The sequence below is a fragment of the Acomys russatus genome, chromosome 1 (genome assembly GCF_903995435.1).
Source record: "Acomys russatus chromosome 1, mAcoRus1.1, whole genome shotgun sequence".
NCBI lineage: Eukaryota > Metazoa > Chordata > Mammalia > Rodentia > Muridae > Acomys > Acomys russatus.
The window spans coordinates 42,555,813-43,565,487 of record NC_067137.1 but is presented as its reverse complement, the minus strand read 5'-3'; the positions used below and the strand labels follow the sequence as shown (position 1 = coordinate 43,565,487).

The window sequence follows — 1,009,675 nt, the reverse complement described above, 5'->3', positions numbered from 1 at the left end:
CTATTATATTTTCCTCACATGATTCTTAATGACATCAATTAATACAATTAAAACATAATTAGTGCTTTGTCACATAAAATGGTTACACATGTTGTACTTTACTATAATTTATATTAGTGATGCTTTGATCTCAGTCATCATCATCTCTTCCCTGGACCAGCTTAATCCTGTCTCCAAGCTTCTCCCAAGCTTCCACACAAAGGCCAAAAATGTCATGAGATATCATGGGAAACCTCTGGTAGGGAATTCTCTATTTTTTTGTAACTTGCTTCCCTGGTGCTTCACCCAGTGTTTTCTACAGAAGTCTTTGTGGTGTTCTTCTTCTGTGACTGTTAAACTTCATGAAATGTACTACTTCGAAACAAGGAGTAACTTGAGTCTGTCCCCAGCTATGGTCACTCAAATATGACTTCAGAATAAACTCTCTTGTTCTCTTTCAAGTAAGAACAGTGCTTTGGTGCTGATAGCCAGATCCTTAGAGACAGTCCTCCAAAACCACATGAGCCCTAGAGCAATGTGAGTCCCAGCTGAGAGGGACCCACGGAAGCCTAAATACATACCTGCCATGTGAGATGTGCCAGCACTGGAATATTGGTCACTCAGGCACAAGTTACCAGTTCTGAGAGTATCCATTGACCTTGTAAGGTAGTTGCAGTATCTGTTACCATGGAAACAAACTCATCTGTACTAGGGATGATACAGTGTTACCAGCCACTCCATCCACAGAGTACAGGGAAGGTTGTCCTCTAAACAGAGAAACACTGCCTGAATGCCTTCTAGGTCAAAGGAGTATGAACACTGTACTTGAGGCCAGTGATAGACCCGCATGTGGGCCACAGGACACAAGCAAAACTCTGCAAAATAACTATGAAAAATACATTTGCATTTCATCAGTTAATTATGTACAATTTAAAAATAATGAAGGCCATGTGGTTAATGGATTAATTGAATAATTAAAGTACTACTTAAGAATAAATCATAGAATACTAATTGGACATTCTTGTACTGCCTAAAACAGCATCACACTTGTTCAGGGCATGTTTGCATAGAAGGTAGTTTTTGAATGAGACTTAATCTTTTCCAGACTCAAAGCTGATCATTACTGATTGTGTTCTCTCATATGAAAAAGAGAAATAAGGTAGATGTGACCAGGACTCGAAATAGACGCATGTTAATGTGTCTCTGCTCTCTACTGATAATTTCAGTTACCAGCATATGGTTGATGCTACAGTGTTAGTCTGTAAATTGTCTGCCCTTTGGAAAGTACTCTTCCCAAATCCAGTTACCTATGTATATTGTAAGTAAACATAAGAAAGCAGATACCTGATGTGCAGCCCAGAGCATGGGGCTGTTTTAGTGCCTGGATACTAATGCTCTGCTCAGGCTGTCACTGATGAAAATACAAATCACTGTCCTGTGTCCTCCTGTGGACTTCACTCAAAAGGAGGCTAGCATGTTCTTCCTCACACTCTCCCAAGTGCGCCCCCAAAAGCATTGGCAGAGCCTTGCTTAAATTCCAGCATCTTCCCTTGTTCATTCCAGGCTCTCCACACGTTTGTGATTCAGATTGGCAGGTACAGCCCACCCACACTGCAACACTATAGCTAGAAACAAAGGGACCTCTCTCCCAGTCTGTGCAGGAGGCTGAGCTGCATACTCTTCTCCAAAGATACCCACTGCCTTCTGGTGCCTTTTGGTCATAATTGCCCCCCTTTTCCCCACAGCTCTCCTGTAAACTGCAGTATCTGTTGCCCTGGAAACACGTACCTGTCCTGGCCCCTTGCCACCTATTAGGATCTTCCTCATTCTTTTAGGTAACTTCCTTTGCTCTCTCCTCCCAATATGTCTCAGCATAACAGTTTTATAACCTACCTTATATTTCAGAAACTCATTTTCCAACTCCCCCCTGGGAATCCAAATATGCAGACATGCAAAAAAATTTCTACAAAGGACAGGAAAAAATATTGTTTGAATATTTTGGGGGCATTTATAACTTTACCCATATACTAGGTTCTCATAACACTTGGTGAGAAAAAAATGAGTCGGGTCACTCCAAAGAAACCCTGGTATCCAAGAAATTTTCTCAGTGGCGACCACAATACTGGGCAGAACTATTGCAGAGGTCTGTCCACTCCTTATTCTCTGCTGGTAGGTTTGTGCCTGATGACATCCAATGACATCATCATTGTGTCCTGGGAGTCATCAGGCCCAAGCGGGATATCTGTCGCTTCACATCCTTCACAGCTCAACATGTCCAATCTCTTTTCCAGGCCCATTACAACCTGGACTCGGGGTCTACTAGAAATTGATGGATTTAACTCAGAGCCTCTCCCCAGAGTTCCCTATGCCAAGTCCCTGCTAATATGCACACTGCAGAGATACAAGGCTCTCGTTCAAATGGCTTCTCTAAGCTTCTTCTCTGAAGCAATGGCAACCTATATGTGTTCAGATTCCAGCCCACAAGAGGTCCTGGCATGCACTACAACTTCCATGCTCAAGCTGCTTAGAGACATAAACATACAGTGAGCCATTTAAATACAAAGTATTTCCAGATATTAAGTTGGTTTTTTACAGTGCTTGATACCTACCTGATTCCCATGGAGAGGTGGGTCCTCTCATCTGCCTTGCCAGGGTTCCTTCAAAATCACTTTTCAGGTCTTCTATCAAGATGCATTTGCAAGATATAGGTGGCCATACCCTTTGTCTGTCAATCTCTCATCCTACAAGTCTACAAAATGTTTGGGATGCTTATTGGGGACCTTGCACGAGTCGCCTGGTCTCCCCATGCTCTTGCGCATATTATCATTAGATTGCATTGTAAGCATTGCCATCATGGCAACTGAACAGCTTTCAAATCCCTCTTGCTGTTGTGAAATCTCCCCCAAGGTCCCTTCTGGCTTTGGCCAGCCCCATATGGCTTAAACTCTTATGTTCTAACATCTTACACAGGCTCCCCATCACACTACACAGTCTTATTATTTTCAGTGCTGGTTTTTATCAGAACACCACCATGTCATTCACACACATCCACTGGTCCGGGGAATGCCAGGTTTCCATCACAGCTATCACACACTGAGAGCCCACCTGTCCATTGGTTGCATTTGCAATCAATTGATTGACAGTGGTCACAGCTATGTGAATTCCACTATGAGTAAGCTTCTTGTGGTCATGGTAGCCTTCCAAGCCTGGACTTCCCAGGAGGCCTTTAGCATTCCTCTGCCAGAAGTTCATCTCTTTTCTTCTTTGGGCATTCTCAGCCTTCATCTGTATTCTTCTAAGACATTGTGGTGATCTTGCCATGACAAAACATAGATTTACTTCTGTGTCTTTCCATAATGTAACAGTTTATTTAGTAACAACAGATTCATGTCAGTTTTGCAAAATAGTCCTGTATATGGAGCTGTTAACACATAGAGGTCCTTTCTTCCTCCTGATCTTGATTATGTTAAGTCTCAAAAACAACACACCATATAATAACTGTGTGTGTGTGAGAGAGAGAGAGAGAGAGAGAGAGAGAGAGAGAGAGAGAGAGAGAGAGAGAGAGAGAATATGGCTGAAAGAAGGTTAAGGAAGCTGCAGCAGGATCCAGAGAGCTACATGGTTAAGGAGATGAACTGCAAGACCGACTGGTGTCTCAGAGTTAAGGGGATTTGTAGCTGAGTCAAGCTACAACAGTGAGGCATTGTGGAGGCCACAGCGGCAGGTGCAGTACTATAGAGCTTGTGGGGGCCACAGCGGCAGGTGCAATGCTATAGAGCTTTAGAGAAGAGGTACACAGTCAGGTGCAGAAGGACAAACAGGCGGATCTGCTGCTGGCAATTTGAGTCGCTGTGTCAGCTGAAGAGAACAAACTGAGCTGGAGCCCAAGTGAGACTCAGGAGTTATCTGCCAGTTGGTTCTGTGATATGCAGACTGGGTGGTTCAGTGACAGTTCTGTGGGTGCCAGCCCCATCCCAGCATCCTAACATCTATGTTCCCTTCTCTATGATGTACAGAGGAGTTTGCAACCTTCCTTGGTCTGGTGTGTTTAACAACTTCTCAAGTCTTGTTTCTGATAGAGTTTTAATGTGTCCCTGAGCTTAGGTCATGCCAATTGACTCTGTTAAATTTATAAAGTGGCAGTTTTTATTATTAGGAGTAAGTTGTTTACTAGTCAGTGCCTAGTGAGTGATGCTGGACCAGTGGTAGTGCTAACATGAACTACTAGAAGCAGAGTCATTCCACTTTTACATTTGTACTCAAAATTAAGCCAAAAACTGTGGGCGATATCACCAAGGGCAACACAGGGCCTGAAAGCTGCTGTTTCACGCAATAGGGAGCCACTTAGAGCAAGAGACAGCCTGCTCTGGACAGGCACTTCCCCCCTCTGCCTTCTGTAGTACCTCTTACCTGTAGAAAACTTATTTTTAAAGTGTTGTTATGGAAAAACAGTGGGAGTTACAGAAAATACAGGAAATTGCAAACAGCCATTACTGTTAAAACAAGCTATTTGTGGCTGGCTCCATGTTTATCTAAGAATAAAATCCTTGCTGTCATGATGGGTGAAGCTTCCTAGGCAGGGAAGGTGGATGTGTGAATTTCCTGGGTGTCCATGCAGCCCGTGCCTGCTTTTAGAGCAAAAGTGAGTAGATTGAAGAGAGACCACTAACTTTACTACAAGATCCCCTTCTGTTCTGGAAAGTCAGCCAAAGATCTATCTAGAGAAGGTTTTCTTTAAAAATCCCTTTATCATTTACAGAGAGAGAGAGAGAGAGAGAGAGAGAGAGAGAGAGAGAGAGAGATTGCTTTCCAATCCTGTGTCCAAAATTTAAACAATCTAAATAAAAATAAAATGCTTTCTAAAATGTCATAAACTTTATAAACTTATAAAATCTTTATAAACTTATAAAATGCTTTCTAAAATGTCATAAACTTTATAAACTTATTTTTAAAGTAATTTCTTTAGCCTTAAAAGAGTAATTTTATGCCATGTATCACTTGCTCGCTCACTAAAAAGTATCCTTATAATGACCCAGACGCTTCCTAAAATGCAGCTATCATTCATTCATTCATTTGCTCATTTTACCCATCTTATACCCATTCACCCCCAATCTGCCCATATTATTCCTGTGTCTATCAATGTATTCATTCGTCAATTCATCTATCTATTCACATATCGATCCAGGTAACCACGCAATGTTTATCCATCCACTCATCAACCCACGCATTATGTCTATCTCATACATTCAATATCCATATATCCATTCATTTGTCCACTACCATATTCATACCTTCATCCATCCAACTATTCACATGTCCATCAATCCATCCATTTATCCTTCTACTCACATTCCATCCATCTATGCATAGCCAGAATTGTCTTTCCTCCTTGGCATTTAGTCCTCCTTTCTGTTATTTCTCATTATGTCAAATAGTCAGATAACCCCTCTCTGTTCCCATAGATTTGCCTCCCAGAATTCCAAGTGGAACATATCTCTCTGTCTCTGTCTCTGTCTCTGTCTCTGTCTCTGTCTCTGTCTCTGTCTCTGTCTCTCTCTCTGTCTCTCTCTTCCTTTCTCTCTCTCTCTCTCTCTCTCTCTCTCTCTCTCTCTCTCTCTCTCTCTCACACACACACACACACACACACACACACACACACACACACAGAGAGAGACAGAGACAGAGACAGAGACAGAGATTACTTGCTTACTTGTCTTCTTGATCGAAATATAACTTCTACAAAGATGTGGGCATACCTTATACACTTCTCAAACACAAGTCTAAGCCCTAAAGTGATGTGTAGGAATTTGTTGAATTCAAGAAGAAATGCATGTCATTTATTTTGATGAGTCAACATAAAAAATTTCAACTGAGTTGAAAAGCAGGGTTTACTCACATACCCTTGTGTTCTTCTTTCTTTTTACTGCCATAATAGTATATCCAGGCCTACTTAGAAAGAGATCAGTTATCCTTTCAAACTGTAATTTTGTCTAGACAACATGCACTATCTCATTTAGGGGAGAGGAGTCTATGCTACTTGATGACGTCAACCTCCTGCAAATTACTCTTCTAATTCAACAGAACCAAATGCTTCTTTGCTTCCTTCAGAGAAAGGATATGCCTACAAGTCGGGGGATGTTTGATGATAGCCAGCCCTGGCCTTAGTTAGGGTTTCATTGCTTGGAAGAGACACCACGACCACAGAAACTCTAATAAAGGAAAGCTTTTAATTGGGGCTGGCTTACAGTTTAGTCCATTATCGTCGTGGTGAGAAGCATGGCAGCGTGCAGGCAGACATGGTGCTGGAGAAGGAGCTGAGAGCTCTACATCTGCCAGCCCCAGGAGGAGACAATGAGACACTGAGCCTGGCTTGAGCTTGTGAGACTTCAAAGCCTACCCCCTATGAAAAGCATTCCTCCAACAAAGCCACACCTACTAACAAGGCCACACCGCCCAATCAGCGCCACTCCCTATGGGCCTGTGGGTGCCATTTTTATTCAAACCACTGCAGCCCTCCACTACAAATTATTCAAGTTCACTTATTTAGATTAGAGAGGTATTCTTGGTGAGAAGCTCTGTATTCTGGTGTGTGGTTCCAGAACTTTTAACAACTAATAATTCTGAGTCTGACTGAAGAGAGGAACGTAGGAATGCAACACGTCTTTTAAGACCCCAAAATATTCCTATTTTTTTTTCCTCTTATAGCAACTGCATTGTGGTTGTCTTTCCATGACTATTATCTTGAAGTGTGAAAAATCTAACTGAGCAATCATTATCACACTCACTGATGGGCACTGATCATGGCCTTCCTGGCTTGTGAGAATCTGGGTTGAAATCACCACACCTGGCTCACAGTCTTCATCACTTCAAAAGAACAGCAAAGTGGACCTCTGACCACCATCACAGTCCTGCCTGCATTTTGTACAGGTCAAGGACCTGGAAATATTCTATTCCCTCTGTCTCACACCAGGGGATCAGCTTCCCACCGTGTTGAGAAATGAGGATATATTATTATCCTTAACACTTCAAGCCCTGGCAACCTCTTACGGCACAGACAGAGGTCACTTTCCAGGAGTGAAAGCCTGTGCTACCTCTCTGTCATCACCAAAGGCTACCAGGACCTGCACAAAGGAAGCAGACCATGTTAAGCAAGTCTGCCATTTGGAAGCTCACAGACCCGGAAGGAGCGTGAGTGTGAATTTGTTGTCACACCGTTCAATAAGAACATTACCCCAGGGGCTGCAGCAAGTTCACTTTCCTACCTATGAATGCTGGAAGTCATGGGCTGATGCTGAGGGAGACACAGAAAGGAGTGAGAGAGGAGAGTGGTGTATAGGGGAAAGGCAAAAGCTCATGAGCAGTCTTCAGGACCCTCATGAGGAATGGTCGTCTCTGCATGTCCCTGTGTTAACACTGGTGAGCGCTATGGGCACCATTCATTCCCCATGTCCTTAGAAAGGCAATAGTGGCAGCAAAGCACTTTGGCATCCATGGTGACCCTCACTGGCAGCCCAAGGCATCTGAGGTGCAGGTCTGGGGCACTGGTAGTGATTTTATCCAGACATTAAGAAGAAGTGCTATTCTAGGGCTCTCAGACACAAGAAAATTAACTGAGTACTGTGTGAAAATGCAACTCCATTAGCTTTTACAACCAACTGAGCAGGTCCCTGAGATTACTTGTCACCGTAAGAAAAGCCACTGTCTTATTTCCTTTCTATTTAAGATTGGCACATTTATTTTTTTTATAAATCTCCCAAAGCACTCTAGTTCTTAGGTTGTTTTTAAACCGATATGGATTCTACCTTTTAGAACAACCAAGCAGTTGTTTTTCTCCAAGCCATCCATTATCAATGTGGTAATGCCTAATATAAAATTCAGCTTAAAGCAGTCAAAAAGAGGTGGCACAATGCCTGCGGTCCCCAAACTCAAAAGGCGCTCAGAACATGAGAACTGCCAGTTCGAGGCCAGTCTAGGCTACCTAGTGAAAACTTGTCTTTAAAAATGGGGCTGAGTTTATCAGAAACATTAGCAAACCAGATGAGGACATACCATCTTAGGTTCATGGACGTAGCAATCTTCCCTTTTCTGTTACAGCAACCTTGGGTCACTAAAGTAAAAACAAGGATGCAATCTCCTCTGTCTCTTAGGTCAAGGATACGATCGTCATGTTTGGAATCTCTTCTGCAGTACCCTGTAAAGGTGAATTGTACGAGGCCTTCAAGTATCAGGTGCAAAGAATTCAGACTACAGCTCATTTATCCTAGCAGCTGCTGTGCCTGATGAGGCTCCAGCTCCATCTATGGGAGTATAGTATGGCGGGACACATGAATTTAGAGCTACTTGGAAACTCTTGACAGAAACAAAGGACCCTTCAGCATTCCCACTCCACAGAGTAACTGTGGAAGACGCGCACGGTCCTTGAGCATATGACGTCAAACCAGCGCAGTCAGGTAAGACTGGGATCAGCTGTACCTCCCCAGAAACAGGAACATACTGTGTGTCCTTAGTTGGGCAGTCAGTGCCACCTGGCTTCCCATGTTTCAGCTGGGGAGGGTATCCTCAGCCTGCCCAGGAGGCGGTGTCTCCTAGCTGATTCTGCGAGAGCTACACATAGCCCCTGGCAAGAGATTATCTGGTTTCCTGGCTTGGCAGATGGCGCACCCAGCTAGAACTGGGGGCATGGTAGGTATTTCATAAATAAACTAAAGCTCCCACTACAGTGTAGTTGAAGCTACATGCTCTTAGAAACTGGGGTGGGAGGGGGGTGCCCCTCACTCGGCTCACTCTGCCTTCAGTAGCACCAGTTAACAGTTCAGAAAACAATCCCTTCTCAGTCTTAGTGCTCAGGAAAGCGCCCACTGTCAGTGCAGTCTCTCAAAGGCACAGTGGGTCCAAAGCAGAGGATGCCATTAGTAATCTATAGATTCTTATTTCCAACACTATTTCATTCTATCTCTATATTAGTAGGAGAGACCAATGATAATGAAAACCTACAAAATGACCTCTTCAGAGACATGCGATTTTGATGTTAAGCTCCTTCTTTTGTCTCTGTGAAGACTTTATGCCCTCTAAAGCAATGTGGCTAGAATGTCTAAACATCAGCAGAAAAGAACACCATGCTAAGATGACTTTGGATGGGTATGGAATATCCCAGACATGAAATATTCTGAATTCCTTGATGAGGCCCACTGTACAGATTTAGCTCACAGAAAGGAACTTGCGTACAGTGTGCACCTTTAGACATTAGAAGGGATGTGCGGCCATAGCACAGACACTAGAAAAACAGGCATGTAAAAGACCATGGGCCTGACACGGCATCAAATTATGGCTAAGTCTCACTAATTGAATTGGGCTGAGTGTGGTTAGAGGCCACATGAGTGAAAAGTGAAAAATCATAAACACGGCCTCTATCCTGAACGGATATGGTGTTCATGGGCTGAGATAAATGAGCCAATACAGTCTGAGGCTCCCACTTCACATCTGGACTATGGAAACTGTCATCACTAGATGTGGAGGTTTTAAAGTGTGTGGGAGAACTTTTGTCTATATATCTAATTTCTGTCAACTACTATCTTTTCTGTACATATTTTTTTTGCTTTATTCTGATTTATGTAAATTAGCAAATTGTCTGCTGACCTAAGTTTAAGTTTGAACAAAACCAAATGATTCTTTGAATTCTACCAGGTAAGTTAATTTTGAATGCAATACATTATTCATTTTTAAAGCCTAGGAAACTTTAAGATGATTCCCAAGTGAGCTGGAAGACTGCAGCGACCTTCACCACCTCCCCCACCAGGAACATTGGATGTAGCTACAGTACTGTCTTTAACCAGGAATGAAACACCAAGACAATCTTTCTAAAAAGCTACTTTGTTCTGGTTTCCCTAGTTGTCCAGTTTATTTCTGTTTTCTATCCAGGGATGCAATGCAGGTGTTGGGGTCAAATACCCTTAGTTTCCAGTTCACATTAAAACAATCATAACCACGTTTATAAATGAACACACACACACACACACACACACACACACACACACACACACATACACACACAGGACCCAGGCATAGAAGTAAAATACTTCACCATATTTCTTTTATGTAGACACAAAAAATGTCAAGATTATGGAAAGAGTAGCAGACACTGGTGCCAGGGCAGGAGTATGGACTAAGGGGTTAGGGTCTAAGAGTACAAAGGCTCATGTTCGCATGCCTGTAATCCCAGCATTCGAGATGCAGAGACAGGTGGATCTCTGTTCAAGGCCAGCCTGGTCTACAAAGAAAGTTCCAGGACAGTCAAGGCTATTATACAGAGAAACTCTGTCTCAAAAACAAAACAAAACAAAACAAAAAGTAAGTTCTGAAGCCCTAAGGTGCAGCACAGTGACCACATTGTGTTGCATTTCCTCCTGGAAGTTGATTAAACTAGATCTTAGGAGATCTCATCACAAAATCCCAAAATTTGAGTAGAATTTATGAGAACAGACTATGAGGAGACAATGTGTCCCAGATAGTTTTATGTCAACTTGACACTTGCTAAAGTTATCTGAGAGGCGGGAACCCCAGTTAAGAAAGTGCCTCTGTAATACTGCGCTGTAGACAACCCTCCAGCAGCACCCCTCCAGCAGCACCCCTCCAGCAGCACCCCTCCAGCAGCACCCCTCCAGCAGCGCCCCTCCAGCAGCGCCCCTCCAGCAGCGCCCCTCCAGCAGCACCCCTCCAGCAGCACCCCTCCAGCAGCACCCCTCCAGCAGCACCCCTCCGGACTTCTGCATCAGCAGCTCCTGCCTCCAAGTTCCAGCCTTGCTTCAGTTCTGATCCTGACTTCCTTCCCTGATGAACTAGGATACCTAAGTGTAAGCCAAATTAACTCTTTCCTTCCCTAGTTGCTTTTAGTCATGATGTGTCATCACAGCAGTACCAACAGAAGCAGGTACCAGGATAATGAGGTATTGTTGTGACAGACCTGGCCATGCTTGGGGGACGATTGTGGAAGAATTTCGGAACTTTGGGCTAAAAGAGCCATTGAATGTTGAGTTCAACGAGCTGTTTTGCTGGAGTTTTGAAGAATGTTGAGAGCCGTGCAGATGGTGAGCACCTGGCTTGCGAAGTTTCTGAAGCACAGCACAGGCTCTACTAAGCCATTTATGGAAAGAATCTATGGTTGTCAGCTGGCGCTGAAGAATCAGCTGTGATTAACAAGGGACCAGAACCTCTGAAGCAAAACCTTTCTTTGACTGAGACAATTGATGCTGGTCAGCTAAAGCTTAGAAATTAGCAGTGATTAAGAAGAGACCAGCATCAGTGAGCTGAAATCTGAAAAGAATTTCCTAAGAGTCAGCACACAGAAGCTGAGTTCCAGAGGCAGCCAACGTTGCACCTTGGCAGTCGAACCTGGTAGCGTAGAGTCACACAGGTGGTGCCTGTTTTGAAAACATGAAGGGAACGGGGAGAGCAGCTGAGGTTCTGTACTGTGAGAGGCCAGAAAAGGCCGCTGGTGAAGGTGCAGCCTCAGTAGCAGTTGAAGGCCTAGGATTGAAGGGACCATGCAGACACACTGAGGCTTGGCACCATGGAGAGCCTAGGAGAGGGTACTGGTGAAAGTGCTACCCAGTTGCAGCAGTGGACTCCAGCGTTTTGGAGATGCCAGTGTCCTGGGACAACCACCAAGAATAACAGCAACAGTGGAGTGGACTCTGCCCAAGATTAAAAGACAAGCTATGTGTGCCACAAAGGGCAGAGCTGGAGAAGTGACCCAAGCCCTTTGAAAGAGTACGGAAAACTGTGAGTCAATCCCAGATATTGGATATTTTGTTATTTACACTGTTGGGGTTTGGGTTTGCTTTGATCTGATTGTAACTGTGCCCTGGTTTTTCTCAAAGTAAGAAAGTGTTTAACTTAATTTTGATTTTTATAGGAGCCCACAGTTGAGAGACTCTGAAGTTTTAAAGGAGATTTTGAATTTTTAAAGAGACTGGATACTTTAAAGGGACTGAAATTTTAACGTGTTTGAATTTGTAAAGACTGTAGGACTTTTAAGGCTATTTATGTCTTGGGAATGAATAAGAAAGGAAATTTTGCAGCTTAATAGTGATATGTCTGTGTGCTAAGTTGACAAGGGATCAATTGTCCTGGATAGTTTTATGCCAACTGACACAAGCTAACTTTATCTGAGAAAAGGTAATCTTAATTAAGAAAATGCTTCCATAGGAACTAGGCATGGAGGCCGATGCCTTTAATCCCAGCACTCAGAGAAGCAGAGGGAGGTAGATCTCTGTGAGTTTGAAGCCAGCTTGGTCTACAAAGTGAGTCCAGGACAGCCAGGGTGACACAGAGAAACCTTGCTTCAAATAAAAAACAAAACAAAACAAGGCAAAGCAAAGCAAGAAAAAACTGGGCTCTAGGAGAGCCTGTAGGCCATTTTCTTAGGGATTGATGGGTGAGAGCCCAGACCATTGTTGGTAATACCATCCTCAGGCAGGTTATCCTGGGTTCTATAACAAAGTAGGAAGAGCAAGCCATAGGGAAGAAGCCAGTAAGCAACACTCCTTCATGGCCTCTGCCCCTCCATCAGCCCCTCCCTCCAGGTTCCCACCATGTTTGAATTCCTATCCTGGCTTCCTTCAGTGATGGACTACAATATGGAAGTGAAAGCCAATAAACCCTTGCCTCCCCAAGCTGCTTTTGGTCATGCTATTTCATCATAGAAATAGAAACCTTAACTAAGACACATTGTGAATTGTAGTATGGTTATCCTGTAATATATGGCTATCTGCTTATAGGGGAATCATGAGGAAGATACATGTGTCTTTCTGGGTCTGGGTTACCCTACTCAGAGTGATCCTTTCTAGTTTCATCCATTTGTGTGTAAATTTTATGATTTCCTTGTTTTTAATAGCTGAGTAGTATTCCTTTGTGTAAATGTACCATATTTTGTTTATCCATTCTTCAGTTGAGGGACATCTAGGTTGTTTCCAGTTTCTGGCTGTTATGAATAAAACTGTTATGAACATAGTTGAACATAGTTGAGACATGGTCCTCGTGGTATGATGGAACATCTTTTGAGTATACGCCCAGAAGTGGTATAGCTGGGTCTTGAGGTAGTATTATTTCCAATTTTCTGAGAAAATACCAGATTGATTTCCAAAGTGGTTATACAAGCTTGCACTCCCACCAGCAATAGATGAGCATTCAACTTTCTCCACATCTGTGCCAGCATGTTCTGTCACTTGAGTTTTCAATCTTAGCCATTCTGATAGGTATAAGATGGAATCTCAGAGTCATTTTGATCTGTATTTTCCTGATGACTAAGGATGCTGTTGAGCATTTCTTTAAATGCTTCTCAATCATTAGCAATTCCTCTAGTGAGAATTCTTGGTTTAGCTCTGTACCCCATTTTTTAATTGTATTATTTGGTTTGTTGATGTTTATTTACTTAAGTTCTTTATGTATTTTGGATATTATCCCTCTGTTAGATATAGGGTTGGTGAAGATACTTCCCCGGTCTATAGGCTGTTATTTTGTTCTGTTAACAGTGTCGTTTGACTTACAGAAGCTTTTCAGATTCATGAGGTCCCATTTATTAATTGTTGATCTTAGAACCTAAGCTTTGATGTTATGTTCAGGAAATTGTCTCCTGTGCCAATGAGTTAAAAATGGTTTCAACTTTTTCTTCTAATAGATTTCGTGTATCTGGTTTTATGTTGAGGTCTTTGATCCATTTGAGTTTTGTACAAGGTGATAAATATGACTCTGTTTGCATTTTCTACATGTAGACATCCAGTTAGACCAGCACCATTTGTTGGAGTCTAAGAAAGAAGCTAAGTAGCAAGGAGGGGCTGAGGGAGGCCCTCCTTGAATCTCACTCAGATGGAGAATTAAATAGACATTAGAGGTGGATGAAGAGAGGGAACTTAACAGGAGTGGGTATGGGGAGGGAAACAAGCAAAAAGGATCAGATGTGGGGAGAGTGGGGAGGGAAGAGGAGAGGGCTTGGAGAGAAAAGGGAAACCGAGGAAGGGGGATCTCTGAGAAAAGCTTGAGACCTGCAACAGGGTATAGGCTCCAGGGAAGATATGGAGATGACTCTGGCTGTGACTGAGGAGGATACCTTCTAGCCAGGCAGAACTTACAGTGCGGGGAGGGGAACACCAATCCACATATAAAACCTTTGACCCAAAATTTCCTCTGCCTACAAGATATGCAGAGATAAAAATAGAACAAAGACTAGGGAGTGTCCAACCAATACCTGGCCCAACCTGAGACCCACCCCATGGGAGAGACCCAACAGCCAACACCATAATGATACTCTGCTGTATTTGTAGACAGGAGCCTCGCATAACAATCTTCTGAAAGGCCCCACCCAGAAGCTGATCAAATCAAATGTTGAGACTCACAGCCAAACTTTGGTGAAACTTAGGGAGTCCTGTGGAAGATGGGTGGGGGGAAGATAGAAGGACCTGGAGAGGACAAGAAGACCACATGAAGACCAACAGAGTCAAGTAATTTAGGTCCATGGGGGCTTACTGGGACAGAAGCACCAACCAAAGAGCATGCATGGACTGGACCTAGGGCCCCTACACATATGTAACTGATTGGCAGCTTGATCTTCATGTGGGTTCCCTAGTAAGTTGATTGGGTGCTGTCTATGACATGGACTCTGTTCCCTGCTTTCCAATCACTTCCCCCTCCTGGGGCTGCATTGCCTGGCCTCAAGTGGATGAGGATGAGCTCAGTCCTGATGCCACTTGATGTACTGGAGTGGTGGGTTGGTGACGGGGTGCGGGGGTTCCCTTTTCTGAGTAGAAGGGGAGGGGGAAGAGGGGAAGAGGGTGGAAGGGTAGGACTGGGATGGGAGGAGGCTATGATAGGGATGTAAAGTGAATATATAAATTAAAAATCAAATTGAATGTGAGGAGGGAATTAGGAAAAGGTACAGGGAGAAGATGAGAAGTAAGGCTCAAGAGAGATGATGAGAAAGGGATACGAGGAGCTGGTGAGAAAAGATGGAAAGAGAGTTTGTGAAGAGAGGGCGCATGGAAAGAATGTGAGGGGGAGAATGTGAGAAACCGTACAGAGGCAATGTGGGGAGAGGACAGGGAACGGGTGTGAGAAGAGATCATGAGGAGATAGAAAGAGATGAGAGGAGTAGCTATAAGGGGAACAAATTCAGGAGACGATGGATGTTTTAAGTAGATTCAGTCGTTCCTTGCTTTTGTACACTAGAGTGGTGTCCGCAGATGGATGTAATTTTTACTCATCACTATAGTTTGATAAAGATGAGAGGAAACAAAACAAAAAAAAAGTGCATCCTAGAGTTCAGAGGAGAAGTAGTTTTCTAGCATTCACTCTGCTGCCTTCATAGGCATGGTTTGCTCTAAGGAAAATCCCAGTGTTCTTCAGCACTTTGTTTTGGTTGCAGGTGACATTGAAACAGGGAGAGATGACAAACATGTCAGCTCACCCAGATAGGAAACTGATGACAGACCAAAGTATGATACCACCCAAATCCAACTTAGTGAACCAGTGATTTTATTGGAGTTACTTAGAGCATTGTGGGTGAGGGGTCACTTACAGGAGCAGGAATGACTCAAAGACAGCTGTGTCACCAAAGCCCACCTCAGCACGAGCTACAGCTCACAAAGCTGGGAACCTGGAGCACACTGTACAGCAGGTTTGAGGGTGTCGCTTCCAGGTGCCTCTCTTGGTCTCAGAGTTTCCTTTGCACCATGGCTTCTCTGAAAATGACTCAGTTTCTGCTGTTCACTCTGACAGGGAAGAACCTAGTGAATACGCTCAGTTTCAGGGATGGTGGAGTAAGAGATGTTGCTGGGGGGGCGGGGCTTCGAGTACATCCTGAATGAGTCTCTTTATTCCACCCTTACAAACGGAGATGTAGATCTCAGGGATACACAGAAGATCCAGGTTGCCACTGCCACTGGGGACCAGCAGAGCACAAAATCCAGTTGATGTTGGGTGAATCATATCTTTGTTTTCATGTGGTACATTTTAAAATTCTATTTATTCTTTTACAGTTTCTCAAATGTACTCTGTGTATGTGTGTGTGTGTGTGTGTGTGTGTGTGTGTGTAGTATGTGTGTGTGTCCATGTCTCATTGGTTTCATCATCTCAGAAAAGTGCAAGAGTAAAAATGGTTGGTTTTAAATAAGTTTCTTCTTTGTCTGAATATCACAATTCTTTCTGTCTTGGTTAAGCAGACAGTGTGTCTTCTATGAGCGTCACCTTTCTGACCAGCCAGTATGAACAAGCTCTTGGCAGAAACACAATGCTAAAGAAACAGAGAGTGGAGCCACTCCCATCAGAAACTTGAGTGGGTATCAGTGCAGAGAGCCCATTTATATGGTGGGTGAGCAGGTCTCAGAAAGTAATCAAGATCCACATTTCAGAAGCTAAGGCCGCAAAGAACGCGCCCAGCTGTGCACATCCTGCTTCCTCAGCTGAGAAAAGGGAAATGGTCAGGTTGTAAAACTTTTTATTTTCCCATTTTCTAAGAGAAATCCATCATGAAAGTGTAAAGTTGTCTATGGGAGGCCATTTTGGGGCTGTGGCAAATAGATGCTTTTCCGAGCAAAGTCTGGTGGTGCCCATGACTTCAGTTCAGGTGTGCTACCCATATTCACTAGGATGTGTTCCCCTCAGGTTGTTCTGATTAGCAAGGTCAAGGATTCAAAAATATCTATGTCTGAGACTAAGAAAGCGAAGACTTAGTGAGTGGACGTGATCAATTTCAGATCTTCTGTTTCATCCAAAATCTCTTCATTAGAATCCTCATGCCATAAGAAATGTGGCAGGTGCCAGAGAATTATTTATCTGTATAAGGCTAAATGCCTAACCTTGGCTATTTGCTTCACATATATGTTTGAAGAGATAAAGTTTCCATTCTCTACCCCACCTTTCTGATGAAGAGAGGACCAGATCTGAGGATGGTTCGATGTCGTAGGGAGGGGCAGCCTTGGACTTGGGAGGACCCACCTGAGGAGAGGCCTGGGTATCTGTGTGCTGCTGACTATATGGTTATCTCTTTTCCCACATCAGCTCCAGAATGAGAGCACTTAGAGCCATGGTGGTCACACTGGTGGTGTTGGGAACTGGAATTTTCCTCCCTTTTATCCTGAGAGGCAGAGAAGTCTTCTGGGGTAAGTAACAAATAATATATGATCTTTTAATCTTGTAAAGCTGTTTATCACACTCAACAAACCCAACATGTCATGCCAGTTGCTGAGAACCAGTTAAGATCTTGATGTGCTTTTCAAAGAAAGTGCTGTAATTCTTCAGTTTAGAAGGATAAGATGTATTTCCTCCTTTAAAATAACTGATTTTTCCACGATTGTAGAATAAATCATTTCCAATTTTACACACATACACATATGTATGTGTGTGTTTGTGTGTGTGTGTGTTTTGAGTATTTTTGTTTTTTGCTATGAAATCGTTTTTCATTAAATGTCTCTGGTATAGTTTGTGAAGTTAGGCAGATGTATGGGAAATTGTGGAAGAAAGCTTCTGAGATGTTATAAAGGGGGAAAAAGGAAGAAAAGACGGAAAAAAGAAAGAAGGGAGGAAGGACCGAGAGAGAAAACGAAGGAAAGGAGGGGACAAAGATGGGTGAGGGAAGGGAAGGGAAGGGAAGGGAAGAAAAGAAGAAAGGGTCATAGGGGAAGAAGGGGATTAAGGACAAATGGTCACACAGAAGCGAGCTTTCTGGTGACTGGATGCTGGGGGCGGGACACTTGGTGTGCCCTAGTCTCTCAAACTCAGCCCAGCCCTTGGGTCTTAACATTCTCATCTATACTCAGATCTGGTTCCTGCTAGGAGCTACATTCTGCCTATCTTTTCTGACTGTCTGAACATCATGACTGTATTGAAATCACTCTGCTGCCTTCTCCTAAAGAAAACCTCCTTCCTCTCTTCCTCCTGGGTATCCACACCGGTTACTCTGCGCCCTGCAAAGCATTCTTTCTGAGGAGCTTGCCACTCCTCTTCCAAGTCTGGGTCTTCAAGTGACCACCACCAGCATTCCTGGTGAGCTTTAACTTTGGAAGTGTGTTGCCATGACAACTAAGGAAACCAAGTGGGGTGCTCATTTTAAGCCTTCGAGAGAAACTAAGTATACCCCTTCACCCCAGTCCTTCTAACATCTGGAACATGACAAGTGTTCAGCACACATGGGGGGGGGGGAGTGAGGGGGGAGCAAACCACTTTGTCCTTTGTTCAATAGCTATTAAGACCCTAAAGGGAGAAAACAAGACTGAAAAGCTAGAGGTCACGTGGTTAAAGCTATTGCACCTGCGAGCTGTTCATAAAAACGTCTGCACAGTGTGGCTTTGAATTTTGAAATTATATGATTTTCAAAACTCAGGAGATGAGGTATCTATAACTCTACCTACAGATTATTTGTTTTGTTTCTTGAGACAGGGTGCTAGTATGTATCCCGTGTACTCACCATGTAGAACACACAGAGATCTGCCTGCCTCTTCCTCTGCCTCCAGAGTGCTGGTATGAAAGCATGGTTTATAAGTCTGTAATATATTCAACTCTTCTCCTTTTAATAGTATATAATAACGTGCAGCATAGCTTGTATAATGATAATGCACCTTGGAGTGTACTTTACAATTCATTAGGATATTTTAAAGCCGGCTTGTTATCCATCCATCTACCCTATACATTTCTTATTTAGAAAATATACTAGCAGTACTGCGACACATTGGTAGGGAAACATTAAAGAGGATGGAACAAGAGAAGCTCAAAGTCAAGGCCTGCTTTGGGTGTTGCTGGGATTGCAAGGTGCAGCTATGCGATGGATACACAAGTCACGCCACAGGCACATGAGAGGTTTTATTGGGGGAAGAAGTTAGAGAGAATGACTCTAGGGAGACAGAAGGAGAAAAGAGAGTTGGTGGCGAGGAGTGTCCCCGTATAAGGTGACCCCAGCGAATGAAAGAGTGTTTAGGGAACCATGGCATCTGGGCAGCTGCTGAGGATGTGTTGCACTGTCACTGAGGCTCTGAGGTGGCCTCAGAGATGCCTGTTGTCCCATTCTAAGTCCTCTGCAGCAGGCCACAGAGATACCTGACTGCTAACAGCTATAGCTTTGGTCTGGTATAGGTCAGTGGAGGGGCACTGGCTTGCCACGTCTGAGGCCCTGGGTTTGATACTAAGTTTTTAAAAAATCACTAAAACCACTGCTAATGCACTTTAAATGCTGATTGGTATGTTAACACACCTATAATCCCACCAGAGGCAAGGAGAATCAAGCGTTCATGGCTAGCATCAGATATGTAGCCACTTTGAGTGAACTCTGGCTGGACTTCATAAGACCCTGTCACAGAAAAACAAAAACAAGCAAAAAGTATTTGTTTTAGTGGTTCGATTTTATGTTCTTTAGTGTAAGAACTTTTTTCCAACAGTGACTTTGAAACTAAATATTCCCTGGTAAAATGTACTTGAAACATAGTTTTTATCCGGTCTATTTCACTACAGCCCAAATTAAATGCATTTGGAAAATGGCAATGCAGATGACTTTGTGCATTTGGGGGACATCAATGACACCTTGAGGAGCAAAACTATAGGGGACACAACACACACACACACACACACACACACACACACACACACACACACACACACACACACACACACACACACACACACACACACACACACACATTATTGTGCAGAGCCAGATGGCTCAAAGCACAGAAGAAACCCCAGTACCTGGGAATTCGGTAATAAAGTACTGAAAATGAAAAAAAGGTTTCATTTTCTCTTAAAGTATACCCACAGCCATTATAAATCTAGGAAAACCTTGCTCATTGTGCCTCTTGACAGCCTTCAGTAGCACGTGCTTTGTGAAAACCTGTGTATTCCTCTCGACAGACTGAGATGGGCTTCCGGTGTTTTTACAACACTAAGATCCATGCGAAATTATCTGTATGGCGAACCCGGCAGCTAGTTGTAGCTGTGAAAAGAGAATAAGATGCAAATGAGCAGCAGGAGCAGGAGAGCTGCCTGCAAATCCTGAGACTGGGAAGCCAGCCTCGTGGGGGAGTTTGTTTAAAAGGAAAGCTGGCCAGCTCAGTTCACCAGACTTCTGAAAACAGCGATCATCAAAACGGCTCTGAGCAAGAGCCAACTGATCTGAGTTAGCCAAGGGCAGCTCTTGGGAGCCTGGGGCCTTGGAGGCTTTGGAGAGGAAGACTTTGGCTTTCCTTGCTGTCTCTTTGCAGTGGTGAATATATTTGGAACAATGTACCTGTTTCTTTGCCCTGACATATAGCACCTTCTTGTATAATGGCCTCTTGCGTTCCAGTTATGGATATGCAAGAGGTGGGAGTCTAGAGGCCAGTGTGCCTCCTATAGCAGATGGCACTTTCAGGACATACATGTGGAAAGCCAGATGACAGACACTATCTCCAGGACAGGGAATGAGTCCAGTTGCACTCTAGATTGTGGATTTCTGTTCTAGACAAGCAGAAGAGACCAAGTTGAAATTCTTGGGGCTATTGACCTACCCTCAACCACAACCAGAGGTAGTCTGTGCCCCTGCTTGGTGGCTTTTGAGATGCAAAGCATGCCAAGGGTTTTAGAGAAGCACTCTATCTCCCCCTGCTGGTCAGAAAGTGCATTTGTAAAGTGTCTCACCACTCCCTACTGGGGAGAAAAAAAAAGAGACTACTCCAGGTCTCTTGGAAGGCACAGACACTCAGGAAGCCACGTTGCAAAGCCACCTGCCAACTGCCTGGGGGGCAATCCCCATTTATCTGCCTCTTCACAGCGTGCTCCCTAGTAATTAACAACCTGTTTCTGCTTCCCTCCCTCCCTCCCTCCCTTTTTCTTTTCTTTCTTTCCTTCCTTCCTTTCTAGCTGAATTCTCTTCTGCTCTGTCAGTTGCCTCTGGCAGCTCCCATGGGATGTCAGCACACAGACTGAGGCTTGCTGGCTGCCATGGGATGGCAGCGCACAGACTAAGGCTTGCTGGCTGCCAGTTTTCCTCGTGTTTATCCTTCTTTTGTCGGTCTTATTTATTTGGCCCCAGGAAGTTCATCTAAGATGGGCACAAGGGAAGACTCTCTCCTGTGCTCTGAATGAATGAGACACCAATGATGTTTATGCAAAACATCATTAATTTAAAATCTACCCAGTTCCACAAAGACTTTTTTAAGTGTTCTTATCACAGATAAGTGTTTCTGCAGGAAATGTTTCAATAGGAAAATCTTGGGGTTCAAAGACAAAACTTAAAATAGTAAACTTTTCTTTGAAATTTGGTAAAAATATTTTATAATATAGCAAATTAAAATATATGATTATTTTAATTTAAATATCAACTAAGCATTGGTCAATAACAAATTCTTTCATGGCAGCTACTACTCAACAAATAGTAAATGCACACACACACACACACACACACACACACACACACACACACAATTTTTTTATTAAATTATTTAACTCTTACATAATGAATGGAAAGTGTCTACTAAGTCCAGTTTCCAACTGGGTACCAAAGAGGTAGAGACCATGTGGGCTAGCCCTCTTAAGATTCATAGTGCACAGGGCACCGAGTGAAGAACTGATTATTTTCTTCCGCTGCATCCCACTCAGAGGGCCATTATTTTGTTAAGGAAGAAAGAATGAGTTGGATATTTTAAGTAGATACTTTGGGAGGGGGTGTAGGAGGTGTACACAGGTGTGTAGGGGTGTTTGTGCCCATGTTTACGTTACAGAGGCCAGAAGAGGGCATCAGGGCTGCTATTCCATCACTCGGCCAGAAGAGGGCATCGGGGCTGCTATTCCATCACTCGCCATATGTTTACTCTAAGACAAGTCTTCTCACTGAACCTGAAACTTGACTGGCAGCCAATGAGTACCAGTGGCCCTCCTGTCCCTGTTTTGTGTAGCTTTGCAGCGAAAGGTTCAAGCAGCCATGCAAAACTTTGTCATGGCTACTGGGATCCGACCTGTGGTTCTAATGCTTCTGTAGCAAATGTTCTTTTGTTCACCAATCCATTTCTTTAGTGCCAGAGGATGATACATTTTATGGTAAGGGGGAATCAAGTTATTACACCCAGAGCTTTGAAAATTAAACCCGGTCCTCTTAGATTGTAAGGGTCTTGGATTCCATGGAAAGGAACGTGGATGTCACTCTGGGGCATCACGGTCTTTGTGTTGTGAGGGAAGGCATAGCCCCACAGGTCTGTATTTAGATGGCTCAGAGGTTAAGAGTACCACCTGCTCTTCCAAAGGTCCTGAGTTCAAATCCCACAACCACATGGTGGCTCACAACCATCTGTAATGTGATCTGATGCCCTCTTCTGGCATGCAGGTGTACATGCAGGCAGAGCACTATATACATAATAATAAATAAATAAATCTTAAAAAAAAAAGGGGGGGGGGAAGAAAACTACCTGACTGACAACAGGAGCAAAAGAAAGGTGAGATGTGTCAGCCATCATTTTTCCCACTTAGTGATGGGGTATACAGCACTTCCCAAATGGCACTGAAAGAGTGAGAGGAAAATAAACACATCTTCAAGTGTCTCCAGTGGCACTTGACTCCAGACAAACTATCAGAAGCTGTCTCGGTCACTGTTCTATTGCTGTGAAGAGACACAGTGACCAAGGCAACACTTACAAAAGAAAGCATTTCACAGTTTTAGGGGATTAGTCTAAGATCATCATGGTGGGCAGACAGGCATGGCGCTGGAGCAGCAGCTGAGAGCTTTACATCCTGATCCATGGGCAGCAAGAAGAGAGAGAGAGACAGAGACAGAGAAACAAAGACAGAAGGAAGACATCAGGGAGACTGGACCTATCATGAGCTTTTGAAACATCCACATCCAGCCCCAGTGACACATCACTTCCACAAGGCCACATCTCCTAATCCTTCCAAATAGTTCCACTAGCTGGGGGGCCAAACATTCAAACATATGAGCCTGTAGGGACCGTTCTTATTCAAACCACTGCAAAGGCCATGAACTCTCATAGACACGGAGGAAGTTTAAGCTGAAGATGAATATTTGGGGGAGAATAAAAGACAAATAAAATCCAGAGGATTGAAAGATGTCACAGAAGAGGGGAAGGATCAGCAAGGAAGAGAACTTGGTGACATAGACAGAAAACAAAAATCCATTATTCTATGGACCCTCTGGGCTCAACAGGTCCTCCACAGAGAGCCAAACAATTTGTGTATAAACAGATCCAAGAAATGACCATGCTCAAGTGACAGCCCTGAGCAGAGTGCAATGTTCCAATACCACTCAGCCATCATATCTTAACCCAAGTGTAGTATCCTGATGCTAGAGCCCACACGTACAGCCTCCCTGCTGGCAGGCCAGCAATGCCCTCCCAGTCTAGGAAATGAGTGCTTTTCCCCATCCGGTCAATTCAGGAATGCAAATGAGAACTAGATGTAGCAAGGTACATTTAGAAGGAAAACGAGAAGACACACTCTGCCCAAAGACGGGGAATGGTGTCGTCTTGGGAACTCGTGGTCTCAAGCATCTCAGACTCTACATCTTATTGCTTCTTCTTGCATCAGATATCAAAGGTAGATGCTGTCAGGGCCTGAATGCTGCAAAGTTCTCTCACTGATACAGTGTCTGGAATATGCGGTGACTTGGCTTACCTTTATGCAATTTGTTTCATTCTTGTTTAGAAGTTAATGCTCAAAGGCATCCCAATACTCTGTCCATTTCTAGAGACTACATGGCGGTCACCGTGGCCATCTTCCCTTAAGAAGAAAGCTAAAGCTGGCCGAGGTGCTGCACTAGGGGGAGGGGATCTGTTCTGATGATGCGGTGTTTTATATTCTAGGGAAGACCATGAAGTCCCATGTTATCAGTGTTGTGGAAGCGAGCCAGCTCATGGTGGATAATGCAGTCTACAGCACCATGAAAAGGTGAGTGATGGTGTTCACCGTTACCCACTTCTACAATCGAGGCATTGAAGCTCACGTGAGGTGATTCATGGTTCCATTGTTGTTGGCAGCAGGGGAAAACAATGCTTAGTCTTAAAATTCTGTGCAGAGAAACAAAAATCAAAAGCCCGTGGTCTAACCATAGTTCAAAGTGCAATAATAACAGAGTCTGAGGCTTGGACAGGAATAACATTAGGACACATTAAGGAGAAAGGGATGCTGTGTACTTAGGCTTGGTGCCTATCCACTGTAATGGCACCACAACACTACCTCAAGCATAGAAACAGTCTCAATCTGATCATCACTTTTTCTCAAAATAATTGACCTCATACACTCTTTTTTATTTTTATTTATTAATTTTTTTGTTTTGTTTTTCAAGACACAGTTTCTCTGTGTAGCCTTGGCTGTCTTAGACTCACGCTGTAGACCAGGCTGGCCTCAAACTCACAAAACTCTGCCTGCCTCTGCCTCCCTGAGTGCCGGGATTACAACCATTGCACCATCATTCCCAGCTCATTTTAAATTTTTTAATAAAATGTTTTATAATCTTATTGTATGTGTGTACATGTTTTACTCAATGCATGTCTAAGCATCATGTGCTTGTTTTGTGCCTGCAGTGGGCATAAGATCCCCTGGAACTAGATTTATAGACAGTTATGAACCCCTGTGTGGGTGCTGAGAGTCTAGTTTGTGTCCTCTAGAAAAGAAATCAGTGCTCTGAACTCAGCCACATCTCCAGCTCCTGACATTACACCGTTAAATATGTGACAGACACCAATTCTAATGGCATCATGGTGTCTCGTTAGATGTTCAGAAAACATCACATGTGTTAAATATGAAAAATAAGAGGCAAGGCAAAAGATATGATATGGAGAAGGTTATTTGTAGAAGTGTGGGAGAGCAGGAAAGGAAGAGGGGAGAGAGAGAGAGAATAAGAGTGAGGAAGAGAAAGAGGGGGACAGAGGAAGAAAGGGAGATGAGGTGTTTGCCCTTTTTATACCCTGTGTAGCTGGTGGGTAGGTGATGATGTCATGGGTTGCTAGGCAGACTGGTGGCAGGTATGCTAACAACAAACATACAAGGTTTTGTCTTCACAAGCTTATCATTTTATTGGAAGTTGGTGAAAAGTTACAACATCTCTCAGGATACAAGTAGAAAATTGTTTCATTATTCCACATTTGCTACAAATTGTTACCTGACTTTTTTTTTTTTAATTGAAGGTGAAAGAATGAGGAAACAATATTCCCTGAGCAGATGAACTGATGGAATCATCAGAGTTTTCAGTAGTGTGGGATGCTCTGGCATTCTTAGAGCCAGAGAAGTTACCCACTGGAGGTGGGAGAGATGGCAGAAAACGTCATAAACCTGAGAGTCTCAGGGTGCCAACCTCAGTGTAGGACCTACACCTGATGACATGGGGCCCCGTGACTGCACCAGTAGGAGAAGAAGAGGCGTGAGGCTGTGCTTCGCCTGTGGTCAGCAGCCTGTGTTGCTACAGTAGAAACTAGAGCCAAGTCTAAAAGCTGGCAAGTGTGGATAGAACCTGCTGTCAGTCATGGCTGGGCCATCTAGGTCAGATGTGCTGGTAGGAAGTAGCTCCACAGACCCCTGTATGGGGGACAACTTACACTCAGTCCTTTCTAGACCTGTTGGAATGAAGCCACCAACTCCTTGGCTCTCTTGAATCAAGAGTCATCAGCAGATCAAGATAAGATTTTTTTTTATTCAAAATTTCACTTGTGCATCTACAGAACAAAACCTAAAACCTATATCTATATATTTTATTAAGTGGCCCTTTCTCTCCCTCTATTTCTTTCTCCCTTTCTCCTCCTCTCCTTTATATCCCTCCAAGAATGCAGAAAGACTACTTTCCCTACTTTTTCTCTGCTGAGAGGCAGTGGGTCTGGGGAAACAGGAAGCTCTAGACAGCACAAAGTACCAGAACCACACACATCCTTATCACTTCCTGGAGGGACAAATTCGTTCCCTTTCAGCATTCAAAGTCAATTTCTGATTCACGGTTGCCCATGGGCTCCAGGCTATACTCATCTGGATTATCTGTGCTCAGATAGCTGACATCATCCCGGGCTGCTGACACTAAGGATATTCTAGGTTCTGCGCGGCAGCAGAATGAGAAGCGAAGGGCACGAGATGACGTGATGAGGCCGACACTGTTGCACTGTGTCCTCCACTTCTCAAACCCTCTGGGGGACTAAAGAGAGCATAAATCTGACACTGGCTCTCCTCCTTGGCTTTTCACGTGAGGAATGCTGAGCCAGCTAAACACAGAGTCCCCGAAATGCAAGTGTGAAATCAATATCCTTCTGCAAATATAAAGACACACACCTCTCATTAAACACACTCCCATGGTCTGCAGCTGGACTCTTAATGAGCCCTGCAAGATGGCTGGAGACCTTCACTGTGATTGGAGGATTAACACACAGAGCCGCCTGCTCTGCATTTCCCTAGAGGCGGCAGCAGATGGACAGCTAGCTGGCTGGGCATTGATAAAACACCCCACGAAGCCCCTAAGATCAGAGCACAGGGCAGGCTGAGTATGAGGGGAGGTACCCACCATGGAGGGCCAGTCCTGTTGAAGAGCTGTGTGATAGCTAAGGGGACAACCAGAGGAAGATAAAGGCATTGATCCAATGATAACGACCACTATCATCAGCAAGCTGTGAGGACTAGAATGTCCAGCCTAGAGGTCAAGGCACAAAGACAGCCTGTCTCTAGTGGCTGTTCACCTCTAAACAGGGCAAGGTACTGGTATCACCAATCAGCCAGCCAAGGGTTCTTTTGCTCTATCCACATAGGAATTCTGGGCAGGCAAGGAGAAGCTCTTCAAATTCCCATCTCTAGAAGCTTTCATTTTCCCTTTTGGCAGCAGTGAGCAAGTGTATTGGGCTTGTAGAAGCAGCCGTGAGTGGCGCCCTCTAGTGCCAGAGTCCCTGTGAGTCTCAGGAATCAGGACCTACAAATGTACCTTTCAGGGCTGGAGTTTTAAACACTTAGCCCGTGGCAGGAACCAGTGCTGTAGCTCTCAGCCTAGAGTCTGAGGTCCTTGACTCTTTAGGAATTGATGACTTCCTGAGAATATTCTAGCAACCAGGGTCTACAGGTTCTCTTCTCTGGCTTCTTATAAGCCTGTCCTTCCTCTGTCTCAGCAATCCATTCGCTCAACATCTTTTCATCTTTCCTTCTTGCTGCCCTAGCTGCTCTCAAGCTGTTCGGCTGTTTCCTCAACAGTCAGGTAACTGGCTACTCAAGCCCTCCTCAGTACTAGCACCACGCAGAGCCATCAAGGCTTGTGTTTTGGACCCGCTGTGGCCTTTGCCCCAGTCATAACAGTTCTGCTAGAACACCAAGAGAAGTGCCCCTCTAATGAGGTAGAAAATGCTCATCAGGGCTCACGGCAACAAAAGGCCTGGAATAGAGCGCCTTCAGGAGCTGGGGCGAGAAGCAGAGTTGCAGTATTTGTTACAGCATCTGTGGCGTATTCGGTGGCTGGCTGTGACATAATGACACGGAGCAGGCTGTTACACTGACAGTCTTTCTCCGCAAGGCAGCTCGAGCAGCAAGGGAGAGTTCATTGACCACTAAATAGGAAGACAAATAACCCTGTTTACAAAGATGAACATCAGAAGCGGTGCTCACAGTACAAACATCAATACACCACATTTTCCCCTTAGCAACATCCTCTGCTCAAATAAATTTTAGAGAAATATCTCTCTATCTGTAGGGGCCATGCTTCTGTCTACCACTGGCACCTCAGGAAGATGTAGCCCCTCTGGTGGTGAGTGTCAATGGCCTCTACTTCTGAACTGGGGTCTCCTGCTCTCAACCCCACAAAGCTTTGATCAGTTCCTGTCATAGTGCCCAAGTGGGAAAACCTGTCTCCTCAGGGCTCAGGATTTCACTGGATCTTTTACAAATATGTGGGCATGTAAAAAAAATATATGAGTATTTCATGTCACATTTTATATCCTGGACATTGGTAAATAGAGTCACTCATTTCCAATGTGTGTGAGCTCAGTGTACCTGTATTTCAACATTGTTGCTGTCACATCTACCTTATAAAAACTGCTCAGGTTGCGTGAATTAAGTGTTAAATTCCTTGCCTATATAATTGTCATATTATGGAATTTATTTTCTGAGGTTTTCAAGGGTTTTTTTGGTACTGTATATTTTGAGATATCATGCATGCTGTTTGGATATACACATAAATATAGAAATGGCTACAACAGACACTGGCCTGAACACGACACTGAAGTAACTGGTTTTGTTCTGTGGTAAGAGCAGGAGGCCCCTCTTGTCACGTTTTCAGACCAAAGTATGATGTCACTGCACTGGAGCATCTGAAACATGACTTTTGCTCAGAGATCAGTGTGTATTTTAGGCTATTACTAATACATGGAAAATGTAGACATTCCACTTAGTCACAGTATGATAACACTGAAAAGAGGACTGTTTTCCCAAAGTACACAGTAATATAGACCTCAGTCCATCTGGCAGTTGGCAGCAGGAAAGGATACTTGTGCCAGCTTCAGGGTTCTGCCTGGCGTCAGACCCTCAGACTCTGGAGCATTTGGTGAGCCTCCCTTTCCAGCTGAGACTGCCCTGCATAGGTTTTGATGAAAACCAAAGAACTGCTAAAGAGAATCAATTCAGATATCGATTATTTTATAAAGAGAAAACAATGACCATTTTTTCCCAGCATCCAATAATTGATACTCTGTAGCTGTGTTCTATCCCTTTTACCTGACCCCAACAATTCTGTGGCTCAGAACCATGTAGGCTTTTTCTTTGTATAGTCCACATTTCATCATATGCACAGTCCCTTACTGAATGTTTTGTTTATTTATTTGTTGGGTGTGTATGCATATGTGGTAGATGTGTTGGTGATAGGGAGAAGAAAGATGGGGAAATGCATGTTTGCATGTTCATATGTACATGCATGAGGAGTCCAAAAGTTAGCCTCAAGAGTCATATACCTTGTATTTTGAAATTTGATCTTTCATTGAAACCCTGAGCTTACCAGTTAGGTTAGGCTAGAAGGTATCCAAGAGATCTACCTGCCTCTACCTCCCAACACTGGAAATACAGGAACATGACACCATGCCCAGATTTTTCCACAGGTTCTGGAGATCAAATCTGAGTGCTTACATGCTTGTTCATCAAGTACCACTGCGAACCGAGTGCCCCTCAAGCCACGTCTAACCTAAGTCTCCTTGTCCTCTAGAAACCTCAAGAAAAGGGAAGTCCTTTCCCCATCCCAGCTTCTGTCTTTATCCAAGCTGCCAGAGTCCACCAGTGGGGCTGTTTCCCGAGCAGCAGAAATCATGGAAACATCGATACAAGCCATGAAACGTGGAAGGTCACAGTTCCCCACGGGTAAGCAGCCCACAGGCCTCCACCTCTGCTTAAACCCGCTCACAGTTTCTTATTTCTGTTATTCTGGGAAATCAGCTTCTCCCCCACTCAAATCCTATTTGGTGAAACATCTAAACACGCCTTTTATGGTCTAAAATATATTGGGAAATTTCCTGTAGCTTTCCCACCTCACGAAACTTGCGGAGTACATTCAGCTGTAGGGGCTCTCTAAGGAGACATTCATTCAGGTTGTGCCTTGTCACAGCAAGCAGAGCCTCAACTTCCCAGTTTGCAGCCAGGGCCTTCTGACAATCTGTTACCCAAGGAATGTGACAGCCGCCTGGGCTTTTCAAAAAATGAGACAAGCCTGGAGTCGGCTGTGGACCTGAGATACGGAAGCCAGAGATGCAACGTAATTTTTGTGGTGCCGCACTGAAAAATAAGCTTTCGTTTTAGCAAACTTGGTGAGATTTATTTTCAGTGCCGTGTGGCGAGCCACTTGATCTGTAAGTTAATCTAATGCTGCTCTGCCTGATGAGATAAACTCATTTTAAACCAGTATTAAGTACAGTGCTCAGATCCTACGTTGAGTAGTTGAGTTTGATTTTTATAGCAACTGTAAAGTCATTCTGCAAACGGGTTTGTTTCAGACCACATAGAAAGACCTTTCTACAGACACTGCTCCCTGTCCAGTAGTGACATCATCTCAGACAGTGGTAGAAGTGATGGTGGGATGACGTGTCTCCAGGATGGGAGCCTACTGGCTCCTGCTTCCTGTTCTAAGGCTCTCAGGCCAGGTAAGAGTGAGAGCACATTGGGAAGTCAGGCCATAATGTGAAACTGATATATGTGAAATATCCTAAAGGATATTTTGACATAAATAATATAGATTTAGCCACTCCAGAACATTTAAGATATAAGGAAAGTGAGCCAATCCAGATACACTTCCTGTCACGCATCCATAAGCAAACAGTAAGTGCACTGGGTAGAAGCACTAGGTTGTTCCCTGAGCATCGGGTTGTTGACCAACAAAAGCTCAGTCATCTGAGTCTTTTTACAGGATTTTGTTTGCTGTGCTCCAGCAAACAAGGACCACACAGCCCTCATACAGGTATAAACAAACCCTCCTGAGGTTGCTCACTGTGGCCTGAAATGAAATACTCACCGTTGAGATGCTTGCTCCATTTCTCTTCTATTTGAAAATAGCATGCATTCCTGTTGGATTTTCTTTCCCTAGGAAGTATCTCAGTTTCATCAATATGTATTCATCACAGTTTTATAGGTGATCTTGGAGCTTCCTTACCTTGATTTGTTGAATAACATAAACAGTGACAAAATTCTCAAGAAAAACAGTAAACATCAACAAATAAGACTGTTTTCAGAGGCGCTAATCTAGAGGAATTTTTGAGAGAAAAGAATCAATAGGAGAACAAAAAATAAAGGCTTTTATAGTAGAAGGAATGAGCAGTATTAGCAAGCTTAACCAAGGTGGGTCTCTACAGGAGGATGCTCATCCTCTCTTAGTGCTCTCCTGGGTAATTGTGAGATGGGAATGTCTTGTTGTACAGATATAACAAGTTGGCCCCAGGCATGTGTCCCATGAGAAGGTGGACAACTCTGAGAAGTAGCCTACTGCCTTGTCTTCCTGGAGCAGCATGGCACCTAGCTTGCTTTTCTGAATCATCACAAAGCAAAAAGTAAACAAAACCCCATTCTCCTAGCATCGAAGATGTTTGAGGAGACTGAACGAAGGAATGAAGGGATGTATGACTGAGTGGGGGATGATAGGTTTTCTCAGAACAGTGACGAGGCTGAACAGGAAGTGCAGACTTGGATGTTGAGACGATGGCGGACACTATATTGGAAAGGAAGTTTATCTGGTGTAGATGTCATACACAGTCTCCTCTGTCCTGTTCTGCAGATGCCCTATCAGCAGACCTTCTGGGCACAATTGCCAACCTGTCAGGATGCTTGCCTTTCATGCTGCCACCAAGATGTCCTGACACCTGCCTGGCGAATAAGTACCGACCCATCACAGGGGCTTGCAACAACAGGTACGGTGTGAAGACCCTCTACCATCATGGGCCCCTCATGAGCTTGATCATGACTACAAGACATCATGTTGTAGGCCATTAGATCTTTGAATTGTGACCATCCACCCAACTCCAACTACCTGGCATCACTACCCTCATGCTGCCCTGCACTACAGACAGAGATGGCGAAGGAGAGCTTCTTTGCTCTGCCTCACTCTCATATTCTAAATCACAGAATGGATTACCATCACTTGATGTCTCAAGCCAGATACCTAGAAAGCATCTTTGATCTCTCCAAATCTCCTGCCTGTCTCTAGTGTATTACCAGTCTGTCTGCTTCCTCCCACCAACCTTGACCAAAGGAAGAATTTGACCCTTTGCCACAAGGTATCAGCCCTTGTGTCATGTAGCGCTTGCTTCCCTCCATGTATGTGCCCTATGTTAGACACAAATCATCATGATGCCTGACACACACCCTCTCCCCCTGCCATCACTTAGCTTCAGAGCAAGATCCTAGCTCAGTATAGTTTTCTGGAGGCATCCCACCTAGTCTAGCCAGCCAGCTACATCAGTGCTTTGACCACTTTCTTCATGTTTCTCCATTTTAATCCTTTCCTTTACCTTCTCCCTATCCTACACCCATATATAGTGGGGAGTGCATAGTCCTGCCTTGGCTCTACACAGTGCTGCGTATCAGGGCTGGGTAGAGAGCTAGATGAACACCCAAGAAGTGTGTGAAGTGAGTGTGGGTGAGGGCCACTGTCTGCAGGCAGCAAGCCTCTTGAGGGGGACATTGCATACACTCTATCAAATCTCCTCCTAGGTTGTTTCTGCTCAGCTGCCAGTAGATGTCAGCTGTTTCTTGGGTTCTTCCAGCCTTCCGATGGACTGCTGTTAGATAGTTTCCATGTGCCCTGGCTGGCCTTGCTTTCCAGGCTTGATTCTCTATGTCCAAGGTACTAGTGTGGCCACACTCACATTATTGCTAACCCTTTCAGCTGGGCAGGTTCCTCTTCCCAGGACTCTGGCTGCCTCTGTCAGAGTCCGCTTCTGCAGTTAGCAGGTAGCTTCAGATCAAGCCACTTCTCGTCTTGTCTTTTGACACATCTCCCCTGTGTTCGGGAGTGTGCCTCCCAGCTCTTCGGTCACCACTTACCCAGGCAGTAGCAGGGTGTTTCCTTCTTAGGCCATTCCCTCCCGATTCCCAATGAGGCTCGGCTTCCCGCACACTTCAGCCTCTGTCTACAGAGCCCATGCTGGTCTTCTGTCTCTGCTGTATATACAGCCCCTGGTCACATTTGTACAGCCTTCTCTGTCTTTCTCCAGCCCAGAGTTCCTACCGTGTATGTAGCTGGGGGATCTCTCTGGAATTCCTACTAGCCTTGGCAGGAACTTCATGGTCTTGCCTACGGAGAGTTCACCTGGTACATCCCCTCGTTTCCCAGCTCTTGTTAAGATAGAGACTATTGCTTATTGTCCTATTTTCTCTCAGTGGGTTACACTGAGGTTTTCTTAGTTTCTTTTCCCATTGTGATGATAAGATTCCATGAAAAACCAATGCAAGGGGGAGAGGATCTATTCTGGGCTATATCATTGTGGGGCAATCAGTGCGGTAGGATCACGAAGCAGAAGCTCACATTGTACCCACCGTCCTGAATGAAGAAAACACTGAACGCTGGTTACTGCTTGGCTGGCTTTCTCCACTTTATATAGTCTAGGATCCCCTGCCTGAGGGACAGTCTGAAACACAATCAAGATGGGTCTTCCCACATCAGTCTTCCCCCAACAGGCATGCACAGGCATCTACCAGATGATGCTAAATCGTTTCAGGTTGATGATCAACACTAATCGTCATCGGAGGGAGCTTCTGCTCCATCGTCTCACCTGTGGGTCCCTCATTTGTAGTGGGCACCGAGGAGGAGAGCTTTGTGCATGTCTACATAGATGATGCTTAATGTATTTCAACAGCTAGTACTTTATCCTGAGCCAAGGATCCCCATGTATGTGAGAGCTCACTGCTGAACTCTGGCAATTAGGGGAAGAGGTACGTCTAATCACAGAGGTCTTAACCCTACTAGAAAAGCAGAATCCAACAGAAACAAAGACTTTGGTCATAGTCTGAAAGCCAGTGTGGATCTCACCAGCAAAGCATAACCACCTGGACACTGGCTTTTTCCACTCAAGGAGCTACAGTCAGGTAGCTGTGAGGAATGGGACAAAGCAGAGCTCCTGCCCCAGTCACCATCACCTGTAAACATGACTTTGTAGGCAATCTAATTTTAATTGACGGTAAGTTCTTGCTGATTTGATTGCCGCTGGTCCCAGGGAAACTCCGGTGGCTGCCCCACTGTTGTTGCTTCCTCTTCCTCGCAGCTGAAGCTAACACTGAGCACCGATAACTTCCATGGCAGAAGTGGTTAGAGCTACAGTAGCATTCTCCCTCCCTGGCCACTGTTTCCTTCCCCGAAAATACAGAGAGCTTATACCACAAACCTGCATGCTAAGAAACTGAAAACTGTGCCCTGGGTGCAGGAATTCTTAAGGCACAGAGAAAGGCTGGGCCCACCCTCTAGCAACTTCCCTGTGGGTAGACTTTAGATGTCTAGAACTGCCTACCTAGATGGATCCTGAGTCTAAGAAAATGGATAAATTCTCAGCCCTTCCATCCAGTGGTTGTCTTTCAGAATTGTTCATCACACCTGAGTGTGTTCTGCCCACCCATGGAGGCTTTTTCTCTAACCCTTGCTGTCATTTTACTACTGAGCCTTTCCCTCTGAGGGTTCATTACCAGAAGCCTTCAGCTTTACCCATGAAGCCCTAAGGAAGTGATGGCTGTTTTTGACACTCAGGGTTTATAGAACCATATCTGCTTCCTACCCCCAACCCCACATAGCTCAGAACCTACCAGTGGGAAGCATGGATGTCCTTTCATCTTTTAAAACCAGTCTTTAAGAAATATTCTAGAAAGAGGAAAGCAAGCTACCTAAAATCCAGCCAAATACAGAAGCCTTTGATGTGTTTCAATAGGCATTGGACTCACACTGAAAGGTGGAAAAAAGGAAGTGCTTTTCCAGGCAGTAGCTGGAGAGGTAAAGATACTGAGTGGGATGGACAAACATCCTCTTCATCCATGCTTGGCATTGTGGAGGGATCCCAAGCATGAGATGCTTCAGGGTCATGCCTCTCTCATAAAGACTTAAACATATGGTTGGAATGGAACAGACACCATGTTACAAGCACTGTGTTAAACACATGCCTCCACAGACACAGAGGAGGGATGTGAGCCCCAGATAGTTGAGGGGAAGCCAGCTCTTCTAACAAAAATAGATTACCCAACAAGCCATGTGCACAAGGGGCTGCTGCTGTTTGGCTGGCTTTCTCGGCTTTACATAGACCATGATCCCCTGGCTAGGGAATGGTCCACTCGGTAGTTCCTTCTAAGTAGTTCCTAGGAGTAGAGATGTTCACCTACCTTGGAGAGTGGTTTTCTACTTAAGAAACTAAATAGAAAAGAAGGGACACGTGGAGCCCTAAGCACGTGAAGAAACAACAGCAAGGGTGGATGCAGATATGTGTGGTACTTCTTAGAGCTCAGCCTGGGATCCAAAGCTTGGCCCTTGAGAAGGAAGTATGACCCTTCCAACAAGCATGGGAACAGATAAGATCAGGGCAGGGCAGAGCATGCATCCCAACCCTGTGATATCATGCTCAGATTCTGCTAAAGGACATGGATGAGAATGTGACCAACCATATATGTCCTCTGGAGCCCAGTAATAGCTACTATGACTGTCACCATGAAGCGACTCTTCAGCATCTGACTCCCTTGTTCTTGTCCCCAGTCTTGGAGGGTTCCCACAGTAAGTAGGTGACCTGACTAGCTCAGGGTACTACCGCATCTCAGAATTAGAACAGTCCTTTCAGCTTCTGGAAAGTGTGTGATGAGCCTGATGACCTAGCCTCTCATGGTCTTATTATCCCCTCACCAGGGTTGACTTGAGAGAGTCTAACCTTTGCTTAGCCAACTGTACCTCCCACTCAACAACAGACAGGTGCTGTGATCTATAGAAGGCGAACTTTGCTAAGGCCAACATGTCAGCTTCCCTACAGGCTGACCTGTACTTGTTCCTCATTTGGAGGGACATTTCTCTTCAATAGAGTCTAAAGGCACAGAGTTTTTTTGTTTTTTGTTTTTTTTTTTTTTTCCCCTTAGGGGAAATGACAAACTCTGAAAAGAAAATTTGATGGATGTGTTTCTGTTTCCAGAAGAACTCCCAACTCCATCTGCACATCAAATGTAATTTGTTGTGCAGGTGTCTATAATCATTCCATAATAGTTAAACTTTGAGTTTGCCTTCCAAACACATTGTGAGATAATCCAGTCCTGATAACTGACAGCTTCAATTAGGACCATTCCAGCAGGATTAGCTAGCAGCAGGTGTGATGCTCTGAGGTAGCCTGCTGACTTCTGTGTGTCTACATGCACAGCAAGCCCTTTCCAAAGACGTGTGTCTTCTGGGCACATACTTACCCGGTCCTTTACTCACTATTTTTTTATTTGCATCTTAACATAATTTGTGAAATTGCAATACTTTTCAAAGCATCCCTGGGAGAAATTAACACATTCATCTCCTTTGGGGAAAATCTATAAATTGATAATTAAGTTGCTTTAAACAATAGTTGTTACAGACATGGGCCTGTTTAGAATCTAAATCGCATTTCAATATTCAAAAAGGGAGATATCACTTAACAATGTAGAAACTAGACATTAGACATCAAAACAAATCCTCTCATTTTGGTGTGAGATCAATGCACCCCAAACAATCTGATTAACCTTAAAGGAAAAGGAGCCATTGATGCTGGTGTCCTGTACAACCCTCAGACATGGGCACTAGTGGCTCCAGAAGAGAGATTTTTCAAAACTCTTGAAGAAGCTCACATTTATACCAGGTAAAGAAAAGCACTTTTCTTGTCTGAGAGACCCCGACATGCTCACTGCCCAGAGCAATGAGAAGCCCACCTCTAGGATGCTTGAATTGTGCCCAGTGAAGCAGCTCCCACCAGAGATTTCCCCAAAATCAAGAACCAAGCTTTTCTTGCTCTTCCAGGCCACCTTTTGGGAAGGTAGTGAACTTCTTGGACCACTCCAGGATGTGTGTGTGCCTGCTAAGATGTGCTGAGCTGCTGTGTGTACCTGCCCATGCAAAGCAGCCACCACCCTCATTCCACGTCATTCTACCTTACTGCTGGAAAGTAAGGTAGAAGTAAAAAGAAAGACTAATCTCATATATGACCCAGGGATATTCTGCTGCTTTTTCCTGTGGGTTGGGGCTGGGTAGATGGGCAGAAAAACAAACAGAATGACATCTCCTTGCATAGTAGCCTCATGGTCCCTTTTGAGATGGAAGTACAGGGCTTTTTCCTCGTTAGAATGTGGAATACTGAGATGACAACAATATCTGGCACCTGTGCCTAAGTCCTGCTCACTGGATCTATGAATGAAGAACAGGCACCACACCCTGAAAGGACTTGCAGAGACATTTCTGTTCATTGCTGCTGTCAGCATGTTTGCATTACTGCCATTAACCAAAGCCTAATGAAGATAAATGCAGTGTGATGCATCGACTCCAGGGATGCACGTGCTGATAGGCGTTCCCATGTGGTCCAGAACAGCAAGAGGCATTCAGTAATGTCCATCTAGGCTCTTGTTAATCAGCTGACCCTAGCTGTACAGGTCCGGTGACACACTGTGTGTCCACAGCAGCAACCTGGTGTTCTTGAGTACCTAAGGCCTCCTAGTGAATTTTTGAAATGGGGAAGAAAGAAAGAAAGAAATCACAGCAAAGCCGTGTAAACATATTAGTTTTGCCTGGGTGAAATAAGGCCTCCCGAGAGCTGTACTTTATGGAGGGAGCTACAGGAAGGAACAGCTGATTGTAACAAATCTGTGCAAAAGGCTGGCTGCCTTCGTGTTGCTAATTAAAAGCACTACTCTAAATTGAGCCCACTGGTGGGCTAGATGTCAATGAAGTATTAATAATAGAGTTGTTTTCTACTTACTGTCTCTCCAGACATACAAAAGACATCCTGGTCTGTTACTAACTAGTCCTTCTTCTGGAATGTTCCTAGGTGAAGCATCAGACATGCAAACAATGAGGACTTCCCCCTCCAAGGTCATTTTAAGCAGTTCTTTGTAATGCATAACTGCCTCAGCAACCCCTCCGCCCCTGCACCCCACTGTCTGCAGACATCTCCATGACAAAAAGGAAGGGTTACAATCTCTATCCACAAGAGTATGGACAAGGAAAAACAGTGTTGAAACAGTCCAAAAGAGATTAAAACTCATTTACCGGGCTAGGGAAATGGCTCAGCTTGTAAAGTGCTTGCCATACAGGGTGACCACTGCGTCCGCAGAGTCCATGTAAATGCCGGGTGAGTGTGGCAGCCCATCTATAACCCCAAAGCTCAGCTGGCAGGGACCAGGGATTTCTGGAGCAAAAGATGGCAAGATGATAGTTTGCCCAACTTATCCAAAGGAGTGGAGCACTGGTTCAACAAGATACCCTGCTTAACATAGAAGATAAAGAGGAATAGAAGAGGGTACCTGACATAAACCTCTAGACACACGCATGAACACACACACACACACACACACACCACATATGAACATACACACACATGCAAAGAAATAATCACTTTTCTCATTTCAGTTCTGTATTCTAAGGGCATATATATCCATTTTAAAATATATATTTTAAGATAGATATTAAAATACAACTATTTTCTTTTTCCCATTATTGAAAATAGGTCTTTTCTCATACAATGTATCCTAATTATAGTTTCCCCCCTCTTTCTGCTCTTCCCAGTTCTTCCACAACTTTCCTCCCACCTGGTTCTACTCCCTTGATGTCTCTCATTAGAAAAGAGAAGGCTTCTAAGAGATAACAGCAAAACTTAAAATAAAATGTAATAAAATAAAACCATCACATCAAAGTTAGACAAATCAAAAAAAAGTAAAAAAAAAAAAAAAAAAAAGCCAAGAGAAAGCCAGAGGCCTACATGCTCACACACTCAGAAGTCCCATAAAATCACTAAACTGAGAGCTATAGCATATATGCAGGGGACCTGAAGCACATCTATGCAGGCCCCATGCTTGCTGCTCAGCCTGAGTTCATATCAGCTTTGCTCAATTAATTTAGTTAATTGTTCCCCTGGTGTCCTCCAGCCCCTCTGGCTCTTACTCTCTTTCCATCTCCTCTTCTGCAGGGTTCCCTGAGCTCTGAGGAGAGGGATTTGATTGAGACATTCCATTTAAAGATGGGTGTTCCAAGGTCTTTCTCTCTTTCTTCTCTCCCTCTCTCTCTCTCTCTCTCTCTCCCTCTCTCTCTCTCTCTCTCTCCCTCTCTCTCTCTCTCTCTCTCTCTCTCTCTCTCTCTCTCTCTCTCTCTCTCTCTCTCTCTCTCTCTCTCTCTCTCTCCCTCTCCCCCCTCTCCCTCTCTCGCTCTCTCTCTCCCTCCCTCTTTCTCTGTGTGTGTGATGTCTGGCTGTGGGTCTCAGTGTTTGCTCCCATCTATGAGCAAGAGGAAGCCTCTCTGATGATGGCTGAATAAAGCACTGATCTCAGTCTAGTGGAATGTCACTGGGAGTAGTACCACTTGAAATCAGGAATAGTGAGACCTCCATCAGTTCTTTTATTATTCGTGATGGTTTAAGCTAGCCTAGGTTTTCTTCTTTCTTTGTTTCCATATAAAGCTGAAAATAATCCTTTCAAGACAGGTAATAAATTATCTTGGAATTCTGGTGGCAATTGCAATGAATCTGTGGATTACTTTCAGCAGGATGACCATTTTTACATTAATCCTACCAATCCATGAGCGTAGGAGGTCTTTCCATCTTCTGATATCTTCTTAATTTCTTTCTGCAAAGACTTGAAGTTTTATTGTATAAGTCATTCTCTCTTGGAAAGTCTGGTAAAAATCTGTGCTAAAACCATCTGGCCCTGAGCTTTGTGGGGGTGCTTCTAATGATTACTTCAATTTCACTAAGGGTTAAAGGTCTGTTTAAATTGTTTATCTGAACCTGATTTAACTTTGGCAAGTGGTACCTATTGAGAAAATGACCCATTTTTGTTAGATTTTCCAATTTGGTGGAGCATATGATTTTCAATTACATCCTTATAATTCTCTGGATTTCTTTAGTATCCATTGTTATGTCCTTTTCATTAATGATTTTTTTTTTTTTATCTTAATGTGTTCTCTCTGCCTGTTAGTTAACTTGGATAAGGATTTGTTAATCTTCTTAATTTTTTCAAAGAACCAGTTCTTTGTTTCATGGATTCTTTGTATTATTCCCTTTGTTTCTATTTTGTTGATTTCGATCCTGAGTTTGATTATCTCTTAGCATCTACTCTTTTTGGATATGCTTTTTTTCTTTGCTTGTTCTAGTGCTTTCAGGTGTATTGTTAAGTTTCTAGTATGAGATTGCTCCATTTTTTAAATTGTAGTAACTTAGAATTTGCTTCTTAGAACTATTTCAGTCTGTCCTATAAATTTGGGTGTGTTATATATCTATTTTCACTCAATTCCAGAAAGTCTGAATTTTTTTTCTCTGTCTTCAGCTGTTTCTTATTCAGTAGAGTTATTCATTTTCCATGAATTTGTAACCTTTCTGTTGTTGAAATCCAGCTTTAATCCATGGTAGTCTGATAGGATGCAGGGAGTTATTTCAATTTTCTTCTACCTGTTGAAACTTGCTTTGTGTTCCAAAAGATATAGAGAAGAGGGTATATTCTTTTGTATTTGGGTGAAATGTTTTGTAAGTATCTGTTAGGTCCATTTAGCTTATAACATCTGTTACTTCCAGCATTTCTCTGTTTAATTTTTGTCCAGATGACCTATCTATTGGTAAGAACGAGGAATTAAAGTTTCCTAGTATCAGTGTGCGAGTGTCAGTATGTAATTTAAGCTGTAGTGGTGTTTCTTTTGCAAACTTTGGTGACCCTGTGTTTAGGCATAGATGTTAAGATTTGAAATATTATCTCGGTGGATTTTTCTTTTGATGAGTACAAAAGTATCCTTTCCTATCTCTTTTGATATTTTTGACTTGAAGTCTAATTTGTTAGATATTAAAATAGCTGTACCAGCTTCTTTCTTAGGTCCATTTGTTTGGAATATCTTTTTCTAACCCTTTACCCTAAGGTAATGCCCATCGTTAATGATGAGGTGTGTTTCCTGGATGCAGCACAATGTTGGATCCTGTCTTCACACCCATTCTGTTAATGTTTTAATAATTCTTTTTATTGGAAAATGAGTCCATTGATATTGAAAGATGCCTATTATTTTGTTGGTGGTGGTAGTGGTCTTGGTGTGTGCTTCCCTTCTTTTGATTTTACAGTTATGAGGTTATTTATTTTCTGTATTTTCATAGTTATAGGTAACTTTTCTATAGATAACCTTCCTATATTGGAGTTTTTCTTGTAGCACTGTCTGTAGGACTGGATTTGTAGCTAAATATTGCTTAAAGTTGGTTTTACCATAGAATGTCTTATCTTCTCCATTTGTGGTAATTGAAAGTTTTGCTGAGTATATTAGTCTGGGCTGGTATCTGTTGTATCTTAGAGTCTGTAGCATATCGTCACAGGCCCTTGTGGTGTTTAGAGTCTCCATTGAGAAGACAGGTATAATTCTTTTTTTTTTAATTAATTTATTCGGATTACATCTCAATTACTATCCCCTCACATGTATCTTCCCATTTCTCCCTTCCTCCCTCTTTCACCCTATTCCCCTCCCTTAGGTCTGTGACAGAAGGGGACCTCTTCCCCACTTGATAGGTCACAGCCTATCAAGTCTCATTCTGGTAGCCTGATTATCCTATCTCTGAGTGCCACCAGGCCTCCCTACCAAGGGGCAGTGGTCAAATATAATATAGAATCAGAGTTCATGTCACAGTCAATCCCCACTCTCCAAAGAACTGTGGAGAATGTGCTGTCCATTGGCTAGATCTGAATAGGTGTTCTAGGTTTACTATATACATTGTCCTTGGTTGGTACAGTAGTTTGAGCAGACCCCCTGGATCCACATCCACCAGTGTTGATGGTCTTCTTGTAGGTTTCTAGGACCCTCTTGATCCTTCTATTTCCCCATTCTCCCATATTTCTCCTACCCAGAGTCCCAATAGGAAGTCCCTGCATCTATCCCATTCTCCTGTTAAGTGAAGACTTTCATGACATCCATTTAGGGCTAGTGTCCAATTATAAGTGAGTATATATCATGTGAGTCTTTCTGGGTCTGGGTTAACTCACTCAGGATGATCATTTCCAGTTCCATTTGCCCACAAATTTCAGGATTTCCTTGTTTTTAGTAGCTGAGTAGTATTCCATAATGTAAATGTACCACAGTTTCTTTATCCATTCTTTGACTGAGGGACATCTAGGTTATTTCCAGGTTCTGGCTATTACAAGTAAGGCTGCTATGAATATGGTTAAGCAAATGTCCTTGTTGTGTGGTGGAGCATCTTTTGAGTATATTCCAAGGAGTGGAATAGCTGGGTCTTGAGATAGCCCTATTCCCAGTTTTCTAATAAAGCACCAGATTGATTTCGAAAGTGTTTCTATGAGTTTGCACTCACACCAGCAAAGAAGGAATGATCCCCTTTCTCCACATCTTCCCCAGCATGTGCTGTCACTTGAGTTTTTGATCTTAGCCATTCTGATGGGTGTAAGATGGTTTTAATTTCTCTGATGACTAAGGACATTGAGCATTTCTTTAAGTGTTTCTCAGCCATTTGATATTCCTTTATTGAGAATTCTCTGTTTAATTCTGAGCCCTATTTCTTAATTGGGTTATTTGGTTTAGTGGTGTTTAATTTCTTGTGTTCTTTATATATTTTCCTGGTCTAACTGGATGTCTACATGTAGAAAAATGCAAGTACATCCATATTTATCACCATGCACAAAACTCAAGTCAAAGTACATTAAAGACATCAATATAAAACCAGAGACACTAAATCTGTTAGAAGAAAAAGTAGGGAAGAGCCTGGAACTCATTGGCACAGGAGACAACTTGGTGAACAGAACAGAACTCCAACAGCCCCGGCCTTAAGGTCAACAATTAATAAATGGGACTTCATGAAGCTGAGAAGCTTCTGTAAGGCAGAAGACACTGTCAACAGAACAAAGAGACAGCCTAAAGACTGGGAAAAGATCTTCACCAACCCTACATCTGACAAAGGACAGGTATAATTCTAATAGGTCTCCCTTTATATGTTACTTGGCCTTTTTTTCCCTTGCAGCTTTTACTATTCTTTCTTTGTTCTGTATTTTTAGTGTCTTGATTATTATGTGCTGAAGGGACTTTCTTTTCTGGTTCAATCTATTTGGTGTTCTGTATGCTTATTACACCTTCATAGACATTTCCTTCTTTAGGTTAGATATTGTTTCTTGGATGATTTTGTTGAAAATATTTTCTGGGCCTTTGACCTGGTTTTCTTTTTTCCTTCCTCTATTCCTATTATTCTTAGATTTGGTCTATTCATGGTGTCCCAGACTTCCTGAATGCTTTGTGTCAGGGGTTTTTTATTGTTAACATTTTCTTTGACTGATGTATCCATTTCTTCTCTCAATACCTGCAAGTCTCCCTCCCATTTTTTGAATTCTGTTGGTAAAAGTTGACTCTGTAGGTCCTATTCAAATTCCTCATTTCTTTATTTCCAAAATTCTCTCCATTTGGGAAATTTACAGTTTTCTTTATTGATTCTTTTATTTTATTTTTTTAAACAGGTCTAGAATAGTTTCATTCATTTCCTTCCATTGTTGTTGTTTTCCTGTATTTCTTTAAGGGATTTTTTTATTTCCTCTTTTTAAAAGCTCTATCATCTTTTAAGGGCTTTTTAAGGGGGCCTTTTCTTTCTTTTTGTTAAGGGTCCTTTCCTTGTTCATCAGCTGTGTTAGAATACTCAGGGGCTGCTGTGGTGGGGATGATGGGCTCTAGTGGAGACACATAGTGTCTTGTCTGTTACCGATTGTGTTTTTACGCTGGCGTCTAGGCATCTGGGGTTGGGAAAATTATAGTTCTAGGTGCTGATATCTGGTCTTGTCTTGGTTGGGTGGGTGTTTGGTTCCTTGGTTTTTGTTTCCTCTCTGGATTTTAGGAGAGTGTGTTAACTGTGTGTTGTCTGGCGGGAAATTTTCTGGTAGGTGTGGCCACCTGGGGCTCCAGGTAAAATGTGCTTCTGGGTATTGGGAGCTAACACTTAGGGATGAGGATAAGCCAGGGGCCTGAAAGGGCTCACAGCAGGAGGAAAGCAGAGTGTCCCACCAGGACCTGCTTATGTAGGCTCCTTGGAATGGGGCAGAGGGTGAAGAGAGGTCACCTCAGAAGATCTGCCATGGAGCTGGGGATGGAACCAGATAATTGGATCTGAAGGAGGAAGGAGAAGGGAAGAGCTGCAGTCAGCCTGCCTGCTTCTCCGGCAGGAGTGGCCTGTGGGTTAGCAAGGAGAGCCAGCTGAAGTAGGAGGCTGGGATAGCGGGATAAGTTGGAAGGGAGGTTAGGAAGAGAAGATCTTCCTGATCTGTAGGAGATGGGGTCAGAGAGGAAAGGGAGTCTACAGCAAGTGGTCTGCTGGAGAGCTGGGTGTGTGACTGAGGATTGGATCTGGAGGAGCAGAAGCAGAGGTGACATTCTGCAGGTAGCTTCCCTGCTTCCCTGGCAAGACTGCAGATCAAAAGTTTCAAAATCAAATTCTCAGGTACTTCTTTCAGATTCCTCTCTCTGTGACCACTCAGGCTATGAACAATAGTTACCCACCCACCTCTAACTCTTCCACACTTTCTAATCACTTCCTCCCTCTCTCGTGACTCAGACTGAGTCACTGATCTCAGTTCCCTCTGATGAGGCACAAAATGGACAGACAGTGACCAACTTTCCCCTCTTCATAAAGGAACCTGGAGAACCTTGTACATGTGAACTTGTAGCCAACAACGGAAGTTTTATTACAAAATATGAATTGGGTTTCAAAATTCTTTCTGAGATACACAAGAAAATGAACATACTAATGAACTTTCATTAAAATTGCCTATTGGGTCTGAGGAGGCAGCACAGTTTGCAGAGTGCTTGCCTAGCGTGCACAAAGCTCTGGGTCCAAGTGTCAACACCACGTACACTGCACATGGACATAATAATACATGCTTGTAATCCTAGGAGGTGGAGGCAAAAGGATCAGAAGTTCAAGGTCATCTGTAATGAATTCAAAGTATGTCTGGGCTACATGAGGCCATCTCAAAACAAAACACGTGTTGATTTATCACAAAACAACAAAAGCCAGGTGGTTGTTCTACTGAAACAAAACTTGGAACGTATCTGCTTTTCACTGGGATTAGTAGCCAGTCATTAACATTGCAGTTTCTCAGCTTCTGCAGAAGGTGCTAGAAGGTATCAAACAACATCTAACTATCCCTTTTTGCCTTTGGTTTAGAGGCTCTGTCCCTCACATCCTCAGAAGCAGCTTGGGAAATCAGTAAAAATCCATCAATACAGCTTTGCCTTAACATGGGCCTTAAATATATTTCTGCCAACTATGCTTTGACTAAAGAATAAAATCACAGATCAATTTGGGTGTAGAAGACATCCCCCTTTAGCTTTGGTGATGGGGTTCATTCTTAAGTCAAAGCAATTAACACAGGAAAAGGCCTAATTGTATTTTTAATTCAAGTATACCTATTAATATGTGTTCCCTTGGTGGTCCTCTCACTTCTGCTAATTTCCTAAGCACCTTATTTCTAGTATAAATACCATCATCATGATAAGCACAGGGGCCCTGGTGTGTCTTGATTAAAGGTGCTTGTATATTACACTATTTCAAATAGTCCCTTTGAATGTCCCAAATATCTGTCCCCATAGGACATTCTAGAAAGATGAGTACCCTACTTTGAAGAGATGTCTGACAGTGTGATGAGGCTACCAGCAGACTGATCCTCAAGGTAGGAGTCCCACTCAGAAAGGTTACAGCCAGAGGTCCTAGGAGTCAGTTCCCTCCACAAGCCCAGGGAAATTCATCAGGAGGATCAGCCAATAGGAGCTACCTAGAGACTTGGAGATGCCATCTTGGTGCATCATCTTGAGTGAGGTATACTGTATTTAGACCCCAACATTTCTTTATCCTCTTCTATCTCAAGCACATCCCTTCATCTGTCTCCACAGAGATCACCCCAGATGGGGAGCCTCCAACACAGCCCTAGCAAGATGGCTGCCTCCTGTCTATGAAGACGGCTTCAGTCAGCCCAGAGGCTGGAACCCTAATTTCTTATACCATGGCTTCCCCCTTCCCTCGGTTGGTACTCATTTAGAATCTACTTCAAGACAGGAACGGGTTTTGTATACTGTTAACATACTCCCCACACCTTGAAGGGTAATAGGCGACTACTGGGATTCAAACACCCCCCTCTGTTCCCAGACTCCTTAAGAAGTTGGAGACGTAGGGTATATCACCTATGGATGAGGTTCTGAAAGTTAGCCACACTTAGTGAGTGAGGAGAACAACTGTCATCTAATTTTACATCTCTCCTCTTGATAAGCACTTTAATATTCTCAATTAAATTCTCCTGTTCATCTGGTGGAAGACGAGGTTGAGCAATGGCAGGACTTCACTGATGAATTCACTCACACACACTATGTATGTACAGGTGCTGGGTCCTGTTTTACTACCAGAGACACATTTCTCAGGAAATGTATTCATTTCCTATATGTCCTTTGGTCCAACACGTGCCATTGGGTCCACTGAACTACTTCATCAAAACATGGTCCATTCTGGCCCAAGTTTGGCTCTTCACATCAAAGGATAACCCAGTGTTTGTTTTCATGCTACATTCCACAAGAGAGTTCTCAAAACTCATGAGAGCGGGTCCTCAGCACAGCATAGAGAAAATCAGAGCCTGAAGAGAGGAGCTAATACAGTCTACTGTGACTGACGCCTTTACTCTCACAGAGCTCTCCAAGCGAGACTTACTCCTGACGTAGGCAGTTTTTCAGGTGTCTTTTTAGTGAGAGAGCCAAGTGTTTCTAGCAGTTGGAGAGGACCAGTGGGTGGAGTTGGGTGCCAAGGTTCACTGAGAAAGCATGGTACTCCTGTCCATCCTTAACATGCCTCAGATGTTTCTCTTGCCTCTTGTATGTTTGACATTGGACCAGTTCAAATCCTGAGGTCTTCTGATCTGAGCTCTATAATGATACTAAGAATCTACAATTTTGTGTTTGTTTATACATTCTTACTATTTACAAGAATCCGCACTCACCTATGTTTACATGTAGCCTTTTCATTTCTTGATTTTTTTCTAACATTAATACAATGTTAGTGGCTCATACTAATATGAATATTTAACACTTCATTTCTGCAGCCCAAAAAGTCTAAAGTGTCTAAAGTCAAGGTGTCTCAGGACTGTGTCCTTTTAGAGGTCCTTGGAGGCAAATCTATCTCCTTGACTTTTCCGCATCTGTGTATGGATGGGGTGCTAAGGTTCAGGCCCAATGGTGTGCACATGCAATACAAGACAGGCACTTTTACCACTGACTATCTCCTGAGCATCACATGTTTTTCTAACTTCAAAAGGCTACACAAACTCTTACTCTATGGCTCCTCTACAAAGTCTACAATGTGGTATCTCTCCATATCTTCCACCCCAAGTCACAACTCTCTGACAATAGTCAAGAAGGCTCTCAAAATTTAAAGACCCATGTGACCAGAGTGCATATACCTGGAAATCTGGAATAATCTCTGTCTCCCATGGTCTTTGATCTAACCACATATTCAGATTATATATTATAAAGCATACATATTCAGGGTGTTATTCTGTGTATCATAATCTACTTTATGGTACACACACACACACACACACACACACACACACACACACACATGTTCACTCACACCATATGTCCCCACTTCTATCACAGTATTCAAGGCCTAATGTCCAATCTACATCTTACCATTGTAAGTCACCAAAGTCATATAGGGAGATGTTATAAGCGTGACCCACCTGGGAACAAATTCTCCTCCATGTTAACGTGTGGCTGGTGAAATGGTAAAGGTACTTGCCATGCAAGCTAATGTTTATGCCCTGGAATCTATCATGGAAGAAGATAATCAACCTTTGATAAGGAAACCTGCTTCCTGTTATCCAAATACACCTTCCTAACAGCCATAGTGGCAGCTTCTGCTGTCCTAGGGAAAAAGAGGAAGAAAAGGAACAAAGAGGGAATGGCTGTTCCCAAACTGTGGGGAGATCAGTCAGACAACTCTGTTAGTACCAAATCCTGCAAGTCAGGGCTGTATCACATCAATGGTTCTATGTTCTTTACATACTTTCCACAATGACCTGGGAAGTGACAGCTTTCCGTCCACTTACAGATTTTATATGCACTTCCTAAGGCTCTGAGAAGTGCCCTAAAAGACCCCTAATCTTTTCCAAACCCCAATGTGTCTGTCTTCCATCTTGGCTCCTCCCATCACGTCCGCAGTGACAGACAGGTCTTCTCCTCTCTGCCTAGAGCCTCCCCATGAATTTAAGACCCCAAGGAGGTCTCCGTTATTGGCCAGGGTGCAGCCTAACTACAGTGTTGCAAGCGGTTCTCTTTACCCAGGTACGGGAGGTGACAAGGCACCTCATTCAAGTTCCCAATGAGGCTGTGACAGAAGATGACCAGTACTCTGATTTCCTGTCGGTGTGGGGACAGTACATCGACCATGACATTGCTCTCACACCACAGAGCACCAGCACGACAGCCTTCTGGGGAGGTCTTGACTGCCAGCTGACCTGTGAGAACCAAAATCCCTGCTTCCCCATTCAGGTAACTTCCAAACCTCTTCATTGAGTATTAAACAACATATGCCTTTTAAAATTTAAACAGAAAGACATGAAATAAATTCATACATCTCCTTTCCATGTCCTGTCCCCAGGAGCTTCCTGCATATGCTCCTTGGATACCCAATGCACTCTTGGGTAGAACACCATTTTGCCATGTGCGTGCTCTAAACCAGGGGTGGTCACTCAGCAATAATTATTACCCTTTATTCTATATTATTTAATCAATACAAATTTATTTTATGATTTAACATTCTAAAAAGGCCCAAGAGCCCGAAGTGACATCCAGTCTCCCCTTTGCCGTAGCTTCCCTCAAACTCCTCAGGAACCACTGCTTGCTTGCCTTTCTACCGCTCCTCAGCGGCCTGTGGCACTGGAGACCAGGGAGCGCTCTTTGGCAACCTGTCTGCAGCCAATCCGAGGCAGCAAATGAATGGCTTGACGTCCTTCCTTGATGCATCCACTGTGTATGGCAGCTCGCCAGGCATTGAGAAGCAGTTGCGCAACTGGAGCAGCTCCGAGGGCCTGCTGCGCGTCAACACTCGCCACTTAGACAGTGGCCGTGCCTACCTGCCCTTCGCATCCGCTGCCTGTGCTCCAGAGCCTAGTGCCCCACGCGCCACCCGTGCACCCTGCTTCCTGGCCGGCGATGGCCGCGCCAGCGAGGTCCCTGCCCTGGCAGCACTGCACACCTTGTGGCTGCGTGAGCACAACCGCCTGGCTGCCGCTTTCAAGGCCATCAACGCACACTGGAGCGCCGACACTGCCTACCAGGAGGCTCGAAAGGTGGTGGGAGCATTACACCAGGTGTGTGCCTCTGTGGACAGGTGGGAAATGGGGGATGGGCAGTACAGACAGGAGCAACTGGGTGCCCCTACGTTATGTCCACACGGCCAGTGTGAGCACCCCAGGGGTGTATTGGGCAGGGACACCGGAGGCTTAGCAGTGGCTTCCAGTAGGACGACCATTGGCTTTCTGAGTTTCTGACAGCATCTCTTTGGGATATTCAAGTACGGACTTCCAAAGCACAAGCATGTGTGAGCAAAGCAGTCCTAGTACCAGGAGGCTCTCTGTGGTTCTATTGTCCAAGCACTGGATCACCTAGAGTAACCATAAAACCACAGACCTCCTGCATCCACAACTGTGTCCAGCAGAAATGGGTCCCTTCATTGGCTGCTACCTGTTACTTGCAAGTCACAGAGCCAAACAGACTGTAGCTCCCGATACTCTTAGCAGCAGCCCTGTGAGGAGGGCACGCAGCTGGATTCTGGCTTGTTTGTGTTTTCGTAATGATGGAGACCCTCATCATTCTGTCAAACTAAACTAAGAGTCAGATTATAGATCTTTAGTGGAGATTCCTGTTGGTCACTTATCAGTTGTGTGACAGGGAAAAATCATACTAGGAAAAAGAAAACAAAACAAAACAAAACAAAACAAAATGCAGAGCTGACTCCACATTCTCCCTGGGCTGTTATGGAGGATTGCATTGCTTTGCTCTGTACTAACCCTCTTCCAGTGGCCAGTTAGAAGCTCTGTGCTGGGCACTTGGCATCACCCTTGTGTCCTCACAGACACCATATTGGAAGATGCCTTCAATCTTGCCTAACAGAATAGGAAGAGAGTGCTGTCCTCCAGCGCATAGTTGAAGGGGCAGCCTGGAGGACCTGACCTACCAGGGTCTCAAGTACTTGAGGAGCAGGCATTAGCCTGGGAATCACAGGGATAGGAGGATATGCTCATCTAGACGACATGAAGACAGGAGGCATTAGGGGCTAGGACCTCTTTACCAACCGCACAGCAGTGGTCAAACACTCCAGGACCTGTGTGTACACAGAGGTGCACATTGGCTGTCTGTTGGCTCTGGCTAAGGAGTCATGTGCACTATTTATGTATACTGCATCTGTGCTCGGTGTTTGTCTCTGTGAGTTTGAATTGTGCTGCACATCTATTCTATTTGTATGATTCTCTACTGGACTGTATTTGTGACTGTCCATTTATAGTCACATGTCTGTGTGTGTCTATGTTGTGCTGGGTTAAATAAGAAATTAGAAATGATATATATGGACTTTGAAACTGAGGCTTATAATAAAATCTGAGTGCAAAGTGCTTCATGGAGCGGCTATAACCTTGCTTGGCAGGCATATATAAACAGATACACTGTGGGTATCCCTAACAGAACCTCACATCAGTATCTATGAGGGCAGAAGCAAAACAAATATAGTTGCTTTTTAACATGACCATGAGCCTCACAGCCCTGCCATTTTCAAGGAGCTGGCCAGATATTTATTTCTTTGTGTAGAGTGGGGGTATCAGTCCATGGCGACTGGAACCCCCAACCCCAAAGCTGGCCTGGGAATCTGTGATGATTCTTTCCCTGGTCATGCCTTCCAGGCCTGGCCAAAGGTGGATTTCAGACTGGTTTTTGTTGTTTGTTTGTTTGTTGTATTTCCCCTTCTCTGAACATAAGCTTCACAGGGACAAGCATTTAGACCAGGTTGCTTCCTCCTTTTCCTAGCAGCTAGAATGTGCTGGCAAGTGTAGGTGCCTCATGAATATGCATGAAGTTTCTACAAAGGGAGAAGTCTCAGGAATCATCCCAGGAGTCAGTCTCTCCCTGCCACCTCCTTTAGAGTTCACACAGTGTAAGTGAGGGTTGGCCACTCAACCAGGGAAGGCCCAAGGGGCCACTGCACACAGGTCCACAACTGACCTGTATGAAAGTGCGGTGATGGGTGAGGCCCCTTGTTCCATGTTTCTCCTTAGTAAAGTTCCATAATATTTTAGGTGTGCGTCATTTGGTATGTCCTAAACAAGCCCAGAAGATGTAAAATAGAAGGTTTAATTCTGCATATCTGAAGATCATAGCTGACCCGGACATTAACCATCCAGAGGCTTATTCTCAATAGGGGAGTAACAGCCTCAATGAACGGGAAAGATTCTCTCAGATTTCTGTGTTGTCCTCCTCAATCTAGTGTGTCTTCTCTACTTGTATTTTTTTTTTCTTTTTTTACGTTCTTGTGGGTTGTGCTCTTACCTGATGGTCATGTCCTCTCCCACACCTCTCCCTGTGTCCATGGGCTGTGTTTTCCTTTGGGAGGCTCACCAATCCTATGATGTTCTATCATAGGATGCCTAGGCAGAATTCCCCCCTATTGCTTAATCACTAACCTTCTGCTGGCCTGCAGGCATCCCTTTGCTGAGAACTTTCCCTGCTCAGAGAACACCTGCCTCCCTCTCTATAGATCATCACCATGAGGGATTATATCCCCAAGATCCTGGGTCCTGATGCCTTCGGACAGTATGTGGGCCCCTACGAAGGCTATGACCCCACTGTGAACCCTACTGTGTCCAACATCTTCTCTACTGCTGCCTTCCGCTTTGGCCATGCCACAGTCCATCCACTGGTGAGAAGGCTAAACACTGATTTCCAGGACCACACAGACCTCCCCAGGCTGCAGCTGCATGATGTCTTCTTCAGGCCCTGGAGGCTTATCCAGGAAGGTATGTCCCTCCTCCTCATCTAAGGCTGTAGCTAAGCACAAGCCAGGGGGGCCCAGCATGAGTCTTCACCGTCCATGCTGGCTGCTTAGGTGAATGCTATCTAATCTGTTAGTATTTAGAGGGGATAAGTGAATTCAAAGCCTTTCCCCCATATGTATGTATGTATGTATGATTATGTGTGTTTGAGTGCATGTGTGTACAGAGGCTAAAGGACAACCTTGGATGTCATCCTTGGGGAAGCAATCTACTTCCTTTGAGAAAAGGTCTTGCATTGGCCTGAAGTTCACCAATTAAGCTAGACTGGCTGAACAGCAAGCCACAGGATTCCTGTCTTTGCCTCCCCAACAGCAAAAATATGAGCAGGCACCGTCACATCCGACACATTATTCCCTTGGGTCCTAAAGAGCAAACTTGGGTTCGTGTATTTGCCTTGCACCACGTGTTACTGACTGAGCCACCCCAACAGTCCAATGTTCAAAGTTTTTAAAAGGTGAAATGTTGGTGAGAAAAGCCTTGACTCCTATCTGGAGCACTTCGGTGCTCAGGATAGATTATCCAGGGGCAGTGAGCTCTCTTTGTGTTGGTGGACAGAGGTAAATGTAGCCTGGTGGTCATGCTGTACGGGCGGTGCTGTCATTTCTTAAGCACCAAGCACTAGACCTGCTCCCTGTGAGCTGCAGGATGCTGGAAGCTGAAAAACAAACAAAACAAACTATAGTTCTCTGTTCTCCTGTGGAGGATTGCTTTCATGTGTTCCCGCCCAATTTCCCTTTCTGTTTCTTTCCCCCAGGTTCTTCCTGTCCCTCTGATAATGTCTATGCTGTGTAGAAAGGGGTTGCCGGGAGAGGATGGATGGTAGAGATGAATGATGGTGGCTAACAGTATGCTCCCTCATTACTGATAATCAAGTTGCTTTCATGCAAATCATGAAAGGAGAGGTTTGAGGTCTTCCTATTATGCATTTGCCATTGGAGAGTAGGGGAAACCTAAGGCAACTGGCTTCTCAGTAGATGCTGTTCCATGTAATTCTGGATTCATGCAGCTATGGTGGGTAAGACCTTAGAAAAGGCTGGTTTGCTTCCTTTGGGGCCTTCTGTGACGATGTCCCAGGCTTCACTGGGTGACAGAGCAAGGTCCTTGAGAAACTGAGAGTTTGCCAGACCAGGCCATATCTTCCTGCTCCAGACACTGAAGGCCAGTGAAGATTTCATTCGACTCTCAACATTCTGCTGCTGGACAAAAAATAATGATAAATCTGAGTAATGTGACCCTGCTTATGTCTAGTCCCTGACGGGCTGAAGGTGCATCCTCGGCACACAGTTGCCAATAATGGCGGTGTCCTAAGGAACCTAGAAAGCTTTGGGATTGCATAAGGTAATTTGGTGGAGATACACAGATGTTTAAGAATAAACACATACTACAACTGAGAATCTGTCCCTTGTCCCCAGAACTCATCAGGGACCTAAGAGCCCCACTAACTCATGTGTGATGTTTTCAGGTGGTTTGGATCCAATAGTGAGAGGCCTCCTGGCAAGGCCAGCCAAGCTGCAAGTCCAGGAGCAGCTGATGAACGAGGAGCTGACGGAGAGGCTGTTTGTATTGTCGAACGCCGGCACCTTGGATCTAGCATCACTGAACTTGCAGAGGGGCCGGGACCATGGCTTACCAGGTTTGCCGGGTCTCTAGATGGGATATCTCAGTATGTGCAGAAGGAAGGGATATGCGGTCAGTGTCTGGTGTGAAGTGAAATGCACCCACAAATCTATTGCACTGCCAACTTCAAAGGAATGGATTTGTGTGTTTCATTTGTTGGATTAGTTGGCTGGTTTCTGTGTCTTTAGATGAGGTTTTGCTATGTAGCTCAGACTAACTTCAAACTCATGATCCCTCTGCTACAGCTGGGATTGAAGATACGTACCAGGCCTGTAACTAACTACATACCTGTGTGTAGTAGACTAACGCCCTCTGACCCATGCAAGGTCACCAGAAGAGTCTGTGTCTCTGTCTGTGATTTGGGCTTGCAATGTCTTTTCGGATACGTTTCCCTGTACTCCCTGGGGACACACCACAGTCTGTGAAGGACATCCAACTACATAACTGCAGAGTCTCCCCCAGGACCCTGATGGAGTCCCCCCACCACACACATCTGCAACACTAGGGTTCCCCAGGAAGTACCACATCGATGCCTTGTCTAACCCAGTGGCCCACTCATAGGGCCGGCGGCCAGTGTCCTCTGCATCAGAGAAGGCTGTAGGTGCAGCTGCTTTTACCCTGGCTGCTGTTCTGAAGCTCTGACTACAGGGCGCAGCTAGTGCCATTCTTCTGTGTCATTCATCCCTTACTGCAGCCTTCATAGGGACTGTAGCGACTTGGATTTGAGAGCAAGTGTATCCTGGGAAGTTATAGAAAGGATCCCTTCTGCATGTATTAGGAGGCCACGCATGTGCTGGCTTCCTAACTGCTGACCTCTAGGCGCTCTTGCTTTTTGGGGCTGTGGAAGCATATATCTGAAGCTTAGGGTCCCTGGGAAATATCTCTCCCAAATTCTGAGTGTAATTCATTTACTCTTTGTGCTTCAGCTATCCTGAAAGTACATGATCATTTAAGTGAATATTTAATGAAGTAACTGCTATATTCCCCAACCTCTGTGGGACTATATGTTTTTATACAAATCAGATGCACTGACTTTATGTTGCTTGTCATGAGATTACAGGACCTGTGAGGGTCTATCCTAAAGTAGTCTGGGATGCAGTCAAAATACTATGGGACTTGTCAGGACTGGGGAGACAGGAGAGGAGGAAGTTGTCATCTTGCTAGATGGCTCCTGAGAGAGATGACTGAGATATGACCCATCTGGAATTATAGAACAAATGGGGGACTTCTCAGTGAGTTACTGCTCACCAGGTCCAGTCGTAAACAGCACACACTGAGTTGAGGCAGGGCAGTCTTGTTGGTCAGGAAGCTCAGGAGCCATAGCTCTGGAAAAGGGTGGTATGATGCTTGGCTGCATCAAATATAAATACACACACACACACACACACACACACACACACACACACACACACACACACACACACACACACACACACACCCCTCAAGCACACAGCTGCATAAAACAGACTCTGGCTTCTCCTGCCTCTAAGTGGAGGAAGCCGCCATCACCAAGCCACCATCAATACCATCAGATGGCAGCACTCCAAACCACAGGTTTTCAATCTCACCAGTGATTCTTCTTCATTTTGGCTTCTGTTTAAGGTAACCTGCTGCCTCTGTGTTGTTCCCGGGAGCTAGATGTGCCCAACCCCCATTCAATGGCTCAGCAAGGCTTTTAGCACTCCAGTGGCCCTTCTGAGACCACCCAGGAGATGCATGATCATTTCTTTAGATGCTATGCTATCCACACATGGGGTTCACCATGAGCCTCCAAAGTTTTTATCCCATTAGTACCTTGTCAGCTCTGTGGAGACCTGGCCTGGTCCTCAGTCCATCTCTCTGTGTATTGCTAAGCGTCTACATGCAGAAGGCAGTGGAAATAGCACCAGGCAGACTCTGATGGAATAGAGATGGCAGAATGGGCAGGTGAAGGGAGTGACAAAGAACTGTGCAGCCTGCTGAATGCCTCATAATGGAGTCTATGGCAGGCTGTGAATAAGGAGGGTACTATAAAATCATATCATATATCAAGTGAAGAAAGCAGCCCAGCAAAGCCAGAGTACTGCATGTAGGCACACTGAGGAATGTGAGACGCTGGGGCTGTGACACCAGGGCTGAAATCACTCTCAAATAGGCAGATGATCTACAGTATTAGAGACAATCAGACAAGGGAAGATAGGCATGTACATATGTGTATTCCCTGTTTGTGTGTCTGTGTGTGTGAGTGTGTGTATGTGTGTGTATAATATACACTGTGTATATATGAGTGTGTGCCTATGTAAGAGAGAGTGTGTTTGTGAGTCAGTATGTATAATAAAAGAATGTTACAGTAAAGTATGTATCTGTGAGTATGTATGTGTGTGTGTTGTGTATATATATATATATATGTGTGTGTGTGTGTAAAAGAGAGTGTGTTTATATTTGTGTGTAAGACAAAGTATGTGTCTGTGAGTGTATCTGTATAAAAGAGTATGTGTTTATGTCTGTGTCTAAGAGTGTGTATGTGTATAAGAGAGTATCTTGAGTGAGTATGTGTGTGTAAGAGAATGTGTCTATGAGTGTGTCTATAAGAGAATGTATCTGTGGGAGTGTGTGTGTATAAATGAGTGTCTATGTTTCTGAGTGTGTTTATGTGTATGAGAGAGGTGAGAGTGAATAAGTAATTGTGTGCTTGCATGCATGTGTGTGTGTGTGTGTGTGTGTGTGTGTGCATGTGTCCTGGTATGCGCTTATTCTCCATGAGTTTCCAGTGTCCTTCTGGAGCATCAACAGCTCTGAAGAGGGTGTGACCCATTGTCATAGTTCTAATTCCAATTCATCCCAAAATATACTCTTTGTAAGTATATACCCTCAAGCCTGTGCTACGTGGTCTATCCTGTTGACCTCCGTAAAGCTGAATGTCATGCTGCAATGACATGGTCACTGTGCAGCCAGAATTAACAGACAGGACTATGTCTCTGCAACCCTGGCTTGCAGGGGTCAGCAGAATCCATGGGTTGACTAGTGAAACTTAAGTCCTTGTAAAAACAGACCTGCCCCCTCTCTCTCTCTTGTGTAGGCTACAATGAATGGAGAGAGTTCTGTGGCTTGTCACGCCTGGAGACACCAGCTGAGCTGAACAAGGTCATTACTAATAGAAGCATGGTCAACAAGATAGTGGACTTGTACAAGCATGCAGACAACATAGACGTCTGGTTGGGAGGCCTGGCTGAAAAGTTCTTGCTGGGGGCCCGCACTGGTCCTCTGTTTGCATGTATCATTGGGAAGCAGATGAAGGCCCTGAGGGATGGGGACAGGTAAGAGCCTGTGGCAAAGCACTCTGTGCATAACACAGTGTTCCACATTAGTCTTGTATGAAACAGCTAGATCTGGGCTCTAGGGCTTACATGACCCTGGCCAGGTTTGCTCTCAAACATATCTTTGACTATAAAACAATGTTGTCACCAAACAGAAGGACCACAATACATATAGAATATTCTGTTCACCTAGAAACATGACTATTGTTTTCCCACATTTCTAGCCATGTAGATGAGAAAGCATGAAAAAAAGGTCAAACAGTGACAATCTTCAGCTTCCATCTTTGGCCACTTGCTGACACTGTTGACACTGGACAAATGGACCTGCCTTAATGCAAATGTGTACCCCTGCTGGTGCCGAGGAGCAGTGTTCAGCTGAACAGACTCACTCCCACCTCCCCACCATGCCTCCACCTCCAGCCCCACACAGTTGATTGAGGCTCATGCCTGCCCTTGCACTTGCTCCTTCCTCCATTTCAGCCTAGAATTTTGAACTTTATGCACGCAGAGGACGATTGACAAGTAGGGCCTTAATATGTCACACCTCAGGGTCTGATACCAGATGGTGGCTAGGGGACGGAAAAGCATTCACCCAGCTAAGACGCGTGAAAGAAATCCTAGAAGTTTTTAACCTCCCTTGAAACTGTGTTTTTAGAAAAATCATGTGCCTTGACATAATTAGGACACTAGAAGACACAAACTTGGGAGGCAGCTCATTTCCTGGACTCCCTTGAGTATGACATGACCCTTGGGTCAGGTTCAATGGCAAAGTCCAAGAGCCTCTACCAGACGCTTGGAGTGATGCTGTGATTTTTCACTCTAGTGTTTATGACTGGACGTCTCCAAAAAGCAAGACGTCAATCAACCAACTGATAGAGACTCCTTCTCGTGCTTTCTAAGTTCACCTGTGGTACTTTTGCAGATTTCATCTCCTTCTCACGTTCTAACGGAATGTGTTCCCAAGTAGGAATGGAGACATTCTTTGTTTTTGTTTTTTTGTTTTGCTTTTTCGAGACAAAGTTTCTCTGTTAGCTTTGGTTGTCTTGGACTCACTTTGTAGACCAGGCTGGCTTCGAACTCACTGAGATCTGCCTTCTTCTGCCTCCTGAGTGTTGGGATTAAAGGTGTGTGCCACCATTCCCTGCTGGAGACATTCTTTCTTTTTTTCACTTTAAATTTATTTTTAAATTTTTATTCACTTTACATCCCAATCATAGCCCCCTCCCTCATCTCCTCTTGGTCCCACCCTCCCTTCCTCTTCCCCCTTATTCTCATCCCCTTAGTCCTCAGAGAGGGGGAGCCCTTCTCCCTTAACAACTGACTCCAGCCTATCAAGTCTCCTCAGGACTGCCTGAGTCCTCTTCCTCTGTGGCATGGTAAGGCGCCTCACCAGGAGGAAGTGATCAAAGAGCAAGCAACAGAGTCCATGGCAGGGGCAGTCCTGCTCCCTTTAACAGGGGACCCATATGGAGACTGAGTTGCCTATCAGGTATATCTGAGTGGGGGTGGGGGCTAGGTCCTCTCCATACATGGTCCATGTTTGATGCATCAGTCTCTGCTGGTCCCCCTGGGCCCAGATTTGTTGGCTCTGTTGGTCTTCTTGTGGAGTTCCTGTCCCCTCCAGTGGAGACATTCTTTATAGGGTAAAGGGATGTGGAAAATGGGAGCTTTGTCCATGATAAGGATATTCTGAGAAGAACTACCATTTTCTTTCTCTCTGATGGCCCTGGTCCTCAGGTAGGGACAAGAACAACACTTGGTTGTTGGGCTGAATAACACTTCTTCTTGTGGCTGACTTTGCTGTTGCCTCACTTGTTTCTGAGGCAGGGGTGTACCCATACACACTCACTGTAGCCATTCTTCTACAAGTAGGCCAGCTCACACTGTCCTGCAGATGGCCCATCCCACAGACAGCCTCATGCCTTCCTTTTCTCTTCCATGTCCACAATGTCTGGTTCTCACAGACCCTAGGTGCTGTGGCTACCCTCTGATAGGCTGTCCTATAGGGGTACTGAGCGCATGAGGGAACAGAAGTAATGCACCATCCCACCCCCACTCAAATGTCTTCTCCTGTGCAGGTTTTGGTGGGAGAACAGTCATGTCTTCACAGATGCCCAGAGGCAAGAACTGGAAAAGCACTCATTACCTCGAGTCATCTGTGACAACACTGGCCTCACCAGGGTACCTGTGGATGCCTTCCGTATTGGAAAATTCCCCCAGGACTTTGAGTCCTGTGAAGACATTCCTAGCATGGACCTCGAAGTATGGAGGGAGACCTTTCCACAAGGTGACTCTGAGCCTCTTGTTATTTTATCATGACGCTGAAGCTGGTGTAACCTCTCAAAGAGGCTGATTTTAAAGCCGTGCTGCTGAGAAAGTACTGGTGAGACCAAGCCTTGTCTTCTCCTGAAGAATGGTAGTACATTGAGGTAGTGCAGTGAGAGCTAAGTCTGTAACAGTTGACAGACCTGAGCCCCGTCCAAGTTCACACTCGGTGCTTGGTAGCTGCTGGGCCTTGGCACTGGCAACCTCCAGGTTCTCCTCCTCTGTCGTGGGCTCTGTGCTCATGAAGAGTCGAACAGTACTATGGAGTGCTGGCCCCCATGAGTACAGAGCCTCCTGGGATCCTACTGGCTCAGTCCTCCTGGGTGAGAAGCAGCAGATGAGCTCTCATTTAAGAGCATGCAGTGCCTGGCATTTGGCTAAATAGAGCAGATGTGAGGCTGAGCAGGGCCCTATAAATCCTGAGGTTTAATTAGCAAACTAACTGTTCTCACCTTGGTTTTAGTTCCACACATGCTTAGTAGAGACTAAATTCTATCTCATGTATTACCACTGACACAAGACATTTATTATTTTTGCCTGTACATATATGTATATGTGTGGCATATGTATGTTGTGTGGATTCATGTTTTCATGTGTTTGGGTACACACCTATGTGCACATGCATCTGGATGCCTGAGTTGACATTGAGTGTTCTTGATCTATCTTCATCTTACTTTATTGATGCAGGCTCTCCCACTGATGCTAGAACTCGCTGGTCTGGCTAGCCAGGTGGCTCTGAGAATCCTTTGTCTTTGCCTCCTGTCCTAGGATTGTGGACATGGCAATATCCAGCCAGCATTTGGGTGGGCTTTGGTTATCCTAATTCTGACCTTCACACTGAGAAATGTTCTCAACTCCAAAAAGTGTTTACTCTTTAACTATGACATCAGTTTTGTGCCATGTTAAGACTTGGCTGCAAGTGGGAGCTGAAGAATTAGCGACATGGCAGGCATTTCTCCAGGGCCTGGGACCCACTTGCCAAAAGAAACAGAGGGATGCATGCTGTACATGCCCATAGAGAGAGACACGCATACAGACGTATGGATCACTTTCATCCCAGACCAAGAAATGACCAAGGAAACCTCTCTGCAGTCTCTATCTCCAAATGTAGTGCTACACACACACACACGCACACACACACACACTGTGGCATGAAGTTTTGATTGAGGGGTGCAGGGGTGCTGGTCTAGACTCTTTCTTGTGGCTTCCCTCTTGTGGCTTCACTGCGTTGTGACCTTCAACATTCCACAGATGACAAGTGTGTCTTCCCAGACAAGGTGGACAATGGGAACTTTGTGCACTGTGAAGAGTCTGGGAAGCTGGTACTGGTGTATTCCTGTCTCCATGGATACAAGCTGCAAGGCCAGGAGCAGGTCACATGCACCGAGGATGGATGGGACTCAGAGCCTCCTGTCTGTAAAGGTCAGTGGTATCACATGGTGTGGTGGTTAACAGCAACCACAAAACAACCTGTGTTTCCCAGTGGAGAGTATCAGAGCCTTCACCAAAACACTATTCTGAGCACAGGTCCTGGCAGAGAAAGAAAAGAATCTCCCTCTGTTAGCTACACTTCATTTATTTCCCCAGATGGCAAAACATGGAGATAGTCACATCAAATCTGGACTCATGGTGATTTAGGCAAGAAGAAGAAAAGGAGCCAATTAGTTCTAGACAGGTTGTGGAAAGAACTTACGGAGCCCATTCCACACAGGAAGTAACAGAAGGCGCTCACTCCACACACCCGTAGAAAGACCCACAACTATCACCCCCACACCTTGTGCATTCCCTTCCCAGCTATGTTCTTGGCTTCTGCAGGATCAGGGACTCACTTCTCAATCCTTCTCATGGCCACTAATAGGAAAGCAGAAGGAAACGGGCACTCTCAGGTCCTGTTGTAAGGAATCCCCTGGCTTCCTACACCTGCCTCTCTCTGTGACTGTGCTGAGTAGGGATCGCCCAAGATGCTTGGGAAGTTGGCAAGGTTGTCAGCCTCTGGTGGAAGAGCTTGAGTCCTGGGTTTTGTCTGCAGAGATAAGTCTGTGAGAAAGGCTGCACCTGGCCTCTAGTTCCTTGCCAATGAGCCTATTGTTCCAGTAGCTAGGGTCTTCTGTTTTCCTTAACATCTGCCTCCTGTGAGCAGTGCTTCTGCTAGAGGCAGGGAGCAGGGAGAGAAGACATGGGGAGGCCTGCTGTTAGACCGCATGTCTTTTCTCAGTGTTCATGAGTCACATGAATGAGAGCCTCCTAAATAGAAGTCCCTGCGTACCAGGGGGTCCCATGGAAGGAGTGCATTGCCAGAGTCAGCCTTCCACGGCCTGCTGGCTGTGGGATATAGTTAGCAAAGTCTTTGAATACAGAGGTGATGTCATGAAAAAACTTGACTGGTTTGAAGAGATAAAATGCAAATATTTTTGTCTTTTTTAAGAGCTATGGAAAGGTGGTACGACTCTGCAGAGCACTGTGAACATGCCAGACACCTCTGAGCATGTGGGAAACATCCAGTGTCTGAGGGTGAGCATTAGTTTACATATCCTTTGCCACAAGGATGAACAGTTCATTTCAATTGTGAAAGCCACAATGCTTTGTTCTTGAAGGGTTGCAATGCTCATCACTTCTAAACCCTCATTAGGAAAGAGGCAGAGAGTTAAGTCTCAGCCTTGGCCATGGCTGACTCCTGTGTTCTGCACACCATGGCAGATAGTCATGTTGGGTTCCCCCAGTGCATAACTGTAGTCTAAGAAAACAGGACAAGGAAGAGAGGAAGCACGGTTAGGAAAATGGGTGAGCTGCCCAGGAATCAATGGATCTGAAGCCCACCAGGTAAGAGATGGAAGCTACCACAAGAAAACTCCAACCTAGCCTGGAAACCTGAATGTAAACCAACACTTCCACTCTCCCAGATTTGTGCCAGTGGAATGTGGGTTGTGAAGCCCCAGAGCTGACAGACTGCCAACTCTGTTTTGGGTCTAATCATAAGCAATAGTAAGGCAGGGAACAAGACAAAGGATTTTTATCACTGAGAACATCATCAGAGATTCTCTGCCAGAAGACAGAATGCCTATGAAAGAGCGACAGAAACCCAGATGTTCTATGAAGTGGCAACATCTGTGTGCATATGTTGCTTCTGACAACTGGTCCTTTGATCACTCTGAATCATCACATTCTGTAGTTAATCTTCAGTAACATTATGACAAACCTGGAACCTTAAGAAATGCTCACTTGACTAGGATTGCTGGTCCTCTTTACTGGCAGTGTCTCACTAGGGTGTGACCCTCGGGATTTGGCACAGTGATGTTCTTTGGCTGATCAGCCCTTGGTACGGTGTGCTCTGAGCTTGTATACCTTACTTCATTTTGTCTAAAAACCTGAACTTTGACATACTCATTCAGGCTCTTTGTTTTAGGACTTATGACTTTAAAGGAAAGCTTAGCGAAGGGAAATTCTGCATGTCCTCAGTATCCTTGGGTGGACCACTGACCTTACTCAATATGAGCTGACATAATGGTTCACAGGGCTCCTCTCTGATGAACTCTTAAGAGCAGCACACCCTTCCTGCTTCCACTCAACAATTTTATGTCATGGAAATTACTTTTTGTCCCCAGTCCACACCCTTCAGCTGTTTTTATCCTGACTTTTCACTTCACCAGTTCCTGGATTTCTAAAGTTAAGGATGTAGCCACAATAGTCAGTAGGTATGAAGGACTTAGTGAACATTGAATTAATTTCTGAGCTGCCCAGGTGCTCCTGGTGGTAGGAGCATCAGGTGGCATGGCCTATATGCAACAAGTGATTTTATAGTGTAGACTCTGTGACCAGAAGATAGATTAAATTGGCATTGGCATTGTTGTTGAGACACTGCAAAGCCAAGTGTGGTAAGGGCGAGGCTCCCATTGAGCAGCACTAACCATGATCTCTCTTCCCAGGGCAGTACAGCTCTCCCAGCAGCTAACTACTCTGCTGCTTGAAGTCACTCAGCTCACTTCTGCCTTCAAGTGTTTAAATGTGCAGTGAGAATGGTCACTCAGTCGAGCCCATTGGTTGTCTATTTAAATTCATTAGCAAGTGTACAACATCAAGAACAAGGCCTAGTGCCCTTCCAACAGTGAATGTATGCACACCGTGAAATACAATGCTAGATACATTGAGGAAAGTCTGCTAGTACTGTAGAACCATGTTCACCTAAGCTACACCACTGAACAAAAGCGCAAGTGACCCACTGATGAGAATTCTTCTTATTCTTTGGAAGAAATGGCATCTATTTGTATGTGATACATAGATAAAGTCTTCATGAGCTTGCAAAGAGCATGGCAGGACTAAAAGCTTAAAACTGCAGTTGTCTCTGCAGAACAAGATGAGAGAAGGGAAGGAAGAGAGAGTATTAGTTTTATTAATGCAAATCCATGTTTTCTGCCTTACTGGTTGTATAACATTCTCAAAACGTGCAAATAATGGAGGTGAATTGAGGAAACACTCTAGGTGCAGATGTGTTTATACATACAGGTTTCTTCACTAAATCTTACCTCTGACTACGTCTATCCAAAGAAGGAACTACAAGGAAACAAAGCAAGCCTTTAAAGAATGGTAAACACTAAATATTTTTGTGGTGAATTGGCATGAATATGTGACTAACAGATCTCCAACCAGTGTGCTAATCCAGGTGACTGGCTATAGAAGGAAGTGCTACCAGCTATAAATTCTTCGACATTTTTAAAAAGTCCAAAGAGATCATTTTACTTTTCTCTGCTTAAATCCCATTTAGGCACTAAAATCCACCTCTGATGGTTTGAATGAAACCTATAGTCTCAGGCATTTGAATACTTGGTCCCCAGGAGATAATATGTGGAGAGGCTTAGGAGAAGTGGGTTTGGTGGAGGAAGTATGTCACTAGGGACAGACTTGGAGTTTTCAAAATCATGTGCCATTCCAATTTTTTTCTTTGTCTGATGCTTGTGTTCAAGATGTTTTCTCCTTGTAGGAAACATAAATCTCTACTCAGGGTAGACTTGTAGCATACACCTCAGGGTTACTCCTGTAAAAAAGCCCAGGATGAGTATGGTCCCAAATTCAGTAGCTCCTAGAGTGACTTCTGTTTAGAGTAAACAGAAGTGTTGAGTCTAAGGTTGACTTGTCCCCAAGAAAGATATATCCAAGTCCTAAGCCTCAGTGTCTCAGGATGTGGTCCTATTTAAAAACAGAATCTCTGCAGATGCTTCCAGGTGGCCTTCACCCGGGGTCCAGGGTCCTTACAAGATACCAAGGCAGGACAGTTGGAATGGCCTGAGAAATACAGCAATGAGTCTACAAGGTGGGACATATCCAGAGTTGTTCTGGGAAAGGAAAAATACGAGCCTTTGGGGGGACACTGGACCCTGGCACCTTCATTAAGCTTCTGGCCTCCAGAACCAAAAAAGGAAACAGATGCTAAGGTTCTCAGCTTGTGGTGACTCCTTGTGGCAGACACACACACACACACACACACACAAATGCCTACAGGAAAATTAAGAATAAGACCCCAGGATACACTGGGAGGAGAGAAATGTGTAGTATCTGTCTGTCATCCATCACCTTCCACAAGCACAGTGTGTACCATACTGTGGCAGGGCTGACTCTGCTTAACTGAGTCTTCACACAGTGAGGCAGAAAACGCAAGTTTGGTCCTTATGGTCAGTGACTTATGCGTATGTGGAAAAGGCAGTGGGGGCTAGGTAGATGTATGAATGACAGCCTAAGCAGGGACAGGGACATAGGTAGACCATGAGCCACAGGAGCTGGTGAGATAGGCCTGGCCACAAAACCGGGACTGAGGTGCTCTGCACAGGGAGTGTGCAGTGGCCAAACACATGGGAAAGTGGCCAGGCTGTGACACTGATGTTCCTGATAGCAAGGGTGGGCCTAGGTGGTAGCTGGCCCAGGAAAGGTCTGCTCTAAGGCGCTGAGGACACAGGTCTTTTTCCCCTACTACTGACTGTGCACTGTCCTGCAGATGTTAATGAGTGTGTAGACCTGACACACCCACCTTGCCATCCCTCTGCAAAGTGCAAGAACACCAAGGGAAGCTTCCGATGTGTGTGCACAGACCCCTACGTGCTAGGTGAGGATGAGAAGACCTGTATAGGTGAGTATCTTCCTTGCCTTGTCTGTTGACCAGTTTCTTTGAAATTAAAAAAATATATATCTTGTTTGAGTCCTTAGACTTTAGGGATGTTCTTTGAGGATGTGCCAAACTGAGGCTTCCCCTGCCTAGTGGCAGGAGAACTCATGGAATGGCACCCTGACTACTTTCAATAGCATACCCTAGACGAGACGCCTTTTAGATGTAAATCTTGCTTCAGAATGTGTAGAGCAGAATGTGAGGCCACTTCTGCCCACATTTACAGTTGTAAATTCAGGAAAGCTAATTCAAACGGAAACCTACCAAGGTGAGCCAGAGGCACCAAAGTCAGTATGCTAATTCCCTGTAGGCCTAGAAACATTGCAAAGCTCCTGTCACCCCATGAGACAGATCCAAGGGCCCAGAAGAAAGCTCTGGATGCTGTCACTCAGCTAAAGGGCACCTGTCTGCAATTCTAATGCTTGGCCCAGGTCATCTTCAGAATTCCTCTCTGAATGCTTAGCTCTGAAGCCAGAGAAGTGTTGAGGACAGAATTTCTTCATTTGATGTGTTAGCACCACATAGCACACGCTCCAGAAACAAGCAAGAAGAGCAATGGCCCTTGAAAGTGTGGAGCTGAAGGTCTTAACCAGGCCTGAAATTAATCTTCAAATCATTCCAGAGTGACAAATGTGTGGAGGTTTTGCACCCTGCACAAAGGTCTCAGAGTAGAGCTTGGAGCTGAGCAGGATGCACAAGCCAAGTTTTGAGAGTCTACAGTCACATGCAGGCAGAGGCATAGTAGGTGGCTTAATGGAATGCTAAATTTGTACTGGGCAAGGACAGAGAGGGCTTAGTAAGGCAGTGGCTAGGAAAGAAACTAGGTAGGATGTGGAATCCCTCTAAATTGTTTTTAATTGGAACACTGCCAAATTTAAACCTCAGGGGTCAACATTAAGAAACTTTAAGAAATGCTAGTGTCCTCAGCTTCCAAGAGGGTCAAACTCTGAGAGCTTTTAGATTCTAGAAGAGAGAACAGCTGGGGTGCTGGTCCCAGTTGCAAATCCAGTCTAAGCTAGCAGGCCTCCACTGTCTCCTCTCTCACTCCAGATCTTCCCTAGCCAGCATTGACCCAGCTCCCGCAGCCTCCTGCTGGGACTGTTCTCATTGCTTTACTGGTGTGGCACCTTTCCCAGTGATGGACACAGTATGTGACATTTAAAAACCAGCATTCTGATGGGTGATTTCTAACAATGCCAGGGAGCCAGTGGTAGACAACTGACAGGAGAGTCCAGATGTTGCAGGCCCCTGGCTAGACTGGTCCAAGGGTTCTGCCCTTTGCTCTCTAATTTACAATGAATGGTTGGATTCATCTCCATGTAGGGAATGTCACTGGGAAACTTGCCATCTGTCCCCAGATCCTCCCAAAAGCTCTAACTGTACAGAGCTACAGTCTGCCTTCCTGGACCCCAGCTGCATCTCACAATCTTTGCAAATCCCAAAATGCATATGAAAACAGTGCCGTGTGTCATGTTCTTCAGGTGCAAGGCTGTGTGTCCACAGTCCTGTCCCATCTGAGTCCTTTAGGGGCCTTAAGAAGTTCATTTAGGAAGATCACTGTCCTAGTTGAGAAAGGAAGAACATCCCTGTCCCAGCTCTACAACTGTGGTGGTCACTAGACCCGAGCCTCTCTCCCAGTTAAAGGGCCAGTTCCTGCCAGCTCTCCCTACCTACAATTCACTGGAGGAAAGGCATATTATCTGAAAAGTTTGCATCTGTTCTGCATCTGGGGGCAGGGAGGTTCGGAGGGCCTGGGTCCCATTTCTGGGGGGCTGGTCCAGGGACTGCTTGCCCCCAGACAAGAGCATTTCTCACTTAGGGGCAGCTAGATCAGTGCTTTAGGATGAGGCTCATAGCCTAGGCACTAGGGCAGGTTAGAGGTGGAAAATGAGTTTTGTACAGGGTATCACAGCTTAGCTCATTTTTTAATGAGACTGCAGGTCTCAAAAGACCATAGAGACTTGGGAGTTCTACAAGCCCATGACGATACCAGGTGTTACAGCTCCTTGTTTGAGCAGCTATGCCAAGTGCAGAAGCAGGCAGATGTCTGAAACCTGCTGGCAGGCAGGTCTGGTGGGACACAGGTCTGGTGGTGCATCATGTGGGGTCAGCACCAAGGCAGGGTCAGTGATGGAGCAAGCCCCAGTGGCTGCAAAAGCAATTCCACCATTGCTGCCTGACCACTGGGAGTCTACTGGCAGTCCCCCCACCCCACCCCTGCTCCCCCTATCCCTCTCCCGGAATAAACGAAGTCTCAGATGGTCATGGTGGAGGAATGACAAGCAAGAAAGCAAGTGAGCACCCTAGCCAGCCAGCTTTTATTTATAAACTTTGGGCAGTGCGGAGGGGTTTTGAGGGTGAATGTGTCTGATTCCATAGGCCTAAGGGTGCCAGGATATTTAATATACATACAGTGGTAAAGGATCTCATTTATATATAGTAACCCTAGCTCAACTGGGGGTGGGGGACTGGGAGGGTTGGGGAGTGTTAGGGGTGGGGAGGTCCTATCACAAGAAGGAAAAAAGAGTACTTAATTATCATAGGTGTGAGGGATGACTTCTAGGTACAATTAAAGGTCATTTGCTCTAGGCTAGGATCTGCTCAGCATAGGGTGTGGTATTTTCAAGAATTCCCTGTGTCTGCTTGTCAAGTTCCTTATCAGGAAATGGTGGGGCTTTTAATGTCTCCTGCGGGCTATGTGATACTTCTTTCAAAATCTGGGTTTACCAGATCAGGTGGGGTGAGAAGCCCACTAAGAAAAGGGAGTCCACCTTCATAGATCAAGCATGAATGGCTGTCAGGGAAGTCAGACTTCACCCTTATCCAACAGAGTCCCACAGAGTTGTGCTAGGAGCCAGCCAGGTAGGGATGTGGCCATGCTTGGTCAGATCTGCTGACCTGTGTCCTCCTGTACAGATTCTGGCAGGCTACCCCAAGCATCCTGGGTATCCATCACACTGGGCGCACTCCTCATTGGTGGTTTGGCCAGTCTCACCTGGACTGTAATTTGCAGGTGGTAAGTTCCTCCTGCTTATTTCCTACCCAGGGTGTTTCCACTCTTCTGGGTGTGGCTCTTCCCAAGCTCCCTTATTAGGAAGGAAGTTGAAGCCTCAATCTTACTTATCACAGGCCCTGTACAGCAGACTAGACTATTGGGTGTGATTTAGGTAATAAGGGTGGATCAGGTGATGTGGGGGCAGAAGAGAGCTGGTCTTATTCAGTGGGAAGGACCCAGGTCATGCACATAACTGGTTGTGTGGCCAGAGCAGTGGCCAGATGAGGCAGTTACTACCCACCAACCACTGTGGCAGGGCTCTATAAACTGTCCTGAGAACCAGTCAGGATGCAGCTATGGTGTCCCAGTAAGCTGGATTATCCTCTAAGATAACAGGATAAACTGGAGGATGGGCATGCATTCATACTGTGTAGAGCAGTATGTTTTCCCAGGAAACTGGGGCACTATGACAGATCTTCCACTAAGCAGTTCACAAGGACCCAAGTCTGTGCCCATGGTGCCCACCAGCCTGAATTAAGCCAACTGTCAGGTTTTCTCCCACCCACCACCCACACCATCTTTCGTTCTTCCTGCTCTCCCTACCCCACATTCATCATTCACCTTTCCCTTCTTCTTTTTTCTCTCCCCATCTTGCCTCTGGAAGACAGGTTTCCCTTTATATCCACAGCATTCTTTCCCAAGCACACACACACACAAGTCAACCATGGCCGACACATCTTGCATCCCTCGGGCAAAGATATTTACACACTACATGGTGCTTGGTAGCCTGTTTTAGGGCTCCAGAATCCAGGACTGGTTCCTACTTTATTTTCTTGGAAAGGCATTTCTTTAAACCATCTTCAGCAATCTTAAAAAAACAAAACAAAACAACCAAAACGTATTTTGTTGTAAGAGGGCTAGGATTGTGCCCATGACAAAACTCGTACTTCAGAGAAATGTGCAGACAGAGGCAGCCATGGTTCAAGGATGGGAGAGAGCACGACTCATCTTCAAGAGTCACACAGCCACATGCCTGCACATGGGAGTGGGGGGCCATGGAGTGCGCGGGCTCTGTGATGTGACAGTAACATGACCTTACACATCTGCAGGGCAGCGTGTAAACCTACAGCTGCTGCGAATGTGACAGGGCATTAAAAAGAATGCCAGCAGTCAGTTGCAAACTTCTGCCTTACAATTTTGTTTCTCCTTATGGGTACTGCACATTTCTTTAATAATTAAAAGCATGATAAGTTAAATGAGGCAGGGTGAGGCTTGGATGCAGCTTACTCCAGCTACACTGAATGACTTTTCTAGCTACTGTGCCCTGGGACTCCTGCTGACACTGCCAAAAACCTACAGGCCCCACTCTCCATGGCCCCTATGGAGTCAGGTTACCAGTTAACAACCTGCGTGAGGCCATAGAGAAAGCCGTTCTCTGTGGTCCCCTGAGTGACTTCCCTGACTTTATGTCTAGAGAGGTGGCTGCTGTTTTCATGTCTGTGTCCGGCTGCTGTGAAGCATTTTGGTCACCAGCCCTGGAGTGGTCTTCTAAGTTCTGACGACAATGACTAGATGTGTGTTTATTCACAGGACACGTTCTGACAGGAAATCCACTTTGCCGATCACAGAGAGAGAGGCAAGAGTGACCGCCCGGTCAGGATTCATAAAGAGTGAGGACAGGGGGATTTCACCACCCGAGGCTATAGCTCAAGACACTGGACAGGTAGGTACACACTGCTGTATCTCTCTCTCCCCAATCCCGGGGATGTCAGCTGGTCTACAGGGTCGCACAGGTGCCTCCATGCAGCTGTTTAAAGCAAACACCTGTTCTTCCCTCCTTCTGCTTAGTCTCAACACTAATTATATTTATAAGAGACTGATAATTTGTCAGAAGCTGAACCTACTATTTAAGAAGTACCAGTGAGTTAGACTTAGTAACTGTTGGGTCCAGTAGAAATGCGGGACAAATGACGAACCGTGGTGCCTATAGCACATATCAAAGCACATGCTGGCCTCCAGGCCCTCAGCATAGCAAGTACTTGTTACAGAGGCCATCCTGGCATACTACCTCTTCTCAGCTCTTCTCAGTCTGCCCCCTCCCCTAAACTTCTCCAGTTCGTGGGCCTCTCCTCTCATTCCTATGTAATTTTGGCCATGTACTCTCTTGAATCTTCGTCTTCTCTCTCTCTCTCTCTCTCTCTCTCTCTCTCTCTCTCTCTCTCTCTCTCTCTCAGTTCTCTCACCCCCACCCCTTTTGGTTCTCCTCTCTCACTCTCTGCAACTCTGTTTCCCCTTTTCTCCTTTCATGGCCTGGTTCAGTCTACTGGCCATGTTTAGTGTACTACTTTCTTTCTTTCCCTGTGCAGGACTCTTCCAGATGCCTCTGGCTGTACTTTCCCTCAGATCTACAATAAAAAACTTGGATCAATCATGTCTTCACTTTATACATCTGGTGCTGAAACCCAGAAGAGGGACATATGAGCGCCCTTCCAAGTGGCTCAGCCACTCCTAAGCCAACCAATCTACTCATTTGACTCCCCTAAGTATGTTTGAATCATTTGATTCTGCTGACTTCTAGAAGCCACCCGCCACATTGGACTCCAACTTCTCGGGTCTGCCTCTTCACCTTTCTCCTCCCTCCACCTGCTCTAACTATTCTTCTTCCCTTGCTCATGAATAATTGTCCCGTTAGTCTCTCTGGCTCCAGGCGCCATCACATGGACACCTCTCAGCTAAGACAACTTCCCCTCTTCCTCCATTGGAATCCTCCCTTTTCCTAAAAGCGTCTCCAGTCCACCTCTTCAGCTGCTTTCCCATCTACCTGCTCTAACCGCTCATTTCTCCTTTACTAGGTAAATATCACTGCAGAGCTGCCTGTCTCGTCTATAGTTATAGTGACTATAAAAGCCTGATGTATCAACATGCTCCTCTTGCCCCCTTGGCTCCCCATCAACATGGAAAGGGGTGCCTCTTCTCTGTGATTTGGGACATTTCTCTCTACACTTGAGGATGACCAGATTAAAATTCTTGTCACCAAGACACTTACCCCTCTTTCTCCAACCCTTTCTCCCTCCTCACGTGTTTCCTCACCTCACCCTAGGGCCTGTTCTCTAAGTCCTGCACCTTCTTTATGCCCCCCTGGGCCCCTACCATCCTCACTCTCACAATGCTCCAGCTTGCAACTCTTGTCTCTCATGGCCACCCTTTTCTCAGGCACCTTTGGGATTTATTGGAGCTTATTGGAACTTCCATCTAGTAGAATTCTGGTCTGTGAGCCTTTCTTCTTCCCTTCTTGGGCTTAGAGATTTCACCGAAACCTTACTGTCTTACTGCAAACAGGTTGGCTTCATGGTAGCTCAATGGTCAAAAATGGCACACTTGCTTTCCAGATTCTCTTGTATGGTAACAACTTCTGCCACTGCACAAATAATAATCCCCAAATTATCTTCTGTATAAACTTTCTTTGCTCTACACTCTCAAAAGCCTCTTATTTTTCTACTTTCCACTCTTAGAAATCATTTCTCTCTACAATTTCTTTGTTCTACTTAAAAAAAAAAATCTCTTAAAACTATTGTATAAACTATCTCAGGATTTGTAAATTCACTGATATGGTTTAAAAGAATCTGTAAAATCTGCAACAAAAGGATTAAGTCTTATAACAAATGGCTGATAATGTTTAAAGCTATACATAGGTAATCTTAAGCTGCTATAGCATCCTATATATGTGATTCGACTCTTGTTTAAACAAATAGATCTATGACAGCATACTGTCTATGTAACTTAGAATTTAACTCTTGTTTAGGAAAATAGATGTTTTAAAATAGCACTCTTGTTGCTCACCTGCGTCCTGGCTGATGACCTCAACAGGATGGAAGCAATCGTGTGTCCAGCAGTCATCTTTACTAAGGTTATAAAAAGTATATGTAACTTCACTACCATTTCTTTCTCATGGGAAATGATGGAATGAAAAGAAAAGGTTTGGAGCTTATGTAAGTTGTGAGGGTCTAGGAGAGTAATTTAAGATACATAGAATGCAAGTTGTAAAGGTCTGAGTATGGGAAAGCTTAAATACCTTGAGTCTATCAAAGCGATTTAAGATGCATAAATGCAAATTATAAAGGTCTAAGAAAGTGATTTAAGATATGTGAAAAATGAGAAATGTTTCAGATTTCTTTCTCTCTAAGTATGCTATTGTTATATCTTCTTTCCCTCTGAGTATGCTATTGTTATATCAAGACTTCAAAAGTCCAGAGTCTTAACATCAATCAATGGAGCTCTAGTGAAGTACAGACTACTATTATCATAGTCACAGGCTCAAATTTTTAAATTTTCTTTGGTTGAATAGACTTAAAAGTACTTCCCATTGTGCTGAAAACATCTCTGTCCAGTCTCTGTATCCAGCCCTTAGACAGAGGAGTGTTCATGATTTAAAACCAAAACCCACAGCTTATTCTATGACTCAAATGTGTGATCCCACTCCAGCTGTTTCCAGACACATACAATGAGGCTTTCAGTGCAGATTACAAACAATGGTCATGCTAATATATCTAAAACTTTAAATTCCTGTGAGCTTCAGAGTTGAGCCTGGGATCCACTTACAGGTCAATCAATAGCCTAAGCTCCCAACTGCCCATTCATGAGGATGGGCTGGCGCTCTCTCTCTCTCTCTCTCTCTCTCTCTCTCTCTCTCTCTCTCTCTCTCTCTTTTTCTCTCTGTGTCTCTGTCTGTCTCTCTCTCTCTGTGTGTAGAGTGTATTGGGGAAATAACAGAGTTGGAAAACAAGGACTATGAGCGGATTTGTCTATACACTGCTAAAGCTTGAGTTGTCACCAGGAAGAGTTTCCTGAAATTGAGATGTTAGTATGTGAGGGTGAAGGGCAGGACTGACTGAGAGAGTGGTTATTGAACAGTCACCTGGTATCTCCAGACACTAAAGAGGCACCAGAGGTAATGGGGTGGGAGCTGAGGTTACAGAAAGTAGAGTTTAGGATTACATGGGTAAGAGGGATAGCTGCCCCTAAGGATTGCTGTAACGGAACACATTAGGCCCCCACTGTTAATGCTATAGGTATGGAGAAGACTCAGATTCATTTAGAATAGACTTTCAAAGGGCTGGGTTAAGAGAGGTCTTGGGCAGCTTGGGCTTGCAGGGTGATTTCAGATTGTTGAATAACCTCCACCTTATCACCAAAAAGGATGATGGGCATTTCCTTAAGGGATATAAATATTACCACTCCCCTTTTGCCAGATGAGCTAGCCCCTCTCCTATAGATTTAAATCTGCCCCACAATCCTTTGGACCCATCCTCTAACCCAGGGGCCCCGGATTGTGAAGGTGACCAAAGCTGGCATGAGGCCACTGAACATCTGTTGAGGCTGTATGCTCCACCCTGGCTTAGAATAATGGTACTTACAGCTCCAATGTGGGCTCTCTTCCCAGGAGGGATAGTCAATGCAGGCCAGGTTTGGTCTTGGAGAAGACAAAGGTACTTGGGATTGTCACAAAAATTGGAGCTGGTCTGCTTCTTGCTGCAGTTGTGGAAACAGGCTGCTTATGTGTTGAAAGTTAGATCTCTGAGTGGCAGCCAGAGACTAGACAGAAGGCGAAACCAAGGAGTCTATTATTTTGAGTGGCATATATCTGTATTCCTGGCTTGTCATGGTCCTGATGTCTGGGAGGCCAAGAGAACAAAGAGAGCCCTGATCAGGAGGGTGAGAAATGAGGCCTTTCTCAGGGATATGTGGTAGGTGGGAAAGCTTAAGCTCTAGAGGTCCGGTACACTGGCAGCTGTACTTACCAGATAAGCAGTCTAGGCCCATTTGAGCTGTGACAGGTTGATCCAGGCTTTAATTCCTTGAAGTTTACTTGCCATTGGTGTGGTAAAGACGACTGGATGTGGGCCCATCCAGCACAGGGTGTGGGAGAGAGACTTTCAAATAAGCCCAATCTCCTGGCAATATGATTGGGGTGACAGGATCAAAAGAGGGCTGCAGAAGGACAAGATCAGTGTGTTCCTGGACAAGGTGTTTCAAGAAAGCAAGAGAGGGTACATAGAACAGTCGCAAAGTGGGGCTGGTTCCAGATAAGGAGGGCTGAAGAAGGAGGGATGTGGCCCAAATTCCAGAAAATAGTTTTGATAGATGAATCCTAATAGCTCCATTAGCCCTTTCTACCTTTCCCAAGGACTGGGGTTGGTAGGGAATTGGAGGTGCCACTGTACCTCTAAGTCCCTCAAGACTGAATGACTTTAGAAATGAATATAGTCTTATTATCTGATTATGTGGATCTGGGAAGTCCAGATCTGGGTGGACTGTCACTCATATGGGAACAGATCATCACTTCTGTAGCCTCAGCTCTGGTAGAAAAAGTTTCTACACAGCCTGAGAAATTGTCTACCACAGTAAAAAGATATATTTGTGTTTTTGTTAGGAGACATTTGTATGAAATAGATCTGCCAGTCCGTCCCAGAATACCCCCAAATTGCTGTGGGTTGAAAGAAGGGGGGGGGGTCACAAGGCCCCCTGATGGGAGGTTTGAGTACAGGTAGAACATTCCTGGGTGATGAAAGTCTGGTAGAGCAGGAGTTAGAGAAGTCAATAGAAATGTTGAGCTCCAGTGTGAAAATATTTGTAAATAAGGCTCTGCTTGGGGGTCAGGAAGACAGTACCTGTACCGTAGAAGGACCTGTGGCCTTTCCCATAACTTGGAGGGCCTGGCATTGGGACTTGGAGTACACAGGTATTAAGGTTGGAGGAGACTAGAGGAAGGATGGTAGGATGCTAAAGCTTGCCTCTTTAGCAGTAATGTCAGCAAAAGCACTTCCCAAGGCTGCACCATTGGTAGGTGGCTGGTACCCCCAACAATGAATAACTGCTGCCTCTTTGGAACGTAAGAGGCTTCTAGCATCTTTAGAATTAGAGGCCCCACTGGTAATAGATGGGCCTCTAGTGGTGAGAACACCTCTCTCCTGCCAAATCAAAGCACAGTAACATGGAATGTGGAAAGTATATTTAGATTCTCTGTATATGCTGATAGTTCTGTCTAGTGCTAAGGTGAGGGCTATAAGCTCTTCCTTCTGAGAAGTAGTGTGTAGGGGTAGAGGGATGGATTCTACAACCAGGTCACAGGAGACTATGGCATCACCTGCTTGGCCAGGAGCCCATGGAGCTGAGATGAGCACCCATCTATAAACCAACTAAAGTCATGATGTGACAGAGGGGAAACAGAAAGTTGTGGGTCTCTGCAGGTAAGGGTTTCAAGTGGCTCTCGGCAGGAATGGTGAGGATACTGGTCTTGGGAAGGCGAGTAGCAGGGGTTACGAGCAGAGCAGCAACCACATGAGATATCAGGGTTTCTAGGAAGGTGATGTGAAAAAGATGAAGCTTAAAATGGGAGATCTTTGAGGCGGTGTGCTGAGAGAACAGAGAAAGCTACCAAAAGTGAGCTTAGAAGCCTCCCGGGAGGCTGTTGGTAGTGGCCATAAGCAAGGTTTCCACCCTCTGACTGTTGTGTCTAGCTGTTTGAAAAGGTAGGCAACCGGAGCAAAGGTGAATCCTCTCAATTGTCCCAGAGCCATCTACCATTTTTCAGTAATATATAGGCTAAAGGGTTGGTCAACATCTGGGAAAGCCAGGGCCGGGTCCTGTGAGGATGCATCTCAAAGGAGAGGGAAAACAGGCACAACAGGCTTAGTAGGATCCAGAAGCTCAGTTAGGGAACCCTTAGCTGTAAGCAAGAAGAGCAATATTAGGGATGCTGGTTCTAAGGTACTCACCAGGCCAAGGAAGGAGAGAATCCTTTCCCTGATGGGTGGGAGGTATGCAGCGTCATAGGTACTGCTTGTGATCAAGAGAGTTCACAGCTGTTAGGGGATAGCAGAAAGCCTAGATACTTGACCTAAGAGAAAGGCAAGCTTTCAAAAGGGAGACTGTATCCTTTGTTTCTTTTGACAGTTCAGAGGCTGAGCAGTATGTTGTTGTGACAGTGGGACTGAGGGAGAGCATAGTGGAAGGCTGTCCACATCTTGAATTAAGTGGCTGTGGGACAGCTCTAGGGAGAGGAGGTCAGTGGCAAGAGCCTGACTTTTAAGAAAAATGTGAGTTATCTTGGAACCCCTGCAGGATGACTGTCACAGTAAGCTGGAATGCTGTCCAGGTGTCCAGATCCTCCCAGGTAAAAGCAAAGAGATTGTGTGAATTTGATGAAAAGGAATGGTACAGAAAGTCCTTAACGTCTAGGACAATAAAATGAGAGGTAAAGGAGGGAATTTGTGAGAATAGGGTATAGGGTTAGGGACTACCTGGTGTAGAGGAATGGCACCCACGTTAATAATCCTGGGGATTGGAGAGATGGCTCAGAGGTTAAGAGCACTGACCGCTCTTGCAGAGGTTCTGAGTTCAATTCCCAGCAACCACATGGTGGCTCATAGTCATCTATAATGAGATCTGGTGCCCTCTTCTGGCCTGCAGGCGTACATGCAGACAAAGCACTATATATATAATAAATAAATAAATCTTTTTAAAAAATAATAATCCTGAGGTCAGGACTAGACAGTAAGAACCATCAGGTTTTAGTACAGGCAAGATAGAAGTGTAGTGGGGTGAGTAAGTGCATGTGAGAATGCCTTTATCAAGAAAGCACCATATACCGGGCCAGAGAGATGGCTCAGAGGTTTAGAGCACTGACTGCTCTTCCAGAGGTCCTGAGTTCAATTCCCAGCAACCACATGGTGGCTCACAATCATCTGTAATGTGATCTGATGCCTTCTTCTGGCCTGCAGGTGTACATGCAGACAGAGCACTGTATACATAATAATAAATAAATGTTTTTTAAAAAGCACCATATGATAGGTTTTTAACTCTATGTTTTAGACAAATTTGGTATTGGGAGCAACAGGGTTAGGAAATAGAGTCCTGGAGTAGGATCTTAATATAGGGATGATGTGAGGCCACTGTGGGAGAGGAAGTGTCCCATACCTGTGGGCCAATGAGGGGATAGGGTGAAACATTGTTAGTCAGTGAATAAGGGGACTCTTCAGAGGCTAGAAGGGGAAGAATTTTCAGAGGGAGTTGGTTGGAAAGGAAAAGTGTAACTTAGCCATGATATCTCTGCCCGATAATGTAATGAGGAAGGAGTGAGCTATCAGGTGACCTCAGAGGGAATAGAGGAGAGGACCTGTAGCCCCAGAATAGTGGGCTGACCATCAACAGCCACCAACACTCACCACAGAGATCTGAGAAGGATAAGTTTTATAACAGTAAGCAAGAAATATAGGCCAAATAGCTTCTAAATATGTTAAGAATGGCAGAGACTTACCCACTACCTGGAAAGTTATCCTAGGCTCCTCTGTGATAATCTTGATGGGTTCTGGGGCAGGGGAGATGGAGATCCCAGGGTAATTTCAGTCTTTGGCCACCAGGCCCAGAAGATCCAAGAGACTTTCCTGTGTAAGAGAAACTTAGAGCACTGACCTACCTTGGCGGCACAGTCAAGTCTCCAGTGTCCTGCTTGTCCATAGTTCAGGCAGGGTCCTGGAGGTGGGCAAAGTGAAGGGCAATTTTCCCCCAGTGGCCAGCTTTGCCACTTTAAAGCAATCCCTGTGTGGAGTTTGTTTGTGTCCCCTCATTGTCTTTGGAGGCCACTGTAGGCCACTGCCAGGAGCTGGTACTTCTGCCTGTCATGGGAGGCCTTGTCTATCTTTTCCTACCCTCTCTTCCATTAAACGCCTTAAATGCCATAGTCAGCCAACCTCTCTGGGGAGTTTGAGGACTGTCATCCAGCCTATTAAGGTTTTTTTTTTTTTTCACCTAATATGGAGCTAACTGGGCAAGGAAGTGAGAGAGAACACACATGCCCTCTTGAGAATTCAGATCTAGCTTTGTGTGCTGGAGACACCTCTGTAAGTAGGGTAGGGAACTCTGCAGGATTTTCATCTGGCCTCTGAGTGACCTCCCTCCGTTTCTTAAAATTAATTTCCTGACGGGAGGCCTGTTAGGGGCTGGTCAGGAGGCACATAATCATTTTGTCTCAGGCTACCCTGCCCAGGGGACTGATTCTTAGCATTAACCTGCTAAATCTAGTGGGGATCCATCCAGGACACTGCCTCTTTCCCCCACCAGATAGGAATTGTCTGTATGGTGGACATCACCATAGAGAAGCAAGAGGAAGAAGAAATCTCCAGGGCTTTAAGGGAATGGACACCTGGGAGAAAGGGAGCAATGGGCTGGGTGGGAGGCTTTGAAGTATTTAAGCAAGAACTAGGAAGTAGAGGCTGAGGGACCCTGGAGGTTAGCATGGAAGGACCATATGTCCCTTTTGCCAGAGATGAGGAGAATGACTCATTCTAGCAAGTAGGAACTAGCTTTTCAAGTCTCCGAGAGAGTGCTGGCTTTTGTCTAATCCTAGACTTTGGAGAGAGAAATTTCTTGGGAGCTGACACTTTCACACCCCCAACTACCAAGACGAAAGGTCTGGAAGTTTCTTGGGCTCTGATAATGACAACAGTGCCCTAATTTCAGCAAAGAAGCAGTTACAGAAGAAAGGCTGGAATATTAAGTCCAAAAGAAAGCCCAGGACAAATGGCTTGAGCTTCTAGACACAGGTTATAAGTGGTGGGACCCAGCATCTGAGGTGGGTCTCAGAAAATGCAGGATGGAGGGTGAAACTTCAGTCAGATAGGAGGGCTGCTCCCCAGAACATGGCCACAGCACTGTGTTGTATGTCTCAGAGCTGTTGAGACTGATGTATAAAAAGTTCTCCCTACAAGAAAAACTAAGTGTGTGAGGTGCCAGGTTGGTTAGTTAGCTCAATATACCGGTACTTATTCCACAATTCCAGCACAAAAGGTAAGGGCTTAGACACAATTATATTGGATTATCCTATAATTAAAAATAAGATTTAGGGCCAGGGACAAGGCTCAACAGGTAAAGGTCATGCCGTCATGCCGTCATGCCTGAGGACCCAGGTTTAGCACCTCCACCTCCAGAACCAACATGGTAGAGAGAACCAATTCCCACAAGTTTTCTTCCTCTGACCTCCGTGTGTATGCCATGGCATGTACGTGTCAATAAAATACATATACTAATATTTTTAATAAATTAATTCAAAGTCACCTATCCCATTAGGGGCCTTTCTGGAATGACCATCTTCACCCTAATATTGATTGCTGGGAGGAGCCCTAACACTCCATCCCTTAAAGTGAGCAGAGGCCCTGGGCTTACTGCAAAGTTAAATGTGGCTGAGCCTGCCTCTTGGGGCTTACCCTGCTGGAAGTGATCAGTTAAATGTAAATGGTACCTTTGAGTTTAAATTCATGCTTAGATAACTTGAGTAGCACCTAGAATGTCATGGGCATTAGTAGAAGGGACAATGCTTACCATGCCTTCTCTCCAGCAGGAACCTGCTTATGGATCCCGGGTCCTCCTGTGTGAGTAGAAGTCCTCACTGCTTTCGAACCAGGCATTGGCAAATGAGGGTGTCAAGCTGCCTGGGTAAAGACATGCTAGAGTCAGAGGCTTGAGGAAGCAGGATGGCTAATCTCAGCAGTAGTCCTAGGCTGCAGTTGCTCTCATCTCACGTTTTCCCACGGAAGCCATCCAGGCCACATCTTGCGAATGTTTCTTCTATACATCAAGGCTGATGGGTGAGTGAGTGGAAGGCTGAAAGAATCACACAAGCCTGAAAGGCCAGATTGAGAGAAGCTGGCCCAGGTCCTTCAAGACAATTCCATGTTCATTCAGAGTCACCAAGACTCTCTTCCAAATGCATGCAGTTCTCTCATTACATTCCAGTCACCACAAAGCACAGATGAATAAATGCCACAGCCCTATTCTCCTCCGGTTCCGATGTCCTCCTTCCCTGGGCTTGCATTAAAAGCACATTTACATATTATGTATCTTTGTCAGCAGTGGAAATGTTATTTCTCCATAGCCATCTTAGCTTTTTCATTAACACTCATGGCCCATCTTTAATCCTCCCTTGTCCTCCCAGTCTGTGTTAGTCAGCTTTGCAATTACTGTAACTGACACTTGGCATGATAAAATTATAGGAAGAAAGTTTTATTTTTGCTGATGATTCTGGGATGGTTGAGTCCTTTAGCTGATAGACCATATAGCTTTGGGCCTCAGGTAAGACAGAACACTATGGTGGGTCACATAGTACACCAAAGCTGCTCAACTCCTGCCTGAAACACAAAACACAAGGAAGGGCAGGAGTCCTACTTTATGGGCCTGTGTCCAATGATCCTGCCATTAGGCCTAGTTCTTGAGAGTTCTAGCACCTAATTGTAAAGTGGGTGCAGCCACTATTGATGTCACCTTGGCGGGTTTCCCCAAAATTAAAACTAGTTACTGTTACTGTATGATCTGGCCATGCCACTCCTGAGCATGGGCCTGATGGGCTCTAAGTCAGCACACAGGGCCACAGACATTCCTGTGCAGCCATGCTTATTGCTGCCCTACTCATAAGAGCTCAGAAATGGAACCAGCCTAGGTATCCATTGGCAGGTTAATAGATAAAGAAAATGTGGTATATATACTCAATAAAATGTTATCCAGCCTTAAGGAAAAACTGAAAACCTGACGTCTGTGTGAAAAATAGATGAGTTAGAAATTATTCATTTAATAAAAACAAGCCAGATTCTGAGAAACAGACATGTTTTCTCTCACATGAAGATTGTAGATTTAATTTTTATAACTGTATATGTATGTGGGAAGGGCATACGTCATAAAACTAGAAAGGGGACCATGGTGGGGGGAGAGATATCTAGAAAAAGAAAAAAGGGGGAGGAAGGAGACAACCAGGAAGAGAGGGTACAGGACAGGATGGGGATAAGCAGGAAGACAGGAGGATATTGGAGGGGGAGGATAGGGCCAGCAAGAGGACAGGAGGGTATGAGAAGGGGATGATGGAGACCAGCAGGAGCATAGGAAGATATAGGAGAGGGCAGCATAGGGTCAGCAGGAGAATATGGGGTTATAGGAGAGGGGACAATGAGGACCAGGAGGAGAATACATAAGAAAAGAGGATGAGGGCCAGTTTGAAGACAGAAGGGTATAGGAGAAGGAAGTATAGGGACCAGCAGGAAGGCAGGAATGTATAGGAGGTAGGAGGACTGGGTCAGCTGGAGGACAGGAGAGTATGAGACTGGGAGGATGGGAACCAGTAGGAACATAGTGGGGGATGGGAGGAGAAGAATGGGGACAAGTGGGGGCATAGGAGGATAAGGAGAGAGGGGATGGGGACCAGCAGGAGGATGAGGAGAGAGGGGATGGGGACCAGCAGGAGGATAAGGAGAGAGGGGGATGGGGACCAGCAGGAGGATAAGGAGAGAGGGGGATGGGGACCAGCAGGAGGATAAGGAGAGAGGGGGATGGGGACCAGCAGGAGGATAAGGAGAGAGGGGGATGGGGACCAGCAGGAGGATAAGGAGAGAGGGGGATGGGGACCAGCAGGAAGACAGGAGGGTATGGGAGAGTGGAGGATGAAGTCAGAAGGAGAATATAAGGATATAAGAGAGGGAAGAATGGGGACCAAAAGGATAAAAGGAGATGGAGACAGGTGGGTGGGGAGAGAATAACAAAAACAAAGAATAATTCACAAACCTAAGAAGCAATCTGGTAAAGACATTTTAATATAGCAAAATAGACTTCAAACCAAAACTAATCAGAAGAAATAGAGAAGGAAACTACATACTCAATGGAAAAATCCAAGATGACATTTCAATTCTTAACGACTATGCCCTAAATACAAGGACTCCCAAGTTTATAAAAGAGACACTACTATGATTTAAATCTCATATTGAGGCTCACACACTGATAACTCGGGTGCTTAAATACCCCACTTATATCAATAGACAGCTTATCTAGTAAAAATCTAAATAGAGAAATGCTAGACCTAATTCTCATTATAAAATAAATGGACTTAACATATTTACAAAACATTTCACCCAAACTCAAAAGACTATACCTTCTACTCTGCACCTTATGGACCTTTCTCCAAAGTTGACTACATATTCATCCACAAAGCAAGTTCCAACACTCACGAGAAAATAGAAATGAATCCCTGCACCCTATCAGACCACCATAGATTAAACCCAGATATCAGCAATAGAAACCTTACAAATTCATGGAAACTAAACAACTTTCTGATGAATAAAAAATAGGTCATTCAGAAACAAACTGAAGACTTTCTTGAATTGAATGAAAATGAATACATAATATACCAAATGCATGGGACACACTGTAAACAGTTCTAAGAGATGAGTTCATAGCACTGAATGCCTACATTAGAAAACAAACAAACAAAATGAATAGATCTCATAGTAGCAACTCAACAGCACACCTGAAAGCTCTAGAACAAAAGGAAGGGGTTGTACTCAAAAGGAGCAGATGGCAATAAATAATCAAACTAGGGGCTGAAATCAATAAAATGAAAACAAAGATAACAATACAAAGAGTCAATGAAGCAGAGAGCTAGCTTTTTGAGAAAAATCAATAAAATCAACAAACTCTCATGCAAATTAATTAAAAGGCAGCACAGGTTAATAAAAATCAGAAATGAAAAGAGGGACATAATAACAAACACCAAAGAAATCCAGAGAATCATAAAGACATACTTTAAAAACATGTACTCTGCCAAATAGGAAATCTAAAAGAAATAGATAATTTTCTCCATAGGTACCACTTTGCAAAGTTAAATCAATATCAGATAAGCAATTTAAACAAACCTCTATCCCCTAGTAAAATAGAAATAGTTATTAAAAGCTCCCAATCAAAAAAAAAAAAAAAAAAGCCAGGGCCAGATGATTTTAATGTTGAATTCTACCAGACTTTCAAAGAAGAGTCAATACCAATACTTCTCAAATTATCCCAGAAACTAGACAGAGAGGGAACATTGCCCAATTCATTTTATGAGACCACAGTTACATTGATACCCAAACCATATAAAGATCCAATAAAGAGTATTATAGACAAATTTCCCTTAAGGTGATAAATTTAAATACACTCAATAAAATATTTGTAAACTGAATTCAAGAGCACATCAAAAAGATTATCTACCATAATCAAGGCTTCATCCCAGAGAAGCAGAGATGGTTTAATAAACAAAAATAAATGTCAACCACTATATAAACAAACTGAAAGAAAAAAAACCACATGATCATCTCATTAGATGTAGAAAGCACTTTTAATAAACTCCAGTATCCCTTCATGATAAAAGTCCTGGAGAGATTAGAGACACAAAGGACATACTTCAACATAATAAAGGCAGTAGATGACAAGCCCATAGCCAACATCAATTTAATGGAGAAACTCAAAACAATTCTACTAAAATCAAGAACAAGACAAGGTTGTTCACTCTCTCCATAGTTATTCAATATAGTACTTGAAGTCTAGTTAGGACAATAAGATAACTGAAAGAGATCGAGGGGATACTAATTGGAAAGAAAGAAGTCAAAGCATCATTACTTTCAGATGATTTTATACACATAAATGATCCTAAACATTCAACTGGGGACCTCCTACAGCTAATAGACACATTCAGCAAGGTGGCTGGATACAAGGTTAACTCACAAAAATCTATAACCCTCCTGTATGCAAATGACAAATGGACTGCAAAACAAACCAGGGAAACAACACCTTTCACAATAGCCTCCTCGAATAATATAAAATATCTTAGGGTTACTCTAACCAAGATAAAGACTGGTATGATTAAAAGCATCAAATCTTCAAAGAAAGAAATGGAGATATCTGAAGATGGAAAGATCTCACATGTTCATGGATCACTAGGATTAACATAGTAAAGATGACCACCCTACTAAAAGCAATCCACAGATTCAGTGCAATCCCCATCAAAATTCCAATAGAATTTTTTTTACAGATCTTGAAAGGAGAATTCTCAGCTTCATATGGAAAAACAAAAAAACCCCAGCATATCTAAAACAATACTGTACAATAAAAGAATTTCCAGAGGTATCACCACCCCCAATTTCAAGCTAATATTTTTCAAGCATTTTGATGGGACTCCTGAGTGTGTAGATGAGAATCTCTATCATTCTTGTGCCTGCTCTTGGTCTTTTTTCCTTCTATTGGTTTGCCTTGTCTAACTCCAGTGTGGGGGGTTTTGTTTATCTTTTACTTCACCTTATTTGTTCTCTCTTAGAAGGCTGTTCTTTTCTAATGACAGACAGAAAGGAAGTGAATCTGGGTGGCAGAGGGAGTGGGGAGAAACTGAGAGGACACAGGGAGGGGTACTATTGTGTGAGAAAATCTATTTTTAAGAAGAAGAAAAAAAGAATAATTTTAATTTTACTTATTTTAATTTTAATAATACTTAATTTTATAAGCTAATTAAAAAAAAAAAAAAAAAAAAAAACAAGATGAAAGTTCCAGACTCCTCTAGTGCTGCCTCCCTGGGTACAAACCTTTGACCTGGCCTTTGGGGACACCTACATTTCCAACTGTAATGCATTCCTTACCCACTGAGATTCTCCCAGTAAATAGTCCCCTGCGACAGGTAGCTCTTAATTTCGTCCCTTCCTACCAATGGCACACCTTGGTACCATGGATGCTCCTGTCCCCTGACAGGGGAAATAGAACTCCCAGCTTCCTGCAGGACCAAAAGGTGAAGGGCTGTGATTCTAGGGAAAGGGAACAAAGTGGATATAAGTGGACCCCCATCATCCAGGATTTTAGTGAGGTGGCGTTTGTTCTGTCTATTGTCCCACAGCGCCATCTGTTGTCACATAGAGAGGAATCTCACAGCTGCTGGATTTTCTTGCCATTGTATTAGCTCTGCCAGAAACATTTACTTTGTTAAATTCCAAAGCATTGTTTGAGGCTTGCACAGAGAAGCCTTTTCATTTCATCTGTTTTGGTTCACTTTGTGTTTTTAGAGTTATACATACGTGGCTAGTTTCTTATTTGCCTTTGAAACTGAAGCCTATGGTTTACAGCAGACTCGTGAGTGTGTTACGTGCCGAGGGCTTGATGTAGCATCCTCTTAGCTGTACTGATGGCATCCCCAGAGCCATATAGCTACATGTTGAGAGCACATACCTGTTCATTCTCTCCTGCTACATCACCAGCCATGCATCTGCAGGGCAGATGGGCTCGAATCTCCAAAGATACCTTCAAGTGTTTCAAGCCTGATGCTCACAACTCTGGGATTCCTTCCCTTGAATCCAGCACTAGTTTCCTGGCACTTGGCCGGCTCATTGTCCAAATCACAGGATGTGCTGCTTTGCTGCTCTTCAGCAGTGGCCTCGTGGGTCCAGACAGGCCTGGTGCCCTAGAATAGTAGAAGGTTTAGATAAGTGCTTGGGCCTCCTGGGCCTGATAGAAGCTCAGGAGCACTGGATGGGTTTCTACTGTCTAATCAGATGAACGGGAAACAAACTATCAAGAACTACAGGAAGGAAACCCATCATGGAGTCAGGCAGCAGTGGACTCTTAGACAGTTAGCGTGGGCGGTGTGTCAGCTTGTTCACAAAAACGCAAGGAAATTACACAATAGCAGGAAGCACCTCGTTTAGAGCCCCCTAGACTTTGTGGCCAAGAGGAAAGGAGGGAGTAAAATAAAAGGTGGCCAAGGACCTAACACTAAAATCATCCAAGTGCCTGTTCTGTGAAACCGCCACCCTATGAACAATGTCACCTGTAGCAGCATTACCACCTGTTCCTTTGGACAAAGAATAGGCTTCTAGTGTGTCCCCCTTGACCTGTGAGTGTTGTGAGCTGCAGCGGGTGGGGAGCACAGTGTAGGACCTTTCCTTTTGTCCATTTCTCTCTCGGTCAGTAACAGAAACTTGAATCCCTAGCCCAGCCATCCATCCATCCTAGGAAGGCTGCCCCTAACCTCCTCCTCCCTCAAGACTGTCCTGTGATAAGTTTGTCCTCCCTATGTCCAAGCCACCAGCCTGGCCCCTGTGGGTTCAGCAGCAGCAGTGTGGACCAGGCCTTTGTGCTTCTGCACAATAATTCATTTCTTTCTTCAGACTCAACATGAAAGCACAGCACTCCTGAATCTTCTGTGCTCATTTTTAAGGTTCTCATCTCTCCTGTCCCCCTGGGTAGATGACTGAGCTATGCTTTTCTTTTACTAAAGTGTCTCCAAGTATAAAAGTGGCAACCACAAGCCTGGCACCAAGGGAGTGAGGGGGAATGATGTTTCTTCTTCTGCTCCTCACATGGCCAAACCTGATGCCGAGGAAGTTTCATCTCCCAGAGTGGGAATCCTTCAGCTCTTTGTCTTTACCCTCATCCACACAGAAGTAGTTCAGGACTCAAAGGGGCTGAACTGAAGATGACCCCACACACCCAGTGCCAACACCGACAGCCAGCTCTGCCTTTGCTCTAGAACTAGAGTCCAGAGTGCCAATAGACTCAGCCCAGTTAGGCCAGCTGGAGTAAGCCTTCCCTCAGCAGCTAGAGGGCATCCCATACTGGAGCATAAAGGAGCTAAAAAAGAGGTCTAGTCTGATCCAAGGAGTGAGCTGTCTCTCCTGGAAAACACAGGCCCGTGGGCAGCAGAGAGGCTGTCAACAAACCTGAGCAGAGTGGGATCTTCAAGAAGGGCCAGGGATGCCTGACTCCCAGAGCCACTTGCTTTCCTAAACAGCAATTCCAGTCAGGGCAGGGCTAGCCCATTCATCTTGGGGTAGATGATGATGGGAGGACAAGAAGGTGGGGCACCTTCCTTGTGATGACTCTCTTAGGGTTTCCATCGGTGTAAAGAGACACCATGACCAAAGCAACTCTTATAAAGGACAACACTTAATTGGGCCTGGCTTACAGTTTCAGAGGTTTAGTCCATTTTCATGGTAGGAAGCATGGCAGCGTCCAGGTAGACATGGTGCTAGAGGAACTGAGAAGTCTACCTCTTGATCCAAAGGCAGTGAGGAGGAAACGGATTCCATAAAGAGCCAGGAGGAGGCTCTCATCCCACATTGGGCAGAGCCTGGGCATAGGAAACACCATACCCCACCCCCACAGTGACACAATTCCTCCCACAAGGCCACTCCAACTAGTCCATAGCTCCTAATAGTGCCACTCCTTGTGGGCCAAGCATTCAAACACATAAGTCTGGGGGGGGGGCATACCTGTTCAAACCACGACAATGAAGCAGCAGAGTGGGGATTTGACTCCTGTAAGTTAACAGCAGCAGCAAAGGAAAACCATAGATTTATAGGGCGGAAAGGAAGCTCAGCTCCCTGGTTGGTGAGACAGCTTAGGAGCCAATGGCTGCCATTGTCTCGGGACATTGCAGAAGGCTCATCCTGTGGCACCTGATGACTTCCCTTCCTAGATGGGAAACTGAGGCCAAGAGCAAGGAACATTTCCACTGGGCAAGCTAAGAGCAGCCTCAAAATAGGCAGCAGTCCCTCGCCTAGAAAAAACGAAGCTTGGCATGTCGTTGAGCTGGCTGGGGCTGAGCAGCCATCCATGAGGAAGGTTCACCCTGCCTGCACAGGCAGCTCCAATCAACAAAACATTTTAGACATTAGGAAAACAAAAAGGTCTCTGCTGAGACTTAGCTTTAGAAAATTACTCCCATATCTAGCATGCTCATGATTTTTTATTGAAATGCCACTTAGAGCCTAGCTGTGAGGTGTTATTGTGAGACAGTATTCTTTAAATATTTTTGGTTTTAATTTAGAGAAAGAACATTCTGTATCTGTCCTCACAGTGACAAAAATATGAAAAATAAAGACTCTATTAAAATAATTGTATAATCTAATTTATTGCAACTGAATATATCTGATAGCATTTCTGTACAGCTTCACTTTGTGAAAAGTTGAAAGGGGAAAAGTCACACTACTTCTGAGATAAGGAGAATTCTTTGTGCATTCTGTGCCTCTATAGGTAAATGTTTCAAGTGATGGTGTTGGAATTGTGCAAATTTCAGGGAAAGCACTTTTGATGGACCTTGTGTCCACTTAGGTGCCACTTGAGCAAAGCAGACAGCATTTGAGACAATAGATAATGAGTGGACAAGAAGTCAGGTGTGAGGGACCTCACACAGTGATGGCCACAAAGACTCTCTGGTTCTGAGCTTAAGCCCAGCCTAGGAGAGAGTCCACTTTGTGGGAGATGTGTACAGCTATGAGTTCAAAGGTGGACCTGAAGTGTCACGGAAAAGGGGTCAACAGTGGTCACATGACAGGGCACACATTATGCTAGTTTGATTTTTCTTCTCTAGGGGAGTCCTCTCAGAACTGGCTGAAGCCATTTCAATTTGTTCCTCATGGGCCATTGAAAACAATGAAGACACTGTAGGCTTAATAGACATCCCCACCATAACTACATCTACATGTCCACAAAGAGCTCAGGTGACTGCAGGTGTCTTCTGTAAAGCCACTCACTTCTACACCTAAGTGGGGCTTGTTCTCCAGTGAGTTGTACTTCAGAAATTCACAGACTGGTGGCTAGGAAGGATGTGGCCTTCCAGCTATTTTCTGGAACAAAAGTCTATGAACATTCTACTAGGAGAACAAATCTCAGGGTGTGGCTAGTCTGTGTCTGCCACTGTGATAAGGAGCCTTCGGGTCAGGAAGAGGTAATGGGCCAGATAGGGGCCAAGGCATGTGACTGAATAAAGAGCACAAAACAGCTAGAGACTTGTATAGCAGGAAGTGGTGAAAATCAAGACTCAGTTCTCACCTGTCTGATTGATGTCAGTGGGAGAAAGTAAACACTGAGGCTGATGACAAGGTGTTTAGCTGGGAAGCATTTATCAGCTTGCAAGTAGTGATTGTGTGCAAGCTCATCTTTCTAATTATAGTTTTTTTTCTAATTATAGGTTTTATATAAATTTTATTTTATTTTATATATTCTGTCTTATTTATTTAAACTAAAAATTTCCAAAAACAAAAGACATGCCAAAATATTATAGATCTATTTCTAAGAGTTCTGCAAAATTGGTATCTGCCAAGCCATGATGGCTGGAGTCACATGTCATTTGGGGGGGGCAGGGAGGACGGATTAGCCTCATGCCACAGCTATTCAAGGTCCTCAAAGCTGAGAGACATAGCAAACAGGTTTGGGCTCTAGGTTAAAGGATCAAAGAGCTATGGCCCCTTCTTATCAAAAAGCATCCCCCCCCCCAAGCCAAGCCATCTACCACTGCACTGAGACCCCTCAGTATTAGCTTGTGGGAACTTCAACATCTCTCTTGGATTCTCTATAGATTCATCTGTGTGCTGAAGGAGCAAAGGCCTCTGGGACATTCCATGTACACAGCCAGAACTCTGCGGTTCTATGGCAAGCCTGGGGGCTCTATGCTCTTTTGACATCTTCATTCTTACAACCTGTTGCATTCCTAGGAACTCCTTAAATAGTAACAACACCGAAAATAGTTGGGAGGGCTTTTTCTCTGCCACCTCGTCCATCTGCTCCCCTAGCTCTCACGGGAGCAGTAGAGACATCTGTTAAAGGCTCCTAAATGCTCATGGTTGGGCCTGAGGTCTTCCAACCAAGCAGCTGTCAGGCTCACTTGCCACCATCGGTGACGCTGTTAGCAGGCAGGGATGGGCACCTCTGTGGATTTCTGAGACACCAGCTTCTTAATAGAAGGAGTCTAGAAGTCATCACTGTAGAAGACACAGACTTTGGATATGGTTGTGGTGGTCTGGTCTGGCCTTGCAAAATAAACATATTTTACACTTGTGAATTGGGCTTTTTCTAAATCTTCAGTATTTAGAAATGTCTTTGTGTCATAATGGAGACATTTCCTGCCTGGTGTCTTCCCCCTGACCCTATTCAGCCTTTCTTCTCCTCTCCTAAATCATCTTCCTTTCCTCCCTGTCACACCCTTTTCTTTCATTACTGACACAGAATTTTCCACCTACTAAGTGACGGCTGAACATGGGCCTCTGAGCATGCCCTGTGGTGAGCTAAGCCACCCAGTCTTGGGCTGAGAGAGGCCTGACTATCTGGGCAGCCAGCCTACACCTGGAGCAGGGCCCTGAGGCATGGGGCACAGTGAAGTGGAGGAACTAAGGGATGGCAATGGCACTGGATGCTCTGGAAGCAGAGTATTCTTCAGTAGGGAAGAGGAGATGGGTTATCTGGAGGACAGGTGGTGATTCGTCAGCGCTGACCTGATCCCACTCCCCACCCCACCCACCCAATCCCGCTGCACATGACACCCCACTGAGCATCTTCCTTTATTTGGAACATTCAAGAAACACCTTGGATTGTAGACATTGTGCTGACTCTCCAGGTAGGACATGAATGCATACACACCATGCTCGCTCGGATAGTGATGAGCCAGTAAGGAGTGGAGAGGCTGGATGAACAAGAGGGATAATCCTGGGCCCATGAAGAGGAGGAAAAGGAAAGAAAGGAGAGGAAAGGAGGGAGAAGGGAAGAGATAAAAGGAGGAGGGAGAATGGCTGCAGGTTCAGGGGCTTTTCCCCAGACAAGACATGGAAGTCTGCTGGTTTGTGCTCCATGAACCCAACCATGCCTTGCAAATGGCAACCGCTGGGCTCTAGCCTGTGGACAAAGAGTCCTTGTTTCTTACAACTATAATGGATCATTCTAGTTTCTCACTTTTGTATGATCAATTATTTCTCCTAATATTCTGGGTTTTGTTTGTTTGTTTGTTTGTTTGTTTTGGTTTGGTTTGGTTTGGTTTTTTTAAGGAGGGACATGGTCTCAGTTATTCAAATCACCCTCTTCAGTGACTGATACAATCAGGTCCTCAGGGTCTGAGATCCAGCTGGGATTTGTTCAGCCGGGGTTGATAAACACCACTGTGCAATGCCACACCTCTTCTCAGGACCTTCAGCCTAGAACCACCTCCTACACAGCATGAGCTGTGGTTTAGCCTGGAGCAAGGCAAGGCTTCCATGACAGTGATGCTGCCCAAGCCCAGGACAGCCACAGGAAATGCTGCTGAGAGCTCCGGAAGTGGGGGGGTGGGGGTGGGGGGAACAAACACACAGGCACAGGCAAGTTTCACAGGACAAAGCAGGACTTATGGACAGATCCTGTTGTCTGTGGAAGCTTAAGCCATTCACTGTCAGGAATATTTCCTGGGACCTTCAGAACAAGGTGGAAAGTTGAGCCAGCACCCTGAATTGGATTCCTGACTACACCATAGGCCTCCTTGCTTGGCCTTCTCCAGGGCTTACAGGTCCTGCACCTCTCTGTGAGGCCTTTTCAGCCCTTTCCTCTAGATGAGGGGCCCAACCTTCCATTGTGGCCCTATGCTTCTGTAGGTGTGGGTAGAGGCAAGGTCACAGATGGACATTAGGTCTGGGTTTTCATAGACCCAGCCTTGGCTGGTGAGGTACTCAAAGAGCTGGGTCCATTTCTTAGTAGGTTCTTAATACCTTTATCTCATCCCCAAAGCAAACTGGGCACAAGAGACATTCAAATTCCACCTGAGGCAGGCAAGGAGCTGTTATGAACAAGTGCTTTGGGAAATCACTGTCCCTGCCTGAGAACTCCTCCAAGCACACCCAGACACCACAGGGAACCATCTCCCCTAGCACAAGCCAGGGGCTCACCCGGGGACTCTATCAGAAATCTACCTCCATGTTAGTCCTTTGTGCCTTCAGGCACACCTTTAGCCATCTTCTCCAACAGCAGCGCTTCCCTCTCCACTTTAAGCAAGCTTAGAGTAAGGCAGCCCCTCCCTCCCGTAAGCAGTCTTGCCCAGACACAGCATGATCAAGTCATTGAGCATATGGGTAGCTAATCACTGGGAAACCGATTGCTCGGGGGGGGGGGGGGGGGGGGGGGGGGGGCGCTTTGAAATCAAGAGAGAGTGCCTAAGTAAACACAGACGGCCGAAACAAAAACAAACAATAACAAAAGCAACAACAAGAGAACAAAATAGTTCAGATAAACTCAAGGGGGAAGCAATTTATAACTGTTACAGAACTGAGAAAAACAACCGATTAAAGGGTTTTATTGTATTCTCTGGCCAGAATCTATTTTAATATTTTTCTAAATGACCTTAGCCTTGTTTTATAGAATCATTAAGAGTCACTTAAATTCTTCAGCTTTGTTACTGAATTTTTTGAGGAAAACCCTAGACTGTGGAGTTCTGGACTACTTCCCTTGACAGCAACGCTCAATGAATGTTCTTTAATTAGCTGGGGCCCTGTGCTGCCCCCACAGGCTCAGACACTTGGTGGTCTGTGAGTGTCACAGGAGTGCCTGGGGTGTGTGGCCCTGCTAAACAGCCACTGGGGGTCTGATTGGCAATGGCACCAAAGGAAGAGACTCTGAGAACTCTAAGACACTCAGGGCTGCTGATGACTCAGTGGTAGCTCCAAGAGTGGGCTACAAAGGCATAGTATGTCAGGAGAGTACCTGTGGCTCTCTTGTCTAAATTTCCGGGTCCTTTTATTGATACCCTGCTCATACTGCCCAAGAGCCCATGGGTTCTGTCAGCACACCTATAAGCGAGGTTCCTCTCTGGTCCACTGTTGGCCCCAGCTGATTCCCCCTCAACAGCTCCCACAAGTTCCCCTCCCCTCATATCCCCAGATGCCACACCAGAGAATGTATGGAGGGAAGAATCTGTCAACGAATACACCAAGAAATACGCATCCCCCTGCCACCATCACCTACTGAGCAAGAGGCAGCTACAGGGACCCTCTGAGAGGCAGCACTTCCTGTGCCTGCCTCCCTTCCACGATTGTAGAGCTTTAGGACATCCTCAAACTCTTCAGGGTGACAGCTATAAGCCATGCTTTCCTTCTGGAATGTCTCAAGTTTTCTCTGCAGTTAAGTCATCCAACAAACAAGAACACTTTTATTGGGGGAGGAAGGGAGGAAAGGAAAGGAGGGAGGGAGGGAGGGAAGGAGGGAGGGAGGGAGGGAGGGAGAGAGAGAGAGAGGTGGCAGGGAGAAAGGCATAAAGCATAAAATTAAAACCAGCTCAAGTGTCCTCGGAATAACGAGCTTTGGCCCAGAGCATGGCCAGCTGTCCGCGGTGTCTGTGATGACTCTGTCTGTTTCCATCCCACTGTTCTGTTCTGCTCCTACTTGTTAGAGGGGAACAGTGACTGCCGATAGAAGCTTCAGCAAAGAGTATGCCTCCCAAGTGAAAAACAGGCTTGAAGGCCAAGCTTCAAGAACACAAAGCTGTGGCTCTGAGAACAGCCCTCCTGCCTCCAGGCTGGTCTGGGAGTTCTCATCATAAAGGAATGGGGAGGCTTTGGACAGAGCCTGTGTTTCTCAGCTTCCCAAACAGGAACGGTTTCCCTGCCACACCAGCCAGGCCTTGTCTCTATGCTGAGGCTCCTCCCTCCCTTACCCCCGCAAAGGGAAACTTGAACATCTCAGCCTGTGTGTAAGCTGACTTGGATGTCAACTTGAGGTGAACCCTTAGAGCGTGCCCAGTGTGAACACTCTTTCCATACTGCCCTCCTCTGGGCCTTAGTATTAAGGAGCAAATTCCAGCACAGTGTTGGTGGTCCCTTCTAAGGGCCATGTGTGGCTGGGCAGGAAGCCTGGTATTGTACCATCAGCTTACTTAGTACAGAAGAGTCTCTGCCCTGCAGGGACAGTCACATGTTTTTCCCCTGTCCCTTATGGCACTGCATCAGATGTTCTGCTTGCAAAGGGACCTTTGCTTTCAGCCAGCCACTTGTTCTACTCACTGTGTACCCAAGCATCTGACCTACAACAGACATCCACTTAGGGACTACGAACAACAAACCAGGTCCTCTTTCAGAGTTTATTAGCTCAGGCCCAAGAGACCAACATTACCAACCAGAGGGGAAGGGGGCCCCTGGCATCTAAAATGGAAACTGCAGACCCCTACTGCCCAGTAAAGCCCTGAGTTGAGCCATGAGCAACAACAGACAAGAAGACTTCCCCAAAATATTCCTCTTAAAATTGTCCTTTATTCTTTTTTTTTTTTTTTTTTTTTTAATGTATGGCTGTTTTGCCTGTATGTGTGTCTGTGCGCCATGTGCATGTCTGGTCAGACAAGGACTGAAGTGACAGATGGTTGTGGGTCCAACTCATTTAGGTGCCAAGAATAGAACGTGGGACCTATGGAAGAACAGGCAGTGTTCTTTGCCACTGAGTCATCTGTCCAGGTCCCCCAAATAAATGCAACTGGAGACAATCATATTAAATGAATTAAGTCAGCCTCAAAACGAAATAGTGTATGTTTTCTCTCGTTTGTGGGTCTTAGGCTTTATAAAGTCGTAAAATCATATATGTACAGATTACATGAAAAAAGAAGAAAAATAATATAGGGGAACAGAGGAATTATGGGAGAGGCTGAGAAAGGGGATATAGGAGGGTATGGAAGGAAGGGCTCAAAGTACATTATACATTTGCATGAAAATAACCTTGGGTAATTTAGAATCATAATAAAGATTCTAGAAACTATTACCTACTCTGGAGGGTACACTGAACATCTGACACGCCCTCACTCTTGCAGTGCCCTCCCCCAAAGCCAAGAGCTCAGAGTCATTTACAGCCTCCCTTCACAAGGAGTCAGTTAGCCTCCCAGCATAACACACTGGCACATCAAAGCCAAGCTCCACGATTAGGGCCACAAATGGGCTCCAGAGGCCCTCATGCTGTGTGTTGAATGTGTCTGTTGAGTAAATTGGGTTTGTCATGAAGAAAAGGCCCCTGACACACGAGAAGGACAATCTTCCACTTTACAGTAACTGCTCTGGGGAGGCCATGCCCTTCAAGGGCCCCACCTGCTAATGCCAACCAAGCTTGATGAGGTACTACAGAAGCCTCAAGTACAAATGAGAGGCAAATTGTAGCACAGATTGATCATATGTATCCAGGAGACTCCTTTCTTTCCTCTATAACCTCCTGAGAGGGGTAGAAGACTCCTCAGGAACCCTGTCAGGTGGTTTCACCTCGACGCGCTGTATGACACTCATTACTTGCCTTGCTTGTTTCTCGTTTGTTGACAAAGGGGGGAAAGGCAACTGTCTGGGTCCTTGTAGCACATTTCCAACCCTTAACTCTGACCGCAGTCACCTCCTACTGCGTGCTGAACATGTATTTGTTGGATGTCTTCTTCTTCAGACCCAGTGCGATTCCCTAGAAGGGTTCTGAGCCAGGTGTGAATTTAGATACATCAAGCACTTAGCAGCCAAAGACTTGTGCTTACCCTGACCTCTCCAAATGCCCAGCTTATATGAGTAGCTGCTTCTCAAACTCCATTTCTTTCCCTTTGTCCCCTCCACTTTCTATCTCTTTCTTAAACCAGTTCTCCCAAATCCCTCTGAGTGAACTTCCAGTTAGTGGGCTAGCACAGCCCCACCACTCCCCCAGCTTAGCCTCATACAATTCCTGTAAGCCAAGAGATCCACTTCCTTAGACAAAATGTTTTGCAGCTGAGAGACCAGTAATCCAACAAATGTGGCTCTTCTGTTAAATGGGACCAGGCCTGCTGCTACAGTTCAGTGGGTCCAGATTTTTCTAAAGAGTCAATGTATTCTGTCATGTATTTTCTTTCCACCTCTACAAGGCTGGGCAGGCCAGGATGCCTTCTGTCTCAGTGTGCTTAATTCTGGTGGACTTTCTCTCACTTTTAAGAGAACATTGGCCTGCACATCAAAAATTTCACACAGAGGAGAGCTTTTAGGATTCCTCAGCTCTCCAGACACAGGAAGCATCACATCATGGCCCAGTTTTCAGCTTGGTTTTCCCTCCCAGGCCTGGCTGCTGAAACACAGCTGTAAAAGATCAGGGTTAACCCCAGGATCCTCTGCGCCAATGGCCAGCCCTCCAGTCCCTCCTGCCTTAACAGTGCCTGCTCTTTGAGCACAGGAGTGCCACAGGTTTACCAGGTAGGACTCTGGGCATACTCTGCCACCTTGTGGAAGACCAAAGACAGAGCAACTCCACTCCCAGTGTCTGAGAGGCAAGGCTACCCTGCAATTTGTGTCCCTTGCTGTATGGAATGGAAAAGTTTGAATGTGTCAGCTGCCTCACACATGACTACAGCTAAGGTTTTCTCCAGCTGGGAATCAACCTGTTGTTGGATCCCCTATCCTGCATCCTGTCCCACTCTATCCTGAGAGATGGAGATGGTGCATTTGGGACTCTTGCGTCCTGCCAAGGGCTTGCTCACTCTTGGAGCAGCAGGGTCTGAAGTCAGAGAAAACGTCAGGATTTCTACCAATCCTGTTTCTGTGAGGGAAACAGCACCCAACTGCTCTAACTCCTGCTGCCATTCTTCTTCCAACACCTGCCATTTCTTTAGCTTTGCCCACAGCACTTCTTTCAGAGCCCAGGCAGCACACAGGTAATTCTGAGCAAGGAGGCCTCGCTCATCTGTGCCTGTGGTTCTGTCCTACTGTCCCTCCACCCCTGTAGCCATGGCTCACAGAAAAACTAGAAAGAAATCAGTAACTTCTTTCTGTCTCTTTTGAAAATGTCCTCTTTTCCCGTGTTCCCTGCCTTCGCTTCCACAGGGCTCTGAGGATATAACCACTGATTCAGGGGTCTGAGGATGTAACCACTGGTCCAGGGGTCTGAGGATGTAACCACTGGTCCAGGGGTCTGAGGATGTAACTTCTGGTCCAAGAGTCTGAGGATGTAACCTCTGGTCCAGGCAATGGAAAACAGATGACTACTCAGAGAGCATGGTCCACTTCCGGGCCTCTTCCCACACAAAGCCATTCTTAGGCCTGTTTCACACCCAGCAAGGAATACTTCAATAACCTCTAGGGAATAGTACTTCCTCCTGTACATCTCTGCCCCGTCTCTGCTCTTTTCCTTGCCAACCTCCCAAGATATACATCCTGGATACTGGATCCCAGGGGCTGTCCTAGCACCTGAGAGAGACCCAAGTAGCAAAGACACTGAGGAAACTGATGGCCAGGGCACTTCCTTTTGACAAACTGCAGGCCAGGCTGAAGAAAAATCATCTTTCTAACAGATTTCCATGTTAGCCAGCCTCTGTCTTACTGTCACTGTGATGAAACCCCATGACCAAAGCAACTTGAGAAAAAAAGGGTTTATTCAGTTTACACTTCTACATCACAGCTCATCATCAAAGGAAGTCAGGACAGGAACTCAAACAGGGCAGACCCTGGAGGCAGGAGCTGATGCAGAGACCATGGAGGAGTGATGCTTCCTGGCTTGCTCCTCATGGCTTGCTCAGTCTGTTTTCTTATAGAACCCAGGGCCACTAGCCCAGGGATGGCCCCACCCACATAGTCTGGACTCTCCATCAATCACTAATTAAGAAAATGTCTTATAGGCTTGCCTGCAAATTATAGAGACATTGTCTCAATTGAGGCTCTCTTCTCTTAGATGACTTTGGACTGTGTCTAGTAGACTTGAAACTATGCACCACAGACTTTTGACCTATAAAGTCTCTCTCTAGCTCATAGCTGGGGCTTGGACACGACCCCCCCAATGATATTCTAGCCCCACGTTCTATGTAATCCTGTGGGTTTAAATAAACAATGGAAGCAATGTTTCTATTCTGGAACTCTGGCCCTTGCTCTGCAGAGCTCCCAGGACCTCTGACTTCAGCAGGACTCTTGTTGTCTGGCCATGGCCACTCCCACTATTAGGAGTCTGAATATCAACAGAAAGGGTGCTAGGCTGGTTCAGCTGAGAAATAGTAAGTCTAGGAGAGAAAACCATAAGGTGGGTCATCCTGAGGGTTTCCACCCTTGGTAGGTGTACTCCACACAGCCAAACACTGTGGCTACGAAGCTAATTAGCATCCAGTTATGGCCATGGGAGCATTCCTCATGAACCTGGGTTCACTAAGACACCACTGGGAACCACATTTCAAACCTTGAGGTAAATACACACCTCACACCTCACATTTGAGTCAATGTGAAAATGATTTTTCAAGTATCTCCTGCCAACCACAGATGGGGCAGCACCCCTCCCAGGACTAAGCTTTCCACTGAGGTATTTCTGGAGAGGCCAAGTAGCCAAGGAGCTGGTGGGAAGACGTTGCATCTAAGGAGCAGTAGGAAAGACAGCTCACCATGGCATTTCTTCTCTCTCTACCGTGCTTAGCTCTATAGGAAAGCTGTGCTGTGGGGAAAAGCAGAGAGGTCCCCGGACATCAAATCATGCAGGTCATGAACCTAAATAAACTGCCATGGTGAGAAACACTCTCCTCTAGGCACCTCAGCACCGTCTTCAAGGTTTGAAAGAGAATTCAACCCACAGCTGTTCACTTCAGCTGGACCTAAGCTTTTGATGCAAGAGGTTTTTTGTTTTGTTTTGTTTTGTTTTTTTAGCAAGGAACCATCTCAGGTCTTGTCACTACAGAGATATAAATTAAGGCCATCACTCCCTGGCCTCAGACCCTGCTTACTGGGCAGATAAAGTGCCAGGTGCTACTGCTTGAGTAACTCCAGCTACCATAAAAAGCCAAGCATACAGACTTCCCTGGAAAGTAAAGGCAGGCCACTGACATCTGTAAGAGGCCTGTTTTCACCTGCCTGCTTTCAACTGAGGCTGGCGTTCTACTAAGCACCTCACTTAACTTCACCAGAAAAGTTTGGAAGGATGCTAGGTCCTTCCAAATTAGCTTGGAGACTCATTAATATCCACTACCCCCTCTCCCATGCTTACCACCCCACTATTCATGGGCACCCACTTCATCTGTGGGACAGCTGTGACCTATGGCTCACAGCGGCTTGGAGAAGAAAACAAGAGCCTTTTGTTGGAAGAAGCTTTGGGAGAGCAGGGGACTCCCTGGCTCTGTGTTCTGGCTGCCCTGCCAGGCCACCCTGAGCTGCCTAGCCACACACTTCCCACGCTTCATGGCCTCTGTGGACACTGTACGGAGAAGGAGGGTGTTGAGGTTATCCCAAATCACTGAGTCATTCTCTAAAGATGCATTTTCTGTCCAAAGGGTGATGCCCCCCACTGTATACAGGCACAAAGAGACACATACTGATGTTCATGAGTGCATGTTCTCACACACACACACACACACACACACACACACACACACAGGACTAATGAAGACTGCATTTCTCTGCCCTCTGGCTATCAAGGCTAGGTCACTGTGCCAAGGATTTTCTCACAGAAATGTCCATTTCTACACAGCAGAAGAATCAAGTCCAACTCTGGGTCTAAGCAAGATCTCATCTCCCAAGAGACAATTTGGTGTCTTCCCAAGCCTTAGAGGTTCCAGCTGGTCCCGGGGTGAATCGGGGGGAGGGTTCCTGTTCTTCCTGGCATCCATGAGTCCCTGGGGAATGCATTCTCTCACCAACATGGCAGATAGTGACTCATTAAAGTCCCTGGCCTGTGCCTTTTGTGCCCAGAATTACTTGAGTACACCTGCGTGACCATTTAAAATATAAGTGAGGAAACTGAGGAAAGCAAAGTCTACCGGCTTTGTCTAACATCTTCTGTGAAGCAGCAGAGGAAGCCTGCAAACCCCGCGCAGAGCTGGTGCCAGCATGGAGAGCAGCTGGGTAAGAAAGAAGCCAAGCCAGGGAGAGACCAGGCCGAGGGGAGGCTAAGTCAAGGAAGCATTGACCATAGGGGGTAGCTGGGATGAGGGGGATAGCTGAGGTGGGGGGAGTAGCTGGGGTAAGGGGGTATCTGAGGTGAGGGGGGTAGCTGGGATGAGGGGGTAGCTGGGGTGAGGGAGTAGCTGGGGTGAGGAGAGTAGCTGGGGTGAGGAGGTAGCTGAGGTGGGGGGGGTAGCTGGAGTGAGGGGGGAGCTGAGGTGACGGGGGAGCTGAGGTGAGGGGGGAACTGAGGTGAGGGTGGTAGCTGGGATGAAGGGGTAGCTGGGGTGAGGAGGGTAGCTGAAGTGAGGGGGGTATCTGGAGTGGAGGGAAGCTGGGCTGGTGAGTAGCTGGGCTAAAGGTGGGCTAACAATACTGCCAGAACTCAGCTCCAGGTGGAGCATTCTTCTCTCGCTGCAGGTGCAGATAAGCACACCTGGTCTATGACTGGCACCCTCAACTCCAGCCTTGTCCCGTGTTAAGGTCTTTATTGTGTCCCAAATGCATAAATTGGGATCTCAGACCTAGCACCCAAGAGTGTAACTGTCCTTGGAAATAGGAGGTTACTGAGGTGGCTGTGTTGAAATGACATCACTATGGCATCCAGGACCTGTGTAACTGGGGTTCTTACTAAAAGATCAGGGCACAGACACACACAGAGGGACAACCATGTGAGAACATGGGAAAATGTGGCCTGCACAGGCCAGTGAGGGAACCTCAGGAGACAGCAAGCTGCCAACATCTTCATCTCTAACTTTGGCCTCCAATAGTGAGAAAACATCTGTGTTGTTTGCACTGCCTGTCTTTGTTGCCTGGTTATGGCAGCTTGACTTGAGTTGGATGGAGTTTGTGTGGGTCTCTCAAGTCTTCCTGTGTTGAAATTAATCCCTCGGTGAGATATGATGAGGAAAGAAATGAACTCAACTATGGGATTTAACAATTGGGCCAGTGGGAAGTGTTTGTGGTTTGATAAGGTCCCCAGGATAGAGGTGTGGTTGAGTCATGATAGCTTTATAGGAAGAAGAGGGGAGCCCAGGGGACACACACACACACACACACACACACACACACACACACACACACACACACACACACTTGTGCACCACCCCCAGCACATGATGCACTGTGACTTCTCACAACTGCCAGAAAGACATCATTACCAGATGCAACCCCTCATCCTTGAGCCTCCAGGACCATGGGACAAAATACGACTTTTTTCTTTATAACTCACCCATCTGTGGTATTGTGTGGTCGGAAATGGAAATCAGACTAGCGCTCAGCCTACGTGTATGAACACACATGTGTCTTAAGATTTTATTCTGTGAGGCCTGGGCAGAACCATACTTTGGTCTGAGAAGTCTGGACTGTGAAGCTATCCCCTGGGAACCCTCAGTGGCTGGCTGCTCTCCACCTAGACTGGAGGAAATCACTTCCCTCCACCTTCATGCACCAATACCCAGTAAGTCCCCAGCACCCAGAGAACAAAGGGGTCATTGCTGTGTCCCCAGATGGTGCTGCAATATGAATAACTGGAACTCGGTGCCCCTTGTCTGCCCTGTGCACAGAAGACATAGAGGGCAGAGCTGCAACTTGACTGAGGAAAAGCACAAAGGTGGACCAGAAATGAGACTCTAACAACGGTTTGCTGAAACTCTATACTCTGGAAACTGGGCTCAGGGCCAAAGTGCAGAACAGAACTACCTCAGATTTTCTTCTTAGAGCTCCACTCCGACAAAAACACGGATTTCTGGCAGCTTTCCCTTTACTTTCCAACACAAACTTGATCTTCAGCCTCAAGTGCAGCGTCTGCACACTTGTCTGTCTCAGATGTTCTACAAACAGAGCAGAGCTGTGCCTCCGATCTGGACAGAGGTGAGTAGAAGACATTAGGGATAGGGTTTTGTATGGAAACTGGTCCCCCGAAATAACTCCATCTTGTAACAAGCCACCATTTAACTGTCCTAGCTTCCAGCCTGCAGAAAGACACACTGCTCTTCCATGATGGCTGATCTTATCAACTAGTCTAAACCTGGAATCACCCAAATCCCACATAGCTAACACACACGTGTGTGTGTGTGTGTGTGTATGTGTGTGTGGGGGGCATGGTTCTCGATTGGATTGAGGTGTGAAGAGCCACCTTAAAACTGGGCAACATGTTATAATGGGGGTCTATGTAAAACAATATAAAAGAAGGAAGCTTGTGGTTTTTGACTGCTTGCTCTCACACTTGCTGGCAAGCTCATCTATCCTGATGCTGAGGTATGCCCTCAATGGCATTAGAGCCTACTCCTTTGGGATTCCAATACATACTGAAGACCAGCTGTGACATCCAGTCTCAGAGACTGAACAGCTACTGGATTCAGTGTTGGACTAGCCAAACTACTACAGCCTGTAAGGCTGTTCTTCTAGAGAATCTTGACTAATACACCTTCCCAGGGCCAGTGTTTCCAAGATAGCAGAATCCCAGAGAAGAACAAGGAGTCTGGTTTTGTGTGTGGCTGGCTATCTGAGATTATGGTTACATGGCTGCCTTAATTCTAGGTATCTGTAAGGCTAGGTTTGCATCACTTATGCTCTTACTGGGAACCATAATCCCAGGCCACCCCAAGTACAGTAGAGGCTCTGTGCCTTAGATCCACGCAGGGGTGAAACAGGAGCTACATAGGTGTGCTGTGGCCACATGGAGTGAAGGCAGTCATCCGTAGTCCTCCACCGCTTGCAAGTAATGATGCCCTAATAGACTGCATTTATGGCATCAAGCTGGATGGCTCTGTGCCTTTCTCTAGACTGTTAACGTCTTACCACTTCAGAAGCAGATGGTTCATTCTTGAGTCCCCAGGAAAGTTACCTACTAGGTGTCTACAGATATCCCAAGTAGAAGACAAACCCAATAACCTCTTCCTGCTGTCTGAAACAAATAAATAATGGCAGGAGCCTCTGTAGCTGCCATGAGAACACGAGCAAGGGCCCACCATTATGGTGGTAGATCAGCTGCCGTGCTATGTCTAAAGCCCTGCTACACATGCCCAGGTTTTTTAGAGAAAAGTGCATTGCTGTCTTACTACTCAGCTAAAACATTCCAGCCTTGGGTGGGAATTTGGCAAGTAAATGAAGTAAATCAACCAAAGGCAAAGGATTTCAGCACAGAGTCAATGTTGTAAACTCCTGAGACCAGGCGACACACTGGGAGGAGGGCATTCTTCATGTGGCCTGTGAGGTCTTTGCAGGAAGCCAAGGCACGATATACTGCAGCCATGGATGTGATGTGTAAATTTTAACATGCACTCTAAGAAACTAAATGAAGCCCCCCCCCCACAGCCCCTCTCAGTAAGAGAAGTGAACCCACAGTTGTGTATCTATTCAGAGAATGGGCCTCCCTTCCGGGAGACAGGGTTATGAGACAAGGTTTTGAGTGGCAGAGCCACATGACATGTAGACCCTGTCAAATAGCTGATGTTGTCCTCTAAGCAAAGGCGTATCAAAGGGCCTCAGGAAGGCCATCTGCTTTTGAGCTCTCTACACCTGGCACGCTGTGCAGTAGGGTGCACAGCTGTATCTCTGGTCTCCACCACTCACCCTGATGGTGGTAATCACTACAATTGTTCCCTGGCATTTTCAGGATTCCCTGGTTAGCAAGATCAGCTCCAGGTGAGAAGCTGCACTGACCATTATGAAGGAAGAAACAGTGAGGAGCCTGGCCAGTGAGCCAGTGAACAGCACTGTGATGGGCTAGTGAGAGGAAGAGGCAGCTACCTGGAAACAGGAAATACCATAAGTGGATCCCTGTGATATATTCTGAGTAACCTTCCAGAACTGAATGGCCTATGAACTGTGGAGGATAGAGAAGAGCAAGGAGACAGGAGCTGGGGTATAGGCTCTACTGCTACATGTTCCCTGTGTGAGGGATGCTCCTGTGCATGAAATCCAAAAGTGACATCCAGGTCCCCTAGCACTGTGTGAAGGACAGTTTCCACAAGAGCTGTCAGAGTGACTCCGAGGAAGGCAGGGTAAGAACTCTGGGAGCCACAGAGCTGACGGTGGCCAGCAAGGGCTTACTGTAGTAATAGAAAGTCTCTGCTCTACCAGTCACAGTGAAATACAGTTCACCTGCCTCCAACTCCCTGTGAGTTGGGTAAATATGACCTCTTCTACAGCCAGAGCTCTCATCAAGGAGATCCATGGCACTAGTATGGCCGGAGGAGCACAGGACCACAGGATGGGCAGAAGTCAGTCGTCCTGATGCATGTATTTTGTGACGTGCTACTCCAGGGTGGGAAATAGTGCCTAGTTGGGTCTCTGGTTCTGAGGTAAACATTCCTAGTGACTTGAGGAACTGTCATATCAACCACAAACTTGCCAGGGTAGAAGAAACGCCTCTAGTTAAGAAGCAGAAGTGTTTGGAGGAAATGGGCCTAAGCAATGTGTCTGGTGGTTCAGGCTAAGAACTCAGGTGCCAGAGTATGAAGGGCCCTTTGAGAGAACAGTGGGATGTCCACAGCTCCATTTTCATTCCTGTTTGAATTGTACTCTTGATAGACCCCAGACCCTCACCCATGCTAGGCAAGATCACCACTGCTGTGCTACATTCACTGCTACCCTTTTCCCCACTTTATATTTTGATACAAGGCCTTTCTAGGTTGCTCAGCAGGGCCTTACACTTGTGATCCTTCTGCCTCAGCATTTTTTTTTTTAATAGCTGGAATGACAAGCCAAAATCACCAGGCTCAGTTTTCATTCTTATTTAAAGGGAGCAATCACCAGCAGATGCGTTTACTGCCTCTCAAGCCTCCCTGGGCATCGAGTCATACCTGTTACACACATATCCATGGCCCCATGCCCGGAGTTTCTGTCCAGAGGTCAGAGCACCCTGAACTCCACATTTCTCAACATTTCCCAGCTAGCCTGGGAATCAGCCTTAAGAAGCCCAAGCCTAAACAGAGGCCTGTCTCAACTACTAATACACATTTCTAATGGGGACAATTAGCAGCATGTGTTGGTTAAACAATTGGGGGAAGAAAATCCTTCTGAATAGACTGCATTCTCCCCAGATGTGCAGCATGGTGTCAGAGCATTCATGTTCCAGAAACCAGGCAGCATTAATCACATCAAACCTCAAACTGTAGCTGATTCAATATGCTTCTTCTTTGCCATTCTTGGGGAGGCAACGTGACCCCATACAAGCGCCAGTGGTGCAAGAGACAGGCTCAGGCATTTGTTTACCAGGATCTAAACACAGCCCTGGGAAGACGAGGCAGGAATACAAGTACACTGACCTCCCACTCACCACCCTTCCTTCCTGACCAACCATGCATTCAAATGTTCTTCAAGAATCCTGGGACACTGCACATAACACAGCCCCACTCAGGGATCTTCATTATCAGTGGCGTGTACCCACTTACCTCTTTACCTGGTTCAGCTTTGCTGGGGTTTGCTCATGAGACATGGACAAAACAAACAAAACACACACACACACACACACACACACACACATACACACAAATCGACAAGAACAGAGGTGACTATGGTGCTTGAACAAGCACCTGTAAATACACACTCCACACTGCTAGGACTTATCACATCACAACCAGTTCCTTTGCTAGAACCACAGTCGCGTCAGCAATAGTGTTGACAGGAGGAGTCTTTAAGAGAATCTGTCCTCACTGATGGATAAAGTCTTATGAAGGAATGGATCTGTTTTTTCAAGAGGAGATTTGTCAGATAAGGGAAGTAGACTCCCTCTTGCTTTCTCATTCTTTTTCTCTCCTACCCTCTGGGGAGATGGTGCAGTGGGAAGGCCCTTCCCAGCTGAAGCTGTGGACTTTCCAGGCTCTAGAACTATTAGAAACAAATCTTTATTTAAAAAAAAAATAGATATTTGTAAACGTACCCCCATCTCAGTCCCTCTGTTATAGCAAACAAAGCAAAACAAAACAAGCCGTGATGTAAACTAATGTGTAAAATAAGTACCTATGTGGGTGTTTCTAGGCAAAGTTTCACAAATGAGCTGCCTGCATGGCACATAAACATATCCACCCTCCACATCTGGTGAGGTCTGTGTTCACCTCACAGAGCATGTCCTTACCACACTGGGGAGCTAGGGGCATTAGAACTGGGATCTGACGAAGACCAAGGTTTTGCTAAGTCTTTGTGATAATCATGCCTTGGTATTTTTTCCTCTCACGTGACAAAGCAGTTTGTCTACTTGATTAGTGGTTGTCAGACTCCCTGTGTGTCCTGTCCCCCTTGGCAGCCCCCAGGGAGTGAAACAAAACAGTGACCTGTGATATGAAGTCTGATCAGGAGCAATTGCTGTCCTTCCAAAGTTCCCAAGTCTGAGGCTGGAAGGAAAATGCAGGGTTATGTGCTGACACCACAGGCTCAAAGCTACAGTGCCAACAAAGAGACCAGAACCTCAAAAAGCGGGTGTCAAAGTAAACCAGTCTCTTTTTGTAAGCTGAGTACCTCAAGTGACAGAAAACCGACTGACACACTCTGGTTTCCTTGCACTTCTCACTTGACTTTTTTCTTCTTCTGACATTTGTCTCCTCCTAAACTAGTCTTAATACTTACACAGCTCTTGGGAGAGTTCTTGTGAAATCAAAAACCAAACCAGCCACCACCAACACCAAAGCCACAATCTTGTGCATTATTTGGTGAAGCTTTTGCTATGCATGCATGAAGACCTGAGTTTGGATCCCAGATTCTATACAGAAAAAAAGGAGCATGGTGGTGGTGGTGCAAGTTTGTAATTCAAGCACTGGGTGGGGGGGGTGGGGCAGACACAGGAGAGGAGTCCTGGGGCTTGCTGGCTAAGCAGCTTACCCTATTCAGCAATTTTCAGGGGGGGAAAAAAAGGTGAGACCCTGCCTCAAAAGAATATGGTTTTGCAATGCCTAAGGAATGACACACAATGTGCCTACACACACACACACCCTACATGTGCACCAATATACTCACGAACACATACACACATGTACAAAACCTAGAGACTTCTGCTTATGGCCACTGATATTAGGTAAGTTCAGTCCCCTGCGACACCAATGAACAAGACAGAGAAAAGTATGTACGTGATAAAATGGCAGGGGTGAAGCAATGAGTTACAGACACTGTGCTGCTAAAATGTCTATTCATTAAATCCTGAAAATGACGCCTGGTCTAGGGCTAGTTTTCATTGTTTTACAGATACACCAAGGCTCAGAGATGTTGAACAGCACATGAGTGTCACACAACAAGTTAAGAGGCAAGTATGGCATCCACAACACGGCTCTCCTGCCATCAGGAGCCACGTGGCTATGCAGCCTCAAGTGCCCTCCTCTCCTTGCCAGCCCCAGAGTCACTGGTGGGTTTGCCTTTCCAAGTTGCCTCACAATGAGCTCACTTCCACCTCGAGGTTCTTCCCGAGGGTAACACTGTTGTTGATACAAAAAAAAAAAAAAAAAAAAAAAATGTAAACAAAGGATTGTTTTCAAAATTAGAACCAGATCTAAAGGAAGAGAATGAGGCTCCAAAACCAAAGTCCAGGAGACTCCATCCACATCCTGGTGCAGTTGTTCTCATGAACTGCTGTGCTGGAGATACCGGGGTTCTCTGCAGAGGTCATGGACTGGGCTACGGGCCAGGCTGCACAGAAGCCACGGGCCCCAGATTTGGCGCAAACACTTCTTTCACCTAGTACTCATTGGGAAACGTTCACATGCCTAGGGTCCACTAAATAGTCAACCAAATCAAACATGTAGATCTTGGCCAAAGATGGCCTTGTGGTTCAAAGCCAGACTGGGCTACATTAGAGTTCCAAGCCTCCCGAAACTTCAAGCATGAAGCAATGTCTCAAACAAAATGTCATTTTAAAAAATGAGTCCACTCTAATGAAGATGCTGGCCCATTCTCTTTTCACCTTCCACATGGACCCAGCTCTCAAAGGTCCTAGGCACCTCTCTCTATGCATCGGTGACTAAGCCACTAAGATATGATCATTCAAGGAACAAACCACATATCCTTTATTTACGATGGATTTTGAATAAACTTGGAATAGGGGGCCATTTGGACAATCCAAAGTCTCCCCTGGAAGGACATGCATGTAAGTGAGGCAACCTCCGTAACTGTTCAACAACCCATTCTTTGGAGGAAAGTTCTGCGTTTACATGTACCTGTGTCATGTTTAAGTGTCCCCACCACAAGAAATCCATGCTACCATGATGTTCCAGGTCAGAGTCCTAGACAAACACAGGGGACTCTCTTGAACAGAAGCCCAGCTCAACACCCTCAGCACCAAAGCCATTAGCAGTAAGATATGGCTAGAATCCAGCCGGCCTGGTAGACAGAAAGTGAGGGGCTCCCAGGGAAATGTTAGTTGAGATTGTATCCCACAAGGCTCCCCCATACCTAACATGGAAGCTGAGAAGAGGGTCTGTGTCCTCGCCAAGCCCATCGGAACTAGCCACAGGCTCTAAGATTGCTGAGGTCAGATTCCTTGTTAGGAAGCTTTTCCAGTTGTAGACAAATGTTAAGACAATAGGTATGAAGCACCAAATTTCCCAGCAGATCCTTGAAGCCTAGGGAATATTAACTCCCACCATTCACTCATTCCCCCTTTTCTCCATGTACGGACAATCAGATATTTGGATCAAGTGTGCTTTTTAAGATCAAGATCTACAGATGGTTTCTAAGTTCAATAAAGCCTGAGAAGCTCTGATTTCAAATGTCTACCTGAGTCTGCTAGGCGATCGCCAGGATAAATAGTCAAACATCCGGATTGGTTCCTTCCCAACACAAGAGAGTTTTCATCTCAAGGATGTATCATAACCCCTGAGGGTAACACTCAGGGGTCTGTGCACTCACACACCTTCCTAGCGAGTGGGAACAGGAACCCCCACCCCCTTACCTGCCTCAGCCCTGGGAGATGTTCGATTTCATGGTACTCTTCAGCTGTGGGATGTAGGATCCGAGTTTTATGTCGTTGACACGGAGAGAAAAGAGCAGGCACACACGCAATGCCCCATCTGACCGTGTTCTGAGAAGGCAAAGCAACTCTTCTCTGCTTAATGGCCCAGCTCAATCTCAGCTGAATCTCTTTCAAGGAGAGAAGAGCTCATCACATTCTCCCCCAGCCCTCAGGAGGAATTACCAACACACCTGCTCAGCTCCCATCCTTACACGTGCCTCTTATTTCTCTTCCACTGGATGAGATACCAATCCTTGCCAAACGCCCATGTGCCCTTTAAGGCAATGCACACTGAGTAACTGTTGGGTTCAGTGCTCTGTAAGTAGCAATTAGACCATGAAAACAGCTAGTGTTTGGCAGCCTTTGTTTTCTTTTTTCTTTTCTTTCTTTCTTTCCTTTTAAAAAAATGTTCTAGTAACGATGACAGGTGGAGAGTGCTAAAATCCCCTGCTTTATGATAAGGTCTACGTTATATTCTCCATTGTCCGTTCTTATGCTACATGGTGAAAATTGTACTCAGTTAACTGTGATGACTTCCTGACACACTTTATATCATCATGGGATGCCTCTCCTGTCCCTGGCATTATTATTCTGCTAAATCTATTTTATCTGGCACTAAAACAGACAGCCCAGCTCTCTCTATTCAGTATATACCATATATCTTTATTCATCCATTTACTTTCTACACGTGTGGATTTTTAAAGTGTGGCTGTGTGAGACAGAATACAGTTGAAGGCTCTCCCTCTTCTATTCACCTGGTCTCCTTTCAATTGGTGAATTTAGATCATTAACATATAGTGTCACCACCAACTTAGTTGGGTTTGAAAAGACCATCATATTGTTTTTGTTTTTGTCCCTCTCTTCCCAAGGTCTCTTGTGACCAAGGGCACTTTCTGTGAACACACATACTGCTCCCTCCTAGCTCAGAAAAACTGAAACTGAGACCGAGACCCTCATACCCAGGCAGGTTGAACACTCATTACCCAACAGCTCATCATTTAACTATTATTAGCCTTTCACTACAAGACATGCATTAGCATTTTCTATACATGGTGGAGGTATTTTTCAGTTGCTACTCTAACGCTTACAATAGAATATGCAACCTTTCCTGGTCTGCTTTGAACCAACAGGGTTCGATTCTGTCCACACAAAGATTCTGTCCAGTGCCACTGGACACTGCGGGTGTGGATTTACATTGCATTCTCAACACAAATAGAGGTCCCTGGGAGGAGAAAAGCAGTGTTTGATACTTGCCCAAGTATTTGTCGATTCTACTTTGATTTCTACAACCATGAAGGTCCGAGTCACCACCAGAACTCTCTTCTTGTCCTCATGATTGTGGTGTGCTCACTCTTCTGATGACAAAGTCGCTATGCTTTCCTTTCACTCTGTCATCATCCCTGGTGGGCAGTTTTTGCTGAGTAGAGAATTCTTGGTTGTGTTCTTTTCTCTTATCACTTTAAAATGTGCTGTGTTCTGGAGGAGTTCTAGGGAAATGCCTAATCATTTTAATATCCACTGTTTTTCTCCAGCTTGTTTTCAGAACTAGTTTAAAGGATGACTTAAGAGCATGGAGTATTTTGATTATCACAGGACTGTCACATTTTATATTTCCAACCTCACCCTCCCTATCCTGTGAGAGTCAAACACTCCCAGCTTCCACACCATCTCCACCTCACAGCTGAGGACAAAGAAACCCAAGGAGACCGGGGCTGTTTGGAGCTCTGGCTTAAAAACTGCCTAGAGTAAATAAAAATCACATGTTATGCTGTGAGAAAGGAGAGTGATGAAGAGCAGCGTGACTCATCCCAATAGCAAGCTGAGCAAGACCTACACAGGGGAGCAGACGGTGAACCTCCAGCAGATCTCCGGAAATGGCAGAGTTTAGATTAAAGAAAGCTGGCTTTAAAAAGCAATTGTGGCGGGAAACAGCTCAACGAAACTGGCCTATGGACAGCAATCTAAGTTCTGTGACCAAGAGAAGCTTCTGTGAATACAGACGGCTCCTTTCCGCACACAAAGTCTGAACTTGAGACTGAGACCCTCAGACCCAAGCAGCTTGCATACTTGTCACCCAACAACTCATTTCAATGCAAATTGCCCAAGGAAATTTTGGCTACGTATCTCAAATGATTGTTTTAAAAGAAGCATTTGTCTTCCGTATATTTTTCTTTCTTTTTAGACTATAATTACACAATTTCTCCCTTCTTTTTCCTCCCTCAAAACCCTCCCATATACCCCTCCTTAGTGCTCTCTTTCAAACTCATGGCCTCTTTATCATTAATGATTGTTACATGCATATATGACTATATTTTGGTGTGCTCTTCCTTGGGGAAGACGACTTTCCAACTCTAAGCATTCCTTAGTTGCTTATGTTTTTCTTTTGTTTAAGGTTGAAGCCTCTTGCTCTTTCATTCATTCAGTATATTTTTTAAAATGTCAGTTTTTATGCCCAACTTAGAGCACAAGGCACAGATCTTTGAAAATGAGATTATTGGCCTCAGACAATTTTAATAAAAGAGACATTTTCTGAAACTTAGATAGTATAAAAATATTTTAAATTACTCTTGAGGGAACTGTAAACAAAATGAAGCAAAAGCCTAGTATGCCCCAATTACGGGTGACATTGGTGGAATGGAATTTGAACTTTGACACAAAGTGCCAAGGACTTCAGCCAAGGATTTTACCATGCCTTTCAGCTGTAATTAGTGTTGCCCTGCTGAGGACTGAGAAAAAGAAACAGGGAAGGAGGGAGGGAGGGAGAGAAGGAAGGAAGGAGGGAAGAAGTGGAAGAGAGATAGATAAATTTTAGGGATCAACTAGACATGGAAAATCCTACTATAGACTCTCCTTGTCTCCTGGGAGTGGGGAGATGGGGCCTTTAAAAAGCACACGCTTTAACTTCCTAAGAAACTGCTCTGTCTTCCATAAAGGCTGTTGGCTCTGCATTCCCTCCAGCGTGGATAAGGTTCTCACTCCTCTACAACACTCTTTGGCATCTAGTTTTCCTTCTGGCCATCAACTCCATTTCCCTTCCTGCTAGCTAACATGGCTATCCATCTGTTGATAGGGTTATTGCCTGCCTGCCTTCCAACCCCCACATGGGCTATAGATCTGAACAGAGAATCCTCAGAAGACAGCTAATCAACATTTCGAAATGTAAATAAGTACTCTGAGCCTCCCTCTCACCCTATTCAAGATAGTTGTCATCAGGAAATCAAGTGACAGCACATGCTGGCGAGGACGTGTGGAAAGAATCTCCACTGAGGTGGGAGTGCAAACAGACGCAGCAGCTACAGAATCCAGCATGGAGATGAAAGAGAAAAGCTACACCCCACCACCTAACTAGAAATGGAACTACGCACGACCTACCTTTCTTAAGTCCGCTTTGAAAAAGTGTCTGTTAAAATAGTTTGCCTGTTTTAGACTGGGTTGCCTATTTCCGGTTAAGTTTTAAGAGTTCTTGTTCTAGTTGAAGTCTCTGAATGTGATTTGCAGACATGCTGTAGCTTGTCTTTTTGTTTTCTTATGTGCTTTAAAAGCAATTTTATCTTTCTTTTGACATGGTCTCTCTATATAGCCTGTACCAACAAAAGGCAGCAGGGAGACAGATGGAAGGTATCTGCATACCTTTAGGAGGCAGTGCACACCAAAACGAACCCTAGACTTATGCATTTTATAGTAGTAATGGGAAGACATATTCTTGAAGTTGGGTAATTAACAGGAAGAATGTGGGGGTAACACAAGGAGGGGTTTCCAAGGTAGCCTGGATGAGTCCTCTCAGGCATCAACACAGTGAAGGCAGGAATAGCCACAGCAGCAACTGCTCCCAAGCATACGCACAGCCTGAAGACCGCACCTCTGAAATGTGCGTGTACCACCCAGACCCACGTCATGATGCTGTGATTTTCCAGTAAATAAACATGAGGCAGCCTGGTGGACTTGCAATGGCTGACCCACCACAGGGTCCTTACAGCAGCTGGCAGGGGCTGCTCACCTACTGCAGTGGCTTAGCTGTCCAGCTCCTTCCTGCATCCATCCCCATTTGTGCTCCACTTGCCCACACAGTGCTTCTCTCTATCCTCCTCCTGGGCTTCACCAGACACTCTCATGTTACCTGCTCTTCTTGCCACAGAGCTCCTGACCCCCCCCGCCCCCCGCCCGGTCTGTGGCAAGGGAGGTGAAAGGAGGCCCTCTGACTGTGCAATGGTAGAGGGACTGGCTCTCACTGTGGGCAGCATCACTTTACTTCCATGCTGCAAGCCTTCTGAGGTGTCTGCCAGGGACCCAGAGCAGTTTCCCAGTTAAGAAAACCTCACCCTGCCAATTTGTTGCCTCCCTTAAGCCTTGGGTGCCTTAGGCATATATAGCACCATGGGGCTGTTCAAGAAGCCTTGGTGCTCCCTGGGATAAAGAGACACTTCCCGCATGCCTGCCACAACCCTTCCTGCTGCCTTTCACTAGTAGGAAGTTCTCTGGCTCCCAAGGTAAGCTCCTGAAGGCTACCGCCCCTTGCCTCACAGCCCCATGGTGCTGAGAAGGTAAATCAGTCCAGTTTATATTATGTCCAAACCCAGACTGGCCTACATCTAGCCTATATCCAGTCTGTGTGTTTCATCTCTACCTAGTGTATGCCCAGTGTGTCTCTATGAAGCAATTGATAGCTAGTCTGTATTCTGTCTCTAAACTGTTTTTAGCCTGTTTAGTGTGTGTCTGGTAGTCTTTACTGGGACATGTCTAATCTCTGAATCTCTGCCTATTTTAGATATATCCAGTCTCATCTGGAGTCTAGAATGGACCTTTGGCTATGAGCCAGGTTCTGTCTGCTAAGTGAGCAACTGAAGGCTGCCTAGGTGGCCAGCCATTCCTAACATAAAACACACTTTGCAGTCCACTTCAATGGACACCATTCTGCTTCCTGCTCATGCTGACAGTTCAAGTCCAGGGGGAGCAGGCGCACAGACCCAGGCTTTGGTTCCCTCGACACAAGAGCAAGGACACTTTTATCTAGAGTCCACAGGATGGAGAATTCACAGATTTCCTCTAAAGGGCCAGATATCCAATTAATACTACAGACAACACCATTTGACCCCAACTTCAGAATCTCAAGAGCACTCAGGCCAAGATCTACCCCTGTTGGCGGGCCAGGCCCTGGTCAGCATACAGAGTATCACAAGGCTGTTCCAGAAGCCATCTCACAGTAAACATACCCACACTCCTTTCCTTCCCACTAGTTTTATCTTGCTTAATTAAAAAGGAATCTTACAAGTTAGATAATTATAGATGAAGAAGTGGAGGCTCCAGTGAATTTCATAGTGTGAGCTCCTGATGGCAATTAACAGAGATGGAACTTGGCCAAACCTCAAGTCTTTAGACATGTTTGCGAGGAAGAAAAAAAGGCCTCTGCTAAGATCAGCCCACAAGTGAGGGCACTGAGCTTTGGAGGTACAGCTACTGCAGTCAGCAGAGTCTTAAACAAGCTAAGGATCAAGGGAAAAGATAAGACAATGTATGTTTGTCTTTAAGAAGTCTGTGGTCTTTTATTTGACCACGACCCCTTGATGGGAGGTCTGGTGGCACTCAGAGATAGGATAGCAGGCTACCAAGAAGAGACTTGATACCCTATGAGCATATACAGGGGGAGGAGGTCTCCCTCACAGACATAGGGGAGGGGAGTAAGAGGAAAATGGGAGGGAGGGAGGAATGGGAGGATACAAGGGATGGCATAACAATTGAGATGTAATATGAATAAATTAATAAAATATGTTTAAAAAGTTCTATAATTTTAAGACTGCCATGTCTCATAACCACTCAGATTTCCCTATATTAATATAGAAATAATAAATATATACACTCAATAAAAACTACCTAGTATCAACTAAAAAAAAAAAAAAAAGAAGAAGTCTGTGGTCTGCCTGCACAAAGTGCTGTGTGGGGAAGGTAAGCCATGACTCATGGTAAGTAATGAGGTCAGCCAAGGGAGGCGTTCCAGGAGGAGTCATCACCATGGCCTGAGGAGGTGAAATGCAAGGGTACTTCAGATGACCAAAACGGCAGACATAACACAGGCACCAAAGTAGGAAAGCATTCTTTGTGGGGAGGGGGCTGTGGAAAGTGTCACCCAGGAAGGACGGGTTACAGGGGAAAGAGGCCTGAGCAAGTGAAAATGGCCTGGATTCAGGGTGTAGCTGCTTAGAAACAGTGCTGGCCCCTGTGGGACATGGGCTATCAGCCACTGGCCTGACCGCAAGATGTTCTGGGTAAGATAAGTTTCTTGTCTGACATCAAGGGAAGCAGGGAGCACCATTATTTCTCAAGATCACAGATTTGTCTTTTCACACCTCTGCATGCCTGGCAAGATCTATCCAGATCCACGGTTTGAATAGGCTACACGAAGAACCAGTCTTTCTGAAATATGATGTGCTATTTCTCTAAATCTGATGAAATGGAGGGTTGTTTTCAGGCCCAGTGAGGCAGGCCTGAGCCTCACGTCGGGTACTGCTGACTTAACAGGCGAGCTCGGCTGCCAAGGCAGAGTAGGAGGAGGCATAGCTAGACCTTTGACCAGCACTGGCACCCCGTGGAAGCCTACTGATCAGACTGTACAGTACCCTCGGAGACCACAGGCACCACATCCTGTTCCCTTCTTCCCTGGGGAGCTCTGAGTCACAGTTACGAGGAACGATGACCAGCAGCTTCATCTGAGATGACTCCTGATGTGGTCATTTTTGAGGAACACAAACATGGTGTTTTCCAAAGCCTCCTCTGAAGCAGCTGTAGGCCTCTCGGGTCCAATGCGTGCACCGGCCTGGTTTGGTTTAGCAAGCACAGGCAATAAAGCACCAGATGGAGATGGAGTAGAGGACATGGCACAATGAAGTCAGAGGTTCTTGTTTTGTTTTGTTTGTCTGGCTTTTAACTGTGGGTTATAAGAGTAAAGAGATTTGGCTTTAGGTAAAATATGCTGAAAAATAAAATTTGCCATAGTATTTCTGTTCAATATTAGAAAGAGTAACAAAATATGAAAATGACAGAGTTTCTGTCCCTTACCCTCTCCAGACCTCTACAACAGAAAAGTCGCATCAATTTATAGTTAGTATCTAAACAGTCACTACGTGGGATGAAGATGCTTGAAACCCACATCTCCCTTCAGCAGCACAGCTGCACCTGCCACACGGCTTTCTGCAGTCCCAGGGGATCACAGGGAGCTTTCAGAACCAAGGGGGGAAAGAGAGGCATCTCCAAGGTCTTTATCAACTCAGAGAGACTTATCGGATGTGGTGGGGAAGACAGTAGGGAAGGAGCTGGGGTTTTCAGCCTCGGCTTCCTTCTTCTGGAGTCACGCTTGTCTGAGTAAGGAAAGCCAGATAGAGACAGAGTTGCTTTTATCACGTTCCCCAAACATAAAACCAGCCATGACAGGGCTCTGCAAATGCTTGGAACTCACTCCTGCTGCCCACCGCGGAAGCCTCTGGTCTGGGATTAGAGAGGTAAAATGTTTTTAAAAAATAATAACAAATACATATATGTGTATGTAGGGGGGGTAGGAGGGAGGGCGGTCGGAGGACAACTTGTGGGAGTCAGTTCTCTCCTTCTCCCATGTAGTTCCAAAGGATCAATGATCAAGCTCAGGCTTGGAGACAGACACCTTTATCCCCTGAGTCATCTCGCTAGACTTGAAGAATATTCACCATGTGAATATAGATGATGGGATGGTTTTTAGCCAAAAGACAAAAACCACACCACATCTGAAAAGGTAAAAGTGCAATCATTGTTCAGGGCCCTTGTCAGTCGGCATGGGTGTTAGAGGAAAACCTGGGAACGTCTGGCCAACCCACCACACAGGACCTGGTCTTACTTTGTGCACAGACCCTGCTGACAATGGGCCAAGCTTCCCTTCTGAGGTCCATCTGCCTCATTTGCAGTTCATTACAGTATTGGCAAAAAGATTAAGCAGAACGGAGGTCTAGCTATGCTATACCTATCATTCTAGAAAAACAAAGAGCATCTGGAATTTTCATGGGATTCTTAGTGGCTGCAAAAGTTAGTTGTAAGCTCATGACCTCATGTGAACGGAGTTTGTCAGGGATGTGGTTGAGGTGTGGGAAAGCCGTCTCCCCAGGGTGGTGCAGCCGACAAGCCCACACATCCTCTCCCACAGCCAGGCACAGTCGTGGAAGTGCTCGAGTTTCTCGTTTGATTTCCGAAATGATCTACCAACTTTAAAAGCTCGAAGCGCATGCCATAAGCAGGTCCCCCAGCACCCGTATAAGAAGCTAGGAGCACTGGTATGTGCCTGTAATACCAGCTCTGCTGAGCTAGAGACGAGGATCCCTGGGGCTCCTCAGACAGCCTAGCTTATATAGTGAACTCCACGTTCCCTGAGAGATCCTGTCTCAACAATTAAGGTGGACCATGATCAAGGAAGGCTGCTTACTTTGACCTCTGGTCTACGTGTACACACACACACACACACACACCCCAATTAAGTTGGACAGTGATCAAGGAAGGCAGCTTACTTTAACCTCTGGTCTACACACACACACACACACGCACCACAGGTCTCTTTAGCATTGCATCTTCTTTTGCACAATAGTTGCATGAGCACCATGATCTTCTCCAGACTCCGTAAAAACGTCAATTTTCTGCTTTCCCCAGAGCAGCAACCCCTCCAGAACCTGTCACCTGGGTCACCTGCTGAGGCTGAAGTCCACACACAAGCACAAACACATGGGAATGCTCAGCCCTGATGGCATCATGAGACAGGCATGATCTGTATTCCTGTTCTGGGGAGAACACCCACCACCCTCTCCCCTCAGAGAGCCGAAATCACTATCCATTTCCTGAAAATGGAATATACTTGTCCACAAAGAAGTTCAGAAGGCTTGTGCCGGGGGCTGAGCCCCCTGAGAAAGAAGAGGCCCTCTTACCTAGCCTTCACCCTTTCTTTTCTTTTTCTTCCTCACAGTGGCTCACAGCGTAGCTCTGGATTTTTGCATAGGACTGAGTCCCTTTCTCTGACTTCCACATCATTCAGTGAACAAGTTATTGTTTATGTCGAAGTAGAAAGAACAGAGTCTTCACTTGACAACATGGCCCTTTTATTTAAACTGAAAGGCGTCATTACAAAGTGCGAACACCTCTTTGGTAATGTACTGAATACAAGGAACATAAAATGGCATTTGGCTGTTGGCAACAGTCATTAAAGTAAATAAATATGTACACTACTTTGTATTACAGAAGCCCAGTGCAGTGGCTAGTCAGAAGGGGCATCTGGGCACTCCCCACTGCCTGAGCAATGAGGCTATAACATCTAAAGGGAGATCTGCAGACATCTTGATTTGAAATATAGAAATTAATGTAAGTCACAGCCAGCTTCCCTCACAGGATCAGAGAACAAAAACCCTTGACACCTGTCTAAGCACCATGTGTACTTGTGCACCCCCAGGGCTCATGGGAAATGCCAGCTACCCGGACAGGCTCTTCTGCTATTTCTATGCCTGAGCAATTATGCAGCTGTCAGATTTCCGATGCAAGATTACATCTCATACTTCACAGAAGTCTTTTCTGAAATCTCATCACTAAGTTCAATTTGACATTTCACAAATGCCTGCTGCTGCTGCAGGACCACCAGAATATCGTTAGCAACACGAGGGCAGGACAAGGTGACCCATGTTTACGCATGCAATGTGGTGAATCCACTGTGTACATGCCCATGCTGGGATGTTCTTTCTTCTCAGCAGCCTTACTTACACATGTGACTTTGTGTCTACCCCTAGGAAGATAGTCATAATCATACCAGCTCAGGAATCACACATAGGCTGCCCCACAATGGCCTACCTGCCCAACATAAGCCAGATGCTGCAAAGAGCTGACCATTTCCCTGCCTGACCATGGTTCCCCTATAAAGATATTAGCTCGCCTTTCTCCAACTGGCACTGACTCATCTGTGTCCTTGAGGTCTTCCTCCCCATCCCTTGGGCAGATGACCCTCTTGATATACCTACAATGGCTGGCATACAGTGCTGGGCACATCAGTGTATATAGGGTAAGACTTGCTTGTTCAAGGAAGAGTCCTCAGAACCTTGTGAGAATAGAATGAAATATTTTGGTCAATTAAAAACAAGAGTTTATGAGGTATAATAGTTGCTTTTCACTGAATTAAAAAAAATCTTTTGCATAGTGGAAATAATTTTTCTAACATCTAAAAATGGGAAAATTTTTATAAAACTTCATGCAATAAAAAATATGAGGTACAGACATTATTTTTCCTTTAAAGCATTCACACAATATGATTTCCTGACATTCAGGCTCTGCCTGCCTGTCTCTTATTGAAAGGACCTGGAGAGCGAATGACCCTCCCTACACTATGGTCAGGAACCAAGGCAGGTGGTGGCTGCAGACCATCCTACCAACGCAAGGGGCTGTTCAGTCACTGGACATGGTATGGGACCAAAGGCTTTCACATTCAGGCTACAGCAAGGCAGTATTTACACACGTTCTAAGTGGAAACAAGATTATTTCTAATGTGGTTTCATAATGTGACAGCTGTGTATAGAAGGGGGGATGTGGCCTCAGGATGCAGGATGCATGGTTATTGTGATCAGATGCTGACGAGCCCTGGAGGTGGAGGTGAAGATGGCAGACACGAAGGAGTGGTGGGAGGAAGCCACCCTCCCTGTCCCCTAGTCTCCCTGTGGGGATTGTGGCCCAGGATGTTATTTTACAGGATCCTGCTCCGTTTGCCAGGTGCTTCTGCTTAAATGAAGCCTGTCAAAGGACTCCTGCCTCATTTAAACAGAAGTGGCTTCTTCAGGCAGAAGCAATTTAGAAACCCAAGTCTTAACTGTGTGATTGAATAGTAGCACCAATTTTTTCCATTAAAAAAATACTTAAATAAAAACCTGAGAAGTCTTACATGAAGTGAGGACCATAGCCTGCACCCACTCCTGCCTGCTCAATTTCCTTCTACAAACACAGGGTCGGAAGCTGCTTCTGCAGTGGCACAGGGAGGGTCCTGAAATGTCTGGGATCCCAGCTTGTGCTGTGGTCTGAAGCTCCCCACGCTGTCATCTAAGCTCACAAGGATTCCGTGGACCAGATTCGAGGAGCGCAGCCCAAGAACACTAAGGCTTTTCCTCTGCAGTGTTCCTTGAGCAGACGGGACAGCATACGCCATCGACTTTCACAGGCTCTGGGCAGGTTGCAGGCTGGCAAGCTTCCACAAAGCAGGTGACCTGGCCATTCTGAAAGGGTGAGGGGAGATACATTCTTGTCATTCTTGGATCCTCTACTAGGTATGATGCACACACCCCTTCATAGAGCACCACACCCCCTGGCTCTTGCCCCCATCCCCCACAATAAGTGTGCACCACCCTCCGTGCTTGGCTCACCTCTCTGGGCATTGTGACTGAAGACAATACTTAGACTGTTTCAGCTATAAATACATGACCTGGAGGATCCCACTGCCCACTCTCTTGTCCTTTCCCCATTCCCCAGGATCAAAGGACTGAGGTATCCCATACCCTCTGAATCCTGCCAGGAAGCAGAATGAGACCAGAGCGGAGTGGTCTTCTTCTCTGCAAATAATCCTCCTAGCTTAGTCTTCCCTAGCCAGGCAACCCAGGGACACTTGGGAGTATTCAGGAAAAGGGATAATCCCTGTCCCCTGCTAGACAAAAGGTGATCTGAGATGGCCCTCATGCCTGCTCATAACCAAGGCTTATCACTACTGGCCTACCTGTCACCTCTTCCCAAAGGTGAACCATGTCCCTTAGTACTCGCTGTAAATAATACCCCAGGCCAGACCTGGACAGAGACAACGGGGACAAGGGGGAGGAAGGGCCCTGAGCTGTTGTGTTTTCAGGTTCCCAGGCATGTGTCTGTTCCCTGTACATCATCAAAAGCTGTGGTGGTTCACACAAATGTCCCCACTTGCCCTCTCCAGCTTATTAGGGGAAACCAGGGCTGAGGATCAGGGCCAGCAGGGCCACACTCCAAAACCCGGACCACCTGCTCATCTGGGTGTGACGGGTATGAATGTAGACCCAACCCCATACTCACTTTGCACTCACAAACTGTGCACGCATCTTTTTTCCACTTGGTGTTGTTGCCGTGGGATTCGCCACTGTCATCCACACAGTCTGTGGTACTGAGCCGGGACTCCAGGCTGGTTATCTGCAGCAAGGCACACGGCAGGCCAAGTTGATAGAATAAACTTCAACAACCATGCTCAGCTGAGGAGAAGCTGCCCACATTACAACAAGTGATGGGATCCACAGTATTTTAAATCAGGCTACTTCCCATGTGGAGTGTAACACCAACCCCTATCCTACCTACTGACTACAGTGTAGTTTCCCCCACCCCAGCACACACTAAAGCAGAGCACACAGCCTCTCGCAACCCTATTGTCTTTGTATGAGGATGACTATACAGCCTAAATTCCAACTAGAATTTAGTTAGCCAAAGAGCTATTCACAGTAAAATATGCTTCAGCATTTGCAAACAAGGCAATGTAAACTTTTCCGTAGGAATAACTCACCAGCATAACTGATATCTAGTTATTAACTCACCCTCAGCATCTCTCCTTGAGGATCGACCAGGAAGCGGAGAGTAACCTAGGCTTCAACATCTGGCTCTGAGTTAACTCAAGACCCAGATGGCTAAGGACAAAGGCAGCTGCGATCTGGATGGCTATCAACACTGATGAGCCACAGGCAGCAGCACAGACAGGTCATGTAAGGGTAACAGGGAAGCACCAAAACTGCCTGTGCTGTCTGTGCAAAGGTTGTTCTGCATCATCAGATCTGCTTGCATCTTGAGCCAAGCAGTCCTGTCCCTGACTACAGGTAGAAGGTAAATAATGCTACTATGGTCACTAACTAAGTCCATGTTGTCTACCTGGACCAACACTGGGTCCAAAGGATATCTGCTCCCAACAGTATGCAGAGGCTTCCTTGGGTTGGTTGGTCTGGCCTTCTCCACCGGAACAGGAATCCCCAGCACCACCCACTCTGGCACTTTAGAGCAAACCAAGTTAAGTGCTGGAATGCACAGAGATGGAGCCCTGTGCCTTCAGGGCAAGAACTGAGTAGGAGCAGATGCCACAGGGATGGCTTTTGTATCCAGAAAGGGATTTGTGTTACGTGGGTCTCCCCTAATCCTATTACCTGAGTAGCCTTGGGATAGGGAAAGAGCCAGACACCAAATTCCTATAAACCAGACACCAACGTCAGTCTACCTCCAAGCACATGCTCCACATCACCCAGGACAACACTTCTCTGACACATAATCCAAGTACACACCCTCAATGCTCTTTATTGTTGCCTGAGACAGCCTGTGTCTAGCCTGAGATCTTAGCCTCCACTCTCTTTACAAACAAGGCCTTTAGTGATTGAACACAGAGCCTGGGGAGAACAGAGCAGAACAAAGGTCCTTAGACAGAAAGAGAGGAATGTATCTATAGACCCACAGCCAGGGCTTAGTGTGTAGCCCTGGTGCCCTGTAACACAGCCTTGGTCAGTCTACCATCGCTGACGAGGCTTCAGGAACAGTTACTTCCAAACTGTCCCTGGAGAAAAGCCTGACCGACAGGAATCCTGATGTGTCATCTCCACACCTCTTCATCTGACTGCCTGAGTTTTCTGGGATTTTGTGTCCATTCCAGCTGTGTCCCTTCAGCCATAGGCCTTGGCAGGGTACTGCCCACTGCCCAGTGTCCCAGTTGTGGTGGTTTGAAGGAGATGTCCCCTAATAGTCTTGGGCATTTGGGCAATTGTTTCCCAATTGTTTGGGGGGGGGGCGGTTAGAAGGTGTGGCCTTGCTGGAAGACGGTCGCCAGTGGAGGCAGATTTTGAAATTTCAAAGCCTTCCCCCATTGCTAGTTTCCTTTCTCTGCTCCATATTTTCCGTTCAAGATGTGAACTCTCAGCTTCCTCCTCCTGCTGCCATGCCTTTACCCACAGCCAGGGACTCTTAACTTTCTCAAACTGCAAGCCCAAAGAAACTCTTCTATAAGCTGTCTTGGCTATAGTGATTAATCACAGGGGGAAAAAAATAAAAGGACCTAACACCCTAGTTCACAGGGAAACATGAAGACAAAACTCCTATGGAGCCCAGCTAGACGCAAGCTAGAGAAAAGCAAGCTACATAAATGGCCATGCCCTGGCAGGTGAGGGCAAGGCAACACCGTCACAATTACCCAGAAATGCAAGGCCTCTGGGAACCCAGGGGGCAGAAGGTGTGCTGAGGAAAGGGCCAAAGAGGTGAAGATGGCGATGGCCCAGGCGTCCCTTACCTGTTTTCTGAGGTCTGTGATGATTTTTTGCATTTCCAGAACAAACTTCTTGAAATCATTAGTTGCCAGCCCTTCCAAGTGTTCATGGGTGGCCGATGTGGCGTTGCTAAGATGTTTGCTATGTTTCACACTGAGGAGTAAGGAAAAGATTCAAAGTATCAATGAGCAAGTCTAAGCTAACATTTGTAAGTGCATCCCTTCTGTAGAGTACCCAGTGCAGCATAGCACAGCACTGTCAGGCAGGACAAGGGCCTCATCTGCTCTGTGCTCTGGGACATTTCTGCCTTAGCCAACCTAGGCAACAACTGAGGTCAAAGCAACAGCAAGACCCCAGCCTGTGCCAGAGACCCACTATAGGCAGGACACCTCCCAGACCTCACCAACGTCACCTCAGAGCCTTCCGCCGCCGTGCTCTCTTTGTGGGCTTATCCTCCTTGTAGCTGAACTCTAGAGACCGTCTTCCCCGGAAATGATAGGAGAAGGCATTGAACTGTCCCCTGGTCCTACAGTCTGGCGAAAAACCAAAATGGAGTAATCAGTTACAGATGATGCTAATTTAGGGTAAATTTACATCTTGTCAAATAGTAGCTGTTTCTATGACATATCATCTCCCCTCCCTGCACTGTTAGGATGTATCTTATGCCAGGCAGTGCCTACAAGAACTCATGGAGCTAACAGTGGGTCTGTAAGTCTTTTATGGCTCCAGGTCCAGTATTTAAACCTGCTAAAAGCTGTAAGCAAGTCCCCTTGAGAACAAACTTCCCTGCACTGAGGCACCCCAGGTGACCCCAGACTCTCCTGCAGCCCACACATGGACACTTGAGCACTCTACCTTCATGATCTAAGTCTGCTCATGTCTAAGTCCTTCTGCCCTTGTCCCTCACCCCACCCAGACCTCATGATCAGCTCAAACCAACCAGCAACAAGTCCAGATAATTTCCACTTGCTTGCCCTGGTTGAGACCTGATCCCAAGCTTCAGATGTGGGGAGAAGCCCTTTTCTCTCTCAGCTAATCACACCTATGTTATCCATTAAAGCCATCCATGTTTATGCCTCCTTTTCCCCCTAAGAATGGCCTTGGCCCAGAAGAAAGCAAAGGCTGTCTTTTCTAAACTCTAGAGTCCTGTGACCACATTGAAGCAGAAATCGTGGCAAAGTCGTAAAAAGCTGAGGCCCTGTGGCTGCCTGCCTCTGCGGATGAGAGCATCTAGGACCTGCTGTCTGTGGCTAGGAATGAGAGGAAGGGTTCTAACTGAGTCAAGGCCTCACTTCTGACCACATAACAATCCCTACGTGGCACACAATTTGTTAACCCTGTCATTATCTGACCCGAGCTAAACTGGGAGGGTTCAATCTGCCCTGTCCACCAATCACAGTGGACAATGTGGCTTCTCAGATGGCTCTAACAGCCTCTTCCTCCAAGCTTTCCTGAATACTGAAGCCAGGCCAGGCCAGCCTGAATATTCTGGAAGATGACACAGATGGTCTCCATAATAAAGCCTTGCCCCAGATTATAGGACAACCGCAACAAGGCAGGGGTGTGTCCCATGTAAACGGGTGTGGCCAGGGGCCTTGACCCAAAAGCTACATATACATGGCTTCTGGGAATCCAGGGCCACGGATGCTCCCTCAGGCACAAAGTACACCCAGGCTGCACTGCTCTGCCTGGCCTGTGTCAGCTGCATGCAATCTGGTTCTAGTGCAACCCCACACCCAATGCTGCTGCTGTTGGGGAAGTGGCTGTGTTCACACAGCAGATGTACTAAACCATGAGAACACGGGGAGAGTTCTGTGTATGCAGGGGAGCTGAGCTCTAACCCTGAACCACACCTAGAACATCTGTCTAGCCAAGGAATGGTCCACTCCTCCACCCAAGGGCCTTGCACAGCAGGGGGAAGAGCTTGGTGCAAAGGAAGAGAATATTCAGATTCGAACTGAAGTTGCGTGCTTGCAACCCTACTCACGGTCAACAAAATGTCTAGCCAAATATTTTAAGCAAGTAACTTGAATCACTGTCACTAGTCACAGGACAAACTTTTACCCTGGGCCTCCTACTATGGTGCACAAAACACTGCAAACAAAACACAGCCCTGTACGCCACCATCCATGCCTCAGTGTCGCACTTAGCCTTCAGAAAAAGGTCAGACAGATGCACATGGAGAGAAATCTACAAAACAGAGCCAGATGATGACAGACTAAGTGAGGAGCTTGGTGGAACCTCTCATGAACAAGCATCACTGGGAAAATAGTAAAGTTCAAACAAGATCCAAAAAAAAAAAAAATAGGTAACAATTTTATTTATGTCAAACTTTCCAATTTTCATTATATTTAAGTTATTTAGGAGCATGGTAGCAGGAAATCTGCAACTTCCTTGGCCTGCTTAGAAAAAAGTTTGTGTTTCATTTATTTATAGACAATACATACTTGTGGATACAGAAAACATGTGTAAATAAAAGCATAAATAGAGAGGAATTAATACAGTTGGCGAATCTGGGTGAATTATTTGAATTCTCTGTGGTATTTCAATAGTTACTGCAAGATTTCAAATTGTGTCTGCCTGCGAATATTGGTATGCACCTGCCTATGAGTGCCTCTGTGTATACATATGTGGGGGTGTGTACATGTGTGTATGTATGCATGTGTATGTATGTATTGCAGCTCCCAGAAAGAGGCTGCAATTCCCACATTTAGTTAAAAGAAATGGACACTGTGCCACCCCAGAAGCAGCTGCTTTAGGTTCTGAGGTACATGGTATTGCTCTTGGGGCTGTGGCCCAGGTGCAGCTCCAGGAAGTGATCCCCTCAGGAGCCTCCTTCAAGGCTGAGTTAGAACAGGGTCTGGGGAGATGGCCCAGTAAGTAGAGCACTTGCTGAGCAAGCAGAGGGGGTGGAGTTTGAATCCCTAGAGCAAGTGGCTAGTCAGACAAGTGGAACTGTCAAGCTTTGGATTAACTGAAAGACCCCGAGAAGTAAATAAGGCAGAAGGGGATCAAAGAGACACTAGGTGTCAACCTCTGGCCTCTCTATGCCAACTGTGCCATACACATGTGCACCTACACACGTGCAAAAACACACAGTACACAAGTGCACCATACATCCACACATCTACACCCACACCCACCTACACCCACATCCACTGTCCCCCTCAAAATTAACAGCCACCAATATTTTTTTTTCCTACAGGAGTTCACTTTTTTGTTGTTTTCTATTATATTTTAGAAATGAGTTTAGGCTAAAACAGAAATCAGTCAATTTAGAATCTTGAAGTTCTTTGTGGATAAGACCAAGCTTCCTATTTTAAGAGGCACAGTATCTGGCAGAAGCTGTGTCAGCAAAAGCCTTGGGTGCTGAGCCTGTGCAGCAGCTGAGATGAGGAATGGAATAGGGGCACACGCTAAGGCCTGCCTCAGATGCAATGTCCTCTAGGAGGGGGGAAATTTTTGAGTAAAGGAGTGAAGCCTGGCTCTGCCTCTGTAGCAGAAGGGGTCCTAGTGATGTCATCAGAAAATAGAGGCTCTGTATCTGAAAGAAAGAAGAACTAGCCTTGCACACTATTTTCAGGACATTAATCTCCTACAGCAGAATGATGCCACCCTTGCAGGAAAGTATTTAAGCTGGCAAAACCTGGGCTTAAAACAAAAAGAAGTAAAAGCAGACAGGAGTTCCCACAGTGTGCTCTCAGTACAGAAGTAATTTAGGATTAGGTGCATAGTAATCACAATGTTCATTAGGTGAATTTTTGTAAGAGGGGGAGAGAGGGAAAGACGGAGAGGAAGAGGGAGGGAGAGGGAGGGAGGGAGGGAAAGAGAGAGGAGAATGAGAATATATAATACATATATACATACAAGCGTACGTACGTACATACATACATACATACAGGGAGAGGCAGACAAGAAATCAGACAGGACAAAGCACATGATCACACACATTCACATACAGGTGCACTTTCCCCACCCCCACCACACATCCTCTTAGGATGTTAAATGCAGCTTCAAAAGCTAACCTGATTTCAATATTTACTAAGTATCTTGAGTGACTACTTTAGCAGAAAAATAAGAGATAGACAGCACAGTTCTGGACTCTTTGTGCTTCTTCCATAGCCTTCCATGGCCCATCTTCTCAGGGCCTCCGAAGGGTGGGGCAGGGCTGTGTGGCTGGAGCAGCCATCCTCTTGAGCCCTCTTCTCACCACAAACACTAACTCACTTGGATTAGGTTGCAAATACCCCAGCCTTATTATCTATGGGGCTCTGATCATAGTTTGAAAAAAGCCAAAATTGCATTCAATTTAGAAACTGGAAACTGAGGTTAACCAAGAGAGGAACTTAAGAATGCAGAGTGGGAAAGAGACCGTAGGATAGTCACCACAGGAAGCCAGTGGCTTCTTGAGCTGTGATGGTGGCCCTGTGTGTGAGATGGACAGACACGGCACAGAGAAGGCCTCCCCAGGCTGACAGGACTGTACTGCACAGACCTCATTGTGGGGTGTCCAGCCCCAACATCAAGACCTCTCCCACCTGCAGGCTACTCCCTCTTCAGGAAAGTAGTCTAGAACTCCACCCATCCTCGGTCTGTAAGTTACAGGGTATTATCAGCATAACGTAGCGTGCTTGTTAGCTGAAGGAGCTGATTCTCACCCTTTGTGGACACGATTCACAGGGCTAACACACAAGCACTCGGATACAGCTGTACGTTAGGTTAGATGTGTAATACAAACACACTATAGTTTTGTTTTCTCTTACATAGTAATTTGGTTGTCAGGAGTTTAAGGTACAGCCTAAGATTATAATGAAGCGGCAAAGCTCTTCTAGTGACGTCCTAACACTAGGCATCTGTGGTGACACTGCCATCAGGAAATGTACTGCACTTGCAGTTGGATGAAATGGGACATTACGTGCATGGAATTTATGATCACGTACAGCTCGGGGGCTGGTGATGCATTTACTGTACTGCACTTTCCTCAGCATTTTAGTGTGCACCTATTTTAGGTGGTAAAGCAGCACTCTAGCCTCTGGTGCCTCCTACGTCCATCAGGAGGCACCTCTGTGATAAAACTCCTTGACACTCACCTCTCAGACCACATAACCACTTGCTAAGCAAAGCAACCACAAATAGTTCCCACACCAAGGGCCGTCCAAAGGCTGTTTTCCCGTTCTCACACAAAGCAGCAGCAATGGGGAGACTGTGAGGGCAGGGCGCTGGCCCCACATACCTTCACAGCAGTCCTGCCACACTCGCAGGTCCACTCTGGGGATGTCCTCGCAGCTGCCATAACCATGTGGGAACTCTGCCACCCTGAACACGTCCTGCTGCACACGGGTGATGTTGTCCGAGTTGTCACAAAGGATCCTCGCCAAAGATGTCTGCTTGAGCTGAGTCAGCTGGGCTGGGGAGAACACACCTGGGTTCTCATACCACAACCTGCACTCCAGAGACAACAGCAGGGTCAGTGGGGTCGGCGGCGGGCAGGGAGAATGCCAGCCCCACGGATCCGAGTAAAAATGTTCTTCCTACGTGGAAATAATTGATTCCACTAGCAGGAATTAAAAATGGCGCAGAGATTGCTGAAATTCCTACCCAATAAATGAGAGAAAAGCAAAAGGGCCCAGCATGTAAAACAAAACAAAACAAAACAGTATGTTAGCCTATCTGAAGAGCAAGAAGGAAGATGGGCCACTTTTCAAGGGAGGATGGCTAAACACCTGACTAACTTCCTCAACTGTATTTTGGCCAACTTTCCCATTTGCTAAAGTAAATAAAGTAACACTGTTAGAATGAAAAGAATCTTGCCATAAAGCCCCAAGTCTCAGTCAGGTTGTTATGGTGCACATCTGAGGCAGAAGGATGGTCATGAGTGTTAAGTCCAGTCTCAGCTATATACGCCCTATCTCAAAAATGTAAACAAAATAAACGACCATGTTCTGATCCTTCCCAGAGCTACTACGGGCAGTCAAAAGGCTCCTAAAAACAGTCACGTTCTCATTGGCTTCAGAGACCAACAGCACCTGGGACTCAGGTGTGACAGCCTGAAAGGACAAGGTGCTAGGCATCCTACAGGAGATGCAGAGGTGTTTAAAGGGCAGCAAGAGGGAGGGGTCCTCTCTGTCCGGAGTCCAGAACAATCATGTAAGCAAGGCAATGTTTTCAGCACCCACCTGTCTCCATCCCTCAGGCGTCGGAACTGTGTGCTGAGCAGGCACATGAGTGTGGGTCCCAAGCGGCTGCCAGGAACCAGGTCTTCTACCATGAGGGCTGGGAACAGATCGATGTTGAGGGTCGAGCCATACAGCCTGCAAGAGACAAGAAGGTCAGGTGTGCCCAGCATAGTTGCCTAGGATACGAAACACAGCAAATAGGAGAAAGGCCCCACACATTCTCCACACTTTTCCTGCACAAAGAGAGCTCACTTATATATATTTCTTTAAAGCATCTTTAGTCATATGTTAAAGAAATTATCTCTTTTCTCTTCCATGGGTATATAAAATATACATACACATTTACTTATGAATGATTTGAAAAGCCAGAAAAATAAGAAAATGAAGGCACAATTCTTTCTTGTGCTCAAGGGAAAGCTACCTAATTCCAAGAGGCATACTGGTCTATTTAACACTTATCTTGTTCCTTAAGTATATGAACAAAGAATAATCTATTTGAAAATAATAATATTAAACCCCACCTTATATTGAAACGTATTTGTCAACAAAAATGCTGGCTAACTAGATAGGGTAGACATCTAACCAAATGTTTAACTAGCCCTCCTTATGTTCTCCATGCCCTAGGAATACAGACGTTCACACAGAAAGAACCAGTGGTGTCCACAGAGCTTTCTTTTCTAGCCTTGTGCAATTTCCCAAGAGCTTACAAGGCAACAGGTGGTCTTGGTTCTAAAAGACTCTGCTAGACCCTGAAATAACATCTCCCCGGCCCCGACCCCACCCTCACCACATTCCCCAGGAGGCTTGGAGTGACAGCCTATGATCTAGCTTGAGAAGACATTCATCTTACAAGTAGATTAGACATACTCTCACTTAGGCTGGCATCTAGCCTTTCCAAGGGCAAAGTGCACTCACTGTCTGACGTTCAGGGACAAGCATGCCGGACTAAAGCTGCCAAGGCCTTTATGGGAAGGCATCCGCCATGGGAACATGAAGGGCTACTGGTCCTGCTACACAGGTACCAGATGCCAGGGCCACCTCAGCACACCTGCTCTTTGCCCTCCCACTTGTAAAGGGATGGCAGGAGGCTGAAGGATGTATGTGTCAGGCCTGCTGGCGATGCCCCCTATGGCACTACAGAACTTCCTCATCCAGAGGCCCAGGGATGCAGACTGTGTACTACACTGGACACACACTAGAGAGAGAAGCCAGATTCAGCCTAGCTTTTTATCCTCAGGCTGCCCTGAAATGCAAAACCTTCACTAGACTGCCAGGACAGTAGATGACAGCTGCATTCCCCAAGGCCTGCTGAAAATCCTCACAGCTCTGGCTTTCATTGCTATTCAACTCTCCTGTTTACGTCTCATTTTTCGTTTTGGTAATGGATTCACAGAAAAAAAAATAAATAAATGAGTAATTCTGGTGGCGTGGGGAGTGAGTGTGGTCTTTGCCAGGGGTCTCTCCCCTGCAGCCAGTTCAGGCCCATCATCTCTAGCAGCAGGGACAGGATTACCAGAAACTGAGAAGTTCTGAAAGTATCTTGGCAAGCAAAAAATGACTGTGAAAGTCATCTGTGTGGCCATCTGGATAGGAACACGGGTAGGGGGTAAGGGAGGGGTTACTGAAGCGCATGAAGCATAGTCAGTGAGGATAAATCCCAATTAAGCATACCGGTGACAAAAAATACACTGTCCCCGTGGAGAACTGTTTTTCCTCAGCAGTAATCAAATACCATTATGTAGACTAACACAGTGGGGGCAGAGCAGCACTCATTTGCAAACTGAAGTATCTCCCAAGTGAGAGACCTTCTGAGGGCTTTTAGGTCTGAACAGCCTCCTGGAGGCAGTGGGTGGAAAGGAGCCTGGCCCTGTCCTCTGAGTTGAGGGGTATCCATCTCCCGATGAAACTTTGTCATTTGTTATCCAGCTGGCAGGCCAGCTCTTCTCTTCTATCGGCAATAGTCGCTCATGCATAAGTAGGTCCTATAGGTGAGGGTCACAGGCTTGAGAAGGCAAAGGAGGCGACAGATGGAGCCAGGCCCAGGAGGCTGGCCAGTCTAAGGCCCATTGTCCACGTACCTCTTCTCTGCCCCAGCCAGGTAAGTACAACTTCTATCTCAACAGAACCCCCCACCCCCCTGGAATTTACAAAGTCCACCTCCTCAGCATAAAGAGGTTGGCCAACATGACTCTACGCAACACTGGGCTTACTCTGCAGCATCCCAGCCAGCAGGCCACCAGCTGTCCAGTCCAAGCATCTCCACATTTCTCTCACCTAACCTCGAGTCACCACATAAGCTCGAACTTAGAGATGGTGACTTCAAAGTCAAAGCCAAGGTCACTTGGCATCCACACACCTATCCAAGTGTCCCAGTTTACCTAGCACTCACCTCTGCAGTTTCTCCCGGATCACAGGGCTCTTGATCTCATTTTTCAGGTCCTCAAAGGTATAAGCAGCTGACAAGTTGCAGTAGACCCTGTAGTCATGGTATGGTGGAATGCCATGGTCCCGGCCTCGTTGGATATTGATGGCAGCCAGGTCAAGAGCCACTGTGTGAGCCATTGAGAACAGCCTCTCTGTGAGCTCTGTGTTCAGCAACTGGGAGGGAATACGCATCTTCCCCGCCACTCCAAACAGCCCGCGGAGAAGTGGGTCGATGCCCCCCTCATTGACAATTCGGAAGGGCGAGAAGAAGGCTTTGTGCAGGGGCACGTGGCCCTGTGGGATGGGCTCAAAGTTCTCATTCAGCCGGTAGAGCAGAGGGTTGATCAGAGTGTGGCCAAACCTGAAGGCTGCAGTGGCAAAGGCATTAAAGATGCCAGCATTGACACTGGGATCGTAGCCTCGGTACTCGCCCAGCATCTTCATGCCCACCTCCCCCAGGATCTTGGGTAGCCAGTGCCGGTAGGTGATGTGCTGTATCTCTGCCCCCACGATCTTGCGGGTCTCGTGGTAGACAGTGTCCCCATCCCAGTGCGGGTTCAGCTTCAGCAGCTCTGCTGCAATGCGGTTGTGCTCCCGGAACCACAAGGTATGCATGCTGGTCAGGCCCAGCTGCTCGTTGGCACGGTGGTCCCCAGCTAGAAAGCACGGTATTGGGCTCTCATTCTCGTCACGCATGCACTCAGTGGGTGGCCCTGTGGCGAAGGGAAGCAGGGGCTTGCCAGACCTCTGCACGATACCCTGACGCAGCAGGCCACGGTGGCTGGCCAGGTCCCGGATGCTGCGGGCTTCATGGTCTGTGCTGCCATACACATTGGAGGCATCAATGTAGGAGGTGAGCTGGTTGATCTGCTCTCGAGGGTACACAGAGTTCATGAGCAGGGATGTCATGCCGCTGCCACACACGGGGCTTGACCGCACAAAGAACATGCAGCGGGCCCCACTCCGTACCCGGGTATCGTTGGGGGGGATCATGACGGAGAAACAGGGAGGGTCATTGCTGCATACAGAGCTACAATGCTGCCCATCGGAGAAGCGGGCCTGGCTCAGGGCCACGACTGTAGAGTCGAGGTCGTGGTCAAGGAACTGGCCCCACTGCATCAGCATGTGTGTAAACTGCTCATCAGGGGTGATGACCTCTGTCCCGATCAGTGTGGTGGACACTAGACGGGGCATGGGAAGGACATGCCCATTGTACTGACGCTGGGGGTTGATGCCACGGGGTGTGTTGAACCCATTCTCATAGACAGCCTTCAGCAGGCGCTCGAAGGCAGTCAGCGAGGCCCCCCACATGGGGTGCTGCAGGTTGTTGCATGTGCCGTCATGTGTCCTATACTTCTGGTGGAAGCACATATCTGAGCAATTGTTCACGCGACGGTGTGCAGTGCAGCCTGACAGGTTGGCGATGAGGCTCAGGTACTGCGGGGACACCAGATCGTTGTAGTGGTAACCTGCAACACAGCAGGGTGGCACTGACTCCCACCAGCAATGGCATGGACCACCACTGCCTTCGGTGTCTCCTCAGCGGGTGCCTACAGATGCTCTGGCATCTGATTGTTAGGATGGACCCCCTTCCTGAACAACTCACTGTTTGCTGATGGACTTGACGCCTTACCCTCGGGCCTGTGGTTTATACCAATGGCTCTAATAAGGTGACTGTAAGAATCCCATCACTGGCAGAATTCCTCCCTCCCCACCCCCACCCCACCCCCCAAAAAAAGGGCTAGCGTGGAGGCAGGCAGAGTCGACAGCCAAACTCTGCCAAGGCAGGGTAAGCAAGTCCTCAATAGTTCTTGCCTCACAGATATGTCTGTCAGATATATTAGGCCGAAGTCTGAAGAAGATGCTCCAACGTTATAGAGGGTTTTGGGTGACTATTCAGGTAGAAAATTGTTTCTGTCATCTTTTCATTTGGAAAGCTACTAACCTGCACTCCCAGCATAGTCAGATAATCAAGTTTATTCCTTCTCAAGTCTCTGAGGGAGTTGAAGACCAGGTAGCCTTGTTTTACAATGAAGCTTAGTTGTTCAGGGGTTAAGGTGTTTTTAGGTCTAGATAGGTGTTCTAAATTGATAATGACAATATGTGATAGAGATTGATTTCTGATCAGAAATTTAAATGCACCACGATAGGAAAGATGTCTTCTTCAATGCTGTCAAATACAAATAGCCAAAACACTAAGAATGTAACATTTATATAATTCCTGATTGTGTCATGGTTCTTCTTGCCATTGGTAATCTATTGTATGTATGTGTAATAATATAAATGTGTATGTACAAAAATAAAATAATTTTTAAAAATTAAAAAAAAAGAATCCCATCACACTCAGAGGTCCTAAACTGAGGATCTTCAGCCTCACCTCATGCTGCTCTACGAAACCTGCCTTGGGTGGTCCTCTCCTATGGAACAGCTTCCCTATGGCCATCACTGTATATTGCAGAGACTACTTTACTGAGGCACCTTTTCTTCTGAGTTGATCCTATAGCCACCTGCATGAGGCCTTCTACAGGTTCCTCAGACCCCTACCATCCTCTCCATTCCTCTGCCATCACCCCAGGACACTGTTTATGACACGGGCCTATGATTTCACAAAATCCATCACAAATCACATCCACTAACCTGTCTATCGAGGGGCAGGCTCCCATTAGGTTTTCTTCCTGCTCAGGAGCCTTGGCTGCCCATCGGCTACAGGAGAACCCCAGGCCTTGTTGGTCAGCAGCATGCCTCTAACAGGTGCCCATGACCTTTCTAAGGTCATCAAAGCATAACTACATAATGACCCCAGCATCCCATACTCAGAGCTCAGTTTCATCAAATGCTGCCTGAAAGCACTGGCAGAGCCGAGGCCTTCGCCTTCTTCACTATCCCTCCTTTAAGAGTGTTCTAGTCTTCAGACAAGCCATCTATGGCTACACACAGCTGTGCACACATCTAATGACAAGCTCATACACTGACACTCACACGTACATTCACACGTGAACACTCATAAACATATACACATATACTCATAATCCTGCTTGCACACTCATGACATGCTCCTATGCAAGATATGCTCATAAAAGTATTTGCTCACACTTGGGCACAGTCATATTCACACATGTGCACATATTCAGGCACATAATACCAAAATGCATGTGTGTGTACTCATATTCTGCGTGTGTGTGCACGCGCGCGTGCGCACACATGCGTACACCTGCCTCTGAAGACTCAGTCTGCACATTTTAAGGATGTAAGAGAACTTGTTATACAGAATGATCTCTAAAATACTCATACACAAATCCAAGAGAGCAAGAGGACATGATAGCTTCCAGGCTGGGAGAAGCAACTAGAAACACCAGCTACCTCAAGACTGTCCTCCAACGCTTCCCTTTCAATCTCTGTCACACAAGAACTAGACTAGGGAGGACAACTCATAGGAAGAAGGACACACTGTGAGGCCAGAACAGACAGGAATAAAATCAGCTACAACCTAGCTAATCAGGTCCTACATTGGTCAAAGTCTCGGTGTACACAAAGATGTGTGTACCATTATGGGCATCCGCAGATAGCTTGTCTGAAGACTGGAACACTCTGTCAGGAAAGGATAGTGACGAAGGTGAAGGCCTTGGCTGTGTCAATGTCTTCAGGATGCATTTAATGAAACTGAGCTCTGAGCCTAGAATCCTGGGGTCATTGTGTAGCTATGTTTTGATGACTTTAGGAGGGTCATGGACACCTGGAAGAGGCATGCTGCTGACCAACAAGGCCTAGGGTTCTCTTGTAGCCAATGAGTAGCCAAGACTCTTGAGGGGGCACCAAAGAGAGACCAGGACCTATGTAAGCTCAGGAGGAAGTGGGCTTAGGAACTAGTGCAGGCATAGCCAGCCCTCTTACAGGGTACGCCTACAGCAGTGTGCACGTGCCACCTCATACTCAAGTGACAAGAAGTAAAAGGTACTGACTTGTCCCATTTAAGTCCACCATCAAGCCATGCCGGACATGCTCCTGGATCAGCTGCAGGGTCCGCTCGAATATCTCTCCTGCCCTGGCTTGTCCCACCGTGTATGGGTCCCGCGGGTACCGGAACAGGGCCAGGAGGTCATTTGGAGAACGAGGACGGCTGGCAGGAATGAGGGTGGGAGAGAACCGATGAGATAAGTCACTGAGGACAGAAGCCAGAAACTAAAAGTGTACTGATTATTACTAAAGTTCTACGGCTACTTTCGACAACGTGGTGCACTGTACCTGACTCATCCCAGGTGGAAGGCGACAGAGCAACAAACAGACAAACAAGAACCAAAGACACTGAAAACAAACCATTAATAAGTCAAGAGAGAGAGTCACAGGCATCACATTTCAGTTAAGGCGCAGAGAGTCCGCAGCAATTGCCAACATGGAGGGATCCACTGGCCACCTCAGTAACATTTTGTTTTTGCCAAATTGCCTCTAACAAGCCAAAAGAATGAGGTGGGTCTTCTAAAAAATGTTTTGATTGTGAATCAAAGCGCGGAGCCTACGAAGAAGGTACATTTCCTGCTAGCACGCTTAACCCCAGAGAAAGCACATTCTGCTGATGCTCCTTACGGCTTTCATATGAAAGGTCTCAGGACTTTTCTATTAAAGTTTGGGGGCTGAAATAGGTAAAAGACCCATGCACTAGGAAAGCATGCATTCCACCCCACACCACCCACTTCTCGCTCTATCAAGGCCAGCACCACAGCCCTGTGTACCATACCTGTCAAACAAGTGTGTCCGTGTCGAGTTAATGGCTCTGTCAACAGTCGCAATGGCTTCAACGATAGACGTAGCAACATAAGGATCCCCATTTCGACTTACATCAGGGACTAGGAAAACAAGAACTCACATTACGAGGGAAAAAGAGAACACTGCCTCCTTACTGATACAACCATGTCTAGACACGACATCATCTGGGCAGAAGTCATGCTTCCATCCAAAGGCTGTTTGTGCTTGCTGAACCAAGGCTCAAGTTAGTTCATCATCAACTCCACTAGAAGCTGTTTTTAAACAGTATGACATCCCACAAAAGTGGCAAAAGGTTTGTAACGTAAAACATGGATGTGCCTATACCTAGCATGACGCCTGTGGGGGCTGCTCCTGAGGCGCCTCAGGGCCATGTGGGGGGACAGTGACACCAGGGGAGGTGTCTTCATTCTAGGAGTCTCTGTTCTTCTACAAGGACAACCATCTCCAAGGCTGGACTCAGCTCCTTACTCTCCCCTCCACTGCCAGTCCCTTAGTCCTGTTTGCATAGTCACCATCATCACATCGTTATGAGGGCCTACACACACCCACACACACACACACACACACACACACACACACACACACACACACACACACACACGAGCGTGCGCACATATCAAAAACAAGCACAAAAACAATACCCGGACAGCTTGCACACACCACACTGTGCACCATCCACGCACCACAGCATACAAAATAACTATATGCCATATAGCCCACTATAGAAGCCCCATCACACCTACATATTACACTATCATAGCACAGAAAACACCGCCCTCAACAAGCCTACACCAAATACACAACACAGATACACACGCAACATACAGAAAATAACACAACCTGTCTCCATCAACGCTTCACACTTTCTTTCTTTCTTTCTTTTCTTGAGATGTCTTAGTATCTATATATTGATAAATATCATGTCTGTCTGTCTGTCTGTCGGTCCATGCATGCCAGACTCTGGCTGGACATGAGTTCACTACATAGACCAGATTGTCCTGGAACTCACAGAGCTCCATCTGCTTCTTCCAGGTGCCGGCAATAAAGCTGTACAGCACCAGCTCCAGTGTGATTCTCACTTCTTGTTCCTTTTTCGCCTCACATAAAGCACACAGTTGTGAGACTATGCTGAGCACAAATAACGATAACCAATCTTCTACCCTCAGCCAGTGAAGAGCTCTGGCCACACACATCATCTTAGCCAAATGGTCAGTACTCCTTCCTGCCCTCATGGGCCTAGACTCCGCTGAAGAGAACTTACTGAAATGCTCCTTCACCAGGTTGCTGGGGTGAGCTCCTTCCCCTGGGACAGACAAGGCCTGGTTGGGATATACTCCCATGCTCAGGCAGACCTCCACTCCTTGGGATATACTGGGACCGCCTGCTTCCTCCAGTCTCCGTTGCATTTGTTCATATCCCCTTCTATTTGCTCACATTCACCTTTCTCTCTTCCTCTTCTCCCCTACTCTGACTCTTTCTCTCCCCATGTTGACTGACAGGTCCAGAGTCTATTTCATACAATACTCGCCTCTGACTCCATCTCCTTACTAGCCAGTTAGAGATGATCTGTTTGTTGACTTCTCCTTCAGCCTGTTTGATACTTGGCCACCCCAGGGCAGAATGGCCAGCTGTGTTCTTAGACAAGCTCTTCTGGGTGACCTCACCTAGTCCCAGGGTGTTAATATTCTCAGGCCTGACTCCTTCTTCCCTTGTGCTCTGGACCCAATCAATCCTCCTTTATGAGCTGCTTCTTCCCCTGACTATGTCTGAGCAGGGCTTGTGTTTCTCTTCTTCTCCAAAGCTGAAGAAGACAGCCAGAGAACAGACTGCAGGCAGGGGAGAACGCAGAGATGGAATCTGGACACTCGGCTACTCGCTACCCAGGAACAGACATGCGCATGAGTAACATCCGAGTCTGCAGCCACCGTGGCTGACTGGGAAGCACAGGATGCCCAGAGGGATCACTACAAATTGTACTGTTGGGTATGAAAACAGCTGCTGAAGATTGTGGAAAACTAAAAGATGAGGAAGGTACTGGCCAAACATTTTGTTCTCTGAATCACTGTGACATCCTATTCTCATCTGATTTCTGGCACTGTAACAAATATTCTGGCAAAAAGCAGCTTCAGAGAAAAAAAGATATATCTGGTTTACAGGTCCAGGTTACAAAGCCTCAAATCCCATCAGAAGCAGAGAGAAAATAAACACATCCTTTCTCCTCTCTCATGTGGTTCATGACCCCTTGCCCAGGGAATGGTATTGCCCACAGTGGGCTTGGTCTTCTTTCATTAAGTAACAATTAAGACAACCCCCCACAGACACATCGACAAACCAACTCTATCGAGATAATTCCTAAATAAGCATTTCCTAAGTGACGCTAGATTGTGTGACACTAACAGTTACAACAACTAACCAGGACATACCCTAAATGGATGCCCTAGGATGAGGACAGAGGCCTGATAGTGCATCTCCCAAACCCCTCGTGACAATGCCTTGTGCTTGGCATGCACTTCTTACCGTTCACACTGAGTACCACGCTGACCGAGGCATATCCAATCGTGTTCCGAGCTACACACTCATAGCGACCTGCGTCAGCAGTGCCAACGTCGTTGATGGTCAAGAATCCTTCAGGGCTGATGTGGAACTTTCCACTTTCTGTTACCTGAACACCATCCTAGAGCAAAATAATAAAAAAGGTGACTATAGTAAGATTAGGAAAGAGAAGTTGCTTTTCTGGGAGACAGGAACATCCAGCCACTGTTAAAACTAGGGTGGAAAAAAAAATCTCTGAGGCGATGTTTGCATCTGCCCCAGCCTTCCCAGGGAAGAAGAATTATTACAGCTCTCCCAGCCCAAAGTCGGTGGGATACGCTCTTCTACACAGCTGTCCTTTGCTGAGAAGAGAGCTATGTGCAAAAGATGAGCTCCACTATACTTGGGGACACCTGTGCTAACTACTGAACGCCAAGAGCTATGGTGGAAAGGGCTCAGAGAAACAGGGCGAGTCAGAGACAGAACTGATAAGCCATGTGCAGATGGCTGCTGTGTCACTCTGGAGAAGATGGGTGGGCAGGGAGGGAGCTGGAGGGCCCTGAGAACTGGCCCTCTGCGAGGACTGTAGCGAAGTCACTATATCACACACTTCCTGTATCACACTTGCTGCACTAGAGGGAGCCTGGGTGAGTGAGGTGCCAGCTCTTACCTTGTTCCAGGTGATGGCTGGCTCCGGTTCCCCCTGGGAGCTACAGGGCAGCTGCACATTGGTGCCCACCTCTACAGTCATGTCACTGGGGATGCTGGCAAACACTGGGGTGACTAGAAGGCAAATGTAGAGAATGAGGCAGCACCTGATCTACCCCACAGAGCTTTCGCAAGTGCAGCGCTCACACTCAGGCCAACCTGGAGCCCTGCACGTCAACTGTACAAAAGGCTCCGGGGCTTACTTGACAAGCCTGGCTGCCTGCGCTCCCAAACCCACACCCACGGCCAGCAGCAACAGCTTGCAGTAGTAGTGTGGTGTGGCCCACCGACAAAACAATGATTCTGATGTCCAGACTCATTAGATAGGAGAGGGGCATTGGCAGGCACCATTGTGGGGTCCCACCATGGGGAACTGGACCTGAGCACACTGGGTTTGCCAGATAAGTCCACAAAACCAACAGTGGATATTATGGGTCTAAGAGACAAAATAAAGTTCATGATACCCTCAAGGGCCTCAGGCTACTTGCTCACTAACAAAGTCAGACTCACTGAGACCACTGTGAGATGAATGCTCTCATAAGGAAGGAAGCGATTTAAGTGTCTGTGTGAATCCTTCATGAACATAAGAGGCAGGGCTACCAGGGTTCTAAATGTAACGGAGACCAGAAGAGCTGGAACTACAGTGTGGATGCTGATATCAGCTCCTGGAAGTCTGTCAGTGGTGGTAGGCACTCACAGATCCACCAAGTCAATAGCACCTACCTCTGGGCTGTACCGTCAGGTGGGCCACGACCTTCTGGGAGCCGATGATGTTGACGGCCTGGCACTCATACTGGCCCTGGTCATGAAGGGCAACCCCAGAGATCCTGAGTGTTCCCGAGGACAGCACCAGGTGCCGCCTGTCCACTGAGAGCTGGCTCCCTGCAAAGTAGGGTGAGACATCAGTCAACCTGGACATAGAGGCTTTCGGGGTTAGTGTAGGAAACAGATGGGGGACAGAGAATGCTATCTCTAAAGATGGCTGCCTCAGCAGGAAGAACTTCCTGGATCAGGTACCAAACGGCCAATCCTGCTCCAGTAAGCAGATGCTTATTCAGCATCCACACATAGGCTGCTAGTGGCCGTCCATCCATCGAGGAGTGGTGAAATGACAGCTCAGAGGAATATCACAGAAAGGAACAGAGAACAGAGGCAAAAGGCAAAACTAGGAGAGCAATACAAGAACTCAGGGTACCTGGAGGGCTGACCCCAAGTTATGCCAGAGGAAACAGACAGGAAGGGGACCTGGGCCCAGGGTGCACAGAAGTCAAGTGCCCTTGGAGAGGGAGGATACTGGCACATGTTTTTATGAATAAGTGTTTCCACCAGGGTGCTTCCCTAGCCAACCAAGAGGAGGTGTGCAGCTGCCTCGACCTCAGAGGGAGGATGCAGCGGCCTTTTGGTTAAAGACAAAGTGGCAGGTCATCTGAGGGTCCCTGCCTGGGCTGCAGGGAAGAAACACTGGGGACATACAGAGGTTTCCTCAGTGAATTTAGCATCTGCCCTTGCCACAATCTCACCCAGCTTGAAGAGTTTCCATCAGGCCATAAAAGCCAGGAACTAACCAAGTGCTAAGCAATCACATAATAGGAGCAAAAATGGGGGGTTAGGTGGGGGAACAGTTCTGAGAGTCAGGAGATAACCCCTATTTTAGTGGGCTCTACAGGGAACTGGAAAGCTCTAGCCCCCATGCTGTGAGCCACTGCACAGTTGCTAAATAGGCACCCTGTGTCCTTCTGCAAAGACAGCTTCAGCCCATGCAGCCTACAGTGACCAGCCATGCTGTACTGCAAGGCAGGCCCTATAGATAGATACCTATAACCTCTTCCACAGCTCACCCCTTCGGGAAATAGACTGCTTTTGCCTGACCCAGGGACAATAGCTTATATCCTAGATGAATGAGAAGATGGAAGGCCCGGGACAACATCTTACCTCCCTTGGTCCAGGCGATAACTGGCTGAGGGTAGCCCTTAGCCTCACACTGGAAATCCACAGTCTGTCCTTCGATGACCACTCTGCTTTGAGGGGTCACAGTGAACTGAGGTAGGGCTGAAGAGGAAGAACATTTAAAATGTGACACTGGGAGACAACCCCCTGTAAAGTGACTGTGTGATATAGGCGCACAGCAAAAGGACTTTACCAAGGGTTCCATGTACTGTTTAGCAGTTCCTTCAAGATTAAAGCCTTCCATCTTGGAGGGAAACTTACCGCATAAGGTATGGAAAAGAAGGTGAGCAACAGGATGTTCTAAGGGAAATACTAGAGCTTCAGGAAGTCCCTGAAACTGACCAGACTCACTGGGCTTCCCCTTCCCCAAAAGTACATAAACAATAACACTGCTGAGAGAAGACTTTCAGACAGTCCCAAACACCTGGAAGAAGCAGACACCAGCCAAACAGTGTAGAAGCAACAGAGACCAGTCAAGCTGACTAGAAAAAACAAAAACAAGTCGAGATGCCTACAAGAGACTGAGACCAACTGTGCCAACTGGAAAGAACACACTCCCACCTGCTGAGCTGCCTGCAGCTGTGCAGTGTGCTCCCTTTGTGAGTGGTCACCCATGCTTGGGTGGGCATTGATGATGCAGCTGTCTTTTGAGTCATTTATGCTCACCCATATTCCTGTAAATAACCCCAATAAAACTCACTGGCTCACCAAGTTCGACTTTGGTAGAACCTATACTTTGGTCTGTTATCAGGTCCCTATCTGGAGTGAGAAGACATTGGTTCACATCTCTCCAGGAATAGTGTCCCATCACACCACGTCTCCAAGAAAGTGAGGAAGGGAAAAAGGCTCAGAGAGAAGGGTGAACACACATGGAGAACATCCAAGAACAGTGCTTCCTCAGGGCTATACAGAGTAGCACACAGACTACTCACACAGCATGCTGCAGGTTACAGAGCACTGGGTATCAATGGCATTGCATTCAGCCTGGGTGAAGCTGAAGGGAGAAGCCTTACCTCACTACTCATTACTATAAGCAAATGCTTGAACACATCATCTGGTACTTCTGTGCAATTGACTCAAGTAAAGGCTACTGAATAGTTAATAGCAAGTTACAGGGTGCTGTGTCCAGTAAGCGCCCAGTTTATATTAAAAAAAATACAAAGAGATAAAACTGCCTTCCATGACTGTACAGCTGTGTGTACAGAAACGGAAAAGATCAGCTCATAAGAAACTGCTAGTGAGGCATGAGACCACTGAAGACAGAGGCACATCTCTATGTTTGAGAGGTTCCCAACATGTGCCCCGCTTCATAACTTACCTGAAAATAAGTAAACTCACCTAAGGCCAGTTAAGGAATTAGAAATAAAAAGTAAGGTCTTAAAACTGCCATCTTTCCAGAGTCCTGTTTTAAGCCCTACCTCAGAAAATACGTACAGCTATCTGCCTGGTAAACACACCAACTTGATATCACTGTGACTTCAGGGTGCATTCGTAGCTGTGTGCAAAATGCTCACACCTGATCACCACCAATGGGACTTCAGGGACATCCACAGCACTTTGCATGGTATGCACACTGACTGAATATCACTCTGACTGAAGAGTGCATTCAGAGCTATGTGCAAGGTACATTTGCCATGGTAATCTAAGGAAAGTCACAGCTGTGTGCAAGGTGCTCATGCCGGCTCATTACCACTGTGCCCCTGGAAGTGTGTTCTGTGCATATATGATTGTGATGCCAGCACACATCCAAAGTTGTATGCGAGGTACACACGCTGACTCACTACCACTGTGACCTCATCTGTCTGCATCACATACACAGTGATTCACTTCCAATGTCCAGGTGTCCATGTCCACATTCACAGATGTAGGTACATGGGTGCTCTAACCAGCCAAATCAAGTGTGCTAGGTCAGATGGAGTGCCTCTTTTAGATTTTACAAAGCAAGGCAGAGTTGGAGAAATGCCTCAATCCCTAGAAACCACATAAAACAAAGCTGGGAACAGTGCTAGGGAGGCAGGCCCCTCAAGCTTCCTAGCCGGCCGGTCTAGCCTACTTGGTGAGTTCCAGGGCAGTGAGAAACTCAGTCTCAAACAAAACAACAATAAAACAAAAACAGAGCACGCCCAAACCCCCGGAAGTAGGGACCATATCTGAAATTGTTTTCTGGTTTATATATACACACCCATCCACACTGAAATGTACATATGCACGAACATGTTCACACAAGCATGCACACATATGCATATCAAAACAGCTGGGTATGGTGGTACACACCTCAATCCCAGCACCTGAGCAAAGGATCACAAGTTAAAGGCCAGGCTGGGCTGGCAAGAGCTTATCTCAAAAAAAGAAAGAAAAATGAAAGAGCCAAGTTAAGTGGCACACAGAGGGTGCGATGTGGTGTAGGCAGGGTAAAGCCAAAGGGGCTGCTGGAGCTGTGCAAAGCCAAGAGGCTGACGGCACACGAGGACGCTCACCTTGTACAATGATGAAGGCCGTGGCTTGGATGCTGTCCACACTGTTAGATGCAAAGCAGGTGTACTCCCCGCTGTCACTCTGGGCAACGTTCTGTATGTACAGTCCTCCAGAGGGAGTGATATTCACTCGAGGGTCAATTGGCAAGGGTGTCTGGTCACCTCTTGTCCAGGTGATCTGTGGCAGAGGATGGCCTGTGGCACTGCACTCCAGAGTGACACTCTCACCCACCAGTACCTCTGTGTTCTGCGGCTGGATTACAAATGTGGGCCGGGCTGTCACAAACAAAAATTCCCGATTAACTGTTTTACAGCTTCATAAGATGTCTGCACATTATTTTTGATGTCTATACTGTACATTAAGCCTAATGGCTTCCAAAGTAAGCAAGACCAGTAACATTTAAATTACATACTTTCTTATTGTCTTTTCTTTTCCAATAAATGTGCAGTCGATGCTGAGGAAATGGCTAAGGAGGCAATAAGACACTTGCATTTGAACACGGGGGCCTCGATGTGAATCCCCAGAGCACCCCAGCCCCAGATGTGACAGCAGCTAATGAAAGATCGGGGGGGGGGGGCAGAAGGAAGATTCTGAGATTCTAGTTGGAGCAGCTAGCTACTTCATTGTACAAGAGACCCTGTCTCAAACAAGATACAAGCTTTGAACCAACAGGCAAGACTGCCCTCTGATCTCCACACTGTGGCATGCATGTGTCTACATTTACACATGAACACGTGGATTTTTTTTTTTAAGTGCAGAAATAAAATGGTGTCCATACCCAGGTCAGCCAGATGCAGGCAACCTGTGGACAGCAACCACTGTGAGGAGAGCTGCATTTCTTCCTCCAGATGCACTCTGAACTCTCTGAAGAACCTTTACTTTTGCTTACTATAAATACACTGGCAACCTGATTAATGGTGACAGTTCCTATTGGCACATGAAATTGTTTGTGGAGTATATTTAAGCCATACAAAATATCATTTTCATCACAAAATGAAAAATGCAAATAACTAACTACAATGAAAGGATAGCTTCGACTCTAAATCTAGCTGGGGAATCCACACATTTGCTAATATGTATCACAGGAAGGTTTTTTAATACAATGAGGCCACAGTAGACCCATGGCCTAGGTAGTCAAGGTCCTAAGAATGGAAGCTGCACGCACCTTTGTGTTGGAACTCATCTTATACATGATCTCCTAAGTCTGTACCACGACATTTGTACAGTTATCTTTTTTTTTTCTTACCCCCTGTGCTGTTTCTGGCCCACAACTCTTATCCATAAATATGGAATCCAAAAAGCCTCCCAAACCAAGACTTTCTTAATTTGTTTCTAAATTTGACACAGGTAGTAGCATGGGCACGTCTAGTCTTTATCACAGCTTTCTGTGTGGACATTTGTACCTGGACTGTATGATCCCAGACTGTAAGTTGGAAATGGATTATGTTCTATGTTGCCTTCCTTAAGAAAACAAAAACAGAACAAAACAAACAAACAAACAAACCTGAATTTCTGGAACTCAAAGACCAGCTGGTCCAAAAGGTTTTGAATAAAGAACATGGGAACCCAGAACCTAATGGCTTGGAAAAACATCTGAAGCTATACCAAAACCTAGCTGGTTAAATAAAAGATGGATCCTTGAACCTGGCAAAGCCATGAAAAGAAAAAGAGCAAAGAAATCCCATGTATGAAAGTGAGAGAACAGAGGCTTCCAGTACACATGCCTTGCTAATGCTTACTCGGTCTAGAAGGAACAGGAACACACGAAGATGTTTTAGGCACAGGACAGGAACAGGCATGACATAAGTGAGAGAGAGGCAGGAGTGGGCTTTTCTGGATGGTTTTAGTATCTGGTTGGTGTTTAAGGTGTACTATCAAAATTCACTAGCAGCACGCTCGTCTGACTGGCAGACAGGAGACTGAAAATATTCCGAAGTCAAGTCTGCTTGAGGGCATCTGCAGCCCCAACCTGCACCCTGCCCCCACCATTAGACAAGATGGGACAAGATTAAGCTCCAGAGGAAAAAAGCAGAAAGCTACACGCTGGGACCACCAGTAGAAGAGAGAACTAGAGAGAAGAGCAATTTCCATCTACCTCTAGGATCTGACTGACAAGAGGAGAAAGAATTCTCATCCCATTGAGGCACATCCCTTATGCTAGCTGGTGGTATCTGGGGTTCAAGGCCCACTTTGCCCCTATACCGGGCAAAGGATGGTGATCCCCAAGGGAGTGAGGAAGAGGCTGGGAAATAGGAAGGACGGAGGGAAAGGCAAAGGAAGAGTGAACAATAGAGGTACATTGCAGATGAGAAGTACACAAAACAGCACATAGTTGAGATGGGTTATTTGAAAAGAAAGATAAACAAAAATAACAAGACAGTGGTAATTTAGGAATGCATTTAAAGGTCAGCAAAGTGGCTCAGCAGGTAAAGGCATCTGCTGGCAAGCCCGACAACCTGAGTTCAACTCCCAGGCCCCACATAGCAAAAAGAGAAAACTGCTCCAGACTCCCACAACCTGATCATCACATGTATGTGTGTTTGCTTGTGTACTTGCGCTCGCTCTCTGTCTCTCTGTCTCTGTCTCCCCCCCCCCCCAATAAAATGTAATAAAAGGTTGAAGAAAATTTCTAAAATAGGAACCAGAAAATTGGCTCAGTGAAAAGGGACTTGTGGCCAAGCCTAACAACATGAGTTCAATCTCTGGCACCCAGTTGGTGGAAGAAGAAAACTAACCAGCTCTACATAGATCTCCACACATGCTGTGGCAAGTGTGCGTGCATACATACATTGTATATTATATAAAAACTTCCAAAGTATTATTGGGAAGATGTAAAACAATTTTAGTAACTTAATATTCAGAAGTTTAATTCATCAGAAAAATAGTATATAACTTATATGCCCCTAATAACAGTCTCTCAAAAATACATAAAGCATATTTAGCTGTTTGTTATCCAGGAAATGCAGGCTTTGTTCCTCTTTCTTACTGCAGGCTAGTGCCACAGTCTGGGACAGGAGTTTACAAAGCTTTCTGCGCAGATCAATGATACAGCTTGCCAGTTTTGTGGTCCACAGACTGTGTTTCCCATCAACTCTCTGCTGTTACACGAAGGCAGCCCAACAGGACTCAGCTTACAGACACTGAAATGTGAACATTTCATAATTGTCAGGCATCACAGAAAAGTGTCCATCCCTTTAAAATGTTAACTGTTAAATTATGGACTTCAGATGAAGGAGAAGTGGCTAGGTTTGATGTGCAGGGTTTAGTTTGTAGACCTGTAGGCTGACCCCTTTCTGAGATGCCCAGGCTGAGCAGTATTCTGGAGGAGGCCCATTGTGTACATCTGAGCCAGCTATGCCAATGCATTCAGAGTAGTCTGTTAAATAAAGCCATTGGCTGGAAAAAGAAATGTAATCCATATTGAAAGGAGTTAAATTCAGAATACTCAGGGCACAGGGAGATGACCAGGATTCACTGAGCTGTGTTCACAGTGTCTCTCCTCAGTAAGCTTGCTACCCAAGTCTACCCTGTTCTCTGTGTCCTATTACACACTTCACTGTTGGATTACTATGGATCCAATTGAGGCCTCCTCTGCAGCTTATGAACAGTGTACACCACTGTCCATGACTACAAATCATGCTTGCTTCTCTTCAGAGACTGACAGCAGTATCTACTGCAAAGATGCTAACTGCCTGGGGCTAAACTTAGCAGAAAATTACTTGCCTAAGCGCTCTAATCTAGCTCCAATGCCCTATTTGATTTCTTCTGAATGAAACTAAGCAGCTAGGCACTGCAAATTATTAATATTTAATAATCCATGTTGGGATATAGCAGGACAGACAAAGAGGACAGCCATAAAGAGCAAAGAGTGTAAACAAACAACAAAAAGTTCAGAATCAGGCGCACTGCTATGATATTGGTTTTTCAAAGGTCTAAAAAATATGATGCTAAGCAAAAGCAGACGCTCAGCAATTTGTAGATAAGAAGGCTACATAGAACTCAGCCTGTCCCCAGTAGCGTGAAACTCTACTGCTTGCACATGTCACTGGTGTCCACAGCTTATGGTGGCCCACTGTTTGGATCACATAGGCCATTGACAGCATAGGATTCCCTCCATTTTGCACCTTAAATGTTGCATGCTAGCACCTTAGGCATAGATAATATTAAACAAAAATCAGTACTTTAAATTTTTCTTTGAAGGAATCAAAGCCCTTGGCAAACAGAAGCCTCAGTGACAAGAGGCATGAATCTGATGTGGTGGTGCAGGTACCTGAAGCAAGTCATAGCCAGTCTCTCCAGGTTCCCACGGCCACTTCTTGCCTGCAGTAGTAACTCAGAGCTTCTGTGTGTGCCCCTGCAGCAGGCGGGCAGCCATGGGCCTAGGGCAGGTTAGAATGACTTATGACCCTATGCTTCAGAAACCTTGTGCGCCACTTGGCACGGAAGCTTTGCCATGTCAGACTTCCCAGAGCTGGAGTTCGGAGACAGGAGAGAGTCGGTAGTTAGGGTAACCCTCGTGCAATGTCCTCTGCTTACCTGGAGACCCCAGGTACCTGAGGGTCACCTCATGAGTTTTTGCCTCTCCAGCCACATTTTTGGCCATGCACTGGTAGATGCCCTCGTCTGCCTCCTGTGTGTTCTGGATCATCAGTGTGCCGTCATCCAGCAGGTTTAAGCGAGAATCTGTCTTCATGCTCAGCTCGTTACTGCAGAGACAGAAGCCAGCGCACCCATAGCATAAGAGGACACCGCACCTGTCCTAGGGGTCAGTCCTATAGTGGCCTCTGATGCTCGGGGAATTCTGGTAGCACATGCTGGGCTCAGAGAACAAGAGCAACCGTGACTTAGCAGCCATGTCTAGGAAAGTACAAATATGTGTTCACTATTGCATGGCCAATGCTTTAATGTGGTCCTAATTCCAAAAAAGAAAAACATTACCCTAATGGAAAATGCAAATAAAACATTTCCCTTTATTTCTATAAATTACACACACACACACACACACACACACACACACACACACACACACACACATTTAAATGTAAAAAAAAAAAAAAACTAGTTTTATTTAATTAAAAGCAAGAAGCTCTGCATGGTCCCCACTATAATCTCATTACTTGAGAGGCAGAAGCAGAGATCAGAAGCTCAAGGTCATCCTTTAACTAAGCAAGTTGGAAACCAACCTGGGATGCATGACATCCTGTCTCAAGCAAAGAAACAAAATAACCTCTGGTCTGGTCCTCCTAGTCATTCATCTGGGCATGCATCTAACTCAGTCTCCTGAGAAGGTAGCAGCACTAGGGTACATGCGGACCAACAGCAAGAATGCCAGGGAACCTCGGTGAATAATAAGCAGAGCTGGCTCCAGAGGTCAGGCCTTGGGACTTTGACAGAGGGCCTGCCATATTTATTTTTGTAGTTTTAACCTAAGCATCAAGTCTTCCGTTTATGCACTGAAGGTATGAAGATCTTTAGCCACATTTATGCTCCTCTACTGTGTAATACAACCTTCTAACACTTTGGAATCCCTCCCACAGTCAGTCCTGGGTTTTAACTCTCATCTGCCCCAGAGTTACCCGTGACACAGGTTTTTTTTAAAGTGGCTGGATATATATCACATTTTCCCTGAACAGCTTGGATCCAAGATCAATGTGACCAACTCAAGACCTGGCACAATCCTAAGCTCTTCATGACTCTCATTCATCCTCCCACTGTGCCCCTGACCTCTCTTAAAGGCGGAGTGGTCAGCCTCCCATTTGTTTCGCCTATAAACAGAGCTTGACTTAAGAGAGGTTCGTGTTTGCTCTGGAATCTGAGTCTCAGTGAGAACAAGGATGACTTGACACTCAATGTGGGAACTTTTTGTTCCTAAACTCAACTAGTGATACTCTCTAGGAGGCCTCTCTGCTTCTGCAAGACTGAATACAGTCAGTGAGCTTGGCATGAACACACAGGGAGTCAGGGCATGAACACACACACAGGGAGTTGGGCCATGAGAGCAGTCCTCACCCTGGGCAGATGCCTCCTGGTATAAATGGATTTAAGAGGCATCCACACGATGGCTTTGTGCTCAGAATTTCCCTCTAAGGATTCCACCTTCACGATATAAGCTTTAAAATGCTTCACGTCACCATGGACTCTTAAGGATCCTATTCGCAGGCATCCTGTCCTCATCCCCACCTGGGTCTCTACCCCCACGTCATGGTTACCACTGCTTGCTCAACCCATACCCATTTGTGTCCCTCTCCAACCTGCTCTGTGTCTGCCCCTTTTCCACTCTAAACCCACTGGGCCATAGCGCTGGCAAGCAGACAGTGACCCCTTCTGCCATCCATGAGCAACTGCTGCCAGATGTGAGGCGGTCACAACCCTGTCTGCAGAATTAAAGAGAAGCTCCTCCATTCAGGACATGACTCCAGGAGCCAAGGGGGCCTGTGCAGACTCATCGTCATACACCCCACAGGCAGGTCTCAAACAAGATACGGACCCAATACGTCAGCTGCCTCCAACCCTGGGCAGTCCATCATCCTGACTCAGGAAGAAAACTTACAAACACCTTGCCAAACACCAGAGGCCCTGCCCAGAGAACAAGTGGGAAGGAATGGGCACATAATATTTTCTTGGCTTCCACTTAACAGAGCAAGAAAGTTCTAGAACGCTGCCAGTTCAGAGGCCAACCAGGGGAAAGAGAGACCTACAGCCTAACAGGAATAAATCCCAGCAGTGAGAAAACAGTTCTCCCTGGGACTCATCAGGTTCAAAAGTGTCTCCCAGGCAGCTGCTACATGGAACGGGAAGATGTGCAATCTTTTTCTCCTTTATGTCACCCTACATAGAAGGGAAGGTGTCTGTCAAGAGTGGGGAGCCCCATGGCAGTACATGCGGCTCCTGATGTGGCCCCCAGGACTTTGGTGACATTTCTGCTCACATACGACTCACTTGTTTCGAAGCCAGATGATCTCAGGTTTGGGGTTGCCCTCAGCCCTGCAGGTGAAGTACACAGTGTTCCCCGAAGTGACATCTGCATCCTGCGGCTCTGACGTGATCCGGGGCCTTTCTACATGCAAAGAACAAACAGCACAAAGAAGCATGAGGCTCACATGGGTGGGAAGCGAAACCGGGTTCCTCATGGCTTGGTGATACTGCAAGGCCTAAATACACATCTCAGCTTAGACATCCTACAAAAATGACAGGCTGCCTTTCTAGAGTTTCGGCTTTCCATGGTGGAAGACAAGCCTTCCTTTACAAGACTTCTGGGGTCACCCTGGTCCTTCAGCAGGGTCCCCAGGACCCACTCACCACAGTTGAGCTCTTCTGGGGTGATGGTAGCCACAGAGCGTCCTTGGATGCGTCTAGGATACTCGCAGGTGGCTGCTGCCTGCGCGTTCCCAGACTGGGCGTAGGTCTTCAGCAGATCTGCCAGCCACAGGATTTCGCAGTCACAGTGAAGTGCATTTGAGTCCAATCGCCTATGGGAAAAAGAAGCCACAAAGACACCCCGGAGTTAGGAGACACTGACCCATCCTGCATAGACCAAACTCCAGGTTCTGGGGCCTCAAGGCATCCCAAAGAGGATGAGCATCTGGGCATTAATCATGTAAGGAAGTACGGCAAACAAGATACAGCACACTATGCTCAGTTAAGAAATGGGCAATGCATTGGATAAGAGCTGTCACATGCTGGGGCACCCAGCCTACTATCCACTTCTGAATAGCAAGACCCTACAGCCAGAACAGGACCAAAGGGTCAGTGGGTGAGCATGGATGGGCAGTTCAGCATGACGCACTTGGTCCAGTCTACCCCAGCCAGCTGAGTGAGTTGGGAGAAGTCCACACACCATTTTGACTGCTCCTTGGGAGTGCGCATTTCAATGAGGCCATGGAGGGCAAGGCCAACACAGACTGGCTTAGCCCTTATCTCTAAATCTAGAATGCTCCTGTTTGAGCAATGCAAATCCAGCAAACGAAGGAATATACTGGCTTAGAAGGGCTGGCATTCCTCAAGAAATGACCATGTTTCTCTTCGAGCAGTAAATAGGGAAATCTATCTGCAGGGTGGTCTACTGGTAGCCCCACCCTTCACCTTGCGTCCTTCTGAGTTGCTTCCTGTGGCATTTTTATTTATCTGGCAATGTTTTCCTCCCTCTTCTCCACCAAAGGTATGAGTTTTCATCCTATCTTCCCTCCTCTAATGTGAATTCGCTTTGCCTGATCATTTCTTTGTTGAAGAAAGTCTTTATGTCATGGAAGGAAATGCCACAGATCCTGGGAGATGAAGCCAGCCCCTGTGAGCATTGGAGTCCATTGTAGACACCACACACTCCAGTAACATCTCAACTGGCCAAGTGCTCTTGAGACCACAGGTGAAACAATCGAGGCTGTTAACTAACTCTATTAATGCTAAAATATCTTAATTGTATTATAATAAGTATACAAATATTACTTCTGGAGGCCTTAAAAAACTGGGTCGGCATCAGTTTGTTTATTCAAGTAAGTAAATTTCAAGAAAAAGGACTGGAGGCGTACATATGAAGATGCTTCCAGACTGGCTTTCATTCTCACCAGTAAAATATGCACCTTGCAATTAAAACTTAATTGGGGGAATTTAAACATAATTTAAAAAACTGTCTCAAGAACCTTATTAAGGAGTCAGCCTGCTGCTGCACGTGAGTCATCTGCTTGCCTCCTCACATTGCAACAGCCCTGCCTTCCTGGCACACAGATGTCTCTGAAGGCTTTTCTGAAACTGGAGATGCTTGGCCAGTCCACAGAAAGGGCCAGACGAGAGAACTAGGACAGAGGGCCTCCCATGGACACTGCAGGCGTTCAGACACCCGAATGCATACTTACAGCCGTTTCATGGACTCCAAGTGGCTGAATGTCCCAGGAACTAGGTGTGTGATCCGGTTGTTATGTAAAAATCTATAGAAAGCGAAAACAGAACAAAATTGGTTTAAAAAAACAAAACAACAACTTCCTACACATGTGAAAATGAGCCCAAGAGGCCATATAGCTTATCAACTGTATTTATTGAATATGAGTGAGTCTAACATATAAGTGCTTTGGTTCAAGAAATAATTGGATTTCTTTCCTATTATACTACCATTCCCAGACATAAGACTACTGAGTCCCACGTCTGATCATTAGCCAAAAGATGGATTTTAAGCCAAAGCATCGTGGAAGTGTTAAGCAGATTGCTGACCATTCAGGCAGCATGAGCTGGGGCCTGGCTACAAATGAAAGAAGGAAGCAGCACTCACAGTCTCTCCAGCTTCGGCAGGTGCTGGAAGGATTCTGGGTCCAGAGTTTCTATATGATTAAAGTGCAGGTACCTGGGGGATTAAAAAAAAAAAAAAAAAAAAAAAAAGGCAGCACAATGTGAAAGACTTACTGACCTTCTCCAACCCGGATTTTTGGCTCCAAAGTTTTTCCACACTTCACATCCACATATCACTAGGTATTTCCCTGTGCTCTGCACAGAGTGTGGAGACAAGAAGGCACACGTGAGAGCAGGCAGACTATCCTGTAGTGGGTTGACCCACAGATGACACCTCAGGACTTAAGAAGCCCTGGGTCTCCATGAACCCAAGTGGCGTGATGGTGGCCTAGCCCCTTCACATTACTCTATAATATGCCCAGCGATAGATAAAAGGAAAAACCAAAAGCAGCCCGGCAGACAGGTCCCCCGTCTGTGTGTACGCAGGACCCCAGTACTCTAAACTGTCAAAGCCCCCATGTGACGCTAAGAACACCGTAGATACAGAACCAGGCACCCAGGAAGAGATAAGCAGCTCTAAGTCACATGTGATGATGGACTTCCCTGAGGTCCTCAGGTCACACTGAACACCCAGAGTCCACTTCTTCCTATTAGAGATGTCTCCGTAGTTCAAAGAATTTACAGTTTAGGATATAACTAATTTCATTCTCCTGAATACAAGTTTGCTCCTTTTGAAAGATGGTGGGACTTTTTTGTTCATCAAAACATCAATCAAGTTCTTACTCAGACTTCATTGACCTAGAGAGAAGCCTCCACTCAGGTCGCCATGGTAACAGATACTGCTGTTCAATAGAGGACCAAAGATAGAAACAAGCAGCAGAACTGACATACTGCCTTCTTCACCACAACTCCATAGAGGCCTTGCTCTCCAAAGCCACTTTCAATAACTGTGACATTAGTGCTTTTCCTGGCTCCCTACATGGGCTTCTTCTCCTGCCAATTGGCAGAACCAATCCAGAGCCTCCTAATCTCCGAGAGCCACAATCCACAGCTCACTTGTCCGTCCTCATGCACAGGGCACCCTGGCACAGTGTGCTTGCAAGGCAAGAAAGAAGAAGAAAGGACAGCGAGGTCAATGGTTGTCCCAGCACAGCATCTGATCCAAGAATACCAAAGGAGACAGGACTCAAGAGAAATCCTCACCTCATCATGTGTGCCTGGTATGCGCTAGGCAGTTGAGACTGATACGTATATTCTGTATGGTCCCCCAGCCCCTGCGGCTCACATGAACTATCAACACTGGGGAGCTGCTAGGGAGTCCTCAGCTAAGCTGGAAGAACAAGAGGGAAGAGGGATATACAAGACAGAGTCCCACAAGGGCAGCTCCCATGGTCTGCGTAAGCCCTTCAGCCTGCAGTGATGTTTGAACAAGTAGGCCTCAGAGATCCAACCCCAAGAAGCACCAAGGACAGTGGCTTTCAGATTCTGGACGCCATCACCGTTCTCTGGATCGCTGAGAAAATGGAGGGCAGGGAGGGACTCCTCATGCACACAGAACACCACTGTTGAGTCAGCTAACTCTGATCCAGTGTGTGGAGCTGAGAAGGATGGCAAGGGCCCCCTGAGGAGTGCTGCCCTGGGGTTCTCCATTCAGGCTTTCACGGCCTCAGTTCCCACAGTACCCGCTGAGTGAAAACAACATGCATCTTGTTCAGGAGAGGACAGAGAAGGTCTGAGGCAGGGTCAGCGGGAACTCTCTCTCTTCCTAGTCACAGACCCTGCAGAAACACCAGAGAGAGCTTGAGGCTCTAGATCCTACGCACGGAGCTTCACGTGTTTATCATGTCCCTTTCGACATGCTGACCTGATGCTCTGATCACACCAGTAAGGGCTTCTTTGACCCCGAGTCTCACTACAGCATTCAGTTTTCAGAAAGAAAAGTCATGCCCCTGCAGCAGCAGCAGGCTGTTGCCCCTAGCCAGGGGTTTGCTAAAATCCCTGCTGACCCAGGACACTGTGCCCCATCACCAATGAGCAGAAAGCCCCACTGGCTAACCAAAGCCACTCGGGTCCTTTTGCTCCTGACTCCTCCTGACTGGACTCACTGCCAGGTTAGCACCATGACATCTGCAGGAAAAGAGTGTCTCCCTTTGTAAACTCCTACATTCGCAGCCTCTAGATAGTTCCCAAGTTCCCAGAGCATCTGCGGTTTCATCTGCTTGAAGCCATTAATGCAGGCAGGGCCTTACACACAACTTCATCCTGAACAGGCTCGTGCCCCATGCCTAGGATCCAAGTCCTGCCTATTGGATGCTGACGTGGATACAGGTGTACCGTATGGGCTGCTGGGGCACATGGCCCTACCTGCTGCTGCCCAGACCCAGCTGTGCTGGTCTTCCAGCGTAACACAGGAACTGGAGTGCAAGGCCATGCCTACAGTACATCTAACAGCTGTTTTCCATCCATGGAATTGCAAAGCCAAGAGCGCCTGAAATCCCACAAGGATTGCCTCAGCTTACTGAGTGAAAGGTCACTCCATAAGGCACATAAACCAGAAAATCCTTCATAATTTTACTGGAAATTTTATGGTGTTGTTGTGGTGGTGGTGGTGGGGACGTGGGGGGAAGAGCACAGTGACTGACTTCATAACAAAGTCCAAGCTCAAAATGTAGCTAAAGAAAGAACATTTTGGCACACTCAACAGCCACTAACTACAACTATGGGGTGTGTATGTGTGTGTGTGTGTGTAACGATCCTGTTTTCCAAAAACGATGACACTATGACTGAAACTGCATGTGACCATGAACACAGCCCCAGGTCCGTGCCGGACACTATCACAATAGCCCATCTAACTTCTGTTGTTTGCACGTCTGCCTCCACCACCGTGTGAACACCCAAGATCTTACTGTTTGACAGGAAAGCAAGTCATGTCCCTGTTCCTGAAATGGTGAATGCAGGGACCGGGTCTGATGCATAGAAGAAACACAGCTATGTCTGCTCTTGGGTGGGCGCAGGGAAGCCAGGTGGGAGAGGTGGACAAAAAACGCCCACTGACGCTTCTCCTCGTCATGCACATCCTCCCTGCACCCCAGGAAGTACAGACATGCATCATGCAACCAGTCATCTCTCCCTAGGGAGGCAATAAGGCAGATGGCACGGAGGACACTTACAGTTGCTCTAGAGAGGCAAGTCCCTTAAATGCTTGCCTGTCAATTGACTGGATCTCATTCTTGTACAAATAGCTGAAACAAGAAACATGGAGGAGTGTTAGCGCGCACACACCCACACACACACACACACACACACACACACACACACACACACACACACGAGCTCTCAACTCCAGGCGGAAAGAACTGAGTCGACACATGGAGAACAGTTTAAAATCAATGGCTGCATGAGGGTACGAACAAACATTGCACTGTAGGTACAGGCCACTCTCAATGGTCACGCCTCTCGTACCTCAGGGACCAAAATCAAGCGGTCCACAGATTCTCCTACTGTGAGCACTGAAGTCCTGACGTGGGCTTCAAAGCCTAGGGGAGATAAAGTGATTTCGCTACATATGTGTAAACGGCATTGATTACAAGATCATAACCAGCACGTTCCACTAAACAGCAACACAAGCACAGCTTTGGAGAAACAGGGAGTCTAAAGATGTCCTGAACTTCTCTCCCACCCAGAGCCCCATTCTTATACACAGCAGATGCAATGCTTTCGGGAGTCATGTGTACTGCGGGGTTTGTCTTGGAATGGCCTACAATCTAAGAAAGGACTTTACATTTTTAAATGGTTGAAATTAAACCAAACAGTAATTGTATCTCATGACACGTGAGCGATACATGAAGTTCCTAACTCAGGGTCCTTCGTCAACATTCTGTTGGAATGGCACCTGTGCTGGAGCTACCTCAGTGTGACATGCCAACATGTGAACATGCCAGAACTGCACTGCCCCCTCATAACCCAGTCCTCGGCAGCTGCCCTGAATGAGAGATGTGCTGCCCTCTCTCTGGGATTGCTATGTCTGCCTTGTCCTTTATTTCAGTTTGTCTTTACCTCTTACACAGGCAGGACAACAGGTCAAACGCAAATTGCCCCCATGCTTCCCTGTCAGGCAAAACGTATACTTCAAGCCAATGGCTCAGCATCTAGTATTACTACCTGTTCCTATGAATACAGTGTGTGTGCGTGTGTGTGCGTGTGTGTGTGCGTGTGTGTGTGTGTTGTATGGTAAAACTATAAAGCTGTCATGAAGCACAGCACAACACCTTAAGGGAGGTGGGAGGTAGAAGGGGCAATGAATACAGGTAATTGCAAAGCCTAAGCTAAGGCTCAGGGAAGTAGGGAACCAGATGGAGAGAAGGCACCCTGAGGGCAATGGAATCTGGGAACAAACGAGAAAGTGTAATAACACATACATATGAAGATGTCATAATAAACCAAGCACTTTGTGTGCTAACATTAATAAACATAAAAATTTAAATAAGAAAGCTCATGGTGGTAAGTAACAAACAAATGTGTAAGAAAAAAAGAAATAAAAAACAGAGGACATTGTTTGCCTTAATTCTTGTGGTCTGACATGTCCAGCATGAGATCAGTACTGTATTCATTATTGTCTGTGCAAGACCCTACTTCATAGTACTGGACCTGCTCCCTTTTAATTGCTATAACCCTCCAAAGGGGGTCTCACCCCTTCTCTCTGTGCAAATAAGTGGTTCCCAAAGAACCGCACACTTGACATAAACCATCCAGGACATGCCTACCCCATCAATTACCCAGCACCTGCATCAAAAGCATGTCAGACATTGGTCCTCCAGGCTCATGGACTCATAGTAAGAATCCAACTTCTGTGCACCCTAGTTTCTTAAATGGACAGAATCACTGAGTTAAATAATTTTGTACAAGGCTTTTTAGTCAATGCCTGGAGCAGGCCAAGTTCCTAGGTCTGAGTTACCACTGTCCCCTGTGTCCATTTCTTTAAGCAAAATAAAAAAAGAACACTGCCTTTTACTAGTGCAGAAAGATGGAGTCCTTCTGAGGGCTGTAATTAAAGCCAACTAATACATATGAATGTGGGTTTATAAAGACATCGGTGGGCCTTGGAGTACAGCTTAAAGATGTAGGGGCAAATTTCTAGATTTCATGCCCAGTACCATAAAACCAGACAAAACATTTAAAGCCAAAATTTAAGACACTGAAACATAATGCATTTCCTTCAGGATAAAAAACAACTGCTATTGTAATTACTAATTATAATTTCTTTTTTCCCATGTTTGGTCCATGTACCATAAAGTTGGTCTCAACCAGCCATCACATCATCAGGAGACATGAAGTGGGTGGCCAGCGCCTCACTAAAGCAACAGAGGCCCAGCAAACAAGGACTCGCCTGAGTCCAAAAACATGTTTTGGCCAAAAATACACAAGGCTAAAATAATCAACAAATTTTAGATATATTCTTAGATACTTAAATGACTATTACTATAGTGATTATCAGAGTGCTCTCCCAATGAGATCCCAGGGAATTGGGGAAGGAATCCAGCCAGGACCTGCACAATGCTGCACGAGGCTCGAGGCTCTGCTCCTAGCAGCCTGTCCCCAGTGTGGCCCATCTCTGTTGAGACCAATTGTCCTGACCCCACTTTAAGCTGACTTGCTGTGGAGGGAGAGGAGAAGTCAGAACAAAGCTGCTGGGAAGGGCAGCAACCTCAGAGTAAGGCCAGAAGGTATGGTTTAAGAGACACTGTGGAAAACCGTCTCCTAAACATCCTGATACTGAGTGTATCCTCAGAAGTTAAAATAAAACAAAACATAAAAGAGTTAAAACACACACACACACACACACACACACACACACACACACACACACACACAGCTCTAATGCTGGCATCAGCGGATACCACCTACTTTCCAGGAAATCAAAGCTCCCTGGTGGAACTTGGGCAGCACCGGCAAGAAGATTAAGAAGAAAGCTTGAGAGCTGAAGCCGGACATCCTGGCTTCAAGAATCAGTGTTGAAAATCAGCACTTTAGGCTGAACAAGCGGGGAAAAGAGCTTGCACCACAACACTTTCACCGAGGAAAATATATTTCAATAAACAGAGCTGCAGGGAGGCCTGCTGACACCTAAAGCCAAAACAGATTTCCAGTACACATCCAGACTGGAAAAAAAAAATGATTTGGTTTTAACAATCAGCTCAAGGTAGAGGGGTCTACATGCAATGTGGCATGGATTTCTGATGTAAATAACTGACAAAATGGCTCACTTTGGGAAGTCATGGAAGTCCTAAAAGAATCATTCACTAACTGCAGGTGACAGGCATTCTAACCTGACGGATTCTGAGCACAAACCATAGGAACACTATGTTTTCCCCACTCCTTCTCATTTACAGTAAGTGCCCAGGCAAGACACTAAGCCATTGCAAGACAGGATATCCCTCTGTGACCCGAGGCTGCCCTTAAATTCAAGGCGGCCCTCTTACCTCTGCATCTCAAGTGCTAGACTCACAAATGCCTCTCCTGGCTTATTAACATTTTTTAAAGCGTGATGATTTTCTAAACTTCAGAGCTGACTTCCATAAGCAAGAGATGATTTAAATGATAGAAGTGAATGTTCAAATATAGAAACACTTAACTAGATTTAAAAAAAAAAAAAAAAAGGAGGCAAAATCAGGAAGATGAAAACATTAGCAGGAATTAGTGACATTCCAAAGAAATTAGCAGCTCACCGCCATAAGCCTCTTACAGGTGGAGAAGCAGCTGAGACCTCTTATCTACAAAATGTACTTTCTTGATGCATATACCTCAGGAGGCTGTGCCTGCCCAAGCAAGCTGTGTGCGCTGCTTCTCCCACCTGGAAAGCCCTACAGGCCAGACCACAGCTGCCATAGGCAGGACATATGGGAAGGCACTCACCACCTCACCCATCACTTTAGACTGATGGCATGTTTTAGAACTTCACTCACCTTCTAAAATTACAACCATTTGGGATGGTATCTTTGCAGTAACTCACAAAGAAGGCAAACTTTCCTTCTACATTACATACCCTAGGGACAGACAGCATGTGCTTGTGGGGTAGAGAGCTGCCCCTTAACTTACAGGTATTTTAAGTTCTCCAGGTCCTCAAATGCACCACTGGGAATCCTCTTGATCTGGTTATTGTTGAGAAGCCTATGAAAGAAAATGCCAACAGATGTAACACAAACAAACGATAACTTCCAACTTATTCTAAAGAGAACTATTTCTCTGGCCTTGGAAGAGTCAGAAAATGATGACGTACAGACCTTCCTGCCAGTAGTCATTAAAATCCCAGCTGGAGAGCCAGGCGTGGTGTCGCATGCCTTTAATCCCAGCACTCGGGAGGCAGAGGCAAGAAGATCACTGTGAGTTTGAGACCAGCCTGGTCTACAAAGCAAGTCCAGGACAGCCAAGGCTACACAGAGAAACCCGTCTTGAAAAACAAAACAAACAAACAAACAAACAAACAAACAACAACAACAAAAAAAAACAAACAAAAAAAAACAAAAGAAAGAAAGAAAGAGAAAGAAAAAGAAAAAAAAATCCCAGCTGAAGGATCAGCTTCAGTTACTATGGTTACCAGATAGCTCTCTTCCACTAACATATACATTAAAGAAGTAAATCCTCTCTCCTCAACACAGGAGCATGCACCTTTAGCCCACCACCTCTCAGATTGTCTCATCCAGCAGGACTGAGGACTAGATTAACACACAATCATGGAATCATGGACATATACAATGTATGTCTCTGGGGCTTGCCAGTCCTCCACAGGGTGAGGATTTGAGCAGAGCCACCTCCCATGCTGCCCTTCAGGACTTGAGTGATTGATTGCTTATCCCCAAGTCCCTAGGAGCAGCATCTTGCTGTGCTCAAGGTACTTCAAAGAGCCTGGAGCCTGCTGTGGCTTCATGTAAGCTGTGGGAGATCAAAGCTCCATTGCATAATTCAGTGCCTCTAAAGCCCTGCCTGCAGCCAGCCCCGGCTCAGTCATGCAGGGAGAGGTGAGGGCAGCCATCCACTGAGGCCAACTGAGGCAGCAATGGGAGGTATGAAGTGGGGTGAGTCCTACAGGAACCCCAGTGAACACAGAACACTTCTTCGGCATTCACCAACAAGAACATGGGCCGAAACACAGCTGAGGGCCCACAGTGTTCTGTGTGCTGGTCTATACACAAAGTCACCATCCTGGCTTCCCTCACCCATCCCCACCAGTTGTGGCACTCAGGGGATGGCCACAGCATTTGCCGTTTGCCCACAGGTACACAGTACAACCATCTGCTTTGTTCTCTTACTGGTGGCCAACTAAGCGCTGTAACTTACAGTGTGTTTAAGTTCCTCAGCCTCCGGAATGCCCCAGGTTGGATCTCTCTGATTCTGTTGAACCGAAGATCTCTGTGAAGAGATAGGACATGTATTTTAGTGACACAAAATGCACAGCTGTTCTCCTAAAACAAATGACTTCAAGATGAAGAGACATTAAAAAAACAAAAACCACACCACACAGACCACCATTCTGGGTGAACTCTCCCACTGTAGGAATATTCTTCTGAGTGAAGAACAGTATTACACTTAATCTGCTTAACCAGTGCAGGGAGATACAAAACAAAAAAACATAAAAAAATGACAGGAATGAATGCCCTACACAGTCCATCTTTGGCCAAGCCCACTGAACAGTCTACTTTCAGAAAGCCTCATGATAACACATACACATAGATCTGAATAGATAGATTCAAGGTATCACGTCTGCTATGAACACAGAAACACTTCTGTAATCACCAGCAAGAACACGGGCTGAAACACAGCCGAGGCCCACAGTGTGATCTCCATGGATTTAGCTGGCTGCCCCAAAGCATAAAGCACCTTGGCATGGGTAACAGGAACGAAGGCCACCCAGTACACAAACTGGATTGTTGTTTCCAAATAAGTATATGAGCAGTGTTCTGCTTAAAGTATTAAAACGGCTTCTCATTGTCCCTGGGCAGGGGCACGTATGTACGCAGCACACAGGGACCAGACAGCGAAAAGAACTGACTTCGGGATGCTCAAGTAAAAGATGGGCTCTGAGCTTGACAGAGCTGAGCTCAGAGCAAGTAGGGGAAAATTCTGACCACTTACATACAGTGTGACAAGCCCATAGCCAGTACAGAGTCAAGTCAAAGGTCACCTTTCAGCAGCTAGGCAGTGAAAGTATGCAGACATCTATCTGCCTTGCTCTTCTTAGGAAATCCATCTCTAGCTTGAGCTGGAAAATAAGTTTACAGGCTAATGAGATGGCTCAAGGGTAAACGTACTTGCCACCAATCCTGACAACCAGGACCCACACGGTGGAGAGAAGTGACTCCCACAAGTTGTCCTCTAACGTCCATAGGGACACAGTGGCCGCACATGCACGAGCGCGCGTGCGCGCACACACACACACACACAGAGTTAAATAACTGTAAAAGACGCCTAAGTTTGTGTGTGTGAATGTCACTGAATAATAAACAGAAGCCCTCATCTTTAATAGGTCGTCTTAGAACATTAAAATTCCCTCCAACTTTGGTAGGGGTTTTGTTGTAGCTTGTTCCCCCAGAATTCATACATACAAATCCTAACCTCAGTGTCTTGCGGTGTGGCTGTGTATGAAGGGGGTCTTTCCCTGGGAGTTCAATCAAGTTAAAAGGCGAGTCCCAGCCAAAGCGGTGCCCTCAAAGCGGTGCCCTCATAAGGAGGGAGACAGGGAGACAAATATACAAGGATGGGGGAGGGGCAGGTATCAAAGGTCACAAGTCTACCAGGAAGGAAGAAGAGGTCAAGTGAGGTGGGGGAGGGGGTGCTCCCTGATTAAGGGGTGCAAGCCTCCACCCACAGCTGTGCTCTTCTGGTTAAGCCACCCAGTATGGGGTACTCTTTTGTCAGCCCTGGAACAGGAATCCTGGGACAACACAAAACCAGAGCAATAAGAGTTCGTTTCTTCTAGAACATTCATCATCTGACCTGAAATGTTCACTGTTTCTTAAAGACTCTAATTACTTTGAGCAGATTCAATAGATTCCAGTGGCCTTCAGAATCAGTTCCAGTCTGATTCAAAATGAGACTGCGGTATGTACCTGGGCTACTAACTGTTTTCGCCAAGGAGCCAGCAAAGAGAGGTGGTCCTTCCCAGCGCTTCTTCCTTGCTATGGTCAAGTTCTCCCCGTGAAGAGGAAGTCAAGGTTGCTCACCTTTCCACTCCCAGAGTAGCAGAGCTTCATTACAGTTTCCAAATCACGTCCACCTCTTATTCACTTTCTCCTAAGACTTGACGGGGGGGCCCTGGTCTGCACCTGGCTGGCCCTCCTCTGTACTGACGTGGGTGTTTTCACTCAAGTGGGATATCACTTCACAGTGCATCCAGTGGGAGATGTGGAGAGTCAAGAGAGTGGGTGGGGCACAGTGAAAGATCTGTGGAGAGGATGGACCCGAATGGACCAACTGTTGATAAGAAGTGACATCTGCTTAGTCGGGCCTTAGCACGATCTCAGACATGAAGAAGAAGCTCTGGCTTGACACAAGTGTTGGGCAGACAATACATTCTGGAAGTTGTGCTGCACACCACTACTTATAGTCAAAAAACCATGCTCAATTTGGGAAACGAGAGAGAGACACACACACTATCTTAAACTCCAGCGCTCAACCAAACTCCATTTCAAAAGACAAAAGAACAGTGTGTATGAATCCCTTGGAAGCTAGAAAAAAACCTATGAAGGCCAAGAGATTGGTAAGTAAAATTATACCTAAGCAGCATAAAGAGAAAGCTATGAAAGACACCCTCCCTAGTCTAGAGTTGGGGCCACCAATCCTCCGGTGCTAGGGACAGAGCTTGCTCTGAGCACTTGGTCCATGGCCAGGACCGAGGCGGCTGTGATGTAAGTGCTCACCAGTCATCATATACTGAAACCTAAGTATGTACGACAAGCAGAGTTGGATAAGATGTTATCCGAGTTGTTTCTTGTTTTGTGTGACTGCATCACCACGCATTCCTGCTAGACAAAGCTGGTGCAAGTTCAGAGGGCGATTTCACAATCACCTTCTCCATACGCCCTCAAGGACTGTCAATCTCAGCCTGACGACGCTAAGAGGGTCAGAGGGTCCCCTCTGCAACAAATCAGGGTTCTTAACCAACAAACTGAAACCACAATGAACCAAAGGGAAACTCGAGGACTTGAAAAGGGTAGCAGAGATGAAAAGCTCACTCCACAGACCTTGCAACACACTTAATATTGCAGGAATGGGACCTTGATGGCCAAGCTGAACATTAGAGGGGACCCAACTGGAAGGACAGATCTGTATCTTTGTACCCTTGTATGTTTTTCTGTCTGATGACAGGAAAAGAGCTGAAATGGAAATGGTCAAAAGGATTCAGTCTACGCGTCCACATCTCATGGAGACACTGGGACAGCTTCAGACACTATCATCTTACAAAGGAAGGAGGAGGGCAGATGGAAGATGGTCCTATACTTCTACCCAGAGGCATGCCATGGCCTTGGGATATTACAAGAGGAACCAAATGTCCTTTCAAGGACGAGCCCCCAAGTTCAAGGACATGCAGGCACATAACAAGGCTCCATCACTCCTGAATGAAAGCTTACAAAGAAGGCTGTTCTTTATAAGATTCCTGCAGTGTCCCCAGCCAGTGGCAGAGGAAGTGGTGGAGGTGGCATCTGCGTACTTTCAGAAGGGAATTCTGGGTCATACCCAAGAGCACAAAATGGGAACTGTGGGACGGAGCAGAAGTATGTTTTAGCAAACTCTCCCGGGAAAGCAAGATGAAGCTCAAAAATCAATGCCCTTCAGTCTGCTAGGAAGATCACAGCACACATATGTATTTGTACATGTGTGCACATGCATGATATGGAAATGGCATTCACCCACGTATAATCACTTGTGTGTGTAAACAGCAGGAGCAGGAGCATTTCTTTCTTCTCTAGCCCTCGGTCCACTTATCACTACTGTGAGGTTTAAGTGTGAACAAACCAACCCTTCATTTGTTTTACAGAAACATCTGCACATGCCTCAGGAGACAGACCATAGAGAACTGGAGTGTGGGGTCCTCTGCCCCTTCTACACAGATTTAGTCCAATTCGGATGACACTGGAATTTAAAAAAAAAATCATAATAGTTCCACCAAAAACCCTCAACAAGAAAGAAAAGAAAGAAAGAAAGAAAGAAAGAAAGAAAGAAAAGGCCACTGACCTGAACATTACAAAAAAGTACTTCAAAGTATCTTCCTGGCTTTCAGTTCACACTCTCTTCCACTGGGCCAGGAGTGGAGAAAGTGTGCCAATATCCGTGGAGTCACTGCTCCCCACCCACTTGCTAACGCTCAGGCCATCTGGCGCCCACCCTCCTGGTTCGAGGAAAAAATACTTCCCCAGCAAATAATTAATGTCTCAAGCTTCCCTCGCGAAGTTGGCATCAAACAGGAAAGAAGGTGGATTCTACAAAGTTCTGGGAAGGCCATAAGCAGAATGATTACTTAAAAACACCTTGGACAGTGAACCTCAGAAAGAATGACTATGAGCAGTCTGTTGGGACCCAAACCCCAGCAAAGTCCTTACAGCAGCTCTTCATGATGAAGAACAGCAGACTCTAGATCATGAGCCCAGGGACTGTAGTGTCAGCACAGACCAGTGTCAATCTCTCAGTTAAGCAGCCTTGACATTTGGGTGGCCCCAGAATCAAAAGCAATCACTCAAAGGCTCCCTGCATGACAATTAGGGGGCAAGATCATGGCTTGCCTTACAGTCTTTATCTGGAAGTGTGCCTTACAGTCTCTTTCCACACTGGACAATGGTGGCACATGCCTTTAATCCCAGCACTCGGAGACAGAGGCAGGTGGGTTGTTGTAAGTTCGAGGCCAGCCTGGTCTACAAAGTAAGTCCAGGACAGCCAAGGCTACACAGAGAAACCCTGTCTCAAAAAACCAAAATAAATAAATTTTTAAAAAACTTTAAAAGAAGAATCTCCTTCCACAACAACTTAAGATGCACAGCCCACTCCATGATGTTTACCTTAACCAGAAGTAAGCAACTACAAACAAGTCATATTTAAGGCCTGCATAAAAAGCTCATTTATTGTAATCTTCCATAACCACTTCTAAAGCAATGTTGGGGGTGTTCCCCATTTTAAAAGTGCCATGTGTTTACATTTATTTTTTAATTTAAATATCAAGAATGCTTTGGTCCAAAAATTAAAAATAATAAGGATCTTCTGTTTGGTCCAAGAACTAAAACCACTTTGCTCACTGATGAAGAACTTAACCCTGTCAGCACATCAAACCACATACAGTTACTTTTCAGGTAAGAAGGCTATAAGCTTGCGCCTCGCTGGGGGTTTTGATTTGTATTTTAGTATTTAGTATTTGTTTCTACTAGCAAGAGCCTGTAAACCCCACAGACAAGGCATCATGGAGCTGGACCGAATGCATGCGTTCCTGGCATGACTTTATTACTATTCCCTCTTCAGCTGCAGCTTTTAGGGTTCATTTCAGGATCTTTACATGTTACAGAAAACTTCTGAGATCACTGGTGTCACAATGTCAAAAGTCACTGAGTACAAGGGCAGTTAACCTTGCTTTTCCACTCTCGGTGCACAGAATTTGGGTGTGGGTGCGCCACACTTGAAGACACTGAGGACACTGTTGACTTGAAAAGCACCACTCCAGGAATGCAGGCTCACACCACTCACCTGAAGGATTTAATGTGTCCTCTCCTTTGTAGAGGACATATTTTCAATACATAGTTTTAAAAAGCAGAACTATGACAGGACAGGTATAAGCCTTCTCTCCTAGAAAGAGCCTGAGCACACCATCACAGTTGCTCACCCACGCACGGCTAAGCTCCACTCCCTCCATCCCAGCCTGGTGTGCAGCAATCACGGTAGCATTGGTGGAAAGTTGTGTGTTAGGGCAACTGCGAACACCCCTTTCTTTCTTCAATTATTGGGAACTGCTGAGGCCTGATGAGGTTGGAGGTCCACAGCTTGAGATGTTAGTAGTAAAAGGAGCTTGAGGGGATCGAAGCATTGCCAAGCCACTGGGCCCATGTTTGCAGTGGAAAGGGAATTCCTGTAAATCAGCAAACTGTTTGCCCAGGGTTGGAATGACACTTGGGGAAATAGAGCAGAGATGGGAGGGGCGGAACAGGGCAGGGCTCAGTACGTGCTGGGCAAAAATATGCATGTTCAGAAGGAGAATCCAGAGTCTAAGGGAAAGTGTGCTCTTGAACTGCATGAACCACAGAGAAAAGGTGGGCACAAGCTCTGCGGGGTCTACTCAGAAGCTTCCTGGAAGTCTGCTACTGCCACCTGCCCACCTGTCCTGAGGGACGCACTTAAGCTTAAAGGCCATAGCCGTTCACAACCTCTCCACTATAGATCTGTGTGTATGCATATGCGATTGCTTGTGTGAATGTGTGTATGAGTGCATGCCTGTGTGTGTGCGTGTGTGCGCGCGCGTGTGTGTTTGGGGGGGGGGGCAGGCATACGGAAAGGTCACAGGACAACTTTGTGGGTAGAGTGGGTTCTTTCTTTCTACCTTTACTTGGGTGCCAGAGACCAAACTTGGATTTCCAAGGCTACATCTCCTGGCAGCTTTGAACCTGTAGCAGTCCACGTCCTTTCTGAGTTACTAAATTGTGTTTGAGGATGACTGGGGCATTTTCCAGCTGAAATGATTCGTCTTCGATGATCTATGGAGGCATGGCCCAGGGAGTACACAGTAGAGTTTGCAAGTGCTGTCTTCCTGCAGGCACCCCATCAGCAAAGCCCGGCAAGAAAAACAGACCTCTGAGTGCAAGAGGATAAATGGCCTCAGCCAGGATGCAGAACGGCCTCACTTCAGGACTGCGGGGTGAAGTCATGCATTGTGCTGAGACCTGTAGCATCCCATCCCAGCTTGCTTAAACACACCCCCCTCTTCTACTTGCTAAGAGCTCTTTCAGACACATGCACAGGGGCCCAGGTAGGGAGGAGGCTACGTGGCCCATACCCTCTGCATCTCCAGCATCCTCCTGTCTCAGAAAAATTGGAGGCAGAGGTGAACAGGTGTCCTGTGGGCCATCCTCTCTAGGCAGGAGCTGTTTACTCTTCAGCATCTTACCTTGAACACATAAACACACTTCTCTAGCTACATCTTCCCTTGAACACGTGAGTGCATTCTACTCCATGTCACCAGAGTGTTTAGAACAAAATCCTTTCAAATGATTTAAAGAGAAGAACGTTTGACACTGTGACTGACAAACTCCACCCCCACCCCACACAGAGGTACATTCTTTCCTGTTAGCGCAGCATGGGATTCTCGGAGGGGCATCTCAGATGCCCTGGCTTTCCCACGCCCAGTTACAGGAAGGTGTAACTAGACTTCACATCTACTTCACCTCCTGCATCACTTGCTCCCCCATCTCCAACTCCATCCATGCTCTCCTAGTCTCATCTCACTCCCTAGCTTGTAAAGAGGGTTCTTCCCCCTGGTACGGGGGCACACACCTATAATCCCAGCAGGATCTCTGTGGGCTTGGGGCCAGCCTGGTCTACAAAGAGAGTCTAGGACAGCCAAGGCTACACAGAGAAACCCTGTCTCGAAAAAACCAAAGAAAGAAAAAACAAAACAAAAACAAAAAAAAAGGGTTGTTCTACCAACTGGTGGGAGCCTCAGGAGGCCTACTCAAGTCAGTATCAGTGGTGGAATCAACCCATTCAATGACTGCCGTGACTGTTGCTAAGAAGGTAAAGCTCCACACCCAGCCCAAGCCCTTTCCACACCCCACATAGGTCTCCTCCATCCAACACAATTCTGGGTTCCGGGGCCTGGTCCATGATGTCAGAAGCATTCCTCACTATGCACTCTGAAAACTCCTTGTAACCATGTTAGTTTCAGAAAAGCTGGGTGCAGACTCAGAGGCTGTGACAAAAGCCATGTTAAGGCCTAGAATGACAGTGCATGCATTTAATCCGTGCACTGGGGAGGAGGCAGAGGCAGGCTGACTTCGCTAAGTTGGCAGCCATTAAGATGGTTTACATAGTGAGTTCCAGGCCAGCTAGGGCTATATAGTAAAACTCTATCTCAAATAATAAAACAAAAAGAAAGAAAGAAAATGAAGAATCATGTTAGGGTCCTGGATGGATCACACTGTGACTTTACTTACACTTTTGGGGTCTGTGGCCCTGTAACAGAGTGAGCCGGAGTTTGTGAACCCCCCACCACAAGCTTAACAGAACTTCCATGTGGAGCAAGCGCTGTGACGAAGCCCTGCCAGTGTGCTCAAGCATGTTGAGAAGTTAAGGCCACACAGCTCAGCTCTAATAGCTCACCGATGGACCTTCACGGATGAGCTTCTTGGGAAAGGCAAACCAATGCCTGGCCCAACTTGAGACCTACCCACTGGAGACAGCCAAACTCCTGATCCTATTAATGATGCTCTGCTGTGCTTGCAGACAGGAGCCTAGCACAACTGTCCTCTGAGAGACTTCATCCGGGAGCTGATGGAAACAGATGCAGAATCCTACAGCCAAACAATAGGCGAGCTCTGGGAGTTTTGTGGAAGAGTGGGAGGGACCTACAGAGTCAACTAACTAACCTGGGCTTATGGGGGCTCAGAGAGATTGAACCAGCAACCAAAGAAAATGCATGGGGCTGGACCTCGACCCCTTACACATATGTAACAGATGTGCAGCAAGGTCATCATGTGGGCCCCCTAATAGTGAGAATAGGGGCTGTCTCTGACTCTGTTCTCTCACTTTGGATCCCTTTTCCTTATCTAGGCTGCCTTGTCAGGCCTCAGTGGGAGAGTATGCACTTAGTCCTGCCGTGACTTGAGGTGCTAGCCCCTCAGGGGCTCCTCATTCTCTGAAAAGAAGTAGAGGGGGAGAAGGGCAAAGGGGCATGAAGGGGGGACTTGGTGGAGAGGGGGAAGAGGGCTGGTATCAAGCTGTAAAGTGATTTTAAAGACCTGCAAAACCAAACTGGGTGGTGGTGGCACACACCTTTGATCCCAGCACTCAGGATGCAGAGGCAGGTGGATCTTTGAGTTTGAGGTCAGCCTGGTCTACTGAGTGAGTTCAAGGACAGCCAAAGCCACACAGAGAAATCCGGTCTCAAAAACAAACAAACAAGCAAACAAACAAACCAAACAAAAAAATCCTACAAACCTAAGCTGATAAGAGCACTCAGATGGTAAAGGTGTTTGCTGCCAAGCCAGACTGCTTGTCAGTCCCTTATTCCACAGTGACACGTATGCAGACGCGACATGCATACACGTACAATACAATAAATATAATAAACAAACAATAGAATAATTCTTTTTCTTAAAAACACTCAGCAAAAATTTTAAAAGCTTAAAATCTGAACCCCACAAGCAAGAAAACAGCTTGTAGCGCGAACCCTGCCAACATGAGTCGTTTGTTTCAGGGTTTTGGTCTTGGTGATGGATTTTTGTCAATCAACATTACTAAAATCACATGCTCCACTGTAAGTGCTTTAGAAAACAATTTTAAACCATGAGCCACTCACTTTTAAAAGATACTTAGTCCCAGTGCCCACTCTCCCCAGGCAGCGCTTTCTCTTTTCAATTCCAGGTTATCAGAAGTCCAGCGGGGCTACTGGCCCAGCCTTCTTGTAGCAAGTAAGTTAAGGGAGAACTGTGCAAAACACAGCCCCTTAGGCACTCCTGAGTCACTCTTAACTTTTGTGATCCGTTAAGCAGATAAATCCAATTAAGGTATAATTTTCTTAATGAGAGTAAGGCATAAGAAAATTTACTTGAGCCAGGCGTGGTGGTGCACACCTTTGATTCCAGCACTCAGGAGGCATAGGCAGGCAGATCGCTGTGAATTAGAGGTCAGCCTGGTCTACAAAGTGACAGCCAGGGTGACACAGAGAAACACTGTCTCAGAAAAAAAAAATGTTTTACTAAAAAAAACTATTTGGCAAAAAAAAACCTAAAAACCAAACCAAACCAAAACAACAACAACAACAAAAAGCCGGATGTGGTGGTGCACACCTTTAATCCCAGCAGTTGGGAGGCAGAAGCAGGTGGATCACTGTGAGTTCAAGGCCAGCCTGGTCTACAAAGTGAGTCCAGGGCAGCTAAGGGGACACAGAGAAATCCTGTCTCAAAAACAAGCAAACAAAAAAAAAAAAAACAAACAAACAAAAAAACCAAAACAACAAAAAAGCTATTTGTCATATATACTTTTATCATTTATTAAAGACAAAAGACTGCATGCTAATGAGACAGATGTGTTTATTTTTAATTATACAGTTACATAAAGGCATTTATACGTGTGTATACAATGTGCTTGGATCTTATTTCTGATGTCCTCCTCTACAAGCTCCCTTCCCCCCGCTCCCTGGTCATTAGCCCCTTCTGTCAGGCTAAACAGATTACTTCTATTTTCATGCCACATGCTTATATTATTTTATGTATCTATGAAGTCTAGGGCCCATATATGAGAAAAACATGCGTTATTTGTTTTCCCAGGGCTGACTTAATTCACTCAATATGACTAACTCCAGTTGCATCCATTTTCCTGTAAAGGACAGAACTTCATTCCTTATGGCTGAAAATGTTTTCAAAGATGCAGTTTTAAGAAACCCAACCTGCATTAACCGAGTCTTTCAAAAAATAAGTTGCCAAATACAAGTGACTATAAGACAACCCTACTTTAACAGCAGGCCCCTCTGCCTTGTGTTTAGATAGCACACCACACAGCCAGCTCTGCAGATGTTGTCTCCTGCCGGTGTTGCCAGCCTTCTACAGCAGGACAAACAAGAGTGAGCCCCACACCCACAGAGGGACACCTCTGCATCAGACCAGGAGACCTGGGTATGGCGAGGGGAAGCCAAAGGTTTTGTATTCTTTCTCAAAATTCCAGGGAAAAGAAATTGTGTCCATGTGCCACCCAAAGCAGCCATCTGCTAGCTAGTCTATCCCCACAAAGATCACAAGCACTTGATAGAAGGAAGCTGAGGACTCAGGACTTAAGAATAACCACAACCCTGCCCATCTGTCTGGGAGACGACTCCTCGGACTGCTGAAGTTCGCACCAAGCCTGAAGATGGAAATGACCCCAGGCACTCCCATCAGCACCCTGCCCCAGCCAGAGCTACTAGCCTTGTCCTGAAACAAGGGGGCACGCCCAGCCTTGCGGGATGGGGAGAATAGCCCTTCTCAAGTCATCTTCCATCTCCACTGAGTGTAAACCAAGGAGCTAACATTTACTTTAGATTCCCCGTCCTGCTGAGAACTTCCAAGGCCTGGGCTGTTTCGGGAAAGGCTTATTCTCTTTCTCTTCACGGTTCTAATCAAAGGGCTCAGTGGGAGAAAACAGTGTGTCTTGCTTTCTTCCAGAGTGTGAGGCTCACAGAGCTAGGATGATAGGAGAGTTCCTCATCTTCCTTGCAGCTGTGCGGACCTCATCTTTTACTTGCCAGTCCACTGGAGGACTTCATCATCAAGCTCCAATGACCTCTGCCCTTGTCCAACCTCACCAGCTGCCATACCTCCCATCTATCTTCCGTCATGAACCCTTTTCTGACTGCAGCGATAAAGCCCTTTGGATCCCCCACCTTTGCAGGAGTCGGGTGGGACTTCACAAGGCTGCACTTCTCATCCGGGACGGAGCAGGGCAGGCATACTGAGGAGATCAGGCTGTTCCCTGATCTAAATCATTTCATATGGTATGGGGGACAGTGGCTCCAGGCTGTGGCCTGCCCTGGGTGACGACTTTACAAAGCAGCCATTGGCTCCAATTAGAATGGGAATGCACAGGCAAGATGAAGGCACCACCCAGCACCGTCCATGAGGCAAAGACTGAAACGTAACTTCAAGTAAAAAGTTACCCACTATTGGTAAACTTTGGTCAGAGGAGACCAAGAACACACAGGAAGATGGGCACAGCAAACGTCTACTGTCAGAAGCATGCCCCCAAACTACTAAACACAACAGATATAACCGCTCTCCCTTGGATGACTAGGAGAGGCACTAAGACTGAACAGCTGGTAGGATTAGCCACCGCCTGCCTGGTCAGCTGTCTCAAGACTTATTGTGAGAAACTGTCAAAGCACAGGCAAACCAACATCTGCCTCTGGTTTTCCTGCCAATGGTACTCAATTCGCTTCAAGCTAACTCTTGAACTAGCTATTACCATGACCTGAGTTTGACAACTGTGTTCCTGGCATGGCTCTAAGCCCTGCAGTTCCATTCATAAAAACTTCAACTTTGGTCCCTTACAGACTCTCTGTCTCTGTCTCTGTCTCCAATGCAGCCTTTAAACCTGATAATAGCCATTCTATAACTTTGATAAACTGTGTTAAGTGTAATGTGTTCAGAGTTAATGTTATGTTACCAATTAAGACTGAAATACGCGGGCGCATGGCGAATGCCTGTAACCCTAGTGCTCAGGGAGGCAGAGGCAGGCGGATCTCTGTGAGTTCGAGGACAGTTTGGTCTACAAAGTGAGTCCAGGACAGCCAAAGCTACACAGAAAAACCCTGTCTCGAAAAACAAAACCAAACTGGGATAAAAGAATCTGGACTCTGACTGAATGGCACTATTATCAAGTGAAATCAGAATACACATGCACACATCCTCAGCCTCCCACCCAGCATGAGCCCCATTTGGGATCAGGGAGGAAGAATCCCAGGGTTCTTCTATATACCATGGGAAGATACAGTGAGAAGAAGATGACTGTCTGCAAACAAGAAGAGCTCTGGACGACACTGGCATCTTGAGTTCATACTCCCAGCCCCAGAATCTATTGTGGTAATTAGGGCAGTACAGAGCTGGCCACACTGGGGCTGAGGGCAAAGTCTACCTCTGAGTGTCCCAGCAGGCAACACAGAAAGGAAACCTGCTCTAGTACAAAAGTCAATAGATCCGGAATAATACCGAACCAACTGTTTAGGGGAAATTAAGCTGCTGCTGAGCTGGAGGTAACAGCCAAACTTTTATGTGAATCTTAGCTCTCCCTCAGCAGCTGAGCTGGTCACCAGCTGGTTCCATGAGCTTCACTGAGCCCCTTGCAGCCCAGGGCACAACTTCAATGCACAGCCCAACAAGAGTGGTTAATGGACTTCCCCCCCACTTCCAGTAGCTCATGCTCCCGCCTCCAGAGGACGTGAGGGCCCTGCTCAGCATCAGCATCCACAGATCCTCTCAGGCACACATTCCCTACCGTATACTTATTTCTCTCTCTCTCTCTCTCTCTCTCTCTCTCTTTCTCTCTCCCTCTGATCAGAATCACTAAAATTAAAACTGGCTCAGATCAGCTAGAACAACGGACAAACTCAGGAGAAGCGTGATGCTGGGGTTCTGGCCTGTGTCTACACTGGTTCCCTGTTAGCAAGTTAGCACTGTATACAGAGTTATGGAACTCCCCCCCCCCCCACTTGTACCATCGGATGGCTTCTCTAAAGTCTTATTCACTAGATCCACGGGGCCCCAAACAGCGTTGTACCTGCAGATAAGGACACTGGCCAAGGATGACTGCACAAAGCCAAGAAGCAAGCCCCCAGTTTCCTCTGAGGTCAAGGTAGCCACACATCCTGAGTGCTCCAGCAACCTCAGACTCTACCTTCCTGACCACAAAACTCCCAGAAGCCACTTTGCCCTTTAAGTTAAGTGGTTACCCCAAATGCCCAACATGGATCTGTAGACATCTTGTCTGCACAAACACAACTCTCTAAGACTTTACCAAATGTCATACTTAGAAAGCCACGCCATTCATGAATGAATATTAGGCTCAGACAGCTAAAAGTTCTCCCCGTGACCATCAGGAAGCGGCCATGGCGGCGCTGAGCAGAGGCATGTACACAGTGAAGTGGTACACCCAGAAGAGTCACCCCAGTGTCAGCTTTCTTATTCACTGATGGTTTTCCAATATAAACTCTGATGCAGGGTATTTTTTTGGACTACACAGTCTAGGTCCCCGGAGACTTTGAAGAATGTAGTTTTGCTTTTCCATCACAGAACAAAGAGATCTCCTTTAAGTCCTCTGACCAATTCATTCCCAAAGCTCAGGTTGAGTCACTGCCACGTGGTAGCAGAGGAGAACGTGTTTGGGAAGTTATGATCCAGAGCCTAAGAAGGGAGGCCTCTGAGAGTCCCCACTGCTGTGTCTGTCTGTCTGTCTGTCTGTCCCTCTCTCTGTGTCTCTCTCTCTCTCTTTCCTGCACCTCCCCCCCCATCTGTCTCTGTCTGTCTGTGTCTCTCTCTCTGTCTGTGTCCCTTCGCCCCCTTCCCCACCTCTCATTCTCTTTGTGCTCTGTCTTGTCCATCACTTCCTCCTCACTTAAGAAACAAAGAAAGTGACAGACACAAGTGCAACTTGACTTAGAAAGATAGGGGTGAGAGACGGCTGAAGAAATAGAACAACTGTTTCAAAGCCCAGACTGTTTCCTGGGATAATAACCATGGCTTTTTAACAAGCCAAGTGCACCAAAGAGGGGGAGTGCCAGACATCCCCATGTCCTATCCAGTCTGCCCTTCCTGTGCAACCATGTGTGAACGCACTGAGTCAGCAGCTGAGCATTGGCTTCTTGTGGGACAGCCAGTGTGCTAGGCTTGCTCAGCTCTAGCCTGCCTGGATACCGACCCTTCTGTAAAGTAGAACACTGCCTAAACAACATGTGTGTCAAGGTGCTACGGATAACTTGTAAACACGTATGTGTTTACTTGTAGTTTTTTTTTTTTTTTTTTTTTTTTTTTTTTTTTTTTTTTACCACTACAAATGATACCCATGCAAGCCCACAGACAGAGGTTGCTTCTGGGGAAAGGTGACTGGGGTGCAAGATGAAGAGGTACCCAATAGGAGCTGTGCTCATCTGTGCTGCACTGATCATCAAAGAGGAAGAGAACATGGAAGCTACGAAACCCTGTGGTGAGGCTCTCACATGTCTGCTTAACTGGGCAACTCCCCCAAGAGATTGGTAGCTAGATGAACAAGGCTGGAGCCACTGTGACACCAGGCCTATGCAAGCCAAGGCTGGAAGCAGAGAGCTCTAGAGAGCGTGCTCTTCAGAGAGGGCTCCAGGTCCACATGTGCCCCATGGGCACAGGAGGCTGGGTTTTGGATGGTTAGAGTTAATTGTCCATCTGACACAACCTAAAATCACCTGGAAAGATGTGAGACTGCTGAGATGAGGTTGTTCTGTAGGCATCTCTGTATGTGTGTGTGTGTGTGTGTGTGTGTGGTGGGGGGTTGTTGTGATTACATCAACCGATACAAGACACCCCAGACCAAAAACTGGGTGGCATCATCCCTTGAGTTGAGAGTGGATAAAACAGAAAAAAATGAACAGAGCCATTGCCAAACACACATGCATCCCTCGTCTTTCTGCTCTTGACTTCCCTGCAGTTACTGACTGGAACATGGAGGAGCTAAAACAAACCCTTCCTCTCATAAGTTGCTTTTGTCAGCATACTTTTCATAGCAACAGGAAATGAAACATATATAGGGCCCATGAATGTGCCACAGGGAGAATGGTCCACTTGCTATGGAAGGGCTTCAGGCTGTTGAGTGTCCTGGGGCAGGGGGGGTCCCCACTGTGTCCTCTACCAGTACAACAATTCACAAAGAAATGGACATACACTCGCTACACTGGCTGTCAATTTCATGAAACTCTTGCATAGTTTTCAGCCACTTAAAAGTATAAAATGCTTCATTGGACAAAACCAGGCTGAAATCGTCCCTAGATCCCAGAGAGTCAAGACACAGAGGTCTGGCCAACTGCTGGGTCCGGAAGTGCAGCCCATTTCTAGCTTTTGTTTACTACAGCACTGTTTTCCAGGCCCTTGCAAACACAAACAATCACTGCAAAGCCTCCCACTATGCCTTATGAATAAATAATACAAATGTGTTCGTCCATGCATATTGTTTCCCTGGTAACAAGCCCAAATATCTCCCATGGATGCTGAAAAATGAAGTCAGTATTCCCCCTACTTCCAGAATAATTGGCCACGGCGCTGTACTTCTAGACTTCTGCAATGGTCATTTTATTCTGTCCTAGAAATTCCCCCACTAGGGGGTCAAGAGTGAGAACAGCAACCCAACCAAGAGGCAGAAGAGCTCAGCTCTCATTCTAAGCCAACAGGGAGGTCGGAAATGCATAACGACAGCACACCAGAGCACGGACACCATCATTTCCAAGGAACTCTGTCAGTGAGAACATAACCAGACCATCATCTTCCTAGTCAGAACCAGCCGAGCAAATAGCAGCAGAGAGGGTCCATTCCCAGCAGAGTCACACGGACGCAGTCGCAGCCCTGGGAAAGGGGAGCCTGAGCTAAGCTGGAGGAGGACTGCACAAGTCTTCCTGTTATGAAAACAGGACACAGGTGCTGAATGGCTGCATCTTCTAATTCAGAGACCAGCCTGTGGTGCAGAGCCGGTATTTTCCCCTCCCAGGACACAGGAGTGACTCACTATTTGCTGCTCCAGGAATGAGATTTCAGAGGCCCCTGGTTCTCCGGTATTCTGTGGGAAGGCAGCTCTCCAGCTCTGGTCTGCGTGGGGGCCAGCTTTAATTCTGTCCCTCACAGCCCTCTGTGTTCAAACGCCCTCCCACAATTTGCTTCTGAGGCTGGAGAGTAAGACTAAGATCAATGGTTCCCATAGTCTGGGATGGGGATTCTACCAGAAGGCTCCACAACGTAAGAGACAGCCTCAGGGGAGCAAAAAGGGACCTGCTACAAGCCACAAACAGCTCTCAGCTGTTCACTGAGTTCGCACAGAGGTACATGGAGGGAAATATACATGCAGAAACACTCGGACAAAAAGCAGTATAAACCCAGGCACACATAATGTACACACATACAATACACACACACACACACACACACACACACACACACACACACACACACACACACACACCCACCACCACCACCACCACCACCACCACCACCACCGAACCAGGCATGGCAAAACCCACACACTCACAGAGAAGGCATTGTAAAGGAAGACACAAGGGCACAGGCAGCAAAGGTTTCCCTTTAGAAAGAACTCGAAAAACAAACAAACAACAACAACAAAACGAGTTCACAGGCCTTGCGGATTACAGGCTATGATTAGCAAATTTTCTTAGTTACGGTAGTTTTTAAGCCTTTTATAAATTGTATCAATTTTATCACTTGTGTCTTAAGAGCCTTCCTTCCTTCCCTCTTCTGATCTTCCTTCGTTTTTTCTTTTTCTTTTTTTTTTTTTTTTAAGATTTATTTATTTATTATTATGTATACAGTGTTCTGCCTGCATGTACACCTGCAGGTCAGAAGAGGGAATCAGATCACATTACAGATGGTTGTGAGCCACCATGTGGTTGCTGGGGATTGAACTCAGGACCTTTGGAAGAGCAGGCAGTGCGCTTAACCTCTGAGCCATCTCTCCAGCCCCCCTTCTTGTTTTCAATCAAGCAACAGCCAAGAATTCAACTCTTTCCACAATTCCTGGTGCCGAACAGGGCAGAGCTGGCTGCCCATGGCCCCTGTCAGAAAGCTCCCAGGCTGGCTGCTCTTCTGGGGTCTCACCCTCCACTCCCAGGAGCATCTTAATGTTCTCTTACAGTTCCCACTGGACTCTACTGACCTTAACTTGGTCTTTGGCTCTTGCCGCAGACTGCCACTTTCTTTAAAAAAAAAAAAAAAAAAAAAAAAATTTAAATTACCATACAAAGTAATAGGGTTTTGCTATGGCACTTTTATAATCTATTTTTTGTTTTGTTTTGTTTTTGTTTTTGGTCCTCTCCCCTACCCCCTGTCCCCTTCTTCCTCCAACCTCCCTTCCTCTTCTGCTCTTATGATCCATGTTTTATTACCTCTTCTCCCCACCTCCTTAAGATTGATTCTTTCCCTCTATACTTCCTGGTTCAAGTTCTGAGGAGCCAGCAGAGTTTGTGCTAAGCTTGGCAGTAAGGGATCTTGCACAGGATGCTAGCTTAGGTCAAGTCCCAGACAGACCCAATCCCTATCATCTGGAAGGGTCAGAGTCAGACCACACAGACATCATTAGTCAGGGGGTCTCAAGAAGATGCTGTGGATCCAAAAGTCTGAACGTGGGCACACAGGCCAGCCCCCAAGGAAAGCTCTGCAAATCTGAACTGCGTTCGCAGGCTGTCGGCAGGCAGAATCCCTTCTTGCTCAGAAGACCTATTTCTGCTCCACTAAGGAACTGACTGCACAAAGCTCATAAAGTTTTGGGGGCAGGAAATCCTCCTTACTCACAGACTACTGATGTAATCTCAGTCTCATCTAAACACCCTAACAGAAACATCCAGAATATATGGGTGCTGGGCCTTAACTGCACTGATGCATGAAACCCATCGTCGTGGGCAGGTAGGCGTGCAGTGAGGTGAAGAGTCAGCCTTCCTCTTACGCAGTGGACATGGGAGATGCACCACAAACATCATGATCTAAACAACTGGGCGGGTTAAGCAAGGTTGTTCTGCACAGAGACCAGAACACTCCGGGTGCAGGCAAGCAGATGGATAAATCATGTTATCCCACTGGGAACTCATCCAGAAGCCAGTCAGCCGCCTAGCCCAGCGGAAAGTCACGGGCCAGTATACACCCTACCCAAGAAGAGCTGACCCCAGACTTCCTGACCCCAACTGATCTTTGCTGCTTTCCTAAGGCTCAAGCAGGCTGAGCTTGGAGGAAGCAATAGTGAAACGGAATCCACAAACGAATACCAAATAGAGATCCTGAAGAGGTTCTGCTTACCTGCATCCTCAGTAGTCGCTTGGCCACGGGGGTGGGGGGCGGCAGCCTGGGACTGGCACCCAGTGAGGCAGCATTTTAAACTACTTAGTAGGCACTTCTATCAACCCCCAAAACACCACAAGATGAATACAGTGTTCAAAGTATGTGGGTAACTAGTCACCCCAAAGAAACTCAGAGGATGGGTGGAAGGGAAGCAGCTGGCAGGGAGGCCTCTGGGGTTACCAATTGAAATGGACCCCTGTAAAGAGAGCAGGAGCAACTCTTAGCCAAGAAAGTCCTGCAGGGTATAAGGACCTCTTCAACTCCCTTCCTGAGGTCCCCTTGTCACCATCCCAACTGGCCCCTACCACCCGACCTTCGTGCCAGTCAGTGTCCTGCAGAACAGCCCTTCTCTGAGCACCTCGGAGGCACCGCAGGGCTCCCTTGGTGTGGGAGGAGTTCTTCCAGATGCTTGCCAGGGATAACCCTGGGAAACTGGGGACAATCAGGCTCTGTTGGGAACCTGATGAACCTGGATACAGAACTCAGGGGAGTCTCCAACCAAACACACGCTCTCAAAGGACAGGTAAGCACAGGGGGAAGAGCCTTCTCCTAGGCTCCTTCTCCAGCTAGCTCTTCTGTAACGGGCGTGTAGAGTCTCAGTCCTGTCCTTAAACCACGGTGGGGGGTTGGGGGGTAATAACTAGGAAACACTGCTGCCATCTCCAGATACCACTGGATGTGCCTCACGGCTTGAGCCCTTCCCCTGACAGCAAGTGTCTGGCCACAGGGCATGCACACACCAGCATCTGACATACAAGGATTCCGTCTGTGAGTCAGTAAGGGATGGTGAGCTGATGAATGTGTGGGCAGATGAACTGGTGGGCAGATGGGCGGGAGGGAGGATGGAGAAACTGGTGTTTCGCTAGGTAAATGGGCGAGTGGGTGGATGGGTGGGTGGGTGCCTAGATGGAGATGTGAACAGACATGTGGATGTGTGGGTAAATGGGGCTGGCTGGGTAGACGGCTGAGTGGCTGGATAGAGGTGGGTGGGTGGATAGGTAAGCGGATAAAGGGGGTGACACAGGCACTGATTTATGAAGGTTGAACAATGAAAAACAACACATACAAGAAAACAAACGTTTAAGGTTAATTCTCACCAACTTGTTGCCACGCCAACACAAACATCCCACATCTGAAAAAGTAACAGTGGCAGCCATTAATCTACTTTAATTGCTATTTTTAAAAGTTAAAAGCACAGCTCCTTTGGTTCTAGATCTTCAGAAACATTTGTTTCACTCCAGGAAGCAACCAGCCTAATCTTACTCCCCAAAGGAAGGCCAGTGGTGACTAGGAAGAGGAGGGCCATGGCTTTAATGACAAGGACTTCCGACACACTGCAGCCCTTGTTTTCCACTGGAGAAACACAAAACTGTCTCTCACACTATATCCAAAAGGCATGCTTCTTTCTGTGACATGTTTTGTTTTGTTGTTTGAGATAGGCTTTAGTGTAGCTCAGGATGGTCTCAGCTTTCAACATAGCCAAGAATCAGCCCGGCTGTCAGATCCCATGGAACTCTGGGATCACACTCATGGGGCACCGTGCGGAATCTATGCATCACCAGGGGGGATTAAGCTTGGGGCTTCCTGCAGTGAAGGCAGGTACTTTCCCAGCTGTGCTACATCTCAGCCCTCCTACGCGTCCACGGAAGAAAGCTTCCTGAGAGTGCTGATGGTCTTATTTTTCCCCCTAAAAAGAAACAATATTAGCCTGAGCTCAAATCACTGCTAAACCAAAACCTCCCACCTCTGCCGACAGCCTTCCTCACACTAAATCTCACTTTCCGCTCCTGTTGTCCTCTCTCCTGTGTAACTAACATTAGGTCTGCAGTGTCTCAGAAAAGGTAAGTTGTTTCTGAAATGAAAGGAGTGGGTTTGGGAACAGTTACCTACAATCCTGGGGGATTTCCATGTCCCATCATCAAAAGGGAAACTTAGATGTTCCTTAAACATCTGTTTTGGCTCTCTAGAAAAACCCACAGAGGCACACATGGAAAACTATACTCAGGCAATTTCCTGTTTGCATTACAGTGTCTCTGTGTCCACTAAAGTCAACATATGAAATAGAGAGGATTCAGCCATGCAAGGTCACAGCCTGCTGACCAACAGACTGCCAGCACACCTTAGCCGCCATACTCTGATGGGCCCTTTCTGAGCCTCTACCTTGCAAGCCTGGCTCCAGTGTCCAGCACCTCGCCTCTCACATTATCCAACGCTACCCCATCACATGAAGGCTCCAGGGAGTAAGTCTCCTGCCCCCTGCCAAACCACCACATCTTTATCACCAAGTCACCTAGCTTACACCAAGTCACCTAGCTTACTCCTCCCCCACTGCAGACAGCAGTTCTTCCATTGTACCTCCACCCTATGTGTTCTCTGTTAGAGTACGGAAACTGAACAACATTGAGACGGTTGTATCCTTAAAGGCTGAATTGGGGTCTCCCCGAAGAAACTGTTGAGCCTACTACTGCTTTACCTAGAGTTCCCCTGCCCCCCACTGGTGCAGATTACCAGGGTGTTCCCATGAGTGTGCAGGCCTGTGGGACTGCTGGGAGTGACTGCACGGAAGGCTACCTGCTGGGCCAGGAATCCCAGCTCCAGCAGCACCTCACTTTGGGCCAAGAGCCCCTTGATCTTGGAACATAATCTTATGTTAGGCCAGGACCCCTTGAGTTTGGGGCAGTGTCCCTGAAACTCAAGGAGACAGCAATTTTCAGATTCCATTCTCTGTGAAACGTGACCCCCAAAGCCAATATTGGAGTTCAGCCACTAGCTGTAGACAGGTGCAGAATGGTGGAAAATCTGAGGCACCTGACACATTAGTTTCCAATGAGGAGTGTGGACAGGTGGCCTTCTTGCTCCAGCCTTTAGGGGGCCCCTTCGTAGTACCATGGCACTGGTGGCTTTGTACTCAGTGTTGTTGATTTTGCTGTTAAAACATTCCCAGCTGAACACGACTCTGGTATGTGCCCTGATCTCTATAAACAGGCAACTGTGATGACCCTTGCAGACACTGCAGAGCGAGCCCTGCCGGTTCCATTCAGGAATGGGTTGCAGGGCTATTAACCATTAGTTCATTTTTAATAGATGAGTTTATATGCACACACTAGGAACTTTCAAATTGAAACACACACACACACACAAACAAAACAAACAAACAAACAAACAAAAAACAAATAAAAACCCATGCTATCTGTGGATCTTGGTGACAATGCTGTGACTAGAGACTGCAGGAACTTCACCCAGCATTCTACCATGGCAGCTCTCCTTTATACACCTCCCAAGTCAGTGAAGACCAGTCATTAACATGGCCTGAGGATCAGAGGACACAAGGCCGGGCTTCTTAAATGCAGATTCTCATTGCTAGCCCAACCTGGAAAACAGCTACAGAACAGGACATGTCAGAAGCCAGAATAAAGACAGCTGTCAAAAGAATTCTGACAGCCTAGGTATGGTGGCACATGTCTGTACTCTGGCACGCAGAAGCCTGAAACAGGAGGATTGCTGGGCTATTCTGAGCCACATACTGAGTTCCAGGCCCTCCTGGACTACACAGAAATAACCAGTCTTTTAAAAAGTATCAAGAAAGCCAACCACAGTGATCAAAACGTAGTCACCCCACAAAAATATAGGCTCCTATTCAGTCTTATTCCCACAGTTCTAGCATTAAAGTCCCCTCTGCACCTTGTTGTCACCCTGTTACAGGCTTACCTCAATGGGACTTGTGTAGCACAGCCCAACAGGAGACTAGTGATCAGTGCTAACAGGTTCTCAGCAAAGCTATGTCAGGAGAGAAGGCAGCAGGAATCTCATCAGATGTCAAGCAGAGCAAAGCCATACAGAAGATTACAGAACCATACCCTAAAAATAACCCAGACAGATACACACAGAAAATGCACAATGCGTATTTTAGAAATATTGTTTAGGTTAAAAAAAAAAGGAAAGGAAAACAAAGCAATAGTCTGTAATAAGAATTTGGTTAAATAAACTTGGCAAATTTCATAGAAATAAATACTGTGTTCATTAACAATGACAAGGCAAGACTGAGGGTGTGGTCTGGTAAGTGCAGCCTAAGGTCCTGGATTCAATCCTCATCACTGTGTGTACAGGTATGTATGGATGTGTGTGCATAATTCAGAGACCCTAGGGGAGATTATCAAGGGGTGAATTTCCAAAGACCTTGTGAGTTTCTATACAGTGTTAGTGCTTTAGGAGGTAAACAGGAAAGGCTCAGTGCCCTTCGGCCAGAGGGCAGGAACCTAAGCAGGCTGTAGCCTCACATATCCTCGGCAAAGAGTGGGCCAACATGTATGGTCATACCAAAACCCAAACTTGTTCAGAAATGCAGCTGACTCCTACTCCGCAGAAGCTAATGGTCTGAACCTGAGGATTATGTTTTCCCTTTGTTTCTCTGTTCTAGAACTTCACCGTATCACCCATCATTATAACATTCCCTGAAGCAGTCAAGGTGGTGACTACTGCTCTCATCCTTTGGAGAACTCCCATTATGCAAATGGCTGGTCGGGCATCATGTTGTAATGACTAGCACTGAGACCACTGACTCCTTAGCACAGGTAACCAAATGTCACTCATAACCAGGCCACTCTGAACCCCCAAGTGGTACACATCACACTGTTTCTCATGGGGAGAGGGTCTTAAGACCACCTTGATCTATGGTAGTATTTCCTACTCTCCTCTTAGGGGTGAGGGTAAAATTCACCCTTAATCACAGTATATGGAAACATGGAGATACATACACCATGCTGGTGAACGTCCCTGAGAAGAGGCCAATGTTCAGAACCTTTCCACATAGCTCTCTATGAAGAAGTACACAGAACAGAAAAACTAATCAGTGAAAGGCAATATAAAGAGTCCACACCTGGGGAAAAAGGGCTGTTTGAAGACACTTCTTTATAGTTACATGTCTGACTCACTGTCCTGAACTCCCTAACTACGGGGAAGCACATGACCAGGACCCACTTCAGAAGGCTCAGCATTATTAGCCATCCCTAACATCCTCCTCCTCTCTCCACTTCCATCACAGCCTGGAGGGCATAGGAGAGAGACAAGTTCAGGGTAGACAGAGGAGACATCCTTGAGTCTACACCCAACATGATGCAACGAAAGGAGACAGATTGTAAACACTCCAGTTGGTGATACCTCCTCCATTCCGCCTTTGTGGTTAGCAGGCAGCCACAGAGACAGTGTGAGCCCCCCTCCTGGCTTGTCCCAAACCTCAAGCTATAACAGGCAGGTTACCCACAGGCTGTTGTTGGGAACTCTGGCTTTAAGCAGAACTTCCAACAGAAAGCATCCAAGAGCATCTGCGTGGGTAACTCCCATGGCCTAATACGCTAGGCCCCTGCCACTGCTGCTCAGGATAAACAGTCCAAAGACAAATGGACATCACACAATTGAATTGCTTCAAAGTTTTCTCAAAAATATGAATTTGTGAATGTGAACTACACATTTTATTCTGGTCACCACATCTTTTCACCACACTGCAAAAGAATTTAAAGAAGGCAAAAACCGTTATTTTTTAAAGGCAAGTAAGGCTGTCCGTTCTTAAGTGAGATGGAGAGTAATGGGGGAAACTCTCATGATAAACAACCAAACATAGATAACGGATGGACAACTATCTCCACGGTATTGTACCTAAGTCAAAACAAGAGATGAACCTGGAGAGACAGAAAAAAACTGAGTTGAGCATGCAACTGGCCCCTCAGACTGCCAGAGAGGGAAAAAAATACCAAGAGTCTGGAGAGACTGTGGCAGACAAAATTCCCAGGAGAGATGCCAGGTACACTAGAACGGGAGAGAAGGGGAGAGAAAGAAGACCATACAGATCTGCAGAGTGGAGAAGAGCCCTACAGCTCACAGCCACCAACACGGACAAAAGCACCCAGGAGGCTCAAAGGCAGAACTCACACTGGACCACAGTGGAGAGTGCCCATCTGCATCCATCATATAGCAAAGAGTCACAGGCTGTGGTGAGTCCAAGAGTCTCGCCCTGAAGGGTTAATAGTAACTGTTCTAAGATAGGGTCCTACCTCCAGTCCTGCCTCACACATCTTTAATATTAAGACACAGGATTGAGGAGGAGGGTACAGGATGCCTTGACTTCCCGTGGGGCCTATCTAATCAGCAGAACCGAGCTGGGAAGTACAGGACACCATTTCCCACTCCTCAAAATGGTGGCGTTCATGATATCTGGGTCCTATTTAACAACCATACTATGGTGCTGGAGAGAAGCTCAGTTGATAAAGGGCTGGCCGAGCAAGCATGAGGACCTGAGTCAGATCCCTAGCACCCACATGAAAAGTCGGGGCATGGCAGTCCACGCCTGTAACCCCAGTGCTCAAGAAGAACCAACAGGAATATCCCTGGGGCTTTCTGGACAGCCAACCTAGCTCAATCAGTGAACTCTAGTAGCTTCAGTGAGAGAGTCTGCCTCAAACAATTAAGATCGATTGAGGAAGGCATTTGACATAGTCCTCCAGCATCCACAGATACATCCAGAACTCCATACACACAGGCCAGTCCGGTGGAGACATTTTCTCAGCCTAGGTTCCGAAATGACAGTACTTTCTGTCAAGTTAACACAAAAGTAGTGATCAGAGAAAGGCTGCCTGCCACCCAGCAATCAACAGCCTCTCTGCTTCCTGGTGTACTTCTTTGTCCATGAAGTGAGTTCCCTGCTCTGAGATAATCCTGTGTGGGAATGGCAAGGCAGCCTGCCTTCAAACTCCTGCCTAGAGTTTTTCTGCCTTCACTTTCCTCTAGCTATAAGCCTAATAAACCACTTCGCCATCTCAGGACCAGTGAGGAAACCGGAACACAAGTGATAAGGAGGCACGGGGTAGGACATGATGATACAGGGCTCCTGGTTTTCAAAACAAACACTAAGACAAGAAAACGCAAAGTACTGGAACTATCAGCTTTAGAAGATATTAAGCCATTGCCAGTATCATTTCAAGCAACAGGAAAGCATTACTGCCCAGATGGTGGTCGTGCATGTCTTTAATCCCAGGCAGAGGCAGGCATCTCTGTTGAGTTCAGGGCCAACCTGGTCTAGTGAATGAGTTCCAGGATAGCCAGAACTACACAATGAAACCTATCTCAAAAAAAAAAAAAAAAAAAAAAAAAAAAAAAAAAAAAAAAAAAAAAAAAAAAAGAAAAGAAAAGAAAAGAAAGGAAGGAAGGAAGGAAGGAAGGAAGAGCATTCCCATACACTGACAGAGTTCTGGTGTGTTAGGTACATATGGCATTCAGAGTTTAGTAAGGAAACAGTCCCACCCTGATCCTAAGGACTCTTGGCTCACAGAGAGGCACTGACCCAAGAAAGAGTCAGCATTGGTTTGAATAAGAATGTCCCCACTCAGAGGAAGGGGAAGCAGGCTACCCAGATGAGACCTGATAGGCTGTGATCATATGGTGGGGGAGGAGATCTCCTTCTGTCACAAGTTTAGGGGAGTGGAATAGGGTGAAAGAGGGAGGAAGGGAGGGGGGAACGGGAAGATACAAGTGAGGGCATAACAATTGGGATGTAATCTGAATAAATTATTAAAAAAAAAATACTGTCTCCTGTAGGCTCCAGTATTTGAATCTTTGGCCTCCTGTTGGGAGAACTATTTGGGGAGGTTTAAGAGGTGTGGCCTTGCAGGAAGTATGGTATTGAGTGTGGATAAGATCCTTGCTAATTCCAGTTTGCTCTCCTTGCTTTATGTTTGTGGTTAAGGGTGTGGGCTCCCAGCTTCTGCAGCCCTGTCTCCCTGCTATAATGGATCCTTATCCCTCTGGAACCCTGAGCCCAAATACACTGTTGTACAAATTGCTTTGGTTACATTGTTTTATCACAGCAACAGAAAAGTAAGGATTACAGTCCCAGCTACTTACATACCACATTAAAATGAATCTGTCCTTAAGTTGAATCCATTAAGATAATGCTATTTGTGATGAAAAAAAAAAAAAAAAAAAAAAAGATGTCACTTTGAAAACAAGTGAATGTTCTGGATATTGTGAAATTCAAGAGGCTTCCCTCATGCCTCCATAATTTCCTGGCTCCTAAGAAGTCTCTAGCTCTAGGCCTGGAGTACTGACCTCCTAGCTCCATAACAGTCTTAGCTTCCTTTATGCATTTGAATCTGTTTTCGTTTCTCCTTATCACCAAGTGCAAAGGAAAAGGCCAATTTCTCCAACAGGACAGGCAAAAGCTCATGATCTGTTAGTGAAAATCAGCCCAATGCATGGTGACTCTCTGACTCTGACAGATACACTTTAGGCCTAGCGCTTCACGGTGTGCCTCTGATCTGAGTGGGGAGCACCTCTTCTCCAGCCTGCTCAATACCCAACATGTCAGATAAAATCCCCTGGACTCCCCCTCAACTTCTGGACCACATGTTGGAGGACACAGACTACCGGCATGGAGTGAGTTGCTCAGCATGGCAAGCTGAGCACAAACAAGCTGGTCCAGGAAAGCTGCGCCACACTCAAGCTCCTTCAAGGGAACCCACAGCTCCCAGTTACCACCAATTGAGGCGACTAACAGGGAAGCCAAGTGGTACATGGGGAGAAAACAGGAGTAAGGTGGCTTCATTAGGATCAAGCCAAGCTTCCAGTGAGAGCTGCCTCGTCCAAGGTCCCAGTGGATGGACTCTCTTCACACCATTCCTTTGACCTTTGACCTTAAAACACACCGAAGAGCAGAGATAGAAGGACTAAGGAGCAGTGGAACCAACATGGCTCCCTTACAGGAGTATTTTCCACCCAGAGATACCCAAGAATAAGCATAAGGGTAGTGATGTCACAGCAGAATAAACCCCGGAAGAGCATCCCAATGGTGTCAAAGCGTACGACCTGGACATAGGCCCAACCGAGCCCTGGATGGACACTGATGGTTCTGCTCTTAGGCCAGCACCCCAAGAACCCAGAATGAACAGCCTCATGGAGCTTGGCTGAGCTGTGAGCAGTGGGACAAAGCATAGAGTTCACATATCTGAGCACACCTTAGACCCAAGACCAGGGCCATGTGAGCACCTGGTGTGACCATTTGAAGAGAGCACATCCTAAGAAACCAAAGCCAAGGGTGTCCCCAGGACATGGTCAGGAGCCAGGGAACTTCCTGTGAACTTAACACACTCCTGACAATGCTAGAAATGGAGATCCTGGCGGACAGCAGCAGCCCAGGTCCTTCTCTTCCAGCCTTCGGGCAAGGGTGAATGTGCTTCCTCAGGGAAGGTGACTGATTCTACAAGGCAAGTCTGTGGGAAGCTGCTCTCTCCTTAGTGCCTCATTTGGAGATGCTGTGCTGGTGAGTGACACACTGTGAGCCGCTGTGACAAACCGGACAAGCATGATAGACAACAGAATCCATCTCCATAGATATGGGCCCTCTTGGTGTCTCTTGGTGTCAGCATTACTGAGGAATTTTACCCTTGTGCACTAGCCAGCAAGCGTGTCTCCACTCTACCAGAGCTCAGCAGCATCCTCCATCCCACACAGGCCTGGCACACCGGGACATTATCAGGAAAGTTGGCATCCTACAGCGGCTGGTCTAGAATATCACAGGTCCAAACACAGAAGAAGCAATCAGAAAACTATGAATGGGCACCAGGTCTCTGACAGATCGTCGGAGGCCTAGGAGACCCAGCTCTGACCGCTCTGGGCCTAACGCATGGAACCCAGAGAAGCTGTCCCACACTCACAGTCTCCGTCCTTCCTGCACCGGACCTTCTGTCACAACTCCCTGGCACTGGAGTGGCCTGGAACGCCTAATGGATGTTATGTTTTTCAGGCTCAATTCCAGTGGCCTCAGCAGTGGAGGCTTCAAGGGACAAAACAGAATGTGAAAGGAGCAGGGTGCCAGGTGAGACACCCGGTGCCTACAGGATCCAGTGCTGCTCTTGAAAGGCCACTTCCCCGAGAAGACCAGGGTGGAGAGGCACACAACAAGGAGCAGCTGCTACTGAGTGCTTTATTCAGTGCACGATACAAAAACCAGGCAGCAGTGCTTGCTACCAGCCTTCCAAGCCACACTGAAATAGACACTTCCTAGAGGCAGCGTGCACAGAGTGGTGCAGGGCACCACTGAGGTTCCACCTTGGACTTGCGGGTGCGAAGAGAAAAAAGCCAGTTCCAACCTGAACCATAATGTGGCCTGGGACCATTTTGAAGCCCCAAACAATCAGGCATTCCCCCTGTTTAAGACAGACCCTTGAAACTGGGGGAGGGAAGAACCTGCTTTAGTCACTGGAGAGGTCGAGTGGGGGTGGGGCGTTAGGTAGCAAGCAATGTGACAATGGCATGGTTCCATTAACTTCGGGGATGGGGGTTTTGTAAACTCACGTCTTTTAGGTCCAATTTCCATGTAGCCGTTGTTCTTTTTTTTTTCTCGGCGGCTTTTGAAAGAGGGCTCTAATTCTAGGCCTCACATGCTAAGGCAAGCTCTCCACCACTGAGCTCTATCCCTCTGCCTCCAAAGTAGAAAAATACAGAGTATCGGCCTGTGCGTGACAGCAGGAAGTGGGCAGAGAAGCTGAAAGAAAGCAATGTTTTCATGTGTCACTGCCCTGTAGGGCCATCCCACTCACACCAGCCTGGACCTGGACACAGAATGGGGCAACTTTTGCCTGTGTTCTGTCAAATACTTGCCTGGTACACTGGAGTCAGTGATACCAAGTATTACTGTTACAAAACCTTTCAGGAAACTTCAGACATCCATAAAAGTACAATGTTTGAATTTCTGCAAACCAACCTCCTGGGAAATCTTTCAAACATCAGCTTAGGTGTTTGGCTGGAAACCTTACACACCCTCGGATACATTTAATTTGTTTAATTACATTTTATAAAGAAGTTTATTTCTGTTTATGAGGGAGGGAGGGAGGGAGGGGTCATATGGCATGCTCGTGGAAATCAGAGAACAACTTGCAGCAGTCAGTTCTCTCTTTCTAGGCTCTAGGAACTGAACGCAGGTTGTCAAACTTGGCTGCAACCATCTTTAAAGCACTGAGCTCAGGCCCCCAGCTACACTTTTATGTAGCATGGTAGCATACATAGCCGAGTGGGGGACTCCAGTTCTGTTCTCCAGCACTCATTTTCCAAATGCTGCTGCAGAGAGCAATTAAGATTTGGGAACACACAGTCTGAGAAGCTGACTTTGCCCAGATGTGAAAAATGGCTCCGGGGTCCAAGTTTTGGCCATTGACTCACTACAGAAATTCTCTGCATTTGGAGATGCTCCACGCTGGCCCATTGTAAGTTTATTGCTTTACAGCACACTGTCTATCCTCTCAGATGCAGCCTTGGCTGGCCATCCACACCCTCTGGAATGGAAGCCTTATTTAGCTCTTCAGAGAACTAGGCTAGGCACTCCCACCCCAGACTGGCCCCGGCCGAGCTGCCGGCACAATCTCCACCAGAGGAAGGACACCCATGCACTTTTAGAAGTGAGAACACTGACCGCCTACTCCTTGAATAGTTCCCTGAGATTTTTATAACTTTCGCAGGCTCCGCCGAGATGCCAAAGTCCTCCAGCCCAGCCACAAAAAGTGAAAACTCTTCTTGGAATGCACAAGTGCAGCTGCCGGACCCTGAATTACAGTTGGCCCCTAAACGCTTGCCTGCCTTCACAGAACCAAATCTCAGAGCACACAGAGGCCTGCAGCCAACTCTGCCCCCCACCCCCACCCCGCCCCGCCCCAGGGCAGGGATTCCTTCTGATTTGGGGGCTTTAGAGAATGGGGGAGAAGTGCACAATTCCAGATGAAATCCAAGAATCCAGGAAGTGAAGGACCTCTGAGAAACAGACCAGCTAAAGTAGAAACAGCAAGAGGGGACCCCAAGCTACCCAGAATTTGGTCACTGGCACAGTGGAGAGCCCTCCATGGCACCTGGGACGACAGGCTCCTTCCAGGGAAAAGAAAACCCCCAGACAAGGGCTGCACCCAATATAATCCCCAGGACACCCAGCAAACTTGAAGGCTCCAGGGCAGAAGTTGATGGGAGTACACTTGGCGCTGGTGGCGCCGCGGGACGCAGAATCTACGAAAGAGTTTCCTTGGCGCAGGGTGGTGTGGGGTGGGCCTCGCTCCAGACGGAGGGGGAAGGGGGGCAGGTACACTTGATGGAGGAAGAAGTGGGAGGAGGAAGGGGTCGGAGGAGGGACGACCCAACCCCAGGCCTGCGCTTCAAGAGAGACCATAGAAGAGGAAACCCGGGTAGAGAGAAAGATGAGAAGACATTGGAGGGGAGGCCTGGCGGGGAGGGCGCAGGAGACGCGCGGGGCTTTCCCTGGCGACTCCCTACCATTTCCCGGTCCAGCGGGAGATTCCGAGTTTGAACAAAGGCGGCTCCCAAGGCCGCGCGCTTAGCGCTCAGGTCCGCCCCCGGCGTCCCAGCCAGGACGGACAAAGGCCCAGCACACCCTGCACAGGACGCCGGGATACCCCACTTCGCCAAACCAGTACCCCCGTTCTCAAAGCTACCCACGCCCCTCGCTTCCCCCCTGAATCACCCCAGCGTCCCGGAGCCTCACTCACAGGATGGAGGTCTGTGGCGCCACGGCGGGCACGGCCTCCAGCAACAGATGCATGCAGCGCACGGTGGTACGGAAGCACAGGCAGCGGCTTGGGCAGCCTGCCCCAGGCTTCGAGGCGACCACCGCCATAGCCCCCCAGGCGAAGCATAGCAAGAGCGCCAGCAGGCAGCGGCGCGTTGGGCGCACGGCCATGGCAGACGACGCGGACAGACGTGGGCACTCGTGGACTGCAGCGGAGGAGGCCTCCGCGGGCGCGTCCACCGCCGGCTCCCAACTGAGCCCTCAGGTCCCCGGCCCACGTCCCAGCTGTGCGCGGGGGGCGGGGGTGGGGGCGCCAGCTGTGCACATGCGCGTGGCTCCGCCCCCTTTCGGCCTCGCAGAGGGCGGGGGCTGGAATAGCACCAGGGCCTTGGTGTGGGATCCTGACGACCCTTCCCAGAGGTTGCAGCCAGGCCGCCTAGGACAGCATTACCAGGACCCACAGACTCCACTGTGGGGGCGGCTAGACGTTCATAGGCTAGGGTTGGGAAGGGATTCCCGTTTCGGCTTTTAAAACTTCAGTGCCACAACTAAGTTACCCCACATCCCTTAATATCACTTGCATACCTGCTTTCTCCCTGCGTTCAAGGGTCTTGTTGGTTATGCCTTGTTTTGGACAAGGTGTTAGGTGTTCCTAGGAGGTGAACTTTCACTCTCTGCCTCGTTTTCCTCCATGCCGGACCCCACTCCCACACAAAAGCATCTATCTCTAATTTTGTTTTCCTCATTCCTATCTGAGAAACTGAGGCCCAGGCCCCTGGTGCAGAGCTTGTAGGAAAGTTGTGCTGCAGAATTAGAATTTCCCTAGGAATGGCTCCCTGAGGCCTCAGATAGACATTCACCGCCTATGAGGAGCCCTGCCCAACAGGTGCTTTCTCTTGTCATTAAGATGGAGAACACCTGTTGTTGTTTTTTGTGTTTTGGTTTGGTTTGGTTTGGTTTGGTTTGGTTTGGTGGTGGTGGTGGTGGGTTTTTTTGGTTGTGTGTGTGTGTGTGTGTGTGTGTGTGTGTTTGTGCAACAGCATAAGAGAAGGGAAGCTCCGAGGGCAACAGCAGTGTGTGCTATGAAAGAGCAAATGCTGACACTTTATACACCTCTTTGACTCTCCCTGGGGTTCCAGTCTCTCAGTTCTTCAGACCAGGAAGTCCAGGTTAGACAATATGACCAAAGAAACCAAGTTCTTACGTGGGAGAGTCGATCCCAGGTGTGACAGTCGATCTTGATTCTCAACTTGATTGAACTGAGCACCCCAGGAGACTGTAAAACACAACTCTGGATGTGTCGATGTGTCCAAGAGAAATTAAAAGTAGAAGACCTACTAGAAACCAAGGTGACACCTGTAGGTTGGCAGTATAATAGGATAGATGGACAGAAATGTCCGTCTGCCTAGGTGTTCTCTCTGTAATTTCTGGCTATGTGAAGGGTGGTGCCCAGCTCTGCCAGGCCCTTCTGGACAGAGAGACTGAAATTCCTGAAACTCTGAGCCAACGCAGTTCTTTCTCCCCTCAGTTGTTTTGCCGCTTTGTTGACAAAACAACACATAAGATGTGCCTCGACCTGCAAACTGCTATGCCTCCACTGTTACCAACATACACAGACTCCATTGGGGGAGGTGGGTGGGGGAGCAGCCTGGATGTTCACTGGCAAGAGTTGAGAAGGGACCCTGATTCTGGTTTTAAATTGCAGGGCCACAACTAAGTTACCCTCTGTCCCTTAACAGTGCTGATGGGAGGGGTGCCTCTGAGGTCTAGCATCAGGGGACTGCTAAGGGACGGGTCCCAGTCTGACAGTGTTCTGAGGATTCAGCTGCACTCTTGGCGGGCTGTACCACTGAGGAACTGTGGATCTGTTGAGCTGTTTGGATGAGGCTCCAGTCTCTAGTCACTGGGACCTCTCCAGGGCTGGCATCCTTCCAACCATCTGCAGCATGTATTCCAGAGAGAGAACAGAGCTAAGGCCTTCCCACTAAGCCTGGAGCATGCCATCCACTCTTCAGGACTCTCTTGAGTGGCTCCTGAGAGTGAGAATGGCTAAACTGCAGGCGCCTCACCTTCACTACCTTGAGCTCCTGCAGAAATGGAGGTAAGTTTCCGTGAGGGCAGAATTCCCAGGTATGTATTGCAATGTGATGAGCACAGGACAAGATGGGACAGTCTAGCCTGTGTACTGTGATAGAGACCAGACTTATCTCTTACAGTTAGCACAAGTCCTGGGCCTGATGGACGCCAGTACAGACAGCCTTGCCTTCAACAGCGGCTACAAATTTAGGGTCCCTAGGCCACTCACATGTCTCACCAAGTTGTTAAGAAACCTAGTCAGATGTATGATACCAGAGACCAAAACTACAGCAGTCCCACTCCTGACATCCTAAACACCCATAGCAAGAACCACATTCCCAGGTGTCACAAAGTACAAGCTTTGTTTTTCAGTACAGCTGCTGCTTCTTAAGTCATTTGTGATGTTTGGTTTTACGTATCCATTTGGCTGGATAAAAACATCCTGTGAGTTTTTAAGAATAGACGTTCCCCTAGAGATACTTTGTAGATGTGGTTAAAATTGGCCGGTGGGCTTGGATAAGGGAGATGACTCTCGCTCATATGTTTGATCTTATTAAATCATCTGAGATCTTGGGAATAAAAATAGTTTTCCCAGAGAAGAAATTGTGCTACAAGGTCCTGGGGAGATGGTTTGGTCAGGAAAGCACCTCCTGTCAAGCAGAAGGACCTGAGTCTGGCCCTCAAACATCCATGTAACATTCTGGTATAGTGGAAGAGGTCTATAACCCTAGCCTGTGGGCTTTGGTCAGAGTGGAGGGAGACAAGTGGCGCTCTGGACCTTGCTGGCCAGCTAGTCTAGCCAGCCTAACTCAGTCTAACTCTGTTTCAAAAAAACTAAGGTGGAGAATAGTGAAGATCAGACATCAACCTCGAGCCTCCACATGCATACATAAGTACAAACCCCACAAACACACACTATATACACAGAGACACAAACAATTAAGAAGAAGAAGAAGAAGAAGAAGAAGAAGAAGAAGAAGAAGAAGAAGAAGAAGAAGAAGAAGAAGAAATCCTGCTGAGCACTCGTTCCTGCCCCAGTTTCCAGCTTCTCACTCTTCCCTAGAGGCCACACCAACCATTGTCTTAAAACAGTTCCTCGCCCAGCCACCTATCTAGTGGCTCCTTCTTCCGGCTTTTGTTTTTCAAGACAAGTTTTCTTCAGCACAACCCTGCCTGTCCTGGACTCGATTTGTAGACTAGGCTGGCCTCTGCCTCCCTAGGGTCAGGAATAAAGGTGTGCAATACCACGTCTGGCTCCTTGTTCCTACTCTTTCAGCAATCCCCTTCTATCTGCTTAGTCACCCACTCCATCCATCCACCCACCTACCCATCCATCCACCCATTTCTTCAACTCCCCCATTTCCCCTTCCATTCCTCACATTCCATTCCATTCTATCCATCTCACTCATCCTCCTTTCCACTTATCCAACCTGTTGTTTCTGTGTCTCGGAGGATGCTTGATAGGCATATGGCCAACTGTACAGTTCTAAACAGTGAAGTGGTGGGGGGGGACTAGGAGCCAGGGCCATGTCTAAGGACTAAAGGAATGTGTGTTTTCCCAGTGAAGTTCTTACACTGGGCCCCTTCCCATGCTGTTTGTTCACCATCTCCTTCCTGTGCCCTCTAGAGGCTCTTGGGAGCCTCACACCTCCACACTGACCTCTGGGTGAGTTTTCTGACCCAGGGGAAGTCCGATTTCCCTCTTATAAGCAAGGTCCAAGTCTTTCCGTCTGCCCCACAGCCTCACAACCTGTTTCTTGTTCCACAGCACACATTTCTTTCAGGTACTGCTCCAGAATGCTAGGTTCTAATGCCTCCACACAGTGATGGTGCTGACTGAGACAATGTGGACAGTGGCTGTCCCACTGCCTGCTCCCCTCACAGCTATTCTTGGCTCCTGACATTCATTTATCTTGTGATCCTTCAACCATACACATACAGGTGTTTCCATCTTAGAGCCCCATGACAACCTCTGACTCAAATGTTGTCATCAGAGAGCTTGGCTCAAATCCTGAGCCCTGGCAACCCTAACAGAATCAGTCATGGGTCCTCAATATGCTAATTAAACAGATGAGGATTTACTAAATGTGGCCACATTGGGAAGAGAAAATAAAAATAAGTAGTTCCAGTTAACCTCCCTCCCCTCCACCAGTCCATCTCCAGGGTCCTGATGAGAGATCTGGGTTTCAACAGGGCACCAGAAGCAATGTATTACTAAGTGGTCCTAGCCAAGGTGTGGTCCCACCCACCCATCACTGATCCATCCTTCCCCTGTCTCTGGTTTTTGTTGCACCAGAGTCTGACAAATTGTCAGAATCCTGTGAGATCTCTGACCTAGAGACACGCACCCCTGCTGGCAGGCAACAGAGCTTCAGCCTTTCTCTCCCTCAGCATGAGATTGCTGGGGAAATTCCAACACCTAGGATCATTGTTTCAATAGTCTCGGAGCCAAAGGGAAGGGTGCTCATGCATCTCTCCCTCTGCAGACTACCGTCCTCCATGTTTCTACCTTTTGTGGATGAGAGGACCAATGCTTAGAGCACCCCCACCCCACCCAGGTCCTCACTGCCTACTGCACTGCTCTAGTCTTGCATGCACCTTACTTCCCCTTGAGATGCGGACCACATCTTCTGTTTCCAGCCTCAGTATGGTATCACAATCATAATCCTTTCTCTTGCTCCACTGAGCTGAGCTTGGGCTCACGGGGAGGCAGTCTTATTGCCACAGCTTCCAATGCTGTCACCCCCCTCCCCTTCCCAGGTTCTGACTTACTCTGGACTTCAGTTTCTCAATCTGTAAAGCAAGGACGACGGCTGCTCCCCACAGTCAGTGAGGGTTAGGTGGGCAAATGTGAGGTACCTGCCGACTTCATCCTGGATCAGTGTGGTCTGGGTTGAGTGTGAACACATTAGCCCTGGGAGCCTTCTGGCGGAGGAGGCTGGATCTTGGTGTGAGAATGCCTGAAGATCCTCAGTAAGTCAGCCCCACCCCACCTGCCACCCTGACTCCTCTGCCTGACTCCCAGGCAAAGTTAGTGACCATACACACATACAGCCTGCTGGGAGAGCGGGGGGGGGGGGGGGGGGGGGGGGGGGCAGGGGCTTAGGTGCCCATAGCTGAGAGGAGAGGCAGACAAAGGACAGACAACATAATTCAAACATCAGAAATGTTCCTTCCCATGGTCCCGAGCCAGAAGGAAGGTGGGCTGTCTTTCGAGACTCCCAGGGAAGATCTACTTTTGACCTCACCCCTAGGATCCTGTGTCTGAACATGGGTACACATGCCCTTGGTAAGGACAGTGAGGTCTTCAGGCTGTACTCCAGACCCAGCAGGAAGTGAGGTAGAACAGGGAATCAAGCCAAGGAAAGCTCCACAGAGTCCCCATTGTCAGCAGAGGCAGGAAGTATTCAAGTTCTCCATTTCATAACCCTACACCGGGGCTCATATTTAACCTCATCCTGGCTAGACTTACCTCTGATGAAGCCCAACAGGAGCATACCCATCAAATGGATGCTCTGCTCCTGCCCAATCCTGGCTCCAGGAAACAGGAAAGGGAGGGGATAGTGGATGGCATTGGACAGCAGACAGTTGATTGTGGGCTTTGGTGCTTCCCCATGTCAGGTCAGTCCCAAATACAGGATGGGCAAAGCAGGGCAGAAATTGGAACCAGTCAACAGGGATTCCTTTTCAGCTCCCTGGGATGTGAGCGGTCCGCTGTTCTGAGAGCAAAGTCCCAGCACTGGGAAACAACACAGCTGCTGGTCTCAGTGTGTGCCTATCTTTGCAGATACCCAGGAGGCTAAAGCAGAAAGACTACTTAAGACCAGGAGTTTGAGGCCAGCCTAGACAGTACGGCAGGGTCTACTTTTCAAAAGAAACAAAACACCGCTTGAGTGTAAGGTGACCAGCAAGTGGGTGGACAGGGCCCAACTGCTGGCTCAGGGCCCTTTGCAGTCACAATAAAGAGAACGTGGATGAGCCCCAGTGTTAGGGTCAACACACGGCCACTTGTAGGCAATGGCTTTGAAGAGCATCATTTATGCGTGCACAGGCATGGGGAAAAGCCCAGGGGCCTCAGCACTGAGCTTGCAGCTTTCTGTGAATTTATCATTATTTCAAAATGAAGTTTATTAGCCCTTAGAAATCTAAAGTGAATTATTAAGAATCATTGTTTCAATCTGAAACTGTAAAAAGAAACATTTTATGTAGGTGAGAACCATATAGCATTAGCAAAATGGTCACCGAGACCATAAAAATGGAATAATATGGAACTGAAGAAGGACAGAAAGAGAAGAAAGCATGAAGACATGCGGGGGGGGGGGGGGGGCCTCTCAGCCTGGACTCTAGGTGACACTCAAGGATCCCAACACAATTGATAACATTTGCTGTGTAGCTTGGCTACTTATTTCATACAACACTATTTAAAATAATGTTCAAACAGCTACAAACAACACGTAAGGGCTAAGTGTCTAAGGCCTTTTCCCTTTTCCATCTGTAAACCTGCAATTTTCTAGGAATCTCACCAGAAATACCATTCTCGGTAAAAAAGATATGCCTAATCCCCTTGGGTAGCCCAGGGCTGATGATTTTATCTTATCAGATTGTAATTGTATCCAAGGGACCCAGGGAGCCACCCAATAATCTCCCTTATCAAAAAAGAACGACAAAAAATTCTTAGCAACCTGTCAAGATGTAACTTGAGAGGTCCCAAAAGGATGTTATAGGTCAGATCTGAGTTTGGAGAAAAGGAAATAGTTTATTTAAAAAAAGAGAAACAGTTCCAAGCTTGAAAATGGGCCAGAACTGGAGCTAAATGCAGACTCCAAAGAGGCCTCCTGAGACCTTTCTTGGGTCATTTAGGTGCTAAGTAAATGCTCTGCAAACTGAGCCACATCCCCAGACCTCACAGAAGATGCTATTAGTTACAGAACAAAGAACTTTATTAATCAAAACATTTACCAAATCCATTATTGGGGACCACAAGCATGGGGATTACATCCATGTCAGGGAAACCCTGCTACAGGTTTTAGCTGCTCTCTGATGGGATCCTTAGCTTTTATATTGGTACAAGCTAGTAGGCCGCTAGGAATACACTTTACAGCTCTTGGAAGTCACAATGATGACAGGTGAGATACAGGAATGGGTAAAAAGTGGCTTTCCAGGAGACTAAAAATAAGATAAATTGCTTCTATCTATACCATAGTCATGAAGTTTAGTGTAGAATATGGCCTTTTAGAACATTTCAAACTGGTGCAGCTTTGTACGGAGGAGAGAGGTCTCTAGAAGACAACTTCGCAGGCTGCTAACACTGTTGGAGGGACTGTCTCCTGCTGTACCACCACAAACAAGTTCACAAGGTAAACTGAGGCTCTGGGAAACATAGAAAAGCCCCACACTTCTAGATTAATTATTTTTACAAAAGGAAAAATGGCCTGGGCCTTGAGCAGATAGCTGAGCTGGCAAGGAGTGTCGCTGTAACTCTGTAGTGAGGGGTAAACTAGAGTGACCCGCCTTCCACTCTCAGACAGACTGGCTCCCCAGCCAAAGTCCAAGGGTTGTCACTGACTGGAAGGCATCATCAGAGCCTGCCTAAAATGAACCTGGGTTCTGCTGACTGGCTAAATAAGTACTCTAGGAAGAGAGTGGACAGCCACCACTCCCAGCTGTTGCAAAGCCCTTGTTGATTTGGGAGTGCCACAGTGGCCCCTGGAGGCATGTTTCCTAACTTGTCAGGAGTTTTTGTCAGCATCTCAAGGTACCTGGCAGCTTATGTCCCCAGGCTCTTATCAAGCAGCCAAGGAATGCCAAGCACACCTCCTAAAATGTGGGATTCAGTTAGTGCTGTGTTTCCCAGCTAGAGAACTAATGAGATTATTTTATGAGAAAATTCTAGAACCCTTCTCTGGACATCAACAAAAATTCAGAGAGTGCTCTTGATGGCTCCACAGGACACAGCAACTTAGGAATTTTGAGTACTGGGCTCCAAATCTCTGCTCGGCCGGGAGTTAAAATCCAAGCTTCCTGCCCTGTGGCTGCCAAAAGTCATCTTGCGGTGATGGGTCAAAATGTGAGGTTCCCTTTTCTCTCTATCTGAGTTCATAACCCAAACAAGCTGTCACCAAAGCCAGCTCCAACAAGGCCAGCTTCCTAGCTTTGGACAAACTGACCATTCAGAACTTAAGAATCACTTATGAGAAGGGAAGAGTGTGCCTTGAGACTGATTGGAAACTGAAAGACAACTAGAAGCTGTCCCTGCTTGGAAACAGAGGACGAGTGAGGACCAGAGCAAGGGAGCCCCTGGAGCAGTCTGCACTTTTAACACACCAAACTGTCTTCATCAATGATAATGCAAGGGACATGGACTCTTTGGGAAAAAATTTATTTCCCTTCCTTTCCCTCCTCGCTCCCTCCCTCCCTCCGTCTGTCCCTCCCTCCCTCCCTTTTCTTCCCCCCCTCCCCTTTCCTTTGATATTCTTTGACAGGTCTCTAGGCCATACTGACCTCAAACTCATAGTGTAGCTAAGAATGGTCTTAACTTGTCATCCTCCTGCCTCCACTTCCTAAGTGCTTAGAATTACAGTCCTCACTACCATGCTCATTTATATAGTGTAGGGAATCTAACCCAGGGCCTCATGCATGCCAGAGCAGCACTGTACCAACCAAGATACCATTCTAGCTCTAACCCAGGGCCTCATGCATGCCAGAGCAGCACTGTACCAACCAAGATACCATCCTAGCTCTAATCTGGGGCCTCATGCATGCCAGAGCAGCACTGTACCAACCAAGATACCATCCTAGCTCTTACTTATTTCTCATGTGTACAAAACAAAGTTGACTTGGCATTTCTGAGCTCCTGGCTTATGAGTCATGTTGTTGACATCAACCAGTAGAAGTGCCCATTATGATTCCGAATGCCTGTGTTTCCTTGTTTCAAAACACTTCCCATTTAGAGTCTGCCTTAGACATGCTACAAGACAACAGTTATGCACAGGAGAGACTCAAATGCTGAGACTGGCACTGAGCCTCCTTCCTGTTGGTAAATTCCAAGGAGGTCACACATCATGCCATGGGTCTCAGCTTCCTCTCCAGTAGGATCTTTGGTGGGTGGGACTAGAGCTAGAACCTATACAGGGAATAAGAGATTCCAGGATCAGTCTCTGACCCTCACATTTTTGTAGATAAATGGCAGGTTCCTAGCAAGGTCTTGAGTATGAAGTTCCCTGTGTGAACTATGCCACCTTGTCATGGCCTCCATGTTTATCCTTTTGACTTTGGATCGCTGTGGTGGTAAGATTTGACTTTGACTGAATGTTTTTCATTGTTTGAAATAGTGCCTTGGGAAGTGGTGAGAAGGGAATATACACAGTTGTGTGGAGAGCTCTTTCCCAGTTTTCTGTGTACCACTCAGCTTCTAGCTCCATTGAGGAGATTTTAAACTACAGGAATAATTCATTTTATTATAGAGAACTCAGACAATGTTCACAGAGACAACATAGTGTCCCTGTATTCTTCGGCACAACATTTGGCTCTCCAGGCATTCACAATGAATATCAGGTATTCTAGCCTCCAGTCCTTTCTGTAACTAACACTTTCAGGCTCTTTAAACAACATATTCAACCACGCCTTTAATCCCAGCACTTTGGAGGCAGAGGGAGCTGGGTCTCTGTGAGTTCAAGGCCAGTCTGGTCTACATAGTAAGCTCCAGGACAGTCAGAACACACATATATACACACACACACACAACAAACAAACAAATAAACAAACAAACAAAAAACACCAGAAAAATTCCATAATGCTCTCTTAATGAAATGGACCCAAACCTGGACTATTTGTTAAACAAACAAAATGGAACCTGGACTGGGGATATAGCTCAGTAGATTTCTTTCTTATTCTTCTAGTCTCATTTCTTGTAGCTTTAGAGACAGTGGGCTTATGCCTTTACCTTCTTCTGGTATCAGCCAGTAACAGAGGGAGGCTGGGGACCAGCTGTGCCAAGCTGTTAGTTACCAAGTAAAGGAAGAACTTTATAGTAAATAATCTGTGCTTGCTTGTCCAAGAGTCCTGATGCAGCATGCTTGTCGCTTTCAGAGTTGTCCCACAACAGATAGATACTACATAGCTTCTTATTACCCCACAGATTGAAGATCAGAAGCATCATTCCCTACCACGGACTCAGGCCTGGTAAGGTGAGTTCAGTGTTTGCCTTCAGCCTTCCAGGGACACTGCTTTCTTAGCGGATGGAGATGTGCAGTGTCCAGCTACCCAGATATGGGGTGACTTCTATGCCTCAAGCAGTCATAGGAAGCAGAGGCTAATAGACTATAAAGCATTGGTTTGAATTTATTTAAAATTACAACCTCCCTTACACACACACACACACACACACACACACACACACACACACACACACCAAGCTTCCTTCCCTCTCTTCATTAGCAGCTAGCCTTAAGCCACCTCTGGCTTCTGCATTCACAGCACTTGGTGCCACCTACTTCTGAGCTCCAGCCACAGAATCTTCTGTCACAATTGAAGTATTTCCCTGCCTCTTTGCACTACCATAGGCTGGCTTGGTTGTGTGTCCTGAGAGCAGATCTGTATCTCTTTCCACTGGCTGCAGGTCTCTGCTTGCTCCCCACTAGCGGTGTGTCTACCACTCTGTTTATAACTACCACCATTTCCCCAACCCAGGCTCTACTCTCACTAGCTAGCTATGATCCCTGACTCAGGGCCCCCCATCCCTGCATCCTCTGCAGAATATTTCTCAAACACATACTGTAGCAAAAGGTGAGACTTACCTGATGTGCTGGTTAAACTCACTTCCTCTCTGAGAGTCAGTGGGTTTGGGGTAGACGAGAAAGGACACCCACTATCTCTCCTTTTCCAACGGCAGACCAGACTCACTACAACTCAGAGTCCCAGCCCTGCTGCCATCACTATCTGCCTTCTAGCTTTGTTCCCTAGCTGTCCCCATCCAGCACCCTGGGCAGGCAGCTGTCAGTTATGAGCTAGTATGCTTCAGCTCCTGGGCAGTGAGCCTGGGAGCTAGAGACAGCTCCATGCTGCCCCCTGGAGCAGCCCGAGGGCTTTTTTTCTGAAAGCCAGAACTTTTTTCTTTTCCATTTTTATGTGGTTTTTGCTTGTTTGTTTTGTTTTGTATTTTTTTTTTTTTTTTTTTTTAGAAAAAGTCAACGAAGAACTGCGATTTGTTAGGACAATATTTTAACATATATTTAGGCACAAGCATTACCAAAACGAGGGGTGCTTGGGGGAGAAGATGAGACACACCCAAGTGTGCTTGTAGCCTTCTGAAGAGAGTAGGCTTACTGTGAGTTTCTCAAGAGTCTTAGCAGTAGCCATATGTATGGTTTTGGTTTTTCTTCAGTTACACTGTAGACATTAAGGAACTGATTAACCTAACCTAACCTAAACATCTCTTCCCTTCCCTTCCCTCCTATTTCTCTGTACCCCCTTTTCTTTTTTTCCCATTCCCTTTCTCTTTCTGTGCTCTTCTACCACATCTCTAGCTCAAGCTGACCCTGAATGCACTATGTACCTACATATGACCTTTAACATATGATCATCCTGCCTCTAGGTCCTGAGTTCTGGGATTACAGGCATGCACCAACACATCTAGTTTATGCATTGCTGGGGATGAAACCCAGGGCCATTCCTATCTTCTGGAGGCTAGCAGCTGCCATCGGCTCAGCTGGAGCCTCCCCTTCCTGAAGGCACTTCCGCTGCTCACACGCTCCAGCCCTTCTGAAGCAGTGACAATGGCCAGACCCAGGCTCCAGTGCTTCCAAACATACAGCCTTTGTCTGTTCCCACCCTGGGTCTCTACTAGCTTCCACTCTGGAGCTTTTCCTCAAGTCACTTTGGGAAATGACCTTCCCTGTCTACCAAGGTTTTGAACCCTGAGAGCGGCATGGGCCCAGGATAGGGTTGGGAGCCAGAGAAGTGCAGACTCTCCTTTGGGTTCTGCTGGGAAGCCCAAGTTCAAGCAGTTGCTTTGAATCTTTCCTTAATGAATCCAGTGCCCTCTCAGACCACTGCTGGCTTTTTCCCAGCAAGGCTGTCCTTATCCTATCCTGACAGGTAGGGCCTCAGCCTGTGTTTAAATGCGTTTACTTCAGTTTCAGTATTTTGAGCTGTGTCTCTGTCATGGGTCATTTGAGTGGAGGAGGCAGCAAGGCTCTGCTTACTCCACTTCCGCAGCCTTACTCCACTATCTGCTCTGCTGTGGGAAAGTATAGAGGGAGGAACATGGTCCCCTGCTCAGGGTTCTCTCCTGGGATATTTTCTAAGAAGCAGGCCACTATCAGATGTGCCTCTGCAAACCTGACTTTGTGGGTGACTGTTGCTCTGGGGCCCAGAGGACTCTACTCTGAGGCGACTGTGGAAAATCCCAGTTTGTGTTGATGACTCTGGAACTTAGTAAGATCTTTTCCAAGCCCACTCCCCACATGGTTTTAGATGTGTTTTTGTGCCTCCCTCCAAATATTAGATGAAAAATTGTTTTAACATCTGTTGCCTGTACATACATGAACAGAATTTTTTAAAAATTACTCTGAGTCTTAGCCAAAACAATTGCTGAAGCTTCTGTTCACTTCCTAGCTGTGGCCAGCACCTACAAGCAGCCTTAGTTCTCCTGATTTCTGCTGACCACCATGCAGGGTGGACTGCCACCAGGGGACACAATGTTTGGGGCTCAACTGGGCAAACTGTAGGAACCTGAGGTCAGAGCAAACCCAGACCCTGCATTCATTACTTATCTGTTGCTGTGATAAAACACCACAACCAACAACACTTCATGAAAGATCAAACTGATTTAGACTTACTGCTTCCAGTAGCGGAGTCCGTCCTGGTCACAGAGGCACAGCAGCAGGCAGCAAAAGCAAGAAGCTGGGCGAACACATCTTCAACTGAAAACATGAGGCAGAGAGAACAAACTGGAAGTGGGGTGAGACTGTGAACTTTCAAAGCCCAAGCCCAGTGACACACTTCCTCTAGCAAGGATCTACCTGCCGAAGGTTTCACAGCCTCCTCGAATGGCTCCATTATCTGGGAGCATGCATTTAAATACAAGGGCCTATGGGGCACATCTCTCCTTCCCAGCATCACAGAGTCCTTAGCAGGACAAAGATAAGATGGCTGTGACTTACCTGAGACCATGCCATTTCCTAGGTCCTGGGAGGTGACTGATTTGCAATCCCATGCCCGTCTCTTCCCTTCTGTTTCCCTCTTTTAACAGATATTCTCCATCCATAAGCCTCCCCCAGGTAACATACTGATTTTGTTGATACTCACTTATTCTTTGTTTTCTTACCTTGCCATGCTGAAGAAAAATGACTTGAGGCAACATAAATGAGAGAAGCAATACTATAGAGTGGGAAATGGACCCCTCAGAGTTTGGAGACAAGAAGGAAGAGGACCTTTGAAGTGGGGATGGGTCAGAATTCAATGAGCCCAAAAGGGCGGTAGGTTTGTCTGCTGTGTCTACTGTGTACTGAATACACCTGATCTTTGTCCTGTCCTCAGTTTGCTCAGAGTTGCCTTGGTGACTCTGTGTGTGTGTGTGTGTGTGTGTGTGTGTGTGTGTGTGTGTGTGTGAGGGGGGGGCACGGGAGGGGGTGGGAGGGGCAAGGAGAGGGTACACTTGAGATAGATAAAATTGCATGTTGGTTAAGACCCTGGCTCCTCTGTATAATCTCACTGAGTTCAAGCACCACAGTGTCTGTCTGTCTATCTGGATATCAACTGGGAGGAGGCAGGCGAGAGGTGTGTCCTGCTGCCAGAGTATAAGGTCAGTGTGTATAGAAGAGAAGCTCAGTTCTGGCTGTGCTGTGGGCCTGGGAAAGGGTGCTGCCACATCCAGTGATGAGAGTGGCCAAGGAGGTGTGGCTAGGCACTCAGTAGGACCCCTTGTTGGTGAGGCCTATTGCCCATGGCCTAATGCCATGCCATGCCATGCCCTGCATCCTGTGGAGGAAGGGACACTACGATGCTATTCTTTGGCACTCCAGGCATCTGCTTTGGCCGCAGATCACTCCTTCTTCCCTCATCAGCCCCAATTCTTGTGCTGAGGTATTGTGCTTACAAAAATCGATTTTTTTCAAGCCAGGCAATGGTGGCACATGCCATTAATCCCAGCACTTGGGAGCCCCAAGGCAGGCAGATCTCTGTGAGTTTGAGGCCAGCCTGGTCTACAGAATGAGATACACAGAGACAAAAAAATTTAAAAAAAAAATCAAATTTTCCATTCATGGTGAGAAGTACATGATCAAACCCTTCTCCTTGAGACTGAGAAGTCTGGGAAAACTGGGAAGTCTCAGACAAAGAGCTCTGGGACACAAGTAAGGGGTAGCACTCCTCACTGTTCATCCTGGCTGTGCTGGCCTACATGGAGATACTGTCCTGGAAGCAATGATCCTCCAAAGAACCCTCTTCTTCTGATTTTCTTGGGGCAGTGGCCTGGGAGTATTTTCCTGCTCAAGCTGTGCTTTGCCTCTGGGCTCTCTATGTGTCCCCAGCCCACCCCAACCCTGGGCTCCGACTCTAGGTTATCTGCATGCCCTCAGCCTACCTGACTCTGCCCTCCTGGGTTCTGGTCACTTACCCTTGACTTCCTTCATCATAGCTGATGCTGTATCCCTGTTGTGATGCTCTGCAATGTGCATTTCTCAGAACTGTTCACTCATTTCTCTATCATAGGATTTTGGGATTATTATTTTTCTATTTTTTTATCTATATCTATTTTATCTATTATCTTCAAAATGGGCAAAGCAGGTGCCTGAACCAGTATGTGATCACAGACTGTATTCTAGGTAAGAAAATTCTGTGAAGGCCGCTGCAGTCCCACCTGGGCATTCTGGACATGGCCTGTGTCCACTGGCAGCAGGGCATTCCCAGGGTGAGAGCTGCAGAAGGATGGCAAGCTAAGGGACATCTGCACCTAAGCCACCTCAAGTGCTCAGGCTGGCTCTCAGCTGGGGCAGAGTGAGGGACAGGAGCAACAGTAAACAAGGCAAAATTGTCCTTCTGGGAAGCACAGCAAGCAGGATGCCTGAGGATTCATATCCATCATCTACGTAGGCCCCAAGTTCCAGCCCAAACCCTCAGTGCTGAGCCCAAAGCAAGAGACCTGGGGCGTGGGTTCCAGGAGCCAGGATGGCACTCCAGGCTCCAGTGAAGACTCAGACCCAATAGAGATCCTTCGTGCTACAAACGTGGCAACACCTTTTTATTCAGAGTAAGATGTGTTCACATCAGCATGACAAAGTTTGTACAAAGTTCACAATTTAAAAATGAAGTATCACAGCAACTTGTGATTCCACACATTTATAGCAAAATTAAAGTGTCAACAAACCCATGCCGTGTAGTACAAAAATAAATCAAACTTCAGTTCCACAGAGAGCACAATAAATAGTTTATACAAAATTCTGTCTTAATAAATGATTACTTAAATTAACTTAGAAATGAATATGAACAATAAGTTATAATAAATATGCTCTGATGACTCACAATAACCCGATGTGGAAGGTCAGCATTCTAACATGTGACACTGTGTGATCCCTATATATAGTCACAGATAACTTTTGATTTGATATTATGTACCAATGTTACATGAGCAGCAGGTTTGTGCTTAGAACCCCTCTCCATTGTACATAGGTGATAACAATAAGAATCCAAACTGATACTACCTATTACTCTACTAAAAGCATTACTACATTGGCCAAGAAGCTGCAGACAAGACGCGGTGGGGAAATGCATGTGCCGCTATGAACAGAGGCCCCCCCTGCCCCGGGTGAGGGCCTGGGACCATGTGTATGGCATCAGGTGACAGTAAGCACCTTGCTTCAGCTCTCAAAAAGGCAATTCTGAGCATGGCAGCTACAACTAATCGCACAACAGAAAGGGGGCGCTGGACAGAGAAGGTCCTGCAGAGCCCCAAGTAATTACATAATCTTTTCCCCAGCTAGGTATTAAAGTCCTTGTGGAAAACTGTAAGCTTTTGTACAGTGAACAGTATAAAGTGCCACTGGGATATTCTTATATTTATACATATATATATATACCGAGGTTGAGTATTGTATCAGAATATTTGTCGTGAGATCCCTGTAGTCTCCCTTAGTAACCGTATTGGGTCAGCCTTGAGGGCCTCCTCTATAACTCATCCACTTCAGTGTCACAAGGCGACTGACACAGGATTGCACACCTCCGTACGGATATATAGGACAAGGCGAGTGCAAAGAGCCGACTGGCACATTGTGGGGACAATGACCCTGTAAGTCCTGTTCTGCTAAAAATATTTTTTTTTTATTTTTACAAAACCCATCCTTTTTTTTTTTTTATTTCATAACAAAATTTTAAAGTACTTTTGTACTTCCTGCATAACATCAAGACATGGAAGAGAGAGATGCTACCAAAAGGAAATCAAGTCGACATCGGGGAACACAACACATTGTCAAAGACTACTCAGAAGGGGCACAGCAATCAAAAGTGGCCGTATGCATACATATAGTGCAGTCATTTGGGATGAAACCATCAAATTTCGAAGGTATCAACAAGTCTAAGATGATCTAGTTTAAAGCAAAAAGTGCCGAAGTATATTTAGTTACTTTAAAATCTGATTGCATTCTTTCTCAGGTTAGGTCACCATTAACCAAACAAGGCTGTGCAGATGCTGGAGTCGGCTGGACCCAGCGAGGGCAGAGTGTGAACGTCCTTGGCCTCGGTGTCCAGAGTGTTCTGGATAGGACCAAGGCTTATTCAAAGTCAGAGTTGGGGCAGGGAGGGGGAGGGAAGGATAGAGCTGCTTTCCCACCCGCCCAGCAGAGAATCCCATCCCGTAACCAGGGCAATCACAGCCGTTAGCCTTCATCCTCAGATGTGAAACAAGAATAACGAATGATGATGATTTTTGAAAGTGAAAAGGGGAGATAAATTCTTAAATTACCTTTCTGCTCAAATTGAAAAACAATCAGCTTCTGCTAGGTAAGCTATATTGTGGCAACAGTTCAGAGGGGCACGGGGCTCTAGGAGAAATAAGAGAAGGGTGCTCCGAACGTTACTGAAATGCAAAGGAAATCTTCATGTTGTCCACCTCTGACAAGCTCCTGTCTTAACGGAGTCTCCACAGTCCCACCATGTAATGTTTAGGAGTTAATTAAAAGTGCTGTTTAAGCTGCTTTGAATCTTCTGCCAAGTTTCCATGGCTTGATGTTGTCTTACAATAAATTACTTATTTCATTTCTTATAGTTAATCCATATGCCATTTCCTTGGAATGCAAAAAACCTCATTTATTGCCCCCACCATACACCATCCTCCTAAAACAAACAAACAAAAAAGTCACATAATATTTCCAAGCATTGTTCAAAAATAAAGCATTTTTTTTGCAACCAATTCTTGCTATGAAACAATATGCACACAAAATGTATTTCTTAAATTCCACAAAGTCCTCCAACCTGAGGCAAAATGATAATGTCTAAAAGTGGCCATGAGGCCACAAAGTGGTCATTCAAACCTGCTATTTTTCCTTTTTCTTTTTGTCCATTTCAGTTCAAAATACTAAAACATTTAATCACTAAAGCATTAAAAAGAATTTACACTCTATTTATTTTGATCAGCTTACCTCTTCAGAAATATAGAGACCCCCAATGCGCAGACAGCAGCAGCTATAAACATTACATGGCAAATCACACTATGTCAGCTTATATGAAAACGTACAAAATGTGAATGTATCCAAAACTAGTCTGCAGGTACTATCTCGGGAGCACACAAAACCATTATGAAGTCTTGTAGCATAACACTGTTCCGACAGAAATAAATATATAACACTTTCTGGTAAGTTACAGCAGCAAGAAACAAGAGGCATCCTTTTTAAGCATGAGTCACCACTACAGCAGCTGTTCAGACCTGAATTCCTCTCACAGCCTGCTTTATATTTTCCAGTAGGGCTTTATTTTCTGGACTCTGATAACGATCTTGATTTGTATACATTTCCGTCAAAGTAGTCACGTAAGCATCAAAATTTTGTTCATTGATTGGATCCTACGAGATATTAAATAGTAGTTCATATACAACTTTTATTTTCTGAATAGTATATTCACAAAAGCATAAAACAGTATCATAGCATAGAGCCACTGTTTCCAAAATACTAAACAGGCCTCCTCAGAGCACACTTAACGCTACATGATCAGCCCCACCAATGTTTCTAGCACTTAACGGTATGGTTTCAGGGTGGTGACCAAAAACAACCAAAAGCTGAAGGACCATGGACAATGGACACAGACATCTATTCAGTGAGGTGGACTGCGGAGGCTCCGTGGCGCTCACCTGCGCTCAGTCACTTACCATGTGAGGCAGCTGGATGTTGGCAAGGCTGTGGATCAGGGACTGGCTCAGGTTGGCCAGCTCATGCAGGAGGGACTCGTTCTGCTGCTCAATGACTTTGTTCTCCTCCTCAATCGTCTTCAGGTTGCTCTCCATTGTGGTGATCTGAAATCACACAGTTGGGTGACATGTAACATGAGGCAGGCTGCTGGGAGCATGCATGCTGCCTGTAGGGACAAGGGACAGATGCTTCCTGCTCAAGCACAGAGGCTGCATCTTGGGGACCTGAACTTGTGCCTTTGATTCTTTACACTTGAACACATGGTGCTCGCCACAGCCACCATGGAGGTGGCCTGAGTGACTGCTTGTTCTCCCTGTATTGAATGTTCTCAAGTCTGGATGCTTGGATACTCTCATCTGCCCCATCTGTCCCTGCTGTCCTGTGGGGAATCATGTTGGTTCTCTATAATTGGGGATGTTCACTTCCCTTTGTGGTGTTACAGTCTGCTGTGACAGGCACTCTGTGTCCGTGTTGTGGGTGTATGCAGGTGGTATACTCATTTCTTGGTTCATATTGCTTCTTCTAAGACACTGTCTCTCAACTTTGCTAATGCTGGGACCCTTTAGTACAGTTCCTCATGCTGTAGTGACCTCCAACCATGAAATTACTCTTGTTGCTACGTCATAACGCTAATTTACTACTGTTATGAATAATAATGTAAATATCTGTTCTCTGATGGTCTAGGCAACCTCTGTAAAAAGGGTCACTCGATCCCCAAAGAGGTTGTGACCCACAGGCTGAGAACTACTGTTTGAAGAAGTCTGGGAGAGCTGGAGACTTGCCATATGCCCCTACACTGAGTCCTCTCTCATGAGAGTCTTTAGCTTTCTTTCACATACTCTTTACTTTCCTTGTTTTCTTCTTGTCCTTTAACTGCTCTTGGTTTAAGTTCCAGGCTCTCACTTCTCAGCTATCGTCAGGGCCTATGGCATCCTGAGAGGTTTTCAGCAGAGCAGCAGTGTTAGTGGGACGTCTTCATGGAAGGAACATGTTCCTTTTGTCCTACTCGGGGGACCTCTTAAAGCCATACGCTTTCCTCCTCTGTATTCCCTGGCTACATTCTAGAATTTTTTAACTGTCAAATTAATGTTTTCATTCGTGGTGGTTTGAATAAGAATGGCCCCAAGTAGGCTCATATCGTAGTGAATGCTTAGTCTCTAGGGAGTGGCAATGCCTGAGAAGGATTGGGAGGCGTGGTCTTGTTGGAGTAGTATGGCCTTGTTAGAAGTTTGTCGCAGGGGTTTGAGGTTTCAAAAGCCTTTGCCAGGCCCTGTTTCTCCTCTCCTCTTCTCTCCTCTCCTCTCATCCTGTCCTTGCCCCCACTCCCCAGACTGTGGATCAAGACGTAGATCTCAACTAATCCTTTAGCACCATGCCTGCCATGCCTGATAGCATGCTCTTGGCATAATACAATGGACTGACCCTCTGAAACTCTAAGCAAGACCCCGATTAATGCTTTTCTTTATAAGAGTTGCCATGGTTGTGGTGTGTCTTGTCTTCACAGCAATAGAACACTGACTAAGACACTATACCTGTGACACTTCCCAGGCCCAGAAGTGGATGTGTGAGTTATCACTAGGAAGGAGGTCCCAGGGGCAGCTATCCTTGGACCCACGGCTGGAGATGAGTTTTTCCAGTCAGCTGGATTCTTAGAGCCAGTGTAGACTGATGGGTTATTAGAAGTAAAGGGAATATGGATCTGGGCAGGGTCCTTCCATCTCTCCCCACCCTTTTTTCTCTTTTGAGACAGGGTTTCATGTAGCCAAGCTAGCTTCAAACTTGTCATATAGCTGAAGAGAACTTTGAATTACTGATTTGCCTGCCTTTACCTCCCGAGTGCCAGTATTAGAACCAGGTGTGATTATATAAGATTAGTGTGGTGATAGGCATGTAACTAACTATATACGGTTAGTGGGGTGATAGGCATGGAACCCAAGGCTTCCTGCATTCCAGATAACTGTTCCTAAAAGCATGATTTCTGGGATTAAAATATAATTCAAGGAGGAGGCAGGTGGCCATAGCTGCCAAACATTTCAGGCAGGAGGCAGAGTAGAGGGAAAGAGAAGAGAAGGGGCAGAGAGTAACCCTGGTAGTGCCTTAAATGGATATTGTGGCTTCTCTGTTGGACAGGCAATTATTTTGACTACTGGCCCCATAGGTCCTCAGGATCCAGCCCCACACAGTTGTGCTTTGGTGGCCCTCCACCCCCAGGAAACTTCTGCAGGGCTCTAGCACCACTTCTCTGTGTGTTGGCTTTCTCTCTGCTGTCCAGTGAATTTACATCAGGCAGCCTGGCTTCATAGGAATGGTCAGAGCAACTTGAGTGGACCAAGCTTCTGTCTGTGCCTGACTATACCCACCAGCACGCACAGGGCTACTTCAGCCAAGTTTCCCCTCCAACATGCATTTCCCACTCACATGACTACCAGTGGCTAATGTATCTTTCCAGCCAAAGATACCCCATCACTTCCAGGAGCTGTCTGGAGCACAGCCCTGAGAAAAACCTATAGATACATGAGCCACACTGTACTCAAGATAAACACCTCTTATGTGAAAGTGGCACTAAGCAGTGCAAGAAACTATGGGGATTGTGGGTAGGTCTAGCACAGGTCCAATCAGAAAGGAGCTCAAACTGCACTCATGGCCTAAAAGTTTTGATTTCCAGGTGTGGACTAACCCAACCATTCCCAGGCCATTCAGATGCCCACTTGGGCCATTTAGAGGGGTACCCGGACTATTCAGAACAGTAAATGGGCATTTTAGGGCTGTCTGGACACACAGACATAGAATTGTGGGTACCTCTAAGTCTCACAAGTTGGCCTCCTTCCTCCTGACTTTTCAACTTCGAAGTAGGCCTTGAACTCAGTTTCTCCTGTGAACTCAGATCCACACACTTGAGGCCCATGTTAAGGTACTGTGACTCTGGGAGTACACTCAGACTATTAGCCTTCCCTCTTCTAGTTGTTTTCCTAATTTTTCAGGTTTCCTTGTTCTTTGGGTAAGCAGGAACCTCTATGTACACTGGCTGCAAGATATCTGTTTTCCTACGGTGCTTAATTCCACTGAAGGTGTCAAAGCTACTGAGCATGGTGTGGCCATTCTCAGAGTCATAGTGCTATGGAGAGAGTATATGGAGGGCATCTTGATCCCAACCCCAGGCTCAGGCATGTGGAGTGCCTGTACCACCTTCAGAGCCAGGCTGCAGGCTGAGGGCTGGGTCAGAACGGGCTTGGCTGGGACCTCAGGGAAGAACCCTGCCTCTTTCCTAAAGAGCATGGATCCGAGCTCTGGGACTCCTCCAGTCCTCTGTGATCATGACAGGAGGTCATGAGGATTGGGGCAGCTTTAAGCCAGGATGAAGGTCTTCAAAGGATGAGCATACACCCCAAATCTATTCCTCCTGAGCAAATCTCAAGTCTGCCTGCCTGGCTCCATCTGCCTCTGGGCTTAAATGTTTTCCATGATGGTCTCTGTCAGAAGGAGTTACAGAGATCAAAGACAGTTCAAGGCCCAGTTCTGAGAGACATGTGAGCCTCTTTTTCTTTTTCTTGTTTCAATGGTTACTGTAAACCCCAAAGGATGATATCATCTTGTGATGCATTCAGAGTGTTTAACTCACACATGGTACTGAATAGAGCTATATGGCTGCAGCCAGGAGTCTCATGCTGCTTTCACCTGGAATAGAACTGCTATGAGAAAGGCTGTGGGGTCCAGAAGCCAACTCATTTGTTCAAGGATTCCTGGCAGCTGAGGTACACGGCCAGTGAGACACACTTCACAGACATACGCAGAGGATGCACAGAACATGGCATGTACCCAGTATGGGGTCACTGAAGGAGAGAGACTTGAGAATGCTCCATAGCAAAGTGTTCCTCTGCTGTCTCCCACCACATGAGACTGGGGTGGGATTGAGAGAGGTGCTTGGGTTTTAGACTAAGAATGAGTTACGCAGAGAGTTTCAGGTCGCAGAGAGAATAAACCACACTCTGATGAGCAGCGCAGAAACACAGCAGCTGAAGACCAGCTGCAGGGCTGACCCCTGCCAGTTTAGCAGAGGCAATGGGGGAAAAGACAGGGCCAGATGCCAGGTAATTTCTCATCAGCAATCTGGTCTGAACACACGATTCCTTTCTCTCACATTCTAGCATCTCTTGCTCTTATCCATCTACAAGAAAACTGCTAAGCCCAACTGGTGGCCACAGGGGACTAGTTCTTTACAGGCTGTAATTTGAACTCTCTTCCTTCTGCTCCTGCATTTTCTGTGCTAAAATGTCCCCTTCCTATCACCCGTGACCTCCTCCCTTTCTCCTGGGCCATCTTACAACCACCTAGGGGTAGCTGACATCCACGTTACTTTCCTCCCGTGCCTTGTCCCATGAGTCTTAGTCTCTTCTTTCTGGTTCTTTGGGTATATATTCAATTTCTGTTTCCCTTAGTCTAAAGTGTACTCAACCCAATTTTATACATTTTTATTTATATAATCACTTTACAGCCTGATCCCAGCCCCCTCCCTTTTCTCCTCCCAGCCCCACCCTCATGCACCCCACTTTCCCCTCTCCTTCTTCTCAGATAAGGGAAAGACCCCAAGGGGTACCAACCCATCCTGGAACCTCAAGTCACAGCAGGACTAAGTGTATCTTCTCTCACTGAGGCCTGACAATACAGCCCAGCTAGGGGAAAGAGATCCAAAGGCAGGCAACAGAGTCAGAGATGGCTGTGACTCCCATTGTTAGGAGACCCACACGATGACCGTGCTTATAGGAGCCTAGCAGAACCGTCTTCTGAGAGGCTTCATGCAGCAGCTGATGGAAACAGATGAAGAATCCCACAGCCAAACAATAGGCTGAACTCAGAGAGTCTTGTGGAAGAGCAGGAGGGGGCATTGAGGGAGCCAGAGGGTTCAAGGACACCACAAGAAGACCTACAGAGTAAACTGAGCTGGGCCCATGGTGGCTCACAGACTGAACCACCAAGCAAAGAGCTTCCATGGGCTGGAACTAGACCCCCTACAGATATGTAGCAGATGTGCCCAGCTCATTTTTGTAGTGCTCTGTTTGAGTCACTGTATAAGCAGTTAAGACTTATGTACAGCAGGTGAGAACTGGGTTGAACTGGATGAGATGTGTTGACCTTTAACTTGTTAGATCGAGACTCAAGGTCTGAGACTCTTGCGCCCTAATACCTGTGCTGCATTAGGTACAACTGAACTGAGGCGAAGTACGTACTGGTTTTGGTCACTTTTCTAGCCAGAGAGGTGTCTGGGCACTCAGGATCTTTGACCCAAGTTTGAATAGGTTCAAAGGCTGGCGAACAGACCAGAAACCTGCTCAAGTATATTACCAAATGGTAGGCTCAAGTTGAATTTTTACAGTGGACAGTAAACTGAGCACATTGGATACTTAACAACAGTGGCCTCAGGTTAGAGGAGGTACTATGGTTTAGATGGGGTTTGAGTGTCCCGGGCTTCACATGGTGACATTTAAAAGCTACAGTGAAGCCGGGCAGTGGTGGTGCATGCCTTTAATCCTAGCACTTCAGAGGCAGAGGCAGGTGAATCCCTGTGAGTTTGAGGCCAGCCTGGTCTACAAAGTTAGTCCAGGACAGCCAAGGCTACACAGAGTAACCCTGTCTCAACAACAACAACAACAACAACAACAACAACAACAACCCAAAACAAAACAACAAAAACAAAACAACAATAACAAACAAACAAACAAACAAACAAACAAACACCCTACAGTTAGGAGTGAGGAGGGAGAAACTTAATCCAGATATTGACATTAGCAATGGAGCCTGTGTGGGTGACTAGTATGAGAAAAGGTCATTAGGGTGGGTGGACCCACAGTTGGATGAACACACATGAACACACATGAACACACACACACAACACACACACACACACACACACACACACACACACACACACACACACACACACACCTTTGTCCCTCACCATGTGACAGGCCATACCATCTGGGGACTCTTTCAGTAGATAGGCTGTCACCATGGATCTCCAGAACCATGAGTGAAGCTGGGCATGCTCTCTTTACACCATGCACTTCTTCAGCACTGCATGCATTAGCAACAGGAATGGACTACTGTGCACCTCCCTCAGAACAGCACAGAGAGTTTTCTGTCATTGAGCAAGTATCTGGGATACACAAATGCTCACACGTACCTACCCTTTACTTTTAGTTTTCTTTCCTTTCCTTTTTTGTTTGTTTGTTTGTTTTTCAAGACAGGGTTTCTCTTGTAGTCCTGGCTGCCCTGGAACTCCCTCTGTAGACCAGACTGGCCTTGAACTCACAGAGATCTGCTTGCCTCTGCCTCCCAAATGCTGGGATTAAAGGTGTGCACCACCACACCCAGCCCTCCCCTTTACTTTCTAGGCTTTACTCTCATTCTTTGCCAAAGTTAAGTCTGGCTTTTTCCTGAGCAGGACTCCAGTCACCTGGGTGGAACCCAGCCCTGAGTACTGGCTATGACTTTCTTTATTCCTGGTTCTGGTGTGACCCTGACAAAAAGTGATTTCAGCCTCAAGCCATCTCTAGTTTGCCTCAAATCCTCTGTTAATGTGTAGCTTAAGAGTATGAAGTAGCCACGGGGGTACAGTGCTTCACCCAGGATCTGAGTGGATATGGCGTATCCTGTGTGACATGTGTGTCCATGGTGACACTTGCCACAGAGAGTGCCACAGTGATTATCACAAAGGGAGGAGAAGCCTCCTCTGTACATAGATGCTCATCTGAGTGCTCCAAGAAGTTTTCCCTTCACCATCCTAGCTGGCCATGAAACCCTGGGAACTCACACAGAGATGCAAGCTCAGCTTCCATTAGGCCACATGCTTGGACACCCAAGCGATAGGCAGTGCTTCTCAGAAATCTTAGGAGCCTCCAGGATCACAGTAGATAACGCAAAACAATCAAATAACACTAGGGCCTAAAACACCTTGAGAGACAACTCACATCTTCCATCATTCACAGAACAGCTGATCCTCTGGGAACAGATAGTCACAAATGGATCTGGTTGAACACAGAAGCATACATAGGTAGGTGGACAACCCATGGCCTCGATTCTGCAGAAGACAAAGCCACCCAGAAGGGGAACAAAGCAGAATTGGGAAAACAAGGAAACCACAGCTCTTCCAGGAGCTGTTTTCGGCCCCTCTCTAAGCAACAACACACATTTCAACTGGAACAGAGGCTTCCTGTTATAACTAGTGTTGAGGCCCCGCGACAGGCCCGGAACTGAGGCTGAATGGATAACACTGGAATTGAGGCATTGTCACAGGACTAGAACTCTGGTTGGACATTGGTATAAGACTGCAGGGTGTGGCGGCACACGCCTTTAATCCCAGCACTCAGAGAGGCAGAGGCAGGAGCTGTGAGCTCGAGGTCAGCCTGTGAGTTCTACACAGCCAGGACTACACAGAGAAACTAAAAAACAAAAAACCCAAAAACAAACAAAACAAAAAACCCAAAAACAGCCAACGAAAAAAACAAACAAAAATTTTAAAAAATATAACAATAAAAGGACTGTGACTCTACGTGAGAGCAAGAATGAAAAGTTTCACACTAGAACTGGAGCTGGAGGCAGGCATGCTGCATATGCCTGTGAGCTCTGAAAGCTGAGACAGGAGGATCCCAGGAACTCCACCCCAGCTTAGGCACATGAGGACACTTTTTCAATAGTAGCAGAAGCAGCAGCCATTGAGGAACAAGAAGCAGGGAGCCACGTTGGAGCGAGAATTGCGGCTTCACAGACTGTTACCTGAGTTCTGAGTTTGATCATGTCAGCCTCCATCTGGGAATTGGACTCATTAAGCTCCTTGATCTCTTCATCTAACTGCTTGATTTCTTCATCGTTTTCTATACCTGTAATGGAAACATCATCATGTTAGGGCCATAGTGCCTGAAAACACTTCAGCAGAGAAAAGATGTTTTCTCTTCTTTTTCCATTTGGAGTTGAATTTTCTTGGGAGCTGTGTCACTATAATCATAGCTTGGATGTCTTTATCTCCGCACCCCTGCCTGCCTTACCACCCAGGCACCTAGAGAAAGTGAAGACCTAGTAGATAGAGCCCTGGTACTGATAGGTCAGAGTTCTAGGCTGAATGCTCAGAACCTCAGGATTTGGTCCTTTAACTCTGGGCCGAAGCCACTTTGCTGACCCTTGATTCGCCAAGTTATACTCCCCATCACTTCTTGCACTTAGCATCCTACCATGCTCATTTCTGGCTCTGTCATCCTGAGCACATCAGGCTTCCATAATGAGCCCTAAGAGAATCTGGCCCTAGACTTGTTCAGAAGCTGGGAAGGGTATGAACCTGACTATCTTGGGATGAGAAGTCCAGGCCAGCAACTGCCAATATGCAAGGGCCTAGGTGGCTCCCTAGGTCAGCCATGGCAAACCCAGGCACATGGCCAACTACCTGTGTTTACAAAGGGTATTTACAATATTTGATCTGCTGTGCTCTGCTGCTGACAATTTTGCATCATCAATATCAATATGACCAGAGTTCTCTTGATTGGGGTTATTTTGTTTTACATGGTTGGAGACACATGGAGCACAGAAACCACTATCCTCAAACATGTCAGTCTTGGGATTGTGGGTAGCATTGGTCACCTGCCCCAGTAAAGGATCCTCTGCAGACCAGTGGGGAAGTATGCAGTAGTCCAGGCCTTATAGAATCTGTTTTTAACCTTTGCAGATAGATGGGCCCAGAGGGAGGCCAGAGACACCCCAGATACTGTGATGCCTGGCTGAAGAGAGGTAGTATTTGGCCAAGAGTCCTAGACCAGAAGGGAAGGAGACATGTCTATAGTGGTAGAGCCTCTGCTTTTAGTGGGTGGAAAAAAAAACAGAACAAAAATGTTTTACTATAAAATAGAGCGGGGGCAAAAAAAAAAAAAAAAAAAAAAAAAAAAAAAAAAAAAAAAAAAAAAAAAAAAAAAACCCCAGGGCTGCTGATTGAGGAATGGAAGTTAGAAGCTGAGAGCTGGCTGCCCACTCTGTCTGGATAGGCTGTCCAGTGTGAGCTGTCCCTCCTCTAGGACATGCATGTTTGTCCCTGGAGCATCTTCAGTCTTTTCTCCTTCAAACTGACCTTTGTCCAATGGCTACTTCCTGCACTAATGAGTGTCCAGTGGGTGCAGACTGAGAGCCACCTACCATGAGACTCCTGTTTTAGCATCAGGGTTAGTCTGTCAGATGCAGTGCTAAGTGCCTTCTCAGTGCGTGCTGCCTGCATGGGGTTCAGTGCCTATCTTCTTTATGTCAAGGAACTTGGCTTCTTTGTGGGCAAGAGAGAGGGGGTATTGCCTGCAAGTGTCTCAAAGCAGGCTCTTTATGCTGACTGTTTGGGGCTCCAAGGAGAGAGCATGCAGATAGGCTTCAGGCCTTCTGGAGAGCAGACCCTACAGTTTATCGCCATTTCCCTGAGCTTGGTGTTAGGCAGAAGGGACACTGGCTCACAGTACCTCACGTCCCTAGGCTTGCAACACATATAGGGGTATGTCTCTGGAGAACAAAGGGGCAGACCTTAGTATTTACACCCAACACTGGCAGAGAAGAGGGTTCTGTAGGCAGACGCACTGTAATGGCAGACAGAAAGGGCATGGCTAGAGTTAATGTACCTGCACACTGCATTCAGCCTTCAGCTAGGGTTAGAGGAGATAGCCACTGGCCAGACCTATAGCCTAAGGTCTGGGGTCTGAACTGGGATGCCAGTGTGGATACACCACTTTGATGTGAGGATCTCTCAGTCATGGCCACTACATTTATAGTGCACCCAGAGCTCTCAGTTAGGATATGTTATGCAAAGGGAATCAGGGAGTCTACCTTTCTGGCTTCAGGGAGACTCTGGCTTTTGAGTGCCGAGAGTATAGGTAGAACTTCTTGGTGAGGATGCCCCTACCTCTTAGCTAATCTCACTCACAGGTTCTGCTTAGTGGTTCCTGGAATGAGCTTAGTGGGTGCTGAGCCATGGGTCTCTTACTGGAACCAGCTTAGTGAGTGCTGAACCATAAGTCTCTTATTGGAACCAGCTCCAGTGAGTACTGAGCCATAGGTCTCTTATTGGAACCAGCTCCAGTGAGTGCTGAGCCACAGGTCTCTTATTGGAACCAGCTCCAGTGAGTGCTGAGCCACAGGTCTCTTACTGGAATAATCTCTGGTGAGTGTTGATCCATAGGTCTCTTATTTGAACCAGCTCCAGTGAGCGCTGAGCCATAGGTCTCTTATTGGAACTAGCTCCGGTGAGTGCTGAGCCATGGGTCTTGGGGGAGATATATACAGTGTTTCCAGCCTCTGACATCCTGGTTTTGATCAGCTTCTCAACAGCTCACATGTTCTATATGTTCCTTCTTAATTAAACCCACAGATCCAGGGTTATAGGAGCATGCAGTACTACTGGCTTTTCTCTTGGGTTCTGGGGATCTAAATATGGGTTCTCATGCTTGAACAACAGGACTTGGCCCACTGAGCTATCTCCCTAACCCTGTTCTATATGTTCTTGAATAAACACTTCTTAGTCCATGGGTCAAAACCAAACCCATATCCTGAAGCACCTTAATGTTCCCTGAAGGAAGCATCCGCATACAATCCCTGCAAGGGACATATGGCTTCATGCTCTCAGGGACATTAGGCAGTGCTTCATCTCTATGCCTGGGGACCTGTTTCTACAAGAAAACCAGCAGCAGATAACAAGGAAAGCAAGTAGCTATATCCTGAGAAGAAACTCATTTACAGGTTGAGACCTAAGACAACAGGGCAGAGCACCATCCATTTTGTCTGGGACTGTCATTGGCACTTAGGTGCTGTTTCTCTCCACACTTAGCTCTAGATGACTTCAAAAGTGTCACAGCATTGACTCTGAGCTTGCAAGCTGAACAATGTATATGGAATCCAACAGTCACGAGGATAGACTGTGGGGGCGTGTCTCAGACCTACAGGTTAGTTGGGTTACAGAATCCTCCCAGGGCATCTGATTTTCCTTGCTAAACTTTGTATACACATACAGAGCAGTCAACAAGAACTCTTGAAGGGGATGGACTTTGCAGATGAATTCAAGACAATCCGGTATTGAAGATGCTGGGAGAGGAGAGGGCAGGAAGGGAGGCTGCCATCCTTGCCTTGTGTCTGTAGTGCTCTAGAGCTGCCCCTAGATTACAGGCTTAGGAATGGGGGCCCAAAGAAAGAGGAAAGAAAGGAGTGTCATGGTTTCTGGTGAACCAGATTGTTGGAGATCCTGGGACATGGGATGCGGGTGGGGCCTAATGATCTCTGTTTCTGTGGTCTCAGAACAGTGGGCTAAGTCGCTTGTGCTGAGCTGAGATGCAGTGACGTCCCACCTCTGTAACCAGCAGAAGGGCTGGGGACCCCAGGGTGTAGTTACCATTGCTGGCTCGCTGCTTGATAGTCAACATCTGTTCTCCAGACAGCTTTGCTTTCTTCATTGCTGACGTAGCTCTTGGACATCCTGACAAGCTGTTGATAAGACAAGAGATAATTGTTAGCCATGGGCTTCAGCAAAGCCCAAGCCCTGCAGTGACAGATGAGGTATCACAGAGTGTTTATCAGTTCAACTGCTATCACAGGGATACTGAGAAATACAGAGCAATGGTGCCATGTGCCAGCACATACATACAAGCATAACGTGGCCTGGATGTATATGAGCACATTGATGGGCTGCATGGTTAGTGTGGCCTCTGGTGTGGGGTCTCCAGAGCAGGGATGTAAAGCAAGGGGACACAATCTCCCCATGTAACTCACAGGACTGTTGCAGCCTTTATGGAGTGATTATATTCCTTTAAAACTTGCTTCTTATGAATAGCATCAAACTTACACAACAATTATTTTCAACCTGATTTCAAACACATAGAAACAAACAAAATAGTGTAAGAATGTTTACCCAGCTTTTTTTTTTTTTTAACCACTACCCATAGTAAGCCCCCTTTGTCTCATCCTCCCACAAACTATTTAGGATGAAAGCAGGTATAAAGTCAACTACAATATTGTCACCAATGTTTCTGAAATCAGACTTGTTACTCAGGCAGCTGTGCAGCCTGGTTTTCAGGTGGCCCCTGCTGTATGGCTCCTCTGCATTATCACCACTGTACATCTGGAATTGCCTAGAACTCACACTTCTAGTTGTGTCTTTGAGGGTACTTCCAGAGAGTTAACTGAGGAGGGAAGAGCCATTTCAAATGTAGGTAATACCCTTCCATTTACCAGGATTCTAGACTAAATAAAAGGGGTTTAAAAAGGAATAAATAAGCTGGGTGCTAGCATTCCCTTTCTCTGCACCCTGATGTTCCCATATGTGAACCAGCCCCACCTTGACAGCCTTCACAGCTGCCATCATGCCTTCCCTGCCACCATGGACTGCTTCCTCTGGATGGCGAGCCAAAGAAACCCTTGCTCCCAACAGTTGCTTTTGGTCACAGCAATAAACACATGCCTCTCATGTGAGTCTTCAATTACCATGCCTAGTCCAGTTCCATCCTAGCTCCTTATTGCATTTTAATGGACATGTCTGATGGGACCTTCCCATAGGGGCTCTCTGGCTACATGTCTGCTGGAGTCAGCATGTCCTTTATGCAGAGCTCTTTCCCATGGATGGAATAGGTGGGCTTCCTCTCACCCATCAAAGCACAGGCTCTTCCTCTGGCAGTACGACTGGGAAAAGAGAAGCCCATGAGGCAGTCACAGGCCACTACCTAGTCAGGATTCCTCTAGAGGCCCATGTCCTGCACTATGTATAGACCCCAATGCAGTTCTGAAGTCTGACAGCAGTAGAGCACTAGAAATGACGTTCCTAGAGTCTTGGTAAAAACCACATCTTCAGGCTTTTACTATAGAAAGGAGAGCAGTGGAAGACTTGTGAAGAGCCACCCCCTTAGAGTAAGGGTATGCCCTGAGGGCATGGCTATGGTAGCATGTTCCTATGATCCCAGCACTCGGGAGGTAGATGCAGAAGGATTAGGAATTCAAGAAGAGTTTCGGTTATAAGAGCTGAAGGCCAGCCAAGGCGATAAGAGACCTCGTCAGAAAACAAAGCACACTTCTCTCTTTCTGGAAATAAACAGACTAAGTCCACTGCCTAGAGCTTTTCCTCCTAGGAGCCTGCCTACAGCTACCAGGCTTGAAGGCGGGAGACTGCTTTGGGCCTGTTTTGCTCCTGAAAAGCCAGCCACACAGGGCTTTACCTGCTGCTTCCAGTTCATACAGAACAGACACAGTCCTATTCCCTTGGCCCCTTTGTGTGTTTTGATAAATACAACATAAGATGGTCTGTACAAGCAATGTGCTTGTGCGGACATGAGATGGTGAGGACATTGTCATGGGACACCACAATTGCTTTCCAGTCAGATTTTCTTTGTATGATTAGAAGGGCCTCACTCTGAAATAACAGAAGTCTCCTACAGGTAGCCTCTGCAGTAGTTGCTTGCTCACAGTTACATTATCAGCATTATTTCTATACATAATCATAAGTGCCGAGCTTAGTTAGATGTGACCAGCTTTGCCTGGGGTGAGATGCAGTCTACAGCTTTGACAACAACATGTATGTTAATGGCTAGAGTACGCCACTATGATAGGTGTAACATCCCAGGGATAGCAGGCCTCAGCCACAGTGTGATCTGTAGAATCTCCAATAGCTGTTGGCTAGGATGCATCAAAGGGCATGTGCTGTATAGGTCTGGACTGGCTTACTTGTGAGGAGATTAAGATAAGAGTAGAACTGGGCACACTGTCTAATGAGTGTAGTAACTTCTGCACATTGTTTCATTAGCCTGTGTTAGTCAGGTGGCTGAAATGCGAGCTTCTGTGCTGATGTTTTCCAAAAATGGGTAAACCTGAACCCATCACCAGTTCCATGGCAAGTTGGGCATGGGCATAAGGAACTAGCCAAGCCTCCTGCAGACATTCCCAGGACTGTGTTTCCCAGAATAGCACCTTGTTCCAGCCTCAGGCCTGGCCCAGCCCCATAGAGCATGAGTCTCCCAAATTATGGCACTCACTGTCTTCTCCCAGGCAAGCCTCTGGCCATTCTTGCAGCAGCTTTTCAGAGGCCAGGAATCTGGACAGAGGGCTCCAGAGTGTGGAGTCCTGGGTTCCAGAGGCCTGCCTCCCTTTCTTACTGTGGACTCATGCTGCAGCCTCAGGATGAATCCTAAACCTCCTGTTGTTTTTACAGTCACCATCCCTGGGGCCCATGTGCATCCCTTAATGGAACTGCAGGGCCTTTTCTTGGGCTGAGGCCAACATACCACATACATCCTATGCAATGGTCCTGGGACCTCGGATCATTGCTTCAGCTTCTTAAGACCAGTGTTTCCTAAGTATCCACATTGCCAGCTTAGGGTTCTGTACACTGGTGGCTCCCCTTTGCTTTTCCCCATATACTCATGATGTTCTCTGGTCTTGTTTTTCTGCCCCAGCAATGTGTATTGACTACTCAACTTAAAAAAAAAAAAACAAAAACAAAAACACCCAGTTATCTATTAAATAGGACCATGGGCTTCAGGAAGTCTCCACCTAGGTCAGGCTGGGATCATATTCCCAGACATCGCCATACCTGTGCATTTCAGGCTGTTCCTGAACCAAGAACACATCACACAAGGAATTTCATACATTAGAAAAATTGCACATAATCAATGATAGGGACAGATGACATTATCCCACTCAAGATTCAGCTTTCATGGGACCTGGTCTGGGTTCCATGTATGAGGATGTCTCTAGTTTCTTCTGTTTTCACTGAGGATACAGAACCCCTTTCCAGTGAGTTCCCAGGGCTGACCTGTATTGCTTTACCACAGCCAGTATTAAATGCTGCCCAGTAGCTCTGCTCTACCATCATCTGGGTCAAGGGCTCCTGAAGTAGAGCTCCAGATTTCCATTTTGTTTGTTTTTTGTTGTTGTTGTTTTGGTTTGGTTTTCAAGACAGGGTTTCTCTGTGTAGTTCTGGCTGTCCTGGACTCTCTTTGTAGACCAAGCTGACCTCGAAATCACAGACATCTGCCTGCCTCTGCCTCTCTGAGTGCTGGGATTACAGGTGTGTGCCACTGCACCAGGATACTCCAGACTTCTTAGCTCAAGGCAGTGCTCCTTGTTTTGGCATTGTCAGGAGGAAGCCAGGTGGACTCTGGGCCATCTGTTTCAGTCTCACTCTCAGGTATTTACTGCCCAGACTCTCAAACTTTTCCTTTTTACGTTTGTAAGGGAAAATGAAAGACAAATAAAAATGTCATCTCACATCGAACTGAACATAAAGCCTAGAAATAGCACTTTTATGTTGTTTCTTTGTCATCAGTGACTAAATTTGCCTGATGGGAGGGGCAAAAACAGTGCTACATAAGGACGGTGAGGCAGGCCGGGGTGGAAGGTTCGGAAGCTGAATCAGGAAACAAAGGCAGACCCCAAAGACTGCTGCCTCCTGCTCAACCAGCTCATTTGGTTCCTGCCATTCCGATGTCATGAGCACATCTCCTCACAGGTCAAATCTGGAGGTGAGCCCTGAGCTTCTCCGCTCAGCCCTCTGGGTAGTCTGATTCCTTGTGGGCATACTGCCATCTGCTGGCTACTCACGCAGTCTCCTCTGTCTGGCAGTGGGTCAGGCTAACCCTATGGTAGTGGGGGCCTCACGGAGAGTAAGTTCTGAGTGAAGGAGCTCAGTCTGCTGTAGAAGCTCACTCTAATAAAGATGGGTGCTTTTTGAGCCTCGATGTGCAGTTTCCATGCTGAGATTCTGGGCAACTCATAGTTAATGCCCATTTCCCACATTCCTCCTTGCCTGGGGTCCCAGACATCTGGCAATAGGCAACATTTCAGAATCCAGCAAGAGTTTTAGTGGCTGCACAATGAGGAGAGAAGGCCTCCAGTCTTTATCAGGACAATAGTCTCCTGGAGAGCTTTCAGCTGCATACAGGTAGAGAAACCAACCTATGTGCACACGGTCAAAGTGGGCAGGATGTGACCACAAGCAACAGAGGTGTGATCTGAAGGAAAGTCTAGATAGACTGTGTAACTCAGACTCAGGCTGCCTGACCATGCCCACTCTGCTCACTTTATAGATAGGAGGCAGCGATGGATGTGAGGGAGACAGGTTAGAGAGCAGATGTCCCCAGGAGGCGGGAGATGGCTTTGGAGTCCGTCTTCTAAACAGCCCAAGGTGCTCTGTTCACTGTTGTAACTTGACTCTTTGCTGAGTTGCCTTTGATTCTTCCTGAAGTAGCTCATGCTTTCCATAGCATACAATCTGCACCATGTATGGGGTACGCACCATGCCATGGTGTGCTGTGTCTCCACACCCCAGCTCCATCCCTATCCATAACAAGCTGAGAGAAGCACCGTGAGGAAGGACAAGAAGATGGAGAGTGCCACAGAGTTCCTGCCTCTCTCCATCTCAACCAGAAGGAGCCCTATGATCCCTATTAATCCATAATTTGAAAGATTTTTGTTTTCAGTTCTATGCCAAACAGGAAGACCCAGGGCTGTGGGGAGAGAGAAACCTCAGGTACCTCTGTGTCAGGCAGACAGCCAGGATACCTGGGAATAGAGGTTTCCCTCGGGCACTTTAGTAGGAGCTGTGCAGTGTCTGCAGAGACATCCTGGTATGGCCACTCCCATACACAGCTCTAGCCAGGGCCATGGCAAACATGAAAAGCCCGCAGCCCACTTTGCCTTCTGAGGACAGCTACCTAACACAGCCTTGAAAGGTAGCAGGGTTGCAGGAGAGTCAGATGCATGACTTTTCCTTATCCAGATGAAGTTTAGAGTCCAGTATGAGTGGAGACAGTAAGAGAAAGATGGGCTTAAGGGGATGGAATGGACTCTTTAAGAGCAGAAGTGAAATTCAACCAGTGACTCTGCCATAGATGATCATGAGATGAGATGTCGTCTGGAGAGTGACTCACTGGGAAGCATGGAATGAGAGTCCACTGGTGTCTGCTTGGCAAACCAGGTAGTTAGTCCTAGATTCAGACCTCCAGAGGCTTCCAGGATGGGGTGGGGCAGCATCCATTGTCTCTGTGTTGTCCAGCTCTCTTCCAGCAGCCTTTACTGTTTTGTATATTATGTACTTGGAATTTGCTGTGCAACCAACCACACAGAACCAAGTTCCTGCTACCTGTGCCTTCGCTGTTTCAGTTGGTGAAGTCCCTGCCAGCTTCCTCAGTCTCATGAACATATATTCCTTCGAAATCTTGGGGACACCAATGAGGCTGGTGCTTGCCTAAGAGATCACTGTTGCAGTTACTGAGCGGTAGTGATCACAGAAACACTATGAGAGTGTCAAGAACTTTGCTAGGAGTTGGATACAGTCACACATGAGGTAGGCAGATCTTCATCCAATTCCAGGTCAGCCTGGGCTACAGAGAGAGGCCCAGTCTTAAGAAAATAAGAAGCCCTGTATGGTCATTGGATTTCATACCCTCATCTAACATTCATCCAACAGTATTTCTGTAGCAGTCCCAAGTGCAGCAGCACTCACTAGACAAAAGGAGGTCCTAACAACAGCAGCAGCAATGGTTGACAGATCCCTCCAAGCTGCTGTGCTACAGCAGGTGACAAGCACCAGCTTGCATCCTCTGTCTTCTGTAGCTGTCTGTACTTTTTCTGAGTGACAGATGATTTTGGCAGGGTTCCTGGTAGGTCTGGAGTCCATACTGGGATGACCCCTGTGAACTGCAGTCTCCCTAACTTGGGATCTAACACCTTTGGCCAAACAGAGATGGAAAGTCTGGCAGATATTTACCTTTGAATGCTTGGTTGCTGGGTAAGAGCATCTGTAGATAAGGTGGAATTGGGCAGCCTTGAGTTCAGGTATGGTCAGTGTTAGTGACAGAGGTAGCTGTAGAGATGCAGAGGCTGATGGCTGGAGACCTGACTTATCTGCTGAGGGCACTGGATTTAAGGACAGTGTACTGAGGCTTGTGTTGCTGCCAGTATCATAGAGAGCACCCACAAAGAGCTATGGAAGACAGCTAGAGAGCAATAGAAGCTGATGTGGGAAAGCAGGTTGAGGGTTGGAGAGATGACAGGGCTGGGCTGGTTCAGTGGATACAGTAAAGAGTGCCACCCAGAATGCACGAAGAGGAGCGGACACTCCTCTCCTCTCTTCCCCTCCCCTTCCTTTCCTCCCCTCCCCACTTCTTTCCCTCCCTTCTCTCTCCTCTCTTCCCCATTTCTTTCTTCTCCTCCCTTCTTATTCTCTTTCCTCTCCTCTCTCTTCTCCTACTCCCTTTCCCACTCATCTCTTCTCCTTTCCTGTCCCTTCTTCCTCTCTCAACCCCTCCCCTCCTCTCCTTTTTCCTCCCCTCCCCTCCCCTCCCCTCTCCTCTCCTCTCCCCTCCCCTCCCCTCCCCTCCCCTCTCCTCTCCTCTCCTCTCTCTCCTTCCCTTTCCCTCTTCTTTCTCTTCTCTTCCCTGTCCTGGATTTTGTTTGTGACAGTTCTGTGTGTCTGTGTGGAAAGGCTGCAGTTTCCAGTGGTTTACTGTTTAACACAACACTGTGTGTTGTAAAGAATCTGTAGTGACCCAATACCCACATCAGTTGATTTCAGCAGAGGAGAAGGGCAAGTTCGATGTCAGACTTTGAGAAGAAACAAGTTCCCAGGGAGAGAACTGAGCTTGAGATTGTAGTGTCAGTGTAGCCTGGCTGGATGTACCAAGCTTCCCAGGCCAGGTGGAAGAAGCCCTTTCTTGCCAGGGTCCTATCCACGTCACCTATGGGAGCCATTTCTCTGGGAAAGCCTGACCGGGGGGGGGGGGTGTCTTTCCTCATTCCTGGTTCCTCATCAAGGTCTTTCCCCTGACAGGCTTAGGATCTTCACCCTGGGAACTTTTCTTGCTTTGTTTCTTTGGTAATATTCTTTCTTTCATTTCTCAGTTCTCTGTTTTTTGTTTTTCAGCACCCTCACCTCAGGCACTCTTTAGTAGTTGGCTACTAACCCTCCTGAACTACTCATTCAGTCTTCTGAAGTATATTTATGGCATTTTGTTATCTCTTTACAATTTATAGGAGACATCTTCAATTTTGCATCTTTGCAGGTAATCCTTTCTTTGCACTTATGTTTTAAAGATATACTTGTCCCCTCTCCGCTTGGGTTATAAATACAATATACTTTAATACTCCTTCTGTCTTTTTCTGCCTGATGACAAATGATAAACTTGAAATTTTTTCTTTTGTTTCCATGGTATTTCTGTTTTGTTTGTTTGTTTGTTTTGTTTTTCTGTTTCCCGTCTCCTTTTTGGGTTGGTTTGCTTCAGCTTTTGTCAAGAAACCCAGCACTGTCTTGAACTGGCAGTGCTTCTTGGCTCTTGTTCCTGCTCTAGTGCCAATGACCATGAGTATTACTTGTCTGGCTGCTGGCTCTACTGGGGAGCCAGGCCCTTTTCCAAAGAGCTGGACCTGGCAGAGACTGTGGATTCATAGGAGTGGTCAGTGGCCTCAGCTGGAATCTGAGGCCAGGAAGGAGGCAGGACCTCTCCACTGGACCTCAAATTTCTGTTTTCTGTGGAGATTTGGCCATTTCCAGCCTGCAGAGCACTTGTTTTGAAGGGTCTCTGCTCTTCCTTTCCTGGGGTGTCAGAGACACATGGCCCAGCATTCAAGAGCCCACCTGCTCTTGTAGAGTTTCAGCTGGCCTCTCCCTCAACACCCTAGAGGCATGTGGGTGTGGGAGTATGTCAGCATGTGTTCTTGTCTTTCTCTTCTCTGTTTTCCTTTCCCCTTCTGTTTCTTACTTCCACACCCCCAGTTCAGCTGCTCAACAGGAGGCTGACTGAGCCTTGAGCTTGTTTCACCTTTGCATGTACCAGTGTCTGTAGATGTGATGCATTCTCTTTCTTGGTATTAGGTTGTACTGTACTGTGTTTTGCATGGTCAGTATGAGAATTGCTCATGTGAGTATGTATCAGTCTTTGGAGTTTAAACCAGGATGCTCAATAGAGGTGACACAGAAAACTTTCTGATGGGCAATATGTTCCTGTAACTGAATACACTGGTTCAAGGGCTTGTGTATCTCTCTCCCCTCTTGAGGTGTCCATCTTAGAAGTAAGATTCAAGTACTTAGTGGGGGTACTGCTTGCACACCTTGAAATAAGTGTTGCTCTACATGCTAGTCAAGTGGGATTCAGTGATCTCAGAGAGACTCTTCATTCAAGTTGGGGTGGTTGTGGATCAAAGAGGAAGGGCTCAAAGTAGCAGAGGGCACAGCAGCAAGACCCAGAGGCCCCAAGGGCCGCTTCAAGGGTTTATGCTTGCAGAACAAGAACTTGTCTCTGGCTAAATCTCCATCTGAGTCCTCTCTAGGCTGCCTCTAACCCTGAGTCTCACAGACAGCAAGGCCAGCTCCCCTTTGTTCCTCTCTTTCTGTTCAGGGGGCTCAGACAAGGCTTAGTGCCTTTGGATTACTGGATCTCCAGATAGAAAAAACTGATACTCCAAGGTGTGAGTATTATTTGGGAATAGAGTCTTCATGGATTAGATCAAGATAGTATAGACCCTAATGAAACTTTACCCATATCCGACAACAATACATGGAGAAATGGCCCTGTAAGGACAGAGCAGAGCAGATCTTGGGGTGACAGAGCCCTTAGGACTGGAATGGGGTGCCTTCAAATTTTCTGATATTTCTACTCTAGCCAAGGAGGGACATTTCTATGACTTAAACTTCCCAGTGTACACTGGTACATGGGTGACCTTTGGAAATCAGTCCCATCTGGTGACACATTTGGTTTCTTGCAAAATGTTGCCATATTCTTCCTGACTAAACATACAATCTGCTTTTGCTCCAGTGGCATTGACACATGAGAAGAACAGTTAAGAGAGAGTAGTTCTGGTGTAGAGACTGCTCAGGTATGGGTGCAGATGGTGGCCCTCAGGTGGGATGGCTGCGGTGCTTGTGGGGATGGTGATGGTTTCTAACATGGTGGTAGTTATACTAGCAGTAATGATCACTGTGGTGTCCACCGCCGCCACCACCGCCACCATATCACAGCTACAACTGCTACTGCTATAAATATCACAACCACTATTACTGCAGCAACCATTCCCACCATCCTCACAATCACAAACACCACAACCAGTGTCCTTCATCCCTCATAACCACAACCACAGCCCCCACAATCACAACCACAGTTCCAGCAATCACAGTCACTATAACAACTCCTGTCATAGACCCTATAATAGCCACAATAAGGCAAGACCTATCATAACCATAACTTCTACAAGTACCACAGCCATAGCCAGAATAATCCATACACTGCAACAGCCACCACAACCATGATGGTTACCACTATAATAAGCACCACAACCACTACTACACACCACAACACTACAAATACCAAAACAACCAAACCCACTCCACCTTACCCACACCACAACCCTCTTTGTTGTGGATGAAACATCCCTTGGAAACAGTGTTGAAGACACATGAAACCTGCTCTCCTGTCCCCTTGTAGTCTGCCATTTAGAGAGAGAAATAAATGTCTCAGTGACAGCCTGCTTTGCCAAGGTTCTGGGGAAACCAAGCAAACACTCTAGAAAGGTTGCAGAGGACTAACTGTGCAGTCAAGGCCAGGAAGGGCTGAGCAACTCCTCCAAAGAAAACATAAGTCTTACCTATGAAAATACTTGGTTTTAGAGTGTGAATCTAAACTTTGATTTTTGAGTTTTTTTTTCTGAGTCTCCTTGTGGAATAGAATTGAGGTGGCAGTCAATAAAGATGCTTACTTTGCATGGACTTGTCCTTCAGTATTTGAGGAGATTGGTTTCAAAGCTCCAGTCAGATATCAATACTCACAAAAACTCACATTCCTTTTATGAAATGGTGCAGTATTCACATGTGATACCCCAACCTCCTTTTTCTATGGTACTGAGAACTGAACCTTGAGCCTTGAGGATATGACAAACAGTCTATCATAGCACTATGCCTTTTATTTTAAACCTCCCCTAGCTCATTTATATTACTCAGGACAATGTCACTGCTTCAGAGAGGGTGTGAGGGGCTGGAGAGACGGCTCAGTAGTTAAGCATTCATACTACTCTCGCAGGCAACCCGATTCCAGTTCCTCATCACCTGTACAGTGATGCTCACGACCACTTGTAACTCCAGCTCCAGAGAACCTGACATCTGGACTCCATGGCCACCTGCATTCATACATGCACAGAAATCTCCACCACCCCAACACACATAGACATACGCATAATAAAAAATAAAAACAAATCTTGAAGCATAAAACCGTATAACTGCTGGGGAAACAGGAATAAGGGTACACACATCAAACACACAGGTGACCTGCAGCTGGATGCCTCCTAGATTGGGGCACTGCCTGTACTCACATGCAGAAAGTAGGTTGCGGATGTTATGAAGCCTACCTGTCCCCCTCCTCTGCTTCTGCACCCCTCTCCTGCAGGTATAGACTGATGTGTGCTTATCTCTGGCTGTTCTTACTCCTGCCCAGTCTACTGAAACTTTCCCAGAAGATGGAGGCTCTCGAGCCAGCTCAGAGATGGCAGAGGTCTTCCCTGCATTTGTCTCCTCCCTCCCGTTCCCTTGCACATATCATGTGAAGCTCACCTGGCTACTATACATCCCAGGCCCTCAAATCTGCATGGTGATAGGGAACACAGGCTTTCATCTTATATAACACTTGAGCCCTCTCTTCATATATCTCTTCCCTGATGCGTCAAACTATTGTACATACCACGAGATGCTGATGGCAAGAGGAGATGGCAGTGATCCGGAATCTGCCAGAACACTAGGAACCTGATTGGAGCTGTATGTTCATCTTGAAGCCCTTCCTCTTATTCTTCCTGAAGAAAGTTCAAAACATCCTAGCTGCACCCCGCCCCCCATGTGCCCCTGTCCTCTAACTGTGGTTACCCTTGGGCTGCTCCCATAGATGTTCGCACCCTTCTCCTCTTCATTTTTGGCTTTCCAACATCCACTAAGACTAGGATTCATCTGATCACTGGATCATGTCCTCAGTTGTTCTCTCTCTTCTTTTCTGACAGCAAGTGTTGACCCCCTTCCCCCACCTCCTGTCACGCCTCTCCTCTCTTTGATCGGAACTTCAGAAATGCCCACCGTGACTACCTTGACACTACTAAGGACTGGACCTATCCTTGTCTGTTTTTGGCCTCCAGCCCCTGCCTGAGCCCTTCATAGGATGACAGGAGTACCCAGGTTGGAACATTTAAAACTCTACTCTGAAGCCCTCTCAGCCATGTGGTGTCTGTGATGTCAGTCTTTTCTGTGGTCCTTCCATGTCGTGGAGCTTGGTCTCAATGCTACCGTGACCTTGATATCTTGTTCTTGACCTTACCAGTCCACTAGCTGGGAGATGTTTCCAGAGGTGTCCTGAGTACCACTCTTCCCATGCTGCTTCTGCTCTTTATAACCACAGGATTCTGTGTGACCAGATACTGATCTTACTAGGAATCTCTCTCTTACTCTATTTCCAGTTGTCAGATGGACATTTCTGCTCTAATGTGACAGAAAATCTCAAGACAACACACTTAAGATGAAGGCACCATAGCTTTCCTCTGTCACAGTCTCAATGTTTGTGTGATTCAAAGTTCACACTCTAAACTAAGATTTAGTCTTATTCTTAACTGTGTGTGTGAGCGTGTGTATGCAAAGGAGTTCAGGTGTCTACAGAGCCCAGCCGAGGGTATTTGATCCCCTAGAGCTGGAGTAACAGGCAGTGGTTATGTCCCCTGATGGGGGTGCTGGGAACTGAACTCAGTTCTCTGAAGAGCACCATGTACTTTTAGTTGCTGATCCATCTCTGTACCCCAATTCACATCAGTTTGGTTGCTGTTTTTTGTTTTGTTTTGTTTTGTTTTGTTTTTGAGCTTGGTATACAGCTGAAGATAATCCTGAACTTCTGATCCTCTTTTTATTACCCCTCAAATACCCAAATTAAAGGACTGTACCACCACACCCAGTTTATGCAGTGAAAGAGGCACCAACTGAACTATATCCCCAAGTCTCTCCATCTTACAAAGTTTACATATCCATGAACCTACTCCATGTGGGCTATACTAGGATATAGAATCCTTAATGAGGCCATTAAGGCTAAATGAGGTGAGGTGGTGGGCCCTGACCTGATGAGATTAGTGTTATAAAGAGAGGATTTATATTTTCTTGCTACCCCATGAAGACAATGCAAGGCAGGAGATGGGTTCTCATCAGCACCCCCAAGGCAATGCCTCAATTTCAATTTCAGGCTTCAACTCCATTGCATAGAGAATGGTTTTAGTCTCTTAACATTTTGTTAAAATTGCCAGTGGTCATCAATATGCTCAACTTTAAAACTTAGTTCTTCCCTGGATCCTGTGCTCCATGATTTCCTAGAATGCTGTGGCTGGGACCTATGGGCCTCTTCCTCAACATCCTGTCTCTGATTCTTCCTTCTGCCTCTTAGCTCTTTTCTAGTCTTCTGTGCCTTTGGTGGAACTACAAAATCTAGGCTTCATCTAGAGCCCTCACTGTATTTTCTTCTTCCCTATTGCATGTATCCTGGCTCACTCACCACCTGGGGATGGTTCCTTTCTCTTTGGAGCCCGGGTAACCCTGTGGCTGCACAACTCCCCTCCTCTTGGTATAGCCCTCTCTTCTCTAGGAAACACAACTGGAGATCCAGCTTTGCAGGACACAGCTGAATTCCTTTGGCTCTTCTGTTGAAGCATCTCTACTTATGTCCCTGAGTAAGTGAGTGGCTGATGCAGCATTAGGCACCATTAGCTGTTCATGAGAGAGACAGCATAGCTGCAGGCCACATTTCCTTAGGGGGAATTCTCAAAATGCCTGGGGTTTCCAGGGAGCTTCCACAGTTTCCGCTGTGGCTCTCCACTTCAAGCTGTACTCTGCTCTGCCTTTTCTTTGCATGTGTCCCATTCTGTCTGCCCTGAGTCTGAGACCTTCAAAGGTGTCTCTGAGTTCAGTCCTTGAGTCCATGTCTTATTGCAGTGGCCTGCATGGGGCTTGGCCCTATTGAGCATCCAAACACTTGTTTGATGGAGCTTACTTTATATACGCACTGTATTGCACCCTTGCCTGGCTGGTTCTCCTGATATGGCTGGGCTTTAAGGTTGCCAGGGACAGTGAGAATCATTTTCCTGTCCCATGTTTCCTCTTATATAAAGCCATGATTTTCTTCATCAATATCTGACAACACTGTCATTACAGCACTATCTTCGAGCTTCCTTTTGGGAGCTTTCCTTTTCTCTAGGCATAGTCCTTAGTTTTGGAAGGAGCTGAGAGGCCCCTGTTAGTGGCTTTAAAAAATGACCATCATAATTTCCCACCTATTCAGAGGTCCCAGGAATCATGTGACCAGCAGCCTAGATTCGTTCTCAGGACACACGTGGACCCCTTGACCTAACCAGTGGCATTTAGCTGTAACAGTCAGATGGACCCACGAGGATAAGCCCCTTGTGAAAAAAGAGCAACAGTGAAAGTGAACATATCACGGAGAATGTGTTATGTACCATGCACGGTGTACACACCATGCCATGATGTGTTTCTTCTCACACCATAGCCCCATCTCTAACAATAACGAGCTGAGAGAAGCACTGTGAGGAAGGGGCAAGAAGATGGTGAGCCCCATGGACTTCCCAGTGACATGCACCTTTGAGTAGAAGATTCAGAGGAGGTGGTGAATGGGCGGGAGTTGGCCTCATAGCCATGTTGTACCTTTAGGGAGAAATGCGTGGGCAGGCTGAACCCCTGGATGCTTCTCTCTGTGGAGCCTGAGCTCCAGCATTCCTTCTTTCCTCAGAAGCCTTGAGAGCATGCTGTGAATAGCAGGAACCTTCTAGATTTTATTGTGCCAAGTGAACTGCAGCCTTAGAGAATGGAGTAGACTCCACCCACCATACCACAGATGTGCTACTGAGAGTAAAATGGATAGACCTAAGGTGGAAGCTCCTTTGGGGGCAGGGCTGCACAGAACGGCCACCTCTTCTTAAGCATGTCTGCAGCTTGGTTAGTCTGTAACCAAGGATGCTTAACTTCAGTCAAGGTATGAAGCTTCATCTTTGCCATGCTAGAAAACATAACCCGACTGATATAAGGGCTTTAAAACATTTTTTTTAAAATGTTACTATTAGCTCAAATTATAGGAAGAGGAACTTTGTGGAGGGCATTTTGGCACTATCTGTTCAAATTTTATAAACATACCACTGCTGGAGCATGGAGCCTGCTAATCCAGTGTTGCTGACACACCACTAGACACATGTACATGCAGGTGTTTGGAGAGGAAGTGTCCTCAGCCTTCTTTTCAGTATTTGAATCTAAGGGTAGCAGGTAGTGGTGCCTGGTGGGAGAGGCTTGCCCTGGAGAGGGGAGCAGCTGGGTACAGGCAGGGTTATTGCCGTGATATCTGCTGGCCGCAGGCATGCTGTGAACAGGTGGGTCTTCTTGAGTCTACACAAGGACTGTTTGGATGAACAGGAACTAACTGCCTAGGCCTGATTATAGGTACACTTTGTATATACTTACTGTTGTATAAGAGCAATTTCTGAGAGAAAACAAAATCCTCTAGCCTTGGAAGGTAGTTGGGAGACGATATTATGGGAAAGACCTTTTTTTTTTTTTTTTTTTTTTTTTACAAAGTATTTAAGTCATTGAACTTTTCTACCTGAGCAGGACTATCTTTTTTCTTTTCTACTTTCTCTCTCTCTCTCTCTCTCTCTCTCTCTCTCTCTCTCTCTCTCTCTCTCTCTGTCTCTCTTTCTGTCTCTCTGTCTCTCTCTGTGTCTCACATGCACATGCACATGCATGCACACACACACATGACCGAGCTTTCCTTGTTGCATGGCCTTTATGACTCAAAGTCAGGTGTTTATGCCTGCATAGCAAGTGCTTCTATCCACGGAGTCAACTCTCAAGCCCAGAAGTTTCTTCATGAACAAAAAAGGCTTCGAAACGTTCTGGCTCTGTGTCACATACTTCTTTGGCCCACATACCAATGCCTGCTTATTATTTGAGGCACTTTTATATAGACCCAAGTGTGTGCTCGTACTTGCACAGAAGAAGCTTCAGAGAGCATTAGTAAGGGAACCACTGTGACTCCTCCCCAACTCGCAGGCACTGACACTGTGCAATGTGAGTCCCTGACACTCAGACACCAAGTCTAGTGGGTCCTGCTGGCTTTCCTATAAGACTGGCTGCCACTGCGACCATTGCTTTCCCAAGGAGCCCAGGACACACCACAAAACAGGTCTCTTTCAAGATAATTGAATCATACTTCTATTTAAATTAAACAAATAAAAACAAATGGGGTTGAGTGAGTCTCCTGGGAGTTTTTTTCATGTGTCTGACAGGGGCCTACTACAAAGCCACTATGACAAGCACTACCCTCCTTTCCCAGGAGGGGGCTACTTTGGAATTCTAAGCAAGACATATTTCAGTCTACAGTATCTATGTGTGCTCCTGTGAGTTCATGTAAGATAAAGTCTGCTTCTTACTGTGAATCCTGATATTAAAAACAAACAAAAACAAAACAAAACCCTGAAAAGCCATGGCCCTAGTAGGTAAATGTAATTAAGGTGGTGTGTGCTTTTGAGATAAATTTGCAGCTTTGCATATCTTTTCCCCAATCTCCACTTTTTTTTCCCCCTAATTTGGTGGATGTTTTGGGTCTTGGCTTTCTTAGAATGGAGGATGAGAAAGAAGGTAAAACTTGCTCCCTCCAGAGTCACCACTGTGGAGTGCACCATGTGCAGAGGGACTCACCTGCGGTGTGTGAGGAAGCTGCCACTGACATGTCCCGACCCATCACACCCAGGTGTAGGGCAGGACATGCCTTCAGTCTTGACTGACTTCCAGGAGAACTGGGAGCCATTGAGGTATCCATCTTTCTGCCTTTTGGCCGCCAGGGGGCATCCTGAGGCGCTGCGGTGGGACGCATACTTCCCAGTGATGTGGCCCTGACCGTCACAGCCAGGGACTGGACACCTGGACAACAGACACAAAGCAAAACTTCATTGTCTTTACTGTCTTGGGCATCATGGACTCTGCAACACAGTGACCCACATGAAAGAAAACAAAAACACGTATCCTCTATTGCACAAGAAAAAGGGAAACAAGAAGGGAACAGGAAGAGCCAGATGTGGCACATGTCTGTAATCTTAGGTGGCAGTAGGAGAATCAGAGCAAAGAAGACCTAGAAAGACACCACCTAGTGGGGACATGTGGTATTTCACCCTTTTAGAAATGGACATTTAGAGACTGACAGACATGACAGGGAGTATGTCCTATGATTTGGGAGGTAGAGTGACTCTCACACAAAGAGCTCTGATGAGATGTAGGTGTCTGCAGAAAATGCTACTTTTGGCCAGAATTTCTGCTGGTGAAATGCAAAGCTGATGGGTCAATGTAGGAGTTCAATTAATATATGCTAACAAAGCGGCAATGTTATAACCAGCATTCTCAAGGGTTAGGAAGCACTCTGTGTGGTTGTGCTCTTGGGGGACACAGGTGTCCTTTCAGCTAGACGAGATGACACACCACAGGGGCAACATCTCCGCCTCTAGAGTGGAAGGCCCCACCTGGGGAGTGTACTGCTGATTGCTTGTGTGGGAGCCTCAGCCAAGAAAGTGCTGAGGCTTACTTTCCAACCTCTGCTGCTCAGGGTTGTGTGTTTGCTTGCACTTTCTTTTCATTTTCCACTTCTTCCTCTCCTTCCCTCCTTTCTGTTCTCCTAATTCTCCTTTCTCCTCTTCCTTTCCTTTCCCTTTCTTTCCTTTTTCCTTCCCTCTTTCCTTTCTTTCCCCCTCCCTCCCTCTCTCCCCTTCTATTTTTCTTTCTATCTTTCAACAGGGTCTCATGTATCATGGGCTGGCCTGAAGAACTAGCTATGTAGCTGAGGATGACCTTGAACTTATGACTCTCCAATCTTCATCTTATAGGTCTGTACCATACATGCTCATTTATGAGTGCTGAGTTTTGAACCTCACACATGCCAGGCAAGCCACTCTACCAACTGACGTTAACTCTAACTCCATATTTCTTTTTGAAGAGAAAAATGTGTATGTCCCAGATTCCATATTTTTGTTTATTTTTGATAAATATTGGTTTAGCTTAATGACCTATGTCTTCATTGATTTTTGTTTGGGTTAAAACTTATCTCTAAAAGTAGGTGTATTAGAATTCAATGCAGACGCACCAGATTTACCTTGTGAGGTTTGGGGCCCTTGGAGGGAGGAAATGTAGGGAGATATAGAAAATGAAAATGAAACTGGAGCATACCCACTAGCCCTTTCAGCTGCAGAGGAAGGTGCAATGTAGCTCCCTCCCAAGCACACCTTAGGAGAGGCAAGGCACTCTGGCTTTACCAAGCTGCATGCAGAGAATTTGCTTTCACTGTTATGTTTACAGTCCCCAGTGTATTCTGGGAAGGGAGCATTTCTTGAGATTTAGGTCACTGGACACATCACTTGGTGACACAGATTGTGGCTGGACATCTGAAACTTTGTAGCCAGTTAGCAGTTGTACTCTGGCTTAGATTCACCTGGCCTAGTTTCTTAGTGAAACCTCAGCAGATGCCTTCTAGAACATGCTGTCCCTTTTTCTCACAGATGTTCAATGGGCATGGCCCTTGCTGGCCCCCATACCTGATTGGCTCTTGGTCTTCCTTGTCTTCTTTGCTCTGTGCTATCCGAATGCCACTCTTCTTTGCTCTTGGGCACCCAGAAAGGCTGAAGGAGAGACAGATTTCAGATATACTGAACCAACGGAGGCACCAGGAAAACTTCCTCACCAGTGATCCAATTTCCCTCTACAGCCTGGGATTTGGGGATGAATTAAAACTCTAGAGGGGAAGGCCATTTTGGACACAGACGCCATGTCCTCTCAGTGCCTTTGTACTCTGTCAGTGCCCTCTCATGGAGGTTAAGAGCCTTGGGCGGACTAAGTGCTACAGACATGAGGAGTGGGCAGCTTAAGAAATGGCAACAGTGAAGACTAGTCAAAAAGATGCTGGAGAAGGTTCTGGGGGAAGGGAGGGAGGGAGAGAGGGATGGTGAAGTGACATGAAGGGTAGACAGGCCCATCTTGATGCTGTGGAGAGCCCTACAGCCCAGGTGTGTGCTAGGAGCTAGTCTACCTCAGCCAAGCAGAAGGGCTGTTGGAGTTTGTTTACTTTCTAGGTTTGGGACATAGAGGCCCTGGAGATTGCCTCAAGGAATCTTCATGTGCTAGGTCCCCTCTTGAGTGTCTCTCCCTACATGGCAGGCTGGGACACTCAGTGTGGACCTTGGCCCGTGAGGCTGTCCATTTCCTCACTGTCCCAACTCATTCCTCTGTCACTTCTAGTTCAGTGTCCCCTAATGGCTCTCTCCCTGGGTCTTCACCTTTTTAGCCTCATGTAGCCCTTGTCTGCCTCCTTTCTCATGATTTTGGCCTCCACATGATGGTCACATCTACAAAGGAGCCCTTAGCCTTCTCTTGCTGTCCCTCCTCCAAAGGCTGCTAAGAGGCTGGACCCAAACATGTGTAAGCCACCTTGTATTTATCTGGATGTTTCCTACTCAAGGCCTTGTGCAGAGCAGGTGACAGTTGAGTATTTGTCGAGTGCATCAGCATAATGGGGAAGGATGGACTCAGGAAGCAGGCTTCTCTCCCCACACTGTGAGGCCCAGTGTCCCTGCCAATTGTGCTCAGTGGCTTGCAAGCCCTGGCTTACAGGGTTTCATTCTCACAGACAGCACTTCAGTACTTGACTGGAAGCTTGAAAGAACCCATATTATTCTTCCTGTCTGATGGAAGCACATAGATGTCTACCTGCAGCTGAGCCCCAGAGCTCCCAGGGCCACTGTCAAGGGCTTTCTAGTGACTCTCTGTCTCTGGCTGTCTCTGTCTATCTCTATCTCTGTCTCTCTGTCTCTGTGTCTCTGTCTCTGTCTCTGTCTCTGTCTCTGTCTCTCTCTCTCTCTCTCTCTCTCTCTCACACACACACACACGCACACACACACACACACACACACACACACACACACACACACACACACGCACGCACACCCCTCAGCTCAGGCTGGCCCCAATTTGCTATATAGCCTATGACGATCTTGAATTTTTCATTCTCTTGTCTCCACCTTGTTAGTACCATGTTCCTAAGGTTTGGGCAGCATGCACTATTCCACCTGCTTTTATGTGCTGCTGGGAACTGAACATAGGGATCTGTGTATGCTAAGCAAACACACTGCCACCTGGCCTATGGCTCGACTCAAGACTCTCTATTTTTGATGTGAAGCATGGACATGAAGCTATTATTGTTCATAGACTCTGGAGACTCCCATGGTGACTTTACTATAGGTTGGTGTGGGAATGGCGCCAGGCTGCAGAAGTGTTCCTCCTAGTGCTGGTGGTACTTCACCATGTCTCTGATCATAGTTCTGGGACCAAGATTTTAGAGGATCCCCCATAGAAAGCACAGGAGAACAGGAGGCCAGGGAGGGTACAGAGATTCTGCAGTATGTTAGTCCTTCCTTAGGATCCAAATTGGCACCCACAGGAAGCCAGCTGCCTTCTGTTTCTAGCTGAGTGACAGACACACAATTGCAGGTGTCTGACCTTTGATAGTGGCCTAAGACTCTATGCACCACTACTCACAGGAAAGCTAACACCAATCTCTAGGCCCATCTTTCCTCTCTAAATATTGTATTTAAATATTTTTCTTTCCTGACTCCTTCAGTGAAGGCAGACTTCTCCTGCCTGGTGAGAGAAACCTTTGCATCTCCCTGTCATGTCTTCCTTGCTTAGGTGTCTTACTGTAAGAACCTCAGAGGCAACGTGTTTGAACGGAACCGGTCTTCATCCTCTCTGGCAGCTTTCACACTCAGACCATGATATAGCCACTCACTTTTGGCCACCGACACTCTCCTTCCTATACCCTTGAGTTTTCTCTGGACTGGATATAGTTGCATATAAGTTAAAGGGGTTGTATTGGGGAGATGACCAGTGTACCACCAGTCCCATCTTGGAGGATATAGGACTTAACTCATCCTCAAAGACCAGTCCTTATATCCAACTTGTGCATTGCTATCTCTTTCCTCTATAGATTAGTTGTCCCTGAGTTATCATTGTTCCCTGACCTCCAGAATGTGGTATGTGCTCAATAAACATATGTGGAATTCTAAGTTACTGGAATCTTGGGCTAACATTTGGAATCACGCTGAAAATTACTAAATATTTACTAAGCAGAAACTGTTTCCCATAATTCACTACCATTGACTCAGGGACTCATTAGGTGTTTATATTTTTACTTGAAACTGTATACATTTGAAACATGTGACAGTCACAGAAGGGTCTGGTGGTAGACCTCAGGATGCCATGCTCATATCTCTAAGCTGTTTGCCTGACTTTAAACCAGGGTTAGATGGAACTTCAGAAGCAGGCCAATGAACTTCCTCACTCAAATCCATCCCTAAAGAAAGCACCAGACACAGTTGTCCTTAGTAATTTGCTTACTGCTCTGTCTCCTGCCTTACTAGGAATGTGATTTTGAGCTGCGGGTTCTGCTTTCCCTGTGTACCAACAGCCTTCTTTGTCCGACTCATCAGAGCAGTTGATGCTTTGTGGAGTGACGTGTTGCATGGTCCTAGAACTGAAAATAGCCAATGTGGGCCCATTACTGAATTGTTGTAGGCCTTAAAAAAAAAAAAACCTGTAACATTGTAACACTTGATTTCTTAGGATCGAGAGACAGACTAGGGTGGGCCGTAGCCAGCTCAGGTAAGGGGAGAAGGCTAAAGGCCACCAGCTGGGAGCTGCCTGTTTGGATGAAAAGTGTCCCTTCCAGGCCAGAACATGGCTCGGCTAGCCTCCCCTGGTAAGGGAAGGACTTCCCTGTAGCATGTGAGCAGCTTGCTAGCAGGTCCAGGATGTAGTTTCCCTAGCTCCCTAGTGAAGGGTCCAAACTTCTGACTCTGTGGCCCTCAAAGAAGCCTTCCTCTTTGTGCTCCTGGATGCTTATGTTTCTGTCTTTATCCCTATCTTTGTGTTGGGTAATTTTTCTCCTAATGGCAGGGAAGGCCTCTATAATCACTATCTGGACTTCTCAGGGCACAGTGAAACAGGGTAGAAGTACCACCATCCTGTGGATGGAGTCTTGGGTCTTTCACCTCATAGAAAGACAACAGGAAAGGGCTCAAGAGAATACTGAGGTGACAACATGGCAAATTTGCACCCCAGCCTCAATTATTCATTTCGAGTAAGGTAAAAATAGTCCCACAGGCACTGAGACCATATACATATGAAGCTCAATGCAATACTTGTTACATAGAAAACCATGTCGTGGGTTTTGGGAGGTTATTAGTTGCTCCTTAAGATTCTGGGGTACTTAAATGGGAGGCACAGAAGTGGGAGACAAAGTAGAAGCTGAGGGGTCTTAGGTGTGCCTTGCTATTGTATGATCTGGTTGAAAAGGCTAGTAGGAAGGCTCAGACAGAGAACAAGGGAACCACAGTGGACCTGTGTGGTAGGAACATTCAGAAGCCACTGCACCACTGTGTCACAAAACAAAACAGAACTGCAGATGAAGAAGGCTCCCATGAAGGCTAGGAAAAAGGGCGCACACAAGATCTTTGAGAAGCTGAGGAAATGATTAAGAATTCCAAGACGAAATCAGCTGAAGACCGCAGATTGTGAAAGCTTCCCAGGCCACTAGAGGACGGCGGGACGGGGGTGGGGGGGGGGAGGATGGACGAAAGCTTCAGAAAACATCACAGTCCATAGATATTTGTTAAGATGAGTTCGGGGCGGGGGTGGGGTTCAGATACGACATTATGACTGGAAGCTCCCACAGTTCAAACCTAAACCAAGCAAGTCTCAATTGCATGCTGTCTGGCATGACTCTGGGTGCACTTTTTCCCTGTGGGTCACACCTCATGCTGTAGTCTTCTGGTATTCTTCTGGGCTCATGTGACACTTGAGGTAGACACCATGACTTGAATTCCAGCTCTTCTAGTTTGTCTTTTAGAGCCTCCCTTTCCTTAGACCCCTCCCCAAAACAGGTTCCCTGCTTCAGTGTGTAGAGAGAAGCAGGAGGAGGTATACAGCCTTGCAGTGCTTTGAATAAGAATGGTGGCCCCCGTAACTTCATACGTTTGAATCCTTACTCATCAGGAAGCAGCACTACTTGGAAAGGATTAGGAGGTGTGGCCTTATTGGAGTAGCATGGCCTTATTGGAGTAGCACAGCCTTGTTGGAAGAAGTGTGTCACTGGGGAATTGGGTGGGTTTTGAGGTTTCAAGGGCCCAAACCAGACCCAGTCTCTCCCCCCCCCCCTTCCTGCTGCCTGAGTATCCAGATAGAGAATGCTCAGCTAGTTCTTTAGCACCATGTCTGCCTGTGTGTCACCAAGCTCCATCCATGAACATGGACTGAGCCTCTGAAACTGCAAGCAAACCCCAATTAAATACTTTATTTTATAGAAGTTGCTGTGGTGTCTCTTCACAGCAATAGAACACAGACTAAGACAAGCCTCCACTGCATTTCCATTACAAAGGAGTCTGTGTATTCATCCAGGGTCTAGAGTCATAGAACAGGGGCCATCTTGTAACTCTAGACATGGTGATGGGTGCATTCATTCTATGGCCAGCAAGGGCAGACCCATGGGTACCAGAAGCTCTCCATTGTCTCTGACCCTTGGCCTGCTTGGAATCCTTGCTCTGAGACCTCACTTCTTACTGTGGCATGAAGATGCTCTGAACTCAAAACAGAGCTGACCTGTGGCATACATGGGGGGAAGTCCAGTGCATTCCTGTCTAGGCAAACTTTCCTCTATGGTCTCTGCACTGTGTATCTCATGGCCTGTGTTCCTGGGAAGGGATTCGGGTACATAAAAGAGAAGGAAGAGCCTAAGGACCCTGTGGCTAAGGACCAATGATCCTGAAGAAGGTCCTCATCTAGCTGTAGGCTTCTGTCTTTACTCAACTTATATAGACCTTTGTTTATTTAGCTGTGACCCTAGTCTTTCCTTAGTGGAAAATAAGAACCATGAACTGGATGCAATGTTCTTGCTTAATATGCATGACTCTATTCAACTTCTATGTAAAGGAACTCGTTACTACATAACATTTCAATACACTACACTTTCTGTTTGCTAAAACTGCCACAAGGCAGTATTTGCCCAAAGTTTTCTCCTCAAAATCAAATTTGCTTTGCAAATCTGTTGATAAAGCCTGAATTTACTTCACCACAGATCATAGCTTAACTATAAGCCTGACATACAAATACACACACACACACACACACACACACACACACATACACCATGCACACCCATACATATGAACATTACCACACATGAATACAAAGACACACAACACACACACATACTACACTACACATATAATTAAATCATACCATATACCCATATACATAAATATGCACACACACAATACACATACACGAAAATACACAACACACATACATATGAGTGCACATGTTCATACCTACCATACCACATACACACATCACACAGACACCTACATACCTACACATATATATTCATACAGTAATCCCACATTATTTTGAGACAAAATTTCTCTATATAACTTAACTTGGCCTTGAACTCTTAGTGATTCTCCTGCCTCAGCTTCCAAGTGCTGGGTACAGATGTCAACCATCATGACTAACTCTACATGACAATTTAAAGACATTTGTATTTTACTAATACCTATCATTCTAACTTAGAAGCCAAATGAGTAAAAATGCGTATACTCACTATGCTCAAAGGTAGGTACACCACTGTTTTTAAAGTAGAAAACAAGATATTGGGTACAGGGTGATCAGGAAACTACCAGATTTACAAAGTGATGAATGTTCTAGGGGCATTTGTTTTCTAAGATAAATTAATCTAAAGATTAGAATAGAATGTGCCTGACTTTATTCATTTAACTTTGCTGCTTTTGAACTCTTTTTTAATATAAACCAACCATCTATTCTGGTAAGCCTTTCAGAGAGATCTCACTCTATCTTGCATAGCTAGGAATACAAGTCAAAGGAGCAGACCTCTCCCGACCTGGTGGAGCTAAGTCTGGAGACATTTTGATTGGCACCCAAGGATGGAGGTCATGGTACATTCACAGCCTAAAGCTTGAAGGAGACCTCAGAGCAAAGGACTGCCAATTCACAAATGCCAGCATTGCTGCAGCTGGGAAAGCCAGATAGAGACCATGTGCTTCTTTGGACCATGACGGTGTGTGCATTTTGCTTCTACAGACAGGGATGGCTCCACAGACTGCCAAGTTCTCAGAATGTGAGAAAAACCATGCTCTGTGACCAAAGCCTGAGAAGTCCCACCTTCTTGCTGAGTGAAGTGTGAGCAAGAACCATGCCAAGCTAGCTTAGTTAACATCCTAGGTCCTTGATGCCTGCCTCATGGTTATCTTATACTCTGCCTGCCCTCAGCAGTAATGGTATTGGGTCAACAGGAGTCCTGAGTCCTGATAATGGTTTGTCATCTACTGATGCCCCTCTGGTTGTGGATGCCTACTTGTCCTTACAGGTGTCAGGTTTTGAGGTTTTGATGCAGGATTTCTGAGCCTGTACTCAGGCTCCTTAATGAGAGTCCACTTTGCCATCTTTACCAAGTATTCGACCTACCCTTATTCTGTGATGGTATTATCAAGATTGTCCTTTCAACATAACACCCATCAAAAAGTGTGCACTTCCACTATCCTGATGGAATGACAGGTAATGGAGGCCTTTTGTCAGCTCAGGTGCTGATTCTGTGTCATTTTGCAGCCTATCTGTTCTCATTGTGAGAAATAAAAATTTAAAATTAAGCCTCTTTGTGGCAATCAATTCTGCTTATAGAAACTTCACAGCTTTATGCTTCAAATCCTAATGTTAAGGGGGACCAGCAGCATTTGTGTATCTGAGAATATTTGTGCACATGGGGCATTCTCAGAGATAAAACACTTGGAGATGAGTCTTTTTCCTTTGTTCTAGAATGGAGGACTGGAGATGTTTTGGTGGCCTCCCTCTTGCCACTCTAGAGCAGTGTACAGACCGAGGAGAAATGAGGATTCTAGCACCCCAGGAAGACAGCGCTGAGACCCCAAGTTCAAATCCTTAGGTGAGGATAGCTATATGAGGTCTGTAGCCAGCCTGTACTCGTCCAAGAGTGCTGCCCGCCAGGATGGAGCTGCTGCTCTGAGGAGAGAGGATGGCTCTGATGAGTCCACATACCTTCGATGAGAAGCGTAATTGCCAGTGATGTGTCCAGAACCGTCACAGCCAGGGGTGGGGCACCTACAAGTACAAATGCAAATGGGGTAATTTACTTGAAGGAAATCAGCCCGCCTGGGTAATAGACTTTATTTATCCAAAAGGCCAACTCTTTACTGCACACCCTTACTACTAAAAGACGAAATTGATCTGGGAGTTCTTTAGTTCACTGCTGACCACTACTACCACATCCAAATCCATCTCTACATCCTTCCTTCCCAGCATAAGGGCATGACCAAAGGACCATGGAGTTTTGTAACCACTCAGGATGTCTCGGTCTCTGAAGTACCTAGTATCCTCTGTCACTAGGCTTGTGGCACCCCCACCGCTCATCATGGCCTTTCTGTACCCTTACTGTTCCTTTGACTTAGGCAAGGCCAGTTACTGCAGGGCTTGTGATCACAATTTACACATGACAAGATACAAGAGTGGAAAGATATGCATCATGGCTAAGGGCATGGCCTAGACTGAGCCAGGTTTGCACAAGGATTCCCTGCCATGTCCTCACAATGCTATCCAGAATGGGGGGTCCTAGAGGCCAGGAAAGGCAATAGCTGGAAGCTGTGCTGGGGGTGGTGAACAGGGAAGACCTGCAGCTCTCTAGTCACAGCCCCTTCTGCAGTCTGCTCTACCTCAGCCTGTTACTTTTCCTTTTGAGGGTATAATATAGACAGTGCATTTGCATATCAGGTGCCCTGATAGGGATCTCATGTAGCCACAGGCTCCTCTACAGAGTCTTTTTAAATCCAAATTATCTGGCATCTTAAGGCCAGCTTACATTATTGAGGGTTTTATCATTGTTTCCAAACGTGTGTGTGTGTGTGTGTGTGTGTGTGTGTGTGTGTGTGTGTGTGTGTGTGTATGTGTTTATACCTGTGTGTGTACAAGTTAGGGTATGTGTATGGGGAGGCCAGGGGATAGCATCAGTATTAGTAGTTCTCAGGCACTGTTGCCCCCCTCTCTGCCCCCCTGCACCCCCTCTCTCTGACAGAGCCCCTGAGTGTCCTGGAACATAGCAAGTAGATTAGGCTGGCTAGAAGCCCGAGGGATACACCTGTCCCTACGTCCCAGTGCTGGAAATATGGGCATGTGTCATCAGGTCTGGTATTAATTTTTTAATTTCAATTTTACAATGGTGTCTTGGGATGGCATTAAGGTCTGGATGCTTTCAAAGCAAGCACTTTTACTGTGGAGCTGTCTTCCAATCACCCATATAACTTCTTAAATACACAATCCCAAGAACAGGCAGATAGCAATAATTTTAAACATGGTTTTCAAAGCAACTGCATTGCTTTTGTACCACTATGAAGATAAAACTAAGGGACAGAAGAAAAAAATCCTTTCTATTAAATAACTCATATTCGGTGATCCAGTGAACAAGACACCATCTGTTTATGAAGAGAAGACTGTGCTCTGTGAGCTCATGCCTTCCCAGTGAGAGCCCGAACCCAGGTCAAGAACAAAGAGTCAGCAGATGTGCTCTGTTCCCAACGGCCTTGGTTTCCCTCTGCTCTTAGCAATGCTGAGGGTGGGCCAGCATGTTAGCCCAATATAGAGGTGAGACTGGAAGCCTACTAGTGCACAAAAATGAGGCTTGCCCACAAGCCTGGTACAGTGAGGCTGGCAGACTAGTCACCCACAGATGTGCCTACTCTAGACTGGATGGCGTGCCAAGGAGCAGGTGGGCACACAGGGACTGGACAAGTTTCAAGTATGTGAATGGCAGATTGCCACACTGGGATGCATAAACAATTTTCAGGGTTTAGAAAATGTCTAATTTCCCTCTAGTCCTATGAAAGAGAATGCGCATCTAGATCTCAGGACACAGACGTCAGTACCATATGTAAGGAGAGGGTTTAATTTATGGCCTGTGTTATGGAGGAGCAAAGCCGCTGAGTGGCAGGGCAGTGGGGATGTCTGTGGAGTGCTCCGGTCCATGCAGGGGGAGACGGAGCTTTGAAATAGCCATTGGCTACAGGGTGAGGCTGAGGTCGTTCTTCACGAACCCTGCTTGTCAACAGCAGCTCCAGCTCTGGCTGGGGACTTGGGTTTGAACAGATTAACTGTGTAAATCTTCATTTCCTGTGTGATGATAAGACCTGCCCTTCAGTGGCTAAGAGTATTTTCTGAGGAACAATTCAGTAGACTTGTTTAGTGGTTGATTTCCCCAATGCTGAGGCATTCACCTGAGAGAAAATCTTGGGAACAGTGAAATCATCCTGAGAGACACTGACATCATAACAGCTCTGTCTGGAGGTGTATCAAGAGACTTGGGGTTTCCTACCCACCAGTAACATAGATTTGGCCTTGTTTTCTACTCTAGGGAGATTTTAAAGCTCTTCCTAATTTAAAACCCAGAGACAGTTAATTTACAGTTTACTTATTTAGGACGAGTAAACGCAAAATCAAAGTGTGATGTAACAACCAAGAAAGCGATGGCTCAGATCTTACAACCTCTATCCACAAAACCCTAACAGCAAGTTTTCTGTGTTAGGCTGTCCTTTACAAAAGTGTAATTCATCACCTGGTAAGACAGAGGTTCAAAATGCACTCTCTCTACCTCAGAAAAACAAAACTCAGCCTTCGGAGTTTTCATTGTTTTGCAAAGAAAACACGATGCGAGCCAGGTTTTCTTTCTGGAACCTATGCAGGTTCCCATGTTAGCCATGATTCTGTGGGCCTGCTAAGCAGCCAGGCAGGTAGCTATGGGGCCTAGAGAGATACTGTCTGTGAGAAGCAATGAAGGCCAGGCCCAGGGGCTCTGCTCCCATCTCCACGCACTGCATGAGCTCAGCACGGCGGCGGAAGTGCTTGCTGCCACTCTCTACCTGCAGGTGGCGCTTTTGGGCCGAGAACGGGAGCCCAGGCTGCTTCATCTGCTGTCCCCTGCAGTGGCTCCAGGCTTTCATTCCTATCTGACTGTTCAAGACTTTAAGGCTTTCTTAAACTCATAGATTTACATACAAATTTTCCAGCCTTAAGAAATCTCAATATTCAAAACCACAATTTTCTGCAGCCTTGAGTGAAGGAATGATGATTCCTCTAAAAAAGGAACCTGCCTCTCAGGCCTGTCTGCTCTAGGCCTCGGTGGTAGGAGGTGTGTGAAATCCACTTTTCCCTGTCACGCTGGCAACCATCCCTCTAGGAGCACATCTTCCCAGGAAGGGAGGCCCACGTGGGACAATCAGAGGCAGCCTGTGCGCACAGCTTGGGTTTTGAAACCACAGAAGAGATGGGCTGGGTTTCCATGGAAACAGCCCTCAGCTCCCTTGGGGGAGGCAATGGCTTGGCTGTCAGCACTGAAGTGCTTCTGGCAGGCTAAGGGAGGTTTTAAAGGACGCTGCTCGATGGCCCTTCTTGCTTTCCTAATAGCTGCCACGGACAGCAGCACCGAGGATATTTTAGGCTTTTGTGGTAAAGGATGTGAAGTTTGTTAAACAAAATGCTTGGCTGTATTGGTATATTCTTTCTTTTCGATCACAATGGGACGATGAGTAAAACCACTCAGGGAAAGGACATGAATAAGTAATCTCACTCTATACCTGCTGCTTCTTAGACTGTGAGACAAAATACCCTGATCTTCTTGCTATCACTCGGTTTTGTGTTTGCTGTATTAAGGGGAAATAATTTTTGGTGGTACATATTGCTCTGTGGCTGAGAACACTGGTCTTGAAGAATAGTGACAGAAAAATATTTTTTAAAATGTCTTACATAGTGCTTAATTGGAGAGACATGCAGATTCAGGCAAAAATCTTTAAAATATTAACCCAGAAGTTCTCACGGACAATTCGTTCTGACGCCAGGGCACAGCTGTTTTCTGTCGGGGAAGCTGTTTACTACTTACTGGAGTCTGAACCCCATGGTTCCTTTGTCTCCTGCTTTACTACTTATTTACCACCAAGGAAACATCGGACCTACTTAAGCACAGCCATTGGCCACACCTACCCAGAGAGTATCAGATATATCCTCTAACAAAGGAATTGGGCATCAGAGAACTGAGATATATAATCTTAAAGATGGAGAACTTTGTATTAGCACTTGTCACAAAGATGGGACAAAAGGCAGCACATCTCAATTCTGACATGAATTTGTCCTCCATGGGACTCAAGCCCCATTACACAGCCCCATGTGGTACCCTTTTTCTAGAACCATAACCTGGAGAGACTGGAGACAGTTGCGTCTACTGACTGCCGTTGTCTTCCTCATTAATTATTTTTAAGTGTCTTGAAGTGCTTCCTCTATACTGTCCCCACATTCTTTAAAAAGGCATATTATGAGGGCAAAAGCAACATTTAGAATTATGCTAAGGGATATAAAGTATGATGTCATGATAGGCATGCCCTCTGATAAAGTGAGGATGACACTATAACAGGTGTGTCCCCTGGTGAAGTGAATATGTGGCATTATGATACATGTGACCTCTGTTTAAGTGATGATGTGGCATCATGGCAGGCATCCCCTCTGGTTAAGTGAGCATGACATCATGATAGGCATGCCCTCTGGTTAAGTGAGTGTGACGTCATGATAGGCATGCCCTCTGGTTAAGTGAGTGTGACATCATGATAGGCATGCCCTCTGGTTAAGTGAGTGTGACGTCATGATAGGCATGCCCTCTGGTTAAGTGAGTGTGACGTCATGATAGGCATGCCCTCTGGTTAAGTGAGTGTGACGTCATGATAGGCATGCCCTCTGGTTAAGTGAGTGTGACATCATGATAGGCATGCCCTCTGGTTAAGTCTGTGATGTTATGATAGGAATGCCTTTTGGTCAAGTGAGTATGTGATGTCATGACAGGTACACCCTCGGGCTAAGTGAGTACTCACGGAACAACACATTTGCTGATTGGTATGGGCTAAAGGGGGCCCCGTTTCATGCCAAGGCCATGTGGTATAAGCTAGCAACCCTCCAACTCATGTGCCATCCCATATCTCTTCTGCAGGAGTCACATAAGCCCACATGTTCTGGTTGGGTGTAACATGCTAACACCCTAGCGTCAGTTTCCTTCATGTACATGAAAAGGGGTCACAGTGTCAGACAGATGTTGAGTCATCCCAAGTGCAGGGTCCCAGAATGGTATTGACAGTTTGTGACTAGTACATAACCCAGCACCCTTGCTGGGTGAGACAGCTCCCCTAAACATGGAATGGGCTCCTAGATCAGAGCAGCAAAGTGTCTGCATGTGATTAATGAGTTCTCCTGGTAGAAGTAACTACTCATTTTAGAAATCTTTACACAATGGTGCCCAGCACTGCCACCCTGGTGCTGCCTGCCTGGACCCACTGTCCCCAGCACTGCCACCCTGGTGCTCTCTGCCTGGACCCACTGTCCCCAGCACTGCCACCCTGGTGCCCTGCCTGGACCTGCTGTCCCCAGCACTGCCACCCTGGTGCTCTCTGCCTGAACCCACTGTCCCCAGCACTGCCACCCTGGTGCCCTGCCTGGACCTGCTGTCCCCAGCACTGCCACCCTGGTGCTCTCTGCCTGAACCCACTGTCCCCAGCACTGCCACCCTGGTGCCCTGCCTGGACCTGCTGTCCCCAGCACTGCCACCCTGGTGCTGCCTGCCTGGATTCACTGTCCTTAAGCTGAGCTGACCCAAAAAGGTGACTTTTAGTAATGCTTGATTTCTGAGGCTGGTGCCAAACTGCAGAGAAGACGGAATGCTTAGAATGATCACATACAACATGGAACTGATGTACTTTGATGGTTCAAAGACTTTCAAGAGATCCCCTTTACAGTATCTCCTTTGTTCCTATTTCATAGCAGTTCTATTTTAGTAAAACACAAAACAATAAAAAAAAAACAAAAAACAAAAAACAAAAAACAAAAAACAAACCTCTTTCCTTAGTTCCTTTATTTTAAAAGAAATAAAAATGTAAAAGTAGGCCTTGTCTCTCGGTGCTAACTACAGTTATAACATACAGTGATTCTGGACACAGGTTTTGCCTGCTTACATTCCAGCTAAGAACACTTTCCATTCTAAATAAACATGGCTCTGAAAGTATAATTCTTTTCATCTTTTATGTCGTATATATGAAAACAATGAAGAAATGCAGAGAGAAACAATAAAGACATTTTAAATAGACAAATGTCATATGCTCACTCTTATGTTACAATCTTACATTTTTTTCCTCAGAAATGGAAAGAAATCAGGTGACTTATCAGGAATATACATGGCGCCTGACATTTCTTAAACACATTACCTCAACTTCAAAGGAGGACACATCTATAAGTAGCTTTACAATTTGTAAGGTATTTGATAGTTTTCTCTTTATCTGCAGTTCTACCCCAGTTGTGCAGATTTGGAATGCTGTCCAGCTATAACATAGCTCAGGGGTCTGGCATGAGGGCCGGGCAGGTAACCTCTTAATGACTTCTCCCTGGGTGGAGCACCTTCCTCCTCCTTCCAGAGCCCATTTTTCTCCAAGAAGTCCTTTTCTCTGCTGTCCGTACTGCCCTGCTCTGTCCTGCCTATTTCAGAGGTTCCAAGGGAGGGTGAGTGGAGGACTAGCGTGTTATTTGGAAATGCTGAGATCACAGAGTGCTGCCAGCAAGTGCAAGCCCTGGAACTGTGTCAGCCCAAGTCTATGCAGAGAAGCTCCAATGCGGGGTTTCCAACGTGTGATACTCAGGATGCAGCTATACTGAGAAAACCTGCACATTCCAAAATATTAGTAGCCATTGGGTTAGATTTGCTGACATAGGTAACGCACAAAAAATGAAATACTTCTTTGTGGGTCCTAAGCCTTTTCTTTTGTAATCACATTCAAAACCAAACCAATAAATAGGAAATCACTGTTTAAATGCCCTTCACTTAATTTTGAGCTAAAGTGTTGAAGAGGGTTAGGCCTCTGATGCATATGCGTCATCATGTAAAAGAGTCTGAGAGGCCTGGCAGTGACTCCTGGCTGACAGGTTCAGGGAGCCCTGCACCTCCAGGAGTGAAATGAATACCCATTTGATGGGTTGAGAAGCTTGTCAGTTCTATGAGGACCAATATGGTGGTCATCTAACCCTGGGGACATGCTCTGAGGTACATCAGCGGTGGTTTGTCACTGCACCAATGTCAGAGACGGACCTGGGTGGTGTAGCCTGCTAAATGCCATGGCTCTACCATTTATGCATGGTCTAGCTTCCTGCTCCATTGTTATAAGGCTGGATGGCCCGTTACTGCATTGAGTGCCACAGGCCATTGTAACACCATATTCTAAACATGCCAAAGTATAAAGTATGGTAAAAATATACCCAAGCTCCATGGTAGTCCTGTGGACCATTGTGGTGTATGCTGTCCATCACTGTCCTAGCCAGAATACAGAAGACATTCTGTATAGCGCATTTAGATCCCAGATTTATGGTACAACGCATTGGGAATAGGAACTTCTTGAAGTCAGTCTAATGCTGATGAGGAGATCGCAAGCTTGCTATCAGCATGGGTAACCTCTGACATGCACTGAGTAAATGCAACCTTTAGCCATGGACTCAACTCTGTTGGTCCCACAGTGTCCCTGGTGTTAGGGATAGAGGAACCATTTCAGACTTGACCAGAAGCCTGGCTGTGTTTGATTCATTTCTGTGGGCCACTGGAGCTCAGGCTTGGTCCAAGGGTGGCACCCAGGCTGCATGGCAGCTGGACTGGCATGCTGCATGCAGCTCTGTTCTTGTGTCTTGGTCATGCAGCTACAAGTCTTAACTCGCAAGTCATGTATATGGATCATGCTGCCCTCGGAGTCTGTGGGAAGACACCTAACGGACCCTTGGGTGCCAACACTGTGACCTACTGCATGGCTGGAAGATGTCCCAGGAACATCAGCAGTGGGCTCCTGTCAGGGCGGCAGAACGTACCTAGCACATCCTGACGTCCCATTCACTTAACAGGATGTGTCCATGGGAAACTGCTGCCAGAGCACATGCACGTCCAGCAGCAGGGGACCAGCTAAACAAGAGGTGGGGCAGCCGCAGTCAGAACCCATGCAAAAAAAAAAAAAAAAAAAATACAAAAGGTGACTAGTGCAGCGGGCTCAAGGCAACAGAAACCACCATTCCTAACCTCTCACCATCTATGGTGAGCAAAGATCATATCATACCGCTTAGCTCATGGTGGGTGCCGGGGCTCCACATCTGACATGCAAGGGACTTTCATCCAGTGCTGGAAGATGGGGGGGGGGAGGGCTGAGAAATACTCACCTTCAGTTGATAATACTGAGCCCTAAGTCAGTGCCCCAGTTAAAGAGTTTTATGAAGGCTTTGTAGGGGATTCTAGTGCCCCAGGTGCAAGGTGGAGGTGTGTAAACATAACTGCATCTAGTCTACTCCACACGTAATTACATAATCCGAAAGTGTTCTCACAAAGGAACGAAAAGGCACCAATGAACACACCCAATAATCTTTAAGCAGAGCTGTCAGATATCCATGATATCTTTCAGTTGATGTCACTAAGAGGGGACAGGGAAGGCAGGGGGTGGAGATCCATGTCCAGAGTTTCTCATGACAACAGTCAAGTTCTCCATACAAGACAGATTGACAGACAGTCCAAGGCATCCATAGTGCTCTTCCACCTCAACCACTACCAGCAGCTTGCACTTGCTCACACATAAGCTGAAGGTGGAGAACATACTAGACAAGTTTCCCAAGGCTGCTAAGGCTCAGAGTGTAGGAAAGGCCCATCCCATTGGCTCCCACCCAGATTTGGGGATAGATGAAAGAGGGCATGCTGTATGTCTGGCCACTGCTCAAGCCATAAGCACAAATGGAGGCACCGGAACTTAGCTGTGCTTCTCTGACCCCAGATGGTTCAATGCTCTATTTCAGCTGAAGGCAGAAGGAATGTGAATCATTTAGAATCAGGTCAGTTTCTGAGGGCTGCTGACCCCAGCCTGGGCTTTCTGGGACAGCAGAGGAATGACTGAGCCACCTGTTGGATGGTACACTTGGGTTTTCTGTGGCACTGAATGCTCACTTCTAGTATATAATGTCATACTTGTTTGCCATATTTTCTATGCTTGTATGCCATTTATTTACTCACTTGGGATGTTTACACAGGGTCTTCTATGGTGCTGAGACAAGCCTCAGTCCTCACATCCTCCTGGTTCAGTCTGAGTCCAGGAAGAGGCATGCACTACCACACCCAATCAGGACCCTTTTGTTTCTGAAGCTCCCAGTTGACCTCACATAAAGCCCCAGGGAATTAACCATTTCATACTGTCCTGGACTCTCCGACAACCGATGTCTTCTGCCTAGATCCTGTTGCTTTGTTTATTTTTTTATGTCTTCATTTAAATCTCATTTTTCAGTTCACTTTCTACCTTTTAGTACCTTAGCATGAAAAATTTCCATCCTTCTATCAAAACCACCTACATTTCTCCCTGATCTTAAGACAATTTGTTTGCTCAAGTCAATAAGAGTTTCCACAGACTTGGTTTTGTAATATATTTTAGAAATAAACTCATCAAATTCCTTATTTTACAGGGAAGAAAACAGATCCAAACTTAAGGATTCTATAACAGTGAGATAGGCTTTAGAAAAAGCTCTTTTCTACCTTCTCCTTTTCTGGAATTTTCTTTGATTAGAATCTTTTTGTTGTTTCTTTTGGTCATTCTTTTTTGAGACAAGGTTGTTCTTGTGCATCCTAGGCTGGCCTTGAACATGTGATCTTTTTGCCTCGGCTTTCCATGTTCTGGGATTGTAGCTGTACTCCCCACGCTAGGCCAGGAGCAGATTTTCTAAATGCCTGCATCTATCACTGCTTCATGCACCCAGTCCTTACTCCAGATGCTCATGTGACACTCTGCTTGTACTCTCCATGCTCATGGCATGAGGAGAGTGTGAGAGATTGTGGTCAAGTGGCCAAGAGCCATCAGCGACAACTAACAGTCAAGCATGGCCCACTTCCCATACCTTCCCTCTGAGTTCTAGGAGGGTTGGTCCTGGAGCTGGAGTCAGGGGTCAGTGTAACTGCCACAAGAACCCATGTCCTAAACTTGGACTGGGTGAGGTATGCTCCACTAATGGGTGTTCAATGGTAGGAGGAAGTCAAGAATTAGGGTGCAGTGAGTGTGGTGCAAGGAAAAGAGGAAGAGGAGGTGGAAGGCAGTGTTGAGAAGCTGTTGAGGGCTGAGAACACATAGGACTAAATGTTACTGCATGGTCTCCATGTCCAGAAGGCAGGGGCCCATTATGGCTCTGCTCACTCTAGGGTTCAGTCCTTTTTCTGACATCCTGGGGGGAAGGGCAAGTATCTTCCTGAAAGCTTCTAACCCCTGGAGGTGCTTTGACCAAAGGTTGCTAACTTAGGAGACCTGGGAGTGGAAGAAAAAGCGTCCTCTTCCTAAGGGCACCCAAGAAAGTGTTGTCCACTATAGGGCTTGCTAGAGAACACAGAGCATCTCTCATCCAGTGTCTGTTTGAAGAGAAGACTGGGAAGATAGGCTGCATGAAGAACAGATGAGCTTCCATGGACATAGTCAAAAGCAAGCCATGGCAGACAGTGGGAAGAAAGCTTTGCTGAGACCCAGGACCTCAAGATCATGGCTGTGCCTGACATCCTTTTCCATGACTAGATTGTAAAAGAGCAGTGGAGTCATAGCAACTTGGAGCAGCTGCCCCTCCTGTACCCTCCTAGAGAGAGCAACAGGTAGGACCATGTTCCAAAAAGATCAGAAGTACTGTTTGAATGGGAAGTAATGGGGGACATTTTGTTCAGAGAAAAAAGGACTCAGGCAAACAAACGTCCAGTCAGAAATATGTCTGGAAAGCACGTCTCAAAAGAATGGAGACCTCTTGCCTCTTGCTCACAAGAGTTAGACCCCTCATAAGAGTACTCTGACCTTGGCTGACTAACATACACATACACACACACACACACACACGCATGCAAGCATACACGCATACACACACCTCTTCTCGAGGTATGAGAGGGCACACTGGCAACTTCAAGAATGTGTGAGATCCCTTTGGGATGATTTAAAGCAACACCTACTGATGACATCAAAGACCTTCTGGGCTGAGAGTCCAAGTGTGTTAATAGCCCAGGACAGCTGACCACAACAAATACTCATCTCTATCTACGGCATGCTTTAGGAAGCCTGGGGCGTTCTGATATCTGAGGGTAGATGTGTATAGGATCCTTTTACAGACACCTGGAGGAACAGCCACTCTGAGGGGAAGGTCCCTAGAGTTAGTGACTCTGCCCCTTTGGTCTTCCCTAGTAAGCAATCTCCAATGGCCTCTAGGGAAGTGGTTCTCAACCTGTGGGTCATGTGGGTTGCATATCAGAAATCCAGAAATATCAGATATTTACTTTATGATTCATAACAGTAGCAAAATTATAGTAATGAAGTATCAAGGAGACAATTTTATGGTTGGGGGTCACCACACCATGAGGGACTGTATTAAAGGGTTGCAGAATTAGAGCTGAGAACAACTGGTCTAGGGTATCCCTCTGTGGCTTCCAGTTCCACACTTGTGTGGGAAGCTGTGTCTATGTGTCCTCTACTTTCCATGACGTAGATCCCTAGGCCAGGACCACTCCTTCCTCCCGCCACACTGTTACTCAGGGTCTCTAGAGCAAAGGGAGGTGGGAAGTCTAGTCAGTCCCTCCTCACCAGGACCTGCCAATTGCAGGACAGCCAGGCTCTTGTTTTCTGACTTGGAGACCTAACCTAAAGTGCAGGCAGTCTGTGGCTTTAAGGTATAACCTGTCTGAACGCCCTTCCTGCTGTCTACTGGACTGCAGGGAATTCAGATCATGGCACAGCTGTCCCTTCCATAACTAGACCGCATCTTGCTTCACCTTTGGCTCTCTTTCCAGAAAGAGCCTTCACTATGTATGTGTTGGAGGTCCTTGCTCTGTGGGCCCAGTGGATATCTTTCCGGGAGATGTGTACTGAAGGCCATTTCTCCACGGAGCCAGCTCACTATGCAGTGAGGCTATTTTGCTGAGTCCTGGCATGGCTCCTGGTATCTAGGTCAGGGGCTGTGCTATGCTGGAGGGCTCAGATCTTGCTCTGAGGAATGTCCAGGAAAGCAGAATCTAGTCACAGCTTGCCATGTGGCAGGTAGGCTTTAAGACATGTATGCAGTCCAGGGCCAGTTCACTGCAGAAACTCTAGTCTTTCAGGCTCATTGACCCCGTGGAGCTCACAGCACTGTGAAATACAGACATACCCAGACAGACCTACTTAGTGTTGAAGCTCCACATTCTCAAGGTGGAAGTTTTGTAAAGCTTTCCATCCATCCTTACATATATACCAGTATACAGGATTATAATTAGGGCCACAGAACAGGGGTATTCAAGTCCAGATCTTGTTTTGTTTTTAATTTTTAAGATCAGTTTTCAAGATCCCTACATTTCCTGTAGTGACTGCCCTTTGGTGATTTCCTAGAGACCAGCTAGTGCTCTCTGGGCAGAAGGACACCTGTGACCTCTGGAGGGACAGGGCTCGCCATGGTCTAGATACCCATCCAGACAACCATCCACTCAGAGCCCCAGTCACTGGGCTTGAAGCGAGTGTCCAGATGCTACCCAGATCCTCACTCTTCTTTTTCCTAGCGCAGAGCTGCTGCCATCTCTCAGGAAGGATGTAAAGAAGCATGAGAGATTTTTCCCAAGACGAGAGTGCCCACCTGTTCAGCTTCAGAGTCAAGGCATTACTCCCGGTGCACGTGTGTGTGCATGGGAGGGAGCGAGCAGCAAGAAAAGAGGCTTGGGGAGAGAGAACATGCACTGTAGGCAAATATAAGAATCAAAAGGAAATAGCTGTAGAAAACAGGAGGGTGGAAAGAGAGGAATCCAGGGGAGGAGAGGAGCAAGCCCAGGTAGAAGGCATATTGGAATGTAGATGCATGTCTAAGGACATTTATTTGTTACAGGTTCAGGAGAAAGAGAGCCAGGACAATGGGAGTTTTGACAGGACAAGGAGGGGGTAGTCGAAACATTTTCCTCATTGTAGATGATGATGACAATAAAAGATAGGATGCGGGCAAAGAGGGAGGCCTTCCGGGAAAAGCAGCTCAGGGAAAGAGGGTAGCCTGGACTATAGCCTGCTGAGTTGCAAGGAGACTCTCCAGACCCCAGATATAGTGTTGGGGAGGCATGAGCACCGGCAGGAGGGATGCTCAGGGCCCAGGTGAATGGCATCAGGACTCAGAGGCACTCTCCCTTGGCTCCAGGGCTCGCCATGTGTATTCTGATACACCCCCTTCTATTAGGACTCCACTATTGGGAGTTTGCCTCAAACATCTGCCAGGTTAACTCTGAATTGCCAACTACCCAGTCTTAACAAGCACTCTTGTCCTCAAGGGTGAAACAGCATGTTTGGGGAGAGGAAGCAAGTCTGTCAGAAGGATGATGGCAGGACGCCAGTCAAGAAGGGGCAGATGTCTACACAGGCTCAGGGGGAGATGTAAATCTAGGGAAGAGCAGGACCTGGGCAAGCCTAGGCTTCTGAGACATTGCAGGATCTATGTGCAATAAAAGTTAGGTGATTAAACATGAATACTCTCATTAATGCAAACATATAGGCTCAGGAAGTTGCTGTACATAGCCTTCACAGAACTCACTATATTCCATTAATACAAGAATCTCAGTTGTTCAGGATAAAATATATGCTGTGGACTGTCTGACTCACCCAGCACAAATATTAACAGCATCTTTACTTACTGACCCTTTAATGGGCTTTGGCCACTTATAAGATAATCATTTTCAAGATGTGTCTGCCCCAGAATGCATATTAACAGAAGTGTCGCCTGCTAATACCAAAATCATGTCTCTTAGGAACAGAATGATTTGTCTTATGTAAGCTATAAGGGAAGAATAGGTGTGAAAAGGAAGGGGGGGGGTGAAAAGGAGAAAAAAGGGAGAGAGGAAGGGGGAAGGGGAATCCTGCATGACTGGGTTTCTCTCAGACGATAAGGCTACAGTGATGACATGGTCAGTGCCTGTGTGGAGCAGCCTAAGGGCCTCCTTTCCACTCAGGATGCTAGCAGATGTGGCTCCGAAACCTCCTGCTGCAGTGGGGGCGGTCTACATCCTGTCTGTTTTGTGCATACTGTGCCAGGCTAGGCCTGCCCTGAGGCTGCAAAGGGAAGCAGGAAGAGGGAGTGAGTTGCTATGGCAACCTGGTTGCCAGGCTCCCAGTTTCCTCAGTCATCCCTGTGGTGCAGGCTGATTTTACAATGTGCAAGGTTTTTGTGTTTCCTTTTAAAGGCTAGATCATGCTCCTAGGTACTGAGCAGCCAGCACTGAAGAGATAGGGAGGTGCTCTGAGGGTAGGTGGCCTCATTTCCTAGGAAGGGTGGAGACTTTCCAATAAGTAGGCTTAGCTCACTATGTGTTATAAGGAGTGTGGAGAATAGGGAAGATGTACAAATACAAAATCCATTAACAGACTCCTGGGCTCTGGGCCCCCTAGACAGGGAGGCTGCTTTGTACACAGGGCAGTCTCTAGCACACGACTAGGCCTGGTTAGGATATGAAGCCCAGCTCTTTCCCTCACAGGCTTCCATAGAATCCTAGACTCTGGGGCCTCTAGACAGAGAGGTTCCCCCCTCCCCAGACAGACAGGACAGACTGTGTGTCACAGGCCACCAGGGAAGTGTCCCAGTCACCTTGATTCAGAAATCAGATGGCATTTTTATGTTGAGTGCAAGTCAAAATCATTTGTGGCACTTCTCTTTGCACGCGCCATTGTGCCTTCTTTAAAGCATGCACACTATAGTTTGGATGCTTAAGGACTGCCCTATGCTCACTTTAAAAGTGGTTCAAGGAGCCAGTGAACAGCCTTCTACAAAGTGCATTGGGAGGAGAGTCTCTTGAGACATGAGGCCTCATCCTCTCTTCAACCTGATGAATCGCTCTAGGCTTACCCTTCTGTGCTGGTTCTGTGTGTGTGTGTGTGTGTGTGTGTGTGTGTGTGTGTGTGTGTGTGTGTGTGTGTGTGCATGTGCGTGCATGAGAGAGCATTATCTATGTATTATATATTCATGATATGTGGGCATATTTGTCTATATGTGTGGTATATGTATATGTATATAGTGTGTACATGCATACTGCGTGTATACAAATGAGCATGTGTATATATTCATATGTAGTGTTTAATATGTCAATGTACATAAACAATGTATGCATGTATACACATATATATATACATGTTACATGCGCATGCATGTGCTCATACATGCAAGTGGGTGTGTGTGTGCATTGTGAGGGCAAGTGTGCATGTGTAAGTAAGCATGTGTGGCTTTTACCATAGAGATATGGTGATATGTCTTCCATGTTTCTACAAGTTCACTCTGAAGGGAGTGTTCTGCTCTGAAGATGGAGAGAAAACAGATATGAAGTTCATACTCAGCCAGCCTGTTCTCTGTCTCTTGTCTATCTGTAAGGAAATAAGATCTGGGTTGAGTACCATAATGCCTCCCCTGAGGGTAAGACCACACTGGGCCAGGCCCCTTGTAGAATTTGAATTGTTTTACTCTAGAAGGACCTATGTGTTTATATAGATCAGCAGTGCTTATTGTGGATAAAAAAGGAGGGCAGCAATATTTCTTCCTCTGGATATGAAAGACTGAGTTAACATCACATCTTTGTTGAAGGCAGCACCAAGCAAATTTATTAAAGTGCAATGTTTGGGTTGGAAAGTCATGCCTCAGAGAACTCGCTTTTCTGGGATAGTTAGCTGCTTGTGAAATAGTGTGCATGGTGTAAGAACCATTCACTCAGCCAGACATGTGCTTTTCTGGTTCTTTCCCCAGCTTTCCTGCCTTACCCACTCTGCCCTCTGCCACAGGCCATAGAATGACAAAAGGGACACACTGAAAACCAATTGTGTTATCTGGTATCCATGGAAGAGGAACTGGACATCTGACAGACTGACCCATGTGAGCCACATGGAGATAGGAATTTGTTTGCCCACCAAAAAGCCATAGATTTCTTGTTTCTGCATTGTGTTAATATGTGTGTCATGCATATAACAATTCTCTAAGAAAGGCCATAATTTGTACAAATAAAAAACCAGATGAGTCAGGCAGTGGTGCACACCTTTAATGCCAGTACTCAGGAGGCAGAGGCAGGTGGATCTCTATGAGCTCAAGGCCAGCCTGATCTATAGAGTGAATCAGGATAGCCAAGGCTACCCATAAAATTCCTGTCTCAAAAACAAAACAAAACAAAACAAAACAAAAACCAAAAAGAAAGAAAGAAAGAAGGAAGAAATAAAGGAAGAAATGAAGGAAGGAAGGAACCTGTTTAAGATTCATTTAAAAAGAAAATAAAATAAAAAGAAAACCAGATGATTTAAAATTTCAAACCAAAACTTCTGTTTTGCTTAGGCAACATCTTCACTAGCAAGATGACCCTCACGGTGTCAGAAGAACTTGGAACAACAGAGCAGGTTCTGGCTGACCACATTGGCTGAACTGAGTTCTCTGCGGCCATGGTTCCCTGCTGCTGCTGATCATGATACAACCTCTGGGTTCTGCAGAGGGACAGGCACATGCATATCTGTTTGGCCCCACAAGCACTTTGTGAAGCTGGGGGAAGATATTACTGTGTTTTCTAGATAAGAAACTGAAACTCAGAAAGCTTCAAGAATGTGCTGAAGCCCATGTATTCAGGGAGGACAAAATCTCATCTCAGGATCTCTGAGTCCCTTGTTCTTTATTATAAAACAGTGAGTCCCTGGGCCAGCTGAGCTGCTGGGCTAACATGCCCAGAAGACCATTCTCTCATCAGGTCCAGCACAAAGCAGACATGTGAGGAACTCCTGGTTGAACTAGGTGTGCAGATGAAGCGGTAAGGAACACTTTAAGAAGGATTAGCAAGTTTAAGATGCCTAGGCCATCTTCCCCAGAGAGCTCTGGGTCTGAGCCTGAGGCGTGAGTGCTCCACCCACTGCACAGCCGAATCACAGACAAATGAGAGTGGGATGTGCATGAGAATACCTATGCGTTACTGACAACCAACCAAGGTGGTACTGCGTTAGGCTCTGGAAGGTGCCAAAGGCAGGCTGAGAAACAAGTTAATCTGTTGTCTAGTTGAACAGCTCTAAAGCCAAGGCAGCTCTGGTTTGGAATCTGCAAAAGGTGGAAGGCAGAGACAGGGTTTCTCAATGACAATAGCACTGGGAATAGGGGTTCTAATCCACAGTGATCCACAGAAACATAAAGTGCCTCCATTTCCATTATGTTCTCATCCTAAAACACATGCTCTCCAAAAAAGGAAGAGAAATGAAGCAAGAATTCAAAGTAGTTAGAGAAGTAAAGATGTGACAGAGAATAAAGATGATCAAAATATGCCAGTTGGGAAATGTTTCTGAATTTGGGGTGGGGTGGTGGCAAATGAGGATTAGACTTGAAGTGGATTTGACGTGCTGATGGGCATTTTTATTTGATGATTTTAAACCTGATTTGCAAGTCTGATATAAGAGTTTTAAAATTGTACCATATTAGACAAGAGCGAGAAAAAGACATATTAGGAAATGGCATTCTTTTATCTTTGAAATATTTTGATCTTGGTTGTTGAAGTTTCAAATGTAGAAAGTTTTATTTCAGTCCTTGTTGGAAATGGGTTAAATTTTAGTGTGCTAATCATCTTGGTCCTTTTTTCCCTGATATACAGTCTCCTCCCTCCAAATGGTCTTAGGCTTCACATCCTATTACTCTGTTTCTCTGGGCTGGTTCTGTCCTTGCTCGGTAGCAACCTGAAGTTATTGAGCACAGCTCAATGTGCATAGCTCTTCTGAGCATCAGGTGATATTCCAAGTATTGTGCTGATCTTTATGACAGTCTTATATGATCCATATGATCTTTAGGACAATTTGCTGGCACTGCCCTCACTTTGTATATAGAAACAAGAAAGGGGGGTAGCTCATGAGGCTTACAGGGCTGAGATGACCAAGCCAAGGTCTGACTTTGGAAGTCTGTATTTTAGTCTGTGCCGACCTTGGCCCTGCTTGCTGCCCAACTATAGCCTTTAGCTGAGGGGCTCAGGCCACAAATGCTCTGTATGGGCTGTGTGTGGTAAGTGTGCAATTTCCCTAACATGGCTCACATTTAGATATACCTTTAGGCCTTTGAGAAGACCTTAATAATATAATTTAAACATCTGGACTAAAATTTTAAAGGAAACATTCGGAGAAAAAAACAGTAGTGAAAACTGCCTGTACTTGCTGTAGGTAGCTTTGATGCCCATGTGGTACTGCAGTAGTTTCCGTGGCAACAGCTCTGGTCATGAATAGAAGGAAAAAAAGAGACACAGTCCCCAAGGCCACCCAAAGACAGAAATCAGCTATTGTAGTGTATTGTATTGTAGTGCAATGAGATTTGGCAGAACCACAACTTTACCAGGAATGTGGCATCATCATTTGTGTAAAGAATTCTTGTGAGGAAGGCCAGAGTTAATAAACCAACTAGAAGTGACAATTTGGCCATCCACTAAAGTCCACACAGTGCGCACTGTGGTTAAGCACCATGTGGATTCTAGGTGTAGAGCACTGGACACCAGGCCCAGAGTCGGGAGTCCTACTTTTCACTGAGTCATCAGAAATACTGTCTCATATGTGTGAACTTAAACTAAAAACAATGCATGTGTAATCTAAAATAAGCAAACAGAACCAGATGCCCAACAGATACACTCTGTAGTGTTGGGTGACAGGCTCCGGGATGTAGTGTATACTCAAAGCTATTTGGTCTGTTGAGTTTTAAGCAGAAAAATCTCTTACCTGCCTGCTATTTTCAGTCTAGTAAATATCATGTGACTGCTGGTAGAGTATAGGCTTCTATTGCATAATCCTGCAGGAACATAAGCAAGCACCCAGGAACTCTCAACCAAGATGCAGGGCTTTGAGAGAGGATAGAGGGCAGAGCCAAGAGGTTATTCAACTCACCCCAAGGCAGAGGGAATGCTCAAAACCTGGATTTTCATCCCATTGCTCCCCACAAGTAACCCAGTTCTTGAGACTTGGCAAGTACATATGAGTTTCAATGCAAAAGTCCCAGTGGCTGATTCCAGGAAGTCTTGGCTTCCTGCTCTGCAGAGCTCGTGTCAGCTACTCACAGAGGAAGGGGTGTCGTGCTACATTGCTTCTTCACTATTTGAAGACTGATTTTATTTTGGTAGGGATGTCACTCTGCTGACTTCAGGTGACATTGGCTACCTTGTCTACACAGTAATAACTGTAGTCAAAGATCTGGGCATAATGCTAAAGGGCAAGTAGATTTTCTTGATGGCCAAGAACAGTTTCCATTCCAGTCTTTGGTCTAGTACTGGGCAATGTCTGTGCATCCTCCACTCTTGCTCAGTAGCTGCTGGTCCTGGCTCAGGGCTGAGATGTTGCTGTGGCAGCACAATGTGATGTAGAATCATTTTATGTGTGTCGTCCTTTAGTCACGTCTTTGTTACCCACCACCTGGGTTCCACTTGATTGCCCCTATGGTTATTGCTCTATTCTTTGTCCCTGTACAGAAGGCCATAATCTTAGCTCCATTTCCATCTAGGCAACAAGATCTTGGTGAACCTCCCAGACAATCCTTCCAAGTTTTTAAAATTATTATTATGTTGGGTTTATCAAGTACACATAGGGAAGAAGAAAGGGGGGAGAGGTACCCGAGAGAGTGAGAGAGAGAAAGAGAGAGAGAGAGAAACAGAGGAAAAGAGAAGAGAGAGGAATAGAGAAGGTTAAAAAAAAAAAAAAGACGAAGAGAGGGGACTTTCAAGGTTTATCACTTAGAAATGGTTATATATCCAGAGGCTGGCTGGTATGTACACCGACCCATCCATTGCACTCAAGAGTTCTTCAAAATTCTCTGGAGTCTCACAAAAATGAGTTCTACAATAAGAATCCTCTCATTTTGCTCACTAACTTATTAGTCCATGGACTTCTAACAATGGGTTGAACATATTGGAGAAAGATGGCCACATGTATAGCGCATACTTCCTAGTCTGGGTCGTAGGCCACAGATGGCTACAGAGCAAGAGAGCACATGCTGTCGACTGGAGGAAGCCAGAACTCTCAGGAGCACATGAGTGCAAGATGATAAGAGATGCTGCTGCGCTCTTGATGGCAGGTTAGATTATGATGAACAGGATGTATGCCGGCACAGTAAGTGAACAAAGTCCACCCACCGTTTCTCACGGATGCATACAGCTTAAATGGTTAGCCAAGGAAGTAGGGATGCTTGGAGCTCCTTACCATCCTTCAAGCCTAAAGGCTAAATACTCTGAAAACATGCACCTGCCTTTCTCTTTTGGAGGAACCTTCTTTACTTCCCCTTTCGTGTATCTACATTTACCAGGCGATACAGGCTTAACTCTAGATGGGCATTAGTCATGACAAAAGCCCAGGCTGCCAGTGTCTGATCTACTATTCCAGGAATCTCCACAAAGACATTCCTTTTCACTCCTTCTTTCCTATGATTTTGATGGTAGAATTTTAATCAGAAAGAATCCACAGGGCAGACTCAGCATACTACTGGTTCAACTTTCCTGTCCCATCTCATGACTCCCTAAAGTTGGGTACTTTCTTGTCCTTTATGAATTAAAGGAAAGGTAGGGTTCAATCACACTTACACAATCCCTAATAGTTTGGGGCTCTTAGAGAGCCAGAGATTTAGTTTTTATTTTTATTTTTATTTATGTATTTATTTTGGTACTCAGATCTACCCATGTCGGTGCTGATAGGGAGGCTGGTGCTCCATCAATGCCAGTCGTCTCCTGGGACCTTATTCATGGGGCATATTTGTCATATTCTGTTCCACTACCTGCTTTGTGTGTCCATGGAGATCCTCTGCTTTCCCACCACAAGAGGGATGTGAGAAAGCACACCAGGCAATGCTACCTTTTCCCTGAAAGCTCTCCTATAAAGACTTACAACCTTTTAGTAGATCCAACTACTGCTACGTTCAAGGACTTTCTCTAGCCCCCTGCGCTGGTTCTGACGCTATGCTGTGGGCACGCAGGCAGTATGCACATGTGGTCTCCCAGATGTCAGAAGGCAAGGCGGGGGGCTGGGTTATGCATTATGACAGGGAGTCTCCTAAAAACAGGTATGACTTGTGAATCCCAGGAGATGAGTCAGACTCCTGCTGCCATTTCTATAGCCCAGAGGAGTACATTTAGGCCTCTCTGCAGTACTTGCTGTCACAGATTTTGTCAATCTGACTCAAACTCAAGACACCAGAGAAGAGGGAATCTGAACTTGCTTTCATCAAATTTGCCAGAGGGCATGTTGGTGGGATCATCTTCTTAAAATGATAATTAACATCAGAGTGTTCATCCCTCTCTGGGCAGGAGGGCCTGGGCTGTATAAAAAATATAGCCAAGAAAGCCAAGGGAAAGTAAGCCAGTAACGAGCATTCCTCTGTGTCCTCTGATTCAGTTCCTGCCTCTGACATCCTGATTGAGATCCTGGCTTCCCAAGAAGATAGACCATAACTTGTAAGCCATTTTGTCCCCACGTTGCTGTTGGTCAGTTTTGGTACAGCAAAGGCAAAGCAAGCTAGGATGTATGTCCTTCCTTACAGCATACCCGCGATCAAGATCTATCCATGCGAGTCTTAGTCCCAGAGGAGACAAGATTACACATCGGGCATGCTGATGTAGCAGGAGCCCTCCCCAGTGACACCTACAAGAGCAACTCTGGGCACCACTGTTTATGTTTCTCACAATGCCTTCTTAGGACGAAAGCTTTGGAAACGTCACTCTATGTTATACAGCTACAAATATAAGAGCATGACATCTCTGTTAAGCAGAAAGTCACACTGCAAGATTGTGACTAATCAACACACCAACATTTGATTATTAATATTTTTCCTTTCCTTGATTTATCTGTTTAAATTTGTATTAGATTTATACTCAGAGTCATATAAAACTTCCTTGCTTAGTAAATAGTGTTTTTTCCCTCACATATGTCAGTAGTTAGTAGCTTATACACTCTCTTATTTAGTTTTCAATTGCTATACCAAAACACCATGACCAAGGCAACTTATAAAAGAAAATGTTTAATTTAAGGTTTACATTTCTAGAAGGTTAAAGACCATGGCCATTATAGTGGAGAGCACAGCAGCAGACAGGCAGGCACTGCACTGGAGCAGCAGCTTAGAGCTTATATCTTGATCCACAAGCACAAGGCACGCGCGCGCGCGTGCACACACACACACACACACACACACACACACACACACACACACACACGAGGGGGGTGGGTAATGGTATAGGGTTTTGAAACCTCAAAGTCTGACCTCACTTTCTCCAACAAAGCCACACCTCCTAATCCTTCCCAAATAGTTCTACCAACTGGGGACCATGCATTTAAATATATGAGGCTATAGTGTCCATTCTCATTCAAACCACCACATTCTACTCCCTGGCCCCGAGACTCATGGCCATACCATAATGCACAGTGCACTTAGTCCAACTTCAAAAGTCCCCATTGTCTTTCACATACACTGTGTTTTTTAATCCTAATGAAGTGAATAGTAAAGCATCATCCATACCTGACCACAGAAAGACAACATTAAGGATAGCAGTAGATGAAATGAGGAGCAGCCATTCTTCTCAATTACCTCAATACTGTAATGGTGCTGGGGTGGGGGTGGGATAGGATAGGAACGCCTAGCCGAGCATCTGCACAGGCTAGCTAATTCACATGCTCTCTACTGGTTATGATACTGAAAGTTACTCTAGATCTGAGGATTTGCTTCAGTGAGTATGAGCTTACTGTCTGATCCCTGGAACTCACAGTAGGAGAGAACTGATTCTTACTTCTGACATCTACACATATGCACTACACACACACACACACACACACACACACACACACACACACACACAAAATAATAAAGAGAAAGCTAGATTATATATGCTATGCATGTTTGTATTCTAAACTCCATAACTGCATTATAACTTAGATGTGAATGAAACATGGGCTGTGGGCAGCATTGTCCTTTTCATGTAGAATTGTCTTTACAGGAAGACATTACTGGATGAAGCAAGTTCCAAAGAAGATAATCCAGATCTGAGTGGAAGACTGGCTTCTAGCAAAGCCTCAGTGATTGTCAATGCATCTGCTAAGTGTGTCAGGCCTTTTCCCACTAGAAGGGTGTCTGAAGCCTCTTGCTATAACTGGTTAGCTCAGGTCAGACTTTTATCCATGCCTGAATACAATAAAGGTGAGTAACAAAACCAAAAATAAAGAACTAAGCTTTACACTCAGTTATGAGTTACTTTCTTATAGGTTCTAAGCAGTGAAGTTTCCATTTATTTCCCCATGTAACATGCAAGGATTCCTCTGAGAACAGTAATACCATGAAACTCATGTCATAGTCGGTTTCAATATGCCTGGAACAACATAAAAAAAAAAAAAACCCTTAATCTTTTTGCCATTCACTAATAGTATAACAAAAACATGGAGGGCTAAGATGTCAAACAAGGCATAATCTAGTAGCTGCAGAAATAAAATAGCCCTACATACTGATTAGAATGTAAAATGAATAAGGACAATGTAAAAGAAGCTGTGCCGACACGGATGGCATGGATCTTACTTGATCTGTGTGGGTATTTAGATTAATAAATTCATGCGACGTAGCTGAGGATGACCTTGAACTCCTGATCCCTCTGCTTCTACCCATTGAATGCTGGGATTACAAGCATGGCCTACCATCATCCTTTATGTATGCTGTGCTAAGGAATGAACCTGGGGCTTCATATATGCTAAGCAAGCACTCTACAAATGGAGTGAAATCTCAAGCCCCAGAGAGTAATAAAAATTAAGCACAACTAAGAACTCAGTCCTTGGGGCTGGAGAGATGGGTCAGCAGTTAAAAGCACTGACTGCTCTTGTAGAAGACTTAGGATCAATTCCCAGCATACAACCGTCTATAACTCCAAGATCTGACACCCTCACACTAATGTACATGCAGGCAAAACACCAATGGATTTTAAAAAACAAACAAAAAAGAACTCAGTCCTCAGGCAGAGTCTTAGAAGGAATCTCTTCTGTATTATATAGATGGAAGATCTGTCAATGGAAAAACCCATGGCCTATGGCTGAAGCAGGAAATAAGTAGGACATCTAACAAGCAGAAGGGATTCTGGGATAGAGCCTAGTGTATGAGATTTCAGCCAATAAGATGCGAACTGAATATGATGCCTGAGCTCAGGTAACCAGCCATGTGGCAGAATTTAAATTAGTATAATGGGTTATTTTAATTTTTCAGCTACAGCCTGTAATCCCAGCACTGGGTAAGGCAGAGACAAATGAATCTCTGAGTTTGAGGCCAGCCTAGTCTACAAAATGAGTCCAGGACAGCCAAGGCTACACAGACACCATGTCTAAAAAAATAGAAGTTATCAGCTAGTCAGAAAAGACTCTAGGCATACGGCTTAGGTATTTGTAAATAATTATCTTGAGTTTCATGAGTTGTTATTCTGGGAGCTTGAGAAGGAAAAATGCTACCTACTAAAAAGAGTAGCCTAATTTGGGTGGCTTGTGTTTACTGTGTGGGTCAGTGTATAATAAACCTTCTGTCATTACAGAAAGTTCTGTCAAATTATATTTTCCTCTTATCAGAGGTATTTGCACTGAATAATCCTCCTTAAGAGATCAGGCTGGAGTAGCAGAGCAAACCACTTGGTATGACTAAGGATGTTCTTCATCTCTTTTTTTGTAGGGAAACATGATGCTTACGCGTCTCAATTATAAATACAGAAAATGTATAAACTTGTAGGACTCAGGTATTTTCAGATGGAGCCTGGTGAAATCCAGTAGTTAGAAGAAAGATCTGCAAAAGTGCAGCAAAGGACTGGAGCACGTGATACGTGAGCATCCTCAGACTGTCACCTGGGGAGCGCACAGGCCATGGGGAATGGTAAGCGGTTTGGCATAGCAGACATGCAGACAAGTTCAATCCAGTGGCGCTGCCATGAGAGCCCTTCCTCCCGAGTCCTCTCATGCCTGTAAGCAGCCTCGGCCCTGTCTGTCAAAAATTTCCACTCCAGGAAAAGCTGGAAAAGAATCCTGGCTGCTCCTGAATGTGTCAGGAGAAAAAAATCCTACAAAATTATTGTCAGTAATTTCCCAAAGGGAAGGTCTACTTCATTTCCAATTTTGTTCATTTTGCTCTAGAGAACTGTAAATTAGTGAAGTCTTTACACTATGAAAACCTCGGATTTACAACTGAAGTCCAGCCTGACTTCCTATGAATGGCTAGGCTGTCTGTCCTCACTGTGCTTGGGGCTCAGGTATGGACTGGAAGCCCCCAGAAATCTAAAAGCTCTTGCTTCTCAGACTCACCGCAGAGGAGCCAAGGATGAGGTCAAATAGGCTCATTCCTAGTAAGTAGGAAAGGCCAGATTTAACAAGCAATGAAATATGAAGAGCACTCGGACAACTGTGTGTCATGAAAGGAAAGTGCCTAGCCCAACACTCACAAAGTGCCTGTGTGTATATAAACTTAAAGTATGCACTTACAACAATAAAAGTTGAAATATAATAGAAATATTTCTAAAAGTACATACTCAAAATTAAAAGGAATATGTCCTTTTCATTTGGACACTATGCATCAAATACACTATATAATTCCAATACTCTTTTCAAATAAGAAACAACTAATGCCATCTTTTCCTTTGGTTGAAACTTAGTATTATCATCAGTAGTTTTTGATATCTGAATTAAATGCTGTACAATGTCTATGCAAGGAGTGAAGTGTGCCTCATGGTCTTACTCAGAATTTAAAATATTCCCCAAGTCTGTCATGATAAAAACCTAACAACTACCAAGTTAGCTCTAAGTGAAAGATGGAGAGCAAGCTCTCGTCCCTGTGGAGGAAAGAAGCAAAGCTTCCTTCTCTAAGCCCAGGCTTAGCAGGTGAATTGCTGCAGTGCCAAGAGATTCACAGTGGGTCCCAGGAAATACAGCCAATTAAAGGTCAGCAGGATGCCAGTGTCTGCAAAGCCAGGCTCTCTTTCATGAACTTGTGGATATTTTAAGTGAGTCCCTGACCAGCCTGGGAAGTCATGTCCCCCACTGAGAATCCCAAGAATGGCTTAATTTTTGCCTGATTTTTTTTTCATTGCTGTGTAAGACATGGGGAGATCTTGCCTGTGTTATATTTAGTTTTTCTTTCTTTTTTTTTAATTTTACATTTAAAAATTTTATTATAATTTACTCAGATCACATCCCAATTGTTATCCCCTTGCTTGTATCTTCCTATTCCCACCCTCCCTCCCTGATGATAGAGCTGGAAAAATGGTTCAGCAGTTAAGAGCACTGGCTATTCTTCTATGGACCCAGGTTCAATTCTCACCACCCACATGGAGACTCATAAAGGTCTGTAACTCTATTTTCAGGGGATCTGATGTCCTCTTATGGTCTCCTCGGGCACCAGGCACACAAATGGTACATAAACATAACAGATGAAACACAACCATATATATACAAATTAATTTTTTAAAAGATCGTAAGATCTTAGTGAAAAATGTGAGGAATTCATTTTATGTGTGAAATGGAGACTAGAGTTTGAAGGAGGGCCTTCTCAGTCGGGCTAACTCTACTGCTCCTTCAGATGGTGCCAAAGCATCTCCCATGAGCACATGGACTACTTAACTCCCATCCTATCTTAAAAACCACCTTTCTGTCAAGGATAATTGTTGTTGGTTTCCTATGAGAAGTCATTGTTTCTACACTGGCCCACATTCTGATTCACAATGGCAACAGCTGCCCTGGACTTGTGGCTGTAGCCCCAGGCATGGTAGGAGCAGTGCTAGAAGGTAGGAGTTATTTTGGTAACACATGTTCCCTTTCCTTTCCCAGGCAGCTTCTGGATCTAAACTCTCAGGTTTTCCCAAGCCTGAGACTTCATCCTGCCCCCTCCAGGGGTCTCTTGTGGAGACACAACCTCCTCCATCCTTGTGCTATAGTTCAGTTTCTGAACTCTAACACTGCAGGGTACTGCTTGCATCCCTGCTAGCTAGTCCCTGTTGAGTCTCAGGACAACATCTAGTTCACCACCTCATCATGAGCTACATCTTTGTTGCCATCTCTAGCCAACTGCATCCTCTTTCCTACACTGAGTTATTTCTGGTATCATAGCATTGGTTCCATGATACCAACTTCTTGGTGTGAGTGTCTCCCAAGATTATTTGCTGGGTGGTCTTGACTGTCCCAACATATGTAGCCCAAGTTCACTTAATTCCCAGGCACCTTTTGGCCTGTCTTAATGATCTGATATCCCTTGTCTGGCTTGTCCTCTGAGGGTCTCTGGATTAGTGCAGCCTTTCCCTTTGGTCTGCTAGGAGTACATGAATATGGCTTCTTAAATGACTGAACAAATGTGTTGAATGCATGAATGCATACATACCTGAATAAATGAATGAATGAATGAAAGAATTTGACCCATACTGAGTAATCTCTGAAAATGTCTTTTCATGGTTTCTACTTCCATATAGAAAGCCTATGAGCTCAGGGGGTTCTAGAGTATCTTCCTTTCCAAAGGAACCCTGGGCTGTAATGACATGGATGCCAGGGGTCCAAGGTGGCTGGCTGAGATTTTCATATGAGAGTTAAATAAAGAACAGATGAGAACTGTGATGATTCATGCTGTAAAGAGCAAGCAACCACAATAGAAACGCATAATAATATAGGTCCATGGAACTGGGCGTGATGGTGCATGCCTGTAATCTTAGCAGTCAGGAGGCAGAGGCAGGCAGATCTTTTTGAGTTCAAGGCTAGCCTGGTCTACAAAGTGAGTCCAGGACAGCCAAGGCTACACAGAGAAACCCTGTCTCAAAAACAAAACAAAACAGGCCCATGAAACACACTGTGTAGACATGTTTAGAACATGCCATGTAAGGTTTTAGATTTCCTACTCCCCACACGAAGTATGTAAATAAGCAGTGTCCATCCTTTCTATAATCATCATCATCATCATCATCATCTTCCTCCCCCTTTTCTTCTTAATAGGCTCTTATTACGTAGCCCAGGCTAGCCTTGAATTTGCCATTTTCCTGCTTCAGTGGAGTGCTGAGATTATGGGTGTGTGCTGCTATATGCCTTCAAGAATATGATTTTAAGTTTTTTTCCCAAAGATCTGAGTGAATGAAGTTCTTATTTCAGTAACTTCCCAAAGAACAAGGGATGTTGTCATTTCAGAAACACCAATTACCTTGTTCATTTTCCTTCTTTGAGTCCAAGGTGGAGGATGCTTTCTGAAGGCCCAGGGATTGCTGGATCTTTACATTGCTGATTATAGTGACATCCACTGAACGCCCACTGAGCTACCCCAGGCTACAGATAAAGAAACTGAGGCACAGAAGAGATTACTTGCAGGTAGGCCAGAAGGCCTATGCTCTGAATTTCATGCAATAGCAAGTTTTTCTGAAAAGAGTAGGTCTTGGTCATGATGCCTGTTTTCCTTATAGTAGCTGAATCTGATTTTTTACTCTGTGAATTTTACTGTAATCTGCACTGGAGATGGTGAGGCACAAAAACACAGCAAAGCTAAGCTGTGTCTGTAAACTCTGAGGTTTGCACAACATAGGTCTCTGTTCACTGCTTATTTGTGTGTGTGTGTGTGTGTGTGTGTGTGTGTGTGTGTGTGTGTGTGTGTGTGTGTTTATAGGGGATTATGATGGATGCTCTCACTTATTCATTCCATCTATAGAGAGGAAATGAAAAGAAAAGTCAGGGTAAAGATACTTGTCATGGTCCAGCATTCTGGCTAGAATTTCCTCTAAATCTCTGCTGGCTTCTAGAAGTTTATCTTGGGTAGCGCTTCCCACGGGGCATAAACATGCATCAGAGGGGCAGGGAGAAAATGGGCCATTTTGCTTTATGCGTTTCATATGGACTCAGTGATCTATTCCCTGTGTAGGCCATTTCAGGTTATCACTTACTGAGCTGCATATTCCTTCATGTGTGCATGGTAAAAGCCAACTACCAACACTCTAATTTTAGAATTCCACAATAGTGCTCCTAACTATATTTCTTATATTGAACTCATGTTAGTTGACCTGAATCACTCTGATAAAATGATAGTCTAATCTTCTGAAGGCCATATCTTGCAGAGTACTTTTAAAATTCTACATTACAAGTATAATAAACCTTTTATAGATGTTGAATTATATGAAGTAGAACTAGGTTCTTCCTGAACCATAAACAAAATGCATTTAATAACTGTGAGAAGTTAACTACATTTAGATTTTTACCATGGACACTGGTATATGTGAACTGATGTATATGTTGTTGGTGTGTGTGTGTGTATGTGTTGCTATGTGTGTGTTGCTGTGTGTGCATGAAGGTGTTTGGCTATAGTCATAATTATGCAAAAATCATTATTTTATTTAGTGTATGTGTGTAATAGTGCATCTGTATATGTGTATGTGTATGTGTGTGTGTTTGTTCCATGGCACACAGGGGGAAGACAAAGGAAACTTTTATGGAGTCTGTTCTCTCCTTCCACCTTTACATGAGTTCTAGAGATGAAACTCAGGTTGCAATAATTGTGCAACAAACACATTTCCCACTGAGCCATCTTGCTAGACTAGACTCATAGCTTTGTGCTTCAAAGCCAGTACTGTATCAACTGAGCTATTCTCCAAGTCTCCATCATTCACCCTTCATGGGAAATCAGGCCGGCACAGGAATTCTGAGAAGGCAACATCACATGTGAAGACCTCATTCAGCTCAAGCTTTGTCAGTGCCGCTTATCTTCTGTGACCCTTGGCCAAATGGCCCACTTACCATTGCCTGTGTTCCTAGACTTGTAAAATGAAACCAAGCATATTTATGGCTTTTTTCCCACAAAGGTGACAAACTATGAAGAAGTACTGTTAACTGCCAAGACCCTGACAGGCATAAGTGTTGCACTGTGACAAGATATAGCTTGTCCTAAAACTTAGAGACAAAGAATGAGAGCAGGAGCTAAATCTCAGGGCCAGTAGGACCTAAGTCCCAACAGACTGTATACTGAGTGACAGATGGAAGGACAACTATACCGTATATCATAGACACAGTCCTCTCAAGAGGAGGTGTCCCAGGGACCCAGGGCCAAGCCAGCTGCTGAACAAATCCATTTTCCTAACGAGGCAGGGCAGTGAAATATGAACAGTTTGCTCTACCCTTGCCTTCAAGGGAGACCAGGCCTCACAACAACCTTTGGTCATAAAAGAAGCTAACTTTACACAGAGGTCAACACACCTTTCTGCTGAGGAATCATGGCTGTCTGTTAATAGGAGACCCAAATGGAGGGCAGATGTAACTGAAAGTTCTGTGGGTTTACTGTTGGAAGCAAGGCACTCTCCAAATGAGGATGATCTCCTGCAGGCCTAAAAATGGATGAGCCTCCCATTTCTTAGCCAGCACACCCTGGGCAAGAGATACTTGGTTAGACTGTGTGAATAATCTCCTGCCCCTGCCCAGGGCCTTAGCAATACATGAAGCCAAAAATGCTAAAAAAAAAAAAAAAGAGAGAGATTTAATATTTTGGCTCTGGTTTATTGTATTAATTCTTTGAATTATAGGTTATTTTTAAAACAAATACAACCTGATTTTTAACCATTGCATTTGGCTAAGATTCCTGTATGTCTATATCCCAAGAACCCAGGGTTCATGCTTATAGAGATTAGAATCTCTATGTGCAGATATCAAATTCAAGCAAGAAGTCAGACCCCATCCCCATCCCCACAGCGATAGAATCCCCAGTAAAGCAGCCTCAGTCCAAAGCTGCTCTCCCAGTGAGCACATTCACACTGGGGCCACTGTCAGAGTGCATGGCTCCTGTCTAAAGCTGCTTTGCTTGCTTTAGGGTGGTTACTAAGATGGCTCAAACCCCACACAGGCCAGCATCTGCCAGTGTCTGCCAGTGAACGTGACTCTCATATGGGTCCTTGTCCAAGAGGCTATGGCTCTTCAAAGAGGCCACTCTGGCTGTGGCTGCCTTTGGAGAATTTTTGACAATGACATTTCAAAAGGAGAAAAGTCTCTTTAGAACCAGATTTTGCATTAGTATGATTCCTCCTCAAGGGTCACTTTACTTCTCACCGTTCTGTCCTTGGCTGCTGTGGCCTCAGTCTCACAGGCAGGGTTGGTAGGGATGTACCTGGATGAACAGTCCTCCATCCTCTGGCCCTCATGTCTCCCTCACCCCTGCCCAGAACCTGTGATGTGTACAACAGATACAAGGGGCCCGGGAGCCATTGCACAGCGCTGATAAGATGCATGTAACATTTTAATGCATTTTTAGTTTACACATTGTACATAATTAGGCGCAAATTATTGATTTATTATTGATTTCTTCCTAAAACTACCTCACGGTGGTATGAATGAACAGAATGTTTCCTATAATGTCTAAAGGTTTTTGGTCAGTGGGTCATTGGCAACTTCTATCCTGTCCATGGCTAAGAATGTTCTTCTAATGGTCACCTATAAAAGTTCAGTGTTGGAAATGGTAAGAGAAAAATTTCTTTAGAAACCTCATGTGGTAGCTGAGGTCATTGAGACTCACTTTCTAACATAGTTACTGATAAGTAGACAGTGTTGCCTGAATAATATAGGAATTCAACTCAGTTTTTTATTCAGGTGAGATGCTACATAAAAGTGACCAAAGCTTATGGGAATACTAATACAACTGCAATAGGCACATCAAGATTTATTCTAAGCTGCTATGCATCTTTCAGAAGATGGCTTGTGCTGCTCTGTTTGGGAAAGCTCCCAGCAAACCTTCCTGACTTCTACAAGAAAGTAATGTACTGAAGTTATCAATGAAAAGGCTGAGAGAAAAGGCTATAATAATGGTGTATTTGTTTATTTATTTTGTGTGTAGAGGACATATTGTCAAGTAAAAATTGGCTGCTTTATGTTTCAGTCTCTTTAAGAAGACACCAAATCCTTAGTTTTGAAGTTCAATTAACAGAAACAGATCATTTTACGAAACGAGTCAAGTTTAGATTTCCCAGCAGGAATTAAGCAAAGATTTCCCAGCAGGGGTCAAGCAAAAAAGGACTTATTTGCAAAGAGAAGCATAGAAAATGTGTATAACTTTTAGATGAACCCAAACAAGGCAAAGTTGTCTGTTTTCAGGATCGTACAACCTTCTGGCAGGAGGAAAAAAAAGAAGGGCACTGGCTAAGACTATGCTCTCTGGAGGATGTCAGTGCAGCTCCTTCCTCTGAGGATGCTGGTGAGAGGACCAGCCATCTCCCAAGATGAACTGAGACAAGGAGAATTGTGGCTTGGAGAAATAGCAGGTCTGCCTGAAATTTTAGATGATCGAAAACGTCAAGCCCAGCACTAAAAGATGCAAGCCAACGTGAACTACGCCATCAGAAAAAGTTCTGGTCCCAGGTCTCAAGACACTAAGCAGTCAGAAGCAATGTGCAAGTAACGCAAAAGCTAGTTTCTTGTTTACAGGTGGCCTGTTGCAACTGGAGACATGCCAGGCTTTTGCAAAGAACTCCTCATCAAGAGATTCAAAAGAATGCTGCCATATCCTGATGTGCTGGCAAGATCCAAGCGCAGCTGGTCACATTTTGACCATGAGGGAAATGTGGGATGAAGCCACGACAAGAAGACGCCTGAGTAAAGTGTGTTGGATTGTTGCTCCTAAGGCTGCCGCTTTGAGGTGCTAAGGCTATTTGTCCATCAGGCACTGATTTAAATGCTGCTAGACTGTAAAGCGAGAGGAAGCCCTCCAGCTTCTTACAGTTTGCGAAGACAACGGCAAGGCAAGAGTCCTGCAATTGGCAGGAAGGCTAGTTCAGGAAGACAACGGCAAGGCAAGAGTCCTGTGTGCGACAGGAGGGCTAGTTCAGGAAGTCACTGAACATGAGCAGGTGGTCTATGGCACTAGGGCCCTGGACAGGGAGCCTGAAAAAGATGACATGGATGTCAAACAGAAGGCTATACTCAGGTCACCCCTGGACTATGGTCATGGGGCTGGGGGACAGGATGGTTAGGGGTGGGGTAGCATGTTTCTAAGCAAGCATAGGACACAATGGTAGGGAAGGTCATGGGAGCAAAGGTTATCATTTGAGGGACAATCGCTGTCATCACACTGTGCTGTTGAGTTTGGCCTTTTATCCTTATAAACACCTCAAAGTCTACACTGACTGGAGTGAGTAAGGCTTCAATGCTATTTTCAGACTTTCACTGGCTCCTTCTACAGCCTGCTTGAAACTGAGTGTGGTGCACTTCATCCCACAGGAGGACCTCCTCAGTCTGCGAGTCTGCGTGTGCTGGTACTGGGCTCATAGTTTCTGCCAGATTTGTGTTTAAAAGTTATAACAGAGAGAGTAGCAATAGCTTCTCTCTCTCTCTCTCTCTCTCTCTCTCTCTCTCTCTCTCTCTCTCTCTCTCTCTCTCTCTCTCTCTCTGTACTTCTGTGCCAATACCACAGAGATTCCTGAGTTGAACTGTCACTGGCCTGGGCAGTGTTCATAATGAACAACACAAGTTTAAGGAACTGTGTTATTGGGTAGATTTCTATCCCTGGCATCTGTTTTTGGTTGTTGTTGTTTTTTTTTTTGTTTTGTTTTGTTTTTTGTTTTTTGAGACAGGGTTTCTCTATGTAGCCTTGGCTGTCGTGGACTCGCTTTCTAAACCAGGCTGGCCTCGAATTCACAGCGATCCGCCTGCCTCTGCCTCCCGAGTGCTGGGATTAAAGGCGTGTGCCATCACGCCCGGCTCGTTTGTTTTAATACTATACCGTGATTTTTCTGAACGTTTGAGTGACACTGAGACATTTTTCCTTGGGAGTGCATACATATCTGAAGACAAGAAATTCCAGATAGGAAGGACGTGATAGGAAGGAACTAGAGTCCATCCAACTACATCAGGCACAGAGGTGACTGGGGACCCCTTCACAGACAATTCACTTTTAAACAGCACACTGATTTCTGTGAACTAACAGCAAAGAGATTTTTAAAAGAGAGTTAGTGTCATGAAATGCTTACTTGAGCTCTTGTGAACTGGTGGCCAGCATACTTCGAATGCTTTTGTCCGCCAGGGGGCAGCCAGACAGACTGTAAGACAGGCCAGGAGACACAGTGAGTGAACCCCTAGGTAGCAGCTGTGCCCGAACCACACAACACAAAGTTGAAATTAAAAGTTCAATGCAGAAGAGCAATGGGCAAGTGCTGTATACTGAATTTTTGTATTATTAACTCTGAATGTCATTAAGCATATGTTTAAGAAAGCACTCCTGTTAGTAACCAATTTTTTAAAATCAGACAAATACACATTCTCTTTGGCTTACTTTTTTTTTCTGAGAATTTTGTGAATTTAGGTGGTCTAAAGTAAAGAATCATAGTGTAACATGTAAATTAGCATGCTTTTGAAGGGCAGCATACAGCACTCAGAGGGTTGACACAGAATTCAACATTTGTACTTTGACAGCATTGTTGAGGTAAGCTGAAAACAATAAATTGGAAAGACAGAATCCACCATGAGAAAAATGAAGTCACACCTTCTGTGTGAGGCGTAATTACCAGTCACATGACCACTCCCATCACACCCTGGAGTTGGACATCTGCCACCAAACAAAAACAAAGACAGCCAGAATAGTAAGTATGTTTAAAAAAACTTTTAAAAGTTTCATTGTTTCCAGTTTAGCTGCAATGTCTGCAAGGGGAGTTAAGCACCCTGGAGAAAGCTGCAAAATGCACAGGGCTAAATGAAATGGCGCCTCCACACAGTCGAGCATCGCTGAGAACAAGCAGGTGCAAGGCAGCCTCGGACTCTGCTCAACTGCAGCGGGAGAGATTCCTGGGCCGCAAATGTGCATGCTCAAACGGCAAGGCATATACAAGTCTGTTCTTTAAAAGGAAGCCAGAGAAGGGAGAATTATGAAGAACCAGCATGTCACCTTATGATGTGCTTACGTTATTAAGTCCTTTTTGCTTTCCTTGCACTGAGGATACTTGGGTTTGGGGCTTGGGATGGTCACCTCCCCTGGATACCTTCTTTCTTCCAGGGCCTCCTGGAATGGGTCCAAGTCTTCTGGCTGCAGACAGAATCATGGCTTCATAACCACATACAGCAACATGACTCACCAGCTGTCAGTCCCCGGTTGTAGGGCTGCCCTGTCTGTTCTCTGCTTATCTTATATTTAAAGCCCAAATGCATCTTTATTGTGATAAGGGCCTTCCGAAAACACAAGGTGAACTGTCCATGGGCTGCTCAAACTTTACAAGGCTCTTGTTCAGGACCAGTGGACGTTCTAGAAGCCAGAGAAACTTCACCTGGCTTCTTTCGCATCTCGAGTCCAGCAAAGAGCTGCCTGTGCATGGATACTGCAAGAGACCCCTAACCCTTTGGAGTGGTCATTTGCCAGTCACTGGTTAGTATTTCACCTACATGTACTTTTCTATGTCAAGGCAATGGAAGACCAACTATGTTAATGCTGTAATTTAAATTGTTATTTTTTAAAAACGTAAAGTACCTATTTTTGGTGAGTCCACACAGTAATGTAGATTTTCCTAGAGAGGACAATGCTCAGTATACATGTTTCCTAAGTACATGCTACAAGCTAAAAGGCAAGTTTACTTCTGAATGCTCTATTATGAAGATGCTTTTGTCACTTAAGGGAGGCTCAATTTAATTAAAATAAATCCAGAAACTATCATTTCTTTCTTAATGGTCATGGTTTAACTGTGGGACAAAAGAACCCTTAAATTTAGCTTGACACTCAAATTTGATTCCATTTTTACAATGCCTACATATTTAATTCAATTTGAAGATTGAAGATAACAGCCTGTAGTGGTTTAAGTCAGAATGGCCCCATAGAATCATATGCTTGAATAATTGGGCACAAGTTGGTAGAACTGTTTGGAAAGAATTACTGTGGCCTTGCTGTTTTAGGAGATGTGTTAGTGGGGGTGGGCTTTGAGGTTTGAGATGTGAGCTCTTAACACTTCCTGATACCACACGTTTTCTCTGCCATCATGGACTCTAACTCTCTGAAATTGTAAGCCCAATTAAACACTTTCAATTGTAAGCTGCCTTGGTCATGTTATCACAACAATAGAAAAGGAATTAAGACAGAGCCCTAGCTGAGTGAGCTAGTGCTTTCATCTGTGTCTAGAATGGGGTGAGGATCAGGCAGAGAGGTCACCATGACTTGATGAGGTCAGCAAGAACCAAACAGCACAAAAAGCGAAAGGGCTCAAAAGCAGGCTTCTCCACCAGTTCCTTTCCCACACGAAGGCAGTGTTGGTTTGATAAGTGGGCTCCTACTTCTACTCTTCTTACATTGGACAAAGACTTCAGAACTTTCATATTTGAGCAGTGAAAAAAAGTGTCCAGTAAAGGATAGAGATTCTTGGGGCTTGGGAGATGGCCAAGTGGGTAAGAGTGCTTACTCTTCAAGCACAAGATCCTAAGTTTGAATTCCAGACACGCATGTAAAAAGTTGGGTATGGCTGTGGGTACTGTTAATTCCAGTCTTGGGAAAGGAGAAAGAACCCCCAGGGTTCATTGGCAAGCCAGCCCAGCCAAATGGTAAGCTCCCTGTTTAACGAGAGAACCCGCCTGAAGGCAATAAGTGCCCCCGGAAGACATCTACTTTCTGTTCTGAGTGCTGCATGCAGGTGCACCCATATATGTAACACCCATAGGCACAAGTGCACAAAAAAGAAAGACAATATCTTTTTAGTCCAAGTGGTATTATATTCCAGTAGTAAATTATTCTGAAAACCCAAACTACTTAAAAATACTCTAATATAGGCATTTAAAAAATAATTCCACAAGCAAGGAGTCAGATGACTGTACTAAGGTATGCTATGCAAGAAGTATAGTCTAAATGCTTGAGCTAATTGTAGTATATATTTAAAAAGCATTTATTTTATTTCATTTTTAATGAAATTGGGTCTCACTATATAGCTCAAGTTAGCCCAGAACTCTTGATCCCCTTGCTTATGTTGCCCCATGAAAATGCAGTATTGTTTCGTTTGAAAATAAAATATGATCTCTTCTGTATTTCCCCAGAGAAACTTGTAATGATGCACACTTATTAGAAAATAAAATCTGAAAGAGCCCACAGTCTGTTTCTCTCAAATCAATGTTAGTTACATATCTCCCCTGAGTCAACCAAAAATGCTGAGTTCTTGTCAGCTAAAGGTCAAATTTAGGGAGAAAATACATTTTCTCCGGAAGCGTGTGCCAATGACTCTTCTTCCACAAAGCCCCTCTGGGGTTCATAGCAAATCTAGACAAGGCCGAGGAGAAGGACTTACGGTGATCTCTTTGGGGTCATCCTCATCCACCCTCCGAGGCTTCATTTTGGTGTAGTCTACGGGCAAGTCCCAGCAATCCCCCTCACTCAGCTGGAAGCATCGGCTGCTCATCACTGCCTGCTGCTGGGGGGACATGGGCTCCAGGGGTGTCAGGACTGGGCAGCAGCTGTCTCGAGGCCTCTGCTTGTTCATGCTCAGGTCCAGGGTGCCATTCTCATCCACCTCCATGTCTGGGTTCTGTTGAAAGAAAGATGTATAACCCAGAGGGGCCGACTGCCTTTCTACCCTGTCTTCCATGACTAAGGACAACCCTTAGCTAAGACTGAGTTTATAACCTTCCATTGCTCCCTCATCAACTCCCAGGTGAACAGTCATGATCTGCAGGCATATCTGCTACCACAGGCTTACCTGAGAAATTGCTCAGAAGATTCACCCACCCGTTCATCTATTGTTTATCAATATATCCTTCTAGTTACCGCCCATCTATCTAGCCCATCGCCCTCGCTCCCTTCATCATCCATGTATTCATTTACCCTTCACCAATCTATCCATCCTCCGCATATCCACCCTCCATCCTCCCATACATCCATAATATAGTAGCTTAACTTTTCCTTTTCATTCCATTGATGACAATAATTCCATAATGGGTGAAAAGGAAAATATTTGAATGTCAAAGAAAGGATAGAGAATGTACTAGAATTTTCCTCTGACATGAAGTCCAGTGCCAAGAGATTTCCATTTCAAAACAGGTGTGTGCACTATAGTTCCCAAGGCTCTATTATGGGGATTCTGCTCTGAGCTGGTTTGGATGCCCTCATATCTGCTACTGCATCAAGTGGGTTAAAAAGAAAGAAAAAAAGAAAGAGAACACACACACACATACACACACACAGGTAAAAAATGAAAAGTGAGACAGTACACACTCACACACACCCACATAAGCACGTAAGCACATGTGTGCATGTGCACATGCACTGACATAGGCCTAGCCCTTCAAAGTCGCTTTGATGGCAGTGAACAAGCAAAGTCAAAATAAACTTCCATTTTCCTAGGACAGTTCATGAGCTCAAGGAGAAATGTGATTTCCAGCTGAAGCAACCCGTGGCCTCTGATGTCTGTCCCTTTGGTTGGGAAAGCAGAGGAAATGAGGGACAAGGGCCCTTTCCTCGGATCTGTGCTCTTCATATATTTCACATGTTGTTTTGCCAGAATCCTGTCAAAGCACCCCAGATTCCAAGCTTTGATACTATTTTAGATGACATCATATTGGGCCCATTATCCTAATATTAGTAGTATTTTTACAAAAGGAAAAACCAAACAACCCTGGTGGATGTTTTTGCTTTCTTTCTTGCCGGGAGGAGTGGCTTCTGTACTGGCCTTCAGTAGCCCAGACGTACATGATGAGTACATGTCCCCTCACGCTATCCCACTACTGTGCAGTAAATATCAAAGGAACGAAAGCATGTGCAAACCATAGAGTGGGTGTCCTTTCTCCATTCAGGGCAATCACAATGAGGTATGCCAAGTCCTGTCAGCACACAGAGCCCCCAGACACGCAGAGGGCAGGTGGCTGGCACACAGGCCCTACTTGCTGCCACTGCTTCCTGCCTAGAGCGCTGGAGAGACAGCTCGCTCTCTCCCTGCCTGTCCTAGTGGCTGTCTCCCCTCTTCTGAGTGTCAGCAGTGCTGCAGTGGGCAGAGTGCCGCATGGTGGAAGGAAAGAACCTCTGCTGATTAGCCTGACTTCCACACATGAACCACACTGTAAGCGCTTCTCCATACTCACACATAGACACCATTTAGCTCAAAATTAAAAGATAATAAAAAGCGATTTCACAAGAAATCAATTTATTTAACAGATGAGAAAAAGTAAACAATAGAAACCTTCCTTGGATGTTGCTGTCTCCTGTAGCACTGAAAGTGCCACTGAGTGAAACACCATTGGCTGAGACCACAGACTATCAAGAGTGCAATCAGATGTCACCTCTTTGCTTCTGTGTCCTGGATGACCCACTAGGCATGTAGGGGAAGGGACAGCCTCACAATTATCTAACAATGCTGCCACCAAACCATCTTTAAATGCCAAGCTGTAATTCCTTTTGGTTTTGTATACTCTGCCACTGAGATACCATAAAGGTCATGAGTGATGGCTGTGCTAATGTCTCAGACACAAGTTAGCATTGGAGGGACCAAGGTACCTGCCCACTGTTTTGAGGCACTGGACTGTAAGGCTGGCAGTGAGCAAACTCATAGCCAGCTCCCATGGGACATGGCTTGGGCCCTGGGCATACCCGGGCGGTACACAGGTCCTGCGGCTTGGTGGACAGGTTCTGCGGCATTTCACGGCAGCGTGTGGACAGGTTGAGAATGGCTGTGGCCGCCATGTGTGCGGCTTCCATGTCATGGGTGTAGTCAAAGCTGCTCTTGCTACACGTGCTACTGGCACTGCTGCCACCACCACAGCTGAGGTTGCTGCTGCTGCTGGGTGCATAGCTGCTCGTGGTGCTGCTGCTGGGGCTGGCATTCTTGCAGTACCGCTTGGCTGCAGAGACAGAGGACAGTGTGGTTAGGCCCTGTACCCAAGGAGGCTGGACACACAGCTGATCCCGACCCACCCGTCTTCACACACACAGAAATGGGGGTTATTTATGAGAAGCCCAGATTCTGTATCCTTCTACATTGTACATGTTTGAATGAACAGAGAATTGGGGTGACCTTGGGAGAGGAGCACTCGTTTAATAGGCTACTCATGACTGCTGTGGCATCTACCCACTTGGGTAGGACAGGCTACTGTGACTGGTTCCTTTGGTATATCTATCAAGAAGTTGACCACTCTTTCTAGCCATATATGGTTGAAAATACCAACTGGGTGGGGTTCAGTGTCCCCTATATAGTTGACCCAGATTCTCAGAATCCGTAAGAACCACTGAGGCTATGGGGACTATGGACTTCGTAAAGTAAGTTTCTGGTAGGGCATACATACCAGCTATTGTGAGGCAAACACCTCCATCCTGTAATTCTTACACAGGCTTCTGGAGGAAGAATAGCTTGGCATGTGCTCGAGGACAGAAATCTGTCCCTGATGAGTATGGGACACCAGAGGGGCCCCAGGTCAGCTCTTCATCTGCCTGAAGTGGATTTTTCCTTGCAGACACCTTGATTAACAGTTTTTCATGCCAGCACCCTCATAAAGAACCAACAGGTACTTGGGAGTAAGGGTTTATTGTCAAAGTTGCTTAAATGTCTCTCCTTCATGGTTCATTTATTAGGATGGGTCCTTCCCATGAACACAGAAGCGTTGCTAGTTGAGCTCACAGAATATTCCTTTTCACCAAGACTAGATATTTCATTGGAGATAGCCTGCCCAGCCCCCTCAGAGCCAGTAATTACCTAACCGGAATTGCTAAGGGAACAAGAATGGCACTGTGGGGAGAGGATGTGTTTCGCCTGAGGGCTGTTGTCACTCACAGGCAATGACTACTTTGGCCATTCTTGTGGAAAATATACCCTTGCCTGTGAGGAGCCTTACAGCTGGCCACTGCTTTCCTGGCTTGTGACCTCAGGGTCAATAGCTGCTCTGCACCTAGAGCTTGATCTTGGCAGTGGTCCTCCAAAGAGGAAGAAATACACAAAATGAACCATAAACCTTCTCACACAACTAACACAGGCTTTGCAATCCATTCTAGAAAATCATCTTCCAACACAGAAGAGTGAAATGACCCTAACTGGTAGCATAAGTTTGGGTTAAATGTTGCATGCTCAAGACTCAGACATTGAGAAAACATTTTAATAAAACTCAAGGTACTTCAGATAAGGCCATTATGACCAGATCCTGGGGCAAGCATGACCACCTCATTCTAATTTCAGCCACTACACTAGGAAACAAATCGCACAAGCAACTTCTTCCCATGGGGCCACAGGCACTTTCCAACAAAGATCATAGAGGACAAGCAACCACTCGGACACAGTTAAGTCTGTACTGTGACTTAACCATCAGCCTGAGCAGCCCAGGGCCAACTCCTGTTCTGGGTAGGATGAGGGGTCAGTGGCCACCTGTTCATGCTCTTCTCTCTCTTTTGCAAACCCCATTAGCAAGACTGTAGAACTGCATGTGTGAGCCCCTGAGTAACTGAGTAAGAACAGCATGGCGGGGCGGGGGGGGGGGGCACTAGGCAGAGGCCTGGACATGGGCGCAGAGGGTGACACTGAGTCACATCTGCAATGCTTTGAAATATTGTGGATATGGACTCAAGTTAATGACTCTGCATCATTCAATTTTTTTGATTAGAAAAAAAGAGCATGAAAATGGTATAAAAACCCAATATCACATCTGATGTTGTCTTTGAGACAGAGCTCACTATATAGTTGAGGCTGGTCTAGAACCAAAGAGCCTGTTGCATCTGCCTACCATATCAAATGCTACTGCTCCAGGCATTTACCTCCACATTACAACAGGGGTTTATTTTGTTTTCTTTTTAAATGAGGATGGGTAGCTACTGGTCCAGGAAAAAAATAATTTCATTTTTTTTCTTGTTTTGTTTCTGAGACAGGGTCTCACCCTGTAGGGCTGTGTCAGAGCAGGAGAATGGCATTTCCACTCAGTGCTGTGTAGTGGCCCCACTTTAGCTGTGTGGGTGCAGTGTTAGGGGAGAGCTGGTAGGTGTCTCTGGGATTTTAATTGTGTCTTGCAGCATCCTGTCTCATGGTAATTGCTTCTCAGGCCAAGTGTACCAGATTTTCTAGCTTCCCACCTCCCTGTGGATGCTGTTACATCCCTGCCTCACAGATGCAGACACTGGGGCTATTCAGGACAGGCAGCAGATACAGAGAAGCACCTGGGCTGCAGTCCAGGAGGACTACGTCCCATTCTGCCCCAGCATTAGATCTGCTCAAAAACCAGAGAAGCAACCGGGCTGCAGTGCAGGAGCAATGTCCTGCTCCACTATTTCATCTGCTCAAAAATCACTACATATTTGGGCAACAATTTGCTAAAATACATCTTTGAATCTCCATTTTAAATTTCATTTCTCTTATCGTACTTTGACCATTTTCCATTATCTTGAAGTTGTAAGTATAAATATGGTGGTGCATGTACTTTTCTAGTGGTTTAAGTTGTGGAAATGATGTCTCCACTCTGAAAAGTGGGCAGTGCAGAAGGTAAGCAGGTAAGTAAGTTGTCAGTAACTTCCATACACACCTGTCCATTTCCATCAATAATACAGCCAGAGTGATAGTCACATCTGTATTGCTCCTTTTACTGAGTCTAAAGAGTAACTTTCTGTTTTACGAAAAATTAAATTAATACTGCTTGTGTTTTAATTAATTCAAGAAAGCAATGTCTTTCATTCTGCTAACACTGGTGCATATCCACAGAACTGTTAGTCTGAGTCACTAAGGGCACCTCAGCATGGTGTTCATTCATGGTGCTAAGGCCAAAAGTACTGCACAGTGAGGGCATCTGCCTGGGATGACCGTGTCACCGTCTTCCCTCATGCCTACCAGAATAACAGTGGTATAGTACACTTTCTTTTTCTTAGCAAAAAAGGCCAATTTCAGATTAAAATATGTATCCTAGGTACCAGCAGATGATGGGAAATGGGAAGTGTAAAGGCTTCTCCCCCAGAAGCCACCAGTGTTTGCTAGCTAGAGACAGCCACATTGATTGTTACCTTCTGATTGCATTCTGACCTTGGCTGAAGAAGACACAATAACATCATAGATCCTCCAGGCTAACCATGGCTGCCTTCAAAGACTAAAGACCCAGTGTCCAAACCAACACAAAACCTGCAGCTAGAACCTCCTTAGCAGCCTACTCTGCTTGTGGAAATTCTCATGCCCCTTGGAGAATGTCTGCTTCTTTTACATTGTCAGTTTCCTTCAGGGAATATACACATGACCATACAATCATGAATTTCCATGAAAACCTGACAGGAGTGTAGTGGACACTGATGACTACAGTGGCTCCTTTCAGAAGGGGAGATAACTCTTAGCCCTTAACTTCTATGCTGTATACTACAAACAGGCAGAGATGAGGAGTCAGAATCCTCCACGGAAAACAGAATTCTCCTGTTGCATATGTTGGGGGACCAGCCCTGCAGAGGGCCTGATTTTCAACTCTGTCAGAGTCCCTTCTGCCTGGCCACTGCCCTCCTGGCTCACTCTCCGTGACAAGGTCTAGAGACTCTGAGGACCAGGCACTTTGTCCACTAGGAGCCAATATACTGGTGTGCTCATGGGTAAATAGACCAGCGATGGGACACAGAAGGCAGGTATTTTGTTTGCAAAGGACACAGGTAGCTGCTATAATAGGATGGAAGGCAGTAAGACACTGGGTGCTGCATAAAGAATCTGTCAGAAAAAGCCCAAGAGAAAGTTTTTTTTTTCAGGTAGCAGGAAGACTAGCAAGCAAGCCCCAGGCATGGCTTTGGTGGGCAGAGAAATCCATGACACAAGGAGTTAATGTGGAGGACCTCAGTTGATGGACCAGCTGCTGTATGCTGGTGTCTGGGATGTCCTGGAGTTTGGGCTAAAATAAGTGGGCTGGCCTAGAAAGTCTGCTGGCATTTGTGGGTGACAAGGCAAAGACTTATAGCTAATCAGAAGCTTGAACTTGAAGACTTTGGAAGGGGGAACAGCTGAAGGGAAAAAGCAAGAGTGGGAGCTGTGACAGCCCTGTGGCATAACCAGTGAACCTAAGGTGGTGAGCTGCATCCAAGATGCAACACCCAAGGCCAGCATCTGTCCTGCAAATGGCCTGGTGGCAATTATTTGAGGCTATGAGGTCCAAGCCAGCATCATTTTAAGTCCTAGGCAATTGACCTAGGCAACAACCTGGACCACAGGTGAGATGGACTGTGACCATGGGCTCATAACCACAGACATGGAATTTAAAATTTCATGTCACGAGACACCCTTCTTTTGATTTTCTTGTTAACATTTAAAGCCATGAGAGCCACTCTTAGTTCCCCCATGATGTAGGGGAGGCAGACGCCGACTTCACACCCATAGAATGAACTGCCCTTTCCATCTCATGTTATATACATCTTCTTCTTATGTGAGGTTGTCCAACTCCACATTGTGACAAACAACAGGGAGAGGCTGCTTTCTCCGCCCTTACAAATGACCTTTGCTCTTCCTTCTGGATTCCCCAGGTCACCTGTGCATTCTCAAACCCACAGGCGTCCCTGCACATCAGCCTACTCCAGCTCTACCACCAAGTGTATAGTCTGCCATCCGGTGTCACTCATCCAGTCCTTCGGACAGAATAGACCATGCTTCCCTATGCAGGAAGACACGTCACACACCTGTATTTTTCATCTGACCTCTAAACCCCTCTGCCAAAAAGGACAGACCAAGTAGCTGGAGATGGACAGATAGCAGCCACTGGTGAGGCATCTGGGAAAATCAGGTGCTTGACGGAAGGTCTGCTGGCTCCTGGGGGTGGGGGGCTAGGTATTGAAGAGCTGATAGGCAGGCTTAGATACACCGATCTGCATCTCTATTCAGTGTTCCCAGCCCTTAAGAATGATACATTCTATGTCAGACCAGATTCTCTTATTTCTCCAAGTGCAGGAGGTACATTCTTTGTGTGCCTGGAAAAAGTCTAGAGCAAACCGGGGATGCTGTCATAGTTAACTACATTGGGCTCTACCTTTGGTACCCAGGCATGAGGTGGCTTTGCTGGGTAGGGTCTGTAACAAAGCCTTATGACTTAGCAATTTTGTCTAGGGTAGGCCCTCTTTAGAAATAATTGTCTGCCAGTGGAGACAGCAGGAGACAATGAGAGCTTTGATTTGCTTCATCAGAAAGTTGTGGTAGAAGGCTGCTGTTCCTTTTTTTTTTTCTTGATTTCCTGAGAATCTAAGATAGTAGTCTGACTAAGTATGCCCAATAACTTGGTCTTTTCTGGTGGATCAGTGGAAAGCAGGACTCACCTCAAGTTCACAACCCACGTTATCAAGACAGTTATCTGTCTGGGCTTGAGAGAATCAGGACCAATAACTACACCTGCCTTTATGGTGGGAAAGAAGCATCGATGAACTACCTATCTCCACTGATCATCACAGCAGCCTCAAGCAGGAGCTCCTAGTCTCTCAGTTCTCCTCTATTCTCAAGGAAGCAAATATACTAGAAGGTTCTTTGGTCCGGGACACTGCAGCTCATAAAGTGCACAACGGAGGTAGCCCAAACAGATTCACTTACAGTTCAGGAAAAGGTATATGGCCCTAAGACATTGTGGTCAGCCATGACTCTCCAGGTGTGCCTGGGATAAAGTCAGTAAAATAAAAGGGGAAAGCCTTGCCAAGCTGCTTGACAAAGCACATTGACCTGGACCACAACCTTGGAGTAGGAGTGTGAAAATGAACATCTGATGAAAAGAGTAAGTGAATCACCATGTGATGCCAATGGATTGGAAAGTCTATCAGTTGAATTTACATCTGTGTGAAAATAATTTCCTTCATTTGCAACTGAGTGAATGAATTGTAAGACTTGAAACCAGCAAACAATTATTACCAAACAGACAAAAAAAAAAAAAAAAAAGAAAAAGAAAAAAAAGAAAAACCAAAATACTTATTTCCATGATACCCGTAGCTCTACTTTGATTCTATGTGTATCTATTTGTCTGGATATTAAAGAACGTATACACATGGATGACCAATATGTGATATCAAAGAAATAACAAATTTCATTCAGAAAACAAATGATTATATCTGTAAGAAAAACACAGCTTAGAAAGGTATGCAGCAGCTTACATTGAGCTATTTGAAGGTTTTAAAATACCCAGGCCTTTCTTTTAAATACTTTGTATGTGTGTATGAGTTTAAGTATCTTTTTTTCAGAGAGGGGCCCTAACTTCTTAAAATCCCCTCTTCCTCCATCTGCAAGGAAGTATCAAATGAGACTCTGACATCATCAGATGACTCATAGGTTATTTGTGCTATGAGTTCTAAGATGGCAGCGACCCCAAGGCTCAGGGTCAAGTGTCCCATACTGAAGCTGGCCTTCCTCCCTGGTACCCAGATAGGGAAGAAACTCAGGCCTGGTTTGCTCAGGATGCTGGCTGGGTGGAAGCCATCAGTTATGGCTGTATCAAGAGCCCTGTACAGCTTTTAAGAAATACTAGTACATGGAGGATCCCCAGGGATCCCACTTTAATTGGTCTAGGGTCAGCCTGTGCAGAGACCTTGAGCAAGGCCCTCTCCTCAGAGGCTTCTAATGTGTACCCTTGAAGAGCACTAGCAATGTGGAGCTTCTCAAAGGGTTCAACCTGTTCCTTCCAGTGAAACTTGTCTTGGGTGTTTGTCTTTAAAAAGAGTTTTTAGACAACGGTACCAGCTCAGCCACATCCCAAAATAGATCCCAGGGTCTCTTCACCCTGTAAGCAGCCAAAGGCCAATGCCTTGGAGTCATTGCAGAAAACTGTGCCCCTTCTACCCACCACAGGTGTGTCCACCTGCTCCTCCTGGGCCTGGGGCCTTGCAGCACAGGACTCTGCCATGTGTGCTGTGCCTCTGACACCCACTGGGTAAGCATGAACAGTGGCTGATCTGTAGGACATGGAAACACATAACAACAACATCATCAATGGCAACGTGTCTCTCATGTATAAGAGTGTGCACCTCCTACCATCGTCATATCCTTTGGGGGATATGTCCCTGGTTTGCACCTTGGGAGCTATGGCTCTTTTGCCATAAGTATGGTTGTCGTAACTGTTGTACTCAAACGAAGTCTTGGAATATTTCTCAAGCTCCTTGGCCAGGTTGGAGCGCGGCGTAGTTGTGGGGACATTGTTTCTGTAGCCATACTGTGGAATCTCAAGCTGCTTGACAAAGCACATTGGCCTGGAAATAAACAGACAATCAACATCAGCTTGCTTTTCCATGGCTGTGCGTGCACCATAATTCATGTACACATGATTTCTTTTACGTATCAAGGACTCAGAAACATTCATGGATTACTTTATGCCTCCCACTTAAGGAAACAAAATAAACAAACAAAAAAAGACAGTCTGATTTAATTATACCAAATAAAGTATCCGCCTAAACGTCAATATTGGAAATAAAAAGAATGGAATGATTAAAATGTATTTAATCATTTTCTCTCACCTTCAGGAACAATGGTGATGAAAATGTGACACAGGTTGAGGCAGAATAATATACAGGTATTGTGTTTGTAGATGTTACAAAGAGTAGAGGAATCACACAAAATGGCATGGACTCCTAAGAAATTTTCATTAAAAATAAGAGGAAAGAGATACACATAGGGACATAGAATGAGACAGAACTGGACCAGAATTTATCTAGTTTGGGCATGAAAATGAAATTGTACAAAAATCTTTGATCAAATATTCATGCTCCTTCAATTTTTTTTAAATTTAGTAGTCCTTTATCTTAGACTTTAGGATAAAATATTTAAATGGAGGAGGTTTTGATTCATTTTGATTCCTTTACTGATGGTCTGTACTGTGTCTATTTCATAAGTGAAAACCACTTAAGACATAAAAGAAGTTGTACATTGGTTCCCTTATACTTTTTAACCAATTTCTATTCTGTATAATAGATGTGGAAAGGTATTTACGAATCTCAATCTTGTTTTATCAACTATCGTTTTAAACTTTCTCTAAGGTAAAATATTGCTAAAAGGGCTCGCCGGCAGATATCTCCATTTCACCACCATTTTTGAACAGTACATGTATTTAAAAGCTTCCTTAATTTTAGGAGGATTTATTGATCATTCCATTTCTGATTTATGGCAAATTTTTTTAATGAGGCCCCAAGAAAAGTGGGAGTTATAGCAGGGGAAAAATACAGTAAATCCATGTATTAGTATTGGGTCATGACTATTTAAAAAGTCACGGGGGACAAGAAACTTTTTCTTGCTCAGTGGACCCACATCTGGAAATAATGCCCATACCTCACTGGAAAACGCTGCCGGTTCGTCATCTTTAAGCACTGCCACCGAAACCAACTAGGAAGCAGCCTGTACTTCTACCGGATAAACTGCTTGTTCCTCGGCCGGATATGCTGCCTGTCCTCAGCCGGAAACACTGCCTCCCCTTGGCTGGAATTACAACCTGTTTCTTGGCCGGATATATTACCTGTACCGCCACGGGATACACTTCCTGTTCCGACCGGAAACACCACCAGTATTCATCCAGCTGGAAACACGGCCCATCAACCAGAAACACGGCCTGTCCTCAGCCCGGAACACTTGGTGCACCTCACTGGGGATCACTTCCTGAATCTCAGGTGTGTAAAATGGCAGCTGTTGGGTAGGCTGGCGTGGCCACGTATGTGAGGGTTTCTGGGAGGCCAGAGAGCAAAGGGTGGTGATAGGATGCTCGACCAACACCACGTCCTTGTCTGTTTTCCGTGGTCTCCCCAGTTCATTGGAAACATGTTTAGAAAAATTTAAAACTGCTAAATATAATTTAAACCAGAAGTCTTTCAGATTTAAAACTGTTAAAAATTTGTTATAACTTTTAAGTACTTAAAGTTTGACATACTTCGTAATTAGACACAGCGTTTGCCATTTTTTTAATCGCTTACTTTTTTTGGTAGAGGATTTTTATTACAATATACTACAACAATTAGGTAGATACAAATTAAAAGTATCAAAAGATAAGATTATTAATAAGTATGTCATACATACTATATGTAACATACAAGTAACTTGCTATTTTTACAAAACATCTTTGGGAATTCAGTGTATTTGATATACATAGCTTCCTCTTCAAGAATTTTTTGTGCATCTAACAGCATTGATAAATATATACAATTTCCATTTTATAAAAATGTCTTCTTATTTCAATAATATTTAAAATAGCATATGGTTTACATTCGCTTGTGTTATAATGACAATTAAAAACAAAATGACCTATGAATAGTTGCTTAGAATTCAAATCAGTGAGCTACATTAATATAACAAATCTAGAACCATTGGCCATGATTTTTAAAGTATATAGAATGACTAACTTGGACAAACTTAATTTTCTTTTGAATTTTCTTCGTTCTTCATAATTTTTTTTCATTTTCCCTTTATCTAATCACTTTACAGCCTGATCTTATCCTCATGACCTCTCCCCTAATCCCCCTTTCCTTCTCAGGGAAGGGAGGCCCCCAAAGGGTACCAACCCATCCTGGCATCTCAAGTCGCAGAGGACTAAATGTATCCTCTCCCACTGAGGCCTGACAAGGCAGCCCAACCAGATGGATGTAATCTAAAGGCAAGTAACAACGTCAGAGACAGCCCCTACTCCCATTGTTTGGGGACTTACATGTGACCAAGCTACACATCTGCTACATATGTGTAGGGGGTCTAGGTCCAGCCCAAGCATGCTCTTTGATTGGTGGGTAAGTCTCTGTGAGCCCCCATGAGTCCATCTTTGTTTACTCTGTAGGTCTTCTTGTGGTATCTATGACCCCTCCAGCTCCCTCTATCCTTCCTCCTATTCTTCCACAAAACTTCCTGAGCTCAGCCTGTTGTTTGGCTGTGGGTCTCTGCATCTGTTTCCATCAGCTGGAATAAAGCCTCTCAGAAGACAGTTATGATAGGCTGCTGTCTGCAAGCATAGCAGAGTATCATTAATAGTGACAGGGGTTGGCTCTCTCCCATGGGGTGGGTCTCAAATTAGGCTAGTCATTAGTTTGCCATTCTCTCAATCTCTGCTCCATCTTTATTCCTACACTTCTTGTAGATAAGACAAATTTTGGGTTGAAGGTTTTATGGGTGGGTTAGTGTCCCCCTCCCTTCACTGGAAATCCCACCTTGCCACAGGAGGTGACAACTTCAGGCTCCTTAACCCCTGCTAATCACATAAGTTTTAAAGGCAGCTCTTACTGTGTGGTATTAGAATATGAATATTATATTACTGAACTATTTTCTTTCAGATTTTTTTTGCTATTACAACTTTTGACAACAGTCATTCATGTACATAAACTATTTTCACCAATTATTTATTAAATTTATGTTTAATTATAGTTACCAGAAAATAAGTCCTCTTTTATTTCATTGTTTGTTTATTTTATTTTTGTGATGCTAGCTAGAACTCAGAGTATTATGCATCCCAGGCAGTCACTAAACTAGAGTCATACCTTCAGTCCCTTACTGGTGAATTCTAGGCAGACAGTCTACCACAGGGCCATGCCTGTGGGTGACCTGGATTTTATATGTTACTCGGTGGCATATCTGTGCCACTTTGATGGTGGCACATAATGGTTAAAATACACATCCTCAAATTACCAGCTTACTTGTTTTGAGTTCACCAATTCAATCTATTTACTTCTTGTTGAAGCAGTAAAATAGCATACCAATTGATAAGCTATTGTTTGAGAGGCGGGGCAGTGTCTCACAAATGCATGAAGCACTAGGCTTTGCCTTGAAGGATCAGGTGGCATATGGGAGTATGTGGAGTAAAATTACTACAAGGTTCTACACTTGGCGGTAGAAGGCCACATTTGAGTAGGTACTGCAGAATTTGTAACACTTTCAGGTTAGACCTCAGGGTGAGATGAGAACACTCTAAGGAAACCTCTTCAGAGCCTGAGCAGGAGAAGCGGGAAAGCTGTGAGCATCTTTGGAAATGGGAACTTTTAGGACCTTAGGGCGTGTCAAGCTGCCCATTCACCTGATGGCAAGGCCAGAGAGTCACAGCCGGCAGAAATTGATCCTGAGCCTTGGAAAGGTTAGACCCAAATCAGAGGGATGAGCAGGGGAATGTAACCACCAGGGATGGCACTGAGGAATATGGTTCCAGCAGCAGATTAAAGGACTCTCCCTTAGTCAAAGAGCTTCTCAAGTGTCAAGTTCCAGCTGAACCATTTATTAAATGATTTTTTAAAACTCTTTTTTTAAAAAAGTCTTGGCCACTTATATTACTGCAGGCTTAAAGTTGAATCCTTTCTCTCTTATCCAATGAGACATGGAAAATACTGAGGTGCTTGGCTGACCCCTGTCCTATAGGGGTTCACACCTGTTACCCCAGTTTAGCTGACAGGTATGGAAAACATGTAGGGATCAGGGGAAGATGAGCACCCTCCTCCTAGAGGCTACGTGCTGTCTAGGAGGGCCTAAGGTGTGGTAGGTGGAGCTCCTAGGCTTTCTATGAGTAGCTGGAGAGGACTTGGTTCTATTTAGAGCCCTGCCCTGCACCCTCCCCTGTCCCCCTCCTGCGTACACCATCCAGAGGCACATAAGGAAGATTGCCTGCATGTGTGTAGTTACTGTCCTCTCTCCCAGTATTTGATACTGCACACATATTTCTACTGCGTCAAGCTAGAGGGACCCTGGGTCACAAAGCTACAGAAACAATAGGACAGGATGTACCTTAGTTCTGGACATCGGAATGGAGATGATATAACTTATTTGTCTCAATGGCCAAGGAGTATCTCAAGAACCCCAAGCTCAGCCCTTGCTATGAGGAGGTAGGCTCATTCTACCTGCACTCTAGCTGCTGCCTGCACTCACATCTTCGGAGTAGCCATCATGAAAGTACATGGGACACTGTGGACCTTTCAGGGCTGGCCAAAGCAGGCAGAAGGAAATGAGTGAATCTGTCCAGCTATAAAACCTGTTCAGAATTTCCCTCATTTCCTTTGGCTAAGGACTCTTTTTCTTTCTTTCTTTCTTTCTTTTTTTTTTTCTTTATTATGCAAATTTTATTGATTTAATTTCTTAAACCAAAACTTAAATAAAAGTGGTGTCTTATCTTACCTGATAACATACTTATTCTTTCTCTTTGGCTTATATCCCCTCAACTTTTTTTTTTTTCTTTTTCTTTTTATTAATTTATTCTTGTTACATCTCAATGTTTATCCCATCCCTTGTATTCTCCCATTCTCCTTGTATTATCCCATCCCTTGTATTCTCCCATTCCTCCCCCCCCTCATTTTCCCTTCCCAGATCTAGCCAATGGTCAGAATATTCTCCACAGTTGAGTGGAGAGTGTGATATGACTTTTTCACGTACTATGGTGCCTCACATTTGACCATGTCCCCTGGAGGGGGAGACCTGGTGGCACTCAGAGGAAGGACAGCAGGTAGCCAAGAAGAGACTTGATACCCTATGAGAATATATAGGACTCTTTTTCATTAAACAGCTTAGGTGGGTTGGGGGGGACCCTCGTTACCAATGATTAGTGAACTGGGAGGCGAGGAAGATGCTCTACAACTTGTTTTGTTTTATTCAGTCACGTCCGCAGTATGAGTGTGACAGTAAATAGGAACCCAAGAGGCAGACAGGAAGTTCTAGGTTCTCATCACAATACATAGAAATATCAAGAGTTAGAGAGGGATTATTTTGAAATAGAGGGCTTATTGCTATTTTTATTTTCTTATTTCTTTTAAAGATTTATTTATTTATTTATGTAAATCAGCACTCTATCTGCATGTTTGACAGCATGACAGAAGAGAGCATCAGACAGAAGGTGACATTAGATCTCATTATAGATGGTTGTGAGCCACCATGTAGGTGCTGGAAATTGAACTCAGGACTTCTGAATAAGCAGCCAGTACTCTTAACCACTGAGCCATCTCTCTACCTGTATTTTCTTATTTTTATTTAAGTATTTTAAATTTTCTCTAAATATTTTAACTTTTTACCAACGGAGAAAAGAAGTTTAATTAATTTTTTAAAAATCATGAAATACTGAGAATCAAGAACACATTTCTATCCCTTGCCTAGTGATTTTCTCCAAATAATGTATCCCAAAGAAATACCTTTAGTGGAAGCCACAGGCTGTATTTGTGGAACAGTATCCATCATTACTTTTTAGAGACAGCCTGTATATCTTAGTGCTGACACTGGGTTTTGGCTGGGGTGTGGCATCCACCTAACTGGCTATATTCAAATGCGAACATTAGCATGAAAGTTAGCATTTGTATGCAGAGACAAAGACCTTGTCTTGAGACTGAGTAAGAAAGCAGTTGTACATTTTCTGTCACAGGTTTCATGAGGTGCGTGTGGAATCTGTGAGGAATGTAGACGGCTTCCTCTACCAATAGTCATCTTTCCAACTTTGGAAAATGGGGCCTCAGTCCTGCTCCTCGGGTCTTTTCCACTTTAGCATGCAGTACTAAGTGACGTCAGTTAAGTCATGAGCCCTTGTACTCTGAGTGTCTTGCCTGTCATACGGCAGTGATGCCACTTACTTCTGCCCACATCTTAGGGTATATGAGGATAAAGGGTGATGGCAACCTTGGTGGCTTTTCATACATAAAACTTCAAGCATAGCTAATGGGGCATCATCATTCTTGCATTTTCACAAAGAACAGTGCCACCCATGAGCAGGTGTTGTACCTTGCTCCAAACTGGGATAAATTTATATTGGGTTACTAATATTAATAATAATTTTTAAAACTTCTCTTTTATTTAGCCTTCATATAATCATAAATTGTCAGGGCTACAAATCACATAGATGTATTTAGTTCTCTCACTGAGAGACTGGAGTCCTGGGAGTTACACTGACTTCCAGGCTGCCATATGACCTTTGATGACAGAGGTCACAAGCCTCACTTTCTAATGTGGCATGCCTTTCCTCTGCCTAGAGCAAGCACATCTACCCTGTGGAGTGTCCCCAAGACTCTCCCTGCTCAGTGTCAGGAACTCCATGAGTGACACGCTTCTGTTGAGTACCTGAGGACTCGGTCTGAGGCCTGGTTGGATTTGGACACGTCACAGCTCTGGTGTTTCTCTTGGGCCTTTGCCAGTTTTTCTGCAGCAGCGATAGGGCATCCCGATAGGCTACAATAACAGAGACAAGATTTAGTTGAATGGCCTCAAATTGCTTGGCACACGCTGATGCATCCACCATGTTCTGTTCTTCAGCCAGTCAAGAAGACCCTGAGGTGGATGGAGGGAGCTAGGGGATTTTCCCCAGCCTTCCTGGTGCTGTGCCTTTCCTGGGCTCTGGCACACACAGCTCTTATGGCTCCACCAGTCTTGTCCAGAGAGCGTGCCAAATTCCAGGAAGCAAATGTAACACACACTGGTTAAAATTTCAGACAGAAATTCTGGAGTGTTGGCCATCTCTGGAGTCGAGGCAGTAGCTACTAGGGAAGAAGTTTTTGACAAACTTAAGAGTGACAGTTAGATGGCTATACCAGAAGGTGGCACTCTGAGTTGATGCCAGAGAGGTTATCTACCTGCAAGGCTTCAGGGACTGACCTCAGCTCACCAAAGAAAGGAAAGAGAGAGAGGGAGGCACAACAGGAACACCTCGGGGGGGGGGGGGGGGCTGCAGTCAAATGCATTTAGTCACAAGTTCAGGTGGGTCGGGGTGGCAGAGGAAGCCATGAGGTGTCCTTGTGGGAGCTGCTTCCTCAAGAGGCCATGGGATCTGTATTCCTGCCTCTAGATGTGTGTGGGTATCCATCCATGTGCACACATGTACTGATGGCAGAAAAAGGAACTGACACCGTGGGCCCATTGCAGGGCACTCAGCAGGGATCTCCTGCACCTCAGCAGCTCCTGCAGAGGAGTACAGAGAACCCCCACAGGGCAGAGAGCTGGGATCTGCTTTATTGTAAACTTAACACCAGTAACCAAGCTTCTTGCTGTCTAAAGTTTCCTTCCTCCATTGAAAAAGAAACCCAAGCCACAGCAAGACAAACCTCAACAGGATCACATTCTGCTACTGCAAAACAAGTGATCTCATGTCCCCTGGCTTTTCAGAGGAATTTAGCGTCTCTTGTTCTGTCTGAAGAGGATTAGGAAGAAAACTGGAACACTATCAAGAGTTCTAACCTGAGAATGAATATTTTCATCAGTAGTCCAGTTCAAGCCATTGACCCGGAGTACTGTCACCACTGGTGTACCCCTACCAAATGCTTTTGGACATCTGCTCAAATTTCAGTGATGTCCGTGGGCCAGGGGATTCATCAAATTCAAGAGTAGCCAGGTTAGTTATCTGCATCAGCACTGCTGGGTTCTAGTTCAGTGTCCAGCATGGTAGGTAGAAGACAGCCTCTTCCATGTGGGAAGGTGATAGAACCTTGCTGTATCCCTTCTGGTCACTTTCGTTGTAAGTGGGTGTGGCTTCCATCCTAGATACTGTACCAAGAAGGCTACTTTGGGAGGGTACAGTGCTCTATTATACTAAGGAAGGCAACACAACTGAAGAAATTGAATCTTCAGAAAAGGACCACCAAGCCTTTGACATGCCTATACATGGTGTGACTGTGTCTTTAGGGGCAATGTGTGAGGTTTGCCAGTCTCCTTGGGAAAGGAGGGGAATGCTAGCAGCAAAGAGCTCCCATGGGGCAGGGTTGAGGATGGCTCCCTCTAGCGTAGACCCCAGCAGAGTGTGGCTTACCTTCTGTGCGAGTTCCTGTTGCTATTCACATGCCCTCGCCCTGTGCAGCCTGGAGTGGGACACTTGAGAACATTTTCATGCATGGCAAGAACTTGACAAAGGAGAGGCAAAGAAAATAGCCCAGCATTAAAAGAGAGAAATGATGAAAGTACGATATGCAATTGTTTTAACAGGCTAGATTAGTTTACAACAAACAGTCCTACAAATGTCTGTGATGTGCATGGCCAAGAAATACATGTGGGAAGAGAAAGAAGGTTGTATGACTGTCCTCAGGCATGCAAAGCAGGGTGCGCTGGCAGGGAGCCGTTGGGGTCAGAGAGCGCCATAACTGAATAGCCCCGTGAGGGACTGAAGCAAGGGCCACCCTAGTGTATTCCATAGATAAGCACGGGATGCTGATCAGCCATGTAACAGCACATAGCCTGGGCATTTTTAAAAACATGCCTGTGCTTTGGAAACACATGGGATTATGAAAGTCTGATGTGAGTGAGCAGAACTTTAAACCTTGTTTGTTTGTTTTTTTTAGATAAACCATGTTTACTTAGGAAACTAGTATCTTTTTATGCTTTCAGTAGAATGAGCAAGAATAGCAAGATCTCAGCATTTTTACCACATGAAGGTTAAAAAATAGGAAGATGAGAGAGATGGCCTCCAGAGTTCGAGGACACTGCCTACTGGCATTCAAGAAGTTGGTCCTTATTGACAGCTCCATCCTCTGTCAAGACAATGAACTCCAAAAGGTGCCTGCTGGCCATATGCTCTGTTTTTCTGAGCTAGATGTCTGCAAACCCCAGTCGTATATGCCTGCAAAGCCTGCGTGGGGTCAGGTGGTCCTATGAGGTTTGTTCAGAGGCACATCTGCCCACACCTGTCATTATTCCGCGTGACTTTCATCCTTCGGAGCAGTCAGTGTCTTGCTGGGCTCTGTGTGCAGTTTCCATGTGCCCTCACTGTCACACCTGTCCGTGTTTGGTGTGTGTGTGGTTTTTTTTTTTTTTTTTTTTTTTTTTTTAACCTATTGCTGAGTTCATGAAAACCATCCCATTGCAGTTTTAATTTGAGTTCTCATAGCTCCTGCCTCAGTTTAGATATGGCTAATGCTCAGTAAATATGAATTGGAGAGGAAATGTTAGCATTCATTTCAATTCTTGTGGGGGCATAGAGGGGGCCTAGGAGATCCTCTTTCTGAGGCATCCCTGTCTTGGAGAAGGATGTGCCCTTCTCTTTGAAATCTGAAAGTTTACCTGTCTTTCCACTAGCCTATTGCTCTGCTAGAAGGGCACACATTTCTCTTTACATTAACACAAGCCTTTCTTTCTTTTTTATACTAAACATTTCTATTATAACCTCTTTCCTGGAGAGAGCAAACACCTTTCAGGCTTGGCTGTGTGGCAGAGTTCAAGTGGCTATGTCTGTAGCCTGCTGAGTGGAGACTCAGACACTTTGTGCAGTCCATGCCTGTAGTAGCATCTTCAGCCTGCAGGTTGCCTCTATGGACTCTGTCTCAAACCAGTTCCCCACTTCATTTGTGGTGCCACCCCTCACTACTTTTCCCAGTCTTTCTCTGAAGCATCTACGGAAGGCTTTCAAAAAGGAGGCCCAGTGACCTCTAACCTTTCCTCCCAGGCTCCTTTCGAACCTCAGCCATGGCCTTCCTACCAGAATGCCATTTTAGCTGGCGTGCTGCCCCAGCATTTCCTCCATTTCCTCACCTTTCCACCTTAGCCTGTGCTTCATGCCTTTCTCCCTGGCAACTCACTCCTGTTTTCAAAACCCTCTTTCTGACACCTCCCATACTACCTAGCATGCTTTAAGTCTGTGTTGTGGGGTGGTGACAGAAACTCTGTCTGGCTCACTTGGGGTCTCCTTCTGAGCAGAAGTACCCTCTGCCATCCAGGTTGTGTGTCACAGTAGCAGCTTCACTGAATTCATCTGGGCAGAAATGAATGGGGAAGCCAGGCCAGAAAAACAAACTTTGCTACTATGAAGTATTTATTTATTTACTATTTACCTTTATAGTTTGCAGTTTTATAAAGAAGTACTCATGAGAAAGTAGTTAGAGTCCCTTTGTACCCCGATGCCAAATGTACCTTTTATGAGACAGGGTGCCATATAGACCAGGCTAGTGTCAAACTCAAGCCTCCTGCCTCTACTTCCCAAGTTCTGGGATTATGAGAATATACCATGCCTGTCTTTAGAAATGCTTTTCTGCACACAGAGAGTTTGTAAGACTAGGCGAGACCTGAGTCTCACTTCCTGCCTGCTAAGATAGGTCCACATGTGGTCAACCAGGGCAGGCCTATTCAGTTTCCAGCTCAACAGAGCCTAATCTATACTTGAAGCACATCTAGACATTGCCTGTGAAAATATAGAGTCAAGGAGAATTCTTATCCATCAAAAAGGATTGATCTTAAAGACAAAATCCTATGGCCTGGATTTAAAAAGTCCCATAAACTCTTCCTCCTAAAACATTAGCGCTCAGCCTTGGTGCCTTCTGTCCTGAGAACCTGCAACATGCCTGATGGCAAGAAGCAAGTTAGAACTGAAATGTCAACACCAGGCCTGGCATTCGGATTGATGGTGGGTTTGGGGATTGGCCTGGATGTACAGCTGAGCTCAGGTGTGTTTAACACCTGCTCAGATGAACTTTAAAGTACTGAGCCACCTATTGCCAGCCAGTGTGTTTCCCTGGAGAGAGAAAGAGGATGGAGTCAGAGTGCCATGGTCTTCATCTGGTAAACAGGGCAGTGCTCCCTGGGGCGGGGGGGGGGGGTATGGCATTGAATGGGTCAGTGCTTGCATTTGCCAGCCAAGCACCCACCATAGTGCTCACATGTGGAAGCCGCTGTCGTCAACCATGCGTCTCCCTGTCATGTAACACACGGGATTGTAGACACACCTGGATTTGTGTATTTTTTTTTTTTTACCACTTTTTATAATCATCCTCAAGTCAGTTACAGGAAACATAAGCATGCCATTTTATTTTAGTAGGCATTGAGAACCTGGAGCCACAATAGCATCTGGGCATATTTCACCAGAGAATGCTTAGCTTTCCCTGTTTCTACTGTTGCACTAATCCAAGAGCTGCCTGACTTCTGATAGGTTTGCTTCTCAAGGACTTCAAGGCTGCCCATGGCAACAGAACGCTCCTCAAAATGCCTTTGACCACTCAGCTGGTCAACTAGGCACACCATGAGTGAGCCACCATCCCCCTGGGAAGCTAGAGGTGGGCACCGCGTGCTGTAGGTTCATGGTGGGCATTTATCACCTCCCTCATCCCAGACACTGAGTCTGTCCCTTGGATGATTGATTCTCACTGATTGTGCACAGTTGGCAGACTTCTTGCCAAGAGAAAGGTAAACAAAGAAGGATATGTATCATTTTAGATCTAAAAGAGAAGCACTGTTTTCACAGATTCATTTCATAGCCTTGGAACCTGTCTACTAGAAAGAATATGTAAAAGAAAACCCCACCAGATCCAAACCTGTTCATTTGACATCTTTAGTGTGCAAATGCCAGGGCACCTATGAAACGCTGAGTGGACAATATGCAGTAGTTGAGAAATTTGGACAGGAATCCCAAGACCTCTTTGTCCTGAGATTTCTAGGCCAGTGTGGATGGGCTCTTTTACAGGCTAGCTAGTTCAGTTCTGTAATGTGTGAGAACAAGTAGAGAAATGACCTGCCTGGGACAACAGAACAAGGGAAGCCCAGGTGGGCCTGGGAGCCTATTCCAGGGAGACAGCTTCAGGGAGAGCCACACTTGGGAGCTGAGACCCGGAATATCCAGAGGGCGTACAGGAAACTTCCTGAGGTGCCCTCCAGGCTGAGGGAGAGTCTGGTCAGTGACAGCTGCACTGAGGTGCCATGAAGATGAAGTCGGGGAGGGGATGATTGACAGAGGCTGAGTGCTTGCACGCCCCGGGGAGCGGCGAGACACGACTTACTTTCTGGAGGGACCCTATCTTTGTGCGGGCATCCAGACAGACTGCGGTGATGCGGGTAAAGCCCAGTTACGTGGCCGGTTCCATCACACCCGGGGGTTGGACACTTGCTCTCTCTCTTTTCTGTTCTTGAGGGATCTAAAAGCGACAACAGGTGTCAAGAAAACGAACGTTTACCAACTGCAGACTCATGCGGTTATCCAGCAACCTGAAGAGACCTTTGCTAAACAAAGAAATTAAGCAGGTTTCAGGGACAGGCTGGGACATCAGGCTTTTGCTCCATAGCTTTTTGGGTATAGGTGATACTTTCAACGTTATACAATGTAATCAGGAATCATAAAAGATTTCATCTTTCATCCAAGAAAGGAAGTAAAGCACCTATCTCTAACCTTAACTCTTGATTAATTGGTTTCCCGTGTGTTACATGATAAGCTGTGTTGCTCAAAGAAATCGATGTAAATAGTGATGAGACAGTGACCTTCTTAGAGAACAAAACTCCATATTGTTTTCATTCAGCAATTTGTCCATACAGTTCAACCAGAGTGAGGTGCTGCTCACTTCACCTGATTCCCTCTTTGGAGTGCTCTGCTCTCATATGCCATAAACTGCAGCATTTTCCCCACAGACTTTTCTCTCTGCAGTTAAGCAACACTGTTTCTTAGCATAGCAATTCAGAACGGTTTTTGGAAAATCAACTGAACTCTCAGAAGGCACTGTAAGCAAATGACGGAAAGGGTGGCGATCCCACCTGGCAGGGTGATGGGCAATCAAAAAACGCTTCAGAAGCCGCTGGAGCAACCATTTGTTTTGATTTCTTCGTCTGTACTTGGAACCAGAGGAAGCCTTGTGTAATGCTGTGCATGCATACACAAAGTAGGAGGTCGGGCTGATCTAGAGCGCTGCCAGCTTCTCTGCAGCGCCAGCCAAGAGCCAATCAGAGCAGACGTTTGGTCCAGAATTGAATGCTGGATGCCAAAGATGTAACGATATCCTAATAGAGTCTTTCTACATCCAAATCAACCACAGTTCACCCTCATGCATTACAATGATTCTAGAAAGTATTTGAGGCCAGCTTCATCTGAATTCTAAATCATAGATTGTGACACACTGTTTTGGAACAAGTATTTGAAAATCAGTTGCTAGATCACCAATGGTAGCTTGATGCTTTGGTCCAGTGAACGCTAGAGTTAAGTTTTCTTTAGGAGTTTAGTTCTTTTATATGAATATTTCATTAATTAGGCCAGTCATACTTGTTAGAAAATGCATGCATTACTTTTGGTTAAGAGTTCTTTTATATCAAGAAAAAAAAAATCTTGAGTTTGAGTTTTATTCGTTTTGGTCTTTTAAGACAGACTGTCACCCTGTAATCCAAGTTGGCCTGGATCTCAACTATGTAACACAGATTGGCTTTAAACTCATGGCATACTCCTGTTGCAGTCTCCTGAATGCTGAGATTAGAAGTGTGAACCACGATACCTGGATTGATTTTTGGAATTTTTAAAAAATTCTTACACTTGTGTCACTTACAAGAATGTGAACTAGACAATCGACTCCCAGGATCTTACAGATGCTATTATGTCTATGTGAAGGACAGTCCCCTTTTCTTTTCTGCTAATACATCATCAACATGATGTTCCTGTCTGGTGCTAGAATCTTTACAGCCAGCACTGGTGTGGACCAAACATTTCTGGCTAGCAAGCTGCTGTCCTGCCCCTACGCTCGCCTCATGGCCTCAGCCAGCCTAAGAGCAGGTCCTGGCATTTCAGTTAAAAACCTTATAGATACAAAGTGAAGCCTATAATTCTGTTACTCTTTGAGTAATTTCATTATATTGATAAAGGTTAAAAAAGTAAAAAAAGAGTTTATGTCATTATAAAATAGTAAGCACACAGTAACAGTTTCAAAGGACAGCATTAATGATTTAAAATAATAAATTTAAGAGACTTTTAACTAGATACAAATGACTTGTACAGCATAAAAAACAACTTACAACTGTTATTAACTTTAATCATAAAGTAACTACTTTATCAGGACCCAGTTGTTTCTCACAAATAACATGATTTCACAGATTTTGAAAGTAAGTGATTTTCATATTTTTAAAAATGGCTCAAAACCTTTAGGGTCTGGGTAGTGGAAGAGAACAGTCTCTCTGTCTCTGTCTCTGTCTCTCTCTCTGTCTCTCTCTCTCTCTCTCTCTCTCAAAGCTGAGAACCAAGCCCAGGGATACATGCTTGCTATCACTGAGCTAAACCCCCAGTCCCTGCACCGTCTCCCTTTGATGCACTGAGGAGATGGAGTCTGCCATTACCTTCACCATCACTTTCCCTTGATTCCTTGTTCCTTGAAATCCCAATTTATTTTTTCAAACAAGAAGGAAAAAAATGAAGCAAACAAAAGGACAAGGCAACCTGATCAGAAACCTTGCAATAACAACATAAAAAAAAAAAAAAAAAAAAAGAGCGTACTGAATTCATCCTATATCCCTTCTGCCCTGTGGAGAGGGGCAGGGAGTTGTGTGGAACGCAAAGGAATTCCTTTTCTAGTAACTTAACATTCTGAGATGTTACATGTTAGCACCTTAATAAAGGTTTTTCAGTTAGGATGTGTGGAGTGAGAATAGGCACATGTGCTGTCTTCACAGAAGGAGCAGAAAAGCACAACACAGTATGTTGATGGACCAAGCATGTTGGTGAGATATGGTCCCATAACACTGGGTTTTTTAGGCCAGCTAAAATCTCTTTACTCCACACGTGTGTATGTGTGTGTGTGTGTGTGTGTGTGTGTGTGTGTGTGTGTGTGTGTGTGTTTGCTTGGCTCTGAATATAACTATAGATATAGCAAAGTAAACATGGGACATGTTGATGGATAACAATAATAACTTTGTTCAGAAGCAAACCTGGGAAACTAGAGAGGTGTTGACCAGTGACTTCTATCTCATGAGAAAGTTCAGATTCCCAAACTTCCCCTTCTCATGGCAAAAATGTACCTTAGCATTTACTGCCCCCTCCACACCTAGGGGAAGCCATCAGGACAAATTCCATGTTTTTGCATAAAAGTAAAGCAACATATAACAAGGCAAAAAGTGTCATATGTTTGGAGGACTAGAGGAACCAGAGAAGCCATAGGGATGTAGACTCTGATGCCTAATTTGCCTCCATCATCATAGTCACTTTCGTTCTCAAGGCCAGGGTTCTGATCTGAGAACTGTTACTTAGAATTCTAAAACATGAGCCTAAAATGTCTGAACAACAGCAGTCATATGGGAAGGCATGGATTTCTTTCTGAAATTGTTTGAATTTTATCATTTTCAAAACTCTAACTGAAAATTTCAGTTCATCATGTCTTATTCAAAGGCCAGCTCCATCATTTAATACATGTGTGCAGCATTTTATGGTGTTTCAAGGAAAGCCTGCAGCTCCAGGACACCAGAATTTATTGGCCGTCCTTGTATGCTCTCCTCTGGTTTTCTGTTGCTTGTCTTTGTCGTGAATGGGAAGCCCATATCCAGGCATTAGTCAACCGGTAATACTCAGAGCCCTGGCTAAGGCTGCTGCCAGCTTGCAATTGTCATAGCGATATCCAGCTGGCCATGGAGCTATGAACACATGCTCAGAGGAGGAGGGTATACACCAGTGCCACGATAGAGGCGATGCAGTTTTCCTGATTGTTCTAAGTTTGTTCAGCAACTGATTTTCAAACAAAATTCCTGAATCTCACAATCAGGTTCATAGTGAGGAAACTGAGTATTCATAATATACATAATAAAATGAAAAGCAGAAAACAGGAACATTTTGGGTGATAATACAGAAAGGATTTAAGGAACTACCAATTTCATTTTTTATCTAGGTTCTTTCTTAGTTCTGAATCTGAGGAATCAACCATACCAAAGTGAAGTTGAATCAAAGTGAAGTTGAATCAAGATCCGTCCCAATTGCAGGTGGATACAGATGCTACCAAGAGCATGAAGTCATCCCATCGGGTTGGCTAAGTTAAATATATAGATGCATGCAAATATCTCCTCACATATCTCATAAAGTAAATTTCAGTTAAATCAGCATACTGGATAGTTTTGATATTTTTAGAAACAATACACAGTACTTGAAAATAGAGACATAACTTTCCACAATGCGAAGGAGCTAGTAAGGGGAATGACTGTCCTAGAGAAGTTGCCATTGGTTTCAGCCGTGGCTACTCCGTGTCTTGCATGGCAAGTGGCTTCCTTAGCTAACTTTCATAGATAATTAATGTGCCGTCACTGTCCTTATCTCACACCATCGGTCATCTTGTTGCTGTTCAATTCCTTTCGGGTATTTTCTTTGGGGGCAGTTTCATCAATAACTGTCACTAGGTGATAATTTTATAAATCATGAAGCCATCTACTCAATCCAATTTATGAAGAAAGTGCCTCCTATCTGATTGACTGATTGTTACCTAAGCTCTTGCCAATATCCAGCACAATATCCTTTGTACTAGCACAGCTCAGCCCTAATGGTCTCTATCACAGGTGTGTCTGTGCACTAGCCCTGTCTTCTCCACTAATGTCTTTTCACACTTTCATCTCCTCCATCTACTCTAATGACAGCACATTTAGTTGTTTTATATATTTCTCAGACAAACATTTTATTTGTTCTATAGACAAATTATCATATGATATAGTTCTAGCATAAATTCTAAAAATGTGCATTAGACATTAGACAAAATGAGATATATCATGATTTATAGTCTAACAGACTGTTATCAGTATCGCTCACTTAGCTCACACTTGCCTGGAGCAACTTACGTTAGGTAGAAATATTACCTTTACCATAGTATGGCTTTTTGACATGGCTGTCACTGGATTTGGATTTTCTGTCGTCCCCAGCCAGCTGTCTTGGAGACTGGTCCTCATAGGATCTCAGGTTATCCCTTCTCCCAGCGTCCATGGCCATCTTCTCCCGCATGGCCTTGGCTCTCTCTGTCTCCAAGGCAATGGCTTTCTCTAGCAGAGTCAGGTTGCCCTTAGTCATGTCAAACACCTCCTCAGACCTGTCTGAGTTCACTGAGGTGGTGTCATCATCCCTTTCATGACACCCATCCTCCTTGGCACAGCTGGAGAACGTTCTAGACCTAGGGCTTAGCTGCTCCTCCAGCCGCATAAGGTTCATCATATCTGAGTAGCTCCTGTCTGGCGTCCTCCCAGGGAAGTCATCCTCTTGCCGGACATGTTGGCGCACACTCATGTTGGGTGGCTGACTCCTGTCCTGCGGGTTGGTCTCGCTGAGTTTCCTGGCCAGGTCAAAGCACTGGTTCCTCAGACACTCTAGACTGCTTAGACACACTTCCTCATCACTCTCCTCCACCATCTTCTCCATGAGTCCATTGTTCATGGGCTTCCCTAGCATGACATAGTTCATATTTCTACTGTCTTGCTGGGACATCCCCTCGGCATAACTTCTGTCACTGATGTTCTCTGATAGCACAACACCGTGTCCTTGTGCTAACAGCTTAAGGGAGTCCACTGTTTCTCTAACAACGTCACTGTCTAAATCTAGACTCAGTTCACTTTTCCGACCGAGGTTTTCATTTTTGTCACTGTCGTCCTCCAAACTATTGGAGGTATTACTGTTCATTTCTGACTCAGTCCTGGCCCGGTACGCTGCATCCTCAGCAATTTTGCCAAGATTTAATAGCGACTTGGCTACCAGCTCATCATAATTGTCATACTCATCATTGTTGTTATCATCCTTTTCTGTGTCCGGCATTATTCGAGTACAACTCATTTGATGGTCTTCTGTAAAGAAATAGAGAAGAAAAAGGAAAAGAGAAAAGCGGCTAGTCTGGGAAGTTTCTTGCTATAGCATGGACAGCAAGCTCACCCTGATTATCCTAGAAGAGACCCTTATAAGACATCTGCTGCTGGGTAGAAAATGTAGACATAAAGAAAATGAATCATGCTAAAGAACAGGAGGCCAACTTATGATATCCACAGAGAGCTATACACTCCTTTAGTTAACCTTGAGGTTAGCCACTAAATATGACAAATATAAAATTATGCATTTTTTGTATTTTAATACTCTGCTTTACCACCTGCATAGCTTTATTCACCCCTAACGCTTGGCCGACCAACTACATCCATACTATCACTGAACTTTCTAAAAGTTCTTGAACTTTCCTTTTTGCTAACTCTAGAGGTTCTCTGTAACCTCCTTTAAGTGGCTTGCTTCCAAATATACCTAGGCAGCATAGAAGACAATCCCAGGTTTCTGAAGTCACACAGAGGGGGACACTGTTAGGAAGTTCCCTGTCATAAGAACACTGAATTGAGAAGTTTGACTGTGATAGCTTCCAGTCAGTGTATCAAGGCCCACAGTGAAGTGACAGGAGCTATACAGTGACAGGAGGAAGGAAGGGGACAAAGGCTTCCTGTCCTCACCTGGACAAATTGTCATGCATAGTGACCACAGGTCAGTGGATCTGAGGGGGCTGGTTAACTGTGACACTCAGTCTATCATTTAATTTGACATATTGTAGTAATACATTCTCCCATCTCATCAGCTTGAAGAAACACGAATAAGATATACTCAACCTTAAGATACTTAGAGAAAGTCATTTTCAAAGTCCATGTTAGGCATGACGCAAACCCCTCTTATTTCATCAGAAACCTATTTGGCTTTCACTCACAGAGCAGTTGGGATCTGAATCTCTATTCACAACTCTACACAATTGCTGTCATCTGCATTGCGAAACATAGATAATAATAAATGAGTTTTCAAATGCATTCCCCTTTGGTTGGATGGTTAACGGATGCCATTTCACATCTGTCCTTTGTTTCCATGGTTCAAATGCCAGAGAACTTTCAGAGTTTGATAATGACTTAGAGGAATGAGGCATATCGACTAGCTGCAAACACCAGCTGACTAAAGCTGAGATACTGAACCTCTGGTGCTTTCGTTATGGATTTTATGTAGAAAAGGTTCATGTTAGCAAAAAGAGATTTGGAGCTCGATATAGCAATAACTGAAAATAACATCCCACCTGGAGTCAACAAATATTTAGGACCTGACCCACTCTCCAAACACCAGCATGTGTTACTTAGAGGGCACCTCTTGCTGTGTGAACCAGATTCTCTCTCTCTGGACACAAACCTCTTCATTTCACCACACTCTGCCTGTGCCATTTTCCTTATTATAAGGATAAAATTGTCATCAAAGAGCAGCAGAAAGAAAAAAAAAACAGAGCTAGCAAACATAATCACAAATGTGGCAAGGCTAATCGCAGATGCACACCTTGCTGCTGGCTGGCTGCTCAGCTTTTGGAAGCTAAGTGCATCTTGTTCTCATGAGTCTTTGGAAATGGGATTTTTATATTCTCCTTTTGATTTATACACTTTGTTATGTTCATGGGGGTATAACTGGATCATCCTTGGGAATGACAAAGCTGTTCTATCCATATACAGCAACTGTGATGCTTGGGTAATTGCCACCATTATCTGTAGATTATCAACCATGAGATGAATTTGTAAACCATGATTTGAAAGTGGACAGTGTGTACCAAGAGTTGGAATGTTAAAATACTTAAAGTATATCTTTGACTATGTGTAGGCACACGTGCCACAGTATCTGTCTGAAGGTCTGAAGGTAGTTTGGGGACGTCCTCTCTTTACCCCATGTGAAAATTGAGTTGGTAAAGTGCTTCCATGCAAGCCTAAGGATCTGAGTTTGATCTCCAGCAGCCGCAGAGAAGTCAAATGTGGTGGCACATGCCTGTCATCTGGGCACAGAGAAAGTGGAGTCAGGAGGCGTGCTGGCCAGCCAGCCTAGCCTGATTAGTGAGCCCCAGTTCAGCAAGAGACCCTGCATTTAAAAATAAGGTGGAATGTTATGGAAGAAGGTACCTTATATTGTTCTCTGGCTGCCATATGTACATGCAATGCATATGCATGCCGGCACAAACATGTGTGCCCACATGGACACACACAAGAAGGAGGAAGTCATTGAATGTAATAACTAAGCCAAAAACATATTCCTGTCTGATCTCTCTTGGTATATCTAAGCTCAAACTGAATTCTGCTTTGGAAAAGGACAAGGCTCTCATGAGCCTTTACCAGCAAATGTAGCAGTATAATGCTGTTGATTCTCCACTTACTCATCTCAGGATTGTTCTCAGATATTTTGCCTGTTCAGCTTTCTACATGACATGCCTAAGGAGTACATCTCACCCCATTTACTATCAATCTATGTCACTTTTCCCCAAGAAGATGAAAAAATGGTTAAGTATCCCATAATATCCCAGCCATGCTGACCGATGAAGCTGAGGAACTGCCAGGAAAGTGCCAGGCTTTCTCTAACACGTGTCGCAGGCCCACTTTTCACAGGAAAGTACACCGGGAGAACATTGCACATGTGCTGGTGGTCTTGTGAGGCAGAAATTGGAAGCTGTGTAACTGGACCCATCACTCTTTTGCTGCTTGTTGATTGTGAGAGGACAGTGGCCTTTCAGAGTCATAATGACCTCATCTGTAAGACAGGCATACGTATCTGCCTGGCCTCTCCTGGAATGTTTCTACAAGCTCAAGAGTGAGCCACACAGACTACACGAATTTTAAATGCCTGGCATGAGTGGTAGTTGTTTTCTGGTACTTTCTCTCCCAGAGCAGATGCCTGGAAAAGCCAGCCTATTCAAGGAGGGAATCTGGAAACAGGCAACAGGGAATGCATCTGAAGACGGAGCGTGCTGCACGATTTGGCCTTTCTTCAAGTTAGTAATGCTTGATGTCATCTGAGGCCTCGTGAGTGACAGCAGCAAATGTGGAAATGGCTGAGAATGTGACATTTAGGGCCAAATCCTTACAATTTAATAGAATTCCTCCACTTACCATTATTTAACTTTTTCAAAGCCTCCCCTAAAGTCAACACCTAGTTATGTGGCCTAATGGAGGGAAACGGGCTCCAGACCATCAGCAAACCAGCTTCTAAGCTAAGGCCCTGTGTCAGGCCTTGCCTAGAGTGTCGTGATGAGCATTTAGAATTCCATGTCTACTGTTCCATATTCACACCATTTACCACCGCATTGTCTTTCTGCTGAGGCTAACATTGAGAAGACTCCATCATAGCCATGAGTTTTGGCAAATAGTCTAGAATTTTCTGTACCAAACAGGGAATAGAAATGTAGTACAAATATTCCAGCTCACCAAACTTTCAGGAGTCAATATTTCCTGTTTCTCTCTAGTGATTAATGTTTTCTCAAAGATGGGGATGTATTTGTGATGAACAAAGCACTCTTCAGAAAATAAATGCACATGTTTATATTCTAAGTGGACAGTATGAATGTGAGTATCAAGGTGTGCAGAGAAGACAGACTGCTGTGTTCTCTCTGTAGTACTGTGCTTGGGATTTGCCATCTCACAGAGCCCCAGGGATAGGCTGAGACTGGGAACCACCTCCCAACCTGTCCAGTCCCAGGGGTTCCCTGGGCAAACCATAGAATTTTTATATGGAAATGGCAATTAGAGGAGCTTGGGTTGATCCACTTCCAAAGGATGGAACTGAGCCTAGAGGAAAAGGTGCTTTTGTGGCTGAGCCCAGATCTGCCTGTGTTATTACCAGCTGGCCGTCTGCCTCAGTGTTAACTGCTGCTACACAAGCGATCTTGATTCCTGTGTGGCCTTTATCAATGTGGTTCCACAACTCACCTCCTCTGAGCTTGAGTGCTAGGAAGATTTTTATACTACACAGACAAAAATCACACAGTTGAAATTTTTTCCTAGAATGGCTGGAATTTCATATGCTGGCTTTGCACTAGAGTTTGTCTCTAAAAGACACAACTTTTAAAATATTTGGTACTGATCAAGCCACGTACATACACATTACACAGACAGTGAAAAGCAGTGTGTGTGTGTGTGTGTGTGTGTGTGTGTGTGTGTGTGTGTTATCTAGCCAATGGAATTCAGAAGAACACAAGGCCAGTCTTATGGTAGTAGAGGTTCTGTTTGTATTTCTGACCTTTGTAGAGACCCCAAGAAAGATTCTCTGGTGGCCACTACTGAAAGGCAACCACAGAAATCTACAAGTCACGTGTGCTCAAGTGACAGAACTGAAAGACCATACTGGGATGCTGTGCATGATTACTTCACCAGTCTTCTGCACTGCCTGTTTCTATAGAAACCAGACTGCAGTCTTCTTGGAAGAGGAACACAGTGGGCTTAGTGCAGACTAGGAGCTAGACATACAGTTCTCTCTCCTCAAGTAAAGCAGATCTCTGCTGTACACCCCCTCGGGTGACTACTGCTATTCTCAGCATCTGTCTTCTGGCTTTCTTTCCCTTTGATACACCTCATTGGCCTTGCAGGAATTGAGGACATGTTTTAATCACAACTTTCTGAGACTTGCACTGGGGTTGCCAGCTCAGCTGGCCTGCTACCAACCAGTGTCTTGACTAATGCAATTTAGGTCCATTTGGGTTTGAGAAGGTGTATTAATTTTCTCATTGCTGTGACTAAATACTTGACAGACTTAAGGTAAGGGGAAAAGGACTTATTTTGACTCATAATTAAGATGATGGATGCATATGACAAAAGCATGTAGTCAGGACCCTTCACAAATTAGGAAGCACCTCACCTGGCTTCCCCCGCCCTTTTGTTAATTTAGTTGAGGACTAGCCTGTGAGATGTACCCAGCACCCAATTCAGGGCAAGTCTTCCCTCTTTCTTCAAACATCTCTGGACTCTCTCTCAAAGATAGACCCAGAGTCTGTCTTCTAGGAAATCCCACAACAAAAATGGAGAGTAACCATCACAGAAGGTTAGGAAATTAGATAAGGCTTGCACTCTGGATGGATATTCAAGACAGCCCTACGCTAACCAAATGAGATAGGAAAGCAGGCAAAAAGCACTTAAAGAAGCTAACAGAGGGTAGATCTTCATGGCCCATAATTCTGCAAAGTATAGCCCAGGAGCTCCTGTCACATCCCCTGCACTTGAGGCAGGCCACAACCAGCATGCATCTCCTCTCTCGTCTTCCTTCTACCACCCCAGGTGCATGGTGCAGCACATGTGACATCTTCCTGGATGGTAGGAGAGAAGTTGTCCTATAGCTCACTGCTTTTCAGTACAAAGGCTTCTGCGTTCAGAGCCTCCAGACTGTGACTTCATGGGGATGGGACCCCCACCCTCTTGGCATCCATCCCTGCTTTAGGGGGCAGGACAGTTTCTGGATATAGTTCCTTCCATAGCCCCAGGATCATAGTGCCCTGCTCTAAGTGGACCAACAGGAGTTCAGCTGAGCTAGACAACAACCCCGATGCAAGGAGGCTGGGAATGGGACAGAGTGGCATGGGCACATCAGACCTAGATGGTTCTAACTATGGCCACCACAGTTACAACTCTCCTGCGTTCTAATTGCACTTTACATAATGTTGCTGTTTGCTTTGTTGCTGGTCTTGTGAGAAGCATTTTGTATTCACATCTCATGGAGGGTTTTCTGTGTTCTTAAGGGTTCTAACTTGAAGTTACTAGAATCCTTCTCACTGCTGGAACGTGGGGGAAGTTCTCACATAGCATTTGGAGAAAGGCAGGCACCCTGTTTGCCATAAGCATGCCTTCCTTGGCAAAGTGTCTCTAGCTTCCACCTGATTTTTTCTCCACCATCTCCAGATGTTTTATCATACCCAGTACTCGTAGATATCCTGAGGATTGGAGAGCAGGGTTGTCTCAAATCCAACCCTTTCTCCCCATTCTCAGAGTCCCAATTGCTAGTTCCTGTCTGACCAGTATCCTTAGGGGGACAGATGTGTCTAGCAGGAGGTAGGAGGGGATACCTGGAGAGTGAGCCATGGAGGGGAATTTGTTTTCAGATAGTAATAAAATGCCTTCTCTCTTGAAAATGAATGGCTGATATTTGCCTCTAATTTCCCATAGTCAGTGAAATTTGTATGACTAAGAGGGACTTTTCAAAACAAATGTAAATAGGACCTTTTGGTAGTAATTCCTTCCTATAGAATAACTGTGCAGGTAGATGGCGGTAGGGGATGAAAAGTTCGCAGGCTCCCTTTTGGTTCCTTCCAAGGCTTTCAGAGGTTTATATCACAGTCCTTCCTGTATCTGACACTGTCACTGAAGGGGAAGATGCCACCTACTCCTGGGTCCCATCTTTGAAGCTTTTGCCTCTCAAGACTGAGGTCCTTAGAATACAGGCTGATTCCATTCCACAAGGATAACTTATTTTCCTTCAGGAGTCCCTCTGTCCCTACCTGAAGGAAAAGAGGAGCTGCTGACAGGGGGACAAGCAGGTGGTATCTAGGGAGGGCAGCACTGGAGCTGGCAGGAGGATTCTGAACACAGGTGCAATTCCAGTCTCCATAAATCCTGATTCTCATATCTGCCTATCTGCTACTCTCAAGCAGCTCATTCCCATGAGCCTTTGCTTTTGTTGCTGCTAACTACTGACATAATTTTGATGTGCCACACCCAATTGCTCCAAGTGAATTTCCAGCCTCTTTTCTGAAATCTATGTTGCTCTGACTTCATTCTCAATCCTAGCCAAGTACACTGAGAACTTGAGCTCCCTGTCTGAAGACAGACTCAGTAGTTGATTTTGTCTGCTCCATGCCTGGTTGCACTTTGCTGTCAATCTAACCTTGTAAATCAATCCAGCTTGTGGCATGGCCAATACCTCTGTCACTCCTGAACAAGCTCTGACATGGTCTTGCATTGCCTACCAAATCAGGACTGAGAGTACACAGACTGGCTCATAGCTGCCTACTTGTGACACCTTCTCCCGCTGAGTCACCTACTCAGAAATGATCCTGGTTCCTGACATTGTCTTAAAGTTTATACTCTGATGAAAGGGAACAAAGATGTAGATGTTCCTCCAAACTTCCCAAGATGCTAAGATGCCAGCTGCTTAGCTGATCATTGAAACGTACTTCCCACACAAACAGTCTGACCCAGAAAACTGAGGTACAGAGAGAGTAATGGCTATAGGATAAAGAGGTACCCGTGGAGTTCTAGCAACCATCCATTAATACCAACTAAATACTGGCATTTCTAGTATTCCTAATTAAACAGAAACAGGTAGAACCCTTGGAAAGGGTGTAAGATTGACCTTGTCACCAGGCTGAAGACAAATGCTATGGTTGTCACATTTTGCATGAGTCAATCCTGGAATACTGGGTGGGGTGACCCTTATTAACACTCATGTATCAAGTCACATTTAGAACTCAACAGTGAAACAAAAAGATGACATCCTGTAGTTACAGGCATTAAACAGACAGAAAATGAATGTACCCTGTGATATCAATATACTGCATGCTATGAAGAAGAAGGAAGCTGGATGGGCCTGTAGGGAGGACAGGAAGCCAGAGGGGAGGATGAAGCCAGTTCTCATAAGGAAGGAGACCTTTGCCAGGAGGCTAGAAGTGGTGAGAAACATAAGTGCCAGTTTTTCAAGGCTCCAGAAAAGCCAAGGTGCCATGGTCAATGTAGTATGTGAAGAAGTGGGCACACAGATGGGGACACAGACAGGGCCTGTCCACATTGGTGTCTTGACATAGTGTGGACAGGCCCTGTCTGTGTCCCCATCTGTGTGCCCACTTCTTTACTATGTCAAGACACCAGGAAGCTGGGCGTGGTGGCGCATGCCTTTAATCCCAGCACTCGGGAGGCAGAGGCAGGCGGATTGCTGTGAGTTCGAGGCCAGTCTGGTCTACAAAGTGAGTCCAGGATGGCCAAGGCTACACAGAGAAACCCTGTCTCGAAAAACCAAAAAAAAAAAAGACACCAGTCCTAGATGCCTTCTCCTGAAGCCTGGGAAGGTAGCTGCATCTCATGAGGACTGGGAACAGTGGGTCCAGCAACCTCAAGGTAATCCCACTAGCTAGCTTTGCTCCAGGAGGTGGCAATTTCCTAGGACGGTGGTTTCTGATACCTCTCTGCAGTCCACATGCCACTCTCTGCCTTGTAGATGAGGGAAGTCATCCAAAAAGGATTTCTGGTCCCTGAATTCAAGGTCATAAGGCTGGCCATGCTTCTTGTAGTAGGAGTCATAGTGGTTTGGGTCCCAACCTTGTTAAAGGCTGTTTCCTCTGACTTTCCCTGGCTGACAGAGCCTATAAACCATGCGAAGGAGGCAGGCAAGAGCCAGGCAGGGCCCTTGAAACTGCCAGATCCAGCCCTCAGCACCCTTGTTTCACACTTAGGCACACTGATTCTAGGGCTGTAGACCAGTGTGGAGGAATGGGGCTTCCTAGAGGAAACAACAACCCATAGGTTGCTTGACTTCATGCTCCTACTTCTCAAGTGTGGGAACTGCAGTCGTATACAAATCCTTCCGGGTCAGATAGTAGTAGTCATTGAACTCAGGGCTTCATAAATCCCAGGCAAGCTTCCTACCAACTATAGCCCCTGTACCTTGTCCATTTTGTAAGTAAAACGAAATCTCCTATACAATGAAATGAGGCAGATTGAAGGAGAAATCATTTCTACCAGGGAACCATGCTACTTTTAACTTAGAAACTGTGAGCTGTGTTTCTTTTTTAAAGTTTTCATTCATTAGGGAACTCAGTTAAAGGAATGTGAAGGAAATTTCATTTAGCCATAAGTTTTTTTTTTTTTTTTTTTTTTTTTTAATTTATTCTTGTTACATCTCAATGTTTATCCCTTCCCTTGTATCCTCCCATTCCTCCCCCTAGCCATAAGGTTTTGATGGGCTTCTTAATGACCCTTGGGCACTGGCTTCTCTAGATTTGAAGATTTAAAAATAATAGGATAGTCATCTTGTCCCATCCATGAGTTCTCTGAGATGACAATGACATGTTGACCAGTTCCTCCTGTCGCACTCTTGGTGACTGTCTGTTCCTCCCTCTGCCTGTTTCTGTCTTCCTGCCTCTGTGCCTACTTGTTTCTCTCAGTGTCACTCATTGTCTCTGCTTGTTCCCCACCGTCCGTCTGTTTCTTTCATCTCTAGGTCAGAGTGTTAGCCTTAACTGGCCAACCCTGAGGACTGCTTGCCCATAGAGCAAGTGTTAGTCTGGCTGTGTAGCCTAGTGAAGGGGTAGGTGGGACAATCCTGACCCTTCTGTCTCCAGAGCAGGGCTGCAGAAAGTGTGCCTCTTCCAGGAGAGTGCTGGCTTGGGAGGGGACCCTTCTTCATCCCTGGCAGAGGCTTACCAGTCCTCAGCATCCAAGTGTGTTCTTGTCTTCAGCTTGAATTCTCAAAGCTATCACTTCAGTGTGCATTGCTCAATTCTTCATTCTTCCAGGCCTGTGTATGTGCTCCTGCCTATTTTACTCGGTCGTTATTGAAACAAAAAAGAAAAGAAAACCCTAACATAAACATAAAAGCTTCAGCCAACCCAGTACCTTCTGAGTATACAGGAAGCATACAGCCTGCTAGAGACAATGTTTAGGTGTACAGTCTCAGAAAACACTCTTCCTTGTTGGCTCTCTTAGGCACTCCCCTCCCCCTTTGGAGCTAAGAAAATGGTTTTATGAATCCCGATCGTCCCCACGGCAGAGCAGGTGTGCCGAGGTCAGTGCTCCAAGTAGGCAAAGCCATTGGTCTAGGGGTTTTGCAGAACTGCATAAATGCAGGGGTGATTATCATATAGTCTCTTTTGATTATGACTGCAGCATTACATTTGCAAACAGTTCGGGCTCGTCTTTTATGTCTTGTGACTGCTTTAAGCTGCAGAGCAAAACAGGGAAAGAGTGAAGGGGCGAGTCTTATTTTATAAGGAGGCCTAAGAGGCCGGATGACCTTTTCGAGATGAGTGGCATGGGCACTCCCCCTGGGATCTCCCCCTGGTGCCATGCTTCACTGTGAGCATACAGTACTTGGGGTAAAAATGAAATGAACAAGATACACTAACTGTACAGCTAATTCTCTACAGTGGACTCTAACAAGCCACGTGATGTCCTGTTTTCAGTACTGTAGAAAAGGCTAGCTTCTAGCACGCTAGGAATGTGTTTGCATCTTAAGGGTATGAAGCACTATATGTTCATTTTCTGACTTGATAAAAATAAGCAAAAACATGACTGGAGCAGGATTTATTATTATTATTATTATTATTATGGACTAACACTTAGAAAGATCCTACCAGAGGCTTTCTCATTCTCAAGCTGCTGTGCCATCTACCTCAGCGCACCTGCGTTCCCAGTATCCCCACAAAAGACTTCTGTGTATGTCGAGAAGGTTAATTTTAAGAAGATAAAATCCACCATATTTTTTCTCCCAACTGTGACCACAGCCTTCCTCAGGTGAAGCCTTGCATACTAAACACATCATCTCTGTGCTGTGCTGGTCTCAGAACTCATTGCTTTTTCTGCTGACTACAGTAGAACACTGGCTGGCTAATTCTGATTTTCACAGTCTGTCTGCATTTCAGCTTGCTTCCCTCATCAGGGACCTGTCCCTGGGAAAGATACAGAAGGATAATTGGCTAATCAATATGGAGAGCAACGCCCTGAGGGGAGACTAGGGAGTTGTGGGGCCTCAGTGCAGACCGCTCAGCACCTTTATCCTCTTCCCTCATGACCACACCAGTCACTGCCTCACACGTGATCAGAACCTGAGTGCAGCTGGGGGCCCTACACATCACTGTTTGGAAGAAAACACACCCCCAGAAAAGCTTACAATTAGAAAGCTGTTTCTGTGAGGAGGAGTGCACACCGTGTGGTCTTTGAAATGGAGTTACTATAGAGTGAGATCACTCCAGTCAAGATGGCCTGATGGGCAACAGGGTCCCAAGTCAGAATCTGCAAGTGTGAACTGCCAGGCCCGCAGTTATTTCAGGAACAGCAGAGGAGGTCACATCGCTCTAACAAAAGCACTCCTCCCCCCACTTTGTCTCCACATCATGTGTTTTCTTTCCATCTGGCCTTGAGCAACTGTCTAGCATATTTGGGAAGGTTCTTAATATCAACATTCACAGCACTCCATGCCTCCAAATGAGCTTGCCGGGATGCCACACCCATGGCTGCTAACTGATGTGGGACGTGGAAGGCCAGGGCACCCTAACTGAAGGGGCACGTGCATTGACTCACCCAGTGCTTGTAGGGACAGTCTAGCAGTGTTCAGGGCAGTCCTGAGATGCCAGAGGCAGATGTCACATGGGGACCCCAGCATTTTATCAGTCCCAGCAGAGCATTTAAAGAAACAGTGTGAGATAAGGAGGGCAGTGGTTTTGTGTTGTTCAGTCTAGACCACACATTGCCTAGTTCGTCCTCAGAGAACTCACCTTCTTGTTTAAGGGGAGATGAAACATGGGATCCAAAGGACACGCAGAAATGCATATATAAAATATATGTATACCTACATATAATATTTTAAACAGTTGTACTTTTTGGTGGATGGAGTGTGAAAATAAACCATACCTTCTATGTGTTATCTATGCAGTGAATTTGTGTTTCTCATTATAGGGATCATGGTCATAGTATGTGCTCCAAATTTGCTAATAAAGACTCTATGGACACAGAGTGGTAACTCATTTTAGGATAGATAATTGTTATTTAGTAAACATGGAATTGGATAGTTCTTGTGCATTTTTCCATTGTGTGTTCTAAAAAGAAGACTCTGTGCAAGAAACTAGCCTGTGATTGTCCACTTTATAAAAATGCAGTGTTTATAAATACATGTCCTCTGAGGACACCACATGTCAAGGCTGTCCTGGTTATGTGTAGCTGCAATGCTCAAAGACCCTTGAAATGAGATCCTTAATTCTCATGTTATAAATAATGTTTCTTCTATAATTAGTGGACTCCTTTCATAATAATCTAATGATTTATATAATGTGTTTTACCTGAAATTAAAAAAAAAACATTTCAAATTATTGTGAAGGGAAATGATTTTGGGGTGATACAACAGTACCCAATCAGTACTGATAACGCAAGGCTTCATGTCTGATCCTCAGGCAAATGCCAGTTCAAGTTTTTACCCTTTGCCCATATCACTGCCTCAACCTCCTCATACTGCACACCATCTGCTCTGGTTTGGCATTTGTTCACATTGTGGTTTAAGCATGGTCTCTTTAAGTTCTCCTGAAGCTGTCTGTCCTCACTGCTTCTCATTTGAGATCACAGTCTACGCCTTTATGGCAGAAATGAGACACCGTCAGCCTTAGAGGAATCTGCTGCAGCCCCAGCCTGAGAAGGGGCTCTAGGGTCAACAAGGGACATGGAGACAAAAACCTCAGGATGGCGACTGGCACTAAAAAGTGGTGGCTTTTTCACAGTGCAGGAATCTTGCATTTGCTGTGTTTCAAATACATGCGGTAGGGCTATTCTATGACAAGTCTGCATACGCTCATAGAGATTTGGGCGCTGACTTCCACAGTATGGAAAAATAGCGTGCACACAGTAAGGATATGAAAATAGGAGCCTGGTAGATTTCTGCCTCTCAAAGCCTCTTTTTTTAACAATGTAGGCACAACTAAGAGTCTGATCATGAAGAATACCTGTTCTATCAACAGAGCTCCAGCGTTCCTTTGATAGAGATTCCCAACTCTGGTTATAAAATACCTGGAGGGTAAAGTACTGGGACATCACTGCATGATGCTAGTTAAACAGTGTCTTGGGACACCAGCTCACAGGCTCTTCAGTGGAGACTTCTCCCCACTGCAGAAGCTTTTGACAGATTCTCCAGGAGGCTTGTAGGGCAGTTCATTGATGGTCAAAGATTTGGGAAACCAAACAAGCCTTTGGTGTCCCCTCCAGAGCACCCACAACAGTCAGAACCACAGGGGATGACCCACCACAAGAGCAGCTCCTAGGTCTAGGAAGCGCATGAATGAGTGCTTGGAAGGGGCCAGAGGGCCTCACTTTCTGCCAAGGACATTGGTAAGGGCATATCTGCCTCACTGGGGTCAAACAACCTAATCTCCCAGCAGATCGTGCACTGAGCTCCTCCTCAGTAATTTAGTGTGGGTCTTTCAAGTCGCCTCACAGGGGAAAGTAGAGGGTGCTTATCTGGGAAGCAGATACTTTCAGTTCTAAAAGCAACACCCCAGTGGCTGACAACTTATCTAGGATTGCCCTGCTCTCTTCTGAGGGGCCTCTGCTTCCACACATGGGCATACTCAGCACATGCTGGATGCCTGAGTATAGGTGCCAGGGCAGGTGTGTTCGATGGTTAAAACTCTGGGGCCTGTGCAGTTATTTTGAGATTGCCTGTTTGATGATCCTGGCCTATGTATGCTGGCTATGTCCAGTTGATTGAGTCAGCCCAGCTAAAGTTTCTTGGTTCGGATTTGCTGTTTAGCTCATTATGCTATAGGTGTTAAACATCAAGAAAAACTTAAGCCTCTATAGTTACATTGTTATATATTTAAATAAGACTTCTGAGTACCTTTAAAAACATGTCCTTTTTCTGGTGCCCCATATTTGAGGCCCAGTGGCACTCAGGGGAAGGATAGCAGGCTACCAAGAAGAGATTTTATACCCTATGATCATATGCAGGGGGAGGAGGCCCCTCTCAGTCACAGTCATAGGGGAAGGGAATAGGGTGAAAGTGGGAGTGAGGGAGGAATAGGAGGATAGAAGGAATGGGATAACAATTGAGATGTAATATGAATGAATGAATAAATAAATAAATTTAAAAAACAAAAACAAAACAAAACAAAAACATGTCCTTTGTATACTTAAAAGGTGGATTATCTAAATTATGACCAAACAAAACTAAAACACTTAAGTTTAGAAAGTGGAGCAGATTCTAAATTTGGACAAGCCTCTTTGTGCATTCCAAATGTTCATAACCCTGAACATTAGTGCCTCTTACTTCCCAACATGATGAGAATACATATGGAAGGGAGTGTTTTATATGATTGCAATGATGCCGCACAGCCAAATACAAATCACTCATTAACTCCGACAACTAAAGATATCACTTAGAGTTGCACATGGCTGATAACGTGTCCCTAAATATTTGTGTCACTGGTCTCCATCTTTCCACACATTTCATTACATAGGGCTATGAGTTAATTCTCAGCAGATCATTAGTGACATCAGCACATTTGTCCACAGCACACTGGGTAGCACTGCAGTAATTATTGGCATAAGCCATGATGTAACTTGTTAAGCTTCTACTCACAGCATTCTGTAATAGCTTGTGAAAGAACAGAGGGAGAATGTGAGTAGCAAATTGTTATCATATCTTTAAGCCTCTGTAACCATGTAGGACTGTCCAATAAAGTTCATGCTTCCTAACACAAATGGCCATGCCTTTACAACAAGGCTCATTCATTTGTGTCTGCACATAGAAGTAGTGACACCTGGCTCACTTGTGTGATATGAACATCTTGGTGTGTTCTCTCCAATGGATGAGATCATGGATTTGTATCTGGAAGTTAGCCGTATTGGAATTCATGTTCTTGAACATGTTTTGAGCCCAAAGGACAAGGATGAGAAAAAATTATTCTCATCATTTTTGGCATTTCTATGAGGCAAACTCTAACCCAATGAAAGCTCTATCTAGGATCACAAGAAAACCACCACTTCTTTCTAGAAAAGAAGAGACCTTTAGGATAGGGTTCAAAAACATAAGTTTGAGTCGCGTTCTAATAAAAAACTGGACAAAAAAGTGAATCCTCTAGCATGCACTATGGAAGCATCCTATACCCTGTCCAGTAAGCAAAGCTTGTACTTTGCTTATACAACTCACAGTATTCTGCCTCAGACCAGAAACCTGGCTTTGAAATAGAGAATCACACGACCAATCTACTATTCATTTCCTTTAAGTAACATCTCTTTTTATCCCAGCCACATTATGGCTGTGAAAATCAACAGACAGAATCTACTTCTTCAGCTCACACATTGGAGGCACAGAGGCTAAGGCTGTGCCAACAGCCATGCTTGAGTCAGTCATGGTACCTCTCGGACAGAACAACTTAAACACCAGACATGCTAGACTAGTTTTCTTCCTACATTTGGCCATAAATAGCTCAGCAAATTGCCACAACAACCAATCTAAATAACAATTTGACAGAAATAGGAACTCCAGAAAATAACTTAAAGGAATAATTTGAGGTAAGCTTTAAGTTCACATAAGTATTTTATCCATTTGGTGTTGAGCAAACTTAGTCCTATAATTGTTAGAATGCCAAGGATATTAACACTAGAAAATTCATGCAAAACCCTGGCCCTAAAGGATGATCTAAACTTTGTTAACAGTTAAAGATTACCATTTTCTTCTTCCTCTTCCTCTTCTTCCTCATCTTCATCCTCCTCCTCCTCCTCTTCTACATCATCTCCATCTTCATCATCATCATCATCATCATCATCATCTTCCTCCTCGATCTCCTCCTCATCTTCCCGGTCCACTTCCTCATCTTCATCATCCTCATCCCCTTGCTCATCATTGTCTTCAGAGAACTCCTCTTCCTCGTCTTCCTCCTTATCATCCATGTCTTCAGTACCATCACTCTCATAGCATTCGTCTACTGAGGAACTATCTGCTTTCACTGCAAATGGCTTTCGCTTGGGAGCAGGTTCTTGGGGCTGTTTATCTTGCGTTTTTCTTTTTTTAGCCAAAGGACAACCATACACACTGATAAAAGACAGGAAAAGAGGACATAGAAAGAGATTTATGTTACTGCCTGAAAGTCAGTGCAATGGGATGCCTTGCAGATATTTGGGATTGGGCATAAATATCACCATGCAAATGCAGACAGGCAGGGCACTACTGTTCTCTCACACATAAGTCTCCTAATGAAAATGACATGACAACAAAATACAGTTTGCATTTGTCTAAGTACCATTAACATGTAACTGGAGTCCTCTAGCTCACCATTACTATGATTCCAAATGGCATGGAGACCTTAGTTCAGGAGGATGGCTAAGAAACTTTCTTCCAGATGCATCTCAGGTGGTTGAATGTCCAGATTCACTTTACTAAATATTTTACTAGATCTATATTACACATGATGTTTACATATGTGTGTATATTATGCACACCATATTAACATAAGCTGACTTATGTAAAATATAAGCTGTGTATCCTTTAAACGGACTTGGGTATACTTGGATCTGTATATTTTGAGGATACAATAATATCATCAGATGTGAAAACCTACTAGAAGCAGACAAACTACAGATGTTGATGACAGGAGCTGCCATATTTAAAGGCTGGCCAGTGTCAGTCTTGGATAATGTCAGTTCTATCCCAGCTCTTAGAGAATGACTTAGGGGTTATTGGCAGTTGCCATTAAATCAAGATGAATTTGGGCCAGATCCTCTCTCCAAGCTGGAGCTTATATTCTTTCCCTGAAGAAGGATGGGTTTTTCCAAACTATGTTGCCTGTTTAGTTTTTCTTTTTATTTCTTCAGAAAGCCTGTATGCGCTCTAAGAAATAAGGAGCAGACAGAGTGACAAAAATGCTGTTGGAAATAATGCTTGTGTCTAGAATGTCATGTGACCATCCCTTTCAACTGGACAGCGCCATAGAAGATTCCTTCAGACTTAGGTTGGTTCATTGTGGAACCTAAAAATAGTGACATGATCACGGATCTTGGCCAACCAGTGCCATCCTCTGGAAATGCCGTGTTATGCAGCAGTGTTGATGCAAAAGGACAGATCCTTGCTCCAAGGTTGTGAGGCTCAGTAGTAACTTTGACATGTCAGCGGTATTATTTCTAATTCCATACTGTTTTATACCATATACCCCAAACACCCAAACACCCAAACACCATGGCACTGAAACAGTTCAGTGAAATGAGTAAATTAGGTGTGGTGAATCATCTCATATACTATGTAGAGGGCATCATATCCAAGGGGCAGGCGGTCAGGTGCCGGGAGGGCCTCTAGGAAGAAGCGGTGCTGGGAAGAGCTTTCGAAGGGTAGAAAAGTGCCATCTGGCAGAGAAAAAGACACTTGAATATGTATCAGAATAATCTGCAAACAATATAAACATAAGAGAAAGCATAATACAGTTCAGCAAACTGAAACACAAGTCCTGGGGAACTGAGAAGTGAGGGAAAGAGGACACTAATGGGAGGGAGCATGTGCTATGTCAGGCTGGGGCAGACCCACTTAGTGGGATGATTATGGGACTCTTAGCTCTTGCAGGCAGTTGCTGATGCCATCAGTTGCTGATTTGTGTGTTGGGCAGGCCATGGTGAGCTGCCAGGATGATGAACTGAGGTGAGTGAGGCTGGAGATGGCCAGTAAAGGGATGCCTGTGTGGCATTCAGGCAGTGGAATGGGCTAAGTCCTGAGGAGGGTGGCCCAATGTCTGACTCCAGAGATACGGCACACCACAGCCCAAGGGAGCATCCCCTGCACTCTGAGACCCCATTGTAGTAAGAGGCACCAACCTCCATGAAAAGAGGCGAGGGTGTACACTGGAGTCAGGCTGGAGGCAATGCATGTCATACTCGAACATGGCAATGAGCTTGCCTATGGGTAGGGCTTATCAGTAATTTGGGACAGATGTTCAACTTTGTACCTCAGAATCACCAGCTAAAACTGTAAAACACGTTCATCTCATACTGGTACCTCAATCATGCAATGCAAACAATAAACATGAGGAGGTAGGTTCAGTGCCTGGCCCAAACTAGGTCCTCAGTCTGTAACAAAGTTTGTTACAAATGGTAACACAGTGGCCTCTGCTCCCATTGACATGTGGATGCATCTTGACAGCTGTGTCTCCCAGTGGTTAGAAGTCCTCTTATGGGTAAGCATCCTTGAAACACTATCAGTTTCTGTAAGGCTATGGAGGACTTTCCCAGTTGTTATATATGTGCACCAGTGAAAGGTCAGGAGCCTTGAAAGACTCAAAGAGTTCATTATAATACCATTTACTTGCTGCTTTCACATATATGTGGGCTTTGCAAGAGGACCATGGGAAGAAACAGCCTAAGAGGGAGATCTGTCTGGTTCACTATCAGTAGGGAAGGAAAAGGGGTCATCACACCTTCATAAATGTGATTAATGTATGTTTTCCTAAAAGTCTTGCAGAGGTAACAAATCCAAGCTCTCTTTCCTTGCACCCCTCCATGCTGTCTGGAGGGCACTACCTCTGCTTCTTCTTGTTAAATAAGCTGCTTAAGCTATCCACATTTCTTGGCTGAAGTCTTTCATTTGAGAAGACAGGAACTGAGGATAACTCCAGGCTGGTAATAGGACCCTCATATGGGTCTGAGTGCTAAGGACCTAGCTCCTCATAAACATGCCACTCAACACCCCGAAGCTCTACGGCAGGGTGTTAATCTAACCATCTCCACAATTGGGGCTACTAGAACTCCATGGTCCTAACATTTGAGGTCATTAAGACTGACAAGGATGATCATTCTCCTTGTTGGAACATACTATGTAAATTTAGGCTGTCTTCCAGCCTACTTATATTTTGAATTGCATTGTGGGAAATACGAATCCAGTGTGATAATAGTAGAATTCACTGGCGTCAAACACTAACGTTTCCTGCCAGCTCATTTTGTTTGTTGCTCTGGTGTTCCTCTATGTCCTTAAGGCACACTGATAGTCTCACTTCAGCTATATGCAAATTCTTTTACCTCTCTCACTGCCTGCTTGCTCCTGGTGTCTACTTTTAATGATACAACACAGTTTGAGTACAGATACATTTCAGCCTATTTTAGAAGCTGACTCAGGAGCCTGCTTAGGTCAACAGAGGTCTCGAAAACTCTGGAACTGCATATGCGTTGTAGATGCTGCCAAACTCATGTTTCTGTGGGTGTGCCATCTGCTGCTGGGTGGCAGCTTGGGAGGAGGAGGAGAGATGTTTCACCCTCACCTAGGCACCTGGAGTGCTGTGAACTACCACAGCTGGGCTCCCGTCCATCAACTCACTCATGGCTTTCTGAATGACAACAAAATCAGCGTTCTGGGATGTCCTCAGAGTAAGAAAACCAGGTAGAATCAGTAGCAGAGTGCTTGACGTAGCCATAAAGCCATCCAGGTCAGAGCTACAGTTAACATCTTTGGCTTCTCTCCTCATGCTCCCTCTGCAGAAAGTATCCAAGAGCAATTGCTATTTAGAATGCAATCCAGAGACTTATTTTTTTTTTAAAAAAATCCTTTTGCATCATGCGGCATAGCCTCACCAGGTGTGTGCCATCTCTGAGTGGCCAGTTGAACCTGTCTGGAGGCAGCTGCTCACTGCACATTCACAGGACAATCTACTATATCCTCACTGATGAAGGATGAGAGTAGACCATGTCCTAGTGGGCTTACACTTCATGTTCTGCCTTCATTGTTCTCCAAAGTGAGGTGACAGAAGGACCTATAGTTTTCTGACCTTTAGTTTTTGAGCTGTAGCATCTAACACAGTAGCCTCATAACATATGCAGGTATTGAGTTAAACATAATTGGAAGTCCAATTTCTGTTCTGTAATACCCACATTCCAAGTATCCAGGGCTACACGGGGCTGGTGGTTATCATATGGTCAGGGCTGAGGGATCTCATCATCACACAGAGCACCCCTGGACAATCATCTGAGAGCTCTGCAGCTTCTCTATGTTGCTCAGTGTGTAATGGGCAGGTGAAGAAATGATGGGTATCATGGAGACTAAGGTAAGGATGGACCATGGTAAAGAGGCCTGGACTTTGGGAGGCAGCATATATTCTTGAAGGAAAACTTAGAAGGCCCCATTAGTCCTGACAGCATAGGAAGAGTGTCCTGCAGGCCAGCCGCCTGCCCCTGAGGGGTGGAGCAGTGGTATGATGGTCTTAGGTATGTACTAAAAGTTTCTCTCTGGTCTCCAAGCACCGCACCTCTGAAGACTAAATGTGGCCTTGGAAACCAAACTCATGTGCTGTGTGCTGAATTGCTCTTCCTTTCCTCTAGCCCCATCAGTTCAAATAAAATACAACATGAACACTGCAATTCAACTATCTTTATATTTTTATACATAGTTGAGACATCAAGGAATTAGGAAGTACATTTACTGCTGACTTCCCTGTAGCTCAACAGTATTTCCCTGGCCAAAACAAGTTTATACTTTTTCCACAGTGGTTCCATAAAGTATAAAATATAAAATATAGGCACCAAGCACAATCATCGCTACAGCCTCACTGCAAAGATCCAGGCTCTAGAGTTGCCTCAAACTATGTGTACTGTCTCTGTCCGGAGATAGAAGAGAACATTGAAAACAGAGAGAGAAGGGAAATAATGCTTAACCGGAAATGGGCTGTCTGAGCTCTGTGTCTTAACCTCTTCCTGGCAATCTGAAGCCACCAGGGAGGCCCAGGCACGGTCACCCCACTCTCCTCCAGGTCAGCCTCTTGATCCTCCCAAGTAACTTAGCTTTTAAACACTTACACACCTTTGTCTTTGAGTTGTTTGAATAGTTTTGTGTGTTCTGTAGTGTGCTCTTCTCAGGGATGGGTTACTTGAATATGTAAAACCCCAGATTCTGCAAGGCTGGATCCTGGGTTGTCATTATTTTTTAATTTGTGCTCTCCTTATATGGTACTAAACAGGAACAGAATATGTGTAACGAAAAAGGAGCCTGGCAAGCTCTCCTTTGTTCATGGTCTCTGCCAGAGTCACTGAGAGGAGAGGATGGGGTGCGGTGTGCTAAGTAGGTGTTCAGTGCTGTTAAACCAGCTCAGATCTTTCCAGTGGCTCTTTATGGCCATGGGTGACCATTTCCTGTGTGAGATATAATATTTTCATTGTGCAATAAGTCACAATCCTGAAGTGCTGAGTTCTAGCTGCAGCTCTGCCTATGATGTCACTGGCAGAACATTTACTTCATCCATAGATGGTGTTTTTTGGTGGTCAGTCCAGGCTATCACTGATGGAACACTCACTGCATATGTGAATACTGCTTTCTTCATTTTCTATGCTCCCATAGGTAGAACTCAGAGCCTTATACATTAGTACAGCACTGAGACAATTTTTCGGTTCACTTTTTTCTTTTTTCCTTCCTTCCTTCCTTCCTTCCTTCCTTCCTTTTTTCCTTCCTTCCTTCTTGTCTGTCTTTTCCTCTCCCCTCTCTCCCTCCCTTCCTTCTTTCCTGTGTTTCTTTCACTTCTTTCTTTCTTTCCTTCTTTCTTTTTTATTGAGACACAGGGCTCACTAATAGGCTCAGGCTGACCTTAAACTCTCTACCTTAGTTTTTGTCTCCCAAGTAGCTGTTATATACCTCTATCACCATTAGGCCCTTACAATGGCCCTGAGAGGTAGGACTCTGAATTCCCTATTGAAAGGACAGAGGTTTTGATCACCTTGTTTAGGACCTTGGCTCTGAGCACTACTAGGCAGGGTCTATAACCCTCTTCTGTCCATGTCAGGATTTCTGATTTTTAACGTCTGCAAATCCCGCCCTGATTTCTTACTGGGTTATTATAAGGGCCATTAACAATGGTGCTTTCTCTATAAAGCCTTTTATGTAATAAGTAGGCGTTCAGGAAGCATCTGCTGCATGAAGATTGAGCGAGTTTGTCTGCTTATTTATGCAGGAAGCGTTTTCCTGAGCAGTGCACATGATCCTAATGTCATGAGACAGCAGAGATAGGTCCCTGGGATGGGGGTGGGGGAAAGAATACTTCACAGGGAAACATGGTGGGCAAGAGGAGACAGACAGACAGAGACAAAGGTAGACAAAGAGAGGTCAAGATAGGTACAGAGAGACAAAGACATATGAAGAGATAGGCAGACACACATATATACACACACACACACACACACACACACACACAGAGAGAGAGAGAGAGAGAGAGAGAGAGAGAGAGAGAGAGAGAGACAGGCAGATAGACAGACAAAGAGAAGCTGAGGCAGAGAGAGACAGAGAGAAACAGATGCAGAGAGGGGCAAAGACACAGACCGGGAAAGGGAAAGACAAATGAAGAAAGACTAAAAACAGAAAGGTGGACAGAGATTTAGACAGACAAAGTTACAGAGGTAGAGATAGTGAGAGAGGTAGACGCAAACAGAGAGAGGCAGTGATAGACACACCGAGACAGAAAGACAGAGGCAGAGGGACTGTGAGCAGCAGCATGAGTAATGAGATAGACAGCTGGGAAAGGTGCTAGCTTTCTGGTCCTCCTTGGTCAAGATGGGGTAGTGGAGTCAGGGCAGGCCCTGAGAGAGTAAAAAGTGACAAATGGCTGGTAGCAATGCCAACAGTTGATGGAGAGGACCCAGGAGGAAACTGATATCTACTAGCTTATTTGTGCTTAGGAAGAGCAGAAAAGCCAACTGAGGCTAGTGCACTAAACTTGCATTCCCTTGTAGATGTCAGTTGACAGGTGGTCTCAGAAAAGTCAGGCTGGAAATGAGGTTTGGGGTGGGCATCAGTGGATGGCATTCTGTCTAAGGCCCTCACTCTGTTGTTTCTAGAAAAATACCACTGCTAAACTATGTGTCACCACCCACTGCTGCCCATCCCAATAGCATTTCTAGACAGACTTACTGCCTACTATCCTCCAACTAGAATATACAGTACCATGAATGTTAATATGGGGGAGAAGCTGGAAAGCAGTTTCAATGGAGGCAGAGGGACAGCAAGGACTGCCAGGGCTTTCTGAGATGCCCCAGTTGCTGAGAAAAGGACATAGACATGCAGACATACAGACTCATAAAGATACAATTCACACAGCTCCCAAGCATCAATGGAGAGGAGAGCAAAGTAGCAGGGATAGAAGGGCTGAGCCTGTTACCCAGGAGCCCTGTTCCTCTTGCATCCCTGAGGGAAGGCTGGCCACAACACGCCTGAGACCTAAATAGCATCAAGATCCCTGTGACTAGGGGGAATCCAGGACTTAGGTTCTCTGGAGACTGCTAAAGGATTCAGCACTGGTTGCCCAGCTTTCTAACTCATCCAGGAGATGCCCAGCATTAGCCCCTGAGGGGTCCAACAGTGCTGAGGATTCCTGGTTGGTTTCAAGACTCTGTAGAGTACAAAAAAAAAAGCATTTAAAGATACTTTCAAAAGAATTTAAACCACTGCATTCTACAGTTAAAGAACTAGAACTTCAGATGTCTTCATAATATTCCTAACCAAACACTAGTAGAACTAATTCAGTTGTAACTGTGTACCAGTATATGTTCTTAATTTTGTTTGCTGTTTTCTGTAGAGGATGTTTAATAAATGTCTAGTTTATTTGAAAACTTCATAGCCATATTTAGTTAAATTGTCATAAATCATAAATATTCTAGGCATTAAAAATATTTAATAAAAATATTCAAAAATGTATATTTGATTCTTACTTAAAGATTTCAAAAAACATCAACTTCTAGAAGTCTCACTCCAATTCAGCTTTTAAAAAACACATTTATGCCGGGTGTGGTGGCCCATGCCTTTAACCCCAGCACTCAGGAGGCAGAGGCAGACAGATTGCTCTGAGTTTGAGCCCAGCCTGGTCTACAAAGCGAGTCCAGGACAGCCAAGGCTACACTGAGAGACCCTGTCTCGAAAAAAAAAAATTGCATTTACATGACATAGTCCTCCATTAAAACTATTGCCTTGAACACTATTCAAAGAGATAAATAAAGTTTAAAATAACCATAACCTTTGACTTTTTTTCACCCACCCGATTGATAACGTTTAATTCAAGAAAACCAGTAGAGGTAACTCTTGTGGTCACTGTAGGAACCCAGTTCAGAGCTTGAGCTGTTTTGCAAACCAGTTCTGGCAGATATTTGGTTCCTTAGGATTCTTATGTATATGTCTCCTCCAGTTGCTAAAGTCCTACTTGAAATCAAGTACAATTTCTCAAGTTGCAACTTTTCTCAGGCCTGTCAGATTTCTATAGCTTTTCCCCAGGCTATCCTATTTACACTGTAATGGCTGCTTTTTATAGTGGTTTTTATTAGCACATAATTTAAAGAGTCAGCTTGAAAACCAGTAATCCTCCACATGTCTTCTTTGCTTCTTCAACAGTCTCTGAGTAAGTGCTAGTTTAAGCATTGCCTATTGTGCTCCTTTGGGAGGTGGGAGCTCCACATGAACCTCCACAGATGGACAGGTGCATGCCCAGTGCAGAGGTAATCCCATGACCACCATCAAACCTGCCTCTGCCCCAGGTAGCAGTGCCAATTGTACTGTGATTGCATTTTCTTTCTTGCATATTACCATTGTAGTTCTGGATATTTTTACTTTTCTATGTGTGCTTTAATTGACTCTCCAACTCCCTGTCAGGTGTTAGACTCCCATGTATACATTTCTGCCCTGCTGACACACACAAGGTCAACCTCCTTTAAGCCATCTTTGCCTGTGCCTGTTCACGCCAGGCTCCATGGGTCCACTTCCTGGGGACTCTCCTGCTCCATGCTGTGCTGGTTCTGCTTTCTGACCATCAGCTGCCCTCACTGGAACCCATCTTCCAGGCCCTGGACTCAATGAATCAGGATGCATGAATGCACATGCTCTTAACCCTTGCCTGTCTGAAACGTGTTTGCTCTACCCTTGTGCAAAATTGTTGGAGTGACTCTAATTGCAGAGATTTCCCTCAAAACTTCATTTTTTTTTCTGTATACTGGTGTCTTGTGATGCTGTGCAGCTGGCAGTGCAGGTGGGATTTGACACCCTTTGCGATCTCATCCTCAGCTCTGAGGACTGAGATCTCTCAGTTTCCTGGTGGAAGGTAATGGGCACCTTTGTCCCGTGGGTCTGTGGAGTGAGATCTGGGTGGCTGGGGCAGCCTTATGCACTTCCCGCTGTTCCTTTCTGGTACAGCCACTATTTGGAGGGTATATATCTTTGACTAGTTCCCTGACTGCGCTTGTTCGGCTCTCCTAATTTTCTTTTTTTATAATTTCATCTTTCTAATGGGCTGTTTCTTCAAGTTGTTGTCAATCTTGTTAAGCTTTTATTTCTTACGCTTTCATATTTTTTTGTGATTTCTTAAAGTTAGTTATTTTCTAAATAAACTGTATTTCCATTTTTGAGAATATTATCATCTTTTGGAAATCCTCTTTACACCTAATTCTGGTTGTTATCGCGTTGTTCTCATGTCTGACCTCTGCCTGTCTATTCGAGCTCACAGGGAGACTGTTGGCTGTGAAGTTAGGTGCAACAACTTGAGAAGCTCCTCTGCCCGGCTGCTTGTTGTGGAAGGCTTCACTCTTTCCTTTTGGAACATTGGTTGACTCTGCAGGGGTGCGTTTTCAAACTCCTATTGGCAGGCCTTGTCTTGGTAGATGCAATGCCCAGATTCCAGAACATAGACTCCAGGCAGGCACTGTGGTCTGTCTGTCCTCTTGCCTGCTCTCTGTTTCAAGTGCTGCCTTGGTAAACCCAGTTGGTCTCACTGGATGGTGGGTTTAGGCTCATATGGAATGTACTAGTTCACTGGCCACATGGAGCCCAGAGGCTTTTTATAGAAATGGAGAGCCATCCCTGCTTTCTAGCCATTCCCACCCCTGTTTCAAGAAGTTCCTGCTACCAGGCACCCTCAAGCTTCAGAGGCTTCCTCTACGAGCTGCTCTTGGCTGCCCTCTATGCCTCTGTCAGCAGACAATCCAGCCCAGAGCAGGGGCAAAGACTAGGCTGGGTAAGACAGAACTTTCCATCACATTTGTAGCTCTGATAACTCTACTGTGGTAGTTTTCCCTCCTTGTCATTCTCCCCTGGAAGCTTCTGCTCTTAGAAGCCAGATTCCCAGTTAGCTTTCAAGTGAGACCTGCACAGCAGTGCAGTCTATCAGTGTACTTATCCGTCCCTTGAACTAGGGCAGGGCTACTGAGTTAAGAAATGTTAACTTGTCTGTATCTCCCCATTCCACTTTAGCTTCTGTTGCTGTCCTGTCTGGGCCTGCTGTCACAGCATCCTTTCTTCATCCTTCCCATTCTGTAGCTCTCTGTTCATCAGTGATTCCTGTTGCTGGGGCTTTCCACTTCTGCTCATCATTAAGGCTCACCTCAAGTTCCTGGTTCTCTGTCAAGTCAGCCCTGATCAGGCTAGAACTCAAGAACAGAAGTCTTCTAGTCTGCAAGGAGACATTTCCTATCTATTGCAAAGTACCTTGACTCCTTCACATGTGTTGGTGTTGTCTTATGGTAGTGATGTAATGGCTTTATTTCGTGTTAGGGATACTGCCACGAGGGGAGGGGGCATTCAAATCTTCTCTTTTGATATTGACTGCAGAGATGCTTGGCATTGGCCTATGAGCTTTTATACTTGGTTCTTCCAGCTCCTACCTTTCAGTAAAACCTGTGCAGCGTCTTTTCTGCCCATAAAATATATTGATTGCCCTTGACATTTGCAAGATTAGAATGCTGAGGATGTTGAAACTATTCCAACAGCCAAGCCACTCCTTGGCAGTAAGGCTGGCAGATTAATCTGGTCCATGAGTGCCTTTAGACTACTATGGGTATGCTTTAAGTGAAATTCTATTTTAACCAAAGGGCTCGGGTAGTTAAGGGATCTTCCGGAAGTCTTCATTTCAGTATGACTTAGTAGGCTATCACACCACTAACATGTACAGAGGAGGAACCTTAAAACCCATCCAATCCACCTTTGACCTAGAAAATGCAGTGGCACACCCAAGGTCAAGCATTAAAGCAGACCCTGTCAAGAACATTTTTTTCTACCCTGTCAAAATGAAAACTGACATGTATATTATTCAAAGGGAAAAATGTCTCCTAGGGACCTAGCCACACTCTGTATTTCTAGTTCACACTGTTAGACACTCTAGTTACATCAGCTTCAAGGAACATGTCCAGACAGACAACTGCTGGGAACAAAGTCCACTCACTTAGCTGGACTGTCATGTGGTATCATTTTCCATCTTCTCTTACTGAACAAAATGCGCACATTGAAACTGATATGCTTGATCAGAAAGGTGCCGGGCTTGTGGAACATGCACATGAAATACAGCTCTGCATCTTTTTAGCTCAGTGAAAAGACGTATCTTTGGGTTCTTCATGGACAATGTAGCTGTGTCCTTGGCAAAGGACTATTCTACTCCATATGCCATTGTACTCAAAGCTGCAGTGTCCCCGTGGCCCAGGAGCTCCTAGGATTTCACCAGTGCTAACGCATGACTTCTAGATGGAGCTACAGGCCTCACTATGCCAGTGCTTCTCTATCCTGGAGCGAATTCAGAAGATAACCAAGGAGCTGAAATCTATCCTTCCTGTGAGGGCAGGGCTTATGAGATGTATGTAAGAAAAGGCAGTGTGTGTGAGGACAGTGTGCATGTGTGAAGGCACAGAGGCATGAGGGCGGTATGTGTGTGTACACAGGCATATGTGTGTGAGAGCAGGGACCATGTCTCATTTGATTGTTGAGGGCCCTTCATTCTTCAGTTCCATGATGTCCCCTATAACAGCTTCTAGTGCCCTGGGCTCACCACATTCTCTTAAAGATAGATCAGCTCTATAGACTTAAGAATATGGAAGGATAGCAGGATCTAGGGAGAGGTGAGTAAGTATAGAGTGCCTAGAATTTTGCCTCCTTTAGGTACTTGCTTCTCAGGGTTTGATAGGTGCTGCAGAGACGAACGATGACATAAAAAATCTGTGGCATTGCACCAACAATAGAAAAATGCAAACAAACAAAACAACAAAGTCAGAACCTTGAATGAAATGGCAGAGGCTATGGTGAAGTGGACATCACTCTACCATCAGAGGTCATCACCCAGTGTGAGCTCTGCAAGTCCCTGGCCACACTCCTGAAGATGCATCCCAGAGCTGAGTTGTCTCAGGAAAGGGAGAAAGCTCAAATGGACAAATGCTTCCACTCTGCTCTCTGTATGTCTGCTTCTGAAGCTGGCTCTGGGTGGGAGTGCACAGGAGCTCTGCCTCTGCTGGGCCCAAAGCTAATAGGCTCTGTGGAAGGGGGACTTTGGCTCCCTGGGGATGCCAGGTCCTTCTTGTGCACTGACTGGCCATGCATTGGCTTTCATGCTTTCTTTAGGAAGGGTCACCCTAGGGTGAAGATGCTTAGCCCACTTTAAAGTTGTTTCTCCTCAAACGACTGTCATGTAAAACTGTGTCTCTGGGATGAACAGGAACAATAGTCTAAGTTCTCAGCTAGCTTTACTCAATCCTGGTAATGGGATGAACCTCTGAGTGGCAGCAGGTCATCTGTTCAGATGATTATGTAGAAATGGACCTAACCTAGTCTGTTGATCTGTGAAATATGCTCTTACATTTTATCTACCGCCCTTTCGTTTCCAAGGCTACAAAGTGTCCCAGAAATATTGAATGAAAGGCCTGCATCAGGCGAGACATTGAGCACACACAGAGTTCACCTATCTTTTTTGAAGTTGGAACAGTCTCCTGGGGAAGAAATTTTGCAAGTGGGCAGTGACCTTGCAGCAAGTGCCTCATCAGCGCCATAGACAACAGAGCATTGCATTGGGTTGTAATGAGGAAAGTTGTGATGATGCTCTGGGTAGGCGAGGAATCATAAGACACTTGAGTGATAGAGATAGGAGGAGCTGGATGTTGTTCTGTGTATAAAGACACTCAGGGAAGGCAGCTAACATGTCTTCAGGACTCCAGGCTTAAAGACTGGCCCTTAGTGTCCTTTGCATTTACACTCCCTGGACATTTGGTGACAGTCGTCTGCACTGCGGAAACTTTCTCTCTCAAGCGTCTCTGAGGTGTCAGAAGCAGGCTTCAACCCTGGAGGAGCTCTGACAGGCAAGGGACCCTGACTGGCCTGGGCCCACTGCCGGTCCTGAAGTGAGGTCATTCATCAGTACTGGCTGTGCCGAGAAAGCCAGCAGATACAGCCTCAAGAGGTAGCACAGCAGAAGGGCTCATTTTCCAGAAAACTTAACTAATGAGAATGCTATGTACCCACAAGCATTTCTTAGGCACAGGTAGAGTAGGGGCAGGCAAGCTCTAGACTGTGGCCTCTGGAAAACATTCCTCCAGGATTTGGAAAGACTTCAACTTTATCCCAAATATTGGTGTGATAGCAAAGTTCCCTCCAAATGGAAGGGCCTGCTGAGCCTGCAGAGGGGCAGGGAGGGGCTGGTAGTGGGGAGGTCTGCTCCTCTTATGTGAATCTTCAGAGAGTACCAAAAGATAGGGTGAGCACAGCCCCTGCTCTGCGGGGTCTTTTCCCCCTTATGCAAGAGTCTGCAAAAACTTGGATTGCTTCATTGTACCATCGAGAGACAAAAATGTTACCTTTTTTCTGTCATTAACCTGAAGGAGTCTGACATAATGCGAGAGGGGTCAGCATATATCACAGGCTCCGTTAGGTGTCTCAGCATGATACGTGGCCCCTAGTGAAAACCTTCAGGCCCTGTCCACGTATTTGGCCATGTTCCACCCAATGGCCAGAGCTTGGTGCGGGGGGATAAAGGGAGTTTTCTGCGTAGCTGACCCAGTGCCTGAAGGCTTCGTATGGCTGTGCTCCAGCCCAACACAACTGATATGAAATGCCCAGAGGGCATGCTGATGACTCATCAGCTATGGTTTGAGGTGGCTATGGACGGGGATCCCTCAGTACCTCCCTCGTATCCTGGGCCTAGAGCTGAAGCTGAGAGGATGACTGCTGAGTTCTGGATTGCATGCTTGCCTGTTACCCAGTAACCTGCTCTTTCCCTGCTCCTAGGTGTGAGAGATAATCACAGAGGCCAGAGCTGAGAGTAAGTACCCTGGGAGGCCAGCTCATTCTCAAAAGGGAAAAGGCATTGCTCCACATGTTTACCATTCTGTCTCCCAGAGTGCTCTTGTGCAGACATTCTAAGTACAGTGACTAGTCTTTTCAGAGGGCAGTTTTCTGGATAAGCAAGAAGCACTTTAGCCATGATTACACAGCATCCTGTCTCCAAGGAACAATAAGGGCTTCCTGCTCTTCCACACTAGGGACATGCTAGAGCTGATCCACCTGCTCTTCCACACTAGGGACATGCTACAGCCTGATCCACCTGCGCTTCCACACTAGGGACGTGCTACAGCCTGATCCACCTGCTCTTCCACACTAGGGATGTGCTACAGCCTGATCCACCTGCTCTTCCACACTAGGGACATGCTACAGCCTGATCCACCTGCGCTTCCACACTAGGGACGTGCTACAGCCTGATCCACCTGTGCTTCCACACTAGGGACGTGCTACAGCCTGATCCACCTGTTCTTCCACACTAGGGACGTGCTACAGCCTGATCCACCTGCGCTTCCACACTAGGGACGTGCTACAGCCTGATCCACCTGCGCTTCCACACTAGGGACGTGCTACAGCCTGATCCACCTGTGCTTCCACACTAGGGACGTGCTACAGCCTGATCCACCTGCGCTTCCACACTAGGGACATGCTAGAGCTGATCCACCTGCGCTTCCACACTAGGGACATGCTACAGCCTGATCCACCTGCTCTTCTACACTAGGGATGTGCTATAGCCTCACCTAGTTCTACAGGTAAGAAACTCTGGCACTGAGTCCCCATGTCCTTTACCCAGCCATATGAGGCTTTTCCACCACCAGGAGAAACCAAAGCCCTGAAGGTGTTGGCAAAAGGACCCCTCTAACCGTTAGGCATGTTCCACTGCAAGAGAATCACAGGAGCTACAGCTCAGAATCAGGATGAAGCCTAACACCATGAAAATATCTAATGACAAGAGGAAAGGCTCATATTATGTAAACATAAAAAATAAAAGTGAATTATAAAGTTGTAGCCATAGCATGAAGCCAACCTATGAAAGAAGAGCCATGGTATATTAGAAGCCACAAACAAGAAAATAAGTCTATTCTCACCCCTTAGCAGGTCAGCTGCTAGAAATTGAGTGCCCAGACTAGAATTCCAATGTGACAGCGATGCAAGCACCCATTCCTGTGATACTGCCGTAACTCACACTTGGCTTTATTTGAGAAGCATGCTCGGCCTTGATTTGAAATTCAAGTTTGAGCCAGTCTCAGTGTTTCTCTGGATTCTCCTGCCAGCTGCATCCCCGGGGCCACGAGGGGCACTTGCACACTCTATTCTTGTTCAGCCACCCAGATTCTCAAATATTCAAGAAGGGGGGAGGCCATGACCTTTCCTCTTCCCAGTGTCCTGTGGCTACCCTGTGGGTGCCCATGTATGCTTAGGGCAAAGACTGACTGTGCCCAAAGATAGCTGATGGACAGACTCACTTCCAGGGTGGTGAGGGAGTAGAAGACTCTCTGCTGGATCCCCTACCCTCACCTTTTCAAACTTGTTAGAAACAAGTTGGGTTAATGCAAGAAGTTTGTCATTGTCCCACTGGCAATGGGACAGCGGGGAAAACTGGGTTCCTTCCTCACTCATTATAGGTCCTGCCCTTGTTTTCCTGATCTGCTGCTCACCTTTGGAATAAATGGGTGTGAGGAGTGGGAAGATTGAGCAGGACTGAAGGAAGATAAGGTCATCTTCAGATTGGATAGGAAGAAACACAGGGAAAGAAGACTAGCTAAATGGACTCAGTCCCAGTAATAGGAGGGGGCACAGCACAGGGATCTGGAGGTGCTGAGATGTGTATGTCAGGAGGCCACTGCTCCTGTTCCTGGGACTGTTATTCCAGGGGATTCTAAGGACCTCAAGACCATAAAGGAAAAGGGGGGAAGAAACTTGCTACATCTTCTTGGTGGTTTGGTTATGTTCTAGGATCTGTCTGATAAGGAGCCTACCTCTGCTATATCAGCCTTGCTGACTCCCAGAAGCCCTTCTATGCCCACTGTCCCCTTCCTGCCCACACTGCCAAAATGTAGAGGAGAGGACAGGTGGGAGACGAGGCTCTTGTGGCCACTTATGGGTTCACTGTCCCTGAGTACCATGCTAGTTGTGGCTCTGGAGTGGTGGTAGCCATGGAGGTTTGGTGAAGGGTGCATCCCAGTCACACTTAGAAGGCATAGCCACAGGCCTGCCCCTAGGTATGGGAAGGCCCTTCCATATTGCTGCATGGCCCAGTTGTACCTCCTTTCCCAGTTCTTTTCCTTGGTGAGATTGGTGGGCACAGAACCCCTCTGCTTTTCTGAGGGAGAATATGACACTCAGGCTCCTCTGTTCCCCTGCTTCTCTTCTCATGCCAGCTGGGAGCTAAGGACTCATTCAGAGCTCAACAAGCTACCTGATTGGCTGTGATGAGAAGAAGTAGGCAAAAGTGCAGGAAGATGAATTATTAATGGAGAGAATTGCATCCAGGAGGTTTGTGTGTCCCTGCTCTGTCCTCCCTGGAGTCTCAGGAAATGAATCCTTTTGTATAGGCAGCATCCTTCTGTGTCATCACATATAGCCTTAGCTGCTGTGTACAGTCCTACAGAGTAACCACTGAAAGACAGGAGCTGGTTGCGGAGCTCAGAAATTACACAGAGGCACTGTGAGCTCTCCATAGGAGGGAGGGTAGCTTATCCCAGTGTGTTCAAACAGGAGAAACTCCAGAGGCAACACAGGTCCTGCTCAGTGGGGAAGAAGGGAATCCTGAAGGGTTTTCATGATCCCCAGCACACATCCTGATTAGCCTCCAGCCTTGATGCCTCTCCTTTGTTATCCACTGGCCTCTAAGAAGGCAGTGGAAGTAGCTACATAAAAGTGGGAGGGGGGGTGTCCACAATACCTTTTAGGCCACAGAGTATGGTGCTTGCCCTTCAGGACCTGCAGATAGCAAGAAGTGGCTGACCCTGGAAAAGTACTTGTTTCATGCCCTGTGTCTCCCTGAAAACGGCTGCCCTCTCCTCCCCAGGGAGAAGTCATGTTTTGTAGGCCGTCCTCAGTGCTCAGCTACAGAAATGCATCTGTGGTATAAATCAAAGTGAAATCTCAGTCAAAGTCACCATCCTGGTGTGTGTGTCTTTTTGGGAGGATAGTGTGTGTGTCCTTCTGGGGGGGGGTAGTGATACTTGGTGGGGATGCGGGGACAGAGTGAGACACTAGGTGGGCTGTACATTCTGTGGATCATGGAGGTGTGTCCATCCCATTTGTACAGGGCTGCTATTCATAGTTGGAATATGAGTTCCTGTTCTGTACACACTTCGTATCAGGGAATTAGGACTTGAATCCTCATTCACTGTGAAATCTCAGATGGAATCATGACTGATGAGGTAGGCTGGGTTGGCCTTCTTCAAGACATCCTGCTTGGTAGCTTTGGTATGGGTTGGTCCTCATTGAGAGCTTTATTAACTGCCTTCCCAGGTACCATATCCTTTTCTACAGAGATTGTATGGTCAACAATACTCTTTTGTTGTCATTGTCAAACTCAGAGCAACAGATGGGGCTCAGATGGCTGAGCCCCACCTACAGTTTCTGATCCAGCAGGTCTGGATAGGGGCTCAGGGTTGACTTTTCAGTTTCTAGCAATGTTGATGCCCTGTGCTCAAGGAAAATGACACCACCACCTAGCTTCCTAGCTAGGTTGGGTGGTTATGGGGACTCTGCCCATCAGAGATGGCTCAGAATGATCGTGAGATCCTGTGGAGGCCTAGAGAGATAAAAAACAGCTGTCAGTGTCCCAGAAGTATTTTTGAGTTTGGAACAGCCATAGCCTTCTTTCTACAGTGTGCATGAGGTGATTGCAGAAGAATGGAAGGAGAACTGGAGTAGTGGCCTCTAGGGTGGGTTCACCTCTGCATCTATGTCATCAGGGGTGTGTGTGTGTGTGTGTGTGTGTGTGTATCTTATTAGCTAATATGGGCACCTGGCGACATCAAAGCGGCACAGATATTGAAATCTCACTGCATGAAGGCAATGCCACAGTCAGAAAGGGTTGGTTACTTTCAAAGTTTTTTGGGGTTTGTTTTTTTACCTTGAAGTTTGTTTTAATTTTGGTTGTGAGCCTAGCCTTTAAATGCTGAGCCATCTCTTTAGCCTGAAGTTTTTTCTGTAACCATAATTTAGTACCAATTTGGAGCCACTGTTCTCTGTAAGGCAGGGGAGAGCACAGAGGACAAAATAACAGGTCTTTGAGAGTTAGAGTCTTGATGGCTCCTCCAATTATTTCTTAGTCTTTTCAATGTGAATATAAACGATGGCAACTGCATTACTAGTACACGGCTGTAAAGAACAAGAAGGCAGTACTGCTCCTAATCCCGGGGTCCATGGAAGTCTCTAGTGTGTGCCATGGCTTGGAAGTAGCTTTTCCTCCACTGGGGTGCACTGTGGCGGTACAATGTTGAAGCCTTTAAAATGATGAGCCTCATAGGAGAAGCATTAGTAAGAGGATCCAACCATTCAGGACATTGCCCTTTGGGCTCAGGATTGGAGAGCTTGGATTAGTGCCTGAGCTGCTGGGCCCCTCCAGCCTCCACTTTCCAGTGTGAGGTCTTCCTTTCAGGCTCACATATATAAGGCCAATCAGCAAACCCCTTTCTGTCAAAGATCCAGCCTGGGGCATTTTGTAACAGCAACATGAAATGGACTAAATACTGATTGGAGGTGCTGAATTGACCCTTAATGGAGCAGTCACCTAACTAGGAGCCTTCATTCTTTCACCTCCCTCCTCCCCATCTCTATCTCCTTACCTCTCTAATAAATAGGGGCACATGCCCCTAAGAAGATGTAGCCAGCAGCATCTCCTAGGTGTCTGAAGGATACTACTCTTTACTCTACAGCTGGGCCAGCTCTTCTGACACCTGCCTATAAGCAAGCCATGACTTCCTCAGCAATCATCTCTGGGCATGAGATCTAAGAAGTGGCTGCTTTTTTTTTTCTTTTTTTCTTTTTTTTTATGATTCCTGCACAACTGAATTTGAGTGAACCATGGACCTGCTGGCAGGTGAGCATCAGCCTCAGCCACACTATATATCCATTCTGTTGATGGTCCAAAGCTGTTAAGTTCACATATGTCTGATTATCAGGCAAGATGTCAGGATGAGGTAATTGCTGAATCCAGACATGACCTATCCAGATCATAGCCTTTAGTGCCACTGCCTGGACATAAGCTCCTTATCTGAAAGTATTTATGGTCATTCTCTTTGAATATAGAATTTCTAAAATATATATTCACTTTGTCAAACATCAAGAATATGTGTAAATATATAAATATATTATGAGTGTGTGTGTGTGTGTGTGTGTGTGTGTGTGTGTGTGTGTGTGTGTGTGTGTGTGTGTTTCTACTGAGTCACAAAGGAGGCAGGGGCCAGATGTGTGGCAGACAATAGCAGGCTGACTGCTTTCTTAGGAAAATGGCCAAGAGACTTTTTAAAATAAAGGATTTACTGTGATAATAAAGGTTAACGCCCAAATGTATCTCCACAGATACAGCTCATAGTAGGGCCCAGAGTAGCAGTGGTCAGGGCCAGCTACTTTACCCAAATAAATCCCTCAGTCTCAACCCTTCTTTCTCTGTGCTGCTGTGGTCTGATCTCAAATTAATGTTAAAATATGTATGCCCTAACTTGTGATTTACAGAATTGGTGACAAACAGTAAAAAGGACAGGCATGTCATAAAGCTTATGGATGAGGTGATGGCAGGCACAATGATGCCTCATAAAGAACGGAGGGGAGTAAACACAGATAGGCTGGCTAGGTGGCTGTGTGCACTGAATCCCTTATAAACATCCCACGGCGCGCCCTGCTGCAAGGCAGCCCCGTCGTTAATTAGAACATCCGGCAGACACTGCAATGTATCCATGCACCCAAGTGGATCTTCATTTTTCACATGCGGGGCCTTACTAATTAAAATCAGCTTTGCAATTAAACGTAGAAAATTGTGTTAAACTTTCAAGCGTGGTTGGGAAAAATGCAATTATTTTTAGGGTGTTTTATTTCAATGCAAATGAAATTTCTATCTACATGAAGCCAGGGAAAGCAAAGAGGATGGCATAGGGGCTCTCTCTGTTCCTTCTCCCTTTTCTTCCTTCTTTTTTTTTTTTTTGGATTATGGATGCTCCTCTCAGTTGCAAGCTGCAATGCTCCCCTATCTCTCAGCCAGTACCTGGCTGGGTTCCAAACCTTTTAGTGAGTGCTCTCTGTCAAGGCATGAATAATATCACCCCGAGGCTGTTGGCAGAATCCAAATGAGGCGTGCATACATCAGGAAGCCAGCCCTCCACTTTAGCTCCCAAGCAAGCTCCTGTGTAGACAGGCAATTATTCACCCACCGGCTGCCCTGGCAATCATGCTGGTGGGTGGAAAGGTGCGTGAAATGGAAGAGAATTTGAACAAGGAGTACGCACAACAAGCCAGAGAGGATCCAGTAATTTCCTAATAAAAAGAGAGAGAGAGAGAGAGAGAGAGAGAAAGCAAAGCTACCATTTGAAGGTTGTAAATTTAAAAATGTGAACCGAAAGATTTAGCTTAGTGTTTTCTAAATTGGAGAGGGCTAAAATATAGCTGCTCTCATCCCCTGACTTCAGGGTTCCTGTGAAGCGCTCACAGACTACAAGGCTAACTTATGCTTAACTCATTAGTTAAGCAGGAACCCATGCTTAACTAATAAGTAGTTTAAAATTTTTCATAAAGAGTTCAGTGTAAAGGACATCGGTTAATTGCCAAATTGGTCCAGAAGGCTCAGGAAACACACAGGGAGCAAATGTGTCCAGGCTCTGAGCCCCTTACTCTCTGCCCCTGGGAATATGGGGGGCTTGTATAGAGACCATTTATACAATAGAAAATCTAATTCATTTCAAGTGTACACACCTAGCTATTTTGTGAGTAAAGTTAAAATCCCAATTCTTACATAGTATTTAATATCACTCTGTAGTAAATACTAACAAAATATCATTATTGTTTCAAAATTTTGTTGGGAAAATTAAAAAGATATTAATAAAATAAAGTAACACATATTTAAAGGATGAAAAATAGATTTCTGTGGAAAATTTTTGAATCTGGCTTTAAAGCTCCTGTCTCAGGGTCATTCCAGATGAATGACAAAACTTCTTGATGAGGTATCTGGAGCACACTCACAACCACATTGACACAACCCAGTATCACACCCACACTCACACAACCCAGGACCATACATATACATCCACACACCCTAGGATCACACTCACACTCATACAACCCAGGACCATACACACACACACACACACACACACACACACACACTCACACACCCCAGGATCATACCCACACTCATACAACCCAGGACCACACACACACACACACACACACACACACACACACACACACACACACACTCACACACCCCAGGATCATACCCACACTCATACAACCCAGGATCATACCTATACACACACAACCCAGGATCACACCTACTCTCACACAACCTAGGATCACACCCACACTCACACAACCCAGGACCATACACACACACACACACACACACACACACACACACACACACACAAACACACCCCAGGATCACACCCACACTCACACACAACCCAGGCTGGCAGTGGTTTCTTTCACTTGTTTGCAACCCAGTCACAGATCACTATCTTTCAGTTTGCAGAGGTGCACCAGCAATGCACAGAAACAGGTCCCACCCTGTGCCTGCCCTGCTGGGGTCTTCAGAAGCCTATGCAGAGGCCTTCTGTGATTGCAGAGTTGCTCACGGTGAGCCACTTGCTGAGGTGCTAAAGAGTGGGTCCTCACCTGCTCAGTGAGGTCAGGAGGAAGCCATGTAGTAACTTGCTGAACATCCCCCGGTGAATTAGAGGTTATCATTTCCCTCACTACCTGTTCATCAAAACATAACTGCTGGCATATAAGAAAGCTCTGGTCTTTGGCACTTTAAATGCCCACAGGTCCCACCAGCCAGCTTGGGCATATGGGGCAGAGAGTGCAGTGGCAGCCAGGCTCTGGGACCTATGATTTCAGGAACCCAGAATGACTGAGGTTTGCTGTACATGTCTGAGAAGTGAGACTCCAACTGGACGATACAATTGGGATTCTTAAGTGTCCCTGGCTTCCTCTTAGCACAAGGTAGGAAGGTCTTATAGTAGAGGAGCAGGATAGCTGCACACACAGAGCCACATAGGGTGCAACAGTGTAGGTGACACAAGGAGGCCATCTTTACTGTGCGCAGAAGAGACTAGAGGTTTAGAATGTTAGAACTGCCTTCAATTCTCAGTGTACCCTTTGTCAGGTCTCATCCTTGCATGTGTGACTTTGTCATATTCATAGGTAGTGACATGAAACCACAGGTGGGACAAAGGGCAACTTGTGTCCACAGACTAGTGACAGTCCTGGTGGTTACCATGTGTTCTATGTTAGCATTCCGAGAATATAAGCCCACATTACCTGGCAGGGGCACTAAAATGTCAGCTGAGCCTGGATCCCTGTTGTCAGTAATTCAATATTTAGATAGCACTGTGCTCAGTGCCAAGAGGTGTCCCTCAGAGGGACCATGGCAACGCTGCTGTCAGACACGGGGGAGGGATTCAGCCGTCTTCCTCATTTTGCCCTGGCTGCCAGGAGACTCATACTGATTTTAGTTCCATATGAACCACGGCATGTCCTGCATTTCGGATAAACTATGCTTCTATTTCCTTTATATGTTGTATTAGCTTAACTTCCAATTTGCCAATTAATTGTTCAGTTGTACATAGATTTGCCAGGGACAATGACTTACTATGAACTACAAATGAAACACATCCCTATAAGTTTATCTTTTTGTTAAGACACAATCTAGAAATCTATGTAAAATATCTTCAAATGCATAGTATAACCCTACTCTGGCTCTAATGTTTAAATCCAAATATAAAATTGTGAATTACTTTCTCAACTTACTATCTCCTTCCCCAGGTTTTACCCAGTAGTTGATTCTTCTCTGTTGCCCATTTCTCTGAAATACACACCCTTGTCTCCATCACCCCAGGACACCTGTCCTTCCCATCTGCTTTGACAAACAGAGTCAGCACCCACAAGGAGACTGAACGATGCTCAGAGCCTCAGAGCCTCTGTGCTCAGAAAGCACAGAGACAGCAAGCTAAAAGAGTGAGAAAGCATTGCATTTCTTAGGAATTTTCTTAATTAAAATAAAGGACTGTATAAGTAGGCACCATTTCCCATGGATTATTATTTTCCCCAGATATTTATTTTTTTTTTAAAACATGGATTATCCCCATCTGCCTCAAATCATGTTGTGCATGTTCAAATAGATGTTTAAACATATGAGGGGCCATAATAGTGAAGTGAAATTGCAGCCTTCAGGAGAATGCATTTGACAAGAACTATACTGTGAAAAGGATAAAAGGGCAGGTAGTTTCACCCATACCAGGCTGTGGCTCCCACATCTCTCTACTCCAGACAAGTGTCATGTCTAAATCACATCAGATTTCCTCCCCGGGCACTAGCACCACCACTGTCCCGGGAGCCTGTATGCAGATGCAGCAAGAATGGACATGTCTCAGGAGAGGAAATATGGCAGCCAGAAGTTATTTTAAAACCAAAAAGTCAAAGCTAGACACAACCAAGCTCTTCTAAAACTGACAGGCCAGCAGCCCTAAGATGTTAAAATGCATCATCTCTTGGCTTTGCTGAGCACTCTCATCAATGGCCTGAGGACCCTGGAGGCCACAGCCACCCAGATCCCTGTCCTGAGGCCTCAGGTCATCAGTGGTACAGAGGAGACCAGCATCCAGGTGTCCAGACTGGAGCCATTTGTTTTCACCTCTAGGACATTACTTGTGTACCTTCTGGTGAGCATTTCTATTTCACAGTGAAGGGAATGAGTCAGGATAAAATGGTACCATCATTTTTATGTGAACAGGTTTATAGGGAACTTTTCTACCTGGCACTGTTCGTGTCTTTTCTCACAGTCCACCTGAGTGAGTTCATGCCAGGATCAACTTTAATGGAATATGAGGCCAAAACCGCCTCAGGTCTCCCTCAGAAACCATGTGTAAACAGAGAAATAGACCATGACAGCTGTGAGTACATATCACTCATGGCCACATCAATCTATACCTTCCAGGAAATCCCCTTGTGAAGATTCTGAATGCGTGATAGAGATGATAGGGGAAGAGAGAGCAACCACTCTGGCTCGATCAGTGCTCGCTGTGAGCATGCCTCAAAATAACACAATCCCATACATGGCGCAGTTATCTGTCCACAGAATAGAAAACGAGTATTTGCTGCCAGATCTTTATGATCGTTCTTTCTTTTTCTCTACAAAACTCCAGCTATGAAATGACATCTAGCACAATTCCAGTTAAAATTTGTTAACCAAATTAAATAATTTATTTTCATAACAGTGTGATAAACCCTAACTATCAGCTAATGAAGAGATGATTAGGAGAAAATAGGAGTCACTCACAGTTTGCCAATGATTTTTCTGTTGTGCACACAATGCAGTCTTTCAGCAACAGACTAAGACCTTTCATGCGTACTTCTCTACAAAGCGGCATTTATATTTTAGTTACCTGCTTCACTACCTGAACCAGCAACTTACAATTTGATATTGTCTAAATAATGATTTAGCACATCAAACTTAGAAATTTAAAACAAAAAAAAAATCCCTAAAGAAGAGTGGCCCATGCATGCCTCCTTCGGTATGGCCTGTGGGAAGGCAGACAGCCATCTCATGATAGATGCTCGTTAACCATTCCCTGTGTCCTTCTGCGCCCGCATGGGGATCTGGGGGAAAGACTCATGAATTTTCCAAAGTAACAATCAAAATAATGGCTTGATTTCACCCACAAATTAATGTTTCACTGGAGAGGAAATAGAGAATGAGGACAGAAGAGAGGTCACCCTGAGTTTCCCCAGCAGCGCCCAATCCAGATGATGACAGTCTGGCCATGCAAAGTTTGTAGAACAGGTTGACTGTAGTCTTTACAAGTGGACTTGTGAAAAGGAAGTGAGAACAGGATCATTCATTACAACTGTCAAGCTCTCCTCACCTATCATGTCTGTGACCTTCATTTAGCAGGACTCACCTGTGCTTCCTGTGGGAGCAGATGTGAAGACAGCATGGGGTGACTGCTGCCCACAGGAGTGTGTAAGGTGCTCTTGCCCTGGTGCAGTTTTAGCTACCTTCCTTCCAGATGGTCTCCACACACCTCAACATTAGGGAGGGATGTGGGAGTAACAGGACCATCTGTCCCCAGGACTATGGGTGTGGTCTGTCCGACCTTTAACCCCCTGTGTGAGTGTTCTGTGCAGTTGTCTGGGTTTCAGCTCAGTCTGTATGTCCCAGCAGATCTCGTAGATGGTGGAACCAAAGTTACTGCACAAAGCTCAGCAGGTCCTGGGTTATTTTTATCTCCTGAGGTTCACCATCCTCAGCTAGTGGAGGGAGAAATAAGGAGGGAAGGATCAGCCTTCCTCATGGATCAGAGGAAGCCTCTGTTTGCTGAGCATGGGCTCACAGGTGAGAATGTGAGGCTCAACATAATTGTGCCAATTTGTGTACTGACACTGTGATATAGACTATAGACACGGCTAATGCTTTGAGAACCATATAGGAGGCAGGACATGGAGAAGGAAGAGAAAAGGAGACTAGGATGGCATGCGTTAGGTCCCCAAACACCTACCCACATCTCTTTACTTGCATTGGGTCTCTAAACAAGCCATCTGAGAGCACATTGTGAAAAAGGCAGGCATTACCTTCTGTGTCGTGCATATTTGCCACTGACATGACCGCTGCCGTCGCAGCCTGGAGTGGGACAGCTGCAACAGGAAAGAGCTGATTACATAGCTGAATGGGCAGGCTTCTGTAGGCACTGGTGGTGATGGGCCTCTGAGAGAGAGAGTCAGAGACAGACAGATGGAGGGAGGGAGAGAAGGAGGGAGAGGAGAGAGGAGAAAGGAAAGAGAGGAGAGAGATCTGGCCAAGGGAGGAGATACAGGGAAGCTTTTTCTCAGCAGTTTCAGGGGAATTAGCTTTGTCACTATAGTGGGCTATGAGCAAGCTGCCCATTTGTAAGTGCAATGCACCCATTCAGAGGTGCATTTTCTAAACTGCTGCTGGGGATAGTTCCCACCCATAAAGCACTGACCTGAACAGCTCTTGTATGGCTGGTTCCACAGGAACTGCAGAAAGATGGAAAACAATAAAAATTCATTGTGTGTCACAGGTACTCTTCTTTCATGGAAAATTACCAAAAGGGTGATGGTGTTGGGAGGTCAGAGTGAACTGCCACAGCAGATCTGCAGGAGGAAGGCTCCCCAGCCAGCCTCAGGGACACGGGGAAATGCAGACTTACCTCGAACCCCTTTGGACCGTGTGCGATGGCGCTTCTCCTCAGCGTCCACGTCCATCTGGGAATAGATTTTCAGGTGGTCAGTGCCCTTGTCCTGTGAATGCAGACCAGCTATATGTGGCACTTCTGACTGTCCCTGGTACTGTAGTCATAGGCCCTTAATCCTGCGTACTCTATAAAGGAAGGCCTCCACTGGGCAGTGTGAGTGAGCAAGAGCTGAACAGTCATGTGTTCATGTAAGGATGACAAGTGACTCTGGAGCTTATCATAACTAGGTCTCTGCAATCTCCAGCCACAGATTTGGATGGATCTCCCAGGGTCCAACTCTCCTCTTGAGGGTTTGATTAGGACACCTTTGGGTGTTTGTGTTGTACTTGTACAAAGAACAAAGTAAACACCAATTATGTTTACAAAAAGGCAAAATGTATCTAGATTTTCCTTGTGAATGACTGGGTTAATAAGATAAGAGTTTAGAGGAAAGAGAAGTGAGAATCCTATCACTCCTACTATTGGGGGCTTCCTTTTCATGTTGTCCAATCTAAATTGCCCAGGTTCTTTTTGGGTACATAGATCTTTACCTGTGGCAGAGGACACACTGTGTATATGATATTTGACATGGAAGGGAAGACCCTGATGACGTGAGTGACATTCTGCTAGCCTCTTTTTAGTTGTATTAAATGTCCAAGTTTTACTTAATTAGAACCTTGTAGTAATCTTGTAAGGAGATTTACTTTATTGCATTTCTTTTATATGTGAAAAACTCTACAGTTCTGAACATGTAGATGGGAAAGTCAGAGATGCTATAAATGTCTCCTTTAAGCCACAGGGATGGATAACCATGAGGCGAATATTTACTTATATCTTATTCCTCAAATATTTCCACAACATATGAATGTCTTAGATACAAATATAAATTCACCAAATAGGGATGTATTGAATTATACTCAACCAACCAGAGGGGCTGCTAAAAGACAGTGAAGATAAGACACAAACAGTAAAAACATTTCTCAGATTACTAGATGATCATTTGTCAACCCCATCTGTGATTTCTTTGCCATCCCTGGTATGGACAAGCTGCATTCCTGGGCAGAAAATGGGGACAGCATGTCACTTTCCATGCCTTGTTTAATGTACAATGTATCAAAGCCACTTGCTCTATGGAAAGAGTTAGAAAGACATGTTAGAATAAAGCACCTAACAGATGCACATGGCCTTGCTAGAGGCATACCATGGTGGGTGGTCCTGCCATTTGCTTCAACTTGAAGTGTCTGCCTTACTCTATATGGATATAATGTGGGGTCACCAGGACACGTCATACAATAAGAAACATGAGCTCATTCGGTGAACTGAATATCTGTTCATGAGACCTATCTGCTTCAGATACAGTGCTGCACCCTATTTAGGAAACGGAGGATGGCTTCAGAAAAGGAAAGCTCGCAGAAGTACATGCTCATGGAATGCTGTGCTACTTGAGAATCGTATATCCACATATGGAAAGGGTCTACAGCTCATCCCTGCACAAAGGTACTTGAATCCCTGTTTATGGATGGATGGGTGGGTGGTTGGGTGGGTGGCTGAAGCCATTTTCTGAGAAACTGCAGGCCTAGAAGACAGAGGAAAGACAGTGTATTGAAAGGAACATTTCATGCATCTGTTAGGAAGAGTGGCTCTTGAAGGAACATAATGGGGCCAGGAGATGGCAAAGTGGGCACAACTGGACAGAGGCCATGGTGGCACGAGTGGGTGGTTCATAGAAATATGGAAGAGTGACTTAACTGCAGTCTGAGACAGTAGGTGAAAACTGGAATAAGAGACTGTTGAGGAGGTTGCAGGTGGTGAGGAGCTTCTTGGGAGTCTTTTGGGCTTAGTACTGCTATGGCCTCTGTTCAGTTGGACTCTTATTACCTAAGCATTAAAAGCCTGTGCATGCTGTCTCAGTGTGTGGGCTGTAGTTTAAACAACACCCAAGGGACAGAGGCTTTAAAACTGCTATTCAACATGAGACTTTTCAAAATACCCCAAGTTTTTGCAAAGCTGAATGGGACCAATGAGACAGTGAGTAAAGCCGCCAGTGAGGAAACATTTCATGTTCTGTAGAAACAGTGTAACTTCTAAGACTCTGTAAAGTTGTCCAGGAGATGGAGAGCCGGGGGAGGGGCTTTAAGGAGTTTAAAATTGAATAATAAGTGTGAGGGTAAATTGAGCTGAACAATACTCATCCAGGGATACTAAAATCTAGAGTGAAGGGTGGAAGGACTGATGTTTGAAGTTAATCAGATGCTTGAGGTTGAAGTAGGACAGGAGGAAAGTAATCCAGGCAAAGGACACAGGGCATGCCAAAACCTCCAGGCTATACTGTGGCGTTCATTCAGGGCTACCAGCGACAGGGTCTGTACCTGATTTCAGAGGAAAACAGCTACCACTTTGTCTGGCACATTAATTTACAATCTGGTGAGTAAACCTACATTTATGATGCCCTTGGCTGTAGTTCAGGAAACAGTGTCTAGCCTCAGCTATGGCAGTCCCTGTTTCTCTCCATGGCCATGGGATAGGAATGCTGGCTTCTTATCGAACAGCTCAGTGGCCAAATAAGAACTGCTTTATTTGTATTTAAACTTATGATCCTTTCTGAATATTATTATTATTATTATTATTATTATTATTATTATTATTATTATTGACAAGGCCATGTGATATAACACTGCCTGAGCTAGAACTCACTATGTAGATCAAGCTTCTACCATATGCTGGCATTAAAAGCATGTGCCACCATGCCTGGCCCTTTTGCACACATAGGTCAATTCTGCCTCTGGAAACGGACAGCTATTTTCCCTCTAATTGCGTATTATGAATTCACACTACTTTAGCTACACGGAAAGGCCTCACTTGCCCTGTGCTGAATCTCCATCATCACAGACTCTGTTTCCCCCTCTCTTCCTTGGTCCTGCTGGTTTATCCAGCACTAACGCTGTTGAGATGACAGTAGTTCTAGAGTGTGTTTTGTTTTCTATCAAATAACATTTGTTGCAATAATGATTAAGTGATAAATATGTTTCTTAACTGTCAAGCCCAGCATTCTACATACAGCAAACACTAAATAAATGCTGAGTCTCTTTCTTTCCTTTTGGCTGAGGAAATCTCAGGGTAAATCATTTCAAATTTGTTTGTATCCTTTGCTTACAGATGTTCAGTAAGTGCCAACAGTATGGTTCAGATTCAGCACAATGGATATACTATGCAATGGCATTTTCTAATGTCACACATAACAGTGCGCAGACACAGGCCAGGTACTCCTGCAGGCTCCTCATATGCTCTCTTCAGGTTCTATGCCCTGAACGCCCTGCCATCTTAGAAAGACGGCTGGTTTTCCTCTGTAACCCCTCCACTGGGCACCATCAGTGGCAACCAGAGTCTGGACTGTTCATGACTCAGGAGCTCTTAGCCCAAGCTGCAGGAACTTCCTTAGCCATGACAATGGCTCTGTGATCCCATACCCCAGCTGTGCTCTCTTTGTGACTGGATATGCTTACTCCACACCTTGATGGCTCTTCAGTGTCCCCTTGGGAATTTGAATTAGGAAATCCACACTGACAGGACTACTTTAGCATCCATCCTTTTTTTTCCCTTAAGCCAGTTTCTTTTCGAACTAATGATAGATTTTTTCCTAAAGAACTTTAAGGGCCTTTATTCTTCAAAAAGTCTTAGCCAAGTATGGTGATGTACACCTTTAATCTCAGCACTCAGGGAGGCAGATGCAGGGGGATAGGTGTGAGTTCTAGATCAGCCTGGTCTACAAATGGAGTCCAAGACAGCCAAGGCTACACAGAGAAAACCCTGTCTTGAAAAGAAAAAAGAAGATAAGAAGGAGGAGGAGGAGGAGGAGGAGGCAGCCGCTGCCCACAGAAGCTATCAGGAATGGAAATGATGTACTGAAGGAAGAGCATGTGATGTGTTTTCCAGCATGTAAATTTCACATTTGGAATCAGAATTTATCTTACTACTTTGATCTTAAAAGACATTTTCTTCAGGTTGGGCCTCAGTAAGAGATGGTGATATTTTACATGTATTCTATACTCATGGAGTCTGTGGAATCCATGGGAGCCTTTGGAGGCTGCTTTCTGTTCTACCTGCAGGTCACAACCATAACCCAAGAAGGAGCTGCATTGTGGGCACTGGGACTGTGGAGACCAAGCTATTCTGTATCTCCACATGTGGACCTTCTCTCCCCTCTATGGTCCTCCTTGTAGGACAGGACCACAGGAGGTCCTGAATTGTAAGGTGGGTTTGGGTGCCTTTGAGCTAGACCCCCCAAACCCAAGCTGTTTCTTAACCCTGCCTATCCCTTCTCAGTTATTCAGGAAGCAAGTCTCAATTTTGCCAATCCGCTGACCCTGTCTTCAGCTCTTGCTATTCAAATAAATTTATTTCACTGATGAGTAGCCACACTGAGAGGGCAGATTAGAGTAGGGGCAGAGGCTAAATTGCATGGAAGACATGCAGGAAGAAGCAGGAACTCTGGAGAGAAGAGGTTTGAGGATGCAACTGTGTGGCTTGGTGTGTCCCACTAGCACCTATTCTGTTTCCTAGGTAACAGACGCCCCATGCATGCATACTGCTCCACGACAGAACATGTGTCCATACTCTGCTCAGGCTCACACAAATTTGGATCATAAAAACCCATGTGGGAAGGTCAGCAAGAATGAGAAATCATAGACTCTGGTCCTTCCTGCCAAGTGTTGAGATAGATTGCTATGGCAATTGAAAGTGGCTTTCCAAAGCATGATCAAGCCTTTGTTGAGGGAATTTATGTGGTGCAAGCACATTGGTCTGGAGGACCTAGATCTGATATTCATGTGAAATGAGAGGGAGCATGGTTTTTCAAGAGGCTACAGAAAAGTCAGGAGAGATCAATGGGCTCTGGTTCACAGCACCAGTAAGTGTAGCATTACTCAACTTGTCTAATCTTCAATCTTATTGGGTGGAAATTGATATCAGGTGAATAAGACAGAGGAGTAAAACCCTCTGTATGTCTGTCTGTTTCCCCATCCCTCTTCTTCTTGTCATCAATAGGATGGAAACATGTAACCTAGCTGCCTTGCTCTGAGATGTGGCAGCTGTGCTCGTGTCTGGGAGGCTGCTGACTAAACCATGAACAAAGAGCATACTACAAGATTCCTAAATTTCTCTTGGTCACCTCTAGCCAGAGCTGAGCCATGGCATCCCCATAGGACAGTGTGCACTGTTCTGTACTGTCCCTTACTAATGATACCTGTTCACACACTATAGAATTCAACTTTCTTGCTCCCAATGTGGTCTGAGCTGGTTCACAGGACAGTCCAGCAACCAGGACTCCTGGGGAAGCCTAGAATGCTGTCATGGGCCTCCTTCAGCCCTGAGGACAACTGTTTTAAAGAACAGTAGCTGGATGACTCTCAGAGACTTTAAAGAACCATGGAGAAGCAAGACCTAAACCTATATGCAGGGCATGTGTGATTTTCACAGTAAGACATCCCTACCAGGTCTTAGCCAAGGATGCTGGAAGCCTGGAGACTGGCAAGGACTTTAAAGGCAGGATGGAGGCTCTTCTTGTAAAGGCTCAAAGCATGCCATCTTTTCCAGAAGCCACCCATGACTCCAGTGTCTAAGCTTTCTTTGTCCATGTTAATCATTCATTTGTCCTTTATCGATCTTCTTAGAATAAATTTTATCTCTTTATTTTTCTAGAAACTAACTCTAAACAAGTTTCCCAACATTGCATTGCCTCATGAGGTCATTCAAATATTCCCACTAGATCATCATATCTTCAAATCAGAGACAAGCCATTCTCTGCATCTGTCCCATCTCCAGGAGATGTACAAAGAACAGGGACCTGGCTGTCATTATGGGATAAAATCAACAGCTGCCTCGCCTTGCCTTGCCCCGAGAAGGCTCTTCACCTGGCCGACCCTGATGCTGGGCTCCAGAGCATGATGGACATGGCCCAGCCTTTCCTATGCATGCTTACTCTTTGTGAACAAACTTCCAGGCAACCACAGCCCCATTCATGCTATAGCAGAGGGCATCTCCTATGTGTAGACCTGCTGTTTTCATGTCTGTCCTTGTTGCTTAGAGGCATCTGATGTGCCCCTACTTTCTTCTGCTGATAGAGAGATCAGTTGTTTTATTTTGTAGGTTTGATTTCTTCCATTACAGAAAGTAAGTCACAATAAATATGTACATCTTTATGCAAGTGCTAAAGAATCTTCCAAAAAGATAATGTCAGTTTATCTTAAAATATGTAAAAAAAAAAAAAAAAAAAAAAAAACCCAAAACAAAAAAAGCCTACGTACTTTTTAGTCAAGTATGATCCCATTTCTAGAAAGACTCTCTACCACATGGCCTTGTCTATTCCTTTCCTTTAGTAAGACAAAGTCCTGGTACTGCTTGGGCCCACTTCAGCTACCAAGTGTCAGTGTGCTGGCCTTTGGGTTATCTGATCTTTGTTCCTTTGTCTTCCTTTAAAAACAAAGTTTGATACATTTGTAAAGTCTATGCACTTTTACACTCAGTTTCATAATCACATGATGACCCAGAGTTCTCAGAGGTGGGAGCTGTCTATACTTGCCATTTTCTACCTTGGATTCCCCTGAATTAATTTTAATTATCAGCATAAGAATATTACACTTTAAAATTCACATATGTTTTGACATAGAAAACTACTGATCCAACCTTTCATTACCCTAGTGACATTATCCTAGAAAACCTTTAGTTTACAATTTTCTTAGAGTCCACACCCAAAATTACTTATGTAGATTTTAGGAGAAAGAAAATACTAGCAGAATATAGGAAGCTGTAGAAGCTTGTGCCTATGAGTGATAGGACCTGTGACCTGTGACCAATGACCTGTGACCTGTGACATATATTAGCATTCAAGGGGAAGAAACACAAGACCCCTCAGATTGTCAGCACAGATAAATTGCTTCAGATTATAAAGTGAAGAGATGAGGGAGTCAGAAGAGGAGGCAGCTTAGAGCCTTTCCTACCCTGACCCTGTTGCCCCTTAGGCCTCAGTTTTAACATCGTCCAGTCTACTGAGTAAGAGCCACACTTTCCCATAAGCTGACGTGAGGGTCGGGTGGCTGTGAATGCTCACAAAAGTCGAGGACGGACTTGGAAGGACATTGCAAACAGTAAACTATTCAGCATATATTGAGCATGAGCTGTCATCTCTGTGGATCTCAGAGATGGTGCCCTACCATGGCTTGCCACCAGTTAATGGAACCTGGTTGTCCCTGTTGAAACCAGTTCCTATGTCAGGGGTGCCCTTCCCACAACAAAAGCACCTCTCCATCTGAGAACACCTCACTGCAGGGAGCTTTCAAGGATGGAGCTGCTACAAATGCATCAAAGAAGACTCCCCCAAGAACAGGAAAATAACCCAATGAAACATCCACAGAAGACAGGAAGGAATAACGTTCTAGAAATTGTGTAAGGAAAAGCAATGGACATTCAGTATGGCAGTAAGATTCTGTGTGGCGGGCTGATGGCATGTGTCAGAGGGACACTGGAATTACCTTGTGTGGGAGTAGAGAGCAGAGTTTCCAGCCAGGGAAACAAGAGTACAGCTAGTCCATGGCCTTTCCCTCGCCCTGCCTGACACAGCATGGTGTTCAGGATGTCAGGGTTAGGTTCCCAGTGAAGGGCCAGGAGGTAAAAGTTGCCTAGGTATTCCAAAGCCCTGAGCGCCAAAGGCTGCTAGAGGCACAGGGCGACTGCAACAGGAGCAACCAAGAGAAGAGCTCCTGACGGGTGGGGAAAGCACCTCCCACTCCTTTCTGAGTTCCAAGGATGTAGCACTCTTTGTTTGAGAGGACCAAGGTGAAGTCAGGAGTGAAGGCTTCACAGGGGAGAGCAGCACTGTGGTAGGGAAGGCATGATGGAGAGGTAGGAAACCCAGAATTACGGGGACCTATCAAGTGCCCAGGTGGAGGCACTTGAGGTCTTGTAAGGATGGTGGACACCCAACTCTGCCAGGATAGAGAGGGTCAGGTGCCCAGGCTGAACACCCACGGACCTCATTCCTCACTGACGTGGTCTGGGACAGTGTTCCTCACAGCACTGCACACTAACAGTCCCTACTCAGTGTGGAGGCAGGAAATGCACATGCTGGGGAGACAAGTGGCTCTTACCTTGTAGGAAGCCTTCTCTCCTGAGGACGGAGGCAGGTGACTCCGTGGGCAGGATGCAGGCCCAGAGCCAGCTCTCTCTAGGCTTTCCCTGGTCCTCCCCAGCTTGTGACTGTGGCCAAGTCACTTAATTTCTCTGTGCCTCCATTTCTCCATCTGTAAAAAAAAAAAGAAAAAAAGAAAAAAAAAAAAGAAAGAAAGAAAGAAAAAACATTAAGCACCCGAGGCTCTCACAAACATATCAGAAGATAATGTAAATGGGTATCCTCCATGACAGACATTTTGCCTCCTCCAGGGACCAGAATACTCATGGGCTAGTCATATGTCCTTGTATTTGAGCCATTCTTCCAGCTCTGAGGCTGTGCCTTCCCTGGCCCCTGTGTAGGCTGGCACATTCAGAAAACCATCCAAGCCCCTACTTCCTAAGTCTGGGATAGAATTCTACCCTCACAGAGGCCTTGTAGTCGAGTTCCATGCTAGGAGTCACTCTGTAAGCCTCATTTATTTGTGATTTCCTCAAGGACTTTGTAGGCTGCTGATCTGAGCCAGACTAGTGAGGTGGCTCAGATAGCACCTGCTGCTAAGATAGATAATCCAAGCCCGATCCCTGGGACCTACAAGGTAGAAGGGCAGAACTGATTCCTTCAAGTTGTCATCTGACTTACATGCGCATGTGTCATGTACACCCCCTAAAGAAGGAAGTATGGAAGGGAGGAACAAACAAACGGACGAATGAACGAACAAATGAACCGGACAGTCTCCTAGAGACACATACCTCCAGGGCTAGAACACTTTAAGGAATATTTTTGTATCCTTTGTCTCCTCTAAAGTTTATGCCAATTTCGTGAATAAAATAAAATAACCCTGACACTCAGAGAAGGTATCCCATCTCTGTCCAAATCTTGCTAGCTAGTGGGACAGTGGCCCCCGAACCCCAAGGCTCGCAGCATCAGCATGGTCAGCTTGTTCACATACTCCCAGAAGAGTATAGAATGGAGAGGGCCAGGGGAGGGGACAAAGTGTGATGTAACCCTAGGGGAGCCCTAGTGCATGGCACTGACACCCCCTGGATATTTCCGGATATTCACTGCTGCACTTGTCTCAAGCAGCTCAGTGCCACTGCTGTGCAGTTCCCTGCAGCTGCAACCTCTGGGTTATCTTAAACTGTAACCAATCACGTGTCAAAGGCTTTTCTCCTGAGGATGGCAAGCTGCCTCTATGGGTGGATGCCTACAAATTCTTTTGGAACTTAAAGATGTCTACATTTCAGTTCCTCAGCTTGATATAGTCTACCTGCCCCAACTACAAGCTCACCTTCATTGGAAACTCTCTTCTGAGGAGCAGCAAACTCAGTGGATGAGATAAGTAAGAAGGACTCAACATCTCTGTATTTGGCCTGGAAATCAGCATTCCTCCGATAATGTTGGACACTACGGTCTGGGCTGTAGAGCCTTCCATTATAAACCACATTCTCTAAGAGAGATAATTTCATCTACATAAACAGAAAGTGGGCGTCTATGCACAGATATTGCCCCAAGACCCTAATCACACTGGACACAAATTAGAAGCAGATTCGACCAGATGGTTTTTTTTTCTCTCTTTGACTTTTAAATTTAAAGCGGAATGCCCTATGTTATGCTTTTGTTCAAGTAGTTTCACTTGAATTTCTCAAGAGTCCTTCCTCCATGTCATAGCACAGTCCTCTGAACCTGGCAGGCACAGGAAGGGTTTCCCAGTTGATATGTCCCATGGTGCTAATGTGGACTTGTTGATTGTATGAGAAGGGAGGAAGGAAGGAAGGGTAGAGAAGAAGAGGATGAAAGGGAGATGGGGAGGAAGGAGAATGGGAAGGAGGGAAAGAGATGAGGCAGAAACCAAAGGTGGAACCAGAGGTGGAGATGGAGAGAGCAGAGAGAAAAAGGAAGTCAGAAAACCTCAATCCCATTGACTAGAGGAAAAGGAGTCTAGTTTCAATTGGGTTATAATGTGATGACTCAACCAACCAGTAAAATGTTGAATAGTCAAATGATTTAGTTCAGGCAGAATTTGGTTTTTATTCACCTTCACTTATTATTTCATAGCCTATGTATGTTGTTTCATAAGCATGAACTTCCTGGAATTTTCAATCTCTAAGTTAGATAATATACCAAAAGAATCCAGCCCATTACTGAGTGTTCAATGAAAGATTGAACCCCTGGGCACCACTTTTTTTTTTTTTTTTTTTTTTTTTTTTTTTTTTTTTTTTTTTTTTTTTTTTTTAGTGTGTAAGCATCTCTGATTCTTGGCTATTCATGTGCAAGTGTGACAATATGAAGAGGCAGAAAGCTCTTCCCACTAAACTTCTGTCTCTGGGTCTGGACAGGATGTGTCTAGTGATGGGGAAGAGAGAGCTCACTGGGACTGTGTCCTTCATCTTCCATGAGACCCTTAGCAGCTCAGTATAATGAGATACATGAAATATTGCTACACACTCCCATGGTCAAACTTAAAGAAATAATAGAGTTTAAGACTAACATAGTCATTCTTAAAATGTACAGAAAAATCATTTGGAGTATGAAGAAAAAATAGGATGTATGAAAGAAGAGAATGGGGAAATTCCAAGAGTATTCTTGAGTCTGTAGAAAAATCTATGGCCAACATTAAGGTTACAACTGAATAATCAATAAATGAGAAACAACATCAGTGAGATACGGAAGGAAACAAGTTAATACATTGGCAGTAGTTTAATTATAACCTAACACTGCCTTTTAGATTCTTCTGAAAAAAGAAGTGTCCTACAACCAACTAACACTCAACTGAATGTTAGAATACCAAGAAACACATGCTGATAGCTCATAATGTTTAAAATTAAACAATTAAATCATGTATTAATGAGTGACAAGCAAACCAATTGTGGTTCAGCTTGGTTTTTGGCAGAAATGAAATTAGATATGAGATTCCTACTTGTTACACTTGTCACATAAAGCATACTCATTTGTGGGTTTTTATTTTGTTAACAAGCTATGTGAGAGGATGCTTCAGAGGCACAGAAGAGTAGGCAATGACATTGAGATAGAGTGACTTCCTTCTTGCCAGCTACTAAGCTGGCTCAGAACAGCACACTGGTGAAGGCAGCCTATTGTCCCCCAGGCCAGGATCAGAGACAGCAGAACCCCTGTAGCCACAGAGGGGTGGGAGGAGTCCTGCCTTGTGTGGCCAGATCAGAGCCTCCGCTCTTTCTTGGTTCTTAGTTCATTTGTAAAAATAGTAAGTCAGTGGCAGGAATACCCTCTGGGAAATAAATTTCAGGAAAATGAGGTCTCACACCTAATTTATTTCTGTTTATTTGCTTTTGGGAGCCCTTGCTTCCATGCATGTCTGTACATTGCTCTTGGTTCCCTGGAGTCCTCTATCTGGAGGACTCACTAGTCACTGCTTGATCACCCTCCCAGGGCAGCTGGAGGTTCCCTAAGGCAGAGGATCATTCTTGGAGTAAATCCGAGGCTCTGTGTCCAGCTATCTCTTTCCTGGATTTTTTTTTTCTTTTTGAGGAGACAGCTCTGCATCTCTTCTGAATGAGAACCCTAGTGATTGTTTAAGGCCCTGATCTCAGTGTGACACTTATTTGTCCAAGAAGGTTAGGGTGTGACTTTGTTCTAGCAGTCCCTATTGAGGTCTGTTTTCTGGCTACTCAGAAGCCTAGGCTTTCTTGTAGCCTAAGGACCTGATCCTCACTCTCCTCTGGTACCCTGGAGTTAGATGTGACTCTCTCTCTCTCTCTCTGCATTAATGCTCAGCATTAGTATACTATGGAATCTGTAGGAACCCTCTCCCATGCAGAGTTTCAGTCCTGGTCACCTGGGAAGCACTGGCCTGTGACACTGGGGCCTGCCACCAGAGTGCATCCTACATGACCTTGTACTGGTCTCTGTCACCAAACGTGCCTCTTTCTAACCTCTTCACACTCATATCTTCCTCCATGCCCTTTATTTTTCTCGGTAATCAATCAGTATTGTGTGATGATGGCATGGCAGTTTGCTTACCTCTACATATTCTCTATGCCATTTTAGTCTTATTATTGGTTTCTTTGAGAGAGGCTGTCTCAGTATGTGCTGTCTAACCCAAGCTGGCCTTGACCTTTTGACGGTTCTCATGTTCTTTCCCCCTAAGCGTGGACATTATGGGTGTAACTACTGTGCTCGCTACCTTGGCCAGCATTGATCCCAAACCTGCTGCTTACCAAGGATGACCTTGCATTCTAAACCCTTCTGCCTCTGCTTCGCAAGTGCTGGGAATTCAGGTGATTGAGGATCAAAACCCAGGACCTCATACAGGCTAGGCAAAGATCCTACCAACTGAGTTACATTTTAAAGTTAATTTCGAAGCTGTTCCTAATCGGTCTGTCTTCATGTTTTGCTTATTTCAACCACAGAGTAAAGACTAGATCAACACGGTGTCAGAATGCAGGCTCTAACTGGTCTCCCCGAGCAGAAGGTGATACCTGGTGGGTACGGTGGGTGGGTGGATAAGACACAGCTCTGAGACAGTATTTAAGTTCAGGAGACAGTCAAAGGTGGTTGTGCTGCAGAGACACCCCAACAGTTAAGGAGCTGAAGGAAGTAGTTAAAAAGGAGGTTTACTGTGACTGTGAAAAGCCTTATGTATAGCTGGTGGCTGAGGGTAGAGAGGGAAAACTGTGGGTGTAGAGGCGAGCCTGTTGTCTAGATGTGGGAGCCGGTCTGCTGACTGGATAAGAGGTAAGGAAGCTGTCTGGGTGCAGGGAAGAGCCTCCAGTCTGGGTATAGAGGAGCGTCAGCTGTGCATACAGAGGAAGCCTTGTGCGGATATGAAAGTCTGCAGTCTGTGCAGATGAGGGGCTGTTATGTGGATACAGAGTCTTCTCTGTTCTCTGTGTATAGTGAGGGGGCTGCTGTGTGCATCCAGAAGGCCCTAGGCCTGGGTGTGGTCAAAGGGCCCTCCACTGTGTGAGTGTGTAGGAAGGTCTGCTGTTTTGCCCTCTCAAACATGGGAGGATCCCGTGGCTGAGAATAGAGAAGAGCCTGCTGTCTTGGCTTAGTGAAAGAGCTACTATGTAATGGGCCTGATGTCTGAGTGTAGAGCAGAGCTTGCTGTCTGCATATTGAGGAGGGCTTTCTCAGTGTGTCTGTAGAAGAGGGCCCATTCTTCCAACATAGAGAAGGTCTTGCTATCGGAGTGTTGATGAGGGCCCTCTGGCATGGAGTAGATGATGCTTTACTGTTTGGGTATAGAGGCTGGTGTACTTTCTTGTTGTTTTGGAGGTCTTCTGTTTGAGTGTAAAGGCCTGCTGTGTGACCGTAGAGACAGTTCTTCTGGGTCTGTGGGCCTGTTATGTATGTGTTGTGGAGTCTGGTCTCTGGGTGCAAGGGAGACTCTGCTGTCTAGATGTGGAGAAAGGGTTGCAGTCTGAGTATAGAAGAAGCACAAAAGGGGCAGAGAGGAGGATTTGTGTGGGTCTGGAGGAGGATCTGCCTTCTGGGCATATGGGAGGGTCTGAGTCCAGAGGGGGTTTGTTGTGTTGGTGCTGAGGGGGGCATGCTGCTCATTATGGTGGAGTATTAGGACAAGAGACACTCTAAATAGTTTTTTTCTCCCAGCATCTTGCCTACCTTGCCATCTGTAGATCTGTTTCTCTGAGTGGAGTCTTGTTACTGAAGGCTAGATCTCTCATCATTGCAACTGTGTAGTGATAGCCTCCTTTCTAATGCATGATGTTTTAGCATAGAAGCACAAGGTTTGAGCCCAGCTCTGCCCTTTTTGATTTTGTGGCATTTAATATTTGAAACCATATCCACAGCAGACAATATGAAGAGAAGCAGTAGGACTCACACCCTCCTCTTCAGAACGTTTAGCATGACAGAAACAAGAAGGGATGGCACCAAGTGAGAGATCAGGCCAAGGAGACAGAACAAAAGGTCAGAATACCTTCTTCCAGGTGTTTGCTATTAACAGCTTTGCCACCAAGGTGCCCAGGCTACTCAAAGGGGAATAAACTGTTAAAAAAATTGATACTGGGGACAGATGGTATTGCCACACAAAAAGAATGAATTTGAACCCTTATCTTATACCATATATGAAATGGATCTCAAATTGGCTTAAGGACCGAAGTGTAAAGGATGGAGAGATAGTTTAGCAATTATGAGCACCAGCTGCTCTTGCACAGGACCCGGGTTTGATTCCTAGCACCCACATGGCAGCTCACACCTGTCTGTAACTCCAGTCTCAGGGATCCAGTGCCCTCTTCTGGCTCCTACAGGCACTGCATGGACACTGTACACAGACCTACACCCACCCATACACATAAAATAAAATATTTATGTTAATGTACAAGAGGTAAAACCATTAAACAGAAGAAAACAAGTGGATCTTCTGATGCTGAGCCTTGACACCAAAAAATAAGAGCAGTTATTTTTTAAAAATTGGATTTTATCAAACTTAAAAAAATATGCTCAAGTGTACCATGTAGTCCCAGTGGTTAAAGATGCATCCCAAATACCAAACTGGACAGGAGACATCAGGGTTAAAGTATGTAAATTTTATGGTATGTAAATTATGGTTCCATTTTTTAAACATCCCTGAGTGCCTTCAAAAAGCATTCCTCATGGGGTCAGGCCCCTTGGGATCTAGTTTCTTTTCCTTCCTTGTATTTTACATTCTCCTTGAGTGACTGGTAAATTTTCATTGCCTGAGTCACAGCTTCTCAGAAAGGCAGGGGCATCCAATAGCTGGCTTACTAGTGCTGCCCCATACCTTGTATTCTGCCTCTGAATAGTCGTGCAGCATGGTGCAGCCAGCTGGTGTCCCTGGGGTGTAGAGATGACCTGCTTAGCTCTGGCTTCAGCTTATGCAGTGGACTGAGCCTGGGGCATGAATCCTTGGCCACCTCAAGGTTACAGGCTCTCATGCACTCATGCCTTCTCAGGCCCTGGTGACTACAACGTTGTTTGAAGGTCAAGTTGTTTCAGAGGAAGGAGCTAGTGTCATCTCTCATGAGGATTGTCCTGGGAGCAGGCTGCCCCCAGTCACTGACTTCTATCTCATGTTCAGGGGAAGACATGTACTCTAGTAGCCTAGGTATTTGAGGAGGGCAGGGGCTCTGTCAGGAGGGAGCATCCTGATGACTTCTGGGGTGCTCTTGTTCTCTGCTGCCATGCCCTGTGTGTCCCATACTTCTGTGTCAAGTAACAGGAATGTCCTTTCCACATAGGCCACTCAGGACTCAATGTGGCCTAGAGGCATTTGTTGGGCTCAGTGACATGCCTTTGATATGGCAGGTGGGCTATAGCTGCCCACCTCCTTCTTTTTATACCCAATTGCCCAGTAAATGGTCGCTCACTGTGAAGAGGCTCATATCGCCTCATTGCCCCTTGTAAATGAAAATGAACCTTTATGAGAGGGAGTGAAGGGCATCGTGTTTTGCATTTGTTTGGCTCTGGGGCAGGATGTGCAAGGATCCTGCCTCACTCCTGCCAGTCAGGAGGGTTAAGCCACTTCACTAACAGCAGATCTAATACTTTGATAATCAGCCTTGTCCTTCAGAGCTCCCTTTTAGGGGCCTTTGCCAGCTTCCTTCCCAACAGAGGTTTAATTAAAGCTCACAGCAGCCAGAGCTTTGAGTAAAAATGATAATCTGCCCTACTACCAAAAGGCTGTCATTGCAGAGGAAGTTAGGTGCTGTGGAAACCACTGACCAAGGCACAGAAGGGATGAAAAGACCTGAGGGGTAGCAGGCAACCTCACTGGGGGTACTGTCCTCCATGTGTCCTGGCCCAGAACAGGCACCGGACTTTCTCCTATCCATAGTCTGAGGGTCTGGTAGATAGCTGCGCAGCTTGCAACCCAGAGGTGGAGAGGAACTATGCCTACCCCTAGTACAGCCAGTGATGTAGGACCCTGCCAAAGAGAGAAGAAGGGAGCTAAGGAAAGTTAGAGCTGGGAGCCCAGGGTGAGAAACTGCAGTGGAAGAGAAAATAGGAGGAGGAACAGGAGGAAAAGAAGAAAACAAAATAGAAATAATTATATACATATATAACATATTGCTGTGTATATTATATATAATATGCACACCCATCTGTGTTTTTTTAGGTTACATGAAAAACAGGAGGTGATTGAGGACCAAGTACTTCGGGCTCTAAGGTACCTGGGCTCCCTACCATCCTCAGGTAAAGTGTCTTGGCATAGTGGGTCGCCATGGAGAGGCTAATTACAGCGGGTCTGGTTCTTTGCAAATGGATCTCGGTTCACAGAGGCAGAGTCCAAAATGGTGGTGGAAGCATGGCCACAGGTAGCTGAAGCAGGAGCCTGAGAGATTATGTCTTCAAACACAGGGAGAAAGCAGGGGGCGGGGTGATGGATCAAACATGAACTGGAGTAGGGGAAGGATAGAACAGCCCTTGAAAGCACACTCCCCTCAAAGATGGGCGGGTAGCTTGGGTCATCTGGGGCTTCATCTAGAGCTTGTGGTCCAGGGAGACACAGCCTAGGCTGTTGTTTATTCATGGACTCCTGGGACTTGGAGCTACTCAGCTCATCTGGAATAGGGTACATTCTTATCTGCAGCACCCTGACTTCTCAGCTTTTCAAAGAAATTCAAGAGATGGAAATTGAATACAGCCAAACACCAAATGTGAGGCAGGCTATGGGACACATGCCAAACCTGCGCCAGCATGAAGGCCCAGGACATTGACTTTGCTCAATGTCTTTGTTTTGAGATGGGGCTTGAGACCTACAGCCAATCCCTTGTCCTGGCTGCTCAGGCTCAGATCGCTCCTCTGTGGTCTATGGGAAAGAAACACCGTATTAGCTACTTCTTGTTGCTGTGATTAAAATACCATAACCACAAACAAAATATGGAAGAAAGAGTTTATTTGAGATTATGGTTCCAGGAGCATAGTCTATACTGGGGGGGGGGGGGGGGGGCGGGCAAGAATGGCCATAGGCAGCCAAAGCAGGAAGGTGAGAGACCACATCTTCAAACACACAGAGAAAAGAGTGTAAGGACAACTGGAAATGGGGTAAGAGTGAGACTATAAACTCTCACATGCCACTCCTGGTAGTATACTTTCTGCAGCAAGACTTCATATCCTAAAAGTGTCATAACCTCCCCAAACAGTTCACCAACTGGAGGCCAGTGTTCAAATATGTGAGCCTATGGTGGACATTCCTCTTAAGCCATTGCATCTCACTGAGCCCCATATACCCATGGTCATCTACTGAGGTAAAATGCAACTAGCCCAACCTCAAAAGTCTCCCATGCCTTTAACAGTCTCTTTGAGACTCAAGGTAATCTCTTAGCTGTGACCCTTTGTAAAATTAAGAAGCAAATCACATACTTCTAACACACAATGACAGAATATACATTTCCATTACAAAAGAAAGAAATGAAACCATAGTATGAAATACTAGACCTAAGCAAGACCAAAACCCACAGGACAAACATCCAATCCATGTCCAGGGACTGGATTTCATTTAAAAGGACATAGATGGCTTGCCTCCAGCTTCGTTTCACTCCTGCATTAGGCACTCCTTGGCAGAAGTCTTAAGGCTCTAGCATGTCAAATGTCTTGGAATATTGATTGTGACACAGGACTCACTACCACAGCCTCATGCAGTGCCTGCTCAGAGCCCTTTACAGTGACTGGCATGGCCTCTCATTGCCTGGCTTCAGCAGCTCTTTGAAACTGTAGAAGAAGAATCTATCCCTCAACCCACAAAAGCTAGCTTCACATGGATGACACTGCCAAGTTCAGCGGCCACCTCTGCATGAACCCTTGCCCTGGTTGACCAAATTAGCAACAGCTTTCATATGCTGAAGCAATTTCTTCCTAGAAGCATACAACCTTTTGGACGTTTAGCTGGGCAGAGTCTTTCTCTGAGGGCACCCTTCACTTGTTCCAAAGCAGGAGGCCTGTCCTCAGTGGTGCTTGTCTGCTAGCAGTAACATTTTCTCTTTCATTGTAGGTCTTGGCGGTAACATTATGCTTCCTAGTACTCCCCTCCCATTTATTTTGCCTCACTTGCTCCTGTTCATCATAGACCTGCATAATAATAATCAACAATGACTATTCCTCACATTCAATATTAAGCTGTCTTAAAATTTCCTTTGTTAAAGAAAGGAAGCCATTCATTTTAATTTAGCCCTAGGCAAGTTCTTAGGACATAGACAGAAAGTAGCAGGTTTTTTTTTTTTTTTTTTTTTTTTTTTTGGTTTTTGTTTTTTACCCAAATATCACATGAATAACCTCTATTCCATATGCTAATATATTCTTTGTTCCCTTCTGAAACCTCTCTCTCTTCCTGATATCTTGTTTGCTATGTAACTTGGCCAGCCTATTCACCTTGAAATTCACACTGCAGACCAGGGTGGCCTAGAGTTCATAATCCTCCTCCTCTACTTCCTGAATTCTTGGATTATGAATATGCACCAAAATGTTGGCCACATTTGTAAGAAAAGATTTCTTTTGGCTCATGGTCTCAGGGGGCTTAACCCATGGTGACATGACATGATGGTATTGTGAATATAAAAATGGGAACATGTGGAGGTGGGGAAGGCTACTGAGTGCATGGCCAACCAGAAATGAAGGAGAGGAGAGAAAAGACAGCGAGAGACACACAGACACTAGGAACTCAAGAGTGTGACCTTTAAACACACACACACACACACACACACTCATGACCTACTTCCTTTAGGTAAGCCTTGACTCTCAAGGATTCTAGAACCTCTCAATATAGTTCCAGTTACTGGCGGCCAAGTGTTCAAGACATAAGCCTAAGGGTGGTATTTCATATGCAAACCATAAGTTCTTTCCCCTGGCTCCCAAACACACATGGGCATCTCAAAATGTCAAATGCATTTAGCCTATCTCCAAGAATCCCCCAATCTTAACAGTTTCAGCATTGTTCACAAGTTTAAATTTCAAGTCCCTTTTGAGAATCAAGCTGAGAGCTCCTGTAATTTAAAAAAAAAAAAATTTCCAGTGTGCAATGGTATAAAATATTCACATTGCAAAATGTGTGTGGGGGGAGGGCAGGGGGATTCAGGATCATGTCGAGGGAGAGTGAAAACAATATGAGCTTGACACTCAGCAGCACAGACACCAGCTATTGTAACTTCATGGCTGGAATGTGGGACATATGGTATCATGATGTGAGTGTGGCAGGGTTGGACATGCTCGTCCCTATTGGCTTTCCCATTTGCAGACCATATGGCCCTTGTCTTGAGCTAGCTCCACTCAGTACCTGTGAATATTCTTGGCAGGCATTTTATGTTCCTTTGATATCCTGGGCTTTAACCTCACACATTCCTTTCTTATGCTCTGCCTGAAAGGTCTCTGACCCTGCTGTGCACAGCCTGACCCTTCAGGCCTTCCTTTGTGATATTGGTGGAAGCCTTCATGATGGTGTCTCCAAAATCAACATCATATGGATGATGCCAGTGCTTGTCACCAGCTCATATGATACTTGGGCTCCCTTGCAACAGCAGTGTGAAAGTGTGGGTAGCTAGAGCTGGGACAGTGTTTCTCTGAATGGCCTTGCGTGAGCAGAATGACCTGGAAAATCACTCTTCTCAGGCTTTTGCACCACCCCTTGTGTCCATCATGGGTGGCGTCTGGCCAGTTCCTGAGATGCCACTGAGGCAACTTTTCTACCATCCCTAAGCAAAGTGCTAGAACACCTTGAACGGATCTGCTAGTAGCTTTAATGATCGAACCTTCTTGGTCCACAGTTTTTTAACACCTTCTCTGGCTGGACTGAACACTTTCCAAATCCTTCTGTTATATATATATTTTTCATTTCCTGATTCTCACTATAAATATGGCTAAAAGCAGCTAGAAATAAGTCAACACAATCTAAACATTATGTTTTCTTGAAAATTTCTCCACCAAATTAACAAGCTGATTACCTTTAAATTCAGCTCTGCAGAAGATTTCAGGATGCAGGGAAAACCTTTTTGCCAGGCTGTCCCTTCCTCAGGGGCTAGCTAGATGCTCAACGTAATCTTTGTTCTCAGCTGAAGCATTCTCAGTGCGGTCCTCCCTGGGCCTGCCAGCATGCTTGTCTGCTGAATCCCGGGCACAACAGCACACCAACGTGCCGCCGGCATCCTTGTGCCTTTTCAGTTTGCATTTCCAGTTGTTTGAAATTCTTTCTGCACGCCAGTTCCAAAGGTTTAAGGACCATGTGGCCAGATGTTGTCTGGTATTGATTTCCTTAGTGTTCTTGTCAGAAACAACTTACAAGGGAAAGCATTTTCTTTGGGTCAGCATTCCAGAGGACTTAGTACATGGATGTTTGACCCACTGTGCTTTGGCAGATCACGGTGGCAGAAGCATGTGTGGAAACATCAGACAGTTCATTACATGCCAACCAGGAAGCAGAGAGCCACTGAGCATTTTTGTAAAATGTTGACATTCCTCTTTGAATGTGGCCACTTGCCCATCTGCTGCTAGTGTGGATTTAGTCTGTCCCTGAGAAGTTCCCAAAGTGAAGTTAGTGGAGGGTGCTGTAGGAAATACCTACTATTAGAATACGGATCTGGAATTTGGACACAGCTATAAGCCACTCCATATTCTGGGCAGGTATCGGCGGCTGTGTGTATGGCTGACTTCTCAGGGGCATATTATGTCTAAGTAGCTGAAATCAGAACTCCTGGGAGTGTCTGCTTGCATTTTTCACAATTGTTCTGCAGTACACTGGTATCACAGGATATTCTCAGGAAACTCAGTTTTACATTCAAATACAAACACAAAAGACTTCATATCACTCTCCCGGAAATGAACAGCACACAATAGTGTCTCTAAGACTGAAAAGTCCTCTGCTAAAATGAATAACATGTGTGCTGGCATTTGGAATAAGCTGCCGACTTCACTTTTTCTTTCAACACCACAATTTTAACACTCGAGATAAAGGTTCTACAGAAGCCATTTTGGAAGCTTGGGGTCTTACATAAATAAAAAGTGCCCAACATTTCCTTGTTAATTCTGGAACATTTTATTTCCTGTGGCTGTTTGAGAAAGGGGTCTCATTCAGAAGTACTGAGGGGGCCTGCTGAGCCCGTGAAGACCGTAATGACAAATATTCTTTTCTTTTTCTTTATTTGGTGGCAAGGCAGGCAGACCACGGGGTCAGGAGCTGCAGCTGACAGAAGATTGGTTCATATCATTTAAAGTCTCAGGTAAAGGCATTACAAATTCACATTCCTGCATGTCCTGGGCATCTGGGAGGACACACTGTTGTATTCACACTCCACCTGAGCTGATACAGCACTCCCGAGGAGCAATAGTTCTGGGTAGGAAGCCGAGAAGGACTATCCCCTAATGCTGACACCCCAGTGTCCTGCCCTGAGTCGAGATTGGACATTTTGTGAGGTTGAGAAGGTGTTGAGTGACGAAGGCCCATTCAGTGGGCCCCAGGGGAGCCACTGCATCCCTGTTCTTTCCTGTGTGAGTGCTGGGCTCCATGCTGAGGCTGTGCTTACACAGTCTTCAAAGTTTTGGACAGCTAAGATTTAATATGCTATTTTCTACAAGTGCCCATTTCCGAGAAAGTACTAAGAACCAGTTAACCCAATTTATAACAGAGGTGTGCTATTTGGTATGTGTTCCATTTTGCATACCATTCTCAAAGGTAGAATGATGCATGTCTCTATCATGTACACAAAGGCACATGCGAGGGTTTCTTTTCCATGTAGAAATCATGGGACAAGTCCCATTAAAGTTGATAACATAGACTCTATACATGGCAAACCCTCATGACATACAATACCTTTGAGTTAACAGAGATTTTGCTTTCATATATACCTTTGTCATCCATCCCTCAGATACCAATTAAATCTATGGCCGAACACACAGTTGATCATTTCTTGGGATTATAGGACATAGTGGGTCTCTTCACTACCCTGTGGATATCCAAGAAGGAGAATCAAACACAGAGGAAGATGCACAGTTGTGGAGAATAGAAGGACCTGAGTCAGTCTCTGGCATTAGCTGTGACAGAGGGCTGCCACAGCCCACAAAAACAAAACAAAACAAAACAAAAAACTTTTAGGCCTCAAGATTCTGAAAGGATTACACACTATGGCTTTAGTTCATGGGTAGAATAAAGCTTGTCTTTATTTGTAAAGAAGGTTGTTTACTTTAAACTTTAAAAAGATTTATTATATTATTTATACATACATGTATATGCGTGAGTGTGTGAGTTCATGTGCCTGCTTGTTCCTGCATGCCTCTGTGTGTGCGTGTGTGTGTGTGTGTGTGTGTGTGTGTGTGGGCACATGCGCGCATGGACATGTGTTCAGGTGTCTGTGGAGTTAGAATGACAGAGTACTGTCATTGGGTTAACTGGTTCTTAGTACTTTCCCGGAAATGGGCACTTGTAGAAAATAGCATATTAAATCTTAGCTGCCCAAAACTTTGAAGACTGTGTAAGCACACAGCATCAGATAACTGACGTCAGTGCTGGGAACTGAACTCTAGTCCTCTGTAAGAGCAAGTACTCTTAGCCATTGAGGCGCCTCTTCAGCTCTCACAGTCTTATTTTTAAATGTTAGGCTGTTGACATATATATATATACATGCGGTACAGGCGGTGTTTTGACCTGTGCATACTATGTAGGATAGCAAATCAAGCAGATGAAAACCTACCTAGCGTCTTGATAATTTATCGCTTTGGTTGCATGTGTGCTAAAGGTATTGGAAACCTCTTCTTTAAGTAATTTATAAATATACATGTTATTCTTAACTGCAGTCATTATGCATGGCAACCGATTGCTTGATTTCTGCCTTCAATCTTGGGAAGCTTTGGCCCCCATCATTATCTCTTCATTTCTCCATCCCACAGCCAGCCTCTAGTAACCAGATCTCTTCCTGCTATTCCCCTCAGACAAAAACTGTCACTGTGTTCTGAGGGAGGCCCATTCAAGCAGGAGTATGTGTGCAGCTAACAATCTCCTAGCTAACAGTCTGCCTGTGTCACATGGGCCCTGGTAGTATTTCTCACACTATTGTAGACTCCTTGGTCAGTGCTCCCCACAGAGAATGCTATCTAACAGAGGCTAGAAGACCCCACTCTTGGTGTTATCTGCCTTTGGTTTTCGAGGTCCCAAGATAGAAACTCCTCAGACACAGAATGCTTCAGGCCCTCCATTCCCCTCACCTCACCATCACTGGATAAGCAGCAGGGCGGCGGGGGGGGTCCCACTCAGAGTGGCTGCTGACTTCCATTTGAGACAACTATCATTTCTTTTTATGAAAAAAAATGAGTTCAGAGTGTTAGGCAAGTCAGTGTCATGCCCAGGAGAACAGATTTGGTATCCCCACTAATCTTAATGCAAGCCTGCTTAGATGACCCATGAACATACTGCTGGAGTTAAGTCAAACACCCAGAGGTCACTGCACAGTCCCCACTGACTGACACTGTTACTGATTTCTGTCCATGAAGGCTAATACTCCATAATTCATACTGGCACTTGCAGTTACCCTATATGAATAGACATATGTACAAACATGGCTTTAATCAGATGGAGGCACAACCTCCGCCTGACCCCATGATTCACGTTATCTTTTTAGAGGAAACTGTATGCTTTGTACTTCCTTCTGCTAACTCATACTTTCTTACTATAACAAGCTCACTACATTGTAACCAGCTCTACCTCTGTCCCATCATTAGCTGTGACTCAGTAATACAGCCACATGTAATTTATGAAACTATCAAATGACTGGCATAAATTTAGGCTCTTTCCTTGGGGCTGGAGCAGTGTCTCAGCAATTAAGAGAGGATTGGTTGCTCTTTTAGAGGACCCAGGTTTGACCCCAGAATCCACATGACTGTTCACAATACCTGCACCTCCACTGTCAGGGAATCTGCTGTTCTCTTTTGTCCTCTGGGATATGCATATGACATGCATGCAGGAAAAATACCCATGTACACAAAATAATATAATAATAAAAAAAAGTTTAAAGGAATTTGGGATTTTCCAACTAAGCACAAAATGTTCTCATAAAGTTCTCTCTTTCTCTTTCTCTCCCCCCGGCTCTGTGTACGTTTTGGTATGTATGAATACATATGTGGGCAGTACTACATGTGTACATGCAGGAACATATGTATGAAGTCCAGAGCTCAGCATCAGGTGGCTTCCCTCAGTTGCACTCGACTTTTCCTTTGTTGACACACAGTCTCTCACTGAATCTGACCCTCAGCATTTGGTTGAGTTAGCCAAGTTAATTTCAGGGCTTGGCCTGTCTCCATGCTCTTAGCACCTAGGTTATAGGTATGGGCCTTCATGTCCGGCTTTTTAATGTGGATTCTGAGATTAAAAAACAAAAACAAACAAAATCTCAGTCCATCACATTTACACTGCGGGCTCTTTCCCCACTGAGCCATCTCCTCAGTCCTCACCTCAAAAAAACCCTTTTTGTGGGTTTCTTTATGCACATGGCCTTAGGCATTACATTTACAACATTTAACAGATGCTGAATACATGGCCATCACATCCTGCAATCCACTCACCAAAAGCACATGCAGTCAAGCTTTCTGAGCCCCTTGCCACTACTTGGCTGTTCTAGACTGTGCTGCCATTTGGATGGCATGCTCACGACTCGGGTTGCTAATGTCTGCTGTACTGCATGGATTACATTTCTGTCTTCTTTTCTGCCCTACCCAAATGGATCCCTGCCTTTCTGTGTTGCTATACACCATTATAGATCTTTCTGTATAATTCATCAGGTCTTTCCTGCCATCTCCAACAGTCTGTGAGCGTTGTTTATAAGATTTTCTTGAACTTTGACCTAATTCCATTCACTACTGTCTTGTTTTCTGTTAAGTTCCATGTGTTATATTGCTGCATCGAAGAAGTTTTGCCTTATCTATGATAAAAGACGTACTATAGGATTTTTCTCCTAATCTTTGTGTAATATGTGAATTAAAAATGTACATCTTTAATTAGCCAAAGTTTATTTGGGGTGGATATAAACTAGGAACTATGCCAGTGGGAACAGTCCCAGTGAGCACAGCACCACTGTCCTGGGATGGCCCTTTCAGGGAAGGGAAGCTGTGAAATAGCAGACATTGGCTCAGACTCGAGCAGTCAGAAAACTGGGTCAATGCAGAGGCTGGATGGACAGCTCCCAGGATGGGCTACTTTGTCTGGCAAGGCCTCCTGGGTGACAAACATTCCTAAGGAAGGAAATTGTAACACTTGGGTAACCCTGGAAGGAAGAGACAGATAAGCTGAGTGAGAAACCAACAAAGAACCTTCCAGACTGAGGAAACCAAAAATATACAGTCCAAGAGGACAAGGTGCTGGGTATGGGGTCAGAAAGTTGAGGGGTGAGCTTGGAGTTGTCAGAGTACAGGGATGAAGAGCCTGACCTACATGAGGTTGGGGACAGGCAGGCTGCATCAGCCTGAATTCTGACACCCTAGGGCAGGCCTGGGGCTTATTCTGAGCATCGCAAGAGCCTGATATAGGACTTTAAGCAGGAGAGTGAGTGATACAATTTATTTTTAAGTAGACTCCCACTGCCTGATCTGGAACATTCTGGAAAACAGATGGTAAGTAGCAGAGTAGACTAGGACACAGTCCTTAGGAAACAGGTCATTTATTCTCTTCACTGAGACCCTGCTGATCTCAAGATGCCTAGAGAGGGGAAGGCAGCATGATTTGTACTCACATTCATTTACTGCATGTATAGGTATGCTGGGCCCCTGCTAGGACCAGGACACCGTGCCTGAGCAGGGCACGGACACTTAAATAAGCTGCAGTTCCAAAAATGGTTTCTAGTGTGAGCAGGCACAGAATGGGCCAAACCCTGTGGGGTGGAGCATTTGCTCATACGGCTTAAAAGGCAGATGTCTTCATATCACACGAGCACATTGGCACCCTCGTCAGCTGCAGACGGAATAGCCTCAGAATGTTGGTTAAATATGCCCTGACTTTGCCCTGGCAACCCCACAGACATGCATCTACTAAAAATGGGTAGGACTTATTCCAGAACGGGAGAGGATCTCTGCCAGAGAACACTCGAGATTCCTCTCTGCATACAGAGAAGAAACTGTATGCCAGTGAACCTGGGGACATCCTCCAAATGGCTTCACACAAACAGTTATATATTGGGTTGGTCAGCATCTCCCCCATAGGAGTAAATGCTCTTCAGTTTGCAGACTAGTCAATCTTCATTCGCTAACTCACAGTCTCCAGGCACTAACTTTGAAGTTCTTAGATAAAAGGAAACAGAAACTCAACCATTAAGTGATGTCAGAATAGCTTTTGGGGGTGATTTCAATCTTTCCCTTTCTGCCTGCCAGCCCACCAGACCTCTGGGGCCAGACAGGCATGCAGTATATTGCTGCATAATGTCAGTGCTTTGACCTGATTCTGTCCTTGTGCTTTGACCTGATTCTGTCCTTGGAAAATCACTAAATTCCAGGCTAGGAGCTGATATGGTCAGATGAGTCAAGTGTGGCAAAAGAAAGTCACCCGCTGACGTGTGCACCTCAAGCCAGTGGTGGCAATTTGTTCTTAGAGTATTGCTATGCCTGAGAGCTGTTTACAGGACCCAGAAAGCAGGTGTGTAAGGATCTAATAGGGGTCACTGATAAGACTTAGAACTAGGTATTCCCCCGCAACATCTAGAAGAGAAAAGTTGGTTCTGAGAGATGCTGGTCTAGCCCCCTGAACTGCAAAAGGAAGGCTGCCAACATCATACTGATAGTGATGGGGTCAGCTCTGTCCCTCAAAATCCACATGTGGAGGTCCTCACCCTGAATTTTCTGAACTAGCCTTATTTTGTGATTCAGTCTGCAATGGTTTGACTATTCACATTAGAACCTGTCATAGTTAATATTGTCAAATCACCTAAGAGACAAACCTCTGAACATGATGTCATGTGACCGGCTGTCCCACTCACCATGTCCCATCATGCCTTTCTAGCCATGATATATGGTACCCTCAAATTGTGAGCCAAAATCAACCATGCTTTCCTTCAGCTTCTCTTTGTCAGGTATTTGGTCCCAGCAATCAAATGATAACTAAAACAGAAGCCAGACATAAGGTAGAGAGCCTTTGGGTGGAAACTGGTTGTGAGAGTGAGATTGCATTTGTTGTTAATCTTCTGCTGCATGAGGCTCCAGTATGTCTTTTCCCATCAGATAACCAGCCTGCTGGGCCTCTGCATTTGGAATTCCCAGCTTCCAGAATGATGAGAAAGCACATTTTTCTATTCCTTATAAATTAGTCTGTCCTGAGCATGTTATTATGGCAGCACAGACTAAGTGACTTTAGATCTCATTAGTTAAGATGAGGCGTGAGAAGGTGGGGCAGCTCCTAATTCACTTTGGCAGGCACTCTTGCAAAAGGGATGTCCATACACATGCATAGGAAGAATGGCATGAGGATGCAGGGAGTGGTCAGGGTAATGTTTTCCCAGGCCAGAGGTGGACAAAGCTAGCTGGGTGCTTACTGTCAGCTGCCTGGTGTTTCCAGGGACAGACCGTCCCTCACAGGTGGAGCCAGCCCTGAAGATCTCTAGTATGGGTCCACCAAGCTGCATAGATACAGGAGAATTAAACTGCCTGCAGTTGGAGCCGTGGGGTGACTATAGGGGCTATGCTGAAGGCACTGAGTTCATCCTTTGTCCTCTGCCTCAAAGGGGCTGCACGGCTTGTGAGCCCCCTCTCTTTGTTCCAGGCTTGTTTTTAGTCTGATGTCAGGTGACATTGAAGATGGCTCTTTTGGGACATTCTGTTAAATGGAGATGCAGATCAAGTGGCCATGGCCACATGCTGCCCATGAGCCTGAGGATGTGGTGCTATGGCCCAGGCTGAAGGCTGAGGGGGAAGGGAAACTGTCTACTTCCCACTAAAGGTTTTTCATCATGAGGGGATCTTCAGAGACCAGGTGAACCTTTTCCTTGGCTTGAAGACTTAACACTCCTATAATAGCGTCCAAAATTAACCAAATCAGAATTGAGTTGTTTGGACCTTTCCATAAGCCCTTCTGAGTCAGAGGGAAGACAGAGGGAGAAGGTAGAGAATTGTCTGTGGCTATAAATGATAAGCTGGTAGGAACTGATGCCAGTCATGTGGCCTGGAGATACAGGACTGTGGACCTACCTGGATGGGGTCAGAAAAGAGCTAACAGAAGAATATAGAATAGAGTCGCTCATAGCTCCCGATACTTGTGGCCTTCTCACAAGAGCATGGGAGTGGACCTGCTACTTGTTCAGCTCAGCCTAGCACAGAACTATGGTGAAAAGAGAAGAACTTGGCCAACAGCCACCTGGATGCTGTGTAGGGGCCATACCTTCCTCTGGCTTGTCTGTGTTCTGAGACCTAGCTGAGTCCTGTCCACAGAGTAGGACCATCTATTTCTCTTGTCTTCAGTTCAGCATATGTCAGAGACTCTTTCTTACAGGAGAGGTCTTAGTAGCCAGAAGGTACTTTTTATGAAGCGGAGTTGAGGTTTTCTTAAAGATAAATATATAAATAGAGACTACAAGAGAAAGAGAGCTCAAAAACACAGCCAGAACCTGGTGTGGGCTTCCCAGAGTCAACATTTACTAAAAGACATAAAAAGCAAGAAAGATGCTTAGGGAAAAATAAAGACAGGTAGGTTTCTCAAGGAAGACTGGCCCAGAGAGTATTTAGGTGGAGTTCCTAGAATTGTCTTTCAGGTATAATATTCAAGGAGCCCATGTTCATCACACCCTGATTCCTGGAGTGCAGAGCTAGACCCAGACTCTTACCCCATCAATGAAGTACTTGGGAATTTTCAAAGCACAGTGCCAGGCAGATGTGTGTTAGGAATCTGGGTGAGGCTGTGGGAGAACCCTGTTCTTACACCAATGAGTTCCACCCTTTCCAAGAGTTGGCCTTGGGCTAAATGGTCCAGAGACAAGAGTGGAGACTACATCTCTGCTAATTGCCATTTCAGCTCTAGCATCATTGCAAAGCATTTGAAAGGTTAGGGTGCCCCTGGAAGCAATAGACAGTAAGGTAAGTGACACCCTGCTCATGCTACAAAGAACCTTTCTTAATGTACTAATTTTAAAGTCCCTTGATTAAGACAAAACTTGAGGGCAGAATTATTTTGTCAGCTCATTTTTTATATATATCTGAAAAGCTTGGATTCTCTTTTGAGAAGATATTTTACATGTGTTTTAAAATACTTCCCTCAAAACAAATGCCAATTTCAAATAATTCTGAATTTTTTATCATGACTGTAATCTAAAAATTATCATATTTTATCTACCTTCTGCCACTACTCTGCCTAGCAACGTTTTCTCAAAAGTCAGCCTTCCATGGTATCTGCTCAGCTGGGTTGCTCCCTGGCCTTATAGTCCCTTCCTGATCTGGCTGAAGTGGTGCCCTCTGACCATCTTCAAGCTGTTCTTCCTACTCTTGCCCACAGCTCAAAGTGGTCCCAAGATTCTGGTCTTGAGTCTGTACTTTCAATCTTGGCAGTTTCACTTAATTAATTTAACTTTTCTCCCTAATTAGACAACCCATAGGACTTTTTCTCTATGCCTGCTTTGCTCTCTATCAAAGCTTCTGCCATGTATTTTAAGGTTCAGTCCAGAGATTTTTACCTCTAGGCCAGGCCTCATGTCCCAATACCCACATGCTCTGTCCTGTAGGCCTTACACCCTTCCCCCAGGCCCTACCCTCAGTTGAATGGGCTCCTTTGCAGGGTCTCTCATATCTTGTCATCCAACCCACCAGCCAAATATCTTGTCATCCAACCCACCAGCCAAGTCTGTGTCATCCTTATTTCTTCAGTCATCTTTTCTTGAAGCTGAAACATTAGCCAAACTGTCTCCTCTGCTTTCTTGCTGAATCAGAAGGGTCTTTCTGTTTACCCTCATATCTTAGCAATCCTTCGGCCTCTGTGAAATCTATATTACCCAACACCTATTATTTGTTTCAGTGTGGGCACACTTGACTCTAAACTGAAGACAGAAACCCAACGTACAGGACAATTGGCAATTGTAGCCTCAGACAGGCAGGATGGGTCGAATAGTCTATGTAAGTTTTATTTGTTCCCTCAACTGGTTATGTCTCCTCGAAACCTGGACATAGTAGAACAGGATGAAATGAGGTCTGTGTCTCTGCCACAGATGCACCTACATATAGTGCCACAAGAGTCCCTAGTGCTGACAGCCAGCCAACATAGTTTTAGCCTGGCATGTGTGTTCCATTCATGGCATGAGTCTCATGCTCAGTGGCTTTCTGCCCTCAATGGAAGGGCTTCCTTGTATATTTGCCTAGCATGATATTCCCGTAGAACACCCAACAGTATTTGTTGAATGGAAGCTGGCTTCCAAATTAGTAAGCATAAAGTTATAAACTGACTTCCACATGGAATAGACACATGTTGGAAGACAGCCAGTGAGATCTTTGTCATCCCTAGGAATGATGTGGGAAGGTTAGAGAATAGCAATCATCAGGGAAGATACGCCTCAGTCATACTGAGCTCACAGTACTGCACAAGCTCCCTGGTGGACTGCCCTGTGACCGAGTGGCAGCCCTCACACTTACCAAAAGCCTATAGCAATAGTGCAGGTTCATTAGCATGCTCATTTGCATAAATTTACATGCAACATTCTTTAACACCTGGCTCTCAAACGCACATACCAGATAAAAAATTTAAAAAGGTTGTCTGACCCATTGCAATTATATTCAAATTCAATATTCAGAACATGACACACGAAGCAAAACAAAAATCTAAAACAGTCAATTATGTGCCTTATAGGATACCAGAAACAAGAGACAGACAACCAGACAGCCAGCACTGGGGTTTGCAGGATGGGTGCTATAAAGTGGCACCGTTAACACCTGTCCTTGGTCATAGACAAACGTTTATGGAGAGCTACTGTGTGTTGTGCTCCACACTAGGGACTGAAGGTTTCAGTTTTGTTTAACCACAGTAGTGAATTTGTGGCTTGGGCTTCACTATTCCCACTGCACAACGCTTTGTAAGTGTGTACATGTACTGCTGAGGTTCTGCTGTGCCCACATGCATGGCCAGATAAGCTCTGCTGTGGCTGTCTTGCACATGGCCTGCATGTGCAGAGAAGTATGGGGCTGTTTCAGTGGAGATTGTTTATGACTGTCCCACTGCCACCTCTTTACAGATGTGAAGACTGTGCCTATGACTGGGCAGAAACAGAAGATAAGGTATATGACAACACAGGGAAGTGGGAGCCTTGCCCAAGCTTCTGAGGATACCGAAAGAGGAATTGTGTGGGAGGGTGGTACAAAGGGATCCACAGGAAGAGAGTGGAGTGTGGACTAACCACCAGCAATAGCGGCGAACTGGTGGGATTTCTTCCCATTGGAAGCTCTTTGGTAAGAGCACAGCTGCCAGGCCTCAACAGTTTTCCTCAGAAAGGAGTGCTCAGCCCCATTCTGGGCTATTCTGAAGATCACAGCTGGGCTTCTTCATGGCTCCCTGGGCACATGGGGTCTGCACCTTGATGACCTTTCCTCCCATAGAGGCTGTCTCCACTTGAGTGACCTGAAGTTGGAGCTAGGTTTACATGTGTGTGCAGATGGATAAGCCTGTATGCACAGAAACCAGAAGGGGAGATCCAGTGTCTTGTTCTGCCATTCTCCACTTTGTCCATTGAGACAGCCTCTCTCACTGAATGAGAGTTGGCCATTTTGGCTGGCCTGGATGGCTAATGAGTTCTCTAGGTCTGCGTGGCTCTGTCTCTCAGAGCCTGAAGTTTCACCCTGTGCCGTTGACACAAACTCAGGCCTCGGTGCTTGTGCAGCAGGCAACCTTACTCCCTGAGCCTTCTGCCTAGACCCAGGAGTGACTTGTCTTCTGTCTGAGTACACTGGAGCAGCAACAGGGCGGTGCAGAGCGCCATGTGATTTTCAGGAGTGTTTGCCACGAAAGCTGTTACTCGTTCATTAGACCCTATGACTACACTCACTCTTGCCAGCTATTGTTTTATGTGCTAAATTTTACAAAAATATTAATGAGAAATTAGCCATCTTCACTATCATGTAAACAGAAGTAAATTGAAGGAATTTTAGCTTTATTTGTGAATGGAGTGTGGAGCCTTAGAAACAATGGAAGAGTGACTAACGTGCTTTTCTTCAGTGGAGTCTTGAGACTAAGTATGGTTTGGGAAAACCCCTGTAAGGATAATGTAGACAATAGGACTGTGCAACCCACAACAGACAGATATGATTCATAGCTGCTTCCTATCACAGCTTGAAGACCTGTGGGGATGCCTCTGCTGTGACTTCTAGCCAAGATGACTAAACCAGGTCTCCTGGATCTGTAGTCTCTTTGCTTTTCACTTTTCAAAGTTAAATCAGATCCATGAAGTCTGTACTAAATTATGTGAAATACATGTTTTTCTAGCATTATACATTTTAAAGACATAGTTATCACCAGGTCTGTGGGGATCTCTCTCTCTCTCTCTCTCTCTCTCTCTCTCTGTGTGTGTGTGTGTGTGTGTGTGTATGTGTGTGTGCGTGCGCGTGCATATGTACTACTATGCTTGGCTTTTTCCATGGATGATGGATATCGACGTCAAGCCCTTGTGCTTCCATGTCAAGCAACTTACCTCTCCAGTTTACATCGCAGTAATTGACACATACGAAACAGCGGCGTAGGAGACACCCAGACCAAATGCCAGGTCTACTTAACCACCATTTTCAAATTGCAGTTACAAGACGAGGAAGAGAAAAGCCATGTGACTTACTAATATAGGGAAGCAGTTGGAGGTGATTCTGATGAGCTCCGCCCCCTCCACTCCCCTGCCCAGCTGCCTACAAGACAGAGAGGCGTCAAGAGGAGACTGGCCATGTTCCACACTGTATGTACCATGGTATTTGCCAGTGAGAAGAAAAGCCTCATTTTTTTTTTCAGTATTTGAGAGAGACACCAGGAGTCAGCCTTTAAGTTCTAAGTCTCATCTTGTGCCTTTTTGTTCAAATACAGTCACCAGTAAGCAGTATCCATTTCCTGAACTCTCCAGGGAAGAGGGGTCCCAGTCTCTCCCTGGCTGTCCTGTCTCCACTAGAAATGGTGACAAGACACTATGATTGGTCCCAGCAGCCATGGGGGGATGGGATCGTGCCATGTTTGCTGGAGGTTATCTACTGGGGAATTCTCCTGGAAAGGGTGTCATCTCACTGCTAATGAACACCTACACTTGTACTTTCAGACTCTAACTAGGGAAAACAGAACAGGCAGAGTGTCAGGAGCCCTGAATTCTGGTCTAGATTTTTTGCTAAGTAGGCATCCTGAAAATATGTCCAGTTACTTTGCTGAGCCCTGAAAATTTTTTTCAGTGACTTGGTATCTCATATCCCAGAGATGTGCAATGTTGTAGATTTACTAGGAGAAAGCATGTCTTATCCCTTTAGCCAAGTTAGAGTTTGGAGATAGCTTGTAAACCCAAGATGAGTGCTTTCACCTGGACTCACATTCTTGCCTAGAATCCTTTCTTATTCAGCTACCTTGTTATCTCATCTTTCTTCCCACATTTGTGAAGGATGCCATCAGACCCAATGGCAAACAGAGAAGCTTGATTGTTCATTGACTTGCCTCTATGGCACCACCACCCTCCTTCCACTGTCTCCCAATGGTCTGTCAGTCAGGGTGCAATGTCTGGTATCTCTCATTTGGTCTATTTCTATCTGTTCTGCTGCCACCCCTTGCCAGGATATCCTGTTGGCCTGACTAGTGCCATGTCATCCCTGCCAGCAGCCTGTCTTCTCCAGTCACCATGTCACGATGAACCATCAATCCTGAGAGCCTGTTTATTTAGCATTATTCCTGTAGCCTTCAGAACATGATGTTACTTCCATGAGAGTCTTTGAGCCTGGTAACAGTGAAGCCCAACTTTATCTCTCTAGCTTATTCTCCTGCTGAGTCTCTTCACACTGCACTCCCATACACAGCCTGCAAGTGAACACTTCTACATCTTTTCTCTTGACTAAACCCCTCTTAGCTTAATGACTGTGTTCAGGAAAATTCCTCCCAGAGGCTTCCTTGACATCCTGGACCTTGTTTCTGTTAGACAGTCCTCTAAACATCAGTGGACACACTGGACCACAGTTGTTTAGTAACCTGCACACACTATCACAGTGATATTGTACTCTGTGGCCTCCGAGTTCCTGTTTAATGACTTTGCTCTCTGTTTACTTCCTGGACTTGAGACAACCACAGTACTCAGAAGACAGCCAGTAAGTCCTGCTGATGCATAGAGGCTCACTGCATGTCTACCCTGATGCTAGTGATAATTAAAACTACTTTGTGCTTCATAGTACTTTCTCCCATAAATTGTAGCATTTAAGCCTCAGCCTCACAAAGAAAGTGGCATGATAACTCTATGTATGATTTTATTGTGTTCTACAGTTGTATTATCAGCTCAATAAATTAGCCAACTAGCCAGAACATTGGCCTCCTTACTATTAGAACATGGAAAGCTTGTCATTTGATGGAATGTCCAAAGTTGGATTAAACATGGAAAAATGTGACTCATTCATAACTAATATGGTAGATGATAAAGAATGGATGTGATCTTGAATCTAGAGAAAGTCACAAGTTCTCTGCCCATTAAAACAGGAGAAAAAGTTAAGACTGGAGCACTTTGGTGGAGATAAGATGTGCCAATACCAGGGCCTAGAGAGATGGCTCAGAGGTTAAGAGCACTGCCTGCTCTTCCAGAGGTCCGGAGTTCAATTCCCAGCTACCACATGATGGCTCACAACCATCTTCAATGACATCTGGTGCTCTCTTCTGGCCTGCAGGTATTACATGCAGGCAGAACATTGTATACATAATAAATAAATAAATAAATTTAAAATAACTAAAAAGAAAAAAAAAAGATGTGTCAATACCAGACTACTGAGGCAGCCAGCTCACTCTGCATACATTTAGAGCTTGTGCAGTAGAGAACGGCCAGTGAGGAACAAGGAGGGCTGCTCCAGGTAGAATGGCTGCTATGTGTGCAGGGGTATGTAGGATGGAGCCAGGTGATCATGGATCATGTCTAGCTATCCAGAGAGGTGGCTATCTAGATGATGCAGATATAAGAAATACTAGGACTGCGTATTTGCTTTGTATGAGGACAGTCGTGGCCATACTCCTGTGGAATGTGATCTGTGCATGGAGAGAGCATGTTGGCTGTATGTTTGTGACTGTGTACATGTGTGTATTTGTGTGTGTGTGTGTGTGTGTGTATGTGTGTGTGTGTGTGTGTGTGTGTGTGTGTCTGGGGTGGGGGGAGCGTTTGCGCCATGTAGGGATAACCGTGGCTACATTCCTGTGGAGAAAGGAACCTAGCTGCAGTGCATAGGCTACAGCTGATGATAGGCATAGGAGGACACTGCTCGCTTCAGTTTAATTTCTCTTGCCCTGGTATCCTGATTAGTCACCTGTATGTTTAGGAACAAAGGGCTTATCCTATGCAGTGGACACTGGTCTGTGCGTATATGAATCAAGGGGTCTATCCTTAGCATTCCACAGTGGGATGTGTGTGTAGGAACCGGGGTGGAAGCCAGGTCTCTTCTCAATACTGGATACTGAGGATGTGCATTCTGGGTTCTTCGTAGGTACTAAAGTTTCACATGCATACAGTACTTGATGTGCACATATCAAGCACATACAACATGCCTGTAGCAGGCATTTCCCCAGAGTGTCCCCTGGCTCGACAGCAAGGGCCTGAACAGATATGGAGAAGAGTCTTGGCCTTCACCATGGGTGATCCAAGAATGGTCCCTCTCCCTTGGAATTGGTGTATGACCCTGCCTGGTGCAGATGGGAACATGCACACACTCAGGTGCCTTCCTGACCCACAGCTGACTTGGTATAGGGATATGTACTTACAGACATGCACCTGCATGTCATTCAGACAGAAAAACTAATTACAAGTATTTTTTTAAAATCTGCATTTCTTTCAAGTTGGGAATCTAACATTTTTCTGGAGAAGTGAAATATGGCTTCATTTAAAAATACAGTCATTTGGCCTCCTGTTAGATCAAATTATAAACATGATATTTTTGAAAAAGTATTATGATACTTCATAGTCAGTGAAATCTCGAGCTGTGAATCTTTGCTTCAGGCTGGTTACTTGGGGTCAATTACCTGAACATCTAAAGTGGAAGTATTTGTACTCAGGGACAGAGCCCTTTGTCTCACCAGTCATTATGTCAATGTGAAGCTAAAATCTATCAGTGAGTAACTGATTCCTATTACATTTATAAACTTTCTTCCAGTGACATCATCACCATAGTAACCAATGCACCTAGAAACGAAAAAGTAAGAACAGCAAAAAGAGGCAGAAAGTCTTGGTAAAGAACAGTGGAGTGTTTTAGGCTGGCTGTTCAGGAAAGTTCTGTTGGTTTATAAACTACATGCACACAACTGAACATATTTGAGGTTTGACCCTCCCACAGCCGCACAGAGTAGGTGAATAGAAATCATCTCTTGGTGAATGGTTGGATTTTTTTTTTCTGATTACATTGTATTTTGCATTTATTTGGGGTGCTTTGGCGAAAAGTAGGAACCAAACTGTGTGGCCTGCATATGCAATTGGAAGACGTGGAGACTGAAATTGCTGGTCTCAGGGTCTCCTGGAGCCAGCCTAAAATGCCTTGTCTCACCCTTAATATCTTCCCTCCGAGTTCATTTGCCAGAGGGGAGGAATAACAGGTCTGCTGACCTCAGTCAGAGTGTGCCTTAAGACGTTGCAGGGTACCTTGGACCTGGATATGAACTGAGTATTCTACTTAAAAAGAGATTCCCTGTTATTTATCAAATGAGCGAACATCAGAAAGACTCTGTGCCATTGCCCCACCTAAGCCTGGGCAGTGAGGGTTTGGATAGCTCATTGCCACAGAAGCACCCATTTGCCCAGCTGTTGACGGTGGTGTATCATGGCTCTGTTCCCTCTCCAGGTACCCTGGCTTCCTTGGGAGTTTTCCTCTTCCTTGTAGGCTAAGCAGATTTTCTCTGCTTTATAGAGTCATCTTATATTAACCAGCTCAAAGTGCAGTGTATTTCCTGCCTCAGCCTTGTGAGCTCTGGGATTATGCTCATGAATTACCACATCTGGCTTAGCAGATGGTTTGAAGTCAGACATCTGCAGTTGAGCTGTGTGTAGCCAAATCGTGCTTATTCACCCAGCACATACAGGTCTTTGAACTCACGGCGCAATGGCTCTGAAAGGCTCTTTGTTCAGATATCCTGCACTGAAGCCATTGTGAAGAAATTGTGTCGTTCAGCTCCTCTCAACGCCTCTAGCTTACGGAGCCAATGTCACTGGTAGAGTTTTGAGGCCATGGGTAGCTTTGCATCCTGATGCCACACTCGGTAAGAGCACTGAAAATGGGACACATCTGAAAAATAACCTGTCTAATTTAGGTCACATTTTGAGTATTATTTCGGTACTTCAACTGGCAATGCCACAAATTTTAAATTTAGTCACATGCATGTCTTCCAGAAACCCTGTTTTCATACATTATCCTTGATGAACGATAAATTACAACAGAAATCCCATGAAATCACTCATTATTTTCTTATGGAGACTTGGCACAAATGGAGGAAGGGCTCTGGCACTCAACTCAGCGCCTGACCCAGCCTCAGAACTCCAGCTCTTTCTCCAAACATTGTTCCTGGCTGATATCCTGTGCCTCTATCCTCAGCTCCCAACTGGCACTGTTGCATTGTTAGCTGCTGCCATGCTAGGCTCTGTATCCTCAGGCCAGCTGTTCCTGCCTTCTTATGCCTTCATCCCAACTTGCAGTTCTCACTCTTTCTTGAACTCTCACCTCTGGATCATTCTCAGGAGTCCTCTCCTTGGACCCAACATTCTTGGCCTCTTGATCTCTCTCCAGAACCTTCTGGCAGGCCGGACACCTGGGTGCAAGGTGGAAGGGAATGCTCGTACTAGATTCCAGCCCATTCTCTCTGCAGCTTTGACTCTCCGCTCACCTGAACCTCACAGATCTTCTCTGTGTGGCACTTGAAACCTCCCTTGGGGATTTCAGCTCCTAGTTCATAATGACTATTGCCAAGCCCCCTTCTGCAACAATGCACAGGATTTCTGTCCCACTCCAATGGCCCGTCCAAAGACTGGATCCCTTGGCTCCTTTGCCACTCATTACTGGCCACTGCAATACCACAGTTGTCACCATAGACTCAGGTTCCACCAAGGCTCTACTTTCTTAGTTTCTTTGTTTTCTTTCTCCCACACCTTGACATCAACAACCTTTTGAGCAGCCATGCAAGGTCCAATGTTTCATGCAATGAATCTGTTTTCTTGCTTGTGCTCGATTCCTCATCTTGGTCATGCTAGTTTTAGAGTCATTGTAATAGCCTGTGAACCGCCTGGCTTGTCTGTTAGCAGTTTTCTTCAAAGAATTACAACCCTCAGTCTTATTTCCTACTGTGCCTTCATTAGTGTGAAACTAGAAGATACCAAAAGACCACACCCAACTCACATGAGTCTCTGGTGCCTCCTGGCAGCCAGGTGCCTTCCTGAACCCCTTTGCTGGCCTCCTGCCTGGCTTTTCTCCCAGATACACTCAGCCTTGTCCCTTTTCTCATTGTCTGCATAGACTGTTCCTCCTGTTGCATCAGGAAAAGAGAACATGACAGCAAACTAGCATCTGCAGTTTGTATTGGCCCTCTGCTGCTGAAGAGCACTCCTGTCTGTTCCCTCCTCAGTTTCTCATCGCTCTGGCCCCTAGAGAGTCACACAGGGCAACAGTTAAGGTCATGCCTTTCAGAGCCCAAATTCCACCCTGAACTTAGCTCTGCTACCAACCTATGTCCTTGAGAAGGTGTCCAACTTCCCCTGGATGTGCAATCATCATGACTGCCATCACTCCAGGCACATAATAAGGGTCATGTGAGATAACACACAAGTGCCAAGCTCACAGTGTGGCAGCTTATATTCTATCTCCTGGTCATGCTGTGTGGCTGTTCAGGCCTTGCCCTCTTCTTTCCTCAAACAGCAGGGCTTCCGTTCAGTGGTGCCTGACCCAGCTCCAGTGATGTGCTCAGGCCATGGGTTATCCTCTATCCCAACCTAGAAGAAGGCTCTGTGCACTGTGCGCCCCCCCCCACATGCCCCATCTACAGCATCTATAGAGAGGCCTGAAGCAACTAAGTCAGTACCCTGAGCTGTTTGTGGGATGGGGAGATGAAGGTGTGGTTGTGAATATGTGTGCAAAAGTCTTACCATTTGAACATCTAGGGACAGTACTTGCATGTCATCTTTGTCAGAGATGAGGCCACAGTTTGGACCAAGAGGAATAAACCTCAAGACCAAAATCAATTTGGAGAGAAGAGGGTTTATTGGAATTATGGAGTTAAATCCCCTCATGGAGCCAAGGCAGAAACTCCAGGCAGGAATCCGCAGGCAGGAACTAAAGTAGACACCAGAGAGGAATGCTGTCTATGGACTTGCTTCTAGCCTCTTGTATCTCCCAGGCCTACAGTGTGCCTGACCCTCCCACATCAATCAACAATCAAGAAAATATTACACAGATACATGGCAACAGGCCCATCTGTCGGAGGCAATGGTCCTCTTGCCGGGTGACAAGGTCAAGGTGACAGCTGAAGATACTTACAACAGGGAGGACGACAGGCATCATCATTTTGTAGAACAAGCACTGATTCGTTTTTTAAAATCTGCTTTTATTCTTTCATTTTATTTCCTAGACAGGGTTTCTCTGTGTAGCCCTGGCTGTCCTGGACTCACTTTGTAGACCAGGCTGGCCTCAAACTCACAGAGATCCACCTACCTCTGCCTCCTTGAGTTTGGGGATTACAGGCGTGTGCCACTACATTATACTTTATATGTATTTCCCTTTGGGAAAATAGTGAATACTGGATAGCAGGAGCCAGGAACGTGTCAAGCCTCTTCCTCTTGAACCCAGAGAGGATAGAGACTGTGTGATGGATGTGTCTAGCCACTTCCTCCTGAGCTCACCCTGGCATCACAGGCTGGATCTCTCTTCAGAAAGGGCTGGTATCTGTAGTCACTTTAAAAATACTTCAGCTCTCACTAAGGGTTCTGTCTTCCTGGCCCTCTACCCCCTCCCTCTATTTTGGGACCAGGCCCCATTATCACTGAGCAGAGTGACATTCACAGCAGGTACAAGCGACACATGGGGATTCGTTGGATCAGTTGCACTAATTGGATATCTGCGCTTGCCAGGCGGATGGCACAAGTAGGAGGTGTGTGAACACATGAGCAGAGTGCTGCTTACAGTCCGTCTCCATGTAGTAAAGAGAGTTGGCAGTTCAAGTGCAAGGTACCTGATAACACACAGAAGCCAGCTCCAGACTAGAGGAATGAAGCCTGTGGTAAGAAAACCTGTGAGGAATGAAAGTGGCTTGCCTCCCACATTCCTGCCCTGTAAAATTTATGTAAGAAGCTGCCATTAGCACTAATGAGAGTTATGCATGTGGCTCTCCCATGAAACGATGGGAGATGAGCCTCATCCGTCACTCTGTGGAGAGCGTGGGCTCTGAAGCAGGCTTCCAGCAGGCTGGGCTGCCCCGTATGGGTGTAGCCTGCTCTACAAGTTAGTGAAGCAGCAGCAGGCCTTGGCCCGGTAGCCTGCTGGGATTGGGCCCGGGACAGGTACCCACAGAGCAGTTCAAGGAAAACAGGGTGTGTAAGAGCTGAGTAATCTACAGGTCATCCTCAGAACCACCCACTAGCGCACAAAACCCCGTGCTGAAAAGAGAATGAATAGACCCTATTCTGTGGACTGATTCCTTCTCTGTTTCTTCATGAGGCCCTGGGAGGCACATGCAGCATTTTTAAAAAAATAGGAATGAGCCTCACAGGGCTGCATCGTGCATGCATTGCCTCTTCCCAAGCCAGTGCTGTGATTCTCATGAAGGGCCTTTGCTCATTCCGAGGGAGCATCCTCTTTCCATGAGCCATCACATGTGTTTGCAATGAGGGGCTCTCTGTGAGAGCCCTGTTCTCTTAGAGGGCCAACTGTCTCTGCTTTGTGCTGACAACATCACTCTTCCGTGGCATTCTACCTCTGCGTTCTCACCTGGTGTGCCCCTGCCCACATGGCTAGGGAGCACATCATTGCCAGGGTGGGAGTCTTCACTCCACAGTAATACAATCAGTTTGTGTCTTTGGGGTGCTTTTATTATGCCAGTCTGAAGTTTCTCTGTGATCATGTGATGAATATTAACATGATTATTACTTCTAAGGAGGAACACAGGTGTACGTAGTGCCGTGGCCTGTAAACATCTGAAGGTAAGCTATGTGAAGAAATCTCCCCCCTCTGAAGGAGCCTCTCCAGTTCCCTTCCCCTGAGGCCCTGATTTCCCTGGCAAACCACTCACAGATAAGGGTGTTTTTAAAATACACACACAGTGACACTATATATAAAGCTCTGTATCCTGTTGTGTTTTGTGTAACATCGCATCTTAAGATGATTGGTTAGGTTCATATAATCATACTCATTAAAATCTCATAATGTCCCATGAGATAAATGCAGCACAATTTCTTAGCCAGTCTCCCATGGATGAATGTCTGTGTTATTTCCTAAAATTCTGCTCTTACCAGTAAAACTTCAATAAACGTCACAAACTTAGCCACACTCCTACTAGGCTTACCACGTGACAAGTGCCACTTAAACGCATTCAGCCCTTACTGAAGCCTTCTGGGGTATAAATGCAGGGATTATGACTGTCATACAGAAGAGGAAGTTGTTGAGTATATGCAGTGAACATAGACAGCGTTAAGACTGGCCTGCGTCCCCAGCATGCAGGCTCTGCACATGCGACAGCTGAGGCGCAGGGGAAGCAAGGCATGCTTCCCCTGAGTTTTGTAGTATGTCAAGTGGCTATGCCACATTTTTACAGTGCTGTCACCTATTTGATGGTTGTCAGTGAACAGGTCATCAAAGCTGGGTATCAAATCCCTCTGTAGTAGTATCAGCATCTTTTCTGACATGAAACCCAGAAGGTCTGCTAATCACCTGCTCCTTTCCAGTTACTCTTCCTTTCACATTTAATGTTTTATTTGTTCTGTTTTGTTTGAGATGATTGGGTCTTATGTAGCTCAGGCTAGCCTCTAACTTGCTGTGTAGTTAAGGATGACTTTAACCCCCTAATCTTTATGCCTCTACCTACGGTTGTGCTATGATTACTGCCACCACCCTCCATTCAGTCTCTCACATCGCCTGTGTCTGTGACAGGCCAGCCTTGGTGTTTTTTACTTGGTTTTTCACAGGTACAGAGTTAGAACCACATTAACCCAGGACTTAGGCCTTTTTTTACTTTAGCTTGAAAGTGTTTCTTATAAGAGAAGGTTCAGTCTTCTCTCTTCTATATTATTGATGCTCCAAAAATAATAGCCCTTTGGGCTTAACTGGTTGTTAATGAATAACAAGTAGGGTTTCATTCCTACCTAAGTGTTTTACATGGGTTCTTGAATCTATAAAGGCTTTGTATGGAATATGGCTAACGTGGTTTTTATCCTGTTCATTTTAGTATGTCCAAAAGAAAACTAAACTATGCACCTAGCCTCATCCCAACAAGGATGATTCTAGAAGCATCTGGACAATCTGGCTGTATGATAGAGTTCATAGGTGCAAAGAGAAAGACTATATTTCCCCAAACATTAGTACTCTTTGGCAGATGTGTTGTACAATGCTTCTTATACTGAACCAAGTTACATATTTCTATTTTTTAAAACTTTTTTTTATTAATTCTTTGTTAATTTCACATCATGCACCCCAATCCCACTCATCTCTTCATCCCTTAATATCCACCCTCTGCCCTTGCAACCTCCCCACAAAATAAAAGAAAATAAGATTTTAAAATCTTGTTGTGGAAGGTGTACTATGTGTTACAGTATCTTGCACAGTGTACCGTTTTGTCCACACATCTTTACTTGCAAATGTTCGTTGTAGTGTGTCATTGGTCTGTGTCCAGACCTCTGGCTTCTACAACACTATCTATACTGGATTCTCATAGGGACTCCTCTTGAATATCTGTTGTTGCCCTGTATCATGGAGATTCTGCAGCTTTGGATCTATAGGACTGGCCCTTTAATGCATTCCAGCAGATCATAGTTGGGATAGGTGTTGGGGGGTGCCAACTAAAAGCCATAAATCTGGCCCTGGAAGGTAGCTGAGTTGGTTAGCCCACATACTCTCTTGCACTCACATCTCCAGAGCAAGCTCTCCAGCACTGCTCTGGCTACCTTACCGAGTGCCACAGCTGACAAGGGGTAGGGCCAGCTCTCCTGCTCTCATGACTTCAGAGCCATTTCTCCCACTCCCATACCCTTAGGATCAGCTATCCCACCTGCCACAGGCAGTGAGGACTGAGGGGGAGAGGACATCTCTCCTTTACCAAAGTTACCCCAAGGCTGACTAGAGGCAAGGCCAACTCTCCCACCCTTTTACCCTTGGGGCCAGCTCCCTGACTTCCCCAGCTGTCAGAGTCAGCTCTAGTGTGCTAGCTCTCCCAAAGTGTGGTAGCCAGTAAAGGGTGAAGCCAGTTCAGCACAGTGTATCAGACAGCAGTTCAGACCAGGGACAATTGCATGGCCTTTGGTGGTAAATACAGGTCTAGGACATCAACAAAGACCCAAGCTGTCATAGGACCATGGGCATAGATATGGGCTCCAGTAGCAGCATGGGCCTGAATATCTACATGGCCACAGATGGCAGCCCAGGTCATTTAAATCAGCATGTCTCCTCAAGACAGCAGAGCCTTCAAGTATCCACATGGTCTCCTGTGGCAGCCCAGACCATGGACATCCACTTGGCCTTTGGTGGTAACTTGGGCCACAGACATTGGCATAGACCCCAGCTGCAGCAGGACCAGAGACCCAGACGTGGCCCTTGGCAGCATCCCGGGCCAGCACCTCACCATTGCCTTCTCATATCCACCTCTTCTGCACTGCTGTTGAGTTCCCAGTTTCAGCTTTCTCCACAGTTTAGAACCCTTGGCTTCACTTTCTCTTCTGTCTGTCCACTGAATACTCCATCTTTCCCATATCTCCATCACATATTCATCGATCATAGTGCTGTCTTTATTCCAACCTCCCTTGGCCAGTGTGGACAATTGGGTATCTTTCCTTGGGCTGCCATGGGCCTGCCAGCCCATGGTCACATGTTTCTATTTTCAGACAGAACTTAAAGTCTAATTTGGTTGATTCCATATAAAGGGAACCATTGACAATAGATAGGAAGGCTTAACTAAAGACCTTGAAATGGAATATGGTACTTGCTATTTCAGCAGGATATGCAGAAGTACTAATAATAGTTGATCCCTACTGGAAAGATGGTACCCAATCTTTCTGTCAAACAAAAATTAAGATCCAAAGGGAGGGTGTAAAGTGCTGTTAGGGAGAGAATACGAAAACAGTAAACAAGTCATCATTTAGCTTAACTACTAGAGCACAATTTCCCAGCAGGACAGGTTGTTTTTTTTTTCCCACCACAGATTTCAGCAGCAATGCACCCGCTCTTCTTCGATCTTTGTATTTTTGTTCCTCTTTACACATTCATCTAATTTTGCTTATGAATATTGTTCTTTATTAGGGAATCTTTTTTTTTCCAGGCTCACACAGGTTTCCTGAGGAGCTAGGTCATAGGCTGTGTACCACAGGACACTCGTGTGGCTGACCGCCACCCACTCAGCAAGCCCTCACTCTGCTTGGCACCTGCCTTTTGTCTTCCTTGTTACCTACATCCTCTGTAGTATGTTACTCTGAATTTCTCCTCCACCACCAAGGATGGATGGGCCCAAGTGACCTTACCTACATCTCAGCCTTGCTTCTTCCCTGCAGCTTCATTGCTCTCAAGGGGAAGAAAAGAATATCCCAGAGAGCCATTTCTGTCACATGCCAGGGAGGACAGGGATGTTTACCTAGTGTTCTACTCTCCAGAAACCTGGTGGCCTCTCATGTTGAAAATGCTAGTCCTAAGAAAGGCAAGTGCCTATAATTTTCTAATGTAAATTCCATGGAAATCAAACCAAAACAAGTTTATGAATTTTTAACTCTTTGTAATATTTATAACATCACATTGTAATAAAGTCACAAGGATTCCTATAAAGCATTGCTAGTGGATCACAATTAACAGTTGAAAAGGACGTAGTGATAATCCTGACAACATGATTCAAAATTATTAGGTTGTTTTCTGGGCAAAAAAAAAATCTATGAGAGTGGTGAAGCAGGCCTATCCATAATCTTTGTACTCTTGGAGGCTGAGGCTAGAGAATTGTCATGAGGGCAAGGCCAGCTTGGGCTACATAGCTAGTACCAGGGCACACTAATAAACTATAGTGTGAGACCCTGTTTTCAAAGAAATGATTATAAATCACAAACAAAAATAAACAGCCTTGAACCATAGAGTGAGGCATCTTGATTTAGTGGCATCCCAGCAGCTTTGCAAGCTCTTTGTGCATATACACAATTCATTCCACATGCACATATGCACATACAAACAACACAGGACACCTGGCTCGACATAGCTGGGTAGAGTGGTTCAGTAGTCAGAGACATGGGTTCAAAGGTAAAATACTTACCTATGTCTAATCCCACCTGGGTTATTTCCTCACCTGTAATCTTCAAGTTTCCATGACTGTGCACTACTGTGTACACTACGCTACTGTGCTCTAATATAAGCCATGATGATAAATGTGGGTGAGAAGCTCTAATTGCACATGTTACTAAGGATGAAGTAAGTTGGGCAGTACATTCAATACTGGTTGGCACAAGTGGGCATGAATACATGTTTAGCTATTGCTATCCCTTTTTGCAGTGTTCTCAATGGAACTCATCTCCTCTGATCTTGGTACAGCCCCTTACTACTCAACTAAGACCTTAAAGGGGTGTCTCTGAGTTAAAGTTTACTGGAAGTACAAAGACTAAAGCCAAGGACCATTGCTTAACCTCGTAAGCACTTCTTCTCAAAGGAGGGAAGCACGAATTTCTAAGTCTGGAGCTAAGTCAGAATCCTTCTGGATATGTGATCCCTGTTAAAATTGTCACCATTCAGAACGCAGTCAACATGTGCCTCTGGAAACATGGGAACAGGAAGCCCAGTGAGTTTTCTAGTTGGACTCTGTGCAGTGAATTGGATGTCTTCTGCACCAGTTTCAGGGCACCACAGCCATTTAGATTCCAGGAATCACAGTGGTAATTGGGACATGAGAGGACAGAAAAACATGCTCTTGGTCTACATGTCATTCCGTGGCACTTTTATGTCTCCTGTAAGAATAAGCCCAAGGTCCTTATGTGGAGATGCTTAAAGAAGTTTAGCTGCTGTTGTCAGACAAGGCTGGGCACTGGAGGACTACACAGTAAAAAGTGAGAGACCTTGAAAGCAGTAGGATTGGGTTGTAGATAACATTGCTGCGTGACAGGAAGCACTTATCCCTTTGTTGGCTGAGGTAAGGCTGGAAGAAATGCACCAGGGAAATCTACAATGGTGCGGACCCTAAAGGTAGATGAACTGACCAGCAGATGAGAGTATGGAGTTACCTGTCATATCTAGGATTGGTAGGATGCATACATTTTTGGAGAGACTGATCTGTTCTATGGTGCATCTAAGAGGAATGGACTGAAGCTATGTAACTCTTAAGCCATTGCTGTTCTAATTTGCCATGTACACAGACCTCTTGCTGACTTAATATGATGCAAATGAGCTCCCCATCTAACCAGGAAACAGATTGGGTCCCACACTCTCTCACATGCCTTTTCTGGGTTGCTCAGGAGCCCTTTGAAGAAATAGCCTCCTCTTATTTATTTTTATATTTCAAGAGACAAGAAAGCTTCCGGCACTGCTGAGAATATGAAAAACAGGTGCAGAGACCATGAGCACAGGTTTGTACCTCAGCACCTTTACAGAAGCTCCTAGAACCCAGCACAGCCTTCAGTTAACTTTGGTTTGTTGTTATTTAGATCTCATATAGCCTAGTTTGGCCCAGAAGTCACTATATAGCTGAGGTTGGCCTGAACTTGGTCTTTCTACCTCCACCTCCCGAGCCCTGAGACTGCAGGTGTGCACCAGCCTGCCCAGTTTAAGGTTAAGTTTGGATGTTTTTCTTAATGGACTTTGGAAATGGATTTGATTAATGTCTGAAATCTAAAAGCTACTTGGCATTGGTAATAGATGTTGAAACTGAATCTGCAACAACTTCCTTTCTTCTTCCATTCAGGCTGGTACATACATACCCAGGCTACTGCCAGAGACTACCCTAGGCACTTTGAGAATTAGTAGGTGCCTCCCCTCTGTGAAGTTGGTGGTTGTGCAGTGGGGGTAAATATGTGGAGGCTTATATAACTTCAGGCTATGGAAGCTGACAGGTGCACACAATTACTCCCTCGCTCAAGCCTCTGGTCATGGTTAGTGTTGACTGTGGTAATGGAAGATGCCCTATGACCTGGAAACACCTATGTTTGAGAGTCTCTTGTCCACTATGATGAACACTATTCATGCAGTGGTAAAACTCCTGGGGAATGTTCAGCCATCATCAGCATCCACCCAATTCCCACCAGCAAACAGAGTTCTTCAAGAGTGAAACAACATCTTTAGGCCAGAATTTGAAATGCTTATTGTTTACCAAGCCAGACTCAGAAAAAGTGTGTAAGAAAATATAAATGTTATTTTTTAGATTGAGAAAAATAATTAAAGTTATGATACATGTACAAACTGCATACCAAAACTCATTACTAGAAAGAGTGAAAACAGTGTTTGTATCCAATTAAGAATCATAGCCATGCAATTCACATATTCAATGCGATCCTTATCAAGACCTCAAGGGAATTTATCAAAAAAAAAATATTCCAAAATGCACATGGAATCCCAAAAGACTCTGAGTAGCCAATGAACTTACTGCCATGTTACTATAATTGAAACAGTGCAGTCTTGATTTGGGGGGGGGGGGAAGGAGATAAAGACTCATGAAAAACATTGGGGTTTGGTCCCCAATCTTGAATACAAAGCCAAATGATATTTGACAAAATACCAAAAGACTAAAACGACAGTCTTTTCAATGAGTGAATCCAGGAATATTGGAAATTCATGTGCAGAAAAATAAAGCTGTATACTCACCTTATATCTATAATAAAACCAACTTCTGATGGATCATGATATAAACATAAATGCTAAAATTGTAAAAACCCTTAGGATAATGTGGGATAGACAGTTCATGGCACCAAACCTGGCAATTTTTGAATATGAAGCCAGAAGATCAGGGAATAAAGAAAAAGTAAATTGTACTGTATCATTTTTTTAATCACAGAATTTTGATGCTTCAAAGGACAGTATCAACAGAGTGAACTCCACTCATGAAATGAGATAAAACTCTTGCAAATTCATTTTCTGATTAAAAAAAAAAAAGGTTAGTATTTACAGTATATAAAAAGATTTTACAACTCAACATCAAAAATACCTCAATTAAAGAAAAGTTTATATCTCTACAAAGAGAATATACAGTTTTCTCCTCCTTCTCCTCCTCCTCCTCCTCCTCCACCTCCTCCTCCTCCTCCTCCACCTCCTCCTCCTCCTCTTTTTCCTCCCTTCCTTCCTTCTCAGCTTTTGAAATACGCCCTTACTCTATAGCCTAGGTCTGCCTGGAAGTCACTGTGTAACTAAGGCTGTCATCAAACTCACGGTGGTCCTCCTGCCTCAGTCTCCCTAACTGCTAGATTACAGGTATGAACCACTGTACTTGGTTAAAAATAATGCAATTTCCTAAAAAAGTACATGAAAGTGCATTCATCACCATTAATCTTTATAGAAATTTTAATCAAAACTACAGTGATCCACCATTTTGCACTCATTAGGATGGCTGTGGTTGTAGGGAAGTTGAAAACCATGCAGTGTTCATGGGAGCCTAAAATAGCATACCCTCTACAAAAATCACGGCATTGCCTCCCAGATTTAAAAATACCATATGAATTTATGTGATACACATTTCCACTTACAGAAACATACCCAGAAGTGTTGAAAGCAGTGACCTGGACCTGTATCTCTGCACCCTGAGTTATGGCAGCATCTGTCTTGATAGAGGAAGGCCAGAGAAGCTCAGTGTGTTCAGTGGTAAGAATATACTAAAATAGCATTCAGCCTTAAAAAGGAAGGGAATTCTGACACATGCCACATAATATACCAAGAGGAGTACGTAAAGCAAAACAGGATTGTCACGGACGGACAGATGCATCATGGCCCTACACTTACAAAGGAACTGAGAGCCTCAGATCCTATGGTCAGGAGAGGCGTGGTGCTGCTTGGGAGGAAATGCTTCTTGGGTATCAAGCTGAGACTTGTAGATATGTGGAGCTCAGAAAATAGATGCTGGTGAAGGCCACACAAGTATGTGAGTGTTTTCAGGGCCCCTGAGCTGCGTGTCTCCACACAGCAAAGATGAACTTTTATGCTATGTTGTGTTATTCCACCATCATTCATTTTTCTGACAAAAGCAGCTCAGCCATAACCTGGCATTCCATAAAGGGGACAGTGTGGTACTTAGAAAGATGCATCACCAATGAAGACTGTGACATCCTTCCCATGCAGGGAGGTCCTAAATAAAAACACCCCTCCTTAAACATGAAAGCCCTGAACAGAACTAAGAATGGGAACAAATCCAACTTCTCAGGACTTAGCACCAAGGAGCTACTACTTATCTGTGAAGAGCGGACATGCCAGTTAACAGCAACCATGAGACAACACTATGGTTGGATCAGAGATTACTCCTGGGTCCTGCTTTAGCAACAGGAGGCACGCTCCAACTTCACACCGAGTTCTGTCGTTGCTAGTAAAGTGTACTTGGTTTAGTACATTAAAACCCCTCCATTCACAAACATACTGTTATGCTCATTCAAATGGACAACTTTTTTTTTTCAAATGAACAACTTTTAAGGCAAATGTACAAACCGTTTTTCTTTCAGGTGCAGAAAGGCAGGCAGGGCATTACCTTTACGTGGCTCCTGTAATATCCATATGCCTGGGGGCCAGCTGGAGCCTTTCTTTTGTTGACAACGTGAGAGACACAAACGCTGGACCGGACTCGGTTAACTACATCTTCCCTTCTTCTACCAGATTTGGTCAGTCTAGAGAAGAAGAGAAAGACAGGATAATGAGCTGATAGTCACAATAAAACAATAATCCTACATGCGGGATGTGATTACTAGCACAGACCACTGTTGCCATTGCATTTGTGATGAGCGAGGAGGTAATAAGAGGCTAAGCACACAGGCGTCCTGTGGGGCCATGACCCCATATCACAACAAATTTCTGATCAATCATTCCTTAAAGAATAAGGAATAGGCAAATAAGTTAAATTAATGTTGCAATGTGAAGATAGTATAAAATTATCACATTTCAATAAAACTAGCTAAAAGAGTTATTTGCAATTGGCTTAAAAAAACATTGAGAGAGTGTGAGGCTAATTAGAGCAGCATAGTCTATATTTTACTATCCTCACTTGAGAGGACAGTAAACCTATCTGTGGTCACATGCATTAACATATTTTGCAAGAGCTTGTTATTTGCTGCTTTAAAAGGAAGACAAAAAACAAGTGTCCCGGGTCAGTTTCAGATGTGGTGATAAAGTGCTTGGACCAAAGCAACTTAGGGACTGAACGTACTTTCGCTTACAGTACCAGGTTGTGGTCCTTCCTTTCATGCAGCTAGTCTCATCACGTCCCTGTGTTAGCTAGAGTTCAGGCCCAGTCCATGACGCAGGGCCACATTCAGGGTGAGCCTCGCATTAACAGTTAAGACAATACTCCTCAGACAACTCACAGGCCGGCCTGATCCAGATAATTCCTCACTAAGACCTTCTTCCCAAGGGACTCGAGGCTGTGGCTAGTGGACAGTTAAAATGAAGGTGCACAGTAACATCTTAAGGAATATTCTAAACCTTTTATTTGTTGCATTTAGCCTGAAATGTGCTTATTTGTAGCACCTGCTTAGTACTTACAAAATGGCCCCAATTACTAACGTATGGAACCTGAGCTATTACAAAATGGCTTGTAGGCACCCAGTGCTTCGTGAAAGGAGATATCGACTCTTTATACAACAAGCACTGAGTAACAGATTTAAATATATTTTAGAAGTAAACCAACAGAGGGCAAACAAGAAATTGAGTACACATTAGAGGGCTGAGTGATATGCTGTGATTAATATTATGGTTTTTAATATAAAATGTTATTAATATAAGCAGGTCTCACTTCTGGCAGTCCAAGGACTCCACCTCTACCATAATAAGCTTTTTGTTACAATTTGAAAATTGATAATTTTATAAATTGTGGCCTGTCACTACTTGGGAAGAGTCTGTTTTCCTATCCCTGCAGTCCTTGGGAGGTGGCAGGAACCCTGGATGTGACACACAGGGGAGCAGGTTGCGGCCCTCTGCAGGAAGTATTCTGAGTGTCGTCAGGACCAAGAATTTTCATTAACATGAATGTATCTGCAAAACCGAATTCTGTGGGTAAAAATGGAAAGCAGGAGGGGCTTGGCAGTGAATTCCAGCTCTTTGTTGGGGCTGCCATAGAGCATCCCAGACAGCTGCCTGCCATCCTCAGGTGATCCACAGCTCAGCCCTTTCATGGTCTCTGAGCACACTGGCACGGAGGCACACCTTTCTGCACAGGAGAGTCATGGAAAGGAGGAAGTGTGTGGTGGCCAGGAAAGCCATCTCTGCGGTTTCTCCTTTTTCCAACCCAAATCTTTGTCTGCCCAGTTCTGAGACGTAGAATGGAAAGCCACTGAGCAATACTATGAGAATTCCTTCCTTGGGGAGACATAAACAACTCCCAGCCCGTTCGCAGGAGGCCCCAGGGACAAACCAATGTACCCTTCCATCAAAGTTCTCCCTGGGAAAATGCCCTAGTTTGCTTTCTATTGCTGTGACAAACACAATGACCAAAAGCAACTTGGAAGGAGAGGGTTTATTTCATCTTACCCTTTACAGTCTGTAATCGAGGAGAGCCATGGCAGAAACTTGGAGTCAAGAACTAATGCAGAGACCATGGAAGACTGAGACTTACTGGCTTGCTCACTTTGCTTTTTTAAACAACCCAGGACCACCTGCCCAGGGGTGGTAGCATCCATAGTAATCTGGGCCCTATTGCATCTTCCCAGGTGACTCTAACTGTGGAAAGTTGACAAAAGCTAACCTGAATAAAAACCAGTGAATGTTTTGGGGTTTTCTCAGAGAGCATGCAGAAGATGGGTGACCAAAGTCTTCACCTAGCATTGGTAATGGCTTCCCCATTGCCACACAGATGACATCATCCCTTCAGATAAGCTTCTCTAGCAAACACCTCCTGAGGCCTGAGGCCAGGTTGGATTAGGGGAGAGTTGCATATAGATGGCTGGAAGGAGGGTTTAGAGAATTAAGTGAAGGCTCAATGACTTTCCCCAGCCCCTCGTCCTAACCCAGGAATGGCAACAGTTAGCAGGCAGATGCTCCTGAGTGCCTGTAAGTAGGCACAACTGCTCTGATGGAGAAGGAGGCTGCCTTGCTCAGAGGACAGTATTCTGTAGCAAATGGATTGTAGTCTACCTGCCCCTGCAGGGTGTGTGTGTGTGTGTGTGTGTGTGTGTGTGTGTGTACACATGCATAAATCTGTGCATATAAATCTGTAGATTAGCATACACATACCTACATACCATGCTTTGATTAATATCTTTCACTATGTAAAAATTCACAGGAAAGTTGACAGGATCATAAGACGCCACCTGTGCCCAGGTGCTTTATATTGGTGAAGAGAGTGTATGCGGGACCTGGTGCCCCATATGCTATGTGCTCACTTCTGTTAGATCCTGGGATGAGCTCTAAGTGGAGTGTTTAGCAGGCAGCAGAAACAAGCAATTTAGCAGACTGTCCCCACCATTTCCCTTGCTCCGTTCTCTCACTTCCCAGAAAAGAATCTGGGTACTTTTCTTTAAGGAATTTGGCTTTTTTTTGGTAACTATATTGTATATATTTGTGTTTTAAACCGAATTGTGGTTTGAGGATACAGGTGCAGTTAGGAGAGATGCTACAGAAATCTCACTTGCTCTTCCCTGTGCATGCCTGGCATCTGGCAAAACCCACAGAGTATCATCTACTCAGAGAAGCACTGGGTCATCATGCCCTTCTGCAGGCTTAAGTTTTATATGTGTATGTATGTGCCTCTTTATGTGTCATAGTTTGGCTGTTGAGAATCCGCCACTGCATGCGTGTGTGCATGTGTGTGTGTGCGTGCGTGTGTGCGTGCGTGTGTGTGTGTGTTGTTAAGTATTCTATTCAGTGTGGTACTGATGCTGTAGACTTTGGGAATTGGATCCTGGTCAGACATTCTTAGACCACAGTGACCTTGAAGGGAGTTAAGATGCGGAACACCAGCCATTCAAGGACAGTGGGTTACTTACTCTTTTATAGCAAGGCTTTGTTTCAGCTCCTATCATCTCTGGCCCCCAGACCCTGAAAAGATACTCATATTTCTCTATTTTGTTATGCCAAGAATGTTTCAAATGGAGTCTTCCACTACATGGCCTTAAAAGTAGCTTTTGGTTTTGGTTTTTGTTTGTTTGTTTGGGGTATTGTTGGTTTGTTTTTTCCAGACAGGGTTTCTCTGTGTAGCTTTTTGCTATCCTGAACTCACTTTGTAAACCAGGCTGGCCTAGAACTCACAGAGATGTCTGCCTCTGAGAAGTAGCTTTTCTTAACTAGCTTCCCCCAACCCCCACCCCTAGGAGTCCCGGGTTGCATTGTTCATTGGCAGAGTTTTCTTTTCCATGGCTGAACAACATTCCATGGCACATGGTCCAGTAGCTAGCCTCTGAAGGTAATTGGGTAATTCTAGTCTGGTGTTCTCCAAAACAAAGCTAATGCAAACATTTGCATGTAAGTTTCCATTTTCCTGGGAATATTCCAGGCTAATAACTGAGAGGCTGTAGTAGGCTACCTAGGAACTGTAAGTCTTGATTTTTTTAAAAAAAAAGGAACGACTAAAAGACTTTCCACTGATGCTGTGCCAAGTCACGCACCATTGGCACAGCATCAGTCTCTTTGCCTCTGGCCAAGTGTGGTGCTATGGCGAGTTATCTCATCAGTCATTCTGGTGGTGTGTGGGTACCTTTTTGGGTTAAACCTACCCTTCCCCTCCTAGATCCTGGGACTGAACAGTGCATGGTTTGTCATCTTAAGTGACATGTGAGTCCAGGCCTCTGCGCATTTCCTTACAGAGTTTTGTAAACTGTTGCATCTCAAAAGCCAGCTGTGTGTTACAAGATTCAGTGCTAGTGCATAACAAGATTTTCAAATATTGTACCAGTCTTTCGCTTCTCCTTTCCGTGTCGAAACAAGGCTCTTTGTTGATGAGAAGTTGCACTTTTGGTGAAAGCTAACTCATTAACTTCTCATCTGTGTTTTGTGGCTCCCAGTGGGTGCTCAGCCCACTCAGTCCTGGCTTGTCAGGAAGACTGAATACCTTCCCGCCTGGGCTGAGGAGGAAGCTCAGTTGGTACAGTGTTGCTTTACAAGCAAGAAGACTGAGTCTGACCCCCCAGAGCCCATATCATGACGCTTCACATCATGGCTCCTGCCTGGAATCCCAGTGCTCAGGAAGTGGAGACAGGAGGATTTCATCAGCTTGAAGTTCAGTCAGTCTAGACAATCATGGAGTCCTAGGCTGTCTCAACACACAGCGTGGACAGCATCCTGGAGAATGACACTTGAGGTGGATCTCTGGTCTGCCTTCACATGGACACAAAAACTCCCCCATACACTTAAAGTACACATATGAACATACACAATACAACTTCTATTCCTAACACTGGGGATTAGTAACAATAACAACAGTACTTTGCATTCTGTAAAATGACTTCAAATATGTTGTTACTCTGTGGCCTCACTGTCCTCTGTGAGGAGAGTAGGTAAAAACATTCCCTTTCTTTTCAGGTAAGGCCAAGTGGTCAAGAGAGTGGGGAACTTATATATTCACTGCTCTTTATGGATGCCCAAAGGTCCTTTAGCACATGACGATGACCAAGAATGAGTCAAAGTGTGGACACAGACAAGGGGCAAGGTCATAGAACTCACGATGAAATCAGCAAAAGCAACCATGGTTTATATGTGCTCAGGGAAGGAGGGGCCATGCTGAGGAATGCAGGGAGGATCCTGGGTATCTCAGGGAGGATGCTGGTGCTACAGGGAGGGTCCTGGAGTCGACAGGGGCATGTTGGGAGCTTCAGGGTGGGTTCTGGGAACTATAGGAGAATGGCAGCTACTCTGTCTTATAATTACAGTCATTGTTTTCTCCTTTGGACAATCTGTAGATCCACATATCAGACTTTGTTACCCTGAATCAAGACTTGCTTAGCACAGGAGGTACTGCTATGTCCCTGGCATCCCTGATTCTCATCTTGGGTAAAGGCATCAAAGTGGATGCTGCACAACTGTGATTTCCCTAATGAGACCTGTATAAGGTGGAGCCCATTAATATTCTGTGTGGAGGGGAAGGGGCTTATGGGTCTGTATTCTTCCTTGAGTATATATATATAGGCACTTAGCAATTAGTGGTTGGTGGTAGAAGAGATCTCAGAATGTAGCTCTACAAAATGGATTGTGAAGTGTGTCACAAAGTCACTCATCCCACAAATGATAAAACAGTAACCATAAGTAAAAGCCTAGCTTTAGGTTAGTGAGTTATTAATTAATATTATAGTTTTCAGTAATATTCATGAAATAATGAATAATTACTATCCCTTCTTTAAAAGGGTGTGTGATGTTTAATTTATTTGAAAGGTTATGTGGTCAATAACCTTTATTTGTCCCAACATACAGAAGTATTGATTACTGCATATTTTGTTCTTTAGGCTTGTTATATACTGAGATAGACAAACTTGGCAAAATAGTAAAAAAAAAAAAATAGTAGTAAAAAAAAAAAGACAACCAAGTCTAACATTTTTGCTTTGTGGGCTAATGAAAGCCAGGTTTGTTTATTTCTTTCCTCTTTCCTTTTTATTTTACTTCCCTTCTTCTTCTTTGTTCTTATAGTTCTTTGTTTTGCCACCTTTAAGACTAGTTTCCAAAGGATGAGGTAGAGGAGAACACACACCATCCCCACCCCCCCCCCCCCCCCCCCGTGCTGACGCTTACAAATCGTTTGCCGTGTATAATGTAACTGGGGTTTCCTTCTCAGTCTTTAAGCTCAGTACACAGCAAACAGTTGGTTTGCATTATATTTCACCCCACTGTTCTTTTTCATATAAAAACAATCAAAGGGACTATAGAGATGGTTCAGTGGTAAGGTGTTTGCTATGCAAGTGAGAACCAAGGAAAAAAAACACATGTTAAAAAAAATGCTGGAAGCTGGGCAAGGTTGTACACACCTATAATCCCACCACTTGGGGAGTCAGAGGCAGGTGGGTCTCTGTGAGATCGAGGCCAGCCTGTTCTACAAAGTGAGTCCAGGAGAGACAAGGCTACACAGAAAAAAACCCTGTCTCAACAAAGGAAAGAAAGCAAACTAACAAAAAATACTGGGAAACTGAGCATGGTGGGACACACTTGTAGTCCCACTGTTCAGGAGGCAGAGACAGGGTGATCACTGAAATTTGCTCATCACCCATGCTAGGAAAATCTGCACTTCTAGGTTAGTAGAAAGCCTGCCTCAAAAAGGCCAAGGTGGATGGTATCTGAGATGGTTCTCTGGCTTCATATGCATGCACAGGCAAGTGAATGTGCACTGAATACACACAAGTATGTGCACTCACATACACATGTACACACTCCATATCTGGAAACAACCACAGTGAGCATATGTCTGTAATGTAGAGAGATAGGGCAAATCATTTTGTGTCAAACTGGCTCCTGGATATTTGTATGTTTAAGCAGTGTGGTTCATAAGTCTATGACTTCAACAGTATCAAGTTATATAAAAAGGAAACAGCAGACCTTTAGACTGACTATGGAGTCCCCTAGCTGAAGAACAGCCCATTGAGTGGCTGCATGAGCACTGACTGTGGTGTGGCCTCCATTGGAGGGCACAGCCACAAGAGAGCCACACAACTCCAATAGAGCACCAAGTTAATGCTGTTTGAATGGGAGACATTTCTAGGCTATTCGGTTTTTAACTGTCTTTGAAACAGCTATTTTAGCACCTTTGTTAGCATGGCAACAGTCAGGAAACCACCTCTTGCAACAACCTAAGCCAGGAGGAACTCATCGCTCCTGCTGGTTCGCTCTGCTCCTGAGGAGCCAGCATGTATCAGCTGCCAAACACGACTATTCACAGATGGATGAGCCTGGAGGGAGGCTGCAGCCTTCCGCAGCTCCCGCCCAAGAGAGAAAGCATGAGCTGTCTGTATTCTCCTTCTTCCTCCTGCTCACATGATGGACTTACCCTGCCTGGGACCTGAGACACAACCTTATGTGTCCCAGAACTTAAGAGAGTCTGTCGCCAGCTGCACCAATTGTGGCTGCTATCAGCACATCACAATGAGTGACAGAGCACACTGATCTTAGACAATGTAATATGCATTCCCCTTATTTTCATGGCCCAGAGGGAAAGACTTCCAAGTGTGCTAGCCATTCCTTTTGCATTTTTATCTCCAAATTCCTGAACAAATGAATGCATCTCTGTGGGTCTCCAAGGATGGAATACCTAGTGTTAGCTTCCACTACTGAGAATGGAGGGTGCTTGTCAACCTCCTGAGCACATCTCTCAACCCATACCTTGCACAGCCCTGCTTGACAGCATGCAGATGCTAGGGAACACTCCACAGTCCTAACAGAGGGGACACCGCTGAGAGATGAGTCATGCTTACATTAGACCATACTTTTCACCCATATCTGTTTCCTTCCACAGTCTTACTGTCTTACTGTGTCCTCAGGGTGAATTCATGCATGAACTCTCTCAGAATTAAGTAACCACTTCATCTAACAAGCAGGCACTGCAAACCTCCATCTGGAAGTCCTCTCTGCCCCTTGATCCTTGGCCAGGGCTACACTAGGGACACGTTTGGCCAACACCCAGGATCCCTGCCCTAGGTCATACAGTCTGTGACTGCCACCTCCCAGTCTCCCACTGTCTGTTTTGCTGTCTTTTCTGTGGGGTATCGTCCCATAGCTTCCTAAGGAAGGGATCTTGGGGGATAACGTTTTTAAGTAATTTCTAAATATTAGAATATTTTGTTTTGCCCCCTAACCAATAGGAATGTAAGCAAAAAAGGCAGAACTGGCAAAACCCCTCAGCCATCTGAAGCTCCCACGCCTTTTCATTTTCTTCCCGAGGATGCTCAATTTGGAGCTTTCCTTACACCCTGTGTCCAGGACGATTAGAATCTTCTGTTTGCTTCTATCGTTTTTAGATTTCTTCCCCAAGCAGCAAAGCAGGGCGAGTCAATGGTCCTTCATCACTTGAGCAGCCTGCCATTGTGAAAGAATAAGTGCTCTTAAGGCCTGAGCCCAGAAACTTGTGTGATGTTGACAAGTCTCCCTGGCTTTCAGCCTTCCACCAATTCTCCACGTCTAAGTGCAACATCACTGCCCTTCTGTAGAGCAAGAACTGTGGGCTGTGCTTTTGCAAGACACAAATCCAACATTTCAAAAACTTAATGACCAAACCCAACTTAGTGATAAAGGGGTTTATTTCATTTTACAGTTTATAATCCATCATCCTGAGAAGTCAGGGCAGAAACCTGGAGGCAGGAGCTAATACAGAGACCATGGGGGAGTGCTGCTTACTGGCTTGCTCAGCTGCTTTCTTTTACACCACAGGACCACCTGCCCAGGGATGGTACCACCTACAATTGGCTGGGCCTTCTTATATCAATCACTAATTAGGAAAATGCCCTACAGAGTTGCTGATAGGCAAATCTAAAGGCATTTTTCTCAATTGAGAGTCCTTCTTCCCATATGACTCTAACTTGTGTCAACTTGACATAAAACTATCCAGGACAATTAATTCCTTGCCAGCATCACACACTGCTATGACACTATTAAAAATAACCCCTTCTTTTTTATTCACCTCAAGATCTCATATTAATATCAGAATATGAATGTAGTATAACTTTAAAAAAACTCAGTCTTTGCTTTAAAAGTTTAGTTTTTTTAAAAATTCTCCTTCAAAGTTCAAAATCTCTCTGAAGTATACAATCTCTCTCAAATTCCAAAGTCTCTGAACTGTGGGGGTCTGTAAGTTAGAAAACAAGTCAAATGCTGCCTTACTCCAAGAAGGAAGAATGAGGGTAGCAGACACAATCAAAATCAAGGCAGAACACAAATCCAACAGTGAAAATAGTTCAATATTTGACATCTGAGATGACTCACAATCTTTCAGGCTTCAAGGGACCTTGCCTGTGACACTTCTTAAGCTCTGCCATGCAGCTTGTCTTGGAGGAGGCTCAGGCCAGGTCCACTCTACACCTGATGCTTTGTGATTCTGCCATGTTACTAGCATTTCCAAAATGCTAGCTCTTTACCCTCACCCTCACCAGTAGCCACTTGTGGCCTCCTCTCAGTGAGTTTTCCTCCAAATTCATAAGCCAAGCTCCCATCATCTGCACTACTCTTAGAATTATATTCTAAGTTTCCAAAAAAGATCACTATGCTCTGAACACTCAGTGGCTTTTCTGGCCCAAAGTTCAAATGTTACCACAATCCCCCCCAAAATATGTGGTTAGGTTTGTCACATTAATACCCCACTTCTGGTACAAAATTTGATCTTAGGGTTTTTATTGCTGTGGCAAAACACCATTACTAAAATCAACTATGGGAAGGATTGAATTTATTTATCTCACAGCTTGTATTCTATTATCCAAGAAAATCAGGGCAGGAGCTCAAATGCAGAGACATGGAGGCCGAACCAAAGTAGAGACTTGGGAGGGATCTGCCTAGTGGCTTGCTCCTCATGGCTTGCTCATCTCCTCTCTTTTACACCCCAGGATCTGCCCAGTGATGGTACCATCCACAATTGTCTGGGCCTTCCCACTTCAATCACTAATTAAAGAAACACAGAATCTCTCTTTCCAATTGACTCTAGCAATGTTGACATAAAACTAGCTAGGACATCAGGTATTGACCTACCTCTCCCAAACCTAAAACAGTTATTACCAATTCATTAATGTGGAGATACATTTTTTTAAATTTTTTATTAATTTATTCTTGTTACATCTTAATGGTTATCCCGGAGATAAAATTTTTTAAAAAAGTAATAAATGTTCATTTGATTGTGGCAAACCAGCCACTGGGCAAAAGGTCCTCATTTCTACCACTGCCTAAAAAAAGGGCAAGCTTGGATGCAGGCAGAATTGACAGCCAACCACTGCCAAGACAGGGTAAGCAAATCCTCAATAGTTCCTGTCTCACAAATATGTCTGTCAGATATATTGGGCCAGAAAGCTGAAGAAGATGCTCCAATGTTATAGAGAGTTTTGGGTGACTATTCAGGTAGAAAATTGTTTCTGTCATCTTTTCATTTGGAAAGCTCCTAACCTGCACTCCCAGCATACTCAGATCATCAAGTTTACTCCTTCTTAAGTCTCTGAGGGAGTTGAAGACCAGGTAGGTTAGTTTTACAATGAAGCTTAGTTGTTCAGGGGTTAAGATGTTTGTAGGTCTAGATAGGTGTTCTAAGTTGATAATGACAATATGTGATGGAGATTGATTTACATTCAGAAATTTAGATGCACCAAGATAGGAAAGATGTCTTCTTTAAGGCTGTCAAATACAAATAGCCAAAACACTAAGAATGTAACATTTATATAATTCCTGATTGTGTCACGGTTCTTCTTGCCATAGGTAATCTATTGTATATATGTGTAATAATATAAATTTATATGTACAAAAATAAAATTTTAAAAAGTAATAATGTTCATTTGAACATAAAGCTAAAGGAACAGGGGCAGAGTAAGCACACGGTTCATTTCCCAAGTATCTATTTGGGTGTTCTTACAAAAGTCACTCCACGTCCATTTAAATACACAGGCACAATAAATGTCTCTGATTTGAATTCTTAATGAATTATTTTGAAGGCCAAATAAGACAAAAATGACAAAATTGCATTAGGAAGTATGAGTCAATGTTAATAGAATGTAGGAACGATCAAAATTTTTACTAGTAGTGTTAACAACACCAGACATAGGCGGGTTTTTTTTTTTTTTTTTTTTTTTAAGAGAGTATTCTGAGAGCTTTCTAACTTATGCCATGACAATAAAAATGTGAACATCTGTCCAAACCTCACAAATTCTAGTTGTGGAAAAGCTGATATGTATTTTTAAATAGTTTGAAAAGAAAAGTATTTCTGTTACTGTAAAATGCATACAGCTAAAATCCAGTTCTGTGACTTTAAGATGCATGCAGCTATGGAATGTAGCTCAATGGTAGCATGTTGGATGGACATGAATGATGCCCTGGGTTGGATATCCAATACTGCACCCCAAATGCATACAGTGATGTGAGCTCCTGGCTGGTAGAACTCTTGTGCAGACCTCCACTGTCAGTGGGGTTTTTCACTGATTTACTGAGTCAGACATATTGCCACAAGATTCATGATGATCTGAGCACTAGGGATAAGAGGTGGAGGGAGGTGTTACTGTTGGGTAATTACTGCCCTAAACCACAGGTCAATACTGTAGGGAAGCACAGAAGGCAGAGGGCTCACTAGAGAAAGAGAGAGATTCTTCTGTTTGGGAGTGACTAATAAAATGTAGACTTTACCCTGAGACCCAAGTAGAATCAGCCACGGCAACAACAACAAAAAGAGAGGTGGCTTGAACTTTGACCTCATAGTGACTTTGAAGTACAGGGCCTAGAAAATAGGCTTGAGGCCATCAATTTCTCTTTTGCAGGCTCATAGAGGAAGGATGGAGGAATAAGCCTGGAGGAATAAGCCTGGATAAGGCAGACACCCACAGCTAGGAGGGCATGAGGTGAAGGGACCCAACCAGCGTGCGTAGGATGAAGACAGAGGCCTACCATATTTGACCAAATGCCTTACAGAAGCAGCCAAATGGAGAGAAGACTTATTTTGGTTGCGGTTTGAGGGGATGCAGTCTGTAAAGTCAGAGAGCAGTGGCTTAGCATGTGGCAACTTGGGGTGGCTGGTCATACTGCCTGAGGAGCAGACATAGAGAGCTCCAAATAAGGCGACCAGGCTTCATCTCTCAAATGTACCCAGAGAGTGGTGTGTATTTCATCCAGGGCCCACATCCCAAAATGTCCCAACCTCCCCACATGCTGAAAATACCAAACACATGAGCCTGTGGGGACACTGTACTTCCAAAATACAGCACTTATCAAGATCTGGAACACTGGAGAGCAGCAGGTCACAACAGTAGGAAGTTTGAGGTTTTCACTCTGGCTTCCAGGTGATGCCTGCAGTGGGTTGGTAGACACACGGGTTTCAACACAGGGGCTGGGAAGTCATATTCCTTTCTCAAAACTTGCCAGGCATCCCTTGAGAAGTAGGGTAGTTATGCGAATGGAACAGTATTTCACTTATTGAGGGTGGCTCTCACATGAGGTCTTGATTATAACTCCCTGTATGTATCGTTGATGGGTTCTGCTTCTTATAATGTTTAGGTTCTATTGTCTTAGAATCTAATTGATTGCCTTCTCCAAAAGTAAAGCTATCATTTCCTGGGCCTTGTTCCCCCTCGGTCCTGGCGGTTTTTAGCTGTCTACCATTCATGTCAGTGGATTCTGTGTCTCTGAATCCAGGTGTCTCAGGTTGTTTGGAATAGGTGACAGATGTCCCCAGTGCTCTGTGTTCAAAGCTGCAATAATTCATTAATATTTGGATTCTGAAGAAACACAGAGTTTTACTTTGGTGGGTCAGACATTCTACTGCAAATGCCGTGATGCTCTTGATAATGGAAAACAGCACAAATATGCCGCATGCCTGGTACATGCATATTGAGCAGTACACCTGTGCACACAGTTCCAGCAGACTTAGCCACCCAGGGACTCCTCTTTCTTGGGGAGAGCCTCTTTACTCGTGGCTGCAGAACTAAGGAGTTCATGAGGTGGAAAGCAGGAATTAAGGTATGGTCCACCTTGGAGAAGGTAAACAGCTATAGTTCAGCATCTTGAGGGAAACAGGAGGCTACATGTTACATTGTATACCAAGCAATGAGGTTCAAATAGGAGGAATGCAGCATGAGGGAGGAGTAAGCCTTCACTAAGTAGGAGCATCACACGAGTGACCACATAAGCCTCAAAGGCAACTGGGACCATGTCATGAATTCCAACACAAAGCTATAAAAACCTGGAGAACTAAATAACCTATTGGTTTACAGAACAATAAAATCAACCATAAAAACAATGAAATAGAGAGTGACATCAGAACTGTGGTAATTGCACGGCCACAGAATGAATCGAGAATTATCAATTCAAGAGAAAGCACTGGAAGACTGGGTTTGGTAAGACAGTGACGACCATGAACTTTAACTTGTTGCTCCAGGCTCCCATTATCCCAGCAGAGTGACAGTAGCCAGGGCTGCATGGATGAGATTTGACAGAGAGATTTGGTGAGTTTTAGCTTCCTTCAGCATTTCTGGAAACCTGGGGTCGGTCCCATGGCAAATCTCCGTTTTCAAAACAGAGTGCTGAGGGACCTATCTTCAGGGCACTGCAAAAACAACAGTGAATGCAGCCAACTTCTCTCTGCCAAAGGCTGTGATTTCTATAGCATAAACAGAAGGCTGGAGATGGAGGGAAAGCCTGGGAGTCTTAAGGAACTTCAGGAAACCTAGGCCCAGAGATTTAAGAAGCTATGAGTGTGCTCAGGAAAGGCAAAGAAGGCAGAAGGAACAAACCTTGGAATGACCTTGGGGCTCACTAATCAGGGACTAAGGATTAAGAGGCTCCCTCTTTTCTCACATAGACACCCCTGGCAAAGAGCTGAAGACATTCATTCTATTTAAGAAGCTATGTCTATGGTTCTTAGAACACCAGTAGTTTATACTAACACAGAGGCCTCGCTCTGGAAAACAGCAATTGGTAAATCCTATGAACTTAGAAAATGAACTCATGGAGAACTCAGTATTCATACCATGCAGCTTATAAAAAATGATGTGCAGAAAAATAACCAATCAAATAAGTAGCAACAAGGAAAACAAAACAACAATCAAACAACATGTTGCAAAAACAACAATAACAACAACAAACAATAAAAGGCAAACCTAAGGGAGGGGAGAATTTGTAGCAGAGTGCTTATAAAATACTTTAAACAGCATCAGAGACAAAAGAAGCAAAAGTATGAAGATGCTGACACAAGAAAATAAAAAGCATCCAACAAAAAACTGTTCTAGGGAGGCTCACAGCTGGGATTTAGTAGTGTTAGGAATGACGTCAGGGTGGCAAAGAAAGAGACCACCATTCCAAATGAAGTGTCCTGACAAATCAAAACTTTACCCTTGACCAAGAGGGGTCTGCTCACCAAAGCGGAGGAGGAAGCACACAGAGCCGGGGAGCACACACACTTGGCTTTTATTCTAATGCAGGCATAACTGTGTCTTTTTCCTGCTGGCTGGGATCTGACCTCAGCCTTTCCTCATTGGCTAGTTATCCAAGAATGCAACAGGGCATTTGTACAAACAAAGTTTTTACCATGGTGTGTGTGTGTGTGTGTGTGTGTGTGTGTGTGTGTGCGTGTGTGTTAAAAAACATGTGCATAAAACTTTTATAATGTAGAGGGGATTAAAAGATTTTAATTACTTCTAATAAACAAATTTTATAGTATTTGAACAGACTCATTCAATATTTTTATAGTAGACAATAAATTTAAGTTGGTTATAAATATGATCAAAGAAATAAAAGAAAGTTTGAGGAAAAATTTCAAGAGAATGATAGAAATGACAAGTAATGAGGTCATTATAGAAACAAATTACATAGATGCATAAAAACCCCAAGTATAATTTCTGGAGTTAGAAAGCTATAGGGAAGGTCTGCATGGTTACACACGCCTTTAATCCCAGTACTCAAGTAGACAGAGGCAGGTGGATTCCTGTGAGTTCAAGGACAGCCTGGTCTACAAAGGGAGTCAAGGAGAGCCAAGGCTACACAGAGAAACCCTGTCTTGGGAAAACAAACAAACAAACAAACAAAACAAAAAGAAGCTACAGCAAAATGAAACAGTCCTTAGGAGGGTAAAGGGCAGACTGCATGGTCTGTGAAGCAGAAAGAAGAAAGGAAGGAAGGAGTGAGGGAAGGAAGGAAAGAAGGAAGAAACAGAAAGAAAAATAAAGGAACAAAAAGAGGGAGGGAGGGATAGTAAATGAGCCTTGAAGATGTCTATAGTTTCACTATGTCTGTCATGAGGTGTCCAGTGGGAACCAAGATGGGAAGAGAAAAGAAAGGGTTGGTAAAATACCAGAAGAAATAGTGGCTGAAAATTTTCTTAAGTGAGTTCTATGTTAAAGAATATTAAAAAAGCAATATCAGAATATACAGAAGTGGGTCCCATGGCCGGGCACATCAGGGCCAACCTGAGAGTCAAAGATGAAGAAAAGCAGAGAGGAAAATGACTCCCTAGAGGGCCGACCATGTGATTACAGCTGACTCTGTGGAGGCCATGTGAGCAAGGTCTTCAGAGTCAGCCTCAATTTCTCTATCTAGCCAAACTTTCCTTAAAAATAAAGGTTACGACTAGAGATTTCATCAGGGCTTAAAACTTTTTCCTTCAGACATCTTTCTTCCCCCAAAAGATTTGTATGTGTCTTTGGATATATAAAATGGGTATAAAAACCAAATCTTTACCGATAATAAACCATAAATAAATGTATTATAAAATGATTCTTTGGCACACATGTAATTCTACCATCTACTAAAAACTAAAGCAGTTTTGCATACTAGCAGGATGGATCTGCAAGAATTAAATCATAACTGAATATTTGATACCACAGAAGATGGGGCATCTTCAATATTTTCCAGAGTTCATGAATATTTTGAATTTATAATTAATTCTGAGAATACTATTTCACATGAATATGTAATAGAAATGGTAGACATATTTTAGGGTCATTTGAAAGCTTGTTGGAAATTCAGTCCTAATCCCAAGCCAAAATTCGTTTAGCAGATTTTGATAAAACACAAGTCAGAAATTTACAACGTTGATCACTTCAATACAATAGAATCCAAAGTTATCTTAATTTGCTACTTACAGGCTGAGGAATGACAGAAAACCATTAAACCCCTTTGTTTTCTATAATCAAGACATTGTTTCTGTGAGAGCAGAAAATACTGTGAGTGCAGTAGAAATGCTACTGTTCACAATACACAATGATCTCAAATCTGGGCCAGGTGTTGTAGGCCACATCTGTTGGCATTGTGTGGCATGATGGGGTACACAGTGCAGTGTGTCCACGCTGTCCACTGTGTGTTCAGAACCAAGCCTGTCGTGAAGTCATGGGACACAACATGGGCCGGTCCTGGCAAGACCATAGTCATCCTGCATCCATTAAACTTCAAATTTTTAAAATCATTGGTCATTGTGCATTCTGAAACTGTTACCAGTACTTTTGCGACTCCTATATTTAGCTATATGATCCCATGTGGAGTTGAGACCTACAGTTTAAGAAGCAGTGGTGTAGACCAGTATAGACTAGCATGTAGGAGTGACAGAGCAGATATATAGCACACAGAAGTGGCAGAGCAGTTACATAGCATGCTCAGGGCTTTGGATTTGATCCCTGACTACAACAAAATACGTTGGTATATCCCAAGTAAACAAACCTAGAGGATGGCTTCCTGGGAAACCTGCCCGGTGAGAAACAATGAAAGGGGTTCTTTATGCTTAATTGGAAGGACATAAAATCACATGGGTAAGATGACGGCACAGATATTATGAAAGACAGTATACAAATATATTGTTTATAATAATCTCACTGCTGTAAGAGTAGCAAAAATCAACACATTTTAAAATATGGGACTAGATCAATAACTCAGTGGTTAAAAGGACTGATTATATTTCCAGAGGACCTGGTTTCAAGTCCTAGCACCCACATGTCTGTTCACAACTCTCCCTAACCCCAGTCCCAGGGGATCCGACACCCTCTGCTGACATGCAGGCATCAAGCACTCACATGGTGCCCAAGCATACATTGAGTAACATAAAATTTAAAAATAATTTTAAATTGTGTGCATGTACAAAGCTGTAATTTGTTGGACAAAAACATTACAAAGTGGACAGAGTGAATATTAGTATTTAGAAGCAAAATTTTTAATCCTCTTTTGAAGTTGTTAGTATTAATATACATGATGTGCTTTTGCAGGACAGCTGAGAGAAAAATTTAACAAGGAAATAAATAATCTAAATTGAAAAGGAACAAAAAAGAAGGGCTAATGCAACAGACAAGGCAACAAGGGATCAGTTATAAGAAATGACACAGGATGTATGGAAAACCCCTAATATTTAAAATTTAAATATTAAATTATCAATAATTGTAATAAATCTAAGCAAATTAAATATCTCAATCAATAGAAATTGGAAAAACAGATTAAAAATAGGATCTCACTAATGCTATCTAAAAATATGCTTCTGGTTGAAAGAAAATAATCTGAAGGTTAAAGCCTAGAAATGGCATTCTTTTTGAGCAATAACCAACCAGAAGAGCCTTTTCTAGCAATAAAGAAGTAGATCGAAGAGGAAATATTCTACTGTAGAGAAAAAAGATATTTTGAAATTGTACATTATTGGCTGAGTCAGGATTGGCTCACAATCATAAATGCCATCAAACATGAAGCAAACAGCAGCATCCCAAATATGTAACACAAAACCAGACACAAGGGAAAGAAGACCAGAAACAATGGCTGGAGTCATCACCCTTGACAATGGACAAACAAAATGAGAAGATGGTTTACAAAGTCATAAGCCACACTGCAACACAACTAGGCACAGCCAACAAGAAACCTCGCTGAGTAATGGCAAACCACACATCCACAAGTGTGCATCAGGGATCTGCTGGACAGACAGTAACTCTAATCTCTGTGAGCTTCAAGGGTTAGAAGCACACAGGGTATGTTCTTTTAAGGAGATCAAATTAAAAAAGAAACTAGGAACTGGGAGAAAGAAAGAAAAGAAAATGTGTAAGTGCATGAAAGCAGAGTAAAGCTCTCTTAAATAAGCCAAGAAAAAAAAAAAGCACAGGACAAATTAGAAACTGTACAAAATGAAAGTGAAAATGTCACTGAGGTAAAGGCATCTGGGATGAAGTGGTGATTAGATGAACATTTGCAACAAGTTATGTAAAAATTCAACTGCTTCCCCTCTCAAAAACTAAAAAAATAAGAGCCAAACCCAACTATCCAAGAATGACAACAGTAACAAAAATAACACACACACACACACACACACACACACACACACACACACACACACACACACACACCACAGAGAGATGGGGGGGGCATTAAATAAATCCAATCATAAACGAAAGGAAAAAGGCACCTTGCAGTTTAAAAACAGTTTACCTTTAGCAACTTTTTCTTAGTAGTAACTAAAACATGGGAGAAACAACCGAACAGAGGGAGTATTTACGTTAGCTCCTGGTTTCAGGGCATTTCTGTCCCTCACAGGGAGCAGGTAATGCAGAGAGTCTTCATCTGTGCCGTGGAAGGTTGAAGCTGGGGATTCAGTGTTCTCCATCAGGAAGCAGAGAGCTGGGTGGGACCTGGAGTGCCATGCTACCTTCAGAGTCCTTGCGCTGGTGACTTACACTCCAAGACCAGCACCACATACTAAACTCTCCACAACTGCCCAGTAGTCCAGTCACTGGGACCAAGTGCTTAAAGCATGAGCCTGTGGGCATGCTCCAGACCAGACAAGAAACACCAAGAACAAAAGAGCAGGACACAGAGCAGTAGCAAGGCTAAGCTTCTGGAAATGATTAAAACTTTTCAGCTAGACAGCTCAGGAGAAAAAGGAAAGAAGCTGAAAATGGCCCAAACCAGGGAGGAAGGAAAAGGCATCTCTGCTTATTTACTGAAAGAAAAAGGACCGTAGGGGAAGAATGTGAGCCCCTGTATGTCAGTAAGATAGATGCCAGGGATGAGAAGCTACTAAAACTTCTCAAGAAAGAGATAACTTTAGTAACACTCAACACTCACCCAAAGCAGAGATATCTAAATTATATTTTAATACCTTCGAATGACAAAAAACCCAAAAGTTGGTCTATATGCAAAGCATGCATATGTGAAATAGCAAAAACATAAAAACCAGCAAAAACCAAAAACAAGCTAAAAGTGTTTATTTTCCTGGTGAACTTTTCCCCTTAAAATTTGAATAAGTAACAGTAATCCTACACAAAATCTTCTAAAATTTTAGAGAAGAGGGAATATATCTTAATTTATTCTATGGATCAGTATTGCCCTTCTACTAAAATATATGGACAGGACTAGAAAAGAACAAAGTACACACAAATAACTTTTATGAATAGTAAACTAACCCTCATGAATATTAAAATAACCCTTGCAATATAAGACAGCCCTTATAAATACTAAAAGACATTCAAACAAATACTAACAACCAAATCCAGCAATATAAAAAAGATGGTTATACATTTTGACCCAATGGGATTTTCCTCCAGAATGTAAGCTGAGTTCTCCATTTAAAAGTATAATTGCTGCCGTACATGCCAGCCGCAGTGTGAGGGCCATACAGACGCATGAGCAGCCCATTGAAAGAGGTTGAAAACTGTAGAAAGGAACCTCCTTAATAGGAGACGATGTGCACATGAAAACCCCACAGCTTACACCATTGTCAGTCATGAGTGGTTTTCCCAAGGCCAGGTACAAACAAGAGTGCCTGCTCTCTTCGCTTCTATTCAACCACTGTGCATGTAAACTAAGTAAAGTATATCTGACTGAAGAGAAGTAAAATACTTCTCTTATCAGATCATACATGCATATATGGAGAATTCTTAAGACTAGGACTCAAAAATTAGCAAATTAGGAGGGTAAAAAATAGAACAATAAAATAGAACAAACTATATTTCTACTCACGACTTTTATGGTCTGAATTTGTGAATCCTTCAAACAGCATTATGTTGCTATGCCGAGCTGTAAGGGTGGCATGCGGGATGGGCTTCAGCTAGGTCATGAAGGAGGGACCCTGTCAAATGGCTTGAGAAACCTTCCTTTAATTCCTTACTCCATGTGAAGATACGGGGAGAAGATAATTATTCACCATGACGAAATAGGCCCCAATCAATGCCTTGGTATTGAACTTCTCAGCTCCCAGAAGTATAACAAATAATTTATGTTATTTATAAGCCATTAATTTAATGATATTTTTATATGGTACCTAGAATAGGCTAAAAAAAATAGAACTAAAAATAAAAAAAAACTTGGGATAAAAAATTCTGTTCATATTACCAGTGTAGACAATAAGATAATTGAGAGTAAACTGAAAAAAGGAGGTACAAGTATTTACAATAAAACTATAAAATATTGGGGTTTGTTTTTGTTTTGTTTTGTTTTTGAGACAGGGTTTCATTATGTAGCCCTGGCTGTCCTGAACCTAGCTCTGTATATCAGGCTGGCCTTGAACTCAGAGATCTGCCTCTCTCGAATTTGGAGATCCCCCGGCCTCTGTCTCCCAAATGCTGGGATAAAAGGCATGTACTACCACTGCCCTGCATAAATACTATTTTAATAAATGAAAGACATAAATTAAATGGAAAGACATAATCATGTTTGTGGGTTAATATTAAGGCATTAATACCCCTTATTGATCAGAAGATTCTATCAAAAATAGTTGATATAATTATTAACTCAATTCTAAAACTCCCATGGTAATGCAAGGACCTGGGATAACCAAAACAACCTTGGAAACGAAAGGAGCTAGAATCAGTGTTTGGTATTTATAAGCCTACCAATAAACAAACAATTAATTAATTAATTAATTAAATCTACAGTGGCTGAATGGATGTGGTGCACACAGATACACACCAGTGGACTCAGCCACTAAGAGGAGTGAGCTTCTGATGCACACTGTATCAGGAAGAATGTAGGAAGCGCTAATGAGAGAAGCTGGTCACACAGACGAAACCCTCAGTTGGTTTTTCTTGCGTAAAAGGCCTAGAATAGACAAATCAACAGGGCAAAAGTCTCAGCAGTTTTTGGATTGTTGAAGAAACTGTAATGTAGATAAATATTCAACAATAGCTGAGCATCTCTGTGGCTATTCTCAAAGTCACTGAATTGTGCTCTTGTAATGACTGGATTTCAAAACATGTAGGCTAATTCTCAACAGAGATTTAACAATACATGTTTCCAGCCTGGTATGGTGGTGCATGCCTTTAATCCCAGCACTCAGGAAGCAGAGGCAGGTGGGTCTCTGAGTTCGAGTGTGTATGTGTGTGTGTGTGTGTGTGTGTGTGTGTGTGTTTCCACTATGTAAATGCAAATGGTCTCCTTTTCCTCTTGTAGCATCTTAGTTCTAGTTTCTGAGACTCACTCCTGGGTCCTCTTGCTGATCACCTCTCAGGAAACCTGGTCATGACATACATGGGATGTGTGTGAAGGTTAGTGCTAAATGACAACTGAACAGACTCTATGGTTACCTGGGTAATGAGCCTCTGGAAATGCCTTGGGAAGTCATCTTGATTATATTGAGGTGACAAGACTTGTCCACTATGGGTGGCAACATTCTCTGGCTGGGATCATATTTTGAGGAATGGTGTTGTCTCCTGTGGAAAGTCCTCTGGAGAAGACTCAGGATGTCAAAAGTCTAGTCCAAAAGACTTTCAGAAGTTTCTTGACCTTTTTATCCTTGAACTATCCAAAAGGACAATTGGGATGAGGTTCCTAGTTGCTAGTACTGCCCATTCGATGTGATGCCTGTGTCATTAGAAAGTTTAATCCCTCATCTCCCGCAACACTAGGCTAGTCATAAATGAAGAAGCAAGGCCTGTCCACCAGGTTCAAATGACTCTAGCTTTCACAGCAAAAGATGATGCTGGGCAGGAGCTAAGCACTATACAATGTTGCAGAGAACTCTAGTAACCCAAGAGCTCAGGGAAATTCATTGGTTAATATTTGTCAAAGTCATTTGATAGATATTCCCTTTTTTTCCTGTGTTACAGCAGCACACAGTAAGGCGCTGGGTAACAGGGACCACCATCACATGTAAATCAAGGCCATGTACCAGGATTCCTAACCAGTACCGCACAGTATTCCACTACTTAAATTTGTTTGTTCCTTTTACCCTCAAAAGCATCTTGCCCAAAATGTTACATAAAATTGTGCCAGAGGGCCCAGAGTGAGGGCCAGAGTTCTGCAAATAATGCCCAACGATTCTGTTTTAATACTGGATATAGCTAATAGCATCAGCTTGGAAGGATCTAGAATTACCTTGAAGACAAGCACATGGGCATACCTGTGAGGATTACTTATACTTGGTTAAGCGAGATAAGGAGAGCCACTTAAATGTGGACCTGCGTTGTTCCAGGGGCTGAGGTCCCAGACTGAGTCAAACGGAGAAAGGCCGAGCTGAAGAACTTTCTCCTCTCTGCTTCTTGACTGCAGCCACAGAATGACAAGCATCTCAGCTCCTGTTCCCATGGCTTGGTGTCTGTACCATCAAACTATGAGCCACAGTTAACCCTTAAGTTGCTTTTGTCAGATATTTATCTCGTCAGCGAGCAAGAGGTAACAAATGCAATGCTTTTCACAAAACATAAACTCATGATAGATTAGATTTTTCCCCTAATCTTCAAAAAACATTGGAGCCTCACCCAATTCCTCTGAAGGGAAAAATACCCATTTCCCAATTAGTAGTAAAGCCAGGTAAGAGTCTGACTGCTGCACAGAATCTGTACCGCGTAAGCCTAGGCAACCTCACTGCCCAGTACTGCCAGCCTGACAAGGGCAGAAGTACATCAGTAGGACGTTTGCTCATGATAGCAAAGAGTCCAGAATCATACTAGGAGCTGTGAGCTTACATGGCCAGAACAAGCCCAGTATTGCTGCAGGAATAGCACAGCACGTGCGTTCATATGCTTTCACACAACACCTCCAAGCCAGTTGGAATTCTGCTTTGAAGCAATATCTGCCCTATCTAAATGCTGCTGTTTTCTCAAACTGTCACTGTATATGCCAGCCCCTGCTTAGCTCTTCTCTGTATAACATCTGCCTGAAGGATGAGGTTTCAGCAATTCACACTTCCTGATGTTCAGAATCTTAGCAGCAGGGTGCCCCACAGTACAGGGAATCAACTGGTTAGGGAAATCTGACAAGCTGTTGCCAGCACTATCATCATTTTTCTCAGGGTAATTCCACCCCTATGTGCATAAACACAGAGGCCTTGGAAGAAGTGACTTAATGCCCCAAGCTGGACTAGCTCAAAATGTCACCTGCCACTGACAGGCACTCTTCCTCAAGGCTTGTTACTCTTTCGGAATGGCTTGGAGCAGAATGTGGTATCTCAGCCTTCTCAGAGTGGAGTGGCGAGACTCAGGGGAAATGGGACACATGAGAAGGGAACAGGATTGGACAGAAAAGAAGTCATGAGTGTCAGAGGCTGCAGCAGGACATTGGGATGCAGGATATAGGAAGCTGTTTCAACAGGCGGGCTAAGGTAATTCCCTAGCACTCTATGTGCTTGTGATAACCAGAGAGATGACAAGGGTGTAGAGAAGGGGCAAACAACCCCTGAAGAACCTGACAGTCCATTTTTCCTGTTTTTATATCATATAATTAGAGGATGTCACATGCTCATCAATATTAGAATGTGGCAAAAAACCAGTGAGCTGTCCTTTCACTATCACAAAAATGAAAATCAGTGGTATAGTAATCTACAATATACCTGAGGCAAATGCTACAGAAAGAAGCTTTGGATATCAGCAGCCACACATCCAACCCTCAGCTCTTCACACACCTGGGACGTGGGTCACCCTCCCTCATCACAGTGGGAAGATCTGCTGACTAAGTCTGTGGGCCCCGCCTAGCACTGCTCACACACTGACGTTTTTTCTTTCAGGTCCACAGCTTTATTCCTGCAGTGGTGGCACTCTTGGCATGCCTCTGTCCCTGTCCTCCTACATGCTACAACGTCTATGGATGAGTCTCACAGAAATGCTACAACCTAGTTCCTCTTCTCAGCACTTCTGTCAGTGGGTTGCCTGTGTAAGGGATCCAGCACAACATTCCCAAGTGGCACCAGCCTTTCTTTCTCACGCACGCTCACTGCTGACCTGCTCACAGCTTTAGATGGGCTGATGTTCCTCCATCTCATGAACACATGTTCACAGTAGAGTTTACCTCAAATGCAGCCTTCCCTATCCATGACCATCTCCTTGGAATTAGAATTTCTTAACAGTGGTTTCTACTTCTTTAAGACTGCCTGTTACGGCCTACCTTTGCGTTGAGTATATAGTTATCTTTAGTCCTACATTTCTCAAGGCTCCTGGCAGAATTGGTCTTATTCATTATAGAGTTCTCAGGCCTCGCCTGGGCTCAGAACAACACCAGTACACATTAGTGGAGTTGAGTCTGATCCAGGTGGCCCAGTTGCAATGTTTCTGGGAGCCCGCATTGTAGAACATCCAAGAAGCTCAGCACATGCCCCAGAGCACCGACTTAGCCCTACCTACAAGATGTTTGCTGTTTTTCCACCTCCTTGCCCTTCAGCTTCACACTCTGTGTGTCATCCTAGGAATGTGTTAGCATTTCCCAGCTTCCCCATTCCTACACTGGCATGCTTATCCAAGATAGAAGTAGATGTCATATTAACCTGTAGCTAGTATTTCTTTACTGGTTTTATTGGACCCTTGTGAAAGTTTCTTTAATATATGGAGGATTATGCCAGCCTAATTGTATTTCTTGGGGTCTTGACTGCTAATAAAAGACTGTTATGGGGATAATCAACTGCTCTATGAGGGGATTTGATTCCCTCCCTCACAGGAGAGACTCTATACCTGCTACTGTAAACTCTATCAAAAGCCTATGGTAGTGAGGTCATAGGTCCTAGAGAGGAATCTTAATTCTGTTGTTCAGTTGACTTGACATAGTGTTGAATTTTCTTCTAAATATATATTAAGTGTTCCCATAAACAATTACAACACTCAGCCTCAATCAGAGCTGAACACGCCCCTAGTGTTCAGTTTGTACTCAACTTGACATAAGCTAGATACATTGTTGGGGGAACCTCAACTGAGAAAATATATCCATCAGATTTGGCTTATATGGGCAAATCTGTGTGACATATTTTTTATTAATAATTGATGTATGAGGGCCCAGCTCACTGTAGGTGGTGCCACTGCTAGGCAGCGAGTTCTGGCTTGCTTAGGAAAACAGGCTGTGCGATCTATTGAGAGCAAGCCAGTAAACAGCATTCCTCCACAGCTCCTCCTTCAGTTGCTGCCTCCATGTTCCGGGCCTGGTTGATTCTGCCTTTGTTTCCCTCAACAGAACATAACTGCAGAGCTAAATAAACCATTTCCCCCTTTCTCTGGTTGCTTTTGGTCATGGTCTTTATCACAGCAATAGACACCTAAGCAAGACATCCCCCTTTGGCTGAGTGAACTGCAGGGAACCTGTGGCTAAACAAGATCCTGATAATAAATGACGACTGAGTGTTCAGCCCTAAACAAGGCAATCATAGCATCCCTCTCAAGGCTCACGAACTGTCAAGGAAGAAGCGGTTGAAAGAGTGTAAGAGATGGAAGAAGAAGCTGGGCTACAAAATGCCACCTTCTAAGCACTACACAGCCATTGTGAGCATGACCTTTCAGCTACTATGAATGACTTCACTGGGTCTGCCTAAGAAGAGGCCACCAGCAGTCAAGAAAGGCTGGGCGAGGGACTCAGAGGGCCCTAGCCCTCACTGCCCTGGAGAGGTTCAGGGGAGCCATTGCTTCCTGTTGTATACTCGCTGGTACCCCACCAGGCTCCAGTGGATGCTCCTAGTCTAATAATCACATGATTAAATGGCCCCCAGTTAAATTAGATGGGCATGAAACAAAAAGAAAAGTCACGAATCTGGGAAAGGAACAGGTAGCAATGAGATGAAGATAAAGATGGGAGGAATATAAGAGAAAATTGGGAGAGAGTACCCAGAATGTATTATATACATGTATGAAATTGTCAAAGAACCAACTTAATTAGTAAATTTTTTTATAAAAAGACTCCTCTGACTTGATAAGGGAGCAGACTGAAGTCAGGTAACAGTGTATATGGGGTGCTTAGCATCACCATGTGTTCAGCACTATAGCATGGCGGTGACAGGTGCAGGACAGTTTGCAGATGGTACATGTCAGCAGAGCGTTCAGCCACATCTGGTGAGTTCAAGCTATCTGCATACTTATATGTGCTGAGACTGAAAATAAAAACATATTTGTATTGGCCTGAGCATTGTTCTCTTCAATAACATACATTGTGTATTCATACATACAGTTAGAGTAGTGAGTAAAAGGCAAGAGACAAAAGCAGAGGAGCTCAGGCTGCCATGATTGTCCTATTTTCTTTGGGAAATTTTCCATGCCTGGTGAAGGGCTGTCTGTCAAGGTGAGCAGGTGAAGTGAAGCTGTCCTGCCAGGCTTTGAAGATGGAACTGCAAGGGACAGGGCAAAACAGCTTCTAAGTGGCCTGTAGTGACCAAGGGTATCAAACAGCTTTTGGCAAATTGGTGTCTCTATCAATTAGCAGAAAACCCATGTGGTTGAGGCAAGAGTGACTTTTCAAAGGTACATAGTAATGTGTGAAATGAGCACTTGATCCTAAGCAAGAGACGCTCTTGTTATGACCAACAACAATGTGTCATGTTAATGGCTGGTGGAGTCCTTATTATAGAAACATCTTCATCTCCACCAGGCTCATCAGAGGTGCTATAGCCCAATCAAATCAGAGAGGGAAAGGAAGACTACAAAGGTCACAGTGAATCTACAGCAGTTGTAAACAGGAATCATGTCCCTGAGCGCTTCTCACCCTGGAAACCACCATGGTATAGCATGCTGCTCTGTGACCACCACGGCAGTTATCCAAACTCCCTGAGCCTATTCCTTCTCCTACAATATGGAAAGCCAGCTATCACTTGCTGTTATGAAATGCAAAGAAGACAGGAGGTAATACACCCAAAAGCACCTAGCAGGGAGATTGGCCTGGGGTAAGCAGTGAATGGACACCATCTGTGCCAAGTACACAGCATGAGAACTGATAAGAGAAGCCCCTGCTCTGCAGGCCACATGTGCAGAAGGCTTGCTTACTTCAGCTTGGGCAACACAGAAGGTGACATAAGAGAACTGCGAAGTCATGAGACAGTGTTCCTCAAAAAGTGGCTGCATACAGTAGGCTAAGTCTGGGAGACCACCTTTTAGAAGATGCCGTCAATGAGTATCTGGTCTAAGCATGAGTGAGTGGTGAATATGCTCAGTGCAGGGTACTGACCTGGAGTCCTGAGTAGGATAATATGTTTACCCCTTACAGCATGTACTGGATATAAAGAAAGTCCCCATCATAGGTGAGGAGAGGGACCAGTATAGCAGCATGCCCAGTGTACATTTAAAGGGCTGATCTGAATTGGGCTGAGCTGCTGGAACAAAATGACGCTAGATTCTAAACTATTAATGACAATGTGCCTCTTCACTCTGTTGGTGTAGTGCAGTCACTGCAGCCCTGTGAGGCCACAGCACCCTCTAATGTAAAGAAACAGAGTTTCTCACAGCCAAACTTTGGGCAGAGCACTGGGAGTCTTATGGAAGAGTGGGGAATAGAAGGACCTGGAGGGAACAGGTGCTCTACAAGGAGACCAACAAAGCCAACTAATCTGAACCCAGGGGGCCTGCAGAGACTAATGCACCGACCAAGAATAATGCATGAGGACCTAGCTGATGGGCAGCTCAGTCTCCATGAGGGTCCCCTAATAAGGGGAGCAGGGGCTATCTCTGACATGGATTCTGGTGCCTGCCCTTTGATCACTCTCCCCCAATCCCAGGGCAGGGTAGCCTTTCAGGGCCACAGAGGAAGAGGATGCCGGCAGTCCTAATGAGACCTTATACACTGGGGTCAGGTGGTAGGGGAGGAAGCCTCCTCCTCTCAAAGGACTAGGGGAGGGGAAGGGGAAAGAGGGAGGGTAGAAAGGGGAAGAGACAAGAGAGGGGGTTACAGTTGGGGTGTAATATGAATACATTATAAAAATTTAAATTAAGATTAAAAAAAAAAAGAAATGGGAGTGTCAGTGTGAGCTTCACAATTAGGCTGGGTGGCCTGGGTTGGTATTTTATTAGAAGCAAAAGCACGAGGCCGCAGCGCCTGTGCTGTTTCTTGATCAAAGTCCAGGAAAACATTGCACTGCTTTACCAACACAGGTGGGATTGTACCTGGAAGCAGCTTTCTAGTTTCCTCATGAAATGCCAGAGAAACAGATCTGCTGCTTTTATGAAGCCTTAAGAGATGTGCTGAGTAATAAGGACGACGGACAGCTGGGTGCTTGTTCTGTGAGATGCAGCAGTGGAATCAGACCACCAAAAAAAAAAAAAAAAAAAAAAAAAAAAAAAAAAAAAAAAAAAAAAAAAAAACCAAAACAAAAACAAAAACAAAAAACCAAAAAACAAAACAAAACAAACAAACCAGTATCTGCAAAAGAGAGGATGCCCTCCACATCACGAATGGAGGCTTCTCACAAGGGTCATCTGTTGTCCCACAAACAAGAAGTAGTCCTGGGCCCCTGGGTACAAAGATTAGCTTTTCCAACAGCCCCAGATCAAGGAATCTGGCCTGGGAGTCCCAGCTCTTGTCACTGCACACACAGAATGTGCATCTGCCCAGGCTAGAGAGATGAGCAGCAAGCACAACCCTTCCATTGGGACCCTCTTCCCAATGCCTTGTGGCTGTTTGTCCATGCTGAGGGTATTCCATCATGCCCATGGCTTCCTTCCTTCCTTCCTCGTCTTCACTTCCCTGGATATGAAAGTGTATCAGTAAGTAGTGAGGTCCTTCCTCCAGCTTTGGGCTCTCAAGATGCCTCACTCACTGCCAAGATGTCTGCTTCTCCACACCCTGTCCCCATTTCCATGTCATTCCTCCTGTGGCTACTATGGGATGCACTCTCTGGAGAAAGGCCAGTGATCATGAGATGTTCTGAGGTAAAATCAAGGTCACTGTGGGGTTCACCCCAGGGACCTGGTCAATAAGAAGTTTGTTACTGGGAGCAGTAGCCATCTGTCTTTAACAATACATGGCTTAGTAGTGGAGCCCACTCAAGGATGACATTTTTAGCTATTAATACTGCCCATGTTTGCCAGCCAGAGCATCATGAACTATTCCTCCTAATAAGCAACATGTTAAGAGCAATGCTAGAAATCTCTCTGCAAAAGAAATGCAATCCTGTAGTGATGGAGGCTTATTCTAGGTGATGCACGGTAGAAGACATCCTGGCCAAAGTTGTCCCAATGGTAACCAAAACAAAACATGTCCGCCTCCCTCAGCACCTGCCTACCTAAGACCCTTATCAGCCTCCATCGGAAATGCTAGGCCACAAGTTGTGGTTGCCAAGCCCAAAGCACCAGAGATAGCGCCTCTGTGCACAGTCTTTCACACACGGCTAGACAAAACCGGTTTTTGAAGCTCCTATATTTAAATATATCCCCAAGTTACATTTGTGTGTGGCTCCCAGAGAGACTTCTGCACTCTGGAGGCTGTGTGCTTGCAGCTGAAGAGTTCTCCATGAATACTCCCATCTGTGCACGGCTTGTAGGCTGATCTAAGGCTACACTCACAGCGATGGGAGGGAGCAGAATCCCAGGCAGGCTTCCAATAGCTAAACATTGGACAAAGGTACATACAGGCCTCATTTTGTCCCTTTTGGAGACAGAATCTATCTTTTTTTTTTTTTTTACCATCACAAATAATCTTGTGCTTTTAAAATAATCTGGACATAAAAATAAATTTGTGCAAGCCAAGAGTTAGGTTACACAGTGTTGGTTCTGACGGTCACACAAACAACCAAGGTGGAATTCAAATGAATGGTTGCAGTAGATTATTCTGAACCACAAGTCTTGTCTCATTCTAGATAGTAGGCAGTTGTTCTCTCGGGGAGTATCTAGTGGTGTGTGGAAACACATTGGTGTTGCAAATATAGAGGAAAGAAAATTGCTTCTGGTACCCAGGACACAGAGGCTAGGGTCCTAGGACACTCTGGGAAGGACTGGCAGCTCATTTGGCTATCAGCTTATGCATAGGAGACCTTTGTAAAAAAAAAAAAAAATCATGATTTATCCTCTTGTTTGCTGTAATGGGGATGTGTGGCCATGCCAAGCCTCAGAGGGAGCAGGATCTCTAATTTTTTGCTTGCATCACTGCCTATCAGGACACAGAGAGATGCCAACAGCTGCTAAAGTTAGATGGCCAGGCCTGATGTGACCTCCTGGGAGCCAGGCAGCCTGCTGACAGCCCAGAGGTCTGTATCCTCCCACAGCAAGCCCAGCCCAGCAGGGACCTCAGAACTCCTCACAGCACCAGGAGGCGAAACAATAAAAGCATTGGTGACCTGGAAACAAAGGCAAGACTGCATAGAGCAGACCCAGTGGCTTCCCCAGAGGTGGAAAGCCCAGCTAGCTCCTTTGTTCACATTCACCCAGCTCTGCGACAGGATTTCTTTAGCTATGGCGACCGCTCCCTAGTGTAAGTTACTAAGCCATAGGTGCAGGTTTGGTTTGCTTGTCAGCTGTTGACCTTCTCACAGGGGTAGGTTCAGTCCAGCTTCTCAGCAGACCACCTCGGCTTTCAGGAAGATGAAAGATCTAGATTTAGCCCTACAGAGGCCGTGCGGCTTCCTTTTGACCTCTTTGTTTTTATTCGGTTTGAAAAGCATGAAAGGAAGTCTGGAAGACAGGACATTGGGAAACCATTCCGTAAACCCTAACAGCTTCTGAGAGGGCATGGTAAGTAGATCACAGAGGGACTCTCAGGAGACACTACCAGAAAGCAGGGGCTGTCACAGAAAATTCCCTGCATTCACCTTTGCAACCCTTGCCTGTTAAATGTCACACGGACTAACTTACAACCGGCCTCAGATCCTGTTCGTCATTCACTGTTGGGACGAGGTGGCTGAGCTGCCACCTGCTTATCCAGACTGATTTTGTTTCATTTAAACTCTGATGGAAATGCCATAACATAATGGCAGCAGTATGGCTATTATCTCTGAGCTGTTCTTAGTCTCTGCAGAACTGAGAGCCCATGATGCTAGGGAGAAGGCTTAAGAAAGTCTGAGGCTGAGTGGACGATGACTAGATGAATCTATGAAGGACCTGGGTGCCTTAGTCAGCCAAGATGCAGGGCCTCTGCTACCCAGGAGAATACACACATGGTTATTGCTCCAGGAAATGGAATGTGAGGATTGGGAGCTGGGAGGGAAATGGGAAACATTTCCTTCCACATCTTCACCTCCCCGCACCCTCATCTCTACCTCACTATCACCTTATCTCACCCCTTTGCCTCACCTCACTCTCACTTCTCCCTTACCTCAATCTCACCTTCCCCTCACTACCATGCTCCCATCAGCACACCTTCACCTCACCCTCATCTTCAGCTCCACCTCACCTCACCTTTACCACGCCCTCACACTCATCTTCACCCCACCTCACCCTTGCCTCATTCTCACCCTTAACTCACCTTCATTTACCCTCATCTCATCCTCATTTCCACCTTTGTCTTCAGCCTCGCCTCCTTTTACTTTACCTCATCTTCTTCTTCTCTTTCATCTTTACCTTCATTCTCACTCTCACATCACCCCACTCACACCTCACCCTCACTCCACCTCACCCTCACTCCACCTCACCCTCACCCTCACTCACACCTCACCCTCACCCCACCTCACCCTCACCCCACCTCACCCTCACCCCACCTCACCCTCACCCCACCTCACCCTCACTCCACCTCACCCTCACTCCACCTCACCCTCACTCCACCTCACCCTCACTCCACCTCACCTTCACTTTCACCCCACCTTCACTCCACCTAACTCTCACTTTTACCCCACCCTCACCTCACCCTAATTGTACTCGCAGCCCACCTGACTTTCACTTCATTTTGCTTTCACCTCAGCCTTTACTCACTGCACCTCATTCTTGCTTTTACCCCACCTTCATTTCACCTTAGTTCAGCCTTACCTCACCCCCCACCCTACCTCACCTCATCCCACTTTGACCTTACCCTTACCTTATACTCCACCTCACTCTTACCTCACCCTCCCCTTCACCCTCCCCTCCCATCCCCTCTCCTCTCCATCTCCCCTTCACCACCCCTGACAGTTGATATTGTGCTCCCAGCCCATCTATACGCAATGGTCTCTTCAGTGAGGTCCTGGTTGAAAACTCATGCCAGGGTCATGCACATAGTCTGTGGCCTCCCCTCAAATATGTGGATCCATTAAAGGTTGAGCTAATATTATCTGTTTGCCACATTTGATAACTAACAAGGAAACGAGCAATATAAGGATGCATTGGCTTAATGGAAGTCATCATCCAGAAGTCACATCCCCACTCACATCAGAAATGCTTGCTGATGTTTGTAAACCTGATGGGGTAAGGATTCCTGCAGCTGGCTGCCCAGCAAAGTTTGTCTATGGACCCTCAAAGGAATATAACATAGAATCATTGAAAAAAAAAAAAACAGGAGTAGTGTGATATTTTATATGATGTATATGTGTTTCTGGGTAGGTTGAGAGCAAGTGAGTTCCGCATTTTAGAACTCACACATTTGTAGTAATTATCCTTTCCCCCACTGGCAAGCTCAGTGTGCGGTTCCCAAGTGCCTGGCATGCTGGCTTCAGTGTCAAGGATCAGCCCCTCCACTCCTGTGTGATATTCCTGTGGCCACATGCTGGCTGTCTAAGCTCTCTAAGACCCATTTTTAACATATGTGGAATGAAACTTTAATACTACAAAAGCCATGAGCTCTGCTAGGCAATAAATCCATCCATTCATCCACTCCTCCACCCTTCCTTCCATCTACTCATTGATAGGGGTGTTTTAAAGATTAGCAGAGACAACGCCGCCACCGTTAGAGCCTTTCCTGTAATCTGTCCCCGTAAATCCTCCTGTGAAAGGATCACCAGCTACCACCTTCTTGAAAGGCAGGATCTATGATTAGTCTCTCCCGTTCTGAACACTTCAGTGGTTCTTGATTGCAGAGCAAATTAAGCACACGTTCGTCACCCTGCTGGCATGCCCTTTCTCGGCTCACATTATCTCAGAAGCCCTTCCTTATCCCCCAGAGCGGCTGTCATTTTCTTTCTGGAATCCCTTCAGCCCAGCCCTTTCACTGCTATGCAAATGCATTTCCTTGTTGTTATGCCTGCTGTATGAAGGCCTCCCCTTAAATGAAATGTATAATTTCGGGGGGGGGGGCAAAGATCTACGAGTCTAGTTGGTGCTCAATAGATGCTTGAATGATACCTTAGAACAGTAAGATTTATAGTTTACTCATGAACTTGAAGGCCATGGAGTAAATGTATGTTTTATTTTCTTTGGAAGTTACATTTTTATTGATTAGATGTCTTCATGGTCTAGGATTAGATGGTGTGCTGGGATTTATTATGAAAAGTCTTTTTCTTTGCTAATTGCTCATCTGCCTAATTCTCAGTCATTCTAAATATGTATACATCACTGGTTTCTTTGTAGATCCTTCTAGAGCCTTTGTGGCTATGTAACAAAAGAATACCCAAGCTCCCTTTTTATCATGTAAGAGGCAGTCTGTGTGTCCTTTTCATCTGCCAATGCATCCCAGGGATACACAGATGAAGTTAATTAGATCTCTATAGTATATAATGACCTCATAGAGATCTAATTAATTTAACCCCCAAATCACTGACTCCGGATAGGAAGTCACTTTTGCAAGGTCACCCCAGAGCCAGGACCTCATCCTTACTCTGCTCTAATGACAGCTGATACCTAGTTATAGTATGTACAGCCAGCCAATGGAAGGTGGTCTGAGGGTCTCAACGCCCTGTGCATCATAGATGCAAGCAGTTTAACAGTGATGTATTCCTATCATGCAGTGTCACAGCCCACCTTGGGCTCTGTGATGGTGACCACTCTGGCTAGGAACTCTGGCAAGCAATTCTCCTGTGTTTGGTGCTAATTGAGAATCCCTCTGCAGAACAGACTCTGTTGCTATGGACACCGTCCCCAAGAGGAGGTTTAGAAATTCTTCCACATGTCTGCATGTGCCAGAGAAAGCCTGCCTACTTCCTCTTTAATTCTCAAAGAAATCTCTGCGTGTGGGTAGAAAAGAAATCACCCAACACTGCAATAATCCAGCAACAAAACAAATATATTCACAATGGCCTTTCCAAGGACCCAAATTTGAAAAATTAATCCCACCCAGTCACTTAAAACAAGGCTATCCCTGCTTCTGCCAGGGCTGCTATGTGTGCTGGGTCGCAGTGCTTGTCCTGAGAGCTAGGTGACAGTATACACCCCTCCCTGTCTCATCCTTTAGAGATGCAGAAGTAGAGACACAGATGCAGGAACAGTAGCAGAATGGCTGCAGGGCAGAGGGGATGGTTCCTGAACAACTACTTGGCAACCATTAGCAAGAGGACAAGATGTCATCTGATGTGCTGAGTACTGCCATCTTAGATCGAACAGGACATTGAAACAGGCTCCTATCGTCCTTTGTGCATGCTCCCTTGCCCCTACTTTGCCAAGTGGTCCTTCAAGTTTGCCCAACAACACTGCACTATCTTGATGGCCCCACATCACTGGCTCATTTCCATGTGGCCCTTCCTTCCTCACAGAGGCTTCTGGGATGGCTAGTAAGCTCCTTTGATTAAAGGGAACATAAGCAGAGGCCCAAGTGAGTACTGGTAGGAAGGTATCGTCTTGGATTCAGGTGAGGAAATGGGGCCACTCAAGGAATACCTTCACATCACTGTTAGGCACACAGAGCTATGAGGATGGGAAAGTGTCCCTCCACAGCTCCATGCTTCTGGATTCCAGAAGAGCAGAGCCAAATCATCAGATATTGGGGTAACACCTGACACGTATTTTAAATGAGGAGATGTCAATACTTTGTGACAATTGTTTTAAGCAAGTGTGACTGTCACTAACATGGTATAACACTGTTGAATATATAACAAACCTTGCTGTTCAAGTTACATTATGGATATCTTACATCCTCACAGTGGGTACCCAGCAGTTGAGAAGCTCAGAATGCATGAAATAATAAGTAAACAGTGCTAACTAGACAACAAAAAAAGCTGAAGCATTTCCCATGGTATTAAGTCTTGGTCTGAAGTTGGAAACTGTTCTGCTCTGAATAATACCAAAGTACTAAACTACTATATTGAAGATAGAATCACCTAGTCAAAATTTATACTGAAGTAAAGTATTTCAACAACAACAACAACAACAAAAAACTAAAAGGAGAAACATGAAGAGTGGATGAGTCCAGCAATGGAGGTGGATGAGTATCCTAGAGAGTCCTGTGGTCCAGTGGCCATCATATGAATGCTGCCCAAGAGGCAGACGGCATGGCTAATGCTTGGCTTGTAGGACTTCCCTCTGCAGTGTGTCAATAAAAAATCTGAATAACATGAGACATTCCTCACTGTCTCATGCCCCTCCCTGAGAGCCCTGCAGACTCTGGGGGTACTCTGGAGCAGGAGGCCACAGGGACTGTCTAGAGCTGGGTCTGCCCTTTGCCACAGAGAGGTTCCTTGTTCCATCCACAGCAGTCATCCTCCTGAAGGAGAAATCTTCCCAACCCAGAGCGGGATCCCAGGTCACTCAGCCCATTATAAACACTTCAATGGGAGACATTACCATTATTATCCAAGATAATAGATTGGCTCTTAGCTGCAACCTTTTTTATTACTGGAAAATGAGGCTCTCATCTTCTCATCCTCTGTAATGACATCTACTTTTATTTATTGATGATTTTATTTTATACCTAAGACAAGAATGATCCAATCTTCAGAAAATGTAATTTAGCAGGGTAGTTTTTGCAAAAGCTCTCATGTGTGTGTGTGGTGCCATCTGAAGTGAATAAGTATTTTGACCTGGAACAGGAAAGCTCTATGGCTGCCATGGAAGCCAGAACCTCTGTGAGCTGTGACCACACAAGATGCACAGTACAGGACTGTAAACTAGGGTCAGAGATGTCCCAAAGAGCTGTCTCTTTCTATACGGGGCACAGCTTCTGCTGCCTTAGAGAAAAGTAAATGCCTACATAGGCAGTGTCAGGTCCTCGCTGTCCTGCCCCTAGGGACAACAAAACTATTTGCACCCTGCTTTCTCTCCTCTCTACAGCTACATCACAGAAACATTTGCTTTCTTTTGGGGTTCAATATACTCTTAGGTTTGAACTTTTTTAATATAGCAAAATGCTAATTTGAAAACCCCACAACTGTGTATAAGAGTGGACTGGGTTGATGGTAATAACAGACAACATTTTCCTGATAGAGTTCTCAGAGATGTTTAAATAAGAAGGAATGGCACACCGTAAGCCTTTCTTACACATCTCTTTTTGTATTTTTTCACATTTGTAAAATGAATAGGTGCTGAGGGAAGAGAGAACATTATGAGACCTTTGCTAGCTCTGAGCACCCCATCAAGTTGATGCTTGAAGTAGCATAGTATAAAAATAGAACCTGTGTGCATTCAGACTGGGGTTCGCACAGGAGACAGGAGCAGGGTTTATTCGGTAGAGGCAACACAGCAAACACCAGGGTAAGTGCACAATTCATCCTTATGCCCAAGGGATCATGACCCACATGATAATGAGGAACAATGACGGGTTAAACAAAGTTAAACATTTCCCAGCTAGGAGGCAACTCTAATAGGCAACAGATCTGACCAGATTATGGGGACCCAGCCTCCCAGGGAAGTATGCCACACGGCCTGGCTCATGGAGACAGGGGTTTTCACACTGAAATGACGGGAAGAGCCTAGAGTAGGGACAGCATATGTACCTGCCGCCTTGGATGCCTTTCAACTTCTAGAGAAAGTGCAAGGAGTGTTCATTGTCACTGGCTGTACTCTTTAAACTGGGCCATATGCTGAGTCTGCCTTCTATAAATAGGGCCCTGACTGCAACCAAATTCATCTCCAAGGCTGAAGCCTGCTGTGTCCATAACTGCATGATTTAAACAGCTCCTCCCACACACCAGGCAGCCCACTTGGTCTCTTGAAAAGCAAAGCCAACTACAAGCACTTGATGTGCAGGACACTTCAGAGCCATTTTGAATTCAATATGCCCAAGACTGGATTGTCGTTGTGCTCTCAAGGCTGTCCCTGTGTCCTCTCGCTAGTGGTACCCACGCTACTCTGTACCTGTCCTGGCATCTCAGTGCAGTGGCCAATAGGAAAGCACAGGGTAGACAAAACAAGGATGACTTTCAGTGTGTCTTGGTCCTTGGTGGATTTTTCAGGTTAGTGAATCACTCAGAAGCCAAAGAACATTGTCCATAGGGCAGAGATGGCTTCTACCTCTCAGAGCTGTTGCAAGAACTGCCTTATATCAAGAGGTGTGCATGGAAAGCAATTTGAGAGCCATGCATATGGCTCACACAAAAAATCAAGCAAGCTGTAAACACCCTAACAAAGTGTGAGGCTGAGTTCAAGGTTCCAGCATCAGTGGCAATCACCCCACAGGACATGTTACTGTAGTTGGGTTGTGACTCTGAACTTCAGTAACCTTTTTCATCCATATCAGGGTATTCTTGCTTTCTGTCTGAGAGCAGCCTGTCATCCTTGCCACCATGGTGGGGCGCCATGATAAGAACAGGATCCCAGGAGGAGAGTGTAAAGCAATCTAGTATCAATGCTAAGCCAAAATTTCTACCTCACTGCTGTCTAAACTGCTTCGTAGAAATGCACGTGAAAGCAACTCCAGTGTCATAGTGCTGATACTTGAGCCATCCCTGCAGAGGGAGGGTGTGAAGCCGATCCAGGAGCCACTAGTCCACACAGACTGCACACTTGCTGATATCCCTGTCTTGAGATGGCTGGCCCAACCCCTCTCATGTTACAGCCCCCAAAACTCAGGAAACCAATGAGCTTCTTCAGTGACAGCCAAGTTGGGATGGGGATGGTCCAGCACAGACTGGAAGCTGAGACAAGCTACCAATGTGTAGAATGTCTTAACTTCAGTTGGCCAAAGTAGATTTTAAGCATCAAAAGACAAAATGAACAGACTATAACATACCCTCTCTTTAACATTTTCCAAAAGACAAAACAAAAACTAGAAGAGAAAAAATATAAAGTAATTTTAAGTAAAGTGCCAATTACAAATTTCAAAAATTGAAATGTTCTAAGAGGATAGGGGCCCCAAAACATATATGAACCATCTAGAACAGGTATCTGGATTAATTTTTTTAATTAAAAATGTATTAGATGATGCCTGTGTAAATGAAAAATTGTTTTTCAATTTTGGCCTGCCTCTCTGTCTCATTTTCATGTTCACAGAAAAAGAAAATCAGTCATGCGTAGAAATATAATTTCAGGCAGGAAGAGTCACAAATATCACACACACACACACACACACACACACACACACACACAAACACACACACACACACACACACACACACACACACACCTCTTCCCGAATAAATTCATAGCTAAGAGATTCTAAATCAATTCTTTACAGTGCTATAGCCATGAAGGTCCACTGACAGGTGTCATTTAAATGTCCCTGATGATACTTAGATCAGTAAACCAAACCAATAGGAGCTCTGTTCTCTGGTGCCAAGCAACCAGGACCCTGGGCTGTGGGTTCCAGTCAATAGACACTACTGGCCAGAGGAGGTACATATTTTAATTAATGTCTTGTCTAAAGTGCATGCAAATATACTTTCTGATCCTTTACTGTACAAACAACAAAACCCCCAAGGAAATATTTCTTCGACCTTACTTATTTTTAGTTGTTTATAGTTCCTTAAAAATAAAGCCCATAGTTGCCTGATGACCACCTTTTAAGCTATTTCAATGTCTGTTTTTGTTTGCTGTTTGTTTTAAATCAGTTCATGGCAATTGGTTTTACCATTTACCAAGGATCTCCATGTTTCCAAAACCCAGTGACTGACTGTTCAGTCAGTCTGCTCAGCCCCAGAAGAGCCTCTCTTTTTCTCGTCTCTGTTTCGTCTTTCCTTTTTTTTTTTTTTTTTTTTCCTGTCTAGTCAATTTCCATCCTTTGCCAGACTCCTCCTGTAGGCTGTGTATCATGTCCCATGGCTTTCAAGGTCCTTCCTTTTATGCTGAGTACCCTGCAAACAGTGGGGCCAGGGAGCATAGAAGGCATCCTCGTATTACTGGTAGACCTCCTATTAGGAAGAAGATTAGCAATGCCTAGTCTTTGGAGCAAGGGTAAACCTTCAAAACTTCCCTTAGAGGATGCAAGGATGTGTCCAACAACTGTACACACTCAGTTAATGCTTGTGGGGTATCTTGGAAGGGCTGTAACTTCAAGGATGGCATTTCTCTTAGCTGTGGACTATTCTTCCAGATGGACCCAGCTATGAGCCATGGGCAGCTTATCCTCCTGATGGGTAGGAGATGGAGGTATCAGCACTATAGAGGCCTGTGGAGTACCTGGTGTTTGCCAATGTCATGAAGATGACTCCAACATTTTGTCACCAAAAACCTGTAAAAGAAGTTGTCTTGCCTATGGGTATTATCTTCTTCTCAGTAATTTATGATAATATATCTCCAAGTGTTCAGAACAAAAGGCCATGTTCAAATTTCCCTATAATAATCTAGCTTTGGAGCTCTAAGTCCTTACCCATGTTATCAGTGCACGTGCATGCACACACATTGGGTCCTACTGATGGAGTGGATGTGACCCTCTGGGAGCATGTCATTAACCCACAGTTGTCATGTCACTCATGAGTCACTAGGACAGAGGGGTTCTGTGTGTCCACATACAAGTGTGTTCTGGGTTGTTCTTTGTGTGAACATTGACCAGAGTTTTTTGACTTCCTCAGAAGGAAGCCTGTCATTGTCAAAGCACATCTAGTGAGCAAGTTGGAGAAGTGAATGATTGAGATCTATCAAATGGACATTTGGACTGACATGGGAATAGATCACAGGGAGAGCCAGAAAGGGCTAGAGGCCCAAGCAGATCCCTCCTGGACTCCCCTCCAAGTGATGTCCAATTCACATGGACGTTGTAGAACCATTTCATTGTAGTGGATGTATTGGAAAACAAACAGTAGCCAGCCAGGGTCCCCTTTGGATCTTGCTATATGCTGTACAAAGAAACAGGAAACTGCAGGGGAATTTTATTCTCCCCTAATGAATCCCTAAGTCAGTGGCTAAAAATGAACTAGTGCTCTGAGTGGCAGGAGTAAAAGCCAGCCATGGTTTCTCTGCTTTCGGGACGTAATGCTGAAGTATTCCTTCCCGAAGCCAAAACTGTCCCACCCTAGGACACTAGACCACCCTGCCCAAGACTGGGGCAGGCTCCCAAGGCTACTACTCTAAATGAAACAAGAAAGACCATTGCTTTATATACAAGTAAAACCCAGCAGGGTTAGAAGACAGACGGTGCTCAAATTTGCTTCCCACAGTTTATCAAAGAAAAGCATTGCACATTTCACTCATTTCCAAACTTACTCCATTTGCTATTTACCTAAAACTGACAATACTAACATAAAGAGCGAATCTGAATGGTTTTAAAGTTCCTTCTGCAAAGAGCTCACTCTGCATGGTACAAGATATTCAGGGAGTTAGAGGAAGCAGGGACACTTTCCATGGTTGAAAATGTCACATCTCTCTTAAAATGCAGATTCCTGATGACGTCTGAGTTCTGCATCCATCACTTTTAGGTCACACTGCTGCCTGGCAACCCTGGACCACACTGGGGTGTCTGCTGTGAAGCAAACTTCTTCTGGGAGGAGCCCCCTCAGAAGCATCTTCATTCTGTTGGCCACTGTTGACTCACAAAAGAGCTCCTTCGTACTTCACCTCATTTTGGCTTTGACAAGTGATTTCATCATAAAAATTAAGACTGTGGGTTCAAATAGAAGCCCGAACTACATGCCCCACAAGCAGGCCCCTGAACCTGGCTTAGATGAAGCTTCACCTTCTGTAAAGCACGGGCACTGACAATCAGCTTGATAGGGAAGGGGCAATATCAGGAAAAGGATGACAAGTGCCTTATGCAGCATCTGACTCCAGCACGTGATGCACAAAGTGTTCAGGGAATCCTGGCCTTGTTGCCTATTCTGTGGTTGCTAAGGTCACAACCTGGGATACTGATGCTCTGGAGACTGTGCCTGTTGCCCTGGCCCCTATTGTAGTAGCAACATTATCTCTTACCTCCTAAGCTTAGAACCAAATGAAAAACAAAAATGAAATGGACTGATGGACACCTACTATGGTTTCAAGTTGATACAGTAGAACCAGAGGGTGCGCTATACAACTCCCCCCCTCCCCCATTTAAAGTCTCAGTCTGTGCTGCTACCCATCACATTCCTCATCATCTGCTTTATTTTTCTGGAGGCCCTAAAACCAATCCAAGACAGAAGACAGAAAACCATAGCCAAGAAGAATTCTGGGGTGGAGTGACCCACCAGGTGTGAATCCCCAAGAAAAGATATTTGTCAACTATCCTTTATTATATTATTAGTACCTAAGACACAACACATAGTAGAAGTTAAAAATGTTTATTTTTAATAAGTGAATTCAAAGGATCTCCATGGCTAAACTTTCCCCATGGATGAAAAGCCTCCAATGTGTTGAGAAGTCCCTAAAACAGGGACATGGAGACATGTCCATGTATGTGACTGTAAGGCCATCTACAGGTTGCAAAGAGCAAGGGGGTAGTATAAAGAACACATTATTGTTAAACATTCAAGTGTTATGAATGTCGGACATTAATGTGCAGGTTACATACGATGTACCTACCAAGTGCCATGCTGTGATGATGGGCAGAACAGAAGGCAGCAAATGGGCCTACTGCCGTTTCCTGTCTGGAACCCACAGTATTGTGGCAAGAGAAGAAACCATGCGGCCAGGTGCCAAAAGTACAGGCTACCATGAGAGGAGTCACATGCAAACTGAGGCTTTCAGAGCTGGGTTGAATGTCTAGTCGCTCAGTCAGGAGGAGAGATTAAGTCTACACTGCTATGTGGAGATTGTTGGGCTTAGCACTGACTGGGTACTTCTGTTCTCCCAAACTCTGTAAGGCTGTGACAGACGCCACTGGAAGGACAGTCTGTCTAAGGACTTTTGTACCATGTTCACACCTCACACTCACTTTAAGTCAAAATCCTTGTCTCTCTTCCCTCCATCCTTTGCTCTTGACCCCTTGGGGAACTTAGCTATAGCAAGGCTTGAATTTTCAGGCTTATAATCCTTGAGATCACAGAACGCCAGACTCTTGCCATCATCTATGACAGCAAAGTGAATGTGGTATTTGCTTTTAATCCCAGAAAATTTTGGTTTCTGGTATAAAGACAAAATTCTCTCTCCTTCTGCCTCTCCCTCTTCCTCTTCCTCCCCTCCTGTGTCCCCCCTCGTGCGTTTGTGTGTATGTGTGTGTGTGTGTGTGTGTGTAAGCTTCTTGTCACATCCTTGCACAGACCTTCAGGTAAACCCGGGGGTCTCCCCTGAACCCAGACAGTGGCCACCTGACTCCTCTCTCTTCCTTAATATCTTCTCCTGTGATTCCAAGAGCGATTCAGCAATTATCCTCCACAAACACAAGTAAGATCGCCATACTGCATTTGATTTTTTTTTTTTTAATAAAATCTAGTGGTGAAGAATCAAGCAAAAACAAAGCAGGTAAAATTGGTTGTAGTAGAGAAAGTCTGTGGGGTGAATGAATTTGGGTCATAGAACACAGGCCTTTTGTACCCTTGCTCTGGCTCAAACAGAGAGTGGAATGCAGAATTAAGCATGTTGGGAGTTAAAGAGCCATATTCAGAGGTTGCCAGGCTGAGTCCCAGCCCTGCCCCTGGTTTGGGACAGAGTGACATTGCCGCTGGGTGTTACACACTGCTGTTTGTTCTCTCTCCTAAATCCTGCATTCCTAGGTGATTACACTGAATGAACTGAACAAGAAAGCTATGCCCAGAGGCACTGCACCAGGATAAACTGAGGCAACGAGGAATATAAGACAAGTTATGAGATAACAAGGAAGCGGATGATATGAAGAAAATGGTGACAATTCTGAGAATTGTTTGAGAACCTGTGTCTATTCCAACCACGACTTGAGGCGTTTGAAATGGTTCAGCAAGGAAATGCACTCGCTGTCAACTGCACCTGATGACATGAGCTCACTTCTGAGGATCTACATGGTGGGAGGAAAGAAATGACTCCTGTGAGGGCACTGTAGGACACACGCACACACATGCCGAATAAATAAGTAATAAACTAGTGATCACACGCTTCTTATGCTTCATGCATCCTGTAGTTCTTTTGCTTATGCTTGCAGTGTGCTCTTTGCTGTTATGTGCAGGCATGTGCACAGCATATAATCTCGTGTACACGGTAGGGTCAAGTAGTTATTTGTTGTCAGGAATTCCTTATGTGCTTGTATGTAACTAAACAAATCACATTAGTGACTCCCAACGTAATATAGAAAATTATAATAGAAGTCACTGGAAAAAAATTGTTCCCTTAAAATAGTTGGCCCCTCCATGAAAGTGAGAAACTTCTTGAGTGTGGTGGCGCACGCCTTTATTCCCAGTGCTGGGGAGGCAGAGGCAGGGGAATCTCTGTGACCTTCAGACCAGTCTGGTCTACAGGGTGAGCTCCAGGACAGCCAGTGCTAGGTAGTGAGACCCTGTCTTGAAAAAATGAAACCAACCCAAACAAACAAACAAACAAACAAACAACAAAAAAGAAGATGAGAAACTCAGACAAGATCCTGTGAGCAATGTACTTCAAACCAGCTCAAGATATTAACATGGAAAAAATTTAAAAATTCAAACATGTATTGCTATATACTAACTGGGAAATATATCAGGTAAGCATATCATACTGAAATCTTAACCGGAGATATGCAAATACTGAGATGACAATCACGAGGGTAGAGTCAGCTCTGGCAAAGACACCAGTGGCTCCAGAATCTCCTAGAGAAACTGCTTGGCTGCAAAGTCAACCACAGAGGTGCTCATTACAAACAAAGCGGGCTGTGGACATGCTCGCAGTGTGCGTTGGAGCTGATCAAAATTTAAAACCAGTAGTCACAGACAGTCCCCTCCTCGGTACCGACAACCAGTCACTAGAAATTGCTTCAGCCGTTTGCTCAGTTTATTTTTTCGAATAAAATAGGAATTTCTCTGATAATGAGTTAAAAATTAAACATAGCAATTCCTGCCCCTCCCCCTCCCTCCCCTCCCTCCTCTCTTCCCTCTCCCCTTCTCTCCTTCTCCCCTCTCCCACTTCCTCTATAGCAGCTTCACTGAGTTTGTCCCACCAAACGTCTGTGAGGAGTACTAGAGGAGAGAAACAGCCCCATCAGGAGAGCTGAAGGTGAGCAAGGTGCTTACGAGCAGGCAGGAGCTCCTGCCACGGTACACACTTCTCTCCCTGGTTACAGCCATCACCTCTGGAGAGCTGAGCACTGTCCTATGTGAGTGAGTGTCCTGTGGGGTGAGACTGAGCTACTGAACTATGAATGGGGAGTGTAGTTGTTTGTAATGGATACTGGTTTAGAACCAACGGGAGATTTTACCTGTGTATTCTTCAGTGGTATGAAACAGATATTGGCACGGGCATACTAAAGTGGTGTGGGGACAACTTGCTGGTCAGTTTGATAGTAGCAAATACTAATTGTAATAATATATTGCTTTAAAAATTACACGGTGCTTTTGATCTACATAACGAGGCCTTGGAAGCCCGTGTTTGCCATTCATAAGTAGCACTCCATGAGAACGTGGTGTGGGGTGGCAACTCATAAATATCTCATTGTATTTGGAAGTCATTACCACTGAGCAATTAAGGGAAACTAAAAAACCTCAGGTTTTGTGTAATGAATATATTAAAAATTTATCTCAACTTGGAGTACTGGATGGATTAAGTGCTTGAATTTCAAAATGTGTCTCAAGGATTAAAATGTCATTTCTCCATACTGCAATAGGAATGAAATGGTCATTTCTACCTTTAGGCCATGTCCTTAGCTCAAGGCCAGCTCGGGTATCATCACTGCTTGTCACTTATTTGTCCTTTGTTAGTGACAAGAGTCAGGATCCCATTTGGCACTGGCACAGGTGCGGCAACACCGATTTCACTTTCACAGTGTTAGCAATGATGCGGCTGTACTCGCATTCCTGCATACACAAGCCTGAGTCCAATGGTGAGTCATTACCTCGAGTGTCCGAGTGAAAACATGCTACTGTTTGCACACACTGACTCCACAGTGCACATGGAGCCTTTGCTTTCAATCCTAGGAAAATATGATTTCTGTAATAAAGATGAAAACATGCTCTATGAGTTCAAGGCCAGCCTGGTCTACAAAGTGAGGTCCAGGACAGCCAGGGCTACATAAAGAGATACCCTGTCTTGAAACAAACAAAAACTCAAAATGAGACAAAAAGAAAAAAGTCAAGCAACTCCCTCACCCCCATCCCCTGGTCGTGTGTGTGTGTGTATGTGTGTGTGTGTGTGTGTGTGTGTGTGTGTGTGTGTGTGTGTGTGTGTGTATGTGAGTAGTAAATATCTAATATTTAAGGAAAATAAAGTCCAATCCAGGAGATGGTCTGGCTCATTACAGACCCTCTGGGATGGGCTGGGGCTGTACATTCCCCTGGGCCAGAGGTGTTAGTCCAGATGGCTTACATTTCCCTCCGGAGCAGGACAAAATAGATTTTATTAATTGATTGTCATCTTGTCAGGGTCTAGAATCATCTGCAGGACAAATTTCTAGGCACGTGTATGGGGTTGGGGAGAATGGTTCTATAATAGGTGAACTGAGGGAGGAAGACCCACACTAAACCTCGGCAACACCAATCTCTAAATGGGGATGCTGGCTAAATAAAAAGGAGAAAATGTGCTGGGTACCACCCTTCATCCCTCTTTTCTAACTGCAGATGCAGTGTAACCATTTGCCTTATGCTACTGCTGCCCTACCTCCCCCATCACAACAGCCCTCCCCTCAAACTTGTGCCCCAACCCTTCCTGCCTTGGGTAGCCCTTTGCCTTATGGTTTATCATAGCAGTGAGAAAAGCAACTGATACATATTGTTTCTCAATATAAAATGAGCTAAATAATCTTTTCCATTAGGAATTCAGCCTAACTACAGGGCTCTCACCATCTCCCACAAGCCCGGAAATGGGCATTTCTCACTCCTACAGCCCCAACTGACCACCTGATCTCCTTCCGCTCCTCCTAATTCCATGTGTGGTTCATGTAATGCTAGTCACCATCTGCCTACAAGCTCTGAGACATGCAGGCTGCCGCTTATTTCAGAAAGCAAGCCTGTTCGCTCTTCTTCATACCGTGTTAGGCAGAAAAAAAAAAAAAAAAAATAGCCGTAAAGTCAATACGGGGTCTTTCTGAGTCTCAAACCTAAATTATCATGCCTAAAAGCAGGCTGTTCAGCATGAAGGAACAGGTGTGAGCTGAGAGGAGCCTTCCACCTTACAAAGCCAGAGTCATCAGAGGAAAACTAGTGACTCTGAAAAACTTCTACGTCCCTAGTTCTGACAATCAGCTGTGGATTTCAAAAGACTGCACCAGGCTAGGCAGTGCCCACTACAGATACAATGGGCATCATTTATGCACATGTACATGTGTGTTATCCTTTCCTAGGTACAATAGAGAACTATGGAATAGTAGGCACTACGTCGTCATAACAACTACCTTTGCCCAAGTGATTGCGATGTGACTTGAGCTTTAATCTCATAAACACAGCCACACAATTCAACCTGAAGTCAGTGATTCTGAGTGTTAACCCCATAGTCTCCAGGTGGCATTAGCTGTCACTGACAAGCCAGGTCACCTGACATGGTGACCTGTGGGATTTTTGTTTTCATAAAGGTCAAGGTACAGTCTCTGATCAAGACTGACTGATCTACCTGTGAAAATTTAGTAGTTTATAGTTCAACTATAAGACTTACATAATATCAGCTAGGCGTGGTGGTACACGCCTATAATCCCAGCACTCAGGGAAGCAGAGACAGGCAGACTGCAGTGAATTCAAGGCCAGCCTGGTCTACAAAAAAGCGAGTCCAGGGGAGCCAAGACTATACAGAAGCCCTGTCTTAAAAAAAAACAAAAAAACAAAAACAAAAACAAATAAAACAAAACAAAAAACAGGATGGCGGGGAAGAGAGTTACTTCACACCCACCCACCCATGTAATACTTAGAGACAAATAAAGTTTTCTTATTTGATTATGGCTTTTATACATTTTCCTACACTTCTTTTTTGTTAAGCTTTAGGCATTCTGAATCTCAGACAAGGTCCCTGTCTATCTACTGTTCTGAAGCAAGGTGGTGACATGCTATCCCAGCGCTACCATTTCCAAGTCCAGGATGCTTTCCTGGATCTGTAACTCAAAGTGAGCTGACAAATCTGCAGAGTCTGATACAGAGCTTGAAGATGCAGCATCTCTCCAGCATCCTTAATCCTCTAGTTAGGACCTTTCCAGCATCCTTCATCCTCTAGTTAGGACACAGTGATGTCTTGCTTGTCTTCTTCAGTGGTCTTCCTTTGAACTATTGTGGGTACCTTCTACCTTGCAGTGGTTCTGCCTGGATTTTCCCATGGTTCATCATTGTATCACCCAATGTCAGCCAGTGTTTCTTTCAGGCAGCCAGCACTGGCACCAGCCCCATACTGAAGAGGCTTATGTCTGGGCTCCAGCTCTTCCTATAGGTGCCATCTGGTCCTTTTCCTGCCTCAGTTTACTCATCTATAACATTTCATGGGGCTTGAAGGTCTAATGCATCAAGTGACAGGAAGTCTACCACAGGACCTGGCCACACATGCCCTGAGCAGGGAGGCTGTTGTTACTTCAGTATTCTGATATATGTCTGATATCTTGCTAAGGGCTGAGGAAGATGACCTGTTTCCTTCTGAATGGCTGGAGCACACACTAGCATCCATGAGACACATTGTATTTTAAAGAATAACTCATTCATAAGCTTTCACATGTGTAAAATATTCCAGTCCTTTAGATGAAATAGGAGAATGACAGGTGTACTGCCTGACTGCTGACCCTGACTGCTGAGCCTCAAGCAACTTTTTCCAATGTGCAAGACTTCACACCCTTGTTCCTCTGCTCTGCCATTGAGGAAGATTCTGGACTTACTGCAGAACTTGCTGTGCTTCTCTGCCACCTGAAGGTCCTGTCTGTGCCAGAGACCCTAGCCACTCTGATCCTCACAGCTTCCATTGTTTGGTTGACCCTCTATAAGTCTCCTCTTGGCTGAATTTCCACAGAATGGAAAATATAAGAGACAAACTGTCAGCATCAGTTGAGGTTTTCACATCAAGTTAAAGCCAGTAGAACTACAAAGAAAAGTCATCCCCAGTTTCCTGCCTAATGTTCTTCACACTAGCCAGAGACAGCCTGTGACTTTACCATCCCCCATCCCTCCCACTTGCCCTAATTTCCACCGCTATGAATGCCCACTTGGTTAGGTGTGGTTTGTGCCAGAGCTGTGTTTCTGTGTAACTAGCTTCAACTGCAAAGAATATCTCTTTGAAATTTTCTTCTATCCCAGCTTATCCTTTCAGTGATAATTTCTTGTGCTACTTTCTAAAAACTACGATGACGTCTGTTCATATCCTCCACTGAACTATGAGCTCCACAGAGCAGGTAATGTGAACATTTGGCTCTCTGGTAGCCTGGCGCAAGGATCTGTGCTCAAAAACCTGGAAGATGTTCGACCAATAATGGTCAGATGAGTACAAACAACAGTGGGAAGCCACTTTATGTGGTTTGAAATAAGTCATCAGGAATATTGTAAATAGCCTTTTTTCTAGCACATTTTTTTTCAGGTTGCAAATAATGGAAGGACAAAATGGGAGAACAGATAACATGGCTAATGTCATGATACAACCTAAACAATGCACACAGAATAAAGCATAAAGGGGAATACAGTTGTGTTTCTGTTGGCTTTTTACAAGGTATAAAGACATAGGCATTCCATTCTCAGTATCATAAATCTGGAGTCAGTAGTAAGACTAACTGGTTAGTGTATTCATTCTGAATTTATTGCTATATATTTCCGCTATCCACAATGGCCAAGCTGGGTCTGGAGAATAGGGACCTGGGGGTGAGCAGACTGTCCCTGTGCTCAGCTTCCCACTTGCTATGTATCCCTGATACATACACTGTTAGTCATCAGAGAAGAAAGTCACCTGCTGGACAGGTGATTTAGTTGCCCTAATTTCACAGCACTTATGACAGTAGAATATTTTAAGATTTATAGACATCTCAATAAACAAGGATGAATTTTATCCATAATGTTTCTTTGTGTGTGTATCCATGCAAAAAGGTTCAGGTGTGCACATATATGCACATGTATAGAGAACAGAGGACAACCTTGGGCACTGTTCACTTTGCTCTTTTTAAACAGGGGCAACCCAGGTAGTCTAGGTTGGCTGGTCAGTGAGCTCCAGAGATTGCTATTTCTTCCTCTCTGGTGGAAGATTACAAACACATGGGATTATGACATGCTGCTCAACCTAAAAAACAAGTACTGTATCATCTTCCCGACCCCCACAAAACACATTCAATGTTTGCTGTAGGTTTATTGTGATTGATGCCTTCCTATTGGTCCATTTGGGGAGACTATGACTGTTGCTAGAGTTTCTCTGGGCCCTCACTGCAAGTGTTGACTTCATCATTGTTCAGAAGCTATGAAGTCCTTGCGCTGATCAGATCCTGCATGTCAAGAAACCCCTTCCTACCCTTGGTGCCATAGGATTGGTCAGAGATAGTTGAGCCTAAGGAGACAGCACAGAGATAGTATTGGGATAAGAAGGATTGGGTAGGAAATAGGTTCCCAACCTCCTCTGAGCCCAGAGCTGTGTGTTCAGGCCTTCCTTCCTCTGGAGAGATCTACCTGCAAGGCATGGCTTATGCCTGCTACTGGGAAAGCATCCTAGGCTCAAGCCTAAGTGACACATTGGACCCACTACAGTACTTGTATGCTGATGGCTCTTGGAACATGGGACAGCCAGAGAAACAATGCTTATTGACCAGTGGAATTTCATCCCTTTGAGTTTCAGAGATTTACGGCCAGCACACACCACTGTGTCCATTTCATATAATCAAAGATGTTTCTGCGTATTTTAGACGAGCAATATTTTCCATAGTGAGAACCCCCAGGGCTTCTCTAGTCAGCATATTTTCTGGGTTTATATATGTCTAAAGAAATGAATTTCCATGTGCCAGTAGCCCAAACCAATAAATTCACCTTTAAGTTCTCTGTTAGGATTGAACTTGGCTGCTCATACATGAAAGCACATGAAGGGACACATGACGTGGACATCTCTTTTTCTGAGCCCAGTGGTGTAAGGCTATTAGCTCAGCTAGTCAGAAGTTTGAGGCAAATGGAGTCCAAGCCTTTTAGTCTCAAAGAGTTAGTTCACAGCCAGTCTCGCAAGTTTAGCAAGGCCCTTTCTCAGGGCACAATATAAGAACAAAGGGGTTGGTGATAAAGCTCAGTTGTAGAATGCTGGCCCAGCATTCTCAGTTCCTAGTGCCACAACACTCACACTTTGCCATCCTCTCTCCTGGACAGGGCACTTTATTATTAAAGACAATGCTCTTCATTTAAATGCAAAGGAAGTGCTATCTAAAAATAGTTTGCCTAAATGTAATATTATCAGGTAATAAAGGCCATAAGATGGCCTCATGTATACTCTAGAGCTCTGTGTAGTTGTATGCATGCATATGCACTGTCACCAGTTCACTCTCAAGAGCATTCCACCAAATGGGACATTCCCCAGGTTCAAGATGCCCTCCCTATAACTGCTGGTAGGAGCCACTATTCAGATGGTGATGGGAGCATCACTACCACTTAGGTCTTTTTCTTGAGCTTTATATACCTGGAATCATGTGACAATTTTTGTTTTTGATACAGAGTCACATGTAGCCTAGGATAGTCTTGAACTTTCTCTGTAACTAAAGCTGTCCTTGAACTCCAAATCTTGCTTCTACTTCCTGAGTCCTGGGTCACAGGTATGTGTCAGCACATTTGATTGTGCCTGGCTTCTTTCTGTCAATATAACTTTTAAGAGTCTGAGCTTTGCTGTTTCCCAAGTAAATTCTAATGACCCATTCAACCCCTAAGCAATGCACAAGGTAAAAGCAAATTTAGACACCCCAGATTTCTCATGTCTCTAACTAGAAGGTCCGTCACACAGGTGCATTTCCTGGCGCACACAAGAAAACTCACACTTGCTCAATGTTGTATGCAGAAACTTGAGACAATAGAGTCAATGATTAACTCCATGCAATTAAGCACATCACTAATTCCATCCAAGTCGCTCAAAAATGAATATATTAACAGCACTGCCTAGCACATTTGCTGTGATGACTGAATGAAATAGCCCATGTGAAATTATTTTTAACTGGAACATGCCCCCCACCCAAATCACATCCTTTCTGAAATAAAGAAGAGTGAAGCAAACCACAGACCTCCTAGATGATTCCATGGCAGTCACTATGCTATATCAATAAACGCTTTCATTTTTAAACCCTTAGTTCTACATCAGAATTATGGTATTCATGGCACCTAACTTGTTGGTACAAATAGTATGCTCTATTAATAGCCCAACGATGTATGTCCGTTTGTTTACTGCTGATGCAAATAAAATCCACAACATCAGTTATTATACCAAGAACCTAAAGAAAGTCTGTATAGGTGTTAGAAAAGCAACGGACAATTCTACTGCAGTTTTAAACAAAGGAGAGACACAAAAATGTACCTAATTCGGTAGCACAGGCTGTATTAAATGTAAAATATTAACAGCTCTGGAGCAGGAAGAGAGAGATGTCCTTATCTCAATTTTATTCAAGGGGCTCCAGTTAACACTAGGAGTTAATCGCCCAACATATTCACATGAATATTGAAAGAGAATATGCTTTGTTTGCATATGAAATTATCTCATACCAGGGAAACAGAAGGGACTCGTCCCGAGAATATTAAAAGGGGTAAGGAACTCCACAAGGTGGCCAGGCTGAAGAAACACACCAGGATTACTCACTGCTCATTCTTTTTGTCTTCACACTGACATAGAAATGGTACAAACCCCAACTTCACTTTGCTGACTGCCAGGAATACACAGACAGACTAAACAGAATCGTGAATGGAAAGACAGGATTCATCTGGAGGAGAGGGGTGAGGTGACTCAAGATGTTCAAGCTTCAAGTACAAGGTTACTTGTCTATAGTTGGCCTCTAAGTAGGTTAACTGGGGATTTGTGTATCTGATAATACATCTTCAAGTTTGCAACAAATAAGCTGTCATTGTTGTTAGGCAGAGGCTGTGTCGCTGCTGATATTAGGGCACAACTAAGAGGGTAAAGCCAGGGTTCAGTGTGGGATCGGCAGAAGCGAGGGAAAGAAGGATCATTTGGAAAGATGAATACTTCAAAATAGCCATCTCTATATGGAAAATATATGATACAGGTTCAGTGCATTGTGGACATAGAGGTGGCTTTTCTCAAGGAAGCATTCTATATGAGGATCTATAGAGGAAAAAATACTATCACACCAACCTGGAATGGCATATACGGGTATACCCTTTATATCTAGTGAAGAGCCAGTGTTTTAAGGAGCAGGAAGTGCATTGGGGAAGCAGTGGGTATGATTACTACTGAGGACAAGGAAGAATGCCATAAGGAAGAAGCAAGCCACAGAGTGGATGGTTTTGGCTACATTAAAAAGTAAGCATCCCTATGTGAGAAAAGCCCCAGATGCTAAGACGCTTTGTATGTAGAGTAAGTGGATGGGAAGGAAACGCTGGCACCATGAAAACCATCACCATTCCCAATATAGAAAGCCAGAAACTTGACAATAAAAACATCATCCAGTAGATCGGAGGTCAAGAAAAGGTCAGAGACATAGAAATAAAATAGAAAAATCTCATAAAGTATGTCCAAGCTTATCATCAGCCAGGTGACACACACACATTAAAAACAAGCTGACAATTTCACCAACAAAACCCACAAGACTTCAAAAGGTTGTTGGCAGTCAGCACAACTACTAAGCACTGGGCAGACAGGACACCAGACAGCAATGCCTCACACCCCTGAGTCTCTCTTGCAGAAGGAAGGAGGTGTCCAGGCACACAACCCCAGTGCTGTCTGCGACAGTGCTCAGAAATCCATCTACGGTGAACTAACAAGGGGACAGTTCCACAAATCAAATGTAAAACACACAATGTAATGTTCTGTGGCTCGTCACAAAAAGAAACAGATTACGGTATTGTGAGCTAGAGAGGCACCTGTGGTACATGACAGAGAAGAGGAGGTTTCCCAGAACAGCCTCACAGCTTAAGTCTATTGTTCAAGATACAAAAGTGTTTTGTGTCCACATAGGCACTTTGGTGGAAGCAAACTTGAACTTCTGGAAGGGGAGTGAGTGAGACAAGCTCTGGATATAGTTTTTTTTTTTTACCCTTATTCATTCTAATCCTGTTCTTGAAATCCCAGAAGGAAATTCAGACAAAAAGATACATTTTTTTAATGACTCCAGACAGAAATGTCAGTCTCAGAAACCGTTCATGTACACACACACACACACACACACACACACACACACACACACACACACATATATATGAACATATACACATATGTTTAAGGTTTCATTGTATGCTTTGGATATGCTACTGTGTTACATAGGATGTTCCATGCAAATACATGTTGTGTGTTGAACAGCCCCCACCCCCACCCCCACACACCTCCTTACTGTTTCCTTTCACCCCTCTCGCCCAAGTCTTTTTTGTTTCACTGGGAAGTTTGGTTTCTGCTTTCATGTAGTATGATACACTTGATTTTATCTATCTATAGAAAATAGGAACCACCAATGACAGGAACCATAACATTTGCGAAACTGAGGTTAACTTAATTGACTTAATATGATTATATCTAGTTACATCCAGTTGTCTACAAGTGATACGGTTTCTTTTTTTCTTTATATCTGAACATTTCCATTGCGCACATATATCACATATTTTTTATCCATTCCTCTGCTCTTAGACACCTAACCCAAGGGACAGTTGCGTTTTGAAAGGACATATATTATTGTCTCTAAATATTTTGTGAAGCTTTATTTTAATAGGTGTGATTTGTGTTGCAATGGCTTTGAGGAAGCTTTTGGTATAGCCCATGCCTGGAGCATCAATATTTGGGTTTTTCTCCTTCCTAACCAACATGAACTTGTGTAACCCCATATCGATGATGTACCATAGATGTACCATAGAGCCTGCAGTCTGTATGCAGCCTTGGGATGAAGATGCAGAGAGACCAGTCTATTAGCACCGTGACGCAGGCTACTTAGAGGACTCTATGAAAAGGCCATTGGGAGTCCAGAGGCACAGCAACAAAAGGAATACAACAGTCAGAGCTTTGCATATTCATAATCCCAGCAGACATTGCCTCATCTCTGTAAAATTGCTTTGTTATGAGAGATGGCTTTTACTGATGAAAGGTCCACGAGAGAGTTTACTCACGACGAGGTCTATAATGATGCTCACCATTAGCCTTTGCCTATGTAGATTTACCGATGGCAAATCGTACTGAGAACTAAATGAGAGCCTGGCAGTTTGGCTAATAGCACTGAGTTTAGCTTGTGATGTAGGGGTGAGGGGGGAATGGGTAGGATATCTTCCTGACAAATTGCCTGGCTGACACTGACGATTTGCGTGTAAACGATTTGTGAAAGCAGTGGCATGAGAATCCTTACTTCCTGACTGAAGACTCTTCTGACCCACTCTTTAGGAAAGAGACCCTGCCGTGTGCACCCAGGAGTCCCTCCCTGAGACCTACGTTTTATACACCATGCCTCCTGCAGTAAGCACGGGGCCTCCAGTTCTCCAGAGGCCCAGGTCTCTGTGCAGGTTACCTTACAGCTGCAGAGCCACGAGGACCTGAGTCCAGCTTTTCAGGGCACCTGCCGCGCTCCAAGTGCTCACCGCCCCCTGCTGGAGATTGCGAGTCTTTCTTGTAACTCGGACTTAAATGAACTCACTGTCCTTCCTATCTTAAGAAAACTCAGCCTCTCTCTTCTTCGCAGCAATTTTCCTTCCTCGTATTGACTGATAATTGATAATTATGGGAAAATGTGGGAACGAGGCGGAGACATTAGGTCTTCTGTTTAATGTGCTTTTGTGCAAACCCTCTGAGGCAGAGGATGCACACAGAAGGAGCACTTCTTAGGCTGACGGCCGTGGGCTAATGTCACCCACATGGCGCACATCTCCAAACGCGCTTATGAAAGGTCTGGCCGATCACAGCCCCGTGAAAAGAGGTGATGACTTGTGGGAGACCCCCAACACCGTGCTAACATCAGGCCTGACAGCTCCAGTTGTAGATCAGGGCAATATGGATCCAGGCGTCTGATAAAATAGTAAATTTAGCAAGACAAACTCGATCAAGGCAATGAAGTTACTCTTGCTCTTACTTACCTCATTTGTTTCTAAGTCTAAGTAGTTTTCCTTCCTGTGGGTTAAAACCTAAGGGAATTAACCTCTTCACGCTTGCCCAGTGTAACCTCGGGAACGCACGTGTCTTTTCCTGGTAAAGTGATGCAACAGCAAGTGTGTATGTGTGGATGGAGGTTGTGAAACTAGAAAATATACTATGAAAGGGGAGAAAGAAATCTTAAGAGAGAGCTGGAGATGGAGAAAAAGATAGTGATAGCCACATGAGTCAAGAAATTTAAGTATGGGGGAGGAAGCCACAAGAGAGGGCTGAGGTGGGAGAGGGAATTGGGGGGGGGGGAAGGAGATATCAAAACAAAGTATGCAGGAAAGGCCCACAGTAAAACCCATTATTTTGTGTATTAATTTAAAAAAGGAAACACTACAAAGCCCCCCCCCCCAAGTACTACAGTTCATAACTCTATGTGTGCTTGAGTTTAAAACAAAACAGACAAGTTTTCTGAGAGCCTGCAGGCCACAGCCGGTGGTTGGGTGGTTCTCTTGTATGTACAGGCCTAGTTCAGGGCGCCCTTGAGGAGTGGTTCTCGATGTGTGGGTCGTGACTCCTTTGGCAAACCCTTATCTTCAAACATATTTACATTACGATTCATAACACTAGCAAAACTACAACAAAGAAGTAGCAACAAAAATAATTGTATGGTCGGGGCGGTCCCCACGGCATGAGGAACCAAGGATGGCAACAGGAGGAAGGTTGACAACCACTGCCTTAGAGGGAAGACGTGGCCCACTCAGACAAGCCTGGAATAGAGGTCCAGCCTTGTGTTTTCCCAGATCTTGTGCTGGCTCTTTCCATTGTACAGGGCTCAGGAGAACGCATGTGTGCCATGCTTGTACAAACATAGGACAAACTATCCCGGAACAACACAATGAAAAGATAGAAGAATGATTTGGTAAACATCTGTAGCTCAATATTTAAAGTGAAATTTCCATTTTCCACAGTCACTGAACCTGCTCTCCTTACTGATTGTAGCCTTCTAATCCTTTGCAAATACCTGAGCTAAAAATATCTCTCACCTTCTCCTAAAAATTCCTCAGCCTTAAGCCAGGTGTGGCGATGCACATCTTTAACCACATACTTGGGAGGCAGAGGCAGGTGGATTTCTGACTTTGACTTTAGCTTGGTCTCCAGAACGAGCTCCAGAAAAGTCAGAACTACACAGAGAATTTCTGTCTCAAAAGAACAAAAACAAATCCCATATCTCCAGCCTCTCTCAGTCACTGTCCCTTCAGTCGCTATCAGCAGGATGGTCATTCTCTCTAATGGCTCAGTCCCGGGTGATTTGTCCTTCCCCGTTGTTTATACCTCACCTCAGGCCCTCCTCGTCTGTCCCCACTGCTGCATACCTGGGGACCTTGCCCTATATTTGGCCCCGTTGAGTCCACTTTCCCAGATGAGATAGAACAACATGAGTAGAAAACAAGTACGGGCTTGGGGTGTAGCTCAGTAGTATAGTGCTTGCCTTGTGGCTACAGGTCTTGTTAAATCCCCAGTATAAAACAAAACTCGGTTGGGTCTCATGGCACAGGCCTGTAATTCCAGCTGCTGAAGATGCTAATGCAGGAAGTTTGATATTTCAAGGCCAACTAACACTACATGAATGAATTGTACAAGTAACTCAGTGAGAACCTATCCTTTTTTAAAAAAGCATTTTAAAGAGCTGCCGTAGAGTGTGCTCCTAGCATGCAAAATATCTTGTGTTTAGTTCCAGACCATAAACTAAAACCAATCAACCACCAAACAAACAAACAAAAGCAAGTGAATGGAGCATGCTTCCCAGTACCCCACCAACTGAAGGCTCCTGTCCTTGCATAGGCTGTGGAAGAAACCCCAGCTTCTGAGGGGCATTCAAAGTGATACCTTTGGAAGGAAACTGGGCTTAGCTGAGGTCACGGGGATGAACATTTGAATGGGACTAACATCCTGCAGGAAAAGGAAGAGATAAGAGCTCTTTCTAGGGCTGGAGAGATGGCTCAGAGGTTAAGAGTACTGTCTGCTCTTCCAGAGGTCCTGAGGTCCTAGCAACCATATGGTGGCTCACAACCATCTGTAACGTGATCTGATGACCTCTTCTGGCCTGCAGGGGTACATGCAGGCAGAGCACTGTATACATAATAAATAAGTAAATATTTAAAGGTGGGGGAAAAAGAGCTCTTTCTACCACATCAAGAGGGCAAGAAGTCAGGAAATGGCCCTCGACAGACCCCAACTCTTGGGTTTCCACTATCCATGACTGAGAAATGAATACCTGCCTGAATTGTGATAGCAGTCTGGCGGGGCAAGAGACACAAGCTTCTTTGACCCACAGTGGAACTCCTTAGCACAAACTGCAGGTGCACCTCTCCCTCTTGTCTTTCTGCCTTCCCAGCCCAAGCCATGGCTGCTCAGGTGGACCTATGGCACCTCCTCAGAGCCGCCCTCATGCTCAGCTTCAGTCTTGGCTGCCTCAGCTCCTGGGCCACCCCTACACAGTGTGACCCTTCCCACCTCCTGACAGAATGTGGGCCCTCCTTGCAGTCCATAAGTGTTAAGTTCCCTCAGTAACTAAGTTGTTATAGTGTTATTGCAGGGAAAGAACAACCCACTTAGTAACCATGCCTGAGTATGGGCCACATATGTTGACTGAAGATAGGGATGATGGAAGAATCAACACACACAGGAAAGGGAAAGGTGATGGAGGGTAAATAGAAGGATGGGCAGTAGAGCATACTGGGAATTCTGTTCTCTGGACAAATCCTGATCATCATACAATGGTGATAACCCAGGATCACCAGAATATGGAGAGAGAGAGAGAGAGAGAGAGAGAGAGAGAGAGAGAGAGAGAGAGAGAGAGAGAGAGAGACCTGGAAAGGATGGGTACAAGGTGTCCAGTAAAAGGTTACTGTGTCCTTCCATTCCATTAGCTGTATATCTCCAGGGACCCTAACCATTATGTAGCTGCAGGTCCTGATCCTTCTCTTCCTTCAAGGCTCTTCAGCCATGGCTCTATTTGAAGAGATGACTGAGCAGAGATGGTGATGTGTTCATTTCAGAGCAGGGGAAGGGCGGTAGGCAGCCTCCATCTGTGGTTTCTAGGGGTTACAGTGCCACCAAAGAGCGAGGAATGTAAATTCATCTGCTCTTCACCGACAAGATTGTGTCTGATATCCGGAAACGGCTCAATTCTTCAAGCCAGCGTTGAGAGTCTTCCTGACAGGCAAACGCCTTCCCAGCCCACAGCAGAGGTTGCAGAGAGATGCAGAGGACTGCTCCCTCCTCCCCCCTCCACCCTCCAAGAGGATAGAGTAAGTCAATCACCACTGCCCAGCCTAACCCAATTTCTTTGTTGGTTTAAAATCAATATGTTCTCTTTCTCTATTCATTTTTGATTATGAAACCCTCAATTTCAGCAAATCTATATAATTTTTTTTTGCCGCCTAGATGTTCCTCAGCAGCCACAGAACTCAGCTTTGCCTCACCCACACCAAGGGTGGACTGTTAGACCTACAGGCCTCCTTACTGGTGTCTGGGTCAGCACAGGGGCAGCCTTGTTCTCACAGAGCTGTGTGCCTCTTTCTTTTGCTTTTGTGCTTAGGAGGAGCTTAGAGCCAGTGAGGACAGTGGCCTGCTGCATGGGAATAAGATCTGTGGTTGGCATGGCAGGGCAGAGCTGCTGGTTGGCGTGAACTGAGGGTCTCTGGGAAGAGCATCAGAGGATGCAAAGGCACCAGGGTAATGAGGGTCCACAACTCAGAACTGGAGACCCAGCTGTAGTTTCAGAATGCTTTCTTCATTAGCAGGTGTTTCTAACTTTTTGGCCTTACTGGACGATGCTAGCTATCTTTTACCGAGTTCACACTGAGTCACACACCTGTCAATCTTAAGTATGTTTACAGATGTTTCTTGGGCTAAATTCATAGCTGCCCCATGTAGCTATCCTCCAGGCTGCAGGCTGGGCATGTCTAGTTGCATGGTAGCCCCAATAGACCAAGAAGACTAAAAGAGATGAGCTACAAACATAGCTTGAATAGGGCCTGAGAGAGACAGCAACTTGCATAAGGGAGCTTTCCTAATGTGGCTGAAGAGCAAATGGGACAGAGAACACGAAAGAGATGCTCATCTTTCCATTTTGCTGGCTAATGGCATCATTTTGCAGGAATAAAACGAACTGTTCTCTGAGCTCAGGAACTAGCTCAGTGCAGGGCACTTGCTGAGGCTCTAAGGCCCGTTCCTGACACTCCCCATGCCCCTCCAGAAAGTCATTTTCTTGATTAAAACCACTTGTAGTCTCAGGAAAAAACATATTTGAATGTCCTCAGGTTGCTGGTTTATTTTTGTTTTGAGGAGTTTTATTATTTTAAATCTTATAAATCTTATTACAAAAAAAATCCCTGTAAATAAATAAACACACAATGCACCAAAGTTAACCAAGGTCTGTACAACTCAGTGAGCTTCTATACAGCATCGCATTACACTTTACATGTTTAGTCTTGACTATTTTACATACTCACCTACCACCAAAACCACAAAATCCATGGCAAATTAGAAGGAGGAAAACAATTAGCTGTATCTTTTCATGACTCATGCCTATTACCTGAGTTCAGTCCTTTCTTATCTCCTTACATGTGCCCTCTCTTGTTCTCTTTTCTTCATGCTATCATGTATCCATGGATGTTTATTTGTATATATGCTATTTTTTAAGGTATTATTATTATTAATTATTATATGTATTATTATTATTATTTCTGTACATGCATTCTGTGCATTCATGAGTACAGATGCCTGCAGAGTCCAGATGAGAGTGTTGTGTCTCCTTGGACTTATAGGTGATGGTGCACTGCAGCTGTGGTGCTGGGAACCAGCGTGGTGTTCTCTGCAAGAGCAGCATGCGCTCTTACTAGCTGAGCTCCTTTGGTTCTGTTTTCAAGGGTAGCATTTCAGAGCATAGATACAGGCTAGGTCAAAATGCATGCAGTACAAACTAAACCAGAAAAGGGTCACCCACAGTGGGAAAAAACAATGTGCTTATTCCTCAGTAGCATTTAATCAGCTCATCTGATATATGCATTCGAAGGCTGTAATTCACAGCTTAAGAGATAGAAAAGTTATTGGCATGTGTTCAAAAGTGTTACAGTTAGAGGTAAAATGTTCTCAGCCTAAACAAGATGTTTTAGCAGCATGCTGTCAGATAGCTGAATATTTAATAGAGGTTACAAACCAGGGAACTATGGGCTGGGAGACAGCCCAGTGTCTATAGTGCTTGGAACATGAGGACTGGAATTCCAGTACCTAGCACCCACATGAAAAGCTCAGCATGACAGTGTGCAGCTGGGGGCTCAGTGCTAAAGAGTGGCAGAGTCAGGAGGATTGCTGCTGTTTGCTGACCAGCAAGGCCAGCCAAGAGAATAGAAGCTCTAGGTTCTCTGGGGAACTCTGTGCATAGGGATATGCAGAGAGAGGGATTAAGTAGGACACAGGACAGCCTCCTCTGGCTTCCCCATGCACATGGCTGGGGAATACAACCTCACCCCACACACACCCATGACACACATACACAATCAGGGACTGTGAATTTGAAAAGCAGTTTAGTCCATTTCCAGAAGAACCTGTCAAGTAAAATATTTACCATATTTTGTGGACAGTTACTCCTTTTAAAATTAATTTTTTATTTCATCTATCTGTTATCTATATTTATCTATCATCTCTCTATTATCATTCATTTAGCTTAGTTTAAAGCAAAGTAGAGGATCAGTGTTTTTGACTGTTCTGTATTAAACAACCTTATGTTGCCATTAATTCATCTCCTAAAATTAAGCAATGTTTATGAACTTATACACAGAACTTTTGTTTCTTTTAAAATATCTCATGTCTCAGAAAAACGTGCTCGAATCCTAGTACCAGTTGCTGCATTGTGGCTGTCTGCTTGTTTGTGTAAGACTCCAGCATTGTGTAGTGTGGGGAAATGAGGAGCAGTGTAAATCTGTGGGATTTCACCTCAGGCAGGTAGCAGCCGCTAGTGTTACGACACTCTCCATTGCATTCCTTTCTACATAGCCCATGCATGTGTGCACATGCATGAAAACATGCAAATGCTATGTAACCGGGCGCACACACATGCTCAGCCTAGTCTTTCAGCTGATCACCATATGGAGAGTTTTGCTTGTCAACACATTTGCATTGACCTCAACCCTCAGTGTCTGGCTGTTCACTGTGGTCCCATTGACATCCCCAGGGTGCCTTGTCCCTACCTTCTAAAAGCAATATAGAGGATATATGGACATTTCCACCTTTACACAGAGCCCTTGTCATGTCCGACAAATATTAAGAGTTAAGAGTTCTGATTCTGAGTTCTTCTAGAATATTCTGTTACTTACTGCTAGCTATTTTTACTACAATTGCCCATTTGCTCCAGAGGCAGGGGGCAGGGAGCGAGGGAGGGACAGAGAAATAGCGCAGTCAAATTCCTAACATCAGGAGGAAAGATAGTTTACTTAAAATCTATTTAAAATATCTCCAGGACCAATAATATTTTTGGAAAATTACAAATATTCATTCTTTGAGGACGCATTTGAGTTGTTTAATCAGTATCAGTCTCAGAGGCTGTACATTTAAATAGAATGAATAACAGAACCAAGAGCAAGATTCTTAGCCAAACACCAAGACAGTGGTGGTCAGGGCAAACTAGAGCCCAGAAATATCTTCTTTAGGCCACAAGGAAACACTGCAGAGTTTTAGGCAAAGGGACTAAGTGAATTCTGAGAATTAAAAACTCACAGTTAAACAAACAAACAAACAAGCAAAATTAACCATGTCTTCATCTGTGATTCTGAAATTCTAAGAAGTTTAATAGTTTCTTTCTATTTCAATATAATAAAAATCTTGCCTTAAAAGTGACATTTTTACTTTCTTTTCTTTCAAGGTCAAAGTTAATATGTTATAATTTCTGTGTCCAAGGGACAGGACATTCTCCAAAGCCATGTGGAAAGTGAGGACTGATTCTGACATAAACTCTATTGTCCCATATTTGACCATTTCCCCTTGGTGGGGAGGCTTGGTAGCACTCAGAGAAAGAATAGGAAGGTTACCAAGATGAGACTTGATAGGCTGTGACCATATGGTGTGGAAGGAGGTCCCCTTTTGTCACAGACCTAGGGGAGGGGAATAGGGTGAAAGAAAGAGGAAGTGAGGGAGGAATGGGAGGAGACAAGCAAAGGGATAAAAATTTAGATATAATCTGAATAAATTAATAAAAAAAAGAATTTAAAAAGATAATATCATCACTGTGCCTTTTTCTTTCCCTCTTTTCTGAATGAGGAAGAGTCTCACCCTGTAACCCACAAGGCCCTGGAATTCACTATATAACCCAAGTCAGCATCCTACTTTGAGCAGTCCTCCAGCTTCAGCTTCTTGGATTACAGGAACAAACCATCATGCTCCGCGTGCACCTGGTTCCTACCAGTTGGCCTGTTGCTTTGGAATGCATCTGGTCTTTCCTACATCTAGACCCTTAGCTGTGGTTGTTACTGCTCATGGTCCCTCCTAAGATCACAAGGTGCTAAGCTTCTCAGGGGTCACTGGTACCAGGGAGGTGCTAGGCACTATTATGGGATTCTTCCTCCCACCACTCTCTTTTAATATGACTTCTTCCAAGTTTTCAATTCACCACACACCTTATGCACATTGCTAATATGGCAGATACTCTAACAGAGAAATTTTGCTCAGATAGTGCCCTCATTTTTATGATTCAGACAAAACACCAGCACAGCCCTGTGTAAAACTGAACAGGAGTTAGGGCTTGGGAAAGGGCCCCAGGGCAGAAACAAATCCCAGGTCTTTGCTATCCTGTGTCAATATATTCATGTGTGGAACACTCAATGCTATCTCTGTAACCATAGCATCACCCAGTGGATCCAAACAGACAGACCAAACAGCCCTCCTCCCCTTGGTGCTCCACAGAGCTATCCTCCAGGGTCCTGAGTCCTGCAGTCTGGCTCCTGCCATGCATGGGTTGGTGTTTCTCCTTAACATGCTCTTGGCAGACTGGGCAGTTTAGTGTTCGCACCTATGTGCTTCCCAGGGAGACACGGACTCCTCCTTGTATCTGGGGCTCATTAGGGTGACATGACACAGAAGAAAATCACTTGGGATATGGCGTGTCATTGGAAGAAGCGTGAGGGGTGAGTGTGAACAGCACGGGGGTGGTTGAAAGACCCGAGTAGGATACTGGACAGCAGAATCTAGCTATATTTGCTACCTACCGGAGAGACTACGAGAGTAAGGAAGGCAGAAATCCCAGTTAGGGAGCTGAAAACATCCCCCACTCTCCTCTCCCAACTGCGCACCCAGCAGCCTAAATACTATAGAGAGGGACACTCTTAGCACCCTTGTTGGCATCTCCCATCGCAGGCCCCTCTCAAGGGAAGGCAAAATGTTGATAAACCTTAATCAGTAGGCATCCCATTTTCCCCCTTTTCATCTGATAGCCAAAGCAAAACTTGCCAGTCTGTATGAAGGCTTGCCCCCACTCCATCTTTCTGAAACACTGACTTATTTACCACCAATTCATTGCTCCTGCATAAACTGCTCTGTTTACACAGCGAGGAGGAAGATGAGGAAAGGAAAGCTCAGACGTTGACCCCCTCCTTTAATACTGTGATCCTGGGTAAAGTGGGAAATGACTTCACAGGCTGGCGTGGGAGTCTGAAGACAGCTTCTGTGCTGCCTCTGAGCGGAAACTCGTTTTGATCCTCAAACACCTGACTTTCCAACCAACTTTTAGAATGCCACCTGCTCAGAAGTTGGAAATGGCCCATGTGCGTATGCTTACCTTTAGCGGAGAACTTTCTCTAGGGCCAAAGCAGCATGGCAGTTTCTGATGCACTTTTCAAAGTTAATTGTTCACGACTCTCTCAAGTTAGTATGCATCTTGCTGCTCTAGCTGGTTTAAGACCACATTCACAACCTCAGTGCCAGGCACTGCTTCTTTTGTTGTGCATACCAGCAGAACATTGCAATGAATGACACCTTTCATTAGATAATGATACCAATGATCCTTCCTTGGAGGAACAGGAAAACGGATTGGATAGAAAATGACTACTGATCATAAGGACTAGTTGTCTTCATGTGTCTGGGAGTGTGGGTGTCTATGTGTACAGTGTACATGTGTGTGTATAATGTGAGTGCATATGTGTATACACAGTGTGTGTGTGCCTGTGGGTATCTGTGTGCTTCCAGGCACAGAACCTGGAAGAAACCTTCTAAGGTATTGGATAGTACAACCCCATGACTAGAAAGTTCCTGGCTCACTTCTGAAAACCAGCATACAAGAGACTCCATGAATATGTATTCGTAGACAGTGTGTGTGCTTGGGGGGGGGGCGAATTATTATGCATAAATAAAACTACAGCTCCAGTGACCACATGGGGCCTAGAAAGTCTTGGGAACATATGACACAGAGGTAGCCGGCTGTCTAGAAGCAGCTCTTCCCTGTCTGAGATGGAGGCCTGAGGGGCACGGCAGATAAAAGATGTGTCATTAACACAGTGCTGTCTTCACAGCTTTCTGCCTGTTGTTTCTGAACCTGTCTGCCATGACACCCTGGTGGGATAAAAAGGGTCTCCGTGGGCAGGATGTGAATCACAGTTAGGAAGGGTGTAGCACATCTTAACCATGAAAAGGATAGGAAATGATACAGGAAACAAGGGAAAAATTCTTCATACTCTCCTAGGAAACAAGACAAACAAAACCACACAGGCATGCATGGACACACACACACACACACACACACACACACACACACACACACACACACACACTGCCAGATAAGCAGACATAATACCATGGCTTCAGGCAGATTTAAAACTAATTGTGCAATCTATGTACAGAATTTTATATGAAATTTTGGTAAATATGTAAATTACCTACTTTTTTTTTTTTTTTTTTTTTTTAAAGCACAAACTTAAAGCTATCAATCATTTAAGAGGGCCCAGGAAGGCAGAGGGTGGCACTGCAAGGTTCTTAGACAATAGTCACTTCAAAACAGGAAATCTGGATGGATTGTGTCCTCTCTGTTTGGGAAGTGAGGGTCCAAGGTGACATGCATTGACCCTGCATTTGCAGGTACTGGGATCTCTATAAGGACATGTTCAGAGATCTTAATGAGAAGGAAGCCTGGCTGCATCTGAGACTGGCTGCTGTGACACTGTACGGGTCAAACATTCTCCAGAGTCTGCCATAAGCAAGCAACTCAGGGCTATGCGTTATGGTTTTCAAATAGCCTTTATAAAGTGTTCTGTAATTGGTTTAGGAACATGCCCCTTTTGCCTATGAAGGTTACAGGAAAGAGGTATAGTTGGCCATAAGGACATCTGTTCTCTGCAAGAGACACAGCATTGCCACTGGGCAGAGGAGCGCTGAGAACAATAGACCTGGACTGGATAGAGCTCACTGTCCTCTGCCTAGCATTTGTATGTGCTTCCTAGCCACGTGGAGACAGATGGAGTAACATGGGGTTGTCTCCTGTGGCGGCAGGAAATCCAGCTTGCTGAGAAGCAGCTACTTTGGGGATTCAAACAGGGGGGAAAAATCATCCTGGAGTTAGCAGTACAGCTTCACAGTGAGGAGTTTTCTCATTGCTTTGTGCTTGCTCCTAATTCTCCTGCCGCAACGTTCCAGGCTCTTCCGTGAGCTGATGTCCCCATTTAAACAGGGAGCAGCTCCACATGTAATCACTCAGGAATGCCTTTCCCTTGCTGCCTCTCCAACAAAAACCGCTGTAGTGTCTGCTGTGACCTTGAGCATCCCCCACCAGCTCTGAATATAAGTCACTTTGTCAGTGGCTATGTGAAGAAAGGAAAAGGGCTTTCAGAGTGTGTGCTGCTTCTCATCTGAAATCATCTCCTAGCCTCATGATGGCTTCATATGGCTTTTTTTTTTTTTTTTTTTTTTTTTTTTTCAGCACTAAGGCTCAGTGACAACTGGGCTGCTGCAGTGATTAGCATTCAGAGCCACCCAGAGCTGCAGCTGAGCTCCAGCGGCTGGCAGGCTTGAAAAGACCGGGTGCCTTGCAACCTGCTCAGAGGCATTTTAGAGACCAGCATTCCATGACCAAATCCTTCCTAATGCAGAGCTAATTTGCAGCGATGATGAATGCCACAATCAGACGGCCTTTCAGCCTGATGCTCTCCAGTCGGCATCTGAGGAGAGCCTGAAGGGGCCGGGATGCATTCACAGAGAAGCCACTGTGAGCGACAGACTGTTCATGCTCAGAGTCAGCACCTACACAGTGCAGACCCAGGCCAGGCCATGGAGACCTGGGTCAGAGCCCCTTAGCCCTGGGAAGTGAAGACGGCTAGAGGACAGGTGTGTGGCCAGGGGTGGGTGGGGTGCTATCGCTATCAGAAGCCACCTCTATTGTGTCCCAAGCATGACTTGTTTTGTGGAAGGGTAACAGTATCACTGGGGGTTAGGGAGATGGCACAGTTATTAAAGTGCTTTGCATACAAACACAAAGAATAGAGTTCAGGCCCCAGGAGCTATGGGAAGAAAAGCTGGGGGTGGTCATGTGCACTTATAATCCCAGTTTTTAGGAGGTAAAGACAGGCAGACTCCTGGGCTTCCTGACCATACATACAGCCCAGGAAAACCAGGGATTCCCAGGGCAGTGAGTGCCCCTGCCTCAGACAGCAAGGGGCAGGGCTCATGAACAGTATCCAAGGTTAACAACAGCAGATCTCCACACATCCATACACACTTAGATGCGTACCCAAATACAACCCCCCAGCACACACAGATTGGCTCATCCTAACCTAAAGCGCGCTGTCAGGCTGGCCACATAGTCCGACGCTGGAATCTGATCATTTGACCTGCAAAGTGGTTCCAAAGGAGTTTTATGTCTCCCCACCTGCAGGCCCAGAGCAGCAAGGCTCTCCGAGCGTGTCAGAATGCCGACAAGCTGTCAACCTGCTTGTGATGGCTGAAACGGCAGCCAAAGGCACAGGAAGGCAGGGTGTCTGTGTCCCAGACGAGGACAGCTGGGGCCCATGGCACACAGTCCGTCCACCTGGGAGTCCCTGCACTAGACAGCAGCTCACTGTCACTCTGAGACACGGGTCCATCTGGTGCCGCGTCTCCCAGTTACCAGGATTTCCAAGTTTGCATTTTAATATGTGTTGCCTTTCATTTTCCTTGATTCTAACTCCAGCTGAGCCCGTGGCTTTGAAAGTTAGTCAAAGAAGTTTCTAGAGACAGGGAGCAGTGGCCTCTGGCTTGGGAAGACAGGAGTCATGCCTTGCCCTCCAGGGATCCCCTGTGCCATCTCACTTACACCTGAGCCTATTATTTGGACTTGTGAGGTGGGTTACGTGACAGCTATGGTTGAGAGCTAGTAGCACAGGTGGAAGAAGCTGGAAAATGCCAGGTGCCTCTCTAGGTCCTAGAGATGTGGGAGTTGGAGGTGGTGCTCATGGTTTAGAGAACCTGGTGGCTTCTAACTCATTATTTCACTTTCCAGCTTATGCAGAACACTAGGTGCCTATGGATACTATATAGGAGAGGGTTCTAGGTGAAGACAAGGGTGAAAACAGTGGCGTAGACAATGCTAAGCTACTTTTCCCATAACACAAGTCTCAATATATATGTGTGTATGTGTGTGTGTGTGTGTGTGTGTGTGTTTAGTGGTGTGTTGGTTGGGTACATGCTCATGAGTACATATGTGGACACAATTATGCATGGTATTCTTGTGGAGGTCAAAGGAAGACCTCCAGGGTCAGTCCTCTGGTACCTTTCATATTTTGTTTGAGTCGGGGTCTCTCTTTGGTCTGGAGCTTTGCCAAGCAGGCTAGCTGGCCAGTAGGTGTCCAGTGACTGCCCATCTCTTCCAATCTTGCCATTTCTGGGGTTCCAGGCACAAGCATCACACTCTGCTCTTTCACGTGGCTTCTGGTGACCTAAACCCACATCCCCACACTTGCAAGGCGAAACACTATCAACTGAGCTCTGTCTCTCTATCCTATATGTGTTGGATAGCTTCTTGTTTTTATTCTTATCAACTTAACAAACCAGGGTCATGTGGGAAGAAGGAACCTCAGTTAAGAAAATGCCTCCATAAAATTGGTCTGTAGGCAAATGTGTGGAGCATTTTCTTGATTAAGGGTTGATGAGAAAGGGCCCAGTATACTATGGATGGTGCTATGCCTAAACCCTAGTGTGTACAAGAAAAGCAGGCTGAGTAAATCACAGGAGCAAGCCAGTAAGCAGCAGTCCTTCATGGTCTCTGCTTTAGTTCCTGCCTTTAGATTCCTGTCTCAACTGTATTTATGGTGGCCTATAGTCTATAAACCAAATAAACTCTTCCTTTCTGGAGGAGTTGCTTCTAGTCAGAGTCTTTTTATCACAGCAACAGAAAGCAGACACTGACACTATCTTAATCCCCTTAATAAGGCACTGCAGTATGTGAGTCTCTAGAAGGTGACCTTTGCTTGTGGCACCCTAAACATGTCACCATGTCTCCTTAACATTGTCCTGCTGTCCCTTGATGTTGATTATCTTCTTGTTAAGGCCTGGATCGCTGAGGAGACACTGCTACTGGGTTCAGTGAGAGTTTGTTCAGGCTCTGAGAACCTCACTGAGGAAAGAGAATTAGCTGCCCAAGTTCCATTAGCCTGAGTGAATAAGACTTACTTCAACTGCAACTACCTCCTGTAGAAGTAGCTAGGTTCACCACTCCATTTACTTCTTCTCGGTCAGCTGATGAAAGAGGGACATAGGATGTCCTGCCTGCTGCTGTTGCTGGTCCTTAACTCTCCTCAGTGGCTGGGAGGGACAAACACAGGACTATGGGCAAACATGTGTTATTAGACTATAACTTTCTGGCCATTCTTAACAGAACTGAGAGCTAAGCACCAATTATCTGGACATCCCATGTAGCCCTGGTCACCATACCTTGATTTATTTCTTACTTCTTACCTCTGATTTTAAGCACTCAGATCAACTTGAGTCTGTATATCAACAATCAACACCAAACAGGAGTCCTTTTTATTTAAATAAGTCGAGACTCTGCCCTTAAGATTGTTACTCCAGTTACCAAGTAAGGACATAATGTAACATATAATCTCTTAATGAAAATTTTATAAATCAAGTTCCAAGTTAGAGACTTTTAGGGAATCAGAGCAGGTGTAAGATGTGAGAGCCAGAGGGAAGGCAGGGAAGCTTATTGCTAACATTTCATTAGCCAAGATATTTTCCATCCCTTTATTTATTCTCCATTCCTCCCTTCCTTTGTTACTATCACTCAACACCTGCACACCAACAAGTGTTAAGGGTTCAGAGTCACATCCCAAGATCTAACAAGAATGGGCCTCTCCTCTCACTTGTCTGACTTGTCATCTCTTGCTCCTTCATGCGGGTAGTAGGGTCATCTGAGAATAAGACCTGAGAGAACAGAGGGGAGCAAAGGTCCCACCACATAGTTGCTTTGGGAGGCAACCTGAAGGACCAGTTGGTAGGGCAGGCTGGGGTATCTGGAGCACTCTGGCCACTCTTCCAGAACTACCACCATCTTCATTGTGCTGAGGATATGCTCCATAGTAAGTTTCTGAGATAGGTTTGAGCTCAGAAAAGGAAGCTATTGCTAAAGTCAGGAAGAAAGATACATTTATATTTTAGCTTCCCAACTACTAAGAAAATTAGGAGATTTGGAAACCAGTACAGACCTTGCAAAGCTTGTCTTGGAGGCTCTGTTAGCCTCCCATCCAAAAGAGCCCAGACTACCATCAATTTGGATAAAATTAAAATAATCTTAGAACTTATCCCACAGATCATGATGTTACTAAGTATATTTTGAACACAAATCTAATGGCATGAAGACATCTCCTCACACCTTGGATCCCCTAATAGCACCATCTTATCACTCACTCTTCTAGTCTCTTTATTCTTCAAAGGGTCCAGACATACAGTTGGGTTTCTGATATGAAAGAGGGAAGATGGATGAAAGGAATGAGAAATGGAGGGAGGAGGGGAGGTTATGGGAGAAGGATAGAAAGAGTGATGAGGGAGGAGGTAGAAATGAGGGAGGGGAAGGTGGGAGAATTTATAATGTAAAGGAGGGAGGGGGAAGGAAGGAGGTAGAGAAGGAGGATTGGGGAGTGAGTCTGAAGAATGCAAGGCAGGGTGGTCATGCTACAGTAAGAACTTTCTTGAAAGAAGTGGAAAGGAGCAGCCATTACCCTGACAGAGCTAGTAGAAGATGCTACCTTCTTTTTTTTTAATTTAATTTTATTGATTTATTCATATTACATCTCAATGGTTAACCCATTCCTTGTATCCTCCACTTCCTCCCTCCCTCCCATTTTCCCCTTACTCCCCTCCCCTATGACTGTGACTGAGGGGGACCTCCTCCCCCTGTATATATGCTCATAGGGTATCAAGTCTCTTCTTGGTAGCCTGCTATCCTTCCTCTGAGTGCCATCAGGCCTCCCCATCCAGGGGACGTGGTCAAATATGGGGCACCAGAGTTCGTGTGAAAGTCAGACCCCACTCTGCACTCAACTATGGAGACTGTCCTGTCCATTGGCTGGATCTGGGTAGGGGTTTGAAGTTTACTGCCTGTATTGTCCACCTTCTTAGGAGATGCTACAAAGAAAGACTTCTAACTTGTCCAAATTTCACATCTTTCATTACACATGACACGTAGAGCATCATAGCTTAAAAAGTGAAGTTTTCTTCAGAGCTGTGAACCAATGAGAGGCAATGAGGCTTTTGTGACTAGTAGACTCTAAAAGGTCTCTATAAAGCAGGAAAGAAGGAGGAAACACACCAGCCATTTAGGTTGCAAACAGTTCCGAGACACACTGTTTCAGAAAGAATAGTGAAGTGAGATTTGAGAATTCAATATCAGGAACCAACAGTTTCTGCAGTGTCCTGCAGACTTCATGGGCAAAAGCTGAGAAAAGAATAAAAGGATTTATTCCATGCCCTACCACAGCCTTCAGTCCAGTATTTAAAAGAAGGAAGTATGTATAAGGAATATTATGTAATACTTGAAATAAGTGCAGAGCATATTAATCCCACAAGAGTCTGGCTGTGGAGGAGGTAGGTTTGCCTGGCCAGGAGGACTGTTTCTCAGATCACAAATGCAAGAAAAGCAAATGCAGAACTGTCGCCACAGGCAGAAGATGGTCAGCTTAGCAGAGGTCTGCACAAGGCACAGTGGTGTCTTTAGAAGCAAGTCCTAATGTTCAGAGCTGGAGTCAAGTTGTAGGTAGAGAGGTGGTGGGTCCCTGAGGGACTGGGGGACTTCAGAGAATGATAACAAGAATAGAAGAGGGTGGATGCATTCGTATTTTAGGTGACATACTAGGAAAGGATAGACTGGCGGGAATAAAAACTAGCACTCAAGAATGCTAAATGAACCCCGAGGAGTGTCCTCATGGGATAAAAAAATCTGAGCTGTGCCAGCAGCAGGGCTGGGAAAGATGCAGACAGAGATGGTCTGGGGCCGACGTCAGCTCTGCCCATCTACTGATGGAAGGCAAGCCTAGGAGTGCAGCCACAGAGGTGTCAGCCGCACAGACCTAGCACTGCAGGGATTCAGTCACTGGGGGGAAAGGCCGGACAAACTTCAAACTGACTTGGAGTGAATCTTTGTAGAGAACCACAGAGCCTGAAGCTAGGATGAGGTGGGTAGTGTAGTATGGTACAGAGTCCTCCCTAAAAGGCACACAGTAAGGACCAACACTCCGGTAAGAAGCAGCAACTGTAAAAGAAGCTAAAAAATGGGACGTGGAAAGGTAGGCTGCAGGTGCAGTGCTAGTGAGAGCCAGAGCCAGCCAACGTCAGAGCCTGGTGTGAAAGAGGGATTAGCAGCCTTCTGAGTGCCACCAATTGCAGGTAGCTTCCAGTGACAAGCTCTCAGTGGAGGCTCAGGAGCAATGTCTATGAGGAGGCTTTGATCCTGCCCTTGCTCAGGGTTTGTCCCAGGAAGGCCAGAGCTTCAGTGGACTCTGAGATGCAAGAGACCTTTTCAGTTCCTCAGCTTCTCAGCCCCAAGGTTTGAAACTCACCAGCCCTCTGTTGGATTAACTTCTTTGCCTGAGTAAAATGCAAACTAATATTTATTCACTCAATAACATCTTAACTATCAAAAGCAGCCCTCATGGGCACCTGGGATCATTGATTGCCGACCTGGAGAGCTAGCCCAGCTCAAATGTGGACAAAGATAGTTTTGCTCCCCTCAGTGTGTGGGCTGCAGAAGGTATGGACCCTGAACATTTCAAATGTCAGAGGGAGACAGCATCCCGCTCGAGGGAGTTCAGGCTCCACAGGACAAGAGAGGTCCCTACTTGGTATGTTTGGCTCACTGGCCATGAGAGAACCTCCCCGTCTTCAAAATTCTTAGTGTGGAACAGAGATCCTTTCAGAAGTTCTGTTTAAAATGTGGGCTATGTAAGACATAAGAACAGCTGTGTGCAAGGGCTTCCCCTTTCTCATGGGTCCTCCTGTGTTAGCTACTATAGCAGAGATGCTAAATATTGGCTTCATTTAACCCTAGGACAGCCCCTGAGTTAGTCATGAAGTCAAAATTACCCAAAGTAGTGTGTCTAGGAACCAGGGCTTAAAGCAGGCCTGGGAATTCTAAAACACCAGATTGTCCTCTGTGATATTAGATTTCTGAACTCTATTGCACATTAAATAGGATATGCTGGGCACAGTGTAGCCCTCTGTTCATAGCCTTATGCCCATGTTGTGCAGAGCCAGCCAGGGTGCATCCCAGAATGCTGGAGAGCTAGTGACATCAATTACTCTCAGTTCTGATTCCCCACAACACTGAGGGCGGTACTTTTCAATCCCATCAGAGTGTTGTTTTCAGGCACTGGGTGGCTCACAGCCTTGTCTGTGCAACCCAGTTCTGTGGTCTGCTCTCTATCCCTCACTTTGCTCATGGGTAGACAAGAGATGATACTCATGTCTTCCTAGTGACCAAAAGAGAAGATCGTTATTACCCAGCAGCATCTGTTCCAGGATGGACAGGCAGGTAGACAGACAAGTAACCCATAATAAACTATTATCACTCCAAATGAGATACTTTTAAGAGTAAAATCAATTTTTAAAGTGTACAACAAAACCACCTAATGTAAAAAAATAAAATAAAATTTGGGATCGCTGAGCTGGGATGTCCTCAGAAAACATGACTGCATTTTGGCTCAAGGGCCCAGGGACAGGCTTTCTGGAATGGGTTTGTATTTTAGGGGCCCACCCACATTCTCAGCTCCATCTGGAGGTTCCTGCTGAGAGCTTGTCCCCTCCTTCAGGAGCTGGATGGTGTGACAGGGTAACCTATTCTTCAAGGCAGGCAGAGGAGTCAGTGAGACATCAGTCATATCTTCAGAGAACAAGATAAGGGAAGGTGGGAGGCAGGAGCGACTGAATGTATTATGTATGTTTATGAGCTTACTAAAGAACAAATTTAATTAATAAAAAGGAGAGCGCTTTCTTCCTCCTGCAAGTGTAGAAAATAAACATCAAATTTAAAAACCAAATGTAGATTAGATGTTCATTGTGCTCCATTCATGAGAGCCATCAAAGCCTTTTCATTTGTCACAAAGGGACACAAAGCTGGTGCTTTCACAGTTCTCCTTGGGTTACCTGAGAAAGGAGAGGTAATATTTCCCACCCAGACATTAGAGCCTTCAGGCAGCACTTTCCCAGACCAGAGAAAGACTTAGGTTTTCAGAAGATTCTGGTCTAGAGCATCATGAGAGAAAACCCTGCTGAGGTGGCCAGGTCCTGGGGAGGTCATAGAGAGCACTGAGAAAGAAAAACAAACAAACTGCCCCCCCAAAACAACAAGAAACAAACAAACAAAACCCAACAACAACAACAAAGGTATTTTAATCGGACTTAGTCAAGGTTTTTATTTAAAAAAAAAATTAAAAACCTGTTTTGTGGATGGGGATTGACCAGTTGGTAAAGAGACCATAAGGACTTGAGTTCACATCTACAAAACCCAGGGTGCAATGACCCTGTCTGTGTGCCCAGGGATGGCAGGAGGGCAGATAGGGCTGATTTCTTGAAGTTCACAGGCTGACTAACATGACCTACTTGGCAAAGGTCCAGGCCAATGAGGGAGCCTGTCTCAAACAAAAGGAAGGCTCAGGTCAGGTCGTCCTCTGCCCTCTATGTTTGTACTCACACATGAAAATACATGTAACACACAGACAGATAGACACACACACAACACAGAGAGACACAGACCAATACACACACTAACACAGAGACAGACACACACACAGACACACACAGAGACACAGACACACAGACACACACACACACAGTTTTTGGTTTTTTTTTTTTTCTTTTTTGCTTCTGTTTTGTCTTTTGTTTTCAACAATTTGAGAGGAATTCCCAAGATTTCATTCAAGCTCATTTGGGCACAATAACATTTTGATCAAGTTACAATTAGCTTGGCAAAATACATATTCTGTGGGGGAAACTAGGATATGACAGTCAATTTACATAACTGTGGTGCTTTGCTTATTGGAGTCTGAGGCACCTCCACAGCACACAATACATGCAGGTCAGAACACCCTCCACCTGACAAAACAAGGAGAGCTCTCAGCCCTTAAAAGAATATCCTGGAAGTGGAAGACAAAAGCAAAAGCCCTTTCAAATGGAAGATGGTGGGTCCCTGTGCCAGGCTTAGTTCAGTGTGGCTTCATCAGTTTCACAGGAATCAAGTGAGCTTACACAATAAAATGTCTGTGGACTAGACTTTAGCCAAGCAACCATTTTGTAATGTCATCCTTACTTATTCTTAAGTTTTTCTGCCAAATTGGGGAGGGTGTGTCCGGAGGGAGGGGCCTGCAGCTTTTATGTGGGTGTTGCTGTTTTCCTTCCCTAAGGAAGAACAGCAGCAGGTTATCTTATCTCTGTGTTTCTGCCACTGCCACCAGTGGCCCACAAGAAGTTTGGGTGACATAAAAAGCACATGAGAAAAGACAGAGGATGAAAAGTAGAGAAATGGATGCTTTATGAAGATTTTGTGGAGCCAAACACTACTGTTTCTCTCCTGACACCGCTACCTACTTCATTACAAGGCGCGGACACTTTGCTTTTTATCTCCTTTAATTTAAAAGAAAATATATCTGTTGCCATAGAAATATGTTTTCATGCTGACATTGTTATCACAGCAGCTAGTCTGTAGGTTTCACAAGCAGCAGCTAGTGCCTTTCTAACGAAGAGACTGGGCTTGTCTCCCGAACCGCCTACAGACAGTAGATCCCCGGTGCTAGCCTCTCCAGGGCCCCAACATCACAGACAAGCAGAGAACCAAAGAACACATGCGACAGTAAGGACCCCACAGCCAACTTCTGTTGCCCTTGACTCTGTCCACTACAGTCTATCTCCTAAGGTCCAACTCTCTTCCTACAGGAGTTAGAGCTTAGCTTTCTCTTAACCCCACCCCCAATACACCATACACCCAGATCACACTGCCCACAGTCAGGGGCTTTTGAGGAGTGGGATCCTGGAGATAAACTCTTCAATGTGCCCTTGCCAGGCATGTTGAAAGAGAAAGAACCTTCTGATTCCCTGCCATTGTTTCCTGTCTGCAAGGAGAGGTTTGGCAGATTCATGGGGAGCTGTGAAACAGCGTGTTTGGCACAAAGTCACCTCGACAGTAATTTGCATGTTCCAGGCTGTCATTCCCCAGTCTGTGCCTGACAAGGCCTGCCGCGGGGCCTATTGGAAATGTGCACAGCCGCATCATGCCTTTCTTCCCAGTTCTTCATGTCCGAAAGCAGAAGGTGTGAGCTAGGGCTGCTCGGTGTTCTGAGTCAAACTGGAATTCCTGTCAGCCTCCCACTGTCTACTCACTGTGGCTGTGCTCTCGGCCCACTGTCTGCACACGTGTGTGTATATGTGCACATGTATGCATATGTGCACACACAGGTATACAAACATGCAGGAACACATGTAGACTTACTCACTTATTCACCCGGAACTAAGCACACGGGCTTTGCTGCTGGCATGCAGATTCGGGAGAATAATAAGTGGTAACACCCCGTCCTTTGTTAGCAGGTGACAAGCAGGTGGATCTGGGTCTCTGCACCCTGGAACGACCTGTGTTCATTGCTGAAGGACACCAGGGTATAAGGCCATCTGCACCTGCTTGGAGGGCATCCTCTAGGATATACTTCTGGGTACTGTGTTCTCAGGACCGCTGCATGATTTTTGAGACAAAGATAACACTAAACAGCGAGTCTCCAATTTTTTTTTCCAGACTGTTGCCATGCCGAGTGTGCGTGAAGGTGAGCTGGGGCTGCAATGTCCAGGTCAGCGACATCTAGAGGAGTGCTGATCCCCATTTATGCTGGCAGTGAGCAAACTACACTAATCAAGGAGAGGTCCTGCCTCACCATGCATCAGGGTTCCAAGAATGCAGGTCACGGTCCAAACAGTGCAAACCCATAGACCTCTCTCTCTACTGTGACCTGCCAGGAGAAACCCTGGGGAGAAGGTCCAGCACACAACCCTGGGTCTTCTGCAAAAGCACCTGCCTTAGTGAGTTCACAATCGCCTTACATCCTACAAGCTATGTATTCCTGACCCTTAGTGACCAGGTACACTGACCACACAATGCCGGGCTATGGTTGTAACAACTGCTCTCATAGAAACTAAATCACTGACTTAACAGATGAGCAATTGACAAATTGCTACAACAACCTACGGATTCCTCTTGGAATTTGCTAGTGCAGCTCAGGACTGTGGAGAACTCACGGAGCTTCCCACTGTAGCCACGGGGCTATTGGGAAGGTGGTCCTGGAGCAGAGAGAAGATATGTTGTGAGTTGAATTGTGAAATGTCCCTTACAGGCTCACGTGCTTAAACAATGCCTTTTCATATCTTGGTGCTATTTGGGGAGAGTTTGTAACCAAGGGATGGTGGCCTATCTAGCAGAATGATTCTGACCCAAGCTCTCTGCTTCCAGACTCACTAACACATACGGAGCTGGTACCTCTCGCTACCCCTATCACTGATGGAGCTGACTCAGCTACCATGCCTTCCACATAGCTGTTGCCATTAGTAGTGAGAAAATTAACCAATTAAAATACTGATACCGACAACTGGTGGTGTTGCTGTGATGAACCTGTGTGATTCTTAGGGTTTTGAAACAGTGTGTGGGAGGACTGGAGCAGCAGCCTCCAGGAGCCCTAGAGTGCTGTAATCAGAGCTTACCGGGCCATTCCAATGGGAGTACAGATCAGACTAGAAATGCAGGTGCTAAGCATGTTGCTCAGGTTTCAGATAGGAACAGGGAGGCTGCTGGGAACTAGGCTAGAGGCCATTTATGTGGTATTCTAGCTAAGAATTTGTCTACTCTCTGTCTGTGTCCTGAAATTTGGAGTGAGGCTGGAATAAAAAAGGATGGACTCAATTATTTGGAAGAGGAAATTTCCAGATAACATTGCACTTAGGCTGTGGCATGGTTGTTCCTTGTTTTTAGCTAGACTTATGGAGTTGAAAAGTGGAACAGAAGCCAGATGCTGTGGCACACACTTGTAATCTCAGCACTTGGGTAGGCAGAGGTAGGTGCATCTCTGTGAGTTCAAGGCCAGCCTGGTCTACAAAGCTAGTCCAAGACAGCCAAGGCTACACAGAAACCTTGTCTTGAAAAACAAAAACAAACAAACAAACAAAATAAACAAGGAACAGAATGATGTGAAAAATGTACTGAATTATTTCTAGTAAGTTACATGACAACTTGAATGTTTCAAGGTAATCTGCATTTTTGGAAGAATAGAAAATGGCAGGAAGGAGACAGAAAAGGCTGGCCACCAGGTCACTCTACCTAGTGTACTGGGTGCACCTCACTGTACCTTTCCATGGTACAACAGTAAAGAGTTTAAAAAAAAAAAAAAAGATCAAAAGGCTAGAAGGTTTGTGTAGGGTTTTTACATTTAAGAAACAATATCAAAAGAAATGAAAGTGGAGGATGAACCATATTTGTAGCCTCAGGTGATGAAACTGAACATACCATGGCTGTAAGGCTGGCTTGCTGGATGGATTCTTGGTAACCAGGTAAAATGGAGGTGGCACCCAGGAGCCTCAGAGAGGTGGAGCTCTGGGCAACTGCCTTTATATCTATACACCAGAATTTGCTACTACCCACGCCATCGTGCTGAGAATTGTGATGTTATGCGACAACTCTACTGCAGAGCAAAAACTACCCTCGGAGGTCCTCATGTCTGTGGCTGCAGAATCTCTCTGAAAGGGGCAAGCCTTGGGCTAGCAGCCCACATCTGTCTAGCAGAAGCAGCTGTCTCAGGTGCTTCACTGCCCCAGGACACAGGCACATGGGTGGAGCTCCAAGTGTACAGACTAAGACTCTAGGATAGAAGGTGACGGTTGCACCCAAAGCTTGAGCAGCAAGCTCTGAGGTGCTGCCTGGTGTCAGACCTACGGGCCACTAGATTATCTTAATGTCATTTGTTTGGCACAATAGTGTTGAATCAGTATAATGGGAGCAGGATGAGAACACTCATGCGATAGATGGACTGTGTGGTCACGCCCTTGTCAGTCTTTGATGGGACCGACAGCAGAGCCACGGCTCTGTGCCCCACCCACTCTCTCTGTCCTCTTCCTGAGCACATAGACATTTACAAACAGCCAGGTTCACTGTATGGCCTGTGGTCTGATGTCTGAGGAAAAGAGGGCTAAAGTTGAGCATCCTGTACCATCTCTGTGGCCCCCAAGAAGCATACACCATCCTTGCAGTGCCCCAACATGCTACATCCTTACCACAGCTCCCCATATAACCTACGCACCCTATACCATCTCACAGCATTCCGCCATACTGCACCATCTCCCATCATATGGTACCATCCCCACAATTCCCCCAAACATCCTGCACCATCCCTACAGTCTCTCAAACATCCTGCACCATCCCTACAGTCTCTCAAACATCCTGCATCATTCCCTTAGGCCCCAGACATACTGCACCATGCCCATCCTTCCCAGCCATCTTGCGCTATTCCCCATAGCAGCCCCCATACTTTCTACAAGGCCACAGACTCCAGATGGTGGAGCCACAAAGTGGGTGGCTTCTGGTTTGAAATATACAAGGAATAATTGTGCATTACGATGTTTATGGCTGCTTATGATGGGGTCACTTTTTTTTTTTATTAATTTATTCTTGTTACATCTCAATGTTTATCCCATCCCTTGTATCCTCCCATTCCCCCTCCCCCATTTTCCCATTATTCCCCTCCCCTATGACTGTTCCTGAGGGGGATTACATCCCCCTATATATTCTCAGTTGGGGTCACTTTTTAATGTGGTTAATTCAGATCCTTGTGAACTTTACAGATACTTGGGACACTTTCTCTCTGGATGCATGACTCATTTGTACCTTTGTAGATACTTGGGGGTCACCTCTCCAAGTTCTCAAGTAGAAACTACTGCCTGGTGTGTGTGTGTGTGTGTGTGTGTGTGTGTGTGTGTGTGTGTGTGTTCAGGTGAGTTATCCTTCCTTATCCTTCCTGCCTGAGTTGCATTGGTTTCTGTTCTTTTTTTAATAATAATTTTTAAAACACGTATTTATTTATTTATTTTATGCTCATTGGTTGGTGTTTTGTCTGCATGTGTATTTGTGTGAGGGTGTCAGATCCCCTGGAACTAAGGCTATTGGCAGTTGTAAGCTACCATGTAAGTGCTGGGAATTAAACCCAGGTCCTCTAGAAGAACAGCCAATGCTCTTAACCACTGAGCCATCCCTTCAGATTCAGTGTTTATTTTATGTAGTTACAAATCAGCCACAAATTTGGGAAAAAGTGTTGTAAAGATTTGTTTCATTAAATATTTACATTCATGTACTCATATGGTGTACACACACACACACACACACACATGTGCACATGTATGACTATGTACCATGGTGTACATCTGATAATCAGATGACAACTTGCAAGAGTTGGTATCTCCTTTTGTCTTGTGAGTTTCAGAGATTGAACTCAGGTCATCAGGTTTGGAGGCAAGAGTCCTTACCCATTGAGCCATCTTGCTGGGCTGAACTGTAAAGATTTATTGCTGAATAGATTTCATCTAAGCCCCATGCAGTAATAAATAAAGTTCAAGTGAAATAGCATAATGTGGCTTTCCCACGCTATGTTATCATGAGATTTGCCTCTACCATTGGCTCGGTCTATCAAGGGACCTTGGTGTTGCCACATAAAAAAGAAAATGCGGCCTGGGATAAATTTTGTGGAATTAACAAGAACAAAAGCCACCTGCTGCCTACCCTTGACATTGAAGGAAATAATGTTGTTTCCCTTATTCGTATAGGAAGGTATTTAATGCAGCCAATCCTGGTGGTTTGAATGAGAAATGTGCCCCACCGGTTCATGTATTTGAACACTTGGTCCTCAGTTTGTGACACTGGGGAGAGTATGAGACCCTGAGGAAGTGGAGTCTTGGAGGAAGTATTTTACTGGCAGTGGGCTTCAAGGGCTTTCTTGGTGTTTTAATTGGTTGTTCTGTTTCTGCTTCTTGTGTGCAGATAAACACCTGATCAGCCAACTTTCTGCCCTAACTGTTGCCATACCTCTCAAAATCTCTCTAGAACCATAAGCCAAAATAAACCCTTTCTTTCTTCACTTTGATCATTGTATTTTATCATTGTATTAGAAAGTAACGAATACAACAGTGTAACCACAGTGTCTGCTAGCACCAGAGATTTGCCCAGAATAGTGGACATGACCTTGCCCTGGGAAGGTGGCTTATCAGCATCCATGTCCTATGATTGTTTTGCCTTTGTGGCTTTTAAGAACTAACACGTTCAGGTCAACAGATGTTGAAGACAATGCTGTCACATGGCCATGTTCTCTGTGCTCCTTCTCCACCCGTCCCCCTTCCTTCTTCATGTGGTTGGTGTCTTTGCAGTGCTCTAACCCTTTGGCTGTCACTCGCAGTGCCTGCAGTTTCTCATGGTGACAGTCGAAGGCTGTACCTATCCTGCCAAGGAAGGTGGCTTGAGCACCATGAACAAGGAAGGCGTTAGGGGAAGCTGAGGTTTCAGTGCTGGCCTCAGTTTTTCTGGCTTTTCCAGGACAAAAGCTCTTGCCCAGGGTCTCTCACATAAGAGCCACACCCAGGCCCTGCTGAGTTATCATTGTGTTCTCTGTTTGAGAAGAGTCAGAAGAAATGGCGTTCTTAAGTTGGGGCATTTTGCATAGTACTTTTGTAGCTGGTGGAGGGAAGACGTGGAGAGGGTGTTTCCAGAAGAGTTATACACCACATTAAAGCAGAACTCTGTTCATGGGTAGCACATGCCTGTCCACAGTCCTCATACTAACATCACTCTGAGTAAAGTTTATCCCCATTTATCAGGCACCAGTATGGAAATGCAGCACTGTAGCTAGGGAAAGGCTGGTGCGGGCAACTCATTTGTGGCTCATCATCACTGCCAAATGTCATGGCCTCAAACATACATCCACCCTGCAAGCTGCTTTTGTCATCTGTTACTGAGCGGAAGGCAGTATGCTGGTGTTTTAACAAGGAGCCTCTGGGAGAAAGGTAGGCATCTCTCCAGGGAAATTAGGAGCAGCTTCTCAAGACTCTCCCCACAGGAAGACTCAGCTTGACATAGCAACAAAGGAAGGGTTCGATATTCTCTCCATCAGTGATATTTACATGAATGTTTTAGCAACACAATTTAAAAGAAAAATCTATGTATTAAGGTTAACTTGTGATCTTATGGCCTATATTATGATACTGTTAGTTTGGAGTACGTGAATTAAATTGTACCACATGTATGTCCACATATATAGAGGCAGAGATGTGCCTACTTATGGCTGCTCATACATGCAAGCTATAGATGGATCTCATACCACACACATGCACCCATTCACATATACATGACAACATATGTGCATACCTTACATGTATGCTCACATAATGTATGGAAAATACACAGCAATCATGCATGTGAATATCACACGCCCCATAAACATATAATACATATTATATATGCTTATACATACAGTACTCTCTGTATGCATGAAATCATTGTACACTCAAACACTAGTTTTTGACTTTTGAAAGCAGGATGCCCAAATCATAACAACTTATACCTAAATACTTCAATATTTGTCCTTTAAGGGAAATATCTATATTTTCCTACATAATATATACTTTAACAACAACAAATATATATATACACACACACATATATACATATAATAAAATTCATGACTGATGTTTGCACCTTCTCATCTGTCCATCTATCTTCCATGGCTTTTTAATATCTAAAATATAGCTAAGATACAAGCCACGGTCCCCTTTAGTCCTAAGGAACTTCTGCCATTACTGTTGCTATTCTTCCATTCCACAGCTGCAGTATATTGAGTGTTATATTTAAAGCCACATTATTTAAGTAAGTTGAGACACTGCCCTTAAGATTTCACTGAATTATCAAGTAAGGACATAACGTAATACATAATCTCTTATTGAAGATTCTGTAAATCAAGTTGCAGTTAGAGAGTTTTAGGGATCAGGGCACTAGTGAGATGTGAGAGCTGCTGAGAAGGCAACCATACAACCATATTGTTAGCCAAGATGATGTCTTCCATCCTATTACTTTCTCTCCTTTTCTTCCCTTCCTTCCTTCCTTCCTTCCACCCCGCCGTCTTCCTCCCTCCCTTCCCTCCCCTTCCCTCATCCCCCCTTCTTTCTCCCGCCCTCCTCTCTCCCTCTTTCCCACCTCTATGGCCTCCTCCCAGTCTCTTCCCTTCCCTTTCTTTTCCTCCTATCCCTCCCTTCTTTCTCCTCCTCTCCTCCCTCCCTTCTCACACCCCTCCATCCTTAACTATCCCATGTGGCCATCATCACCATACCTTGATTTTTAACTTATTTCTTAAGTTGGATTTTAACCATTCAGATCAACTAGAGTCTGTGCATTAACAACCAATGCCAAGCAGGATTCTGAAGACATCCTTGTGGCCTGATCATGAAGGAACGACTGTAGCCCCCTTTTCAGGGCCAGAGTTGAAGCTCAGATCTGCATTCAGGAGCTCTGCTGGTTTCCGTGGGTAAAGCTGAACTGCTCACATCTGTCAATTCAGAGGCCCTAAAGGGCACATTAGGGAACTTGCTTGAAAACACTTCTGGGTTTCTTATGAAGTTTGTTTTGACTAAGAAGAAACACATTTGCATGTTTCAGAGGTAAAAAAGCAACTGATGAATGAGTGGAGAAAAACAATGAGAGATTTCTCTCTGGATCCTGAATTATCTGCAGAAGCACATACAAATGTTTCTACTTGCTTCTTGTCATCCCTAGATGCTTTATGCAAATCTAAGCAAATACACACATGTGTGCAGCCATAGCCTTACTTCTCTTTTGCATCTTGCATTTTTCTTTGACAAAATGTCCTTGAAATCCTTCTGCAGTGGCTCACAGAGCACCGCTTCATTTCTGACACAGCTGCAAAGTAAGTGAAGGCACTTTGATTGGAAAAGCTGAGCACACGGCATGGATATAAATCAGGGTAGCTCTACCTCGGTCTTTTATGGTAAAGCCAGTGAGTCTTGGCTCTTCATGAATAGTAATGAGAGGGTCTGGGATGTGTGCAGCCATGGAGCTACATGGTTCAGGCACTGTTGTGTGGAATGCTAACAGCCCTGTGACATGGTGCTGTCCCACTCTGTCAAACACACCTGATATGAGAGGTGAGTGTGCAGGCTCCTCCCACCGTCCAGAGGGTGGGTGCTCTGAACACTTCTTTATCGTAGGTCTCCACAGGTCACATCTCCATCTTTATCACACATTTCCTGGCCTCACTGAAACCTTCAGCTGCTCCTGCTGGATTCTGTCCAGTGGGTACTCTCTCTCTCTCTCATCCCTATCTCTCAGCCTGTAGTTCAGCTATAAGCCATTGTGTTAGATAACTACATCTGAACTCACAGTGGCACCTCCGCGGGGCTCCCACAGGGTTGCTTCACATTCCTGATTCTCAGCATCTTACTGGAAGATGGGGAAGCCCCAGTACTTTGCAGAAGAGCATTCTATAGATCGGCTTTCAGAGATAGCCACATTTGTCTGCTTTGATACCACACTGCACCTGTCACTTTAAACACTCCATATTTCTTTCCATGGTGTGGTTAGTTTTTTAAATATATACATTAAAAAAAACCCATTCAATGGTTCAACACCACCTCCACCCCCATTCAATGGTTCATTACCAACAGCTCTCCAGTAGAATTCTAGTTCCGTTTTCCTGTCTAGTATCTGATATGCAGTGCTAGCTTAAAGACACCAAACAAATGCACAGCATACATTTGTATGTGCGAGAGACTTGGAATAATTTATCTAAAGATAGTTTATTATAAAAGAAGAGAAGCGTCTATATAATTTAGTTACAGGCAAACTTCTCTCTCTTTATGTACTACACCAAGAATCAATGAGTTAAGAAACACAAGAAATAGGGACCCTGCACTCAGTGGACCACCATGTGCGGATCTCAGGACCTGTGCTATGCAGGTGCTCAAAGTCAAGTTTAGAAAGCAGTGATGGTTCTAGGAGGCAGCAGATGAGGAGAGAGAGTCAAGCCCCATATGAAGGGATGCGTTGTGCTTCCTTGGAATTAAGAACTCAGGGGCAAGTGAAGAAAACACTGCAGAGAAGAGTGGGAGTAAGAGGCATGGCTCCTTTGACCTTTGATCCCTAGCTACAGACATTTGTTACAAAGACAATTAAGAGAATCTGCATCCAAATATAAACAGGGATAATATTCACCAGTGGTCATTCTGACAGCTCCTATGAGTGAGGAACTCGTAGTGGCAGCCGCTGCCTCACTGTAAAATCATCCATTCAGTGCAGAGATCAACCACCCACATGCCATACAGAGCAAGCTCCATATTAAAGGCTGGAGCAGAGAAGCCTTGTCCTGCTCTGCCCTGCCCTGCCCTGCCCTGCCTTGTAGGAGCTCCAGGCTCTGCACGGGTCTGCTTGGTCTGGGAATACTAGGATCACAAAGGCAAGATAAGAGTGTGAGGTCTGGTATAGACTACTCACTGTACAAGCAGTGAGCTGCTTCTTTGTAAAAAGCTGTGGTGAGCAGCTCCGCCTCCCTAACAGCCTTCCAAGAGATCTAGACACCACGTGGTCACTGACTCAGATGGTTTTCTCCGACCCACCTTCATCTCAAACATAGCAGCAAAGGCCAAGACCACACTGTTGCAGGAATCAACTTTGTCCTCTCTAGACTTTTTCTCACTTATAAGTGATAAGTTATTATTATCCTTTAGTGGATTGGGGAAACTGAGGCTCAGATTTTATGAGGCAAAAGCAACAGTACTTGTCTGACTTCTTGGGATATGCCACCCATATGCCACAGGGTGTTATGCTGCCCTGTGTCTGAAGGCCCTTCTTCCTGCAGCAGAGTTACAACAACACAGCCTGTAGGCTGTTTCCCCCACTCAGGTACTGCATGGAGTTGTTATGAAATAATCCAGGACGTGTTGCAAGCAGGCCCCCTCAACAGGGAAGTCAGCTGGTGATCTGTGTTTCCACTAAAATTTTATGCTCCAAAATCTTTTTGCGTTGGGGGTGGTGGTGGTAAGGGTTTCCCCATGTAACCTTGGCTGTCCTGGACTTGCTTTGTAGACTAGGCTGGCCTTGAACTCATGGTGATCTGCCTGCCTCTGCCTTCCTGAGTGCTGGGATTAAAGGTGTATACTACCATGCCTGGTTTGTGCTTCAAAATCTTATTCTCAATAAAACAGCCTTTGAAAACAGTCTACAGTAACATATAAAGTTTCCTGAAATTAATCTTTTTACAAAGCTTGTGATATATGAGCATTTGAAATAACTCTCTCTGTGTCTAGTGTTTTATTTTCTTTGTATCTTTCTCTTTGTTTTCCTACTACATAGTACTTGGGAAAACAGGCTGAGTGAATTGTGTTATATCGAGTCATGCTATGCTGCCCGGCTCCTGCACTGTCCCGGGGCCACTTGCACAGGTACTGCTAGCTTCTAGGCTTAGGCTCTTTTCCAGTGTTGTGTGTGGTTCCTGTAGCCCTTCTCTTCCCTGAGTACCTGAGTCACAGGGCCTAGCTTCTCTTAGTGTGAAGGTTAATCCCTGTTGCCACTTAAGAAGATTTGGCATCACCTCGGAGACACACCCCTGGGATGTGTCCAAAAAGGTTTAACTGTTGAAGGAGGCTATCCCGGGATCCCGGCTTGAATAACCAGGGAAAAAGGGACAGCCAGCAGAATGCCTTCATTCTTTTGCTGCCTGACTGCCGACGGAATGCGACTTCTGCCTCCATGCCTTCTCTCCACCCACAGCCTGGATTCCTCTGAACTGTCGTCAAAATAAATGGCTTTCTTGCTGTTTGTCGGTCATTTTCACAGCAGTGAGACATGCACCTGAGGGATTTCAAGGTGGTCAGCAGAATGGTGTTGCCATGGAAATACTAGAAACCCCTCTGTGAATTTTGAGGGCTTCCTGGAACCTACTTGGTCCCCACAGACTATGGGGTTTACAGCAGCCACTGGCTCCTGATGGGGCCTGACTTACATGCCTTTTCACAAGAGCTTGTGATGGACACAGCCCCAACATGCTTTAACTGTTGACTTTATCAGCACGAGGCTTCCACCTCAGAAACCATCAGAATCACTGGCGTTTCTGATGTTCCTTCTGGATGCACCTGTCATCATTTTGCAAATAGAGTTTTCTTGGGATCAGCCCTGCCTGGTAGTGTCTGTGGCTCATTTTTGTACAATGGCCTCACATTTTGATTCCTGGCCTCATGGACTCCTCAGGCACAGCTCCTAAAATCTTCAGTCTTTGCTTGAATTATGTTATTCTCCATCATTATAGCAAATGGTGGGAGTGTCGACTTGATTGAAAAGAAAGGTTTGTTTTGGCTCACAGCCTGGAGATGTCAGCCTGTGATGGACTGGCCCTTGACTTTAGCTCTATTGTGAGGTGGCGTGTCTTGAGGGAACCAAATGGAAGAGAACGTGCGTTTGCCACACAGCCAGAACATGGTGGTGGGAGAGGATGGGTTTAGGTTCCCCTCTCGCTGTAAGGGCACAAACCTGTTTGTATGTTCAGGTGGAGTACATGAATCACACATAAACACATGCAGGTAAATGCTGCCTGCTGACACACTTTTATAAAACTGGAAATGGCGCACACATGCAATCTCTGTGAGCTTCAACACACATGTGTAGTCATTGGACCTCTTTACCCTACTCTCCTAGTGCCCCAGCTCATGAGAGTTCTACTTTCCTGCTACACATGGGCTGGGGGGTTTCAACACATGGGCCTTTCGGAGACATTTAAGATGTGAGTCATAGTGCTGGTGTCTAAGCAACACAGTCTGTCACCCTGAGCTGTACCACAGTCACCCACAGACTGTGATCTTGTTAGTAATCAAGCGAACCCTGATATTTTGTTTCTGGATGAGTGGGAGGATTATCATAAATCTAAGGTCAGCCTAGACTACAGGAGGGAGAAGACCCTTCTCAAAAGACCAAGCCAACCGAACAACAACAAAACCCCCTCACGCCACAGTTCCTAAATTCACAGCCCAACTGGCAGTGTCTTCTGCCCTTTCTATAATTCCACACATGACCTTCACCTTCAGTCACTACCAATGCCACCATGAGAGGCAGCTCACAGGTACTAAGGACCGAATGGCACTCCCCATGTGAGATACAGGTGTCAGTTGTGCTTTTGACTACTACCGCTTTATGACTGGATATGGAAGCCAGGAGCCCTCACACTCAGGACTGTCTGCTAGCGCAGAGCCTGCCTGCTTAATGAATCACATGAAGTTATAGGGAAGGTCATGAGAGATTAGAGGCTTTAAGAAGCCCAAGGACATTTTCTCTTCTTGGAGCAAGTACAACTTGCTCTATCCATATATATATATATATATATATATATATATATACATATGCATGTATACACATACACATGTACAGAAAGACACATGTATAGATATACACATGTTTGTGTGTGTGTGTGTCACACACATACATGCAAGATATATCTTGCAGAATAAAAGGATGCCCTGGATGAGAGCCTATAGAAGGCCAAGTTCATCATCACCTACATGGATTGCTCTTTCAAAACTAGCTGCTACCTCTTTATTTTGGATTCTTTGTTTAACTTTCCAATGAGGTTTGTGTTGAGCACTTTTAATTAAACTACATTGATAGTCCTCATTTAAATGGGAACATTTATTCAATGTTAAAAATACCAATTTAATAAAGACTCATTGAAATATTACTTTGATAGAAAAACTAAACAGTCTCATCACTAAAGCTCAACAAAAACTGGAAGCTTGTAGGCATGAAACCTAAAATTCAGAAATGTAGCAGTTTTAAGAGCCAAGTATGAGTTAACACTCAACATGAATAGGGTTTAGTTGGTGTGTGTGTGTGTGTGTGTGTGTGTGTGTGTGTGTGTGTGTGTGTTGAGCTGCAAGGAAATGTACAATTAAACTTAATGTCTTTCCCAAGCTGAACCAATGAGCACACTGGGTTTCTTGAGGGGAAATGAGTGGGGTGTAGAAGGGAAAATAATGGGAATGACTGTGACCTATTACTGCAGTTCACGAAGCTCTTAAAGACAGCAGCCCCACCAGGCTGCAGCATATGGGAGTCAATAGAAGCCTCTCATTTCCACAGTGTGGGATGAAGTTCCATTACCAGACAGGCAAATGGGGTAGTTGGCACACAAACAAATTACTACTGCACTGTGAACCTGAACAGGCAGACCAGAGTTTTCCACACAGAGCATCCTGAACAGCTGACATTTTGCCATCATTTCTCTTTCTCCAGGAGTGTTTGCTGAGTTCAGGAGCACGGTCTCAGAGGCTTTGAAGCTCGGCCACTGCACATGCCCAGAGGCTGGTCTGGGTCACATTATGTTCACCCAGACCCCTGGCTCTGACACCTGCCAGTGATCTCTTGGCTGCATTCTCTCTGCCATCCCAACTGATCTGAGCCTGTAACCAGGATTTGTGAATTCAAAATATGACATCTTCAGCTTTGAATGTCAAGGCTGTTTGTGGAACAGGTTCTGATTTCAAAGGAAACACAGTCTCATTCTCTCACCGCTGTGTCCCACGGGCTCCCCACGGCACCAACAGGGTGCTACGTGCTCCCATCATGTCACCTGTGTGTAACTTTAATATCAAGAACAACAGAGCATCATCCCATTTAACAGCAAATGCTCTGTAAATATGAAATGGCTGTGTGTGAAAACATTAATTTCTGCTCTACAGCATCAAACGGGTAAGGACTTGGTACCTGAGTTCACACTCTGGGTCCTCTTTGGACCAGCACTGCTGGCTTCCACCACAGGACTTTGGAGATGCTAGCTGGATGTTTTCACCAGTTCGTCCTAGTGTTCATTTCCTAAGGAACAGAACAAGAAGGACACAGTTACTGACAGGAAACAAAGGCGGGACTGACCTGTGCACTGACACTTAAAACAGCTGTGTTTAAAGACAGACATCCATATGCTAAGAAGGTGTGTTGATGGTTTTGCCCAGAATCCTTGATTTGATGGCTCGGTGTGTAAAAGGGCACCTACCACCAAGCCTGATGTCCAGAGTTAGATGCCTAGGAGAGTGCTGACCTCTACAGATTGTTGTCTGCCCGCCTCATGTCCATACACAAATATATAAATAGAGAAATACATACATACATACATACATACATACATACATACATGTAAAAAACAATTTGGTTAATTCACTTTGAAATCTGAGTTATTTTTCAGTTTCAAATAAATGTCCTGTTTGAGGCTAAAACTAAGTGCACATAATAATGCTTAGGTTGGCCAACTCCAGGCAGGCTATGCAATTATTATCTCTGTCACTACTTTGATGAAATTAGGAAGCCATGCAGTAGGTGAGAAATATTTTATATGTTAATTTCTTAGAAACTAGATTTTTCTGCTCATACAAAACATAGTCTGCCAATGCCCAGGAGACTTCTACATGTCACCTGCTTCATCTTTAACACAACAACAAAAGAAAATTTCTTCATGAGTAGAAATTTAGAATATATTTTATTAACTTTCTGTAATGTTGTCGTAGTTATGATTTTTAAATACCTAGATTATTTAGAATGATACTGTCAGAGACAGAACACATTTTTTAAAAATGAGAGAATGCTAGAGAATCAGAGAGAGAGAGAGAGAGAGAGAGAGAGAGAGAGAGAGAGCCATGCTAGGGTAGGTGCTTGGCTGTTGAAGCCATTGTTTCTGATGCTAAGCTCCAATTCAGAGGCCTCATTAAATCCAGTCTACGGCAATAACAGCCGAGGTGTTAATGGGTGGCAGTGAAGTGTGTCAGGGAATGAAGAGACCCTCAGGGCTCTCCAGTTTACAGCAGCCACACACAGCAGCGTTACCATAAATCCTCTAAAAGACACTACGCTCCACTTCTCACAGGATACCTGGAGATAAGTCAGCATTCAGTGTGCTCAGCCACGGGGCTGGGAGGCCAACACCCATCTCCTACATAATACACAGGGTCTGCAAAGCACTCCTAGAGCGATTCTCTTGCTTACCCCAATGAGAGGACAGTAAACAAACAAGCAAAAGACAGATGAATCCGGAAATACCACGTGGAGCTCAGAAAGCTTCTGATTACCTACCACCATGCTTCTAAATCTAAAACCACTAGTCTGCCAGATTCTGTGACATGCTTAAACATATTAAAGGTTTAGTATTTTACTATGGTTTTCCCTTATCTACAGTACCCAGCATTCTCATGCATGCACACAGGCACTCATGTATCTATATCTACATATTCTCATATACACAGCTACATGCATGTTCTCACACATATAAATATAACACACTAACATCATCCCAGAGAGGCACATATAATCTCACATGCACATTCAAATACATATATGCTCGAATGTGCACACACGTGCACAATTCATACACATTCACACACATACTTAGTTGTACATGCATGCTCACAAAGCAAACATGTATACACATGTGCACACATGCACATTCCCATATATTCATGCACTCACTATGCATCACACAGGCATTCACATAGATATATACTCCTACATAGATGCACACACACATATTACAGGTGCACAAAATGCTTCTGTATCCTCAGCAGTGGCTGCTCCTTTATTCACAGCGCATTTGCACATGTACCTTTTACACAACGGTGGCAAATGTCCTAACTGTCATCAATTAGTAATCCATTTTAGGAGCCAGCTACTCAAGCATTCCTTCAGAATAATTGACACCTTCTCCATCCTTGGACACTGACCACTGCAGCTCAGAATCCAGAGCCTCAGTCTTGCAAGGCAAGAGGGTCCAGAGTGCAGCTCCTCCTGTTCATGCTGCTGGCTCACTCTCGGCAGCTAAGGGGTATCTCTGCATTCTGGCTTCTTAAACTTCTGTGCAACTGGTATCTGCTCTCAAGGTCAGATTATGGGGAGGCAATTAGCATGCAGAGTCCAGGCCCCTCCCTTTTAAATGGTATTACTGTTCTTTTCACAGATGGGGGTCACAGGACTTGGCTGCGTCAGCAGGGGTGCGAAGCCTTCTGAACAGCTGAACCACCAAAGTTCACCTTCTCTACCCAACCCATGTGATGCTGGGCTAAATTTAAGACTCATCCTTTAGCATGTCTTTGTTGGGGCTACTATTGCTGTGATGAAACATCATGAGCAAAGCAACTTGGGGAGGAAAGGGTTTGTTCGGTGTATGCTTCCACATTACTGCTCATCATTAAAGGAAGTCGAACAGAAACTCAAGCAAGGTAGGAACCTGGAGGCAGAGCTGATGCAGAGGCCATGGAGGGGTGCTTCTTACTGGCTTGCTTGTCATGGCTTGCTCAGCCTGTTTTCTTATAGAACCCAAGACCACCAGCCTGGGGATGGCAGCATCCACAATGGGCTGGGCCCTCACCAATCAATCATTAATTAAGAAAATTCGCTACAGGCTTGCCGATAGCTAGATCTTATGGAAGCATTTTCTCAACCAAGGTTCCCTTCTCTCCAGTGTTCTTGTTTGTATCATGTTGGCATAAAACTAGCCAGTACAGCACCCCAGACTTTTTCAAAGAATTCCCAATGCCCTGCTGTGTACTTGGCATGAATGGCTGGCCGAGAAGCTGTTTCCTGCAGGAAGCTATGTTTCTGGATCGAGGCATTTCTTCTATTTAGTTGGCTTGGGCACATTTGACGCTCTGAGCATTGATTGCAATGCTTTAGGAATGGCTCTAGAATGCCCCCTTCCTCACAGTGCTTCTTAAGGGCCCCACTAATGACACGAATGATGAAGTCCTCCCAGTCTCAGGCCTCAAAGATGTTTCCTGCACTGTGTCAGCTCCTGGGTCCCTTCAGCAAGTGCCAGCACCTGACTTTACAAACATTAAGCCCTACAGGCCTGGCTTGCCTGAGGTTTCTCACGGCACAGAAGCCTTTTGTATAGGGTGCTTCAGCTTTGATGAAATCTGTGTGGGCTACCATCATTGCACCACTTCTACTGGAGTGGAAATGATTTTAGCTTTTAAATTTTTCCTTCTTGATTGTAGGAGCCAGAAGGGTCAAGAGCACCATAAAAAACCCTCCACCGAATCAATACACCTGGACTCATAGGGGCTCATTGAGACTGAACCAACAACCAGGGAGCCTGCATGGGTCTAACCTAGGCCCTCTGCATATTTTACAGTCGGGTATAGTTTGGTGTTTTTGTGGGCCTCCTAACAGACAAAGTGGGACTTGTTTCTGGTGCTTTTGCCTGTTTCGGGGACCCTTGTCTTCCTACTGGGTTGCCTCATCCAGCCTTGGTATGCCTAGTATTATTGCAAATTGATGTCATGTTTGGTTGATATCCCTGAGAAGTTTGCCCTTTTCTGCAGGGTAGGTGGGGATGGGGGTGGAGTGGGGTGGGGGGGGGGGGGGATAGAGTGGTGGTGGTGGAGGAGGAGAGAGTGGGGAAGGAGGGGGAAGGGACTGGGAGGAGAGGAGGGAGGGGAGGCTGTGGTCAGGATGTAATATAAGAGAGAATAATTTAATAAGAAAAAAATAAAATTTTCATTCTTCAAAGTTCTGCATGAGCTAGGCTAAAACATGAGGGACATGTTTTGACAGTTCGTCTTCCTCAGCCTTGCAACACTGAACAATAAGAGCCAGACAACTGCCTGCCAGTCCTCATGCAGCAGAGGGAAGAGCAGGCTCCTCAGGAGACTGAGGCGGAGTTAATAATGAGACCTCCTGAGACACAGCCCAAGGACTCTGTCCTGAGCATGGTTTGCTTTCCTAGACCAGTGTCTCAGCACCATCTGGACCTGAAAGGCAATTTCCAAAGGACTTCCTTATGGTTTAGTGGTCACGTCTGGAGTCCAGATGGTGGAGAGAAAGCAGTGCGCCCCAGCTGCCTGTGGTGGGCAGTCCTGGCTGAGTGAACATCCTGAGGACTTGCATGCCCATCTCTGCCTCCTCTTCCTGTGTTTCTACTGACAGAAGAACCATACTCCAAGGCAGGATGAAGGACCTTTGCTGATAGTTTATATGAACTCTCTGGTTCACCATCTTCCCTGTAGGAACAGGGTTGTGTTTCCCTTCATGCCAAGTTAGCTGTATGTTAGGAGCCCCACCCCCATACTTATGTGCACTCTGTTTTAGAACAGCTTGTGAGAAGAGAATTCAATTTCTTATGTCTATGAAATTCAAACTATGTCCACTTCCACATTTCAAAGAGAAGAGAAGGAACCTTTGCAGGAAATAAAGACTATAATAAGCCAAGAAGGCACATCACAGCAGAAGTACTAGATGACAGCATCAGAGTAGAGCAATCGCAAAACATTTCTTACCATGTTTAAATGCCACACACCTTTTTGTACGTGATTAGACTCCAAATCAATCACAGACTGGTTCACAGGATCAAATATTTTGAGTGTTGCTGTGCATTTGGGAAGTTCAGAGAATCCAAGCCTCCTTGTCATGTGCAGATTTTTCTATCACATTGCCCCACTTTTGTCCTTGTTGCTGTTATAAAATATCCAACAAAAGCAACTCAGGAAAGGAAAAGGCTTAGTCTAGCTCACACTTCCGTGCCAGAGACTACCATAGCAGAGATTTCACAGTGGAAGGAGCTGCAAGCAGGGAGTCGTGTCTATGCCTGAGAGTAGAGAGAGGAGCAGCTCAAGCACCTTGTCTGTCCTAACTTCCTTTTCTATCTGTTCAGTTCAGGACTCAGTCCATTGTTAGAACACAGTCCAGGCATGGAGTTGTGTAAGGAGAATTCCCCAGGCTCGAGAGACCACTCAAAGAAACAAGCAATCAAGCAAACAAAACAAAACCCAAAAAACAACAAGAATCTTGTGACCTCAGTTTAATCATTATTGCTTGCTATTGTTATTCTATTAAGTGTTTAGACTATCCTTTATATGCCTCTAGGAAGGAAGGAAAAACAGGTCCTTGTGGTCGCATACAGTTTGAACTCATGAGAACCTATGTGATTGCTTTTAACCCTCAGAGTATAAATTGTCCGGAGCGCTGAATAAAGTTAACTGTTGCTTGAGACTTTAGTCTGTGCCTCCATTATAGGTGCCATTATCTCAGTTCTCCTGCCTCAGAGTGGTGACAATACATGAAAGGGTGCCACCCACATTCCAGGTAGGTCTTTCCAACTCAGTTAATCCAACTAAGAAAATTCCTCACAGACATACCCACAGGGCTAATCTAGAGGGTTCCCAAACCGGGCTTTCTTCGAAGGTGATTCTAGATTGTGTGTCAAGTTGACAGAACTTAGCACCTCACAACAGTCTCCCTAGACTCTGTGTAGGATTGGTGCTGATAATGAAACCCTGATTTAATGAGGGACCCTGGTTCTAAGCGATAACATAAAGGACACTGATGCTCAAAGTTTGCAGTGTTGAGATCTCCATAGATAAAGACATCCCATGCATAACCTGCCTTCTAGCTTAAGATGTATCCCTCCATTGAGACCTGTATGCACAATCTCCATCATGTGATAATCTCAGTACTGATGCATAAAAAGCCTTCTGAATGCACTGTGGTGTGGTCAGAGTCACCAGGACCCTTAGTGCCTAGGATGGGATATCAAGGGCTTTATCCTGTCTGCTGGGTATGATGGAGACAAAGAAAGTGAACTTTCAAGCAGGTTTAAGCAGGTCTACATGGAACACCCTTGTCAGGATTTTGGCAGCATGTATGATAATTTTGAATCTGAATATGCTGATTTAACAGTTTTAGCTCCTGGTGTCTACCAAATATGTTTTAGTCACATGTGTGCATAAATGCATGGTAAAAAATTGTCATTACAGTATTGCCTATAATAAAAAATCTTGAGTGCTGAACTGATTCAGTGATTCTAGCTTAAACGTGAATCTAGAATTGATCCTCGTGTATGACAAGCAAGGTAAGAAGACTAATGCAGCACAAGACACAGCCACTTGAGGCCCAGGACACAAACCAAGGCCCAGTGCCATACCTTGTGCTCCCATGATAAAACACACATGCACAGTATCTAAATGAGGGTGTATATAGAACCATTGGCCAACAGATGTCATCCACAGAAAGAAATGAGATTATAGGAATGGGGGAGCATGTCTACTTTTCCTGTAGACACTCTAATTGTTTACAAGTTTATTATGAAAGCAAATTCATATGCATTTATGTAACAGACCGAAATGATATCATATGTCATTACTAGTTTCAAAGATAGACATTTCAATTGCTAGAAACCTACAAGAAGAACATCATGATGGGTGGATCAGGGCCCAGGGGTGTCTGCTCCAAACTATTCCACTAACCAAGGACAATACATGTAGTAAAGATCAAACCCCTACTCTGATCTAGCCAATGATCAGGACATTCTCCACAGTTATGTGGAGAGCAAGGACCCACTCTGACATGAACTTAGGTGCCCCTTATTTGACCACCTCCTCTGGGTGGAGAGGTCTGGGGGCACTCAAAGAAAGAATAAGCAGGCTACCAAGATGAGACTTGATAGCCTATGACCATATAGAGGAGAAGGAGGGCCCCCTCAGTCATAGACCTAGGGGAGGGGTATAGGGTGAAAGCGGGAGGGAGGGAGGAATGGGAGGATACAAGTGATGGGATAACAATTGAGTTGTAATCTGAATAAATTAATATAATTTTAAAAAGAATGATTAATGAATTAGCTTAAAAACTTATATTCCTAAAACTATGATAATTACATGGCATTCAAACCATTCGCTGCCACAAGATGTAGTTTAAGGCTGGTCCTAAGCCCTTTGGTTAAGTATATACAAGGAAACATTACACCAAGGAAATCACAGTGAGGCTCTATTGGAGATTATGGTCTATTCTTCCAGACTAAACAAAATAATATCAGTGATTGCAAACAGATAAAGCTAATAATGATTAGTTCTGAAGACTCCATCCTCTACTCTAGGTGCTGCAGCAATGAGAAGACATTTGGCTCTTCATGTCCTCATCGATATCATCCATGGAGAGTAAAGACTCTGTGGTGACAACAGACACAGTCAAGAATATAGTAACTCTCCATGCAGAATGTGAAAGATAAAGATAATGATAGCCAAAGAGGACTATCTTGGGTTTTGCTCATCCCATCTTATGGATGGTGTCTAGTTGTGTAGGTGTACAGGGATGAATCTCCATACAAAGGCTGCTTACCACTGTGCCAGCATTTGACCCTGAAAGTGGTTCATCTATGTGTTAACCTTTTTCATTGCTAGTGCCCTTCGGCAATTGGTGGACCAAATGGTCATTTCTTTCCCTATATCTATAGGGAAAGAAACCAAACCAACCAAACAAACAAACATAAAACCCAAAACAACAACAACAACAATGACAAAAGCCAAGCCAGAAGACCGTGACATTGTTTGTCTTCCTTTTTTTTCCCCCTTGGAAGCCCTTTGGTTTACACCATGATGCCTCCTTTCACTGAGCGTCCATTATCTCCATACCTGTACTTTAACTGTCTCTTATTCTTCTGTACCCTTAGAAATATCTCCGTGCCATTGTTTGTATGATGCCACACACCTGCCATCAATACATGGTTACAATAATGACTATTATCACATTGCAGTTATTACACTTGTATCACCATTTAACACTTAAAGTGATTTTACACACAAGCTTGTGGATAGCATCTTGTCAATTGCACAGGCGAGGAAACTGACCCCATGAAATAGAAGACAGGCAAGACAGAAACAGAGCTAGAAAAGAAAGTATGTTCATCCTGGCCTTGAGGTATTCTAAAGCTTGGTTATATACTCAGTTCCTAGTTTACAATCTCCCTTCTTGGTTTCTCTTGAGAGCAGAATAAATGTTTATGTCTGGGCTTTCTCTCTCTCTCTCTCTCCCCCCACCCCCGTGTGTGTGTGTGTGTGTGTGTGTGTGTGTGTGTGTGTGTGTGTTATGTGCCACTGCTCTCTAAAGTTTGGGCACAGCCATCTTCTGGCCAGTCCCTCATGCAGATGAGTTCTAGTTGCTCTCTTACTCCCCTTTCTGCTGTTGCTATCAAAGATGCTGAGTTTCTGGGAGACAACGATCACCAGAAACCAGAGGAAAAAGATTTTGTTACAAATATGAGTTAGAAAGCAGTAAAATAGACTTTGTGACTCCTTTATAGGACACCAAGCATAGCACTTAGGACACACACACACACACACACACTTGTAAACATTTACAAATCAGCTGGAGAAAATACCAAAGACAAAGCTGGAGCCCAGGGTTATCTGATTCAGCTATGAGATCCTAGGAGTGACAGTGTGTGTCAGAAGACACTACAGTGGACTATGCATCAAGTATACAAAAAGGGAAGTGTGCATATGTGTGTGTACGTGCACAAGGGCATGGTTAGTGGTGATTTCTGAGACATAGCAAGATCCAGAATGGTGTTATTAATTGCTAACCAGATTCCAGCATATCTGCAAAGAGTTGCTGGACAGAAGAATAATTTACAATGGCAAAACTTCTTAAAAATCTAGTTAAATTACTGGATTTGGGGGTGTTTTGTTTGCAGAGCATGACTTATATATGCTATTACTTCAACTTAAACAACAGCTGCACATGAGTAGAAACAATGGGGGCAAGAGTTCATATATGACTCTTGCTGTAGACATGCCCCACTGGGTGGAAACAAGGCCTTGGGCCAGGTAGAGCTTACTAGTTATCTACAACTGCAACTATTGTTCTTACAGAGAAGTTGCATCAGGGTGTACCTGGGACAATGAGTCTCCTCTGCACAGCTGTACCTGCTCCTCCGGCTCATTGCTTTCCCTGCGATAAAGAACCTTCAAAGATAGGGTTTCCACACTAATTCCTTTATCTGATCCTCAAAATCATCCTGAGCACAGGGCAAGCAAATTTCAGTTAGCTTTGTGTGTAGAGAAGCTGATTTCCAGGAAGGTGACCCACGTGAGGTAACAGAGCTAGTGTGACCAAAAGCGCCCTAGCAGAGCATGGCCATGGTTCTATCCTACCATTGGCTCCAGGACTGGGGGCAACTCTACTTATCCCCTGGGAACCCCTACCAAAGAGAAGGGAGTTCCTGCCTTCAGGATCTGCCTTTAGGAACTTGGGGAGGAACAGATCTTCAGAATGTTAAACCAGTGTGTGTCAACTCCAAAACCACACACCAGAAGTACATTCCTTTCAGTGTTGCTTTAAAGAATTTAACTTCTTTTGGTTCTTAAAGTATAGCCTGTTCTGGGGTGGCTAGAATGTGGAGTCATCATAAGGAGGACAGTTAAATTATTGTGGGCTAGTTGTTGATTCATGTTCTCTCTCTGTCTCTGTCTGTCTCTCTCTCTGTCTCTGCCCCTCTGCCCCCCCTCTCTCTATCTCTCCCTCTCCCCCCTCAAATTATTCTCTCATGAGAAAGGGAACCAGAGATCATTCAGTGGATTCAGGGATACCTTAGTTGGGAGCAGTCAATAGAAGAGGCATTCTCTACTTTCCATTTGGCTATTACCATTTGGCTCTTTTGGTAAGTACTGGCTTCATAACAGAGCATAACGGAAGAGCAAGGGAGTCAAGTTTAGCTACCTGAGAGAATCACAGGATACAAAATAAGGAATGTACAGCCTAGCCCCCTGTAGGCTCACCTCTAACTGGGCCATCATATTCTGAGTTGGAAATACTGTGGCAGAGGCATGTTTAATGCCATGCTCACCCAGAGGTGAAAAGAGCCTCCCTGGATCTGCAAAAGCTTGCAAATAAGTAGGAGGTAGAACTCTGAGGGGTCGCACCATCAGCAAATATTTTAAGAGAGGAAGCTGTCAGTAGCATGGGGTACTGGACAGTAAGCCTGGGGGAAAGTACATTTCATACTGGGGGCATTTCACCCAGGGTAAGGAGGGCCAAGCAGATGCTTTAGGGAAGGAAAAGCCCTGAGTAATGTGAATAGTGGATCTACAGAGAGGGCTCAGTGGACAAGGTGCTGTGTCTACCTGAGGACCTGAGCTTGGTCCCTAGAAACCATGTGAAAATGGCAGGTTAGGGCAGCATGTACTTGTTGCCTCTGGGGGCTGGAGATGGAGTGACCCTGGCAGCTCACAGAATACTCAGCCTACCCTAAGAAGTAAGTTCTGGGCAAATAAGAAACTGTATCAAAATATAAGGCAGATCTGCCCGAGGGAAAAAACCCATGGTTAACTCCTGCCCTCCACATACATGAGCACACACATGCACATGCTCCTGCACGTACATGTGTCCCCACCTCTGTCCTTTAATATGAACAGCAAATAGCAACAGACTGAACATAAGTGGGGACTGGAGACCTTTTCCTTACATGCTGAGTTCATCAATCATTCTAGCCCCCAGCACATAGTACCTTTTATTAAAATAAAGCTTGCTTGCATTCTAGCAATGCTGTTCAACAAGGATGTGACTCAGATAAACTGCACTGTGTGAAGACAACTCAACTGTGAGCTGGATTGAGCCCACTCTTCATTTCTCATTGGTGAATACAGAGCTTGGTCACATTACTTATTATCTCTGCCTGCCAGGTCTGTCCGCATATCCATCCAAAGAGCCTGGACCCTGACAACCAGGATCTGCAGTTATGACCCAGTGAATCTCACCTTGTCAGCACAGGATTTTAGCACACTGGCCCATCATGGCCTCATGCAATCCTCTTCAGTCTAGGAAATAAAGATCCCTGGATTTTTCTGGCCTTCACAACCTGTTCTTTTTTTTTTTTTAACAGGATTTTGCAAAGCATCACAGAAGTTAAAAACAAAAAACAAAAAACCTTTTTTGTATACTTTCTGTGAAATGGTCTGATTTAAACTTTTAAATTTCAATTCTAAAATGTTGCCAGATTATAAATTATCATCAGTGTCAACAAGGGTCATTTTGTAACAAGACCTGATCTTCACTTTGACTTTATTAGCATTGATTAAAAGATATGTTACAATATGCAAAGCCAACCTATAGCAACACTGTTTCTACCAAACTGACTTACAAACAAAACAAAACAAAACAAAACAAAACAAAACTGGCCATTGCGTCTGTGGGTGTCCCGCTCTCTGAGTGGTTAGACTGTTTGGTTAAGATAATTAGAAACTGCTCTTGAGGGAGGTAGAAGAGGCAGGCACTTGGAAAAAAAAATTCCTTCATTGTTCAGTCAACTCAGGTAAATATAAGAGAAAATAAACAAGACACAGCCCACAAAAGTTACCAACCTCTCTAAGTTTATTGGACAAGCCTATAAACATGCATATCATCATGAGGCCTAGGGTCATCATGCTCTTCAGAGAGGTCAAAGTACATGTGAAGGTAAGGTATATGCATAGGAGGCCTTACATATATAAAGTGTATGTAAGATAAAGGTACCTGTGAGGAGGCCTTCCAGATATAAAGTATATGTATAGGAGGCTTGCTTGAGGCCTCCTATGGCCAGTAGACTTTGACGTCAGTCGATAGTGGTGGTAGAGTCCAAGTGACAAGTGATTCAATGTCTTAGGGACACAAAGATGGGAGGAATCAGTGTTGAGAAGTAGCTGAGTAAACACACTCCTCCAGGTCCTTCTAAGAGAAGTTTCTCTGAACAAAACCCGGGAATTGGCCTCCCAGCAACTCCCTCTACATGCGCATAGGTCCAGGATCACTGGGCTTGCCATGAAGATAGGTGCATGCCTAAAGTCATACTGACCTGTGAATGTTCTTGAGCTAGGCTGTCATATAATTATTATTATACTTTATGCAAATTTTAAAGCTCAACAAAAATGTAGATACTTGGAGAAACTTTACATACAAATATAAAGATAACAAAAAAAGAGGTAACAACTGCTGCTCTCCGTCATATACCTAAATTTTCTTTCCTCTGTTTTTGTTTCTGTTTCCTTGAGACATCCCAGGATAACCTCTAACTTACTACATAGCCATGGATGACACTGAACTCCTGATTATTCTACCCCCAGCTCCCTTCCAAGTGCTGAGATTGCAGGCATCTACCATAACAGATGGTTTAAATTGTCTTTTTACGGCAGAAATGTTAAGAATGGAAGTGGGTGAGGAACATGCCTACGGCCTCAGGATGGGCCAACCCCCAGATCTGCAGCACAGTCCTTCCACTGAGAATCCTGTCCAGCAGGTGAGTGAGCGGAGAGATAGCTAAACATGAAGTCAGCCTCCAAGAAAGGAGTTTTGGTTATTCTCCCCTGTGAGTGACAACTGCAATAGTGGGAGAGTGTGAATAGAGCTTCTACGAGCAAATATGATGCTCACGTGAGAGAGGCCTACCCTGAGATAATGCTAACAATGTGGGAGGGCCCGTGTGATAGCCTATAGAAGCTGGTCTAGTTTTGAATAGTCCATTTGACTTAGGCATATGCTCTAAGTATGGGCATCTCATGTCAAGTCCAAATACCAAGGGCCCATACAACACCTGAATTAGTCAGAATTCTCCAGAGAAGAACTCGTAGAATGAAGATGTGTGTGTGTGTGTGTGTGTGTGTGTACATATATACATATACAATGAATAATTAAATATATTTGAAGAGGATATATTAAGAATGGCTTACAGGTGTTGGGCTAGTCAAACAATGGCTGTTTCTCAACAGGAGGGTGAAGGAAGAATAAGTAGTTGGTCCCTCCATGAGGCAGGATGTCTTAGCTGGTCTTTGGTCTATGTTGGAGTCCCAATGAAGTAGGTTCTAATAGTAGTGAAGGAATAATTCAGCAGCCGACTAGAAGAGATTGCCAGTGAGAGTGAGGGCAAGCAGGCAACAAGAAGGAGCCTTCTTCTTTTATGCTATTTGATGTGGGCTTCCACTAGAAGGTGTGGCCCAGACTTAGAGCGGGTCTTCCGGACTCAAAGGCTCAGGATTTAGGGTGGGTCTTCTTATCTCAGATGATGTAATCAAGAAAAATTTCCCAGAGGTGTTCCCAGCTGCTTGAGTTTTAGTTGATTCCAGATGTGGTCAAGTTGTCAACCAGCTCTAGGAGGCTGGCAGGTTATGTACTCTGGACGTCTACAAATGTCTTCTCTGGCATTGCGGACTTTATGAGTACAGAGCGTCAGTAAACACCATCTCAAGCTGCATATATATTCTAGGAATGCACTTGACAGACGGAAGAAGGTGTACCATGACAGCTCTATGGAGTCTGGTTTTACCTATGTATTCTTTGTTTGTTTGTTTGTTTGTTTCTGATGCCCTTCTTGAGACATTGCCAGAGGAATTTGTGTATATATATATATGTGTTTGCATGTGGATGTGTTTCATGTGTGCATGAGCATTCATGTAGTCCAGAGATACATATCTGGTATCTTTCTCAATCATCTGCTTTTATTTATTTATTTATTTATTTATTTATTTATACAGTGCACATTAGATCACATTATATATGGTTGTGAGGCACCATGTGGTTGCTGGGAATTGAACTCAGGACCTCTGGAAGAGCAGTCAGTGCTTCTTAGCCACTGAGCCATCTCTCCAGCCCCAATCACCTTGTTTTTTGAGACAAGGTCTCCTATTGAACCTGATTCCTCTAGACCAGATGACCAGATACCCCATGGATTCTCTTGTTTCTGCTTCCTGAGTGCTGCTGTTACAGGTTCGAGCTGCCATACTGATGGTTTACATAAATACTAGGAATTTGAGCTGACACCTTAAACAGAGGGAGGCAACACCCTAGCCTCGGTCTATTTATTTTTATTTTGTATGCATAAGTGTTAAGTCTGCCTGTGTGTACCTGTGGGGGCCAGAAGAGGGTGTCAGATTGCCAGGAAATGGAGTAATAGTGATCTCCCATGTGGATGCTGGGAACAGAATCCAGATCCTATACAAGATCAACAATTACTCTTAACTGCTGAGCCATCTCTTCAGCCCTAAAGGACTTTCAAAGGTGTGATTCCCATGGCCTTACTGAACTTTAGCAACAGTGTTTGTGCTGGGCCTGTCTTTTGGAGCTGCAGGCAGATGGCGAGGCAGGCTGCAGCCATGCATCTCTGGGTAAAGCAAGCATCAGAGTAGTGCACTGGGGTTTGGTCACGCTTCACTTCCACGTAGGCACTTCCTAAGTCTAGCCTCGAAGGGCTTCACCAAGCCCAGCTCCATCAGCTCCCCCTGGAGCTGCACAACTGTACCTCCTGGAAATGTCATCTTCTGGGACTGCAATTATGGTCCTCCAGCAATCACAGGCACAAAGCAGAATGGGTGGAATTCAGGTGAGCGAGAGAACCCGCAATCAAGCCAGGGAAGAGAGAACAAAGCCATTTTCTTTCATTTGCCGTCAACACAACCATCAGGCCTTAATTACAAGGCAAGTGTGGGGCTGGCGCTGAAAGCCTTATTATTATACAGTTCAGCTTCAAATCAGTTCTGCATTGATGAGCGGCACCCAGAGGAAGGCAGTGCAGCCCCAGTGAAAGAGAGCAGGCCCCAAACGTGGTGATGAGTGGCAGGGAGCATGCTCTGGGGAATTAAAAATAAGTCTACAATAAGGGGGGGTGATGGTATACCTTAGAGCCAGCTAAAAATACACCACGAAAGTCCCACACCCTTGTTTGCAGCATTCATCATCAAACTCCACACAGACAGGCTCACTGTAGCCAGAGCTGCTGTTCACAAAATGGACAGCTCATCTTGAACCCAGCCTTCTGTTCTAGCACCCCAAAGATACTTCAAATTTGCACATGCAGACTATGTGCTTGCTTGCTGTTCCTAATGTGTGTGTGTGTGTGTGTGTGTGTGTGTGTGTGTGTGTGTGTGCGTGCATGTGCATGCACCTGTTCCTGTTATTATTTCTATGCGTGCAGGTGTGCATGACATGTATGCACATTTATGTCAGGGCTAGAGGTCAAACTGTGCTGCCGTTACTCAGACATAATTTACATTATTTTGAGACAAAGTTTCTCATTGGCCTGGGACTCACCGAAGAGGTTAGGCAGGGTGCCTGGCCATTGATATGTAGCGATCTACCTGTCTTTGCCTCTCCAGGATTGGGATTACAGGCATGTGCCCCATATGTGCTTGCTTGCTTACTTATTTATATTTTCATGCATCCTGAGGGATTGAACCCAAGTCCTCATACTTGCAAGGCAAGCATTTTATTCGCTGAGCTATCATCCCAATCCCATTTCTAATTCTTTATAAAACATCCAAGAGCATCCTTTAAAAAGCCCTCAGATCCTTCCTCATGTATATAGCAATACATATATATTAATTATTTATAATTTATTTATGCTAAATAAATATTATATACCACACCTTTGCTTATTCCCACATTAAACTATAAAACTTGAGATTAAAATATACTTTGGAGAACTAATCTGATAATGTGTACATGCATCTTTGAATATAGCCTGTTTGTTTAAGACGGCTGGGGTTGTCACTCAGAGGCAGAGAACATGCTCAAGACCGAGTTCATGCCTCAGTACTGCAAACAAACAAACAGACACACAAAATCTGTTTCCTGGTAGGAATCATGCATATAGATGCTTCTTTCATGTTAAAAAAAAAAAACCAAAAAACAAAAACAGAAACCTAAAACAACAACAACAACAAACCTGTATTCATGCCTGAACTAAGCCCCACAAATACTTAATCTTCATGTACTAACAGATCATGGTGGAAGCCAAGTTCATAACTATTTTGTTTACAGTTCTGGCTGTGAATGGTGCTGTGGCCCTGGAGGTGGAAATCGAGGCACTGCTGTGGGATGGGGATCGACACTGTTCCCCTCTGGGATTGTGGTGCAGGTTTGCCCTTAGGCACCTGGGAGTCAGTCATGCAGCGTTTACCTTGTTGAGACTCCACCCTGGCGTCACCAGGTCACATAACTGCTTTCCCTATTTAAGTGGCCTAGAAAATTAGCCCTGGTTGGCATGCCGGACCAGATATTCTGGGAGCCATACACTGTACTGACAACCAGGGGGCAGACCAGACCTCAGAGGAAGCCTGCGTTCTTTGTATTCACTCCCTGTCCTGCGTTTTCCTGGTCTTTTGTGGGCCCATAATGGGGATCTGTGTCACAGATGATAATGTTTTCTGAGCCTGGTGCCTATTTATGGATGAAAGGACTCAGAGACACTGAGAGAAGATGCTGCCTTCTTTCTGACAGACTGGCCAGATGCGTGGGTTGAACAGTGTGTGTTGTGAGTGTTCAATGGTCCGACCACATGTAAAAATCTGGAAACCTTGTGCCTGGGAAACCCTCGCTCCTCTGTTTTCCTTTCCTCCACTTCACCTCCTAAGTGCTAGACAGATTCTTCCATGCCTGACCTCTCTGGATTGTTTACACCTGACTGCAGCGTACTGCTCACAGCTAAGGCTCTGGCTCATTGTTCCCGAGCCTTCTAGAAAGCAGTTTCCGAGGTGCTTTTCCTAGGGCAGTCCTGCTCTTCTGCGCATGCTCCACTAGGCGGAAAGATGACCTTGGTGAAGCCAGATTGCGCATAGCTGCCTCTAATCCTCTAGTTAGAGTTTCAACACCTTCCCCTGACCTGAGGAGCTTCTGTGACCTTGCTCCTACCAAGACCGCAGATGGCTCTGAACGTTCCTCCCACTCCTGAGGCAAGAACAGAGTCTCCGCGAGAAGAAGCTCTCGGAGAGTGGCCTCAGGCCTTCAGACGGCCTTGCACCTTTGAGGGGTGGCCAAGGTCTTCCGTTGCCCAACACCATGATCTTCGGATGTGTCCTCTAAAACCACTTATGCAGCATGGCGAGGCAGAGCAGGAGAATGCAACATAAAGGGGATTTCTAAGTGTGAAACACTGGTCTTCTCTGGTAATTGTTGTAGAAAACATGGTTGTTTTTCATAAATATATATTGCTTCTATTAACATGTAATGGGTTTTAGATTATTTTTAATGAACAAATAAGCAAATAAATAATGTTTAATAATATCTCCATTTACATTTTTAAGTGGAGCTCCATCATCATAAACAAAGTCACTCTGAGGGCCTCAGCGTACGAAGACCATGAATGGGCGTGGTGTTTGCAGGCAGTTTCAAGTTCTCACATACAAGCATACAGTGAGCGCTCTTTTGTACATGCCTCAGGGCCCTTGCATAGGCTGCTGCTGCTGACAGTGACAGCTTATCTATGCCTAAAGAGTATTCCCTCTGCTCTTAGATTTGATGCTGTTCTCTGTAGCTGAGATTTTTTCTTCCTTTATTCATAGTATCAATTTTTAATTCTCAAATATTTCTTTAGCCCCTACCCCTATTTTTCTCTTCGCGAGAAAGCTCTTAGAGATTCAGAGCTCATCTACCTTATTCCCTGTGGCGTCTCCACGGGACCTGGCGCACAGGAAGCACTCATTGTCTGAGTAACTCAGGAGATGCACGGATGATTAAAAGACCATAGTATCTCAGAAACACGATGCTACCACGATGCTGCCATGATGCTTTCCACAAGCACTCGATGCTTCCTTTTCCATACCCACATGCAGGCCAGATCTCTTTGTCAGTGCTCTAAGGGCACTCCTATGTGGTGCCCAGACAATGAACATGGTCACCGTGGGCATTTTTGGAAACCATGGAGTGGACCAGGAGTTTGTAGGATGGTTCATGGGTACACGGTGGGGAGGGTGATATCAGAACTCTAAGGAGCCTTCTCATAGGATCCCACTCTGCCAGTGGGCTAGTATCCAGGTCATAGGACACAGTGATGCCAGCCTCTGAATTTGTGCCGCAAATGCCATCAAGGTTTCATCAGGAACAGAAACCCTGGAAAAATGTCAGCACCACATCTCCTATGCAGGTTGGAGAGCTTCCTGCCAGGCAGTTTTTAAATCTAATTAAGCAAACAGAGGAGCAAATGAAGCACCAGGGAGGGGCCAGGGGCCGTCTGAGGCTGCTCATCACTGCAGGGAAGTGCAGCATCTGCAAAAGGTGTGACTTCTACTTTCCCAGGAGAGGAGAACCCCTAGGGGAGGGGAAGTGTTGGTGATGGCAGTCTGGCTGGGGCCAGGGCAGAGAGAGGCAGACTATAGCTGCAAGGGGCACAGCATGGGTTTCCAGAATGAAAGCTGGCTGCTCGTCCACATGGGTGGGAACACCAAGGACAGACTATGCAGACACAAAGTGCAGAGTCAGACCCCCTTTCCAGCCCTTGTCCTTCAGCCGAAGACAGCAGGGAAAGAGCTGGAGTTTCATGGTTAGGGACAGCATGGTGACTGCCCTTCTGTAGCCATCTTGCTTAGTGAGAAGCCCCTATGTGGTACAGGGTAGACAGCAGTATGTATTCATGGAAACATCTTGGCTTTATGTTCTACCCTATCTTTCCCATAGGTGTCAAATCTCTAGAACCCAAAGGCTGACCTGAATTATCTTCTATTCAACTAAATATGAATGTAACTGTCATGTAGTCTAAGTTTCAGGGGAAACAGATGCAGTGTAGACATACTTAGGGTGTGGTCTAATTAGATAGCCTGAAGTAAATGCCCCATTCTGTACAAAAAAACAAACAAAACCCAAAAACAAACAAACAAAACCCAAAAGCCAAACAAACAAACAAAAAACCCAAACAAATAAACAAACAAACAAAGCACTGCAAGAATAGGAAAGTAACATCTCATGCATGGGACAAGCCTCCCAGATGCCCAGTTTTCCTCACCTTTGCATGGTAGTTAGGTATTTGCCACATACTACTGCTGTTTACTACCTTGCCCTCCAGAGAGAGCCTCAGCATTAGAGCAAGCCACAGAAGCCTGAACCGGAATCCTGAGTGCCCATGGTATAGGAAGCACCTGCTGGAAGTGGCATTGGGTAGCAGCTGTCACATGCTCAGTTTGCACTCAATAGCTTTGTGTGCAGTTCTTCTGGCTGTTTGTCTTCTGCCTTTCAGACTTTGAACTGACACTCTCGGGTGCAAGCCTGAGCAGACGCACGCAGAGCTCTCCTGTGAAGAGAAGCCCTTCCTGAGACCAGGATCTAGAACCCAGGCATCTTACCTTTGCTGCTAAGGGGGAAGTGAGTGCCACTGGCTGCGCAGTGTCATGGCAACAAGTCCTGTCCATCAAAGCTAGTGTGCTGGCAAAGCCTGCTTGTGATAATTAGAGCTTTCAGTGCTGTGGCACAGGCCGTCTACTCCTTGGACCTTCAGGCATTAAGTCCAGTTCTAGGTTAGAAAGTCATTTTGTCTCTGTGGACTTTGGAGTGGAAGGCATTACCTTAGCTAGATGGCATTGCTAACTATGAATCATGAAATGCTTGGCTATTTTGAGAGATCACAGCAAGGTCACAGGTTCTAGTGTTGGAAGTATCAGATGTGGCCTCCTGCAAATGCCATACAAGGCTAGCCATAGCTCCAATATTCTGGCATTTTAGTGCCATTACCCTACCCAAGGCACAGATGCACTTTGGTCTCTACATTGCCACCTGTATGATGTGGAACAAGCTATTGGGTTGGCGAATATTGGGCCAACCTCTTACTTTTGCCCTCCAGAGGGCCAAATGAACCAGATATAAGACATTCATAAGGTAGAAACTCCTAACCATTTCCTCCTCAATCCTTACAGGCCCTCCAACAGGCCAAGTGAACTAATTCTCCGACAGTTTGGGAGGTTGTGCCCTTGACCACGTCCATGAGTTCCAGCCTTGTGGCTATAGAGTATCCTGGATTAGAACCTAGGAAAGTCCCATACCCCTCCAGCAGCAAAAGTCTCCGGTGTCACCCTGTGGACCCACCACACCAAGCCAAAGGCTACAGAAGATAAAGACAGATGAGTCTTCATCGGGTTCTCCAATCCCTTAAAGGTAGATTAACTTGGGCTCTATAATTATGGTTTTCCTACTTTGTCTCCCCATGGAAAAGGCCCTAAGCCCCCATAAGCCAGAGCCTTGGGTATGGAAATTAAGAAAGACTGGAACCAGGGAACTCATAGTCAGTCTATCCACTGAGACCCAACCAACCTTCCAGGTAGATTTCTGTAAAATTTTGTATCCAGAGGCTACTGGAGATGATTCATTCATGTCTTGAGAGGAGTACATCTCTGGGGCTATGGGTCCACCAGTGAAGAGGAGTTCCAATCTAACCAGTACTATGCCTGCCCGGCTGATGACATCTCCCAAGGTGCTAAAAGCCAGGGGGATACTAATGTGCTCCATGGGGTAGCTAAACGGAGCCCTCCTAGGGGCACACTGATCTCATAGGCCTAAAAAGGAAACCATCACCACCCATCTGAGGTCACTGGCATTGCAATCTCATACCCATAAATGTTAGGGTCTGGCAGGAAGCTGAAGAGCATTATTGGGAACCTGGATAGTCAGGTTATACATAAACAGTCCAGATCCAGACAGTAAATTTACTATCCAAAAGAAACCCACGCCTAGGATCATCTGGCCCATTGGCCCAAACTGATTCATTTTGCTACCTCTGGAATATGAACCTCCCAAACTCCTATTTCTTCAGGAATTCCTTTGGTAACCTCCAAGATAAAGGTCTAAGAGAAAGCAGAAGCCAGTGTTCAAGATGTTAGAAAGAGTGTCTCAGTTCCTTGACCACTCTCAACCAGACATAGGTCAGGACTGCTGGCTATGCCTGGGCCCAAACCCCGTTATCATGTTGAAGTTAGAATTCATGAAACCTAAGCTCCAGTTCCAACACTAATATGTTGCAAATAGGACTGACCTAAGTTCACCCTGGAGTCACCAAGAAACCCCCTAGATAGCAGATTCCTGTGGCCATATGCAGCAGGTTAATTCCAGGAAGACAGTTGAATGTACTTCCAGCAACTCACAGACTGTCCGGCTTGCTCTCACTAATGCCTTAACCAAGAGTACAGCTTCTGAATTGTTTACATTGGAGGAGACTCTATGTCTTTGCATCCTGTGTATGTTATACCACAGGTGTTCATCCAAAATGGAGGAGAGGGCAGGGACCACCTAAATCTAGATTCTGGGCTTCCCTGTGCACTACAAGCTGTCCCTATTCTATTCTCGTTGCCCTGTTGGTGGGGCAGGCATTTTAGGCTCCACTGCAGTGTGAACTCCAGCCCTAGTTATTGGGGATAAAAACTTTAAGGAAATAAACAGTGTTCAAAAGACAGAGATCTGGGCCATCTGAAAATTCTGCCTTCTATCTGGATGTCCAGTTAGACTCCTTAGCCGAGGTTGTTCTTCAGAATCAAAGTGGAGACAAGGAGGTCTCTGTGTGACACTGGGAGAAACTGATTGCTTCTATGCCAGTCAGTCAGGGATATTTAGGAAAAGTTTAGCCATGGTCAGAAGTAACTTTCAAGAGAGAGAAAGATGTTGAGAACCTAAGAACAGGTACAAATCTTTGTTTTCCTGGTTCTCTTGCACACTGCACTTAGAGCCATGACTAGGCCATTAATCCCTTTGATCACAGATTACACTATAGGATCCTGCTTGTCCAACTTCTTGCTATGAGCTATGAAAAACAGGGAAATTCCGTTAAAATACTAATGCTAAGGAGACGATATAACCTCATGCTCCCAGATAAGTCAACATTTGACTCATGTTCATAGAGCCAAAGGGAGTTTAGCAGGCTCCCTTAGCACAATTGATGCCACAATGGAAGTACCAGTCAGACCATGGAAACCAGCATGTGGGCAGCAACACCTGCCAAAACAAGAACAAAGACCTAAGCTAACCCATCAAAATCACAGTTCTGGGGAAGTCCCTGAATGCACCAAATCTTGCCTTTTGCTTTCTGTGGTCCTGCTTCTGGATAACTGCTAACTGAGGTGTGTCAACCTATGATGTGGTTTTGTCCTTATGAGCCCACCCTGAGGAAGACTCAGGATTGCACTTGGGTCTTAACACCCAGTGTAGTCACTGGCCAGCTAATAAAGACTTTCTATTGGCTTGAACCCCTGTCTGAGTGATCTTTCCCGGTGGATGGCTCACACAGTCTAGGGTATAAACCTGGGTGTGCTGCTAGTAGCTGATAAATTCCAAAAAGAAGAAGAAGAAGAAGAAGAAGAAGAAGAAGAAGAAGAAGAAGAAGAAGAAGAAGAAGAAGAAGAAGAAGAACCGAAGAAGAAGAATTAGAATTCTCAGCATTCTGCTGCTCATTACTTAATTCTGCGATTTTTATCAGATTTGGAATGCTCCAAGGTTGAGTAGATCAATAGCAGGTTGGCATGCCTTGAACCCTGGGATGTATGGATGTGGTTTTAGAAATGTGAGGGAGAACAAGATCCCTCTGGATGCTATTTGAACTTACATAATTTCTCAGAATTAAAAAAAAAAATAGCTCAAGGCTGTATATCATAGTCAAGGCTTAAAATACCTGCTGTCCTCTCTATATGGAATGGGTCTAGTAAAAGTTATATTTTTCTTCTTTAAGTCAGCGAAATGATCTTAGATGTGATTATCCTGTTTTGTGAATTAACACTGTTCTCCGCAGTGATAAGATTATTCACCTAGTGCTTCTCATTAGAACATGTTGGAACCTTTTTGATGCCATAGTTCCACCACCCTGGAAGTGAGATTTGGGGGCATCTTCCTTGGAAGCACTGTGACAGGGGTGGGAGAAGAGGAACAATCTTTGCCCTGGAGCCCCATATGCTACACTCTGGAAGAACAGGATCACGTTTGAGAGGCCAGTGGACAGCATCCTCCCTTATGCTAGGGAGGCAGAGGGGGTAGTTGTCTACCAACCGTTGCAGGGGAACTGAGGTTACACAGCTACTCCAAATGTAGACATTCAGGAGGACCATCCAGCCCCATCAGACCCAAGTACTCTGAGAGCCAAGTCGATGGATACATGTGGTCACATGTCTACTGTAATATGGACCATCATCCCCGTCTAACATGTGATGCTAGCAAATTGGTGCTGAAAGAGTTTTTCCCAGTCTTCAGACCTGTCCCTGGCAGATTGCACAAGTAATGACATATGATCTTACTGGTGAGGAACCATTATACAAGAATAAAGGAAAAGATCACACTGCAGATGATGACCTCTGAATTTAACCATGGCTTGCACAGTCACAAGTCATGGCAGAGAGGAGCCTGGGGTAGTGGCTCTGTGCTTAGCACTGGTACCCTGCTTGAGAAATTTGTTGGAGACAGAGTTGTTGTTTTTTAAAATAGTTTATTAATTTATTCATATTACATCTCAATTGTTAGTCCATCAGTTGTTAGTATGATCTGAGAGTTGAAACAGAGAGTTACGCAAGGGTACCTGAACTGAGGGCCTTTAGCCAGATCTCAGGGACCACTGGAAAGGAACTGCAGGAAAATGTGAGAGGATTACAGTTAGGGCTGTACTCTGGTAGGAAGGCAACAGGAAATAGTGTGGTTCCCATGGTAACTGAACCACAGCTTTGATTTCAAGAGGAATGGAGGTGTATGGAGTGAGGCATCCTGTCCTTAACCCTGGCCTTCAAGAGAAGTGTGAAAGCAAACACACTGCTAGATAAGGTCACACAGCAACAATCTCAGAGTAAAGTGAAAATGTGCCCTTTATGGTGTCCCTAATTCAAGCAAAGAAAAACAAGACAGGCATATACCCAGGTACATTGGAGCAACACCTCTCAAATGACAGCCAATAAAACAGACACAGGGGGATGGCTGAAAGGAATCAAGTCATCATGGAAACATTTAATGGATCTAACCAAATGTTAAATTTTAGGAAAGAGACAAAATGGTGATTAATGTAATTCTAATACTTGTAAGATAGAGGTAGAAGGATGATAGATTGAGGCCAGCCTGGGCTACATAATATGTTTCAGGCCAGCCTGGGCTACATAGTCATATACTGTATTAAATAAATAAGTAAATAAATAAATACATTGTAATTTAAAACCACAGAAAGTTGGAACATAGCCGATAGGGTTAATAGCAATATGAACTAAAAGAAAAAATTAATGAATTGGAAATGGGTCAGAGAAAAACCAGCAATTGGTATATAGATGGGACCACTGAGATGGCTCAGTAGGTAAAAGCATTTCCACCAAATCTGAGGAGCTGGGTTCAATCTCCAGGATTGAGAAAGGAGAGAGCTGACTCCTGTAGTTCTCTCATGACCTCCACATACACCTGTGGCAAATGTGCACTCACACTCATACCATCCCACACACCCAAATGAACAAATCAGTGCAATTATAATACAGGCAGATAGAATGATATGAAACAAAAAAGAGTATAGGTAGCTATGAAGTAAATGCACGCAAGGACCCCAGAGAGCAGAATGAGCAAAGCAGTCTTTAGAAAGATCTGTGCTAAGAACTTTCCAAATGGGCTAAAAGACATCCATCCACAAGTTTAGTGGTCTAGAATCCCAAATGGGATAGCCACAAAGACAATAACTAATGGAAACCAAATGCCAAGAAGAAAGTGTTTGCAAACATCAGAATCACCATGGTTGATTTCTCAGCAAAACTGGAATACAGAAGACAAGGGTATTTTATATTAAAAATATTTATAGGGAGGTTAGATTTTAAAAGTTCTTCCAAAATGAAACCAAAGGAAAAGCATCTTCAGATGCAAGAATAATGAGGAAATGGCACCAGCAGATCAGAACTAAGGGAAATCATCAAAGATTTTTCTATTAAAAAGGAAAATTATGGATGTGACTCAGAGAAGCGTGAAGGAATAGAGTACCACCAAAATTGAACAGGAAGGTGATCATCTGACAAATAACATGAGCATCTCATGAGGTTTAATGTATGTGAGGGAAATAACCAGGTGTAACAAATGAACATCTGTGCTTTGGGAGGCATCCCATCCCTTAGTCACACACAGATGAGAGTAGCTGTAGGCAAAGTGGCTGATGCTGAGAGGTGGCTGAGCCACCTTTAATGTCAAGTGTTAATCAGTCTAGAGTGTAGGCTATAGTCTTAGCATAGCAGATAAACAGAGGCAAAGAATGTGTAGCTGGATGGAAACATATAGTATAATAAACAAGCAAGATAAAAGTCATAGAAAAGAGGAGTGACTGACAACCACAATTATCAACCAACAAAATGCTGACACCCAAGACCCACAGCCAAGGGCTGAGGGATGCTTCACCTTATAAGCCTGATGAATTGAGCTCGATTCTCAGAACCCATTTTTTTTTTAAATAAAGCTAGATATGGTAGCTCATTCTTATATTCTCAGCACTCCCAGCCTAGTCTACTTGGTGAGTTCTAGGCCAATGAGAGACTCTGTTTCAATAAAGCAAGGATGTTGGTACCTAAGAAATGGCAGTGGAAGTTGTCCTCTGGCTTCTACATGTGCCACCATATACACAAATGCATTTGTATATACATACGTATGGCTTCCACCTTAAACTTAGGAGTATAAAGGGGTGGGCAGTAAGTAAAAGATGAAAGAGTTAAACACAGTGTAAACTAAGCAAGCATTATGGGTAGAATTATTAGCCATACTTCTTCCTGGGCCTGGCCCCAGATAGAGATTGTGACCTGTAAGACTTGTTTAAGCCCACGTAGCAGGTCTTTAGAGCTGACCTGGCAATTTTAATAGGTACTCATGTGATCTAGGCTGACCTGCCCTTTAATGGATGAGAAAACTGAGGCCACTACATATTCAACACTTAAACGATAACTCCTACCAGCTAAGCAATGAGTGAAGTCATAAGTCAGAGTTGTGCCTGGGCAAAAGTACCTGCAATGAGAGACAAGAGTTGGGAAAGATCTCACAAGAATACAAGATAAAATGCTGTGGATCACCGGAGGGAAGGATTGGCTCAAAGAGAAGGGTAGTTTTGCTCTTCATAGCATCGCAGCCTAGTTAAATGGTTTGCTGAGGAAGATGTAGGCATAGAAAGGTTAAGCAGTGGGAGGGCAGCAGGACAATGAGATCTCAACAACACTGTCCCTGATCATAAGGTAATGTGTGTTGGCTTCATCATAACACGCTCATCTGTCCTTGCAAAAGCAAATGTGCTTCTTGATAGGAAATATTTGCAAATGTCCATTTCTACAGAGCCTAAAGAGAGACTGTGTCTATCACAAAATTGAGACAGGGACTTCCTCTTGCCCTTTCTAGCCTGTGAAGCTAAGCTCTGAAATCTCCCTTGCAGTAACAGCAGACTACTGACTGCAATTAGGTTATGGAAGAAGCAGATACCAAATACAAACAATCTGGGTAGCTCGGGAACAATGATGGTGCATGAGCTGTCACCACTATTCATTCATTGAGCCAGAGGAAATGTTAGAGCCTGTGGCAGAGGCTGCACAGGGCAGTGCGGTCTCCTCTTCTCCTACAACTCCTAGGATCTCAGGAGAGATGTGCTTTGCTTTAATGTGCTGAACAACAGATGCTCTTGGTTCAGCAGTTACATACTGTGAGTGGGTGGGGTGGGCTCCTGCTCATACCTTGGCCTTGTTTACTTATAATGTCTAATGTACTCTGCCTCACTGACCCTTCTCTCTCTAAAGCACCCCATTGTCTTCTCTTCCAGGAACTAGCTGACAGAGTCAGTCGCCTGCTTGTCACTTCCTTCCCTGTGTGCAGAAGGAGGGAACGGTGCAGACAAGCTTCTTGACTTCTTCCAGAGAGGGAGAAGCATGCCAAGGCCCACTATGAGGGGCTTCAGAAAGCTAAACAATGACAAAAGCTCAGCGTGGTTCTAATTTTTACTTATAACAAACATACCGCTTGGGGAGTTGAGAAAGGGAGGCGCCCAGCCAGGAAATCACATGGTTTCCTGGGTGTATGTCTTCATTTAGATAAAGCCAGCTGGGCAGTGGTGGCGCACGCCTTTAATCCCAGCACTCGGGAGGCAGAGGCAGGTGGATTGCTGTGAGTTCAAGGCCATCCTGGTCTACAAAGTGAGTCCAGGACAGCCAAAGCTACACAGAGAAACCTTGTCTCGAAAAACTAAAAAAAAAGAAAAAGATAAAGCCCTGACCTCTGCGTTGAACTTAACTATTGGCAGAGTATTTGTACACATGAGACATATGATCCCCACGGAGATATCATGAGCTATCTTTATTGCCAATTTAAATACATGCTGCAGATTGATCTGGAAAGTCCATGTCTTCCTAAGACCACCGAGTTCCTATATAAATTAGTTTGGTGGTTGAAACCAACATATGTTTATTATCTGACAACTCTGGAAGGCAAAAGTACAAAACCAAACAAAACCGGCAAGGCTGACTTCCTGTGAAGGCTCAGGAGAAAGTCTCCACCCTTGCCTTTCCACACTGTGGAAGCCACTAGCATCCTTGGCTCCTGAGCTGCTTGGCATACCACTTCAATTGGTTTCCATGACTACAGATCTCCTTCTTTGAAAATGTCCTTCCATCAGGCCTCCCCTACAATCTAAAACATCATTCCCATCACGGCATCCTTAGCTTTATCATATGCGCAAATCTCTCTTTCATATAGCTGGCACGTGGTCCGGCATGGACCAGATGACATTCACAACATTGTGGAAATGAATCATGGAGGAAGTAAGACATGCCAGGCTGGATCTTTCTACGATACAATGAGACTTCTTCTGAAGAGGGATTTCCCCCGAACTCCAAAATGTTTGGGAAAGTAAGGCAGCCCTCGGCACATATCTAGACAGTTCTGGTTTGAAGCATCCTGGATGATGTAGGAAATATTTACAAGCCCGTCAACATGGAGTCACAATTGTATGTGGCAGGCTAGACCAAAAGGACCTGCTCTATAGCAGTGACCTAAGGTTAAATGGTTTGCATGGTACCTGACCACGATCACACCAGCCACAAAAAGGACAAAATGAGCTGAAATCTAAGAAGCTTCTGACTTTGAAGCACAGTGGTGTTGGGGTGTATTTAACAGTTATGCGACGCCATTGCAATGAGACTCGCAGGTTCTGTGAGGGCTTGCCCTTCCCACAGCTCCCAGGAACCCAGGTAAAGTTGCCCTCCTCCTGTCGAGCTCTGTTTTTCTCTCTTTAGTATTACTCAAACTGTCATTTAACAACTTTCTAAATCCTATGGATTCTGTTTTGTAATTAGCAGCTGACTTATTTTTATTTCTTGTGGTGGCAAGAATTGGACCTATAGCTTATGTTAGGTAAGTGCTCTACCATTGAACTGATCCACAGCCTAGTTCTTAGACTTTTCAAGTCTCTATTTAGTGACATTTTAGGCTAAAATCTTTACACTAAAATTTATTATTAATGGCAACATGTTCCTAATCTTTTCTTCCAAGCCTTATATTTAATGGCACCTAGACATCACTGCGACAGCAGATACCACAATTTTTCATTGAAAGTAATAGAGTAAAATTCCTATAAAAGAAACAGAAAAGTCACCATGTAACAGTCAATTTTCTTGTTAAGTTAGCTTTTGTTCTCCTTTCACTATGTGAAAAATAACTTTTACTCCCAGCTAAGCCCCCTTTTCAGAGACAACACAAGTTTTCAAGTTTGTTCTTTCTGTTTACCTCATGATGCCTCAGTCATCTTTCAACATATAATGCAGTAGAGGCTCACTGCTGCACGACATTCAAGTCACTCTGTGCACACTAAGTGGATGTTTCAGGAGGGGGCTAAATCAGAAGAGGTCCATACCCCAACCTCACTTGTAATTCCCTCAAGGGTGAGCCTATGTCTGTGCATCTTTCTATCCTTGTATCTAGTACCATGTCTAGAATAGAGCACAATCCTTTTAATCAAATTCACACAACATTGAGAAAAAAAAAAAAAAGAGAAAAGAAAACATCTTAGTTTATTTTCCCTCAACTGTAAACTCCAGATAACTCATCTGCAATGTGGTCTTTCTCCAGTCCACCTCCCTAAGACCACCAACATAGCTGCCTTGTAGGGTCTATATTTCTATAGTTCATTGTATCACAGACAAGTGTCCTTCTTATAGTCCATTTAAGGTACAAACACATGTTGCTATCCTTTTTGTTGTTCAGATTTAAAGTGAAGAGCTGCTTGGCGTTCTTGAAAGGAAAAAGCTGTGTTGTATATCACAGTGAGATCGGGTGTATCATGTATGCCTCCTTTAGTGACTCAAGGGAAGACCTGCTGATAGTTAGTTCAGCGTCAATGAATCAACAGCACGTATTGAGCAGGGTGCTTTTAGGCAGAAACACACAAAGCGTCAGGGATGCTGTAGGTAGTTTATAAAAAGTGGTGGCCAGAAGCTTACAACAAGCGAACATTGCATTTCCCGGAGGAGCAGTGGTCCTCAGTGTATTGAACATGCAGAGCCAATTGTAAGGCACATTTACTAAAGATTTCATGATATTATTTACCCAAATTATATTTATAAACCCACATAGAATAAGGTCTGTTCTTACCACAACTGAAGCCATGGAGTATTGACCCTTCACTGTCCTTCATGAAGAGAAAAACATTTTAAAATAGTGGGTCAATATACTATAAAATTTTTTTGTTAGTGCTGGGGATGGAACCCATGGAGCTATACCATAGACACAGGTCAGGCTTCTCCTTTAAATATGCAATTTCAGTTATTACACAATGTGTTATCTTGAAACCCATTTTAAGCACACAATCAGGCAATCAGCTAATTTGCTGACTTTCCGACTATATCTTTTGTAGGGAAGACTTGAACACAAGCTTTGCAAGAACTTGGTCAAGGTTTCTGTGCCTGGAGATATAGCTAAGTATTAGAATACTTTCCTCATATGTGTGGGATCCTAAGTTCAAGTTCTAGAAACACACACACACACACACACACACACACACACACACCAATGAAGCATGATTATTTTATGCCTGGGGATGGGCACAAGGGAAAGTGCCTGCCCCCCAGCCCAGGCATGCAGTGAGCCTCTGATTCTGTCCCTGTCTCACTCCACACACAGGGGACGCTGTGTCATCACAGCAGCTATGACTGCAGCATCCCTCCAAAAGAAAAAAAGTAACTGAGCCTCAGTTTTATCCCCCACAAAGTTTATGAATATATCAGCTCTATTCTCTTTCAAAATATAAAGTTTCTAAAATGAGAGAACCATCTTCAAATATGACATTATTTTCAAAAATTGTGTCTGAAATTCTATGAAAGAGCAATTTCAATCTCTAAGAACAATTTATATTGACACTTGATTTTGAGACTTGTCACAGTTGGAGAGACACCATACAAAGACACATTCAGCTAAAATGGGAGTAAGCCTCCACTTTGGTTACAGTAAATGAAGAAGCTTGCTTTTCATGCCTGACTATAAGCCGGCCTCAGTTCAACTGAAATTTAGCTACAGCCTTCTGAAATGCCATAGTCAATTACTAATACTATAAGATGTGTGTGTGTGTGCGTGTGTGTGTGTGTGTGTGTGTGTGTGTAGGTCTACATATATATATATATATATATATATATATATATATATATATATATATATATATATATATATGTTTATATGTGTGTGTGAATCAATCTAAAATTCATCTATATGTATGTAATAAATTGGCTCAAAATTATAGGCTTCGACTTAAATTTTGATAATTTTACACCTCCACACTAATTTTGTTAGCAATTTAAAAAATGTATAAACACAAACATTTTAAATGGTTTACATATCGCTCATCAAAACCTTTTTAAAGGTCAGAAAACAGTATCCCTTTTCAAAATGTTCCCTTTAAAATGAGTCTTTCTCATTAATTATTACTACTTAATTTTACTTTGAAACAAGAATAAGTGTATTTTTTTCCAAAAATATCTTCTGTTTCTGTACTTCACCGCCGGCATCTATTATCAGCAATTTTTGGGTATGTGTCTTTTCATAAAAGAAAATACACAGTTCAACTTTATGGCTGACAACTCTGTTCCATCCTTACATGTGGAACTTGTGGTGTTACTGGTGATTTCTGGTTGTATCCTGCTTTATTACAGGATTATATATTACAGTATTATAAAATACTTCAGAAGAACTCATACAGCCAATGTAGGGGCCTTATAAGTAGCCACAACAGAACGATGACGAAGCCAGTGGAAGAATGAAGGATCCCTGGCCAAGCTCTCCATTTTGTGTTTTGTTTTGTTTTTCTCTCAAGACACCATGCCAGACACCTGGATGACAACTAAAAAGAAAAAGTGTTTATACCTGTGTAAATATTTTAACCTAGAAAAACAACAACTTTGCCGATTTTGATTCAAGAAATCATTCTTAGATCCCTATGTCAGTGTTGTAGAGTCCTGCACTGAGGTCCATAGCCCAGGGACTAGTCTACAGCAGACAGCATGACCTGTGGTCTCCAGTGCTGAGAGTATGAATAAGAAGCATTAAGAATAGTTACACTTATGGGATTTTACAATCCTAGGAATTATGTCAACGTGTGCATAGAATTTGCTAACAGTGAGCAAATATCTATTGGCTAGCCATTTTTTTCTGTGTTACAAGGTGTATATTACACAGCTCTTGTTCGTAGCATGCACAGTTGTAGGAGGATTTCTAAGTGAGAGGCGATCCTTTGCTTATCCCACTTTAAATGTCAGCTTTCAGGCTACAGAGCTCCGCCTTCAGACCCTGTCTCTTCCTCCCACTCCGTGTTTGTTTCTGATTACCACTTCTACATGGATGACTCATGAAGGAATCTTTCCGGTCTGAAAATTCACCTCTGAACTTTGACTCCTGGATTCATTTTCTGCTTGGTATGTCCATTGAGATTCCTGAGAGTTTAAGCTTTTCTCATCACAGCAGCATACCGCATGCTTCCTAGAAACAATGCCAAACTTGAAGGATGGTAGACAGGGAGAGTCCAGACAAGGGCGGGGCTTATAGAATGGTGCTGCCTAGTGAGGTCTTCCATGTGAGTCATTTTCTCACCTCCTCCCAACCTTGTCCCACACTGCTGCTTTTGTTCCACGTTTGTGTTTTGCTCCATGTGGAAGAGGCAATTGTCTCTTAAAACACTCCCTGTCCAATATCCCCTATTATTTGTTTTCAACTGAAAAAAAAAAAAAAAAAAAAACTCCTCTGAGGATAGATTTAAAATGTACTCCACACCATTGTTTTGAAACAACATTAACAGTCTTTCCCTTGAAGTAAAAACTCATCATCTATTTTAAAGTATTTTTTCCTAGATTATCTAAATAACTTTAGTTTAATTACTTAAAAAAACTAATTTATATCACCCAGAATAGAAAAGAAAGGAGATTAGCATGTCAACTATTACTGTCCATCAGACTCGGAGCTCAGGCTTACATTTCAGTTCCTTTTATGCCAGATACACATACACGGAGAGGTGTATCTTATTAACTATCTTGCAGATCTGTAGTTTGGGCAAGAAATCTTAATCTGGTTAGGTAGTGGGATTTCAAAATGTTTGATATCATTTAGAGATGAGACATATTTATTGTACGGTCAGTTTTAAAATTGAACTCTTGATAAATTAACTGTCTCCTAGTTAAGGCATGACTATAAATCTGTTGTATGAGTTTCACGCATATCGCCTTTTACAGGTTGAAATCTGTATGGCAAACGTGTGCCCAGGTGTAGTCTCAAGTGGTACTGAGGCTAAACTCCCTAGTTAGATATTCAGGCCAGATTCTGAATGTCTGTCCTGGCCTGGACTTTCACAGAGATGGAAGCGTCCCCCAATGGTATTGGTGAAGGGTATGTTGTCCCTGATCTGGGTATAGACATATCCTTGGTTTGATAGTCTGGAGAGAATGCTGGGTGCTAATTTAATTACTGTTGACTTTCTCATCTACAAAGTGAAGTAGAGTTTAGAATAGGTACAGACTAATAGTAAGAAAAAGAAGCAGTGAAAAAGGAGAGGGTCAAATGACAGTAGCCTTCCTCTGCCAGTGAGGACCCTTCTTCTCCTCCCTCTGACTGGAGGAGTCTTCAGGGGACTCATAGGGATACAGCAGAGGTCCTTACCAGCATGCCTGTGAGTGCAAAAGCACTCGCACATCTATGTCTGTATTTTTGAACTAGGCTCTTTATATGTATGCATATACATAAATATTTATTTATTTAAGCATTTTACACATACATTTATATTATTGCACATATATACAATAAACTACCTATAGCAAGAAGAACCATGAAACAATCAGAAATTATATAAATGTTACATTCATGGCATTTTTGGCTATTTTTTATTTGGCAGCCTTGAAGAAAATATCTTTCCTATCTTGGTGCGTCAAAAATTATGACTGTATTTATGGTTGTGAGCTACTCTGATCTACCCAATGGACAGCACACTCACCACAGTTATGTAGAGAGTGGGGAGTGACTCTGACATGAACTCTGATGCCCCATATTTGACCACCTCCCCTTGGTGGGGAGGCCTGGTGGCACTCAAAGAAAGAATAAGCAGGCTACCAAGATGAGACTTGATAGCCTATGACCACATGGTGGGGGAGGAGGTCCCCTTCAGTCTTAGACCTAGGGGAGGGGAATAGGGTGAAAGTGGGAGGGAGGGAGCAATGGGAGGATACAAGTGATGGGGTAACAATTGAGTTGTAATCTGAATAAATTAATTAAATAAAAAATAAATGCTTTTCTATAAAATAAATAAATAAAATTATGAATGTAAATCAATATCCATCATATCTCATATTTATCAACTTAAATTATCTATCTTAACCCCAAAACATATTTATACAAATAAAAATCACATTATTAGAAAAGTATAGAAGGAATTATTTTCATATATATCCTATGTCATATGATATCTTTTCTATATTATATATAGTTTTCTATATGGCATTTTATTAGTTATTCTAGATCTGCTTCCTCATTTCTTTGAAGATACAGAATCTGACTGGTGTATAGACACATCTGTGCTTATGCTTCCCTTGTGCTTTCAGTTTGGAGGTTCTCAGGGTACTGTCAGGATGTACCACAGAAACAGTATCTGTACGGCTTTGCACAACACTGAGGATGCTCCTGCAGAATGAGGCCCTTCCAATAACATCACTGGAGGAAAAGGCATCCCCTTGCTTTGGCCAAGAGTGCCATACTAACCCAAACATGCTTGAACAATAGAAACAGCTAGCTTTGGATATTACATCATCTATGGCTGATAAAAGAGAAGCAGCAATGCAGGGGACATCAATTCAACATGCAGGCACTGCAGGCAGAGCACTGTGTTCAGCGAGGATCTGTATCTATTTGTGTCTGTATATAAAGCTGCTGGACCTCACACCTACCCACAAAGGATGGACAACACCTCAGACAGCTCTGACAATACACAGCCCAAAAGAAATCTGAATCCTTGTGTGTCTATTCCACAGCTTTCATCCTCTTGCCACAATGTGAAGCCTTACCTGGAAAAAAACCATGGACCAGTAGGACAGGCAGTGGAAATAAGTGTAGGTATAGGAGGATATACAGGAGCAAAGCACCATATGTATGGTACCTACACACACACACACACACACACACACACACACACACACACACACACACACAGAGAGAGAGAGAGACACACACACAAATGTGTGTGTACATATGCATACATACACACACATGAGCACACACTCTATACATACATGCACACACACATACACACACACACATATGAAAATGCCATAAAGAAGCCCATGGCTTTATATAATTAATACACACTAATAAAAATACAATAAAAACCATGTTTGCTAATTTATAATGTATAAATTCTCCCTCTGGAGAAAAAAACTGAATTGTTCTAAATCACTGCTTTGATTAAGCAGGGAGCAGTAGGGAATTCTCACATCCCTGCTGGCCCATTCATTTACATGTAAGTTATGACTGCAAACCAGTCCCTTCCCTTTCACTCATATGATGCTCAGCATCTTCCTGACTTGTCAGTAGAGGGGATCTTATGTTTCATTTGGCTACCCTTTTCCAATGCTCAGTTGAGAAATCAGCTGCCAGTCAACTTTCATTTATGAGGGAACCAGTTGTAGAGCTGGTAAAGATATCCAGCAGTCCAGAGGCTCGGTCTGTGATAGGTGCTAAGTGGACACATCTTCCATTAGCAGCTACTTGCTCTGCCCTTAGCACTTCAAAGGTCACACATTATTTTGCCAGCAGGAATTTACCTAACATTGATTTAGTCCTGTGACTAAAGCACCAGAAGGCATGCCATGCAATATGAGTGGCCCATCCTGGAGGATTTGCTGAGAAGCAGAATCCAGAAGGAGAGCCCTAGTGTGTGACTCTTCTTTGAGGGGCCACTTATGTGTCTCACTGAATTGTGATGGTGATGCTAGAAACTTTTTTGTGTATCCATGGCCACCAGTGAGCTGCATGCATGCATGACAGGAACAGTCATCTGCATGACAGCCAGCTGTATGACAGTAACAGTCAACTCCTGCCCAAGACCTGGCTGTGGAAAGTCCCCTGCCAGCAGCAGCCTCAGGAGGAAGGACCCAACAGGTTGCGAATCTGACATCCTAAAGTGGCCTGTGGCTGTCACTCAGCAAGCTGTTCACTGTGCTGAGAGACTCCACCACAGAAGCCATTGTCCCTGACTGACCTTTGAGTCATAGCTATTTGCATAATGTCAAGATATGTGGATGAAGGGGACCTGGTAAACTCCTGGGATCTTCCTGTGTGCAGAAATGACAGGCATGGCCAGAGGGGAATCAGGCTTCACTGAGCATCATTATAAACTTTCTATGCGCAGACATGTACCAGGCTTCTGGAGATGTTCCCCCCATGCCGGTGGAGGCAGCATACAGCATAGGGCTGTCAAATACACAGAGATAGCAAGAGGAAACCGAGGCTGCACCCTTGCAAGCCTTCCCACTCCAAGCTTGGCTTTGTTATTTCCTCTGCCTTCTGTTTTGGTTCTTGCAGAGCTCTAGTGAGTCAGATGGAGAGAGAACTACAACAGCTAAATATTCCAGGATGAGAGGAAATGCCACGCCACAGGAGAGGATGTGAGAAATCTCCACTGTCATCTATATATTCTTCTACCCTTTTTTTTTGTTGTTGTTGTTTTCATCTGTCTGCCTGTCTGTCTGTCATTTACTAACTTATAAGACTTACAAGGCTGAGTGAATCAAGCTATCTTAGGCTCATTGGGGAAGTGGTACATACAAACATTGACAATGACACCTATTTTGTTCTAATACAGGGTCTCACTATATAGCCCAGGCTGGACTTAATACAGGGTCTCACTATATAGCCCAGGCTGGACTTAAACTCACTCATTGTTCTGCTTTGGCCTTCCAGGTGCTGGAATTACAAGTATATGCTACCATGCCCAGAGAGTGACAACCATTGCCAGGAGCACTGAGTTTCTATGTACCTGCTTTGACTGCTTGCTGCTGGTTATCACACTCATAGTATGTCTGCTTCTCCAGATTCTGATTTTGTGAGATCTGAAAAGTCAGCAGAACAAGCAACTGGTCACAGCAGTCCTCAGAGTGACACGCATCTTATGCCTGAGCCAGAAATACTGAAAATTGATTCTGTAAACTTCCCACAGTTTTGAAAATGTTCTTAGGATAGAGAACACAGTGTTGAACACTCAATAAAACCCATACTTCTGTGGGTTCTCTTTGTGAAAGGGAAAGGGTAGATTGCCCTCAGCCTGGGGCCTGCTGGGTGTGAGAAGGATGACTTCATCTGGGACCTGTTGGGTGAGAGTCAGGATGAGTCTAGGTTGCAAACACACTGTGTTAAGAAGGAAGCAGCTATAATAGCTAGAAAGGAAGGGATGGGCACTTATAGGGGGACTGTGAGGGTGGAGAGAACCCTCACTCTTGATCAGCAGGCTCCTGTAGCCCTGGAGTAGTGTGGGAACAGAGAAGAAGCAGGACAGCCTCCCTGAGCACATAAGCTTCCTGCCTCCACTGTCTGCACACAGTGATCTCAATGTCAGTGCTCCATGGAAGCACACAGGGCTTGGAGTCAGAGTCACCACCTGCACGTCAGTTTACTCAAGTGTGTGCAGCTGCAAATGGGGTGAAACGACTGCTAAAGGCTGTTATGAATCCCATATGAATACCAGGGGTACCACATGAGCTTATCCTTTAATGACTATGTCCAGAGACAGGGAGTGTACCCACATGGGAGGGACACATTGAGCTTTTTTATGTGACTGATGGACAGTGGCTTTACCTGGGCAATGTGACATGCTTCCAGGCTCAGGTGTGGTAAGTGGTGGGAATGGGTCAGGTCAGCATGAGGAGAATCAAGGTTAGTAGAAGGAGACATACTCAGTGATGAGGAAGGATATGATCATCAGGGCAAAAGATGTGATCACTGGGGACAGGGCATGGTCAGTGGTGATGAGGGGGAGTGGTCATGGATGGTGAGGGACGTGGTCAGTGGTGATGAGGAGCCTGGTCAATGGTGAGGAGGGACATGTTCAGGGCTGAGGAGGGTGCACAGACATAAGTTCAGATTCCCTGTCTACTGCTGCCATCTGTGACTGTGCTTCTGGTTTCTTTAAATTTGCTCATCTTTCCCCTGCCTCTGGCCCAGTGTTTCTCTTTATTCTCTGTCTCCTGTCACTAGTGGGCCTGCAGACTGCCTCTGTGGAGCAAAACGTAAAATTGGATGGAGCATAAGGAGTCCCTGGGCTGATAGAGGTCACATGGGTACTCCTCCTTTTAGGCACTCCTTGATTATTGTAGAAGGTTAGCAAATTCTTTTTCTTAAAGAGGAAGGGCTTTTTTGTTCTCAGTTCCAGTGGCTTCACTTCTTGGTGTTTGATAGGTGAAACTGAGAAGCTCCCGTCATGGTGGCTGAGGAGTGGAGAGAGAATGAATGGCCAATCAGCATGGCCCACCAGGTGGCCCTACAGAAGTGATTATGCCCACACTCAGGGCAAGGCTCTTATTTAAGCCACCCTCAAAGCCCATAGACACACCCAAGGGTGCTTTACTAATGTTCTAGGCATTTCTAAGTGCAATCTAGTTGAGAATGGACAGTCACTACAACAAGCCCAGAGCCCATCCTTGTCAACTTGACACTCAGTAACACTTTTGAGTGAGTGAGTTGAGAAAGTAAGTTCTTTACAACTCTCAGATGTTATACCTGAGGATCCTTAGAGAAAGGGCTTGCTTTCCAGAGCAGGGCCTTCTCGGGGTGCTATGAACAGCTAGAACAGGTCAAGACTTGATTAATGCTAACTCCAGGTCCAGTTCATTCCCTGGGCATCTCTCCTTCCCATTGTTTGATTGACCTGAAACTCAGGCTAAAAGGATAGAACCGCCCTTTGCACAGTAGCACGGAGCTTGGAATCTTCCATTCCGGGTCACTTATAGCAATACACAGAGTAACATAAGTGCACCAGGAATGGACTGGATGAAGAAAGTACAGTGTGCACAGCAAGATGCTATTCACTCTGAACAAGTGAGACAGCCTGTCTTAGTGACAAAATAGACTGAGCTGGAGAATACTACACCAAGTGAAATAAACCATGAACAGTCAGTAGCACTTACTCGTGCTAGAGTTTGGATTAGGTGGGTGTGAGATCCCCCAGGGTGCATGTGTTGGTTTGCATTGCTAACCTGCTGGAGCCTTTATCTTAAAGTAGGGTTGGGGGGATGATTGCACCATTTGGAGTACAAACCTCAAAAAAATTGATGCTGTTCCTGTGGGTTACAGCTCTCTCCTAGGAGAGTGGATTTTTATAGAAAAAGTAATCCTGATCCACAAGCCTCTCGTGATCCCTATCTGATGGCTCTCTGGCTTTTTTTTTTTTTTTTCCTATGTCTTAGGCTCTTTCTGAAATCTATCTGCCATAAAGACTTCAGCAGACTCTGGCACATGGGCCTACTGTTTGTGCACTTTAACTTTGAATACTGTGAGATAGATAAATCCACTTTTCTTAGGAAGTAACCAGACTCTGTTCTTTCATTATAGCAACAAAAATGTAGTCAGACAATGGAAAGTTAAAAGCAAAGCCAGAAGCAGGAAGTAATTATCGAAGACTGGGTAGGGAGGTGGGAAAAGGCATCAGGAAGAAGGAAAGTAGAAATTTGATTTCTCTTAGATCAATTGTATACTACAATGAATATTGCTAAGAGCTTTACACACTCCAATATTGCTGACAGATTAAAGTTTAATATTCTCATCATAAAAAGTTAAATACTCGAGATGATATTAGCTAGCTTTATTTAATCATCCTATACCCTTAAAGTCATTATATCACTGGTCACCTCATCAATACATACAACTATGGTTTGTCGATATAAACACATTTTTAAACAAATTGGACAAGAAGGTACAGCTGTCTTAGCACTCTGGTATGTTTCTTGTGCAGAAGCTTTTCTAACTAAGTGCAATCCTGTTTGTTAGTTTTCACATTGTTTCCTGAGCTGTTGGAGTTATTGTCAGAAGGTCCTTGTCTATTTCTCAGAAGATGAAATATAAGTGGCCAAAATTAAAACACAAAGGTTAAAAAGCATCAAAGTGTTTAACTTTAGACATCAGGGAAATGAAAATCAAAACCATAACTACAGCATCTCTCATTCTTGTCAGAATGGCTACCAGTTAGTAAACAGCAAATGCTGGTGAGAACTGGGGCTGAGGGTTGGAGGAGAGGATCATTCACATTGATGCTGGGAGGGTCCTCTGGTACAGACACTGTGGAAGTCAGTATGGAGGTTCCTCTCTGAACTGAAAGAAGCACCTTGTGGTAGCATCCCTAAAGGATTCTGCATCAGCACAGTGCAGAGATGATGGCACACCCATGACTACTGTATCACCATTCCCATCAACTAAGACATGGTACTAGCCTGGCTTCTATCAGCAAGTTGGTGCATAAACAAAACACAGTATGTACACAGTGGATTTTTATTCAGCACACACACACACACAAAGACATTATGTCATGCACTTCTGGGTGGAATCTGAGGTCATTCATTATATTAAGACGTACTCTCACAAAACAAACAAAAATCAGACTCAGAAAAGTACTACGTTGTCATATTTCAAATCTAGGGATTTTGTTTTTGTTTTTGGAGTTTTGTGTGCAGATTATGTAGACTATGAAAGGGTAGGAAAGTGGCTAGCAGGAAATGGGGTAGAAGATAATGGGGGTGAATATGATCAAAGTATGTGACCTGTTTGAATGAAAAAATGCCATAGTAGAACCTATTAATTTGTAGAATGAATATACGCTAATAAAAATGGTGGAATTAAAGCAATGGAAACATAGAAGTTGTGGATAAGGTCAGGCTGAGCACAGGAGCAGCTGCCTTCTACCACCCACTACTAAAAGCAGAACAAGATGGGGCAGAGAGGGGACACAGGTCAGCAGCAGCTCCCTCACTGAGGACAGTACCAATGGGACTACAGGAGATGGGGCCTGCTCCTCTGCCTCAGTCCTGCAGCCTGCAATGATGATGAGCTGGTGGGTCTCAACACCTCTGTGGTCCTTCTTGTATCTCTGAGTTGCTTCTTGTGGCTCCTGAACGGGTTCTGTGTCCCATGGCCCTGGAGTGGGCCAGGCTGACTTTAGAGGCTGACCACATTGCCATACTCATGATGTGGAAAGAGAAAGTAGTGGTCTCGGGTAGGCATAAATGAACGAGCAGAATCCAACTTGCCTTATGAGGGTGATTTCAAAGAAAAGCAGGACCAGCCACAGCAGGTACACAGAAGGGACATGAATACATGCTAGTACAGTTCTCTCTTAGTGACACCCTGTGGAATGGAAGTCTACAGTGGGCTGCAAAGAGGACCTAGAACTCATAGCCATTTGGTGCACCAATTCAATGGCATTTTGCCCAATCAAATAGTATCTGGAGGGCTGGAGAGATGGTGCATGGCTGAGAGAACTGGATGCTTTCCAAAGGACTTGGGTTTGAGTCCTAGTACCCACATGACTCATAACTGCCTGCACCTCCAGTTCCAGGGTATACATAATGCCTTCATCCAGCTTCTTCAGGCATGCAGGCAGGCAAAACACCCATCCATATTACTAAAAGTGAAATCTTTGAGAGAAGAAAATAGTATTTGGATCAAAAGGAGTGACAGTCACTGCTGGGAGATATTCTCATTATGTAGAGGTCTCTGAGCACGTGTTTCCTTTGCATGAAGCCGTGTCAGGGCTGGGGAGTGCGGTAGAGAACACACATTCACAGACAGGCTTGAGGCTCCTGTCTGAGCCTCTGCTTATTTTATGTGATAAAACGTGAACTCAATTTGCTATGAAAATCTCTTTGGTAAGTTTTAAATGGCAACTTGCCCATATATATCAGGTCAAAAAGCTGCATTTGTGGCATGCAGGGACACATCTGTCTCCTTAATGCACACTTGTCTTTCTATCCCTCGCAAATGAGAATTGCAAGTGTAGGAACCAAAGAGAATATAACTCATGCATGTGGCTGTTTTCTAGGCCATTTCAATTAAAAATAATAGTGTTGGATGGGTTTGTAATTTCACAGTTGTCTTGGCTTTCCTGCTCTGAAGAAATAAAAGGAAGAAGCCCCGCTGAGGGTCTGTAGACCAAGGCACTAAAGACAGAGAGGCCGTGGACTGAACCCCAAGATTACTATCACAGGGGTGTCACAGGTAATGTGTTTACAGTGAGGCAGACTCTGAAAAGTTTGAGAAATTATTTTTAGGTTCACCACATGTGGCTCGGCTGGTCACTATGCTAGGAAGAGCCTTCAGATGAAAAGGACCAGAAGAGATTGGTAGGTAAAATGTGTGTTGCCTCAGCTTTGCATATTCTTTCAGTATGGTCCTTTTTAGGAAGTACTGCATGTACAGGCTGGTGGGATGTACTAGCTGGGTTCTCAGAGCTTCTAAGACTCTAAGCTAAGCAAGAAAGCAACAACCGTTACTGACTTGCTCAGAGAATAAATTTAGTCTGTCTTGGAAAGAGAGGTTTAATCAGTTACTTTTCATATGGTGGTGACCAAATACCTTCCAAGGAGCATCTTAAGGGAGGAAGCATCTGACATAGTCCATCATGGCAAGAAGGGCATGATGACACAAGTGGGAGGTGGCCGACCACCATTGTGTCTGCAATCAGGAAGCAGAGAGAGCAGACAGGAAGTGATTAACTTCCTACAGACAGGCTCTGCCTTATAAAGGTTCCACAACTGTCTGAACACCCCCAGAGGCTGGTGATTGTGTCTCTGAACACATGAGCCTATAGGGGACACTTCATATCCAAAGTACCACGCAGACGTTGAGTCTTGTCTTAATGTGACAATGCAGTGATGGTTCAGCTGCATCTTCTTTCTGAGGCTACTTTCTTGGACTCTCTGGCCTCAGGCTCTGGCTCCCTCTATGTGCAGTCCTGACACGATCTGTAGCTCTTTCTCTAGGCTTCAGCCTTCTCTGTATTTCCTTCATCCCTCTGCATCGTTTTTGGCCTATTGTCTGCTGATTAATATGTTTGTTAGTATATGCTAACTCTATTTTTTTCCTAGTTAGTTCTGGCAACTTACAGCTCCATCCTGGTTGGTGACACCCTGTTTTGGGTTTCCCCATCATTAGTCTTGTCCTCATTGGTACTGTATCTACACTAACTTACTTCTTAGGTCTTCTGGCCAGTTGGGTGCTTTTTATTTTCTTTAGCCTTCTGTTGTTCTCTGACTGCTTAGTGTGTCTGCCCTGACCCCTATACCTACATAGGACTCACTGCAGCCCTGGCCATAGACTTAAACCTCAGGTAACTTGTTTGTTTTCATGGTGACATTATACACCAATATCACTCATCCTTTTTATAATGAGCATCCCTCGCTCTCTTACCATCCATTCTTTTTAAAAATTGACTTACTAGCCTGTAGTCACTGTACAAAGTGATGGGTTTCCCCAAAGCATTTTTTAGCTACATTCTCCCCTAAGACCATCCCTTACAACTTTCCCACTAGTCTCCTTCCTTGCCCCCAGATCCCCTTCTGGTTGCATGGTGTGTGTGTGTGTGTGTGTGTGTGTGTGTGTGTGTGTGTGTGTAGGTTCCACATCTGAGAGAAAACATAATTATTTGTTTTTGTCTTTCACTGTCTGGATTATTTCACTTAACATGATGATGTACCGTTCCATGCATCCTGTTGCAAATGAAATGATTTCATTTTTTTTTTTTTACTTATTCCCATAGTCACATTTCATAGTCACATATTTACTTCTATACTTACTTCCATATTTTCAATGTTAGTCACTTCTTTTTATCCTATAATTGGGGGATGTGGAATTACAGCAAGCATCATGATGGGCCGGACATTATGAGACAAGCCCTGTGTGACCATGACCATACCTCCCTGCCGCACTGAGTCTGGATATTAGCTACCAAAAACCTGCGGTAAACAGGTGTTCCTACTTGGATGTTAGTTTTCCTGTTAAATCATGACATAGGCAAGTTAACTTAGTCCCAAGAAGTGAAAGGCACTGGGTATTTCTAGGGTAGAGCTATACCAGCTCCTCACTGTGGCATTCAGAGGCACCTGAATGTAACACATGCCAGGTAAGAAGCATCAGCCTGCATACATTCAGAGGGGGAAAGGAGACAGCACCTTGCCAAGATGCCACTATTTCTTACTTGATGAACATTTTGTTTTCAGAATTATATTCTTTTATATTACTCATTCTTGCAGTTATATATATATGTGTGTGTGTGTATATATGTATGTATATATACATATGTATATATATTAGTAGCAGGTAAGATGATTTCAATTTACCTATCAAGAAGAAACATTAAATAAAAATTTGAAGAAACAGTGTTAAAGAGCTTTAAGGAGTGCCAGCTGCCACTGAAAAATGAGACAAGAATGCAGATGGAAACACCTCCACCCTATACCGGGAAGGTGGGCAGTGCCCCTGTGGTAGTCACTTGGAAGTGTCTGGGATGCAGTGCTGGGGCAGTGAGGACGGAGTGGGTTTTATCTGTTGTCATCAGTGACTCTATCCTTCATATAGGAGGATTTGTCAGTCCAAACTACAGCTAAGTGACAAAAAAGTGAGAAGCAGCCTCAACGAGAGAGGTAGCTGAGAGACAGTCAACTAGCTGTTTTATGTATGAGAGCCAGGAGGGGAAGGTACCAACCAGAGATGAGGCGGGGCCATGTGGGCCTGCTCCCTTTCCATGAGCTCGAGCAACCCAACCAGAAGAGCATTTTGAGCTTCCATCGATGGATTTTCTCCTGCTGCTTGGCAGGGGATAGAGTGGGGTTTGGGGAAGGTGACAGTCATCTAGAGTTGGAGACGGAGACAGAGGGAAATCAAGGTATAGTGATGTCCAAGTGTAAGGCAGGGACTCTAGTTCCCTTTGACATTTGAAGATGTAATGCAAGAAGTTCTTTTGTGATACCTGAGTTTCACAAACCAAAGCAAGGAGCTCCAGAGTCTATTCCAGAACCCCTTAGCAAACCTCATTTAAATGTTTTCCTCCCTCCTACCATGTCCAGGAGATGAAAACTGTATTATAGCACAAAGGATTGATGCAAATCAGTTTCTAGTCAGATAGGTTTATTTAGTAACATATAAATAGTGCCGAGAGGGAAGATCCCGTGTCCCCCAGGCCCATCACCTACAACAGCCTCAGTAGTGCCCCACATTGTCTCATGCTGCATGTGAAGCCAAGGGCTGATATGAATGTATTTAGACCATTTTCTTCATTGTATTTAATGAAGTCCTCAGTATGTATGGAATAATGAATAGGTGGATGGATGGGTGGATAAGAAGAGGGAAGGAGAAAGAAAGTGATGACAGGGAGATGGAAAGAATAGTATTTGTAGTCTGTTCTCCAGTTGCTTTAATTTTTAACTACATTTTATTCATTTGTGTGTGTGTGTGTGTGTGTGTGTGTGTGTGTGTGTGTGCGCGCACATGTGTATGCATGCCACCATGTACATGTGAAGGTTGGAGCACAATTTGTGGGAGTTGCTTTTCTCTTAATCCCTGGGATTGAACTGTTAAGGGCAAAACCTTCCTAATAATGACTCTAAAAGTAGACATTAAATTTATCTTCACATCCTTGCAAATCCTTGTCAACCACAGTTTCTCAAAAATTAGGTCAACTACTTATCTCCCAAATGGATGAGCAAGCAAGATGAGCAGGCTACATGGACCACTCTGACCAATAAGTGGCAGGAGTAGTTCAGCAGTCATTCATGCTAAGATGGCTCAAGAGCATCCCATGAGATATTACCAAAGGAAACTACACATCCTCACTTTGTGTCATGTAAACATTTATAATCAATGTAGAAGACCACATCCTGTGTGAATCTTTCTCTCTCACACTGGAAGAGTAAACTTCCTCTGTGTCCATGCATGTGGCTGCCATGCATTAAATGGAATGTTCCAGACTTTCTGCCTTACAGAACATGCATTGTAGTGTACAGTTCTACTTTATCATTTCAGTACTAATATCTCCTATGTCCACAGATAGGTGTGCAGAGGAAAAGGCAGTGGGTAGGATGTGATGCCATCCGTGGCTTCAGACAGTCTTCGGAAGTCTGCGATGTACCCCTTGTGGGAGTGTAGCATAGAAACAGGGTCACTAGGGAGGAAAGCTAGTTTCTAGTATATGGACACATATTTAAATCATAGTATAATATAAAATATGATCACAGAAGGTTCATTTAAGTCATGAGATCAAAGCAGTGTACCTATAGAGGCGGCACCTAAATTCTTGAAGTGAGGGGAGAGGGGCCTGGGCTCTGTAGGGGAGGGAGGCTTGGGCTCTGTAGGGGAGGGAGGCCTGGGCTCTGTAGGGGAGGGAGGCCTGGGCTCTGTAGGGGAGGGAGGCCTGGGCTCTGTAGGGGAGGGAGGCCTGGGCTCTGTAGGGGAGGGAGGCCTAGGCTCTGTAGGGGAGGGAGGCCTGGGCTCTGTAGGGGAGGGAGGCCTAGGCTCTGTAGGGGAGGGAGGCCTGGGCTCTGTAGGGGAAGGGGGCCTGGGCTCTGTGTGAAGGTGAGCAACTAAAGTAGGCCTAGAGGAGCAGAACTGTCAGGACAAATCCAGCAGAACCAAGGGGAGGAAAAGAAGAGTCCACAGAGAGCCAGTCCGGGCAAGAAGCACAAACAGAGAGGCTCCCAAAGTAAGAAGACAAAACGGAAAGGAAAAGTAAGTTGAGGCTGAGGAATTGAAATTGCGTTAAGCAAAAATTACATTCTATTCCAGTTTTCTGAACATGAGTATTAAGAACCCAGCTTTTGGGAAAGGCTAATCCTATTTAAAAGCCCTAAGAGAGCTCACTATTCAAAGACATTCTCAGCGAGTTCTTTTGCAAACAGAATGATTCTTCTGTGAAATAAATAATCTTCTATACAAACTTATTTTTGTAAGGCTTAAATCAGACCATGGCATGGCATATCTCTTAATTTAGAATCAAAAATACCTCCTAAATGCACACTTTGACAGAGCTAAAAAAAAAAAAAAATCTAAAATCTAGCTTTGGACAGCTATCATGTAAATTTCCAACCTTCCTTGGGAACCCCGGCAACAAGAAACTTCATTGACCATCAGGTTTATCTCACCTGATCACACAAGATCACTCAGGAAAGGCCTGGTATGACACGGCCCATCTCTTAGGTTGGGTTAGTTTACATGGATATTTGATTCTACTTGTTTGTAGAATACACAGAAGCCATATAACTTTCTTGGATTTTCTGTGTGTTTTATTTTGGTTCAGGAGGGAGATACAAGTGACCCAGCGCGTCTGAGTTGGATCCTGCACACCCTGTGGTTTACTGCAACACACCAAACAGTGGTGACTGGTAAATTATGCCTAGTGTAGAAAATTCACACATCACACAAGCTATCCATTCAGATGGCAAGCCTTGCCAGCACAGTTTCTCTCTAGCAAAGCTCACACAAGGACAAAGCAACCCACAAACAAGAAGATGCCAGCTTTTGAATGGCTGAATTTCAAATACACCTAAAAGGTGGTTAAATGCAAACTCCATTACAATCAGTCACACAGTCTAGGTGTGGTCATTTTGAGTAAGTTTTTGTTTCAGTGAGGTGTACTCAGGGTGCATGGAGAAAATGTTCAAACTTGTCAAAAGACGTTATGATAATGATCGCTGGATGTAGTAGCATATGCATCAAATCCCTGCATGATTCTACCAGGAGAAGGGAGGGTGAGATAGAATCACCAGAAGTTTGTGGGTTAGTCTACCTGGTATATATACAGCAGTAAACAAGACAGATCCTGTCTCAAACCAGGTAGAAGGTGACAAGTGTCAATGAAGGTTCTTATCCAACTAATGTGCACATACATTACTTACTACATACCTATCTACAAAGAGAGAGAGAGAGAGAGACAGACAGACAGACAGAGACAAAGAGACAGAGAAAGAGAGACAGACAGAGACAGAGAGGGAGAGAGACAAACGAGGGAGGTCCAGGGATAGGGACAGTGATAAACAGACATAAAGATAGAGAGAGACAGGGAAACTAAGACAGGCATAAAGACACAGTGAAACAGAGACAGACAGACACATAGACACAGAGACTTGTGCAAGCCTACACATACACACACAAAATAATTTGGAAAATTGCACTCTGTCTCTGCTGTAAAGGGACTTCCTAAAGACTAACCAATATTCTGGCTTGTGTGTCCATCTGAAAAAGTAAATAATGAACTTTTGAGAGCTTCTTGGTTTGTAGACATACAAGAAAGCAGAACTAGAAAGCTTCCTTCCCCAGTGATTTACTGAGCACAAAATCCCTCCCCTCCAATCTCCTTTTTGTTCTCACAACACTGTGCAGTGATCCCACTCCCACATCCTTCGTGAGGAAGTGGATGTCAGGGGAAAAGCAGCTTTGATGGAGAGCAGGTGTGAGTGTGTGTGTGTGTGTGTGTGTGTGAGAGAGAGAGAGAGAGACAGACAGACAGACAGACAGACAAAGAGACAGAGACAGTCAGAGAGACATACAGACACAGAGAGACAAGGAGAATTGCTAACAGGAACCCACATTTCTCAGACCACAACTCCAGCCCCAGGGCCAGCTTACCAGAGACAGGATCGCCAAAACAGAGCTTGATATCAGAAACCCAGAACAACCCACAAAGACAATGTGTTTGGCAAGCCTGTCCAGCCACCGAATGGGCATTTCCTGGGACTTAAATATGGCCTACAGCCCAGGATCTCCAGAAAACAGAACTCAGAATTCTGAAATGCTTTCTTCAGGCAACCAGGTTACCTGGGGGAGTTGAGATGCACCCTCCGGCAGTGCTACTCTGAAATTCTTATAAGGAGAGAGACGAGAAATGAAAGAAAACACCTTTGCCTTTAGAACTGTGCGCAAAATTGCTTCTGACTATTCAATATGGAAAGTGGTGATAAGAGTGGCTATTGGGGCCAAGGCCTTCAATGGGCCACAGAGTCCATGGCAGAAGAGGCATTTGAGGCACAGGCTTAACCTGCTACTGAGTCTTGTGAGTCCTGAAGTGTGACAGTCTTGACCTATGCACTTACTTCTTCTGACATCTTTGAGAATTCTATGTCCCTGGAACCTTGTGCTGCTTCTTCAGAAGAAAATACTAGAGGTCAATTGATTCAACAGTAGCCCAGTGATTATAGCCATCAATACTATTATATAACTTTTCATAAACCTTTGAACATGTTTGTTCTGTTTTATATTCATGTACCTGTATGTTTGTGTATGCACCACATATATACATGTGCCCATGGAGTCCAGAAGAGGGCACTGGGGTCCTAGAACTGGAATTACAGACAGTCGTGAGTCACCTGATTTGGGTGCTGGGAACTGAGCCTGGTCCTTTGCAGTAGCATTGAGTGTACTTAACCACTGAGTCAGCTCTCCAGCACTTGCTCTTATATATCTTGAGTCTAGTTGTAACGCTAACTGCGGGTGTGATGCCAGGGCAACCTTGGGCTCTCCTGCATGGAAGGGACTCTTCTATGAGTGAGATGTCTTCAACTTGAGGCAGTAGACATTCTCCTGGTTGTAGGATCTTATGAAGCACTTTGGCTTCTGTGTGCCTCAGTTTCCCCATTACAAGGTTTGGTGAGCCTTATTTAAAGGGATAATACTTTTTTTTTTTTTTTTATCTTGAGGTCTGGAACACAATGCGGCTCCAGACCCAAGTTTCATCTGTTGTGACTGGTGTGACATCCGGAAGCCATCCCAAGTGATCTAATGCGTCAGCTAAATCTCCAAGATGCAGTTGTCTTCAGTTGATTTCCCGTAGACACTTGAAACCAGTTGTGATCACAGCAGTAGTGAGTGTGAAGGAGCCAAGGGCTCGTCCTTTATGCAGCTTCAGCCCATCAAAGGGAGCAGGAAAGGGTACCGAGAGGGAGACCCCACTCCATCCACTGGGAATCCAAAAATGAATTTAGGAGCAGTAATTAAACCAGTTCCCTTTGAGGTTGAGATTTTCAAAAGGTTTTATGGAGAATGCTATTCCCTGAAATTATGACTCTTTGGAATATAATAGATCCTCAGAACTCAGGCTGGGTCCATGTTTTATTTTCCAACTTTTTGCACCCTGTGTTCATATGAATGCCTGCTGCGCCATGTTCCTCAATACCCTATCACCCCAGAGGATCACAGTTGGAAAGCAAGGCCAAGGACACTGCAGTTAGTTTGCCATGTCACAGAAATGGGCATTTACCTGGCTGGGCATGCTCATGGCCTCTACCCTTCTCTGTGCAGAGTGCATTAACTATTTGCTCTGTGCTGCTTCTCTATAGCATCTCAGAATGGGGAGCTCAGGAGACACTGCAGTGTTTCCAAAAGGCAAGATCTTTATTTCTACAATAGGAGCGTTGACTATCCTCTCTGTAGCTGTCCCCAAACCCTCAGGTCACAGGCTGTAGCTGTGAGTTGAAGATCTGCAAGAGGGACCAGACTGTATAAACTTGAAAATAGTTGCTTGCTGTCTGCTGCTTAAAAATAAAAGCGTATGACTCCAGTTTTCAGTCGTTCCCCTGAAAACAGGTCAAAAGAGGCTAAATTTTTCAGAAGACTGCCCAATAGAAGAGGGGGAACCAGTCTAGAACAATAAGAAGGTTTCTTCAACAGCATGAAGGCTGTGTGTGTGTGTGTGTGTGTGTGTGTATGTGTGTGTTGTTTAGATAGCAGGGAACAACTGGTTATGGCTAGGAGCTGCTGTCAGGTAGCTAAAGCTGTACTAGAGGCAAAGATGTAACAATCTTTGTGTCTGCAGTGACAGATGAGGGAAGGCTGGCATGTAGAGGTACAGAGCAATGGATGATATTCACATGCGTTTACATGTGTGAGTGGGCAAGTGCCGACAGAATCCTGCTAAATGTCCAAATAGACACATGCACATGTGAGACTGTATGTGGGACCCTGCACATGTACATATGGTCAGCCCCCTACCACTACAGGACAGGAGTCTTAATCTTGGCCTTGATTCAGCTGGGCAGCTTACTAAACTCAGGCTGTACTCCCTCCCCCTTTCCACTGTGCAACTTGAGGGAGGGCCAATAATTTGCTTTTCTCTTTTATTTATTTATTTTTATTTTTTACATATACATTTATGTTATTACACATATATACAATAGATTACCTATAACAAGAAGAACCATGACAAAATCAGGAATAATATAAATGTTACATTCTTAGTGTTTTGGCTATTTGCATCTGATATCCTTGAAGGAAACGTCTTTCCTATCTTGGTGCATCCAAATTTCTGAATGTAAACCAATCTCCAACACATATTGTCATCATCAACTTAAAACGCCTATCTAGACCTAAAAACATCTTAACCCCTGAACAAATTTGCTTCTCAAGTAGGCTCCCAAATGTCACTCCTGACTGATGACAGGACCCCATTGAGAAAAGTACATAAAGGAAGTAGCAAGCTATTACTGTAATTTTATTACTGTAACTAAACTCATGTCCCTCAAGTGTTCTAAACAGTAGGGTTTTTTTTATATGCAAGGCAGCCCCTGCATTTGGCCTTTTCATGTTGAATTTAGTGTTTGTATTTGCAGCATCTGTGACTTCTATGCCCACCTGTCTGGGTATGGCATAGGATCTTTGCTTTCTCCTACGTCTACCACTCTGGAGGGTGACCATGAAGTCCCTGTAAGTGATGTATCAGACACATACTATTATGCCACAGAAGAGAAAGAAATAGTAACCAGCCAATGTCTGGAGATTGTGAAAAATACAATTTTCTGAAAAGTTGGACTGAGGAGTTTTGGTGATCATTGAAACAACTTATGGCTTTAAGAAAAAATTTTAAAAATATAATAAAATTTTATGAAAAAAATATCATTTGGGCCAGTGAGCTAGTTCAGTAGGTCAAGGCACCTGCTGCCAAACCTGGGGACCCAAGTTCCATTCTCAGGACCCACATGATGGGTCATGTTGTCCTGTGACCTCCGCACATGCTGTGGCACACACACACACACACACACACACACACACACACACACACACACACAAATAGATAGTAAATAAATAAACAAATGAATATATAATAAATAAATAAACACAAAAAATTATAAGAAACATATCTTACTTTTTTACATTCAAGGCCACAGTGAAAAATCCCCAAATGTTTTAACAAAGGCTTTCCTTTTTCAAAATAGAGAATCCATCTCTGTCTGCAAAAATCACCTTGTGACAACAGACTCACTAAGTCAGGAAGACAACCTGAGCTGCTGTCCTGGCCCAGATCCGCTAGGACTCAAAAAACGCCACCTCCTGAACACAGGGTCAACTTTCCTTTCTGTAAATACACTAATGAGAAAAATAAAGAAAATTGTCAAAAACCAGAAAAGGAGTAAGTCCTGCATAGAAGTATGAGCTAGAAATTAGAAGCCATTTAGCTTAAGGCCAGTAAGTTTTAAAATATATAATATCATTACCTGATGGTTCATTCTAAAATATCATGTTTAAGAGGCTAAAAAAATGGTTGTATGCCCTACATCTGACAAAGGTCTAATATCCAAAATATATAAAGAACTCAAGAAATTAAACACCACCAAACTGAATAACCCAATTGAGAAATGGGGCTTGGAACTAAACAGAGAATTCTCAACAGAGGAGTATCAAATGGCTGAGAAACACTTAAAGAAATGCTCAACCTCCTTAGTCATCAGAGAAATGCAAATCAAAACGACTCTGAGATTCCATCTTACACCCATCAGAATGGCTAAGATCAAAAACTCAAGCGACACCACATGCTGGCGAGGATGTGGGGAGAGAGGAACACTCCTTCATTGCTGGTGGGAATGCAAACTAGTACAGCCACTTTGGAAATCTATCTGGTGCTATCTCAGAAAAATGGGAATAGGCCTTCCTCAAGACCCAGCTATTCCACTCCTTGGAATATACCCAGAAGATGCACCAGCACACAACAAGAAAATTTGCTCAACCATGTTCATAGCAGCCTTATTCATAATAGCCAGAACATGGAAACAGCCTAAGTGTCCCTCAGTAGAAGAGTGGATAAAGAAACTGTGGTACATATACACTATGGAATACTACTCAGCTATTAAAAACAAGGAATTCCCGAAATTTGTGGATAAATGAATTGAGCTAGAAATGATCATAATGAGTGAGTTAACCCAGAAGCAGAAAGAATCAAATGGTATATACTCACTTATATCTGCATACTAGCCCAAGAAGCATGTCCCACGAAAGCCTTCACTTACCAGGAAACTGGGACAGAGGGGAAGGCATCCTATTGGGACTCTAAATGAGAGACGCATGGGAGAACAGCAAAATAAAAGGATCCAGAGGGTCCTAGAAATCTACAAGTAGAACAATATGATAGGCAGATTTGGGCCCAGGGGTCCCGCTCAAACTAAGGCACCAGCCAAAGACAATACAGGAGGTAAACTTTAAACCCCTTACAAGATCTAGCCAATGGTCAGAATATTCTCCACAGTTGAGTGAAGAGTGTGATATGACTTTCTCACGTACTCTGGTGCCTCACATTTGACCATGTCCCCTGGAGGGGGAGACCTGGTGGCACTCAGAGGAAGGACAGCAAGTAGCCAAGAAGAGACTTGATACCCTATGAGAATATATAGGGGGACGTAATCCCCCTCAGGAACAGTCATAGGGGAGGGGAATAATGGGAAAAAGGGGGGGGGAGGAATGGGAGGATACAAGGGATGGGATAAACATTGAGATGTAACAAGAATAAATTAATAATAAAAAAAAATAAATAAATCCAGTGACAAAGGAGAAGTCCATACAAAAAAAAAAAAAAAAAAAAAAAAAAAAAAAGACCCAGCTATTCCACTCCTTGGAATATACCCAGAAGATGCTCCAGCACACAACAAGAAACTTTGCTCAACCATGTTCATAGCAGCCTTATTCATAATAGCCAGAACATGGAAACAGCCTAAGTGTCCCTCAGTAGAAGAGTGGATAAAGAAACTGTGGTACATATACACTATGGAATACTACTCAGCTATTAAAAACAAGGAATTTCCGAAATTTGTGGATAAATGGATTGAGCTAGAAATGATCATAATGAGTGAGTTAACCCAGAAGCAGAAAGAATCAAATGGTATATACTCACTTATATCTGCATACTAGCCCAAGGGGCATGTCCCACAAAAGCCTTCACTTACCAGGAAACTGGGACAGAGGGGAAGGCATCCTATTGGGACTCTAAATGAGAGACGCATGGGAGAATAGCAAAATAAAAGGATACAGAGGGTCCTTGAAACCTACAAGTAGAACAATATGATAGGCAGATTTGGGCCCAGGGGTCCCGCTGAAACTAAGGCACCAGCCAAGCACAATACAGGAGGTAAAACCCCTTCCCAGATCTAGCCAATGGTCAGAATATTCTCCATAGTTGAGTGGAGAGTGTGATACGACTTTCTCACGTACTATGGTGCCTCACATCTGACCGTGTCCCCTGGAGGGGGAGACCTGGTGGCACTCAGAGGAAGGACAGCAGGTAGTCAAGAAGAGACTTGATACCCTATGAGAATATATAGGGGGAGGTGATCCCCCTCAGGAACAGTCATAGGGGAGGGGAATAATGGGAAAATGGGGGGGGGGGAGGAATGGGAGGATACAAGGTATGGGATAAACATTTAGATGTAACAAGAATAAATTAATTAAAAAAATGGTTGTATGTATCATGTGACAACTGGGCAGGTGGAGAGGAGTGGGGTACACACACTGGAATGTCACTGGTTTATACATGGGGACACTACCATGATAGGTGGCCGGAAAACCCTGAGGACAGTGTGTAAAAGGAAGCCAGCTACAGAGAATAAAACACTTCTGGATCTCTCATTTGGAAGCTCAGTAAAGCCAATCTACAGAAAGAAGACGTAAGGCAGTGTTTGCCAGGCGCTGGGTCAAGGGTCTGAGATGGAGAGTTGTCACTTAGGACACAGGATTCCAGTAAGAGGCCAGATTATGGAGACAATGTTAAAGATGCTGTGGTAATACCTTTGACATTTGCTAAGGTAATGATTTCGCAGTGCCCACCTGTATGAAACTATAACACTGACCACGCTAAGTCCACACAATTCCCATGTGTAGTTATTCCTGAACAGAACTGAGGGACAAAGAGGACACAGGTTTCTTATTAAAGGGAAGATTGTGACTTAGAAATCACCATATCTCTAGGATCAGTGAGACCACTTGGCAAATAGCAAATGTGGCCAGTGTTGTCCCTCTCTGATGCCATGTTAATGATGCTAATTTGTAAGGATGGGATGTCCTTGAAGGGTAGGCTTGACTTCATTATGATCTCATTGGTTTGATGCACACAGTCATATTCTTTGTATTGACTGAGCCATCAATGTCTTCCAACCAATTAAAAAAAAAAAAGACATTAGCAACTCTGGTTGGGGTGCCATGACTTTACCTATGTGGACAGCCTAACTTTATCCATGTGGAAATGTCTGGAATAGTCACTCTGTCACATGACTTCTTACTGAGTTCTTCCCAGGCAGTCTCTGGTGACAGAGCAGAAGACTCTCCATGAATAAGACAGTGTCCTTGGCGCCATGGTTTTCCTCAATATGGTTTCCTTCCCTAGTGTTTCCAAATCTGCTGCATGGGAAAACACGGGGAACGCATGAGAAAGAATGAGATTTTTGGGTGGTCTTTTTTTGTAGTTGGACATTTCTTAACTTACGTGATACATGAAATGCCCATCTTATTCCCTCTTGGCCTCCACGACCTCATCCTTGAAATGGGCAACCTTTGTGAAAATCAGGAAACACCTAAATGTTAAATGCATACTCAGCTCCAAGATTACTGCTGTGTCTCAAATGGGGGCAGGAGAGTTTGGACCATGGAGAGTCTAACCAGAACTTGAAACTGTGGTTATGATTTCTCACAACCTCCAAGCTTGAGTCATTCCCGCTTCCAATTTCAAGCAGCCAAGGACACATGCTCTCCCTTGAACTCTAGGCCTCTCTGATACAGCAACATGTTCTGAAGGGTCTGTCTACCTTACACACCTTTTTTATCACACTGAAGCCACTATCTGGCAGAGTTAATTTCACTACCTCTTGAACAGATGGATTTATTTAAACTTTCCCAAACAAGTGTTTCTCAGGTTCCTTTCTCTTTCATCTCTTATTTATAGTAGCATAGTGCTCCCCTGTATACACAGAACACTGCTGAGTCTTCAGGGTCTTACAGGGAGATACTTCTAGGCTGAGTTTGGCTCCTATGAAGAAGGGTGGCTATTTGCTTTGTTCTTTCATTTTCATAAACCCTGGGGAAACTTTTCAACATTTCTCTTATGAGATTATACAAAAACTTCAAATATGTTCCCCTTGGGTGCTCTTCCTTGTTGTTTGATTTAAATGTTCCTTTCTGAAATTTCAGCTTAGCATACACAAAGCTAACTTCACTGCATGGACCCTTTTCTGTGGGCCACTCAGATACCCTGAATTCCTCACTCCCATGTCAGCCCCTCATCAGTCTCATCAGTCTCTCAGCCTGTCCTTGGCTGGTGTGTGTGTGTGTGTGTGTGTGTGTGTGTGTGTGTGTGTGTGTGTGTGCACGCGTGTGTATGTGTGTGTGTGTGTGTGTGTGCGTGCGCGCGCACATGAGTGTGTTTCCAAATCATATTTATAAAACAATCTCTAGTCTTTTCTTCTGACAACTTCTTTTGGTGTTCTTGGAAACATCAAAGCAAAGCAGAAGACTGCATTGCCATTGCCCTTACACACATACATCCTTTGATATTTTTGCTCATTTGCATCATGAATCTGATTACAGTCTTTTAGACAAATAGGAAATGAAGAAGGCCTATTACGAATTAGGGACATAACTATATCATCTCCTAATGTTAAATAGAAACAGAATCATTGGGATGGAACTAAGAAGATGATTATCCAGGCCCCCGGGAGAGGGCTATCCATTAATCCTCCGTTTCCAGTAGGTATGAAATAAAATTATCTTCTATCTCCAAGTCCCCAAAACTTGTATCACTGCAGAGTTGGCTGAGGAGGGTTTTAGATTTGGCCAATTAGATGAACAGCAGAATTTGATATGTTACATATCCATGCCGGAAATCAACCAGAAGTAAGCAAGACATTGCAGATGGTGAAACTTCCAGAGCTCAGCAAGTTAGTAAGTTTATAATGATCTTTTCAACTGTTAAAGTTTGTAACAAGTGGCTTGCTGGCTATGTCCTTCTGGTGGGAGAAGACAAACCCAACTCAGGGCATTTATGCTACAATGTGTAATGTTCTAGAACTAGTCAGAGCTGAGACTATATTCTGTCCTTAATATAGATTAATTTTTCAACCCACAGGGAAACAAATCAGTGACATAAGATAAAGCTTGAATATGTCATGAGTCCATTTTTATGTTCTTTTGAGTAAAAATATAGCATGAAAAAGTCTGGATTGTCTCAAAGCAAAGTAACGGGAATTCTACCATCTGATCATGAGACTAGGTCTTCCCTCAACTAGAGTTCCACCAGGCTGGGAGTCTGCATAGGTTGTGTTTTCCCTGAGTCATAACACCTAGATTGTGTCTTCTCTATAGGAAGCCCTAAATCAGCTCTGGAAGAAAAGAATGAATGGATGGATGGATGGATAGATGGATAAATGAATTAATGAAAGATTGACTGACTGACCAAATTGATTGATTGAATGAATGAACGAATGAATGAATGAATGAACGAACGAGTCAAAGGTAACGATGTTTCCTCATCTCTGGAAAATTTCAGATTTTCCAAATATTTTCACTCCCTATTATAGAAGCCATAACAAGTGTTGGCCAGACCATCTTTGTTGCCCTGTTGAAGCTTTATATCAACTAAAACCAAATAAATTTTGCCCTAAGGATACTTACATTTTATTTATGGTTTTTAATTGGCTTATTAGTTTTTAAGGTAGCATACAAAGTAATGGGTTCCATTTTGGCATTTTCATGCAATTCTTTGTTCTTACTTATCCCTCTCCCATATATCCCCTTCACTTCTTGGCCCCACCCCAGCCGTGCTTCCTTGTTAATATACTACACCCCTCTTTCTTTTTCTCAATATCTTTTTCCCTCTGATGGTCCCCTTTTAGTTTCAAACCCTATACCACATGCGTGCATGCATACAACACACACACGCGCGCGCGTGCGCACTTATACACTTACCTATACAAGTATATGCACATTCAAATTTAAAATCCACATATGAGGGAAAACATTTGTCACTGAGTTTGTCTGTTTTTCCACTGGACATGATGATATCCAGTTCTCCTTGCCTTTCTTTTTCTTCCTTCCTTCCTTTCTTTCTTTCTTTCTTTCTTTCTTTCTTTCTTTCCTTCCTTCCTTCCTTCCTTCCTTTTTCTTTCTTCCTAACCTAAATTGTTTATTGGGCATGAATTTTATAAATATTGCATGTATTAGCGGTAACAGTGGAGCTGGAGAGTATTACTACTATAATTTTTCCATGCTGCACTGCAAGAGTCACCAATAGTGTGGTGGAACTTGTGGCCCTTTCCAAGGCCATGCTCTTGTGGCCAGTAGATGTCAGCCCATACATCTCTCTGTGTTTGTGAACTGGTTTGGTAAGCCACTGGGTGTCAGGATTTCTTCTGATAGCTTTATGGAATGGATCAATGAGGATAACCTCAAACAACTTATATGTGGAATTTTCACTAACTCTGTAAGAACTCAGGACTCTTAAAGCCCCACAGTAGTGCCCAGCTCTCTCCTAAGCAACAGACTGAAGGCTTTGGGCAAATTCTAGCTGTTTAACACTATGGTGGACAGACTTTCCCTAAGTTTCACTCTTACGTACTGGGAATTTGTAGTGACCACAGTGGACATAAATCCTGTAAATGACATAACCTTGCTTTGTCTTGTATCCCCGATTTTGCACTTTATCAGGCTGTATGCATCAGGCAGCCCTGTGCAGTTCAGAGATCTGGCGGTATTGCCAGCAGTGACACTCAAAGGAAAGCGCATCATGTCGGACTGCTTCTTCCTCCATAGCTCCTGGATGTATTTCTATGTACCCATCTTGGCTCACTTGATGTCTATTGCCAGAAGAAAGGAAGAAGCCTTTTCCAATCTTCAGTTCTATACATTCTCTTACAATCATCATTTCACTTTTCTCTTTGATGCTACCTAAAATACCATCATACACACACCACTTTATTTATTTATTTGTTTGTTTGTTTGTTTGTTTGTTTGCTGGTGGATATCTATGCTGCCACATTTCCTGGCTATTTTGAGTAATACAACAAAAACATAAATGACCCTATACTTCTTTGTCATGCTGATTTGGGGCATCTATCTAGCAGTGGTATAGCTGGGTCTTACTTTACTTCTACTTTCAGTGTTCTGAGGAACCTCCATTCTGATTTCCATGGATTAGTTCACATTCCCAATTTCCAGCAATTAATGAGAGGTCCTTTCCCACATCCTCATTAGTGTTGTCTTCATTTTCTTTTTGTTATGCCGAGTAGGATGAGATGGAATCTCAAAGTACTTTTACTTTTAATTTTCTAATGGCTAAGGATATTGGGCAATTTCCAGAGAGTTTTCTGGCCATTATTGTTTCTTATTTTGAAAACTTTCTATTTGGTTTATTAGTCCATTTGTTGATTAGAAGATTTGGGAGAGGAGTTCTGTGTTGTTTGATTTTTAAGGTGTTTGACATACTCCCCTATATGATACATAATTAATAAAGATTCCCCTCATAGGTAATCTCTTCATTCTGGTGATATTATTTTCTTTACTTTGCATAAGTTTTTAAATTTATATAATCCCATTTATCAATTCTTGAGATATCCTGTGCTTTCGAAGTCAGTTTTCAGAGATTCCTCATTTGTTCTTGTATCTCAACTAATTTCCCTATGTTTTTCTGTAGTGGCTTCAAAGTGTTGGATCTTATTTCAAAATCTCTCATGCATTTTGAATTGGTTATCGTGGGGTATGGTCTAGATTTAATTTCTTTCTCCTACATGTAGATATTCACTTTTCCCAATACCAGTAGTTGAAGAGGCTGTCCATTTTCAAATGTGTGTTTTTGACATTTGTTTTCAGAAATCAGGTGGCTGTGGCTGTGTGGGTTTATTATGGGGTCATCAGTTGGTCTAAGTTTCTATTACTGCCCCAATCCCACATTGACCTTGTAATTATGGCTCTGTATTAATATCTCCAGCATTTTTGTAGGGTTTAGGATTGTGTTGGCTATTCGGGGTCTTTGGTGCTTCTTTTATGAAGTTTAGGATTATCTTTTCTGACTATGTAAACAATGTTATTGGAATTTTGCATTGAATCTGTAGCTCACTTTAAGTAATGAAGCCATTTTTACACTTAATTTTGCCACTTCATAAGCATGGCAGGTAAAGACACTTTCTTACAGCACATTTTTTCCTTGAGTATGGGCAGAATTCTTGTTCATTTCAGTGTACCAGAAAAAAAAACTTAAGGCTCTACCAGGGTAAAGTACAAACATTGTAAGTAGTTTTAAAAATCCAGTTCTGTAATGAAGGGAGAGAGAGAGAGAGAGAGTAACTCAAAGTAAATAAATAAAACAACTTCCATAAAGTAAGCATGGAAAAAAAATGCACATTTTTTCAAATGTAAAGCACATAGAAACTACTAGTTTTTAGATGAGAGTCATCACTATTTTTAGATATACGTTTTAGAGAAGGTACATTTATTTATTTATTTATTTTTCTGTACGGCCAAATTTACCTTCTTTTGGAAAAAAAAAACTGTTTTACTTTTGTTTATGTATACATATATGCTCCAGTGTGAATTTATATGAAGATAGCGATTGTTGGATTCCCTAGAACTGGAGTTAGAAGTAGTTGCCATATGCTTGATGTAGGTTCTGGGAACTGAACCTAGGTCATCTAAAAGAGAGCTGGGTGCCCTTAACCACTGAGCCAAATCTTCAGCATAAACTCCCTTTTGTGTGGCCATCACTGTCCTTGAGCAAGCTTCTCTCAGAATTTCAGAACACTGTAGGTTTACATTAAGGCAGCTGAGATGGAGTTTTGAGGTGAAGCTCTTGGAACACCCTTCTCTCTCAGCTCCAGCCTTCAAGTTGCATGTTGTTTAGTATCCTGGAGAAAAGGACCACGTGCCCAACAAAGCCAGCGGAAGACATGCTGCTAGATGGCCCTCTGAACAAAGGTAGAAGCTGAGAGAACAGGAAACCCATTTCATGCTGGCAGGAGCAAAGTTCTTGAGTTAGATCAGCTGGCAGCACTGGGCTCTGAGGCACAGTGGTCTACACCCACCCTTGACACCAGTCATGTCAACTAAAGCAGCCCAGTGTCAAGGGTCCTACTCTCTTCCTTGGCTTATGTGATACTTGGCATCGCCTCAGCTGTCTTGCTCACAGGAGATAGTTCAGAGCTCTTGGCTGCTGCTGGCACCCAGGAGTTAAGGCACTGAGGGTTGGACATGTGCATGTGCTCTCTGTGTGGAGGCTGGTGCCACCACTGTGTGTGCCCAGTGAGATTGTATCCTTGAGAGATTCCATGAAGTGAGTCTTGCTATATGTGATTTTCTCTTGAAAGACTTGGGCTTCGCAGAGTTAATTTGTGGACAAAGGCCCTGTGGAGAAGGGCTAGCACCTGAACTCAGACTCAAATGGGCCGTGGGCTTGACTAAGAAGCCTACTTTCATCCAATACTGAATGTGGACAATTACTGGAATTCGTCACTTGCTCGTTCTGTGCTGCTGGACCTCAGAACATGATTGCAGGAATGACTACATGCTCCTGGGACCAAACATCTCTGCTTTCTTTGGAGTCCCATTTTGCTCAGAGCTCTGAACTACTTTTTCAGAAATAAATGTCTTTTCATTTATTCTTATTTATTATATCTAGGTAGTGCCCCCATGATATCAGTGGAAACATCTTATTCCAAAACCTCACATTGACATCTGAGTGCACAAGGTCTGTGTGCTGTAAGTCACTTAATATTGTAATGAAAGTTGCAATGCTGAGATCAACTACAAACTCATAATCCAACTCTGTCTCAGCAAAAGCCAGCACCGACGCGCTGATTCTGTCATGGCTGGCCTCAATGGGCTCTGTTCTGATTCCATAAATACGACCTTAGAGCCTGAGGCCATGGTGATATCCTCTGGCGTGGAGCACTCACTTCTATGAGCATTAATGCTGCACCTGGCTGGTGACAGCAAGGGTGATGTAGTGGAGGGAGCCGGACCTTGAATGCCACTGGAAGGTCATTGTACAAGCTGTGATCTGGTTAGTGACTCATGGCACTACAACTGTCTGGGACAGTTTGGTTGCTCAAAGGCTGGGTGGGCAATCACAGAGCAACAAGGTTGAGGGATCTCAGTCAATTAGCCACTCATAAGACAAAGCAAGCAAAACACTTCTGCAGGATAGCAGGACAAGTGTCACAGAGGGCACAAAGACTAGAAGTAAATATGAAAAAACCAGGAAAATAAAGTCATGAAACCTGGAACATAGTCAGACCTGAGCACATTACGCTGTTGTTTCCCTCCACAAAATGCTGCGCAATGGCATTTCAGTGGTTTTGTTTGGTTGTCATCTACTTTCCAACATTGCCATCAGAACTAGGTGAAATTCTATAAGTGATATACTCAGCTCAGTGCATAGCACAATGAAGCCAATGAATGGCAGTATACACTATTGTCCTTGAGCTCAAGGTGAGGCATTTGGTGGTGTCCTAAAAGAACAGGGGAGGAGCCAGGCAATAGTAACCAAGGCCTTCAGTGAGGCCACCTTGTATTGTACTGCCCAGGGGATCTGAGTGCCCCGGGAGTGGAAAGCTCCCTGCTGAGGGAACTGGATTCTTACTCTGGGTAGCCACAAGCAGATCCTTCAGCATCCAGAACATGGTCCTCCATAGCAAATGTTCACAGTATAGATCTGTCTACCACAGCATTAAGACAACTTGGAATTTAGTCATACAGAACCACAAAAGAGCTTTCTGAGACCTATGGAAAGTAATTGGTGTCTTTAGCCATCCGCAAAGATGTTGGAAAGGATAAGACAGGTGCAGGAGATAGTGGGGTCTGAAACCTGAATTAGACAGGGAAACGCTGAAGGGTAGAAGACCTTAAGTTAGTTGTGGTATGCTCATGGTCCCTAGGGGAACTGGAGGGTGAATCTCAGTTGTGGGTTTGCTGGTGCCATCACTAACTGTATGCATGTATGTTAGCCCTCAACAGCCTTATCATGAACTCCTCTTACAATACCCCAGTGTTCTAAATAGTCTAGTAATTTTATGAATTTATGAATGTTGTTTCATCTAATCTTTGTCAACTTGGGACACACACACATACACAGATGTGTGTGTGTGGTTTTGTGTAAAAGCATAGATAATGCAACAAGTTCCAAAGTACAGAAATCTATTCCCTGTACATTCTCACGAAGAGTCAGTGAAGTTGGCTAGGCTCACAGTACCAGCCATGGATTTTAGCGAAGAACCTAAATTCTTAAACTAGTATAATTCTTAACCACTATAGATACTTACCCTTTTACCCAGAGATAAATATATCCCTAACACCTCACCAAATAAGAGACTTTTTGCAGCAGAGAGAGACCATCACAGAAAATAATATCTGCTCATAATCAGAGAATAACTGAACTTGGTGTCCCCAGCTCCTTACACATCTATAACACAACCTCTATACCTAAGATTCTGGGAACACCACAGAAGCATGGGAAAAAACATTATAGTAAGCATAGGACTTGACCAGGATATCTGCTAAGGGACTGTGTCTCCCTATATAGGACAGGGAGGCTGCACCTATGAAATCTCAACAAGAAGTGGCCAAGTCCAATACAAGTTGACATGACAGCATGGATGGGGGAAATCTCATGAGGCCACAATTGTCAATAAAGAACTACAGGCAATTAATGACTTCTGAAAAGGGGAGAATTACTCTTCCATAGGGATGAGTGTTCCAGGTGGTTATCCAACAGCAAGTGGTCATTTCTAAAAACATATACATATGAGGAACATTAAATGGACTCATCAATTACATGTATGTGTGTGTGTGTGTGTGTATGTGTGTGTAGCAACAATAATGAAGGGGGAAGAAAACAATAGAGATAGTATATGAAGGTAGAATGAGGGCTCAGAGGTAGAGAAAAGGATACACAGTGAGTGGAGCAGAATATGACTATAGGGATTTAAGATCACAGTATGTCATACATGTGCAAGGAATATAATGAAGTACATAAGTTTGTACAGTTAATAAATGGAAATAAAAATAAAAAGAAATAGTGTAATTTAAGTGGAAAGACAAACCAGAGCAATGAGTAGAATTATTATTAACCTGAAGAACTTTAACTGGGTAGTTTCTTATGGAAGATTTATCAGATAAGAAAAAAAAAGACCAGGAAGATGAGTTAGGAACACTTTTGATTGAAACATACACTTTATTATTTTAAACCCAAAATATATAGCATTAGAATAAAATATAACGTATGAAAATTATTCGTGGATTTCTTTTGGAAACAAGCTACCACCATAACCAAAATCACTTTCCAACATTAACGTGAAACAACTAGGAGAAAGAGTAATTTAGCCTTCATGGTGCAAGCAAGTTGACAAATGCAAATAAAGACAATCACATTCATGTGCGAAAATCTACATGAAACTATTTGTGATCCACAGGTAATGATCTGCTTTTGTGGATCTGTTTCCAGCTTTGGAGGTAACTCACACGAGTTGTTAATCCTGGCTAGATTCCCCTTACAGAGACTTAACAATACCCTTGCCCCAAATCAAGCATTATATGCTCAGGGAATTCACACTCATTTAATTATTAGCCTAAGTAAAATATAATTGTGCAATAAATCTGCAGAGAAGGGATAAAGCAAACAGCCATTCTCAAGGCAGAGAGAAATGACATTTGGATCAACCCCCACCTTGGTTTATCTCTTACAAGTCTCTCTTCATTGGTATTGCTCCTTGAGGTACTTGAGTATTAGGGAGGATGGAAAGATGTTTATCAGCTGAGCTTGTAGGTATGACATATGCTGGACAGAGGTCAGAGGCATTAGTCTCTAGACCCAGTCTCTACAAGGATATCATGATAGTTGATGGAGAATAAACTCTTCCAAAAAATCTAGTATAAAGGGCTAAGGAAAAGACTCAGTTGGTAAAATGTTTGCCTTATAAGCATGGGGACCCCTCTTTGGCCCCCAAAACCTTTTTAAAAATACTGGGTGCAGAAGTAGCCTTATAATCTCAGAGCTAGGAAAGTAGAGAAAGGAGATTCCCTAGGACTTGCTGTCCAACTAGTCTGGCCTAGCTGGTGAACTTCAAGCCAATGAAAGACCCTTCTCAAAGGAGGTGGTTGAAGTTCCTAAGGATAACATCCAATGTTGCCCTCTGGTCTCCCCATGCCATGTGGCACACACCTTCATATCCACATATTTAGAAGCACAACCACCCTCCCACTGGACTTTTAAAATCCAGTAAAGGTATTTTAGACCACATATTTTTAAAGCAAAATAGATGCCAATCAGAGCAGCAATGTGGTAGCTTCTCCCAGCCTCCTCCCCTCCAATCAAGAGCTAAGTTTGTCATCTCTTAACAGATGAAAAACTTAAGTACAACAATAGGAATTGTATCAAATTTCCCCTAGGTCTGTGGTCATACCATTCTGGACATATTTAATCTCAGCTAATTTTCTGCGAAGATTATCTCTAGTTGCTTTGCCTCTGAGTTGCCATAGAGAGCCACTGCTGAGGCAGAGAACTCCATCCTTGAAATCTGCGTTGACTCTGGCTATACTCACATATTCACTACCTTTCTGCAGCATGTTGGCCACACAGCCACCATTTTGCCTTCCTTTCTCTCCAAAATACCAGGAGATGGAGTAATACCTGTGCTTTCAGCTACTAATCCTTGTAGTACCTTCTGCCTGGAAGGCCTTGCTCTAATCAAAAAGGCAGAATCCCACAGAGCACATTTCTTTCAAGTGAATCTTTGTGGAATCTCTTAGCCTCAGTTATCTCTTATTTATGACAAAGTCAGATGTCTCCTTTCTCCATCTCCATAGGCACTTAACATTCTCAACATAATATTATTACTCATGCATGTACATTTATACATACATTTTTACACCCTATAGACATAGATATGCATGTACTTAGAAATCTTAGAAATGCTCATGTGTGTCATGTACCTTCTGATGTCCTATTCTTGGATTTGGTCTCCAGAACCATGAGAATGAAGGAGACCATGGATGTGGTACTTGCTGGAGCATCCTGAGCAGGCCATCTCAACAGATGATGTCTGTATCTTAGTGTCATCATAGTATCTTGGACCTCAATCAGACACCACTGTTGATTCTTTTGGCAATCTCTTTTTGAGTCTCTACTACATGTCAGATATAGGAATGAATAGGATGTGCCAGTAAGTCATTGATCTAAATCAAACTTGAAGTATGCCCAAGAGATGTCATGCAGACACAGGAAAAATGTTACAGCCAATCTTCTTAATTGAGACTCAATTTAGCCAGGTGATATGTAAGTGCAGCCACAAACGGACACTGAAGATGATAAGCAATTACACAAAAGTACTTAATAAAGAAAGTGCATGGCTGGCTCTAGACACTCTGGCTTACATACCCTAAAGAAAGTGATTCTTGGCCCTAGGCTCCCTGGAATTCCTAATCCAGTTTGGTTGGATACCACATACTTCTGGGCTAGCATGAGATTGTAGATGTTCATGAGAGTAAGTCTAGCACCTTTGTCCTGTCCATCACCCCTTCACTCATTTCTGAGTTGGCAACATCTGCCCCTGTTCAAGTCTCACCCTTCCTGGTCAGTTAGTTAACACAGAGATGTCAGAATATGTAAGTTCTTGGCCATGACACAGGCCTCATGACAGCTTAACTCCTTTCTGGTTTATGAGGCAGCTCTTGTGGTCTGGTCAAGTGGGAAAGGCTTCTTGGGCCACATAGGCTACACTCCCCATAAATGTGCGAGTGTGCATGTATGTTGACTTCTCCTTTGTAAATTGTAATCATGCATATATATAATGTATAATATATATAAATGCATGTCACCTGTGAACCCTTGCCCTCAGTGTGCTATGCCTCATGTGATGTGTTTTGATGTGTAGTGAGCCTCTCACAGGCAATTTTTCTTCATTTTGTTTCAACAGTTTGCACCAGGTCAGAAGTGGACACAGTGCCAAGAATGCAGGGTTTTAAATGAGCATTTTAAGACAGAACACACTTAGCCTGGCTCCATGGAGCTCTCCATCTGCTCATTGTAGTCATTACAGGCAATTACAGTATGTTAGAAGGCAGGTTCATGCACATGAGCAGTGGCGCCCCATGGGGGCAAGATGAGCTGAAAATCTCCCATCTTTTTCTAACACCTAGAAGTCATTCTTTTAATCAAATGTTACTCAGTTTCAAATATTTTATTACATTTATTTAGTGTGTGTGTGAGAGAGGGGAGAGAGAGAGAATGAATGAATGAATGGCTAGCTGAGTGAATGAACTGAATGCATTCCATGGCACACTGTGGAGGCCAGAAGACATTTGGAAGTTGGTTTCCCTTTTCCATCTTTACATGGACCCCAATGATTGAATTTAGGGTGCCAATGGATAAGTATTGTTATCCTGCTGACCCTAGATTATTCAGGTCTCAGTTTGCTCCCAAGCTGTGTCTGTCTGAATTTCTCCTAGAGATTTCTGGAGGGCTGTGTGATATAATCACCCTGAGCCATATCACTTGGGCCTTCAATTCTGGAACTCATAGAGTAAAAACCAGATCTGGAGGGTGGAAGGCCAAGTCTTAGACACCAGGTGACCTGAGGTTTGGTAATTACCATGCCTTCCTTGCAGATGGTACCTTCCTTGTGTCCTTGCCTTCAGGGAGAGCCCTGCTGGGTCAGGCTCTACCCTGAGATTCATTTCCAATGCTGTCACAGTCTAGTGACAACTTCTATACAATTCAGGCTGCAACCATGGTGCTTTTGCCCACTGGTGTGTGATGTCAAATCTCAGAGAAATTCTGAGATTGCAAGAAGCTTCTTCTGTGTCCCATGGGGACACAGCGCGTGCAGTGAATTCTGCAAAGTCACAGGTGTGAATTACTTTTCCTTTTGCTATGACAAAAGGACTTTTATTCTATCCTGGCAGATAGGAAGCAGAGTGAAGCCATAACAAAACAGGGCTTGGCAAGACAAACCCCTCAAGGACACCTGTCTAAATGACTCACTTCCTTCAGCCAGGCTCTGCCTCCCAGGTTCCACTGCTTTCCAGTCATCTACCTAGAACTTGATTGCATTCCTGGATTTATCAGTTGGTTATTTCAGACTAGCATCTGTAATGCCTTCACAGACATTCATGGAAAACATATCACTGATCTCCTACATGTCTCTCAATCTAGCCAAAGCGGTAGCCACGAGTGACCATTACACCTGGCTTGGTCAGTTTCGGGCTTCACTGGGCCCACGTGCACTAGTGCTCAGAGCACCTGTCACCTGAACTCTCTTTGCAAAGTATTCCTCTACTCTGACCCTGCTAACAAGGCCTAACCTCCCCCACCTCTGAGACCTTGAAACCATCAACTGCAACATGTCCACTTGTTCTGCTGGTTGGCCCACCCTGACATCTGGCTGCCTTCTGGGAACACTGTCTATACTAGAGTTTTTCACTTTCTTGCTGCCTCTAGATTTGGGAAAGTATGAGCCTCCGCTCCCCCCTGAGCCCCAAGCCAGCCAGGACTCTGCCTCTTGGACTCTGCCTCTTGGCCTGTTTGTTTCAGGTTTCTGTGCACAAGGCTCTGCAATCATCTGTATCTGAATGTTCTTGTATCGTACCTAGGCATCTCTTGTGCCGTCCCTCCTTCTGTCAGCTGCACAGCCAAGGTTGCTACTAATAACTGTCTTCTTGTCACACTCTCAAGTACAGACACACCATTTCCCTTCAGTCACACTTCTCCCTCCATCTTGGTCCCCAGATTTGAGCTCCCTTCTTCTTAGGGCCCTAGTTCACCACCTTCAACTCCTATAAACAGACATATTTGGGAAGAGGGAATCTTAGTTGGGAAAGTGACTCTGTGAGATTAGCCTACAGACATCCCATTGGGCATGTGATTGATTAATAATTGATGTGGGAGGGCCCAGCCTACTGTGGTATCACCCCTGGGAAGAGAGTGCTGGACAACATAAGAAAACAGAATGAATAAGCCATGGAAACAAGCCAGTAATGCTTCCCCATGGTTTCTGCTTCTGTTCCTGCCTGCAGTTTCTTCCTTGACTTCTCCCATTGAAGGAGCATGACCTGAGAGTTGTAAGTTAAAATAACCTTTTCCTCCCCAAGTTGATGGTTATCACAGCCATAGAAACTCTGACCAAGACACATAAGAAAGATGGCCTATTCCTTGAGGCCAATCCATCTATGCCCTGCTCTTACTCAGGCTGTGCCCAGAGAAGTCCCAACAGTTACTACTCTGGGCAGTGTCAGTTTTGCCCTAGGTTCAACCATCTCAGGCTAAGCATTCTGTCTGTATCTGATCCAACTTGCTGTAATATTTAATAGGGTCATACAACTGGCTCTGCCTGATGATCCCTTATCCATCTCTGCCATCTCTCTGACTCCTTCTCCTAGCCACAGACTGGTCTGACCTTTGGGCCTCTATCATCTCTGGAAGTTCAGTGTTGAATGTGGTTGTTCCAAAATCCTAGTCTGTAGCACCAGTGTTTCTTGGATGACACATTCATGAGTGTCCCCAGCAACTCTGTCAAGTACACTAGACTACCCTGTGCTTGCTTGCCCGGCCTCACACTGAACTTGCTGTCTGCCGCTGTTCCTCCTCCAGCCCTCTGCCTCTTAGCAAGCAGTGTCCCTCTTCTTTTTCACTCTTCAGCCACCGGGACAGCAAAAAGTAGAGCCTCCACCAATTGGAGTGCTCTCACCACATCTGCCCCTATCCATCTTATCTCTTGTTCAGACTCTTCCTGTCTCTGCAGCTATGGTTCTGTGTATCTCCCTCCACTCCTCACTCTACAACTATTCCTTCTGTATCTGAAGCCAGGGGAGCCTCCTGAAGTGCCCATCCCACAGAGCATCAAAGGCTTTAGGTCTTCCAGGAGCACTGTCTCTCATTTAACATGAAGGGACCGTTCTCTTAGCTTCTTGTAGGAACCCACATCCACACATCTGATGAATATGCTGGGGAATCCCCAGAGCACTGAGGAATCTGCTCTGGCTTATGCCCCTGTTTCATTTCTCATCTCATTCCTGCAGCTCTCTTCCCCTCTGTTCCATTGTTTATGGAATATCGCTCATACAATCCAGCCCCAAGACCTTTGCCTGACTTATTTTCCCACTTGAAATCACCTTCTCAAATCTCTAAAAAGCTCTGTGGGACAGCTGATCATGCCCAGGCCTCCAATGCTCACTTTTTTACTATCTTCTGGACTCTATCAGGTGGGTTCTTCCCAGGGCACCTTTCCCACCTGACCCCCACAGCACATTCCCTCTGGCTCCCTGAATCCTCACAGTTTTAAATCACGTGTATTAATTAATTAATGCACTTTATTGCCCTCTCAAACATGCACCTGCTAAAATGTATTTTCCTTAGAGTTCTATTTTCTGGGTCTGTTTTCTATTTTATTCTTAGGGTTTGGGTACAAGCTTTATGACTATTTTTGAGCAGAGGAATAAATAAGACTGATAATGTTCAGTTATTGAAAGAGTTCAGTAATCAGAAAAAAATCAGAGATTAAAAAGAGGAAGTGACTATTGGTAAATCTAACCATTGGGATGCAGGAAGGTGGGTGTGGCATATGTGGTACAGTTCCATGGGGCTTTCCAGTCCCCCACATTCCTACAGAATCTAGAGTTAGTATTTTTCAGCTTTTAAAATGTATGCACCAGAAGTCTGGCAATATCCCTCCTCCCTTGAAAGTGGTCCCCTAAGGATCAGTCCTTGCCCACACACTGGCGTGGGGCATGTTCCCAGAGAAGCCAGCAAATATGAAGCATCTACACCTAGAGCAACACAGGGCAGCTCTGTACGCACCTGCCCAGGCCAGAGGCCATAGGAATCTACAGAGCCACAAAGCAAGCACTAAGACTAACCTGCTAGAAGTTGGATGATCACTAGGGAGGGAATCTGGGTTATAAGCAAGAAAAACAAACCTGGATAGACAATGGTGTCACTGCTCCATGAGCACCAGGAGGTGAGAATTATGTAACGCAACTTTCCATCCACCCACTCCTGTGGTTGAAAATCAGAAGTCATTTTTTCCTGGTGGTTTAAATCTGCTGCCTCTTATTAAAGTTTTAAAAACTGAAGCTGGCATGATGGCTCAGGGGATAAAGGCACTTGCAGCCGAGGCTGACCCTGGGACCCACACAATGGCAGGAGAGAACAGGCTCCCGAAAACTCACCAACTCACCTCCAGCATCCACAGGCATGCTATGATATGTACACACACACACACACACACACACACACACACACACACACACACACACACACACTAAACAAATGTAACAACAATAGCAAAACCCTTAAATGCTATCAAGACATACGAGAACACTAAGCACATGATTATGGGCTGAGTACGAAGAACTGGGACTCAAATATAGATTTTTCTCTGTGTAAATGAAAAGGAGAAAGGCAAGCCCGAGGTGAGACTAAGAAAGGAAAGACGGGAGGGAGGGTGAGGAGCAGAGAGGAGTCTACTGAATTTTAAGTACTCACATGTCATTGGAGTTTGTTTGTAATATGAATTCATTTTTCTTCTAAAACCTTAGGACAGGGATAGGGCCACCCTTAATTACTGTGTGAACAGTGCTGGCTTCTGTTTGCAGAGTTGGATGCATTCTGTTCCAGGAGAGTTCGGTTTTTTGTCTTTTTTTTTTTTTTTTTTTTTTTCTAAAGTAATTTCTGTGACTAGGGGGAATAGTCTGAGAAAGGAGGTCTCATGTAACTAAAGCATATTTTTTTAAAAAATAAGCAGTCAATAGTATCACCCCCAGCCCAGGGGTACAAACTACATGAGCTCTAAGGGTGCTACCACGCTTGTCTATCATACATGTGGATCTCATTAAAGCCTCCTCTCCTGCAAGCTCCCACGTCACTCCTGTACATTCTACCAAGAGATGGAAAACACAAATGGATGGGGAGGCCTCACAGGAGATTCCCAGCAGGCGTAAGCCAGCCATAGCTAGGTCCAGGGGTCTCTCCCTGAGATGCCCCTAGAGCCCCACCCAAGAAACACCTGGCAAGCTCAATGAGTGTTTCCAGGGCCAGGAATAGGAGTGCTGATGGTGACATGTGGTGACAGGTGTGCTATCGCATAGACAGACGCACTACGGCGCTGGAAAAGAGCAGCGAGAGAGTGTTCCACACGGGACATGTGGCTGTGGTAACACTTGGATGTCGCCATAGTAGACTTTGGAGCTCTTCCTGCAATGATGACTGAATAGGAGGTTCAAGGGCAGGTGGTCATGCAGATGTGAGTGTGTGTGTGTGTGTTATTGCAGACAGGTGCAGCTGAGCTAGAGCTGAGTCTATACTGTACAGAGGTTCCCTCTAAAGCAGGACTGGAGCCTGGGTAGAAAGAAGCTTCACCATACTGCTGGCTTCAGCACTGTAGTTGCTCTTGTTAAGAGTACACCAACAAGGCACCCCCCAAAGCCCAGCACCCAGTGAGGAGTTATGTGGGTGTAGTTCAGGTGAGCATCACAAAGCTTGGAGAGGGAGAGTGGCTTTCTTGAGTTCATAGTGAGGACCAAGCTAATTTAGTCTACACAGTGTTGATAAGATCCAAACATCAGATTCTGTCTGGGATATCCTTTCCCCTCTCCAGTGCCTTCTCTTTATTTCTGTGTTCACTATTGACAGTTTTCATTTCACACGTTTCCCCACTGCCTGTAAGACAAATTTCAGCAAACCCGACACACACACATGTTCCTTATGACCTCATTCCAGCCCCTCCTTCTGCACAAATCTTCAGATAATCAACCCATTCCTTTCCAGTTTCTTACTGTATTGCTCATGTACCTAAGTCAAGGGAAACTCTCTGCTACCCCGCTTTGCCTGCACTGCCAGAATCTTGTCCTTCAAAACCATGCTTAATGGTCCCATCCCCCACCGGCTGCCCTGACTGTTCACTGCTGTGTCAGGTTGTGCTCGACTCACCGCTTCTTTTTCCATGTTCAGAGCTCTGTGGAGGGCCTTCCCCAACACACCACAGACCCTTAGCACACATGTTAATGGAGAATGCAGCCCAGCAGGGGTCCAAACGACTGTTACTGCTCATCAGAGTCTGTCTATAACCATTGTCTGTAAGGCACAGAGAATACAGGGCACGGCTTGCCTCCTCCCCCCACCTCCTCGGAGAGCACCTGGCTAGCACATCTGTCATGAGAAAATGTACTTCGCACATAGCACCTTGCAGCTGAGTGAGATCCAGGTTGCGGGTGCCCACATGAGGTTCTCCATTCTTCCTATCAGAACCATTCAGCTGCCGGTACACAGATAGAGCAGCATTTGAATTTTACAGATATGGCAACTACTAATTAATAAAGCCTTTTTTACAATGACAGAGAGATGATTTGACAAATTCAAGAATGGGAGCTTTGGCAGACAATCAAGTCAGGTACAGACACCGCTGTCTGTTAACATCTACCTCCCCCTGGTCATCTTGACATTGCTGTGGCCCTCATGCCCCTTGGGTCGCTGTATAGTAACTAAGCTGCTGACCCAAGAAGAGGGACTTTGGGGAGTCTGAGTCCCACAGTCACTCAGCACAGACTGAGAGTTGGTCCCTCTCACTCTCTGCACACAGAGATGTGGCTTAGCGTTCATATGCTACCCTTATTTCCATCCCTTTTCCTGACTGCTTCGTTCTTTCATTTCAAGACAAAGCATGTTTAACTCAGCCCTTCCAAGAAGCCCTGCCTGGGCTGTCCATTAGGCTCAGCAGCTGCAGAGTCCCAGGGTTTAGCTAGGCACATGGCATTCACCATTTGTGTTTTTCTTTGTCTTATATGCGAAATTCTGACTAATTTGCCAGTCTCCTTAATCTCTACTCATGAATTCACGCTGCACACCTGATAATGATTTCAGCAAAGCAGTTCTCAGAGGTAAATCTCAGAGAAACCATTTGTTTGTTTGTTTGTTTGTTTGTTTGTTTGTTTTCTGCAGCAGAAAGGACAGCTGTTCTACAGGGTGAAAAAGCGACCTCACAATTGGAAGGAAGGCAAGCCAGAAACACTCAAATAGAGCAGAGTGGAGGACAGTAAGAGATATCACTCCTATGTGCGTTTGCAGCTCCTCAAACCTTCACTTTGCTGCTTAGTAAAAAGACTGTTAATTTCTTGGGGACTGTGATTGGTAAATTCCTAACTCTGACTCCATTCACAGACTAGCTGAGAAAGTTTAAATACTGTGTAAAAACAAAAATTAATATTAATGAACGGCTATGTCACTGTCCTTGGATTATAAAAGGATGAATGAGTTCACAGGGTAATGATCAAAAGAGCTATGCACTCTTTACAAGGAGAAATTAAGTTATAAATAAAAATTAATGGTAGATGTTTAAGAAAAAAACAAAACAAAACAAAACTAGAGCCATGAATAATCATTCAGTCCAAACATCCCTATACTCTTCTTAGTAAATTATTTTTAAAATATTAAATAAAAAAATTAATTTTTCAAAATACCCTTAGTAGTCTACCCAACATAACCTGTGATAGCGAGCAAGATCTTTACTAGCTCAGTTCTGCACTTGGCTTTAAATTATAAAATTAATCAGTCTAAGAGAGAGAAAGTTAACACATAAGTCTCCACTTAAGAGGCAAGATAAGGTAGCATCCATACTATATTCATCTGTAGCTTGTATGTAGCATGGATATGTAGTGTGTACCCACATGTCATATACATCGACTTCTGCAGGCTCCATATAATCTCGCGGTCTCCAGATCCACTTGACAGATGGGTAAACTGAGTCCCAGAGAGGACACTGATCCCACATTCCAAGATAGAAAACTAGGCTTCCTCTCATCAGCCCAGTGCCAACAGATGGCTCTGTTACTGTCATGTAGTTTGTCATTCATTGAAATATTTGCATGTGAAAACTTTGAACAAACACAAATATAGACAGAAATATAGTAACTCCACAAACCCATCAGCTAGCTTGAACAGTGTCAGCTGGTCAATGCCATTCGTATCTATAAATTGTTCCAGAATTACATCATGAAGGCAAACTCCAGAAACCATGCCATTGTTTCCTGCAATGTTGCAACAGACACTCTAAGCACAAAGACTTTGTTCTTAAACACAAACACAGTAAGTGCTTGGAACAGTCCCCTAAATCTGTACCACACCATGACTCTGTAGTACAATGTAAATAGTCTAAATAGTTGATGCTTTAAGTTTAAGGATAAGTATATTGATAGTTATATTTTAATACATGTGTTCCCTATAGAGGGAAACAAGGAAGCAGTAGGAAGCTAAAGATGTAGTGTTCCTTTAAGGACAGAGTCAAAGAGAGGAAAAACACACATAGGACACCAGGGAGTTGCTTCAGGACATTATCAGACCTGTCTGCCTGTTCTGTCTACAAGTATTCCTTGGGACATCTGTGTGCTTCTCCCTGCCCCTCAAGTCTGTGTCCCTGTGATAGGCATTAGGAGCGTCCCTGGGCCATGTCATCACACCCTTACTCCAAGCCAGAGTGGCACAGGAGGCTCCCTGGACATCTGTCTTCAATGCTCTTAGCCATTTATTTTCATTGGTACTTTGTCAAACATGATGCTGTAGGGCTACTGCAGGCTCCAATAGGGAAGACTGAGGCCTTGTGTTATGATTTGAAGCTTCTGGCAGCATTTACTCTCTCTGTATTCCAGGGATGCTCCTGATTGGGACTTTTGCACATAGTGTGGAGGGAAATGTCTGCCCATATGTGCAGAGTACTGTCATGATTCAAACCCTGAACAGGGGAGTACAGGAGAAAGAAGACGAGTTCCTATGTGGGTATCAGAGAATGAAGGACTTACTATAGGAAGAGGGTAAACAGCCACGATTTTTGTCTGGTTTGGTTTAAGAAAGCATCATAGAGCAAAAAATTTATGGAGTCTGAGAATGGAATATCATGCACCGTGGAAAAATGATGCCATAGGAATGCATGTATTCGTATAGAAAAATGTGGAAAGTAAAGAAAAATGTACAGAATGACAGTTTGATTTAAGATTATACAGTAATTACAAGGAATTTTAAACCAACATTCACAGTACTTATAACTGAATTGAGTTTTTCAGTGCTTTATTGTTTAGGTCATTTTAATATCTAATTTTTATAGTGTGCATATACTAATCATGTAAAGGAAAACCATTTTTAAATGACTGTATCTCTCTAGCAAGTTGGTACCAATGTGCATGGCATCATCATTCAAAAGACAACTGTAGATGACAGAGGTCTCCAGGGTGAGAAAGTGACAACATGACTATCTCAACAAGTACTATTTAAAAATAATAATAATAATAATTGTGAAGCAAATAGAAAGTACCAAGCCTGAGAGACTAGAAGATTTCTTTGTTTCTCACAGCCTTGATGAGAATTAAATTAGTCTTGTTGATAAGAATAACGCTGTCCTGTTTCACCCACCCAGGCTCAGAGAAGAAAGCAGAATCCCAGAGCCCCCAAGTGTCCTCCATAGCGTGAGCATGGGGCAGGCGGAACAGTAGGAGGACCTCACATTCCTCCTGCCCTACAGGCCAGGCACTCAACACGTTTCCATCTCAAGGAAGATCAAGGCCAACAACATGACTGCCAAAGATGCAACAGTGGAAACGGAGGGCTTTGGGACCAAACTGGGCTGTCGGTGTGGCTGGATGCAGCGAACCTGGTTTCTGAAGAGGGTGCAGATCAGCTTTCTGCCCAGCAGGACAGACACTTGAGTGTACAATTAAAGGTAAGAAAATGGAAGCAGCTCTGAGTTAGAGGACCCTGGATACATGTAAATCACCCAAAGGGAAAAAAGTCTAAGTACTATGTAAAACATAGGTGTTCTTCATAGGAAGTGTTCTCTCCTGGATTTTGGCTTATTTCTGAAATGTGTGGGTTATAAACCATGCTCGTATCATTCTAGGTATACAAGAAAAAGTCAAATGTATGAAATTAGCAAGTGCGTTTGGTTGACTCAACATTGACATAAGCATCTAAGCCTTAAACATAAGTATCTAAGATGCTTATGGTGGGGAAGACGTTGACTCAACTGGCCTCATCTGAGCATGGCCACTCCTATACCCTATGTTCTGTAGGTTCTCAAGTAACAGTACAGCCCTACTGAAAACACAGATTTCTATCGGAATGAACTTACCATACTCTGTGATTCCTCAGTTGTCAATGTGGGGAGGGCAAAGCCCAGCAGAGAACTGCACACCCCCAGACCTCAGCTGAAGCCTCTGTGTGACCCCTGTGCAGGAGAGAGGGAGAGGAATTCATTACTGAAAGTCTTGTCCAGGATTCACTGAGCACAGCCAGCTTCCTGGCTACTTGACCTATCTTAGTGAGTGAGTGGAGACTGCCTTACACCTGCCTGCCACAGCTCATCCAAGCTATGGTCTCAGTGACAGGCTCTCTAGCTCTGTTTGTTGAAGGTGTTGAAGGTGTACTCTCTGCTAAAATGAAGGAACCAGGTCAGGCTTGGGGTCTTTGGCTTCCTCATGAGGCCACCAACAAAGGGAAAAGGGTCAGAGGCTCTGTGCCCCAGTGAGAGCCACAGGTTAGGAGGTGATCATGTCAGGACACACAATGAACCTGCTGCACAAGGTAGACATTTAACCTAGGGCCCCAGGGATCAGGTTGTATATCTAAGGCCATGCCAAGACCATCTCTGTGAGAGAAACGACAGGATTGAAAACATAAATGCAAAGCAACCCAGTAGGGGGAGGAAGTTCCTGTTCTGCCTTGAGTTCTAGGCTTATGTGGAACTCCAGGCCACTCAAAGAAAGGACAATTAATTTTGGAACATTAATTCAACATTTCCAACCATTAGCTAGATTCATTCCAATTTTAGATACTCTGTGGGAGGAAAAAGGATTGTGAAAAATTTTCTGTATTTCCAACTTTGTGCTCAGTCTTCATATCTGCCATCATGCCGCATATTGTGTTCTATGTATGTGTCTGCACAGTATGTGCAGGCTTTTTACAAATATTTATTTATTTTATATATGTGTGAGTGCTCTGTCTTCACACCCACCAGAAGAGGGAATCAGATGGCTGTGAGCCACCATGTGGTTGTTGGAAATTGAACTCAGGACCTCTGGAAGAGCAGTCAGTGCTCTTACCATTGAGCCCCTCTCCAGCCCCTATGAGCATGCTTTTTTATGTGTGGGTGCTCACGAATTGGTGTGCATATGTGTATGAATGCAAGGCCAGAGGCCAATCTCCAGTGTCCTTCTGGAATATGTCCACCTTATTTTTTAAGACTAAGTTTCTCCCTGAACCAGGAATTTGCCAAGTGGGCCATGCTGGCTGGTCAGTGAAGTGCTATGTACCCAGTGCCATGATTACTAGCATGTGATGCACATGCCTGGCTTTTTAATATGGCACTCAAACTCAGGTCCTCATGTTTGCAAGGCAAGTGCTTTACTAACTGATCCATCTCCCCCCTCAACTCCATGCCTTCCAGTTCTACCCCAAAATCACACTTGTTCCCGGTGTGCTGTTTCTGAGGACATAAGCTTCATAAATTGCGAATCACTCTTTCTTCCTATATCATTGCTCATTTGTTTATTCCTTTCTTTTTTTTACTGAAATAGCATTTAAATGTCCCTTCTGTGCTTGGATGACTCAGTGGGCTAAAGGTGTTTGCTGCCAAGCCTAAAGACCTGGCCTGAGTTTGAGCCCCAGGACTCACTCCCATAGCAGGGGCGGGGCGGGGGAGGGCAGGAAGAAATGAACTCCCATTAACTATCCTCTGGCCTCACACCTATGTCATTTCATGTGTGTCCCAAGCTGACCCCCCCAAAGATAAACAAACAAATACATATATGCAATAAAATACACTTCAAGTAGCCGTGAAGAAGCTAAGACATTTTACTAAACTCTGTTACTGAGTCAAGTCTGCTAAGCTTTGCTGTTACCACTGAGTGTTGGGAGCATCCCAGTACACAGTAGGTACATGTGTAAGAGTGTGAAAGAGTAGCCCTGTGTGTGTGAGTTTGTGTGTATGTAGGAGAGTTTGGTACATTGATGATGATAGTGAATTAAAGGAATACCAGTGAACAGAGGTCAGTCCCAGTCTTTCTTAAAAACAGATGTAAAATTAAAAATGTTTACCTAAGAAGGAGAATGGCACAATTTAAAAGCACAAGACAACACTGACATTTGTGACATGACGAAATGAGTGTGAGCTTTAGAAGTAACCCTGAAGACTAGCTTTGGGTTCCCCGGAACATACATATATATTCTGGCTGAATAGTGCTTAGTTCAAACTGCCTTTAAAATAGGTGTGGTTGTGCTAATCTGTTAGGATCCCATCTCTTCTAGACAGACCACAACCACAAGCCTAGGCAGCCAGACCAACCTGATTTCTTGCAGACGGTGCTGATGGTGGAGGCTAGCAAAATATTCACCCTTCTCCACAGCCTTTAACAAAACTCATAACCTTCAACCTCTTCACAACTTTTTTTTTTCTGACTGGCCTGCCATACTTCCACAGAACTAGAAGATCAAGTCCATTGCTAGAGATCTGAAATAGAGACTATGTGCAAGTCCAGCCAAGTGTCACATCCCTGAGTCCTCCCAGCAAGATAGGGACATCATCATGCCGACACTACTGCAGACTGGTGAGGTCCCGAGACCCTGAGGAACTGGCTACCATCACTAAGCTTGCCAGTGTAAGCACTGGGCTTGAATTCTGGTGGTCTGCCTCCTGATTATGCCAACTACCCCCTCATGACCCACTATACTTCTCAAGCGAGAAAATTTTGAAAGAAGTGAGCAAAGTATTACTAAGTGTTTGGGTCATCTACAGCCCTCCTGACACAGTGGAAACAGAAGAGAAAAGGCGCCAAGGCCTCATTCCTCACCCCAAATCTGAGGCCATTATGTTGAGTTAGGAGGCTGAGTGATTGTTATAACAAGCATAATTTCATCTTGTTTTTGTCGCCATCAATAGTGACTGGTGCTCGGAACATATGGAATCTTACGGCATACTTTATTTCTCCTGTACCTTCCCTGCTCTGAAGGCTCGTTAACAAGGCTTATGTTACATTCAGTGAGCTAGATTCACATTTCCACAGAGCCACTCACAGATGCCCAGACTGAAGGGATCCCAGTTCATCAGTAATGCAACCCCCCTCTAGCCAGGCCCAGCAGTGTAGGTGTATCCCTCTTAAAATGGCTAGCTTGTTCAGTAAAAATGAGAAAACCTCAAGGGTTTTTTTCCTCCTAGAAAATCACCCATTTACAGACTTTCTACCTTTCAGCGTAAACTACTGTCTTGCTTACTAAACTTATTTTTCTGTAGTGTTCTGTTACCCAGTGTTCTTAGTCCCCAACAAGAGGCCATAAAGGGACTGTAGCTCCTGACATAAGGCCTGGCAGGCAACCGTGGTATATCTCACGCTGCTATACCAGGTCCTGTCCTGCCTCTGCATCTGAGGTTGGAAGCTTGTTCTTTGCAAAGTTCTTTATTTATTTTTTCACATTTCTCCTGCTATTACACTATCTTCCCCCACATTTCAAATATGGTGATTTGGTAGCGGCTCATACAGTTTTTTTTTAAATGCCATATTTACTGATTTTGACTTCTTTCAGGCTAGTTTTATAGTAGTGGGCCAATTTCACACACATCTATGGAAAATTTAGGCTTTGAGAAGTAAATACAAAATATCTGCCAATATATGAATGCAGAGCAGCTGCCAATTGCAACACCATAAAGCCTTGCCAAGTGGCTCCACCTGTGGGCTCCAGCGTCTATCCTTCGGCACTATCGACCCATCAATGCCACTCAGAGAATAAAAGCAGGCAAAGGGGATGACCCCAGACCCTTTCTAGATAAGTAGGGGTGTCAGCATGGTAGCTTGCACCATGTGATCTTGGGTGACTACATGACTTTCTTAGTATTTTCTGGAGATGTGAAAAGGGGAAATGCTTTAGCTTTAGGTCCACTTCTGAGTTTAGAGAGTCCGAAACCATCAGCTGTAGCCCTTCTTGCCCACACCAGGCCCCTACTGACCTCTACTCCAACCTGCTCTACAGGCAGATAACAAAGGTGCTGCTGAGAGGTCCTTTCTTTCCTAGAGAAGACATTCCCCACTTGGATTTGGGATCCTACAGGAGTCTGGGTTTGAGGCCAGGCAAACAGTCACAATGTATAGCGATAAATCAAGATTTTCTGATCTATCCACAGCCTTAGGCAGTTGTTCAAGGAACCTCATCTCTACCTGAGTGCCCGAGATCACACTGAAGGGTCAATGGACCACAGATTTGTTGAAGATCCCATGAGCAGAGTGCACCCGAGAAGCTCTGCTTTCATTGATAAAGCATCTCTTTATTCATTGGAGTGTGAAGCCTTTCTCTGCTGCCCTACAAGGATGCTATGTTTGAGGACAGCAGTGAGAACCAGTTATGCTGATTTGGTTTGTGTGACTTAAGGACATAACTTTAAGGAAATATAACAAGATGTGAGGTAAAGAGACCAATGAAATGAACCATTCAAGCCTAATTCCTAACAATTATGCACTCCAACACCAGGCAGAGGACTGCTGTCCACATGCCCCATCCTTACAAATAAGTTCCTTCTACACACAAACATAGACACACACACACACACACACACACAAACACACACACACACGAAAAGAGGTGGGAAGCACACTGCAGTGCTGAGACTCAGTATAGAACAGTCACCTGGGGATCCATGAAACCACCCAGTAAGCAATTTTAGGCATCTGATTTGACTGGGCAGGGTGGTGCCCAGCATAGATGTTTTAAGGGCAACACAGAAGACTGGGAAAATGGCTTAGTTGATCAAATGTTTTTTTTGCCACACAAGCATAAGGACCTGAGCTCAGATCCTCAACAGAGATATAAAACTTGGGGTTGGCAGTAAACACCCTAGTGCTTGCTACTCAGCCAGTCCAGCCAAGCAGCGACCTCCAGGTTCAGTGAGAGATGAGAGACAGTGTCCCAAACTAATAGGTGGAGAGAGACTGAGGACACCAAATGTCTATGTCTGGCTTCCATGTGCATAGTACACACACACACACACACACACACACACACTGTATATATACAAACACCTCACTTGGCTCATGCACACATACATTAACACAAGCTCCCCAGGTTGTTCCACCGTACATACTGGGCTGAGAGTCATTGTTCTGCAGCTTTCCCTGAGAGAACTCTGTAACCTGAGTCCTTCATCCTGAGGAAGGAAAGCCCAAGGATACTCACATTCTGTGCCCTACATCTGGGACCCTGCAGCATCACAGTCAACCTTCAGGAGGCCTCTCAGTGAACACTACAGCAGACTCACGTATAAGAAAACTCAAAGAAGCAGACTTCAGAGCATGCATAAGATATCAAAGCAACATCAGAAGCCCTGTAGCCCAGGCTGGCCTGAAACTCATGGTAACCCTCCTGCCTCAGCCTCACATGTGTTGTGTCACACACATGAGGCAGGACACCTGGCTGTTCTTGGGTTTTATCTACAAAGCTATGGTACCACACTTCTTTCTCCTGACTACCACACCGGTGATTTTTTTTAAATTTGAGCTTAAATCCTGAGCTCACGACAGTGAGATGCTAAGCCCAAATGCACTGTAAACCCCTGTCCCACCATTCTAGAGGACTTAGCCAGCACCATCTTGTTCTTACAAAGAGTGAGAGCAGGTGACACTGTTTGCTGAGAGGCAGGAGCTCAGCCCAGGGGAAGATGAAAGGTGGAAGGCTTTGTCCTAGAGAAGCTCATTACAGATGCCAGAATGCAAAGTAGAAGGTAGTGTATCTTCAATGTATTAAATGGGAGGTAGCCCATTTTTGATGAGAGAGGTTTGTATGGCTGAATGTGTGTGTGTGTGTGTGTGTGTGTGTGTGTGTGTGTGTGTGTGTGTGTGTGTGTATGTGTAAGTTAACAGCAGTACCAGGTGAGTGGCTGCTGCCCACCTATGCTCCCCACTCCCCACACTATCAACTTTATGGTCCTGGTGTCAACTCCTGCCTAGGAGGAGGGGCATCCCCCCATCCCCCCCCCCCACCCCCTGACCAAGGTTTCCCTAAACCATTCTCATTGTCTGTCACTACAAGGAGTTGTCTAGATTTTTCTGGACTACCTCCCAAAATGTGTAAAGCTGTGATCCTAAGACTGCAGCATCCATGGCCAGCAACCTAGCAAGCCCAGATCCTTTCCTTGAGTGACATGGGTAGGGAAGTTGGAGGCCCCATCCTTGTTGAGCCTGCCCTGTTGCCTTGCTCTCTGCTTCCCCCTATTGGTGTGGAGTGGGAAGTAAGGAGCTGAGTTGAAAGTGAGCAAGGAGACAGACAGTGTGTCTAGACAAGTGAAGGCTCTGCTGCTGACCTCAGGCAGGGAATTCCTGCAGAGTGACAGAGAGTGGGAATGGATGCAGAGAAGGGGCTGCCGCTGACGGCGCTGTCTTATAAAGCATTGTGTGTAATTAAGTCCCAGGAGAGCATTTTTTACATTAGTAATAAAAGTATAAAGTGTTCCTGCAATCCAATAGCATAAAATCTGTTTTCAGCCCGAGATGGCAGCTCACACCTATAATCCAAGCACTTGAAGGGCCAATGACGCAAGAGAGAACGGAAGGAGCCAGGCTACATTACTGCCACCGAGTCTTGCTCTCTGTGAGAATGTTTGCGAAGCCTGCTCTCAGGAAAAGCTTAAGGCTGCCTGGGAGAAGACCAAGGAACCAGGAGCCAGATTCACAGCTGAGAAGTCACCCAGAAACAGTGGGTGCAGAGGATGCAAGCTCTGCTCAGCGGTGCAGCTCCAGAATCACATCTGAGATCAGATGCAATGGGCCTTGCTCTGCACCTGCTATGGAAACTGTGTCATCTCATGATCCAAAGGCATAAGAGGGAGAATAAGGACAAGGAGCCAAACCAACACTCATGTGTGTGTGTGTGTGTGTGTGTGTGTGTGTGTGTGTGTGTGTGTGTGTGTGTGTGTGTTTCAGGGGCTGCTCACCAAGAGATCTCAGGAAAGAAAGGGAGTTACAGACTTCACAGCAGTGCCCCTCGAGCCCAGCTGTCAGAGAAATGAGCTTTCACTTCTGACATGCCCACAGACTCTATGCGATGACACACACTGTCATTCTGAAACACAGAAATGAGAAGGCCAAGAGAGCTGGATATGAGCATTTTTACCTTCACATCGCCCTGGCTTCTTAGACACAGAGCAGAGTTAAGGGGATGCAGGAACAAAGCACATGCATATTGAGAATATTTCTTTTCTTTTTTTTTTTCTTTTTTTTTTTCAGCTGTGGCAGAGCCAATCTTAGCCCTGAGGCTAACCAGACCCTCCTGGGAGATCATGGATGCCCCTGCCCTTAGCCTGGGGCAGGCAAAAAGGCCAGCCCACAGGTACCCAACTGGCCACAATGCCTTCTCCTGGCTCACCTATGTCAGACTGGTTTTTTTTTTTTTTCATTTGAAGCATAAACCCAGAGGAGAAAGTATAGTGCAAGGTTATTAGGAAGGACTTAAGCTTCTTAAGGCTTGGGTCTAGGAATCCCAGCATGCTGAGATCACTTCTGCACATAGCTGTCAGCCTCAGGCGCCAAGGACTACCTACAACCACTGCTGGGGTTCAGACCTTAAAAGAGCAGCAAGATAAACACGGGTGGAGAAAGGAAGAAAGGGAGGAAGCCACGCTATATTCTGTCAGGTATCTGCATTTCCACTGTAAAAATATAAAATCAGTGTCACATCTCAGGCCAGGATGGGTGAGGAGACTGGGAACTCTCCCAGAGATGGAAGAGGCATACCAGGGACCACAGATGCTGAAAGCAACCAGCTGCTGTTGTGGTCACATGACTGTGCTTCTGAAGCTCTTTATCATCCAAGCATGTCCAGAGATAACATGAGTGAGTTCTCCGACTCACTCAGGCACCAAAACCCAGTAACAGCCCGGTTGTCCTTGTTGAATATTTTAGATAGGTTTCAATTTAGAAAGAATGGGGGAAGCCAGTTGGCAGGAAGCTGGAGCCTATGAATTCTGACTTGAGCAAAATAAGCCCTCATCCAGAAGTCTAACTTGATACCCGGCTTTATCAGTTCAGCTGAGGGCAAGAAGCCTGGAAAAATCTCAGCTCAAGGCAGTGAACCAGAGACAGAGGAGAAGGATGGGAGGAAAACAACCTCCCAAACGGGATTGTCTCTCTTACAAATGAGAACAACAACAACAACAAAAAAAAACTGGTTTAAATATGTTTCACATTTTAACATGATATCTGTTCTTATCAGTGAGCGTGGCAGCATTCAAATCAGGAAACATGGAACAGAGTGTGATGACATTGTCTGGCCTTCTAGCATCATTTGCCTTGTAAACAAATCAGTTGTTAAGTCCTTGTTGAAAGCCTTATCGTGTGCATAGCATTCTGCTGGGTATTATAGGACATCATCTCATCATACCATACCATACCATATCATATCATACCATACCATATCATACCATACCATACCATATCATACCATACCATACCATATCATATCATACCATACCATATCATACCATACCATATCATACCATACCATACCATATCATACCATACCATATCATACCATACCATATCATACCATATCATACCATACCATATCATACCATACCATACCATACCATACCATATCATATCATACCATACCATATCATATCATACCATACCATATCATACCATACCATATCATACCATATCATACCATACCATATCATACCATATCATATCATACCATACCATATCATACCATATCATATCATACCATACCATATCATATCATACCATACCATATCATACCATACCATACCATATCATATCATACCATACCATATCATACCATACCATACCATATCATACCATACCATATCATACCATACCATACCATACCATATCATATCATACCATACCATATCATACCATACCATATCATATCATACCATACCATATCATACCATACCATATCATACCATACCATACCATATCATACCATACCATACCATACCATATCATATCATACCATATCATATCATACCATACCATATCATACCATATCATATCATACCATACCATATCATATCATACCATACCATATCATACCATACCATACCATATCATATCATATCATACCATACCATCATACCATACCATATCATCATACCATACCATATATACCATACCATATCATATCATACCATACCATATCATACCATACCATACTATATCATATCATATCATACCATACCATATCATACCATACATACCATATCATACCATACCATATCATACCATACCATCATATCATACCATACCATATCATACCATACCATACCATACCATATCATATCATACCATACCATATCATATCATACCATACCATATCATACCATACCATATCATATCATACCATACCATACCATACCATATCATACCATATCATATCATACCATACCATATCATATCATACCATACCATATCATACCATATCATATCATACCATACCATATCATACCATATCATATCATCATAACCCTGTCATGAAGAAGCTAATCTTACAGATAGAGAAGCAGACTGCGAAGGAACTAGAGCTCACTAGGGTATGATGTGAACAATACCTTTCCCTGGGCGTGGCCTCCTGACAATGGGCCATGTGAAGCCATGCTACTTCATTCATCAGATTACCTGAGGTCTCTGAGGCTGCCGCAGATGAGCTCAGGAAGTGGAAGGCATGGCTAGAGCTATGCAGGAGCAGTGCTCACAGGACTGACTTCTGCGCCAGGCCTTGGTTCATACTGCAGGGACAGTGGCAGCATACAGAGTGCCCAAAGCACACTGGAAAATTTTGGTGTGGTTTGATTTTGTTTTTTTCAAGATGGGGTTTCTCTATGTAGCCCTGGCTATCCTGGAACTTGCTCTGTAGACCAGGATGAACTCAGAAATCAACCTTCTCTCCCTTCCAAATGCTTGCATGCTGGGATTGAAGGCTTGCACCACCACTACCCCTCTATGCGCGCCATTGTAACTTGGTAAGTGGCATGCTGTGAGACCACCAGGCTAAATGCTATCTTCCATCATTAGCTCTTGGTGCATCCTACTTAGCAGCAACACTTCATGGGGGAGGGAAACCATCTGGTAAGGAAAAGAGAGGGGCAGTGAGAAGAAATGCTATCCCCAGAGCCATTTTGTTTTTAAAGTGTGGAAACCCAAAAACCATGAGCCAAGAAATTCAGGAACAAGGTGTGCAAAAATCTAACAGGAGACAGAACATGCAGAGAAGTTTGGAGACCTACAGCTAAGTCCCAGCCAGAAGACACTCTGGGTGGTCAGGGTCTGGAGGCCCCACTGTCTAGCCTTCTGGAACACAGGGCACCTGAGATCCTGGGAGGACCCACTCAAAACAAACAGGAGAAGCGTGTGGCCTGCTTGTTGATCTCCTTCTGCAACACTTGTATTCATTTTAAAAGAAGGAATGAAATTCACATTAATAGCTATAGCCATTTTGAGTTTCCCCCTTTTTGTTCAAAAAAACTAAAAAAAAACCAAACAAACAAACAAACAAAAAAAAAAAAACCCAAAAACCAATCTTTGATTGGTATTGGGATGGTTGTCTGCAAAGGCTGTACATATTTTCCTTTTTCTCCAAGCTAATGTGGCTAATGTCACAAGCTCCATCTGGAAAGAATGATGCAACCTGAATGAGGAAGCTGGTTTGATGTAGTTGCTGATTAGGTCTGATTAGGTCCAGATACAAGGAGATACCTGTGTCGTCTGTGTTGCTGCTGCTCCGGAAACCCCTCTTGGTGGAGCACAGCTTTTGTGCTCTGAGGCAGCATAAGAGAAGCTTTATCTCTTCACCGGTAGGTGGGCAATGCCAGAGTAACCCCATACCTCATCCAGTGAGCATCAACAGCTCAGGGGCGACTGCTGGGTCATGGGGGTCTTTTTTTTTTCTTTTCTTTTCTTTCTTTCTTTCTTTTTGTTTTTTTTTTTTTGTTTTTTTTTTTTGTTTTTTTGTTTTTTTTTTTTTTTGAGACAGGGTTTCTCTGTGTAGCTTGGCTGTCCTGGACTCACAGTGTAGACCAGGCTGGCCTTGAACTCACAGCATTCCACCTGCCTCTGCCTCCCAAGTGCTGGGATTAAAGGCATGCGCCACGACACCTGCCCGGAGAGGGCTATATCTTTTAACTCATTAAGAGGTAGTGCCAACAGAGGGGAGCCTGGGAACTTCATCACATGTGCTCCTCACAAATCTTAATATTTCAGGCTCCGCTGAAGACAACTGTGGTATCCAGGCTTCAACGAGTGTGTGTGTGTGTGTGTGTGTGTGTGTGTGTGTGTGTCCGGCAGGGATGTTGGACAAGAATAATGCTACTGTCATGTTGTCTCAGCTTTTGCTAAACAAACTATACCCTTACCCCTCAGCACAGTGATCCCTTTGCTTCTCTGCTTTCTAGAGGCACATCTGCAAGTCAGCAGTTGGTGTCAGTTGTCCTAGACCCAACCTATAGAGTCCTGGTTTCCTGCCTGCTACAGTTGGCATCATTTAGCCATGTCTTAATGTCCCTAGCAGTGGTGTGATAATACAAAGTGAAGGTGGAGATTTGCTTGGGACAGGTGTCCAAGAGGATGAGCACCAGAAAGGTGTAAGATAAGACATTTCCACGTGCCATGTGAGGAGTTGAACTGAACTCAGGACACTGCCCCTCTACTCCAGTCTACCCATGGTATTTGCACACATGTGGTACCTTCTGTAGACAACCAAAGCACCTGAGCCAATTTCCTCCAGTCAGGTTTTCAAATCCCTAAACCTTCAACACGGGCATTCCCTCTGCCATGCCAGCAGCTCTGTACCTCACGGAATGCTCCAGGGCCTCAGCTCCAGAAGGTTCCAAGGATTGCTCAAGGAAGAACAAATGTGTTGCCTTGCAGAGCAGGAACTATCGCCCCCTTCCTTCTTCCTGCTACCATATGAGTGGTTTCTCAGGGAGGGAGGGAGGAGGGAGGGAGGGAGGGAGCCTAGAAGGAGTGTGGCTGTCTTTGGGAGTCTTTTAAGTGAAGAAAAATAATCCCCGAGTTTGGGGGGGGGGGAGCATAACATCTCAGCGCCCCACCCCCTATCCCCAGAATGGTGCTCCACATTTATGAGCCCTTCATTTTTTTTTCTCCTTTCCACTTCAATCCCACAGTCCTCAACACTCTACAGGACAAGAGAATGTGGGAAGAAAGTGAGCTAGAGCTGTTTGAGCTGACTCCACAGGGAGCACAGAGCAGCAAAGGCCCACAGCCTGTCCTTAACCTGCTCCCACGTATTCGTCCTAGCCGCTATGCCTGTGGACTGAACACAAATGAAGTCATAATTTGGGTCACAACACAACCAGAGACACTTTATTTCCCAAACGATGAGGCGCATACACTTTTCAGTAACCTTCTGCTGAGTCAATGTGATGAGAGGAACTGTGAGAGACTGACGCTCACAGCTAAAGCTGTCCCTCCTCTGGAAGTGACACCGGAGTACAAAAGACAATGAAAATCTAGGCAATAAACAACTCCACATGGAATCATTCTATAAAGTTTAATAGCTGTACTCCTTGGGCACACATCTACTAGAATAATCTTTGAGAACAGGGCATGCTTCTGTTTAAGGACCGCCTTTGCCAGCTGCCATAGAGGAAAAGGCCATGATGATATGGGGCTTTGTAAGTTTTCACACAGTGTAAATACCTGAAATAAATCAGATTCTGTACTTTAAAAATAAAAACCTTAAAATCCTGTCATGGCCTTAATTCTGGGAGGGCACAAGAAGGGAGGCAAACATGTAGGGGAGGGCTTCCCACATCAGCCGCACTATTGTGAAACCGAAACACAGACTTTCACAGGACAGGAGATGCTTTCTTAGCATCTGCACCACACTCAGCCAGCTAGGGTCAGCCATGTCACTCTGTCACCAATACTCCCGTGTTCATTGCAAAGGGCCATGACCTGTTCAGGGGCAGTGTGCTTTTGCCCGTGGAGGCACCAAGAATCTTCGTGATACAGAACATCCAGTGACTGTGGGAAGTCCTGGGACTGCGTGGTGCAGACGTGCCCACAGTCTCCCCAAACCATGCCTTTGCTCAGTGATTCACAGAGGGTTCCTGTGGGCGGGTCCCTGTGAGAGCAAGCCTTGAGCTCAGCTGGAGCTCAATTGGAGCTGTTGGAAAGGGAGGCCCCTTTGGTGATTGGCAAATGACTGTGCCATGGGTCTCTGTGTGCACAGACGGTGTGGCGCACTGGCTCTGTTTGGGAAGTGAGGTCTGCTGTTTCATTCTAACGCACAGCCACAGGATAGAGATTTCATCTTCTAAACACCCCCACCCTCACCCCCCACTCTTACCAGTGAAGTCACAATCACCAATGAAGTTGGAAGTTCAAAATCTCAAGCTGCTAATCATTTAGTTTTCCTCAGTTTTATTTAGAACTGACCAATATATTCCTTAAAAATGACAGCAGGAGGTTCCTAAACAAAGAGACTAGAGTGTTTCCTTTTCAAGCAATTTTCTTTCTTTTTTCTAGTTATAACCTTTCCCAATGTCACTACAATTTTTGCTTGTCAGATTCTTAAGTTATGTTTTGGCTCTAGATAACTTGTTTTTACTAGGTTCCTGATGTACTTTGTCCTTTTAATTAACTTTAAAGAGGGGGCACTGTTAATGTTATTTGGGACAGCAATGACCTTGGAGTGGTTCCCAAAGTGGTTAATCTGGCCTGAAGTAGGGTTACTATTAGGATATGAGATGCTGTTAGGCCAGGGAACACAGCAAAGCAAGAACTGTACAATTAAAAAAATTCAAAATACTTTTCTGAAAATGTTTCTCTTCTGTATAGCAACTACTTAGACGTTATAGAACGTCAAAGCATGTGTTTTAACCTGAACATGTTAAAATATGTGTTTGCAAGCCATGTAGAAGTGTGGACCAATTGTTTTGTTTCTTGAACAGTTACTAGACTGCAGAAGAGTCCAGCCCAACTCTCAGACTTGTATAATTAATTTTAAGTACTGTGAAAAATTGTCCACAAACCAATCCTGCTGAAGTTCAACTACGAGCAAGCATTGCACTATATTTTTCCTTATTCCTCATGAGTGAGAAACATACCTTTCTCCTTTATATGGTAAATCTTAAGACTATACCCAGCAATAGGTTGAAACAGATCCTGAGACTCATAGCCAAACACTGGGTGGATCATAGGGAGTCTTGTGGGAAAGTGGGGGGGGATGGACAGAAGGACCTGGAAGTGACAGGAGCACCACTAGACCAACAGAGCCAACTAACCAGGGCTCAGAGGGGCTGAAGCACCAACCCAAGGACCATGCATGGACTGGCCCTAGGCCCCCTACACAGATGTAGCATATGGACAGCTCAGGCTACACGTGGGTTCCCTGGTAAGGGGACAGGGGCTGTCTCTGACATAGACTCAGTTGCCTGATTTTTTATCACTCCCCCATGGCGGGGCTGCCTCATCAGGCCACAGGGGAAGAGGATGTGCTTGGTCCTGATGCAACTTGATAAGCTAGGGTGAGTGGCTGGATTGGGGCTCCCCTTTTCTGAGGGGTAAAGGGGAATCCCCTTTTCTGAGGAATAGGGAAGAATGGATTGGGGAAGATGGAGGGGGTGGGGCTGGGAAGAGAAGAAAGAGGGGCTATGATCAGGATATAAAGAGAATAAATAAATTAATTAACTTAAAAAATAATTTAACTCACATCTGGCAGCAAGTGAGGGGTGGCTCTCTCATAGTTCACTGGATTCAAAGCCTCCTTGTCCTGCATACAAAGCAGGCACAGGTGCCAGGGACCATCAGAACCAGGACTGATAGAATATATATGTCATCTGGTATAGCAGTGCTGACTGTACCCTTCTTCTTGGCTATTCTTGGATGCATAGACCACCCACAGGGACCTAAACATGTAAGCCATCTCTTTCTACTCAGAGAGGCCCTCTTGTGTCTGCATCAAACATTTATCAACTGGTGTTTGTGAGACATGCCTGGCTCTGACCCCTGTTTGCTCTTTCCTGACTTTTTTTCTACTGGTCTCTCTGATTGCCTCTGTTTTCCTTCCTTCCTCCTTCCTTCCTTCCTCCCTTCCTTCCTTCTTTTCCTCCTTCCTTTCTCTCTCAATTTTCCTCCCTGTAAAGAAAATTTATTGGAAGCAGACATATTGGAAATCCCCCCTTTGCTTCCTGGGTACCCATCATGCCACATACATGGGTGGACAGATGAGTTTTTATCACTCCATTAGCCAAGTCTTCATCTCACACTTGAGGCCTACCGGGTGCTGCGCATTGTTCTCAGCACTTGGTTTTTGATGAGGAATAAAACAAGATTTGGAGGTTATATAAATCTAACCGTTCCAAAAGTGTTTCTTAATAGGAAGATCAAATAAGGAAATATCATAGAAACCTAAGCTGAGCCCAAATATCAAGTTCACGCATATGTAACCAAGCAAAAGCATTTGAACATGTATTAAGGTGCCAAGTTAAATCCTGTTGTAATGATTATAGCAAAGACATGGCTTGGTCTTCTATGACCGAGGCATAGGAAAGCACATGTTCCTCTTCCTACTCCAAAGTGTATGTCCATAAGGGGATAACACTATCCTCCTTGGTTGCTGTATCAACATGAGTGTGCTTCACCAGCACTGCAGAGCATGCTCACATGGAACAACAGACTTCAACAACATTCTCTCCACAAATAGGAACACAGACATGACAGAGTGCAGTAGAAAGTCCTCCTGCAAACATGTCACCAAACTGAAGAACCAAAGGTTAGGATAACAGAGGAATTAGCTAACCAATCAGCCAAGAATTGTTGTCTAAATATTCAGAATGTTTTGGACCAATAGATGAAATCTGTGCAGCAATGATGCTGTCTGTTCTCCACTATGCGTCTGGGTATCTGTGTGCAGTGAGCTTGGAAGCGTGGGACCACTTGCCTTAGAAATGAGGAGGAGGGGCTGCCAGACTTCAAGACAAACTTGACTGAGATGTCAAATTGCAGCGACTGTGCCTGCTACTAAATATGCTGATATATGCACATCCCCATGGCTGGTGTCTGCTCACAATGAACAATGAGTTCTTTCCATCCTGGAAAGATCGACAGCTCTATGTGTTCAAATGACTGAGACTGAACAGAAAGTAGAAACTGGATCGAATGCTTGAACTCTTAAAGAATTGAAATGGGATCTTTGTCTTGCTTAAAACTTTGCTGAAATCAAGGTTGAAAATGAAATAACAGACATGGTAAACTCAAGCATGATCTGATGGGGGAACCAAGTCCTTGTGGGGACAGTTGACTATTTCAAGGCTGCTTATGAAATCTCTCAGTTGTTGTCAGAATTAAATCCCTTTATTTCCATCCATTCTGTATGCCATTCAGCTTACATTTCTCTGATATCTACTATTATATGAGTTAACCAGGCTCACTCTGAGGTGCATGTTAAAAACAATAAAACATCACAAATGACAGTCTTCAGTACTAGAGTTTGAGGAACTTCTTTTGTGCCTCAGAAACATGTCCTGTGATCTCTTGTCCTTATAACCACCTTGATAAGTTAATTCTTCATATTCAGATAGTCACAGATATCAGACCAGAATGATGTCATTATGGCTAAGCATACTTAAGCTGCCAATCCTTTCTTCCAGTTGGGCTCCTGAACTTCCTCATTTGGCCCACTTGCCATTCTTCCTTCACCCACAAGAGCACCCTTATAGGATCACCCTTTATAGGGGGCAATGTCCTTAATTATTTAAATTTAAATGTTGCTGTTTCCTGAGGAGAATTACAACTCCTAGCCAGATGCAACCTGGGAACAAAGACTTCGATGCCGGAGTCTACCAGATCTTCACTGAAGGGATGTACTCAGGTAAGGGAGGAAAACACAACACACAAGGACAGCACTCATTAAGCCATCCCAAATGATAATCTCCTTAGAAGAGTCATGTGGTCACAAGAGGCCATCAGGACACCACTGTCTGTCCTAGGAGCAGCCACATGCCAAACATGACTCAGGTCATGACTTTGAGAGTAAGAGAAGCCACTAACAATAAAAATGGTGGCTGCTACCTTGTATCCTAGAGCAGTGTGTAAAAGACCATGTTCCACTCCAGGAACCAGTGTATATCAAGTATTGGTGGTCCCCAAGGATACATCACTCTACCTACTGCATTGCAGTGGCCTGGCTTGCCCACAGTCACCCTAAGGACAGGAGTCAAAGGCCCTGCCTCCTATCTCCTAAAGACTATTTTACTCCAGAATAAATAGCTGACTTGGAGTTATGGAGAGGCAATGAACAAAGAAGAAGATGTAAGATGGGAGACTAACCTACTGCATCCATACCAGGACTGACAGCCTTACAAGTAAGGAGCTGCCATCATACCCCAATGAAAAGAGCATGAACCTCATGCACTACGGAAGTGTGCAAGAAAAGCCTAGTCTAAGATAGCTCCCCTGCAGGTGTGAAGACCTATTGTGGAAGTGAGTATTCTTGTCATAACATCATGGTCCAGAGGAATGTGGTCAAGTTCAGCAGCCTGAGAGATGGGGGAACTAGGAAGCTAGAGAATTGGACTGAGAAGATGGCCTACTGGGACTGGAGGGAAGGGATTTCTAAGGTTGGTCACAGTTCCAGGAGAAGAACAATGCTAGCAGAGCCCCACTCCCACTCACAGTGCTATCTCATTGCACTTTCTACACTGAATCCTCTTCTGAGTTCAGTGTGACCTCAGCACTACTGTCCTATCCCTCTAGCTCTTCCCTTCTTTTCAGCTCATTCCTGGTAACTAAGGTCCAGCGAGTGGGCTGCCTCTGTGAATCTATCACAGCTGACCAAAACACCTAGGCATGCTAACCCCATGACCCAAACAGTCACAACAGTACACAAGTGGACGGGCATGACAATGCCCAATAAAACTTTATTTACAGAAACAAGCAGTGGGCCGGGGCTGGGGAACACCTCCAGTTTCCTCTAGTACGGGTCCGAAACCACAGACATGGCATTTGGAGGACATGCTTGGTCTCTGAGGATGGCAGAGCATAGAGCATAGAGTGTTGATGTGGTCAGTGTAACCTGATGTATGCTGGGAATGCATTAAGGATGAAAAATACAAGCTGACAGTTGTTCTATTCTGTGTGACTAAGAAATGATAGTGTGTTTGCTACATATGGTCAAGTAAAAATGACAAAACTTTGTGTTTGGTTTTTTGAAACAGGATCATGTGTAATCTAGGCTGTATGTGACTGAAGATAACCGTGAACTTCTGACCCTCCTGCCTTGATCTCTGGAGTGCTATGCCATCACGCTTGGTTTAATATGGTGCTGATTATCTCACCTAGAGTCCCAATAGGATGTCCTCCCCTCTGTCCCACTTTCCTGGTAAGTGAAGACTTTCATGGGACATGCCCCTTGGGCTAGTGTGCAGATATAAGTGAGTATATATATACTATTTTACTCTTTCTGCTTCTGGGTTAACTCACTCATTATGATCATTTCTAGTTCAATCCATTTGTCTGACTTTCACAGGAACTCTGGTGCCCCATAGTTGACCACGTCCCCTGGATGGGGAGACCTGGTGGCACTCAGAGGAAGGATAGCAGGCTACCAAGAAGAGACTCGATACCCTATGAGCATATACAGGGGGATGAAGTCCCCCTCTGTCACAGTCATAGGGAAGAGGAGTAGGGGGAAAATGGGAGGGAGGGAGGAATGGGAGGATACAAGGGAGGGGATAACCATTGAGATGTAATATGAATAAATTAATTTAAAAATATGGTGCTGATGAACAAACTCATAGCTGCACTTACATTAGGCGGGCACTTTCTTGCTGGAACCACATGGCCCCCCCTACAAAGTTTATTCTGTGACTTTTGGTGATGGCTGCATATCTCTGTCACAACTCTTTGCACCCCCATCTGACCTCATCTCCTTTTAGCAGAGCCAGGCAAGGCAAGAAAGACATGGTGGATTCCCGGGAAACATTTAAGGCAAGTAGCTAAAGAAGTTCTGTGTACTTCACTGCCCCACTAAGCTACTTACTTCTTTCACATTCAATGGTTGAAATGAATCCTTCAAAGCAACTGTTAGTTTAAATACACAGATATGGAGGATCTACTTTCCAGATATAGATATCTAAAGATCTATTCTCCAGAAAAAGAAAAAACCTTTAATCCAGCTCAGTCGCACTATAGCAATTATTGGAGCAGCTTTTAGTTTAAAAAAAAAAAATCACAAAATAGGAGATATGCTGTGCGTCTCGGGAGTGGAACGTCTGTGGTAGGAAAGATGAGTGGAGATGACGTTCTAGCGTGGGGAGCAGAATCCAGAGCCTCGTGGTGCCACACAGGCACTGCACACTAAGCTACACTCCACTCCCGAGATGTCAAGCTGACTACTGGTTTTGGATAGTGGATTCACCGCACTCAACTTCCAGTTCAAGGACATTTCTTTTCAGACTTCTGAAGGTAACATTACTGAATCTGGAGAAAAATGCAGCTTCTTTTCCTGTGTGACCCTGAGTCTGGACCTAGATCAGCAGGGTCTGCAGCTTCTTTCAGGCCAGAAGCTTCAGTTTCTGCCTAACCTTGGTCTGTGTCACTTGAGTTCTGCGTCTGTCATTGCTTCCCACATCCTACCTTTTGATTTGGACAGACTAAGTGTTGAGGACAGAGATGACCTTCCGCTTGAGTAAGTCTTTAAAATTTATTGTCATGCCTCTGCCCAAAAGGCTTCCTCTCTGATTCTGTCACTCTTGGCCAACCCCCCCAAAATCATTATTTTTCTCAAAGGCCCTCTCTCTCTCTCTCTGTGTGTGTGTGTGTGTGTGTGTGTGTGTGTGTGTGTGTGTGTGTGTTCTCCCAAGGCAGACATGCAAATATTTATCATCTAAGTGGTATCAAAGGGTCAGGATGGCTCTCACAGCAGATAAAGCAGAGAAGCTGTGCAGAAGTCTGGGGCTTCCTGGTGTGAGATGTCACACACAGGAAGTTCAAGGACTTATTATGGTTTAGATACAAATGGCCCCAAGGCTCACCTGCTAAAGGCTTGCTCCCTACTGCTGATGCTAGATCCAAGTGGTTGGAGGATGAAGAATCTGACGTCATCAATAAGTCAATCCATGGATCCACAACTGAGTGGACTTTTATGAGATGAAGCCTGTCTGAAGAAAGCAGGTCCCTGGGGGAGTGTCTCTGAAGTTTATGTTTCAGGTTTGGTCTCTTCCTGTCTGCCTTTTGCTAAACTGGCTGACAGGAAGTGAGCAGGCTGGATCCACTATTGCCTTTTGTCAAGTGTTTCTGCTTTACCACAAACCTAAAAGTGATAGAGCCAGCCATGGAATGACACCTGTGACACCATGTGACAAAATATGACCATGTGACAAAAATAAGTCTTTCTCTGTCTCTACTGATTCTTCAGGTATTTTGTCACAGTGATGAAAAATTACCAACACCTTCACAGGATAGGTGAAGTAATACAAAGCAGGCAGTGACAGGGTCTCTTGTGATTGCTTTCTCCATAGTGACCTATTTCTAAATGTCAGGATGCACAGTGGAACAGAGGCCAACACAGGAAGTCCTCTACTGAGGGAAGTAACTACTGTCTGAATCATCAGTGTGGTTGCAAATGCCTGTGGTGGTTTGAATAAGAATGGCCCTGTGGGCTCATGTGTTTGGATACTTGGTCCCCAGTGGTTAGAGCTATTTGGATGGATTAGGAGATATTGTCTTGTTGAAGGAGGTATGTCATGGGGTGGGGGAGGGTTTGAGGTTTCAAAACACCACCATTCTCTGTTAACCTTGTATTTGTGGAGCAGATATAAGTTCTCAAAGCTACTGCTCCAGAGCCAGCCATGCCTGCTAGCCTGCTGCCATGATGGTTATACATTTGCTATCTGGAACTATACGCCCCCATTAAACCTTTTCTCTTCTAAGTTGCCTTGGTCATGATGCTTTAGCACAAAATGGAAAAGTAAAGAAGACAACGTGGGACAGTGAGATGCCTATAATAGCAGCACCTTGGTCTCAGCATCCACACCGAGGTGAGATGCCCTGCATCTCTTGCTGGTGTAATATAGTGAGCCATGAGCACAAACCAAGGTGCCATATACCATGACACACACACACACACACACACACACACACACACACACACACACACACACAGAACTGATAAACTGTCCTGGCCTCTGGGAAGGTAGCAACATCATGCGTACACCTACAAATACAAAGCAATCTTCCCTGTGAGCACTCAGTGAGGAGAGGATGGATGCCACTGGGAAGGGACAGGAGAGTTTGTAGAAATGTCTTTGAAGGGTGACGGGATGCAGATCACGAGGAAGGACCCATGAGTTGAAGGAACAATACAAGTGGCCCACACACAGACCGTGGACAGGCCATCAGGCTCCCAGTGCTGTCTGATACAGATGAGAGAAATGCAACCATGAGATGCCGACTGTAGCCTTTCCGGGAGTCTCCCACACCACAGAGTATGGATGATTGGCAGGTTGTGCGATGGATAGCACGAGTGGATAAGTGACAGTCCCAGGGAAAGCGTGGAAGGGGTGGAGGGGATGCAGCAGTTGGGAGAGCTATTTTAGAGATGCAATTGGCAGGAAGTAGCCACTGACTGGCTGCCAGATTAATTATCCCAGAGAAAAGCTCTGGCCTTGTCATTCAGCCACACAAAAGCTTTTCGTAATTTCCCGTTATCAGGAGAGTGAAGTCACAGGCTCATCACCAGAGACTGTTGTAAGGTGGCTTCTGACCCTTGATGACCTACTCCACCTGTCTCCTAGGTGGCTCTCTGGTGTCCCCATACAGAAACTGCCTTCTCACCCAGAAAGTTCTCTAAGTCACCGCAAGAGAAGAGAATCATCTTCTTGTGAGACTGATGACCTCACTTTGCCTGATCAGACTTCTTTCCGTGTCTTTAGACATCTTCACTTCCCCTCTGTGAATGTGGCACACATCAACTACATGTTACCCCCACCATAGTCCAGCCTGGCAAAAATCTCCTCTGAGAAAAGCAGAACACCTGATTGGCAACCTTTCCCTACCTTTCTCACACTGCAAACTGTGCTGGGTCATCCACAGAAGTGTCTTTCTCCCACAGAGCATGACAGCTCCCTTGACTAAAGGGCAGCACTGCCTGGTCTTCTCCTTACACAGTGTATCCCCTGAAGATGATCTTGTGTAAGCACCGATTTCACCACAATCATTTAGATCAAAGGGGTTGCTGCAGCCATGCTCCTAATCCACAGCCAGCCAGAAAAACCAACATAGCACAGTCAAACAAAGCAAAACAAAAACAAAACAAAACAAAACAAAAAGCACAGACATTGACTACGAGCTTCGTTCAGATCCAGGGAACCTGGTAGGTCCTCCCTGAAGATCTAACATTTGGTCTCTCCGCACTCCTGACACCTCACGGTCTTACATGTGGCCTTGGGTTTGAACGCAGACAAAGATCTAATTTCAAGATCACTCACGGCAAATGAAGAAGCTGGCATTCGGATAACAAGCTCATGCAGGGCATCAGAAAGGGAAGCTGCTGTTCCATGTAAGCAGATAACACCGGCCACGCTGCTGCTCCCCCACAGCCGCTCCCCCAGAGTAGCACCCTCAGAGCTGGCCACACACATCTTTACCCAGCCTGTGGATTCTGTGCTAAAATACTTAGACAGAGGCAGCTGTGTCCTGGAGGCGGCCACTGCTCTGCCTCTTTTGATAAGCATTCCCCAACTCTCCTTATCTAGTGTTGAAAGGGGTTGTAAGCTGTGAGGTGCTCAGTAAAGCTGATCTCTGCAGTTGTCTCAGCTGAGAGCCCTAGACCCACGTTTCTACTATGAAGCACATCACCAAATGATATCCTCCAAGGAAAATACGACCCCAGGGTTGGGGAGAAAAAAAGGGGAGTGGGCATGTTCGACTGTGTTTGTATAAGCCAACCCTCAGGTGCTGTGCATGATGGGAGACAAGGGCAGGTCTCAGTGTCTCATCTCTTTGACTAGAACTGGCTTTTAGAAATGCACATGGCAGAAGAAAGGGTAGTAGAGCAAGGATGGGGTCAGAGAAGCTTCCACCTGGCGTGTGAATCGTGCAGTACAGTGAAATCTATGCTGCACCCTGCTTGCATCAGGCTTGATGGACAGCTGTCCATAATGATGAGCAAGCAGCCACATTTTATCAGAAAAGTCTGAATCTTCCACCTAGTTCCAATCAGTTCTGCAATGCCTTGGGTCATCAGTGAAGGAATGTGCCTCTGCTTCAGGTGATAATGGGCATGCTCAAGCAAGTTAGATTCCATGTGTTTCCTTATAAGAGAAAGGCCCTCCCATTAGCTCCTGCAATGTGTATGGACCTTAATGGTCAGTTACAAGGGCTTCAGATTCCGTGTATACAACAGTGCTGCTGGGGTAAGGGGGCAATCTGATCTTGATGAGGGCAGTGGAGAGTCTGAAGCCTGGGTTTGGAAAGGAAGCTGTCCATAGAAAAGTCTAATGGGAAGCAGAGCGGGGGAGAGTCGCCTGGGAGGCTGGTGTGCCTCCCTGCCACTCTCCCACCTGCTTCCACTTGGGTCTGGTCCCTCTCACACATCCTCATGTGAGGCTCATAGTGGGCAAATAGGGATTACTGAGGATTTTCACTGCTTGTAGCTCTGTGTGTGTGTGTGTGTGTGTGTGTGTGTGTGTGTGTGTGAGAGAGAGAGAGAGAGAGAGAGAGAGAGAGAGAGAGAGAGAGAGAGACAGAGAGAGAGACAGAGACAGAGAGACAGAGAGAGAGAGAGAGAGAGAGACAGAGACAGAGAGAGACAGACAGACAGACAGACAGACAGAGACAGCAACAGCGACAGAGACAGAGAGACAGAATCTACTTCTCTGTCTAACCTGTGATAGGAGGTTTATTTATATCAAAGACATTTCATCTAAAGGTGTGGAAGGAATAGGTAGAAAGAGAGAGAGTACGTGGGAGTAAGGAGAGGCTCTGGCCTAGATATATGACAGGTTTCCAGGAAAATGATGCCATTGGTACTGAGTCAGCCAGTAGGTGAGTGGCTGGTATTTGCACATAATGAATGAAGCTAAAGAAGTTTGACTTTGAAGCGGATTGGGCTCCAAGGATCAAGGGAGAGGAATGGGAGCAGCAATGAGCCTGGAGCCTATGGAGACTGCATGAGCATGTACAGACACTCAGCATGTGTACACCCCCACCCCACCCCACATACTACATGTATACATAGAAGTTATGCTCATGAAATGTGGTACACCACTTTCTGGGGCGGGGGCTTGGCTAACTTTACAACACAAGTGATGCAAAGAGCCCAACATGTCCTCCCCATCCTGTCTATCTGAACCACAAGGAACGGGGCCACAGTGGCAGCTTATTTAGGAGCTCCTGCAAGAGGGCCCAATGGCTAGTCCAGGGGATGCTTGGTTACATTAAGCAGGATCTGAAAGCAGATTATTCAGACACTCTAAAGAAGGTTGTGTTAACATGATGGAGATCCTTTATTTTTGTGTGACGTACTGAGACTGAATCCAGGGTCTCACACAAGCCAGGCAGATATTCCAGCACTGAGGGATGTCTCCATCTTCTTGCCGACATCTTATTTTAGGACACGCTCTCACTAAGCTGCCAAGTTGGCCTCGAACTTATGATGCTCTGGTGCCTGCCTCCCCAGTAGAGGAACTGGGATGACAGACCTGCACCACCATTCTTAGGTGAAATAACTATTATTTTTAAGAAATTACAAGTGTGTAAAGAGGAAAGCCTGTCCGATGCTTCACTGGGAGATGGAGGGAGGATGTGCCCAGGGATTAGAGACCATGGCGCTACTCCACACTACTGCTGTCATCTGACCCTGAAAATATTGGACAAGTAAGTGGAGCCACTAGTCTGTGAGCCATGTGTTAAGTTGTTCTTACTTTGAAACCAGGAGGTCTTTCTAAGCTGAGAGCTGTTGTGAGATATGCACTGACCAGCTTGCCTACCTGTGCCTCAGTTGGCAAGCAATGCTGGGATCTGCCCTTGCCCTGTTCTCGGGATTACTAAAAACAAATCTTCCTAACATGCTTCTATGAAGGGAACTCACAGATGCACATAGAGATTTGCAGAGCATAGGAAAAGTACCTGCTTCTGTTGTGTTCTTTATTTTTAAAAAAATCATATGTGTGTGCTTGTGTGTGTGTGTGTGTGTGTGTGTGTGTGTGTGTGCATGCTGCTATGTGTGCACATCAGTGAGCATGCATGTAGAGGCCAGAGACTGATGGCAAGTGCTGTCCTCAGTAGCTTTCCACCTTAATTTTTGAGGCAGGGTCTCTGACTGGACCCAGAGCTCTCTGGTTGAATAGAATGACTGAGGAGCTAGCCCCAGGGATTCTTCTGTCTCTGCGATGCATGCCAACATTCTCAGCTTCTTATGTGGGTGCTGGGGAACCCGAATTCAGATTCCCATGCTTGCAGGTTCATTATTGACTAAGCCATCTCCTCATCCCCATTTTAATTATTTTCTTATTTTTTTTCCCAGCTTGAAAGTCAGAGAGATGGCTCAGGTTTTGGAAAGACATTTCAGCAGTTAAGAGGACTTGCAGCTTCCAGGGAGAACCCAGGATCAGCTTCCAACACCTACATGGTGGCTCTCAATCATCTGTAACTCCAGCTCACGATGGTCTAATGACTTTATGTGGTCTCCACAAATACTAGGCATGCCCATGGTGCACACGCACACATGCACACACTCACACACACACACACACACACACACACATAAAACAAAAATAAATATATCTTCAAAAATGTTTCCAGTTGACTTACAAAGAAACAATACAGAGTTTGCTAATGAGGACTGCAAGATTAAGATTCAATCATTTTTAACTATGTAGTTAATAAGCAGTAATGCAGAAGCAATAAACCTAGGTTGCCACATATTTAGCTAGAAGTGACTTTCAGAGAGGAAGCAGGCATCAGGAATGCCTACAGTAATTTGATACGAATCTTACAGGATTTAGTCATCCTAAAGATTCTTGCAGCCTTTGCATAGGACCCCAGAAACCTTCAGTGTAATGACTTTTCTAAGGACATCCTGGCTGTGTTCCTTTTGCCCACAGCTGCTTTCCTGAGAGTCCCCTTTCCTTAGCTTCTTACTGTAGTATGCACCTAGCTGGGACTTGAGTCACAAAGTGTGGGTCATTGTCATTCAACAGTACTGAACTTTTGCTCGTAATTGGTCCCACTTTAAACCAGAACTGAAACACGAGTGGGGAACTCCTATCTTAGGCATACCTTTATGGGCAGCAAATTATACCCTTGCTTTGTATCTCAAGCAGAAAGTGCTTAGTCTTTCCTTACTGTCCCTCCTATACACACCGGGTCACTCTCCCTTGCTGGACCTTCTCACCCTTTCTACCATGATATTTGTTTCCCAATATGCAGAGGGAAGTCTTCTGTGACACATATTGACTTTTTGAAAGTTTAGATAATTTTATGAAACTGGACATGCATTTTTAAAAACTGCCCCCAATTTAAAATTGATGCATAAACACGCAAAAATATTAGAGGTGGTATGTGACCTTTATGGGCAGGTGTTCACTGAGTAGAGTTCACATTGGAGCTGGTCCTCTGATGTCAAACTCCTCTCCCTGACAGAAACATCCAAACTCCTTCAGGCACTGTGAAGTATACAGTAACTTATTCCTATCTGAAAGTACGCTGGCCTGTTGCCCCTACCAAGCCATGCTGCCCCACCCCCTCCCACGACATTCAGCTTTATTTTAAAAAGCCACCAATACCAGTGTCCTGGAAAGGTTCCATAACCTTAGTGAGAAACTGGGGTCTGCAGTAATGTGAGGGCTTTCTATCTCTCCCGTGGTCCTTCTCCAGTGCAGGCACCATGCCCGGTGTGTCACTGGGACACTCTGCAGACACACCTTGGCAGAGTTGAGGTGCTGCTGAACAGGGCATTGGCTGTGGTGGTAAACAGTGGTGTTTATTTGAACCCACAGGTTCTGCTTATAATTACAATTGTTCGTGCTTTCTACTGCAGGCCATGAGAATTAGGCTGTGGATTGTGCAATGGATTTTGTCTACTAAAAATGCGTTCCCCATCTATAGCCATATCACCCAGAATGCACCTGATTTCATCTAAAAATAGGTTCCCCTATTAACGCATGCAGACCCTAAATGCTGCCTCTGAAAAGACTGGGAAGCCACAAAGACAGCAGGTTGCTTTGTTACATCCAAGACAGTAACTTTATTTGCCTAGCCTGCTTTATGAGAAGGAAGACCCATGGGACTTAGGGAGCTAAGAGAAGCCGAGAGATGACCCCAGCATCATCCCAGTGAGCGTGCCTGTGCTTTCTATCAGGGAGCCTATTCATCTACAGTTGCCATAAAGAAATGTTTGTCAAATGTGTGGCTTTATTTCAAGTCACAGGCATAATGCAGATCAAATTAACAAAGGAAGAAGCATAAGAGAAAGTTAACGGTTAGGCCCATGTGTGAGTTTCACGGTTGTATGAATGACATGTCATTTCCCTGGTCTTGAGGAGGCTGCACTGGGTTATCCCCAGCAAGAACATCTGGTGGGAATGCTCCAGGACTCTGCTTTCCTTCCAGCAGTGGGGATCAGAAGGAGGTTTGGGAAGCAGTGGGCCCTAATCCCTCCTCTGAAACAACACACAAAGAGATGGAGGCTGAGTCGATGTGCTCAAAGTCACCCCCAAGTCTTGTGGGAAGCAAGAATACAACACAGGGCCTTCCAGGTAGCACCTTCCAAATGGGCTGCAAGGTGAACTACAAATGGAAATTTCATTTTGAAAGTAGAAGGGATGTGGAACCAAATGAAACAAGAAAGGATGGCTACTTGTTTGGTCCTTGGTAAAAAGGCCTTTCAGTAGAAGCTCATAGAAAAATAATCAAGGAGATTGATGAGTCATTTCTAATGTCCCGAGGAACTAGCTAGAAACTTACAGCACGCACACAGTCCTGCAGATGGAATCGAACCAGGCATGGGTAAAGCTCTGACTCTCCATAAGGACCAAAGAGGTCAGCAAAGGAAACCATTTAACTACGTTCCAGGTCCTGACTGCCCTTTGATAAACAAAACCGAGGGCAGAAGCAACTAGGACTATACATAAAACCCAAAAAAGATATAGAGGGAGGCAGCATGTGGCCCCAGCTGCAGGTTCCCTATCACCAGAGGGAGTGAAAGACAAGCCACACTGGAGATAGAGAAACCTGTGGAAGGTGGCAAGGATACTTTTGTTTGTTTTACTAGAGACCTTTGTAAAAAAAAATACATTTTCAATTAAAATATAATTGTATCACTTTTCCCTTCCCTTTCCTTCCTTTAGCCCCTCAATGCACCCCTTACTCTTAAAGGGATAGTCTCTTTTTCTTTGAGACTCCCAGGACATCCTCCTACATTAACATATCTATTAATGCTGCTATTTTCTACAACGTATGGCCCAAGCATCCTCCTCCTCCTCAGCAATATCGTTACAATGAAAGGAAACTTTTATCTGCATTTGCTTCATTTTAATGATGCAACTTATCAAAATGATCAGATTTCGTTGGCTGAACCACATCTGACACACATTCTAGTCTCTGGATGGCAATGTTTTTAATTCAGGCTGTGATCACAGGTTGAGTATATTCTCTAACCTAACTCAAAATTGAGTAGGACAGCTATTGGCGTTAGAAGTGTCCTGCCACCTCACAATGGCCCTCTACCACTTACATGATCCGGGTGATCAGACCCTGTTCTGATCATTAACTCTGCAGCTAGAGGAACAGGTGGCCCAGCCCGTTTGTAAACAGGTGTGCTAGAGTGTCCCTGGGGGACTGACATGACACAGCTTGGCGTGCGCCATGGGTCTCTGAGGGAGAAGGGTTGTTTTGGAGCTAACAATATCCCAGTAACAACAAATTAGTCGAAGAATATTTGGGCAGCAAGACCATCATGGCTTCTCTCAGAATCACAGGAAAGGGAGCTGGGAGATTCTGAAGCATTCATGAATTTTAATTTAGAGTCAAACATCCCATGTAAGACAAAAGACAAGCCAAAATGGGACTGGAATCTACGTGGTTAGGATTTCTGTCTTGTCTTAGAGGGGTACCCAGCAGCTACCCATACCTCTTGCTTTATGAGATATGATTCCATCTTTAAGCAAAGATACGTGGCTTTCTGATGCCCGGGCTACTTATTTTTCCTACTCTGAGAGAATCTAACTCAGACAATACTTGCCTGTTAAAGGATGTGATGGCAGGATTTTAACCCTGAACCTATAGATTTGTCCAGGGGTATCTGCTGGATAGCAAGCTCCTATCAGAGTGTCTAAATGCCTCACCAGTTTCTCATTTGAATTCTCCTCCTCCTGCTGCCAAAGGCTTCTGCAGCCAATGGCTCTTCAGCTGGCTGCACAGTGGCAGGACAGCCCATCCTGAACATCTCACAGGGATGGCGGATAGCCCAGAGATCTGCCTGTCTGCTGCCAGGCTGGCTTCAGGTAGCAGTAGAGGCCTTAGCCACACCCCACCCAAAGCTGTTGTTGAGCCCTGCTACCCACAGCTGTGAAGTGTCCCGAAACTGAGAAGTAGATATTCTGACATTTACCAACATTCCTTCCTCAAAACGGCATTGTGTTTACTGTCTCAGATTCTCAAATGAGAAAAGGCTGGTCATCTTAACTCTGTGCCCCATGTGTGAGGGACCATGGGAAAGAAGACCAGCTATCCAGAGCCCGGAAAAAAAAAAAAAAAAAAAAGCTGAATTTTTATTTCTAGCTCCAATGAGAAGGGGGGGGGCGGGGACACTAAAATATGTAATTATTAGAGAAATAGTTACACAATGCTATGCAATTATGCTAATGTTTGGGAAGACCACCAGGAAGCGGAAACAAGGGGTTCAGCCCATGCTGCTTAGGTCAAAAGAGCAAAAATCTATTTCCAAATCTATTCAGCGAAAGGTTGCCCTGAAGCCATTATCACCTTTTGTTAGCATGTGGGCAGACAGACAGACAGACAGGTACTTAGGTCCTGACTACCAGGAAGGTTCTCTCTTTCTTGGCTTTGCACACAGTAGGAGGTCAACATATGCAGTGACATAAGAGTGGAGGAAGAAACTGACTTTAAGAAGCCACAGGCTTCATCTTCAGGGTTCACTGTGTCAGTGTTGCTACAAGAGGCTGAAATTGAGAGGGCTGCCCACCATGGCTGCTGAGAGCTGGCGATCTCTCATTGAACTTTCCTAAAACGCAGAATCTAAAAATAATTAGCAAACTTGCCCGGAGTTTCAGGGGGAAGAGAACAAAAGACAGGCTTGCTGCCAATCAGCTGATCAGTCCCACTGGAGTGAAGACATCTCCCTGTGTCCCCTGTCTTGAGCCTTGAACAGCTCCCTGGAGGTCATGTGAAAGCCCTAGGGCCTCTCCCTCAGCTCCAGGGTCTCAGTGTCAGTCTTAGCTGCCAATCTGTTTCTACTTTCTTAGGCACACTTGGTCTCAGGAAGTGCTTAAACAATGAGGAGGATGGACAGGGTTAAATTCATAACAGGGTACTTATTCGCACCACATTAGCCATGGGAATACTACAAGTAGGCATAAAATTTTATTCCTGTGATAATATACTTCAAGCTCTAAAAAGATCCTGTAAAGAAAAAAAATTCCTTTAAAGAAAGGAAGGGGGAAAAAAACCCAGCCAAAACAAAACCAGTTCCTATTGAGGTTAACAGTGCTGCACCACAGAGATTAGAAGAGCTATCACTGCTGATGGCAGCCTACAGGAAATGTGGCCAAAAGAGATGTCCGTCCAGAAAATGCAAATAATTATGACTTTTCCTATTGACTACTGGAAAGCCAGAAGCCCAGAATTCCTCAGTGTAATACACAGAGCTGCCCTGGCGTTCCCAGGTATCTGCAAAGCGCACGTGACCTGGGTCATGGAGGAAGCCAGCAAGTCTGTCTGCAGGAAAGCTTTGCACAGAGATAGTCAACATCAGCTGCCTTCAGAACACAGCACAGGACTGCCCCATTCTTGCCACACCTCTGCCCTGTAACAGTCCCAATTCCTTCTTTCCTGAAATGGGTGATGAGCAATCCCTTCCACTAGTCCATCAACAAACAGACAAACAGCTGGACAAATGCCAAAGGACCATACATCCTGGTCTGCCATGCCCTTTTTAATCAACTTCCTAATTAAAAAATGCCATGCTGGCATGAGGCATGAAGGGAGTAGGCTTAGAATATTTCACGAAATAGTACCCTCTCATTCTGGAGTTGCTGAGAATCTGTATCCTTACAGATGTTTACGAGTGTTCCTGCTGCAGAGCAGAGATAGAATCAATTTGCTTGCGCCTGGCCCTCAAGACATATTAAATTTATCCTGAAGGAAGCTGGCTTCTGAAAGCTCTTGCCCAGATGCATTAGGCAGGTGGGGGTTTCAGGGAACCGGAGGGTCCACCAGCAGATGCAGCATCGATTTCTGAATGTTCACACTCTCATAGACAGCTCCAGAGCAGACTCGGTTTGATGGCTCTCTATGGGGTGCCCTGCAGACTGGATTATTTCCACCACCAGTCTGGCTAGCATTGTTTCATGGCGACAGTGTGCCGTGCATTCGGCTCCTGCTCAGATGGCACAGGCTAGGGGGATGCGTGGACCAGGGAGAGGATGCAGCACCAAATTCAGTCAGTCTCTGGGAATTGTCCCCTGCCTGCAGGATTCAGAGATGTAGGAGCCCCAGGGACTGAGAAGTGGCGCTGACTTTTGTAAAAAGACACTCTGTGAGTGCAGATTAGAACACACTAAGGTTCAGTTGAGACAATGGCTGAGGTGCTTCTCAAGGCCATGTTGGAGCTGGAAACTCTACAATGAAAAACCTTGCCGACGTACTAAAAGAAGCTGCCTCCCCAATAAATTATTCATCCCTGAGTTGTTTGATTTAGAGTTCCAAGCTTGACACTCCACCTGAAAACATCTGAAGCAAACGCTCAATTGGGGTGATTTTCTCAAGGCAATTTGAGGGAGTGTGCTGCCAAGCCATCGGACTTCAGGAGGAAGCAGGCAGCATACAATATTGAGTCACAAAGTTCTTACAACTGTATTAATGAGTACACACATACATCTACGGCAGCTTTACATGGTGCGTGTATTAACCCAATGACAGAAATATTACAGCCTTTGCACACTTTTACCTCAGCAAATTAAAAAAAAAAAATACATGTTTTACACTTCATAAAAGCCCACGGAAGGGTAAAGCACATTCTCTTTAGTGTGTAAAAACACACCACAGCACAGGATTTTAAAGGAAATAAGGTCAAATGACATTTCGAAAGAAAACTGTTGACATTTTTTTTTTCAGTTCATAGGCTGTAGGAGCCCTGTGGGCAGCACATGTGGCACAGGGCAGAGCTCCTGAGATGCAGATCCCCCCAGTGTGACCACTGCCCACAGAGCAGCCAGGGCAGGGTCCCTGACACATGGAATCTCATCGATGAATGACATGATTTAGCTATAGGAGGTTATAATCTCTCCCAAAGTTGATATCCAACCTCAGAGGAAAAGTTAAAAAAATAAAATAAAATAAAAAGTCCCCTTAGAAATCACATTTTCAGGCTTGCTTACATGAGCATTTCCAGCTCAGTGACATTTCATTGTCTTTGGATGAAGCCCTTATCAACTGCAAGGAGCCTTGGAAACTGACAGAACTGCAAGCGGTAAAAGTAACTCCCTCAAGTGGGAACTCCTGTGACATAATTGTGGCCCTTTAAAAAAAATGGACTTTACCTGTGAGAGGCAGCCAGGCACAAAGAAAACCTCATGGGTAAGTGGCAGTCATGGGCTTCCCTGCTTCTAAATGGCCAAGAAGTGGTTAAAAAAGAAAAGCTGGTGTCCGCTCCAAGAAAGTTATAACCCATCAGAAAACAAAAGAGTTATTTTACCCATAAAGATATACTCAACTCCAAAAGGAAAGTAGCATCAAAAAAAGGAGTGCACTGCAGCCTCCCTCTAGATAGGAGTTCATGAAAATGAGAACTCCTGGGTATTCATTACTTTGGGCTAGACATTTAAAACCTGAGTTGTTTTCTTTTCCCTCTCATTCTAGCTTATTAGCTAATTTTAAAAAGGCAATAGAAAAAAACATTTGTATGTACATATGCATTCATAGAATTGAGAATTTTCTAGTTAGGCAAAAAAAAAAAAAAAAAAAAAAAAATCTTAATGTGAATATTCAGAAACTTGCAATTTAGGCAGGAAAATGACCAGAGAAGTTTTACAAATCAGGACACGCCTGCTTCAGGTGGGTCACACCTGAAGCTTTGGGTCACTAAAGGTATTTGTTGTTTTCATTTTTATAAGTGCATCATAATTTTTGAAACAGAACAAATCACACACACCCTACTCACCCCCCCACCCCCCCACCCGCATAAGTTGTATTTTCTTTCACACGTTCACTGTTGTATCTAAAGTATAGCAACACTTGGATAAAGCTTTATAAAAAATCAAATGAGAACATGACATGCTCTAAAATACCCAAGACACTACAGAAATACAGTTAAAAGATCGTGGTCTCTACTGAAGTTTGACTTTAAAAACAAACTACATAATTAGGTCAGTTAAAATGCAAGCCTTTCCCCCTGAGAAGGGTAGGGATCCTTAAAACAGGAAAGCACTTTTCATCAGTGACTCTCCCCAGAAGCATCTTGAACTGAATTTGAAAACACCCATGCCCCAGCATGCTAGTCCCAGAATTATATAAGAAATCTATGCCACTGTTGACAATAGAAACTCAGGGCTCCAGGAAGCTTCATTCTTACTTAGGAACTCAGACAACTGATTTGGAAAAAAAAAAATCTCATTCTGAGAAGAACTCAGTATCAAAGGTTGTACTCGTTTTAACATCTGCCCTCTATGCATCCTACAAACCTACCAAAAAAAAAAAAAAAAAAAAATATCAGCTCAGTTTCCACTGTCCCCAATAAGTAACTGGTTAAATGAGCTAAAAATCTCCTTCCAGCTAGGAAAAATATATACTAGTCAAAACTAATTACATCTGGCCTTTCATCAAAACAACATTTGCTAATTCTGCTGGTCTCCATACACTGTCCCAGAAAATATTAATTAAATACGTTGAATAATGGCTGCTGTAAATTTCTGAAAACACTAATCTCTAAACAGTTAATTTTCACTTCACACTTATGCATGGAAGATGGATGAAGAGGCCACCCCAAGCACCAGCAAAAGACTATTCTTTTGTTACTGTCCTTAAGAGTTGAACTTTGCTCCACTTTGGGAAGCGCAGCCAAGGCTCCAGAAACAACAGGACGCATTTACCTGGAGGGGATTTCAAAGAGAAACCTGAAGAATGGATTCTCTGCGCCTGCAGTCCCTCTCCGCACCTTCAGCTAAGCCAGCCTCTGACAAGCAATTGTTCCCACGGCAGCCACCCCTGCCTTCCATCTTAGGGACTCACCCAGAAAATTCTCCAGCCTGCTCCGCGACTACAAACTCTTCTAATGCTTTTGAACGCCCACCATTTGTTCTCCATTCATCCAATCAACTTCGAACCGCACATCTTCTCTCTATCGGCGCGCAGACACGGGGCCACTTCTCATCTGTATGCTAATTATTTTGCCACATGGACAAAAGTAATAATGCTTTCAGACAGGAAACTAACAGGCCTGAAGTCGAAGATGGAAATTAATAAGTTGACACCACTAAACGCCAGGGAAGACGGGCATGCGTGCAGAGCCCTGCCTGGTGGATGCGGCGCAGCCTCCATCAGCAGGCAGCAGACAGACGGCCCTGGGCCGCCAGCACTGCCCAGGCTGCGAGCATCAGGCACAGGTTTCCTTAGAGACCACATCGCTGCCGCAGAGGCACACCGGGAGCATCCTGCTGACTTACCCTGCTCGGGCGGGCTGCTGTCCTTTAAGCAATACAAAACGCAGCCATTTTCTCAAACCCTAACTTCATCGCTGATCTAGAGGTTTCTCAACCTAACAGCTGTGAGTTAAAACCAGTAATTTCTAGCCTTCCTGTTTACTGGGCTTTCAGCAGTTAGGCAAGATTGGGATGTGTGCTGTGTGTGCTTCCTACACTGTACCCACAGGCCTCTAAATCTCTAGAGCAGAGTGTATGATGTGCAGTGCTGTATTTAATGTAATAGATGAGAACTGTAAATACGCAGGCTGGCTGTTGGCTGCTACCCGCTAGGTGATGTATCTCAGAAAAACTCCCCTATCGTTGATGTTATGGTAAATGCATATCATGGTCCAAGAAATCTCTCCAAAGTCAGCAGAAACCTTGGTGTTTTCACTGGAACTACAGCTACACATCAAAACAAACAAACAAACAAACAAACAAACAAAAAGGCACAAGAGTCTCCTCTGCCACTTCCTAAGACCTGAGAACGGGCACCAGAGAGTTAACGGAGGGGTTCCAACCATCTCCCTGGCTTGCAGGCACACTACATTATCCCTACCCGGCACAAGCTCCTTTCATCATTTTCCTTTAAAACAAGAGACAGAACTATTTCCTGAGTAACTTTTAGCATTCCCAGCCACGACAACAACATTAGTATCATTAGAAGAGGATAAAAGCGAAAAAGTTTATCCTAAAAAAATGAACAGACCCAGTAAGATACCAAAAACACAAAAGAGAACCTAGCTATATGACTTTCTGTAGCACTTAAAAACAATCTTTTTTTTCAAAGTGTTGATTTTATAAATGGCCTATCTGGGCAAGCAACAAATGCTTTTCTGTGGTAGTAGCTGTCCCCTTTCCCTCACCAGCCTCTTAGCACACTGTGAAGGCACACTAAATCATAAAGGCTGCTTGGTACCTCCCTTCTCCTGGAAGCTAGCTATGACTATCCAGACTCCTGATGAGAACAACTCTGGGAAGGTTTCAGACAAGCAGCTCATAGGCATGTTCACCTGAGGGGCAACTGTAGCCAAGAGAGTCCATTGTTGGCCCTTTGTACCCCAAACCATGCTGTTCTGTCATAGTGTGCAACCAAACAAGAGTGGAAGGTGGCCAGGCAGGTGGAGAAACGGCTGTGGGAAGTACTTAAGAGACTATCAGAAATCACTCAGAGGAGTTGGAAGCTGCGGCAGCCAAGCAAATAAGCAACCACATGTCACTTTTAAATGAAAGGGAAGAAGTACCTCTCTGCAGAAGAGATGGTGGCCATCAGCAAGTCCTCCTCAGCAGTCTGTCTCACTCATGCAGCTCCTCAGCTGCCATAGAGAGCCCCAGGCACGTGCAGTCACAGATCCCTCTGTGTTTGCATTCCCTCCACCCCTCCCATCAGGACCCGCACTGTCAGCCTTGTGCACAGGAGTACAAGGCAGAGCCCACAGACCAGCCACTGGGGGCCTCCATAGACACAGTGCAGACTGGTTTCTGAGGGAGACTGACAGCAGTCCCTAGGTCCCAGGAACACCCTCTTCTTGCTCTCAAAGGCAATTCCTCTGAAGAGCATCTGCCTGGCGCGTGGTTACTACACAGGGTACTGCATGCTCCCTTTCCAGTGCCCTGATGGAAACCTCCACAGCTCTCCACAAGGAGGCTTGCTGGGGACACCCAGTGTCCCTCCATCTTCCCATAGACAATGCGCTGTCCACTACCATCAGAATACCTCCCTCCCTTTCCCTAGCACCCCCCCCCCAAGAAATCCTCACACGGGGCTTTTCCTGTCTTAGAGAGCAATTAGCATTCACAACAGTTACTTTCTACCCAGCACCTTGAGGCAGGAAGGTTGGTCAGTATCTTTTCATACAATAAATAAGCACTTATCCATTCTCTTCCTAGTTTTCCAACACCTGGATTACATTTTCTCTGCCATCTCTGATTACTTCTGCAGATACCCTGAGGGCTCATTAGGATGTCAAAGCTAAAAAACACTTTTCATTGTGAAAACATTCACAGAAAAGTCATTGTGTATGTTGAAACAATGCAGGTGTGGAGGAGACAGGCAGGACAGAGAGGCACAGAGACAAACAGGGGCAGAGTTAAAGAGAGGCCAGGGCACAGAGGGAGAGAGACAAACAGGGGCAGAGTTAAAGAGAGGCCAGGACACAGAGGAAGAGAGAGAAGGAGAAAGGAAGAGAACACAAGGATACTTCGAATTGAGTCACATAGCATTGAAATATAGCTTATTGATCGGGAAATGTATAGCTGTTTTTGTAAAATCATCTGATTCAGAAAAAGAGCACACAGTAAATGCCAAGATGTAGAGTCCTTAATATTACTCCCAGTGCAAATTAAGACTATTTTAGGCAATATATTCATATATGGGATATGCCAACTTAAAATGTTTGTTAAAAATAATAGCCATGTATGTTATTTAAATGTCCCCTTACACACATACACACACACATACACACCAGAACAAAGCCCATATACAATAATTTATTGTTTAAGTTTGTGGTATCAGCTGTCTTTAGACTGGAGAACATTTGGATGGGTATCAGCTGAGGCATTGTATTGTGCAGTGGGATGAAACCTAGCTTTGTGAGAAACATTGATGTTTTGCAAGTGTTTGTTCAAGTTTGCCTCCTGCTACTTTTGTCAAGAAATACTACACAATTTTAAAAGGAGAGAGAGAGAGAGAGAGAGAGAGAGAGAGAGAGAGAGAGAGAGTCTTAAAAATATGAAAGGAAAGAAGGCTGCAGTGAGCTCAGCTATGCAGCCTGGAGCTTTTCTACCTGCCTGCCATTCACTTGTGTCCTGGACAGGATTCTGGGGGACTTTTCAGAGTTTCTTGCCAAATATTAGATGCATTTGAGAAACTAGTTATTGATTAGAAAATGTAGCCCTTGAGGAAAATGGGCAGCCAGTTGAGTTCAAGTTCAAGTTCAGGCAGAGTGGTGCCTACCAAGGCAACCTCATTATTTCCTCTTGTTCCATAAAGTAGATTTTTTAAAACAGAAGAGTGACTAAAACTTTAAGTAGTTTGAAATTTTAAATATAGCTACTGAGATACATAGTAAACAAGCAACATTTGTTAGAAGAGACCTGTGTTTGAAACAACAGGTCTCCATCAGAGTAGACTGTCTTGCACATCAACATGGGATATTTGGTTTAAACATATGACATTTTAAAAATTATTTTGTTAGCAAAAATAATTTCCCTCAGATGTAATTGTCTTTTTAAAGTTGTACATGTGGTACATCCCTAAGTAGAGCAAATCAAGCAAATGAATACTCAGGTTAAAAATTCATTATTTTTTTTTAAATCCTATGTGTAATAGTAGCAAATAGAAAGACTTCAAAAAATCTTTAACATCTCAAAATATCTTTTATTTACAATTATTTTTGAAAGTTGGTAAAGGAAACGAACAGGTATCATCAGAGAGTGGGATAGCTTGTAACAATTAATAGAAGTAAAAAAAAATGTTTTAAAGAGTAAGAATTAAATTAAACTGGGTACAGAAACATGGTCGGATTAATAAAGATGCCTCATCAATGAGCATTGATCCCCTGACCATAACTACATGCTTTTAAACCAAGCTCATAAAGCTATATAGTCAAAAGAAAACCTGTAGGCTCCTGTCCCTTTAAGAATTTTTTGTGTATCAGTCATAAGCATTCTCAAGTTATTGGGCCTCCACCCTGGCCTCAGCTTCAAACATAGATCCATGAAGCTGGCATTGGTTAGAGGATCTGGGTGCAAGTTTCACTCTATAGAAATGTTCCTGCCATGTGTGTTTCCTGCCCTGGGGTAACACTCTCCTGGCCCATCTTTTACAAAATGAAATTGTATTAAAAGCCAGACAAGTGGAGGTGAAAAGTGTCCACTTTCAAAGTAGTAGTGATTTTGGTTTTAAAGCCCAAAGAGCACATGAGTTATTCTAGCTGATCCGTGGGATCTTATATTCATAAACATGCGCGTGCAATAGCAGCTGAAATGTCTTTACAAAATAAAAAACCATCAGCTACAGATCTGGGCTGCCACCATCTTCAAAACATCCAATTGTGACCATAAACACCACTCGACTTCTACCTCAGTGAGCACCGTCATTAAGGTGATGAAAGTGAGCCATTTTCACATCGGCAGTGAACCTGTAGGAAGTCGCTGCTGAATGCAATTGCTATCTGCCACGGACAGCTCCTGGTGCTGAAAGGAGGCCAGGAAACCCTATCACAATGGCTCCCTCCACCAGCCTTTGAAAAATCACAGCAAACTGAATGGGGTGGAAAGTGCTCAGCCTGAATAGCACTGTCTACAGCACAATGGCGGCTAGCTCCAAATCCTGCTATAATCACATTAATGAGATTAATCAGTGAATTAGCAGCAGTCAAATGTCAGGGAGGCAAGGAGGAAGCCAACCAAGATGGGTGATTAACTTTGGGGGGGAGGGGAGGGGGAAATCAACTGTGTTCTGTCCAAGGGATTTGCAGAAGTTGACAGATCTGATTCACAAATCTGAAGGCTGAAGGCAGAAATCAAAAGGAGGCAGCCACATAGCCCTTCAGAGCACACTGTGGATACAGCCACCTCCCTGCTGCTCACCCTCCGAAGAAGACGATTTCAAGAATCTTTACAATCTGCCAAAATTTTACAGTTTGAGGCTTTCAACTGTGTAAGTTATATTTAATATTAATTTATTTTCCCCAAGCTCAAGCTAAGATATGTTTTAAATGGTTGATGAGGAGAAGGAGGGTCACAGCAAGAGTTTTTAAAAAGTGTACCAAGTATTGCTCCATCATATAAACACCCCTGAAATGGCCTATCATAAACAAGGATTACAATAAATAAAATTAATATCAAAGTACAACTTTAAGGAGAGTTCCAACCCATTGACTTACTGCACTGAGGCAATTTAATCATTCTTGTTCCTTCGGGTCAATTGAGAAAGGAAAACCAATAAAGTTCTCTGGGGGAGATGGATGTTGCATAGGTCTATTTAAAATGTACCGTTAATACTTTGGGTTCAAAGTTTTAAGGAGCTTAAAACTTATAAGAATCTTATGATACTGCTTTCAAAAGGAAATTTGAGTGAAACACTCTAATTTTAAAAATAAGCATCTATCTATCTATCTATCTATCTATCTATATGTAAAACATTCCTTACTTTTTCATTTCAAAAGGTACTCTCTTTTATGAACTTGAACAATTAGAAAAACTACTTGTTAAAGTGTTATGGATGCTTTTGTCTGCGGTGTTAGTAAAAGTATAAACACTTGAACAAAAGAGTTGTTATACCAATTACTTTATCCTAATTAAAGAAATAACAATGATCTATAGCATATATAGTTTCAATAGTAGAAGAAGTGTGCCATCACTAAATTAATGATAAATTCAGACTCTCCTGTATATTTTGTATCTTTCACACTCATGTGAATATTTATATCATTTATTGTTTTCTCAGATCTATCTGAAAGCTAGAGTGTGAAGACAACTTTTTGTTTATGAAGTGATTTTTAAAAGCATATTTCTGTTATAAATTAATTGCTGTTTTTTATTATGAACTTCAAACATTGAGGTTATTGTTAAAAATCTTTATTTGAGTTTATCAGATGAATGAACATCAATCAACTTTCTTTTTATAATCAGACAAATACAACAGTGCCTCAGGAGTAGCTAATATTCCCGCAGCCCTTGTATAAAATCCTCCCTTGTTTGTAAAGTGAAGTTAGCCACTCTCAGGAAGTTACTTCTGTTCAAATCACTGACCTCCAGACATGCAGCAAGTTTTTCTCATTTTTATTTCTTTTTATAAACAAAATCATTGTCCAGGCATGCAATCTATTAACCATTTTTGCTCTAAAAACAAGCTTCTGAGGACTGAAGACCTGCCCCCTCAGAAACCTTTCAGCCACCAGCCATTCTATAAAAATAACTTTAAAAAGGAGCAAACAATAGGGGCTGCAGCAGAAGCCTTGAGCTACAGCAAAACAGATCCTGACCCCTGAGTCCAAAGAATTACCCTAACGAGCATCACGTACCTCACACCATGACCACACCGCTCACAAGTGACGGCAAGTTCAATTTTGGTAACTGTGCTGGCTCAAAACACAGAAAGAGAAAACCCTTTCCCCCACAAGTGGGAGGCCGAGGAGGACCACGCATAGCACCGAGAGGCAGGGAAGGCTGCTTTTGTCTTCAGCGAGCATTGATTTCATAACCCACAGTCCAGGGAATCAAAAAATTGAAATACACCCACCAACAATGGGTGAGAAAGCAGGAGGCCTCCAAGAAGACTGCAGGGAGAAGCTTTCTCGCTCTGTTTTGTGTGCAGTAGCTTAGGGGGAAAATGTCGCCTGGGCAGGAGTGACACATTCAGCAGGAGAGGCTAGCGGGCCTAAGAGATCTGCTTTACCTCCACATCCAGCCCCTAATGCACACAGCCCCACTCATCCTCTCCCAGGCTTTTTTTTTTTTTTTTTTTCCACTTTTTTTTTTCACGAGCTCCAAATCCCCGGCATATGACCTTCTGTTAAATAGATAAAAAAAAAATTGCTTATCAGTCATGCAAATGAGGCTGAATTCATTTTCCACAACAGATGGCCTCATAGATAATGATGATGGAAGAGAGAAAATTGAATGTCTCTCACAAGGTGGCCATGGCAACCGAGAGCAGAATAATATCAATAATAAGCTCACTGCATAATAAGGTTGTCAGTCCTACAAATCAAAGTCTGCAGCTAAATCAGGTATACCACCCCAGCTAGTTACCAGGTAAATACACACACACACACACACACACACACACACACACACACACACACACACACACACATGGATATATATGTATATGCTGACCATGAGGAGAGTCAGCATTCCAAACCACTTAATGTCGGGGTGGGGGTGAGGGGGCTCTGGAGGGGGGTGGCGGTTGCTGGAAAATGAAATGACAATCCCACGATCTGACAGTTTTTTTCTTTTTCTCTTTCTGTCATTATATTTTCTGCAGTAGCCTGGGTTTCATGAAGCACCGGCTAACTAGCCATATTGAACTGTGGAGTGAGCCCTTGCCTGAGCTCTCCTCCCGACAGCCTCCTCCTCACTCTCCCCCTCCGTGTGCCCTGCCGCATCCTGCCTAGATGCAAGAGAAGCTCGCCGGAGGCTTCCACCTTGGCTCCCAGGGGGACATCCTGCAAAATGAATCAGCAGCCATCCTGAGCAGGCTGATTAAAATGAAAATGGCAAGGCACATGTCTGGGCGGAACTGCAGCTCAGCTTTGTTGCCTGTCTGACAAGCAAGCTCAATATAGCTCGTGCTAATAATGGCTTACTGCCTTTCGGTTTTTAAAAAGGTATCACCCTTTCCCCTTAACCCACTGCTACGTGTGCGTGTGCGTGTGCGCGCGCGCACACACACGCACGAGTGTACTCACATGTGTGTGTCACGGGGGTTGGGGGGTGTGGGGGGGAGAAGACACGGATTGCTCGATTCTAATTTCCCACTGCTCACACGCAGACAGCCCGCCTGACAACGCTGTTATTTTAAAACTGAACTTCGTTGTCTTTCTTCTGAGGAGACTGACGGTTAAATCTCAGATGTGATGTGGAGGTTGTCTAAAAAACTAAGACCAGAAACAGATTTCGAGCCCAAGCCTTAGCCACAGAGCTGGGGGAGGGGGTCATCTAGTGCTGTGCCTCTCTGGCTCACAGCCCAGTGCTAGAAGCAGCCCAGGTGGGAGCCTGCTTTCTCTTGAAGCTTTTCTACCAGACTGTCTCTGTTCCCCAGATCTCATGCAACATACAGGCTGAAAGTGGGAAATGGAAGCCACCAAGTGTTGCAATTGGTCAAAATTTATCGAAAATAAATCTCATTTATTTTGAAAATTCTCAGGTGTAGCTTTGAAGATTCCATTTAATAAGCCATATTTTAAATACCCATATTAAAAAAAATTCAGATTCTCTTTTTTGAAAGGTACATTAAAGCACTACATCTTCTCTCTTTCAGAAAACAAAACAAAACAACAAAAAGACCTCTCCACACACACACAAAACAAAAACAGCTTGAAAGGTAGAACCAGATTTTTTTCTGAGCTCATTTATACTGTACATTTCCTATCCATCCTACTCCAAGTTAAGGGACCATTCAATGTTGTTCTCTCAACTGCTCTCTTGGCAACAGATAAGTGATTCTGAGGGGGAGCCACCAGCACCACCCTTTCTATTCCTTCCTCCTGTAATTCCTGCTTCTGAGATGTGGTTTTTCCTCCTGCTTGGCAGTCCTGTTGCTGCAGTTGTGAGTCAGAAATCAATAGAGCTGCCCTGGTGGGGACTCCACTCCACAAGGGGCAAGCTGCTGCAGCTTTCTCCTTTCTTGCTCCCTCCCTCCCTCCACCTCCCCTCCCCAGCCCCAGAACTAATGACGTCTGTGCAGCTTTTTCAGCTGATTGGGCACCATATCGGATGTTCTGTGAAGCAAAGAATAGGAATCATTTACAGTCAGTAGAAAAAAAAAATGGGAGCATATATTCTCTTGTGTCCCCAACATAGGTCTCACTCTTCCCACATGGGCATCCATGTGGGTAGTAGACCATCCACAGGTTGCTTGGTCACTACAGAGTGGCATTAGTGCTGACGTTCTAATAGAATGCGCATTTGCTTTTCTTCCTATGAAAGAGAAAGCATCCTCTACGGAACATAAACAATAACATCTCAGGCAACTTTACACATCCAGGTGACACGGGGAGGGGCACCATCTCCGTGTTCAAAAGGGGTACCAAGAACACAGCATTCCTAAGGGAGCCTTGGAAAATAGAGCACGGACAAAAATGACATAGATGCACGCCTGGCTGACTTTCACTTGAGTGAGTGGTGAATTTAGTTTCTACTTAAAATTTACCGTCCCGATATTGTCTGAGATGGAGAAAGAGATCCCAATGTAGTGAGCTGTCATATTTTAAGTCACAGGTGTATATCTGATCTGTGTATGCTTTCTAACACATATGTACATATCTATGCAGATACAAGTGAGATAGAAAGAGGACACTGCTTGTGTATAACTGTGTGTATGTGTGTGTGTGTGTGTGAGAGAGAGAGGGGGAGGGAGAGAGATGCGCGCGTGCGCGCGCGCGCGCACACACACACACACACACACACACACACGGGGGGGGGGGGGGGGGAGGTTTGGTCACCAAGTGCTCTGAGTGTCTCTCCCTGATACAGAAGGCTGATAGGCTGATGTTTTGTCCTTAAGGCGAGTTGTCCCTGGAGTCTCCTGCAAAGAGACTCGTCTCTGACCATACAGCTACTACGTTGTCTTCACCCTCATTTTATCAGCAGTAACTGCCCTTTGTCTAGTCAGGTTCCCTGGAAAGCACTGGTGTTCTTCCCACCCACCCCTGCATATCTTCAGAGGTGGAGAGGCTAGCACACATATCACAAGAGAAGAGGAGAGAAGAAGAGAGGGGAAGAGAGGAGAGGAGAGGGGAGGGGAGGGGAGAGGAGGCGAGGGGAGGAGAGGGGAGGGGAGGGGAGGGGGGAATGGGAAATAAAGCATGAAATCATGGAGCAAGAGCACCACTCCTATGTTGTGCTCCAGCCTATGTTCGGCAATTATGATGTGAATGCACCTGACAAGTCATGGTATCTTCAAAAGTGAAACCAAGCACTCTGCAGTGCACAGTAAAAGCTTTCAGGGTGCATGAAGACTGGGGGACACGCAAAAGACCATTTCAACTAAAATCTACCCATAGTTTACAGTTAAACTATACAATAAAACTATTCACATTCAAGCATCAAATTTTCCTCAAATTACTTAGAATGCAGTGCATCTTGCTCTTAGAACCCTACTTCAGAAATTAAAGCCTGCTTCCATTAGGAAACACAAAGCTTACCTCTTTCACTCGTTCTTATTTATTTGTAATAGAAAATAAATTTGAATATACAGCCCTCTTCTGACAGTTGTGCCCTCCAACTTAAGACAAAGAAAGTTAGACCCTGATATTGTTTACGTTTTCAAATAGGAGATATATGTAAACCACAGGTCATGCTTTGAACCTGCTGGGTAAATGTCCATACTGCACCAATTAACAACCAAGTATGTCTCTCAGTGGGTGTTGAAGGATAGCTTCTCTGTTCTCCAGACTTCTGAACAGACTCTGGTCTCTATATGTTGTGCACAGACAGGGTCCTTCATGTTGCCTCAGATGCACAGTTTGCCCACAGATGAGAGCACTGGAAGTGGACAGGCTTCCATAGAAGCCTAGACACTGGATTACCTGAGTTTTGCTGCAGGAAGTTCATGACTGGTTCACGTTTGTCCACGGTTATATAAGTGTGATGGTTAATAATGATTGTCAACTTGACAACATCTAGAATCACTTAGGAGAAAAACTTATGGGCCTGCCTATGGGGGAGCTTCTGCAATGACCCCATGGTAACAGCTCACCAGAGGAGAGCCTCGGGTTGTGAACATACAAACTCATTTGAAAGGAGGGACTGAAGTAGAAATGCTGCTGAAGGGGTTCCCTGGGCAAAAAATAAGTACCTAGGTTATTACTGTTACGTAGACATGAATTTGGAAGAGAGGGGGGTATTATATAAAGGGTTTGAGCCAGGAAGTGGAAAGGAACAAATGATATAATTATATTTTAATTAAAATATAAAAAATATTAACAATTAAACCCAGGGAAATGTTTCCCCAAGGTCAGCACACAGCAGCTACTACAACTGCAGTTCAAGGAGATTCAGGCTGGATCCTGAGATACCAGCAGAATCTGGCATGAGAGATGCAAGGGTAGGCAGTATGGAGACTTATGTCACAGTTCTAGAGAGACACTAAGGCTAGGAGATTTGTGGCCAAGTCAGAACCCATGCAAAGAAGGCAGTAGAAATTCTTTGTATAAGAATGTGAATGGGAAACCTAAGCTGTAATGGCCCCCAGGATCTTGGAGATGATAGATTCACCAAAGAGAGCTGCAGGCAGCATAGATCTGGCTCAAGTAAGAGGCTGCATGTGGGAAAGCCAGAAGGGTGGTGCTTTCCGGTGATGTTGGAACTCTGATTGAGCTCCAAATGCTGGGCATGGAACTCTAGGATCTAGTGCTTGCTCTGCTGCTTTTCAGCCATACTTTGGTGTGCTCTTTTCTGCTATGTAACCATTGCTTCCTTTTGCAATGGGACCATTTATATATGTATATGTGGAAGTATGTGACCTGTTTTTAGATGATACAGGAGCTCACAGTTGAGGCACTGCCTGAGTCTCAGAAGATACTCTCTACTATCCTTTTGAACAGTGTTGAAAACATGGGGACTTCTGAAAAAAGTGATGCACGTGTTTTTCTTTATGAGATGGCCATGAACTCATGGGGACAAAGAACAGAAGGTTATGGCTTAAAAGTGGTATGTCTGGGTGTCAAGTTGACAAGGGTTGGACTTAAAATGTTTAAAATTGATTAAAGTCACTTAGATGATAAATTTCTGGGAATGTCTGAAGTGGAAGTTTCTGGTTTCTTTGAAGACTTGGTTGTGTCATATGGTGTTTTGCTGCAAGCTGTCTTGTGAGAGGGCATGTGATGTTTTGCTGGAAGATGTCTTGTGAGAGGGCATGTGATGTTTTGCTGGGAGCAGACACATAGAGGGCGTGGAGTGGTTGGAAGGAGTATAAAAAGTACCATGGACAGTGGGATGAGGCTGTTTGCATCACTACATTGTAGAACACTTTGCTGGTCTTCACTGGTTTTTCACTTCAAAGAGAAAAACATTTCAGAGAACTTCTCATGGTACCACAGCTGATTCTGGTCACTTCTGTGGACTCTGAAGTGCACATTCCACAGAGCCTTGTTGTTTCTGCTGGATCATTCCAGAGCTACAAACATTCCCGTTGCTTTTTGGTGTTGGTTATTGGACTGGATAGCTGCTATCCTGACAAGGCAGAGTGGAATTGGCCCAGGGAACTACATCCAAACAGCTATACAATCCCTTTTTCTTATTAACATTATTTCTTCCCTTCCTGTAGTCAGTGGGTTAGAAGTGAGGTTGAAGTGTTTAAGAAGCTTAAATCAAGTAGGTTTTGAAAAAAATCTAAGCCTTTGATGGCAATTTTAGGTTGAGTTAACCGAGACAGGAAGGCCCATGCTAAATATGAGGGTCATGGTTTCATGGGATAGATTCTTGGGTTAAATAAAATGGAAAACAGGTAGAATTTTAGCATTCATTTTTCATAGTTTCTCAGCTGTGATCACAGTGGGAGCAGCTACCTCATACTTGGTGCTATCATGCCTTTTCCCTGCCATGGTGGGCTATACATACCTTTTAAGTGTAAGCCTAAATAAATAGTTCTCTAAGTTTCTTTTCTCAGATATTTTGTCATAGCAAGAAAAAAAAATAGAGTTGACATCAGTGATCAAGAACTGCTACATCTAAAGGGAACATGGGTTTTAAAAAAGAATACAGCCTTATTATAGGTGGGAAATAAGTGGTTAAAATTTGGGCTGTAGATACAACTATGTCATATGTGCACGATGCAAAAACAGGCACAGCACAGCCTCTGCCATGGGACCCCCAAAGGAAATAACTTCCCAGGTTAGGAACATGAGATAAGCACTATTTTATTAATATAGGGCAAATGATAGAGATGGAAGCCTCATTTTTATCACAAGGAATTAATCCCAACTGGAACGCTTTCAGAGTATGTCAGCAGCAAAGCAAAAGAAATAAGGTATAAAAAAGAAAAGAAAAGAAAAAGCTAACTTGCAAAATAAATGAAGACCCACTTCATGTGGATAGCACTTATTTTAGCTCACAGTTCTAGGTTACAGCCCCGCAAAGCGGGGGAGTCAAGGTGCAGGAGCTTGGAGCAACTAATCATATAACACCCACAGTCAGAAGCAGAGAGCAATGGATGTGTGCTGTTAGTGCTCATGCTCTGCACTCTGACAGTCCAGGTTCCCTGTCTAGGGAATGGTACCACCCTCAGTGGACAAGTCTCTCCACCTCTACTAACATAATCAAGATAGTTCCCCACATGCATTCTCAGAGGTCCATGTGATTTTAGATTTGTCAAGTTGACAATTAATACTAAACATCAAAATGTAATTCTTTATCAAATTGACTCCAAACACATCACTTATAAGCTACAGCATCTAGCTCTTGTACCCAGGGGCTCAAGATCACCTTATAATATCAAATTGTCTTTAATCCCACTCTACCTCCACACCCATGATTCTAAGAACACTATTTATACATTTATAAAGGGAAATAACTTTGAATTCATGCTTGGGAGCCTAAAATTAAATATCTAAATTGTCCAAAAGTTTTTACAAATCTTCAAAAACCATTATCATCTGGTTTATTTTACTTGAGGTGTTCATATCTCTTTTCTCCTTCTACACCATCAGTGTAACTTCCCTACAGATCAATCCCTATGAAGAAAGGGATTGATGTGTCTCAATGCAAGTGTCTGTGGGAGAACAGGTGGTTTGCAGTAGGATTTTCATTGGAGTTTCAACTTGTGTATGGGCACCACCACTAAGGAGGGAGAAAATAATTTCAGACTTCTGTGATGTCATGTCTTTCTGCACTGTTCTGAGACCATCACCTGATACAGTAACTGAAAAGCATCAGGGAATGAGAACATAGAAAACCACAGAAGCCATGCTAGGAAAGTAAGAGACGGACATAATCCAGAGGAAAATGTCAACAGGCTCCTTGTCTTCTCTGCAATGAACATTCTTTCTTCATTAGTTTCCAGAGCTTGGACCTCTTTTCTGTATCAAGAACCTCCTGACATTTGAACTCTACCAGTAAGTAAGGAGTACTTCTTACATTAAAAGTCTGAGTACATAGTTTTTCAACATCACTTCCAGTGGGTTGTGAGTATATAGTCTCCCATCCATTTGTTACCATAAGAAGTATAGTCCTCTAGGATTTTTCAGTGGCAGTCATGGCAGGGTAGGACAATTGGGTTTGGGAGAGGGAAGATAATTTCCAGGGCTTATACTGGAGGCAGCAGTGTCTGTCCTGAAGATATAGCTTTGTGACATGGTTTTGGTATTGTCTGTAGTGGATGAGGTTGCAAGTTTGTCAGTCACCCTGATAATAGTGCTCAAGTCAGCGAGCATATCTGCCCATCAATGCCGATTAAGCATACACATTCATTCTGCCAGTGCAGAAGAATGAGGCTTTGAGAAAGGTAGGAGTAAAAGTTCAAATTTCTGTAGATAGAAAAGAGTAAGGTTTTCACTTAGTACAGGAACCCAGGGAGAAGGGGACTTGCTCATGGAATTTGGAGGTAAACCAACTAAATTGTCCATGATATCCAGGTAGACTGAACTTCTGGCCTGGACCAAGAATGATCCTCAACTTTGGGAGCTAAAGAATCTTGGTATCTGTGAACAGGGAAGAGTCTGAATGAACAATGATTCAAAGTTCTCCATGAAATCACAGAAATGAGTCAATCCTTAAACCAAATCATCTATAATAAAAAGTGCCACACTGGGTGCTGTGGAACAAGCCTCTAATCCCAGAACTCAGGGAGGCAGAGGCAGGCAGATGGCTATGAGTTCGAGGCCAGTGTGGTCTATAAAACAAGCCCAGAGCAGCCAAGGCTACACAGAGAAACCCTGTCTTAACAAACAAACAAACAAACAAGCAAACAAGCAAACAAACAAATAAAAAAGAAAAGTTCTTTTGACGAAAAACCTTTCAGGAACATAGATAATCTTGTCCCACATAGTCTTTCAGCTGTGTCAAGAAGATATACTAGAAAGGGAAGGTCCCCAACTTTGTGGATACCAGACACAGGCTTGTTTGTCTCCTAGGAACAAGGATACCATATGCTCTACTACTATGTAGTAGAGACATGAAAAAGATAGGTAGGTGATACGTGAACAACCAACGGTGCTTCAAGTCTTTCCTGTATTTTCTCACTTCATAACAGATAAAACAAGATATATTCAACAACTGTAAGAATCTCTTCCTTGAAGCCCTAATACTGAACCATTGGATTAGGTAGAGGTAGAAGGTAAGCCTCTCACTACCTCTTGGTTGATGAGAGTCTGGCTGAAGCAAAAGACAGTGCTGGGCAAGAGTATGATGTCATATGTGGTTGACCCAAAGAGTCTCCTCCAAAGCAAAGCATCAGAAATCTAACCATAGGGAACAGACTCCCTTCACCAAAAGGCGCAAATCCCCAGCCTGGCTTTCCTTCAGATGTCATGAACTACTGTGTGTCTCCACTCTCTGTCTCATGTCAGATGAGTCCTTTATCTATACAGAGGATACAGTTTCCTCCATCACTTCTGCAAGAAGGCAGACCCCTGCAAGGAATTGGGGAGTAAGAGCTCCTTAAGTACAGGTGTCTGCCAGCAATCTGTTACTGGGACTAACTGAGGTTCAGGATGAGTTTGGAGACAGAAAGGTAAGGCAGAGTGCTGTGTCCTCCCGACTTTCACTTCTTTGTGGCCATTAGGTTGCTGTGGGGTAACCAAATAGAGAATGCCTGAGGGCATTGATTCTGATGGTGGAAACACTAAGGACTGCTGCATAGAGAGAAATACAAGGCAAACGACGCTTCTGAGGCACCACTCAGAATTCTAGGCCCATGGATAGAACAGTGGGACTGAAGCCTTAGGCAGGTCCCAGGGCTAGACTCAGTCTCATAGTGCACATACTGAGACTACATTTGGAGACCTTCAGCCACACAGGATGGGAAAGGTTCAAGTAGCCTGCATTTGGCAGCTTGGAGATCTTGCTCTATTTCAGGCTCCTGGTGTTTCTATGGCTCCCTAAAGTGGGTGCAGTGTTCTACTTCTGCCTCGAGTGTTTCTAGGCACAATTATCACTCAATTTGAGGGGTCCAACTGCTGAGGGTTTCATTCTGTTACCATTCTTTAACCTCACCTTATGTCTAGCATAGATATCAGTGTCCATCACACTGACTTCTGGATCTCTCATAGAATCTCAGAGACTGTCCTCTGGAGTACCCTTTGATTAACAGTGAACCTTTTCCATCATGGCCTGGATAGGCCTCTTCAGCATGACTTCTGAATGCATATGCTCAAGATTTGGGCTGTGTTTCTTTTAACCTCAGAAAAGAACCTCAAATTGGGGATTGAATAGAAGTAGATCAGATCACCACTATCTACACTTGTTTTCGATATATGTAAAACGTAAACAATCCACTTTACTTTATAGGGGTATACTCCCACTTATCAAGGCACTTAGTTTCTAAATAGAAATAAAAGCACAAACAGATTTGGGTTGTAGGAAATTATAAGTGAAAACTCACCAATGAAAGCTAGGAAGACAGTAACAGGTCCAAAATCAGAGACAGGCATAGAGAAAGGCTAGGAGAGGGGGAAAAAAAACCACAGTGAAAGAGAGAAGCAAGGAGGGAGAGGGCGAACAGAGAGACAGCCAGAGAGACAGCCAGCCAGAGAGAGACAGGGACAGAGAGAGAGAGAGAGAGACAGAGAGAGAGAGAGAGAGAGAGAGAGAGAGAGAGAGAGAGGGAGGGAGAGAGAGAGTCAAAAAGGTTAAAGAGCAAAAATGAGGAAGAAACAAGGGGTGAGGGAAATAGGAAAGGCAAGGGAGACAGAAGTGACAGACAAAGATCTGCTAATGTGTAGTCTAATCACTGAGGGTGGAACACTGACTGACCTACATGAAGAAACCCAATGGTTTTCTGCTATAATCACAGCATCTTGAATGTTGTTCAGACTCAGCTTCCCTGCCCTTTAAGACAAAATAGGCCTATTACTGCAGCTGGTGGCTCCTGAGAGGGGAAGCAGGCTGGAATGGCAGAGGTGAAAGAGACCTCAGGCAGTGATGAGCATGACAAGAAAGAGACTTCTTGGGAGACATCTTCAGTGAGACAGCTCCTTTAATTGGGGGAAATGATGGCTACTTAAACTTTTGGGGGTGGGTAGGAGCTATCAGGGAGAGTGTACATCATTAGCTAGGGCCAGGGTGCTGGGGATACTTCATTTGCACGAGGAGGAATTCCAGATGCTATATAGGGCCTGACCTTGTAAGGGAAAAAGGCAGCTATGTGACCTTCTCCAATGGGGAAAAGGTGAGGGTACAAGGCTACATACCAGGATGTGCAGGCCTGGGGCAGCAGGGGGTAGGGCCAGTGGTCTTATTCCTGATGAACTTAGAACAATATTTCCAGGGTTTTGGACATGCCTGGACCCCACTCTACTCTGGACAGATATTTCCCTTGTCCCCGCCCCCCTATTCCAATGCTCCCTTGCCCCACACTTGAAGACATCTAAGAATGCATGGATAAAAGAAAATGGAAAATTTTCATCTCTAGGCCACTAGAGCTCGTCTGGACACAAGCTGAAACTGGAACAAGGATTTTTTCAGAGTTTGAAGAGGTTCATGGATTCCACCACACTCTCACAAGTGGGAGCATGGTGGCCAGAGAGGGAAACACTTCTTCAAATCATTCCTACATTTGTCTCATCTAATGGCAAGGTCAGAAGACATGGGTGCATAGTAATGTGAGTGACCCAATCAGGACCCAGACCTAACACATGCCAAAGCGTAGTTCATTCCCTTGCACCATGGTGGCTTAGTCAGTATTCTAGTGTTGTGAAGAGACACCATGGCCAGGGCAACTCTTACCAAAGAACACATTAGCTGGGGCTGGCTTACAGTTTTGGAGGTTTAGTCCATTATCATCATGGTGGGAAAGAATGGCAGCAGACATCATGCTGGAGAGAGAGAGTTGAGAGTTCTATATCAGGATCCACAGGCAGCAGGAAGAGAGAGACCCTGGCCCTGGTTTAGACTTTGAAACCTCAAAGCCCACCCCCCAGTGACACACTTCCTTCAACAAGGTCACACTTACTCCAATAATTCCACACCTAATTCTTATCAAGTAGCCCCACTCCCTGATGACTAAACATTAAATATATAAGCCTATTGGGGACCAATTGTATTCACAGGGTCATAACATCAGATCAGTATGAATTTAAAACAAGACTTAAGTAGCTCAGGATGTGCTGCCCTGCCTTCTGGCTCTCTGATATATCTATATTTTATACATGGAAATCTCTATTCTTAGGGGATGGAATGCTTAAAGCCCAAACCACTAACAAAAATTAACCCTAATAAATAAAACAGTATGATGCTACCTTTGCTAATAGCTTGGTGATAACAAATCATCATCATTGTCATCATCATTGTCATCATCATCATCATCATCATCATCATCAGTTGGAGAGATGGCTTAGTGGTTAAAAATACCATTTATAGTCCCAATATGATGTCCTCCCCTCTGTCCCAGTTTCCTGGTAAGTGAAGACTTTCATGGGACATGCCCATTGGGCTAGTGTGCAGATAGAAGTGAATATATACAATTTGACTCTTTCTGCTTCTGGGTTAACTCACTCATTATGATCATTTCTAGCTCAATTCATTTGTCTACAAATTTCGGGAATTCCTTGTTTTTAATAGCTGAGTAGTATTCCATAGTGTAAATGTACCACAGTTTCTTTATTCATTCTTCTACTGAGGGACACTTAGGCTGTTTCCATGTTCTGGCTATTATGAATAAGGCTGCTATGAACGTGGTTGAGATGAGAGAAGCATGGGAGAATAGCAAAGTAGAAGGATCCAGAGCGTCCTAGAACCCTACAAGAAGAACATTATGATAGGCAGATTTGGGCCCAGGGGGTCCCACTCAAATTATGGCACCAGCCAAGGGCAATAGAGGCCGTAAACTTCAAACCCCTACCCAGATCAAGCCAATGGACAGGACATTCTCCACAGTTAAGTGGAGAGTGGAGTATGACTTTCACACGTACTCTGGTGCCTCATATTTGACCATGTCCCCTGGAGGGGGAGACCTGGTGGAACTCAGAGGAAGGATAGCAGGCTACCAAGAAGAGACTTGGTAACCTATGAGCATATAAAGGGGGAGGAAGTCCCCCTCAGGCACAGTAATAGTGGAGGGGAGTAAGGGGAAAATGGGAGGGAGGGAGGGAAGAATGGGAGGATACAAGGGATGGGATAACCATTGAGATGTAACAAGAATAAATTAATAAAAAAATGTTTAAGTTACAAAAAAAAAAAAAACACCATTTATTACTCCTACACAGTTTTTGGTTTCCAGCATTCATATCAGATGGCTCACAACCACACATAACTTAAATTCTAGAGTATCTGACAGTATTTTCTGGCCTCTGCAATTACCTGTAGTCACATACATTCCCCATGTATATATAATTAAAAAATAAGTCTTTAAAACCGGAAAGCAGAATTTTCCAATGTATGTTTAGTAAACTGGTTTTAAAAGATAAGTAATAGAAGGAAAGTTATCCCATGCTTATCAAAACTACCCAAGCACACATATTCCACTAATATATGGGAAGATACAAGCGAGGGGATAACAATCGGTATGTAATCTGAATAAATTATTTTTTAAAGCATGGTTACATTGAATCCTAGATCTTGTAAAACTGACTCACTAAGCTCTCTCTGGCATCCTTGCACCCCTGAGGTTATAAAAGAGATTAAAAGTTAGGGATACTAAAGCATTTGGCAAAGCAGAAGTATAGACTCCTAAAAAGGCAACTGTGATGAGTATGTAAGCTCCACATGGATATGAAATGGTACCCTAGAGATGCCCATGGACCTTATCAAGACCGGCTTATAGTTAGCAGAGGATGCTGAGTAGGTCTTCAGTAGGTATTGGCCTCTGTTTCACATTTCTTCAAAGGATGCTGTGAGAGAGATCAGGAAGGCACTGAGGAGCCTGCAATAAGAAGGCAGCTCAAGAGGAAGTGCATAGTAAGTGGGCACCCATAGGAGCCACTGGGGTGACTGATGAGGAGACTCAGTGGGTAAGAAGGGACCTCTGTGTTAAAACTATGGTGCAACTGCTTAAGGACTCTTAGATTTAGTGTGTGTGTGTGCGCAAGCGTGTGTACATGTGGAGACTAAAGGTTCCTTGGTGTTCTATGTCTTCCACAATTACCAGATCACTCTACCTTGTCTCTTGAAAAGCTGCCTGTCACCAGCTGGCTAGAGTGGCAACCAGAAAGATCTAGGGATCCACAGACCTCATGCAGTCGGGTCACAGAGAGGTAAGTACCACCATTGACTCTTTTCCCATTAGTGCTGTGGAACCAAACTCATGTCTTCAAGCTTATGCAACGGGAATTATTATCTTCTTAATAATCAAGTCTTTTCCTGTTGTCATCAACTAGAAATGGCAGATATGTATCGTGAATTTAAAATCCTCCAAGAAATTCTATAACCAACTTGAGTACAATTGGCTTTATGCTGTTGCCTTCACACACTCTTACCCAGTCTCTAGTCATATCAGCCACACTAGTCAGATGACAATGATCCATTTGTCTGCCTTTACCTAGCATGAGTGCATTTATCTTTACATTAAAAAATCTTGTCTTCCTGTAATATTTAGTCCCAAGATGCAAAATATAACCAGAACTGAATTGTCAATTATAATTGAAAAAGATAATTGTAATGCTTGGGAATAACAGAATCATAGAGCCTTTAAAGCTAAAATTCTGATTTATTAAGACATAAAAACATACACACAAGTACTGTGTAATGCTTCAACACATGTACAGGATTTAAATTTGTTTTATTTGTGTGTATGTGTGTGTGTATGCATGTGCATGTGTGTGTGTGTGTCTGTGAATGTATGTCATCCATGTGCAGGTGCCTATAGAGCCAGGGACATCAGACTCCTGGAGCTGGAGTTACAGGTGGTTTCTATATGTCTGCTGGGTGCTGGTAACTGAATACAGGTCATTGAAAAGGGGGATCAAAGCCATTAGTGCCATCCCTCTACTTCCGTGAGTAGAACTAAGAGAACTAAGTACAGTAATATTGTAGGATTGTTCATCTTTGTAATTGATAAAGAGGCCTGAGAAAAGCCATGACATAGTCTTTAACAGTATTCAGTAACTGACTTCAGTAAGGGGCTTAGAGGATTTAATTATTTACACAACAGGCCTAAAAACACAAGGGAAGCAAGGCTGTCTACAAACTGTGTCCCTTTGGGTCCACAATTTATACTCAAACATATCTAGAGGATCTACCTATTAAGATTTCCAATGCAGACGCTATAGCCCTGTGCTGGGGTTTGAATATGAAATGCTGCCCACAGGCTCACTGCTGGAATACTTGGTGCTCAGATGGTGGCATTGTTTAGGAGGGTTGTGAGATAGAACCCGACTGGAGGAAGTGAGCTACTGAGACAAACCTTGAGGTTTCATAGCCTGACCAGATTTCTTGTCCTCTCTCTGCTTCCTGCATGGGGATTCAGTGTGACTGTCACCTCGCTCTGCTGCCAGCATGCCTTCCTCACCATGACAAGCCATGTTCCTTAAACTGTGAGCCAAAACAAAGCCTCCTGCTTAAGCTGCTTCCTGTCAGGTATTCAGTCACAGCAGTGAAGAAAGTCACTAATGTACAGGTGTAGAGAATCTACCACAGTCTACAACTCCTAGAACTATGAGAAAGGAAGGAAGGCCAATTTATGAATGGGAGTTGTGTTGGGCCCTATGGCCAAATCTGTCATCCCTCTGAGGCCTTGAGGAAAGAACAGAGCCTGGCTTGAGTTTCAGCAACAGTCTCTGGTAAATACTTCTGCATAGGAATGACTCAGCATGGTCCATCCTGGTGCGAGTCCTACCTGCCAACACAAACCAATTTGTACCATAATATCAGGCCACTTTACGTCCTGGGAGATGTCATATCTCCTGACGCCTTATGCCCTGCCCACTCCCTATACTCTATAGAAGAGAAACCTGCCACAGTAAAGTTGAGACCTCACTCAGATGACACTCACCATCCTGCTCAGCCCCCAGGGAGAGAAAACAGCGGTCTGAGTCCTCTCCCTTTCCAGCCCTACCTGCCGGGTAAGAGACCCAACAGGGTTGTTTTCCCTTCCATACTTGTGGGGATCAGGAATGGGTTGGGGGTGAGGGGATGGGGTGGGGGTGGAATGGTGATAGATCCCATGCAGAATCCTGGGAATCAGACTCCAGACACCAGACTCAAGGTGCAGATCTAATTTTGTTGTGCAGTGTGTAAGCCTTTAAAAGATTGAAGGGCCAATCAGATCATCCCATGCTAGCCCCAAGCAACAATAGCAATCAATCAGGTTGGTGTAGCTAGAAGGAAATGTATGGTAGTTGGGTGGCGTCACCCCAGGAGATTTCTGTAAAGAAGGAAGAAGCAATCACTGCCCTAGCCTCAGATCCATTTTGAGACTTCAGTAGTGAGCTAGCAGATCAACACTGTGTGCAGTGGATCAGGATATTTCCAGGAGCCTTAGGAGCTGCTGATGTCTCACTTGCCATTCTCTGTGGGTCTCCAAAAGGCTTGTCTCAACACTCCCCACACATACTTTGCTGGGTCACCTTGTCTCTTAACAGTTGCCCACTCAGTTCTGAGACCACAAGTAAGCTATTCCACTGCTCTATGCCTCTCGGACTCAGCTAGGCAATGAGACAGCTCTGAGGGGTGAGGCAGACTTGCCACACAATAAGAGCTTGGGAAAGGCCAACAGGTGCTGTTGGTGTGTGGTGACAAGCAACAACAGTAGTTTCCTCTTTGGAGAAATAATGTAAAGAAGGAGAATAAAAACATTGAGGAAATCTGTTTCTAGTGTGTTTTTTATTGCTACCATACAACACTGACTAAAAGCAATATGAGGAAGAAAGGGTTTATTTCATCTTCTATTTCCAGGTAACAGTCCATTAATGAGGGAAGACAGGAAAGAAACTTGAAGGCAGGAACTGAAGTAGAGACCATGGAGGACCATTGCTTACTGGCTTGCTCCCTGTGGCTTGTTCAGCTTGCTTTCTTATACAGCTCATGGCCAACTGCCCATGGATGACACCACCTATAATGAGCTGCACCCTTTCACACTAATCAACAATTGAGAAAGTCAATTTGATAGGGGCAGTTCCTCACGTAGGTTGCCCTTTTTCCACACAACAAGTTGACAAAACCTAAACAGCGTATCAAGAGAAAGGCAAAGCCAATGCTAAATGTGTTTGACAAAAAAAAAAAAAAAAAAAAAACAACAACAACAACAACAACAACGAAGATAACATATTGATTAACAGCATATATTTCCATTGTGGTATGCATAGTGTGATGTACTTTTCTTTCTTTTTTTTTCCCCCCTTTGTAAGTGACTATGTCTGTAGCTTAGAACACACACAACTCATACCAGCATGAGCTAATGCCATTTTGTTTCAATCCTAATCTCTTCCAGATGTCAAAATGTAAGTACATAAGTCTTTTCTTGTTTTGTCTTTTGAGCTTATTGATGTTCTAAGATAAAGCACAGACACAGATAATAAAGCACAGAGGCAGGAAATAACATGGAACAAGAGCTGACGCCAATGAGTCACCACAAGCAGAACCACTGGTCACCTCTGATCATAATGGAAGGTGGCAGTCGGCTGGAACACCTTCATACTCCTCTGTGGTCACTTCACCCTCCCCATATCTCCCTGTGCCACACCCTAACTTTACACACTTGTTGTTCAGTGTGCACCTGGTGGGTTGTGTTACCACCAGCAAGATTACAACGTCTGCCACACACTGGTGATGCCTTGCGTCATTGGTTCTCAAAAATGAGATATGCATATTCAGTGGAGGCTGAAAAAGATACAATCTAGATTTATTACTCATTTCTCTTCTGTGAGAGGGAATATCTCTTTAAAAAGGAAGTGCTCCCTCTTTATACTTGCTCCCTGATAGGAAAGGTTTATAAGCCCTTCACTTTTCCCTTTTACTTACTGTTGTGAGGGTTGTTAGCCTGAAGAGTATCTGGTTGGACTTTTGAAATTATCTTAATAAGTGAGCTCAGATAGTAAGTCCCACTTGCTAATGCCAGAATGGAAGTTCAAGCTGCTTGACCCCTGGCCAGTTGGGGCCTCTCCAAACTGGCCTACTGGCTCATGCTGTGAGTTTAGTCATCTTAGTGGCTTCTATTTGCTTCTGGGGTTTCAGATCCACTCTGCTCTGTCTCTGCTCTGCCTTTTTGGGAGGCTCCACTCCTGCTGGGAAGAGCCATGAGGTCTGTTTGGTGACACACTGTTCCTGTTGAGATGCTCCCAACATCCATCCAACTGCTCCTGCTCCACATTGCACAGCCAAGGCACAGAACAACTTCCAAGCTTACACTGGCATTTCTGATTCAATATGGCAGGTGGGTGTGTCATCTCAGTTAACACCTCTGTCTTCTTTCTCTGCATCCAACACCCATACTGGATGGGACACGTCGGGGAACAGGTATATTTCATCAGCACTGTCTTTTTTAATGTTTCTTAGTCGACACAATATTACATACTCTACTGATCAATATGATTGTGAAAAGTTTAGTTTTTCTTTACAATTATTTGTCTTATTTATTCCTATTTTTTTCTACTTGGATTATAGCACAATAATCAGAGATGGTAGGCACTAAGCACTATCCTCTCCCTTCCCTTACTTTTCAGTTGTGTACTCTCAGTACAGTTGTATTGTACATGTAGTAGCTGGTCGCATCTTTGTTCTCATCTGACTCACTCACCAGCTGGACATGCTTTCTGCCCTCACTATCACCTGAGCTCTGTAGGGTCATTTGTGCTAGATATAAAAATATCTGTTCCAGATGTCTTGGAAAATTCTATAAATATAACCCAATTTTCACGTGCAAGTATACCAAGGACTCCCTCCCTCCCTGTCACTTCTGCACCTCTGTACCTGGATGGATACACATATACACACTCTCTTTCAGACTCATAGGACCACCCACCCCCTTGCTCCTCAGGTCCTCTTTGAATTTCCCACAACACTTCTCAGATTAAGCAGAGCTGTCAAGTGGGCATGTTTCTTGGCTCCAAGAGAATTCAACAGTCACTTAGTGTATTTGTCTGAAACCTAAAATGGAATGTGTTGACTGACTGAGCAAGCAAATCACCACCACCACCATCATCATCATCAAACTAAGGTACTTTCCAAAGGCAAAGAAAAATTTCAGAGTAACAAAGTATTTGGCATTGATATGTAGGGTTCATCTTATAAGTGGCCAAACCATATTGAACCATACCTAGATGGAAGATTATTCTCAGGAGAAGAACCTAAAGAAATTCTGAAAAACAGATTTTTAGATAAAACTTCAAATTCCATTAATCTTAATTTACCTTGTGTGTAGGCAGTGTCTCTAAGAACAAAGAGGGGTAGTAAAGTCTCCATAGAGGACTTATTCTGAACACATTTCATGGTGGGTTCCTGTTACCTTTTCCTCTTCTGCCATCTTATGAGGGGGTCAAGCTTCTTGTTTATGCTTCTCAAAAGACTACTTAAACTAGAATGATTTGAAAAAAGGCAAACTTTCCCCAAGGCAAAAATTATTCATCCATGTTTCCTTTCTAAATCTATGTAAAGCATGGTACAGGGAGTAAGCACACAAGGACACAGAGGAGAATGTTTACATGCACTTAATTGCTCATGCCATTAGAAACAGAATAGCTTTGAGGAGGCCTAGCAGCATGGATGATCTAGTAGTTTGCTTCTTATATAGCTCTCTACACTCAAACCATACAAATCTTTAAAGCATTCCTAGAGATCTGTTGGCAAGGTGTTGTGTCTTTAGAGTGAAGGCAGAAAGGATGCTCTTGATCTGCTGGTCCCCTGTTTCTGATTAGGATGTGTTTCATTCCTTGTCTCTGGAGGGGTCCCTTAATAATCTGGAAAGGACACAGGAGAGTTCTATTGAAAAAAGAAGCTGTGGAATACTCATCACTGGACAGGACATCTGTATCACATCTCCTCTTTCCAAGGCTCATTACAGAAGAAGGAATGGAAAGATTTTAAGAGCCCGAAGAGGTGCATGACTACAAGGACACAGGGTTTTCTGGACACAACAGGTCAACTGCATACATAAACTCATGGGCACAAAGTCCCACCCTTAGCTGAGGACCTCTTGGCAATTGATAGCTTCTGAGAGAGACAACTTCCATTTTCATTAAGACTGTTATACCTGGTAGGTGTGCCACACTCCAGAAGATAACCCCACACCTAAGAATATATGGAAAACACAAATTGTATTTGATGGGTTATATTTTAAAATGAGAAGACACGATGTTGGGTACATGTATGTCTTAGCCTATTGCTATGGTAAAACACTGAGCAAAAGCAACTTTGAGAGTTAAAGATTTATTTGGCTTCCTGGTTATAGCCCATTACTAAAAGGAACCAAGTCAGAAACTCAAAGTGTGATCTAGAGGCAAGAACTGAAGTGGAGACCACAGTCACACATCTGCATGGCTTGCTCATCTTGCTTTGTTATGTAGCCCAGGATCACCTGCCCACATTGCTCCCCCACAAACCAAGGAAATGTCCCAGAAGATTGCCTGTAGGACAATCTGGTAGAGGCACTTCCTCAGCTAAGCATCCTTTCTCCCAAATGAGTCTAGTATACTGACAAAAAGTGGTCAGCAGCAGGGAAGGGGGATTTCTCTGGGAGGAGTTGGGGGGAGGTAAATATGAATAAATATATTGCACACAATTCTCCTGCAACTAATAAAAATGAGGGGGGTGGGAAGGCAATTCAGAACACCAAAAAAAGAAAAGAGTGATATTGGAAGCAGACAAGTAATCCCCTGTCTTACCCACCATGTTATTATCACTAATAATGGGATTCTTTTCCTGATGTTTATCTACAGTACTTTATTTTCAAGAATAAATAAATTTATAATGCTTCAAAACTAAACTAGATTAGAACTTAAGAATGTAGTACTGATGGGCTGGAGAGATAGCTCAAAGGTTTAAGAGCACCGGCTGCTCTTCCAAAGGTCCGGAGTTCAATTCCCAGCAACCACATGGTGGCTTACAACCACCTGTAATGAAATCTGGTGCCTTCTTATGGTGGGCAGGCACACATGTGGGCAGAATACTGTATAAATAATAAATAAATCTTAAAAAAAAAGAATGTAGTACTGTGAGTCCATTACCAAGTTCAGCTTTGCACATTCTATTACAACTAACAAGATAGTCTAAAATACAATCATTCTTTTGTTGCTTAATATTTCTGTCACATTCTAAATATTCTAATTCTAAATTAGAATTCTAAATACATTCTAAATACATGTACCAACTTTTCATTATTCATAATTATTTTCACTGAATTTTATATATTACACTGAAGGTAGTGAGTACAAGGGATATTTTCTTTAAATATATTTCTTCTCTTTGTAGCAATTTCTCTTGAGATTTAGGCAGGACTTATATTTTGCAGTCAAGTTATCATTTTATCCCGTTCCAAATGTACATAATATTTATTTTTTCTATTCTTAATTTTTATAATGTATAATGATAGAAATAAATTTGGTTTTCATTTTGTCAGCAATGTTTTATTTTCTACTGATGTTTGGTAGATTTTCTGAACCATATTGATGGATATTTAGCTCAAATAATATTTTCTATAAGTTTTTGGATGATTAAATATGAACATTGAAAGAGATATTTTTTGTGATTTACTCACAGCCACCACACTCCAGTCTCTAGTATCTTTGAGACCCTAGTACTTGTTGATGTAGCTCTCCCTCCACCATGGAATTTCCAGGTATTTCAACCACAGTGGCTTTATAGTAGGGTGTTAGTCTCCTCTCTCTTACTGAGAGTGTGGGTTGGAGCTCATGTAACCTTCTCAATCCTCAGCTACCTTTAGTTTCTTCTTTTATTTTCCAGGTCTCTTTTCTTTCCTCCATCTGAGCCAGAAGCACACAAATTTGCCTTTTGTCACCAATCCCCTGTCTTTTATATCTCTGGCCCTCTCCACCATGGCTTTGAGCCTTCGAGCCCAGCCTATGGCTGAATTACTCTCACCTGTGTGCTCCCTCATGCTGACCTGGAGTTTGGCTTGCTGCCATTACACTCCTTTATTTTCATTTTCTACCAGAGATGCAGGGTATGTTTGAGTTTTATATTTTCCTTTTCTAGGCACAGTGCACTTTCTGCTTTCTAGTCCCATTGAAGAAAAGTCTAACCTCTGTACACATGTTGCTTCCCTTCAGAGTTAGAGGAGACAGCCAGGTGTGATGATGGTGTACACTGTACCTCAATACTGAGTAGGTAGACACAGTAGGACAGTACCTCACAGGAGTGTGGGTGAAGGCTTTCTCACAGTAGCCTGGGTGAAGGGTTCCTCACAGGAGTTGAGGTGAAGGCTTTCTCACAAAAGTATGGGTGAAGAGCTTGTCATAAGAGTGTGGGCAAAGTTCTTCACAAGAGTGGGATAAGGGGTTACTGTCAGGAATGTGGTTGAGGGGCTCCCAATGGAGAGTAGGTGAAGGGTTTCACACAGAAGTGGGGGAGGGGTTGCTCACAGAAGCATGGGCAGCTCTAAGGGAAGCAGTGTCACCAAAAGGTCCCACTCAAAGATGGATGGCCTCCCAAAGCTGCACAGAAGACCTTCTCAGAAGCAGTCACTCTTTCACCTCCTACATATTCTGGTGTCTTCCTGGACCATGTGAAGCTGGGGCAGGCATCAATGAAGTTGGGGTCCTGAGCAAGAGGAAGTGAATGGCTAGAATCTCAGGTGAGAGCCTGATGATGCTTCCGCTCACTTCTGTGAATAAATGTTAGTAAGCTCAGAATTTTGTGTCTCCTGCTGCTCATCAGAACAGTTTCAAGTTCCAGATGGCTGTGGCTATGTCCTGCCTGAAGGATAGAGTGCTAAAACAAACACTGACTGAAAAAGTAAAGAGAAGGAATAACTAATGCATGTTTTTGTCTATTTACACACAGACAAACACACACACACACACACACACACACAGAGAGAGAGAGAGAGAGAGAGGAGGAGAGATTGAGAGGAGGCGAGCGGAGAGGAGAAGAGAGTGAGAGAGGAGAGGGAGGAGAGAGAAGAGAGAGAGGAGAGAGAGAGAGAGAAGAGGAAGGTATATGCACAATCTAGTCCTTCTACAGTATTTATATTCTAGACAGATTCTCGCATCCTCCCTCCCACATTGCCCACCTTCCCTCATGAAGGAGTATCATGTGGTTAATGACAGAATGCTTCCTTCAGACATGTTCCAGGGGGCTGGTCATAGGGGCTAACTTTCTGTCAGGGGAGGGTCAAGTGAGGTAGTCATCTACATGGCGAGGTACATTGAGATAGGCACTTTGTCTCCTGTACTGTTCCCTTCAGTGGTCAGTCACAGCTGTAAATGATTTGTGGTCAGATGTTTAAGACAAAATACATGACCTCAGTGTACCTCAGCACACTGCTGGCAGGGGCCAGAGCTGGATTCTGGATGATGATCCTCTTCAGCCTTGGCTTCTTCCCTCCCACTTCCTTACTCACATGTTCATGTGTGTCAGTGTGGACTCTGAGAGCTGTTCAGGGCTTTGATATTTACTGTGTTGCTCAGCTCTGCTCAGCTTTGGTCACTGAGAGCGCTAGAGGGCACCTGGTCTACTTGATATGTCCCATCATTCTATGTTGAAGTGATTCTTCCTTTTAGAACTAAGCAATGCTCCAGGCTCGTCTTGTGCATTTCCTGATGGACCTAAAGCTGGTCACCTTTATGAGAAGTCTGGGGATCCTTCCATAGCAAGTTGTAAAAAGAGACAAAGTCTGCACTCCAAGGGGCTTCCTAGTCCTGGGTTCCTGCTCCAGCTGACAGAGCTGCAGCAACCAGTGATACACTGCCTCTTCCGGTGTCAATCTATTCACCCAGCCAAACTTGAGACCATCACAGTAGGACAGACACCTGTCACTAGTGATCATGTGGTCCATTGTGGGTTGCAGTGTCAGTGCTTCCCTTAGTCTTAGAACATGAGGTGGTCACTCCTCAGCACTGCTTAAGATCACGTCTTCTGCCCTTGTAGCTGTGAATTAAAATTTGTCAGCCTTTTGTGATCCCACTCATTGTTCCACTGTTTGTATGCAGTAAATGGACATTTAACATACGGACTGTGGAGGTTCTGTGTGTCTTTAATCGTCTTTATTATGCCGTGTGATCAGGGAAATACACTAGCCAAAGATGTCTGCTCTCAGGGTGGAAGGGGTCTCATGGAAACTGAGGTGGATCTAAGGTGGAGGCTGTGACTCAGGCTGGGGTGGGGGAGGATAGGAGAAGGATGGGAAGGGCTTTCTTCTCCAGAGACCACAGCACATATAGAACAATACGTGACTTCAAGACCAAGGACTGTGAAGATAGACTAACAGAAACTCCATTTCCTAAATACTCAGGCAAAAGCCATGATCTAGTTAATCACAGACCACCAGTTTGCAAGTCAGGAAGTCTGGATGAATGAGTTCCGTGGATTAATCTCAGTAAATCTTTCTGGATTTGCATTGGGGTAGGAAGAAAGAATTCTACTTCAATAAGCACAAAAATATACTCTCTGGCTGTTTCATTGCCAGGGGGTGCCAACATGACCTTGGGAAAGAGGAAATAAACAACACACTACTTAAGTGGTAAATACAGTCCTCCTCCTCCTCAGCTCAGTGGGTTGCTGGTTACTCTCAAAGCTCACAAAAGTGAGAGTAAAGATTAAATGAAGACACAAGGCTAAGAAGAGAAGGCCAGCAACAGAGTACACAATGACAGTATCAAAATTCAAATGGAGGAATGCATCAGGTCAGCATTTGGGAGCCCAGGGTTTCCAAAGGTCTGAGAATATCCCAACAGAAAACACACATACACACACACTGAGAGAAAAGAAAACTAAGATACTCAGGGAAAATAAAAGTTAAAAAAAAAACTTTGAAAATGATAGTCTTGGGACATAAGAGGAGATAATACATGCCTAAAATAGAAATGTGAGTTTATATGAAAAGGAAAGAGATTCAAAGAGACAGAAAGATCCCTTGCATATTAAATTTTGATGTACCAAATCCCAGTAGTAGGATTGGGATATAATCTTGCAAAAATTTTCCTAGAAAGTAGAACATGGAAAAAAAAAAAAAAGACAAAGAGAGGGAAGACAGATATAACAATAGTAAGAAAGAAGGGTTAAACAAGTCCAATGTCTGGAGACTCAAAGAGAATAAAAAAGAGTGACGAAGTGCCTAAAAATTAAAGGCAAAGTATGTTCACAGCTGAAGAAACACGGGTACAGACTAAAGAGCCTCACTAAGGACCGAAATGGCTGACCAAATAGAGCCAAGGCAAAGCCACCCTGGAATGCTATCACATGGGAAGGTGGGGAGAAATCACAGAAAGCCAGGACCTAGCTCCAGGGCATGTTTATGGATCAACATTCTGTGTGGGCTGCTGTGAGACAGGGTTTTAGAGATTGAAGAAAAGTTCATTTTCAGTCTAGAATCTGACAACCAGATGAGTCAATGATAGACACAGTAGGAGACTGAGGAGAGAGAGAGAGAGAGAGAGAGAGAGAGAGAGAGAGAGAGAGAGAGAGAGAGAGAGAGAGAGAGAGAGAGAGAGAGAGAGAGAGAGAGAGAGAGAGAGAGAGAGACTAAGGTACATGTAGTGCATACATGAATATGTGTGAATGTATGTCTGGGCATAAATGATGCACTATTATACATTGTGATCTCTTTATCTCATTCTCTCCTTATCAACTGATGTACATTTTAATATTTTTATTTTATGTGTCAGTGTTTTCCTGCATGTATGCATGTATACCAGGTGCACGCAGTGCCAGAAGAGGGCAATGAATCCCCTGAAACTAGAGTCACAGATGATTATGAGTTGCCACATAGGTGCTGAGAAGTGGATCTGGGTCCTCTGCAAGAGCAGCAAATACTTCTAACTGCAGAGCATCATATGAACTTCAATTCTCATTGGTGTGAGAAGTAATTATAATATCTGAGAACAAATCTGATCAACTAGAGTCAGTGAAATTCTACTGGAAAGTTTTTATTCTTCCAAAATAAAAAGAAAATGTTGGTAAGGGGAATGGTCTTTTCTTTCTTCTTAGAATGCAGGTGTGGCCTTGGGAGAAGCATCAAGGATGAGGTGAGAGAACAAAGTAACTGCAGACCTTGTTGACAGTGTTACTGTATTTCAGACCTAGCCTTCCTGTTTGAGCAGAGCCCCTCAGCTGTGCCTTCAGGGTTGGAGTTTAGTCATAAACAGCTGATGATAACCATAATGTTAATTTATTTATATTTATTTACATTCTCTCTCTCTCTCTCTCTTTTTTTATAAAGCCACAGAGAATATGCTCCAACCAGTAAGGGTGGCCATCTTAGGCAAAATAGGGTACAGGCTGCAGTCATGAGCTTGCAGAGATTTCCTAGCACTAGATGAGCTAGGCATCAGGTTAAGAGTCTAGAGGGACAATGGCTGTGCTAGACAGTAATCCTGTGGATCCTAAGAGAAGGGTGTTGATAATGACAAAGAAAATGCTAGGAATTTCCTCTCAAAGCTAGAAATTAACTGGATTTGGACGGTTGTTTTAGGAAAAGTGTTTGTGTATTTGGAGTAGGCATAAGGAATCTAACACCTCACCTTCCAGGCCAGAAAGTCAATAGATCAACCTTAACAAGAACCAACAGAAACACCAACCCATGAGAGTTGTGCACATCCTCAGTGCCTGCTGTGCAAACATGACAACTTGTGTTCAGATCCCCCAGCATCCATATAAAAGCCAGGCATGACATGCATCTGTAATCTGTTCTGGGAAGATGAAGACAAGTGGATCATTGGGGCATATTGCCTCGCTAGTCTTGACAATCACGACCTCTGAGTTCAGTGAGAAACCTTGTCAAAATAATACATTTTATTTTTGGTTATGAGCCTAGCCTTTAATGGCTGAGCCATCTCTTCAGCCCAAAATTATATATTATATGATATATATATGATATATATATATTTAAAGATGAGGTTATAACTGAAGAAGATATCCAATATAGACCTCTGCCTTCTGCATAAACATATGTAGAAATATACATATGCAAACTTCTATTCTCTACCTCTATACATATATAAAAAACCAGCAATATATGAGCCTTGCCCAGCACTACAGAGAAACACACATACACATATGCACATACATGCATGCACAGACATAAACACACACACACACACACACACACACACACACAGAGAGAGAGAGAGAGAGAGAGAGAGAGAGAGAGCACTGAAACAGCAATGTGTGAACCCACTCAGCACTACAGAGGCACACATTAGAATAAGAGCTGAGAAAGGAGCTTTGCAAGTGGATGGATGGATGGATGGGATGGGTGGATGGATGGATGGGAAAGGTGGAGGGGATGGATGGAAGAGATGAGATGAATGAATGAAATGGGATGGATTATGGAATGGGTGGGATGGTTGGATGATAGATGGATGGGAGTGATGGGATGGATGGGATGGATGGATGGATGGATGAATGGATGGGAAAGATGGGGTGAGTGCAATGGTTGGGATGGATAGATGGCCACTATTTTGCTCAAACCTTGTGTACCTGCCAGATCTGTAAATCCAAACAAATGTTTAGGTTTGATTAAATAATATTAAAGCATTATTTTTTTTTTAAGTTTTAAAGGTAGGCTCATACTAATACCTTAATTTATTTTTGATGTGAAGGTTTTATTTCTTTATCATCTGGATTCATCTCTAGCTGTCAGTCACTATCATTTTAGCATTTCTAGTTGAAGGACAAATATTAAGTTTGAAATATATGAATACAAAAAGATAATTCCAGACAATGTGACTTTTCTGAGTTAAAACATTTGCAAATTTAGAGCATGATGAATGTTCACAACTAAGGGTGTAATGGAAAGTGACTACAAGATTGTGTGTTTTCAGGGACTACATTCATTGGATGCCTAGAAACACAAGCTCCATGCTATTCTTCATTTCAAACACTGTAGAAATGACCTCCACATCTTTTCTCCAAATTTTTCATTCTGAGCCATAGTTTAGTCTTCCTGTCACACAGCAGTGAAGCCTAAGTATCTCCAGAGTCTTTGTTCATACCTGGAAGCTCTGGAGTTGCTGGCCCTTTCCAGTTCCTGGTGGGCTAAGCTGCCTCCCTGGCCACACAGGACCGAGGCCCTGTTTTCTCCATGACCTCCAGCCAGGGATCATCTGTCTCTCTTTCTCTGTGGGTATTTTATGTGGCTCTTAGTGCTTTCCATGGTCATGATTGGCAGGGCTTGTTTGTCCACCTCATTTCCCTGCCTCTGCCTTTCACTTAATATCTTCACTAAAGAAAATTTAAAATATGTACAGGCTTCAGATAAATATGACTGCAAACACACTACCAAGCTGAAAACTGTTTAGGAAAGGGAAGCTCTCAGGACTGCTTCCGGGTCATCACTGATGCCAAGTGGGATAAAAAACGATTTCCTATGTCCCAAATTTTGGTCAGTCACATGACAAATAACTACGTAGAAAAGGAAAGCACTCCTTAAATCCTTCCAGGTGGCTTGAGGTTAACATTTTCAAACTAATCAGCCAAAGCTCTTGAGGACGTGCTGTCTTATCCACAGAAGTCAGTGTCACCCTGAGAATGTGCAGTGGCACCACAGCTCACCAGTGAACTCTGCTCTGTGCTGGGCTGCAGTGATTAGAATATAGATGGCAAATTGTTAGCATGTGAAAGACAAATGGAAATGAGCATTAAAGATGATAGAAATCAAATATTCACCTGGGCTACTAGTATCTGACTCCTCTTCCGCTAACCATGTTGCTTGGGAGTGGCCCACAGCCACTCTTATCAACAGGGCTTCTAAAGCACCGACCTTGGGAGGGAGCTGGCTCCTGCACCCCAAATTGCAAGGCCAATTAAGCTCTGCTAGGCTGCCTTTCATATCCACTTAATCTTTTTAAAGTTAGCCATTAAAGAAAAATTAAATAGACTTCCATATGCACATATTTGAAGGCATACAGGGATGAAAAACAATATAACAAGTAAGGTCTAATTGCAGAATAGCAGGATGGTGCTTGAACCCCTGAATGGTGAGGCAGTGAGGCAGGGGTATGGGGATCTACAGATACAAACTCTCTACTGTAGCAGAATCCTGGCACTCTGCTCTGATGGATGCTTGCTCTGCAGACTCCTTTCTTGGAATGCACCAGCTACCTTCTACAGTGTGAATGCCTACATGGCGTCTCAACCTGTGCCAACGGCACTGTATGGAGACAAAGCCTAGGAAACATTCCTCACTAACTGAGGAACCACGCAGGGCCCTGGATGCAAGCCCTGGCACAGTGGGCCTTATGGTGAGGAACAGGGGGAGAGGGTCAGTTTGCACAGGGCTGAAAAGAGCACCAGACAGAACCTTAGCCACTGGTGAAGATTTTTCTTTATTCCCCATGTTGAATGCTTGCTTGTTTCTAGAAGAGAGTCTAAAGCTGGGGACTTACTGGGATTCCAGCCATTCTAGGCCCACCGCTGTCCCATTACGAAAGTGAGAGTATCGACTACAGCTCTGATTAAAGGAAGAAATACCATTTTATAAAGACTTACCATACAATCCCACAAATTCAGAATATAGTTGGCTGCTTTTGGAATGATGTCAAAACAAGGATGACATTTCATCATAGCTCTAAAAATGACTTTAACCTTGACTAAATATTTACAACTCTTTATTTCTATCCAAACACCGTCACCACCACAACTTAGGAAGCCTCCAACCCAACTTCACTTCAAAGTGCCAGCTGAAACACTCATTGCCAATGCCCAAATCACATGTCAAGACCTGATCCAACTTCAGAGCTTGGAGAAGATGGAGGTGCAAGAGCTGTACCCTGGCCTCGCTTACTTGAAGGTCTGAGAGAACTGATGATCGCGCACATCTTGCGGCTGAGGGTCACGTGGAGAGGCACAGCAGGGAAGGCTGAGCACACATGATGAGGGGTCAGCTGCAGAGGCCTGGTGTCTGTCCAGCATCTTGGTCAGGGTAGAGTGTCTCAGGGCAGACAACTTCATGTGAGGCACCATGTGACCAGGAGATTGGATCTCTGAAGCGAAAGTAAAAGATTATAGACTTGGGACGTAATATTACAGCATGTCAGAGTGCAGGTAAGAAAATTAATGTGTACACTGGAATATTTCCTAGAACAGTTTGATAGTAGAGGACACAAACTCAATAAAATCGTGTATCTATATGTGCATAAAAACATATAAACACATATAAATATATGTATATCATGTCAATACACCAACATATATATAGCAACCTACACACATATAATTTGTATACATGCCTGCATGTACATATACATGTAGATATATACAATATAATGTACATCTACACATAAAGTTGTATGATCCATACACACACACAAAAATGTGTACATAAGCATATATACAGACATGCATAGTGTCTCTGTGTTGGTTAGCTTTTCACTGTAATGAACACAGTGTTCTGGGCAGTGGGTGCCTGGTGCCTGAAACTGAATAGACACCCAAGCCTCTGCATAAATAAATATGGCACAGGCTTTACTTATTATATTACTTTAATAGTGTGTATGGTGTTTTTAGGTATAAGGGAGGGAGAAAGAACTGGCATGAATGCGACAGGGTGTATGTGTTAAAGTCAGAGGAAAATCTTGGATGTTTGTCCCTGACTTGCACCTTGTTTGAGACAGGGTCCCTTGGTGTTTTTTGCCATAGGCTGGCTGGGCTGCAAGCTTCCAGGGATGATCCCTTCCTCAACCTCCCATTGCAGCACTGGGATTACAGATGCTACTGTGACGTTGCTGCCTTTTACTTGGATTCTAGGAATTCATAGTCAGATACTTTCCCCTTCTTCACTATCTCCCTAGCTCAGATTTTAAGTTTTAATTTAGGTATAATAAGAATTAGCAACAATGAATACTAATATAATAGCTCAATGTTAACCACATATGATCATAACATTTCTAGCATTATCACTCTTGCACCTTGAAACTATTATTAATCAAAATAAAAGACAGTTTGAACACAAACCTTGGAATACTGTCATAAACCAAGATGGCTGCCAAGTCACTAATGTGCAAGCATCATAGGCAGGGAGTATACACTAAACAAGGGACAGATTTTCATTGTGGGAAAGACAAAACATTTTATTGCACTGTTCCAAACAGCATGTATGTGGAGCAATATTTACTTTTCATGGATTTTTCCATGTAATATTTTCATCCAGCATTTTAGCACTGGTAGTAGCAACTGTGTAAGGCAGTAGTACATATATGCATATGTACATATATACACATATTCACATATACACACATATAATCCACTTCTGCTGCCATAAACTTTTGCACACACATGCACACATGTTACTATTGGTCCTGTATTCACTGGTATTAAAGCACTCTTAAGGAAGTCAAGTAAATTTATTGCCTGAAAATAATCAAGAAATGCAAATTTAAATAAAATTTTTTGGCAGAAATAAATTATACAAATAGAAGACCTAGGGTGATTTTATAAGCTCCTTCACAAAAAGAAATAAAGTATATTTAAGGTAAATATTTATGACCATTCACCAGAATTACGGCACTGTAACAAAGAAAGCTTAGTAGTCAGTCCAGACTATGTGGTTCAAACAGTATAGCAAGTCAGTGATTTTATGACCAAGTCACTTTGGAGTGTCATGCAATCCTACATCCAACCAGCAAAATTAGGAACCACACCTTGAACAATCAAACTAAACAGAATTTTGGGGCCTGATCACTTCTGTTATATCCTAAACCAACACAACACAAAAAGCCATGATGAACTAAGTCTTGGAAGACCTAATTAGATAAATTTTGGGGGGTAAAGACTGAAATTAATGACCTCTACATCAAAATAATGGAGTATCACTTGATTTAGTAATTACAGAAGACTAGAGGAAATCAGAAGAAAACACTTGAAGATGGTTTCAAACAGCAGTCACTGTACAAGACAGTTGGGTGGAGAGGAACCTTCAAGTTCTAGGCTCCACCACGTGGGGCTCACCAGTTCACACTGAGGTTTGTCGTGTGTTCCTAGCGGGAGACTCAGCTTTACACTTTCACTTCACAGAGGCCCAAGTCATGTACAAACATAAAATAAAAATTCAGAGTGATGACTGAACTCCTGTGAGTTTTGGAGGCTTGGATTTGGCCCAACACCGTGACTTCCCCTCAGATTTAAACTATTTTTAGCTCCACTATAAAACACAGAGCAGTGACAAGCAGCGCTGCAAGCGGGGTCCGCCTAAAATACTAAGAGACGTGCGAGACACACCATCTGGAAAATCCAAAGGGCAAAAGAAAAAGAAAAAAACAACAAAAGAGCAGGCACTGTGGTAGACCTGCGGGCTACAGAGACAGAGCAGGTGGCCAGGGACAGGGGATGACAACGTGTGCAGCAGAGCCCCTAATGGCAAACATTGAGCCACTCACAGATGCAACGCAAACTCAGACAAAAGAGAACAACCACAACACACACACACACACACACACACACACACACACACACACACACACACACACAGTACCAACAGACCTAGAGCCTGTTTGGCTTCTCATGCCATAGTGGAACTCTCAAGAGCAAAGACATTCTCATTAGGACCAGAATTGAACTTCCGCACTTCCAGGATGTCCGAGATCCAAAGAAGTTTGCAACTTATTTAAATAACTCTTGCTTATAATTTTCAGATGCCTTCACTCATACGAAGAAAAACAAAATCATGTCATTTTATTTATTTCACAGCTCACTGTCACTTGACACATTTGTAATTTGTCTATAGGCACAGTTTGCCAATCATATATTAAGTTTTACCTCCACTAAGGTGTCCTGGTCTACCTTTCTTTTAAGTCTTGATGCTTTTTAGAGCAGTTTCAAATTCACACAAGACCTTGAGGATGGGACAGAGGTACCCCAGTGTTCTCTCAATTTATAACCGTCATAGTCAGAATGTCCCTAGAGCATGGTAAGAGCCATTTAACGTAGGCCGCCCCTCACCCAAGCCTTCCCTGGCTCGCTCTTGTTTTGGGGAACATGATTAGTATCCATGGTGGTCTATGGGTACCTGTGCTTGGGTCTCTCTGAACCCCTGCTTTTCCCCACAGAGCATAATGTCTCTCTGTGAAGGGTGCCTGATGCTGTAACTAGGAGTCTGCCACCAGAACCAAGCAATTTTCACTGCACCTGTGCCATGACCACAGTTGAATAGAAACCATGGGAGCATGAACCACAACTGAGTATCCCACATGACTTGAAGTACAGGGAGATGAAAAGAAATCAGGATCTTCGGATTCCTCCCTGCAGTTTAGTAGCAGTGTGATCTCAGATGGGTCCCTTAATGCCTCTAAGACTCTAAATGTTGCAGCCTCACACAGATGCTCTCAAGTGGAGTAAGATGTTGCAAAGACCAGCATCCAAGTGGCCCCACAACCCGTCTGAGAGTCTCTGTTATGAAAACACAGCCATGATTTCTGCAAAACAGCTGATTTGGTCCAGGTAAGTATTCTGGGGAGTGCAATCAGTTGTCTTGCTGAGGACACACTCCTAGGTTGAGGGCTTGCAGCTTGGCTCCTGGGCAGGAGTCACATAGAGACTTGATGTCTGTAATGAAGCAGGTGTGTAGCATCCTAGCTCCAGCTGTTCGTTAGCCTGGATGCCCTCTGCATACATCCAAGCATTTACGTGGGGCATGAAAACTCCTCTTCAGGAAAGGCTTCAACCTTGTTCCTTTGGGGGCGATGAGGCTATAGCTGGCTGAGGTCAGGAGTGAGCCCTGGACAACGCTGAAAGGCCCTGGACTCACTGGCTTGTTTGATGACAAATTCTGACCTAGAGATTCATAATGGTGCCTGGGACCAAGTGTGTTTCAGAAAATATCCTGGTCCAAACACTTAGGATTCACATTCAGAATAAATTCCGTAACATCATGGGTTCCAATCCAAACTACCCAAGCAAAAATCAGCAAAAAGAGAGCCCAAGATCCATATTCCTTGTTAGGGTTACAACCACATGTCAAGTGGGTTACAGCTTTTTAGGAGGCAAAGGCGTAGGCAGGTCAGTTCTCAGAAACTTTGCGGCTCATGACTATGACCAACAAGACTGTAACTGAGTATAAAGCTCTCAAAAACAGGTGTTCTAAAAGACTGGTCAAGCATTGTCAAACAATGAGCACTAAACAACAACCAGAAAGTGGGACCCAGGGACAGCAGGACCTTATAAACCCACGGGGGTCATATGGAACCCAGAGAGATGGCACAAGATGCAAGCACAGGGTGAACCTGCCTTGAAGGCTGCTTATAACCTTAGTGCTAGCAGGTCTAGGAGGTCCTTAGCCGATGAAGATAAAATAATAGAAAGAAAAATAAATAACTGAGAGCAAATCTGAAATCGATGACTCAATTCTAAAACTAAAAGTATGAAAAATAAAGTGAGACTTTGTTTTGCATGATGAAGGAAGGTGAGGTGAGGTACAAACATTGCTATGACTGAGGCTGCAATAGCTCAATATAAAGAGAATAAATCTTTAAAAAAAAAAAAACTACTATGAGCAGTCATACTAGCAAAGACTTTAACAAAATTACCAAATTCCCAGAAAAAAAAATTTTAAAGATGGATGCAAATAGAAGCAGAAAACTGTAATAGCTGCTGCAGAAATGTATCTTAGAGCATGCTCCTGCAAGGAAATTCCAGGGTCAGAGCTGTGTGCTTCCGCAGTGGCAAGAATCTGCTTACAGGAAGTGCCTGTGCCCCAGCTACAGTGAATATCCCAGGGTACACAGAAAGAAGGTGACCTCAAATTACTTCTGGAATTTACTACAGGTGTAATTAAAATGAAGAAAAACAAAATGCCCTAGCAAGGGTAGATGAAAAGACCCAATCTTGGTAAAGAAATAGGTGAGAAATTCTGTACATGTGAACATTTACATGATTCAAAAGCAAGAATCAAGTTAGATACTTTGTAGAAGTACAATTTTATGTAACTATTTCCCATGTCATTACATATAAAAATGTAAAATTTACATATTAATAAAAACCTTTAAAAATATTTCCTGAGATGGAAGTCTTTTGTGAACTGAATTTCCTAGGAAAAACGTCAAAGCTATTTAGATTCTAAAAGGCTAGGTCAACTAAAACTTTATGACTAGAGAGTTGGGATGTTGCAGATCCAGAATCATATTGTCTTGAATTATTTCTGCTCCCCATGATAGTCATTCTTAGCACACCTAAAATCCAGGAAAATAAATGTTGGATGTATTTTAGCAGATCATCTGCTCCTGCTAATCTTCCCTTGTTTTGTTTGTTTAGGATTCAAACCCACAAAGCTACTGAATTTATTCAACCATGGCACCTAAGTTATTGGGTCAACGGGATTTCAAGAACAGCTGCAGTGCCAGGCATGGTCATGAATCTCTGTCTCAGACATGTGAGGCTGTGGCAGAGACTTCCTGCTTTTCTCTCTCCTGCTGTGGCTCCTACCTTTGTCTCTGTTAAGTCCACTGATTTGCCACTTTCCTGTGTTCTATGACTGTGAAAGATTTGTGCGACCCTTCCCCTGTTGGGACATGTCTTCTGGCACATGAACACATATATTCTGTGCTCTCCAGTCATGCACACCCATACTTGGATCACGAATAAACTATGACTTACTCCAAACTGAAGGCTGTATTCTGTCAAGAGTTAGGACATAATAATTGTAAATTGGATTTATACATCTAATTATCACACTGTGCCTCATAAATATGTGTAGTTAAAACAATAATAATTAATAAGAACAAATAAAATATCTAAAATTTAAAAACTATGTATCCATCTCAATAAAGAAAATCTAACCAATTATTCTTTAAAAAAAAAAAAAAAAAGAAACCCAAACCAACAATAACGTTTTTTAAAGCAGAGAATAAGAAAACTCTGCACTAATTTTGTATTTTCAGCCTAAATTGTCTTTAAATTATTTATTAAGGAAATGTATTTTAAAGGTATAAACGCAAAATGGCCAGGATAAAATAAGGAGGGAAGACACATGCAAGTGACCTTTGTTCACATGTCCTTGAGGCTGCCCCAGGTCGTTGCACGCCTACAGTGATGTTGCTTCCTGCTGCCCTGACAGTGTCTATATAGGATGGCTCCATCCAGGGTCCTTCCCAAAGAGCAAAGAGCCAATCCAAAGATATCTACACACACACACACACACACACACACGTATATGTATGTGTATGTGTATATGTATATGTATATATGTATATACATAGGCTTGTCCACAGGTCAACTTTCTCTACTGAGGTTCCCTCTTCCCAGGTGACTCTGGCTTCTTCACCTGTAATAAGAATCGTATCATCACAGTGTTGCCTAAGCCCCTTCTCAGTCCCTCTGTGTACACACACACACACACACACACACACACACACACACACCACACATTCATGTACAACCAGGGAATCACAGTTCTTTTAGATTATGTGACTTTTGCTCCATTCATCCCTGACACAGGATTGTTACTACCTCCAAACTGGGAAAGATCATCTCTCTCCTGTCCATCACCGCGGGCTCCACATTGACCTCTGCAGTGGTTCATCAGAGATGGCCTCTCAGTTAGTACCTCTCTAACCATCTAGTGCAAGTGCCAACTTTGAGTGGCATTTACAAGAAGAGATTTTTCATTGCAGGTTCCTGGCTGGCCCTGGAGAGGTCACTCTAATATGGAATTATTCTTAAAGCAAATTTAAGTATGATTTCTGTCTCCTACCCAAAATTTCCATTTCTATATGCCTTCTCACCTCCATGAGGGATAAGCCCATTTTCTCACAACTGAGAACAAAGCACAGGAAGTACAGTCTCGGAATACCCCTAGCACTAGGCCTTTTTTTTTTTTTTTTTTCATTCAGGACCCACCAGCCTGAAAGAGTCACCATCATTGCACTGAGCACTCTCAAAATCAAAACAACAAAACATTTTTTTTTCTAGAGCTTAAACCATGTTCCAGTCTGGTCAAAGTTACAAAATGGCTTACCTCATTAAAAACAGAAGACAAAGTCTTCATTATTGGTGTTGAGGGTATACTGTTGAGAGTATGCTGTGCCTTACTCCAAGTTACTCCATATAATAAAAATGGTGGTTTTCAGGACTTGCCTTGCTCCTGGAGACTCCAACTTGAAGGAGAAAGGACTTCAGGACCCTGAGTGAAAATCACACCATCTGTCAGGCACCACCCATCCAGTACAGACTAATAAATGAGTTATTTCTGATAGCAGAAAGGGAAGCACCTTTTCAGTTCATTGGGGAGAATTGAGGCTATCGAGGTATATGGACATATTAAAGCCATACCCAAGAAACTATGCTTAAGAATTAACAAATACTACAGCCAAACGAAAAGGTATAGCTTTCTCACCTAGATCCCATTAAATGGTAGACACCTACCTCTGTGGTGACATGGCCCATATCATCATCATCAGATACCTGGGACATGGATCAAGGACTACAAGCAGAGGACTCCCCTACTGTCCCTGGAGCTTCAGTCAGCTCAGCCTCACCCCACTCCCTCCATCGATGCAGCCTACTGTACTGTTGATCATCCACCTATTCATTCACTTGGACCTTGTTCTCAGACTCAGGGTTGGCCTGAAATGGCTTTTCTCTTAAACCCCCAACTCCAGCAGAACAGCAGCATCTCCCTCCTATAGTGGTCTGCCTCCTTGTCTTATGCACACAGACTTCTTCTTGGATTGCTTCGGACCCCCCTGACCTCTGCTGTAGCCTCTTTAACTTGTAGTCACTCTATAAGCCATGTATACTCATGCATAAATGTATATATACCTACAATATGCTATATGATGTGAGAGTTAATGTTAATAATTAAGTCTGGTAAAAAAAAAAAAAAAAAAAAAAAAAAAAAAAAACCAACCCACATTCATCTCAGCCAGGCTGGCAAGTTTGTTGTCATTGAAATAGCTAAAATTTGTGAACTTATTATTATTTAATAAATCTAGCTTTATGGAAAGATGCAAATGTGTTTATGTTTCTGGCATAGGGTGCACATGACAAGTAGTCTGCAAAGCCCCATGTCACTTGGTTTCTCTTTTCTTCTCTGGTTGAACATCCAAATATTTTTAATTAAAATATAATTACATCACTTCCCCTCTTTTCTCCCTTCAGCCCCTCCCACATTCCCTACATCCAATCCTTCCCATGTCCCTCTTCTCAAGTGTTGATAGCCTCATATTATTTATTATAATTTTATGTATGTCTTTTATGTATGTATGTATATATGTATGTATGTATACACACATATAAGTCCATTTTTGTTGTATATGTATGCATTATGTCAGGGCTGACCTCTTTATATTGGATAACCAATTAGGGGGTTCATCCTAGTTCATCCTAATTCTCTCTCTCAGTAGTCATTAGTTGCCTGTAGTTCTTTCTCTAGGAGTGGGACCCTGTGAGATTTTATCCCTTCTGAATTAGCATCCTTTTTGGTATTGAAATTGTTCAAGTTTTGCTTAGGAAGCCCTTTCCAGGAGTCATGATCTCATAGTTGATTCCTTGATCTTCTGGCTTTTACAACCATCCCACCACTACTTCAGTGATGGTCCCTGAGCCCCAGGTGCAGGAGTTGGGTTGTGGATGTGTACATCCATTGGATTGCATTGTGTCCAGTTGAGGTGTTCTGTAGGCTGTACATCTGACAAAGAGTTAATGTCCAGAGTATACAAAGAACTTAAAAAGAAAAGAACCAAGAAGACAAATCACTCAATTAAAAAATAGGCCAGGAATCTGTATAGACAGTTCTCAGAATAAAAATGGCTAAGAAATACTGAAAAAGTATTTACCATCCTTAGCAATTAGGGAAATAAAAATTAAAATAACTTTGAGATTTCACTTCACCCTAGTCAAAGATCAACCAAACGACTGACAACAAATGTTGTCAAGAATGTGGGGAAAGAGCAACTCTCATTAACTGTTGATGGGAATGCAAATTAATTCATCTCCTCCGGAAATAAGTATCCCCAATAAGTATCTGGAAATCAGAATCTTCAAAATGCTAAGTTAAATCTATCATATGGCCCAGCTATACAACTCTACAGCATATGCCCAAAGGACTCAACATACTACTTTACAAATACTTAAGGAATCATATTAGATTCTAGTTACATATACATACACATATACATGCTAAAGATTAAAGATATATATTTATAAATATATATACAAAATCTTTAATATATAAATCTTTATTATATAGTATATATAATCTTATGCCACCTAAGTGGACAATGTCCCACACAAGAGCTGTAGACTGTTGTGCTGTTTTTTATTTTGTCAACTTGACACAAGCTGGAGCCGTTTGGGAAGATGGACCCTAAATTAAAGAAAATGCCTCCACAAAACTGACCCATTGGCAACCTTGTGAAGCACTTGCTTGACTAGTTATTGGAATGGACAGACAAAGCCCACTAAGGGTTGTGATTCCCCTGGGCATGTGAACCTGCATTGATTAAGAGGCAGGCTGAGCAAGGCATGAGGAATGACCCAGTGAACAGTGTTGCTCCATGGTCTCTGTTTCAGTTTCTGCTTTCATGTTCTTGCTTTGGCTATCCCTGGTAAGTACTATAAAATGTAAGTTGAAATAAACTCCTTCTTTCCCAAGTTAATTTTAGTCATGGTATTTTATCACAGCAAAGAAATCCTAATTAGGGCAACTATCAAACAAAAGCCCTATACCAGACATGAGAAATCTTTGCTTGGGTTGTTGGTGAGGAGGTAGACCAAATAACTTCCCAACAATATGTTGCCCTTGGATGCCTCAGATGTTGAAGTATGCTGAAGATACCCTTTAGACTTAGAACAGAAGACTTGGATTATTTGTGCTGGATCTAACTTGAAAGCCTCTTTCTTGTGATCTGTCCTACATAGTAGCAGAAAGTATGATGCAAGCTGCTAAGAGAGGGAAGCAATCAATAGTCCTATTTATTTGTGATGCCCATGAACCAAAACAGTGGCTATCATGGCAAAATAACTCTAAAGGTACCAGGTACAATAGTGTCATTCATATGTGGGCAGTAACCCATAGCTGTATAATTGGACTTAGGATCCACTCAATAGCAGGAAAGTCATGCCTGGTATTGAAACTTTAGGTTACTGTCCAGGGCTAATGAGGTCATTCTTTTACCACTTATACCCTCAGTCTACTAGGCCATAGTTCCTAATTACATTCTAAAACTTACACCCACTGATAAGCATAGCCTGTACCCTTCATCAAAGAAACTTCTCTTTGCAGAAAATGGAGACCGTCTGAGAAAACTATAATTCTTTTTCTTTCATTCATTAATTAATTTTTCATTATGTAATTGCTTTGTATCTCTCCTCTTCTAGTCCCACCCTCTCTCTCACTCTCTTTCCCCTTTCCCCATTCCCCTTTCCTCTCTCCCCTTCTCCTCAGAAAAGGGGAGCCGCTCCTACCAATCTGCCCTGTGTGCATCAAGTCACATCAGGACTAAGCATATCCTCTTCCACTGAGGCCCAACAAGGCAGCTCAGCTTGGGGAAAGTGATGCAAAAGCAGACAACAGAGTCCTTGTCTAAGACAGTCCCTCCTCTAATTGCTAGGGAACCCTCATGAAGACTAAGCTGCCCATCAGCTACATATGTGTAGGCGGCCTAGGTCCAGTCCATGCATGTTCTTTGGTAGGTGGTGGTGCCTCAGTTAGTTGACTCTATTGGTCTTCTTGTGGAGTTTTTGACCCCCTCCAGGTCGCTCTATCCACAAAACTCCCTAAGCTCTACCTAATGTTTAGTGTGGGGCTCTGCATCTGTTTTGATCAGCTGCTGGGTGGAACCTCGCAGAGAATAGTTATGATAGGCTCCTGTCTGCAAGTATATCAGAGTATCATCAATAGGCTCAGGGGTTAGCTCTCTCCTGTGGTGTGGGTCTCGAGTTGGGCCAGTCATTGGTTGGTCCTTTCCTCAATCTTTGTGGCACCTTTATCCCTGCACATCTTATCTGTACAAATTAGAAAGGAAGAAGTCAAAGTATCTCTACTCGGGGATAATAGGATAGTGTAAGTAAGTGACTCCCAAAACTCTACCATAGAACTGCTACAGCTGATAAATACCTTCAGCAAAGTGACTAGATACAAAATTAACTTGAAAAAAATCAGTAGCCCTCCTTTATACAAATAATAAACAGGCTGAGAACAAAATTAGGCTAACAACACTCTTTACAATAGCCACAAATAATACAAAATATCTTTCTGTAACTCTAACCAAGCAAGAGTATGACAAAAAAATTGAAGTCTCTGAAGAAAGAAAGATGATATCAGAAGATGGAAAGATCACCCATGTTCATGGATTGGTAGGATTAACATATTAAAATGGCCATTTTACCAAAAGTAATATATGGAGTCAATGCAATTCTCATCAAAATTCCAACACCATTCTTTACAGACCTTGAAAGAGCAACCTTGAACTTCATATGGAAAAAATAAAAAACCTGGGATAGTGAAAACAATCCTGTATAATAAAAGAACTTCTGGAGGTATCACCATCCCTGATTTCAAGCTGCACTACAGAGAAATAGTAATAAAAACTGCATGGTATTGGCATAAAAAAAAAAAAAAAAACAGATAGGTTGATAAATGGAATCGATTTGAAGAGCCAGAAACAAATCCACATACCTATGGACATTTGATTTTTGAAAAGAAGTCAAAACCAAAACTTCTTACGATCTTTTCATCCCACCCCAGTTACTGGGCTCCTTACTGTTCCTCTGTCAGGACATTTTGCAGCACTGTGGCTGATGTGAAAATTCATGTCCTGTGGACTTCTCAGCCCACCTGTGCAGATCTTCTCTGCTGGACCTGGGATCTGAGGACCTGAAGGAATGGGGTGGTCTACAGTTTAATGCTGTAGACAATCTTACTTGAGTTTCAGTGTTCTTTTATTCATGAATATAACAAAAACAGCAATGATCTAAGGAAGGTTGTTTGAGTTCAGGAAAGCATGTAAATAAATGCCAGGAAGAACATACTAAACATTAACAGAGCAGCCCTTTCCCAGAGCTTCCTTAGGACAGAGCAACTGAAACACAATTTCCTGGCACATACCATAGATTATATGTGGGAAAGCATGAAAGCAAGGCAGAGGCCATTCAGGGCACAGTGACCAGATTGGGTTCTATTGCCATGTTCTAGCATCTAACAAGAACAAACATGTCTTATTAATTAAATGTGAATGTTTGTCCCAGGAGGCATGAAATCACATCTGAGAATAATCCAGGGGTCAAAATGCACCTGAGGTAAAAGGCCTTCTGTGTCCTTCCGCCCCCTCCTGATTTTCTCTCACAGTTCCCATAAGCATTGGTTACCGTGGCTCATTCTTTTGACCATGATCCTTGCTTTCTATCCCCTGGCATGCACACATGTACACAGGCGTGCATACATACGTGAATATCCATTCCTCCCCTTTTTACATGTCCTTGATGCCATCTTTAGTTTCATTTCCTCTCCATTGGCCTCTGTCGCTTCTCTCTGCCTTATTTTCCCCACAGCACTCTCTATGTTGTCATACCTCCTAGAATTACTTTCTGTGTTTCACGCAGTGATACATCTCCTCTGAGGCAGGGGTTTCTATGCATCTGCACACGGATGCTTCCTAGTAAAGAGCCGAGACTCTTTACTGAGTACACAAGAGTGCTCAGAACATCGTCCGCAGGAATGGTTATCAGAATCTGAAAGGCATTTTGGGTGTCTTTTTGTCAAGATCCGACAGTCTGGGATTTATACGCTACTACATCCTTGCTGTGCTTGGACCACATTTCAGGCTAAATTTAAATGATCCTTCTGTGGCACACTTGAGAACACACTTGCCATCTACTACACTGCCCCCACAGGGTAATGTATTCTTCAATATCAGGCCAACAGCCTCCAAGCTGACTTATGTGACATGATGCAGTGTTACAGGGCTCCTTGCCCACGATCCCTGGCTGCATGTGTGCACGTCTATGAGCCATAAGCCAGGTGTCTAATTTGAGCTCTCTTCTGATTAGCTGCATAAACTGGAGCAAGTGCCTTCATTCTTCAGTTTTTCCGTCTATAGAAAATGAGATGTGTATCACATGGTGTCTGACATTCTCTCTAGCAAGACCATTACATGCTTTCAAAACGCAGTAAGCCATTTTGATAGACTTAGAAATTATCTCATTAACCTTTGATTTCCCAGGACTTACTGAGTTATTTTAGAAGTATTGAAGTCTGTAAAAGGACCATCCAGAATGGTCCACAAGCAAGCACCTCCATCCACCCTCATTCATCTAACTTCCATGAAGTTCTCAGACAAAGAGGTGGAGCCAGTGCCTCTCCATATAATCCAATCATGAGTAATCAGTAACCTTGATTAGCCACTGAACTTGCCCTGAACCACCTAATATGTATTTCAACATTAAGTTTCCACAGAGACTCAAGTCTGGGTTTAGGTGGCTGATGGTGGGTCAGGCTTCTATGTGACTTGTGTCCCCATTTCTTCTGAGTGGCTTGACTCTGGCTCTTCCTGGTCCCTGGGTCTGAACACAGACAGAAGCACAGTCAGAACTCAGAGTGGGGTGTTAATGAGCAGAGCTAGGACAGGCCCAGTTCTCCAACATACACATGCAGGGGGTTAGACCTGCTTTGAGATGAAACAAACCTGTCACCTTTTGCTTCTTCTACTCTATTAATGTTTCTTCATAGAAGAAAAGCAAGCTGACTGAAGTGCCTATAAAATTGGGAATTTTTTTTTCGAGGCTAAGTGACATAAACTGTAAGACCTGAAGAATTTTTCATTCTAGGTGCTCTTCCCCAAATCTAGTTCTCATTAAATGTTTTTCTTGAAGTGTATTTCAAAGAGAGGACACTTGAGTGTATGCTTATCAACACACACCGTCTCCACCTCTACAGGGATGAGTGTGACAATTTGGTACATCTATGCAATGTACCTCACTCCAGACAAGGTGCTTGTTATCCATCAAAACAAGTGCTGAGGAGGGTATGGAGAACAAGAAGCTTTAATGTAAAGTTGGTGGCAATGAAAATCAGTACAGCCATGAAAGAAAACTATATGTTGATTGCTCAAAAAATAATCACAGAACTATCAAGGAGGAGAAAAGTGACCCGGACCTCTAACAATGACCAGGTGGAGCTAGATCCTTCATGTCACTCTGCAAATGAGCTGCAACCAAGAAAGAGTTCTATGGACTCAACAGCCAGAGTCTAACAATGGCTTTTTATAGTAATATTGATGGAGGAATAGTCTGTGGGGGAGGGGAGAGGGACTTAGCTCCCACAGAGACAAAAGCCTGTCTTTAGTGTTTAATAATTCTCTAGAATCTCAGGCTTTTAGATTCGCCCATTTGCAGCATAATTATCTTCCTGTTTAGTCCTCTCATCTGCCAGGCAAGCACTCTATCACTAAGATGCATCGCCAGCATTCTTTGTACTGTTTTACTTTGCAACAGCGTCTCACTAAGTTGCCTAGGCTGGTTGTGAACTCTTCCCGTAGCCCTGGCAGACCTTGAAATTATAATTCTCCTGCCTCAACCTACTGAATAGCTGGGGATAATAGGTCCAGGCCATCTCTTCTAGCTTCATTTAATAACTAAAAAAAATAAAATAACCTTCCATGGGTTACCCTTGGAAAGTTTCAGGGACCTAGTGGTGAAATAATCTAGGCAAGCTCCCTTGGAGAATTTGTGCCTGGAGAGGCAAATGGCATTTGGTGGGAACATGTGCCAATCAGATGGGTTTTATTCCCTCCCAGACCTTCCTCGCTGTCTTCACTCCTCAGCACCATGTTTTTGTTTGCACTTCAGGCTTATGTCAGACAAGAGCAGGGAGATGTCGTTGTTAAGAATGGCTTCTGTACATTACAGCTAGCACAAACCAGGAAGAATCACTGACCTCAAAGCTCTCTTAGCTGCACATGACAGGGGCAGCTCTCTCTCCCAACTAGCTTCTCAGAAACACTTTGAGCCTATGTGCTAAGAAAATGCCCTGGGTTCTGCAGCCCAGTAGAAAAAAGTGCTACTTTCTGGGCATGGATTATTTCTACTTAACTTAGTATTTTTTGTGCTTCGCATGTAAACCAGACATGTGAGAGGATGGATGGATGTAGAATGGAGGGGAGGGCTGACCAATAGGCACAAAGTCCCAGTTGAAGAGGAGTGATAAGTTCTGGTATTCTCCTGTGTCCTAGGATACTCAGAATTAATAGCAGCATACCATCCACCCAGAAATAACTGGAAGAGAACTTTCTTGCTAATAAAATATATCCCAACCAATTCTACTATGGTTGGTACATACATTCTATGGAATTCTGGTCATATAAAATATGGTGAGTACTACCTAATAGTTTCATAGACATGATGTTTTAATATCTATATCATAAGTGCTTAAAATCATGAGTATTTTACAATAATGTGCGATGTGTTTTTAAATGCCTATTAATATTGGCTCAGACTGCCGTAACAAAACAGCACATACTGGATGCTTTAGCAATAGACATCTACTCTTCACAGCTCAGGAGGGAGGAGGTAACCCCACAATCTATGCAGACATATCTGGATTCTGGTGAGAATCCCACAGTTGGGGTTCCAAATGGCTGTCTTCTTGCATGGCCTCACATGGTGGGGTGCAGCTTTGTGAGGCCCTTGTGGTCTCCTCTAATCTTTATCATCCCTCAAAAAACTGTCTCTAACACGTGCCCATCAGGGATCCAGATGACAAATTTGAGGGATATATAAACATTAATTCTCTTTAGTTAAAAAAAAAAAAAAAAGACTATTGAGTCATAAAGAGAGCTCTACTTAGCTACTCTACCATGATTGCGAAATTGCTTGTTTTCTCCTTTCAATTTTCTTCTCAATGTTTGGGAATTGCTTTGGGAATGTTCTTTTAAGTGACAGGTCTATACTTCGGTGTCTGTGCTACTTTTAGATATTTTCAATCATCACTTTCTTAGGTATTTTCTTTGTCCTTTTATTGTTGCCTACTTTTTCTATTGCTTTAGGCACATGCCTTTTGACCTGTGACCTCTGTCTTAGAGTCCCAGGGACTCCTGATTGCTCATTGCCCTCTTTTGTCCCACTGGCCATCAGGAGGCTCTACCCATGCACCTTCAGGGGCAAAGACTCCTTCCTCCCCAGTACTGAGGGTCCCTCTGCTAAGTCTGCTCTCAGCATTCATTCAGTGTCATTTCACATCTAGGTTTTTTAATTTCATTTTTGTATTTATCATTTCCATCTTTGCTAAAAATCTATTACCTGCCCTTGAACAGTATCCACCATTTAAACACAAAACACACGAAACACACCTGTTCATGTCTGTATTGTTATAATGCCACCCCTGCCCTGTGTCTGTGTCAGTCTCACCATTACCTGTCTGTTGGCCTTTCGTAGATTTTCTTCTCAACTTTTTTTTTTCTTTGCTTTATGTTCTGGTTGAATATCCCACAGAGCCTGAGGTTGTTATTTTGCTTGGAAATGGGCTTCCTTTCCTTCTGCTGTGAGTTGAGGTTGGACTCTGTCCCACTGGCAGAGCTTCAAGGATTTGTTGGGATACTGAGTACTGAATCAAAGACAGCGTCACACTTGGGACCACAAGCCAGATGAATTGTCTGCTCAGCACTGCTCCTTCTTACCATCTTACTAGGATTTCTAGCTAGAAGAGTAAATTGTTTCAGTTGCTGTGACTTTGTAAATAAAAATAGAAATATGAAAAATTCGTTTCATTATTCACTTGTAAGTAAGTTTGTGTGTGCATGCATGTAATGATGTGTGTTGGGGAGGAAGGCCAGAGGGTAACTGACCTCTCAGCTAAGAGTTCTTTTCTTTCACCATGTGTGTCCTAAGGACTTTTATACCCTGAGCTGGCTTGATAGTCCTCATAATTTATAACTAAAATGGTAAAACAAAATATGGTAATATACAGTTGCAATCCCAGCACCCAGGAGGGGAATTCAGGAGGATTTCTGCTAATTCAAGGTTAGTCTTGGTCTCCATAACAAGTTTCAGGCCATCCATGACTACACAGTAAGATTCAGTATCAATGCAGTCTTCCCAAAAGAAAACATAAATTAAAACAGTAGACAACAAAGTTGCTGAACTAACACTCTATTTTACTCAGGAAAATTAAATTAAATTGAAAAAAATATCTTAAAAATAGCAAGAAAAGAAACATTAACCATGCTATTTACAGTAAACCTAACTTCAGAACAGCAGGTCCAACTTCTGAGTCCCAATGCCTTTGGCAAACCTCTATCTCCAAAAAGTATTTACATTACTATTCATAGCAATAGCAAAATTGCACTTATAAAGCAACAACAACAAAAATTCATATGGTTGAGAGTTACTGTAACACGAGGAACTGCATTAAAAGGTCGCACCACCAGGGAGCTTGTGATCCACTGCTCTAAAGGCATGCAAGAATTCATTTAAAATTTTAATATTCTTATTTTTAAGTGTGTGTGTGTGTGTGTACGTGTGTGCGCGCGCACGCAGGTGCATACATATGTGTCTATGGGTGAGTATGAGCACATGAGCACAGTGCCCATGAATGGCAGAGGAGGAGTCTGATTCCCTAGAGCAAATGGGTGTGAGCTGCACAATTTGGGTGCTGGGAACCACTCTGGTCCTCTTCAAAGACAGCATATTCTCTTAACCCCCAAGTCATCTCTCTAGCCTCACATGCAATAATTCTATAAATAAAATCATAACATTGTCAATTTAAAGGACTCAAATATGTTAAGATATCTGTCTTGGTGATTAGGAGCCTCAATGTGACTAAGGTCTTAATAGCACCTACATTTATTTAGGCATTTAATATCACACTGATTACACTGTTTTTTCTCATTGCTGTGACAAAGACGAAGAAGGAGGAGGAGCAGGAGGAGGAGGAGAAGAAGAAGAAGAAGCCCAACAAAAGCAAGTTACTAGAGAAAGGGTTTAATTTGGTTCACAGTTTGAGGGCACACTTCACCATCACTTTTACCTTGCTTGAGATGGTATCTATTTTTCATTGTTCTCTGCTATGTATGGCAGATTACTATCTCAAAAGCTTCTCTTGTCTCCATCTCCTGTCTCCCCATAGGGATGCTGAGATCACATAAAGTTGCACCCTGAGTCTGTCTTTAATGTGGATTCTGGAGATTTGAACTCCAGTCTTTAGGTTTGGAGGGAAAGCAGTTTTATCCTCTGAGCCATTTCCCTAGCCCTGAGTGGGCATATTTTAATAATTCAACAAAAGCCCTGGCCCCAACATGAATTGATTCAACTTCATTAATCCCACAAAAGCTCTGTGATACAAGCCATGCTCAGAAGGTGGGGGAGGAGGACCCCACCTGTCACAGGTCTAGGGGAATAGGGTGGAAGAGGGAGGGAGGGTGGGAACAGAAAGATAAGAATGAGGGGATTACAATCAAGATGTAATGTGAATTAATAATAATAATAATAATAATAATAATAATAATAATAATAATAATAATAATAATAATAATAAACAGTAGGAAAAGATGAGCCCAGAATCAAAGAGACTTTCCCAATACTTAGGGCTAATACATTGCTCCTCCTGGAAATATAAAGAAACTGCAAGTATGTGAGTAACAGACAACCCAGAAGAGAGAAACAGGCCAGGCAGCCATGGGGCATCTAGGAAAACAAGACTCCTCAGAGGTTGATGATGCCCCTCTTTTGCCACAGCCCCACACTCTGTGATTCTGCCCATCAAGCCCTAGCTGTGGCCTGCATGCAGAACTAGAGTTTGGAGCTTCCCAAAGCCAGGCATAGGTCTGGTGTGAAGGGCTTCATGGCCTAGGGTGGGCGATGGAGAAACTGTAAGACAAAAATTAATGCATCTGTGTCCTGGAAAATGACTCTGGCTGAGGTCAGGTGATGAACTGTGACTTCAGAATGCATCCCCAGAGGACAAGCTCCTGGCAAATAGGTACTTCACAGTGAAAAATGACCTTCAGAAAACTACTCTAGGAGGCAGGCATGGGGGGTACGTACCAGTAATCCTACCATTCAGAAGCCCGAGACAGAGTTTGAAGCCATCCTGGACTGCATATCAACATTCAGTTCAACAAACAAACAAACAAAAATAGGAAAGGAGAAGAAAAAGAGAAAAAAATGGAGGCGGGGGGGGGGGAGGGAAGGGGAGAGGAAGGAGCAGGAGAGAAAAAGAGAGAATATTTAGACTAGAGTTGAGACCACTCTTCTGGAATTTTGTGACACTCTGCTACTCTCTAAGCCCTGAGTGGAGATGGGAGATTTAGGAGCTTTCATGTCAGTGCAGGGAGAGATGTGCCAGATGATGGGGCACCTAACAGGTAGACTGTACCTGGAGAAGCAGAGAAAGCTCAGAGGCAAAGCTGCCTGAGAACATCCTGCAGGGGGAGTGGGTACTCAGAGTCACAGGGAAACCTCCCAGCAACCACTGCGATGAGCAGCAGTGACCCGATGGGGGATCAGCACCTAAGCACTGGTAGATGGACTCAGGAGGCTGGATGTCAGGAGAGCTGGAGAAGGATGGGAAGGCCAGGCAGCAAGGTTTGATCACTACAAAGGAAGAGAACAAGGCCCTGTATCACAGACCCTGGCAAGGACACTGAGCCTGCCTCATACCACATATTTTAAAGTACAGAATAGATGTTGGGCAAAGGGGGACCAGTATAGAAGAGGCTAATATCCCTCAATCACAGACACAAACTCTGGGGGAGTTAATGCTTGAGGTAAAAAGACTGAGGAAAAGTTGGTTGTTCCCAGAAGAAAAAGCTATAGAGGGTGAACAGAAGAAGGAGTGCACAGAGGGTGTGCAGCCTTGGGATAGGAACCACCTTTGCTGCATGGCATGCCCTAACCAGTGATGGATATCTTCTTTGCTTGTCACCTCCATGCATGATTGCAGTCTACCTTAGATGCACATTTGTGAGTAGCACACTCACACTGTATCCACGTAAAGTATGACAACCTAGTTCTTTACCACCATTGTCCACCATAAAAGAACCTCATACTTAATTTGAAATGTTTTAGGAGCTACATAATTGAAAATGTATTTCAATAGTATATTTTATTTAATGCAATAGTTCTAAAATGCCATGTCAACATTTGACCCACATAGGACTATCGCTGTGACATGTGCATTCTATTTCTATATGAAGTCTTTAAAGTCCAGGATGTCCTGCATACCATCAACACACTACAATCTGAATACCAGTTTTTAAAATCAGAAATAAATCTCTGTGTTTTAGCCTCATACTTTAAAAAGGCGAGTCATTCCTGAGATGGTCTAAACACATCTATCAGTTTTCCAACAAGTGAATGGAGCTCACATTTTATGTTCAAATTAGTTAAGTACAACTGACTAGTCAAGTGCCAAGGGGCACAAATGTGGCAATAACCACATAAGGTTAGTGGCAGCTACATGAGACAGATCAGGCTCTCAAAAGCTAACCACACTCCCAGTCCTAAATCAAAAGTAATAATGTGAGAATTGAGCCCAACTCTTACAGCAGAAAGACTTCACTCTATGTTTTTGACAACTATACCTTAGACACCCTAGCCCTCGTCAATTTGTTATGTCCTGTGAGAATCCATCTTTTCCATCCTTCAAGATGGCTCCAGACACCCCATCTAGAATGTGATTCCCATCTCTGTTGTTTAAAGGGTTCTTTCCTCTTCATGATGAAGGTACAATGTAACTTACATAGACTAGCACCCCTGGCCTATCTGACTTCAAGTGCATCCTGTGTTACTCACATGATGTCACAAAGGCCTGATGCTTACCTGGACAGATAATATAAATCAAAGGTTTAAATGTGTTTGGTGCTTTTTTCTGAGGGTAGAGGTAGTGCTTGCTATATCAACTGGCATGCCATGAATACTGAATAAATATTCAATGGTGATAAAACATCTCTAGACATACTTAGAAGATAAAATCAAATACATAGCTAGGGTGATGTCCAGAGAGGCTAAATGGGGTAGGTGCATTCATGTATAGTCACTGGCATGGCAAATCTGTGGTGTTTTAGAAACATTGAGTCCATATGAGCATTCCTTTGCAGATCTTGCAATGAGTGGCAGAGAGATTAGAGATGAAACTGGGTTAAAACAACAAATGTATTTAAATAAGCTCAAGAAAGTAACACAGGGCTCCAAAACATCAAGTTGCAGTGAGACCCAAGCCTGACTCAGTGAAGTGCAGGTACACATTTATCTAGATAAATCTCTGGGATTCAATGTTCAGGGACTTGGTGGTGCTGATCTAGGCTGTGAACCTCTGTCCAGAACATTCCTGGCCTAAGAGGAAGTCTTTGAAGGTGAACCAGCATAATTTGCCTCAGTGGGTTTTAGACCCTTCCTGACTCCAGAAGAATAACTGTCTTCTGGAGGAGCGGTGACACTCTAGGACTATAACCTTTGACTCTGATATTGGGAGACATTCTTTCACCATTCCTGCCATTTCATGTCTTTGCTAGGGACAGGCTCTAGACAAGTAGGTCACATGAGCCTCCACCCAGCCTTGCCTTTGGTTTGTTCCACTACTAGAGTTTTTCTTTTTAACATTATACCACTCACCCTCTTTTTCCTTCACCTTTTCAATATTCTTATTCTTACTGGTTCCAGCATTGTTTCCTCATTGATACCACTAAATCTAACTGCAACAGTAATTCTCTTAGTCTTCCACACTGGCTGAGTTCAACCCCTCTGGCTTGTACAGAACCAAAGGGGAACTGGTACATGTCTTCTGATTTCATGCCATAGTCTTTCCAAGATACACATTTTAATTATATAAAATCACTGGAAAAGTGCCTCTTAAAGTACAGAAAATAGTAGTAGCTGCCATTAAACTCAATAAACTTTCCTACCTTAAAAGGGTCGGGGAGAAAGCATCTCTCTCTCTCTCTCTCTCTCTCTCTCTCTCTCTCTCTCTCCCCCTCCCCCCGTGTGTGTGTGTGTGTGTGTGTGTGTGTGTGTGAGAGAGAGAGAGAGAGAGAGAGAGAGAGAGAGAGAGAGGGAGAGAGAGAGATGTGAGGGGGAATGGAGGGATGGCAGGAGAGAGGGAGGGGGAGAAGGAGGGAGGAAGGAGAGAGAGGGAGAGGAAGAGAGAGAGAGAGAGAGAGAGAGAGAGAGAGAGAAACTGACTGACTGGGTGTCTTCAGCACCTTGGCCAGCTCCAAGCAGCTTGTGTCAGGATCAGAGAGCTCTCCCAGGGCTACCTCTGGGCACCAAGAGAGTTAGTTATTTAGATCCTCACTGCATACAATGTCCATATGTCTTGAACGGCCTAGGACAGCCCAATATCAAATGTTCTGTCCCATTTTCATAATATGCTTCAGACCATACGTCCACATTTATGTTTAAGGAAATAAAGTATCTGTGTCTTTACCTGAAAATAGACCTGATGCTGAAAGAGCCACTCCTGAAGCTTGGGGCCTTTCTCTCCAGCATGGATCCCAGTCGCAGGGGTTTGCTCTCCTCCCCCAAAGAAGCATCAAGTAGGAACCAGGCACCACACCAGCACTGGGTAGGAACAATGGCTGCATTACCTACTGGGCATCCAGACCAGGGCAGCTCTGCACTATCTCCATTCCAAAAGAGGGAGAGTGTGTGCATGTATGCATGCCTGTGCATGTGAGTATGTGCAAATGCAATTGTGCATGTGCAGATGTGTGCATGTGTATGTGCAGGTGTGTGTGCATATGTGTGCAAGTGTATGTGCAGGTGTGTGTGCATATGTGTGCAAGTGTATGTGCAGGTGTGTGTGTGTGTGTGTGTGTGTGATATGCAACCAACTCTAATTTTGCTCAGCTTGCAGTGGAGACTCACCTTGTTGTTAAACAGATTTACCTCCTCATGTCCTGTAAAATGTTAGTTTTTTCCTTTAAACTCCTGCTCTTAGTATTAGTTCATGGAACCTGTCCCCTGCCCCCGCCCCAAGCATAGCTTCTAGCTTGTCTTATGTCTTCTCTATGCTGTTTCCATAAGAACGGAAGTACGCTTTAGAAATACTACAAAGGATGGCATGGTATCATGCCTCACGTATCTCTATGAGCTCTGAAGGTCAAAATGTAATTGAAGGAGATAGTTATGTCACACACCAAGGATCCCAACATTCCGCTTGGGCACACTGACCACCTAGAAAATGTACACTCACATGTAAGGGCAGAACCACCATTAAGCTATCACTCAAATATTTCAAAGCAGGATTTACAATTTAGTTCAAATGAGGTGTTATAATTTGATAAATTTATATCTCTATGTATTCAACAGTTTCTTATTAAAGGAAAGTTGAAAATCTGATAGATATAATCTAATTATAATATCTAATTACAGAATGAAATAAATCACTAAAACCAGCTTAATGAGTCTTAAATGCTAATTAATATTCAGGACAAAAGCTGGGGTTTTGACATTCCATTCATGCAGGGTGAGCTCAGGGCACAGGAGCACACAGGATGTTTTGTTACAGTGAATGCAGAGGGCTTAGACCTTCTGCATTGTTCTGGGTGCAGAGACATTGCAGCTTCCTTAATGATGGTTCAGATTCCTCACTGAAGTGTTAGTAAGGCAGTTCCAGTAGCGAGTCTTAAAGAGACATCCTCTATGTTTAGACTGGTTGGGGTGTGGAGGGGAGGGAGTGATTTTAATCAATAGTATAGTATAAAAATGCTCTGGCTTTTATCAGGAGGTTAGATATAAAGGATTACTTGCTTGAATGGTGATGTGATAGCAACAGTGCTGTTAGCTGAATCCAGACATTTAACAGTGGACACTGGGTGGCACTGCTGCAGGTGTGGCCCAGGATGCCTAGTGTGAGCTCAGCTTCTCCACTCAACACCCACCATTGTATGGCTCCTCTCTCCCTGGCCTGCTTTCCTCTTGTACAACCAGAGGTAAGAGTGCCCTACATCTGTGAGGAGGAGCTGCTAACCATTAGGTACCAGAGGAGCCCGTACTTGTTAAGTGCTTGTCAGACACCTTGCTTCCCAGTCTCTGTCCTGACTCTTGGGGCCCAAGCTGCGTGCTGTTTAACAGGGGTCTACTCGGCAGTCCTGGTGACCACTGGCAGTGTATGTTAGTGAAGCAACGTGGCTGCATGTAGAATAGCAGGAAGATTGGCAGTGACCCTGCCACGTGGCTAATTGGACCTGGCTGAAAGAGTTGGTGGTACCCTACTCCCTCAGCAGAGCCACAGATAGACTTGATCCAGCACTGCTTTTTTCAGACAACCAGTACCATCAAAGGCATCATTATGGTGACACGGATCTGTCAGGAAGGAGCTACTGAGCACCACTCTAGCTTGTCAAGAACTCTAGAGAGCCATCTTCTTTGAAACTTGCTCAAACTGGATTTAGGTCACAGATGGAGGCAGCCATGAAACCAATCAGATCCACCATTTGCACTTTGTTCATGGCACAGAGAATGTTGCTGCTCTTTGGCCCCTGATGTCAGCCTGCTGCAAGTGATCCAGACAGTGCAGGATGTCATGGACTGGTACAGAGCCCACCTCTTTAGGCAGTTTGTCTAAAGGCAGTGACTTAAATGAATGGTTATATGAGAACCTCCAGGAACTTAGCAACAGGGGCTTTCCATCGTAAGCCATTCAGTTATTACGGAACCACCCATGATAAGTCTAATAATGAATAATCAAGAGGGAAGCATGAAGCTGAGAACTCTCCTGAATGGCCTAGGACACAAAATGTCACACTGCTGAGACCTGTACTTTGCTTTAAAATAGAACTTATATTGAAACACACACACATGTGTGCACATACACACACACACACACACACACACACACACACACACACACATAGGCATACACAACATAGATGAGGAATGATTTGGGGAGGGGGTGGGTCCTAGTGAGTGAGAGAATCAGGAAACAAGAAAGGGTAATGGAAGGAAAGGAGAATGTGGTCAAAACACAGATGTACTTTCAAATGCCACCATGGAAGTCACTGATGAGTTCTATGGTGATATACATGAATAAAATATCTTTATCAATATGCTAGATTTTAGAAGATGACTCGTGGTTAAAAGTGCTTGTCACACAAGCTTGGGGACCTGAGTTCGAATCCCCAGAAAACACGTAAGAGCCTGACATGTACTGAAAGCATCTTTTATCCTTGCATTCCTATGAGGAGATGGGAGGCAGAGACAATAGAATCCCCAGAAGCTCGTGAGTCAGGTAGCCTGGTATATACAGCCAAAACAACGAGCAGACCCTTCCTTGCATTAGGGCCAACACTGGGGTTTGTCCTCTGACTGCCACCTATGTGATGTGTGCCCACAAAACACGTATACATGTGCACACACCTAAAAATACATGGGCTAGGATTCTACTTAAGAAAACCTTGAAACTGAAGTTAACTGATGGGTTAAAAGGCTTCAATTCCTTTCTGCGTATATCACTGTCCTTGCCTTTCTTAGCCATTAATGAATCCCCAAGTTAGCTTGGTGGAACATACCTGTAAGTGCAGCACTTGGCAAGCAGAGGCAGGAGGATCAGGTTAAAAGTCACCCTCAGTTACATAACAAGTTCAACCAGGCTGAACTGTATGAGACACCATCTCAACAAAACAAAAATAAATTAAGAAGAGTCAAGAAACTTAAAAAAAAAAAAAAGAAAGAAAGAAAGAAAGAAAGAAAGAAAGAAAATGAGGGTCCATGGTAGCCCACTTTCTCTCTGCTATGCCACAGGATTTGCCTTCCCAAGGTCTCTGTAACCTACTAGCTTGACCCGCCAGAGGCCAAGCATCTTCTGTAACAGGTGCAGGTCTGAGTTCCAGGGGCATCTGTTGAAATCTAGAGGTTCTTGTGTCAGAGGCCAGTGAATCAGATCAGGGACACAAAGTTGCAAATAGAAATATAATCTGCTTATTAAGAAACGCAAAGGCACTCGTGAGAGTGGGATCAAGCCAGAGAGCTGAAGAAAAGGCCTATAAAACTGCAGGGTCACAATGTGTGAGGCCCTTTATTGGGCATTAGCACACATTTGTGTACCTTGCCTTCTCTGGTGAAAATTCCACTCCTTACATGAAGCTGGGTGAGGAAGGGTTTTGTTGTTCTTAGCAAACTCTGTCCTGAGTGTGATCTGCTTGTTGTGTGACCTCCATGCAGGGAAGGGCTTCCCCTCTCCGCTTAGTAGCTTCTTTCATTTGTTAATCTTGTTACACAGTCACCAGTCTCTGGATAACTGGCCTTTCTTCATGCTCCCATCTCCATCCCTTTTACCTTCCAGTTAGTCCCTTTCTCATGAGGTTCCTGTTTCTCTGTCTGCTTACCCTTGCTTATAATGCCTTTCTTTTTCATAATTTCTTCTCATACTCATTGGTTTTTCACAGTTCATCTTGGATAATTATATTCACCCAAAGCTTCAACCGTCACCTGAAGCTATATAATCTAAAACATCTATTTTTATTCATTTGCCGTATTAAATGTATTTATTTGTTTGTTCATTTATTTATTTTTTGTAGCACTGGAGATTAACTCTGGGTGTTGCATGTTCAAAGCAACATGTTAAAGTTTTAGATCCATTGTTTAATTCAGTCAAATGGCCTCCAGAATCGGAGATCCAGGAGCATCTTAGACATTTTCTCCTCTTTCTACATGCAGATTCTCTGCTCCCTGCTCCCACTGCACCCATCCTGAAGCCCAGATGGCCACACTGTGAACGGCTATGATGCATTTTCTTCCTCTATGCTGAGAATTGTTCTTGGGCTTCTGTACTTCCCACCCTGGAGAAGGCAATGTTTATACAAGGTACCTTTCCATATCTGTCTACATAGTCACCTTTGTAAACACTAAATGCCCACCCCCACTGCCCTTTCTCCAAGGCCTTCTAGGAAAAAGGAAACTTCTCATGAAAGCTTCACTGTGGTCAGGGTGGAATTCCTGCTCTGTCTCCATCACAGGAGGGATCTGCTTCCCCCTAGACTATTCACGGGAGGAGTGATCACCTGTCAGCATCATTCTTCATGTGCCCTGCATGCTTTCCCTGGACTCTCTGAGCTCCTCCTGGAGCCTATGGTGTCCTGGAATCCTGGAAGCAGACACAGAGTGCACACACCAAGGTGGCTTCTGCCTCTTTTATCTATTCACACAGCTGGTAAACCCTTGGCAGCAGGCATCAACTCACCCCCTGCCTACAGCCTGATAGTAAGTCCACAGTTTGTGCTGACCGATTAAAAAACAAAATAAAATGTATTTTAGAATTAGAACAGTGTGTTTTATTTATTCAGGAGACCCAGCAAGCAACTCTGATGTCTCAGATAGTGTGGAATACTGCCCCTCACCCAAGATTTCTCTCTTCAGGGAGAAGGGCTGTGACAAAAAAGTGATAAATAACTGAAAGTTATAATTTTCTAAAAAAAAGAAGAAAAAGAGACTACTAGCAGCATGGACAAAGGGGATCAAGGGTGTGAAGAAAGAGTGGGGAACACGTAGGGCATGTCTTGCTGAGAAGACGATGTCCTAGGAAATGAGAATGGGGGGCCCACTGAGGTAGCTAGGGGAGCAGCAGCGCACAGGAGCTTCATCCTGCAGAGGATGAAGAAGGCTGGGCACGTGGGTCAGGTTGTCTAAACAGCAAAGCGACCACTGTGGGCAACTGCCTGTGGGGCACTGGCAGGCATGACATACCAGTCCAGATGCGAGTCAACACATCTCTGACACAGAATCTACTGGTCAGTTATTATGAAAAGACTCTACAGCCTGGAAAAAAAAAATCATCATAGCAACAATAATACATCCAGTAAACAGGGAGCGAGGAAGAGTTAATTCACAGCCAGCCAAGACTCACAAATTAGAAGGAGGAATTGTTTTTGCACGGGAAAATAGACAAGTTAAAATTTACATAATACTCACTGTTGGCAAACTATTTAAAGAAGTGAATTATGGCATATCTGTAAGATTAAATCCCCACGAGCAATTACAAATCACATGGTAAAGGAAAAATTAATGCGGTAAAGTGCTCACTATATGATGTGGTGATGGAGGAAGATGGCTCAGTAATAGATACTGGGTCTTCCAGTTGTTCAGATATGAACTGTAGGATGTGGGAAGCAAGTGCGTTGCAGTAGAAAGGAAAGCACGCCCCTTGTATCATGGGCTGTACTTTTTTTTAATGTTGGGGTTTCAGAAGGCAGACTGCTGTATTTTTAATAACAGAAGTGGAAGTGATGCTATTTCAGAGAAAAGAAATAGGAAGCCGGGGAGCTGAACCCGACATACACATTTTGCAGATTAAGGGAGGTCTCGCCTGCCACTAGGAAAGGGAAACTTCTTTTAATAGTTCTGTTGGTCAGCTTGGAATTACTTGAAGCAACAAACAAATAAACAAAAAGGAAAAATAAAAACAAGCACAACAACAAAGATAAAACGCAGAGCCTTTCATCCAGTTGAAAACACACTCCAGTTATGTTAGATTCCACAAAGGAGAGAAAATCCTGACACTCTGTAGGATAGAGGTATTCAGATCAATGGGAGAACATGTGGTTATCTTGTCTTCAAATCGCCAGTTCCTAAAAACATAATAAAATACAAAATAACCTTCATTGTCTTCTTCCTGATGGAGCCTGAATGACCACATGGCTATAAACATTCTTTTCCTACATACTGGGAAGTTAAAAATTCTCTAGTCCACCAAAACTGAACTGATGAAGGTAAAATGTGGGTTTAAAAAAAAAAGTCATGATTTGTTAAGGGGATAGAGGGAGGAGTGGGATTGAGGGGGATAGGAGGGTGGGGATTGGGTAGTAATGAGTAGGCAAGAAAGCCCCAAATAAAACACCAGCATAGGGTGACAAGTAAGTGGGATCTACTGAAGTATCCATAGAAGTCACCCACAGGTCTCACTAAAAGTGTAGGAAAATAAAATGGTGTGTGTGACGGCTACAGCAGCTGAGGCATTGTCTGAGCATCTGTATGGACCTTTCCCTGATCACCATTTCTTCATCACCCTCCCCAGCATCCCCAACAGCTCATCAGCTCCTCTTAGACTAGGACATATGTTTGTTTTATTATGTGAAGAGGTAAAATGAAAGACTTAAAGGAGGATGGTCTTTTAATATGACAGTGAAGGCAGCTCCTATGACGGTTAGCTGTTTAGCCAATGAAATTCACAATGAAAAAACGTGAACAAAGCAGGAGACTAGATAGTCATTCTTTGTTGGAGTTGTCTGGCCCTTCCTTCATCCAAGTGCATTCAGGGTCCTGAGATGAATGACTTCAGTGTCTTAGGTGAATCAAACACCAAGGAGCTGGCCAGTCCCACCCATGTTACCCGAAGCCACAGTCAGCCTGATAACTCATTACTGGCAGGCATGTTAGGTCCTTCTTAGCATATAAAAACATATTGTAATACAGAATAAAAGTTCAGTGGAAACAATATAATTGTTTAGCATAGAGTAAATGGATATGACAGAAGATGAAGAAGGAAAACATAAATTCCAGCACTTAGTGATAAAAAAAGATGTTTCACATGGAAAAGGATGTGGAGAATGGGGACAAGAATATTGGGGAAAGACATTGAATTAGTGAAAGTCAAACTAAACCATGTTCTCCAGATCTGTCCCCTAATGGGCAAAGCATGAGAGAATTTATTAAACTTCCTCAGAGACAGATACGAAAAAACTCAGTTCCACAGGAGAGATCAAAACTTGAAGAACCAAGTCCTTTATGCTACATAGTAACAAGTCCTGTCTTTAAATGTGGAAGGAAAACTATTTCTATGTAGAATTCTATACCTAGATAAGTTGTCAAATGATTATGCAAAAAAAAATCAACTTAAAAATATTCAAGGATTCCAAAACACCGATCATCATGTCTTCTTCTATAAAGAGACAATGACACACACACACACACATACACACACACACACACACACACACACACACACACACACACACACACACACACACACACACACCTTTAATCAAGCACCCTGTAGACAGAGACAGGCAGTTCTCCATGATTTTGAAGCCAGCCTGGTCTACATAGGGAGTTCCAGGCCAGCCAAGGCTACATAGTGAAATACTATCTCAAAAACCAACCAAACAAAAAACAACAGTGTTCATGTCAGTCCCCCTGGTGGAAAGGCCTGGTGGCACACAGAGGAAGAGGAAACAGGCTATCTGGATGAGACCTGATATGCTGTAGCCATATGGGAGGGGAGGAGGTCCCCTTCTGTCAGAGGTCTAGGGGAGTGGAATAGGGCGGAAGAGAGAGGAGATGGTTTTTGGAGGTATGTTATGTGACTATTCTAAGGAGACATGAACAGATTTCTATTTATCTAAGTTAGTGAAGTTAAAACAACGAAACAAAACAATTCCATTTAACTCTAGCTTAATGAGTCAGTAGTTTGCTGGGATGCCTTTCAGCAGTATAGGTGGGACACCACTCACAAGAATGGGTGACCCAAAAGAAGCTGCATCATATGAAGTCCACCCCACTATGGGGCACATGCCTGAAAGCTGTCCTAGAGCCCCAGGACTTGCAGGCAGCTCAGCCAGGTGAGTTTCCCTCCCCAGAAACTGTGTTTGTTCAACCCTGGGAGGACCTTTGTGAATCTTACATCTTATGAATTCTTAAGCTTTGTGAGTTTTACTTACTTCCTGAATCTTAGTGAATTTCCCATGTTTTAATTAGAGGAAATGGCTACACCATAAGAACTCATCATGCTAAGATGAGGTCATGATCCAGGATAAATCACATCCTCACAGAACGAGGAGCAAACAGAGGCATGCCAAGAAAACACCAGCAGCGACAGCAGCACTTGCTGTCCTATACTGCATGCTAGGGTGCACCGCAGACAATCAGTAAGCCTCCAGGGCGAGCTGGGGCAGAGGAGGAGTCTCTCATTGTTGTCAGAGAGAGCAAAGCCCTTCACCTTGAACGTCTAACAGACTTAGTGTCTATTGATTTCATCACATAGTTTGTGGCACTTTGCTTCCACAGCTCCAGGATGTGATCACACAGAACAATCAATATTTATTCATCTGGATAATTTTCATTATAATCTTGTTAATAGAAGCACATAGGGCTGGGGACCTAAACCTCTTTCCTCCTTATCAATACAATGTAGAGATGATGGTTGATTTTGTCAAGTTAAGAAACATCTGTGTAATTCTATGAGGTGTTACTACAGTATCTAGTAGTAAAATACTTTATATCACAAAGAAACAAATGTCAGAACAACAATAGCTACTTGTTATATGCTCAGGAATATTGCGAATGTTGTATCTGTTAAATCAGTTGTTGGTTAACTCAGTAATAGTTTTTATTTTATTTTTGAGACAGGGTTCTAAGTTGTCTGTGCTAGCCTTGCTCTGTAGCACAGACTGTCCCCACATTTGTAAGCCTCCTGCCTCAGCTTCCCATAAACTGGGATTACAGGTGTATACCACCACACCAGAATTATATGAGATTATTTCTGCTATCATTTATAATTTTTATATGTAAACAAACCTAGAGAATTGTTTGGTTTTCTTTTAACTAAGTAAATGACTACATGTGGATGGAACCCAGGACACATTGGAGACAGAGTTTATGCTGGTAATCATCCCGGCAGATTGCTCCCGAGACACCGAAGAATGGGTGTGGAGCAGCAAGCAGAAGTGCATTCCCTCCAAGAATGGGTGTAAATGATTCCTGCGCTTTCTATAAATGTATCATAAGCTACAAATGAAAATAGAGATATTAACAAGCATATATTCCTGCTGTCTAAAGTAGGGTTTATGTCATATAGAAATATGCTTGTAGACAAGAAACCACTGGGGGTCAGTAGCAAGGCTGAGGGCACAGCATGGCCCCAAAGCCAGGCAAGAAGACATCCAGGGGCCTCAGGGGAGGGGCGTAAAACCTCTCCAGGCTTTTTTTTTTCCTTCCAGGCTTTTGTGAGTATAAAGTGAGGTGTGGGGTTCACAACATCCAGCCAGAGCCAAGTATCCTGAAGAGCTCACTAAGGACTTGTCTTATCCCTGCAGCCCACACCCCCTGTGCTGTGGGGGTGACCATTTCCCTTGCAGAAAATGCTTTCTCTTTGTACCCATCCCCAAGCCATAGTTGGGGGATGAGGCTGACTAACAATTCACTGTGCCTTTAAGAGAAACTAGAGCAGAGTCTGAAGATTCCAGTAGAAATAGCACTTTAGGAAGTGGAGAGGCTGCTGCCTTTTTCAACTGTGGAGTAGTACAGACAGGTCCTAACTTATAATACCGTACCTCACAAGTCAGTGCACACATTGAATAGCAAGTTGAACATTATGATAAAAAGTCATCGAAAATGACACACCTCATTCTTTAAATTATTATTAATCGTGTATTGATCCAAACATTCATTTATTTGACTTAATGTCCTTTTAAAAATTCTAACAAATTCTGTCCTTCTTTACCAGCAAAATTAACTGTTAGTTTTCAGGAGGCTTAACCCTCCATGCAACTGTGAGGCACGCTTCTTTTTCTCCAAAATTAGATTAATAGTAGCAATTTTTCCTATATGATGCTATTTACGTATAGCACGTCCTGAAAGCGCAGTTATTAACACGCATTCGTTATTCTTTGACAACATTTAACAAATAACCTTTCTCATAGTGTCCAGTGAATCTTAACCAGACACATTTCTCCCCACTGTGCCTCCTGGAGCTGAACTCCAAAGTCTCTCCCTCTCCTCCTCTCACAGGTCTCCCTCAAAGATGCCGCCATCCCCAGTGGTCTTTATAGCTTCCCAAGGAGCAGCCAGGGGTCTGTGTGCTTCTTTCTCTCTCCTTCCTGCCTTCTGAGTTTGTGATTCTTGCTGTGCACATGCTGTTCTCGCTCTGACAGCTCACTCTCGGAACTCAGGGATCCTTGGTCATGTTGCTGCTTGATGCCAGTGCAGATAGGGGACAGCTCCTGGCATCTACTGGGTGGAGGCTGTGGGTGATGGTGACCATCCCACAGTGCCTGAAGAGGCCTCGGACAGCCTGAAGCCATGCATAGCCAGCATGAGAGGGGCTAACCATGGGCCTGCAGGTCTGGGGAAGAAAAGCGAAAGATATGCAAGTTTTGAGAAAGAGTCTGCATAGGCTTAAGTCTCTGACAGGGTCTGCGGAGATCTAAACATCTGACCCATCAAGAGGGAAGCCATGCTGCTCTTCAAGATCCCTGGAAGTTGGACTCAACTCTCTTCTACTTGTGTCACTAAATTGAGACAGATGTTAGGAAAGGTCCAGGTCATTTGTGGGGTCACTCATACCACCCGACTTCTGGTTTCTTTGTGTAAGCTTTTCCTACTTATGAATAGTGACTGAAGGACAGGGCTACTCCCACTGATGTGACCAGTGGTCCTGGGGCACACTTCATGAAGCTACTGAAGAGTATTATCTGTCATGCACTTTAAAAAAAATATGTGATAACAGCACCCTGGCGACCATACTCCCCAATTTTGAGAGTTTCTGTCCTGTACAGCTCAAGTGACTACTGTGTAAGACTCCTGCTGTTGGTCCTGGAGGGTGCAGCTAAGATGATTTGATCTTGTCTGAATGCTCACATCTTAAATAGCACATTTACTGCAGGTGTAATGTGAACACAGCTGCTACTAGAAAGGACCCCAGGGGAATGGTTCTATTGGGCTGAGGGTTCAACCCCAGATGAAGTTGCTATCAGTGCAGAACTGAGGTTTTTATGGTACATACTTACCATTCTTAAGGCTTATCTTTATTTCTAAGGGTCAAGAAAATTCTAAACCAAACTTCCAGGTAGAAAAGAAATATATTCAAATACTACATTAGTATTCATTTGCAGGGGACACATGACCATTATGGTATGATATTGTGTTCCTTTAAGGTAAGGGTTACAGTAGTTATGCTGACTCTCTATCCAGCATCATGTCTCTACTTCCTGCCTGTCATGTCTCCAGTGTTGCTGGGCATGTATCTGTCTCCTCAATTTAAGCCACTTTAGATGTTCACAGTTCCTTCGCCAGTGGCGGAATGTCTAGTACAGCCCTGACCTGTCAGATCTGAGATGTAGACAGGCATTCCTGAATAGGACTTAGTCTCTTTTAGCCAAAAGATACTTGGATCATGGGCCTTTAGTCTTCCTAAGAACTTCAGGTTTCCCATTTATAGTGTCTTTAATCATTGTTATCTGTAGCCATGGAGACAGATGAACCACATGGCTACTCCAGAGACCAAGGAAAACCCACAGAAGCTTAGAAGTCTAGATTCTCAAGAATATGTTGGGAAGACTGGAGGTGCCAGTAGAGATTTCCTTTAAGACATCACCATGGTCTTTAATAAATGATTAAGGATGCAATTGTACATTCTATTTTGCACACTAACATGACCCTTAGATGAACTGGCAAAACAAAAACTATGACGAGTCATTAAATTTAACACATTCACTGAAAGTCTAATCCTGTGTCCATCGTTATTGGTATTTCATATTTGTATAGTGTTTGTAAAGGATAAACTAATCTTACGTGCATTTAACAAGTGACATTAACAAACCCCCAGCACTGTTCCAGACATTAAGGGAATTGGAAAATACAAAACTGTGTAACTAACTGAAATGCAGCCAAATAAAAGTTATATTGAAGTTTTATGTAAAGGCAGATGTCAGCAACTCTGAGCCATAGCCCGGTCACTTGTGAAATGCTAGTGTAACACCCATAACAGAGGAGTCAAAGCTGACACTCAGCCCACCACACTTTCTTCTCTCCCTTACTGAGTCATAGTGACAATTCAGAATTATGAATTTCTAAGATGTAGAGAGTTTTTTTCTGCGTGCTTATGTTGGGAGATGACTGCCTTTGGACAGGATGCTTACTATTTTTAGTATACTGAAGCTTTCTCTAAATAACCTGACACAATTTTTTAAAGATTATCTCTGTTGAGTAAATGCCCTTTCTGAGAAGGTCATGGGTCCTTTGAGGTCATGGACACAGTCAATAAGCTTGGTATCACTCAGAATTTGTGGCTTTGCAGCCACACATGTCAGCTCCACTCATGGTGTGCTGTGCTTCTGTATTACTCTCATCTACTTTCTAGATGTGTGAGCTCGAAAAATGGCCTGGACAATCCTGGCTCTACCTTCCTGTGCCGGCTGCTTTATGTCAACTCAACACCAGCGAAAGTCATGTGGGAACCTCAATTGAGAGAAATGCTCCTACCAGATAGGTCTCTGGGAAAGCCTGTGGCGTATTTTCTCGATTGATGTGAGAGGGCCCAGCCCATTGTTGGTGGGATAACCCCTGGGCTGGTGGTCCTGGGTGTTGTAATAAAATGGGCTGAGCATGCCATGAGAAGCAAGACAGTAAGCAGCACCCCTTTATGGGTTCTACTTAAGTTCCTGCCTCTAGGTCCTGCCCTTTTAAAGAAATGTATTCAAAATACTACATTAGTATTCATTTGCAGGGGACACATGACCATTATGGTATGATATTGTGTTCCTTTAAGGCAAGGGTTACAGTAGTTATGTTGACTCTCTATCCAGCGTCATGTCTCTACTTCCTGCCTGTCATGTCTCCAGTGTTGGCGGGCGTGTATCTGTCTCCTCAATTTAAGCCATGACTGCCTTTAATCATGAACTTCGATATGGAAGGATATGCACAATAAACCCTTTCCTCCCCAAGTTGCTTATGGCTATGGTGTTTCATCACAGCTAGAGAAACATTAAGATTTCACTAAATTTCTAATTGATTGAACAAAAACAAATTCCATCTATACAACTTTAAATATTAACAAAATAAAAACATGCTAAATATTAAAACATATACTTAAAAATGGGTCCGGTGCCCAAATAGAGTTTATCCTAGAACATTGTGTAACACGTGGAAAATTAATGGTGCCATTCATTAACATGATGAGGGACAAGAGACCTGAGCATCAAAATAGATGGGAACTCTGACAGTCCACCTAACATCAAGACTAAGAGCAGAAGGGAAATTGCTCACCTGGCCAAGGGTATCTACAAATAACTCAGCAGAAGCATACCCTGGACTTAACTCAAGTGGTGTAGTCTCTGTTTATAGTTGTGATTTCAGTGTAGAAAGGTGTGCCTGCTATTTAATAAGAGGCTTATAGCTTCAGATCCTATAATGAGCCCTATTCTTGACAGTTCTACTTAATATCTTACTGGAGGCTTGACAAGGACAGTTATGTGAAGTAGAAGTAAGAAGCACCCAGCTTGGAAAGGAGGAAGTAGAAGCACCTCTATTTGTAGATATAATATGGTCTGAATGAGACTCTAAGGCAACAGCCAAATACTGTCAACACCACCACCATCCAATTCCTTGTCACTGAAAATCCTAATCTCTGAGTTAAGCATGCATTTCTTTTCATAACAGCAATGGAAACACAATAATTAGAAACAAAAGAAAAACATACGTTCTGAAAACTATACAAATTGTTGAAAGGAGCCAAAATGTCTCAGTAAATTAAAGGCATCATGTAGCCATGGCTCAGGTAAAGCATTAGCAGGGTGACACCATGCCCTGTGGATTAGTACAGGACCTGTCAGAGTCCCAGTGGCTGCTAAAGTTAACAGGTTGATCATAGGATTCACATGAAATCCACATGGACCAAAACAATGTTTAAAAGGTGCAAACTTGCTGGACTCACACCTATCAATTACAAACAAACCATGGAGCCGCAGTCATCAGGATGGTGGGTGCTAGCATTCAGCGCTAGCCTAAGGACAGACACCCAGATCAATGGATAGAGCCAAGGGACCAGAAATAAATCCACACATTTATTGTCAATTGATTTTCAGACATAGCACCAGAACAATTAAATGGGGAAGAAATAGTCTTCTCGACAAGCTGTCCTGAGATAATTGCACATCCACCTCAAATCATATATAAAAATTAAGTAAAGATAGGCCACAGACCTTATTACAAGAGTTAAAGCTATAAAACTCTTTTCAGAAAGTGGATATATATCATTTTTGCTTTAAAGCAGGCAATAGTTTGCTCGATATGTCATCAAAAATACAAACTACAAGATAAAAATTAATAAGATGGACTTTCATTAATGTTAAAACCCTTTGTGCTTTAGCAGGTTGAATTTTTAAAATGAAAGATGCCCCATCCACTGAATGCAAATATTAGAAATAATATATTTTATAAGGTGATGATGCAACAGGAGCTCAGGAACAAAGACAACTCTGCTGAAATGGGAATAGGACCTGGACAGATGTTTCCCCAGGGCGGAAGTGCGAATGGTCAAAAAGTACAAGGCAAATGCACTCACTAGAGAAATGTAAAAGTCAGAGCAAGATGCAAGTGTCACATCCACCAAGATGGCTATGAGTAAGGGGTGGTAAACTACAAAGACAAGAGAACTCTCATACAGTCCCATGTGGTTCAACAACTGTCCCATCCACCACCAGGGTTATAAATGAGAGGTTGTAAAGCACAAAGACGTGAGTCCTCATGCAGTCTGATGTGGTTCAGTCATCCTGACTACAGATTACTGATCACAGAACACCCACGGGACCCTCAGAAACATCCCCAGCTTCTCTAGCCTCAAGAAAAAAAAATCTGTAAACAGCTCCACACAGAAGCATGCCCATGGGTGTCCATCATGGTGTTAGCCATAAGGAGAAATAAATCAAGGCAACCGAAATGTCCTACACAGTTTAACGAATGGAGGAACTGCACTTGTAGCCATTCCATTCTAAATGGAATATAATTTGGTAAAGAGGGAACTTGGAATACTGAGAGAAACTACAGTGTAGATCTGCCTGGCAAAATGAAAAGAACCAGTCACAAGGACCACATGTCAATGGCTGACTAGGGCTGTGAGGCTCAGGGGAAAGGCACAGTGCCTCCCAAATGCTAAGACACATCATTCTGAGAGGTCAATGAAAGGATCTAAAGTGCACTGTGATGGCTGCACAGGTCATGCATTACAAAACACACACAAACTCCTAGATGGTGTATTTTAAATGACAGCATTACATGACATGTGAACTATTTCTGCTTTGGACTGAGTGTCTATGTCTCCGTAAAGCGTCAAAATCTTAGTCCTGAATGTTATGCTATTGGAGGTGGGGGCATCTGGTTGGTGATTGGGTCAAGAGGATGGGACCCTTGAAATGGGATTAGCATCCCCATCAAAAAGCCCCAGAGATACTCTTCCTACCTGTTACCAGATAACACTGAAGGCCCCCAAGACCCTCAGTGGACCTCTCCAACACCTGGATCTTGCACGTCTTGCAGTCCAGAACTTTGAAAATCAAATGAGTTATTTGTATAGCTTCTCATAGTTTGTGTCTTAGTTTCTATTACTGTGATGATAGACCATGACCAAAAAGCAAATTGGGGAGGACAGGGTTTGTCTCCTACTGCCACATTATAGTCCATCATTGAAGGAAGTAAGGACAGCAACTCAAACAGGGCAGGAACCTGGAGACAGGAGCTGATGCAGAGGCCATGGAGGGCTGCTGCTTACTGGCTTGCTCCCCATGGTCTGATCAGACAGCTTTCTTATCTAGAAGAGTGGGTGACCCCACTCACAATGGGCTGGGGACTTCACATCAATCATGCTCTATAGGCTTGCCTATAGCCCAGTCTTATAGAGGTATTTTCTCAATTGGGGTTCTCTCCTCTCAGATGACTCTAGCCTATTTCGAATTGACATATAATTAGCCAACACAGTGTGTGTGTGTGTGTGTGTGTGTGTGTGTGTGTGTGTGCGTGTGTGTGTGTGTCAGAGCAGCCTAACCTGACTGAGACCATAGCTAGATGAGCTTCAAAATAGTGAGAACCGTACAAGAAGAACTAAAATACATATAGAAAAAACAAACAAACAGACAGACACATTTAGAAGTACTTAGAAAAATGATCCATTGTCACACTATAAAACTCTGAACATCAAATCACACAATGTATGTACACACACATACACACAAATATGTGTGCATACATGCAATTTTGTCTTATAAGAAGCATTCAAATTTGACCATGTCCCCTGGAGGGGGAGACCTGGTGGCACTCAGAGGAAGGACAGCAGGTTACCAAGAAGAGACTTGATACCCTATGAGCATATACAGGGGAAGGAAATCCCCCTCAGGAACAGTCATAGGGGAGGGGACTATAGGGGGAACACTGGGAGGGAAGAATGGGAGGATACAAGGGATGGGATAACCCACTGAGATGTAACAAGAATAAATTAATAATAAAAAAACAAAATGTATAAATTTCAAAAAACAATGAGAATAATAATAAAGGTGAATAGTTCCATTAAAAACTTTTAAAATGTTACTCTAGATGCTTAAAAATAGCCAAGTAAAAATTTAAAAATAGTTTTCTATATAATTTTTATCAGCAAATACAAACTATATTACAATCTATGCTATTTACACTCTTCCCCAGAATGGACGAAAGCAAGAGACAAGAGAGATGGAGAGAGAGATAACAACAGTGAGTATGTGGGGGAATCACAGCAGCCCATCCAACTTAAGGGTTGGATGATGGGATGGATGCATATCAGTGGTCTTCACTGAAGATAAGCATTCGTTTCCCAGAAATTCACACTCCAGAATTCCTCTACTGTGTTTCACCCAAGAGTAATGTGCATGTGTGCTCCCAAATGGCACGAACCAGATGTGTTCAGACATGACTGTCTTTAACAATTCCTGGAGTCAGTCAAGATGGACCAACAAGGGAATGGTTAAGCACAGGGCGGCACATTCCCACAGTGCAATCCCACACAGCAAGAAGGTACACAAGCTTCAACAGCATAGACTCACATAGAACATGCAGAGTGACATGACCAAGGCTCGGAGAACATATTCAGCATCTGAAGCTGATCTAAAGGGTAAGAGGTCCAGACAATGGCTACTTTGGAGAAGATGAGAAGGGCCTTGGTTGCTGCTAGCACTACCTCATCACGGTGTGAGCTGGGTGCTAGCCACACACTTGTCAACTGTAGTGAGCTCTATTCTTACATCCATGCTGCTCACTTAGGATTCAAAACTCCCTTCTCAATGATTGTTATAATTCAAGAAATGGTCTTCAAAGTATATTCATGGTAAACAATAAAAGTACAATATATACAGATGTAATTTATGGGTGTTCTTTATGTTAAAACTATACCTTAAAAATCAAAGTGCAGCGGACTGAAGAGATGGCTTAGCAGTTAAGAGCACTGACTGTTCTTGCAAAGGATCGAGTTACAGTTCCCAACACATAGCAGTTTACAAACTTCTGTAACCCCATTTTCAGAAGAACCAAGATACTTTTCTGGTCTCATTGGGAAACATGCACACCCATGATACACATACATGTACATGGGGGAAAACTCATTCACTTAAAAATACATCCAAAATAATTCTTAAAAACTCAGATAATTCAAGGTGATGTTTGCTCTATGGACATGAGGCAGAGGTGAGGGTGAGACAATAGGGCATATGGTCCAGTACTGGAAGCAGAAGGCTTTGCATTGGGGTTATGGTGTCAAGGCTGTTGATATGCCATAGAATCTTAATATACTTCTCACTAGTGACTGGAAGCATTACGGATGAGCAAAAGCCTGCTGCAGACAGCTGGGTGAGAGATGGAGGCAAGCTGAAATGTGAAGATGGTGAAAGCTGTAAGACCCACAACTCTCAGAAACACCACGAACCCTGCTAACTGATGGCATTTGCAGGTGGAGTATAGCATTCTGCCCTCAGCTCCTGGTAGATGGGGATGCTAAGGAGAAGCCAGTGAGAGAACATTAGGACATTGCTCTGAGCATGTTTAAATTGAGATACATGTAGGGAATGCAAATGTCAGGTAAGCAGTTGGGTGCATGTAAATGCTGCTTTTAGAGGAGATGTCTGAGTGGGCAAATGGATCTAAAAACCATCAGCATAAAAACGGCACCACAGAGTTACTGGAGCAGAGAGCAGCACCATGCTCATTACTATTTTCATCCCAAGTATCTAACAAAAAGAAGAATAAAAAAGGAAGACTCCATCATGGCCGAGAATGCATGGGCAAAACATGGGGTTTCTGAGTCAGTGGTCAGGAAACAGAGAGAAATGATATCACTGTTCACCTTCCTTTTATTCCTTCTAAGCTCCATCCCATGGTATAATGCCACCCTTATTTGGCACATATCTTTCCCTCATCAGTTAATCCTCTGAAGCACCCTTACAGACACACATGTGTTGCAATCTCCCAGGTGATTTAAAAGCCATGAAAATTGACAATGAATATTAGCCCTCACGAATGTCTGAGAGTGTACACAGAGGCACAGCCAGAATCCAGATTTTATCCTGCTTAACTTAAGATACAGGTTTGGGTGGAGGGGAAGAGCTAGTGAGAAGATTACAAAAGAGCCAGTTGGGCAAAAGCCATCCAGGAGGTTGTGGTGTCATGGGGTGAGGGACATCTCTAGAGTCATCATTCCTCAGAAGACTGAAAAGTACAGAGAGATGAGACTAGAGAAACCATCATTGAAGGTGGAGCTCATACAAGTCATCACTGAGAAAAGAAATTACCTATGGGCTGGTGGACAAAGAATACAAGTAGTAATGAAGAAGAATGGAGGGAAACCCTCTGTTTGGATATTTCTTACAAAAGTATTGCTGTGAGAAAATTCCAGGTGATTAATAGCATTGTTGTTCCCATGGGACACTCTGTGAATGAGCAAAAGTCTTGGGCATGATACACGCTAAACATCTTAAGTGAGTTAATAAACAAATAAGAAATAACATTATAGTATATTCCCCCAAAATTAAATCAAAATGCATACCCCGCAAGTATTCATTTCTTCAAAATGTCATAATAAAGAGTAAGCCAAATGGCAGACCCTGTCATAAATGACACTGAGCTGTGGTGGGGACAAAATGGCCATGAAAGCTAGTCATCAGAGAAGAAACCTCCAGCAAGACATGGCTTAATTCCCTACTGTCCTGTAGCCCACATGTGTGGTATCTTCAGCTATAGAGACTTGTGATATAGCTATGGTTGGCAACCAAGGGCATTGGCGATAGCCTGAAATGTTTTGGAGCCACTGGGGCATCCTTGTCCAACAGCTTGTAGGAAGGTTTCCTATACCTGGTACTAGTTTTTTGTTTACTAATCTTAGGCTTCAGGGAGGAGAATTATCTACCCATAATGTACTGCCATTAAAACTTTATATGCATATATATATATACTTTATAAATACATATAATTAAAAAATATGTATTGCATGTATATATTTATATAATATATTATATAATATATAAAATTTTATGTATTTGTTTATAGTTATATATACTTGATATATTATTTATATAAAACTATATATAAAATATCAGATTTCCACAGGCTTTTTTTTAAATTAATTTATTCATATTACATTTAAATTGTTAGCCCATCCTTTGTATCCTCCCATTCCTCCCTCCCTCCTGCTTTCCCCCTACTCCCCTTCCCTATGTCTGTGACTGAGGGGGACCCCCCCCCATATATGCTCTTAGGATATCCAGTCTCTTTTTGGTAACTTGCTATCCTTCCTCTGAGTGCCACCATGCCTCCCCATCCAGGGGACATGGTCAGAGATGGGGCACCAGAGTTTGTGTGAAAGTCAGATTGCCTTCTCCGCTCAACGGTGGAGAACGTCCTGTCCATCGGCGAGTCTGGGTAGGGGTTAGAAGTTTACTGCCTATATTTTCCGTGGCTGGTGCCATAGTTTGAGGAGGACCCCAGGACCCAGATCCTCCTGTCATAAAGTTCCTCTTGTAGGTTTCCAGGACCCTCTGGATCCTTCTATTTTCTCATTAGCCCAGGCTTCTCTCACCTAAAGTCTCAATGGGATGTCCTCTCCTCTGACCCACTTTCCTGGTAAGTAAAGTTTTTCATAGGACGTGCCCCTTGGACTAGTGTCTCGATATAAGTGAGTATATACCATTTAACTCTTTTTATTTCTGGGTGAACTCACTCATTATGATAATTTCTAGTTCAATCCATTTGTCCACAAATTTCGGGAATTCCTTGTTTTAAATAGCTGAGTAGTATTCCACAGTATAAATGTACCACAGTTTCTTGGTCCATTCTTCTACTGAGGGACACTTAGGCTGTTTCCATGTTCTGGCTATTATGAATAAGGCTGCTATGAACATGGTTGAGCAAATTTTCTTGTTGTGTACTGGAGCGTCTTCTGGGTATATTCCAAGGAGTGGAATAGCTGGGTCTTGAGGAAGCCCTACTCCCAGTTTTCTGAGAAAGTGCCAGATAGATTTCCAAAGTGGTTTGTACTAGTTTGCATTCCCACCAGCAATGAAGGAGTGTTTCTCTCTCTCCACATCCTCGCCAGCATGTGGTGTCAGTTGAGCTATTGATCTTAGCCATTCTGATGGGTGTAAGATGGAATCTCAGTGTCGTTTTGATTTGCATTTCTCTGATGACTAAGGAGGTTGAGATTTCTTTAAGTGTTTCTCATCCATTTGATATTCCTCTGTTGAGAATTCTCTGTTTAGTTCTGAGCCCCATTTTTCTATTGGGTTATTTGGTTTGGTGGTGCTTAATTTCTTGAGTTCTTTATATATTTTGGATATTAGACTTTTGTCATATGAAGGGCTGGTGAAGATCTTTCCCCAGTCTGTAGGCTGTCGCTTTGTTCTCTTGACAGTGTCACCTGCCTTACAGAAGCTTCTCAGCCTCATGAGGTCCCATTTATTAATTGTTGACGTTAAGGCCTGGGCTGTTGGTGCTCTGTTCAGGAAGTTGTCTCCTGTGCCTGTGTGTTCCAGGCTCTTCCCCACTTTTTCCTCTAACTGAATTAATGTCGCTGGTTTTAGGTTGAGGTCTTTAATTCACATGAACTTGAGTTTTGTGCATGCTGACAAATAGGGGTCTAATTGCATTTTTCTACATGCAGACCTCCAGTTAGACCAGCACCATTTGTTGAAGATGCTATCATTTTTCCATCGAATGGATTTGGCTTCTTTGTCAAAAATCAAGTGACCAAATGTGTGTGGATTCATCTCTGGATCTTCAATTCGATTCCATTGATCCACCAGCCTATTGCTGTGCCAGTACCATGCTGTTTTAATTACTTTTGCTCTATAGTACAGCTTGAGATCAGGTATGGAGATTCCTCCAGAGGATCTTTTATTGTATAGGATTGTTTTTGCTATTCTGGGCTTTTTATTTCTCCATATGAAGTTGAGAATTGATCTTTCAATATCTTCCAAATATTTTGTAGGTATTCTGATAGGGATTGCATTGAATCTGTAAATTGCTTTTGGTAAAATGGTCATTTTTACTCTGTTAATTCTCCCGATCCATGAACAAGGTAGATCCCTCCATCTTCTGATGTCATCTTCAATCTCTTTCTTCAGAGATTTAAAGTTTTTTTCAAATAAGTCCTTCACTTGTTTGGTTAGGGTTATTCCTAGATATTTTATATTGCTTGTGGCTATCGCGAATGGAGTAATTTTCCTAATTTCTTCCTCTGCATGTTTGTCATTTGTATATATGAAAGCTACTGACTTTTCTGAGTTTATTTTGTATTCTGCCAATTTGCTAAAGGTGCTAATCAGCTGTAGGAAATCTCTGGTGGAATTTTGGGGGTCACTTATATACACTATCGTATCATCTGCAAATAGGGATAATTTGACTTCTTCCTTTCCCAATTGGATCCCCTTGATCTCCTTTTGATGTCTTATTGCTCTGGCTAGAACTTCAAGAACTATATTTAAGAGATATGGAGAAAGTGGGCAGCCTTGTCTGGTCCTCGATTTTAGAGGGATTTCCTTGAGTATCTCTCTATTTAATTTAATGTTGGCTATTGGTTTGCTGTATATAGCCTTTATTATGTTTAGATAAGTGCCTTGTATTCCCGGTCTCTCCAGAACTTTAAACATAAATGGGTGTTGGATTTTGTCAAATGCTTTTTCTGCATCTAAAGAGATAATCGTGTGGTTTTTCTCTTTCAGTTTGTTTATATGGTGGATTACATTGATGGATTTCCGTATGTTAAACCATCCCTGCATGCCTGGAATGAAGCCTACCTGGTCATGGTGAATGATGTCTTTGATATGCTGTTGTATTCGCTTTGCGAGTACTTTATTGAGTATTTTTGCATCAATGTTCATAAGAGAAATTGGTCTCAAATTTTCTTTTTTTGTTGGGTCTTTGTGGGGTTTAGGTATCAATGTGACTGTGGCCTCATAGAAGGAATTTGGTAATGTTCCGTCCATTTCTATCTTTCGGAATAGCTTGAATAGTATCAGTATTAGCTCCTCTTTGAAGGACTGGTAGAATTCTGCACTGAAACCATCTGGCCCTGGGCTTTTTTTGGTTGGGAGAGACTATCAATGGTTGCTTCTATTTCTATAGGCGAAATAGGGCTATTTAATTTGTTTATTTGATCTTGATTCAATTTTGGCAAATGGAATCGGCCGAGAAAGTTGTCCATTTCCCTTAGATTTTCTAATTTTGTGGCATAAATGCCTTTAAAGTAGGTTCTTATGATTCTTTGTATTTCTTCCATGTCTGTTGTTATGTCTCCCTTTTCATTTTTGATTTTGTTGATTTGGAGAGCGTTTCTCTGTCTTTTAGTTAGATTGGCTAATGGTTTGTCTATCTTGTTAATTTTCTCAAAGAACCAGCTCTTGGTTTTGTTGATTGTTTGGATTGTTCTCTTTGTTTCTAATTTATTGATTTCAACCCTGAGTTTGATTATTTCTAGGTGTCTACTCCTCTTGGGTGTTTCTTCTTCTTTTTTTCCTAGGGATTTCAGCTGTGTTGTTAAGTTGTTTATGTGGGATGTTTCCATTTTCTTTTTAAAGGCACTTAGTGCTATAAATTTTCCTCTTAGCACTGCTTTCAATGTGTCCCACAAATTTGGGTATGTTGTTCCATCATTTTCATTGAATTTCAGGAAGTCTTTTATTTCTTCCTTTTTTTCTTCCATGACCCATGTGTCATTAAGTAGAAAGTTGTGTAGTTTCCACGTGTGAGTATGTTCTTTGTTATTTCTGTTGTTGTTGAAGTCCAGCCTTAGACCATGGTGATCTGATAAGAAACAAGGTATTAGTTCAATCTTCTTGTATCTGTTGAGGCTTGCTTCATGACCTACTATGTGGTCAATTTTAGAGAATGTTCCATGAGGCGCTGAGAAAAACACAAAAGGTATACTCCTTTGCATTTGGGTGAAAAGTTCTGTAGATATCTGTTAGATCCATTTGATTCATGACATTGGTTAATTAAGTTATTTCCCTGCTTAGTTTTTTATTCAAAGACCTATCCTTGAGTGAAAGTGAAGTGTTGAAGTCTCCCACTATTAATGTATGGGTATCGATGAGTGGCTCAAGCTTTGTTAATAGCTCTTTTACAAATGTGGGAGCCCTTGTGTTAGGAGCATAGATGTTCAAAATTGTGCTTTCTTCTTGGTTGACTTTACCTTTGATGAGTACGAAGTGTCCTTCCTCATCCCTTTTGATTAATTTTGGTTGAAAGTCTATTTTATTAGATATTAGAATGGCTACCCCAGCTTGCTTCTTGTGACCATTTGCTTGAAATATTTTTCCCCAACCTTTTACTCTGAGGCAATGTCTGTCATTGTGGTTGAGATGTGTTTCTTGAATGCAGAAGAATGTTGGGTTATGTTTATGCATCCATTCAGTTAGTTTGTGTCTTTTTGTTGGAGAATTGAGACTGTTGACGTTGAGAGATATTAATGACCAGTGAGTGCTAAGTCCCTTCATTTTTGCTGTTTGGTACAGTCGAGATTTTGTAAGGTTGTGATTTTGCAATGGTGTAGTTATCTATTTCCTATGTAGTTTTGGTTGTAGTTTGACCCTTTGGGGTGGAGTTTTCCGTCTAGTAACTTCTGTAAAGCTGGATTTGTGGCTAGGTACTGTTTGAATTTGTATTTGTCATAGAATATTTTGTTTTCTCCGTCAATGGTTATTGATAGTTTCACTGGATATAGTAATCTTGCTTGGCATCTGTGTTCTCTTAGGGTTTGAAAGACTTCTGCCCAAACCCTTCTGGCTTTCATGGTTTTTGCTGAGAAGTCGGGAATAATTCTGATAGGTTTGCCATCATATGTTACTCAGCCTTTTTCTCTTGCCGCTTTTAATATTTTTTCCTTGTTCTGCATATTTTGCGTTTTTATTATTATGTGGCAGGAAGATTTTCTTTTCTGGTCTATCTTATTTGGTGTTCTGTAGGCCTCTTGTATGCTCATATGCATCGCCTTCTTCAAATTGGGGAAATTTTCTTCTATGATTCTGTTGAAGATATTATCTGGGCTGTGGAGTCAGTTGTCCCCTCTTTCCTGAATACCTATTATTCTCAAGTTTCATCTTTTCATGGTGTCTTTGATTTCTTGGATGTTCTGTGTCAGGAACTTTTCAGATTTAGCATTTTCTTTGGTGGTTGTTTCGAGTTCTATGAGTGTATCTTCAAGACCCGATATTTGTTCTTCCATTTCTTCTATTCTGTTAGATAAGGTCACCTCTGAGATGCTTGCTTTCTTTTCTGCTGCCTCTCAATCACGTTTTTCTTCTGTGTGTTCCTTTATCATAGCTTCCATTTTTATCTTCAGGTCTTGAACTGTTTTAATTATTTCCTTCATCTAGTTATTTGTATTTTTCTGAAATTCTTCAAGTGCCTCTTTATATGACTCTTTTAAATCTTCAGCCCTCTTGTTTGCTTCCTCCTGCATTTGTTTACAGATTTTATTTGTTTTTTTCCATTATCATCTTCCTTACTAAGGACTTGAGGTCATTTTCTTGTATGTCAATTGTTGTTGGGTTCTCCAGGTTGTTTTCATTGGGATTGCTGGTATCTGGAGATGCCAACTTGTTTTGGTTAGCATTCTTTCGCTGTCCTCTTGTCATTTTGGTGACTCTGATGTTGGGAGGTAGTTTGTAGTGACCTTCCCTGTTTGAGAGTGGATAGTTGATGACTGATTATAGGTAGGGTGCCCTTGCCTGTGCGGATCAGGGAGTATTTCCCTGGACCAGGCAGGTGATTCGGTTTCCACTCCTGGAGATTTTTCTCTACACCTTAGGCTCCAGGCTGAGTCAGGCAGAGTAGGTTTCTGTTTGGGCCCTTTCACCTTACTGCTGTAATTAAGATCAGCAGTTTGGGGATCTAGAATAAGATCAGCACACAAGCTCTCTGGTTGCATAGGTTGATCCCAGCTGCCTGTCCTTCCTGTTGCTTTGTAGCCAAGACCCCAGGTGGAGCAGATCTTCTGGGCTGTAGCTGTCTTTTAGCTCTGCCTCTATACTCTGTAGAAGTGTCCAGCCTCTCCCAGGATTTTGGGAGTTCTTGCTGGGTCTGCAGGAGCTGACCCATCTAGGTTCTGTCTGTTGGAGAGTGCAGGATCAGTGCCTGGAGGGCCTGAGACAATATGGTTTCAGGACACTTGCAGTATCCAAGGAGGCAGCAATTTCCACGCCCCTCCCAGATCGCTTTAGGTCAGCAATTAGACACTGAAAGCACAACCCACATCTCCCTATATTGTGAGAGGTCCTGTTGTACACGCAAGAGTGGACCCAGCTAAGTTCTGTTGTTTGGGGAGTGCCGGCTCAGTGCCTGGCGGCCCGGGCAGCTGAAGACAATATGGATTCAGACTGCTGGCGGGAATCCCATGTATCTTCTCTTTTTGCCAGTGAAAGCCAGGATGCTCCAAGATCGCTTTAGGTAAGCAATTAGACACTGCAAGCAAGACCCACATCTCCCGATAATATGGGCGGTCCCACTGGGCCTGTGGGAGCAGTCCAAGCTGGTTTCTAACTGCCCTGTTTGCAGGGTCAATCCATTGTGCCTGGCTTTAGATTGGGCCTAGGACGGTCCGTGAGCTACATGCCAGCTCTAGCTGTTTTTGGTGAGTCCTGCCACCTGTGTTTCCACTCGGCCTAGGCAGGTGACCTCCGCAGTTTGGGGTGGTGTGGATGGAGGGGTCCAATGGCAGTTTCACCCTATTCCCTGAGACTCCTCAGGCTGGGGGCTCTGGAAAACCCCCTCCCCAGACAGCGAGTTTGGGTTTTATGTGCCAGCTGCAGCTCGCTTGCGGATTCCGTTCCAGAGTTTGGGGAGTGCGTTAAGCACCTCTGGGCTGTTGCTTGTCCCAGGGTTAGACCCACTGGTGGTCTGCAGAGTTTGGGGCCCCACTCACCTACAGTTGTCAAAATCCAGCAGTCTGTGGCTCCATTCACATCCCTGATCTCCTCGGAGTAGATCAGATATGGTGCATACTGGTTGATGCCATCTTGGAATCCCCACAAGGCTTTTACATATATCCTTAAGGTTAAGTTAACCCTTCTTCCTATCCTCTTCTCTCTTCTATCTCCAAGTCCCATGTCTGACTAACTTTTATACCCACAACATTTTCCTTTCTACTTTCATTTCACACATGTTCTGCCTTACCTTCTTCCTTAAGGCCTTCCCCCAACATCCCTCACTCTCAAACAACACCTTCCTAAGCTTTCTGATCTTTATGGGCAGTCAAATTCAAACACACTAGTCTAAGAATTAGAAGCTAGGTTCAACATATGAGGCAGCACATGTGGCATTTGTCTATAGAGCCCTGGGTCATCACACTTGGAATTCTGTGTAGAAGTTCACAGCCAAGTGGTATGTGTTGAGAATAAACAACTGTGGAGTGCTTACCTACGAATGGTACATCAGTATTACCCTTCCCAAGGCTCAAGGAACATAAAGGAAGGGGGGTGTCAAAATGTAAGAGTCAGAAGTTGGGGAGAAGTGTTGCAAAATATTGGCTTCTGCATGTGACTGGGCATGAACTCACTGCAGCTGTGGTTAACCACGTGAGTCCTGGGCTAGATTGGGTTTCTCCATAGTTCACCATGCTTGGGGAAGGGTCTGCTCCTCATTGAAGGACTATGGAACAGTATTTGGTATTGAAAGAAAGGGATCTCATTTCCCCCATTGGTATAGCCACTAATAAGTTGTTCATATTCCAGTAAGTAACCTCCAAGTCACGCTCATAAAAGTAACATCAATTAAGTTCAGTGGGTGGGGGGCGGGGGAGAGCATAAAGTCGGAGAATTTTACTGAAATAAGTTTCAGTAGTAGTGAAAATGATCAAAATTCAATATGCACATGTATCAAATTCTCAAGAACAAAAGTAATATATAGAATAATACTTTTTAAAATGACACTAAAATTAAAAGGATGTTTTGAAATGATCATATGTCAGGATTAAACAATTTATTTCTGAGATACAACATGGTTCAATATATGAAAAAGAATGTTAATAAAATGAAGGGGAAAAAACCCACACAATCTTCCCAATCAACGAGAAAAAAAAAATACTTGACACAATTAAGCACAGGCTCATGGAGGAAATGCTCAGAAAACTAGAACTGGAAGGAAATTGTCTTAACTAATAAAGGTCACAGATGAAAAGTTCATGGCTACATCATATTCAATGAGCCTCAGATTCAAGCAAGGAGCCTCCTTTTACCAATTCTAATGAACACAGTCCTGGAAGTCCGAGCCAGAGAGAGCAGGCAACTTAAAACTAACCCTTATCCAAGTTAGAGAAGTCAAATGAACTATTTGTAAAGACAGAATCTTAGGTGGAGACATGAATAAAAGAAACTCCTCAGAACCTAAGAAAGAACTGAAGAATGGGTTCAGTTCAGTAAAGTTGCAGGGTACAAACCCCATCACATTAGAGCTTAGGGAGCAGGGGAGAGGGTAAGTGTACTCGCTGTCCCTGAGGAGGACACAGGTTCTTAGTGCCCACATGGCAGCTTACCAATACCTCATTCCAGCTCTAGAGGATCTGATACCTGTCCCTCTTCAGGCGTCCTCATGTACCCGCACACACATGCTGCACAGTTACAGAGACACACATATACATACACATAAATATAAGCAAAAAGACATCTACTTTTAAAGTATTGTTGGGCCAAACACAGTGAAAAAACTGAAAAGAAGTTTATAAAAGCAATTTCATTTATTGGAGCATAAAAACTGTGAAGTTAATACTACGTCTCTCAGCTAGGCTCACACTGCAACCTTATGTGGAACAGCTAAGCTACGGAACGCACCCAGGTGTCCCACCAAGTGGGCATAAAGGAAATGTGGGATACACACACAGGGAAGTTTTCCTCAGCCAGAAAGAATGGAAATCTGTCATTTGAGGGATGCAACTAGAGACAATCGTATTATGCAAATTAGCTCAATCTCAGAAAGACAAAATATGATCTATTTTCTCTCACTTGTGTTTCCTAGATTTTATATAGATTCATAAAATCATGTATCTATGACATGAAAGTAGATTAAGAACTGTCTAAGGGAACAAGGAGACTAAGGGGAGGGGAGAAGAGAGAATGCTAAAGGGAGGGGCATGCGGAAGAGTGGAATTAACACACAGTAAATACGTGCATAGGTGTGTGAACATGTGTGCGTACAACACAGTACTGCATGCAATGGATGGATGCAATGACAATTTTAAAAAATTACAGTATTCCCAAATAAATGGAAAGAGATTCCATATTTATGGAAAAGAAGACTTAATACTGCCCCAAAGCCCATGCTACCCTGGGTATCTTATAGATTTAAATGAGATTATTATCAAAAATCTCAATTGTATTTTTTATGGACAAAGAAGCATCTTAACATTCTCTTGTGGCCACAGAAGACTCCGAATATCCCAAGAAATCTTGAGAGAAGAGAGCAAAAGCCAAAAGTGCAGCAGCTCCCAATTTGGAACATATGGCAAAGCCACCACAACTAAGCATCAGTACCCGGGCGAGTTTTACCTGAGTCTGTGTGTACTTCATTATGTATTACTCTGTATTTCCTGCCGTCTCTTTATACTCATCTCCTGCCCTGTGCTCTAAGATACAGTCAGATTTTGACAACAATACATTACATCATTGTTCAGCTGGTGATTTTTTTTCTTAGCTGCATTCACTCTAAATTTTTCTGCAGATGATCTAACTTGATGGCCACATTTGTTGCTTTCTCCAAACTCTCAATTCTTTTCATATCCCATTCTCATGCCAGGAGTGCAGTGTCTCTTTTGTCCCTCTGAGGAGGGTTTTTCACACTGTCCCTGGGAAATGTTCTCCATCATGTGTAGGGCTTGTTCACTTTCTTTCATGCCACAGTTTCTCTTTAGAAACCTGGAAATCCTTGTCTGTGTGCTTAGAGGGCATGGACAGAGCCCTGCCTCTCTCTCTGTGGCTCTCTGATTTCATTGTTCCTGGTGTCTCTTGAGTGAAGACCCAGAGAAACAAGCTGCAGTGCAGGAGAGCTTCCTTAGCTACAGCATCCTGGTCCCAGGTGCTTTTTTACAATTTTTGGAAAGTGAGGGAGCAAGCAAAAGTCAGCCTTCACCTTTATCCTTTTACATCTTTTAATATTAAGAATTGTAAGAATCTCAAGGATGTAGAGAAAGGGGTTGGTTTTATGTTTATCAGAGGAAAAAAGATCACACACTTCAAAAGATTGGCATCCTAGGGTAAAATGTCCTTTATCTAATTTAATCTGCACGGTTAAAGTCAGCCCTTAGGATTTTTTAAAAGATCAGCAATTTGTTGTTTTATCACTAAGGAATACATAGCTCTAATATGATTCATCCTCTTCCTCCTCCTTCTTCTTCTTCTTTCTTTCTCTCTCTCTCTCTCTCTCTCTCTCTCTCTCTCTCTCTCTCTCTCTCTCTCTCTCTCTCTCTCTCCCCTTCCCCCCCTCTCTCTGTATGTGTGAGTTATCTTATTTAATTAACTGTGTTTGTTAGGATGACCACCTATTGTCAGAACACAGTACAAGAATGGAGTTGTGTGAGGAAAATTCTGAATGCTTGTGAGAAACGTAAAAACAAACAAAAAAGAAACAAAACAAAACAAACAAACAAACAAACCCCGAACAAGACAAGAGTCACATCATATAACCTTAGCTCTTCAGAGCATGGAATTGCTCTTGAAATGTCTTCTGTGCTTCTCCTAGGTGTAGCAGATAAGAATGAGTTTACTTCAGATTGCTCATTGCAGCTGGCTATCGTTGTTCATATGTCTCTATGGGAAACATGTTTTTGCCATGTGCAGCTTGTACTTATGATTGTATACAGCTTGAACTTAGGAGAATTTTACTCATGGGACCTTTCTTAACCCTCAGAGTATACATCGTCTAAGGCTCTGAATAAAGTTGGTTATTGCAGGAGACCTCAGGCCACCTCATTTTTAGGCTCCATTCTCCTAGTCCGATGGCCTCTAGAACAGGTAGAGCCTATAGTTTAAGTATTTTTTCCAGTTGAAACATTTTTCACATGAGAGAATAGATTCCAAGAATATTCTGTGATAGCTAATCTTTATTTTCAACATGGCCAGATTTACCATCACTAAGAAACAGACCTATGGGTATATCTGTGAGGGTATTCCCAGATGGAGCTAACTGAGGAAAGGACCACTATCCCAGTGTGGCATCATCTGATGGGTTTGGCATTGCCCACTGAGTAAAAAGGTGGAAACAAACAGAGTACCAGCCTTCATTATTCTTTACATCCTGAGTGCACACAGTGCAAGCAGCTGCCTCACACTCATGCTCAGAGACGTCTGCAGTGATGGACCATACCACCTCAAACTGCGAGACGAAATAAACCGTTCTTGAGTTGCCTTTGTCAGATATTTTGCATCAATAAAAAAAAAAAAAAAAAAAAGGTATTACGGCGAATGCAACTTTGAATGAAATCAAATCTCTTTTAATTCCCTGGGCTGCTTTATGTTTCTTTCAATGAGCTGTGCTGAGCTGTAAGGTACTGTGAGCAATCCCCCCCGCTAGGTCTCCAAAGTTAGTGCTGCTCAGCAGTAAAGCCAGGCTGAGGCCTTGTAGATAACATGCAAGCTGGCAGCTCTCTGAATCAGCAGTAAGCATAATAACAGAGGTTTAATATATCTCTATCTGTATCTACATCCATCCATCCATCTATCTATCTATCTATCTATCTATCTATCTATCTATCTAATATCTATCTGCTGACTGGTAAAATGAGAAGACTTGTTCTTTAAAGGCAAGAATACAGACAACCCATCTCTCGGAGTAATGCCTGTGAAAGTCTTCATAGTCTCTAGGCCTTTCTTTGCATGTTGTCTGTGACCAGGGCCCCAAGTCTGAGGCAGGCCAGCCTATCTTCAAGAACTGCTCACTACACTAGAGACAGACTTATACAAACCATGCAGCTTCAGTCCGGGCACTGGTAGGTTACAGTTGCTGCTAAATGCCTTGATCCAAGCTTGCCTGCTGAACAGGTCTTGGTTCCAGTGACTTTCCTTAGCAGGTCCAGCCTCCTCAGCAAAGGCTGATATTCGGCAATCATACAGTTTCAGAATTTATGTCTGCTAAGCTCCCATCATAAGCAAAACTAGAAGATCCCACGAATATTCAGGGCCAACAAGTGTTCTTAACATGCTCATGTGACTTAACCAACATTATCTAGTTAAGTGAAAAATGGTTGAAATTAGCTTCATCTACAAAATGCAATAGTGAGCTGCTATTATTGTGCAACTCATTGAAAGAAAACACCTTGCAAACGTCCCGTTTCTTTTCCAGATAGATGTGCATGAGCTGAAGCATGCAATAAAGGAGGACGAAGGGTCAAATTCAAATTCTTGGAAATCACAGACAAGACAGGTCCTCCTCATCTTTCAGGTAAGAGGTGATGGGGCTGACTGAGTAAAGGGTGAGAAGCTCACACAAAGGCAGGGGAGCTGGTGAGAGGAGAGAGCTAGGGTTCAGCTTTTTAGAAATGAAGAGGTCACAACTTACACTTAGCACACCCCAAATTCTGCCTATGGTATGTGAGAGGCTTGGGTGAGAGCCTAGGCCAGTCACATCAAGGATACAGAACTGGTAACTTATAGTAATAGGAACTGTCTCAAAGCCCTAGAGGCTGATCAAAAACGGAGGTCTAGGCTTGGAGAGTCAAACCTTTTGCTAATGCTATATGGCATTGTCATCTGCACATGCTCTCCTGAGATGCACGTGGCTTAAGAATCATAGGTTGGGCATGTCTGGTGTAGGTAAATTTTCACTGCCTCTGATGCCTGTGAGAAAAAGTCTTATCATTCTACTGCTAGAAGTGAATGGCAACCTTGATCTTCCTGGGCTGCATCTCTGTACTAATGTCTACCATCAGGGCCACCTGTACCACTTCTCATGTGTGCCTTCTCCTCATCATAAAAGCTACAGTCACATTAGGCTGGAAACCTCTTTCCAGAATAGCCCCCACCTCAACCCAGTGACTCAGCAGCAATCCTGTGTGTGAATATGGTCATGTCCCAGGTACAGGGCCTGAGGACTTCCACATGTGCTCTCTCAAGTGAAAAGGATATGGTTCAACTTAAAACCAATGACAAGTGTATTTGGAGATCAGGAACTGCTGTTTGCCCTCCTTTATATTCCTAAGTCTCTAGCTATCTTTAAAAATAATGTGTTAAACGGTTCTTCGGATTGCTTACAACGGCTGAACTGTCGCTCTTCTGATATCAGCTTTTGCATGCCCAAATGAACTGTGTATTTCTGGAGGGCACAGCTGTAACGCCTTATCGAATAGAATGCAGGCCTCCAGGTCAGTGGGGTCATCATACAGCATTCATGTTCATAACCTGCCTTCAGAAGTGTAAAGAGGACGGAAAAGCACCGCCGACAAGCCTGTAACACGTGCGCGTGAGGGGTGTGATTGGTGCCCATTGCAGAAGCCTGACTCAGAAGATCAGTCACAAGGTGAGATATGTAGCACGTGTGCCTTTCAGGAAACAATGTCATTATTGCTAAAAAACAAAACAAAACAAAACAATAATATAGAGAATTATTATTTTGATTTAGTAAAAGATAAGCTGGGAGACGGGAAAAGGCAGTGATAGCTGAAAAACATGCACCCCTCAAAGAAGTCAAGAGCATGGACCACTGTAAGGGAGGGAGGAAAACAGCCTTGCTGAGAGGAATGAAGCAAGATTCCATGGTGTTAGATATGGACATCGAAGTGTAAAGACTTTAAGCCACTGCAGGCTATTACTGCACAGAGAACTGAAAGAAAATAATTAACAGAAAGCGCTATTGTGGGAAGAACAGGAGAGCGCTGGTAACATCAAGGTACTGCCCAGCATTCCTCCCCCCACACAGCATCTCACAAGGGCTGCAGAAGCTAATTACCATCTCAGGCTCTCTAGCTTTTAGTCCTTGCCCTTCCCTTTGGAGAGCAGCAGCCTATGGGTCGGGATCTGACAGCGGTAAGACCATAGCTTCTGTGTCCCAAGCTTGAGGTGGATGGACAGCACCTAGAGCCCTGAGCCTGTGTAGCTCTCTGCTTCAGCCAGTGCCACACCCACCAGGTGCTCCTACCAGCCATAGTGTTGTCTCCGTCTCTGCTATTGAAGGAAGCTACTGTCTGGGAAGGCGGCAGACCAGCCTGTGCCTTCATCTGTCGCTGCATCCTGCGTACCACAGACTCCTTCAGGAGTGACATATGATTCCGTTTATTTTTAGTCTTTCTCCTGGTCACCTTGCTTAGGGCCTCCCTTCCTCAACCAATAGAAAAAAATCTTGTCACACAGAGGGAAAAACAGTCATTTTAAAGCATGCTAATTGGTTTCCAGACATTATACCCCCTTTAGTGTAAGCCTTCTTTGAAGCAAACACAAGAACTCAAGGTTCTCAGTCATTTCTTTGTGTGTATGTGTGTGTGTGTGTGTGTGTGTGTGTGTGTGTGTGTGTGTGTGTGTGTGTGTGTGTGCGCGCGCGCACGTGCATGTGCCTGTGCGCGTCTGGATACTTTTTGAGTCGGGTCTATAAACTGGCCTGAGCTCACTAAAGAGGCTAAGCTGGCTGTCCAGAAAGCCTGTGATCTGTCTCTGCCTCCCTAGTACCATGATTGCAAGCACATATCACCATGCCTGGAATACCATCCCTGTCCCTCACGAGTCCCTTCTCCTGAGTGATTCTAGGTTCTCCTTCTATTGAGCTCACATTAACACTAGCCATGGGTACAGCTACTTTCTAGCTCATGTGCCCAGCCAGCACCATTCAAGGGATTCCCACAGTCTGAATCACACTTGGTTGGGGTACTGGAATCAGGAAGTAGGTCATACTGTGGACCTTGGTAGGAAGAGTAAATATCAGCAATAAGGCACCCAGGGTGGGAACAGCCCTGGACTCACTAAGGAAGGACCCTACCTGGAGATGGAGAGGGAAGGGCTCTTAGAGAGTCTGAGAGACACTGAGTTGATTGTGGGTGGAGACACAGTGAGGTTGGAGAATGGAGGAGGAAAGTGACCTTCTGGGGACACCAACTGAGTCAGTGTGACTAAGAGAGTGCTAGCGAAGTTACGCAAGGTGGAAACAGATATTCCTTAGGGGCAATTAAACAGCAGAGTCGTGTCTGTGCCTGGGCTCTTTGGAGAGGGTTGTTTCGGGAGCTGGCACTGAAATGTAGAACTCAGAGGTCCCCAGCCACAGGGCACACACAGTGTGTGGCACAAAGCACAAAACTGGGGCTTGCTGTCTTCTCATCACTGTAATTTCTTCTCTGATTTATGGGCACTTTCATGTGCATTTTTAAAATATATTAATGCATTGGAAGGCTTTTGTTAATCACTTTTTAATGATAAGTTTTTAACTTAACCAAATTTTGGTCCATGAGTGTGATCTGAACCATATGAACTACTTGGGCATTTGTTGAAATTTATTTATGGTGAATGTGTATTGCTGAGTTTTCTGCAGTGCTTAGACAGTATGTGAATGAAGCTATCTCTGGAGGCCTGGGCCCCCCCATGCTGTATGTGGCAGTTATCTATCCTATCCCTTCACTTTAAATTCTCCCTTATGGTCCCATGATTCCTGCCATACTCTTCACACTCAAGAACCAGTCATGGTCCATGCAGTTACCACACTTTCTCCTAACTGAGAGGCAGAAGAACGCAGATGTCTATGATTTCTGGGCAAATTTGGTCAACCCAGCAAGTTACACACAACCAACAAACAAATAAACAAACAAATGGTATACATGCCCTTTGATTATTGAGTTGGATCAATGTCCTAGGGTTTCTATTGCTGTGAAGAGACATCATGACCACAGCAACCCTTATAAAAGAAATCATTTCATTGGGGCTGGCCTACAGTTTCAGAGGTTTGGTTCATTATCATTGTGCTGAGAAGCATGGCAATTGGCATGCTGGCATGCTGCTAGAGACAGAGCTGAGAGTTCTATGTCCTGACCTGCAGTCAGCAGGAAGAGAGCTGCTGGGCCTGGCTTGAGCTTTTGAAAGCCAAAGCCCACTGCCAGTGATACACTTCTTTCAACAGAGCCACACCTCCTCTAACAAAGCCACACCTCCTAATCCTTCTCAAGTAGTACCAGTCTCTAATGACCAAGCATTCAAATATATGAGCCCATGAGTACCATTCCTATTCAAACCACCACTATCAAGAATCTACTGGATCAATAGCTGATAAACATTGTTAGTTGTACACAAGACATTTTATTTCTAGTTTACCCAATATATTTACTTTAAGAATACTATGGTAAAAAGCATGGAGCTCATGCGATAGGGCCCCTCCCCATTTATGTGCAAATTTTTTATTAAATTTTCTGAAGTTGTAGTGTTAAAAACATTTCACTTTAAGCTTTTTTATGACTTGTGGCTATGTTGCCTGTTTTATTTTTGACATTTTTGTGTCACTTTCCTTTTAATGTTTCTGTCCTGTTTTTCATAGTCTCCCATTAAAAAATGCACTAAATCTTATTTTTCCAAATTTCATCTGGGGTCCTCTGATTGCCATAAAACTTCAGAATATTTATGTTTGTAGTGCTGTTGATATATTGTAGCTCATTGTTATTCTTTTTATTTTGTCTTTAACACATATTTTTTTCTACTCTCCTCATCTTTACTTACATGGGCAGAGATTTATAAAATATTTTTATTACTTTAATGTGTGTGTGCACGTGTGTGTGTGTGCGTGTGTGTGTTTGTACAGTGACTGTGGAGGCCCAAAGGGGGCTACAGATCCTCTGGAGCAGGAGTTACAGGTGGTTTTGAGCCACACGGTGTCAGTGTTGGGAAATGAACTCCAGTCCTCTGCAAGAACTGAATGTGCTCTTAACTACTGAGCCATCTCTCTAGTCTCTGAGAGTTCTTTATTTTTTATTTCACTTGTTTATCAATCACTATATTCTCATACTTGTTATTTCCTAAATAAATATCAGTTGTTTCACTTTTAGCAGAAGAAAATGGCAATGCGTATTCCCATTTCTTCTTACCAGGGTTGGGGAGTACTTTTAACCTGGTCAGCTCTAATCCTATTACCCAACTCCATCAACATTCCCATTTACTGGTTCTTTCCTTGGATATTTTCAGACTTTCAAATAAATGTCTTCTCTTTTGAATCACTTATTATCTACTAAAAGAATGAAAGTAGACACCATCCCACAGCATACACACACAAAACGGATCCAACACGGGATAAAATATTTCAGTGTAACATCTGAAAAAATTAACCTTGGGAGGGAGTTGTTGGATATAATGCAAAGGCTCAGGCAGCAAGCAGGATGAAGGCAAGACAGACACCTTCTGCACAGCACGGGGGACAATTAGCAGGGTGGACAAGTACATCTGAGTACAGGTCAACTTCAAAAACTCTAGGGGGCTTCACAACTCAAAAGCAGCAGCATAAATGAATAACATGATTAAAAGTAGTCCATGTTCCACAACAGACATTTCTCAAATGAGAGCATGGGTCAACACATACGAAAGTAAGCTCAGACTCACTAATTATCTTGGCATGAGGGTACACACCTGCGATCCTAGTACTCAGGAGGCTGAGGCAAGAAGTTCATGAGTTTAAGCACTGCTTGAGCTAAATAGCAAGATCCTATCTCAAAAAAAAAAAAAAAAAAAAAAAAAAAAAAAAAAAGCAAAGCATAATTTCATGATTTTCATGTCTCTTGGGTCAGTACTGTCAGGGATTAAAGAAAAATGTGTGGGTGAAGGTATATTTTGAGAGTGAGAGATAGGTTTAGTTATTAGGGAAAGCAGTGCAGAGGATTCTGAAAAAACAAAAACTAAAAATAGAGATATTGCTCATGTTTCTTCTGTATATACAGCAGAATAAAATAAAACAGTAATAGCAGCACACTTATGTCCATGGTAGAATCTGATGCAGTAACAAAGATGTGGAAACAGCCTAAGTGACCATCGGTCAAGGAATGGAGAGAGGACATGGCATATCCACGAGCATGGGCACATGCCTCAGCATGGGAAAGACAGATGCCAATGCATTCAAGACAACATGGATAAAAGCACAGGGCATTAGGCCAAGTGACATAATCCAGATAGAAAAAGAAAAGTACTACATGATTCACTTTATGTGATCCCTTAGTAGGACACATAAATGTTGAATGCATAAAGGTCAAGCAGGAACCTGTGGGGATGGGGGCAGGGAGGAGATGGGGAGACACTAGTCAAATGCTATAGACTGGCAATTAGGCTGCTCATGTCAGGTAATGAATGGATCTTGTATGTGGAGGAAGACTGCAGTTAGTACAACTATACTAAAGGCACACAGCTCATGAAGAAGGATTTCAGAAACTTCCACCGCAACAGCAGGTAGTGATGTCAGGTGACGAGTGTGTTAAATTCTTTATTCATCCAGTGTGACCGTTTTACCATGGAGACTTTACACTTTAAAATATTCAGCCTGGGTCCACTTTCTTGTTCTCCATGGCTCTTTGTGCCTCACTCATTTATTGTATCAAACACTCCTTCCTTGGAAAGCATGTCCTTGAGAAGGACAGCCAGTGTTTGTGTGAAGCCGACCTGAGTGCCCACTTCCCTCTGAAAGGCAAGATTATAGCAGAGAGTTACTTTTGGTGTTTTGAAAATATCCTCTCACTGTGTTCCCAAACCTACTTTTTGATTCTGGATCAGAAAAAGACATTTGTATAACCCTTCTGAAAGATAGCTATGTATATTACAAGTTCTCAACTGAAAAAGCATTCAGCATGATAGACAATGCCCCCAGTGGTAAGATGTTTCAGAGCTGGTACAAGTTCTGGTGGGCACAAAAGTTCATTGTGTTTATGGTTAGAAGAAAGTAAAGCCTGATACTTGGGATAAAGATATGGGGTTGTTTTTTTTTAAAAAAAATACTTATGTTCTCGTGGTTCCTAAGAATGTTTAGAGCTCAAAGACTGATCCAACCCTTTTTGCTAAGAGTAAGCACTTGCTCCTACTTTAAATGCAGATTCCAGTCCTATCCAACACCACTGTGCATCTGTCCGAGTTCCCTAACCCTATCCCCTGGCCATTCAAAATGAGGCAGAACATGCTCTAGCCAGCATCGTATGGGCCTGGTGAATACCCACAAGAACCAGCTAGAATGTGCTGGCACTGGGGGAATCCAGAGCAGAGTGTAAGTGACTATACTCTTGGATGCTTGGTAAAGGGGACCTGGGTAAGGTCTTATATGAAGGCAAGTTAAATGATTTGGAAAGAGTTGGAGATACGCGATTGAGCCTTGGGAGGTGACATGCAGTACAATTATTATAGGGATGTCCCTTAGAAACATGGACAAATCAGCAGTTTGTGCTAAGTGAGTTAAAATGTCAATCTGTAAATGGAGAGACAAGCGACTCAGAAATGGACAAAGTAGAAGGGATGCGTTGTGTAAGGTCAGAGAACTGACCAGATAGATGGCTATGGCCACCAGGAAGGTCTGTCACAGTCACAATTTATCGACCAATAAGTGTGGAAGTGGGCCACTTGGCTCACAAATGCTCTCTAGAATTGTCCTCTACAGACCAGACTGGATATGGGCTACATGATTACAGAATTAGGCTCAATGAAACCATGCAGATGACAGAACTCTGTAAAAATAGAGGCCAGATGTCAGAGCGTCAAGATCAGAAACCAGGTGGGTGCAATTATCATCAAGCCTATGAAGGTTGGAGTGGCAGGCAACAGGTCTGACCTTCAGTTATTATGAAGATGCAGAATAGAACATAGCCCCCAGGGGATGAAACAGATAGGAGCCCAGCAAGCTACTTCTCACCTGACGCATCACGAGAAGGAATTGAGGGTGCACGATCTGGAAGCTGAGAGCAAGAGCCCCCTCGTGCAGCTCGCAGACACAAGCTAAGTTTTGGATTCAAGATCTGTTGATTGAAGAAGAGGTTCATGTTCTCAAGAATGGTTGAGAAGCACTAAAGCAAGGATGCATGGCAGTACCCTCACATCTTCCAAAGGTAAGCATGTCAGTCAGTTCCTCAGGGAACATCTACACCAGGAAAAGGGGAGGATTGTTCAGAACCACCCGGATTTCTCTGTAACTCTCTCTTCTGTTAAGAATCAAGGCAGAAGTGGCCAGATGACACATAGACTACTGATCCATGACCAACTTGCCAATGAGCTATTGGGTCTTAAAATTCACCAAATTACCATTGTGTCAAGTCATTGGATAGATATGTAGGAAGACACTGGGCAGCTAGTGTGATGCTCACCTCCATGTTGGCATGTCATATCAGAAGAGAGGAGCAAATGCAGACTCTGAAACTACACTGCTACATCGTAACACTAAAGTAAATAAACAGAGCCTGATCCCAGGATGTTTTACTGTACTCTAACAGCTGCTACAGCTGTTGGATGATTCTGCTGAGTTTCTCAGTGCCTTGAGGTTGAAGAGTCATAAGAGCATTTGGGGAGTCGACAACAACACAGAGTAACCAAGCTGCAAGCCCATTTATAAAGAGGTCTTTAGGGCTAGAGAGATGGCTTAGTGCTTATGAGCACTAGCTGCTCTTGCAGAGGATCTGGCCTTAATTTCCAGCGCCTGCGTGGCAGACTCAAAACTATCCAGAACTTCATTTCCAGGGGACCTGATGCCCTCTTCTGGCTTCCACAGGCACTGCATGCACATGGTGCACAGACATACATGCAAAAACAAGACAAAACAACAAACTCTTATAAATAAAATACAAACTAAGAAAAATTTAAAAGGCTCCTCCGTGAGGAGGTACATTAATGTTTTATCCTGCTATAACAAAACACTTGAGGCAGGGAAATATATAATAAACAGAAATGTATCCTCTCAGAGTTTTGAGTTCATAACTTGACATTTGGCAAGGGTCACTATATGGCAAGCAGAATGTCATGAAAGAGACAAACTTTCCCATCCCACACATGAAGATAGAACACACATGACCAAATCACCCCTCACACATCTTGCCTCTTGAAACCACTACAACAGCAGTGAAATTTCAGTGCTGGATGTGGAATGACATTTAAACCACAGCAGTAAGAAAAAAAAAAAAAAAAACTATCTGCAAAGGTGGTGGATAGTAGCAGACATTTAAATTTCTCTTGAGCTACATTGTGTTTCCTACCTTCTGTCAGGAAATGATGTGAAGAGATCCAGGATGTCGACATCATATCTATCAACTCTCTGTGACACTGTTCATGGGGCTAGCAAGAGACATGGTTGTCATCCATCCGCATTCCAGAACATAGCAGACACACTCTTTGCAAAGTCAGGAGCCTGCTGCTGCTGCTTCTGCACAGCACTTGGCAGAACGTCCTGCTTGGGAAATGCTTGCCTGTACTTGAGAATATCACCTTTTCTGTATAGTCTACATGGTCTAACCATAGCCACCCTTCCCATTTTGACTGAGTGAGTCTGTTAAGTATATGGTACATTAACTTTGCATTCAAATAGCACATGATAGTTTACCAGTGCAATCAACATTATGCCATCTTGGTCATTATACCCAGAAATATGAAAGGATTCTAGGTCTGGGAGAAACTCAAGCAGGAAATAGAACTGAAGAAGCTCAAGGCTGTAGTACATTCAAGACTTGAATTTCCAGCTCCTTCTGAAGATATAGTCAAGAGATTAGCAATGAAGCTGCGGGCTGGAATCTCTCATCCTGTGGACTTCACTGCCACATCAAAGTCAAGTCACAACAAAAGACTGGAGGTCTGATGCAAGGCCATTTCTTGTGCAATGGAGAATTATCACCTTTAGAAAAATAATTCGGGCCATGCGGCATAGATAGCGTATCGAGTCTCATAACCCCAAATGAACACAATCTGTTTCCCATCAGATTTAAGATACCTATGAACAGGATGGCCTTGGTATGGTGGAGTTCTTTCCTCAGAACAACTGACTGCAATGTTAAGTTGTACGGACAAGCAGTCTTGACTCCCACATCATCCATCACTACTTACAGGAAGGGAAAGAATAAGCCCAAAGTGATGAGTAGGTGAGTCCCTGTGAATGTGGGAGCAAGATGCAGCTATATCACAGAGCTGGGAAGGGGGTAAGCCTTCTAAGATGACGATGAACCTGGTCTACACTGAGTTACACTCAACTTCAGGTCATATGCCTTGTTTTCCATGTTATGGACAGAGAATATCTGTGTTCCTGTGGGTGGTGGGGAAATGACATACAAGGGGCCTAAATAGAAAAAGATCTGAAATATAAACATACCCACAGGTAGCTGCCAATATATACCAATATATACCAGGGAGGGTCCACTGAGAAGGAAAGATGAAACAGGATCAAGTAGGGGGCAAAAATCACTGTTTTTGCTTATTCTCCGTATCACCTTCTGAAGATGGTGTGGTGGGTAGAGTGATGAGTCCAACGATAAATGTACATACAGGCTTCCACACCCAGGGGCAAGATCCTCCACAAGACAAAGCTAATCTAGTCATGTACAATGCTGACTCTGCGCTTCCTCTAGGGATTGAGTCTACACCTCATTGTGCCATTATTTCCCAACATCAACCAAACACTGGATTACCATGCTGCTGACTGTTTAAGTCTTCTTTTGTTCTATATGGATATGCCACACAGTTGTCCGTGTCCCTGCAACATATATCTGAGGTACTCAATATATATAGAACAGAGGTTCACTTTGTCCTACAGTCTATTGATTCTAATTCACAACCCATTGACCCCACTGTGTACGGGTCTGGAATGAGGCATCATATCTTGGGGAAGCAAGCATACAGAGCAAAACTGGTTACCTAAATGTCCTATTTGAGTGTACAAATACTAGAGCTGTCACCTTTCCTGTGGATGTGTTCCAATGTGTTTCATTTTAGACATATGTGTAAAAGCAAAGCTGTAGGGTACAGTGCACACATCTGGGCAATGTACTTGCATAATGAAGAGGTGTTTTTCAAAGTTGCCTATATAATATGCTTACCAGCATGATATGAGTGCTTTAGTTGACCCACATTTCTCTCAAAGGAACATAATGTCTAAATATTAAAGGATTCTAATTATTAAAGGAAAAGATCTATTTTCTAACTTGAAATGCTGTTATTTTAAAACAGCATTTAGAACAGCTTTAAAACAAAAGCTGCCTGATATTCTAATTTAAGCAAGAGCTGTAATAGCCATATACACAAGGGCTTGTCTCTAATACTGGCTGTGTTGTGCCTGTGTCTTGCTTGCAGAGATCCCTCACTGCACACTTGCATGGCTTCTTTCTGTGGCTTTGGGCACTTGGTGAGGCAACTCTTAACTCGCAGAGTCTTTAAAAGGTCCATGGGTCCATATCCACACAACTCAGGCCTTCACCATTCCTCACTAATGAACTTTCGAAGTGAAGATTTTAAAAATCCTTCAAAAACTTCTAGCTTCTGATTTCCTAAGACTTCCCACAATCTGTCACTGAAATGGCACACAGCCTTGCTTCATTCTTTGATCTTCCCGAACTGTCACCTACTCCTGCTGCTTCCCCAGATCCTGACTCTCAGATAACAGGAAGTGGATTCAGAGCCATGGGGAGTAGAGTGTACTCTGACAATAAGTCAGACCCAAACATATACCCTATCCACACACCACATCCACACACCTATATTCATTCCACATGTATACCCCCACTGGCACCCGTCCCGCACATATATCCCACATGCCCATATCCCTAGCATATGCCCCATACACATAATACTCCACACTTCCACAATCACACACACATACCCCATGCCTCAGTTACTTTTGTATTAGAAAGCACTGATTTATGCTTTCAAAGGGTTCATGATGGCAAAGCAAATGGAACAGCTGAGGATTCACATCTTGAGTGCAAGTGGGAGGCTGAGAGAGAGAGAGAGCGAGAGAGAGAGAGAGAGAGAGAGAGAGAGAGAGAGAGAGAGAGAGAGAGACTTGGAATGGTATGAATCTTTTGAAACCTCAAAGCCTGCCCCTTGACGTACCTCCTTCAATAAGGCTACAGTCCCTAATCCTTCCTCAACAGTTCTAACAAACATATAAGCCTATGGGGCTTCTCATTCAAACTCCCATACTTCGCAAACATCCCAAACACCCTACATACATATACCTTACATATAGCCCATACATACACCCAATACACATACTACCCCTCATATACATATGCCATAGACGCCCATGAACACTCAGCTCCTTTCACCCCATATAGCTACCCTATAAACACACATTTATACACATGGCAAACACACATCCCCTACATACACCCATTTATATGGGTATACTCACACACCAAATCCCCTATCACAAAGAGACACATCATGTAAGGGCCTTTCTTAATCCAGTCAGCTGTTTCCCTTTTTTTAAATGAGAAGGGATTTCTTCTTGATCATTGCCATCTCTGACTGATTAAAAGCAGACACAATTTGAACAGTCTGATTGATGTGTTTTGAACTGACTAAACCAAAACAATTTTTTGGGAAAAAATTAAACCTTTCATTTAAAAAGGCAGCCTAGATTAGGGATATTCATTTGTAATTTTAAATGCTACCTAACTAAATCTACTTGAACTAGGCACTATTTCTGGAGTCTATTGTCATGGGACCTAAAATCCCCTACATGACCCACTCAGAGCCGATGACCTCAGCACGTGTGACCTAGGTAATATAAACTCAAAGACAAAATGGGACAAAGTTGATAGCTAATTAATGGGTTATTTCGTACTTCCCATAAACACTTCTCAGTAGCAAGAGCACCTGTCTTAGTGGGCTGAACATCAGGGCCACAGGACATAGTCACACCACAGTCCTGTTGGTGTATGTGGGGTGCTCACCTCAGGCTCTGCCCAGTCTGAGAATGTTAGATGGTTCTTATGTACTGTGGGCTGATTTGATGTCATTGTGTCGTCATGTTGTTCACACAAGCAAGTGTGTTGATGTAGCACCTGTTACCTTTTGGGCCCCTTTCCACAGGCTGAGTACAGCAAGGTGACCTCACTGCTCATATGAGGTTGCTCTGTGGCTAATGGGCTCTGAGAGTGAGCAAGCGAATAGCTGAGTCTCCTTTGCCATGTTGTCTCCTGGTATGGCTATGAAAACAGAAAGTCAGGAAGCTGGAGAGACAGCTCGGCAGTTGAATGCTGCTTTCTGAATTTCCTGAGTACTGATGTTCAGTTCTCAGCAGCTATGTCAGGAGGCACACAACTAACTGCAACTCCCTGCTTCTGAAGAGACAACATGCTCTTCTGGACTGTACAATGTCTTGACCCACATGCTTAAACTCACACACATACACACAATTAAAAACTGAAAATAAAATATCTAAAAAGGAGGAGTCTCTTATATTTAAAAAAGTGAGACAAGTGTTCACAAAATGTTTGGGGATTGTTTATTTAAGACTGGGGAATTTGAGTGGCCTCTGAAAAAGGGGGGTTTCTCCTGGTGAAATGCCTTTCTTAGGAGGAATTCTGATTACTGTGTGGAAAGGAGTCCTGATTAATGCTGGGGCTAATTAGGATTGACTTCAAATCATATTTTGAATCAGAAGAAATCACAAAAATAATGACTTAGCATTTCCTATAAAGTGCTTGCTTTTCCTTAAAATATTAATAAAGAAGGTCTTTGTTCCATGAGTTATAACCAAGAAAGTTATAGTAAAGTCTTGCTACCAATGCCAAATAATGAACGTGATTTTCTTCAACTGAAACCAGTCTGAAAAGCTCCCTGAACTAATGTTGTCTTCTGTTTCCTCTCCAAATAAATTAATAAAGAATTTTCTTAAGGGTACATCTTTGGAATATTATATTCAAAGAAATATTTTTAAATTATTTCTAAATAGAACAGTGAATTTGTGAAAGGCTTGCTTGAAGAAAGTTGAGCTGTTCTTTTCTGTGTTTGCTTGTTTTTTTCTATTGTGGGCATACAGAATGTTTATAATACCTGATATTTTAAAAATCCACCAACAAGACAGAACTTCATGAATTGTTAAGCTTTTATTGGTGATAAAAAACACTGGTCCCTTGGTGGGGAGCTCCGGTGGCACTCAAAGAGAAGAATAGGCAGGCTACCAAGATAAGACTGATAGCCTGTGACCATAAAGTGGGGGAAGAGATCCCCCTCGATAAAGGACCTAGGGCAGGGTAATAGGGTGGGGGTTAGAGGGAGAAAAGAACAGGTGGATACAAGTGATGGGAGAACAATTGAGTTGTTATTGGAATAAATTAATTAATAAAAAACAAAAACAAAAGCAAAAAAATCAAATACACAACTTCAAAAAAAAAAAAAAAAAAACCCACTGGTCCTTGAAGAGAGAAAAGTAGAAGATAATTTAAACAAATTTGTAGCCAGCAAATGAGAATGAAGACAAAGTAAACTTTTTTAGTACCTTCAACTCCTGGAGTCTCATTCACTGAATAGGAACTCCCTGAGGCAGACTCCTCTCTGTGTGTCTTGTGCTAAAGTGTAGCCTTGTCAACCATGTACCTAGTTTTGTTCATGGGGCATTCACTTTTTTATTGTCTTCTAGTTGAATGACTCTGGGCATTACAGTTTGCTACAATCTTGTCATTTCTTTTAACATTCAAAATGCCTTGAGAAATTGAAATATTTGTTTGTAAGGATAGAATTGTGTAACCTGAAAAAAAAAAACCACTGGTCTTTGCTATGGACATATTTTGGAAAATAGTAGTATAAATTTTCTTTGATTTCTTTCTTTCTGTCTCCTTCCCAAATGCATGTGAACTTAAATGGAGGCAACACGGTATCAGGAAATAATTCGAAACCAAGAGAAATCACTGAGCCTCGTTTTCCTCCTTCAGATGGGATTTAGAAGGTACATATACATGTCCTGGACCAAAGTTCACGGCATAACTAACTGGATTATCAAAAAGTATTGTGGTACTAAAGTCTTCAAGATAAAATTTAGAAGCAACCTGTACTACTGGTACATTTGTAAGTTAGTGAGGGAACTTGATGCATTTATCCACAGGTCCTCGGGCCAGCCAGACAAAGCCTCGCCAGTGGGGCAGCTGTGCTGGAGAGAGGCCTCCTTGACCTCTTAACAAGTGTACATGGTGAACAAAGGAATACAGACAAGAAGGCAGGAAACATCAAGATCCCTAATAGTGCCCCACGGGAGGAAACATGAAGAGACAGGGATGGGGGTGATCTAATCAGAGGCTCTTATGTGACTTCTCAGGAAATACCAAATGAAGAATTAATATTCTGTGAGTCTTAAAATGTTGAGAGTAAGTCGCAGCTCCAACCAAAGAGCCATACAACCTCACATGTGCCAAGACTAAGTGTTGTCCACATATCCAAATAGGATAAGGACTGCCAGCACTAAAAATGTAAACAAGGGACAAGCAAATGGAGTTTAGATTTAGCAATAAAACGAAAAAATACCAGTTTTCATAATGACTTTATTGATGATGTATTATCATCAAGAGACTGAGGTGAGGCAGAAGATTCATGAAAATCAACACTTTTAAATTCATTTTTTTTTTTTTTTTTTAGCTCACAAGATTTAAAGTACTAGATGGTGAAGGTGAAATGAGTGACATAATCTCTGCCTAAGGATCCACAGGATACAGACAGCAACAACTAAATCAGCAGCAGCAATATCACCATCATCACTATTAAACGGACCATCACCTCCGTATATCACAACATCAACCACAACCAAACTTATTATTATCAACACCATTGTCTACAAAAACACTTTAAGCCTTGACAACAACTACTATCACCACAAATGCGTCATGTCAACCTATCAACGGCATCATCAATGATAAAATAATGAATAGCAATATTACATCACCATTATCCCCATGATGGCTGATCCTAGTGGTCAACTTGGTAAGATCTAGACTCACCTGGGAAGTAGACCATGGGCATACTTGTTCTTGTTATATTGATTTTGTTAATTGAGGTGGAAAGACCCGTCCACTGTGGGTGGTACAATTTCCTGAGCAGGTGATTCTGGCATCTATCAAAGGATAAAGGGAACTGAGCGTAACTACTTTCTTCCTTCTACTTCTTAACAGTTGATACAATATGTCCAGCTGCTTCCAGCTCCTGTAGACATGTCTTCCCCGTTATGAAAGACTGTACCTTTAGCTGTGAGCCAGTCTTCCTCTCTATCCCCTCTGTTTTCTTCTTCTTCTTCTTCTTCTTCTTCTTCTTCTTCTTCTTCTTCTTCTTTTTGTTTTTTACTTTTTATTGGTTCTTTGTAAATTTCACATCATGCATCCCAATCCCACTCATCTCCTCATCCCTTTGTATCCACCATTTGCCCTTACAATTCCCCCCCCAAAGAAAACAAATAATAAAAATAAATAAAAAGGAAAAGAAAAAGAAAAAGGAAAAAAAAGAACATCTTGCTGTGGAAGCTGCTATGTATCACAGTATATCACACAATATACTCTTTTGTTCACAAATCTTTGCTTGCAAATGTTAGTTGCAGTGAGTCTTTGGTCTGGTTTGAGCCCTCTGGCTTCTGCTACACTATCAATACTGGATCCTCACCGGATATCCTGTTGTTGCCCTTTGTAAGGGAGATACTGCAGCTTTGGATCTGTAGGACCTGCCTCTTCATGTGCTCCAGCAGCTCACAGATGGAGTAGTGAGACAACTCAAAGGCCTGGATCTGGGCCTGGGTGGTAGCTAAGTTGGGCAGCCCACCAGCTCTCCCGTATCACCAGCGTGGGCAAGCTCTCCAACATTGCCCCTGCTTGCTCACCCAAGTTCTGCAGCCAGCAAGGCGTGGGGCCATCTCAGCCACGCCCCTGCCACCAGGGCTGGCTCTGTTGTGCTGCCCAGGTGAGGGACAGAGCATGCTCACCAGAGAGCTGCAGCAGGGGAGGGATGGGGCAAGCTCTGCACATCCCTTGGACATCGACATGGTCCCAGGTGGAAGCCCAGACCAGTGACATCAGCATAGCCTTTGGTGGTGCCATGAACCATGGACATCAAAACAGACATCAGTGGATCCAGACATGATAAACCCTCAACAGTAGCATGAGCTGAGACTTCACCAAGGCCTCAGGTGGCAGCACAGGCTATTCACAACAGGGTGTTCCTCACCACCATCATAACTCCTCATCACCCTCTTATCTCCAGTCCTGCCTCTCATAATAGTGTTCAAACTAGTCCACTTCTCTTCCTTTCTCATCTCTCCACAACATACATGCATCTTGTAGTGGTACCTATGGTGGGAAGGCCACATGGTATGTCTTCTGCCTGCCTACACTGCATGGTGGCACAGGTTTCTTTGTGTAGCTCTGGGTTTTGTGGAACTTACTATGTAGATCAGGCTGACCTTGAACTCAGAGACCTGCCCACCTCTGTCTCCTGAGTGCTGGGATTAAAGGCTCACACTACTTTGCCCACCAGCAGTTTCTCTGTTAAGTTGCTCTTCCTGGGTATTTTATCATAGCAACAGGAAAAGGAATCAGGACAGTCTACAATAACATCCAACATCATCAACATTGCCACCACCAACAAACCTGACCAATAGCAGTAGAGGCAGAAACATCATCACTGCCAGTGTCATTATCACCAATGTCATTTTCACCAACATCACCACCACCATCATTACTCTCAATAAGGCTTTTACCTTCAATGTCATCACCACCAATGGCCACACAACCAACATCATCGTCTTCAATGGTAACACAACCAATATCATCGCCACCAATGTTAACACAAGCAACGTCATCACCACCAATGGCCACACAACCAACATCATCATCATCAATGGTAACACAACCAATATCATTGCCACCAATGTTAACACAAGCAACGTCATCACCACCAATGGCCACACAACCAACATCATCATCATCAATGGTAACACAACCAATATCATCGCCACCAATGTTAACACAAGCAACGTCATCACCACTAATGTTAGCACAGCCACATCACCACCACCAGTAGTGTTAGCATTATCGTCAACAGGCAACAAGAGCATGAGTAACTTGGTCATCAACAAAGCAATTTAATCAATTACAAGATCATCATAATAAAGCATCATGGACAGGACAGCCAACATCAGCATGAACAACCACCAACATAATCAGCCATAAACCAGTGTAATTAACAGAATCATTAACAAAATTATCAGGAAAATAATGCAACACGAACTTAAAAAATGACAAAAGATTACACACACACACACACACACACACACACACACACATATATATATAGTGTCAACTTTGTCCCTTTCAAAAATTATATTCACAATCATTGATTTTTTAATCTTGTCAAAATAAGCACACACGAAGATGATAGCCTGAATAAGACCTTTTCATACCAAACTACTTAAAAATTATTTTAAATGCAATGATGACATAAAAGTATGATCCATAGGAGAATATAAGATAAATTGAGCTTCATTAAAATTCAAGTCCCTTCTTGGTAGCCTGCTATCCTTCCTCTGAGTGCCACCAGATCTCCCCATTCAGGGGACGTGGTCAAATATGAGGCACCAGAGTACGTGTGAAAGTCAGTCCCCACTCTCCACTCAACTGTGGAGAATGTCCTGTCCATTGGCTAGATCTGGGTAGGGGTTTGAAGTTTATGGTGATACCCTATGATACCTCAGTCACAGTCATAGGGTAGGGGAATAAGGGGAAAATTGGAGCGAGGGAGGATTGAGAGGATACAAGGGAGGGGATAACCATTGAGATGTAATATGAATAAATTAATAAAATAAAATTTAAAAAAATAAAAAAAATAAAATAAAATGTTGTTAGAAACATGGAGAGACAAGCTACATTTGGGGGAATGTCCTAGCTTGCTACCTTGTTGCTGTGATGAAATACTGGCCAAGAAACTCAGGGGAAGAAAGGGCTTGGTTGGTCTATAGGGCACAGCCCACCATCAAAGGAAGCCACGGCAAGAACTGAAGGAAGGAACCTGGAGCCAGAAGCTGAAGTACAGACCGTGGGAGGCTGCTTACTCGTTTCCTTCCTCTGGCTTGCTCAGCTACCTTTCTTACGTAGCCAAGACCCATCTGTCCGGGGGTGGGGGTGCTCCTGCCCATGATTAGCTGACCCTTCCTGCATCGGTTAACAATCAAGAAAATGCCCCACAGATAAATATAATGGAGACAATTCCTCAACTGAGGGTTTCTTGGCCCAGGTGACTCCTGTGTTAAGCAGCAAAAGCTAACCAGCACAGGGAGAAAATCTTGGCAAAAACATACATGCTAATGTAGTAATATCTACAACATACAAGCAATACAACTCAACAAACAGAATGCATACCAATCTAATAAAAAAAAAAAAGTACCCCTCAAGTCTAAACAGATGTCTAAAGAAAATACACAGATGGAGAATAAGTGTGTAGATTGAAATCACATTGGGGAATTTCAGATCGAAGGAGCAGTGGTGAGGTGCTAAGGAACACCCCTAAGAATGGTTCAGATCCAAACGCTGTCCCAAGTGTAGAACAGCCACAGCTCTCACTCATGCTGATGGAAATGCACAATGTTACAACCACTTTGGAAGAGTGGTCATCATACAATGTGTAGTCTCACTGCCTGGTCCAGAAACCATCTTCCTTGGCATTTCCCCGAGTTAACTGAAAAATGTAGATCCACACAAGATACCCTTCTGTAAGGAAGTGGCTCAATAAGCAATAGGCAAAGCTGATGATGGTATGCTATTCATTGTTAGAGAGAAATGAGCTATTAAGCCAAGGAACAGACACCTTTAGAATTGTGTTCTATTGTTGTGAGAAACACTGGCCAAAAGCTACTAAGAGAGCAAAGGGCATATTTCAACTTACAAGCTACAGTCCATCATTGAGGGAGATCAGAGCAGGTTCTTGAGCAGGAATTTGAAGCAGAAACTGGAATAATGCTACTTGCTGGCTCTCTCACAGACCTGCACTCAGCTAGCTCTTTCCTACAGCCCAGGACCACGTACTCCAGGAAATGGCTGTTGCCCACAGTGGGCCGGGCCCTCCTGCATCAGTTAACAATCAAGACAATCTTCCATAGGTGTGCGTGCTCACAAGGCAACCTGGGTAATTCCTCCATTGGTGTCCCCTGCTCAGGCAACAGTTAAAGCTAATCAGGGCAGGGATAGGGGAACATTGTGAGTATATTGATAGGAGAAAAACATCAGTCTAAAAAGACTGCAGGCTAGGTATGGTGTCTGTGAAAGGCAAAACTGGGGTCTGTAAAATGGTTAGTGGTCATCAAGAGGTGAAATCAGGAGAGATGAGTGGGTGGGGAGTTGGAGGGGCATTGAGGGCAGTAGACATTTGCCAAAAGCTGTAGACATTGAAACACAAAGATTAAACTCGAATGCAAGCTGTAGACTGAAAAATATTTCAATGTTAGTTTCTCAGCTGGAATAATGCAGCACACTAATTCATGTTAATAATAGTGGGAATTATGGGATGGAATGGGGGGGTAATGACAACTCTACTTCCTAGTCAATTTTTCTTTAAATCTAAAACTGCTCTAAAAATAAGGTTATTAATTAAAAATAAATAGCACATTCGGGATGTCAAAACGACCTTATTAATTTGCTCACATATCAGAATGTTAGAGTTAGAGGCAATGCTTCAAAACCACACTACAGCTCTCTAATCCTCTGATACACTTGCAAACAATACAAAAGAAACAAATAACAAGGACGTACACTCTCCAAAGGTTTGGTGACTTTATCATATCTCAGCCAGAGGAATGATTCTTTTGACTGTTTCACACATGATGCAATTGTTTTTTTTTTTTTTCTGATTGTATGAAAAGCAGACATCCTACATGTTTAAGCCTCTCCCCCAACCTTTGAGAGATGACCCCTAGAGAGTCCTCTCCCTCCCTTTGCAAAGGGTCCCTTAGGTGGCTCTTTCTGGAAACTTCTGCTACACCTCATCCTGCCTTCTCCCATTTCATGCTCTTGTTGAGTGTTTGGGGTACCAACCTCACATAGCTCTCCAAATGCACTTATTTCCCCTTCCTGCAGACAAGTTCCTGGTGCCGCAGAGGCTGATTTGAATATAAACCTTGCATCCTCCTCTGGTGAACACTGATTCTCACCTTTGCCCTCTGCTGGGGTTCATGACGTCAGCTTCTCCCAACACCTGGCAGCTGCGGCCTTTCTTCATCCTCTTTATCATGATTATGTTCCTTTTCACTGGGAGAATGAGAGAAATCTGCCTGTGTAGATTGGCTGTCCCTTCATCCTTCACCAGCCCCATTTTCATGACTCTCTAGCCCTGTCCCCAGCTCCCTCAGCAGAGGTCCCTCTCAATCCCTAGTGAGACTCACGCTCAGCGCCTCTCTACCACCTCGTCTACGGTCATCCGAAGACTACTGCAACACTGTGCTCCCCACTCTGAAGCTTGTTTGCAGTCACTCCTGTAGTTCCAGACAGTCCTGACTAATTTCTGCCCAATCTATGACTTTTGGGGTTTAAGATGATACCAAACCATACACATTTGGCAGAAACCACACTTCAAAATTTGAGCATCAGTGTCTTTCTGGGCTGGGAAATGCAGTACCACTCAGGTTGCACACAGTGGCAGCAAGCTGGGCTCCCAGATAGTCCTCTGGTGGTGCATGTCAACACCTGACACCATGGGGTCCTAATGCTAAGCCTTGACATTTAGTGCCTCAACTGTATCATACCTACTTATGCTGTTGCTGTTTTACTTCCAATGGGGTTCTCAGAGTGTGACCTCATCAGCAACTGAGAACTACTCCATCCCTGTGGCAAGTTCCCTAGATGGGTGCTTCAGTTTCTGAACCTTGTGGTATCTCCTGGTAATTGATAGTACTTGTTACCTCCTGAATTCAGCCATCACTACCGGATTCATGGCCCCTCACCTCTCACAAAGATGAACAAGTACCCACCAATCTCTGTACATCAGCCTTGACTCTTCATCCATGCTCCCCACATTCTACACACATGTCATCCTGTGAGTTTCCACTTTAAAAATTAAAAATTTTTATTTTAAAATTACGTACTGGCTCCTCTCTACCCTCAGGATATATTCTAACTTCTTTAGAAAATTATACTACCCTTTCCATGGCTTACACTCTGCCGTCTGTGCAACTCTATCTGGAAAGATAATGTAATTTAAATAGGTATCACACATGATATAGAAATGAGACCCTTTAGATACTGACTGAGTCAGAATGGGAGAAAAGCATCATGAAAATGTGACGGAGACTTGCACATGACTCTAAGGTCTGGTGTTTAAGGATATGTCAGGAACAAAGAAGGCACAGTACACATCCATATTTCTTGCCCCAATGGAAGACACATTAAACAGAAGGGTCAACCTTTAGCTTGCATTTACTATGTCAAATGCAAAGAGTAGGATGGATTCTTGAGGGTATACAGGAGGTGATTAGCTCTCAGGCCGGATGTCCAGAGCATCAAAAGAAGGCTGGGGTATCGGTGATGTATGGAAAGCACATGTTGATGCCTTCAGAGGACAGAGCATGAGGGACCTCTCTGTGACACGCAGTGTCTCAATGCAGGAGTCCACAACAGAGAGGACAGAACACATGGGGTTTGTTGCCTGCAACTTTCCACTGAAGAAGTCAATAATAAATGTGACAGAGAATTCGAGTCTTTCCTTATCCCATGATGTCTCATTGAAAAAGCTCATGATGGGGAGCTACAATGATGCTCTGGGGGACTGGAGGCTATGCTTTTGGGCTTGAGCCTTCATCTCCTATGCAAGGTTCCAGGTACTTTGTTCTTGACTGGCTTGCTTCCCACAACTCTGCACCAGCCATGCAGTCTCAGAACCTTCTGCCTGGTGGCTGGCATCATCCTCTCAACTTGAGATGACATGTGCCTGCTGTTCAAAGCTCCTTCACTTCCATTCTAGGTGCTAGGCACCTCCTACTTCTTCATGGCAGGCACTGAAATTGAGTGTTGTTTTGCCAATAGCTTTAGAACTAAGACTATTTTGTCCTGGTCACCCTCCTCAAACTCACCGATGGCCAGTCCTTTCAACCACTGAGCACTGCATCAGATGTTTGAGGTAGATGTTAAAGGAAGGGTTTTCTATTAGAATGCTGAAGCTAGCACCAAGATTCCGTATTTACCAAGTGCACATGTTACACTTAATACAAAATCCAACACAGATTTTTTCCCTTTTGTCCCACACAGCTGGGAGTTTACAAATAGACATGGCATTGGCTGCTTTCTTAGCATCTCCTCAGGTCCCTTTTCTTCCATCTCCTTAGCGCCATTCTGGAACCCTGGTGAGATAGACCATGAGGCAAATGACAAGCTTTCCTGCTTCCTTCTCATGCAGGGAGTGAAAACAGTCCACACAAGGCCCCAAATATTCTGGGATGCCTAAGTGGCACCACATTTGTTCTGTGATGAGGGAGGAAAAAGTGGTACGGGGCTGGCAGGGCTTGTGTCAGGTGTGGGAAACTGTCCTGATCCATTGGCAACACAAGAGTGGTACAAGAAAAAACATCTGGGAATCTGGTTTTTAGTTAGGCTTCCTTTCATCTGCACATTCAAAGATAGGCACCACAGGAGCACAGCTAAAGTACAGGGTGACTTGTATAAGGAGCTCACAGAGAAAAGCCCAGCCCCAGTGTGTGGCTCACTGTGTAGTTCATGTTGGGGTTTTCCATGTTTCTATCATGTTCATAGACACAGGTTGCTTACTAATCCTCACATATCATCTTTAGAGCTGAGAAGAGCAGAGATGTGACAGCCATCCATATGTGAACACCATTTATGTCGAAGGGCCACACTGAGTCAAGAGAAAGCCAGTAACAGAAACGAGCAGGCTTGCTTCCATTGACCCCACTGCCCTGGTCACATGTGATAAAGTTGCAATTCTTTCTTACTGCAGGGAAACTACTTTCTCATCTGGCAAGTTTGCCTGTGGCAATTTCAAAATAAAATCTTGTATTTTTCTCACAAAAAAACTAATCAAAAAGTAATACCCATAACTCCCTTATTTCCATCTTTGGGGGAAAGAAACCAGCAGAGATCCTTGATCCGTGCTATAAGGAGGAAATTTAAAATTTTCAATTGAGTCAGACACATTTATATGCAAACATTGTACCAGGTATGAGAAGTAAGGCAAACACAAGTAAGATGGTGCCAATGCTCCCCAGAGTCCTCTGGCTGCCAGGATGGAGCCATCATCAGTGGTGTGCTGACTGTTGTGTCATACGCATGCCAGAGTTCAGGTTCCTCTCATTAAGGAAAGCCCAGTTCTTCTCAGTGATTCTGAGAGTCCTGTAGTGGGAGAAGACATCATCTCTTCTTCATCCTGGCTATTTTTCTGCATGAACTGGACTCCTCAGCTGGCTTCATGTGATTCCTTTCTGGGCTTACGGACACACTTGTGCACAAACACAATCGGATACTTATATTAGACACACATGAATTCATGTACCCTCCCCCACACACAAACAGGCTTTGCATGATATATGTGTCAACAAAAGTTCAGAAAGATATGTATGCTGTCAGCAAACATTCAAGCACATGGGTGGTCCAGTGTCTGAAGTCTGTTGACTGTTGATCCATCATCAGCTTTGGGGACAGCCTCTGATGCTTCAGCTTTCTCTACAGGGACTCCACATCCCACCCTCAACAGTTCCACACTATCCCTCAGTTCAACACTAAGCATTTCTGCCATCTCTAACATCTATAAAAATTTGGTTCTGAACTTCTTTTTGATAAAGGGTGCATTGAGCACAGTGAAGGTCTAATCTACTTACTGGTACCATGGACATAAGAGTCAGTAAGAGCAGCATCCCCCATGCCTATAAGGCAGACAGAATAGCTACAAGAAAGTAGAGCCCCTGAATCAAAGAATCCCACAAAAAGTAAAAGTCTCGATGCTGTTTGGCACCCAAAGGTATCTGTGATAGAGAAAGACTAGAATAGGATTGTTTGCCAGGGGAGACTTCCATAAGTGTGGTGATGGTATGTGCCAAAGTCTAGAGCAGCAGTTCTCAACCTATGGGTTATGACCCTTTTGGAAACCGAATGACTCTTTCACAGGGGCCACCTAAGACTATTGGAAAACACAGATATTTGCATTATGATTTATAACAATAGGACAATTAGAGTTATGAAATACCAAGAGAAATAATTTTTCTGGTTGGGACTCGCCTCAACATGAGGACCTGTATTAAACAGTCACACCATTAGGAAGGTTGGAAACCACTGGCCTGGAGGGTGTGCTAAAGGAAGTGAGGACAGAGACGACAGGCAGAGGGACCAATATGTGGAACCTGACCCTGGGGGAGGCACAACTGCCAAAAGGTAATACCAGCTGGCAGACTGTACATGACTAACTAGGTATTTCACAGAGCCCTATCAGCTTGGAAGATGGGTGGGACTAGATCCACATGCTGAGGAGTCTTCATCCCAGAGGTAGCAATGGAAGCATTCCAGAGTGTGCAGCAGAATCTCAGGGTGACGAAAGGATCTCCCACGTGGCTTGATAGAGTGCACCCTAGTAGATGCAGAAGAATCAGACTCCCACTAGGAAGTAGTAACAGCTGTCCAGTCAAGAAAGCATCCCAAAGCCTCACATCAGCAAACAACATCATAGATGGATTTCTGTGACTTGGATGACTGGGCAAGTGCAGTAAAAATCATACTGAGATTGCTCTGTTTTCCTAACACAGTGGCTTCTTGCTGCAAATGCTGACCCAAGCAAAGCTTCTGTGATGTGGCTGTCATGTGACCTCTGTGAGGGTGGGAATATAACACAGCTCAGCCAACTTGGAAAATAGTTTGAGCATTGCACAGTACTCAAACCTGAAGAGAGGACTTAGACGGCAGGAAATGGCGTTGCATTCGCATCTACTTAAATGTTGCTTATTTCCATCTCTCTGATCATAAAGATGACACTTTTTTTTAGTTTAAAAAATAAGCCCAAATAACTTTTGTACATTCTTTATTGGTTAGTCAATAACAAAAGTTACTAATTACTGAGAAATAAGAACAATATGATCACAGCCTTGTGTTTAATTTCAGAAATAAATAATTAAAAGTTAACTCAAGTCTGCTAGATTGAGCAACTTTTTTAAAAATTCAAGCCTATTATTCCTAAAATCAAGGGCAGATTTGCTTAATTTACAATTTCTACCATGTAATAATTTTGCAACATTTATATTAAGTCTTATACTACTTCAAGATGAATGTTAAAAATTAATTTTTTAAGTGTGGAATAGACCACACTGAGTTCTCCTCAATATCTCTGCTAATTGCCGTTTTTTCAGCCTGAGCTATTTCCTATCTCATTACTTGCTCCTTGGTTCATAATTTCCTTGTTTTCATTAGATTCTTTTCTTCCCACATTTCTTTTTTCCCCTCTTTTCAGCAATTGTTTACAATGGACAAAACATGCTCTAATGCATTGCTTCACAAGATTTTTTTAAAAAATGCACCTCAAGTCCTGCAGATTCTAGATGGCAGGTAGTATTGTAGAAAATAACCTTAATGAACATGATAAATGACTAACAGGGAAACATAAAATATCATGTGACACAGAGGAGAAAGATGCCCAGACAGTTAGCAGAGCTGGAGGATCCTAGACGCAGCCACAAACTCACAAACTGCTCTGCTGTGATTCAGGACAGAGCCAACATTACCTGAAGTGTCTAAATAAAGCCAGCATAAACGAGATGTGAAACTTCATGATGTGCAAGAAGAGTCCAGAAGGAAAGCCACTGTGTCTCAAGCTGGAGCCCCATGCACAATGCCGAACTGCTCAGCTTGTATTTTCTTTTTTTTTTTTTTTTTTTTTTTTAAATTTTTTTTTTTTATTAATTTATTCTTGTTACATCTCAATGTTTATCCCATCCCTTGTATCCTCCCATTCCTCCCCCCCCCCCATTTTCCCATTATTCCCCTCCCCTATGACTGTTCCTGAGGGGGATTACGTCCCCCTATATATTCTCATAGGGTATCAAGTCTTTTCTTGGCTACTTGCTGTCCTTCCTCTGAGTGCCACCAGGTCTCCCCCTCCAGGGGACATGGTCAAATGTGAGGCACCAGAGTATGTGAGAAAGTCGTATCACACTCTCCACTCAACTGTGGAGAATATTCTGACCATTGGCTAGATCTGGGAAGGGGTTTAAAGTTTACCTCCTGTATTGTCCTTGGCTGGTGCCTTAGTTTGAGCAGGACCCCTGGGCCCAAATCTGCCTATCATATTGTTCTACTTGTAGATTTCTAGGACCCTCTGGATCCTTTTATTTTGCTATTCTCCCATGCGTCTCTCATTTAGAGTCCCAATAGGATGCCTTCCCCTCTGTCCCAGTTTCCTGGTAAGTGAAGGCTTTCGTGGGACATGCCCCTTGTCTTTTTCACTATTTACCATTGTCTTGCATTACATAGCAACGAAGCACAACCCAGACCCAGAGAAATGGCTCATCAGTTGAAGTGCTTGTCACATATTTCCTGTGCCATGTGGGCATGGCTAGTGCCTCTAATTGGAAGAATGACTGAGGAATCCCAAGAGCAAGTAGACTAGCCAGACTCGCTATACAGGTAAGCTCTGGGTTCAATTGAGAGGTCCTGCTTCAATGAATAAAGTGGAGAGTGATCCAGAAAGGCTCTCAGGTTAGTCTCATGCTTCCATTCATGTAGACATGCATATATGACCACACACACTTATGCACACCTGCATGTGTGAACACAGATACCTATGCACACTGCACACATATACATGTGACAGAAAAGGTGAATGCTAATCTATCTCCTATGTCAACAGAACTCAGTCTTGCTAAAATTATTCATGTTCAGTTTGCTTTCTCTATTAAGTAAGTCACTCCTGAGAGTTAAGAGCAAACCTTTCATAAAATATGAAATTAAAGGAACAGATGTTTAGTGTATTATTAGATATTCCTGTGTCCATGTGCATGAGTGGTCATATGGGCATGGGCACATATGTGTGTGGGTAGGTATGTGGGTGGTGAGGGTTAGAGGTCAACTTGGGGCGTCACTCCTCAGGAGCTGTGTTGTTATCTGAAACAGAGTGTGTCACCGAGAAGTAGGGCTCTCTAATTCCCTAGGAATCTGCCCTGTCTCCATACCTCCCCAGCACTAAGATTAACAGTACATGCCATCACTCCAAGGTACTATGCGGGGGCGTGGATGGACTCAGGTCCTTGTGAGGCACATATTTCCCAGCTGAGCCACCTTCTCATCCCCCTATGTAATTCTCAGCACACTGACTTGCCCCCTTATGGTCACCTCTAATCAGAAGACAGACGGGACTAGGAGGCTGAGCAGGCTTTCTTCCAGAGAGACATGGAGGCAGAGATGTCAGTAACCTCTAGGCTTGCCCAGTAAGAATGGCCATCAGAGGGCTGAGCCTCCTGCCAAATCACAGTGTATTACCCCCCACCCCCCACACACACACACTCTTCCAGTGTCTGTTTCGTAGAAGTCCAGGCTTGGGAAGATTACTATGTTCACGCTGGACTGAGCTGGTTGCACACAGAGCACAGCATTCACCAAGGGGAATCCCTCCTAAACTGCCAAAGTACCAGGGCAGCCATTTCCAGAAGAGTGGTTCTTACAAGGGCAGAAAAGAAGGCAGAACACTGCAAAGAGGTCGAAAGCTGCCCAGTGATAAATGCTCTTTGGCTTGGCCTCAGCAGTTGAGGTGCTCCGGGGTTAGCCTGTGACAGCGGCATTCCTTTCCATCACCGGCACCTGTGAGTGCATGGAATGCTCGATTGGCCTCCCTGCCTGTCAGTGCTAGGATCTATGGGTGTGCAGACAGCCTGTGGGAGGAGGAGATGCTGAAGCTGCAGTTTGAAGACCATTTCCATAACTTTTGAGAGAACTGGCAGGTCGGAAATGAGTCGATAGTTCAGATAGATTGTCAGGTAATAAGGAAGGTCGTTAGAACAGGAGGATGACGGCAGCTGCTTTAAATTGAGCAGGAATCCAGCCAGATGTCACAGTGTGGAGCGGCACTGCTGGCTGAAGCACAGGCCCATCTTCTGTACATTCCGGAAGGAGTCACATGGGCCGGGAGTTCAAACAACAGGCTGGCAGCTGCAGCTCCCAAATTGCCTTCATCTCTTATGTGGAGTGCCTGCAACGAAGTCAAGAAAGACAGATGGGTTTCCTGCTCAGAGAGTCACCATCCTGGAACAAAAGACCAGTGGCTGGGGCTCAAGAGCCTCAATTACGTGTTTGAATTGAACTGGAACCATAGATCAGCCAAGAAATTAAGGGGTAAAAGGGGCTGTGCAGCCCTCACTCTATTGCACGGATTGTTGTGCCAGTGCACACTTATTCTTTTAGTCATTTGGTTCCTTGAGTCCCATGGTGCCTCGGGCTCAGGTCCCTCCATCTTGGGCAGCAAAGATTCCTAATGGTGTAGAGAATGGGAGGTGTCTGATGTCTCTCATCAGACTGGTGGTGCACGTCTACACCTAGGAAGCTTCTGGAGCGATTCCCAGAAATGATGCCAACACACTGAAAGAGCTGAAGCAATCTGTTTCCCAAGCTGCAGGAGTCACATGACTCTTCTGCCATTCTGCCATGCACTTAAGAGTGGCCACTAAGCACCTACACATCACACAGACATACAGACTGGCAGGTGAGCTGGCCTGTGTAAAACCAAACCAGGGGCATTAATGTGAAGGTCAAAAGCAAATGCTAGGTGGGCTTTCCTCCATGCCCAGGCTTTGCTGTAGCTCTCTCTGTTCCCATAAGGCCTAGGTCAGATAGACACCCCTTCCTGTGTACAGCTTTTCCTCTGTCATTCCCCACCCACACTCTATTGATCTGCCTTGCATTTAGTGCCTTTATTTCATAACCCATTATGGCTGGCTGCCCATGTAGGCTTCACCAAGTGAGTTACAAACATGCACCAGGCCTCATTTATTTGGCGTAGTTATTGCACATAATCGCTGGCTTAGCTGCTTCCCAGCAGGTATATCAAGGATACTTAAAGAATGTAACATCCAGTGTGCTGCAGACGTGGAGGGGAAAGAATAGAAGCATATGCCAAGGGCAAGTCTTCAGATTTGCGAGTGAACCAAGAAGCTATACCCAAATCCCAGGGGTTTCTATGGCTTATGGGCACTCCCAGCTGCTATTGATGGCCAAATTGAAAACAAGTGCAGCCTTCAAAGTCTGGGTAAAGGGCTTGTCTGCAAGTTCAAGATCAAGAACAAGTTTATTCTGCTCAGCACAAATGTGTACCTGTCAGTGACTTGATGTCTTCTCTAGAAGAGGTTTTTCTCAGAAACACAGCCCCTCTTAGGATTTAAGGGTAATTCTGTATTGGTCACTTGAGATAGTTCATTGTCTTCTTTTGGAATTCTCAGCACTCGTGCTTCATATTACTGAAAACTTTCCAGATGCATAGCACAATAAACATCAGTGTGGCTAGGGAATGCAGCCCTTCTGCTTCCTCCCAAGCCCATCTCCCAAGCCCCACCCACTCATGTCCTATTTGTCTCTGGTTCCTGTACTTTATCCAGGTCCTCTAAATATGAATCTTGTGGAGTGTCCCCATTCTTTCTTCCTCTCTGTGTCATTCTTCAGTTCAGTATGTTGCAAAGAAAAACACTTTCCCATGCCCCTTTGCTAGAGGCAATCCTTGTGTCTGCTTCGTTCTTCTGTTAACTCCTGGTTGAGTCTGAATCACAGCTCCGCTTGTATGTCTCAATGCTGACATGTTACCATCAAGGTTATTAGAGTAACTTCCTTTAGGCTCTGTTTTCTTTGCCCAGATTCTACAATAGCTTTCAGGATAACTTCAGTTCTTTCCCTTGATGTTCTGGGAAGTCTGGGTGAGGGTCCTTCTGTTTCCCTCATTTGTCACAGAACACTGTACCCCCTTTTTCAATCCCACCCAGCTTACCCACCCTACTACATCTCAGTATGGACTCAGAACCTTGACTTTGTTAAAACTCAAAAGCTGCCAGCTACTAGGCAGAGTTTGAAGAACAGAACAGACATATAGATAGATGATCCACTGATTGATTGATAGATGATAGATAGATAGATGGTAAATAGATGGATAGATAGATAGATAGATGATAGATAGATAGATGGTAAATAGATGGATAGATAGATAGATAGATGATAGATAGATAGATGGTAAATAGATGGATAGATAGATAGATAGATGATAGATAGATAGATGATCGATAGATAAATAGGGGATAGAGAGATGACAGATTGATTGAGAGATGATAGTTATTAGATGATACTTAGACGGTGATAAGTAGAAAATAGATGATTGATAGATAATTGATAGATAGATAGATAGATAGACAGACAGAGAGATAGATAGACAGACAGACCGACAGATTGATGATGGTGTTATGAAGAGGGATTTATTGGATTGCCTTGTAGAGTAGGTGCTACATATCCAGCAACTGCACTCTGCATACTAGAGAGGCTGAGACCCCTGTGAGCTGCTCCGTCTGCTGAGATGGATGTCTCTGCAGTCACAATCAGGAATCTGTCTGGATAGTCACTGTGTCCACTGACGACCAAATAAGCTGACATCAGCAGTAGACACACACTCAGGAAGGAGTGCAGGGAGGCAGGCAGCACTGCATTTCCTTAGACCTCTTTTTTTTTTTTTTTTGGACCACACATAGAAAGGTGCTAACAATTTTGAGAGTAAGCCCTTCTCCCCCTGTTAACCCCTCCTGAGGTAGAACCCTGATAGACATGCACAGGGTATCACCCAGGGGACTCAGTCCCGTTAAGTTGGCAATCAGCACCAACTACTATGCTGCCCACCATCTTTTTGTAAATTCTGTCTTTTGAGACTCGGCTCAGGTTCTATGCTCATGAGGAAATATTTCCCAAAGGGATTTTTCTCTTCCCAGTTGTAAACTCAGGACACAGAGTCAAAAGTTCACCATTTATGAAGTGTTCATTTCATGTGGTGATCACATCCAGCCCTTAATCGTTCATTGTCATCTACAGATGCTCTTCTGTTAGGCTTTAGGAGGGAGAAAGCACCCTAGTGTTTATGATCTCCTAGGCTAGAGCTGGGCAAAGTCTGTGCTGCTGTCGTCTTGGAGTTTTGAATTCTTTGTAGCGGTTAGAACAAGGAAGGGCCCAGGTTTTACTTCTCAAGTAGATACATAGGATCCCACTGCTTCATACACACACACACACACACACACACACACACACACACACACAGAGAGAGAGAGAGAGAGAGAGAGAGAGAGAGAGAGAGAGAGAGAGAGAGAGAGAGACATGCATGCACATATAGAGAGGGGGAGGAGGAGCCTCGTGGAAGTGAATAGAAGGTATAATCATGGTTTCAAAGCATCAGGAGATTTAGTCTCATTCCTGGGAAAAACAATGAACATCTCTGTGATCCACCAATAACCTAGTACGTGTGGCTCATGGGCACTTCCTCCACAAGGCCAGGCTGTTTTAGGATTCTGGAAGTATCTGCTTGACCTGAATGTGCCTGAGTACACACTGGAAGAGTCACGTGGGTTCTTACAGGCTACCAGGGTGCTGTGTGTTTGCAGTTTCTCATCACTGACCACTGCTCCCCAGATCGGGAAAGAATCCTCAGGAAAGCTGAACAAGTCTGGCCTACTTTACAACCCGAATGTCTGAAATGAATGTCGGCTAGTTCTAGACAGAACTTGGGGCTTATAATATTCCAGATCAAAACCATTTAGTATTTGCTTAACAGAATAGCCAGCAGATACATACAGAAACATATGATTTGGGCAGGATTTATGCTAGGAATACCCCTGTACTACCACTGCCAGCCCCCCACACATAATACACACACATAAACACAGAGAGAGAGAGGGAGAGAGAGAGAGAGAAACAGAGAGAGGGAGAGAGAGAGACAGAGAGAGAGAGAGACAGACAGAGAGAGAGAGAGAGAGAGAGAGAGAGAGAGAGAGAGAGAGAGAGAGAGAGAGAGAGAGAGAGAGAAGCAGTTCTGTGGTCTAGAACGCTAATGTTTTTACTATCTGGGCAGAAGTGGGGTTTACTAATGTAATCAGAGACTTCTTTCTCACCATTCTTAACGCCTTGTTTAGGAACTGTCTTGTAACCACAACCATCCAGCAGGGTGCACTCTACTGTTCTATGGGTTTTTGTTGGGATGGTTGGTCAAGAGAAGCTGGGCCTTCAATGTAGGAGTGGCCTGAGCCTGGTCTTGCTATGTATGGGCTGCCATGAGGACAAAGGAATGAGTCTACTTTGCTCCTGGAAATACAGCCCTAATAAAATGGAAGTCTATTCTATAACGGTGAGAGATTCAATTCCTTTCAGCTAGTAAAATTTGTTTTGTCTAATTTGAGGCATACATTCTATAGAGAAAGTAAAATTTACCCATTTGAGTTCATAGATGAATACATTTTGGCAAATGTATGCAATCATGGGGCCATCGCTACATCACAGGTCTGGAATGCATCCATCCCCACAGGTGTTCCCTTTTACCCACTCCTAGCCAGGCTCCACCTCCAGCCCTGGCTCAGGGACACCTCTCCTGGCACTCTACTGCTTTTGTTTGAGTTTTCTAGAATTTCATAGATGTGGAATTACAGGTTAAGAAACCATTTGTGCCTGGTGCAGAATGATGATTAAAGATTCATTCACGTGTGTGTGTGTGAATCAACAATTCTTTCTCAGGTCTAAGTGCAGTTTTGCTAGGTAAGTATGCTATATTTTATGTATACATTTACAACTTATGGCTACTTGGCTATGACTGAAGTTGATGTAAGTGCTGGCATGCTGCGTTTTGTGAAACATGCTGGATGGACATCAAGGAGGAAGCCAGTGAGACCTTTGGTAGGTGTGTACTGGACATGGAAGACACTGTAGACTCCTATGCCAGGAAGCCATGTATCTTTGCCTCCTCCTGACAATGCATGTATTCTGATTCTTGATGTCTTTGCTTATACCCGAAATTCAGTTTTAAATTTCAGCCGTTCCAGTAGACAGGCCCCATACAGTGCTGTCTCCCTGACCAGGTACCTGAGCAAACTCTCCCTATCTAGCTGATCACATGCGCATAATTTCTGTGAGAGAAAGTTCAAAGTGTATGTCCACTTCTGTAGCCACTTCTTCTTAATAATATTTTTGTTCCTTGAAAGTTTCATAATTTATGTAATGTTATATTGATCACATTCATCCACCACTAATTCCTCTGATGCCCTCTCATATAATTTACTCCATTCTCTCCCAACTTCACGTCCTCTAGTTACTTACCTTTTGTTATTAATAAGCCTGTGAGTCCAGTCAGTGTTGCCCATTTGTACATGAGGGTGTGGCCATTCACTGGGGCATGGGCAATCTCCCAGCAGTCATCTCCCACAAGGAGACCGACTCTTCCTCCCTCAGTAACCAGTAGCTCCTCAGATAGGCGGGAGCCTCAGAAGCCCCTCCTCCATCTATCCTGGAATTTGAAAACAAAATCTTGTTTTAATATTTGTATTGTGTGAATTGGAGAAAATGTTCATATATTTTACTGCAAATATTTTCTTTTAGATTGTGGATTGCATTTTCACTTCTTGATAGAGTCCTTAGGAATGATGGTCTAATTAATCAAGACTTTCTCTTTTATGACTTAAGATTTTGTGTCTTATTTAAGAAACATTTCCCCTATCACACTACAGACTTGTTCTTACATTATCTACTATAATATTCTAGTTGTAACTATGAGCTAAGACCTCTGAGCCATTTGAAGTGATTTCTGTGAGCTGTGAGCTGTGTGAGGAGAGGATCAGGCCTTGTGTGTGTCTGTGTGTGCATGTGTGTGTGTGTATGCATATGTGTGTGTGTTTAAATCTAGACTTTTTAGTACCATTTATTAAAAATACCATCCTTTTATTTAAAAATAAAGAAAAATGTAAAGAAATTAGTTTTTTTTTCTGTTTTTAAAAATTAAATGGAAGCCATAAGTCTGACTCATTTCTAGATCGTGATTATTTTTCTGTTGAGTTTAAGTCTGTCCTCCTGTGGCACCTGCCTATGGACAACAGAATAGAGACGCCTTAGAGTCAGGTGATGCAAGTCCTATGAGTGTGGTCACATATAAATGAGTATTTTCCCTATTTTAGTCATCATATACATTTTTTTAACGCTTTCATATATTTTTAATTTCTCTTCAAAAAATTTAACGAGCATCTGATTAAACTTACTTATGAATTTAAGGATTATTTTCATCATAATAACTGTGAGTCTTTCAACTGGTTGATGCAATGTGTCTATTTTGTCATTCTTTTGCTTAATAGCATACAGCATATATATTATATTAGCTATTTCTTAGGACTTTTCATTCGGACATTTTAATATGGTTACAAATATCATACTGTTAGTATGTAAAAGTATAGATTTTTATGTATTTACAAAGTGTTCTGAAAACTTGAAAATCTATACATACATACACACATGAAAGTACATTCTGTGTTTTGCTTTGGATTTTCTCCTTATTCTTTCATATCATCTGTAACAATCTTTTCATTTTAAGCTTTTCTGTCTCCTTGTCATATTTGTACTATGAATTCACACACAAAGTTGGGTAAAAATGGTGAGGGTGACAGTTTACCACGTTCTTGTTGGTAAGCAGCAAACATACTGCTGTTCACTGTTTCCAAGGTATCAGCTGTGTTCCTGGTACCTTGAGTCTAGAGAAGAATTCCTATCTTACAAGCATCAATGCCTCAGTTTTCCTAAATGGACACAGTGTCAACCTAGTCTCTAAATTGTTTCTCTTGACTGACAGATTATCAGTGCAGCTCTCAGCCCTTTTCTCTTAGAGAAACTCCTTTGTGCAGTGGACAATGATTAGTGCACAAATTGGTCAATGTCCAGAGACTATGTTCTCTTGGGGTGCTCATCCACAAATGGGGCGTTTATATCCCTCCCTTACCCTTCCAAGACCCAGGAAAGAGGGACAGAAAGATTGTAAGTGCCAGATATCAGAGTGACTATAGTGTCTTCTGGATACAGCAGGACCAAGGGCTGAACCCACAGCAGGTGCAGTTGCTTGGGCAAGATCAGCCCGACAGCAAACTAGCGTGGAGTTGGTGGGAGAGGACCATGAGTCCCCAGCCATGACCAAACGGGGGAGCTAATGACAGTCTATAGCCTCTAGGGGAGTCAGTTTTCTTTTTTTTTTTTTTTTTTAATTTTTTTTTATTAATTTATTCTTGTTACATCTCAATGGTTATCCCATCCCTTGTATCCTCCCATTCCTCCCCCCGCCCATTTTCCCATTATTCCCCTCCCCTATGACTGTTCCTGAGGGGGATTACCTCCCCCTATATATTCTCATAGGGTATCAAGTCTCTTCTTGGCTACCTGCTGTCCATCCTCTGAGTGCCACCAGGTCTCCCCCTCCAGGGGACATGGTCAAATGTGAGGCACCAGAGTACGTGAGAAAGTCGTATCACACTCTCCACTCAACTGTGGAGAATATTCTGACCATTGGCTAGATCTGGGAAGGGGTTTAAAGTTTACCTCCTGTATTAGGAGTGTGGACCCTTGCAGGCTGGCTGTGCTACCGTGGATGGCCCCATTCCCATGCACAAGTGGGCAGCACAAATCAGACCCAGTGGGTTGTAAGCCAAAATTAAGGAGGACATGGAGTTGAGAGCAGGACAAAGGGGGCAGAGCATAGATCCTGGAGGAGGTAAGGGGAGGAGGTCGGTGAATATGACCAAAGCACGTTGTATCCACATGAATTTCTCAAAGAATTAACAAAGGTCCTGTATTACAGGGAATTAGTGCCTCACTTTTATCGACCACTGTCTCTGGAACTGTAGAGACAACATCCACATTCCCTGAGTTCCAAATGGTAACTGAGTCATGCACTGAACCGCAGTTGCAGCCTCATTTCACGCAGTCCTTTTCACATGTTATGCTGATTTGCAGAGTAAATATACTTATTCTAATAAAGACATGACTTGGAGGCACAGCAGCCTTCGGTTCTCTTAGGATTCATCTTCTCTTTTGTAATTGAGGTAACACTGGCCTCCAGAATATACTGGAAAGTGTTCTTTTTTTTTTTTTTTTTTTTCCTTTCATTCTTTCTCTGTTTTCATAAAGTGATTCCTAATTATGTGGCAAAACCCACCAGTTGCCCCGCTTAGGCCTAGAGAAGTAAGTGTGTGTGTGTGTGTGTGTGTGTGTGTGTGTGTGTGTGTGTGTGTGTGTATAAAATGTGTAAACTCGCATTTACACTTCCTTGGTAGACATAAGATCAATGAAATTTTCTTTCTTAAACCAATTTTTATAATTTATAATTTCCTTTTGTGTATGTTGGTACGTGTATGCATGCGCTCATATATGTGTGCATGTGGAGGTTGGAGGTCAATGTCAGGGGCTGTTCCTTAGGCCCCACCCATCTTTTGTTTAGAGACAAAGTTTCTAAATGGCCCAGAATTCATCAAGTAGGCTAGCCCAGCTGGTCAGTGATCCCAGGGAAGCTGTCTATCTCTGCCTCTGCAGTGATAGATTACTAGTGCAGGGTATTGTGTCTAACACACACACACACACACACACACACACACACACACACACACACTATAACCCGAGGTCTGGGAATTGAACTTACATCCTTGCACATGCCAGGCAGGTGCTTCATTGAGCTGTTTATGCAGCCTCTATAATATATAATTTTCAAAGAACTTTTAAAATTTGCAGCCACTATTATCAAATATAATTTTTTAATTTTTCTCTTACTGTCCATAGGACTTATGCTAATGTCTGATATAATGTAAACTTCTCTTTTAAAATAGTCAGAAAACGTGTTCTATACCATTCTTTGTAGGAGATATTTATGTTTCACAGGCCATCTACAACTCCAATTGAACATCCTTCCTTTTATTGTCCTCTTCCATCATCATCCACATTAATAGTAGTTTCCCATCTTAATAATCACCATCACCATCATCACCACCACCACCACCATCATCACCTTCATCACCTTCACCACCACCATCACCTTCATCACCATCACCACCACCACCAGCACCATCACTGTCTTTATGCTCAGATTCCTCTTTTAACATTTACAATATATATAAAAACACCCTTAATTCTCAGAGCCTTTGTAAACCAACTAAGGCCATGTTTCCCACTGGGCCCAAATCTGGTGACTGCTGATTTAAAGTTAATCTCCACTCATCTAATGTACCTGGATAAAGTGCTGACCTGCTCTTTGCTTTGGGTTGATCTCATCTTTTTTTTGGGGGGGGGGTTATCTTACTCAGTGACTGTTTTATTAAGTTTTTATTATATCATTTTAATTTTACATTGAATAACTAGTTTTTTCCCTTATCTTTTGTTGTGTGTGTGATATGGTGCTAATATTAATACTGCCAAACTAGTACAGCATATAATCTAAGACTTTATATCAGTTATGAGGCTGAGGTAGGAGGATCTTGAGTTCCAGTCTAGCCTAGACTCCAAAGCAAGACTTGATCTCAGAACAAAAGCAAGCAAACAAACAAAATCCTCAGATAACAAAAATCTCCATGAAATATCTCCATTTCCTCTTATTCATCTTTAATTCCCAATTTATCAATATATGTGACTCACCCTACGTTTCTTAGAAATTCTGCTCTTAGCATCCGTGTGCCTGGTAATCAAGTCAAGAGAAGCACAGATTTAAGCATATAGTACAGCAACATTTTATTTCACAATAACATAAATACAATATCTCACATTCACTGCACATTTTCTGTTTGCTGTATCCTTCACCACTTTCATGGCTATAGGGTTCCTTATGAAATGTTAACCTGAATGGCATCTCTTGGTATTTTTTATAGTGCAATTCTGCTAGCAAAGAATTCCATCAGCATTTGCTTATCAAAAATTCTTTATCCTGCCTTCATGTTTACAGGCTAGCTTCAATAGCTATTGAAAGCATCTTTCAATACTTTTAACATTTGATTCCAACAAATTTCTATGGATCCCATTGTTCAAGATGAAGAGTCAAGTGCACATTGTGTTGCTCTTTTGTGTATGTGGCTGCAGTCTTTGTCTCACTGCTTTAAAGATTTTGGCTGTGGCTGAATATTTGATATGTCTACATGTTACACAGACCCTACTGAGACATTCTAGAGCAGTGATTCTCAGCCTTCCTAATGCCAAAACCCTGTAATACAGTTCTGCATGTTGTGGTGACACCCCACCAATCATAAAATTCTTTCCTTGCTACTTCAGAGCTGTAATTTTGCCACTGTTACGAATTATAATGTAAGTATCTGATATGTGGCCCCAAAGGAGTCACAGCACACAGGTTGAGAACCACTGTTGTAGACCTTCATAGCTGCAATTGTTCATAAGTCAAAACCAAGCATGGTTATACTGACTGACGTCTTCTTTCTCTTTCTGGGCCCCTGATTATAGGTATGTTAGTGTGCTTGGTAATGTTCCATAGCTATGTCTCTCAACAATTATATTCAGGCTTTTTCCCATCCTCTAAATTTATTGTCAATGTTCCATCCTTTTAAAAGCCAATTCTTTTTTCTTCTACATCAATGCCACTAATTGGGATAGTTAGTGGTTTCTTATTTCAGATACTATGTTTCTTCAACTACAGGATTTCCAGCTGTCTCTTTTCTTTGTAGTTTTTACATTTCCATTAAGATTTCCTATCAGTTCATTCATTAATAGTATATTTTCATTGAATTGTTCAAGACTCTTTTTATTAACTGATTGAATGTTCATATCATGGCAGCTTTTAGGCTACTGACTAACTGTAATCTCAATGTACACTAAGGGACTTTTTCCTGATTGTTTGCCACACATTCCTCTAGGAATCATTGGTGATAAGTTAGTGAAAGTTGGACATCATTGATAACACTTTTTAGCAAGTCTGGATTTTGTTGGTTCTTCATAGAATAGGTGTATTGCTTTGCTTTGTCTTAGAGATAGCTAATGTGCTTTACATAGGTTCCTGTTTCCTTTCTTAGTCTGTAGACACTGCAGCTCTATGAAGAGTTAAAACCTGCCTGTCTGTGTGTAAATGTCCCTGCTTACTTGGGTTCTTGGGGACTTGTGCACTCAGCCAGTAACTTTGAGGCAAAGCTCTAGTTTTCCAGACCAGCCAGTCCTTTGCAACCAAGCCATCTCTGGTTATGGATACATTTTAAAATTTAGCAAGTTCTCTGGCCCTCTGGGGCTTTCCTCAGATCTCTGGAATCTTCTACAAAATCACACAGTTTAACTGTCAAACAAGCCAATGTAGAAAATTATGATTCTATGCCTTTCCTAGACACCCACCCTATGAACCTACCCTTGTCAGTTTCCAGCTATTCTGCTAGTTAAACCAAACACCCTACCTCAACTATTGAAACAGACTAAAAAACACTGGTAAGATTAGAATGCCAACAAAATACTACAAAAAATATGAAATCAATGAAAATGTTAAATCTATATTTTAGAATAACTGTATTCACACAGGGACTAGAATAAAAACAGAAAAAATAAAATCAAGAATGAGTGTGATTACTGTGCAAGCATAAAGAACTGAGCTGCGATCCTGGCACAACAACCCGCCCTAAAAAGGCTGTAACACCAGTGATGTGTGGACAGAGATAAGCGCAGCCCTGGGCCTTGATGGCCTCCAATCTAGTTCCAGGCTCAGTGAGAAACTGTGTCTCAAAGGAAAAAGGCAGACAGAGTCAGAACAGGACACCAGACATCCTCCTCTGGAGTTCAATACATAAGTGCACAGGTACATACAGCATTCCTGTAAACATGTGCAGAGGTGCTCACACGCACTGACCACATGATAGCTGTGATTGTTGGTTAAGTATCAACTTGTCACAAATTATATTCACCTAAGTAGGGAAGCCAATAAGGAATTGAATAAATTGCCTTAATTTATGTGAGAAATCCTACCCCAAATATGATTTACACCTTTATCTTGGTGGCTGCCCAGATAACATGGCATGGTGGAAGCCATGGTGACCTTGGCTTTCCCTGTTGCCACCAAGTTAATTTGTCCTTTTTCTGCTGTTTCTGATTTCTTAGCTGCTGATATCAGAACCAGCATTCTCCATAAATGACTGAAGAATAGAAACTCTTGAGCAACCTTCCAGGTTTGGGAGACCAAACTGGAAATCCTGGCACACCTGGGCCTATGGACTGAGAATGACTGGGTTCGTGGCTTCTCCAATGTGAAACAGCCACTGTGGGACTACAGTTTCTGAAGTACCCAGCCTTAAGTTCAAGGACCTACTAATAAAGTGTGTGTGTGCGCGCGCGCGCGTGCGCGCGCACTCGTGCAATCATCCTATCAGTTCAGTTCAGTTTGGTTCTGGTCTTTTAGAATACGCTGAGTGATACATTAACACTATATAGATCATTACAATATTCATTTAAATGACATGAACCCTGATGTTCCATATTTGGCCACCTCCCCTTGGTGGGGAGGCCTGGTGGCACTCAAAGAGAGAACAAGCAGGCTACCAAGATGAGACTTGATGGCCTATGACCATATAGTGGGTGAGGAGGTCCCCCTCAGTCATAGGCCTAGGGGAGGGGAATAGGGTGAAAGCAGGAGGGAGGGAGGAATGGGAGAATACAAGTAATGGGATAACAACTTAGTTGTAATCTGAATAAGTTAATAAAATAAAAATAAAATAAAACAAAAATTTTTATTGTATCTATTGTAGGGCTGATATGTGCACATGTGAGTGCACGTACCTGAGGAGGCCAGAAGAGACAGAGGGAGTCCCCTGGAGCTGGACGTTATAGGAGGCTGTGAGCCACCTTGTATGGGTGCTGGAACCAAAGTCAGGTCCTCTGCAAGAATAGGACATGCTCTTTACCACTGAACCATCTCCTCAGGCCACCATAATCCTCCTTAATGCATCGATAGTGTAGTCACACTTCAGAAATGAAGCTAAAGAAAACCTACCAATAATTAAGCTTGGTTATATTGTCTTCAGCCATTTTTTTGTTTGCTTGTTTGTTTCCATAAAGCTTATTAAGGATTGGAGCTTATTTCTCAGAGTTCCCATAGAGTTTACTTAATATTTGCTTAGTTCTTGGAAAGTGAAAATAGTCTAGGAATCACCTCTATGGATGGAGAGAAATTTGAAAGTTGTATCCCGGAGTCAGGATATACTACAAAGCTTATTAGGGGCCGGTCCAGTTACTCAAGTTGGTGGGCTTCCTCTGAGTTAAGAATTAATGTTTTCTTGAGCAGGTAAAATATCTTGAGCAGAAGGACAGAGACAATTGAGAAACCAATGCCGAGAGACTGAATGAAGGGAGTTGGCAAAATATCCTTGGTTTTTATTGACAGCAAAGTTCTATCTTTGGAACCGGCAAATGTGAACAAGACTTAGCACAATTCCCCCGAGCACTCAGGGTACTAGTTTCTAGTTAGTCACAGTGCCAAGAAAGTCTCTATCTTTGTGCCAATCTGGACTTCTTTTCAGATTAGAAATTTCTTGGAAGAATAGCATTTGGGAAGTACGACTTGGTTTATAAAAAGCAGTAAGCAGGCAAACAGCAGCTGTGGGTCAAGACGTGCACTGTGATTGACAAGTCCCAGAATTTCCGGGATGCAACCTGGTTTGAAATATGCCCATGAATGGAAAGTTTTATACCTTCAGTCCTTGGTCATCTGCTCACTTGCCCATAACTTGTGACCCTGAAAGCCTGAACTCCAGACTGCTCAAACTAAGCACCTGAAACAGTTGAACTTAAAGCACACCTTGGTTTCCTTATGTGCTCAGATAGGGGAAATTCCACTCTGAGTCAGTGCATGAATTCTTCTTCAGCATTGCTGACAACAGTGGGCGGGGGGGGGGGGGGGGGGGATGAGGCACAATCATGGAATCACAAAGGTATAAATGTAAGTGGTTGCATGGAGACCTGTGTGTTTCTCACTGCTGCAAGGCTCCCTAAACCATAGATGGAAAAATGGTACAGACCACACCTGCAACTCCACAGGCTCAGACACACTGGCAGGAACCCCAGTGGATATGGTACATATGAGCAAACTCTTGTGGTCTTATTACCTCTTTTGTGTTTGTATTTTCTTTTTCCTCTTAACTTGCTTTGTTTTTGTTTCCCCTCCTCAAGCCAGCAGCGTTTTGCTTTCTTTTTGATGCACTGCTTTACTCAGGCCTGACCGACTGCTGCTATTTTTCTCTCCTTGCTAAAGCTTAACCCTCCCTCTTCCTTTAATGTGCTGGGCCCTGGTGCCCCACACCCTCCTACTCTATGCAAGCCCTGAACCGTGTCACCTAAGTGTCTAGAATTTAAGTCCTCTCCCGGGGGCCAGAATCGTACTCTTTGTTCGGCACAATTTAATCTATTGTTCTGCACAATGTACATTTACTGAGCAGCACAAAACATAAATAATAATAGTCCAAGTCCTGAGGCGATGCACAAGTAAGCAGCTTGCTTCCAGTAGCCTGCCACCAACAGTGGCCCTGACGATGGCCTGTCACCTCCGTGTGGAGGACAGTATTTAGCCACCTATCCATTCCATTTTGCGGAGCCTTTTAAGGGGGGCTTATTTCTTTTTAATAGCAAAATGAGACAACCGAATATTTATCCTTTTAAACATCTTTTAAAAATCAAAATTACTCTTTAATCCCAATTATGGTTATTAACCAATTAGTTCTTCCTCGGCTCACTTAAATAATTTATTGCAGAACACACTCAAGGACAATTCTCAGGCCCAAGTACTGCTTCAAGTTCACATAATCACAGTGCTGGCACTGGAGCAGTGCATATTCCCAGCATGAAAGGCTATCTGTGCCTGTGCCCCAAGGCTGTGCCTCCTTACTAAGGCGTGTGTGCTCAGCTACATCAGGAACAGCTCATGTGCAGAGGATAGAAGAGCAAGGCAGACCACACCCCCTGCCAAGTGCAAGTACCAGGAAAGGTCACATGGTAAAGACATTTGTTAAATGACTTGTACAGGAAGGTAGGTGTGTGTGTGTGTGTGTGTGTGTGTGTGTGTGTGTGTGTGTGTGTTTGCATATGGGGTAAGGAGGCTTGGTAAGAGTGGATGCACAGTAGAAAGACACAAAAGCTTTTAGAGGGTGTGGCTAGATACAGCATAACAATCAAATGGTATTATAGGAAGGAAGGAAAAAAAGACAATGTCTACAGCCTTGCCCTCATTCTTCTGATACATGATCGAAATTAAATATTCATAGATAACAAGGTCTTTATGAACCAAGGCCATAGAACTCTTTAAAAATGTTGATGAGAAGAATTTGCAGTTTAAAAAAAAAAATCCTTTTTTTTTTTTTAATGGATCAAGGCTCCAGCAGTTTTATTTTTTCTCTTAGTCCTTAGATACCTTAATAAAAACCCCCATGTAGGAAAAAAATCACATTACAATACCTCCTCCTCCTCCTTTTTCCTCTTCTTCTTTTTCCTCCTCTTTCTGCTCCTCCACTTCCTCCTTTGGTTTTTTGAGACAGGGTTTCCGTAGCTGTCATGGACTTGCCTCGAACTCATGGAGATCCGCTTGCCTCTGCCTCCTGAGTGCTGGGGTTACATGTGTGCAGCACCACATCCAACTTACAATCATTTCTTAGTCAGGAGTTTCAGTTACACATAATGACAAGGGTTTTTTTTTTTTTTTCTTTTTTTTCTTTAAAAAAAAAATTTAAGAGCTTCTGTTTTAAAAGAAAAAAAAATAGATTGAGAAGATAGTTGTGGAAAGAGGCAGTAGGATGTGGTCAGGCATGCATCCTGCTCATGACCATTGAGAAATCACAACTGCTTGGGGACAGGGACATCTACACAAGGCCAAGCTCCTCAAGCAGGATGCTGCCTGGGTTCTATCCCAAGAAAATGCCTCCACAAGGTCCAGCTGTAGGGCATTTTCATATTAGTGACTGATTGGGAAGGGCCCAGCTACAGTGTGTGGGGCCACCCCTGGGCAGGTGGTCCTGGGTTCTATAAGAAAGCAGACTGAGCAAGCCACGGGGAGCAAGCCAGTAAGCAGCACCCCTCCATGGCCTCCGCATCAGCTCCTGCCTCCAGGTTCCTGCCCTGCTTGAGTTCCTGTCCCGACTCCCTTTGATGATGAGCTGCGATGTGGAAGCATCAGCTGGATAAGCCCTTTCCTCCCCAAGTTGCTTTGGTCATGGTGTTTCATCACATCAATAGTAACCTTAGCTAAGACAAAACGTGAGAAAAAGGAAATTTTGTCTATGGATGTGGAGAGGCCACAGAGTTAGAAACCATCCTTCATCCATCCCACCTCCCTCCAAAACATTCCTCCTGTCATGTAGGTGTTTCTATGAGAACCCAACAAGGACTCCAATAACCACATCCGCAACATGCTTGGAAAAATAATATCGACAAAATGTTTCACATGGAAACACCTCTTATTGGAGCATCAGATGTGCCAGATTCTCCTGAGACCTTGAAGATAGAGTGCAAAAAAGTTTGTGTAAATGTGTGACACTTGTATTGATGACTCTCTAAGGAATCAGAATAATATCGCTGAGTTGAATTTACTAATATGACCAAGGTCAGAATGCAAACTCAAGAATTCTGAACTCCAGCAAAAATCAGATTGACAAAATAAAGATTTGGAGCATCATGAAGTCCATCAAGGTGCATGGCCCTCTATTAAGAACTGTAGGTTGGGAGGTGTCTCCTGAAGATGTGGCATCCATCAGTATGAAACGTTCGGTACAATGGAGGTTTGCAACCTGTGTTCATCAAAATTCTAACCCAACGAGAACCAAACAGGCCTGTACCAAGGGTAATTCCTCTGACTCATGTCACCACAAATTGCTTCTGCACTTCTAGAACTTACATAATAGAATCAGGTTGTTTGGAGTCTCTCATATGTGGTGTTTGCTCAAAAGATCCAGGGCACTGCAGCAAGAGGCTCCAGTGCAGTCTTTCTCATCCCTCAGGGTACCACACGTGACTCTGTCTCTACTGGTGAAGTCTTCCTCCCATCATTGGGCCTCTGGGAAGTTCTCAGGTCTGAGCCGTTAGGGATGTTGCTACAGCACTGCTTAATATACCTGCCTGCCTATTTGCTTCCCAGAGATGGCCCAGTTTATTCCACCAGAAGTAAAGGAGACCTGGCCACTCATCTACTGTTCATGGTAGTGTCACGTTGAAATTTTAACTTCAGGTTCCTGAGGATGAAGGAAAGTTGAGAACTTTGTAAACTATTCACTGGCAATGGCAACATGTTTTGTGAAGTATCTGTTTAAATTGCTTGCCTGTTTCAAGGCTGATTGGTCTTGTTACCGATTTGAAGTTCTTCACATATTTGGTGTGTGACTCTTCGCTGGTCACAAATATCTGTGTCTTCTCTCCCAGGTTTTTACTCATGCTATCTCCATCCTTTTAAAGAATATTTGATTATTTTTTGAGAATTTCAAACAATGTGTTTTGATCATATTCACCCTTATTTCTTCCCTTTCCTCCCCAATTCATCCTACTTTCTTAACCATCTCATTTTGTGTCTTTTTGTTTTGTTTTGTTTTTAATAATCTGCTGAGTCCAATTTTACTGCCCATATACTGGATGTGGGACTATCCACTGGAGCACTGGTACTAGGGGCCACATCCATAAAGAAAACAGACTCTTCCCTCTAGAATCCATCAGTGCTCATAACAGTCAAGGATGAGGACTGATGAACCTTTTCCCCCTCCATATAATAGTATCTTTTAATAAATAGAAATACTTAGGCTTCTTTTGGCCAAAAATCTTATTATTTTTTTATTTAAGAAATTTTTGCTTATTGCATGCCATAAAGGAGAGGGCACAGTATGATGATATGCACCTCAATCAAGGGGTGCTGTGCCCATCAAAGCTCCCCAGAGGGGCAATGTGGAGCCTTAGAGTAAAGGAGCACCAAGGTACATGGTGCTACAATAAAGCTCCAAGGCACAATGCAGGCAATTAGAAGAGGCAAGTCTTAGGTTTCTCCACAGCGAAGCCCCTGTGGTCCAGGTGTGTCTGAGAGGCCTTGATTGGGTTCATGCCCTCCACATAGGACCTCTTCAGTCACCTTTCTTCACTGTGTGACTACTCAGAGGTTTACTCAGGACTAGGAGTCAACTTGATTGTCAAAGCTATCACCGTAGAAAATCACAAACGTTTCCCACCAAAGACTATATTGGCAGGAATGCTTTAGAGGTTATTGCCACTTTTGAGTATGTTTTCTTAAAATATGTTAAAACATACCTATGTCTCTTTAGGTTAAAAAAAAAAAAACCATTGTCAACATGTAATCTGCCCCCACACTCTGATTCCTTCCAGTTCACAGTGCTGCAAAGCAGTGTGGGTCAAAGGTCACAAGCATTTGCTCCTTTGTGTGTATGTCCGAAAGGAGTGCTGAGACACAAAGGAACAGATAGTCAAAGGTCCAATTTGCCAAGCTGCCAATGCCCAGGTGAAGAAATAACAAGCAACAGTATCTGCAAGGTGTCTCAGCAGACATATGAATTTGATTCTTTGCTTGCCATCGTCACCCCCCTCCCTTATCTTTTTTTCTTGCCTCTTGTTTAAGTATAAATACAGTATTCAAAAAAAATCTTCCCTTCCTTTTTAAAACTTTACCTTTCTCCTCTCTCTCTGTCTCTCTGTCTCTCTCTCTGTCTCTCTCTGTGTGTTGGGGGGGTATAGTGGATGTGTGTGTTTGGCACTCATGTGGACATCAGAAGACAACTTTGTGGAGTCAGTTTTTATCTATCTCTGTATGGGTTCTAGTGGTTGAACTCAGGTCACCAAGGTCGTGAGGCAAGGGCATTTATTCACTGAGTCACCTTGCCATCTCCTTTCTACCCCTTTATTCCACCTGCTCTCTCACCTTATGAGATGTGCTGTCTACATGTAGTCTTCCCTGTTTAATTTTCCATGGAAATTCTCCCAGAGACTTAGAGGAACATTTAACTAATTTGAACATTTTCCAGTTCAATAAAGATGACAAGATCAGCCAAAGATTTACTACTACAATGCACACACATGTCTGTGTCTCTATGTTTGTATGCATACATGTTATTTACATGTCTTTCTGCACACATATACATTTTATCTGCACACACATTCGTACACATATTGTTTCTCAACTCATTCATCTTTCTTTATATCATTTTGTAGGTTACATTATTTTTAAAAAAGTAGACAATTTCGACTTTTTAATTTTGCAGACAGCCTCCACCAAATAAAAGCTGTTGACATTAGTAAGCTGAAAGTCACTCATCTCATAAGGTGCCAGAGGTATAGGTTTTATATCAGACTAAAGAATCTTGGTGGGCTCCTGCCTTCTTCTTGCTCCTTTGTGAATTTTCTCCTCTCTTTCATTCATGAAGTAGCAGAATCAGCTTGTTCACATGCAAAGAATACCTTGTTCTCTTTCTAAGAACCTCTGAAAACTCCTATCACAGAGGGGATCAACTACTGTTGTCTTACCATGACTCAGACTCTGTGGCAGCAACTGTAGGTATCAATGTGACAGATAATTGGGCCATGGGGTGATCAGATATTTGCTCAAACATTACCTGTGTTTTTTTGGATGAGTTTAACATTTGAATCTTGCTGCTCATATAAACAATTTTCCTTCCTCAGTGTGGCAAGGCCATACCAAATCAGTTTTAGGAATGAACAAAGCATAAATAAGAGGATTCTTCATGTCTGCCAGCCTTCAGAATAGAACACAAACTTCCAATCCGTACTGAACTTGAACTAAAATGTTGATTCTTCCCATGTCTTAAGTTTTTCATGTTGCATGTCAGCCTTCAAAGTCCAATGAGAGATAATTCTGCATAACATGCTCCTGTTTTATAATGATTATTTATGGCACACATGTGCATATATGCACACACACCATACTCAGGCACATAGATAAACATGCACATATACACAGACACACATGCACACATGCACATACTCACTCATACACTCTTCCTCCGAAGAATTCCTAACTGTGCCCCCTGGGACACCCAATGGACCTGACACATGATCTCACCGTATGTATCTGTTGTGACCTCACACTATGGATCATACATATACGCTACTGATCTGATACATAGGGTAAGGTACCCTATGGACCTGACATTTGTCCTCACTCTACAGACTTGATGTGATTTCACCCTATGGACATGACATGTGACTTCACTCTATGGGCCTGACATGTGACTTTACCCTATGGCTCTGACAAGTGACTTCACCCTGGGACTTGACGTTACCTTATCCTATGGACCTGAAACATGACCTCAAACTGTGAATCTGACAGTCTCTCATCCTATGGATCTGACGTGAGTTTATCTTATGGATCTGACATGTGATGTCACCCTTTGTACCTGTTGTGACCCGACCCTATAGATGGGACTCACACTTAGCCTCAGCACTTCACTTAGCCTTCCCTGATGTAGCCATATCATGGTGTGAGTTGCTTCCTGGAGATTCTTTGTGGCTTATCTCCTATCTACCACAGCTTGTACCTCAGATTGCCCAGAATGAGATTCAGGGTGTCCTCTATTTTAAGAAACTATAGGCCCTTATCCCTCCCTGATTATTCCTCCGAGCCTTGGATACACCTGTACTGAGGCACTTCCACTCTTTCTAATTAGCTTATAAGTTATTGATTTTATTGGTCCACCTAGCATAGTGCTCTGAACCTAATGGGCACTCAGCAGAGAGAATGGGACTTAATCAGAAAAAGCAACTTCTTGCAGGAGAGAGTCTTGTTTGATACATCTTGGTATGGTTTAATATTTTTGGTATGTGCACACTTTACAACTAACAAAGTAGTGCTATAATCTAGAATGATCTATAGCATGCAATAACTGATTTGATTATCACCTGAAGCACACACGACATGTTTTTTTTTTTCTTGAATTATAACTTGAAGGGAAATGTGAGCCACAAGCCTTTGGAACCTCATTCAGTTGGTGGAGTATTAGCGCATGATGGGACAAGTCTATGCTGACTGATCTGAGTAGTCAAAGAAGCTTTGCTACATCATTTTGATTGGTCAGTACAAGGGGCTGATGTCATCAACCATTCCTAACTTCTTCCAGGCTTGGGAGATTCCTAATCCTTAATACGTAACAACACAAAGTGTTTTCAGCACTCTCCTAAATACCATTAAGTTACAGAATGATTTCTTGTCCTCACTGAATATGTGAAATACAATGTCCTTGGGATTCACATATGAGCACATGTGATTGAGTGGTAATTGACAGTTTGGGGTCTGCTGTTATTAGCTACATTATTTCCTGAAACTTAAAAATCAGGTATTTTCCTCAACCTCCCAGATATTGTTATTATTATCATCTGAAGGACAGATGAGGAGGAGGTGCTGCTGCTGATTCGGAGCTGATTAGGCCCAGAGACTGTGAAGGTAAATCTGATTAGAATGCTCTAGAAAGAATTATTTGCTTGGTGGCTTTTAAGAGCAGAGAATGCAGATGGGACTCATAAGGGTTTCATTTAAGAATATTTTATTAGCCAAGCAAACACCCAGAGCCAACTTCACCATAAGTAACCAGAGAAATGAAATCCCTAGAACCATGGGCCCACTGATTCACACTGTATCCTTCTAAGTTAGGAATAAAAATAAAACGTTGCTAGCCAATGAAGATGGCTCTTCTGGGCACAGCTTTCTCTAAGTTGTTACTGAATTGGAAACATGCAAAGATACATGAGTTCTAGGGAACCAAAATGGACACAGTTCTCATGTCACTCTTTTGTTCTGGATGGTGCCTGGGTGACTACAAGAATGGCTTCTCTTGAGTCTGAAAGACTCCTTTTAAAGCTTGTGGTCATCACAACCCTGTAGAGGTCACTGCTCTCCTGAGCTGAAGGCCATAGGAACATATGTGGGTAGAGCTGACTTTCTGGAGCCTGGCTGAAAAGCTGACTGAAGAGTAGATGGGAGTAAAACCCAGAAAAAAAAATGGTCTGCTGTCCTATAAGATGCTAATTCTCAGTAGAGATGACTGAGTGTGTAGAACACACCCAAACATTGCACGGCTCTGCTGCTCATGTTAAAGAGAAATGCCAGCTGTGAAGCAAGGGCCAACAATGATGCCTGGTTCTGAGTACAAGTCCAGACAATTCCTGCCACCACGTGACCATGAACATAGTAACAATGGAACAAAATGGTACAAGGAGAAGACAGCATTTCTTTCCATGTATTCTGTAGCCTCAGAGGAGGAAAATGTGACTAACAGGGAACAGGTGATTGCTACAGGCTTAAAGTAGTTTCACATGGTGTTCAGTGTTGTGGGTTCCTTGTTGATGGTTTTAGAACTCTTGCAGTCCACTCATTTATTCTTCACTCAATTAGATAGCACATACACCTTCCTGTCATGCCAGACAGCACCAGAGTCACTGGCCACAGCAGATCACTGATGCACAGTTCCTGTCCTAATAATACTTAGAGACCAAAGGAAAGTGGTGGATGTGAGAACAGGCACATGCCATCAAATGTCATGAGAGAAGAGACTGCAAGGCAGGAAGGGTGACAGCACAAGGGGAACCAAGTACCCAGGGGACAGGTGTTCAGGTATTCCTCAGGTATTGTATAGGGGAGACGTCTTTCCCTGCATGTAGAGCAGGTAGCATGTCACAACCTTACACATGCAGTGAGTTTGTCTAGGGTACTTCCTACAGTTACAAAAGCCTTCTGGATTCCCATAGAAAGCACTCATTTTTGTTAAATGAGATTATATTAGCTTATTGCTACATCTCCTTACATGTAAATGCCAGGCAATTAGATTCAGTTCTATTTGTTGTCGCCAGGTGAAAATTCTACAGTGTTTAGTCTTACTATGACTGCTGGATCCTACTTGTCTTCCAAAATGCCATGCATCCCCCCACAAGCTAATCTCATCTCAGACAACTTATGAACTATTATCATTTAGACAGCCCATCTCACCTATTACAATCTGGTGCTTGGTGTGGGTTCTATAGATAGGTGAAATTTTGATTCACGTGAAGAAGAATTTGAAACCAGTGCTAATAAAAAAAAATATCTTTTCTGTTGACTGCGAATCTGGGGTCCTAGCAATGCAGGGAGGTTGGCAATAGAACTGAGAGGGCTGTGGCCAGTTGTCAGTAAGGCCTGGTAGCTGCAGACTTGGTTATGGGGTTTCTCGACTCTCAAGACAAGAACAAAAGCGTCTTTGCCAGTCTTTCAGAACACTTTGTTCCTGACTAAGTTCTCCACTCTTGTGTGTGAGTCAGGGTTCTCAGGTTGAGATGAACATGAAGCTACTCAAAGCCTCATTAGCATGGGGATCTGGCTGCTGTGTATAATAATAGCCTTATGATGATGCAGGAACTCCATAGAACAGTCTGAGCCAGTCAACAAATGGCCCAAATGGTTCATCTTCCAGTGGGCAATGGAAAGTTCCAGTAGTAATCTCTTGTCCAAAGAGAAAATGTGTTACAAACTAAATAGCCTCTGTAAGACAAGATTAGTACGTCAAGGATGAGATTCTAGGGTCCAAAGAAATTTCTAGAGTTTTTGTTTAAAATTTTTCTCCACATTTGTGCCTATTTGACTATGCACTTTCTAAGAGTGGGGTTCACAGGTGTTTCACAGGATTCTACCCAGGGCTCGCTGTGGTTTGAGGGTCAAATAACAGATAAATAGATATTTGTTAAGTCAGTGGAATAATGGAAGTCCCAAAACGTGCATGGCCAATGAGCTATGGAGAATGTACCCTGTGGGGAGCGGGCAATGAATGATGTCACTAGGCCACGTGGAGTGACTGGGGACTGATGCCCCTAACGGTGATGGTAAGATTCTATTGGAGAGGCTTGGGGCCTGGGAAGGTCACCCCTGGGAAGGAGCTTCATGCTTCTTTTCTACCTTCTTTTCTTTTCAGAGACCAGTCCAGATAACACGTGGAATTCCCTTGCTCTTGCTACAAGCAATGCCTGCGCCCAGCCCCAGGCCTAACTGGCCATGTGCAGCATCGATAGTTCTGAGCTTCATGGTTGCTGGAGAAAAAGCGTTTGAAATATGGCCCTTAAGGAACATGTGACTGCTGTCCTGTGAATGATCAAGGATGCCAAGATGCCTAGAACAACAATAGCAAAACCTTCCCTCCCACAGGTCTGGATGTCAGAGCCTAAGGTCAGTATGTCTGCCAGAGGCAGAGGAAGACTCTGCCCGAAGACTCTTACTTCATGACTGGGTCACCACTTCAACATTGGTTGTCATATCTCATGGCTTCTCCGCGCCTCTTTCAGTTTATTCTTCAAAGACACCAGTCATTTTTAAGAGTTGCAGCTCATTCTAATGACCGCCCCCCTTCGACATTGACTGTAACTGCATACAGTTGGCAAATGGGGTTTCTTCCTAGCCACAGAGAAGGGCTAGGACTTGAAAGTCCAATTTTAAAAGAATACAACCCAGCCCATAGCAGGCTGCCTGTGATGTCCACGAGGCACTGAGGGAGAGGGAGTGCTATGAGTCTCCCTCACTCTCCAGAACCACCTGGCCATGGCTCTTTAGGGCTGGATACCACCCTCTGGGTGTCCACTCATCCTAATTTTATATTGCTACAGTAAAAAGCAACTTAGGAGAGAAAGGGTTTGTTTTATCTCATAGCTCTGGATTATAGTCCATTGTTGGAGGGGTCAAAGCAACAGAAACTTAAGACGGCTAATCACATTACATCCAGAATCAGGAGAAGAGAGATACAGATGCATACATGTTCACTATTCAGTTCTCTTCTTAATCAGTCCAGCATCCCCTGTTTAGGAATGGTTCCACCCACAGTGGGCAGATCTTCTATCCCTATAGAATAGATATCCACGCCCCACCCCCCCCCCACCCACCCAGGCATGTCCACAGGCCAACCCGATTTAGTTCCTTATAGAGACTCTCTTCAAGATGATTATTCTAGATTGTGTCAGATTGATGATTAAAACTAACCCAAGGAAAGCTGTTTTATGTTCCATATCTCACTGGCTGTGTGTCAACAGACACATACATAAGTACTAGCCAACCACGGCCTGTTATTTCACTGCATGTTATTTCACTGACGTTGGACATGATTCTGGCCAAATGTGGCACCTTCTCTGTGTGGCAGGAACCTGTGTGCCCCGTCTGACATTGAACCTCATCATTCTCTGACTCACACTGCACTTGTGTTAACATACGGTAATTACCTCTCTGGGTTAATTATGTCCACACATGAGTTAATGGTTTACCGGCAATGTTCCTTTTCCTATGTATTATTTATACAGTAATTTTATTAACTTCACTTATTCATTATTTTATTCATTATGTGAGTCTACTTGTGGCCCAGATATGGAAAATTGCTGCAGAGGGAAAAGTGACTCAGACCTGGGATCTGTCTTTGAAGCCCTCTGCAGTCAGACAATGGACAGACAAGGACACACAAAACATGAGCTCTGTATCTTCACGACCAGAAGGGACAAAGGAGGTCAGGGGTCATCCCAAGGCTAACCATTGACCAATGACCACAGTAGCTACGAAGTAATATTTGATAAATTATGAAAACTAAAGATGTTTTACATTTATTTATTTGACACCATGCATGTATAAGGAGGACAGAGCCAGCTTTCTTTGAGTTGGAAAACCATGTGGGCTTCAGGTATTGAACTCAGGTTGTCAAGCTGAATGGCAACTATCTTTAACGAATAAGCTATCTCCCCCGTCCCTGAAGTTAAACAATTTTAGTGGCAAATGCAGATTAAGACAACAAGGTCAAATGTGCACAGAGGTGATAATGTGACAAGAACTATGTGTGCACTTGAGCATATAAATGCTATACATATATACACACACACAAATCACATTATAGCACATATATGTATCTACGTCTACACACACACACACACACACACACACACACACACACACAATCTAAACAACCTGTGCACATATGTCTTTGCAAATGATCCTGGCTGTAAGATGCCTTCTAACCTGGTCAGTGTTGGGACCTGGTTGTGGTAGAATAGAGAGAACCAGAGTAAAGGCTGTCACAAGTGCCAGGGGCACAGGTGATGCGATCAGCTGTCAGTCCTACCTTTAAGGCATGAGACAATGTGAAGGGGGATTGAAAGACCTCTCCTGTGTGGTGTATCCAGACACAGGCCTCTTCAAGGTCTCCCCTGAAAAGCAATGGGGAAAGTTATTCACCCCTATGGGGCCATTAGCGATGTGATCCTAATGGGACCTGTTGTGGGGAGCTCATTCCGCCACTAGAACAGAGATGTGGGTCTATTCAGGTCATAACACAAAGGGTGCCTTATGAGTCCTGTGTGTTTTGAGAGCCATGTTCTACAGTGACAGTGTCTTACACCTTCAAAACAAGCTTGAGACAGGCTGAAAGATTTGGCTACAGGTTGGAGAAAGTGGGAGAAGAGAAAGCAGAGACTCTTCTGGTGTACACATCCTGTTTGCTTGGTGACCAGTCCCTGATAGTACAGTGGCCCCCTCATCTTAGCTATCTTCCCAAATGCAGTCACATGGGCTCTTCAGGATCCCCATGTAAAACCACACCCAAAGGGCAGTGGCACCCTGGCATGTTCTTCTCTGTGCTTAGCACAGGATCTAAGGATGAATACATGGCACTCCCTCCCTGTCACCTGGTGGCTTCTGCTGCAGGTGGATCCATCCATATAACACCTCCTACCTCTCTCTGCAACTTCTTGAAGGAGCCATGAATGGAGCATGTGACACCTCTCTAAGTCACTAAATATAGCCTGCTTTCTGATAAATGTTTTCACACATTAGCTCAGGAAACCTCACAGCAACCAATAAGCAACTCCTGGAAAAAAGCTATCTTCCCCTCTCTAGAGTGACAACAGAGCCATCACTCAATCCCATCTATATCTGGCCCACCCACAGGCTCTGCACCCACCAATGGCCCCTGCCACACTCTTGGGTGTTTACGTTTCATTCTACCTACTGAGAGCAGTCAGAGAGTACACTAGGGACTTGCTAATGGAAGTATTGTCAAGTTTATCTCTGGGATGCAAAGGAGACTCAGACACCTCCACAGCAGTAAAAGGTCCTCCAGAAATCATGTACATCATCTGAGGACAACTGCAAGAGAAGGGCCCCAGCATGCAGGTGGGCAAACCGGACAGACAGGAAGGCTACAAGGACCTGGACACAACTTATCTGAAGTTAATGTTGAAACTGAGCCATTTTCATGACCTCACAGACAACGCTTTTGCTCCACCCGAAGCCCCACTCAGCAAAGAAAATAATTTATGCTCACCTTAGTTTCAGGCTTAATCTGTTTTATTGATTAATTTTAATGTATGAATTCCATTGTGGGAAAACTATCAGGTCTTTCAGAAGGTCAGTAATACAATTGGAGACTGTGGGTCTGGGATTCAAAATGAAGAAACTGAGCCTTAAATCTTATAAATTTTGGAGAGATTTGCTTGGTCTTCCTCCCCTGCCCCTCCCCCACCCCCCCCCACATGGTTGAAACCTACACACCAGCTCTACTCCCAAACAAAGTTGAAAGCCAGGTAAATGGGCATCACTTGCCACTCTCAAGACTTATGACCTGTTTCTTCTCAGATCCTAGTACATGATTTTGGCAAAGGGACAGAAAGCACATTACCAAAATTGGGGGCTTAGCAGGAGTGGGAATGGCCACAGGGCGCCAGAGGCAAATCTTACTGCCATCATAAGGGCAGGGCCAGTTGCATACTAGCATGTTTAGTAGCTTGCTCTTGGTTTGTGTTCTGCACTAGACAGACGTCAGGCCTCCCTGAGTCTGTTTTGCTAAGTAGTCAATATGGACCAGGAAATGCCACCACATCTAGGACAAGAAGGGCGTAAACTAAGGGAACTGATGAGACCCTGAGTGGGCTGCAGGGCACCCCATTTGGCACTGTGAGGATAAAGGGTCCACAATTGGGGCATTTCCTATGGAAAGAGGCAGAGTCCTCCAAGTGAACAGGAAGTAGTTTTTTAAAGGAACAGGCCTGTGTGTGCTGCCCTAATTTTAGAGTTGTGCACACTACGATAGGCCTTCTCAGTCATCGCTGTTGCTGGGCAGCTTCAGGTCTGCAGAACATCTCCCAGTGTGATCTTCCTTACAGGGTGCCTCTGTGTCATGGCGGTGGATGGGAACAGCAGCCCTCCACCTGCATCTGAACCCAAACCAACTTCCTCTAAGTCATAACATTTTTAACTCAACAAATTACAAATTACCATATTCAACTCACATGTGGGGATATGTTGCTATTAAATACAATCTGTGACTATTTACTACCAATTAAGAAGTACAATATGCAAAAATATTTTATTATTAAAAATAATAATAGGAGTTGAGTTCGTACTAGAAATAGCCAGTCAGCCACCGCCGTCACCACTGAACTGACTGAAGAGTCAAGGAATCAGGGTGGGGTTGCCCCGAGACAGACTCCCAGCAGCTTTCTCTTCTGTTTCTGCACCCTAAGAGCTATAGCTGACCCCACAGCTGACCATAGGTTCAAAGCCACGCTTGCCAGCTCAGATAACTTTTCTCCTCAGCCCCGGACCTCTCCCTCTCAACTTCACCTTCACTTCCATTTCTGACCTCCACTCCCAGTTCTGCCATTGTTTATGGACATGACTTGGGAAATATCTGTCTTAGGTGCTAGAAGAAATAACCTAACAAGCCAGCCACAGCGCCCAGCCTACCCATCCTGCTCTCTAGTCTGTATTTCTAAGGAAGAAACAAAGAAGGCCTGGCAAGGTGTGATAGCCTTCCAGACCAAAGAAGCAGACACGGGATGGTCACTAGCACACTGACACTGGTGAGTGCTGCATACACAATACCACAGCCCAAACTGAAAGGAACTGAGGGCTCGCATCCCTGGATCCTGTGGGAGTGCAGGTTGCATGGTCAGTGGAGTTGCTGGGCCCTGGGTTCTGAGAGGAGGACATCATCCTGGAATTGCCTCTGGAGACTCTAGGATCTGGAGAACTCCCAGCTCATAGCTGTGCGGGCTGTGCATTCTCTCACCTCTGCAGGGCATGCTTAGCCATCACCTAGCTGGTATGCACTGCTAAGAATGGACCTCAGAAGACTCTTCACTGTTCTGGAAAGAAAGCTTTCTGCTATGTGTCCCCAAGGGTCTGTGAAACTCAAGCTTCTGTCCAAACCCCAGGCCTTGGGCTTGACATCACCTTTGAGAAGAGCAAGAGACCCTGCATAGACCCCAGCATCTGTGTCCCACAGGCCATCAGGAGCTGTGGAGAAAGGCAGGCATGCATGTACAACAAGCAGAGGCCCTGACATAGAGAGCTGCAGCTCAGTCCAGCTCCATCAAACATTTCCCAGTAAGCAGAGAGGACTAACAGACAAGTCATATATGCCATTCCTTTACTGAGTCTCCAGTGTGCACAAAACGTGGCCAGCACCGTACAGAGACCTCTTGAGTTCTCAACAAGCTCAGTGACCTCAGACCTCTGGTACAAAGAGCAGCAGAGGAGGCTTGCAGCCTCCCACAAATCAAGTCTAGACACCAGGTCTCCAGACACTCTGGCTGCCTGCTCTGGTCCCCTCCAGCACTGGCTTCCCTGCACTTCTCCCTGAGCTGTGGCGAGGAAGCCTACATCCCTTCCTCACCTCCTAAGCCGTTTCTCTTCTCCCTTTCTGGTGAGGCGAAAGAATAACCTGAACAAAGACGACGACGAGGTAAAGGGTCTTCCCCACACCCATGAGACTGCCTGGGCCCATTTACTGCATCGATGTCTGACAGCCCAGAGAGATCAGACAGCTGAATGCCTTTGCTGTCCTGGAAGAGGCGGGGAAGCCTCTGCATTGCTGTTCCAGGAATCCGCTCTGAAAAAAAAAAAAAAAAAAAAAAGCTGCAAGCCGCTGCCAGCTCTGAGTTCATTAAATGGCTTCTGCCGTATTAATCTTTTGTTTCTGCTTAATGGAGGTTACAGTGAATGGGAGGAGGTGAGTTCCCAGGGCACGGGGCTCAGTGTGGAATCACCATGGGAACGGCAGCTTGCTCTCCATTGGGCGACTAGTTCCCAGGGCCCACTCAACATCCTCTTTAAGGGCTCAGAGTGCAGGCTGTACCCTGTTCATCCGTCTGCAGGCCAAAGGGAAAGGAGGCGAACAGCTCTGCAGGTCACTAGCTACCATGCCGCACCGGCCTGTTCATGCCCTTCTTGTCCCTAGGGGCCTCTGCTAGTATCAGAGGGGAAACGCTGAGTCAGGAGCATTCTGGTGAGCAGAGAGCATGTCCGTGGCACTGCTTTCCCAGAAGACATTTTCAGAGCAAGAAGGGCAAATCCAGCCGGCAGGGAAAGGGAGGTGAACCAAGACCTGCAAGTAACAGGACCACAGCGACATGGGGTGGGGGTGGAAGTGGAGTTGGGGGTGGGGATGGGGGGCAGAGAAGCAGCAGTTGCAGCACTAGGAATCCCTGAGCAATGAGGACCAGCGCGTGCTGGGAGCCAGCAGCTTTTGAGGGCAGAAGAAGTTGCTGCGGTTTAAGGGGTCCTTGAGGGATGATGGGTGCTCAGATTATTTTAGTCCTGTTGGTTCTTCTAAAGGCCAGGAAAGCTGAACTAACAGAGCTCAGTACAGGAGCAGACAGGGCCAAGGCCTGGGACAGAGGGCTTGGAACTGAGGGAGGAGCTGGCCATCAGGACACATCTTTCCACCAGAACATTTCAGCCTGATCGCCTAAGGTGCGGCCACCTCCAGGTCCTGTGGGATGGAGTTTTACTGTAAGAATTTAAGATGAAGACCGTTCAGCCAGGCACATCTAAGCTCCTTCATCCTCGACTTCCTTGCCTGGGGAGCTGAGGGCCCTGTCCTGGGCTCTCCTCTCTGCCAAAATTACCCTTAGAGGCCTTGGCCTGCTCCTTAACTCCATAGCCTCATGTTTCAGGGCATGATGAGTACGTGGATGTCTCAGGATGTCAAAAAAGTCTGTTCTCAACACTACAGTGAACATCTGTACTCCCCAAATATAAGTCTGTTTTTTCTATTCTGCCTTATGATCTCAGTGAATCCAGTTTTATATTCATCCACCCACCCGCCTATCCAGCCGAAAAGATTTATTGAGTGCTATGTCTGAACCGTCTTTACATTCACAGGGCTCACAGTGAAATCAGAATGTCAGGGTGTAATGAAATAATTTCATGAACCAGTGGAAATTTTCATGTACAGCAAACACTAGAATTTAGAGAAGTCTGCAGAATTAAGAATGTGTACCAGGGAAGTATGGCCAGGTCACAGTCGAAAGAGGCATTGCCCAAAGGAAGAGACATAGGCCAGCCAAAGGAGATAAGGGAGGTGAACAGGGCACAGAGGTTAGGAGGTGGCGTTAACTCTACTGACAGGTTTGGGACCAAGAGAGGTACAATGAAAACAGCAGCCAGAGGCTTGACTGCATTAGGCACTATTTTTTTTTTTTAAGTGAGTGTAGTTGTTTTGATGACACAGATTTTCATATTGGCTAATAGATCACTCATTATACATAACAAGTACCTTCAAGAAGGTGAATAGAGTATATTTGGTGTGTGAACCACCCAGTTACTGTAACACCTAGTGACTTGTATCAAAGTAGTGAGCTGGGTAGACGCAGAGATGGGTTTAAGTTTGAGATGTGGGGGAATAAAACTACACAAACTGGTTGAACCCCACAGTGGTTTCTATGACTTCCGGAAGGTGGTGATAACCAGAGATCGAGAACCCTGGGGAGCCTGGGCAACAAGGATCAGTGTGTGCTTAAGACACCCTGGAGGGCAGGGCCAGGTTGAATGCCACAGAACAAGGTCTGGGTCTAGAGAAGAACTGTCACCTAGATATCACATGCTGGCAGCAAGGTTTGAGTCCAAGAAACATAGGACTCCAAGGATCCCCAGAGAAGGATAAGAGACCAAGGAGACAGAGACAGAACAGCTGTGTCACAAGGGTCATAGATAACTCCCCAAAACACATGACTGAGGCTGTCTGCATGGGACTAGAAGTAAGGTCCCTGCTGTGGTTAGCACCTGCAGGTCATCTTGACTCAGGAAGAACAGTTGCTGAGTGTATTAGTTACTTTCTATTGCTGTGATAAAACATCATGACCAAAGCAATGCATAAAAGGAAGGCTTTATTTGGGGTTACTGTTCCAGGGGAATAAGGGTCTATCACGGTGGGGACACAGCTGGAGCAGCAAACTGAGAGCTCACATCTTGAACTGCAGGCAGGAAGCAAAAAGACCCAGTGAAATGTGGTAGGAGTCTTTAAACTCTCAAAGCCCTACCCCAAACAAGGCCACGCCTCCTAAACCTACCCTACCAGCATCTAGGACTATGGCGAATGCATCCTTATCCAAACCACCATGCCAAGCCATGATAGGTACTAGCTGGAATAAACTGGAGAAGGGAAGGGACAGTGGAAACACAGGCCTCTTTCAAGACATGCATCTTTAGGTAGCGCACCAGGGAGGTGTGCCATACAGCAGGACAAGAATGTAGGACAAGCACAGACTCTCTCACTTTCGAGAATGGACTCTAGGTGGAGGGCATGCCCACACACTTCCTCCACACCCCACTAAAGGCTCACCACCACCACCATAGGGACGCTTTAGCTAAAGGTCCTGTGGCTTCTTTCAGGCCTTTTCCTGGGTTTCAGAACATTGCTATGACTACCTCATACCTCCCAGAAGATGGAGTGTGATCACGAGTGACTGTTTACTGCAGAGACCCTAAGGCCAAGCCTTGTCCCTTCCACGAGGGCCACCCTGAGGACCTTGGGAGCTCCATAGAGCTGTGGTTCATCCTGGAGCGCCTGAGCTCAGCCCCTGTCTCCCTGCCTATCTTGCTGATTTCACTCCTCATTGAGAGCAGCTTCCTAAACAGCCCTCATCTTGGCAGTTCTGAGCAGCAGCTGATCAATGCTACCTAGATAAAATTACTACGGCCTCTTGACTTTTGTATTGCTGGGATTCAACATGACTACTCTCCCCGCCTCCTGCCTCTGCCGAAAAGTTACTTCTCTGTTGAGTACTCTGTTAAGGCACATTCCAACTGCCTTCTGACTTTGAAATAGTCCCTTCATCTCAAAGTCCTGTTCTGGTTAACCGATCCTAAGGCACTAGATTAATAGTCTCCTCAGTCAGGACCACTCTACACTCCTTGTTTCTTGGGGTCTCAGCAGGCCTCCTCTGTATCAAGAAGCCAGCAGAAGATGGCTGAGCTTGGAGTTTCCTCGGGCTCTCATCTTCCTTATCACAGCAACCCTCCCTCCCTGGGGTCTCAGAGCCTCACTCGTGATCACAGAGTTGCAGAGCATTTAAAGCACAAATTGTGGCTGAAATGTGTGCCATCCTGGTACCTGCACACATCTTCTCCCCCTCTCACAATTATGCCACAAATTGAGAGCCCCTGCAACCACATTCTGTCTCCACTCTTCTCATTTATTTTACATTAACACAAGCGGTTTTGATCCATAATGGCTGAAAAAAATCATTTTCTGGAATGTGCCAAAATGAAATGAAGAAAGATTATTAACCTGCATGATAAAATTCAAGCTTTATAACTAAAGGTGCCTTCAAGGAAGTGCTCTGAGAGCGAAGGATGGAGTCATCAGTCAACAATTAAGAACTGGTGAAGGTCTTCAAATAAGGAGAACTGCGTTATAAACACCTCTTGGCCTGGAAGTATTGAGCAACAATTATAAAAATTAATGCTACCTAGATAAAACCACAGCTTCCAAATGTTCGAATTATTGGGGACTCAAAGTCACTGCCATCATTATAGAGGGCCATGAAAATTAACTTCTTTATTAAGCCGAGTCTGGGTACACTTCAACTGCCTCTTAGCGTCTCCTTGTCCACTGACTGGAGGATTACAGAGAGCAAAGATGGTCACATCTCCCAACAACCAAGATGTAGCTTGGATATGAAGGTATTTGGTAAATGGTGGCTAGGTGGTGGCTGCATGGATACATACATGGATGGCCCAATAAGCAAAGAGAGAAACATGTATGGTCTAACTTTCTGTTGCTGTGACGAAACACATGGACCAAAAGCAACTTAGGGAAGGAAAGACTTGCTGATTTATACATCCAGATTGCAGTCCATCACTGAGGGTAGTCAGAGCAGACCCTCAAACAAGAGCTTTAAGCAAAAACTATGGAGGGATGCTGCTGGCTGGCTTCTGGGCTCATGTTTATCTAGCTTTCTTATACAGCCCAGGACCACCTTCCTGGGACACAGTGCTGGGAACGTGCTTCTCCTACACCAGCTATCAGTCAAGACAGTCTCTCACAAACATGCCCACAGAAGGAGGTGGGCTGGGAAACCCCTTCTTTGACATCCCTCTTAGGTGACTCTAGGCTGTGTCAAGTTGACAGAGCTAACTAGGTCAACACGTATGTATCTGACCTCTTAAGTTTTGAAGAGGGGCTAATGAGACAAGCTCTCAGCATCTGTACATGCTTCCAGCCTGTGATTATCCACTTTTTAGGGATGTGGGAGACATAGAACCTCGAGGAGGAGAAAAATTATGAGGTTACTACTATATGCTGACACTCAGGTAACTATAGACTCACTCACACCTTGCATGGCCTCCCTCCATAGACCAACCCACAGGAGGTAACTACTGATTAATTCCTTTGTTCCTTTACTCAACAAACACTATTGTGTTTCAAAAGCTGTGATGAAATTTAGCCAAGCCTGAAAGAGCTCCATCTTTACCAGTCTCACTACTAAGGGGCTTTCTTTTGTACCCCTACCCCCCTCTCTCTTCTTCCTCCCCCACCTCTCAACAGGATTATTCTCTTTCAGGTCATCACTATCTCACCTCCAGAGATGATTTTTCTCCATGTGCTATGTGTCATAGGTACATCCTTACTTTACTGGCATTTTTTTAAAATCTATTTTCTCTAGCTATTTTTTCTATAAATGTACAATAAATATGGACAGATCCCCTAAGTATGTGTGGCTACTCTCTTTGGGCACCAGGTACAAAAACTGAAGCATGTTTAATCACTTAGTAGTTGATAGACACTGGCAGGCAAATGAGGAAGTCAAGTCCACATCACTTTGATACCATGCCTAGAGTGAAAGAGCCTTCTATTTGCCACTAGTGGGGTGAAATAGATGCCAATTTACTAGCCAGGTGCCAAGTGTCGAGGGGGGGGGGGACACCCAGAGACAAGCAATCCATAAGAAGCACTAGAGTCTGGCAAGCCTGTCTTGATGCGTCTATATTTAAATGAGGCTGCCCCCAACAATGGACAGCTGTGTCTGTCTTCTCAGTGTCATACCTGCTGTCCTTGCTCTGGGCTACCTACCACTCCAGACTGCACGGGTGGCTCTGCCTCGGTTCATAGCACAGATCCCTCAGTCACCTCTTGTCCTAGGTTGCCCCCAATCTACATCCTCCCCGAATTAGGTCAGAGTCCTCTATCAGACTGGCGGGCATTTGGTACAGGGCCACCCCCGGCCGTGCTGACCTGATTTGCTCACCTCTGTGTGTCCCTCGGGGCTCCTTCCTACACAGCATCTTCCTTTCCTACATCAAAATAGGTCATGCCTTAGGTTGCCTTATATTCCTCTCCTGCAGGCTTGGGTGCTCTATATCTGTCCATTAGCCCCTGATCTTTGAACGTTAACATCATCGGCACACATTAACCACCTTAATAGCATGGCCTGGACATGTTAACCTATTGCATTTAAAGGAATCCTTATATGTCCACACAAACAGTACATCTTTAGAGTTGTAGGTAAGCTTTCACCAAGCCCACTTCTACTTGAGGATGAAAATGTGACATGGAAAGGTAAGCTTCAGGTCTGGATTGATCCTGTGTGTACACAAACACACACACACACACACACACACACACACACACACACACACACACACACAAACACACACACACACAGTCAGCCGCTTCTGATCCAGAGAGGGTAAAGACAGCAATTGCTCCTAGCAGGACCCATGTTCCACAGAGATGGGCTGCCTTCCGTAGCTATCCAGCACACTATCCACGCCTAGGAGGAGAGCACATGCAGAGAGAAGTGAGGAGGAGGCTCTTGTTGTCCTACTTTGTTTTCTGTTACTGTGATAAAACTCTGACCAGAGGCAAGCTGGGGGAAAAAAGATCTGTTTCATCTACCACCTACAGTCCATCCCTGAGGGAAGTCAGGGAAGGGACTTGAGGCAGGTACTCAGAGAAAGTGCCTGAAGCAGAAACTGGGAAGGAATGCTGCTTTCTAGTCAGCTGGCTTTGTTAGTCTATCCAGGAGCACCTGCTCAGAGAAGGCACCGTCCACAGTAAACTGGGGCCTTTTTATATCAAGCATCAAGTGAGAAAGCCACAGTTTTACTCACAGGCCAGTCTGGTGATAGTGCCTCTTCCCAGATGACTCTAGCTGTGTCAAGTTGACAGACAACTTCCCAGCAAACCCATGAATCGCCTGATGCCACCCCTACCCCCAGCTGTAGAATGAGATTGCCAGTACTGAATCATTTCTGGTGACTTTCTGACCTTTGCTGACCCCAGATGGTCTCCCTTCCCCACCTTGAAAGTCACTTCCCTCCTCCCATTAGATGCCAATCTAAAACACAATACCTTAGATTCCCATACCATTTCAAGTTCTTCCCCTCCCTACACCTCTTGTACCCAGAGAAAGAAAATAGCTCCATTGTATGAATTAAGATGCCGAGGCCCAGAAACATGAACGCTTTACACAGATCCCTGCACACAAGAAGACTAAAGTCAGGCTTACTAACTGAAAGGCACTCAGCTCAGAATTCCCCTTTTCAAGTGATTCACTTATCTTTGCTCTGCACTTTCTCCCTCTGTTTCAGTGACAGGAGGACTGAGGGCTCCTCACTTAGAAAAATGTCAGTGTGGTCTGGAGGGAACGTGAAGCACGCAGTGCCTGCCCTGGCCCATGTGAGTGGCTGCACTCACCTGCTCACCTGCTCTCATTCCCTGAAGGACTGGTAGCATCTGCTCTTGGGAGTAACCAGTGTTCCAAGGGGAGGGACACCTGATTGCCATCATTGTTCTAAGACTTTAATTAAACCCACTCACTTGGTCTCCAGAGGCTCATGGAGCGGGGACTCCCCCCACCAACCTGTTAGCTCCGGAGTCCCCCAGTTTAGACCTGCCATTGTTCGGACCAGTTGAGTCTTCTTGGGGTAGTTGATCCACCCTGCTGCACTGGGCACCTGCTTGGAGTGAGTCTGCTCCTGGGTGTTATGATATATCTTCTTTGCTTGGTGCTCAAACTGAGGCCCTTCTGGTGTCACAATGCATATGGAAATGAGATGCTGACCCAAGCTGCTAGAATGTGTACCTCTGGTTAATTGTATGTTTGTGTGCTCAGTACTTCATTAGGAAGTGTCTAGAGTTCAGTAGGGGCTTAGGGTTGGTATCCCCAAGATAAGAAAGGGGTTTTGTCACTTTTAGTGCTGGGATGGCTCTGGGGACCTGGTCATCACACCCATGTCCCCATAGCAGATAGGGAAGTGAACATAGAAAAGGTAGACTTTGCATCAGAATCAGGGCTTCCCTTCACGTTCTACTGACATGGCTCCTGTGAGAGGCTGGGAAATGAGTTCCTTAAATGGGAGCTTTGCTGTTTGGATGGTGCAGGCTGGACACTGGGCCTGGACATTTCTGTAGCTCTGATACAGAGACACGGACAGGAAGAGCCTCCTCGCTATCTGTCACCTCTAGCAATTAACATTTACACTAATCACTTATTAACTAATGTGTTTCCTGAATTTTTCTACAAAAATGAGGGTAATAGTAGCCTGACTTCTGCCCATAGAAGTGAAAGGAACGGCTGTGTGCCATTAGAACACGTAAAGCCCCACATTTGACCTGAAGCTTATGAAGTATCGTCATGTCCGTTAGACACCCTGATTTTCTGATTGGAATTGATATCATGTGTGGCTGTAGCCATATTCTGCATGGCTCACAGAAGTGAGGCAGGAAGCCAGCAAGGAAGGGGCGGGCCAAGAGGCTCAAGGGCTGGTGAGAGCCACATCCCTAACTTGGAGCTCTGCAATGTCCCCTGTAACATTTTCATAATTGTATCCAAGGACCCAAGGAAAAAATTCACCTGAACCATGAATTGCTACCTACACACCATATGGGCGCAGATCAAGGGACAATCACCTGATCCTCAGTGCCCCAGCCTAGGCTTAGCACATGCCTGCAGGCTACCATGCATGTGTGCAAGGGGCTCAGACACTGAGTCCCTCTCTGTGTAAATGTGAATGTAACCTGATAGATGCCAGCCAAGTACCTGAAAAGGGGACAGCTCACAAGGGTCACAAGGCACCAGGATCACATCCCAAAGATACATATCTCACTGGGAACTAATATTTTCTTCTATCTTCTCTTTCAAGATCCCCAAACAGAAATATTACAGAAAGGAAATAAAAAAAATGGCAGCACACTTCCTTTACTGATGAACTACGGTGCCCATGGGATTCCTGGAAGCACACACTCACTGTGACAGCTGTTATCAAACCGGCTCTGGGCAGCATCTTCCTGAAATTTATTGGAAAAATAATTAGAAGCCCTGTGTGTCTGGGCTACAGGCACAGGGGCAGCAGTGTCCTTATCCTGTAGAGTCATGACCCCGTACCCTGGCTGGCCCGGTGATCTGCCCAGAGTCCTCATTAACTCTGAGGAGATTCAAAGTGATAATTCCAAATGGCTTATCAAGAGAAGGAGCTGCGTGCAATGCTATCTCCAGTAATCAGCTTCATAGGAACAGATGCACAGTTCTCCTGAAGCAGAGCCTGCCCATGCTCCGGTGGTCCTTGGATGTTTGTTCCCAAGGGAAAGGTTGGGTCTACATAAGGAGCTAGTCTCAGGCATCTCTATGCTGTGGTGCATCTCCTGAAAAGACATCTTTCCTGGGACATACATACAAGCTCGAGCTGTCAGACCAGTGTCCAGTCTGTGCTGCCCAACTGAGCTATCAAGTCAGAGAAGACAGTTTCCTCCCTGGGGAGTCTGCAGGACAGCTGACCACAGCTGTGCAGAGAACTGCCCCGAAGAAGCTGACTTCTTTGTGACCCATTGTGGCTCAAGGGACAAACATCGGGGCTTCTTGAAAACTGTGGTGAGATACAGAACCCTAGCCCTCCTCTCCTCCTACAGAAGGACAGAGGGTCAGAGTCTGAATCCTTGGCAGGGTCTCGGGGATCCTCGTGCATTGGAGCTTAGGGGAGCCCTGGATTGAAAGGTATTGCTGCCTTGCCATGGGAGAAGTTAGATTCTTGCAGGTCCATTAGCCCTTTGGTTTCTCTGTTCCTTTGTCCAGTGTTTAGAAAGACTGGTGCCTTTTTTTTTTTTTTTTTTTTTTTTAATCTTTTTAAAAGATCAATGTCACCTTGATGGAAAGTTCACCCTGTACCACCCTGGATTCTGAGGGTGGTGTGGGAGGAAGTTTAGTGTTCCCCTCCACTCAGGTATTTCTAGTGCCTCTGCTCTCTGAAATAGCTGAACTCCCTCTGTGCAAATTGCAGGTGCTGAGCAACAAGCCTGGTGCTGGGCAGCCTTTCCTTTCCAGGTTTCTGCCTGCAGAGGGAGGAGGCTCTCAGACAAGGGAAGAAGAGGCACTGCTCTTTGTCCTTGGAGGAAGAGGGCTGGGTCTGAGCTGCTGCCCCCTGTCAGCCTCACTCTCCAGCTGTCTAGTCCACCAACTGGGGCAGGGCACTGTGAGGATAATGAATGAGCAGCCTGAGGCCATTTGGGGCTAAGCAGGAGGAGAACTGTGCCCAGGCCAACAGGGACGGCCTTTCTTCTTCTTCTTCTAAGAAGAGCCCGAGGCATTTCTGGAGCTGAGTTCACAGGCTTTGCTTTATCAGCTCCACAAGCAGACAGCCTCCATCTCAAAGCTGCCATCCTGAAGGCACGCTGTCCCCCAAAAGCCAGCTCCATTGCCCCGCCCCCCGCCCGTCTGAGGCAGTGTGCTTAAGAGGGGCACAGTCTGGCTGCTGGTGTCTGCCTCCGCAAAGGCAGAGGCCACAGTGCCAGGCAACATGACCTTGGGAGTCTCAGAGACCTGGGTTTTGAGTCCTGCCTCTCATGTGTTATTTAATCTCTCAGGCATGTGTGTTTGGGGTTTGCCTTCTGCTTGTTCTTATTTGTTTAATCTCACCTATTTTAGTTGATTTAAAAAAAAAAGAGATCAATGAAATCCAAGCATGAGGGTTGAGGAGATGCTAGGCAAAGGTGAGCGCTTGAGTTCAGATCCCCAGATTCAGGTTGAGTTGGAAATGATAACACATAGTAATCCCAGCACTCCGGCCACCAGATGAGAGGCAGGGAAGCGAGGACCTTAGACAGCTTCTGCACCAGCACTGAGCACTGGGAGAGCTTGTCTCAAAGTGGAAGGTGATGACCAAGACCTGAAGCTAACCTCTGCAAACACGCTGTGCACTCGTACGACCAACCATACAACACACACACACACACACACACACACACACACACTTAAAAATGATTTTTAAAAAGTCAGGTGTTGTTTCTTATGTTCTTAATCATAGGACTGGGAATGTGAAGACAAGGGGGTCTGGAGTTCAAAGTCATCCTGAGTTGTCACTAAAAAAATGTCCCATGACTAATATTCTCTCATTTAGATTTGCCTTGGCCAAAAAGACACAAAATGCACAAAGCCAAGGAACCATAGGATTGTGGTATAATTGTGTAGGCCATCAAAGAGGTATGTAGGAGTGTGTGTGTGTGTGTGTGTGTGTGTGTGTGTGTATGTGAATATGTGTGTGCTGTGTGTTTGTGTATGTGGTGTGTATGTTTCTCTGTGTGTGGTGTGTGTATGTTTGTGTGTGTGAGTTTGAGTGTGTATGTGTGTGGTGTATATATGTTTGTGTATGTATGTTGTGTGTTTGTGTGTGAGTTTCTGTGAGTGTGTAGTGTGTGTGTTTGTGTGGGTGTGAGCTTGAGTGTATATGTGTGTGATGTGTATATGTTTGTGTGTGTGAGTATGTGTGTGTTGTGTGTTTGTGCATGAGTTTCTGTGAGTGTGTAGTGTGTGTTTATGTGTGTGTGAGCTTGAGTGTATATGTGTGTGGTGTGTATATGTTTGTGTGTGTGAGTATGTGTGTGTTGTGTGTATATTTGCATATGTTGTAACTATGTGTATGTTGTGTGTGTACCTGTGTGTGTCTTATGTGTGTGTATATATATATGTATGTGTATGTGTGTGCTGTGCGTGTGTGCCTTGTGTCTATGTCTTGCATGTTTTATGTGTGTGTATATGTGTGTGTTGTGTGCATATGTGTGTGTGTGTGTGTGTGTATTTGGATGTGTGTATGTCTGTGTGTCACTGTCCAACAAGCTATGGCACAGAATTCAGGCATTTGCCCTTTGACATATTTTTTAGTTTCTTCATCTGCAAATTACAGAAAGTAAGATGCCTTTCTGACAGGGCTATGGGAGGATGGCTGGGATGTGTGACAGCAGAACACAGCAGGATGCCATCGATGTCACTGCTCAAGGAGACTCAGGACTCTGTCCAGCATGACTCTTCAAAGTCCTATGATTAATATACGATTTTAACCTAACCTGCTTGCCCGAAAGGTCTAAAAATTCCAACTGAGAATAAGAAAACCAAAATGCTGATATTTTAAGGATCTTCTTGAATTCCCAATGAATGAATAAATGAAATTAGCAATCGATCTTTAGGAACAGAGGTATAATAAAGAGGAGAGAGGCTCCTGGGCTCCATAGCCTGGAGCACCATACACCTCCCTAAAGACACTGCTTCTATAGCAAGGGGAGCTGCCCAAGCACAGTCCCTCCCCAGGCCTCTAAAATCTTGTGTTCTGGACACTAACAATCCCCACCATAACTGCAGGTCCTCAGCTCCCCATCACCGGATCAGACTGAAATGATTGAGTACTAAATGTGCATTCCTAACATGCCATTCTCACGAGCACCCATACTCATGACACACCAACACATAGACTCATTCATGTCACCTGCCTAGAACATGTGTGCTGAGTAGATGTCCTCCATGGTTTTAATGGACAATGTCACACACAGAACCCAGGGCCACCTTAAGGAAGAGCTTCAGCGGAGCAATTTCCTGGATCCAACTGACCTGTGGGTATGTCTGTGGGGATTGATTGTCTTGGCTATTAATGGAGAAATGAAGGCCAAGCTATTGTGGGTGGCATCTTTCCCTGGGCCGGATAAAAAAGCTAGTTGAGTATGAGCTTTCAGGCAGGCTAGGGAGCAGTGCTCTTCCATGATCACTGCTTCAAGCTCCTGTCCCGAGTTCCTTCCTTGACTTCCCTCAGTGATAGAGTGTGACCTGGAAGCAGAAGCCAAGCAAATCCATTCCTCCCCGAAGTTGCTTTTGGTCATGGTGTTTGTCACAGCAACAGAGTGCGACCAGAACAATGGAAGACGGGCTTTAACCCTTACATAAGCAGGTTGTCATTGGGAAAATCACCATTTCTAGCAGGAGCAGGAGAGTAGGCAGCTGCTGGGAGTGACCCACGAACTCAGACTGTGACATGGATGAAGAAGGTGAAGAGGAGTGAGTGAGAGATGAGGTGGAGGGGGGCGGGAGGAGAGATGTATGAGGAATTGTAGGCATGGCAGAGGGACAGAGTGTCGTGAAATCTTGATTTATGGCAAAATGCAATTAAAAAAAAAAAAGAGCACAGGCTGAAACCTGCCATTTCAGGTTATATAAGAAAGAAATGAACACCACCATTCTCTGTTGGCTAAGTCTGCACTCACCTGGCCACCCCTCCTTCTGCCTGCTGAAGATGCTCTTCTCTCTCCCTTCCCTCCCTTCCCCCTCCCTCCCTCTCTCCTCCTCTCTTTTCTTTTCCTCCTCCTTCCCTCCCTCTCTGTCTGCCTCACCCCTCTCTCCTCCTAATGCCAGTTCCCCCCCTCTGCCCTGCCTCCCACAGCCCTGGCTTTCCCCTGGTGCAGGGAGACAATTGATGGCCACAGTGAGTCCCCCTCTGCTTCCCAGTCACCAGATCATCCTGCAAGCGGCTTCTTTATGTGGGGCTGTTAGCTCTGCTCTGCTGACTTGGGAGGGCACATATTTTTAATCTCTCTTATTTTTAATGCCATACTTCATCCCTGGGCTTCTGGCTGCAACCACATTGCGACCTCAGAATACCAACATCAGGGAAGCCACTGCCACTTGTCACCCCACACAGATCGCCTGGGGCTCTGAAATTAAAAAGCAGAGCGTGGGAGGGAACGCATTTGAAACTCTCTCGCTCTCAGCCTCAGTGCAGTCTACTGCAGGGAAGGCTGGCCTGTGAATGAACAGTGCCCCTTGCAGCAACAATGTCTGCTTTAAGGAGAAGGGGGGGTGGGAGAAGGGAGGGACACACACACACACACACACACACACACACACACACACACACACACACACACACACACACACACCAGGGGTCAGGGGTGGGAGGTGGGGAGCAGCTCCAAATGAATAAGCTGAGTATTTAAGCTGCTCTCATCCAAGAGAGGCCGGACATGCCCACAGAGAGGAAGAGGATAAATGAATGGTACATCCAAGAAGGTGACACTAACGTGTATGTGCACCCTGAACAGTCTGTGACAGTGGACCAGAGGAGACAGAAGCCAGCACATCCCCAGGACTATAAACTGCCTTGCCTTTGTCTCCAGTGTTCACAGCCAGTCTCCTCTCTGTTCCCTTTGAGACTCATTTCCTCTCACACCTCGCTCTTCTGTGACTTGAAGTGTGAGGAGGAAGAGTGGACTCTATTTAAAGGCTCTACATTTACAATAGGCACTACCCGTGGCCGTGCCGTGCTAACACCGTGGCACACATGCTGATGTGTGCTCATACTCACCACCCTAGCCTCGCTAGCATTGTGTGAGCCAGATTGCCCAGGAGTGGCTTGGCCCATTTTGTAGATAAAACAAGATTCCAAGACAGCCCAGAGATGGACCTCCCTTATGCAAATCAGCTTCAGGTGGCACCTCACTCCTACTCTGGCATCTTCCTGCTCCCTGCAGTGCCAGTCCATGTAAAGACCACGCTAGGAACACTGATCCGCAACTCCAACTCATCAATATTTTCCAGAATATCAGGCTCTCTCTTCTCCAAGCACACAAAGATCAAGGGACATTTACTATTTGGTACTCTGACACAATTAAAGACCAAAAATGCATGTTCATATCTCAAAGTCTGCATTCTCCTGTCCTGCAGGAAGAGAGATGCTGGCCATGGCTGCTCTGGATATGAAAGACGGTTTGTCCTAGGGGCAACAGGAGGCGGCCTATTTGGACAGCTCTGGAGAATTCAAGCAGAGCTCTGCCTCCCAGAACTCCTATCAGCTCCCCTCATTGAAATTATTTTTCTTCCATCCATTACAATATCTTTAAAACGCAGGCCTTTTGGAAAGAAGGAAATTCAAGAAGTAACTAAACCCTGGCCCATATCTTCTGATGGTGAGAGGAGGGCTTCCAACAAAGGAGTCCAGAAACATGACAAGCCCTGCCCTACTGCTGGGCCCCAGCAGAGCAACTTGCCCACATGGAAGCCTGGCCTGAGTCCCAGTGCTGCTCTCCCACATTGCTTGCACTCCACTAAAGATGGCTGTGTTTGCTAGCATTTGTTAGTCTTCTTTTAGCCCATGATTACATCTACGAGATGCCTCCAGGTCAGATCTTTACAGAAAGCAGGTTGCTGTGTACTTCACTATGGGGCTCTGCCTGCCTGGTGATTGCCACACAGATAACGAAAGCCTGTGGGCAGATGGAGCTTGGGACTTCCTAGTCTACTGCTGACGCCTTCTTGGACTGCTCCAATCTGCTAGCATCTGAAGCTGAATGGATTGGTTCCCCTACGTCTCCCTGAACGAGCTTGTTAGCACTGATTTGTTTTTAAATTTTCTAGGCTTACGCTACAAATAGATGAAGAATGGAATGCCATTAAAAAAAAAAAGCTTTCAAAATGTCCTCATATTTAAGCAATAGATGAACGTTTCATGAGTGCATCTCAACAGTGAGTTCTGGGGTGCAGGCAGCTCAGCGTGCTTCTCATTGCTTCAGCCAAGGCTGTGCTTATGGCCCCTTTCCTTCTTGACATGTATTCAGCCTCATGAGCCTTCCTTGTCTCCTTCCTTCCGTCTGCCCATCCTCCCTCCCTCCCTTCCTTTCTTTTTTTGTGGTACTAAGGATCTGACCCAAGACATCATATATGCTGGGTCAGCATTCCACCACTGAGCTGTTCTCCAAGCTGGATCTTACATGTTTCATTATATCCTGTGGCCAGGCTTTTCCTACTCTGTGGGTCCTTTCAACCTCTATAGGAAAGAAAAAAAGAATAGAGAAGAAAGAAAAGAGACCCCCGACTAAAGTCAGGGATCAGAAATGGGGCAACGTTATCATTAGACTACATGCTGCTGATCAGGGAAGGATTTAGAATCATGAATCACCCAGGGGATACATTTCAGGGTGTGTCTGAGTTTTCAGAGAACTCTGACTGAAGAGGGAGACCTACCTTCAACACGGGCTCCAGACTGAATAGATGGGAAAAAGGAGGGAGCCAGCTAACTTAAGCACAATCAAGTTCCATGGGGTGAGTTTGATCTTTGCAGTCAGGATATCTAATTTCTTCTTGTTGTTGTTTCTTCTTTGTGCATGACCACTTAACAGACCCCAACCAACAGCCAATCAACATCCCACCTTCCCTCTCAGGGCCCTAGAATTTATATACCCTCTGAAAAAAATTCTCAGAATTCCAAGCATCACACAATCTCAGAAATGATCTGCAGCTGGCAAAATCGTGTCCCTGCCAGAGCACGAGGCAAATCATAGTCAGCTGCTTTGAAGCAGCCCCATATGCCCACACCTGGGATTCAAATGAAAACATTCTTATAATATTTCTGTGTCTTTAAAGAAACCAAAATTCTTACTACAGTGCCCTCACTCTCTGAGGGCTATTTGCTAAGTCTAGTTATCATCTGCTGAATGGCACAAAGCCTTCACTGTATGAGCACTCCTTCCACGGGGCTTCAGGATTTGCTGTTCCTCTGAGCTCACCCCTCCTCAGCAGCCTCCTCTCTCCCTCTTATCACTCACCAGACACATGCCACTCCTAAGACTTGTTATGAGCAATCTTCATAGTACTTGGCAGGATTTAATAACTCAGGAGATACATTTCAGGGTGTGTCCGAGTTTTCAGAGAGGTCTGAATGAAGAAGGAGACCTACCTTCAACACGGGTGGCCACCTGAAGGGCTATGTCAGGCTTCAGACCAAATAAATGAGGGGAGAAAGGAAGCCAGCTGAGCACAAAAGTCCTCTGTTGTAAGCTTCCTGGCTTCAGGTCTCGTCTGCGTGCCCTTGCCGCTGCTCCTTGAATCATGAGAAGAAAAAACAAAACAAAACAAAACAAAACAAAAAAATTTGAATACTTTTCTAAGTTGTGTGAGTTAGGTGCTTGTTCACTAATACAATTGTCTTTATATCTATGAAACCATCAAAGATATTCACAGAATATTTACCTCTTGACATTTGTGAAGTTTTAAAATGCATTTTTATTAATTCCTTGAGAATTTCATACAATGTATTTATACCCTGACCTCTCCCAGATCCTCTCTCACCTTCCCAACCTCTCCAAACTTTCTGTCCACTTGTTTGTTTATTGGACTTTCAAGACTGGGTTTCTCTGTGTAACAGCCTTGCTGTCCTGGAACTCAACTTGCAGAGCAGGCTGGCCTTGAACTCTCAGAGATCTTCCTGCTTCTGCCTCCCCAGTGCTGAGATTAAAAGTGTACCCCACCTCACCACATCCAGCTCTTCATACTTTTTAAAAACTCAACACAGTCCAATGTGCATTGGCCATATACTTCTAGAAATGGGCTACCCACCAAAGGACAGCTGATCTATCAGGACAGACACCCTTAACAAGCTGTCTCTCCCTCTTCAGAAGCCATGGACTGTCAATAGCACCTGGGTTAGGAGTGGAAGCTCATGAACTCTTCTCCTTTCTGGATTAGACTGCTGCCTGGCTTGATGTTTTGCAGGTCTTATGCAGGTAACCGCATCTGCTATGAGCTTATGAGGCCAACAGTCCTCCTACATTCAGAAGACACCATTTTAGTCTGCTCCTCCTTGAATTCTGGCTCCTACAGTCTTTTTGCTTCCTCTTCTAAGATAGTTCCTGAGCTTTGAGAAGGGTATGATTTAGGTACCCCTTAGTGACTGAGCGCTCCTCCGACACTTATTCTCTGTACTTTGATTAGTTGTGAATCTCTATGTTAACTGTCATCCATTGTACAAAGAAATTTCCCAGATGAGGTCTGAGACCTATACTAATATGCAGACATAGAGGGCAATTTAAACTATGTTAATTTAGCAGAATATTAGTAGTAGATTCTTTCCCTGAGACCTGTGAGTTATTCGGTTGTAAATTCTTGGTCAGGTTTACAGTGATTATCATGAGCTTCTTCTCATAGGGTTCGCCTTAGAGTCCATCAGAAAGCAGTTGGTTACCCACACCACATTCACGCTGATATTGCATCTATGGGTATATCTCAACAGGCTACTCATTATTGCAGTTTGCAAGTAAGACTGCCAGTGATTTGTGTCCCTCAGCATCCTGCACAGTACCTTCTGATTCACACTTAAGGCTTACTTGAGGGAGTGGGGAGACAGCTTGCCAGTACAGCTCATGTAGCTCATGCCTGGGAATCTGAATTTGAGTCTCTAATAACCATGAAAAAAGCCAGGCATGGTAATACACAAGAGGACTCTTGGGGCTTACTGGCCAGCTAATCTGGATGAAGCAGTGAACTTCAGGCTCAATGAGAGATCCTTTCTCAGAAAATAAAGTGGAGAGTGACGAAAACACTCAATGTCTACTTCTGGCTTCTACGTGCTCACAAGTGTACCCATGTACTCTCTCATACACACCAACACGCACACACACACATACAGAGAGAGAGAGAGAGAGAGAGACAGAGAGACAGAGACAGAGACAGAGAGACAGACAGACAGACAGAGAGAGAGAGAGAGAGCCCAAAATTTTAAAAAAGACCTTATTGTAGGGCAATATCAGAAATCAGTTGAAAATCAGCAGTGTCTGCTTCTCAATGACAAATATAAAGAGCAGCAGAGTCAGCCTTAAACTTGACTCTGTGTTTTCACTTGCTTATGTCTCATGGTCTTCATGGCCTTAGGAGAGCATGTTAGCATGGCACAGGAAGTGGATAGCATGTGGGGCCCCTCGGGGTCAGGTAAGGTCTTTCCAGGCCACAGATAGTGTGAAAGGCCTTAAGAGAGTTCTTGGAAGAATTCTGGACTAACAGGGCTAGAAACTGGATCCCACTGGTCTTTGAGGGAAATCAAGAAAAGGCCAATCCCAGAACGTTGGTGTAGATGTTCTCACCAGGTTTTACCACTTCTGAGCATCTTTCTGTTGTGTGTGCCAGGACAGTCCTAGTGGAGCAAGACCCCAGGGCAGGGCCATCTCAGTGGTGTTTGCCACAGTAGGAGGGATGGGGCTTACCCTTGGGTGTCTTCCAGTCACATGGAGTCACATGTTCTTAAGCACAACGAAGCCTTTCCAGTGCAAACAATGACAAGTTTGATGAGTCTGGAGCCATTTCTTAGGGAGTCTTGTAGAGAGAAGTATTGTACATCTGTGGCTTCTGCCCCAAGGAGTCAAGGTCCAAGGCATGCCCAGCCATGAGCCCAGGCTCACATGTATCTGCTCCAGGAATATGTGAAGGGTGGCCCAGATAATGGACTCACAGGTATTGACTCTGATTGGCATGCTTGTCTTCTTCAATTCACAATTAAGATAATTTAGGACAAGTCAATTGTCAGTAAGTGCCACACTCTTACAAAGGGCATCACACTGTGAAACCTCATGTCAGATAGTAAAGCAATCCTCCCTCACCTGACAGGCCATGCAAGTGAGAGGATGGAATTGGAAGGATGTGGTCTTCATCCTATGGTCCCTGAAGTCAGTGGAAGACACTGGCCACAGGTAAGGACCCATGAGGATGCAATGTGTGTTTTGCAGATGTGGAGTCTGCTGGGCCTCTCCTGGGATACAAAACAGAAATATGCTCTGAGAAGAAAAGTGGCGAACCTTGGTCCATGATGAGAATCTGGGTGCCCTTGACTTTCCCACAGTGGGACCCGGAATTCCTTCATGAGCAATGGGGTGCATGGCCTATCCATGAGTGTGTATGGGATTTTCTTTTTATAACATAGAACAATAGAAGGTGACCAAAGCTTCCTCCTCTCGGTTGTGTTTTTATGCAATCTTAGTAGTCTATAATACTAATGTCTAAGAGCAAACACAGAGACGGGCAAGATGTCACTTATCAGAGTGCCCAGGCTACTAGCAGCTGGAGAAAAGAAGGAAGACCCTGGGGATTACAATGAGACAGGAAAGGAGGCAAGACAGGAGGCATTTCTTTTTTAAAAAAAATTTATTCGGATCACATCCCAATTGTTATCTCCTAGCTTGCATCTTCCCATTCCCCTCCCTCCCTCTTTCCCCCTATTCCCCTTCCTAGGCCTCTGACAGAAGGGCACCTCCTCCCCCACCATATGACCACAGCCTATCAGGTCTCATCAGGACAGCCTGCTTCCCCTCCCTTCATGTGATGCCCAGCCTCCCCACCAAGGGGGAAGTGGTCAAACAGGGGCACCAGAGTTCATGTCAGAGGCAGTCTCCACTCCCCCACAATGGTGGAGAATGCGCTGTCCATTGGCTAGATCTGAACATAAGGTCTAGCTTTACCGCATGCATTGTCCTTGGTTAGTGTAATAGTTCGTGCTCCTGGGTCCAGATCTGCCGGTATTGATGGCATTTCTTGACTATGAATTAGGACAAGAACTTTTATTTCAACAGTCAAGTTTGAAGAAGTGAGGCCAGTGCACACCTTACTGTGCCCACCCACAGACTTTACGAGGACTGCCCTTGCTGTGGATTCCTCCAAAGTCTTCTTTCCCTGGGTGTCTTGATGAGCACATTTCTCCCTCTTCACTGTCATTAAGGATGGACCCTGGGAGGAAGGAGAGATAGGATGCCAGCTCAGCCCCAGGATGCTAATGATACCACCTGCACCATTTCTTGGAGTCATCTTGTGAAGGAGTAATGTTCACTCCTGCCGTCTGGCTGCTTGCAGAAGGGGTCAGCCTGGCTCCTGTCCCAGCCTGCCCAAGCAGAGAAGATAAACTAGCTAACATGATCAGGCCAGCCACAGGCCCTGCAGCTCCCCAGAGAAGGTCAGGAGGGAGTGAAAAGCCATTTCTATTCAGTCCTGTGTGGGGCAGCCAGGTAATGCTTCTTTCCATGGGCAACCGGCCATGTACAGCCTGCATAATGACAGTATATGATGAACCCCGAGAGCCTGCACACATGTATAAATATGAAGGGTGGTGTGTGTGTGTGTGTGTGTGTGTGTGTGTGTGTGTGTGTGTGTGTGACAGTGCCATATGGAAAGAGCCTGAGCACAAGGAGAATATGAGGTCACTGCAGGAAAATGTCCTTGGAGTCACATTATCCAGGACCCACTTTGCAACCTGCTCAAGGCTGGCATGTGCACAAATAGCCACATGGCAGCCACAGCTGCTGAAAGGAGGGAGCTGCTGGCTTACTAGTGTGAGCTGGCTGCCCACTTCCCATCTCAGAAATGCTTGGCTACCTTCTCTGGCCAGTGATCCAACTTGGGAGGGACCTGGATGTCTTAGGAGCAGACTAACCACCTAATTCACTTTGCATATGTTCCTTTTGGCTGGTACTGCCACCAACTGGTCCTAAATCAACCTGGTTTGATGTGGAGGTAGAGTACACCAAGGTCGCCTGCGCATGCTAGCAGTTTGCTGCTTGGCTGAACTGGCGAGCTAGAAACCTAGCATCTAGAGAGACAGTGAACTATGGTGACATCATACGTTGCCGCCCCAACCCCATCATGGGGCAAGTGGCTGGATCTTCAAATATAATAGTTTCCATTTAGTGACTTCAGCTTGTCAAGCAGTGGAGGAGACAGCAGGTGGAAATCACGGTAATTGGTGTAGTGACTCCAGCACACCTTAGCTCTCCTAGAGCTCGTTACTTACTTTTAATTAGGGTACCGGCAACAAGGGCTGATTTTATTCATAAGAAATCAACAGCCGGCATTTCAGTCACTATGAAAGGACAGTTGATATCAAGCAGCAGATAGAAAGCCAGCTGGGTGGTACTTAGGGAACTGAGGCAGGAGCATGATGAGTGTGAGGCTACAGTGACTCCCTGTCTCAAAACAACAATAGGAGAAAAAAGAGGAAGAGGAGGAAGAGCAGGAAAAGGAGGAAGGAGTAAGAAGAGGGTGGGAGAGGAAGAAGAGGATGATAAACAATGGGTGGGGCACACCAGCACGCGTTCTGCCAGCAGTCATCCCTACTGGTCTTTGACAAGCTTTTAGAGTATACTTCACCCCCTCTGCACTCACAGTTACTCCACAGAGCAGGAAAACATCAGCACAGGCCAAGCTCACTACAGCATTTGGTCCTAGCTGCAAAGAGCTGCTTCAAAAGCTCTGGCCAAAACTCCCAAGGAAAGATTAGCTCTGGTCACTGCACGCTGACTCAGGGTACCTGCAGGGGTGGACCAGCACCTGGTCACTGGGACAGAGGAAGCAAGGAAGGCTTCCAGCTCCCAGGATGCCAGGCAGTAGTCACTGGAAAGCTTTTCTCCCTAAGAAAGGAAACCCAGGTACTCAGGTAGAAATCTGTACAGGTACTTGCAAGAATGGAAGGGACTGGGTGTGTTGGATTTGTTACATGGTGCATTTGGTGAGGACCATGGCTGGCTGGACATGGTGGCACAGGTGCTAAAGTAAAATCACTCCAGAACATGAGTTTTGGAGAACAAATATCAACCATCTCTTTAAATGAAGATATGACTTGGCCTAGACGTACCCTTTGGAGAGTGTATTTCACAGATGGGTGCATCCTCACACTATGGAAAAAAATGTATATAGCCCCGTGCTATTGGTTGTTTGCTACTAGATCATTGGAAAGGTCAGGGGGAAAAATCTAGTCTGAATGTGGTCCTGAATGCCTAAAATCCCAGCTCTGTTCTTCTCACATGTACTCTAACTCTGGGGCACTGCTGGGGAGAGACAAAGACAAGATCAAGAATTTGGGGCAAAAAAAAAATAATAATAATTTGGGACTACATGCAGCTGTAGAATAAGACCCTACATACAGAAAGAGAATTAGAGCACTATACACACAGAGAGTGCGTGGCTCAACCTTATTTGATCAGTTCCCTAACGTACTAAACGCTTTTTTATATTTTACTATTTTGAATAACATTTTGGGTACTTTTGAGAACATGCATGGGGGTTCATCTTGGGCCGATGTGACCTTGTAGATTGTGAGCTGACCCAAGGTTACACAAGTAGGTTCTTGGATGCTCTTTGCCAGTTATACTTGAGAAGATCCGAAACACTTAACACTGATGCCAAGGATACATGAGAAGAATTCTGGGAGGTTTTCCCTCCTCCTCAGAATGTTGAATATTATAACTCAAAAATAAAAATAAAGCTAGGGCTGGTAGAGTTCTGGCCAAGCATGCATGAAGCTCTGGGCTCAATTGTTACCATCACATAAACTTAGAGTATTGTGCCAGCACTTGGGAGGCTCAGAAGTTCAAGATCATTCTTGGGTGTGTAGTGAGTTTGAGGGCATTCTGGACTACAGGAGACCTTGATTTATTTATTTTTTTTAAGTGTTAATTACACAGATGACATCCTGAAATAAACTCTACTCAGCTTCATGGATGATTGCTTTTACCTCATTTCTGTCACATGGTAAGCTCAAAAGTGGTATCACCAGGTCCTTGCACTTATCAGCAGGTCCTCATCCCTGCTGCGTATTGATTTGTCTTCACAGATTTGCTTCCAGATTTCTTTTTACTATTACAGGGAGAGCTGCTCTGGACATTTGTGCACAAGTCTCTGAATACACAAGCATGTCCTTATCTCTTGGGGAAAATGCCTAGGCAGAGAACAGATTGCATACATAGTGTTAAGAAACTGCCAACCTACTTTGTAAAGTGGCTGCAGAACTTACACCCACCCCCTCAGCCAGGGATGATACTCCCCCAATGGCAGGGATGGGTGTGGTGGCCTTTTTAGGTATAGAGGGGACTTTTCAGTGTTCACAGTTCTGTGGGTGTGAACAATCTGTGAAAGACCAGCATAGTGATCAGTCTAGTGAAGTCCTGTGAACATCTAGTACTGTACCCTTTGTCACATACTGTGGACAAAGCCCTAAAGTCTCCTGCACCTGTATTTCCTGAAGTGTTCTGTTCATTCATTTTAGATATTATTTTAAATAATTTGCTCTATCTCAGCAGCATTATTGAGTTCTGTTTTGATGAAATTGGCAAGGAATAGCTATGGCAACATTTATATTTAAACTTTATTAAAATGTACAGAATTTATATTTAACCTTCATTAAGATGGAAGCTGGAAGAAGCTGGTACACACACAAAGATGGCAGGCTGTGACTTGAGGTCCTGTCTCTCAAGGAATTTGCAGTATATTAAAGGGTTTGTTGAAGAAGCTGCATGGTCCAGTACTTTGTACTTCATGTTGGAATTCTCTAAAAACCCGGAATGAGTCTCTGCTGTGCCCATAACCACACGGGCACACATGGGCAGAGTTTAATGAGGAGGAGAAGGCCATCCACAAAGCAGATGGGGCAGTGGGGAGCCAGTGTACACCTCAGAGGCTTGGCATTATCGACAAGCACACACTCCCTCTCTGTTTGATAATAGCCCTGTGCCTTACTGGCCCAGGGTGTATCTTCTGTTGCTTGGAAAGGATCTGAGGATTAGGTCAAAGTATCCCACCCCCTGTAAAATGCTGGCGGCACATAACTCTGAATGGTCCCTGAAGGCAAGGGACTGTATGTGCTGCTCACACCATCTGGACCAAGGCCTGGGGTAAGAACTCGGTGATGAAACAATGCTAGAGGACAGGAATGAGTTCTGTGTTTCCTCTGATCCTGTGTCCTGGTAAAAGCTTGTGTCCCTATCAAGTCTTCACCCTTCGTTGAATAGAACCCTCCTAGCAGAGATGACTTTCTTTCATGTATCCTGGGAATCTCATGATGTAAAGAGACTTCTGATTGCCACCTCCAATGAGAGAGGGGTTCCTTCTCAGGGACAAGAAATCAGGACGCCAAGTACTGATGTGAGGATGTGAGCTGCTCACTTGGTACCATCTCATCCTCATGGGCTGGGCAGCAGTGGTCAACGTGTGAGACCACTGATCTGTAGCTGTGGATCCAATACTGTGATGGACTCCATGTCTGTGATGAAAGTTCAAAGTTCAGGTGTCCCAGCACACATCAAGAAACTTCAATTTTCTGAAAAGTGTCTGATGGGGCTGCCATACAAATTCCTGGCCTGGTATGCCTACTAAACAGCCAGATCCCCAGCAGTGATATCTCACTTGCTTCTCCCAGGGCACAACAGCCACAATGTACCTCCAGCTTCCAAATACCACTCCATTCAGTTCTCTATGCTCCTGCAGGGAGCCAAACTAGGAGTTTAAGCAACATGAATGGCAGCAACTGAATGACACCACACACCAATATGCTGATGCTTAGGAAGTACACCTACGAAACGACCCCAGCACCCAGCACCATATCAACATTTAGTAGGTGTTCAGAAGGGTGCTTACAGAAGACAATTACGATCAGGCTTGAAACACTGCTCACACAGTAAAAGACAATTATTTACCTATTATAATGAAGCAGAACCAAGGCTGAATTTGTTATTGAGCATGGCCACCAAGTAGACCTGTTGTGTTTAATAAGTGTGCTCACATCAGCAAAGAAAACGTACAGACTATTCTGAAAGATGGAAATACCCTTGATGAGAATGGTCCAGGTTCGTTGCCTGCTTTTGGATCCCTTTCCCTAGCTGGGCTGCCTTCCTTGTCTGGCCTCAGTGGAAAAGCATACACTAAGTCCTGATTTGACTTGATGTGCTGGGTTTGTGGTGGGCTTGTAAGGGGGTGGGGCTTCCCCTTTCAGAGGAGAACGAATGGGGAAAGGGGGACAAGACTGGGAGGGTGGGACAGGGAGGAAAGGGAGGAGAGATCTGTGAAACGGCATGTAAAAATGAATAAATAAATATTTAATAAATTAAGAAAAAGAATGGTCCAGTCCAAAAATAATAAATACATAAATAAATAATGAATGAATAAATAAATATCTCCCCTAGAGAAGTTTCGACAACTAAATCCATCTAGGTGCCCGGAGAGATGGTTTGGTGTGTAAAGTGCTTGCCGTGCAAGCATGAGGCACATAATCTGGTTCCCCAGCACACAAATAAATACTGAACATTCATGTCAGTCTGCCTATAATCCCAATGCTTAGAGGCGAGTTAGGTTATCCTAAGCAGTAATCTCTAAATTCAAGTGAGAGATCACATGTTAATACATAATATGGAAAAACCATCATCATAAAAAAAAAAGACACCTGAGATCAACCTCTGGCCTTCATATGTGTACACACACCCACAGCACACATACATACACACTACATCATGCATATTCATTAAAAAGTAACTGTAAACTAGACACAGTGATTCACAAAGGCCAATGTCATCCTGGGGATGAATGGGGCTGCCTCCCACAAATTGCAGTGTGTATGTGTGTGTCCCTGGGGGAAATACTCAGAGAGAGTAGCTGGTAGTTCTGAAAATTAATGGATGATTTTAGCCCACAGGGAAACACAGAGGCAACATCTCCCAGCATCTACTTAGCATTTACTTTTCCAAGTGACAGCCTTTCTCCATATTTCCTTCTTATAATTGTTCAAAAGACACAAAGCAGAGAGCCACACACTGTCAGTGCTGCAAACAGCCCGATGTGACGGGAAGCGAGCCACCCTGGCCGCTGATCCATACACAGCTGTGTTCTGAATGGGAATTCTCCTTGCATCTGTATCCTGTCTGATGGCATATGGCAGGTTTTGTATGCAGAATTGGCCTTGAAATGCCATCAACCCCATTAAGTGAGCAGTGCAGAAAACATCAAGGGTCCTCAGGCTGAGATGGGTGTTCAGGGCCACGAGCTGAGCAGTCCTTGCTTCTCCCACACCGAAACCATCTTTGTGTATTTTTAAATGTAACTCGGGTTGGCCCACCTCCATCCCAAGTATACAGCTTGCTCCAGGGATAAGGCACTGTGGTTCTTTCTCCCAATTACTTGGGCTGGAGTTATGCTTGGCACCAACTCCAACATATATTCCTTTCCTTGCTGCAGCCCCCAGGTCAAGGACCTGTAGTCTAGGCACAGCCCCACAGTAGGGATAACAGAAATACGTCCTCCTTGTTCTTAACACACAGGCATTAGAGCAGCCTGGAGGAGTGCAGCCTGTCACACAGCTGTGAGAGGCACTGAGGTCCGAGGAAAGGGAAGGAGTGATGAAGGCTCTCTCTATCCTTTGCCAAATTTAAGGTGGTGACTCACCTCTTCTGGCCAGCTAGTGACAGCACCCCTGGCAGGGACCTTGCTTCTTATCCCACACTGGATTCCCCTGGCCTTCCCAGCCTGGCCTCTCTGCCATCTCCTATAGCAGCGCCCTTCAGGAGCTGACCGCACAGGAAGTCCTATGCTTTTTCTTCCAGGAACCAGTCAAACAAGCACATCAGAGCCTTGGAAGCTGTCTTTCCCTTTCCTGACTCTCACTTTTGTCTGAAGCCTGCTCTGCCTCCTGGAACAGTATTTGCAGAAGCCCCTCTGTCTCCTAGAATGAACACAGTGAGCTCTTTGTCCATTGGGTAACTGATGACTTGGTTAGTGAGAGGAAAGGACAGAAGTTCACAGCAAGGCTGTAGGAAGAAGGGTGCTGTCTACCTCCTCCTGTTTCCTACACTCTCTGCTCTGCTCCCCTCTCATCCTACACTGGCATATTGGCATTCAACCACCCTTCCTTCTGTCTGCTCCTGTCATGGTGGGTCAGGTGTTAATCTCCCAAAATCCCACTGTGTGTGTGTGTGTTTGTGTGTGTGTGTGTGTGTGATTTGTGTGGCTGCATTTGTGTGGGAGGGGCATGTATATGTACATATATTAGGTCAGCATACAACCTGTGCTGGTTTTGGTTTTGGTTCTCAGGATGCCATTTACTTATTACTTTAGAAGCTTATTTTTACTCATGTATGTGAGTGGTCTCTGTATAAGTGTCTGCCACACAGTGTGGGTACCTGCAGACATCAGACAAGGCCATTGGATCCCTTGGAGCTGGTGTTAGAGGCAGTTGTAAATCACCCAGTTGAGTGCTGGGAATAGAACTCAGTCCTCTAGAAGAGCAGAGTTTAACTGCTGAGCCTTCTTTCTAGACACTCTTCTCTGTTTTTGTTTTGTTTTGTTTGGTGTGTGTGTGTGTGTGTGTGTGTTGTTGTTGTTGTTGTTGTTGTTTTCCAAATTGAAAAATATCCTTAGATAAGGCAAGCTGGGAAGAAGACTGAGACCTGCAAGGGAGCTCCTGAAGCAGAAATGTAAACACCTCAAAATAGCTTCAGGAAGTCCCTGAAACTGACCAGATTCACTAGGCACCTCCCTGCTACAGTAAGCTATAGGAATCGACCTGTAAAGAAGACTCAGAAACACCAAACTGAAAAATACCCTTAGATAAGGCAAGCTGGGAAGAAGACTGAGACCTGACCAGCTGCCCGGAAGAAGCAGAGACCACCTGAGCTGCCTGGAAGAGGTTTGGATCAACTGAAGCACATGGAAAGGACACCGCCCACCCCCAGCCTGTTGAGCTGCCTGAAGGCTGTTCATCATGCTCCAGGTTACCAGCTGTCATCCACACATGCTGGTGTGGGCCTTGGTGACGTAGCTGTCTTTGAGTCATTTCTGCTCCTGTAAGTAACTCTCACCTATGTCCCGGTAAGTGAGCCCAATGATACTAAATGGTTCACAAAGTTGGACTTTGATGATATCCATACTCTGGTCTGTTGTGGATTCTCTATCTGGGGAGAATAGATGTCTGTGTTATGTCTCCCGAAGAAAAGTTCTGTCACTCAACACCCAACAAAGTGACAAATGGTTTGTGTTGGTTTAGAGTTCCAGGGAAATATAATAGCTCATAGGCAGGAAGACATGACAAGGAAGGGATAGCAGTTTGAGAAGGAAGGTGGCTGGTTACACTGCATGTACACTCAGGAATGAGGGGGTGGAGGGAGGCCAGGAGGGATGGGAGAGAGGGGAGGGAGCGAAAAGAAAGCGACTGAGAGAGAACAGTTGGCCCTAAAACTCCAAGACCAGCCCCGGGTTCCACTTCCTCCAGTGAGGTGCCACATCACATCCTCAAGGTTCCAAAACCTTCCGAAACAGTGCCACCACCTGGGGACTAAGTGTTCAAGCACGTGAGCCTTTGGAGAACATTTAAGATAATAGTGCTGAACGGTACAGCTGGAGCAGGCTACTCTCAGGCTCAAGTGGCACTCTAGGCATACCTGCACAGACCAGGGACGTAGGAAATGCGCCCTTGTTTCAAAAAGTTGAAATTCATTCCAAAAAGATAGGCCAAGAAGGATCTCGAATGTAACACGGATTTCTCTCTTTTGCCTGTTCGTGCTTTTATCTGGAAGAAATAGCTGGTGTGGTGGTTCACACCTGCAATCCTAGAACTCAGGAGGCTGGGGGAGTAAGACTGACAGGAGTCAATACCAGCCTGAGTGAGTCCCTTGTGGGAAAAAAAAAAAAAACCAGGACAGTGAGATGTCTCAACAAGTAAACACACTTGCCATTAAGTCCCAGGAACTTTATTTGATTTTCTAGGACTCACATGGTAGCTGGAATGAATTCCTGCAAGTTGTTTCTTATCTTCACATGTGTGCCTTCGCAAACGCATATGCAAACATGAACACATGCACACACACAATAAACAACAGCAATAAACTAAACCCAAAGAAACACCAGCTTGCCCCAAAGCCCATCCACTCCTGCTGTACCAAGCTAAATAGAGACATGGGAGTAAATGCCCCAAACCTACATACCCCAATACCTTCCTCTCCCCACTTCTGAGCAGCTAAAGAGTCCCATCTCATCTCAGCTACCAATCTGGCAGACTCTGTCCCCTCTATGAACACATTCTAGGTCTTTTTAAAGTGCCATACTCACTGTGAGATCATGTGTTTCTGTGTGGAAAGCTGTGCTGACCTTCTTACTCTCCTTGCTCTACCACCCCGTGTGTGTGTGTGTGTGTATGTGTGTGTGTGTGTGTGTGTGTGTGTGTGTGTGTAAGTCTCTAACTGCCCCCTCAGAATCCTAGTGAGACTTTGCACAGTTAACAGACACATTGCAGTGAACTTGTAGGTTCATCTGTAGCTCTTGAAGGACTCTTCTCAATACCCAGGAACAGAAACAATGGGACATGTTATAAACTGTACATGGAGAAGCCAGAGACTCCTCAGGGTCCAAACAGCCTCATTAAGAAGTGGAAAAGCAGTGGTTTATGTCCTAGTGAGAGTAGCAGGCTACAGTGAGAGGGGAGAAGAGGCCGTGGTCAGAGCACTAGCACATCCCAATCATCTATGGAGTTGACTGTGCTGATCCAAGCTCGTGTGGAATAATTCCACCATGCTAGAGAGCCACAAGTGAGGCACCGGAAGTTATTGGATCGTCCTGCGCCTCCCAATTGGACAGTGAGTATTTATTCTAAAACCAGACATGGCTAGAGTAGACTCAGCAGCTAAGAGTGCTTGCTCCTCTTCTTGAGAACCTGAGTGCGATTCCCAGCACCTACATGGGGCAGCTCAAAGAATCATACACACACACACGCGCGCGAAATCTCTTTTAATAGACTTTCATAGCTACCCGTTGACAACAGAGAAAAGCACAAATCACCCCATATCTTTTCTTAACCAAGTTCCATCCACAAGAAGCTACTGAGATGCAGAAGTGAGGGCACCTGCAGACCATCCACTGGAAAGATGCTTTGGACTTACTGTGGTGACTGTCAAAGCCTGGGGACCTGGGGCAGCAGCTGAGCCTCCCACGTGCCCTCAGGTACCCTCCTTCTCTTCCACCATTGCTGAGTGCCCTTAACTTACTCTCTATCTATCTATCTATCTATCTATCTATCTATCTATCTATCTATCTATCTATCTCCCCATAAGCTACATTTTGAGAATCGTATGCACTATCCCTTCAGAGAAGTGAGACTCCTCACTAGGGATGATGAGGCAGGAGGCTCACAAGTTCTAGGCCATCCTAGAATACAAAGTGTGTTTGAGGCTAGACTGGATTACATAGCAGGATCTGTCACAAAAATCAACAACAACAACAACAACAACAACAACAACCCTGTTATCCCATTAGTCTACTAGAATTTCCAATGAAATTCTAAAAAATTCCTTGTTGAGAAACCACCAAGCCCAACAGGAGCCTGGACAAGAAAGATCAGTGGGAGAAAAAGAAAGGAATGGAGAGAGAGAAAGAGAGGAATGACATGCCAGGCATATGAGTGGACTTTGTCCTGGGAGTTGCCTAATGTGAACTTAGGCATGTCTTTCCAATGGTATGGCTCTATACAGGTGACAGGACTTAAGTCAATAGCTTTACATAGGTTATTTGCATAAGGTGGTATGTATGTACTGGGTAGGCAGCCAGACTCAGTATCCCGATGCTGCCTTCCTTTTTCCCATAGGCTGCCTTGCAAAGAGTGTAGTAAGGCACTAGCATGAACGCTGAATGTACAAATGCCATTGCAGGCCTAACACCTGTATTGATGTATGCTCCAGGCTCTCTCTGGCCTGGTACTTACCAGTGTCATAGAAACTCAAGGCACATAGCAGTATGGGAAACGCATCCAGCAGATGGGGATATCTGAGTGGCAAGGAGCCTTTGGACACATGCATCTCCACAGGACAGAAAACTGCCACAGTGCTTAGGCTGTTTCAGAAGCCCAATTAGATTTTAGGTCTAATTATGGACAGAAATTGTGGTCAGCAAATGCATTTTCAAGTACTAACTACAAAGCCAGCCCCAAATGTCTTCCATGCTCCACCAACTCCTCTGGCCTGGTTTCTCATATCATGAGCTGATGCCCTTGAGTCAAATTGCCAAATGCAAATATCCCTGACCTGCAGCTCGCACTGACACCCTGACTCAGCTAGTCACGCTGGCATTGTTTCCTGCACATGACTTACTAAGATGAGACATGTACATGCGGATATGGGGAGAGAGTAAAGAGAAGGCAGATGTTTTAAGACCACATGGTGTATGGGGGCAGGTTGGTGCCCCGGTGAGGACACTGAGGGGGTTTGTATCAGAGGTGATATGAGGGCTGATGGATCACAGAGGCGAGGGAAGGGGAGGGGCTGATGCGGATCTTTAGAAGGACACATTGCCTGGAGGTCATTTCGTCTCCTCAACTCCAGGAGAGAGAGGCAGGCAATAGGGGGCAGCTTGGCAACCTTCTGCCACCTCTTTGAGCGCCATCAAAGGCTGTTTGCTTTGGTAAGGAGTGGTATGAGAGGCCTCGGAACTCTCTCTGGAGCCCCTGAGTCTAGGAAGCCCATGGTCTAGGGTCCAGGATCCCACCAGGGGCTGGGAGTCAGTCACCGGGATGCACACTCCATCCGGACTCTCACCAGGGCCTCAACTCTTCAGCTCCGCTCCACAGCGAACCTGCACTGAATTGTATGACTACACAAGGACAGCCGTCGCCCCTGCAAAAGGGAAGCAAGGTCAAGCCTTCCCTTCTGTCTACCTGGTACCATGGGAACAGGCATCCTGAAGCTGCCTTTACATCCCACCCAAACCCCAGAGGATGGGATGAAGGGGTAAAGGGAGACTGTTGAGGTGTGCAGGAGTTTCCGGGGTGGAATTGCAGATTTAGGAGCTGGAAAGAGATCACAGACAACTCCTGCCCTGAGCTCATGGAGCAGAGGAGAAGCTAAAGTTTTCAGCAGGGCATTCCAGGTGGGGTCCAGACCCCAGCACCCGAAGGGCCTTATATCATAGCCTGAAATGCATAATTGCAGAAATAATATACAACCCCTCCCCCAAGGGTTGGCTAGGAATCCCTTACTTGTCCTAAGTTCCTTGCTTAGAGAGTGCTCAGACACACTGGGAGTCCAAGCCAGGGCAGCTGCAAGCTCTGGCCAGGGTATCCCCCTGCACGTGACAGAGCCCATTCAACACCCTCTGGAGAGACACACTGAGGGAAGTGCCCTCCTGCTGCTCAGGAAGATGGCAGCTGGCTCTGCAGGCCCTGGCCGCCCTCACCCTACATCCTTTGCCATCAATCACAGATGCAGCCCTTCACCCATGTGAGTGTTTGCTGCCTTTTCTTTTTTTCTCAACAGAAAAAGAACACTGTTGCCACCCATAGCAAATTAAAATTAAGTGCAAAGTTATTTCCGGGTCAGTTGAGCACAGCAGGTCACCAGATTTTCATTGCTTTCAGAGAACAGAGGAGATATTTCTCAGCCTGTATATTCTTGGATCCTGTGAACTGTTCACAGAAAGACAAAATACCCGGATTCATGTCTTTGTGGTTTGTAAAGTGCTTTGTGCCATATATCAGACTTTAGATTGCAGTAAGGGGAGCATTAACTATCTCAAAAAAAAAAAAAAAAAAAAAAAAAAAAAAAAAAATCAAAAACCCAAACTCTCAGAAGCCACCCTACTCAGTTCACATGGGTTAGTGAGTCACTCGCTTGGCAAACTTTACGCACAGGGAAATCCTGGGGATGCTGTTGAAAAAGAAATTCTGACCCAAGGTGTGCAAGATTGGGCTCACAACTCTGCACATCTAACTGCCGGACTAGGGACTCCACATCCCACCAGGAGGTCCAAAGCACCAAACCCAGTCCTCAGCTCCTCATAACCAGTGATCTAGGAACAAGTTCACATCCTCAGTGGTTTGTAAAAGGAAAAGAAGCCACACAGATTGCAACTTATGTGGCTCACAAAGGATCCAGCCTTGACAGCCTGGGTGTTCATGACAATCCTCTGACCTCTACTCTAATGACACTAATATGTATTGTCAGAGGACCACATCTGAAGGAGTGGAGTGTTGGCAACGTGCTCGAGGCTTCATTCTCCCTCATTTCAAAGATGAGCACGTGTCAAGCCAACAATAAAGATTACATTTTGGGAACAACTGAACAATCACAACAAAGAGATGATCTTGTTCTGGCTACTGCAATGAGAGGAGACTCCATATGCAAAAGCTGATGTCTCAGCAGCGTGTGTTCTCCTTAGAGATGAAATGACTAGGTGGGGCCTCACCAGGTGATAAGAGGGGCGTTGTCTCTGTAACTTAACTAATTTCATTCTAAGCTTATGTCATCACTTGTGAGACAGAAGTCAGGGTAAGGATCAGGGCCTGACTGTCAGCAGGGTTAGAAGAAGGGAATGGGTCGGTGAATAAATTGATCACTGCTAGCACAAGGCAGGCACACAGTACCTCTCCTGAAGTCACAGAGTAGAGAGTGGTGCCAGCCACATGGGTCTGGCTACTCCCAGATCAACAAATATTAAGTCTCTCTAGTGGATAAATATACATTTATGTGTATCTGGCATTTTAACCCCCAACAGTTCCCAAGGAATCAGTGTCCATATTTCATAGATAAAGAAAAAAAGAGAAAAAAATGAGGCACAGAAGTCATTATGGCCAAATCTGTCAAAGAACTGCCTGCAGGTCAGAGCTAGGAGTTGATATGAACTTCCATGATGGCCACACCCTCAAAGGCTCAATCTGGTACCAAGCAAAGGTCCCACTTAGTACTGACATTTCTAAACAGGGGGTACCACTACAGTCTGACCCTTATATACCCAGCACAGGGCAGGGGTTTTGTTTTGTTTTCTCTTTCTTCATGATAGCAGTGTGTGAGGAAGAGAGGGGCATGTACCAGTTGTGACACTTATACAATTTATATATACACCTGAAAGGGGGTTTGAAAATATATAAATTACCCTCCTTAAAACTGACCCACCCAGGTTGGCACTGTAATCTGAACCTCCCAATAGTGAAGGTAACTCAACCCCTTACTGTGCTTTGGGGTGAAAGCACAGACTGGCATCCTTCATCTCTCCCCAACCTACCTCTGGGCACTCGACATCCAGGAACACGGGAGTTGAATCAAGAACACCAGCAGTATGAACTCTTGTCTTAAAGTCCTGACATGGGTCATGGGTCACAGTCACCTTGGTGCATGGGCAGCTGCCATCTCCTGTCTGGAGAGGTCTCCAGTCCCAAGCCAGCCTTATCTCCCATCATTACGGTTCTCTCTGATGCAGTCTGTGATTTCCGATTGTCTACCTCCTTTTGCCATCATGGGGTAAGCCCTGGATACTCCTGCCTTGTCCCTCCTCTAGAGATCATGTGGTAGCCCAAGGGCTTGCCTTTGAGCCACCCTTTCTGGCCATCGCTCATACACTGGCACTGTTGAATGAGAGGGTTTCCCTTGACACTGCCTTTCCCAGGCTGCTCCTTAGAAAATTAAGCGAAAGTCCATGGACTTGGAACTGACTGCCTGTGCCTCCTCTAAGCATTCACCTACAGACACCTGGCCCTCACACAGTGTCTCAGAGAGGAAGCTCTTAGCCCTTTCCCATTAATCCAGGTGATGTCTGAATACCAGCTTTGCCTCCTCTAGGGTCCCCTTGATACCCCACCCCCCAAGTTGACAGCATCCCTATATACCTTGCAATAGGAACGTAGCTCCAGGGACAGCAACTACATCTCTGTGCCTCCCAGCTCTCGGTCAGCTCCCTAAGACTTGGCAAGTTAGAACCTATGCATTCATTTTTATCTCTCACAATCAAAGCTCATTATTTTTTTTCCTCCTTAAAGTTTTCCATCAATATAACTGTCTTTTCCAGCCTTTCAGACAGATCTGCCCAGCACAGATGTAGATTTGCCTTCATGGGACATGCTGCTCACTTTCAAAAACGTGTGGGTAGATATTGCCTCTCTGCCTGGCGGGAGTCAGGGTGGAGGGGCGTGGCCGTTGCCTGAGTGAGCATCACTCCTCCACAGATGTGTGTTCATCTTCCGGTTTCCAAAGCAGTGCTTCTCTGTGCACAGTGTGTGAGCGTTACAGAGAAGCCTGTTTGCACTGTGCACCATGGAACATCTCCCACATAGCCTGTCTGGAACATTCCACCTTCAGGATCGTGTGGGAAATGCAGAGCCAGGAGGTTAGACAGGCAGAATCATGGGCCAAGTCGTATACATCTTGGGTCATAATTTGGATTATAATGCCATGCCAGGCTATTCTTATGCTGAGGCACTGAGGTGGGGTGTGACTCGAGTAACTGTCTCACCAGCAAGAACGACGCGGCACACGTACAGGATCCTTCTGCAGCAAAGCTTTAATGCATCTTGAGAGGGAGAGCATAAGCTTACAGCGAGTAAAATGGAGACCCCAAACTGAAGAAACCCATCCCTTATATAGGACACTGTCCTCCGCTTAGGATGTGTCAGTCCCTGGTTGGCTGTTGCTCATCGGGCGAGATGACGCCACAGGAGAGGCAGAGCGCAACAAGTGGAAGGTCCCTTTGCTCACGCGCAGGTTATCCGTTTATCCGTTTGGGGCACAGGCTGTCAACGCCATCTTGTAATGGCGGACATGAGTGTGGCCTCTTACATCGGGGAAGTTTTCCAGGTAGAAGGGTGCAGAGGGAGGACAGTGTTTTACCTGCTGTGGCAGTTACTACTGGCTTCCCACTATGTAGCCCCTAGAATGACAGAGAAGATGGACAGGCGTGTCTGTGAGGGGTTCAAGATGGGGTTTGTTGAGTCTCTCTGAGCTTGTTTATAGGTTGCACGTGTGAGATGACGTACCACCTATATTTCTGTTCGCCTTATGTTTGTCACTTGTCCTTTCCTCTAATCCGTGTTGTTGCGGAGGCAGAATGTCCTTGTTTAAAGGCTAAATGACAGTTCATTGTGTAGTTTCGCCACATGTTCTTTATCTGTTTGCCTGTGGATGGACATTAGGTTATTCACACCTCTTCGCTTCTGCAAAATTTCTGCAATGAACACAGTGTGGGGGGATGTCACCAAGGCACTGACTTCATTTCCTTTAGATAATTACCTGGGAGTGAGGTTGCTGTATCAAATGACAGCTCTATCTTAGTGTGTGTGCATGGATGTGTACTTTCAGACGTGCGTGCAAGCTTCTATCATCTATTCATCTTTGCAATTTCACTTTTTATTAAGGTGCTTCATGTACATTTGCAATAGAGTCTATGTGAGACCTCTAGCACCCACAAGCCATGGGGATGCATGTGCTCCTTGCTTTTCTCACATTCTACTTGGAATTTGCCAACTGTAGGTTGACTGTTGTAATTGAGCCTAGGGCAGCCTGTGGGCCTAAGCGGAGATTGCTTTTCTCTGATATTTGCTTCTCCTAGTAACCAAGGGATGCTTCTACCAGGGGCCACTGCAGCTTAAGTTGCATAATGTACTGGGTTAACCCTCACCCAACACCACTCACAAGCATGCACACACCCACACCCACACCACATATGTATGCCATATACATACAAGACATACATATTACACACACACCACATAATTATCACACACACACACACACACACACACACACACACACACACACACATGCTAGGTTGCCCCTTCCCTCCTGAGTGCTGTCTTGAGATCCTAGTTTTTTTATACATTCTGACAGTTTGAGGTCAGCTACTTGAGTGTTCAGACAGCAGAAGAATAAGATACTAGTTGCACGGAAGCACAATGCACTCCTGAGCTGTATGCTTCATGTGAGCCATGCTGCACACGCTGCTGGACACCCACTGGGTACACCCAGCATCCCTGAGGCACCTCCAGCTTTGTAATTTTATGAGGCTTCCCCATCATCAATATCCCATTCCACTTCCTTAACTAGACTACATTTGTGTGATACTTTCCTGATTGTTGCTGTGGTCCCTGCCTTGGAGCTGGGGACTGGCCCTTCCAACCAAACCTAGACACTATGACTAGGTGAGAGGTCACAGAGAAGCCATGATCTCCAGCAGTGGAAGAATGTAATGCTCATTTTTATGTCCTAGAGTGCCCATTTTTCAGTTGGCACAAACGTAGAAGCTCAATAAACCTAGATGGATTGAACGTTATAGCCTTGTGCCTTCAGAAACTGGAGGTCTCACCATATTGATCAACCAAGCTTCCTGCCTCTCTCCCAAGAAATGGTTCCTCAGTCACAGCAAAGCATGACCCTGCCCAGCACAGAGCAAGCAGCATTTGTTCTGGCCCATCTTTCACACAGTCCCACTTGTGACTCTACCACCTTCCTCAGTTCTGGCACTGGGGATTCCGAGAGCACTGACAGGGGCAGGATGCTGGACAGAGGTTATGACTGCAACTTACGAGCAATAGGTACATTTTTATACGTAAAAAACACCTTGGCTTTTAGTCAAGAGCAGATCCATGTTAAAGAACACTGAGCTGAGCAAGGAAGAGATGGGCCGTACACACAGGAGCTTAAAATCTAATCAGCAGGAAGCTGGGGTGAGCCCTCTATGCGTCCCATCATGTCCTGCTGGCTCTACGCTCAAGGCAATGCCTCCTAGGTAACTTCCTTGGCTGCAGAACTGTGACCTTATAAATCCTCCTAAAGGTGGAATTCCTCAACTACCTTAGGCAGGAGACTCCCAGTGACCTTAACAGACATGGAGGGCTATCCACTTGTGAATGGGCTCCAGGCCACAGGGGCAGATGAATAAGCCTTGTCCCAGGCACCTACAGGGTTAGGGATCCACTTTGGCTGGTGCTTGGGAACATTTGAGCATTTGCTGTGTAGAGCCTTAGCCCCATTGCTAAATGCTCAGCCTCAGAAGAGGCTCTTTCTACAATGTACCAGTGAATCCAGTGGCTACCCCAACTCACCTGGGAGGTCACTAAGCAAGAGAGGTGGGTAGGCAGGTGAGGCTACCTGACCAGACTACCTGAGCTGATTCATCGCCTCCCCTACAAATCTGTGCCAGGGGGACTTAGCACCAGAGAACCCACCAGCTAAGCGATGTCTAGAAGCAGCATGGAGGAAGAACAGAGGCTGGCAAATGATAAGCAGACTCTCCAGAGGTCTGGCCTTTCCCGTGAGTACAGGTGGCTGCAGAGACTCAGCCAATCTCAATCGAAGCTCAAGCTGCTCAAAGGCAGGGCTGCCAGGGACAGTGACCTCCAGGGAAAGGCTTCACTTGGAGACCATATGCCACCATCTCCAGGTGCATGGTCTTGAACCTTAGGGAAGAGTTGCTGAAGCCCAGTCCCACCTGTGGGCCCCACTGGTGAAATCATCATGGCATTCTAGGGGCTTCTATGCCAGAGAAAAGCAGTGCTCCGCAGAGGCTGCCTGGGGAGCCGGGTGTCCTGCACACCGTTCCATTCCCTCGGGAGCACTAATGTAGTCAGGCAAAGGTCCAGGGTTAGGGTTAGTCAAATGAGGCCCATCATTCCAGGGTTACCAAACAAAGCCGCTCTGACCACCCCACCCCTTACCATGACTTTTGTATGGCCAATTCTTCCTCCCTCTTGCAATCTTCTCTGTGTTTCTTCCCTTTTTTGCATTTGAACTTATTTCTCATAGGGAATAGGAAAAGCATCCTATAGCCTGATAGGGTGTTTACTGATTCCTGTGCTCTGCCCTCTCTTTACTCTCCCAGATAAGGAAAGAGCAAAGAGCAGGCGCACATTATTGCACGTGGTAGTCCAAACACAGGCAGCTCTGGGGCTGCAATTTGAGAGCTGATTGCACTTTGCTGGCTGCTAAGCTGCAGCCACACCTGGATGGCAATCAGGTCGTGGGCTGTGCAGTTAGGGAGCCCCACTCACTGATTGGTGCTGATTGCTGCCCCTACTGTGCCCTTCCCGCTTATCTCTTCACCTCCTCATCCACAGCTCTGGAGCCAGGGTGCAAATATGAGGCATACTTACACACCTGATAAGATGCATTCTTGCCTGAGAAGAATCCCCTCCTATCACACGAGGCGACAGACTTTTAAGCAAGCAGGAATACCCACAGACAGAAACACACGAGGATAAACCAAGAGACTCAGGCAAAAACAAACAAACAAACAAACAAAAAACAAAGAAACGTTGACATTTGCAGGCAAGAGATTGCACATACTCTGAAGTGCTCTGGCAATGTCAGACAGGAGGGGTTATGGACTGAACTGTGTCCCTCAAACGCTGAAATGGTCACTCCTGGTGTGGCTGGCTATGAAGATGGAGATTAAATGCGGTCATGGGGTAAGCCTGATCAAATACAAGTAGCTCTTTACAGAGGAAGAGATACAGCATGAGTAGGCATGAAGACACACGGAGCAAAAGTGCCATCTGGGAGCCACAGGGACGCCTCCAGGGAGCTCCTCTTGCCAGCACCTAGGATCTGGATCTGCATCTTCTGCGTTATAGGGAAGTTTCAGACTATACTGTTTGAGCCACTGAGCCTGTGGGATCTGGTGGGAGCCTGAGCTAACAAACAGGAGGTCTGCTACCCAGGCTGAGATGTGGACAAATATGCACCATCCAGCTGAAGGACAAGAGGGTAGCTGGGTGGAGGAAGCCACGCCTCTGCACAAAGGGGCGTGTCCTGATCCACTGCAGAGGCCTCCATAGTCTCTGGGAAGCTGTGAGGTCTGATGGCTAGGCCCTGAGCAGGGACAAAAGTGATGGTTAATATTATTGACAATTGGACGGGATCTGGGAGATGAACTACTAGACGTGTGTGTGTGTGTGTGTGTGTGTGTGTGTGTGTGTGTGTGAGGGAATTCCTAGATGGGTTATTTGATGTCGAAAGAGCCACCCTAATTGTAGGTGGCACCCCCCTCATGGGCTAGTGTCCCAGACTAAATGGAAAGGACAAAGCGAGCTGAACACAGGCATTCATCCCTCTCTGCCTCCTGCCTGCATATGCTATGCAATCAGTGGCTCTTGTTGCTGCCTCCTCCATGTCTTCTTACCACTATGGACTGTATAACCTTAAGCTGAGGCCGAAATAAGCCCTTCCTTCTCCAGGTTGTTCTTGCCAGCTTTTTTTTTTTTTTTTTGGTCACAATCTTAAGACAACCAGACAATAAACGAGATATCAAGGAAAGCTGGTGGGCTATATTTGGAATCGGTGATATCCTCTCAGAGATCCCAGAGTCACTTGCAAGTAGGGGACCTGGAACACAGTTAGCCTATGAGAGGCACTTGGGGGTGCCCCATGCCTGGCTGGGGTGAGGGGTCTCCTGTAAAACCCCAGGTCTCCTCAGCAATGCTGGTCTGCAGGCAACCCCATTCACAAAAAGGAGCACTTGCTCATGGAGATTGTTAACAGGGCGCTTTTACATCTTTATAAGGAGTTAGGTGAGTTATTTAAAAAATAACGAAAATGTCTTTTTAAGAAATCCAACTATGTTTTATTCAAATCAGTTTTAAAGTTTTCAGTCATTAATTCAACATTCAGGTTATTTTTAATAACTTTTTGAACCCCCTGCTATTTTATCAAAGGCAGTATGGATAGGGGGGTGAGTCTTTTCTTTTTTTTTTTTTTTTTTTTCATGCACAGATGAAAATCAGGAGCATGCATTGGGCTCAACTTTCCTGCCAATTTTCAGCTTATTTATAAATAAGTTGGCATGGTTCTTTGAGGCTTCATATTTGTCATCTATACCATTCTGTAATTCATAATGAGCTCTCAGTGTGTGGGGACTATGTAGTGGAGTGGAGAAAAACAGAAGGGCTAAGAATAAGGAGTGCTTGTGAGTGTGTGTGGGGTGCCCCTGCGGTCACCTGAGTGACACTGGAAGGGCTCTAAAGCAGTAGACTTCAGGCTTCTGAGCTCCCCCCGCCCCCCCCCCCCCGGAGATCTACACAGATGCAGAGTCTAGAACCCACCCCCTGGGGTCAGAATGCTAGAAGGTGTGAACTTCTCTGGCAGAGACAGACCTCCCATAATTACAGGAACTTGCCACTGAGCTACCCAAAAGATAACCTTGTCATTAATGTGCAGGGCTTGGCCAGTTCTTAAAAGCTCATACCAGAGCAAACAAGATCTCATCCACTGTTTTCCAATGCACGGGTGTCATGAGTGTAGAAGGAAGAAAGCTGAGCCATAAGCTGGGGCTCATGTGGCACCCCAGCCGTGATTCAGTGAGGAGAAGAATGTTACCAGTGGTCCCTGGGCCAGATATCCCGGAGTTCTCGACATCTTGTTCAAGTAGTTGGAACAATAACACAGAATTAGCATAGTACTGAAGGGTTGTGTTCACAAGCCAAGTGAGATAGGGTGGGCACCCTGCCAGGAGCAGCAGGCCCTGTGAATGCCTAGGTGGGTCCAGGAGGAAGACAAATAGTTGCTGGGGCTGGAGTGTGGGTGGTTTTCTGTTTTGATTGACAGGCTTGGGTTATGGAATTCTTTCCTTATTGTGAGTGTCCTTTCCTGTCAGATGCATACCCAATCATGCAGAGATACAAGGTGGTAAATAGGAATTTCTTTTCCTTTGGTGGGTCGTTTAGAAGACACATTTTTTAACAAGTCCAGCCTGGATCAGCCCATTTTCCATTTTCCCTAATGGTAGGGTGGTTTTTTTGTTTTTTTGTTTGTTTGTTTTTGTTTTTTTGTTTTTTTTCTATCACAAAAGGGGAGTTCCTGAGGGTTCCTAAGAAGCCCTGGTCAGAGAGATCAATTGTTTTGCTTGGAGGGTGTATGAGCATGCAATCTGGTGCAAATGGAATGCTTGGCTGGTGAGCACGCTATCAGTAAAGGAATGTGTGCATAGCTCAAGCCAAGGAGGGTCCTGGTTGCTAAGTCAGCCCTAGGCATATCTGCCTCAGGAACAAGTCCCTAGGCTCCAGCTTTACTCTGAGCTCAGTTCAGAAGAGCTTGGGAGCAGGAGTCAGCACACTGTTCTCCCTTTGCAGTGACCTCTGTGAACTTTCTAAATTGCCCTTGTGGGCACACTAATCTCTTCTGTGTTTTAGTGCGTTCTTAGCACAACACACTGTGGGGGAAACAGGATGAGCTGTTGGAGTTTGCCTTTTGGTTGTATGTGGTTTTGCTATCCCTGGTTTACCATGAGCTTACTGCTTTTCATCTTACTCCCTTTTACTGGTAAAGCTTATTCTAGCCAAGCTCTTTGCAGAAGCAAACACTGCCACTGAGGCACAAGATACCACAAGATTCAACAAGCGGCCCCTTCATGTCTGCTCTGGTAGCTGCTTGAATCCACCTGTTAGGAGTCTGTGCTTTTCAGCTGAGCTCTCTGCAAACTTCCTATCCCTCAGTGATGGTGTGATTCCAATCCATTACCATAGGGTGCCATCACTGTCTGCTTCTCACTGGGGCCTGTGGAATTACAGGGAGGGTGATGGCAGTTTTCAGGAGTTGGTGGTAAAGGGAGCAGCCAAGGGCCACCAGGGGGGCATATGACAGGGTCTGAACCCCACTTCTTTGTTAACAAGGTAGGGAGTGAGCCTGCCCAGGTCCTACCTTGGCACCTGCTTCCCTCCCTGCAGGGAGCTTCTCTCTGCTTGTCCCACCCTTTCTACCATCACTGAGAGAGAACCCTGTGGGTGGAGTCAGTTCTAGAAACACCGGTGTTATGATTGAAAATGAGATTGAGACAACAGATAGGAATATGGAGAGATTTATTTGGGGAGAAGGGAATTGGAGAGGAGTTGGGACCTGAGTGGGCCATGAGGATAGAAAGAGACAGAGACAGAGACAGAGACAGGGGCAGGAGACACCCTTAGAGAAAGTGCAAGAGACAAGTGCAAGAATGAGAGAGAGAGAGAGAGAGAGAGAGAGAGAGAGAGAGAGAGAGAGGGACAAGGTGGCAGGTCAGCCCTTTTATAGAGACAAGGTGGCAGGTCAGCCCTTTTATAGTCTGGCCCACACCTGGTGGCAGATGATTATGTCAGAGGTGGCTAGGCAGCCTAGAGGCAGGACGCTTATACGCCAACAAGCATAGGCATCTTGGCCCTCTGTTCAGGGGCACAGCCACAGGCTTGAAAATGCCTGGCATGGACTAGCTGTGAGAATGCACCAAAAGCCCAGTGACAATTGACTCCATGGGCTCATTAATGGGATAGAGCAGAGTAAAGATAAAGAAAAAGGGGTAAGGTCCAGTAAGTGCCTGCCGGGATGAAGATAAGTCCTTGGTTTAAATGTAGCCATGAAGGAGTTCTCCTGGGAGCATGCTTGCATCTAGAGCCAGACAGCCTTGAAGGAAATCTGCTCGGAGAGCAGGCTGAAGAGACAGCAGGGCAAAGTTCAAGCTACAGAGATCTGGGTGGCCATGCTGATGGCCTTGTGGCTGGTGGCAAGTGACAAGTGGACAAATGAAACTAGGCAGGTACATGCGGGACACTCAGCAGCCTATCCAGGTGTGGAGAGGTGAGGCATATGCAGGAACTAGGGGTGAGGCTGCTGGGTGTGTTTCTGACAGGGAAGCGGTGTGCTTTTTGATGTTAGATTACAGTCTCCTCTGCTTTCCCCCAGAGCTTCAGGCTCTCCTGAGCTGAACCGTATGCTTCTTTGACCATCAGAGGAAGGATGGAGTAACCCTCCCTGAAGGCAAGTCCTGCCCCAGGGAATGGAAATGTCCAGAAGGGAGGCAGGCATGGAGAAGCTGCTTACGAAATTAGCATCTCCTGTCTGCAAGCATAGCAGGCAGAGTATCACTAACAGTGTCAGGGGTTGGATCTCTGAGAGGCTCCTCCCATCAGTGGATCCCAAACAGATGCTGAGACTCACAGCCAAACATTGGGAAAGCATAGGGAGTCTTGTGAAAAAGTGGGGGGAAAGATAGAAGGTCCCGGTGGGGACAGGAGCTCCACAAGAAGACCAACAGAGCCAACTAACCAAGGCGCAGAGGGGCTTGCAGAGATGAAGCACCAACCAAGGACCTTGCATAGACTGAACCTAGCCCCCTACACAGATGCAGCTGAAGGGCAGTTCTGGGTTCATGTGGGTGTCCTAGTAAGGGGAATAACATGGACAGTGGGGAATGAGGGCTGGCTCTGACATGGACACTGTTGCCTGTCTTTTGACTACTTCCTCCTGGCAGGGCTGCCTCAGCAGGCCACAGGGGAAGAGGATGCACTCAGTCCTGATGAGATTTGATGTGCTGAAGTGGGTTAGTAGGGGAGGTTCCCCTTTTCTGAGGAGAAGGGAAGGGGAATAGGGGGGAAAGGGAGGGAGGGTAGGACTGGAAGGCGTGGAGGGAGGGGGCTATGATCAAGATGTAAAACAAACAAACAATTAAAAAAAGAAATTAGCATCTAAGGGAGGACTTGGGCATCTCCAGGTCCAGACCAGGTGATGATCTAGGAAATGCTGTAGAATGCTGGGCTAACCTTGCAGGAGGAAGAAGAAGAGAATGAGAATGAGAAAGAGGAGGATGAAAGGGGAAAGGAGGAAGAGGAGGTGGAGAAAGGGAGAAGAATAAGTAGGAGGAAGAGGAAAAGGAAGAAGAGGCATCAGTGGGGGTCTTTGTTCTCATCATTGCTCATTATAGAAACAGCCAACTTCAGGGTGTACCAGGAGTTAAAAACAGGGCCATAGAGATAAAAAAGTAGTGTTGGTTTGGATGTCATGATAGGATGGGAGGATGTGACATCGTACTCCGTGGTCCAGATGTCCACTGTGACACTTGCTCTGGAGACTTACAACTTGGGAAGACAATGTCAGGCAGGATCTTGTGCTGACACTCTAAGGTGAGTTCCCACAGGGACCTGTATACCCCAGCTACACTGCCAGCTCAGTGAGTGTGTTCAAAGGCCTCATGGGAAGTGTTGTACGCAACTAGGAGAAGACAGCTTGGAAACAAGGGCAACCTGGGCAGTAGGTACAGCTACCTTGTGCTGGGGATGTAGCGCTATCCTTGGCCAGGGAAAAGCCACATATTTGAGTTAGGAGGTCATGGCTCCCAGTGCACATCAAATCTTTATTCTAGAACAAGTTCTGTACTTAGAATCTCAGCTGTGGTGTGACAAGTTTGGAAAGGGATACTGAGGCATTACAATTTCGGTAGTTTTCACTGTTAATCAGCATGAAAATCACCAAGTTATACCAAGCAATACAGCCTTGTATGTGATTCCACTGTCTGAGATAGAACAACTCAGACCTTAAATCAGTCATGATATGGTCTTTTAGGGAAAGCATTTAGGAAGCTCTCTAGGGGGACTAGCATACCCTCACCCCAGTCATCACACACAAAGGTGGATGTTTTCTTGAGAGGAGGAGGAAGGTAGCATGAGGCATACAGGGCTACTTCAGAACCATACAGCTCTGCTCTGTAATTTCAAGTGAGGTCCCAAGAGGAAGAGTAGCTGCTCAGGGTTGGCTCGCTCTAACAAACCACAGGGACTGGCTAGTCCAGCTTTGCAAGATGGACCAAAGGCTTGATTTAAAGAGGAGGAGGACTCTGAACTGTGGTCATAACATTACCACCAGAATGTTCTAGGGACCTGTAGATGGAGAAGTGATAACAATTAAGAGGAATTTTACAGGAAATAGCATTAGGGATTAGATGTGGTCTCAAAACCCCAATTGCCATTGTCTCTGTGGCAGGACGGCTGACAACAGGCAAATGGGCTTCCAGTAATGTCCACAGCTGCTGGGATGTACATGTGGAGACACTAACCACACACTATGAGGAAGGAGGAGGAATTAGATGGCTTTGGCAGCAGGCTACAGTGAAGGGTCAGACACTCAGTGCAGAAAACAAGGCTCGCCAGGGCATATGCCCAGAACCAACACTTGCTAGGTGAAGTGTTTCTGGAAGGACTTTGGAGACTGTAGCGCCACCAAGTTCTCCTGGTGGTAGTTTATGCTGGAGTTGGAGGACAAGGATGCATCATCATTGGCTCTCCTTAGGAAACTGGACATTGTAAGAGTTCGGCTAGGGGCGGGGGAGATGGGCTTGGTGAACAAAGATAAGGCAGACATGGCTGAAGTTCCTAGGTGAAATGGCCAGAAGCAAGGCATCAGAGAGCTGGAGCTGCTGTCAGTCAGAAGGCTCACCTGAAATTCAGTGTGGACACTTCCTTCTCAGTCAAAATTTAGGTTGTCACCCTGGAATCTCTGTGACCAACCTTATTAATTCAGTGTCTGCTTTATGTAGTACATATTAAGAGATGTACTCATGCCTGTCTGGTCCAGATGCAATTAGAGGGAACACTGTGGGGACAAGGACTGCTGCTTTGAAGACTCTGCTCTGCTTCCATTATTATTGTGGCTTGGAGGAGGTCGGCCTCCCAAGAGGCCAGGTACTGGGAACTTGCTGTACAGGGTAGGTATGTTATGAGTTGGTGGGATTTTTGAGAGGCAGAGTCCAGCAGGACATCACTAGCGGCACTGCCCTAGAAGGACTCAATAGTTTTGGAGGACTCATTAGCTATTGTGAGTGAGCTGCAACAAAAAGAAAGCTAGCCCTTCCCTCACTCTGCTTTGTCCTGTCATGTGATCCATCACTCCCATACATGCACTCACTGTTAGGATAATATCCCCAACAATTCCTTCACCAGAGCTGAGCAGAAGCTGGTACCACATCCTTAGATGTCTAGAGAGAGGTGAGCTACATGAGCCTCATTTCTTCATAAAGTTATCCCACTATGGACATTATGGTACAGAGACAGAAAAATAAACTAACACACTTATGTGGGTACAGGGCTTAATGGCCAGATGCCTGAGGCCAGTTCATACTAAAACATTAGTAAATATGTGCTAGACACAGGGTATGTGCCTATAGACTCAGCGCTCTAGAGGTGGAGGAAAGAAGATCACAAATTAAAGCTTAGTTTTTGACTAGGATAAAAATGGGCTATTTAGCAGGATCCGCCTCAAAAAATATTAGTATAGTCATCACATAAATAAGCTAAACAATAAAACCACCATGTGGGGGCTGAAAAGATGGTTCAATGATTAAGAACACTTGCTTCTCTTGCAAAAGAGACCCTGGCTTAGTTCCCAGTACCCACATGGTGGCTCACAATGACCTATAACTCCAGAACAGTGAGTCCAGTGCCCTCTTCAGGACCCTGCATGTACTGCATGCATATGGCACATATACATACATGAAGGCAAACATCCACATACATAAAATAAATTATGTGATACCATAAATACACAGAAAAAAAATGCTTGACAAAGTTAAGCCATAGTAATTGTTAAAAACTGAATACACTGAGAATAGAGGGTGACTTCCTCAGGCTGAGAGAAAACCTCCTGAAATGATTTCCTATGAGAAAGTGTGAGACTTTCACACTTGGCCGGAGTCAAGACACAGATTTCCACTCATTATTTCTAGTCAACATGATGGAAGTTGTAGCCAATACAATTAAGGTAAAATACATAGAACTGAAAGAAAGAAATCTATTTGCAGATGTCATGATTGTCCATAAATAAAATTCAGAGTAATTAAAAGACATCAGGAACAAGTCATTTGGGCAATATTCCAGCATACAAGCTTAATACAAGGAAGCCTGTCACTTCCCCCTGTAGCGGTAAGGAGAAGCCAGGTTCAGAGCTAAGCACGTGATGACCATTTATGTTTACAAGACTGAATCAAAATTCCCTGTGTGTGTCTAAGAAAATAGATCTCGCTTAAATATAAAATTCTTGTGAATGAAATAAAGGAAGGACTGAATGAGAGAAGGCATGCTCCACAGTTGTGGGTGGGATAATTCAATCTTTTAAAAGGACAGTTCAATGAATTCAATGTCATTTCAAGAAAAGTCTCAGCTACTAATAACTGATATCAACAGCCTTACTCAAGTACATGGAGAGGCCAACAGCCCAGGTTACTCAGCACAATACCAAAGGGAAGGAACACAGTAACATTATGCACACTGACTTCAAGATCCTACAGTCAAGAAGACAATGTGGCATAAGTAAAAGAAGAGGCAAATAGATGGTTAAAAGAGAACAGCAGGCCCAGACATGCACCTTTATGGACCAGCAAGGCCACACAATGAAGCAAGTTAGTGTTTGACCCCAGAATGACTAGGTTTCTACATGACAAAAATAAATAACATATAAAAATAAAATACGAGACATAGAGTACGTACCTCTTACCAACACTAACTCAAAAATGAATCATAGACTGCAATGTAAAATGCATAACTATAGCACTCATGGAGGGTAACAGAGGAGAAGTGTTCCGATGACCTTAAATGTAAAAAATGACGTTTTTACCTACAGGAACAAAGACATGGACCTCAGAAAAAGTGATAAGCTGGATTTCTATAAAAAATAAAAAATGTCTTTCCTCTGAAAGAAGATGATAGCAAAAGAATAATAAGACAAGCCACAGATTAGGTGGAACTATTTCCAAAAACTTCACAAGGTGGAGACCTGCTATCCGAACTGTGAAAAGAACTCTTCCACAAGGAAATAAAGGGATTAAAGTATTCGCACAGACCCTAACAATTGTCCAAAACAGATGGAGAACTAGCACATTGAGAGCATGTCCTCGGTGCTTTCTCAGAGAAATGCGTACTGAAAGCAGATATCTGTGTGTCTGCACTCACCAGGGTGGCCGGAACCAAGAGCACCATCATGAGCAACAGGGACTCTCAGGGACAGGAAACATGCAATGGCACAGTCCACAGCCCACTTAGTAAAGTGCTCATCTCCCAAGAGTGAGGAACTGATTTCAATTCCCAGAAGCCACAGACAAAAATCAAGGTGTGGGGGTGCATGTTTGTAATACCAGTGCAGGCTGAGAGGAGATGGGCAGATCCCTGGACTCTCTGGATAGCAGTTTAACCTACATGTCCCCAGCCAATAAGACTCTGAGACTTTGTCTGAGAAACTGGGTGAAAAAGAGCCTAAGGAGCAGCACCTGAAGTTGGCATCTGGCCTCCACTAGCATATGCACACAAATGTATGTGCACACTAGTTCACATGTGCACACGCACACACATTCACATGCATACACATACAAATTGAGCCAGTCTTAATTGACAATCTGATGAATATATAGGTATATATATTTATATGTATATTTATATACACATAAACACATATATATTCATATATACACATATATATTCATATACATACATATATATTCAGCAGAATATAACAGTTAACCCCTTAATACCCCCCCCCCAAAAAAAACCTTCAACACCTTTTATTGTCATTAAACCGCAAACACAGGTATTTACTGCCAATTTCTCTTCTGGTTTCCAAATCTTGGGAGCAACTAACCTGTCATCAGTGGAGTAGTTGATGAAAGGTGGTATGCTCGGGCTGAGTGATAGAACTCAGCACAAAAGGAGTGGTTTTCCAGAGCCATTGAAGACCTGAGGGAAACCCAAATGTCTGTCCAGAAGAAGACGGCATGGAAGTGCTGCTGCTGTACGAGTCCACTGTGATGAGATTTGGGTGAAGCTATAGGACGGTACCGTGATGGGGAATTGCCAGGGGCTGGGGTGAGAGAGAGAGATGGAGCAGTGGAGCATGAGGGATGATACTGAATTACATAGATTCCATCTGATCTACAATGGTGGACCCTATCACTGCATTTGTGCAAATGCATACATATGCAGGGTGAATCTAAATGTGGACTGTGAACTTTGAGTGACAATCATGCATCACTGGTGGCTCACTGACCAAAACAAAGGTAAGCTCACTCTGGTGGAGGTGCTGACCACAGTGGCTACTGTACCCGTGTGTAGGCAGGAGATGTGTGGGAAACCTCTTTGCCTTTGATCTTAAAGAAAGGAAGCCAGTAAAGATGGACAGCACCCTATGAGAATCAACTGTTTCCTGGGTAGATCCTAGCTGCAGAGGGGGGTTGGGATAGACAACAGGAAATGCCCAAGCCCCTATGCTGGTACCACCTGGCAGTGTAGTCTCTGGACTGTAGGGACTCAGGATCTCAGAGATGCTGAGGCCCAAACAAGACAGAGAGGATTACGGGTATTCCAATAAGCACCATCTACTGGCAGGTTAAACTGTGTACTTCTGCTTAGCTGGTCCTAAAGATCTGAACAAGGTGCTGGGCCTCCAGGACTGTCTACCCTTTGAACCTGGACCTATACCTGACTCATCCTCAAGCCTGGCATGTGCTGGCTTTCTGGGTGTGCACGCCTCCTTCCAATTCTCAGGCTTGTTTAGTCTCATGTTGTCCTGTAGCCCTTCCTGTACTACTATGCCACTCACCTATCCAGGGAATGCATGACAGCCACCATCTTCCTGGTGAGCTGTGTATTGACTTGCTCTTTGCTGTGCTCTCCATCTCAAGCCAGTCCCAAGGACCAGCTGGCTTGCCTATAGTATACACAATAGTATCTTCCATAGCGGGGAGTAGGGCAGGCTTGCTGTTGGCCTCACAGCTATGGCAGATTGCAGGCAGCGTGCCTAGTGAAGCCATCTCCATTTGGCATCCCCTGACTACTTTGGTCCTATGTCTCTTACCAGCTTTTCTAAGATGTCCATTCAGGGGAACAGGCCTCCTTCCCTTCTAACAAGTCTTCTTTATTCCCATCCTACATCTCAATCCCTCCACTTTCTGGCCAGTAGGGTCATAGTTCCCACAGGTTCCATTACTCCAGTTCACTGCCACCAGAGCAATGATCCACCATATCCAGCCGTTCCCTAAATGGTCTGGTCCTACTCATACCTTGCCTTTCCCCCACTTAATTCACAAACTGCTCCCCCCTGGCCCTGTGCAGTCAGCCACCCTAACTTCCTAGCTGTCCCATGGGGGATAATCAAGCATGCATCCCCTGCTCAAGCAATGGGGAGCTAGCTGTAGACTTGTAGAAATATCTGGAGTCAGACTGGAGCCTGCTCCATCCAAGACCACCTCCCCTGTGGTACTTTCTCTGGCTTACTCTGAGTTGAATGTCTCCCTGCTGTGCTGGTTCCCAGCTCACCCCTTAATGCCTTGAAACTCAATTTGCATGCATCTCATGTCCGTGGAGTATTCTTTCTCTAAACGGAATTCTGCCCACTTATCTGTCCCCTCTCTAACTAGCAGTATCCATAGCCATTGTTCTGTCCTGGAAACAAAGTAACTCTGCTGGACATCTGGCATCCCTGACTGGGATCCTTGGGCCTCACTCATTCAAAACCAGATAGGGGGTTTTAGTAACCCTTTGCTGAGCAAAACATGTATTGGCCCAGAAAGGTCTACCCATTTCTCATGTACTGACAGATGGCGGGGGATGAGGGGGTGTCTTGACCTCCACTTAACGCAGCTCAGAATTGTCCTCAGAAGATTTTCTGGGGCCAGGCATTCTTAACTCTATGGTGCCTACTGTCCCAGAGACCTGGGCTTGTTGTCACTAGGGGCATATGAAAGAACATCTGATGACAGTACTTCTTTACTTTCCCTTTCTAGGTTCAGACCTCTGCTGTCTGGCCCACAAGCATGGGTGCATGGCCTGCTGTTTGCTGGGAAAAGTAGGATGAGACAGATGTGCTAATATGTGGGGTGTCATTTGTCCCAGCAAACAGCAGATCTCAGGTCCATATGTCAGTCCTGTCTAATTCCTCACAGACTAACCTTCAGTGTGAGCCATGACAGCCACACCCTTCCTGGATATCAGGGACCTACAGTATGGGCCTGGCTGCAGCCTGTCTACCCTGGCAGCTCCTCTTCCAGGGTTTCTGTCCCAGGGGGTAGAGGGACAGGAGTTTCAATGAGTATTGAATGTTGACAGCAAATGAGATTAACACCATTAGTGAGAGTGTGTGGGTTTTACTTCTGATTCGCCTCACTCTCCCTCTGAAAGACTCAGTAATGGCCTCAAAGACACTAAATGGCTCATTTTTATAAGAGAGGCAAAGTCAATTTGAAAAATCTTCTAAGTAATTTGATTGTCAGGCTTTTCCCATCAATGGAGAAAATAAAACATATACAGAGACTGCACACTCCTAATACACAGAGACAGAATAACCCTAATACACACAGATGCTCACTCCTAATATACACAGACAGTGTGCCTCTAGTACACAGACAAAGCACACCACTAATACACAGAGACAGTGCACCTCTAATGCATATAGAGTGCATTCCTAATACATACAGTGTACCCCTAATACACACAGACAGCACACCTCTAATACACACATTCTACCCCTAAAACACAGACAGAGCACCCCTAAAACACAGAAAATGCATCCCTAATACACAGAGACAGCTCACCCCTAATACATAGAGACTGTGCACCCCTAATACACAGTGTACCCCTAATATACACAGACAGCATACCTCTAATACACATTTTACCCCTAAAACACAGACAGTGTGCCCTTAATACACAGAGGCAGCTCATCCCTATATACACAGACAGTGCACCCTAATACACAGAGACAGCACACGCCACACAGACAGCGCACCCCTCACACAGAGATGTCATGTACTTCTGATGATAGAGACAACACCTCACACAAAGAGATAATACCACTACATATAGCCACAGACTAAATACACAAATGTGTTACACTCTCCTACCCCTCCCTACACACACAATACCATTCATACTCTATAACACTAGAAAGTTCCTTCCAGAACATAATGTTGAAGTAGTTAGCATTTACTACAAAAACCTAGGCATAGAAATATGCCTGTCTATACTAAGGATGTTGTTTCCCTCCGTGTCCTCAGTTGGAAAGTGCTCAAACTGGAGGATGAGGGATGCAGGCTGGACATACTAGACTCAGGTCCTGAGTTTCAGGATGATGGTCATCTCCCCAGGGCTGGCTGGGCACAGGGGCTAGCCTCAGACCTGGGATCTGAGACCAGTTCAGGTACCTGCTAGGTGGCTAGGGCTAAAAATGGAAGGTTTATCTAGTCCTAGCAGGCCATGGAGTGGTAGGGGACTGTCCAGAGGTAATGGGCACTTGGGCAATTGCTCAGTGGTCAGAGCCTAGCTGAGGACTCTGCATGGAATATGATAGACACCACTTAGTCTAGTGTCAAAATGAGGTTCAGTAAACCTTGACACCTGGAGTCTCAGCCACCAGAGGAACCAACACCAGATCTTTCCCAAGAAACCTCCAAAATACTTTATCTGGTTCTAATCTAAGCTGGCTACTACCTGGTCCATCCAGGCATGGAAAGACATAGCAGGTTTTAAATCAAGGAGCCTTTCTATGATTCTGTCTATCTGTCAGAGGCCCGGCTGCTACAGTGGTACCTAAGCCCTTCTTGGCACCAAAGGCATCCTAGCACCGTCTGGGCAAGGACAGCATGGATCTCCTGTTCCTGCCCTGGCCGCAGTCTTTGCTGGGCCACTCTTCTCCTTCTGTCTTCCCTTCCCAACACTGATCCTATCTCTCCACCTAGCCTATGTTTCCTAGGGCATCACTCCTGCTGAGCCATCATAGCTTACCCAAGGGTGCTGGGAGTTTGTTCTCTGGAGACATTCATTGTTGGCAAGGAAAATCTCCATGGACTTTTGGCGCCTGAGAGGTTGTGCTCATAAACGACATAACTACAGTGGCTGTGATGTGCAGGCCTAAGGACTCCAAGAGAGACAAGGAGAGTGAGACCTGAGCTCTGCCAATGAGGCATACTGCAGCACAGCAGAACAACTTCACCTAAGCCAGGCCTGAATTCCTCCCTTATATACACAGTGATTTCCATCTCGGTGCATCAAAGAGCTGAGCCCCTGGGCTGTACTGGTTGATGGATGCCTGTTGCTCAGTTGTCAGTAGTTCTGTGAACTGAATGATAGATAGTGAACTGGAGGCCTGAAAGTGGCCATAATGGCAGCATTTAGACCACAGACAAGGGCAAATGGGACAGCATTTACCAGCCCGACATTTATTCAGCTCACTGATTAATTGGTTTATTTGATGGCAATTGGCTATTAAATAGCAGGTGTGTGTTGGAAACTCACCTGACACAGAATGCACACAAGATAATTCAGAAGTGAGCTTTTCCCCCCAAGTAGCTCAGTCTATAGTTTTAAGACCTAAAAGCTGATGAATGTATAGATGTATGTGACAGAAGTACTAAGAATTTGACACCCAATGTCCTCTATGGAATAAAGGAGGATAGTTCTCCCCAGGGAGCTGACCCTGACTTCCTCAGTTGCTTTAAATAGACCATGTTCTAAGAGTACCCTCCCAACATCTTGAGAGGCCCATACCCAGGGCCTTAAGCTATGTTCTCACAGCCTATATGCCTCTCGGGGTCCCAACCAGAGTGAAGGAATCTTGACATAAGGGACCTTAGACATGGATAATAAGAGGGATTGTGGCACACAGCAAAGAGCATTGCCTCAAAAGAATGGCATCCACTCCTTCCGTCCAAGTCTCAGTAACTTTACTGTTCCAAACTTTGGTCTCTAGGATGCTCCAGTCAGTTCTCAGCAGGGCCTGTGGCAGGAAGTGCTGACTGTTGCTGGCCTGCCTCCTTCCTGGTAGGCCTTGGATAACAGAAGGGCTCTTGGCTTTGTCTCCCTGGAACTCATGACAGAGATGAAAAGAGCAGAGAACCCAGCCATCTCATGTACATAAATGAATGAATAAAATGAAGACCAAATTATGGGCTGGACAAATAGCTCAGCAGGTAGACATGTACTGCCAAGCCTGATGACTTGAATTTGTCTCTGGGACCTACATGGTGGAAAAAAGAACTGACTTCCACAAGTTCTCCTCTGACTGCCACACATATACCATGACACATACATAAAAGTAACTAATAAAGTTCAGATAAAAGACTGTTTTCCAGGTGATCACAAATATATGGTAACTGGTATGTATACATCCATGCATATATATTTGGGTTTATAAATGCATCCATGTTTGCATGCCACTTTAATATGAGATGTTTGAAGGCCTGAGACCCCACCTCTTTGACCACCATCTTGAAACTGCAATTTCCAAACTCTTTCCTCAGACATTGGCTGGAGAGGTTGTAGCCTTTGGAAGAAAGGAAAGGAGGAAATCTTTATGACCAGATATTGTTTCTTAGACACAGCCAAAGATTTTTGCAAACCACAAACTCAAAGAGTTTTGTATCCAGAATGCATGACCAATTCTCAAGCTAGGAAGAAAGAAATAGGCTGTCTAATTCCAAAATGGACCAAGGCCTACCGATCCCTTTGCCAGAGAAGATTAGAAACCCACAAATGTATTTGACCTCACTGGCCATTGGCAAAAGCCAATTTGCTGGGTGTTCTCTGGGTGACAGAATTTTCCTGAAGGAAGACAGGTCACTGGAGCTCAGAGTTCAGCAGTGGGGAGAGGCTGGTGCCATGGTAACAATACTGGAGGAAGGGAAGTTCTCTGAATTGTATAACAAAATCTCAGAGAATGGTCCACCTCCCCTCTTCCTAGACAGGAACACACACCTACAGAGGCTGGTAAATCTGAACAAGCCCACACTTAACATTATTTCAGGACACCAGTTTCCCACTGTTGATGTATGCTCCTTCTTAGATCATAGGTCATCTCTGGCCTCCACTGGATCAGATGTTCTCCTTCCCCTAGGTTTGTAGCCTTACCATTGCTCATAGCCTACTAGCTCTATGGTGGGAAGACCACAGTGCCTGCTTCACTCCCATCTCAGCTTACATGAAATCTCTCTACTACCTATATCTACTGCCCATGACACATCTCACAGTTTTCTCAGAGCTTAGACATCAGTCCATGAGCAAAAGAATGTACCAGACTCCTATCTCTGCCATGGATCGAGTGGGGTGAACCTTCTTCAATGTAGAGTAAGTACATTACATACAAATCTCAGGAAAGTTAATTGTTGAACCGATGTCAACAATACCAAACAACATAGCGTGCCAGTGCAGACAGACCAAGGTGATGTCACTATCACACTCAGGGGCAATGGGCTCTACTCATATAGGACTCAGTCCTATAGAGCAGGTACACATTTGACCTAAGAGGACACAGGGAGGGCTCATCTCCCTCCTCTTGCTTCTCTGTAAATTTTTCCAAAATTGCTTTGAATGAGTGTTCCTCACCTCACCTCACTAAAGCCCATGAGCACATAAATAGCTTATGGCCCAGCAAATACACTGAGGGAGAAATCAACCACAAAAAAGAGTGAAGTCTGAGCCAGGGGGCAGGGAGGGGCACTGTTAAATCAGCATGACTTCCAAAAGATTTCTAGTAGCTGATAGAGACACATATTTGCTCGATGTTGAGCCTTTTAGGTTGTTCTTGGGAGTTTGTTGTTGTTGGGGGTTTTTTGTTGTTGTTTGTTTTGTGTTTTCACTCTCCTGTTTGTTCAAGACATGCAGATGTGTAACTAGGACATTTTGGTTATAAATTCATTTACAATAAGATTATTTACAGAAGGCTGGTGCAGATGGAATACTAAATGCGCTCATGGAACATATTTGGAAAGGCCCCATGTTTAAATGACTTACATTTTTAAAGTGAAAAGAAGGCTATCACTCGAGAAGAGCATCTAGGGACCCGGCTGCAGCAGGAGCATGGGCTCCTGTGCTGTGGCCTGCACACCCTGTGCCCACAGCAGTCCTGGGGAAATACGGGTGCTTCATTAGCTTTGCATTTTCCACACTGAACCCTGTTCCAGCTGGGATTCCTAGGGCCTTAGCCATTCTGGCCACTGACACTGTGAGACTAAACTCTAGACATTTTGCTTCTGGCCCAGGCTTTCCTGGAAGAAAAGTAGGGAAGGCAGGCTCTGGAGGCTGAGTTCTCGAGTCCATAGAGAAGCAGCTAAGTAGGTGCAGTCAACCTTGCCCCTAGCAAAATGTTCCAGTCTCACCCACAATGACCGCCCTACGCCCAAAAGATGAAGCCAACTGAGTTAACCAGGGCACCAAGTCAGCTGCACAGAACCCTAAAGCTGTCACACACTGGTGTTTCTGTCTTCAAGGGGTGTTGCTCTTTACCAGTGGTGATTGTTTTTTCTGTTGGTAACTAGACCTTCTAGACACTTCGGTTGGTTTTCTTTCTCTGTTCTCCTTTCTGAGAAAGCTCATTCTCTTCAAAGGAATGACTTCCTTCCAGCACAACTCCTTAACACAGCACTACTCAGACTTGGTGACATATCAAATAAACCCTTAGGAGATGCTGGTTCTCACCTGTTTCTCTGGCTACTAGTTCAGCTGGACAGAGTTACACCATGAATGCTTGTGGAGTTCTCCCTAATGGTGGGGAAAAGTGCAGCCCATCTGAGATACACCAGGAACACAGTAGCTTAGTACTTCAAACTTTGGTCAATTTGCAACCCTTCTGTGGCCCAGGGTGCATGGCCAGAGCTGCTGGGAGCCTCTCAGCAAACACTGAGTTCTAGTGCTTGCTCACTGAGGTCAAATAGAGTTGATCTGCACTGCATCTCTCTGACCCAACATTTAGATGCATTATCATATGTGGTCCTCATAAGAACCCCTCATGTTGTTATGAAGACACTGTTTCCTCATGTTACAGGAAGACTCTGAGGCCTTAGCTGGACAAACACCAGTACCTAGGAGGTGATCTCTAAGAACAGGGCTAGCAAATGGCAAAAATCAAATAGCCCCACAATTGTACCCATCCTTGGTTAAGAAAGGGCCTACCAGACACACACACTCTAGCTTTTTGTTCTCCCTCTATCTCACTGTACACAATGAGGAAACTGAGGCTGCGGTCTAGCTGGAGAAACAGAGTTCACCCACACCAGCACAAATCTAAGAGTCCTTATAAATGCCTGCCTCCTGATTGTCCTTCAGCCTTCTTTGCTTGGGGTCCAGAGCAGACTGTGATAGGTCGGAGCTCAGTGTCTCTATTTGTCCCAGTTCCTCTTCTGCACTCTTTACATTTGCAATTAGGAGGAAGCTCCAATGGGTTTCATCTAAGTATCTGTCAGTTTACTCAGCTAAACCCATCTCCATGGCTTCTGACCCCTAACAAAGACATCACAAGCATTACATTTCTGTGGGCCTCTGTAGTGTTCAGAGCACTTTCACGGATGACCATGTTACAATATGAATGCACTTAGTTGCAGGTGGCTGGGGGTCAGATCATGCCTGTTCTCCTCCACAGAGGAGAATCTTCCTAGTTTTTGGTATAGCTGGTGAGAAGGAGGTGTGAGCTGCCTCTGAAGAGACTGTACTCTTGACAAAGTTGATAAGGCAGAGCTGGAAGGACATCAGCGCCTGGGAGGGAGATCTCAGTGCCTCATGTCAGCCGTGTCACCTTGGCTGAGATGCAGAATCTCTACCCAATTCCTTCAACTGGAGGAGGGGGAGGAAGCCTGCTTAGCAGAGCTTGGTGAGGTCTGAGGATAATGTCTGCTGCACACCCAGAGTTCCAATGACATCTGACTTCCCTGGCAGCTCTGATCTCAGCCTCTTCTCAGCTCTGATTTTACCTGGCTACTTACATCATAAGAGCCTGATTTTTATTGCATATATTTTCAGATGATGAGAGAAGATACACTTAGAATGCAGATACTCAACTCAACTCATTCAAGATTCAAGCTGCCCACGAAATCCCTCCTTGATCTTTGGATTGCATATAGCAGAAGCTTAACACCAGATGATTATAATCCAACAAGGGTAAGAAAAGTGTGGCAGAGCATAATACAGTAACTGGCATTGACAAAAAGTGCGCACATGTGTATGTGTGTGTGTGTGTGTGTGTGTGTGTGTGTGTGTGTGTGTTGTAAAAGAAAACGTGAGCTTTATCAAGCTTGCCAGCAATGAGGAGAGATGCTCAGACACAAGGCTGGCAAATTCTCAGTGTATTTTTCTGGTCCTCTATTAAGAAAATCACCGATGGACCATCTGTCTGGTTTAAGAAACCCCTCTATGCTGTGACTCTTAAAACTTCAAGTGCACCAGGAAAAAGATCCTCTGCAACAGCTACCCAGAGACCATTGCTGTTGGCAGTCTGCCTTTGGCCTAGTTTAGACCAAAGCAATCTGGGCAGGGCTATGTGGATCAGGGTCGGTCCTACTAGGATCCAGGTCATGAATGTGTCTGGTCCTCTGGTTCCACTTATGCAGCTCCCCAGAGAAGAGGCAGCTAGCCCGTTGATGAGCAAGATACCTGTGTTGGTTAAGAATTTGTCCATTCACCACAAGCTAGGGTCATCTGGGAAGAAGGAACCTCAATTGAGGAAATGCTTCCTTCAGATTGGCATACACCAAGTCTGTGGGGGCATTCTCTTGACTGTTTCAATGGGAAGGCTCATCCCAGTGTAAATTGCACCATCCTGGGCAATGGGTCATGGGTTGTATAAAATGCAAGTCAGAAAGTAGGTCTTCAAGCCAGGCACAGTGGTGCACACCTATAATCCCACCACTCAGGGAGGCAGAGGCAGGAGGGTCACTGTGAGTTAGAGGTCAGCCTGGTCTACAAAGCATGATTCCAGGACAGCCAGGGCAACACATTAAAACTCTGTCTTGAAAAAACAAACAAACAAACACACAGAGAGAGAGAGAGAGAGAGAGAGAGGGAGAGAGAGAGAGAGAGAGAGAGAGAGAGAGGGAGAGAGAGAGAGAGAGAGAGAGAGGGAGAGGGAGGGAGGGAGAGAACAAACAAAGAGGGCCACTCTCCTCTATGGTCTCTGCTTCTGCTTCTGCCTTCAAGTTCTCACCCTGACTTCCCTTCATGGTGGACTGAATATAAACTGTAATATAAATAGACCCTTTTCTCCCCAAGTTGCTTTGGTCAGTGTTTAATCACAGTAGCAGAAAAGAAAACAAAACTAGGACAGCATCCTTGCAGGATGTAGAGCCCAGCTCTTCCAGTCACTCTGGGAATTCAGTCTCACTGCCTGTGATGACAAAGCTTATGTTCTCAGGAAGGACAACCAGGACTGTGGACCCTCCCCCACCTTCCAGCAGGTGGCAGCTGATGCGTCCATCCTTTGCTGGTACTAGGCCCTAGTTTCTCCAGCATCCCAGGGTAGACTGAAAACTAAAGATTCTTCCAGCATCTTCCAGGCCCTCAGCATCAGACCGGGGCTGCTGAGACATCCGTACTAATGGACTGAGCAGCCATTGGGCTCCCAACCTCTCTAGAGAGTGGTGAGCACTGTTAGACAACTCAACCACTGTATGAGCCAAGATAGCAAAGCATCATGCACACATTTTATTGGCTCTATTCCTCTAGAGATGCCTGCTTGATACACAGAGCTGTGACCTTGTATCTACCAAGATAGGGACTAAATACAAAGGTCCCAGTACAGCCACAGTCCTGGTGATGATCTGTCACAGGTATGTGCCATAGCTAAGGGAATCCATGGCAACTGTTGCCCTGATAGTCATAGGGTCACATTGGGCTCAGTCTGGTATGCTCTGAAATGTACTCACGTTGTGTGAAACTTTTTCAAGGGAGTTGAGAACAATTGTCTACTTATACCAGTTAGGGAAATGATGACAGACCAAAATACCCACTGCATCAAAGTCCAACCTGGCAATCCAATGATTTTTATCCCAGTAAAATAACATGGATAACCCAAAGGCTGCCACATCACTGAAAAGTCTACCCCAACCTGGGTATCAACCTACAGAAGCTGCATCCCCAGAGCTCTCTGCATGACTCATGGAGATAGGATGAAGAGCTCATGACATCTGAGAGCCTCCTCACCAAGTAGTTGTTTATGGCTTCTATAAGCTGGGTGAGGGGCCTTGTAATCTGGTTAGTTTCAGGAACTTCCTGAGATTCATGAGCCCCCTCCTCCTTTCAGGAGAGAGGGCTTCGATCTGTAGGAAACTGCCCTAGGAGCCACACACCCCCCCAAATCACCAGGGCAGTTGGAGACTTACTGTGGGGTTAAGGGTATCACTGACTGTCCGTGCATCTCCAGTGCACTAAGCTGGACAGGGTGAGTCTACCTCTCAGGTCCAGTTTGGTCCTCCTGCTTTTACACAAAAGAATTTTCACCCCGATAGCATTATGTGTGATTTCTAGTTTTTGTAATTTGGTTCTGAGATGATTTATAGCTAGTGTGTTAATTATGAATACACGCATTACCATTTTTATAGCCTCCTTGGATATGGATCAGCGGAGAACCAACCACTACCCTATTGTTTCCATTTATCAAGGAGCTCAGGCCCATGTGTTTGTAAACCAATAGTTCGGACCTAGACCCCAGGGGCCAGGCAGCTGCTTCTCAGGCTCCTTAAACTACACCAAATGCAGATTGCAAGCTTCTTCTCAGGAGCTGTCTGCCAGAAGCCCTTGACCAAGTCTTTCCTGCTTTTCCCTCAAAATGTTAAAGAAACACACAGACACTGGGATGTAAAGCCTTCAGACTCTCCTACTTCTAGAGACTGAAGATGAATCAACCCTACATCACTAAAATGGCAGAATTGAAAGAGGGAGTTTGGAAGAAGAAAACATGAAGACCTCTCTTCATGTGTTCGCAATGCCCAGGAGTCAGCAGTATTCAGCCTGACTCCCATTTCTGATCCTGCCTCTGACCTGCATTTTAAATGCTAGCAGTTCTTGAGGGAGGGGCTAGCAGTACTCCAGGTCATCCCTGCCCTAGACACCTAAGAGTCCATCAATGTCACACCTGAAGTCCGCCCTCCAGCACGCAGTCTGGACCTCCGCTGTACCTCTGGGTCCTTTGCCTTAGACATAATATCAAGTGGGCTGGAGAGATAGACAGAAGGCTCTATTTCCTTTGTCTCAAGGATCCCAAAGTTCTGCCACTGAAGGTGGCCCAGGGCTTGTGGTACAACATGGCCCAAGGACTCACCCAAAGCTTCTTAGTTCTGTATCTGGAGAAAGGGGACTGTGTCCCCTGATCTCTCAAGCAGAGGCAAACAACAGACAGAATGGGCTCTAGGAAAGCAGTCACAGAGAGAAACGGCTAAGAAACAGAGCACTGCTCCAGCAGCCTCTCCCAGCTGCCATGGCCACTTCAAGCCTGTCTAGTACTGCTCTGAACAGCATAATTCTTGAAATGCCAAGATTTGCCCTGGAAAAAGAAGCATCAGGAAGAGCAGAGACAGACGGGGTGTGGAAAGCTGCCTGAGCTTTACCTGGGGAAGAGCACCGGGGAATTGTGGAGGGAAGAAAGCGAGAGGGGGGGGGGAGAGATTTGGGGATTCACTTTGTTCTGGCCTCCGGCCCTACCCCTGACTTTGAGCACCCCTCATGCTGTCTCACAACAACTTTGATCTAAGCCAGGACAGCTGCTGTACTAGTTGCGGGTAATTCAAAAAAGACTGGAAAACAGAGGACAACTCCACCCTGGGTATAAAGTAGGAGAGCTCAAAGAGAAGGGCCAGCCACCTCACAGAAGAGAAGAGAAAATGAGTTGCAAGTACAGAGCAGGTGAGATCCTGGGGTCAGAGGCACAAGTCAGCTGTGGCAGTCTGCACAGGTGACAGGGGTGTGCCAGCTTAAACGCTGAAGCCCAGGCAAGTCCCTCCTGCTCTGCTGCTCTCTCACAGTTTGCTTCTCTTGTCTACTTAGTAAGCTGCATTCAAACCAACTGCATCCGTGTGATAGCAGGAAGTAGTGCAGGCCAAATGAGAAGCCCCATTGGACAGTTGTTCTCTGTTAACTATTAAGCATAATCAATAGGTGAGGCTGAGAACGGCCAATTTGGTGATGGCCTGGACATGAATTATCTACTTTCAATACACCTTCCTGAAACACATGATCAGTTTTTCTGAGTCTGATGTTCCTGTGGCTCCCAGTGATCCTGGTCTGAGTCCCACTCCTCCATCCTGTGCCTCTCCTAACCTCAGCATATGACAAAAGGGGTTGGCAGTCATTTGACGCTATCATGAAAGACTTCAGTTTGGGGATGGGGCGATCGTTCACGAGGACTTGAGTTTGATTCCCAGAGCCTAATGTTTTAAAACCAGTTGTAATTGTGGTGCATACCTGTAACCCCCGTGCTGGGGAGGCAGAGATAGGTGGACATCTGGGGCTCCAGTGGCAGTCAGCCAGCCTTCTTGGTGATCTCTGGACCCAGGGAGAGACTTTGTCACGAAAACATGGAGAAGAGAGGGAGGAGAAGGGAGGGGAGAGGGGGGATAGATGCTCCCTGGGGAATAACACCCAAGGTGGTCCTCTGGCCTCCATATCTACACATATTCTTTCATACATGTGCACCTTCACACAAAACATTCATACACACCACAACACACACACACACACACACTCAAGACAAAAAATAAAATTCATCTCCTCTCCCCATACTTCTCTCTTTCCCTTGCCCTCCCCTCCCACTTCTTCCCCTCCCCCAAAACACTTTCTGGCAGAAGCCTATACTGGTTTATATTAGTATTCATTAGAATGTTGTGTTTTGATAGATGTGACTTTATAGTTACACCTATCAAAACTGACAATAAAACCTTACTGATTCTGAATGAGTCAAAATGTTTTTCTAACGAAGGTAATGGCTCCATTGCTGTGGCTCCACCTCTGAGGGGCATGTGGGCTGCCATTATGCTCTTGCGCCACAGTCTTTCCACACACCTCTGTGGTGTATCTATGGCCCCAAAGAGATTTCTTTTAAATAAATCTTTCCTTAAGGAAAGTTTGAGGGCATATGTGACTGTTTTCCTTAGTTTTAGGTAACGGGCGATGTCAGAACCACTTAGACTACAGGCTCAGCTCAGAAGCTAGAATGTGGACAGCAGATACTAGGGCTGAGCGCTTGGCATCATACCAGAAACTCCTCCCCTTCAGAGTGGAAGTGGCAGTGCTTTGGGTGTTTCTGTTTCTTGCCCATTTGCCCCTTCCTAGACACCCATCTCTGGTCCTCTCCACATGACATGGCATGCTGAACTCTAGTTTCCATTAACTCTGGGGACTGCAGGCCCATCACAGTGCAGCACTTGTTGGTTCACTTATCCGCAGCAGGGACATACAGGACTCTGTGAACTGCCTCTCGTCATCATTAGAGAACACAGACACGCAACAGCATTCACAAACTCCCTTGTATCCTGTCTCTCCCTCTTCCCTGAGACTAGCAATTTTATATTACAAGGGAGCGAAGAAACTTGAGATGAGACGTGGCTTTGCATAAACTCTGCTGTCTAGTCTTAGTGTGGGACTGTCCGTTTTCCTTCATGGCTGTGGAAGGACATCGACTCAGATCAACAGGTCATGGGGATGAGGTGGGGACTGCGAATGTATTTTTAACAAGCACCTGGGTAGTGCTATAGCTGCTGGTCTGAGGGCTCTGCCTCAAGAACCATGTCATTCCCCTAGCCCACTTTCTCTAGACATGCTTCCTTTTCTTCTCCCTTCCTAGGGACACAAGAGTGGTCACACTCAGCCTGTGTGTATGGCACTGTCAAACTAAAGCACACCTGGTTGGGTTTTCTGCTTTACTGGGCTAAGAGGAACCAGTGCAGAACAGGAACGTGTGTCCCAGGAGCCTGGTGGTATCACAGCCAGATAAACACAGCTTATTGGTCCTGTGATGAGGAGAAATGTGGTAAGTAGGGGAGTCAGGGGACTTTGCATGTGGTTAAAATAGCCATTATGGAAATAAGGTATAATCATACCAACCCATGTTCCTCTGAGCAAGTGTTTATTCTAAGGAAGACACGCCCAGTGTCAAACATTTTACTAGGTTTTCAGGTTGAAGATAATAATAAAATTTCCTTCAATATTAATGCTATGCTTCAGCAGACCTAAAGACACACCCAGAAAACTCATGTTGTATGCTTTTGCCTGCTAGCAGGTATGTTTAAGGAGTCACATAAATGGTTGGAAAAGGGAAAAAATTAAATAAATAAAAAGACATAATTTAATATTGGAAACTGAGTGTTCATTTGGAATAAACCAATTTATAAAGCTGGAAGTGACAGGCTGGAATTAAATGCACTTTTCTTTCATCACTGTTTTTCTAACCCTTCATCAGCCAATTACGCTCTCAAATCATTTAGCAGAAGGATCATCTTTACTCGCTTTTAAAGTAGATAAATTCTTCTTAAAAATCCATTTTAATATCTAGTTGACAGCTAATTTACATTTGTATTTATCATTTTCCCGAGTCTTCTCTGTGTGAAAAAGGTTTCCACCCAGAATCCATGGGCTGGACCTAGATAGGTGTCGGAGCACAGAGGCCTCTGAGAATAGCAAAGTATTAGGAAACAATGTACGGTGTCTCCAGACAGCGCTGACGCCGACGATCCAGTGGGAGGTGCTTCTCCCTTCAGGAACATTTCTTATGTGTTTAGTTACTCATCTCATAGCTACAGTACAATTTTCAACAAAAGAAACACAAGGATGAAGGAGGATGTTTTGGCTCACAGCTCTGGGGTGCAGGCAATTTTGGTGAGGAAGCCACGGCATCGGGAGCGCGAGGCAGCTGATCACATGGCATCCAAAGTTAGGCAGCCGAGAGAGGCTAATGCTGGATCGCAGCTCTCTTTGTCCTTTTTAATCCATCTAAAACACAAGCCCATGACACGGTGTTGCCTGAGGTTAGTGTGTGTCTTCCTACCTCAGCTAATGTAGGTAATCCCTCCCAGACACTTGTCTCCCAGGTGTAGGTCCTGTCAAGGTGACAATCAGTGTAAGTCATCTCACTGAGAGCGTTCTTATTGAGGACACAAACACACACTCACAAGCACGCAATAGGACTGAAGTCAATTTAAGTTCAAAAGCCAGCCCTAAATTCATCCCTTGTTCTAGACAATGGACTTTAAAGCAAGACAGGATTCATTAAATTGCACAGAGAGCTTCTATTCCCTGTTATCTCAAAATGATCTGATTTAATTTTAAATGTAAATTTTACTTGTACTAAATGCATATCACACATCTGTGGTTTGACTCACCTGTAATACTTAGGGAAGAAGTCAACGAGAGCATCATCTATGGTCAAAGGTCACTTTCCTCCGGACATTTAGGCAACCAGGGGAGACAATGATTTTCATCCAGTTACACGTGCACCCGCTGGTCTTCAGCTGACTGGGGTACCCTTATCAACACCTCAACCCCGCTTACCCCCTGAGTCTTTCACTTTTGGGGATGGTAAACTATATCATAAAGAACTATTAATAATAATGGAAATTGTGCGTTGCTAGGGGACAGCATCAACAGCAATGCTACACTACAAAACACAAATGCATTCCTCATGTCGACCCCATCTTCCCTCACACCTGAAACAAAACCTTTCTGCTATAGTTCCTGCACTTACACCCCACTTCCCTGCTTCCAAAGTGCCTGTCAGTTTTTCTAGTTGATATTAACACTGAGGCAATGGGGTGTCCCTCCCAAAGTAATTTCTCTTGAAATAGCATTTTCTTAAGGACTGGGTTCCCTGGTTGAGGCGGGTTAGGGTTAGGGTTAGGGTTAGGGTGGTGGATTTCTGGCCTTCTGAACTCCCCCCAGCAGCACCCTCTGAACTCTGACTACTTAATTCTCAGCCTTCTCTGCTGCCTCATAAGTCCAAATCCTTCCCACAAACCAGTTATAAAAGCATACCAAACACATGGCCATGTTTATCACAGTAACAACCCCACTTCCCGGTGCCAATTTGCCGTGTTACATTTCTTTTCACCATGACAAACTTCTTTACGGGACAATATAAAAGGAGGAAGTCTGATTTTATTTTTTTTTTTTTGGTCACAGTTTGATCATAGACCGACAGACAGAAAGACAGAATCCATCACGGTAGGAAAGGCATGATGCTGAAACAAGTCCACCAGGATCACACGTCACAGGGGTCTCACACTATGAAGCAGGGGAATTCGGGGCCAAACAAGAAGTGGGTATCACTTTCAAGGCCAGCTCCGTGTGGCACACTTCTGCTGGCAAGTTCACATGTTCCAAATGGGTCCCACAAAGTCCCCAAACAGCACCACCACCTGACCAAATGTTTGAACGCATGACTCTATAGGGGTGTTTCACACTCATACTGAAACAGAGGTTTACAAATTAAAGGGGCCACAAAGGCCAAGTGTGGAGGGGGAAAAACCCAGAAAACTCTTTGGAAGCAATGAGGAGATCCAGAGGTCCTTGTAACAGACAAGCTTTCAGATGTTTGTACAGCAAGGCAAGCATACTTCAGATAGGTGATATTTAGTCTAGGCCATATTAGTGGCATTTAAATGGACCCTGAATATGTCTTGGTCCTACATTTTTAGTTATTTTATGAACATGGCATCTTTAAAATGGCTGAAATGGACTAAACAAAAGAGTGCTTCAAACCTTGAAGATCATGTTTGAATCCAGCCTTGGGTTGAACGATGCATCATGAATTCTCTGACTTCTAAGGGAAGTGACTGAGCATCAACCCTAGGGGACCCACGGGAATCTCTACAAGGGCAGTAAGAGTCGCCAGAAATGAAAAGCTCTCCTTGAACTTTTTACCTGGGCCCACTTGGATGTGGACTGATCTTCTAGGCCAAGCATGGAAAGGCCAAGCTTTCATGACTGAGTCCGTGCAGCTTTTTTGAGCATGTCTAGCCCTCAGGTGTGAGTACAGCTCGACCTTGAATGCCTGGGCTTATGGGGAAACCACTTGGCCGTGGGATACTCTGCCCCATGGCTCTGCTTGCTGTCCTGCACAACTGTGAACAACTCCAAGAATAAGATGCCTATCGACACTTTCAGCTCCCCATCTTTTTAATCTGTGTCTTCAGGCCTTGGCTTTTATGTTTCCCCATAGCAATCAGCCCCACCTTCCCTCTTGCTCATCTGACAGGAAAGCAACATGGTAAGAAATTTTTCAAATGAAAATTGATGCGGAAGTCCTCGACAAGATATTGGCAAAACCATAGTCTCATTGATACCTAAACCTCACAAAAACTCAACAAAGAAAGAGAATTTCAGACCAATTTCTCTTATGAACATAGATGCAAAAATACTAAATAAAATACTTGCAAAATGAATACAGGAACACATCAAAGATATCATTCACCATGACCAAGTAGGCTTCATTCCAGGCATGCAGGGATGGTTTAATATATGGAAATCCATCAATGTAATCCACCATATAAACAAACTGAAAATAAAAAACCACATGATCATCTCCTTGGATGCAGAGAAAGCATTTGATAAAATTCAACACCCATTCATGTTTAAAGTTTTAGAGAGATCTGGGATACAAGGCACTTTCCTCAACATAATAAAGGCTATATACAGCAAGCCAATAGCCAAAATCAAAGTAAATGGTGAGATACTCAAGGAAATTCCTCTAAAATCGGGAACAAGGCAAGGCTGCCCACTCTCTCCATATCTCTTCAATATAGTACTCGAAGTTCTAGCCAGAGCAATAAGACAACAAAAGGAGATCAAGGGTATTCAAATGGGAAAGGAGGAAGTCAAATTATCCCTCTTTGCAGATGATATGATAGTGTACATAAGTGACCCTCAAAACTCCACCAGAGAACGCCTAAAGCTGATAAACACCTTCAGCAAATTGGCTGGATACAAAATTAACTCAAAAAAGTCTGTAGCCTTCCTATACACAAATGACAAGCTTGCAGAGGAAGAAATTAGGAAAACCATACCCTTCACATTAGCCACAAGCAATATAAAATATCTAGGAGTTACCCTAGCTAAGCAAGTGAAGGACTTGTATGAAAAAAATTTCAAAACTCTGAAGAAAGAGATTGAAGATGACCTGAGAAGATGGCATGATCTTCCTTGCTCATGGATCGGGAGAATTAACATAGTAAAAATGGCCATCCTACCAAAGCAATCTACAGATTTAATGCAATCCCTATCAAAATACCTACACAATTTTTTAAAGACATTGAAAGTTCAATTCTGAACTATGGAAAAACAACAAACCCAGAATAGCTAAACAATCTTGTACAATAAAAGGTGCTCCGGAGGAATCTCCATACCTGATCTCAAACTATACTATAAAGCAATAGTAATTAAAACAGCATGGTACTGGCACAGCAATAGGCTGGTTGATCAGTGGAATCGAATCGAAGACCCAGATATGAATCCACACACATATGGTCACTTGATTTTTGACAAAGAAGCCAAATCCATTCAATGGAAAAAGGATAGCATCTTCAACAAATGGTGCTGGTCTAACTGGAGGTCTAGTGTAAAAAAATGAAACTGGACCCATATTTGTCACCTGCACAAAACTCAATCCAAGTGGATTAAAGACCTCAACATAAAACCAGAGACACAAGCCACTTAGAGGAAAAAGTGGGAAGAGCCTGGAACATATTGGCACAGGAGACAACTTCCTGAACAGACACCAACGGCCCAGGCCTTAATGTCAACCATTAATAAATGGGACCCTCATGAGGCTGAGAAGCTTCTGTAAGGCAGGAGACACTGTCAAGGAGAACAAGCGACAGCCTACAGACTGGAAAAAATCTTCACCAACCCTTCATTCTGACAAAGGTCTAATATCCAAAATATATAAAGAACTCAAGAAATTAAACACCACCAAACCGAATAACCCAATTGAGAAATGGGGCTTGGAACTAAACAGAGAATTCTCAACAGAGGAATATCAAAGGGCTGAGAAACACTTAAAGAAATGCACAACCTCCTTAGTCATCAGGGAAATGCAAATCAAAACAACTCTGAGATTCCATCTTACACCCATCAGAATGGCTAAGATCAAAAATTCAAGCGACACCACATGCTGGTGAGGATGTGGGGAGAGAGGAACACTCCTTCATTGCTGGTGGGAATGCAAACTAGTACAGCCACTTTGGAAATCTATCTGGTGCTATCTCAGAAAACTGGGAATAGGGCTTCCTCAAGACCCAGCTATTCCACTCCTTGGAATATACCCAGAAGATGCTCCAGCACACAACAAGAAACTTTGCTCAACCATGTTCATAGCAGCCTTATTCATAATAGCCAGAACATGGAAACAGCCTAAGTGTCCCTCAGTAGAAGAGTGGATAAAGAAATTGTGGTACATATACACTATGGAATACTACTCAGCTATTAAAAACAAGGAATTCCCGAAATTTGTGGATAAATGGATTGAGCTAGAAATGATCATAATGAGTGAGTTAACCCAGAAGCAGAAAGACTCAAATGGTATATACTCACTTATATCTGCATACTAGCCCAAGGGGCATGTCCCATGAAAGCCTTCACTTACCAGGAAACTGGGACAGAGGGGAAGGCATCCTATTGGGACTCTAAATGAGAGACGCATGGGAGAATAGCAAAATAAAAAGATACAGAGGGTCCTAGAAACCTACAAGTAGAACAATATGATAGGCAGATTTGGGCCCAGGGGTCCCGCTCAAACTAAGGCACCAGCCAAGGACAATACAGGAGGTAAACTTTAAACCCCTTCCCAGACCTAGCCAATGGTCAGAATATTCTCCACAGTTGAGTGGAGAGTGTGATATGACTTTCTCACGGACTCTGGTGCCTCACATTTGACCATGTCCCCTGGAGGGGGAGACCTGGTGGCACTCAGAGGAAGGACAGCAGGTAGCCAAGAAGAGACTTGATACCCTATGAGAATATATAGGGGGAGGTGATCCCCCTCAGGAACAGTCATAGGGGAGGGGAATAATGGGAAAATGTGGGGGGGGGATGGGAGGATACAAGGGATGGGATAAACATTGAGATGTAACAAGAATAAATTAATAAAAAAAATTTAAAAAAAAGATATTGGCAAACCAAATCCAACATCACATTAAGATGACCATATGACAATCAAATGACATTTGTTGGAACAAGGTCCAAGAATGGAGTCATGTGGGATTTCTGAGTGGAAAATGGTGAGAAAAATGAACACAAGGATGGAAAGACAATTCATGTTAATGAATTAAGGAAATATTAATATTATTAAAATGTGTGTATGCTCCAGGGTGATCTAGAGTCAAGTGCCGGTGCTCCCAGAATCCAAATTGTATCTTTACCAAAGTGAAAATGTTTCTCAAAATATGTTTAGTCACTAAAGCAAGCTGAACAGAGTGAAGATATAGGTGTATTTGCTATATGGTCTCAAAACATGCCAGAAAACTACAGCAGTAAAAGGGTGGCCCAGTGCAGTAAACACACAGACCAACTGGACGAATGGAAGATTGTGCATTTATGATCTTTAGCCAAGGTTCCAGGAACACAAACAGAAAAGAAGCATTCTCTTCAACAAATGGTGCCCAGATACACTGAAAACTAGACCTTTCATTACACTACATGAACCAACACAAAATGGGCTGAAGACTTAAACATAAAACATAATGTTATAAAACTGGAAAATGCTCAGTAACATTACTCTGAGAAACGCTAACTTAGATATGAACCCCATGACACAAACCCCAGGAGCATAAATATGCTAGTGGGACTGCATCACATTATTTTTAATGGGATTATGCCACATCAACATGTTTCTGCAGTACAAAAGAAGCCATCAATAGCAAAGACAATTTATGCAATGAGAGTAAGTAATGATGAGTAAAACATCTACTAAAGGTTAGGGACTACTATTCAAAAATAGGTAGAATTGAACTTGTCAGCAAGTGAACCAATAACCCAAATAAAAAGAATAAAGGAACTAACTAGTCATTTCTCAGGAGACCCACAAATGTCCAATAGGTACATGGAAACCACTGAACATCATGAAATCATGTACAAATGAAAATCATGATATTATTTTCCCTCAGTCAGTTAGGAATGGGTATCCTATTGTTCTCAACCTTCCTGGTGATACAACCCTTTAATACAGTTCCTCATATGGTGGTGACCCCCAACCATAAAATTATTCTTGTTGCTATTTTATAACTATAATTTTGCTACTGTTATGAATCATAATGTAAATATTTGTGTTTTCAAATGGTCTTAAGTGGCTCCTGTGAAAGGAGTTGTGACCCACAGGTTGAGAACTGTACCAAAAAGACAAAACAAAACACAGTCAGTATCCCCAAGGATGTGGATTTAAAGGAATGCTGGTGAATGGCTAATAGAAATATTAATTAGCACAACAGTATTAGTGTGCTTTGGGGCGTTGTGATAAAACACTAACCAAAAGCAACCTAGGGAAAAAAGGGCTTATTCAACTTACAGGATACAGCTCAGCACTGAGGGAAGCCAAGGCAGAAACTGAAGCGGACACCACACCATTCTAAAGAAGGACAACCAGGGCCGTCGCTACTTACTGGCTTGCTCCCCAGAGCACACTCAACCGCTTTTTCACACAATTCAGAACCACCTCCCAAGGATGGCACTGCCCACACTGGGCTAGCCCCTCCTACATTAATCACCAATCAAGAAAATGCAGCTGGGTGTGGTGGTGTATGGCTTTAATCCCAGCACTCGGAAGGCAGAGGCAGGTGGATCGCTGTGAGTTCCAGGCCAGCCTGGTCTACAAAGCAAGTCCAGGACAGCCAAAGCCACACAGAGAAACCCTGTCTTGAAAAACCAAGATAATATAATAATAATAATAATAATAATAATAATAATAATAATAATAATAATAATAATAACAACAACAACAACAACAATAATAATAATATAAAAAGAAGAAAGAAAGAAAGAAAGAAAGAAAAGAAAAGAAAATGCCCACAAGCATGGCCACAGGCCAATCTGCTGAAGATGATTATTCATCTCATGCTAGCTCTTCCCAGGAGCGTCCAATTAACAATCAGGATTAGCAACACAACAGCCATCACAGGAGTGAGTGTGGAGGTTCCCAAAAGGTAAAAATGTGACTACCATGTGACCCAACAGTCACACTACTGGATATATAACTGAAGGGGTTTGTGCGTTGGATTCTGATCTGCAAATCAATGCATCAAAATGACACCCCTGAGCCCATGTTTGTTGCATCATTGCCATTAGCCATAATTAGGATGTTATATGCTACATCTGAAGTTATTTCACCTTTCTAGTTGAATTGTCCCTTGATCTCCCTCTCTTGAATTTCCCACCTCTGCTCCCTGGCCATTGAAACCACCATTCCGATCTTTACTCCTATGGATTATGCTTCTTTGGACTCCACACATTAGCGAGCAATGAAATACTTGTCTTTCTGTGTCTGGCTCTTTCTACTTAGGACATAGTGCCCTGAAAAGTCATCTATGATGCTGCTGCTTACAGAATTTCCTTTTACTAAGGTTAAATAATAATTCAGTGTGTTTATATGTCACATTTGTTATCCTCTCATCTATTGGTAGATATTTAGGCTAATTCCAAATCAATTAAAAAAATATTTGATAGTGGACATGCTAGTTTCTTGACTAAATCAGTTCCTAATGTGTGCATACTTCAAAACACCATGTGTATTCCATAAATATATACCCAAAATATCTTATTTAAAATTAGAATATCAGGACTAGAACTAGCTCAGTGGTAAAGTGCTTGCTTTGCATATGTACAAGAACTTGATTTGATCCTCAGCACTAAAAAAATCAATTAAATTTTAATTAAAAAACAGAAACAAGACTGTGGATATAGTTCAGCCAGTAGAGTGCATAGCTACACACACACCTACAAAATTAAATTTTAAAATAAGATTTTCAGATTTTATATTTCAAGATTATCATTAATTCTCAGATGACTGTGGCTCATTGGAGATTTGACGTTGTCAAGTCGTCTTCGCTCGTTTATATCTTAATTAACTTTACATTTTTATTCGTATTATTTGTAAAGTTTTTATTTTTGTCAATTTTTCCTCAGGCTGACCTTGGTTTCTCAGCCTGGTGCTAGTCAGCTTTATGGCAAGACAGGTTGTTTTGCTTTGGTTGGGTGGTTTTTGTTTTGTTTTGTTTTGTGACAGGTCTGTTCAGATTCCAGGTCTTCAGCCAGGGGAAACCAGGAAAGACCACATGGACCACCCAGCAAGATTACATCCGGGCTTCTACCCTCCAGAGCTGTGGAACTACATTTCCCAGCAGGCACTGGAGCATATCATGTTCAGGAAGAAAGGCGTGGTCTCAAACCAGTGCACCTTGCAAGGGGACGAGGCCGGTTTCTATTAGGGGAATTATGGAGTAGACTTCCCAGTATGCACTGATCCAGGGCGTTGTCTAAGCATGCTAGACTATAATTCCCACAATGCATTGCACTGGACCCCTCCCCTCTCCCTCCATCAGCGAGCCGTGGGAAGCAGAGGACTGCAGTGCCCGGCATGCTGCTCGTTGCCCCGGCATGCCCAGCTGCCTGGACAGTACCCTGATAGGGCAGAGCTGCAAGGGAGACAGTTAGGCTGTGAAGCTGCCCCTTCCTTCTTGAGTTCTGTGTATGAGGCTAACTGCTGCGGCACGCAGACCTCCCGATTGTTTAAATAAAGAAGTAGAGCGTGTATTTTAACATGGTTTGGTCAACACAGTGCAACCAAAAATTCTCATGTAGTAACCATGCATGACGGGAAGTCTGGGGCTAGGGCTCAAGGACGGCTTGACGGCTGTTATTTCAAACCGGTCACCTTTGTTTTTGGATGGGTGCCTATGTGCCCGTCATTCTATGCATTTATCTGTATGCAATGTGTGATCAAGGGTATGTGAGGCTTGAATAGTTCCTTTCTCTGAAAGAATCCCTTATTGTTTGTAGTAGATTTTTCTAGGTTGGTGGATTGTACAACCTATGACCGCATCCGTTCCTAGGCTTTTCTGCCACGATAGTCTGGTCCACTCAGCCATAGCCCTTGCCTGGTTGGTGCATGCTTTTGGGTTTCTGGCCAGTGTCCCGTGAGCTCAGCAGTGAGCCCCGCAGAAGTTCGCGGTGGCCACTCCATGCCCTCCCTGGTAACCTGACCGATTAGGACCTGAGGTGCTCAAACTGAACTGGAGCTGCTGCCTCCTGCTTCTGTTGGTTTTACCTGAAGAAGCTTTGCCTGCTAGTAGAAAACAGCTAAGGTCAGGTTGGCCTTCTGCCCGCGGCCGCCCCTTCCCCCCCCAATCCCCCACCCTACCCCCACTCCCAGCCCCCACCCTACCCCCACCACCCCCCACCCCCGCAAGACTCTGCTTGAGCAGGCTGGGCATGCTAAATAGTGTGCCTGCAGACTCTTGCTGAGGGATTGTATACCTGTGCGGATTCTAGTTGAGATGTAAAGACAGAGGGCTGAGGAAAACACAACTAGGAAACAAAACCTCAAGTGAGGAGAGTAAAGATGTGTGCAGCCGCTTGCTCTGCCCAGTGACAGAACATCCTGGTTTTCATGGTTGGAATCGATTGTGAAGCTCCCTGCCAGACACTAAAGATAAGTTTCTGGCCCAGAGTGAACTTGAGCTCAAAAAACTTCCAGCCTAGCTCCGGATCATGCTGCCGTCATGCGTACCAAATAGAGGGCATGTGGTTTGCTTTGCACTGGTCCTCACAATTTCTGTAGCTTGCTAAGTACACGTGTTCCCCTGGGCCTTGGTAAGATAGGAAAACCAGTGGGGAAAGCTTCCAAAGCTGTTAAAAAAAAAAAAAAAAAAAAAAAAAAAAAATCCATGGAGCTCAGGCTTAACTATTGGGATAGGCTGATCTCTCAGTCCCTCCTTTCTTTCCCTGTTTCCCTACAGATCTAAGTAAAGGTAATTTCAGCATTTCCAATGCATGCAGGTACAAAGCACCCCCACCCCCACCCCCAGCCTCTCTGAGTTTCCTCATCTATGAATATAGATGATAAACTGAAGTTCTCAGCAGGAAAAAAGAAAGAAAAGAAAAAGGTGCAAACATGTTATAGATTCCACAAGATTAACTAACTAGAACTCTGTGGTTGAAGAGAGTTGGAATGTTACAGATCAAATTAACATGGGTTTGCTTGACAGCCATGCACTGAATGCCTGCTTCTGTTTCTGAGTATCAGGCAGAACCTTTTGAGAAGGTGTGAACAAAATGAACTGCCACCGATTCTAGAGCTAAGAATCTCACCTGGGAACATTTGAAAGCTACAGCAGGTCCCCCGCTCTTCTATAAAGTCCGCTCTTCACTTTCTGTTGCTGTGGCAAAACATTCTCACCAAAACAGCTTAGGAGACAAAGTTGTTTCAGCTTACCCTTCCAGGTCACTCTATGGTGGAGGAATGTGGATTGCCAGCCTGACCTCTGGCTTGTTCACAGGCCCATGTTCAACTAGCTCTCTCCTATGGCATGGGGCCACCTGTGTAGGGACGATGCCACCTACAGTGGGCTGGGCCCTCTCATACCAACCATCAATCAAGACAATTCCCCACAGACATGGCCACAGGGCAATCTGATCTAGGCTTCTTCAACTGAGACTTTCCTTTCCCCAGGTGACTCTAGATTTTTTGTCAAGTCAAAAATAACTGAGCAAGCAATCGAAAGCTTGGGTCTAAACGGACCAGGGTGGTGTGGGAAGATGTGAGGTTCTGGAAATGGATGGTGGCACGGATTCACAGCAACCTGTTACTTAAGGGGAGACAGGATGACAAGTTGTATAATGTGTTTATTTTACTGAAGCAACAATGGAAGGAAAATGTTGCAAAGTTGAACTCCTGGAATTGAAAACAATGTCAGATTAAAAATTCAAGTCACAACTCAGGATTAGCAGCAGAATGGGCCTCCAGAAGGGAAGGGCAGTGGAATTAAAGACATAGCTTTGAGAACCATCCAGGGATGGAAAAAAATTAAAACTAAGGCAAAGTAGGAGAGGGTGCTCAACGATTACTAGAAGAAGAAGAAAAAAAAAAAACCTGTGGCCAGGATTTTAATGCAAGAAGCTGGTTGAGTACCCGAGCAGAGCAGAAACAGACAAAAGAGCAGTACCTTTCAGTTACTGACAACTAATGATAAATTGGAAATCTCAAGAACAGTCGAATGAAAAAAAGAAACCACAGGACTTTCCACAGGAGTGATTACAGAAATGACAGCAGGTTTCTCCGACATGAAGAGCCAGAAGACACTTGGACAGCATCGATAATACACTACAAAAAAATATTCCAACGTAGAATCTTGTAGCAAGTATGTGATAGATTCATATTGAACTAAATTATGAAGGAGGTGCTCATTTGTGAGGAAGGAAATGGCCTGAGATGGAGGAACTGGGCTGACAGATACAGAGTGCATAAGAAAGAAGTCAGCAATGAGAGGAGAACCCACGTCTAGGGAACTGCTCACCTTAACTCAAGGAAATAAGAGAGCAGGTGGCTCCTTGGCACAGGACTCTGTTCTGTGACAGGAGTAGGGTGAAAGTGCTACTTGTTTACAAATTAAGATATCAATGTAAACACATTTACATTTACAACTGGGTAGAAAAATTAAAATGTTTCTAAATTTCATTAGAAAATAAATAATTTAATTTTAAATGTAATGGGAATATTCCTCTTATTTAAAAAAAAACTGTATGAAGACACAATAATTAAGAAGGTTTTTTTTTCCCCCCACCCCTGGAGCTAGAAAAGATGGTCTAGTAATGGAAAAAGACAAAAAGTGTGTGAGGTCAGAACTAATTTATAGAGCAAGTGAATGTGTGTGGAGAGTTGTGCTAACCTTAAAGTCGGGGGCTGGGGTGGGTGCCCTAATATGCTGGAAATAACAAGCGCTCTCACTGAAAACCAGTCTCCTCTAAAACTTCCAAGGAGACAATTATGCAGGAGAAATCAAAAGCCTTAAATGTGCCTGGCTTCGCCTCCTAGGTTCTGCTTCTAGAAATTTACCCAGGTTCAAATGCTAAACAAGAACCTCCATGTGGCCACGTGTATGTGTACGCACACGAACATGTACATACATGTGTGAGTGTGCATGTGTGTGCACATGTATGCAGAGGCTTGACATTTATGTTTGTAATTATTCCTACTGACTCTTCCACCTTAACACTGAGGCAGGACTTTCAGGCAAACCCAGAGCTTTCTGATATAAGTCTGAGGATCTCCAGTCTCTGTTTCGCAAGGCTGGGATTACAAATGGGTCACCACGCCCATCCAGCATTTATGTGAGTTCTTGGGGATCCAACTCTGATCATCAGGTTAGCCACTGGACAGTCTCCCCAACCTTTATGATAGCATTTAAATGTTTGTTACCGGGTGTGTTAAGGAAGCCATATGCCCCAAGCACCAAGGCAGGACTGGAAGTGCTGGTGGGAGGGAAGCTGGCCCATTGGAAGGGACAGCAGGTGTGTCCAAAGAGTTGTTCTGAGGACAGGACAAGATGGCACTTTAACCATTGCCCACATACAGAAAGAGCCTTTGAGTACTGGGTGCCCACAGCATGTTATACAGTCCTAGGGTACCCCTCCTTCTGACCCTCGGGGCTCCCCAGGGCAGAACTAGTAAGTATCTAGGAGTAAAGTCCAGCTAGTGAGAGACAGGAGAACATGGGCTCCTTCCACGAAGCCGGTGCCCCCTCAAAGGTGTGTGTGCTGATAGCTTAGTACCCAACTAGTGAAGGGATCACAGGGATACTGTAGATTCATACTGTCACAGCTAGATGGAGCACCGAGAGGCAGAACCTGATTGAAGAAGTAGTCCCTGGGGGCGTCTTTGAAGGGTAGATTTTGCTCCTGATTTCCCACCACCACCTCTTTTCCACCATCAAATCAGTGATACACCCGTTCACCTTCATGTGCTACCAGAGCACCAAGGGCCAGGTGTCTCTGCACTGAAACCTCTAGTTCATGCACCAGGATGAATCATCCTTTAAATAACCTTGGGTGCTTGGCTGCAGCGGCAGAAAGCAGGTATACACTTAAGTTATGTCAACTTTCAAGTTTTTCTTCTTTATCCTTGGGCATGCAATATAATGATATTTGAGGGTGGGGGGTCTCTAGGAGAAAATTAAAGTTAAGGAAGGCCATGAGGGTGGGGTCACCATACTATAGTTAGTGCTCTTGCAGGAGGAGGGAGACACAAGAATGCTTCCCCTGAGAAGGTGGTGTCTTCATCCAGGGAGTGCATCATCTAGACTTGGCCATTTACTACAGCTCAAGCCCGGGCTTCCCACCTTCAAGACTAGGAGGAGGTGACGGTCTGTTAGGTATCCTGTCGGTGACATCCTGCCATGGTATCCTGAACTGACCAAGATTCCTTTTCTATGTGCTCTTGAGATCCAAACCTCAGGACCAGTACTGTCTTTTCTGGCCTTGGTGGTTCAGCCCACCTTGCAGGATTGTTTCCTCTAGCACTGAGAGAAAGACCCCACTGTGAGTCTCTGTCTGACGGGAGGACCACCCTCAAGCCCAGAATGCCTGGGCATCTCTCTGATGTCTTCAGATGAATGTATCATTGGTCTTACCTGTCTATATTCTCTTGCTGAGGCCATGGTGTGTTGGTGTGTATCTTGCTCCTCTGTTTCCATAAAGCAAGCCCTAGGTGTCGTTTTGGAAGGGGAAAGTTCACATGAGCTGTCAGCAGCAGACCAGAAGTATCTGGACACCCCCATTGCTGAAAATGTCCCACCTAAGATGAGACAGGTCAGGCTCATGATCAGTTTACATCAGGTACAGTTTACAGTCCACAGACAGCATCCCTAACTGACTGTCATTTCACTGTCTCCCTCTACCATGCAACCTCAAGAATCACATTGACACAGCCCCATGTGTTCAATAAACTCAACCCTATATCACTTTCCTGTCCCACTTATAGATTTCTGATGAAGATGACTGCCAAGCAAAGTGACACAGCTGCTGTTGGAATTCAGTGGCTTTTTAATGACATCATAGTTTTCTTGCCTAGATCCAGTCGGGCTTGATGCGTTGGAATAGTTTGTGTCTTTCCCCCTCTGCTTGAGAAATGAGAAGGATAAAGCCTGTGACTGGAAAGGAGGGTCAGGAAGACTACAAATATTTGGGAAGAGCCACGATTTGAGCACTCAGAAGAGAAGTGCCATACAAATGATTGTTTTTAAAGTACCATGTGTAGGAAATGCAATCCAGCTTTTTTTTTTTTTTTTTTTTTGAAAGAAGTGTTTTGGAGTTTCATCCCAATTTCCTGATGAATGGCAACTAATGAAATGTTTGTCTGGGGCTCTGAAGAGGCAATTCAATTGGCTGTGTGTAGATAGATAACACCAGTCGCTTTGATCTTGCAGACCAAAGCATCTTATATGATGATAAATTAGCCCAGGTTTCAAGATCCTCTAAATGATGTTATCTGCAATACCCTGCCTTCCTACTATCTCCCATTTTTATTTTCCCCCAGTGAAAGAAATAACAGTTTGTAAAGGCTTATAAATTCCAATCCTTATCTTTTAAAGTGGTTGTTCTTTTTCCTCTTCTTAACATGCAAATAGACTGCCTTTCTGTAGCCTTTGATAAAGAGCTGGAAGAAAAGTTCACAAGGGTTTGATAAACCATCCAGAGAAACCCAGCCAACAACAAAGACATACAAGGAATTTATTATCTGCAGTGCCATTGTGTTCAGACCCTCACTTGACATCCTCAAGGATGCTGAGCATCATGGTAAAATATGCTCAGAAAAGGAGAGGGCGGAGCTAGAGAGATAGTTCAGGCTTTAAAGTCTAAGTTCCCAACCGAAACATCAGAAAAGGAGGGGGAAAAATAAGCAGCGACGTGGTATAAGAGTGTGAGTCTTCCGTCTACAGCTGAATGTCTTTATTTGTCTATGCAGTGTTGTGAGCATGGCTCGGGGCCAGGAGGCTGTCCTGGGTAGCTCTTGCAATGTGATATTGCAGAATTTCATTGACCTTCAAGTCTACAGATTTCTCCACTCAGCCACAAATTGCTATATTACCTTGGAAGGACCCTTGGATGGTTAGTATCTTTTTCTGTGAAATGTGGGACAAGCTTGACCTGAGCTGGTCAGGGCTGTGCTTCACACTTCCTCTGTCCACGGACTTCTATATGCAGCCAAGGGGGATATGGAGGAGGGTCCAGTCCTCTCCACCACCCGGATCCAGGCCCTGCATGGTAACTCAAACCCACAAATCTCCCTCTCCCTTTATTTGTTCTCCCTATTTTTCTCCTGATTTTTATCATGCTATTTGTGTTTTTAAACATCATGCTGTGACCTGGCTATCATCGTATTTTATTCATAAGGAGACCCATTTTTTTATTTAAAAATAATTGGCAAAGATTGTGCATGGTCTAAGTGTGCAGTGTGATGGTTTGATACAAGTACACATGCGCTAATCGCTCAGCATGTTCCTCCCCATGTTAGCTCTGCCTCCATCCTTGCCCATCTGAGGGTAAATCCTGGTGCCTGTTCCCCACCCCAGCTTCAGTGTGCTGTACTCTCATCTCCACAGGTAAGGTGATCCAGTGTCTCTCACATGGCATAGTGTCATCTACCTTCATCCTAGTCAGAACTCTGTTCCTTGCATACAAACACACACACACACACACACACACACACACACACACACACACACACACACAGAGTTAGCAAGGACTATATTATAAAGATCCTTCATTTTGGTTGAACTGGGACAATTCCTTAAACTATAGTAATTCGGTTTCCAGAACTAAAGTAGCACATTTCTCTAGACTTACTTTCTCCACTTCATATCTGATTCATACACAGCCTGACTGCATGCCATAGTATGCATTACTCATCAATCACACGGCACAGAATATCTTCCTTCCTCTGAAAACCTATAAGAAGGGATTTCTACTCTGCCATTGGCCCACCCAACCAGTCTGACTGTCTTCTGACTGTCTGTCTGTCTGTCTGTGGCATTAGTAACTCCTAATTGTTACCTGAAAAGGCAATCTGCCCTTAAGCCCTAAAACTCAAAACCTTCCATGCCCCACACTTTTATTGTCCATTTACCCTGTTGTCCACTCCTATCATTTTTATGTTAGCATTTTGAATTATACCCTCCCCACAGGAGCCCTCTGACCCTGTAGTAATCTCTCCCCAGGAAAAAAGCCACTTACCTGAGAGGAGAAGCAATCACCCGGTATGGGAAAATATGCAAATTAACATCAAAGTTATGAATTGCCATTTGTGGGTGGGAGCAGGGAAAGAAATAAAATACCCAGGGATAGGCTCTGACTCCCAGACAATGAGTACACAACCAAGAGGCTCACTCTCTTGTTACAGCCTAGGAATTGTTAGAGCGTGTGAGAATTTACACAGTTGCATCGCCCTCACTGCAGGCCTTAAGGACATAAAGAAGGACTACACAAGTATCCATAGCCTTGAGCCTACACTGGATCTGCAGCTCCCATGGAAGGAAGAGGCAGACAGAAAAGAATCCCCACAGGCTCACCCTGCCTTGCAGTTCATCTTCAGAGCCTCAGACTGAGCCCCTCAGCAGGTTCTGTTCATAACATCACATCTGCCTGCCACCATCAGTCACCTGGCCAGGCTGACATATATCTGGCCTGGACTTTCTACCCAGCCCAGTCACACTGGAAGATTCCCCCTGATACCAATGACACCTCACTGCCTGTTCCTCTGGCACAACAATGCCCTCCTGAGCTTCTCTTGGCCCCCAGGATACTGTTTCACCTCTCCCTCCATGTTCCTACTTCCTTGCTAGCCCAAGGTGCCATCCAGCTTTACTTCTCAGTGTTCCTGCTCCTCACCTCACCCCACGCCACTGTTCCTGCTTCCTCCACCCACCCCAGTGTTTCTGCTTCCACCCCCTCTACCCTAGTGTTCCTGCATCCTCCTCCCAACCCTGCCTTCCTGCTTCCTCTCTTGCCCCAGCCCCTGTGATCTCCCCACCTCCAAATGATATGCTTCTGTTTTCTTTCCTCCTAGACCTTTCCCTCTTTCACTTCCATGACACCCTGCCTGTGCCACCTAACATATGATATTTACTTGTCTGACTTCTGTGACTATGGAGGCAGTCTTCCTGGGGACTCTCAAGTCCTAAGCTGGAAGAGGTCATGACACACCCTGCATACACCCTCACCTCTTGGTATCCATGGAGGACCTCTGCATCTGCTCCTGGGATGTCATGACAACTAGCAGCTTCTGGCTAGCAGCCACAGGGTTGGGCCATCCCTCAGATCTAGCATGCCACAGGTGCTTAAATAGCTCTTCCTCAATGAATCCAGAGTACAGGCCAGCTCCCAATGTAACCTGAGCCACAGCGACCTCACTAGGACTTTGCTACTGTGAAGAAGCCAGCTTGCGGCCCATCCTTGGAAGAGCACTGTCCACTGGCACTGAAGTACCTGCTCCTGGTGGCTGACCTCCCTACTGCTCTCAGGGAGTCCTGCTATGAAACTTCCCAGGGACTAGATAGAAGGATCTTGCTGGGTTCCTCTAGAGTCAGTCCCTTGGAGTCTCCTTCATAAGTGTCATTCCTTGATCCAGTTGCTGGGCCACCCTCTCTGCTCTCTGGCCTCTATGGAAGAAGTACTGTGCCATGGAATCCTTAGACCAAGGCCTCAAGGCTCAGGACTCCCTGGTCTCAGGAGCAGCCAAAGCAGAGTCAGGGGCTAACACTCTCCACAGCTCCTTATCATGATCCTAAAAATGAAGGAACCCCAGGGATCAGTGTATCTCGTCACAGTGGAGTCCTCACAAAACAGCTATCAGGTAAGGCACCTAGTCCAGAGGTTCAGTGAGCAACAGAAAAAGCAGCCAACAGGATCCTGTCTCCTTGGCTTAGAAACATCATCTGAGGCAAGGACATGGAGACATATAAGGGTGGGGTCCTGGTGCTGGGATGCACTCATTGGTCTTCAGTGTTTTCTGTCCTGATCCTTGGTGTGGCCTCAGCTCTCCATCTTCAGATGAGGGCATTTGACCCAATGGACTCTAAGGTCCTGTACAGTTCTAAGGATTGCAAGGTCTCAGGTGTTTTTTTTACATGTTCTTTTTTTGTTTTATGTTATTGGAGACAGGGTATCATGTAGCCCAGGCTAACTTCAAACTTAGTACGTAACCAAAGATAACCTTGTATCTTCTAATTTCCCTCTAGCCACTCCCAAATGCTGGGATCACAGGTGTGCACCACACTGCCCACTTTATATGCTGCTGGGAACTGAGCCTCAGGCCTTCAGCATGCTGGCCAGGTACTCTACCAGCTGGGCCACACATCTTTTTCTTCATAGAGATGAAACAGTTTGGTGGCATTTAGTGCATTCACAAAACTGCCCAACCAGATGGGCTATTTTCGTTTTTGTATGGAGACAGGAAGTAGAGAAAACAAAGGCCCTGAGAAATTAAAGGATGAGGTTTGGGTTGTCACTCTGGCCCCAGGGGAGCATTACCATCCCCACAGTGGCAGAGCTATGTTGGGGAGGGGGGGTATGAAGCTGGCAGGAACTCAGGGAGGGCCCAACTCTGTGTCAGCCTTTGACTGGCATCTCCAGCTCCACCTGACACCTAAGGGAGCAGCACCGGACCACTGGGAGTGCAGGTGTTCAGCTCACAGCCGTCCTTCCTTTCACCTCTGGGTCTGCCGACAGCCACGATCACAGGAGAGCCTGAAGAAGTGTCACATCCAGCCTCTAAGGGATGAGAAGGAATGCAAGCAGCCAGCATGGCTGGATGAGGAATGCCCCCAGAGAACCCAAGTCATGCCAGCCTGGCACGGTTGAGGACAGGGGCTGTCACAGACCCAGGGAATCTGAAGCTTCATCCAGCTCCTGCCCAGCGTGTCTGCTGGGTGGGGTCAGGTAGGGGAGATGCTGTCCCTTAGAGCAGCCACGTGTTAAGGGATGAGATGAGAGTGGCACTGCAGTGGGGAGGGGGAAGCAGTCACACCACGTGTGCCACATTCTCACAGCTAAAAAAAAAGTCTGAAGCCGGCCCTGGCCTTGGGTTCTCATCATGTGTCTAGTGTCTGAAAAGGGATGCTGATGTGTTCTTCTTTGAACACTTTCCTCCTCCTTCAGTATGTGTGAGGGGTGTGCAGGCACTAGTGTCCGTGTTTGGCTTTCTGGAAAAAAATAAATCTGTGCATCTGGGTTCATTGTAGTTTCTGAAAATATGAAGACTACAGCTTTGTGAAGATGGAGATAAATGTGCATACAGTGACTCTGTGCTTCTGTGTGCCAAGCACTGTGCCTCCAGAGTCCTGGGTCCCCGTCAGAAAGACAGGCATCCATGACCCTGTGGAGCTGACGCCAGAGGCAGCAGATCAGTTGCAGCTCAGAGTAGAGGGGTGGGGGCTGGGCTCCTCCTGCACAAGCCTGGCTGCCAGGCATCTGCAGTCAGCATTCATTTCGCAGTGAGAAAGCTGAAGCTCCAGAGGTCATCCAGGAAGTGACATGTGGAGATGTCCCAAACGTAGACTCTGGAGGGCACTTGAGCCCTGGACCATCTCAGCCCCTCCTCAGCCCTCACTTCCCTGGGTGAAGTCTCTGATATGACCCCTAGCTGGAGCAATGGAAAGGTAATTTTCCCCTGGAGCACTGGGAACGTGGTTTATGGCTGCTGCAGAGAGCACTCTCTGAGAGACTCTAAATTACCCAGCTCGCTGAGACATGCTTGCATGAATAATAGATCCAGCCCAGATGCAGAGCGCCTCTTGTGCAATTTCTCAAGGCGCCTCGAGTCTCTCTCAAGGGTGCTTGCCGAGGTCACAGCCTACTTGAGCTATTCCTGGCTGGGAGAAGCAGAAATCTGCAGGTGGGAAGACACCATTCCTCAGCAGCATGGCCTCTTGCCTTTGTGAGGGAGGCAGGCACTGCGGGGCCATGCCTGCAGGAAGACGAAGGCTGCTGTCAGCTCCTGCTCTGGAATGGAGTGCTGCTGCAGGCTCTGTGATCACCGCTCCATTTAATCCTCCCCAATTAGCAAGGTGGGCACGTCCCGATGTCACAGCGTGGAAATGGCTAGAAACACAGAGCTCTTCCTGGCCCATGAGTACGTGTCACAGCAGGTAAAGGGAGCTTTAAAAATCTAAGAGCAAAATGCACACCTTTCATGAGCATTGCTCCCCAGGAAGGTGGGGGCTTTCCTCCCAGTCTCACACTGAGCTCAGCGACCTTGAGCATGTCACTGTCACCACAATGTTCTGGGATCACAGCGACCTTGATGTCACAGTGTGCAGGAGGTACCCACAGTGCTTCCCTGCTACACTCTTCTGATCTTGAGGAGAGGATGCTGTGCTCCCTCAGCAGCGTGTGACAGCCATTGTTCCGTTTCTGTGAAATCTGCAATAGCTTGGGGAGAGAACAAGAGACTGCACAAACAGGCACCTTACTTTATAAATTTGGGGTGACATGAGAATCCCACCTGTATTCATCTCTGCAGCAGAATAACAGCTCCTGATGATGCCCTGGTTCTCAGCCCTGTAAGCTTTGAATGTGTCTGTCAGCAGCAAAGGAGACTTTGCAGGTGTAATTGCATTGCAGACTCAGAGATGGGAAGATGAAGTTAGGTGAGCCATGTCATTCAGGGTCAGAAAAGAGGGCTCCATTCAAGCCATCTGGGATGGGATCCAGTTTCTTTTGGGATCTCTGGCAATGAAACATACTTCATGATCTGGGGTTTAATACCTGCCTACATTCCTGGGTACTGTGGAAATTATTGTTTGGGGCAGATAGTTCCCCTAAAGTCTGTTGTATTCTCCCCATCCACCTTGGCTGAGTTGTTAGTCCTCATCGTCCCAGTGCACGCCCCTGCTTGCCAGTTGTAAATAAGACAAAGACTCACTGGGGGCCCAAGGCTTTCTCTGCACAGGTGTTTGTCAAGACAGGACTCTGATAGGAAGCCCGAGGAAGGAAGCTGATCTTCTCGTCATCACATGAGCCAGGGGAGTGTCACCTGCCACACTGCGGCTGCTGTAGAATTGGTTTTCTTATGTCCAGGAATGATTCCAGAAGTGGTTTTACCCTAGCCTTAGTATGATGCCATGAAGAAGCAGCTTTGTCTGAATTGGGGTACAGGATTAGGTACACTTTACACTCATAGGGGACCCAGGGTGGGATGCCAGGATTCTGTGTAGTCTATACTTATAGGAACCCAGGACAGAATGTTAGAGTCCTGTGAAGTGTCCGGTCACAGGGAACCCAGAGGTGCACATTAGGGCTCAGTGCAGCTCACAGGGGCTCTGGGCCAGCTCATTAGGACTCAGGGTTGTACACCAGTCTTATGTTTCCCTCTCAGTTATGATCCACCCATCCTCTTCAGGCCTGCCAGGACCACAGTAACTGTCAGATGACTTTAACTCTTAGTGTCAATGTCACATGAAGAATAAATCACAGTGGTCTCTAAGTTAGAGTGAGAAAGAGAGAGAGAGGGAGATTGCCTACAGAAATTTGGAAAGTCATACATGAAAATGTTAGTATATGTGCTGGCAGGGTGAGCACAACATACATGGAAATTTTGATGTGTTGAAAAATTAATTTCAGAAAGAAAGAGAAATGATGATGTGTACATTTCTGAGATAATGCCTTAAAAGCCAGACTTAACTTTGGAAATTTTTAAATTAAAATATTTTCTGTACAGTTATAGAGAATAAAACTTACAACTTATTATACTACATTTATCCTAATTTCAGCATCTTAATTTTTATGCAATTTAAACCCAGCCAATAATAATGGTGGGAACATTACCTCCTAAGACACCCTTTGTGCAAATGACTTCATGTAATCCTAAGAAGTTTTCAATAATGCCTTCTCTTTTGCTCAAATTTACAAATTGTATTGGGAAAATATTTACATAAAAAGCAAGGGACAAATAAAGGGACAGAGTGCTGTGTGAATGCATCTAGATAAGTTGAGACCTACCTATCCTTGGGTATGTCACCTTGCACTGTGTGTGGATGGGTCCAGTAGACTTGGAATCCAATACCACAGGAGTTTATAGTCCAGCCACTTGTAAACAGCAGTTCTGTGACTTTGGGAAAGCCTAGTGGACAGGAGGCAGAGTCCCAGCCAGGGGTGTTGCAACCAATGCCAAAATAATGAGCAGAAGACATTGACCCTCATCTCAGGGAGCAGCAGAGTGAGGTTCACTAGGTAGCTATGTGGAAGCAGCCTGAGGGAGAAGCTGAGTCTAGCTCTTAGTGGGGAAAACTTGGGGTCCACAGGGATGTCCCTATACCCGACATCAGCATGGCATTAAGATCCTAGAGCTGATCTCCACTTACCAGACCCAGACGTGTGCTTGTCACTGAACCTCCACATAGGGGTACTATTTGTACCCTACAGTTTGTCCCTCTTTCTGACCCTGGGAGGGGACCAAGGCCCAGGCCCAGCCTCTTCCCAAAATTTCCAGGGAAAGCCCATAGAGCCCAGGATATAGGTGCTACGTCCAGCACTCCAGCTACTCCTTGTCAACCTACTTTAGTCCCATGGCAGGAAAATCTGGGCTTCTTGCTCTATGGAGCCCTTAATCATAGCTCTCTCTGCTCATCTGACACAGAACTGATACTCATGAACCTGGTTCCCCAGAGGATTTCCCAGGAGGTCATATAGGGCCCAGGTTTGTACTGTGGACACATGTCTCCCTCACCCTCTGCCCCACGTACTCTGTCTCAATGGCATCCGTAGTCCCCTACTCACTCTGATGTCTCTGACTGTGAGAGAGTATGGGATGCCCTCATGAACACAGCATTGGCCAGGCTTAGCTGACATCATATTTCCCTCTATTTTGTAGCAGTTCTGGTTTTGTCCAGGCACACTCTTCCCCGTCCCTCACCTTCCAGAGTGATCCCTGAGAACCGACCAGGGCAGAACTTTGTGAGGTGGAATCAAGAAAAACTGTGCAGGAAGTACAAGGAAAGAGACTCTGGTGTTGATCCTGCACTGAGGGGGTAGAAGTTAGGGCACACTCAGAATAGCTCAGGAGAGAGAGAGGGAGAGAGAGAGAGAGAGGGAGGGAGGGAGGGAGAGAGAGAGAGAAAGAGGGAGGGAGAGAAAGAAAGGGAGGGAGAGAGAGAGAAAGAGGGAGGGAGAGAAAGAAAGGGAGGGAGAGAGAGAGAGGGAGAGAAAGAGGGAGGGAGAGAGAAAGGGAGGGAGAGAGAGGAGAGAGAGAGAGGGAGGGAGGGAGAGAGGGAGGGAGAGAGAGAGAGGGAGAGAGGAGGGAGAGGAGAGGGAGAGGGAGAGAGAGGGAGGGAGGAGAGAAGAGAAGAGAGGGAGGAGAGAGGGGGGAGGAGGGAGAGAGAGGGAGAGAGAGAGGGAGGGAGGGAGAGAGAGAGGGAGAGAGAGGGGGGGAGGGAGAGAGAGAGGGAGGGAGGGAGAGAGAGAGGAGAGGAGAGGGAGGGAGGGAGAGAGGGGGAGGGAGAGAGAGAGGGGGGAGGGAGGGAGAGAGAGAGGGAGGGAGGGAGAGAGAGAGGGAGAGAGAGAGGGAGGGAGGGAGAGAGAGAGAGGGAGGGAGAGAGAGAGAGAGGGAGAGAGAGAGAGGGAGGGAGGGAGGGAGAGAGAGAGGGAGGGAGAGAGAGAGAGAGAGAGAGAGAGGAGACTGTGAGGCTGCTCAGGCGCTAGTCAACACTATATGCCACCCACGGTGGTGCCCCACCTTTCCACATGCTGTCTGTCCTTTCTGCCCCACATGGAAAAGGACACAGTTAAACAGATTAGCAGCGTCTGCATAATGTACACTGTAGCATTTGAAAACTTCATCCCTGGCTTCCTTCATCCCCATATGTCCTCATGAAGAAGGGCATGTGCCAGATGGCCTCAACCATTCCTTCAGACCTTGTGAGGAAAGGCATGTTCTGGATGGACCTCATTACTGTTGAGCCCTGAAAGGAAGAGTAAATAGCTGCCAGCCTCTGTGATATCACATGACCTCGGAAGAATGAAATGTCATAGACAGACCCCCTGCTTCCCACATGACCGCAGAAGAAACAGCAAACGTCAGAAGCCTCCAGCAACCTTTCGAGGAAGTCAAGCTCCAGATGCAATGAGGCTCAATTGTCCTCCACACACAGCTGGATTCATATTTTCAAGTCATCTTGAAAATATGAGCTCTGGACAGTTAGAAGGGAGCCACGGCTGTGGCTTCTTCCAGGCTCAGGCATCCCGGATGCCTCTCTTATCTCCTCGTGATGGCTGCCTGCAGAGGCTCTGGAAACCCTCAGGGAGCCCAAAGCATGGAAAGACCTGGATCCTAAATGATAGTGTGAATCAGAGCTCTGTTGGCCTGTATTCTCCTATGAGACAAGGGACAGCAAGGTATGGATGGAGAAAACATTTTAAAAGATGTATTTATTAAGTATACAATGTTTTGCCTGCATGTATTTCTGCATGAGGGCACCAGATCTCATCATAGATGGCTGTGAGCCACCATGTGGTTTCTGGGGATCAAAATGAGGACCTTTGGAAGAGCAGGCAGTGCTCTTAACCTCTGAGCCATCTCTCCAGCCCCCGGAGAAGACATTTTAGAGGATAGTTCAAGCAGGTGCTGCCCGATGACCTACAGGTGCAACCTAGGGTCTCAGTTCTGCGCCTGACACATGTTGGTGTCTGTAGGGTCCTGGCCCTGTGAGAAAGAAATGTCAGCAGTGCTGAGACTCTGAAATGGGGGCCCGGCTGCAGGGGGGTGGAGTAACCTGTCCTGATTAATATAGATAAATTAATATTTCTGCTTTCAAAATGAGGAACCTATACTTTAAAGCTTTAGAATTTTTTTTCTAAACCAGGAAACTGAGAACAAAGCAGACTCCCCACAGGGCACTAAGTGCCAGGCAGGGTAGACCAGGTTAGCTTGTGAATAACTACACAAACCTCTCGTTGAGTCCCATACATCAGGATTTCTCAAGAACCCATTGAGTGGATAATCCCTGGGTTAATGTGGGTTGCAGGCTTTCCACAAATTAGGTTTATCAAATTAAATGTTAGTTTGGCTAATTATTGTTTACTTTGGGGAAAAGCTGTTGGATTTCTATTGTCAAAGAGCTACAAATGACCCTTGAGTTTAAAAGTTAGGGAAAAATTAACATGCACAGTTTTAATTAAGGCATAGGAGAAGGGCATGACACACAGCTTAGAGTATGTCACACCTACTTATATCCTTGGGAGCTCGCGGGGGTGGTTGCTGGGTGGCTTCAAAAGTAGAGTTGAATTTGAACCCCCTTGTTGTGGAGTAAAGACTGTCAAACTTTTATAACATTGACTTTTCCATTAAATCATATTCACAAGGTTCTGTTTCTAAGAGTCGTTTCTAAGAACACCATGTTACTATGTGCCGAGATCTTATATGAATGCCCTGCATCCTCAAGCTACCTGCATCATCACACCACCCCAAATCATCACACCACCCTCATCATCACACCACCTGAACCATCACACCACCCGCATCATCACACCCACACAGCGTTATCACACCACCTGCATCACCACACCACCTGCATCATGCCACTCGACATCATAACATTACCTTCATCTTGCCACCTGCATCTTCATGCCACCCTGTGTCATCACACTACCTGAATTATACTACCTGCATCTTCACACTATCTTGCGTCATGCCATCTTGCATCCACACACCACCCTGAACACACCACCCTGAATCCCCCCACCATCCTGTATCACACTACCCTGCATCCTCACACCACCCTGAAACTTCACACCACCCTGAACCTTCACACCACCCTGCACATACCACCCTGAATTCTCATACTGCCTGCATCATACCAACTTGCATCTCACCACCCTGTATCACACTACACCATCCTGTATCACACCACCTTGTATCACACTACCCTGCATCCTCACACCACCCTGAACCTTCACACCACCATGCACACACCACCCTGAACTCTCATGCTTCCTGCATCATACCACCTTGCACTGTACCACAGTGGCTGCAAGGTTCAGAACAGAGCTGGTTTGGGTGCTGCTATCCAATACCATATGTCTAACCTGTTACTGAACTTCTGTCAGGGCACAAGGTAAGTTATTATTGAACAGGACCACTAGACAGTCTGAGATGAAGGGTTACCTAAAAGAGCATCCTCTGCTATTAGAATTGTGCATCCCTCAGCTCATCTTTTCTCTTCTTGGAATACCTTCCTCCCTTAGCTCATCTCCTATCCTCTAGGATTGCCCTCCTCCCTTAATCATCCTTCATCCTTTCTTTGTCTATCCTCCCTCCTTCTAGATTGCCCTTCTCCTTCAGCTCATCCACCTTGTCCCCAGAGAGTCTTCCTCCCTCATTCTATCTTCTGGACTCTATTCTCCTTCCAGAGTCACTTTTTTCCCAGGGTCCACCCTTCCTCTATACACACTGCCCCCTCCCTCAGTCTGTGTTCCCTTCTCTCATCTCCTTACTCTGACATCGAGATATGAACACCAAGGCTCTTGTTTTCTTCCTGTTCCTCACTTCTTCAGTTGGTGTGGGGACTTTTCAAAAGAGTCATAATCATGGAACATTATGGCTATTTAAAATTCCAGGTGGAGGGTATCTCCCATCTGTGTGTGAAGATTACATCTCTAGAGAGTTGGCTATCTGGAACATGGCACCAGGCTTCAGGAGAAGCTGCTCTGGAGACATGGGCTTTGAGGGGAGCAGCACTGTAAAGACCTCACAGCCCTTCTAAGGCCCTCTCTGCTCTTCCTAGAGGAGCTGTGTGAGATGAACATAGCTGAGGGTAGGAAATCAGCTCCTACAGGGATTCATAACTCCTCAGAGGTGCGTTAATGACACTGTACCAATGGGAACCCTGACAACTGTAATCTGTATCTTGACTCCTGGATGGTATTATACATGCTATTGCCTGTCCTTGGGATCCCCCTGCTTATCTTTGTGGCCTTCAGTTTGTCCTCTTTTTCAGCTATCCTGATGAGATGAGGTCTTATTGTTTTGTTGTTGGTGGTGGTGGTTTTTTTTTTTTTTTTTTTTTTTTTTGGCAGTTTTTCATTTGATTCCCCTCTATTACATCATCACAAGATATTCATCAATAGTCCAAGTTCTGATAATGTACTGTACTCATCATTTCTATATCACTGCGACCAAATACTTAACCGAAGCAACTTCAAAGAGGAAGATTCACTTTGCAGATCAGTATGGCAAGGACAGCTGTCGGGGCTCACTCATTTGTGGTAGGGACTTGCAGCATAGCTGCCCTTATCTTGGTATGCCCGTATCCATCCCAAACAGAGGGAGCAGACCAGAAGCAAAGCTGGGTTATAACCCTTGAGGTCTGCCTTCCACAGTGACCTACCTCTATGAAGCATGCTCCCCATCACAAATGCTCCACAGCCTTTTCAAATAGGTCTACCATCTGGCAAACAAGTGTGTAATGACATGACCCTGAGGAGACCATGTCAAACTCAAACTGTCATTCCATCCCAGCCCTCTCAATCTTACCACCATTTCATAATGTGAAAAACACCAAGGCCAGCTTCAAAAGCCTCCATAGTCCTACTGTTTAATGTAAACTGAGGGCAATCTATGAATTGTAAGCCCCTGTAAAATTAAAAACAAAACTCTAGTTACATATTTCTGACTTATAATTGCAGACAGTAAATACTCTCTTTCCCAAAGGGAAGAATGCAGTGAGAGTTTTGGTTTCTTTTTTTTTTTAATCCAGTTATGTTATGTAAACATGTTTTTGTTTTAATACCAAGTGTGGGATATGAGGCTGCTTCAGATTGTCCACAGCATCAGGTTAATTGACTTGTGCATGCTCTGGCAGGGACGTGATTCTGCCAGCTAAAGATAGTTTAATTCTGGGGACGCTAGAGAGAGTATAAGAAAGCTAGAGTCCAACAGAGAGGAGGTATGGCTGCTCCTCCTGATGGTTCTTGCTCCAGCTGCCACGTTTGCTGGCTTGTCAAGTGGTTGAGAGAAAGAAGACAACAAGAAGTTGAAAATATTCTGATGAGGTGAAGATTGGACTTGCCTCAAGAAACTCACTGCCCCTTTCCCCTATAACCTTGTCTCTCTCCTATCCAGTATCAAAATATTGAAAAGGATTCGACTGGAATATGGGCTGGAAGGGAGGTAGAGGTATAAGAATCCAAATAAAGTAGCATTAAAAAAAAATACTCCAACAGAGGAATGGTAGGATAAAAGGAAAATCCGGACCAAGACAAGGCCAAAACTAAGCAAGAGGACATCAACCCTTGTGGCTCCACATCTGGAATATGGTAGGATCATGTGGGCTCCAATAAGCTTGTTTCCATTCTTACAACCCTTCCACCAGCAGCTCAGGTAGTGTCTGGCTTGGTCTGGACCTACTAATCACATGCAGCTTTCCTTGGAGGAAATCTGATGTTCATCACACTTCCAGCATCCTGAGGTCTTCCCTAGGACTGGAGTTTCCTGTATGCCTTTCTTTGACAAGCTGGACATTTGTTGTTGCTGTTACATATTTTTGCTCTGTTTGGGCTCTACAGTCTAAACATAAATCTGGCTAAATGCAACATATAGTAACTATGCCACAGCCTAACTACTATGTTGCCTTTAGATTTGTTCCAACACCACCCAATATGTGTATATAATTAGTTTTGAACTGAGCTTCATTCAAGATTTCAAGACAAAAGTAGTGTGTAGCCAAATATTTTGCCAGGATGTAATGTGAGCGGCCTCTAGCCCACCTCCCAACAGAGTCCTTGTTCTTGTCTGAAAAAAAAAACGAGCACAGTCATCTTTAGTTTGTCATTTCTGTTACATTCTGGCCTTCCACTTCCCAGAATGACCCATAAAGCATTAATCACAGCATTCTGCAGCATCTCTGGCTCATTGTTTCAACCCTGCAGCAAACCAGTTCCACAGGCCTAAAAAACAACCTTGGGTAAGTGGCATTAACCGATCACCAGAGGCTCCTCTCAATCACGTTCCTGGAGGACGAGGTGGCATGAACAGAACCATAGACAGTGAGGCTATGGGCACTGTCCTCTGGGGGTCAACAACCAATGGGGCCTCAGCAAGCACTCAGCCCCACTGCTCCAGGGAAAGAAGGGAAGGGAGAAGGAAAGGGAGCCATTTTGCCCACTCCCACATGATCTGGGACCTTACATCTCTGACATCTCAGATACTGTCCCCTAGTATAGGAGGCCTTCTTACTGATCTACTGTGTACCCAGCTCAGAGCACCCAGGCAGGTCAGCAACATTGCTGAAGCTAACCTAAGCCTGACCAGCGCCAGGGAAAGATTTATGAGGTCACATCTGTGCCCTCCACACTTTTTTCTGTGCCTCCTTCTTCGGGATATAGAGGATGCTTCTGCAGCCTGCACCTGGGAACCCTGAAGCAAAAGCAATGTGGGTTGTGGCAGATTCTTTGACGCCATTTCAACCCAGAGGGCCTTATCCTATGTTGGTTTTGTTTAGAATAGAAGCCATCCCTGTCTTCCATTGGGGCCCAGAGAAAAAAAGCTAATGCTAGGATTTGTGCAGTATATGGGTGCATTCCCCAGGGGTTCTTTATCCCCAGTGTGGTGACATGGGATAGGGGGTATTTGGGCAGTAGGATGTGTGAGCCACATGTACTGCCCTTGGGAGAGATAAAGATGGCTATTTTGGGATGCTGACTAATTCTCATGAGAAAATTGTCATAGAAGAAGCAAGCCGGCTACCTCTCCAGCCACTCTCTGGCTGACTTCTTAACTTGTGTTGCCCCCTTCCCTCTCACACATATTCTTACCCTGATGCCAGCCAGCGTGGTGCAGGTAGGGAGCTTCGCCAGAGCAAGTACCATGCTATTTGCACTTTGGGCCTCTAAAATATCCTAGATAGATTTTCTTTTCCTTATAAACTACCCAGCCTTGGGATTTCCTTACAATATAGGAAAATACAGTGAGCTAGGAGACATACAAACTGGTTGAACACGTTGCTTCCCGACTTGCTTTGAGCCACAAGGTCTGACCTCACAATTTCCCAGTAACCCAGCATTCAGCCTCTTCTGCAGAGCAGCCTACATGACTTCAAACTGTGACCTATGACTAGGCAAATATTGAGTCATCACCCAATAAGGACTGAGACCCTGCTGAAGTCAGTGCCTCTCTGAACATTGCTCATGATATAATTGCCCAAAGAACTAATTCTGGGAAGTTTGGAATACTAAACAGGGAAGGAATTCAGTGATACATCTTGATTCTGGAGCCCTTTGGAATGTTTGCTTATTCCTGTGGTGCATTTCCCGGTGGTCCTGACAATGCTTAGCCCTTTGATCCAAAGTTAGAGACTCAGCCCTCTGTGCTAAAACAGAAGGGTGATCAGCAAAGCCTTGATGCCAGGATGCCTGCATGCAAACACATCCTTGAATCATCTTAACTCACAGACCTCTTCTTCTGACCACAACTTGGACTGTCCTGGGGTCAGAAAAAGACTCAAGACATCCATGTCAGTGAGGAGCAAATGGCAAGTAAATTTGAAGCATATGATTTTCATTTTCCCCTACCACAAGGAGCTCACTGAAATCTTAATAAGGGTCTCCGTAGACATCCATGGAGAGTCCTCCTCCAAAGCTTATGAACAAGTGATGGGATTGGACTGGAATTTCAGCTCTTATTCAAGGCCCTCTGAGACCCTTCTGGTTTTTTTGTTTGTTTGTTTGTTTGTTTGTTTGTTTGTTTTCTGGTCCCTGCAGAAGTTCTATTTGCTAATGAGTCAAGTCACAAATCCAGGCTTTTGAAAACAGCCCAAGTCTTGTGGAGTGAGACTCGACGGAAATATAAATTTGGCAAGGACATGGTCCATTGGAAGATATCTCTTTTTATTTCACCCACGTAAAATAATGAGGTCTTTAAAAATAGCTCTAATTTTCTTGAAAAATAATGGCATTTGTGGTGGTATCAGTGGAGGGATTAATAAGGACAATAAAGCATACTTTGTAGACCAAGGAAAGGGAATGGAATAGGGAGCCGTGGTGGAAGCCGAGGCTTGAAGGAATGACTGAGCACGAAGGCAATGAACATATGGAATAAATGAAGAGGCGAGCAAACGTAGCAAGAAATTAATTCAAGGCCCTGACTTATTTCAGGGAGGGAGGCCTGTTGACAGATGGTAAAACATCAGGAGTGTGGGATTAAGATAAATTCTGAGAGGACAGGTGTGTTGCATTGAGTGGCCTTTCTTTCCCATATATTCAACACTATTTGGACCCCAAAGCATAGCCCTGGCTTCCCCTGACCCCTTCCATGAAGTGACCACCAAAATATGCCTTGAAAATGGCTCTGAGTCTCTGCTGCAGGGCTGATCTGCAGTCCATCTAGCCCAGGAAAAACGGGGTCTTCTTCTCTGCCGTGAGTACACTCAGGCTCCTTTAGTAATAGGGGGACCCCTCAGTTGTTCTTTGTCAGTATCTGTGAGGTAGGATAAAAATCTGACCAATATTCTACCATAAAGCTTCACACACCATAAAGAGGCGGGTGTGTTTCAATACAGAAGAATGTAAAAATTTTATATATCCGAGGCATTGTGGCAAAATTAAATGACAAGTGCAAATGAGTATTTGCTATGTGCGACGGATCAGTATTCCTACGTCTCAGAGAAACTTCACAAAGAAATAAGGGGAAAATCACTGGTAATAAAAAGGAATGGCCCACTGAAAATATAAATGGTTAATAAATATGCAAAATTTTTTCTCATCCACTAGAGTTATATAGTTAAAATTAAAAGTTATATATCATTGTACCTACTGAATTGATAGACAGGAAAATAAATGCAAGCGAAAATTTTGGAAGAAGGAAAATAAATAGTTATTTCATACGTTGGTCATAAGAATGCAAGTTGGTGCCACTTCTAGTTTAAAATTTGGCAAATTTATCAAGGCCCATGTAAACACCCACACTTTCTGATCATCAACATTTTGTTACATAATTTTCCATCAATTAACACCAAAAGTACACTTAAAGATTCATATGCAATGCATTTCACTGCACTGCCATTGGAAGTATCTACAAAGGAACATCTACAGTAAAGTCCATTTGTCATCAAAACGTATCAATTCTCTATGAGCTACTGTGCATCCTGCTTTGTGTGAGGTACAGACAACAGAACAGCTGGGAAACCCTGTGTGCTGGATCTTCTATTTTAGATGAAGGCCCAGACACAACCAAACATGCCGGACAATAGCAGAGAGCCTTCATGTCTAATTGCAAATGTAAAGAGTGAAGACAGGAAAAGTAAGAAAATGCCTCTATAGCTGAAATGTTAATCAGCTATGGGAATAATACTACAAATAATGCTTAATGGATGGTAAAGATATTTAAAACACTTCAGGACCTTATAAAGCAGTTACATAGCAGACTGTCATAGAAACACATAGACACTGCCTTGGGTTGATTATGAGACAGACTCCACAGAGCCATGTGTTGAATGTGTGGCCCCCAACCACTGATGATATCCTGGGAGGCTGTGGAAGCTTTACTATGTGCGGTGTAATTGTAGGAAGTAGGTCACTGTGAACAGGAATGGGCCCCTGTCCCTTACTCTCTGATTCTTAATCATCACAAAATGAACAGCCTTTTCCATAAGCTCATACTGCCATGATATGTTACGACCAAGAACACAATGCACTGACCCCACTGAAGCCGCGAGCCACTGCATTTCCTCCTTTCATGAAACCTTAACTATTACTTTTATTATTGCACTTTCCTGGGCATGATGGGGGGGGGGGGGCACATGCCGTAACCCAGATGTGGAAGAGAAAGGACAAGTTTGTGGAGTTGAGTCTGTCTTTTTAATTTTTCTCCTTCTAAGTTGTTCTCTTGGTTATTTTGTGACAGCAAACAAGAAAATTATCAAACACACAAAAGCGTATCATTAAATTGCAGCTGCCGCTGGGATGAAACCCAACATGTGACTCTTAAGCCCTTGGAACCTGCTTTTGGGAGGAACTTGGAAGAGCTTGGAAACAGGGATTAGAGAAATCGTAGAATGTTGTGAGCAGAGCGTAAAGGATGACTCTTGGATGGCCTTAGTAGACTAGAACATCCATCAGGAGCAAAGCGGCAAAAACCTGGCTCACAAAGTTTTAAAAGGGCATAAAGGCTCCATTGAGAACTGGATTCAGGCTGTGGCATGGCCGATGCTAGCTGGATTTAGCCAAGTTTTCACTGTAGTTGTGAAAGAAAGGAAGAATGTGAAGGTTTGAAAAACTTATGGATTGGCCGGGAAATAAGTGTGTGGAGGTTGGACTGTTGAAGAGCTTAGCCACTTTGTGAAGAAGGCACGTGCTTTACAAACGAGCAATAGGAAAGAGGGCTGAGGGGACCTTTGGGACTGGCTGGATGCCACCCAGGTTTAAGGGAAACTCTTGAAAAGCTCCCTGAGGAGAGAGCCAGGTACACTGCTTGCAGAGGACCACCCAAGAATTTGTTTCTCCAGGATCACTACAGGGCAGGCAGCCACCCAGACATTCCGTGATGTCCGCAGCCATAGTCCAAGGGAAGGGAAGCAGCCACCGCTTGAGCTGGTGGGAGAATTGGTGTTGCCTATGTGATCTGACTTTGCAGGTTTTTAATTTCATGGAGGTTTCTAACCAGACTGCAATAACAGCCATGAAGGTCGGGCAATACAAAACAGGATTAGAATACATTTAGATAGTGCTGCATGATACATCGACAGCGAATTTGCAGCTGAAGGCCCAGGAATTCAGAGATAACAGAAATGTAGAAAGTCTGCTGAGAAAACCTGTAGGAAACAAATGGAGTCAGTACAAGAAAAGGACAGCAACAAATGGCTCCAGGGCTGCTGGAGCTCACATCATGGCACTGTGTGCCCTAGATGTCAGACATGGAAATATAGATTTTAGCGTTTTCCCTGAGAGGCATTAGCATTGCTGTGGTCCAAACAATCCTTTTATTCTCCTGTTCTTTACTTTCATAATGAAGCTGTCCATTCTGTTACTGTATGTTGGAAGGTTGTAAATTATGTTTTATAGGGGCCACACCTAAGAGATTTCCTTGAGTCTTGGTAAGGATTCTGGAGCTAAATTTTTGACCTATGATGGAATGATTGAGATTGAACTCTTGGAATCAAGTTGTAACTGAAGTGGACACTCTCCTTTTGGCTGTCATTCATAGAGCTGGGAGGAGCTATGCAGGTTGCCGGGGGTGGGGGGGAACTCATCAATAGTTCTGACCTGCCAAGCAATATGTGCTCACTGGAGCTTTAGTGGCATGGTTATTTCAGGATAACCAGTCACACCATGATTGGATAAGAGGCCTGCTCCATGGGAGGGAATACATACCTGATACTATAAGCCTGGTCAAAAGCCTATGCCTGGGAGGACATGGAGCCAAGAGTTGAATATACTACTGTTATTTCCCTAAATGAACATGTTGCCAAACTTCCTTCTAAATGTTTGTGTTTATAGACTAGTTCTGCCATCAGTCTTTGCAGCGAGTGATAGCTAACACAAAGATTCATATCTGGCCAAAGCACTGATAATAAGCAAATGTTGAGCACATAGCCCTAAACAGGACATATGACCTCTCAAAGCCCAGGAAAAGTCAAGGAAGATTTGGGGGAGGGGATTAAGAGTCGGAGGAATGTCATGAAATATTTCCACCTAGATTATGGCACAGCTGTTGCAATCATGAACAGACAACACTGATGGATATCTGCATATGACTGGACACTTTGACATTCCATCATGAAGAGTGTCCATATGCCTCCCAGGACTGAGCATCAATATTCTATGATGAGTAGAGGCAGTATCCCTGAGGCTGCAGATTTCCTGAGAAGCTACGACTATCAATGGTTGCTCTGGGGAGTGGGGGAGATCAAGGGTGTGTCATTTTCTTCTATGGTATAGTTACTAGGACCTGGAGTTTGGGGAGAAGAGGTTCCAAGCAAAAGGAAGGGGGCTAATAGAAGGCAAAGGGAGTAAATATAATAATAATGCATTGTATATATGTATAAAATGGCTAAAAATTAAAGAATTAAAAGATTTTACAAAATATTTGGACTCCTGGCAATACAATATACTAATTGGATCCAGGACTATGGAAATAGTCATGAGATTTTGGGGACCAGGTTCAAAAAAAAATGAATCTCTCTCTCTCTCTCTCTCTCTCTCTCTCTCTCTCTCTCTCTCTCTCTCTCTCTCTCTGTTTTTCAAGACAAGGTTTCTTCGTGCAGCCCTGGCTGTCCTGGACTCACTTTGTAGACCAGGCTGGCCTTGAACTCAGAGATCCACCTGGCTCAGCCTCCAGAGTGCTAGCATTACAGGCATGCTCCACTGTGCCTAGCTCAGGGCCAACTAGTGGTGCTATTTGGTGGGGGGGGGGGGAAGGCTCTGAAAACCTTAGGATGTGGGATCTAACTGGAAGAAACAGGCTAAAGAATAGGCATGCCTTTGAATCAGCCCCTCTTCCCCTCCTCTCTGTCAATGGTTCCTGCCTGCCATGTGGTAAAGGGGACCCTCTATCTTATATTCCCATCAATAGGATGCTCTGCTCAAGGGAGCAGAAGCAAGCACCTATAGGCTGAACCTCCTGAAAGCATGATATAAAATGAGTCCTTCTTTGTTTAAGTTGTTTTTCATGTGTTTGCTCACCACTCTATATTGGTAAAAGAACAATTAACAGCACACATGAAGACAGAATTCATTGGGGTGAATGCCTCCAGTGACCTTCATCTCTCTGGCACGAGATGACACATGATGCTTTGTTTTGTTTTTAAAACCATGTCCTGCATTTTCAAAATGTCAACCTGGTTGTGTACTTAATGCAAAAATAAATACATAAATAAACACATAAAAGGGCTTTGATTTCTCTCTACTAAGCAACTTGTAAGTACGCCTGGGGGGATCTGATAAAGGTTGAGCAAGAAAGCCAAACATGGCCAGAGCTGGGGAGCAGACAGAGGTCTTACCTGTATACAAAACGATTGCTGTGAAGATCTCCGGGTTCTGTTCAGGAAGACAGGCTCGAATCTAGTTGTCTCTGCTGTATGAGGCTCAATAGCCAAAGGTGGGACTTAAGGACACTTTGGTCCCCCATGCTAATGTCTGTGCCTCAGCATAAGCCCATGAACTCCCAAGAGCACCCACCTCCCAGTTACTGAGAGCACACTTAAAAAAAAAAAAAAAAAAATAGCCAGGCTACACCATGGAAGAAGCAAACTACAAAAAAATGTGTTCACAGAGAGGACTGATTTCAAAGAGAAACAAATACAATGGAGCAGTCTAGTTACAAGAGAAGCCATTACACCCCAAATAGGCAGCCTTTGTATTACCCTGGTTGCCCAGATTGTTTCCGCTTATAAAATATACACAACCATCTAAGGCACATCTGCCTTCTACACGTTTCCAAGTGGAGTGGGGGCTGTCCTATCTGCCCATGTCAGGGATGGAGAGCGACCCACAGGGCAGTGGCTGCCCATCAGGGGCCCTGACTTTTGTGTCCTCCAGGGGGTAAGGTGATAAACCTGAAGCCCTTGCTTCAGGTGTGGAGCTGCTGGTGCTGGGTTAACAGCTAACAGATAAGGGAAGTCCTGAGCTCCCACCTATGCCAGACCAGGGGAGCAGTTCATCTTGCGCTCTCCAGCCCTCAAGATTGGATTTGGCATTTTAAAACCCTCAGATTATAGCCTCTCACGGCTGAGTCTGGGGTTTATGAGAAAATGGATCTGAAGCCGGCAGCCCGGGCATGGGAGAAACCTCTCCGGAAAGGCCAACCTTCTCCTCTGTCTCCATCGACCAGGGTTGCAAATGCCTCCCCTGGTGGGGCCAGCCAGCTTGTCCGCCTGCCTACAGCCTTGGCGCCTTGGAAGTCTGCCAGGCTTTGCTGCTGTTTAACACTTTGCAGGAGGCAGCTCCTAACACTGGCTCAGGCGTTCTGCAAGAAAGGAAAGGATCGATGAGTCTGTAGAGCCAGGAGGGGGGATGTGAAACACATTTGGAGTTAGCAGCAAGGAAAGGTGTGTTTTGAAGATATGCATGATTCTCTGTGGATACAAGAAATTAAAATTCAGAGAGCTGGAGGGAGGTTTAAGAAATCTTGCAGGTGAGTGTGCTGGTCTATGCCTCTAACCAGCCATCTAAATCAGGCCCTGTCCCACAGACGTCTCATTACTGTTCTCTGGCCCTCCCTCCTTGGCTTTTCCTGTTCAGCTGTGCATTAACCTCCAGGCCTATGAGTCTTCATGCTTTGACTCTGCACCTAACACTTGGGTGATCTCACAGCTCCTGAAGTCAGTGGAAAGTCCAGGCTCTGACCTTGGCCCACCGGCCTGCCCAAACACAGACAGTCCATGGAGACTGCAGGTGTCTTGGGATGCCTGCATCTGTTGTGGATGCAAACTCAGTGCATCTGGAGCTGGACTGTTGCTGTTTAACCCAGTCTACATCCATTTCTAATGCCCAGCACTGCTGGACTCCACATTACCCAGAGTCCTGTCCAACCATTTTCTCTTGAACAATGGCTGAGTCTTGGATGCTAGTTTTAATCTTTGTAGGTTCCTGACAGATGACAAAGCATGGTGACAACCTACCCAAGGAAACAGCAACTAGCCCACTAACTGTACTCTGCATCTCTGTGTGCCTCTCAGCCTCAGTCAGCTGTACCCTCCACTATGCAAAATCCAGCCAGTGTTTGTGCTCAGAGGAACCTGCTCTCCCTTCCATAAAGCTACAGTGGCTTCAGCTTTCTCCATTCATTGCTTTGAGGCTGGAGCTATGATTCACCCCGTCACCTCTCCTGAGGCAACCCCCACCTCTGCTCAGACCTCAGAGATCCCTTCTGGTGTTTAGTGTCTGAGAAGCCCTGTGTGGATCCAGGATGGCCAGTACATGCCAAGGTGAAGATTATAAGCAATTTGAGGACAGGGAGGCCTGATTTCTATGCAGGTATGCTGCCACGAGCCACTCCATCTTCCTGTGTCTCAAAGGAAAAGGGCAACAAACTACCTCAGAAGGTCTTTACAATAGATTGTTATCCTGCAGCTGAAAACACAGGTGGTGGTTGTCATAGTGACAGCCATTGTCGCAGGAAACGCATTTCCAGGCTACCTGCCCTCTAGATCCCTTTCACATCTCTGACTGCCCTTCTGCATGAATCCCTGACCCCTCGTGACCAGTGTGTGGCTACGCAGATGCTCCTGCTTCCCTTTCCTAAAGCCCCTTATACCATGCCCATCTGAGAGGTCCTAAACAACATCACCATGTTGCTAGCTGTGGGGAGGTGACTTCAGTGACACTGCAGCTCGGAGAAGGTCAGGCTCCAGAGCCGCTCTGAGGAAATGCTGTCTTTTCCAAGGCGCTGACTGCACAACACAGTGAGAGACTTCAGCTGACTGTGGGGTCGTGCATGTTGTGTGGTTAACCTGCTCGGTGGGAACAGAAGTGGCAGTGGTGGTGACTAGCTTGGAAGCTCAAGTGGTTATAGGTAAAGGGTGGAAAGAGAAAGTTGATGCCTGGCATTGTTAGAACTGTGATTCCAAGCAGTCATTTTGAGAAAGATTAATAATCTTAGATAATATATGCATATATATGTGCATGTGTCCAAACTCTAAAACATAAAGATGGTGACAGAAATGATATCAGTTGGTGGCAACTGATTTCTACAATGCTTCAGAGGTAGGAAGTGGCCATACTGAGCTAGGGCAGGAGACAGAACCAGATGCTTCAGGGCTGTTAGAATGACTGTGAATTTCCAACAGGGTGGGGACCTGTGGTTGGGACTGTGGCATGCAGACATGTCTGACAAATGTAACTTAAGGGAGAAGGGACTTTATTTAGCTCACAGTTCAAGGTACAATCAGTCCTCTGGTGGGGTGCTGAAAACAAGACAACAAAAGCATCTGATCACATTATGTCCACAGTCAGAAGCACAGAGTGATGAGCACGTACATGCTGTTCAGTCCCCTTCCATTTTATTCAGTCAAGGATCCTCTACCCTAGAGAATGGACCAGCCCACAATAAGGATGGGTCTTTACATATCCATTGATATAATCAAAATGATACATTGTTGATAGGAACATCTCCCATGTGATTCTAGATCCAGTCAAGTTGACAATTAAAAATGATGATTACAAGGTAGGAAGCAAAACCTCTGTGCCCATGTGAGACGCATCCCCTGGTGGGACTTGCTTGGAGTAAGGCCAATGGCCCAAAGGGATACTATGTTGGAACAGCACATAAAAAACAGTCCCTAATAAAGTTGGGCTCATTGCTAGGACTGATGAATCAACATAGCAGAGATTGATAGAATGGATTGCTATAGCCAGGTTTCAAAACCACAGTGAAGGTGCTGTGTAGCAAATTTCTTTGAGTTGAAACCTTCCCTTCTGAAGAACTCAGAATGTAAACAACTCACAAGTTTCAATAAGTCCCTAAAACTTATGAGATCCACAAGGTGCTTTCATTCCCAAGTGTCCTAGTTAGGACCACTATTGCTGCGATAAAACACCATGTCCAAAAGCAACTTAGGACAAAAGGATATATTTCAGCTCACACTTCCACATCATAGTCCATCAGCAAGGCGAGTCAGGGCAGGAGCTCAAACAGAACAGAAACTTGGAAATAGGAACTGACTCAGAGGCCACAAAAGAGTGCTGCTTACTGCCTTGCTCCTTACGACTTGATTAGCCTGATTTCTTACAAAATTCCAGGAAGAGTGTTACACAACAAAACAACACATGATGTGGTGGCCAGGAGGAAAACATGGGGTGCAATATTCCTGCCTATCTGTTGCTGGTCCATAGGACATGCATCAGCCTTCCTGGCTACTGCCCAGACTCTCCAACTTACCCGGCCTACTTCATGCTCAGAACCACAGCTCAGCTATGCTATGTAGTGGCTGTGTCCCCAAAAGGCCTGGTCCAGCAAAATGCCCAGATCTCTGGAAGTTGCCCTGTCTGAGGAGTCTTTGCATATGTAATCGACTTAAAATTCTCATAACCCTGTATCTGAGTATCTTTAAAGATGGGTACAGAGGTGTTCCCAGAGGGAGGACAGCAGTGTGACAATGGAGGCAGAGGTCAGGGATGAGGTCGCAAACCAAGGGCACTTGAGCCTCCAGAAGCTGGACTAAGAAAGGGTCATCCCTTTGTTCATTAGATTCCTACTGTGACCAAACACCAATGGGCTGAAGCATTTACAGGGCCCCACTCCGTCTCAGCAGGAAGGCCTGGCACAAAAACCCAGGAGCAGACTGCAGTGACAATATAAGGTGCCAGGACCTCAAGGGCATATGTGACCAGTGCCCTGCTTCCTCCGAACAAGCTCCATCTTCCACACTCCAACCGCCTCCTGCCAGTCAGAGGGATTGAACCGCTCATCGGGTCTGAGCCCACAAGATCTAGTCATCTCTAATACACCCTCACAGGCACCACCCAGCTGCACTTTACTAATCTGTGCTCTCTCAGTCCAATCAAATTGACAGTAGGATTCACCGGCTCACTCTCTCAGAGGCTTCAGGGGGATCACCACATTGCCAACACCTGGCTTTGGGATTTCCAGCCAGAGCTATGAAGGAATCAGTGCCTGGTCTTTTAAGCCTCCTCATGCTAATGCACATAGCAGCCCAGCAAAGCTCTCGCTCTAGGGACCTCAGCTAGGTCCCTGGTCTCACTGAAGGGCCAAACTCCACTTCCACTCTGCAGCTTCTTATTCCAAGGTTGAAATCTTCCTTACATGGCATTTAGGGCCTCAGTGGTCAGAGCCAGGCAACGCGACTTGGGATCAGGCTGGGCTTGCTTCTGCCTCAACATGGCTCTGAAGAGGTCAAGATGACATTACATCTGCCAGGACCAGCTTCCTAGACACTCCCGTGGTCCAGATAAACTCCATTCCACTCTGTCCCTGGCAGTGCCAATAGTAACTGCCAAGGTTGAATAAGATGAACAATGGACAGGATCAAGCACTCTTACAGTGAGCTCTCAAACGGCAAATGTCTTTTCCATTCTCCATCATTCTAATAAATATATTCCTTAAAGCTTATTTATTTCCAAAGATTTCCCCCTGTCAACTTATTTCAGCATTGTGGGCACAATTTCATTGCACATACAACCTTCAAAATGGGCAAAGGGCAGCTCTGCTTTGTCTTAGCAAAGCTATTTGTGTTCACTCTAGCTCAGAGTCCTTGAGGAGGAGCCCAGCCCTCCTGTAGATTCTCATCAGCTGAGGCGAGTTCCCCCAAGGGTACTGCTGAGCTTCCAAGAGTTGGGGGAGAGCACCCAGTCTGCAGCAAATCCAGGCATCCACCACGCTCTGGTGGGAGGGAGGATGGGAGTGGGAGGGGTAAGTTTATGTGATTCTTGGATGCCGGTGGGCCTCTGGGCCTCTGGGCCTCTGGGCATCCACAGCTGTGTACCACTGTCCCCTGCCACACACTGGAAGGTCACTCTGAACCCTTCCAGCCCCAAGCACCAGCTCTTTCACCTACGTTGCTCATTACTCAGATGCCTGACACACCCTGAACAACAAACACAGCCTGCCTTCTCCAGGAAGTCCCCAGCTCTGGTTCCCTCACCGGGTGGAGCATCCCTGGGGAGTCTGTTCTCAACAGGGAACTGCCTCCTGCAGAGTCTTGGGGAACCTGTGAGGAAAAAGGGCCATTTTTAACCTCCTCCTTCTGAGTCAGAACTTTTCCACTAGAACCCTCACCTCACACCGAAGGGCTCATCCTCCCACTCCGAGTATATATGAGATACCTTCCCCATAGCCTGGCTGATGGGCTCTGCACTATGGCAACCTAGTTCCCCAGTGTCTCGCTAGCATTGTGCCCAGCACACAGGAAATAGACAATAAATATTGGTTATTTGTAAAGTACAACGCCGAGCTTTCTTTCACTGGAAATAAAAGGAACACCTCCTCTCCACGGAGCAATAAGATGGAGTATAACTCAAATCCACGCCTGTGACATTTTTAGGAGGGAGAAACCTCATGGTAATGTTCCTCCTGCAAAACCCCTTCTAAGTGTCTACTTGAGCTTTTGTGAGCATCAGTCATAGAGATGCTAAATTGTGCTCTCTGGTAAAACCCGGATATAGATGCTAGGGAAATAGGAGCTCTCTCTCCCCTTTAAGTAAGCTGCATGTGCAGCCCTGCAGTGTCCCTGCATCCTGCTAGTTACCCTAGAGAACCATAAGAGAACACACTCAGGACCCCAGCCTGCGCAGGGAGACTGATCTTGGGTACTTAGCACAGTCCTGCTCTATGGGGAGGACCAAAGCATCCCTCCTGTACCTGAGTCTTTCCGGACTTTGATATCCATTCTGCAGAGAGATAGATAGCTCTGTGTACATAACAGGAGGAAGGGTACGCAGAGACTCTGGCCTCAGTGTTTCTTTTTAATGTCTTATATTAAAAACTGGAGCAAAGCTTCCAGGGTCACCCACAAGCTCTATACCTTCCATGCAGCATCTCAGTGTTTAGACCAGCACCCAGTTCTAGGCCATCTTTCCAATGGGTCATAAGCACTCAGACCATCATCTGGTCCTGATTTAAAAATCACCACTGGACTGAGGAGGCCAGAGAGCAACGGAGGGCAGCTTGTAGTCATTGACCATGCAGGTTCAGGTATGAACATCTTCCCATACAGAAGTGGCCCCCATGTGGCTGAGTACCCTGACACCATCCCCTCCTGAATGAGACAGCCTGCCTTGATACTCCCCTTATAGGTAAGGGCAAAAGGAGAGGAACCTTTGGATGGATGGGGCAAAGAAGTTCTTCTGGTCTGTCCCAAAGTCCATAGTCACATGCAAAGGAGACTCAGCTATAGGTCTGTCCTCTGATGAACAGAGAAGTCACTGGGCTATGGAGAGGATGCTTTCCATATCACAGGTACATCATGGAGATGCAGACAACGGAAACAACCAATCCAGAACAGCACCTCCCAGCATGTAGCGACTGGTCAGTAAATACCAGCTCCAGATTTCTGCCACTTGGAACCATGTTTAGGAAGATACTGTTTGATATCCGAGCTGAGGTCAAAGGGACTTGGGTCTCCAGTATGGTGGACATCTCCTGGGTTTTAGAACCTTGGTTCTCTGGACCTCAGTGAAGACAAAGTAGCTTGCAGCAGCAGCATTATGTTTAGCCACATGTGACTTCACAAACAGGCATTCCATCAGTGTCTATTCCTCTGGGCAGACAAATCCAGTGCATGCTGACCTGGCCAGGAGGTCTATTCCACCCGACTCAGAGCTCAGACTCTCTTTAGTCCCTTCACAAGAACACGCTCCTCCCTCTTTCCTCATGTGACCTGGCAACGTCTTATGACTGGACATGCAGTGGCTGCAGAGAAGGCACAGGCTCCAAGGAAACCCATCCATTCCAGAGCTGGGAAATCTCAGAAGCCAGCCAGACCTTTAGAAAAAGATTCGTGTGAGCTGAGAGTCAACCATCTTGGTCATACAGCGTGATTCTAGGAGAAGCACCCAGAGAGAGAGAGAGAGAGAGAGAGAGAGAGAGAGAGAGAGAGAGAGAGAGAGAGAGAGAGAGAGAGAGAATGGGTCCACAGTGGGGACTGTCTGTCTCTTAGGGGCATCTCAGGGTGTGGACAAGCATGTAGCCTCTAGGCGGTCTTTGCAATAGGCCATGAGCGCCCAGAGTACTATCCGCTCCAGGTTAAAATCAGCAGCTGGAGAGAAGCCATAAGGCTAGGCCAGAGAGCAACTGAGGGCTGGCTGGAGTCACTGCCCATGTGAGACCAGGCGAAGAACAAACTTCCCGCAGAGAAGCAGCCCCTGGGTTGTGGCTAGACACTTTGACAATGTTATCGGATTTGCTAGAGGAGCTCAGGCTTGTTTTAAGGAACAGCGTTATTGTTACTGTGGCTACATAAAACTTCGTACATCAATGCCCAGTGATCCCCAACAACCTCAAAGAAAATTTACCAACCTTCCAGTGTTCTCTGACCAGCGTCTGGCCCTGCCCTTGACCACTGGTCACAATTCTACACTGATGGTCAGAGTTTGTAATAACCAGTGGGCTCTACTTCTGTATTCTTTCCCCACTCTTCCGGTCATTCATGCCTGCAGACTCTGCTGGGGAAGTGCTAGTCCCTTCCACCTCTGTTCTCCAGCAGAAGAGCCTACTGTTGTACATGCTCGTCAGTGTTCACAGCCAGTGAGATGTGAGCATGCAATGTAAGAACATCTAGGACATGTGGAGCCCACAGCTTACCTTCCACACATTAGCATACATGTGACACAGTGTCAACCGAGGCTTAGCCATTTCCTAATCCAGGGTAGAATAGCGTAGCAGAGGCAACAAGAAAAGGGCAGTACCACTGGAGGTCAGTAGCCATGGGCTTCCATCTGCTACAAAGGGCACTGGGCCCTTCCCTTGACCCATGAGGTGTGATACTCTGTTTACCTGAAAGAGAAGCACCTGAAGGCCCAGCTTTTCTCTTCCTGTCTTGTGTTTGCTGCTTGGAGTATGGTGTGAATGAGTGCGAAGCATGAGGTGCCATCTCCCAGTGGGCCATAGACCCCAGAGAGGAGGGCAATCCTCTACATCCCTCAGGGCTGAGGATAGAATGATAGTTCCTCTCAGACACATATCTCAGTCCTCAGAAAAACTAGGGTAAAGGTGTCATTCCTGAGGTGCTCACTGCCTGTGCCCATCACACAGTCAGTGCCTTAAGGCCACAGCTGGTCTCAGCTAGTCTAACTGCACCTAAGCTAGCCTTGGCCAGTTACCTGTCTGCCTGGGGCTTATCACCCCTTATTTTCAGGAGCACCACTGCATATGTCAGCCATGGTAACCTGGCAGCCTCAAGATCGGGGGCATGGGGGAGCATGGCAAGCTAGGTCAGACCTGAAGGGAGGAGGGCATGTTAGAGTGTAAAGATGGGAAGAAGATGAAGCCCTAAGTCCAGAGACGAGCGATGAAGACATGGTGTGCAGTTACATTGATTCTTATACCTTCTGTCCCTCCTACTCAGACATGAGGAGGGTGGGCTGTACATCCAACCTTAGAATCCACGCAGCTCTGGACTTTCCACACACACACACACACACACATACACACACACACACACACACACACACACACACACACACACACACACACAATGTCTGCCTTTGTCTCTGAGCTGGTGCCAATATACGCCTGCATTCCATGGTCTATAACAATCAGTGACTATCCATGGGCTAATTCTCCTTCATGCATGTCATACATAGAAGATTTATATCAAATCTATGATGGGAGCATTATTTGACTTCATTTTATTATGTAGAATCTTTGAAATAAAAAATGAAACCCTCAAGCGCACTGCAATAGGCTAGGTGAGTGGAAGCAGAAGAGGAAGATGGTGAGCCCCGAGGCGCTGGACAGTCCATGGTACAATTTGTGCCAACCCCAAGCCAGGCTCCTATTCTCTGCATTTTCTGTGCCAGGCTATGGGGCAGTGGTCTAAGACAGTGCTTTGCCAGGTTATCTTAGCTCAGTCACATCTCCCTACTACTGCCTCACCTTGACTTGGGCCACACTGCTACCTCCTGTCCCCTAATCCCTGCAGCCAGGGAAACTCTTCAAGCTCCAAACTTGGCCCTGCCATAGCCCCCTTCTTTGTCCTGTGGGCTCCTAAGATCCAACCATCAGTCTGCAATACAATCTGATCCCTACTGTTCATATCCTCCCCACCACCCCCGACTCCAGCTTCACAATCCCATGGTTGTTGCCTACCAAGCCCTGTTTTCCTGACCCTCAGGTGCCAGAGGAGAAGGCCAATGAACAACTAACCAAATAAAATGGACACCTGCAGGGTTTGCTAATGCCTGTGTGTTGTGTGGAACATGGGGTAAAGTGACCTGCTAAGGCCATTTGGGAATCCTCTGACCGCCATTGAGGGGTGGCATGTGAGGAAAGCTTGGAGGGGGTGGAGCATCCCTCTTGGGAAGGAATGAGGACCAGTCAAGGGAGAATTCAAGCAGGCATGTACCTAATACACAAAGGTGAGAGCCACAAGGAATCAGAAAATCTGGTGCTGGGCATGTGCGGGGCAGCACAGAAGCTGGAGTTGAACAGGTGACAGGAGACGAATGCAGGGTTGTGACCACTGTAAGGAATTTGGCTTTTGTTCAGAGAGGAGGCAGTATCATCTGAGGGTTCTGAGCAGTGGAATGACAAAACTGCTGGGTTGTCTAAGGAGAGAGCTCTAGTCACTGTAGAAACAGGCTGGACAAGGAAAGAGTCATGGCCACATGCTCTTCAGGCTGTACCATAACCCAGTGGTGTGTGAATAGGTATGGGTTCCTTAGGCTTGTGTGTTTGGATCCTTGGACTACGGGGAGTGGCACTATTAGGAGGTGGTGTGGCCTTGTCGGAGGAAGAGTGTCACTGTGGGAGCGGGCTTTGAGTTTTGCTCTGTTCAAGCCTTCAGACCCAGATGTAGAATTCTCGGCTCCTCCAGCACCATGTCTGCCTGCACGCTGCCATGTTTCTCACCATGATGATCATAGACCGAACCTCTGAAACTGTAAGCCAGTCCCAATTAGATGTTTCCCTTTGTAAGAGTTGCCTTGGTCATGGTGTCTCTCCACAGCAGTAAAACGCTAAGTAAAACACCAGCTGAGAGAAGACAGGCACGGAAGAAGTAAGAAAGGGAAAAGACTGTGGTTGGGCTTTGGTGACAGAGCTCAGCAGATTCTCTACCCGTTCTGGGTCCAACCTGCGCAACCGAGAGGGTGTGGGCATGCTGTGGTAACTTCTTTTCCTTCCTCTGGGTCTTCAAACAGAAGTCCACTATGTCAAATTGACACACTCTGGAGTTATTTGGAAGGAAGAAACTGCAAATGAGAACTATTTATTAATTTGTAACTGGGAGGGGAGATAGCCCATTGTGGGTGGAGCTACCCCTGGGCTGCTGTTCCTGGGGTACATAATAAAGCAGACTGAGGAAGGATGGGAAGCAAGCCAGTAAGCAGCACCCCTCGATGGCTTCTGCATCAGCTCCTGACTACAGGTTCCTGCCTTGAGTTTCTGCTCTGATTTCCTTTGATAACAGATTATGGTGTGGGAGTGTAAGCCAAATAAACCCTTTCCTCTCAAATTGCATCTGGTTGTGGTGCTGTACCATAGCAGTAAAAACCCTAACTAAGACATATTATGTAGCACAGGCTATCTTGTCTATGTAACCCAGCATGACCTCAAACTTTAGACTCTCCTGTATCCACTCCTGTGTTCTGAGACTACAGATGTTTGCCACTGGCCCTGCCACTGCTATGGTCTCATACCTGAGAATACTGAGGACAGAGCTGAGGTAGGGAAGGCTGAAGGAGGAGATGACAAGTGGACCATGGCTGACAGACATCTGCACAGAGGTTCCCCTTGGACAGCTGGAGCAGGCAGGGTCCGGAAATGTTCGTGAGCGAGAGGTGCCAGGCAGTGACTCCTCCCTAGAGAGACATCTAAAACCAAGGGAAGCAAAAATAACAAAGGTGGAGCCTACTGTCCCACCAAAGTGACAAGGTCAAGACCAGGTGAGTTGGTGCAAACTTTTAATGCCAAAAATAGAGAGGCAGAGGCAGGCCGACCTCTGTGAGTTTGAGACCACCTGCTCTATATAGTGAGTACCAGGCCAGAAAGAGAGAAGAGATTTGGAGATTGGAAGAACTAGAAATTAGGAGATAAATAATGATCTGGGAGGGCTGACATGAGAAGATTCGGCATCCTAGGAGTCAGGAGAGAGCAACAGGAAGATGAGGAGGCATCAGTGGACTGGAGTCCTGGTCCAGCCAATGACTACCGACTGAACACCATAGGAAGAAACTGGAAAGCCTGGGTGAAAGCCACCCAGCTCCAGAGATGCTAGGTGTTTATGGAGACTCTAGTTCACAATAATGAGACATTATCATTGCCTGGCTCTGCATCGGCTGCTATGACAAGACACCATAGCTTTAATAAACACAAAAACGTGTGCCTTCTAGCTGCGGATGCTGGGACCCAGGATTACTGAGGCAGCAGAACCTCCTCTAGAGAAGGCCTCTGCCTCTAAGATGGCGTCTGTTGCTGCGCCCTCTTGTGGTCAAAATCAGAACTGCGAAGGGTTTCTACTTGCCCCTGCCCTTTTCTTTCTTTCTCTTTCTTTCTTTCTTTCTTTCTTTCTTTCTTTCTTTCTTTCTTTCTTTCTTTCTTTCTTTCTTTTCTTTCTTTCTTTCTTTCTTTCTTTCTTTCTTTTTTTTTCTTCTTTTCCTTTCTTCCTTTCTTGTTGTTTTTTGTTTTTGTTTTTCGAGATAGGGTTTCTCTGTGTAGCCTTGGCTGTCCTGGACTCCCTCTGTAGACCAGGATGGCCTCGAACTCACAGAGATCCACCTGCCTCTGCCTCCGGAGTGCAGGGATTACAGGCGTGCACCACCACGCTGGCCTTAGCCTATGAATGTGGAGGAGGCCTCACTACCCAGTCCTCTGTGAACTGTGGACTGGCATGTGCATTCAAGGTACAGGGTACTGAGAGGCTCTGAGGGGATTTGAGGTGTGGTCTAGCAGGAGCGGGAGCAGGCACCTGCAGGGTGGGGCAGAGTGGCTAGGGAGCCTAATTTAATTTCTATATAGACAGTGTGCTTTTTTCTACCCAGTACCTCTTGGTAAGCTTCAGACCACTGGGAAAGTAGAGGTTCTTCCAATACCCAAATACAGTGGTGAATATGCCAAGTAGGGTGGGGGAAGGGAGAAATTCTATGAACTACATGGCCCATCCCTCGTACCACAGTACTCCTGTGAGAGATTCTTCACTAGACACCCCACACTGTTCGCTTAGCCAAGGCTCTTCCTAGAATCTCCATCATCCCTTCCCAGGGAGAGCTCCGTGCTCATACCCCCCCCCTCTCTCTCTCTTTTAATTAATTTATTCTTGTTACATCTCAATGTTTATCCCATCCCTTGTATCCTCCCATTCTTCCCTCCCTCCCATTTTCCCATTATTCCCCTCCCCTATGACTGTTCCTGAGGGGGACTTCCTCCCCCTGTATATGCTCATAGGGTCATACCCCTCTCTTACACCACCCTCAGAAAGAACCCCTCCCGCGTTTGACTCTTCTTCGCACTGCTGGTACCTAGCACCATCTTTGGGCCTGGGTCAGAAATATGCTGGGAGAATAATGATGTGATGTTAAGGCTTGCTAGGATCTCAGGTGCCGAATAGCTCCCCCACCTCCATTCTACTGCAGAGAGGAGTGGGACGCCTGGAAGTGGAGAGACTCTGGGGAGTTAACAGCCTGCTTTAATATCCAAAACCCTGTCCGCTGCTTCCAGGTGACCTTGCCCATGTACAACGTGTCAGACACCTGGAGGAGACACCCAATTCAGCACTCCCGTGAGAGATGAAGGGGATCGCTTTAAACCCCCAGCATTGCTTTTGGTGAAGGACTTTGGGGCTATTGGCGTCTTACTCTTTCTTGGTCAAATAGGGCAGACACTTCCTAATTCAACTCACCCTGGCACACTTGCCCAGGTCCACCCTACCATGAAGATGGGCAGAGACAGGCATGGTGGATTTCTTCATATGCTGCAAAGACAAACTTTTTTTTTTTTTAAGCATCTTACATTCTGCATCTGTTTTGTCTATTTCTCTGGTCTTCTCGGCAGAGAGCCAGGGCCTCCTTGTTCATTTTTAACTTACCAGAGCGTCTTTCTCTCTCTCCCCCTCCCCACACTGCTGCTGGGGAGGCCATTATCTTTTGAGCAATCAATGCTTGGCAAAGGCCCAGGCAGAGGATGGCTGGGTCTGCAGGCTGTTCCTCAGCAGAGAACCTGGGATGCTATTCTAAATAAATGTGCAGGCTTACAAAAAGGACAAATATCAAGTAAATCTTGCCCATAATGTCCCATCAAGTAATGTTCGTGAAGATTACCTGCAAGAACCTATGAATTTGGGGACATATAAATAACCCTGCTTTTGACAAGCAACGCATATACTTTTTTTTTTTTTTTAGGAGTGAAATGTCAGGAAATTCATTTCTGGAGATCCATGGAGATGCACACATCAACAGGCTGCTACCTTGGTAATAAACTTGGGGATGTAAAATACAGCTCGTATCTTTGAATTCTCACACCCTCAGTGGCAGCCTCAAAGAACAGAAGTCAGGGAGTCCTGACTTAAGTCAGAGGCCATGATCTCCTCTATCCTGATGCTTCTCTCTGAGATGAGACTGTGAAAAGAGAGGGGAGGGACAGAAAACCGGCCTAGACCTCTCTTGATGAGCACACAGAAAAAAAGCAGAGGTGGCAGCAGTTTGGCATTGATTGCAGACAGCATTTTCAATAAATCCATTGATGCATTCCCACTGGGAAATGCACCTGGGCTCTGTGAATGAGTTGTGTGGACATTTTTAAATCCATCTTGTCATCAAGTGCACAGAAGGTGACTGTCCTCAGAACATTTAAAGTGTGACTCATTTCACCCAGTACCATTTTAATTTGCAAGTCCAGATCTAAATCTAAATCCATAAGGATAAAAATATTTCTCAACCTAAGAATTTGGATAACTTCTAATTCTTTTAATTTTAAGGCTTTACAGATCTCTAAGATCTACCATTAAAAGCCTTGACCCTAAATCTTCTCCGGGGCAGTAGAAAAGATGGAGGAGTCTACAGCCAGACTTTGGGAGGCCTTCTAATGAGTTAATGCATAAATGCTTTTACTTTCAGAACATTTTATAGTCTGTGGCTTAAGTGAGATGGTAAAAGGAAGTTCAATTGATTGTCTGATTGGCCCAATCCCTTTTGGGTTTCTTATTTTGCTATTTGATTTCTTCTATCCCAAGGAACATCTTTATCCATCCCTGCTTTCCTGCATCTGAGGTTTGTGCAGCACACACAGCACCAGCGGATCTGCATGCGTTGGTTCACGGCTGCATCAGACCTGCCAGTGGGTGCTGTGTTCACATAGAATACACTCAGAAGCTGAGGGTTAGCCAGGGGCACGAGCTCTGGGGCTGACAAGGGCAGAGAGCCTCATTATGGGGCTCTTGTGGGCCTGCAGATGAATAGCCCTAGACTGTACCAGCTTTGGAGGCTCACACAAATGGCAAGACTGAGATGCAAGGTCAATGTGATAAGTGACACCATGTAGCCTGTTTAAAGGGTCAAAGAGATTCAGGGGGAGAACTGCGTTTTCCTGCTGGTGTCCAGGAAGATGCTCTAGGAGGCAAGAGGAGCTGTGGGCAGGGGAGGGGAGCTCTGGGGCAGTTACAAATTTTCCCTGACGGGGTTATCAGAGGCACAAATAGAGACATGTGTGCACGTGAAGCTATGTATTAGCATACTCATGGGCAGCTCAATTGTCTAATTGTGTGAAAAGATGTATATAAAGCAGATTTGTGGAGAGAGATTGTCACACTGCTGTGGCTGCCCATACAGAGGGGAGGGTGCGAAGCTGTAAAGAACGTGTGTGGCAGAAGAGGTAACAAAACTAGAAAAGCCAGAGAGATGGTAGCAGGAGCAGAGGTCATCCAAGGTCACCTGTGTCAAGTGCAGTGAAGGCTAAAGTAAGATAAAGATAGGGGTACATATTTGCCCATTATATTCAAGGGGGAATCAGAAAGCTTAGCAAGAACTGGGAATGGAACAACAGCAGAAAAAGGAGACAGAATAGAGGAGGACTCCATGGGCAGGAAGATGAAAGGTTTGGGAGAGAGATGGTTCTCTGGGCAAAGAGAGTTGTAAGAGAAAGACATGAGTTGCCCTGAGGGTGGGTACACCAAGACCATCCTTCTCATCAACTTCGCTCAGTGTGAGATGTGGTCCCAGAGCACACTCACAGGGAGGACGTCCCTGAGAAGTGTGTGAGATATGCAGGGGTCAGGCAGCACTTCATCTTGAAGAACACGGGAGCTGGGAACGAGTCATGAGCAGGGCCAGGGTTGTGAGGGAGGGGATACCCCAGCCGTGTGCCTCTGATCTCACCTTGGTGTTTGCAGATTTCATTAGCACAGATTCTAAACACATGTCTGAAGTTTGAACCTCACTCCTGGTACCAATTTTGTCTTAGGATTTTACGGCTATGAAGAGACACCATGACCAAAGTAACTCTTATAAAGGAAAACATTTAATTAGGGTTGCCTTACAGTTTCAGAAGTTCAGTCCATTATCATCACAGTGGGAAATAAGGCATCATGCAGAAAAACATAGTGCTAGAGGAGCTGGGAGTTCTACATATTGATTCACAGGAAGCAGAAGGAGACAGTGTGTCACACTGGGCATAGTTTGAGCGTATATGAGACCCACAGTGACACACTTCCCTCAACAAGACCATACCTACTCCAATAAAGCCACAGATCCTAATAGTGGCCACTCCCTATGAGCCAAGCATTCAAACACATGAGCCTAAGAAGTTATATTCAAACAACACATTCAACAGATCTATTTCCCTTCTTTGCATGACTGCAAGAGAGCCCCTGGATATGAACATGGCTTCCATGTATAAAACTCACAGCTGCTCCTTGTTACTCCAGTACAAGGCCACACACCCAGTGACCTTTCTTCTGCTAGATCCCATCCCTGAAAGGCTCTGCCACCTCCTAATATCACCATCCTGGAGACCAAACCTTTACCACATGGGTCTTTTAGCAGGTCTACCTCCTGCTCCTTACTCCCTTATAGAATTTCCCTCCCTTCTAACAAGGAGAATGTTCTAGATCTGAGACTGTCATAGCATATGTGTTACACCTGTGCTTGCTCTCAGCTTCCTGAATATATTCTTTCTTTCTTTTTCTTTCTTTCTTTCTTTCTTTCTTCCTCCCTCCCTCCTTCTCCCTTGTCCCTCTTCCTCTCTGCCTTCCCCTCCCTCTCCTTCTTCCCTATCTCTCCCCTGGCTTTCTTCCTTCTTCCTCTCTTCTCCCCTTCCCTGTCCTTCTTCTTCCTCACCATCTCCCCCTCCCCTTCCTCTTCCCTTTGTCTCTTTCCTCTCACCCTCACCCCTTCTTCTTCCTGCTCCTCTTTCCCTTGCCTCTCTCACCTTTCTCCTCCCCTCCCCCTCCCTCTTCCCCTTCCCTCCCTCTTCCCCTCTCTCCACTCTCCTTTCCCTTTCCTTTCCCCTGTCTCACTTCCCTCCCTCCTTGCCCTCCTTCTCCCTTCCTCTCTCTTGCCCCTCCTCCCCTTTCCCTCCCTCTCCCTCTCTTCTTCTCCCCCTCCTTCTCCCTCTGCTTGTCTCAATGGAGGAATTGGGAAAGTCCTGCCGGGAAAGTCTATGTGGCAACAAGTATAAGATGACTTTGATGAGCCAGCATTGACTTTCAGTAGTAAAAGATGTCCTTCTGGAGTTTAGGGTGGCCTCCAGGAGGCAACTGGCTATATAACCAAAAGGAAATTGATTCTTTCCACAGCCTGAGCAAGTTTGGAAGTAGACTGTGCATCGTTCAGCATCCAGACAACACACAGACTGTTCCACATCACAGTAGTGGCCTTGTGAGAGCCCGAGCCAGACTCTAGTTGGTCAAAGTACACTGAAAGGATTGGGTAATGAGTGGATTCCTGGAACCCATGAAGATGGGGGTCATCATTGTTGGTAGCATGCATCTAGAACAGACAAGAATAGATCAATGCCAGTTCCCATACCTGTTTCTCTGGGCATATTTGGTGTGTAGATCCCAGTCCATCTGCAACTATATGCCTTGGGCAGTACTGGCCTTGTGAGGATGCCAGTTCTGATTAGACACAGGTCCCTCCCTCATTTTCTTTGGGGTTTGATGTCCTGCCTTCTTGCTTGGAGACCTAGACACATCACTGGGCTGATGAGCCACAGCACAGTGCTCCTCACCATTCCTTACAGTCATTGGATGCTCCCCTTGGGGTAGCTGTGGGCTTCATTACCATCCTCTTGCACAGATTTTAGAGCTTCTACTCTCAAGCAAAGACTGACTTTGTAGTTGGAGCAAACGTATGCTTTTTTGAAGTCTCTGAAAACAGTTACCTGGTTTTGATGGCTAACTGAAACACAGTGTCCCAATCAAAACAGTGTAGGGGAGGCAGAAGGCATGGAAGCATCCTTGCAGTACAAGTTCCCAGTTTCCCACCTAGGCTGAGTCCTCTGCTGCTCTCTGGCTGTGCACCTCATCATTAAGTCAGAGGCGGGAGAGGCATTCGATCATCGAGATGGCTTCTTTGCAGAGCAGAATTGATCCCTGGGGGATATTATGTCTTTGCCTCATCTGGCCTTCCACGTCTCAGGAAGCTCCACAGCTCCTCCAGGGACACCTTCCCTCTGAGCAATAGCATTCACCACCTGCTCTTCCTGATTTCCCAACTTTTCCTCTCCCAACTTGCCCTATTACTTGTGTCTTACCTCACATATCACACATAATGATTCTGCTCACGGCCTCCTGTTAACCAGGGCTGCCAGTTCATATGACCTCTTCCCTTGTCACCAAATTGTCATTTAATATGACTTATTGTCATCACTTCTCTTGAACCCCTGATGCTGTAACAGCCAGTCTGGATTCTGTGCACTTGGATGGTTCACTGCCCATACTATCCTATGGGACATCCCTTTTGTGGGCAGGGCATTCTATCCAGCTGTGCTCTCCTTTTGCAGTGATGGCTTGGAATAGACTCAAGCCCTCTGTATATGGGAACATTATCCAAATCTCTATGAATAGTAAGCAGAGATCTTACCAGGAATCCATGCCCTGTCACAGCAGGGGCACATGTGATGAAAACCTTGCAAGCCTGATCAGGACAAGGCAATGCCATCAAGTTTCTGACCCAGGGCCAGGATGGTGGGGGAAGGAGTGGTCGAGATGTTAGAATGGCACGTTCAGATTTGTCTACATCAACCATTCCAAGTTACTGGGCTTGGGGAGGAGTCTCTATGCTATGGATGTGACCAGGACACAGTTCACATAAAGGATACGGGCTTCTTGACAGCCAGCCAGGCTCTCCAAGGGATACCCACAGCAGAGACCTCTAAGGACATACCATAGGCCTGCCTAGCAATTGACATCTGACGTGGCTCCAGGAACATTTCCAAAGCCAACACATGGCTTCTCAGGTATGCTTTCAAGCTGGCCTTTCCAAGTTCAGCTGCAGCCCCACAGACAAGTGTTTAGGGAGAAAAAAAAAAAAAAAAAAAAAAAAAAAAAAAAAAAAAAAAAAAAAAAAAGAGCCAGGCAGTGGTGGCATATGCCTTTAATCTCAGCACCCAGGAGGCAGAGGCAGGTGGATCTACAGAATGAGTTCTAGGACAGCCAAGGCTACACAGATAAACCTTGTCAGAAAAAAAAAAAAAAAAAAAAAAAAAAAAAAAAAAACTGATGTGTAGGTTTAGGGGTCCCCTAGTGACCTCATCTAGAAAACAGTATCTGCCCCATTAGTAGGTAGGAGGGGCTTGGATCTGTTTTTCTAGCCTGTACTTCTGCTCCTCCTCTTACACCTGCTTCTCCACAGGGTCTGGTGCCACACATACCAGGCACATACACACAGAAAGACATACATACAGTCACACAATATTGAACTGAATCATGCTCACCAGGGACCAGATTAGTGCAGATAGTACCTTGACCACCCTCAGTGTATAGAGCACCACAAAGTCCATACAAGGCACATAGTCCTCCAGAGAAAATGGCTGGTACAGATTAAAGACTAGAAGGGAAGACTGAGGCCCAGGCCTATTCCTCAGGTATTGTGGTTACCCTGAGCACTACAGCACGCAGGTCCACACTGACAGTTTTCTCAGTCTCAGATAGGAAAAGCCGTGTCAACAAGCGTGGGTGAGGGGAGGGGGCAGAGCACAGCTTGTAAATGCAACACAAGACCTCAGGAGGACCATGGAGAAAAAGAGGGGCAATGCCACCAGAATCAAAGGGTTGAGCCAGCCTTCTAGAAAGTCATAACCTTTGAGTATTTGGGTGAAGTGGGGGAGGGAGATTGACATTCTGATCCCACATGAGGACACTTGGGAAAGCCATGGTAGGAGCCTGGGTCTGGACCTAGTGATGGATGGGTACAGAGGGCAGAGCTTAGTGAAAATGAGCAGGTATAGGGCTTAAGTACCACTAGGTACCAAGAACCCATGCACACCACTGGGAGTTCATGTCCTGCCTTGGTGCAGTGGACACCCTGGATATCCCTTGCAAGGAGTGACAGTCATATGATGGGCTTGAGGAGCCAACAGTACCAGAAGCATCCTCTAAGGGGGGTGGGCACCAGTCCTGGAGCAAAAGACCATGTCCTAAGCTACTTGAAGACTGTGGATAGAAAGGCGGACAGGGTTAAATTATTGTCTGTGGGATTCTAGGAAGAACTCAGTTGGGAATTGCATCTCAGCCTTGAGAAGCAGGACAGGACATCTTGGGTGATGTGGAAGAAAGAGCAGGTTATATAGGCGTGGCCATGCATTAATGTGAGAATATTTCTTTCATTCTGAGAGGCCAGAACTCTTGCTAGACCTCACAGAGAGAGTTAATAATATACCTGGAGGCCACTTAAGACTGCTATCCTACTGTGTGCTCAGCCTACTAGTTAAACCTGTCTTTAAGAGAACAGCGTAACAGCTACCTGAATTCCCTGGGGTTTTTCATATAATTAATGTTCACAACTTAAGCTAATACATAGCTGAAATCTGAAATATATATATATATATATATGTGTGTGTGTGTGTGTGTGTGTGTGTGTGTGTGTATTGGGAATATATATGGATATTGCTTGATAGCATTTGTTTGTTTTATCTAGGTCAGTTAGAATCAGTGACTTAATCCCTTGAAAAACCCTGCTAAAGATTTCGGTAAAGTGTTTCTCCCTCCTTCCTTCCCAATGTGATGCTTTCTGTATTGTTCAGTAAAGAGATAACAAAGACCTTCGTTGGGGATGGAGACAGACAGAGGGACACAGACAGATTCACAAGACAGCGTTCAGGTAAAAAGAGCTCCAGACTCACACCACAGAAAGAAGATTACAGAAGACACGGGGAGAGTGTAAGTAGAGAATTCAAATCTGAGTCTGTTCTTAGTTAAATTGCACCGAGAATTGCTTTTTAACTTCCTTTCCTTAATGAGACACCCACATGTTATTAGTGACTTTGAGTTCAGCATTAACAGGGTCAAATTGATTCATTGACAAGGAAAGTGGCTACTCCAGAGTAAGTGACCACAGACTTGAGCATGATGTAGGTCATTGAGGTGATTGGACCCCATCTGCCTGTATAGACCCCTCTGCACTGAAGACAAACACAGTCATGTTGATGCTGATGCCTGCCCTACTCTGTACTTGAGTGAAAAACTGAGGAAACCATATTTTGGTCACCTTCTTTTACAACTATATTATGTTACTCCAGAGCCACAGAGCCTCGATCAGGCCAGAGGAAGAGACTGTATCAGGGAAGGGATGTTGAGTCTGCCAGTATGGAGATGACTCCCAACAGCCCTTCGTTGTTTTTGCAGGCCTGCCTGGCAGGAGCATCTGCCCGGTGCCAGGGGCCAGGCTGAAGGAAAGGCAAAAACCTAAGCATCCTGAGATGGCCTCTCAGCTGCTGTGGCACAAAGCCCTGTGAATGTGAAATCTCTGGCTGGCATTAGAGATGGCGAGCTAGCAAGAGCAGTGGGCATGCTGTAAAGCCACAGATGAGGCTGCAATTAGCAGGAAGAGCACGTTCCCGCCACACAGCTGACAGGGAACTCGTATGTCTGGGCCACGTGGGGCCTTATCTTCTACAGAGTTAACAGCACAGGAAGTCTCACTAGCTGCTTTGAGACAAGAGAGGCTCTTTCAAGTTCAGCTCCCTGCTTTTCTTTGCTAGAGATGCACACCTCCTGTTCACATGGGAGGGGGGGGGGCTGCAACCCTTGTGCCCTGTGCACAAACACACATCTATCACAGAAAGAGGTACTGCCAAAATCTGAGGACATGACCAGAATTCAACCCTGAGGTCCAAGAGCACAAAAGAGGACAGCTCTGCCTGTGGGTCTCAATCCCACTCTCTTCCATCTTAAAGCCCATCTCCTTCTGTCCTTAGAAATGCAGAAAGGGTGGTTAATAATTAATAGGTAAAGGCCTCTGCATTATTAAATGCCAGGATGCTAGGCCAGCCCAGCCCAGCCCAGCCCAGAGCTGGAGACAGAATGGATGGTACAGCAGTCTTGGCAGCCATCTGGAGTCCTCTGATCACCTCAAGAAACAAGGGCAAGCCCAGATGCCATATAGTATACACCAGCCAGGAAAAGGCAAGAACTTCGGTATAGGGCTGCACAGAGTCCATCATGACTGAGGGGCCCTGTGTACCTGCTGGATGGGGTGACAGTAATTGGGGCAGGAAGGTGCAGAAGAGAAAACAACTTAGCAGATTTATGAAACAAGCCTTCTCTGACCCCCAAATCCCTACTGCAGAACATACAGGATGCAGGAACATTGGGAGCTCATGGCCAAGCCCATTTAAGAGACTTTTAAATAGAGGTGCATCAGAGTTTGTCCAGATTTACCCAAGAGGCACATCGTTGATGGAGCGTCCCATCATTCTGAGATGCACATCTGCTTTTCACATAGGACTGAGGGTGTACCATGTAAGGCAAACGCCTCACAGTTAGTAGAACTGGTCATGTGGGCTCAGCTCACTGGGCTCAGACTGATTCCTCCCCACTTTTAACGCTGCTTCTGGTATTCTGCTTGTTAGAGAAACAGAAAGCCAGGAGGTCCAGGCACAGGCTGGGACTCCTACCTTCCCCTCTCCAGGACAATGCTTGCCTGTAGGAACCAGGCTCTTTGTAAAAACAAATGGGCCCCAGGGTGACAAGGGGCACAAACTCTAGATCAAGGCTCACAGAGTCTGAGTCCCAACCTCTGTCCTTCCTCAGAGCAGGTCCCCACCCCACAGCTGACAGGGAACTTGTGTGCCTGGGTCATGTGGGGTCTTATCTTCTACAGAGTTGATAAATAGCACAGGAGGTCTTACTAGCTGCTTTGAGACAAGAGGGGCCCTTTCAAGATCAGCTCACACCTTTTCCTTGCTAGAGAATCCAACACAATCCAGCACAAAGGGGACCTGCTCTGTGGATCTCAGTCCCTATCTCATCCATCTTTAAGTCCACTGTGACTTAGGGGCTTTCTGGACAATGAGATCACAGATTCCTAACTTCCATGTGCAGTCGTCATGATTTCCCACTCGGGTTCACCCTGAGCATTTTCTTGAGCATGTCCAGTGGTGGCAGGTGCAGCTAGAAAGTCTTCACTTGGTTGTGAGTTTCTTAAAGAACGAGCAGGTCTCATCGATCCCTCTAGAAAATTGGACATGTCCTTATAACAGGCAAAGAAAGCTTTCATATATGTTATGTGGTCTTCATTTCTAATATTTTCATGCCTAGCTGGGCTGGTGACAGAACAGTGCTCCTTTGTAAAGAGCAAAGCCTGCATTAGCTTAGTTCAGAATCCACAGTCAATGGTTCAGCAAGACTTCCGCAGGGAAGTCCCAACAATAATCCAGCCAGTGGCCTCTGCACCTCCACTGACCTCTCCCACCCACACCTTTCCCTCACAAGATACAAGGAAAAGGGAGGCACTGATGTAGCACACCAGCCAAAGATGAGAGGGCAGGTCTCCAGTCCCCTCTGCAGCTGACTGAGCGTCCTTGTGGGCTAAGCCTCGGGAGTGCACTTCTCTTTGAAGAGCAACCTGCAAGTTATCTCCATGAAATGAATCCCTCATTTGCCTCAGCAGGCTGTGACCCTCTCCCCTGCTGAGATGGCCTGGAAAGAGCTCTCCTTTTCCATCTGGAGCCTTGTCCAACATCCCCAAGCCCCAAGCCCTTGAATGTTCTCAGGCATCAAGTGAGGCAGGCAATAGCCTTTTGCAGGCTGGTACAGAATTGAGAAAGGTCACAAGTAGCAGAGTGGGGAGCTGCAGGAGGCCCGTGGGGGTGGTGCAGGGTCATTGCTTTGTGTCCCGGGAGTGTGGGCAAAGCAAATGTGGTGGTGGAGGTGGCCTGGGGCTGACAGGCTGTCCATTTACCCAGCCTGGGTTTCTGCCCACTACCTCAGACTCCATCCTGCCTGGCAGCTAAAGTGGTGGCTGGCTCCCTCCAAGGTTCTCAGCCTAAGCTATTATCGATTGACAGACACTTTGAATGAGGCAGGGGAGACAGGAGGGGGAGAAAACAGCAGCCAACCAGAAATAATTAGGAGGAAGGAAAGACTCCCCAAATCCATCTCCTTTCCATAGCACCAGGGCAGTGCTTCACACACACACACACACACACACACACACACACACACACACACACACACAGAGAGAGAGAGAGAGAGAGAGAGAGAGAGAGAGAGAGAGAGAGAGAGAGAGAGAGAGAGAGAGAGAGAGAGAGAGAGAGAGAGAGAGAGAGCTCTCACATGCACATATACAAACAGATAAGCACAGTACATTTATACATACATGTAGAAATACCACACACAAATGTACAAACACTGCACACATAAAATATACACATATGAATATATAATATCACACAATGCACCACCCATAACAATGCACACACACTCATAGAGACAAATACATATGCATACTCACTCGCATACAAACACAATAGACACAGACACCCACAGCTCAAGCATGTTAACACACAAAACATGCCATAAATACAAACTCCACACACAAAACCACACTCCTATAAACACACAAGCAACACACACACTCGTAAACACCATGCACACGTACATATAAACACAGAAGCACTGTACAGAGAAACACTAAACACACAAGCACCCCACACATGCATATGGACTCCTCAAAAGGAAAGTGAAAAATCTAGATTAGATGATGCACTGGACCCCAGCTGTTTCTGGCAGTTTTCCAGCAGTACTATGGCAGGGGCAGCAGCTGTGTGGCTGGCTGACAGTGGTCATTTTTTCCTTGCTCTAATTCTTCTTTCCCTCCCTGAATCTTGTTTGTTCTGTGCACACAGCCCTGTGTCACTGAACCTAGACCACAACAATAAAAAAATCTGTAGCTTTGGGAAGTGCCCGTGCACTGGAACTGGTATATTTTCCAAGAAACCCCAAAGGCTGGGTTTGAATGGTCCTATCTTACACCTACTGATGGAAGAAAGGAACTGCAAACATTGTCTGTTGATGGACAACGAGACCATTCCAGCCTTTCTGTCCCTGAGGCTGCTCCACACCCTAGGCCTTTTCACTGTTTCTGTGAGCATCTGAGGAATGTAGAAGGAATGTATACCCTGAGTTCCAGTAGGCAGAGCAGAAGACACACAGCACAAGGATCTTCGTGTCCACTCTTGGACACTACAAACTAGATGCATCATCTACAAAGTTCACAACCAAGAACCACAGGATGAAGTTTCAAAAATAAAAACCACAGTCTTAACATGTTTCAGGTAAGTTCCTAATTTTGCTCTGTGCCACATTCAGGGCTCTCCTTGGCCACATGTATCCCATGGGCAGTGAATTGGACCCTGGAGGCAGTAAAATACTTTTATACTGCAGGGTTAGGCAAAAGTTTAATCACTGCTCATTGGGTGTGAATGGTTTGAAAGACATTTTCCATCTTGTGTCCTAAAGCTTCCGCCTTGTGTTTGCTGGGCTAGCAGGTGCTAACGTGACCTAAAACTGTTGTACAAAGTCCTGCCTTATTGCTTGACTTCTCCCAAGACTAAGGAACTGTAGATGCTGGAGCTGCCAAAAGAAATCCCAAGCACCAGTAGGAGAAACACATTCACAATGAACATGTAGGCCATGCTCACCCTGGGATAGAGTCTTAGTCAAAATAGCTTCAAATGGTGACCATGCAGAGCTAAGAAGAGTCTAACCTCAGGCTTAAAACAGCAAAATAGGATGAACAGAATGTGACGACAGAGGGTGAAAGCCTTTTGTCTTTTCTTTTATTAGCCCATTGGTATCTGCTGACCCTGATGGAGTCAGTGTAGTTAGTGAAAGCAGGCATCAAGCAACTGTTATAGCATACCTGTCTGAAGCATTGTCTCTGGTCAGCCAGTAGGAAGTTAGTCATGTGCTGCCCAGCTGTATGTCTTCAGGATGAGTGTTACTTAAGCTAACGGAGAGTGCATGGATCTGGTTGGCTTATTCAGGATTGCTCTCTTGCTCCATTCTCTGGTAATACTTTGCCTCCAACGGATAACAGGTCAAGGGACCAGAGTTTACCAAGAGATGTTTTGCCTCCACCTGAAAGCTTCCGCATTATATGTGTGGATGTTTACTTCCAGAATAATTAAAGTGTCTTCTTTCTGTGCTCCTTACAAGAACTAAGCCACATAAAGCAATTCCCAAATCAGTGTGAACCACTTTCCCAAGCCATGTGCTGCTAAGTTGAGAAACCTGGGCTGGGTGGGCAGGGAAGCAGCAGCATTTGGAGCACTGTCCAACCCAACATGAGGCCCAGAAAGTGAGAACCAACCAATGGGTCACGGATAAGAGCTTCCAAAGCAAGAGGCCTGTGCAGCCTTTTCCCTGTGTTAACAAAAGGCCTGGACTCTTGACTTGCCTCTGCCTCATGGTGCAGTCTTGGCCCCACCTCTGAGGGTCATTGCCCTCTACCTGTTCTGTGATTGGCACGCATTCTCTAGGAGAGAATAAAGAGAGATCTGCCATGGAGAAGCTGAAGCTTCCTGAGAGGCAGATGGGAATAGGCATCACACACACACACACACACACCTGCACACCAACAGCCTTAGCCTGCTTTCCCTGTGCTGTATTTTCATAGCCCTCACCCTTTTTATGGTTGGCAGCCCTATCAACTGCTTAGGATCACAGACCTGATCTCAGCAAACTCACCCTGTATTTGTCCTGTGGAGAGAATGGCTTAGGGACCCCAGGCAGCTCTGCAGGAGGCTGGGATGCTTTTAGACAATCTCATTTGCATGAGCAGAGAGCTGTGTCTCTGGGAAGATGAAAGGCTACCCATCTCTTCTCATGCTTCCCTGATCAGGCAGCAGCCAGGCACCGACTCTTATCGAGAGGAGAGGGGCATAGCAGCACACTCGTGCCTTCTCTCTCTTGCCCAAAGACTGCATAATTGAAACCAAGGAAACGAAAGTGCACAAAAGCGAATGGCACAGATGTTTTCATCCCAGGTACCTCTGGTAACTCCAAAGGCCCTCACAAGCAGAGCCTGTGCATATATTTCATGCCTGGCTCACTGAGAATTAGCGTCAGAAATCATCGTTGTGAATGCAGGGAGCTGGATGGATTTCAATCCAGTGCAGAAACCAGCCACTTCTGTTGCCGGATGTCAGCCACAGTCACATCAAGGCAGATATCTTCGCAAGACCAGCAGAAGCTGAAGTGTCACTTTTGACACAGCAGCTTGTCCCTTTTCCCTGTTCAGCTGACAGCACGCCCAGTGCCTGCCTGTTGCTCTGCACTGAACAGACCCAGGTGCCCATGCTGAATCTCTGGGGCTCTCTGGGAGATGTCAGCTCAACTCTGTGTCTTGGATGGCAGAGCTGCTGGACCAATTGATTTGCCTGCCAGCCGCACTGGCATCCAGGAGGGGAGATGGCAGGGACAGCCACAGAAAGCTGAAGCCTCCTTCAAAGGAAGTCACTTTGATTTTGGAGAGAGAGAAAGGCGGGGGTAGAGGGGTGGGCTCAGCCTTGCCAGTACTGGCATCTTCCCTTCCCCCCCCCACCCCCCCCCCGACTCTGCCCAGAGTAGCAGGTACACCTGGGCTACCTGGAACCAGGTCGCCATGAATGTGACCCCTGCAGAAATGCTTTCTCCATTTCAAATGCTTTCATATGTTAATTTATTTGCCATCTTTAGTTGCAAGAAGAAAACCTCAGCACAGAAAGGAAGAAAATCCACCATGAAATGTACAATTGTCCCTTCCTTGCCAGCCCTTTGTGGGAGGGAAATCTCCCTTCTGTTACGGTGGGTTCTAGACAGAATGCCTAACTGTCTATTAGGGGTAGAACACCACCTTTATCCTGGTGCACTGCAGCAAATGGATGCAAGGTGGACAACTGCCTATGGGGTAGTGAGCCGTACAGAGACATGCATCTTCAGGCTCTGTGTGCATGAAGCTGAGACATGTGCACCTATGCATATCACCAAGAGTGCAGACTTCAGCGGTATGTACACAGGGTACTTACACAATTTGGAATCAGACAGATGGCCAAGCACCATTCTACTGAGGACATACTCTATGGCCTGAGGCTCATCACCCAGCTTCTGTGAGCTGTAGATATTTCCACAATTAAAACAACGAACCTTCTATCCCTGCCCCCAATACAGATCTACATTACCACTGAAATTGTCCTTCAGACTCCAAAACCAGGGATTATGTCACAATCCCTTCCCATTCAACTCAACATTCATCATTGTCTTAATTCTCAAGCACACCCCGCTGCTTCCCTAATTGTGGCCCCTGGGAAAGTGAGGCCAGGCCGGCTTCCCAGCATGGGGCTGAGGTGGTATGCTAGAGAGGTGGCATTGCGTCCTTATATGAGGCCCAGTGTGAATCTTTCTACCAAACCTCATGAGAGACCACAGCAGGCTGTGGTTTTGGTCTTCTTGTTGGCAATGCAACACAATGCTGGACAAACAACAACGACAAAAAACTTAATGAAGTATTCATACTTTGAATGGATATGGTGCATAAAGACCAGATCTAGCCAATGGTCAGAACAGTCTCCACACTTGAGTGGAGAGTGGGATATGACTTTCTCACGTACTCTGGTGCCTCACATTTGACCATGTCCCCTGGAGGGGGAGACCTGGTGGCACTCAGAGGAAGGACAGCAGGTAGCCAAGAAGAGACTTGATACCCTATGAGCATATACAGGGGGAGGTAATCCCCCTCAGGAACAGTCATAGGGGAGGGGAATAAGGGGAAAAGGGGAGGGAGGGAAGAATGGGAGGACACAGGGGATGGGATAACCATTGAGATGTAACAAGAATAAATTAATAATAAAAAATTAAAAAAAAAGAATAACACAGTCACAGAAATACAAGCCAACTGGTCATAATGTAGCCACAATCAGGAAGTGGGGGGATATGCCCAGAGGCTTCGTCTCCCATTCTAGATCTTGTCATGGTGACGATATCAATCTTCATGGTAGCATTTGCAGGTTTCTGCTTCCTTGACCTTCTAAAGTTTCCATGTCAGGGGAGAGGTCAGACAGTAGTGGAGAATTGGCAGAGGGAAGAAGAAAAGGGTAGGCACAGTATGGCATGTGCATAGAAGACTTTCAGAGTGATGGCTGAGATGCTTGAGGCTGCTTTCAGGATCAGAGACTGGCAACGCTGGCAATGGAGCTCTGATGGCATGTGTATACATGGCGGTACCCAAGTATTTGAGTTGCCCTCAAAAACCCAAATGCAGGCTCTGAGTAAATGTCAGTGACTTCTTAGGTGCTTTCTAAGAACAGCCGTCTCTTTCAGAGGAGGGTGACAGTGAACCTTGATTTGTAGGAGTCCGAGGGAGCAACGTCCTCTCCTTCTCGGTCTTCCTCCTCCAAACAGCTTCTTGAGGTTCTACAAGTTCCCACATGCTGAGTATCTTCCTCTGTACTCTCACCATTCTTTACTGGGCAGATCCCTCCTCATCTCTCTCAGCCAAGTCCTCTACACACACACACACACACACACACACACACACACAGAGAGAGAATACACCATACATGTATACCACCATACACACACCACACAGACATCCACACATCCCACAGAAACACACTCAACACACACACATATCCCAATACACCATAACACACACACACACACACATATATCTCACATATACCACACACACCTACACCACAAAACATGCACACACACACACACACACACACACACACACACACACACACATACATCATACAGGCAGATACCACACACACACACCCACACACCATACACCACACTCATATACACACAACACACACATACTATGTACATACACTATATTCACACACACTGTATACATTCACCACACACACATACACCATGCACACTACATACCACAATCACTACATACATGCACCACGCACATACACCACAAATGCCATACATAGTCACACATACCACCCAATGCCACAATTGACACACTGCTGTACACTACACCCTCGCTGTGATTTTCATAAATCCAGAGCCAGAGCAGTGGGCCATCGCTTTCTATCATAGGCCTTGCCATCACTGGAACAATCAATTTCATCTCTGCCTAATCAGTGAGTTTGCGGATGCGAGATTCCCTCTTCATCACTGGTACCCTGTGATTAGTGTGTGCGGGGAGTCGCAGAGAGTCCTGCACACAGCTTATGCCTGTCAGTCCCTGTGGAGGGCTGGCCTAAAATACTTGGGCTTTGTAGAAAATGATAGCACTCCACACACATACACACACACACACACACACACACACACACACACACACACACAGGCATCAAGGACAAATTCACCTTCTTCTGGCCGAGCTTCAGAATTATTGTGGTTCTGCACCTCAAGTGTTGCACTTGGTCGCTTGACATTTCCTGCTCACACTCTCATCCCTGGTTTTTGTCCCCACCTCTGGATAGTGACATGCCCACTGTGCTCAGGGAACTGTTGGCCACAGCATGGAGTAGCCTCTTTGTGGGCCCCTTCTACCAAGCCCCTGTCTGGTTCTCCCTCCTCACACCTGGATAGCCTCCATGAGCTCCTAGCATGGCTCACTGCCTCAGCCTTCCTTAGCCTCTGCTGGTTGTCATTCCCATCCCACAGTGTTACTCTCAAATTCCTCAATTTGCCCATCTTACCTTGACCAAGTCTTCAGGACAGTCTCTCGGGCCTCCCTGTCTGTCTCCCTTCCCATTGCCCCTCCCCCTCTTCTCCTTTCTCCTTCCCTCATCCACTTCAGCCATCCCCTCCCCCCTAGCAGACCTCTTGGTATACTAACCACACTGGTCCATCTAGCCTGTAAGACCCTATTGGCCTCTCTGGGACATTCTCCTTTGTTCAGGAACTCCCTCACCACAATGCCTGCTCTATAGCCCAGAAGCCTGCACCCAGGTGCTTTCCACCCTTATACTTGACTCTCTTGATAATTTTAGCACTCAACTTCCAGTGCCCATAACTGAAGCATCACCTATGGATTCTCATCTGTTTTCCTGAACTGCTGTAAGCTCAAAAGTGGAAAGCTTTTTTACTTTTCAACCTGTACCTCCCCCCAATTATCAAGCACATGGCCTGAAAAACACTCAGTAAAATTCTTCCAGAAGCCAAATGAATGCTTCACACCTGTGTGGCTAGCTCAGGTGTAGCCAAAACTTCTGTGGAGACTTTCACAGTTCTCCTTTCTTATGGAGAAAGCCTCTCCTGGAGCCTCATTTTCTCTCACTACCATGTTGGAACACACACACACACACACACACACACACACACACACACACACACACACACACACATATGCGTGCATGCGCACATACACAAATTAAGAGGCCCATCTTGACAGCTCGGGTGGGAGGCATTTATAGACTGGATGTCTCTCTCAGGCAGGGGAGAAACACTGGAGGCTGTCACTTGAGGGATAAGAGACTTGAATTTTGTTGAGTCAGATTATAGGTAGCCTAGAAACATGGACGGTAAAGTGGAAACCTAGACACTGTGTTGTGACATGATGTGTCTCTATGAGGGTTCCTCTAGCAAATGTCACCATGCTGAGAAGTGAAAACAAGGAACTCTGATAGAAAACTGTGTGTCAGGGACAGGAAACTGAGAGGCAAGGGCAGCCAGAGAGGAACCACTTGCCTCAAGGGACATGGGCTAAAGATTAGACCTCTCTGGGAAATAGGAGAGAGGGGTAGGAGACCCCAGAGACCAGAGTGACAGGTGAGGTATCTGTCTAGATAGGTGCATGGGGGCAGTTCCCTGGGGCTGCAGGGAGGCAGCATCCCTGCCCCACAGTGTTGGGCCAGTGTAGAGAGCAGAGAAGGCCATTTGCAGAGAGCCAGCAGGAGCCAGCCATCCAGGCAGGCAGAAGAAGCCCGGGAACTGGAGAAATTGACTATTTTTAACCTGTAATCTTTCCCTCCTGGTTTCCTCTTAGAATTTATAAAGGTTTTTTTCAAAAGTCACCCTGTCACCTCAGAGATAAGAAGAACCAAGAAAATGGGATTTTTAGAGGCACATAGGGACCTCCTGGAGTGTCCTGGTGGGGGAGGCACAGGGACAAGGCAGGGAGCTCCCTAGGGAAGGAGGCACACTGCCACACAACTGGGGAAATGTCATCTCTTTTCGCCTGGAGTTTTCATGTACCTACTGGGGTCTCCTCTGAGCCTTCAGTTTGGCTGCTCCTTGAGGTCACTGGCCCTTTCTCAAAGGTTGGGCTGCCCTCTACTCCTGCATTCCTGTCCCCCTCTAAGAAAACCTCTGCCCTGCAGAATCTTTGGAGTGTGGAATATCAACCTTGACCTTTGAGCTCATCAGGTGTAGGACCAGTTTTTATGGCAGGAACACAAGTGCATTAGACACAAATCTCTAAGTACTAGATTCATTGCTTTTGGTTACTGGACACTCTTTTCTTTATCCAAGACATTTCCATGACGCTCAGGCTGGATTTGAACCTGAGACCATCCTGCCTCTGCCTCCTAAGTGAAAAGATTACATGAATGTGCTGCCATATCTGGTAACGTTCCAATCACTAATTTTACAAAATATATGATTTTGAAAGTCTTACAAGCCAACATAAAGAAGCTAGAAGGTGTCTAAGCTTACCAAGACTGTGCCTCATGGTACTATGATTTTAAATCAGCATTTGCATTAAGGCAATTATGACTTGGCTGTAGCTTGAGTGTGTCCCAGAGTATCATGTGCTGGAAGTACATGTCACAGGACTGGCATGGGAGGGCCATTAAGATAACTGCAGCTTGGTAGTGTGACACCAGAATGCACAGAACTCCTAGTCCTGACAGGGTGAGTTCCTGGACTGCCTTGGGGCTCCACTAGCGAGAAGAACGTAGCCTTCCGACTGGCACAGAAGCCAAAAATATCTTTCTTTTATAGCTTTCCTATTTATGGCATTGTATGATTAGAACAGAAAATGTTTGAAGACCACAGATAAGACCCATTAACTCACTGTAATGGAAGTATTACAGGTCTGAGCAACTCTAACACCTCGTCAAAAAAAACAAAACAAAACAAAAAACAAAAATCTCCCCAGCCAGGTCTAACCTGACTCTACAGAGGGAATCTAATAGTGCTGGCTGTGGGAGGCAGGTGTGTCTCAGACAGGTTACATAGCTAAGTGGCAAAGCCAAGGCTGGAACTGTAATAGTCAAAGTGTGAAACCCACTCCGGACACAGTCCAAGCCTCCCACTACAGCACACCATTCAAGGAACCATCAGTTGACGTGTTTGCATTCTTTAAGATACAGGACTTCACAACAGAACAAAGTGACAGCCTACAGACTGGGAAAAGATCTTCAACAACCCTACATCTGACAAAGGGCTAATATCCAAAATATATAAAGAACTCAAGAAATTAAACCACCAAATCAAATAATCCAATTGAGAAATGGGGCTCAGAATTAAACAAAGAATTCTTAACAGAGGAATATCAAATGGCTGAGACACACTTAAAGAAATGCTCAACATCTTTAGTCATCAGAGAAATGCAAATCAAAACAACTCTGAGGTTCTATCTTACTCCCATCAGAATGGCCAAGATCAAAAATTCAAGTGACACTCCACATGCTGGTGAGGATGTGGAAAAAGAGGAACACTCCTTCACTGCTGGTGGGAATACAGACTAGTGCAGCCACTTTGGAAATCTATCTGGCGCTATCTCAGAAAACTGGGAATAGGGCTTCCTCAAGACCCAGCTATTCCACTCCTTGGAATATACCCAGAAGATGCTCCAGCATACAACAGGGACATATGCTCAACCATGTTCATAGCAGCCTTATTCATAATAGCCAGAACATGGAAACAGCCTAAGTGTCCCTCAGTAGAAGAATGGATAAAGAAACTGTGGTACATATACACTATGGAATACTACTCAGCTATTAAAAACAAGGAATTCCCGAAATTTGTGGACAAATGGATTGAATTAGAAATGATGATAATGAGTAAGTTAACCCAGAAGCAGAGAGACTCAAATAGTATATACTCACTTATAACTGGACACTAGGCCAAGGGGCATGTCTCATGAAAGTCTTCACTTACCAGGAAAGTGGGATAGAAGTGAGGACATCCTAAGGTGAGAGAAATACAGAAGATAGGGAAATAGATGGATCCAGAGGGTCCTAGAAACCTACAAGAAGAACACTATGATGGGCGGATCTTGGCCCAGGGGTTCTGCTCAATCTATGGCACCAACCAAGGACAATACATGCAGTCATTATCAAACCCCTACCCAGACCTAGCCAAGGGACAGAACATTCTCCACAGTTAAGTGGAGACTGGGGACTGACTTTCACATGAACTCTGGTGCCCCATATTTGGCCATGTCCCCTTGATGGGGAGGCCCGATGGCACTCGGAGGAAGGATAGCAGACTACCAAGAAGAAGCTTGATACCCTAGGATCATATTCAAGGGGAGGAGGTCCCCCTCAGTCACAGTCATAGGGAAGCGGAATGGGGTGAAAGTAGGAGGGAGGAGTGGGAGGATGCACGGGAGGGGATAGCAATTGAGATGTAATATGAATGATTTCATTTTTCAATAAAAATAAATAAATAAATAAAATACTGGGGAAAAAAAGATACAGGAATTCATCCAGGGAACACCATGGAAGAGGGAGCAAAAAGAGTATAAAGCCCAGGGGATGGGGAGGAGTGCTGTGAAATGCTGCCCTCTTGACCTGATGTGGCCTCTACACAATGGGCTCTCAGGAGCTGTGGCTCTCTACGTAAGACCTGCACAAGACCAAGCCAGTCAAAAGTTGCACAACAAGGGCTGGGAAAAAACCCGGAAGTTACAGATGCACTGTTGTTGTGGAGGACCCAAGATGGGTTCCCAGCACCCATGTCCAGAGGCTCACTGTAACGCCAGCTCTAGGGGTCCTAATGCCTCTGGCTTCTTCAACAGACACGCACGCACACGCACACACATACACACACTCACACACAGGCATCCCACATACTCACACATGCACATGCAGACACACACATGTTTTTTAGTTCCAGCATTGGCAGGCTCCTGAGGCTCTACCATGTGCTGAGGGTTATTAGCAGTGACAGCTGCTCAGGGAGGAAGAGTCACTTTTCTTTATGAGTGTAGCAACCCACAGGCTCCCCATGCCCCATTGGATGACCCCATGCCACATATGGGTAGCAGTGAACAGACTGGACAATAAGCAAACAAACAAGCAAATAAATTGTTGGGAGGGAGATGAGATGGAGGTCTTAAAGAGAGATAGATGGAGGATTGAGGGGAAGACATGATCAAGGTACACTATAGACATATATGAAAAAAATAAAAAATTTTTAAAATGACCCAGTTTCCCTAGTAGAATCATATCTGACCCATGCCTTTCCCAACAGCACCTCAATTTACACTGGGAACAATCCTTCTCTCTAATTCCCAAGCATATGTTAATCTGTTGTCAGTTTTTCATTTTAAAAAGATCTTACATTAAAGAAATCCATGCCAACTAATATTTTCATGTAGAATCTGAAATAGAAAAAAATAGGTCTTTTTTAAAAATTTATTTATACTTCTCTACTTTCTGGGAAGCCATAAACTTCTCAGGAGAAAAGATCCAGAAGCAAGCACTGGTCCCTGGGTGACAGGTCATTTGGTGGAAGGGGAAAAGCTGGTAGTGTTCCACAGCCACCTAGAGTACCCATCAGTGGGACCTTAGTGAACAGCTAAGGATGTCCTGCACACCTTGCATAAGGGAATCGGGTGGCCCATCCTAGAAATACTTGAGTTCAGAATCCACTTGCATATCTACGCTTTGCAGCTCAAGCTGGCAAATGTTAGCTGATTGGGAAAGTCTTCTGTGTATAGTGTCCTGCCGATCCATAGTATTGGGCAGATGAAGCATTCCCAAAGCAGTACTAGGCACTGGTAGAGATTTCTTACAAAATCTTCCAGCAGCTCCTCAGGAGATAAGATAAATAAGTAAAACTTATTTAGACGCTAATGAAGTGTCGGTTACAAAGCCTTTCCGAGTTTCCATGAAGCTGATTAGGATGGACCTTAAAATAAGCCCACTAGGATGAGCTGTGAGATGGCCACGGTGCTGAAAGCAAGCACGCACCAAGCCGCAATGAGTTCCTCCAAGGGGCCAAGATTCTTGAGGGCACCAGCTGGACTTGCCACTTCATTAATGATTTAGGGGACAGCACACAGATAACTTTATTTTAAAATACAGGATTCAAAATCATTCAAGAGAGCAGCATGTAAGAGCAATGTGTCCTTGCTTTGGTAGAAGGCCTTGTTGCTCCAAGCACATGCCAATCCTACATTGCTACCTCAATGTGGCAGCAAAGGAAGTACTGAGCTCATTATCCTCTCCATCAGGAGCATCTGATAAGGGTTTACAGGAGGCTGGGAACACAGCTCACATCTCTGACATGTGGTCTAATTCAGTGCCACAGAGAGAGAAACAACACAAAGGTGAGGGATCTCTTGACTCCTGGACAAGAATGAGGATAGCACTTAGTATGTAATAGACAGATGGGTCATGTGTGACTGCATGGCACATACCAGGTTCTTTCACAAATGCACCTCATTTTAAAACTCATAACAACTAAGTGACTCAAGTGCTGTAATATTATTCTCAAGACAAGGAAATAAAAAGGGTTCTATTACTTAAGTTATTGCTTAACAAACTTCTTCCCTTCTTCTAATACATCAATAGTTCTTTCTTACAAAATCTTCCAGAAGCTTCTCAGGAGATGAGATAAAGAAGTCTTCTGAGGATAGGAGCTCCAGAAGGAGAACAACAGAGCTGAGACAGCTGGGCCCAGGGGGACCTATAGAGACTGATGCACCCACCAAGAACCATGCATGGTGAGGACCTAGATCCTCTGCTCAGATGTGGTTGATAGCACAGTCTCCATGTGAGCCCCATAATATGGGGAGTAGGAGCTGCCTCTGACATGAACCCTGTTGCCCAGTCATTGATCACTTCCCCTTGGTGGGACAGCCATGCCAGCCCACAAAAGAAAAGGATGCCGGCAGTCTTGATGAGACTTGATAGGCTGGGGTCAGGTGGTAGGGGAGGAGGGATCCCCTTTCTGTTGACTAGGTGAAGTGGGGGAAGGGGGAAAAAGAGGGAGGGTAGGACCGGGAAGAGAAGAAGGAAGGGGCTACAATCAGATGGGAAGGGAATAAAATAAAAATAAACAAACTTAATATATATTAAATATATATCTCAAAAGGAGGAGGAGGAGGAGGAAGAGGAGGAGGAGGAGGAGGAGAAGGAGGAGGAGGAGGAGAAGAAGAAGAAGAAGAAGAAGAAGAAGAAGAAGAAGAAGAAGAAGAAGAAGAAGAAGAAGAAGAAGAAGAAAGCCAGTTGGGTGTGGTGGCACATGCCTGTAATTCCATCCCTCAGGAGGCAGAAGCAGCCAGATCTCTGTGAGTTTGAGGGCAGCCTGGTCTACAAAGCGACTCCAGGACTGCCAAGGCTACACAGAGAAACCCTGTCTTGAAAAACAAAAAAAATAAACAAATAAAAAAAGACACCTCACCAGTCACTGGCTGTCTAGGTTATTCAATAGAGGGAGAAAAGCTAACAGCATTCCACAGCCACCTAGAGTACCCACTGGCAGGACACAAGAGTGATATTTGTGACATTGGCAATATATGTTATATATCACTACTAACTAATACATGAATTTATTAATTCTATTAAGGTCTCTCACTCCCTTACCAGCATGTGTGCACTATGCTAGGCACTGGCCAGAAGGATCTTCACACCCGATCATCTGATTACTGCCTTCATGGATGGAGTTATAAACAGGCAATTAAAATGCAGAGTCAGGGAGAACACCATTGCAGGCAGAGTAAACAGCGTGAGCAATGATCTGGAGGTGAGAGGCAAGATGGCTCATTTAATGAACTGAGAGTAATTGGTTGTGGCTTCAACAGAGGATAAATGGGAGCAGGGAGTTGAGATATGGCTGAGAAAACATCCCTCGGGCCAAGGAGGGCATTTGTTCTCAGCCCCATGAGAGGTTAGACACTTGGTTCTGAGAGAATTGGTTGGTACTAAGCCAGGGAGTAACTGCAGAGAGTTTCAATTGCCTCAGGATTCACAGTGGTAAAATGAGAACAAAACCAGAAAAACTTGGGTTAGAGGCTACTGGAATGATTTGGGAGTGAGAACACATTGCTGGGGTAAGATACTGTGGAGAAGATAGATAAGACATGCTAGATGGACTTCTCTGTCTTTAAGAACCAGGCACTCAGGACCAAGGACAGGTATTGGAAGGTGTTCAGTGGGTATCTGCTAGAAACAGGAAGGAGCCATTCACTGGACCGGTATGCATAACCCACTACCTGTCTGGTTTTTAGTGGTCACGGTGAGACCATGAAAGCAATTCAGGAAGGTACAAACCCTGTTCAGTGGTTGCCCCAAGAGGCACATTCCGATCGCAGGAAAACGGTTACAGATGGATGATAAACCATCAAAGCCTGGGATGGTATGATGTGCTTCAAGACGACTTTGTACATGTGAGTGACTAGGATCAGGAGCAACACATAGCCCACTGCAGAAATTGTTGTGAGGCAGGGTTCCTCCTCAGTAGCTTGCAGCTGCCCTACTTGTACAGATGGCCACGCTTCCTCTGAGAGCATTTTGGAGGGCTGGTGTCAGAGGGCAAGCTGCTTGCTGCTTGTCTGTATTCCAGGTCCACGTGAACTCACAGAACACCCCATGGCCATGCCACAGGGCCAACCACCACCTTCCCTGGTGCAGGCTTTCAGTGTTATGGCAACATTGGAATCCCACAGTCACAGTAAAACGGGCTGAACCTGAGTCTCAACTCCAAAATTTGGGTTGATTGTCTTAGTTCAGTTTGTGCACCAAGACCGATTAAAGATTGCCAAGGCCATTTTAACACACAATGGGAATTTCCAGCATGGGTTCAGCGAAGTATCTGCTCAGGCAGAATCTTCTCTCAACTTTTCCGAGTTCTGTGTCACACTGACTGTTCTCTCAGGTCTAAGTCTTCCTATACCCGGAGCCCCCAACCTCATCCTGCTGCTCCATTGCATCTTCTCAGAACTGTGTTCAACCTGAGTGATCACCAAAGCCCTTCAGAGTGCGATGCCTGTCTGAGGTCCCCATCCTCAAGGCCACCTCACCCTCTGCCTACTTTGGCTCAAGTCACATACGGATGTGATTTCCTGTACCCATCGCCCTTTACATCATCCAGGAACCCGGCTATGGAACCATATAGCAGGTGCAGAGAACAAAGTATATTCTCAAGATACACCACTGTTATCCAGAAGACAGAGATGGTGCTTCCAAGAACCCCAGCCAGCGCTGCTGTAGTGCTGCTGGTGACTTCACAACTATATGTTCCTAAACCATGGGCAGATGCCCATTGTTCTAGGCCAAGCTACCAAAGAGATGCTAACTCAGGCCTGGAATAAACCTGTGGATGTAAGGAGCTCTGAGATCTTAAAGTTGGTTGATCCTGGAAATTCAAATCCCATGGCCACTTGACCTCCAAGATACACATCTATGCTGGAAAGGGGGTGAGTTCAATTAACCTTTGCCACCATTCTACATGTGTGTCCTGCAACCATCCCCACACACAATGAAGGAGCCACATTTTATGGAGACGTATAAGTGTTAAATCAGCACTCCCTACAGTGTGTCATTTTCAATGCCTTGATTTCAAAAACCTTATCCGTGATTCCTACATGCTCCCAGACCACTTACTCTAGAGCAGTGGTTCTCCACCCTCCTGATGCCGTGACCCTTGAACACAGCTCCTCGTGTTGTGCTGACCTCAACCATAAACTTTTGTTGCTACTTCATAACAGTAACTTTGCTACTGTTATGAATCATAATGCAAATAGCTGTCTTTTTCTGATGGTCTTAGGCAACCCCTGTGAAAGAGTCATTTGACCCCAAATGGGTCACAACCCGTAGGTTGAGAGCCACTGCTCTAGGGCATCTGATGTAGTTCATCCTCGGCCCCAATCCATTTACCTACCACCTTTTCCCTGAATGGACCCTTCCACAGCTATCACTATATGCATTTCTCACATGCCTCCTACTGTAGTTTGAATGAAAAGTGTTCCCCTAATCTCACATATTAAACACCTAGTTCCTCATTGGTGGTGGTGTAGAAGGATATAGAACCTTTAGGAGATAGGACCTTGCTGGGGAAGCACACCCCACTGTCAATTCATGATCTCTCTCTCTCTCTCTCTCTCTCTCTCTCTCTCTCTCTATATATATATATATATATATATATATATATATATATATATATATATATTTCCTGCTTATAGATGGAGACATGATCTATCAGATTTCTGCTGCCACACTTTTCCCACCACTATGGATTCTCCCTCCCTCTGGAACCCTAAGCCAAAATAAACACTTCCATAAATTGCATTGGGCAGTGGCGTTTCATCACAGCAATTGAAAAGTAATTCATATATCTCTAGAGCTCCATGTCCATGCACACTCCACCTAGAAGCAACCAGACTGGGTTACAGACAGCTTCTGTTCATGCATGAGCAAACCATGCATTCTGTTCTGTTACAATGCACACACTCTCATAGACACATAACTGCACTGCCACGTTATCATAATGACATATCAATCCACATGTAGAACTCTCATATTTCCACTGCGAACCTGGATCATGGGCTGCATCCCATCCCACCCCATCTCATCCACTCAGATGGCTGCTCCTGAATCTCTTTTGTATCAATACTCTCCCCTCTACCACTCTGATTCCCATTGGGTCATATGAAATAGCAACACCTATCTCAAGTAAAAGGGGTGTGGGTGCGGGGGTTGTGGGGAATGCTGCAGCTTCCATGTCCCTCTCAAATGGCCATCCCACTCCCTCATGGGTATGTTCCCTGTTTTCTCCCTGTGCCCTCACGCCTGTGATACTCTCACTTAAAGTAGCCACATTTCATGGACACGCTCTCATGAACAAATCTGAACCAATGAGTCAGCCAGTCTCTAGCCTTTATTAAGCCCAATAATGCATGGCACACGTGGACACCGTCACATCACACCTTCCCCTAATAGATGCTCTTTCCCCAGCTCCCCCTTACCTCTGGCCTCAGACTTGGCTCCATGCTCTTCTCTGTGTTCTTTGAAGGTGGCTCTTTCCGGAGCCATAACCTTGAACCCTACCTGTATACTACTGACCTCCTTCTTCTACCTCTTACCTCAACAATATTCTTGGCACAGGCTCATATTACCTGACCCCTGGCAGGACTTCTGTCTATTGGCTGACATACAATTCCAGCTAAGCTTCCAAAGCAGAGTCCTCTTTTCCATGCCTAAGTCAGTCTTCACCATCACTCCCACCTCGACAAATGACACCATCATTCAGGACACCTTTGGCAAAACTTAATCATTCTTTATTTGTTCTTTTCCCTCATGTGGATGCGTCATCCAATTTTCTAGTGAGGTTTCTGTTCTAGGCAAGGCTACACCCTTACTTCTGCCATAACACTTTGCTATACATCACCTGTTTATGGCCATAGCATGGTATCTTAGTCACCATCCCTTTGTGGTCTAATCAATGCACAGCCAGTTTCTAAAATGAAGCTCAATTACTTCTTTGATCAAAGTCCTGACTGCCTTATATATTATCACTCTAGTAACAAAACTTCCACAGCTTTCCATGACCCTGGAATGGAAGATCCCTCCACCCAGCACCAGTGATCTCTGATCCCATGGCCTCTCCCCCCACTCTCAACAGATCATTTCTGATCATACCAGACCCAGTGATGAAGCCAAATACTATTAATCTCAGTTCCAGGTTACCCATCCTCCACTCCACTGACCACAGTGTCAAGAAGCTTTTCCTGCAGCCTAAGGAAAGCAATCTCTACACTATCCCTGTGTGTGTGTGTGTGTGTGTGTGTGTGTGTGTGTGTGTGTGTGTGTGTGTGTTTTGAGGGCTCCCATTGCTTACCACACATTTCTCCTGTCTAGTTTATATAGGTTGACTAGAATAGAATCATTGGGGCTTTATTCTAGTAATTTCAGTTTTGGTTTCAGGTTTTATTTAACTCAATATTTTCTGATGCTCCAGCAGCTAGAAAAATTTCCAGCATACACATGTTATCGATAAAGAAATCACAGACACCAGAGAAATGCAAGTTAAAACTGTATTGAGATACTATCGCACCCATCAGAATAGCCCTCCCTGAGAAGAATGACAAATGCTGGTGAAGATGTGGGGACAGAGGAACACTCACACAGTGCTGGTGATACTGTAAAATGCTGCAGACATTGGGAAACCTGTATGGAGTTTCCTCGGAAAATTAAAACAACAGCAGTGGAAGCAGCAACCACAAAACTATTGCATGATCCAGCTGCCTGCCTGGGTATAAACCCGAGAACTCAAAGTCAACACACCACACAGATGCTTGTGGATTTATGGCTGCATGAGCCCCAAGAGCCAAGCTGTAGAACCACCCTCAGTGTCTATCATCAGATGAATGAATGTCTGGGGTTTTAGTGGGCCATGCAGAAAAAGAAAATTATGTCACTTGAAGGAAATTTGATAGAACTGTAGATTGTAATATTAGAGAAAAATAAACCAGACTCAGAAAACCAGAAAAACAAATGTTGCATGTTTTCTCTCATGTACAGAATATAGATTATATAAGATCATATGGTGTGTGTGTGTGTGTGTGTGTGTGTGTGTGTGTGTGTGTGTGTGTGTGTGTGTGTAAGGAGGGTAAGGGAGTGGAGGGGATGTAGTAAGAGAAACTGAAGATCTAAGGATGCTAAGAAGCAGAGACAAGGTGAGCGCTAAGGTCCCAGAATATCCTAGGATGTCTGTCTCAGTAGTATCCTGGTGACTAGACTTAGATAGTGAGTCCTGCCTCTGATCATGCTGCCTGCATGCCTGGCAGTATGTGATTATCCTGAACATGTGGTTTCTTCATGCTAAAGTAAGCCCTTAATGAGGCACCTAAAGGAAAAGCAGAGAATAGCATTGAAATAAGATTAGAGCTAAAAGGGGGTGGGAGGGGGTGTGTCTGCACTACAAGGGCCTATACCATATACCTGGTGTTGAAGCACACACCTGGAATTGAAACCATGGCTCTCCTAACTACTGTGTTATCTACACATCCCTGGAGCTTGCTGAGACTCTCTGAAGGTAAGGAAGGAAGATGGTCTTTATCCAATGCCTGGAACTTTTTGAGGAGCAAGTGAGGCTGTGTCAGCAACATCGAGTCTCCAGGCCTGTGTGAGACAGCACCATCCCCTGTTTGATGGCTTCCCCTCCACATTGTCCACCAGGGTGGAGAGTATCCCTCCACCATAGTACACTTGATGAGCCTCAGATGGATGGACAGATAGACGAATGAACTCACGCCTACCTCTCATGTACCATTCCACCATCCAAGCCTATCTTCCCTACCTCTTGAGACTGTCTTCCTAATGTTGTGCCATGAACTGCTCTCTGGGGATTGATGGGCATGCCTTTCCCCATCTGAGCCACTTCCATGCAAGCAGAGGGCCTCTCATCCTCACACTGCAGCTTTCCCATGTGTTTGGAAACAAGGGGCCTGCACCCTACCGTTTGTCAGGCTGTCCTCCTCTGAGCCTTTGGGTGGGTGCCCAGTAGTTCCTATTGGCAGCAGCACTGGGGCCAAGTAGATTCTGAGGAGGAGAGGGCTGGACATTTTATTAGGGGTTTGGGCCAGGCGCACCTAATACCTCAGCTTTTAAGAGCTGCTTCTTAGGTGGCTATGTCCTGGGGACAAAAGCCACCAGAGTCCCATAATACTTCTCATGGTGATGCATATATGTATACACAGTGCTGATACACAAATGCACACACAAGACACAAACATACATATAGAGTGCACATTATCTACACACACTACAGCTATGTTTTCTCTCTGCCTCTTGACCATTCCCTCTTCTGTGCTGCTCCTAGTTCACATTTGCCCGGCTACCTTGGTTCAGTCCTGTCTATATCTGCCAAGCCATGACTGGTCCAATATGGAACCAGAGGCCTTTGATGGTTGCAATTATGTGGTTTCCTCAATCAGCCCGTGAAGCTATCCGATCTCAGCAAAGTCAATCTGCAGAACATCAGAGAGAACACAGGCCTAGGATGGGAGGGGTCAGGGCAGAAGCTTACCTGCTAAATGGGTCACAGATGTGAGCCCAGTCCAAGCTTTGCTGTGACCTTGTGAATCCCAAACCTATAAAAGACTGCTACAGGACAAGGTGTGGCTTCATGGAGTAGAGACAGTCTGGTTTTACCCTGCATGAGTCAAGCACTTAATGTTCTGCATGTTGAGCTTTGGTTGAATGCTCACTGGAATTTTGTCTACAACTTTCACCATAATGTGGTAAGGATGAAATGGGCACCACATAACAGAAGGTTTACTGCAGCACAATTCACAAAGGCAAAGAAATGGAAACAGCCTTGTTATTAGAGGGTACATGAATAATTAATACATATGTAAGTATATAAACATATATGTGTGTTCAGGTTTCCCAGCTCTAACTTCATAAAGGGGCTTCTCTGAAGATCTGTTAGTATCTATGAAGGATGGCTGACCTCCTTTACTTTCTCTACCAGCAACGCATTGTGGACACACTATCGTGCACATGACTTGGTTCTGCCAGCAGGTGCCCTCCAAGCCCTGTGCATATCTGAGTTAGGACAGATACCTTCTCACCCCTGAGTGAAAGGGCTATACCACAGACCCTTCTCACATAGGGAAAGTTCTTGACCCAGCGTTACCCTATTTGGAACCTCAAGGCACCATCAGTGATCTCTATGGTCAACCTCTCAACAGGATACAGGATGAAATCTGCCCACAGCCAAGGACCAGAAACATGTTAATAGCTGTTGGAAACCAAGAATCTTACTTTGTGCACCCCATTATCAAGGGACATGTCAGCTACCTTACCCCTTCCAATCTCCCTGGATACCTAGGACAGCCGCTTCTCCCTGTGAGCTATCTGTCTCTTTGTGAAACAAACACCACCGTATCATTCACAGTAGAGTTCCAGTGAGAATGAAGGATGTGGTGCCCACATTAGGCAGCTATGTGAGGATGCATCACTTGATGAACAGACACTCCTGTCTTTGGGCCATGGCAGAAACCATGGTGGCAGAAACACAGTACTTATCCAATACTCTATGTTCTGTGATCCCAGCTCTAGGAGACACGGCTGAGACCCAGGATGTGATCAGAGTCAAAAGATAACTGAAGCCATGAAGAGGTTCTCAGGACACTCGAAATCCCCATCAATATCATGTTGCCAGCTGGTCCTTGAACATATGGCAGAAGGTCACACACAGGCCTACATAGCACGGTACACATGATGGAAGATGACAGCAGAAAAGAGAGGAAAACAAGACACTGAAGAAACAAAGCTGTGAGTAGAGGAGATGAGGTTCTGAATCCTGAGAGATGAAGGAGGTTTCCTGAACAGAGAAACACTGGAATCATCCAGACTCATGCAGTGGTGCAGACTCCTAATGATGACCTTGCCAGCATCCCTTGAGATGACAGGGTGAAAATCCTAAGATCTTTAGAGCGTGTGATGGAGAACAGTCTCACACATGTGGGCTGTGGACTGGACACAACTTCCCCAAACTAAGAAGAACATATCGTTTTGCTACCTTCTAAAGTAAGTCTTCTGTGGCACGAGTCTTATATCACCCACCTGGCTGTAGTAGAAAGAGCCTGGTGGTTATTTAAAGACTTGATCTTCCTGAATCTTAGTTTCCTCATTTCTTAAAAAAACAAAAATAAAAAACAAAAACAAAACAGGAATTATTCCTTTGCCTAAGTCCTAAGTTTACTTGTGAAACAATACAATACTACCCATGGATATACTATGCATGGTGCAAACTGCATTGCAAAGTAAGGGCTTTTTTATAGTTGTACAAATAAATGCATACACATAGCCACTCAGGCAGCAGATGACAACTATGTAGTAATAAGTACTGGGGGTGGGGACAGTGAAGGAGCTGACTCCACATCTTCTCTCCCTCAACTCCCCCACCGACCACCCCACACCATGATTCTATTAAATGCATGCATAATTAACCTGGTATTCAACAGCCCGTTTCCTCAGTGAAATACAGGAGCATTATCATGATATATTGTGAGATTCTGCTGATTTGAGGTTGCAAAGTATGCAATTAGCTCGTGTCACTCTACATAGTTACCTGAGAGTAAATGGCACCATTCATTATGGTGTACAATGAAACATGAAAACGATAAAGGAAAACACCCCCAATTCCTTCATTACTGAGTTCAGGGACAATAAGAAGCTAATTGCGAAATTTCATTTATTTTGCAGAGTTTGTCGAATTAAAAAAAGAAAAAAAAAAAAAAGCAAATCTGAGAGTTGAAAGTATGCTTTGAGACCACTCTTCAGGACAAGAGCTTCCCTAGAAAGGAAGGAAGTTGTCCAAAGCTGTGTGTCTCCCACATCACAAGGGGCCTCAGTGTGATGGAAAGAGACAAAGGCCCGAGAATGACACTGCGAAGGCTTGCCTGGGTCAAGTACTGCTGCGTGTTTTCCCTTCCTTCTCTGAGCCAGTTTGACATATGTATTGCCAGGCCCACACCATAGTGACAATCTTGAGGTCATAGGATGATGCCAGATCTGGCTAAAGTCTGGAACTCGCACTGGATGTCTTTTCTAACGCACTCAGAACAGTGAGTGACACATGCTCTGAGCCACCCTCACCCATGTGGTTCCCATGCTGTCCCACCTCATAGAGAAGGGAATGGACATGGAGGGTCTCTCAGCCATCTGTGACCAACTCTGGCTCTTCCCAAGTTTTGTCTCATATTAATTCCATGGGCCCCTGCCCCCCCCCAAAAAAAAACAGCCATGAGGCACATGCCAGGAAGACTATGGTAATACTGTCAACTGTTACCCTACAGGCCTCCCTCCCCAAGTACACTGATGTCATTGGAGCTTAGTAGAGGCCACTCAAATCCTGCTAGAAATGGACACACAGCTTGAACTTTGCAATAGCACAGGGCCAAGGCATTTTTCAAAAGCAGTCTGGGATTGCTACCTCTTATTTCTAAAAGGCCTCATATTAGGAGGCACAGATTAAAGTATGCTTAAGTTGTAATTGCTCCAAAAATCAGGCATCTGGGAAAATCTTAGAACTTACTTTTAAATTCCAACTTTAAATATGGATTTTTTTAAAGTTATTTAAATGGTGTGGAGCAAAGCCAAGCTCCCTAGCTGCCCTATTTATCTATGTGTTTATTACTGTAATAAGAACATTTGACATTAGATCAGTCCTTTTAAATATTTTCAAAGTTTTTTAAAATTAATTTTTAGTTATGTCAGACCCCAAGGCACCTCAACAAACCACTGAGTTTTCACGTATAGAGGAGGTATACAGATTGGTTAATATTCCAGCAACAATTTTGCCCCAGATTGGACCCCATTTCTGCACATCGACTACCAAAACCAGAATTTAACAAAGGAGAGAATCAGAATGCCATTTCCTATTTATGGGATTATGATCTGGTGCAACCACCATGGAAAGCAGTACAAAGGTTCCTCAGGCAGTGTGAGGCAGAGCCCGCTTATTAGCTCTTAGCAGTACCTTGAGCTTAAGTAAAATAGATTTTACTGTAAGTCTATGGCTGGCTGTGTATTAAGTGGATAGTGGTTAATGTTGGCATCTGGGCTGGACACCCTTCCTATGACCAGTGCCTACTTAAATGTATCCACCAGTGCTGGGCACTGTCAGGGGTGGGTCAATTAAATCCCACTGACTGCTATTCAAAACACTTTGGTAAGCAGATTGACTTTAAAGGGCTCTGAGAGATCTGAACATGACTTGATTACAGATGACTGGCTCTTATTTCACAAGTAAGTAGCCTAGCAAACGTTACGGACTGAGCACATCCTCTTCCCCTATGGCCTGGTCCCTCCCCCTCCCAAAAAAAAAGGCATGGACTTTTCTCTAGTCCCTACAACCCAGTTTGTATATAAGTGGTTAATTTCCTCATCTCTCTAAATGTGGTTCTTATGTGTAAAATGAGGGCTCGGTCTAGAAAATTCCTTCCACATAATAATCCATCCATTATTGATGAGGCCATAGCAGGATACGTCCAATTACAGATGGCAGAGTCCTGCCCACTGAGTGAAGAATGTGACTGAGGCTTCTCCAACACTGTGCCTGGTCCATGGCCTTTGGTGCACCCAAGAAGGACATCTGAGGGACACATCAAGCCAAACCCTTCCCAAATGAAGACCAGGTTAGACCTTCCTGACAGGGACACTGGCTCTCAAAGGGCAGTGAGACTAACAGTGGTAACAATTAGCTGCAATGTCCCCCAGTAACAGTCAATCTACAGAGCGCTGCTCACTTCAGCAATGAATATTTAACAAGAAAAGATGTCATCAGGACAAGCCCCCACAGCAGAGAAGTTAATATTAATGAGGCAAAAACTGAGCGTCCTTTGAACTTTTGGCAGGGACAGTAAGGCATTGACGGTGGAACTCAAGGGGTCTCTGAACTGACCCTCAGCTGGAAAACACTCTGCAGGAGCCTCAGGAGAAGCGATTAAATATTCATTATGGTTCTTCCCAGGCCCAGATTCTGGGGCTCAGGTGCTCCTTGTGACGTGCTTCCAAGATGATCTGCTAAGCAGCTGACAGGTTAGGATGAGGGTCAGAAGTGGTTCTGGAAAACAGCAGGGTGCCCATAAGGCCACCACTGTTCCATGGCCCCACACTGGATTAAGAGCAAATGGAGCTGGAGGCAGCTGCAGGGAAGGTTCTGATGTGAGGCAAACACTGCTTCCCAGAGCTCTGTCCTTCCTAGTGCAGAAGATAATGAGATAGAAAAATATATAATGGGTTGGGTTTTTCTCAGAAAAAAAAAACAAGCATGAAAGGCAGATAAAAATTAGTGTGATAGAACTTAGGTAAGGTGTTGATGGAGGTCTTGCTGAGATGGTAAAACTAAGCAAGAGACTTAAAGAAAATTAGGAAGAAGGAGGAGGCATGGCTGATGGAGGGTCACCTGATGAAGGAGGGGGAGGAGGAGGTGGGGGTCACCTGGGTTGCTCATGGAGGGTCTTCTAAGGAAGAGGAGGAGGCTGATGGAAAAATCTCCTTGAAGAGGAGAGAGTGGGTGATTGAGGGTCACATGGGTGAGGAAGGAGGGGCTACGGAGGGTCACCTGAGGGAGAAGGGGAGGTGAGTAAGGGTCACGCAGGGATGAGGAGAGATCTAATGGAGGGTCACCTAGTGGTGGAGGGGTGGGTATGATGAAGGGCCACCTAGGCGAGGGAAACAACTGGTGAAAAGTCACCCGGGGGAGGAGGGAGGGCTAATGGGAGGTTACCCGGAGAAAGGAGGGGGAAAGGGAGGGACACATAATTGAAGCAAAGAGAATAGCATGTGTAAGAATTCTGAAACAGGACCCTGTCTGATTAAGAGAGAGAAGGTCTTATAAAAATAAGCATATGGGGAGTGGTATACAAAGGGATAAGAGAGAGAATGAAGGCCACATCATGGTGGACCCTATTGTTGTAGACACCTTTCTTCTAAGCACACAAGATCTTGTTATCAACCAATCACTGATAGGTGATCAGGTATTACTTCTATGTTGTAGAAACACATTGGTTCCATGCTAGGAACTGACTGAAATCCAAGGCAGCATTGAAAGGGTGGCCATGGGGCCCTCTTCCTTCTCAGTGTAGAGATCCTGGCTTGAAGCTCCAATGCAGTGAATGATGTAGGTGACAGTCACAGGTGTGGCCTACAGGCTTTGGTGGTAAGTGATACTTTAAGAGAAAAGACGACGTGAGGAGGACACTCAAGGATTTGGCCGAGTGACTCTAAGGATGGGATTATCATTGCCTGGGATTTAAAGAAGAGGAGTGTAAGGGAGAAAAAGGGTGTAGACAAAGAAGACCTGGGGATTGGTTTAGGCATGAGGTATTTGGGCCTCTTATGTTCAAGTGAGGTATCAAATGAGTAGTTTGGTGAGAGGATCTGAAGTTCCTGAGAGGGCTAGGTTGGTGTATCTGACAGGACTCATCAACATATGGACTTTATCTATAACTATCTGGATCTGGATGGAGTCAATAAAGTATGACAGAGTAGATTTCAGACACCCAAGGACTCATCCCCAAAGCTTCCATTTTTAATATTTTGAAAAAAAATGAGGAAGGACTTGCAATTGAGAAGGAACCACTGTGAAGGTATAAGGAAAACCAGGCAGGGAGTGTGCCAAGGGCCTGGTAAAGGAAGAACTTCAAGGAGGAAAGAGAAATCTAATGTTGCTATGGTTAATGTCAGGCCCAGAGAGACGAGAACAGAACTATTATTGAGTTCAGTATGGTACAGGTTATGGGTGACTTTGACAAGAGCAATTTTTGGAGGTGTGCATTCAGGAGAGTGTAGAAGAGGAGAATCGGATACTAATTGATATGGGCTACTCTTTCAAGGGCTACTGTTCCAAAGCAAACTAGATAAACAAGATGACAGCTCGGGGATAAAGAAATGCCAAGGGAAGTTCTTTAAGGGATAAAGAAGTAAATCTCACTTCCTGCCATTGAAAATAAGACAGCGGCGCTGGAAATTTTATGATGCAAGGAATGAAGCAGAGAATGTGTAGCGAGCAACATCCTTCGTGAGAGTAATGTGAGCTCTAAAGAACAATGGAGGATGCCATTCGGCATCATCAAAAGGAGACCTGAATGGCTGGGTGAGTGGGTGGATGGGCGAATGGATAGATGGCTAGCTGAATGGATGATGGATAGATGGATGGATGGGAGGATGAATGAGTGGGTAGATGATAAATTAATGGAGGATGAATAAATGGGTGTGTGGATAAATGGATCCGTGAATGCCTCATCAGATAGGGAGGTATACATACATACATATGCAAATGTATGCATATACTTATAGTAATATATTCTCTATATATGCACTATCTGATGGCACCCAAGGCCATAGCTGAGAGTTGTTATCCCCTCTATCTAAATTGTCAAGGACCTAAACTCCACGGCAGTCGATAAAATGTATCTAGTGAGCTCCTTAGCAGCTGGCAGAGACGAAGATGTCACCAGGCGCTTTGCTGTGTTCTGAGCGCTTCCCTTCTGCATTGCATGATGCTCCAGGCCCATCTCCATTCCCTACTTTTGTCCTGGGTAGTCATTTCTCTAAGGTTCTCAACTTTGGAGGATTACGTGCCCTTAGGAATCTCTAAGGGACCAACATTGGAAATACATAAAGTAATGACAGTCCAAAGAGGATGCTCTCCTTCCTCAGCAGAATAACTCACCTCAGAATACAGCTCACCTGAATTTATCCCAGGTGGCCTACCTGCCCACAGGTCTCCTTGGCCCCATTTCCACAGAGATGGCTAAGGCAGCAGGTCTTCTCTGAAATAAAGCTCCAGGAATAGAACGTATTGGCAGAAGCACACAGTTTGTGCATCTTCTGGTGCATAGTACTGATTTCTTGGAAAAATCAATGAATGGATAAACTACCTGGGAATAACCTAAGGTTTTTCTTATTATTATTTTAGTAAAACAGATCTTATTTCAAGTGGTGACTGCCTCAGTATGCCTGAGCCAACTGGAAGCCTTGACCCATAGCCAAACTCCTAAGCCATAGTCTTTAAAATTAGAGGCAGGTGTGCCTGTACCAAGGAGTCATGAGAAATGGACTAGAACATACCCAGGTACCGAGGGAGGGCTCAGCATGACGTCAATACTCAGAAAACACCAGTTGTTTCACTGTTATGACACACACACACAAATAAACATTGATCCAGCCCCGTTGCAAGTCCCGAACAAGGATGCAGGCCCTTTCCAGAGGTGCTGAGAATTGCAGGGAAGTCCCTGGAATTTCCACCCAGCACTGGGTTTACCAGTGGACACAGGTGACCTCAAGAGGAAAATACCACCAGAAATTAGTCAGATTTTATTGCCCACAGATAAAAGATAGATCAATAAACAAGCCAGGTTCTTTAGTGGCCACTGGACCTGCATTTAGGGTGACCAAGAAGATGACCAGGCTAATAGAGGAAAAGGAAACCCACAGCCATAGCATCCCCCTCCCTCCCTCCCTCTCTCCCTCTCTCCCTCCTTTCCTCCCTCCCTTATCTGTCTTCCTTCCTCTCTCTGCCAGCTCTCTCCCTCCATGCCTCCATTTCCTCTGTTCAAATAAACAAGTTAGTATATGGACAGGGTGGCAGATAAAGAGTGTGGACTTGATACCTGTCCTTGGGCTAAGCACACCTGCATACCCAGAATGAGAATTTCTACCTCTGCTTTCCTGGAGCCTTGTGCCACTAAGGCTCAGCCACCTGCCCAGCCTTTTTCCATCTTCTCCATCACCAGCAGCTACCAGGATAGGTAAGAAAACCACCCATTAATAACCTGAAGCCCATTTTGTCAAAGGCAGGACCATTCTGCATAGCTTTCTGCTTCAGGAGAATCAGCCAAAGACAGTGGCCAAGGACAGTTATCTACAGCCATGCCCAAGCAAGTGTGACCAAGCTTGCTGAACACGCCTTTCCCTGGCTCAGGCTAGAATAATAGCCTGTGCGCTGGAAAACAGAGAGAAGCCAGAGGCAGCAGAAAAAAAAGGTGGGTGTAAAAGGGGGGATATCCTGAAGTCTGGGAGGGATTGCAAAATATACTAAATCCAGAAGGTGCCTGCCAAGTATCACACTGGGACACTGGGAGCTGTCAGAGTTAAGACAGGCCAAGGACAGACAGGATGTAACCAGCTGGCTGGAGGTGAGCATTCAGCCCATGGGCCCTGGTGGAGTCCTGGTCTCCAATGGGCACAGGTACCAAAGGATGTGCCAAAACAGGGGGGAACTTATTGTGAACTGTGGATACTGATGGGGCATGCAATGGAAGAGCTATGCTAATGGTAGATGTTGGCTACCAGGTTAACTATTAGGTATGACTGCTTCCTTAAAAACGCCCCTGAAAAATGAATCAGCTAACTTAAAAGAAAATCATATTAAGCAGGACCTAACCTTCATTGATAAATTAAAGGCATCCTTCCCTGGCGGAGGACCACAACCAAAGACATACTGCTGTACAATGGGAAGAGGCAGTTTTCAGTCATTCAGCTCTCCTCCTCCTCCTCCTCCTCCTCCTCCTCTCTCCTCCTCCTCCTTTGCTTTTTCTTCTTCCTCCTCCTCCTTCCTGCTCAAGTCAGCACCTTTCTTATGTGATGCTAGTCCTCAGATGCAAATGTTAACAGCATCCTTCACAAAGCCAAGACTCTCATTATTTTCCTTGAGTTCTGTATTTACCAGAGAGGAGTCTGGTTCAGAGAATGTGGCAAAAGTAGCAAATAAAGGTCAGGCCCCAGGCCCCTAAGTCCCTTTCTGGTTCCTCCTGCTCCCCCCAGTCCTCCTTCCACCTGTCCTATTATACCCAATGAAATAAGTTGGAGGCATGTGTGTGTCACCCTCTTCTTCAGCAGTGACTGCCTTCAGAACAATGGGCTTTCTATTAGCCATTTTAAAGGGAACAGCACCTCGTTCTCCTTCCACTGTGGCTTCTGGACTCCAGTGCTCAAGCTGGTTCTTGACCCTCAACCCTGGAGGCACAACGTAGTCTATAGACACCTTTCTGGCCCCTGCCCAGCTTTCCTGCCTCTGATCTCCCACCATGCCCTTTGCTGTAGAGTCCTGGTTCAGCAGAGGCCTCTGGGCTATATAATTAATATTCTCTGCAATGCAGCAGCCTGCAGCCCTTTCAGCCCTGCAGACTTGGATCCGTCCTTTTTCTCATCCATCCTGGCCACACTCGCAGGATGCCTTAACTGTGACAACGCCCAAGCCAGGTGCTCCAAGCGATAGAGATGGATGGAATTTGCCAGCCCCAGGGCAGAGGCCTTGGCAGGCCTTGGAATGCCAGCTGGCATGTGGCAGTGCTGGCCAGCTAGTGGCTAGCTCAGTAGGCCGTCCCCGTGCCAGCCAAAGTAGCATATCAATCAATAGGGGCATGCTGATACCCAGTCCCTGATCAATGTTTCTTAGGCTCACTCAGTTAATTCCTATCTATCACTGCCTAACAAATGACACACCTTAAATGTTTTAAAAAGGAATAATTTACTATATCACAACATCTGTAGGAATTTAGGCCAGGTTCAGGTGGCCATAGTGACCACAGAATTTTTCCCAGGGTCAGTATGGCCATCAGAGTCATTGTGTCTGGCAGACTAGGAAAGTAGAGACAGACACAATGCTGTCTCCAGACCATTGTATCCCAACCTCCAGGAGGCCGTCCCTGCAGGGAGCAGAAATTCTTTCACTGGCCAGGAATTCCCATGTTCAAACTTCTAGGAGGACCAGGGAGAAGTTCACAACTCAATCTGAACTAGCTTCCAAGGTCCCGAGGCTGGAACACAGCAGTGACACAGCCCAGAGTCTAGGATGGGAGGAATGGCTATGGGTGGTTAACAGTAGCTGGCTTAGAGGGTCAGTCACAGCACAGGCCTGAGAGCAGCCAAGAGCTAAGAATGCTGAGATTCCCAACAAGCTAGGACAGCAGGAGGTGGGGGGCTGCTTTCATATGGTGATCCTTTACCCCCTGCACAGTGTGGGGCTAACAAAGTCTTCTCTATCTGTTGTAGAGACATATTGAGGAAAGTATACAATATATCCTTTCCTGAGTGCATTGGAGCATCCCAAATTAGAGCTTCCTAGTTATGTCAGAGCAGTGGACATAATGCTGAGTAAATTCATGTCCCCAGAGTAGCTGGGAATTAGGGTGGGGCCTGTGCACTAAATGCTTCCCACAAACCAGAAGAGAGATCTTGGACTCACCAGTTGCCCTGTGGTTCTGCAGATTCCACAGAGGACAGAAAGAACTTACTTCCAGAAGTTGTCCTCTGACTTCCACATGTGAGCTGTGGCATGCACATGTTGAATGCAGACATACATATATACATACATGCATACACTTACACATGCCCATACAAATACTATTTTTTTTAATTTTACAAAGGGCAGTGCCCTTTGTCCTCTGTAAACATAAATATAAGATGAAAGCACTATGGTAATGCTGGCTTGACAGATGTGTTGTTCAGTGAGGAGGGAGGAGGAGAGGGGAGAAAAAGGAAGTGGGAGGGAGATGGAAAGAGGGAGGAAGAGGAGAGGGAAAAGGAGGAAGAGGAAAGAAGTAAGGGAAAGAAAGGGGTGGGTGAAGACAAGGCCTCCAGCTAAAGCATTCCCTGTTGAAATCATGTGATTTTGATTTCAAAACCTGAGACATGCGCTATCAGGCCTTATCCTTCCACCTGAGTACCTTGAACTTCCTAGTGTGACCCAGAGGCCATAGGACTCAGACTATCTATCTGGTGCACACCCCTATTTTGAGAAATCTGGCATTAGCAAACCCAAGGGGACTACCCCACACAAAGCCAGCTAAAGTCTGTGCCTGGGTGGCAGCCCCCTCCCATGCCAGCCAACACTACTCTGGACTACTAGAAGGCAGTTCACCTCCTCTAGTGAGGTGGCCAAGGGCCACTAGAGAACACAAAAGCATCCTTCTTCAATTTGGCAATAATTAGTGAATCTCAAACTTGTTTCAGAGTGAAGAGCTATAAAACTCATTGCTTCATTGAGGGGCTTCGTTGGGAGCAGAGGGTAAGCTTGGACCAGCCTCTCATTTCTGTGGGGCAGGTCAACAGGCCCCTGAAGATCCTGTCAAACTCTGGAGTTGGGTAGATGAGAGAGCACAGACACTGTCAAGGTGCGCACTGCCATTCCCACACTGACCTTGGATGTGGCTAAGTACACCCTTGTCTTTTCACAGCGGAGTTTGAGAGAAGGCTGCAAGGATGCTCTAACCAGTGCCCAGCCACCCCTCACTCTGCCTCCACCTACCCAGGTGCCCCTCCCACTTGCAGGGCAGGGCTTCAAGCACCAGCTCCAGATCTATTTCTCTAGAGAGAAAGCAATGGTGAGTTTCTCTCATAAGCTATGTGCTATGGAGAGTGCACATCTCAACCAATGAAGCCTTAAGCTTCCTCTCTTCCTTAGCATCAAAGGACATTTGTCACATTCCCAAACAGTCCTTGGGGGCTTCTGTTAGGGTTTGGCTCAAAAAATCTTATTCCTCTAAACCCCCCAAACCCAAGGCTTGGTTCCCTTCCAGCAGGTAACAGGTGGGGCTTTTGGGACATCATAAGAACTCTGAGCTCAACAAAGGAATAATTGGTTGGACTTGGGGCAAGAACTTTGATTATAAAAGCAAGCTCTCTCCTCCTGCTTCCCGGTCAGCATGAGGCGAGAAGTTGAAGCAGAAACCATGGCAGAGCACTGCTTGCTGGCTTGCTCCTAGGTTCACCTGCCTAGGGGTGCCACCACCATGGTAAGCTGGGTGGTCCTGTATCAATCAGCAATTAAGACACACTCACGGGCCAATCGGACAGAGCAATCCCTCAGTTGAGCACCCCTCTTCCCAAGCACGGCAAGTTGGCATGCACAATTAGCATGAATGGCTGTTGTTCGGGTGGCCCAGTCTTGTCCCTACGGGCCAAACAGGAAGAAAGAGCACATACGTGAGCCAAAAGAAGATGTGTGGATCCTGATGGCTGCTAATGCTTTTGTGACACTGAGTACATACATTGTCAAGTCTCAGTATTACCTTCTCTAAAGTGGGGGTAACTCTGCTTTCCACATGAGGCTTGTTATAGATTCGGTCACATGAGGACCACCAGAGTGAGGCACTTGACAAAAGAGGCATTTGTTGATTTCTGTAGCCTGGAAGCCACACAGGCTCGTGGCACTGCAGGCTTTGGAATCTATCACCTTCTTGTGGACACACTGCCGTTCATTGCTGCCTGGCTTCATCTCTCAGATACATGTCACTATCAGTACCTGTGACCCAATGCTCAGACTGAGAGGGCTATATGGGTCTCCCTTTGTTGATTCCATGGAAGGCTTCTGGTCACCCATCAATGTCACGCATCTCTGCAAAGTGCCAAGAACCACCTTACACTGGCACTGGTAGGCTTGGTGAAATCAGCTCAGACTTGGGAGCAGAGGCCAGTCCTGAACCATGGGAAACTGTGTGGACAGGAGTGTATAATGCTGGATTCAAGGTTGCAGCAGGTGTATGATGTGGTATCAGGTGACAGCAGGGGTGACCCAACACTGCTGGCAAAGCAGAAGACACAGAGAAAGCATAGGCCTGACCAGACTGCATCAGAGGACAAGGGGACAGGTTGCGGTCCAGACATGTTCCTGTGATCTGTTAGACCTGGCCTCCTCTGTCCGAGATCACAGAGTCACCCCAGGGCTGCTCATGTGTGGGGCTGGACACAAACAGGAGAGCCGAGCTTACTATCCACTGCACCATCAAAGGGTGCAAGCAGAGGCAGAACCACAGCAAGGGCTGGTCAACCTGTAAGCACAGCAAATAGAGCTTTGGAGAAGTTGGAGAAAAGCAGGAAATTGACTCTATCATTCTCCAAATTAGCATACAGTGAGATAACTGTGCTCTGTCTTTTCTCTACATGAGAAAAGTGCATCCAAACCCACACTGTGACTAATCACATCTAATGATGGAGAACCTTATCCTGAATGGCAATACTTTCCAAGTGTCTATGCAAAAAGCATTCCCATCAGTCATGATGACGTCTTGTGCCACTTGGACTTTGAATCCAACCTATGACATTGTACTATTTCAACATCAAACATCAGATCCTCTCCACCAGTATGATTTGTAACACATCGCTCAAAATCATATTTTTTCCCACATCTACGGGCTTATTGGCTACAAACTAACGTCTACCCAGCTTCATCACGTGGAATGTAAATGATCAGCTGGACGACAACAACAACAACAAAAAATCCCCGACATTTCATATTCTATAACTAAGCCTCTGCTTGCATCCCCTAAGAAAAAGACCTTTTGGGGATCCAAGATGGCGGCGAGCAGTGTGGACCGCGTTTGGAGGCTCCAGTGAACAATTCAGGGAATTGCACAGATTTCTGAGCCAGGAACACCGAGGTCCAAACATCACGGCAGCAGGAGTGCTCCACGGTTCGGAGGGACCAGGGTGCGGAGGACCTGCGTGCCCCTGCACACGGGAGGAGTGTGGTTTTTCTCTGATCGGAGCGGCAGCGGCAGAGGCAGCAGCACCAGCGGCACCAGCAGCGGCGGCTGAGGTTTGCAGCTCATAGCCTTCCGGTGGAGGCGATTGGTGTGGTGGCTGGTGGGAATTGCTGCGGGAGAGGGGACTCGGGGCAGGATTTGGGTCGCATGGAGCCTTTGGACCCAGACTGGACTCGGCGGACAGTTCGGCCCCAGAGTCCCGGGTACTGGCCCGGCCCAGCAAACAATTCTGCCTGAGGCACTAACTCAGCATGGCCATAGCTCCCCTGCTGTGGCGCAGGCTTAGTTGAGCACGCTGCTCCACACTAGGCACCACCTCAGCTCAGCGGCAGCTCCCCTGCGGTGACACAGTCTGGGCGGAGCACTTGGTTTCACCACAGGCGCTAACTCAGAGCAGCTGCAGTTCTCCTGCTGTGGCGCAGGCTTGGTGACGTGCTCGGTTCCATCCTAGGCACCACCTCAGCTCAGCGGCAGCTCCCCTGCGGTGACACAGTCCGGGCGGAGCACTTGTTCCACCACTGGCGCTAACTCAGAGCAGCCGCAGTTCTCCTGCTGTGGCACAGGCTGGACAGAGCTCTCGGTTCCACCAGCTCTAAGACTCTGGTTGGACACAGTGTGCAGTTTGAATCCAGAATTCCTGGCTGAGATTGGTGGTCAGTTTGGGCCCTGAGTCAATAACTGACCACAGCACGCACTTTGGGCCAAAAGGCCCTAGTGGAGCTTGGTGCGTAATCCCAGCCCAAAAATTCTGGCTGGACCCTGTGTGCATTTTGGGCCCAAAATCCCTAGCTGAGCTTGGCAGACGGTTCAGGCCCTGAGAATCTAGCTGAGTTCTGCCCGTGGTTAGGTCCCAGTGCTCCTGACTGGACTTGGCAGGGAACACAGAAGTCTGTGGATACCTTGGCCTGACCCAACGCTCATTCAGAGACCCAGAACAATTGCAGGATCCACAGCAGAGGGGGACTGAGGATCACTGGCTGTGAGAGACCAGAACAACAGGGCTAACCTCCTAACATCCACACCAGTGAAGCTTTGAGCTCGCAGCCTAGGGAAATCGTAAGAAAACAAGTGAATCTATCGTCAGACACCCTCCATTCAACTCTGGAAGCTACCCAACAAAAACAAAGACGGCAAGATGTCTAAAGGACAACGAAAAAGCATACGCAAAAAACCCCAAAACAACATGGCGTCTCCAGTTTCCAGCTATCCCAAAGAAAACAACCCAGAGAACTCAAATACAACGGAAATACAAGAAAATGACCTCAAATCCTTAGTAATGAGGATGATAATGGAGGAAACAAATAAAATTCGTAATCAAATGCAGGAAGACGCAGACAAACAGGTGAGAGACATAAAAGAAGCACATAGAGTGGAACTGGAAAAATTGCAGGAAAATGCAAACAACCAGATGAAAGAAATAACTAAAACGGTTCAAGCTCTGAAGACCTATAAAGAGGCGATGGAAGAAACTCAGGAATATACAAAAAATCAGATGAAAGAAATCAAAAAACTCAGTTCAAGATCTGAAAATGAAAATGGATTCAATGATAAACACACAGACAGAAGAAAAACGAGAACGGGACACCTCAGAGAAGAAGGCGAGCAACACAGAGGTGAGCTTTTCTAACAGAATCCAAGAGATGGAAGAACGAATCTCAGGGCTAGAAGATACAATCACAGATATTGAATCAACCATTAAAGAAAATGCCAAATCTGGAAAACTCCTGACACAAAACATCCAAGAAATTAAGGACACCATGAAAAGAAGAAATCTGAGGATAATAGGCATTGAAGAAAGAGAAGACATCAGACTCCAGGGCCCAGAAACTATTCTCAACAAAATCATAGAAGAAAATTTCCCCAATCTAAAGAAAGAGATGCCTATAAACATACAAGAGGCCTACAGAACACCAAATAGAATTGACCAGAAAAGAAAAACTGCCCGCCACATAATAATCAAAACACAAAACATGCAGAACAAAGAAAAAATATTAAAAGCTGCAAGGGAAAAGGGCCAAATAACATTTAATGGTAAACCTATCAGAATTACACCTGACTTCTCAGCAGAGACCATAAAAGCCAGAAGGGCCTGGACAGAGATCCTGCAAACCCTAAGAGAACACAGATGCCAGGCCAGACTACTTTACCCAGCAAAATTATCAATAACCATTGATGGAGAAAACAAAATATTCCATGACAAAAACAAATTCAAACAGTACCTATCCACAAACCCAGCTTTACAGAAGGTACTAGAAGGAAAACTCCATCCCAAAGGGTCAAGCTACAACCAAAACTACCCAGGAAATAGATAACTATCCCATGGCAAAAACACAACTACACAAACGCTCGACTGGAAACAACATCAAAATTAAGACTCTTAACAGTCACTGGTCATTAATATCTCTCAACATCAATGGCCTCAATTCTCCAATAAAAAGACACAGACTAACTGAATGGGTACATAAACAAGACCCAACATTCTTCTGCATCCAAGAAACACATCTCACCCATAATGAAAGGCATTACCTCAGGGTAAAAGGTTGGAAAAAAATTTTCCAAGCAAATGGTCACAAGAAGCAAGCAGGTGTAGCCATTTTATTATCGAACAAAATAGACTTTCAACCAAAATTAATCAAAAGGGATGAGGAAGGACACTTCATACTCATCAAAGGTAAAGTCAACCAAGATGACATCACAATTCTGAACATCTATGCTCCCAATACAAGGGCACCCACATATGTAAAAGATCTCCTAAAAAAGCTTAAACCACACATCGATCCGCACACAATAATAGTGGGAGACTTCAACACCCCATTCTCACTGAAGGATAAGTCATTGAAACAGAAACTAAGCCGAGAAATAACATCATTAACCAATGCCATGGGTCAAATGGATCTAACAGATATCTATAGAACCTTTCACCCAAACAAGAAAGAATACACCTTCTTCTCTGCACCCCATGGAACCTTCTCCAAAATTGATCACATCGTAGGTCACAAAGCAAGCCTCAACAGATACAAGAGGATTGAAATAATACCTTGTATCCTATCAGATCACCATGCTCTCAGGCTGCAATTCAACAACAACAGAAATAACAAAAAGCCTACACGTTTGTGGAAACTAAACAACTCTCTGCTAAATGACACCTGGGTCAGGGAAGAAATAAAGAAAGAAATCAAGGAGTTTCTGAAATTCAATGAAAATGAAGAAACAACATACCCAAATTTGTGGGATACATTGAAAGCAGTGCTAAGAGGAAAATTCATAGCACTAAGTGCCTTTAAAAAGAAATTGGAAACATCGCACATAAGCATCTTAACAACACAACTGGAAGCCCTAGAAAAAAAAGAAGCAGAAACACCCAAGAGGAGTAGACGCCTGGAAATAATCAAACTCAGGGCTGAAATTAACAAATTAGAAACTAAGAAAACAGTCCAAAGAATCAACAAAACCAAAAGCTGGTTCTTTGAGAAAATCAACAAGATAGACAGACCATTAGCCAAACTAACTAAAAGGCAGAGAGACAGTATTGAAATCAACAAAATCAGAAATGAAAAGGGAGACATAACAACGGACACTGAAGAAATTCAAAGAATCATAAGATCCTACTTTGAAGGCATATACGCCACAAAATTTGAAAATCTAAGGGAAATGGACGATTTTCTTGATCAAGTTCACTTGCCAAAGTTGAATGAAGAACAGATAAACAAGTTAAATAGTCCCATTTCCCCTACAGAAATAGAAGCAATCATCGATGGTCTCCCAACCAAAAAAAGCCCAGGGCCAGATGGTTTCAGTGCAGAATTCTACCAGACCTTTAAGGGCGAGCTAATACCGATACTCTTCAAGCTACTCCAAAAGATAGAAATGGATGGAAAATTACCAAATTCATTCTATGAGGCCATAGTCTCATTGATACCTAAACCTCACAAAGACTCAACAAAGAAAGAGAATTTCAGACCAATTTCTCTTATGAACATAGATGCAAAAATACTAAATAAAATACTTGCAAAACGAATACAGGAGCACATCAAAGATATCATTCATCATGACCAAGTAGGCTTCATTCCAGGCATGCAGGGATGGTTTAATATACGGAAATCCATCAATGTAATCCACCATATAAACAAACTGAAAATAAAAAACCACATGATCATCTCCTTGGATGCAGAGAAAGCATTTGATAAAATTCAACACCCATTCATGTTTAAAGTTTTAGAGAGATCGGGGATACAAGGCACTTTCCTCAACATAATAAAGGCTATATACAGCAAGCCAATAGCCAAAATCAAAGTAAATGGTGAGATACTCAAGGAAATTCCTCTCAAATCGGGAACAAGGCAAGGCTGCCCACTCTCTCCATATCTCTTCAATATAGTACTCGAAGTTCTAGCCAGAGCAATAAGACAACAAAAGGAGATCAAGGGTATCCAAATGGGAAAGGAGGAAGTCAAATTATCCCTCTTTGCAGATGATATGATAGTGTACATAAGTGACCCTCAAAACTCCACCAGAGAACTCCTAAAGCTGATAAACACCTTCAGCAAATTGGCTGGATACAAAATTAACTCAAAAAAGTCTGTAGCCTTCCTATACACAAATGACAAGCTTGCAGAGGAAGAAATTAGGAAAACCACACCCTTCACATTAGCCACAAGCAATATAAAATATCTAGGAGTTACCCTAACTAAGCAAGTGAAGGACTTGTATGAAAAAAATTTCAAAACTCTGAAGAAAGAGATTGAAGATGACCTGAGAAGATGGCATGATCTTCCTTGCTCATGGATCGGGAGAATTAACATAGTAAAAATGGCCATCCTACCAAAAGCAATCTACAGATTCAATGCAATCCCTATCAAAGTAACTACACAATTTTTTAAAGACATTGAAAGTTCAATTCTGAACTTCATATGGAAAAACAAAAAACCCAGAATAGCTAAAACAATCTTGTACAATAAAAGATGCTCCGGAGGAATCTCCATACCTGATCTCAAACTGTACTATAAAGCAATAGTACTTAAAACAGCATGGTACTGGCACAGCAACAGGCTGGTTGATCAGTGGAATCGAATCGAAGACCCAGATATGAATCCACACACATATGGTCACTTGATTTTTGACAAAGAAGCCAAATCCATTCAATGGAAAAAGGATAGCATCTTCAACAAATGGTGCTGGTCTAACTGGAGGTCTATGTGTAAAAAAATGAAACTGGACCCATATTTGTCACCTTGCACAAAACTCAAATCCAAGTGGATTAAAGACCTCAACATAAAACCAGAGACACTAAGCCACTTAGAAGAAAAAGTGGGAAAGAGCCTGGAACATATTGGCACAGGAGACAACTTCCTGAACAGAACACCAACGGCCCAGGCCTTAATGTCAACCATTAATAAATGGGACCTCATGAGGCTGAGAAGCTTCTGTAAGGCAGGAGACACTGTCAAGAGAACAAAGCGACAGCCTACAGACTGGGAAAAAATCTTCACCAACCCTACATCTGACAAAGGTCTAATATCCAAAATATATAAAGAACTCAAGAAATTAAACACCACCAAACCGAATAACCCAATTGAGAAATGGGGCTTGGAACTAAACAGAGAATTCTCAACAGAGGAGTATCAAATGGCTGAGAAACACTTAAAGAAATGCTCAACCTCCTTAGTCATCAGGGAAATGCAAATCAAAACAACTCTGAGATTCCATCTTACACCCATCAGAATGGCTAAGATCAAAAATTCAAGCGACACCACATGCTGGCGAGGATGTGGGGAGAGAGGAACACTCCTTCATTGCTGGTGGGAATGCAAACTAGTACAGCCACTTTGGAAATCTATCTGGTGCTATCTCAGAAAAATGGGAATAGGGCTTCCTCAAGACCCAGCTATTCCACTCCTTGGAATATACCCAGAAGATGCTCCAGCACACAACAAGAAACTTTGCTCAACCATGTTCATAGCAGCCTTATTCATAATAGCCAGAACATGGAAACAGCCTAAGTGTCCCTCAGTAGAAGAGTGGATAAAGAAACTGTGGTACATATACACTATGGAATACTACTCAGCTATTAAAAACAAGGAATTCCCGAAATTTGTGGATAAATGGATTGAGCTAGAAATGATCATAATGAGTGAGTTAACCCAGAAGCAGAAAGAATCAAATGGTATATACTCACTTATATCTGCATACTAGCCTAAGGGGCATGTCCCACGAAAGCCTTCACTTACCAGGAAACTGGGACAGAGGGGAGGGCATCCTATTGGGACTCTAAATGAGAGACGCATGGGAGAACAGCAAAATAAAAGGATCCAGAGGGTCCTAGAAATCTACAAGTAGAACAATATGATAGGCAGATTTGGGCCCAGGGGTCCCGCTCAAACTAAGGCACCAGCCAAGGACAATACAGGAGGTAAACTTTAAACCCCTTCTCAGATCTAGCCAATGGTCAGAATATTCTCCACAGTTGAGTGGAAAGTGTGATACGACTTTCTCACGTACTCTGGTGCCTCACATTTGACCATGTCCCCTGGAGGGGGAGACCTGGTGGCACTCAGAGGATGGACAGCAAGTAGCCAAGAAGAGACTTGATACCCTATGAGAATATATAGGGGGAGGTAATCCCCCTCAGGAACAGTCATAGGGGAGGGGAATAATGGGAAAATGGGGGGGGGGGGAGGAATGGGAGGATACAAGGGATGGGATAAACATTGAGATGTAACAAGAATAAATTAATAAAAAAAATAAAAAAAATAAAGACCTTTTATCTCCCCCAGTGTGGAGCCTGTCATTCTCAGACGCATCACTGGTACCCACTTACCATGGGCTGTACCGCATGATGCTATACTTCCTTCAGTGGTGTCATCTGGTTCTTGGTGGTGATGCTGGTCCCAAAGAATATTGGTCTTACTCCATACCATCTCTGTGGGTGCCTTGGAGGGAGAAACCAAGATGGAACTCCCAGGAGAGGAGAAAGGACAACTGTTGTTGGTGATAGGCAGGGAAGCAACAATGTAGGGTCTGTGGAGCTCAGGAACTCTCTGTCTTTGTGGTATGTGAGTTGGAGCTTTCAGAAGATAACTACCTGAAGAGGAGGGAGTTTGCTCACTTCCCTGGGATCTTCTGAGCAACTACTGAGGAACTCTGGACCCTGTTCCCCAGAGCCTCATGTCTAGGCCAGCAGCTGTGGATGGGTACCCTGCCTCCAGCCCTGAAAGATAAACAGCAAGACCCTTCTCTGGAGTGTATCCTCTGTGTGGCTGGAAAGAAGGAATTCTCAATTTGCTTCTTCCTTTGCTAACCCCATGCCTGTGGTCCACAGGACATGCATGACTCTGTGTGTGTGTGTTGGGGGTGGGTACTCCCAATGACTCCAGCCTCCCTTGATCCCATCACCAGTGCAGTACTTGATATAAAGCAGTTAGGCTCCTGGGGTAAGTAGGAGGTTGGCGGATGTGCAGTCACTAGACTGGTAACCCAGCTACTGGTGAGCTGGGTGCTTCAGGAAGCCAAGCAAAAGAAGGGGGCAGAGTTTTGTGGCTCTGATCAGAGGAGCATCCACTGGGTGCCCCTGCCGAACTGACTGAAGGAGGCAGTTATGGGAAGCCAGCTCCACCCACAGGCTGAAAGCGAGACAAGGCTTCACTGGATATGTTTGGGGTGTGAGTGTTTGTGGTAGTGAGTGAATGAACCTGCAGGCAGAAGTGTATCCTGAGTAGAGATGCAGACAGGCTCTGCCAGTGCTGCAAGGCTCCTTGGCTCCAGTGAGAGTTGGAAGCAGGAGCCAAGGTGAGCTCAGGGGCACTTGGCTCTTCTGAGAGCCCTGGGAACAATAGAGACTCTCGAGACTTCAGTCTCTGTGTCGGGGAGGGAGGGTCCCCTCCCCCTCCATCTCAGTGGCACTGTGTCCCATGGGCTGTGGTGTGAGGTTTGCTTTGAGCTGAACCCAGCAGTAGTGGAGAGCTGCCTGGGCTCTGCCCTGGGACACGCCAACCTATTCTCCCAGGAAAACAAGCCCAAAGACTATAAAGGCAGAGCTGTTAGAGCCTTATGCATTTCCACGTGAATTCCAACAAGCCACGCAGCCTCAAACGGATACCCAAATCCTCACTGATCTCACCTGAGGCCCTTCTAGGGAAAATGTGCAGACTGTGTGCCAAAACCCATGCCCTGTCCATGTGCTGTGATGGGAAAAAACTCCAAGAAAGAGGAGGCTGCAATTCTCGTCTCTATGGAGGAAGGTCCTCCCGACAGGCAAAGCTGGAATCCATGCTGTAAGACCTCCACAGAGCCTCCTCTCTGAGTGAGAATGCCAATACCAGGTGAGATGATACATTGATCCTTTTCTCATTGTGGCGCAGCCATCCATCAGCGCCTCTTTCCTGTTCACAGGGGGCATCTGGATGCCAGGCACATACTGCTCCCCCTTGAAAGCCAACTGTGGGTGGCTGGTTCAAGCCAACTCTGTATGTGAACAAATCTCCTCCCTGCTGGGCTGGACCCACACCTCTGTGCTCTGCCTCCTGAGAATTCTCAAACCTGGGGAAGGCTTCTGGCCTCTGCTTTTCCACCTGAACCAATTCCATGCTGTGGTCTTTGCTTCACACAAAATGGACTAAACTCCTAGGAGAAGACACCAGGTGGGGGTTCCAGTAGAGATTTCTATTCTGATGTTCCAAGAATCTTTCCCCTAAATAAAAATGATCAGTGCTACAGGGCTAGCTCAGTTGTAGAATACTAACTTAATATGCTCTTGACCTGGCTTCCATCCCAGCACTGCAAAACTTGATAAGCACTGAGCTCAAACTAGCCTGGATTTACAGTGCCTGCCCAGTCCCAGGTGATGGCACTTTTGGAGGCTTTTTGATCATAGAATCAGGTAAGGGTACAAAATAAACATAGGAGATGCTCAGGGAAGAGACTGAGAATCCTGACCTGGGCTGGGCAGCCCAACTCTGCAGGATTAGGGTGCTGTGCTGGATGGGTAGTGTCTGTCAACTTGGCACAAGCTGGAGATATCTGGGAAAAGGGAACCTCACAGAAAGATTTGCCTCCATCACATTGCCTATAGGGTCGTTTCTTGATTCATGATACTCTGAAAGGGCCCATCCCACTGCGGGTGGTGCTGCTCCTGAGCAGGTGGTTCTGGGTAAAAAAGCAAACTGAGCAAGCCTCACAAATCAAACCAGCAGGCAGTAGCACAATCTTCCATGGCCTCTGCCTTAGTTCCTGCTTTCAGGTTCTTGCCTTGAGTTCTTGCCCCAACGTCGCTTCATGTGTTCTACAAGCTGTAAGCTGCAATAAAGTCCAGGAGCAAGGGAGCTTTGAGTTCTCCCAGACTGTTCCCACACACCACAGTTATCTCAAGAGGGGACACAGCAGGCAGGGCAGCTCTACCCAGAAACAGGACGAAGGCTTTGAAATGGGGACACAATCCAGAGGCTCTGCCACCCGGGATCACTCCCCTTCCCCTAAGTAGAGCAGGTGTCTGGACATCTGTGCCAGTGAGAGGCCAGTGAAATGGGATAAAAGAGAAACAAGAACATCTCCAGACTCCCACATCATGTCCCCATATGGGCTTGAGAGACAAGACAAGCATGGCCCCACTTCAGAGATGTCACTGTCAGCACAGGGAGCCTTGGGGCTGGAGGCCCTCCTGTCTGGAGGCTCTCAAAGAGCAGGGAGTATTATGCCTTCCTGTGACTGCCACAGTCTCACTCATCTCCGACCCCAGCCAGACAAAAACAAGAAGCGGGGTCTGGGCCTGTGCTGAAAAAAAAAAAAAAATCTCACATGAAAGAGCTCAAAGTGATCTTTGGAGCTCACATCCTATCTAAAAATAAGGACAGACAGTGGGGCAGGCTGAGGAAGGCAGTGGGAGGGAGTGGGGAAAGGAAGAGATGAAGGGGAAATGTGAGTAGGAGGGAGAGGATGAGGGAAGGGAGAGAAAGAGAAGAGGGAACAGGAAGGAAGGGAAGAGGGCGACGTGAGGAAGGAAGAAGAAACGAGGAAGAAAGGAGAAGGGTGAGGAAGAAGTGAGGGTGGGGAAAGGTGGGGAGCCCTATTATATTCTGCCATTGAGCACATTTTGGGCATTAAGTTCTAGCAAGGAACCTTCCCACCAGCCTCAGAGGCTATCTGTGGTGAGCCAGTGAAGGTCTTCTCCAGGCTTGTTTTCCAGTTGCCCGTATATTGTGCATTGATGCCTACTCATCCCTCTAGTCTTTCAGTAGATTCTCTGTCTGCATAGAGTTCTGTGGGGAATAGAAACTATCACAAAGGGAAGGCGGAGAGTCCGTGGTGGCATGGTTACTCTGGTACTCCACAAAGTGCCTTCCCACTGACACGCAGTATATTAATTTTTGTCTCTGGTGCTTTCATAAGAGCCAAGAGACAGAGTTCCAGGAGGGTGGACATGAAGCCGTAGCACAGCAGCTCCACCAACTCTGAAAGGCAGGCCTCTGCTACCAGTGTACTGAAAGTCTACGGATCTCAGGATATCGTTATCACGGTCTGGCCAGCCCAGCAGAAATGCTGATTGAGAGCCAGACATGCAGCTCCCAAGTAACCCAGATGACTCTCTCAGGCCTTTGCCACCTGGTATATTCTTGGTAAGGCCGTTCTGTGCTCATGTAGCCTAGCCTCCTCTGAGAAGCCTCTCTGTCCCAGTCCATGATAAGTGGGATTTTATAGGATGAATGAAAGAGGGGTATAATGTGGCATCAGTGGAAATTTCCAACCTCCAGAACAGGTTGCATTTTAATATTTAGAGCCTCTTAAAATCACCAAGTAGGAAGCCACTTTAAAAACAATAGAGAAGGCAGCTTCTGAGGTAGCCCGCATCTATATACAGCCATGTGGTCCAAGCAGGACAAAGCATTGGCTGCACACCACATCCTTAGAAGACCTTGGTGAGTTGCTCCATAGACTTCTGTCCTAGAGTTCTGATGCCTTGGATTTGAGGTTCCCTGGAGTCTCATGTAGAGCCAAGGTTGAGCCATTGATCCAGGTGACCCACCCAGGGTTCTCCTAACCTATATGCTAGGCCTGTGGATTTTGGTCCCCTGGACCTCTTCCTGTAGGATTCCTCCCCTATGTCTTCTCCATCAGGACTCCTCCCCCTTACATCTTCCTGGTCTTCCCTCGCCAGTTTCCTTCCCCATATGTGTTGTCCACCTTTAATACTCCCCCAAGCACAATAACCCTCCTTCCACTAAGTTTCTCCTCTCCCTTCTATGCTCCAATCCCCCCTCAGGTTACCTTCCCACCGAGGACCTACCTCCCCATTCATGCTCCTTCCACTATATCCCTGTTCTTGCATCTCCCCTTCATTACATCCTTACTCCCCCCACTTCAATCTTCTCCCCCGTACACTACCTCTCACCTTCTCCGTCTCCCTCTTCCAAGGTCCTCCCCAGTTTGCTATGAAGCTGTGTCCCACGGGCTGTCCTCGCAGCCATGGGTAGGAAATAGAAACAGTAGTCAGAGAAGATGTGTTCAGAAGAGACGGGAAGCAGGAAAGACCAAAGAATGGTATGGTATGGGAGAAGGTAAAGCAAAGTTGGCCTCCACATCTAGCCCAGATTCTCCCATCGACACAGCTTCTTTCATCAGCTCCAAGAGGAGGAATCCTGTCTTCCAGGGTTGGCTTCCAGCCACGTCCATAGCTGGGAAGAGTGCTCTAATTAACAGCCCTCATCAATCAGGGCTCAAACTGGGCAGAACTGGAGACAAGGGGGGGGGGGGACAAGGGGGACTGAGAGGGGCATTGCTGCATCAAACTGACAAAGCCATTGACACCACCTGAGCCTGAGCACAGACCCTTGAAGTCAGGCCTGGGACCTACTCAGAGGTAAACAGAGGCAAGGCCTGGACCCAAAGAAGGGCTGGCCACTCTAGAACCTGCCTGTTTTCTATTACCTTCCTTGTGAAAACTCTCAGTCATTCTCCCACAGCCAATAGAAACTCCAGGTCCCCAGGGAAACACTGACTACAGAGATGTACAGGGTCAGGTCTGTCCAGCGCACAGCCCTGCTCCCATGGCTACAGGAGACCCACATCCCATTGTGGGCATCACCAGGAAAAAAAACACAGCAGAGTGAGTCCTGTGCAGGACAACTGGTTATTTCTTGATAATTCCAGTCAGCATGCTCTGTCCGCTCCTTCACAGAGCTCAGGAGCTCCAGGACAGGTATCCCTGCCCCTCACGCCACTCAGGTTGGATGCAGGTCTTAGAATTTCCATGTGTCTCGTGTGTGTGTGTGTGTGTGTGTGTGTGTGTGTGTGTGTGTGTGTGGTGTTTGAGAAGCAGCCTCTGTCTCACTAACCCATGCTAGTTTTGAACTCATAATCTCACGTAGCCCTCCTGTTGTCTCCCAAGTAGCTGGGAATACAGACACATGACCACCACATCTCAATATGCCACTTAGAATTTGACTTCAGCAGAGCCCTGAAGGCACAGGGGCCCTGCCTCCTTCACCCTGATCTGAGCTTATTCCTGTGACTGTGACCTCCTTTGTGACTGTATGATGGCCCTCTGCTCGTTCAAAGGCTCAGCTCTGATGGCCAATTCATCCTTACGCCTCGGAGATGGAACATTTTCTCCATTTGCTTGTGGAGAAATTGGCACGTCTCACACTTACTGTCATTCAAACAGTGCTTGCTCACATTTTGACTGCCTTGAAGGCAAAACTTATTTGACAAGTCCACTGTGACCTCCCCACCCACACATGCTCCTGGGGGGAAAAGAAAAGCAAGTGAACACCTATCACAAAGTTATATCAAAAAAAGGATTTGCCATTTTAACCAAATTGGCCTGTGAATACTTGGTCTTATTTTCACATCACAGAGGAAAGGTGTCATTTGCTTATCTTAAATCTAATGATAACTTTAAATAAGTCCAGAAGGGGGAATTTTACAGGTAACTACAGGTGAGCATAAATTATCATTTTGGCTTTAATAGAAAAAAAAATCGGTTTTACAAAAGCTTATAACTGGTCTGAGCTATTGCAGCTGTGTGTCTGTTAGAAGCTTGACCAGAGTGGATTTGGACCCCTACTCCTGCTCCAGGGACGGTTTCCTGTGACATGCACAGTGGGGTGTATCTAAGACTAGAGAATTATTTGGGACTCATTATGACTTCATGCCCACATAATGAGTTTCCATCTCCTACAAGCAGAAAGCAGCTGAAAGCACAGATTGGCTGAAACATTTCTGTGCTTCTGAGCACAGAGCTTCCGGTTTCCTTCTCCTGCTCTGTGTCTATGCAGCCAGATCAGCTGGATTTGATGGACTCCTACAAAACACCTAGTCACATGGCTCCTCAGAGACATGCTTTAGCTGTGAAGCCATGCAGGGGCACCCTATGAGTGCAGCCCTCAGCTGGAGACCCAGCTTTACTGTTATGAGGATCTCTCAATCCTTGCCTTCTTGAAGAAAAATATTTAGTGAAGTGGCTTATACAGTTCAAATAGAAGTCTATTTAACAAAGAAAACACTGCAAAGAGAGATTAGGTGGGCTGTCCCAAAGCAGGAAGCAGTGAGGTAGGTTCTGAATTGTGGATTTTAATTTTTTATAAATATTTCTGAGGTGGGCAGCATGTTCATGTTGTAAGGTAGCCCTTTTCTGCTCCCAAATCATGGTAAACCAGATCTCTCCCTTTTAAGATACTTTTTCTCCAGATCTGCCGGCCTTTATGGTCTCCCTGTGGGGCTCCTGAGCCCTCTGGGTCCTTCCATCTCCCCACTCTTTCATACCACTCTCAGTGCTCAGCCCAGAGTCCAGGTGCAAGTCCCAGCATCTGACCCAATCCTGTGCTGGGTAGAGTCTCTCAGAGGACATCTATGTTAGAATAATATCTACTTATAAGTGAGTATATGCCATGCATGTCTTTCTGGGTCTGGGTTACCTCACTCGGGATGATCTTTTCTAGTTCCATCCATTTGCCTGCAAATTTCAAGATTTCCTTTTTTAATAGTTGGACCCAGGGTGGCCTGCACAAACTGATGTACCAACCAAGGACAATGCATGCAGAAAACCTAGACCTCCTGTTCAGATATAGCCAATGGACAGCTCATTCTCCATGGTTGGGGGGAGCGGGACAGGGAGTGGGCACTGCCTGTGACATGAACTCTGGTGCCCAAGATATGATCATTTCCTTTTTGCAGGAAGGCCTTGTGGATACACAGAGGAGGGGGATGCAGACTATCCTTATGAAACCTCATAGGCTATGGTCAGACAGTGAGGTGGGGGAGGAGGACCCCCCCATCAGAGGTCTGGGAGAGGGGAATAGGGAGGAAGAGGGTAGGAAGGAGAAGATAGGAGTGAGGGGATAAAATTGGAATGTAATGTGAATAAATTATAATAAATTTTAAAAAGATATTTTTATCATTGACCCCCACAAAAGAGGGGGTGCTAAAACCACAATACATGAGGTATGATAATGACATCAGAGCTCTGAGGATTCAGACCTTTTGTTGATACACACGTGGGAAAATGTCCTGTTACCTTGGTTTCTGATATAATGAGAACTGTGTAGCAGCAACCTCAAGGGTATTTAATCACAAAGGGGCAGACCACCAGGAGGCACAGCCACCAGGGTACAGACCCAGCGCTCCTCAGTTTCCTCACACATAACTCCTTGCCTAGGCAATATTGTGGCACTCCATTCACTAGACTCTGGAGGCGGCGGGTCTTTGAATCACCTTCCCTAGGTGAAAGCTGTTTAGAGATAGCCATCTATCTCCTCATTCCAGTCATAAGAGAGACACCTAGCAAAAAACAAGGCAAGTCTCCCTAAATGCCGCCCTACGCACAATGGGCCTCTTCTCTTCCACTCCTGCCCTGTGGAAACCTCCCTGAGCCAGCTGGAGGTGAGAAAAGTAGACGCTGGCACCTCATGTGCTCCAGGAAAAAATGGAACCCAAGACAGTTGGAGGACAAACCATCCTGGGAGAGCTACTTTTTTGTATGGATATGCACATGTGTGCATGTTTGTGTGTGTGCTGGTGCCCATGTATGAGAGCATATGTATGCACACACATGCCTGAGATATAGAGGTCAGAAGTCAGCTACACTTGGTTTCTGTCTTGGTCCTTGTGCTTTCAAGACAAGCACTTCAGCGACTACTCTCTTCTCTCCCCCTGATAGCTATACCCTATGAGGCTGCCTGCCGAGCCTCAGCAACTTCTTTAGGGACAGAGATCAGCTCAGAAGCAGAGAAATGCAGGCCTGGTGAGACTGGGTAGACAGCTGTGGATATTGGAGCCCAGCCACACTCCCTCCTCATACCCTGTTCCTCAAGCGTTCTGGGAAAGCCTGCTGCAGTGGTACACTGCACCTGCCTGGGCATATACCTGCCACCCTCCTCCAATCTCCCGGGAGGTGTTCCAGAGGCTTCTCCTTGATGCCAATCTTCATTCTAATCCAGGAAAATTGGCTCATAGCTATCCTCACATCAAAAAGAAAAAGAATCATAAGCCGTTGATCCTCCTGCGGTGAGGGCTAAGCTTTGAGATGACCATTTCTTGATTGTGCAAAATAGACATGGAGCTTTTTTTTTTATCCTCGATGGTGGTTTTAATCCCCCATCGGTTGGCTCAGGTATTTTCTGAACTTTATTTGCTGCCTCTGGCCAAACACATAATTTGGCCTGGGTTCTGAGTCAGAAATTGGGTCAGCAGTCTGTCTCCTTTAACCTTGCCATCCTATGGTGTAGTAAAAGTAGGTTCTCTCCCCTCTCTCCCTCTCTCTCTCCTCCCTCTGTCCTCCTTCTCTCCCTCTCTCCTTCTCTCCCTCTCTCCCTCTCCCCCCTTCTCTCTCTGTGTCTGTCTGTCTGTCTGTCTGTCTGTCTGTCTGTCTGTCTGTCTCTCTCTCTCTCTCTCTCTCTCTCTCTCTCTCTCTCTCTCTCTCTCTCTCTCTCTCTCTCTCACACACACACACACACACACACACACACACACACACACACACACACACACACATCTACAGTTTTGGAATTTCAGGGTAATGGGAGTACCCTTTATTATGCATTGTGAACCCCTCTCTACCACAGGTGTTTATGCTAATGAGATGACAAAAGCAGGAAAGATGGGGGGAGGGGCTTCAGGTAGGGGACCTGCAGATGGAAGAAGCTAGTCTGTGATCAGAGGTTTCCACGTTCAGCTGTGATCCTCCACTGTCCTTGGGGGAGAGAAGAATAAAACCCACTGGTAATGGCCAGTGACATTTTCTGTACCTGCTCCAAGATGCAAAGCCAATAATTAACCAGCCATGCCTGAACACTGCAACCTCATATAAAAGGCCTGCAGCAGTGATGTCTGGGAAGCTTCTAGGTGAAGAATATATTCAAAGACTTGGAGGGAGATGTGTCCAGAAACAGTGGGAAGCTCTGTCTGCTTTTAGACCTTGCCCTATGTGTCTCTTCATTTGGCTATTTATTTATATCCTTCATGATACAGGAGAATCAGAAGGACAAATTTTCTATATATTTTTTTTATTTATTCTAGCAATCATCTGACCCAATGCCATCTGTAGGAAGTCCCTTACATAGAGTCTTTGTACCAGGTGTCTGAAACAAGGGCTGTATCATGGGCCTGGGTCTTGACCTTCTGAATCACACTCACTCCAAGATTAGCCCAGTACTGACTAAATTTGTGGACACTCAACTAGTGTTCAACAGAGACGGCTGACACTTGTGCTGCCACATATGTGGGACTCAGATCCAAGCCCTACCCACGCGGCTTCAAGTACCTCAGATTTCCTGCCTTGTCCCTGGCAGGTCTTTATCTGCTGTCTCCAGCAGTCTGTCGAGAGTCTCACAACACACCCTGCCCTGTTGAATTCCGCCCATTTTCCCCAACTCACAGTAGTTCAGTGGCTACCTCACACCCCCAAGATGGATACAAATCTCAACCCACGCAGGAGATGTCTTGTCTTTGGTCACGAGGTGTGTCTTAGAGCTCTCCAGTCAGCAGGTCATAAACTGGGCCCTTCATTAGCTATGCTGAGTGGGTCAAGATAGCCACATGGTACCCAGGGCAGTAAGAAACCTCTTCCATTCCCAGACACGTGGCCATGCCACAGAAAATCTTTCCCCAAAGCCCAAATCATCACATGCAATATGATTTCTGGTGATGAAGTTCAAATCACATAAATAGCATCTGGATGCTAGAGGAAATGGATGGAAAGGGTTGTAGGGGGTGCTCTTCCCCTTGTGGCTTTTCCCAGGGAACCCAGGAAATGCCACCGGAGAGTAAAGGACGACAGCTCATTTTTCTTAAAGGTTGTTGTATTTCTGTTCTTCTGTGTCCTCGTAGCAAAGTAGGCCTCTCAAATAGAGAGACATGCCCCCATCTGGACTTAAAATGACACCCTCGCCTCTCATCCTATTATGACTTTGGACTATGTCACATCATGTTCTGGGGACACATGATCTATAAGAAAATACTCTTATTCCTTTCCCATCCCTTGCAATCTCCTCTGGATGGGTTGGGGGAAGTGGAGGCAGCCAGGATAGCGGAAGTGGAAACAGATGAATGGTGAAGGTGGATGTTCGCAACTGATTCTACCTATATTACTTCTTTTCTTATTGCTATGGCAAAATATGTAACAAAAGCAACTCAAGGAGAGAATGGTATAAGGGCAAAGCCCATCACATAAGGAAGGTTTATTGTCAGGACAGAGCTGTGTCTGAAGTCTAAAAATAGGGCAAGGGTGTGAGTGAGGTGGGGGTGAGGTGGAGATGGGGCAGGGTGCGGTTGAGTGAACACTAGTGTTTCACTTCTTTCCTCCTTTTTTTTCAGTCTGGGACCCCAGACATAGGACGGTGCTGGTCACTAAAGTGATTATTCCAGTCTCAGCTAACTCAGCCTAGAACTCCCGCAGACATCTCCAGGGGTGTATGTATTTCCATGGTGATTCCAAATACAGTCAAGTTGACAAGATTAGCAACCAGGCTGCCCAAACCCATTATGCTTGGTCCTGCTTCTACTACTGCCTTGTTGAGCCTGGTTGGGGAGTCACATGGGATGGCTTCCCTGCCCATCTAGGTAGAACACACCCAGCTCTCTGTACCCATGTTCCTCCTGGTGGGACAAGGAATGACGTTTAGCACATTGAACCTCAAATTTTTCCTTCCCACTTCAGCTTCCTGAGGGCAGAAACCACATTCGTGCATGTTGCTAGCAAGGCCCGTGAAGCAGTTCTCTTCTAAGCCCCACCATCAAGCTTCTAGTTAGTATTCATTCTGAAACTTCACCACCCTTCTATAGATGAAGCACCTAAGGCAGAGAGAGGATGGAGAGGTTAGGAGGGAGAGATCAGTGGAGGAAGGGAGGTAAAGAGGGAGAGATAGGGAGGGAAAGAGAAGGAGGGAGAGGGTGATGGAGAGACAGAAGGAGGGACAGAGAAGTAGAGGGAGATAAGGAGGGGGAGGGAGGGAGGGAGGGATATAAAGATAGTGAGGGAAGGAACGATAGAGCAGGAGAAAGGAACAGAGAGGAGGGAGAGATATGGGAAGGGATGGAAAGAGGTAGAGAGGAGAGAAGGAGAGGGAGAGGGAGGGAGGAGAGAGAGAGAGAGAGAGAAAGAGAGAGAGAGAGAGAGAGAGAGAGAGAGAGAGAGAGAGAGAGAGATTGCTGAGGGGCTTGCAGCCAGGAAACCACTCAGCCAGAGTTTGAACCCAGGCAGAACCCTGGCCTAGGGCAGAGGCAAATGAAGCTCCCATCCTCGGCACTAGATACCACAGAAGCAGTTATGACCAAGGCACTGACGGTATCAGTACTCCATCATCAAGACTAATGTCTGAGAAGAGGGGTCGCTCACATCTGGTGGTTATTTCACTAAAATAATGTCATTTATTATATTCTCAAGTGGGACTTGGGGCAGATTCACAAGTACTTTTAAGGTGGTGACTGAGGAAGGTCCAGTCTTAAAGTCTGTGCTAATGCAGAGGAAAAGATCTTGCTTAGATGCTAATCCCTTGATGGCATGTAGAAGAGGAAGACAGATCCTGGGATTTGGATTCAGGCAAGCAAAATCTGATTCTGTGGTTCCCAGAAAAAAATTGGCCTGCATGAAAGAAGAAAAGTTGTTCTCAAGTGAGCTAAATTTTAGCCAAAAAAAAAAAAAAAAAAAAGCAAAAACAAAAAACCTAAAAACAACAGCAACAAAAACAAAACAATACAAACTATCAAACAAAAAAAAAATACCAACCAGGTTTTCCTCAGCTGTCACTGAGTGAGAGAATAGAGATGGGAAAGAGATGGGGCAAAGAATGAGTTCCTGTTTTTTTTTTTTTTTTTTTTTTTTTTTAAGCATCCTTTCTCTGAGTCTATTTTCATAAGCAACCAAAACTACCAGCTTTGGATGATGTGGAAATGTGTGGGATAGATGCTCCAGACATGGGTCACAGAAATCTTCGTGCATGGAAGGCATGGTACACTGAAGTTGAAATGGATAGCCATCATGATGCACCAGAGCTGCGATCAACAGAGTCATAATGAATGAAAATAACAATGCATGGAAGACATGATAGTCACACATCATGAAGCACAGAAGCTGTGGTGTTCAGAAGCCATGGTGCACTGCACAGAAATCCTAATGCACCTAGTCCTCGTGAAGAGTGGTCATGATGAACAGAAGCCACAATGCACCAAATTTATGAGTCATAAAAATAGAAATGTAGAGATTCTATGGTATATGGAAGACATAGTGCATAGAAAATATGATGCCTAGAAGTCATAATACACATAGGTCATAATGATTAGAAGTCATGATTCATGTACATAGTGATGCCTGAAAGTCATGCTATACAGAAGCCATGGTGTTTGGAAGTCATGATGGGCATCAGTTATGGTGCATTCAAACATGGAGTCATATTACACAGAAGTCATGAAGCATGGACACCATGAAGTACAGAAGATGTACGGAAGTCATTGTACATGGAAACCATAGTGCCTAATTCATGGAAGGCATTGTGTACTGAGATCATGGCACATGGGAGCTTGGGCACATGGAAGTCCTGATTGATACACAGAAATCATAGCTCATAGATGTCATAGTATATGGAAGTCACAGTGAATAGATGTCATGGTTCATGCAAGTCTTGAAGTCATGCTATACAGAAATCATTGACTATCAAGTCATGATGGAACTCATGATGCATGAACGTCATGGTCTACCTTTCTTTTCCTCAGCCCCAGCCTCTGCGTCCCCCTGAACCTAACCATACTGAGTTCTTAGATCCTCTTAAGCATATGACCAGAGTCTTTCAACATCATACACTGGGCCTTCCTTGCTCCAACAGAAAGTCTCTGGCATTCTTCTTCCTCCTCTGATTCTGTTCACTATCAAGTGAAGCCCTTCCCTGCTACCCTCAAATGCACTCCTTGTCCTTCAGAAGCACCATGAACCGCCCCATGCTGCACCTAAGAAACTAAGTAACAGCAACATTGCTTTGCCCCCATTCTACTCTCCTACAGGGAGGGCTACCAGAGCCTTGAAAATAAGATACAGACCTCAAACACCTGACAATGCATGCATGCATCTGCCAGGAAGGAGTAGATACACAAATCCATCAGATAAAATAGACACAGGATGGGACAAGCGCTATTTGCCTGCCAGCTTGGCTTAGGAGACAGGGCCAGGCAGTGTGCCTAGTGCTGTGGGGTTTTTTTTGTTTTGTTTTGTTTTGTTTTTTGTTTTTTGTTTGTCTGTTTTTTTGTTTGTTTGTTTGTTTTTTAGAATCCTTTTCCCTCCTTGGTATCTTAGGCTACAAAAGCCTTCCATCCTTCATAAAATAGGCCTACATGATAGCATAGAGCAATCTGGGAGCAAGGATGTCCCAGAAGTGGATATTGCTCTGCTTCATAGTGGCTTTTTTTTTTTTTTTTTTTTTTTGAGAAGATGGCATAAGAAGAAGAAAAACCCAGGCTCCGGCGGCAGGCAGACATGCCCTATCTAGAGTTTCCAGGTTTTGTTCTAGGAAACACTACAGGAAAACAAAGACGCTTAAAAGACAGGAGATTGGAAGGCTTTGGAAACCAGAACTGCAAGATCAAAGAACTGTAAAGCTTTTGAGGTGAGATGTATAAATGGAAACTAATTAATCTGAAGGAGGAGTTTGCTGTGCTATTTGAGCTTGCATGAATGCCATCTGCTGGGTGCTTGCAGAGGAGGTCCCATAAACAGAGAAGAGCCCAAGAAAAGATCCTGGAACCCAGCGTTTGCCTGTGACTGCTACTCTCAGGACTGCTTACAGTGCAGCATCTGGGGCTTCTAATTGTCTTAGCTCTATCTTTGCTTTTGGCTGGGAGACAAAGCATCAGAGAGGGACTGACGAGTTGAGTAAAATGTCAGACTCAATCCAGAGAACTAGGTTCAAGTTCCAGGTGGGTGCCTACTTACAGGTGGCTTCGAGTGAGCTCCTTAGCCTCTGTATTTGTCTCCCTCTACCATCTACGCAGGGCCTCTGTGGGCTGAAGTGGTACAAGTGACAGCCCACTTCAGAGTTCAAAGGCTCTGTAAGTGTCAGCTGCCACTATATGAAATGAGTTGCCTCAGTCATTCAGAAAATTCTGCTGAGAATCAAAGCCATAAAGCCATGTTGTCCAAATTGCTTACATATTTGTATGTGAGCACTGGCACGTTGTCGCCAAGCCTTCAGTTACTACTGTGGCATCGTAATGGTGCAGTTTGACAAGCAGTACCACCTGCATTTTTGCCTATTTTATACAGTGGAAGGGACTCAGAGAACCAAGTAGGGGACAAGGCTTTGGAGATTCACAGCCTGGAGGGATCACCCCTTGAAAGGGAATGTGCAATATGCTGAACACATTGTCTGACATAGATGACACTGGAAACACAGTGATGTCCCATAATGTAGCAACCCTGAAGACACATGGATGTCCCCATGTCATAGCTGACCCTGGAGATGTGGAGATGTCCCCCATGACATAGTGGCACTGAAGACACTGATGCTCCTGTGGCCTAGATGATGCTGGAGACACAGGAATGTCCCCCATGATATAGGTGACACTGGAAACAGTGGCCTGATTGGATGCTGGTGACATCAGGCTCTGTGCAGCCACATTACCCTGCTGGCTTTCTCTATAGTGTTCTACTGGATCAATGGGCTTTCACAGCAGAGATCTCCCTATCTGCCTTTGATGATTCATCTTGGTTTTCAACTTGATTGGATGTGAAATCAACAATAAGTAGATGTCTGAGTGGGTCTGTAAGGCATTGCAAGGAATTACTAACTGGTTGGGGGGAAACTCTCTCCTAGAGGGAGTGGAACCTTCTGGCAAGTGACCCAGATACAAAGAAATCTGAGGAGAATGTCATGTTGCTTGCTTGTATGCCTTCATTCTTTGGTTATGAGTACCTCTCCTCAGCTGCTATACTTTATTGCCATCAATACCCAGTTTCCTCCGCATACCAACACACTTCAGACCGTGGCTCTCCAAGAGCCCTCCAGGCCCCTAGAACCAGACTGGGACTGCTGAAACATGGATTGAGAAGTGATGGAGCCTCTCAGCTTCTCTGTCATACACATGACCACTGCCGGATTATTCTTTTTATAATATATGTTCCTTCTGTATATATGATTCTTCCAGAGAACACTGACTAACACGCTCTCCAGACCACATCACATTCTGTGTTGAGGTGTGTGGTGGTAATAGTGGTGGTGGTCGTGGTGGTGTGTGGTATGTGGGGTGTGTGTGTGTGCGCGCATGTGTGTGTGTGTGTGTGTGTTTAAGGAAATAATAATACATTTAAATTTTTCTGATAATGTAGATGGAATTCAAGACCTCATGAATACTAATCAGAAGCTCTACCAGAAAGTCTTAACGAATCTCTGGAAATATTGTATTCCAAACCATGCTTAGGGGAAACAAAGGTATCTAGAGCTTATCCAACTCTGTACCACAGACACTAGAGGCTTTGGGAAGAGAACATATGGGAGGCTGGCGGTGCTCAACAGACCTCCATTTCTCATAGGACATAGGTTGCTAAGCACCAGGGTATCAGAGTGGGAGGATATTGTGGTTCCTGGCATAGGGTTGTACAACTGAAGCCTGCAAGAGCGACAGGGTAGAACTCAGTGGCCCTGCAAAGAGTACCTGCTGTGAATTTGTCTTTATCTCTTGTCAGCCATACTGTCTTTTCTTCAGGCCACTGTGGTCTTACCTTAATAATCTGCATCTCCTGCTGGGCTGATAGCCAGGCTCTGAAGATGGACCATGAAGTGTCCAGTAATATTGAGGGCTAGTCCATTGTCTATTAGCCAGGTCTATCTGGATGTCCCCTGTACAAAGAGTTCATATCCTAAAATCAAATTTATCACCTTCCCTGAAATTAGCTCCTCTTTCCGTGCTCCAGTGACCAAAGCTGAAACCTGCTGCCAACTCACACTGCTTGCTCCCCAGGTCTCTCCTCCATCACCAACATGTTTAGTCCACACCCAGTCTGAGCAGACTACTTTCTGAAGATGCCCCTACTCCAATGTTGTACGTGCACATCTACCTGGTGGAGAAGCCCTTCCCTCTCAGACCTTCCTGCCTGTCCTCAGCTCTACTTACCATCTCAGGTGAACCATCTGCCTATCTAGAATCTCCTACAGCTTTTCAGAAACCTCAAGCCCCACCCCCTCTATACAATGCAACTACCTTACAGGGCTTACAAAATCACCCATGGGAGAATTCCCCTTTCCCCTCAGAGTTTTGTCTCAGATCACAACTATCTTGATAGTACCCATAAGGCTCTCAGTCACTCCTTCTAACAGACACACCAAGCCCTGGACATTGTTCCCTTAGCTTATTCCTGCCTCCCTCACTGACCACCTTTCCCCAGACTTCACCCTTTGCAGGCTTAGCACGACGTAGCACCTCAAGTCCACTGTGGACCAAGCTTTTCCACTGAGCCCCCTTTCATCTATCTTTAGCCCAGGACCCATCAGACTCCAGTGAGAAGTGAGGGTTGGGACGGAGGTGAGCACAGGTTCTGCCACATATTACGCATCTAAACACGAGAACAAACTGCAAGCCTCTGCTGAGGTTGGCTGAGATCAGTCAGGAACCAACAAGAATTCAAAGATACGCTAGAATGAGAGCCATTGGTAAAACCCAGAAGCCTGTAGCCTGCCCTGAAAGACAACTGAGGGACAGCCCCACAGAGCCTGCACCTGCTGCTGTGGTGCTCTAACAAAGACACGCTGAGTCCCAGCAGCTGTTCCTTATGTCTGCCCCCACTGAGTTATTCACTCCTAAAACCTGCTTCCTATCTCTGCCTCTTCCAGCAGAGTTGCTCAAATGGGTAGAGAGAGCAGTCAAAGGTCTACACTGGTTTGCACAAAGCCACCCTTCCCCTTTGCTGCATTGTAGAGACAGTAGGAGGACTGACTCATTCATCACCCATTAGCTGCATTTGATTTGGGAACTGCCCTCAGTCCACTAACAGGCTCTGCATTCACACCCCCTCTTCCTGACATTGAGGGGATCTGCAGCATCTTCAGCCCACCCTGTCTCCTATAAGGCCCAGCAGGGATCCTACTCATTGCCCAAGAGCGACAATCATGGTGACATGGAAGTCTGGTTACAGCTCCCACCACATCCCACCCATGATCACATAATTAATATTAGAACGCAGTTCACCCACCGATGGTGAGCAGTGTGCTACAATCTGAGATATTGCCGCTTGTGCCTCCATCAGGAGGACTCATTGAATTTGGTTGCTCATGGAATTTGTACAATTTCCAGTGATGCCCTGTCCTGTAGGGGGCAAAAGATCATCTGTAACAATTACACAGCTCACCTGTTCAATGGTAAATAGATTTGTTGCTTCTCTTGCTCAAAACAGCTTCACCTCCAGAGAGGGCTTTGAAGGTTGTGGCCCTCTCACAGGGACTCACAAGGTTTCTGTGGTCTCAGCTGTGGAGGAGTCCAACCTGCACCTGATCATACCTGACCTTCCTCTTCAGCTGGGAGCTCTGATAACACTTAAGACATTTCATGCAGAACCTCACTTCAGAGAGCAAGAAACGGGTACCATAATTAAAGAACTAAAGGCCAGTTTGGGAAAGGATCAATTAACAGATGAGTAGGCATGGATGGCTGTGTGTGTGTGCCTATGTGTGACTATGTGTGTGTTTGATTATGTGTGTGTGTGTGTGTGTGTGTGTGTGTGTGTGTGTGTGTGGTGTATGGCTGTGTGTACATGCATGCATATGTGTATTATGATATAATATTATCAAAATTTTATAATACAGTGTCAGTATTCAGCATCCTTATGTGTGTGTGTGAGTGTGCATGTGTGCATGCACATGCAAATGTGTACATGTTTATGCATGTGTGTGTGTTATGACAATAAAAACTAGACAATTGACATGCCTTAAGGAATCTCTTTCCCACAAATTGGGGCCAGCATGTAATATGGTGCATGAGCCTCCTGGTGTTCCAGGGAACAGAGAGTAGACAGCAATGGCATAGCTTCCTCTCCCACTGGGAGTCTTTCTAACAAAAATAAACATTTCACCCATCCATCCATTCTTTCTTTCTTTTATTCAGCATGCATGCATGTGTCCGCCATTGGTGCTGTGGCTCCATGTGATACTGACATTTTTCAGGAAGCTGCCCCTGAAGAAAGGCTTGTATGCTGGTGGTTTATTGGGGAAGTCATACCAGAGGGACCCAGCTTCGAAGCAGGGATAGAAGACAAGAATTCAAAGAGACCAAACACAGCTGAGCAGCTAGAAGGTTCTGTAGGCTGAGGCATACTGTGGTTCCCCATCACAGAGGCATAAAATGTCCAGGGCGCCTCTTGCAATGGCTCCCAAGAGAATCTGTAGGATTTGGGAGGTAAAATCTTGATGACATTCAGTTTACAGCAGGGCATAGACAGCATGACCAGACACCTGGAGCCCTGTGGAGCCCTCTAGGAAAAGCTGCAGCCAGAGCTAGCAGTGGGAGAGACAGCTGCAGATACTCAACATGCAGAGGGTTTCCAGGGGCTCAGGCACTCTGCTCCACTGAGTTCCAGAAGCACAGGTTCTCGGAATCACTGTCACCCTTGTCCCTTGTCACCCTCGGTGATTTTGCTCTGCAGCCCTGTCATTTGTGCCCTTGCCATGACTTCTCCCTTAGCCAGAGACCTCTGCTGGCCCTCCTAGACCCTGAGGTGACTTAGTGCAAAGGCTGGTGTGTGCTTAGAGAGCAGTCTGTTTTTATGAGAGATAAATATTAATGTAAAAATTGGCAGTGGAACAATCTGTGGCCTTCAGGAGCTCCTTGAAAACAACAGGGAGTGAAGATTCCTCTGGGCTTAGGGTTTAAGCTCCCTTTCCTGGGAGCTAGAGGCAGGGACATGACCTCTGTGTGTGTCCCCCTCCTGCTAAGGAGGCATTAAGTGTACTAGGTGAATGTGACTCTTAGATGAAAGACCTGGTCCCCAAGTTGTTGTCAGTATTGTCCTCGCCATTCACCTATGCAGACAAATCAAAACAAAGCAAACAGAGCTCACACCTCACCCACAGTATCCTCTCATTCCTGAAGTAGCCATGCTTTTTCTGCCTTCCTTTTGAGTGAGCTCCATCCGGGTCTGTGGACAGCATCCTCTAAGCATCCCCTCTAGTTCACATTTGCCTGCTCCTCTTCAGGTCCTGCATGGTGTTCTCTGACCCTCTGTTGTGTCCAAAATGCAAGTTTAAACAACAGTTTTATTCTATGGCACCAACCAAGGACAATACATGCAGTAAACATTGAACCCCTATCCAGATCTAGCCAAGTGACAGGTCATTCTCTACAGGTGAGTGAAGAGTGGGGACTGACTTTCACATGAACTCTGATGCCCCATATTTGACCATATCCCCTGGATGGGGAGGCCTGGTGGCATTAAGAGGAAGGATAGCAGGGTACCAAGAAGAGACTTGATACCCTATGAGCATATACAGGGGTAGGAGGTCCCCCTCAGTCACAGTCATAGGGGAGGGGAATAAGGTGAAAGTAGGAGGGATGGAGGAATGGAAGGATAGAAGGGATAGGATAACAATTGAGATGTAATATGAATAAATAAATAAATTTTTAAAAAGACAAAAATAGTTTTATTGCTCTTCTTTTTTTGAGTTGTTTATACCTTCTATCCAGGGGCCCCACACATCAAAGAATGGGAAGCAGGAGTCGGGCAACAATTGGAAATAGTATACCGCAGGGAGATGACAGTGTGTGATGCGATTTTCCTAATGATCTTGATATACTTTGTAGAAGTCATCTGAGGAGAAATGCCAAATGGGCTAAGTCTTCTGGTGATAATTTCCCAAAGAGTGAGACCTCGGGCCCAAAGAAAGATGCTAACTAAGTTTGGGGACCCCAACATTGCCAGAAGCCAAGAGGAGCTCATCTCCTTTCACTGGTATTCTCAAGGACCTGGCAGAACATGCCCAAGTGAGCTGGGTTGCCCAGGTTATAGAGACAAAGCAGCTTTCTTAGGTCCTCATGGTTTAGAGTTTGCAGACCAGCTCTCCACATTTTAGACCATAGAGAACAGCCAATCAAAGTCTGTCTTAGGACACATTCACAAGGTGCCTGGACCAGCTTCCCAAGCACAAGGAAACCACTAGGGAGCTCCCTGCTATCACAGAGACAGGAAGATGGCAGAGAAGGGTGGAATCCCAGTTTCTGGCCCACTGAGCAAGCCGACATTCAGGCCCACAGCTCCCAGGATACACCTGCTTACAGTTCCTGGGAAGATGGGCTTCAGCCAAGTGCAATCAAACAATACAGGCGAGCACAATGGCCTTCACATGGGTCTGAGGCCCTTCGAAGAATATAAATCCACCAAAAACCGCACGCAGGTGTCTTCATGTTTGGACCTATTGTTTTGGTTTGGTTTGGTTTGGTTAGCTGTTTTGATACAATGTCTCTTGTATCCCAGGCTGGCCTATAACTCACCATGCAGATGATGATGACCTTGATCTAATCCTCTGATATCTTCCTCTTAAGTGCTTGGCTGACAGGCATGTGCCACCACACCTGGTTATGTAGTGCTGAGGTTGTAACACAGGAATTAATTCACACTAGCCACATTCCTAGCTCACACAACGATTTCTTCCGACCCAAAGTCATATGGGATCATAGGCATAAAAGATGAGTTTGCCTTCCCAGAGGGGTGAGGATAGCAGACAAATCATTTGGCTCCAAGCCTCAGAAGCTCGGAAGCTTTGAGGTTTGGGGATGCTGAGGAGATAGGATCTGAGGATAAGCTACTCCAGGTGGTGACCAGGCAGCACGGAATCATCAGAGCGACCCCTGGAAGAGATGAGGAACAGGAAGAGACCCAGCCCTGTAAGTCAAGAGGTGACCCTCAGCGTCACTGGAGGTGGAAAGCCTTGAAGTGCTCAAAAGACCAGCGTCCTTATTGTGATAAAAGCTGCAAATATTAGACATGGGCTAAAAGAAAAAAAGAGGAGGGTGAAATCCGTAGGACCCCTGGGTCCTCAAGTCAGATCACTGCAGCTCTGGAGATGAGACAAATGCTGGAAGGGGGCAGACAAAGACAAGGTGGGAGGATTCAGATTTGAGAATGCTGTTTTCAGTTTACACATCTCAGACGACATTGAGGCAAACAGCAACTGCAGACAAGGCAGCACATAGAGAAGGAAGTCGTGTTGGCTAGAGGGGTGAAGTCTGGAGGGCTGTGAATGCACAGACTTTCAGTAGATATGAAGGACCCTCAACACCGCCCCTTGTGGTCTGGTGACTATGACTTGAAGCAAACCAAACCTGCTCAGGCTGAAGCCCTGATCCTTGCTGAGTGGCCTTGGGCAGTGAGTCCCCATGTGTGCTAGGTGGCCTCTGGCTGGCATGCACAGGCACACAGGGATAGCCCTGTTCAGTACCTAAGCTTTGGGCCTCGGCAGCAGTGTCCAACATAAGGAGGGACGTGAGGATGAAGTGAGGCTGCATGAACAAGGCAATTCGTCCATCACACTTGCCCCAAATCCTAACCAATGACAGTCATCCATGATGAAAGGGCAAAGCAGCCTTTGTAAAAAGAAAGAAATGTGTGAGAAATAATGGTGTCGAGGAAGAAAGAAACAAATGCTAATAGAACTAAGCATTCAATATGTTAAAAAAAAAAAAAAAAGTGTGCCCTGAAATAATGGGTAAGGACTGACTTATTACACTAATGGCATTGAGAGGATCGTCTTGAGGGGGGAAATACTCAAAATGCAATTTTACTTTATTTCATACTAAGAGATTAAAATTTAATAAATAAAAGATAAAAATACAACTCTATGAAACACACAGCTATTTCTATGCATTTACTAGACAGCCCAAAGTAGAGAGTAAGATTCTGTGTTGAACACATTTAGTTGAGTCTCAGACATTTTGTATATGCTATCACACAAACTACTCAGCCCCTTTAGACTTCAAATTTCTGGTCTATGAAAAGAAGAGGAAAAATGCCCCGAAGACTAAATTAAATCCTGCCTCCCCAGCCTTTGGTATAAGCATCTAGCCCAGTATATGATAAGTACCCACTTGGTGTTGGCTATTTATATTGTCATAATTGTTTGTATTTTATAAAGATTTGCTACAGTAATAAGGACACACTTTGTTCTTCTCAACAAAGCATTCTGTCTCCGAATGCCCAGGAATTGTAATCACCCATGTTTTTACTCACTGTGCACCCCAATTTCACGTCAGAGCCAGATGAGAATCCTGAAGGCCCCTTCTGAGACAGGATGTCACTGAGGGGGGGTCTTTGTGGTGAGTTTGAATAGCAGAAATGGTGAGCTCCTGGCTCCATCCTGGTCTTCCATGAACACAGAAGAGGTGATGTCCTTGGGGGTCTCTCAGTCAGGTCATGGGAGTGAGAGGAGCCAAAGCTAGTGAAGGACTCCTGCTCCCCTGTTCTGTGACTGACAGGCAATAAAGAGAGAAGTTTCCATGACAACACTGCAGGTAGGAATCCTTTGTAACAGAGGAGGAATCCTGGACTAAATTAAGTAATCCACACAGAGTCAGAACTCTGTTCGTGGCAGAGCTGAGGTTTGAGTCATGAGGCTGGACTATACTCTGTGGACTCCCCTTCGGTTGGGCCCGCTTAGGTCTTGGAGTCTCAAGATAATCCTTGTGAACAGAGCCTAGAGGACAGAAGATGCTGACCTTCAAGGGGTGAAAGCCAGATATTGGACTTGGGTATGGCAGGAAGCCTAGGATGGGGTGGTCCAGAGAAGGTCTCATCATTAAATGAATAATTTTTAAAAGAAGTTATGCTTTAAAAAAAAAAGCAATCAAAATATACATAGGAAACCCCACATAAACACCAATACCACTGAATAGGAGTCAGCTGCAGAGCATCGCCATGATCCCAAGAGGAACAACTTGACCTGGTGGCCTAGGTGAAGCCCCACCTTGTCTCCATCACAGAAGCTCAGCTTCAAGGAGAAAAAGTAAGAACTGTAGCTAAGATGGTCCCCAAGCGAGTCCCTGGATGACTAGACACCGAATACAGCATAAAGGGCCTCTGTGCTGGTCTACCTAGCAGTTGGGGCCAGAGGGGAATGCATGCACAGCCCTCAACTCCTGCACCAGGAGAGACTGTGGGATGAGCCAGTTGGAACAGACCCACCTGGCTTTATGGCTGATACTCTGACCCTGAACTTAGAGAGAGGCGGCTCAGTGTTAGAAGGAAAGGAATTACCGTTAACCTTCAGACCCACAGCAGAGCTGTCAAAACCAAAAGTCCTCTCCCTGAGATAGAGCACAACTCCACCCCCAGGAGCAGAGCAGAGTAGGAAAGCCCCAGGAGACAGCTGAGCAGGCTCTTGCCTCTGCCCCAGACAATGACCCAGGCAGTTAATCTGTTTTCCAAACTCCATTTGTGGGAGTTCCAGTGAGCAATTGTGTTTCTATCGAGGTGACTCATCAGCCTCCTGTTCAGTGATAGTGCCCGGGTTACCATGTGCCTCCCCACTGCAGACCAGCGCTGCTCATGCAATCTCTCCTGCAGGATTGACCTTATTTAGGAGATAGAATCTTGTAACCTAAGTAACGGGAGGGCAAGCCTATCTGAACGTGACAGATAGCATATTTTCTGCCAGCTACACCATGAACCAGTTTCCCACTTCATTTTTTTTTTCAGATCAAAAATAAATGAGGAAATGGAAGGTCTCGGGGGATTTTTTCCATAAGTGGGAGCTGGGTTCCCCCTGGGAGGGAACACAGTGCTCTTCTGGGTGCCTTGAGCATGAGAGGAGCTCTTAAGCAGCACCCAGTAGGCCTTCCGGACACTGACCTAGTTTTAGAGAATTTGATTCTCTCAGCACGGCCTCCCTGTAAGTCTTGCTTCTGAGAGCATGCCCCTCTACTGTAGGTCCTTAGGCTTGTAGCTGTCTGGGAGAAACAGCCAGCAAATATCTCAAGATCAGACCCAAGTCCCTTTATCACCTCATCACACTACTTACTGACAGTCTCTTCTGGAGACAAACTGCTCTGTTCAGGGAACCACTGCTGGTGGCCTCTTTGGGTCTGTCACCAAGTCATCACCAGTGCAGACTAGCAAAGCCCGTGCTGGAGCAATAACAAGTAACCTGTGGCCTGAATGCTGTCACCTATGACCTTGAGCCTGGTGTCAATGGAGACTGGGGCTCTGTCCAGCTTTCTAGAAAAGGAATTAAAGGGTCCAGAGACCCACAGTGTGTGGGGACTGGTGACAATGGCTGTTTTACAGAAGGCACATCGGCTCCTTGTTCCCAGCCAAGGCAGGAAGCATTTGCTCTGCGCCATGTATGCTCACAGGGTGGGAGGAAGATGGAGCATCTCCCTAGAGTGCAGCTGGCAGGAGCCTTCTGTCCTGAGGCTTGGCTCCCACAGGCCCTTCCTTCTTCACACCAGCCAGGTGCCTCCTGGTGCCTAAGGCAGGCCCCATCTCTGCCCTGCAGAGCATGTAGCATCCAACAGGGTCAACGTGAGCTTCTCTCTCGGCTCCCCATCTCTTCCCTCACTTGGAGCAAATATAGCATATATATATTTTTTTATTTCTAGCCAGACCCACAGCCCATGTGAAGACTTCACCCACCAAGCAGGGCTGCAGGTGGTGGAATTTCCTTCCCCCACACCACAAGCCTCTTGGGTCAAACTGGCTACCCCTGAGCCCCATTACTTTTGTATCTTCCCAAGCCTTCTTCTGCTCCTTTTCTAAACTCTGCACCTTTAGTCACCCAAGCAGAGTGCTCTGTTCCACTCCTTACTATTTTCTGAAAGTTTCTTCCCTACCAGGATTCTCTGCAGAGAGCAGTACTGCTGGCTCAACCTTAAGACTCAGCCGGAAGCTCATGTTCTGGTAGATATTACATCCCTTTCCATGCAGGACTTCACCTTCGTGCCCACCTGAATCCTTCAGTTGGCTCTTTCACACCTTGTTTCACAGGACTGCCTGTCACGTGACTCTCTCGCGCTGTGCCATGTGCTTTCTGAGGGGCTCTCGGAGCACAAGGAAGCCCTCTGCCTCCAGTGCCTGCTCTGTGAGCAAGCACACACCCAGCACATAGCAGCTTGCTGAGTAGATGACAAGAATCACTGCAGACTACAGAGGCACACTGGGAAATTCAAATTAAGAATCCAATAGGAATCACGTCCTTCCTTTAGAAGCCCTCTGTGTGTGTGTATGCCAGAGGGGCCATTGAAATCCCAGAAAGAGACGTCTGAGGTTCATTCCAGGATTCATGAACTGGTAGGTTGCTGCAGAGACCTGTCAGGAGGTGCGTGCTCATCTCCTGCTGGGCTTCCTACAGGAAAATGCACAAGCCGTGAGCTGTGCTGGTACCCAGAAAGGCATCCGACTGTTGGCAGTTGAGGCTCCACACCAGCCAGTGCCCCACCTCTAAAGGCTTGTGCTTGTAGCCATTTTTAATTGGGCCTGTGAGTGCTTATTTATCAACATCAGCAATGGGCTGAGCTCTGCTCTTGACTCAAGGAAATGGAGCAGAGAAAAGCACCATTCCTCCATCCGTGAGGTCTGTGAGCACAGGGCTGTCTGATAAATCACAGTGGCTCCAGGCAAGGTGTGCTCTGTGTGAAAATGCACTTACCAGGAAGTCATCCTGAGGACAAGAGCTCCCTCACCATTTCCCAGAGGATGCAAACCCAGTATTCTTCAAGTTTGTGTCCCTAATAGTCTTATCAAGACTTCTTAAAGAAGGCTGAAATTTAAAACATCAGCAAGCTTTGTCAAAGAGGCCTGCCTTTAAGAACATGTCTGCCTGCCAACTGTATAGGGGGAGCAGTTTAGATAATACAACACAAAGGGGAGTCACTCCTTAGTGAAGCAGGCACCATTACAGGAGAACTTGGCATTGCTACTGACAGTTAGTCATCCTTTATGTATAGTCCTTGTCTATGTAGGATGACCAGGGAGCACCTGCCTCGTCCTATCTGTAGACAGTGGAGTCATCCCACCTTACACAGACCTGGCATTGCCTCAGGGTCACACAACTGGTAAAAAGGAAAGGCTGGAGCATCCTCAGCTCTCTTAGGGGGCTCCAGTTCTGCAAGTGGTGCAGGTGCAACCCCCTGTGTCTGTGTCTGTATGTTGTGTGTGTGTCCCGCTCTCCCTCCCTCCCTCCTTCCTTCTCCCCCTGCCACAGAACACAAAATACAGCTACTTGCTACCAAATTTGTGAGGCATCCTCTATGCTCAGTGGGGAACAGAGAGGAAACAGTAGACTAGACTCTACCGGTACACTTGGAGCCACAGAAGCTACCATGAGCACAATGCTGAGAGGTCTGTCTTCTCATTCACCACTGAGTGGCCTGTAAGTAGAAAGGCCCAGATAGCCACACTTAGGGCAGGGTGCCCTGCCAACAGGAGCGTTCACTGGCCGTGACAATAGAATACATGCTCTATCCTCTACATCCTCACAGAAAACCAGTGGAAATCCTTTGAGAATACCAGGGCAGCACGGCTATGTGACTGTTGAAGTCACCTACCAGCACATACATGATGATCACAGGACTCCAAACTGATAAGGTTGTGGCTCCCCAACCATCAAGATGGCCACCCTTGCATCAGTCAAAGCAAGGCCAATGGCTAGGCCATGGTCAGGAGACCCAGAGTCAGCAGCCCCAGTGTATACCTTGACTTTCTGCCCTACTGCGCAACAGACAAGAAGGACCAGGGAGAATGTGACCCACATCAGACAACAGGGCCTGTCCTGTTGCTACTCCCTTCTCCTCTATCCTACAATATCCACTAAAAACCCAGAGTTCCTTTGTTTTAACATTTTTCCACTTTAAAAAGTATTTGTTTGTTTGTTTTGAAACAAGGTCTTGCTCTGTGGCACAGGCTGGCCCTGAACTCATAATACACCTCCTGCTTCAGGTTCCCAAATGGAAGGACTGCAGATGCACCACCACACCTGGCTGCCGACGTTCATTTTTAAACTGTTAGAATAAATATAAGCATGCAGCTGTTGTCTTCATGAGTGCTAAAGAAGTCCTTGCTACTCAGACACTTGGATACAAAGTCCCAAGATTCCCTCAGTGGTCATGGACACCACATAAAGTTTCTGACATGTCCCACCAGAAGCAGAACTAAAGAGCAGGGAAGGAGCAGCCAGTGCCATTCTCCCTCTACGCAGGAATGGTTCTCAGTTTGCCTGTGATTTTCCACAATGGGACTTGAGCAACCACACTGCTTTCCAATCTAGGTGGTCCTCACTCAGGGTTGAGTTTAAGTCTCTCTCTCTCCCACACTCCTTCACAAAAAAGATATTCAGACATCAGAAGCAAGGGATGACTCTGTCCTTGTGGGTAAGTCTCTGGTGTCTGCTAAACTCCCCTGTGAGAGACCAAGAACCAGCTAGGTGGTCACAAAGCACTGAATCTGGAGCCATTGATCTTGTGACTCACTGAGCCAAGTGCTGGCCTCTGACTTTCTGGAAGTGCAGCCATAAATACCTGCCGGGAATAGACCATGAGGCGAGGCAGCTAGCTCAGGAATAAATGTGGTTTTTTTTTTTTATGTTTTAGTAAATAGGATATAAGAGAAATACCTTCGAGCAGAAAAAAGGCTTCTGAGAACCATGCCAGGTCCTGCCTTTCAAGCCAGCCAGACCTGTCATCTACCAGACTCTGCTCACCAAGAGAAACTGTAAACAGATACACATACGCTTAGCAGCCACCTAACCCTTAACATCCTCACTTCTGGGTGACTGTTCCTCTGACTCCTCCTCAGTAAACACCTCTATCCATAGCCCTGCCTTCTACCCACCCAGTCTAAGACCTCTTGGCCTCAGTGCAAAGGCTTGGCTACCAGGGATCCGATTTCCTCTTGCTCATCCCCTAGGTCCACTGCTGGGGAGATCTCCTGATATCCTGCACTGCCCCAGACCCCATAGTGAGTGAGTAATCCACAGCGAGGCAATCCACATACAAAGAGCTGCCCCAGACTTGGGGATCACAGTGGAAGCAGCAAAAAGAGAAATACAAAATATGGGCTGCAGGGTTTCTGCAGGAGAAGGGTTGGAGAAGGAGCGTGGCAAAGCAGACCCAGCTCCTGGGGGAGTCAATGCGCAGAGCATGACAGAGTATGTGGAGCCTTCTACAGAACCATGGTCCACACACCACTGCCGAGCACACAGGATACGTGACATCGAACTAAACTGTTTGTTTCTAATACTCCAATTTATCTGGAGCATGTGACTTCCCAGAGGCTCACGCTGATAGCACCTGTCCCATGTGCATGTCATGTTTTCTGAGACTTCTCCACAGTCTGTTAAACAGTGAACATTAAGGCCATCAGGTATGAACAGGGCATTGCTCCAGGAGAGAGTGTTCCCAGTCCTTACCGAGACATTTGTCCACCATGCCACCCCTCGCTCACTCCTTATAAGGTCACAGTGTGCTACAGATACTGTTCTCCGTGCCTCTTTGTCCAAAGTCAACCTTGCTCCTCATCTCTGGTGCTTTCCCCTAGATAGCACTTGGTCATGGAGCTGTCATGGTACTGTGACTTTCCAAACTGAGCTTCAGGCTTCCACCCACTAAATGACAGTGGCATTTCCAGGCCATGAAAACCAAGTTTGTCTCCAGAATTTGCCCTGTTCTCTATAGAGACCACCCTGGCTGGGAAGTACTGAACAGCAAAGGCGTATATGGTCTTGGACACAGTCAGCAGGAAGATGTTGGGCAGGAGGTTTCCATGTTTTCAGTATTTAAAAACAAAGCAAAACAAAAATAACAACAACAACAAAGCAGTTTCTGAATCCCAAGGACTAGTTGTTAAAGGTGCATTTGGGGGGGGGGGGGGCTTTAAACCAGAAATCTGCTGAGCTCTGCAGATAAATCTCAGGGAATCTACCAAAAACAAAACAAAACAAAACAAACAAACAAACAAAAAACCAGCCAGACCTGGGGGCTGCAGAGATGCTGCAGAAACTGAGAATGCCTACTGCTCTTCTAGTGGACCCGTGTTTGTTGCCAGCAAACATCAATTACTCCATTTCCATGGGATCCAATGTCCTCTTCTGGTCACTGCATGTACTTGGTGCATATATGTTCATGCAGTCACACACTTGTACCCATGAAAATAAATAAGTAAATGTGGTGAATACAAGGAACAGACTTCACAAACAAGCATCGTGGCAGGGGGATTGTGAGGCAGGGGCAGTGCAGCCCTAGGCATCAGGTGGTAGGCGAGTGGTTCTTGCACATCTGACTATAGATCAGGCTGAAATGCCCAGGGAGGGGACATCCCAGTCTCAGCATTAAGCAGAGAGCAGCTCAACAAAGTTCTCTCCATCCCTGCCTCCTGATCTGCCCTCGTGTGTTGGGCCCTCAGAATGGGAAAGTCACAGTAGTGTGTCCATGGCAGCACTAGAATAAAAAGAAGAAGGCATGTGGATGCCTGTGCTCTCTGGTCTTCAGGAAATCATTTGCATGCAGCACCCCCAAAACCAATCAAGCTAACTCCTCTTGGCCAAGCAGTGCCTACAAATGAGTGTCTGGACACTCCTGGCAGAGGGGGTGGAAGTTGATGTGCCTGGCTTAAAATACAATGACTCCTTAGAGTCCAGTTTCCACACAGGAGGGTTTGACTCCACTCCTGAGCTTATGAGGGTGCCCTGAGCAAAGAAGAATCAGGAGAGCAGCAATACACTTGACACTGTATCATAGAAACTAGCCCTGGAAAGCCTGCCAGCACAGGGCTCACATATTCCCAGACTGCACAGGGATCTCTGTTCCAAGAGGGAACATATAGGAGCCCAATGCACCCCCATGCACTCTAGTTCACCACCCAGGGATATTCAGAGGCCTCCACCAAGGGTGCACACAGGCTGGGGTGGGTAGGGCACAAAAGGCCAGCATCTTCAGAGGCTCAGGTCAACTCCACAAGACCAAGTGCCTTTCTCTATTGCTGACCAGCAGTTTCCCTGTCATCTCAGGCATGGGAACTATGTGACCACATCACATGCTGATTGGACTCCAAATAATAGCTGATTTTGGATGAAAACGGTCTCGCTGTTTTTAAAGGAAGAAATACTATTAATCTGGACAATGAGCATTAGATCAGAATTTTTGGTAAATATTTAGATTGAGTGTCTGGGGGAAGAAAGAGGCCAAGTTAGTTATAATTAATCATGGATAGCTCATTACTTCTCATGCATCTTACTAGAGAGCCATTGGGTGAAGGACCCTGCCAGGCCCAGACTCTAAGTCAAGCTCACTTGAAGAAGGAAGCATGCCCTCTCATTCTGGCAAATATAAGTTCAGTGCAGGCACTCTCTCAGAAGCCCCCCTCAGAGGGTCAGAGTCAGGGGTGGGTTGCAATTCATTCTGAGACTCAGAACAAGATCAAAGGGTTAGGATTGCAGTCGCCAGAGAGTCTCCCACAGTCCTTGAGTCTTTGGAAGGACCACACAAATGCAGAACCTTGGAACCTCTCCCTCTGCAGGAAGAAGCACCAGTTGGCATCATGGCAGGGCACCGGCCATCCTTCAGAGAGAAGGATCTAATTTAGTAAATATGTGAGTGATCATTCTGAAAGAAGATGCAACCAGTGACCAGTAGGAACTGTATTCAGACACCCACATGCATAGAAAAAGTACAGAATCCTGCAGGCGGTGAGCATTGAGTGAAGGAAATGCATCCCTGTCTCCACAGATGGGGGCTCCCACATGAGTGTAGCTGCTGCCTCAGGAGACAGTGAGAGTTAGAACACAAGTTTCTTTTGGGAACTGCAGTCCTATGGCCTGGAGAGTACCCACACCCATTGCCTGTATACCACCTTGGCTTGTTCCTTGTGCCCTTCACAACCTCTTTGTCCTCCCCAACTCTCTGCTGTGCGCATCCCTACACCCTCCCTTAGGTTATCTCCAGGCCCCAGCATCTTGCAACACATGAGCTTCTGGGGGGACGTTTCACATTCAAACCACAGGAAGGGCTGGGCAATCCCACAGGGGATAAAACACCTGCTATATAAATGTGAGGACTGGAAGTTCAGAGTACCAAAACCTATGTAAATGCCAGGAGGGGTGGCTCCCGTGGAACCCTAGTACTCAGAAAACAGAGTCAGGGAATCCCCACAGCAAGCCGGCTAGCTAAGATTAGCCAAATCAGGAAGTTCAATTGAGAAATGTAAGATAGAGTAATGGAGGAAGACACCTGACATCATTAGTAGTCTTTCCATGCATTCATACACACACATACACACACACACACACACACACACACACACACACACATGCACAGAGAGATGTTCACACATGTGTGAACATAGTATGGACACACAGACACAACACACACATATACACAATAAAAACATCAAAACAAAACAAAACAATAAAACCCACAACATCATCCAAAACATCTGTCTCACAGAAATGTCCTAAATAATGTTTGACTAAAATTATCGGCAGAATGGCTCCATCAGCTGATGTGATGATACACACAACTCCCTGTCACAGGTTCTCACCAGCCTCTGATTCTGGCTTTCATCAACAGCCAATATGTACTTTATGTCTGATGTGGTCCTCTGCTGACAAGTTCCTTACGTGATACATGTTGGTCATCCACTAGCATAGAACTCCAGGGTCATGGGGCTATAATGTCCCTTTTTTTTTTTTTTCCCAGAAAAACCTTACCTCCTTAAATGTCCACACCTTCCAGTCAAGATAGAGTTTTGCTAGGGAAAGTGGGGCTGAATTGAGGGTCTAACAGCTTGATCATATTCCCTGACCACTCTCTGATTCCTTTCCCCCAAGATGTGAGGAAGTGAGAACGCCCTTATGTATGTCTTGGCCAAGATGAAGGCAGGTGCCAGCATGTCTCGCTCTCCATGGTGGACGGTATTCCCTCAAACTGTGAGCCAAAGTAAGCCTCTCCTCTAAGCTGCCCCTTGCCAGACATTCCAGCAATGAGAAGAGTGACTAGTACAGATGAGTTTAGCATTAACCCAGTGAATAGCAAGTAACAGGGATTACCCTTCCCAAAGTGGAGGCCTCAGCCAGTCAGTCCACTTCTCCTCTTACTGACACAATACCACAGCCTAGGTAACCCTAAAAAGAAACGAGGTTTGGTGGCCCCTTGAAGGGGAGTACCTAGTGGCACTCAGAGGAAAGATAGCAGGCTACCAAGCAGAGACTTGATACCCTATGAGCATATACAGGGAGAGGAGATCCCCCTCAGGAACAGTCATAGGGGAGGGGAATAAGGGGAAAATGGGAGGGAGGGAGGAATGGGAGGATACAAGGGATGGGATAACTACTGCGATGTAATATGAATGAATTAATTTTAAAAAGTGAAAAAAATAGAATACCAGAAAGCACAAAGAATTAAAATTACCCATATTTATATTATGAAGGGTTTAAAAAAAAAAAGAAAAAGAAACAAGGTTTGACTCACAGTTCTAGAGATAAAAAGCAAGGGTCATGTCTGCTAACTGCAAAGTCTCAAGGATGATGAGGAACTGAGAGCTTGTGCATACCTTCTGGTCTCTTTCTCTCACCTTTCCTATGAACTACCGGAACTCAGGCATTGGCACCAACCTGATGACCCACGGCTGCCATATACATACCACTACGAAGTGAATTCCACTTTCCATACCTCACAGTAGAGACTGAACTCTGAGACAAATTTCAGATGCAAACCATGGCATAGTTGAAGGCCTGCACAGAACAATGTCACAGGTCCTTGGAACAAGAGGGATGGCACAGCAGATGACCTGACCTGGCCTGCAGCCTGGGTCCTTCTGCCAGGCCACTCAGAGCACAGTGGACTTGCCCATCTGCATACAGATTTCTAGAGTAAATCTCTCTCCAGATACAGAGGCCTTTCAACCCAATCAAGCTTTGTTAGGCTATAAATATCATAAACTGAAAATTCGGGGCATACAACTGACCTATTGACCACTGTATCTTAGCCTCTCCTGCCCTAATCAAAATACTCAGCTCTGCAGCGGCTTACATATTACCCACAATTCCCTTTTCTTTCTCTCTCCTCTAGCCCAGCAAGACGCCCAGGGCAAAAAAGGCGAAGGGGAAGAAGGTAGCTGCAGCCCCTGCCGCAGTGCAGTGAAGAAACAGGAGGCCAAAAAGGTGGTCAATCTTTGTTTGAGAAGAGGCCCAAGAACTTTGGCATTGGGCAAGAGATCCAGCCTAAAAGAGATCTCGCTCACTCACTTCGTTAAATGGCTCCACTATATCAGGCTGCAGCGGCACCAAGCCATCCTCTATAGGCGGCTCAAAGTGCCCCCTGCCATTAACCAGTTCCCCCAGGCCCTGGACCGGCAAACAGCTACCCAGTTGCTTAAGCTTGTCCACAAGTATAGGCCAGAGACAAATCAGGAGAAGAAGCAAAGGCTACTGGCACATGCTGAGAAGAAAGCTGCTGGGAAAGGGACGTCCCAATTAACAGACCACCCATCCTTTGAGCAGGGGTCAATACAGACACCATCCTTTGTGGAGAACAAGAAGACTCAGCTGGTGGTGATTGCGCATGACATAGACCTCATTGAGCTGGTGGTCTTCCTACCTGCCCTATGCTGAAAGATGGGGGCCCCTATTGCATCATCAAGGGAAAGGCCAGGCTGGGGCGGCTGGTCCACAGGAAGATTCGCACCATTGTTGCCTTCACACAGGTTAACTCGGAAGACAAGGGTGCTCTGGCTAAGCTGGCAGAAGCTCTTAGCACCAATTACAACAACAGATACAATGAGATCCGTTGCCCCTGGGGAGGCAACGTCTTGGGTCCTAAATCTATAGCTTCCATTGCCAAGCTAGAAAAGGCAAAGGCTAAAGAACTTGCCACTAAACTGGGTTAAATGTACATCACTATGTTTTCTGTACATAAATATAATTATAAAATTAAAAAAAAACAAAAAAAAACAAAAAAAACAAACAAACAAACAAACAAAAAACAAAACAAAAAACACCCAGCTCAGCCTAAGTTGAGGAAACTCACAGAGTTGATGTAAGAAGGGGTAGGCAGTCCAGGTTGCGTGCAGAGACGAAAAGGAAGAAGCAAGCAGCTGTGTGAGTACACTTTCACACCATCTCGACCCAAAGCCCATCAGGCCAAGGATGAACCACGTGTTTATGCACACATCCTACCTGTTCTGTTTCTCAGGAGTCCCACTTTATAAACTCCCCATTATTCCCCAAGTACCACCCGTTCAGTGACCACAACATGAGCATGTGTGTCATTTGTAAAATAATGAGAAGGGGCTGCCTTGCTCCGTCTGTCTTGGTGCCCACTGTCTCTCTGGCCATCGCTGCCCCTGTCTAGCCTCCAACCTTCCTCTCTGCACCCCAACCTGTCCTCACTTCTATTTTTACATGGGGGCAGACATGACAGGTAAGCGCTTGAGGCTTTGCTCCTCACTTTTAGTGCAGAAGCAGTCACATTCTGAGCACAACAGACCCTAGATCAGTGGGTCTCAAACTTCCTGATGCTAGGACTCTCTAGTATAGTTCTTAATGTTGTGGTGATTCCCCAACCATAAAATGACTTTGTTGCTACTTCATAACTGTAACTTTTATACTGACTGTTACAAATCATAATGTAAATGCTAGGCAGGATATCTGATATGCAAGCCCTGTGAAAGGCTCATTGGTGCCACAAAGGCTCACGACCCACAGGTTGAGAACCACTGTTCTAGATGAAATCCAACATGAGAAGGAACAGAAGGGAGCACGCCAGGCAAAAAGGTCAGAGTGTCCTGCTGGGGCCTCAAAACTGCTTCCATAGACAGTGGAAGAGATGCTTGCTGTGCCCCTGAGGGTCATGGAGCATCAGCAGGCTCTCCTACAATAGTGTCTCTATCTCATTCTGCAGCTGGAAGCATCTCCATTCAGTCTCCTTGCTTTGAGGACTTAGTGAGTCCATGAACACAGACACTTTGCCGGTGTGAAGAATCTCGGCAGTGTGGTGGGTTCATGTCAGCATGTCAGCTTGCCAGTCCCTGAGGAATGAGACTCAGAAGTAGGTGTTAATTAGCTCTGCGCCTGAAGACACTTAAAAACCTGGTGCATAGGTGCTCACAAAAGTGAGCACGGAGCAGCACGGGTGAGAGACCAGGGAGGATAGCACCTGGGTAGGTCACGTGAGGCTTGTCTTGGGCATCTGCTGTTTCTCTTCCTTTCTGGCCCACCTTAGCACGGAGCTGACGGAGAGATCTGGCGCTCCATGCTGCTCTAGAGAGGACGCCTGGAGAGCTGTGAATACCTGCCTGCCGCCAAGTGAGAGAACGAATGGAGAGGTGTGAACATCTAGGACAGACTTGGCTCAGCAGCACAATCCTGATGAAGCTCCTCACAGTTCCCGCTGTCCCCAGTGCCAATGCCTGTAGTCTTGGTGGGCGTCCTCCAGAGGGACAGGGGACAGAAGGAGAGATGGTGCATAGGACACTCACAGAAGACTGTGTTTCCACATTCTTAGCTTCCTCCCAATTTTCTGTGGGAAGGGTCATCTCTCTTCTTGGAGAGTGTCACTCTGACCCTGAACTTCATAGGCAATGTCTGTTTCCAGGCCACATGGCTCCAGAAGGGTAGAGCCACACTAGGGGGAGGGGACCAGAATCACAGCAAAGGAAGATGGTATGAACAGATACATGACTTGAATATTATCCAGGCTCTGGACAAGAACAAGCCACCCATGCTGCTCAAGGAATGCTCAACCTCCAGAGAGGCAGCAGCTGGCCTGCTGGGTGTAAACAGATTCAGTCACACTCACCCTGATGGGCCCTTATTCACATAATATACATAGCAAGGCCACCCTGAATTCTGCTCAGTGACACAATTGACTTTCCCAATTCAGTCCAGGCATCTGGTTCTACCTTTATTTATACTGACGACATTGTATAGAAACCAAATCTGACCAGGTAAAAAGTTAACAGCAACAACGAGAAGTTGCTGTTCAAACATTTATGCTCAAATTCTGGGCCTAGGGTTTAATCTGGAATGCGGGAAGAGAGACGAGCCAGTCCACTATTCCAGACACTAGTTACCCTAACTGTGCAATACAGTGATATGAGGTTTGCTGCGAGGTGAAGCGAGCCTGTGTATTGAACCATGAAACACAGTATGACGTGCTTGCCTGGACAGTGTCAGAACACTCACTCACCCCACACCACCTGACTCCAGGGGCTAATCTTAGAATCGCTGTTTGTGTGCTGTGCCAGGGTCACTCATGGTATCTGGCCACACACTTTCCAGCCATTACATCCATTTTTGCCACTCTCCATCCATTTTGGCAGGAGCAAGGATAAAGGGACAGCTACATTTTTGCACTGATCAGCCTATGTATTCACAGAATTGACTCTGTTCCAGTCTCATTGAAATACCAATTGTGTTAGGAGTTATTTTGTTAACATCCTACTCTTTGGCAATTTAAGAAAGTTACCATGTCAGTGTGCATATGCTTGTGTGCATGTGTGTATGTATGTGCTTGTGTATGTACATGTGTGTATATTCATGTGTGGGCATGTTCTCACATATGTGCATTGTATGCCTGTGTGCACATATGTATTTGTATACACATGAGTGCATGTGTGATAAGACTTTCCCAATGAAGCAATTCTAATTCTAAATGAGCTCTGAAAACTAAAACTTCAAAGGCATTTTATGAGCTTGTAATTTTTTATGGCAACTACTGAGGTCCATGGGGAAGTGTGGCTTGTTCCCAGCACCAGAATGCCCTGCAGTGCCTCCCTGTGTAATGGGGGTATCACCAACAGAAGTAACTGGCTCTGGGTGGCACCAATGAAAGCAAAAGTCGCAATCACAATGATGCCAAAGTAATTGGATTTAAACATGAAGATATTAGACAGAAAAAGATGGCAGCAGTCCTCACTGACCACAGCACAGCTCTACCAGTCTCCTCTCTGGCACGCTCTGCAGAAGGCAGTCTAGGAAAACACACAACTCAGAAGCATCTGCCCAGGAATGAATCTCGACCTCTATCACTTATTTAAAATGTGACTTTGAAAGTCCCTGCTCCTGGTCCTTTCTTGAAAACCCAAGGTTCAGAAGGCCCATGAGGCTAGTGCACACAGGAGATGTAACAGAAGTTACCCAGCTTAGAGCCTGGCACATAGTAAATACTGGTGATTGCTCCCTTGCCAAACATGGGGGAGATGTATTAGAAACAAAGTCATTGCACCTGTTGTTTCAGACCCCAAAGAAAAGGGAAACAAAAGAGATGGGGGTTTTATGATCAGAGCAACCTCTAGAGTGGGTATTATGTGAAAGAGAGGTGGGGTAGGGAGGAAGAGAGGGAGGGAAAAATGAGAAGGGAGAGTGAGGAGGAAGAGGTGGGCAGGGAGGAGGCACTCAGTTGGAGGGAATAATCCTGCAGAGCTCCTATAGGAGACTTTTTACCTGGCCTTGAGGGCCGACTTCACCACAAGTGAATGATAAGCACAGGTGGCCAGGCAATGTGTGTGGATGCATTTTCTCAGAGCAGTATAAAATGATAGGATATGGTTACATATGGACACTATCTAGATTACATCTTAAGTTCATCCATGTCGACCCAGGGTCAGCAAAGTAAGACCCGTGCCTGTGTGTACAAAGCTTATAGGAACCACCCAGCTCATGGGTTTCCACATGAGAAGGTTTGCTGCGCTCTATTCTAAAGCTGTCACACTTCCCCTTTCTATCCACAGGTAACTTAGGGTGCTAACATGCAGCCCCGAGTTAGCACAGAGAGATTGCTGCCTAGGCTGAAGGCTGCTAAGGAGACTGTTGCTTTCTTCCCCTTTTGCTGTGATTAAAATACCCTGAGGAAATCAACTTAGGGAGAAGGAGTTGATTTTGGCTTAGTTTTCCAAATGTTTAGAGTCCACTATATTGGAGAAGACATGGCCACAGGCAGGGGAAGCATGAAGGAAGCTGGTTGGTCATGTTGCATCTACACTCGGGAAAAGGAGAGATGTATGTGTGGATGCGTGGGGCTTATCTAGCCTTCTGTATGCTTATGCGGCCCAGTCTCAAATAGAGAATGGTACCCACCACTTTCAGGTTTAGCCTTCCTACATCAATTCAGATAATTGAGACCGTCTTAGGTAGATGGTCTCTCATGAAGACCTGCTTTCTAGGCGATTCTATGTTGTGTCAAGTCGACACTACTGTGGCTCATGAGCTATAACTCTTAGTGTCTCAGGCACACTCCCACCCATGACCTGAGTAACAAGAACACCCGCTCTCAAGACCCTCCCATCTTTCAGTCCTTGGAATGAGTAACTGAAGTTCAGGTCCTTAGGCATTCCTAATTAGTAAGCTTAATTATCACATTAACACTTACCACTGGGATTTTTTTTTCACTTTTAGTCATCTTTTGTGTTGTTATTCCAATTAATTGTGTTGGAAGACCATGAGCCTGAGCTTCAAAGAGTAACGTGCTGATTTTTGAAGTATGGTGTTTGATCACAGGATTGCCTCAGACAGCTCAGCATCTGGAAGGGGAAGTTGGAATAGTATGCAGTCCTTTATGGTTATAAAATCTGGCACTAGAACTCTATCATATCTATAAGTAAGTGTGTATATATACATACATACATACATACATACATACATACATACATACATACATACATACATGTTTTATCTCGTATCTTGGATACCTATCAGAAGAAGTTTCTACTCATTTGTTTGGCTCCTTAAATTCCATCAACATGTACTAAAACATAGCCCTTCACTATTCTCTCTCCCACGAATTCTAAGGATGAGGTTTTCCTGATGTTCTCTTGAACCTGCCTCATGGAGCCAGTTGGCCATTTTGACAATATGTATACAGTGTTGCAGCTGTGGGTCACACCAGGCCTCTTAGTCCTCCTTGTGTATGATTGACAGCTGTTATTTCTCCTGTGTCTGTGATAAAATATCATGATGAAAGCAGCGTAAGAAAGGTTTTTCGGGTTTTTTTTTGTTTTTTGTTTTTTTCTCACATTCAAGGATGCAGTTCATCACAGTAGAGATTCTGGCAACAGGAGCTTGAGACAAAAATGTCGCCGCATTGTATACACAGTCAGGAAGCCAAGAGCAATGAATTCTGATGCTTACCTCACATCCTCTTTTACATACAGTCCCTAACCTAAGAAATGGTGTTGCCTGCATTCCATGTGTTTTCACTTCATCATTCCTAACCAAAATCCTCCCTCGAGCATGCCTAAAGGCTAACTGCCTCAGAGTCCTACCTAGCTGTGCCTGGAGGCTGCCCCCTCATGTGATCCCATCAACTTGACCTCTAACCCTAACCATCACAGCAGCCACCCTCCCATTGGACAACCTTCTAGCTCTGTTCATCCCATAAAAGGGACCAAGAATTGCAGGTGCATCTGTAAGTCTGCAGCTTGGGTCAACTGGGCTGAATAACAGGTTCCCATAACTCTTCCGGGTTGGCCTGACTAGGCTGAGGCACAGGCTCCTACTTGGGGAAGAGACTGGGTGGGATGAAGTCGGAGGCTGGGAGCTGAGCAACAAGACACTTCATTTCCCAAATCACATCCTTGACAGCAAGGATGATTATCAGTAATTTCCTCTGGGCAGCAGGTTCAGAAGAGGCCTGGCGTGGAGGAAAGGTCACCCTAAGTGTAGGAAATGAGCAAGGGCCTGACCCACAGGAGAAACCTTAGATCCAGATCCCAAAGCCACCTTCACACCCAGTCCTGCCTTGGACCTCTCCTCTGTGCCCAGAACCTCACACTGCTTTCCCAAATGAGCCATAGCATAACATCTGTGTCACCTGAAATTCATCTCCTTCCCTCAGAACCTGGCTTACTTGAGGACAACAGTGTATTGCATACAGATCCCCCTCACTGTAAAAACCAAGGTGGCATTTGGACTGCCACACAGCTGAGAACTCTCCAAGAAACAAGGCGGGTGGGAGGGGGGCAGTGACATTAATACAGAAGTTCATCCTAAGACCAGTGACAGTAAGTTGCCAAGATTTGACCTTTTTAAACTGTCAGCATATTTTCATATAGTTTAATCTACTTTTCTACCTCTTTGTGAACTGGAGTTCTCAGATATCACCTACTTGGTGGAGGGGGAGGGGGAATCCTCTCTAGAGGTGACATCAGCTTTAGGGGTGATACTGGCTGTAGGATCACATCACCTCTGGGTGTGACAGAAGCCCTGGAAAGACATTGCCCTGGAGGCGGGTATCAGCTTTGGGCAGGAAATCACTTCTAGGGCTGATATTGGCTCCAAGGATGGTCACCTTGGGGGAAGCATCAGCACCAGGAGGGCACCTCCTCTGAAAGTGATGCGCACGCCAAGACATGAAGATAACAGCTCAGCCAGACAACAACAACAAAAAACATCTAGCACAGAAAAGAGGCGATGGGGAGAAGCATGAGAAAGCATGGGTATTTGATGGACATAAAGGAGTCTGAGCAGTGGGAAAAGAAGGCCAGGTGGGGAAGGGGTATAGTGCTGAAGAGCTCACACTGACCTAAGGCCAGCAATGAAGAAGGGTCTGATGCTGAGAAGAGATGGGACAGTGCCCATGTTACAGGAGGCAGAAAAGTTAATGTGGGGACAGGAGCACCCAGGCAGGCTGGTCCTCGCTGGCCACTCATAGAGAGCTATGGGCAGTGGAACAAAGGGCCTTTGCTGATGGGCTGGGTCAGAGGGCGGGAATGAAGGGACCCAAGGTGTACCAGCAGGTCTCCAGTTTCTGTTTCAGGAACTGGGAGTTGGTGGTGCCATGTTGGCTAGATGTAGCTGGGCAGTGTAGCTGAATTCAGACCCTGATTATCTGTCTGTGCATGTCGCAGCATGTGCCATCCTACAAGTCTGATAGCTTATTAATCACCCTGAAGCCCATCTCCCTGGAGATAAAATTATAAGCTCAATTGTGGGAACGAGGTTGAGACGGCAAATAGAAAAGTGACAAACAGTTCCTGCCATGCAGCTGATGCCTGAGAAAAGTTGTCAACCTTGGGCTCCAGTATACCCTACAGCTTCCAGAAGGCCTGGCCCACACCTGGAGACAGCATGCCAGACATGCTGCCAGAGCCATAGCTGCTTTATGGGAGGCCAGGTGAGGTTGCTGGGAGTCAGACACACCTGGGCACATTCAACAAAGATGCCTAATGGGCCTGCCTACTCCTGTTTTTGTGAGGGGTTGAGTTCTCCCCCCAGAGAGCACTTGAAAAAAAAGGGGGGGGGGTTGTATTATGTGATACTGTGTCTTAAAGATGACTCCAGGGACAGAGTTTCATATTCCAAAAGTCAAAATACAAGTCCTCTGTCACAGTGTAAAGCTAAAGAGAAAAAAACAAAACAAAAACACCTAAAAATTAGTCAACAGAAGTCTGCAAGATCTAGGTGAGAAGCCCTTGTCTTCTTTCTTTCGCCAAATATTCTCTCCTTGGCTCCTCAGGGGCCATAAGCCTCGGTGTGCACTGCAGAGCACCTGTACGGCAGAGATGACTGGCCTAGGCCAGGCTCGGCTTAGAGTGTGCAGCCACCTGGTGGGTCCAGCAAAATCCCGGTGCTGGAGGCAGCTTGGCCCCAAAGGCACAGAATAAAAGACTAGCCAGAGTAAGTGGAGGTGTCAAGTGAAGGCCCCGGGAACCACAACAGTGTGGGGTAAGGAAACCACAACAGTGTGGAGTGGGGGAAGCAACTATCAACCATGCTTGTTTCCTGAGGGACCTGTTAGTTCAGGGGAGCTGCTCCCCAGAAATCCCCCAAGGACACCCTGCTGGGAGGAGAGGTCCCCAGAGAGAGGTGGGCTCCACCTGCCCTGAGGCCCCAGACAACAGCTGCCAATGATCATATTTCACCCTAGCTGAGGAACCCTCCAGCCCCCGGGACATTGTGTCACCTCTCCTGCCTGAGTTCCAAAGGCAGGTTTCCCCAAGTTTGTGCTGGGTCAGAATGCCTTTGTTACCATTGAAGACTTCCACATTAGATCCCTGGAACAAAATAACAAGTACATCCTAGCAGTGCCATCAGCCAACTCCCACAAATCTCTCTCTTGAGAAAGTTCCCACACAGAGGTTTTCCAAAGTTCTTTTACAACAAAGGAGCTTTGTGTGTGAATGTGTGTGCATACGTATGTATGTGTGCACTTGTGTAGGTACACACATGCATGTGTAAAAGTGAACATGTATGTGTGTGGGTGCACATATGGGTGAACATGCATGTATGTATGAATGTACACATGTGGGGGTACACTTGCACATGTGTGTGTGCAAAGGGTACATTTGTATATCTGTTTGCATGTGTGTAGCTAAAATGTACATGTCATGGGCTACATGTGTATATGTGTGAGCATGTATATGAATGCACATGTAGGTATGCATGGGTACACTGTACATATATGTACACATGTGTGTGGCCTGTACATGTGTGTTTGTGTATATGGGTACACATGCAGGCGTGTATGCGCACACATGTGCATGAATGTAGATGTATGTAGATGTCCATGTATGTAAATGCACATGTACATGTGGGGTACATGTATATGTGGGTGAAGGCAAAGAAAAGAACACATGTGCATGAGGGGGCTAGGAGAGGACCTCAAATGTCTTTCATCAGGTGCCATCCAATCTTGTCAAATAGGTTACTCTGTCTCCATTTCCCCAGCTTTAGGATTTCAAGTATACACCAACACACCAAAGAAATCATTGCAGTGGAGATAGGATGTGTCATGTAGGCCAAGGCTGCAATCATACAAATGCCTGAGGGAAGTTCTCCGCAGTGCCTCGATTCTGAGAGCCATTTACTCTGTCCAGAGATGCAAGGCCCAAAGACCAGGAGTTTAAGGCCCACTGCTCTTATGCCTGAACCCAGGAAGGACGGAGATTCTCAGGGACGCCTTAGAGTCCCTGGCCAGTGTGGAAGTCCAGATGGTATAAAAATCTGGGGCCAATCTGGGGCTAGGGATCAGCTCTCTCCAGCTGTGCACACAACAACTTATAACGTCCTACAGAGAAAGGCAACCAAGCAGACTCAGATCAGCAAGAGAGGGAGACAGAACAGCTTGGAGGCCACCTGTCCAGCAGTGTCCTGCTGTCCACTCCACTCCCCCACTCTGGCCAGCCTGCACTGCCTGCCACTGGGGAATCCATTCATGCTCAAGTTGATGCAAGCCATCTTTTCTCAAGGCTTTTCCCAGCCATGGAAGCAGGTGCATGAGAGACGCTCAGTGATAGTCAAACGGAACCATTCAACACTGAATGTTTCACATGCAGTAGGCCAGGGAGTTGCACATCCTATGCCCTTCTGTTCCCATCTACCATCTCCACATCCAAGGGAGCTGAGTCTCAGCATGATGAATGCACCTGCCCAGTCCAGAAGCCGGACTTCAAACCCAGACCAGCTTCTCCTCAAGGCTACGCTCTCAACTGCCAATGGCAGTAAGTTCACTGGCAGGTAGGAGGTTCAGATGCAAAGCCTGATCCTAGACATTCTCTGGACATAAAGTGGATTTCAGGTTAACTGCCTCAAACTCTTTGTGACTCACCAGGAGTATTAACTGCCAAGGCTATTCAACATTCAAGTAGTTAGAGCTTGTATTAGCCAGTGTTCTCTAGAGGAACAGAATTGACAGAAAGAAGCACACACATACATTTCCCCCAAACACACACATACACACGTGTACGTACAAATGTATACATATGTGTATACATGCATGCATACATACATATATGTATATATATACTGTGTGTGTATGTGTGTGTGTGTGTGTGTATATATATATATATATATATATATATATATATATATATATATATATATATATAGAGAGAGAGAGAGAGAGAGAGAGAGAGAGAGAGAGAGAGAAGAAAAGGGATTTACTAGAGTAGCTTACAGGCTGTGGTCCAGCTAGTCCAACAATAGCTATCTACCATGAGAAGGTCCAAGAATTCAGTATTTGTTCAGTCCATGAGGCTGGATATCTCAGCGGGTTTTTTGTATATGATGGAATGTCAAAGAAGTATTGTCCAAGGCCAGTGAAGGAATGGACTTGCCAGCTAGAGCAAGGGTAGGCAAGCAAAGCACAAAATCTTCCTTTTTTCCATGCCCTTTAAATAGGCTTCCAGAAGAAGGTGTGGCCCAGAGTAAATTGGATCTTCTCACCTCAGAAGTTTTGGATTAAAAGTGGGACTTTCCACTTCAAGTAATTTAAGAAAACTCTTTCACAGGTACACATGGCCTCTTGGGTTTTAGTCAATTTTAGAGGTAGTCAAGTTGCCAACCAAGAATAGCCATCACAGAGCTAAGTGGTCCAGCCTTTATCACCAGGAGTCAGGACCCCCAGAGCAAGTTTGCAAACACTTTCAGCAAAACTGGAAGGAGCCAGTAGATGGTAGGAAATCCTGGACTAGGGTGTGAGAGGAAGGCGCCTCTTTAGGACCCATCTCCCTGAAGCCCACAGTCAAGGGAGTAGCTAAGTGGCCACCTTCATTATCTGCTTTGGCCTTGTCACCACCACCCTGGGTAGGGTAACATTGCCAGCTCCACCCGCACCCAGATGGACCCCTTAAAGGTGCTTTCCCCATCTTCTGACAAAGGTCCCACTGCTGCCCTTCATATCCCTACCCACACCTTTCATCTGCCAAACCATGCCATCATCAGCCAGGAGAGGCTTCCCGTTCCCAGGGTGACAGTCCCAGGAAGCTGCAGAAGTGATCATTCTGACAGGCTCTTCCATCATGTCAATATTTTCAATAAACAGCCTTTTGCTTGAGTGCTCTCAGGAACACGATTAACATAATTTCCTTCCCTTCCTCAAACTTGGATGTTTACAAGGCTATTCTGATGAGAGCAGAATGCAGGCTGACTGGGGCAGTGTTGAGCCCATACTCCTGTTTACTTTTAATATTCACACTGCTGGGGTAGGAGCTGCAGAGGCAGGACCACTTATCCTTACTTCATGTCTTGGGGGCATTTTGTTGAGAAATGCAGATGTTTCCTGAAGGGAAAGGAGCCGATAAGCTCTGGGGAACCTGCAAGCTGAGCCAGCATCTCTGATGGGGTAAGGTTATTTCAGTTCACATTTCACCTCTTCTGAGAAGCCCTCCCTGACTCCTCTTTCTACTTTCTTGCCAGTGAAGTTGAATCCTTCTCTGCACTCCATTAGAATTCTTATTTGTGTTATTTTCCTCCTAATACTGTTCAGAGATAAATAGAGAGCTGGGGAGACAGCTCAGGTAATAGAGTGATTGCCTTATGTGCTGGCTTGGCTATGAAATCCTGTCCCCATAGGCTCATGTACTTGAACACTTGTTCCCAGTGATGCTGTTTTGGGAGCTTATGGAGTCTGTGGGAGGTGGGGCCTTGCTAGAGGAAGTATGTCACTGGAGGCAGGGTTTGGGTCTTATTAACTGGACTCACTTCCCTTGTTCTTTCTCTGCTCACGGTGAGCAGATAAGAACAGTCTGCTTCCGAATTGCCACGCCAGTCTCACGCTACTGCTGCCATGCTTCCTCCAGCCTTTCTGGAATGATACGCCAAAATAAGCCCTTTCCTCCTTAACTTGCTGATCTGGTTTGAATGGCAATGGCCCCCATAGGCTCATGGAACTGTTTGGAAAGGATTAGGAGGTGTGTTCTTATTGAAAGAGGCATGTCACTGGGGCCAGGCTTTGAGGTTTCAGAAGCCCAAAGCATTCCCAGTGTCTCTCTCTACCTTCTGTTTATGGATCAAGATGTGAACTCTCAGCAGTTCCTGCCATTATGCCTTTGATCCCCCATCATGGAATCTAACCCTTTGAAACCATGCGTCCAATCAAGTGCTTTCTGTTATAAGTTGCCTTGGCCATGGTACTTTATCACAGCAACAGAAAATTCACTAAGATATGAGGTAAGCATCAAGGCCTGAGGCCAATCACCAGGATCCATGCAACAAGGGGTGATCCAAACTTGTCATCCCAGCACATGGAAGTGTAGTCAGGAGGATCCATGGGACACACCAGCCAGCCAGCCTAGCCTACTGAAAGAGTTCCAGGCCAGAGAGAGACCCTTTAGGGAAAAAAATGGTGCACCAAGTCTAAAGAATAACACCCTAGATTGTTCTCTGGCTGCCAGACACATGTATACATACAAGTATATACATACTCATGAATGTGCCACACACATACGCATACACACTAAGTCAATGTGCTGATAGACTGCTTCTGATACTCATTTATTGCCTGGGGGTCGAGAACAAGTTATTGCAAACCCAACTGCCAGTTCATGGTGGGTACCACTGGTCATCTGGCTTTGGTCACTCTCCACAGTTCTAGTGTCTGCTTCTACCATGCACCTCTGGTCTTCTACATGAACTAAAGCTAATGACTGCTCTAACACAGAGAATATCAAAAGTGAGTAAACTCTATAGCTTAAGGGTTTTGTCTTTCTCACCCATATGCCATCCTTTGGAACCCTCCGGGGTTGGATAAAAGTTGCCATCATCTTGGGTTCAGCTTTGAAATGGTCATATAACAGGTGATCGGAGTGCCACCAGCAGCCAGGCAGCATGTAAGGCCTGCCAACGTCGCCAAGGACTCGAAAGGCTGTTTTATCACATGCTGACCAAGAAGACCCATCTGAGCAGCTTGTGAGTCCCTTGGCTGCAGATGGCCCCTTGACTCTGTCTCTTTATGTGATGTCTCAGATTTTAGTGAAAATCACATCTTTTGAGAAAGAAGGCCTAACATTTGGGGCTTTTCACTTGTCAGGCTAACAGCATGTGTTGCATATGGTCCTCTCTCATGGTACTAGGCAGTGTTCACTCCCATTCAGTCCTTGGGCAACAAACAGGACCCTGACAATACAATGCTGTTGAGCCAGGGTGTTGGTAGGTTACACGTGCTGAGTGTATCTTGAGCTTGCCCTGTTTTCTATTTGTGGTACATCAATCAAGATGTGGCCCTGTTGAGGTCAAGGAAGAGTATACCTAAGTGCCTGTGCTTTTTGTGCCTAAGCTTTGGAGTAATTCGTTACACAGTTGTACTCTCTGAATATAAGTGCTCACTGCTGCCCTGAACTGATCTGAACTGAAGTGAGTCCACCAAGCTGTGCAGGCTGCAGAGACAATGGAACATTCTGGTTTTTGTGGTTTTTTTTTTTTTTTTAACACAAAAGAGATCATTTTAAAACAAGTGATATCTGCTTCTAATTACTTTCAGGCCATTTGATATGGCAAATCTGAGCCCAACATGGCCTGAATATGCCTAGGACTGAGCCCAGGCTTCACATATGTGGACAACATGGACCCCAGAAAGTATGTAGCCAACTTCTCTGGATCTTAAGGGAAACTGCTGAACCCCAAACCTCGGCTTATGGTGAGGATTGCTTCAAGCTAATTTTAGCAAATATTCACTAAACCAGGCATGGTGGCACATGCCTGGGTGGTAATCCCAGAACTTGGGAGGCAGTAACAGGATTGCTAGCTGTTCACGGCAATCAGAGCCACATAGCCAGACGTTGTCTCAGAGGGAAGGACAACAGTATTCACCAACAACATTGAGTGGCAGAGCCTCTATGGAAATTCAGCAGAGCTGTACAAAGGCCAACACCACCTTGGAAACATATCACCTCTGTCCTTGCATCCTCAAGGAGTGCAATCACAGGGTTTTCAAGGTCTCCATGGCCCTACAAGATCTATAACCCCTTCTGTCTACACTCCCTCCCTGGCACACAGCTCCCATAAGAAATGTAATGGGACAAATACAGAATTTAAAAAGCAAGCTATCCTTATGTTTTCAATGGCTTTGGCACGAGAGCCCTAAATAATGCCATCAGTTCCCTGTACCCGTGATGCAGAGCTGAAGAAGGGGCTCCGCCATGATGCAAACACTGTCTAGGGTAGGGTGGGGTTTTAAGAGTGAGGCGCTGTTTGCTCAGGACTCTGGAAAGCCAGGTGTGGTGATGCAGGCCTATAGTCCTACCACTTTAGAGGCTGAGGCAGGCAGACCATGGGTTCTGGATCAGCCTAAGGTGCAGAGTTCCGGGCCAGACAGGATGACACTTGGAGACCATGTTTCAAAACAAAGAAATGTTACTAGAATAAATGATGCCCACAGTGCACTGGAGAAAGTCATAGTCATCTGTGCATTGCTGCAAAGAACAACTAACATCCAATTCTGTGGCTCAATTCAACGGTACCACCAGGGCCCACTGGGAGATGTGGATGCGGCTCTGTCCTAGAACAGCGGGCAGCACCTGCCCCAGGTTGTCACAAACATTCTTGTCACCTTTGATTTGAAGAGTCTGTTGAATGCTATGCCTAAGAAGTCTGACTACTTCATCTATGATAAAGAGATTAACCTTGGGAAAAACGTTGTCCACTCTATCCAAATGAGAAATGAGAGCCACTTTTACCCACATCTGAGTCAAATGAGCAAAGCTCAGGGTCCTAAATGGATTAGTGCTCTTCCATAAAGTAGAAAAGCGATTATCCACCATGCAGGGCCTGGTCTGCCCAGCGTGTTAGCAGAGTGGCTTATCCACCTTCTCACTAGCTGTCAGGGAAATCCCTTTGATAGGAAGTCCTAGTGCAGCCAGAAACCCAAGTCCAAGAGAAGAGAGGCAAATGGACAGGTCAGCTGCAAAGAAAGCCACACCCACCTGGCTGTCCTTAGCTTACTGCTACACTTGGACCACCTTGGTAACTTATCCTGGCTCCTCCTGTGAGTAGCCATTGCTCAGCTAGGACAGCAGACTTCTTCCATGAGCTGAGGACCAGCTGCATAGGGAGCAGATGGCTGGGGAGAGAAGGGACAGCGCAATGCGCTAAAAGGAGGATGCTGGGGATGAAACACTGGGACTGTCTGCTAGTCATGGGAGTGTGGGGAGGTAGGGATGGGGGCACAGCAGGGGGTTCCCAACTACATTTCTCAGGGCAGTAGGAACACTCAAATCATGTTTCCAAAATTGACCCTTTAGAAGTAATATTTATTCTTGCACAGATCCCCTTTGCCCCACTCTTTACAGTCCATGGGGTGTTAGAAGGCTTTGGTATTTAAAAGCAGATCCAACTCAGTTTTCATTCTCGTGAGCTAATAAATGTGGAACTTATACAAATACATGGGAAGAGTCTAACTGCATGCCCTGTGGGCTGCTGGATCATCCCTGCCCAGGATACTCCAATTCTCCACACAAGTACTTTAGACAAAGTGTAAGACTTTGTCTGAAGAAAAGTTGGCTACTCTAGAAATTCGTGGCCAAGCCTGCACAGAGCAGACAGCTATAGAACTCAATTGACCCCCGAGAGAGGTGAGTGGGCAGAAACAGGCTTACAATCCCATCTTTTTCTGGCCATAAAACTTTAGGGATTGAACCTCTATCTCCATTTCATAAAACAAGTTCACAAAGATCCCAAGAAAAGAAAAGATGGGTGTTTATACACCTGATCTCTCAAAACCCTAATGAAACCACAAGGGAGGTTTTAAAGAGTAGAAAGCAGCAAACTGCAATGCAAAAGGCAGGAAGGAAGAGAGTAACACCAGTGGAAGAGACACTTCAGGGGGTTTCTAAAAGACACTGGCCAGATAGAGAGAATGCACTGAGCAAGGAAGTACAGGGGGCTGAGTCCTTGGGGCACCAGCTGCAAAAACAATAGGAAGGGAGCAGGGAAATTCCTGTGGAAGCCGTACCTGTCCTCCACTAGGCTGGTGACTCTATGAACTTCAAAAGTCCCTATTGTTCTGTAAACGGGAAAAGTAAATGATAAGAAAGCAAATACATAGTCGTATAACCACCACGACCACCACCACCACCACCACCTCCTCCTCCTCCTCCTCCTCCTCCTCCTCCTCCTCCTCATCATCATCATCATCATCATCATCATCATGCATAGAGTAGAGAAATCACAAAGAGCTCAGTGTAGGAATTGAAGGGTCCAAAGCCTAGCACCTAAGGTCAGTTGGAGCAGGATTAGGACTTCAGCATTAGAGAACAGCGTGGTGTGCGTGTCAAATCGTTGCTCAAGAAAGCCTCTTGAAGAACAGACATTTAGGCTAAGACTAGCAGGAAGGAAGATGAAAAACCATCTGGGAAAAAGGAAGCTAGGGGAAACAAAAGGCTCACATGTTTGGGGACCCAGTGCAGATTTTGGAAAGTTCTGTTAAACAAATAACTTTCAACAAAGCTAATGTGGCTGTAAGTGCTAAGAATATGGTTGGAGCTTATAGGGCTATAAATCCCAGTAAGGAATTTCAAACCAAAGTAGAGAGTAAACTGAGGATGAGGCGCATGCCATGCGTTCTTGAAAAGGTCTTGGCTTCTGTTTGAGAAAGGTGTGTAAGGGTGAAAGTGCAAACAGGAGCAGGAGAGCCAAACAGCCCAGAACCCCTCTTTCCCCACCCAGGCTCTACCTTCTGAAGTGTACACCACTCCCCCAAATGGTGCTGCCAGTGAGGGTCAAGTGTTCAGCACAGAGGTGGGGTACTGTGTATTCACACCATGTGTCCTTGGTTTCTCTCTTAGTTAGGGTTTTATTGCTGTAAGGAGACACCATGACCACAGCAACTCTGATAAAGAAAAACATTTAATTGGGGCTGGCTTACAGTTTCAGAGCTTTAGTCCATTGTCATCATGGTGGAGGCATGGCAGTGTGTGTAAGCATACATGGTGCTGGGGAAGGAGCTGAGAGCTCTTGATCCACAGGCAACAGAAGGAGACTGTGTACCACACTGGGCATAGCTTGAGCATAGGAGACCTCAAAACCCTCCCCCACAGAGAATGAGGCTCACATCTAATAAGGTTATCAACTGAGTAAGACACACCAGGAGATACATCACCAAGGAAGGGGGATTATGGCAGTTTGAGAGCAATAGTGTTTGAATATTTTGCCACAGGGAATGGCACTATTAGAAGGTGTTGCCTTTAGAGGAAGTGTGTCACTGTGGAGGTTTCCTATGTTGAAGCTATACCCAATGACACAGTCTTCTGCCGCCTGCAGATTAAGATGTAGAACTCTAGGCTCCTGCAGCACCATGTCTCCCAGCCTGCTGCCGTGCTTCCCGCCATGATGATAATGAACTAAGCCTCTGAAACTATTAGCCAACCCCAATTAAATGCTGTCCTTTGTAAGAATTGCTGTGGTCATGTTGTCTCTTCACAGTAATGAACCCCTAAGACACTTGATGGCCCCATCTAACCTTAGTCACAACCTTAAAAGCTCTGTCTTCAAACACACTCACATTGGGACTTAGAGAAGGACACAATCTACTTCATAGCAATGACAGCTCTGGAAGGAGGCATGTGTATCGGCATACATGTGTGTATGTATGTACAGTGTGTGCATGTGTATTTTTTGGCCATCTGGGTGTGCATGCCTATGCAGATAAAGTATGTTTGCCCTTCTGTGGATATTTTGTATTATGTAACTTGTATTATGTAACTTGTATGTTCTCATATGTGCATGAATATATGCACATTTATGTCTTCTGTGCACTTATGTTTATGAGAATGCATTGCATATTTATTAGCATGTGCCTGTAAGGAGATGTGTGGTTATGTGCACATGGGTGTGTATGAATATGCTCACGACTATGTACAAGAATATTCATGCACATGTATGTGTTTTTGTGTTTGCTAATGGCATGTGTTTGTAATTGTGCTTGCATCTAATGTGTACAGGTGTGTGCATACATGTGTGCTTTTGAGTGTGCATGCATATGTGAAGGCATGTGTGTGACTGTGTTTGTACATGTGCACATGTATGTATATTAGTGTGTGTGTATGTGAATGCAAATGTGAACACAGATGCATAGATTAAGATTTTACACATGTCTATACATGAGTTTGTGTACAGATATGTGTACTTGTTCATTTGTATGCACTGGCACCTGCATGTGCAAAGGTATATGACATCTGTACATATAAATGTGTGTTTCGTGTGTATCTAAACATGTGTTACTAACATATATAACATATATGCTTATGTGTGAGCATACCAGCATTTTTGTTTGGTTTGGTTGGCTTTTTTGTTTGGTTTGGTTTGATTTTTGAGACAGGGTTTCTCTGTGTAGCCCTGGTTGTCCTGACCTCACTCTGTAGACCAGGCTGGCCTCAAACTCACAGCAATCCACTTGTCTTTGCCTTCCTGAGTGCTGGCATTAAAGGCGTGCACCACCATGCCTGGCCTCATCCCAGCATTTGTGTGAATGTTCACATGTGCGTGTGTATGTGTGAATATGTGAGTTACAACTATATGTTATTCGCATTGCTTTGTCTGTGAGCTATGTGTATAAGTTATGTCCATTGTATTCCCACCGGTGTGGGTTTACACGTGCACTTTATGCAGTCTGGGAGTAAAAAGGTGCCTTCCAAGAAACAGGGCCAACTCCTGGCAAACTGACGTGCAGCGTGCTGTACTCGATACTATTGGGATCGATGGGTGCTTAAGGATAATACAATTCATCGCTGGCAGAGTTTTGAGTCAACTGAGCAGACACTGGCAGCTAGAGCTCAGGGTGAGCAGTCGGGCCCCAGCAAGAGTAGCTACTGAGTCAGAACTGTGGGCCAGACAGAAGCATGGGGATTTTCAGCTTCCCACACTAGCCTGCTCAGTTAAGGTGAAAGGCACAGAGGAGCCACACACACAGGGCATGTGCTTCCTCAAGAAACTATCAAGGAGGGAAAGACAGGGCAGGCTGAGTACATCCTCCAGCCTCTCTTGAGGTGAAGTCCTCATGACAGTGGAAAGAGCCCTAGACATGCCAAGAGTGAGGAACCACTGCTTCCCCTGATCTGTATGACCTCATTTTATAAACTATCTGCACATATCATTTTGCTTAAAGAAGCCACCATATTGACAGCAGCTACATTCAGAAGCGGGCCTGTATGTCATCCCCCATCGCCTCCACCTATGTCCTCTTCCAAGTGACAAGCACACCAGTTGGGTATGCGAATCTGGGTCTGCACGCAAGAGCTAAGGGCAGCAGTGAGTCATTGGAAGCAGCTGGATCTTTGCTCCACTGGCATGTGTGACCCTGGGTCTAACCTCATCTCACACAGGAGAAACCTCATACATGTGTGGCCCTGGGTCTAACCTCATCTCACATAGAAGAAACCTCATACATGTGTGGCCCTGGGTCTAACCTCATCTTACACAGAAGAAACCTCATACATGTGTGGCCCTAGGTCTAACCTCATCTCTCACAAGAGAAATGACATACATGTGTGGTCCTGGGTCTAACCTCATCTCATACAGGAGAAACCTCATACACTACAACCACTCAGTACTGCTCGGGATAACCTCTGCCACGCAGTGGGCAAAGTCCAGAATTTAGGACCAGTGGTCTTTGTCCCCACCTGCTTCAAGGGGGCCTTGTGAACTATAAAAAGCCCAAAGGTCACATCCGGTTATCATGGCTGAATGTCAGCAGCCCCAGCCCCGGCTGTCTCCCTCGGCTGCAGTGGCTTCCTCACGTAGCCTCCCTTAGAGCACCGAAAAACCAAGATTAATGAGCAATTAGTGTGAAAATCTTGAAGAAATCTGAACTAATTAAATAGCAGATGGAGTTTTAAGGAAATCCTAGCCAGGCTTCAGGCTTCAAGCTTCACATTATTACAAACGCAGACTCATCCCTTGGTTTGGGGACATTCTGAACACATTGATGCTTTTCAGTGTGTGTGTGTGTGTGTGTGTGTGCGTGCGTGCGTGCGCGCGCACGCACGCATTCCAGGGCTTAATAATGAGATTCATCCTCAATAGCTCCCTTATTTGTTTCTTTGTCTGTCTGTCTATCTGTCTGTCTGTCTGTCTGTTTGAGACCGTGCCTCTCACTGAACCTGGAGCTGCTGATTCAGCTAGACCAACTGGCGAACAAGCCTTCAAGGATCTTTCTATGTCCAGTCCCTCCCAAACTAAATGCACGCCCATCTGGAATTATAAGTATGTGCTGCCACATCCAGCTTTTTTTTTTTGAACATGGGTTCTGGGGGCCACTGACCTCAGGTCCTCATGCTTGGACAGCAAGCATCTTACTGAGCCATCACCCACCATTCTAGCCTGGGAACCTCTCTAAACAGGAATAAAGCATGCTTGGCCCTGCCTAACACATAGTGGGTCTAGCACAAGTGTATCTTCTGGGATGGCCCTCGCAATGGAAACCTACCTCCCTGCAGATCTCATATACTCAGCCTTGCCTGGGCTCTGAGGCTTACTAGATGAGTCTAGTCTCTGATTAATTTGGCTCTCCAGCAGTCAAGTCAGGCCTGGAGCACCTCGCTCATAAGCTCTGAGGCAAGTGGATTTTGTTGCGTAACATAACTTTGAAAATAAAGCTGGTGGCACTCACCTCTAATCTCTCAGGACGCAGATGCAGGAGACTCATGACTCCAAAGGTAGCCTAGGCTACATAAGAAACCCTGTCTCAAAAAAATAAATAATAAATAAATCAACATGAAAAGTATCCACCGGTGAAGGTGTCAGCTAACTAGTCATGAGGCTTTGAAGAGAGTTCAGAGAAAGAGGAGCAGCAAAAAGCCAGCAGGAAATGGGAGGGAGGGAAGAATGGGAGGTTACAAGGGATGGGATAACCATTGAGATGTAACAAGAATAAATTAATTTTAAAAACTGAAAAAAAAACAACAAAAAACCAAAACAAAACAAAAAAAAAGCCAGCAGGACGAGGGGTCTGGGGGAGGTGGCAGAGTAGGCCTGTCTCTTTCCCACAGCGACATGAGCATGCCTGCCTGAGACTCTTCCAGCAGCACGCCCAGAGCCTTGTCTTTCTCTCAACACTTGGAGATAGGCCCAGTCTGGGGACCTGAGCCTGTTGTTCTGATCACCATTGTCAGTTTTCTGGTTTATCTCAAATGCTAAGTAGAATACCCCCCAAACCACCATTGGCGGCCTTGTTCCTGGCCACTAATGTTCAGGTTCCATCAACACAGGGAGGGAGCACAATGTCCACATTTTTACATGCTTCTGTTGAGGCCTGGCTCCCAGGGTCTGTCAAGAGGAATCTCCAAATACTCAGGGATTGTCATTTAAAAGATTTCTATTTTCTTTCTTTCTTTCTTTTACCAGCAATCTCATTTTTTTATTAAATATTTTTACATATACATTTATATTATTACACATATAAACAATAAACTACCTACAGCAAGAAGAACCATAACACAATCAGGAATTATATAATTGTTACATTCTTAGTGTTTTGGCTATTTGTATTTATTTGGAAACCTTGGAGAAAACATCTTTCCTATCTTGGTGCGTCTAAAACTCTGAATGTAAAGGCAAGCTTGGATGCAGGCAGAGTCAACGGCCAAACTCTGCCAAGACAGGGTAGGCAAGCCCTCAAAAGTTCCTGCTTCACAAATATGTCTGTCAAATATATTAGGCCAGAAGGCTGAAGAAGATGTTCCAATGTTATAGAGAGCTTTGGGTGACTGTTCAGGTAGAAAACTGTCTCTGTCATCTTCTTATTTGGAAAGCTACTAACCTGCACTCCTGGCATACTGGTCTTCATTTAAAAGATTTCTATGGATCACAAATGACAGCTGGCTTTGCCTTGTGGTTTCAATGAGGCCCCTTGGTAAATGCAATTCAGGGATGCAGATTCACCCACCTCAAGCCAACAGAGCTCTCTACAAACAGGCCACCCCATCAGAAGTCCTACATGTCAGTCCCAACCGTGTCTTCCAATGTGTGACTCTGTAGCTTTTGGGCACAGACTTTTCCTCCTTCAGTTTCTTCCTCTGCCATGCAGAACAGATCTGGTGTCAGGACGTGTGGTGTTTCAGGAGCTCCAGGGCGATGGTGACAGGCTGAGGAGCACTGAGCTGGGAGCCAGGCTGCTGTTCTTTGGTTTCCTCCTGCAGACATCCGCCCACACCTCTGCAGATTGCTGTCCTGGCCCCTTCACTAGTTGCCATGGGAAGATGGGAGCAGAAAGCAGAGCGCTGTAGGCAGGCGTGTTACAGCAGCCTTTTGAGGCTCCAGTCCCCACAGAGGAAAGAGAGCTCAGCAGGATGGAGGTTGGCTCATTAGCACAGAGCCCCTGGCCAGGTCCACTCACAGCCTCTCGGTACATGCCTGGCCCCACTCCTCACTCCCTCCTCACTCAGGCGTGACACCTGGGCAGGCTTCACATGGTTGTTATTCACACTGCTACTTTTTCATTATTTTAATTTGCATATGCACACGTGAATATATATGCATGTGTGTATGTGTGTGTATGTATGGGGTGCATGCACATGCATGTATATATGTGTGTGTATGTGTGTGTGGTGTGTGTGGTGCATGAACATGTGTGTGTACATATGTGTGTGTATGTGTGTGTGTTTCTGGGGTGCATGCACATGTGTATGTGTCTGGGGTGCATGCACATGAATGTGCAGAGGCTAAAAATGGACATCAATATCTTTCTCTATCACCCTCAACCTTAGTCCCTTGACACAGGGTCTCTCACTGACTGGGAAGCTCATCATTCTGGCAAGGTGGATGACCAGCCAATGCCAGGACTATTCCTGGTTCTGACCCCAGTTCTGGGCTTGTGGGCATGCATAATCATATTCATGGACAGGCTGGAGATTTGAATTTGGATCCTCCTGCTTATATAGGAAGTGTTTACTCAGTAAGCCATCCCCCTACCTCCCATTTTCTGTTTCTCAATGCAAATCTCACTCCAAAAGGTCCGAGGCTGGGTTTCAAGACCATGTAAGATATGAGAGTGAGGAAAGTGGCAGTGGCAAACCCATCTCAACCAAGGACAGCAGCAACAGCAGCAGGCACTGTACCAAACTGCTTACATATATGGCTTTAACAAACCAGACAGTGATCCTTGCAGAATGCCCACATTGTGGGAGAATAAACTGAGGCTCCCACAAATAAGGAACAGACCTCTGGCCAGATAGCTGGGACCATTCTCCAGCCTAGTTCCCCAGAGTAGACACAATTCATAGATTGTGATCATACCCCAAGCTCAATTCTCCATTTTGAAGCTACAACTCTATACTACCCCAAAGTTTCCTTTATGCCATGGCCTCTGCAGATGAAATGGGGAAAGCAGATGGGTCCTGACTGAGGCACACTATTCTTACAAGATACTGACAGGAGAAGGACACAGACCAGAAAGGGATGTATGACCATCATGACAGAAGCTGGACAGATACAACTACAAGTCAAGATCTACTAGCAGCCACCAGACAATACAAGAGACAGGAGGGCTCTAGTTGTGGCCTCTGGGACTCACAGAAAGCAAATCATTCCTATTGTTACTTTGAGTTTGTAGTCATTTGTGATAACAGCCAAAAAGACCCAAAACAACAGAGCCAACTGGCCAGAACCAAGCTCAGCGGAGGATGGCAGCAGAGAATCCTCTCCCCAGGGTGTGGCACGTCAGGCACTGTGCCAAACTGCTTATAGGCATGGCCTCATTAAACCCGATGGTTTTCTGTCCTTGGCTGACCTTACAAAAACACACCTGTATTTTCTTCATGTGCATTTGCAGGATGAGTCACACTGAGGCCAAAGAGGAGTATATACATTCCAAATGTCCATGGCTGTGTCCCTGGTCCACCTCCACCCACTCTGTCCACAGAGATGACAGTAGCTTCAAGTCTACTTCAAACAGAAGGGAAGCCAGGAATTACCAGCTTCAGCTGATGTCACAACGCATGATACGAGTGAACTGTCTCCTCCTCTCTCAACCTGGCTGAGTATTCTATTCCTGCCAGATGCTCACTCAGAGGCAGAACTGCCAGTCTCTCCAGGAAACCATCCTTCCCCCCGAGGTACCATGCCTTAGTCTGCCCCTTACTGCTTCTTTCACCTCCTAGACACATGGACAGCGTGGTCCCTATAGTACCTGTCTCCACATACATCTTTAGAGCAGAAGTGGGATTCCTATGACTATGGCTCAGGGAAACAAAAGACTCAATTCTGTTTTCCTTGCCCAGTCCCTTTGTTTTCTTGAACTCAGCTCCATGCACCCTAGTTTCCAAAGCTCCCCCTGCCCTGGAATGATGGACAGCAAGCCAGCAGTCAGCCTAGGACATTTCTTGGGCTGTGAGCACCAAGACCCATGCTCTCAGAATACAGGCTGACTCCAACAGACATAAAAGCGGCCCAGGTTTCTTTTTTTAATCTGTGAGAGCTCGGGAGACTCACATTCTACCCACATCTAAGAGCAGGAGCCGGGCAGCTGCTCTCCACAGCATGAAGCTGGCAGAGCCCAGACACAGACGTGTGCAGCCCCAGGCAGATGTCCAACTGTCCACAGAGCTCAGCTCCACAGAGACAGAAATGCTGCTCCCAGCAGCCAAGCCTCCGCCCTGCTTCTGTGCATGAGGGATACCACTCCTGTGGAGGCTCACAGTCTCTCCCTCACAGCACGTGTCACACAGGGAATGACTGATGTCTCCTGGCTTGTCCAAGCAGTACAGAAACATAAAATCCCCATTGTCTAATGGAATCCATCCTTGCCTGCCAAAACATCGGAGATTATTCTCAAAGCATTCAGTTCAGAGCTCGGAACCTCTCTGCTAAACTTAGACAGTATTCTGAAGAGCAACTGGACTCCCTCCTGGACAGCATCATCTCTAAGACATGGTAGCAGATGTGTTGGCCATGCACATCTGTGGTGTAATCACAGGGGTTGGCCTTCATCACAACAGAGCCTACTTTAGACAATGCCCCTCCTACACCACCATCACCCCACACCATGCATCTATTAGAGACTTGAAGCCTTTGTTGTCATTAAGAAGAAAAATGGTCCACTCCACTCCATGTGGAAGTAGGTGGGTGATGGTGGCATGCAGGACACAAGGCCGTGGAGGGGCTCCTGAGTGACAGCAGGAAGGGTCACCTAGAGGTCACTGGGCAAAACTTGCCTCTTCCAGAGAGCACCTGAAAGGAGCCTCAGTGTCTCTATTGTTTGATGGAGAGTAAGGAGGAGAAGGGAGGGAGGAGGGGAGAGAGGGAGGGAGGAGGGGAGAGAGGGAGGGAGGCAACAAGTGAGGTAGAAAGGGGGAATGGGGATGGAAAGAAAGACAGAAGAAAGTAAGAGATAAGACAAGAGCGAGAGAACAGATAAGATGGGAGTCGTGAGATTGTCCAGAGAGTACACCTAGGCACCAAGAACTGACTCCATGTCTCTTCCTTGCAGTGTGCACTGAGCTAGGGCAGCTCAGCACAGCTTTGATGTTGGGATCCTGAAGAAACAGCAGCAAGCCTACCTCAGACTGTACCTGTAATTGGGAGTGGAGTGCATATGGAGAAAAGTACTATACTGAGTCCATACGCGCGCACACACACACACACACACACACACTGCTTAGCATGTTGAATTGACCTGAGACAATTAACCAGGAAGCAGAAGTTCAAATTCAAAAGCCAGCATGCTCATTGGATTCCAAGTCAAAGAATACTAGGAGACGATTCTCCCTGGGCCCAGGTCCTATCTTTATCTCTCCCCACCCCCCACAGTCTCTTCTCTTCCTCCCTTCCTCTCCTTCCATAGTCCTTTAAATACAGACATATCCTCACTTGCCCTAACCTCAGAGTCTTCATGCCACCTCAGTGGCCTAGGTGGATCCTGGGCCCTGGTGTCCTCTCCCTGTGACATAAGGCTGATGTCAGTTCTTTGCTAACTGCTATACATCAGACCTGGAGATCTAGGAACTTTGCTGGCTCAGGGACCTGGCTATGACATACCCTGGCATCCAGGGTGTGTGCCTCCATCATGGGGTCTGGGGGGAGGAGGGATGTGCATGGTCTCACCATCATCCAAAGCTTCCTTCAAGCTGTTTGTTCACCTACAACATTGACAGGACCCAAGCTTTCTGTCCATGATGCACAGACACTCCACAAATGAATGAACAAATCAGAATGCTATAAGGACTAGTCAGGAGGCAAAAGGAAAGGCAAGGCTATGGAGGAACCCCAAGATGAGAGTTGCTGTTCAATCTATGATTCACAAGTCTCCGTGAACAGAAGCACAGCATGCATACTCACAACCTGCCTCCTACAAATGCATGTACACACACAGCACAGACCTAGATGCAGAAGTGAGACTGGCCACAGGCAGGTATGAGCCTCCTTGTCTTCAGGGTAAAGGAAACCCTGCTGAAGACAGTACAGCATGGCAGGACCCTGATCCCTAGCTCCCAGGGCAGCATGAGAAAGCAGGTAGACAAGTCGGCTATGGTTTGACTGTATTCATTCCTCCCACTTTCAAGTAGAAGCCCTTCCCCATATTGTTGAGTGCTCTCTCCATATTGTACTGTTGAGATGTGTGCTAAAGCATCTCAGGCTGTTAATGTCAGCTCAGGCCAGCGTGGTAGCCACTGTGAGAAGGCCTTGCAGGAGCAGGGTCACTCTCTTCTGCTACACCCCAAGAGGGCACAGCTTCTATGCCGTCTCTTCCTACCCATTACCACACAGAGAGAAGGCCCTCACCTTCCGCAAAGCTTCTGGCCTACAGAACATAAGCTGTGAGTCTAGACCTGTGAGAATCAACTGGGTATCCTCCAGCAGCAGCACTGACTGTGTGCTGCTTCCTGGGAAGGCCCAAGATGTTTGTCCTTTCATGACGCTTTGCTTCTCGGGAATGAAGGTTCCCAGGCCCTGGCCCACACTGACGCAGCTGGGATCTGCACTGAATAACACACTGTAGGTCCATCAAGGTAAGAGCAATCTTAAGGTAACTTAATCTCAGTAAAAACAGCCTTAGTCCAAGCATGTGCATGCCAGTGGCTGGTTCCTGTGGACTGTGGAACAGGGAGCAAATTCCACCTGGTAGAGGGGACAAGAGAGAAATGCATAAGCATTGACATCAAGGATTAGCTTTTTGGGAAAGAGGGATACCTTGTGTGGCCTCAGACAAGACAGGAAGTTCAGTGGTCAGAGACAAGCCAAGGAGAAGGGAGCGATTCTGTGGTCTGGTCAGAGGCCTGAGTCTGAGTTAGAGGAGGGCCAAAGACCAGTTTGGGCCTGTGTGAATGAGCTGGAGAGGTGGTGGTATGCAGCACACTTTCGTGATCAAGATGCAAACACTTTGTGAGCAATCCCCAAGAGTACAGAAACGGGGGTAACATAAGCCAACTTTGATCCTGAAAAGGTCAAGGGGGTACCCACCCATAAGATGCAAGGCTAGAGGGGGACGGAGGCCTGAGGCTGAGGTAGAGGCTCAAGGGAGCCTGGCAGGACTGAATGTGGGTCCAAGCTTGTTTGTTTGGACCCCGGGGAGGAGGTAGAATGTGATGAAGGAAACAGGTGGACATGGTAGAGGGCGTCAGAAAGGGGCCTGGGCGTTTACTGAAGTTATATAGCAGTACACATGAGCTTTCAGCTCTAGGTTGGAGGGCTCTAGCTATACAATAATAAAGAGTCCTTACCCAGAGCAGTTTGGAGAATAGATGAAATGTGGTCCCTAAAGGGCCAAGAGACAATGAGCAAGCCATGAATTCCAGTCCCAGACTAAGGATAGGTAGCCAGTGGGCATGGTCATATCCTGCTTATATCCTAGTTAAGACTGGAAGAGGGGGATTAGGCCTCCAAAGGCTGAATACAGAAGCTGGTACAAGCAAGGAGAGAGTCAGGAGTGTCCCAGGCTGCAGGTTTTCAGGGCTCTGTAAGTCTCCAGCAGTGTACAGCACAGAGGCCTTGGGAAGCCATGGGTGCAGCCTGGAAGCTCTGAGCAGAAAGCAGAGCTCCAGACAAAGATGGAGCATCCACCAGGGAGAGGCCAAAACTACGCAGGGACTGGCACTGTGTGGAAAGGACATGAACAGACTCTGGGAGTTGGAGCCATCAACGGGGTAGGGCAAGCTGCTACAAGAGGAACCGAGGGAGGCCAGAAAGCCAGCCTCCCTCACCCAATCCCCTGAAAGCCCATCTAGGAGGAAGCTCTATGAGTCTACTACACTCTTCTCTGCACTGTGCAAGGAAACTTCACAGTTCTCACAACATCCTGCCTTCCAGAGGTGTGGGCTTGGAGAGTGACACCTGCAGAATCTGGAATGAATGAATGAATGAATAATGAATGAATGAATGAATGTTGTCTCCGGCCAGCAGCTGAGAGACCCTCCCTAGCCAGAGAAGCTGGCCTCAGCTTAGGCTGTGCAGTCTCCAATGCAGCCAGTACAGCTGGCTGGAACAGGACAAGCAGCCAAGCATGCAGCTGACTGTGCGCACTGGTGTCAGAGCAGGGCATGAGTGGCACACATTCTAGGACTTTAGATACTCCGGGCATTGCCAGTGACACCTCTACTCTTTCCCCACAAAACCAGGAATATATACACATGTGCATACCTACACATGAGTCACATGTATAAAAGTACATGTATCATGCACACACACACATGTGCAGGTATGTAGACACAGGCACACTCCACAGCCCATTGACTCCCTCGGGAATAAAGTGTCCTTCTTTCCTTTACCTCCTTTGCAACTTGGAGAGCCTTCTGGCCTCCCGCCTCCCCAGAGAGCACTCTCTGCACACAGGGACTTCCCAGCCCTGTCCTGCCTGCCATGGGCTGCTCTCCTGCCATCTGGTCACAGAGTCTGATAAGCATGGGCAGGCAGCCAACTTGGCCCCAGCTCTGCTTGGAGGCTGGACTGGCAGATAAATTGGTTGTGGAGGGGAGCAAGGAGGGGGGAGTGTGGGCCTGGAGGGTGGGGGTTGCCGGCAGAGGAAGAATTTTAGATTCGCCCTCTGCTAAGCCATGTTCCAGCTTTCCAAGCTCATTGCAGTGCTGTGAAGCTGACAGAGTGCCAGTCGGGAGCAGGCAGATGGTGCTGGGCGGGTGTGGGCCAAGTTGGAGTGGGCAGGGACCTTGTCAGAATAGACACAGGGCAGCAGCCCCATCCCTATCCTTGCCTCCCCCGCCCCACCCCCAGGAAAGGTGTGGCTTGCCAACCTCACTACCTGTAGAGGATGCCCCAGCTCAGCTCGGTCTGGCTTATTCCTGCCCTAGGAGGCACTGACCTGAGACCTTGGAGTTGCTCAGGAAAAGATTTGGTCCTGGCCATGGGGCTACTGCTACACACTGCGCAGCTGGCCTGATGTCAGCTCTTGCACAGCCCAGTTCTGACACTAGTGTGGCCTCCAAGATCTCCAGAGAGAAACCTTGGACAGCACGAGATTTAGACTTATGGGCTTTGCTGTCCCCAGTCATCCCTAAGAGGCTGTGGGTGTGTCTCCTGGGAAGGAGAATGAGGATTCTATGGCAGGGGTCAGTGGTGCAGCCCTCGTCACTTAAGTCGGTGTCTAGTAAAACGTACTTGCTTCTCACACCACAAAATGAGCACCATCATTCCTTGTTGATCCTGTGAGCATGCCCTTGAAGTCCCACAATGACTCAGGCACTGTAAGACAAGAAGCATACATGGAGCCACCTGACAGTGGCCAGCTAGGACCCCTGCATACAGAACAAGACCCAAAGAGTAAGTGATAAGAGTGCCATGCCCAAATAGGTTCTCCTGATTTCTGTCTCCCCTGCGTTTGCTACTTGGTCCAGAGCAGTTGTGAGCTTCAGGGCTGCTGGAGGCTGGGATGGAGCGATGGAGGGAGGGATGGATTCAGGGGTACTGGTCTACTCAGGCCTGCCTGTGCTGTCTGTAGTATGTGCAGCCACAATTACTTGATGTCCAAAGCAGGTCCAAGAAGGTAGATGCGAAGGGAAAACCCCCAAATAGAAGTAAGAGGAAATCAGCCTTCATCTATGTAATGCTCTCTGTCTTGGGTTTGAACATGATACTTGCCTGTCCTAAAATCCCAATCTCACCTGTTCTTAGCATGACACATGTAGAAGGTAGGAAAGTGTTCAATGCCCTGAGCTGTCTAAATGCCAAATAATCCTTACAAATAGCAATGCCACAGACACACCATAGCAGTAGAAACATGCCCACTAGACACCTCCCCCCTCCCTTTTGATCTACCCTGTCAGTCAGGTCTAAACAGGAAAGCATTTAACATACAGCTTTTTGTTTTGTTTTGTTTTTAATTTTTACTTTTCTGGAGCAAAACCATTTGAAATCAACAAGAGGGTGCTAAGACAAAACTACCTGCCCCCCTTCCACCCTGGACTTTCCCAGCATCCCGTGTCCATGAGGAAGCTAAGTACTTCAAGGACACTGTCAATTACAGATCAAACGTATTCCCACAAAAGCCTAGTGGATTCGGAACATTGTCATTAGAAGATGATATGGCTACCCCAATAGCAAACAAAACTTGTCTATGAAAGGGGCCACTATAATCACTCCGCAGACATGCCTGGGTTAAGGTCCTAATCCGTGGGTGACAGTGTTCAGAGGAGCGGAGTAGAGCAGAAACTTTGGACCTATGTTAGGTCATAAGAGCAAGACTTGTATGATAGGGATTCTTTCACTTATAAAAAAAGGGGCCAAAAAAGCTCTCACCCATCTACCATGCAAGGACACGAGAAGACATCTATCAGGCATACAATGAGACTCCTCCAGAGTCTACCAGATCTCCATCCTAAGCTTCCTAGCCTCCAGAACAATGGGAATTAAGCTTCTGCTGTTTATAAGCCACTTTGCCCATGATAATTTGTTATGGAAATCCAGACAAAGAGGCAAGAATGGGGGGTCTTGTTGTGGCAAATCATGGTGACAGCTTTGGAAGCGGGTGATGGATATAGGAAGTAAGATAATTTGGAGGCGTGCCCCATGAAAAACTCCATGACTAGACCATTATCGGATGAGTCTGTGAGGGCTCATGGGAGAAGGAGCCATAGAGAAAAACTTCGGACTCCTGAGAGAACATTTAAGTGGTAAGAGGATTAGGAAATTAATGGTGGGAAGGACATTCTGATGAGGTGTCAGGTAGATGCTCTCAGCTCGGAGCATGCTCTTTGACTGTGATGGAGAGGCAAACACCCTGGCTGAACCGTGTTGACGCGTGTAGAAGGTAGGACCTGAGATTGATTAAATTGAGTATCTGACTGAGAAAATAACCACGGAAAGTGGTTATTCTTTAGAATAAAATGGGAAACATGAAAAATGATGTAAATACAGAGTTGTACATCAAAAGGCAAGTAGAACTTAAATTTGTGAATATTTCTCAGCCCATTCATATTGGAAAATTTGAAAAAGCCTGTTGAGGAGACACCAGGAATAGATATGGCCAAGTGAACATTCAACATGGAGATTAGTGTGGCTTGCCCATGTAAATAGAAGCTGGGACATAGCGTCCAAAACCAAGATGAGAGAGACTCCCAAGGCATTTTGGAATTCATCAGTATGCCATCAGAATGTAAGGCCCAGGAGCAGAGTAGAAGAATTTGAAAGAAGAACCATAGCTGCCCAGGGCTGTTACTTCCCAAACTGAGACAAAATTCCTAGTGTTCCAGGCAGGTGCAATGCTGGCAGGCAGCTATGGAAGTTGTGGCAAATAGTTTGTGCAGCAAAGTTACAAAGGTTTGGAACCTCCTACTAGATTTCAGAGAGAGTCATGGAAGCCAGGCAGGGAATCAGCACAGGGATGCAGCCACTGCAGAAAGTCTTCTAGGCCCACGACTAAGACAGCTAGGACAGGTAGAACTGCTCAAGGCCATGGATGCAGAGGTACCCTGTGCCTTGGTGTTCAATCCTCACATGGCAGGGCCATGGGAGTGGGACACTCCAATACATGCACACACTCACATGAGAACACACACACACACACGATCTAAAGAATGTGAATTAAGAATATTCTTGATTTATAATAATAGATGGGCAATTCTATCATGTGTCTTAATGGATTGCAGGTCTTCTAGTTTCACAGGAAGAAACACAGTACCACATAGAGTTGTCATCATTGGTTTGAATATTCTTATACTTAAATTTGTTGATTCCAAGAAAACCAATTTTATAATTTATTGATGTATCTTTGTCTTAAGAAGTTCAAAATTGTACGCAGTTTTCCAAAAGATTAAATAAAAATGCAATGTTTTGAAAAAAAAAAAAGAATGGAGACAAAGAAGGTTAATTTTGATCCTTAAGAGTTAAAACCATCTTCTTCCTCTCTCCTTTCCTTCTTTCCTCATTGCTCTCCTTTGGAACAGGATGACTATCCTGTGTCTGCCCCACCATTATGACATGTTTGATGGTGCCTTTCTCAGCACCAAGGGGAATTTTCCCTGTATAAAAACATGCCTTTGAAAGCAGGGCATCCTGGCACACATGCCTTTAATGCCAGCACTCAAGAGGCAGAGGTAGATGGATCACTGTGAGTTTGAGGCTAGTGTGGTCTACAAAGTGAGTCCACAACAGTCAAGGCTACACAGAGAAACCCTGTCTCAAAAACAAACAAAGAAACAAAAAATATATCTTTGCATCTCCCCAGCATATGATTGGGTGAGACTTGAAAATTTTAAAATAAAACTTTTATCTAGAATTAGTTAAGATTTTGGAGCGATTGATAAGGAATGCATTTTGCAAGTAAGAAGAACAAGTATTTGGTGAGGGTGGAAACATGATACTATTTTTTCATGTGTATGCGCATGTACACATACACACATGTGCATATATCCACATGTCCCTTCCATCCTTTTTTTTTTTATTTCTTCATTTGGCTACTCAGCCTTCTGCTGTGCGAGGACACAGGAACAAGACACCATCTTGGAAACAGAAAACACTAAGTCTATGGGGATGACAACCTGACTATGGACTTTCCAGATGCTAACAACTATGAGAAATGGATTCCAATTATTTATAAATACAGGTTGTATTTTGTTTTAGCAGCACAATTAATTTAGGATGGTTGCACTTACACACATATATGTATACATACATATATACAGACACTTGTGTGTGTGTGGGTGATTTCATTGAATTTCCTGCAATTTGTGCTATAATTTGTAAGTGGGGCTTTTAACACCCACAGGAGAAGTGGATAGCAGAAATCTCCCATCCTTTTAAAAAGTCTTGAACTCTGTTATTGACCACCAACTTTTTCCAGTTAAAAATATACCAAAGCCAGCAGGGACTGGTGGTATGTGACTAATCCCAGATATTCAGGAAACCAAAGAAGAAGACTGTAAGTTCAAGGTCTGCCTGGCTTTCAGGGTGAACGTGAGACCAGAGAGAAGGGACTTAGTGAAACCCTGTCCAGGTTTAGTTCCAGCAACCACATGGGATCTAATGTCCTCTCTGGCCTCCAAGAGCATGCACGTGGTATACAAATGGACAAGCACGCATGCCCACATACACATAAATAAAAATAAATTGTAAATAAAAGAAAACATTGGTATCTCAGTGTTCAGTGCCAGTGTGCTTTCCTAGCATATTTGAGGACCTAGATTCAAGCCCTGTACTAAGGGATGGGGGCACAGTTAACATCACATGTTAAAAATAGCATCCCAGTAGTCACACTTCCCTGATCCATCTGTAGGTATCTTCGCATCCTCACAGGTACAGCCTGGGGGTTATGTGCATGTTTCCTCATATGTAGATACAGTCTCAGCTCTAAGTAACAACATATATAACCTCAGACCCCTGCAGTGTGGCTTCAGGTCCCCATAAGCATGACCCCAAATGTATGGACATACACTTCATGGTGTGCACAGATGCAGCCTCAGGTTCTAGAATGGAGTTCCCGGCCCTTAACCTCTACCTAAGAATGCAACGGAACACCCTAATTTTGGAAATTTCCTGCCCTGGGGGCATGAGATTCTATAGAGAACAAGTTTTCAAATTTGCCTAGATGTGCCATGTGAGGTCAGTATGTACACAGATTCACATGGAGAGAACGAAAGACTGTCCACATTAAGTCTTTTCACTGCTCACAAACATACAAAGCCAGGTCTATATTGTCAGGTCAACCACAAGAGTTCTCCAACAGAGTATGACCAGGAAGGACCCTCTTCTCAATTCCTTTGTTTACCTGCTTAAAGAGGCAGCAGGACTCAAGGGCTTCCATATCTCAATCAGAACTCAGGCCAGGAGACACAATGCAGCCTTTTCCCTCCCGTGGTGCTAGGAAAGTGCCATGGTTCTTCCTCTCCTTGATGAGAAAAACAAACAAACAAACAGGGGAGGAGGTATGAGAAGACAGGGGTTGGGGGGCATGGTGTGTCCTACACACAAGCAGCCTCTGCTCTACAATAGCACCCAGGTCTTAGCATGGCTACAAATAAAGAATTGCGTTTTGAGCTTCTAAATACAGCAAGACCTGCTTTGTTCCTAAGCCTCCTAGACTAACTTCAAAGACACAGTGAGGAAGTCAGCTCAGCTCATTCTCTCTCTCATCCTATCTATACTAGGCTGGGATGGTAAAACATGAACAGAGCATGAGAGAGAGAGCAGACCCCACTGAGGGCACAGGCAAAGCCAGACCCCCAGCCAAGTTGGACACAGACCCTGTTCTCCTGAAAAGCTCCTCAACCTACCACCAAAAAAAAAAAAAAAAAAAAAAGCACCACAACTGACACTTCAAGGAAGAGATGGGCAGACATCAGATGGCATCACTGTCTCAAGAGTACGGCACAGAAGTCTCCATGCACCTGGCATCTTGCAGTTCACACAAGCAGGGTGTGAAGGGAGGGAGAGCTATGGAAGCCAACAACACCCATGCACGCTCCTCATCTGCTGTCTGCTGCCTCGTGCAGACAGGTGCTCGTGCCCCCCTCTGCACAACAAGGCAATGCTCTGTACACTGCGACATGCTCCCCACTTGTTACACACACACACATACACGCACGCACGCACGCACGCACAGTGCAGACAGACAGAGCTGGTTCCTGCAAGGATGCAGTCTGTATGAGTACCCTATGTAGCAAGCCACAAGCTGGCAAAGCCAGGAGTAATCCCTCAACAAAGCAGAGGCCTCACTATTCTTTGAGCATTTTATCTTCCTCTGGAGACAGTACTCTTCTGCCCCTACACATTGTTTCCTTTTGTCTGGTTTGTCTTATCTTCAGAGTGAGCACCCCAGACCCAGGGAACACCAGCAGCCCTGGGGAAGGTGCAACTAGCAGGCTGCTGACTCCTTCCTATCTCCTCCCCCTTGCTGGGGCCCCTTGGCCTCCCTCCTTCCTCAAGGAGTCATCTCATGGAGCATCTTCTCAATTTCTGTGCCCAGAACTTTCCTAACCAGGAGCCTCTTGAACCTGTCTTTACACGCTGTGATGAGACTTCAGCATCCCGTGGCTCATTGCTATAGAGTCTAGAATCCACGTAAAATGCCAACTTTGGTGCTTTGGGATCTGTGTGAAAAATGTGAGTTACAATGTTAGTTTCTAGACCTTCTCTCAACTCTAAAGGAAACCACATCTGGTCAGCAGGGGCACCACCTTCCAGTCAGGAGGAACAGCACCTATGAGGAAGGGCAATATCTGTCAGGAGGAACAGCATCTGTCAGGAGGGGCAGGATCTGGTCTGAAGAGGTAGCACCTGTCAGAAGGGACAGCATCTGTCAGTCAGGAGGAGCAGCACCTGTCAAGGGGGACAGGGAGCATCTGTTAGGAGGGGCAGGCAGCACCTGTCATAAGGGACAGCATCTGTCAGGAGAGGACGCACCTGTCACTCAGGAGGTACAGCACCTGTCAGGAGGGACAGGCAGCACCTGTCAGGAAGGACACCATCTGTCAGGAGGGACAGCACCTGTCAGTCAGAAGGGGCAGCACCTGCCAATCAGGAAGGGCAATACCTGTCAGTCAGAAGGGGCAGCACCTGCCAGTCAGAAGGGGCAGCACCTGCCAGTCAGGAAGGGCAATACCTGTCAGTGAGGAGGGGCAGCACCTGTCAGTGAGGAGGGGCAGCACTTGACAGTCAGGGAGGGCAACACCTGCCAGACAGGAGGGGCAGCACACTACCCTGCCACTCTGATGGGGGCATGGCCAGGCTCTTTGCCCAAGGCCTTGGATGTGACTGTAGACAGACAGCTGTCTTTATCTAAGACATCTTGGTCCCTCCTCTTCCTCATTGCAGATTCTTCTGTTACAGGGCCTTGATTGGGGCTCTGTGGAGACCCATCAAGGAAAGCTATTTCCCTGGCCTGTGTGGAAGTCCGGCATTCCAGACTTCCCTAAACATAAAAAGAATTAACCAACTGGGCAGGTCTCACTTGAGTAAGAGACCACCACTTGGAAAGGTGTGGCCACCCCCAGAAAGGTCAATCTACCCTAAACCACGCTGACAAGATGAAGGCACAATCTTCCAGTTAATAAACATAATGTACTTTCCCTTATCAGAATTTCTACCCTGGTGTGATTACTACCAGCTCCATTGAGGTCCTGTTGGTCTCTCTGACTCAGGAAATTATAATTTTTCCTTTTCTTCTCTTCTGTGTCTCTCTATGGAATTCTGGGTTTCCTTTCTCTTCCTCTGAAGCCCTCTCCCTGCCACACAGCTGTTTGTCTGGCATACGGATGACCTTCATGCCAGCTTAACACAGATGGAGTTTCTCACCCTCTTCATCTCTTCCTCCGGGCAGCTGCTGAAATGGAGAGCTTGCCTGCCCTGGGGTTTTTATTTTAAATTCTAATGAAATTGCCCTGGAGTTTCCTTTTAAGTCCATTCTGAAATTCTTCTATTGAGACAAAGAACCCCAAGAGAGGACCCTTATATCTTCAATTATATTCAACCACACTAGGAGACTCCCCCCAAGTGCCCAGTAACGTTTCTGTGGACTCCTGGTCACTCTCCCATTTCCAAAGGCCCATGGGGCTCCCATGCACCTGAGTCCCAGCCCCAAGACAACCACCTGCTAAAGTTTTTGAGCCTCTTCAGGGGGCCATGTGGTCTTGTGCATCCTCGCTAGTTGCTGACTTCAGTGCAGTACTGCTGAGCAGGAAGTGCAGCTGGTATGGGAGGCCCTGGTGAGGAGCCAGAGTTGCCTGCAAAACCATGATCAGACAGGAGGAGCCACTGTCTCACCAGTACAGATGTTTCTGGATTCCCACCAGTAATCCAGCTAGCTGTCAGGATGGTGGGCTTAAAGGGTCCCACAGCTCTGTTGTTGGGGTAGACATAGTCAAAGGTCACCAGAGCTCTGCTGGCAAGACAGAATTAGATGAGGGGCCTATCCATGGTAGACAGATTCGTCAGGGCCCTTGTTATAGAGGGACTATATTTCATGCAGGTCTAAACAAACATTGGCCTTCAGAATACCTTGGAACTGTAGTCATGGCAACAAAATACACAGAGAAGCATAGTGATAGCGAGGTCTACTCTGATCATAACAGAGCTATTAACATTCCCTTTAGGATTGGGGGGAAAGGAAAAGTTGTCAGACCCTCAACTGCAACTCACCAGCAGCTGGGACACCAGGGCTGCAGCCCTTTACTCATCACCCACAGTGGAGTGGGGCTTTACAGTGAGACAGCTGCTTTTGAGTCAGCCGTGCTTCTATAAGTAACCCATCATCTACATGCCTATAAATAGCTCTAATAAACTCACTGGCTCAATCAAGCCAGACCTGGAAAAAAATCATTTCCTTGATATGTCAGTTCTCTATCTGGGAAAGAGAGCTATTTCTTTGCACTTCCCTGGAAAAAGAGCACAACAAAAGTGGTAGCTGAAGCGGGACATGACAGACCCAAGGATGAGTGTGGCAGAAGAGGTTACGTAATACGACATGCATTTGAGGCTGAGCCATCTAAGAATGGGATGTCTGCCGGTGGGTCCCAGGGTTGTCATCTTTTTCTGATGTGGTATGGAGTGGTGAGCCTCCAGGATGAGGTGCCAACCCATGAAATGGAGATTGAAGGACTGGAAAATGGACTGCGGCCCCTGAAAGTCACGTGCATAGAATGAGATTTCCAGGCAGCCATAGTGGCAGTCACATGGCCCCTGAGGTGTGTAATAAGACATAACAACAGAGGTTGAGCTATCTCCCCATGGGGAACATGCCCGTGCAAGGAAGGAATTACGATGAGAAATAGGTGTGTGGGAGGCATCTCCTCTATTCACCTCTGATTTAGCAGGAGAAATGGATAAGGAGAATGAGGCACACTGGCTTTCTGTTTCTTACAGCTCCAGAGAGTCATAAGGCAAAGAGCAAAAATTAGATCTGTCCTAAAGAAGCCCTCATGGGATCAAAACATGGAACCAATGGGAAGAGTAAGGCAACGCAGGGAGACAGAATGAAGTCTGAATGGTAGTGAGGGCTAAGGGAGTTAGGCGTGAGAAAGGTAGCACTTGATGTCTGGTTCACCAGGCCAGACAGAAGCGTACTTAGTGGAGAAGTGAGTAAAGGTTGATTTAGCAGAGAGACCTTGGGACTAGTGTGGGATGTTAGTGGCATTCTCAGGCCTTGTTGTGGGACAAAATCTTTCTGGCTATTGACACTCTGGCAGATCGAAGTGACTTAGGTTGGCATGTAAATCAGGTTTGTGAAGTTCTAAAGCAGTCAAGAGGGATGAAGAAGGGGGGGAAAAGCAAAGCAGAGGTCGTTTGAAAGCAAATGTGACAAGAATTGTGCCAGGTATGAGGGAAATAAAGAGGACCAAATGCCTGGCTTGAGAATTAGATGGTTTTTCAGCCTGGGGTAGCAATGTAGCAAAGGGGGGCAGATATTAACATCCTCACACCTTCTGCTGCGAGGGATAAAGGTCTTGAGGGTTGAGAGTCTTCCAAGCCACTTCCCTAACCAAGAGCTTCTTGAAGACAGGTCCATGCATGGTGACTGGAGGCTCCATTTGATATTGCTTACTTGTCGAGCTCCCTAATGCTAAGTAAATATGATGGCAGTGGTGAAACTTCCCCATAGTGTCAGAGCAAGGGATGGCTAGAGAGAGAAAGAATGGAAAAGGCTGAACAACATAAAACTTGTCTTAAGCATGGAAGATTATCTAATATACAAAATGTTATTACAACAGGTATAAATATCCATGTCCTAAACTCCATGCTCCTGCCAGCAGACTCCATCCCATGTCAATCAAATGACTAGTCTATTGTTGGCCACTAGATGCTGATGGACACAAATCTCAGCTCTTCCAGTTTCTACATCCTACAAGTTGAACAAGGGGTCCCAGAAGTATATAGGATGTGTCCAGCATCCCAAAGCCAGACAGTGACAGGACTGGCTTCATGTGTGCAAGGAAATCTGTGTCCACAATGCTGAAAGAAATCCCAGTGTATATGCATTCACATGTGTACACAGACATGACTATATGTCTATATACACATGAGTGTATTTTTCTGTATAACTGTATGTGTGAGAAAACAGGTGTTATACATGGAGAAAAGTATTCATTTGTGTATGTAGCTTTCAATATATATACATACATATGGTGTATATGCATTTGTATGCATTGAATGTACACATACATGAGTATATTATGGGTATGTGTGTATCATTATGACTGTACATAACAGTTTGAATATAAAATCGTTTGTCCACATGTGTTTAATCAAATATTCCTGTGTGTGTGGACTACAGATAGTAAGGGTAGGCTTTATTCATAGACAGGAATTCTGAGCCCAGGCTGACGGGGTATCTCAAAGGCCAAGTTTCTGACTCTGTGAGAAAGTGGACTCCTATACTATGTCCATGTCTCTATCTTTACAGTGCTTGCATATGCTACTGAGCAGCCATGGATACTGCCATCAGCTCACTGTTTCTTGGTTCCAATCACCAATGGAGGAGCAAGTGTGACTTCCACTGCTTTAAGACAATAAACCCAAAGCTCAGAGAGGATGTGCCTATTATTACCCAGCAAACGAAAGAAAAACAAAATAAGAAATAGAGCTGTGTCAACTCTCGTTCCTCCCCTGGAGTGACAAAGTGAATCTTCTGGACATCGTGTATGCGAGGCACTGGTGTTCAGATGTCTCCTCTGGACTCTGGTAAATCGTGTATTTCAGATCACCTTTGATTCTTCCAAACCAGACTGTCCCATAGCCCACCCATGAGGAAATGTCCAGTCTCTGCACTGTCTGACCCTGTTGCACACTCAAAGGCTGAACTTGGCTCCCTTCGCCTCCTTCTGCTGAAGCCCTGAAGAGCTTGCCTCTTACAGTCCTTCTGGAACACACCTGGCTGCTAAGCCACACCTAAGGTCTCTGTTCCAATGCTGCTGTCTCCAGAATGTGATTAGTAAACATTGATGTTTTCTCTTCCCCTCTACACATTAAAATGTAAAGACGCCACATGGAATCTCTGAGACAAGTGCATTGAGGGAAATTCCCTACTGGATAGGGCTTTCAAAGGTCCACACTTCACAGGCAGACCCAAGGTGCCTCAACCTCTAGTCTCAGGTTAAATAAAAAAAAAAAATGGGGCTGATCTTTGTCCACTCACAGTGCACACCCAGATGTTCCAGCCACACCACAGCCTTAGCATCCACTGGGGGCCACACTAGCTCAGATGCTTCAATACTGCCTGTCCCTGCAGATACCGGAGGAGGGAAGAAATCTGGGGAAGGACACAAAGAAAAGAGTAGTAGCCATGAGTGTTGCCCCAAGATGCCTTTGAACTGGTAACAATCAAAAAAGCCTCACCTAATCATTGGGAGGTCTACTGAGGGGTGACACTAAAGTCGGCCTCTAGTTACAAATATTTCGAATGCTAAGCTAGTACCACAGATTTCATTTAATAATTTCAAATGTCCAAGCTTATCTTCCCAAGAGGGGTTTTTTAAGATCTGAGTTTGTAACATCAGGACCAGTAGAGCCACTGCTGGTACCTGCCCTGCTTCGTCTCCCCCTGCCCTCTGCACCTAGGTCAAGATACTGAATTAGCCTGAGATGTCCAAAACCACTGGGTTTATGCACTTGAGGCTGTCAGGAGTCCTGGTAAAGCCATTTTCCTGTGTTGGAGGAGAGTCTCATATTGCACTGTGTTGTCAGGTGTTGATTTCAGTGCACTGAGATCTGGGTACCGTCCTGCCATGGGCATTGTTATGAATGTTGAACCATCTTCTGTAACCATGTGATGTAAGGAATGTTCCCAAATTATCCCTGGCCTACACACCTGGGCAGGGCAGAAATTATGTAGGCACAGCCAAGGTTTGCAGGCTTGGAGGGGGAATAGAGGATCATGGGAGGAAGGAGGGGCTATGATACGAAGTGTAGAGCAGAGAGGAAGCAAAGCTGCCATAGGTTAGCATGGAGAGAAGCACATGGCTGGCTTAGCATGGACGGAGGAAAGCAGCCCAGATGAGGAGCATGTGCAAGAATTTATGGATTATGGATGGAAGTAGAGCCAGATAGGAATGATTAGAGTAAATGGCATAGGGTGTGAGACTGGGCAATGAAGGGTAATTTAGGAGATTAGTATCTGCCCTGCCCCATGTGAAATAAGGCTTATCTAAAAATCTATCAGGTGTCTATGTCTTTTATTGATTATGATAGTTAGATAATACCACCACAATAACTATAGACATTAAATAATAAACATTATTAGCCATATTTACATTTTCTACACAGTCCTGGTGATCACAGATGAGGGCTCTATGAATGGTGGCATCCATGCTATTGTGCCATCAAGGTTATTGTAGTCAATAGGGATTAATAATAGAGTAATGCAGGAATGGGCAGTGGCCTCTAGAAAAAGTCCCTAGGGTCACCTGCAGGGTCAGAGGGTGTTTTATGTCCAAGAGCATGCTCCTCTTTGAAGGAGTCCCTAGGAAGACCCTGTGGAGACCTAGGACATTGCTAGGGTGCGATTATGAAGGCCAACTTCTTACTGCTTCCTAGTTCCTCATGTCCAACCCACTGTGGGACTCTAACACTGTCTACCAGGCCCACAATATTGTTCCCGATTACTGAGGTCATATCTGGTGTGCGGTGTGGGCCATAGGCCTCTCTTCCCAGCCCTGAGGCTAGATTCCCTAATTTGAGCATCAGTGCCTACCCAGGAGAACATGCTGCGAGTGGTGGTGCTTCCGTCTGTGACATGATTCTATATAAACTCTAGCCAGGGAGAAACCTTGAGCAACAGCCCAAACTACAGCTTCACGCTGAAGCAAGTACAATTAATTGAAGAGAACCTGAACTCAGTGTGCCAGAGGCGATCACTCACCCAAAAGGGTGCAGACAGGGTGAACAAATCAAAGGAGAAAGCATCAGTAGAGAGAGGAACTCCCCCCCCCCCCTCTGCTTGCCTCCGCACGACCCCCCACCCCCACTGCCCATAACAAGAGTGCTCCAAGCTGTTTCCCTGCACTGCGGCAAGCTAGTGGGTGATTTGGGTGGTAGGCTCTGTGCACAAACAGGGAGGGTATGTTGTCCCCCGACACCTCTGTAAACCTGCTGGTAACTGTTCTGCCATCTCTCATAAACCTTCAATAAAACCAGCGAGACTGAGCCCCAAACTCCCCCGATGCCTGTTTGGAAATTCTATTTGCTGCTGACAATTTATGGGCTAGGAAAACGGTAGGCTGAGTGCCATCCACTCCTGATGGATGCAGTGAGCTCACAAACAGCTCCCAACCTAGCTGCACCTGGGAGAGCAGCCAGCATGCAGTACATCACGTCCCACCCCCAGAAAACAGGTCCATGTCCCATGGCCACCACCACACTCAGAAGCCAGGCCAAGGGACACAGAGCAGGAGCCAGAGCGTGAGAATCTGTGAGCTCCGGCTCTGCAAGGCTAAAGATAAGCACCCCTTCATCACTGCAGCATGGAAATCCAGGAGTCTCGGGTATAAGAAGTTACCAGTCTTCACCAGAGACACCGTGGTATCTGAATCCAACCAGCACATAATATGTGCACAGAAATGCAAATCTGTGCAGAAATTCATGCAAGCATGTACATATGTCATATCTATATATGATACCATGCTCATACACATGCACAAAGCATACACTCACACATGTGTAATGCACACTATGCATGTGTATTATATTTTATACCATATGTGTGGACATATATAAAATACATGCATACCACATGCACCTTTGCATACCATTTATAAGGATACAAACACATAACATATATAATACACAAATATGTATCTACACATAAGTCATATCATACTAGGCAAATGTGTACAACCCGTAGATCCACACATACACGCACATATTACACACAGAAAAACATACATAGAACATCATAGCATATCACTCACTCATACCAGACACCACACAGGTATAATCCATAGTACACATGTGTGCACATACACAACATTCATACAGGCCACATATATATACCTGCACGCACACTTAAAACACATAGACACAGCACATACCACGTATCCACGCAGTATTGCATACTGTAGGCACAAATATGTGCGCACGTACATTACATGCATCACAAGCTGACCAGAGGAACTGGCTGTGATTGGCTGTTGCTGAATACTTGGAAAACTATGTGCTGCTCCGAAATGCACCTACCCCTCAGCCTCCTGCTGACCTCTGCAGGCCTCATGTCCTGTCCCTGTCCGATAGTCCTTGATTCAGGGCCACAAAGTCTAAGAGGAAGACAGGATCGGGAAGAGGCTGAGACAAAAGCTGATCACCAACTCTGAGTCTGAGCCCAGCGGAGAGGTACAGAAAGGTTGGGTCGATCACAGCATAGAGGGCTATGAAGATGGCAAGCAGAAGGGGTCCTGGCCAGGGTGTACTATGGAGGGGAAGGAGGTACCAATTACTGGGACCTAGGGAGGTCACTAATCTTCAGCTGCTGAGAGCGCCTGTCCTTCTCATACTGTCTAGGCCCAGACACTGAAGACAACAGTCTTCACACCTGCAACTACAACATGAACACCCGGGCCACCATGGTCCTGGTCACCAGGCCTACACCCAGTACTACTGGCCTCACTATAAGGGCAAAGCTCCTGGCAAGCACAGATGTGGTTTGCTCTGTGCCACTCTGCCCTCCACCCATCACCACTGGCCACCAAGGAACCTACAGATCTGAAGGGTGTCTCAGAGCTATCCTGACCACACCCCGGTGCTGTTGTTTTGTCTTGTTCCCTTCCTTCTTTTTTCCCTCTTTCTCTTTGACCCTACCCCTACATAGTCCCCTCTGACCTTTAGAGAGCCATACCTATGAACATCACAGCCCTTCCCCCACCCTACACCCACCCCCACCCCTGGTGGCCTTGTATCCATCAACCATTTGTCTCCCAGATCACATTGCTCTAAGGGTGAAGAGAAAAGCTGCTGGTGGTGGTGGTTCAGAGCACACTCAACAGTTGATGGCTGCTGGGGACAAAGAGACATTTTCTTCAGTGTAGTTACAGTGAGGTGCCCAGGCTTCTGTAGAGCTCCCTTCCAACCTGTGTTTATTCTCTAGGAGGCAGGTGGCCAGTGAGCATGGAAGACTGAACACTTCGTTTTCAGGACAGGCACTGACAGGGGTCTCAAGCCAGCAGTGTCAAAAACCCTCTATGCTGCCAGCCACCAGGAAGAGTGAATGTGTGCGCACAGGGTCTGCACCACTGCCCTGGGCACCCTTGCTCCTGGTAAAATACTGTGTTCCCCAGTGCGACCTGAGCGCCCTGCACTCCTGACTGTGAGGCAGCAGCCCCATCCCTCTCTCAGGACTCCCCTCAGTCCCCAGTGTGCTCACACAGAAGCCTGACCAGCTGCCTGTATGTCACTACAAGGAGCTTGAAATTGCTGTGGGTCTCTCCTGTCCCTAGAGCCACCCCTCCTCCACGAGGCCTGCATACAGCAGCAGGTGCTTGGACAAGCCCTGCTAAGTGAGCTAATTATTTCAGGATTTCTGTAATCCACGGACCCAGACATTACCCTTTGTTGTTTTGAAGGGGATTTGGAGATATTCAGGGACCTCTCTGAACAAAATTATGAAGTCAGTGTTGATGCCAGCACTGATGCCGCTGTGGACCTGGGTACCCTCCCCCTCCATCAGTAAGCCTCCCTCCCCCAGGGCTCCTGTCAATTCCAGCCAAATTCACTGCTAACAGCTCTTGTTGCTATGCACTGCAGGAGGCCTGCGTTTTAATGAACCCAGTCTTTACTGGAAGTAAGATTGCACGTGTGTGAGGACTTTTCAGACTCCATCACCTGGACAAAGAGACTTTTTAAAAGGGCAGTCATTACTCGGGGGGGGGGGGGGGTAGACAGGTCCCTGTCTCAGTAGAGAAGCTCAGGTTGCACTCCCTAGTCACAGTTTGACATTTCCCACTTGTGGGCTTGATTGTGTGGGCCTCAGGGTGTGTGCTAGACAACCTGAGCTGCAGGTTTCTCAAGGATTTCTTTGATTCCAAACTTATCTGAAAATGAACTATGGAGACTGAAGGGCCTACCTCTTTCTAGGAACATTCCAGATCAGCTCCTTCATTCTGAAGACAATATCTAACTCGCTGGTCTCGCCCTGACTGTAACTTGTGGGATTATCGTCAGACCTAGCCTCCCTCCCTCTCCCTCTTTACCTCCTTCTCTCCCCACCTCCATCCCTCCCGATTCCCTATCCCCAACACTCCCTCTTCTCCCATGACCACAAAGAGACTGAATCTAGAACTTTCCAAGCTCAGAAGCATCCACAATGAGTCCTGGCTGCCAGATGTCTTTCTGGGGCTGTATGTCTGTGGGGTGCAGAGCCATTGTCACTCCATTGGCCTCTGGCCTCCCTGAACTGGGGTTGGCATTAGGGGCTTCACTGGGTTCCCCAAAAGGATATGTTGTCATCCTAACTGCCAGTGTCGATAAACAGGACGTCATTTGGAAATGAGATCTTTGTAGAAGTCATCAGCTGAGAAAGGTAACTGTGATGGGCACTAATCCACAGGATCCATGTCCTTATAAGGATGCAGACACCATGCTAGGAAGAGAGGATGGTGTGAGGACAAACCATCAGACACCAGGAAGACACTGGGTAGAGATAGAGGCACATTGCCCCAGGCCAGGTATCCTGGAGCAAACAAGGCCAAAAAACAGACAGGTCCCCTGAGACCCCTGCAGGGGCCTCGATTTAAATTTGTGGCATCCCAATCCCTTAGAGATCAAGTATCTGCCACTGTAAGGCCAGGCTTGTAATGGGAAAGTGAAGCCCTGTCCATCTATGGGAGACACACTCCAAGACTCCAGTGGATGCTGGCATGAAGGCTAATCCTGAACTCTGCATACACAGCCGTGCCCCAGGATCACTAGCATTAATATTGTTAGAGTGGAAGGGAAGGGCCAAGGATAGAGTCTAAAGCTGGTAGTTGTGGGGGGGGGATGGTTCTAGAACCCTCCATAAATACTGAACTTTGCCAATGCTTGTGTCCTTTGGGTGGAACAGCATGATTTCACGGGAATGGGATAATTATAAAAACATATTGCATTACAGTATCCAAAACATAGGACCTTCTACCTAGTATTTATTTCCGGGCCATGATGGACTGAAGGTGTGGATAAGGTGGCTTCACTCCTGGTTCCACACCAGGCTGGGGACTTGATGCTGCCTACCATGCACAGTGAGTGAATGACACAAGTAAAGAGGGATCAAAGCTGGTCCAGCTGTTCTTCAGGCTCCTTCTATGGCTTCTGTGGCTGCTATGTGGATAGACATTGGAGAATGTTTGCATTCATTCATTCTTTCTCTCTCTCCTATCCATCCTTTCTTTCCCTCCCTCCCTCCCCCCTTCCTCTCTCTTTCAGCAGTTATACATAAATGAAACTTTGGGCATATTGTGAATTCTAAAGTCCACACTTTCTCTGGAAGGAAAAAAAATGTCCTTCAGGGCTACCTGGAATGGGCCCAGCAGTTCCATTTAGATGTGTCTACATTATTTTGAAGCTTTGCCTCCCCACCTCTAACCTCCAGCATTGACCCTTCCCCTCCACTCTGGCAGAATTAATGCTGGGTCTCCTGCATCTCATTACATCACTGTCCACTCCTGTGCCATTCTCTTCGTGAGATGGGTCTTCCCAACTATAAAATGATGGCAAAGGCCATGACAGTGCCTTCTCATCCCATGTTCTCAAGACTTAACCCCTAACAGGGACCAAAAAGTATTCAGCCCCTGAAACACTGGGTATATGTAATAAAGAATGAATAAACATACAAATAAATGGACTAAATAAATACGAGAGAAAAAAAAGTGAAGAACTCTTTGCAAGTTGCAGGATTTTAGGAAATGGGTCGCATAAAATAGATAGGGAAACAGGTCTCTGAAGATGGAGAATTTTTCCTCAAGGAGGTAGGAGGGAAACGTGGCTTGGGAAAGAAGGGTCTTTGTGCTCACAGCCTATTATGAAGCACAGACCTGACATAGACAGAGGTCTCGAGAGAACGCCATGTCACACAGAGATCCAAAAGGAGCCCAGGCATGGGTGACTGTTCAGCTTGAGTTTAGAGGTAGGAATGAGAACAGCCTTGAACTAGCCACTTCCTTCCTCCCTGTCTTGGCCTCTTCACCTGAAGTATACCCAAAACACAGATAGTTCATATTATTCTAGAACAAGGCCAACTGAAGCCTGAAGAAGGGCCTGAGTCCTGGCCTGTCCCAGGGAAGTTGTTGATGTTACCTCTACTTCCTCAATCCCTACTAGCACTTTTCTGACAATTGGGAAGCCAAGTTCAGTAGCACATGTCTCGTGTCCTCATACAGAGTGAATGACAGTCACAGCTGCCATATATCACTTCTGACACCAGCCTCAGACACAGAGGGCAGACTGAGTGAAGCTTACGGCTGACTTTCTGACACTCTACGGCTGAGCTTTCATAGCTCTGTCTAACACTCTGGTCACGGGCAGACATCCCAAAGACATTGAGTATTTTATCCGAGCTGCAAGCATGACTTCAGAGAGGCTAAAACCATTGAGAGCAGCAATAAGGAGAAAGGCAGACTTGGTTTCTGAGACCCTCTGACTCTTTGTGGAACTGTCACCTTCACTTGCAGTTTGCCATGGCTATGACTTTGAAACCATGAGAGCCCAAGAAGTCTGTACCTGTCTCTTTGCATGAAGACTCCACTGTGAAAATTCTCATTATTTCCCACTTTCAGGAGGGAAAACCCATTTCCAATTATGGTAAAGGCATAATTCACACCACTGCTAATACAGGCTGTACTTGCCTATCAGCAGATCCAGTCTGCGTTCTCTCAACATCAATATCGCTCCAGATGCCTGCACGGAACAATTTCTATGTCATTGCCAGTATTTTTATTCTTTTTTAAAATTTATTCTTTAGAATTTCATATATGAGTTCTGTGTTTGCATTACTTTCATATCTTTCCTCCCTCCAACTCCTCCTATGTCCCTCAATTCCTACTCAAGTTCATAGTCTTATTACTTACTATTGTTTATATACACATTCATATATAAATTAACAAATACAATTTTCTGAGTCCATTTGGTGTTACTCGTATGTGTATGTGTTTAGTGCTAACCACATGGGCTTTAACCCTAGAGAAGATTGTTTGTCCCTCCTCCCTCAACAATGATTAATTATCTACAGATTTCCACCTAGGAATAGACCCTGTGATGTTTCCTCCATCCCCATTGGCATGCCAGTTGGTGGTGTCCTTTTTCTGGTCTTGTTTAGGTAACCATATTGTTGGGATGTCCTGGGTGTCACTTCTCTGACATGCAGAAGACACTATCTCCCAGCACCCACCCTAGTCCCTGGGTTCTTTCCATCTTTCTGCCTCATCTTTTGTATGTTTCCTGAGTCTTAGGGAAACTTAGGAGTCTTAGTGTTGTAGATGGGTCAGTTGGTGCCAGCTACCTCATGGTCAGGGTCAATTGTTCTCTGTATTTTGACCAGTTGTGACTTTCTGGGATGCTCTTTATCTACTGCAAAAAGAAGCACCTTACCCTTTGTATCTGTGGACATAGGATCAGTGTTTAGAATAGAGTTAGAAGTTATTCTTGCCAGGGACTGACTCTGACATGAACTCTGATGCCCCATATTTGACCACCTCCTCTTGGTGGGGAAGCCTGATGGCACTCAAAGAAAGAATAAGCAGGCTACGAAGATGAGACTTGATAGCCTATGACCATATAGTGGGGGAGGAGGGGGTCCCCCTCGGTCTTAGACCTAGGGGAGGGGAATAAGATGAAAATGGGAGAGAGGGAGGAACAGGAGGATACAAGTGATGGGATAACAATTGAGTTGTAATCTGAATAAATTAATAAAATTTAAATTAAAAAAAAAAAAAGAAGTTATTCTTGCTTAGAGAAGTAGCAGTGGCTGAGTCTCCTCTAAGGTCACGACCTCACCCGCCATGGGTAGGTTTGCAGTACCAAGTGTGAATTCCCTCCTAGCAAGTGAACTTTAAATACAATTAGATGGCTGTTGGTTACTCCTAGGATAGAAGTGCCACTAGGGCACCTTTGATGATATCTGGTCATTGTGGTTTATAGGCATTACAGCTGGTTAGGATTATTGATCATGTTCTTTCTTGGAAGCTTACGTGACTCCTTCTGGCACTGTGAGAGCTGGTCCTTCGGAAAGAGTCTTCCGAGTCAGTTCCAGCTCAGTTCCTCTGTCCAAAACAAGTTGGTGTATCTTTAGTAACAGGATCTTACCTTCCATTTCTGGGAGGTAATCAATAATATCACTGTTTTTCAAAGCAACTAGCAAAAATTAATTCTAGGAGTTGTAATTGAATAAAATCACCTAAAAGTCTAGCTATGGGACAAGAAGATTGTCACAGAATTTAGAAAGAAAGGGAAAACTGTGACCCCAGGACTCAGAAGGCTGAGGTAAGAAGATATTAAGATCAAGGCCGGCCTGAGCCATACAGAGAGACCTTCTTGAGAGAGATGAGATAACAGAGAGAATAGAAAAAGAGGAGGAAGCTACCCCTCCCTTGCTCTCTACTGGCTACTTAACCTACAATTATTTGATATTCAGTTTTCCTACTTATAAACCATGATAGAGCCCTAAACCAGTGGTAGCTGGCATGTAACTATGTTTAGCAAACACCATAGAGAGAAGAAAATCCTGGTGACACTCCCAAATTCCTGGTGAGTGGAGTAGACTCACTGTTAAGCTGTGTTACCCAGTGAGTGTCACAGTTGCCCTTCCCTGGCTACTACACTGATCTCAGGGTCACACTGGACCTACACTTGCCCTTCCAGCTGACCTAAGCTGTGTTTGGGGTGAGAGCCATCTCCTGGCTGCATCAGAGATAGCCTAAGCTGGAGTTTAGGTCCTAATGCCTCCCTGAGCAACAGACTGAGCCATTGATGTATTGGGTCCCTTGAGTATCCATCCTACAAACACTGGAACTGCACAAGTCCAAACAAGCTTTTCTCTTCCCCAAAGAACTGGATCCTGTTTAGTCATGTTCACAGCTAATGGCATCACAGTGGGATTTACTCCCCAGAAGCCATGGAGCTCACATGCCAATCTGGGCGCTGTGGGGAGAGTTTTGGAACTTGGCCCTCAGCATTCTTGTAGAGTTGATTGCCTCTCTGTTATCTTTTATCCAGGCTCATCCCATCCCACTCGCAACCAGCCCTCCTGCTGAAGTTGGAGGTGTCTCTGAGAAGACTTGCCTTGGTGTGGCTGTTTTTGCAGTTCTCACTGCCTGGGTACCCAGTCCTATGTCAGGGCCCAGACTTGCAGTTGGCTGGCTTGTTTTTTCCTGTGCTGGGGATGAAATCTATGGCCTTGTACAAGCCAAGCACATTCCCTGACTAACTCCAAGATGTCCTAAAAACTCAGATCAAGTTCATACTTCCAAGGTGCCCTTGTGTATAACTTTTCTAGTCATTGGGACCGAATACCTGCCTTGAAGTGGCTTAATGGGGGAAAGGTTTGTTCCAGCCTACAGTTTTGTCAGCTCCAGCTCACCATGCAGGGGAAGTGGCAGGAGCTTGCTGCTGAGATGCCACACTTCCCCACATCTCAATTTTACAAGAGGCAGAGAAGCACTACAAATGTGGTACCAGTGACCCAGTTCCTCACCCTAAGCCTACCTTCCTAAAGGTTCCACACCCTCCCAAGATGGTGCCACCATCTGGAGACCAAGTGTTCATACACATTAGTGGAGGAGGATGGGCTCATCTTCAAACCATAACATATTTGCTAGGGGCCTTCTCTGTTCTCTGACTCTTCCACCTCAGAGCATCAGGTTGCCTTTGACAGCATCTCCCACACACAAACCTATATTGTGTGTTGAATATGGACATTGGGATGATGTCTCTTCATTTCCCAGACACTGTGACAAACAGAATCATTCCCACACTATCTGGAAGATGAAAACAAATGGAAAAGGTTTTTTTTCCATCAGCAATTGTAGTGGCCATATATTAATGAGGAGTCAGTTTGTAAATGTAGATTTTTTAAAGAAGCTCCCAGACATCTTTATGAAAATCACCTACACAGGGACCAGATATTGATGGTGGTTTCCCTAAAATTTACTACAGCCTCTTGACCTTTTAAAAGATGACCCACTAATACACACACACACACACACAAGGAGGTGCTGAGAGCAAGAAACAGCCCTCCTGGCACACTCCAGGTCACTCTTCAGGTCTGTGGGTATCCTATTCCCAGAGTTAATTGTTTCCTTCCAGACACACTTGGAGTACTCCTGGCCTCCCCAGAATCCAGCGTCAGAAATGATGTTCTATTTTCCTTCCATTCTTTTGCAAGTAGGATGTGTCTCTGCCAGAACATGACTCTGGTACTTCTTACACTAACCCCAAACTGCCCTCATATGCTATACCATACAACTGGACATAGTAAGAGATACAGGAACCATCACTCACCTGTTACCCTCTGTTGAAAGCTGCTGGGATGCCAGAGGATGGTTCAGCCCCTGAGGGCTGCTGCATTTCTATTATGACACCCACAGAGGCACTGGCGATGGTCCAGAGATATGTCCATAACACCTGCACATAGTAGGTGCCCAAGAGCATTATTAGCAATATTGTAGCTCACCTGTAACCTCCCCACTCCTAAACAGTATATTGTATATTGTATGCTGTCATGTTTCTGCTGGCTACCAGGTATTGATGTCTATCTTTTACACTTGAACAACTTAATGTGTATATAAGTTTATTTTGGTTAATAGTGAGTAAATAAGGGCTACATTTTCCTAGGCGCTATGACAACATTATTAAACTCTCATGCATATAAAGCTGGATGTATTAGCCATATATGTTTCCAGTCTTATTTTTCACTTCTATAATACTGTGTGATCTTCTAAAGAACAATAAAAGAAAAATGAAGAAGGAAAAAGAAAAAGAAATGGGAAAGTCTGATAGACATAGTCTTTAATTTATTTATTTATTCACTTTACATCCCAATTGTAGCCCCTTTCCTACTCTCTCCAAGGTCCCACCTTCCTTCTCTCTTCCCATACACCCCTCTCCTACCCTTTGATGCCCCCAAACCACCCACCCCCAGAACATTAAGTCATATGAGGACTGGGCCCATCCTCTTCCACGGTGGCCTGGCAAGGCAGACCCACTATGGGGAAGTGATAAGAAAGCTGACAACAGAGTCCATGTCAGAGACAGTCCCCACTCTCCTTATTAAGGGGCCCCCATGAAAACCAAGTTGCCCATTGGGTACATATATGTAGGGTGCCTAGATCTAGTTCATACATGATTCTTCAGTCTCCACAAGCCCTCTACCCCGGGGGGCCCAGGTTAGTTGATTCTGTTGGTCTTCTTATGGAGTGCCTGTCTCTTCTAGGTCTTTCTATCCTTCCTCCTACTCTTTCACAAGACTCTCTATGTTCTGCCCAATGTTTAGCTGTGAGTCTCAGCATCTGTTCTGATCTGCTACTGGGTGGAGCCTCTGAGGACAGCTATGCTAGGCTCCATTTGCAAGCATAACAAAGTATCATTAATAGTGTCAGGAGTTGTCTCTCTCCTATGGGGTGGGTCTCAAGTTGGGCCAGGCATTGGTTGGACTTTCCCTCAATTTCTGCTCTATCTTTATCCCTGTACATTTTATAAGCTAGGTATGGTGGTGTATGCCTTTAATCCCAGCACTCAGGAAGTTAGAGGCAGGCAGATTTTGTAAGTTAGAGGCCAGCCTGG

At 45.0% G+C, this 1,009,675-nt stretch overlaps 3 protein-coding genes and 1 pseudogene across 15 annotated transcripts; 1 reads left to right on the top strand and 3 right to left on the bottom strand.

Moving 5' to 3' along the window:
- The first annotated feature begins 17,035 nt into the window (after positions 1 to 17,035).
- On the top strand, positions 17,036 to 79,679 carry Tpo (thyroid peroxidase). Its single transcript, XM_051153593.1, has 16 exons — positions 17,036 to 17,129; positions 23,802 to 23,886; positions 29,147 to 29,298; positions 31,199 to 31,331; positions 45,506 to 45,635; positions 47,942 to 48,148; positions 48,469 to 48,969; positions 51,405 to 51,663; positions 53,162 to 53,332; positions 56,375 to 56,612; positions 58,691 to 58,899; positions 60,189 to 60,359; positions 64,921 to 65,052; positions 68,005 to 68,104; positions 69,674 to 69,806; positions 79,479 to 79,679. The coding sequence occupies exons 1-16, from the start codon at positions 17,036 to 17,038 to the stop codon at positions 79,515 to 79,517; spliced, it is 2,754 nt and encodes a 917-aa protein (XP_051009550.1). The 3' UTR covers positions 79,518 to 79,679.
- A 38,656-nt stretch (positions 79,680 to 118,335) lies between these two features.
- Positions 118,336 to 192,618, bottom strand: Pxdn (peroxidasin). Its single transcript, XM_051144450.1, has 23 exons — positions 192,304 to 192,618; positions 161,316 to 161,387; positions 160,077 to 160,148; positions 156,152 to 156,223; positions 153,025 to 153,096; positions 152,615 to 152,686; positions 151,065 to 151,234; positions 150,705 to 150,822; positions 148,302 to 148,471; positions 143,768 to 144,040; positions 141,276 to 141,392; positions 140,067 to 140,225; positions 139,306 to 139,418; positions 138,621 to 138,777; positions 136,075 to 136,183; positions 135,302 to 135,459; positions 131,308 to 132,811; positions 128,919 to 129,053; positions 127,976 to 128,184; positions 123,155 to 123,275; positions 122,766 to 122,895; positions 120,533 to 120,646; positions 118,336 to 119,715 (listed from the first exon to the last, which is right to left on the bottom strand). The coding sequence occupies exons 1-23, from the start codon at positions 192,492 to 192,494 to the stop codon at positions 119,596 to 119,598; spliced, it is 4,428 nt and encodes a 1,475-aa protein (XP_051000407.1). The 5' UTR covers positions 192,495 to 192,618; the 3' UTR covers positions 118,336 to 119,595.
- A 14,994-nt stretch (positions 192,619 to 207,612) lies between these two features.
- On the bottom strand, positions 207,613 to 613,344 carry Myt1l (myelin transcription factor 1 like). 13 transcript variants are annotated; one of them, XM_051144335.1, is made up of 25 exons: positions 612,924 to 613,344; positions 572,083 to 572,178; positions 495,422 to 495,529; positions 405,534 to 405,669; positions 363,576 to 363,728; positions 355,411 to 355,465; positions 355,204 to 355,237; positions 354,812 to 354,874; positions 328,662 to 329,026; positions 312,313 to 313,284; positions 307,518 to 307,652; positions 303,572 to 303,662; positions 301,894 to 302,001; positions 294,889 to 295,103; positions 287,553 to 287,803; positions 285,262 to 285,498; positions 282,910 to 283,031; positions 281,983 to 282,051; positions 248,004 to 248,066; positions 240,422 to 240,505; positions 238,542 to 238,763; positions 222,189 to 222,280; positions 218,558 to 218,667; positions 210,754 to 210,897; positions 207,613 to 210,450 (listed from the first exon to the last, which is right to left on the bottom strand). In XM_051144335.1, the coding sequence occupies exons 6-25, from the start codon at positions 355,463 to 355,465 to the stop codon at positions 210,310 to 210,312; spliced, it is 3,573 nt and encodes a 1,190-aa protein (XP_051000292.1). In that variant the 5' UTR covers positions 363,576 to 363,728; positions 405,534 to 405,669; positions 495,422 to 495,529; positions 572,083 to 572,178; positions 612,924 to 613,344; the 3' UTR covers positions 207,613 to 210,309. The 13 variants fall into 13 exon arrangements, with proteins under 13 accessions (XP_051000292.1, XP_051000310.1, XP_051000321.1 ...); XM_051144353.1 differs by lacking the exon at positions 612,924 to 613,344 and adding an exon at positions 608,139 to 608,401; XM_051144364.1 differs by lacking the exon at positions 612,924 to 613,344 and adding an exon at positions 606,877 to 607,127.
- On the bottom strand, positions 553,150 to 553,768 carry LOC127188067 (60S ribosomal protein L15-like; annotated as a pseudogene).
- Positions 613,345 to 1,009,675: the final 396,331 nt, after the last annotated feature.

Bases quoted from the DNA above. Each gene is read 5' to 3' on its own strand.
- Myt1l (XM_051144335.1), bottom strand. From the start codon at position 355,465: ATGGACGTGGACGCTGAGGAGAAGCGCCATCGCACACGGTCCAAAGGG. The intron at 302,002-303,571 runs GTAAGCCACACT...CTGTTATTGTAG, and splicing joins AACAGGAACTCGCACAGAAG to CCTATCGGGATGCCCTATCG. The intron at 282,052-282,909 runs GTAAGCACATCA...CCTGTCTTACAG, and splicing joins AGCAAAAAGGACTTAATAAC to TCTGTCTGGCTGCCCCCTGG.
- Tpo (XM_051153593.1), top strand. From the start codon at position 17,036: ATGAGAGCACTTAGAGCCATGGTGGTCACACTGGTGGTGTTGGGAACT. The intron at 65,053-68,004 runs GTGAGTATCTTC...CCTCCTGTACAG, and splicing joins GGATGAGAAGACCTGTATAG to ATTCTGGCAGGCTACCCCAA. The intron at 69,807-79,478 runs GTAGGTACACAC...TCTCTCCAGCAG, and splicing joins TAGCTCAAGACACTGGACAG to GAACCTGCTTATGGATCCCG.
- Pxdn (XM_051144450.1), bottom strand. From the start codon at position 192,494: ATGGCCGTGCGCCCAACGCGCCGCTGCCTGCTGGCGCTCTTGCTATGC. The intron at 136,184-138,620 runs GTAAGAAGTGCA...TTGTTTTCCTAG, and splicing joins CGTGGTACTCAGTGTGAACG to TCCCTGATGTAAGTCGAAAT. The intron at 120,647-122,765 runs GTAAGGGACGCC...GCCTTGCTGCAG, and splicing joins TCACAGACCTCAGAAAACAG to ATAACCAGCCTGGAGTCCCG.